General features: G+C 43.0%; 7 protein-coding genes, 4 non-coding genes and 3 pseudogenes across 22 annotated transcripts; 5 read left to right on the forward strand and 9 right to left on the reverse strand.

The window, feature by feature from the left end:
- Window positions 1–7,036: 7,036 nt before the first annotated feature.
- Window positions 7,037–518,314, reverse strand: FHOD3 (formin homology 2 domain containing 3). Of its 3 annotated transcripts, XM_065932345.1 has the most exons (29): window positions 518,038–518,314; window positions 456,452–456,558; window positions 439,180–439,244; window positions 289,957–290,024; window positions 283,059–283,164; window positions 214,065–214,159; window positions 195,561–195,672; window positions 186,586–186,680; window positions 179,398–179,541; window positions 167,340–167,581; window positions 148,823–148,918; window positions 145,488–145,814; window positions 144,790–144,864; window positions 140,244–140,357; window positions 117,245–117,379; window positions 111,296–111,346; window positions 103,973–104,187; window positions 87,533–87,823; window positions 78,146–79,026; window positions 62,649–62,807; window positions 50,645–50,827; window positions 48,931–49,050; window positions 47,713–47,874; window positions 41,741–41,931; window positions 35,643–35,835; window positions 32,082–32,105; window positions 30,578–30,752; window positions 22,391–22,552; window positions 7,037–9,974 (listed from the first exon to the last, which is right to left on the reverse strand). In XM_065932345.1, exons 1-29 carry the CDS (start codon window positions 518,200–518,202, stop codon window positions 9,892–9,894), a joined length of 4,836 nt encoding a protein of 1,611 aa, XP_065788417.1. In that variant the 5' UTR covers window positions 518,203–518,314; the 3' UTR covers window positions 7,037–9,891. The 3 variants fall into 3 exon arrangements, with proteins under 3 accessions (XP_065788417.1, XP_065788420.1, XP_065788418.1); XM_065932346.1 differs by lacking the exons at window positions 32,082–32,105; window positions 144,790–144,864; window positions 145,488–145,814; window positions 148,823–148,918 and having other exon boundaries at window positions 7,044–9,974; window positions 518,038–518,313; XM_065932348.1 differs by lacking the exons at window positions 32,082–32,105; window positions 111,296–111,346; window positions 144,790–144,864; window positions 145,488–145,814; window positions 148,823–148,918 and having other exon boundaries at window positions 7,043–9,974; window positions 518,038–518,313.
- Window positions 260,359–260,465, reverse strand: LOC136167980 (U6 spliceosomal RNA). The gene has a single exon (XR_010663149.1). It is a non-coding gene; the product is annotated as a U6 spliceosomal RNA (small nuclear RNA).
- TRNAC-GCA (transfer RNA cysteine (anticodon GCA)) lies at window positions 484,044–484,116 on the forward strand. The gene has a single exon. It is a non-coding gene; the product is annotated as a tRNA-Cys (tRNA).
- LOC136168034 (U6 spliceosomal RNA) lies at window positions 500,514–500,620 on the reverse strand. Its single transcript, XR_010663199.1, has one exon. It is a non-coding gene; the product is annotated as a U6 spliceosomal RNA (small nuclear RNA).
- A 22,558-nt stretch (window positions 518,315–540,872) lies between the features above and the next one.
- Window positions 540,873–595,652, reverse strand: MOCOS (molybdenum cofactor sulfurase). The gene is made up of 15 exons (XM_065935123.1): window positions 595,428–595,652; window positions 588,853–588,942; window positions 587,584–587,650; window positions 585,776–586,432; window positions 581,520–581,596; window positions 578,791–578,990; window positions 571,701–571,817; window positions 569,809–570,270; window positions 563,628–563,790; window positions 557,244–557,322; window positions 555,805–555,929; window positions 550,312–550,417; window positions 546,408–546,546; window positions 543,307–543,411; window positions 540,873–541,066 (listed from the first exon to the last, which is right to left on the reverse strand). Exons 1-15 carry the CDS (start codon window positions 595,567–595,569, stop codon window positions 540,914–540,916), a joined length of 2,682 nt encoding a protein of 893 aa, XP_065791195.1. The 5' UTR covers window positions 595,570–595,652; the 3' UTR covers window positions 540,873–540,913.
- Window positions 595,653–597,684: 2,032 nt separating this feature from the next.
- Window positions 597,685–599,933, reverse strand: LOC136167623 (protein FAM136A pseudogene; annotated as a pseudogene).
- Window positions 599,934–610,786: 10,853 nt separating this feature from the next.
- ELP2 (elongator acetyltransferase complex subunit 2) lies at window positions 610,787–658,393 on the reverse strand. Its single transcript, XM_065932350.1, has 22 exons — window positions 658,118–658,393; window positions 651,537–651,615; window positions 648,647–648,717; window positions 644,180–644,336; window positions 643,700–643,777; window positions 642,251–642,315; window positions 641,079–641,145; window positions 640,468–640,608; window positions 639,249–639,344; window positions 636,851–636,951; window positions 636,532–636,663; window positions 631,573–631,722; window positions 628,717–628,905; window positions 626,558–626,627; window positions 625,930–626,025; window positions 625,730–625,787; window positions 625,093–625,165; window positions 619,178–619,370; window positions 615,372–615,493; window positions 613,565–613,698; window positions 612,950–613,063; window positions 610,787–611,349 (listed from the first exon to the last, which is right to left on the reverse strand). The coding sequence occupies exons 1-22, from the start codon at window positions 658,253–658,255 to the stop codon at window positions 611,193–611,195; spliced, it is 2,481 nt and encodes an 826-aa protein (XP_065788422.1). The 5' UTR covers window positions 658,256–658,393; the 3' UTR covers window positions 610,787–611,192.
- Window positions 658,394–658,881: 488 nt separating this feature from the next.
- SLC39A6 (solute carrier family 39 member 6) lies at window positions 658,882–679,699 on the forward strand. Its single transcript, XM_065932351.1, has 10 exons — window positions 658,882–659,109; window positions 660,783–661,589; window positions 663,121–663,304; window positions 665,190–665,359; window positions 666,396–666,614; window positions 671,094–671,199; window positions 673,544–673,921; window positions 675,519–675,599; window positions 677,472–677,662; window positions 678,444–679,699. The coding sequence occupies exons 2-10, from the start codon at window positions 660,792–660,794 to the stop codon at window positions 678,594–678,596; spliced, it is 2,280 nt and encodes a 759-aa protein (XP_065788423.1). The 5' UTR covers window positions 658,882–659,109; window positions 660,783–660,791; the 3' UTR covers window positions 678,597–679,699.
- A 22,256-nt stretch (window positions 679,700–701,955) lies between these two features.
- On the forward strand, window positions 701,956–766,682 carry RPRD1A (regulation of nuclear pre-mRNA domain containing 1A). 5 transcript variants are annotated; one of them, XM_065932354.1, is made up of 7 exons: window positions 701,956–702,215; window positions 726,979–727,108; window positions 729,931–730,037; window positions 730,117–730,214; window positions 732,546–732,672; window positions 732,781–732,956; window positions 738,715–738,977. In XM_065932354.1, exons 1-7 carry the CDS (start codon window positions 702,065–702,067, stop codon window positions 738,817–738,819), a joined length of 894 nt encoding a protein of 297 aa, XP_065788426.1. In that variant the 5' UTR covers window positions 701,956–702,064; the 3' UTR covers window positions 738,820–738,977. The 5 variants fall into 5 exon arrangements, with proteins under 5 accessions (XP_065788426.1, XP_065788424.1, XP_065788428.1 ...); XM_065932352.1 differs by lacking the exon at window positions 738,715–738,977 and adding an exon at window positions 734,263–734,484; XM_065932356.1 differs by lacking the exon at window positions 738,715–738,977 and adding an exon at window positions 760,776–761,003 and having other exon boundaries at window positions 701,957–702,215.
- Window positions 766,683–784,914: 18,232 nt separating this feature from the next.
- C4H18orf21 (chromosome 4 C18orf21 homolog) lies at window positions 784,915–792,099 on the reverse strand. 2 transcript variants are annotated; one of them, XM_065932357.1, is made up of 5 exons: window positions 791,892–792,074; window positions 791,787–791,809; window positions 788,529–788,728; window positions 787,036–787,232; window positions 784,915–785,172 (listed from the first exon to the last, which is right to left on the reverse strand). In XM_065932357.1, the coding sequence occupies exons 1-5, from the start codon at window positions 791,966–791,968 to the stop codon at window positions 785,019–785,021; spliced, it is 651 nt and encodes a 216-aa protein (XP_065788429.1). In that variant the 5' UTR covers window positions 791,969–792,074; the 3' UTR covers window positions 784,915–785,018. The 2 variants fall into 2 exon arrangements, with proteins under 2 accessions (XP_065788429.1, XP_065788430.1); XM_065932358.1 differs by lacking the exon at window positions 787,036–787,232 and having other exon boundaries at window positions 784,991–785,172; window positions 791,892–792,099.
- A 3,313-nt stretch (window positions 792,100–795,412) lies between these two features.
- On the reverse strand, window positions 795,413–810,250 carry LOC136167382 (ribosomal biogenesis factor-like; annotated as a pseudogene).
- Window positions 810,251–810,257: 7 nt separating this feature from the next.
- On the forward strand, window positions 810,258–812,154 carry LOC136167383 (non-histone chromosomal protein HMG-17 pseudogene; annotated as a pseudogene).
- Window positions 812,155–1,007,147: 194,993 nt separating this feature from the next.
- Window positions 1,007,148–1,123,044, reverse strand: GALNT1 (polypeptide N-acetylgalactosaminyltransferase 1). 5 transcript variants are annotated; one of them, XM_065932362.1, is made up of 14 exons: window positions 1,122,914–1,123,038; window positions 1,081,421–1,081,478; window positions 1,077,756–1,077,850; window positions 1,071,682–1,071,923; window positions 1,062,282–1,062,456; window positions 1,040,415–1,040,581; window positions 1,034,427–1,034,634; window positions 1,029,831–1,030,001; window positions 1,027,552–1,027,669; window positions 1,025,845–1,026,025; window positions 1,024,691–1,024,830; window positions 1,015,938–1,016,036; window positions 1,015,326–1,015,460; window positions 1,007,148–1,009,349 (listed from the first exon to the last, which is right to left on the reverse strand). In XM_065932362.1, exons 4-14 carry the CDS (start codon window positions 1,071,818–1,071,820, stop codon window positions 1,009,203–1,009,205), a joined length of 1,680 nt encoding a protein of 559 aa, XP_065788434.1. In that variant the 5' UTR covers window positions 1,071,821–1,071,923; window positions 1,077,756–1,077,850; window positions 1,081,421–1,081,478; window positions 1,122,914–1,123,038; the 3' UTR covers window positions 1,007,148–1,009,202. The 5 variants fall into 5 exon arrangements, with proteins under 5 accessions (XP_065788434.1, XP_065788432.1, XP_065788433.1 ...); XM_065932360.1 differs by lacking the exon at window positions 1,077,756–1,077,850 and adding an exon at window positions 1,116,311–1,116,368 and having other exon boundaries at window positions 1,122,914–1,123,036; XM_065932361.1 differs by lacking the exon at window positions 1,077,756–1,077,850 and having other exon boundaries at window positions 1,081,421–1,081,475; window positions 1,122,914–1,123,044.
- TRNAG-CCC (transfer RNA glycine (anticodon CCC)) lies at window positions 1,035,355–1,035,427 on the forward strand. The gene has a single exon. It is a non-coding gene; the product is annotated as a tRNA-Gly (tRNA).
- Window positions 1,123,045–1,153,433: the final 30,389 nt, after the last annotated feature.

A 1,153,433-nucleotide genomic window follows, 5' to 3' on the forward strand; every position in this document is an offset into this window, starting at 1 on the left:
CAGATAGAAAGCATGACCTCTGGGGCCTCGTGTCCTCACTTTCTCAGCTGTAGACATGACAAACTTGCCTTAAACTCTGAATCTCTTCCTGTATGGTAGGCCCACTCGATTCTGTTCTCATGAGAATCACAAAGGCTGTAAGTGAAAGGTGGTAAGAACAGGGGACAAACATATTGCACGTATCTCCTCTACTCACGCATACACACTTTTGTCTCACCATACCTTGACTTACACAAGTTCAAAAACAAAACAAGGAATTTCAAGGCAGTGTCAGGAGAGCTTTAAACCAAAAGGGAGACCGTCTGAGTGTGGGGGGCTTGCATGACTGTACAGATCACATGCACGTGAAGCTGGCCCTGGTGAAGGAGGAAGGGAGCACTCCTGGTGAAAGACTCCAGACAATAGGTTAAGAGGATTACATGGGGGAAACGCTCACCAGGATGTTAATATTTTGAAACTAAAGCAATTAAAATGGCAGTAGGCACTTCTATAAATCACCCGCCCAGGAAAAAGAGTCTGTGCTGGAATCACAAAATGGGAATAAAAGCAGGATGCTTCACGAGGCACTGATGTAGCTCAGGTTGTGCATGAAGTGCCACAGCGTCGTGCTGCTCATGTCCTGAGGCAGGGAGGTACCCAGGCCAAGGACAGGCATGACAAGGGGCAGCTTGCAGAGGCTAATCCACAGGACACCTCTTGAAGCTGTCCTCCCCAAATGTGGGCATGCATCAGCGTCACTGGAGTTGGGTACAGAATACAAGATGCCCAGGTCTCCAGACCACCAAAATCAAAATTGCGAGGAAAGATTCCAAGCATCAGGACTTTAAATCAACCACAATGATGACAATAATGTTCACAGACTGTCAAACTTTCTACTTAATGGGTCTAGGTGGTTTTGCTTTCATTGCATAGAGAACTCAAAATATTTTCAGTCCAGTGACGTGTACACAGTGATTGGAACAGAAGAACCACGAGACCTTTTAGTTTCTGTTTGAAATACATCCATTTTAAAAGCTTTTTATCATGGAGAGTTTTAAACATTTACAAAGAATAGTATAATGAATCCCCATCTATCCATCACCTGGTTTCAACAACGACCGACCTATGATCAACCATAGTTTATCTATACCCGTTCTTTACTCCTTTCGTTTTTAAATAATTCCATTTTTAACTTAGTTGTTGGTTTTTAAGTTATACTTCTTTGCATTCTGTTTTAGCAGTTGGTCTAGGGATTACAACACATATTAACTTTTCTGTTCAGGAGACATATTGTACAATGTCCCCAGTAGCCACATTTGTCTAGTTAACTCTGCCTCCTTGACCAGAGTTGATGACATTGGGTGAGGACCAGTTGAAACTGGGATGCTGTGATGAATTTCCTTCTTTGGCTTAAGCCAACCCAGACGGGATTCTGTCTTACCACCAAGCATTCTCTGGTTAATGCATCAGCCTTCATTACGGAGTTATCGTGAAGATTAAATATGCAGGTGAGAACGCAGAGGCTGGTCCCTTCCTCCAGTGTAACGTGACTGCAACCTTTCTAGCCGTTAGCGTTGTACGAGCCAGCGTCTGCCTACTGCCCCACTCACTTTCCTTCCAAAACACCAGTGTGGTTCCCCCTTCTGTGACTTTACACCTGTAGTTTCCTACCTGCAGTGCTAGCCAACCATCTCACGTCTTCCTCCCCAGGTCCAGCTCTAGTCAGCCTCCACCTCAGAGCATCTGAGAAGCTGAGTCCTCAAGGAGAGCCCACTCTGGGGGAGCGCTTCACACCCGAACCACTCCATTAACCTGATCGTCTTGCCTTGTTTCCTGTGTCCTCAGTGGTTGTTGGGACAGAGGGTTACCACTGCCAACCATGCTGCTTCGTGTGGAGCCAAATGAAACAGTAGTAGATTACACTTAAAATCAACTAGTTCACAGTTGTGTGCTGAATTAGGAGCTGCCACATACTTAACATCCAGGATAGACCAACAGAAACAGACTACCCAATAATGAGGAAAAAAAGCTGTGGAAACACTTATATATTCATTTAAACTCTCAAAATGCAACCACTGCTGTATTTGAGAGGCAGGACATCCTCATCCAGCTCAGAAACCACCTCTTTCAGAAGACTCTGTCACAATGAAGTATGTTGCTTATATGCCCATGTCTTGACATCCAAACCACATCTCCTAGCCTGTCTCTTGCACCCATTGGCTGTGACTCGGAAATCTTGTTTATGAGTGTCCCGTGTGGTTTCAGAAGTGGGATCTTTGTGGTTACACATCCTTACATCTCCTACGGCACCCAGCACCTGAGCCTTGACCAGTGTGCACTCCGGTAAATGCAGCACTTATCAACAGCCAACCAGTTCATCTCACATAGATAGTACCTATTGAGAGCGGGCCTGAATGCAGTAGTGAGGACCATGGTGAAAACAACACAAGAAGTGAAATGGTGCTCTGTAAAGCTTATTACAGGGTGGATTTGGCTGTTGGAGATGTGTGCTCAGCCATGGCATACATCCCTGGGTCACACACACAGGCCTGATGTGGTCTTTGCCAAGGAGATGGTGCGTCATCTAGGTGGGATGTGTTGGGAGAGAAGAGTGAGTATTTGATGGATGGCAGTGAACGCCAATCACAGAACTCTCCACCAAGGACAGGGCCCCGCAAGGCTCAGAACACAATATAGGCAGGCGATGAACATAGCTTCTTAAACACTGATCTTAAGGTCTTAATGAACCTCAAAGCAATTTTACACACAATTTCACATGAAAAACTTTATATAGGATGAATAAACAGCAACAAGTACATAACAATATGTGTTCTTGCAGACCTGTGATTTCCAATACAGTCGTGACTAGCCACAGATAGCCATTAAACTTCAAAATTCTGCTCTTGTCATATTCCAAGTGTTCTGTATCATGTATGTCTGGTGGCTACCATTTGAATAGGGCAGACACAGAACATCTCCATCATCACAGAATGTTCTTTTGGGCAACCCTGTCTTGGACTATGCATGGTTTATTTTCACGATTCTCAGAATAACTGCTGCAAAGCCCTTGTGTAACATGCTATATTCAACAAAGAGTTTCCCCGGGGGCTCAATGGTTAAGAATCTGCTTGCAGTGCAGGGGATGCGGGTTTGACCCCTGGGTTGGGAAAGTCAAATGGCAACCCACTCCAGTATTCTTGCCTGGAGAATCACATGGACAGAGGAGCCTGATGGACTATATATCCATGGGATCACAAGAGTTGGACACAACTTGGCAATTAAACCACCACCACCACCATATTCAACAAAGAACAGGGACATTTACTCAACTTCAGATACTTTTCTAAGATACAGCATCCTTTAACACTTTAAAGATTCTTTTTACAACCTCTGGCTCACAGGGCAAGCCCAAGATGAGTCAGCATGTCACTACGTACCTTGGAAAAGGGCCCACAGTCCTGGCTGCAGAGCAGCCTGTGTGGGTTCTGGGCTTGCCCCCACATTGTAGACAAAGGCCCCAAACAGCTCAGTTTCTAGGGCTGTACAGTGTCTCCAGCGTGGAAAGCTGCAGAATGTGAAGGAGCAGGTTTCCTGCATGTTTTTTAAAAAAATTTTAATAGCAAAAGATGTTTAGCCTGTACCTTAAAGCACTTCGTCTCTTCCGCCCTCCCAGGGAGCAGGTGGGCCTGACTGAGAAACGCTCCTGAGCTCACAGTAACCACTTGAGAAGTGACATTTCTCAGATCACCTGCTTTTCCTCTGGGGATCAGTTGCCTCTTTCTTTTCTCACAGCAGAAAGAGTATCTTGGAGATCCACCAGAGCAGGAACCCAAACAAGCCTCAGGACAGTTCCAGGCCAGCAGAGGGAGAGACCTCATCCCTCAAGACAAAGCTGCGACGTGAGGACAAGATTAAGCCTCTGGAGAAACAGCTTACCTTTGCCAAGGCTCCAGTTCCCAATTCAACACTTGTGAATGTTATTTTTAAGTGAGGCCACCCCTTGGGTGAGATGGAGCTCTAGACTCCACTTGAGGGTCTGTGTTTCAATGTCTGGGGGCTTCTGAGGCACACCTGCTCCCACAGGTGGCTCAGGACCATGTCCACACAGGTTTGAGACGGAGGGTTGGGATTTTATTGATAGAATATATGCTTACTGAATCACTTAATGAGAAATGCTATTTTCCTTTAAACATGTGATTCTAAAACAGACTGCTGAGACCTTAATTACTGTCTTCACAAAGCATGTTTTTGGCCACTGAAGCACTGGGAAATCACCTTCAACATTTTTCTATAAACACAAGCTTGTAAAGTTTACTTTCATCCAAAGGTGACATTCTATTTTCTGACGTTAATTTAGGAAGTTGTTTAAATTTTCATAACCTTTACAAACTTCAGAACAAGTTTTTCATCCACAGAGAGAGAAACAAGCTTTTTTTTCTTACCACCTGCTGACAGGCTGCTGGATTAGAGCCCATTTTCCTCCACTGAGACTGCATTTCTGAGGATGGTTTATACTGGGGAAACGTGTATTGTGTTAGTCACTCTGTCATCTCTGACTCTCCACAACCTCAGGGACTATGAGCCCACCAGGCTCTTCTGTCCATGAAAGTGGGTTGCCATTCCCTTCTCCAGGAGATCTTCCTGACCCAGGGATCGAACCTGGGTCTCCTGAATTGCAGGTGGGTTCTTTATCATCTGAGCCACAAGGGAAGCCCAAAGATGTGTCTTGTCAGAAGTGGGATTGTCACTTCCAATCTCATAGCTAATCTTCTGAGCCGGGAAGCTCTCTGATGTTGACTGAATCACTCTAATTCTGTAGCCAGGTCTACCACTCAGATGTGTGCTGAGCTCCAGTCAAAATGACCTCAACCAACATACCAACAAGGACACCTGTTTCTCAGGGGCTGGATACAGCAGCTCCAAAAGCATCCCCAGGCAGCCATCTCTCTATACAGCTACCTTTCAGATTCTTTCTTGAAACTTGGGGTTTACAAAAATACAATTATTCCACTGTGTACTTGATTCAGACATTTTTTTGGGAAGGATGACTGTTTCTGTTTCCTAGCCCATGGCCCTGCCCAGAAGCATATGACTGTCACCCAGCGGAACCCCCTCCCACAAAGCAGAGCAGTGTTGAAAGTCCCGCTAGGCAGAAGCTGCCAAGGAGTCTCTGAAGGGAAATGAGCTTTCTGGATTTTTTCTGATAGAGCAAAAGCCTGGGCCTCTGCTTAGCTGGGCCAGGAGAATAGCCCAGGTGCTGCAGGGACCTGTCACAGTCCAAGAGACCTGCTGCTGAGACAGGGACAGAAGGTGTCCGCTTACCTCTGGTGGATTCATGCCATATCTGTCACATGCTGTGCTTGGCCTCGGTGGAGCATCTTTTCATCCAGTTTTACTGAGATACAATTGACATATAGCCCTGTATATGTTTAAGGGATACAGTCCAATGATTTGATTTTACATACATCATGAAATGATTACACAGTAAGTTTAATCACACCCATTTCATGTAGATGCAAAATTAAAGAAACAGGAAAAAGCATTTCTGTGATAAGAACTTCTAGGATTTACTCTCTAAACAACCTTATATATAGCATACAGCAGTGTTAATCATATTTATCATGTATATTACACTCCGAGTACTTACTTATCTTATAATTGAAACTTTGTACCTTTTGAATACCTTCATCCAATTCCTCCTCCCCGCACCTGCTGCGTCTGGTAACCACAAATCTGACCTCTTTCTCCGAGAGTTTGTTTTAAAGTATAATTGAACTATGACTTCGTGTTAGTTCCTAGTATACAATATAGCCATTCAGTGTTTCTATACATTTCAAAATATTACCATGATAAGTCTAGTTACCATCTGTCACTGTAAAAAAAATATTATGTAATTGACTATATTCCCCACTCTGTACATTTCATAGCTGTGACTCATTTATTTTATAACTGGAAGTTTGAACCTCCTAATTTCCCTCTCCCATTTCTCTCCTTCCCCCACCCCCACCTCTCAGGCAACCACCTGTTTTCTCTATATCTGTGAATCTGTTTCTGTTTTATTATGTTTGTTTGTTTTCATTTTTAGATTCCATATACAAGTAAAATCAGTTTTTGTCATTCTCTAATTTTACCTAACATAATACTCTCTAGTTCCATCCCTGTTGTCAGAATGGCAAGATTTCATCTTTTTATGACTAACACACCACTCAGTGTGTGCACATATATATCACATCTTTTTATTCATTCATCTACTGATGGGCACTTAGGGTGCTTCCAATTTGGGCTATTATAAATAATACTGCAATAAAAATAGGGGTGCATATATCTTTTCTGATTAGTGTTTTTGCTTTCTTCAGATGAATACCCATGAGTGGAACTGCTAGGTCATATCATAGTTCTATTTTTAATTTCTTTGAGGAGCCTATATACTGTTTTCCATAGTGGCTACACCAATGTACATTCCCACCAACGAAGTTTCCCTTTTCTCCACATTTTCCCCAACACTTGTTATTTGTTGTCTTATATTTTCTAATAACCATTCCAACACATTTCATTGTAGCTTTAATTTGCAGTTCTCTGATGATTAATGATGTTGAGCATCTTTTCAGATGCCTGTTGGCCATCTATATGTTTTCTTTGGAAAAATGTCTATTCAGGCCCTCTGTCCATTTTTTAATCAAGTTTTTTTTCCTACATTGAATTATAGATTTTCTTTGGATATTTTGGATATTAACTCCTCCTCAGATATATTGTTTGCAAATGTCTTCTCCCATGCTGTAAGTGGTCTTTTCATTTTGGGTATAGTTTCTCTCAGTGTGCAAAAGCTTTTTAATTTCATGTAATCCCATTTATTTTTTGTTTCCTTTGCCTGAGCAAAAAAAAAAAAAAAAAATCAATATTGCCAAGACTGATGACAAACAGCACACTGCCTATGTTTTCTTCTAGAAGCTTTGTGGTTTCAGGCCTGATATGTAACTCTTTAATCCATGGTGAGCTTACTTCTGTGTATGGTGTGAGAGTAGGCCAGGTTGATTCTTCTGCACGTAGCGGTCCATTTTTCCAACACTATCTAAGAGGCTGTATCTTCCCCATTGTATATTCTTGCCTCCTTTGTCACGGATGGATAATGTAAGTGTGAGGTCATCTGTGGGCTCTCTATTCTGTACCATTGATCTATGTGTCTGTTTCGTAATGGTGCCACACCATTGATGACCGTAGCTTTGCAGTATAGTTTGAAATCACAGACTGTGATGCCTCTAACTTTGTTTTTTCTCTTGTTCATTTTGGCTATTCAGTATCATTTGTGATTCCATAAAATTTTAGAATTATTTGTTCTACTACTGTGAAAACATTATTGGTATTTTGATAGAGACTGCACTGAATCTGTAGATTGCTTGAGCATAATAGTAGTTATTTTCATAGTATTCTTCCCATCCATAAGCATGTTACATCTTTGTGCACCCTCCCCTTCACTTTAAACCTTCTCAGTAAGTTATTTCTTAAATAGAAAAAAAAAAAACCCTCAAGACTCCAAAGAAACTAAAACAAGGGTATCTTTAAAAGAAAGATATTTGCCTTTCTTTACCAGCAATTTTGTAATTTCAACCCAGATTAAGAAATAGGCACAAGAATACATATAGTGATGACCAGCACAATTAGCAACATCTCACACTGCAAAGTACGATTCACTTTAATGCTTCTCAAAAGTCTTTAAGAAAAATTTAACTTCTTGAATTAAAAACACCAGTAGAGGCAGACAGAATGAATGGTGACAAGAAGAGGAAATGAACTACAGAAGAAAATCACTCAGATTCACTACAAACTACTAACAATTTCCAGTAAAAGGAGGCCTTCTTTACCTAGCTGTAACCAAGAAATTATGACTTAGCTTGCTCCCTCTGAGAATATTTTAATCCATAAAATAAAATTAACATTAGATTTATTCAGTCACTTATTTCCAAATGTGACCTTTTATTCTACAGCAGTAACTCTCAGAGGAACACCAGGGACCCTTGGAAGGGCATCAAAATATTTGTTCATTAAATGTGTGGGAAAAAAATTCATCTTCCTTTTCTTTGCCCATCACGATCCCCAGTGATACAGAAACTCCATGTTCATATTCCAGGCTGAGGCTTTGACAAACCATTAAACCACACGTGGAATATAATACACGTTATTTAGAACCATAAGGAAATAAACATTAATACCCTATGCACCCTTTTCAATAAAGTGACTAAATAAACTCAGCTGTCTGGAATACACAGACCTAACTTTTGCAGGTTCTAGGCTCTCTGGGGGTACTCACGTATTATTTGACAAATGCCTGTTTGAAAGAGCTCCCTGTCTCCCAGAGAGTGGAGACGCAGAAGGTTGGGGGGCGGGGCTGGGCACAGTCACAAAGGCCAGTGGGGTGAATATATTATCTTCAGCACTTCAGACCACATGACTGCATCCTGTCTCTACATGACACCTTCTCAGATTCAGGAACACAGGGTCACAGAGGCTCTGGAGGTGAGACACTGATAGAATTGGTGACCTGACCATCTTTTGACACCACCCCCTTGAATACTGGGCTTCTCTGGTGGCTCAGATGGTAAAGAATCTGTCTGCAGTGTGGGAGACCTGGGTTTAATTCCTGGGTTGGGAAGATCCCCTGGAAAAGGGAATGGCAACCCACTTCAGTATTCTTGCCTGGAGAATCCCATAGACAGAGGAGCCTGGTGGGCTACAGTTCATGGGGTTGCAAAGAGTCCGACACGACTGAGCAACGGCAATTTTTGACCGTCCCCTGATTTCAGAGTTGGAGGTTCTTCAGAGGGAGCCATGTGCCCTGTGAGGGGCTGAGGATCTCTGTGGAGGAGTTCAGGCCCCTCAGAGTGGCTCTGTGGTTGAGAGCACCTCAAGCATCTTCCCCTCTAGACGTCTGAGCTTCTGATGGCTGTGCTTGAGTGCCAAGGACAGTACTTCTCATTCTGAAGTTCTCTGCAGACAAAGCTTCAACTTTTCATTTTTCTTTTGGTGACTTTGTAAATTCTTTGAGAAAATGAATTTTAACATCAAAGGCCTGTGAGTGAGTTGCAGAATTTAGATTTTTTAAACTGCTAGTTTTTGCTTCAGCATCACAAAGGAGAAAAAACAAAGCATGCGGGTAAGGTGATACATGGGAGGTTGTTGCTAACTTGTACTGCCAGGAAGACCGTGCCTAATTAATCTGGAGTTACAAAGAGCACATGTCAGCGTTTTTCACTCAATTAACAAACAAAAGGAAATCCAAAGGGCTTGGAGGCCATACGGAGCCAGTGTCCTTCTCACGAACCTGAGAAGAGGTTTTGTGGATCCAAAAGGAGCTGAGCCTATGGAGCTTATTTAAGGTTCTATGCAGGAGAATAAAGGTTTCCAGTTACGGCATTAAACTCTGTTTATTTAGTATTTGAAACAGGGTGTACATTTATGAATTTGTATAAACATTTATTAATAATACATCTAAAATCCACAACCAGTAAACACTCTGTGCTTTCTTCTGTGTACAGTTTTGGAGTGGACATCTGCATGTTTTGGTGTGGTGGAGGGACCCAGTCTGTGAACCTAACCAAACTGCATCATGACCATGGTAACTATGACGGAAGCGCCCTGCTCCTGAAAAGGGGCTGCTCCTGGCACAGAAAAGGCGTCACGCTTTGGAACTACTAAGCCAGGTGCCAAGGAAAAAAGACACACACAGCGGACACGATGAAGAAAGAACAGGAAGGGGACGCCGGAGTCCGTGTCACAAGCCGGGCAGTGACATCTAGACGTGCGCGCCCCTCCTTCAGAAGCTTCAGGCGTCAGAGTCTCCGCACCTCCCACCGGAGGGGCTCCCGCCAAGCAGGAGCTCACACTCGGCGCAGACAGGCTTCTGAGGGCACCTTGGGGTCACAGCTGCAGCTCCGAGGTGCCCACCAGGCCCAGCGCCCGCGCTTCTTCCGGAGTCAGGCCGCTCTTCAGGGTCCTCCGCACTGCCGGGGCCAGAGACGAAGGGCGAGAAGAGAGGGCAGGGTTAGCAGCCAGCCCCTTCCCCGAGCAGTCACAGCGCTCACGACCCCCGGCCCCACCCTACCCCTGCTGGAGAGCCCCGGCTGACTGGCTGTTTTCAGGGCAGGAAAAAAATCTAGGGGCTGCCAGAGGCTGCCCAGGAGATGACCCAGGCACCGCCCTGGAGAGTCGGGCAGAGAGGGGACCGCGTGGTGGGGTGGGGCAGAGAGAGGCCCACCCTCATGAGCTGTCTGAGAAAGGGTGCGAACTACAAGACGCAGGGGGCCTGCTGAGAGCGCAGCCCTCCCCAGCACAAGGAGCAGATCAGGGCTGGTAAGGAATTCCAGAGTACAGGAAAACACACTTTCCGCGGATGCAAGTGAGGTGAGATGATCCCGCAAATCTGCAGGGACGAACCTCTGCAGAGGCCCCCCAGCAAGGTGTTAACAGAACCTGGCACAAGGGGGGAGTCGTCAGGATGAGACCCCCAAGAGCGCCGTGATCTCAGTTTCAACTCATCAAAGAGCCTCTACAGAGGAGAACCACTGACTCCGTGTGGACTTGATGACAAGGAGCAAATGGCCAAACCTCTGAGGGGACTTGCTGGATGGTCTCTGTGAGACACACACAGCCCAAGAAGGCCCAGTGACCTCCCGCCCTGAGGTTTACAACTGGCGGTCAGAGGAACACTCATATTTAACCGACTGAGAATTGGCTTATGTTTGCCTGACATTATGGCTTTTCCATTGTTTAGTGTGATCAGTTTCAATGTCAAAATAGAGGCTGGATAAGGCTGAAGGATGAGGCAGCTGGCCCTTCCAAGACTGGTCTTTTCATTTGAAAGGTTTCCTAATTACATTTTCCTGAATTGATAAATTGTATTTGGCCTACTCTGTATGGAAGTCATACTGAGTTTGGGATATCTGTTCTATTTTCAGAAGCAATGTGTCATAGATCTCCCATCTACTCTAAATCATCAATCAGCTAGAGTCCCTGAGATCACCAGGGAAGGCCTTTGATCAGAATGCAGAGAAAGTAAAGCTCACTCTTATTGTTTTCTCACTTTCCTTGCCAGATCTAATTCCCCACATTCCCTCTATGACAAGGGGGCCTATGTTCTCTGAGGCCTCCACAGGGGCGAGGTCCCCACCTTGAGTGTCTGCAGACAACTCCCATATCGATGCCTCCCTGGGCAAAAAGCCCACTTAGCCCGTGGACAAAGGGCCTGAAAGAGTCAGGTCTCTCTCTGGTAGAACAAACAGCGGCTAATACCAACTAATGAACATTTTTTTTCTCTCCCAGGAATCAGCACTTTGGACAGGAAAGGGAAAGTGTTAGTCGCTAAATTGTGTCCAACTCTTTGGAACCCCATGAACTGTAGCCCATCAGGCTCCTCTATCCATGGGATTCTCCAGGCAAGAATACTGGAGTGCATGAGCATTCCCTTCTCCAGGGGGACCTTCCCCACCCAGGGATCGAACCTGGGTCTCCTGAACTGCAAGCAGATTCTTTACCATCTGAGCCACCAGGGAAGTCTTACTTTGGACAGGGGCCAACACCTAATCCATCAGTCAGTCAACAGATACTTCATGGAGAACCTATTGTTTGCTCAGCTATTTAACTCAAAGAATGGATACACTTAGGGTTTTTAATAGCAGCACAAAGTTCTGCAGTGAAGGGTACCCTCAGATCAGGCCACCGCACACACTACTGCATTTCCAAGCCCAGCAGGGCCCCAGAGCCCCCTGGCCACAGCTGCTCCTGCACCAGCTCACCCTCCCCCAAGCCCAGACGTCCTGGGCTCCAGACTGAGTATCTAACTCATCCAGACAAAATGCTTGGCTCCGGAGCCTTGGCTGGAGGCAGATTGCATGTAACTGAGTAATGGAATTTGTTCTATGGGCAGCAATAAAAATACTACTTTGTAATACCCTTTATGTTCTTTAAACACTCCTTCAAGGGTTTGTTAAAGAAAGATAATAATTTTAGTGGCAGAAAACAAGATGAAATATTTCTCATTCTTGACAAGGACGGCTGAGACCTCTTATCCAAGATACAAGCTTCTGTCTGAAGACGTCCACGCTGCACTATGAGGGCATCTCATGTTTCCTTGGCAACAGGAGGTGGCACGGCTAGTGACCACTGCTCTGCACAGCTCTGCACCTTCATGGATTACACGCTTGGCCCAGTGACCACACGAGCTGGTGGGCATTGAAAGAGGCCTCTCTCACCTCTGTTCACATGTTAGCCCTATAATTAGAGTGCTCAGTTCTTGTAAATATTTGAGTAAGGACCCTGGCACCTTATAGAACAGGCTATACTCTCCTAATAGACATGGGCCTTGGGCCAGCCGATCCGGGAGCAGCCCAGAGAGCAGAATAAAGCTTAATGGTGCTGTACCAGCCTTGCTGCCCTCAACCTCATGGTCTACTCCTATGTTTTAATGCCATAGACCCCTGAGACCCCTCCAGTCGAGGCTTTTCTCTGCTGTGGCAAAAAGCCAGTGTAAGTAAATGTCCCTCTGCTTGCCAGATGAGTCCCTGAAAGGTAGGGATTCAAAGAAAAATTTGCCCCATTTATGGAATCCTACTTTCTGTAGGCGTTCCTAACAATTCAGATAAATTCTCCCAGAAATATATCAACCCTGAAGAGGACCTTAAGAATTTGAACACTTTGCTAAAAAACTCAAAGTTAATTCACCTTACCAGTGGAAAGTAGATGTGAAATGCAGGTAATTGAAATCAGCCTGGTACCCGAACTCAAGTCCTACAGGGAAAGGACCCTTACAGTGTGTCTACCTGCTCGTCAAGTTCACTCATTCATTCAACAGAGGTTACAGGAGCCTCCACCTCAAGTCAAGTGTCATCTCAAGGAGGCCAGGAGCCGATGGGGACGTGGAGTGAGGGGAAGGGCACAGGGGGTGACTCTCACGCAGAAAATTTCCAGAAAGCAAAGAAGGGCTGGGGACGTATAACAAGGAGGGGATCAGCAGAATATGGGACTCACACAGCAGAAGCTAGCCTCCCATCAAACAGGGCATTCTCAAATAGCACGTCTCAAGTGCTGGCGAGCAAGGAGGAAGGCGGGGGAGTGGGGGGGCTGGCTTCCATCTGATAAGATAACGTCTGGGCCCCTTTCCACTGCCCTCCCTCCTGCTGCCTGCTTGAACGCTCCGGCTGCCTCAGAGCTCCCCGGCCTGTCACATGCGACTGCCTCCCCTCCCCGCAGCTGCTTAACAGAGAACAGACCGTGGAAATGTTTATCCTTGTCTGCCCCGCAGCCCTTCCATAGACTGCCCGGTCACTCTGCTGGCACCAGCAGCCACTCGACGCCCCAGGCACTTGTGACAGCTCCCAGAACGCCAGCCCCGGGATCCGACCCAGGGCACCTCTGCGGTCAACATGCGGCACAGGGGGCCTGGGGCTCATGGAAAAATCCTAAGTTTGTTTTCTTGTTTCTTCCCCGCCTCCCCCTGCAACTCTTGAATTGAAAAAAATTTTGTTTAATCCTCCAAAGTGCTCCCAGGTGACTGTTAAGTTGAATCTGAGAAAAATGACGATTGCGGTTGCCGTTTCCTGAGCACTACCATGGGTTATTTCATCCCAATTGTGTGGAAACCCTATGAGATGAGGACAGGGCATGAGCAACAGCGGCATGGAGAGACAGAGACCCTGGCCCCCGCGCACACGGAGAGTGGGAGAGAAGGATTCGGGCCAAGACGTTCGGACCAGAGCCCACCCTGGAGACAGCTGTGCCCTGACAAGGCTGGCAGCCCACGCACGGACCATTTCTCATTCTGATGGCAAACGGACCGAGTTTTGCTTCCATGTGACAGAAAGCCACATGTGTGCTCCTTCACCTCTGAATCACTGACAGATTTTTTTTTCCAATTTTTGTCATATAATGCCAAGTGATCTGGAAATTAGCTGTTGTTGCTGTTTGTAATCCCTAAGATCCTAAACACTGTTCTGATGAGTATCCTGAGAACAGCGTGTCTAGGATGACAGGGACTCACAGCAGAACTTGAAGATGTCCTACATGCTTGCGTCTTGGCATTGGGAAGTAACTGGCCCAGCTGCTATCAGAGCTATTAGTTTATGCAGTCCTTGTTCCTGGAGGGACCTGTCTGCTGAGGGAGAAAAATGATGGGTCCAGTCCTGCCCCTTTGGACTTAAATACCAGGAGCTGTGTGTCATTCTTAGTAATTCAATGCTAGACATTCTGTGGGATTTTTGTGGGTTTTGGCTTTTTTTTTTTTGGTCAATGTCAGTTCTTTAACCTTTTAGGTTAATTTCCTTACTTTTGCCCTCCGTCTTTTTTTCACACAAAATCCTGTCCATTAAAAACAAGGTTTCCTAAATTGACAGCTTTCTACAAAATAACTGGCCGGTACTTTTCAAAAGTGTCAAGGTCATGAATGTCTGCCACAGATCAGAAAAAACTTGAGAAGACATGATGACAATCCAACGTGGAACTCGAAGTAGGATCACAGATCAGAAAAGGGCATTAGTGGGAAACTGGTGAAATCTGAGTCAAGACTGCAGCTGAGTTAATAGCTAATTTTTGACACATTATCCTGCAGTGTGCAAGGTGTTAACATGGGGGGAGCTGGGTGAAGGATAGAAGGCAACTCTCTGAGATTACTTTTGAAGTAAGTGTAACTTTTCTGTTAAGTCTTAAAATTCTTTCAAAATAAAAAGCTAAAAAAAAAAAAAAAAAAAACTTGGAATGACTACAGCAAGGGGCCAAGGTTCCCAAAGCTGGTTGATTTAAACTCAACTTCACAGACTCAGCCTGGGGCACCAAGAACCAGTGTCTCTGGGAGAGACCCTCGCAGTGCATCCTGACCTCCTGGGAGATTCAGATCCCTGACTTAGGAAGAGGAAGGCGGAGGAGTAGGTGGACGTGGAGTACATCTCTCTCCATGGATACATCAGGAATACACCTTCAGACACAGAAGTGCATGCAGAACACCAGCGGAGAGCGGACAGGAGTACCTGACCAGCAGAAAAGAATATAGAGAACCATGCAAAACTCGGTAGGACGAAGGAACTAGGGGGAAAATGGACTGGACCTGCCCTCAGCGGGTGGGGGAACTGAAGCAGGGGTCCAATCCCCACATGGGGGCAATTGTCTGAGTCAGGAGAAACATTTAAGGCTGAGAGTGAAACAGGTGATCTGTGGCATCTTAAATGGAGTGAGAATCAGACAGTCCTTGCTGCAGTCATACGTACCCCGGACAGGAAGCCTGGTCTCCTGGAAGGCGCAGATCCCTGACTTAAGTCATTGCCATCTGACTGAGACCCAGCGAAGCCGCTCAGAAAGGTGATGGCCTTTGTGGCGGCAGGCCTGACCGAGAATTAAGTTCACTCACGCTGAGTCAGCTCTTGGCAACACTTATGGTCGTTATTGCTGTTGTTCAGTTACAAAGTTGTGTCCGACTCTTCTCGACCCCATGGACTGTAGCCCGCCAGGCTCCCCTGTCCACGAGATTTCCCAAGCAAGAATACTAGAGTGGGTTGCCATTTCCTTCTCCAGGGGATCTTCCCAGATCAGGGATCAAACCCTTGCCTCCTACATTGGCAGGCAGATTCTTTACCACTCAGCCACTGTTGGGAGGCCCAACGTTTATGATATCAGGCACTTTCTACAACCACTGGTCCGGCCACGGTCGTGGCTGTGCAGAGTCCCTACCCCACTTCCCTCCTAGATCTGTAGCTATGTACTCATCCAGCGCTCCTCCACCAGCTCTTTGGTCCCTAGGTAGGCACTGAACAGAAAGCAATCAGCGAAAATGCAAAAGCAGACTGCCTTTTATGAGTCAAGCAGTGGGGGAGGACAGGGGGGAGAGAGGGTGGAGTCTGGCCAGGGAGCAAAGAAATCAAACAGTTCCCTCCATGGTTTTCTGGGCTCGGAGTTCTCAGCCTTGTTGAAAGTCCTGAGCAGGACAGAACTGCCTTCACCCTTTGCAGATGAGGCCCAGCTCCTTAGTGCTTATCCAAGATGTCACAACAGTACTAGACACACACGGTGCTGACAACCCAGCTTCTGTGTACAGGGGCAAGCCACTGTACCAGGGTCCCGGGGGTAAAAAGAGAGGGCCAAGATGGGTCTTGTCCACGAATTACAGCAGACCAAGTGAGGTGGACAGTGGTGTGCAGGGAGTGAGGTGGGTGATGGTAGCAAAGTGATAATGAGGTGGGCGTGTCTTCTGTGCACAAGCTCCTGGGTGACTTCTGCACGGCAGCCCTTACACATCTATCTACAGGCAGCTTCGTATTCCTACCTGGGACACCAGCGTGACGGGAAGGGGGATGGTGAGACCCCATCACAGGTGGCTCACTTAACCCTCACAACTGTCCCGGGAGGCTGGCATGACCGCCCTCGCTGGCTGGAAGAAGACAGGCTCAGTGAAGCCAAGCCATTTAAATGGGAGCCAGTCCCCTCTGTGTTATGACTGTGCAGATTCTCAAGCATGGAGATGGATTCCATCTGAACTTGGCCGCAAAGATGATGAACCACTGTCACCTCCTGTCAGTAAGGTGCTTGGCACTTTCCGAAGCCCCCTTCCGAGAACCCTCTGCTTTGTTCCCAGAATAGCTCTCTGACGGAGGAAAGACAAATTCTCAGATTCCTCTCTTTCACGGATCCTCCCTTCTCTTGAACTTTCCCTCAGGGCAAAAGGGTGCCTGCCATTCAGACAGATATGGTGAAGGACACAGAAGCCAGCCTCCTTTTTCAACACGCTAGTTGGCAGTTTGGGAGGGCGATGGGTCTGAAAACACAGCCGGAGAGCCATTCAGCACAGGGAAATGCGTCCAAGCTCTGCTTTGCCTCTTTAACTCCAAGGCCTGAGCTTTCCGTTACACCAGAGTCCCAGTCACTCCAGAGCAAGGGGCTGCTTCCGCTCTCGTGGGCTTGTGTGTGGGGCCTGTACACCCTGTTTTGGACCTGCCTCCAGGGCTCAGATGATTTGGGGTCTGTTCTGAAAGCACCCAAGTCCCCAGGCTCTAAGTATGCCTCCCAGCTTACCCTTGGCAAACTCCTCCAAAGCCTCTTTCCTGTGTCCGTCCAGCCCTGCCTCCCAGGCCCTCCCAATGAAGAGCCAGGCTACAAATACCTTCCTCACTTCCCCATCTTCCTTTTCCAGTGCAAAGGGCTGGACACCCACCATAGGTTTAGAGTCGGCCCCGTGAACCAGTGAGCTGCTGTCAGCTCCGTTCTCTCTGGCCACTCTACTCCTGTAGCCGGGAGGGGGCGCTGATGGGGGTGGCGCTTCTCTCCAGAGGCCCGTCCCTTACATACTGGCTCTCTAAAACGCACTGACTCGCCACCAGGTTTAGGAGACTTTGGGGTTCCTCTTGGACTGATTCCATTTATCTTTTTGTGCCCCGGCCTGTGTACATAGGTGGGTGCTCTTAGCTGTCTTCAGAGGGGCAATCAGTCCAGCTTTAATGAGCTGGAAGTATATTTAGGCTCTGAGTAAACAGTAATGATGTTGAGAAGACAAAAGTTTGAGAAACTCTGGTCCTTTTACTAACGACTTACTCTACTGTATTCTAACAGCATTTATTTTAAAGCCTCTGGCTCTTTCCATTGTTAGCCCTATAAAAGAATGTAAAATTTGTCAGGAGGGAAGAACTATGTAAATAACATGCAGGGACATTTTTCTTAATGGGATTAGTGGGAAAATTTCTGGACATTTTCAAACACCACCTTGGAAAATTACAATTAACCTGAGAACTGATCAGATCCAGCACTCAATCTAATAATTTGTGAGGCATCGCTACCATTTTCCCTAAAACTGGGTCAATAATTTTTCAGATTTGTTCAGCCTCCTCCTCCATGGAATTCTGTAACAGACAGCATGGCAACATCCCTCAATATGTCATAAAATAAGATCTTTGTTATACTGAATCAACATGAACACGTCACATGCCCTTCAAGAGGAAGGGTGAAGCTTTGTAAGAGGTGAGATGAGAGTCCAGTCATGAAATCAAGTCAGAGTTCAATGTTCCTTTCCAAGCAGCTCCTAGAATCAGACTTCTGGCCACTTGCACTGAAACATCGTTCTTATAAAGAACCTAACTTTTATTCCTTAGACACTGTTGGATTCCTTGTAGGTCACATCAGAGTGACCGCATTTTTATAGAAACATAGCCCTGAGCCCAAAAATCCATCGTCACATTACAGGTGGGGCCCAGACTCCTTCTTGGAGAAAAACAGCAGGAGAGGGGGCATCCGGCCTCTCTCAGTGGGACAAGACCTGGGCTCCGCTGGGAAAGAGTAAAAGGCAAACCTCGAGTCCCTAGTGTCCCCTCTGCCCTGTGACAGGCCAGGTTAACGGCGACATGCAGACAGTCAGCGGGGCAGAGACTCTTATCCGAAGATGGGTCCCAGAGCAAAGAACACAAGGGCCCTTTTCCTCCATTTCCAGGCAGGAATACTGGAGTGGGTTGCCATTTCCTGCCCGGACACAGTATGGGGTTGGTCAAAAAGTTCATTCGGACTTTTTCATAAGATGTAATGGAAAAAACCCAAATGAACTTTTTGACCAGATGGATACCTGCCCCAATATGATGAAAAGAAAAACCAAAATAAGAAGAAAACAAAGGACTTGGAGAATGCTCTCTTCAACCACCTCCACCAGCTGATTCAAGAGCCTTGGCTAGATTCTTGGGGAGCATATGAGGTGCATTTATGTTGACATTTTACAGGCTAGACATCAACTGGACAATTCAAAACATTTTACTTATTGAGACCCTGGTGGTTCCAGCTGGGAAAACAGCAGAACAGAGCCTGGGAACCTGGGAATTCATTACGGTGCTCTGGGCGTATCCCAACTGGCTGCATATTTCAGGCTTTAAGCAGGACTCTTGGTGGGGGTAAGCCTGGCCACCAGCATCAAACATGAAAGCAGAAGTTTAAGTATCCATGAGGAGTCTCGAGTGGCTTGCAGGTCATAAATTTCTAGGTTATGGGCTGGATTCAGTTTGGTTTCCTGCAACAGCTGGACTGTTATTGTCTTTAGCTAAATGAGTTATAGCCCAAATATGTTAGTTATTCACTTATCCACTTGCCTCATTGCCACCATTATACAATCAAATCCGATGCAGCATTGTTCCAGGGTGAGGCCCCAACCAGAACTTCATGTCGATTTTGCAAATTGGTTTTTTCTTGTTCCTTTAACTTCTTCTGAAAAGCTGGAGTTTACATCCCTTTATAATAGAAATCAGAGTAACTTCCCCATCTCAAATTTCTGTGGATGGTGCCATCACTAATAAACGAAACCTGTTACAGATAAACACTTACATACATGCAGAACTGTATTTGTTGTAGCAACTGCATCACGGGACAAAATATGTTTGGCTAAATAAAAAGAATATAGGGCTGTTTTGCATAAGATTGGAATGGAAACGATACCACAGGAAATTATTTTATGTCAACCACAAAAACAGGCAAAATATCTCTCTGGCCAGACTGAAGAGGAAAATTAATTATGACTGTGTTATTGTTTCCAGTGACATTATGTGTCTCTCTAAGAATCTGGCCAGAGGGCAGGGCCAACACTCTTTGCCAAGACAGACATACAATGTATAGGAGGAAGACATAACCTGGGCCTCCAGGGACTGGTCAGGCCCCTGTCTCATGCAGTCTTCTCTGAGATCCCTGGCCCAAGCCTGCCCATCTTCTGGAGGGCAATCCCTGGCCTGGCATCCTTTGTCTACTCCTCTCCTATGGTCCGACTTCCCCCAGCGTGCTTTCCCTAGCTCTTCCCAGTGGAGACTCTTGCACCGAGGTTGCCCACTGCCCACTGATGCATGGTGTCTTCCATTTGGTTACTGGTTTAGTAAAGTGAATAAGAGGAGGGTAATAAAGGACAAGGGCTTCCTTGGTGGCTCAGACGGCAAAGAATCTGCCTGCAATGTGGAAGACCTGAGTTCGATCCCTGGGTTGGGAAGATCCCCTGGAGAAGGGAACAGCAATCCACTCCAGCATTCTGACCTGGAGAATTCCATGGACAGAGGAGACTGGCAGGCTACAGTCAATGGGGTCACAAAGAGTCAGACACAACTGAGCGACTTTCAGTTTCAATAAAGGACAAATACTGAAGATAATCTACTTAAGACCCCAAAAGTCTTTCATAAGTTTCATTTTTAAAAAAAGCTATTTAAGAAAAAGATTTCTGATTATGCAAACAGCAAGAGAAAATATGCAAATGATGTAGACAAGTCATACAAAACAGAAGAGATGCAAACCACAAGAGGCTAGACCTTCCCAGTGTGCAGAGAAAAATTAAGTTAAAACATAAAGAATGCTATTTCACACTCTTCAGAAAAAGGCATGTGCAGGCCTGACCTGGAGCACGCAGTGAGGAGACAGTGAGGGTGAGCTTCAGCAGAAGAGCCTGCCCCCCAAGATATGCACATCTGGGGACCCTGCGATTCCAGTCTTGGCCTCGGACCCCAGTGCCACCTCTGCCTTACTGTGCTCAGGTCCCCCGGGAATCCTGTTAAATGCAGGTTCTGAATCAGCTGCCCTGGAGAGGTCCCTGTGAACATGTGTTTCTAACCAGCCTCCAGGAGATGCTCACGTTGTCTGAGGAACAACTTTAAGTAGCAAGCCCCTAGTCAAGATTTTACATGGGAGCACTAGGAGGATGGCAAGCAGCACCAGGAAATAGCAAAATGTTGGAAAACATAAAGACAACCATGTTGGAGTCCACAAATGTATTCTTAAAGATGTAAAAAGTGCCCCTAAATGATAGGTTTCTATTTTAAAAATGGAGGGAGTGTGGCAGAGGCCACACAAAGTGGAGCGAGAGTCCTTCTAGTGACACCAGTCACCCAGGGGCACGGGGAGGACCCCACTGTACAGGCTCTCCAGAGGTCGGCTTGAGTCCAGCCCAGACACCTGGCATTTTTAAAACTCTGCAGGAAGTTCTAATGTGCGCCCATGATTGAGAGCCACAGTTCAAGAAGGTACTCGAAGCGTGTACCAGCAGGATGGACCTCCTCTAGGAGCGTGGCAAAAACCAGCCTCCTGTCTCACTCACTGAGAACCACAGCCCCCACCCCCCAAGTTCTGTAGTTTGCGAGGCTCTGCCTCTTCCTGCAAGCGGTGTCAAGTGGCACTTACTTTTCTGGGGAAATGTCAGAATCTAAAGGCAATGATATGAAAGGGGCGGGGTCTGAGAGCCTGTGGCAATTCGGCTTAGTTATTTACCCTGGAAACACGCATGACAACAGTTCAAACAGAACCAGGGCGTCCACAGTATGCAGCCCAAAACGCAGCCACCTCCCATGAGTGCAGGGTGGCACTGCATGGGGAGGCTCTGAGTTTGAGTTCTTACTGAACTCTTGCCTCCTGAGGGGCACTCTTTTCACTCTGGGAGCGAAGACAAGGGGAGGCGACCAGGCATCCTTTTTATGAAACATCAGAAATCCCTGTCCCAGTCAGCATTCCTGGAGGCTGAGCTGGTGGAGACTCAAGCTGTCTCTTGAGTGACCGGCAGCAGGCCAAGGCTTTGGGGGGGAGCTCTCTTCTGAAACACAGGAGGGCCATGGCCATGTCAAAGGATTCAGGGAACCTGCTTCTCGAAGTGAGCCGTCCCTGTGAGACTCAGCCTGGTGCCCACAGAGGCGTCTCCACACCTGTCATTCAGCCAGTGGGAGCAGGTAAAAGGGAGCAGGAAATATCCTCTATTTGGTAGGAAATTTTTTAAAAAGCCTGATCAACCTAGGCTAAAATGAACGATTTTAACCATCCTTATAGACGGCAACCCACCAGGCTCCTCTGTTCATGGGATTTTCCAGGCAAGAGTACCGGAAAATCCCATGAACAGAGGAGCCTGGTGGGCTGCCGTCTATGGGGTCGCACAGAGTCGGACACGACTGAAGCGACGCAGCAGCAGCAGCAATGCCTATAAAATCACTTGCCACCTCTGGGCTCATCTTCAGCACGTTCACGGGCAGCAGTGAACCACTGGGGAATAGTCTCCAGCCCAGAAAGCGTCCCCCTGATGCTTGGCGAGGGGCAGAAATATGGCCTCAGCAAAGCACTCAGGGCAGTACTTGGCAACTGGCCCACATCCACCCCTGCACACCAAAATCATCGAAAGGCCTTTCAGACCTTCCTGGGGACAATGTGTGAACCAGGGGAGGCCTGACCAGACATGGCAACCACGGTGGACAGGCGGCTGCAGCACATCTCCTTCCTCAATGGCCAGTGCTGACGCTCCAGCACAAAACCCTTTCGTCGAAGACCACAGGTGGGCCCTCCGGGCACCAGGGACAATTCACGAAATCCCACCGCTGAGTCCCCGCCCTCCCGGGTCACAGAGCGCCAGGAGGCTGCTCCCAGGAGCCCGAGTCCCGCATCCCGACTCCGAGGCACTCACGAGACTTCCGGTTGGCGCGGGAGCGCTTCCTCTCCCGCGGCACCACTCGCTGGCTGGGCACTTGGGTGGCTGACTTGACGATGCGGTCCATGATCTCATCAGCTGCATCGTCCGTGACGTTAGGCGAGTCATCCGTGCCCATGGTCCAGGAACTAGCGGATCCTGAAGAATCAAACAACCAGAGAGCACGAGGTACTCAGAGAGCAAGAGAACACAGCACTGCGGCAGCGAAGCCCGTCAGCAATAGAGCCCGGCGGGGCCAGTCAGGGCGGAGCCTGGCGGACGAGGGAGCTGACCCGCCCCCATTGCAGGGGCACCGCAGTGACCCGGGACCATCACCCTCGGGGCTCTGGCCTCCCAGGAATCATGCCAGCGGCACATTATGTCCTACTCCCCTGTCACACAGCTGTGACCCCATCTCTCACTGTTCTGGATATGTCTCCACCTGCCAGGTCCTGTAGTCATGGGGGGGGTGGGGGAGGGGGGTAGCCTCCCGATGCTACATGGCCCCTGCACATCGCAGACACCCAGTGATGCGCTCCAGAAATGTCCTGACACATTTGCTACGTTTCAGCTGTCTATCTCTGGTTGTATGTGCCTAGTGTATGTCAACTAACCCTAGCTGCTCATTCAGTTAAATAAAAGTCAATGGATTTTGTAACATGTGGTTCATTTTGTAACATGTGGTTCATCTTTGGATTACCTAGCCTTTAAAAATCATAACAGGATTGCCCTCTTCCATTAGGAAAGGGGAGGGAACACACATTGTCTACTTTTACAAAATTTATTTGGCTGCACCAGGCCATAGTTGCAACATGCGAGATCTAGTTTTCTGACCAGGGATCAAACCCGGGCTCCCTGCATTGGGAGGGCAGAGTCTTAACCAACTTCTTTAACTACCAAGGAAGTCCCAAAACAACATTTTCTTTGGTACCTTCATCTACTTCCTGACCAGAAAAAAATTTGTTTATAGCTATTTGTTAAAACAGTCCAAGTCTGACATGAAAGCACCTGCCTCTAGACCAGCAAGAAGAAAGTACCACAAAAACATGGGTTCTCAAATCACATTAAACACTTAGAAATGAATGCTATTTTGATTCATCAAAAATGAACTCTGTGACTGATCAACTTCTCTGTGAAATCTCTTCTCTAAGATGGGAACTATGCTTCTGTAAGAAAAAAGATGTACAATGTGCTCAAAATTGTGAATTTTCTCTGCCTACATTTCTATTCATAATAAACATATGACTTTAAGAGCCTGCAAGTGAGTGTTCTCAGACTCTCTGTTTGTGGAACACAGGTACCCTGAACTTGACCAAGGTCCAGCTAAAGCTGAAGAATAGTCAGCTTTTCTCAAGCTACAGGGAAAATATGTTAGTAAACATTTATCTTAAATTTTGAGTTCTATACTAATTTTTCAAACCTTTGGTGTTTGGATATTAATGGAAATTGTAGGGGAATAGTTGATCACAGCTCAACAGACTGTACATTTTATAGACTGCAAATATGCAATATACTATAATTTAGTCATAATTTCTGCTAGTAAAATTCAGATGACTAAATTAAATACACACAAAATTCATACTTGGCAAACGAGAATCAGAATTCCCGTGTTTGACCACTTGCATGTATTCGAGGACTGAGGCCATAGGACAATGATGTTTTCTGCTAACAAGGCTTTTGTTGTGGTCATTTTAAAAAATTGCTTTGTTTTATGAGTAGGAGCATACTTACAACATTGGGATATAGAAAATCAGGACATTTTAACTTTTCCTGCTTATACCTAATCGCAATTGATCTACTTGTTTCCATCAGAAGGTTAGTGTTTTCAGTATCATAAAACCCTCTAAAAATATGTTCTTCTCAGAAATGAATTTTTGAAATTGCTGAATTTTTCTGCATTGTCAGGCTGGTCTAGGTGTTCTAATTGAAGGCAAGAGGCCTTGCAGCAGCAGAGCTCTCAGACTGGGCTCGGCAGAGCCTCTGAACCACAGCCTTCCTCACAACAAAGCCATCAACAGAACAACTGCATTTTACCCAGCAATTTCCTGTTTTCCCTTTTCTCTATTGATTTAAAATTCTGTGCCCCATTTTGAAATGCCAAGCTACCCTTCCCAAAACACAAAGCTCAGGCAATCATCTTCGCTCATAATACAATATAACTGGCTCCTAAAACGAGCCAGAAATGAAGGAATCATCTGATTTTTCCACTGAGAATTACCTATACGTCCATCTTATACATTCTTGGGGATCTGCTTGCACTGTGACATGTCAGGAGATGCCCACAAGGAGTATCTGGCCATCTGTCCAGGACCGTCAGACTCAGTTTTGTGATGCTTTCATCTTCTCATGACCTCAGTCTTGGTTCTGCTTCCTTATTCCCTCTCCCCTTGGTTACTTTCCTCACTGCCCAATTACCACTGAAGCCCATTCCATTCTTGGCTGTGTACATGATTCCGTTTCTGGGACTTGTGCACATACATACAGCCACAGGAGAACTCTGCCCATATCTTAGACTCCAAGGGGGCTCCCCAGGGTCTCCCAGGTGCTAGCCAGACATTGATATATACTGAGATGTCTGTGTAACTTATTATATATAATATATGCAAATAGAGAGAGAGATGATGGAGCAGATAAAACATTACAGACCATGATAGTACCATGTCATTTTATTTGGACTTCATTTTTTAAAAAAATAGGCAAATTGTAGTTTGAAAGACAACACTGCAACTAATTTTTCCCTTAAAAATCTAACAAAAAAATAGTCTAAAATGAAAATAATTATATTCAAATAGATATTATATTACTGTAATAAACATCTACCTTCATCTCTAAAAGAGTTTCCCTGGGTATAGATTTCTAACAGGTTAGAAACTTCTTTTTTTCTTTGGCAGTTTTAAAGGTGCCATTCTACTTTCTTTTGACTTCCATAGTTTCGGTTAATAGTGAGTTATCATTCTTACTGTTGCTCCTCAGAGAGTACCCTCTTCTCTCTCTGGCTGTTTTAAAGATGTTATCTGTATCTTTGGGTTTTGGCAGTTTGTCTGTGGTATGCCTAGGTAGGGTTTTCTTAGTAATTCCTCTCCTTGGATTTGTTGTTTTTCTCTTTAAATATCTGTCTTTGCTTTCTGGCACGCTGACTTCTGTTGCACAGCATGGGTTCTAAAGCACGGGGCTCAGTAGTTGCGGCCCACGGGCTCCCCGGTTGTGGTGCAAGGGCTCAGCTGCCCCGAGGCAGGTGGGATCTCAGTTCCTCGACCAGGTGTCTAACCCACGTCCCCTGCATTGGAAGGCGGATCTTTAACAACTGGACCACCAGGGAAGCCCCCCCTTGGACCTGCCACTTCTCTAAACTATGTGGATTGCTATCTATCATGAGCCTTTGGAAAATTCTCACCCATTATTTCTTCAATTATTACTTCTTACCATTTTTTCTTTCTGATACCCCAGTTACACATATGTTAGACCATTTGACTGTGTCCCATCTATCTCTTATGGTAAAGAATCTGCCTGCAATGCAGGAGATCTGGGTTAGATCCCTGGGTTGGGAAGATTCCCTAGAGAAGGGTATGGCTACCCACTCCAGCATTCTGATCTGCAGAATTCCATGGACAGAGGAGCCTGGCAGGCTATAGTCCACAGGGTCGCAAAGAGTCAGACACGATTGAGGGATTTTTACTTCATTTCACTACACCAATCTCTTACATTTTGTTTCATTCATTCTTTCTCACCATGGTTCAGTTTGTATATTTTCTATTAACCTATTTTGTTTGGACTCACCAACCTCTTTTGCTGGTACCACTCTGCTGTCAAACCCATCATATTTTTTAATCATATCAGATATTTTCTTTTCAGTTCTAGAATTTCCAGTTGATTCTTTTAAGTAAATTTCAACCTTTTGATCAATCTGTCTCTATTTTCCTTTTTTTTTTTTAAACAACTATAAATGGCTAAATTTGACTGCAAATTTCAACATCTGGATCACCTGTGGCTCTGCTGCTCTAGTCTACTTTTCTTCTTCTTGGTCACATTTTCATGTTTTCCTGGCTCTTAATTTTGACTATGTACTGTACTTTGAGTAGAAAGGAATGCAGAGTCTGAAGTCAGTGTCATTTCCCCCTCGTCTTTGCCCTTTCTGTTAAGCAGACATAGTGAAGGACTGAGTAGTTCTTATTGTTGTGTTAGTTGCTCTGTCACATCTGACTCTTTTGTGACCCCATGGACTGTAGCCCACCAGGCTCCTTTTGTCCATAGCATTTCCCAGGCAAGAATACTGAAGTGGGTTGCCATTTTCTTCTCCAGGGGACCTTCCCGACCCAGGGATCAAACCCGTGTCTCTTACATTAGCAGGTGGGTTCTTTACCACTGAGCCTCCTGGGAGGACTGAGCAGGATTGGGGCCAAATAGCAGTTTTCATTGAGAATCAGTCCATCTGTGTCTTTAATTATCTGTATGTATTTGTTGAAGGTGCTTACTCTAAATTGTCTTTGTGTCCTCAGAACTTGAAGACTGTAGGAAAATTTCTACAGCCTTTCTGACACAGCCTCCTCCTCCCCAACTCCTCATGCTGCCCTAGTACTTAGAAAATATTCCATGAAGAAAATTGTCTGCATTTGAAGCTCTCTACCTCCATCCTCTTATGCCAGCTCACATGACTACTGCAAGTTCTGCTGGCTTCTCTTCACTATTAAAGTTACTCTGCTCACAGCAAATCTAACTCTCAGCCTGGGCCCAGACTAGGTGAATGCTCTCAGAGAGGTGCCCTCAGCTCACCTAGAATTCTAATTTGTCTAGTTCTCTCTCCTTTCACAGTTCTCTGATGTATCCTGAAGGGAAGTTTTTGTTATTTTATTAAAGTTTATGGTTTACAGTAGCAGGAGTAGTGACTTGCTACTCCGTGTGACATGCCACCTGAAAGGAGAAGTCTCCACAAGTGCAGAGAGACTGAACCACTTTGCTTTCTAATCCTTTTTATCAGTTAGTGAAAATGAGCCCACATTGCACAAAGCTAGCAATATCTTTTTCTTTTTGTCCTTTCCACTATGGAAGGGTTTTCTCTTTTAAAATTAGCACAACCCATTATGTTCCATTACAAGGAGATCAATCCAGTCAATTCTAAAGGAAATCAACCCTGAATATTCATTGGAAGGACTGATGCTGAAGCTGAAGTTCCAATACTCTGGCTACCTGATGCAAAGAGCTGACTCATTACAAAAGTCCCTGATCCTGGGAAAGATTGAAGGTAGAAGGAGAAGGGACAACAGAAGACAAGATGGTTGGATGGCATCACTGACTCCACGGACATGAGTTTGAGCAAACTCCTGGAGATGGTGAAGGCAGGGAAGCCTGGCATGCTTCAGCCCATGAGGTGGCTAAGAGTTGGACATGACTTAAGTGACTGAACAACAACAATTATGTTCCATTAGAAAGAGACCCGGATTTGATCTCTGGGTTGGGAGATACTCTGGAGGAGGGCATGGCACCCACTCCAGTATTCTTGCCTGGAGGATCCCCATGGACAGAGGAAATTGGAGGGCTACAGTCCACAGGGCCGCAAAGAGTCAGACACGACTAAGTGACTAAGCACACAGCACAGCAATATTGGACTCCACCTCCCAGCGTGGCTTTAATTGCACCAACTTGCGTCCACGAAGGCACAGCAGTTTGACTCATGATGGCTGGGGTCACTATGGTGCAGGTGCTCATGTTGCCTTTGATCTCCTGGTGGCCACGGTTAGCCTAGGAGATAAAGCCTACAGGAGCTGCTGGGGCACAGACAACTCATGCATAGGATGCCCTAGGCCTTTTGGGAGCCAATGATTCCCAACCTCACACCCAACAGTGCAAAGCTGTTTTATTTTATCCTTATCCTTTATGCTTTGTCTAGACTGACAGTCTCTACTGCTCAGCATTTAATGATATTATTTTCTTCACCTTCTGATCTCCCCAACTTTTTTCTCTCCTCTTATGTTCTGTCTTGTTTACACACTCTTTCTCTCCTGTCACTGCTTAATTGATCTGAGAAATGGAGGTCTTTTGTAGTCAGCACTGGCCAAGAAGAGGGCACCTTCCTTTCCACGTAAAAACCGGACAATCAGAATGTCCCACACCAAGTACTCAGGGCTGTGGTCTGTCACAGTCGCTTCTATCTGCTTTTGCTCACCAAAAGGCTGCCTGTGCTTTGCCAAATAATAAGTTATTTTCTTTTCCTAATTCTACATCCAACACTACCTGAAAATCAGAGGGTTCAGAAAGACCAAATCGCAGAGAACCTAATCTCTGATCCTTAGATGTGAACAGTAACACCTGCATGTGTCTGGGGTAAAGTCTGGGATTAAGATTGCAGCACAAGGGCTGACTGCTCTATTGATCATCTATGTCTCAGTCAGGATAACAATGGGGAAGGGCGGAGGCAGGCATCCCTTCTTCCGGCATAGTCTTAGCCACCTATCAAAGAAAAAGCCCTGAGAAACATCCAGCATTAAGAAGGGGAGAAGGAACTAGATTCAGGGACACTGTCAGTTCAGTTCAGCTGCTCAGTTGTGTCCAGCTCTTCGCGACACCCCACGGACTGCAGCACGCCAGGCTACCCTGTCCATCACCAACTCCAGGAGCTTCCTCAAACTCATGTCCATCGAGTGAGTCATGCCATCCAACCATCTCATCCTCTGTCATCCCCTTCTCCTCCCGCCTTCAATCTTTCCCAGCATCAGGGTCTTTTCCAATGAGTCAGTTCTTCACATCAGGTGGCCAAGTATTGGAGTTTCAGCTTCAGCACCAGTCCTTCCAATGAATATTCAGGACTGATTTCCTTTAGGATGGGCTGGTTGGATCTCCTTGCAGTCCAAGGGACTCTCAAGAGTCTCTTCTAGCATCACAATTTGAAAACATCAACTTTTCGGCGCTCAGCCTTCTTCATGGTCCAACTGTCACATCTGTACATGACTACTGGAAAAACCATGGCCTTCACTATATGGACTTTCAATTTGGGCAACAAATACATGGCTTCTTCTAGTTTCTGTGCACAATATGTGCTAAACAAACACCAAGAGGAGAAAGTCTGTCCTCCAGGGGTTCATCCTCTTTAGTTATAAAGTTTGTAAGCTCCTGAGACCTAACCTGGGGTCTCAGGAGTTCATGGTGAGGTGGAGAGAGTGGAGGAGGCAGACTCTGGTGGTGACAAGACAGGCAGAGGAGAGAGGACAGCATGAGCCATGATGGGGCCTCAGGGAGACACAGGATGTGCAGAGTAGGGTGATGCACACCATGTGGGGCCAAGTGAAAACCAAGTGTGTGGGGGCCCGGAGGGGACCAGACCCCAGGGGACCTCAACGTATCACATGAATAGCGTGGGCTGGATCCTGCAAGCAGACAGGAAACTTAGGAAGGTGAACGTGGCATCAGCCCAGACCAGGGAAACACGGGCAAACACTCTCAGATGCAAAATGCATCTTAATTCTTAATTCAAATTAAAAATCCTTTCCAAGTTATGAAGCAAACTTGGAAACTCTTATCTGTCTTTACCATCTTGAAGCTTAGTTTCCTCTCTGCTCCAAGGATTTAAAAGGCAAAAAGGGATAGCATTTTAATTCAAGGGTCAGCAACCTTGCTCTGTACCCTGCCTGAGAGGAAAAACATTAGGTTCCATGGTCCCTGCAGTCTCTGTCGCAGCCCCTCGACTTTGCCCCGCAGTGCAAAAGCCTCAGAAACAACACACATAAACACAAGGATGACTGTGTTCCACTAAGACCTGACTTACAAGAGTAAATGGCCAGCTCATTTTGGTTTGGAGGACATACTTTGCTGATCTCCGGTTGTTTTTTAAAAAAATATTTATCTTTATTTAACTGTGAACTCTTAGTTGTGACACGTGGGATCTAGTTCCCTGACCAGGGATTGAACCAGGCCCTTGCACTGGGAGCAGAGTCTTCCGGACCACCAGGGAAGTCCTGCTGGCCTTGGCTCTAACCCACAGGGTTCGTTCACAGGACTCAGGCCTCCTGTGTGAACTAAGCTGTGCTTTGGGGAAGGTTGCTTGTTTTCGAAATGAAGCTACGAAGGCAGGTCACAAAGGTGTGAGTGAATAATGACGTCAGTATAGAGAGCCCCGGGGAGTGGACCGTCCACTTCCCAGACAGACACACAGTCACCTCTACCCTGTGGGGGGGCCCGGGAAGATGGCGTTACCTCGGCTTGCGCGGCTGCGGGTGCGGACGCCCAGCGCCGGGGTGGCGTCCTCCACGGCGGGGGACGAGGTCTTCAGCACAGCCTTCATGTTCTCGTGCTCAGCAGCATCCTCCGCGTAGCTCAGGCCCTGTGGCTGGCTTGGGGGCGCCGGGGAACCGCCGGAGAACTTGCCAGACTGCAAGAACAAGGGGGTTACGGTATGAGGTGACTCCCCCAAAACCAACTCAAGCTCAGCAAACCTCCAGCTGAGGAAAGCCTTCTCTGTCTCTCTCTTTTCTGGTTTATGTGCATTTCGGAGACGCGTTAGTGACTGCAGTCAGTGAGGACATCAATGAACTGATGACAGACAGCTGCATGGGGGGCAAGTTCTCTTATCAGAAAGAGAAGCCTTGGTCCTGGAAGGACCACACCCAACCCTCTACTGTAGTCTGTCTCCCGGCTCACTGCAGATTCCCTAGAATCTGGAAGCCGGCAAGGAACAATGGACTGCAACTCTGGGAAGAACTCAGAAACCAAATCTGTTTCTAATGCCAAAGGCTGGATGTGAGTGTTGAAACATGCCTGTTAATCAGATACAGTGCAATTTATTTTTTCAAATGTGGTGCCAGAAAGCAGTTAAAGTGTTCGTATGGATCACTTATTATGGTAGAATTTTAAAAGTGGGATTCAGGTGCAGAATCTTGTCCCCCTCGCTTTACAGAGAAGGAAACTGAGGCCATCCAAGATGGAATGATTTGCTAAAGGCCCCAAAAGAGTTTGATTCAGGGCCCAGATCAGGACATGGCCTAGAAATCCATGCTGAAACTGAGTCTGGCAACACTCACTTCTTCTCGTTGTGTCAAAAATTCAGTTGTTTTCACAAGCATTACACTCTCATGATGAGATTCTCTAATTCTAGGCTGAACAAAGCATACATGTTTTACAAGAGGTATGCTATAGTATCGGGTCATATGCACGCAAAGCCAAACATATGGATGAAAAATCAAAAGACAGTTAGAATAACACTTGAAAGAACAGCTCCATCCATCCCTGGCTTCCTCTTTTTACCCACCGTCTCAGCCCTGGTGCTGGAGCCCAGGACACAGCTGTGGCTCGTACCATCTGCGTGGCTCCTTCCTCATCCTCAGTCTGGGCAGCCCTGCCCTGGCCTCTGGTTCTGGTGTCCGCACCAGGGTCCGGGGAAGGAGCCACCACCCATCCCACCCCTTGTCCACCTGTCCAGCAGGAGGAAGAGATTCGCCAACCCTGCCACCCTTCACAGGACCTGGGACTCCAGGACAGCTAGGAAAATGCAGTTTCCCTTCAGTCAGTCCCTGGGACACACACCACGACGAGAACCCATGTAAGGAGGTTAGTGATCACACGGAAACCCAGCAGGAGACAGTCATGCGAGGTTTAATGCGCTGAACAGGGCTGGCACATCATGCTGCTCACGTCAGGTTAGATTCTACGGCACACTCGGGAGGGTCACGCGTGGCATTCTCCATGTTTATAAACATCCTACCTCAACTTCGTCTTCTTCATCAGTCTACTCGAGAGGACAGGACAGGATGGGAAAGACAGAAGGGATTCTCAGAAGGCACAGAAGTCAGCAAAGATGAGATCATGGCAGTGCCACATCAAATTCCAGTAAAAGGACTCAGCCACCGCAACCAGGGCACACACTTCTTGATGTGAGTTGCTGAGCCCTGCCTGCATAGCCCTCCTGTCTGGACGCTCTCTCTGAGAGCCCCAAGACCAGTCCTGACCAAGGTCAGGCCAATTTCCTGAGGCTGCCTGGGAGGACAATAACTGGTTCACCTGGTCCCCTGACCATTAAAGACTTCTGTGCCCGGTCACTGGGCTGGCCATGTCCCAGGGAACCCACCACCGCCTGCCAGTCATCAGGACTTCCCTCCGCCTGTGTCCGTCTGTCCACTGCGCCCCCTCCTCTCACTCCAAGTGCTGAGCCTCTCCTTGCCCAGGCTGCCAGGTCTGGGTCCCCCTGAACCTGCCTACACACAGGCCACTCAGAACAAGGGGGACCACTGCCTGGACAGGACGGGTCCCCTGACTCCTTCCTCAGAAACATCAAACGATTTTTAGAATCTTACCTGTCCCTCGTGGAGGCTGTCTGAACGGACACACCATTCTTTTAATTATCACCAGACAAACTGCTTTAAGTAACCAAATAAAATACTCCTTTTCCAAAAGTAAATTGAGGGTGAAAGTCATGTCAATTTCTTAATTCTAAATCAAACACACCCTCAATTTAACTTGTGTTTCCACTGAGGTTACAAGCCAGGATGGCAAATCAGACACAGGTTTTTCAGAACTGACTAAACTTTTGGGAGCCGAAATGACAAAACGCTTCCAGTTCTACACTGCCTCCAGGCAATCAGCCTTGTGATGAGCAATGACTTTTTTTAATCTTAGAGCTTCTTTAATTTAACCAGATAGTTGGCCTTGTCCCAGTGATTAGCACACGTGCTTACCTCTAGTCCTCTCAACACCCCCCAGTCACTAGCATTTGCTTTTCACAGAAGAGGAAGCTGGGGTTGGGGAAGATTAAGGGTCTCACCCAGGAGGACCACGGCCCTCAGCAGGGCTCTAAGAGTCCTGGGACGGACAGCCTATGTTCTCACTGCCCGTCTAGGGTGTGATGAAGGCAGAAAGGGCCACACTTGCCTTATGCTGTCTTGTCTATGCACTGTATTGCCTGTAACTAGTTTAGGACACAAGGAAAAAGGCATGAGTTAAGTTCTCACTGACCCTTACATGGCAGAACTCCTGGAGAGTAAGAAAGGAGGCCGTCTGCACATTCAGAAATGGAGAAAGAAGAGGGGGGAGAGGCACGTGAGAGTAGGTATGGGGCTGACTGTGAATGCAGGGTCTTCAGATTTGACCCAGACTTCTCTGTGCCTCATAAAATGATGATTTTCCTAAAGTCCTCTCTGTCAAATTGCAACCACTTCCATCCTCATTATTCAGCATCTATATTAAGAATGACTTCCCACAGTTTTCTCTAAAAACCACTTCCAGCTCTGATGCTCAGGGGCTCTGTGGCTCTCTATTGCCTGCTTTTGTTTTCAGTTGTGCATATGGGTTGTTTTCTACCCAGATCATGACACCCTTGGGGTACAAGTTTGTCTGCTATTGTGCTCGCATCTTCCTAGGAGCCCTGTGCCTTGGGTGCAGTTAAGCACAATGGGTGCTTAACTGAGAACTGGAAAAACCTGAAGTTGTATACTTTGCTTTGAGTGACAATATCCTAATCTTCCAGCAGATGGCAATCTTTCTACATGAATGGTGTCACTCGTACCATCAAAAACAAGGGCCACCTTGAGGATGAACCCTGAAGAAACCTGCGCTGTCCAGATTTCAATGCAAATTTAAATATTTTTGAATCCAATTCTAGAAACATTTACCCCTGTTTATAAATAGGAGTACTGAATATTTTCAGAAAAGGACACAATTTAAAAATTAGTGGGATCTGTAAAAAAAAAAAAAATCTCACGAATTTGGCAAGAAATTCTGATGTGTTTTCATAACTATAAGCATATTGAGTTTGTATTTTTCACACTCCAGTGTGTCTCATTGCCACAAACATAAGTTCTTCCCTTTTTAAACTTTTAAAAATAATACTTTGGAATGAAATGTGGGCCGCAGTTTGCCCAAGTGGGTTCAGTTTGCTTCCTGAGTCGCTGTCTTTCCAGGAAGCTGAAGATCCAATTGAACCTGGATTTTAGGAGAGGAGGTAGCAGACTCAGCTGATGGCACTGGTCTTCAGACCAATCTGTAGAAAGGGTCCTTTCTGCAGAAATGTGATCTGGGCACTCCCTAAGGTTTCAGCAAATTCCAAGGAAACAAGGATCAAGGGTAGGGTGAATGGTAAGGAGACTAGTCTCTGGTTCTCCTTCAAAATGCATTAAAATTGAAACACAGTTTCTAAGATAATTCATCTGAGAAGGTCACACCCCTCAGGAATGTGGCTAGCAGTCATATTTGCTATTATATGTCTTACAAGATGATTGATCACCGTGGGCACAGAAGGCAGCCTCAGTGAGGTTGTCTTCACTGATCTTATTCCTCCCCAGAGAAACCTGTCTGACTTGGGTTTAGCAGAGGTTTGCAACCCCCACGATGAGGTCACTCTCTGTGTCTTAATCCTTCATCTATTCTGGTCCTGGATCTGAGAGGCACTTTGCTTCTCAGAGCGATATAAAGAGGGGCGGTGCCTAGGAAGCTACAGTCCACGAGGTCGCGAAGAATTGGACACAACTCCAGTGACTGAGCACAAATTTCATAAAGGCCCAGCAGAAAGAGGCACCATAACTACGTGTCACTGTCTCTGGCGTCTTCACATAGGGCTTTGCCCTCCACGTGGCACCCATGGTGCGTGTGGGCTCGGTGCTGAGGTGGAAGAGATGGAGGACAAACCCAGGGGCTGGGGAGGCATGCAAGTGTGCAGGGCTCCCCAAGGGGCCATCAGAGACTCCTGCTAAATTCACTGGCCTCTGGGCTCTCCTCTCTTATTTTCTAACTCAAGAGACTGCCAAGAGCCCATAAGATTATGTCTTTGAGCAACCACATCAGTTATTTCTCCATTCAAATGGCTAGAATGGGTGGTCCAGGTGTCAACTGATTGATTAGCTAACACTATCACAATTATTAAAATCCTGAATCAATTTCCAAATCAGAACCTTTGTCTTCCTATGCTAAGTGTCATCTTTTAGACTTTTTCTTCTCCTCTTTCAATTCTAGCCACTTCACAAGGGTTGAAGATGGACTCAAGTATTCAACGTCATTAGCATCACACAGCCCACCAAGCTAATTACTTGTGTAGTAGGTTAAAGTTCCTCCACCAGCCACCCCTCCTTAATTTACATCCTAGTTTGAAGTTCATTATATTTCAGGTTTTCACCGAAGTGGTAGAGGGACAGTTTAAGAGCACCTTTTAAAAGAGGAACATTTTTTTCACGGTCACAAGAAGAGAAAAGTGCAGTCTCTAAACTGTGGAAAGGTTCTATGGTTGATCAGACATTCAGAATAAATGACATAAAGAAACAGACTTCATGAAACTTACATCAGTGATCATCTTCCCCCTGGTCTTGTTTCTCTCTCTGTGGTTGGCCCGTTTCTGCTTCTGCTGCAAAACTCTCTCCCTGGTGGTACGGTACTCCAGTGCAAACTCACTGATGATCCTGCAGAACTTGTTTATGTTCACTTCCCGAATCGCATACGGTGGGTGGCCCATAAAGAGGAGAAAGGAGTGGAACCTGCCGTGAAGAAACAATGGTGGCAAGGACTTCAGGTTTAAGACACAAAAATCAGCTGTCTGCAGACTTTCGGTTAGAAAAATAAATAAATAAAACCCAGTCACCCAAAGACATTGTTCTTTGTTCTTGGGGTTCTTTGAGGTTAAAGAGTGAAACAAAGGTCCATCTAGTCAAAGCTATGGTTTTTTCCAGTAGTTATGTATGGATGTGAGAGTTGGACTATAAAGAAGGCTGAGAGCCAAAGAATTGATGCTTTTGAACTGTGGTGTTGGAGAAGACTCTTGAGAGTCCCTTGGACTGCAAGGAGATCAAACCAGTCAATCCTCAAGGAAATCAGTCCTGAATATTCATTGGAAGCACTGATGTTGAAGCTGAAGCTCCAATACTCTGGCTACCTGACGTGAAGAACTGACTCATTGGAAAAGACCCTGATGCTGGGAAAGATTGAAGGCGGGAAAAGAAGGGGACAGCAGGGGATGAGATGGTTGGATGGCATTACTGACTCAATGGACATGAGTTTGAGTAAACTCTGGGAGTTGGTAATGGACGGGGAGGCCTGGCATGCTGTAGTCCATGGGGTCACGAAGAGTTGGACATGACTGAGAGACTGAACTGAACTGAACTGAAAGAGTAAAAATGTAACCAGAAGTCAAGTTCAACTAACTTTCTCACTGACGGAGGTGATGCATTTTCAGGAGATTAAGTACTTTTTTCTACTTGCTTATCTGTGTTTTAATTTTTTTTTTAATTGGTATGTAAAACTTCTATAAGAAAAATGATAAAGTACTATTCTAAGAAAGGGCTTCCCTAGTGGCTCAGCTGGTAAAGAATCCGCCTGCAATGCAGGAGACCTGGGTTCAATCGCTGGGTTGGGAAGATCTACTGGAGAAGGGAACAGCTACCCACTCCAGTATTCTGGCCTGGAGAATTCCATGGATTGTATAGTCCCTGGGGTTGCAAAGAGTCAGACACAACCGAGCAACTTTCACTTTCACTTTTAAGAAAAGTATTGCACATTTTCTAGCTCATATGAAAACTGAGTAGGGGTAAAGAAATGCTGCTTAGCAATTTTAGGGGACTTAAATGAATAGACGGAATTGACAGGAACATATTTTGAATAACATGCTAATTAAGGATTTGTAAAAAGATGTTTATAAGCAAATAAAATGTATTTCAGCTATTTAGGATATAAATTATTATATTCTATTTGCTTAAAACTTTTAGAAAAGAAAAATGAGCAAAGATGTGTCTAATTTTTAGCTATTCAGGAAATGAGAAAGAAGCTACCAGGAGACAAAGGAAAATTTTTGTATACAACAAACAGTATATATAAATGATATCACTAATTGTAGAAAAAATCGTTTTGATCACTCTAATTTGTACAGTTTAATAGGGGTTTGGTATGTTTTTCAAATGAGAGACAGTAGATTATTCTATCTGTGAAGAATACTAAAGAAAATCATACAACATAAAATTAGAAAGGGATAGAAAACTGCTATTTACAACCAAAAATGCTAGTTAAAACCATAAAACTAAGAAGAAACAAAGTATAAAAATTCATGACTTTGTATAAGAAAATGATTTCTTAGATATGATACCAAAGGCGTAGGCACCCAAAGGAAAAAAAAAAAGATAAACTGGACTCCATCAAAATTATAAACTTCAAAGGATACTCTCAAGATTGAAAAGACAATCCAAAGAATGGAGAAAATATTTGTGAATCATGTGTAATAAGGATCTGTGCCCAGAATATATAGATAAATCTTACAACTCAACACTAAAAAGACAAATAAAAAATTAACAAAAGATCTGAGTAGACATTTCCAAAAAGATTATTGGCAAATAGTCAATAAGTACATGAAAAGATGCTTAACACCATTAGTCATAGGGGGATGCAAATCAAAACCACACTGAGACACCACTTCATACTCACTATGATGGCTATAATAAAAAAGACAGACAATCACAAGTGTTGGTGAGGATGCACAGAAATAGGAAACCTCACACAGTAGTGGTGGGAACACAAAACAGTTCAGCCGTGGTGGAAAGACAGAGTTCCTAGAAAGTTAAATACAGAGTCACTCTGTGCCCTAGCAGTTTCATTCCTATGCGTGCATGCTAAGTCACGTCCTTGTGTCCAACTCTGCTACCCCATGGACCGTAGCCCTCCAGGCTCCTCTGTCCACAGGATTCTCCAGGCAAGAACACTGGAGTGGGTTGCCATGCCCTCCTCCAGGGGATCTTCCTGACCCAGGGATCAAATCCACGTCTCTTAAATCTCCTGCATTGGCAGGAGGGTTTTTTACCACTAGCACCACCTGGGAAGCCCCTTCATTCCTACATATTTACTCAAAAGGAATGAAACTATGGGTCCACACAAAACCTACACAAATTCCATGACAGCACTATTCGTGACAGCCCCAAAGTGGAAACAATCCAAGTGTCCATCAACAGATGAATAAACAAGATGTGGTGTCTCACTCAAAACTGGCCCCTAGACCTCTCTGACCTCACTGCCTAGGACGCCAGTCACGCTTGACGCCTCGTGATTCTTTGCACAAGCCCACCTCAAGCCCCCCATGTGGTGTGTAGGGGACCCTCAGGGGACACAGCTGAGAGTTTGCAGCGCCTGTGAGGAGGGGCAGGTGGCCACTTCACTGGGAGGACCACAGGCCCTGACAAGGCATCCGGGGCCAGTTCTTTCCTAAGCCCAGAGCATTCCTGCCACAGACAGCAGCCTGGATTGCTCTCTCTTAACTCTCAAGTTTCTGCCCGAATACCACCTCCTCAGAAAAGCCTCCCGCAACCACCCACGCAGAACAGGACCTCCTGGCCACTCCCTGTATCCTTTATACTCTTTAATTTTTCTTCCTGGCTCTTATTACTACCTGACATTGTTCCCTGGAGATATGACATGATGTTATATGCATTAGGAAAGGATACTATAATATGCAAATATATGTAAGATGAATCAAGGGAGAACCAATCAGACCACAACTGGGTCCTCTTTCATACATAAATAAAACCCAAGCTTCCTTATCCTCCACTTTTTAGAACATTGTTTTTATCTAGAGGGGATCCAATCTTAACATATAAATTGGAGATATGATTCAAATATACACTGTGCAAACAGAGAAGTAAGTAGATCGCATGCTTGAAAACAAGACTCAGATGTCCATTTGAGAGGAAAGACTGTGGCCTTCCTACAGAAGAGCAAAATGGGTGTATCTTTAAGGGAATAAAACATTTGAGGGAATTTTTTTAACTGGAGTATAACTGCTTTTCAATGTTGTGCTAGCTTCTGCTGTAAACAGTGTGAATCAGTTCTATGTGCACATACATCCCCTCCCCCTTGAGCCTCCCTCCCACACACCCCACCACAGTGGTTTGAGGGACTTTTGTTTATTAAGTTTGTAACTTTCAGAACACATGGCAAGAAAGTCTTAAGGTTACGGAGGCACTAGTTGCTCTCATCAGTGTCCCGAGGCACAAGCCAAACATCTCTGACCGTTTCCACCATCCACCCTTTCCCTCATGTGTGTCCATGAGTGGGGTGTCTGGCTGAGGGTGGGGAGGGGTGGATTTGGGGGCACCAGGGAGCCAGTGTGGGTGTTCGCTTGTTTTCCACCTGCCTTTCCCCAGAGAATGCTGTGGCTCTCCAGGCCTCCCAGGAAAGCCTTCCTCCCAGCTCTCACCTGGCCCCCTCTGCAGGGCCTGCTGTGGTGTAACTGCAGCCAGTGACTCTGGGACTTGGCCAAGGGTTTGCACACCCACAGATTTGGGGAAGCCTGTCACTGCAGCAGCAAAAAGGGCAGGTTAGGTTGTAGATTCGGACCTCCCGAACAAGATGTTCTTAGGCAACGGTTTGAAAGTCAGGTTTTGCCTTAGGAGAACTGCCTAAGTTCTTCTTTCTGCCCCTTTATTAAAAGGGGCCATTGGAGTCACTAAGTGGGGTAGGGGGTGTCATCAGACAGGAAAGGGAGGTGGAAGCACCTGCCCCATTAGCTCCATGGGAGCTAAAAAAGAGGGGGAGGCCAAATGGGTGTCCAATAATGAGCCTCCGGGATCCAGGTCACACAAGAGCAAGCAACAGCTGGGCAACCAGCTTACCAGGAAGAATAGGCAATCAGAGCAAATGTTATATGCATTATATACATTTTGCACATGCAATATACATATATTCACACATGTATATATATATACATACACACACACACAGACACACATACAGATAAACACACACAGACATACACAATAGCTTAGGGAACAGATGTATCAGCAAAACAGAGTTTTAAACTTTCCGGGCTAAGATGGTTACTGTGACCAGGCATAATAGCTTTACAAGACTTTCATAAAACTGCTCCAGTTTCCTGACATTCCAAATGGAAACTATTTGTTTATTTGAGTCATTTTAAGTTGGAAATTGCTTGTATCACACAAAGCATGGAGGGCCAAAGCCGCTTACATTCTCTGCCTCCCCTCTTTAACCATGTTAAAAGCAGAGTGTACTTTGCTTTCAGTAAGAAATCTGACAAAACCTCTGATAAGACCCTCCTACCCGGAGGGCAGCTGTGAGGTCCAGATGAAGTACAGGGAGAGAGACTTACAGCTGAACAACTAAATTCCAAAAGTACTGAGTAACGGATAGTTGTCAACCTGGAGGGAAGATTCCGTCCCCTGTTCTTGTCCGGTCTAACACTTAGAGACTACCCCTGCCCACCATAAAAGCCTGGACCAAGGCCCAGGAGGTAGGATTACCCAAACAGCGCATGATACACACTGGGAGAGGGTTCACAGGCAGACAGGAAAAGGAGGTTTTAAAAATGCAGTGTGGGTGCCTATGAAGGAGGGAAAGAAGGAAAGACGGAGAAGGGAGGGAAGGAAAAGAGAAAAGATTTTTTAAAATGAGAAATGTACAAGGGTAAGTGAACATGCCACATATTTGTTGGAGACAGTAATAAAGTACTCAAGCACAGGAGTGGGAGTGAACTTGAAGTGCAGGTCTCTGGGGAAGGCCTGCAGTTTAGACGCCCCGAGGGAGGCCTGCCTTCACAGAGCTGCAGTGGGGCCTGTTTCAATAGGTCTATGGGCAGAGCACCTGCTCCAGGGAAACCACGGCCTGCAGGCCAGTACATCTGGTCACCATGGGGCGAGGCCGAGGACAGAGCACTCGGACTCCAGAGGCCAGCGTGAGGGGCTCCAGCCACGTTCTGCGACGAGGCAAAGGAGAACGAAGTGGGGGTGCCTGGTAGGAAATGGCCTGACCCAGGGAGCTGGGACACCCTGTCCCGATGCTGCTACCACTTACAGGGAAGACAGCTCTGGACCACTGTGGAGCCACCCTAGACCCTCGCCAGCCTCCCTGTAGGAAGCAAGGCCTGCCACGTCACCACTGTGTCTCCCCGGGGCCTCGTGGACCCTGAGACTCTGAGGAAGACTGGTGCAGAGGATGACGCCCATTGTGGGGTGTGGGCCTCCTCCAGGCAGGCTCAATACAGAGTAGCCATCTGAGAATCCACAAGAGAAAGGTCTCGGAAGGCGACTGTGGACGACATGAAGGGACTTTCCTAATAAGTCAAGCTGCCTTGCAAGGTTGTGTACTCTCTATAGGCAGAATTGCTCAATTAGGTGCAGAGACGCAGGGGCCAACTTGCCAGAGATCTTACCGATCCAATTCCTGATCGAGTAGGACTTTTGGATGATATTATCTCTGAGATTTCTTCCAAGATTCAATGGCATTACTGCCGTGTGTGTGTAAGAAAAATTAAGTGGACTGTCCATCAAAGGTACAATGCTATGAACCAAGAATACTCAGTATAATGTTTGTATATGTACATCTTGTTTTGCAGAATATTTTCAACATGCCATTTTACTGATATTTGCATGAACTCCTCAATTCACTCACCTGTTAATTATTCTTCTGTGGACAATTTTTAAAATTATAATTCGCTCTGCACAGTCTTTTAGGAACTCTGACATTCGCTGTTTTAAAACTGGTTTCATTTCATGTTTTGCAATTGCCTTGAGGTGATCCCACGAAGCTTTGCATCGTCTCTCCATCTGACATAAATTATCCTGAAGTTGATCAAAGTCAACCTGAAAATCAGAGAGAGAACAGTACAAATGTGCTGAAATAACCGGACATCCACCTGACCCAGGAAACCGAACTGCCTCCGGGAAGAAACAAACATCAGAACCCAATTTACATCTTGAAATACAAACACATTTATGGCCTAAAAATTATCCACATGTGTATTTGTCATTATCTCTACATCACATTATTTAGTGATAAAACTTCTCCAAATGAACTCAACACAAGTGTCATTTTTTTTTTTTTTGCCATATTTGGAAAGAAATCTTAAGAAAGTCTTTGGGAACTGTAAATTAAAACATGATATCAATGAACCCTAGTACAAGATGAACTGAGCAGATGTCTCATAAAATTTTTCAGAGCTCTCTTATTTTTTAGATATTTCACTTGAGGTTGGAGGAATTTACCAAACTCAGACATGGATGGTCTTAATAAGTTGGGGCCAGTTAAGGGGCAGCCAGCTTCTCTTCACCATGATCACTTTTACACTGTGTGACAAATTATTTATCCATTCATTCCCTCATTCAAACAACACTCAGGGAGAAGCTAGTGCATGCCAGTCCCCAGCTCCCACCCCCCCACACCCCCCCACCCCAAGGAAGGAGGAAGACAAAGATCAATGCAGAAAGAGGCCAGCTTGCTTTTCCCCAGGAGGCACATTGTACAGACAGGTGACCACGGAGCTCTGAGGATGTACATGACCCACCAGGCCTCAGTGTCTGGCTGAGAGTCAGAGTGTGTGGTCCACCCCCATCTGTAAGCAGATGCAAACCATGTGTGCACAGAACAGATGTGATAGAGCATTCACTTTGCTCTTCGGGGAAGTGGGACCAGTTGGTATTGACTGAAGTGAACTGAGATGAGGCTTTCTAAAGGAATGTTTTGATGGAATTTCTAGCCTAAAAATTATGGGAACCAGAGAGTTATCCATGAAGTAAATACACTGAAGGATATTAATGGAGGTAGAGGTGAGAGAGAGGAAGGACACTGAGAAGACTAGGAGGGGGGAGGGAGAACTAGACAGACCAGAGCTGAAGGGAGGCGACAGAGATGGATGGAGACTGAGAGATGGAGGGAAAGGGCAAGGGACCAGCAAATGAGGGTCAGGAGGAGAAAGAGAAACTGTGGCGAGGTGAGCTGCCATTGCTCAGATGCTGCGACCGTGCTCACGAGAGCAGGGCCTGGAGGCGAGTGCCCAAAAGGACTTGCTGGAGTGACCTCAGACCTCCAGCCCCACCCTGAGATAGATAATGGAGGAGGCCAAGTCATGAAAGGCTGATCCTGTGAGAAGATGCATCACGAGACAGGATAAAGATGTGCTGAGCAAAGGGGATGTCCAGGGGGTCAGGCAAGACACCACACGTCATGAATTTCTTGGGTGCTACAGGTCCCAAAAACAGAAAGGAAGTTTAGGCAGAGGCTGGGGACTCGGGTAAGCATTCGGGGGTATGGGACATTAAGAAAAATCATTTGCCTGAAAACAAAGGCATTTGGGATCCAGATTAGAGAAGGTTACATTTTCCTATGATACAGTGGAGCTGAAAAAAAAATCTGATATGTTACTGAATGATAAAGAAATGCAGCCTTAGAAAAGAAGGACTGACTAGTTCAAAGCGTAAGTCTAGAAAGGAATCCAGATGACCTGGGATCAACACGTACTATCGAAGAAGTCTCGGAGTTTTGAAGCCAGTGTAACCTGTCTAATCATTTGCACCTGGAGGCGACTTTGAGTCACAATATTTTTAATAACTTTAATAAATTTAATAATTTTCGTTCAGCTCAGAATGTACTGAGTCCTTGGTCTAACAGGTGATGCCTGTCCAGGACTGCAGTGGGCACAGGGTGGGTGAACGGACACCACATGAGTTTTCAAGGAAGAGACTCCAGTGTGAGCCTTTTAAGGCAGGGAAAGCAGCCTCACTGCCAGTGGAAAGCAGGTAGGGAGCCTCTGACCAAAAGGTGTTTGAAGAGGGAGATTAATGCAGCATCTTTTGAGGAAGAGCTGCAGGGCTGCCTCAGCTGGCTGCCTGCTGCTCTGATGGCACCACCGTGATCTAAGTTTTCACACTACTTCATGGCTTCAGATCCTATCACTGGCCCCACTTCCTGGGGGAGAAACTCTTGCACAGAAACGTTAAGGAACTTGCGGGAGGCCACACAGCTGGGAGGTGGTGGAGCTGGGATTTGAACCCAAATATCTCTGGCTCCAGAGTCTAAGTTCGTAACCATCAGGTCTTAAAAGCCTAGGTTTGTCCCTAAAATATTCCGCCCTGGGGAGAGAGCTGGCCTGGCCTTCTGTTACAAGCAGGGTCATCGCCAGGAAGCCCTCTCCTGACAAGAGCCCCACATGGGTCACTTTCCGTGTGTAAGAGGACAGAGAGCTGTGCTGGGAGGCAGTCAGATCTTATCACGTGAGTCTGGGCTGGAGCAGGGCAACTCAGGGACAAGAGCCGGGGCTGCAGAAGGGACGGCATGGGGAAAACACACAGTGTGCCGAATTCTGAGACACTCAAGCCTTCAAAATGCAAAGCCAACAATCCTTCCCTTTGAATGTGAGCCAGCTGTAGTGACTTGGTCCTAATGAAGAGAAGGTAAAAGCTGGGTCAACAAAAGGGATGAGCATCTGCATGGAGCTCTAGGTGCTCTATCCCAGATCACATACTTTGGGAAAGACCATCTGCTATGTCATGAGGACACTCAAGGATGGGGGAGGCCCACGTAGGAGGGAATTGAGTCTCCTCTCTAAGAACCAGCAGGGGAGTGAACCACCATGGGGAGAACTTCTCCGGCCCCAGTTGAGCTTTCAGATGATGGCAGCCTCAGTTGAAATGTTGACTGAAACTCCAGAAGAGAATCTGAGACAGAACCATTCATGAAAGGTTTCTTCCTGCCTGTTATGGGTTGAAATGTGTCACACCAAGATTCATATGTTGAATTCCCAAGCCCCAGTATATCAGAATGTGACTTGGTTAGGAAATAGGGTCATTACAGATGTAATTAACTGAATAAGGATGAGGTCACACTGGAGTAGGGTGGACCTCTAGTCCAATATGACTGGTATCCTTACAAGAAGTGGAAATCTGGATGCAGACACACAAGGAGAACATCATGTGAAGGTGAAGGAAGAGGCTGGGGTGATTTCCAGCAAATCATCAGAAGCCAGGAGGGAGATATGGCACAAATTTCTCTTTCAAGAGGAACTTAACCCTGCCAACAACTTGATCTCAGATTTCTGGCCTCCAGAACGGTGGAACAAATTATTTCTGTTTTTCTAAGTCACCTAGTTTGTGATGCTTTGTCACAACAACCCTAAGAAACTAATACATTATCCTAAGCCATTAGCTTTTGGGGTTATTTGTTACACAGCTGTAGATAACTAATACAAGGGAGAGCCTGCACGGTCACCTGCCTTCACTTCTGGAGCTATGGGGTCAGGTCAGTGACCACTTGCCACTATTTCTCTTTGAAAGCTAGCCTGACTTGTCAGCACTGCACAAGCCTGTGAGGCACACCCCCCGCCCCACCTCAGCCTCACTAGGAGCAGCCAGAGCTGTGCCCACCTCCACTCACTTCCCCCCAACTCCTGGTGGGACAAAGTTTTCCTCTAGACACTAGAGTTACCTGCTCCTTGGGGGGTTGCAATGATGACCCCCAAAGTAACAGGTCAGGGGATGGAATGAATGTGGCTGGGGAATCCCTGATGTAGGTTGTGTACCTGTCTACACAGAAGGTGCCCCTCAATGTCTCCCAACATCGAGAGTAAAAGCTAAGAAGTGGTGGTAGGGGCCCTCTTGGCCTCCTGTTTGAAGTCACATGACTATTGACTTGGGTCAATAGTCATCCTTCATAACTGCCAAGGTTAGCAGGGAGAAGCAACCCACAGTTCTGGCTTGTGCAGTCAGGTTTTAAACAAGGAAAGGCCTGAAACAAGGGGACAAGCCTGGTTCACGGGCCCTAAGCCAGGGCCAGTACAAGCAGAGTCCACCCAGTAGAAGGCCCTGGAAAGAACAAAGGACTAGATGTGAAAAGATGACTTATTCTTGAAATGGGGATCCAGAGGCCAGGAAGACTTCATGTCAAGAATTACTCCTAACAAACTGTCTTCTGAGAAGGTGTTCATGGGGGGACGTCAGAGCAGCAACTAGAAGACTCCTGTTGGGACATTCAGAGGGGCTTTTTGCCTTGGTTAGAATAGTAAAGTAATATTTCTAAAGACTTCAGAACAGGGCTTGGCACAGAGTAAATATGGTAAGAGTCCCTATGAAACAGAAAAGTCTGTCTACTCTCAGAGTTGCAGGACTGCTGGTCAAGCCTGTTTCTGCTTCAAGGCAGGACCACCCATCATGCTGGCTCAGGGCCCCCTGCTCACTGCATCTGGTGGCTGCCAGCTAGAGGAAGGTGAAGGAGGGTCCCAGGCAGCAGGTCCCCAAGACCCAGCTCTGTTGGGGAAGACAGAGAGAGGAGAGCTCCCTGAAGGGGAACTTAGCAAAGCCTTTCCCCCTTCCTGCCCACCACAGTTTCTCCTACAATCATGTGTGCATGCTGTCGCTTCAGTCATGTCCGACTCTTTGTGACCCTATGGACTGTGGCCCACCAGGCTCCTCTGTCCATGGGACTCTCCAAGCAAGAACACTGGAGTGGGTTGCCATTTCCTTCTCCAAGAGATCCTCTTGATGCTGGGATTGAACTCACATACATGTCTAGTGTCTCCTATATTGCAGGCAGATTCTTCACCCACTGAGCCACGTGGGAAGCCCTCCTACAACCATACTAGACTCCAGTGAGTCCCAGAACTAAATGCAGTTCGACCAGGTTGTATTTCTGGAAGTTTTCCCACACGGGCCTGGCTCCTATGTCCTACTGACGGCCCTCCCCGTGAGTTCCCTGTTGCTTCCAAGACCCTCACGTCTCCCGGCTCTGCTGTGTTTGGAATCCCTCTGTGGTTATTTGGCTGCAATGATGCTCCTGCAGTGGGGGCAGCTGGCTGTCCAGCTCTCACGACTAAACCAAAGTTCATTATTTTAACCTGGTAGGCTGCAGTCCATGGGGTCTTAGAGTCGGATACGACTGAGCGACTTCACTTTCACTTTTCACTTTCATGCATTGGAGAAGGAAATGGCAACCCACTCTAGTGTTCTTGCCTGGAGAATCCCAGGGACAGGGGAGCCTGGTGGGCTGCCGTCTAGGGGGTCGCACAGAGTCAGACACGACTGAAACGACTTAGCAGCAGCAGCAGCAAGCTTAAGAGACTGCAGCTAAGGGGCCAATGCTATACACCGTTTACAGCCCCATAAAACTTCCCTCAGTGTAAGATCACAGGCATGGCCAATCTGTGAGGGGGCAGGGGGCCAGGCATACCCTTAGTTTCCTGGCTCCACACCTCACTGCAGGGCCCTATGGAAGTTTCAAGGGGAGCCAAATTGCATCTTTTGGACATTTTTGTCACCTAAAACCAGCCGGGTGGTTTCTCTGCTCTGGAGAAGCCAGCCTGGTGAGTATGGCGGCTGACCAGGGGATGTGGGGTTAGGACTGACTGGGAACAGCAGGCTTGCCTCACATACCTCAGCAGGAAAGAATCTGACAGAGAACCAGAGATGGGAAAATGATCTCAAAAGTCAATCAGAAACGGCAGGAGACGAGTTTTATTCACAAACTCTAGAGCAGGGGTTGCAAGCAGCACAGGGGCGTTTCACTTCACAGAGCCTGCGCTCTGCAGAGACGGCGGGTGCAAACCCCCAGCTCTGGGGGAGAGGGGCCCTGCCGGCTCCTCCGTGCCCCGCACATACCTTGGCTGACCTGGTGACGGCCCCAATCTCCGAGTACAGATCCGAGCTGTCCGGGAAGTTTTCCACCACCATGGTGCACACGTGGTGGAGAAGTGACTGCTTGTGCACCGTGTCTTTGACTTCTGGAACCTTCTCGAGGTAGCTTAACTCAAACGCTTTGGCCTATTTGGGGAACATAACATAAAAGAATGGATGAACAAGGTTTTTTTTTTCTGTTTTTAGTTGGAGGATAATTGCTTTACAATGTTGTTTTGGTTTCTGCCATACAACGTGAATCAGTCTTAAGTAGACATATACCCCTCCCTCTGAACCGCCCTCCCACCCCTGCACCCCATCCCACCCCTCTAGGTCGTCACAGAGCACCAACTTGAGCTCCCTGTGTTATATAGCCACTTCCCACTAGTTATCCATTTTACATATGGCAATGTATATGTTTAAAAGCTACTCTCTCTATTTGTCCCACCCCCTTCTTCCCTTGCTGTTCTGTTTGCCCTCATCAAAAAAATCTACAAACAATAAGTGCTGGAGAGGATGTGGAGAACAAGTGTTATGCAGGCTCGAGGAAAGGTACAAATGGTTAGAATTAACACCCTCTTGGAGGAGCCCAATATTTAGTTCCTTTGGGATTGAAGCATCTCAAGCCACATGATCCAGCAGCCTTAGCAGACCACACAAGCACCAGCCACCCTGATAGAGAAATGAGCCTCCAGCCCTTCCTGATCATGGCCGTCAGCCATGGGCTAGGGCTCTGCTCCTAAATCAGGGTGCTGGGCGTGGGGTTTCTGCCATGTAGGCAGCCACAACTTCCTAATCCCTTCCCTGCTGGGGATTTTCTATTTCCTGGCTAAAGATAGGCTGGTTTTTTGTTTAAGTGTGTTTATAATGTGTATGAGTACAAATATTTAAGTGATAAGCTCAGGGAGAAAAAGAAAAAGAAAAAAACTGTAGAAGAAAATATTTCCAAAGTCAACTGTGACAGGAGCCAAGCTTCCTAAGGAATAATGTGCTTATTTTTTTACATTTTCTTATTTGTAGCAAGATACAGGCTTGAATAAATAGGCCCTGATATTTTAAGGACAAAACCTCTAAATTTTCACCAAAAAACAACACCAGTGAAAACTGTTCAACCGTGCCTCGGAAGATCAGTGATCCACCAGCAAGGGAAGGGCGGGGATTCTGTGACCAGGGAGGTAGGAGGAAAAGGATGGGGAGACTTACATTAGTTCCATTTAGAAAGTTCCCAATGGCTAAGAGAGTAGACAGGATAAAGCCCAAGGTTTTATTGTTCTCCAACTGGTCTATTCCTTCTTTCAGGTCCAAAAGTGGTTCTGCCACTTCCTTTCAATTAAAAAAAACATTAGAAGGTGATAGAGTGTACACTTTGGCTTTACTTTGCTCTTTCACATTTTTGTACAAGGTCATAACCAGTGGAGTCCTCCCAGTATAAGGCAATCCCATGTGACTGGCACAAGCTTTCAGGTACTGAAAAGAGCAGTGACAGGAAAAAGTCTGGCCCCAGAGTCCCTTCAGTGGAGACTAGGTGGGTCCCTGCGGCTCACAGGAGCCTGGCTAGGTGTCTTCCCCTTTTTCTGCCCGTCTCCCAAGCTCTCTCCTGACTATGGTTGATGCCTACAGAACTCATCCTTCACATGTTCCTTCAGCATCTGAACCACAGTCTTCCTCTTTGTCTCCCAGGCAGGTGACGCTGGAAACTGGCATCACTGTCCCAGGGCCCAGGTCTCCTAACATCCCCTCTAGGCACCCTGTGGCTGGCCACCTCTTGGCCTGGGTTACTTTCTAGAAGGCCACCATCCTCATGACTCCCACCACCTTCCTAACTCCCACTCTCTCAGACATGTAGCCTGTCCTATAACCTCATGGCCTCAGTCTCTCCTTCCCTCTGTCCTACTGTTTCATAACAGCCCCCTACCTCAGTATCCTCACTGAGGCTCTCCCCAAGCATGGACCCTAAAGCCAGCAGCTTGGGCTTCATTCATTGCAGCCTTACTTCTGCTCAGCAGGCCCTACCAGTCCCCAGCCAAGACTGACTCAATGACCTGTTTTCTCCATTAAGTTACCTCACTTTGCTACAGAAAATCACCCGAACATGCTGACTGGTTTTGCAACCAAGTTACCTTAGTCCCCCTAGACTTCTTCATCCCTGTTCAATTCTGGAATGAATTCAAACACAGCAGTTTCTCCTGAAACACCCTAAGCCCACTGCTACCTGTGTGGCCCTCAGCAAGGAACATGCTCTGTCCTTTACAGAAAGAGGAAGATCACACAGCCTCTCCACCTTCCCCAGGGCACTTCTCACTCAAGGTCACCTCCAGTTCACTGTCCATCCCTCCCTTGTTCTTTCCACTGATTCCTTCTGCTCAGTCTGCAAAAATACCTCATGCCAGACCAGAGGGAACACCTCCTTCTTCTACTTTCTATTTGAGATGAGTCTTCCGTGCCTTCACTATCAAAGTCCCTTTCCTTCTACTCTCCTTTCAACCTCTTGCAATCTGTCCATCTCAGGTTTTCTACTGAGAGCCTCTCTCAAAGGAACCCCATGACCTGCTAATTACCACAGTCAATGGCAGTGAGGTGACCATCATCAGATAGAAGGATTACAAGTCACTATCCATATTGTGCTTTTCTGTATTGTCTACATTTTCTACATTGAGCATATAGAGTCAGAAAAACATTTAACAGTTGTTTTTTTTTTAACCAGTCAAGTATCAGAGGCTGGTGTCAGGCAGACACTTTAGAATAACCCCTCACTGGGAGTCTGCTCAACACTCAATGTAGACACGACCCCATCACCATCAACTCACCCTTCAAACCCTGTCTCAGGAATAACACTTCATTACGTTCACCACTAAAAAAATGGACTTTCTCAACCCTGGGGACATAAGACTGGCTGCCTCGCTTCCTAAGCGCTTACCTTTTCTGTAGTTTCATAATCCATTTTGAATGCCCAGAGGTGGAGCCGTGCCGAGAGCTCGCTGATGGAGGAGAGGGTCAGGAGGAACTGCTCTGCGCTGCCCAGGGGCACCTCAGGGTTGGCCAGTTGTGCTTCCTGAATCTTCTGCTTTTCCTCTTCAGTGGGAATCATGGTTAGAATTTTCTGGAAAGATGGAAAGATATCGTGTACTCTTAGTGATGAACCCTGTGACATTTCCAAATTCATAGGATAACTTTCCAGCCAGGTAGGAGAGAGATTCTGTTGTCAGGGCTCTCATCATAAACAGGCGCTACATACAAATAAACTTTCTAGAAGAGACGCCCTACGCAGCATCTAAATTCACATGCAATGGTTTTAACATTCCGTCTTTCTCTCTTTAAATCTCCAGTTTCATAAGCAACTTTCCCAAATTTCCTGAGTCTTGTACATGAAGAACATTCCAGGCAAGAAAGGGATGGGAGACGAGAGAAAGGTGAAACAAGAAAAGATTAGAGAACAGCTGCCTGTTCCTTAAGAAATAAAGTGAAACATGTTAAGAACATATGCTTCTTCTCATGGATTAATTTCGGATCTTACAAAAATAAATCATTTCCAAAGAACTCAGAGTAAGTTTTGTACTACAGGTCATACTATAATTTTAATTGTTTTAAATATTTCAAAAGTATTTCAAGTTGTATATAGAAATTACAACATTTTAACCTCATACTCAAGTCCAATTAAGGAAAAAACGATGATGGTCCTTACAAAGAGCAATACTTACCTACTAATGGAAAGAGTACCACTTTCTGCTTCTATTTGTTTCTGCTAAAAGTCAGTTTTGGAAAACAGAGGAAACAAACAGATGTCAGAAGGATTATGAGTCTTATAAGTTCAGATTCCTTAGTGATTACATTTTTAATGAAGGTCAAAATTCCCATTATGTGACACTGCACATACAACATTACTAAAGGGAAGGTGTCATTATTTTTCTCTCACTTAACAAATGAGAATATCAAAGCAAAGAAATACACACTGCACCATACTTTTCAGTAATTTACATTAATTCTAAGCAGCTTTAGTTACTTCTCAACAATGGCAAGCCTCTGGATAAGGCGTGGGAAGGAGTTCCAGTTCTGGGAGAGATGGGTAAGCACTCTCCCACGGAATGCAACTACACACCCTGGACAGTAGGCAGGGAGAAGCTATTTGAAGACTGTAAAAAAAATCAACAGTAGCAGGTGGACAGAGGGAAAAAAGACCAGAACTAAAAGTTCAACTGAACTGGTAAGGAGTTGACCATTCTCCCTCTGGTATTCCCCAACCTGGGATCAGGCAGCCCAAAGTCTGGAAGAGTGTATCAGGGGCAGACAGACAGCTCCAGGGCAGCCTTCGAGTTCTTTCTCCTGGTGTGGGAAAGGGTCTCTGCATGGTGGCAGCAGCGTGGGCAGGTCCAAAAACTCACATGAAGGGAAACTTCCTCTCCAATCAGTGGAGCTGTGGCCCCAAGAGGTGGGGCCAACCCCTGTTGCTTTTCTTCTCTCCCCTCGCTTGGCTTAGCCCCAGACATGGGCACAGTGATAGCAAGTGCATGGCAAAATGAGGTAGCTAAAGTCCCAGCTTTACTAAAAAGGAAGGCCCCAGAAAACCGGAGAGCAATGGGGAGGTCATGAAAGATGAAGAGCCTGCCAAGCAAGGGCACAAAGCTGTTTCAGAACTTCTGAGCTTCTCCCTGAACTGCTCATGTGTGAATCTGACCTTCAACTGCATGTCAGAGGCTTTAAAACCTTAACTGGACTTTGAAAACTGAGCTGAAACTGGGACCACAGTCGGCAGAAGGTAGGTCAGAATCTGTGGCTTGAACTCAAATACGTGATGGAACAATTCTCAAATTCTTTTTATGAGATTAGAATGAGCCCAATAAAAAAAACAAAGATAATACAAGAAAACTCCAGACCAATATCCTGATGAACCAGATGTGAAAAATCCTTAACAAAATATTTTAGAGTATATAACTAAATTCCAATATTTTAAGATATGTAAATCGATTGCTATATTTTATATAGCAATATATTTTAAAATAATCTCAAGGTTGACTCAATATGAAAAAAAAATCAATCAATGCAATTAATCTACCAGATTAACAGTGTGAACAAGAAAATTCACACAGTCATTTCAATTGATGCAAAGAAATTTTGATAAAACTCAATTTCCGTTCACAACCAAAAACTCAGCAATCCATAATAGAAGAAAATTTTTCCCACTTGACAGGTGACATTAATCCCACAACTCATTTCATACTTAATGGTGACAGGGAGAATGCTTTCCTTCTAAGATGTGGAACAAAACAAGGTGTCCACTCTCACCGTTCTTATTTAACATTGTGTAGAAATCATATCAAGGTACATAAAATTTTAAGAATACATACAGATTGGAAAGGAAAAGATAAAACTGTCCCCATCACAGATGGCATAATTGTCCACACAGAAAATTTTGAGGAATCGACAAAACAACTTAATGAGTAAACAATGTTGCATGATACAAGGTCAATACACACAAAAAAAATCCATTTTATTTCTGTACATTACTAAGGAGCAATTACAAACTAAATTTTTTTTAAAAACACTGTTTACAATGAAATACTTAGGGATGAATCTAACAAAGTATGTGTAGGATCTGCCTGTGGAAAGTAGAAATGCTGATGGAAGCAATCAAAGATGAACTAAATAAACGGGGGATAAACTGTGTTCAGAGACTGAGAGACTCAATATAGTCAAGATGTTAGTCTTCCCAAAACTGATACATAAATTTAACTCAATTACAATCAAAATAGTATGATTTTTTTGTGTGTGGATATAGATACGCCGCTTTTAAAAATTATATGGCAAGGCAGAGGACCAAAATAGTCAATCCAAAATAATTCTGAAAAAGGATACTCTTGAAGGAGTCACAAAGACCTACCACAAAGCTGCAGCATTAAGACAGTGTAGCATGGGCTGCAGTGCAGGTTAGATACATAGATCAGCGGGACCAAACAGGGCATCCAGAAATAGCCTACGCAGATGCCGCCCAGTGATGCTGACAAGGTGTGAAGGCTGTCAATAGACAAATGACAGTGCTTTCCACAAATGGCGTTGGACCAACTGGAATCCATATGCAAAAAGTGAACCTCAACTGAAACCTAGCTTCTAGGTAAACTGTGAGCTGCTCAGTCATGTCTGACTCTCTGCAACCCCATGGACGAGGCCACTAGGCTCCTCTGTCTATGGAACTCCCGAGGCAAGAATAACAGAGTAGGTAGCCATTTCCTCCTCCAGGAGGTCTATTTGACCCAGAGATCAAACTCAGGTCTCCTGTATTGCAGGCAGATTCTTTACCATCGGGGCCACCAGGGAAGCTCTTCTAGATAAGTTAACCTCCAGAAAACTAGATAACTTCTAGTTAACTAGATAAATTAATTTCTAGATAACACTATCTTCTAGATAATTTAACTCAAAAGGGATCACAGATATCAAAATAAAGGTAACACTACAAAACTTTTTGAAGGAAATACAGGAGAAAATCTTTGTGATCCAGGTTACACGGTGAACTCCAAGACATGATACCAAAAAAGAATAGGTTGATAAATTAACCTTCATTCAAATTAAACACTTCTTCTCTGTGAAAGACACTGTTAAGAGAATGAAAAGACAAATTGCAGTTCCTCAAAAGATTAAACACAGAGCTATCATAGCAATTCCATTTGCATTTACCCTGGAAAAATCAAAACTTACGTTCACACTAAAACTTGTACTTGAGTATTTGTAGTAGCTCTATTCATAACTGCCAGCAACTGGATGAAGCCAAATATTCTTCAATGGGCAAATAGATGAAGAGTCAGTGGTACATCCCTACTCATGATACTCAGCAACAAAAAGGGATCAACTGTAGATACAAACTGCAACTTGGATGAATCTCAAAGGCATTAATCATGCTGAGTGGAAGAAGTCATTCTCTAAAGGTTACTCACTATATGACTCCATGTATGTAACATTCTTGAAAAGACAAAACCATAGTGATGAGTACAGATTCTTGCTTACCAGGGGCTAGGTGGGTTAAGGGTGTGACTAGAAAGAGACAGCACAAGAGCTTTTCCAGCAGATGGGACTGTTCTGAAGCGTGACTACAGTGGTCATTGCAGGAATTTATGTGTTTTAAAATGAGCTTCCCTGGTGGCTCAGATGGTAAAGAATCTGCCTGCAATGCAGAAGAACTGGATTCAATCCCTGGGTCGGGAAGATTCACCTGGAGAAGGGAGTGGCTACCCACCCCAGCATTCTTGCCTGGAAAATCTCATGGACAGAGAAGCTGAGCAGACTCCAGTTGCTGGAGGTGCAAAGAGTTGGACACGACTGAGCAACTAAGCCCTAAGACTCAATAGATCTGGACTCCCCTAGAGTCAATTTTCAGTTCAGTTCAGTTCAGTGACTCAGTTGTGTCCATCTTTATGACCCCATGGACTGCAGCACGCCAGGCCTCCCTGTCCATCACCAACTCCTGGAGCTTGCTCAAATTCTTGTCCATTGAGTCGATGATGCCATCCAACCGTCTCATCCTCTGACATCCCCATCGCCTCCTGTCTTCAATCTTTCCCAGCATCGGGGTCTTTTCCAATGAGTCAGTTCTTCACATCAGGTGGCCAAAGTATTGGAGTTTCAGCTTCAGCATCAGTCCTTCCAATGAATATTCAGGACTGATTTCCTTTAGGATGGACTGGTTGGATCTCTTTGCTCTCCAAGGGACTCTCAAGAGCCTTCTCCAGCACCACAGTTCAAAAGCATCAGTTCTTCGGCACTCAGTTTTCTTTAGAGTCCAACTCTCACATCCATACATGACTACTGGAAAAACCATAGCTTTGACTAGATGGACCATTGTTGGCAAAGTAATGTCTCTGCTTTTTAATATGCTGCCTAGGTTGGTCACAACTTTTCTTCCAAGGAGCAAGAGTCTTTTAATTTCATGGCAGCCATCACCATCAGCAGTGACTTTTTGAGCCCCCCAAAATAAAGTCTCTTACTGTTTCCATTATTTCCCCATCTATTTGCCATGAAGTGATGGGACCACATGCCATGATCTTAGTTTTCTGAATGTTAAGCCAGCTTTTTCACTCTCCTCTTCTACTTTCATCAATAGGCTCTTTAGTTCTTCTTCACTTTCTGCCATAGGGTGGTGTTATTTGCATATCTGAGGTTAGTGATATTTCTCCTGGCAATCTTGATTCCAGCTTGTGCTTCATCCAGCCCAGCATTTCTCATGATGTACTCTGCATATAAGTTAAATAAGCAGGGTGACAATATACAGCCTTGATGTACTCCTTTGCCAATTCGGAACCAGTCTGTTGTTCCATGTACAGTTCTAACTGGCTTCCTGATGTGCACACAGACTTGTCAGGAGGCAGGTCAGGTGGTCTGCTATTCCTATCTCTTTCAGAATTTTCCAGTTTGTTGTGATCCACATGAAGTCAATTTTACCCCATATTAATTCAAAAAATTAAGAATAACATAAAAGACTGGACACGACATCATAATCAGCAAACGTGCAGATATTTACACAATCATGTCTCAGGATATATGTAGGTGGAATAGTAGTTGTCCTGGGCTCATGAGTGTTATCAGAGAGGGCAGCCTCAGGAGGCTATCAGAAGCCAGTGACAACAAACTGTATTGAAGATGTGTCTGGGGTGGGGTCAGAGTGAGTTCACAGGTGGTGAGCTCTAGATACTTCTTTTTCCAACATCCTCTCTATCATGCCCCAAACACAGATTAAGTGGGAGGAATGTGCATTGGGGAGATGCTCAGCCCATTGCCTACCCGCAGACTGATGCTATTGATCTCACCTGCCCATACAGATGACACTTCAAAAAGACCAAAACAATCCAAGCAGATGCCACTTATTTCGAAATACTCAGCATTTAAACTAGTTTTCAAAAGGGAAACTCAATGAAGAATTTGTATTCTAATTTTCTTAATGTTCAAATTGTTTTAAGCATGTACAAGGATTCCAAAACACAAAGTTGTCAACACTTTCCCCCTTCTTCAGAAGGCATTTTCATGTGATGACTTTTGTTGCCTTTTTCCTTTGGGAAAGTAATCAAACACTCTTACTTTTGTTTTTCACTTCTCTGACTAATTTAAACCATTTGTTCACTGTTGAAGATTTATGGGGTTGCCATCTGCCAGTTAATTTTACTTTTTTTTTTTTTACACATCACTGACAATAAAAATAGTCATAAGACAGGGGGACAGCAGGTCAAAGCTACCTTATATAAAGTGACGGCCCCCATTTTTCCATGAGCAGATAACAGAATGAGAATACCTTTAATCTGCTCTTTACCGCATCAGTAGATTTACTGATGATCCTGTGATGATCATCTGGTTGCACAAGGAGAAAAACATCAAACAAGACCATGACATGATAATCTTGGCGGTTTTTTGCTTTCCCCCAGACAGTGTTTGTCTAGCACTGCTTTAAGTATGCTTGCTTTTGTATCGGAAAATCATATTTAAGAGAAAAATGCCTAAGCCTTATTTTTTATGGACCCAAATATTCTGGGGTTTGGCCATCTCATTCACCTGCAGATGAGACCAGAATAAGTAATCATCATGCCTTGTGAATTCTGAACAGAAACCTGGCTATGACTCTGGATAAGTATCTAACAGCAAAAAGTTGGAGCTGTTTTGGCCAAGGGTGGATGGTTTGCAACTTGCCATCCCATGAGATAATGGCTTTCCATCATGCACGGAGTCTCATAGAGAATTAAAAAAAAAAAAAACTTCTCAAGGTTAAAGGTTAACCTCTCAAGGTTCTCTTTCGATGGTATCTTCTTTCATTCTTGTGACTGCTTGGTGAGGCAGGTAAGGCAGAATTATGCAGCAAATTTGAAGATGAAGATGTGGTGCCTGAAGTCAAGTTGGATCAACTGAGGCAGAGCTAGAGACCTACCCAGGAGCTCCTCCTACCTTCCAGCACCACCTCCATGTTCATGGTACTTCCACAAACTACCAGTGTGGCTAATGTGCCCAGTCATCAGGACATTCTGGTTCCTGGGCCTGCAGACCCCACTGACTGGCTCCTGCACTCAGGTTCAACTGTGTGTTCCTGGCTCTCACTCAGGGACCCATAGACGGGATTCTCCAACATAAACTGCTTGCAAAGATGCTGCAGTTTTGTACAGGAAGCCAAAGGGAATGTCTGTTTCTAGGATGCTGACTGGCCTGGCAGCCAAGCAGCATCAAGTTAAATGTCGTTTGGGACCATTCAATTGTGTTAACCCTCTGAGTGAACACAAATGCTACAAAAATGAAAAAAGCAAGGAAAAATAGAAAACCCTCCTTCAGTTCAGTCGATGAGTCTTATCCGACTCTTTGTGACCCTATGGACTGCAGCATACCAGGCTTCCATCACCAACTCTTGGGGCTTACTCAAACTCATGCGCATTGAGTCAGTGATGCCATCCAACCATCTCATCCTCTGTCGTCCCCTTCTCCTCCTGCCTTCAATCTTTCCTAGCATCAGGGTCTTTTCCAATGAATCAGTTCTTTGCATCAGGTGGCCAAAGTATTGGAGCTTCAGCTTCAGCATCAGTCTTTCCAATGAATATTCAGGACTGATCTCCTTTAGGATGGACTGATTGGATCTCCTTGCTATCCAAGGGACTCTTAAGAGTCTTATCCAACACCACAATTCAAAAGCATTAATTCTTTGGCGCTCGTCTTTCTTTATGGTCCAACTTTCACATCCATACATGACTACTGGAAAAACCACAGCTTTGACTAGATGAATCTTTGTCAGCAAAGTATGATATCTCAAGGACATTTTACATGGGAAAATATCATTAATGCAACTTAGGGATGGGCCCTAATCATAGTCTAAAATTTAATAATCTTATGAAGAATGACTTTTGTAATGAAGTTAGTTAATTACTCCTGTGGGTTTCCATGAGTCAGATATAGAACATGGAGTTGCCAAGCAACATGTCAGTGAATACATCCTAATCACGTCCGGGTACACAGAGGTTTCATGCAGCCCCATTAGGCCATGGTGCCATGCTACAGAGAAGATGGTTTAGCAAAAGGCCACTTGGGTACAAGCTGGAAATCATATTAGTAAAGATCTGTAAGGACATGACTTCCATCTCTTCTCAGCCCTGATTTAACTTCTGAACAAGACTAGACAATAAGCTCTGGGAGAGCGGCTTTGTGCAGAATGGACACCATCTCTGCCCCCACAGGCCTCTAGATCAGTGAAGTCACAGGCAGCAGGTACTGACTGGGAGGGCCTGGGTTACAGGTTCTCCATGAGGAGTGGTTTCTGCTGGACTCTTTTCAGCTACAACCAACAAGCATTGAAAATACACACTCTCTCTGCATTCACTCAGGCCGCTTCAGGGAAGCGGCTCTCAGTCAGGGTGATTCTGCCCCCACAGTATGTTGACACAGTCTAAGAAACACTCTTGGTTGTCACCACTGGGGCAGTGCTACTGGCATCATATGGGCAGAGGCCAGGGATGCTGTGAACACCCTACAACCCACAGGGCAGCTCCCACAATAAAGAACTGTCCAGCCCAGAATGGCAATAGAGCCACAGCTGAGAAACCCTGCTTCCAATGAAAACTGTGACAAAAATGTGTAACTCCATCTTTATGACTATATATGAGCTACTAAAAAGCAGAGACATTACTTTGCCAAACAAGGTCTGTCTAGTCAAAGCTATGGTTTTTCCAGTAGTCATGTATGGATGTGAGAGTTGGATTATAAAAAAAGATGAGTCCCAAGAACTGATGCTTTTGAACTGTGGTGTTGGAGAAGATTCTTGAGAGTCCCTTGGAGAGCAAGGAGATCCAACCAGTCTACCCTAAAGCAAATCAGTCCTGAATATTCACTGGAAGAACTGATGCTGAAGCTGAAACTCCAATACTTTGGCCACCTGATGTGAAGAACTGACTCATTGGAAAAGACCCTGATGCTAGGAAAGATTGAAGGCAGGAGGAGAAGGGGACAACAGAGGATGAGATGGTTGGATGGCATCATCAACTAAATGGACATGAGTTTGAGTAAGCTCTGGGAGTTGGTGATGGACAGGGAGGCCTGGTGCACTGCAGTCCATAGGGTCACAAAGAGTCAGACACAACTGAGTGACTGAACTGAACTGCACCGAAATGATGATCTACCAAGCCTCACGACACAGCAAACTCTCAGGAAGGGTTAGACAGTGTGTTCCGTGGCTATATCTGTTCACCGTACACAATTTCATACACCAGCTACTCCTGGAGGAAAACTGTAGGCAGCACTGTGATGCAGACTGCAGTGTCTCATGTGTGTCTCCTCACTCCCCTTTCAGATTCCCTCTTGTTCTTTTCCGTGGGTGAGTCCAGACCCAGAGAGCCCAGCTGGGCCAGCCGCCCCCAGGGCTGGCCCGTGGATTGCACTACAGACTCAGGCTCTATAAACCATATTTCAGTTTGACCTCTTACTGGCTTGTGAGCTTGGGCACAGACAGATTAACTTTGGGATGCATCCTCTTCAACTTTAAGATGAGGAACATAATAGTAGGCACCTCGTAAGGTTCTGATGAGCCTCTGTGAGCAGACCCTACTTGGTGTCTGGCCCGGAGGAGGAAACCCGTGAAAGTCTAGTTTATTAATGTGCTGCTGCTCCTCTATTTGTCATCATTACTTTCCTATCATCATTCCTTCCTGGCACAAAAAGATGCTCAGCTGGAAACCAGTCAGAAAAGGAAAAAGTAATTTGATTCATTCTAAAGTCTGAGTATCTGAAACTTCCCCTACCCAGGGAGACTGACATTTCGGGACAGAACAAAGGCAAAACCAAAGGAATCCATCTCTTTTGATGGACTTTCAAGTTCTCATGGCAAGAAGGGGAAATATTTTTAAAAGGGGAGGTTGTCATTTTTTCCTTCAGTCAAGCTGCCTCTGGCTGCATTTGAAGCCTCTCTATGTATGAATCTGAAGCTTCTGCAATCTTTCAAAGATCCTGTGAAGTAAACAGGATGGCCAAATCATGCACGAGCACCTACCATGTCATCTGACTTGTGTGAGAGACACTTTGCACTTGGTTTGAGCCGACTGGCAGCCCCCACCTGCCTGACGGACATGAACGCCTTTCTCCCTGGTTGCTCTGGGGGCCCCAGGGTGAGGCTGCCCCATATTGAGGCCAGCCCTGCCCCCTCCTTTCTCACTGTCTGGCAGCTGCCTCGGTGTCCCCCTCTGTACTTGCCTGCTGTCTCCTTTGGACCCCCTCCCGCGTCTGCCACATGCCCTCACTCCCTGCCTGTGCTGCCTGGCCTGACTCCAGGGCTCAGGCCCCACTCTCTCTCCGGCCAGTGGCCAGTGCACATCCCTCGTCACACCTGCTCCTGGCACAGGCCATGTGGGTGCTTCTAAGGCAGAACTGCTCAGGCCTTAGCTGGTTTCCTAGGTTTGCTATAACCAAGCATCGCAAACTGGGGGGCTTCAAACCATAGGAATGTGTTCCCTCACAGTCTGAGAGACTAGAAGTCTAACATCAAGGTGTCCACAGGGCGATGCTCTTTCTGAAGACTCAAGGGGAGGCTCTTTCCTTTCCTCTTCCTTGCTTCTAGAAGTTGCAGGCACTTCTCGGCGTTCCTTGTCTTGTAAACACATCCCTCCAGTTTCTGCCTCCATCATCCCACGGGTGTTCCCCCTGGGTGTCCTCTGTGTACACATGGCCTTCCGCGCTGTGTCTGTCTCCAAACTTCTCTCTTCTTAGAAGGCTATCAGCCAGGGGAGCAGGGCTCACCCTAATCCAGGACGACCTTATCTTAGCTTGATCACGCCTGCACAGACCCAACTTCCAAATAAGGTCACATTCCAAGGTTCTGGGTAGCATGGATGTTGAAATCTGTACTCAATCAGTACAAACCTCTAGGAACACAGCTTCTGCTGTGAAGGCCTCTGCTTTCCAAAGCACAAGGCATGCCTGCCCACCTGGGTTCAGGCACCACTTCGCTCTATGGCCCCCACCCCCCTCTCACACTCAGGCCTGGGGGTGAGGCCGGCACAGCCCCCCAGCCCTTCCTCACTTCCGACTCTCCTGCCGAAGCCCCTCTCCCTCACTGCAGCCAGGCTTCACTGGCTTCCCTCACTCTCGAGTCTTTCAAATGAGACTGGGTATGCGGGAACCTCCGGTACGGAGATGCTTTCAAGGAATCCAGGGCTCCGTGCCAACAGGAGGAGGCGTGGGTGCCACAAATGTCATGAAGCAGTGTCCTGAGATTCCCCATTCTACCCAGTGGGTCCTCAGGCCGGTCACAACCCTGGAGGACTCTGTGGGCCAAGCCATTGGCTCCACTCACTCACTCTTTATTATTAGAAGAGGAGATTGAACTTCCCATAAACGGGCACCAGCCCACAGCGGAGGGTGCTGGACCCTGGCAGAGCAGGGGGGCTGCGGCTCCAGCGGGGGGGGCCCACCGGTCACACAGTCACAGCCAGGACGCCCAACTTCTCTCCACTTGTGCCACTCAGACCAATAGACGCTGTGGACTCAGTTGGCTTGGGTTCCCCAGTTGATCAAGCGAAACCCATCTCTACACCGCAGTGGGCGCCAAGAGACAAACAAAGCCATTGACACGGAGGTGAGCGTGCACAGACAAGCCTACTTTTAAGACTGTTCATGAAACGTATTTGGTTTGAAATGATGTGAAAGAAGGCATTCCAGTGCCCTGTGGAGGCTGTCAAGTTCTTCTTCCACATCGAGGCAGGTGGAATGTAGTCAGAAGGAAGTTAATAAATAAACCTGAACTTCCCAATAAGCAAAGTGGGGTTTCTTCCCCCACTCCCAGAAGTTAAAAAAAGGATGTGAGAATTATGACACTATTCAGAGTCTGGCAGAGACAAAAAAGTGGCAAGCCACCCTGTGGAGAAAGAAAGTCATATTGGACAGTAATGCAACAGAACATAAATAACGCTCCGTCGAGCTCCTCTTACCTCAATCCCTTCTTTGTTTAAGGCATATTCATCAAAATTCAAAATGGCTATCTTAATCGTTCTTGGAGGGGGCAGGACCGTCAGGCCAATATTAATAGCATTGCTCCTCTTGGAGTCCAGGACAATGATCTCCTGCTTTTTTCCATCTGCAGCCGTTTTCTTGTGATAAAATAAGGAGAATCCAAGATTAATGCCTCATCTTCGGTCCTCTATTAAAAGCAAACTCACGACTTATTTAGAGGTGAAAACAAATGGCCTGGGTTCAGCTCAGGGAGGCACTGGCTACCGCTCAGCACCGCAGAAATCAGGGATTAGCCCCGAGAAGCCGCCAAGAGGGGGGCGGCCATGGAACTTCTCGAGTCAGACACAGTACAAAATAAAATTGATTTTCCTTCAATTGGGAAAAATATGATATTTTGCAAGGACAGAAAAAAAAAAAAAGAAGAAGAAACACCCTGTTTTTTTCCATAGAAGCAGTGGAAACAGGATTCAGACCTTTCAGAGTTCCCTTCCTGTGGGCTGCGAGGTGTTGGAATGTGCCTTGGTTGGCCCTGGAGCGTGTGGTGCATGCCCAGAGATGGAGAAAGCTGGTCCACGCGCCAAGGAGATGGGAGCCAGGGGGGAACCCGGCATCGCTGGCGCGTCAGCCCTCTGCATCTCCAGGGCTTCTCAGCATTCCGCCCTGACACCTGAGCACTCTCTGCCACATTCATGCATCTGGATGCGGCCGGCTGGGTGGGCAAAGAGGAGTGAGGGATGAACTGGCAAAGAGGCCAAGGAGGGGGCCATGCCCCCTGCTGTCCCGGGCATCCTCAGGGCAGCCCCTGTGGCCAGCCCAGGGCTGGCACACGGCCAGAAGCCAGGAAGGGTCTAAGGTGCTGAGCCAGCGCTCTCCTCTGCCCAGAGCTATGATGACAAGGTCCCCGACTTTCCCCTTCAGCTCTCAGGAAAGCAAAGGACAGGTGGAAGGGGGCCGGTCAGCAAGCTCCCTGTGCTGCGCAGCCTCCCTTGGGGCCCCCAGGCCTGGAGGTTGATGATTCTGATTCATGAAACAAGCCTGGGCTGACGAGGATGGGTGAGACCGTGCAGCAGGCTGAAGGGTGAGCTCCCTGAGTGAGGGGCCCAGCTTCAGGGGAACAACTCACCTGGTGATGGAGGGGGTGAGGGTCTCTGGAGAAGCTGTCACACGAGCGGGACCCTAAAGAATGTCTAGGACTAGCCTGGGGCTGGGGGAGCCGATGAGGAGAGGAGAAGGGCCTCTGAATAGTTCCAGGGAACTGCCAGGGATGAAGCTGGAAGTTGCCAGGGCCACATCAGGGGACTCCATGAGTCAGCTGCTCAGAACCCCTCTGCAGGCGGGTCTCAGCCAAGCAGCTGACGCCAGTTGGTCTCCCGCACTGAGGCCTGAGCCTCTCCTCTGAAGAAAGGAACCAGGCTGGGCCTGGTACAGCTGAGCGACTGCTGCGCCACCAGAGGCTGGGAGCTGGCAGGAAGAAACTGGCTGCGGCCCCTTAAGTCCTACTGAGCCCTTCCAAGCTCAATTGCTAATATTCTATTTTAGGTCCTTACACATGCATTTGGGAATAAATTACAATTTCTTCATGAAGAAAATAACTGAAAGCATCCCAGCCATTTGGGCGCCTGGTGGCCAGGAGGAACAATTCCTGTGGGTGTGTCATGGGCTTGGAACTGTGGGCTCCCAGGGACACGTGGCATAAATGCACCCCTACTCTGCAGGGCAAGCTTGTCTTCTATATGTTTAAGCCAATAAGCTTATCAGGAGCTCCTGAAATGTAGCTGAAATCTATTTTAAAATATTATTTGGGGGTTTCCCTGGTGGTCTGGTGGTTAAGAGTCCACCTGCCAATGCAGGAGACATGGGTTCAATCCCTGGTCCAGGAAGATCTCACATGCTACAGAGCAACTAAGCCTGTGAGCCACAGCTACTAACCCTGTGCTCCAGAGTCTGCAAGCCACAACTACTGAGGCCTGCGCACCCAGAACTTGTGCTCTGCAACAAGAGAAGTCACCGCAATGAGAAGCCCACGCACTGCAACTAGACTGTGGTCTCCACTCACAGCAACTAGAGAAAAGCCTGTGCAGCAACAAAGACCTGGCACAGCCAAAAATAAATAAACAAAAATAAAATTATTTAAAAAAATATTACTTTGTTGGAATGCTAAGAAGGCATGAGAAAAGGTTTGACAAAATGCTGAAGAAGGGAATGAAGAGGAGTGTGATGACCTGTGTGCCCACCCTGGGGTGGTGGGGTGCCCCCTCCTCCAGGCACTGCCCAACATCTAGTCCCTCTTCCCTGCTCACCAACAGGGCCTGGATTTCTTTCAGGCTGGTAATATGTTAGTGAAATCAACCACCTCCCTGGATCCCTTGCAGCTAAGGCTGGCAGTTTGGGTTTTTGTTTTCCGATTCAAAAGCGCTGGACCCATGAGCCATGCCTTTTGCCTTTCCTCCATCTTCCTGCCTAGAATGTGAACGTGAGGCCTGGAGGGGCAGCAGTGAGACATCTCGTGAGTGTATGGAATGAAGCCTCATGGATGGCAGCACGGAAGACAGAAGCCTGGGACCTGGCATGGGAGAGGCACCGACCCAGAGCCAGGTTCCAGTACAGGAGGCATTGACAGAAAGGCAAGGATTCCCTAGGAATCATTAGCCCTTAGACCCCCATCCACAGAGTCTGCAGAGATGCCTGAGCAGGCCCAGCCCCACCGCTGCCTTTGTGCAAATGAGAGCAAGATGCCCACCCCGAGGGAGACACAGTCCCACGGCAAAACCTTGAAAGAGAAGGACCGCTCAGATTTGAGCCTGCCCCCCTCAGCCAGTGTCCACCTACAGCAAGCACTCAGGACAGATCCAGGGGGTGGCTGTAAGCCTGACATTTCCTTTTCTTCATTCTCAGCAGAACTCAGTTCACATCAATGGACACCCTCTGCTCTCATAAGTCGAGAAGAAGCCAGCCTCTGGGCATCCTGAGATAATGGGGAAGCTGTTTCTACAGACGACATGTTTTCACAGCACATCCACCCACTTCGAGAAGGAAGGAATAAGAATTAGTCATATCTGAAGCTGAATTATTAACTCTCTGGATTTTATACAAGTGGGTATTTTAAATGCTCTTCTTCATTACTGAAACAGACTCCGCTGGATGCCACTGACCCCTCTAGTGCCTTGGCAGCCGCTCTGCCCGAGATGAGGGGTGGGTCATGTAGGCTTGCCCAACTGTCTCCTCCCCTCACAACAACCCAGAGTAACATCTGCAAGAACAAGCCAAAGTGCTCTGTGCCCGGGAGCACATGTTGGTGTCTAGGGATTAGCCATTATCAATTCTGATCCATTTCAATCTTCCGAGCTCCAGATCAGCAAGAGTGACCTTTACCATGTCCTTCACCTGGTCCTATGTCTGAGCGGCTGTCAGCCATCCTGTTCCATAAAGTCTCTCGGGCCCTGGCCTTCCTTCCCACTACTTCCATCCCAAACCTGACCCCTGGTGCCGGCCTCCCAGGGCAGCCACCATGGGCTTCCTGCTTCCATCCTCTTCTCACCCCCAACCCATCCATCTTAATTCTTGCCAAGAGTCCTTCTCAGAGACTTGCATTCTTATTGTACTTCTTTGATCAGAGAGTCTGTGACTGTCCATTGTTTGAAATGAGAAAAATGGGAAATTGGTCAATGATGAAAAGAGGAGATAAAGCAGATAAGACAGGGTTCCTTGTGAAGGAGGTTAGGAAAGGTTAAATGACCTTCTAAAGGCTTCTGGAAAGGAAGGGCTAAGATGTGATGCAGCAAAGGTGGAACTGGGTTGGGAGGATGATAGGCGGTGATACTTCTAGGCAGGAGATCAGAAAGTTGATTTGTATTTTACACAAGACCAGACACACCCTGAAAAACAACATACAAACAAGGACACAAAACCCCCAGACCAGACTTCCCTGGTGGCTCAGTGGTAAAGAATCTACCTGCAGGAGACACGGGTTTGATCCCTGATCCAGGAAGATCCCACATGCCTCAGAGCAACTAAGCCCGTGAGCCACACTACGGAGCCCATGCTCTAGAACCTGCGAGCCGCAACTAGTAAAGCCTGCTCTCCCTAGAGCCCATGCTCCTAGACAAGAGAAGCCACCACAGCGAGAAGTCTGTGCCCCACAACTAGAGACGAGCCTGCATAGCATCAAAACCCAGCACAGTCAAAAATAAATAAATGATTGAAAAGAAAACTCCAATAGACTTATGGACATGGGGAGAGGGGAGGAGAGGGTGAGATGTATGGAGAGTGACATGGAAACTTACATTACCATATGTAAAATAGACAGCCAATGGGAATTTGCTGTAGGGCTAGGAAACTCAAACAAGGGCTCTGTTATCAACCTAGAGGGGTGGGGTGGGGAGGGAGATGAGAGGGAGGGTCAGGAGGGAGGGGATATATGTACACCTATGGCTGATTCATGTTGAGGTTTGACAGAAAACAGCAAAATTCTGTAACACAATCATCCTTCAATAAAAATAAATTAATAAAAAAAAAAAAGAAAACTCCAAACCTCTGGAAATATCAATACAGGCCCTACTTGAAGGAAGTGACAACGTTTTCTTGAGAGTAATAAAAGAAGATGTGGGCAAACAAGAAACATCATGTTCCTGAATAAGAAGTCTCAGTGTTAAAAGGATGTTCATTATCTCGCCTCATAAAATTTATACACAAATAACATATATTTATTATATATGCAGGTAAAGAACCACCTGCAATGCACGAGACCTGGGTTCGATCCCTGGGTTGGGAGATTCCATGGAGGAGGGCACAGCAACCCACTCCACTATTCTTGCCTGGAGAATCCCCATGGACAGAGGGGCCCGTGGGCTCTAGTCCATGGGGTCACGAAAAGTCGGACATGACTGAGTGACTAAGCACAGCACAGCGCATATATTTAAGATGATGCTGATCAAATTCCAAGAAGATGTTTTGGGAATTTTAAAATATTCTAAAGTTACTATGAAAGAATATATGTGTAAAAAGATCCATAAGTAGAGAGATATATGTATAATATCTACCCAATCAGCCATAAAAACTTATTATAAAACTGATATAATTAATGTGTGGCATTGGCACTAAACAGTTATACTGATAATATAGAATAGAAAAATAGGACAGAGAAAGCTGTCTCTACAATGATCCAGGGCATTCCAACAAGACAGCAAGACCATAAGCCACAATCCATTATGAAAGCCTGATTCTAATACGAAACCAAAGTAATTTTTAAGTGAAAACAACAAGTATGGTAGGTTAACATCATAACAGACTGAACTGACTGAGGTCTTTCTTCTTTAAAAAAAAAAAAAAAAAAAGACAGCAGAAAGCAAGAACACAGGCTTGTGTGAGAATGGCCAAGGGTCATCATGGTGAGGTTATGCCATACCTCATGAGACCCTTTTGCTGATTTTGGAGTCCCAAGACATTATCAGTGATGATCCATGACAAACCCTGAGCAAAGGCAGGAGACGAGGCTGAAAAGCAAACTCAGTCCTTCAACTGTCTCTTGTTGGTTGGCAGGGTATCTTCCCTTATTTATTATATTTTTTCAACTATAGATCTCATTTCCTTAAATAGTATTTCCTGAGTGACTATTAGGTGGCTACTCCTTGAGTGGGGACATTTTTCATGAAGACCCACAAAAAATGTAGGGAGCCAGGATGCAACTGAAAGCAATGGTCAATCCTGGGGCAACAGGAAATGAGGGTATCTCCCTCAGTTCTTTGATAGACGGTCAATCAGCCAAACCTGTGCCAAACCTGTGCCCTCAGGGCTCAATAACTCACAGGGAGAAGAGGATGTTGATGGGGTAGCTGTGGGTCAGGTCCCAGGTGCAGGATGCAGGACTTGAGGATGCTGAACATGAAAATTGGAACAACTGTCTCTCGGACGAGATAGTTGCCCAGTTAAAGAGTTACCGTAAGTTACAGTGGGGAAACCAGGGTGGGGATGTCTCTAGACATGCAACTGCCCCCAGTACATCCAGAAGTACTCAAGGTAAAAGAGGAACTTGCTCCTTGAAGGGCCAGGGGGCACTCTGGGAGGAGGTCAGGCTCTGGTTTGCTCCCAGAAAGTCTAGTGAAGCTGAACTTCTGAGCCGAACGAGGTGGCGGCACCCAGAACCTCCTTCAAAGTAGCAACTCTCAGGGAGACTCCAACATGCCAAGAGCTGCCCTCCCAGAAATACTGTCTCTGGAGAAATGCTTCAGGCTTGGACGGAATGTAGGGTTTTGTTTGTTCTTGACTTGGCCAAGAGGACTGCAGGGAGGGGGGAGAGGATGTAACAGCCAAAATGGGGAGAAACAGAGGTCACCCTCTATGGAAAGAGATGCTGTCAAGGCTAGCAGAGACCTCTTAGAGAGAAGGGCCAGGAAGGAGTTCACTGAGGCAGTTCAGCTTCTTTCCCCCAAGCTGTTCAAGAGGGCTGAGGGTCCAGTTTCAGGAAGCAGAAGTGAGTCCCTCCAAGAGGATGCTTCAAACAGGTAGCACCCAAGGCCACAAGAGTCACAGAATTTCTGAGAAGCACAGAGGGGATTCTCCATTTAAGCACGGATTGCTAACTGCCAGGGCTTGGGATGAGGGCTGGGACTTCTCTCTGCAGCCCCAGTGGAGCCCAGATTCACTTGGTGGTCAGCTCCCTGGGTTGGAGTAGGCTTTCTAAAACCAAGCAAGTCCAAGAGGTTGGGCCCTGCAAACTCAGCCACTCCAAGGGGCAGAAAGTCACATACAACAGGAAGATTTTCTAGAATGGTTAAACCAGATATTCAGGTCCACTCAGGGGACTGTGGGGCCACACCAATCCTGATGCTGAGACGGATGACCAGAGGCCTCAAAGAGAAGAGACAAACATGTCAGGTTTTTGGATGCAACAAAGTATTGCTTCCAAGAAGAAGTCTTTCAGGATTTCTAAGTAAAGTGCCAAACTTGATTCTGAATGGTTACAGGGGTAGGGGACCACCATGTGTGACCACAACCTGATTTTGTTCAATATCCTGAGGGTAAGACCATCACTTTCCCTCATAATCATTCAGTTTTGGAAAAGAAAAGGGTGAGCATTCAGGCAGCAGTTAGGAAAAGGTGGAAAGGAAGACTTTGATGTTAAATAGTAGTCCTTAAACTTAGAGGCTATTTAAAATCTCACACTGGAATCTCAGGAAAGTCACATGAGACAAAGGATAAGAAAATCAATAGCATATGAAGACCTGTTAGCACAGCACAAAAGTACATTCTCCCCTGTTGCCCTGGGTCTACTCAACTACCCCAGGAGGTCAGGCATACAGGCTCAGGCCTGGTTTCTCCACAACACCCCACCCATAATCAAAAACAGGCTCAGAGAAGTTCACCGACTTGCTCAAAATCACAGACCAAATGAAATTTGAAACTGCAGTAGCAAAGCACACAGACCATTGAGGAGAAAGAGTCTTTTTCAAAAAATGGCAAGATTTTTAAAAATCCCCAAGGGAAGAGAATGAAGAAGTGTCCAGAGCGTGAACTTGAAAGTAGCCAAAACAAAATGCAATCTGGGGATCACAGGAGCTCTGAAGGGTAACTGAAAATATCCAGAGCAGCAAATCACTCAAATGGGTCAACTGGGGTCTGACCCATTCCCAGCCTGGCGGCCTGGGCAAGTCACTGCCCACTCTGTGCCTCCTGTTCAATCTGGGACCCAATCTTGCAGGATTTGTTAGAAGGATGAAATAAGACAAAGGATGTAAATCAGTGAGAGAAACACTCAACCTCTGGCAAGCATGACAGAAGTGTCTGCTAGGACTATTAGAATAGCATTATTGAGACTTCCCTGGTGTTGCGGTGTAAAAGAATCTGCCTGCCCGCCAATGTAGGGGACATGGGTTCAATCCCTGGTCTGGGAAGATCCTACATGCCATGGAATAACTAAGCTTGTGAGCCACAACTACTGAAGTCCATGCACCTAGGGCCTGTGTTCCACAAGAGAAGCCAGGCAACAAAGGGTGGACCCTACTCACCACAACTAGCAAAAGCCCGAACAAAGCAATGCAGACCCGCGTGGTCATAAATAAATGAATAAATAAAATTTTTAAAAAAAGAATAGTATTATTGGTATGGACACATGTAAAGTACTTAGGCCAATACCTGGAAAATAGTGTTTTTGCTCTTTACACTATTGGCTCTTTTTTAAAAAATCATTTTTAACCTACTAACATTACATTGTAAAAATACATGGTTTATCAATGCACATTTTTCATAACTAGTGCATGTACTACATTTACTGATGAAAGGCACCTAGGTACATGTGAGAGTCAGATCAGAGCAGTGTCCCCACCCCAATGGTGATAGCCCCAGGGGACAGTGCAGGGACTTGGTTCTCAATTTAGCCTCCAGGGCTGCTTCCCAGGGACATGGGCAACTCCCCCAGGGCTCCCTGAAATGAACTCATGGGTGCTCACAAGAGTCTGCACAGAGCCCCAGGAATATGGAGTCCCTGAGTGGGAAGCAGATCTAGTGAGTGAGTTATCTGCAGTGCTTCTGAAGATCTCCTTGCAGAGGAGATGGTAGTGGATGTCTTGCTTTCTGTTTTCGAGGAGGAGAAAATTGCGGTTATTGCCACATGCTAAATTCCCTCTGAGTCCAAAGACTGGACTCCAGGACTAATGGAAGGGGCATTCTGGAGAAAAGAACAGGACAGTCTCCTTCTTGGCCAGGAGACCTGGCTGCCTCCATGGCTGAGGGCAGAATGGGCAAACATTAACTTACCACCTCCGACTGGGAGAAACTCAACATCATTTATCTGAGGAGGAAACGTGTCTGATCAACCTACTGACGTTTTCTGAAGGAAAACCAGGAAATGTAATTTATTTAGGCCAGTGCTTTACAATTTGGGGGATACAAAAGAATCCCCAGGGGCATTTTTAAACAACAGTGATGCCTGGGTTCCATCTCAGAGGTCCTGATATCCTTAATCAGGAGTGCGCACAGGGGCACAGAGGAATAAAAGATGTGAGTGTGACCAGAGTCACCAGTTTAGACTTGCAAAAAGTCTTAAGGCTTGAGACAGGATTGCTGGGTGAGTAAAAAGTTGTTCTTTCAAAAAGAACACAATTTAAAAATAGGAAATGAAAGGCAGGGATCAGAGAACATTTCTTAGGATATAAAAACAAGGATCCCCCTGCCCAGCCCCCTGCCATTCAAAGATGCAGCAAGGTCTGATCTTGTCACTTTCATGAATGATGTGGGATAATGTCCCCACAGCTAGAGACAATGCAGGAAGTTTTCACCGATGCTAAATGGAGTCTGAGGCGCCCAACAGACGCCAGGGTCATCTCAGCCCTGGGAACTGAGCTGTCAGTGACTGAGAAAGCATCCTTCCACACTTAGGGGTTAATGAGCTCTGTGAGGCTCTGGGGTCGCGAGCACAGTGGGCTCCTGAAGACACCGCATACGTTGCACCATTGCTAACCCCATGCAGCCGGATCATGGGTGTGGTCCTTGGAAATAAACACAAAACCCTGCTCCATCTCTGTGCATAGCCCCTGGGCTTCTGCCACGACATGCCATGATAAAGACAACTAAGGTCCAGGGAAGGGCCACCGTGAAGGCACAAACTTCCACATTGGGAGAGAGGACGAAGCAAGTAGAGTAGGGAGGAGAGCTTGGGCAAAGACTGTGGAGGCTTGCAGTCCAGGCAGGTGGACAGGTCTTGCCTTCCAAAGTTTTCTGAAATGCTGCCATGGAGAATCACCGCTTTGAGTTTTTAAAGAGCAATTTTACTAGCAGTAAAGGATGCAGTTTTAAAAAGTGGATATTCAGCACACAGAACTTATCATCCCAGAGGGCGCAGTGACTGAAAATAGAAACTGGGCTAAGGACATGATTTATTAAGAGTACTCAGAGTCTTGGAGAATACTGCTAAGTTTGAGAGTATTTCCATGAAAGGCGACCGACCTCTCAAAGCGCTTGTCAGCATCACTGTCACAGACCCCAGGGCCAGCTCAGCGAGGCACGAGTTCTAGAAATGGGAAATCATTCCTCCTCGCTCCCCTCTAGCTGCCAAAAGGGTGACGCCACAGGATATTTTCAAAACTGTCTGCTGAGAAAGTGTCCATGACAGTGATGCCACAATACAGATGTCATAACGATGGGACTGCTATGAAATTTTCCCAAGTTCTGTAATGAGGGAGATATACGTGGGAAAGCATGAAGACAAAAGACGGAACAACAACAAAAAAGCCACAAAAGAGAGTATGAAAGTGAACAATCGCTCAATCGTGTCCGACTCTTTGAGACCCCAAGGACTACGAAGTCCATGGAATTCTCCAGGCCAGAATACTGGAGTGGGTAGCCATTCCCTTTTCCAGGGGATCTTTCCAACCCAGGGATCGAACCCAGGTCTCCCACATTCCAGGCAGATTCTTTACCAGCTGAGCCACCAGGGAAGTCCTAGAATACTGGAGTGGGTAGCCTTTCCCTTCTCCAGGGGATCTTCCTGACCCAGGAATTGAACCGGGGTCTCCTGCATTGCAGGTAGATTCTTTACCAGCTGACCTATCAAGGAAGCCTAAATAAAGCTGAAAAATATTTAGTTAGGAATAACATTTCTGTGGAACTGGCCAGAACAGGCTTGCTTATTGGTAAATTTAGAAAAAAAAAATGTTAATTTCCCATATTGGCTCTTTGAGTTTTTACAGCAGAGGCCAACTGTCAAACAGTTACATTTCCAATGTTATTGCAGTTTATCCAGTACTGTAACTGAGAGACTTTTGAGAGGTGAAGAGAGTGACCTTAATAATTCCCCTGGGACCTCCGGCATACATGGGGACCATCCCGGATACACTACGGTGTGTGATCACCCCAGTGAAGTCCCAAAATTGGGCTTGGAACTCCCAGGCAGAATTCAGGTTTTCTGAGGGTGCTGTTAAACGGAATAACATTCCCTTATGACCTGAATTTGCATAAAGGGTAGGAAGATATTCTTCTCTTCTCTGGAGAATAAAACAGAGGTGGGGGAGGGGTGAAGTAAACGTGGGGAATGATGGTGGGAGCAATGTCCCCCCACTGACGCTTTATTTTTCACTTTAAATCAATGGCTCATAGCTTTGGTTGAGTCCCGGGGGAGCCTTTCAAAACAACTCAGGCTGGGGTTTACCCCAGACGAAATAAATCATCTCTGGATTTTCTTAAAAAGTCACTACTAATAGTTTATGAAATGATTCGAAACTTCAAGGTCAATAAAGTCAAACAAATGTCTCCAAATCCATTCCAGAGGCCCCTCCCCACAGTAGAGCAAGGAACCCAGGTGAATAAGACAGCCAAGAGTCCCCAAAGGTGAAGCCGGGTCCCTTCTTCCTTCTGGGCTTCGCTTCTGCTCCACACCTTCAGCGGTCTGTCTGGATCTGGGGATGTAACAGCTGTCCTTTGGAAGGAACAGGGACTCGGCTGCCCTGGATGAGGCATACAGCTTGGAAGGCCACTTCCTTGGGCTTCTCGGGGTGATGTCAAAACCATGGAGGGTAATTCCCCATCCCCGGGGGTTTTCTGCCCTCACACCCAACTCTGGGGTCATTTTAACCATGTACTAGGACATTCACATCTTAGACCAACAGCAAAAACACAATATGATGAAATGTAGCACAAAATTTCTGTCTTTCTCCACAACACGTAATTAAAGCTATATTATTAAAAAGCTATACATATAGTCTCCAGGTAAGAATACTGGAGTGGCATTATCAGAGAAATGCAAATCAAAACCTCAGTAAGGTATCATTACATGCCAGTTAGGATGGCTGCTATCCAATAAATTTATTGCTGCTACAAGCAATAAATGCTGGAAAGGGTGTGGAGAAAAGGGAACCCTCTTACACTGTTGGTGGGAATGCAAACTAGTACAGCTGCTATGGAGAACAGTGTGGAGATTTCTTAAAAAACTGGAAATAGAACTGCCATATGACCCAGCAATCCCACTCCTTGGCACACACAATGAGGAAACCAGATCTGAAAGAGACACGTGCACCCCAATGTTCATCGCAGCACTGTTTATAATAGCCAGGACATGGAAGCAACCTAGATGCCCATCAGCAGATGAATGGATAAGGAAGTTGTGGTACATATACACCATGGAATATTACTCAGCCATTGAAAAGAATTCATTTGAATCAGTTCTAATGAGATGGATGAAACTGGAGCCCATTATACAGAGTGAAGTAAGCCACAAAGATAAAGACCAATACAGTATACTAACACATATATATGGAATTTAAAAAGATGGTAATGATAACCCTATATGCAAAACAGGAAAAGAGAGACAGATGTACAGAACAGACTTTTAGACTCTGTGGGAGAAAGCGAGGATGGGATGTTCAGAGAGAACAGCATTGAAACAAGTATACTATCAAGGGTGAAACAGACCACCAGCCCAGGTTGGATGCATGAGACAAGTGCTCAGGGCTGGTGCACTGGGAAGACCCAAAGGGATGGGATGGGGAGGGAGGCGGGAGGGGGGATCAGGATGTGGAACACATGTAAATCTATGGCTGATTCATGTCAATGTATGGCAAAAACCACTACAATATTGTAAAGTAATTAGCCTCCAACTAATAAAAATAAATGGAAAAAAAAAAGAACTATGTCCTCAGAACATGTAGATTCTAACATTCAGTAGGTACTCAACAAACATTTATTGATTAATGAAAAAAAAAAAGGAATACTAGAGTGGGTAACCATTCCCTTCTCCAGGGAATCTTTACCACCCAGGGATCAAACCCACATCTCCTGCACTACAGGCAGATTTTTTACTGTTTGGGCCACCATGGAAGCCCATATGTATATATAAGTATATACATATATATGTATGTATGTATATTGCCTGCCAAAAGAGAAAAGTAGATCCAGTTCTAGAAACTACTTGGAAAGGAAATCACAAAGCACATCTCTCTGTTCTTATCATCGCCATGAGGTGGTCACCCCGGCCTTGGATCTGGCACACGAATCCCTAGGGGATGACTCAGATGGTCACCACCATGCCCCACAACACTGGTCTGGTCTAAGTTTTCTGATGGAAAGTACAACTGATTCCCTTTGCTCTGTGCTGCCCTGTGAAGTATATTTTATTTTCGATGCACTCTATTGTTCTTAATGAAAAGCTTCTCATGAACCAGAATGTGGAAGTAGCTATTTACAGCTGAGTTTTATGAACATCATAGTCAAAAATTAGAAACAAACATGAAATTGGTTATAGCTGTACTAATCCACATAACAGATTCAACTCTCCAACCTGCGTCCTCACCATTTGTAACACTTGTAAATTAGTCTCTGCTCACATTTCCTAGCCCCCCACCCCTCCCTAAAATGGGCTCCTAGGTCCCATTGCAGGACATTCTGGGATCAGGTAAATTTTTCAACATGCTACTTCCCTCTTATGCTCTCACTTTATAAAAACTAGGTGAGCCTTTGTAGCTGGGCAATACAGGTTTTCAAGAGGTCACCACCTACTTCAAGAAAGAACTGAACTCTGGGCCACTGAGAGTGTGCCAACCAGGCTCCCATCACTAACCACAGTGGAGCCAAGAGAAGATTTGGGGGAGGTGAACCCATTCGGGGTCTTCTCAAGGAAGTTTTTCACTTTGCCATTTCTTTCGTAAAAAATGAAGTCAGAAGTGCCTTTATTGCCAACTGGGACTCTTTAATTCCTCAACCCCTTAACCCCAAGTCAAGAGCCAGCCACCTCTGAGGCTAAGGAGCAACCAGGATAAGCCCGGAGGGTCCAGGCAGCCAGAGGGGCTCACGTGGGAAGGAGTGGGATGAAGGAGGCAGGACAACCAGATCAGTGGGAGCAAGGGCACATCCTGGGTGATCCAACTGCTCTTTTAACCACGCCAGGCCAGCCTTCTCCTAAATGGCAGGTCTGACAGTAAGACCGGAAGGGGCCACATGGGTGGCTCATCACCACACGTGACCAGTCCTGGAAGTCAGGACACAGAGACACCGAGAGCAATATCACCTCCCGTGGCACTGTTTTCTAGAGAGAACAAGAGGGTTTTACTTCCAGCTGGGGAAGAGGACTGGCTGGCATGGCTTTCTATTTTGGATCTTGGCAGCTGGATTCGTAAACAGGAAAAAGCTGGAATTCTGACTTGGGTATGGGGTGGGGCTGGAAATGGTTCAGATTCACATCCTTGCTGGAACTGGGCAGACATCAACTCGAGGGTAAAGGCCAACTCGGGAAGAGCAGCAGGTAGTTCCAGACCCATCTCCCCCACCCCACCCCCGACCCCAGTACAGGTTTTAACTGGAAGTTGACCTTTTAGAGCTCCCGACCTAGCCTTTCAGCATCACACATCACCAGCATCACACATGGTGACAGGCACAAACTCCGTCCTCAGGTCCTTCTTGAAAGGATACTCCTGTCCTGAGGAAGCTGCACACACTTTGACTCCAAATCGGAGCCCGGCTGGCAGATCAAGGAGCCCAACTCAGTTTATACTCACCCAAAATGATGCTAAACGGAGCAACCCACGGAGCCGAAATTAATTCGCGACAGTAAGTTCTGGCATGTTTACTCTAAACTAGCCTTTAAAAAGTGTTCTTACTCCAGGGCCCTGAGAAGACAGTCTTAAACCTGTTTTAAAACTGAAATATGCCCAGGATCTCAAGAGTTATTTTTTTAGACCAGTTCTTTGAGATATGTAAAGGAGACCCTGATAATGCAATGAATCATCAGAAATAAAATCTGTGATCCAGTATCACGCGCCTTTTTGCCAGTGCTCCTTAGTCATGACTTTACCTTTGATGCCCAATAACTTCATATACAAAGGTCTTAATTTATAAAAGTAGATGGAACATCTCTCTTAAAGACACTACACCAGCAAAGCCCTCAGGGTTCTCAAACACCTATGAGAAATAAGAAACCTAGATACACGTATAACGTTTACAGGATGCTAACTATATGACTGCATAGAAGCATCCAGATAGTGGCAGCAAGCTGACTCAGCCAGGGGATTAGCTGAAGAAATGTCCCATAGCTTACTGTCTTACAGCTGAGGTTTAAAACACTATCAACCATAAACAACAAATGTGAGCGTGAATAAACAGAGTCACAGGATGAAGTCAGTGTGTTTGATAAATTAGCAAGTCTGCTTTCCTCTAGAGAATGTCATCATTTGCCATCAGGCTATGCCAACAATCCCTGGGTAAACATTTTTTTTTTTATTCCTCCAGGTTATTAGGTTCTTGGAAAGCTACTTGCCTATCGGTGTTAATAAGTTGCTAGCTTTGTTAGCAACAAAAGGTCCCTTACTCATTTAGCTCACACCTAATGTGTGACACAGGGTACTGGATGAAAAGTCAGATTTTTATACCAACTGCCTTTTAAAGCAATTAGTAAGAGCAACACAAAGGGCATTTTATGTATAACAAAACTCTCCATTCTACCTAATATCTGTAAGTAACTCAGCAAATGAAGAGGCATGCTGGAGGCAAGCGATACCTTGGAGACGGACAGTTCCTTCGATTTAGACTCAAACAGGTGCTCCAGCTTGGAGGTGTCCACCTTAATGGGTTCCAGTTTCGACCACAGGAATTCTCTGCTGCGGCCATTGTTCTTACAGGGCCACTCAAAAGGCCGGACTTCATTCCAGAACAGACGGATGGTCTTCTTTTTCTTGGTGAATGCTGGCTGACCCCTGGGTACCTGGGGCCACCCTAAGCCCTGAGGAGCGTTGAATACTGGAGGGGGAGCCAATAAATTACCGGGGACTGGAGGGGGAGGCACGCCATCCAGCAGGGGCGGAGGGGGTGGGGGCGGCAGACCCAGAAAGGTGGGCGGGGGCGGGGGAGGCGGCCCTGGGGCCTCTCGGTGACCCAAGTCCACGTCCAGGACGTCAATGTCGTCCTCCTCGCCCAGGTCAGTGAAATCCATGTCCTGGATTCTGAGCTCCCTGGGATTGGCCATGAGCTGGTCCCAGATGTAGTCGGATTCCGTCTTGGGCTGAGCCGAGGCCTTCTCTGCGATCTTGTCATTGGCCTCCGCGTCAGGGGAGATGGATCCCCTCCCTAGGTCCCCACTGTTGAATTTCTCCGCGAAGGCTTTCACACTGCCCCGGTTGTCCAGACAGCCAACGTCCACCCTCTTGACACTCTCATCCTGGGCCAGGGAACTGGCCTGCAGGGTGGATATCCGGCTGGCCAGGCTGGCTACCGCCTCCGCCCCCTGCGCGGTCCTCGCGGCCTCGCCCTCCCCCTTCTCCTCGTCATCCGCGGGCTTTCTGTTATGGGCATACAGCATGTCCAGCATGAACCGTTTGCTGGTGAGGATGTCGCCACACTGCTCATTTACACCGGCATCCTGAACACCCGCAGACCACAAACCTGAAAGTACACAGGAGAAAAAATGAGGACATCACAGTAGCTCGATGCCATGAGAGAACCAAGCAGGCAACACGTGGGCATTTCACACAGGAGGAATCAGGAAGACCCAGAAATAAAGCAATAGAAGAGGAAGTTGGTCGTGGTTGACAAGATGCTCTTGATCAGAAAGAGATGCTGTGTCAAAGGGCCGATGGCTCACTCTAGGGACCCAATACTCTCGTAGGTGTGACACAGCTTGTGGCTCTGGCCTAGGCTCATGGGAAAAAATTTTCTCACCTTTTCTGCTCACCCATGATAGCTGGTCAGCACCCACTCAGGGCAACTGCCCTAACTACACACAGGGAGGCAAGGAAATGCCCCCTCACCCACAGGAGGTACTGGAAAGGCTGTAGAATCACTCCTTTTTTCCCCCTACTCCACCTCCACACCAGTGAAGCCAAACTGTCTGGAGAAATGCACAGACCATACCACTGGTCATACGGCCACCAGTCTTCAGCAGACCCTTAATGCTGCCTGACAGCCCCATTCATGACCTCTCCTAGATGGCTTTCCAGACACCTCTTCTTTCCTCTAGGCTTCCATACTCAACTCATCCTCTGCAAGCCTTGCCTTGCTTTCTGTTTCAAAAACTTAATAGACAAAGTCAGAGCTCTTCCAGGGCCTCCATTCTGCCTCCACTCACCCACCTGCACCTAAACGCTGACCTCGTCTGTCCTGTGACTACTGATCACCTGTCCTCTTAGTGGGACTCATCTGCTCCAGTGATTCTCCATCTTGCATCTCCCATGCTCCTCCCACTAGGTCTTCCTACTGGTATAGAAACACTGTATAATTTTACCCGTTAAATGAAAACAAAAAATCTCACTTGATTCTACTTATCCCTCCAGCTATAATCTAAATTTTCTCCTTTCTTTTAAAGTAAAGCTGGGGTGGGGAGGGAGAGTTAGGAAGTTTGGGAAGGTCATACACACACTGCTATATTCAAAATGGGTAACCAACAAGGACCTATTGTAGAGCACATGGAACTCTACTTGAACTTACCTGCCAGCCTGAATGGGAGGGGAGTTTGGGGGAGAATGGATACATGTGTATGTATGGCTGAATCCCTTTGAGGTTCACCTGAAACTACCATAATGTTAATCGGCTATACCCCAATACAAAATAAAAAGTTTAAAAAAACAAACAAAAAATAAAGCTGTGTATAAGAGTTGTTTTGCTGTTTCCAATTTCTCTCTTTATTCTCTCTTGAACCCAGTCTAATGAAGTTTTTGCTCTGTTTCAGAGATGCTCCTTTCTGGGTGACCTATGACCTTCCTGTCTCACTAGACGCAGCGGTCACCCCCTCATCCTTGACTTACATCCTCCACTTGGCCTCCCGGACACTGCACTCACCTGGCTTGCTGCCTTCTCTTTGTCGGCTCCTTCTCAGTCTCCTATGTTGGTTCCTCCTTATCTTTAACCTTTAACTGTCTGTGGACCTCTTCTCTCCATCTACACTCCCTTTCCTAGCCTTCATCTCATCCAGTCTCAAGGCCTTTAAATGCCATCTTCTTCCTCAGTCCCATCCGCTCACCCAACCCGCTTCTCCTGCAGTCATTTCTGGCTTCAGTTGCAGCCACTTCATCCATCCTTCATCCAGCCAATGTAACTGCTGCCAATTCCAAAAGCCTAAGAGTTATCCTTGACTTTTATCCTGTTCTTCCATCCCACACAGCAGAGTCCTGTTAGTTAAATCTTCACGTTGCATCCAGAATCCAATCACTTTTCTCATCACTACTCCTGCCATAACCCCAGTCTGAACTAGTGAGGTTGCTTGCCAACAGGGGAGCATCCAGCTGATCTCAGCATCCACGCTTGTCCTTCTACAGTGAGTTCTCAACCCCAGAGCCACATGATGTGTTGCAGTGTCCAACTTATCTTTCTTCTCTAAGTCTTCCAAAGGTGCCACGTTTCACCGAGACAAAAAGCCAGTGACCTGTCAGTGTTCACAATCCATGTGTGATTCCACCTGAATTTGTTTTTTCTCCCTCTCCCACCACCACCTCCACCACTGCCCCCACCCCAGATACACACACACGAACCTCTTCAGCAACAGCACTGACCTGACGTTCCTAGAACTCACCAGGCGTGACGTGATCCAGCTTCAGGACCTTTGCCTCTGCTGGGGCAAACCCAGTTAATCACACAATTTGCTTCTCAACTTCCTTTCGGTTTTAGCTCAAATAGTGAAATCTTCCCCGACCACCTTATTTAAAATTGTGGACAACTCCCTCTCGCCCACAGCTGATCATCTTTTCCTGCTTTATTTTCTACCCGAGCATGTCTTACTGTCTGATCTTCCACACACTTTTCTCTTTGAGTTTATTGCTGCCTTTGTCCCATTATTGGAACGATTATAATTATTTGTTAAATTGTGTTCTTCCTCAGAACGTAAACTCTACAAGAGCCGGGGTTTGGGTCTGTTTTGTTCCCTGTTGTATCCCCAGCATCTAGGATGAGTGGATGAATGGATAAATGGTCAGGGACGTCATTCCTCTGAGTTTGCTTCCTGAGGTCCAGCAGGGCTGTGCAGTGGGCATTTCAGGCTGTGAGTTCCATCAGATATCCAAGGGCCTCTGTGGCTGCTCATCTGGGGAGGGGGCAGGAGACCTAGGCCGAGGACATGAGCAGCATGAGCTTTTTCTCTTCCAAAGAGCTGGATCGAACAGGCTGGGGGAGGACACTGGTCTCTCTCCTGGGGCTGTGCCTTTACCTTTGAGGAGGCATTTACTGGAGAAGCCCAAAGGCCCCCAAGTGCTCTGATTTTTCCACTGCAGTTTTGTCCTCCATGCTCTGCTCAACAGTGGCCTAAGCTCACCAAGCGTCCAACACCAGAACAAGGAGGTCTTGGGTCCTCTTGGAGATTGGCTTCACAAACAAAATACATTTTGATGATAACCACCATCAAAGAGACAGGAGGTGGGATTTGAGGACACGATGGAAAAATCACTACAGCTGGCCAAACAGTCCCGTAAATAGGGAGACTGCTTTGAAGCCAGGAAGTTGAGGCAGATAAAGTGACTGAGTCTCTCTCAACAGACTGCCTCACTCTCTCCATTGATTGGGAAATGTTGGCAATTTCTTATTTTGGCAACAGGGCAAAGAGCATAATCAGGTAACATCTTAAATGCCGGCTTTCAAGTTTCCTTTCTTCACTCATTCATGTCTTTTATAAAATCATTACGTAGGGTGCTTCTTTCTCCCTAGCGATTTCCTTTTTTCCGAAGTGTACTTCATCTGATATTAATATAGCCATTAATACGGCTTTTCTTTGATTAAAGTTGGCATGACATCTTTTCCCGGCTTTTAACTTTCCATCTGCCCATGTCATTACATTTGATATGAGTGTTGTACATGATAGCACGTAGTTGACTGGTGTTCTTATCCACTCTTCAAATCTCTGTCTTTCACTCGATATGTTAGGACTTAAGTGTGCTGTTTTATTTGTTTTGTTTGATCCTTGTTTCAGTGTCTGTTCCTCCTTTCTTGGTCTTGGGTGGATTGCTTGAACATTTTTTTAGAATTTCAATGTGACTTATTTATCGTGTGTTTGAGTACGTTGCGTCATGTAATTTTCCCAGTAGTTGCTTTAGGTATTACAGTATACACACTCCTTTAGTCTATTGGTATTGGGCTTCCCTGGTGTCTCAGTGGCAAAGAATTCACCTGTTAATGCAGGAAATGCAGTTTTGAGCCCTGGAGATCCCCTGGAGAAGGAAACGGCAACCCACTCCAATATTCTTGCCTGACAAGTCCCATGGACAGAGAAGCCTGGTGGGCCAGACCATGGAGTGGTAAAGAGTTGGACACACCTTAGAGACTAAACGAAAACAAATTGATGTTTTACTACTTTGAAGTGCAGAAACCTTACTTCCACTTATATCCCTTTACCGTCCCACTTTAAAAAATACAGTTGTCTTAAGTATTTCCTCTACATATGCTGTACTCCATATAGCACATGCAATTTTGCTTCAACCATCGAATATGATTTAAGAAGCTCATGAGTAAAAATATGGCATTTTTATTTACCCCTATTTTTACCCATTCTGTTGTTCTTTTCTTGCTGGAGTCCCAAGTCATCTTCTATCATCATTTCCTTTTTGTTCAGAGAACTTAGTTTAGCCATTCTTCAAGGGGAGGTCGCTAGTGACAAATGTTCTTGGTTGTTCTTTACTGAGAATGTTTTTATTGTCCCTGCATTGTTAAAGGCCACTTTTAGTGTACATGTAATTCATCGTTGACAGTTATGGTCTTTCAGCACTTGACAGATGCTGTCTCCCTTTCTGCAGGCCTCGGTGATCCAGACAAGAAATCCACTATCCTCTGAACTATATATATTCTCTTCTATAGGTATCACATCATTTCTTTCTGTCTTAAAAAATTATTATTTGGCTTTTAGTTATCATAAGTTTGATTATCATTTGTCTTGGTGTTGATTTCTTTGGATTTATCCTTGTTAGGATTTGCTCAGCTTAAATCTGTAGGCTTATGCCATTTGCAAAACTTGGGAAAATCTCAGCCATTATTTCCTCAAACATTTTTCCACACTGCACTCTCTCTCCTCTTCTTAGACTTAGATGAAATGAATGTCAGTTTTACTGACACAGTCCCATAGGTCCCTGAGGTTCCTTTCATTTTCAGTCTTTTTTCCTCTCCTATTCAGATTTGGTAATTTCCACTGGTCTGTTTTCAAATACACTGACTATTTTCTTTATTGTTTCCAATCAACTATAAAGTATGTCAAATACTTTATTTCAGCTTATATTTCCAGTGTATATTTCCAGCTTATACTCCCTTCGTTCTTTTTTGAAAATTTCTTTGCTAAGACTTTTTAAATGTATTTCCTGGGAGTTTGTAACTGTTCTCTAAAGCATTATTATGGTGACTGCTTTTAAACTTTTGACAGATCATCCCAGCACCTGTCAAAGGTTTTGAAGAAGTCACCATAATAATGGCATCTCTGGATGGTGTTTTTCCATTCAAGATGTCAGTGCCCTGATTCTTGACATGATTTTTATTATATCCTGGATGTGTTGGGTATTATGTGATAGACTTTGGATCATATTTAACCTTCTCTTTTAGCAGACAATCACCCTTTCAGGGTGTAGCTTATAGGTCTTGGTGCAGGTATATGTTCTGCTCCTGCTGGGTCCCACTGTCACCAGGAAGAGGGCTGACTCACTCCCTAAGTGTAGATGGGCTGAAGCCCCTTGACCCCAGCAGCATCTTCCCAGTGGACGTGAAGCACTGATTCCCATTGGCGCACTGTCTCCAAGTGAAGCGAAGGCTCAGTTTTCCATCAGTCCCCACCATTGTCGAGTCCCACCTCCAACCACATCATTCCACTTTGTTTATGCTGGGTGGGGATGGAGGCTTGGCTCCCCCTGGGGCCTCACTGGCACTGAGGACAAGGAGAGTGGCCATGGGAAGAGAGAGAAGGCTATCAGTCTTTCCGCCAGATCCTCATTAAGTGTGGTCCTACTGTGGTCCAGGTGAAGGCTCAGACCCCCACAGGAACCCACTGACTCGACCCTGTTGGAAGAATTGAGATCCATTTGCTTTTTCCTGCAGGGGATGGACTATGAACTCCCCATTAGGCCAACAGTATCCCAACAGGGGAATGGAATGCAAACTGCTTCTACTGGGCAGGGGACAGAAGACGGGTTCCCTTCTGAGTCCCGTTGACACTACAGGGTTGAGGGAGGGGAGGGAACTGGAGAGCCATCACTCCTGTTTCCATATGGGTGTGTACAAAAGACTATCTCCTCTTCCGTCTTACTGAAACCACTGGATTGGAGGAGAGGTGTGACAGTGGCATAGTTTCCATTAGACCTTGTTTAGGATAGAGCACTTATTAAGAGCAGCACACATTTTCTGTTCTGTTAGGCATCGCCTTTCTCAATCCTTTGGTTAAGGGAATCAGCTTTCCTTGAAGCTTCACTGCTGTGACATTCAAGTCAAAAGACTCCTAGGCAGTCTGCCGCCTTCTTTTCACCTTTCAGCATCCTTCTATGCTTCTATGATTAGCTGTTCTATTATATCCAGGGCTTTATTTTAGTTGTAAGAGGGAGGAACTGGGAGTAACGGGGCTTCTCCATCTTAGCCTGATACTTCTTCATTCATCAGTGGTTTTATGAGCCCCTATTATGTTCTGGATCCCCAGCTAGGAAGTAAGGACTCACAGTGAACAAGACATACAACCCCATCCTCACTGCATTCAAGTAGAGACAAAAGATGATTCTGGAAGTAACTACAACTGTCCGACTCTTTGCAACCTCATGGACTGTAGCCTACCAGGCTCCTCCGCCCATGGGATTTTCCAGGCAAGAGTACTGGAGTGGGTTGCCATTTCCTTCTTCACACAACAGAGTGTAATCTATGCTACAATAAAGCCTCTCATTCTAATGCCAGGGAGTGCCACACTGAAAACAAAGAAAAATAAAATCACAAACTTTCAATAAGTTGAATCTCTTTCAAGCTCTACAAGTTCATTCTCAACTAATAGCTACAACCATTAGAAAAAAGATTGGGAATCACTTTGATTGCCTTTGTGATTTAGTTGAGAAGATTCTGAAAAGCAAGAACTATGAGGACAAAGCTTCCCTGATTCCATGGTTGCTGATGGTGCCTGTGAGCAGTGGGATATTTTAGGAACCAATAAGCTACAACAAATAAACATGGTCACATCTCTTAACACCACCAGACTGAAGCAGAAAAGCCACTGCAAAGCTCCAATTCCTGGACACCACCAGCTTTTGGTAGGAAGTCAATGGTTCTTCACTGGGAGTAGAGTCTCCATTTTTGGAAAGTTGTCCTTATTTGGAAGGATATTGGGCAATCTGATCCAAGAAAGTTCTTTGCCCTGGCTTATTTTTACTAACCAACTTGTTGATATGTTTTAGGCTTGCTAACCCTAGTTATGATGAATAATCCTTAAAGCTACTCATAATGCAATAAAACATAATTTAAGGTCAAACTGATCAACAAGACTTACCCGACACTCTGCACTGTGGCCAAAATTACATTAAATGTGAATAACAGCAAGTAAAATCTGACAGTATAACTATAATCTGACTTTGAAAGAAATTTAGTACCAATATATGTAATCCTTTTAGCACCCATGTATTCAACCAGACACAAGATTTTCAATGCAATGATTCCTAAGACATAAACAAAGTCTTCAAAGCCTTTCCCTTTTCATTGAGACTAGATATATGTATAGAATTAAATATAATTATATAATTGTGAAAACTGAAATATTAGACTAAGCCACTGGTTGACAGGTCTCCTGAATGAATTGTGGCTTCATTCATTCATTCAATCTTTGTTCACTTGTCCAGGTTTCAGGGAGACTGGATTCTTAATCTGTGAACTAACACATCATGCATGGGTCATGCCACTGATTGGCAGTCCCGTATGGAGCCGTCCGGGCCTGAGATGTAGGGTCCTTGAATCTGTGTCACTGTGTAACTTAATGAAGGCTGCCCCATAAGACATGTCTCCACAGGTGAGGAATGTCCGTTGAGAGAGGTCGCTTCCTGACACCACACACAAGTCATGAGGTGGAACACCAACTCCATGGTGTCACTCATGAATCATAATTCAAATGATGGAGGTGGGAGGGGACATATGTATACCTATGACTGATTCACATTGTTGTATGGTAGAAACCATCACAACATTGTAAAGCAATTCTCCTCCAATTAAAAATTTAGAAAATAATTCAAATAATAATTTGAATCACTTAAAATTTCTAGAACCCTCTGTGGCACCCTCCCCGAGTCCCTAATGAGAACTAACATTCCATTTGGTCCCTAAACGTAAAGTCACCATCAAACAGGTGAAACTGAATGACTATCATCCATAACACCAAAAAGGTATGATTCTATAAGAAAATGTACATACTTAATATGGAAGAAAACAGTGGTCCTGAGTAGACTGTAGAAAATTACCTAAATTACGTACACTCCAGTCGAGCCCATCAAACTGACCTCAGCACGCTATGAACTGGCCCTTTTTAAAAGTACTCATACAATTCATTTTTACCAAAGTTGCTCTGGTCTGAAGTGTTTAGTCACAGTAGTTCAACATACTTCACTGCAAAATTAACTCTTTCAAGGGAGCAGATAACAACACGACGTGTCTCTAAATTTAAACCAGAAGACAGCCACACTTACTGTTCACAATTTAAGAGTTAGAAGGAAGCTGAGGAATTTCTCTGCTGGGGCTCATTCCTCAGGAGAAGTCCCTGATGGCCCTTTGCCAGCTGTAAAGGGGTGGTGCATCTGCATGTCAGAGGGAGGGAGCCCATCTGGGGGGCAGGAAGCTGCTGGCTGGCTGAGTGCGGACATGCACCCTCCTCCAGACACGGGGCACCGTCTGGGGAGCGAGCTGGGCCAGCAGGTCAACTCAGAGACCAGTGAGCTAGGTGCCCTGCGCCGGGTGCCCTGGGCGGGGGCATCCTTACCCGCGCCTTTGTCCCGGGAGAGCTTGTCCTCCTTGTCCTCCCTCTCCAACGTGCTGCTGGAGGACGAGACGCTGGAGGCCGAGCAGTTGTCACGCTCGTTCACCGCCTCATTCTGCCGCTCCTTCTCGCTCAGGGAGGCTCGCTCCTCGTGCTCCGGCTCCAGGGCCCGCTCCACCTCACTCTCTGCTCCCGCGCCGGCGGGGGCTAGCTCCTGGCCGGCCTCATCGGCCACCTGCCCCACCTCTGCCTCCACGTCTGCCTCCGGTTCAGGCCCAGGCTCCCCGGCGCTGGCTGGGGGAGACAACAGTGGAGATCACAGTGAGGACGGGAATGTCTAGGCAACGTCGAGCGAAAGGGAGACCAGACGTGAGGCTCATCTCTTGGGGCCGTCTGCGGCAGGCAGAATTCAAAAGTGGCCCTGAGACTCCCGTCGCCTGGTCATTCAATCAAACACTGCGGGGAAGGGGATGGCAGCTGGCATTTATGTTTTAAGTCACTCAACCTTACAATACAGAGATTGCTCAGGTGGGCCTGATCCAACCTGGTGAGACTTTTAGAAGCAGAGTTTTTTCTCATTAGCACCAGAAAAGGATGTCAGAGAGATCAGAAGCACACGAAGTATTTGTCCCACCCATGCTGGCTTTAAAGATGGAAGGGCCCACGTGAAAAGGAATGTGCTGGCCTCTAGAAGCTGAGAATGATTTCTGGCCAATAGCCAACAAGGAACAGGGACCTCAGTCCTGCAAGCACAAGGAACTGAATTCTGCCAACAACTGAAAGACCCTGGAAGTGGACTCTTCCCAGGGCCTCCCAATAAGAGTCCCACCAGCCACAGCCTTAACCATAACCTTCAGATACCCCTGGCCAAGAACCCAGTTAGCCAGACTGGGTTTCTGACCCATGGGAACCATAAAATAATAAACAAGTGCTGTTTTGAACAGCTATGTTTGTGGTAATTTGTTACACAGCAATAGCAGACTGATACATGATCCTTTCGCTTCTTCACGGAAGTGAAGTGAAGTCGCTCAGACAGGTCCAACTCTTTGTAACCCCATAGGCTGTAGCCCACCAGGATCCTCAGTCCATGAGATTTTCCAGGCAAGAATACTGGAGTGGGTTGCCATTTCCTTCTCCAAGGGATCTTCCCAACCCAGGGATCAAACCCGGGTCTCCTGCTTTGTAGGCAGACACTTTACCATCTGAGCTACCAGGGAAGCTCTTCAGGGAAAGAGGAAATAAGTTCATGGTGAATCAAGCTGATTAGCAAAAAGCAGTCTGATTTTCTTTTAAGTTATCAGTTGATATAAAATACATCTAGTTGACATAAATAAATACTCATTGGGTAATTTTACTTTTTTTTGGCTAAGCTGTGTGGCATGTGGGGTCTTAGTTCCCTGACTAGGGATAGAACCCACGCCCCTGCAGTGGGAGCATTCAGTCTTAACTACTGGACCACCAGGGGAATCCCAGTCAGAGCTTTCATCAGTGACTAAACCAGTGAGGTCTGTCACCCTTTGCTTGAATTATGTCTGCTCATAATGTGATGTTTGCTTCCCTGGCTCAAACAGGAAAGAATCTGACTGAAATGCAGGAAATATGGGTTTGATTCCTGGTTTACGAAGATCCCCTTGATAAGGGAATGGCTACCCACTGTAGTATTCTCACCTGGAAAATTCCATGGACAGAGGAGCCTGCGGGCTACAGTCCATGGGCTTACAAAGAGTTGGACAAGATTGAGCAACTAACACTTTTACACTTTCACTTTCAATGTGACGTTAGCCCATACTCTTGAAAGCTATCTATAAGAATCACCCATAGGCAAAGAACTCTTTGTAAACCCATCAAAGCTGGAGATCTGTGGCTCAGGTTCCATGGACGTCATCCCCTAGAAGCCGGGAAATGACACAGCCTGCCATATGCATGTTTTTACTGAGGAACCCTCTCAGCTGTGAGCTGTGGATGGACAGCAAAATGATTGGGAATAGAAAAAAAAAGTCTTCCATGAAGGCCAGGTGAGGAGGCGTCACTCCTGAGGGCTGGGCGGAGTCACATGGCTGGGATCCTGGCAGTGCCACCAACACGTGCTCTAAGTCTACCCATATATTGCTCGAAGCAATGCAGAGACTCAGGCAGGATCTGTGCATGGCAGAAGTGTGAGCGGCCTGCCCAGACACCTAAGAACAGGCAGATGATGGGGGGTGGGGGCTCTCTCTTTGTGGGGACAACCTGCCAGCTCGGGTAAGCAGGGATGGCTGGAACGGGGTGCCCAGCGCAGCCCCCCAGCAGCCCAGGCAGAGGCATTACTACACAAGAGCAAAGCTCAGGCCTCGCTGGGCAGGGGGTCCAGCTGCCCTTCAGCATCCCGGCAAGAAGTCATTCTGCCAGGCCTCACTGGGTCCAGAACCCCCACCCCTCATCTGCTCTCAGGCTGTATTCCCCAGAGGATGAGTCTGGGACCTGGAGAGGGAGGCAGTAGAGAGATGAGATGCCAGGCTCTCCTTATGTGCTGGGTAACTTCCAGCCACCCCAGGGAAGTGATCTTCTTCCCAAAACTGCCCCAGGGCCCTTCAGGTGGGAACTGGATGCACAGCACGAAGGGACTTCTGCCCACCACCCCCTCCCCAGGCTTGATGACACATGGCAAGTCTTCTGCTGGGGACTCTAGCCTAGGACAGGCACCGGCTTCCTGGGGAGAATGGAGGAGATGAGGGCGAGGTAGCATAGGTCCTCTGCAGTCTGTTGGGTGTCCCTCCGGGGTGTCCCCAAGAGGGCTGGTTTTGGAAGCCCCATCGGGTCATGTGAGAGCAGTTTCCAGCCTGAGACGCATTGGCTGGCAGCAGCAGGAAGACAGTAAAGGGCACACAACTATGAACCCGTGTGCCCAAGAATCGGGACGTCGAGTATTTTTCCTTAAAAGCAAAAACTGAACTGGGCACAGGAAGAGAGTGAACAGACCTTTGAGAAAAATTCCCTTTGGTGTTGAAGGACTCTGTACAGTACCTGCCTTTTCATCTGATAATAGAGTACTGAGCAAAGAGATACCCAACTCCCCTCATTTTACCAGCACAGCAAAAGCATAGTTTTAGCAACAGCAGTGCCATCGTTGGGTTGACAGAGAGCATATGTTCTTACACACATTTACTTCAGAATAGCCACATCAAAATGAAAATGTGTTTCCAACAGCCTAGCATGTGGCGTGCTTAAGTTTTAATTGGTGAGCATATGGCAAAAACTGGAGAGGGTGACTCCGTGGGGCTCTATCACTGACGGGGAGACGGCTGCAGTTGGTTGCCATCAGCCTGTGTCTGCTCCCCATCCCCAGGAGACTGGCAGACAAAGTGGGAAGGATCCGTCATTTGACGGCTGTTTGGCTCCAGCCTACACTCACTGCACTGTCATGCATCCTTCCATTTGAAGCAGTGACTCTGGCTCCTGATCAGCCAGGGACTTCAGTGACAAGTGAAGCAAGGGACATGCAAGCTCTAGAAAGCCACACACTCTGGGGAATAAACAGTGTAATTTCATCCCGATCTGCTCAGGCCTTACTTCCTGCAGCGGACATTTATATGTGTGATCTGACTGCTGGGGTGCTCTCTTTCATCACTGCTGGGGAGACCATGGTCTCCAAAATTACGTCCTGACCAGAACGCAGGCTCAGTGTCCATAAGGCCTCACTGCAAATCTGCAGTGTGTGACACTGTTCTAATGACGAACCAATTAAAGAACATTCACACACAGTCCAGTCAAGACAAACCCCCAAAGACGGAGAAGGGAGGGGACAGAGAGCACACATCTGGGCTGCTCACTCCTGACCCCTTCTGCACAGAATACACCAGGGGACAGGTGTGTCCAGAACACAACACACACCCCTGCTTTCAGAGGGCTCACCACAGGGCTGGCAACAGGATGTAAAATCCCATCAGCAGGGTCACAGTGGTATGGGGCCAGGCAGCCAAGTGAGGGGCCTGGGAAACAAGTAAGAAGTCCCTGGACAAGATGCACAGCCGAGCCCTCCTCAAGCTGCATTAATCAAGCCCAGGAACAACGAGACACAAGTAATCTGGGGGCCAAGACTCTGCCTTCCTTTCACATCCAAGGGCTCCCAGTGTGGTCTTGGGACCAGTACCTGCTCAGAAAGTTATCATGGACACTTAGGAAACACCCCAAAACTAGACACTGAATTCCACAACATTTCTGCTCCCCTTCACTTTCTCTTTGTCTGCACCTTTATCACCAATGGAGAAGGCAATGGCACCCCACTCCAGTACTCTTGCCTGGAAAATCCCATGGACGGAGGAGCCTGGTAGGCTACAGTCCATGGGGTCACTAAGAGTTGGACACAACTGAGCGACTTCACTTTCACTTTTCACTTTCATGCATTGGAGAAGGAAATGGCAACCCACTCCAGGGTTCTTGCCTGGAGAATCCCAGCGACAGAGGAGGCTAGTGGGCTGCCGTCTATGGGGTCGCACAGAGTTGGACACAACTGAAGCGACTTAGCAGCAGCAGCTATCACCAACAGTCCCCTCCACAAACACACAGCTGTTCCTTTGGAGTCACCGCCCCAAGCCACACCAGCTGCTCTCCCAGCACACTGGGGGGAAGTACCATCCACACTGGCTGAGTCCCCGGGAAACAGGAGGACACGCAGGCCTGCAGGGAAAGTCCTCAAAGAGCGAAGGCATTTGCCAATACCGAGGGATGAAAATTGCTCACAAGTTTCAGGGACACCCAACAGTGGTGTCTGTGGTGAGAAGCTCAGGACCCATCACACAGACCGAGCACTACAGACCCAGCTGTTGTTGTCACGGAGGTTTCAGAGATGCTAAGAGATCCCACACAACACCCGTGACTTCCGTACAGCAAAGGTGGGCAAACCACACCATCAGAGGACACAGGGAAAACCCCAGCCCCTCGGTTCCCACCAGACACAACAGAAAAATATTTATAAATGTGATGGATATTCCAAGAGCAAAGGCATGGTGCCCTGGGAGGGTCTGGCAAGGGTTTCTGGCAAAGCCTGGGAAGGATCCTAAGACCCTGTGCTAAAATGGTACATAAGCACAGTCTTTCAAGGGTGAAAAGGAACTAAAGAGGGACAACTGGGCATGAAAGTTCTGGGCAGAGGGAGAAGCATGTGCAGAGACCAGGATCACGGGGCAAGCAGGAGGAATGAAAGATGTCTGGGGTCAAGGGCTGGGGCAACAAGCCTTGAAGGTGAGTTAGGGACCTGGGACTTCACACTGTGTGGGGTGATGGGTGCTTAGGAAGAGACGGGCCATGTTCCACTTGACCCAAGAGAACTCCTGAGTATACCCACATCACAGACAAACCACAGTTCCCGTGGGGACAGCTGAGATGGGCCAGTAGCTTCAGGGGGAGGCTCCTGGTCAGTGTTGGGTGAATTTTCAGGAAGAAAACCCTGCAGACAAAGAGGCTGAGGAGAAAGAGGTAAATGCCAGCCAGCAGGGCTCAAGAGGAGAAGAAAACGCATTAAGAGCACCATTGGAAGAACACACGGGCAAGGAATCCCCTGCAGGGGGGGAGGGCAGTGTGTTCGCATCCAAGGCACATGGGGATATTGCAGGCCAGCGGCCTGAGCACAAACTGTCTACTAAACCCCCAACTGCTCTGTGAGGAGGGGTCTCTCACTGCTCTCAGAAAGCGAGGGTGGGAGGGAACAGTGAAGGCTCAGGTCCAGGTGCCAGACAACCCTTCTCCCCGCAGTGGGTGCAAGTTTGGAAATGAAATGAGGACATGGCAAGAAACGCTTGGCAATACAGAAGGTGTCCAGAACTGGGATCTGTCTTCCTGGACCACATCCTGAGACAGCAGACTGATGGGATCTTGGCATCGCGAGGACACGCTTAGCAAAGGCCAGAAAAATGCATTTGGCCGGAACCTGCACTGACCTGATTCAGAGAACTTTAAATTTTAAGTTTGGAGGTGGGGTAGTAGAAGGGAGGAGAAAGAAAAACAATTAAACTGTCTGAAGAGATATGGGGGATTTCCCTGGCAGTCCAGAGGTTAAGAATCTACCTTCCAATGCAAGAGATGCATGTTTGATCCCTGGTCAGGGAACTAAGACCCAACATGCTGTGGAGCATCTAAGCCCACATGCCACAGTGAAGATCCTGTGTGCTGCAACAAAGACCCGACTCAGACAAACAGTTAAACATTAGAAAGAGATATGGTAGGGGATAACGTGGGCTTCCCTGCTGGCTCAGGCAATAAAGAATTCACCTGCAATGCGGGAGACCTAGGTTCAATCCCTGGGTCTGGAAGATCCCCTGGAGCATGGAATGGCAACCCACTCTAGTATTCTTGCCTGGAGAATCCCATGGACAGAGGAGCCTGGCGGGCTATAGTCCACGGGGTCACAAAGAATCGGACACGACTGAGTCTCTCTCTCTCACACACACACACACACACACACACACACACACACACACACACACACACACACACACACGGCATAATTTATAGAATGTGGAAGATACAATAGGAAGGAAGAGATCTACAGTATATTCAGAAGAAGTAACAAGGAACTGGGTTGCTGCCAGCCTGTGGGGAAGGACTCATAACTGAGTACGACCACTAAAAGGGAGTCTTTATCCAAAGGAAACATGTTACAGCAGAGAGGCTGGGAGCCAGGATGAGAACCATCAACCTGAGAACCACGCGGAAGAGAGAAAACCTAACTGTGTCTGTTGAGAGAAGAAAAAAGGGTTCCCTATCTAATGACCAAGATGTCCTTGAACCAGATCACAAAACTGGGCAAGAGAAGAGGAACGAGCAGCTCTTGAGGATTCAGGCAGCTCATCCCTGTTTCAGGTCAGCTAGGGCAGACATCAACTCAGACTAGCTAGTTCTTTGCCCCGCAATAACTTCTCATCTGATCTTACATGACCTCAGGTTCTGCTTGGCCTTAAGTGAATTAAAAACAAAAGTTAGCATCTACAGAGTGCCTTTGACACATGGGTGCTGTCCCAGGAAACAGGGGCACATCACCCTATTTACTTCTCGTACCAACGAAATGAAGATTAATGTCCCCATGTGAGAAATGAGGAATGGTGTTCAGAGAGGTTAAGTAACTCATCCAGGGCCACACAGCATGCTGGATACTCTTGGCCTGCTCCAAGACCCATTCTCTGTCCTGCTTTGTGCCCCGGGAGGCCGGCCTCTGTAGGTAGGAGCTCCTGCGTTTACTTTCCCTGTCTTTCAGATGGGTCAGCCCCGGGAGGCACCTGCAAAGGCAGGAGGAAGGAGAGGCTGGCGTGTTTATGCCCCTGCTCTTTATGAGGGGCCAGTTGGGCAGAAGATGTCAGGCCAGCATTTCTGTCCTCAGGGCTCCCTTCCCAAGGCTGCGGCTCTTACCCAGTCCGAGCTGTCCCCTTTAGTTTTTTCCAGGCCTGGAGGCAGAAACGGTGTTGGCAGTTCCCCACTGCTGCTCGTCTCTGAGCACTTCCGTGCGCTCTGAAGGTCCCACTCTGCACCTCTGCACAAGGTCCCTTCACGGCCTGCCCGTGGGCCCTTTGAGCATGCGTCACCTACTTCCAACAGAACCTTACTGACGAGCGGAGCTGGGATTTGACCTTGGATCGGCCTGATTGAAAAGCCTGGGCTGTTAATCATGATGTTACACTGTGTGGTGGGTGACTTAAGCCATAAAAGACAAGTACATAACCATTCCTGAAAAAAACAAAACAAAAAGTGGGCACGAACATTCCAGCTCTGCTTTCATCAATGTCCCTGACAGCTGAGTCCAGAGTGTCCAACTGGAATCCCCTGTCATGCAACTTCTCTTTGAAGAGATAAACGGCTGGTAGAAAGATCTGAATTTAATAAGTCTTTGGGTGGCTTCGATTGATTTCAGTCTGTGATGGTGTCTCGATGACTTTGCCAGGACTTGGCTTTCTGGCAGGTCTTATGAAACTGAGGCTTGGGCCAGCCAGTTCTATAATAGCTGCTCCAAATGGTGTAGATTCCAGGGACCTCCTCAGTTCAGAGTTAATAACTAACACCATGGACTTTAAACTTGTGGTTTAATCATATAAATGTGAAAAAGGTCCCAAGAGAAAATGCTCACAACTTTGAAAATTCTTTAGATTTTGCCTTTGGTGTTGGGCCAATTCTTTCTAAGCTGTTCACTCAGATTCACTCTGGAGCAGAATTTCTCAGACTCAGTACTCTGGATATCTGGGGTCAGATACATCTTTGCTGTGGGGGGGCCTGCAGCCTATCGTCATATGCATTGTCAGATATTCAGCAGCATTCCTGGCTTCTTCCCACTGGAGACCAAAAGCAGCTCCTTCCCAATTATGACAACCAAAAATATCTCCAGACACTACCAAATATCCCCTGAGAGCAAAAACCACTCCTGGCTGAGAATCATTGCTCTGTAGGAACAGGTTCATTAGGATGGGCCCAAACTCAGTCCACTTCAGCTTATTCCAAAAAAGACACATATTACCTGCAAAATACCAAATCACTGGTCTAAAGAATTTGTATGCCTTTAAAATACAGCCCAGCTTTGTCCTCAAAATTAGAGCCAGAGTTTTCAAGCAGGCTCGGGCCTAAAACACCTCTTAAGATGAAATCCATATATGTTCAAAATTACTTTCAAATGTCCTGTTGGAAGATACCACCTTGTAGATCCCACACCCGCCCTCAGAGTTCCGACAATCCACTTTTCACTGCACTTCAGTGGAACGCTGTAAGAAGTCCTGGGCTGACAGTCATGGGCCACGTTCTCACCAACTACAGGTCCTTGAACTCTTAAGTCACACTGGGTGCAGCAAGCTGTTTAAACCACAAGAGACACATGAGATTCAAGAATGGCTCAAGAGAAAAACAGAGAGAGAGAACAAGACACCTTTCCACCATGAGGGTGGTTTGTTCCCGATGGAGTATAAGATGTAGAGGTGGTTACGGTGGTAAGAGCCTCACTGTAGGGACTGGATACCCAAGAATCTTGAGTGCCACCCAAGGTCTTCACTTCATGTTGCAGATGATGAAGAGTCACTAGCGGGTTTTAAAATCATGCTATACACATGATTTCTTTAGGGGGGAGGGGGTTGGGCTATAAGAAGAACCTGGGGAGGTGAGGTATAGTAGAAGCTACAGAAATGGTCCAGATTAGAGATGGTTAAGATTGGGACTGAGGCACTGATGATGGGGAGACAAGGGAGAGGGCTGATTTGAGGGAAAAGAGCACATCGACATTTGGTGACTGACTGGATGTAGGGATAAGCATTAAGGGAGAAGTCAAAGTTACCTTTTTGCTTCCAACTTAAATAAGGAGGCCAAGAGAAATGGTCTTAACCAGACAAGGACTAGGAGGTATGAGCAGATTTGCTAGTTTTATGGGGGAGAGATAAGGGACACCTCCCATCAAAATGCCCCTGACCGCTACTTGGGAAGTCTGAAGAGTCTAAGGAGTATTCAGATGGTGATGTCTAAGGAGGTTGGACACATGAGTCCTGAGCTCAGGAAGGCCACAGCTGGAGAGGCAGACATGGTGGATTTCAGCACTCAGTAGGTTGTGAAAAATCACAGATGGGCATGAGAGTGTACAAGAGGTGTGGCATGAACACAGGGGGTTGCTGGAGAAGGAATACTGGAAAAATCTGACACTTAGGGGGCAGCTAGAAGAAGAGTTGGTAAGGAGATCGGAACAAAATGAGGACAAAGGTTGAGACAAGATAATGAAAACACAAAGACAGAAGAAGATAATGACATGAAAGCCCAATCACACGTTCGAGTCTAGAGAGTTCTAGAAGAAAGAGACAGAGTTGCTGAACCTAGAAAGTCAACAATAAGCTACTGGAACTTCCCAACGTATCTGGTGGAGGTGGCTTCTTTAGAAGATATCACCGCTTTGGAAAGCTCTAAAGATTTGTAGAACTCAGAAAATGTCTTGAAAAAGCATCCTTTTGTAGGGACTGGAAAACCAGAGTTTGATTATCCTGCCTCACTGCTGGTGTTGTATCATTTTGTACAAATGCCTTGTGGGAGTGGGTGGGGGAAGGCAGGGGTATGGGGAAGGAGGGGCGCTGGCGGGAAAAGAGGAGAGGTGGAGGTAGCAGAGGAGAGAGCGAGGTCCTGAGCACAGATAATGATACGAGAAGAAACCTGAGAGTTATTCTTCTTTGCTGTATCACGCTGACTGAAGAAGCTCCACAGCCCCCACCCGGGGAGGCCTTCTGACTGTGCCTGGAAACACTTACCCAAGGCTTTCCCCTGGGATGAAAGGCACTCCTGTCTCTCCGGATGCCCTGGAGCACCTCCAGACGCACACAGCACCTGCTCCAGACTGGGTTTTACAGCTCCTGATACTCTTTCTTCTTGTCAAATAAGAACAAACAAGCCAACGGCTGTTTCAAACTTGGATTTTTTTGTTTACATTAAACAGTTTTTAGAATGAAAATTTGATGATAAAGGTTGGTTAAAAATCACTATAACCCCAACCTTAGAAACAAGTCTCCATGGGTCTCACATTTCTGGAGTCTTACAAGCAAAGCCACCCATAGCCTTGATTCTGGACCATCCTACTAAGGAGGTATGCATAGAAAACAGCCTTGTAAGACAGAGACGGTTTCCCTCTGGAGCCAACCACTGCTTGGTTTATTGCCCACTGTGAGCAAGTTCACGCCTCCCTCTGGGACAAAGGGAAGATGAGCTTACTGCCCAATAAAGATTTGAGGTCCTTAAACTCAGGGTTCCACTCAGTGTGTGTGCAGGCGTCACGTGGGCTTATTCACATCACCTTGTGGAAACTGGGACTTGCAGAAATGGCACAAATGCTGATATCTTGGCTACTACTATCGCTGTGAGTAATAAAGTCCTTTGTTTCTGACCCAGGAGTTTCGTGTCTTCTGCCAACATCCATGAGATCATGGCGGGCTAACTTACTAGCTTTTAAGTAGGGTGAAGTCTCAGACCTTTGGCAGATGTTGATGCCTATTTGTCATCTATGAAATGATCATGGCACTCATATAATATCCTGCTTTAACAATGGTCCCAATGCCACTCTGTGCCTTATCTTTACTTAAGTAAACTTCAGTAGGATTTATACTCTGCTTCAAAAAAACCTCAGGACTATTTAATGTTTTATAAAATGGTACAAGAAGACACACTGCAGGCAACTGTCATTCTCTGTAAGAGGAAAAATGGGGAAGTATTGTCTGTTCCTTTTTTTAGAAACAGAGAAATGGCAAGCAGAAAACTCCCGTGATTCACAAAGGCTCTCAAAATTTCCCCAGTAGGCATAGCAGGCAGGGCCCTGGCCTTGCCCTTGGGTTGAGTCCCTGAGAGATTCTGTCTCATTGACCAAATGGCATTAAGTAGCAGCAGTCAGGTGAGGTGGGGCAGCCCTGAGTCACAGAACCACCAGGAATCTAGTTTCCTGCCAACTCACGAAATCCTGGACTGGAGGTGTCCAGAAGCTTTATGCAAGAGAACCAGCATGCATTAGGCTGATGATGGATAATATTCCATCACTTCTGTGCCAACTGGAAACAGGATGCCAGATGTTTCTGATCTCTACCCTGCAGACAGGGTAACCTAGGAGAGCACCTTTTTGCCTGAAGAACACCGAAAACATGTTACCCAATGAAGCTAACAAAGATGCTCAGTCAGTGACTGGTAACGATGACAATAGCCATGATGAATGAAAATGATGAAAAATGATGACTCACTGAAACAAATCGAACATTTCATGCCATTACTGTATGTCTATATTTTATTTCCAGATTTGAAGATCAGGAGACTAGAAGAATTATCATATTTACCAGTACTGTAAATGCTTAGGGGCTTCCCGGATAGCTCAACTGTTAAAGAATCCACCTGCAATGCAGGAGACCCTGGTTCTATTCCTGGGTCAGGAAGTTCCCCTGAAGAAAGGATAGGCTATCCGCTCCAGTATTCTTGGGCTTCCCTGGTGGCTCAACTGGTAAAGAATCTGCCTGCAAGGTGGGAGACCTAGGATCTATTCTTGGCTTAGAGAAAATATTAGTTTACCATGCCCATAATTTCTGTAAGTGCCTCCAGCTGAGTGCTGGTGAATAGGCCATGACCACATAAGCCACATTTTATTACTCCAGCGCCAAAGAGTAAGAAATTTGAATATATGTAGGAATCAATTACAGGAAGAGAAAAAAAATCACACAGTTGAACATATTTTTCCTTGACATATAATTAATAGAGTATGATAAATTTCTAAATGCATCTCTAACATGCTAGCTGTGTGTGTAATATAAAGAGTACCAAGCTCAAAATAAGAAATATAATCTAGCCATTATTGTGTTATCATGGCTATATTAATGAGTGAATCACCTTATCAACTCTTGACAGCATCTTCCATCTCCTAGGAAATGGTCATTTCTCTCATTTAGCCTCAGGAGGGACTCAGGTATTTGAGCCAGGGAGCCTAGGAAGAACACAATTCTAGCCTCCAAAGAAGGAAGTTCAACCCTGAGACATCCTGCAGGGACCACCGTCAATACCTGGTTTCGAGATCAGCGATTTTCTCCACTTTGTTTCCATGAAATAGGTTACCTAGATCTGACACCCACTGGCATAACAGTTTACCTTGCTGCATTGACTTCACTGTGGGCTCATAGATTATCCTTTTTTTGGCCATATTAAGTGGCTTGCAGGATCTTAGTTCTCCAACCAGGGGTTGAGCCCCGGGCCCTTGGAAGTAAAAGTGCAGAGTCCTAAACACTGGACTGCCAGGGAGTTCCTAGATTATCATTGTTTTCAATCATCAGAGTAATTTCCTTAAAGCCACATCGAAAAACTCCATTCCAAAAGAACACTGCACCTTTTCTCTACCTAGTGAGAAAAACTTATTTGTTTACAGAGTCATCTGTGAATGCTTTAAAATAACAGGAAATACATTTATTGGATAGATATTCTGATGGATACCATGAGGGCTCAGTGAAAATAAGGAAAGCATAATTAAAGCAATGGGACTTCCCTGGTGGTCCAGGAGATAAGACTCTGCCTACCAATGCAGGGGACACAGGTTCAAACCCTGGCCCGGGGAAGATCCCATATGCCTCGGAAAAACTGGGCCCATGTACCACAACTACGGAGCCTGTGCTTTGAAGCCTGGGAACCAAAACTACTGAAGCTCTGGGCCCTAGAGCCTGTGCTCCACAACAAGAGAAGCGCTGCAGTGAGAAGTCCTTGTATTGCAACGAAGAGAAGCCCCTCCTCTGCGCAACTAAAGAAAGCCATGAAAGCCATCTCTGCAGCAATGAAGACCCAGTGCAGCCAATGAATAAATAAAATTTCAAAAAATAATTAAAGCAATGGATGAAGAGAGAGGTCCTTCCACGGTTACCTAAACTGGAGGCTCACTGTCTCCATTAGCTAGAGCACAGTGCAAATGAGAGCACATGAATGTGTTTGGACCTGGAAGTTTTATCCAGAGGAAAAAAATTCAGATCACACCAGTTTTAGGCACCACTGGGACAAACACCTGCTATGAGCCACAAGAGGGCCAGATGGAAAAATAATTCAAGCACACAATGACTTGATGGTAGGAGTAGTGGCATGATTTACACAAAAGTTACAGCAGATTTAGCTGGGAAGGTTTTTGGCTGAAAGATCTCACTAGACGCCACATAATGCTACAGGTATTTTACCATTAACTCTTCCCTCTCGTAAATATATTTTGTAAGGGGAAAGGGAGAGAAAGCTTTAATGTTTTCATATATTCTGTTATCAAAAGTTCTCCATAATTCAAGTAAGAACTCACAAAGTGACCTTTAACCCTTTAATATATATATTTAAGGTATATATAATTCAGGGATAAATATTTGCTGTTCCTTTTTTTTTTTGTAAATATAATTCTGAAATGTAGGCCACAATTTTGACAGATACTGGGGAGAGGATCAGCGAGGGGATGGCATGGGATTCTTGGGAGCATCACCACAAATACCTTGACACAATGAATGGCTAGGTTGGGAGTGGAAACAGTGATTTTTACTCCCAGCATGGCACCAGCAAGATCTGAAGCACATCCCCATCTATTCAAGCCTCCATGAAGTATGGATAAGAGCATCTCCCTTCCTTACTGAGATGTACCACAAAGTATTAAAGAGCAGCATTTGGAAGGAAGCAGCTAAGTGCTACAGAAATGTGAAATGAATTATTAGCACCTGACCCCACAAGGATGAAGAATGAAAAAGCGAGTCAACCCCTGGCACGTTTGGACTGTGTGCCAGGTGTTTGGTGCAGGACAAACATCTGGATGGGTGATTATATATTTTATACTTCTCCCAGCTGTTGGAATATTCTAAATATTAGGGATCAGCAAAAAATTACTCTGAGCATTTGAAAATGGGGACCTGGTGGAAAGATGAGACCATTAACCGGGAGCTGGAGTGCTTCTAAGAATGGTAACAGACCAGGCTGAGAAAAACCTTTATGTCACATCTACTTTGTGTTTTGGTCCAAAGGCTCCGAATCAGAAAGATGCTTCATCAGTTCTCTTGAGAGCATCCTCTTACAGCCTTTCTTCTTCTACACTTAGAATTTCCAATTGAATAACTTGGTTATGTACTAGGACAAAGATGTTAGAATACTTTGATGGTTCCAACTGATTTGATGGATGACAATAACAATATATGATGGAAGTGATTCTAGACTCTGTAAGAGCCACTGCTTCTCCCCTCTCCCTAAGGAAAAAGGAAACACCAATGCTATTTTGTTCATTTGTAACTGTGTCTAAATTCAAGTCCAATATTCCTTTTTCTGATGTAGATAACCACTTAGGGTGTGATTTCAGTCAAACATTTTCTTAGTCTCTGTTTACTCCTTCTCTGAAGAGGAAAATTACATTTGCTATTTATCTTTCTGAAAGCATACTGAAATAACTTTCCACAAATGCTTATTATGTATATACAAGATATTTCCTGTGCTCTGAGTAAAGTTTAAAATACTCTCTTTTTAATTGGATAGGATGGCTTCAAGTTTGACTGACACTGGACAAAATACTTGGGGAACTGTCTTGGTTTTGCCACAAACATCAAATAGATTAAAAATCTCGAGGACAAACAGTATTTATAGATACTGACAATTCCTTCTTAGCTTGGGGCCATTCTGTACATCATAGTTTGGACAAAACCCTTCTGTAAAGTGCTAAAGATAACAACTCTTAGAGTTAAAAGTACCCAGACTAAGTCCTGAACCACAGCTTGCAGGGGGAATATTTTTTATATGGCCTCTGGAAATACCACCATTTAGATAGAACACTGATATCAGGCCGAGTTTGGAAAGCACACTGCTGTTACAGAGAAATCTGTTTTCCTGATTCCCGGAGTCTTAACATTTTAAGACCGACATTACTCATCTAGGACTAAGCCATCCGCCCAGGACAATCTTCCACGGCTCTGGGACCAGGAGTAACAGGATGTGATGGGGAGCTGGGACGGAACCAGCCTGCTCCAGGAGATTGAGCCCCAAGGCTCGGAGAGCCAGCAAAGAACTGGACAGACAAGATGGTTCAGTTACAGCCAGTTCTGCTGAGGCCATGGAGTACTGCCTTGTTTAAATTAGACTTCACGCCATATTTAGTCAACCCTCCTAGAGTTAAAAGTTTAGTGTCTCCATTGTCTTCAGTTGGCTAAGCCTACAGCAGGCTGCAAGCCATAACACTCGATTAAACCAAACAGTGCTGGCTGCAGGGTTAGTCAACACGCAGCGTTAGGCGCCTGTACCCGAGAACCGTTCTCTCTGACAATGTGAAAGAAAACGGACCCACAATTTGCAGAGCCATCAGGAAAACTGCTGATGCTCCAAGGCTGCAGTGTACGATGGCACTGTTTTTCTCCAAATAAAGCTAAGACGACAGGCAATTTCTCCAGGGAGAGCCTGTCTGTCTGCATCTAACACAAGCATCTACACCCACCCCCATACCACAGGCCAGTCATCTTTACTATCTTCTTTTTATTTCTTCTTCAATATTTTACTTCTGTTTGCATGAGGTTCATGTTTCTTTGTTTGCTCTCATTAATTTTATCCTTTATCAGTGTAACTTAAGCCAAACTGACAATTCCTACCGGAGGAGCACTTAAAAGGGGTCACCCTATTGGGCAGATCCAATAAATAAAGAACATGCAAATGACAGAGGAATAAATTAATCCTAGCTTATTATCCTGTGAACTAGGATTAAGTGTCAAAGTGAGCCTTAGTTTTGGCATTCTACCTTTCCAGTGATCATACACTGACAAGCTTTATAAATAATTTTGCTGGAGTAAGTGGCTCTGCAAACCCCTTATTAGTGACAGCTCAGGTCACAGCCACCCCCAAAGCTTCCCATTAGCTGCCTCTCAGTATGAGTTTGCATGTTGGGATGGTTCCTGCTGCCCAGAAGACTGTCTGATGTTAATTACCCCATCAGTTCCCCTCTACTCTCCCTTCACTCACCTTGGGGATGCTGAGGCGTTCCCGGGGAGGAGGATGATACCGTGGGAACCTCCTGCGAGTCTAGAGATGAAGGGCTACGACCCAGGGGGGCGGGGGAGGCGGGGGCTGCCGGTGAGGTCAGATCCAAGGAGAGGTCAGCTCTGCCCCGGCTCGCACTCCGGCTTCTCAGTTCCTTCTCATGCGCCTCAGCTGCCAACTGCTCCAAGTATTTGTATCTGAAAGTTAAATTCCAAAGGGTTTCCGTAAAAAGAAAGAGGAGCCCGTGGCTGGTGCTTGTTTATGGATGAAACACCTGCAGACTGAGCTGGTTTCCTGATGCACACAGCACAGCGCAGGGCTGGCTGGAGGGCCCGTCTGCCAAAAACACCCAGCAAAGCCAAGATGCTAATGATTAAAAATCCTGCATCATTCATAACCAAACAAATTGGGGGAAGTGGTAACATCACAGTCTCCAGATACCAGATCACTGCTGCAGAATCCTAGTTTGCTCTTTTAGGAAACATTTGTGCAAACAAGCCAAATAGCAGTAATGACCATCAAAAAGCCCCAACAGTGACAGCTGAAAACCACACACCCTCAGAGCTCACAGCTGTGAAATGGGAGGGTGCCCTGGTGCAGCAGAGAGGAACAATGCCCCAAAATACCAAAAGGTTGTTGGATGAAGCCCTCCCTGGATTTCTGAACCTGCTTCAATGCTAACAGCAATGTGACTGGAATTCACTTTGTTCTCTCGGTGTCGACCATGGAAAGTTTTTTATATTCTAAAATATTTCTGAGTAGGACTCAGACATCCAATAGCTTGGCCCTGACGTCACATATAGTTTATTCATCAAAGTCAGTTTAAAAGAACAAAGATACATCTGTTTTGCATTTCAGGCAGGCAGAACCCACTAACTGTTTATTAAGACCAGCTACCAATCATATTCCTCATAGAGCGCTTTATAGATCAGACCAAAATAACTCTGAAATATGTGCCTCTTCCAGATGTCTGCTAATTTTACCCGCCATTATTTGTTCAGGAATAAATTCATGAACTCAGCTGTAGCAGGTTTTTGACTATCATGTGTGTGTGTATGCTAAGTCGCTTCAGTGGTGTCCAATTCTTTTGCAACCCTATGGACTCTAGCCCATCAGACTCCTCCGTCCACGGGATTCTCCAGGCAAGAATACTGGAGTGGGCTGCCATGCCCAACTTCAGGGAATCTTCCCGACCTAGGGATCGAACCCACGTCTCCAATGTCTTCTGTACTGGCAGGCAGGTTCTTTATCACTAGCGCCACATGGGAAATCCCTTTTGACTATCATACCCACCACAAAACTTTACAAATGCTTATTCCAGACCCTCACTCACATCTACCTGAATTCACTGCTTCAGTTACTTCCCAAGGGCAAGCCCCCAGCCCTAGACCTTGTAGCCCCCACCCAGACACTGCATACATGGCACTCTTACTTCAGCTGGATAAGAAAGGCAGAGCACACAAATTGAACCTTTTAAAAGAATGCCTTTAGAAAGCACACATTTCTTCATCCATCCTTCAGGAGGCGTGGCTCCCAGGTCTGCAGTCATCACAGCTCTCCCAGCCAGGCCCCGGGACGGGCTCGCACGCGCATCTCCCCGGGGGGGGCCTGTCTTGACCACCACAGCTGGAAGTGATCTTGCCCTTGCCTCTGAGCTCATGTTGGATATGTAGCCCATTCAACTCAGATGGCATTTTACATTTACTGCCTGGCATATTTAGTCATCTTTTCACATGTGTATGTTTGTTTTCAACAAGTAGATAATAGGACTTTTTGAGAACAGGAAGATTACCATCCTCAGTTCTTTCCCTGGGCGCCGTGCATTCATGGGCTGAAGGGAAGCAGGCAAAGAACCCACCAGGAGCAGCCCACCTGTTCTTGTCTCCCTGCGGCCCAGGGCGCCAGAGGGCAGGGTCACCCAATTTCACTTTCTTGGGGAGTGAGTTTACTTTCCTGGTGACTCTCTGGTAAAATGCATGAAGCGAATCTGCATTTACAAATGTCTGCCTCATGGTTAACAGGGTGAAACTCGACCCAGAAAGAAAGCTTTAGAAACTCTGGACTTTCCTTGCCAACAACGTCATCTCTCAGAAAGTAGGAAAGGTACCAAAAAGGAGGTATTTCTGAAGTTAATGTAGATGGGCCCAAAAAAAACTACCAGGTGGTGGAAGTGACAGGAATGGTGGAAGACAGTGGTCTTGAGGGCAAGTGTTGGGGCCTGTATTTTATTATAAAAGGTCTGGGGGCAAATGGAAGGCCAGGAAGGCCGGGAGGCCAGGAGGAGATCACATCGCGGGCACAGGTGTCCCCACGTGGAGTCCAAGCCTTCTGCGACAAGGGCAGGGGGAAGGAGGAATCCAGGGCAAACAAGAGGGTCTGGACATGTCCCAGAGATGGGGATCCTAGAGGAGGGAAGTGATGCTCTATCAAAATCAGGGAGAGAAGTAACGAAGCCCCACACAGAAGGCTTCAGGCCAGGAGGACAACCCATCACCAGCCTCCATCTCAGCCAGCTGCACCCTGGCCTCTCTGGTCCCCTCCCTGTGGGCAGCCAGGCTGGCAGGTATGTGCTGGCAGCCAAAGGGTTCACCCCATTTTCAGGGGGGACCCCAGGGGTCCAGGGTCTGGGTAGACTTCTCAAAGACTATTCCTGTGCACCTCTCGGCTCACCGATGTCACCCTTGAGGATCCCTGAGACAGGCGGAGGGGAAGAGGCAGGGGTTTAATCTGACCTGTTCCTAGGATGTATACATGATAGACAAAAATGGCAGGATTAAGGGTTAAGGGGTCAATTCTATAGACAAAGAGTTCTGGAGGCTGGTTGCACAAAAATGTGAATGTGTTTAACACTACTGGATTATCCATTTAAAAACGGTTAAAATAGTAAGTTATATGTTATGTATACTTTTCCACAATTAGCATTAAAAAATGGCAGAAGTGGGGAGGCCCAAGTGTCAAGAACCGCTATGTTTCTGTGTTCCCGTGATGGGCGGAGTGGTAATGGGCGTGCTCGGGGAGTTCCAGGCTACCCAGCATGGAGACCTTCAAGCTCAGCAACCTCTCCTGCCCCATGGACACCTCCGGCTAAAGCTGGGGAGGAAGCTGGACCTCTATCCCGACCTTCCCTGAGACAGTGATCTAAGTGGTGCTCGATCCTAGGAGCCCGCCAGCCCCTTTGATGACGGTCACGTCTTGGCTGCCTAGCAACACCACCTCCAATCAACAGACTCTGACGTAGCCTCCTAGGAACAAAGTACTGGGTTTTCTATCAACAGACTATTGAGTTGAGTCCCCCAACTCAAAATACTTTTCATTTTGCCTACCCTCATTGAAGCAGTCTCATTATCCTGCCCCTGTCCATATCTAATTCATTAATCTTTTCATTAATTATCAAATACTCTGTTGAGTGCCTGTCATGTGCTAAAAACTAAAAGCACTCAGTTCAGTTGCTCAGTCGTGTCCGACTCTTTGCGACCCCATGGACTGCAGCACACCAGGCTTCCCTGTCCATTGCAAACTCCCAGAGCTTGCTCAAATCTAAATTATTAAATCTCCAGTAGGCACTAGAGATTTAATAATAAATAAGAAAACACGCACCTCTGTGGCACTCATAGTTCAGTGAGAATTAGAGAAACAGATTTTGTGATGAGCTCAATGTCCACCCAGAGAAGGCAATGCACCCCACTCCAGTACTCTTGCCTGGAGAATCCCAGGGACGGGGGAGCCTGGTGGGCTGCCGTCTGTGGGGCTGCACAGAGTCGGACACGACTGAAGCGACTTGGCAGCAGCAGCAGCAATGCCCCCCAGGGCTGTGGGTGGCAGGCTGGTGTCACTGCCATGCAGGGGGCATAAGTTAGGCTCTTTACACAGGGTCCAACAGAAACCCTGCGTGACTTTTCACTACACCTACTTACTCTGACTCTTCCTGCCACCCAAGTGCTTGAAATTCTCCCTTAAACCAAAACCTGGCTCCCTCTAACTTCTAGTTTGTCCTCAGACCATGTTCAGAATCCGCTCTTACTGCTTCGGGATCACTTTTATGCATAATTTCCCAAATTGTCACCCAGTCCCAGCCGTCCCCTTTGCAGTATGTCCCCAGAACCTCTGCTTCCCATAAGGCACCTCCTCTGCAAGTCCTGCCACCTCCCTCAGACCACTCTCACCCCAACCCCTACCCCAACCAAATGATTCCCAGCCTGGATCTCATCCCTTATCACCCCTAAAAAAAGAATCATTCGTGAACATCAAGTCAATCAATATCAGACAGAGACTTTCTTATACTACTTACAAAAAATTAGAAATAGACCTAACAGAGACTTACTCTGGATCTGCATCATTATCAATAAAACAGCTTACCTAAAATTATGGAATGGGATGACATGAAATTTTAAAATTAAAAATTAAACCAAATTTGTATGCATGGCCATTACCCCTCAAAATAGCAAAATGATATTCATCTCATTATGCTAGGTGATATGAACCTCAACACCTCTCTACTGAGAGTCTGGCTGTCTTTTCTGAGTCTTCACACTAGGGGTAAGAGTCATGGGACCAAATAAACATGCCTGGCTCCACTTGAAGAGTTAACAGATGGAGTTCTCTTCCATGTCTCTTTCCACCTCTGATCACCATTAGTTTCCCCATCCATTTCCAAATTCCATTATAACTTGAAAATCTTATCTTTTCCTGGCTTACCAGAAACTCCCAACTGCTTTCCAATAAGGGATGAAAGTATATCTCCCTCACTTCCATCTTTACCAGGTAATTCAAGAAGCCAACTAACCAGGAAAAGTGGCTGGTCCAAATCAAAGGAAAACACTTGACTGCTTCCCCAAATCTCAGATAAACAGAGATGCAGGCTGTATGGAAAGAATCCCACGTGGGGTCATGGAGAACCCGCTCCTGCATCAGCTAAGAAGACCCAGGGTGGTGGGTGGTGTGGGGGAGAGAGCAGAGGCCAGAGAAGAGGAGTAGAAACCTCCTCTGCATGAGTTTTCCAGATAAGTGATGCTCTACTTCAGGAGAAGGAGTAGTAAATTACACGCAGAAAGAGGCAGCCCTCAGCAATTTGGAAAAAACTAGATTCCAGTCTGAGCCAGCTCAGACCTTGACACACACAGTACCTGATCTTCTGTCCAGGAGCTTTAAAGTCCTGCCTGTACAGACACAACATAACTGTCAAGTTGTCCAAAAGCTCAAAAAAGTTCAGAGTCCAGGGGAGAAGCTAAAAAATACAACTTGATTTCTTTTTTTTTTAAGATTTTTTTTTATGTGGACCATATTTTTTAGTTTTTATTGAATTTGTTATAATATTGCTTTTGTTTTATGTTCTGGTCTCTTGGTCATGAGGCATGTGGGATCCTAGCTCCCTGATGAAGGGTCGAACCCATACCTCCTGTGTTGGAAGGCGAAGTCTTAACCACTGGACTGTCAAGGAAGTGCCAAAATTTGATTTCTTAAACCAGGATATATGTCATGTCCTCCAGTGTAACAAAAAACAAAAAACAGGTACTTACTAGACTTTCTTTGTTTCTTTACCAGCATCTTTCACTATAAATTTGCTGGCCACAACTAGTTATCAGGATGGCAATAATCTAATAGAACACTGGAATTAAAGTAATGCCATAGTTTTGTTTATGAGGCTGACGTAAGCATCTAATTTTTAAATTGAACACAGACAGTCTCCACTATTCCCTGTCTCAGACTGTCCTGATCTATTTAGCTGATGGTGTCTAAAAAAAATTAGCACAATTCCACTTTTTATTGGCATAGTTCAGAGACTGATTGGTTCCGGACAGGCTCTGGTATGAACCCAGCCTTTCCAGTCTCTCCGTGCAGTAACCCCCACCTGGTGGTGAAGGGAGTAACTGCAGTCTGGACAGCTGTTCAATCGCACCGTTGGGTCCGACTCTTTGTGACCCATGGACTGTAGCAAGCCAGGCCTCCCTGTCCCTCACCATCTCCCAAAGTTTGCCCAAGTTCGTGTCCATTGCATCAATGATGCCATCCAGCCACCTCATCCTCTGACGCCCTCTTCTCCTTCTGCCCTCAATCTTTCCCAGCATCAGGGACTTTTCCAATGAACCAGCTGTTTGCATCAGATGACCAACATACTGGAGTTTCAGCTTCAGCATCAGTCCTCCCAATGACTATTCAGGGTTGATTTCCCTTACAATTGACTGGTTTGATTTTACTGCTGTCCAAAGGACTCTCAGGAGTCTTCTCCAGCACCACAGTTCAAAGGCATCAATTCTTTGGCACTCTGCTTTCTTTACGGTCCAGCTCTCACAACTGTACAGCTGGACAGTGCTAGGGTGTAAACTTGCCTGTTGCTGGTCTACTTCCAAAAACAATTTCCTTTGCTTATCTAAGTTTACCAGACACTGACTATATTAACTTGATATGGTTTAAAGGGATCCAAAGTATGTTGCCATTGAAATGAACAAACTGGTTTACAGCTTAAATATTTTAAAGCTGTTGGTTCTTTTGCTCCTTTATTCAACTGTTCATTGTTAGTTAGTTGCTAAGTCATGTCTGACTCTTTGCAACCCCATGGACTATAGCCCACCAGGCTCCTCTGTCTAGGAGCCTAGGATTTTCTAGGCAAGAATACTGTAGAGGGTTGTCATTTCCTTCTCCATGGGATCTTCCCAACCCAGGGATCAAACCCACGTCTCTTGCATTGCAGGCAGATTCTTTACTGCTGAGCTACCAGGGAAGCCTCATTTATTCAATACATTCTTCCTAAGTGTCTGCTACCTGCAAGCCCCATGGCAGGCACTGGGACGCCGAGGAAAATCAGGTATGGTTCCTGCCATCCAGAAACTGAGTACAGTTCAGTAAAGGGATGGCTAAGTGGTCAGGCACCTCCAGGGAGAATCTTGGGAGATTTAGCACCCTAGCCAGTGCCTGGCATAGTCTGTGGGCTCAAATATTTGTTGAAGAAATGCTGAACAAATGACTTGGAAACACACAGGAGGGACACCTAACTCAGGCTCAACAGTGGTCGTAAAAAGACATTTAATATATATATGCCACATTAAACTATATGTTTATTTGGAGAAGAGTTTTGGAGGAACAGACACATATATCTCACACCATGATGGCACTAAATAATTAATCTGTGCTTTCTTGGAAAACTGAGATAACCAGGACACTCTATTCTGCAAAATGCCAGCTCCCCAAGGTCTTAGGTCTCAGGTGAAGCTATTGTACTTTGACTAACAAAGTCTCCTCTGCATGCTTGGTTAAGAGTGAAAAGTCACATGCCATTTGGTTACATTGGGAGAGAAAAGATATACAAACCTTTCTTCTCTTGCTTGTCTTTGTTCTTCTCTTTTGTCTAAATACTCTCGGCTAATGGAAGTATGCAAAACAAACAAAATGGGGAAGGAAAACAACAAAATCAGAGACTCATAAAATTGCCAAGAAATTATTAACAGAGTATATCATGAAAGTCTACCATCATCTCAGAAATGCAAAGTGGTTATTGTTAAATTTTTAAAAAATAAACATAAAGGCTACACTTTAAAAGTACCAAATTCTTCTATAAAATCACAGAGATGAAAACATGGGATTACTGGATTCACTCAGAACTCTAACTACTCTTCAGAAAGAAGACTTTAAGTATATGGGGAAGGGTGGTGAGACAAAAAGATTATTAAAGGTAAACAAATTCATCAATAAGATATGGCAATGACAAGCAAGCAACAGTATTCAGAGGTGAGTACCACATAACCAAGCTCTGGTAACTTCCCAACATTCATCTCAAGATTTAAATCTGAGTGGGCCCAAGTGTCTTGGCCATTTTGTACTGCACTCTACAGTTTAGATATTCCTTCCAAGCCCAAGATTCTTCCTCTGAATCCCTCACATGTCAGTTTCTAAGCAGAGATCACTGGAAGCTTTTGTGCATTCTCTCTTGTCTTTATCCATAATATGCCCAAATCTGTCTAATTTTAATGCTTGTTTGTTCCTCCTGGTGAGGTCCCAAGTTGAATCTAAGTTTAAGGCTGGGTGGTCAGTCCCTTCTCAATAAACTCTTTATTTTCCTGGAGAACTCTGACATCACAGTTTTCTACACTGGACCTCATAAGGTCGCTTAAGTACTCTACCCCTCTGTGCACTGATAATTGGATATATAGGGATAGTAAGAGCAACTAAACCAGGTTAGGAGAGGGGAGAAAAAGCCACAAAGGCACAAATTTGTTATAATTTATAAACATCCATTCTCATCACTTACCACACTAGAAATAACATTTCCCATAACCCGGGAAAATTAAGATAATATTCAACAAAAATAACAACAGATAAGAATGCTCTGCAAAGAAAACAGCACAAGGAACACGAATAACTTATATCAATGAGGTTGCTAATAAAGGGTCAGCGATATGGCTAATCCCAGGCATGATTCTATAAAGCCTTTCCTACTTCCTTCTTTGAATTTCTTTTCATTCACATCCTCAGATTTTTGGAATAGAATTGAAGTCATCATAATCAGTAGTTCTGTGTGGTCTGTACTTATAATCAGCATTCCTTTCTAGACAGGCTTATTTTGCCAGGATCTCATTAAGCTCTTAAATGATGAGTGACATTGTTTGGTGACCAAGAGAAAACAGTGAACAGTTAGTTATGAGCATGGTCTCTGAAGATGAGGTTGACCAGGTCTAATTCTTACACTACCAATATATGGGCTGAATACATATTACAATGTACTCCTGTCCTATTCTTCTGGGACTTCAAAGACACAAATGCTAGATGTATTATTTTACGGTTGCATGAGGCACTATTCTTTTTTTTTTTTCAATATTTCATTTTGTCTTTCAGATTGGATAATTTCTGTTGTTTCATCTTCAGATTCACTCACTTTTCTCTCATTTCTATTCTGCTGCTAAAACCATTCAAAGCCTTTTTTATTTTGGTTATTGTATTTTCTGCTTCTATATGTATCTCCATTTGCTTCTTCTTTATATTTTCCATCTCTTTGCAGACACTTTTCATTTGTTTCAAAAGTATTTGCCTTTTCATCTTAGAACATGTTTATAACAGCTGCTTTAAAGTCTTTGTCTGATAATGACAACATCTATGTCCTTTTGTGGTCAGCATATTTTGATTCTCTTTTCCCTTTGAAGATTTTTTTTTCCTGGATTCCTATGACAAATTGTTTTGGATTACATTCTGTATATTTTAAATATTTTGCAATGAGACTCTGAGCCTTATTCAAATTCTATGAAGAATCTTGACTGTTTTCCTTTGGCAGGCAATGAAGCAAGTTAGGCTCAGCCTGTAAGCTCTGATTGCCTTCTGATATTGGTTCCTGTATTAGATCAGTTCTCAAATATTTTTAATGCTATTCATATCAGGTCCTTATATGCATGATCCAGTGGCCAGTCTGATACCTAAGTGTGTTCCACTCTGAACTTAATTTTCAAAGTTTGTGGTATCTTGTTTAGGTTCTGAGTCACATGTGCACAAACTAGAGATGACCTCTGGATTGCTCTCTTGACCTCTCTGCTTTTTGTAACTTTCCCATCATTTTCTGGACTCCTTAGGTCTCCCTTCTTGGTCCTCTAGGCAAAAAAACTTGGGCTTTACTTTCCCTGCTCTGTGATAGACTTTCAGTACCTCCATCTGCATACAGGGCAATGCAGCAGGAGGAGACCCAGAGAAAAGAAGTTTTCTTGCATCACGCTCTTCTGAGCATAGGAAGGGTTCCCTCCCTGAGTTTTAGACACCTGCCTGGACACTAGTGTCATCACTGAGCTTCTGTAACCATATTGCTGGGAGGCTGGGAGAGGTGCAAAGAAAAAACTAAGATCAAACAGGAGACTTCTCAACTCTCCAACCCTCAGGAATTCCTTTTGCTGCTCCTCATTGGAAGGACTGATGCTGAAGCTCCAAAACTTTGGCCACTTGATGCGAAGAGTCAACTTATTGGGAAAGATCATGACGCTGGGAAAGACTGAGGGCAGGAGAAGGGGTGACAGAAGAGGAGATGTTTGAACGACACCGGCAACTCAATGGACATGAGTTTGAGCAAACTCTGGGTGACAGTGAAGGAGGGAAGCCTGGTGTGCTGCAGTTCATGGTTGGCAAAGAGTCGGACATGACTTAGTGACTGAACAAGAACAACAGTCCAGAGAAAGAGGCGTTCTCTTAGAGCTCTTTCAGTTTACACCTGGTATGTGCTTCCGGGTTTGGGGATGCTTTTGAGTCATGCCATGTGATATTGGAGGGGAAAATGGTGACCTCTCCCTGGTTTGAGGGGAACTTTGAATGCTAGTCTCCATCCCCAATTCACCTGCTCCCTTTTCCAGTTCAGAGTTTTCAGAGCTCCGTGCTTTAAATCTGTCCATGACTGATGGCTGCATTGAGTGATGGCATAGAAGAGACAAGAGGGAGCATACTTTCCCATCTTTCCCAGAACTGGTACCTTGTTTTAAGAGCCTTTCAATCAAAATCTTAAATGTGTATGCTAATCTCTGAATTTTCCATGTGTCTCAGTCAGATGCTCTGCTGCTATTTGGTGGTGAAATATGTGGATCTCTCAGAAAGCCCTGAATCATGAAGCATTTAACCTGTTCCAGTGGTTTTACAAATTGGTCTTTCCAAAAGTGACAACTTCCAGAGCTACCTCATGAGAAATGGTGCATACAGGTCTGGCCTTTCCATGTATCATTTCGTAGAAATCTGACAGCTCAAGATACACCATACAATTATGGTGTGAATTCTCCAAGCCAGGCTTCAGCAATACATGAACTGTGAACCTCCAGATGTTCAAGCTGGTTTTAGAAAAGATCAAATTGCCAACATCCACTGGATCATCGAAAAAGCAAGAGAGTTCCAGAAAAACATCTATTTCTGCTTTGTTGACTATGCCAAAGCTTTTGACTGTGTGGATTACAATAAACTGTGGAAAATTCTGAAAGAGATAAGAAACCTGTATACAGGTCAGGAAGCAACAGTTAGAACTGGACATGGAACAACAGACTGGTTCCAAATAGGAAAAGGAGTACGTCAAGGCTGTATATTGTCACCCTACTTATTTAACTTATATGCAGACTACATCATGAGAAATGCCGGGCTGGAGGAAGCACAAGCTGGAATCAAGATTGCCGGGAGAAATATCAATAACCTCAGCTATGCAGATGACACCACCCTTATGGAAGAAAGTGAAGAAGAACTAAAGAGCCTCTTGATGAAAGTGAAAGAGAAGAGTGAAAAAGCTGGCTCAACATTCAGAAAACTAAGATCATGACATCTGGTCCCATCACTTCATGGCAAAGAGATGGGGAAAGAGTGGAAACAGTGGCTGACTTTATTTTGGGGGGCTCCAAAATTACTGCAGATGGTGATTGAAGCCATGAAATTAAAAGCCGCTTACTCCTTGGAAGGAAAGTTATAACCAACCTAGACAGCATATTAAAAAGCAGAGACATTACTTTGTCAACAAAGGTCTGTCTAGTCAAGGCTATGGTTTTTCCAGTGGTCATGTATGGATGTGAGAGTTGGGACTATAAAGAAAGCTGAGTGCTTAAGAATTGATGCTTTTGAACTGTGGTGTTGGAGAAGACTCTTGAGAGTCCTTTGGATGCAAGGAGATCCAACCAGTCCATCCTAAAGGAGGTCAGTCCTGGGTGTTCACTGGAAGGACTGATGTTGAAGCTGAAACTCCAATACTCTGGCCACCTATTGCAAAGAGCTGACTCATTTGAAAAGCCCCTGATGCTGGGAAAGATTGAGGGCAGGAGGAGAAGTGGACGACAGAGGATGAGATGGTTGGATGCCATCACTGACTCGATGGACATGGGTTTGGGTGGACTCTGGGAGTTGGTGATCGACAGGGAGGCCTGGCGTGCTGCAGTTCATGGGGTGCAAAGAGTCAGACACAACTGAGCGACTGAACTGAACTGAATGATGCTGCTTTACTTCATGCAGCTTGTTAATCCCCATCTTACAAAAGTTGGGATTAGTTTTTTACCACCAGACTTGGGATACTTGCTTCCATATAGTAGTGAGTTATGGTTAAGGCAAATTCACAGCTCTGCTCATTTCTATGATTATATACAGGCTTTCCAGGTGGCACTAGTGCTAAAGACCTGCCTGCCAATGCAGGGAACATAAGAGATGCAGTTTGATTCCTGGGTCAGGAAGATCCCCTGGAGGAGGAAATGGCAACCCACTCCAGTATTCTTGCCTGGAAAATCCCACAAACAGAGGAGTCTATACTCTTTCTGGCTGCTGGGAAAAAGAAAAAACATTATTGAACTTGTAAATCCTCATTGACAATGCTTTAGATCTTTTGTAGATTTTGCTGGGAGTAATTGAGCGAAGACTGTTCCCCAAAAAAGTAAATGGAAGAAACCGGAAGTGGAGATGGAAGAGAGATAAGAAGAAAAAAGAGTGTAGAAACTATGGGAGAGATGAATGGGAAGATGAAGGAGGGAGGAGGAAGGAGATGAGAAGGCAAGAGGGAAGGAGGGGAAAGACAAGGGAACAAAGGAGGAGTAGGAGGAATGAAAGGTGTAAGAAAAGATGAACCAAGTGTTCAGCATTTTAAAAAGAACTCCACAGCATGAACCCAGGCCAGAGGAGTGTTAGGATGTTGATCAGGAGGATGGGGGGAAAGGCTGATCTGACTCAAGGAGAAGAGGAGAGATCCTGGATTCAGCAGAGCAGACAGGCCAAGACACAGAAGCTGGAGTGGGCCACCCAAGAACATATCGTTAGAGCTGGACAGAGACCAAAGGGACCAGCGGGGACAATGGCCTGGGACTAATCAATACAATGCCTTCTTCTCCCCCATAGGAGGAAATACTATTGCCTAAAAAATATGAAATATTGCTACAAGGAGTAAGAAACCAGAAAATGGAAAAGCATTTTCTTTTAGATGTCCAATAGAATATGAATAATACATGAGTAGCTTCAGGGGAAAATGTCAAATTAAGCCAATTAGGTCCTCTGCCTTCAGGAAGGCCTGGATAAAACCATTTTAGATAATGAAGGCCCCAAGAACACACAGGCCTTAATTGAATCAGGCTGGCTGGCTCTGCTTCCTGCCATAGGTTAAAGGAAGACAGGCCACAACAAACCAGATCAAGCCTGTTTCAGGCTTGCTCTTCTTGAAAACAGGGGCAGCATCAGAAGCAAGCATCTTAATCCCTAATCCTTTAATACAAGTATTAACCATATGCAACAGTGAAGGCATGTGCTTTAATTTTCAGTTCATTAAAAAAAAATTTAAATCCATCTTACCTGAATTTGTTTCTTTCCTCTCGTTCTATTCTCTGCAACCTTTCCTCTCTCTCCTGTCGCCGCCTCTCTCTCTCTGCTGCCAAGGACTCTTGGTGCTGCCTAAAGGATGACGTGAGAAGACCACTCAGTGATGACCTAAAGATACAATGAGTCAATGTTTGAGTGGCTTGTCCAGTGATTAAAAGTACTAATGTGGGAATCAGTCAGCCTTGGTTAGAACTGAGGGTCTGCCAGTACCTAGGTAATGGATGGGGGAAATTACTGAGTGTCTCAGGTCTTCTGTTTCAAGATCATCATCTGTAAATGAAGATAAGTAACTTGCTTTATGTGCTCGGAGGACAAAAAGGCGATAATGCATATAAAATACCAAGCAGCAGGCTTGGCATATAAGCAGTCATCAATAATGAGTGCTATTATTATCAAAAAGTATTCCAGGAATATGCTTAAAATATAAAAATATATTCTCTCTCTCCATACACACACGCGCATTTTAACATTGGTTTCTGATAAGACTCTGATGACCTGGAAGAAAATTTCAGCCTAAAACTGTTTTCTCCTTTACGTGTACTAAAAATATTTTGCCAGTTTCTCAATATACTTCCCCAAATAATTGTATCATCTTAAAACAAGGTATTGGGATGACAGATAAGGAGGAAAAAAATGTCAATGGTCTGAAATCTGAATGGAATTAAGGAAATTTCATTCCATATCAAGAAGTGTCCATGAACAAGCAGCTTGCTCAAAGGACAGCACTTGATTATTGATGATACCACACAAATAATCTGGACTGTTCACTGAAGATGCTGTGATGGGGATGGTCAGCCATGTGAAGGCCTTAGTGAAGAAACAGAGGAGAACCACAGAAAATGTTAAGTTAGGAGAATGGGTGAAAGAAGGCAAAATTAGGTAACTATATTAAAAATAAAGAAGGTTAGCTGGGAAGGAGAGTCTGTTGGACCTCTGGGGAATAATAAAATCTGTTACAGACAACTGGACCTTTGTTTATTGGGAAAACATCTAAACTAAGACACAAATATTTCTGATATATAGCTTGGGTGATAGCCTACTTGAATTTGATGAATATGCCTGCCTCGTGGGGAACACAAGGTCCCTCAGCACAGGAGAAAGATGTGACTATTGCAGCACACACATTCTGCCATAAGTCCTACAGCTGTTTTCCCGAGAAAAGGTGAGTCACCTCTGGCAATCCATCAGAGGTGGGAGGAGAAATAGAGGGAAGAAACCATCATCCCCAGTTGCTACTGAGAGGGAGTAACCAAACCCTCTGTAAGCAGCTTTCAGCAGGAGAAAGCTCTCTGCAGGAGGCCCCCTTTGTTTTGTCACTTGAGCAAAACTATAACTAACTTTAAACCAGGCACCCCAAGCTCCACTCATCTCTGGCTCAAGCACACCTTTCAAAACTTTTGATCACACAGTATCTTGCTTCCTGTTGGTTTCTTCTTTAGATCAAAGAAGTAAAAATGAAGAATAATTAACTAACAGATGATTCGATCTTTTCCCCAGTCTCCCTGTCAGTAATCCTATGAAAAATTGTGAGAACAAGATAGCATCTAAAGAGAGATCACAAGGAGTTGACAAGCTTGCATGCAATGGGAGATGGCAATGAGTCCGCACCTCTGTCTCAATGATTAAGGCTTCCCTGGTAGCTCAGTCAGTAAAGAAATCTGCCTGCAGTGCAGGAGATGCGGGTTTGATCCCTGGCTTGGGCAAATCCCCTAGATAAGGACATAGCAACCCACTCCAGTATTCTTGCCTGGAGAATCCCAAGGACTGAGGAGCCTGGCAGGCAACAGTCCATGGGGTCACAAAGAGTCAGACACAACTGAAGTGACTGAGCATGCACCCATCTCAATGATTAAGTGAGATTACTTCTCCCTTTTCCCTGTAATAATTTTCATGGCTGAGAAAAATCCTTGGGAGTTGATTTGGGGACATGAGTCCATTTCTCCTCAGGATGCTGGCTTTCTGATTAAAGAAACCTTTCTGTTTCTACTGGCACTTGAATCTTGAGTATTGATTTCTGAGCAGTGAGGAGTCAGATCTAAGCTCAGTAACACCTACAGTCTGGGCTCATTAGGCATCTAGTATGTCAACTTGGATCCTTAGGCATAGAGAGAATTCTATCATCCATATAAACAAAGTTATGTCTTATATAACTTCTATCTTCTTTACGCTACTATCATGTATTTATCTTTCTGTTATATGCAGACAAATCTAATCCACAATCAGGTGGACGGGTTTCCTAGGCCTCTCACACAGTAACTGAGAGAAACTGTTATGAATGAAGTAGACTTGTTTAACCTGATTAATAAATTTTACCTAGCAGATAAATATATATATACATATATGTGTATATATATATATATATATATATATATATATATATATATATATATATATATCCTGGTGTCCCAAATTAAAGAAAACATAATCTTTTCAAATACACAGAAACTATTTAAAAACTGACAGTCAATCCTGGGACAATGTTCAAGCTAATGAGTGAATGACAAGAGTTGGTTTTCACATGCGCTACCTTCCTAACTACAATACAACTGAGTTAAAAATAACAAGAAGATACATTTGAAAAATCCATGTAATTGCAAAGTTTTTAAATGTTTCTAATTAATTCAGGTCAAAGAAGAAATATACAGAAAATTGGAAAACATTCAAGGAGTATTATATCAAGACTATATATCAAAAGACTATGTATGAAAAGACTATATATTAAATATTTTATGATGTTTCTAAAGCATAATGAGTGGTCAACTCAACAGTTTGGAAAACAGAATGGAATTAACTCATTATTCTTAGAAACATAAGAAAATTTTCTAAACCTGACAATGGATATTTAGTAAAAACAAATTTTTTTAACTATGGTAAGCATCATTCTTAATGTTGAAACATTTAAGTTTAATATTAGAAATGATAGAAGGAGACCCCTAGAATTGCTTGTATTTGACATTATTCTGGTAGTCTTAGCCAGTACACTGATAAGATAAACAAATAAAAGCATAAGGAAGGGAAAGAAATACAGTGTCATCATTTGCAGATAATATGATCTATTTAGAAAATCCAAAAACCCTACAAGTTATTAGAATTAATAAGAGTCCAACAAGGTTTATCAATGTGAAATGTGAAAATAGTAATTGTATTTTCATATATCAGCAACAATTATTAAGTTAACCACATGGTAACTACAAATTACTTCATTATAGGAAAGACATAAAGTCTTAGTAAAAGACCTAAATAAATGACAACTATATCACATTCACATATAGAAAGATTCAATACAGTCAAGATGCCAATTCTTTTTCAACTTATACAATTTCAAATCAATTTCATTCAACATTCCAAAAGGATTTTTCATGGAACATTTCAGTTCAGTTTGGTTCAGTCGCTCAGTTGTGTCCAACTCTTTGCGACCCCAGGAACCGCAGCACTCCAGGCCTCCCTGTCCATCACCAACTCCCAGAGTTGACCCAAACTCATGTCCACTGAGTTGGTAATGCCATCCAACCATCTCATCCTCTGTCATCCCCTTCTCCTTCCGCCCTTGATCTTTCCCAGCATCAGGGTCTTTTCAAAAGAGTCAGCTCTTCAGAACATTACAAGGTGGTTCCAAAATGTTTATGGAAGAACTGAGATCCAAGGATGACCAAGACAACTTTGAATAAGAACAAAGTGGATCACTGGCCCCACTAGATATCAAGCCCATTCTAAAACCACAGTGGTTAATTGTGAATGTGGTCTTGGTGCAAGTACAGAGACATAGAATGACAGATTCATACACAAATGGCATCTTGATTCATGATAGACATGTCATTACATATTAGTAGGAACATAATGGATTATCTGGGCTTCCCCTGTGGCTCAGCGGTAAAGAATCCGCCTGCCAATGCAGGAGACACAGGTTCAATCCCTGGGTGGGGAAGATCCCCTTGAGAAAGAAACGGCAAACTACTCCAGTATTCTTGCCTGGGAAATCCCATGGATAGAGGAGCCTGGCAGGCTATACAGTCCATGGGGTCACAAAAGAGTCAGACAGGACTTAGTGACTAAACAAACAAACCAAAAAATGGACTATTTAACAAATGGTGCTGAGACAACTATTAGCCATGTAAGACAAAAATACAGCAGCCCTCCTCATACCAAACACAAAAATAAATTCTGGGAAGTTTAAGTGAAACATGTAAAAAGCAAAACTTTACAACATCTATATATTAGGATAGAAAAGAATTTTTTCAGACCAGAAATCCAAAAGGCAGTCAAAAAGGGAAATTTTAGTACATGTGCACGTTACATTTTAAAATTTATATACATTGAAAGACTACATAAGAATAAAGAGAAGCCACAGCCTGGGAGAAGCTAATTATAACACATACAAACCACAAAGTATTAGTAAACAATACAAACAGAACTCCTTTGAATCCATATGAAAAAGACAAACTACCCACTGGAAAAATAGGCAAAGGAAAAATGAGCAAGAGACAGTGGGGATTTTATTGAAGAAGAAAATTAAATCGCCAATAAATACATGAACGATACTCATCTTCACTAGGATTCAGGGAGAGGAAATGCAAGCTAAACCCATAGTGAGATATTATTTCACACCGCTCAGGTTGCAGACTGGCAAAAATTCATGCCTGAAGACACTACGCACGGACATAAAACAAGACAAGAACTCGCATAGATTGCGTCTGGGAATGTAAGTTGAGCAAATCCTTTCAGAGATACACTTAATACAGCTGGAGATGTGTTTATCCTACAATCCAGAAAACCCACTTCTAGGTTTATACTACAGACTACACCTTTACACCTTTGCATATAAAAGGTGACAGACATGTGCAAGAATAGAATATATTACACTGCTTTGTACCGCTAACAGCTAATAACTTGAAACAGCATAAATATCAACAAATAGAAAAACAACATAAAATTACAGCGTATTTATACAAAGGAATACTCCATACCTGAAGAAATGAATGAAATAGAGTGATATAGACTAATTTGTCTAAGCACAGTATATTGACAGTGACAAGTAATTTGAAGAACATGAAGAGAATGTTATCATTTTTATGAAGTTTAAATACATGTAAAGCAAAACCACACACTATTTAGGGATTCATGCATAATTAAAAAAATATGAAAACATACATGAAAATGTGCTCTGTTTGGTTTCTCAGTCATGTCTGACTCTTTGCAACCTCATGGACTGTAGCCCAGCAGGCTCTTAAGTCCATGGGGATTCTCCAGGCAAGAATACTGGAGTGGGTTGCCATGCTCTCCTCCAGGGGGTCTCCTCGACCTAAGACTGAACCAGCTTTCCCACATTACAGGTGGGTTCTTTACCATCTGAGCTACCAGGGAAGCCCAAGGATCTTTGAATCCCCAAGCTAGCTGAACATTAAAAGTTATGTGCAATCACAGAATTTGAAAACAAAAAATTAAACAAAAAATAAGGTACCCTACATGTAGGACTGGGGCTTCCAGATGGCTCTAATGGTAAAGAACCGGCCTGACAATGCAGGTTAGACGTAAGAGATGTAGGTTCGATTCCCAGGTTGGGAGATTCCCTGGAGGAGTGCCTGGCAACCCACTCCATTATTCTTGCCTGGAGAATCCCATGAACAGAGGAGCCCGGTGAGCTACAGTCCATAGGGTCACATAGAGTTGGACAATATTGAAGCAATTTAGCATGCATGCACTACATAGGACTATTATTTTAGGTGAATCTGATTCTGTTAATAGCTCAGCTCTCAGCCTGCCCTGTGTGGTGGTCTCCGTAAGGACCAGCAGCTTCCGGTTTTGAGTTCTCTTTTCAGAGAGAGGAGAGAGAAGTTCTTGGGTAAGGAACTGAATAAGAACCTTGCCATTTCCCCTTGCGTTTCTGACTTTAATTTGTTCTTCTAAATATATCAGCTTGTTCCAGGAAAAACTTCATGCATGGTAACTTAATAATGGGTCATTAGTGGCTATACTAATGAGTTCACAGTGCAGCTTCTCTATATCATTTGTTAACATTATTTCCTTGTTTCAGATGAGAACATTGGACCTTGTTTAAAATTAGAACAGTATTAGAACTTCGGAAAATAAAAAGGGTTCCATCTTGTTGAGTGGATGCTGTCATTTCTTCCCCGGGCACCTCTAAGGAAGGGAAATGCAGATGATCCCCTGTCTACTGAGACCCTGCAAAGGAAGACCTCATGTTGGGTCTGAGGCCAGAGTACATGTGAACGTACTATCAGGCAGTGTTAACACACGGAGAATCTTTCCTTTCAGAAGAAAGATGTGAGATGCTAAGGCAAAGCAATGAAGACTGGTTCCTCTTCTCCTAAAGTGAAGCACAGTGCCTTCTATAACTCAAGACCCATTCTCTTGGATGCCCTAACACAGATCCCTGAAGCTGGAAGGGACGATCAAAGGGCCCCATGAGCTTATTCGTCCTGGATGCACAGAAGCCATTTTAGTCATACTAGGAACCAAGAGTTACACATATAATATTAACAAATTAAATTTCCCTAGGTCTCCCTCTATCTAGATATGCCCAATATGTGAGAGTATGAACTCTGGCCCTGTAAATCCTGTTTCTGGAAATAAGCTCACCTAGAATATCAATGCTAGAAAGTATTCAAACCACACAAAGGGAATATCTCAAATCATTGCTAAAAACAAATATATCCAAATAACAAAATTCAAACTAGTATGGTGAATTTTTCTCTTTATAAAGGCATCCTTAACAGATTTTTACCTTTCATATGAAATCTTTCAAGAAAACACCTACAGTGATTGGAAGTTGTTGCACTGTTTAATTTTGGCCAGCCTGGGGACCAGTTGTGGTATAAAGGCATTAAATGCAGGGCTTTAGATCGAGAAAACCTGAGTATGGCCAGTCAGTTAACCTCTCTGAGCCTCAGTTTACCTGCTTGTAAAATGGAGATAATAATACTCCATATTATGTGAGAGTGTATGTAGGAGCCTGCTTAGAACAGCATCTGGGTCACAGTAGGCACTCAACAGACATCACTTTATGTTGGGAGTGGAAAATCTACAAACACAGAGGAAGGTCTGAGCTGTGGTCTCCAAGGCCAGATCTGGAATATGACACTGGCAGTTCTCAGCTTGAGGGGTTACAGTCGGCTGTGGGTTTGATCTGAACCTTTCTGTCATGGCTCCGAGCAGGGTCTGTGATGAGGACTGCATGCCATCAGGAATGCACCTGGGAAGCTGAAGTCATCTAAATTACACCCAAGGAAGCTGCAACCAAGTGAAGCCACACAAGCATGCAGGTGGCCAGAGGCCAGAGAGGTTTTGCAAGGGAGCGGATGATATACTCTGAGCAAGAGGAATTGCAATATTTAATCTTGGCTGCAAAAGGTTCTAGGAACTACCCCAGAAAACCCATCTGGTTCAGGCCTCCCTTTTTGGGATGTTTGGAGCAGGAACTCGACTGCACTGAAATATGGTTTGTAATCAGAGTGAACATTTATGGAGACAACACAGTGTGCCAATTATTTTGCACAAAATGGCTCTTTTAATCAGTACAACTTCTAGTACTAAATTCTATTATTATCTCCTTTATAGATGAGAAAATAGAGGCACAGAGAAGTCCAGGATGTAGCAGAGCTGAGCTTTTTAAACAGGCCTGTCAGGCTGGAGCCCTAATATTGACCTATATTCCTCCCCTCCCCACACCATGGGTACTTAGTAAAATACCATTCGTGCAGTACTTGCCACAGTACATGCATCAGTTTAAATTTTTTTTTTTTCCATTTCTTTCCTAAAAATGACCACTACCCTAAATTCGGTCTTCATCATTTCCACATGTTAGTATATTTCCTCCTGCAGTCTAAATTTCTAGGCCGGACCCTGTTTGCTCATTTGTCCTTGTCTCCTGACACTTAGAAGAGATGCATGATGAGTCACCTAATGAATGAATTAGATGCTGAATAACAAGGATGTGTCAAGTCAGATACAACTGTACACACTAGTCTCCATGTGTCTACATGCTCAGCACATTCTCTAAGGGAAAACACATGATGATGACCTGCTGAGATAATGTCTTATGCGTAGGACCCTGTGCCCCTGGCAACAGCTGAGTGAATATGGTGGGTTCCTCCCCAAAGATACTTCATCCAAAGGCAAGCTGTCTAGTGGTGTGTGAGGCTTCTGGTGTAGAAGGCCAAGCTAATCATAGTCATGTGCCCAGGACTTGGAAATGGAAGGTAGGAAAAGAACATGTAGTTGGGAGGAAGTGAAAGTGTTAGTCACTCAGTCGTGTCCAACTCCTTGCAACCCCATAGACTATGTATAGCCCACCAGGCTCCTCTGTCCATGGAATTCTCCAGGCAAGAATATTGGAGTGGGGTGTCTCGTATTGCAGGCAGATTCTTTACCATCCGAGACACTAAGAAGCAGCAGAAGCCAAAGAGTCAGGTGGCATGAGTTAAAGTTGTAAGAAGGTCATTGCCTCAACAGTGGTAAAATACTGGATTAAACATAGCTCTGGTCCCGCCTAATATAGCTAAAAACACAAGGCCTGCAAGAACCAAACTTTCTGAATCAATTACACCATAGAACAAAGCTGAAGAATGTTTATAGGAATCCAAAAAAAAAAAAAAAAAAGAGAGAGAGAGAGATAATTTACAAGGTGTGGTATCTATTAAGAAATAACTCATAAAGAGGAAATAAAATCAATCAACTGAAAACAATTCAGAAATGACACAGATGGTAGAACTAGAAGACTAAAACATTAAAAGTTATTATGATTATAGGCCATAGATACAAGAAGTTAAACAAACTATTAACATGTTAAGACATGAAAAGTATAAAAAATAGCTCAGTCCTGGTGATCTAGTAGACTTTTTCCAAAAAAGGCATAAAGATGGCCCACAGGCACATGAAAGGATGCTCAATATCACTAATCATCAGTTAGACATTATTTCACACCTGTTAGAAAGACTTATCAAAAGGATAGGAAATAAAAAGTGTTGTCAAGAATGTGAATAAAAGAGAACCCTTATTCACTGTTGGTAAAATATAAGTTGTTGCAGTCATTATGGAAAGAATATGGATGTTCCTCCAAAAAATTAAAAACAGAACCACCATATGACCCAAAACTTACATTTCTAGATATTTACCCAAAGAAAACAAAAAGACTACTTTGAAAAGACACATGCATCTCTATGTTCATTGCATCATTATTTACAATAGGCAAGATGTAGAAATAGAAATGTTCACTGGTGGATGAATGGATAAAGGATATGTGGTGTATATTACACAATGGAATATTATTCAGTCACAAAAAGAATAAAATCTTGCTTTTGTGATAACACAGAAGAACACTACGAAATAAGATACAGAATGACAGATATCATATAATTTCATTCATTTTTAGAATCTAAAAAAAAAATAACAAAACAAATGAACACACTAAACAAGCTCATAGATGAAGTTAACATATTGGTGGTTGCCAGAGAAGGAGGGTGAGGAGTTAGACAAAATAGGTGAAGGGTATTAAGAGATTAAAGACTTCCAAATATAAAATAAAAAAGTCATGGGAATATAACTATCGTCAACAGTGCCGTACTTCATATTTGAAAGTGACAGATCATAACCAGACTTCTGATCTTAACCCTTTTGCAATGTATACAAATGTTGAACCACTATGTTGTGCACCTGAAACTGATATAATGCTATATGTCAATTATGCTTCAATTTTTTAAAAATCCAGCTGAAAAGGTGCTTGACACTTGAGGAAAAAATAATGAACTTGCATAGAAACAGAAACTATTCAAAATGAACAATGAGAAAAAAGACTGAAAAAATCAAGAGCACTAATAAACTTTGGTAAAGCTTCAAGTTGCTCAATATATGTGCAATTGAAGTTATCAAAAGAAAGGAGAGGTGAAAAGTACGCCCAAATTTAAAGAAATAAGCACTGAAAAATTGCCCATTTTGATAAAATTACAACCCATAGATCCAAGAATCTCAACAAAACTCAAGCACACACAAAAAATTTTAAATGAAGAAAACTACACTAAGGCATATCAAAATCAAAATTTTAAAACCAATGATAAAGAGAGGATCTTAAAAGCAGCCAGAGGAAAAATGAAATATTGCATATAGAGGTACAAAAACTATTACAGAATATTTGTCAGAAACAATAAAAGCTAGAAAGCAGAGAAACATCTTAAATCACTGAAAGAAAAAAACCTGTCAACCTGTACTTCTCTACCTCCAATGTACCTTGGCCACCTGACGCAAAGAGCCAACTCATTGGAAAAGACCCTGATGCTGGGAAAGACTGATGGCAAGAGGAGAAGGGAGTGACAGAGGATGATATTTGGATGGCATCACTGACTCAATGGACATGAGTTTGAGCAAGCTCCAGGAGATAGTGAAGGACAGGGAAGCCAGGCGTGCTATAGTCCACAGGGGTCGCAAAGAGTTGGACATGACTTAGCAACTGAGCAACAACAATTCATAGCTCAAACTGAAAAGAACCCAAGTGTCAATCAAGAGGTAAACATAAATTGTGGAACAATCATCCAATTGAGTACTACTCAGCAATAAAAAATTCTTAACTACTGAAACATGCAACAAAATAGAGGAGTCTCAAAACAATTACACTAACTGAAAAAATCAACCCCTCTCCAAGGGTACTTAATGCATGATGACATTTATATGAAATTCTTAGAAATGCAAACTAATCTATAATGACAGAAAGCCATCTGTAGTTTCTTGGGGATAGGGAAGGGCAGCCATAATCACAAAAGGGCATGAGAAAATGCTTTAGAGTAATAAATTTGAACATTATCTCAATTGTGGTAATAGCTTCACTGGCCAAACATATGTCAAAACTTATGTGCAATTTTCTGTACATCAATCATACTGCAAATGCTGTTTTAAAATAAATGCTCCTTGGTAAGTTTGAGTTGAGTAAAATCTTTTCATACAAGAAGCAAATCTTATATATTATATTTATTATATCAATGCTATATATCTTATATAACAATATAGCATCTAATATATCTCATATAGTTATTATATCTTATATATTACATTTCTTATATCAAAAATAAATCATAATCTCTGATTAAATATTAACAAAACCCAAACTAACCTCACAAACTGATACTTGAAACTATCACTAATTCACAAGAAGGTGATTTAATATGAAGACTTAGAGATCAATAATAATAATAAAATGGCAATTCAATGATGCAGTATGGTTTCCTGCAATGGTAGACTGTCGTCACAACCTGCTTATTAAACTGGGGTCACCCAGTCTAATGATCATGGATAAGAGGAAAATCTGGGATGTGCCCAGCTATAAAAGGCATTTTGCTTGCCCTGAAACAAGGAAACATCAGAACCTTCTTCACACCTTCAGGGCCATATCCCGGCTTTCATGATGAAATGAGCAAGTTCAAGGTAGACCTAAGAAACAGGTAACTTTTCTTCATCAACACTGCTACAACCCTGGGGATGCTGTCATTGAAGATGGGGATGTGGTTTTAAAGGTTCCTTCCACTCTGTCCTCCCCAGCCAGACACACAGCACTTCCGTGCAGGTCTGATCTTCCCGGTCACAGGAGGGACCAGCACAGCTCCCGCAGCCGCGTGGAGACTGGTCCCATGTGCTGTCTCACGGACTGTGCTGGTTCACACACAAAGGATGATGTCATCCTCCTGACCTGGCTGGCGTCACGCTCTGTCCTGTCCACCTGCCCTTTCTGCAGGCCCGAGCCCAGGAATGCAGCAGCTCTTGCTCCTTCTGTCTTACTTCCCACCTTCCCGTCTAGAACCAAGTGAGTCCTCTAGCCAGAAGGAGGTCAGTCCTTTTCCGTCATACGTCCACCTGTATTTGGCTTCATAATTAACACATTCTCCTGGCAGCTTCCAAAAGCACTGATTGTACAAGCCCCTCCCAGGTCCCAGTTTCCAGGCCATGCTGGCTTGAAGTGAGGCCCATCCTCTTGGTCTTCTCCCTTCCTCTCCACTCCAGGCCAACTTACCCCCTTGCCCCCCACCCCCACCCCCATTGTTATGCTCGCCTCTCCTCTGAAGACATATCTTCCAAACACAATCTCCTAACTCTTGCAGATCTTCAGGATCACAACTTGAAGAAAGATGTGCAATCACTCTATTTTCTTATCTCCCTCATCACCTTCCCTCCTACACCCTTCCCTCTCAAGGGAGGACGACAAGGTGCGACTTGTCTTGTATTGGTGACTCGGTTTCCCAGACCTCTTACCAGAGGTGTCCGTCACAAGGACGCAGGACCCGTGCTGGGGTCCCCACCCTGATGGTCTCTCTTTCTCCACTTCTTCAATGAAAGTTAATTTTCTTCACAATATTTATTTGCCAACCATTTGCTTATCTTCTGTTTCTGCCACCAGGGTATAAGCTCAATGAAGCCAGGGACAGAGTCTCATTCAGTCAATGTTGGACTCCCAGGTCAGCATACATGGCACATTCTAAGCACCCAATAAATACTTGCTGAATGAAATGGATGAGTATGTAGAGTGTGTGTGTGGGGGTGGGTGTGTGTGGGTTCACAGACCCAAACAGGTTTCCAGCTATCACTGGCTCCCATGGTTTTGCACTAGCATTGTACAAAGACTAGAGAGTAAAAAAAGGTAGGAAGGAGTGTGTGTGTTTCTATCTCTATCTAGCTATCTAGATACTGATCTATATTTCTATCTATATATGTGTGTGCACACACACACTTTCCAAAATCAACTTAGAAACCTAGTCTCTTCCACTAAAATAGTAAAACTTACTCACTCAGGGCCTAGCTTTGTGGGAAGAGGGGAACTGGGATCAGGGACCCAGAAATACATTTTCTGAAGGAGAATTCTTTCCTATCCTTCCTACCTATTTTCACTCTGTGATCTGTGCACAACGCCAGTGCAAAACCACTGTAGCCAATGACAACTGGAGACCCGGCTGTCGGGGGCTGTCCCACTAGGAGAGGGCGCACCAGCAGGAAAGGTGGTTCAGGGCTCAGTTGATAGCAGGGAAACTAAGTGTCTACGGCTCCATGCGTAGAACTACTCAATCTGTACTATTTTGATGACTGATAACTGCACTTGTGTGTTACAGATCTCACCTAACTCTCTTCCACACAAGTGAATGTTCTCGCTTCCCAACAGAAGTACAATATATATCGATACTTTTTAAGGTTGCTATGGTGATGGTGATGGTTTAGTTGCTCAGCCGTGTCCAACTCTTGCGACCCCATGGACTGTAGCCTCCCAGACTCCTCTGTCCATGGGATTCTCCAGGCAAGAATACTGGAGTGGGTTGCCATTCCCTTCTCCAGGGGATCTTCGTGACCCAGGAATTGAGCCTGGGTCTCCTGCATTGCAGGCAGTTTCTTTACCAACTGAGCTACACCATGTAGGAAGGTTGCTGTAGACACTCTTTAAGTAAACAAGGGTGATAGAATTGTCTAATTCAAAAATATCAATAAATACATGAATAAAAATGTCTATTCCTAGGAATTCCCTGACAGTTCAGAGGTCAGGACCTAGCGTTCTTACTGCTAGAGGCCAGGGCCTGATGCCTGGTCAGGGAACTAAGATCTTACAAGCCAAAAAAAATAAAATAAAAATTTAAAAATAGACTCTAATCTCACTTTCCAAAGGAAGGAAACAAGATAAGCAGTTAACACTGCTCATGCATTTGTTTTCCTGGTTATTTGACAAAGAGGTGGGAGAAGGACAGTGAGGAAAGGGGGATCTCACATCGTAGAGATGTAGAGATGGCTGCCAGTCAGTAGCGAAGCAGTCAGAAGGCTGCTGGGACGTGCAGACATGGGATGCAGAACATGGGAAAAGCAGAACGTGCTTCCATGCAAAAACACACACTTTTATCTTTACAATTTACATGCATGTGGACTCTCCAGTCCTGCTTATCTTAAAGACTTTCCCTGACTCTTTAATCAAATGCCCAGTCTAGGAAGGGAAGCCATCTTTATGCCATGGCTTTGTGAAACCCAGGTTCACTACTGCAGACCACGGTACATTTGTGAACCTCATTTCAGAAACAAAAGGGTGAAAGCATAATGATTCAAAGGGCTGAGAGCTAAAACTGAGGTGCATGAACCCATAAGAATTGTCACAATTCATTCTGCCTGAGGAAGTCACAGGAGTTTTACAAACAGATGTCACCTACTTGGATCTTGGAGGATGAGAAGGAAGTGACTGAATAAACAGAGGAGGAGGCTGGTTAGAGGACAGAGCAAATATGAAAGAAGGGGGCCTTGGGAGAGCCTGGCAGCATTTCTGTGGGGTTGAAGTTACAGTGAGGATGGGCATGTTGATGGCTGCCAAAGCTGCAAGGCATATGTGGGACCCAAACTTGAGAGATCCTAGAGACGATGTTACTCAGGTGAGCCTTGCTGATAAGTGGTGGGAGGCACTCAAGGTTGCTGAGAAGGAAATGTCACTTGCTCAGATCTGTATTTCAGAAAGTGTAGGAGACATACATCACTGCAATATGTAGTCCAGACATGACACAGATCCTGGACTAAATCTATGGTGGTAGTAGTGGTGAGAAGGAGTCAGATCCAAAACCCATGTGGGCTGACACAGAACCCAGGTCCCCTAATGTCCACAGTCACTGATGAAGCCACCAGGAAGCCAGACCCTCCTGCAAACTCCCTCTGCTAACGGACAGGTGACTCTGCTCTTATGCACTTTGGCTGTAACACAATTACTTAATCAAGACCACATTATGCCTTATAGGAACTCCTTGTTTGTAACAAGACTGCTATCAGGACCTAGCAGCAGGCAAATAGGAGGCCTGCTTGGTGCACAGCAGAAGGCGCATACAGCTTCGCCGCCTCTTGTTTTGAATGGCAGGGAATCTGTCTGCGTTGGTGTCTTTTTCTGCTGTTGGCTGTTGTGGGCTCTATGCCATTAACTGTGATCACAAAGAAAGGCGATGCCTTTTATTCCATTTAAGTGCTATTCAAGATTTTATTCAGTGATATTTTTTCATCTACTTTGATCAATTTAAATTAAAAATAAAAATTTAACTAAAGCCCATCGGACAGTGGAGCTCTTAACTCTACTGACACAATTTTTGGAAAAGTACTGTGTAGACCAAGAGATGGAACACGGCCAGCAAGTGTTTGGGATCCAGAAAAACACACGGATCATATATTCGGAAAAAGCAGTGATTTGAAAACCAGACAAGTAGAACCTCAAGGCATATGTAGATACTAGCAAAGGCAAGAAATAATAAAAGGCCAAAGCAGACTAGAACAGGAAGCCAGAAGCACCCAGATACCCATACATTGCAGTCCACGTGGAGGAGGAAATTAGGACGAGGGAGACACGGGTACCAGCCAGTGATACTCAGGGCAATGCTTGACAGGCCTGCAAGCAGCTGAGACCTACAAGAGCCAAAGTAACTGAAAGTAGGCAGGCAATGCATGGAAAAGGAGACCTTCATCCAGGGGGAGGAGTTACCGCATCGGTGGTGGAGACAGGTATTCTAGGGGTCACAGGAAGTGAGATCTCCCAAGTCAGCGCTTAGACTCAGCATGTCAGGCGCCCACCCGCATCCTAACTGCGTGGTCGCAGCTTCCCCAAAGATCCCTGTGCTCCTTATTCCAGTGCTGGCAATCACCATACAAAACCCCACAAGCAGTAGACTGCAATAGCAGCAGGACTGTTTCAAGGTAGCACATGATACAGTCATATTCCAAAGACTGGGGAAGAAAGACGGCTCCTTACAGCCTCAAGTGCTTGATCCATCTGAGAAGGTGGGCACTAGAGGATATGGGAGACGCTCCTATGGAAGCAGCTTGAACAGACACATAATCAAGCCTGCGTTGCTGTTGGTATACAACAAACCGACAGGGAAACGAAGGACTGTTCACTAAATGGTATTCAAACAAGTGAAAAAATGTAACTTTGACCTCTGCCTCACACCATATGCCAAAATAACTTTCTGGGTAGAAAAAATATTTCCATGTAAAAATTGTAGCTACAAAAATATTAGAAGAAACCATGGGAGAAAATTGTAGCTATAATTTTTTCACTTGTCTGAATACCATTTGGCAAACAATCCAACGATTAGAAAAAGCCATGGGGAGAAAGGGGACTTGCCTGGTGGCTCAGTTGGTAAAGAATCTGCCTGCAATGCAGGAGACACAGGTTTGATCCCTGGGTCAGGAAGATCCCCTGGAGAAGGAAATGGCAACACACTCCAATATTCTTGCCTGGGAAATCCCATGGACAGAGGAGCCTAGCCGGCTGCAGTCCATGGAGTCGCAAGAGTCGGACGTGACTTAGCGACAAAACCACCTCCACCATAGGAGAAAAAGCTGTCCTCATGAGGAACACAAAACCCAGAAGACAGAAAAGATTAATAAATGTGATTCCAAAATTTAAATTGTTCTGCACACAAATGTTGTAAAAAGACCAATGACTGAGGAAAGTAACAGGCACACCTACTAGAGTTTATAAAGAACCTGGACACCTCAGTGAGAAAAAGAACTCAGTGATCACGAAGCACAAATTCACAGGAAAGGAAGGGTGCCTTTACATATGAAATCATGCTCATTCATAACAGGAAACACAAATTTAAATTTTAATGACATACAACTCTTCACTGCTTGGAGAGCAATGGTAAAACTTGAAAGGTGCCTCTTTGGCCGAGGTGTTGGGAACACAAGGTCTTTTACACATTGTAGTTGAGAACCAAAACTGGTACAATCTTCACCAAGAGCTACTGGGCAAAAATCAATCAAAAACTTGACTTACTAAATCTATTTCTAGGCATTTGTCCTAGAAATAATCACACATGTGCAAAGATACAAAACTTGACTTACTAAAGATACAAAAACTTGACTTACTAAATCTATTTCTAGGCATTTGTCCTAGAAATAATCACACATGTGCAAAATGACACACAGATAAGAATCACACTGCAGTATCATTAGGGCCCATCGCTACATGATTGGGTATATCATACCCAATATCATATCCATCATACTACATGATTGGGTATATATACCCAGAGAACAAAGTATTAAAAAGAATGGGGCAGCTGTAAAGAGACATTCAAAAGCAGAGACATGAATTTGCCAACAAAAGTATGTATAGTCAAAGTGTTTGTTATTCCAGTAGTCATGTAAGAGCTGGACCATGAAGAAGGCTGCGGGCCAAAAAATTGACACTTTCAAATTGTGGTACTAGAGAAGACCTTTGAGTCCATGGGACTCCATGGAGTGCAAAGAAATCAAACCAGCCAATTCTAAAGGAAATCAACCCTGAGTATTCATTGGAAAAACTGATGCTGAAGCTCAAGCTACAATACTTTAGCCACTGGATGTGAAAGGCTGACTGACTGGAAAAGTCCCTGATGCTAGGAAAGACTGAATGCAAAAGGAGAAGAGGGCGGCAGAAGATGAGATGGTTATATAGCATCACCAACTCAATGGCTGTGACTTTGAGCAAACTGGGAGACAGTGGAGGACAGAGAAGCCTGGCATGCTGCAGTCCATGGGGTTGCAAAGAGTCAGACATGAGTTAGTGACTGAACAACAACAAAATGGAAAGAGAACCAAGATAAATTTTTAGGTAAAAAAAAGCTGAATGCAGAGTAGTTTGTATAGTGTGTTACTATTTGTATAAACCTATATTAAACACATATATGCTGATATTAACATAAAATATCTCTGGAAGTACACATAAGGAATTGCAAGGCGCCCTTGCTTTGGGGGAGGCGCCCTTGCTTTGGGAGGTAGGAAGAAGCTTCACTTTCAACATGTGCACCCCTTCACACTTTTCAAATGCTACTACATACACGAAAGGCCCATATAAACAATAATACACAAAATTTAAAGTTGCAACTTTAAATTTTTATTTATCCCTTACTATCCATTTTATTTCTAAAGGAAGTATTACTGCTAATATCTATGCTTACAGTCTTCCAGAAAGTCAAAAAAATTGCTGGGATGACTATACAAGGTAAACAATTCCCAAACTTACAAGCACTCTTTTTTTTTTTTTTTTTAAACAATTAAGCTTTGATTTTTATTTTGTGTCCAACTCTTTGTGACCCCATGGACTGTAGCCCACCAGGCTCCTCTGTGCATGGGATTTCCCAGGCAATAATGCTGAAGTAGGTTGCCATTTCCTTTTCCAGGGGATCTTCTTGGCCCAGGGATCAAACCCACATCTCCTGCATCGGCAGACAGATTCTTTACCACTGTGCTGCCTGGGAAGCATTTTGTTACATATGTATATGTACACTTAATGAGTATAATTGCTTTGCTATATGTAAACGTATATTAGGGCCTTGGTGCTAGTGGTAAAGAATCCACCAGCCAATGCAGAAGACGTAAGAGATGCAGGTTCAATCCCTGGGTCAGGAAGATCCCCTGAAAGAGGGCATGGCAATCCACTCCAGTATTCTCTCCTGGAGAATCCCATGGACAGAGGAGCCTGGCAGGCTACAGTCCACGGGGTTGCAAAGAGTTGGACACGCTGAAGTGACTCAGAACGGCACATACATATATTAAGGACTTCTGACATGAGTGTGTAAAACAGGCAGGTGACTGGCATTTACAGCAGACAATAGCACTAATGTAAGGGGGAAAGAGGACAGATTCGGTACTTAAGGCACATACTGGCAGGCCTACAGAGAAGTCCTCCCTGGCGTCCTAAAATCTCCAAGGTGCACCCACTGAGCTCTTAGCATCTTCACTTGCTCATGACCACCCACCCCCAGCTCACAGCACAGGGGCCTCACTCCCAGAGAACTTACTTCCCAGCCCCAGCACAAAGACTGATCTGCCTCAAGGCACCTTCAACCCCTAGCACTGGCCTCACTGTTCCCTTGAATTCCCTTAGCAGCTGCTGTCACAACACGGAACGAGCGCACAGCTGCCACTTCTGAAAAGGCCCACCAGAGGGGGATGTCGCGGTAGGGATGCAGAGAGGATGCGCTCAGGCCAGAGCCACAAAATGACCGCACTGCGATGATTGTCTGCCTGTTTGTTTTATTTGAATACTTGAAGATGAATGGTTCAAATACTCTTGTAATTTTGTATTCTTTTTAAAAGAAAATATTTAGAATGTTTCCACTCAAAAAGCACATTTTCAAAATTGAAGCATTTTCAGAGTCTGCTTTCACTAAACAGTTGCATCTTGTATCCCTGAGGGCTTCTGCAAATGGTTCTGGTCTTCTTATTTTGTTTTGTTTTGGTACAACTCAAACTGCAATTTCATGAAAGTTAACGCTGCACTGTTTCTAAAAGAGCCCCGTAAACAAAGCTGTAACAGGGGATGTGGAGAAGGGTTCATTTTAATACCCTGCTTGACTTAATTTGTATATTGTTTCTTCAGCTCTTCCTTTCTAGGTCAATTTATCATTCCAAGTTTTATTAACATCATTTTATTAACATCCAACACACTAATATGCTTGGGAAAATATGAAAACTCTAAACTCACGATAATGCCCAGTTGTAGTCCCAAAGCGGGCTGACCTGCCTGAAGGGGTGTTTTAGTTGGCGTGATTTTCCTAAGGACTTCAGAGAAGTGAATCTTGTTTCCAAATCAAGGAAAAGGGTTTCTAGAACTCCCCAGTAATGCATGGGGTCTTGTCATGTTGCTTATTAGTCCAGAGTGTTCTGACAGAACATGTGGGTTCTCATTGCAAAAACGCAATTGTTCATAAGAGCCCAATGTTTTTTCTAAGAGTTTTTCTTTTGAGTTTCAATAATTGCTACTGCTACTGCTAAGTCACTTCAGTTGTGTCCAACTCTGTGAGACCCCATCCCTGGAATTCTCCAGGCAAGAACACTGAAGTGGGTTGCCATTTCCTTCTCCAACGCATAAAAGTGAAAAGTGAAAGTGAAGTCGCTCAGTCATGTGCGACTCTTAGCGACCCCATGGACTGCAGCCTTCCAGGCTCCTCTGTCGATGGGATTTTCCAGGCAAGAGTACTGGAGCGGGGTGCCATCGCCTTCTCCAGTTTCAATAATTAGGGGTATATAAAACATCTTAAGGATAGATCTTACAAACCCTCTTGAAGTATATACCTCGGTCAAAACAATCCTGTATCTCAATAAGACAGAACATACTTGTAAATGTAAAAACAGATTACAATGACATCTAAAGAATCCAGTTGTTGGAAGAGAAAAAAATAAAAAATCGAACTATATAAAAATAATATTATAAATACAACTGACATAATATGCTAGGCTGGTGAGATATGAATATGATCTGGAGTTAAGGCCTTTCTTGTTTTTACTGGTTTTTATACTCACAAAACATAAGCTGGCAAAGTGAGAGTAGAAAGTGGTGATATGGCCAGGCCTGGTGGCTTTATGGCCTTAATGGAATGGCACATCTGATGTTTCAAAGTCACAGATGGTGATGGTTGAAAAAAAAATCATGCAAATGGAAAGGGAGTAAGAAACCCTTCGCAGCCTTCCTCGCTGGTGGAATCAGTGATATAACGCACCTCCTACGGCAGGAGTGCACATGAGTGAAGAGGCAACTCAGAACAGGAGGCGTCCCTGCCTCGGCTGCTACCCAGTGATGGGGTCTCAGCGTGAGGGCTCCCTCAGAGGGATTTCAACCCAGTGCTTTCTTCAAACTGAGGACCACGAAGTCCTCACCCCACCAGCACCAGAGCACCTCCTGGGGTGTCAGACACACTCCTCAGGCCGTGTGCACCCCAAGATGGACATCTCCATCCTCACTCTGCTTCTTGTTCTACATCTTCCATCTCAGTTCCTTGTTTCTAACATCTGCAAGCTCCCCTGTGTCCACCTCCCAGTGGCAGCCAAGTCTGCACAAATGTGCTGCTCCTTTCCAGCCCCGAGGCATCTGCCGCTCCCGGGCAGGGGACCCCTCTGACTTACCCCTCTGACTTAGAGGCAGCTTCGAGGGGCCCTGGGCCCTGCAGTTTTGCCCCCATGGCTCCAGCTGCCCTGTGGACCAATTAGTGCACGGCACCAGCTGTTTCAGAACCCTAACAGCCCAGGGCCTTAGGATGAAGTTCAGTCTCCTCCAGGGCACTCAAGGGTTTCTGGGATCCAGCTCCTCTTCTCCCTGCCTTGCTAAATCCGCCCAGCCCCTCAGCGGACACTCAGCTAGCCCCAGCAGGAAAGAGGCACAGACAGGAGTCCTCCAGGGTCCTGAGCTCCTGGACCTTCCAGCTCAAACGGGACCTGGGTTTCCCCATTAGGACCTGGGAACAACGTTCCCCCAAAGGCGAAGTCTTGGGAAACCCGTGGACCTCCTGTCCTTCCAATTTCTCAACCTTAGAAACCTCCAAATTGTCCACAGTGAGTGGATAATTCACCTGGATCCTTCAACTGGCATTCACCTCGACTCTTCCACAGCCTAGCCCCAGGAACTATAGCAAAGAATGGAGCTTGCTTCCTTGCTTCTAAGGAGCTGGCGACCTAGCAGGTGTGAGAGTGATGCGATATCAAGTCAGATTCTAATATTCCTCACTTTAGCCTCAAATCTCACATCTCACAGGACAAAGGTTCTCTTTCCGGGTGACCTCTCTAGGAGCACAAGAGACCTCAGCTGAACCCCAGAACAAGTACCCTAGGGTAAAAGGCAGAGATTTCATGGCAACCCATTTGTTACCTTATGACCAGGACCAAGCCGAGCCCAGGTGTGACCAACTCACGACCACACTGGATTGCGCCACCTGAGAGTCTGACACCAGGGGGTTTAGGTACCATTTTAGAAATTAAAGGTGGTGTGCAGCCAGGCAACCCCCTTCTTCCAAAATCTCCATTCAGCAAAACACCCTTCAGAATATACTGGAGACCATGCGAATATGGAATTCAGGTAGAGTTTGTTTTAAATTTGGGATTAGAGGCAAATGACCTCTGTGAATTGCTCATATCTGAATTTCTGGTCAGTCACGAGCTGCTGGACATTATGTTACGTCATCGTACACTGTCACTTCCCACTGGACCCACACAGTGGGGTTCAAGCGTACTTTATCATCTGCTCAGAAAACCACCCTCTAAGGTAAGGGTTGACATAATTGGCACGTACCCTCAGGGATTAAATAACTTCCCAGTGAGTGAACTGGAACCCTAGCCAGTTTTCTCTAACTCGGCACTCTTGCCATATAAGGGAAACTGTTTTTAATTGTTCTGAAATTACAGGCCTTAACTTTCCCTTGTAAACACATCCTTGTGCAATCCCTTGCTTCTAGGAGTAATAATAAGTTCCTTTCTGGTGGTCTAATTAATAGTCTTGCCAAGTTAAATTCCATCCACGGACCCATATAATTCATTTGTTTTCTGGTAGGTCCTAGATTAATAAAACAACACCTTAAAGGGCCCACTGCCTCCTGATTTACATAGAATGAATCATTCGAAGGCAAAAACGGATGTGTATAACAAATTGCAGGGTTAACACAAAATCTAGAACACTTTTTAAGGGGTGAATCAAAACATTCACATTTAAATATTTTAGAACAAATTGGCATACCTATCTTTAGTATGTTGAGAGGTAAGACAGTATTAACAATAAACTACCACCTCTAATAAAATAGTTACACAGTACAGTGTGAAAGAGAAAATAGTCTTACCTTTGGACTATACTCCACCAAGGGAAATATTTCAGATTATTCTTTTTATTTATACTTTTCTTTTGGGCGCTCTTTTTTTTAAAAAAAAAAGTTTTTATTTTGTAATGGGGTAGAGCTGATGAACAAATAATGTTGTGATAGTTTCAAGTGAACAGTGAAGGGACACAGTCATACATATACATGTGTCCATTCTCCTCCAAACTTCCCTCCCATCCAGGCCACCACATACCATGGAGCAGAGCCCCCTGTGCTATAGAGTGGGTCCTTGTTGGTTATCCATTCTAAATACAGTAGTGTGTACATGTCCGTCCCAAACTCCCTTTGGGCACTCTTAAACTGATTCCCTTCGCTGGAGGACAAGGAAGCGATCAGTACATACAACCCACCTTTCCGGCCTGGCCTCCTGTGAGGGTGAGAGTGATGACGTGGAGGTGGTGGGCACACTGGATCCAGACGAAGGCCTCGAGGAGTGATGGGAGTTGTTGCCAAAGTTGCTGTATCTGAAGAGTACAGAGGGTTAGGTTGGGGGCAGGAAGGGAGAGAGAAATGAGTACAGGTCACTAGATGATTAACACTCGGCAAACTCTTAATTTTTACAAGAAAAATTAGCACTAGAAAAGTGCTACCTAGAAAAGGTAGCACTGTTAGCGATCAGCCTAACTTAAAGAAACTTACTAACTTCTTCATTTTTATTATTTATTAGAGAAGCTTCCCAAAGTCCAAAAATGCTAAGTAGCGGCTTATGACAAAGGGCTTAAACAAAATCCTCATGTTTCCTTTCTCAGTGTACATTAACACTAGTTGATAACATAAATAGAATCCAAATTGCTTTGAATCGAATCATGAAGATTTTTCTTGCTTCCAGGACCAAACCTGCGTCTCCTGCACTGCAGGTGATTCCTTACCGCTGAGCCACCGGGGAAGCCTGGTGGTGGCACAATTAGTGTTAATTCCATCAAAGGTCTGCAGAAAACATCAGACAACTAAGGAAACATCTTACTAAACAATTCTCCTTTAGGTGTTTCTGAATCAGTTTCATCTACTAGATGCCATAGTCTTGTTGCATGCCCAGCAACCAAGGAGCAACTGTCTCCAGACCTTCTAGGCTGGCCCGCCGCTTAGAGGTGCACATATCCAACACTTTCACCCAACACGTCCTCAGAACCAAAATGACAGCCATTAAGTTTCAGTGAGCTTTCATCATCTCCCAGTCAACCCTGACAAGTTTCAGGATTTGTTCAAGTCTAGGGCTCTCTTGTTTTTTCAGAATAGCTGTTCTTTAGCTAAGCTGGATTCAGCTATCATCAGCAGAGCTTTGTCTCACAACCTACTCAGCGACAAGGCAGGGCTGACTCTTTCTTCTAAATTGGTTAGGACACACTGCTGGCATGTGTGGGACTCCAAGGGTTGCTACGATGAAAGTGCACAAAGACCTTCCCATACACAGTGAATCCAGTACAAGTTCCCACCAACAGAATCAGTGCTAACCATTCTAGGAAGCCATTTGGTCTCAAAATAGGGGTATCCATTGATCAAATAAGTCTACTTTTGGGGACATTAACATAACCTTACTTACGGTGATTTATATACTAAAAGCATTACACAGGAAGATTCTCACTGGTGCCTCATTGAGATCATGGCAAAAAACTGGAAACTACCCAACTAGGTAACAGTGTGAGGATAAGAAAGTATGATGTAACATTCACTGATGGAATGTTATCCAACCATTAAAAATGACTGCCAATTTATAAGTGAAAACATGGCAAATGTTCATAGTGTGTTTATGTATATACATGCACACATACCGCATGCAACATCAGTTTATAATATTATACAGTAAGTTTGATTACAATTGTAAAAAAAAATCCTCAAAGGTAAAAAATAATGTGTAGAAGAAAGCATAAAATAAAGATTACCTATTTCAAAAAGTGGAGTACAGAAGTAAAATTTCAAATTTCCTTAATGAATTACTACATTATAATAGAACCTAAAATACTCCTATTACCCCCAATCTATCCTGTGTTGCCAAGTCTGCTGTGTCTGCTGTGTTGGCTTCTTGTTTGTCTTTTCGCTATCATGTGTCAGCTTGTGCTCAGTACCAGGCACCCCAGCAGGCAGATGGGGACTCACAAAGCTACCCCGCCAGCCTCCCCCGTTAACACACCATCTTCATGGCACTTGGTTTCTGGGCATTCATCTTCTCATCTCTTAAAAGTCCCAACACATTGCCTGTCCAGCAGGCTAACTGCTTCTTCTCTAAGTGAGTGTTGGCTTGATTTTTCAAGTGGTGGTGGTGGCTTAGTGGCTAAATTGTGTGACTCTTGTGACTCCACGGACTGTAGCCTGCCAGGCTCCTCTGTCCATGGGATTTATTAGGCACGAATACTGGAGTGAGTTGCCATTTCCTTCTCAAGGGTATCTTCCTGACCCAGGGATTGTACCCATGCCTCCTGTATCTCCTGCGTTGGCAGGTAAATTCTTTACCATTGAGTCCCAGGGAAGCCCATTATGTCAATTACACCTCAATAAAAAAATTAAAATAAAAGAGGGTCCCTCTTTTATTCACAGGCCACAGAGAAGAGAGAAAAGCAAAGAATAAGATGATACGAAAGAAAGGAAACAGCAGAGAAGGGAGAAAAAGCCCAGCAGGAAAGAGGAGAGAAGCAGCAGGCAGTGGGCCCTGCTCAGGAGGGAAGGAAGCTGCCCAAGACCCCAGGATCCTCCAGGAGACAGGCCCCATGCTCTGGCTTCAGCCCTGTCATCACCCAGCTGTCTGGACACTGAGCTTGTTATTCTACACAAGCATCTAAAACCATCCCCCTTCCAGACCAAAAGTGGGCATCCCGAAGAACGTTTTAACGGTGTTACTTTACTAAAATTATGTCTCAAAAACATTATGGAAATAAAACAAGCATAGAGTCATTTCCCCTTCTTTGGTTTCTCTCATTGTTGAACAATTAATTAGACTACCTCGTGGTCTGTCCAATTCTGCGTCTCAATTTCAGCTAAACTAACTGAATTCACTGCACAGAGTTTTTTGTTTTTGTTTTTAAAAAATTCTTTTTAATGACTAACTGCTTGGTTTCTATTATAGCCCATTCAACTGCAGTCCACTACTGAGCAGTCAAATCTGTACCCATATTGACCTGGGACAACCACAGTGAGTGAACATCAGAAAATTAATGGGTACAAACAATATTTATACAGTATTCAAATTCCTGTCAAATAATTTAAAAATTATAAACTCTCCCCAGTTAAATCCAAGCTGATCCTCATTCACAAGCATGCGTGTGTGCTCAGTTGTGTCTGCCTCTGCAACCCCATGAACTGTAGCCGGCCTGGCTCCTCTGTCCATGGGATTCTTCAGGCAAGAACACTGGAGTGGATTGCCTTGCCCTCCTCCAGGGGATCTTCCTGACCCAGGAATCGAATCCACATCTCCTGCGTCTCCTGCATTGGCACACAGATTCTCTACCACTGAGCCACCTGGGAAGCCTCACAAGCATGAGACTGCTTTTCTCAATTTATGTGTATATCTGTTTTGGCCAGTTCCATGTTTCTATTGCTCTCATTCCCCCAGGACCATGAGTGGTACTGAAGCCTGGGGCCACGTGGGAGGGACCTAGGCCCAGGAAAGCCCCGTCAGGGCCTGTGAGCCCATCACCATCCTGGGCTAACACTATCCTGCTGGGGAAGATGAGGTTTGCCAGAATATCTTTCTTCCAGTCAAATGTATGGCTCATCACTTGTACACAGATACTATTATCAAGGGACATAAGAGCTAAGCTAGATGCATTTCATGAAAGTTGTGTGAAAGGTCACAGTAACTCAGAATTTTAGACCTAAAAGAGACTGGTAGAGAACTTGTTGTTTGGAGGTGTTCAAACAGGAGGTTACATACTCCCGACAATATACAAAGCTATTCTGGCTGAGTAAGCCATCTCCACTTACCAAACCACTCTGTGCCTCCATTTCCTCACTGAATATACACAGGCCATCAGTTAATACTGATTTTTATCACTGATCTTGGACAATTTGATTGTTTAAAATATTCAAACTCTCTGCTCCCCATTCTCTGCTCCACAGAGAGGTCCTGATCCAGGCATCAGTGAAGAGCAGGCACACAGGTAAGCTGGCAAACACCTGAAAATTGCCTGAGCATTTTTGATTTGCACACCCCCTTCCCTCAGCCTCATCTCCCATTGACATAGGAATCACTGAAGCATCCAAATGTAAACAATGCAATTATATTAGCCAAGACATGGAAACAACCTATATGTTCATTAACATATGAATGGATAAAGAAGATGTAAGTTAGATATATATCAATATATACAATGGAATATCAGTCATAAAAGAGAACAAAATAATACTATCTACAGCAACATAGATGGACCTAGAGATTATCATACTAAGTGAAGTGAGTCAGAAAAACAAATACCGTATCACTTAATAATACATAGGGAATCTAAAATATGATACAAATCAACATATCTATGAAGCAAAAACAGACTCACAGATATAGAGAACAGACTTGCAGTTTCCCAGGGAGGGGGAGGAGAGGGCTAGATTGAGAGTCTGGGATTAGCAGAGGCAAGCTATTATATACGGGATGGATAAACAAGTGCTACACTATAGCACAGGGAACTATATTCAACATTCTGTGACAAAAAATAGTGAAAAAGAATATGAAAAAAAATATGTATAACTGAGTCACTTTGCTGTACTGAAGAAATTAACACACTGTAAGTCAACTGGACTTCAATCAAAATTTTAAAACATAATTAAATTAATGCCCAAGAAGTGATTCAAAACTGTACTGTTTGCCATCTCACAGGAGGTTATGAGCAGTGTCTGAAAGAAAATCATATACATTAGAATAAAAACTGGAAGCTACGAAAAAGAGAAAGGAGATAAAGAAAAGACACCCACCTATTAGAAGAGAAAGACCGGAAGTTGTAAGGCTCGGAGGCAGAATACGTGCTCAGATGGAGAGAATCAGAGGAACTGTGAAAGGAAGGAAAACTCACTCAAAAGGCTGCCTGGAAAGTTGGCGAAGCCCCTTGCTGCATTCTGCAGATCAAGAGAGATGGGCTTGGGGGGGTGGGGGGCGTGCTTTAGATTCTGACATCATGCTTATGTTTATAAACCTTACCTTCATAAATCCATTTTTAGTAATGGCATTAGAACCCAAGGGCTCCTCAATTGGCACAGACAGGATTTTCTTCTGTGTGTGCTAAGTCGCTCAGTCTTGTCCCACTCTTTGCGACCCTATGGACTCTAGCCCACCAGGCTCCTCTGTCCCTGGGATTTCCCAGGCAAGAATACTGGAGTGGGTTGCCATGCCCTCTGCCAGGGGATCTTCCTCACCCAGGGATGGAAGCGGAGTCTCTTACATCTCCTGCATTGGCAGGTGGGTTCTTTACCACTAGCGCCCCCCTGGGAAGACCATAGTTTGCCTGCATGCTGTAATTAGTGAGTGGTCAGGGACTTTACACAACTGCTGCCCCCTGCTCTGACCCGAATTCACACAAACACAGTGCAAGACAAGCAGAAGGATGCGGTTAACACGCCCGGGTCACCTTCCCCGGGGTCAGCCTCACACAGGCCACCGCAGGGGCCAGATCTACCTGCTTTCCTGGTGGGACTCGGCTTCCTTCTCCTTGGTGGACAAGGGCGAATCCTCAAAGTCATAGGAGAAGAGGTGGAAGGGGCTGTGGGGCACGTAGGGCAGCTTCTCTCTGCTGGGTGACGCCTTCGGGGGAGCGGGTGCAGTGGAGGGGGGCCGAGCGGCCGGGGTGGGGCTGGGGGGCGGCCGCAGCGCGGGCCCCGAGGACCCTCTGTCCGAGGGGGTCCCCATCGCAGCGCTGGCCGGCAGCGGCTTCCCCGGCGAGGCAGCGGCAAGGGCTGCATCCTTTCCGGTGGCGACCTGCTCCGAGGCAGGTTGGGCCTCGCTGCTGCAGCAGCCAGGAGGAGAGCAGGAGGAGAGGAGGAGAAAGGGGAGGAAGAGAGATTGGGGAGAGAGGGAGCCAAGGTTAGGAAAGGGGAAAAGGATGTGTAAAAACTCATTATCGTCGGGGCTGCCGGCTTCAGAATCCGGCGGTGTTTCTTGACCTGTGGCATAGAAGCCGGAAGCCCCACTTTGCCCAACAATCCTGACGCCCTGGGCTGGCCAGTCTGGGAGGTCAGACCAACCTGGCCTCCGGGCAAACAGGGGCCTTTGTGAAAGGATCTCATGGGGCCTCAAAGGCTCTTCTGCACCTCCCCTCCTCACCCACCAAGGGTCTCCCTGCAAGTTGTGTTGGCACCAGAATTTCCATAATTTGAACTTCATTTCTTTGTCTTGCTCAACAGGGGATCTGCCCTCCTCCTAAAAAGCCCAGACATGAGGACGCAGTATACCGCAAGCTCCAAATTTAGGAGTTAGGGCTTGTGGATCCTTTCCTGAGAGCAAGTGTGGAGGAGGAGAAACGATGCCAGCAGGACATGCAAAGAACTGGAAATGAGGGGCTGGCAGAGTGAAGACACATTTTGCTTGGTTCACGGGCACATTTCCCCGGGGCCTCCTCTACCACTAAACCCTAGACATCTAGACCCCTGCAGGCAGGCCTGACTCTGCTACGGAGAGAAGTCCGTGGAGAGAGAAGTCATGGAGACTCCCACCTTCAGGACTGGATTGAAAACACTTCGATATCTTGATGCCCACCTCTGTCACTGGAGTCCTGTGCTGTCCTTAGTCACTCAGTTGTTTCCGACTTTTTGCGACCCCATGGACCTTAGCCCACCAGGCTCCCCTGTCCAGGCGGATTCTCCAGGCAAGAATACCAGAGTGGGTTGCCATGCCCTCCTCCAGGGGATCTTCCCAACCCAGGGATCGAACCCAGGTCTCCCCCATTACAGGTGGATTCTTTACCCTCTGAGCCACCAGTGAAGCCCACTGGAGAATCTACCTTAAATTCTGCAGTTTTCAAAACCACAGTCCCTTTCCCAGAGAATTTGACTCCTGGCCATGCCCATTTGGAAATGGAACATGAGCTATGTTTTTTTTTCTTTCCTACCTCAAATTCGGAGCTCCATCTGTGTATAAGAGCAGGGATATACTGGATCCCCTGGCTCAGAGGGAGAATGGGATGAGACCACACTGCGGTGCTCAGGGCAGGCCTGGCACAGGGGGTACATACGATGGTACACACACATGGCGGGTACGCATGGCAAGCATCCAAGGAAACAGCCAGCAGGACGAGGAAGCAGTGGACGACTCCAGCCCACAGAAGGAAGCAGAACCTTTCCCACCACTTTGAAGTCTAGTAGCTTGACATCAGGGAGCAAGTAACATCACATCCATGTTAATGAACACCCTGGCTGAGATCAAACCCTGGGGTTTCATGTGCACACCCTCTGCTTCCTAAAACAGAAAAGTCTAATCTGTACAATCTCTGATGAAGATGCCCTACAGCACCAGTCGTGGGTAGGATAAACCAGATGGGGTAGGATAAACCGCCGTCCATCTGCGTCAACAATCATCCCGCGTAAAGGCAGCAATGGTAGTAAGGACGCCTTTAGAGGCTGCTCTTTCCAGCCAGATTCTTCCATCTGGTCTGGGGGTGCTACTGAACTGTTTCAGTCCCTGAGGGTGAAGGGCTTGTATGGGTGGAGGTCACACCATGTACACTTAAGCACGTGGGGAGCCACACGGGTGTATTTACTGAGGGTACACATAACTTTCTGTGGCTCATTCTCAGCCTAAGGTGGGACTGTCATTTGAACCTCCTTCTTTCCCAGAGCATCCCTAACTAAAGTCACTACCCCCGAGCCTGGCACTCAGCACAGACCAGGGAGGGGGTGCCCTGGTTAATGCCCACCTTTCTCCCCCTCACTCCTGAATGTGCACCTCACTCTCTGTGGACACCTAGCGGTCATTCCTTTTCCATCTCTACATCCTGCTGGCTTCTTCCTGGACATTTCCCAAGTGGGGAAGCAGTTCAGAGAGGAGTCCATGGCCCCAGAGAGCCATGGACATTCCAGCGCATCCAATGGGCCTGAGAACTTTTATGTGCGTTGGTGACCTGGAGAAGGGGGTCACGGCAGCAAAGAATCCCATTAACTTTGAAATTGGTAAAAGAAAGATTTTACCCTTCTGACTTTGCTTATTTGTGGAAAAACTAACAGCAAAAATATCAAAGTGCAGTGTAATCAATCAAGTGAAGGAACTGATTATAGAATTATTTTTGGATATCAGAAAATGAAATTACCTATGATCGAGTTTTATGTTTCATAGAGACCTCATTTGGGGGGAAATACCCACCAAATTCACAAGTATCTGCAAGGTGCCTTTCTGTTAACATCATTTGAAGACAGAAAGGATGCACCTTCAAGAGGTGAGTAGAGGACAGAAAACTCCCCCAAAGGGCTGCATAGCTCTGAGAGTCATTCCGGGCATGAAAATAAATGCTGGGATTTTTTTTTTTTTTCTGCGCTGTATGGGGGTGAAAAGTGGTCCTGTCCATTTGGATACAAATCAAAGTGCATTATTACCATAGCAGTCATCCACATATTTTAGATAACATTATACTGGTAAAATTAGCAAGAAGAAGGGGACACATGGAATTATTCTTCCTACAGGGCAGAAAGGGTTAAAATTTTCTGAGCGTCTCATTAGTTATTGCCAATGTGACTGAGCCCAAGCACTCAGGGAGGGCACAGTGGGGAGGAGAGCAGCTGGGTGTGTCTTCCATAAAGCGTGGTGAGGGAGGCAGTGTTTGAGTAAAAATGCAGTCCTCTAGGGAAAACATGCTCAGTTATATTTCTAGGAAGCTAGTCACTCTGGGGCTCTGTGTGCAGGGAACCAGTGAGGGAGGGAGCCAGTGAGGAAGGGAGGAGGCTACTGAAGAATGCTGCAAACTCTCCACCAGGAAGGAGCCTCCAGGCTTTCAGTGGGAGCCGGGGAGGGTCCAGCCCTCGGTACCTGTCCTTGCCCTGACAGGGGGCATCGTCCTCTCTCTCTTCCTCTGAATTGGGCTCCGTGATTGGCTGCTCCTCCTCCTCCTCCTCCTCCTCAACCCTGAGACAAGGCCAGGAAAAGAGAAATGCACACAGAGACAAGATGGAAAAGCGAGATAAGCATTACAGACAAACAGGAAGATGAAGCCAAAAACAACAAACCTCCAGCTGGCTGAAATGAAAAGAGCACACTTAATCTGTTAGGAGAAGAGGAGACAGTCCTGAGATGGAGAAATTTAAGTGTGGGTCGGAGATGCAATCACCTGGCCCAAGACAAATTTCTGTGTTGAGTTGGCTGGATGAGACTGCGCTGCATACGCCCATCCGGCTCCCCCCATCCCCCCACCACATGGACTCAGAGCCACTTCTGGCCTTGGGCAGGCCTCCCAGGAGGTTCTCCTCCTGCACACAGAAGGTGCAGTGGCTGTGCTCTGGGCCGCCCTGAGCCAGCAGGGAGCAGTCCTCACGTCTCCACTGCGCTCCGTCCAGCACCAACCTCCAGGCGGGCAGGTGGTTTCTGCATGTTACTCCTTCATTCTCAGTCAATGTGTCTGGGGGTGGGGGCCTGATTCCCCCCCCATTTCAAGGGTTAACACATGGCCTGGGTGGATTCCATCCAGGCCACCCCTGAGATTTCTCCTGGTGCCTTCAGGGACAAGAAGGTACAAGGACACCCTAAGTTGAGTGGAGGAGGGCTGTCTGTCGCTGATGATGGTCCAAGAGCAGCAGAGTTGGAAAGAGAGAGATGGGAAGGGGGATGGGGAGAGAGAGAAGAAAGCAGTCCCCATGACAGTTTTAATACTTGGATCTAAAATACTTCTGAAGCTTCACTAACAGAAGACAATAATTTCTCATTTGCACTTAAGATAGTTTAACTTGAGTTTTGTTCCTGCAGCTACACAAAGACAGACTTTGATAACTGATTGATTTCCCAACACCCTAAGGGCTTCTTAATCCCTTGCCAAAGGAACTGAAATGACTGGACTCCAATGACCTCCATCTTTGTTCCCTTCAGCCCCCACGTGTTGGACCTCACTATTACACTGAACTAGCCCACTTCGGAAAACCTACATGCAAACTTCCACACCTGCACCCCCTCTCCCCAACCACAAGCCCCTCTCCTCTAAATCTCTCATTTCTCTCCTCCCACCATAACTCTTCTGCAACCTCAGTATCCGCCTCTATTTCCTAGAGGAAGATTGTCCTCCCCCAGTTCCTTCTTGCCCTCAGTCCTCATGAACTGACCATTCTCACTGCACCCATCATTTTGCCAAGATCTTTAACTCTTTTGCCCCACTTGTCTTTTAGTCAAGGTTTTTACTTTTTACGGAAATATAGAATATACACAGATAAGCACACGAATCACTGAGGTTTCACAAAATAGACGCATCCATGTAATCAGCATTCCTTCAATGCTCCTGTTTAATTGCTCCCCTCCTCTACCTCAAATAGCACAGGTCAACCTTGCCTGATTTTCTTCTCCATCTAAGGAATTATACTGTATCCAGATTCTTTTGTTCAATATTACACTCGTGAGAATCACCTATATGGCTACATGTACTTGAAGATCATTCTTTCTCGTGGCTGTATACCATTCTCTCACATGAATACACTATAATTTAGTCATCTGTTCTACTGTTGATGCTAACCAGGTACTTTTCAATTTGGGGTTATTTTGCATAGGGCTGTCATGGATACTGTAGTAGATTTTTTTTAGTGCTTTTGGTCATAAGATACGCTTAAGTACAACTTTATTAGAAACTGTCAAACAATTTTTTAAATAAATGAAAAAATTTACATTGCTATAAATAGTCTATGAGCATTCTGGTTGTCCCCACATCCTTGCCAAGATTTGATATTTTTGCCTATTTCATTTTGCCATCTAATCTGAGGGTAAGGTATCACTGTAGCTTTAGTTCACTTTCCCTGATGACCAATGCAGTTGGGCACATTATTATACTTTTAGTGCCTATTTAGATACACTTTTTTTGAAGCATCTAAGTACTCTGCCTTAAAAACCTGTAGGTTGTCCTTGCATTCACTTTATGGTATCTTTTAATAAATGTAAGTTCTTAATCTTAACAGGACCCCATTTATCATTTTTTCCTTTGAACAGTTCCGTTCAGAGTGACTGTGTTCAGAGTGACTGAATGGAACTGTTTTCAGTCACAAAGTTCGTGTCCGACTCTTTGCGACCCAACGGACTGCAGCATGCAAGGCTTCCCTATCCCTCACCAACTCCTGGAACTTGCTCAAACTCATGTCCATCGAGTTGGTGATGCCATCCAACCATCTCATCCCTGTCATCCCCTTCTCCTCCCACCTTTAATCTTTTCCAGCATCAGGGTCTTTTCCAGTGAATCAGTTCTTCACATCAGGTGGCCAAAATATTGGAGTTTCAGCTTCAGCATCAGTCCTTCCAGTGAATAGTCAGGAATGATTTCCTTTAGGATGGACTGGTTTGATCTCCTTGCAGTCCAATGGACTCTCAAGAGTCTTCTCCAACACCACAGTTCAAAAGCATCGATTCTTTGGTGCTCAGCTTTCTTTATAATCCAACTCTCACATCCATACATGACTGGAAAAACCATAGCTTTGACTAGATGGACCTTTGTTTGCAAAGTAATGTCTCTGCTTTTTAATATGCTGTCTAGGTTGGTCATAGCTTTTCTTCCAAGGAGTAAGCATCTTTTAATTTCATGGCTGCAGTCACCATCTGATCCAAAATCACCATCTGATTTTGGAGCCTGAGAAAATAAGGTCTGTCACTGATTTCATTGTTTCCCCATCTATTTGCCATGAAGTGATGGGACCAGATGGCATGATCTCGGTTTTCTGAATGTTGAGCTCTAAGTCAACTTTTTCACTCTCCTCTTTCACTTTCATCAAGAGGTTCTTCAGTTCCTCTTCATTTTCTGCCATAAGGGTGCTGTCATCTGCACATCTGAGGTTATTGATATTTCTCCCGGCAATCTTGATTCCAGCTTGTGCTTCATCCAGTCCAGCATTTTGCATGATGTACTCAGGATATAAGTTAAATAAACAGGCTGACAATATACAGTCTTGACGTACTCCTTTGCCAATTTGGAATCAGTTTGTTGTTCCATGTCTGGTTCTAACTATTGCTTCTTGACCTGCATACAAATTTCTCAGGAGGCAATAAGGTGGTCTGGTATTCCCATCTCTTGAAGAATTTTTCACAATTTTTTGTGATCTACACTAACCTTTGATGGTTAGTGTTTTTTGGTCCTGTTCTAAAATTATTTTTGCTTACAACAAAGTCTTAAAGGTAGTCTCTTCTTTGTCTCTCTTAAAGCTTTATTATATGACCTTTCATATATATATTTGGTGTTTATCCATAATTTATTTTGCACATCATATGAGATAGGATTCAGATACTTTTTTTTCCACATAGATATACAATTGGCCCAGAACCATTTAGTAAAAAGGCCATATTTTCTTCAAGTTAGTATCATCTTTATCATCAATCAGGTATGTATCTGTGGGTTTCTGGACTTTTTCTCACCATTAATCAATTTTTCTACCTTTGAGAGAATCTTTGAACACTATCTGAACTACAACAGTTTTATGATAGATCTTGACACTCAACATGTAAGTCCTTGGCCCTTGATACTTTCATAAAACTTTTGACTCAGCTTGTCACTTTCCACAAAAATCTTGATGGACTACTAATTAGGAGTGTATTGAATATACACATAAATTTGGAGAAGAACTGACAATTTTACATATTGAGTCTTCCAATCCATGATTATGATATATCCTTTATTTACATCAAACTTTATTCCAATATCCTTTGATTTCTTTTAAAGCTTGAAATTTTCAGTACAGGTATTATATATTTTCTTTTAAATTTATTTCTAAATATAAAATTTAATTCTACTGTTGTTGTTGTTCAATTGCTAAGTTGTGTCTGACTTTTTGCAACCCCGTGGACTGCAGCCTGCTCTTCTGTCCATGGGATTCTCCAGGTAAGAATACTAGAGTGAGGCACCATTTTCTCCTCCAGGGCATCTCCCTGACCCAGGGATTGTACCCACCTCTCCTGCACTGGCAGGTGGGTTCTTTACCACTAGCGCCACCTGGGATGCCCAGAAAGATAGTTATATCCAATTCTTAAGCTTTTCTTTTTTTTTTTTTTTTTTTTTTTTTTGCCTTATTACACTGGGGGCTAGGAACTGCAATATTACATTGAAATGATGATACTAAGCATCCTATCATTGTCGCAAATATCAGGAGGAAATATGAGCTTTGTCATGTATTTTTTGTAAGCATTCTTTATCAGATCAAAGAATTTCCCTTGTTTACTAAGAATTTTTGCCATATATGAGTGCTGAAGTCTATCAAATGCTTTCTTTCCATTCACCAAGATAATCATATGATTTTCCCCTTTTTCTCTGTAAATGCAATGAATTACACTGCTTTTTAAAATGTGAAACCAACCTTGCATACCAGGAATAAATCCCACTTTTTTAAATATAAACATCTTGGTTCTATTTGTTAATTTTTTATTAAGAATTTTTTAACTGAAGTATCATTGATTACAAAACTATTAAGAATTTTTTACACATATCTTCTGGGAATAGGTTGATCAATAATTCCTCTTTCTTAAAATGTGCTGATCAGGTTATGCAAGTCTCATAAAGAGGTAGGGCAAAGAGGGTGACAGCAGTTAAAGAAAAAGAGATGGATCCAAAAAAGCTTAAAACAGACATGGCTGAACTTAGTGACTGATTACATGTGGCAGGAAAGGAAGAGAGAAGATTCAATTCAATCCTATGGTTATATGTCTCCTACCTGGATTGAGGGGTGTCTCTGTCAGAAACGAGGTCAGTGAGACAGTGAAGACAGGACTTCTCCTGTAACGCCACAAGTCCCAAGTGAGCACACCTCATCTGTCCTTCTGAGTCTGGTACAGCTCACCTCACAAACCACAGTCCTTCTCTGCTCTAACAGCCGCCAAGTTAAAACCTGTACCCTCAACCTTCAGCCAGAGGCCACCTTCCCTCAGCTAGATGAGGAATTTGCAAATGTTATTACTTCTGGCCTGCCCAGAACCCATGAATCTCTACCCTGCCAACCAACAGGCCTCTCCTCTTAAACACAAAACATGGAGCACCGCCCTTCAAAATAACTTGATTTCATTTGCTCCCCCAGGTGCTGCAGTCATTTATAAGCAAAGCCTTCTGCAGCTGGAGAGGTTCAGAGCCAAGCTGCCTAGGTTGTATTATACACCAGCTCCATAACTTACCAGTTTGTGACCTTGGACCACACCGTTCTCATCCCAATTTAGGATATCAATGGTACCTGCCTTCTAGAAGGACTGGGTTAACATGTAAGGCATTTTGAAAAGGAGTGGTATATAGTGAACTAATCAATTTGCCTTAGCTACTAGCTCTGTCATCATCATCACTGACTTTGAGGCCTTCTTAGGAAATCTCTACCATCCCCCACTAATGGATACTCAGAACTCGACTTGATTCACTAAGGAAGAGGTCACAGTACTCTGCAAAGCATTCCCAACCAGTGGCGGATAGCAAACCTTCCCTTTTATAATTTCCACCTGTGCAAACCATGTATTTTTAATCCTTCTCTCTTGCATGTAGCTGTCCTAAAGATGTATTGTGTTGTTCAGTCACTTAGTCATGTCCAATTCTGCGGCCCCATGGACTGCAACATGCCAGGCTTCCCTGTCCTTCACCACCTCCTGGAGCTTGCTTAAACTCATGTCCATTGAGTCAGTGATGCCATCCAACCATCTCATCCTCTGTTGTCCCCTTCTCCTCCTGTCTTCAGTCTTTCCCAGCATCAGGGTCTTTTGCAATGAGTCAGCTTTTTGCATCAGGTGGTCAAAATACTGGAGCTTCAGCTTCAGCAGCAGTCCTTCCAGTGAATATTCAGGGTTGATTTCCTTTAGGATTGACTGGCTTGATCTCCTTGACAGCAATTCTGAGCTACATCCCAACCTGTTTCCTCTTTGGGCTCAACATCTTCTGATCCTGCAATAAATCTCCCAGTGACTTATACATATTATAGCTTTACTATCATGAGTGGCAGAGCAGGACCAAGGACAGGCAGCAGAATGACTCATTCAGGAAACCTACTTCCAAGAAGTCCCCTGGTCAAAGTGCTGGCTGTGCCCAACAACTCAAACCCATGGAGAAGGAAATACCCTCTTGAAGGGCATCAGATTTTCTATGCTTGATTTTATTTAGTTTCATCCTAGTGGAATTAGTCAAACAGAATGATGTTTTATGCAGATAATACTTAAGACTGAAGAAACAGATCAGACAATTTTGCTTTTATTTGAATTTCCTCTTAAAATATAATCTAATTTTGTTTATATTGTACTAAGGCATTCTGGGTCTTCGGCCTCTGGCTTTCAAATACCTCTAGGGGTATTTTGCTTGTTTGCAATTGATGAGGAGTTGCTCGAGGGCACAAGCTTGTTCTGCATGCATCAGATGGTTTCCTCTTTACCACGCACAGTCCCAGACTGGAGTCTACCCTCTTCACATGAGAAAAGCAACCGGCCCACAGACTGACCAATTCTGCAGGGCAGAGTTTCCCTCAAAGCCAAAGCAACTTCCCCAGACTGGGGTCTCAGCCTGCTGTCACGTTCCTCAGACTTCAAAAAACAAACAGAAAGGAAAATGCATATTGCAGAGATGTTTCAAAAATACAACACATTTAAAACAGCATTAAAGTATATTCTAAGACCAAAGCAATCAGGAAGTGGAAGAGCTAAAGCAACACATTCAGAGCAGGCGATCCACCCCAGTATTCATGCCGGGAGAATTTCATGGGCAGAGGAGCCGGGCAGGCTACAGTCCAGAGGATCGAGAGAGTTGGACACGACTGAGCGACTAACACACAATTCATATCAAGAATATGAAAAAATAGTTTTTAAAAAACAATAAAAATACAACTGTAAAAGTGAGCAAAACACATGATCATGGCCAATAAATTTGTATGAAGTGATATCTGAAACCCAGAGTTTAATATAAATCAATCAGAACTACAATGAGATAACATTTTTTATCTGCTTGGCAAAAAGAAGAAGTGTGAAGATAATACCCAGCACTGAAGAGCATACAGATCACCTGGCTCTCACACACTGTCAATAAGAGTGTGTGCTGGTGTAATCACTCTGGCAAAGTAACTGGCACTATCGTGTCAAGGTCGACAATTCATATCATAAGTGTGATTCGCATCACCTAGAAGCAGACTGCTATAGCCTAGGGCAGTGCTTTGGAACCAGGTAATTCTGTCCTCCAAGGGACATGTTTTGATGTTGGGAGACATTTAGGCTTAGATGCTGCATCCTACAAGGCACGAGGCAGCCCTACATAGCAAAGACATATTCGGTTCAAAATGTTAACAGTACCAAAACTGAGAAACCCTGGGGAAGCCAAAGAATGTGCAGACTATGTGAGTCTGAGAATATTCTCAGCACTATTGTTTGTAACTGACAAAAACGTAAACAACACAAAGGCTCCCCAGTGGGAAAAACAGTAAAGATATTTTGGCATGTTACAAGCAGAGGAAACGGAAGACTTCTGCATCACGTGACAATATGGATGAACACTGAAAGCATAATGTGGACTGAAGAAAACAACTGCAAGGAGACGCTACAATATGATAACACTTTTTATAAAGTTCAAAAAGGCAAAATTATACAACATACTATTGTTTTATATATAATATATATATGCATAACTGATAATAGTAAAAACAACAATAAACCCACAAGATAATGCTAAGCAATATTTAAGAGTGCTGGTTACCCAGGTCCAGAGATTTGAAAGTTGGAAGTTCATAGTAAGTAAAGGGTAATGCCCTGGGTTTTTAGCTGGACTGTAGTCTCATGGATATTCTTTATATTAATAAGTAAATCTTACATAAAATAAACTAGGAGAGGGCCACACATGGACCAATGATGCCAGTGTACCATGATTAATTCAACTCTGAACAATTAGAATTTTTTAAACAGATTTTTTAGAGCTGTTTGATTTTCATAGCAAAATTGGGCAGAAGGTACAGAGATTTCCCATGATAAGTAACAATACAAACATTTTTTAAAAGTAAAGAAGTGTAACTACGGGGCAAGAGTTCTCTTTCCACTTACCCAACAATTATTTATTGAGCATTTACTATGTGCAAGATGCTGGGGTATAGTGGTTAATAGAGGTTCTCACCCTTAAAGTTTACACGTCTGTGGGGGAGAAAGACATCAACTGCACCAGGAAGTATTCAAATGAGAAAAACTTCTGCAGTGCTGTTGGCCAAGTAGGAAATCACCAGAAGACAAGATGGGACTTTGCACATGAACCTCTCCTGCTCCAACGTGTATACACTAACCTGAGTGTAAAGTCCAACTTGCCCAGCAAATATTCCCATCATCTCATCAACTTCATCTCCCACTCTCCTTTCATCAACTTCCTCACCCTAGTTTTAATCAGTCTATTGAGCTATCCACCCAACTCCATGGGCATTTCAGCTGGGGGTCCTTGAAGGAGCCCTTCTCACTGCCTGGAGTTACTCCTCTTCTGTTTCTCTAGCGGACCCGGGCCACAAGGACAGCCAGTCTGACTACTCACTGCCTGCTGGAGATCTTTGGCCCTGCAAACCTCACATGTTGCTCAGCATGGAGACACTTGCTCTGGATGGTCAACAGACAGAGTGGCAAGAACTGGGAGATGACTTGGAGATCTCCGCCTGTTGCAGATAAGAAAGTCGAGGTCCAGAGAGGGCAAGATCACACAACCTGCCAGGGGGAACTGTTGATGCCATGAACTCAAAGTAGAATCCAAATGGGTTTCATGGCTCCTGCATCACTGCATGTTTCCACCTAAGCCTTGGACAGGGCTTCTTGGTCCTCCTTGCACAGGGCTCAGACATGACCACCTACAACACAGCCACCAGAGAAAGGGACCGGAGACCTGCCCAATGCCCCCGTCACCCTGGAACTGCCTGGTTGCCTTGAGGGGGGGAAAAAAAAAAAAAAATCAGTGTCTTGACACAGGTGTGATCATTTGTGGCAACTCGTTAGAAAGCTCTGTATTAAGGTTTAGATAAGATGCAGGCATTTTAAATGCCCCATTTAGTTCTACAAAATGTATATGACATATTAATTAGATGAAAAAGTATTTCATGGAAATAGTGTGTTACTGTGAATGTGATTATTGCCACTAATTTGTAAAATTAACAATGATTAAAATGGTAAATTTCATGTTTTATATATATATATAACCACAATAAAAAATTAAACTTTACATTTTAAAAACAAACAGAAAAAGAAATAGCATGTTAAATTTATGTCAGACAAAGTGCCCCCTTGGGCTCCATCTGCATCCCTCAGCAAACACTTCAACGGGAGTTTGAACTTAGCCTCCCAATGACTCACACTTTCTGTTGACTTCAAGGCTGTTTCTAGGCTCCCAAGCCCCCAAGAAGAGATTTAAAATTTTCCAATTAGTGATCTTAATCAGTTAAGACATATCTCCAACCAACTGGAGCAGTGATTTCATTCAAAAACAGAGGTTTGTTATCCACCAAAAAAGAAGACACTTCCCTCAAAAGATTTTTTGCCAGCCAAGAGAATGAAAAAGCATCTAAGCTCTGCTGTTGCTCTGATGTTTCCATAGTGAGAACCCAAAGTTAGATAGGAAAATATTTATTGTCTCTGTAACACTCAGAGTTTAGAAAGAGCATTAAACACAGGCCATGGATACTGAATATACCTAGTAACTGGCCAACCAACCAGAACCTTAATGCATAAGCCATTATTTTGCTATTTTGCTTTAGAATAAAATACTAATGGATCCAGCACATTATTTTTGCTGAAAACATGGAGAAGTTGAATATAATAGAATTCCAGTCTGCACAGCATAAATATCATGAGAAAAAACACAATTAATAGCCTAGTTGCAGGCTTATTCAGGAGTAGAACGAATCAATCCAGTGAAAACTACAGACTGTGGGGTGCTTCACTACTTTCTTTTGTGGGTGCTTTGATTTTATGCTTTAGAAAAAACTTTATTCCAAGCCAGAGATACCATCTAATTGCCTTAAATGTCTCTTGGAGGCCTGAGAGAGCAGAACAGAAACTAAGATGAAGGTAGACTGGAATTCTCTGTGACCTTTTAGAAACAGCAAGGATGCCAAGCACAGGCTTGGCAGAGTGCTTCAGAGTTTCAGAGTGATCGTTTCTTTAAGGCTGGAAATAAATGCCTCTTCCCTTTAAGGACTGGAAGAAGCACGAATCTTTCCTTCTTTCAGATTCTTTTCATGCATTCAGGTGTAAAGGTGTCTACCAGCTCTGACCCTTTGCCCATGACACTGAGACTCCATTCCACCATTAGGAGAATCAGTGATGCCCTGACATAGACCAACCTGGACCACAACGATGGCCCTTGTTCATTCTCATCAGGCTCAGAAAGCTCAACATTAATGGCCTTAGAAATCAGTGTTTTCTCAACATGAATATGATGTTCCTGTGACCACTGTCAGCTCACTGAGCACATGTGTGAGATAAAAATAACATTAGGCCAGGTCTCCCTTTCTTTGGATATCTCCTTATCAGTTTCCAGAGTTCATTCCCAAGGAGTTCCTTGCAAAATGCTTCCCTAGCATCATCTCTGCCCACGCTACACTCCTTTTTTTTTTTTTTTTTTTTTGGCATGCCAGATCTGCCCTCCTCAGCCTACATTTTCATGATTTTATATTTCCCTGCTCATTCAAAAGACTTACTACCAGGCTCCCTCCATAGACTCCTGTCAGAGATACGCTCATTCCTCCTTCAACAACAGGATTTAATCAGCTCAGCTTAGTAATCATTAGAAAGCCCCTGATCCATATCCAAAGGGATCCTGGAATTGTCCGGGATTTAAAGAGAGATGCTTGCTCTACAGAAGGCACTCCTCCCCCCACTCCCATACCTGTGTGAACGGCCAATAGAATCAACTCTACCAGAAAGGGCTGTGAACAGTCAGGACATGGATGGGAATGTGTATACTATAGGAAATGGGGCGTTTGCACGGGTCAAGAGCAAGCCAGCTTGACGCCAAAAGAAGAAAATTCTCAAAGCAAGCCAAAGACTTAACTAGAAACAAGAATCTTTCCTTTTCTTTGAGATGTGTTCACTGCCCCCATAGCAAAGGGCTTGGCTGCAACATCACACCAAATAAGGCTACTCTGGCTTGAGAAGCATTCTGATTTGAAGATGACCAAGGTCAAGGTTCATTGACTCGGGAAGAACGTCACCTTCATGGAAGTTTCAGACTTCCATGAAATGACAACTCTACACTTTATCCTTTCACTTCTCTACTCATATGGTTTGCTTTCCCTAGGTTACGGGGAGTTGGGGGGGCGGTCAAAGCCCAGGCTTCAACCCTCACCTAGATGTATGTGAGTTTCAGTTCATGCCTATCCAACTGCCTACAGGAAGTTCTACTTGTGACCCAGACGCCTCAAACTGAAAATGCCCACAGCTTACTCGGTGGTCTGACAGCCATCCCATGACCCTGAGTTACTGCTTGTCTGGGGATCACCCCCGAACCCTTTCTTCTTTCCCACCATACCATCCACTCACCTTCCTACAAGTGATATCCATCCTATACCTCATCACCTTCTGCTACTTCCCCTTCTTCCTGTCGGGTCCCTCCATCTCTCCAGGGTGAAGCCCAGGCCCCCCGAGTTCCCTGTTTGCTGTCTGCTCTCCTCTCATGCAGTCTCTGGGCTGTTCCCAGAGGGGTCTGGCTGAAACACTACCTCGCTCTCACTTCTTCACTTAAAACTCATCAGTAGTTCTGTTCATTTTTACGGTTTTGCTGTTGTCTTCAGAATCTAGAAATCTAGAATCTAGAAAATCTAGAAATCAGAATCTAAAATAATCCCCAAATTTAATGCAGCAAAGTTCAAACCTCCAAAGAAATATGTAATCTGGTCACAGTGAACCTTCTGAGAAACCAGAAGTGCTGTCAGAGAAATCAGAAGGAAGCTTTGCAAAGTAACCACTCCCTCATACCTTTTGCTTCTGTCCTTTCTTGGTGGAGGTTCTCTCAGTTCCAAGTTCATGCCCCTTTGCCTCTCACCCACCCTCCCACCCAAGCCACGTTCCCTCCTTTGTTGAACACCCTTTGAACACCCTTTGCCGTTCAATACTCAAGAGACCACAAAGGGCTTCCTGGAGATTAAATGGTAAATTGGAATCACTGGCTGTATTTTAATCACACCTACCTTCAGAGGTCACATCCCTTGCTGGTGAATCACATTAGCAAATCATTATCATCAGATAAACCTACCCAAGTAGCTACTTGCTGCTCATGGTACCAGTGGTTGCTAAGCTAGTTGTGAAATCCTCTAGCATGTTCAAGCCAGTTCACAGAATCTTCTCGTCCATTCCTATCCATACTTATTTAACAATTACCTTCTTTAATAGAACAATATCCGGGAAAGCTCCAGGGCACATAGTGACTGGAATAACACTGGGCTAATCACACATTTGCACTGCCTCTCTTGACTCACCTGCCATTCTATTAAGGAGGCATCATCACCTTGAGTGTACAGTGGGGGAGACTGAGGCCAAGCCTGAGGAGGAAATGAGGACTGTAGCTGAGAAGGTCATGTCTGTGCCCTCAATAACCTCAGTGGCTGCTCCTATACTGCACTTGGCCAAACGCTCCCCAGGAACCAGGACTGAGGTCATCCGAGCCATAAGTTTTGTAGGTTAACACCAATTATGCAACGCCTACTGTAACAGAGAACAAACCCGACTGCGTATAGAATCTAGTCCTTTAGCTCTAACCTTTGGGCTCAGTTGCCTGTGCCTAACTATGCAGGCTCCATGCCTTTTGTAAAAGAATGCTGTCTATCTCCTGAAACATACAGGGTAGTCCATTCACAAAGCTTTGCCTCCCAGGCTTGGGAGGTTATACCTTAAAGGTACAACAAATTTTCGTTCACACAGACATAAAACGTTGCAGAAGAGAGAATAACATTTGCCTTGTTGGAGGTTTCCAGCAACATCATGACCAGACCTAAGTGGACAGCAATTGTAAGAACAAAGGATTACCACATCCCCTCCACCTGGGCAGCACCAAGAAGTCAGCAACAACCAGTCACACCCTCTCCCCTTTTAGTATAAAAGCAGCCTGAATTCTAACTCCGGTAAGAAGGCTCTTTGAGACACCAGTCCACCAGCTTCTCTGTCTGCTGGCCTTCCCAATGAGTCACCATTCCTTACCCCAATACCCTGTCTCTCAATTTATTGGGCTATTGTGGCAAGCTTGGACTCTGTAACACTACTGGTTATGTAATAGGTTTTCCTGCTTCCGATTGATTGTTCATTGCCAACTACTTCCAAGAAAGACAGGACTATTGCTGCTGCAGATCCTGCAGCTAACAAGGGAGTGGAATCTATAAGCCTTGGCAGTGAAGCTCTGTGTACAAGGCATGAGACCTACTGGAGATTGCAGCATTGCCTTGGAACTCGGCATCCAAATATGCCTCCTCCCTGTCAAAACGCAGAAAGGTCGCTTTACCACCCTGCACCATTTCATAGTGAGGCTCTCCCAACTGTCCACTGGTTCCTGTAACTGGTGGAAAGGTGTCAACACTCTTTTCTACTCCCACAGGAAAACAGAAAGCCACACCCTCTCTGAATACCTCCCTCCAGCCCCCACCCTGGAGGCTCAGCCTCAAGGCTTGGCTCCCTTCTTCCCACCACCCGCTGGGCCACTAATTCGTGCACATCAAGTATGATCCCCCCAAACGTGAGGACGGCTAAGCCTCCAATAATTGACAGTTAATGGTGGCTTCCTGTGAACCATGAACTTTTGCTCTCTATACCTCCCTTTCTGCTCCCCTCACCAAGGTTATCGCTGGCTAGCTATGATTAGCTGGGAAGGCTGTTCTGGTGTTGGCAGATATTACTCTGAACACTTTCAGAACTCCTCGTTAGCAACTGTCTCCAGTGCCAATTTATGAGAAAAACAAGCAAACCACTATGATTATCTCACGATCAGACTCAGTGACTATAAGCAACACAGCTTAGTAGGATGACCAAGTTCCAGGGGACATTTGTTCTGAAAGATTTTTTGCTTTCTCTAACTCATCCTCAAAAGAGAAAAAGCTTGTCACCACAGAACATGTTCTATAGATTCAGAGACTAGTTTGACTGAGTGCAGGCAAACTCAACTAGGCCACTTACCAAACCTGTGAGATCTGGGGTAAGTTTTTTAACCACTCTGTGCCTCAGTTTCCTCATCTGTAAAATGGGGAGGGGACTACCACCTTCATAGACTGTCCAACAGACAGCAGGTTGAAGACAACTCCTCTTGGCACCACTGGGACTGATCCCAGTCCCCCTCCCCGAGCAGCCCAACCTTTCCTGGAGTCATCACCACACGCCCTCCTCCCCACTGGCTCTGTATGTCCCCTCATCTGACTCACCGCTGCTTTCTCCAACCCCCTCAATAATCCACTGACAACTCATGAGCGGCCATCAACGAACAGCCTCCACGTCTTCACGGAATATTCCTAGCTATAACCCTGGACTTAAGGACGCAGTTTCCTAACAGTCCTCTCCTAGAGCATGATGGGTGCTTCGGTCTGCCACATACTCCTCTCTGTCATCTCTGCCATTCCCCATCAACTTCCCTCAAGAAACCCAGCCCATTAGAACAGGGGTTGGCAAGCCTGTGAGCCAAATGTGGCCCACCACCTGGTTTGGTACAGTCTGTCAGAATGATTTTCACTTTTTTTAATGGTTGGGGGAAAAAAACCTAAATATTTTATAACATGTAAAACGCAAATCTCAGTGTCCATAAATAAAGTCTCACTGGAAGGCAGCCATGCTCACTTGCTTACCTGCTGTCTGTCGCGGCTTTCATGCTACAAAGGGAGAATTTAATTGCGTAGTTGCAACAAAGACTGGCCTGTAAAACTTAACATATTTATTATCTGGCCCTTGACAGAGAATGTTTCCAACACTTGACTTCGAGGCACATGGGAGTCGTCTGCACCAAGCTGCTGTCAGCATCCACTACCCGCCAGGTCACTCGTCCATGTGTATTCAAATATACACACGGCTGAAAGCTGGAAGGCACAACTGCTAACAGGAGTGACTAAATGAAGCTCAAAATTACCTCCGCGGGTTGGAATGCTGTGTGGAAGTCAACAGGATGAAATTTCAAGTTTACATATTAAGTCCCAGGCCATGTTCATTGTCAGAAAGGTGGTCACACAGAACAGGAAGAGGACCTCACGTGTGCTGACAGTGGTGAGAACCGGGATGAATAGGGAAACGTTACAGGGAAATTTTATCCATATAGTGAAATTCTAGGCAATAATAAAGCTACCACATTATGGAGCAAATTTAGACCAGGGGGCTTTCCTAAGGAGCTGAGAAGTTCGAGGACAGAAAGGGGTGCCTCAGAGGGGAGAATGTCTGAGGCTGAGGGCATAGAATGGGCTTCTGCTGCGGGCTAGACAATTTGAAAACTTTTTAGTCCTAACATTAACTACGATTACAATTTAAATCAGAGACACTGGCTCTTTTGATGATTTGATGTTAAAAATAAACTTCTTGGTAAAAAAAAAATAAAAACCTGAAAGCACCAACTTTTTTTTTCTTTCCAATCAAATCTGTAAATTTAATTGCAAAGGTGAAACTATGGCACACACGATCACAAAAAGTACTTTTAGGTGGTATATGAAAATAAACACAGACCTTATTTGGTGAGTGCTCACTGTGGAGTTCTACTTCTTCAGAAACCAAAGCAAGGTGAGTTTCAAGCCTTATTAGGCCTTTGTAAAGCTCATAGCCTAGCAGGCCTAGGTCTATAAGAAGACTCTGGGATTCTCTCCTGTTTGACTCTGAATTTTCATATGAACCTGAATAAAAATATACCTGCATGGTATATAAATCAAATTCCTTGTCTAAAAAAGTCCAGAAGTGCAAATCTCACTCAATGATTATGTTTAGGAGTGGCGGGTGGGAAGCATATGACTGGGACATTGAGAGGCAAAGGCCAAACACTTAGATTTAACTCAAGGCTCAGTCCCCTGGTTCTAAGATTTGTCACAAGGCACCAAGCCCCTGATTGCTTTCTCATTTGTAATGTGAGGATAATGATTCTTGTCCTGCCTGGACCCTAGAGAGGATCATCAGGAGAATACAATTCAAGCTACATAAAAGAAGCATCTGAGTACAGAGTGCTAGATATAGATACATTTGAGGACAACATGAATCTCTAATCTGTAACATAGTTCTACCTTCTTTTCAAGAGTGTTGGTATTATTTGGGACACAGAGTTAACCAATCCGGCCTACAATTCTTCATATGTGATGCATGCAGGCATGTTTTTACAAGTTAGCAGTAAGCAGAGCCAGAATGATCACACAGATGAAAAGTAGTCTAGGTCAGGTATGGGTCTGTGTCTTTCAAGGTCTACAGGCAATCAAGCACAATGAACTTCTCGATGAAGGTGACATTTGAGGCACAGATGCTGAGCAGGTGACTAAGCTATGCATGCAGGGACTGTTTCCCAATTTGTTTCTTGTCACCCTCTTCCTCTCTCCTATTCCCATCTCTCCCAAAGTCATGCTGTGATTTTGTGGCCACAGGGCAAAATCCCTCCAATAGACTTCAGAGATGAAGCCACTTCGTCATCATCAATCTTAAAACCATGATCTTTCTTCATAAACTGGAAAGTGGATTTTTCTTAAGCAAATGCTATGAAGCTTACATTAATCATTTCATTAAAATGAAAAATCAGTCCTATTTGAAAACACTAAGGCGGGAGCACTCAGAAAGAGAGTCCTATTCCAGAGCCCACCAAGGCCAGAGCCTCAAAACTGTGGACTGTGCCCAAGCGGTCCAACTCACTGTCATTGCCTTAGCCAACGTATCACAAGGCGTGGTCACCCGAGTCACAGTTCAGGGATCTTTAAAAGTGTAACGACAAGAAAGAGAACAGGAACAAACATGACACAAAGCAGGCAGAGCACCATATACCAAGTGCTACCGCCGAAGCCTCATAACTCCCACCTTCAGCATCCTTGGTGATCATAGATAGATTTTTCAGTCCACTTTGCCCAACTCTCTCCATACTCATTTTTCTAACCAGTAGAAACAGCACTACAGGGAGTTTCAGGACCCTGTGAGAATTGCCCGAGTTTCTCAAAGATCTTAGATCACAACATGCAATTTCACAGTAAATGTTCCCATTTCTCATTTTGCTCAGAAGTTTCAATTTTCTTTCCACATCATTCTCAAATCGATGCCCTCCTTCTCCTTCTGCAATAGGAGGCACCCAATGGTGTGGGCTGGTTCATGTTCCAGGATCCCATGGATACCAGACTGCTCAAGTCAATTCTTAGTAGAGTGCGGATGGGTGTTCCCTTAGGGACAGAGAGGAAGGGACATATCTGAATCACTGTCTTAAGGTCATCCCACCTATCCTGAGTTCAGTTCTTCACCATGCAGCCTTCTGACCTATATGTGGCTCCCAGGTAGGTCCCCACAATGGGAGAAAATGCTCCAGCCAAATAATGCAAGCAGGATTTCCACCGGCAGCAAAAGAGGAGCACTGGCAACGAGTGTATCAGTCAGCCCCGGTGGAGCTGTCTGGCACAGACTGGTCCATGGAGGTCCACCATCCTAGTGACCTGAGGGCTTCCATTTGGGAAGATAGAATTGGACCCAGACCCCAGAACTGCACAGCCATCCTTCAGCTGGACCTCTGTGTTATGGAACTACTTCTGAGCTCCTAGAGATCTTGTCAAACTTTGTGTTTTGGACATACATAATTTCTCATGGGATTGTCGATCTTTCTGTTTCTTTTTAACATCCTTTCTTCTTTCTTACTCTCTCTCAGTTCTGATAGGAGGTTCACAGAAATGGAGATCATACTATTTCCATTCATATGTCTTCATGGTTGCAAATAGTCCTGGCCTATAAGATGCACTTCAGAAAAATGTATGCTATATGACTAACTGAATAAATGACAGCATTAGTATTTACAGAAATTATGTGAAAGTACATATTTGTTCTACTTAACCTCAACTATGTATTATCATGAGTACCTCAGGTTCTAACAATCTCACATTGGTGTGGTGGCATACCATTTATTTCTAGACCAAAGTTTTGTGTTTTGGATTCTTTTCTAGTTGATAAAGCATAGCTTTCTACACAGATATTAACTGAGATGCTAATAATATAAATAATATAAAAACACAAGTAGGTGAAGATGAGTTCACGGAGTTAGATCAAGTCTGAGTGCATCACCAGGGCCACCTTGCCTTGGGAAGTTTTGGGGTAACTGTGGATGATGGCTTAAAGGTAGAGAAGAGGCAGGGGATAGGAAAGGCTGGGAAGGTCAAGGACACCTGTGGGGTTGGGCCTCCTTTCCCATTTTAGGGGTCCTTGCGCCCCTCCCCAAGGCTGGGTTAATGCTTACTTTTCCCGGAGATCTCGCACTTGACTGGGCTTGAAGTCGGGAGCCGACAGGGGGCAGGGGCTGGACGGGGGTGACAGGGGGCTCTTGATGTTCTGCACGGAGTGCCTGCGGCTCCGCCTGCGGTCCAGGCCCCGGGGCTCACTGCCCGTGCCTCCGGAGCACACGCTGGCCCGCCTGCGGTCGCGGCAGCCGCTGGGGGGCGGCTCTGCCGTCTCGTCCTCGTCCTCCAGCCGGAGTGCCACCTGGAAAAGCAGAGAGTGCACAGAGCGAGGTCAGGCCTCTCACAGTCCCACCCCAAAGGGCACTGAACTCCGTTCTTTCCTGTCCTGCAGCAGGGGCTTCTCCCCGAGGTCATCACAACCACGCGTCTCCCAAAGCGCAGCCTCCAAACCGAAAGATGCTTGCCACTGTGAATCTTCCCAGATGGATCCGGGAAGGTCAACTGATGTCACGAGAAGATCTGAGAACTATTTTGTAGTTAGATGGGCTCTTCACCCCAGGACTGCCCTTTAGAGGCCATCTCTCCTTCTTGTGAACTGCCCCCCACTTGGTGTTCTCTGGTCCAGAAGGCGGAGTGTCTCCTGAAACCCCGTCGCAGGAAGCCCTGGAGGTCCTGACCCCCAGCTCGCTTCCCAGGGAGGCTGCTCAGAGAGCAGCAAGGAGAGAGGCAGGAACCATGAACTCCAGGTGAGATGAACAGCCTCACCTGCAGGTCATTTGAGAGGCCTGATCTGAGACCTCCTATGCATGGGGGTGGAGGGGACCCCCAAGCCTGGTCTCAGGTGGGCGTGGAGCCTCCTTGCACCTGTGATCACAAAAATATAGACCAGAAACAGACTGGATCTCTAGAATTTAGGATTTTTAGAAAATTTCCTCTTAAAAGCACTCACACTTGGCCACTTTGGCGTTCAAATATGGGTAGGCCAAAAAGTTCATTTGGACGTTTCCATATGCTGTTACAGAAAAGTCAGAATAAACTTTTGGGCCAACCCAACAGATGCCAGAACCAACTGGCCCCACACCCCACACCCCTGCCCTCTTCCCAGGGATCTTTTCGTCCTGCCCCTAGTTGGGTGAGGCCTGGCCAAAGACTCAGCTCTGCCATCTGTTCATCTCCTCCATCCTGGATCCTACTCCATAGGTCTTCTGACATCAACGCCCGCTGTTTCTGTGCATACCACCTCCTCACAGGAGCTCACTCTTTCCAACTGTGGACTATACCTAACTGTTTCTCCAGTTTCTTCAATTATGTGTATCCCTCCCTTCTCAAAACCTACACAGCCGCAGGAGCTGTCGTTGACTACACCTCTGTGTGGCTAACAGACCAGGCATGATCTGCAGCAAACTGCTTGCTCAAGAGTTTCTCGCTCACCAAATGAGGCCAACAGGATTGCATTTGCAGGTCTGTGGTAAGAATAAGCAGCTGGGATAGGGCCTACCCTGTGGCTGGTACTCAACAAATGTGACAATTCTTCCCCAGTCTGTGCCCTCAGATGAAAAGGGAAACTGTTAGTCGCTCAGTCACGTCCAACTCTGTGACCCCATGGACTGTAGCCCGCCAGGCTCCTCTGTCCATGGAATTCTCCAGGCAAGAATACTGGAGTGGGTAGCCATTCCCTTCTCCCAGGGGATCGTCCCAACCCAGGGCCTGGAACACCCACAGATTCTTAAGTCACACAGAACTGCCTGGGCAGGCCACCTAACAGCCGGGTGGGCCAGGCCCAAGCAAGTCCAACAGTCTCTCTGACTTGGCGCCCAAAGACCCACACGGTCCCATGTCCCCAGAGGCGCCTATTTTCCAACCTTAGGGGTGCTCCTGGTCACATTTCACAACCTGGTCCTGAAAAGTGAGAGAATGGAGAAATAATATAAAGACCCAGATGGCTAACCATACTATTGGTTTTGGCATCGCCTGTCTACAGAAAACCTGGCTATTGCAAAGTCAGTGGTTTCCCATGTCCAAAGTGTTGACGCCAAATGTGTTCACACAGCATGGAGAGCTTGGCCGAGTCAAGGCCAGGCTGGCCCCTCTCATCCAGTTTACAAGGATGAACACCTGAAATGTACCGCCTGTTTCCCAGGAGTGAAGCCTCCCTGGATCTACTCCATCTGCAGTTGCCTCCAGCTCTAGCTTTTAGACAAGACTGATTTAGTGAAAACTCTTCCATCTACAAGCCAAATACATTCTATAACAAACTCCCAAATAGATGAGGACAATCTAATAATATTTTGACTGCTCTGTTCCTCTAGAATTTACTAGGCAGACATAATCTGGGGAGGTTTGAGGTAAGAATGGATAAGAGTTCAGAAAAAGCTGTACTGTTACAAAATCTCACTGGAAAGTCTGTTTCCTGGGGTAAGGGTGTTCTGCAGTGTAACTGCAAGAACTAGGAAAGAAATTATGTATTTGATTTATCACTTTTATCACCTCAACTTTAACACTGTAAATGGTATTCTCTGGGGAAAGTTTGAGAATGATTACATACCTAGCCAAGCACAGTGTTTTAAAATATTACTAGCCAATTATTTTTTCTTCATTTTTAGATATAAAAATTCTAGACCACTTGAACTCATTCTGACCTGAAATATTGATTCTGCTTCTAATTAAGCACATATTTGGAATGATAAAGTTAGGGGATAAAGTAGAGTTCAGATATTTCTAATTCCTTGTCTAACCTCAGAGATGAGAAGATCAAATAGCATTCCACTCACAGTGCCTTTCAGAGAGGCACATGGCGTGTGCACAAAGTGAAATCTACTTCAACTGCCTTTTGTCAAGGAAGATGAGACAATCGTTGTTTAAATGAAAAGTACTGAAAAATTATCAAAGTGACACCATAAAATGGAATTCAATGAGAGCTGTGTAAAGCTCCAATCCTAAACAAAATATCCATCTTCTTAAACGAAGAAAAGGATGCATGGGGGTAGGGGTAAGTGGGAATCACAATCCCAGGAGATACAATGGCAGCCTCGGGTGTGGCAGACAGGAAAGCTGTAACATGAAATTTGAGGCTGGTCTTCACTCCCAGTTTTGATTTTACATGAAGAATCTTAGAATCACTAGTGTCCACTGATGACAGGGAAAGAGACCTGCTTTCACGTCCAGGGCTATGGTATCAGTTCCAGTTTCTTTAGATTCTAGGGAGCACTACAAATTACAGTTAAGATCAATAAATTCTGGAAAACACCTAGAGAGAGAATAGCACTTACCAAGAGACTTATTCAGAATCTGTGGTGTCAGATCTAATTAACCACAAGTGTGGTGTCCCACCCTGGACCCAAAGTGAGATCAACCATGTCCTAAACAATTTCTAATCTCACCCAAATGATGGGATGTTTTGCTACTGAGCCCCTCATCAGATACCTTCTGACTCTTTTAATCAAATGTAGAACAGTCTCTAAAACCCAGGTGAGGAATCCAGCACTGACTGCTTGCATACCCTACCCCATCCTACCAAGAAAGCAGGGAAGAGCAAACTAAGGTGGCATCTGGGACAACTTCTACCTATCTCTGAGCCCACTAACTGATCTAAACATTCTTTTTAAAATTAGTGGAAATTTCCAAACAAATGCAAAGTATGGACAAGAGTACAAAGACTTTTGTGTCATCACCTATGATAGTTCAACAATTATCAACCCTGGCCAATCTTGTCTCATTTACTCCCTGCCCCTGATCCCATAGCCAGGTTTTTTTGAGATTAAGTCCCAGATCATATAATTTTATCCATTAATATATCAGTATATATCCCTAGAAGATAAGGATTTTTAAAAACCATAACCACCATACCACTGTCCTGCTTAAAATAATTTCTTAATATCATCAAACATTCAACAATCTGAACATTCTTAATGAGGGCCAAAAGCTACGAACAGTTCTTTGAGATTATGTTGTTATACTACTACTAACCTCCATGACAGGCAACCATATTTACATAGCAGATCTAATCATTTTCCAAATTGCTCTCCCACACTTTCTTTTTAATGCACACCTAGACAACTTGATTCAGCTTTTAGGTGAAATGGATGCCAGTGCTGCCATTTCAAGAAGGAACTATGCCGATAATTCTCTATTAGGTTGAACAGGTTGTGACAGATGATTACGGCACTGGGCTCCCAGGGAATCATGCCTCTCTGTTCACTTATCTTCGTGTAGTCCCTTCCTACACTGAGTCTATAATTTTCTGCGTGACTTGTTTTGGCCAATATGACATCATAAGACATAGACACTTGAAAAGTGTTTGCACTTGAGACTTTCCCTTCTGAAACGCTGCTACCATGTGAAGAAGTAAGTGCTAGCCTGCTGATGACACAGAGCCAGCCAACAGCCACCACTAAAGGTCAAACCAGGTGAATAAGGCCACCTGAGAGCATTCAGTCCCAGTTAAGTCATCAGATAGCTGCAGCTCTGTGAGAATCTCTCAGCTGAACCAGGCCAAAATTTCTGACCCCCAGAACGATGAGCAAAAACTGCTATTTTAAGACCACTCTTTTTGACATACTTGTTAAGCAGCAAGAGCTAACTGATACACATTTTAAAAATCACCTTTGACAAGGAAGGATTTGAAGATATTGGACCTATTAATTATTCCTAACAGTAACAATCACCCCCTCACCCCCAAAGTCTTCAGCTCTAAGATGCCTTTCCCATTACAAGGACCACATTTTCAGCATCAAAAGTGAGAACACAATCCAAAAAGATTTTTGGTTTTGATTTGTGAAATTATGTATTTGAAAGAATCATTTGGAACTATAAAAATTCAAATGAATTTAATTAAACATGGATTAAATCACCTTTCTAAAATGGAGTTAATTGCAATTGGGACTATCCCCAGAAAGTCCAGGACGTACGGTCACCAGACATCCTCCACTATTTAGAAGAATTCTAGAAACCCAACAAAGTTCTCTGCAATGGCTTGAAAACATTTATAATCTATTGTGAGGGAAATATCGGTACTGTTTATAAGGCTCCTTACTGCCCCCACAACTTAGTTGTCCTATGGAACCAAACACTTTTAAAAGTGCATTAATTTTTAGATAAGAATAAAAATCCTAACTCTATCTGGTACCCCCAAGCATTCAGCTTTCACCTTGAGTGATTACCCAAGGCATCTTCCGTTTAAGGTGGCTGATTTCTGATTAAATCATGCCCTTCCTTCAGCCCAGCATCTATTAGTGATATTTAAAAGAGACCTTCACTCAAGTACTTAACTTCTACTCTGGACAAAGGCGCTGCTGAGCACAGAGGTTAGACAGGAAAGACACAGATGACAAAGGCAAACAATAGGCAAGTGCATCCTGAGGACTGTTCAGTGTGAGGTGTGAACACAGGCAAGCGCTCCCTCCTGGGTTATAAACAAAGCGCAGGCAACAAGCCCGGGACTCCTGTATCTTGCCAAGGAGGCCATGCGGACAAGGGGACATCTGAGGTGACTCCTGCAGGGGAAGGAGGAGTCCGCCAACCTGAGAACGGGAAGGAAGAACAGTCCAGGCAAAGCAAGGAGAACGGAAGGGAACCTCCGCGGTGACCTGCCTTCCATGTTCAGGAAACAAGAGGAGTGGAGTGTGGCTGAAACTTCAGCAACATCTTAGGAATTGCCGGAGACAAGGCCACAGCAGCTTGAAGGTCACAGATAGTGTTGGCTCTTGAACTAACTCAAGGCATTCCAGCTTCACCCATGGGGTGTAAAAAAGTTTTTAAGGTTTTTTGTTCATTCATTCATTCATTCCTTCACTCTTGTTTATTTTCCTAAGTGGAGGAACAGTGTAGTGAGACCTGTCATTGAGGAGGACCTCTTGTTTTCAGCTGCAGGGAGTGAGGAAGGGGGAGTAAACTGAGAAGCCCCCGGGGACATGGTCCTGCAGGTGCCATCCTCCCCAGGCGCTGCCCCTCACCACGCCTCCATTCACACCAGGCAGAGCCTCCACTGCGCCCCACTCTGTCACTGTCCTGCTTTAGGCCACCTCCTCAGGCCGGGGGCGAGGGCCCATCCATTCAGTGTCTCACCTCCAGCTCACCCCGTCTCTCTTCTTCACAGACATGCCAGCAGCCTCAGGGTATCAGCTTACTCACGTATGGGTCACTGTCTGCACCCCATGAGACAGTGCATCCCCTCAGGGCACTGGCCTTGTCTGTCTAGTTTGCTGCTGAGTCCCGTGGCCTAGAATAGTGCTGGGTACATAATTGGTGCTTGTGAAGTTCTGTTCAGTGAACGGACTCACAGGTGAACAAAGGAATGAGAAGATTATGGGAATAACGCAGGTAAGAGACAACGAGGGCCTGAGCTAGGGGAATGGAGAAGAAATTGCAGTCTTCAGCCATCAGACCTCCAAGTATGAGGATGGGTGGAGAGAGAAGGAGGTCCAGGACAGCTCCAGGTTTGTAACCTGGGAGACTGTTCTTTGAAGAGGTGGAGAAATGAACAGACTGTGAAGGAATTTTGTTTTTGTCATGGTGAGGCGGGGGGGAATACAGGGTTTTGTGAGGGCTGGGTCATGTCATATGCAGCTTTTAGGTGGCCCTGTCTGACATAATCTGAGCTCCTCTGACACTTTCCATGCCCTTCTGTGCCATCAAATACAGCTGCTGGGAAATCAGCCCTCTGCTTGTCTGAGACTACAGAATGAAAGTTCCTTTGAACAGGGACAGATCTTCTGTCTCTGAATGTTCAGAGTGCATGACATACCTTCAATGAATAAACGCACATAATGCAAAAAGACAAGCAGGCAGAGGGGCAGGCAGCCATGAACCTTGCAGACAGCTCAGGTCAAGGTATCAGCTGCAGCCAAAGCTGCTGAACTCACTGGGTGAGTCACAGCTCAGGCTGCCTAGACTGAGAGAGGAGGTCTGATGAAGAACCCCAACACTGAAAAGGAAGAGACAGAGAAGAGCCAGGAGGGACACGGATGAGGAACAGTCCGAGAGGTACCCTGGAGACACCCATAGACACAGTCACCAGCAATGCACTGCACAGCAGCAGTGTACAAGGCTGGTCTCATGACCACTAGCACCACTCTTTTATGATGTGAGCATAACAGTGATGCCCAAGTTGATAGGGATGGCATACAAAAAGAGAAGAGAGGAGGAGCTGGGGGAAGGATGAGGATGGATACCAGCTCTACTTATGACTATTTGTCTAAAACTCTAAGCAAATAAGTAACAAACAGAATTCCAAAAGCACATTAAAAAAAACACACATCATGACCAAGTGGGTTATATTCCAGGAATGAGAAGATGATTAAAAGATAAAAAGAAATGAATCAGATAAACAACTCTAAAATCTAAAAAGGACAACAAAGTAAATTGAAAGAAAATTTAAGAAGGAAATCATAAAGATAAAAATGTTTTGAGTTACAAAACAGAAGAGCACTGAAAATCATATATAAGTCAAAATTAACAACAACAAAATAGACAAACCACTAGTTAACCTAGAGGAAAAAGGGGGAGAAATTACAACCACAAAAATTAACAAAGGAAAATAACTTCTCAAGGAAAGGAAATTAGAAACATTCATAAGAGACTATTTACATATCACTTTAAAAATCCAGATGAAATGGATATTTCCTAGGAAAATATGATTTATAAAAGCCAATACCAATAAAGATAGGAAGTTTACATAAACCAATATCCATAGAATAAAGCACAGTTACCAAAGATCTCCTGCCTCCAACACACACACACACACACACACACACACACACACACACCTCTTCTGCTACTCCATCATCATCATTACAAGCCCACACAATTTCCCAAGGGAGCTCTATCAGATAATCAAAGACCAGAGACAAGGGCAGAAAGAAAAAAGAAAAGCTTCTAAATATTTTTACAAAGCAAGAACAGAATTGATACCCAAACATAATAAGTATTGCCCATGCATACACACACACAAAGAAAAAAGGACAAGAATGCTCATGGTAGCATTGCCATGGCAACAAAACTGTAGCTAGCCAACATCCAAGCGAAGAGCAGATAAATAAATTGGGATATATTCATCAGCAGTGAAAATGAGCAAACTAGAACTCTACATAGCAACACGGGCAGGTCTCAAAATCAAGCCAAACAGAAACTGTAGGAGGATACATGTGGTATGGTCCCATTTATAAAAAGACAAAATTAAGCCATGTGTTGTTTAGGGATACAGACAGGGAGGAAGGAGTTAAAGCAGCTGGTCTGCAATCCCTCCACCCCTTTCGTAGGAGTGATGTTTCTAGGGAAAGAAGGAAGGCAATGACCCCAACTAATTTTCTGTAAATATGCTAATAACCAGACTATCTAATAAATAGCCTGATGACATTTCCTAAAATGAGAGTTCTTATTTCTGGAATGTCTGTAGCAGGCCAGGATTGGCTAAGGATCCCCTATACTAAGTGAACACAGAATTTATGGGTTGATAAGCCATGACACTCTGGGCTGTATAATAGGGATGCTTCATAACTGAATATTACTTGCAGGGCAAGGTGACTTGGAAATCACACTTGGAAACCCTGTCTATTATTCTGGGTCAGAAAGCCCATGTCTGATGCATAAGAAAAAGACCTAGGAGTCACAAGGGATGGCCCAGATCTCTCCCTGCATCCCTGCACCTGTGTATTCTGGAAAGTAGTAGCCTAGGTAGATTAGTATAGCTCTGCTATAGACAGCAAGATCTCAGATGGTCAATTCTTACTTGATAATATGATCATTTGTGTTAGCTCAGAATAGCTATTTTCAGACAAATCCATTTAAAAAAAAAAAAGGCAAGAGAATGGTGCTGGGAGTTAGTTGAATGACACCAGGAAGGGCCACTGAGGACACTTCTGAGTTACTGGTAATATTCTTGCTCTTAAACACAAGTGTATTAGTCAGAATTTTCCAGAGAAACAAAATAAATCAGATATATATGGAGATTTAATATAAGGAAAGGGCTGACATGATTATGGCAAATGAGAAGTCTCAAGATCTATGGCCCAAAGGCCTGGAAACCAAGGGAGCCAATGGTGTCAGTTCCAGCTGGAGGTCAAAGGTAAGAGGCAACCTACATCCCAGCTCACTTCTGTCAGCAACAGGGAATTCTCTCTTGCTCAGCCTTTTGTTCTATTCAGGCCTTCAACAAGTTGGATGAGGCCTGACAACAGGGAGGAGGGCAATCATCTTTACTCAGTCTATCAATGTGAATGTTAACCTCATCCAGAAGGTTAAGGATACACACTGCATGACACACGATGATGTCTGATCAAATATCTGGGCACTCTGTGGCCCAGTCAAGCTGATACATAAAGTTAACTATCGCAACAGGTGTCTGCTTTGTTGTTCTTTGAGTGACACATATAATCTACATTTGTGAATGATATGCACTTAATGCTAAAATATTAAGCAGATGCCATTTGACCAAAGAAAGACTTTGGACCCAGAACACCTTTTGAAACACTGGCATGAATGGAAAGAGGAAGACAGGGAGGAAGCTTGAGAGGAAGGCAGCCTGGAAAGTAAGTGTGCCCTGAAGCCGAAAGTAGTCTCCTGGGGGAGGGATCCAGCATACTTTTCAAAATTCTCTCCCAGTTGGTTCACTGGTGGGAAATTCACCTGTATGATGCTGTCTTCTGGTATATGGTGGATATGTCTGGATTGAAACTCAAGCAACTATCATATAAAACACTGAGAAGTCTCAGCCACAGTGCACTGTAGGTGTCAATTATGCTGTGAGTGGTATTATTTAGCACGACTTGATTTTTTCCCTTCAACAAGTAGAATGTGTCCTCGAGCCAGCTGAATCTTCAGGCATGAAAATGACTCAACTATTCGCCAGAGTTGAATCAGAAGACACAAGCATCCTCTTTGAAAAACTTAAGAAGGAACCTGACGCTTTAACTCTGCTGGCCCCAGCTGCCGGATACATAATCATTCCTTTCGACCACACAGAATCTCAAGCTATAATCATATAAGCCCCTGGTTGAGCAGAGATTGGGCTTCTGAACAGGAGTTAAGCGCATGAGGAAGGGAGGTGTCTGTATTGGGGAAAGTCCGTCTTCTACAGTCCTGTGAGCCAGTTGTCTATTCCCTTCTTTCTCCATCTTTAGTGTTCTTACTGTACCCCTATGTTATCCTGTCTTCCATACCCCTCCATCACTCACTGATAATGAAACATGAAAGTGTGCGCAGATAACTGGGTAACTAAGTGAGGCTTCATTGGAGGAGAGGGTGCCCCCTAAGCAGGAGCACAGAGAGCTGGCCGGCCGTGGGAGCTTTGAACTCTGACCGCAGACTCTCTGACTCAGTTTCCTCTGATTTCTCCTAAGATCCTACAAAGATAATTCTGCTCTGTCCCTCAGCTTGTCACTTGTGAGAGCAACTTTTAGGAAGTAGTAAGTTACATGTCAGTCTCTCCACTTCTACCCAGCGAAGATTACAGTGGAGCCATTTAGCTGGGAAATACCTCTCCTAGGACATCAGCTTTATGTTCACACAGATTTATGAACAAAGCTGTTCATCATAACAGCATTTATAATTGCAAAACCTTGGAAGTCATCTAAATCCGAACAAAGAGAAACTGATTATATGTATTATGTTACTTGCATACAAACAGGATATTATGTTTCTAATAAAACAAAATTCTTGAAGATGATTCAATGACAAAATGGTTCAAACTTATTTACTAATAAAAATTCAGTACACAACACTGTATACAGACTACTGTCCCCATAGTTAATGTTGTTCTTGCTTAGCCACTAAATTTTGTCTGACTCTGTTGTGACCCCATGGACTGCAGCCTACCAGGCTCCTCCGTCCATGGGATTTTTCCAGGCAAGAGTACTGGAGTGGGGTAGCATTCTCTGGGGTTGATAGTCTATACATACACAAAAAAGGCTAGAAAAACAGACTAATATGTTAACCACAGTTAGTAAATAAAATTATGGGTGATTTCTTTATCTTACATTTTTTGGTATTTTCCAAATATTCTCCAAAGAGTACATACTTGTAGCAAAAGGAAAACAAAAAACAAACAAAAAAAACCACCACAGGGACTTCTCTGGTAGTCCAGTGGTTGAGAATTCACCTGCCAGTGGACAGGAGTTTGATCCCTGGTCCGGAAAGATTCCACGTGTCACGGGGCAACTAACCCCATGCACCACAACAACTACCCACACTCTAGAGCCTGTGAGTCGCAACTACTGACGCCCAGATGCCCTAGAGCCCATGTTCCACAATCAGAGAAGCTTTCTATCACCATGAGAAGCCCGAGCACCACAACTAGAGAGTAGTTGCTTGCTGCAACTAGAGAGGAAGGGCCTGCATGCATTAACAAAGACCCAGAGATCTGCTGGAGAAGGGATAGGCTACCCACTCCAGTATTCACGGTCTTCCCTTGTGGCCCAGCTAGTAAAGAAACTGCCTGCAATGCGGGAGACCTGGGTTCAATCGCTGGGTTGGGAAGATCCTCTGGAGAAGGGAAAGGCTACCCATTCCAGTATTCTGGCCTGGAGAATTCCATGGACTGTATAGTCCATGGGGTCACAAAGAGTTGGACACAACTTTCACTTTTTCACTTTTCAGAGTTGCCAAAAATAAATAAAATAATTAAAAAAAATTTTTTTTAATACCATGATGAGGCAAGAGACAAGGCAGAAGAAAGTAAAAAGTTTAGTATCTCTAATAGCATTTTCCCCACATTTTCATTCCGCACTGGACTCTACGAAGTATGTAGAGCCTGCCGGAAGTTCTACCAGCAGGATAGGAAACATGTTTTCCATGCCTCTCTCTCACTCTCTCTCCCCCTCAAGAACGAATGTTCTTTAAAACAGCAATCACTCAATCAATAAGCAAGCAAGCTACCAATAAGGGATTCTGACACTGGAGTGTCCTCAGAATTACCTGGAGGGCCGTACAACACAGATCTGGGCCCAGCCTCTGAGTTTCTGCTTCAGCAGGTTTTAGGTGGGGCCTGAGAACTTGCATTTTGGCAGCTCCGAGGTGTTGTGAATGCTGCCACACTGCAAGCAGAACCACTGGTCTAGAGGATGTCTATCTCAGCCTTTGATGTGTCTGAGCTGTACAAGGCCCTTAAAAGGCATATCCTCTTACCTCATAGATGTTCAACTGCTCCACCAAGTCCAGGTCAGTCCCTTTCTTGGTCAAGTGCCGCTGGGACACGGCTGCGATGCCCAGCTCCTCCAGGCAGTCCACCACGTCGTAGAAGGTGTCTTGGTCTGGCAGACCGGACAAGGTCTGAATGAAGAACAGGACACAGGGTCTTAGGGGACTGTCACAGGACGTTTTTTGCATGGTAGCCAGTGGCCACAAGTCTAACAGCTGGAGCAAAGCAAGACAGATGACAAGTTCATTGGGGAAAAACGCTTCTTTAGTGTGGTAAGCAGATTGAACCCCAAGATCCCAACACCTGGGGTACAGGTGCTGTACGATCCCCACTCTCATGATTAGGTGACATGACATGATAGGGCAAAGGTGAAAGGTCATTAAGGTCCCAAATCAATTAAGTCTGAAAAAGGGGAGAGTAGCCAGGTGGGCCTCACCTAATCAGGTGAGCCATTCAAAGGGGGTTAGGCCTTTTCTGAGCATAGAGACCAGAAAAGACATTATCCTGTTGGCCCAGAAGAAGCTGCAAGCTGCCATGAGTCCCACAGCTGCAAGGAAGTAAGCTCTGCCAACAACCACAGAGGCTTGGAAGGGAAATCCAAGCTCCAGACGAGACGCCAGCCCTGGTTGACACCTTGACTGCAGCCTTGGGAGACTCAGCAGAGGGCCCAGTGGGGCAATCCCTGGGCCCTACCCCCATGGAAACTGCGAGATGGAAGTCTGTGATATTCCAAGCTGCTAACTTTGTGATAATTTGTTACATGGCAATCGGAAACTAACATACTAGAAACTCCTGTTAACATTGATCTACCAACAGCTGGAGTTAGAACAATTTAATGATTCCCTTTTCTTTTGGTTCTGTAGGCCTTCCCCTTGGTCTAAGACATTTATGGCAATGTGAGAAATTTCAAAGTGGCAACCAAGAGACAAAAAGATAACCCAGGATAGAAAAAGCCAACTTCTCTTTGGATTCTGCTTCTCTTTTTTAAAATGTATTTATTTATTTTTATTGGCGAATAATTACAATATTGTGATGGTTTTTGCCATACATCAATATGAATCAGCCGTAGGTATACACGTGTCCCCTCCATCCTGAACCCCCTCCCACTTTTCTTTCTACCCCATCCTTCCTAAAAGAAGGATGATATTCAGATCAGGCCTCTGCTTAGAGCTGGAAAGACCCTTGGGGTGATTTACTCAAAGCCCCTTATCTTATAAATGAGGGGGATGAGGGTGGGGAGGTAGCAGGAAGTTACTAAATAATAACTAATAAAACCCTGTGCTCAGATCTGCTATTCCAGTCTTTGTGCCTTCTGAACAAACTGCTCTGGCTTCGAATTTCAGACACAGAGCTTCATTCCCTGTTTATTTCACTATTATTGCATTTCAAAATTATTCTAAACATGGTGACTTGCCTTGAAAGGAAAAAGACCAATATTTTCTTAAGGACCATCTCATGGTACCAACTTCTTTTAACACTTCTATTTTGGGGTTACTAATATTGGAAAGAAATATCTCTGCTCCTAACCCAAATAATGGCTATTTCCCTTCTATACTGAATGAAGAGGATACAACTCACTGCCACTGAGACCAGAAACTAAACAAAAATAGCTGCGATGCAACAGCTTAATCCATCAGGAGCCCCAGCAAGGACACGAATGGAAGGCTGTGAACCAGTCAGCAGCTGTGATAAATAAACAGGTGCTCACACCAAAGTGACCAAGTGTGCAAGCATATGTGGGTGTCTGCAGGTACCAGGCAAGGCAGTCACCACTGGGTTAGCAGACAGCAGTCCACTGACCTAACCTAAAAAGTACATACCCATCCACAGAACCTTCTCATCAGAAAAGTCCATCTTTTCTTTTACTGAAAACTCTAGAACTTGTTAAAAGATGAAGGGAGGGAGGAACCTCGCTGGTTGTCCAGTGGTTACCAGTCCACCTTCCAATGCAGGAGATGCGGGTTTGATCCCTGGTTGGGAAGGAAAATCCCACATGCTGCAGTGCAAATAAGCGTGTGCCACAGAAGAGAAGCCTGCACACGGCAAACACGACACAGCACTGCCAAATAAATGAGCAAGCGAGCAAGTGTTAATTACTCAGTCGTGTCCGACTCTTTGCGACTCCATGGACTGTATCCCACCAGGCTCCTCTGTAAATGGAATTCTCCAGGTAAGAATACTGGAGTGGGTTGCCATTCCCTTCTCCAGGGGAATCTTCCCGACTCAGGGATCAAACCCAGGTTTTCTGCATAGCAGGCAGATTCTTTACTGTTTGAGCCAAGAAGGAAGCACCCAAACAAGCCAAATAAATAGCAAATAAATAAAAGATGAGAAAGAGGGAAGTGGTGACATAAAGGCCAGGGCAGGGCTAATGACCAGAGGTGCACTGACTAACTGCTGACTGCCCACCACAGTGAGCTGACATTCAGTGTTAGATCCCAAACTTTCTACACAGTAGTGTGGGGTGCGGGCGGGGGTAGGATGGGCACAGAGAGAGGCCTCTGCTATCTCCTCAGCATCCAGGTCCCCTCCTTTCTTCTTCCCTTTTCTTCCCTGCAGAGAGTCAATCGAGATTCTTTCAGTCCTGGGGGTTAAATTCCTAGAACTAATCCCCATTGCTTTGCAAGCCCGACCATGATGGGGTGGTAGGGGGATTACTGTTAAAAAATTAAACCATTAGGTCTATAGAACCAGACTCAGGGAGTCCTTGCTCAGTAAGAGGCGCAGAACGGAGGGTATTGATAAGTCATCTATCATGTCCACGGTGAAAATGCAGGCTTGAGCCACATCCAGATGCCACCCCCTCTCACGTGTGGCCGTAGGGAAGCTGGCCTCCCACCACAATCAAAGATGGCTTGTCTCTCTGTCCGCACAGGGAGGGGGCTGTGCAGCCCAAAAACACACACTCACCTATTTTCAGCAGATTCTCTAACATGTTCCGCAAACTCTGCCACGCTCTCACCCCTCCTGGGCCCTGTCTTCCCATGTCTACCCTGACACTCATGGCCAACATGCCTACTTCTGGCAGTGGTGGCAGCCACTCCAGAAAACCCTGTGAGCAAATGTCTCTTGACACCTCCACTCTCAGACAACACTAGGGACCCCCTTTCCTGGTTTCTCTCAGACCTTGCCTTGCCAGGATTTGTGACAAGTAAATCTTTATAGCCCCTCTCAAAGGAGAAATCTCTGTCTTAGCAAACATTCTCTTTTCCTTTCCCTGGGTTTTCACTTATTCCATCAAATCCTTCTTGAGGGTTAAAACCAGGGTAGCAAAAGTCTATACACAAGTATTCACTGCAGCAGGAGCATTTGTGAAAGTCAAAAGCTGTGGACACCCAAATCTCCTTCAGTGGATGATGAGATAACAAATGGTGGTGTATTGACACAACGGAACATGACACAGCAGTGAAGAGGAGCGAACTATTAATACACCTAGTGACATAGATGGATCTCTAAGGCACTGTGCAGAGTGAGGGAAGTCAGCCTCAAACAGTTACATCCTGTATGGGTCCCACTTTTGAAATAATAGAACTACAGTGCTAGAGAATAAATCTGTGGTTGTCAGGGACATGAGTAGGGGGTCAGGATGTCACTATAAAAAGATAACATGAGTGTGAGATTTTTGGGGAGACAAGGAGCTGTTCTATATGCTAATTATGAAGGTTATCCATGACTTTATATGTTTTAGACCTTCCACAGCTAAATACCAAAAGAAGAGAGTTAATTTTACTGTATGATAACTTAAAAAGCCACATAGTCAAATCTAAAAACAAACACTCAGTGTGAATCCCATCAGGTTACTCACCCCCCGGACTCCACTAGAATAACTTCCCTCTCCAGGGCTCCCTGGTGTCACCTTCCCTAAATGCTCCAAGCCAGCCCCACAGTGACACCTCTTGTTATTCATGTCCCCACCTGCCTCATCTGATTCTACAAGGTGATCAATATCTGAGTTCCCAAAGTGGGGGAGGCCCACTGAGAGGACTGCAGCTGGATTGGGACAGGACAGCACACAACTTCAGCTTGCAGGGTGAGAAATGGTTTGTTCCTGATGCTCGCTCAATCTAGTGATGACATGGAGGGGAGGGGAAGAGTTCAGGGGAGATTAGTCCGGATCTTGGAAACCCCTTATTAATGTGTCTGTTTAACCAAGGGAGTAGACTTCAGTCTCAGAGCCCTGAGCAGGCTAGGATTTCGTACCCTTGTTTTGTCATAAAAATGTTAATGTTTTGAATTCCATATTGTTAGGCCCTCTTCCATTTTGTTGAAAGAAAAGTTAGAAAAGCAATACAATTTCCCAGATTTCAGAGTCTGCATTTTTTCCAGACCCACATTAGCACGTCAGCACGTGATGATGTTTCGGGTCTCAGAGGACGTTACTCACTGGAACGATCAATGTGACTAAAATTCAGCAAAAACAAACCCAGTATGGGTGCCTGCTGATCTTTCTGAGGAAAGGATGGCACCTGGAATCGTGTCCTTGCAACCTTCCCTTGGGCCAGGACTAACAAATATGGGATGGAACCGCCAGAAGTGAAAGAGTAAGTGAGGAATTCCTGGATGTTGGAGGCCATGTGATGCCAAGGAGAGTGACACGCACTGGGTCCTGGCCAGCGATTAGCAGCAGAAGCCCAAGTCACATGGCTGCCACCAGGGTCATTACTGAACCAAGCAAGGCCTCCACCACTAAGTGAACACACCGCCCAAGAGTGAAATGCATTTTTTTTTTTTTCTGTATTCAGTGTTTTCCAGTACAAGGTCAGTAACTGAAAATGACAGGAAATAGATGACCTTCATTTTCAAAAACCAACAGAAAATTGCTTTCAAATTTCATGCTAAATCAACTCACAAAGAGATCTGAAAATCAAAAACAAATTCTTAGGATTATCAACCAGAAAAGGGGTCTCCATTTCCCACCAGGACTGTAGGAAATTTCCCATGACCTCATCAACAACTGGCATTTCATTAAAAAGCAATCACTGCCCATGTAACCTGGAGAAAATGGCTTGCTGTTTAACTACATATTTCTTTCAAGCTTAGTAGGGTTAATGTCATTCATTTGTCGACTGGGGTCATACTACTGGGTTGGCCAAAAAGTTCGTTTGTGTTTTCCAGACCAGCTTAAGGAAAAATCCGAACGAATTTTTGTGCCAACCCAATGGACTTAGGATTGTACCCTTTTCTGCCCAATTTTTGGAAACGAATTCCAAGTTTGCCACTTGCCTTTAGTTTTTATTGTTGGTTTTCATCTTGTAAATATGACCTTTTATAGTTTAATACAGTGAAGTATTTAAGTCCTTTTCTTTGGAATATTTGTGACTGGTTATATTATTAGATGAAACTTCACTGACCAGAGACCAGTTGATCTTCACCTCTGCTTCTTATTTTTCTACAGTTTGGTGTGTTTCATTGAACTTTTCAATCTTTCTGAAATTTACTTTGCTGTACAGTCAAAGCATGTTTTCGTTTATTTCCACTTAGCAAAACCTCTCTCGGTCATAAATGATGCTGACCATCCCCTATGGATTTCAATTACAGGGTGCATTGCATGTACATTGAGGTCTGTTTTCAGCCTTTCTGCTTCAGCCATCTGCCAAGGAAAAAGTCAGGACCACATTGTTTTAATCCCTAAAGTTTACACAACATCTTGATATCTAGCAGAATTACTTCTCATAATTACATTGCTATCTACCAATTCATATTTTTCAGTTCATATTTCTCCAGATATATTTCAGGAAGAGATTCTCAGTCTTTTCTGAAGAACTAACCATCACTGCAATTGGTTAGGCTTGTACCTGGCACCCTGGGAAGTATAAAGGCAGGACCTTGGGGTGGCTGATGTGCTGTCTGGGGTCCGGGGCGAAGATAACCATCCCACCCTCCCTCAGTTATTAATAAGGAAGGGCCAGGACACTGAGGGAACCCCAGTCCTGAGAGTGGGCTGTCCCTGGTCAGCTAAGTGGAAATAAACGAGTAAAACTTGTTCATCTACATTCTTAAGGAAAAATGTTAAGGGGACATCTCGATAGGAAAAGTAGCCATAAAAGTCTTGCTACCCTCTTTCTGGTTTCATTAGAAAAACTAAAGTCTAGAAACTTTGCAGACAACTCGGGCCTTCACACGTCTGAACACCAGCCCACAGGCACACACACCATGCGTGTGTGTGAAGGGTCTCCTCTAATGAAGAGGCATGCTGAAGCGTGTTCCAGCCACCAGCATGGGGGGTGTACATGGCGTGGGCTTCTTCAGAGGGCAGATTTTAGGTTTTCACATGTACTAGTTCCCTTGGGCTGCCATAATAAAGTACCACAAACTTAGTGGCTTACAATGACTGAAATTAGGTACGAAACTTGGTAAACTGTAAGCTGAAGACCAATTACATGGGCCACAGATGCTGTCTGAACACTGACTGTCTCTCCAGTTGGATCCCTCTGTGCTTCTGGGGGTAAGGTTGGCCAAGCCATGCTGTGGGACCTCGATGAAGGCAAACACCTTCATGGGCTAGACGGAGGGAACATCATCAAAGCCCCATACTTCAGTCTTGGCTGCTCCGCCTTGGTGCTGCTGCAGGCTCAACACGAAGATCTGGGAGTTGGAGGGCAAAGTCACTGCAGATGAACTGGAGCAAGAAGCTTTCAGGACCAGCAGCGGGACAGAGCCGCCCCAGGGGACCTCTCTGACCTGGTCTGCTGATGGCCACACTGTTCGCTGGCTGCACAGACAACCTGGCGCAAGTGTGAAAGGTGACCATCGGCACCCACCAGAAACATGGCAGACCTTTAAAAATGAAAAGCCTGGTTTTGGAAAGATAAAAAAGGTGTCGGCTGGGCCGTGTTACCCTAAAGGCCCTAGGGGAGGGCCTTTCCTTGCCTCATCTGGGGCCGGCTGCTGGCAATCCTCAGCATCCTCGGTGGTCCTCGGCTGGCAGATGCATCACTCCAACCTCCAGTCCTGCCTTCAAAGGCCGCCTTCCTCACGGACGAGTGTGTACGCTGTCTCCCCTCTGTGTGCCTCTTCTTATAAGGACACCAGTCCTACTGGATTAGGACCCACCCTAATGACCTCATCTGCAAAAATCCCATTTCCAAATAAGATCACATTCACTGGCTCTGGGGTCAGGACTTCAACGTCTTCTGCGGGAGACATAATTCAACCCACAACAAACATCAACCAACCTTGTTCACTAAAGTCATCGCATAAACCAGCAATTCCGTGTCGACCCCATCCTTTTCCTCCAGGATTTCCATGATATTTGACCAGGGTGTGACTCCTATGAATAAAGCAAAAATCATGAGAAACAGCAATTCGGGACTCCTTATCCAACTCACATCACAGTTTATCCAGACTCATCATCCAAGGACAGTAACGCCTTTCACCAAATTTCAAAGAATGACTCTGTACATTCTTCCAACAAGGTGATGATATGCCGTGTCATCCTTGTCTACTTGAAAATGCCTATCAGTTTGCTTGAAAAGTTCCCTTTATACTAAATAGGCAATTAAAAAAAAATCCAATTATATGCAGCTTTTTTAGACCATGCATTTTACTCTCCGAGTATGGAAATGTTCTGGAAGTACTCTGTGTGTGTGTCTATCTCCTGCAAGGAAAGAGGATTCAGGAGAGCTTTACAGTCACTCAAGCAAAGGACTCAAAACAGTAACAGTGAAACGTCCATCTAGCAAACATTTCCAGAACAGAAGTATATTATCTCTATTCTATCAAGTTACAAATACTATTTAGGCATCAACCAGATACAAGGAATTGGGTCTCTAGAAGGTGGCCCTCAAAAGGTCTACAGTCAAATGGAACAGTCAGGCACAAACACAGAACACATGTCAGCACAGGGTAAAAGCAATTAGAAGGCAAAGCGCTTAGCCACGCCTGTCACTCGAGGGAGTTGTCTTTTGAAGTGAGATGGTTGAGGAGGGTTTGGTGCAAGAAGTGACTCCTCAGTGAGACTGGCGGTGGGGGCTCATGGAGGTTGTCCCACGGCTTCAGGGAGGGCAGGAAAACCCTGCATGTTCAGGATCACCAAGCCAAGGTCAAGGCCACAAGAGGGACACACACACAGACATGATTTCCTACACTCGGGATAAACATCTGCAGTGAAGTGCTGCCTTGCCCTTGGCAAGGTGGTGTGGAACACGCAGCTCTTTCCTGGTTTCTCTATAAAGATCTCAAAAGGTTTAAATGGATTAAAGATCTAAATGTAAGACCAGAAACTATAAAACTCCTAGAGGAGAACATAGGCAAAACACTCTCCGACATAAATCACAGCAAGATCTTCTATGACCCACTTCCCAGAATATTGGAAATAAAAGCAAAAATAAACAAATGGGACCTAATGAAACTTAAAAGCTTTTGCACAACAAAGGAAACTATAAGTAAGGTGAAAAGACAGCCCTCAGATTGGGAGAAAATAATAGCAAATGAGGAAACAGACAAAGGATTAATCTCAAAAATATACAAGCAACTCCTGAAGCTCAATTCCAGAAAAATAAATGACCCAATCAAAAAATGGGCCAAAGAACTAAACAGACATTTCTCCAAAGAAGACATACAGATGGCTAACAAACACATGAAAAGATGCTCAACATCACTCATTATCAGAGAAATGCAAATCAAAACCACAATGAGGTACCATTACACTCCAGTTAGGATGGCTGCTATCCAAAAGTCTATAAGCAATAAATGCTGGAGAGGGTGTGGAGAAAAGGGAACCCTCTTACACTGTTGGTAGAAATGCAAACTAGTACAGCCACTATGGAAAACAGTGTGGAGATTTCTTAAAAAACTGGAAATACAACTGCCATATGACACAGCAATACCACTTCTGGGCATACACACTGAAGAAACCAGATCTGAAAGAGACACGTGCACCCCAATGTTCATCGCAGCACTGTTTATAATAGCCAGGACGTGGAAGCAACCTAGATGCCCATCAACAGACGAATGGATAAGGAAGCTGTGGTACATATACACCATGGAATATTACTCAGCCGTTAAAAAGAATTCATTTGAATCAGTCCTAATGAGATGGATGAAACTGGAGCCCATTATACAGAGTGAAGTAAGCCAGAAAGATAAAGAACATTACAGCATACTAACACATATATATGGAATTTAGAAAGATGGTAACGATAACCCTATATGCAAAACAGAAAAAGAGACACAGAAGTACAGAACTCTGTGGGAGAAGGTGAGGGTGGGATGTTTTGAAAGAACAGCATGTATATTATCTATAGTGAAACAGATCACCAGCCCAGGTGGGATGCATGAGTCAAGTGCTCGGGCCTGGTGCACTGGGAAGACCCAGAGGAATCGGGTGAAGAGGGAGGTGGGAGGGGGGATCGGGATGGGGAATATGTGTAACTCTATGGCTGATTCATATCAATGTATGACAAAATCCACTGGGAAAAAAAAAAATCTCAAAGGGATATTGCCTATTTTTGCTGATAAAAGTAAATTCTGAAATAACCTGAAACCAGTGGGGTTTCAAATGCTGATTCTTGGATGGGTTATGTCAGAGCTGATTTCCTGGTCTTGTGAACAAAAGCTCCCCCAGGGAAGTGATGGCATCTGTCTTGTCTCTCTGCCCTTGGCAGAGTGCCCGGCACATAGTAGGTGCTCAATAAAATGTCTGCTGACTAGTGAATGGGGATCTCTGAGAGGGCACAGGGTGGGTTTAAACTCGGGTAGTTTTTAAAGAACCAGAGAGTTCACTGCACACAGTAAGGAGACAGGACAGGAGAATTTAAAAAGGATGAGGCACCTACTGTACTACATGAAAGACACAGATAAAATTTCATGTACAGGTCTGCTGGTGATCTCAGCAAGGGAACAAAAATGCCTTTTCCTTTCGGCTAGTTGCTCAGTTAGTCCAAACTAGAAATCTATGACTAAGCTTCTATGACCCTTTGTTACCCCAAACACAAAAGCAAGATCTTTTGAGTGCTAACTGCTGAATTATCTTCTTGCTGATATTTATCACCAAATTATCTTGACGTCCACACCTCTTCTTCACAGCCCAGTTAAGTAACCATTTCTGTCCTCAAGATAATCAGTGTGGTCAGTAGGTCTCACTGTCTAAGTGTAGGTCAAGTGTTCTAGACGCCTCTGCTTGTGCTTATAAAAGGGCAACTTCTGTCACTCATACTCACACCCAACCTCAGTACAAAACATGAAAACATGAGTTCTACATGGGTAAAGAAAAGCCTGTCCAAGAAAGGCAGCATTGATGCAAAGAATTCCCAGTGGGACTCAGAGGCCCCAAAATGCTTCTTGGTTGCTTAATTTGGAGCCAAAGATGTCAAATGGGGCCTGTGGAAGGAGAGGAAGGATGGCAAGCATCCCAGAGAGAGGGAGGTGAATGGTCTATCTCCTGTCTGTTTCTCTCTCTTATGCAGACACACGTATCTATGCACCACTTTATCCATTATAATGAAAGCACTCAAACAGGGGCTTCATTTAATAAAAAACATATTCGGGGCTCCTCTGGTGACTCAGTGGTAAAGAATCCACCTGCCAATGCAGGAGACATGGATTTGACTTGATCCCTGGTCTGGAAAGATCCCACATGCCACAGAGCAACTAAGCCCAGGAACCACAACTACTGAGTCTATGTGCCGCAAGTACTGAGGCCCTCATGTCCTAGAACCTGTGCTTCCCAACAAGAAAAGCCACGTCAATGAGAAACCCATGCACCGCAACTAGAGAGTAGCCCCACTCCCCGTCACTAGAGAAAAGCCCACACAGCAATGAAGGTCCAGCACAGCCAAAATAAATAAAAAAGTTTAAAAAAGATATACACAAAAAGTGTTCTTCAGTTACAATATCTGACTCCCTTTTTATCATTTAAGGATTTCGCATCTGGAAATTTGCATGTAATCAGACACTATGGGGATACATGTTCACTATCCTTTGACTGTTTGGGGACCAGAAAATAGGAAATTTTTAGAAGAATGAAGAGAAAGGTGAGAACACCTTCTAGTTCAACACAAATACCTTGTCAGGGCTCCAACTGGCCTGCATCAAGCACCACCAGCTGTAGCTGTCCCAGGAGCCTGTCTGTCAAAACTAAATGGTCCAGTTCAGTACCCCCCTCCATCCACACCTTCACTGTTCCATATGGAGTTTCGTGTGTGTATGTGTGGGTAGCAACTAACACTTTCCCTGGGGCTTCCCTGGTGGCTCAGATGGTAAAGAATCTGTCTGCAATGCAGAAGACCCAGGTTCAATCCCTGACTCGGGAAAATCCCCTGGAGAAGGCAATGGCCACCCACTCCAGTATTCTTGCCTGGAGAATCCCATGGACAGAGGTTACAGTCACAGAGGGTCCAGAGTTGACCATGGGGTCACAGAATTGGACATGACTGAGCAAATAACATGTGTGGGTAGGGGGTGGCCCTGGGTTAGACCATAAACCCCTTCACATAACAGAGAACAAAACTGGAACAGAGTAGTGGAATGAACAGAGGCTCGGGGGAGGCACGTGAACTGGTGAGATGACATCCGCCCTAGCGGCTGACTGTGAGGTGTCCCAGAGATGTGGCGCTTTGTCGCCCCTCCTGAGTGCTGACGCAGAGCATCAGGAGATGGTCACTTCCTTCATCATCACTGTCTGTCTCTCTCCAACTCCACCTCCAGCACTGGAGTGAGTATAGGATCTATGACAGCCTGGTTTCTCTCTGAAGTTCGAAGGCACATGATTGGCACTTAAATATTTCTTTGTGACCCCATGGACTGCAGTCTACCAAGCTTCTCCGTCCATGGGATTTTCCAGGCAAGGGTACTGGAGTGGGGTGCCATTTCCTTCTCCAGGGGATCTTCCCAACCCAGGACTCGAACCCAGGTCTCCTGCATTGCAGACAGGCACTTTACCCTCTGAGCCACAGGGAAGCCCTAAATATTTGTTAAACAAATGAATTTTATATGAAAAATGCTTAGAACGGTGTCTGTTATGTGACAGGCACTTGGACAGCAGTAGCCGTCACTGAGAGGAGGTGTCGGGTGGGGACACCCATGCTGTCCCCCAGGCCTGCCCCGCAGGCTTCCTGGCCAGGCCCCCTCCTCCCAGCAAACCACGTCACCCCACTCTCAACCCAGAATGAGTAAGCACAGGATAAACTGCTCAATACTCTTGTCCTCTTACTCTCTTCCAAGTCTCTGTATTAAACCCCAAAGAAAATAAAACATTTTGCATAACGCCTTGTATGCGAGTTGGTCTAACACTCAAACACAAGGTCCCAGAGCCGTGTTCCATGTCTTTCACTGTGACAGATGAACACTTAACGAATACGCTTCTGCTCCAGACAACCATGGAAACAGCTTGAGTTCTGTGCACTCTGACCTCCACCATGCTCTGTGCAGTCTTCACAGAGCAATGTACCCTTGAGCACAAGTCAGAGACAAGATGGCTGGAAAGGATGTCTGGATTCTCCACCCACCTCCCCAACACCGCTAATCATGTGTGAGACACATGTTTAAAAATTATATCATATCTCATCACCTCACATTCAAATGAAAAATGGCACCTCTTCAAAAGCAGTGCTGAACCCAAATTAGCAGGACTCAAGATTTATGACTGAAATTTCAAAATAAGGTACCCCATCTGGTCACTTACCCCCACCCTCTGTCTGGGAGGGAAACCCAAACAGTCAGAGGGAGGGCCACCCTGCCCGGGGGAGCAGGGGGTTCTCGATCAGTTTCCCGCTAATCACTAGAGTGAAGAAGTCTTAGACAATGGCAGAATGACAAAGCAAAGCCTTCCCATGGGCTTCCATGACTGCTTACTGCCATTCTCTCTTCCTGCCTGGCCCTGTCCACTAGGAAGGGAAAGTGACTTGAAGACACATGCAAAGGAGAAGACGTGCAAGCAGTCTGCACAGACAGGTACGACCCTGAGCCATGCCTTAGAGACTAACTCAAATCCATGGTTTCATTCTAGCACCTGAGCCGAAGTGCCAACTGCTACGATCAAAAGGGGCCCTTTTAATTTTCATTAATTCATACATATTTATTAGTCCCTGTGATACACCTAAATCCCTCAGCTTTTATTGCTGCTCCCTAACTGGCCCACTGTTGGCAGAACAACAATCTGTCCATCCATGCTCACCAATGAACCTTTCCCATTAACCCATGTGTGGGATGTGCTGTTTATACAGCAATCAGAGGAATTTGTTCTTGGACAAATTCGTTTGCTAGTAATTTCTGAGAACGTGTGGCTCACTTGTTGACTTTCCTTGCTGATTCTTTAAACCTGCCATTTCTCATCACCCAAAAGAATTCCTTTCTACTAAAAAGGTCTGTACATTAACATGCCCATTCTCCACCCTAACCTCCAAAAGAATGAGTCCAAAACCACCTTGAGGAGTCACATTTATGGTGGATTTATAAACTTGTGTAGAAATGGATGTACTCAGCTGGCCCTTGGTCACCTCTGGCATGTCTACCTACTCGCTCGCTCCAGTCCAGAGGGACTGGAGAGCAGCTTCTCAACCTGCCAGGTGGAAACACACCTGCAAGTCATGCTTCCCTCCGCAGAACAGCATGACATATTTATGTGTGCAATTCCAGCACAAAGTTCAGGAACAGTTTTACTAGCAGTAATATAGGATGGTGTTATATATATGTGTTACAATGTCATGGCCAAGACCACACATGTCATAGAGAAATATGCGACTGAACCACACATGATAAGCTATGGCTGAGTTCTTCCATCAGTGTTGATCCTTTTTGTTCTCAGCTGCTAGTGCTCAGGAGCAGCCAGATGACAATACTTGCCAAAAGCTTAAGAAATTTCATTGGAAAAACCATGAGGTTGAGAAAACAATCCATTCACTGTTATGACTTCATTTTTACAAATTGGGAAAGAGCAGCCATTGCTTTGTCTTGGGGGAGAGAGTACAGCTGAGTGTACAGCTGGGCCTGCAGGTGGATACTTTGGGGTTGGCTGCGTTCAGGATCACTCCTCTACCCCAAATGGTCTCTCCATGAGATATGCAGTCTGAGGAAGGATGCTCTGAGCTCCCAAACCAGTGAAGTCAAGCGAGAACCTCAAGGTCATAAGGAGGTTGTCTGCTTTAACACGGCCCACATGACAAGGGCCCAAGGGTTACCTGAAATTTAGGATAGGAAAATGAAGAATCTGCTAGATATCCTAAAGTAACTCAAAGAGTTGGAGAATACAGCATGAATCTTCTTCCAAGGAGGAATGAAAGGATCAGCTTCACTCTCTTCCCAAACATTCACCTTTGACCCTCAGCCCTGGACTGGCCTTGGGAAAGTCCACCCTGGCTTCTGAGTCATTGGGAGCCTTCATTAGGACCCTCAAGGGGCCCCCGTGATGTGCTTTAGGCCGTGAGGGTCTTCATGCTCATGCTTCAGACGGCAACAAACCTGAGCAGAAAAACCTGCCCCAATCTGCCATCAGCCTTCCAGACTCACAGTCCCTGATCACACACTAGGACTGTCTCTGCGGTACACGGACACACAGGCCTGGAGTTGCCTCCCTCCTGCACTCCACCATGCTGGGGACTGACATCTGCCTGTGAGTGTGTGGGAAATGTGCAGAAACCCAGTTCATGGTCCTGGATGGCTTTCATTAACTTATATTCAAACTTTCAAAGCAACTAGGAAGCTGCTTACTTTCATCTTTGCATTCAGTCCTGAATGTGGGTCTCTGAACAACACTGAGTCAGAGACACAAGTGGTTTGAATCAGAGAAGGCTACATAGGCCTCTCATTTCTTTTCATCAGTTGTCCCTGAGTTGACTTGTACGTAAACATGTGTGTCCATACATACATACAACCATACACCAACATGCTAACAGCAATTGTGTCTATCTGGTGAGACTACAGGTAAATTTTTATGGCCTTCTTTACACTGTTTTTTCCAAATTTTCTACAGAGTATTTCCATTATAAAAAGAAAATAATTAATGTTAACAAGTTTTTGTTCTTGTTAGAGTCTTTGTGGGGATGAAAATATTAATAAAAATGTCCTACTGAGGAACAAAACCCAAGTATTTGTTAGTCACTCAATCGTCTCCGACTCTTTGCAACTGCATGGACTGTAGCCCACCAGGCTCCTCTGTCCATGGGATTCTCCAGGCAAGAATACTGGAGTGGGTTGCCATGCCCTTCTCTAGGGGATCTTTCTGACCCAGGGATTGAACACTGGTCTCCTGCATTGCAGGCAGATTCTTTACCATCCAAGCAATCTACCAGGGAAGCTGTTTAAAAGAATAAAACAAAACAAAAATCCACTTCAGAATCAGACTTCACAATATTAAAGGAGACACAGCATGTCATGCCGTAAACCAAATCCAAAGCTCATTTGTCATCAGTTGTGCAGGCCGGCAGTAGGCGTTCCTGCTGTGGGTAAGCCAGGTGCCGGGACACCCAGAGCGGAGAGGCACCCCACCGTCTGGCAGGACACACACTCCTGAGAGAATGGGCAATGATAACAACACAGCAGAGATGAGGGGCACATGGGGCTTTGAAAGAATATGTTCATCTGATCCAAGGTAGGGTGGGCCTGGTGCAGGCTGGGTGGGAGGTGGGGGTGGCGGGTAAACAGGGACTGGATGCTGAAGGGTCAGTCCTAACCCTGTGGGCACTGGGAAGCCACTGGCAGGTTTCAGATAGAAAATGATGTGACCAAATTTGTGCTTTAGAAGAATCCTCCAATAACAGAGAGGCAGGTAGCATTTCAGGGAGGCAAAGGATACCTGGTGAGAGATGGTGAAGAAGATGCAAGGAATGTTCAAGGAACACTGTGGGGTGAGAGCCAGTAAAGCAGGTGGGAGGGAGGGGAAGAGAGAAAGGAGCCAAAGTGACCCCAACAGGATGGGAAAAGAGAACAAGCTGGTTCTGTGTGTTCAGTTGTGGGGGCTGAAGACAGAGCCTAAAGATAAGCTAGAGTCTGACCTGTCCTGCCTGGGTCAGCTAGGGGTGCTTTTCTTTCACTGTTCCCTCCTTCACCTAATCTTTATACATATGCATCCTGAAACATCTGTTTCCTGATGTCAGAAGTCCACACAAAGGGAACTCTGTTCCTTCTTAATTCTGCTTTGAACATGGAAACAAAAAGTAGAAATCTTATATGAGACACTTTTACTTGGATGACATAGCGGGCAGGGATCACTCACCCCTTTTTGTGTCCACGGCAGAGATGGCCTGAATCAGGAGAGGTGCATTGGACTCTGAGTATTCCACAAAGACCAGCAGCAGCTTCAGGGCTGTCTTCACCACCAGTCGGAACTGTGGAGACAAGACACAACCATCGTGCAGCTGCAGATACAGCGGGGACATCTGCAGGCTTCGTACTGACAGCAGCTGGAGCCCAGCCACTCTTCTCAGCAATTATGCAGATTCCTTCACTGGACACCTCAGAACACAGGTGTCAGTATTAACCCCATTGCACGGATAAGTAAACTGAGGCCCAGAGTCTCCAACTCAAGATCCCACAGCTAGAAATGGAACCAGAATTTGAACCCAAGGCCTTTGGCCCCAGGGCTCACACAGGTTGTCTGTCAATACAGGAGGCGGCGGTTGCTGGGTTGGTAACTTCATTCTAACCAGACGAGATTATTATGACGTACAGCAATCAAATCTCATTTTTTTTCTGATGAAGAAGCAGGCATGGCAAGCTAAATGACTTGTCTGAGGCTGCAATAGGCCGCTTGAACCAAGTCCAGGTTCTTAAAACTGCACAGGGAAGGCCATCTGGGTCCTCACCCCCACAGTCCTGGGCCCAGAGGACCGCGCTCACGAGGAGCCTCACTCAACCCAGGGCCCCTCTTCATGGGGACTGAAGGTCACTTACCTGGAGAAATGCAGCCGCCACTGATCCCTAACTCACTCAGCTACTGGGGGTGGGGTTTAGGGGGTGGGGCAGGGTGGGGTTGGGGGTGGGCTGTGGCAGCCTGGGGCTTCCAGCTCAGCCCCCCACCCCTCCCCACAGGTTTTGCCACTGCAACCTTGACTCATGTCTCCTTTCCTGCACCCCACTTCCTCCTTCTCAAAGAAATCACACACCACCTTCCTCCTGGAAACAGGTTCAAATCCCCCTTCTAGGAAACAGCATATCTGCCTCAGGGCTGCTCCTCGGGGGGGGGGGGGGGGGCCTCCAGCAGGTGGCTGGCCAGTACCCCCCTGCCCCCACCCCTACCCCATGGGCAGAAAGCGCTCTCCTGGGAAGACGGGCTGCTGTGCATGGGGTCTGCGGGGCCGGAACCACACCTGGGCCAGAGCGGGTTCAGCGGTGTTTGCTTGTGGAATGAATAAATCACCCATGGAGCAGCCAATTAGCCCATATTCACTCTCCGTGACTGCGGAGAACCGGCTCTAGGCACTCCACCAGCTCTGCAGGCCCAGGGACTCCTGCATGGCCAGGTGTGCACTTTAGGGGGGGATGTGGAGCCCTGCACACGCCAGGGGGACAGGATGAACCCATCACCCACCCCAAGTCATTTCCCCAAATTTATGACCCCACCTCCACCCCCACCCCTTGTCTTCTGTCATCTCCCCTAGTAAACCAGCTGGCCTTTCCTCGATTCCATAGCTCTCTCCAGCCAGCACCATGGTTTCCAGCTCCCCTTTATAAGAAAATCACTCAAAAGAGTTGCCATACTCCTTGATTTCCCTTCTCCATTTCCCATGGACTCCTCAACCCAATCTGACAGGGCTTCTATCTCCACAGCGCAGATTAAATAACTCTTGTCAAGGTTGCTGATGGCCTCCATGTTGTCCAGGCTTCCCTGGAGGCTCAGACGGTAAAGAATCTGCCTGCAATGCAGGAGTCCTGGGTTTGATCCCTGAGTCGGGAAGATCCCCTGAAGAAGGAAATGGCAACCCACTCCAGTATTCTTACCTGGAGAATTCCACAGACAGTGGAGCCTGACAGGCTCACGGGGTCACAAAAAGTCAGACACGACTGAGTGACTAACACTTTCACTTCCCATGGTGTCCAGTAGTTACTCTTCTAGGCTTATTTTAGCTCAACTCTCAGCAGCACGTGACAATCAACTGCTCCCTCCAGAAACAATTTCCTCATGACATGGCTGACCACAGTCTCCTCCCTGGGGGGCTACACTAGCTGACTCCTTCTAAGAAGCTCAACCTCCAGGTGTGGGGAGGCCTCAGAATTCACTCCCCCATCCTGCTCCCTTGCCACACACTCTGTCCAGATGAGTTCATCCAGGCCCTTAACTGTAAATCCCATTTATGACTCAATGCCCTTCAGACCTGGCACCTGACCTCGCCACTCTTATGGGCCCTCAAGTTCAATGTAGCCTAAAGAGAACTCTCTCGATTTGCACTTGTGCTCATCCTGTCCCACCCACTACTTCCAGCGTGTTCCTTCCACAAGTCCACACCTCAGGACAAGGCCCCACCATTCACTCACTGCAAATGGGAGCCACCCTGCCCTCCTCCCTCCCAATTTCACAATGACTCTAACCATCAGGGCTGTCAGCAGCTGTCCCTGCCCTGACTCTGCCCACAGCTCCCTCTCCTTGTCCACCTGAGACCACCGTGAGAGCCTCCTCAGTACTTCTGGGCTTATCACCTTGAAGCCCTTTCTCTAAACTTCAGCCGGAGTGACCCTGGCACTCTCAACCCTTCACTGGCTCTGCATCACATTCAGGGCGGCGTCCGACCCTGAGAGCTTTATGTCACTACCAAGCTCTCTGTCCTCATCCCCTGTCACTCCCCTTCTGCCCGGGGCACTCCCATCATCCACCTCTCTTTAGTCACGTGACCGTGTGTTTTTCACATACTGAAGCTTGTGCCTGACTCAAGAGTTATCTCATTGGCTATTCCCTCACCAGTCACCACAGGACTGGCCTTTCCTTATCTTCCAGGTCTGAGAGATTCCCCTCATGGGAAATAACCTTTCTGACGACTTCATCTAAAGGAGCCCCTTGGTCACTCACGTCAACCTGTTCTGTTTTATTCACATCCTTTTTCGTGACCTGAAACTGCTACATACACGTTCACTCACCTGATACACGTCAGGCCTGTCTAGAGCAGTGGGTCCCTTCCCCAGGGGATCTTCCTGACCCAGGAATTGAATCGGGGTCTCCTGCATGTCAGGTAGATTCTTTACCAGCTGAGCCACCAGGGAAGCCCCAAAGCAGAAGCCACCTGGTGGCGGAAATGCTGTTTTTCCTGACACAGCAGAAACCACCTCTGCCTCCAAGGGGCTGAGGGGTCAGTACTGCACACAAAGGGCAGACTGGAGTGCCCTCTTCACCAAGGCTTGGCCTGCAAACCCAACCACTAACGTGTGTGAAGCCAGGCTCCTCAGCCCGCTCCGACCCCCGATGCCTCCCCAGCCCTCAGCAGGGCTGGGCCCCACCCCCGCAAGTGCACTCAGGACAAGCAGCGCCTTGGGCTGCCATCCGTCCGCCCTGCGACATCCTTATCAAATGGGACCTGAGTTCTGGTGAGGGCTGTGAACTCTCTAGAGCACATTCACCTTTTGTCACCCGCGTCCCACATTCTCTGTTCTCCCTAACTGGGAACAGACTAAATTCCAGAGTGTTTTCCTCCGCAAGTACAAGGTGGGGGGTGGGAGAGGAAGGCATGACAATCAACTGTGCTATCTTGGTACATGTAGAGCAGAAAAAATGTCTTCAAGTAAATAAAACAACCCAGCAAGCCCAGGCTTGGCGCCCTCCTCGCTGGGTGGACTATTATTATGTGGCTTAAGCCTCCTCGGTGCCTTCGTGGGAAAGAACCTGGCTGCTGCCCAGCACATGGCCCCATCAGCTGGTCTCAGCTGGGCTCCCTCCTGGGCATCTCTGTGGTCACGGGGCCTTGGCTGACAGGGTACCCAAGGACCCACTCTCCCTTACAAGGTTCTCTAAGCAAGAAACCACTGTTTTCTCGGGAAGTCTTCTTTCCCTATTAGTCTCAACATGCCTGTTCACGTCGTCTTCTCCTTTGCTATGAAGGCTCTGCTTAGAGATCTTTTGCCGCTGTAATTTTATTTTTAAAAAACCCCTAAACTCTTCTGATTCATGATTTTAGGCTTCTGTGAATTTGGCTTCTACTCGGTCTAAGTCGATGTTTACGTGTGTTTGGAAGGTTTACTATGTAAAATTAATCACAAACATATTATATAGTTAAACTACTTTAGAAAAAAGAGAGCATTAGCACATTAATTTAATGGAAATGAACAGTACTAATTGCTAGCATGTCCCAACTAATCATCAAAACACAACCAGTGGAGCTCCTCTTCTGAAATACCTCATTAGCATTGCTGTACCGACTTGAAAGTAATAAGAACTCCGGACTTCAAAAGATTTCTACACCAAATGCTCATTTTTCCAGAATTCACTTAATTTGATGCCCTCAAGTATCTGGAATGCTATCAAAACTCCCTAAAACCTTGGAACAGTCACAATGGAGGCCACACAGCTATTCCTCCAAGTCCAAACATGCTGCTCATCATCTCAGAGCTCTTAAAAATTAGCTGTACTTACTCTAAGACACATTCCAGCAGGAGTGGCCACTGAGCTTCCTGACCTGCTGAGAAGAGGTAAATGAGAGGCCAGTGATGGACCAGGAGAGGCAGGCCCACCGTGGCAGCGGGAGCAAGGACCATGCATGAGGGGTGTGGAACACACAGCAAGGATGCCAGCACACACACCACTGCAAGGCTCAGACACTGGAGGCTTCTCACAGGGCTGTGGCAGTGACCCTCCAATGACATTTCATCTCTGCCTGGTGCTCCTTCATGTTCTAAGGGGCGGTTTCATTACAAATAACTTACAGGCTCAAAACTCTGCCTATCTGTCTAGCACTGGGGGCAATCACTAAGAACTGATTCTCATTCTTATGGAGCATGAACCACTTGAGAAGATAAAGCAATTGGTCACAAAACAGTAACCAGGGCAACATGGAGTCAGTCTCAGAAGCAGTGGTTCTGAGACCAACCAGACGCTGGGGGGTGTAGATTCCCCACATCAGAGGGTCTGAGCAGCCCTTGTTAAGGCTATTGCAGAAGCAAATCAGAACCTGGATGGGGATGAGCTGGCCGAGCTATCTAAGGTCCTTCTCAATCCCAAGATGCTCTGATTCTTCTTTCAATGTCCTGAGCGCCTTCCAGATGCCCAGCACCCATTGAGGGTCCCTGGGGGTGGGGGGGTCAGGAAGCTGTAGCCTTGCGTTTAAGGAGACAGTCATCCTGCTTTGGAGACAAGACACAGAACATCTCCATGTGACATGGCTGAGAGCATTACCTGTGCCAGGGGCCGTCAGAGTCAGGCTACTGAGGATGGAAAGCTATGTCCCAGAGCCAGGCCCTTACACTGGGAAGGAGAGGTGGTCGGACAGGCTCAGATCTGATCTAGCCAGCCTTCTGGGCTTCCAGGGACCCAAAGGGCGGTGTGACAGCCTTCAGGTTCCTGCTTATACAAATAAGCCCATTTATTTTAGGGTTTGGAGGAACCACACGGAGGGGAGGGTCTACATTCAGCCTTTGGGCTACATATTACCTACTTTTATATACAGTCAACCCTTGAATAACATGGGTTTGAACTGTGCAGGAAGTTTTCTTTCTTTTTCAAAAGTAAATACCATGGTACTACATGATCCGCGGCTACTTGAATCCATGGGTGCGGAACCACGGGTACAGCACTGCGGATGTGGAAGAACCGCAGATATGGAGAGCTGACTAATTTATACACCATTTTTCAACTCCTGGGAGGGTCTGGGTCTCTAACCTCTGCACAATTCCAGGATCAACTATAATTACATTCTAGGAAAAACTGGTACTCTATTTTAGTGCTGTCCATCATAATAAATTATGTTTTATGTTGCTTTAAACATGCCGCTAAATCACAGTATAGAACAGGAATCTGAGACAACCCCATCACACGAGGACAGGTACATGCAGCCAGCGGTGAACTGTGCTTCTCATCAGTGTGAGCCTTACTCTCCACGGCAGCTGCTCCTCTCTGTTCCTACACAGCATAAAGCAGAGGGCATGAGGCTTCCGAAGACCAGAGAGGCCCCATGGACAGTCCAGGACTGCAGTGTCACCTCCACATCAGGGAGGCGGGGACTGAGTAGGACGATGGTGTCCACAGGGCTTGCTGGCTTTCTTGGTGCTGTTGTTTAATTTTCCAGGTCAACAACCCACAGGGAGGGCGTGGAGTCAGCCTGTACAGAACCTGGCTGTCTAGGGTTTAGATAAAATGTAACCACCAGTTGTTATGGAAAAGGAGTAAGAGGCAGTTCCTCAATAATTCTGCTCTTAAAAGCAAACTAGAGGGCTTCCCTTGTGGCTCAGTGGTAAAGAAACTGCCTGGGAATCCAGGAGACAAAGGTTCAACCCCTAATCCTGGAAGATCTCACATGCCTGGGGGCAACTAAGTCCATGAGCCACACTATTGAGCCTGCACTCTAGAGCTGGGATCCACAACTACTGAAGCTTGAGCGCCATAGAGCCCACGCTCCAAAACAAACGAAGCCACCGCAATGAGAAGCAGGTGCACCACAACGGGAGAGGAGCCCCAGCTCGTCACAACCAGAGAAAAGCCCGCAGAGCAACAAAGGCCCAGCACAGTCTGAAATAAACAAATACAAAAGCAAACTAGAACTCCCTTCACATTTTATGGTACTTAGAGAAGACCAAGAACTTCACCTAGCAGGTCAAATACATTGCTTATGAAGTAGAAATCAAAGTATTCCCCCAAGTCTCCAAATTCCTACTCTTCTAGAAATTCAGCAACCATAGAAAGAAAACAATTTCCAAACCTCAGGGTTTAAATTATAAAGGGGGTTTGAAAGACGTGCTTCATTCTATCTGTTTCATTTCCACTTAAAAAAAAGCATAAGTATGTTATAGAAGTGGATGCTGGTTATTAAAACTGAATTAGAAATTGGAGGGTAACTTGATCCGCAAAGCTTTGCCACACAGTTTACAAGCTAACCAGAACTAAGACTATACTGAATATTTTAACAAGAACAACAACAAAATTCAAGTGACTTAAGATATTTATCAAATTTCTCTTAAATGCTTTACTCCAAAGACATATACTCAAGCTCAGAATTCCTAAGCAAAAAGCTCAGAATGGGCCCCAAAGCCTTTGTAACTGGTTATCAGATATCTTGGGGTCCAAATCTCTCCCCTTTTGTGCTGTCATCATAGGAATGAGGTTGATCTTATCAGAAATAAAGTACAGGCCAAAATATACTCCCTGAGGCTAAAAATCTGAGCCAAGGCTTTCAGGTGTCTGGGGGGGAGGGGTGCAGACCCCAAAGTTGGTTCACCTGCCAGGACAGGAAGTCACCCGCATCAAACCCATGTGATATGGCTTCAGGGCCTAATGGCCAACCCATGCATGACCCAATGCAATTTGCAGAAAGGGAACCAACTTGGTGATTAATGAAGTAGCCAACTGTGGGCTGGGAAACCCTCAAATGTTTACTATTTAGTCGCAGGAAATCTTGCAGAATGCCAAATACAGAAGACTATTCAAAAATAAAGACCCTGATACTGGGAAGGATGGAAGGCAAAAGGAGGAGGCAGCAGCAGAGGTTGAGATGGTTGGATGGTATCACCAACTCAATGGACATGAGTTTGAGCAAGCTCCAGGAGATAGTGGAGGACAGAGGAGCCTGGCGTGCTATAGTCCATGGGGTTGCAAAGAGGTGAACACAACTTAGCAACTAAACAACAAAAATAAAAATTCAAAAATAATTCAAATAAATGTCAAAGTAGTAAATAATGCTGTAAAAGAACATGTTCTTCTATTGAGATAAAGTACTGGGGCTTACCTGGAAGTTTTGGTAACGAATAATGACTAAAAGTGAACAAGACCAAAAAAACATCCACTTTGCTAAATTTCCTTTGGGATAGATTCCTCAATGTAACAATGAAGAGTTAGCTGATAACAGGCAACATAAATCCACTGTTGTTATATAAGCACTACCGAAACCCTGCACTAAAATACTGCCTTAGGGAACACCTCGATAGTACCTGCAAAATGGAGGGAGGAAATCAACCAGAGTGGGTACTTTTCCCATGACTGCTATCCCCAACTTCAAATACAAAACCTCCTGGTCCAGAAGGCTCTGTGACTGGTCACACAGCTAATTTCTAGAGGAAGTCAAAGAAAACCAAGGCTAATCTGATTTCTACCATACTATAGGGAACCCCAGTTTTCCCTCTGGTGCAAAAACATAAGCCATGGGGAAATGTGACACATATCCTTCTCTGAGCAATAACCAAAGTTAAAGAACTTTCTTATGTAAATAACCAGCCCTGGAAACATGACAGTGGACAACTGCCAAGCTCAGGAATGGTGAAAGTGCTGCTAGCCAGAGTGTGGCGGTCAGCTGGCATCTCCTTAGAGTGGATGGAGAGGGCTGGCAGATGAGTACTGGCAGGTAGAGAGAGGCTGCAGGGATGAGGGTCAGCAGTGCTGGCAAAGGATGGCCTGAGCTGGTAGGGCTGCTCCCAGGGGTCTCCTGGAAGCTTATGCTTTTCTCAGTCATCCTGTCCACCCAACTCTCCTAGAACATCTCTGTCCAAGGAACAGCACATCGGCTACAGTGAAGCTTTTACATCATCCCAGATGTTCTTCTATATTAGAGCCACCCATTTCCCAGAAGCTGGAACACAGCTGCAAGTGCTTGGCCACATGCCCCAAAAGGGCAGAAGGGTCAGAGTCCCACCTCATTCCTGTTTCCTCCCATTTACATTCATAAGGGATCTTGACTATGTAAATTTGTAAGCTGCAGCTCTGGTTTATCAATAAGCCTTTGGAGAGTTGTGGTTCCTGCCACAAATCAGCTCCCTGAAGCTAATCATCTCAGAGCAGAATGAAAAAAAATGCTGTTCCAGCCCTGTGGCTGGGGACCCATTCTGGATCTTGGGGTCCCCTCAGCCTGCTGGCTCCTTTAAGGTCTGGCTCCAACCTCTGGTTTTTAATGACTAGTAAATTCTTCCCAAAATGTCTAGTAAAATTTCTTTTTTTTTTCTTTTCCTTCCACTGAGATTATAGGGATATCCAAGAGATCAAATCAGTGAGAATTAGTTTTCTGGCTGTGTGCCTATGTGCTCAGTCAATCAATCATGTCCGACTCTTTCTGACCCCATGGAGTGTAGCCCTCCAAGCTCCTCTGTCCATGAGATTCTCCAGGTAAGAATACTCGAGTGGGTTGCTATTTCTTCCTCCAGGGATTTCTGGGTATACAGAGCCAAATAACCAGTAGAAAGGGAAGGGTGGCTCTCTGTACCCACAATATCTCTCTGACACAAATATTACTGGAGTGAGTGAAAGTCACTCGGTCATGTCCGACTCTTTGTGACCCCATGGACTATACAGTTCATGGAATTCTCTAGGCCAGAATACTGGAGTGAGTAGCCTTTCCCTTCTCCAGGGGATCTTCCCAACCCAGGGATCAAACCCAGGTCTCCTGCATTGCAGACGGATTCTTTACCAGCTGAGCCACAGGAAAGTCCAAGAACACTGGAGTGGGTAGCCTCTCCCTTCTCCAGCGGATCTTCCTGACCCAGGAATCGAACCGGGGTCTCCCACATTGCAGGTGAATTCTTTACCAACTGAGCTATCAGGGAAGCCCCAAATTGAACCTGCATTAAAACTTGGGGGCGCCCATGGTGGTCAAGAGTTTAAGAATCTGCCTGCCAATGTAGGGGACACCGGTTTGATCCCTGGTCTGGGAAGATTCCACATGTCATGAAGCACCAAGCCCGGGAGCCACAACTCCTGAGCCTGCGTGCCCGAGGTCCCCATGCTCTGCAACGAGAAGCCACTGCAATGAGAAACCCTCACACCACAGTGAAGAGTACCCCCTGCTCACCACGACTAGAGAAAGCCCGTGCACAGCAACAAAGACCCAACACAGCCAAAAATAAATCAATAAATACATTTTTAAAAATTAAAAAAAACTCATGGGATTAAAAAAAACCTTACCTAATGAAATACTGCTAAACATGGAAAAAATTCAAACACAACCTCATTCACTAAATATGCTTTCAGGAAAAAACAAAGAACCTCTTTATATATAGCATATAATCAGAAATAATTTGATTTTACAATCTGCTGCTGCTGCTGCTGCTAAGTCGCTTCAGTCATATCCGACTCTGTGCGACCCCACAGATGGCAGCCCACCAGGCTCCCCCATCCCTGGGATTCTCCACACAAGAATACTGGAGTGGGTTGCCATTTCTTTCTCCAATGCATGAAAGTGAAAACTGAAAGTGAAGTCATTCAGTCATGTCCAATTCCTAGCGACCCCATGAACTGCAGCCTACCAGGCTCCTCCGTCCATGGGATTTTCCAGGTAAGACTACTGGAGTGGGTTGCCATTGCCTTCTCCATTTACAATCTGAGAAATATCAAATGAATTACAGTACATTCATATGCCTAATATTAATTACACGGCATTAAATGTTAGGTTTTTTCAATACTACAATAATACATGAAAATATTGTAGGAATATTACAAGGAAATGTACAAAGTTTAAAAATCTTTATGTAATAGTACTTCCAGTGATTTTTACTTTAATTCTGTATTTCTAAAGTTTGGTATAAAGAGAATATATTACTCTTACAATCATAAAAAATCACTAAAAGTTTTAAAAGGTTATTTTTTAACATCAAGATTTCATACTATACCAATAAACTTAAGCTGTTTTTTCTTCAAACAGTTATCTCTAACTGCATCAGGAAATTAGTTTTAATCCAAACTTCTATTAACAGAATACAGATTAATTCAAATAATTTAGAAAGGTTAAACATAAAAATCTGATAGAATTCATTGAACTGTGGTGTTGGAGAAGACTCTTGAGAATCCCTTGGACAGCAAGGAGATCCAACCAGTCCATCCTAAAGGAAATCAGTCCTGAATATTAATTGGAAGGACTGATGCTGAAGCTGAAACTCCAATACTTTGGCCACCTGATGCGAAGAACTGACTCATTTGAAAAGACCCCGATGCTGGGAAAGATTGAAGGAGGAAGGAGAGGGGGACGACAGAGGATGAGATGGTTGGATGGCATCACCGATTCAATGGACATAGTTTGAGTAAACTCTGGGAGTTGGTGATGGACAGGGAGGCCTGGCGTGCTGCAGTTCATGGGGCCTCAAAGAGTCAGACACAATGGAGCAACCAAACTGAACTGAACTGGGTAGATCTCATGGAATTTTATTTAATGTGTTTTTAAATATACAAAATTGAAGCTCTAACTTCTACTTAAAAAGTGGCGAAGACTGTTGCTCCAAACCCAAGTAAGAAAAGGCCAAATAATCATTAAAATCAACTTTTATTGAACTCATTAGAGAGCCAGGATTTCACAGCAACCAAGTAGCATGAAATCTAAAAAGGGACAGTTTCCTTCCACTGAGAAAAGGCAAGACACAGCAATGGCCCATCTAAGGTAGAGTGGAGAAGAAGGATGGGAGCCACCATACCGAGCAGTAAGTAAAACTCAGATCACAGTTTTAACAAATAGTCAGGAGTAGACTGTCATGAGAGTGTGGAAGCCCTGGGAACTACAATCACAAAGGAACTTAGCATCCATTCACACTACTCTCCAAGGACTTCCATGGCACCATGAGGAAGATTGAGGCAGGGACTGAGACCTAAGAAAGTCTCCCACAGCACAGGTTGGGGGATGCACAGTCTGGATACCAGAACAACAGCAAACACCCCACAGGAGGAAGGGAGCAGCCACAGACCACCTGGGTAGGCAGGAAACCACATCCCGAGTCTTCTCCTCTGTGATACAAAAGCCGTAAGCAGCAGGGAAGGGTAGCAAATCTTGCTGCCCCTGAAGCACAGGTAGTGTAGGAGAAGATAAAAGAACAAGACTCTGTACTGCTGGGACAGGAGCAGGAGCCCATCCTCAGAAGAGACCTTTTAGAGTCCTCCTACCACTGAGGGAGGGACAAGACCACTGAGACAGTCCCACCTCAAGCCCCAGGCACACTGACCTTCTTGAAGACCAATGTGGGAAACAAAGGCAATAGAGAAAGTCCAGTCCTGGAAGCACCAGGCCACAGAAGGTTCCACTTGGTAAGGGGCAGGGGCATGGAGATTGACCTCCCTCTGAGACTTAGATGTGTAGAAAATGTTTAAAGCTCACAGTGAAAAGGGAACATTGAGAAAAACTCTCTAGCAAGCCAGTTCTCACCTAAAGCACAATTACTTAATAGAACTTGGAAACGGGTGGTAAATGAAGATACTACAGCAACAACAAAATCCAAGCCCTGCTCCACTTGAGAGAAAACTGAAAACTTCTCTACTCTAATTGCTTAGTATTAGAGACTTGCCCATTTATAGGCATAAACACTACCTACCTTAGCCTATACTCTCCTATACATACCAAGCTTTCAGTCAAAAATTACAAGATGTATACAAAAGCCCCAATTCCCCACCCCTGCTGACAAGAAACAAAGACATCCATAGATTTGATGCAATATTAGAACTATAAAATTCACAATGATTAATATGTTAAAGACTAATGGAAAAGGTAAACACCATGCATGAACAGATGACAAATTTCAGCAAAGGGAAACTGTAAGAATCAAACAGAAATGCTAGAAGTAAAAAGCATTTAAAGCCTAAAGCTTTCCTTTCCTGGGTGAATATGATCTTGAGGTTGGAACTCTGGCCTGAAATCAATAGGAAAGAAAATCAAAGCTCTGCATTTAGGTGTTAAACAATCACAGAGATGCAGAATGGAAGGAACTGGCATTATGTGGATGAGTAAAAAACAAAACAAAAACTGGGAGGTTTAGTGAATTATTAGTTTGATTGGAGCTAACACCCAGGGCTGCCGCTGAATGCAGTGGTGGGGTCTGTAGAAGGGTGATGCTATATTCTGGGATTTTACCATAGCAAGATCCTTTGTACTGGATGGACAGAGAAACTGCTAACTCGTATGATGAGGAACTGCAAACTACATCCCCAAGGACTGTCTGTGGAAACCATCGAATTTAACTTAGACAGGATGGCATCAGTTCAGTTCAGTCACTCAGTCATGTCCGACTCTTTGCAACCCCATGGACTGCAGCAAGCCAGGCCTCCCTGTCTATCACCAACTCCCAGAGTTTACTCAAACTCATGTCCATTGAGTTGGTGACGCCATCCAGCCATTTCATCCTCTGTCCCCTTCTCCTCCTGCCTTCAGTCTTTCCCAGCATCAGGGTCTTTTCCAATGAGTCAGGATGGCATGATATCTGTCTTTAAATACTTTAAGAGTATTTCCATGGGGAAGTGAGTGTGTGTTATTTCAGAAAGCAGTGCAAGGCATTTGGTTAATGACAGAGAGGTGGAGGTGGGTCCCCACAAGTAAGGCTTTCCCACAGTTCCAGTGTCCAGTAATGGCCGTTTGAGGCAAATGGCACTTGCTCAGCTGAAGTATCGGGAATGTGGCTGGTGAATGTCAGGAACATCTTGAACAAGACTTTGCCATCTCTCCAAGGCTAGAATTCCATTTGATATTTCATTACTCAAAAACCACTTCAATGAATCTCCAGATAATTATGCTGAGGGAAAAAAGCTAACTCCGAAAGGTTACATGCTGTGGCCCCTACCATTCACATAACTTTGTTGAAATCACCAAAGTAAAGAAATGAAGAACAGATTAATGGTTGCCAGAGATTTAGGCTGAGGTGGGAATAGCAGGGAAGTGATATTGGGGCTCCTGTTGGTTATGGATATGTTCTGTCTCTTGACTGTACCAAAATCTCAACTGCCTGATTTGCGATACTATAGTACAGTATTGCAGGATGTTATCTTTGGAGAGAACTGGGTAAAGATTACACAGGATCTCTATGTATTATTTCTAACAACTATAAGTGAACATACAATTATCTCAAAACAATTAACCAAAAAAATTAAAAATGAAAAAGCACTTCAGATCACACCCACTGTGGGTCATCTGAGTGGATCACACTGGCAGTGACATGCCAATGATCATGGCCAAAGGGTTGACGAAACCTCCTCTACTTCACAACCAGCCAGCACTTCCTGGCACCATGGATACACCTGTTTAGCTCTCCAGGGGGACACTGCCTTCATCTTACCCAGTATGTCAAAGCTTTCCAGCTATTGAAGCCCAACTGCCAAATTTTCTCTTCTTGCTGGGGGAATTCTCTGTGGCTCAATGGTTAAGAATTCACCTGCAATGTGGGAGACTGAGGTTCAATCCCTGAATCAGGAAGATCCCCTGGAGGAGAAAATGGCAACCACTCCAGTATTCCTACCAGGAAAATCCCATTGACAGAGAAGCCTGGCAGGCTACAGTCCATGGGGTCACAAAGAGTAGGACACGACTGAGCGACTAAGCACCACCACCACCACTACCTCTGCTGGAGGCAATGCCCTAGTCATAGCTGCCCAGGTTCAAAACTATGACCCTCGCTTTCATTCTTCAAGCTGTTTTTCCACATGCAGAAATCTAGTCCAAGGAAGCTATTCTGCAAAATGTCTCAGATTTTCATCAATTTCTGCTGCAATTCTTAGCCAGGTCTCACTATCTCAGGGCTTTGATAGCATGCTAGGCCCCAAGCTCCCTATCCCTGTCAATTTCGTCCCGTACCACCTCCATCCTACACACCCAATGTTACTTCTCATCATCTTACTGTCCTAACAAGAAACTTTGAGCCACATCCCCAGTGTGTGTGTGTGTGTGTGTGTGTGTGTGTGTGTGTGTGTGTGTGTGTGTGTGTGTGTGTGTGTGTATTTGTTGTGGGAGTGGGGAGCATGGCTCTCTAAGGTGTATAAGAGTGTGTGTGTGTGTGTGTGTGTGTGTGTGTGTGTGTGTGAAAGGGGCTTGTGGCCAGAGCTCCCCTTGACTCAGGTTTAGAAGCTGTGCCACATGGGAGTCAGGGCGCAGGGCCAACCCCACACAGCACAAAGTAAGTCTGGAGATCTATGACCGGCAATTTGGGGCACAGCTGGAAGAATGAGCTGCAGTGGGGCCGACAGAAAAATGCAGCAAGAGCAACACAGAAAGGGCAGGTTTCATGACAATATCAGGAGGTCATGAAACCTACAAGGAGGTTAAGGGCTACTGGGGCCTCCCCCATGGCCAGAAGGCAATCCATACAGATAAAGAAAAACAGACTATCTTTATGATAATAACGAAAGGTTATATTGTACAAGCTGAATCACCTTACCCCAGTTAATGAGACTTCCAGATATACTGAAGAGGGAAAAAAATCCATATTGTGTGAAAAGTCATGAGGATAGCATCTGCTTCTTACCTCTGACTAGGAAGTTTAAAGATGGATTTTTGTAAACAGAATGAAACATATTATTGAAAAACACCTTTTCTTTCTTTTAAAATGTAATTATTTGGCTGCAAATGGATCATTTCCTCCTCTAGTGATGAGACTCGAATACCTGTAAATATTGCATAATGGGCTGCTGGCAGACACATCTTATTGCCTTTCATGGAAGGAAAATGAAGAATTATGAGAACAGAATGGCAAGGCTTCTCTAATCCCAGATTCCATCATCAACTCTGTGCCTGTTTAAGGCACAAACAACAGGACCTCAGGGTTCCTGTCCTTCTGGGTCTGAGAAATCTTAGTCAAAAGAAAAACCTGGGACCCCTGGCTTTCCTTATCTCTTAATTTAATTTGAATCAGGAAAACCTCTGTGGTCATATCGCCCAAGCTGTATGTTAAAGGAGAGGCCGAGGCTTCCTTCTTAAAACTTAGGGTTTCATGTTGGTTCACCTGTTCTTCCTGGCAGAGATCTCTTTCCCCAGTCAAGGGGGTGGTGGGGGGGAGTGTTAAGGTCACCATTTTGGTTTTGTAAAGAAGAAGTGATTTCATTAGAACAGCACTTGGTGGCTGCTGCCCCTATTGACTTTCAGCCAGTAGCCTGCAACTGAGCACTCCTTGCAGGGTCAGCTGAGACCTTCCTCTTTCATTACAGAGTGGACACAGGCTCCGAGCAGCCCCACAGTCCCCTAACAACACCAACAGCCCCAAGGCTTAGGCTGAGCGTTGGCTGTTTTCTCCTCCGCATAATGCCTGGTCTGGTGTTGAACACAGCAGCTGGAGACCATTGTAGGGAAAATGAAAGATGGAAGAAGGATCCAGCAGTGACCTATCAGTGCTGATGCCCCGAGTGCCTGGGCGGGGGAGGGAAATGCCTTGCGTCAGAGAGATGCCCAGGGTCCCAAACACCTGGTGTGTTGCACAGGGAAAGAAGAGGGGAAACATAAGTCCTACATCTCATTCCTGAGGGCTTTGAATTTCATGATTTCCCCATGTTATTTAGAAGTCAATAAAGATGTCCCATATATTCCTTTCCCAGTGTTTTCCTTGCAAAATGATGCCAAAGAAAAATCGACAGGGTACTGCTGCAACACTGAAGGCTGTGAGTCTTCTTCCCATCTACTGAGCAGATGGAGCCACTTTGTTAGGCCTACTTCCTTTTTCTCCTCTCCTTTTTTCCTTCCTGGTCCTGGTCTCTCCCCTCATCCGTTTCTCCCTCTCTCCTCTTCTCCATGCCTTTCCCATCCTTTTTTCCCCTCCCACTCCCTCCACCAGGATCTTACCCTTCCTCTACTCCTTCCTGGTGATGAGATGAAAGGTAGTCAATTTTCCAGTAACAAGGGTAGCTGCTAGGTTTTATTCCTGTTTCTAAACAGGGTTGGTTGTCGGCGTTTTATTATGACCATAATAAAGTCAGCTTTCATTGCAAAATCTCCCATCTCCCTAGCTTTTGGGGTCCTTGAGACCCTGCAGGGAGCCCAGGGGAGGGAGAAGCTTCCCAATGAACATCAAGGTTAAGGAGACTCAGCAGAAGGGAGGAAAAATCAGAAAACCCTGAAGCAGGATATGAGACACATATCTTCCCTCAGCCTGCAAAATCAACCCAGTAGGCCCATCATGCCACTCAGCTTGCAAGGTCACCTAAAGCACTTTGTAAATAAAGGCATATCCATTTCCCAAAGAAAACAGAGCCAAATGTTTAAAGAGAAGAAGAGGAGAAGGACGAGGAAGAAAAAAAGAGAAGGAGAAGAAAAGATTTTCGGTCTTCTAAGAAAACCCATAACTGTTTCTATTATAATATGGGAGAAGAGACTCTATTAACAATAATACTGGGAAAAGGAAAATTAAGCAGAAGATGTGAGGGTCAACCAAAGACCTGGGACCCAGAGGGTATCACATACCAAGGACTGTGACTCTGCCCGAGAGCCCAGGGCTGGCACCCGCCAGCCTTGGCAAGCTCGCCACTGTGAGGGTGGCAGTGAACATAGGGATGGGGAAGCCTGGGATGACCACGGGTTCTGCAGGGACCCCCAGGAAGCTGTGCTGACTCGGCAACATGTCTAAATCAGGTTGAAATTCCCCACCCAGGCCCCCAACACCTTCCCTACTTGACCCTGCTGCCTACTCGCCTCACCGTGATGTCCACCATGCTGCCTCAGCCCACAGGCTGACCACACTCCAGCCTGGATTCCCTGGCTTCTGCTCAAGACGGGATCCCTTCTGACTTCCTCCAACTCTGCCTTCCAGCCAGGTCCTTCATGGCCCCACCTGAGAATCTAGAGAGCGCAGTGCTAGAGCTCCCTCAGCTTCCAACACCCCTCGAGTGTCATGGCGGATCTTTGAGTGTCATGGCGGGTCTTCGAGTGTCATGGCGGGTCTTTGAGTGTCATGGCGGGTCTTCGAGTGTCATGGCGGGTCTTTGAGTGTCACGGCGGATCTTCCTCATCGGGCCCGTGGCCCCAGGGACTGAGGACTCACAGACAAGGCACTGTCAGACAGACACGGATCCCCAAGATCCATGGGGAAACTAGAGAGATCCTCAGAATCAAGCACGAGTTCCTCAACTATAAAGTGGGGACATTATTTACCTTACAGTAGCCTTGTGTGGATTAAAGGCAATAATGCCAGAAAAGCACTTACTATGGTGCCTGGGTGAATTGTGAGTAAATGCTGGTCACTTTTATAATTGATGGCAGAATTGAAAGGCAGACTCAAATTCTTTGATCTATACATACAGGAATATGCATATACATATATGCAACATATACATACTTAAGTAACTGACCGTATTAAACATGAAATACATTAGGTAAGATGAATGGCAACCCACTCTAGTCTTCATGCCTGGAAAATTCCATGAACAGAGGAGCTGGCAGGCTATAGTCTATGGGGTCAAAGAGTTGAACACAACTGAGCATGCACTCGTTGGCTTTACCACTGGCAAGATTAATGCTCTACCCATTGCCTAATATTTTAATTAAATGTTAAAAACCAAAGGTGCTGAAAGTATTTGATTAAAAATTAAAAGAAAGGGCTTCCCTGCTAGTATCAGTGGTTAAGACACTTCCACTGCCAGGTACACAGGTTCCATCCCTGCTTGGGGAACTAAGACCCCATACGCTGCACGGACAGCCAAAAATTAAAAAAAAAAAAAAAGAGCTTAAAAGAAAATAACTAAAGTGCATTAAAAATTAATAAGTTCTGTGCAATTTGGGTATTTTTTTAATCTATAAAATCATAGTCCTTGATTGTACTCTGACAGGGCTGGAACAGAGCTAAATAGGACTTCTTTTTGCAAAACCATCCCAGAGAGCATAACAAAAAGAGAGGTGTATGACATACAAACCAAATAAAATGTTCAACCATAATCTCTTACCTTGGACCCAATGAGAGTGTACAGCCACTGAATGGTTTCATTGTGGTTTATTACTCCATTCATCCCATCCACGTACAACATAATCTGGCCCAAAGCTAAAGAGAAGAGAAAAAGAAGCAAGGAGATGTTATGGTTTTATATGTAAATAACATCTCCAATGATCATAATGTCAAGTGAGATTCTCACACTTTAAGTACACTGTATGTTAATGATCAAATCTGAAGATTTGATCTTCTGATTTGATTCCTGAGCTCTGAAATTAGCAAAATCTCATTGCAGAAAGTGTGGACCTCTCAAGAAGAAACAAAGGCTATTCCTGGTATCTGGAAGATGCAATTAAGGCACCAAATCCAGTGACTGTTGCTTCTCTGTGCCTTGATGTATAAATGCATGTTTTCTGTTTCTATATCTGGGTGAAGTCCCAGATGAGACACAGATATGTATGAGAAGGTGTCTGGGTCGTGGCCTCCAGTTACAGAAAGAGGTTCTCAAAGCAACCTGTCCAGTGCCCCAGCCTGTGGTCAGGCTGGCCCCAGATGCTATGGAACCATCCTAAGTTTATTTGAATTCTTAGATAGGAGATAAAAATGTATTTAAGTATTATTTGTAATCCTTTCTAAAGATTCTTGGGTTTTAAAATATCAGATATTATGAAAAAAATTGTCATTACCAAATAAATTCTTAGTTAAGGACAATATAGTCACCAAATATTGTCATTATCCATAAAATATTATTACACTTTTTAAACAAATACTAACTCAATTTTTTCAGTTCCCTTAGTTTCAAATAATTTGATGTCTAGAAAATCAATAAACAAATATCATATCTAAATAAATAGGCTTCATTAAATTACATCTGACCTGCTAAATCTTATTTCAGTCATAATTAATTGGTATGGCATTGACACTTTTGGCAACCTTTTTTTCCTGGTAATAGTAAAATATCTCATTTTAGAAAACTTAAAGTAAGAGGTGTGAAATGAAAATAATTCATAATCTCATAATTTATAATTATTCTTAACATGTTGATATATTTTTCCTATATTCTTTCTTTTATGCTTTACACACATACAGCTTTATATGCAGGTGTAGGAAACAGTTCAGATGAAATGGTGTTGACTGAAAACAGTAAATAAAACATAAAATATTAGTATCCACTAATTCCAAGCATACAAATATATGTGTTATGTCAGAAAATTTATTATTTTATCCAACAAATAGATAACAAAATCACATAATCATTCTGAGAAAAAGTACGTTCTCATATATATTTAAAAACTCAAAATTTTAAGCAATTAGTTGAATGTATCCTTGACACAATAAACAGTATATTTTTGGAAATACCAGATTCATATTCTATTTGGTGGTGAAACATTAGAGATATTCCTGTTAAAATCAAAAGTAATTTTAAAATGATGCCCATTAATCCTATGATTATTTAATACCATGATAAAGAGTTTCAGGCAAATTTAACAAGACATGAATAATAATAAAAGGTAGGATGGTTAGAAATTAATACACAAAACTGTTATTATTTGCAAGAAATATTACAGACCAAATAAAAATTCATTTACAAAATTGATAATAAAGAGATCACAATTACAACCACGTTCTCATCTTGATGAGAAAAAGTATGTAATACACAAAGAAAATCAAACTTTGACATAAAAACATAATGCTAGATAAATGGACACATGACAGAAAATATGATAAAGGTTTAAATGATTTATTTTAAAAGTTGATAAGAAAATACTAAATGCCAATATAAAAAAGCCAAAATCAAACCAGTCAATCCTAAAGGCAATCAACCCTGAAAATTCACTGGACAGACGGATGCTGAAGTTGATGCTCCAAAACTTCGGCCATCTGATGTGAAGAGCCAACTCATTGGAAAAGACCCTGATGGTGGGAAAAATTGAGGGCAAAAGGAGAAGGAGGTGACAGAGGATGAGATGGTTGGATGGCATCACCGACTCAATGGACATGAGTTTGAGAAAACTTTGGGACATGGTGAAGGACAGGGAAGTGAGGCATGCTGCAGTCCATGGGATTGCAAAGAGTTGAACATGACTTAGTGAGTGAACAACACAAGAGAGAAGACAAACTGGTTTACAATAGCAAAGTTGTTCATTCTTACTATAATAAAAATACAAAATAAAACAATGAGGTAGCATTTTTATTTAAATTATCAAAGACATTTTTAAAAGAAATGATTAGGTATCAACTGCTGCAGAGGTTAAATAACTAACTTCATGCATTCCTGGCATCAGGGCAAACTGGTACAAGTCCTGTAATCTATTTAGTGCTGTTTTGATAGTTACCATTTAGTGTCTACCATGTCTCAAGATTTGAGGGGGGGGGACTTTATATGTGTTATTAACACGAGAGCCAGGCTGTATAGGAGGTATTACTACCCCCACCTGACAGAGGAAAAACTGAGGCTCTGAAAAGTGCTCCCAAGCTCCATCACTACCAAGCGGCTGAGTCCACCTCTAGCCAGGACAGGTGACTCCTCTGTGTCTCTACTCAGAGCCTGAAAGTCCTCTCGAAGCTCTTCCTCAGCCAATGTGATTTCAACAATCTATCCTAAGGAAATAACCCTAAGTTAAGGGAGGAAAGAGGATGAAGCAAAAATATGCACTGAAGTGTCATCTATAACATCAAAACATCAACTAAAATCCACACATCCACATATATAAAATCCACTAGAACACCGCATACAGAATAATTTACCAAAACTATGTCCTAACTTGTGAGCTGTTTCTGATAAAATAGTTAAAAAGTAGAAAATGAGAAACATTATATAATTCAATAAAGTACTAAGATCTTCAAGCATTGAAGGAAAGGAAACCCCATGATATATTAAGCATTATGACATGATATATGTTCTCTGAATATATGTTCTTCTACTTTTTGTTTTCCTTGTTTTTCATTACAAGTACCTATTACTTTAACTGGAAAGCAAACAGATACACAAAAAGGAACTAAATAAGACTGTATAATGCAAAGTGTTAAGTGCTTTTCCTGGTTTTTAGAATTTTTTTACTAGCCTACCCCTCTCAGCATACCCCTCCCTCCTTCAATAAGATAAAGCTCCTACTTCATGGAAGAGTTCTGAGAATTCAGCACATCCTGCCCCATTTTTTCCTTTTGCTTTTTCTTTCCTCCTCTCCCTTCCAAAACAAACTGGCAAACCTCCAGGGAAGAGGAGTTTGCATCACTGTCCTTTTCCCACTCAAGTTCCACTGTTGGAGAAGCAAATTCAGATGCTAGGCTTCCCTGGTGGCTCAGACGGTAAAGAATCTGCCTGCAATGCAGGAGACCCGGGTTTGATCCCTGGGTCAGGAAGATCCCCTGGAAAAAGGATAGGCTATCCACTCCTGTATTCTTGCCTGGAGAATTCCATGGACAGAGGAGGCTGTTGGGGTACAGTCCATGGGGTTGCAAAGAGTCAGACTCAACTGAGCCACTAACGCAGACTTTAGCATGTTCCAAAGCAATGGCACGGGGGAGATGATGGAAACTGTTTATAGTCACTGGAAGGTGCATCCCTTGGGGGGCCCTTCCCCCCTCCCAAGGCTGAAAAGCCAGGGAGTAAAGTCTCCCCACTGACTTCTCAGGGCCTCTGGTATTGCAGAAAGCCCAGCAAGCCAGGGCATCGCTACGGAAAGTGAGTCAAAGTGAGAATTTCTGTAAGTTTTTTCTCCATGATCTGTTTCCCTTCAAGGTTCTATTAACTGCCCACTTTGGAGGAAGAAAGTCACCAGAAAGTCCACATCTAATGGAATCAATTTTCTGATCACGCTAGTTTGTCAGAATATCATGAGCAGCAAAAGTCTTCAAGTTAGATCTCCCCGCACCAGAGCCCACCCTGAAACCAAGGAGCTCCTTCCTGCAAAGCCCAATGCAGACACAAGATGGCGCTAAATAGATTTAAGTGGGTTAAAATCATAGTACGCTTCGAAAAGCAGAAAAACACCAGCCTGGATGAGGGCCTGTGAATAAAACTCACACGGGAGGGGAAAAGAAGACAGGAAAAGTAGACGATCTGGGTCACAGGAGCCACAAAAATTACAGGTTTCCATTTTGAAGAAGGATGAGGAGTATCAGCGTGTCAGGACAGACTGGTGATGGTGCGTAATGATCATCAGCACAGGTCTGAAAAGAGAGCCCAGGCCACTTGTCGTTACACTGCTCTTGGCATTTTCTCGAGGCATTTTTATTAACTTTCTGTGCTTCTGTTCCCTCATCTCAAAAGTGAGATAGTAACACTGTAGTACCTATCCTGCAGAGGCGCTGTGGGGACTGAGTTAGATCAGAGTCTTTGTCAGAGTCAGTACTCAATAAGTGTCAGTCGTATCAAGGATGTCACTGGGGTCACACATCAATTATCTACTGAACAGAAGCACATGATGAAAGATTCTCAAGACACAAAGTGCAGAGAGCCCGCTGCCCAAGCAAAGTCAGGATTAGTTTATTTTCTAAAAAAAATTTTTTTTTAATATTTAGATATATGATCCATTTTGAGATAATTTTTTTATAAATTGTGTGGTTTAGACGGATATTCTTTTTTCACACAGATATTCCATGGGTCTCACACCATATTCTGACTATTCGATAGGATGCTGCTGCTGCTCAGTCATGTCTGATTCTTTGTGACCCCACAGACTGTAGCCCACCAGGCTCCTCTGTCCATGGGATTCTCCAGGCAAGAATCGTGGAGTGGGTTGCCATTCCCTTCTCCAGGGGATCTTCCTGACCCAGGGATCAAACTCGAGTCTCCTGCATCTCCTGTATTGACAGGCAGATTCTTTACCACTGAGTCGCCTGGTAAGCCCAATGCATTATCCATGTTGCAAGTTGTCTTGACTGCTTTATTGATGTAAGTTGTCTCCACTGCTTTACGACCCATTTTGAACTCCAGCAAGAAAACAGCTGGAATTTGCTTTTTGCCTAACATCATTTCCATAGTCTAAAATAAATATAAAATAAACAGCAAGTAATAAGTCATTAGTAAAAAACCATAGAGCGAGAACTGTGCATTAAAATGATGTATAACATAACCACATTTATTGAGAATATATTCCAATATCAAACAGCAAACTTCAGTAATGCAAACCCTGCAATTACTTTTGCACCAACCTAATATTATGGGAAATGCATTAAATCTACAGATAAATTTTGGAAGAATGACATCTTTACTACATTCAGTCTTGCATCCCATGATCCTATTATGTCATCGTGTAGATCTTCTCTGTTTTCATTGGTATTTGTAGTTTTTAACTAGAGATTCTGTATATTGATTTTTGCTAAATTTGTATTTCATATTTTTTGGAGCTATGGATATATTTTTAAAATTTCTGCATTTCTATTTATTATTAGTTCAGTTCAGGCACTCAGTCATGTCTGACTCTCTGCGATCCCATGAACTGCAGCATGCCAGGCCTCCCTGTCCATCACCAACTCCCGGAGTTTACTCAAACTCATGTCCGTTGAGTCAGTGATGCCATCCAACCATCTCATCCTCTGTTGTCTCCTTCTCCTCCTGCCTTCAATCTTGCCCAGCATCAAGGTTTTTTCCAATGAGTCAGTTCTTCGAATCAGGTGGCCAAAGTATTGGAGATTCAGCATTAGAATAAAAATAATTTTTCTTGTTTTGACTTTGTATTCTGTAACTTTGTTAAACATTAATTCTAGGGATTTGCAGGATTATGTTTCTGCAGACTGAGGTTTTCTATATAGATGTAATGATGTCTGTGACCTAGAGCAATTTTATTTCTTCCTTCCCAATCTATATCCCCTGCAGCCCACTTCCCTTTATTCCTCCTTGCCCTATGGCATTGGTTAAGTGTGAATATTCAATAGTGGTGGTTGGAGTGGACAGCTACCTTTTCTCAATATTAAAGAGAAAGGATGTAGTCTTTCATCATTAATTATGATGTTAACTATAGGTTTTTGTACAATGCCCTCTATCAAGGCAAAGAGCCTCCCAGTGTCTAGTTTGTTAAGAGAGTTTTTAATCATAAATCGATGCTGAATTTTGTCAAATGCTTTTTCTGTATCAGCTGATATTATCAAATGGCTTTTCTTCAGACTGATAATGCGATGGGTTACAGAGTGAATTTAAAATACTGAACTAGCCTTGCATTCGCTCTTGGCCATCGTGCATTATTCTTTTTATATACTGCTGAATTTGATTCACTGATATTTTGCTGAGGATTTTAGCATCTTTGTTCATGAAACAGTGGTCTGTAGTATCCTGTCTCTGTCCAGTTTTGCAGCATAGTAATGTTGGTCTTATAAAATGAGTCAGGAAGCACTTCCTCTTCTTCTGTTTTTGGAAGAGGTTATATAAAATTGGTTTTATTTTGTCTTCAAATGTTTGGCAGAATTAGCAGGAAACTATCTGAGCCTGGACAATCCATTTTCAGAAGACTGCTAACCTCAAATCAAATTTCTTTAATAGTCACAGACAATAACTGTTACAGTAATAAGGCTAGTCAGGTTATCCATTTCATCTTGGGTGAATTTTGGTAGTCTGTGATTTTTAAGGAATTGGCTCATTTCATCTAAGTATCAATTTTATTTACTTACAGTTGTTCATAGTATCCTCTTATTAGTTATTTAAAGTCTGTGGAGTCCGTCATGATAGCCCCTCTATCATTATGGATGTTGGCAATGAGTGTCTTCTTTTTCTTTGTCATTATTGCTTATTTGTTCTTATCGCCTTTCAAAGAATTAACTTTCCCCAGCATGTGTGCGTGCTAAGTCACTTCTGTCATGTCTGATTCTGCAGCCCTGTGTACTATAGCCTGCCAGGTTCCTCTGTCCAAGAGATTCTCCAGGCAAGAAGACTGAAGTGGGTTGCCATGCATTCCTCCAGGGGATCTTCCCAACCCAGGGATTGAACTTGAGTCTCTTACATCTCCTGCATCAGTAAGCAAGTCCTTACATTAGTGCCATCTGGAAAGTCCAGCTTTTCAATAGTCCAGCCCTATTATTTCTTTTTTCAGTTTCATTAGTTTTTACCCTGATATTTATCATTTATTTCCTTCTACTTACTTGGGTTTATTTTTCCTTTTATGTTCTAGTTTCTTAAGGAAAATGTTTATATCATGGATTATTTTCTTTTCTTCTTATAGAAATATGTAATTCTATAAATTTCCTTCCATGCACTGTTTCAATTGCATCCCACAAATTTTAATTTATATTTTTGTTTTCATTTAGTTCAAGCTATTTTCTAATTTCTATTTGAAAATTTCTCTTCTACATATGATTATTTAAAAGTTTGTTGTTTCATTTCCAAACATTTGGAGATATTCCTGTTATCCTTCTATAACTGATTTAGTTTGATTTCATTATGGTCAGAAAATAGATGCTTTCAAGTCTTGTAAATTTGTTATTTTTATGATCCTGGAAATGATCTATCTTGGTAAATGTTTTTATGCACTTCAGAAGAATATGTATTCTACTATAGTTGGATAGAATGCTCTAAAAATGTCTATTAGAACCAGTTGGTTGGTGGTGTTATTTAGTTCCACTATAGCTTTGCTGATTTCCAGTCTACCAGTTCTATTGATCACTAAAAAAGGAATACTGAAGTCTTCAACTACAACTGAGGATTTTTCCATATCATATTTCATTTCTCTCAGTTTTGGCTTCATGTCTTTTGAAGCTGTACAGGTTTTCCATTTCTGGGTGAATCATTTCTTTTATAATGTCTTTATTTGTTGCTATTTTCTTTACTCTGGAGTCTACTTTCTCTAATGTTAATTTAGCTTTTTTTTTTTTTATTAGTGTCTGTATGATACTTATTCCTGTATCCTTTTGCTTCTAAACTAACTAAAATATTATAATTAAGGTGGGTTTCTTATAGGCAGCATTTAGTTGGGCCTTATTTCTGTATCCATTCTGATAATCTTGGTCTCTTAATCACTGTGATTAGGCCAGTTACATTTAATATAATTAATGGTACATCTGAACTAAACCCCATCATTTCCAATCTAATTGGAATTAGTCCATCTAGTGAGATATTTATGTTAATTAACTTATTTTTAGTTTCAAAATTTTCCATTTAGAAAATGATTCTTCTTTATATTTTATATTTATTTTCTGAGACTTTTTCTATTCACTTCAACAGTGTTCATTCTTACTTCCTTTTTTTTTTATATTAGCTTCTTTAAAGCAATTGACAAATTCACTACCAATGTCTTCTTGGCACTGGGGTCAACGGATTTGTCTTTTCCTACACAAGCTGGAATTTTTCTACTTTATTGTATGTCAGCTAATTTTGGCTTATATCCTGGATTCCCTGAAAATGATGGCTGAATTTCGTTTAAATATTCCAGAAAAGGTTGACATTTTTGTTTAAGCAGGCAATTAACCTTGTTCCCTTTAAGCCACTTGTTTTGACCTGACTTTTTTGAGCTGTGGTTCCAATGCCAGTCCAGTTTTCAAAGCCTGTGTTGTGCCATCTGGACTGGCCCTGCATGTCAAACACCCAATGGCGAGTCTGGAAGCCACTGGGCAGCGGGCAGTGGTCTATCTTGTTGTTCAGCTCTCAAAGTCTTTGGTATGCTGGTTAGGGTCAGATTCATGCATGTGGTTTGTGGTGAGCCCAGGGGCTCATGAAAAACTTTGTAGGTCTCTTTCCTCTTTTTCCATCATCCCCCTGATACGTTCAGGTTCCCTGGGGCTCCGTTTCTTAGTCTTTCAATCAGAGAGTGGGGCCATTATTTATCTTGCTCTGCCACATACTTCTTGTGACTGTGCCCACATCTGGGGCCAAGCAGTGGGAAAACAGGGAAAAACACAAATGGAATTCACCCCAACAATCTTGTGACTACAGCTCCTCTCAGTAAAAGCAGGAGTTTATGCCTCAAAGTTGTAGGTGCCTGCAGGCGCCTGCTGTTCTCTCATTATTATCACAGCTGTTCTCACCATGGGATTATCTGCGGGCAGGAGTTCAAGATAACAGAGAAAAGACTAAGAAACATGGGGGACTTTTGCAGTTTTTAGTGTCTGGAGTCCCTTTTCATCCTACTTCAAGCCAGAAGTAGAAAGCTTCTTCTAGAACTCTCTCTGAATACATCAACGGCCACTTTGGGTTCAGGGCTGATCTGAGTCCAGATCAGGAAATACTAGAAGAAAAATGTTAAAAGCACTATCACAGCACTATCTTCAAATTCTAATCTTCTTTCCCAATTTGTCCACTACCATTTACTCTTCAAGATCCTCGAATAGTTGCTTTATGTATTTTTCCCTGGTGGCTCAGTGGTAAAGAATCCGCCTGCCAATGCAGGATATGCAGGTTCGATCCCTGGGTCGGGAAGATACCCTGGAGAAGGAAATGGCAACCCACTCCAGTATTCTTGCCTGGAGAATCCCATGGACAGAGGAGACTGCAGGCTACACTCCACGAGGTTCAAATGAGTCGGACACGACTTAGTGATTAAACAACAACAGTCACATTTAACAGGAGAGAGAGGTTCCTCTCTGCTTCACCATTTCAGGCAGAACTCCTCCCAGCTCTGCTTTTAGAATACAACTCAACAGCAACACAGGGATGGCCTGGAGTAAAGTCCTATGTCAGGGTCCACTCAGAAGTTTGCCTCAATAGTCTAACCACATGGTTTTCAATCCTTTTTCTCTCTTCCTTTCTCCTCTTCTCCCTTCCTCCATTTTTATTTTCCTTCTTTCCTTATTATTTTCCTTTCTTTTTTAAAGCTGGAAGCCTTTCAGTTAAAGGATCTTCTAAAAGGAACCCTAACACAGGCCATAGATAACTCCTGGATATTTTGCTGGAAGCCCTGGCGGGTTTTAACTGCTTCCCCCTTAACACTTGACACGGCCAGCCAGTCTACTGCAGTAGGTCCCAAAGGCGGGCTGTTAAAAGCACCCAGTCACCCAGGCTAAACACTGGAGCTCACTGCACACTTGTATTTTCAAACACCACTGGTGGGTTATGAAATCAACTTAGTGAGTCCAGACCAGCAATGGATTTTTTTCAATAAACAAAACAGAATAGAAAACAGAGTGCACTTCATTTCAGGTAAGGGCTGTTTCTATTTTTGTTCTATTTTATATAAATATGAATTTTCTCCTATAGATCTCAGCCACAAAAGCTTGGAATCTATTATTCCAAACTCCTGCCCTTCCGTTATCCTTCACCTCCAGTGATTCCTCTAATTCCCTCCATTTTCCTCTAAAACAGGCCTCAAATTTACCTTTCCCTCCCTCCATCACTGCCTCAGGTTCAGCTTCCACTGGGATTACAGCAACTGATGACCCAGCTGGTCCACCTACCTTGATTGTACTCTTTCTAATCCATGAAAGATGCTGCCATTGAATCTTCCAAACCATTAACTAAATCAATTGAAGCTGGAGGACCACCTGGCTCCCTCCGCCTGGGGACAAGGCCCAAGATCCCTTCCATTCCCAGCCTCTCACCCACCTTTCAACTTCCTATCCACCCATCTGGGCTCCTTTACCTCTGAACCTTCTGCTCCCGTGAAGGGCTTCAATCCTAAGACTATCAAACTTGAATTAGTTACATGTGTCTTGCTTTTAAGAAAAGAATTCTTAAAGTATATATTAATTCCAAAAACCAGAGCTAATTTTTTTAAAGATATAATTTTTTAATTGTTTTTTAAAAAGAACTTCTTATACATCAGAGACAACAACCCCAAGGAAACAATCCCCCATCAGTTATTTGCCTGCTTGTTCATGCCCTCTCCTTTGACCAAAGATGCCAGAAAATGCCATGGAAGAAGCTGAAAGATAATTCCTTCCTGGCAGAGTCATCTGACTTTTTAAACAAAGAGCTCTTAAACACTGCTGCCCTGAGTAGTCTTTTAATGAGCCCCTCATCCATTCTTTCCTTCGATATTACAGTGAAATTATAGGTCACACGTACTCTGTAAATTGGCTCGGAGATTCCAGAAATGCATGACCTTCTTAAGGGAATTATACAGTTTAGGCCAAAGGATTTTTTAACGTAATGTGGTTGGGTTTTTAAAAAAAGCACTGAAATAACTGTAGGCATATCACACACTTGACCATAAACTAGTCCTTTTTAATGTCCTGGACAAAGCTTTTATTTGTAAATTAAGCATCCACTTGCATATTCGACTCTAGAGTTCCACCATGAAACAAAAGATTTCTCTGACTATTTCAAGGTACCTTTGTGCATCACCTCCCTACTACTTATTTTTTGCATCTTGGGGTAACTTTTAATTTTTATATAATTTCAAAATTACAAAAAAGTTGCAGAAACAGTGCAAGTAACTCTTGTTTACCCATAGACATTTTACATAGCTCCAGTAATTGTTTATGTTGTGTACCCTTTACTTTATCATTCTCTTTTCCTGAACTTTTAAAATTATATTTTTAAATAAAAAATGTTAATATTTAAGGTATATATCATGATGATGTGATACGCATACACAATGAAATGATCATGAAGTCAAGCTAATTCACATACAACCTCCTCACATAGTTACTATTTGTGTGCATGCTGAAAGAACACAACGCTACTCTCTCAGCAAATTTTCATAATTCAACACAGTATTGTTAACCACAGTTATCATGCCTAGACTTTAGCTCCCTAGACCTCCTCAACTGCATTTTCCCATTCTTGATTTGATTTTCATTTGACAAAGCAGTAGGAAGGAATATCTATTCTACAGCCATTCCATTGGATCAGAGATTTTACCACTTGAAAATGTGATTGCAAATAATGCCTATTTATTTCAACTAAAAGTACAGAAAATAACAGACTGGACATATGAAAAATTAAAGAAAAATGACCTTACCCACAAAGACAGCTTTCTGCTGCAAACCATTATGAGTGGTCACCAGAGTTGGTTTTCTTGTTTGGGGATTTTTTTTTTTTGGAAGAGGGTGATCTGTGACTTGCCCATTGGGAGTAAAGATGGATGTTGCTGTGTGGTTGGGTATATTCACTACTCCCTGTCCCCCCAGGGGCCTTGGAAGCACAAGATCATGGATGATACTTTCTTAAACCAGAACACAGTGGTTCTGGCTCTCTGCCATGAGAGTTCTTAAGGTTATCTTCAGAAAGGAAAAAACCATGCCCATCACTAAAACCTTATCTCCTGGGAAGAGCTCATTCATCTTAAAAAGTGATTTCAACTTATTTTAATCAGACCATTAAAATTTACTCTTCTTAACTCTGAAATGGATTTGCCAATCCCCAATTTCCATTAAGCACCAAAACACACAGTAAATACTGAAAAGAGGTTGATAAGGTTGACATTCTTGGAACTAAGTGGAGACCGTGGCGTCTGCTTTGTTACTATCCTCTTCCCCCGTCCTGTCCGCTCTAAATAACAAGCCCAGGCCCAGTTTTCCCCAAGGGCAACTGTCAAAGAAACAGTCTTTCAGCACTGATTACTGCATGAAAATTAAGGAGAATAAGCTGCCAATTCTAGACTGGAGACAAGAATTTAATCAGCACCAAGAGCTCCAACAAGGTGTCAAAGTTTTGAGTCCCCTGCTGACATTTAGCAGTATTTGCAATGCAAATTTTCAAAAGCGTTCTTGGAAAAACTGACTAACCTCTCTCTACCCTTGAATGCCCGTTTCCTAAAAAAAAAAAGTCCCTAAGATAAATTTTAAAATACATCAGGCCTAAGGGCCTCTCTTAACACTTATAAGCCTCAACTGTAACTCTCCAAAGAGAGACGCTCCTCCATGCAGGGCCCTTAAAACAGGATTTTCTGTCTGCCCTTCCTGCTGGACCTTCCCACCAGAACATCACGTAACAAAACTCTCTGCATCCTCGTCTCCCATCTAATGCCATATATAGGATGTTGTTCTGCCCCATTCCTTTACCTGCCCATCAGCATCAAAGTTTAAATTCCAGATCCCCCTGCTGAAGGTTTCAAAGTAAGCCTCCATGAAGGGAGTATTATTACTGCTGGGCCTCCGTGGCCTCAAGCATTTCTCTGCTCAATCTCTCTCATTTCACATTCTTCCATGTTTTAGATAAGGACGAACCAAAGGAATGAAGACAGGTTTACTGTGTTAGCAGGTTCTGAGCTTCTAAACAATGTTGGCAGACTCCTAACTTCTCCATGAAAAGAAAAATAGCCATTTTAATCATCTGTTCTATAATGATCTCCAGGACTTATATCCAATGAAATACCAGTGGAAGCACACGGCCTTCCCAAGACACCTCCGAGCCAGAGATGAAATGAACCAGAAGTGGACTCCACAGGTTCAGCAGTGACCGGGCCGTCCTGCTCACCTCATGGACTCAGTCTAACCCTGCTGTTCCCACAGGGACCTGGGGCAGCACCATGCGTCAGCAGCGAGGGCTCCCTTGATGGACCCCGGGAGAAGCAGCTCCTCCCCTGCCCTAGGGAGGAACAGGCAGGAGGCATTACACATGGGACATCCCCTCGTGCATGGCTTTCTTGTATGAGCCTCTGTGACAGAGGCAAGAGGCATGAAGATTGGAGAGAGCAATTAAGCCCAAGCGGGGTGGGACAGAACTCATAAAACACCCGAATTCAGAGAAGGGCAGGGTTGGTGTGAGCCTGAGTAATTAGAGAAGGTTTCCTGGAGGAGGACAGCAGAGCCAGACCGTAAAAAAGGGGACATACTGAGCTTCAAGGAGACAGAAGAGCTCCCTGGCAGGAGAAGAGAAAAGGTACCTCCCATGCTTCTGCTCATTTCCTCTTTCAGGGCAGTGTAGCATCAAGAACAACTCACCGGGTTTGGACCCAGGGAGAAGCCGGCCTTCATGCTGCCTCCACCATTCCCTAGTTCTCAAAAAAGTACAAGCTCCCCAGCCTCCTGGGCCTCAGTTTACACATCTGTAAATTGGAAGAACCATCCCAGCAGAACTCTATGTTCTCAGGATGAAATGGGATTAGGTATACACATGGTGATGATCAGGCAGTTCTTGTTGATGTCATTATGCTAGTTAATCTCTCTGGGCTTTAAGTCCATCATCTGGGAGATACAGGACTCATCCTGAAGCCCTCCAAAGCCCTCCAGCTCCACAATCCTACATTTCTGAAACATTTAAGTCCCCACAGGGATGTAATACTAAGTATCTGGCACTAGGAGGCACTCTTCTAATAGGTCTTTATATTAATACTTGCAGTTCTGGAATCCCAGATGAGACACCATTGAAACAGTTTACTTTGGAGCACTACCTAAACCAATTGAAGTATTTTTCAGTATATTAAGTCTGCATTTCTATTTACAATTTCAACATGTTTAGAATTTTAACTTCCAGAAAAACCTACCTTATCAAACTCTGCTTACTAAAATTCTACCAACTGCTAGAGAATCTGCGTCTGGATGGGATTTGCTGCAGGCCCCCCTACAGGGTGCTTGCTCCTTCCTGGGTGTCCCCTCCCTGCCCCTTGAAAAGGACCTAAATCCTGTGATTATCTTGGCGACCAGCATCCAAGACGCTGACCTACTCAGGGTTCTCAGGGAAAAATCACTGCCTCAGAATCCTTAAACCACACCTGTCCATGCCCTCTGGGCTTTGCAAGTGGCACCAGTGATAAAGAACCTGCACGCCAATGCAGGAGACATAAGATATGTTCAATCCCTGGGTGGGGAAGACCCCCTGGAGGAGCGAATGGCAACCCAGTCCAGTATTCTTGCCTGGAGAATCCCATAGACAGAGGAGCCTGGTGGGATACAGTCCATGGAGATGCAGAGAGTCAGGCATGACTGAAGCGATTTAGCACGCAAATGTGCATTCACCTCTCCAGTCCCACATCTGATTTAATTGGCATCTGTTTTTGTCAAAATCATCCACAAGTGATTCTCCTGCAGAGGCAGGAGATGTGAGCCCCTGGTCACGACCTGAGGCCAGTGCCTGGTTAGGCAGGGCTCTCGCCGTGCTATCTATCAGCACCTGCTTCTAATCAAACTCAAAGGCAAACAGGAAAAATAATGTTCCCACATCCTGATGACCACTTTCCCTGATCTCCACTGGGGCAGTGATGACGGGGACCAGGTATGTGGTGCTGGTTCCCACCAGTCCAGCTCTGCTGTATTCAGTCACTCAGTCACGTCCAACTCTTTGGGACGCCACGGATTGCAGCAGGCCAGGCTTCCCTATCTTTCACTATCTCCTGGAGTTCACTCAAACTCCTGTGCATCGAGTTGGTGATGCCATCCAACCATCTCATCCTCTGCCACCCCCTTCTCCTCTTGCCCTCAATCTTTCCCAACATCAGGGTCTTTTCCAATGAGTCAGCACTTCATATCAGGTGGCCAAAGTTAATGAAGCTTCAGTTTCAGCATCAGTTCTTCAAAAGAATATTCAGGGTTGATTTCCTTTAGGATTGACTGCTTTGATCTCCTTGCTGTCCAAGAGACTCTCAAGAGTCTTCTCCAGCACCACAATTCAAAAAGCGTCAACCTTCTTTATGATCCAACTTTCACATCTGTACATGACTATTGGAAAACCCATAGCTCTGAGTATATGGACCTTTGTCAGCAAATTGATGTCTCTGCTTTTTAATACACTGCCTAGGTTTGTCATAGCTTTCCTTCCAAGGAACAAGTGTCTTTTAATTACATGGTTGCAGTCACCGTCCACAGTGATTTTTGAGCCCAAGAACAGAAACCTGTCACTGTTTCAAGTTTTTCCCCTTCTTGTGCTATGAAGTGATGGGACCGGAGGCCATGATCTTAGGTTTATGAATTTGAGTTTTAAGCCAGCTTTTTCACTCTTCTCATTAAGAGGCTCCTTAGTTCCTCTTTGCTTTCTGCCATTAGAGTCGTATTATCTGCATATCTGAGGCTGTTGATATTTCTCCCGGCAATCTTGATTCCAGGTTATGATTCATCCAGCCTGACATTTCAATGATGTACTCTGCATAGAAGTTAAATAAGCAGGGTGATGACATACAGCCTTGCCATACTCCTTTCCCAATTCCAAACCAGTCTGTTGTTCTGTGTATGGTTCTGTTGCTTCTGGACCTGCATACAGGTTTCTCAGGAGATGGGTAAGATGGTCTGGTAATCCCATCTCTTTAAGAATTTTTCAGTTTGTTGTGATCCATATAGCCAAAGGCTTTAGCATAGTCAATGAAGCAGAAGTAGATGTTTTTCTGGACCTCTTGCTTTTTTGATGATCCAACAGATGGCAATTTGACCTCTGGTTCCTCTGCCTTTTCTAAACCTAGCTTGTACATCTGGAAGTTCTCGGTTCACATACTGTTGAAGCCTGGCTTGAAGGATTTTGAGCATGACCTTGCTAGCATGTGAAATGAGCACCAGCCCAGCCTGTTTCCCCCCAAGCTCCAAATTGCTAGAAATGGCTCCAGGGCCTCCTCATGTTTGCCAAGCTTTACACAGGTGCCTGTTTGATAGGTACAAGTCTAAATTTTCACTTGTAAACATTATTTTAAAATCACAGCATTATGTAATACAAAAAAATTATGTTTTTAAATATGGCAATCCCTTCCCTTCTTCCCAGAGGATTCAATTACCTTATTGTGAACCTCTACAGTGGAATTTCAAGGACTTTTTAAAAATGTGGATCCTATGTAGTAGTCACTTGCCTATAACTTAGTTAAACTTGAATTTTTTTTTTTAATATTTATTTATTTGGCTGAGCCTGTGGCATGCAATGTATTTAGCTGCAGTATGTGGGATCTAGTTCCCTGACCAGGGATTGAAACTGGGAAGGCAATGTCTTAGCCACTGGATCATCAGGGAAGTCCCAAAACCAAACTTTTTTTTTTGCTTTGATATATATTTTTAAATGTATACTCCATAATGAAGGGGGGTTTATTTCAAGAACACAGGGCTGGTTCAATATGCAAAACTCAATGTAGTATATCATATCAATTGTCTATAGAAGAGAAATTAGATGATCATGGCAACTGATGGAGGTAAAGCATCTGACGAAACCCAACATTCAGCCATAGGAAAAATTTCAGCAAATTAACAACAGAGGGAAGCTTTCTAGACTTTATAGGAAAACGCTATGGAAAAAAGAGAACTTACAACTAACATTGTATTTGATGAAAAAACTCAATGTTTTCTCCTTAATATCAGGAATCAGTCAAGGATGTCCTCTTGTACTACTCCAATTTTTTTTTTTTTTTAGTGCCTGCAGGCTTATTGACAATATTTTCCACAATTCATGCCAAGCCTGAATTCTTTAGAAGTATTACGAGCTTGCCAAATATATTTTATGATATTATTTTATGTGTATTTTATGATCTAGAACAAAACCAAAATATGCTTAATAGTCAAAGAATTAGAAACCTTCCTATTGTGACTCATTCATACCTGTCAAGTTGGTGACATTCAAAGAAAGGCAGAGAAGAAAAATAATGAACTTCCTTTAATATGAGAAAAGTAAATAATAAATCTCTCTGTTGGTTGTGCATGTCCACTCTATTATCTTCATTCCAAAAAACTGAAGTATGTGTGAATGCATTTAACAGAGGCACATTTAACAATCCTATCAGACACATGAGTGAACCTTGAAAAAATTCATACCAAGTGTAATTAGCCAGTTACAAAAGGACACATATTGGATGACTGTATTTACATGAAATGTCTAGAACAAGCAAATTACAGAGACAAGAAAAGGGGGTGGGGGAGGAGAGAATGAGGAGTTACCACTTAATGGGTACAGATTTTGTTTGGGGTGATGAAAAAGTTTAGGAGATAGTGGCGATGTTAGTGCAGGCTTGCGAAGGTAATTAATGTCACTGAACTGTACAATTAAGATAGTAATAATGGTAAATTATACCATATATATATCTTACTACCATAAGTAAAAATAAAATCTTATCAAAACACTACTTGACTAAAAAACCAATGGCCTGATGTCCACGGCACGAAATCCCAAAAGCAACTATTTCGATGTCTCCGGAGCTGAGTGTAAGCTCCAACAGTACTGGGCGCCGCCCTGAGCACAAGCAGGTTTTAAAACTAGTGCAGCCTCTGTGGAGCTGATGAGGCCACAAGGCTAAGCGTCCATGGACTTCGCCACCACCCATCCCGTCTCTGCGGCCAGCACATTAGACTCGCATTCATTTAATAGCTATTTCCTGGCAGCTGTAATCACATGTTCATTAGAGCTGATTGTTTTGCCATGCTAATGGTCATTAAGGGCTGTCATTGGCAAGTACTTTGTTTTCATTTCTATAAATATATGAGCATTTCACAAGTCACCAGCTACTAAAACTGAATAAACACTTTAGACCATGCATTCTCAACAGGGGTGAGAACAAGAAAATTGGTTCTTAGGGGCAAAAATACCTTCCATATATAATCAAATAGTTTATGCTCCTCTACAGGGACATAGTACATAACAGATACATAGTCTGGGGCATTAAAACTTCATGGGGGTTGAATGAGGGTAATTAAGTACAAGATGTATATTAAAAGGCTCCTGAGGAAGGTGATCATTTAAAAAAAAACTGACAAACACTGCTTTATATCCTATAATTAAAGATTCTCTTTCAACACAACATAAGCAATCCATTTGCTCTTTACAATTGAAAAAAGAAAGAAAAAAATGGCTGATTCATGTTGATGTGTGGCAGAAACCAACACAATTCTGTAAAGCAATTATCCTTCAATTAAAAAATAAATAAATTTAAGGTAAAAAAAAAACTATGAAAAGTTTTCATTGAAGACTAGTATACAGCTTTGCTGCAGGACTCACGCTCGTCTTATTTAGCAGCACACTGTACGACAATCTGTGCGAGGCGCTGCCCTCCTTTGGCCCAAACTCTCTTGGCCTTTCCCAGGACTGACAAATGCATTCATTCATGCCAGCAGCCACAAGCATCTGCTAAGCGCCAGGCACCCTGCTAGGCCCATTTGGCTGGATTCCCCTCATCCAAATGGACAGAGCTGTCAGGAATGGCGAATGCTTGGACCCCTCGCTCCACATCAGCCTTGGAAGAAGAGAAGCATGGGGTAGGCCAGGGAAGCGGTCACGAGTCTGGGTCCAGAAGCCAGGAAACTTGGGTCTGAGGCCAGGCAACATCACCTCTTATCAAACAAGCAACTCTGTATAACCGATTTGACCTCTGATGCCTCAAATCCTTCCTCCAAAAAAATGAGATGGTGATGTTTCTCAGGGGGCTGCATCTCTCACCAAGTGAGAGATGACAATACATATTTGGCTCCTGTAAGCTTGAGTAACTACTGGTCATACCTATCCAAGTGAAATAAGAGGAAGATCAGAATATATACAGTTGCCTGCCACGATTTCCATCAGCAGATTCTATGTGCCAGCACCCTTCACACTCTTACAAGGGCCCTGCAACTCCCTCCTAGGGGGAGCTCTGGCCTCAAGGTCAGCTTACAGACGAACGGGCTCTAGCTGGGGACATGCAAAGCCCAGCCTGAAGTACCAGGGGCAGACGGGAGCAGCAGCAGGCAGCGTTTCGAAGCCAGAGAAGAATTTCAGCAATGTGTATCCCTCTTCACGCCAGCTATCAAGCCAAGATGCGACATACTCCCTCCTGGTGCCCAAGGACACACTGACACATGTCACTTTCCCGAAACTCAGACAGACTCAAGAGCAGGGGAAGAAGTCTGTTGGGCTATCATTCCCAGAAGGAAAAGGCCTTGGAAATTATGCCTCTTCCCAGCTTACATGCTTCCTTTCCACAAAGAAAAGTAAGGTTCAAGCATCCATCTGCTAGGAGGTTAATGTAACCTATGCTGGGGACAGGGGTTACTAGTACCAGAGGCCCTCACTCTTCCCAGACCTCGGGAAGGGCCCTAGCCATGTGTTCTGATGGCCTCATATTTTCATGTGACTTGCAAAAGGAAGGCACTTTAACGCCATCACTTAAGACCACAGTCTCTATCCATGCTGGTTCCCTCCACCACACTTTCTCAGATGGCAGATGGTAGAACCATCATGAGCATTTGGAAGATCTAGCTCAGGGAAATGAAGTAGGGGTTTAGTGGGATTGTATCTACATGGTTTACCGTTTCTTCCATGTACAGTTAGATTTTTGCTGGTTGTCCCAATGAAGGAATGATTCCTTAAAACATTCCCGCTGCCCAGCGTGGCAACTCAGTGGACTGTGTGACCTTAGAGGCAGGCTCAGAGCTCAGACTGCAACACGAATGTGACCTCAGTGTGAAGGACCCTCAAGTTACAGGATGGGAGGGAAACCAGCACTTGGGATGGAAAGAGCTGGAAGCTTGTCTGTGGCATATACTTCCAACCCGTACAGCTCCTATATGAAAGAACACTAACGGAGGATCCCCCCATTTGCAAATATCCCAGACATTTCCAAGAGATTACCATAAATGACCTGTGAAGATGAAAGAAACAGTCTAAAACAAGGGTTGGCAACACTATGGTTCAACAAATTACAGCCCATTGACCAAATCCTCTCCATTGGCTGTTTTTATTAACAAAGTTTTGTTGGGATACAGCCACATCCATTCATTGATATGCTGAGCAGGACTGCTTGTGTACAGAAAGACAGAGTTGATAAGTTGCTACACAGGCCACAGGGCTCCCAAGCCCTGAAATATTTATCATCTGATCCTCTACAGAAAAAGTCTGCTGATCCTCACTCTAAACTAGTAATAATATAAAACAAATTCTAATTGATCACATCAGAACAAAGACTGAATTATTTTCCTTGCTTTCTCTATAGAAAATGTGATAAACATCACTGCAGTATTAAGAGGTTAGAAAACAGTCCAAAAATGCAGGGAAAACTGTATTATAGACGCATGTTAGCGAGATGAGTAATAAAAATATTAAGACTTTTTTCTAGGTTTTGAGATGTCCATCGTATCTGTCAGCCTTTAATAATCTGTAATTTGTTGTGACTCATCTTCTCATTCTAAAATCTTCACTTTTATACCCCAACTCATATAAGCTTCAGGCCAGACAAACACTGCGTATGCTCCTACTAATATATAAAGAAGGGACACCTGATCATTTCTGTGGCCCTTAGTCACTCCCATGAATAGCGCTCTTTGACTTCTGATGGAGGAGAGGGAAGCCAGGGACTGCTCGGAGGAAAGAGGTCTTCAGAGGAAGCAAGTTGGAGACAGGAGCTCAGAATAAGACAGGGACGAAACCGGAACAGACACATCTTCAGGGAGCACCAACCTTACACAAGGAGGAAAACTCACTGTGCAGCTCAGTTTAAATCATGAGTGTGTTTGGGACTTCCCTGGTGGTTCAGTGGTTAAGACTACATGCTTTCAAAGTAGGGAGCATGGGTTCGATCCCTGGTCAGGGAACTACGATCCACATGCAAAACAGCACTGCCTCCCCTGAAAATAAATGAAAAAAGAGAAAAGATTTTAAAAATCAACCTGCCATGTAGCACAGGGAGCTCAGCTGGGTGCTCTGTGGTGACCTAGATGGATGGGATTGGAGGGGTGGGTGAGAGGGAGATTCAAGAAGACGGGAATAAATGAATACACACAGCTAATTCACTTCATTGTAGAGCAGAAGCTAATACAACATAGTAAAGCAACTAGACCCCAATAAAAATAAATGAATAAAATACAAGCAACAAAATTATTAAAAAAAAAAGAAAAGAAAAGAAAACATGAATGTATTCTGTCCAAGCAAAGTGCTAAAGGGGGAACATCTGGAGATGTAAAGCAACCTTTCTTCCTGAGAACAGGTAAAACAAGAAAAGTTGTGAAACCCAGCTCCATCAAACGTAACTGTCAGCCTCACAAATCTGTAACTTCTGTCACACTAACACGTTCTAACCTAGAGAAATTCTCACACACGTGCACAAGGAGATACATATAAGAATTTGAATAACGTCAGTGTTTGTAATACTGAATAATTGAGGCAACTTAAATGTCCACCATTAGGAGATGGCTTGTGAAACTGTGTATCCATACACAAAGATGCCACTCAATGACAAAAATAAATACACCAGGATGAGTCTTAATCTTGTTAAATCACAGAACAACAACATGATACATTTGTAAGAAGTTTGCAAACATACACACAGGACTGTAAAAGGATGAGAGATGAATATGGGTAGCAGTCAGGACAGGAGGGGAAGAAAGACAACTGCTGGGGTCCATGCAAGGCAGCGTCAATGACACTGTTAATTTTGATTTTTTAAGGTTAATAGTGTGTCCACAGCTATCTTCTTTTTCTTTATATCTTTTTATACTTCAAATACTTTGTGATAAATTTGAAAGAATAATTCCCAAATTAATTCCAAATTGATGGATTCCAGGACAATGATGAATACATTATTTAAATCTATTCAATCTCCCTAAAATGCAGTCATTGGGTGCATTCTCTCTGAGTCTTTATCCAGATGAATGTTTTACAAGGTTTTAATGATGAAAAACAACAACAAATGATGGTATACCATGGTATATTAATTACCATATCATTAATGAATTTAATATTAAATATTAAGCATTTTTAACATTGAAAATCTTTGGAATTATCATTTAAAATAAACCCTAATATTTCAGTGCATAGATATGCCGTAATTTTAACCACTCTCCTTTTCTTAGATTTCTTCTAACTCCCCATCACAAATAATGCTGTACAGAATATTTTTATGTGCACAGTATCACTTTAATTTTTAGAGCTACTTAAGATATGTACCCTGGAGATGGAAATGGCAACCCACTCCAGTATTCTTGCCTGGAGACTCCCATGGACCGAGGAGCCTGGTGGGCTACAGTCCATGGGGTCGCAAAGAGTTGGACACTACACTACTACTACTAAGATATGTACCCAGAGACAGGATTTTCATAAAAACTTTGATAATTTTTTGTGAATCATTATATACTGTCAACACATTTGAAATATTAATGACTGCAAAACTTTTGTTCTGGCCAAGATTAAGGAATATGCATCATCTTTCCTCTTCTGCCTAAGACGTACAAAACGTTACCTTACCGCTTAAATTCCCAGGCATGACACAGGGAAAAGGACCCTAGGCAGAGCTAGGGAGTCATCAGATGCTAAGTTGGGAGACCAGGGGGAGCAAGGTAAGGAGAATTCACAGAGTCAAATATGAGTGTGTAACCCAGAGGAGAATCTGGAAATCTACAAAGGGTCCCTCTGAGTATTCAGCAGAGTACTCATCAGTACGTGCAAGGGAAAGACCTGAGACCAGGGAAAGAGGCACCCAAACAATCAGAAGTACTCATATTGGGCTACTCTCACCAGCCAGACTAGAATCTCATAATTCATGGAAAATTGGGGATAGTACTCAGAAGGATCTTGTCTTAGTCATGGCAAATAATAAGCCCTATACTAAATGCTTCTCTGATATCACCTAACTAATCCTAAAAGCAAAACCCAGAAGGATCAAATTGTTTCCAAGTAACTTAAACCGTCCCAGAATAAATTAAAACTATCCCAAAACAAATTTCTTAAGAATAGAAAAATATCAGCATGCAATGAGATAAAGCTCAGTCTGGAATTCAATAAAAACAAAAATTACGAGGCATTCAAAGAAGCAGGAAAATATGTTCTGAGTTTGGAGAAAATCAACCAAAACTAAAATAGAACTAACATAGATAGTATAATTATCAGACAATTATCAGAACATTAAAATGGGTATTACAACAATATTCCATATAATCAAAAGTTAACTACGGACATGAGAAATATTAAAGAGCAAACTTAACTTCTAGATGAGAAACACAACTTCCAAGATGAAAATTACATCAGATGTTGATTCATGGCAGATTAAATAAGGAAGGAGAAAAGACTGGTGAAGTTGACATGGCAATAGAAACTACCCCAATTGGGACACAGAGGGAAAGTACCAAAATACTTCCTACAAAAAACAAACTTTTCCTACAAGGACAAAATAAGCTAAAAGTGAAAGGATGGGAAAAAAGATAAACCATGCCAATGTTATTATCAGACAAGATAGATTTAAGATAAATGACTATTGCCAGGGATGAAGAATGTCACTTCAGAACAAAGGGGTCAATTTAATAACAATTCTAAATGTTTATGCACATAACAACAGAGCTTCAAAGTATCTGAAGCAAAAATTGACAGAACTGAAAGAAAAAAAACAGAAAAACTCAGAATTACAGTTGGAAACTCCAACACTACTCTCACAGTATTCTATAGAATAAGTAGACAGAAAATCAGTAAAAGACTGGAATAAAACTATCCATCAACTTGACCTAATTGACATTTATAGAATATTCTACCCAAAAACAACAGCATACACATTCTACTCAGGTCCCAAGGACTAACCAGATTTTAACCTATACAAATAGTCTCAATAAATTTAAAGGATTGAAGTCATAGAAAGAATATTCTTCGACCACAATAGAATTAATCAATAACAGAAAGATCTCCAGAAAAGTCCCAAGTATTTATATAATAAACAACATAGTTCAAAGTAACCCAAGGGTTAAAGAATAAGTCAAAAAGAAAATGACAAAGTATTCTAAAATGAATGAAATGAAAGTGATATGTTAAAATGTATGTGATGCCGCTAACCAACAGGACTTAGAGGGAAATTTACAGCACTAAATGTGTATATTATAAAGAATAAAGGTCTCAAATCAAGGACCTCAGCTTTCACCTTCAGAAATGAGAAAAAGTAGAGTTAGTTAAGCCCATAGTAAACATAAAACAGGTACTAATAAAGATCAGAGGAGAAATCAATGAAATTATAAAGAAAAACAATAACGAAACCTATCTAGTTCTTTGAAAAAAGTCAGTAATATTGACATACCTGTAACTATGATGCTGATAGGTATTAACTAGACACTGTGGGGATCACTTTGCACTATACACAAATATCAAATAATAACATTGTACACCTGAAACTATTAATAATATAATGATATATGTAGATAATACATCAATTTTAAAAACCTAGAAAATAAAAAAAGACCAAATAATCAATGGAAAACAATTTACAGTCCAGAAACAGATTCACATATATATGGGCAACTGATTTTTAACAAAAATTTGGAGATAATTCAATAGAGAAAACATAATTGCTGGGTTTTCTCCCAACTAATTGTACTAGAACAGGTGTTTATACACAGGGGAGAAAAAAAGAACCCTGACCCATACCATGTGCAAAGATTAACTCAAAAATAAGACATAGATATAAATTTACAATCTGAAACTATAAACCTAGAAGCAAACATGGGAGTAAATCTTTGTGACCTTGAGTTAGGTAAATATTTCTTAGATATGGAAATAAATGTACATTCCATGAAAGAAAAAAAAAAACGATAAATCAAACTTCTTTGCAATTGAAAATGTCTCCTCTTTGAAAGGAGACATTAACCATTAAGAAAATGAAAAGACAAGTTATTGACTAGGGGAAACATATGCAAATAAATTAAGGACTTGCATCTGTAACCCATAAAGAACTCTCAAAACAAAAAAAAACTGAAATAATAAGAAATAAAATAAATATTAAATAATCAGGAACAGAAAATTCCATTTAAAAACTGGCAGAAGATGTGAACAAACATTTCACCCAAAAAAGATAGATAGATGGTAAAAAAGCACTAGAAAAGATGCTCAACATCATTTGTCACTGGACAAATGTAAGTTCAAACCACCTCCATAGACTGTAGCATGCCAGACTCCTCTGTCCATGGAATTCTCCAGGCAAGAATACTGGAGTGGGTAGCCATTCACTTCTCCAGGGGCTCTTCCTGACCCAGACATTGAACTCAGGTCTCCTGCATTGCAGGCAGATTCTTTACCATCTGAACCATAAGCGACTTACCGAGGTAGCTCAAACAGTAAAGAATCTGCCCGCAATGCAAGAGACCTGGGTTTGATCCCTAGGTTGGGAAGATCCCCTGCAGAAAGGCATGGCAACCCACTCCAGTATTCTTGCCTGGAGGATTCCATGGACAGAAGAGCCTGGTGGGCTACAGTCCATGGGGTCACAAAGAGTTGGACACAACTGAGCAACTAACACTTTCACAGAGAAATTAAAGCTATGTCTACAAAAACATTTGTACAGAAATGTTAATAATAGTTTTATTCTGAAACTGTTAAAACTGGAACACAAATATCTAAAGCTGGAAACACCCAAATGTCCATGAACATGTGAATACATAAACAGATGCGGTATGTCCATACAATGGAATGCTACTTGGCAATAAACAGGAATGAGTATCAATAACATACAACATGGGTGAATTTCAAAATAATTATGGTGCACCAGTGAAGCCAGACAATAAGAGAATGCATACTATATGATTCAACTTATCTGAGAAAATACAAAGCAATCTATGGTGACAGAAAGTAGCTCACTGGTTGCCTGGGAAAGGGTTGGGTGGGATTGGGGATGAGAAGCACTATAAGGGGGCAAAGAAAACATTTTGGGGTGGTGGATAACCTTCACTCTCTTTATTGTAGTTATGGTTTCACCTGTGTATACCTATGTCAAAACATACCAAATTGTACACTGTAAGCATGCATAGGTTATTATATGCCCCTCTGACCTCAAGAGCAGTTTTGAAATACTAATAGTTGCACCCGATGAAATAGACAAAGGAATATTCTGTAAAACTGAAAGTACAAAACAGATACAGTCACTTCAGCTCAGTGAATGAACAACCTTTTGTTTTAAACACTTATCAAACTCAAATTTAACTCCTCCACTTTAATCCTTTTTTTCTTTGCTCCAAAGCCTAAGTTCAAAATTACCTACTTCACGAAGGAACTGGCTCCACACCACAGGATAAAAGGTCACGGAATGTACAGAGCTACAAGCAAGTGATACCAGCTCCCACAAATGTCCCTTCTCTCTCTGCCTTTCTCAAGGGTTTCACCATCCTGTGTTCTTTCTCTTTCTGTCTTATTTACCTGTGGAGATAAATGTTCAAGGTCTTTGTCCTGGATTTTAAAATCAGATGGCTTAGCATGGCACAAATCTTCCTCAAAGTAAGGAATAAACAACAGGCACTCTTTTCTACCTTTGGTTGTTCTGTAAGTCTTGGTTGCTGTCCTTTGAAACAATGGTGGTGAAGAGCGGCAGGGCTCTCCCCCCCAGACGGTGCACTAGACCTTGAACTTCACCTGCAGGATGGACAGCCCTGAGCTGCTGAGGGCCTGGCCCTCCCTGCCCATACTCTCCTGTATCCGCTGGCCCCTCAGGGATGCCTCGCTCCTCAGTGTCACTGGGTTACCTGCACGGTCCAGGGTTTGGGGTTACGCTCTCCCCAGGAGACTGGCTCAGGGCAGGGACAATCAGCTCTGAAGTCCACACTTCAGTCAAGAGTCTGTCCGTCTGGGCAGCACTGACCTTATGGTCCTAGCATATTTCTCGTTTTGAGTTTCTGTACTGATTTCCCCATGAAAGAAATAAGAGGGAGAGGCTTGAAAAAGCCAAAATTTAAGATTCAAAGGGGAGCAGTAAGTAAGCACCCAAGGTCATTGCTAACTTCTTCATGCCATGCAAACTGGTGCCCCAATAGCACTGATGAATATCACATGAAAATGCACTGCGTGAGGCAGGGATGCGGGTGAATAGCTAACACACCCATCCCTCCCGATGTACTTGAAGTCCTAAAGCCCAAGTTAAAAAACAACATACTTCGTTGTACAGCAGGAACCAGTACAACACTGTAAAGCAACTATACCCCAATTTTTAAAAATTGAACATTATCTTCCATGAAAAAAACAAACAAGCAAAAAACAAACAAAAAAACACGCTACAGCTGGCAAGAGAAGAAACTGTTCTCTCTTTGATGACCATTCCAGCCTGCCTCCTCCCTTCCCGCTGCTGGAGAGGGAACTCAGGGAACTTCCCAGTGTTGCTCATTAATGTCACAGCCCCTGAAGAAAACAATAGACCAGCATCTGAAAAATCACTAGGCTCCTAGGATGACCTGTTCCCTGTTGATGCCCCAAAGCTGAAACTCGCCAGCCATCACAGACAAAGGTGCTTAAAGGCTGCCCAGGTCAGTTTCTCTGTCAGGTCAAAGCTGCTTTTAGGCTGCCCAAGGTCAATTTTTTTTTTTTTCCAATGAAATAGCAAAACTTAGGAAGCATAAGAATAGGAGCTGGTGCAAAGAAACAGAACATTGCTGAGGAATACCCGATGTGGAATAAAAGCATCCAAATTGCCCCGAGGAACCTTAGTGGTAAGTACATCCTGGGGGCGGGAAGCAAGTCCAATCTGTAGTGACACTGAAAGCAGAGGATTACCAGAAACACAGGAAAAGGAAGCCCAGCGGAGTGACAGCCTCAGGAAATGCAGTCTGAGCGGGATTTCTTCTTCCTGTGCACCTACAGAAGAGGGCTTTAGGACATTCAGCCCCAGCACTTATTCTCCAGGAAGAAAACTCTGCCATCACACACACACACACACACACACACACACACACACACACACACACACACACACACACACACACACACACACACGTGAGATGCACAGATTTCACACTGGTTGCATTCCAAAAGGCAAGCCCACAGCACACGTGAGGGGTCCTTCCCGGAAACAGGAGCTCAAGATAGCCCTTTGTGAGGAGGTACCTCACAAGGCGGGCTTCTCTGGGGGCTCAGCAGTAAAGAATCTGCCTGCAATGCAGGAGACCCAGGTTTGACCCCTGGGTCAGGAAGATCCCATGGAGAAGGGAATGGCTACCCACTCCAGTATTCTTGCCTGGAGAATCACATAAACAGAAGAGTCTGGCAAGTTACAATCCATGGTGTCGCAAACAGCATTTTTTGGTACTAAAGTGGCAGATTAAAAAAAAACAACAGACACACACACATATTATCTTTTACCCATTTCCACACATCAAAGAAATAACAATTCGGTAGTTCCGTTCAATCACTACTTGAAGGAGAACCAAACACTAGCATCTTCCAAATCCTCTACTTTCTACATAAATTTTGCTAAATTCTGCAGAATTCCTCTTCTCTCAACAATGTCTTCATAAAGATAAAACACAGTACACACTAAGGAAGAGGCACCTTCTCCACCCACACACAAGAACACACACATATACCTACATCACACACACACACATAATCATATACACAGAGGTACAGACACTATTTCCCAAACTTCAAAACATTTCATGATAAACACCTCTGAGTTGACACGGTATCAGCAGCAGGGCTGGGTGCTGAGGATTCAGAAAATGTCATCCTACATAAAACAGAGTCTGCCCACCTCACAACTGCATCCCTCCATGCCAAGTCCCACTTTATCTCTCTTCACCCCATCATTAGCACGTATACCCTTTACACACTCCTGTCTACCACCTTGACCAGATTGGGAAGTTCCACGAGACAGGACCACATCTGCCTTGTTCACCACTGTATGCCCTGCTCCTGGCTTACTGGGCACAGAATGAGTTTCTGTTGACCAAAGCCAAGGGAGAGAGGAGTGAAAAGGGGCTGAATATGGATCAACATTAAAACCCAAAGCTTCAAGTAAGAGCCTGCATTTCCAACAACAATACCATCCTAGTATCTCCAACACTGAGAAGAAGCTATAAGCATCGCTTCCTTGAATTCGCATGACAACACAGGTAGATAATATTATCATCCTAACTTTAGAGATGAGAAAACCAGGTTGAGAAAGTTTAAGTTATCTGCCCAGCACTTTAAGAAACCCCAGCTTCCGAAGATCGGCTATTTATCATTTTTTAAAGATAAACACATCTGCATATGTTCTCTGTTTAGAGTTTGAGCTGGAAAAGTACCCCTCGCTCTGTTCAAAGCAAAACCACTGAGGAAGGAGGTTCGGCAGGAAAGCAGGGAGCAGCACTGGGCTGCCAAGCCCCGGCTCGTCCACCAACACCCACCTGGTTTTTAGGTTTTCCTCCAACACGTATTTACTGCCCCACAACCCTGGTTGGCTCTCCTCTGCTCTTCTCGATCTCTGGCCAGCCTCTCAGGTCACCAAAACTTTTGCAAGTCCAGAGGCTCTGGGGCAGCAGGGTGCCGTGACTGTGACCGGCACCACAGCGTTGGCAGCCGGCAGCCTCCGAGTGAGTCAGGTGCCCCGGCACCTCACAGTAAGAGCTGACTCCAGACACAACCTGATTCATCAGGCGGAGAGGAGGCCTGGGCTTTGGCCCCAGCTCATAAAGCATTTACCCACAGACTGGGTGCAATTAGGTGGGGGAACAAACAAGGAGAAGTAAAAAGGAAAGTCAACATGTGATGGGCACGTGATGAATGACCTTCCTCATGAACAACTCCCGAGTGGGCCGAGTGCACCTCTGTTGTGAAGAACATGTGTGTGTGTGTGTGTGTGTGTGTGTGTGTGTGTGTGTGTGTGTGTGTGTTGGGGAGTGCTGGTCAGGGAGCCTGTGCCAGCCTCCGGCACTGAGTCCACAGCCCACCTCTTCTCCTTAGGTGAGAGTCTGGTCAGGAGCTTTCCTTCAAGGGTAATATCCAGTCTGCTCTGAGAGTCAAAAACCAAGCTACAGCAATAAAGATGCGATCTACCTCTCTGGGGAACAACCAGAGAATTTCTCATCCACATGATGTACTTCATGAACATGTACTATGTGCCAGAAAACAATAAAAGGACTTTAAAAAGAATTATACATTTGGCATGAAGATTTAGCTACAACTATATTCAAACCCCTCCCCATGTCCTGGACGATTCATCTGGGTTTTAGTCATAAAGAGTCCAGCCCCCATCACAGAGATAACTGCAAGAGATTAGAAGTGTGTTCTTTATCCCTAAACACTTTTATTTTAAGAAGTAGAATGCTCTTTGAAACACTAACTGCTGGCCATATTACCAAACACTTAAAGTGGACTGAGAAGGAACTCTGGGGAGAATAAGCACTTTGTGACATTTTAGTGCCTTTCTCCACAGCACTCACATGGACCACACTTTAATGTCAACACACTGGGCCTACTCCTTCCCTTCCACCAAGAGTTCTTGGTGGGCGGCAGGGCTCCGAGGCCTTCAGAACCTTAGCCCAACTTGGCTTTGAAAGCTTTTCAGCATCCAGAAACTTTAAGAACCTTCTCTCTTGCTCATCAAGGGTAGAAAGATCAGAGTTCCTTCTTGACTCAATGGGCTCCTCTTCCCCGAGTACCCTGAGCTGTCCTCTCTGGACACAGGCAGGAAGGGTACCCGGTCCCTTGGTCCCACCAGGCTCTCAAGGAAAATCCCAGGCAGTTAAATTTATGATAACCAGATTCCTCTGCTGTTGGATTTTTCCAAAGGAGAGAGTTTTGTCAGGGTTCTCCTGAGAAACAGAACCAATGGAGGATAAATATACATAAAATATACATATATGTATATGCACACTAAAGAGCCTCTTGATGAAAGTGAAAGAGGAGAGTGAAAAAGTTGGCTTAAAGCTCAACATTCAGAAAAGTAAGATCATGGCATCTGGTCCCATCACTTCATGGCAAATAGATGGGGAAACAGTGGAAACAGCAACTGACTTTATTTTTGGGGGCTCCAAAATCACTGCAGATGGTGATTGCAGCCATGAAATTAAAAGACACTTACTCCTTGGAAGGAAGGTTATGACCAACCTAGACAGCATATTAAAAAGCAGAGCCATCACTTTGTCAACAAAGGTCCGTCTGGTCAAGGCTATGGTTTTTCCAGTGGTCATGTATGGATGTGAGAGTTGGACTGTGAAGAAAGCTGAGTGCTGAAGAATTGATGCTTTTGAACTGTGGTGTTGGAGAAGACTCTTGAGAGTCCCTTGGACTGCAAGGAGATCCAACCAGTCCATCCTAAAGGAGATCAGTCCTGGGTGTTCATCGGAAGGACTGATGTGGAAGCTGAAACTCCAATACTTTGGCCACCTGATGCGAAGAGCTGACTCATTTGAAAAGCCCCTGATGCTGGGAAAGATTGAGGGCAGGAGGAGAAGGGGACGACAGAGGATAAGATGGTTGGATGGCATCACCAACTCAATGGACATGGGTTTGGGTGGACTTCGGGAGTTGGTGATTGACAAGGAGGCCTGGCGTGCTGCGGTTCAAAGAGTCGGATACGACTGAGCGACTGAACTGAACTGATATGCACACACATATATATTAGGTTGGCCAAAGTGTTAATTCAGGTTACAGAAAATCTGAATGAATATTTTGGCCAACCCAATATATTTTATACACACACACAAACACACACAAATATGTATGTATATATGTATCCATTAGTGCATGCTAAGTCACCTTCAGTTGTGTCTGACTCTTTTTGACCCTACGGACTGTAGCCTGGCAGCCTCCACTGTCAATGGGATTCTCCAGGCAGGAATACTGGAGTGGTGCCTTCCTCCAGGGAATCTTCCCAACCCAGGGATCGAACCCTTGTCCCTTATGTCTCCTGCATTGCAGGTGTACTGTTTACCACTAGCGCCACCCAGCTGTGTGCATACATATAGAGACTTATTTTAAGTGACTGGCTTACTGAAGTTGGCAAATCCTACAACTGCAGGGTGGGCTGGCAGCCTGGAGATCCTAGCAGAGCCAATGTTACAGTCCAAATCTAAAGCCTGCTCCCTCCTGCTCGTAGAAGGATGGTCTTTCATTCTATCCAGGTTTTCAACTGCTCAGATAAGGCTCAGCCACATAATCATAGTGGAAGGCAGCTGGCATTACTCAACATCCACTCACTTAAATGTGAATCTCATCCTAAAATCCCTCATAGAAACACCCAGAATGATATTTGACCACATATCTGGTCACCGTAGCCGTGCCAAGTTCATGCATTAAAATCACCAGTGCAGGGACCGAATCCCCTTCTTCACTTTTTTGTGCTTCCAGATGTACTAAATGTTTTCAAAATATAATAACATGTCCCTCAGCAATACAGATGCCCTTAGTAATTTTGAAGCTTTATCAATCATTTTTGACAACTTACAAATTCATCTATTTTACAAAGATTTTACAAATCTCAAGTTTAAATTCTTGTTTTCTAAATATGCCAAAATTTTTTTGGAGAAAAACAGATCAAACTTTTGAAAATGGGGGAAAAAGTGTTTTAAGACAAAGTGGATTTTTTCCAACATAATGTCTTTTCAGCAAGTTGATTCTTGGAAGAAGATGAAAATTCAGAGCATATCATGTATATTTACCAGGTGGAAGAATAAACACCAAAGCCAAGAATACAGGATACACAATGCAACTGAGTGGCCTTTCCTTTAATTTCTTTGTTTTTAGTTTTAGAAAACATTAGTTAAAATGGTTGCCCTATTTTTCTTAGAATTTACCAAAAACTGAGGCTAATTTTTAAATCTTTAAGAATAAAAATAAATTAAGGAGATTGCCACCTGTGAATCAGATAAAAGTGCCTCCAGCTCTATCCACCTCAACATCCATGAGATGAAAATGCAGTAACTGTGGAGATCACGAGGGGCTGTACTTCCTCTTTGAGCTCCAGTTCTGATCTAATTTCACAAGGCATCTGTCATCATAAAAACACAAGGATAGTACTAGCTCTACAAAGAGCTATGGGGAAACCCATTAAAATCATCCGCCTTATAATAGCTCCATCCTCAGTATGTCAACCTTTTAATTCTAGTGTTATAAACTGGAATCCAAGTTCCCATTTGTTAAACAGCTTTGATGTGGGGCTGGTGAGGACTGGACTGGCAAGGGGTATTTCCTGGGAGCTTCAGATGTTGGCATGTATCTCCTACCTTCCCCTCAAGCTAGTATACAAGCAAAAGGCACTTTAAAAGCATAGAGTATTGGTATCTGAAGATCTCTAAGTACTTAAAAGAGAGGGCACTAATTTCTCAGAATTCTCAAAGGGGATGACTTGGAGACTTAGCTCAGTTGAATTTGAGGTTCAATTCTAATTCTGTCCAACAAAGAGACACATTAGGTTAAATGCCAACTTTAAAGAGGTTAAACTTTACAAATATTTTAGGAACTATGGACTCAGACCCTCAACCATGTAACAACTTTGCTGTTATCCTAATGTCCTGGGGCTAGTTCTACATTCTACATTTTACCTAACTAACTTCTCACTCTATTTGGAATCCCATACATATATATCCATACCTTGCTTTAGATTTCTGGCTGCTAAAATTGAAAGCAAAAAAATAAATAAATAAACTTATATCAACATTTCCTCTCATAATCTCCCTTTGAAAAATGACATTAAATGGGAAAAGAAACAGAACAGAACCAAATACTCCCTGTTGGTGAGGACAAGTCAGCCTGGAGAAGAAGGTTAAGGAAAATAGAGACTGAGGAAATGGGAATGGGGTTAAGTGTCTTCTGTCCCACCAACCAGAGTCTGGAAACAGATGCCACGTGGAATGACCACAGGGCTGGCCTTAGGATGGGCTACCTCCAGTTCTTCCCCTGGAAACTGTTTTCTAGCCAACCAGCCCTTCCTGGTCTCACTTTATATGAACTCTCCCTCCTCTTTCTACACTCTTCCATCCCACCCTCCCCCTCACGCTTGCATAAAGCCCTTGTTCGTGCATGCCAGAGTCAGACACAAGCCCATGGGGCTTCTCTGTCCACAAGGCTTCCCAGGCAAGAATACTGGAGTGGGTTCCCATTTCCTTCTCCTGACCCAGGGATCAAATCTATATCAGCCATATGTAGGGGGTTTGATAGAAAAAGAGCCCCCTACAAATGAAGATCATTCATTGCCTTGCCAGGCACCCTACTGAATTTGAGGTCACCTGAGCTAGACCTGGAAGGTGAGCTTGGGCAGAAGGGTGCTCATGGTGCCAAATGCAACTTAGAAATTAATTCCTCTCTTGTAACCTGCATCTCCTGCATTGGCAGGGGAGTTCTTTACCACTGAGCCAGCAGGGAATCACTACACCTTTGGCTGAGTGAGTGAGTGAGTGAAAGTCACTCTGTGGTGTCCAACTCTTTGCAACCCCACGGACTATAGCACGCCAGACTCCTCTGTCCATGGAATTCTCCAGGTAAAAATACGTGGAGAGTGGGTAGCCATTTCCTTCTCCAGGGGATCTTTCTGGCCCAGGGATTGAACCCGGGTGTCCCACATTGCAGGCAGATTCTTTACCATCTTAGCCACCAGGAAATACCACTCAGTAAAGAGAATTTGGTCATACAAGAACAGGCCTGAATACAGCAGCACTGTCAATTATGTTACGCCAAATGCAATCACCTTTAGTCAGCAAAACCCCAACATCTCTAAGTTACATTTGGAGCCATGAGCACCCTTCTGCCCCAGCCCACCTTCCGATTGTCTATGAAAGCTCTAGCTCAGGTGACCTCAAATTCAGCAGGATGCCTGGCAAGGCAATGAATGATCTTCGTTTGTAGGGCTCTTTTTCTATCAACTACCTACACTTTTAGCCACCACACTTCTGAGAGCCATTCTAAGAAGAGGAATTGTTGATGGAAACTATAATGCATGTACACAAGTATAAATAAGCAAACAATTTAAGCGAACAATCTCTGCCTTAACTGAAACCTGGCCCAATCAGACATCCTCGAGATGCAGAATGTCCTCCTTTCTTAAAGGCCCTACAAAACGTGCCTAACACTTCACGGCAACTCCACCCCACGCCCGCAGTCCTGTGTGTCATCGAGGAATCTGCTTTGATCAGGAGAGCATGGCTGTTGGCACAACATAATGAGAGGGATTGATGCTTCAATGCAGGGTACATGAAGCCAGAGGCAGCAGAGAACGTTCTGCAGGGTCTCTATTTGTTTGAGTCTGAGGCTTTGAGGGGATGTGTGGACCTGCACCCCCATCATGCATCAGAACCAGGCCTCTCCCCGCAATGCTCACATCCTGATTCCTTACTGCTCTTGTTCTCCCTTCTGGCGACTTTAATGAGCACATCCCCCTCAAATCTGCCTCAAGGCCTGGGCCATTCCTACTCTGGAACTAGAGGTCTAATGGGACCAAAAATAATCCCAGAAAGTCAGACTTTAATTTTCTCAAAACAACAAAGATGGATAACTGATGAAGATAGAAAGTGTTAGCTGTGTTTGACTCTTTGTGACCCTATAGACTGTAGCCCACTGGGCTCCTCTGTCCATGGAATACTCTAGGCAAGAATACTGGAGAAGGTTGCTATTTCCTTTTCCAGGGGGTCTTCCTGATCCAGGGATTGTACCCAGGTCTCCTGCATGGCAAGTAGATTCTTTACCATCTGAGTCACCAGGGAAGCCCAGTATTCTAATGGGACCAAAAATAATCCCAGAAAATTAAGCTTTGATTTTAATTTTCTCAAAACAGTGAAGACTGATAAATGGTCCATTTGAAGGTTTCGTCACCCCTCATTCCACTCACCTAGTGACGGCGTTTCTTTCATCACAACTTGACCAGCGGCTGTGGTGTACCACCGAAAGGTGCCACATAGGCCCCGTTGTTACCATGGCAGTCACCACTCCGATGGCATCCCTGGTGGACACCCGTAAGTCTCCGCTCACCACTCCAAGCTGGTTTGGCAACAGGAAAGCTGTAGTCTGTTTCCCTCCCTGGACAGTAACCAGATTCCCTTACCCTGAGGCCCAATTTCACTCTGTATACTTTCCATCCACTGGCCCCGGTTTTGGCCTCAGGGCCTACACAAAGCAAATTTGAACTATTCAAATAATTACAGTATTGCCTGCCCTCCCTGGCAAAGCTTTCCCAGGTTCCTTCAACTACCCCATGCCCGAATTCCAGCCAGCCCAACCCAAAGTGCACAAAGGACTCGAGCTGGGTCGAATTGGAAGGGTCAGCGTGAAGACTCTGATGTCTCTTCATCAGACAACAAATCCATTAACGAAGATGATGCTAACTGTGGTTATTGCTGGGGACAGGGTACTGGTTTTATAGCAGCTAAAAGATTGATGATGCCTTGATCCTCTTTCAACTTTTATTTCGAAATAAAAATACACAGGAAAGGGGCTTCCCTGGTGGCTCCATGGTAAACAATCCACCTGTCAACGCAGGAGACCCAGGTTCAATCCCTGATCCAGGAAGATAGACGTGCTGCAGAGCAGCTAAGCCGGAGCACTGCTGAGCCTGTGCTCTGGAACGGGAGCCGCAATTACTGAGGCCCAGGCACCCTAGAGCCCGTGCTCTGCAATAAAAGAAGCCACTGCAATAGAAGCCTGTGCACCGCAGCTAGAGAGCAGTCCCTGCTCTCTGCTCTCCACAACTAGAGAAAAACCCTGGCAGCAGCGAAGACCCAGCACAGGCAAAAATAAATCAACAAAGCCACCTTAAAAAAAGAAAGACTTCTAAATCTTTTTAAAAATACACAAGAAAATGCACAAGTAGTACTGAGAGGTCCCAGGCACTCTTCAGCAGTTCCCTCCAAAGGTTACATCTCACACTGCAATAGTCCAGTATCAAAACCAAGAACTTCACAAGTGGTACGAGCACTGGTGTGTATGGATAGCTCTGTATCATTCTGTCACATGTGCAGATCTGTGTAACCACCACTACAGTCAAGATCAAGAGCTATCCATCACTACCGAGATCCTCCATGTGCTACCCCTTCACAGCCACACTCACCTCCCCCCAACCCACTACCACCGTCTCTAAGCCCCGGCAACCCCTGCTTCTCATATCAATAATGGCGCTGTTTCAAGAATGTTACATAAACAGAATGTAAGACAGGATGTGACCTTGGGGACTGGCTTTCTACAGTCAGAATAATGCCCTGGAGATCTATCCAGGTTGTGTGTGCCAGTAGTCATGACTTTTATTGCTGAGCGGTATTCCATGGTAGGTCCTATCAGTTGGTTTAACCTTTCATCTACTGAGAAGAACAATTGCTCCATTTAACTGAAGGTGTCAAGCTTGTGTGTATAGAGTCATTTGCAGTGTTCACTTATTATGCACTTAATGTCTGCAGGGTCTGTCAGGACATCCTTTCTTTCATTCATGATATTAGTAATTTATCTCTTTTATCTTTCCTGCTAGAGATTTATCAATTTTATTGATCTTGTCAAATAACCAATGTTTTGTTTCATTGATTTTCTCTATTTTCTCTTTTTAATCTCACTGGTTCCTGTCCTTGATTATTTTCTTCCTTCTGCTTATTTTGGGTTTGTTTATTTTGCTCTGTCTCAAGTTTCTGGAAGTGGAAACTGAGATTATTCATTTGAGACTGTTCTTATTTTCTAATGCAAATATATAGCACTATAAATTTCCCTCTCAGTGGTGCTTTTACTATATGTTTTGATATGTTGTTTTTCATTTTCATACAATTCAACATATGTTGTTTTTAAATTTCCCTTGAGGATTCCCCTTCGATTCATGGATTATCTAAAAAGGTACCATTAGTTTCCTGGGCTTTGGAGATTTTCCTGTTATCTGTCATTGATTTCTAGTTTAATTCCACTGTGATTTGAGAATATGGTCTCAGTCTTTTCAAATTTATTAGTATATAGCCCATCTCGGTACCTATTCCATGAACTTTTGAAAAGATTATGTATTTTGCTGTCATTGGCTGGACTGTTCTGGAAATGTTTGATGGTGTTATTGAAGTATTCTACAGCCCTTTCTGTCTAACTTTTGTTGAGAGAGAGGTATTGGAGTCTCAAGCTACAAGCATGGGTTTGTCTATATTTCCCTTCAGTTCCATCAGTTTTGGCCTCACATGTATTACAGCTCCACTGTTTTGTGCATACACACTTCAACTGCTATGCCTTCTTGGTAGGCTGATCTTTCCATCTCTAGGTAACATCCTTCTTTGTCTCTGGTAACCTTCTTGCCCTTGTTTCAGCTGAGCTGCAGTACAAGTCCTGACTGTCCCCGTGGCCTGCTCTGACATCACCCAGCAAGGAGGAGGAAGGGCACCTCATTGTCCCTAGGGAGGGATGATAGTCCAGATTACCCATGTGGTCTCCACTGATTTCCTGGGTGGGGGGTGGGGGGCACCTATCATCAAAAACGGATGATGGTCCCTGGTCCCCATCTGAGAACAGCACAGAGAAAGGTCAGGAGGAACCCACGCTGGGAGCAGAGGAACCCAGAGCAGCAGCCTGATGTGATGATGACAGATGGGGAGGCCCAGAAAGCTGGAGGACTTGGGGCCTCCTCCACAGCAGGTGTCAATGATGGGGAGTCTCCTAGGCCAGAGCTCCTACCCTGAAGTGCAAAGGTGATGCTGCGGGGGCGAGTGTTGTGTCTGCAGTGTAAATGGGCCAGTGGGACCACCCCACAGGCAAGCAGCAGCCTGGGGCCTTGATCGGATACAGCAGTGGTGCAAGCAGAGGCCTTGGCTTCAAAATAAGACAGGGCAAGTGGGGAGGGGCCCCTCCACCTAGGGGAAACCAAGGCCACGTCAGATTTCACTCAGGTTAGAATGTTTTGATCAAGCTCTGCTCTGACCCAATGACGTTTTCTTTCTCCACTTCTGTTTTTCTTTCCTTTTTCAATTGGTATTTCTAGAAAAGTTTCTGTTTGAAAACTAACAGTATTTTAATTGAACTAAGGGGTAAAGGGCATATCACCTGGGCATTTGCATGGGGCCAGGATTGCTAGCAGAGTCAGGGTAGGGACTGGCCTGGTGTGAGCAGCCTCCCTGCGGTGAGAGCCGACAGGAGTGTGGGAACAGGGCCTCCACCTCCTCCTCCCTGCTTTGATCCTACCAGGAAGCTGCTTCCGCCCCTCTGCTCCAGCAGGGAGCCTGTGCTCAGGGCAGCCTCTCAGACAGGTGGCCTGGATGGGGAAAACACCTGCGTACGTAGTAGGACAAGCTCAGTGAGGGATCCCTGCTCACAGCCGACTATAAAAGGCCTAGGCCGGCGCAATGGGACACACACAGACTGCCTCAAATGCGTTTGTTAATGACAGGAAGTCACCGAGACTTCTTTGTAAAACTGCACCAACTTCCAGGGCACGCTATTTAAAATCAAAGTGTCACAAAGTTCTCAAACAGGCAGAGGCCATTATGCTTACAGAAATCTGTATTTTATAAGACCAGACAGACAGTTATCTTGGTCCTATCTGTTGGGGGATGACCACTTTTCTAAGCAAATCATTTGTACAAACCAGGGCTTGACAAACCACCATTCACGGGCCAAACCTGGTTCACCAGCTGTTTTGTACAGCTAGGAATTGTTTTTCACAGATAAACACTGGGGATCAATTTGACAATAGGCAACACTAATTTCGAGCCTCAATTAAGTGATATGTTATTTCTTTCCACCCGAATTCCATTTGTATCATTAGTAAATCTGAGTTATAAAAACATTGTACTCAATCATTACTATATTTTGAACTCATTTAATAAAAAGAATGTGCAAATTCACTTTCTCTCCTATCATAGAAGTAACTACTCACTATTCTCAGTTTTGCTCTTGGTCCAAGATGCCTAAAATATTTACTTTCTGGCCCTTAACAGAAAAGTAGCCTCTGGCATAAATTAACCATGTAAATAAAATGGCCAAAAAGCAAATCCCTGAAATTGTTGTTAAAACTGCCAGACAAACTAAACGTGTCTACATAATGACCTGTTCATTAAAGTACAATTTAGCAGCACCCAATTTGCGTCTGTAGCTATAACTTAAATGTGACAGGCACAACTGTTTTAAACTATCCTCTAACACAGACTTCTTCCCTCCAAGAGCCTTCTGTTTTCAGGGAAAGGAAAGTAACATGGGGCCCGATTAAAGGGGTTCCTGATAAATGTGTCCCTCACTGATCCAGCTTTTTATTTTTCAAGATCTTCAGGTGTTCAGACCTTAGATTAGCCCTTTACTTCTCCCCAAAGCAACTAGGAAGGAACAGGGGCGGTAGGGGGGCAGGGAGGCCGAGGGGCAAATGTGGGGAGTGGCAGGCAGCAGGGAGCAGGTGAGTAGATTACCGCCCTGGGCAAGCAGCGTGAGCACCCCTCACCAGGGACCATCTGAATCTTCTAATCTGGATGAAGCTGTCAGGTGAGGACATGTAATTTTTGCTCTTGGAGAGTAAAAACTGCAGTTTCACTTTAAGCCACTGACCAATCTATTGAGTCCTGCATATTCGCTCACAGGTAACACTGTTCTGGTGATGCTAAGCTTGTTTGTGACACTGATTTTTTTTTTTTTAATCTGAAAAAGTGGGTTTCCTTGGGTAGCAGGGGCGTGGGGAGTTTGAAGGAACAAATGGGACAAGAAACACAAGAAGAAAAACATGATGAAGACATCAAAGTGGCCCAGTAGGGCCTCTGTGCCCGGTTTCACCCCCACAGCAGAGGTCAATTTTCACAGATGGTCCTGAGTGTTTTGAGTGGCCTTCTAAGGACAGTACATTTATACAGTCAAGGAAAAAGCTAGACCCAGGGTTTGCAAGTTAGCTCCAGGAAAACAAGCCCTCTTTTGTGTGAGCTGGGAGAGGGTAGGGAAGGGGGTCTTGGGAGCCACTCAGCTCAGCACAGCTTTGAAAAACAGGGGAAAGAGGAAATGAGGAGGCCAGACTCAGCTGCCCGACATCTTTCAAAGGTATTGATCCGCAATAACAAACCAGGGCAATTGATTAGATAGGCAGATGCTGGACTTATGAGCCACACTAATCAAATTCCACCTCAGAGAGTCACCCAGGGTGAGGAACGGCCCCTCCCAGACCCAGCGGCTGGAACGTCCTTCCTCCACTTCACCTGTATCCACCCTTTATCCACCCTCCCCAGGCACAGCTGGCCATGAGCAGCCGCCATCCCTCCTCACCACGGAGGAACAGCACAGCGCTAACCAGGGTCATTACTTCACTGAGAAAGGTCCGCCTAGTCAAAGCTATGGTTTTTCCAGTAGTCATGTATGGATGTGAGAACTGGACTGTAAAGAAGGCTGAATGCCAAAGAATTGATGCTTTTGAACTGTTGTGTTGGAGAAGACTCTTGAGAGTCCCTTGGGTTGAAAGGAGATCCAAGCAGTCCATCTTAAATGAAATCAGTTCTGAATATTCATTAGAAGAACTGATGCTGAAGCTCCAATACTTTGGCCACTTGATGCAAACAGCTGACTCATTTGAAAAGACCCTGATGCTGGGAAAGATTGAAGGCGGGAGGAGAAGGGGATGACAGAGGATGAGATGGTTGGATGGCATCACCAACTCAGTGGACATGAGTTTGAGTAGACTCCGGGAGTTGGTGAAGGACAGGGAAGCCTGGCGTGCTGCAGTCCATGGGGTTGCAAAGAGTCGGACACGACTGAGCTACTGAACAACAACAGCAACAACAACCACCCTGGCCAGACAGGAAGACCACGCCCTGACTTAGCTGCCGATCTCTGTCTCCTGAGCCCTGGGGCAGAGGAGGCAGGGAATGTGACGCTTGTCACCAGACATCTGAAGGGCTGTCACTGGGAGGGGGATCAGAGCCCCTGTGCATCCAACATCCCGGGCCAAGAGGAGAATGTTACAATGGTGCAGACTTCAGAAAAAAATGACTTTTATTAGTCGAAAATGTCCAAAATCGGGACGAGGCCCGTTCTAGAGGTGAGCAGTCTCTTTTCACTGGAACTAGCAAGCCCACTAGCAAAGGATGCAAAATCATCCCAGGTGCCCCTATAATGCTGGCATTCTCAGATTCTTCACACTAATGGGAATAGTATTTCTCAGCAATATATATTTAGACATCAGATCACACTACTGAGTTCTCCCTTTCCCAACTCTTGTCCTCTACACACACATACACACACGCACGCGCACATATACCCTCAGGGACACTTGGCTGTCAGGTTTTCTTTACCTTACAATTTGCCTGCAAGCCTGGAGGGCAGGCCAGGTTGTGCTATGGTTTCCTCAATAACTAAGACGTTAAGCCATCTTCCAGGTGACCTCATGGCCAGCATGATGTGATAAGAACTACCCACTGATCACTCAGCCCGCTGATCACTCAGCCCCTCTTCTTCACCATGCAAAGCGCACCATGAGACCACCACCAAGGCCCTCAGACCTTCTCAGGAGCCATCGGGCGTGGACCAGCAGCTTGCATCCCTGAACTCATGCCACCCACACAGAGCTCAGCTAACAGCCCACTCAGACGACAGCACTCTGCAAGGGCTCTGCATAGCCCAGGCTCCATCTCTAGGAGGCAGTCTGACCCGTAGGACCCGGTCCAGTCTCCACCCCTGGCCAAAGGGCCAGGAGTAGACCGAGCATTTCTGCAGCTCTCACTGCATGCTGGGAGAATCTGAGTCCATCCCCCCTGCATTCACTCAACCCTACAGGAACCTATAGGAGAAACGCATCATAGCTCACTTTCAGAGGAAGAAAGTAAGCCTTTGATAATTCTGAGTTCCTGGTGCTAAAAGCTATCTACACAGCTTCTGTGAGTGACCCACCCTCCTTCTAAGGTCCGGCGAAGTTCTCGTGGTTTCCACTGATGAAGCCCCAGATTCCCACCTCACCTGTGACCTCGAGTGCTCAGAGTGCAGGGTCCCGGGGTTGCTGGGATCACTCGATCCCCAAGGCTTCTTCCCGCCTCTCTGACCAGTCCAGTGTGCTCCCTCGCAGTTCCTGCTTCCCCCCCTCCCCACGCCCCCTGCCTGCTGGAGGCCCCAAGCTGCTGCTTCACTCTACAGCATTGCACTCCCCAAGCCTGCTCACTCTCGGGCCCCATGATGACTCCAGCTTAACCAGTGACCCCACAACCCCGTCAACCCTCAGGACATGAAGGCCGAGAGCCCCAGCTGACAGGCCCAGAGCTGTCCTCAAGGCTCACGCCTCTCTGCCCCTTCCCCCGGGGTAACATGGGTGCTGCCCAAACCTGAAGGGCTTGTTTCAGCCTTCTGCTTGAGTTTTAGACCCAGACACCCAACGGCTGACATTTCCACCTACACGTCCACCAGCAGCTCCAGCTCCAACACACCCCTAAACGGCTCCCCCTGCGGCCCTCCCCGCCTTGCTGAGCGATATTGCCTTTGACTACGGCAGGAACCTGTGGTTACCTGACGTATCCTCTCCCTCAAACACCATACTTCCACCTCCTCCAGGGGAAGCAGCTGCCGGGACCTCACCCCAGGGCTGCGGTCAGGACCACCCCACCTCTCTCGACCCCCACATACTCTCTCCTGTCCTCCAGTCCCAAGGCAACCTGCGGAACAAACCTTTCGGGCCCCCTCACCCCTGCTGAGCACCCTGCCCTCTGCTGCACCCTCTACAGGACACCCAACACCCGCACACCCTGGGGCCCGCTGCACCCCGACCTCAGTGCTCCTCACTCCTACTCTGCCCCCCCAGGATGGAAGCTACCAGAAGCTTGAGGCAGGCATCATGCCGTCACTCGTGCCTTCCTTTCCCCATGTCAGTCATGCCCCTCCAGACTCTCAGTTACCCCTCTTCCCTGCTCCCCCTCCTCACCCCCAGCTGGGAGGGTTGTCATCTGGGGCCCACTACACTGGAGGGATTCTGTGGTTTCAGGCCTGACCCAAGGGGACGAGGTGGCCAACTTCTGACATCTCTGCCTCCCCAGCCAGAGAGCATGGGGGGCATGGGGGCTTCATCTTATTTCTTCATCTCTAGGCCCAGTGCTCTCCAGGCTCTGGAGAAATGTCTAGAAATGGCCTAGAAGCCCCACATCACACAGCTCCCTTAGGTTTGACATTTTTCTGCACCATACTTACCCCTGCACCCTGCTACGGACCTTGGTCTGCCTTCTGTTGCAGAGAATTGCCCCCTGGCTGACGAGGACACATCACTCTTGGACCCATGGCAGCCTGACTGGCATGAGGCAACAGACCAGCATCCTTCATCTTCTCTACAACTAGCAACACAACTGTACCCCATGCTTGAACTTAAAACACAACTAACCTCCCTCTCTCTTGTAATCAAAGACCCTGATGCTGGGCAAGATTGAGGGCAGGAGGAGAAGGGAGTGACTGATGATGAGACAGCTGGATGGCATCACTGATTCAATGGACATGAGTTTGGGCAAACTCTGGGAGAGAGTTAGGGGCAGGGAAGCCTGGCAGGCTACAGTCCATGGGGTCACAACAACTTTTCCCTATTCCTCTGGCCCTGGGGGCACGTGGACATGAGATTAAATATCCAGGGCTCCTGGGTAGCTCCAGACAGCTATGCCCAAATTCCAGGGATGGAGAGTGCACATGTAGGGGCACAGTCTGGGCATGGGAGGACCTCAGGGTTTTCCTTCACTGATGTCATAAAAGCCACATGGTAGGGAATTTCTCCAGAGCTGGGGGATAGAAGTAGGCAGGCGACAAGGTCAAGGGTTGGTATAAGAGCAGAGGGAGATGGGCAAAGACAGACCGACGTTGAAGAAAAAGTGCAAGCCCTGAGGAAAGGATAAAGGGAGGGCAGAGGTACCCCGCAGGGTGATGGACTCTGGGGCACACACGGGAGAACCTGGAGGAGCCAGGCTGGGGCCATAACTCTGGCTTGAGACATGTGACTGAATGGACAGACAGCCGAGGGTGGGAAAGGAGCTGGATGAAGAGCCAACCCCGAGAGTCCCATTTTGGAGACATTTTTCTGACTCACATTAGATACAACCTGTTTCTCGAAGTTTTGCTGCATCAGCAGGACATTCAAGGCACAGTTTTTGTTTTGTTTTTGGATTTTCCTTTCCAGTTATATAATATATATTTTCATAATATTTTCCATTGTAGAGTATTAAAAGATATTGACTATAGTTCCCTGCACTATACAGTGAATCCTGTGTTTTTTTTTAATCTATGTAACATGTAGTAGTTGGTATCTGTTAATCCCATACTCCAAAATTGAACCCTACCTCTCTCTCCCCCTCCTTTGGTAACCATAAGCTTGCTTTCTATGTTTGTGAGTTTGTTTCTATTTTGAATATAGATTCATTTGTATCATTTTTTAGATTCTACATATAAGTGATAACACATAGTATTTATCTTTGTCTGTCTGACTTACTTCACTCAGTCTAATAATCTCTAGGTCTTTCCATGTAGCTGCAAATGGCAATTTTTTTTTATTAGTTGGAAGCTAATTACTTCACAACATTTCAGTGGGTTTTGTCATACACTGATATGAATCAACCATAGAGTTACACGTATTCCCCATCCCGATCCCCCCTCCCACCTCCCTCTCCACCCGATTCCTCTGGGTCTTCCTAGTGCACCAGGCCTGAGCACTTGTCTCATGCATGCCACCTGAGCTGGTGATCTGTTTCACCATAGATAATATACATGCTGTTCTTTCGAAACATCCCACCCTCACCTTCTCCCACAGAGTTCTGTACTTCTGTGTCTCTTTTTCTGTTTTGCATATAGGGTTATCATTACCATCTTTCTAAATTCCATATATATGTGTTAGTATGCTGTAATGTTCTTTATCTTTCTGGCTTACTTCACTCTGTATAATGGGCTCCAGTTTCATCCATCTCATTAGGACTGATTCAAATGAATTCTTTTTAATGGCTGAGTAATATTCCATGGTGTATATGTACCACAGCTTCCTTATCCATTCATCTGCTGATGGACATCTAGGAAAAATATGGAACGCTTCACGAATTTGCATGTCATCCTTGTGCAGGGGCCATGCTAATCTTCTCTGTATCCTTCCAATTTTAGTATATGTGCTGCCGAAGCGAGCACTGCAAATGGCATTATTTCACCCTTTTTATGGCTGAGTAATATTCCTCTGTATGTGTATCTTATATCTTCTTAAGTCTATCATCTATTGATGGGCACTTGGACTGTTTCCATGTCTTGACTATAGTAAATAGTTCTGCTATTTGAACATGGTGTGCATGTTATCTTTTTGAAATAGAGTTAATTGTTTTTTCTGGACACATACCCAGGAGTGGAATTCTTGGATCATACTGTAGTTCTATTTCTAGTTTTTTTGTTTTTCTTTTTAAGGAAATTCCATGCTGTTCCCATAGTAGCTGCACCAGTTTACATTCCCACCAACAGTGTACAAGGTTTCTCTTTTCTCCACCCTCTTCAGCACTTATTACTTATAGGCTTCTTATAGGCCATTCTGATCAGAGTGAGGTGATACCTCACTGTGGTTCTGATTCGCATTTCTCTAATACTTAGTGATCTTGAACATCTTTTCATGTGCCTACTGGCCATCTGGATGTCTTCTCTGAAGAAATGTCTGGGTCTTCTGCACATGTTTTGATTGAGTTGTTTTTTGTTACTGAGTTGTATAAGCTGACTGTGTATTTGGATAGTAACCCCTTGTCAGCCATTATCATTTCAAATATTTTATCCCATTCAGTGGATTGCATTTTCACTTTGTTGATGATTTCCTTTGCTGTACAAAAGATTTCAAGTTTGATTACATCCCACTTATTTATTCTTGCTTTTACTTCCACTGGTCTAGGATATAAATAAAAAATTACTTCTGCAATTTATGCTTAGAAGTATTCTGCCTATTTTTCCTCTAGAAGTTTTACAATATATGGTCTTATATTTAGGTTTTTAATCCATTTTGAGTTTATTTGTGTATGTGATGTTAGAGGATATTCTAATTTTATTCATTTACATGTAGTATGTCCAATTTTACCCACAACATTTACTGAAGAGACTGTCTTTCCTCCATCGTATAGTCTTGCCTCCTTTGTCATAGGTTAATTGACACTGGTCTCCTAGACCAATGGAAATAAAAGCAAAAATAAACAAATGAGATGTAATCAAACTTGAAAGCTTTTGTATGGCAAAGGAAATCATCAACAACGTGAAAATGCAACCTACTGAATGGGAGAAAATATTTATATATGATGTGACTGACAAGGGGTTAATATCCAAAATATACAAGCAGTTCATACAACTCAATAACAAATAGGTGTGTGGGTTTATATCTGGGCTCCCTCTTCTGTTCCACTGAGCCATATGTTTGCTTTTGAAGGCACAGTTCTTAAATATCAAGGAGGTTCCTTTTAAACCAAGGAATTCATGTAACCAGAGGTGTCCTGGAGACACCCTGCCCAATGACACAAGAAGTGCTTTCGAGAGACCAAGGAGGAGTCGGGGCTAGCTGTTGAGAACACAGGAAGGGGGAAGGGTCCCAACAACCAGAGTGGCTGTGAGCCCTGAAACAAGAGTCACAGCTGAAGGGGAAAGCTAAGGGACAGACTGTCACAGCAAGGTCACCAACGAGAAAAGTGTCACCAAGGGGAGGAGCATGGGGCAGCTGTGTGCACCGGGCCACACGCTCATCGGAGGCCGGCGCACAGACGTGGAAAGTGCAAGGGAGGCACACAGAGGCTGCTTGTGGCTGTCCTCGTCCGGGCTGTCGTGAGCGTTTTGGAAAGCACCTCGGTCTGTAACACCTGCAGCTCCAAGTGTGAAGTGTAAAAGTCACTCAGTCGTGTCCAACTCTTTGCGACCCCAGGGACTACACAGTCCATGGCATTCTCCAGGCCAGAATACTGGAGTGGGTAGCCGTTCCCTGCTCCAGGGGATCTTCCCAACCCAGGGATCAAACCCAGGTCTCCTGCATTGCAGGCAGATTCTTAACCAGCTGAGCCACCAGGGAAGCCCAAGAAAACTGGAGTGGGTAGCCTATCCCTTCTGCAGCAGATCTTCCTCACCCAGGAATCGAACAAGGGTCTCCTGCATTGCAGGTGGATTCTTTACCAGCTGAGCTACCAGGGAAGCAAGGCCATGGCCAAGTCACCTCTGCCCTTCAGAATGCATTTCCTCTGTGGTGCAATGAGAAGGGCTGACCCGGCAGCTTCTAAGGCCCCTCGTCCCAACAGACCGGCCCCTGGCTGGAACACTGAAGCCGGCAGCACCGTGACAGGGGCAAGGCCCCAGGGGCCGGGGGAAAGGAGCCAAGAAAAAGTCTCTCCCAGCCCCAAGACTCCAGAACGAGGCTCGGCAGCCACGGCAGCCACATGGTCTCTCACCACCGGGGCCTCGGGGAGGACGAGACCCACAACAAAAGCCGGGAAGTGACAGCGTGGATGCGAGATGCCCGGGCTCCTTCACAGCGGTTCACACAGCTGTGTGAAAACACGTAACACATTACATATTAACGTGAAGGCCCCCTCGGCCCAGCACTCCCACTCTTCCGTGTACACCCTGGAGGAACTCATGCCTATGCACAAGGAAACACTAGGAGAATGTGTGGGGTAGCACCGATTGTTGTTGTTCAGTCGCTAAGTGGACCCCATGGACTGCAGCCCTCCAGGCTTCCCTGTCCTCACTATTTCGCGGAGTTTGTTCAGATCCATGTCCATTGAGTCAGCGATGCCATCACACCATCTCATCCTCTGACACCTCCTTTTCCTTTGGCCTTCAACCTCTCAGCATTGATTACAACTCCAGAAAATGGGACGCCGCCTAACTGTGGACCAACTGGGAAGCTGATAGTGGCCATGTACTCCAACAACGGACCGCCACCCGGCAGTGAAACAGACAGGCGAGGGGCAGGCTCACAGCTTGTTAAGAGTCTCACATCATGTGTTTACTCATCTTTCAAGCACTCACAGCATGCGACTCTGTGCTGAAGATGGTCTAGGCATGCGGGACACTTGATTGACCAAACGGATGAAGCCCCCGCTCTCGTGGGGGGGACAGAGAAAGGAAAGCACCTCCCAGTAATACAGGCTGTAGGACAGACTGTGTGGTGCCCTGCAGAGAAGCATGAAGCAAGAGGAGCAAGCTGGAGGTGGTGCTATTTTATGCAGTGGCCAGGAAAGGCCACATCACACACTGGTGACATTTCTTAAACTGAGTGAAAGATGCACACAAGTTCATTTTTATTACCCCTTATGCCTTTATCTGCTTGATATATTTCAAAATAATTACATTTAAGACTGACAAGAGAAGTAATTAATAGATGAGTGCACATTCTTTTATGTTAAACTTAAATATATTCCATCTTCCTGATCCCAAGCCATCTGTCCTCTCCCCTACTGGCCATACCCTCTCCCTTCCTGCCTTTGGTGGGTAAAAGGGCAGACATGGAAGGCCATTCACCACCATGGGACCAAACCTCCCACCCAGGGAGGCTGGTGTCTCTCAAAAACCAGAGGTTCTTGAGGTCAAAGGCGATGCTCCCAGAATCCAGCCTAAATCTCATAGAGCCTGCTGCTACACAGCCCTGCCAGGAACCTTTACAGATGCCTGACTGGCAATGCATATCTGTCTGATAAGGAATTCGCATTTAAACCCCTCTGTCCTTGAATGCCACCGCCTTTCCAGAACAAACACAGGAACTTTCGAGCAACAAGATATTCAGAATCAACAGCCAGAGTTGGCCTGAGTATCGCTCATGGCTATGTCTATTTACAAAACTGCAACTAAGAAATCTGTCTCCAGATACCCTTTAGAGCAAATGATGATGATATTTGCTGAAGGTCAGATCCTCCCTGGAGGTTAAGAGGAGCTACCTGTGATGTGCAAAACCAACCCATGAGCATCGTCGTGAGGGTGCAAGAAGCAGGGTGAACATGATGCTGCACACGCACTGGCACGGAAGCCGGGCTGGAGACAGGTGAGGTCACGTGCACAAGCTCAGGTTTCTGAAAGAGCAGAAGCTATGCAATGAAGTCAACTCGTTCAGCACCCAAAACCTTCCAGGCCGAGTGCAACAAATCAACCACGTTCTCTTTCAATACCCTGAGAAGTCCTACTAAAAAAGAAAGCCGGCGGCCTTTGGCTGAATTTTGCAGGTGGCCAAGGCTCCACAATGGAGGAGGAAATGGCAACCCACTCCAGTATTTTTGCCTGGAAAATCCCATGGACAGAGGGGCCTGGAAGACTACGGTCCATACCGTCAACAGAGTCCAACACGACTTGAGTGCACGTGCGTGCAGGCTCCACACGAACTGAACCTGCACCACTTTGCAACTGCCTTCTGCTTCTCTCTGCTGTGCCCTCTGCAAGGGGAAAAGAGGCGCACACGGTGGAAAGGCAGACTTCATTCTTGAGAAACACAGGGCTCTGATCAGAAACAGAGAACACTCCCTTCCCAGCAAAGCATTCCTGATGCCCAGGACAGGGCTTGTTCTTTCAGGTTCCCATCATCTAACATGGCAGCCTCCATGGGACAAGACAAGAATGTCGAGGTTCCACCTAACTGCCCAGGGGTGCATGGACATGGCTTTGGTTATAATCACATTCATGTCTTTTGATTCTTTCTGTTTTTTCAACTTTTGATTCTAAGACATCTCTGTCTTATCTTCATTGCACAGATTTGTTCTCCCCCTGAGAACCCCTAGACATCAGTCACTGGTTGACTCCTTTATTGAAAAGTCTAGCAAGTACCTTCCCAGGTGGCTCAGTGGTAAAGAACCCACCTGCAATGGAAGAGATGCAAGAGATGTGGCTTCGATCCCCGGGTCGGAAAGATCCCCTGGAGGAGGAAGTGGCAGCTCACTCCAGTATTCTTGCCTGGGAAATCCCATGAACGGAGGAGCCTGGTAGGTTCCTCTGTCCATGGGGTTGCAAAAGAGTTGGACATGACTGAGCACGCACACACAGACACACACATGCAAGTACCTTGCCCTTTTTGAGCTGCTTGCTCAGAGTGGGACACAGAGGGTTCAGACACAAATAAGAATGTCTGGTCCAGACTCACAGTCTTAGAAAATGATCTTATGTTTGCTGGAGGGGAAGGGACAGTGAGGGAGTTTGGGAAGGTCATGTACACACTGCTATATTTAAAATGGATAACCAACAAGGACCTATTGTGTAGCACATGGAGCTCTGCTCGGTGTTATGAGGCAGCATGGATAGGAGCAGGGTTTAAGGGAGAGTGAATACATGTATATTATGGCTGAGTCCCTTCGCCGTTCACCTGAAACTATCACAACATCGTTAGTCCACTACACCCTAATACAAAATTAAATGTTCAAAAAAAAAGAATGTCTGCTCCACAAGGAGGACTTCGCCTAACTGGGGAGAAGGACAAGAGGATAAATGGTTATGAATATTCTGTATTGTGGGAAGGCATCCCCAAGGGCTTTAAGGAGGACCCAAAGAAGGCATCACTGGAAGGGGAAAGGTATCACAAAGAGGAAAGAGAAACCCTGCATTAAGCTGAGGAGGAGAAGAGGTCAGGTACACGGTATACTCAGACACTTGCACGCAGCTCAGCCTCAGGTACCTACCCACACAGAGACAGAGTGGACGCTGTATTAGCCCCTTGGCAATATAAATATCTACCTTTTCACTTTCGCAGCCATCAGCCAAGCAAGGGAATGGGCCCCATGACTGGCCCACAGGCTCATAAGGGTGACTTTCAGGAGACACCCTTAGATGGCAGGATACCTGGAGGCTGGCAGAGATGGCAGGCACAGGAAGCTCTTGAATACTCACCACCCTTGATGTTGGCAGCATGGGGAGAAGCAGCCCCAAAGCATGAGCTCCTGCAGCGTCCTACGGCCAACAAGCCTCCAAAGACTATGGACAAAGAAGCACCAGCTGTTGTTCAAGGCATCCACCATGATACATTAAGCTGATTCTTTTTTAAAAAAGAAAAGCTGAATTATGAAAAGCAAACATCTTGAATGACTGAGCAAAGAATAACTGGAAACAGTTTCATGTATCTTTGAAATGGATGCTATAGGATTGAAGTACTTAAAATGCATCAACCATTTTTGGAAACATAATGTTGATACAAGCAAAGTTGAGAGAAGAAAACAGGATTTCAGGATTTTCATCCAAAACCCAACTTAATACAAGGTTTGGCAGATGAGAGGAATACTCACAGGGTACCTGCTACACCTTCTAGAGAAATCCTTTTTATGAGAAATTATACTCGTCTCTCACTGCATGACTCATCAGAAAAGCTAATTTAGACCAGATGAGTCAAATGACAATATGGCTCTGCCTCCTGGCGTAAAGAGTCCAACAGCAACCAGCTTGCTCAATTCTGACTGGGCACAGGATCCTGGGGGAACAGTCGAGAAGGTCTCAGGTGGGATCACGCTCCCAGGAGCCATCCACAGACATCAAGGAGCATCACCCACTGATTCCACCCTCAGGATCAGTCCAGGCAGGCTGGGAACAAACTGTGCTTCTTAGGAAATCTAGACGGTCCCTGTTATCTCAACTGTAATTTACAAAAAGATCAGCCATTCTTGGTTCCAAGCACCATTCATATTAGGACTTCAACTGATATCAGAGGGATTCTGTAATCCAGATGGAATTTAGAAACAAAACCATAAAATTACATATTTCCTTTATTTCCAAGCCTGATAATGCCTAGAAACCTCTATGCTGTGTTTTGCCTACATGAGAATGAATAATTGATTCAAGAACCACATTTCATCTTTTATGAAATTCCCATGAAACATGATACATTAAGTTGATTCTTTTTTAAAAAAGAAAAGCTGAATTATGAAAAGCAAACATCTTGAATGACTGAGCAAAGAATAACTGAGAAACAGTTTCATGTATCTTTGAAATGGATGCTATAGGATTGAAGTACTTAAAATGCATCAACCACTTTTGGAAACATAATGTTGATACAAGCAAAGTTGAGAGAAGAAAACAGGATTTCAGGATTTTCATCCAAAACCCAACTTAATACAGTGTTTTTGTGGATATCCATCCTCATTGATGGTTCCTATCCTCAGGCCACTGCCAAATCCCTTGCGGTGTGGGGTCTCGGCTGGAGCTCTCCCCGTCCCACCGCAGCTGCCTGCACAGGGCATGTGCCGGATGCATGAACATGTGAAGGAGTCAACCAGGGGAGGCAGAGGAAGACGAGCAAAAACCATCTCTGCAGATCTGCCCCAGAGTCCTTGTTCCCGGAGCCTGGTCACCCATCTCAAGTTCATGGGCAAGACGACCCATGGCACTGCTTATCAACTTCCCTTTTCTTCCTAAAACTCAGCCCAATCTTTTTCAGATCACCACATCCTCTCCTGACACCGGCATACAGGAAATACTGAAATTTCTTCTGGATCACTTTTTCCTTTACTTGCTCATTTGTGTGCAGCACAAAGCCCTGTCATTGCAGGGGCTCCACCAACATCAGAGAGGTCCAAAGGAGCAACCGCCACCTGAGGGAGGGGTCCCAGGAGACAGCGAGAGAGGATGACGCCAGCAGCAGCAGGGACCCCCCGGGAACTCGGCTGGAATGGGTGGCAGGCACGTGGTTGCCTGTAGGGCCCAAGAAGAAAAGACAAATTCACTGTCCTCATGATGCCCTCCACTACCATCCCCCAAGACCTCTGCCTCCTGTGAGGTCATCCGGTATTTTATACCAATTTCAGCTCATCCAGATGGCTTTGTGTGGAGACTGTTTGCAGCTAAATGTATTCACCTCCTATTGCTATATGACAAAGTACCACAAACTTAGCCTAAAACAACACATATTTATTATCTCACCATTTCCATGGGGCAGGAGTCCAGGCGGAGCTTAATTGGGTCCTCTGCTGAGGGTGTCTCAAAGCTGCAATCGAGGTGACAGCTGGGGTTGTGGTCCCCTCTGAGGCTGGGGAGCCCCTGCCAAGCTTCTGTGGTTGTTGGCGGCATCAGCTTCATTGCGGCTGGAGAACTCAAGGCAACTCACTTTCTCAAGGTCAGCAGAAGAGTGTGTCCCTCCCCAAACGACCTCCCTTTCAACCAATTTGAACTCAACTGATTTGGGACCACAATTGCATCTGTAAAACCCTTTCTCCTTTACCACATAATGCAACCTAATCGTGGTTCTGTGATACTCACACATCCATCATAATCGCAGATCTTGTCCACACTCAAGGAGAAAGGATGATATAGTATGTCAACCAGGGGAATGGAATCGTTTGGGCCATATCAGATTCCTCCTTGACCACAGTACACCATTTGCCTTCCCTACTAAAGTTAAGATTACTTTCCCTTCGCACTTTATTCTTGGACTTAACTGCGTAACTTAATACAGGACAAATTACAGTACTTATTTGTATTGTTCTCTGTTTCTCCATAGTCAGACCCCAAAGTGACTGACTCAGGTAAGGCCGCCAGGTCACACTCACTGATGAATGAATGAACCAGCCCATGTTCATTTACTGAGGCCTGCAACCACAGATCAACTAGGGTCATAAACTGACAAAGAACAATGAAATCTAGAATCGGGGGAGATCAGCCTTTTGGGGGAGATCAGCCTTTTCGCAGCCCTCTAATTAAGACCTGGAGATGCTGGGAAAGATAGGAAGAGAATCTGGAAAGAACAGTGTGAGGCAGCAAGGGGCAGAGAGGGAGAGAAACTATTTGGATCAGGGAGATGCTGGTGTGGAGAGACAGCAGGGAAGGCAAGAAGAAAGCCCAGACAATGGCTGTGTCTGTGGGCCTCTTTTCATGGCTCCCAATCCACTCCTCCAGTCCTGCCTTGTTTAAGCAATGAGTCCAAACCCACGGTGTTGCTGCGAGCCCTCTGTGCCCCCAGTCCTAAGGCTCTGGAGAAAGAACAAGTGCCCATTGGCCCCTGTGCTCCTGACCTCACCATGAACAGAGGAACTCCTGGATACAAACTCACTAATAACCCTTCAGACTCTTGCAGATCATTATGAACACTGACCCCGTAATGGGTAAGCGCAGTTTATCTTTTCCATAACTTGCCTGGACTCCATGCCATGCAACCAGATGGGCTTCTTTGAAACTTTCTGAAAAAGGACAATACAGGCTCAGTAGTAGCCTGGGAATCCTATGACGACTAATACAGAACACATAAAAGAGGCAGAATCAAATGGCTCTGCATTCATCCCTTCTGCTTTTTCTGTTTTACTTAGAATCTCAGAACCTCAGAGCTGGGAGGAATCTATGTGGTCACCCAGTAGCACCCTAAGAATCACAGAATCTCAGAGCTGGGAGGAATTTACAAGGTCACCCAATAGCACTCTACCCCAATCCTAGTGGCCTTAACAGGTCCTCAACCCCAGGCTCTTTTGGAACATTCCCATTGCAAAGTAGTCTGTTCTGTGGTTGGAAGCCTAATTGTCCCACACACCTGTCTGAAATCAGCTCAGTAAACATTCTGAAAATGCCTAGTATTTCCCCCAGGAGAAGCAAAGGCCATGTTTGGTCCTCCAGCTCTCACTCCCACCGCTCGGGCTGTTGACAGACATCACTAACCCGTCGTGGCTCACTTTCCTGCTGATGCTGGATGTGGCTTCCGAATCCTCAACAGAATGCTCCAGAAAGTCACCAATGATCAGTTTACATTGGCAAGAGAAATCAACTCACTTTCCAACTCTCTCTTAGGAGCTCGTCTTCAGTCAAAAGCCACTTTCCTGTAACTCCTACTCATTGCTCCTAATCTGCCTCTAAAAGCAACAAACAACTCTGTCCCTTTCTCCACAAACAACCCCTTACTTACCAAACTATCTAAACTTATTCCCTCCTTAAACTCTTGCAGGCTCAAGCTCCATCAAGGATAGGGCTACCTGGGAGAGAAAGGAGTAGGGTTCTAATCCTGGGACAATCAGGTGCCCTTATGGTGTTTCGGGGAACCCTGGAGCCAGGAAGGCACTGGGGGCAGAGACAAGTGTGTGAGGCGGGGGCCATAGAGCATTGCTCTGCCTGTGGGAACTGACTCCAGAAATGAGTCAGACCAGCCTAGCACAGGAGTGGTTTTGGCAGAGCCCAGCTTTAAGGAGCTGGAGAAAGCAGACACAGAGGAAAGGAAGCAAGGGATAACGCGGTTGACATGGCAAGGGTACCAGAAACCAACCAAATGAAAACCCTCCAGATCGCACTTCATCATTTAGCATGTGGCTGTCCCCACACTTTACAGTCTTCTGATCACCCATGATTAGCCACAATCACTCAGAAAATACTGAGTAAGAACAAGACAGAGCTCTGTGTCATGACTCTGGGGAATCCCCTTTCACTCACTCATTTATTTATTTTCTTTCCATCAAATATCTGTTGAAGATCTACATGACACCAAAGAGCAGGCTGGAGCTGGGACCACAAAGTCGATGAGTTCCAGACACCAAGGAACTCAGAGCATATTTGTTTTGGTGGCAAGTAAATAACTCCCTGAGATCCAAAACCAGTTATAAAGCATACCATTTATCTGCAGAAATCATGACAAATTTAAAGTCAAGATATACACTGAATGTGAAAAAGAACACACACACAGACACACAACTGAATCACTTTGTTGTATACCTGAAATCAACACATTGTAAATCAACTATACTTCAATAATGAAAATTGTTTTAAAAAAGGATAAGACACACAATATATTGATGAACTGAACTAGTAAGCTTTTCAAAAAGAAAAATTCAATAATTTAGCTTTTTTCTAAGTAACCAAAAACAATCAATGTGTGCTATAGTACTTCCAAAACAAGAAGATATGGTGAGCTAGGACTTCAGGTTAGCAAGTCCAGACTCTGCCAAATTCTTAGTACAAACCAGCAGCTTCCTCAGGAGTCATGAGTTCTTTTCCCTGCAGACATTCTATCATTTGTCTTTCACTGAGCTCCTAAAATGAGCCTGGCATCAAGGATGGAAACTGACACAAAAACAAGTATGGTGCAGGGGATTAGCCTGGGGTCTCTGGCCCATAATCTATGCTCAACAAATATTTATTATCAGCAAGGTAAGTGTGAAGATCAGGGTAAGCAGAGAGCACTAAAATATGAGAGGGGCAAGGGAAGGTCTCCTCCAGAACACTGTATCTGAGCCTAATCCTGAGAAAATGAGCAGGTAGCAAAGGATAAGATGTAAATCAGCTGAGCAGGGGTGATGCTGAAGCCAGGGAGAGGGCTGAACAGGGACATCAAGGTGGGCGCTACCTACAGGGGAGGGCCAGGCCTTCACCTGAGGAGAACCCAGGAGACCAGCTGGGCACTGCAGAAGGTCAATCAGGCAACAGGGGGCAAAATGGACCACGGGAGACAGGGTTGAAAACAGAGAGGCTAGTTATGGCATTGGGAGAGCAGATCCAGACAGAAAAAATGATGGTCTGATCTCAGAAACCAACAGTGGGGATGAAAAGAGGTGCAAAGACTTGAAAGGGGGTGAACAGTGTGTGCTTACTTGCTCAGTCGTGTTCTGACTCTGCGACCCCATGGACTGTAGCCCGCCAGGCTCCTCTGTCCATGAGATTCTCCAGGCGAGAATAGTGGAGGGGTTTGTCTTTTCCTTCATCAAGGAATCTTCCTGACTCAGGGATCGAACCTGAGCCTCCTGCACTGCAGGCAGATTCTTTACCATTAAAGCCAGCAGGGAAGCCCAAATCTAAGCCAGCAGGGAAGCCCAAATCTAAGCCAGCAGGGAAGCCCAAATCTGGTAGTTAATGATGACAGAGAGGGGTTGAGAGTGAGGGGTCTGGGAGGCCCCCAGGTAGTACCTGAATGTGAAAAGTAACTGTTCTCTTCATCCATACTCTGAACAGAGCCATGGGAGTGCTGGCCTGGGGGGTGAAGCTGCTGGGCTGGGGTTTGGACGTGGCACACGTGGGACACCCAGGACACTGCCTGCTTTGCAGGTCTGAGGCTCTGGGGGCCTTGTGCATCTCAATGGCAAGGGAAGGCAGCCTCAGGAGAGAGTGGTGTCCCGCAGGGTGGTGACTCAACCTGCCAAGAGCCCTCAAAACTCCAAAAGGCAAGAATCTATGAATACAGAAACTGACATTTCCCCAGTAAATCCCAGCCAGGAAAATAACTTTAATCCATGTTTGAGGCTAGGTTTAAAATTTACTTAAGACATTCTGTTTTATCATAAGCCTGGATTTGTTAAGTATAAGCCCTATAAAGACTATGTAAAAGATAAGGTTATAGCCAAGGAAATAACAATTGCGATTCAGAGTACACTCTGTCAGCAGTTCCTCTGGAAAACTCCACTGAATAAGGAGAGAAGGACGGAGTGAGGAGACTCGTCTTTGGTGTAAATAAAGTGGAAAAATTCCTGATGAACACAGAGCAACGAGATATAGTTGTGGAAAATTCCACACATAGGAAAGGCCAAATAACTCTGTTTTACTTTCTTCCTTCTCATTTCAGATAAAAGAAGATGGGGGCTGCTAATGGAGATGGAAATTCTGGAGAAATCTCTTTGGTTGAGACTATGAGGGGTTGAAGTACTTGGAGGCATGACTGCACAAAACAGCAAGGGTTTCTTTTCTAGGGGGAGAATGGTTTTTCTTTCGTTCTTTCTGGGTTTTGTTTGTTTGTTTGTTTGTTTGTTTGGTCTATAAACTGGCCTGAATTTCCAGAGGGCTTGTATTCTATATAAAATGCAAAGTGAGTGAAGTCTCTCAGTCGAGTCTGATTCTTTGCAACCCCATGGACTGTAACCCGCCAGGCTCCTCTGTCCATGGGGTTCTCCAGGCAAGAACACTGGAGTGAGTTGCCATTTCCTTCTCCAGGGGATCTTCCTGACCCAGGGATTGAACCTGGGTCTCCTACATTGCAGGCATACTCTTTACTGTCTGAGCCACCAGGTAAGCCCATGTAAAATGCAAGGTGAATTGTAAATAAACATCTTATCAGCCTAAGAATGAATTATGATAATATTAAGTTAAACCATTCAGCTCTGCCTTGTCTCAGGTAAAAATGGTCACAGATCAGCAGTTTCACGTGATCTTGACCTAACAATGTTCCAGGTTTGGGATAATGTTGGCCAGGGAGACCTAGTCATACATTGCTTTACAAAGACTATCTTATGGAGTGTTTCTATTATTACTTAATTCTTGCTACATTCAACAGAATTAATCATTGGTTTTTACTTCAGAAAAACTAAAACTTGAAAGAAAAGCTTTATCTGTTCTAAGGTGAAGTTAACCAAGAGACAAGCACTGTCTAACTATAAGGAAAAAATACCCTGTAAGAGGGTGAAGGGGAAAACCAAGATTGTGTTTAAAGTTGGAGGTACCCACTTAGAACTGGATACTGAAGGTAAACATCCTGCTTGCTGCCCAGGGTGGTGAAGGGCTCAGGTCATGCGAGTTGCCTGTCTTACCTGCGGTCCATCCCAGGACCTGCCTCTCTCACCTGAGAACCCAGAGGAAAAACACAGGGCACTGTGTCCCATCAAAGGTCAGGACCTGGTTCTGGCCTTCCCTTGCTCCCTCACCCACTCGACCTACCATGCTCCTGCGTGCAGCACTGCAGACTAAGGGTCTGCCAGGACACAGAACACAAGCGATGATGATTCTGACAAGGTCACATTTCCGGAAAAATGGCAGCACAATGAGAAGCCTCCAAGCCCCCTTCCTTTCAATCAACCCAAATAACCAATGAGAAACGCAAGTAGAGAAGAGGTTCCATGAGCCCCGAGACTCGGGGTAGCCCACTGCACACTCGGGCCCTGAGGACTCCATCTAAATACACCAGAGACTGCAGCAGGCCTGAGGGGAGTGGCGATTCCAGCAACCAGCTCCTTCTCCTGGGAGAAAGTCTGGAGAAAAGCTGCACAAGTCCACAATATCGGATCATCACATGGGCCACGGGAACGACCCACAGGGCCTCAGCATGAATCCACTTCTGGCCCCTGTGCCTGGACGGGCTAGAAAACGAAAGACATAAGTGCAGCTCTTGATGTTCTCTGACCCAGTTTTTTTTTTTAAGAAGGATGCAAGAGGCCTGACGGAGGGTGAGGATGGAAGGGGTGGCAAGAGACATCACAGAAGAGACACTCAGACCACTCAAGGGCGACCCTCTGTCACCACAAACCAATAGCAGCAGCAAGAGTGACTCAGCCCCCCTCCCCCAAGAAGGGCAGGCTGTGGCTTTCCTGTCCTGACCAAAGCCCAAGGCAGGTCTGTGACTGGTTCAACCCGGAGGCCATGTCCCCAACAGCATGCCAAGCGTGTGAACAGAAATGTCAGGCCAAGCTGAGATACACCAGGGCACCAAGACACCAAAAGCAGAGGTTTCAAAAACTACAGCAGGGAAGAAAATGAGAATAAAAACAAAATGTGGAGGCCACATCCCACAGCTATGCATGGCCCGGCTTCTCCAGCCATGCCCAACACACATACCACAGCTGGTGAGCACCCAGAACTGATAGACCAAGTCTCCAGCAGGCATGATGCTCATCTAAGTCCTCAAAGGGAGAATTTCCAACATGCAAAGACAAAAGAAGAGGAAGCTAACACTCCCTCGGGGAAGAGGTATCTCACTCATGAGCCAGTCTTAGCCAAGCAGTTGCCACAACTGAGGAATCCAGGCCCAAGACACAGTGTTCCCCAACTGAAGCAAAACACATCCAGGGAGGGCAAGACAGAACTTTCTTAGATGACACTCCCATGCCAAGTTTACCATATAAACAGGAAAAAGACTCATCCTTTCATGTGGTCAATATCAAACCCAACTCAAAAATGAGTAAACAAGAAAAAAAAAATACAAAAACACCTGGGGAGATATGCAGAAAGCTCTGTAACAAATGAGAAGGAAACCGACATGGCACACAAGAGTTAGATGGAGAAAATATTCTTGCAAAGGATTTGTTCTGGGCCATGAAAGAGCATGTAGGCAATAGTTCTGAATTTTTAAATAAGGATATCAATTATTCTGAAATTTATGGACAAATTTAACACAATGACAACCAAAAACTACAAACTACTTTATAAAAATGACTATAAAACTGGTCCGTAGGAGTAAGTGTGCCCTAATCATCAGGGATGACACTTCTAGAAAAATACCAATACAGTACACTAACACATATATATGGAATTTAGAAAGATAGTAACAATAACCCTATATGCGAGACAGCAAAAGAGACACAGATGTATAGAACAGTCCTTCAGACTCTGCGGGAGAAGGCGAGGGTGGGATGATCTGAGAGAATAGCATTGAAACAAGTTTATTATCATATGTGAAACAGATCGCCAGTCCAGGGTCGATACATGAGACAGGGCGCTCAGGGCTGGTGCACTGGGATGACCCTGAGGGACGGGATGGGGAGGGAGGTGGGAGGGGGGTTCAGGATGGGGAACACATGTACACCCATGGTGGATTCATGTCAATGTATGGCAAAAACCACTACTATATTGTAAAGTAATTAGCCTCCAATTAAAATAAATACATTAAAATTAAAAAAAAAAAAAAAGGAATGACACTTCTGTACAATGACAGGCTTCCCAGGTGGCGCTAGTGGTAAAGAACCCACCAGCCAACACAAGAGATGCAGTTTTGATCCCAGGGTTCGGAAGATTCCCCTGGAGGAGGGCATGGCAACCCACTCCAGTATTCTTTCCTAAAGAATCCCATGGACAGAGGAGCCTGGCAGGCTATAGTTCATAGCGTCGCAAAGAGTTGGACAGGACTGAATGGACTTAGTATGCACACATGCAATCACCAGGAATGACAAAGATTACAAAGAATGAACATCCCCAGCCTGGAGTAAACAAGCAGAATGGAGACCATGGATGGAAGTATAAATTCACATATCCACTCAAGAGGGCAATTATTCAACCAAAAACAAGACAGAGACACACATGCTTCGAACCCAACAACTCCATCCCCAGGACTTTCACCCTAGGTACTACCCAATAACTCCCAGGGTCTCTTGCAAGGGCAATGTATCAGTCACTTGAGCTGCTGTGACAAATACCACAGGCTCTGGGTTTTGAGCAACAGATATTTACTTCTCAGAGTTTGGAGAACATCCAAGTTCAGAGTGTCTACAGAGTTGGTTTCTCTTGAGGTCTCTCTCCTTGACTCTCTTCTCCCTATGTCTTCACATCATTTTCCTCCAACAGGTCTGTGACTTAATGTCTTCTTCTTCTAAGGACAGTAGTCATATTGGATCAGGGCCCGGTGATCTCTTTTTAACTTAACCACCTGTCTTCACATACAGTCACATTCCGAGGTATTGAGGGGTATGACTTCAACATGAATTTGAGAGGTACATAATTCAGCCCATAACAGATGATTACCTCATTAATAATATTACTACTGATAACAACTGTCATACCTACAAATCACGCCTTTATTTAGATCTTTCTATGAGCTCTTTAGAATTCCCTGGTGGCTCAGTGGTAAAGAATCCACCCGCCAGTGCAGGAAACACAAGTTCAATCCCTGGGTAGGGAACACCCCCTGGAGTAAGAAATGGTGACCCACTACAGTACTCTTGCCTGGGAAATCCTATGGACAGAGGAGCCTGGCAGACTACAGTCCATGAGGACACAGAAGAGTCAGATACAACTTAGCGACTAAACAGCAACAATGAGCTCTTTAAGCTTGACACCATTCCTATAAAAAGGTATCTCTTTAGGTGAGGGAGAAGCAGTTTAAAGAAGTTAAAGAATAGCGCCAAGGACTAGGAGATGTCTTGAGTAGGAAATGGCAACCGCCTCCAGTATTCTTGCCTGGAGAATTCCATGGACAGAGGAGCCTGGTGGACTGCAGTTTATGGGGTCGCAAAGAGACATGACTTACTGACTGAGAACACTAGGAGATATCACAAAGCCAGCCACCAAGGTCCACTGTTCCCTTCCAGGAGTCGTGGCTGACAACATGTGGGCAGGTCACTTTATTTTTGTAAAAGGCACGTACAACACAAGCATGTACATGGATGCGTAGAAAACGGTCTTTGTTTTATGGGACTATGGGTGATTTTTACATTTTCCTTTTTATGCTTTTCAGACAATTGTGTCTTCACAAACTACAAGATAAAAAAAAATTTTTTTAACTCTATTTCCTTTTTTTTTTTTTTTAAATCTACATATCAGTGTTGACGAGGTTTTCTTGTCAGCTGTGCCATCTCGGGTCACCTTTATTTCACTGACCTTGATGCCCTGACACTCTCATCTCTGCAAGGTCAAGTTGGCCCCATGGGCTGCTAACTTGTGATGGTCAACATGACTTCCTACTGGGAACAGCCCCCACCACACTGACAGAATAAGAGGAGAAACATCAAATGAAGGAGGATTCTGTCCGTGACCCTGGTTTCAGCTCCCCTCTCCGCAGGGGGCTGTGACAAACACTACCACGACACGTGCTGTTGGGTCACCCACCCAGCTGGCCATGTGGCTGCCATGATTAATCCCTGACGTCCTGACTCAGCAAGAGGTAAGAAAGAGGAAGTTTCCTCCCAGACAGTTGGGTGCACCTCAGGACTAGGGTAAGGGGTGGAGGAGAGTCAAGCCCGGCCGGCGGGTAGAAAGCAAGGCAGTCAAGGAATGGACTTTGGCTCAGGAAGTAAGCAGCTCCCCCCTTCTGTTCTCATCTGTCCACCTGGGTGCCAGTTTGGGCCCCTCTCTACTCTCCCTCATCTAGTTTGAACCCAACCTCCACTCTCCTCCTTGGCTTTGAAATGTCAAAAGATAAACATTTAAGTTTTCCTGGGATGGAGAATGTTGGTTTCATCATCATTTGGTTACCATTTGATCCTTTTGTACTACTGCCTGCTTCCTGGTGATATAGATCCCCACCAAAGCTATCTGACCACAAGTCCTGATCCTCATTAAGAGATCCCCTAATACACAAGGCATTTCCCTCCATTAGTTAAGTGACATCTGGCAAGGCACTGAAATTCTCTGGTTCAGTTTTTCCAAAGACACCAGAAATCTGGATTTTTTTTTAATGTCAAATCTCCCAATTTTTAAATGTCGACAACCATTAACACATTTAAAGAAATGTAGCTAATCCACTGTGTTGTACAGAGGAAAGTAACACAACATTGTAAAGCAATTATACTTCAATTTCTTTTCTTTTTTTTTAAATTTAGGAGCAAACACAGTATCTGCAGTTTTCTCCCAAAATGCAAAGGCTGAGTTTAAAGGAGTTTAAGGTCTTAACCAGCTCTGATAATGACTAGGTATTTTAGTCATTAGAATTTAGAACTAGAATACTTAAGAATTAATTGGTATTTTGCTTTAGGAAAAATGATTAAATTTCTCCACTTAAAACTAGCCTTTAAGAGGCAGCTTCTTTTGTTGGACAGCCAGAAAAGGCAGCTGGTCTTACTGATCCTATGTATCTTTTCCTCTTTCCTCACCAAAGCAGATCACCTCTATGCAATTTCTAGACATGTAAGACATCTGCGATATAACATATAAAGCGGGTCACAGGCAGCACCTCCAGGGAGCTTCTCCAGGACCTGGCTGTATCTTGGTTTTATCAGCATATCCCCAGGGCCTGACGTGGCCTATTGTGAATGCTCAGCCTGTGCATGGAAAGTTTAAGTTCCCAGGAATGTAGCTCTCAAGGTCTTACTTCAACAAGAATAATTGTGAGATTCAAATTCCTTAGTAGATATATATTAAGTATGGGCAAGCTCTTTCCTCTCTCTCTCTCTCTCTCACACACACACACACACACACACACACAGACACACACACACAAACCCTGTAGATCACTAGGTATAACCATTCAAGAACAGTAAGTCAGATAAATATTATTTCTGCATGTTGTGCCTTTAAGACCTCTTCCCAGCAGCCGGCTCACATTTTTGGAGAGTACAAAGCTACACCGTAAGTCAAAACCTGCCTTTATGTCTTAGCAGATACACCCTCAACACAGGGCAACAGATACTAAAAAAAAAAAAAAGAGAGAGAGCTGACAGAGGACAGAGTGCAAAAATAAAGATAAACTGCTAAGTCACTTCAGTCATGTCCGACTCTGTGTGACCCCATCCCTGGGATTCTCCAGGCAAGAACACTGGATAAATTAAGAGTCCTAAAAGCAGATGTGAAAAGGACTCGGTCCTCCAAACACGCCTGTTTCCTTTGGATCTGGGGGCGTTATACACGGTCACACAGCCAGGGCTCCTGAGGAAATTTTGTGAAGGGCACAAGCCCCCGTAGCACTGGGACAACTGGTCCACCTTATGGTTTGTGAGAGCTTCCAAATGATGTCTGGGCTCAGTTTGGAGGCTCTGGTTAGAGGTCAGTCAGTCCCCCTCTCCAGCAGCTCAAGTCCACACCTCCAACCACCTGCCATGTGGGCCTTGGACACTTCTGTCCTCACGGTCCCTGAGCCCCAGGGCCCACCGACACAGAGCAAACCCTAATCCTGCTCACCCCGCCTTCTGTGGACACCGCAATAGAGGCGCCGGCCTTCGCCCTCTGCCGTGCTTCTCCCGAGGGGCCCAGGGCAGCATGACATGTTCTCCCCGGGGGACGGTGAATGGCCAAACTGGAAACCTCTTCCCACTTTCTCTCTCTTGGTCTGCATCTGGCTTCACCATCCTTCACCCAAGGTAATTTGGCTAAAATGAGGTTGGACAAAGAGGCAATTCAAAGGCTATCCTTGATTGCAATTGTCTGGTGGCTGCTGGCAGTCGATCACAACCTAGAAAAGCCCACATGTCTTCAAGGTCAGGAAGGGGTGACTCAACACGTGGGCTGGGGAAAATGATAGCTTCCTTGTATCAAAGCACAAAAGTCACAGCCTAAGAAATCTGTCCTTTACATCCCTCAGAAGCGCACTTTCTTGGCACGGGCTTCAGTCAGACATGTCCAGACATGCTAACATGTGCACCCGGTGCCCTGCTTACCCCAAGCTCTCTGAGACTCAGTGGAAGTGTGCAAAGGCCCCTCAGCTGCGTGGAAAGCAGGACATCTTGTACTGACCTGAATGCGAGGGGGCGCTCACTCGTTTCCCAGGTAACATGGTGGCCGTCTGGCCTCCAATGAACAGACACCACTGGAAAATCAAAATCAGAAGGCAAGATCTCGGTGGTGGCAATGGAGACGTGGGGTCTCCTCACGGATTAGGCAGTGCTGTTATGTGAGGGTCCTACCTCAGTGGCATTTCCTTCCGGGACAGAGAAGTAGCAGGTGGTTGGCAGGGCTCTCCCCTGGCTGTGCCTGGGAGTTCTGATTCGCAAGCATTGGGTGATGGCTTTTGGTGTCTTTCCAGTACAGATGAGGATACTATAGATCAACAAGCCACCACCAGCTTAATGATAAGTGTACACTGGGTGGAGAGCCCAGCTGAAGGATTCCAGGTCAACACCATCTTTGATCACCTGCAAGTACCATGGACACAATTCACTACTCGGGACCTTGCACAGTCACTGAGCTTACGCTGTCCCTGTACCATGATGCCCTCACCAACAGACAGGTGCCTCTCTATCTCCAACCAGGCCACCGCTGGACTGCTTAGCAGAAGGCTTTCTTAGCTGGGCTGAGTTTTTCCTTCCTCACTCCCTCCATGTGGCAGACACGAGCAACCTGCAGACACAAAGCCAATCCCTTCTCTCTTGCTGCCTGACTCCCCTCAGAGTCCTGGAAGCCAAGCACCCACTGTGCCAGCCTCTTGCAGCTAAAGGTGGTTGTGCAATCCAGTTCTAATCCATGGGATGTCTGTGGGGGGCTCCTGACAAGAATTTTACCTTCCTGATCAGAGGGGGCTGACCATAGCAGGTAGAGCCACCCCACTCCCTCCAGCCTTGGAGGCCAATGAATGGAGATGCTTATACTGATGATGGCTCTATAAAAATGCATATATACACTCCTAGGTAAGGGTCAGAAGCATAAACATGTAGATGGTTATTAGTTCTAAAGAGGTGTGTGAATGTCTGTGTGTTCATGCCACCATCCTTTGGGGAAGACTTTCTTTTTAAGTGAAAATGATGTACACTTTAAACATAACAACAACAAAAAAACACTGTCAATTTGGACCCAGTATTCAGAATTAGGCAATTTTAGGTATACTTCTTTTCACGTGGTTCAACTTATGAGCATCCACAGTATAAGTAACCTGGAAAATAACCCAGAGGAAATGCTCCTTATTTCTGTGCCATGCCCTCTTCCAGGTGTTGGGCCAGCGTAGATGGAAATATGAGGATGAGCATCAAGGCTTTTACACATCTTTTCAGACACAGAAGGACTGCTGCATTTGCAGGACAAATTCTATGGTTGTCTACACATACTGTAAAAGTTTCCATATAAATGATTTAATGATATTGAGATCAGAAATCATAAAATTCATCCATAAAGCATTTCTACCAACAGCTTGTAGTGAGACTCTTCCACACATCCAGGAAAAGATAGAAGGTGGACAAAAGGAGGTGCCTCTCCAGTCTCACAAACACATGGAGCAGAGAAACTGAGGCTGAGGAATCCTCTCTCACACACACACCTGGCATTTATTAAAATGAATAGAAATAATTAACACTGACATGACAATACATCCTTAAAATTTTTTTATGACAATACATTGTTAAAATTGTTTTAATGAGTGCTCAGTTTTCCCTTTTGCTTCTGCCGTTGTTGCCGTGGCTCTCCAGAAGCAGAGAAAACGGGGAAGGATCCAGAGAGTTCCAGGTGCTGGGTCACAACTCAGAACATAAGAAACCTTCTCACGGTTAAAACACAACAGGAAACTGCAGGAGACTGTTTCACTGTGTGCGTCTCATTCAACTCTAACCAAGGAATTTGCTATTAAATCACCTTTTGTGTATTTTGCCTTCATCCAAGGAAAAGAAAGGACGGTCTTTTTCTTTCTTATAGGAACACAGAGTTGTGGAGTTACAGGCATAGGTGCAGAAGGGGAAACAGGACCCCAATCAGCTATGATGTGTCCCAGTGCCTGGATATGGCCCATGGTCAACTTCACACTAGAAGAAGTGAATTTTTTAGGCAAGTGTTCAACCTCTTTGAGTCAGATTTTTCAACTGCAAAATGGAGACAATACTGAACTGCATTAAATTTTTTCTCTGCTAAGTTAATACTGCTGATAACAGCTATATCACATGATCCAACCTAATAATGCCTGCTCTGCCTATTCACAGACGTTATGGAAGCAAAGAAAATTATTTACATGAAGATACACAAAGATACTTTAACTCTGAAAAGAGCATTCACTTGATGAACTAGAAGAGTAATCAGTGCTTCAAACACCACACATGCACCACTTTGTTAAAAAACGAAATTACAGAGGTAGTTTTCAGCATCCTTCTGTAAAACGCAGATTCTGGGCCCGCCCCAGACCTGATGAGGAATGCGTGCTTCTGACAGGTACTCCCAGTGATAACCCAAGTTGTAGATGGTATTTTTCCCAGGTAATAATTGGCTTTGTTGGTTTTAGGGGGCTTTGTGCTGCAATGCAGGCCTTTTCCAAGCCACCTGGTGTGTCCCTTTCCTCACTAAGTAAAAGAGAATATAGTGTGCAGAATGCTCTCTTTTCTCAACGACTGGGAAGAGATTTCATGTAAAGTCAGTAAAATGAACTCGGTCTCTAATTTAAGTTATGAGAACTGATAAAACCTGATGAAGGTGTCATCTTTTGCTGCAGGATGTCTTCATCACCTTACCTGGTAGTCCAAGTCTTTTTAAAAAGCTCTTAGTATTGAAGTTCTTGTAGGGGCTGGGTGCCAACCATCCAGCGTAACTTACCCCTCAGAATGTAGTTCTGATAATTCTGATCTGCCTCAGCTCCCACCTTGATCAAACACGTCAGACCTTCAGCCACTACAAATTCATGCACCAAATCCTTGTCATCCTGGCAGGAAACAGGGAAAGAAAAAAATAGAGAGAGAGAGAGAGAGAAACTTCAAATACTGTCCCAGTCTATCCTCCATCCAGGCTGTGCAGTGAAAACTAAGTACAAGCCTCTGACTCCAGACTGACCTCTGAAGATTGTTCGGCTCTATTCAAATGAAGCATCTTAACTATTGCCAGAGGAATTTTACAACCAGTCTTCACATCATTGTTTGCCAAAGACCAATTATTGCCTTCTGGGCAAGCTAATAAAGATAAAGCAAATGAATCCCCTGACTGTCAGGAATATTTATAGTGATCTGTTTTTCATTCTTCAGAAATCACCAGGCTCCAGGCCCCCACAGGTCCCTAGGGACCGGCCACTGAAGCCTGCTGGGTTTGAACACAGGAAACACTGGGTTTCGGTACAGACCATCCCGTGAAGGATTCAAAGCCACCCGTGTGTTTCAAAGGACAGTCCCTAAGGAAGGTTACGAGGGTCTTGCAAACAGCATCTGAGAAAGTAAGGGAGCAGTTTCTCCATCTTCCAAGTTGTGCTGCTCACAGGACAAGCGAGGAGGCAGAAGAGAGAATCGGCCGTGTGTCCGGAGCAGCCACACTGTCCATCACTGCGGTCAGTCTGCAGTCTAATCACAGAAAACAGGACCTGGAAGGAATCACTGGAGTCATCTAATAGGGTGGTTCTCAAAGACAGGTCTCCGGAGCCACAGGCACCTGCACATCAGCTGGAAACTGGTTAGAAATGCAAAGTACCCAGCTCCACGGTGACTTATTGGTCAGGAGGCGCCACTGTGGGGCCCGGTGACCAGTGCTTAATAAGCTCTGCGGGGGATTCAGAGGTGCTCAGGGTTGTCTTCTCACCCCTGACTCCCTCGCATCAGGATCATCGATGGAGCTTTAAAAAGGAACAGGACATAGCCCCCGCCCAGAAGGGTTTAACCAGAATTTCTAGGGTGGGGTCCAGGCTCTGACATTAAATTCCCAAGGAAATCCATCCTAAAGGGCAACCAGTTCAAGAATCACTCATCTAATCCTGCCTTCCCTTCACAGATGAAGACTCAGGAGTGGCAAAACTTTGGCCAAGATGACCTAACTATGGCCCAGCCAGCCCCTTGCCTGGAGTACCAAGTTCGACAGAGCCCTATGAGACAAACTTTTCCACTACTGTTTTGGGAGGAGGTTTCCTTGATTGGACCCTGCCTTGTCTCAAATGCAGCTAGGATACATTCATCTTCAATTATAACAACAGAGCAAAAATGAAAAACCTCAGTGATGTAAGTAGTAGAAAGTTTAATAGAATAATGAAAGGTTATTATTATAGGAATGGTCAGCAACCATGGTCTATCTCCAAAAAATAAAAAAATAATTTAGACACACTGGCATAACTCTCCTGTCTCCATGTTGAAAGCAACCTCTCATTTTGATTTTATGGCATTTTCCAGTTATATGGATGGAGAACTTGAGCAAAGGGGGTGGGGGTGGGGAGGAGGTGGCAGGCCAGGCAGCTACTCCCTTTGAACCAAAAACACACTCTTAACATTCAGAGGGCACTGGGGGGAGGGGTGAACACGGCCGTGCCCCGACGGTAATGAAAGACAGCTGTGTTAACTCAGGCTTGAAGATAATCATGGCTTTGGAAGCAAGAGAAAATGGGACAATATCATGATTTTTGGAAAATCACTTTACACTCGTATGTATGAAGGAAATAAAAATAATTCTCCCTCCATCCATATTCTTTTCCACCAGCATATGTGAAAAGCGAACATTTAGATGAGCTCATGTCTAGTCAGAAAGTTTTTCCAAGCATGTAACAAATGTTTATTACTTTAACTAAAACTAGATTCACACATGACTTCATGGTGAAAAAGTGAGAACAAGCTCTCAAGAAACCACTCAAGCTAATCACTAATATTAATATAGCAGAGAGCTGACTGTCTGGCAAAGGTTCTTGGAAAAAGACACTGGGCAGTGTTTATAAAAATAATCCGGAACCCTAACTTAAATTGATGCACATATGTAGATAAGGCATTTAGGAAATTAAAATATACTGATAATAAATGTAGAAAATATCTTCCAAATTGGCAATGTACAAGATTTTGAACACATACCTTAAAGTATATGGGCGTTAATAAATGATTTTTGAAACACTGCTTTCCGACTCCAATGAAATCAACATATTAACACTAACTAATAAGAGATCATCCTTGAATTTCAGATTAATGGCCACACTTTAACCTGTGATCATTTTTTTGACACCTGTTAATCAAGGAATATTCAACTCAATCCAAATGACCAATGACTGTGTTTTTACACCCTTTAAACTGGAGTTCCAAAAGGAACTTCCACACATCAAAGAAACCTAAGATATGATAGAGATGCAGACACTTGGGTGTGGGAGAAGGTGATCTAAACTCCAGACAGCTTGCTGGCTGTGGAATCCACCCAAGACCCCTGTGGGATGGAGCTATTTGATGGACAGGTCTGTGGTCTTCCAAACAGATTAAACTTCTGGGAGCAAATGTCTTCATCCTTGCCTACATAATGCCAACAAAGGCTGTTCAAAAATACGTGTCTGCTGAGTAAAAGGTGGAAACAGTATCCTTGAGAATTCAGACAGACAACACTGTAGAACAAACATGGTGAGGGGGTATGAAACTAGATGGCCATGTGTTCAATTTATCTTTTAACTTTTTCACCATGGAAAACTTGAAACATACAAAAGGAGACAGAACAAGTTAGGGAGCCAGGTGCCAATCAATTCACATCAATCCTGTTCCATCTATCACCCCACCCTGTCTGCTGCCGTATTCATTTGAAGCAAATCCCAGATGTCACATGATTTAATCCATAAATATTCTAATATGTACCTCCAGAGTATAGGAACGCTTTTTAAAATTATGTAATCACCATAAAAAAATTATGTACTCACCATAAAAATGAATATTTCTTAATATTATCAAACGTCCAGCTTCAACTGGACAATGACCAATTTCAACTGTCTCAAAATTACAGGGTTTTTTTTTTTTTGACATTTTGTAGTAGGATTGAAATAAGATCCACTTGTGGCAATTAGTTGATACAACTTTAAAATGTCTTTTAAATCACCTCTTTTTTTCCCTTGTAAATCGTGTGTTGAAGAAGCTAGATCATTTGTCCTTCAGAGTAGCCTGTATTCTGGGTTGTGTTGATTACTTGTAGTGTGGTTTAACATGTGCCTCTGTCTTAGATCATTTGTAAATTGGTTACTGCATAGAGATGCAGGATCAGACACATCCAGGGTTGAATCTGCTGGTGTGACTGCATCCTCAATGGCAGTTTGAGTTTCCATGAGAAGGTACGTAATAGCTGGTTGCATCTCATTTCCATTGCATCAGCAGGTCTTGAAGCTCCATACCTAGATCCATTAATTCATACAGGGTTGCAAAACTCTGATGTTCTAAGTGATACTCTAACTATATCATTCCTTCTTACTAAATAGCTAGAATATTTTTATAAGCATACCTTCCCTCAACTACTGTTTGATTATCCTAAAGCTCATATAGGAAAAAGTAAGATAAATGTGTGATTTTAGAATTTTACCTATTTTTCAAAATAAACAGCTGGTTCACCACCATCTTTCTTCCATTGATGACCAATTCATTGTTATTCTTTAGTATTATTATGAACTCATAAATGCAGATTAAGCTGATGTGCTTCAATCCAATGTAGTTATCATGCTTGTTGATGCTTATATTGTCCATCTTCAGCTAGCCAGTGGGAGACCCTTCAACATGCTCCCAAGTTCCTTTGGCAATAATCCTAGTCATATTTGATAGCTTCTTTGCTATCTATAATAATATGTTCCAAGTTTATTTTACCTATTTCCCAGGCCAGACTTGAAGTCAGCTATTTCTCCAAGGAACTCTGGTTCCTTTCAGTATTTTAAGATCATAGTCTCTATGCTAGTGGTGGTTTTTGCTAAAGGGTTGATCATTGCTTCTAGTACTTTTCAATAAACTTAGTGCTAGAAATATGTTTTGCAAGTTTGTTAGGATAATAAACATCATGGGTTCATTTCAATACTTCCAATTAAATTCAGAAATCCAGACTTTTCTTAACTTAACTGTTTTATCTTTCTATCAACTTTCTTCCACACACTAAGAACACTAATCCTTAAGAACTCTAAGAATAACAAAGTTAGAAAACACACAAACTGCAGTATCAGAATAGCAGTACTAACACTACCAACAGCAAAATGATTATTATAAACAGTTGATCTGCATGTGTGCGTGGTTCTTTATCTTCTAAAAGTATATTCCACCCAGAGTACACAAACTGTAATGTTTCAAAGTCATTTGGAAGAGCTCTTCTCTGTGTGGTTCTGCCACCAACTGGATACTCAGTGAGGCGAACAATGGAAAAGCTGAACAGTGGAAACAGCAGGCAGGCTGAAGGGTGATGCGAGTGAGGGTGTGGAATGTCATGAGTGTGGACTTCCGGCAGTATAGTACGAGCCCAGCCCAGCTGCTGTCAGGAATCTGAGTTCTAGAGAAGGACATAACAGAGCGTAAAGTAAGTTCTGTTTTGTTCAGTTGATAGGAATTTGCTATATGACCCAGGGAACTCAACCCAGGGCTCTGTAACAACCTAGAGGGGTGGGAAGGGGTGGGAGATAGGAGGGAAGTTAAAGAGGGAGGGGACACATGTATACCTATGGCTGAGTCATGTTGATGTGTGGCAGAGGCCAACACAATATTGTGAAGCAATTTTCCTTTGATTAAAAGTAAATAAGTTTGGGGGGAGAAAAAAGCTTACTGAAATTGAAAAAAAAAAAAAAAGGCAAGGAGACACTGATAAATACATGGGAAGTGAAACTTGGGGACAAGTAATTAGTGAAGCATTTACTCAAATAAAAGAGAGGAAAGACTGAAGACAGACACCCTTAAGAAGAGTATTCCAATCACCCGGTCTGTTCATCTATTGCTTCAGTAGCACCAGCCACTGCATGAGGCTCCAAAGAGTCAGTGATGGACTCCAGGGAGCTCACAGGTGATTGGACTCAGACAAGCCTGGAGCATCTCAAGCTCTGTTCCAGAGGTAAGCACAGCAATAGAGGTATTTGGAGAGCCCTTGACTGAATTGAGGGTTCATCTAGAGAATCCCTGGCAGGAGGAGACATGGGGTGGAAAACTGAGGGACATGAGGAGGGGATGTGGGGAGGAACCATCCTGGGATAGAAGCAATAGGTCTGGGGGCGAAGGAAGAGAAGAGAAAGGGCGTGGCTTGTTCCCAGAACACAATCACAGTGAGATGTCCCTGCAGCAAAGGAAGGGAGGTGAGCTGCAGAGGCCAGAGCCAGAGGGCCTCAGCGTTGTCCTGAGAGATTCAGATGTAACCCATAAGGCTACACGGAACCAGCGTGAGAAGCACGTCGTGAGCCGCCTCTGGTGGAAGCTGGAGGATGGACTGAGTTGTGGAGGACGGAACTGTGTCCACAACAGCTGTTACAACTCTCCCAGAAGAAACGGCCTGAACCAAGGATGACCCCAAACCTCAGGGCACTTCTGAGATGTGCGATCTAAAGGGACAATGGTGACTCAGGGTCACACCTGTAGTGTGGGAAGATGAGACATGAGGACTCTTCTCCAAAAACACTGTCACTGAGAAGGGTTCTGCTCTGGGAAAAAGATGAGGGCGTGCACGGCTGAACAGGTTTTAAAATGGGACAAGAACGTGCAGGCGGGATGGCCTGTTGGCCTGCCTTTCTGCCAATCCCCCGGAGACAGGAAACATCCATGAAGGAGACGGCCACTTAGGCTGGAGCTATCACTGACAGAAAATTCTTTAAGGATGTGAAAGAGATGGGAACTAAAGAGAAATGGACTGACTACACCCTAGAGTCTAATATGAGAGCAAGAACGATGAACCCACGCAGACACGAGCTCAATGCAAACGCCATCTTCTCCACGAAGCTCATCCTGCCTTTCCTGACCCTGCCCTGGCACAGCGGCCTCACTCTCAGACCCTGGCTCTCTGTCTCTCTTCCCTGAAGTCTCCTGTGGGTGACAGCTTGGAGTTTGCCTGCACCCCAGTCCCAGCCCTCTTCACTAAGCTCGTGACTTGCCCAGGGGAGAAGCAGAGGGAAAGTCTGGGGCAAAGGATAAGATGGAACCTAACAGAGATGCCCACACATGCACACAAGGGGGCGTGTCCCTAGCAGCATGATTTGTAACCGCAGAACCCTGGAGAGGAACCCAAATGTCCACCAACAGATGATGAATAAGACAAACTGTACTTCCTTCACACAGTGACACTCACAGTTACCTGGGTCATGCCCACACTGATCTCGTTCTCACCAAGTAAACTGCATCAGGATACATGCTGCATGATAGCATGCACATACAAGTGACACAAAAAAATGTCACATGTTGCGGGAGAATATTCACCATTAGTATAGAAATGTGCGTTTGCATGGCAAACACTATATCTGACATTCAGTAGAGAAGAGACCCCAAGAGGGTGGCCAGTATGCAGCAGAACAGAAGACTTCAATTACATTTGTAGTAGGTTTTTTTTTTTTAATCTGAAGTAAACATGGAAAAATATTGTAATTCTGATGATGTTTTCTTTACTTCCTATCATTTGAAATATTTGATATGGTAAAAATACTCTTAACTGATATTTTGACCAAAGTTTACTTTGTACTCTAAAGTGTTTCTCTTTTTGTAATCGGTAAAAGGCATAAACTTGCCTGCATCTAATCCCACAGCAATGCAAAAGCAGAACCTGACATTACTTTTTTTTCTTTTTTTACCTGAAATATCTGCTTCAGGGAGAAGAGGGCCCTTCTTAAATCTCGTCCAGTGGAGTTGTACAGTTTTTCTGAAATAAAGAACACACCATATAAAATTCATTAAACTGATGCAACAGATGGTAAAAATAGAGACAGGGTGTGAGCAATTACAGAACTTCCGTTGGAAAGGTGAGTAAAACAAATTCATTTCATTCAGGATGCAGCCCCACCTCTAATGGTGCAAAGAACAGTCCAGCCATTACAGGAGGCAGGAAGAGGGGATTATGAGTGTGGGGAAGTGTCCTAATCTGCACCCTCAGCCCTCACCTCCCCCTCTTCAGAGCTCCATTTCCAGTTGTTTACAGACATAGTGATTCAGTTGGTAAAGAATCTGCCTGCCAATGCAAGAGACCCAGGTTCCATCCCTTAGTCAGGAAGATCCCCTGGAGAAAGAAATGGCAAGCCACTCCAATATTTTTGCCTCAAAAAATCCCATGGACAGAGGAGCCTGGTGGGCTACAGTCCGTGGGGTCCCAAGAGTCAGATGCGAATTAGCAATTAAACCACCACCACAGACTTGATACTTGATGGTCAACTCTATCAGGAAAATTAACACAGCCAAAACAGAACTCATCCTCCTGTTTCCTGCTTCCATGTCTCACAGGCCTGCATCACCATGCTCTCCACAGTCGGGCTCAGGAAGCTTCAAACTGCTTCCTTTTCCCTGGGATCTGAGGCTCACCTCAAGAGAACCAAGAGCAGCATGGTGTCTCTAAGGACTGACTGGCCCCCACCTGGTGCTGGCCCTTCCAGCAGGGACCTAGTCTTAGCTCTGCCTGTACCTGGACTCTCCCTCATATGAGATGGGTTAGAAGATGGGTCCTGGCCTGGAGCAAGGCAGATGCAGGAGCCCCTGTCAGTATTCTGGTGCTCGATATTCAGGTTGAATTCTATAACCAGTCACATGTAACATGTACCAGGCCTCATGCACAAGGAGGGGAGCCTGACCCAGGACCCATCCTCCAGAGGTCAATGTGAGCAGAAGGGGCGGATGGGTATGCCCCAAGTCCTCACTGGTCAGAATGTGCTGAAGGCATGGAGAATGCAGGGAGCGTCCAATTCTTCTGGTGCATGCAGACTCCCAGGAGTGTAGATTCCGCTCGGCTTCCCAGGTAGCTCAGGTGCCTGGGGTTGGGTTCCTAACATGGTGTGTCAGAGCGCCCCAATATAAACTATCCAGCGCACATTTACTGAGCACTTGCCAGGCGCTGTTCTAGGGACTGAGGACACAGTAGTGAAGAATGAACTCAGAGCAAAGACTAAGCAATCCAAGGGCCTGCATTTCAACCTGGTGTGTGATTTGGGTGAAGTATGTTACCTTTCTAAACCTTGGATTCATTGTCCAAAAAGGGGGACCAGATAATAGTAGATCTAAAGGAAGATGGTTTTGTGTGTTAAATCCAGCACTGATGTGATGGAGCAGAATTACTTAAAATACTTAGAATTATGAATTTCAAAGTAATGTCACCTGCATGGTCGGCAACCTTGGGCTTCAACGCCAGCCTATGGGGAGGTGATGGGCAGAGCCATGTTCTCCTCTCGTGTGAGTGGAAGGGGATGAAATGCACAGATCTAGATGACTTAGCAGAAGTCTGGTTGTGAGAAGGACATGCCTCTTTGTACTGTGGCTCTAGAAGTGCCCCATCTGAGGTGATGGAAGGTTCCCATCTGAGAGAGACTTAAAATGATGGAGCATGGGCCTGGCTCAGCCTCTGAATGGCAATAGCTTCCTCAAAGGCCTTCCTATGGACACCCTGCCCATTTCTCCTCTTCTCACACATCCTCCAGACCAAGGCTGGAAGGACAGGGTGAAAACAGTCACCTGAAAACATCCCTGCCCCCATTCAAACCCTTCAGTGGCTGCCCACGGCGCTGAGTAACAAACCCCAAATCCTTTCCGTGGGCTGCCAATCCCTTGGTCACACAGGCCTGCCCCCCACACACACACATACCAACTTGTCGAGCAGCAGACACCCTGTTCTCTCAGCTCCTGGGGCAGACCAGTCTCCTACAGACTCACAATCTACACACACATCTTAACGGGCAGAGGCAGGATTCTGTGGGGTCTGATCCCAGGGCCTCCTAGTGTTTGCCCATCATGCAGCTCCCCACCTGTAAATACAATACACAATCCCCAGTCACTTGATAATTACGCACTGTTTCAATTGAGAGAGAATCACTCCTTGTCTTCCTGAACACAAGGAGCCGGGAAGACTCCAAAAGAATCAACCATCCCCAAACTAAACATCTAGTTCATCACAGACCCTAAAAAATGAGGCCCAATGACTCACAGTTGACCTCTGAAGTATTAATATATGTGTGGCCTCAAAAGACATGGTAATAAATAGAGATGGCGGAGTAGAAGGATATGTGCTCATCTTCTGCAAAAACTCCAAAATTACAACTCGGTGCTGAACAAACCGTCAAGAGGAGAAGGTTGGATTCCAACAAAAAAAGATACACCATGCCCAAGGGCAAAGGAGAAACCCCAGCAAGACAGTAAGAGGGGCAACCGTGTTTAGAATCAAAGCCCATAACCGCCAGAGACGCTCAGAGTGCTCAAACAAACCTTGTGTGCACCAGGACCCAGAGACCCCACAGAGACTGAGCCAGAACTGTGTTTGAGTGTCTCCTCAGGGTCAGTGGCAGTCTGCTGCAGGGGCAAGGACTCTGGGTGCAGTAGACCTGGGTATCACATAAGCCTTCTTGGAGGAGGTCCCATTAACCCCACCATAGAACCACCAGAACTTACACAGGACCGGGGAAACAGAATCTTGGAGAGCACAAATAAAAACCTTGTGAGCACCAGAACTCAGAAGAAAGGAGCAGTGATCCCACAGAGACTGACCCAAACTTGCCTGTGAGTGTCCAGGAGTCTCCAGTGGAGGCGTGGGTGAGTGGTGGCCTGCTGCAGGGCCGGGGGCACTGAGTGCAGCGGTGAGTGCACCGGACTTTTTGAAGGGAGTTGCCATTATCTTCATCACCTCCACCATAGTTTGGTCTCAGGCCAAACAACAGAGAGGGAACACAACCCCGCCCATCAACAGAAAATTGGATTAAAGATTTACTGAGCTTGGCCCCGCCCATCAGAACAAAACCCAGTGTCCCCCTCATCAGTCTCTCCCATCAGAAAGCTTCCATAAGCCTCTTATCCTTATCCATCAAGGGCAGTCAGAATGAAAACCATAATCACAGAAAAGTAAACAAACTGATCACATGGACCACAGCCTTGTCTAACTCAATGAAACTATGAGCCATGCCATATAGGCCCACCGAAGACGGATGGGTCCATGGTGGAGAGTTCTGACAAATAGTGGTCCACTGAAGAAGGGAATGGCAAACCACCTCAGTATTCTTACCTTGAAAACCCCATGAACAGTAATAAAAAGGCAAAAAGACAGGACACTGAAAGATGAACTCCCCAGGTCGGTAGGTGCCCAATATGCTACTGGAGATCAGTGGAGAACTAACTCCAGAAAGAATGAAGAGACAGAGTCAAAGCAAAAACAACACCTAGTTGGGGATGTGACTGGTGATGGAAGGAAAGTCCAATGCTATAAAGGGCAATATTGCATAGGAACCTGGAATGTTAGGTCCATGAATCAAGGTAAATTGGAAGTGATCAAACGGGAGATGGCAAGAGTGAACATCAACATTTTAGGAATCAGTGAACTAAAATGGACTGGAGTGGGTGAATTTAACTCAGATGACCATTATATCTACTACTGTGGGCAAGAATCCCTTAAAAGAAATGGAGTAGCCATCATAGCCAACAAAAGAGTCGGAAATGCAGTACTTGGATGCAATCTTAAAAATGACAGAATGATCTCTGTTCATTTCCAAGGCAAACCATTCAATATCACAGTAATCCAATCCTATGCCCTGACCAGTAATGCTGAAGAAGCTGAAGTTGAACAGTTCTATGAAGACCTACAAGACCTTCTACTACTAACCCCCCAAAAAAGGTGTCCTTTTCCGCACAGGGGACTGGAATGCAAAAGTAGGAAGTCAAGAGACACCTGGAGTAACAGGCAAATTCGGCCTTGGAGTACAAAACAAAGCAGGTCAAAGGCTAACAGAGCTTTGCCAAGAGAACACACTAGTCATAGCAAACACCCTCTTCCAACGACACAAGAGAAGACTCTACACATGGATATCACCATCAAGGCTGTATATTGTCACCCTGCTTATTTAACTTATATGCAGAGTACATCATGCAAAATGCTGGGTTGGATGAAGCACAAGCTGGAATCAAGATTGCTGGGAGAAATATCAATAACCTCAGATATGCAGATGACATCACCCTTATGGCAGAAAGAGAAGAAGAACTAAAGAGTCTCTTGATGAAAGTGAAAGAGGAGAATGAAAAAATTGGCTTAAAACTCAACATTCAGAAAACTAAGATTATGGCATCTGGTACCATTACTTCATGGCAAATAGATGGGGAAACAGTGGAAACAGTGACAGACCTCATTATCTTGGGCTCCAAAATCACTGCCAATGGTGACTGCAGCCATGAAATTAAAGATGCTTGTTCTTTGGAAGAAAAGCTATGACCAACCTAGACAGCATACTGAAAAGCAGAGACTTTACTTTGCCAACAAAGGTCCATCTAGTCAAAGCTATGGTTTTTCCAGTAGTCATGTATGGATGTGAGAGTTGGACTATAAAGAAAGCTGAGCACCAAAGAATCAATGCTTTTGAACTGTGGTTTTGGAGAAGACTCTTGAGAGTCCCTTAGACTGCAACGAGATCAAACCAGTCAATCCTAAAGGAAATCAGTCCTGGGTGTTCATTGGAAGGACTGATGTTGAAGCTGAAACTCCAATACGTTGGCCACCTGATGTGAAGAACTGACTCATTTGAAAAGACCCTGAAGCTGGGGAAGATTGAAGGCAGGAGGAGAAGGGGATGACAGAGGATGAAATGGTTGGATAGCATCACCAACTTGATGGAGATGAGTTTGAGTAAGCTTCAGGAGTTGGTGATGGACCGGGAAGCCTGGCATGCTACAGTCCATGGGGTCGCAAAGAGTCGTACACAAGTGAGCAACTGAACTGAACTGAACTGAATAAATAGTGTGAACTGCGTCCGTCTTGTAGTAGAAGCCAGGTCCCTGGGAGATCACTCTTCCTCCACTTTCTACAGCTAATATACCAGAACCTGAAATCTTAGAGGGACAGACTTTGTTTTTAGTCAATACCTCTTTTAAAAAGAATAAAGTTCTCAAATGCAAGCATGGGGCTAATATACCTGGAAGAACAAGGGCAGATTTCTCTTGTCCAGGAAGGGCATCAGTAGAGGAGAGATTCAATTCCAGGTACCTCTTTACAACATAATAAGGCTTGCATTAGACTTTTTTGCTTATGTAACACCAAACGATGGGCAGAAACGTATCTTTCATAGATTCACAATATCCCAGTTAGAGTCTCCTTTATTTACCAGTGATCTGTCATGGCTTCCAATTCATGTAAATGAAGATTATGGTTTGCTGTGTTCTGGCTGCTAAGGTTTTAGCACTTGGTGCTATAATAAAAATAATCAGTTTTTAAAATGAAGATTAAATAGTTTTTTGAACTATAGTTGATTTACAATGTTATGTTACATTCTGGTATATAGAAAAGTGATTCTGTGGTTTTTTTTTTCCCATATTCTTTTCCATTATGTTTTATTACAGGATATTAAATATAGTTCCCTGTGCTATACAACAGGACCTTGTTGTTTATCCATTCTATATGTAACATTTTGCATCTGCTAGTCCCTAACTCCCAATCCAAACCTCCCACACCATCCCTCTCCCTTGGCAACACAAGTCTGTTCTCTGTGTCTGTGAATCTGTTTCATAGATAAGTTCCTATCGTATTTTAGACTCCACATATAAGTGATATCATATAGTATTTGTTTTTCTCTTTCTTATTTTGCTTAGTATGATAATCTCTAGGTCCATCTGTGTTACTGCAAATGGCATTATTTCATTGTTTCTTTATGGCTGAGTAATATTTCACTGAATATATGTACCACATCTTTATCTATTCATCTGTCAATGGTTGTTTCCATGTCTTGGCGACTATAAATGTTCTTGCTATAAACATGAAGGGTGTATGTACCTTTTTGAATTGTCCAGATATATGCCCAGGAGTAGGATTGTTGGATCTGGCAACTATTTTTAGTTTTTTGAGGAAACTCCATGTTGTTCTCCATTGTGACTGCACCAATTTACATTCCTGCCAACAGAGTAGGAGGGTTCAAATAGGGAGTAAGTCTTAATAGAAAAAAAATTCAGTTGAGAATTACAATGTTTTGTTGAGGATTTTTACATTATTATTCACGGGGAACATTAATCTACAGTTTTCATTTCTTGTGATGTTGTTGACATTGAGATGATGCCAACCTCATGAATTGGGAGTGTTCTCTCATCTTCAAGAATAAATTTGTGTAGACTTGGTATTATTCATTCTTTAAATGTTTGGCAGAATTCTCCAATGAAGCTACCTGCACCTGGAGTTCCCTTTAATAAAAGGTTTTAAACTATGGATTATTCAATATCATTCAACAATATAAAGCTGTTCATCATGATACTCCCTTATCCATTTACTGACTATTGCAGCCTCTCTTTTATCCCTGATATGGGTGATCTGTCTTTTTTCTTTCATGCTTGGTCAATCAGGCTATAAGAGTATAGATTTTATTGATCTTTTCAAAGAATCAGCTTTTAATTTCATTCTGTTTTTTTCATTCCAGTTTTCATTGCTTTTCTGATTTCTATTTTATTGATTACTTTTGGCTTAATTTGCTCTTTTGCTCTGTTTTTTTATGGTGAAAACTTAAATGATTTGAGGACTTTCTTCTTATTGAATGTAAGTATTTAATGCTATAAATTTCTGTCTAAGCACTACCTCAGCAGCATTTTGAAAATTTACATATATTGCTTTCTTTTCTTTCCATTCAAAATTGAATGGTTGTGAACATTTCATTCATTTCAAAAGGGAACAACTTAAACCTGTGGAGTTTTTGTTGTTGATGTTAATCTCTGGTTTATTTAGGTGCTATGCTACTGCTTAGCTTCCAACCATTTGGGGATTTTTCAGATATCTGTTACCAATTTCAATTTCTATATGGTAAAAACATATACTTTGTTATAATATCAAATATTTATAATTTATTAAGGTTTATTTTCTGATCCAGAATATGGTTTATCCTGATGACTGTCTCATGGACACATGAAAAGAATGTGTATTCTACTTTATTGGCTGAATCATTCCATAATCACTAGGTCAAGTTGAATGATAGTACTGCTCAGGTCTTCTCTTAATCAATTTTCTGTTTATCTGTTCTATATTTTACTGTGAGAGGAGTATTGAAATCTCTATTACACTAGATTTGTCTATTTCTTCTTTCAGTTTTATGAGCCTCTACTTTAGGTCCTTTGAAGTTCAACTGCTGAGTATGCTCACAATTAGAAAGGCTATGGATTTTAGGTTAATAGACCATCTATCACCATGTAATCGGTCACCCAGGTGGCACAGTGGTAAAGTATATACCTGCCGATGCAGGAGATGCAAGAGACACACGTTTGATCCCTGGGTCAGGAAGATCCCCTGGAGGAGGAAATGGGAACCCACTCAAGCATTCTTGCCTAGGAAGTCCCATGGACAGAGGAGCTTGGTGGGCTACAGTCCACGGGGTCACAAAGAGTCAGACATGACTGAGCTACTGAGCACACACGTATGCACGCACCATGTAATGCTTCTCTTCCTCCCCAGAAATATTCCTTTTTAAAGTCTATTTTTCTGATACTTAAATGATGAATGTTTGGTTAGTGTTTGCATAGTCTATCTTTTCCCCATCCTTTTCTTTCTAACCTGTCTATGTAGAATTCCTTGTAGATACAGTTGAAACTTGTTTTTATCCAATTTATCTTTTAATTGGTATGCATTCTCTGTGTTTTTAACCTCCAGGACATCACAAATAACTTCTCTGTGACACCACGACAGAAGACCTCAGGGAGGCCTCACCCTTTGATGAGAAACATCCTTGAACAAATGCCAAAGATATCCTTGAGTGGTGCCAAAAATCTCTCCCTGTCCTTTTTTTTTTTTTTTGCCAGTTGTCTGAATTAAAACAAACAGTAATTTCTATTCAAGGAGTAAACAATTTTCATTCCAATTGTCTCTAACTTTTTAAAAATTAGTTATACATTTTATTTAAATAATTATCTATTCCAAACAAGAGGGCTTCCTAGATGGCTCACTGGTGAAGAATCTGCCTGCTGACAGGAGATGCAGGTTCGATCTCCGAGTTGGGAAAATCCCTTGGAGTAGGAAATGACAACCTGCTCCAGTAGTCTTGCCTGGAAAAGTCCATGGACAGAGGAGGCTGGCGGGCTACAGTCCATGGGGTCACAGAGAGTCAGACATGACTAGGCACAAACATTTCAAACAAAGCTGAAAAAAAATAGCATGGTTTCCAAATAATAATTCTGTCTTTAATGTGAGAAAATTATCATACAGACTTCTGAGAGCAAGTTGTAAATTTTAATGTTTTAGTTTTTAAAACCAAAGCTCAAAAGAGCAACTAACTTTATTTACATTATATATTTTGGCTGAAATATCCTTTGAAATACTTTGTTTTTTAACTCTAAGCTATAAAGTCCTAGGTGAGGTGTACCTCAGAAATCTGTCTGTTAAATTGTAGCTTTTTGTTTTAATTTTTAAATCTTTAATAAAAGTGATAGGGAGCAAAAGTTCATTTTTATGACGAAAGACACCCTCTCCCAAAGTACTGCAAACCTTTCCTTGTTCTATGTAGTAAACATTTTAATAAATGTCATGAGTTGGCCCCCAAATCATATGAGAACAACACTGGAATCACCATCCTTGTGGTCGAAATTTAAATGACCAAATACTCATTCAAAGAAATATTACTCTAGAGTACTGATATTTTTTTTTGAAAAGGCAATTGATATTACCTCTCTAGAAAGAACCAACATTGTGGTATAAAATAATCAGTACTTAACTGAAACTCAAAATTGCCATCTATCTTAAAAAACGCATGGTACCAAACAGCCCCTCTGCCCTACGTGACTGTTCTGTTGATGAACATATACTTTAGGAGACACCACTGTTTACCTAGAGGTGAGGAAGGATCAGGGACCAAGGATGTTCGTAAATGACAAATTGTCATTTTATGAAGAGGTACAATTCCTGCTGGTAGAAGAGGAACCAGCAGATGTTTTCCCACGTCAGACATTGCACCCAAACCAAAGACTGCTGATGCCCTTTGATGGGCCCAAGAGGCCCACACAGGCCGAAGGAGAAGCAGTCCTTCTCCCCAGTCCAGGTCCTGGCTTCCATGCTGCTGGGCTAGCCAGGCCATGGGTGGTGTGGTTTGGAGCTTTAAATGCTGGGGGACACTCTGAGTTTGAGGAACTGGGTGTTGCTTTTATGTTGCATCCAGGCCTAACCACACACAAAGTCAGATTCACCATGGCTGTGCTGGCCTCCTCTTCAGCCAAGACTAGAGGGTGAAGGGCTCACCCAGGAAACAGAGGATGGCCTGCCAGCTTCCCAAGGGTGTGCTTGATGTGCTTCCTGGATGCGGGCCTACTGAACATCAAGAAGTCCTACTTCTAGCCTGTGTATTCAGGTGTGACGCTCAGTCTCGGGTTACATGGTGAAGCCAAAGCTTCCTCAGTGAGGATGACTGATAACCTTGGTGCGTCCCTGGTCTGCCATCAATGACTGCAGGCTCTGCTCTATGTAGGTCTCACATGCATGTCTCTGGGTTTGTGCACGCAGGTGCAGATGCACCCTTGGCTTCAGTTTGTGGATGATGGAGCAGAGCTTAGAGGTCCTCTGACCCTCCACTCATACTTGATATGCTGCGTAGACCTCATGGATCCCAAGTCTCAAGGGAGGGAATTCCACATGTGCACACTGCCTGCATATCAGGTGATGCAAAAGAAAAAAAGACCCCAAATGCTGAGTACAGGGAGGGACGGCAGAGTCCAGCTGAATCCAGTAAGAGGAGAGCCTCACAGCCTCTACCTGTATGTGACCTTCACCTGTCTCCCAGGAGCTCAGAGGTGCTCCCTTCTCCTCCGTGTCCACCTGGGTTGTGAACAGAGGCCAGCGAGAGTGGTGTAACTCCCCTCCCACTGGGTGGTGGGGGCTGTAAGGAAAAATATGGTTCTTACCACTGAAACTCAATTTGAGAGTCCTGAGTCAGAGCACCAGGGGAAAAGGTGCCTGGGGGTGCTGGGAGGGGAAAGCCTGGGGTCTAAGTAGTAAAATGTGGGACCCTTCCTAACAAACCTCAAGAGCACACAACAGTCAGACCCAAAGTAGAACCCTCATGTGTAAAATGTAGGGCTGGGATCAGCCTGTATTCCCCAAGGTTGTCCATTCTCCTGAAACTCTGACACTGCCGGGTAGGAAGTGTGCAAAGGCCCCTCCCGCCAGCACAGAAAGGGGTGGCCTGCGGTTCTGGCTCAGAGAGGCCCCCTGGAGGGAGGAGGGCTTTGGGCCCAGCAACTGGGGAGAAGCTGTAGGAGGGGGCGATTATACATCCATTCATTATTTTTCAGGCGAAGCACAGCCCAGGTGCATTTATTCTTCCCCCTCCGCCATTCCAGGCTGAATCTGGGCAATTGGGAGCCTATGGTAGGTGGTGGGGAAAAGAGGTGTAATCAGAACATCATTTGTTAAAGTCTTATAAGCCCTCCCGTCTTTCCTTTCCACGATTCTGTTTAAAATGAAATATGTTCCTTTAAGAGATGTAATTACTGTATTATACGCTAAACTAGCTTACAATAATGAGTTGAGGGCAAATTAATCAAAGGCCATCAGAGACCTTCTGTCTTTGGAAAGGAAACCTGCATGGCTCGAAAATCTCAGTGCTGAAAAGCACGGCCACAGAGGTCCTATGCTGCCTGCTCAGGCAAGAGCACGATAAAGAAAACCTCAGCGTGGGGGCAAAGACCAAAACATGACAAGGAACCAGTATAACAAACTGGTGAAGCGAAGTGTTAGTCGTTCAGTGGTGTCTGTCTCTTTGCGACCCCATGGACTGTAGCCTGCCAGGCTCCCCGTCCATAGAATTCTCCAGGCAAGAATACTGGAGTGGGTAGCCATTCCCTTCTCCAGGGCATCTTCCTGACCTAGGGATCGAACCCTCATCTCCTGCATTGCAGGAGATTCTTTACCATCTGAGCTACCAGTGAAGCCAGATAAAAAACTAGTTATGTTGGTGAAAGAATATGGAGGGGAAGAACCCCAGGCATCTGTGGGTAAGTCTGGGGAAGTAGGCAAGTGAGAGATACATCCAGGATATCATGTTTTCAAGCCCATAAAACTCACTGACTTTAACAATTATAGCACCCTCTTATCTCACCAAGAGGCATTCAGTCACCAAGCACTCCATGGGGAACTGGGATCAAGACCTAGGGGTCCTTCCTCTATATGGAAAGACAGTAACCCTCTTTCTACCCTTGGGCTGCTATGAAAGACGTCACATGTAGACAGGATATTTATTCATTGGCAAAATGCCACGTCTATATTTAAAAATCTGTTTGCACCAGCTACAGAGAACCGCAACTGTCATGAATTTTCAGATGTGGCAATGAGAAATGAGCCTCTGCTTTGCCTGGATGTAGCTGTGACATCAGACTCCCCACTCAGAACTGGCAAAATATGACAAAAGACAATCTGAAGGTCAGTGGCCAAGCCCAGGCTATGCTTCTCTTCCCCAGCTGGGGAAGCCCACAGACCAAGTTACTGTCAACACCGAGTGAGTCAAAGAAATTCTACCCTGGAAATTCTTCCCCTGGATCCAATAGTGCCACATGATACACCAGTGACTGGGAAGAATAACCCCTCTCAGCCTGAAACTGATACTCGGTTACCATGACGATATTTTAAAGGGGAAAAAAAAAGTGACACCATAGAAACTATTTTTCAGTTAAAAAAAAAAAACTGCTGGGTCAGATTTTGGAAACCATTTTTTCCAGTGATTGGGAGTCTCAGACTCATTTGAAAGTCATACACAAGTTATAAAAAGATGTTCAGACACACAAAATGTTAATATAGTTTCAGAGGGTATGGGTACACAGAAGCTTCCTACAGGCCATCAGGGGATCCTATGGTCCAGAGGTAAGAATTCTTGATCTAATCCAACATTCTCATTTCACAGGTGAAGGAACCAAAGCCAGAGAAGTGACATCAAGGCTGTCCCCAGTGCTGGGATAACAGGCTATCAGAAGTGGGGAAGAGTAACAGAAGATGCCTAGTAGAAATGGAGATGGCCTTACGTTCTGTTTATACAATAAACAACTGGGTCACTAAAACTCACTCACACCCTCACCGTTACACTCCTGTCACCAAGTAAATTCAGGAGAAAACACACATATATAAAAGCAAGGGCTTCTGTTCTGGGGACCAACCGAGACAAGTGCCCGTGGTGATGATGGTGAGTGGGATGAATGAGGGGGCTCACCGGCTGGCCAAGGGGAAGCCCCCTCAGCCTGAGGGTGGAAGAGGCCAAACGTGAACGATGAGAAGGTCCCAAGACCCAACGAGGCAAGACTGCCTAAGATGACCTCTTTAATCCTTAGATCACTTAGAGTGCAATCTTCCTTTATGTATTTATAACATCATCTTTTTAACAGTCTTTTATTATTCACTAAGCAGGGAGTATGCTGAACACTTGGGTGACAGAGGGAAATAAAGACAGTCTCATGAGAGCTGATGGCAGACTGGGGAGGACAGGTTTGTCCCAGACCAAGCCCCTGCCATGTGAGAAAGACACGGCAATAGGAAGGGGCCACGGAGAAAGGAGTGGAAAACCCTGTGAAGCTGGGGCTGCAGATGGAGATTCAGCCGTGGTGACGTGGAACAGACTTCGGAGGCTCGAGTGAAAACCAACCAGTGTGAGAAGGGCTGAGCAAAGGGGGAGCGTGAGGAGGAGAAGAGCAGCATGCAGCCTGGATGGCTGAGGACGGAAGTGAGTTTAAAGTGGACGGCACTTCAGTGGGGCCAGCGCGTGGGCAGGTCATGCAGGGAGAGCATCAGGTTGACAACACCCGGAGCGTCCACACCGGAGTGCGGTGGGGGCCCAGCTGCTGTGCCCTGGAGTTTCAGCTTCTTGTCTCTCAGGCGAGAAGGAAGCCAGTGAGACAGGGTTTTCTTTCCAGTTCACTGTCAGTCTGGCCAATAAGGGCAGATAATTTGAACAGGGCAGGAGCAGGAAACCAGATAAGAGAACGCTGGAACCATGCAACCAAGAAATGACCTCAGGATGACAAGGAGGAGGGGTCGACTTGAGAGACAAAGCACGTGGACGCGCAGATTTCCAGCCTGGCCGACGGGGCTGGTGGAGAAGCCAGGACCCTGGGGGAGTCTGGCCATTCACGGCCAGCGAGCAGTGCCCCCGCCTTGAACAGGACCCCCTGAGACATCCATGAGTCTTTGGGGTTCATTGAGGATCAGAAGAAGCCTCACACTCCAGCCTAGAATAGGGTTTCCTGGTTTCTTCCACCTCTCCCCTCCCTGGGTATCAAGTCACCTCCTCCTGCAGACAGCTCCCTCACCTCCCCATCCCCAACAGTATTCACCCCTATCGTCACACTTAGCACTCGAGCAGGAATGAGTTCTGATGATGGCGGTGCCTTTTAACTCTGTGAATCAGCCATTGTCCTTAATTATTCAGTCAGTGTTTGTTTAAATATTCCCAACAGTAAGGATTCTTTTGCAATTCTGTCTCCACACTAAACTGTGGGCATTCTGATATCAGGGTCCATGAATAACTTACTTGTATATCCCCAGGACCTAGCACCTAAATAAATAATTGATTAATTAATTGACCAAACTGACTAAGGGGGCTGGAACAAAACCCAGGAGGAACCCTAACCATCCAGACTTCTAATGCCCCCAACACCTGGCCTGGTTACAGCTTTACAGGTTAGAACCTAAGGAGATGCTAGTCTCACCTTCTGTGAATGAGCCCAGTCCCCAAAGATACAGACCCAGTCTGCCACACCCCTGTGGTCACACATCCTAAGACACGAAAAGCATATCTACGAACATAATTGTCAAAACTTGGAAGCAACCTCAGGGTCCTTTCATTGGTGACTGGATAACAAAATGCAGCACCTCAGATAATGGAGTACTGTTCAGTGGTAAAAAGAAATGAGCTGTCAAGTCACAAACAGGCGTGGCAGAACCTTAAACATGTGTTACTAAGTGAAAGAAGCCAATCTGAAAAGGCTGCACGCTGTATGACTCCTACAATCTGACAGTCTGGAAAAGGCAGAACCATGGCAACAGCAAAAAGATCAGTGGTTGCCAGGGACTCGGAGGGAAAGAGAGAAGAACGACTAGGTCGAGCATGGGGGATGTTTAGGACAGTGAAACTATTTTACATGGTACTGTAATGGTGGCGATATCTCATTACAAATTTGTCTAAACCCACAGAACAGACAGCACAAAGAATGAACCCTGATAAACTACAAACTACAATTTTTAGAGTCAACAAAAATGCATCAATTTCTGCACATCTGAAAGCCATACAACACTGTTAATCAACTATATTCCAATATAAAACTTTTAAATGTATAACGCATAAAATTTTAATGTATAATGATGAAAAACAATATTTGTTCATCAATTATTAACAGTGTACCACATTCATGCATGATATTGATAACAGGGGGAACTGGGGGAGGTTGGAAGGGCATATGGGAACTCTGGACTTTTATCTTTTCTATAGCATTAGAACTGCCCTCCCACCAAAATGGTGTCTATCAGAAAATATCAAAGGTGAACCACAGGAAGTGAAGGGCCATAAGCCTGGAGTTTATGAAGGGCACTGCTTTGTGTAACTCCTCTGTACACATGTGGGGGCAGGCCTGAGACTCAGCATATTTGCCACAAAGCATTACTGGTCTCTCTCCACACGCACTTATGTGATCTCCCTGCTCAAGAACCAACTTGCATCCATGACAGTCTGGCAAGGGACCAGGCTCAGGATACATGGCTCATGGACAGATGCACACCCTCTACTGCCTAAGACCAGGATCTGTTAACCATGGGTCCCTAAAAGACCATCTACAGAGAAGTTCCAGGCATATTTGTGTATATGGTTTTAGCCCAGATTTGTAGCCTTCCCTGACTTCTGAAGAGCAGGACACAGAGAACTTTCAGGACCCTGGGCATCCCAGGATGCTTCTTGCAGCACTCAGCAGGCTTCCCTTCCTTCAAATGATCACTGGCTCCAAGTGCCATGCCAGGATGGGGAGTAAGAGAGATGCATGAGACACAGCCTGGCTTCATGAAGGTTGCAGTCAGTGACAAAGACAACGTGTCAACAGCAGACGGGGGCACACAGGTACGGTGCTAGCAAGGAACATGGGAGGCCCCCCTGCAAGAGGCGAGCAGCCTCCAAGGAGCTGTCCACCGAAACACTGCACCAGATTTGGAATTACAGTTGCTCATCTGTCATCACCCCCTGCCGAGCCCCACCCAGGTCCATGTTCTTTCTGCCTGCGACCTTGGGAACCCTGCCCCCACCCTCCTCACCTTTACTGAGGAAGGCGGTCCAGGCAGAGCTCTGAGTTCTGAATCCCTTCATAGGAACCGATTTTTCCCTCTGAACGGAGGCCACCAGCTAGCTTTGGGCCCCAGCGAAGGGCACTTCCGTCCAGTCCGCTCACATTTCTTCTTAAACAAAAGTGATCCTTCTCAGAGGCAAAAAGCCTGGGGTCAGCTAGTGCCAGCCACTTAATGAATAGGAATTCTGTTCAAAACACGCCTTCATTTTTCCCCGGGATCAAAGAATGGTGGAGAGAGAGAAGGGCCCTCAGACACCATCCATCCCTGTGGTCACTGGTCCAGCCCTCAGGACCCAGGCTGGGGCCCAGAGGGTCCGCACTTTGACACCACCCGCAAAAAAGGCTGCTGACCCGGGGTAATCAGATCATTAGCATCTGAAAAGCAGCAAAAACACCCTGTGGCAACCAGTGGTGTGAAAAACAGGTGATGGGCACCCTTCACTTCAGATCTCTTCCGCTCCCTCCATCTCCACGCCTGTCTCTCCTGCACTGGCTTGGCCCCTGCCCTCCTGACTTTCCCGCCTCCTCCCCTTACAGCTCCTACTTCCTTTCCTCTCTTCTCCCCAGATTAGGATTCTGGAGAACTCAAAATAATTTATGAGCTTTTATCATTCCCTTTCTTAATTTCAGAATTAAGTGGAAACATTTAAACATGCTCCCCCCCCCCCAAAAAAAATGACTTATATTTCTCTTTCTGGTTCTGTTTTCACAACGACACAGAAACTGCACTGCCGGCGGGTCCCACCCCTGACCTGGCCACAGCATGATGGAGTCACTGCCCGCAGCTCAGCCCTTCTCACCAGCCTCTGACTGGGCACAAATGGAAAAGAAGCTTCCTGATCAAACCAGTGCATTCTCTATCTGAGCTTCTGGAAGCATCCAGAGCCTGTGGCCATGTGCACGGGAGACCAACCCTCTCAATGGGGCATGAGGCCCAACGTGGCTTTACTCTCCAGGGGGAGCAATTTAAGAGAAGAGAACCGTCTCAGCACAATGGCTCCAAGCCACACACCCCAACCCCAAACAGCTCCTGAGAACACACAGTGAAACTACTCAGCCTCTTACCTGGGCACTGACCATTGTCAGGACTGTCCTAGTCTGGGCCGTGATGAAACACTTCATTATCCCCAGACTCAGCCCACAGAACCTGCCTCCAGTGGTCCCCCAGCTTCTCTCGTGCCCACTGTTGGGGACGCTGTGTCCACTTCTGCTGTCCTCCCCTGCACAACCAGCTGGCAGGACCCTCGCCCCGCACCATGCACTGCTCCGGTCTGTACGTGGCATCCGCGCCATTCCATCATGGCCCGGGATCTTGCCGCCACTCAGGCTCCTAAATTGACGTTAGTATTTTGGAAGATATTCCTCTCTGTGCCTTGGTTTTCTTATCAGCAAAACGGGATTAAAAAACATACATTCCAACACTCCAAAGCAATGTGATAAAGAATGCGATAATATTGGCAAAGCACCTGGCACATTTTACTGCCCAATAAAGATGACTTTTCCTTCTCTTGCCAGCCCCAAAGGCTTCAATACGTTTCTAGAACACACCCAAGACCCTCCAGAGTGAATAGTCAGGCCTTTGAACCCAAGCTAGCAAGGCAGCTCCTGTCATCTGTCAGCTCCTTCTTGCTGAGAAGGTCGCCTGAGCTCAGACAGGCCCAGCTGGGCCCCGGGGGTGCCTCTCCAAGGCACCATCACTCCTGCGAAGAAATGGTCTCTTCCTTCCTGGGGTCAATGGCTCTTGACAGGGAAAATGTTCCCCATCCCTGCCCTAAACACTTGGAGAAAAAGAAGTGACTGTCTAACCCTTGGGGAGAAGATAAGGATCATTAGTTGGGGTCAAAAGGGAACAACCTGGCATCAATCATGTCATGGAACCAAGACGGCAAAACTCAGGCTTTCACCTGACCCACCCCATGGGGCCAGGCTCTGCAAGTACTCTTCAAGATGGAAATGGCCGTTAATCTACAGTGAGTATCATAGCATGCAACAAAACTGCAGCAGAGAACATGGTTTTCAAAACGACTGTTCTCAGAGTTTATTCACTAACCAAGAGGGAGTAGGGACCACAGTAAAAGGAAAATCATGTTGTTATTTTTACAATTAAGCACAGCAAGCCTTAAATACCGGTTTTGTCATGTGGAGCAAACTCCTGAACCAAATGTTTCTACATATCAACATATCTGAACCAAATGTTTCTACATATCAAAAGGACAAGCTGCCTCCTTATCCTCCCTGACCTGCTGACTCTCCCTCTGGGTTTATTTCCAAGTCCTGTGCTGAGGAAGGCTGAGCAAGCAGTCGTGCAGTGAAAAGATGAAACAAGCCGAGAGTGACTGCTCTTGTCCGCTTCACGGTAAAAGCTAGCTAAGCCCAGCATCCTGGAGAACACAGGAAACAATGTGGATTCAGCTTCTGGCAGACTCCATCAGAGAGAAGAGGACCAGAACAACTACGGTTGGACCTCTCAGTGGAATCGGTATTTCTAGACTTGATACTTAATCAGTACACATGTCCTAATGAAATTAGCTGTTGGTCTGGTGGTAAGTCCTCCCATGGCATAGGGAGCTGTACAGTGACACAGTGACATAATCAAAATTATGGTTTTTCCAGCAGTCATGTACGGATGTGAGAGTTGGACTATAAAGAAAGCTGAGCACCGAAGAGTTGATGCTTTTGAACTGTGGTGTTGGAGAAGACTCTTGAGAGTCCCTTGGACTGCAAGGACATCCAACCAGTCAATCCTAAAGGAAATTAGTCCTGAATATTCATTGGAAGGACTGATGCTGATGCTGAAACTCTTACATTTTGGCCACCTGATGTGAATAACTGACTCCTTGGAAACGACCCTGATGCTGGGAAAGATTGAGGGCAGAGAAGAAGGGGACAACAGAGGATGAGATGGTTGGATGGCATCACTGACTCAATGGACATGAGTTTGAGTAAGCTCCGGGAGGTAGTAATGGACAGAGAAGCCTGGCATGCTGCAATCCATGGGGTCTCAGGGAGTCGGACATGACTGAGCGACTGAACTGACAGTGACACCTCACAGGGAAGGGGCCTTGTGACTCTGAACAATCACTTAACAAGCAGTCACTTTAGGGGAGAGGCACTGCATGCTGGCCTCAAAGATGAACATATGGGACATCCCTGGGGGTCCAGTGGTTAATATTCCACACTTCCATTTCAGAGGGCACAAGTTCGATCCACAGTCAGGGAACTAAGATCCCACATGCCGTGTGGTGTGGCCAGATAAATAAATAATAAAGTCTTCCTTTTAAAAGGAAAAAAAAAAGATGAGCACAATACAGTGCTACCATGAGGAGCTTCAAATCTAAAGGGAGACAGACTCACAGTTAGATACCTTCGGCTATTGACCGAGTTTTAAGTCCTCCCACAGAATAAGGAGCTGTATGGTGACACTGGACAGAGAGGAGGGCAGGTAAACTCTGGGAAAATGAGTTGTTTACTCAGGTGAATAGCATTCACCCAGCCAACACTATGTCCCTACAGTATGTACCAGGCTGGGGCCGTTTCAGGCTCACTCAGTGGACTTGTGACCTGCCACGGTGGTGCCACGTGTCAGCCAGTTAAAGGGCTCCAGCCTCCCCCACCCCGCTCCCAACCCCAGCCCAGAAGGCCTGCTCCCCAGATCCGGCTGACTCTGACCTCCCTGCTCCTCCAGGGCCTCAGCCTCCAGAGGAACAGCTCCACGTGGAGGGGGGGCCACATGATTCACCTGGTTTCCTTCAAGGGAAAGCACTGGATTTTCAAGGAGGGAGGGCGAGGAGCAGCTGAAGAGGAAACCACGGGCCACGCTGGGCTTCCTGGGTGCAAGCTCACCCTCACTGCCTCCACCATCCAGGGGCACTGGGCTCTGGGCCACGGGAGGCTTTAGAAAGACAGTCACAGGGACTTCCCTGGGGATCTGGTGGTTAAGAATCTGCCTTGCAAGGTAGGGACACGGGTTCAATCCCTGGTTGGGGAATTAAGAGCCCATATGCTGCTGGGCAACTAAGCCCTCAGGTTACAATTACCAAGCCCATGCACTAAAACAAAGACCCCGTGCACCCAACAAAAGTAATAAAAAATAAAATTAAAATTTTTTTTAAAAGTCACAAGTACAGGACACTGAGAAGGAAAGGCCAGCAAGGGCGTGCCCTTCCAACATCACAATACAGTTTTCAAGTCACCATGAATCCTGGCAGACCTACTGCAGGTTGGTTATTTCAGCAGGGCAAGTGTTCAGCTTCTGACTACAGGTGACAACAGTGGGGAAGGGAGTGGGGCTTAAAGCACCTTTGTACAGATGATGTACCACCCACCCGCCCTAATGCCCAGGCTCCACACACACTTCCCCCAGACTCAGACAGTGACTCCCACTCCTTTCCAAGCTCAGAAGGTATTTCCAGGAGTAAAAACAGGAGTGAGGGATAACGGGGTACGGGGCTGGCTCTGCCACGCCCTCCATGTGAACCACTGTCTAGGCAGCCACTCCAGCTACAAGGCTGTGCCCACAGAACCAGGACTGGGAGGCCGGCAGGGGTGGCTGCCTTCGCTGCCCCCCAGATGGTCTCCCTTGGGCTCTGCCCCGCCTCCACACAGATCGGAGCCACAGGCATGGAAACTGTCCTCAGTAATCTCTGTGGTCGGACAGCAGGGCCCCAGCCTTCACCACACCCCCTGGGGGGCTGGAGTTCCGTCCTCAGGAAAGAGACTGAACACCCGTCATTATAGCACACTCAGAGGCTCCCTCAAACACTGACTGCAGACGAAGGTGCCATTAGAACAAAACCGAGCGCCCAAACCCTTGCTTTGCCCTTCAAGGAAGCGGGGGTTTTGTTTCGCTTTTCTCCCGGGCTAAAAATTATGAGCCTTGTTTTTTTGGATTGCCATTGGGGCCTGAGACAATTTTAGCCTCATTCCACCCGTTCATACCTGTATTTACAGGATGTAGAAGCCAAGTCGGCCCTAAGTCAGGGAAGGATTTTTAGCAGCTACATTGAGTCAAGTCAGAATTTTAAGAGCTAAGCTTCCCCCCCAAGCCAGGCCCACACGTGGCATGGGAGGGGCAGGCGGGTACAGCCACACCCACATTTGAGAGCAAAGCAAATCACTGGAAACTGGTTGCACGTTTTCGGAGGCAGCGTGTGTTGAATTTAAGAGACTCGTAAAGAGACAAAAGTTTTGAGGATCAGCAACAAAACGGAAGCAATGAGAGGCGTGGTTGTCTGGAGGAGAGGAACCTTCATGATGGAGAAGGAGCCACAGCTGGGGTTGTCACGATATGACTTATTTTAAAACAGACCAGCTAGAGCGTGGTTCCCTTGATTTTCTCATGCTTGAATGTGCACAGAAATCACCTGGGAGCTAGCAGAATGGAGACCTGGAGTTTGTCCATCTGAGGCGGCCCGAAGTTCCACCAGATTCAAAGGGTCCAGGACCATGCTGGGAAAAGCACTGACCTTGGGCCAGGTCAATGCCTGGATTGCTAGGAGAGTCCCCTCCACCAGGGATGGGAAGTTAGAATCTGAAGGCCGCACTGAGGGTGGCTACCACGAAAGCCTCTGCTCCAAAACCTGCTCCTCAGAGCCCAGTAACCAGCATCACAGACGATTCAGTGCTTGCCCAACAGTGAAATGTACGATAATCAAGATGTCACTAAGAAAGGCAGTCCACCATTTCCCCACAGATCACCTCTGAGGCAGCCCTTTATCAAAAACAGGGGTAACATAGAACCCACTTGCTCCTGTGAAAATACTTGGAGATGCATTTTACTAACATGAATTATGACTTTTTTCACCTGGTGTGCTGTGCAGTGCTTAGTCGCTTCAGTCGTGTCCAACTTTTTGTGACCCCATGGACTGTAGCCCGCCAGGCTCCTCTGTCCATGAAAATTCTCCAGTCAAGAACACTGGAGTGGGTTGCCATGTCCTTCTCCAGGGATCTTCCTGACTCAGAGATCAAACCCAGGTCTCTTACGCCTTCTGCATCGGCAGGAGGGTTCCTGACTACCAGTGCCACCTGGGAAGCCCTTTCACTGGTAATGAAACAAAAGGGGCCAGTGGGGCGTGGACTCTCCTGACACACCTGTGACTCTCACACTCAATAAACGGATTAAACTAGAGCAAAACACACAAGGCTGAGCAGCCAGGAAGAGGAGAGGGCAGGTGTGAGGTGACTACTGCTCTCCTCACCCAGCTGGCTCAGCAACACAGGATGGCTGTGCTGAGTGGAGCAGCAAGATGAGCCAGGTCATGGCCGGAAGTGCCCCCTCCTCATGGCCGGAAGTGCCCCTCCTCATTGCCGGAAGTGCCCCCCTCCTCAGACTGCTCTTGCCCCTCCAGCCGCCATACTGCCTTATTGGCTTGTCCTGGATTCGGGACATACTGAAAACCCTGGGTCATTTTCAGTGACTGGCCTTCTAACCAGAGAATACACCACCCAGTAAAATCCCAGATTCTTCCAAACCACCCCCACCCCCAATCAAAGCACGGTCACCTGGGTGGCTCTAGAGTCAGGACAGTGAGCCTCGGGGGCCGCAGTGGGAGCAAGGCTCCCCTCCTCTGCTTGTGGCGTTCAGAGTGCATGAGCGCGCCTAGTTGGCTCACGGAAGACTCCATCATGACTAACATTTTGAGTCATGCATTCTACACCGGGTAGGTATTCAACAATGGTTTGTGTTTCTAAAGCACTGATCCTGGAATAGACCATTCAGTTCAAGTCAACAAACATTTACTGGACTCTCGGAAGGATGAAAGAAAGACAAAAAGGAACTAGGTTGGCTTCCGGGAGTGTGTTACCTAATGTGGAAGCAGTTACATCAAGTATAAAAGGGCATGGCTACCCACCCCAGCAATCTTGCCTGGAGAACCCCATGGACAGCCCCCTGGTGGGCGATAGTTCAGGGGTTGCAAAGAGTCGGACACGACTGAGTGACAAACACTCACTTATAAAACAGCACAAACTGAAAACCCTCGCTGACAGCTGCAGAGGTCACAGAGAGGGACCACAGGGTCTGTGTCAGAGGCTCAGGTAAAACCCTGAGGCCAGGCTTCCTGTTTCTCTCTCCCATACCCGCTACTCTGATCTAGCAAGGAATTCCTCATCCAACCTTTCTTACCCCTGACTTGCCACCCCTCTGGCCTGAAGCAGTCACCCCTCAGCTGGGTTATGCACGGGCCTCAGACCTGCTCACCCTGCTTCCCTCTTACAAGCCTGCCATTCCCTTGAAAACATCGCCTTCTGGTTGAGAGCTCCCCTGGCTCCCTATTTTAAAATATCTAACATGCACTCAAATACACACATTTCAAAACCCCACTCCTTTCTTTCTTCTCATGCCATTGATCACTGTGACACGCTATATTTTACTTTTTTACCCTGTTTATCATCTATCTCTCTCCCACTCTCACTGCAGTGGAAGGTTCACAGAGATCGGGGACTTCTGTCTAATTTATGCATTGCTGTGGCCCCAGGACCTTAAACAGTGGCTGGCACATAACAATACAGAATACATTTCTGTGAAGTGAATGAAAGTTTCCTCCCTCCCTCCTCTTCCTCTTATCCTATGAATAGAGGGTTTGATCTGTTTCCGCCCCCTTCTTTTTTATAATTTCTGAGAGCTAGGAATAACTTTCACGATCTTTAAGACAGATAAAGTGTCACACACACACCCACCCACCTTCTGCCTAATTCCTTAAGAAATCCAACCCAGGTCTGGGCATAAAATAGTCACAAGCTTGCTTCACACCCTTGTTAGGAATTAAGGAAACATGAATTCATTTCAACTAAATTAATGGCAGAAATCACAAGTTCAGAAACACTGCCTCTGATGTGATAGCAAAAGGACATTTTCCTTAGTGGGTAGGAGGGGAGAGAAAAACTTTCGAAAACACCAGCTGTCAGATAAAAAATACCTTTGTCTTTGGTGTTTTATATAAAGATGTGTTCAACCTATTTCCAAAATTGCCATGTTTAACTGACTTTGGAAGTGATAATAAAAGTCAAATTTTTGTCATTTGCATTTTATGTTTATTTTGAAGGAAGATGCTAATTCAAAATACCAAGAGGAGACAAAAATATTTTTTGGTATCTGTCCATGGTACCAGTAGAACACAAAATGCCTGTTTTCAGAAATGTATAAAAAGCTCTCTGCTGCCATACAGAAAACAAATTTATGGTTACCAAAGGGGAAAGGGAGGTTGGGATTGACACATACACTCCACTATATATAAAAGAGATAATTGATAACGACCTACTGCTTAGCACAAGGAACTCTACTCAATACTCTGTAATGACTTATATGAGAATATATATTTTAACTAACTAATTCACTTTGCTGTAAAGCAGAAACACAACATTTTAAATCAACTATACTCCAATAAAGATTAATTTAAAAATAATAAAAACAGGTAAGATAGCCCAAGACAAAAAAAAAGAAAAAACCACTCTCTGCTGCAACCAACTTAGGTGGGAAGGGAAGAAAGAAAAAAGAGAGGGAAGAGAAGAAGATGGTAAGTGCTGCCTCCCCCAAAAGTGGAGTTTTCCCCCTTTTTCCCAGCCACATTTACAACTTAAGGAAATTTCACAGTCTTAATAGAAGGGCCACATGTTAATACCCCCTTTCTTTTCATTGTCTCCTCTCAAACCCTGTAGTCTTAGAGAGAGTTTTGGCTCACTTGAAGAGTGTGGTCCAAAAGAGGCCTTTCAAGAGCAGATTAGAGCTGACTGCAGAAATTCCTGAGGCAATTTACTAAGAAAAAAGATGCAGAGAGCAAACACAGAAAGCAGCAATGATTTTCCCCACTCCCCTCTTCCTTCAAGTCCTGTTGCTTTTCTCTTCCAGTGAAAGAAAAGAACTGAAGGAAATGAAGGTTCATTTCCAATAGCAGCAGAATAACAACTTAAAAGCTTTTAAAAAAAAAAAAAGAAAGAAAGAAAGAAAGAAAGAGAAATTATGCTTTTAAAAAGCAAAAAGACTACCAAAGCCTCTACCCCAGCACGGCACAGGAAAACTATCATTACAAGTGGCTTGAGTTTCCAGAGAAGTCTGGATACTCTCCTGATGCCACGAGGGAGGAAGTACCCAGGACATGAGAGATGGGAGCATTTTGCTGAGATCTTCCAGGCGGCACAGTGATAAAGAATCCACCTGTCAGTGCAGGAGACAGGGGTTTGATCCCTGGGTGAGGAAGATCCCCTGGAGGAGGAAACGGCAACCCACTCCAGTAGTCTTACCTAGGAAATCCCACAGAGGATCGTGGGGGGGCGGGGGGGGGGGGCTACAGTCCATAGGGTCACAAAGAAGCAGAGTAAGTACATGGGGGCAATTCATGGTGCTGTGATGGTCCTTTAATGAGATCATTACTAATGCCTGCCTATATATATGAAACACAAATCATTCTCTAATATTGCAGTTACTCTAGTCTACTGAACCTGGTTGCTACCAAGATATAAATTAGGGATCAAATGCTGTTTGCCTGCTACCATTTATATTAGATGTTGTATACAACATCTAATCACAAGAGTGAGTAAAAGGATTGAAGTCACTCTCCCACTTTTCTAGAGTCTGAAAACTCTAAAACTATTGGAATAAAGTCTTTTTATTCAGAAAAGCTAAACAAGCAGAGGAGATCTCTGAATAACTAAAATAGTTGTCAACAATGAGGATGTCCTTGAAACCAGAGGCAAAAGCACCCTGCTGCATGTTCCTCGACTAGAAGGACCAGGATTAAGTTTGCATCCACTCTCCTGAGCAGACATTTCAGCTCCCCTCAATTTTGCACGATGGAAACCTTTGATGGACACTGGACAATTAACATCTCCATGCATGTATGCAAATACTTGTCTACAGAATTAAACCAAACTTTGTTTGTGGCTCTCCTGTGCATGGTGACCTGCTGTTGAAACATAGCAAGCCAGAAGCAGTACAAAATGTGAGGTACGGCTTGGGGAGCTAGGGGTGTCTGGAGCAGCACGCGGGAAGAAACGGCACCTGGCCCTCAGCACCGCCCAAGGCTCAGAGGAAAACCATCTTTCACTGGGCTGTCCAGGTGCCACCACACGGAAGTGGGCCAATTTGCAGAACGTTCATTTGCCTAAACCCAACTTGCAGAATTTACTTGTTTGTCTTCATTATTTCATGAAGTTTTAGCAATCTCATTCAATGTGATGGTTTTAACAGCTAATTATGCACTACTGGTTTTAGGAATGGTTAATTTGCTTCTGACTTAGCCCCCTGCAGCTCCAGCTGGGAAGAGCCATGTTGGGGAGTCAGGAGAAGGAAGTGGGGGCGCCAGCACTGCCTAACTGGGCAGTGGACTGAGGGGCAGGCAGGAGTGGAAAGGTGGGGGATCATGCATCTTACATTTATGCATCCGGTCCTATGATCTCAGGCATTCCCTCCTGATTTAAACTTTCTACAAATAAATAAATATCTAATCCTGTCATTCAACACTGTAAAAAAAGTTAAGAATATATGTCTAAGAAAAATGAATGTTAATTTTCATCAAATACTTTCCAAAAATTATATATTTTGAAAATAACCTTTTATGATGTGGTCACCTGAATAGTCCTTAAAATGCTGCTACTGGGACAAATGAAAGCAGATTAAAATGTGAGAAATTCTCAGGAGCTATAAACTTCATGACAGTACCAACAAAAGTGGCTACAAACTTAACAAATATGAAGGAAACAAGTAAATCTGGAAAACTATTCACTAGACAAAAAGGACCAGACAAGATCTGAAGTTCATGTAATGACAAAGAGAGTATTAAACAGTGAACAGGTTCAGAACTCTTTATTTAACAGACAAAGGTATAAACAAGGAAAAACAGAGTATCTGTTAGAAAGACTTACACCAAAATCAGATGAACTGCTTTAAAATTGGGGTATTTAAGGCATAATTTTTAGTTTTCTTGAAGATTATACTATGTATACAGCTCGCTCCCATCTCTGTAAGACAGAAATCACTCATGACATCTGTCACCCATACAAACAACTGAACACAAGGAAGATACAAGGAATGGCCACCAAGATCAAGATGGGGGTGGTGCACACAGGACATGAAAAGATACTAAAGACACTGGCAATGAGCTTCACTGACTATCTGAAGTTGACAAAATCCATTAAACCTAATCTTTATATATGCAATATAAGCTATAATTAGAATTCTCCCTTTGATATCTTCTAAGTAGAAAAGTAGAAAGTAGAAAAGAAAAAATAGAGAATAATATTCTCTAATACTAGAGAATAGTAGATTATTAATTTTAATAGAGGATAATATTCTCAAGTCCTAGTCTAGAAGATCACAGAAGCAAAGCATTAGTAGCCTGAAGGAGTGGAGGGGTTGGGAAGGCAAGAGTTACAAGTGTGAGGGTATCAGGAGTATCACAGTGGGACCAATGGACGACATTAAGGACAAGGGAAGATAAATGTTACTGAAAGCCACTGAGCAGTTTTAAGCAGAGAAGGGAGAACACAACCCAGAGGTCACTCTGACTACATTCACTGAGGGAAAACCATTTGGAGGAATCCAAGGGACTTGATACAAAGGAAGGAGGGATATCTGTTAAGAAGATGCTCCACCCATCAAAAAATGAGGTAACAATGGCCTGGATTAAGGTAGTCTGTTAACATTACAGGTGACAGGTGGACCAAGAAAAGCCACATTAAAAACCTTTCTATCCTTCATGAATACACCAGTCTTGCAGGCGACCAATTACTGCTCACCTTTCAGAACCTTCTGTTCAATAATCCCTGCCTAGGGCTTCCCTGGTGGCTCAGTGGTAAAGGATCTGCCTGCCAGTGTGGGAGACATGGGTTCAACCCCTGGTCTGGGAAGATCACACTTGTTGTGGAGCAACTACACCCAAGCACCACAACTACTAAGCCTGGGTTCTAGAGCCTGCGAGCTGCAACCCCTGAAGCCCACGTGTCCAAGAGAAGCCACTGCAATGAGAAGCCCACCCATCACAGCTAGAGAGCAGCTCCCACTCTCTGCAGCCAGAGAAAAGCAACTAGAGAAAAGCCAGCGCAGCAATGAAGACCTAGGGCAGCCAAATATAAATAAATACATAAAAGTATATTATAAAAAAAAAAACAACCCCTGCCCATTCACTGACACTGGAATAGACTCTGCATCCTCAAACACATCCTGGGGTCTCCTTCTGCCCTTCCCAGAGCCTCTTCTCTGCTGTCTGTTGGTTCAAATTCATGCGTCAAGACCATGAAGTGCGTTTGTTGGACCACAGCATCCCTGTATCCATTCAGCTCTAGAATGCCAAGGGCATTCGTCTTCCTGGACTGTCCAGGGACTCTCCTGCCTCTGCCCTCACTTCCTGGCAGGAGACCCCATCATCTCTACATGTGCTGCCAACTCTCCACACGTGGGTCTTTCCATTAGATGGTAAGCATCCCAGAGCTCCCAGGGATAAGGACTGATCTTTTACCTCCCACAATACCCAGCACCATATCTAATACCTTCCTGGTAATCAACGCACACACAGAGGGCTGGGAATATATGCATGCCTTGACTATTTTCATATCACTGGATAAAAATGACTTGATTTCTTAGATCCCCAAGACAGCCTCCGTAAATAAAAGGCTTTAAAATTTAATGATCGCTTTGGTTATTTGTGGCCCTAAGAGTCAATGAAAAGTGATTAATACTCAAAGCCAATCTAATCTCCTTTAATATCCATGCCAGGAAGTTGTCCCCACTTTGAAAACTATCATTAACTCCATTTCCTGGCTCTTCACATCAAATGTCTCCCGATGGAGGTTTTCACCTTGACTGAACCCTGGGCTCCTCTGAGCCCTCCTCCTGGCCAGGCCCGTCAACCTTGGCCTGTAAAGACTTGAACAAACACTAGCACAGTTTCTAACAGCTCAAGGCCACATCCCTAGGATGGCTCACACCCCCATTAAAGTGCCTGCCTGAGAAAACTCAGGGCTGCCAAAAGGAATTTACTATTTGCTCCAGCCAACACCTGGAGATAGGGCTCTGTCTCCAGCCTCGGCAGGAGGGAGGGAGCCTAACTTGAAGAAGGGCCAGTTTGAAAACCCAGATGGGCTTCACATGGATCAACCTCCCTTCCAGCTTTTCACAATGTCTCCCCTTGAGGCCCCTCCCTAGCCCCTCACTCTGCTCAAACAGACCAGTCACCTCCCTACAAATCAAAGTTGGGTTCAGTTCACACTGGCCTCTTCTCCCTATCATGCCTATTACTGATTAAAATCTGCCCTCCCCTCTTGAACCAGTGTGTGGCTTCATTTATCTTTGACATCATGTCTAGCCTCAGGGACTCATCTTTCTTGGGGCCGCTCCCCACTGCAACGACCCCTCTTTCCCACCTCAACTGAGAAGACGGGGCTGACCTCTCTCACACACACCCCACGGTCCAGTCCGTCCTCTCTTTCTCCCAGAGCCCCTCTTCGTCCTGTCACCAAACTCGACAGCCTGGCTGTGAAATCCATCACCACACTTCACACTGCATCACCCAATTCACCCCTGAATTACGACCCCGGCACAGAAATTGTGCTGTGTGCCATTCTTGCTTCCCCAACTAACCATGAGTACTTTCCTGACAAAACCCTCACCCTGTGTTTCTCCCACATCCGGCGGCTCCAAGAATGTTCCTTGTCAAGAAAGTGTTCCACAAGCCCTCTGGTTTAACTGAACCTCCATCCCCTGCCCCCACCCACCCCACCCCACCCCCAACACTGAATCGGCAGCATCCCGCCTGGATCTTTACGCTTAGGAACAGTTGGTTTTGGAAGGAAGAAAGGTCAGGAGATTGTTTTTCTTTGATGTATAATTCAATTTGCTTCCAGATTCCTAATTTTTTCCACAACTTGCTTTGAAGTGGCTAAAAGATGTGAAATGGCTGCCTTTGATCGTGGAGATTCAGTGACTCAAGCTGGCTTAAGATCTGACTTAGACATAAAAGTGACAAGTATTCTGCAGCCCTTTCCGAGCGACAGGGGGCAAGAATCAGAGGCCTGGCCCGAAGCAGCATCTCGGAGAGTGGTGCTTCCATCTGAAGATGGCTTACAAAAGAGGGCACAGAACGCACAAAATGCTACCATGCCATAGTTAAGAAACTGCTGCTCCCAGGCATCCCCACCATCACTCTAGACAGGTAGCCCAGATCTCCCAGCCCACACCCCCTTCCCACACACCCCTAGATCTCAGAGCTGTGGGAAACCGGTCCACTCAGGGGGGCCTCCGCTGCCCCCTAGTTCATTCTTTCACACCCCATCAATGACTTGGCCTCTACTGTGTCCCGTCTGGCTGCCAGTGATTCATAAAACATCCAAGCTTCACCACCTCCTCAGTTCAGAGGCTCAGTCAGGAGAAAAGTCATACAACCTTGATCTGGACACCCGGGGAATTTAGATATCACCTTGTTATTATCAAATCACTTATTCTGGTCCCAAAGTCCTTATAAGTCTTTTTTTTTTCCACCTAAAGGTCATTAACCCATAAAAACACAATGGTAAGGGAAAATTTTATTTCTTTCCTGTAATGAGGAATTTTTCAGAGGGAAAAAGCAGAAAACATATGACACATCTGTATTTTTAATTAAGAATAAAAGCCTTCCAATTATTCAATTAATGCATGCATGTGTGCTCAGTTAATACAGCAAGTAATAAAACATGATATATTTCAACATTATGACAACCAGGACCAAGTAATGGGGAGATTCAGTGAAAACAGGATTCAGGAAGAGAGAAGCTGGAAGGGGCACCAGGAGAAAAAACAAGAAGCCCCCACCAATCTTGCCATGGGCTTCCCTGGTAGCTCAACTGGTAAAAAATCCATCTGCAGTGCACAAGACACTGGTTTGATTCCTGGGCCGGGAAGATCTGCTGGAGAAGGGATAGGCTGCCCTCTCTAATATTCTTTGGCTTCCCTGGTGGCTCAAAAGGTAAAGAATCTGCCCACAGTGCAGGAGACCCCAGGTTGATTCCTGGGTCAGGAAGATGCCCTGGAGAAGGGGTAAGCTACCCACTCCAGTATTCATGGGCATCCCCGTTGGCTCAGATGGTAAAGATTCTGCCCGCAATGCAGGAGACCTGGGGTTCCATCCCTGGGTTGAGAAGATGCCCTGAAGGGGAGCATGGCAACCCACTCCAATTCTTGCCTGGAGAATCCCCACAGACAGAGGAGCCTGGAGGGCTACAGTCCATGGGGCAGCAAAGACTTGGACATGACTGAGCGACTAAGCACAATCTTGCCATTCCCAGACCTCCCACAGGGTCAAGGTTCCCCCAGTCCATCCCTTAGAAAGGTGACTGCTTCCTAGGATCCCTCCAAGGATGACTGCAGTTTCATGGGCTCTGCTCACTCTCAAAGCTGAGCCCAGTTTACAGTTTACAGTGAAAGAAGCTACGGCATGAACCCCTCCCTCATTCACACGGCCGGGCTCTCTCCTCTCTGTCTTGCTGCTCTGCCTGCCCTCTGCCCTGGGTGGAGAAACAGGCTTCGTCCCATAGTCCGGAACCCCGTGGCCAACAGGGGCATCCACAGAAACAAGACAGAGATTCCTTCCTGCCCATCTGATGGCATCACCTTTCCCACCCTGGCAGGGATGAGCTTGGCTTTCAGGCCCTAGTCAGTCCTCCTGACAGCAGGACCCAGGGAGACAGCACATGTTTCAAGCAGCAAACCCCTGTACTCTGGGAGACCGCGCATCATGGCCAGGGTACCCAGCATCCTTGGGCTTACTCAGCACTGCGACACTGACAGGACTCGATAAAGGACTGATGGATTGATGGACAGACTGAGTGACTGAGGGCACAAACTTTGTAAACCGGGAATCACTATATTAGTGAAATGCTTTTAAAAATACATCTCTCTAGACCAATCTTTGGATCATGTTTTCCCTAACATACCTAGTAATTGTAAGTTCTGACAATCACATGTTTTAACTCATAGGTTCTAGATAACATTATCTAGGCCATTATTATTTTTTTTATTTTTTAATGTGTTTATTTTCTCTGACTACAAAAGTAATACATTCCCACTGAGGAAAATGCTGTTATTATTCAGAAAAATAATAAAACACTATAGTTAAATATCCATATATGAAGTAAAAGTCTCCTAGAATTCCACCCTTACAGACTTTAGTATACAGTCTTCCAGATTTGTTAAATGAATAGAGTAACATTATTTAAACTAAGCAGTGTTTATAATAACTAGTACTCCTAGTTATGTCAGGGAAATCTTCTCAGAAATCAGCTTGTCAATCTTTATTTCAGCAGCAGGTCCTTCCCATCAGAATTCTCAATTTCCCTTGAGTATTTCCTTTGTGCTTCTTCATCTCCCTCTGAGATTTAAACTGCTTGACTTTTTAAAACATCCTCTATAACAGCCAATGAAGAATATCAACCACAGCCCTCTGCATGCCACAGCTGGGTCCCTGCAGAGACCACAGAATGGCTGAGAATGCTAGCTAGCTGAGTTGCCAGGGTCCTGCAGGCACCATCCTTGCACATAGCTTAGTCCAGGAGCAGAACCAAGATGCACGTGAGCACCCAGGTCCATCAAAAATGGAGGCACAACCACAAATGGGCAAGAAAGAGGATAAATCACTTAGAAGCCAAGGGATGAGGGAAGCACTGCCATGAAAGCAACCAACTCCCATCCACCCTACAAGCAAAAACCCTTTACAGATTAAATTAGAGAATAAAGAAATGGTCCCAAGACTTTCTACTCTCTAAGTACAAGGTGTTAACCTAGGCTTTTCGCTTGTTTTATCCAGGTTCAATCCCTGGGTTGGGAAGATCTCCTGGAGAAGGAAATGGCAACCCACTCCAGTATTCTTGCCTGGAAAATCCCATGGACGGAGGAGCCTGGTGGGTTACAGTCCATGGGGTCGCAAAGAGTCGTACACGACTGAGCGACCTCACTTTCACTTTCTTTCATTGAGATATACTTCATGTACCATAAAATTCACCCTTTAAACTGTACAATTAAATAATTTTTAGTATAATTACAAAGTTGGGCAACCATCCCACTATCTATATTTTTTCATCACTCTAAAAAGAATCCTCACACCTCTTAGCAATCCCTTTGTTGTCACTACTCCCCCTAGCCCTAAGCAACCACTAATCCTTTTATTTTATGAATTTTCCTATCCTGATAAATTCCTATCAAAGGAATTATATGATATGTGGACTTTTATATTTGGCTTCCTTCACTTAATGTTTTCAATGTTATAGCATGTGCATGCTTGAGTACCCAGTCACTAAGTCGTGTCTGAGTCTTTGTGACCCCATGGACCCTGCCAGGCTCCTCTGTCCATGGAATTTCCCAGGCAAGAACACTGGAGTGGCTTGCCATTTCCCTCTCCAGGGGATCTTTCTGACCCAGGAGTCCAACTCCTATCTCTTACATTGGCAGGCATATTCATTACCAATGAGCCAGCATGGAAGCATTATAGCACATACCAGTATACCAATACTTTTTATGGTTGAATAATCTTCCTGTATATGGATGGATATGCCACATTTGTTTATCCATTCATCAGCTGATGCAGGTGTGGGTTGTTTCCACCTTTTGGCTCTTGTGAATAGTGCTCTTATGAATATCTGTGTATAAGTTTTTGTGGGGGCATACGTTTTTAACTCTTGGGTAAAGTTAAACTATGGATAGAACTCCTGGGTCACACATTAACTCCAGTAACTGCAGTTTTTGATTAATAATTTTTTCTCCAGTAAATCTCAGTAGCCCCTTCCCTACCAACACACACAGTTTTCATGATCTGTGGCCATAGCACATAAGACCCTGACATTTCACAAAATGCAGAAGATATGAAATGCCAGAAGACCTCCACCCAGGGAACATTTCAGAACTCCATGCTCCTTAGAGCCTGAGGATATGCAACCTCCTCAAAAAACCCTGAAGACTAAGCTGAGCCCCAAACCAGCCAAGAATGGCCTGCAGCTCAGGTCTCAACTTGAAGGGAAACTGGCCACACTTTCCAAAGTCCAGGGGCCCAAACTGCCAGAGGCCTTAGAGGTCCACTCGGGGCCAGGAGAGGGCTCAGGCCAGGTGAGAGGCAGAGGCCACAGAGCCAAGCTACCCAGACCTCAGCCAGCTCAAGGTTCTTCCCTGACAGTCCCAGGGCTCCCCCCACCTCTATCCCCATTCTCGACCCACTCTCCTCAGGCACTGACTTCTTGGATTTCAGTCCCTCTGAGCCCTCCTCACCTTCTAGGGAATGTCAGGCTGTCAGCTGCAAGGAAACAGCTCCAGCCTTCAGTTTGCAGTCTGCCTCCTACTCGAAATACTCAGCATCCTACTTATAAGGGCACAGCCCAAATGGTGGATGGGATAGGACAAGAATTTTCTTTAAGGTATTTGCCAAAACCTGTGGACATAATATTGATGTCTCAATCCTAATTCCCTTCCTTTCAGTTCACATCCCCATCACTATCAATGAGTCCCTCCTGTAGGTCCTGAGCTACTTTATGAGACAAAACAAAGGAAAACCATGCACTCGTGGACATACTGGAGTCAGTAAAACAAATAGGTGTATCTTCTGGAAACAGTCATTCCTGTTCTACAAGATCAACCAAAAAAGCAAGATGTCTCTTTAGGGGTCTCTAAGTCCTTTCCAAGGTCTTCTAATTGTTCTCTGTTGCCTAAATATTAGGAAAAAGTGTGGCTTCCTAAACTCTATCTTCAACTGTTAGGGAAAATAGAAAAAGAAATTCAGAAGTAAAGGAACTAAAAATTCAGTAGAGAACTTGGATGTCACTGCCCTCTGACCATAACATATGGATGGGATATGGGATCTACAATATTGGGATCAGATTTGTTTCTAAAAATGGGTTCAAAGTTGTGATGGTCAACTTTCCATGTCAATTTGAGTTAAGGGATACCCAGGTAACTGGTAAGCTGTTATTTCTGGCTGTGTCATTGAGGGTGTTACCAGAAGAGATTAGCATTTGAACTGGTAGAATCAGTAAAGATCACCCTCACCAACTCAGGTGGAATCATCAATCCTCAGGACTTGGAATAGAACAAAATGGTGGAAACAGAGCACATTTGCTTATTTTTTATGCTTTAGCTGGAATATCTATCTTCTCCTTCCCTCAGATATCAGCACTTCTGGTTTTTGGACCTTAGACTCAGACTGAACTACATCACAACTTTCCTGGTTCTTCAGTTTGTGGATGGCAGACAGTGGGACTTCTTGGCCTCTATAATTGTGTGAGCCAATTCTCATTGATATAATAAATCTCTGCTTCCATATATGTATCTTATTGGTTTTGTCTCTCTCAGTTCAGTTCAGTTGCTCAGTTGTGTCCGACTCTTTGCGACCCCATGAACCACAGCACATCAGGCCTCCCTGTCCATCACCAGCTCCAGGAGTCCACCCATATCCATGTCCCTCGAGTTGGTAATGCCATCCAACCATCTCATCCTCTGTCATCCCCTTCTCCTCCTGCCCTCGATCTTTCCCAGTATCACAGTCTTTTCAAAGGAGTCAGCTCTTCGCATCAGGTGGCCAAAGTGCTGGAGTTTCAGCCTCAGCATCAGTCCTTCCAATGAACACCCAGGACTGATCTCCTTTAGGATGGACTGGTTGGATCTCCTTGCAGTCCAAGGGACTCTCAAGAGTCTTCTCCAACACCACAGTTCAAAAGCATCAATTCTTCGGTGCTCAGCTTTCTTGATAGTCCAACTCTCACATCCATACATGACTACTGGAAAAACCATAGACTTGACTAGACAGACCTTTGTTGGCAAAGTCATGTCTCTGCTTTTTAATATGCTGTCTAGGTTGGTCATAACCTTCCTTCCAAGGAGCAAGTGTCTTTTAATTTCATGGCTGCAGTCACCATCTGCAGTGATTTTGAAGTCCAGAAAAATAAAGTCAGCCACTGTTTCCATTGTTTCTCCATCTATTTGCCATGAAGTGATGGGACCAGATGCCATGATCTTTATTTTCTGAATGTTGAGCTTTAAGCCAACTTTTTACTCTCCTCTTTCACTTTCATCAAGAGACTCTTTAGTTCTTCTTCACTTTCTACCATAAGGGTGGTATCATCTGCATATCTGAGGTTATTGATATTTCTCCTGGCAATCTTGATTCCAGCTTGTGCTTCCTCCAGCCCAGCATTTCTCATGATGTACTCTGCATATAATTTAAATAAGCAGGGTGACAATATACAACCTTGACGTACTCCTTTTCATATTTGGAACCACTCTGTTGTTCCATGTCCAGTTTTAACTGTTGCTTCCTGACCTGCATACAGGTTTCTCAAGAGGCAGGTCAAGTGGTCTGGTATTCCCATCTCTTTCAGAATTTTCCACAGTTTATTGTGATCCACACAGTCAAAGGCTTTGGCATATTCTCTCCAGAGAACCCTGATACACAAGCATTATTAATATCTGAAGATGCTCAAAAAAATGTGTTCTGAAGTAAAGAGTTTTCTTAACCAATGTATTATCAGAGCCGTTGATACATTCCAGGGGAGTGGAAATTCTACAGAGGGAGTTTAGACACTGCTGGCCCAAGATAGACTAACAACACACTCTGAAAATGATGAAGAGTGAGGCTAAAATATCTTCCTTTTAGTTTTATCTACTCCATTGAGTCAATGCAGAGAGGGTACTGGTTTCTCCATATCTCACTTTGAGTCAGTGAGGAAGTTATTAGATATTTTATAGAATAGCAATGCACTCGGAAAATGCCCAGAGGTAACACAGAAGAGAAAACAAAACAAAACCCTAGACTAGAAATTAGGAAATCAGAACCAAGTGACTCAGTAGAGCTTCTCACAATTTAATGAGCTTAAGTATTATTCAGGGATTGTGTAGAAATGCAGGTTATGATTTAGCAGGTCTGGGCGAGAGATCTTTGATTCTGCGTTTCTAACAAGTTCCCAGAAGAAGCTGGCACTGCTGGCCCACAGACCACACTGTGAGTGGGCAAGGTTAGAGCTGTTGTTGTTTAGTCCTAAGTTGTGTCCAACTCTTTGCGACCCCATGGACTGTAGCCTTCCAGGCTCCTTTGTCTATAGGGTTTCCCAGGCTAGAATACTGGAATGGGTTGCCATTTCCTCCTCCAGGGGATCTTCCTGACCCAGGGGGTGAACCCACATCTCCTGGACTAGCAGGTGGATTCTTTATCACTGAGCCTCCAGGGAAGTCCAAGGTTAGAGTACTTCATTACATTTCACTGAGTTGGTGTCTTGCCTTCAGATGAAGGAAGCTGATTCAGATTTGAAAACAAATCCCTAAGCACTCTGCCTATGATAAAATCCCATTTTTCGTTGGAGCAGATGCAAAGTATTAGTGGCAATCACATGCAGACAACAGAGTTGCTAAGAGATAGGTTCAAATTCTAGCTCCTTTTGCTCACACAGTGTTCAAAGCAGTGTTGTTTAGAATAGCCAAAAAGTGAGTATAATGCAAAATGTCCACCAACTGATGAATGGATAAATAAAATGTGGTATACACACATGGGGCTAGCAGCAATAAAAAATAATGAGGTAATAAAAAATAATCTTATACACAGATGAAACTCAAAAATATTGTGTTAAGTGAAAGCAGTCAGTCACAAAAGACCCAATAGTATGAGATTCTCTTATGTGAACTGCCCAGAATAGGCAAATGCATAGAGACAGAAAGCAGATTAGTGTTACATAGGGCAGAAGAGGGGAAGACAGAATGGGGAGTGACTGCTAATGGCTATAAGGTTTCCTTCTGGGGTGATGGAATTGTTCTGGAATTAGATACTGCTGATGGTTGCATAAGTTTGTGGATTTACCAAAACCCATTGGACAGTACATTTTAAAAGGATGAAAACTATGGTGTATCCTTGTTCCCTCACTTACTGAATATGGGACCTTGGACAAGTTAAATAGCTTTTTCTCATCCATAACACGGGGATGATGTAAGAGCAACCCACGTAGGGTGGCAGTGAAGCTGGCTGGCTGCCATTATATTAACACCAGCAACCCCAAACCCGCTCACACAAAGTCCTCAGCAGGGTAGTTGAAAACACAACCAGACACTAATTTGGGCTTCGAAGTTCATAACAATTGCATCTCTGATGGGAATCACATAGACCACATAATTTGTATGTTTAAGATTGCAACAAAACATACCCTACAGAGAAAATGGGACTGATACTTAACACTGTCTTCATTTTTGTTCAGGACTTCCTTTCTGCCGCCCCCACCCACCAAGCAACATCACCTGATTTTGACAATTATATCCTCTCAACATTTGCTGAGGTCCCGAGAATCCTGGTACTAAAATGACTGAAAACAGCAACTGTTTCTTTACCTTGTTTGGACTCTTTCACAATTTTGTTACTACCCACAAAAGCTATGAAAATCATCATTCATATCATCTCATTCATGGAAAACTCCTTGGGATGGAAAAATAAAAACTGTACTCTGGAAGCTAAGTCCCTAAAACAAATAACCTTTCCAGGTACTGTAAAGAAAATACCCCTTACACTGTAGATGAAAGGACAAGCAACTATGGGAGTTGCAGAAAACCAGCTCCCTTTAAACAGGGTCATTTTCCCAATAAGGAGGTTCTTTGACTGTCTCTGCGCTGGTGATTCTAATTTCCTACAGCAAAACCTCAAGAAGAACTTTTCAAAGTCAGCAGTCTGGACAAAAGGAGCCTTTACTTGGAGAAGCACTGAATAGATCATTGTTTCCATCCTAATGACATGGACCACTCTTTGTTCTGATGGAGGCCAGTGCACAGGAGGAGACCGGGGGCTGTTTGCACAGGGCAGCTGGTGACAACCACTCGCCCTGCAGACACACAGGGGCACCAAGGGACGTAGAAAGGATGGTTTCTGCCCAGAGCAACCTTGCAGCCTTTGGGAAGAAGGTGCAACCACAGGAAACCCCGAGAGTATGCATCATGAAGCAGGATGCAAGCCAGCTCCGGGCAGGCGGGAGCAAGCGCTGGGGCTTGGGTGTGAGACTGCGGGTTCCCAAGGAGGCAGCAAGGCTTTCACAGCTCCTCACACTCCCGACAACATCCACACAGCATGGGCTGGTGTCCCTCTGCCTCCTGGGGCGACACAGAGGTCCAGGAACAGCATCCTCACCTTCTCAAATCCATCTACTCAAAAGAGAACGCTTCCTCTGCCCTTTCATTTTATGGCAGAAATGTGTTAGCACTGTTACCTCTTGGATGCTGCCATATCTTTTTTACATTTTTTATGTATTTCTTTTTGCTTTGGGACTGTGCTGGGTCTTCGTGGCTGCATGAGCTTTTCTCTAGTTGCAGGGAGCGGGAGCTATTCTCTAGATGTGATGCACAGTGCAAAGGCTTCTCATTACGGTGGCTTCTCCTGTTGTGGCTCACAGGCTTAGCTGCTCTGCAGCATGTGGGATCTTCCCGGACCAGGGATCAAACCCATGTCCCCTGTATTGGCAGGCTAATTCTTTACCACTGAGTCACCAGGGAAGCCCTGATGAAGCAGTATCTAAGCCACAAGGGAACACTAGTGGGCCTCCAGAGCCGAGACTGAAAGCCCCCGGGCCCCGCTCAGAGAGGTGAAGCAGGCTGTCATGCCAGATGCCGTGGCATCTCTGTCAGAAGGCGTCACCGGTCCAGGGACAAAGCTGCCAGCTACTCACCACTCACTAAACGCTTGCCACCTGACAGCTCCTCACCTGTGGCTTCACTTCCAACCCACTGACCTTGGCCTTGTCATCCCTACCGCCAGCGGGAACATCAGGGTCTGGGGGCTTCGACACTCTGCCTGACATTCCAGAGCCGAGCGGGAACCTGGCTGACTTTGTGGGGTTTCATCGCCAGGGTACAAGGTGCTTCTCTCACCAGGGAACATGCAGAGTCAGCCAACGGATCCAGGGTCTGTACACATCATCGAGCGCTACGCTGGCTACATCTCATCAATTTTAAATGTATTAATGGTATGTCATTATAGAACCACACAGGTTATAGAAAGCCCAGGATGGGAGAAAGTCCCACTAGAAAGTGTGTACCCTGCTACTTACATGCCAAATCTGAGCCTCAGAAACCTCTCAGTAAGGTTCTCCTGTCCTATAGGACAACTTTCACAACTTGAATGATGAATGTGACCAACTCTGAGCTAATCCAGTTCCTTCCTGTTATGCCTGAAGAAACTGAGGCCAGGGAGACTATGGACGTTCAGTCACATCACTGATACTTACTGAGCATCTACTATGTGCTGGGCGCCCGTTAAGCACTGATGAGATAGTGGTGACGGGTGCAGTTCCTGCTCAGGGGCAGAAAAGAAACCCCATCCGGGGGTCTCCCGACTTTAAAAGCATATATCAGGGCTTCCCTGGTAGCTCAGTGGTAAAGAATTCGCTGCCAGTGCAGGAGACACAGGTTCAATCCCTGATCTAGGAAGATCCCGCATGCCGTGGGGGAACTAAGACTGTGCACCACAACTATTGGGGCTGTGGCCTAGAGCCCAAGAGCCACAACTACTGAGCCCATGCTCCGCAACACGAGGAGCCACTACAGTGAGAAACCCTTGCACCGCAAGTAGAGAGGAGCCCCAGATCTCCACAACTACAGAAAAGCCTCTGCAGCAACAGAGACCCAGATCAGCCAAAAACAAATTTAAAAAAGTTTTTATCAAAAAGGATAGGCCCACTGCTGCCCATGTTCATCTCTATTCTTTGTGCACTGAGATCTGCATCTGACCTCTTCAGAGTCCAGAGGAACAAAGCAACAGAAAGCAGGCCCCATGCTCTCCTACCATCTGGAACGCCTGCCAGTTCTCCACTACAGAATCGCCTCATGAACCATTTGCCTACACTTTTAGGTCAGCCTCTTGACAAAGAGCAGGGACGCATTTTCCAAAGATGCCTTCCCACACATACGCTTTCCATAATTACACAGATCAAGACACCAGGGGAAATGTGCATGAAAATGGCTTGATTTGTGGAAATAATAATGCTCATTCTGCTTAGCCACAGTGCCCTGGAGCATCCTCGGAGAGCCACTGCCACTCCAAAAGCTTCTCCCAGGGCTTGCTGGAGCCCAGACTCTGAAACACTGGAACGCCCTTGAAAGCTGGTGGGAGCACCAGCTGCTTTCATATTGTGATCCAACCCAACACAACAGGGCCATGCAACCCCGTGTGGAGCCTGACATTCCTGCCAAGTTATTTTCAGGCTGCATCAGCAGCCTATGGGGCGGCAATCACTGAGTGGGAAGGGTGTGATTTCTCGGAGCTCTTGAAGTAGCTTGGGTTTTGTGCCCTAAACATGACTCTTGGCACACCCCCTGTTGAAGGACAAGGGGGTGGACCCCTTGAGAGGAGCTCAGCCATCCTGCAGAACGTGAGGCCAAGGGAGGGACCAACGCTCTGGATCCCAGGCCCAGCCCCAACTGCAGCACTCGGGAGAGAGCTATCTGCACCGCTGTCAGCCAGCTCGGCCATCAAGGCCCAGAGAGTTCTAAGTGCCATTGTTGTTCAGTCGCTAAGCTGTGTGCCTAACTCTTTGTGACCCCATGGACTGCAGCACACCAGACTTCCCTGTCCTTCACTATCTCCCTGAGTTTGCTGAAACTCATGTCCATCGAGTCGGTGATACCATCCAACCATCTCATCCTCTGTCATTCCCTTCTCCTCCTGCCCTCAATCTATCCCAGCATCAGGATCTATTCCAATGAGTCAGTTCTTCGCATCAGGTGGCCAAAGTATCAGAGCTTCAGCATCAGCCCTTCCAATGAAAATTCAGGGTTGATATTCTTAAGGATTGATTAGCTGATCTCCTTGCAGTCCAAGGGATACTCAAGAGTTTTCTCCAAAACCACAGTTCAAAAGCATCAATTCTTCAGCACTCAACCATCTTTATGGTCCAACTCTCACATCTGTACATGACTACTAGAAAAGCCATAGCTTTGACTAAATGGATCTTTGTCAGTAAAGTGATGGACGTCTCTGCTTTTAAATACAATGGCTAGGTTTGTCATAGTTTTCCTTCTAAGAAGGAAGCATCTTTTAATTTCATGGCTGTAGTCACTGTCCACAGTGATTCTGGAGCTCAAGAAGAGAAGATCTATCACTGTTTCCACTTTTTCCCCATATATTTGCCATGAAGTGATGACTGGATGCCATGATCTTAGTTTTTTGAATAGTGAGTTTTAAATCAGTTTTTTCACCCTGCTCTTTCACCTTCATCAAGAGGCTCTTTAGCTCCTCTTTGCTTTCTGCCTTAAGAGTAGTGTCATCTGCATATCTGAGGTTGCTGATATTTCTCCTGGAAATCTTGATTCCAGCTTGTGATTCATCCAGCCCAGCATTTCACATGATGTACTCTGCACATAAGTTAAATAACTAGGGTGACAATATACAGCCTTGGCATACTCCTTTCCCAGTTTTGAACCAGTCCTTTGTTTCATGTCCAGTTCTAACTGTTTCTTCTTGACCTGCATACACTTTTTCAGGAGGCAGGTAAGATGGTTTGGCATTCCCATCTCTTTAAGACTTTTCCACAGTTTGCTGTGATCCACACAGTCAAATCACACATCATAAAATCCTAAAAGATGATGCTGTTAAAGTGCTGCACTCGATGTGTCAGCTCTGAATATGACACCCCTTAATCTGCACCCAAATCCACAGGACCTAATCCCAGGAGAAACGTCTCAAGTTTCACAAAAACAAGTGAACAGTTATCCAACCCCAAGAGGGTCAGTACTCACTGTGTGCAGCTCTGGACCTGGGGTGGGGGGCTGGGGAGAGGCACAGGGACAAATGTAAAACAGAAAACTTCACCCCAGTTCTCAGGGAGCATCCAAGTGGTCCCAGTTCTAAGAGTAAACACCCCCAAGTACAACAATGTCAAAGCCCAGAAGCAGGAACAGCTCCAGCCCCGCATGGCTCAGCTTCCTGTCTGGTGTCATCTGAAGCCAGCAGCATCGTTTGCTTATTTACTGTCTGGTGACTCAGGCAGTAAAGAATCTGCCTGCAATGCAGGAGACCTGGGTTCGATCCCTGGGTTGGGAAGATCCCCTGGAGTAGGAAACGGCAACCCACTCCAGTATTCTTGACTGGAAAATGCCATGGACAGAGGACCCTGGTGGGCTACAGTCCACAGGGGTCACAAAGAACCAGTCATGACTGAGCAATTAAGCACGTCTTCCGCAAGTCCCAGGAAGGCACAGGTCTTCTCTGCTGTATTTGCCATTACACCCTCAGTGATAATGCCCAGGCCCGCGGTGAGAGGGTGCCCAGGGTTCATCTGTGGGATGAGTAATGCCCACACCCTTGCTGGTCCCACCTGGGGTGCCCTGTGCCCCCAGAGTAGAGGGTCAGTCTCAGTTGCAGGAGGGCCTGGACTGGAGGTGGGAGGACCTGGAAGGGCTGGGATTGGACCCCCAACTTTGAAGCGGTCCCTTCCCACCTCTGAGCCACAGATTCCTCCCTCAGAAAGTATCGTGAATGGAGGCTGGCAGGGGAGGGCACTACACTCAGCCGCTACACTCCGGCTGGCTCTGAGATGCACAGCGGCTCAGTGCCGGCTCGCCCTTCCTCGCCCTGACTCCCATCCTCAGGGCACACCCGGGAGGCCCCTGGGCAGCTCCGTCACCCACGGCCGCTGGGGCACCCTGTCAACACTAGGCCCCCCTCCAGTCGTTTCCAGAGCCCCAGCTGTGCATTCCTGTGTCGCAGGCCCTATCTTATCTCCCTGTTCTTCCCCCACCACCTCCGCCTCCCCTGTCCCCAACTGACGTCCCCAACCATCCAGGCCCTTATCACCGAGTCTCACTGGCTATTCTTAGTACCTCGTTCCCCTCCAGACCTCCGTCCTCCCTGTTCCTGGGCCTCCCAGCACATCATCCGGATGGGGGCAGAGGTCCCGCCACCCATGGATCTCCAGTGCTACAGGGTCCACAAGGTGGGAGTCACATCAGAGACAATCCAGCCAGACCGGGGCCCCACGGGGATGGGCATGGCCGTCCCCAGGTCAGCAGTCGGAGGCCGATGTGTGCTGCTTCTCTGGCTGTTGCTCCTGTTTGTTGCTTCTCTGGTTGTTGTTCCTCCCACACCCAGAAGCTTCACACAGGAGCATCTGTCTTCCTGCCAGTGGAGAGTTGGGGGGGGCAGTTAGGGGGGTGCAGGAGCCCGGGGGCCACCCTGACTGTCCAGCTGAATCCAGGGTCAGGGGCCAGGCCTCCTCTCTGCCTTCAAGTAGCACAAATCTGTCACGGCTTCTTGCCCTTTGGGTTTAACAAATGTCTCCATCGCCGCCAGTCTGCAGCGTGGTCACCTGTGCTCTGGACGATGCCTGGTGTCATGTCCATGCCCCTCCATCCCAACTCTACCCCCACTTCCCACCCCCTGCCCAAGCACCCATCTCTTGTGAGGGTTGAAAGATAAATAGGTGGGGCAGGGAGGCCATTCATTCCACACAGAGGCCAGCACGGCGCCCCCTAGGATGCGGACAGTGTGGCGAGTGTTCCGAGTCTGGTGAGGAAGGTTTTCTCAGTTTTATAAATAAACAAATTGAGAAGAGGCAAGTCAGGGGACCCAGTAATACGCTGAGGAGCCTGAAGCCTCTGCCCTGGGCCTCTGCCTTGTGGGGGCCGGGCTGGACCACCTCATGACTGAGTCAGAAGGAAGAAGGTGTCCCCAGAGTAGAGAGCTCCATGGGGCGGTCCCAGGAAGGGCTACTGCCTCCTCGCCAACACAGGCGGTCCTCTCTCAGGACCACAGGGTACACGAGAAAGGGCATTTCCAGCTTTATGTGTAGATGACCTTGTTTCCACAACGACTTTCCAACCACCCAGGAAGAAGAACCCTTTGGCGGAGTGTCAGCAGTCTCTTGGGATGACCAGACCACCAAAGGAGCAAGACCATAAGCAAGGAGGATGCTTCTGTCTCCGAGGACAAAGGTGAAGGTGGGAGGTGCCAGGAGAGGTTGGGAAACGAGACCCATCTCCTCCTCATCCCTCCCCTACAAGGCAGTGTCTCCTCCACCTTCTTTAAAGAGCTGGGTTTGCTGGTCAGCAGGAGGGGATGGGGTCTGGGAAGACCAAGTGGCCAGGCCCAGACAACTCATCTGAGTTGAGGGGCACATTCACGCATTTAGAGTAGCCAAGTGCCTGCGGGGTGGCCCAGGGGTCTACTCTCCCTTGGAGAATATGCACTGAAGTGACTCAGCCGGGCAGGGTAGCGCTCGGAAGGAGAGGTGATGAGTCTGTTCCCTCAGCACTGTCAGCATCCTGTAAGATCTGTACGCACGGGGAGACGGGGAGAAGGTCGGAACAACGGTGTACAGGACAGTGAGAGAACAAGATGGTCTACGAGCAACTGACAAGCATCATCTACCCTGAGGTCCTGCTCTAATTTAATGCTTCAAAATTGAGGTCAGAGCCAATCACGGTCCGTGCAGGTAAAATGCACCAGTGTGTGGAGAAGAGAGGGAGGAAAACCTAAGTTTAATAAGACATAGAAGGATTTAGATTAGAGAAGGAAGAGAAATACCTATCTCTCCCACTGACCTCGTGGCAGGTACTACTTAACTGAACCCACCAAGCCCAGGCACAACCTCAGAATCATTCTTAAAACACCATCCTGGGAATCCAGTATCAAACAATGGGTGTTTCCCTTAAAATAAGTAGGTTACTTGGGGATCTTTGGTTTAAATCACTGGGTGCATGGTCAATCGCCAACAGATATTTGAGGAACCCAGAACCTTCTCCTACAGCATCCCTGGGTGATCGTGTCAGGGATGGGATAATAAACCAGAAGGACCTCCACAAAGGCTGTGCAGATGCTTGGCTCCCACCTCAGTGTTCTGTAGAAGCAAGCCCAGGCCACAGTCTCACCCCTGTCAGCCTAGGCCTCTGGCTATCCCAGGTCACTTCTGGACCCTCAGTGACAGGAAGGTGGCCGCCAATATCACTGCATGAAATCCTCTCAGATATCCATTGTATGGATATTTATCTATTTTATGCCTACAAGTGCCACACTATTTTTATTCTATATTTCTGCCTTACTTTTATTTTAAAAGTCTTAAGCATCCCATGGTAGTTTGTGTGTGTGTGTGTGTGTATGAGAGAGAGAGAGACCAGCGAACAGATGGACAGGCAGATACTGAAGGGCAGCTATCCTGTGTATGCTCAGGCCCTATGCTACCAGAGAAAGAAGGAAGAGGGAGGGGAAGAGAGACAAAGAAGAGGGCTGAGAGCCTTTGTTCTTGCTTCCATTGAAGCCAAACCACCACCACCTACTCCTTGGGGCCTCTCTCCCCATCCACGCCTCCTCCCGGGCCTGCCCCCTCCGCTGGAGACCCATCCACACCTCCCTTCCTGACGCTGCATCTCTGGAATTCTCTTTCTCCACTTGCACACACATCCTTTCCACTGCGAGTTATCACACTGGCAGTCTCCAAAGGAAAATAAATGCAATGTCTCTGGGAGTTGATGGAAACTTATCTTCTTGACCCAAGTTTCCCCGACCGGGCCTGACTCACTCTGCAGGAGCCAGTCCGGCCTGGCCAGAGCCTCCTGGGTGCGGGGGTCCAGGCTGCACCGCAGCATCACGCACGCAGCACGTGCCAAGCCCCCACCAGGACCCAGGGGTCCGCCTGGCTGCATCACCTCCCAACAGCGGTATACGTGCTGCTGCCATTCACAGCCTTTCCTGGAAGAACTTTAAGGGCGGCAAAATGTCCTCAGGAACCATTCGAATGTTATTAATGAAAGGAATGTTTATTGCTCTGTAACGGACTTGTTCTTTACTAATCCTTTCCCCAGATATCTTTTATCAGACAGGCACGCAGTTCATTTCTTCAACACGTCAATATCGACACACTCATCTGAAAACTCAAGTACAGTGGCGTGTTTCCCAAGAGAATTATCAACCTGGCCACAGATATGGCCCCAGCCAAATGCCAGCTATTGAAAACAGAAGGCTCTTCTGATTAAACACAATTAGAGTCAGTTGCTTTCTCCTGTTTAATCTCATTGCAAACATTACCTGCTCTATCATTGTGGGAACATTTCCATCAACATTACGAATTTCCTTTTAGCTTAAGAACTTATTTTTCTGAATGGATTTTATGTCTCTGAGTATTTTTATAGTAAACAGAGACCCAAATAAAGAAAAAAATTAAAGATGATAATTGTATTGTTAATCTCTCCATCTATTTAGCACTTCTAAGAAATTGCTTGACTTTAATTTCCCCAACTTCCAGTGTCTCCTAATCCTACACACAACAAGAAAGCACTGAGAATATTTATGTTTTCTGTAAGCAAACTGACCCTTGGATTAAAAGCTTGTCAGAGACTGCAAGGTTATCTGAAAGGAATTCCCAAGTATTCAGTCCTGACTGTACAGAGATCATGGAAACCAAGGACAGCCATCTAACTAATTTGGATTTTGCTGAAATGGTTTAGCACTGGAGCTAAAAATCAGTTAATCTCTGGAGATAAAAACTCCCATTAACAAAGTTGTCAATCTTAATAATAAAAACCAGAAATCATGCAAACCAGAGCTGCAATGGGTTGCCTTATAATGGATAGATATTTGTTGCTGTCTTTAATCTACTGGGAACCTACCAGGGTCAGTAACAGATAATCAGAAGGAATCATATATAGGTTATTTTGGGCCATGTAATACAGCAAAGACCAGAGAAATCAATGAAAGGAAACCTTCCTGCTTGCACTCAAACTGCTCCACCAAAGCCACAGAGGGTTAATCTTCTTTTTCTCCAGCATCTGACCAGTGAGCAATCCTCCTGGGGCATGTGGGGTTTAATAAGTAAAAACAGGTAACTTTAATAAAGTAACTTTAATAAAGTAACTTTAATAAAACAGGTCTGTCTAAACTAATTACTACAAATGCTTCCACTTCTGCATATTACTCTACAGTGGACCCTAAGTTCTTAGATCTAAAAGAGATCTTCTAGATCTCTTAGGCCACCTTGATCTTATTGAAAAAAAATTGGAAATCTCAAGCTCAGAAGGGACTGGCTCAGGTTCCCTGTTATTTGTGACAGACCCATGACTAAGGCAGAGGTCTTCCACTTCCCAGGACAGTGCTCTTTCCACTACATCTCCTGTTCCTTGCTGGAATCCTGCTGCTTCTTACACAACAGACAGGCAGAACCCCAAGTCTGCAAGGCGAACTACCTAGGTTCCAAGAACTTATTGGTAAGTTAGTTTACTTGAAATTAAAAAGAAATTTCCCTATGAAAGCAATGTTGCCTCTGTTGGATGAGATCCCAGGCTAGTGCACAAAAGCGAATTTAGAAGCAATGAGAAGCAGAAGCAGGTAATCCTCGAGCCTTCTGAGATGCTGTAAGTCCTCAAATACCTCTAATTGAGGTTCCAGTGCCAGGCAAGCTTCGACTCACGAGCCAAGTCATTGTCAAACCATGAGGGCGAAGTGCGTAAATACAAAGGCTTTGAAATGAGACCAGCCTGAGTTCAAGTTCACCCAACCTTGGCGGAGTGTTACAGGCTTTATTCTCTCAGCAAGAATCTCGTGGAAAAAGAAGAGAATGGGACAGGGAAATGCTTTTCTTCTTCATGTGTGTGCCTGCCACGCTGGCGGGTTAACAATCACTTCTCCCTCCAGGAACGAGTGAAGAGAGAGGCTGGTGAAAAGATGCCGTGCCCCAGAGGAGTGAAGTCCTGCTCGGAAGCAGAAGGTGGTGGTGGAAAAGGGCAGCTGGCCCCATGGCAGGGGTCTGAGGATCTGGAGAAAGACACCACCCAAGCCTACCCTCCTAACTCTGCAGGGAGGCCCCTGCCACACCTTCTGTCCCATCCTCTCAGTCCCCAGCGCCTCCCGAAGGTCTCAGCCCCACCTCCGCTTCCAACAGCGCTCCTCTGCCCTGACCGAGGGTGCTCCACCAGACTCCGGGCAGACTTCACTCTCCCTGGTCAGCAGGAGAGAAGGCAGAACAGGGGCAAACAGGGGGCTGAACCATCGACTTCCCCACGTCAGGCACTGGACAGGCCCCTCTTTATTCACCTCCCATGATAACCCTGACATTGGTCTTCATGTCCTCATCTGACCAGTTAGACACTGATGTTCAGAGAGGTTTCGTGACTTGTCCAAGGTTAGACAGCAAGCAAAGGGCAATGAGGCTCAAATCAACAGCTGCATGGTCACGTGGGGCATGTGCCGCTGCCCCCAGCGGGCCCGCTGATCGCTGGTTCCCGTGGACCACTGCACACAGCTTAGGGGCTAGAGCCCACCGTCCAGGCTGAGGGTCCCACAGGCTGCTGGGCCTGTTCAGGAAGCAACTCAGAGCAACTCTGCGTAGCAGGCAAGCCCCAGGCTCCACTGCGTAGAACACAATGATTATATTCAAATCTCCCACGTGCAAAATGATGTGTGGCTTACAAGACCCCGGCTCAAAAGTAGTACTGGATTATAATCTAAAATATAAAATAAATCTTCACAGGTCTGTCCTGATATAAATGCAAGAAGGAATAAATAAAGGCGAAGAATAGACCAATAGATGGAGCAGACCTCCCCACCCCTTGAACTGGGCTACATGTAGTGACTTTCTTCTAAAGAGGCCATTTTGGAAAAGAAAGAAAGACTTTAACTGAGAGGAGAAATCTGACAAACTACCTGGACCAGGTGATCAGGGATACAAGTAGATAAAATAACGCAGCTCAAAAACAGGTCACGCTCCATAGAGACTGGTTTTTTTAAGGTTAGAAAGTACTAAAATATATTTGACAATTACAGGGGGGAAGGGGAGGTAAGAAGGACTCGTGAAAACCAGTTTGGCCAAGTCATCCATATGGTTCAATGGAGGCATTTGGAGAGTTCATGGTGGGAGCAGGGGGAGGGGCTGGGAGGGCAATGGTGGGAGCCTGGTGGGAGTCTGACTTTCTACCAAACAAGGATGAAAGAATATGTTTTGTAAAAAGGCTTGAGGACTGTCCCACCTCCCCTCAGGGCAGCAAAACGTCACCAGGCCAATGGATGCAGGAAGGAGGCCCTCAGTCGAGGCAGGAACTGTTTTAATTCAGAGACATTCCCAGCCTCGATTCAGTTTTTCTGTCTTCTCTGCAGCATCACCTGGTGTACAGACATCTACAGAAAGGTGACCAGGGGTGGGTGGTTCAAAGCTACAGGCCACCAAAAAATATATTTGAAAAACTGTTCAGTCCTCTTTTATTTCAGTCCTTAGGGATTTATGGAGGAGCAAGGGGTAAAAAGGCCACCTGAAACGACAGCCAGAAGGGCCCCAAGACCACCCTCCTTGCCACCACGGCTCAACCTAGCTGCTAAGACTCCATGTCCATCTTTCTTCCTCATTCCACCAACCAAAGAGTCATTCTTGTGAGCCTGTATTTTCCTTCGAGCCTCCAAATAGCCTGAGAGAGAATGTGTCATTCAATTATTCACACCACACACACAACTGCTTTAATCCCATCTCCCAGACAGAGCGCCCTTTGACCCAGAGAGTGGGAAGAGGGGGATTAGAGGATGTGAAGGCGCTCATCCACTCCTCCTGCTCCCCCTTTCCTCTTTTTCAGGATTCTCAAACGTTCTTCTTCTTGGGGACTCCAGGACTTACTCTTCAATAAGCTCAGGACCTTACGTGTTGGCTGAATATTAAGAACATTCAAGATGTTAATGAAATAAAACACGATGGACTATGAGTCTGGCATTTGACTCCTTAGATCTTTGCTCGCTACATGGCCCATGGTGAAGCAGAAACAAAAGTCTTTTACTAAGTTAACTGTACAAGGCTCTGGAGATCTCTCTCAGAGAAATCAAGCAAGAGCAGGAACTGGCACTGTTCACAACAGTCAAGATATGGAAACAGCTCAAAGGTCCATCAACAGATGAGTGGGTGAAGAAGATGTAAACACATGCAACAAGATGCTACTCAGCCATAAAAAGAATGAAATAATGCCATTTGTGACAACAAGGATGCGGCTAGAGATTATCATACTAAGTGAAATAAGTCAGAAAGAGAAAGTCAAACACCATATGATATCACTTATATGTGGAATCTAAAATATGATATAGAGAACAGACTTGAGGTTTCCAAGTGGGAGGTGGGGTGGGGATAGACTGGGAATATGGGGTTAATAGACTCAAACTGCTGCATATAGAATGGATGGACAACAAGGTCCTACTGTATAGCACAGGCAACTACATTCAATATTCTGGGATAAGCCATAATGGAAAAGAATATGAAAAGAATTATATATCTATCTATATATAGATAGATATATATAAAACTGAGTCACTTACTGTACAACAGAAATTAATAAAACATTGTAAATCAACCACACTTCAATTTAAAACTTTTTACTTAGAATTCTCCCCTACCCTGCCAAAAACAAAGAACAGGAACTGACTCAGAGAAAAAACCAGTTCAAGAGCAGACACATCACTGCTCACCTGCTGCAGCAGCCGCTGTGGTTTTCTTTATCCTCATCCCATCAAGCAAGCCTGTCCAACTCCACGGAATCAGTTTCAGCTCTACCAATTTTACCAATAAAGTCAAATTACAAAAACTGTCTCTTTCTTTTTCTTTTTGAATACTCTGCCTTTTTACTGCTGGGTTCAGACACGATTAGTCTTTGAATGTAAGCCAAAATTCTTGCAAAAACCACATGCTCTGTTCAGGAGCTTGTACTAACTACAGAGTTTTCTACCACATCTGAAAAGGATAACCCACCAAGGCTGAGGGCTACAACTTTTATCAGGAAGTCCATACGATGACCCATCACAGGAGGACCCAGAGTAAGATGAGTAACTGCCACAGCTGTGCCCAGCATGACATTGCATTCATTAAAAAAAAATTAAATGAAACCCAACATTAAATGAATCTTCCACGGTTTTCTAAATCCATATTGAAATCTCTTAACTAGGCATCAACACACAGCCATACATACTCAAGATTTTCTTCACCTGTCTCTCTCACCCAAGTCACATGCATCTTGGAGGCTGCTCCCATAAAACTTCTCTCCTCCCAAAACATCCCGACCCCTTGATTCACTTCCCACTTCCTCACGGGGGATATAACCTGGAGCTCCATGCACCATCTAACCTCTCTCACATTTTTATATCTCTTCTCCTTTCAGTTCAGTTTCAGTTCAGTCACTCAGCCACATCCAACTCTTTGTGACCCCATGGACTGCAGCCCATCACGATTCCCTGTCTATCAGCAATTCCTAGAGTTTACTCAAACTCATGTTCATCAAGTCGGTGATGCCATCCAACCATCTCATCCTCTGTCATCCCCTTCACCTCGTGCCTTCAATCTTTTCCAGCATCAGGGCCTTTTCCAATGAGTCAGTTCTTCCCATCAGGTGGTCAAAATATTGGAGTTTCAGATTCAGCATCAGTCCTTCCAATGAGCATTCAGGACTGATTTCCTTTAGGATGGACTGGTTGGATCTCTGTGCTGTCCAAGGGACTCTCAAGAGTCTTCAACACCACAGTTCAAAAGCATCAATTCTTTGGTGTTCAGCTTTCTCTATAGTCCAACTCTTACATCCATACATGACTACTGGAAAAACGATAGCCTTGATTAGACAGACCTTTAATATACTGCCTAGGTTGGTCATAGCTTTTCTTCCAAGAAGCAAGTGTCTTTTAATTTCATGGCTGCAGTCACCATCTGCAGTGATTTTGGAGCCCCCAAAAATAGTCTGTCACTATTTCCCCATCTATTTGCCATGAAGTGATGAGACCAGATGCCATGATCTTAGTTTTCTGAATGTTGAGTTTTAAGCCAACTTTTTCACTCTCTTTCTTCACTTTCATCAAGAGGCTCTTTAGTTCTTCTTCACTTTCTGCCATAAGTGTGGTATCATCTGCATATCAGAAGTTACTAATATTTCTCCTGGCAATCTTGATTCCAGCTTGTGCTTCATCCAGCCCGGCATTTCCCATGATGTACTCTGCATAGAAGTTAAATAAGCAGGGTGACAATATACAGCCTTGATGTACTCCTTTCCTGATTTGGAACCAGTCTGTTGTTCCATGTCCAGTTCTAACTGTTGCTTCTTGACCTGCATACAGATTTCTCGGGATCCAGGTCAAGTGGTCTGGTATTCCCATCTCTAAGAATTTTCCACAGTTTGTTGTGATCCACACAGTCAAAGGCTTTGGCATAGTCAATAAAGCAGAAGTAGATGATTTTCTGGAACTCTCTTGCTTTTTTGTTGATCCAGTGGATGTTGGCAATTTGATCTCTGGTTCCTCTGCCTTTTCTAAATCCAGCTTGAACATCTGGAAGTTCATGGTTCACGTACTATTGAAGCCTGGCTTGGAGAATTTTGAGCATTACTTTGCTAGCATGTAGATGAGTGCAATTGTGCGGTAGTTTGAGCACTCTTTGGCATTGCCTTTCTTTGGGATTGGAATGAAAACTGACCTTTTCCAGCAAAGCAAAGGCATAGGTGCTAAACAGGGAAACACACAAGCCTTTAAAAGAAGACCCCTTTACAGGAGAATATGTATACACCAGTGTCTCCCTTCTCAGACTCATATTCTTCAGCAGTAAGTTGCTGTGATAAGTCACCTCAAGACCTAGGGAGGGGGCTGGTCACAATTGTATGGCCCTGCTTCCCATGGATAGGCAAGAACCGGGATGTGTACAAAGCTCTGGGCTTCAGGCATACTCTCTCAGGAAGTATTGAGCAGCCCCTGAAAGCTCAACACAGCAGGGCAGTAGAAGTAGGTCCCTCTCTGACCCCATCACTGACACTGACACTCTCACCCTGTTTAAGTGACACACTGGGGGGCCTACAAGATGGAAGCCCCTCCCTAGCCTTTCCAGCCACCCCTAAGGAAGGACCTCAACGAGCAGCTTGAGGACTATAGATTCGACAACGGCTGCAGCTTTCTCCTCCTATTGCGTCCCTACCTGTGACGTAAGAACGCACATTTGTTTTGACAAGAAATGAGCAGCTATTTTCAAAATATCTTCTAATGCATTACAATCAACTATCCTTTGTTCCCTCTTTCAAGAAAGAAACCCATCAGTATACCTAACCTAAGACCTGCTGCGCTGGTGCAGCTGATAAAGTCTGCACTTGAACCCCAGTCCTCTGGGCAGCCTTCCACATTTCTCAGAAAACTGCTTCCAGTCACTGTCAGAAGTTGATGCAGCACAGACCATCAGAAGTCACAGAGATGGAAAATCATGCATAGCTAAAGGGTCTGTTTGAGGCCCATGGTTAATGATAACCGCACTTGCGGAGGGAGCCGGACTCACCTGTCACTGTTCACTGCTCCGGACAAAAGGAGTTCAACAGGAACAGAGCCCCATTAACTCTGCAGGAGGTCTGGAAAACACTGGAAAAGTACAGGCCCTTGGGGTGGCGGATCCAAACACCAGTGCATACCTGGGATGCACAAGGAATTGGTGGTATTTATAGATGCAGAGTTTCTGCATTAGGATGCAGCGTCCAGGAGCCACTCAGCTCTGGCAGGTGGTCCCAGCTGTTAACACAACCCGTGGGGAGACACTAGGAGGAGAGGGGAGGACAGAACCAAACCATGGGCAGAAAGAGATGGGTGTGCTCCTCTCCCGCAGAAGGCCACAGGCAGCCCCATCTGTTTCTACCTTTGCCCCCCTTGGCAGCTGAAGCCAGGATCACAGTGTGTTCAATAAATACTGAAATGTTCACTCCAATACCTGCTGACCCAACACAGAGCCTGAGGAAGGCAGGACTCATAGCATGGTTGACATATATTTTTTAATTCTTTGGCTCTTTTCCATATTAAATACATTTCCCTGTGATCCCTAGACAACTTTGAAAAAGAAAGAAGTTCAAAAAATACTGCCAGCACCTGTCCAAGTGTAAAACAAATCTCTTTTAATAAAATTTTATTTAAAAGTTTTCCACCCTGATGTATGGACTGAGTAACATGGAAACTTACATTACCAGATGTAAAATAAATAGCCAAACAGAATCCGCTATATGATTCAAGGAACTCAAACCAGGGCTCTGTAACGACCTAGAGGGGTGGGATGGGGAAGGAGGTGGGAGGGAAGTTCCAGAGTAAGGGGACATATGTAAAAGTTTTCTATCCTAAAAGAATTATGATAGACACATTATCATCATATGCATGCATACTAAGCTCCTTCAATCGTGTCAGACTCTTTGCAGCCCTATGGACCGTAGCCCACCAGGCTCCTCTGTCCATGGGATTCTCCAGACAAGAATACTGGAGTGGGTTGCCATTTTCCTCCTCCAGGGGATCTTTCTGACCAAGGATCAAACCCGAGTCTCTTACATCTCCTGCTTCGGCAGGTGGGTTCTCTACCACTGGCGCCACCTGGGAAGCCTTATCATTATATAAATATGATCAAAACAAAGGATCTACAGTGAAACCCTCAAGATTCTTCTCCCTTCTCATTCTCCTCATTCAATCCCAAGATACCTCCCTAACTACTTTTGTTTCCAAATTCAAACAATTCTTGACAATAGGCTCCTCCTAGGGCCAGTGCTGATAAGGCTGGATGTAAAGTAGCACCTTGGGTAGGCTCCATGCCAGAAGCAGGGAGAGAAGACTGTGGGCGACGTTCTGCAGGGTAGGAGGTTCTGGAATAGTCATGTCAAGGCTTATCCTGGGGAATCAATAAGAAACTGAAGGGACCTCCAGCTAAATCCAGCAGCTTGAACACGTGCAGTCTGGTTTCAGAAATATTCCTGACACACCTGTTCTGCTGTCATTTCCTCTCCAGTTTTCTTTTTCCTTATGGGTTTTTGCCTTTGTTCTATAAAAAGTGGATCTGACTTTGGAGGGTTTGAAAATCAGAGATAAACGGGCATGTGTTCTAAACTTGCAGACTATAGAAAGTCGAAGCCTAAGTGGGGGAAGTAAGAAGTGGGTCAGGGACTTCCCTAAGTGGTCCAGTGGTTAAGATTCCACACTTCCAAGTCAGGGGCGTTGGTTCAATTCTTGGTCGGGAAACTGAGGTCCCACCTGCCGTGCAGCAAAAAAAGAAGAAAAAAAATGGGTCACTTCGAACTTCCCTCATGGCACAAAGGATAGGAGTTCATCTGCCAATACAGAGAACCCAGGTTTGATCCCTGGTCCGGAAGATTCTACTTGCCTCGGAGCAACTAAGCTTTGCACCGCAACTACTGAAATCCACACGTTCTAGAGCCCTTGCACTGCAACAAAGAGTAGCCCCCCTTGCTGCAACTAGAGGAAGCCCACGCAAAGCCACAAAGACCTAATTAAATAATAAATTTTTTAAAATAAATTTATAAATAAATAAATTTTTTAAAATAATAAATAAAACGAAGTGGGTCACTTCATGATATGGAAAGCTAGGTACTGGCTGGAGCTGAAAGAGGGAGGATGAGTTCAAAGTAGTAAAAGGAACAGTTCAATGTGGGGATACCCTCTTCCAGGCCAAGGAACCAGGATACCGACTCTGCCCCCTGTCAGAGGACCAAGAGGGTAGGGGATTGTGGAAGCAGAAGAGGCAGGCTGGAGGGACAGGCTCCAGGCGGATAAAGTCAAGAAAAAATTGAACTGGTGGAATTTCTGGTATATCCAAACAGACTGAGAAACTTTCTTCTGAGCTCTATCAGAATTCAGAGATAAACTCGTAACAGAAAAATGAGGAGGATGCCCTGTGTCCTGGCATCCCTTGGCTCCCAGCTCCAGCCCCAGGATCACACCCTGCATCTGCACCCCACTTCAAGGTTGTGAGCAATTTGGTGACTGCAGCCACAAATATTAAAAGACTCTTGCTCCTTGACAGAAAAGCTATGACAAACCGAGACAGAGTATTTAAAAGCAGAGACATCACTTTGCTGACAAAGATCCTTATAGTCAAAGCAATGGTTTTCCAGTAGTCATGTACGGATGTGAGAGTTGGACAGTAAAGAAGGTTGTGCACCAAAGAACTGGTGCCTTCAAACTGTGGTGTGGAGAAGACTCTTGACAGTCCCTTAGACAGGGGATGAAACCAGTCCATCCTAAAGAAAATCAACCCTGAATATTCATCGGAAGGATTGATGCTGAAGCTGAAGCTCCAATACTTTGGCCACCTGATGTGAAGAGTCGACTCACTGGAAAAGACCCTGATGCTGGGAAAGGTTGAAGGCAGGAGGAGAAGGGGGCGACTGAGGATGAGATGGTTGGATGGCATCACCAACTCAACGGACATGAGTTTGAGCAAACTCTGAAGATAGTGAAGGACAGGGAAGTCATGCATGTTGCAGTTCATGGGGCCACAAAGAGTCAGACACGACTGAGTGACTGAACACCACCACCACCACATATATGCGACACTCAAGTCCTCTCAGGGATATATGCTCCATGAAAGCAAAGCCTGGGTCTAAAGTCTCTTTAAGAGACCCCATGTGGGGCTTCCCTGGGGATCCAGTGGTTGAGAATCCATGTGCCAATGCAGGGGGCAGGGGTTCAATCCCTGGCCCACGAAGATCCCATGTGCCATGGAGCAATTAAGCCTGCGCACCACAACTGCTGAGTCCACGCTCTAGAACCCGTGCTCCGCAACAAGAGAAGCCACCACAATGAGAAGACAATGCACCACAGCAAAGGTTAGCCCCTGCTCGCCGCAACTCGGGAAGGTCTGCACACAGCAACCAAGACCCAGTGCAGCCACATGTAAACAAAGAAATAATTTTTTCTTAAAGCGGTCCCATGTGAGGATCAGGGGGAGCACCCCCAATGCCAGAGTCAAGTGCATGGGTGGGGTGGGCAATGTGGCTGGGGTTCACAGGACAGTTCTGAAGATCAAGCTCCTCCCTTCCCTTCTGGGTCCCAGAGCTGACTCTCCTCCAAGACTCTTCTCCTCAGTTCTTACCTGACCCACCTTGTACTGTCAGGTATCAAATCCTCTTATAGAGGAAAACCTTTGCCAGTGAAAGGTATTTTTATAGCCAGAGGTGCAAGAAGCTGATTCCTTGATCCTGATGTCTCTATGGCATCTGATCTGATACAAAAAGCTAATGGAAAATGATTACATCTTCAGGGCAACACCAGTTAAGCTTGACCAAGGACTATGCTAAAAGTACTTAGCCTGTATTCTTAGTTTCTCAAGGAACCTCTCTACTGTTTTCCTTAGCAGATGCACCATTTTTATCCAGCAATTCCATGTTGGGTATTTATCTAAAAGAATTCAATTAAGAATCTTGGACAGGTATCTGCAATCCCATGTTCACTGCAGCACTATTCACAACAGAAACAATAACAGTTGTTTCTACAACTATTGAAACAATCCCAAGTGTCCATCAAGAGATGAATGGATAAAAAAGACGTGATATGTAACAGAATTCAGCCTTAAAAATGAGAAATCTAAAACATGCAACAACATAGATGAACCCGGGGGATATTATGCTAAGCAAAGCAAGCCAGTCAGAGAAGAACATAGTCCGATTTACAGAAGCAGAGAGTAGAACGGTGGTTGCCAGAGGCTGTGGGGAGGGGAAATGGGGAGTTACTAATCAGTAAGCACGAACTCTCAGTTATGCAAGATGAGTTCTAGAGATGTACTGTACAATGCTGTGCCTACAGTTAATATTACTGTATTGTACACTTAAAAATTTGTTAAAAGGGTTGATCTCATGTTAAATGCTCTTATTACAAAAACAAGAAATAATAATCTATAAATGTTAAGATGTTTTCTTTTCACTTTTCAAATTCTTTGGGCTTCTCTTCTTGATCCACACTGACAGCACATGGTAAATTCCAAGCCAGACAGGCCTGCTTTGTAGGTGGACTCTTCCTTAATTCTCCAAGGGAAACTTCTGTTTGATCCTGCAGCTCTGAAAGGGGGGTACAAGCACTGAAAAGGCTCATGAGGTACTTTTAAGGTTAAAGCCTTAATGTTCTCAACATCTGTGGCACAAAGAATGCCAGCAGGCACTCTCTTCATTCTCCTAAGCCCTGATGACAATGAGTTGCATTCACAGGTCACCATCTTGACCAGTCACTTTCAGGGGGGCGAGCGGATCCACAACCCAGCCTGGCTCAAAGGAACTCGCAGGCAAATGAGGCTGCTGATTAGGGAGGGGATAAAGACACGTTTACAGGGGCGAATCTGGGAGACTGAATCTCAGGCAGGAAAGAAAGGAGCTTGGAGACTAGGCTGGTGTGAGGCTGAAAGGGGGCTGACGCCAAGGCCAGGGGAGGGCCAAGTCACTGTGGTGGCCTGAGAATGCAAATTTCAGTCTGACCCAGTCTAGTTAATTCTGGACAAATGACATCTCTGACAAACAGGTCCTATAGGTGGATGGTGCAGAACCTGTAGTCAGTAACTGTGAGCAATCTGGCCCTTCTCCCCTGTTTCCCCTCATCCCACCCCCACAGAAAATCTGCACTCTGCCCTGGGAGGACTCAGTTCCTGCCAGGCAGCTTTCTGAATGTGGTGTGCAACCCCCAGGACTCAGAGACGAGAGGAAAGGAGAGGAGAAAGGAGGCAGATGTCTGAGGAATGAGCAGACTGGCTAAGTCCATCTACTTCCCACAGCACCAAAGAGAAACAGAGAAAGATGGCGACACCATGGCTGCCGGTGGGAAGAAGGGCAAGATTTCTGGCTCTTCCATCCTAGCAGCTTTGAGTTCTGACAGACATGGGAATAAGGAGGGAGGGATGGGAGGGGCTTGTAATCACTCTGAAGAAAGTAAAAAACCAATTTCAGCTCTGTTGAAGTGACTTTCAGCCGCCAAATCCTCTCTTTACCATGACCTCTCTGCAAGACAGGCCCCACTGAGTGCTGACTTCCTGAGGGGACACAGTCACCAGCTCTGAGATCCGTGACCTTGGCTACATGTTTTAACATGATGTATAAAATGGCTTTCTCTTCCCTGTACCCATCATATTTCAGTTCATGCTGACCATCACAGGACCACGAGATATGCCTTAGATTAATTTGGGATGTCAGAACAAGGTTATAAACCCTTTGTTTTTCAAGTGATTTGGAATCAAATCCCCTCTTGGAATCACGAAAGAAATGAAAGTGGTTTGCTAAGAAAATTCATAATATAAACATGGATATGTTTAGCTTGTAAAAAGGAAACTAAATGAAAAGACTGTCGTAGTTGGTACCAGTCAGTGAATGAGAGTGATTAATTGTTCTTCTGTGAGACCCCAGACCCCAGACTGGAACCAGGTTTGGCTTCTCTGGTTCATTGCCCATTAAGTAGTTGTTTCACATGTGTGCTAACTCGCTTCAGTCATGTCCGACTCTTTGCGACACTGTGGACTGTGGCCTGCCAGGCTCCTCTGTTCATGGGATTCTCCAGGCAAGAATACTGGTGTGGGCTGCCATTCCCTTCTCCAGGGGATCTTCCTGACCCAGGGATTGAACCTGCTTCTCTTAAGTCTTCTACATTGGCAGGTGGGTTCCTCACCACTAGCATCACCTGGGAAGCCCTGAAGTTACTTTTTTCAATTTTTAAAATAAATCCAGGTTTTCTAAATAGTCTCTAATACAGTGAATTTCCTTTAAAAATACTGATTATGAATATTAGCCCAAACACCCCCTTATTTTATACACTTCACCTCAAGACACCACAGGTGATCTTAGTTCAGCCCCCCAGTCCTCTCCATCCCTCCGGGGAGCACCCTGGTTGCCTGCCCTCTCCCAATAATTCTCTCCTAGATTTATCACTGGCTGCTCATCAAATGTGGATTTCTTTCCCTTTATCAAACTATAATAAAAAACATGACTTCCAAAATTTCCCCAAACCAGAATATGGTCATATGGTTATTTCCATCATGATTATAACCATAATCATGGTGTTTTATTAATTATAACCATAATTTGGTGTTTATTAATGTTTCCTACCCTGGGCACCTTTTCAGAAATGAATCAATAATCAAACTAAACTTTGAAAGCATTTTTCTCTAAATAATTTGTATTTTAAGATCTATGTTTGACAAACAACTTACTGAACAAATTATTGTGTATATCAGAACACAAGGAAAGAAATGTTGTTTTTAAAATTCCAAGAATTCTAACCAAGCATAAAATGTTATGGCTGTTTTTTTTTTTTTTAGACTTTACATTTTGTTGCTATTTTATAATGCATTTATCTCCTGTAGTATAATTCTGGTGAAAATGCTGGGGAAGAAGGGAGTAAGAGTGAGGGAAACAGTTAACACGGTGATTGAAGTTCTGGGGTCAGACAAACTTGGGTTCCAATCCCACTTCCTGGCTCTGAGACACCAGGCAGGTACCATAAGAGTCTCTACCCTACACCTATATTATCAGGATGACGATGGCATATACCGTATGAACGTAAAGTGAACATGTAAAGAAAATCAAGAATTAAATAGTATTGAAAGTTAGGTGGCACTAGTGGTAAACAATCTGCCTGCCAATGCAGGAGACACAAGAGACTCAGGTTCGATCCCTGGGTCGGGAAGATCCCCTGGTGTAGGAAATGGCACCCCACTTCAGTACTCTTGCCTGGAAAATTCCATGAGCAGAGGAGCCTGACAGGCTACAGTCCCTGGAGCTGCAAAGAGTCGGACACGACTGAGCACAGAGAGCAAAAATTATTCAAGCTATATACTTAATATGCTGTGCCTTCCTTCTATGTTTTATCTTTAAAAACACAATAAATATTTTAAATATATATGCACCACTGCCTTTCAGTTATCTAGCAATCAAACCCAGTGACAGAACTGCTTTTAAACACAGAAAATGTGGGCAGTTTCCAAGTGATTTGAGGGTCAGCATGTCCCTGCAATGCAGCCTGCAATTCTACCATTAGGGATTAATTGCTTTGATTAAAACCCTGTACTCTTCAAGAATCTTTTAAATGCAAACACCCCCATGAGGCCTCAGGGTAAGGGGGTCCTTCCCATCACTCCCAGAAAAGAAAACACTGAGAAAAGGCTGTCAGGACTTCCCTGGTGGTCCAGTGGTTAAGAATCCGCCTTCCTATGTAGGGGACACAGGTTCAGTCCCTGGTAACTAAGATCCTACGAGCCATGGGACCACGACTGAGCCTGCGCCCCATAACTAGAGAGAAGCCTGCATGCCACGATGGAAGATGCCATGTGCCACAGTTAAGGCCTGACACGGTCAAATAAATATTAAAAAGAAAGAAAGAAATGGCTGTTCTGAAACGGGGCTAGCTGGGGTGGGAAGGGCGAACAGAGAGCCTTGGGTTTAGTAAAGAAGAACAGATAAAAGCCTCATGTTTGGTCACAGGGAGGGCAAGCAGGTTAAGTGGGGGTGAAACCCCAGAGAGGTTGGGAGCCCAGCAAGGCAAGGCACCCAGCACAGATTTCCCAACTGCAAGACCAGCTATGGGAGGCCCCAGGGAGAGCCAGAGGGCCCCTTGCCAGGTACCCCAGCCTGAGTCAGCCCGCACACTCTGCCTGGAGCTTTACTGGGCCCAGCAAGAGGGGGAGGAGGGACAGGGATCTGAGGTCCTGTCCCTGGCCTGGGCCTGAGCAGACAGGAGGCTGTCTAGCAGAAGCACTCCCTTATGCAGGGGTAGGCAGGGCAGCCAGGCCAGCCCAGGTCCAGGGAGCCACGTGGGGAAAGGTAGGGTTCACCACTATCCACCTTCAGGCCTCAACAAGGGCCAGCCTGGGGCAGAGGCATGTTAACGAGGAGGGAGATGTAGGCAGGGCTCCCCGGGGCTCTGCAGAAGAGGGCTGGATTATGATTAAATACAGGTCTTCATTATTATAATAAATGTGTGCCTCTGAAACAAATTAAAAATTCAACCCAAGCTTCCAATCAAATCACTGTCACATACCTGCGGTTGCTCTGTACTATATGACAGGACTCCTACCCTATCCCGTAGGCAGCAACGCATGGCATCCAGAGGGGACTCTCTACTTTCTCCAATGGTGAGCCACTTCAGGGAAATTCTTTTTGCCACATATATTTCACATTTGCTTTTTAACTTCACGATAATAATAATAATAATTGTCATCATTATTTATTTTAAGACGTCTAGAGCATTAATAAAATGAAAATACCCTTTATGTCACCACCTAATACAACTATGGGCTTCCCTGGTGCCTTAGAAGGTAAAGAATCTGCCTGTAAAGCAGAAACCTAAGTTCAATCCCTGGGTCGGGAAGATTCCCTAGAGGAGGGCATGGCAACCCACTCCAGTATTCTTGCCTGGAGAATTCCATGGACAGAGGAGTCTGGGGGGCTACAGTCCATGGGGTCACAGAGTCAGATACGACTAAGCAACTGAGCACTATTAACACAACTACTATCCTCCTTTTGCTGTATTTCCTTTCAATTTCTACACATTCCTCTCTTCTTTGTTATTTATTTTGGAAAACATTCACATGGCGTAAAGTCGAAAGGCACAACACTTCTTCCCTATCCTGTCCCTGCAGCTGCCAGGTTCCCCTCCTCCGAAGAGACTGACGGCACCAGCTTCTTAACCAGACATGCATTGAACGTGTTTCTAAATCAAGTCCGAAACCTGCTTTTATTTAACAACCCTGTTCCAGGTTGCTAAGCTAAAAATGAGGTTAATAACTGCAGGATATTCCATCAAGTCAATAATGTGCTTCAACTTATCATGTTGCAATTGAACAAAAAGGTTGCTCTCAGAGTTTCATGATAAATAATGCTTCATGATAAATAATGTTGCAATAGCCATCAGGGGACAACGGCCAGTTTTTGCCATATTGTGGACGTTTTCCTGAGGCTGAAGCTGTCCATTCCCCGTCTCATGCCCATCAGTCATTTTGACGGCCACACTGGATGCAAAGAGATGCATGTGGTCCATACTACATGAAGCCTTGGCCTCCACAGTCCACACCAGCCCCGCTGCCTTATAGGAAAAGACCTGCTCAAGTGGAAAAAAATTAAACCTATCAAGTTGGGCCAGGTCAGGCTGACGATGCCCCGACACTGTCATCATACACCAAGGCCAAGTCAGATATCATGTCCCCAGGCTGCCGAGCACAAAGGCACGCAGACGACAGCATCGTGAGAGACCTTCTGACTTGGGCCCCTCCGACTTGGGCCCCTCCAACATGTGCTCACACCCGGGATCCGCAGTGACACGGGTTAATCCACAGGGCCAGCATGCCCCATCCTGAACATCATTCTCACCCAAAGGTCTGGGTGATGAAGTATTACTGCATTTTATCCATCACTGATTGTGCATTTTATTAATCCCCTGAGAAAGGGAAGACACAGTCGGAAAGAGTTTCTAAAAATAAAGCTAAGATAACAAGAAAAGATCTCAACAGCACTTTGGTAAAGGCAGCCAGCTAAGGTGCCACCCCGGGACAACCCCGAACTTCAGGTTTGAGGAACACAAATCTAAGTGTGCATACTCCATCGTTAAGACACTGTGGGCTTTGATAGAAATTCAGCTCAAACCCAAATGCCAAGGAGCTGCCATGGGGTACTGTGTGAAAATGCCTTTTAGGTGATCAGGCACGGAGAAGACAAGGGTCCATGGACTTTCAGCCATGCACTCCACCTCCCCGGCAAGGGAAGGAGCAGGCAGGTTTTCTTCTCCTCTCCTCCACCACAATCAGCGGCTCTCTTACTCATTTGGATAAGCTTTTATCGAGAAAGCCTAAAGGACAGGTATCGAGTAGGGTAACAGAGGAGTAAAACAGTTCAGTTCAGTTGCTCTGTCGTGTCTGCCTCTTTGGGACGCCATGGTCTGCAGTTCACAAAACAGTTTACCTTTCAGTAATCACACTTGTGGCAGGAGACAGCTATGTTAAAATCTATCAGAGCAACAGTTTATATTAAGGGTGGGGAAGCAACAAAAGCGTGAATTGAGCTTGTGTACAGACTGGCCATGCACACGAGCGGCTTTCCGTCAGGACTGTGACCTTGCACAAGATGTGAATTCATAACCTCCCCAACTGGGGCACCTCCCTCAATTTTCTCTGCTTACTTGCAGATCCTTACGGACTTACAAAGCCTTTCCATTCAAAAAGGGTTCAATCTGGGACATGTGGATTAAAGTGAGGCAAAACGTGCCAGCAAGGAATTATCCCCCTGACCTCGCCGGAGAGCAGACTCGGGTGCTGAGGAGACAGCGTGCTGGACAAGAAAAATGCCTGTGGAGGCTGATGCTGCTGAGTAGGAGAAATCAATACGTGAAGTCTAAAGCTGTTAAGAGAGAGTTTGGCTGTTGCTGGCTTCTCGAGTTGCTGGTGATTTCAGGCTGTCGCTAACAAGGATCCATCATTCTGAGAACCTCGAGGGCCCCTTGGTGCTGCAGGTAGACAGAAAAGATCCCCAGCACTCTGGGTCCCCAAGTCATGGGCGACAACACCGCATTTTGAAGTCTGCTTTTCAGTGGCTTACCCCACAAGGATTGGTCCTGGATTTGCAGCAGAATTAACTGTTGATGATTCTTCAGCAATTTAAAAACCCTTTAATATCTGTTGTCCTAGCAACACATTCCTGTCCTCAAAGCCTCACCCAGTACAGGATTCAGGGTGTCAGTATCAGCAGAAGCCTGGAGGAAGGCTTCACAGCTTTGAATGCAACAACAACAACAAAACACTGGAGAGCCTCAAGAACCCTGAAGGGGGGTCAAGAACTCTTCATTCATTGACTTACAAGAAATGCGTGACTTCGTTATTTTCAACGTGACTTGTATTAAGATCCAGGAGACTACAACCACAATTGCCATGGCTAAGTAGATCCAGCCTTGGTGGTACCACCTGGAGACGCCTGGAACTCACCAGCCAGACATCCTCAACTGGAAAGAGGAAAGCTGAGATGAGGCCGAAGCCCAGACTTTCATAATCATGACCTTAGCCAGTCTGTCAAAGACTGAAGTAAAACAAAGCTTATTTTTACAGAGATTTTTAAACACAGCCCCATGGTCAGTCAGCAGAATGATTTAGAATCCCCCTTCTTACTGCAAATAAATTGGACAGGATTGGGAAGTAATGTTCACTGTGTGGACTCCATTGATGATTTACTGACTCCTCAGGCCAACCATATCAACCCTACCAGACACCGTGAAATGCACTTTCCATACATCGGTATTTATTATTCTAATTGTCCAGGGAAGTTAAAAGCCTACTTAGGAATCATACCACTAAAATTCAAGGCAGGACTCAAACCCAGAAGTTTTTAACCCACCTCTCACTCCTCCACTCCACTCCATGCTCTTTCCCTAAGAGATCATTTCATTCACCACCATGACAAGTATCTCATATGGCCCCCAGGTAGCTTGGAAAAGCATCCATTATCTAAATTCCCAGCTGGCCTCCATTCTCTTTCCACTACACTATCTTATTGCCCTAGAAGCCAGGAGGAGGGACAGGGCAATGAGTCAAGCTCCCCACCCTCCAAGGGAACCACTCATGCCCATTTCTACAACCACTGAATGCCATCATAGCCACCACCTTTGGCAAACACAGTTCGCTAAGCTTGTCCTATTCAAATTCTCCAACCAGAATTTTGCAGGTGAATTTGGCAGCATCTCTACTGCAGAAGCACTTTTATCTTTTGCCTTCTCTTTTATTTCCAGGCATTTACCCTGACAGTACACCTCTGACAACATGAAAATATATATGTATAAGGCTATTTATTGAGGACTGTTTGTAATCGAAACACATTGAAAACAACTGACAATGCTTACACACAACAGACTTGTTGAAAAAACTATGGTACATCCATAAAATGGAATCTAACACAGCTTCTAAGAAGAATTGAGGAAGATCTCTATGAACTGATATGAAGTGATTTGCAGGACATTCTGTTAGGCAAAAAAAAGCAAAGTGCAAAAGAGTATCTATAGCATGCTACCTTTGTATAAGAAAGAGGAGATAAGAAAATATTCATGTATCTGCTCATTTGCACAACAAGAAATACAATATGAGAAAGAAACTAAGGAGTTGGCTACCTACAGGGTGTGGGTGGGAACAAGGTGGAAAGAGGGGGAAATGTGAAATTGAGAAAGGATAAGGAGGAAGTAACATTTCCTAAGCAAGACCTTTTTAACTGTTTTGATTTTTAAAATCTTGCTTATGTTTCTGACATAGTCAAAAATAAACAATTAAAATCAACCAAGATATGAAAGGAACACAAAATGGAGTACAAAAAGCAGTAAATGAATCAAACTGTACCACAAATGAATAATAAAATCACATGAGGGGGTGGGGGAAGAAAAGAAGTAACTTAAGTAACTGGAAAATAGGTAACTTCTTGATTAGATACTAGAGTATAAATCTTTAGCCTGACAGTAACTTTTTCCCCACAGCCACATGAGTTAACAATTTGGAAACTACTGTACTTTATTCTTGTTCCTTTTAAGGTTGAGTAAATAAGCAAACACATTGTGGCTAACAGGATCCAGGTGTCTCTTTGATGGAGAAAAGAGATATAAATAATAAATGGAAAAAAGACAAGAATAAGCATTGTGTAGGTAGTTTAGAGGATGAGATGGCTGGATGGCATCACTGACTCAATGGATATGAGTTTGAGCAGACTCCGGGCAAGCATGAAGGATAGGGAAGTCTGACATGCTAGAGTCCATGGGGTCACAAAGAGTCAGACATGACTTAGCAACTGAACAACAACAAGGTAACTTAGAGTCAGTTTTTCAGACAAATTCAAAGATTCTTACACATATATAGATATACAGATAAAGACAAGGAAGTACATGTGTATATACAAACATATTTTCTAGTTCTGTGCTCTGAGAAGATATAAAACCAATGTAGAATGAGTATATCTAACTTCTAAGATCTTGGCTTCTAAATGTTATTCTCCACTAAAGAAATAGAACTCTTTGGAGAAATAGTTGCTTCCAGGACTGGGCAGGGCAAGTATAAAATGAGCATAAAATATTTCAAGATACCAGAAATTAAAAAGTAGAAAAAAACATGATGTAGGGCTAGTTAAAGGATCTAAAGGACACAGCAGTCAACTCGAAAGATCTCTGAATAGTCAAATCTGGGACAATTTGAGCCACAAAATAAATGATGATAGTAATGGAATAAAACCAAATATCCCTGAGTCCATACTGATACTAATAAGTAAATGAATAAATACATAGAAGAAGGAAACTGTTTCTTATAGCAGAATTCTGACACATACATGCATTTGGGATGACAGAAATAGAAAATTACCATTTGGCAAATATCGTTAAGATTGTCACAGTCAAGAATTATCAAGGAATTTGAAAGCGTGATGAGACACAGGATACAGGACCTTTATATGATCTCAAAGCATTTCCTGACAAGATGTTTATTAATTGCAAAGGGGGAAAAAGTAACTTTTTAGTGGAGAACGCTTACAGAGAGCACCTCACCCAAGGGACCAAAGCTACCATCAGCAGCAATGGAACCTATCAGTATCACGTCCCGCCTCCTAGGATGAACTGAGATGGACACAACTTTTCTGTGTTACTTTTGTCAAAAATGTATAGCTTAAATTCCATCATGAGGAAACATCAAACACATCCATTTTGAGGGACAGTCTACCAAATAACTGGCCAGTGCTCTTCCAAAGGGTCAAGGTTGTGAAAGAAAGAGAATGAGGAATGACCACAAACCAGGAGATACTAAGGAGATGTGCCAACTAAAATGAGATGCAAGATCCTGGACTGGATGCCAAATTGGACCAGCTGAAAAAAGAAAAAATACAATAGTGGGACAACCAACAAAAATTTGACCAGTGCATCTTTTCTGTTGTTTAGTCACTCAGTAATGCCCAACTCTTTGCGACCCCATGGACTGTAGCCAGCCAGGCTCCTCTTATGGGATTTCCCAGGCATGAATGCTGGAGTGGGGTACCATTTTCCTCTCCAGGAGATCTTCCCAACCCAGGGAGCAAACTCACATCTCCTCACTGGCAGATGCGTTCTTTACTGTCGAGCCGCTGGGGAAGCCCAATGGAACCACAGCAATAACAATTTCCTGGTTTTGATGTCTGTACCGTGGTTTATCAGATGACATAATATCTGGGGGAGGGGGGTGAAGCCCATACAGAAAGTCTATGTTTCTAGGTACTATTTATGCAATTTGGGGGTGAGGAGATCTGCAATTATTTCAAATGAAAAGTTAAAATAGAAAGACAAAATTTTCCACCAAATTCTCATTTCTTGGGAAGTTGGCTGCATTTTTCCTGTGCAACCACATGAGATGGGACAAAGAAACAGACTGAAAGGAAAATATGCATATCAATGTCAGAATGTCACATGCCAATATAAGAAAGTCACGTGATGAAAAAAAAATCTAGTAGAGGAAATCCATTTATAAAGAGCTAAGGAACAAAACCCACTACTTTTGAGCTACATGTGGACATACAGTTGTGTGTATGATAAACATATCATCATGAATATACCTTCAAAGGAAAGAAAAAAAGCTGATGGCCTCCATGGACTACCTTCTGCTTGAAAAATGCCACATGTTCAGAGGAATGTTTGAACCAGAGTCCTGCAAACATATTACATAAAACAGAACAAAGAGGAGGGGGCTGTGGGGGAAATGGGAGCAGGGAGGGGGCGTCTCAAGAACACACGTGACGTCCCATGTCTGAAAGTTTCTGGGTATTCCAGTTGCTGGCAATGACATTTTTAAATTGTGAAAAATAATGACACTTACACACCATGACTCATTGAGGAAACACTCTGTAATCAGTAATTTATTATTCTGTTCCTCAGCTTTACTCACTGACTTCACGAACTCAAGTGAAAAATCCTCGCTTAGCGGAATCTGACTTGGCCTTTCTGACAGGGGAGGGGGGAATGGGAGTGGGGGTTGGGTGGGAAACACTTTATCTCCTAAGATGCAACATGTCCCTGCTAGTTGACCAAGGTCCCTTCTACTGTGACCACACAAATTCAGTGAGTCCAACAACAACAAAAAAAAATTCAGTGAGTCCACAACTCTACGTTGTTGTTTATTTGCTAAGTCGTGTCCAACTCTTGCAACCCCAAGGACTGTAGCCTGCCAGGCTCCTCTGTCCACAGGATTTTCAAGACAAGAATACTGGAGTGGGTTGCCATTTCCTTCTCCAGGGGTTCTTCCCAACCCAGGGGTCAAACCTGTGTCTCCTGATTAGCAGACAGATTCTTTACCACTTAGCTGTCTGGGAAGGCCTGCAACTCAATGAGTAGGTACATTTTGTCCACAGGCAGGAACCTCATCTCAAATGTGATGGGAGAGAGAGTGCAGAACCGTGCTGTCCATAACTAAGGCACATAAAGGCAACTGCAGAGCCCAGATGTATGAGCGAGGCTTCCCCTATAATATGTGGTTTCCCAATGTGCCATCTCTATAATGACCTTAAAAGTCAAATTAAAGATGCACCAGGAAACACAACGCCTAGAAGGATCTTACCAGCCAGGGCTCTGCCCACTACAGCAGCTATCAGCCCCAAACAAGGCTGTCAGACATGTGCTGAAGTCTTCTAGACCCCAATTCAGACCTCTCTGTCACCAGGCTGACTTCCTTTAGACCTCAGCCTCAGTCTGATCCTCCTTCTCTGTGTCTCCAAAGAACCCTGTGCTTCCACACTTGCTGGCACTTCAAGCAATGAAGTGCAATTGCCCATTTTCCTTCCCTCTCTCCCAGCTGGATGTGAGCTACCTGAAGGCAGGGTCCACTCCATCCTGAAGGCAGGATGCTGGTATATCTCCAGCATCTGACAGAGTCTGGCGGGCTACAGTCATGGGGTCGCAAAGAGTCAGACACCACTGAGCGGCTAATCACACAGCATCTGACAGGATGCTTGGTCCACGGAGGCTACCTGACACATGCCAGCAGGCTGGTGCAGCTGCATGAGGCACGCCTGATGTGGCTGCAGTCCAGCCACAAAGCCCGAGCTTCTTAATGTAACTTACTTGCTCCCCAGCCATGTTCCAGGTGGTCAGAACACTGCGATGTGAAGATGCAGGAAGGCTGGCCTTTGGAACTGAGAATCCAGTGGTAGACTGACTTGAAACACATCACCATGCAAATAATTATGTAATTACAATTGGGGAAAACATCATCAAAAAAGCAAAAGTATAGCAGGGCCATAAGATCATATAACTAGACAACCTGACCATTTGAGCTATAAATTGTAAAAGCTTACCCAAGGCAATAATGGAGGTTGGGGAGGATGGGGATAAATTCAGCAGACAGTCACAACCCCTCTGCTTAAAATTCAAGGGAAAAAAACCTGGAGAAGAGCCAACAGCAGCCTCAAGGGAATGGCTACACACGGCCTTAGCCAGACAACCTGAGGGAATGTAACTACTGAGCCATTTAAAAATTACAAGTATGTGAACTATGTGGATATGTGGGGAGATATTAATAGATTTTATTATGGATTGGATTTTTTTCGACCATAAAGGTGCTTAGGTTCATTAACAAAAATTTTGGAACTCAGCCTCAGCCAATCCTGTCAAGATAATCTCTGTATTCTTGGTGGAGGGCAGGGGGACACACTGGTGGCTCTCGGGCTCTTGGGGCAGAATAGGAGCACCAGGAGGGCTGAGGACATCCTCCACTGGAGCTGGCACTTTCCAGATGGAGACTCAAGAGTCATCTGGTCAGAGCGCCCACCTGGGACAGTGCTTTACATCCCTTCCATCCCACGTGCATGCAACCCTTCCAAGGGGCTCCTCAAATAGGGAAGCAGGCGAGTAACCACATCCTCCATCAGGAAGAAAAGGCTTTCCCCCAGGCGGATGCAGAAAGGCTTCTTGAAACTGCTCCTACTACAGACGATGACAGCTGCCCTTCCTCATGGCAGGTGGCTGGCTGAATGGCCCCTACATGTATCCAAGGTGAGGGGTTCAGTCCTTAGCTCTTCAAAGCATGGGGTCTGGACCAACAACATCAGCATCACCTGGGCACTTGCGAGAGACAAAGAACCTTGGTCCCCCCCACACACACACACCCCTACTGAAACATCATCTGCCTTTTAACAAGATCCTCAGGAGAGTCACACGCACATTAAGGTATGAGAAGCACTGATTCAGCCCTAGGACGCAGTGGGATTCATTTTCTCATTCCTCAGACATTCACTGACTTCTCTGCTGTATCTGGGGCAGATCCAAAGATGTGACAAGGCACCTACAAGGGCCAGCAGGAGAGACAGCCAGGGGAGCTAGTGATGCCGTTGCCCTTCTGCAGCCCTGGAGAGAGGAAATCCACAGCTGGAAAACTGAAGATCCTTTGAGAAGGAAGCCATAGGGTCCAGGGTTGTGGATAGATCAGTGAAAATCTTTAAAAAAAGTATACTCTAAATATAGTGACATTACTTTGCCGATAAAGGTCCATATAGTCAAAGTTATGGTTTTTCCAGTAGTCAAGTATGGATAAAAGGGTTGGACCATAAAGAAAGCTGAGCACTGAAGAACTGATGCTTTCAAACTGTGGTGTTGGAGAAGACTCTTGAGAGTCCCTTGGACTGCAAGGAGATCAAACCAGTCAATCCTAAAGGAAATCAACCCTGAATATTCACTGGAAAGACTGATGCTGAAGCTCCAATATTTTGGCCACCTGACGGGAAGAGCCGACTCACTGGAAAAGCTCCTGATGCTGGGTAGGAGGAAAAGCTCCTGATGCTGTAGGTGGGAAGAAAAGGGGACAACAGAAGATGAGATGGTTAGACAGCATCACTGACTCAATGGAAATGAGTTTGAGCAGACTTTGGGAGATGGTGAAGGGCAGGGAAGCCTCGAGTGCTGCAGTTCATGGGGTCACAAAGATTCAGACACGATTGAGCAACTGAACAACAACACAATGAAAGAGTACCTTGATTAAAAAAAAAAAAAACCCTCAAGGGCCTTTTATACAACTTTCGTCAGTAAGGTGCTTACTATTGCTTCCCATCTGGCATCCTCTCCTGGCTGACACTTTCACATTCTCTCTTGCCCACAGTTTCTGTGAGATGCTAATAGACTAACTTTGTTGTGCTGCAGATAACACAGATCCTAAATGGCCTGCACCAGTATCTGACTGTTCAGCGTGACTTGGTGTTCAAGGTAAACAGAGTCGTCCAAGGTGAACCCAGACATGTTCAGGTCAGGCTGCAAAGGGTCTGGACCTCACCCCGCACCCACAGAGAGGCCAGACCAGAATCAGAACTGTTTTTCAAAGAGAAAACTTGGATCCCTGAGTGGAGAAGAAGCTGGAGGAAAGAGCCAGGAGGAAGGAAGGGGGAGCAGATGAGAGTGAGGGCCTGTGCCAAGGCAGGCCAAGGATGGAGTGGGGAGAGCGAGGCTGGGAGATTTCAGGCAGTGGACACCAGGCACCGTCTCCACGCCCGGGCGAGTGGGCAGGATGAGGGAGCTGCCCGGGCCTCAGGGTTGGGGACCATCATCAGATAAGAGATCTGCTAAAGGGACTTCCCTGGTGATTTAGTCGTTAAGATTTGGTTTAGGTTTGGTTAAGATTTTGGTTAAAATTTGGAAGGTTTAGTTTGCCTTCCAATGCAGGAGGTGCAGGTTCGATCCCTGATTGGGGAGCTAAGATCCCCCATGCCTCACGGCTAAAAAAGCCAAATAACACAGAAGCGATATTGTGCATGCTCAGTCACTCAATCATGGGGACTCTTTGAGACCCCATGGACAGGCTCCTCTGTCCATGGGATTTTTCAGGCAAGAGGACCGGAGTGGGTTGCCATTTCCTCCACCAGAAGCAATATTGTAACAAATTCAATAAACACTTTAAAATCGTCCACATCAAAAGCGATCTACTGATTGGTCAATACTCCGAGGGGCTGTGAGACATGACATCTCGGGAACTGACAGAGATCCAGGTCAGAGGGGAGGAGCTAGGCAGAAATGCTCCTGAAGTCACAGCTGGAGGAGAGCAGACAGGGTGAGACCAGAGGAAAGGGCCGATGGCGGTGTCACACCAGGAGCTGGAAAAGGACTCGGAGAAGCTGCCAGAAAGAAAGAGGAGAAAAAAAGAAAAGGGAAAAAGCAGGGCAGCCTGTTGCCAGCGGAGCCAGTGGGAGAGGAGGATTTAAAAATCACAGATGGCAAACAGCCTCCAGGACTTGGGAGAAAGAGAGGACACATGAAAAAAGGTCTCTGCATTTGCAAGTATCAAGCTGCTGAACCTGAAAGCACATTTCCTGTCTGATGGCATCAGTGAGGAAATGCAGACAGAGGGCTGGGGTGCTGGCGTGTCCGCAGAGTCGAAGCAGCAGCAGTTGGTGACAACACCCACCATGCTGGTCTGCTTGGTAAACCTAAGCAGATAAGCCTAAGTTATTTCTGGATAACACCTTCTATGGTCAAGCGTTCTTTGTGGAGCTACTTAAGGTATTCACCAAGGCTACCTCTAGCCCTGTGGTGAAAAGTGCTACTAAACTGGTCCAGGGACCCTACAAGCCACCTCGGCAGAGGTAGGAGGCAGAGGGCAGACCAGGGGAGATGCCACCGAAAATAAATGCTCCCAAGGAGAAACCAAACATTCATTTCTGAGCTTTTCAAACTACCCAGGTTGAAGGATTCATTTGTCAGCTTGTAATTTCCAATCCACTGTTGACCAATGCCTTGGTAAACTATTTATAACAAAAATGAATGACCAGTAAAGGACATACAACAAGACATAAGAATTCATACCATTATCATTAGACTTAATACACAAAATCTTGTCTTAATATAATCTGAAAAAACATAATTCAGAAGAACGAAAAGAATTACACAAAATAGCATACAAAAGAAAGCATACAATTAAGTCACAATTACCCTCCCAACTTTGTTGTAGCACAAAGAGCTGCAAGTGAAATTGATTTACCACATTAAAACCTAATACACTTACAATGAATAAAAGCTATGTATTATCAGTATTTAAAGTCTTTAGATGGGAAAAACTACTCTAGTTTTTGCTTGTTAACTTATCTATTCTAGGATGGATCTACAAAGCTATTCTCAGGGGATAATGTATAGGTAAGTTGTTTCCTGTTTTGTTTTAGTAACACCCATCACATTGTAAAAACCAATCTTGCAGAGGTATGTTGATGAAAATGGGTGAAAAGGCTTTAGCACAACTTTGACAAGTTCAGAACATTAATTTTTAACTTTTTTACAAAATGAAAGCAGATGATGCCATGTTTTCAAATGCATCTTCAATCCTTCAGTAGTTGCCAATTTCCCAATCTATCCTGGATAGTTACTGTTAAAGTTAAACTATCTTTTGATGAAGTAAGAAGAAATGAGATCCATAAATTTCACAAGCCTGGCTTTTTGGATAGAAAATAAAACTCAAAATGCTTGATAAAATCATTTAGTATTCAGTGATAATGTTTCCTAGAGATGCAACATCAAGATCATTACCTGCTTTAGTAACAGCTGTAGCTACTAGTGGCTGGGAAGTTTCAGGCAATGGACACCAGGCATGGTCATGGAACATAAACTAGCAATCCGCAAACTCTGTTCTTTTAAACACATAGCTTTTGTTTCTGTCTTTTGATCTTATCTGCCATTTATTAATAAAAATATGTTGCATTCCTTTGTTGCATGGAAGTTTTAATGCCTAAGATATCAAACAATTAAGCAAGTCTAGCTAACTCCTATTCTTAAAAAATTGAGAACAAACTGGTTTCCTGTCTTCAAAAAATACTACAGCTTATTTTACAGTTCATGTTCCAGAGATGTTTTTTCCATAGACAACAACAATACCTCAGGATGCAGTAACAGTTTGTAATAATTAGCATCCATATTATAGGAGGATAATTAGTGTCACATAAAGGAGGATAATCTTTAATGCCTTTGCATATTTACAATTTTTATATCATCACTAAGCACACTGTTGAGATGACATTCTTCTGAACCACGGCTTTCTCAGTGGAGGGGGAGTAGAGTGATTTACACCATAAGCAAGCTTCTTAAACCATGTGGTTGCTCTAGAATATTCTTTTATGCTGTCAGGACACACTCCCTTACACGAAACTCAATTTTCAAACTAAACTTGTTGACTGTAATTTTTCATGGTTTTATATGGTAGTTCAGAATTAGTTGTGTTTATCAGCAATGAAACTAAAAATTCTTCTTCTTCTATCGACATCATGTTCAAGTTACACATTTACTAGAATTGCCAATTAGTAAACTATAATGAAAAATTCTCTACTATTTATTCTGTGCATTGGCTTTCTGTATCATTAGCCAGCTTCTGAATACATCATTAGAAAGTGGTACTGAGCCATTTTCTTGGCCATAGAGTCACCGAACATTCCCACATGAGCATCCTTGATGCAGTCCTTCATCACTGTGTGGACAAAGATACATTGTCTTTTTATTCCTAGCAAGTCAAACTGTTCTTTAATAATAAGACTACAGAATACTCATGCTGACATATGAAATAGTGAACACTTGCATCTGTCAGCTCTTTTAACTGAATACTTTCTTTCAAAGAATTCTTTTTGCTTTTCACTATATTTCTTTGGTTTATTTGAAAATGCTTTTTAAGAATTAATGGTCTGATCTCTTCATCAGCCAGTACTTTCTCAGAAAATAACACACTGTGTTTGGTAGCTTATTTGTCTAATTATGGCTACAAAACCGAACTGAATGTACGAAGGTTAATACTGTCAACTAAAACTAATATCAAATCTTTTGCTTTCAAATGACTTCCGTTGTCACCTTTTAGTTTACTACTATTGTTCACACAGAAAAGGAGACTTTTCTCAGCAACAAAAACAAAAAAAGTCCAGTGACATTTGTTTTGCCAGTATTAAATTAAGGTTAAGAATAATTAACATAATTTTACTGACAAATAACATTCAGCTAACAATATTAAGCTATAAAAAACTGAACACATGAAGGACTCATAACTCAAAGAAGACAAACAATCCAATGTGAAAGAATGGGCAAAGGTTTTGGGCAGATACTTCACAAAGAAGATATTTGGATGGCCAATAAGCATGTGAAACGAAGTTCATTACTATTTGTCATCAGAGAAAAACAAACCAAATTCCAGATGAAATACAATGACAAGCCTATTAGAATGACTAATACTTAAAAAACTGGAATACCAAGTGTTGGCATGGTTATGGAACAACTGGAATTCTCATGCACTGCTGGTATTAATGTAAAATGGCATAATCATCTTGGAAAAAAATTTGGTCAGTTTCCCATTAAATGAAACATACACTTACCATATTACTCAAATTCCATTTCTAGGTATTTATACAAGAAAAATGAAAAATATATATAGCTTGTACATATATGTTCACAGCAGTTTTACTCATAATGGCCAAAATTAGAAACACAAGTGTCAATAAATACTTGACATGTGACAAATAGTTAAACTGTGGTATGTCCACACAATGGCTGAGTTATCAGCAATAAAATGTAATATGCTATCAATAACACAGCAGCAACATAAATGGATCTTAAAATCATTGTGGTGAATAAAAGATGCCAGACCAAAAAAAAGAAAGAGCACATAGTGAATAAGTAATTTCATTTTTGGGAAGCTCTAGAAAAGACAGGCTCAATCCACAGTAACAAAAGGTGCAGTCGTGATTACCAGCGGCTGGAAGGGAAGGAGCGAGAAAGGGGACAAAGCCTAGAATGATTGAGAAGGGGCAAAAGAGAGCTTTTTAGAAGTACATGCTCAGTCACTCAGTTGTGTCTGACTCTTTGAGATCCCATAGACTGTAACCCACCAGGCTCCTCTGTCTAAGGGATTCTCCCAAGAAGAATACTGGAGTGAGTTGCCATTTCCTCCACAAGCAGATCTTCCCAACCCAGGGACTGAACTTGCATCTCCTGCACTGCAGACAGATTCTCTGCCATTGAGCCACCAAGGCAGCCCTTCTAGGAACACAGCCACGTTCTATACCTTGCTTGTGCTAGTGGTCATTATATGGATGTGGTACACCTGTCAAAACTTATCAAATTGTCACTTCTATAGGTGCATTTTTCTGAAATGAAAGGTATAACTCAATACAGTTGATTAAAAATAAAATCACTCCTTGTAGCATAGTTCTGATGTTACACATGACTGATGCATGCCTCATATGCCACATGAGTCCAACAACATCCAACCTCTCCTATACTCTGGCCAACACTATTTGGCTATTGATCCCTTTCTTGGATACTCTAATAATGTTGAATTTTTATAAATGTTTCTAAATGCTTTCTCTTAGGTCCTATATTTAACTCACTGTGAACTGATAAACAGTTCACAAACTAGCAGTAATCTATGGACAACCCTTTATCTACCTGCCTAAATCCCACACTCAGAATATTCTAGATTCAGAAAATTACAACCTACTTTAAGACTGAGCAAATTTTCTAACCTCTTCTCTTACGGTAAAAGTAGTACTAGAGCACATTCCCACAGACAGCTTGGTGAAATTAATAGTAAAGTACTAATGAGTGAACTTGAGGAGGAAAGTGAAGTGAAGTGAAAGTTGCTCAGTTGTGTCTGATTCTTTGCAATGCCATGGACTATATAGTCCATGGAATTCTCCAGGCCAGAACACTGGAGTGGGTAGCTTTTCCCTTCTCCAGGGGATCTTCCCAATCCAGGGATCAAATCCAGGTCTCCCACATTGCAAGTGGATTCTTTACCAGCTGAACCACAAGGGAAGCCCTGAGGAGGAGAGGAATGTAAGAAAAGCATATTGCTAATCCTGTGCAGTTCTAAGTTCTTTGAGGCAAGTGTTCAGAGGAGTGTAGTGGACAGAATTCTGAGATGGTCCCAAGATTCCCTTCCGTGGTACACAAGCTCTGTATAATCCTCTTCCCATAAACGTGGGTGAGACCAGAGAATGTGATAGGCTATCACTCCCATGGTTAGATACGCTGTATAGCAAAGATGGCAGCATTTTGTAGATGTTATTAGTACCCTATCAGTTTGAGTTCATCAAAGAGGAGATTTCCTGGAGCAGGGCAAGGGGTGGGGGCCTAATCAAGTGAGCCCTTTAATGAAGGGTATGGAGGTAAGAGAGAAGAATCAGCAGAGGAGCTTTTCTGTTGATCTTCAATTAGCAACTGCCGCTAATGGGTTGAAGAGGGAATCACATGACAGGGAAGGGCAGGCAGCCTGTAGACACTGAGGACCTCAGTCCTCCAACCTCAAGGACTTGAATCCCGCCAACAACCAGTGAGCTTGGGAGAAGAACCTGAGCCTCAGATGAGAACACGGCCTGGCTGAACTTTTATTTCAGTCTAGTGAGACCCTGAGCCCCGCAGGTAAGCAAAACCTGGGTAAGCTGCCAATTTAAATGTTAGAAATAAGTTGTTAACAGGAAGTATTGTGTTGACGCCTAAGTCTGGGGTAATTTACTATGCAATGAAAGAAAACTAATAAAGGGGGAATCCAAAAGTGAAACTTATTTGTACATAGCACTAACTTTTGACAAGTTTCCATCCCAAAGACATGCAAATCTATGGAGATATTGTCATGGAAGGAAAGCATATGTGACCTGGAAACGATCTGTCTCAATGGACAGAAGAGTTACTTTCGAGGGAGGCTACAAGGAAACGAGGCAACAGGAGCATCTGGAACAGACCAGATCTGGCTTCAAACTCAGCCTCTAGCCCTTACTGATCCTCTGGGCTGTGGGAAATCATGTGATTTTTCTACATCCAATTTTTAGTATCTAAAAGACAGAGACGTTAAATACCTACTAAATCAGTTAAGTTTCTATGACTATAAGCAAAAGAGTCTCTTGCTCCTTGCTCACTCTTTGGAAGAAAAGCTATGACCAACCTAGACAGAATATTAAAAAGCAGAGACATTACTTTGCCAACAAAGGTTCATCTAGTCAAAGCTATGGTTTTTTCCAGTAGCCATGTACAGATGTGAGAGTTGGACTATAAAGAAAGCTGAGCATCGAAGAATTGGTGCTTTTGAACTGTGGTATTGGAGAAGACTCTTGAGAGTCCCTTGGACTGGAAGGAGATCCAAGCAGTCCATCCTAAAGGAAATCAGTCCTGAATATCCATTGGAAGGACTGATACTGAAGCTGAAACTCCAGCACTTTGGCCACCTGATGCAAAGAACTGACTCATTTGAAAAGACCCTGATGTTGGCAATGACTGAAGGCAGGAGGAGAAGGGGATGACAGAGGGTGAGATGGTTGGATGGCATCACCAACTCATTGGACATGAGTTTGAGCAAGCACCGAGAGTTGCTTGATGGACAGGGAAGCCTGGTGTGCTGCAGTCCATGGGGTCACAAAGAGTCAGACACAACTGAGCAACTGAATTGAACCGAACTGAAGCAAGAGAGCAACTGGCTTTAAAAAAGAAAAAGAATCAACTCTCATGGAAGGAGTGTGGATGCTGATCACAAGTCAGTTATCATCCATCACCATACAGTTCACCCCATTTATTCATTATACCTCTTCCTCTCAGTTTTGTTCAGTAGCTCAGTCCATGTTTGCAATTCTTGCCATTTTTGCTTACCACGTGTATGACTATTACTATTTTTATTTAAATCAAGTCAATTTTTTATTTTAAATGGATATATTTTAAAAATCTTTACACATTAAAAATTAATAATACTTACCATAAAAAAAAAGAAAAAAGAAAAAGAAAAATGCATTAATAGTATAAGAGTAACTCTCAGAATCCAAAGAAAAGCTAATAGCTAGGCCTTGGGAAGGGCCAGAAGTAGAGTAGCCCTGGGGATGTGGGCAACAAGTTATAAGGAGCCTTTTCAGAGGACTCTGCTGTTGAACTGAATCAGCTTCATCCTTGTGGCACTTACCTCATGATCAGGATTCCAAGAAGAGAGCTGCCCACTGGGGACCCAGAGCCAGAGATATCTGAAGTAACCTGATTCACAGGCAAGCCTCCACCAGGACCTCCCCCCACATCCTTAGAGAAGGATGGTCCCCCAAAGGGGTAGCAAGTGCCACTACCAGGGGAAGTGGGAAAAGAGACAGGCAGAGACAGCAGAGAGCCCCCACACCTCCTCATGGAATGGAAAGCATGAAAAAAAGGCTTTACACACAGCAAATGATCAAAATAGCAGCAATTACTAGTCTCACCCAATTTGTCAGTCTCATAAAATAATACAAAATATGTTTGGAAACATTCAACTACATATTAAAGTTATATGATGTTAGACATTACTTGTTAGCTTTTAGTAATAAAATGCACACATTATCTTTTTGGCCCTGGTTTCGCTGTTCTTCCAAAACTCTCAATACGTATCCTAAGTGAAGTATGCAGCTCCATACAATTTCAGTAAATTTTTCTCATCCATCTTCCATTATACAAGTTCTTCTTCAATTTTATTAATCCAATGCTTAACTTGTCTACTGAGTGTTTAAATGAAATACTCATGTGTACTAAGCTTCAGGTGTGCTAGATGGTTCCCTTGGGGGTCTTTAATTTGGGATTGTAAGTCCATCTTCAGAAATACTTGATAAGTGGGAATCCCATGCAGCCTGAGTACAGAGTGTCCCTCAAGAAAAGCACCTCCACTTTGGGTCCCCTCTTAACCTAATTAATCAGATTAAGGATTCTTACACAAGTAATGTCATTTAAACCCCAAACCCAAGTGAGGGTACACCTGAGATTACAAATCCTACCACACCTGTCTCAAGCTAGAGGGGGTAAACCTCCTACTAATCTCCCTAGTCTGGTGGGCATATTTTCCCTGGCCATTCTTTCACCGAGCATGTGGTCCTGAGGAGTCCAACTTTAAACAGGAATCCTCACCCTCCAAAAACCTAAGGTTTCATCTCCTATCTCCATAGCCTCCTAGGTGCTCTGCAGTCACCAAAACTGGCCTATTTTCACAAGGCTGCTCTGGTATCAGCTCACATAGCTCTCACTGATGAAAAGAATTTTGAACACTGGTGATTGCCTGTGGTTTCTTGTCATCTCTGCCATACACTTAAAAAGATACTCAATGTTTTACAGACAGCAGTACTAAGTGGCCTGTGAGAGCAGGGTTTTCAAGATATCTCATCTATTATCTTCCAGGAACAGAAGCCCAGGGTACACAATCAACAACTATGAAATATCCTAAGCCAAGTATTTTTTTCATTACACTAGCTACTCAAGCAAAGTAATTTAAATCTCATTTAAGTCTAGCCTCTCACCCATACAAGATGTGACCCACTAGCTGCTGGAACAAATCAAATGAACACATTTTTAAAAGAGGCTAAAAAAGGCAAATAATTAGAAAGAAGAAACAACACTCATCTTGCAACTATTAGACATACAGTTTGTTGACAATACTTATTTTTTTCATAATTTGAATTTTTTTTATTTTCTGAAATGAAACTAACGTACATTGTACAAACCATATCTACTGATGGAATAAGTGAAAAATTATACCAAAAAAATCATAAGGAAAAAAATTTAGGTAACAATGTACAATACTTATTAGAATTCATTCTTATAAATAATTCTTTATGTTTATGTTTTGTATTTCATAAGATTTCCTTACGATTGATTCCCAGAAATTACTGGGACAAAGAGAATAAATTTGTAAAGATCTTTCCTAATAATAATAAAAGTAATACATGTAAGTACATGTTGTCTAACTGCTTTCCTAAAGGACTACACACCCAAAGCAAAAGCAGTTTAGGAAGACTTTATGGTGTTCTACTAATTCTGGGTTATATGAGTGATTTTGTTCAAGAGTCAATGAACCTAAGACATTTGAACAATTAACAGGAAGGGAAAACAGAAAGACAAGGCTTTAACCTAAACTGCAAAGGCAGAGAATCATAGTACCAAAAAGAAAAGCCATGCCCTCCAAACAATACAATCCAAACATATGATAAAGAACACCGAGCAAAAGTCAAGGCACAGCGTTATTATATAGGAGGTTAAGCATCTGCTTTTCAAAAGCAGCAAGAAGGTGCCATTTACTGCCCTCTGCGGTTGACCACAACCCATGAATCCCAGTACTGTCTTGGTCGGCCCCACCAGACTGCCTTCCTCCCTTCCACGTGTGACCCTGACACGTCCAGAGAAGGACCATCCTGGCAAGGCACACAGCACACACTCCCAGGTCTCCTGAGATGACAACTTGCAATCAGAGGACTAATTTCAGAAAGCCCACGGTTCCTTCCCCCCATCGATGGAAGATGAAGTTGGCCGGGGCCAACCTACCCGCTTTTCTACGAAAAGACCTTTAACATAAATCTGAAGCTGGTGATTTTGTTTTCAACCTTCCCATCCACGGAAGTTAAGGAAACAGAAAGATACATCTCACCGATTTCGAAACAGCAACCACCAAAATCAACAGTCGTCTTTTAAAATTTAAAAACTAGAGAAAGAAAGCAAAGTCTTTAAACTAGTATCCAGCTGGCACTCTGTGGACTCTCTGTGGAGTGGACTTTAAATTACAAATTAGAGTAAAACAACAGGAGCAAAAATAAAGAGCAATCAGGGTCTGTTTCTGAAGAAAATCTCCAGGACGACCATGGTCCTGGCAGGCCTTGGCCGCTCGTGCCAGCTGTAATAACCGCTCTGAAAATCACAGCTCCCCTCGAGGCAGAGCTTTCTTGGTAAAACAAAGCTATGATTACTGGAAGGCGGAAATGCTCAAAAAGAATCACCAGAGGAAAACAGGATTTTTTTTTTTAATCTTCAGATTTCCTCAGATGGAGTCAACCTTCAGTGACTAAATGCAAAACAAATTCTGGTGATATGTTCCCCCATATACTCCCTCCAGGGACTGCACATCGTTCATGTAACAAGTTTATCATCACAGTGACATTCAACAAAATTTGAGCTCTGCAAAACAGTCCTGGTTTCTCTTGCTTCTCTGGAAACTTCCCACTGAAAAGACAGTCCTATATAGGGCTAAAAGAATCCTCCTGCCAATGAAGGAGACTTGAGTTCGATCCCTGGGTTGGGAAGATCCCCTGGAGGAGGGAATGGCAACCCATGCCAGTATTCTTGCCTGGAAAATTCCACGGACAGAGGAGCCTGGCGGGCTATAATCCACAGGGTCGGACAAGTCGGACACAACTGAGTACGCACAACGATCACAGTTTCCTTCTATAGTATTACACAACCCAAATTATAATCATAAACTCATCTCTAAACCATATGTTATTGACTCTGAAACTAAAACAAAATGCAGAGTGTCCAGGACTGCAGAATTTAAGATTTGGAAGGGACCTCAGAGGGCACGAAATTCTACTTTCCACACACTGAAAATGCATCCTAACCCAGCCAACAGGCTTGCTCAAACCTGAGCCCAATACGTCCACCTCTCCCCACGGAAGTGGTGCTGCCCAGGGGAGCTGCCCAGAACAGGCCTGCTCCTTCCCCAAGACAATCATGAAAATCAGAAGATGCTCTTCACAACCCTGCCAGGTTTCAAGGCCAGGCCTCCCTCAGCCCTCTGGCTGCCCCCAAATTCTCCTGCATGCTGTTCAGGACACCCTTCAAACAGTCAGAGGCTCCCCTAAGATGTGGCTTACAGATCACTGCAGCCAGAGTCTACATATCCCTTTGAAAGAATATAAAGCTTTACAGACCATCTCATCCTATATAGCTTTATTTTTTGTAAAATGTAGTCAACTAAAGTATACAGGATGAAACGGCTAGATAGCATCACTGACTCAAAGGACACGAATCTGAGCAAACTCCAGGAGATAGTGAAGGACAAGGAAGCCTGGTCTGCTGCAGTCCATGGGGTCTCAAAGGGTCGGACATGACTTGGTGACCAAACAACAACAACAAAGCACATTGGTCATCTTTTATAAAACTGCTATTTTCTCAGTTTCTTTCTATACTCACATAATAAAATTTTACCCAAGAGGCAGGACATTTATTTCAATTATGTTTCACTTTTTTTGTTGATTCCAACCTATCAACATCTCAACTTTGTCATAAAGCATTAGGTACTCCTATCAGCTTTCTGTCACTTTCAACCATTTTGAGTAAGCCCTCCAGATATAGAACACTAGTATTTTTTCAGGTGAAGATATGACAACCTTATGACATCCAGTGAATCTGCCTGTCCCTTTCTGATGGCTCAAAACAAAAACAAAAAACACCAACCAGATTGTTTCTAAATAAATGGTGAGTTCATCTAACATCTAACCCACTAGGATATTATAAGAAGCCCTATCGAGTGTATTCCTAAAATAAGATCTAACAGCCCAAAGTCACCTCCATTCACTCTTAGCTAACCCATGACATTGGTTCCTAGTAATTCTGTAGGCATTTAGAAATTCTAACAATATGCTTATCAACTTGCCCCAAGTTTTCACTTTTTTGATTTAATTAAAAAAAAGAAATGACTGATTATCAACCATGTACTGGGTAGAACAGACTTCACTAGAGATTACTGTCAAGCTTCTATGATTAAAATAACCATTTTAAGGAAGCTGTGGTTACATATACACTATGGAATATTATTCAGCCATTAAAAAGAATTCATTTGAATCAGTTCTAATGAGATGGATGAAACTGGAGCCCATTATACAGAGTGAAGTAAGCCAGAAAGATAAAGACCAATACAGTATACTAACGCATACATATGGAATTTTAAAAGATGGTAACGATAACCCTATATGCAAAACAGAAAAAGAGACACAGAAGTACAGAACAGACTTTTGGACTCTGTGGGAGAAGGCGAGGGTGGGATGTTCAGAGAGAACAGCATTGAAACAAGTATACTATCAGGGGTGAAACAGATTACCAGCCCAGGTGGGATGCATGAGACAAGTGCTCAGGGCTGGTGCACTGGGAAGACCCAGAGGGATGGGATGGGGAGGGAGGTGGGAGAGTGGATCAGGATGGGGAACACATGTAAATCCATGGCTGATTCATGTCAATGTATGGCAAAAACCAATACAATACTGTAAAGTAATTAGCCTCCAACTAATAAAAATAAATAAAATAAATAAAAATATTATACTGGTAATAAAAAAATAATAAAAATAAAGTAACCATTTTAACATTGCTTATTTTCCACTTTTAACACTGGCTGATTTGCCCAACCCTACTCTTCTGGCAATTGGAAATCAGGTACAATGAAATAACCTATAATTTAGAATACAGCAAGAAGCTGTCAAAGTCCCATATCTTTGTTTTCTTTTAAGTCAAGATCCTTCAACAGTAAAAAGAGATAAAAGTTTCTCCTGTGTTCTGAGGTCTTTCAGCTTCGTACCCAGAATCTCAAGGTCTCTGGAGACAAGCCCAAGGCTGAGGCCTGCACGAGGCAACAGCACCCACTTGCCTCTGAGCTCTTTGGGGGTTTCGAGGTCCGGTCAGGCTCTGCTCTGTCATGTGAAAAAGCCACAGAGGAAGATGCTCAGATGTGCCACCAGGTCAGCTCTTCAGATGACTGCTCCTCTACTTTTGGTGTTGCTAAGCAACAAGGTACCCCCACCCCCACCCCCCCAGTGCTGGTGATGACAAGCTATCTCCAGGATGCTCCAGGGGACGGGAGAGGCGTCTCCCCTAAGAAGCCCCTCCTTTCTTCCTGCAGCTCCGCCCTCAGCTCCACTGTACACGCCCCTTCCTGCCCTGCATGGAGTTTGTCTCCAGTCAAAGCCTCTGACTCCTTTTCAGAGTTGACTCCTAATTATTTCTCCAGCCCTAAGAACTCCTTAATCTGTGTTAACAGGCAAAAAGCGGAGAGACATTCTTTAAAGCCATTCTCCTTCCCCATAGCAAAGGAACGAGCTGCATCTGTAACAGATGTACCCGAGGCCAGCTTCAAGGGACAAAGGCAATAAACATGGAGGCGCAGCTGCAATACTTGGGTGACTTGTAAGAAGTGCCTCCTGCAGGGCTCCTGCTCGGGCCTGCCATACAGAACTGGGTATTTTCCTCACCTGCTTTGGCCGGGACTCTGAATCTCATTAGGTATAAGTCTATCTAGTTTTTCAGCTTTGATTTCCCACTGAAGTTTGCTAATCTTTTCAGACTGATAGCAATTAATACTGTACAAGGTGTCACTCCCATCCGCCTCCCCTAAACAGACACTACAGATGCACACAACACCCTGAGAAGCCTGGGCCTCACAGCACTGCTTCTGACAACAGAGGAAGCCACCTCCGTGACACCCCAGTCGCGGCCTGCCATGCCTTCCTCAGAGTTCCTGCTGGCAGGGGCTTCTGGGAAAAACAATCTCCAATTTCTAATTGGACCTCAAAACCCTTCACAAGGCGCCTCTTCCTAGGATAAAACTTCATGTACCTGCACAGTTTGTTTCTCTCTTTATTCCAAGCAGCGTTGGCATGTGCATGCGTGCTCAATCACTTCAGTCGTGTCTGACTCTTTGCGACCCCATGCACTGTAGCCCACGAGGCTCCTCTGTCCATGGGTTCTCCAGGCAAGAATACTAGAGTGGGTTGCCATGCCCTTCTCCAGGGGATCTTCCCGACCAGGGATCAAAACCACGTCTCCTGAGTCTCTGGCGTTGCTGGCAGATTCTTTATCGCTGAGCCACCGGGCAAGCCCAATGTTAGCACTTGGTCCCTTAATTAATTTAACATTTTCACTTCAACTGACTCCTGCTGGAACATATTTTAAATTTCACTAGAAAAACTGGGCATGCCCAGTCAGCCCACACACCATCTTTGGACGATGTATTCTCGCTACCTTGCTTGAAAAATGTTGACACCCAGTGACCCCATCTATCTGGCCACTGCTGACAGGAGCAGGGAAGATCACTTGACCAAAAGGAACCAGTCCTCCTAAAAAAAAAAAAAGTCAGAAAGTGTGAAAAAAATTTTATTAAATATCAGAAAGTGTAGGATGGTCCCTTGAGTGCTCATTCTGTTGCCACGTCAAAGAGCAAACAGGTCCAGTCAACAGAGGAAACTAGGGTGGGTCACTCGCCCCAGGAAGAGGAGGGACAAGAGGCCATCCAACAAGACAGGCAGACAGGCCTGGTAGCCAAGGACACCCCACTTCCACACCCTCTTCCACAAGCTCCCTGCTCTTCCTCCTCGTCTGTCCCATGAGACATCCCTACATCTTCATAGCAAATCCCCTCAGATGAAGCAGACCTGAGCGGGGCTCTGTTCCTCACAAGTATGAGAGGGCATTTTTCAACTTGCCAAGACAAAGTAAGAGAGTGACAGACTCAACAAAAATGTCCTTCGTGCTTACTACACAAACATGCTTACCACCAGACATGCTGAGGGGTGGGGGGAAAGGACAAATGTGATTTAGGGGGTAGGACCCCCTAAATAATACCATCTGGTTGGGGAATCAATAGTAGCCCAAGGCAGAATTAACGAAAAATAAAGTCATGATATACACCTTGGAAATGAACTTCAGAATAACTGACAGCCACAGCTATAGATGCTCCCTGAAGAGGCTGGTCAAGAGGGTCTGGGGCAGGTGAGCAGGGAAATCTTCATCGAGAGCTCATCTCAGACCAAGAAGGAAGAGTAGGTTTTGGAGAATCGAGAAAGCAAACATGCAATGGTTTAACACTTCCCGACTGTGACCCACTGGGAGATACATAGCTATAACACCTTTCCTTCAAAGTCCATTTTGCATCCTAATATCTGAGAATGATTACTTTTCAGAAACAATGAAAACATCAGTAATTACATTCATTGTGCAGCGACTGCGGCTGCAATACTTTCTAACTTAGAATAACCATGTATCATATTTTTTACGGGATGATTCAAACATTTTATCCATTCATTCATCCATCCATCCGCCTACCCACTGCACAAACATTGACTGAGTGTCCCAGACTCTGAGTCCGGCGCCAGGAGCATTATGCTCCTGGTGGAGAAAAGAACCTCAAACCATGACGATCTCTGAACAACTTGTAGACTCCCCCAGTGGTGGCAAACCAGTGTACTGAACTCATGAGAGTAAGAACAGCAAACATCTGGGTAACAAGATGAAACAACTATATTGTGCCTGAGGGATCTGAAGAAGCCTTCCCCAAAGTATTAAGACTGAACTAGATTTTGCAAGAAAGACAGGAGAGGTAGCTTTTGGAAGAGAGGAGAGCACTGACTGCATCATTATATGAAAACACAGAGAGTATTCAGGCCCGGAGACAGAAGTGCTTGTGTGAATTGCCCAGGGAGGTGGCAGGAGACTGACCACAGCAACAGATGTGCCAAGACTCACACTCTGCAGACAATGGGAACCAGGAAGGATTATTTTTTGGTGAAGAGAGACAGGATCAGATATGGTTTTGCACAGAATCCCTCTGCTGGCAACATAATCATCCTTGTCTCATATTTAAAATGTCTTTGTACATTCTGGCAACTTGATAATTGTTTTTCTTCTAAGATCTTCATGATTTGAAGAACACATGTATTTTTATTAAGTTCTGCAGGAACCTCAGCATTTCTGTCTCAAATCTCCTCCCACATTTTTTCTAGAAACAGACCTCAACTTATGCCTTATTTATAATGGGAAAGAGCAAAGCCTGCGAAGGCAGATCCGAGTTCAAATCCTAACTGAGCTACTTTCTCACTATGTGCCCTCATTCTTAAACATAATTCCCCCCACACTGCTTGGTGGATGAGGACTAAACAAAGCCACTTACTAACTGGGTGTCTTTGTGCACATTCTTTGAGTTTTATGGAAAATGAAGATAAAAAGAGAACCAGTCTTGGGGATATTATAAAGATGAAAATGAGAACAAATAAAAGCACTTACCACAAAGTCCAGATCCAAAATCATTAGTTACTATTACAGTGTATAAAAAGCATTTGGACCACTGCTTAGAATGAAGTAAGCAATGAATATATGCTAGTTCCTTCTTTCACACCAGTATCTATATTTTCTGTCTCTTTGGGTGTGTGGGTTGCTTTCGATGTAGAAGGAACCTCCAAACCACCAAGTCAATGGATGGGGAACCCACCATCTAAAGAAGTTTAGCAACTGATCCCCCACAATTCCTCATGCTCTACTCACCTAGGTACCAACCTCACTGTTGGTAGAAGTATCTGCTGTTACTATTACCAAGCAATATGACTCAATTGAAAAGAGAGCAAGAGTCTTTCCAAAACTGCCCCTCTGTGTGATCAGTGACCCAAAACAGATTCTTAGCATCCACCATCTTTCTAATTCTCATTGTGTGTTCAGGGATTCTCATCACGATTCACCCTGGCAAAATGCTGTTTAGGTTGCCTTTTCTTTATACTTTCCCAGTGGCCAAAAATGTGGTGGGATGGTTCCAGCTGTTCCACATACTTTGAGAACTTCACCCAAATTGAAATCATCCCCATTTCCAACCTCCGTTCTCATGGTTGCTTATTCCTTCTTTCTATCTCAATGTAATCTCTAACAAATTCCAAAACTGTAATCATGGCTTTGAATCATAAATATTGTAAATCTTCTACCATCAATGTGAACTGCTCTTATTACTGGAAAAAAGTTCATTAAATTTTAAAATTCATAGCAGAACGGGGATTTGGACACAACACAAAGTTTAAGGAGGTGAAGAAGTTGGCAGAGGCCTGGAGGTGGGGGTCGGGAATGGCAGAGAAGCTAGGGCAATGGGAGACCCAGGAAGGCTCCCTGGGCTGTACTTCCTAACATCCCAACCCCAGCTTGACAGTTTCGTGTCTCATGTTAAAATGGTGGCAATGTTTATTCTTCTCAGCTCAGTGTTAAAAATATTAAAAAATATAAGCTGATTGCTTATCTTCCTGATGCGTCCTTCCTACATGTCTGCTAAAAGCTTCCATCAATGTTTAATTTAATCAGATCTATTCACCAAGGGCTTACTCAGGGACACTAGATTTTCTAATATGAATTGGATTCTCTTTGTTTCTCAGAAGGCTTTTTCAGCCAGAGCTGCTGCTGGGGGATTAAACCAAGACACCCGCCCTGGGCAGCCTGGAGGGTGAACTGCAACCGAGGCCAGTCGCACGCCAGCGCACCAGTGGGCAGGAATTACAAGTACTGCTGTCCAGGGGGGCTGTCTTACACAAAACCAGGACAGTGGGTTCCCTGCACTGCTGGGAAGCACTGCTCTCACATTCCTGATGGTGCTTTCAGACCTGCTCTCTGCATCACTATTTGATGCCTGAAGAGGTGTTCCAACACACTTGAATTGACCAACCTCAAATTGCTGGTGGAGAAAAAGAACAAGTCCTGGGGAAAACAACTGGGCAAAATATGTCAAAATTATAAGTGCAACTGTCATTTAACCCACATTTAATCCCCATCTTCTGGAGTTTATCCCACAGATAAACCTGCACATGTTCAAAATGGCACATATACAGTTATTGACTGCAGCACTGTTGCTAATGGCCAAGAACAGGCAACAAATCAACTATTCATTAATAGGAAATGGAATAAAAAGGTTCCTACAGACAGGTATTGGAATATTATAGAGCTGTCAAAAAGAAATAGGAAGCTATTTACTAATATGGTGAGACCCTCAAGAAATACTAAGTGAATAAAAAGTGCACATAATATATTACCTTTTTATTTTAAACAGGGGGATAAATTTTATATTTTTCTTCACACATAAAAACACAAGGAATTAATAACACTATTACATGTGATGGTGAATCCCAAAGCGATTACATGAGCTTTGGGAGTGGGAAGAGGGAACATGGCTAAGGTAAAAGGGATGGACATTTTACTATATATCATTCTATACCTTTCAAAGGTGTAGTTATGTGGATGTGCCACTTTTCCCCTAAAAGTTAAATTTAGAGTTTAATTAAAGAACTTTTTTACGGAGAAGGCAATGGCACCCCACTCCAGTACTCTTGCCTGGAAAATCCCACGGATGGAGGAGCCTGGTAGGCTACAGTTCATGGGGTTGCTAAGAGTCGGACACGACTGAGCAACTTCACTTTCACTTTTCACTTTCACACATTGGAGAAGGAAATGCCAACCCACCCCAGTGTTCTTGCCTGGAGAATCCCAGGGACAGGGGAGCCTGGTGGGCTGCCGTCTGTGGGATCACACAGAGTCAGACACGACTGAAGTGACTTAGCAGCAAAGAACTTTTAAAAATTAAAATAAAAATGATACACCTTGTTAAAGAGCTTCCCCAGGTGGCTCAGACGGTAAAGAATCTGCCTGCAAAGCAGGAGACTTAGGTTCGATCCCTGGGTCAGGAAGATCCCCTGAAGAAGGGAATGACTACCCACTCCAGTACTCTTATCTGGAGAATTCCTTGGACAGAGGAGCCTGGCGGGCTACAGTTCACGTGGATTACAAAGGGTCAGACATGACTGAGTGACTAACACTCACTTTCTTTCACTTTGCTGAAACGCCACCCCTGGTCTATAACCCTACCCCTGGGATCCGTGAGAACCCTCCTCTTCTCATCCTGGCTCCATCCTGGCCACAGTCTCCCTACTGATTGCTATGCTGACCCCTCAGAGTTCTCCTTCTTCAGGTAGCATGCTCCCTCCCTCCGCCCCATTACAGACTGCTCATCTGCACAGGTGCTGCCCACCCACCCCCAGAAACCAGCATGGCCCTGCTGACCCCTGGAACTGGCATGTGACCCCAAACGACCACCAAATTTCATGGCAGCTCTGGCTGGATATCGAGGTTGCACATTACCACTGTCCTCTTGTTGACTACTGATTCTGGAATATTCCAGAAGATCTGCCAGCAACCCCACTGGACTCAGACCCACATTCACGAGTTCAGCCGTACCTATCCCCTCTACTGTTCTGAAGCACTTTTTCAAGGGAGAAGACATTTAAGCCAGTCACCACTGTATTTCTGTTCTCCATTCTAAAATTTAACCCACACAACAAATTAATTGTACACAATTGCAGTCTTCCTTTAGGTTGCAAACTTTAAGATCCTTGCAGTATTCATGCCACAAACTCTTTGCTCAACTGAACTTAAGTTTTCAGGGCCAAGTAACTTTATTAAAATGAGAAAAGTCTCACAAAAGAAGCTATCCAACTTCCTCATCATATACTGCTTGTGTAAGTATTTGAAAATTCAAAAGCATCTCACTTTTGTTACCTAAGCAAAAAAAGTTAGATTTAGTTCAATTATGTGTACTTCCTCACATGTTAATGTCACTTGACAAATCAAATAATCTGCACTTTCATTTTAAAAAATTATTTTAGTTTTTGAAACATGCTAAGGCATACTTTATTAGATGATTGCCAGAATAAGTTCTGATAATAAGCTATTAAATGTCAGTGAAAACCGAGACCACTGAAAGGCCTGCATGCCAGCTCCAACAGAACCTGTGATGGTGACTCTGTGTCTCCTCATGGCTACTACTGGGCTTGGGCTGAGCCGTGGCTGAGTCATGGCCATATTTAACCTCACCATTTGTCTTTTGGGTAAGAAAAGGGTGGGGGTGAAAGAGACAGTGATAAACATCAAAACTCCAGCATGACTAAAGTCATCAGCTGAAACAACAGGCTGGTAGACATGTCCCCACTTACTTTTTACACCATGCCAACTACGTACTGTCCTGAACTGCCGCACCAGACAGCCAGACCCCGACGGTCATAAAGCTGCTGGAACGGGAAAAGAATTTATCAAGCATCTCAGCTAATCACAGATAAGCTAAAGGACACTAGCCAAAGTCTAGGGCTCCCGCCTGACCCGTTTCCAGAAGCTGGTTCTTACTTTTAGGCCAACACTGTGTTTAAAAAACCCGAAGTGCGGGGGTGAGAGTATTTAACACCAAACTCTAACTGTGGTTAGCTGAAGTCTTATTATAAAACCAGCTGTCCTGCACTCACGAGGGCCAGCCACAGGTAAAACTTGTCTTATTTAACAGACTCGCTTAAATAAACAGCTTGTTTATTTAATGGATCCGCTCCCAAGCTCACTCTGGATCCCTCTGGGATGCCCTTCTAGGGGGGTGCACACAGGTACCAGTCTCTACCTGGGGTGGGCAGAGGGGCACTGATAAGTGTGCGATCACACTGGAGGGGGCAACCTGTCCAGGTGATAAGCAGGAGATGCAATTCGAGGTGGGCATACAACATCTCCTAAGTGTTTGCAGCTGGTCCATGAGGCATACATAAGCTGTAAGGTTCAGTCTGCATGACCCCTGATTGTACGTGATGGCCAGAGGCACCCCCAAAATGTGGCCTGTCAGCTTTTAAGTACGCACCGTCAGTTTATTCAGGGCTGACATGGGCCTGGTACTGCCGTGGAGGACCGACGAGGTGCGGTCAGATGAGAATAAACCCAGGACAACTGTGAGACATGCCCAGGGGTCCATCCTCCCTTCCCAGCCTCTACAGGATCAACCTCGGGCAGAGCTGAGCCCGGAAGAGACGGAGAGAGAGCTGAGTGTCACTTGGCACAAGGGTCAGTCGGGAGCCGTCTGATGCCTCCCAAGTCATGCAGGCCGATGTCGTCTTCAAGAAAAGGGGCAAACACTTTCTCGGTCTTATTTTTAGGCCTTGCCAGTAGTCTGTGCTCCAGAGCAAACCCTCCCCAGACAGGCTAATTCCGTGATTCAAGTGTCTGCTCTTCTTGATACCGAAAGAAAGACCAGACAGAGGCACCCTCCTCCCCTCGGCTGTGTTCCTCCCTGGCCACCTGCGACAACGCAGGCCCAGGAAGCCCTCCCATCCCTGAGGTCCATCAGACTCACCCACTGGCTGTCTACAGACTCCCCGTCCACCCATCACTCAGGCACTTAAAACAGCGAGACTCCCAACCCAGCAGGAGCACAAGCGCTGCTTTGCCCTCGGCATGTGATCTTACAGGAAACCTAAAAAATTACAAGTAACAAGCTGCTACGGGGTAACGAAGGCGCATCGGCATTCCTTCCTTCCATGGTTTATGTCAATTCGGGCAAACATGTGTGAAGCATCTGCCTTTTTAAACAGAAAGCAAGAGCTCAGATTGCTGGGCTGTGGCATGCTATGCGCAAACCCCGCAGCTAAATTGGGAGCCGCATCCATGGGAGGGGCGCACTTGACTCAGGCCACCACAGCTGCCCTGGCCACCAGCTGCCCAGGAGGCCTCCACTTGAACCAAGGGGAGTCGGTCAACAATAGAGCGCAGCCAGAATCACAGGGGAAAAAGTTTGAGCTCCTGACGACTGCACAGCCCAAGAGCCAGGTTCCAAAGTCCGACTGACTACAGAGAAGACAGCAGATGATAATTGTTTTAAAATTCCCTTTACTGCATGCAGTGCTATTTCACAACATTTTCCTTGAACTAGATACTGGCAAGAATTTAATATGTTTATGGCCAGACCTATTTTATAACGAATAAACCGTAATTTTAACATGATAAGTTCTTTTTCCAGCCTTACACTTTTCTACCCTTCTTCTTCTCTGACGCTGAGAATTCCCTCCGCTGTTTCAGGCCTCTTTATCACAGTCAAATTCCCACTAAGGAAGAGCATGTGGGTTCTGACAAAGGGGTCTGACTCGTGTCACCCCTTAAGAGCCAGGCAGCAGAAGTAAACCTGTCACACGCCTTCCCTGAATGCTTTCTTCATCATAAACCTAAACTCTCTGTCAACTAGGGTCCATGGTAATACTCCCAAACCCCAAACAATCTAGTTCTCGAGTACAAAGCATCCAAACTCAGGTGGAATATTTTTAAATTGTTACAAAAGTAACAGGGCTGCTTTCTAAAGAAAAGGGGGGGGGGGCAATGCAGTAGAGAATAAAGCACTTTATTCAATCTTTCTACCCCAAAAGTCTTTTACTTGGACTTAGACAGACATTCTGAATGCTAATCTCTGTGAAATCCCTTTTCAGAATCCACGAAAATGTGGAGCTGCTGTGAGCATCTCAATTCTGGGAGAGCCCCCACCACTCTGGGCCTAATCAGAAACGGGGACATTTGTCTAAATGGATTGAAGATGCAGCATTTCCAAATTCCAAATGGCAACCCACCTCCAAAGTGTCAGTGAATCTCAGAGGTGAAAACCAACAAGTCTCATTTTTGGCATAAAAACCAAAGAATATGATTGCATCTTATAATACATAGAATTATATGTGTTAATATGCCCAATGCTCATCTCTTTTTGTTAAGAGTAACATTTTTTGGCCTAACTTTCTTCAATGTGGTGACAATTGTTCATTTTCTTAAAAAGCTGTGTAAACAAACAAAAAAAAAAATTTCCAAGACAATTAATAGTAGTTGATTAGGTGAATGTCAGGGAAGCAGAAGGTTGGTAAAAGAAGTTAAGGCCAACATTATAATCTTCTCTAAGGCAGCTCATTTGCTGAATGACTTTATATTTCTCCAAATTTCTGGGGAGGGACCATCACTGCACATTTCATATTTGTCTTCTTCCTCTCATGACAATCCCTTGCTGGCTCAGAAATATACCCAACAGCAGTAAAAAACAAAGCTCATGGTTCAGGAAAGAGGTTTCTAAGGTATATAATCTCATGAGATAAAGGCATGTGTATGTATGTTCTGGTTCCTCCAGTATCTCTCACCAAACAGGGGAAAACTGAAATAGAATTAAAGAAGGAGACCTCTTCCGTTTTGAACTGCGTCTTGACAGCAATGAGAAACCCAGGCAGTACAGGAGACAGGAGGTGGCGGCCGCAGGCAGAGGAGGGGAGAGAGGACCCTGGCTGGCAGGAAGACGAGCCCCTGTGTCTGGGGCACAGAAGTGGCCTGAAGGCAAGGAAAGGCCTGGAAAGGTTTTAAGCCACAGAATGTCCTGGTCAGGTCTGCATTTTGGGGACATCACCCTGCAGAATGCATGAAGGGCTGGCAGAGAATCCCAGTGGAGGACAGGGATCCCAGGGAGAGGGCCACAGTCTCCAAGAGAGAGATGTCAAGAACCCCAAATCATGGCAGTAGCAACCAGAATGGAGAGATAGGGCTCACAGGAACAACGTGACAAATAAAAATATATGTTCTTAACATGTAGAAATTAGAGATCAAACAAAACGAGTGTTATTAACCAAACAGTTTTGGAAGGAGGCTGCAGTAATGAGTAGATTATGGCTCACTTGGTCACCTGCGGGAGGGGAACAGTGAGGTAGACAAGGATGCTCAGGACAGAAGCCAAGGACTCATCACACTTCCTAAGTGACGTCCAACCCACCTTTTCATATTTCAGAGGAATGACAGATGGTTATGAAATGACAGCTATATCTACGACACTCAGATATTTATGTGTTTGAGATCTGTTTGAAAAGCAAATTTATTTCCAGCTGATTCACAAGTAAAACAACATAGAAAATTCCCTGATGATCGTCTGGTTGGATCAAACTTCAAAGAGACCAGATCCTTCTCTCCTTCTCCTGTGGGGACGCTGGAACATCCCCAGGGAAAGAAAAAGACCAGCCTTATATGCAGTCTTAGAAAAACTTGCTGGTGGAACATGAACATCCATCTGAAATTAAGAACGTACAACTGAATGTGCCCCAGAGCTTCGCATTTCTTTTAGGACTTAGGAAGCATGCTGATCATTTTAATCCTATTGGAAATGACTTACAAGGTTACTCGGGCTTATGCTAAATATAGATTTACCGAAGCCTGGTAAACTTTTAAAACATCAACCAATTAAATATTTATTACCTGGATAAAACAGTGCAAACGAAATGAAGCCTAAAAGAAACCGTTTTTCCTCAGTAACAGACTGAATGGTTTAAGTTTTAACAATGTTTGAATAAATCCTTGCACACCAAGAAGATGCGTAAAGCTCAACTTTTCTTCATCTTAATCTCTTCTTCCCCTTTCACTTGCTGAAATTGATTCTCATCCTACCCTCCACTTTAGCTGTTAGGCATGTGTATCAAAGGAGCCTCACTTTTCCCTCCTGACTTGATTTTGCTGACGTGTTGTGAACTAGGAAATAAGGTCATAAAGCTGATAGAAATACAACTGCCCCTTGAACTTCACAAGTTTGAACTGTGAAGGTCCACTTATATGTAGGCTTTTGCCAAAAGTAAATCCTACAGCAGTACACGATCCACAGTGGGTTGAATCCACTGAGGCAGAACCATCTCGGACACGAAGGAACCAAGGATACAGAGGACTGACTGTAAGTTATACTCAGGTTTTTGACTAAGCAAAGGACTGGCACCCCAGCCCCCGAGTTGTTCAAGGGTCAACTGCAAAATAAGCATGAGCAAGTGCCACGTGGGGGCCTTTCCTCTGTGCAAAGTGAATCAGTCCTAACACACAATTTCAAGAGCCGACTCTTTTCTCTGATTGCTCTGGCCATCAGGGCCTGTCCCCACCCCCACCTGTGCTGTTCACAATGACAAAGGTGCACTCAGCGGAGGCCCTGTATCTCCCTGAAACCCTGTGACGGTCTCCCCGCCAGGAGGCCCAGAGGTGGAGACCCCCGACACCCCTCCTCTTCACTCCCCGCTCCCCGGGCCCCCACCCTCTCTCCGGATGGCCAGGTTCCTTGGCTACCCAGGTGTCTGTGTCTTGCCCAGAGGAGTGGCCTGGAGTGGGCACCCTGCCCCAGCCGATCCACAGCTCAGGGTGGGACTGCACTGGCCAGGGATTTGGCAGTCCCCTAACACGGCCCTGGGAGCCCAGTGCTGTGACCACTAGTCAAGTGCTGGCCTGAAAGCTGCAACTTGACCTCTGGGAGCATCCCTCTTCCCATGCTAAACCCACCTCTCTGGGGGGGGCGGGCTGCACAAGTTCAAGAGAAAGCTCGAGAACCCCCACCCAGGCCCATCCCATAGAATGTGCCCAAGGAATGGGGGTGTGGAAGGGGCTGCACTGTTACCCTCATTGTTATCACAGGCAGCCAGCTGGGGCCCCCGGCTCCTCCCCTAGCCCAGCACACGGCTGGCACCAGGGACTGGCTGGGGAGGAGACGACACAGGTGGGCGAGAGGTTGGCAGCTTCAGGTAAGGAGGGGCTCCCCTCACACTGTCCCAGGGTGTTCTTAGCCCTCCTTAGTACTGTTCCTACCTACGGCTCTGAAATTCACTCTGCTAAATATAATGATGTTTAGTCATACACGACCTTCCCTTACAAAGTGTCCTTTGCACTCTCCAGAAGACAGAAGAGAGTAACAGAAAGAGATGGACGTTTTGAGGTCAAAACTTTGATGCCAATTCTCAATGAAAAGTACCTTCTTGGTCTTCAAACAGGAATGACTCACTCATGAAGGCTGCCACGTGCAGCTGCTGTGACTGTGGACCTCCATGCAGCTACTCCTGTGTGTGATCTATGAAAGCACCCCAAGGACCCGGTCACCTCCTGCCATGTTCTGTTCGTCTCTCCCAGCAACGACGAGCAAGGGGAGGCATACCTGCTGGTTTCAATGTGCTCCGCTGAAAACTGTAAAACCCGAAGGACTCCATCGAAACGTTGAACTCTTCTGTAAACTTTGCTTCTAAGAACAGTTTTAAACAGTTTTTACAAAATAAAACTTGGGCTTCCCTGGTGGTCCAGGTGTTAAGAATCTCCCTTGCAATGCAAAGGACGCTGGTTTGATCCCTGGTCCGGGAGGATCCCACATGCTGCAGAGCAACTAAGCCCAGTGTACCACAACTATTGAGTCCGTGGCTCCAGAGCCCACAAGTTACACCTACTGAGCCCACATGCTGCAACTATTGAAGCCCACGTGCCTAGAGCCCGGGCTCTGCATCATGAGAAGACACCACAATGAAAAGCCTGAGCACTAACAGTAGACCCCACTCGCCGCAACCAGAGAAAGCCCGCATGCAGCCATGAAAACCCAGCACAAAGTAAAATAAATAAATCTTTTTTAAAAATTAAATCTTAAAATGATACAGACAAGTTCATAGAGACAAAAAAGAAGATCAGAGGCTCCAGGGGTTGGAGAGAGGGGGGAATGGGAAGGTATTGCTTAATGGTTAACAGAGTTTCTGCTTGGAAAGATGAAAAAGTTTTGGAAATAGCAGTGGCGGTGGTCCAACATTGTGAATGCAACTAATGCTTCTGAATTGTACACTTCAAATGGTTAAAAAGGTAAATTTTATGTTCTATGTATTTTACCACAGCAAAAAAATTTAATTATATGTAGGGTGTGGTGAGTTCTGGAGATGGAAGCATATATTTTGGCCATGGATAAAATATATAAATCTAGCCGCCCAACGTTATGGGTGTGGCGACGCCTGACAAAAGGGCTGGTGTGGGACCGTCAATCTTGAGTCCACAAGCAACTTGCCATCCACAAGGAGAGCAGCCCTGGTCATCCCAGGCCTGCCGCGCAAGGGTTTGAGGCTCTGGTCAGCAGGCCTGGCCTCAGAGCATAGTCTATGGAAAACCTGGAGCCATGTTCCAGCCATGTCCTAGTTAGAATGTGCCACGCTTCCTACTGGTTTCATTACGGGAGACGTGAAGGAAGCTTCTGAAGAGGGCCCCGTCTTACGGGACTCTGAGCACACGTTCCAGGGGTGGATCCGAACGTGTGCATCACTGGGACGTCAGCACGCTCCCTCTGGGCAGGAAGAATGTCTCCAGGGACTCGTTCACAAGACACCTTATCTTAAGGTGGTCTTCTTCAAACACAACCTGGCAACAACTTTTCACTTACCTTAGAAAATAAGAAAAGAGTCGACCTTTTTGGGAAATTTCTGATGAAGACTGCTGAAAACTAGAGTGTCTGAGTTCTGTGACTGTGTTTCCAGGAGAGGTGCAGGCCTCTGGCTCTGGCCCTGCCTGTCACGGGTTCATCCATCGTGTTCCTCACTGAACAAGGTTCACTGCGCGCCCACATAGACAGTGGACCAGTCAGGCTCCAGGGACCCCTCACCAGTGAGGTGTCTGGGACACATATTCCATGGAGATGTGCCACCAAGCAGATAAGAAAATGTTCATATCATTCTTTCTCTTTTACATATTCACTCTTTATACTCTTTTCACAAACTTTTGAACTTCATCAATATTTTTTCCCTAATATATATATTTTATTGAAGTATAGATGACTTACAATGTTTCAGGTACAGCAAGGTGATTCAGTTATACATATGCACATATATCATTTTTGAAATTATTTTCCATTATAGGTTATTACAAGGTATTGACTATAGTTCCCTGTGCTATACAGTAAACTTCTGTTGCTTACTGCATATCTATTTTTTATTTAGAAATCTAGCATTCTGTTCATCCTAAGTAAAACAAGTGGAATCAAAATGCCATAAATTTTTTAGCTAGGCAAAAATTCATTAATTTTTCTAAATTATATACATTATACATATATGTGTGTGTATACATACACACACACACAAAAGCTATTCTACTATGCTTGATAAAGGCTTGAGAAAGAACATCAGAAAAAAAGAGATGGAGAAATGAAAACATAAAAGAAATGGGAGCACTAAATATGATACATAAAAAGTGAAACAAACTAGATAAAAGTAAAAGATCATCATATAGTCCAGATGTTTTTAAACATGACTGCTCATTAGAAACATATCTGGAGCTCTGGTGGAAAAAAAGCAATACCTGGCCATTTGTGTTTTTTAAAAAATTTCAAGACACTTCTGATATGCACCTGGATTTTAAAAAGTGATTACAGGTTTTTGTATTAAATCACAGTTTTGGTGATAAAGAGTTCTATTATTTTTCTGTTGACCAGTCTTGATATAATGATATTACATGAGGAATAGTTACATAATCACATAAATTTATCAGTTTATCTTAATGTTATACAATAGTGATTTTTTTTCCTAATCAAAACAGAAAGTCTGAAATGACTACAGCAAAAGATATTCTGACTTTCAAAAAAATATTTTAGAAGAAAATTCTTCTCTCTACCTTAAGTTTTGCTTTAGTGAGAATAAATTCACCTGGACAACACCTCTCCAGAATTACACTGACTTTCACAAGGAGCAAACATCATGATAGTTTTCTAAGACATATCAATACCTTTCCAGCTGCTTAAGAATAAGCCTGATTTTACTCTTTGTCACCTGTCAATCACCCTGAGTTTAAGCAACATTTCTGTTTTCTTTTTTAAGAATGGTATCACCCTTTCCCCTTAGATTGATCCACATTTCTATAAATTTCAGTTTAATTTTAAATACTAGAACTAGTCTTTCTTATCTTGGTAAGTAGCTTCATCTTGCATTGCTCTTCAAATGAGTGTGTGAACACACACACAAAAGCCCTTGTACAGACTTCCTCATCACAGCTGTTCTGAAAGTGCTAAAGAAAGGGCACTGGGTTTGAACAGCTTTTCTGTCCCCTCTCCAACCATCCCCCCTAAGGCAGTGGCTCTGAGTACTATTAACAATACCCCCTTGCCACCCACATGAAGTGGGGGCGGGGGGGTGACAGGACTGTCCTGGTTATAATTAGGCAAGCCCAGAGCACGCTTTATACAAAGGGCTCAAATCCTTCTCCACAGCTCCAATGATCCATTCGTCACCCTGCAGATGGCCCATCAGGGCAGTCTCTGTTTTAAGAGTGTGTGGATGGGGGCTGAAGTGGAGAGGCCAATGGAGCAGGGGTTACTCAAAGGGAAAGAGTCAGCAAGCAGGCCAACCTCCCAGGCCCAATATGGGGGTTGTGTTTTAGAAGTAGAGGCACAAGAGCACCAAATAGCACTGAAATAAGAGTGCTCTCATTTTGAGAAGAGGAACCAAAATCTTAGTTCATTTCTCCTTCTAAAAACTAATACCTGCAGCATTCTACAGGACCACTCAGCCCACATTATGAAGATAAATCCACAGGGGTAACTGCTCTATTTTATGCTTCAAACATTTTAATTATAGGCACTCTATATCATACCATAAAAAGCTAAAAACAAAAAAGTAAATACAGGAAACAAACAGTAAATAAAATGAAAAAAACACTGACAGATAAGAACAAGAAGGCAAAACCCTGGTGTGCTTTAAGAACTAGAATTCTGTGACTGAATATCCTTCAGTTTTGTTTCAAATATAGAGAAATATGAAATCAATTGATTCCCTCACTCAGAATCACATAATAATAAGTAAATGTTACCCTTTGATGAGTTGTTGTTCAGTTGCTAAGGCATGTCTGACTCTTGCGACACCATAGATAGCAGCATGCCAGGTTCCTCTGTCCTCCACTACCTCCCAGAGCTTGCTCAAACTCATGTCCATTGAGTTGGTTATTCTATCTAACCATCTCATCCTCTGCAATCTCATCTTTTGCCTTCAATTCTTCTCAGCATCAGGGTCTTTTCCAATGAGTAGACTCTGCATCAGGTGGCCAAAGTATCAAAACTTCAGCATCAGTCCTTTTAATGAATATTCAGGACTGATCTCCTTTAGGATGGACTGGTTGGATCTCCTTGCGGTCCAAGGAACTCTCAAGAGTCTTCTCCAACACCACAGGTTAAAAGCATCAATTCTACGGTGCTCAGCCTTATGGTCCAGCACTCATATCCATACATGACTACTGGAAAAACCATAGCTTTGACTAGACAGAACTTTGTTGGCAAACTGATGTCTCTGCTTTTTAATATGCTGTCTAGGTTTGCCATAGCTTTCCTTCCAAGAAACAAGCATCTTCTCCTCTAGGTGTTTTAAATTTCTGGTCTTACATTTAGATCTTTAATCCATTTTGAGTTTATTTTTGTGTATGGTGTTAGAAAGTGTTCTAGATAGGCAAAACACTCTCCAACATAAATCACAGCAGGATCCTCTATGACCCACCTCCCAGAATATTGGAAATAAAAGCAAAAATAAACAAATGGGACCTAATGAAACTTAAAAGCTTTTGCACAGCAAAGGAAATTATAAGCAAGGTGAAAAGACAGCCCTCAGATTGGGAGAAAATAATAGCAAATGAAGCAACAGACAAAGGATTAATCTCAAAAATATACAAGCAACTCCTGCAGCTCAATTCCAGAAAAATAAATGACCCCATCAAAAAATGGGCCAAAGAACTAAACAAACATTTCTCCAAAGAAGACATACAGAAGGCTAACAAACACATGAAAAGATGCTCAACTTCACTCATCATCAGAGAAATGCAAATCAAAACCACAATGAGGTACCATTACACGCCAGTCAGAATGGCTGCTATCCAAAAGTCTACAAGCAATAAATGCTGGAGAGGGTGTGGAGAAAAGGGAACCCTCTTACACTGTTGGTGGGAATGCAAACTAGTACAGTCACTATGGAGAACAGTGTGGAGATTTCTTAAAAAACTGGAATTAGAACTGCCATATGACCCAGGAATCCCACTTCTGGGCATACACACCGAGGAAACTAGATCTGAAAGAGACACGTGCACCCCAATGTTCATCACAGCACTGTTTATAATAGCCAGGACATGGAAGCAACCTAGATGCCCATCAGCAGACAAATGAATAAGGAAGCTGTGGTACATATACACCATGGAATATTACTCAGCCATTAAAAAGAATTCATTTGAATCAGTTCTAATGAGATGGATGAAACTGGAGCCCATTATACAGAGTGAAGGAAGCCAGAAAGATAAAGAACATTACAGCATACTAACGCATATATATGGAATTTAGAAAGATGGTAATGATAACCCTGTATGCAAAACAGAAAAAGAGACACAGATGGACAGAACAGACTTTTGGACTCTGTGGGAGAAGGCAAGGGTGGGATGTTTCAAGAGAACAGCATCGAAACATGTATATTATCTATAGTGAAACAGATCACCAACCCAGGTTGGATGCATGAGTCAAGTGCTCGGGCCTGGTGCACTGGGAAGACCCAGAGGGATTGGGTAGAGAGGGTGGTGGGAGGGGGGATTGGAATGGGGAATACATGTAAATCCATGGCTGATTCATGTCAATGTATGACAAGACGCACTGCGGTATTGTAAAGTGACTAGCCTCCAACTAATAAAAATAAATGAAAAAAAAAAAAGAAACAAGCATCTTTTAATTTTATGGCTGCAGTCACCATCTGCAGTGATTTTGGAGCCCAAGAAAATAAAATCTGTCACTATTTCCACTTTTTCTCCTTCTATCTCCCATGAAGTGATGGAACTGGATGCCATGATCTTAATTTTTTGAATGTTGAGTTTTAAGCCAACTTTTTCACTCTCTTCTTTCACCCTCATCAAGAGGCTCTTTTGTTCCTCTTCACTTTCTGTCCTTAGAGTAATATTACCTGTATATCTGAGGTTGTTGATATTTCTCATGTAATTATGATTCTAGCTTGTGATTGATCCAGCCTGGCATTTCACATGACGTACTCCACATGTAAGTTAAATAAGCAGGGTGACAATATATAGCCTTGTCATACTCCTTTCCCAGTTTTGAACCAGTCAATTGTTCCATGTCCAGTTCTAACTGCTGCTTCCTGACCTGCATATAGGTTTAATGAGTTAATTTAATAACTTCCTTTATAACAGAGCCCATGCTATCAAAAGCACTTGAGAAGTGAAATTTAGAACATATTTATTAATTCATTAAAAAACGTGTGAAAGAGTAGCACTGACATATATACAGATATATACACTACCATGTGTAAAACAGATAGCTAGTGGGAAGCTGCTCTATAACACAGGGAACTCAGCTTGGGGCTCTGTGATGTTCTACAGGGGTGGGATGGTGGAGGACGGTAGGAGGGAGGGTCAACAGGGAGGGATATATGTGTTCATGTGAATGATTCATATTGTTGTAGAGCAGAAACTAATGCAATATTATAAAGCAATTATCCTCTGATCAAAAATAAATAAACCAAAGTACTGACATTCAAAAAAATGTATGAGGACATTCTTTTCAACAAATGGTGCTATAACTGGATATCAATAAGTTAAGCTGAACCCCTGCCTCACACCATATATTGTACAAAGACTAACTCAAAAATGGATCAAAGACCTAAATGTCAGGGGTAGAGGTAGGTTTTCCTCATAAACCTTTATGAGTTTGAGTTAGGCAATGAAATCTTACACATGATACCAAAATCACTGGTGGGGGGGGGGGGGGAAATAAAGTAAATTCAGGACATCATCAAAGTATGAAAAGTTGTACTTAAATGCACAATATCAAGAAAGTGAAAAGGCAATCCACAGAGAGGGAGAAAATTCTTGTAAATCATATCTGATAAAGGACTTATATCCAGGATATACAAAGAATTCTTACAACACAATTATTAAAAAGCCAAATACTCAATTCTTTAATGACCAAGGATTTGAAAAACTTTTCTTCAAAAACAATAATGTCCAATGAGCACTTAAAGGGATGCTTGGCATGATTAATCACAAGGGAAATACTAATCAAAACCACCCACTAAAATGACAATAACTAGAGACAGACAACAACAAATGTTAACAAGAATGTGGAAAAACTGAAACCCTCCTACATTCCTGGTGGGAAAGTAAAATGGTACAGCTGCTTCAGAAAACAGTTTTGCAGTTCCTTGAAATGTTAAACATGGACTTATCACATGATCTAATAATTCCTGTCTAGATATATCTACCCAAGAGAAATGAAAACACATGACCGCACAAAAGCCTGCACATGAATGTTAATAGCAGCATTATTTATAAGAGCCAAAAAGTCAAAACAGCTCAAATGTCCATCAGCTGATGAACAAACAAGATGTATTAATAGTATATCTATACAATGGAAAATTACTCAGCCACAGCAAGGAATGGAGTGCTGAGTAAACTTTGAAGGCATTATGCTAAGTGAGAGAAGCCAATACGAAAGACCACATACTCCATGTATGTATTTATAATGAAGTCACTAGAAAAGGCAAATCGACTGAGACAGAAAGGAGGTGAGAGGTTTCCAGGACTGGGGAGGTGAGTGGGGCATGGAGGGGGACTGCTAGTGGATATGAAGTTTCTTTTTAGGGAGATGAAATGTCCTAAAATTGTGGTTGCATCATCTGTCATACTAATGACTACTGAATCGCATACTTTGAGGGAATTGTGTAGTATGCGGGTTACTATTCATTAAGCCTCTCTTTAAAAAAAAAAAAAAAGAAATAAAAAAGGATGTAAGAGGCTATACTTAGGGTAGGTTCACAGTACTGTGGCCGGGGTGCAGGTGGGGCTCCTGGGTACCGTCCCTTCCCTTCCCTCTGATCAAGCCCTTTCTCACGAGCACTGCTGCTCTGCCTGCTTTTTCCATCAGCAATGAGTGGAGCGGACAGAAGCCTTCTGGGCAGAGAGGACACTTTGCTTTGAAGTTTGAGTGTGAGTAGGACAATCCACCACCAAGTCACTTCCACTCAGAGTGGAAGAGCGATGCTTCTTCCTCAGGCTGCCTCCACAGCTGTTGGAGCAGCCCCACCGCACCAGCAGAGCTCTGGGACAAATATCCAAGTTGTGGTTTTTTTCCTAGCAGCCAGAAGTCTGTATAGAACTTGCTGGAGACTGGCTACAAACTGCATCATCTTTAATCAATCACTCGATCAACATTTATTGAGCACCTACTGCATCCTGGGCCCTGAAATGGATGCACTGCTTGGCACCAAGAGCACACAGCTGAGAGACAAGGAGCATTGAGCCCAGGAGAAGGGAAGGCAAGTCCAGGATAACACACAGCCGTCCCTGGGAACACACATGTGGGGTACACCGAAAGACAGATGAAATGCAGAAGGTCTGCTGGACGAGCAAGCTCTGCGTTGAACAGTGCAAGACAACTGGGGCCAACCAGTGTGGAAGGAGGGGAGCCCGCATGATGCCAATGAGGCGGATGAAGAGGTTTGCAGTCTCCTGTGTTGACATCAGTTCTCCTGTCTAGGATGTCATGCCTGCATGCTTCAGACTTCATTCCTCTGCACCCTGGAAAGCACAGGCTAGAGGTGGTAAGCTGACCCCTTGGCCACACTCGAGGAAGAGTTCCTCCCAAAGTTCCCCACGGTCGCTGGAGGATGCAGTTCTGGTGTCTTCTCCCAGGAAAGGAAGGAATTCTCCAGGCAGCAAGGCTCAGCTCTGTAAGAAGCACTGGACCACGGCCCTGCTTTTAACTGGCTGTGTCCCCGGACTCAGTCACTGCGTCTCTGGCCTGGCTCCCCAGCAGGCGCAGTGAGCAGAGTCCTAGGAGCCCCTCCCAGCAATAACAATGACCGGGTCAACCTACCCACATTGTGACCCCTTGCCTCAGTCTCTTTACTTAGCCCATTAGTGAGTCCCTTTAACAGCAGGGTCATGAGGCCTGCCTTTCCCAAAGACACAATCCACCACACACTGGGGGCTTGGCTCCTGGGGTCTGGACAGCTTCCGTCTTCCTCATGATGGACAGCCCCCAGCCCCGGCCAGATCCCTATATCTCTACCCTTGGCTCCTTCCTGACAACCCCTTGGCCATGCTGGTGCTCATCCCTGGCAATTCAGCCCTCGTTCCAGTTAACTGCCGGCACGATGTCCCGGGTGTGAGCCAACGTGTGCTGTTCTTGAGCTCCGATCGTTCCCTGATGTGGCCCCTGTCTGCCAAGAAGTCTCTGGAAGGCATCTTCCCACTCGGTGCCAACAGAGCTCCCTTCCCCGGTGCCCTCCATGCCCTTCACTCCTCGCTCTCAGCAACTCCCAGCTGCCCTGTAACACCTGTGAGCCCTGCCCACACCACTCCCACCTAGAAGCACGAGGCTCGCTCTTTCTCAGACACTCTGCTTTGGGCAGGCAGGCCCACCCACAGGGCGCCCCCTGCCCTGCACATCCTTCCAGCGGAGACAGAGTACCACCAGGCTAAGGTGGACATTCTTCTTAGTGACCAGGACCATCTTTAAGATTCCGCATGCATATGGCCCAATTTCTGCACACCACTCAGCTTTTGCTTTTCCTCTGCTGCTGACCGTTGGAGAAGGAAATGGCAACCCACTCCAGGATTCTTGCCTGGACAGAGGAGCCTGGCAGACTACAGTCCATGAGGTCACAGAGGGTCGGACACCACGACTGAGTGACTGAGCCACCGCAGCTGACCATAATGATAAACAAGTAAATTTGCTGTCATTGATTTTAAAGGTTAGTAAATGGACAGGACAGAGAATTACCCTGGAGAAGGGTAACCCTCAGGGGCTCTACAAAAGGCGGTCCTTGGGGTTGCATGGGCCCCTCTCCACAGGAACGTGAGCAGCCCAGGCCTCATCCTCACCCAGCCTCACCATCACCTGCCCTACACCTGCTTCCCTCATAAGATATATAAAGAAAGGACTGTGCTGCTTAAAAAATATATATATTTGACCTAAGTGAAGTCAGACAGAGACAAATATCACAAGATATCACTTAAATGTGGAATCTAAAAAAAAAAATGACACAAATGAATTATTTACAAAATAGAAATAGACTCATAGACTCAGGTTACCAAAGGGTAAGGGAGTAAATTTATACCAAAGGGGTAAGTTAGGAGTTAGGGATTAACAGACACACACTACTATATATAAAATAGATAAACAAGGACCAACTGTATAGCACAGGGAACTATACTCAATTACCTTGTAACAATCTATAATGAAAAGAATCTTTAAAAAGGGTGGATATATATGTATGCGTAACATTCACTTTGCTGAACTTTGTTGTACATCTGAAATTGACACAACATTGTAGATCAACTACACTTCAATTTTAAAAAAACATTTGACAATCGTGGATCATGTACCAGCCTCCATTCAGGAGGCAACAACCCAACAAGGAAAATACTATTATTATCACTATTTCACAGATGAGGACACTGAGGGACAGAAGGTAGGTAGGATGTTCAAGCTCCCAGCCAACAAGCAGCAGAGCCAGGATTCAAATCCAGGCCATCTGACTGCAGAGGCCACACTCTGACTCCTACTCTTCATTGGATATGAATTAGTGTCGGGTGTCTGCAAAGCTCAAAGCCGAGTTTAGTGATGTAGCCTAACTTACGGAGAGGACACGGCTTTGGATTCCGGTAGACCTCAATTCAAATTCTTGCTCTCCCACTTAAAACTTGTGTCTGACTTTAGCAGCTCATGAATCTTTTTGAGACTCAGTTTTCTTATCTGTAAGATGAAGATGACAACACCTACTTTTTTGCAAGCCTGTTAGACTTGAATTAGACTGAAATAATGAGCGTGAGGCTCCTAACACAGTCCCGATGTGCAACCAGAGCATCAGGGCTGTTACTATTAACACATCATTATCGCTCACGAGCTCAGACAACAGGGAGAACACTAGTGACGGAATGCAAATTAGGGAGGATCAATGAACTAGTGGAGACTTGGAGCAGAAGGAGAATCTGTAAAGTAGTAATTCTTAATTTGGCTGAACACTGGAATCACCCAGAAAGCCTTACAAAAGCAGCTTGGGTCTGCCTCCATCTGCTTTTTCAAAAGCCTCTAAAGGGCTTTCCTGGTGGCTCAGCGGTAAAGAATCCACATGCCAGTGCAGGAGACACGGGATCCATCCCTGATCTCGGGAGATCCCACATGCCGAGGAGCAACTAAGCCCGTGCACCAAAACTACTGAAGCCCATCGCCCTAGAGCCCAAGCTCCTCAACAAGAGAAGTCGCCGCAATGAGAAGCCTGTGCACCACAACTAGAGAGTAGCTCCCGCTTGCTGCAATTAGATAAAAGCCCACGCAGCAATGAAGACCCAGCACAGTCAAAAATAAATAAAAAAAAATTTTTAAACCACCACAGGTGACTCTGGACCATGCTCCTGCATGATCAGGGAAGGGGAACAAGGACATTCCTGGAAGAAGGAAGATGAAGCGTAGCTAGAGAGGGGCAGGGAAAGCAGAGGACGCCAGAGCATCCTTATATGTGATGCAGTCAGACCACACATTTCACTCAGATCAGTGCCCCTGAGGGCCTCTGTGTGCAAAGCCCTGAACTCATACGTGACCTCATCCCTCAGCAGAGATGTTTACATGTTTATAGGTGGGTGGAGTGGGTGGATGTGTGGGTGATGTGACAAACCAGCATGAGAATCCAAGGGTGGTCTGATCACACCCATTAAGGGCCCATTGGGGACCACCATTAACATACAACCTCCTCCAATCGCCCTTCCTCTTTATGAACCCAGGAAAGTGATTTATAGGCTATTCTGACTCTTGAGCTACCAGCCAGAATATGCATTATGAACTCCAAAAGTCCCTAATAACACTCCAAAAATAAGAACACTCAGTCCCAATGGGCAGCTGATTTCAGGTAAAAGACAATCAGATCAAACTCACTCATTCCACAGTGAGAAGGACTGGTAGACTAGATGGGAGACAACTTTCAAAAACAGAATTTGCTAATCAGACCACCCCTCCTCTCGGTGCATCATGTGTAAGAGGACTCTGAATCCTTCTCTCACCACCACCCACACCTGATGCTATGTCAGACGTCCCACCACTCTCATCCCCACTTGTGTCCAAACCTGTGTTTTCAAGCACACAGAGAGATTCTCTGAAATTCAGGAAACTCTTGCAAAAGTGTAACATTTAGCTCTCAAAAATATGAAAATAATAAACAAGGGAGGGGGACTGGTGGGCCTGTGAGCTGTCCTTCTGAGAGCCTAAATACACATTTCTGGGGCACACCACATACCCAGTACATAAGTCAGTGAGTCCACATACAGCGGGAATGCTGCTAACGGCTGCATACAGCAGACATGGGACCCAGCACCAGCCCGTAGACACTCCATGGAAGCCAGCACTCATCTCCCATTGCCTCTAAATGTGTTTGCAGGTGCCATCTTGCTTTAAAAACCAGCCAAGAGGCCACAATATGAACTTGTTTAGTCCCTAAGTCATGTCCAACTCTTTGCGACCCCATGGACTATATCTAGCCTGCCAGGCTCCTCTGTCCATGGAATTCTCCAGACATGAATACTGGAGTGGGTTGCCATTTCCTTCTCCAGGGAATCTTTCTGATTCAGGGATCAAATCCATGCCTCCTACATTGGCAGGCAGATTCTTTACCACTGAGCCACCGGGGAAGCTCGCAATACAACTTAACACTGATCAAAGTCCCCACTCCTGAAATCTGCGATGTGACCATTATGAAGAACCTACTATGCCCTTAGTTAGCAATGCTGAGCACAGACCCCTGCACAGTTACCTCAACTTCTGGAGCCCACAAGCAAATACGACACGCAGCACCAGGTTTTAAATAGAAACTGCCTCGCTTCATTTAACCAACAAGGAGGGAGAAGAGGGGAAATAATTATTATGCAATTCCCAGCATCATGAACCTTATAGTCACAAGCAGGAGTTATTCCTCCATGCAGACAGGAAGCACATCTGTTCTGTATTTTGACACATTCACAGTCATCTGAAAATGTCCTCAGAGCTGGTTCCTTGGGAACCGTATGCAGATGTGTTCTTTGCTCCTCCTGAGTTCTAGAAATACTGGTCCTGAGCTTTATTCCTCTTGGGGTTTTGATTCTCTTATTTTAATCTGCATTTTATTTATTCAAAAGATGTCACACATTCATGTAGGCAAAACAAATAAAACTTTACAATTTAAATTGTATCCTGTAGTCATTGCATTTCAAGCTGTCAATTTTGCTCCTAGCATAACAACCCCCTCCAACCACCACCACCAAACAAAGCAGAGAGGGCAAGAGAGAGGAACATCTCCAGAGCTTTAAAAATATGTTTTTATTTTTGACCTAAATTCTTCTGCGAATTAAGACTTTTTGCCTTAAAATACAACTAGACAAAACAGTGGAATCTGAGCCTCCAGATCATTGCCATTTAACAACCCAGTTCTGTGGGTACTATTCAACCCATTTCACAGATGCACACATAAAGGACTGCAGGAAGAGCTACTAAACGGCAGAACCAGGAATGAAACCTAAACTTCCAACATCATGTCCATTTCTTGCTCTACTTGCTGGAATCTGATATGTTAAAAAAAAAAAAAGAAAAAGAAATAAAAGAGGGCTTCCCTGGTGGCTCAGACAGTAAAGAATCCATCTGCAACGCAGGAGACCTGGGTTCTATCCCTGGGTCGGGAAGATTCCCTGGAGAAGGGAAATAAAACAGCAATGACTTCATAAAAGCAGGAAAATTAAACAGCGCATCAATGCATCATCATTTAATAGTGCATTAATTTGACATCACAGTATTAATATATAATTCCTTATATGTAGTGATTAGTTTTCTCAACATTCAAAAAACTAAGATCATGTCCTCTGGTCCCATCACTTCATGGCAAATAGATGGGGAAACAATGGAAATAGTGAGAGATCTTATTTTCTTGGGCTCCAAAATCACTGCAGATGGTGACTGTAGCCATGAAATTAAAAGATGCTTGCTCCTTGGAAGAAAAGTTATGACCAATCTAGACAGCATATTAAAAAGCAGAGACATTACTTTGCCAACAAAGGTCCGTTTAGTCAAAGCTATGCTTTTTCCAGTAGTCGTGTATGGATGTGAAAGTTAAACCATAAAGAAAGCTGAACGCTGAAGATGCTTTTGAACTGTGGTATTGAAGAAGACTCTTGAGAGTCCCTTGGACTGCAAGGAGATCCAACCAGTCAATCCTAAAGGAAATCAGTCCTGAATATTCATTGGAAGGACTGATGCTAAAGCTGAAGCTCTAATACTGTGGCCACCCTGGACGCAACTGAGTGACTGAAATGAACTGAATGATTAGTAACTGGAAGGACTGAAAAAATTCTACACAAAAGCTAGAAGCACTGATAGCAACACAATTAGAATAGCAAGGATGGCACCCTCAGCTCCGAGAATGGGCAGGACAGCACTGTGGACATGTAAGGACTCAGCCCGCCCTGGGGTCACACCATCGGCACCCTCCTAGCCACTGCGATGGGTGCAGGAGAATCCCAGGAGCTGACAACTCAGGTCTTGGCCTCACCTAGAAACCTGGCAGAGAAGTAGGATCTCAGGCCCCGCCCAGACCTACCAAATCCATGTGCCCGGGGGCTGCATAGCACACTGAAGGCTGAGAAACTGCCCTGCAATCATCTGGGGCCAGGTGGGGGAGGGCCACATGATACACAACCCTCGACCTTTGGCTGCATCAGCAGCTTGCCAAGTCTTCACGCATCTATCTCATTTAATTCTCCCAGCCGCCTGTAAGGCAGGCGCTATGATCCCTCACTTACAGACGAGGGAGTGGAGACCTGGGGAGGTTAAGTGAGGTCACAGAGCAGCAAGAGGCCCTGGGCCCCGGGCCCCAGACCATCGCCAGCCCCGGAGCTGCTGCCTGTGTTCCAGGAGGTGTGGGCCTTCGGCAGACGACCCTCAGCACCTGCCTGGGCGGGGGCTGCTCTCCAGAGGGCTCAGTAGGAGGCAGGACAGCTCAGGAGGCGGGGGAGGCCCAGGATGGGGGCCGTCACTGCCCAGACTTCCAAGGGACAGCCTGGAGGTGGGGGGCCTGAAGCTACTTACCTGGGAAGCTGACTCTGCATGGAGGGCACAATGAAACCTCCCTGCTAATGAGGCAGAAATGTGATCCACAAGCCGAGCACTTCATGCAGGCGGAACGCAGAGCAAGGCTCAGCTACCATAAGCCCGAGGGCTCAGGGGTGTGAGTGAGCACCCTTGAGAATCACCTGGGGAAACTCTTAAAGGACACAGTGCCCAGGCCTCACCCCCAGGAAGTCAAACCCCACTGGGCTGCAGAGCGGTCCAGACGCTATTTCTGTTTGGAAATTGCTCGGGCATCCCAATCCAGTGACCACTATTCCTACGGGAAATTGAAGTGTCTTTGACTGACAGGTGCTGGGAAAACTCCGGAACAATTCACAAAGTAAATTACTCTAATGAAATCTGTAGCTTGTTACAGAAAGAGACTCACAGACTTAGAGAATGAGCTCATGGTTGCTGGGGGAAGGGACAGTTAGGGATTTCGGGGTGGATATGTAGACACTGCTATATTTAAAATGGATAACCAACAAGGACCTACTGCCTAGCACAGGGAACTCTGTTCAATGTTCTGTGCCAGCCTGGATGGGAGGGGGTTTGGGGGAGAATGGATACATGCATATGTATTGCTGAGTCCCTTTGCTCTTCACTTAAAACAACCACAAAATTGTTTACCAGCTATACCCCAATACAAAATGTTTAGGCGTTAAAAAAATAACAAAAATAAAGAATAAGGAAAAAATCCTTTTGTTGAATTAAAAAAAAAAAATTTGTATTTTGCTAATATCTTCTTATGACATATTAGTTTGTGTTTTTCACTAAACTCTCCAGTGTTTTTTGTAATAACTAAGTGTGAAAACTCTGGAGCATAACTTTTACTATAAAGATGAATGGTAAGACCCCTGAATGATAAATTCCACTGTGAGAGAATGAATCTGTAAAACTGCCCTGGCACACGTGTGGGCTTCTAACGTTCCGAACTCAGTAGGCAGCACCAAAGGCGTATGTGGCACTCACCTTGGAGATGATCTGAGACATCTTTTTTTTTTTTTTTTTTTTTGATGTGAACCATTTTTAAAGTCTTTATTGAATTTGTGATGCTCTTCCTTTGTTGTTTACATTTTCGGTTTTTGGCCTGAGGCATGTGGGATCTCACCTCCCTGATGGAACCTGCAGCCCCTGCGTTGGAAGATGAAGTCTTAACTACGGGACCACCTGGGAAATCCCCTGAGACATCTTTTTCTAAAGCAGGAAGAGAATCGGGGGGTTGTCAATGAATCACAATCCTTTCTACACAGGCATGCCTTGGGGTACCTGTCACCATAAGCAATGTCTGACCTATTCAGCCAGTCTCTTTCCAAAGGGAGGGCTGCAGACAGGCTGTGGAGGACAGAACACAGCCCTGGACAGCCCCCAGAGGAGAGAAGACAACGGAAGCCCCAGAGACAGCTCCCGGCTCCCTCCACCCGCCCAGAGCTTTCCAGGGGCCCCGGGGCCCACTCCAGCTCTGGCCTTGGAGGGGATCACCCAGCAGTTCCTGAGGAGCCTAGGAACCTGCATCCCACACCACCATAGCCCCTTCCCCACGAAACTTTGCTCACAGATTTTTCACTTCATTGTCATGACTTAGCAAAGTCTAACCAAGGAGAACTTTCCTAGCCCCTGGCCAGCTGGAGTTTCTGACTTGCGTCACCGTTGGCCACAGCTTCAGGCCTGGCCAACGCTCCTCTTGGCAGATGTGAAACAAAAGAGGCTGCCGTGTGTAAACGGTGGGTTTTCTACAGCTGATGAAAACTCACTGTGGTTCTAGTTTGGATATTCTGAAAAGTGGAACATACTTGTTAAGGCCTTAAAATTCAGAGAGAGATGAAATACCACTCTGCACAAAGCCATTTCCCTTTCAGACATAAAGGACCGAGCTTCAAAGGGCTCCCATAGTGTCACCTCAAAGGAGAGGCTGTGAATGTCAGGGAAAGATGATGGATTGAAGTCACAGAAGACTGGACTCTGAGTCCAGGCCCTGCTGGTTGCCAACTCTGAGACTGTGGACAAGTCATCCTTCCTCCCTGGAGTACTTTCATGTACACATCGAGATACTGACTGGGATACCTGGATATTGATCAAGAGGAGCACTCAGGTCCTCTGCAGTCATCACAGTTTATGGATCTTTACTCGTGAAGGCCTCCTGGCTGCCACGATGAAAGGAAGAGCAAGAGACGGCTGGCTTTCTCGCCCCTGGAGCTGTCAGGTTTTCTGCTATGAAAACCTAAAAAGGCCAAGCCTGCCAACTCGGTTCTTTTCTCCTACTCTGTGCCTGCCCCAGAGGCCCCTGCTCCATGCCATCTTCTCTTCTAAGGGCTAAAATGATCAATCACAACTTCAAAAGCACCTTGTGCAAAAGATTCCCACCTAAAGAAATCAACAGATTTTTTAATGAATGTTAAAAGAATGTAGATATGCAAGAGAACTGAAAAACTTATGTATGTTCACCTAAACAGTGTAATGAATATTCACAATAGCATTAGTCCTAATAGCTAAAAAGGTGGAAACAACTCAGATGTCTATCAACTGAGAAATAGATAAGCAAAATGTGCTAAGTTCATACAATGGAACAGTGTTCATCCACACAAAGGAATAAAGTATGGATCCATGCTACAGCGAAGATGAAGCTTGAAAAGTGAAAGTGAAGTCACTTGGTCATGTCCTACTCTTTGCAACCCCATGGACTGTAGCCTGGCAGGCTCCTCCATCCATGGGATTTTCCAGGCAAGAGTACCAGAGTGGGTTGCCATTTCCTTCTCCAGGGGATCTTCCTGACCCAGGGACCGAACCCAGGTCTCCTGCATTGCAGGCAGACTCTTCACCATCTGAGCCACAAGAGAAGCCATGAAGCTTGAAAACACTATGCTAAATGGAAGAAACCAGACACAAAGGCCACACATCATATGACTCCATTTATACGAAATTTCCAAACTTCCCAGGTGGCTCAGTAATAAAGAATCTGCCAGCAATGTAAGAGACGCAGGAGACAGGTGTTTGATTCCTGGGTCAGGAAGATCTCCTGGAGAAGGAAACGGCAACCCACTCCAGTATTCTTACCTGCCTGGAGAATACCATGGACGAGGAGCCTGGCGGGCTACAGTCCACAGGGTCACAAACAGTCGGACATGACTGAGTGACTGAGCACATACATGTATGAAATTTCCAGAAAAGGCAAATCTTAGAGACAAGAAGACTATGGTTGCCAAGGACGTGGAGTGGGGAATGAAGAGTAACAGAGCTTCTTGGAAGGTAACTGCTGCTGGGTACGATGTTTCTCTAGAGGATTAATGAAAAAGTTCTGGAATTAGATAGTGGTGATGGTTGTACAAATCTGTGAACACACAATAAAGCCAGGGAGAATTCTGAATGCTTTCTAAAGGAAGGCACTTTCTAAAGTTTTACGGTATGTTTGATTTACATATCAATAAACTCATAAAAAGTCGCACATATATGTACCCAAATGCATGAGGTGCTAGTGTAAAAATCTTCACAATCCCGCCAGTAGCAGCACTGAGGGAAATCTGTCCTGACCCACAGCCTCCAGTCCCTGTGAGACAGGCCGGTCACACTGGGCTCCCCCACCTGACACCATCAAATACCTGAGTCACACAGCCAACCAACCTACCCCCTCATATCCGTGTGCACCCCAGCTCCCAGCCTGCCGACCTGTGAGGGGAGAGAGGAGCCAGCCACACCCCTGCTGGCATCATCTCCTGGGTGGCTAACTTATTTCCAAATCAATAAACTGGCAAGATGGGCAGTCTGGTTGGTTGAGCCAACTATCGCCAACCGGAGGTGCACCCCAGGTGAGGTTTCCTACACAGAAGCCTCACCCATGAAACCTGAGGCCAGAGGAAGCCAAGAGTTTGCAGGCTTCCAGCCCTTTTATTTCCTTGTTCACATCTGATCCTCACAAAAGCCCAGAGAGCATGGGATGTAGTTGTGCTTATTTTACAGACTAGGAAACCGGGGATCCGAGAGATGCAGTAACCCAACCAAAGTCACACAGCAGTAGGCAATGGGCAGGAACCTGGCATCCAGCTCCTGAGCCCGCGCTCTCTTGAAGTCAACTGCCTGCTCCTCCTTCAGATGCTCCTGGCGGGTGAGAAAGACCATGCATCACGTTATCTGAAACATTTCTTTTCTGTAACTAGTACTCAGCGGCTGACGTCTGGAATGAAGAGTCACCCAATGGTCCTGCCGGAACAAGAGGCCAGCCAAACTGCCACCTTCACAACTGAGACATAGAGACAGAAGCTTGTGGCCTCCACCCACTTCCCAGGCTTTCCTCCTTAAAACGTCCGCACATCCCCTTTTCTTCTCTGACCACCTGCTTCTAAGCTAGGTCCCCTCCTCCACTGTCCATGGAGAAAAAAGAAGGCCTCCATCTCAACGGAGATGGCTGTAGGCACCCACCTCCTGGTCACATGGGTGAGCCCTCCACTGCCCCCCACGCCCAGTCAACCCCACTGTCCCAGGGCTGGGGCTGTTCTCATCTCTGTGGACAGACTGGGTGAGAAGACTACCCCCCATGCCTGTCGCATCCCCAGCCTGCAGGCCCGGGTCTCACAGACGCCTCCTTCTCAAAATCAACCAGGGAGGCACATCTCCACCTTGAAAGTGCTCGCCATTCACCCAGCGATCTGGGTGGGGCCTGAGATGGTGCATCCTAACCACGGGGCACCGATGCTGCCAGTCTAGAGATGACACTTTATACGGCAAGGTTCGGGGGTCTCCACTGAAGAACAGGGGTTGGGGGAGACAGAGAGCAACGAACCAGATTGAAAAAAAGAAAATGCTCCCTCCTGTTTAGAAGGGAAGTGGGCGCGAACAGTATCTCTATCTCTTCTTTGTATGATTCCACTTTTATGAAGAACCTGAGTCATCAAATTTATAGAGACAGAAAGTATAAGGGTGGCTACCAGGGACCGGGGGGAGGAAGAAATGGAGAGTTGCTGTTTCATGTGTCTGGGGTTTCAGATTTGCAAGATGAGATTCATTCTGAGGATGGATGGTGGTAAGGTTGCACAACAATGTGAATAATTTAATACCACTGAACTGTACACTTACAAAATGGCCAAGATGGTTAATTTGACGGGGGTATATTTTACCACAAATTTTTTTTTAAAAAGCAGTGATTAAAGGGAGAAACAGACAATAACTTCTTGCAAACATGTGTGACTTGAAACCAGCTTGCAAACAAGCATGACCTGAAGTGGAGGGTGGTATTTCAAAATCCTGAGGTTCTGAATAAGGGAAGGGAAAGAGCAAGAAAGATGAGGTACAAGGGAAAATCACAAACAGCTGAAATAATGGAGAAACTGAGAGCCAAGATATATTATTTTATTAAAGGTAAGTGGTCTACTTAAGGGGAAAAAACGCCAAATTTTTTCTTGAAGATTCTGTTTCTGACCAAAGTCTTGCTGCTGAAGAGCCTGAACAACCTCCCCACCCCACCAGCTAAAATGTTAGCAGGACCTTAGTTATTACAATGCAGCTCTAATATGAGTAATTACAGTATTCAAAGCTTAGCACCTCTCCCAATTAAGCAGAATTTTAATTTTTAACCTTTTGGAAAACAGCAAGCAATTTTGAAAGAAGCAATGACAAGATCTTCTTCAAATGTAAAATAAGAAACAAAAAAAAAGTCTCTTAGGCATCCAAAGATTTTACTAAAAGGCAATTAACTTTAGCCTCTGTGATTCCATTTTACTTTCTTTTTGTAAAACTCATATGGCTCCGGAGCACAACTATAATGAGGTAACAATTTTACTGCAAGAGTTGAACACACAACTCCATGAAGCGCAGAGAAAGCTTCTTTCAGCCCATGTGGCAGCACATGGAACACGTGGAAATCTGACTCCAAAACAAATGCGCATTCAACATATAAAGAATAGCCTAGGATTTCTCCATTTGAAGAAAAGGAAAGTAAGGATTCAAAAATCTAATGGTAAAAATTCAAATCAAAACCACCATGAGATATCACCTCATACCCCTTGGAGCTGCTGCTGTCAAACCAAAATCAAAAATAAGAATTGTTGGCAAGAAAATAGAGAAATCAAAACTTCATGCATTGTTGGTGAGAATGCAAAATGGTGCAGCCACAATGGAAACTAATATGGTGTTTCCTCAAGAAACTAAAAGTAAAAGTACCATATGATCCAGCAGGGTTTTCCCAGGTGGCTCAGTGGTAAAGAACCTGCCTGCCGATGTAGGAGATGCAAGAGACACGGGTTCAATCCCTGGGTTGGGAAGATCCCATGGAGGAGGAAACGGCAACCCATTCCAGTATTCTTGCCTGGAAAATTCCATGGACAGAGCAGCCCGGCAAGCTACAGTCCATGGGGTTGCAAAGAGTCAGACATGACCAAGCACGCACACATGCAGGACCCAGTAACAACACTTATGAATACATATCCAGAACAATAGACACCAGGATCCTAAAGTGATACATGTGCACCAGTGTTCACAGTAGCGTTATCCACAATAGCCAACACACACAGGATGGCAATGAGAAGGTGAGCCTCCTCACTGTCACCAGAGACCATGTGTGGCTTGTCACACTTCATACAAGAGTGAGCCCAATACAACTTCCCCAACCCAACATCAGACTTGTATTCTGTCGAATTCTTTGTCTCCAGTACATCAGGGAACTGCAAAAAATCCCATGAGCACATCCCAGCTTCAGTATGAAAATGGAAAAGTCATCCCACACTTCTCCCCATGGTACTTACGTTTCAAAGGCTAAATGGATGCCTACCAATCTAAATTGACAAAGTTAGGAAGCCAAGGAACCCTTTAAATCCACAGTCATCACAGCTTGGATGTTCTTGGGAGTCAGCTTGTTACCACACTTAAAAGACAGTGACTTAGGAAGTACTGCCAGAAAGGCAGACAGGGGAGCTGTCTCCCCTCTCCCAGCACTGCTTCCAGGAGATGAAAGATCTGTGCCGACTCTGATTCCATCAGCATCCTGAGATTTGTGCAGAAAGTTCGATTCATAGCACTGAATTGTTTTAATTTGCAAAACAGCATAAATTTAATAAGAAAAAGATGTCAAAATTAAAATCACACTCAAAATGTCCTTTTTACTTCTAACATATTTATTCACTCTCTGTAAGCTTGTGCTCAAGCTCACTGAAGGAAAACTCTATTTGTTTCCGAGTTGCCTACCTCAATATTCACTCGCCCGTTCTTTCTTAGGAAAAGAACCCCAGTTTTACTTAGGGTGGCCCTGCAATCAGCTAAAAGAATTCATTTCCATGACTCCTTAGCAGCTATCTGTAGTCACAGAACTAAATTCAGGCCAATCTAAAGTAGGCAGAAACTTCTAGAAAGTCTCTTCACACTCCCTTCTCCCTGCTGTCTGGAATACAGAAGTGATGACTAGAGCTCAGGCAGTTATCTTGGACAGGAAGGGATGTGCCAAGAGTGCCTGAACATCAAGAGAGAGAGAACCACGTCCCTGATGACTTTGGACTTGTGATACTAGCTAGCTCTGGAATGCAACATTCAGACTTCTTTTATACAATAGGAAAGGAATCCACTATCTTTAAACCATTCACTATTGTTTCGGGGGGTTGGTTATACAGTGGTAAAATGAATTTTAAATAATACCTTTAAGGAATTTTTTTAAAAATTACCAATAAAGAGAGGATTCCATGAAGATGGAGGCAGTGACAGAGGCATGGTTTTTAACTCTTCCAAAACTCCACATAAAAATAGAGAAATGGGTTCTCTGTGTATGCTGTAACAGAATGTAACCATAACATGCTTATAATAGCATGTAAATCTATAATTATCTCAAAATATTTTTAATTTTCTAAGTACTATCTTTAAAAAAAAAATCAACCAGATAACAAAACAAAAACCTCAAAAACAGCCTTAACAATCAAATGACAAATGTCAAGTACAACTAGGTGAGAAAAAATTCCACAAACACTAAAACACAGATGGATGAGGACAAACCACCAACTGCGTGGTATTGTGGTGTTGTCATCTGTTCAGCAGAAAATAGAGGAAAGTGAGGAGGCACCTGACAGACGTGAGGTCAGAAGAACCCAAAATAGCTAACAGGTATTCACTGGAAAATATGGCAGGCTGATATGAGAATAGCAGTTGAAACTGAGCGGGGTATTGACCAATCCAACCCAAGGCAAGTCATGAGCCCACTGCTGGACTCCAAGGCTGGAGCAGTCTAGTCCCTGTGAACTCTTAACACTGGTCCCCGGGACATCCTTCCAGGATAGAGTAACTGCTGGGAGTGGAATCAAAATTGAGCAAGATAAAAGCAACAGTACAAAGGAAAGTGATGATTCCATTAAAAAGGAAAGACAGAAACAGAGCCCAGAAATCTCAGAATGCAACCAGTCATGTTTCTGAACACGATACTAAAATAGGCTTTTCTGTGAAGTCAGAAAAACAACTCTGAACCAAGCCTCCTTCTAAAAGTTCAGGAAAACTAATTTCACATGAACAACAAAGAAGTATAAAGGTCAAATTGCACACAGAGTTATTACAGGGGAAAAGAGAATAAGGAGCTGAATAACATTTTTATAGACAAGAATAGCATGCCAGAAAGACATATCTAAAGAACAAATCAAATTTGTAACCTTTGTACTTCTTTTTAAAAATGGGATAAAAAAATGTAGAGAAATGACATAAGACAAGAAAGAACAATATAAATCAGAATTGGGAACACAGAAATAGAATTACAGAATTCAAGTACATTAAAGAAAAGAAAATCACTAATATTCAGATATGCTTATTAAACTGGAAGAAACACAAGAGTAAAAAAATACAACAGATGATCTTTGGTATGTAAAAAAGTTAAATAGGAATTTTTTTAATACTTATTCACTTATCAGGTCTTAGATGCAGCATGCAGGTTCTTCATTGAGGTATACAAACTCTTAGTTGTGGCATGTGAGATCTAGTTCCCGGACTAGGGATTGAACCTGGGCGCCCTGCCTTGGGAGCACAGAGGATCGGCAACTAGACCATGAGGGAAAGAATTCCAAATGAGGATTTTCTTTTAATTCTAAAAGAAGAAAATGATTCAAAAGAAAGTAAATGATGACAGGCAGACAAAGAAGCTCTAACACAGAGAGAACAGGAGTCCCTGACGAAGACAAGCAAAAAAAGCAAACAGAACCAATATCAAAAGCTAATTTACAAGAAAACTTTCCTCAAATTAAAAAGCACATGTATTTGAAAAGACACACTAAAAGAGCACACTATCTACCTGAGAACACAAGCTCAGAATGACCTACTCCAAGACACAGTCTAATTACTGAACTTCACAGAAGGAAAAAAAATCCTTTGCGAGTCTTAGCATAAACAGTGACAAATAAAGGAACGAAAAGTGGATGGTCTTCAGTTTTCAAAAGCAACACTTTGGCAGGAGAGAGTAACAAGGAAAGAAAATATGAGCCAACAACATCATGTAGAGCCAACAATTTAAGTATAAATGTACCAATAAACTTGACAACGTGCAAAACCCTGAAGCTTCTCCTAAAAAAAATCTACTAGAATGAGGGTCCTCAAGTTTATCTCCAACTCCTCACACTTTTCAAAAGAGACCAAGGAGCTTTGTTTACATGGGTGATAGCCACATAATTTACCTTTTATAAATTAAAACAGAGAAATTTTAATGTTTTATGTAGTCAAATAACAAACCCACTATATGCTAACATAAACAACATATTTTAGGAAAAATAACTGTCTTCGTAAACAGACATAGTTTAGAGAAGAGTAGCCTTGTTTTCATTTTTGTAAATCTCTTTATGGTCTCTCCGAATACCAAACAGCCAGACTCACCTGTCTGCTAATGCATTTAAACTGCTGTGATATCACAAGTCACATAACTTTTGGATAACTCTACTGTGCACTTGTGAGAGAAAGAGAGTAGCTGAAAACAGGGGAAATAATGTCTTAGAATTATCATGAAAACAGTTGTGACCTCAAAGACTTCCTAACTGGAGAATGAGCTGCAGACACACAAGATAACTAGAAAGGTATGAATATAAGGACTGATCTCTCTCTCTCTCTATCTCTCTCTCTCTCTCTCTCTCTCTCTCTCTCTCTCTCTCTCTCTCTCTCTGTGCTGACCTCAGGTGTGTCTGACTCTTTTTGACCCCATGGACTATACAGCCCACCAGGCTCATAAGGATTGACAGTGACCTCCAAACATGAAGGTACTGATAGAACTAAGAGGAAATGAGGGCTGAAATGAAGAGCGGAGCTGAACACTTTGACAGTGTAGACAGGGAACTAAAAAAAACTGAAGAGAGCAAATGTAAAGAGAGAACCTTAATTCTCTATTGCTAAGTATTGTTATTCTGACCCTTCCGGGAATGTGACTTAAAGTAAATGGGTAAACATGGGCTATTCTATCCACCCCTGTGTCTGAGTTCAGCATCAGAAGCAACCCTACACCCATAACCCAGTTCTCCTCTCTCACATGCCTCTAGTACCTTTCTTTCTAAGTAAGAGATCTGGTCCTTATTCTAGTCTCAACATGCCCAAAACTGAACGCACAGACTGTCTCCACAAATCAGTCGCTCCTCCCAGGTCCTGTGTTTCTTTTAGGTTTAGTTGTCCTCCCACTGTGCAGGGTTGGAAATTGCTGGTGATCCCCTGACTGGCTTCCTCTCTGCGAAATACTCATGAAGGTCTGCAAAAATACTCATAAAGAACATTGTCTGAACTGCTTTCAGACAGCCATTCAAAGTCTATGGGTCCTCTCATTCAACAATTCACTATCAGTGCATGGATTTGCAAAGGGCCAGTTAAATAAATGGCTGTGTCACTACACAGCCAAGGACTGCACGGTGCATGTGTAGGGGTGCTCATACTTGCTCATTCATACTTAGACCATCCCTGGAAAGATGCATAAGAAGAGCCGATGACACTGACAGGCCAAACCAGGGTGACCGGCAGGGATGGGAGGGGATTGTTCACTCTTTGTCATTTATGCCTTCTAATTTTCAAACTGCTGTATTCAAAAGAATAAAATTACAGTTTAATTGCTAAATTAAGTCAACTGCATTTAATTTGCAAAAGACCCTGTACAGATGAAGAACAGTTAACAATTCCAGGAAAACATAATTTATAAATACAAACCAATTAAAAGACAGAAGCAGGTTTTAACAGCTGGGAAAAAAACAAAGATTCCTCTTCATCAAAACCCCAAGCCAGCCATGAGGGCTCTGCCTCTGCCCAGAGAGGCAATAACTCTCACCTGATACAAGTCCCCTGCCACAGCCCATGCTGGAGACGGATGGACAACTGGTCACATGTGGTCACTTTTTTCCTAGGCTTTTCTGAGCCCTGCTCCAGTCTCTTCAAACCAAAATGTAAGCCTTTTCTGCAGAATTCATCCCACACATCTGTCACTGAAAAACATCTGTGCACCAGTATAATATGCCCCACAACCCTTAGGGGCCCTGGAAGAAACCAGAACCAAGATCTGCCATGCTCCATGGGCACCAGCTGAGCCACAGAAAGGGTATAGTTAAAAACAGAAATGACATCACTCAGACATCAATGAGGAAGGAATTTTAAAGGGGCTTCCATTTTTTCAAGGAGGCTCAATATAAGAAATGCCCATTTTAATAAGACTTGGGTATTTATAAATCTTGAATAAGATTTGAGCATAATAAAACCTGTAAACCTGTTTTAAAATATATTCTGTGTCTTTGTATCAATATGAGGATCTAAATAAATTAGAGCCAAAATACAGTTTCTCCCTCCAGTTCAGTTCAGTTCAGTCGCTCAGTCATGTCCAACTCTTTGTGACCCCATGAACCGCAGCATGCCAGGCCTCCCTGTCCATCAGCAACTCCCAGAGTCCACCCAAATCCATGTCCATCGAGTCGGTGATGCCATCCAATCATCTCATCCTCTGTCGTCCCCTTCTCCTCCTGCCCTCAATCTTTCCCAGCATCAGGGTCTTTTCTCCCCCCAGACTATCTCAAAGGGATACCCCCCAAAAAAGAGAAATATCAGGGTTCAATGGCAGTGGTCTCCCTTCACAACTAAACCACCAGGAGGTTTAATAACAGCTGCAGTAACTAACCCACCCCAGATGCCTGGGATCATCTATTTCTTGGGTGCTTATAATCTGTCATGATCCATATTTGTTTGACACACTGTTTTCTGTCATTTTAATACTCTACACCACTTCCAATCATTTTGGGAAACAGGATAAAGTCTAACTATAACCAGTAAATCATGGAACCAAGGCCGACCACTGCTTCCTCCAATCACACTTCACACACAGCTATAACCCTGGAGCTCCCCTCCACCATCAAGCCCCTCTCCAGTGCTCTGGTAGTGGGGGAAGCTAGTCAGCAATACCAGCCTCCTCGCCTCCACCCTGACCTCTTGGCTCCTCCCCATCCAATTCATCCTATATACCATTTCCAGAATTACTATTGTTCAGTCACAAGTCGTGTCCGACTCTTTGTGACCCCATGAACTGCAGCACACCAGGCTTCCCTGTCCTTCACTATCTCCCAGAGTTTGCCCAAACTCATGTCCATTGAGTCAGTGATGCCATCCAACCATCTCATCCTCTCTCATCCCTTTCTCCTCCTGCTTTCAATCTTTCCCAGCATCAGGGAATTTTCGCACCAGGTGGCCAAAGTATTGGAGCTTCAGCTTCAGCATCAGTCTTTCCAGTGAATATTTAGGGTTGATTTCCTTTAGGATTGACTGGTTTGATCTCCTTGCTGACCAAGGAATTCTCAAGAGTCTTCTCCAGCACCACAGCATCAATTCTTCAGCACTCAGCCTTCCTTATGGTCCAACTCTCACATTCATACATGACTACTGCAAAAACCATAGCTTTGACTATATGGACCTTTGTCAGCAAGGTGATTTCCAGAATATTCTTCCACAAATCCCATTCACATCGTATTACTCCCCAGCTCAAAATCTGATTTCAGTAATTCCCTTATGTTCTACTTAGTAAAAATCTCATTGTCTCTTTGTAAGACTGTGTACCCAAAGACTTTCTTTATTTGGGCAGCATAATGTTTAAACTGTTATCATCATATTTGAAACAATGAACCCATAAAGCAGGTAGCATCTCCCCCAGTCAACAGCTCAAAAAACCCTGATATTTCGTACCCACCACACACACCCACATCGTGTAATGCCTTGGTCTTTAGTCCAGATAGGTAGTATTCTCTCTACTCCCAGATTTACTCTGCTCTTCCCCATGCCCAACTGTGTGTCTTTTCTCCAGGGGCTCCTTCAACCCTTCCATGTCACCTCCTTAAACCCTTCCAGGCATTGATCAAACCAGTCACCTCCCAAGACTTTTCCTATGACCAGTCTGTCTGTAGACCCCAGCCCTGTGGGTCCAGATGGATTAGCTTTCTGCCCTCCCATGGGATACCAACAGAACCAGATATTCACAATGGTGAGGGTGGGGAAATCACATCAACCCAGTTAGGAGTGAGGAACAAGCCCATTTAGTACAATTTAAGGGGAAGACTCCTGGCCCCATCAAAAGACCCATTTTCTGAAGCTTCTTAGACAGCAAGGGTCATCTCCACTCAACTTTGCATCCTCTGGGTCTAACACAGTACTAGGTACACAGCTGGGGCTCCTGATTACTGGCTTCCTGAGGGAACCCATCACCAACTGTCCTGGTGTGGATCAGTCTAATCAGACTCCTCTCAACATGGGCATGACTGCAGCTCATGAGTCCCTCGGTGGCCCTGCTGGGGGCAGCTCCTGAGCAGCAGTTCTCAACTGGGGCCAATTCTGCCCCGATCTGGCAACATCTGCAGGAATTTTCTGCTGTTACAAGTAGGGGAGTTGCTACTGGAATCTAGTGTACAGAAGTCAGTGTGTGCGTGTGCACATGTATGCAAGCGTATGTGCTGATCACGTCTGACTCTGTGACACCATGGACTACAGCCACCAAGTTCCTCTGTCCATGGAATTTTCCAGGCAAGAATACTGGAGTGGGTTGCCATTTCCTTCTTCAGGGGATCTTCCTGAACCAGAGATCGAACCCATGTCTCCTGTGGCTCCTGCATTGGTTCTTTACCAGTTGAACCACCTGGGAAGCCATGTAGAGGTAAGGGATACCAGTAAACATCGTAAAATGCACAGAAGGACCCATGATAAATAAGTCCCTGGCTCCAAATGTCAACACTACCAAGGAGGAGAGGGAACAAAACAATGAGAGAGGAAGTGCCTGCAAGACCAAGGCCTCTATAGGAACAGATGGAAACATCACATTAGTCGCCAGATCCATCCTAAATGCTTTCGACATTACGTTGCATTATTCAACTCTAACATCGAGCAGCACGGCCTTCTGCCCTGCAGCCGTCCCAGAAGCATGTGGTGGGCATGGCAGACACTCCGGCATGACCACAGCGCAAAGTCTAGGAGCCGGCCGCCACATTGCTGCCTACTAATTTTAATCTCTCTTTCTCAAAGGTCAGGAATATTTTCGGACCTCTCAGCACATGCATGCGGTGGGCAGGCTGGATCTATGCTGCTTCCAGTTGGCAAGGCACCTCATTTTGCCAGCACCCAGGGCTGAGTTACAGGCTGACCTTTGTCCCCGTCACTCTTCCAGGGACTTTTTTAGTCCATTATCCTAACTGGCAAATGATATGTAAGAACCAGAAGGCTATGAGTCCGTGATTATATTTATAATGAAAGCGTCATCTCCAAAAGAAAACAGTAATTCATTAAAACCGCCCTGCCCGTCTGCCATTACAGTAGCTGAAAGAGAAAGAATGGGCTTCACGGTGAGGGGCAAACGAGCTGCCAGAGCATGAAACGCAGACAAAGCCGGACAGAGGAGGGAGAGATGCAACCCGACTGGTTCCAGGCAAAGTTTCACCCTGGCTGCACAGCGTGGCTGGATCTAGAGGGGAGGGACGGGAGAAGCAGCAGCCAGGAGCTCAGGATCTGGGAAGGCGGGGAGCTCCCTTCCTCCGACCCCTGCTCAGGACAAGCATTTTGAGTAGACGCCTCAGCTGTGGCCCCCACCTCTCATCAGCACATCAGGGAAACTCCAGAGGGATGGGGAAGAAAAGGCAGGTGGCCCCATGGTCTGACACTTCAGCTGGACTCTCACCGGGATCCCAAACGCCCCTCCCTTATTATCCCCAGGGCTGGAGACCACCGTGCGCCTTGCGGAGCACTGTGCTGGGAGACTGCCCACAGCCGCTCACTGCGCTTACAGAGCACCCGCCGTGTGCTTGATGGGGTTCTAAACACCATGTGGGTCAACTCAAGCCCCAACACCCCGGTGACTGTCTCGCTCAACAGGTCAGAAAAGAGGCAGAGAGAAGTCACGCAGCTTTCTAGTGGTGGAGTCGGGGTGTGGAGAGAAGGAAATGGCAACTCACTCCAGTATTCACACCTGGGAAGGCCCATGGACAGCGGAGCCTGGCGGGCTACAGTCCATGGGTCGCAAAGAGTCAGGACTGAGCTGCTAACACTCACACTTCACGGGCAAGAAGCAAGAAAGCTAAGGCAGGGCCATTCCCTGTCCACAGAAGTGGACTCTTGATCTTTCCAAGTTGGTCTCATCCATGAACGACTGGTAACTAGTCTATGTATTCCAGTTGTCATTTCCCCCCAAATCGTGCAATCTCTCCATAAACTCTATTACATGATTACTCTAGATCCCAGGGTTTACTAGTTTAGTAATTCCTTCTTCCCCCTCCGAATGTTCTGAGTGGAGAGTCACGTCAGGGGAGACAGAACCACTGTCACGGCGAACATGCGCGCCCTGCTACGTCGGTCACTCACGACGTGGTCACTCACGACGTGGTCACTCTCGCAAGCAAGTTTGCCACAGGTGCACGCATCTCAAAACCACCTCTTGTTCACACCTTGGTACACCAGGCTGCAGAGGCCAGAGTGCGATGTGCTACATTGCTTTTGTTACAGTATTTGGACAAGTGTTAACAGAAAATATCAAAGGTCTGGACTGTGCTCCCCCAAAATCAAAACAGGCAGTCCCAGGCACAGTGGCCATGACGCCCATTGAGCAGGACCCCAGCACTGGAACAGGTTCCACCTCCCCTATCGACAACAGTGAGCACACGCCCCCGACAGAGTCACGCTTTATTTTAGACTCGCTCCCTCTCTTTCACCTCAAATACTGCAGCCTTAAAAAGAACAAAGCTCCGGGCATCTCCAGTTTTAATTTAGCCTGGCGCAGCCAGCCTGCCCTGAGCCGCCATCCCGGCCAAGGGGAGACGGGCAAGAGCAGCTGCCTGTCATCTCGACTCTGGACATGCCACCCCCGTCTTCCGAGCACACGGCGCATCTCTTTAAGTTGCCTGACGAGGCAGCGCCCTGCCTGCCTTCAGGAGAAGGGTTAGAGCTAAAAGGACCTACACATCCCCAACTCCGGAGTCCAGTCTGCAGAGATCTTCTCTGTGGGGCTAACAGGGTCTCGCCCTCCTAAAGTCAGAAGCACATGGGAAACGAGGCATGCCAGGCAGACCAACAGGGCTGGACCACTGATGCAGCTCAGGAGAGAGCTGACCTCGCCCCTAGGGCCAGAGGGTATCTCGAGCAGCTCAGGAGGTGACCCCTGGCCCACCAGAGGGACAGGCTGCTGGCCCATGGCAAAGCCAAGACCTGGAGGGTCCTCAAAACAGGACACACGAAGAGGAGAAGAGCTAAGCCTCACCTGCTCACTGCCTTCTCCCGGACCCACCATCTCTCCTTGCGCAGGAGTGAAGCGGGAGGGGCGGCCACAGTGTCCTCCTGGGATGCTGAGTAGAAGTCCCTGCTCTCTCTGGAAGTAGGAAGAGTAGGACTCAGGGCTCCCTGTGATGTAGTCACATCCGAGGAGAGTGAAAATCCATGTCACATCATCCTAAGGATTATCTGTACAAGCAGCATGCTTTTAACACACAGTCCTCTGGGAAAAGACAGTAACAATACCTAGGTAAGTTACCTGGAATAAGGAGGTGATTCCTTCCATTCTTAGGTCTAGGAGTGCTGCCCTTCTAAGGCATGAGAGTGAAGTTGCTCAGTCATGGCCAACTCTTGGCAAACCTATGGACTGTAGCCCTCCAGATTCCTCCAGATTCCAAAGCCCTCCATGGGATTTTCCAGGCAAGGATACTGGAGTGGGTTGCTATTTCCTTCTCCAGGGGATCTTCCCGACCCAGGGATCGAAGCCAGATCTCCCTCACTGCAGGCAGACTCTTCACCTTCTGAGCCACCATGGAATCCCAAGAGAGAAAGGGAAGGCAAAAAGCCTACAGCACCCAGTATTCCCAGGCGGTCTCCCATCCAAGTACTAACCAGGCCCCACGCTGCTTAGCTTCCAAGATCAGATGAGATCGGGTGCACTAGGAAAAATGCATAAATGGAGGGCCACAAGCCCCATTCTGACCTCCTGGGCCTTTCAGGAGCTGAGCGACAGACTCAAGAACACACTGTGTTCATTTTCTGTTTCTCTCTAAGAGACAGCGGACCGAGGGAGGCACGCACGGGCTCCAGATGTTTTGTTTGGTTTTCTCTGCTTAGTTTGGGCCTTGCATCTAGTTTAAGAATCAAGGAAGAGTCAGAAAGACACAGTATGCTACAGAAATCAAGAGGAGAGAAATGGAGGGTATAGTTAAAAGTTTATGAACAAATATTCTTAGAGAAAAACACAACAAAAAGACAAAAGATTTAAAAGAGAGACCAATGTAATCAAACTATTCAAAAGACTCCCTCAGAACACTTCTTATATGTATACAGAGAATTTTCCAGTATTTATACAAACTATGTCCCCAAGTTCACGTGGGAAAACTGAGGCTCAGAGCAGTTCTATGATTGGCTTCTAGAAACCCCAAACTCCTTCTTCCTATAAGACCGCTTTACCTCTCTGCCCTCAGGGAGAGGAAGGTCCTCTATCCCTGCCCTGGGAAACAGGACATGGACAGATCACACACCTGGAGAATCGAGAGGTGAACGGTGAAACTCCCACGCAAAAAGCACCAGGGACATGTGATGGGCAGGCTGGAACCCTTCCAGTGGGGGATGGGGACTGGCATGGATGAAGTTCAAGTGTCCGGTGGACATGGCACACATGTCAACAGCAGATCCAGAGCTTAGGGCAGAGTTGGAAACTTCAAACACATAGCTTACAGTCAGAAACAAGAGTAGAGGGAACTGCTCCCTGACTTCAGACAGTACTACTAAGGCACAGTAATCAAAACAATGTGGTATTGGCACAAAACGGACATACAGATCAATAAAACTGAATAGAGAGCCCATAAATAAACTCACATACCCTGGTCAATTGATCTATGACAAAGGAGGCAAGAATATACAATGGAGAAAAGATGGTCTCTTCAGCAAGTGGTGTTGGGAAAGCTGGACAGCTGCATGTATATCAGTCAGTTAGAACACATCCTCACATCATACGCAAAAATAAGCTCAAAATGGCTTTCAGACTTAAATATAAGATATTACACCATAAAACTCCTAAAAGAGAACATAGGCAAAACATTCTCTGATTTAAGTAGTACCAATGTTTCCTTAGGTCAGTCTCCTAAGACAACAGAAATAAAAACAAAAATGAACAAATGGGACCTAACTAAATTTAGAGGATTTTGCACAGCAAAGGAAACCATAGAGAAAAGGAAAAGATAACACATAGACTGGGACAAAATATTTGCAAATGATGCGACCAACAAGGGCTTAATTTCCAAAATAAACAAACAGCTGATTGAACTCAATAACAACAACAAAACCCAATCAAAATATAGACAGAAAAAAAATGGGCAGAACACCTAAACAGACAAATCTCCAAGACATAGAGTCGGCCAGCAGACATATGAAAAGATGCTCAACATCGATAAGCACTAGAGAAATGCAAATCAAAGCTACCATGAGGTATGACCATATGCCAGTCAGAACGGTCATCACAAAAAGTCTACAAATAACAAATACTGGAGAGGGTATGGAGAAAAGGGAACCCTCCTAACATTGTTAGTGGGAACGTAAATTGATCCAGTAACTATGAAGAACAGTATGGAAGTTCCTTAAAAAACTAAAAGCGGAGCTACCATATGACCCAGCAATCCCACTACTGGCCATATATCTGTAAAAGACGAAAACTAATTCAAAATGATACATTCACCTCAATGTTCATAGGAGCACTACTTACAGTAGCCAAGACATGGAAGCAACCTACATATGCATCAACAAATGATAAATAAAGAAGATGTGGTATAAATATATATATGCATATGAATATCCCTCAGCCATAAAAAAGAATCAAATAATGCCCTTTGTAGCAATATGGTTGAACCTAGAGATTATCATACTAAGCGAAGTCAGACAGAGAAAGACAAACACCATATGATATCACTTATGTTGTGGAATCCAAAAATGACATAAATGAACTTATTTTCAAAATAAAAACACTCACAAACATAGAAAACAAATTTATGGTTACCGAAGAGGGAGAGGGGAGGGATAAATTACAAGTTTTCGATTAGTAGATATAAACTATTATATACAAAACAGATAAACAACAAGGTCCTACTGTGTAGTTCAGGGAACTATATTCAATATCTTATAACAAACTGTAATGAAAAAGAAACTGAAAAAGTTTATATATGTACACATATATACATATACTAAAAAAGTATATATATACTGAAAAAGTTTATATATGTACACATATATATGAATCACTTTGCTATACACCAGAAACTAACATAAGGTTGTAAATCAACTATACTTTAATAAAAATTGCTCCTATTTGTACTACATTTACTATGCACCGATTCATTTCCTTCACAGCACTTGACATGGTGGTGACGCCCAGGAGGCATTCATTCCATAAACGTTGATGAGCTATTTTCTAAGTCAGATGGAAAGCTGGATATCTCTCACATCACAGGAATATAAATGAGAGTACATTTTCAAGCCTGCTCATAAGTTACTGCTGAATCTTAACAATAGCAACAACAAAGCTCCTGCTCATGGAAATCCCGCAGGGCTGCCAGGTGTCAGGTTTTTGACCGAAGACAGACTCCCAGCTCACCAGTCCTTTCAGCAGCTCTGAAGGGAAACACAAGGGTCTCCATTTTTGGAGAAGTAGTGCCAAGTCCCGGTCTGGCTGCCTGACGATGCTGGTACCAGCATCAGAATCCTGCCTCCCATGGCTCCACCCTGGTCCTCCAGTTCTCCTCAATTAGGACACCCGTGAACAGGGACCAATACCCTCAACTACAGACTGGGTCCCCAGACCTGAGCAGGCCCTGTCCATGACACCTGATTTTTTTTTTTCTTATTTTGTCTTCTAAGCCATTTGTTTAAGAAAAATGAAGAGATGCCAGAGGAGGATTCTACGAAATAAAAACCGGTATGTTTTAAATATATAATCTTGGATTCTAGACACAACATCCTTTGAAGGTAACAACACAAGTCCTCCTCACAAGGCCCAGGTCAGCAGTCTCTTGTCATGCCCAGGAGTGAGAACCCCAAATTCCACAAGCCCCCCAAGCCAGAAGCCACAGCCTGGAGCCACCAGAGAATCCTGACAAAGACAGGGCCCCAAGTCAGACCATGGAAAGGACTGAATCCCAAACCCTGGAGGAGAGTCAAAGAAAGGCAGGGCTACAAGTAGAACCCCAAGGCTAAGCTGCCCCTGAGTCCCACCATCCAGATATCTATAGTGGGTACATACCAGCATGTTGACCTCAAATTGCCTGGCCTGAGCTATTCCAGGCATCCTGGGAGGCCATCTCAATGGACACACTTTTCTTCAAGATTTCACTACCTTCCATGAAAGAAAAAATAAATCTACACCAAATTGCATCAGTGACTCACCCAGCCTTGGCAGTTGCTAGCCAGGCAGCTTTGCGAGCTCCTTTTCAGAGTCCATAATGGGCTGGTAATTGTTTTTATGGCTTTCTGATGAAGTGCAAAGCACTGCGTGGCACTCTGCACTGCTTCCTCCTGGTGGCCTTGGAGTCCTCGGAGCCACTGCCTGGTGAAGGGGATAGGACCTGGTCCGCCCATCCTCAGCCACCGACTTCACTGTCACCAACTCCAGCACCCAAGCCCCATGTCCAGGGACTCTGATGAGGGGCCACAGGGCCAGAGTGTGACATCATGGGGCAGCTTTCTAAGGTACCCTGAGCCAAACAAATCTTTTTTTAAAATCCCCAGGATACTAAGTCAACTGAAAATGTTACTGTTATATGTCTGGTGAGTTTACCATCATTAGTATAGTTGCTGAAATCAGTCCTGAATATTCAATGGAAGGACTGATGCTGAAGCTGAAGCTCTAATACTTTGGCCACCTGATGAAGAGCTGGCTCACTGGAAAAGACCCTGATGCTGGGAAAGACTGAAGGCAAAAGGAGAAGAGGGCAGCAAACTTCAGGAGATGGTAAAGGAGAGGGAAGCCTGGCATGCTGCAGCCCCTGGGATCGCAGATTTGAACACGACTGAGCAACTGCACAACAAGAGCATAGCTGTTGTAAATAAACATATTGATTGTATTTTTAGGTACCACTGGAATAGCTTATATATTTGAACATTTTGTAAATATTAACTTGGAATTTTTTTTTTACTACTTTTACAGTGTTCAGAGCATAATGTTTCAACCCTAAAATTATGATACAAAGTAACTAGCACTCGGTGTTTTTATTCCTTTTCATACACTTGTCTTATTTGATTTCTGAGAAGCATTATCCTCCATTTCAGCAGTCCTCTCTGGAGAACACGATCTTGGAACACAAAGGATTGGGGAGAGAGACTGCCTTTCACTAACACAAAATCCACTTCATTTCAGTGAAGATGAGAGTTGTTCAGTAAACATGTTGTTCAATGCTTTCCGAATCTGGAGCATTCCGCTGCTGCTGCTGCTGCTGCTAAGTCACTTCAATCATGTCCGACTCTGTGTGATCCCATAGACGGCAGCCCACCAGGCTCCCCCATCCCTTGGGATTCTCGAGGCAAGAACAGTGGAGTGGGTTGCCATCTCCTTCTCCAATGCATGAAAGTGAAAAGTGAAAGTGAAGTTGCTCAGTCGTGTCCGACTCTTAGCGACCCCATGGACCGCAGCCTACCAGGCTCCTCCATCCATGGGATTTTCCAGGCAAGAGTACTGGAGTGGGGTGCCATTGCCTTCTCCACTGGAGCATTCTAAAATGTATCAAAACCAGGATAACTGAAAAGAAGAGAACCACAAAAATGATCCCAATGTCATTAGCTAAGCTAAACAGAAATCCAGAATGGCCCTTTGGGTCTTGGGGTGACCAGATCCACTGTGTAATACCAAAGAGAATGTTAACAGAAATTTACCGACCTATAGTTTCAAATCTGTCTGTCAATCAGCAAAGGGCAGCAAGTAAAACATACTATAAATACATTCAGTCCAGTTCAGTCACTCAGTTGTGTCCAACTCTTAGAGAACCCATGGATTGCAGCACGTGAACTCCCCCTGTCCATCATCAACTCCTGGAGTGTGCTCAAACTCATGTCCATTCAGTCAGTGATGCCATCCAACCATCTCATCCTCTGTCGACCCCTTCTTCTCCTGCCTTCAATCTTTCCCAGCATCAGGGTCTTTTCCAATAAGTTGGTTCTTCGCATCAGGTAGACAGAGTAATGGAGCTTCAGCTTCAGCATCAGTCCTTCCAATGAATATTCAGGACCGATCTCTTTTAAGATGGACTGGTTGGATCTGCAAGGGACTCTCAAGAGTCTTCTCCAACACCACAGTTCATAAGCACCAATTTTTCAGCACTCAGCTTTCTTTATGGTCTAACTCTGACATCCATACATGACTACTGGAAAAACCATAACTTTGATTAGATAGACCTTTGTCGTCGAAGTGATGTCTCTGCTTTTTATTATGCTGTCTAGGTTTTTCATAGCTTTTCTTCCAAGGAGCAAGTGTCTTTTAATTTCATGGCTACAGTCACCATCTGCAGTGATTTTGGAGCCCCCAAAAATAAAGTCTCTGTTTCCATTGTTCCCCCATCTATTTGCCATGAAGTGATGGGACTGGATACCAAGATCTTAGTTTTCTGAATGCTGAGTTTTAAGCCAACTTTTTCACTCTCCCCTTTTACTTTCATCAAGAGGCTCTTTAGTTTCTCCTTGCTTTCTGCTATAAGGATGGTGTCATTTGCATATCTGAGGTTATTGATATTTCTCCCGGCAATCTTGATTCCAGCTTGTGCTTCATCCAGCCTGGCATTTTGCATGATGTACTCTGCATAGAAGTTAAATAAGCAAGGTGACAATATTCAGCCTTGATGTTCTCCTTTCCCAATTTTGAACTAGTTTGTTGTTCCATGTCCAGTTCTAACTGTTGCTTCCTAACCAGATTAGTTGGATATTAGCTGCATTCATATTTAAATAAGAGTTCTACAGTTTATTGTTGCAGTTTATCATCTCATACAATCTTGAGATTCAGTTCTGAATAAGGTCCTTCAAGAATTGGAGAGAAGACATGGATTTCCTACAAGTCACTTCTACCTATGAATAAATCAGACACTTTACAGGTAATTTCCTTTAAGAACTACTGGATATCACATTTCAATTGTGCTCTAACAAGCTGTAAAGCAACAAAACACAAACTTTGTCACAACGACGATAATATTCACCATTTGCCCCCAAGTAACACATGCCAGACACCATGCTTGGATCTGTACGGACACCATCTCCAAGAATATTTATATCAGTACCAGCAGGGAGGCATTAGGACCCCCTTATCCTCACTGTCATATATAAGCAGACAGACCTAAAAGGGTTGGGTAACTTGCTCATGGACACAAAGATTCAGGGCTGCATTTAAACCCCAATTTGTCTGATTCTAAAGCACACACCTGTTCTTTGAGCCCATAAATCAATACTCAATATAAACTGTTTCTAAAACCTGGATCCAGCACCAACGAAATATTTATTTAATCCTCATAACAATGCTTTAAAGAGATATCATTAATATCCTCTCTTGATAAATGAAGACATTGAGGCCCAGAGATGAGGTTATTTGCCAAAGGTCACACAGCTCCTCAGGGCAGGTCTGGTTCTAGACTCTGTGTTCTCTCGAAGGCTCAGCAGATGCCTGGAGCATGGTCGTCACTGATAAAGGCCAGCCAATGCAAGTTTAGGCCTTGGAGTCAGGAAAACCCACATGACTATCTCAGCTCTGCCACGTACTCCTGTCGAGACCTCAGCCAAGCAAGCAGACCACAGGTGCCTCAGTCTCCTCCTCTGTTAAATGGGAACAGTAATCACCTCCCCTCAGAGGCTGTTGTGACGACTAAAGTAAATAGTACTTTGCTCAGGGTCTGGTGGAAAGGAAATGCAGTGGAAATTTCCCTTTCTGCTTGTCTAAAAGGAAAACTTCATAAAAAGTAACACAACAGGACTTTTCCAGTTAACAGTTGACAGATACGGATGTGAATCAGTTCTGCGGTTCAGCTCTCTGTCCCTGGGCGAGCGAGCAAACCTCTCTGAATCTCTTTCTTCTTCTGTAAAGATAATGAATGTGTCAGGAGGATAAATGGAATAACCTGTGTTAAGCACCCTGCAAGGAGCAGGTGACAGGGCCTGGGGATGACTCACATGCAGCGTCCACCCCCAAAACGCCCCAGGTGAAGCCAGTGTTGGTCCTCCTCCCCTGGACTAAGGCATGTGGCAGGGAGAGCAGTGTAATTCATAATGACTCTGACTCTGCTTTCAGACAAAATCTTCAGACACTGTGCCCACAGGAAGTATCCTCCCAAAGAGGAGGCAACAGTGGGGCTAGAAGCCTCTCAAAAGTCATCATATGTCACCTGCACAGGTTAACCACGAGGCCTTGGCCATCCCCTCTCAGAACAATTAGAATCAGCATCCCCACTGGGGCATACTCCATAACTAGCCCCAGAAAGATCCACAATCACTCTTCATGATGCTTCACCATCTTCTTCATATGTTCTTCAGTGGTCTGTCATCAACTTGCTACATTTGGGGCCAAGAGCATCTTACCCCCTTCCCCAAAAGAAATGATCCAGGCTCTGTTCTGAAGAGCAGTCTTATGTCAGGGTATTAGCCCAAATCACCACCATCTTACCTCCAACCTCAGGACGCAGATTTAAAGGTCACAGCTCCACGTGGGACCCAGACCACCCAGGGTGGAGGCAGAGAGTGGCCCCCAGACCCCACACACATCACTCTGCCTGGCACCCAGGCCACGAGCGACCAGAGGCTATGCACTTCTAGCTTCACACGAGACCTCCAGAACTGAGATTCCTCCTGGAAACACTCTTTAAATGATACTCTGCCCACTTGCACAGGTTTTTTTTCTTTCTACTTCCTTCCACATTCTGTTTACTGCCTTTTATTCTTCTTTCTGAGAAAATACCAAAGAAATTCATTTCTGAAAGTAAATGAATTAAATACATGTCAGTTCTACAACCTTTTCAGTGGTTCTTTTGAGTTCCTGGACCCAATTCTTGTGCGTGTGTGTGTGTGCGCGCGCGCGCGCGCACGCACACATCTGTGTGTCTGTCTAGGCTTCCCCACACCAACAAGCCATCCTCAGCCCACCAGCTGGGTGTCCTACCATTCACCTCCATGCTGACACTATCTACATAGTGCAGTAGCTGTCCCATAAGTCATCCCACAAGAAGGCCCCCACCCCACTTCAGAAGCCAATCCCAAGTTTTCACCCGTGCATCTGATCAACCAGCAATAGATCAGAGGCTGCAATGAACCCCTCCTTGGGTTTGATTAATTTGTTAGAGCGGCTCACAGGACTTAAACATTTTACTCACTAGGTCACCAGTTCATTATAGAAGGATATAAATCAAGAACAGCCACGTGGAAGAAATGCAACAGGCAAAGTCAAGGGCAAGAGCGAGGATCTTCTGTGTCCTCTCCAGATGTCACTCTCCCTGAATCCCTGTGTGTTCACCAATCCAGAGGCTCTTTGAAACCTATACTTTAGGGGTTTTTAACAGAGGCTTCATTACAGGGTCATAACTGATTAAATCATTGGCCGTTGGTGATTCATCCAACCTCTGTCTAGCCCTTCTCATCTCCCTGAAGGTCAGAGGGTAAACTGGAAAGTTCCAAACCTCTAATCACATGGTGGGGATTCCCTGGTGGCTCAGACAGTAAAGAATGCCCCTACAATGCAGGAGACCCAGGTTCAATCAGGTTGGAACCCTGATCTCCAAGTTTGGGAAGATCCCCTGGAGAAGGGAATAACTATCCACTCCAGTGCTCTTGCCTGGAGAACTCCACGGACAGAGGCACCTGGCAGGTTACAGTCCGTGTGGTCGCAGAGAGTTGGACATGACTAAGCACACACAATCAGCATCGGCAACCAGCTCCCACTCCTACGTGGGGTACAAAAGTCACCATGTTAACATAACAAAAAGTATCTTTGTTGCTCTTACCACTTAAGAAATTCCAAGGGTTTTAGGAGTTCTATGCCAGAAACAGGATGAAGACCAAATACACATTCTTAATAGAAACCACAGTATCACAAGAGGCTTTATTTACTCAACAAATAAGCTGAGGTCTGCTTTGTTTTGTAGGCTGAATACAAAACAGTCCACCTTCAAGAAGCTAGCTTCAACAGCTCGTGGCTACCTGGGACAGAACTCCTACATCATAGATCTCCTCAGGTATGAACCAATCTCCAATCCAGGAGCAGGAGGACTCAACAGCTTTCTGCCTAGAACCCTGCTGTTCCTTCTGGATAGCTCCTAAAGCCAGAGGCAATAGTTCCCAGAGACGTCCTAACACGAAGCCCAAAATGAGGGGCCACATGTCCAGTGGTCAAGATGGAGCCAGGAAGGGACTCAGAAGCTCCAGTTCCACCTAAAGGATTTGGCAGCTCAACCCAGAGGAAAGGATCGTAACTGCATTGCTAAAGACGGTCAGCTCTTGAAGGGTAAAATCCATTTATCTCAGCTGTTTCCTTTCCCCTAAGGCAATCTGTGAACCACACTTGGGGGAACTCAGCTGGAAGACCATCTTCTGAAGCCTGGCAAAACTTCGTTTGGGAAAAATGTTATATTAGATGTTTCAGCAGCACTTCTCAGACTTTTTAAACCAGAAGGGTTGCATCGGTCTGCAGTCACATATGAAGATTGAGCTAAAGATTATATTGCTGTTGTTTAGTCGCTCAGTCATGTCTGACTCTTTGTGACCCCATGGACTGTAACCTGCCAGGTTCCTCTGGCCCTGGGATTCTCCAGGCAAGAGTACTGGAGTGGGTTGCCATTTCCTTCTTCAGGGGATCTTCCCAACCCAGGGGATAGAACCTGGGTCTCCTACATTGGCAGGTGGATTCTTTACCACTGAGCCACCAGGGAAGCCTGTAGGTTACATAAAATAGCCTAAAAAGAGAAGTATCAGGCCAGGGCAAAGACCCCCAGTCAGGGAATAGACAGTGTCAAGACTTATTCCCTCTCCATCCCAGGCATGTGGTCTTGAGAAAGTGTCCACTCTTCTCAGCCCCTCCCAAGGCTCAGGAGGGGCAGAGAAGGTCCATGCAACATGGGTGAGAAGAAAAATACTGCAAAAGTGTTATCCAGTGAACATGGTTCACATGGCCTTTTTTAAATGGCCAAGGTAAATAAGTTCCAAAGAACTGATGGAAACTGTGGTGCTGGAGAAGACTTCTGAGAATCCCCTGGACCGCAAGGAGATCAAACCAGTCAATCTTAAGGGAAATCCAACCCTAAATATTCATTGGAAGGACTGATGCTAAAGCTGAAGCTCCAGTATTCTTGTCATCTGATCCAAACAGCCAACTCACTGGAAAAGTCCCTGATGCTGGGAAAGATTGAGGGCAGAAGGAGAAGAGGACATCAGAGGATGAGATGGCTGGATGGCATCACCGATTCAATGGACATGAACTTGGGCAAACTTGGGGAGATGGTGACAGACAGAAAGAGGCCTGGCGTGCTGTAGTCCAAGGGGTCACAAAGAGTCGGACACACCTGGGCGACTGAACAACAAACCAGCTCCAGTTTAGTAGAGTTCTTCTCAAACTAATCTTCTTTGTAGCATTTTACAACTTTTGAAATACTTGTAGCTACATTATCTAATTTTAAGATTGTTATTAAGTTCACCACTAAATCCAAAGTGGAGCCTTTTTTAGAGACTAGGAAGTGACTGAAGTATTGAATGCACACCTAGCATCACACCTCTTCCTACAAAGACTGCCCCATGTTCTTGTAAAGTGGACTCCCTTCCTGCCTACACCATCACAGTACAGTTATTAGGATACAGATAAAGCATGTCACCTCTGGGTGTAATTAACAACAGAAGCTGTTCTTCTTTTCAGTGATGATAACAAGATTTTAATTATATGAGCTTTTTTCATTTTCTACTCTGCTCAGTTCACTTCAGTTGGTCAGTCATGTCCCACTCTTTACAACCCCATGGACTGCAGCATGCCAGGCTTCCCTGTCCATCACCGACTCTTGGAGCTTGCTCAAACTCATGTCCATCGAGCCAGTGATGTCATCCAACCATCTCATCCTCTGTCATCCCCTTCTCCCCCTGCCTTCAATCTTTCACAGCATCAGGGTCTTTTCCAATGAGTCGGCTCTTCGAATGAGGTAGACAAAGTATTGGAGCTTCAGCATCAGTCCTTCCAATGAATATTCAGGACTGATTTCCTTTAGGATTGACTGATTCAATCTCCTTGCAGTCCTAGGGACTCTCAAAGAGTCTTCTCCAACACCACGGTTCAAAAGCATCAATTTTTCGGCACACAGCTTTCTTTATGATCCAACTCTTACATCCATACATGACTACTGGAAAAAACCATAGCTTGTACCAGATGGACCTTTGTCAGCAAAGTTACATCTTTGCTTTTTTGTTGTTGTTGTTGTTTTGTTTTGTTTTTCATCTTTGCTTTTTAATATGCTGTCTAGATTTGTCACAACTTTTTTTTCCCAAGGAGCAAGCTATTCTGTCACTGTTACTCTATTATGTGAACTTGAGACCAATAGCACTTACAACAAATCCTCCAACATCTTTTTCTCCCCTTTGAATTAAAACTTAAACTGGCTACATATTTTGCTGAACTACTAATGTTTTGCAAGTTATTTTTTTTTACAAGTTAAAACACTTCCCATTGGTATTTCTAACACAACAGAAATTGGTAAAATGCTCAAAGAATCCCCTTCCCTAGAAATCTGTTGTCTTCAAGTCTCTCAGCAAGACCTGAAAAGTACACAAGCGTTCACCCAATCCTCGGAGAATCCCCATGCAGCAGGACCTTTGCAAGCCATCCATCCTTTTCAGCTCTGAAGTCCCCTGGATATCAATGTCTCTAGAAATTGGAGACAAAGTGTTTGTTCTCGGACGTACAGCCTTATTGATCCATGATAAAAATGAGGTTGTCTCTTCATGGGGACAGACACTGGTGCCGAGAGCCAGGCACTAGAACTTGCATTACACTCCACCATCAGGTCAGACCTGGGAGTGGAAAGCATTTATAGAAAGATCAGTCTTGAAGAAATCAAAAGCACAGCGATTTCCTTACCAGGAGTTGTTTTCTGGATAGAAGTAAGGTTCTACTGGACAGCAAATTTGGAATCTAACTTCCAGCACATGGTTTGAACTTGTAACATCTGCTACAGGTGTCTCCACCAATACGACTACCTTCTTCAGGGTCAATTTTTTGTTGTCACTGGATAGAATTTCACTCTACTGTGCTTAGTCACTCATTCGTGTCTGACTCTTTTGAGGCCCCATGGACTTCAGCCTGCCAGGCTCCTCTGTCCATGGGGACTCTCCAGGCAAGAACACTGGAGTGGGTTGCCATGCCCTTCTCCAGGGGATCTTCCCAACCCAGGGATCGAACCCAGGACTCCCTCACTGCAGGCAGATTCTTCACCCTCTGAACCACCAGGGAAGAATTTCACTAGCACAAGGCAAACAAACAGAAGGTAATGGTTCCAAGGCAATATTTAAATTCCACCATTCAACATCCAGAGATCCTTAGAGAGGAGAGGTAACACAGTCCTACAGAGGCAATGAATTAATCATTAAATACGGAAAAATCTTGGGAGGGCAGTGGAGAGCACAAAGATGAAACAGCTGCCATAAGAGACCCTGACACACCTGCTTTTCTTGCCTGGGCTTAAATTCACGTTTGCCCACATACATATTTCCTTTCTGGATGCCTCTTAATTTCCGTAGCTGACCTGAGTATCCAGCTGCATCTGGAAGGTTCTTGTGTTCTCTCATAGGTTTGTGTCTCCTTTTCTTTATTCACCCCCACATTTATGTTTACTTGTGTGTCTGAAGGTGGTAGAACAATTCTTTAATCTCCAGTTATTGTTTCAATTTTGGGCAACAAATCCTTCGTGATCTATCTCCTTTAAATCTATAGTATTTATGACAGATGTGTTGTTTAACAACCTGGTGGTATGTTTCACCTCCTTCCCATATCCCTTCTTCCTTTTTATTTTTGGGTGGTGGTGGGGGGCATATCTGTCAATCACTGTTTGACCATAAGGCACCTTAGAGGCAGGCAGCCCCCAGAGAGAGTGAAGAGAGCCAACAAGTCGGTCTTCCCCAGCCCAGATCCAATGTCCTTCTAGACACATGGACATTTCGTGAGGTCTGTCATCTGGGAGCTGAGACAGATTAATATGAAACAAATGATAAGAAGTGTTTAATCTGGTTAATCCAGAGAGCTTGTCTTTACCTAGAGAGCAGAACTCTTGGCGAAAATGGGTCACAGACTTATTACAAAAGGGAGGAAGTCTAAAACACAAAACAGTCACTGGAAGTCTCCTTCTGCAAAGGGAGAGTCAGGATTTCGAAGCCCAGCCTTCTTGCTTGCACTAACAGGTGTAAGAAGAAAGAACCTGAGAAAGGGAGGAGTTGGTGGTGGCAGCACTCGTGGGTCACAGCTCCATCCCCACTCTCTGCAGAGGAAGCCCAGGGCTCTCTACACTGTAGCCAGAGGGGGTTCAGACACTGGACCAAGTCTACACCTCACCAAGAGCCCCACACCACACACTCACACACCACCTCCATCACCACCAGTGAAAGCCAGCACTGAGACAGGATCCCTCCCAAGAAGACTGCACCCAGCCTCGGGATCCTTCTCAATACTGTGCCCCAGGGAGCCACTGCCTCTCCATCTGTTGGCACATGAGCTGAATCGCTGCAGTCACTTTTGCTCTAGAAGGTTCTTCTTGAAGAAACGCCCCACTATCACTTAGCTCTCTGCTGTAACAGAGTAACGCAAAGCACGCAGCTGCACTGCACAGCTCAGAAGAGGAAAACGCTCTACAAATATTCTGGTGCTTTCTTCTGCTGATGTTTCAGTTGCTGAAAAATTACTCTTCTGCATCAGTGAATGAAACAGCCTTTCCCTATGTTGTTTTTCTATCCTTGTGGGTTTTCCTGGTGGCTCAGTGGTAAATAATTCACCTGCCAATGCAGGAGACACAGGTTTGATCCCTGGTCCGGGAAGATCCCACAGGCCAGGGAGTAACTAAGCCTTTGCTCTGAAACTACTGAATCTGTGCTCCAGAGCCTAAGCTGTGCAACAAGAGAAGCCACCGCTAGCAACTAGAGAAAAAGCCCATGCAACAATGACTACCCAGTATAGCCGAAATAAACAAATAAATAAACTGGCTTTATCCTTGTGATTTGACCTTTAATGAGAGATGAAACTAAGCTCATGGAGAGCTTGATCACTTCTGCCACCTTGCTAGTTTCTGCCGACCTCACCTCTCTCTCACAGGCAGCCTTTGTCATCTCAGAGGTTTGGTGAAACACACTCTAAAAGGTCTAAAGACCTTTCATATGGGTTGTTCCTCCCGACTACTAGCATAAATGGCACTTTGGACTCTTCAGCCAATTTTTCATCCTTTTGTTTAACTCTATGCTGGATACTTGAAAGTGTCAGCCCTATGGCTCCCAGAAACTCAATCGACAGGGTTTACTTGCTAGATGAGAACACAGGGGTTGCTTCAGAAAACTGAGGTTTGAAGTCAAACACAATGCCTTCAAAGACAGCCCGTAGAAGACTTGCAGATATTAATTTTAGGATCCTAATGACTTCAAACCTTACTTTTTTTAACTCTCAATTCCATTCCTTGCCTCACAATTCTTCCACTCCTTTTCTCTTCATGATGAGATTTAGTCATCAGGGCCAATTGGCCCTCTGAACATTTTTCTGGCTTCTGGCAACAGGATCACTTGCTGGGACCAGAAAAGTTTTTTTCTCGAGCTAACCTCATTAAATGCAGACCTCACATGCCTGTCATGGATTTTTTTTTAACTTTGTATCTGTTAATTTCATCTCCACAATTTGACCACTATCTTTTTGAGGGATTGAAACTAGAAGAAGGCGAGGGCAAAGGCATATGGTGTTTGCTACTTTACATTACATCAAGTGGTCATACTAAAAATGTGCAAAGTAATACAGTGGAGAGGAGTCCAGAGGTACAAAGAGCATGGGCCCTCTCTATGTATCAAAAACTCACTCCAGCTTCCTGCTGTGCTATCAGCAAAGACCCCTGACTCAGCTTCTGGCTGGGACCATCACAGCAGCACCCTGTGGCTTTCATTTCTCATGAGGTTTGCTTGGTTGCTAATCATGAAGGCTCCACTCCACTCTCATGCCAATGGGTACAGAGTTCCAGCGTTAACACTGGAGAATTCCAAAGGCATGTTCCCTCCAATTCATCAACAAGCAGTCCTGGATTCTAAACATTCCTATACTTAGCAAAAACAGAGGTGAAGGAGGAGAGAATTAGGGTGAAGAAAACATGACTTTGGAGAAATTCACTTGATGGCATTTTAAGCCCATTAGCCTACGGGGATCCTGGATCCTTCCAGTCCAATCGTACGGTGGGAAGGAAAGTTTTTGGGGGAGCTGCAGATGGTGCTAGGCTGACAGCAGTCACTGTCCCATGCCTGTAATCATTCAACCATTTCTTAGATGGGGAAGAGGGGAAGTGATCTTGAAAAAGAACAGGGATTCAACTAACTGATGTGAAAAAGGTTTTTTCCCTCTGTCAAGTTTCCCTTTGCCATTTCAGCTGAAGATTGTTCCAGGTTTGGTTTTTTTTTTTTTTTTTTTAATCCCGGAGAAATCTCACCTAATATTTCCATTTGGAAAGGGAAAAACTGTCACAATGGCAGTTGGTACACCACACATAGGATGCATTCATTCCTTTGTATAAACATAAACCAAAGGATAATACTTAGTATTGCGTTATTAAATCTATTTCACACCTTGTCAATAATAGGAAACAGAAGGACAAAGAGGGTTTTTTAAAACAAAGAAGAAACTTTGCCTTCCTGGGTATTGATGTTAATTCACACAGTCAAATCTTCTCATTTAATATACTCAGGCCTGAGGTAATTAATGGTGAAAGCAATTAAAGCAGAAAGTCTTTTAAAAATGACACATGTGCACCTTAAGACTTGCAGCCATGGTGACTGACTGTCAGTTTCTCTGGGATGAGACCCAGTTGGTTGCCAGGCACACTGCTCAGGAGATGCACCTGCCCATCATTTAGGGCCATGATCTTTCTCTGAATAAAGGTCTAGTGAGACTCCCCATGGCCTTTCTTTCATGAGCCACTCACATAGTACAGTCTCTGATGCCCAATCTTGGTGTCTTTTAAGTGGAGCAAGTACTGAAGATAGTTATAAAGACCAGAATCCTTCTGGATTTTTATAACACGACACCTTTTATGGTTATCACAACCCACTCACATTGACTAGAAATGCTTTTATAGTAAGGAATTTTGAATCTTTTTCAACATACTCAAAGCAGTGACTTTGTATGCTCATATTTAATCAGTTTATAAAGTGTTCACATCCCATTTAATTACATAATTCTAATAGCAAGTACAATTGGCATAAACAGGTTTGGGAACAAACACACTGATCCTGTCAACACTGAGTTCTACCCTTTGAGCAGGAAGACCTGGGTGTCTGGGGAGACAGCAGGCTGGACTGGACTGGCTGCTGGGGTTCAGTTGCCATGGAGATGAGATGTGTGCTTACATGTATCACCAGGGACTATGGAACAATATATCAGTTAATGCAGTGAGTCAGTAACATGGAAGCCAGCTAGCTAGAAAAATCCTATATTTGAAACATTTTAAGTGTATACTGCAAATAAGTGAATTTTCTTAAAACAAGTTAGGCCATTAGGACTTTGATCCAGCCTGTTTTAATGTAAATCTGCTTTCTGGTGCCTTACTCTTCCTAGGAAATACCAATTCACACTCATGTCCCAAATTTGACTGGATATCTTCTATATTTCAACCAGTATCCAGTATTTGTTGTATTCAGCCCACTGTATACACCTGGCTTTGTTCTAGATTCAGGACAAGCGTCGGAAGGGAGTTTATCCAAAGTCATAGATCACAAGACTTTTCTACAGGTAGGCATGATTTACACACATAAAATAATTGGAAAAACTATAAAGCAGGTAATCAAGGAAGTAAATGATTAAATACAACCAAGTGCCTGTGCATATTTTAAGGTCACTCAGTGCTACAGGCAGTTGAAAAGCAGGGTTAGTGCTGAAGATCCCACAGATTTCTCTCACTTCATTTCCAACAAGATCATGCACCCTCCCGACACACGGACCCTCCAGCTCCTGAGGTTTTTGTGTCAGCTGCATAATTACTCATCAACCACAGGGTCAGACAAAGGTTGTTCCTCAAGACATTCATAGCCTCACCCACTTAACCCCAAATGAAACAGAATTACACAGATTCCCCTCCACGTCAGCTGCTCCCTCACCCCATCCCTGGGTCTCCAACAGGAAAGCAGGGAGGAAGAGGAGGGACTGGAAAAGGTTCCTTCCCCTGCACCCATGCACACCGCACTCCAGATGTAGACTGGGCCTCAGCAGGATGACCGATGCACTCCTAATTACAGGCCTGAATTAAGACATGACACATATTAAATAAATGTAAAATGACTCAGATGTGGAAAACTTCTATGCATAAGGCAAAATTTAGGTCCTTTCTTTATCTTTTTATGTTACATACTTGCCTCAACTTGGCCCAAGGCCAGGAGGAAACCTTCCCATGGAGTCTGTCTACTTAACACAAATTACCGCTCTCATTGCCATCCAGCCCACGCATACAGTGGAGAAACCAGTGGGTCCGGGAAAATCAATGGCTGCAGGAATGGGCGCCGGTGAGGTTTCTTATGTGACCACAGGCAGGCCATTTGAACCACAAATAATCTGCTCAACATCAACTGCTGAGCATCCACGTGTGGTCCGTCCTGTACTGACCTGATTTCCCTTTCAATTGCCTGAGACCACAGGCCAGGGGGCTGCAGAGAGTCACTAGGAGGCACATGAAGGTCACTTCATCTGGCTGGAGGTTCACCCTGGCACAGCCCCACGAAGAACCTCATCTCTGCCCACATCGCCAGAAAGAATCTCATCAACAATCCATCTTACCTCCAGCTCTACTCACCAGCCAAACAGCAAAGAAAGCCAGAATGAAAGAGGTAGCTTTCAAAAACAACTGCCAGAAACTGCTTCCCTAAAAACTCTAACCATCTGTGCTAGGGACTAACCCAAGCATAGATAGCATAAGAGTGAATACCGCATTTTATTCCCAGAAGTGGCATCAATCATCACAAGTGTAATTGCCGAGGGCAGATGGCAAGCACCCCCTTCTGCAGATGTCACTCACCGATGCAGGCATGGACCCTCACAGACAGCTGTGTCCTTAGGATGATGCTATGCTTCTTGCCCCGCCTAATGGAGACAGGAGACAAAACATTCATTGGCGTCAGAGGGGTTGGCAAGGTGACCCTACCTGCTGCAATCAACCTGATGGTGTGGACACGCCCACCTGGGGAGGCCCCAGATAAGCAGAAACCCACACTGAATAACTATCTATCCTGAAATACTGTGATGTCACAGGACTTTACAGAAAATAAAACAATGAAGTTTGACTCTACTAGACCGGCACAGGCATTTCATTGCCAAACCAGTTCTGCTCCACAGAGTCACATGTACTCATGCCTGACCATGTTGGGAAGTTTTTAAAATCTGTGCCCATCAAGTGAAATCCCTGGAATGTAACAGCACAAATCTGCTTGATCATTCCCATGGCTACTTTTACATGTTTTCAGATATACAGAGGACACACTTAGTGGGGCAATCAGAAAGAACTGTTTTGCTGTGTCACAATTCAAGACACAGCTTTTCTCTATCTTTTCTCTATTGTTCCAACAGGAAGATGGGGTCCAGTAAAGAGAGCTGTAGGCTACTTGTCATTAGGATGCCAATTTACACCGCACCTTGTCTCACCTTTGCTTCCTTTTCACTTCATTTCTTATAGAGGAAGATATAGGATGCCCCCACCCCCCGTTCTCCTCCCACAAAGGCTCAGCCCACTCTTATAGAGGAAAACCAAAGCCCAGAGCACATAAGAAGAGATATATGGGAGGCACATGAGTTCTGTCTTCCTGGTGTAGAAAAGGCTTTGAGCTTTGGGAAAAAAGAGGGAAGCCAGGTTAAACAGAGCCAGGAACCATCACAGGAGCGGGTAATCAGCTTGGTGTCTCAGTAGCTGAGTTCCCTCCCCATCACTCTGCAGGCCACGCTCAGCCCTGCCCCTCAGGGCTCCGTGTATAACAGAGTCTCACAGGGCTTTCCCGTTTCCTGGTTTTGTGGTTGCTCTGGAAGACAAGGGGACATAAATCTCACCAGGGCACATGATATTATAAATATGAAGTCACAGGAATTATAGTACCAGATCATATGTTTTATTCTTGAGACCAGCTAAGAGGGGAAAGCATGGTTTCAAAAAAAAACTTTTTAAAATTCTTTTAAAGGAGAAAAGAAAACCACTCACATGGTCCTACAAAAATATGGAGCAGCCTCTATCCGGCAGCTCCTCGTAGGCACAGAGTCTGCATTCACAGTCCCTTCAAATGCCCACGAGTCCCTCCTTTTCGCTTCTGCTATGTGCAAGGCACCAGTCTTGAGTTTACAAATACACACCTGATCCATCTTCAAAGACAAGTTTGAGATTCCTATAAACACAGACTTCTTCAAAACTATCTTCTTCATGCACAAAAAAATCCTTTTCTCTCTTAACAGTCCTTTACAGGTAAGCTTTCCCACTTTGTAATTTTCTTGTTTCTAGTTATAGCCTTTTCTTTTCCACCTAGAGAACTTCCTTTAGCATTTGCTTTTATGATTTATTTTTAATTGGAGGGAAATTATTTCACAATATTGTGTTGGTTTCTGTCATACATCAACATGAATCAGCCATAGGTATACATATGTCCAGGCTTTCCAGGTAGCTCAGTGGTAAAGAACCTGCTTGCAAAAAACAGGAGCCACAGGAGATGTGAGTTCGACCCCTGGGTCGGAAAGAGGACAGAGAAACCTGGCGGGCTATAGTCCATAGGGTCACAAAGAGTCACACATGACTGAAGTGACTTAGCACGCACACATGCATACTTATGTCCCCACCCTCTTGAACCTCCTCCCACCTCCTACCCCATTCCACTGCTCCAGGTTATCACAGAGCATCAGATTTGAGCTCCATGAATCATACAGCAAATTCCCACTGGCTATCTATTTTATATATGGTAATGCATATGTTTCAACGCTACTCTCTCAATTTGCATTTGTTTTAAAGCTGGTTTGGTGGTGTTGAGTTCTTTGAGCTTTTGCTTATCAGTAAAGCTTTTGATTTCTCCGTCAAATCTGAAGAGAGCATTGCTAGGTAAAGTATTCTTGCTTGTAGGTTTTTCCCTCTCATCATGCCACTCCCTTCTGGCTTGCAGAGTTTCTGCTGAAAAGTCAGCTGACAGCCTTATGGAGATTGCCGTGGATGTTACTTATTGCTTTTAACAGTTTTCCTTGTCTTTAACTTTTGTCCACTTGATTACTCTGTGTCTCAGCATCTTCCTCCTTGGGTTTATCCTGCCTGGGACTCTGTGCTTTCTGGACTTGGGTGACTGTTTCCCTTCTGATGTCAGCTATTATCTAATCAAATATTTTCTCAGGTCCTTTCTCTTCTCCTTCTGAGACCCCTATAATGCAAATGTTGGTGCATCTGTTATTTTCCCAGAGGTCTCTGAGACTGTCTTCATTTCTTTTTATCCATTATTCTGTTCTCTGGCAGTGATTTCCACCATTCTGTCTTCCAGCTCACCAATTCATTCTTCTGCTTCACTTATTTTGCTATTTACTCCTTCTAGTTTTTTTTTTTTTTTTTTACTAAAATTATGGTATTCTTCAACTCTACTTGGTTGTTCTTTATATTTTCTAACTCTCTGTTAAAAACTTCTTGTAACATCTCACTCTGTGCGTCCATTGGTTCCCTGAGTTCTTGAATCACCTTTACAACCATTACCCCGAACTCTTTTCTCTTGTACATTGCTTATTTCCATTTCATTTAATTGTTCTTCTGGGAGTTTATCTTGACCCTTCATCTGGAACATATTCCTTTCCCATCTCATTTTATTTAAATTTCTCTAGACATTCCTAGTGATGACACTCCTTCCATTCCTATGGTCGACCATACTAGGGAGGAAGATCCCATTAAGTGCGTTGAACTGAGTTGCTGAACAGCCTTTTGTGTGAACTACCAGGACAGGTGGGGTGGGAACGGCAGTCACCAGTCACGCAGTCTCCCCAGAGCTGAGATGGGGCAGAGCTGGGAGCAGCAACCAGTGAGCCCCTGAAAGAGGCCAGACCCTAACTATTGGAAACAGCAAACCCAAAGTTCTCTAACCTGCAAGACTTTTTGTAACTCATGTTACCAGCAGTTATAAGTCAAAAATAAATGAACGATAGACAAAATACATGCTTGAGATGCCCAGAGAGGAGGAAGCACAGGACGGCAGGAAAAAACAGTTCAGAATTCCTCAGGAGTTCTGGAGAAGTTCAGAAGGGCCCATTGACAGCCCATACTTTTATCTTCAGACAACTGCAAAGGTTCATTTGGAGGAGGTGTTTCAGTTTTCCCACAGAATTCTCCAGTCCCATGGTCACAAGGGATCCAGGCACCTGTATAAGAACTAAGACAGTCTTTCTGAGGAAGCCACTAGCCCACCATTATGGAGGTGCCATCTTTTCTGTGCTCGTATATTGAGAAAACAGGCAATTAGATTGGTAAAGTTAAACCTGAGGGGAATTTAAGAGAGCATAGAATAAAAAAGGCCCATATATTTTTAACTTGTCTTTATCACTTATAAATCCTCTGTCTCGATACAGCCACCCCCTCCCCTGTCTGCCCCTTTGCACAGAATCCAATGATGGAAAAAATCTGAGTGGAATTTGAGACTAAAGGCCCTCAACGGGGGATGAGGGGCCAGATCCCAGGAGATCCCATGGCAAAGGAGAGGGGCTGCCAAGGCAGAGGCCGTGGGGTGGTGAGTGCACCCATGTCCACAGACATTGTCCTTCATCTCCCCCCACCCCGACTTTCTCCCACCTTTGGAGTGAGTACCACCGCTGTGCCCATTTTGCAGACAGAGAAGCAAAACTTAGTAGTAATTATTAGTAGTAATTACATAAAAAATTATTAGTAATAATTACATAAAAAATTAGTAGTAATAACATAACCTGCATAAAGTCATGTGACTGATGGAAACAGATCTGGGCTGACAGCAGAGAGCCTGACTCCACGTCATTTGCATCATCCTGCCATCTGCTGCACAAGTGCCTCACTCGGAACCTTCCCCAGCATTTACTAAGGATAAAAAGTGTCCCAGGTTTTCTAAGGAACTGGTTTAACCTCAATATTAAAATTTAACAGAAAAGGACACAAAAAATTAAGATGGAAATATCTTTTTTAAAAAAACTGGCAAACCAAAATATAAAATACATGAATATAAGAAAACAGGACCAAAAAGGTTAATCCTAAGAATTCAAGAATTATAAGATGTCCATGTTTTCTTTATCTACATCAAATATCAATGTATAGACAACATCCATCAAAAGGTCTCTTACATTTGGTAGATTCCCTCCTTCCACCACTGTATTTTGTAATTGGGTAATGCTGATTGTTATGCATTTCTTTTGCATATGCCATCTTGCTGCTATTATTGACTCTAAAAATCTTTTGGCTGATTCATTTAGCTTCTTTTAGAGAAATAATCATTTCATCCATTTAAAAATAATCAGTTTATCCCCATTGTTCTAGTAAATATGCCCTTGTCTTCTATTTCGCAGCTAAAATTTTCAGAGGAAAATTAAATAATCATGGGTATGCTTTTCCCTCTCCCCAGTGGGATACTATTTCAGTCTAGGTTCAACAAATAATCATCATAATAGTTGTTAACATTTATGGAATGCTTATCAAGTGCCAGATGAGGTTCCAACTACTTTATACAGATTTAGTCTTCAGAAAACTCCTAAGAAGTAGGTAATATCATTGCCATTTTGAAAGTCAGGAAATTGTGACCCAGAAGAGTTGTGCAACATAGCTGATGTCACATAGAACATGACAGAGCTCTAACCCAACCCAGGCAGCCTGACCCCAGAGTCTGTACGCCTCCCACCTCCCTGATGCTGCCTCCCAGCTGGGTGTGCCCTCATCCATTCCCTTACTCCACACATGTTCACTGGTGACTAGTGTGTGCTGGACTCTGTACCAGATCCACAAAGGACTATCTGTCTCAAGAAAGCAACATATAAGTCCTGCCCATGAGCCCGCCATGCATATTCTGGACTCAAGATTGCAACCTCAATTCTTACCTGAATTTCCAGCCTGCTGGCCCACTCTACAAATTTCAACTTGCCAGTCATCAAAATGGTGTGAGCCAATTACTTGAAATAAATCTCTCTAGACAGACTATCTAGATTAGACTAGGTGGATAGGCATATCTTACTAGTTCTGTTTCTCTGGAAAACCCTAATTAATACAAACTGTGGTATCTGCCTTCATGAAGCTTCCATGTTCCAAAACCTAAACTCAGTGAGAGCCTGTCAATGCCTGTTCATCATAAGCACTTTAATGGTCTTTTTCTCGCTGATACAGGCTAATTGGATCAGTATTGTAGCTGCCTCTCCTTCCAAGTTTGCCTGTTTGCAGGAGAGTGAAACGGGAGTGCATCAATTATGAGGATCGGTGACCAAGAGGCAGAGGCAGTTTAACTTGACCTAAAGCTCCCCAGGGAGATTCAGATTCCATTCCTATCAGCACAGCTACTGCCAGAGAAACATCACAGGCCTCAGGGAGCAGCCACGCCAATCAGCTGCCCACACCCAAGGCCAATGCCACCCAAGTGATGAGAGAACGAAAACAGACATTCAGTCGGAGGAGACCTCAGCCAAGGCACACGTGCCAGGGTCGTGATGGCACTATCGCCGAAGGAACTTCCCCAAACTTCCTGCTTTCTCAGAATACATGAGCTTCTGCAATAATGTCTATGGCCTTGGGAAGAAGATCTGGTTTAACCAAATAAGTCCCGCAGAAACCTGTGTGTTTCGGTCCTATATCTGTCTCTCAAGAAAATATTTTTGTAAGAAAACTTATAAAGTCTTTGCAATGTAAAAACAAGTGCTTACATTATTTTCTTGAGTGGCATGGAGCCAAAGGTTTGAAGACTTTTTCTTGTGATCAACAGAGTCAACAGAGTTAATGCTGCCAGATATTCCTCCACTGAACTGTTATGATTTCAGTCAAGAGTAGAAAACACACGTTGGACAATGCAGCAGAAGCAAAGACAAGGGTCCCCCGGCAGTTACCCCAGGATAAGCTTCCTCTTAGGAAGCTTCTGAACCTCTGAGACTCAGCCAGGGCTTGGTCTGGGGGATGAAGAAGGATTTAATGCAGTCATCAGTGAATTATAAAGAGTAATACTAGGGAAGATTAATCTGCTCGGAAGCTCAAAGTCCAAGAGAGCTGGTTGTCACCGCATTCATCTCCAGATACATTCTGGTCTCCCCTAGGAAATAGCAGAGGTGAAAAGAATAAACTCTGAAGCCAGCTGTGTGATACTGGCAAAGCTACTTAGCCTCTATGAGGCTCAGCTTCCTTGTCTGCAACATAGGATAATACTACGCTTTGGTAACATCTAATTTGCCAGCAAATTTGGAAAACTCAGCAGTGGCCACAGGACTGGAAAAGGCCAGTTTTCATTCCAATCCCAAAGAAAGGCAATGCCAAACCATGCTCAAACTACCGCACAATTGTACTCATCTCACACGCTAGCAAAGAAAGAAGAAAGTGAAGTCGCTCAGTTGTGTCCGACTCTTTGCGACTCCATGGACTGTAGCCCACCAGGCGTCTCCGTCCATGAGGTTTTCCAGGCAAGAGTACTGGAGTGGGTTGCCATTTCCTTCTCCAAGAAATGCTCAAAATTCTCCAAGGCAGGCTTCAGCAGTACGTGAACCGTGAACTTCCAGATGTTCAAGCTGGATTTAAAAAAGGTACAGGAATCAGAGATCAAATTGCCAACATCTGCTGGATCACTGTAAAAGCAAGAGAATTCCAGAAAAACATCTACTTCTGCCTTATTGACTATGCCAAAGCCTTTGACTATGTGGATCACAACAAACTGTGGAAAACTCTTCAAGAGATGGGAATACCAGACCACCTGACCTGCCTCCTGAGACATCTGTATGCAGATCAAAAAACAAAAGTTAGAACTGGACATGGAACAACAGACTGGTTCCAAATAGGAAAAGGAGTACATCAAGGCTGTATACTGTCACCCTGCTTATTTAACTTATCTGCAGAGTACATCATGTGAAATGCCAGGCTGGATGAAGCTCAAGCTGGAATCAAGATTGCCAGAAGAAATATCAATAACGTCAAATATGTAGAATGATACCCCTTATGGCAGAAAGTGAAGAGGAACTAACAAGTTTCTTGATGAAAGTGAAAGAGGAGAGTGAAAAACCTAGCTTAAAACTCAACATTCAAAAAAAGAAGATCATGTTTTGGGCTCCAAAATCACTGCAGATGGTGACTGCAGCCATGAAATTAAAAGACGCTTGCTCCTTGGAAGAAAAGCTATGACCAACCTATGCAGCATATTAAAAAGCAGAGACATGACTTTGCCAACAAAGGTTCATCTAGTCAAAGCTATGGTTTTTCCAATAGTCATGTATGGATGTGAGAGTTGGACCATGAAAAAAGCTGAGCGCCGAAGATGCTTTTGAACTGTGGTGTTGGAGAAGACTCTTGAGAGTCTCTTGGACTGAAAGGAGATCAAACCAGTCCATCCTAAAGGAAATCAGTCTTGAATATTCATTGGAAGACATGATGCTGAAGCTGAAACTCCAATACTTTGGCCACCTGATGCGAAGAACTGACTCACTGGAAAAGACCCTGATGCTGGGAAAGATTGAAGGCAGGAAGAGAAGGGGATGACAGAGGATGAGATGGTTGGATGGCATCACTGACTCGATGGACATGAGTTTGAGTAAGCTCTGAGAGTTAGTGACGGACAGGGAAGCCTGGCATGCTGCAGTTCATCTGGTCACAGAGTCAGACACGACTGAACTGAACTGAATTGACTGAAGCCCACAATTCATGATCATGAACCTAAGCTTTGGCCAATGCCATGAAAGTGAAAGCTATGTGCCCACAGAATGGACATGCACTCCTTCTGTCCATTTCCATCTTTCTGGAAGCTAGGATAAGGATGAAAAGGGAAAAGCTGAAGCAACAACTTTAGATACAGAGATGGAATTCTCATTTTGAAGATGAATGGCTGCTCTAGCAGTCCCAAGAAAGACTACCTATAGTTGGACTCTTACACAGGAAAGAAATTTTTACCTTTATACATAACCTGCCATAATTTGGAATCTCTTGTTTACATCATGGAAAACTGTACCCCATTCAACATACAACTTCCTGGCTTGATGTGATGCTGGTGGGAGAGCCATATTGTAACTATGATGAAAGATGAAAGCTACATCGTCAGGATGGCAGAGCAGAAAGATAAAAGAAGCCTGGGTTCCTAAGAGCATCTTGTAATCAATTTATTACCCTTGAAATGGGTTAATTATCCACTTTTTAAGAAACAGACTTGGGACTTCCCAGTGGTCCAGCAGTTAAGACCTCGTGCTTCCACTGCACAGGGCACAGGTTTGATCTCCGGCTGGGGAACTGAGATTCCACATGCCACACGGTGCTGCTCTCCTCAAAAATAAAAGTAATTAAATGCTAATTTTTTAATAGATTTCAATTTTTAGAGAAGGTTTTGGTTTTCAACTCCCTCCAAGAGATCACCCCCAATCTCTCTGGGCCTTGATGTTCCTCACCTGAGTCCCAGGCCAATATTTCTCACCTGGCCACCTTGCAACTTAAGGGTGGCTTGACATAATCCCAGATTAACATGTATAAACCTCTTCTCCCCCTCCCCAAATTGCCCCCCATAACCTCCCTAATTCTCTAAGTAGTCCACCATCTGTATACCATCCACCCAATGGCAGGTATCTGTTTTCTTCTCCTGTTTCCCTCCCTCGACTAGCAACATACCTACAGATTCTTTCGCTGGCCCAGGCTGCAGTCCACCTGCCTTCCTTGGCCACCAGGTTCAGACCCATTAGGTTCACTGCCTTCCCCCCTCACAGTGGGCCACACTGACTGCAGCCTCCCTGCTCTGTTATTGGAGGGGTTCTGGGAGGGCTCCCCCTTTGCAGGTCAGTTTTCTTCTAAGTCCAACCCACACCAGAAAGCCCAGCACCCACCTGGACTCCTGACTCCTACCTGTCACCATGTTTCTTCTATCGTACAATTTGGCATTCAAGGGAACTTAGAGTCATGCCAGTTCCACTGCCTACTCAGCATGGAAGCTCATTTGTCTTGCCCGAGCACTTCTAAGTGACTTTCTCCCAGGGTAATTGGAGGCTCTGGTCTAGCACTGACCCAAAGCAGGTGTGCTGGGGCCTCTGGGCTGCCCTGCTCAGCTCAGCACTGAACCCACCCACCCATAACCAGAGCAGGGCTGATGGTCTGCAGTCCGAGCCTTGCACTGAGAAGATGGGAGACCCTTAATTCTTTGGTGATTTGCCAAGAGAGCCTCAGACAACAACATACCTATACTCCCGGCTTAAGAGGAAAAGTGGGGGGAAACCCTTTACTGCGTCCCACCCACACCTTTAACCAGAATCTCTCTTTTGTTAAAGTCTTTTGTTTGTGGTTTGGTTTTTTGAGTTCAGTAGGTTTTTAGATTTGAGTTTAAAATGTATTTTAGTGATTTCCCTTTCTACCCGGTTCAGATGCCAAGGAAACTTTGACAGAGATGTCACAGGTTAACTTTTGTATCAGACAGTAAGGAGGGAAAACGGCTTCTTATTCCTTCCAACTTGACATCTTGGAAAGTAAAGAATTCTTTGAGCATCCTATGAAACCCCTCTCCACCCCCAAACCCTGCATACCCAAACAAACTATAAGAAATCTCAGGGGTTCCTGGACCCCTGCTACCTACACATGGATCTTTGGGCTCACGTGCTGCAGGCTGAGATGTTGGGTGTCTATGAGTCAAACTAGAGCTCTCCCCAAACTCCTCTGCACTCCCCAATCATGGGGGCTGGCGGGGTGGGGTGGGGGCCCACCTGCCCCTGTGAATGGGCTTCCTCACAGCCCTTCCCACCCCCATCCTTCATTTCTGAGGCTCACACTGCGCTCTCCCCACCCCTGCTCCACAGGATCTCATCTCATCTGACCTTCCCACCCCCACAGCGCGGTGGCCACAGGAGTGGGGGTGTCAGGATGAGGAAACAGAGAGAGAGAAGTGCTGTCTCAGCGCTGACCCTCCAGTGAAGGCCTGAGGGGAGTCCAGCCAAAGCACAGGTGAGTGTCCAGGGTTCCTCCAGGTCAGGAGCACCTGGGGACGTGCTCAACAACCACGCAGGTCCTCCCAGCGTCCCTGAAGCCCGGTGCTTCTCAGGGCCACTCACAGGTCTACCACACCCCGACCTGTGGCCCTCGCTACCTTGGCAAAGCACACCCTCTGGCCTTCAGGACTAACCTCCAACCCCACTTCTTTGTGACAGTCCCCATGTGCCTTTCCTGTCAGAGGCAGGGAGGGTGGGACTAAGCAACAAGGTCCAGGGCTGGGGGGCTGGGGGAGGCAGAATCTGGGCCACCTCTGCCCCACGCGAAAGGCTCCAGCCTCAGTTTTCTTAACTAAAAAAATGAGCTCTCCCCATGAGCGCTCTGCACAGACCCCATCCCGTCCTAAAACCCAATGACTCCCGTATCAGTGCATGATCTCAAACTATGACGGTAATTACAGCTAAAGCTGCTAGCTTTGGGTTTGTCTTACATGCTGGGAACCAGCTTAATGTTTTAGATACATCATCATATTTTACCTCACAACAACCCAAGGAAGCAGTATGATGGTTATATTATGATTTCCCCACTTATAAGGAAACCGAGGTTCAGAGAGGTAAAGTAACATTCCCATAGTCACACAGCCCCCGAGGTTAGCTGCAAAGCTCACGCCCCTAACTACTGCGCATTGCTGCTCTTTATGCTCTCCTCAGCGACCCTCTGTTGGGGTTGCTGCTGATACAAGGAGGGAAACGGGAGTGGGTAACATTGTTCTGAGTTTATTATAAACTCCCATCAGAGGTAGAGTGACTTGCCCCATCTTGCACAATGGCAGGGTCGGGAATAATAACCCCGGGGCTTCGGTTTCCACTGCCCCCTGCTGTGTCTGCTCACTTCGCTGGCTTTGGAAGGCAATAAACAGTCCTGGCTTTACTCTGCTAGCATGATAATTGCTTTGTCCTTGTACTTTTTTTTTTTTTTTTAATTTTTTTATTTTTCAGTGGGTTTTGTTATACATTGATGTGAATCAGCCATAGAGTTACACGAATTCCCCATCCCGGTCTCCCATCCCACCCCCCTCTCCACCCGATTCCTCTGGATCTTCCCAGCCCAACAGGCCCGAGCACTTGATACATGCTGTTCTTTCGAAACTTCCCACCCTCCCCTTCTCCCACAGAGTTCAAAAGTCTGTTCTGTACTTCTGCGTCTCTTCTTCTGCCCTGCATATAGGGCCATTGTTACCATCTTTCTAAATTCCGTATATATGTGTTAGTATACTGTAATGTTCTTTATCTTTCTGGCTCACCTCACTCTGTATAATGGGCTCCAGTTTCATCCATCTCATTAGAACTGATTCAAATGAATTCTTTTTAACGGCTGAGTAATATTCCATGGTGTATATGTACCATAGCTTCCTTATCCATTCATCTGCTGATGGGCATCTAGGTTGCTTCCATGTCCTGGCTATTATAAACAGTGCTGCGATGAACATTGGGGTGCACGTGTCTCTTTCAGATCTAGATTCCTCAGTGTGTATGCCCAGAAGTGGTATTGCTGGGTCATATGGCAGTTCTATTTCCAGTTTTTTAAGAAATCTCCACACTGTTTTCCATAGTGGCTGTACTAGTTTGCATTCCCACCAACAGTGTAAGAGGGTTCCCTTTTCTCCACACCCTCTCCAGCATTTATTGCTTGTAGACTTTTGGATAGCAGTCATCCTGACTGGCGTGTAATGGTACCTCATTGTGGTTTTGATTTGCATTTCTCTGATGATGAGTGATGTGGAGCATCTTTTCATGTGTTTGTTAGCCATCTGTATGTCTTCTTTGGAGAAATGTCTGTTTAGTTCTTTGGCCCATTTTTTGATTGGGTCATTTATTTTTCTGGAATTGAGCTTCAGGAATTGCTTGTATATTTTTGAGATTAATCCTTTGTCTGTTTCCTCATTTGCTATTATTTTCTCCCAATCTGAGGGCTGTCTTTTCACCTTACTTATAGTTTCCTTTGTTGTGCAAAAGCTTTTAAGTTTCATTAGGTCCCATTTGTTTATTTTTGCTTTTATTTCCAATATTCTGGGAGGTGGGTCATAGAAGATCTTGCTGTGATTTATGTCAGAGAGTGTTTTGCCTATGTTCTCCTCTAGGAGTTTTATAGTTTCTGGTCTTACGTTTAGATCTTTAATCCATTTTGAGTTTATTTTTGTGTATGGTGTTAGAAAGTGTTCTAGTTTCATTCTTTTACAAGTGGCTGACCAGTTTTCCCAGCACCACTTGTTAAAGAGATTGTCTTTTTTCCATTGTATATCCTTGCCTCCTTTGTCAAAGATAAGGTGTCCATAGGTTCGTGGATTTATCTCTGGGCTTTCTATTCTGTTCCATTGATCTATATTTCTGTCTTTGTGCCAGTACCATACTGTCTTGATGACTGTGGCTTTGTAGTAGAGTCTGAGGTCAGGCAGGTTGATTCCTCCAGTTCCATTCTTCTTTCTCAAGATTACTTTGGCTATTCGAGGTTTTTTGTATTTCCATACAAATTGTGAAATTATTTGTTCTAGTTCTGTGAAAAAATACCGTTGGTAGCTTGATAGGGATTGCATTGAATCTATAGATTGCTTTGGGTAGAATAGCCATTTTGACAATATTGATTCTTCCAATCCATGAACACGGTATGTTTCTCCATCTGTTTGTGTCCTCTTTGATTTCTTTCATCAATGTTTTATAGTTTTCTGTGTATAGGTCTTTTGTTTCTTTAGGTAGATATACTCCTAAGTATTTTATTCTTTTTGTTGCAATGGTGAATGGTATTGTTTCCTTAATTTCCCTTTCTGTTTTTTCATTGTTAGTAGATGAAGGTAAACTTCCAAACTCATTCTATGAGGCCACCATCACCCTAATTCCAAAACCAGACAAAGATGCCACAAAAAAAGAAAACTACAGGCCAATATCACTGATGAACATAGATGCAAAAATCCTTAACAAAATTCTAGCAAACAGAATCCAACAACATATTAAAAAAATCATACACCATGACCAAGTGGGCTTTATCCCAGGAATGCAAGGATTCTTTAATATCCGCAAATCGATCAACGTAATACACCACATTAACAAATTGGAAGATAAAAACCATATGATTATCTCAATAGATGCAGAGAAAGCCTTTGACAAAATTCAACACTCATTTATGATTAAAACTCTCCAGAAAGCAGGAATAGAAGGAACATACCTCAACATAATAAAAGCTATATATGACAAACCCACAGCAAGCATCACCCTCAATGGTGAAAAATTGAAAGCATTTCCTCTGAAATCAGGAACAAGACAAGGATGCCCACTCTCACCACTACTATTCAACATAGTGTTGGAAGTTTTGGCCACAGCAATCAGAGCAGAAAAAGACGTAAAAGGAATCCAGATAGGAAAAGAAGAAGTGAAACTCTCGCTGTTTGCAGATGACATGATCCTCTACATAGAAAACCCTAAAGACTCTTCCAGAAAATTACTAGAGCTAATCAATGAATATAGTAAAGTTGCAGGATATAAAATTAACACACAGAAATCCCTTGCATTCCTATATACTAACAATGTCCTTGTACTTTTGAAGGTCTTTCTCCTCCAACTAGCTATACAGTCTGAGTGATCATTATAAACAAGGGGTAAGTTAAATTTTAGTCCTGGCAGAAAAGAGCAGGGTAATGGACAAGAACAAAGAAACCAGCTCCTCCAGCAAAAAAACTGACTCTGAACACACTCAGCCAACGCCACCACCATCTCCACACACCCTGCCACCCATCTTCATTAAGTGGCCACAGCGTGAGCAGGTATTTTCCTATAATTTAACCAAAAAAAATCAAGAAACAGAATGGTTTCATTTGCCCTTTTCACGCTTCACAAGGGCAATTCTTAACCAGGAGGAAATTATATTTTAACTCCTGTTCGAGGGAGGCATGAGCTCTCAGGCACACAGACTCTGCCAAATGCCAACCCCTCTAAGAAAAGACCCAGGAGGGCCACTCAGTGCAAGCGTTCCCTGCAGATGCACCCAGACACCTCCCTCCTGTGCAGGAAGCCTCCACCGTCAGGCTGCTTCCAGCCAGCGCCCGGTAACTCACCACAGGCCACCAGTGCTCACAGAAGTGCTCAGGACCCGGGGATCACCAGAGTGACCCGGAAATGCCAGGACAGCACCATCCTGGCCTGTCTTCTGCAGCCCAGGCCACGCCCAGGGGCTCTGCCGACCAGAGACCAGAAGAGGTGGCTTCTTCACACTCTTCCAGATAAACAGGAAAGTCATCCTGGATGTATTCCAGAGGACAAAGGCTGAATCCCACAGATGAAGACTATTTCAGATAGAAACCCCATTCTGAGGTGGGTTTGGGACCCAGCAGTCAAACGTGCAGCTACCTGACATCCTCTGGGCCACCTCCTCCCTCCCCAATGTCTGTAGTTTCCCACGTCGTGAGTCCTGCCTTCTCATCTTACCATAATTTGTTTCCCCAGCACCCCATGCCATGAGGGTGCAGAAATGTGGTCAAGGCTGCCCCTGTCAGACGGAGCCATGGTCAGGTGACAGTTCAGAAGGGAACAAAGTGAGGTTAGCCCCAGGATCTGCTCTGGGGGACTTGCAGCAGGCTCCCTGGCTCTCTAGGCATGGCTGCAAAGAAACCGGCATCTGGACACCATGTTTACGGTATGAGCTGTAGCCTCAGGGCCAGGGGATGGAGCCCCCCTGCAGTAGCTGTTGCTCCAGCTACAGACAGTAAATTAGCCTGGAACTGAGGAAGCCCTTTCATGAACCAACCATACATCCCCTCGGGTGCCAGTGTACATCCTCAGGAGAACCTGAAATGTACATCCCAGGAGCTCCTGGGATGGCAGAGGAGCATGGACTTGGGAACCAGTCACACCTACAGTCAAACGTTGCTCCACCTTCTACCAGCTCTGCCTCCCTGGACATGTAATTTAACTCCTGGCCCTCAATGTTTCAAATGAAACATGGAGATCAGAAAATCTAATCCCATGTTTGTGCCTATTAAGGGAATGAACCAGTAAACAAACATGCCATAAATAAGGTACCTAACACAGTGGTTGGCATGTCAGGTGCTCCATAAGGTTATTTTCTTCCCCACTCTTAACTCTTGATACTGTTAGCTAATATATTAACACTTTTTTCCAAGTTGTCATCTCCAAACTAGTCATGTTTTGACAAGAAAAAAAAAATATATCAGACAGGTCATGGTCTTCAAGCATAATACCTCTAGGGACATTGTTCAAACTGGCAATGATCTACTCATAACACTCCTGAGATCTATTTGATCAATGAAACATGAAGTCATCCCATTCGACTGTCATGCAACCTAATGCTGACATCTTAAATAAAAGGATGTCATTGTCAAACACTTGGTAAAAAATGATAGCAAAGGAACTTCCTCAAATCTTTCAGTCTTAACAATGTAATTTTTTAAATGATGATGAGTAGAATTTGATGTGACTTAATAGAGATACCCATCATGTGTGCACAGCCTAAGGCATTTCCCAGGTCTTTCATGGCTTCTGAATGCACTCAGGAGACAGGAAGGGCATCCTCAGAGAACTTGACTGGGTTCCTGACCTTGGTGCTCAAGTGCATGACACTCAGGAACCCATTCTGGGCTCCTCTGTTCACCTGGCTCCTAGTGTACACTAAGTGCCTCTAACGTGTTGAGAAAATGCTAGGCTGGATACTCAGGCAGGCCCAGTTCTGACCTAGTAGAATTTTAGCAGCAGAGAAGATAATTAAGGGGACTGTTAATGGGGAAAAGACCATAATTTGTGATAGGTAATAAAGCAGAGGAAACCTGGGAAGTCACCAATATATTCTGGTGTCAGGTAGGAAAGCAACACCAAGAAGGTTCCCATTTTTCCTCATTTTTTGAGCCATTCATGAAAATCAGCACTCTCAGATAATATTCATTTGACTGCAATATATTTTTAAACTCGGGAAAGGCAGTCTCAAAAGAATTTTTGAAGAGATCTCTGAATAGCAGACAAAGATGGCTGGGCATTATTTGGAAAGAAAGAGGGAGCCTCTGAAGGTTTCTAAGGAGGAAGGTGATAAAATCAGAGACAGACTTGGATCTGGATGAATAAGGAGTAGAAAGGGAGGCAGGGGGCCCCATCCAAAGTGTAAGTCAATAACTGAATAAATATAAATAAAAATATTATATAATATTCATATTTTTATATATAATATAAATTTATAAATATATAAAATATATTTATATATTTTATATATTTATATATTATATATAATAAAATATATATTATATATAAAATATATAAAATATATATAGTTTTATATACTTTTATATATTCATTATATATAATATATATTTATATTTATAATAAATATAAATTTAAAAAATAAATAGTATTTTACAAATATTAATGTCTTGGTTTGGGCAAATTTGCATTGGTTATGTAATATGTTAACATCATGGGAAGCTGGGTAAAGGGTTATTTGGAAAATGTCAGTCCTTTACTCTCAGCTCTTCTGGGAGTTAAAAATCATTTCGATACGAAAAGTTAAGAAAATCTGGAAGAGAAGAAAACAATCATTTGAAAAAATAATCTAATAAATATAGGAATGACTAATTGTATGGATATATTCCTACAGTGGCTTTGCTTTCTATACATTTTTCTGATTTTTTATATGAATTGTTTTATTCAAACTCACAGCAAGCAGAAATACTAAGCAATTCTAGATATAGGCTAAAAGTAACTTGATATTAACTAACATAATTAATAATTATTTTTTCCACTGTAATGACTTCAAAAGATACAATATAAGATGATCTAAAGGGGCATCTGCCAAAAAACTAAATATCCAGTAGTTACCATTAAAAACAATGTATAACATAGTTGTCAATCCACTAAAATCTGTAAAATATTAATTTAACTACATTTGGTTTAAAAAGAAACTTTGAATGTAAATATCACATGCTTACTTAAACTACACCAGAAATTCTCCAACCCAAGTAGCCTTACCAAGAAGAGCTACTCAAATTCAAAGGGTCTGTAGTTACTCCTGGTGAGTGAGTCCTTTTGTGTGACTATGAGTGAGACAAGGTGAAAGCTATGGTGATTTCTCCAAAATATTTGAAGGCCTCAGTGAAGCCCCACTTCATGGAGGGTCAGAACCAGCTGGCAGGGACAGCACTCAGTCTTACCCAGCGTCATCCTGGAAGCCTTCTAACTCGTCCCGTTGCTCGGCCAGCGTGGCCTCCAAGTCCAGGTACGTCCCATTGTGGGAGAGCTGCAGGGTGCAGTCGTCCAGCTGCAAGAGAAAGAGCCTGTTAAGCCAGCCTGCTCCTGCGGTGGGGGCTGGAACCCAGAAATCACTTCCTGTTGCCCTCCTGTGTTTTCCAAAATCAACCAGTACGTGGAACTTCCCTGGTGGTCCAGAGGCTAAGACTCCATGCTCCCAATGCAGTGGGCCAGGGCTTGATCCCTGGTCAGGGAACTAGATCCCATGTGCCACAACTAAAGATCCCACATGTCACAACTAAGACTGGGCACAGCCAAATCAATCAATCAATATTTTAAAATAAATCGATAAAATAAATACAATCATGCATTATCCCAAAATCTGGATCCTAACTGAAGAGGTAGCACATTCATATAAACAGATTGGAAGCAAACTGCATAACAGGTAGACAGAAATCATACCCACTATGTGAATGACCTTGACAGGACCCATAAGACGTGGCCAGGGGAGGAGAGGCACTGGGCCAATGTCACCTTTCACTCTCAGGGGCCCAGAAGAAGCCATGGATTTGGAGAGTGGAAACTAAGATGCCGATGGGACCATGGATTGAGAGACACAGAGTTTAAAAGGCAAAGTTGGTTGAGAAAACATGCTGTTTCCTTTGACTTAGTGACAAACCCACTTGCTCATATTCTATGGTCAGGTTTGGCCCATTATAATTAATAGTTGCTCAATAAACATTTTTACAACTGAACAAAAAGAAACATTCTTCGTCTGAATGGCAATATATTTCAACTACTGCTGCTGCTGCTAAGTCGCTTCAGTCGTGTCCGACTCTGTGAGACCCCAGAGACGGCAGCCCACCAGACTCCACTGTCCATAGGACTCTCCAGGCAAGAAAACAGGAACGGACAACTCATCAAAAAGGACAATAGGTCTCTTTATTACTAGTCTCATTTTTAGAAAATTTATTTAACAAATACTTGTCGTTGTTGTCATTGTTCAGTCGACAAGTTGTGTCCAACTCTCTGCAACCCCGTGTACTACAGTCCACAGGCTCCTTCTGTCTACACAATTTCCCAGACAAGAATACTGGAATGGGTTGCCATTTCCTTCTCCAGGGGATCTTCCCTGACCCAAGAATCAAACCTGCATCTGCTGCATTAGCAAGCAGATTTTTTACTGCTGAGCCACCTGGGAAGCCCATTAACAAACACTTATATGTTGTTAATTATATCCATTCATAATTCTAAGCATTTTACATATGTTACATCATCTCATTCTCACACAAACTCTAGTGATTTCCTTTGTTACCCCCATTTCACAATGAGAAAGCCGAGTCACTGAGACAGACTAGGACACTTGTCATTTCTGATAAGTGATGGAGGTGGGATTTGAATTCAGGGAATCTGAATTGAGGTCATGCGCTTGACCACTATGCTCTGCATCTGCTCTATGGCCAGAGACCTTCTGAGGACTTGAAAATATACTCTTAAAATGCAGCTTTGGTGATCTGAGGGTTCTGGTCTGGCCAAGGTAGTGCTGCAAGCTTGCCAACCCCATTCCCTTTTCCTCCTGGGGACAGAGACCATATATCCCAGGTTTATAGTTGGGCTGTTGCTAGGTAACTGAGTACTGACCACTGGAATATCCGTGAAAGGGAAGAATCCCAACAGGCCTGGCCAAAACACTCCTACCCAACCATACACCTTTCTTCTCATGCCTGTGGCCAAATATAGAGGAGCCAGAGAGGATTTTCAAGTCTGGAAACCAGCAGACCCCAGACAGAAGCAGCTCAGGCCCCCGAATCACTGCATGGAAGGCAGCATTTTGCTCCCCAGCCCCGACTGACCCATCCTGGACAGTGACAAGCGCAAGACATGAGCCTTTGCTCTAGTAAGTCATTAAGACTCTGAGGCTGTTTCAATTAGCCAGCATGACATGACATTTAGAATAATCCATACACTTAAAAATACAGGAAAGTAATTTTAACCAAAGATGAACATTATGAGAAAGTCCAAGTATATAACTTCATGCTTCATTTCTCAGGCTGTAAGGGTGGCTCCTATTATTCATCCACTTGATGAGCTAAAGCTCTTATTCCAAAATGCCAGGAGACTAGAGAGAAGTGGAGACAAATACGTGGCTACTTCAAAACATCTAGGTAAAGGCCTGCTAATCCTCCTGCTATAAGTGAGATTTCAAACAAGGAATTAGTCTCCTTTGATGGAAAAGCTTTGCTTATTATCTGAACAAGAGAAATAAAGACTGTCAACTTGTCCAGAATCAGCATTTATACCAAGCTGCTAATTCTTACAGAGACCCCCACAGCTCCATGTTTCTGGTTATCCTCCACAGAATGAAAGGAATTTGTTCTTTGTTATTTGTAAGAAATAGTTAAATAATTTGAAGGGGTTAATCCTATTTGATTCACTTGTTTTATTTCTCTAATAACAAACTATTAAAGGCATGCTGGTGAGGGTCAACATTCTTGACTGGCACTTTACAGATGGGCAACCTGATCTGAGAAAGCTGGGACCCGACAGGCCAAACTCACTGTACTCTGGTGTCAGAGGTGCACCCAGGGTGTGGGGGGAACACTCAGGGAAGGTGGACCCCGGGTGCAGAGGGGGGGATGGTGAGGGGAACACTCAGGGGATGTGCCCAGGTTGCAGGGGGGTGATGGAGGGGGGAACACTCAGGGGAGGTGCGCCCAGGGTTGGGGGGAACACTCAGGGGAGGTGCGCCCAGGGTGCGGAGGTGGGGATGGTGGGGGGAACACTCAGGGGAGGGAGCTGGCTTCCCTGCCTTTGGAAGCAGAGGATTTCCTACAGAAGGCGTCTCCTGGGTTCGAGTCTCCTATGAACTAAAATCAGACTTTATCATTCTTAGGTGGAAATTTTAATTAGACAAGGAACCTGTTACCATGTTCACTGGTCCTTGTATACGTAGAGCTGTAATCACTGCAGCTCATTCTTTCTTTTAATTCCTACTGGCATTTTCAACTAATAAAGCTTTTGTGGTCCATTCTGTTGACAGTATCAACACTTCTGCTCATTTTTAATCCCACATATCATCAACAGACTAGAAGACAAGGAAACTGAAAGCCCTTTGCATGCTCAGTCGCTAAGGAATGTCTGACTCTTTGAGACCCCAGGGACTGTAGCCCGCCAGGCTCCCCTGTCCATGGGATTTTCCAGGCAAGAAGACTGGAATGGGTTGCCATTTCCTCCTCCAGAGGATCTTTCCGACTCAGGGACTGAACCTGCATCTCCTGCGTTGGCAGATGGATTCTTTACCACTGAGCCACCTGGGAAGACCGAAAGCCCTTTAAGCTATGATCATTTCTTTTGCCTCCATCCTTGGAAATGTTCGAGTCCAAAGAAGGAAGCTTTTGGATAGACTTTCTGGTTCCCCCTCAAGGGGAATGAAGGCATTCGGAGGCTATGATCCACACTCAAAGCCAGACAGAGAGAACAGAGTCGGAGAGGAAGTACTGCTGTGTTGTATAGAGAAGCAAGACATGCACGCATATGTGGTACAAATATTCCCCCCATGGTCAGTGTCAAGCTACCAGTGTGAAGTCACTGAGTGTGGAGCTAAAAAGAGACACACTACAGCTCACCAGCATATAGTATTTTTATCATACAGACTCAGGAGATGAAAGTAACCTCCCAATGCAATGAAACAATTAGAAAGTAACGTGTTTTGAATACTTTTTTGAGGTAGAGTTGGCTCACAATATTATCAGTTCCAGGTGTAAAGCAAAGGGATTCAGTTATGCCTATACATAGTATATACTTATGTGTATATATTTGAATATTTTTACCTTTGCTTCTGATATACTAATAGCTTTCTGATATACTAATACTAATATACCTGACCCACCAGGTACCTGCCTCCTCATGCTATTATAAAAGCTATTAGTATTCATTGAATACTGATACAGGATAATTTAATTTTGCATGATGGCTGCATTGAACAAAATTCCCTCTCGAACCACCCAGACCAGCTTCAGCACACGCTGCTTCTGGCCCTCCCAGGTCGTCAACTCGAGGCACCTCAAGGGGACACTAACAAGCAGCGGACGAAGGCTGAGCCACCCTGTCCTAGGCTTTCGGTCCTCACCCTTCCCCCAGTCCTGTGCTTTCCTCCTTAGCTGGAGCAGATGTGGATCACTGGGGGCCAGCAGATATGAAAAAGTGTTAGTCGCTCAGTCGTGTCCGATTCTTTGTGACACCATGGACTACAGCACCCCACCCCCAACCAGGTCCCTCTGTCCATGGGATTACTGGAGTGGGTTGCCATTTTCCTCTCCAGGGGATCTTCCCAACCCAAGGATCAAACCCAGGTCTCCTGCATTGCAGGCAGATTCTTTACCATCTGAGCTACCATTCTTCCTGGCAACCATGGTTATTTTCCACATCGTCTCCACCCCATGCCTCCTGATTTTATTTCCCAGAAGCTGGGGTGAATACCTGGTTGGCCCCACTGCTCACCCTGACCCACCAGGTACCTGCCTCCTCATGCTCCCAGCAGCCCCAAATCACAACAGGGCCACCCCCACCCCCTGCCACCCCAGCCTCCCAACCACAGAATCCCAAAACCTTAGCAGAACTGCTTGTTCTCATGATTCCGCTCCTCACATTCAGAGCGTCAGTAGCTACTGCCATTTCCATGGTTCAATTTTAACACAATTATATGTTACCCATGGGCTGGGCACCAAGGAATACATATGGGCTTCCTTTCCTCAAAGATCATTTTGTCAAGCAAGTATGACACATTAATAGAACACAGAAGAGAATGAAAAGCCACTTAAACCAACAGTCAAAATGTGTGGAAGTTCACCTTCAGTTGTATTCCTTCCGTTGTAATTAGCAGCCACAGCCCCTGAGACTCAAGCATCCTCTATCAGACAGGATACCTCCCTTCCAGCAGAAAGGCTGCCTGACTTCCTAAGCCAGGTGTCATGACCCTGCCTCCGTAATTAACAGCTGGGCGATTTGTGCAAGTCCTTCAACTAAAGCAGAAACGATGACTCTGTGCCCTTTAACCCCTTGAAAGTGGGGCTTACAGCAGGGCTATAGGAAGGGGGCAAGGTCAGCTTGCTCCCCTTAGCAAGCTGGGGCACGTGTGCATGAAGGGGTCCCCATAACTCAGGCAGCCTGTGAAGATGCCAAATGAATCCACACACACTGTCCACTGCGTTCCACAACATAAGCCCCGCCATCACCACACCCCAGACACACGATTAACTGTAAACCATCACGTGAGCCAAGCAGGAGGAATAAATACACAGCTACTGGGCTGGACTGACCCACGAACAGTAAAACCCCCTCAGTACTTTGGGGTTCAGCTTCAGTTACAAACAAATTGGTAGGCACACCAAATACAGGCTTCAGTCTTGTCAGGGATAACTAAGTTAACAGTCACGAGAGAACGCAACGACGAGGCGAACAGGCGGCGAGGGGCGCTTAACTCCAATCGAGTTATTAGAAAGGGTCAGACAGAACCATTCGGACTCTGCCCAGAGAGCAGAGCACCCAGACGCCTCCTTGCCAGGCCAGTTCCTGACAGGAACCTCAATTCCTCCTGACATGAAGGGAACCTGATCCCCCCACCCCGGGCCTCTCAGGTCAAATGTCTTCCCAAATGACGGAAGGGCCCGGGAATTTCCTGACTCCAGCGATTTTCATGTCAACCCTGATCCCCTGGCAGCGTGGCCCCCGCACTCCTTTCCTGGCTCTGGGTTTGGTGGCCAGGACACTGCTGGGCATTTCAGGACACAAGACGGAGCCGGAAGGCCGGTGGGAAGACAGCAGTGCAGGGCGATCTCAGGACAGCGGTTGGGGAAGGTGAGTGGCAGGGGACCAGGAATCTGGTGGGGCTAGGGTGCTGGGGAGGGGGTCAGTCACAGAGCCACACGAGGGACCCTTCCAAACACTCTGGAATTCTGTGCCACTCCTTTGGGTCAAAACAAACCGTTAAAATGGGGCCCGAAGCCCCGGAGACATAAGACGAGCCCTCCCATCTTTGCAGACCATCTGCACGAGGTCACTCGCCTTCTCCTGACCATTCCTACAAAGAGAGGGCATTCAAAACTGGAAAAGGCAGGCTCACCGTCCTGGGGAGGAAAGATACCTAAAACAAGGCTAACGTCACATCTCAACTTATACCTTCTTTTCTTTCCTTAATCTGGTGAAGCGGCGTGTTACTGGGGTGGTTTAATGATTACCTGGGTTTGGCAGCAGGTCTAAAGGAATCCTTAGTCTAGGCAATAAAGTTCTGGGGAACTCTGAAATAGATCTGCACGGAACTGTTCTATAAAAATACATAAGGTCTAATCTTAAGCTAATTTTGGTAAGAGTTCAGAAGTGGGAAAATACGTGCTGATTTTTAAAAGAAAAAATCAAAATAAATGTCATTTGCTGATGTCATTTCAGGGGTTCCTCCCATCCCTGCATCCACATTTTTGCAGCTCCTTCCATCAAGAGGTGGATTCCTTCTCGGTTCCTGGACTCTGAGCTGGCCTGGGTCTTGCTTTGGCCAACGTGGTGGCGAATGTCACATGGCAGAGACTTCAGAGACACCTGCTCACTATGGCTGGCCTCTCTTGTTGCCCTTGGAACGCGGCCACCACCCGAAGCAGCCCGGGTTCCCCGACTCCAGGATACCTGGTTGCTCCCACTGCCCCTGCTGACAGCCTGCCAACTGCTGCATGCCAAGCAGGGCCAATCTGGTTCCCCAAGGCTCCGAGTGAGCCGCCAGCTGATGACAGACCCAGGAGAGGGCCAGCCATCACGCGGCAGACTGGCCCAAAGCAGAACTGCCCAGCAGACCCACTGGGGTGGGACCACATTTCATGTTTGTTGCTTTCAGCCAATCTCTTCTGAGCCTGTCACCTCCATCCACAGCAGGTGGGCCCCCAGGGATTGCAGCCTCAGACTCAAGAGTGCTCGGTGGCTTTCTCTGAGGTGGGTAAGAGGCTTGCCCCACCAAGATGCCCGCTGAACACACCGTGACACCGCTGGCTCAAGGCAGGACCGCCAGCCCCATGCCCGGTCCTCAGCCACCACGGCACGTACATGCCCGGCCCTGCCCCTCCTGGAGGCCAAGCCCCCACCAGGGACCAAGGACAGAGGACAGGAGACAGCAGCAGCTGCTGGGAGGAATGGCCCGGCGCCCCAGCGAGTGGGGTCACATCCAGCTGCACTGTCCCCCCAGGAAGGCGAGGAGGCGGCAGGAGGTGAAACCCTGCAGGAGCTGCGATCCCAGGCCCTCTGAGCCCATGCCCTCGCCCCGTCGTACAAAATGCACATTTGAAGAGAAAAAATGATGAAGACGTTCAAAATGGCAACAGCCAGCCCAGGGCCCATCTGACGGCGCTGGGCCTGCTCCCGGCTCAGAAGTGAAGCTCTGCTGTGGGCCCATCTCGCTCCAGGGCCGGGTCCGCTGTGGGCGCCCTGGGCCCCCCACTCCAGGCTCATCCCTCCGTCAGGGCAGCAGGCAGGCAGGCATCGCGGCAGGTCAGCTCTGAGACAGCTACAGTTTCCCCTCCACTGGGGCTCCGGCGGCCAGGCAGTCATGAAGCTGCCGGCTTCCCTCAACTTTGTGGTTCCTTCTAAAGGCAGCAGAGACTAGAACCTCGGATGACAAGCAAAAACCATCAGGAATGACAGCTTTCCAATAAGCAAGGCCTCATGTCCCTTTCACAATTCTTCATACAACCTTCACAGAATCCTGGCTCGGCTGGTCAAGCCTCTGTGGGCTTTGGCTGCCCCCATCCCTTGAGGGCCACGGCCGAGGGACGAGTGCACACGCCCCAGGACCACCCCCTGCCACCTCCTAAGATGGGGAGTGAGGACATGGCGCTCATTTCACCATCCTTCAAACTACACGGACTTTCCACGTTCATTCCCTTCAAATGCATAACACATCTCACAACAACAACAACAACAAATGCATAGGTTCACATAAAGCTGTGATTTGAACATAATTTAAAAATAAAAGGAACACTGGGTCAGTTTTCTTTAAGAGAAAGACCAAAGGAAACTGACTCACATTGATATCAGAAGAAATCAGGCCTGTTGGTTAACCCCAACAAATCATATTTAAATTTCTAAATCTCTAGGGGCCCATTTAGCCACTTCAGAACAACAAATATATTGTGGGTACTTCATAAATGTTTTAGGGTTAAGTACAAGAATATTTTTGAAGATCAAGCATATATGGGTTATGAAATAAGATGAATGTATTTACTTTGAGAGCGGTTGGATTTTACTTCCTCAGAAACCTTTAGTAAGTTATGTTATTTGTGGCCAGCAACCTCAGTGAGAGAAGCAACGTCCTGATATTGATTTAGGCAGCTTCCAAATCAAGCCCCAGACTTCTACTTAAGTCAACAAAATTGCACAGCTCACCAACCAAAGGAAGGGCTTCTGCCAAATTCTAGAAGAAAGACAAAGGCAAGGTTTCTGCCGTTAAGAGCTTAAACTGAGCAAGCGTGATAATATGGCAAATATTTGTATGATATTAAGGGACCTTTCTATCATTAAATAAATAACCAAAATCCATTAAACTTCTCACTTAAAAAGGCCAGACTGAAAAAAAAAGGCCAGACTATATTCACTTGTGTTTTTTCATTTTGTTTCTTTTTTTTTTTTTTTAGTTGGAGGCTAACCACTTTACAATAGCATAGTGGTTTTTGCCATACATTGACATGAATCAGCTATGGGTGTACATGTGTCTCCCATTCAGTCGAGTTGAAAAACAGGCATCAGTACCAAGTTTCAATGTTATTATTATCTATTATCATTCACTCATTCAGATGAATAATCCTTTCCTGTGCTCCTTCTCTGACCTGGCACTGCGGTATGTCCTCGTATGACAAGCCGGATTCCAGCGGGCATTCATGGCTGTGTGGGGGCCCAAACACCAAACAGGGAAAAGAGGAGAACAAGGAGTTAGTAGTAACTTTGCTGTTTCTGCTCTTCCTTTCACTGGAGGGATGAGGGAGCTGAAGTACGATGGATATAAAAGCCCTGACACAGAGGAGGCTGAGTGGTAGGGATACTAAAAGAAAGCAGGCCCAGGGCTCGGGAGGGGAAGACTTAGTGGCCATAGTAGGTTTTAGACTTGATTCTAAGGCAACAAAAAGCTGTGAAATTGGTTGAAAACAGACGCATGCAGGATCACTTTTGCAATATGAGGACAGAACGGGGAAGAGAAATGAGAGGCCACTGAAAGAATGGCGGGCAATTTGAAGGTGGCTTGGACAACAGTGGAAGCAGTAGAAACAGAAAAGGAGAGAGAGGAATGATACAGCAAAAGAGGGGAAGGGAAGAAGGAAACGTGAGAATGACTCAGCGACTCATCAGATGTGGAGGGATCCCACAGGGTATCTCGCTTGAGCAAATTAATAAATGGTGCTACCATTTACTAACACGGGAAACATGATACAAAAAACTGTTGGGGGCGGGGGCATAGGATAAAATTGGTGTTATGTCCAAAACAAGTGGAGGAGTTGAGCAGAGAAATGGATTTGGGCATGAATAAAAACATGGCGGTTGAAAGCTCACACGTGCACTAGTGAACCTAAGATAACAGCTAGTTCTTTGTGGCTGGAGGTGTTTTCCCATTTTTCCTCTAATAGAGTTCTTTTATTCACTTATTAGTCTTTTCAAGGAACCAACTGCTTTTCCATTATTTTAAGTCTGTTTTCTATCTCATTAATTTCTGTTATCTTTGCTATTTCCTTCCTTCAGTATTTTTGGGTTTAATAAGTTGGGTTTTTTCTAATGTATAAAATGTGAAGATTTTCAGCCTTTCTTCCTCTCAATCATGTGCATTTAAGACAATAATTTTCCTCCAAGTAAGGTTTAACTACAGACCACAAGATCCAATATGCTGTATTTTCATTATCTTAAAGCCAAAATATTTTCTCAACTCCACTGGGATTTCTTCATTGACCCACAGGCTATTTAGGAGTCTGTATTATATAATTCCCAAATATTTAGGAGTTTTCTAGCATCTTTTTTACTGTTTATTTCTAGTTTAATTTCACTATGGCCAGAAATACATTCTGTATGATTTCCATTCTTTGAAATTTTTTTAAAGTTTATCAAACTATAGTTGATTTACAATATTGTGTTTAATTTCTCCTGTAAAGTGACTCAGCTATACATATATATAGTCTTTTGTTTTTCCATTATGGTTTATCACAGGATATTGAGTAGGTTCCCAGTGCTATATGCTAGAACCTTGAAATTTATTGAAACTTATTTTACGGCCCAGTAAGCACGAAGGATGTGTACTCAACAACTGCAGTGCTTGTTAAATGAGCTTCTCAAATCTCATCTATCTTTATTGCTCTTCATATGCTTATTCTATAGAGAGGTATATTAATTTCCCACCACAACTACAAATTTTTCTATTTTTCCTTTATGTCAATATTTGATTAGCTGATTTAGACTTACTAGTGAAAATATTATTTCCTAGTCTTTTAGCACCATGAGATGCCCCCTTATCTCTAGTAACGCTTCTTGCCTTACAGATTCTGGCATCTGTTACTAGGATGGTCATACCAGTTTCTTTGGGTTAGAGTTGCAGTCTTTTACTTACAACATTTGGTACCCATATATTTGATATGTACCTCCTGTAAGAAGATAATAGCTTTTATCCAACCTGACAATCTTAGTTTTTTTAATAAAAGCATTTTTAAAAAGTCTGTTAACCTAAAGTGACTACTATTGTCTAGGTTCAAATCTACATATTTACTATTTGACCTACATGTTCTAGTTTACTTTTTCTGCCTTTCTTAACATCTTTTAGTTTAAAGCACTATTCTCTACTATTTCATATTTCCTTCTTATTATTCTTCTTATTCCTAGCTATATATTCTTTTATTAATTCTTTCAGTAATTTATCCTCTAAATAATCTGGCTTCCTAACTCAGCAGAACCGACTATGAATGAGTTATCACTTACCAGAAAATGTAAGGGCCCTAGACCATTTTAATATGCTATACACCTTTCAACATAATGAGAGATATATTTTGGACTCTATGACATAGTATTGTCTGGCAGTCAATGTTCATTTAAATTCAACCACATTTTCACCTTGATCTCTTGCCCTTCATTCCTTCCTGGGTTTCCATGCTTCTATCTGTGATTATTTCCTTCTGCCTGAAGAAGTCTATTTAGCAGTTTTTAAGTGAGAGTCTACTGGCAACAAATTTCCTCAGTTCCTATTTTCTAGAAACACCTCTATTTCTTTTTTTTTTTTTTTTTTTGGTAATAGCTGTACTGAGATATAATTCACAAACCATGTAATTCACCTATTTAGAGTATACAATTCCTTGGCTTGTATATTCACAGATTTGTCCATCCATTACTACAATCAATTTAAAACATTTTCATCATCCCAAAAAGAAATCACAATTATTCATTAGTAGTAACTTCTCATTCCTGCAAACACACCTGCTCTATACCCAGAAACCATGAATCTACTTCCTGTCTCTACAGATTTACCTATTCTAGACATTTCATATAAATGGAATCACACAATAGTCTTTTGTGACTAGCTGCTTCCACTACTTAGCACAAAGGTGTCAAATTTCTTCCTTATTACAGCATTTATCAGCACCTCACTCCCGTTATTGGTAAATAATATTCTATTACACAGATACACCACATTTGATTTATCCATTTATCAGTTGATGGACACTGAGTTGTTTCCACTTTGGGGTTATTATGAATAAAATTACTATGAATATTTGTGTACAAGTTTTTATATAGACATATTCTTTCATTTCTGTTGGGTGTGTATCTAGGAGTAGAACTGCTGAGTCACATAGCATCTCTATGAGTAGTATTTTAAGAAACCGGCAGACTGATTTCCAAAGCAGCTACACCATTTTACATTCCCACCAGCAATGCACAAGGGTTCCAAGTTCTCCAAACGTTACCAGCACTTGTTTTCTTTTTGATGATAGCCATCTTAATAAACGTGACATGGTATTTCATGGTTTCTGTTTGCATTTCCCGATGACGAACGATTGTGAGCATCTTTTTATATATTTATAGGTCATTTGTATATCTTCTATTTAGAAATAACTATATAAATTCATGGTCCATTTTTAATTTGGATTGTCTTTTTTGTTATCAGGTTATAAGTATCCCCTATATATTATACATACAAGTCCTTTATTGGCTACATGGTTTCCAAAATATTCTTCCAATTTATGAGTTGCCTTTTCACTTTCTCAGTGGTGTCCTTTCAAAAGCTTTCACTTTTGATCAAGTACAATTAACCTATTTTTTTCTTTTGTTGTTTGTGCTTTTGGTATCATACCACCGTTACTTTAAAGGATATCTTTGCAGGCAACAGAATTCTAAATTAGCAGTTATTTGCTTGAAGTACAGGCTACCTTGGAGATATTGCAGGCTATGTTCCAGACTACTGCAATAAAGTGAGTCACATGAATTTTTTGGTTTCTTATGAGAGGGAGGTTCAAGAGGGAGGGGACATATGTATACCTATGGCCGATTCATATTGAGGTATGGCAGAAATCAACACACTATTGTAAAGCAATTATCATCTAATTAAAAATAAATAAAAGTTTTTAAAAGTTATACTATATTGCAGTCTATTAAGTATGCAAAAGCATTATATCTGAAAAAAATGTACTTTTAAAAAATATTTTATTGCTATTAATAAAAAACATTAACCACCATGTGACAAAGCCAGGTTGCCAAAAAACTTCAATTAAAAAAAAAAAACCACAGTATCTGCAAAACACAATAAAACTAAATATACCTGCACTCACAAACTATTAACTTCACTGTCTTCTAGCTTACATCATTTCACATGAAACATCAGATGCTGGTTTTACTGTTTTTCTTTTGAAGATAATCTCTTTTTCTCAGGCTTCATTTAATATTTTCTTTGTCTTTAATTTACAACAGTTATACTGTGAAGGGCTTATGTGTAGTTTGCCTTGTATTTATCCTGTCTGGAATTTATAGCACTTCTTGAAGTTGTGGCTGACGTCATTTGTTAATTTGAGAAAACACTGGCCATTATTTCTTCAAATATTCCTTCTGCCCCATTCTCCTTTTTCACTCATTCGAGGACTCCAACACATATTTTAGACCGTGATCCACATGCTTATCATGCTCTTTTCTGCATTTTCTGTTTTTTGTGCTCCATACATCTTAATATCTTCTACTGATCTATATTTCACATCATTAATATTCTCTTCATCTGTGTCTAATCTTTAGTTGAACCACCCACTCTATTAATTTGGGGGGGGGAGTTATTTATTTATTATTGATCTATTTGGCTGTACTGGGTCTCTGTTGCTTTCTCTAGTTGTGGTGCACAGGCTTCTCATTGCGGTCGCTTCTCTTGTTGCAGAGCACAGACTCTAGGCGTGCAGGCTTCAGTAGCTGTGGTACATGGGCCCAGTTGCTCTGAGGGATTCAGAATCCTCCCAGACCAGAAACTGAAGCTGCATCCCCTGCACTGGCAGGCAGATTCCCAACCAATGGACCACCAGAGAAGTCCCTATTTTTAATTTCTGTATTTTTCATTCTACAACTTTCATTTGCTTCCATATATATGTGTGTGTGTGTGTGTGTGTATGTACATACACACACACACACACACACCATTCTTGTTTTGCTTTGTTTAAATTCTCCATCTTGCCTCTTTTCTTGAATGTATTTCTCATGTTTTAGAGATCACATCTAGTAACTCTAGTATCTAGAACACTTACAGACATTTCTATGGTTCCCTCTTCCCCTTCATCATGTCTCTGGATATACCAGGTACATTTTATTGAATACAATCATTGTTTATTTAAAACAAAACAAAACAAAAAAAAAAACTCAAGGTTCTGAGCAATAGCTTCCTCCAGAGAGAGCTTTCTTAGCTTCTGGTAACCGTAGGAGTAGATCATAGTAATCCAATTAAGGACTGAGCTCACTCAAAACTGGGTTTCAGTCTCTGTATGCCTTGCCTGATTTCAGTTAACACTTCTACTCTGTTTTTCTCTCCCCAGCATTATGAATAGTAGCTTTAGTTAACTTTCCAGCCTCCTCACAGTCACTATCTGCTTCCTTCAGAGTCTCTGCACCTGCCACTGATGAACTGGTACATGCATCACAGTAAAAAGAACTAAGAATACCAGACTTAGTGAGTATGACCTCAATAAAAAAAAATTTCTCTCCTCTCTCGAATCTTGGCCTCCCAAGTCCTGGTGCCTTTGGAGTTCCCTAGTGCCTTCAAACAGATGGGTTTTGGTCCTCTGTTTACCTTATAAGGTTGTTCTCGGTAGGAGTATTGGTCTGTTACAAGCTAGTTTCTTATAGCCAGATGTATAACTGAGCAAGACCCTAGAGGGCCTCCCCTGGACATACCCCTGCCCCATATCCTCTGCTGTAGCTCCTCTCTGAAGTCCCCAGAAAATATTATCTCATGCATATTTCATGACTTCTTCAGATGTTAAAAACCACCACCAAATGAAAGAAATTAACTACCTGATGATCATGTGCACACAGCCCCCAGACCTTCTGGCACCTAAGGATTAATGTTAACCACACTGCTACCTCAACATCAACCAGAGAACTGTGCACCAGCTGATAACATATCCTGGGACGTCCCTCCCTCACCTGGCCTTTAAATAAGCTTTGCCAAAATTCTTCAGGAAGTTCAGGGTCTTTTGAAAATGAGTCATCCATTCTTGCTCAGCCCTGAGATAAATGTTCCTCTGCTACAAACTCCAATGTTTCAATTTGTTTGGCCTCACTGTGTGTTGAGAAGCTCCCCTGGTAGCTCGTCAGTGAAGAATCCACCTGAAATTCAGGAGACCTGAGTTCGATCCCTGGGTTCAGAAGATCCCCTGGAGAAGGAAATGGCAACCCACTCCAGTATTCTTGGCTGGGAAATCCCATGGCCAGAGAAACCTGGCGAGCTACAGTTCATGGAGTCACAAGAGTCAGACATGACTTAGTGACTACACCACCACCACTGTGTGTTTTGCACACCAACTTGTATTGGGTAACATAAGCCCAAACATCTATTTAATAGCTAAAAACATTTACTCTTCACTTGACATGAATTAACATTAATTATTTAAGCCTCACACAAGTTATGAGGAAGGTACTATTATTATTTTCATCTTATAATTAATGTAAACCTCACACACACACACAAAACTGTAACTGATCAAACAACTTGCCACGATCATCACAATTAGTAGCAACTCAACTCAGACCGCCTGGCTCCTGAGACTGTGTCCTTACCTACAAGAGAATATCCAGTTCGGAGGAAAGATATGCATAAAGCCCTCTGCAATTCCAACATTCAGTGACTGCATCAAAGAAGAGAGGACAGAAGAGGATCAGCCAGAGGGACCAGAGCAAAGCCAGCGGAAGATTCCTCTAAGCCCAGAGAGGCATTTGAACCTGCACGTTACGACTGCGCTACCTCGAGCTCAGAGATACTCACACGGCTTGTGTAGACCCTCACCCGCCCCACAGCCCACCGGCAGCGCTCAGCACGTGGGCACATGCCCACCGGCACCCACGCCCCTACTCGGGCACAGGACGGAAGTCACCGGGTGGGGCGAGCAGACAAAACAGACTGAATCAGAGACCAGGTCTGAGAAACGCAGGCCGAGGCCGGCAAAAATGCGCGTGTGCAGAGGCGCCAAGTCCCCAGCGCATGCTCCGTTGTCCCACATAGATGTATTATATGTGAAAGAACTGAAAAAAGAAATATGTTCAAGACTGACCAGTGTGGTTCCCAAAGCATGGCCTGAAGACTCCCGGGAGGACTCAGACTATTTCAGGAATCCACCAGGTCAAAACTACCTTCATATAATAGCCTCTTAACTGAACTGACTTTTGCACTGGTAGTGGGGAAAACCACTGGAACTTTAGCAAGAATCAAGACGGAGACGCTTAAGTCTACTAGTCATTGTATTCTTCACCCCTGTGCACTCACAGTAATAAAGTGTCAGTTACACAAAAGAATGCCCTTACTGAAGTATTAAAAATTATTGATTCTATTAAATTTTTTAAAAGGCACAAAATCAATAGTAAAGGTAAGAATTTCAAAACTGTGGCTACAGAGCATTAAGTCCCAAGTGCAGAGCTCTGCGTGACAACATTGTCACACACCCATGAGACCAGTCCTGGGGCCACCACTCAACGCTGTCTCCTGGGTTCTAGGTTGTGAGCCAGAACCTGCTAGCTGACCACCAGCTCCTCTGGTCTGTTCGCATCCCTGCCTGGTAGGGCCTATAGAACATGACTTGGAATCACAGGGCCCTACTGCCCAATGACTCCGCCATCCCTAGAACAGTGGTTCTTACGCTGCTGTGTGCACACTAACCTTTCAGGGAGCTGTCTGTAAGCAGCTTCCCAGGTGACACCCCTATATTCTAATTCTGAGGGTCTGGGTGAGCAGTGCTCAGGACACTCATTTCTACCATCTGCAGGTGATCTGATACAGGGGCCTGGGGCTCCACTCTAAATAAAGGTGCCAACAATACCTAACTTCAGCTCCCCTGGGGGAGGACAGATGGCTCAGATTAGGCTGAGGACCAAGAGTAGAAATTGTAAGGGGGCTGGGGGAGTGGCAGTGGTCCCAGTCTCTTTGGAACTTTTCCCTCTTCATCCAGTCTCCAGTGCCTCTCTCGTGCTCTGCCGTATTTGTGTGAACTGTTTCTCATGCTGGCAAAGTATGTCTTGGGGCCCAAGTGTGTGGGGATTAAGCCGACGCTCCAGGGAAGGTCTACTGACTGGTATCCTAGGAAAACACACAAACTGGCCAAGAACCCAGCTCCCCCTGGCATGTGTGATATGAACACCCAGGAGCAGAAGCCACGCCTCAGGGAAGTCCAGCTGGCCACGACTGTGGACTTCTAGGAAGAGCTTCCAAGAACACTAGAGGGTGAGCTGCCTGCTAGCCAGGACAACCAGAACACCCTAGTCACTCCAGAGCGTCCCCAGAAATTGGCCTTGGGGAGACCAGAACATCAGCCTCAGACACAAGAGGCTGGGCCTCCACGCCGCAGGCTGCCACCAAACCAGCGGTGGAACATGCGGCAGGCCGGTTATAGTAACAGCATCTGACAAGGCAGACGGGACATCAGCGTGCAAACTGCAGCTCCTGCTGTGCTCATTTTGCCCACGTGGCATTTTAAAATATCTATGTTTAGTTGCCAACAGTTAAAAGAAATTTACATAAAATTCAGATTTCCAGCATTTCTTTAAAAATGGGAGGATCTGGAAACCCAGGGCCACCTCTTCTAGGCTGAAAGAGGCCAGGCTGAAGCAGTGCCCACCCTTTATTTCAGCAGTGCTATTGAGGACAGGAGGAGAAGGGGGCAACAGAGGATGAGGTGGCTGGGTGGCATCATCGACTCAATGGACATGAGTTTGAGCAAACTCCAGGAGACAGTGAAGGTCAGGCAAGCCTGGCTACAGTCCATGGGGTTGCAAAGAGTCGGACATGACATCACCCGCCGACCTGGCTTGTTTCCATTACTCATCTGGACCCTGGCTCAGGTAACTCAAAGGTCCTTTATCCTCAAAACACTCTAGGATTTAATGTCCAATTTCTTCACTTACTTTCAACCATACATAGCACCAACGTTCTTCTCAATAAGCAGAGAATTTAAAAATCAGCAGCATGAAATCAGCAGGGTATTTTGCTCCATTCCCTTAGTAACTCATTAACAAGGTAACCAGACAGCCCTAGTTTAGTGATCAGCTGAAACCCCTCAACCACAACACTCTGCTTTAGGAGCTCACTAATGTTTGTGCCATCAGCCCTTAGTGGGTTTCCCCGGTGGCTCAGATGGTAAAGAATCTGTCTGCCATGCAGGACACCCATGTTCAATCCCTGGGTTGGGAAGATGCCCTGGAGGAGGGCATGGCAACCCACTCCAGTACTCTTGCCTGGAGAATCCGCATGGACAGAGGAGCCTGGTGGGCTACAGTCCATGGGGTTGCAAAGACTCAGACATGACTGAACAACTTAGCATGTAAGATCCTCAGCAACCCAGGTACCCGAGTCAACGTCTACTGCCCCACTGCCTGTTGCCATAGCAAACAGAAGGCCCCATCGAGATGCCTGATTCCCCGGTCAGGAGAGCCCTGCTCAGCGGCAATGCCTCTCCACACCTGGTATGACAAAGCACAGCGCTGGTGAGAGGGGTAGTTAAATACTGGTCCCTGTACTCTTCGCCACAACTTTCTAAATCCAATTTAAAAATCCACAAGCATCCTTGTTTTTTCTAAATTACAACTTGTCCATTTTTAATTGGAAAAAAAATAAAACCACTGTCCTTGCTCCTGAGCAGAAGACCACACATCTCTCAGATCTCTCCTGGGGCTCCCAGGCATTGAAGGATGACCTTCCGAAGAGCCACATGCCAGTGACAGCAAAGGCAAGAAACTTCCATTTGTGATGCCACGTGCTCCAAGTAAGTATTCCCTGAAAAACCCCCCATATTGTCATCTTTAATTGATGTTTGATACATGTTTGAAGAGAAAAAGTTGTCAGCTCTTCTGAAATTATTCCCATTATACCCTGCAGGTAGGAGCAGGGCTATCACAGAAACTAGGTCTGGAGTCTTCCGAGACCCCACTCATCAGGCAGGAAATGCATTTCTGGAACCAAAAACAGAATTTATCATCACATGACTGACCCTAGGTATGTTCTGAGCTCATTTGAAAGCCCGGAGAATTGGACCTTCAGTATAAAAATGTTTCAGTCTAAGATGGTTGATGATCAAGTTGGGGGATCAATGAAAATTTTAAACATAGCATATGATCTGCTGAGTGAAACTCTGCTGTGAAATTGTGGATTTAGAGACTACTGCCTGTAAGATTCGGATCAATCTTCAGTCATCTTCAGGGGTCTAGAGATATTTCACAGCTAAAAAGCACACTCCAATGTTGGCTTTTTTAAAAAGTCAAAATAAAAACAGTTTTCAGGTCCCCGAGGCGGTTGCAGCAGCTTCAACCGCAAGCAGTGGCACGCCTGTGACAGGACTTGACTGGGGTCCCTTTCCGCTTGGGCACTCCAGGTAAAGGGATGCAGGTGTTTCTGGAAAACCATTCGCATTTGCCATTTGCACAGAGACGCACTAGTGAGCATGACTGCCTGCTTGTTTTTGCAATTCACCTAAATGTGGAGTTGCTTGGGGCCACCACTCAGTTTGGTCAGGCAGAAGGTGATTGCTCCCAGATGTTCGAGAGAAACGCCCTGGCCAGGCTGACACAGCAGCCCCAATGTGTCTGAACGCACCCCGCGTCCTGTAATGAGGCTGCCACCAACCCAGGTGCTGTTCTTGCAGCGAGAGGCCCAGACCATCATCACGCGCACAGACATACCTGCTTCTCACACACCCTCATGAAGGGGAATGACCAAGTGAGCAGGAACCATTCACACTCTCCCTGCACTGACCCTTTAGAGACAGCTAGCAGCAGAGGTTGGCAAGGAGCACCCACGTTTCTGCCCATCTGGCGGCTGGGAAGAGTGATGCATGCAGCGACATTCCCATGGAACACATGGGGCACCCCCACCCCACCTCCCACTCCGAGGCAACCATCTCTGACTCTTCTTGAGGAAGAGACGGCTCAAGCAAAGGTGACAAAGAGCTCAGAGCTGAAAAATGCTGCATAGGTCTAGAATCTGGGCATGAGGACTCCAAGGTCAGAGCTTTATCTGCTGGGTGACTCCCATGTGTACCCACAGCCCAGATCGGGTCCCACAGGCTCACAGCTGCTCCCAAGGCCAACGGGGGTGGGGACAGGCCACAGCTACAGAAAGACAAGGGCAGGCAGCTGGGCGTGCTGAACGGGCTGAAGGTGGCCCTGGAGTGCTTCAGAAAGCCTCTCCCCAGCTGCCCGGCCCCTTACAGGACTGATTAAATTAGCCCCGAGGCTGTGAGCCAGAGTGGCAGGCAGGACAATTCCCCCTCTCCCCAAACCCCGCCACATTCACTGGAGAATTCCAGTCAAACCTACAACCACCTTATCAGTTCCAGTCCTCAGGGTAGGTCAGAAAGTGGGTTCCTGGAACAGAGATCCTGACCATGCCTGAGAGCAGCCTCAGCGCTTTCACCAAGCTTCACATCCTCAGGATTCAGACTGAGATACTCTGGTCACTGCACTAGGATTTAACAGCCATGAAATCCTCAGACAGAAACAGCCTTCATCTACCTCTTTAGTGGGCTGAGGACTCCAGCTTCTGGGAAGGAGACAATACCTTTATATGTGTGCATGCTCAGTCTCTGAGTCGTGTCTGACTCTTGTGACCCCCTGGGCTGTAGCCCGCCAGGCTCCTCCATCCATGGAATTCTCCAGGCAAGAATACTGGAGTGGGTTGTCATTTCCCTCTCCAAGGGATCTTTTGGACCCAGGGATAGAACCCGTGTTTCTCTTGTATCTCCTTCATTGGCAGATGGATTCTTTACCACCTGAGAAGCCCTTTATATTAGTAGAGAATTCTTGAATTCCCTGGTTTTTTTGGGGTGTTTTTTTTTTTTTTAATTAGTTGGAGGCTAATTACTTCACAACATTTCAGTGGGTTTTGTCATACATTGACATGAATCAGCCGTGGAGTTACATGTATTCCCCATCCCGATCCCCCGAATTCCCTGTTTTTTAAGTTACTGAACAGCTGGTTTATGCAAGACATAGTGTTAGCTGTCGTTTAAAGCGTGGCTCCTGTCTCTAAAGGTCATCTGAATACAGTCCCTCCTAGAACAAAGATGGGCTGTTAACACTGACCCCTGAAAGTCTGCTCATGGCAGCGTCAATTTCTGGGCTTTTCTTTATCCCATTTATTTTCCTAATGAATAAGTATCATTAAAATGTAATCAGTAAAAAAAATATATATTTCTTTTAGTACACTCAGGGTGGTCTAAAAGGTGCTTCCTAGCCTTTAAAATAGATAGGAATCACCTGCACATCTTATGAAATGCAGATTCTGACTCAATCAGTGGGGCAGGCTGGGATTCTGCATTTCTGAGGAGGGCCCTTTATCGTGGGTATAGTCAAAGCTATGACTTTGACATATACATGTGTGAGAGTTGGACCATAAAGAAGTCTAAGCACCAAAGAATTGATGCTTTTGAACTGTGGAGCTGGAGAAGACTCTTAAGAGTCCAGGGGACAGCAAGCAGATCAAACCAGTCAATCCTAAAGGAAATCAGCCCTGAATAGTCATCGGAAGGACTGATACTGAGGCTCCAGTACTTTGGCCACCTGATGCAAAGAGCTGACTCGTTGGAAAAGGCTCTCATGCTGGGAAAGACAGAGGGCAAAAGGAGAAGAGGGTAGCAAAGGAGGAGATGGTTAGATAGCATCACCAAGTCAATGGACATGAACTTGAGCAAACTACAGGGGTAATAGAGAACCTGGCATGCTCTAGTCCACAGGGTCACAGAGAGTTGGACACAACTTAGCTACTGAACGACAACAATACAAGGAGGGCCCAGGGACGCTAGCGTTGCCAGGAGGGGACCACAGGCAATGGGGAGGGGTGCCCAGGGCGGTGAGCACACGCCTGTTGGAGAGGGGGAATCAGGTAAGGCTTCATGAATGAAGTGACTCCTGACTCTGGCCGGGAACACGGATGTGATTTCAAAAGGCACTCGTGAAGAACGGAGGGATGCGTAGGGGCAAAGACTCAGAAGTCAAAAAGAAAGAGGAGAAAAGTACATGCTGTACTCACAGTGTGCTAAGGCATCCAGTCTATTAAGTAAGGCAGCAGTTCCTAGATATGAGCACGTATCAGTCATCTGGGGGCTTCTTAAAACACAGATTGTGGGCTGCACCCCCAAAGTTCCAGGATCAGTAAGGGGATGGGATTTGCACTTCTAACAAATACCCCGGTGATACTGAAGCTGCTGCCCGGGGACCACACTTTGAGAACTGCTCCAATGGGGTTTGTTAGATAGGGACAAAGGAGGTCCCACCCCTATCCCCACTTTATTCCAGGAGGGACAACTGGATTGTCCAAGAGAGGAACTGTTCACATCTGGAAATGGCCAGGACACCTCCTGGTAGAGCATGCCAAGGCAGGAATGGTTATAAACCCAAAAGGGTAGTATCATGCATTCCTCTGGGTGGCTCTACTATGGTTTGAATGCATCCCCTCCAATTAAGTGGGAGCTACATGGAATCCTTTCAGTCTGTAAACAACGTGGAGAAGGATTTGAGTTGACAGACGCCCACCCCTACAGGCAGCAGGTCAAGTGTTCCGAGACCAAGTCAGCCAGTGGCTGTGATGGGCCTCATGGCCATCCTCTCCAGGACCCTCAGTTCCTCCTTCGAACCCTGAGAAAGTCTAGAAAAGTCAGACCTCCTCACAGGGGAGACAGTGAGCTTCTGGGGCTGAGTCTGAGATAAACCTGGGGGCACTGGCAACTCCACCGATGTCAGGGAACCAAGGGCTGGTCAGTGCAGACTGAGTCAGGCAGAGGCTGCCACCAGCCAGGGACGGAGTGGGGGACAGATACACCAGAGGATGACAAAGCTCTGCCTTCAGGATGCTCCCAGGTGACAGCTGAGTGACACACAAATAAGTAAAAGGAGGAGCGCATGAGCCCGGGGAGTGGAGACTGACTCAAACCAGGGGTCCTCCCCTTGGCTGGGCTTTCAAACCACAGCGCAGAGTTGGCGGCACTGTGAAAGCATCATGATGTCGAGGTCCAGCTCAGATCAATGAAGTCAGGATCTCCAGGAGCTGGGGCCCTTCCAGACTTAAACCTGATCCCTTACTCCACGGGCCAAGAGTTGGATCCAGCCCTCACTGTGACAGGCAGGGAACCTGCCCTCTTGCCTGACCTGCAGCAATAAAGAAACTAGGAACTAGGAACTGCCCAAGCCATGATGGGAGCAGTGGTCCAGGACTGCAGAGACACACATCTTTCAAGCATTCTGCCCCTCCAGTTAGCTTGAAGAGAGAAAGAGAGAGAGGGAGGTACCCTCTGTGAGCCGTCAGAGATGCAACTGCCCCAACCACAAGGTCCAGAGAAGACAATGGCAGCCCACTCCAGTATTCTTGCCTGGAAAATCCCATGGACAGAGGAGCCTGGTAGGCTGCAGTCCATGGGGCCGCAAAGAGTCAGACACGACTGAGCGTCTTCACTTTCACTTTTCACCTTCATGCATTGGAGAAGGAAATGGCAACCCACTCCAGTGTTCTTGCCTGGAGAATCCCAGGGACAGGGGAGCCTCATGGGCTGCCGTCTATGGGGTCACACAGAGTCGGACACGACTGAAGCGACTTAGCAGCAGCAGCAGCATCAACCACAAGGTCAAGGTAAAGTCTTAAACCACACCCTTTGGCAGGCAGGGGTCCTGGCCTGTGGCAGCTTGGTCTCTGACACACACATCCTTTCGCCCCAAGCTGTGCAGCAGCCTATGAGGGTCACGGTCCTTCCCCATCACTGTCCTCACTCCCCCAGCTGCCAGCAGAGAAACTGCAGTCTATATAATCACTGTGGATGGTAACCACAGCCACAAAATTAGAAGACGCTGGTTCCTTGGAAGAAAAGCTGTGACCAACCTAGACATGTATTATAAAGCAGAGACATTACTTTGCCGACAAAGGTCAAAGCTATGGTTTTTCCAGTAGTCATGTATGGATGTGAGAGTTGGGCCATAGGCTGAATGCCAAAGAATTGATGCTTTTGAAAAGTGGTGTTGGGGAAGACTCAATCTTCCAATCAACTGTGGAACACCAGTCAATCTTAAAGGAAAGCAATCCTTAATATTCATTAGAAGGACTGATGCTGAAGTTGAAGCTCCAATACTATGGCCATGTGATGTGAAGAGCTGATTCATTAGAAAAGACCCTGATGCTGGGAAAGATTGAAGGTGGGAGGAGAAGGGGAAGACAGAGGATGAGATGACTGGATGGCATCACCGACTCAATGGACATGAGTTTGAGCAAGCTCCAGAAGATGGTGAAGGACAGGGAAGCCTGGCGTGCTGCAGTCCATGGGGTCACAAAGAGTCAGACACGACTGAGCAACAGAACAACAGCGAGTCAGCCCCTGTGTGAGCCAATCTTCAGGAGCAAACAGGATGCTTCAGAGGAATGGGGTGCCCTCCCTCCTCACAGATGTCCTGGGACCACAGGTGCTACAGGGAAGGGAGCCAAGGAAGTCAGTTGTCTATGAGTTTCTCTCTGAGCCCCAGATTCACCCTTCAACACGTGCTCTGCAATAATGAAAGCAACTCCTTCAAGTGTTTCTCCTTTATAGCAGCACGATGTCAACCTTTCTCAGCAGAGGGTGCTGGAGGGACGATGCAGAAGAAGGGACTGCAGGGGGACAGAGTTGATGGTATGGGGTGAGGACATCCGGGGAGGGCTCCCCCCACCCAGCAGGTGCTGTCTCCCGCAACCTCACAGACCCTGCAGAGCCCTCCCGGGACAGACATCGGGCCCTCCAGGCCTCCTGTGCATGCTGGCATCCTCTTTCCCTCTGCCCCCTCGTTACCTCCCCCAGCCTCATCTCCTGTGGTCCTCCTGACTGTGCCCTTCCAGGCACACTCCTGTGCTCCAGCCTCAGGCGCTGAGTACCCCCCACCCATGGCACACCCACAACAGCAGCTCACCTACCCTGCATGAGGCCTGGAGGCCTGCTTCCCGTTTGCCCGGGGACTGAGGACCAGTGAAACCAGCAAATTTCTCTGCCGTCCAGTGTGGTCAACTATACCTTCTCCAACAAGGTCTGAACCCCTTCCAAGTCTGTCCTTCCTTGACTGCTCTCCCCCAGCCCTGGGGTACATACCACGAGGAGTTTTCATTTATCCTATGGCTACTCTTTCATCAGAGTTTGGTAATTCTTTGTATTAAACTTCCCCTGTTTAAATCACTGTATTTTTTCTCCCTCCTACCTGGATGCAGACCACTACAACAGGAGAAACTGCCCCTGATATGCACCCTCCAGAAGCCATATGGTGATAGAGGGAAGCACCCAGGCCAGCAAATGCCACATCCGTCATCTGCTGACATCGATGTGCTCAGAGGGACAAGCAGGGCCTGTAGAGAGACTATAGAGAGACTAACTTCTAATGCAGTTTGTGACAATCAGTCCTGTTTCTTTGTCAGTTGAGTACATATAGAAACCAAGAAGAGTGGCTCAAACCCTCCTCTTGAAGACTCTTAAATTATCTGCCAGTTCAGGGTTTCCCTGGTGGCTCAGTGGTGAAGAATCTCCCTGCCAACGCAGGAGACACCAGTTTGATCCCTGATCCAGGAAGATCCCACAGCATATCAAGAAGCAACTAAGTCCATGTGCAACCAACGATTGAGCCTGTGCCCAGGAGCCGTAACTGCTGAATCCTGCATGCCCTAAAGTCTGTGCTCCTCAACAACAGAGGCCACCACAATGAAAAGCCCTTGAACTGCAACTACAGAAAAGCCCTCACAGCAACAAAGACTCACCACAGCCAAGAATAAAACAAGTACAATTTTTTAAAAAAATTACCCGCCAATTCAACATTTTTGGATGCTTACTGACAGTGAACATTTCATAGCCTCTTTCTATCTAATACCAGCAGAGAAAACTATTTGTACCTTATTGTTTATAATTTTTCACTCTTTTATGAAAGAAAATAGGAAAAAACTGGATATACACCAGTTTTGGAGGGATTTCCCACCAGTTTGGAGGGAATCAGAAGAAGTAGAGTCTTATAAAGAAATTAGTACTCAAGAATATTTGTGATCTGATGTAATCGGTACCGAAAGGGCAGGGGAGGGGCTTGGAAGGGGCTGGGAGGGAGCAGAGAAGACTTCCTCTCGAGGGTAGGGGTTGGCTCAGGCCAGCTCTGGCGTCTGCCTGCCCAGCAGACAGTCATTTTCAGTGACTAGCTTGCCTCCCAATCTGAAGCCAACTCACACAGCACTGGAGGCAACGGCCACCCTTGCCTGGGCTGGATCCCTACTGGATAGACTGCCGCTCTCCATGGTGGACCACAAGCCCCGATGGGACACAGGTCCCTGCCATCAGCCTGGACTCACCAGCAAGGGTCTCATCCAGTTCAGGAAAAGCCCTTCCTCGGAGGTTCTCTTCAAGTTCCAACTTAATTGTAGGAGTCTGTTCTGTAATTGTTAGTGTTATGGCTTAGCTAGTTTCCCTCCAGCAGTGCATAATAATAAATCATTACATTTATAGAGCACTTTATAGCACTTGAAATACTTTCACAAACATCATTTCCTTTTGGTGAAAGAAATCTCCTGCTACTTGGGACGTACTTTTCTCCCAGATGCTTTGTTTTCACTTCTTTAGACGCTTCTGTGTAATTCACTCCATGATGTAAAACACAGACCACAACAATGCGAAGGGTCGCCTCCAAAGCACAAAACCTGTGACTTTTTAAAAGCGAATACATTTGGTTACTCTGCACTTCCGCTGGTTAGTTTCCAGTCAGATCTAGCTCGATGGGTGGCCAGATCACACTGCAGGATTCACCACGGGTGGATGGAGAGAACCAGTGCTCTTGTGCCCAGGACAGCTATGTCAGTTCAGAAACACCCAGGGTGGTCCTGAAGCAAACCCAGCCCCTCAGACTCCCGGTAGACATGATTAATCAATGACCATCTTCATTCTTCTGAGACCTGACCTTGACTGCACCCCCAGGCAGGCATTATCAATTGATGTCACTTGATAGAAACAAGAGAAAGCTATCCGCTCTTCCTCAGCCCCAGGCTGCTCGGGGCAGGCCAGCAGTGCCCCAGTTAAGTTACTCTTAAGTTAGCCCTGCTTAAGTTATTCCCTGGGATGCTCTCTCCTGTTGGGATGTGGCTCCTGGGTGCGTAGCTTTGCTGGGAACCTGCTCACCCTTGGACAAGACCACCATGCCAGCTGGCCTCATCCCTTCTTCATACCTTTATGGCTAAAACTCAACTTATCCACTCTCTCTCTGTCTCCCAAACATGACCACATCTCCAATACATTCTTCATCATGGCAAGGGAATACTTTTTAAAGATGTCAGTCTTCACTCACAATGATTGACATCTCTCTAGAATCCTTTCATGTCTTCAGCACAACAGCTACATATATTTATGACATGATGCTGGGGAAGGGGGTGGTGCTTGCTGGTGGGAAGACCTGTGCAGGCTGAGGACAAGCGGAGACAGCAGCAGACATCACTGGCTTTGCCTGCAGGCAGACTGCGGATCAGCAGTGTAGGGAGGACAGGAGAGAGACTGGTACCCCACACTCTCCTGCAGGCTGCACAGACACCCCAAAGGCTTCAGAGGGGAGGGACCTGGTGGGTGACGGGCTCCAGGAAGCCCTGGTAGTATCATAGATAACAGACTAGGAAGGAAGCTATCAAAATGCCTTTATTTATTCATTTTATTTACTCCTTTATTTATTTTTAGGTTGCACTGTGCAGTATGCAAGATCTTACTTTCCCAACCAGGGACTGAACCTGTGCTCCCCGCACCGGGAGCACAGAGTCTTAACTCCTGGACTGCCAAGAAAGTCTTCAAAATGCTTTTAGGTCTTGCTTCCCTGGTGGCTCAGAGGTTAAAGCATCTGCCTGCAATGCAGGAGACCCGGGTTCGATCCCCGAGTTGGGAAGATCCCCTGGAGAGGTAAATGGCAACCCACTCCAGTATTCTTGCCTGGAGAATCCCATGGAGGGAGGAGCCTGGTAGGCTACATTCCATGGGGTGGCAAAAAGTCAGACACGGCTGAGCGACTTCACTTTTCACTTTCTTGAGGCCTGAAATTGGCAGGGGCAGAGGGTGGGGGCAGGAGAGGGCCATGGCCTCCAGGTCAGCCCACTGTTTCTCTGACCCAGTCCCTAGACAATCCCAGCCCACCCCTGGCTTTGAAGGCCACCCATCCCCTGCTGATTCTCTTCTGTAGAGTCCCAGTGTAAACTCCTAACTTGCAAATTCATCGCCTACTTCACTTCTGCACCTGGTTATCAACTGACAGTCCCAATTCAACATATCCCATCTGATCTCATCTTCCCAGCAAATCTACTCCCATAGTCCTCCCCTCTCAGCAAAAGGCAGCTCTGACTTTCCATAGGCGTCCCTCATAGCTCAGTTGGTAAAGAATCCGCCTGCAATGCAGGAGACCTGGGTTCAATCCCTGGGCTGGGAAGATCCCCTAGAGAAGAGAAAAGCTACCCACTCCAGTGTTCTGGCCTGGAGAATTCCACGGACTGTAGTCCATGAAGGTGCAAACAGTCGGACACGACTGAGTGACTTTCACTTTCTGACTTTCCACCCGCTCTGGCCAAGACCCCAAGTCAACTTTGACCCTTCTGTTCCTCCCACATCCTACTCAATCGGTCAGAAAATCATTGGCTCTGGTATCATATTTAGAATCTATAGGCTTCTCCCACCATCCTCCTCTAAATGGCGCCCAGCCTCCCCCTCCTCTCACCCTATACACTCTTTCCACTCAGCAGCTCAAAGGGATCCTTTGTTCCATGCATCAGATTATGATACTCAGCTGCTCAAACCAACCCCCCTGCAGTGGCCACTCATTATAAAGCCCTGCAATGACCTCCAAGGCCCTCCGTGAACTGCCTCTCACCTGCCTGCCTGCCCCTCTCCCACCACTCTTGCCCTCACCCACTGCATCCCAGCCCCTCTGGATTCCTGGCTGTTTCTAAGACAGGCCAAGCATACTGCTGCCTCAGGACCTTTGCACTTGCTGTCCTGTCTGGAACACATCACCTGAGACAGCCACGTAGTTTATGCCTCCCTTCTGGTAGGGCTCTGCTCCACCATCACTCTCCAACCCCTTGCCTTCTACTTCTTACCCTTCCCACATGGCATACATTTGTCTCCCCACCCGGCTGTTGGTTCCATAAGGTCAGGAACTTTGTAGAATGTGAGATTTTGACAACTGAGCAGAGAGAGTAGAAGCTGCTAAGATGACAGACAGAGAAAGCTGGAGCACCCAAAGCTGCAGGGGTTTGAAGAGAACAGAAGGGATCACGGAATAAAGCAGGGGTCAGCAAACAGCAGCCTGCAGGCCCAATCCAGCCAGTCACCCATGTCCATAAACAAAGGTTTGGATTTTTTAAGTCTCTCCAGATGTTATTTTATTTTTTAATTTCTGTTTTCACCATGCCATGCAGCATATGGGATCTTAGTTTCTCAACCTGGGATCAAAACCACAACCCCTGGATTGGAAGAAGAGTCTTAACCACTGGACCATCAGGAAGTTCCCCATAAATAAAGTTTTATTCAAACACAGACATACCTATTTGGTTAAATATTGCCCATGCTGTGAGCAGCAGTAGGAGAATTAAGAGTTGCAACATAGAGAGTATGGCCCCTAAAGCATAAACTACTATCTGGTTCTTTAAAGAAAACACTTGCTGACCTCTTGCACAAAGCAATATTTTTCAAACTATAAACTCATAGACAACCACCCTAAGAAAACTTCCACAACTTTCCAGGCAGCCCAGATCCCAACTTGAGAAACAGATTTAGAGAGAATACGGCAGTGGTGGTGGAGAAGGAGGAAGAGAAGATGGACTTGGATTCAGTCCTCAGCACCGCCATTCAGCAGCTGTGTGACCTTACATAAATTACTTAACTTCTCTGAAGCTCTTCTTACTTATTAATAAAATAATAACTGCTGCTGCTGCTAAGTCGTTTCAGTCGTGTCCGACTCTTTATGACCCCATGGACTGTAGCCCACCAGGCTCCTCTGTCCATGGGATTCTCCAGGCAAGAATACTGGGGTGGGTTTGCCATGCCCTTCTCCAGGGGATCTTCCCAACCCAGGGATTGAACCCACGTCTCTTATGTCTCCTGCATTGCAGGCAGGTTCTTTACTACTTGTGCCACCTGGGAAGCCCAAAATCAGAGCTACTTATCTTGCAGAAGTAGATAAGTATCTTGCAGAACTGTTGTGAGGAGTCAACATTCTGTAGGTAAAGCATCTAGCCATGGCTAGCACACAACACACCTACGCGACTAACCATTTTTTGAGAATTTACCCTATTCCAAGCACAATCTAGATGCTACATATGTAGCAATGTCTAATCCTCACAAAACTTTAATTGCACTGTGCCAGCACCCAGTGGATTTTACTTACCTTTGATAAACACAATTAAAAAATTTTTTTTGTAAATAAAGCTGATGCAGTCTGTGGTTTCAGCACTGCTGTGGGAAAAGTCAGGCTCTGGGGAACTGGGGAAAGACCTGAGCCGCCTTAGGGAGGACAGCGTAGATCCCAGGGACACTCGAGACCTCTGTCGGTCTCCTCAGCTGCTTCCCAAATTAGCAGGGAAATCTCCCAATTCAAAAAAACCTCGTGACAAGCTTTGCAGAGATACCATGCAAAGCAACAGATTCTGTGCCTATTTTTGGCTGGTGCAGATAACTGGTCGTTGCAGACTCTTGAATCACTGGATTAAAATGCCAGACTCAGTGCACAGAAACGGTGGGTGTGGTGAAGACAACTCAGCTGGCCACCTGCTCCCGCTAAGTCTGTTTCCTAAACCACTGACATTCTTTTGACTTTTTCACAAACCAAACAAGTCAGTATTCTTTTCTCAAGAAGTAGAGCAGTTTAAACTATCTTATTAGTGTGAAATCTGTGGAGAAAATACTATACCACCTAAACATACTGTCTGTTAAATCGGAGAAAACAAGTTGCAGTTCCCACCTGACATAGGCGAAGAGGCACAAATTAAGACCCAAAAGCAAATTCCTCTATGTTCACTTTTTTAGGAGTAAATAAGATGTTATGACCTATTTTGTTAGACTGAAAACAAGCAAAATTTAAAGGGAAACCCTGATTTGGAGATCAACCTAAATATGGTACCGGCGTGCATATTTGAAACTTTCTGTTCCCAGAAACTGAAGTGTTTGTGGCTTCTTTCCTTGACTTTTCTCAATACCAAGATGGGACCAGGTTGAAAACTTTAGTTCTTACAAAGGGCATTTTTTAAAATTTCAACTTGACTACCATGCTCACAAAAGATGAACAGGCTGGGCCTCCCAATGACCCCAGATAAACTGGGTCCCAGAGGTCCCACTCTGCAGATAAAATCCATAGGAAAGCAGCAACCACCCCAGCTTGCAGGAATCAGAGGTGTTAAACCAAGTCAAGTTTTATTTCCCTGTCTTAGTCAGCTCCAGCTGCTATAACAAAACACTGTAGACTTGGTGACTTAAACACCAGTAGTGTATTTCTCACATAGGCTGGGAAGTCCAAGATTACTGAGCCCACAGATTCAGGTCTTGGTGAGGGCCCTTGTCCTGACTTGTAAATAGCCACCCTGTGAGGTCCACGGGCTTCCCTTGGAGTGTACTATGGAGAGAAGCAGTTCCCCTGGCCCCTCTTCTTATAAGGGCTTTTTCAGTAAATAAAAGGGCACTTAAATACATATACCCCCATCAAGAGCACACCCCCATGTCCTCATCTAAGCCTGTGACTTTGCAGAAGTTCCCCCCTCCAAGTACCATTACATTGGAGGTTGGGGGCTTCGATACAGGAATTGGGGAAGGGGGACAAAAAGCATTCAGTCCATAACAGTCCCTGAATAAAATTTTTCACATCTTTTCATTCAGCTTCTGAAAATTCTTGCCTTCTCAAAGCAGTCCTCTCTACTGCCCACAGGGTTGATGCTCCAACAACATTCTGAAGTCTAAGCATTTGCATCTTGTCTACAAAATATGAATTTACATCTGTCCTTTTTCAAAATAAATATCCTTCTGTCTTTTTCATCTGTGGGTGTGGACTCCTAAGCAAGAATCCCGGCTCTTTGCAGCAAAGAAAAGAGGAGGGGGTGGGCGTGGGGAGAGGGGAGGGGAGGGGAGAGGAACAGGAGTCTCTGGTTTCCTGCGTCCTGCCCACTGCGCTCGACCCTGCCAGCATCATCTATTATGGATACAGCCGAGCCCAGGGGGCTCCGGTGTCTCCAAGGGAGACCAAGGGCCACAGAGATGGACACTTCACTGCTCCCTGGACCTCAGGCCCTTCAGAGGCCACGATACTAAAGCACTCACGGTGATCAGGGACGGGCCTAAATCAGGAAGTTTACCATCACCTCACTCTTTCCAGACAGCCAGTGTTCAAATGGCAAAAGCCAACTGCTTCTATCCTCTGTGCTTTTCTCAACAAGGTTTTTAACAGTATTATTTAAGTATCACATTTAGAAAAGTATACAAATCAATGGATCTTCACAGGGATCACACCCATATAACCACCACTCAGATTTCAAAACAGGAAAACATTACCAGTACCCCCAGGAGCCCCAATCAGCCACTTAAACCTCCTTATCACCAAAGGTAAGAGCTATCTTAACTTATAAAATTATAAACTAGTTTCCCCGTATTGAACTTGATGCAAATTACAGTAAATGTTCTCCTGGGTCTTCTTTTACTTCTCTCTCTCTACTATATGTTTATGAGACTCATCCATGTTACTACATATAACCATATGTTTTCAGTGCTCTTTAGTATTCTACTGTATAAATATAATTATCCATTCCACATTGATAAACTTTGCATTATTTCAGCTTTGTTTTGCTATCACACAAATTACTACTGTAGATATTTATTAATAGATGCACATCATTTGTTATGCATGTGTATATGTGTGTGTACATGTCCGTATGTCTTTGGGGGCATGTATGTGTACATATCTTTTGGGTCTCTGTTTAGGAGTGGAATTGCTGGATCATAGAGCACGCAGATACTCAGCTTTGCAGCTACAATAAAGCACTGAAAAGTGAGTATGCAAGTATTCCTTTGATTCCACATCTTTGCCAACTGTGCGTTTACATTTCAACTGTTCTAGTGGGTATGCAGTTTTAATTTACATTTCCCTGATCAATAAAGTCTATTGGCCATTTGGATATCATCTTGAAGTGCCTATTTAAGATTTCTGCCTATTCTGTTCAATTGTGTCTTCTCTTATTTAGTAAAAGTAGAGGCTCTTTATACATTTTGAATGTAAGTCCTTTGTTAAATACATACACATACACAAAGAGTGGGCTTCCCTTATGGCCCTGCATTATGGCCTGCAATATGGGAGACCTGGGATCAATCCCCAGGTTTGGAAGATCCCCTGGAGAAGGGAAGGGCTACCCACTCCAGTATTCTGGCCTGGAGAATTCCATGGACTGTATAATCCACGGGGTCACAGAGTCGAACACAACTGAGCGCCTTTCACTTCAGTTCACACAAAGAGTGCATAATTATCTTCTCCCACTTTGTGACTTGCCCTTTCACTTGTATTGATGTCTTTTGATGAATAAGATCTTAACATTAATGCACTCCAAATTATCACATTGATCCCTTTATGGCTAGTGCTTTTTATACCTTGTCTAAAATCTTTGCCTACCCAAAGCTGTGACTGTGTATTTTTCTGTTATTTTCTAAGGCTGTATCGTTTTACCTTTCACCATTAGATCTGTGATCCATCTGGAACTGAATTTTGGATACAGTGCAAAATAAGGGTCAAGATTCATTTATTTCCATGTGGGTATCTAATGAACCTAGCACTGTTTAGGCTTCCTTGGTGGCTCAGCGATAAAGAATCCACCTACAATACATAGGTATTGTATGTCAATACACTGACTCGGATTCAATCCCTGGGTCAGGAAGATCCCCTGGAGGAGGAGATGGCAACCCACTCCAGCTTTCTTGCCTGGAGAATCCCATGGACAGAGGAACCTGGCGGGCTACAGTCCATGGGGTCGCAAAAGAGTCGGACACCACTGAGCACACAGACCAGCACTGTTTACTGAAAGAACAAACTCCTCCCACTACCCTGCGTCAGAACAAACTCCTCCCACTACCCTGCGTCATTACCTCTGTCGTCACCCATGTGTGTGGCTGTGTTTCTGGGCTCTACGTTGTTCCAATGGTCTAGTTATCAAATCTTGCACCAATACCATAATGGTTTGTTTACTGTAACTTTAAAAGAATTCTTGATTTCTGGTAGTGTAAATGCTTCAACTTTTCTCTTTTCAAGACTATCTTGAACACTTTTGACCTTTTGCATTTCCACACAAACTTTAGAATCCATCTGGCAATTCTACCAAAAAAATCTCCTGGGATTTTAACTGGAATTACATTTTTACACTATTGAAGGTTCCAACTTATGAACATTTATATCTATTTAATTTAGTGTTTTTAAATATCTCCCATAGCTAAGTAGAGGTCTTAAATATCTTTGGTCAAATGTATCCCTAGATAAGGGATGATTTGAATCCTGTCATTTTTATTTTCTAATTTTTGTTGAAAAGAAGTGATTACAGCTAAATTCCTATCTCAGTCTCAATTTCAGGACTTTCAAAATTTTACCATTAAATATAATGTTTGGTCTATTTCTTAAATGATATCATTTATCAGTATCGGCAGTTCACTGAGATCCAAGTTTGCTAAGGTTGTTTTTTATCACAAATGGATACAAAATGCTTTATCAAATTTGACTTTATCAAATGCTTTTTCAGGTTATTGTGAGCAGATTACTTTTCTCTTTCAGCCTGTTAGCATATTTAATAACAATACACTTTAATATTAAACCAAATATTTCATTCCTAGACTGAATCTAGCTTGGTGCTCTGTCTGATTGTTTGAATATGTGTATTTAGTCACTTAGTTGTATCCGACTCGTTGCCACCACATGGACTGTAACCTGCCAGGCTCCTCTGTCCATGGGATTCTCCAGGAAAGAATACTGGAGTGGGCTGCCATGACGTCCTCCAGGGGAGCTTCCTAACCCAGGGATCGAACCCAGGTATCCTGCATTGCAGGTAGATTACCAATTGAGACACCAGGGAAGCCTATCATTTGAATATACTGTTGAACTTATTTTGCCAATATTTTGCTTAGATTTATATCTTCACTTGTGAAAGAGATTGACTAAGGCAGTTTTTCTTTCTTGTAATGTCTTTGTCAGGTCTGGGGTACAAGGTTATGCTAGTCTCATAAAATGAACGGGAAAATGTTTAACTCTTTTTCCATTCTCCAGAGAACTCGGTATAAGATTGGTCCTACTTCTCTAAATATTTGGCAAATTCACTATTAAAGACATGTGAGACTGAGATTTCTTTATAGGAAGGGTTTAATTTACAGAATAAATTTAAGACCTGAATATACTAAATTTTGTGCCATGTACACTTGTAAAGAACGTGGATTCCACAATCCTTGTGTGTAGTGGTCTATATAATCAGTTAGAATATTTTGGTTATTACTATTCCAATCTTGGAAAACTCAGCAGTGGCCACAGGACTGGAAAAGGTCAGTTTTCATTCCAATCCCAAAGAAAGGCAATACCAAAGAATGTTCAAACTACCGCACAATTGCACTCATCTCACATGCTAGCAAGTAATGCTCAAAATTCTCCAAGCCAGGCTTCAACAGTACGTGAACCATGAACTTCCAGATGTTCAAGCTGGATTTAGAAAATGCAGAGGAACCAGAGATCAAATTGTCAACATCTGTTGGGTCAGAGAAAAAGCAAGAGAATTCCAGAAAAACATCTACTTCTGCTTTACTGACTACGCCAAAGTCTTTGACTGTATGGATCACAACAAACCATGGAAATTCTAAAAGGGATGGGAATACCAGACCACCTGACCTACATCTTGAGAAATCTGTATGCAGATCAAGAAGCAACAGTTAGAACTGGACATGGAACAACAGGCTGGTTCCAAATCGGGAAAGGAGTACGTCAAGGCTGTATATTGTCACCGTGCTTATTTAACTTCTATGCAGAGCACATCATGCAAAATGCCCAGCTGGATGAAGCACAAGCTGGAATTAAGATTGCCAGGAGAAATATCAATAACCTCAGATATGCAGATGACACCACACTTATGGCAGAAAGTGAAGAAGAACTAAAGAGCCTCTTGATGAAAGTGAAAGAAGAGAGTGAAAAAGCTGGCTTAAAACTCAGTATTCAGAAAACTAAGATCATGACATCCAGTCCCATCACTTCGTGGCAAATAGATGGGGAAACAATGGAAACAATGAGAGACTTTCTTTTTTTGGGCTCCAAAATCACTGCAGATGATGACTGCAGTCATGAAATAAAAAGATGCTTGCTCTTTGGAAGAAAAGTTATGACCAACCTAGACAGCATACTGAAAAGCAGAGACATTACTTTGCCAACAAAGGTTCATCTAGTCAAAGCTATGGTTTTTCCAGTAGTCATGTATGGATGTGAGAGTTGGACCATGAAGAAAGCTGAGCATCAAAGAATTGATGCTTTTGAACTGTGGTGTTGGAGAAGACTCTTGAAAGTCCCTTGGACTGCAAGAAGAGGCAACCTGTCAATCCTAAAGAAAATCAGTCCTGAATATTCGACGGAAGGACTGATGCTGAAGCTGAAACTCCAATACTTTGGCCACCTGATGGGAAGAACTGACTCACTGGAAAATACTCTGATGTTGGGAAAGACTGAAGGTAGAAGGAGAAGGGGATGACAGGATGAGATGGTTGGTTGGCATCACCGACTCAACGGACATGAGTTTGAGTAAGCTCCAGGAGTCAGTGACAAACAGGGAAGCCTGGCATGCTGCAATCTATGGGGTTGCAAAGAGTCAGCCACGACTGAGCGGCTGAACTGATTCCAATCTTCTATAGCTGTACAGATTTTTTGTCAGCTTCTACAATCAGTTACTAACAGTATGCTAAAACCCACTCTAATTATAAATTTGTCTATCTTTTTCTTGCAATTTTATACATTCTATAACTAGATGCAAACAAATAGGTTTTCTGGTATCTCCCTGATGAATTGCCCCTCTTTTTAACTAGAAGTGTTTTCTGTCTTAAAGTCTCATACTCACTAAGTCATGTCCAACTCTTTGCAATTCCATGGACTGTTGCCCAACAGGCTCCTCTGTCCATGGAATTCTCCAGGCAAGAATACTGGAGTGGGTTGCCACTTCCCCCTTCCGGGGATTTCCTGACCTAGGGATGAAACTTGCATCTCCTGCACTGGCAGGTGGATTGCTTACCACTGAGCCACCTGGGAAGTCTATCTTACGGTCTACCTTGTGTCATTTCCAATATCACCTTTTTTGCTTGCTATATTTTTCTTACATACATTTACTATCAATTTTCCTATATTTCTATATTTAACATCTTTTTCCAAGTAGCATTTAATAGGATTTTGCTGCATTTTTTTAATTAAATTGCACAACTTCAGAGTTTTAATTGGAATATTTAGTCCAGTTTCATTTAATGTAATTACTGATAGATCTGGATTTAAATCTACGTTCTATTTGCTTACTATTTGTCTTTTATGTTTAATGTCCCTTCTTCTCTCAATTATTTCAATTTTCAACTTCTTCTAGATTAATCTTGTATTTTTAAATATCTCCTTCTCTATTAGGTTAATTAATATTATTTTACTATTATTTTAAGGGTATCATGTAAACACCATCCTTGACTTACAATTTACTAACACCTTCCCATTCTCCAGAAAATAAGAGTTTTAAAACACTTTAATTCAATTTACCCCCCTCATTCTTTTGTACCGTTCCTTGTTGTATATCTTGTTTTTACATGTACTTTAATCCCATGAGACATCTGTACAGTCAGTAGTTCATTTAGATTTACTCATATGTTTACCTTATCCACTGATTTTCATTCCCTTCTACATATCCACACCTCTATCTGGGGTCATATGCCTCCTTCTGAAGAACTCCTTTTAGTATTTTTAGGGTGTACTTGCTGACAGTAAATTCAGTCTCTACTTGTCTAGATTTTATTTCACCTTTGTCTCCGAGGGAAATCTAGATATAAAAACTTCAACAGTTCCAAGATATACTTGTCTTCTGGAGTCCATCATTACAGTTGAGGACAGTTTAGTCTTCCTGTTCTTTCTTTGAAGGTAATTATGTCTTTTTTCTTGGGCTGCTTTCAGATTTCATTTTTGTCTTTGGTTTTCAGAAACACTACTGACAAATTTCTTTTTTTCTTTATATTCTCTTGCTTGGGGTTTACAGTACTCCTTTAGCTTGTGGTTTGGTATATTTCATTGTTTTCAGAAAATTCTGTTAGTATCTCCTGGAATTTTGCTTCTTCCATTATTTTTCTGGGATTTCAATTACATGTGTGTTAGGCCTTTTCATTATGTATCATTTAGCCTCGGTGGATATTTCCTTTATTTTTCATCTTTTTTTCTCTCCCTGTTTTAGGCAGGATATTTCTACTCACTTGTCTACTATTAGAGATCACTAAATCTCCCTACGGCTGAGTTTATGCCACTGTTTAAACCCACCAGTGGAGAACCCCATGGACAGTAGAGCCTGGCGGGCTACAATCCACAGGGTCACAGTCAAGCAAGATTGAAGCAACTTAGCTCACAGGCATGCTTAGTATCACTGACTATTTCAGTTCTAGGATTTCTATCTGATTTTTTATATATAAGTAGATTCCAGTTCTCTGATCAAAATCTCCATCTTGTCATTTTCTTTCTTGAATCTATTCATCACTGACATTAAAGTCTATCTGATAATTACAGTATGTGTATCACCCGTGGGTCTGTTTTGAGTATCTTTTTCTTCTCTTGATCCTGCCTGTTTATATGCCTGGTATTTTTTTAACTAAATGATGAATGTTTTATATAAATATATTTAAAACTGCAAAGGAGCTAGATGTTGTTACATGATTGTCTTTAGTTTGTGGCAGGCAACTAGATCAGGAACAGATTATCTTAATCCAATCAGCGGTTGAGCTGATTCAAGGTTTGGTTTCAATCTTTGTAAACTTGGTCTATTCTGGTCAGCTTAATTTGAGGTTGGGTTTCAGTCTTTATAACTGTTGGCCTATTTTTAGTAAGCCATTTCTCCTAGGATATAGTCCTTCAGGGTTCCTGAGTGAAGCAACAGAGTATTTATAACCATGAGGTATTTCCAGGATCTCTCCACCTTTGTAATAAGGCCTTAACTTGTCATTTTTATCTCCTCAGCATCATGAGACTATCTGTAGTTCTACTCAGCCTTTCAGCTTCTCAGCCGGTGCTGGTTAAGAATCATTTTTTTGTTTTTTTGGCCAGGGGACCTTAGAGACTAGACAGTAACATGAGGAATTAAATTTGAAATGCAAATGATCTTTACAGATTTCATCTTCAGTCACTTCCTAAAATACATACCAGAAACCTAGAACCAGGATGGAAAACTCATTTTTAAAAAATTAATCCTATAAATCTGAAGAAAAGAAAAGTAAAAAGAAAATAAATGACTGAAAAGGAGTTAAAGGAGGCAGTGGCAATCACTTCAGGGGATACAGAGATCCATGAAAGCAAGATCCTAGCCAGTGAGCATCCCTCCTCTCCCAAGAGAAAAGGAGTTCAAAATTACTGAGACAGGAAGAGAAGGGGGTGCCAGAGGATGAGACGGTTGGATGGCATCACCAACTCGATGAACATGAGTTTGAGCAAACTCTGGGAGATGGTGAAGGACTGGAAAGCCTGGAGTGCTGCAATCCATGGGGTCACAAAGAGCTGGACATGACTTAGCAACTGAACAACAGCAAATTATAATCTAAAGAGAAAGAAAACTGGGGAAAGGTAGAAACCCATCACTTGGAAGGCGAGCAGCAGGATGATTACTTATGGCCAGGCTCAGCAGAACAGGCTTCATGGAGGCTGCAACAAACGTTAGAGCAGCCCCTGTAATCTAGGAAGGTTTGGAGGTACAGAGTGTGACTCAGTCAAAGAACAGCTCAGGAAGTAGGTACAGTTGCCTAAAGGCAAGTTTTTCCTGCCTCCCCAAACCTACCTTCACAAATGTATACAGTCTGGAAAACACACTAGGACACAAAGGCCCAGAATCAACTTCTCTATTTACTGCCAGGGACCTCCCCTTATGGATATTTAAATAGTGAGTGAGTGACAGTCACTCAGTTGTATCTGACTCTTTGTGACCCCATGGACTGTAGCCTGCCAGACTCCTCTGTCCACGGAATTCTCCAGGCAAGAATACTGGAGTGGGTTGACATTTCCTTCTCTGGATATTTAAAGAGGGAGCCTGAAAAGGCAAGAAACAGCTGGTAGATCAATGTGTCAGGGAACAGCAGAGCAGGACAAAGACGGGCTGAATTCAGGTTGTGGACGGCCAGGAATATCAAATTAAGCACGTCAAATTACTTTGGCCGTTGGCCACAGGATCCAAAATAAGACTCTTCTAACCAAACCAGCTTTCTTCTCTCAACTCAGCTCAACACACTCTTCTCCAGGCACCAGTCACCCAGGCCACAAAAGACGGGGAGTTGGCAGCAGCAAGCGAAGCAGACGGTAAGGAAAATTTAGAACACAGAGTCCTGCAGTGGGGTGCACCAGCAAATTCTTCCAGTTAACATGAGCAAAGACACTTTTTAAAAGTCTGCAGTGGATGGGATCTTCTGCGAGGAAAGATTGCAGTTAATGGGAGACTTGACCTAGCATGTTTTATTACTCATAGAATGTAGCCCTTGCTGGCTTGGGGGAGAACAGCCCAGTCATATCAGAATGCCTCTACCCACCCATTCTAGCACCCCCAGTGCCTGCGTTCTAAGTTGCTTCAGTCATGTCAACTCTTTGCAACCCCATGGACTGTAGCCCATCAGGCTCCTCTGTCCATGGGATTCTCCAGGCAAGAATACTGGAGTGGGTTGCCATGCCCTCCTCCAGGGGATCTCCCCAACCCAGGGATCAAACCCACATCTCTTATGTCTCCTGCATTGGCAGGTGGGATCTTTACCATGGTGCCACCTGGGAAGCCCTAGGAAGTATTCCAAGAGTTTCAGGCAAAGTGAAGCTCTTGATCCCACCAGCAGCGGACCTGCCTCCTGGTTCCACCACCTAAGCATCTCCAATCCTTCCTGCCCACCCCCCAGCCCTGGGTCCTCTTGGCAGAGTATTCTGGAAGCGCTGAAACTACTACTCCCCAAATGCTTTTACCCCTCAATGATCACTTATGTCACACAAGATCCTACATGTTTTTCCAGACACTCAAACACACTGCCTTTCTCAGTTTGCCTGAAGGCCTTGGATCTTGAGCCCAAATCGGCTGATCATGAGCACCCACTATGGATGGACTTTCTCAGTTTGCCTGAAGGCCTTGGATCTTGAGCCCAAATCGGCTGATCATGAGCACCCACTATGGATGGACCAAATCCTGGTTACCAAGGCCAGAACTGGGGCCTGGCATCCCAGACCCTTCATCAGTTAGCTTCTATTCATCTCACACTCCTCGCTCTCCACACCTCTAACCTACTCTCCCCTTTCCCATGCACCTAATGCCACCTCTGTGCCCCAGACTTGGCTAAATCCTATTTCCTTCTCGAAGCCACTCCCTGGGTCCCATAGGAGAGGGACCCAGTCAGGGAATCCCAACTCCAAGATGCTACAAGACAGACAAACAACCTCAGGACTCCTCCCTGTCTCTGAGTGGGCCAAGCGCTGTGCTCAGTCCCTTCCAGGGACAATGTCATTTTAGGCTTGAAGCCCCCTCCCCAAGGAAGCTGTTATTATTCCCATTTCATAGATATACAAATTGAAGCACAGAGAGGTAGGAAGCATATATCTGTGGGATACAAGGCCTGTGCTTTAAAATCATTATGCTGGACTGAACAGAGATCAGAGGTGCGCTCACAAGGGGCACCCACGTGATCTGGAAGGGGGGTGGGGGCAGGTGACAGCACCCAGCAGTCACATCTGACACTTTGCAGGCAACAATAAGGGTCCGTGGAATGAATGAATGAGTTCGTACCACAGCCATCTGTGTAAGGAGGAGGCGATGACCCAACCAGGAGGAGGGGGCCGGGACAGAGGGTGGGGTGAAGTCAAAGCAAGGGCAGGCCAGCGTGAAACAGTGAGGAATGTGAAGAACTAAGGTGGCCGGGCTGCTGAAGCATAAAACATGAGATGTAAAATGCAAGGGGACAAGGCTGGACAGAGGAGAGCACCCTGCAGTCACTGAAGATGGAGACAGTCTCCTGAAGGGGCCCTGGCCTCCAGGAGACGGGCTGGTGAGGAATCGTAACCCAAGGGGGTGGCCGGCTGGACCCTGTGGTCTCAACTCTACATGCCCAACTCCAAACTTTCCAGCTCCCCCGTGAACCTGCCCATCCTTTCCTCTCTGCAGGCTCCAGGGCCGCCCCAGCTCCTCCCGTGTCTCTACTCGTCTCGCTCCCCGCATCCATCCCCCACCTTGTTGCAAGGAGGGCCAACCTGGGATTCAGCAGTGAAGAAAACAGACACAACACACTGCCCTCCTGGAGATTCCCTAAGGATGTCCCGCCCCCTGTCATCCTCCCAAGAGGAAGCGGGGTGTCCCTTTGGCCATTTTCCTGGCTCAGGACACCAAGGGCTGGACTGAAGGTAGGCAGTTTCAGGCCACCCACTGCTCTTTCATGTTCACCATCCATCCCTCCTCTTACTTGACCTTGGGCCCTGACACCTGCTGTCTTCCTTCTACCCCAATTGCTGCCACCCTCTTGGAAGGCTCTGCCCTTCCCCCCCCCCCCACCTCGGTGACCTAGCATCACAGCAAGAAAGAGGAGGAAGAGTCACACGCGCACTGGGTCCCTGTTACCAACCACACACACTTCCTGGGCACCGGGCGGTCCCCCAAAGGGATGCTGGCTTCTCCTCACCTTCTCATGAACCCCTGCACCTGACCCAGGGGCTGGCCATAGCACTTTGATTTAAAGTGTGTGTGTGCTGAGGAAACCAGATCTGAAAGAGACACGTGCACCCCAATGTTCATCGCAGCACTGTTTATAATAGCCAGGACATGGAAGCAGCCTAGATGCCCATCAGCAGACAAATGGATAAGGAAGCTGTGGTACATATACACCATGGAATATTACTCAGCCGTTAAAAAGAATTCATTTGAATCAGTTCTAATGAGATGGATGAAACTAGAGCCCATTATACAGAGTGAAGTAAGCCAGAAAGATAAAGAACATTACAGCATACTAACACATATATATGGAATTTAGAAAGATGGTAATGATAACCCTATATGCAAAACAGAAAAAGAGACACAGAAGTACAGAACAGACTTTTGGACTCTGTTGGAGAAGGCGAGGGTGGGATGTTTCGAGAGAACAGCATGTATATTATCTATAGTGTAACAGATCACCAGCCCAGGTGGGATGCATGAGACAAGTGCTCAGGCCTGGTGCACTGGGAGGACCCTGAGGAGTCGGGTGGAGAAGGAGGTGGGAGGGGGGATCGGGATGGGGAATACGTGTAACTCTATGGCTGATTCATGTCAATGTATGACAAAACCCACTGCAATGTTGTGAAGTAATTAGCCTCCAACTAATAAAAATAAATGAAAAAAATAAAAAATAAAAACATACTTCTAAAAAAAATAATAAATAAAATAAAGTGTGTGTGTGCACGCATAACCAGTCACGTCTGACTCTTTGCGACCTCATGGACTGTATGTAGCCCGCTAGGCTCCTCTATCCATGGAATTTCCCAGGCAAGAATACTGGAGCAGGTTGTCATTTCCTTCTCCAAGGTGATTTAAAGTGAGGGGAAGGCAATAATTTTATACATTCTGGAAAAACAAAGCATAGCAATGAGGATCAGCAATATTTAAAATCGATAACCACTGAGGACCTACTATACAGCACAGGGAACTCTGCTCAGTATTATGAAACACAGTAAAAGAGGAAAGAATTTGAAAAAGAATAGATACTTGTATATGCATAACTGAATCACGTTGCAGTACACCTGAAACACAATTTTTTTTTTGTTTTCTCACTAAGCTTTTTAAAATGGATCTCAAATTCTGTGACAGACTTTCAGTCAAGTTGTTTCCATTTTAAAGTACTGATTTTAAAAACAAATAACTTAAAACTGCCACACACAAAACAAATGTTCCACAAAACATACTCCTTTCCTTCTGAAGGTTTTACGATGCACCGTTATCATTAACCAGGCTTTTACTATTAAACCTAAATGGCCAGTTGAGTCAAACAGTTCTGAGACCATTCTTTCACCACCAAGCCTGGGGTGGCAGGTATCGGGGCTAATATTAAAAATATGGAACGCTTCATGAATTCGTGAGTTATCCTTGCACAGGGGCCGGGCTAATCTTCTCTGTATGATTCCAATTTTAGTATCCATGCTACCAAAATCAGCATCACAACACTGCTCATCAACTATGTGCTGTGCTTCACTGTTCAGTCGTGTCTGACTCTTTTCGACCAAAGGACTGTAGCCCGCCAGGCTCCTCTGTCCATGGGATTCTCCAGGCAAGAATACTGGAGTGGGTTGTCATTTCCTTCTCCAGGGTATCTTCCCAACCCAGAGATTGAACCTGGGTCTTTTATGTCTCCTGCATTGGCAGGTATGTTCTTTCTCACCAGCACCGACTCAGAAGTGGAAACTGATCAGAAACTATTAAAAAGGATAATGACACCTAAGGTCCTTCGACAATGATGAATCATTATGACCAAAATACACCATGGAATGTGCACAGACAGCTCCACAAGGCCTCAGAGATGAGCGTCTCCCCGTCAGGTGGATCTTTAGCCCCCATGACCCAGGCAGTCGAATGAGAGCGATCCCACTGCTGCCCAGGAACAACTTCAACGTGGCGGAGCTCAATCTCCTCCACCTGCTTGAGAAGGGAGAAGAGAGCAGGGTCCTGGGTGTGCAGGGGGGCAAAACCTCTCCTCGCCCTGCACCGATCCCCCTGCTTTGGCCAACTCCAATCACCAAACGCTGCCCAGAATGATAAATTTAAACTGCTTAGACTTTGCAGAATGGCATGCATTGACTTAATGGCCTGTTCTGCTTCAAGGACCGGGCAGGAACTCTGGTGAAATGAAAGCAATGGCTCTCCAAGGAAGGGTCGGGGGAGAAGAGAGCCCCAGAGCCCCAGACACAAAGAACATCCCTTCCTTCCTGCTCCTCAGCCCAGGATTACCTCTTACTCCTGGTCTCATCAGCCACCACTAGCCAACCTGGGAGCCTTGGGGGTGGCTCACCAGAAGATCCTGCTTCTCAGAGTCAGGCTGATGACAGATGAGATGGGGGCTTTGCCTGGCTGAGCACCAATCCAGTTCCCCGGGACAGTATGGGGGCTTGGGGGGAGTCTCCCTGCAGGTAGACATGGGGCAGAAAATAAGGGGGTGCACATGTGAGCACCCACAAAGCACTGGGGCCCAAAAAGCACTGGGCTTTTATCTCCGGGGCCCCCAACCCAAAGACTGCATGAACTCTAACGATACAAGCAAAGTTCAGAATCTCGGGATGTGCCCAAGGCCCCCAGATCCACCTTAACTCCCACATCCCCTCTGCAGAAGCCCCCCACTTTCATCTGTAAGGGAACCTGGTGAAAGAGTCTACACAATGAGTGAACTAGGGAACCAAGAGACTCGGAATTGGGAAGATGCATTAGAGCAGAAAGACTTGGTCACTAGAGGCCGAATCTGAAATACAGAGCTCTTGAGTGGCCAAGGAAATGGACAGAGACCAGGAAAAGTCCCAAGGCTGGAGAAGAAAGAGGAGGACTGATTTCTCAGGGGGGGCAGCTATGATGCTGATGACATCCTCAACATCTCGGCACAACCAAAGGGCTCTAATGAAACTCGCCTAAATCAAGGCCAAATCACAACTTCCTACATAAGCAAAGTTCCCAACTTATACCCAGGAGGCAAAGGGTGTAAGTTCACCATGACTTGGCTGTCTGGAGCTCTGAATGCACTTTCCATAGCAGTAAAGTGGTACCTACGGTTAGGACACCAGGTCAGCCTGTTGCCATCATGGCCTATGCGTTCTTGCCAGCATGGCCCATGCTTTATTCTTCTTTGACTTCCAAATACACTGCAGAGAACCTGAAAAGAGCAAGGACTCACATCTGTGTGAGGTGAGTAAAAGATTGCTGCACAGGTCAGGCACAAATTTCACACTGAACTTCCTTTTCCTAAAGGATGCACATAGCGACATCTTTGGTTCCTAAAGGTACCTGAAGAACCACAAAGAACTCCTCCCTTTAGGTCCTTGACCTAATTTGCATACTCTAGTGCCCTTGGAAAGGTAGGTATTCCCAGGGAACGCAGAAGAATGGAAAAGGAGCCGAAAGGGGGGCTCTGTATTTCAGGCAGGCTCCCAGGCTGGGAGTTTCATCCAGTCAAGCACAAATGGGGTGACCAGAAAGCTCAGATGAACATCGTGAGATATTAGCGACCTTCTGGACACGGAGCTTTCCCTTGGTAAAGAGGTCAAAGTCATTCAAAACCTGGATCTTTCATATTATTGCCTCTGAACTTCAATATGCTACCCCTCCCATGGTTCCCGGCCACCTCCCTCACCCCAGGCCTGGTCTCTGACTTTCAGAGGAAAAGACGCACACCCTCAGTTGCCTACCCTGCCCCCATTTCTGCTTACTTCATCTCTACACTCTGTGATCAAAGTGCAGTTTTCATGTGCTAACATTCTCCAAGGCTGCTCTTCATTTATTTATGGTATTTTGCCAACTGCGGAATTTCGGGTGATTTGTGCTCCATGGGGTCATCGCCCCTTTGTAGAGTTGCAGGATGAGAGTGTGGCGTGAATGCAGGGTGACGTCAGCCCTCGGGGGAACTGGGCTGGGGTGGGGGGGACACCCCGATGCAGCCACGGTAGAGCCTTGAAGCCTTAAAAATAAAGAATAACTGTAAGCGACTTTTAAATGAATGGTCCTTTCTGTGGGCAGTGTTTTCAAAAGTAATTATACTCTGAAGTCCAAAGACTCAAATAACAAATTCTTCTGACCAAGGGTAATTTGCCCAAGAAGTAAAAAACCTCCTGACAGTCCTGCTAAGGAGAGAGCAAGGCAAACCTCTGCCAAAAAGTCATCCCAATTCTAGGGATTTATCCTAGCAAAATGAAAATTTATGTTCCCATAAAATCTCCACCCGAATCAGTAGAGCAGAAAAGGTGGTATGACTTAAAGAAGCAAAGAGATCAGCCTCCAGATCAAATGCATAGAGCAGCTATGTTTGTAATCACCAAAACCTGGAAACCACACAGATACCCTTGAACAAGTAGAAGGATAAACAAACGTGCATGAGTGCTCAGTTGCTCAGATCGTGTCCGACTCTCTGCGACCCCATGGACTGTACCCACCAGGCTACTCTGTCCATGGGATTCTCCAGGCAAGAATACTGGAGTGGACTGCCATGCCCTCCACCAGGGGATCTTCCCAACCCAGGGATGGAACCTGCGTCTCCTGGGTCTCCGACATTGCAGGCCGATTCTTTATCACTGAGCCAAAACTGGTTCATCCATACAATGGAACCTCACTCAGCATGAAAAAGGAATGAGCCACTGATGCACCCTAGATGGATCACAGGAGTATTGTGCAGAGTGAGGTAAGCCAGTCTCTAAAGGTTACATACAAATGATTTTATTTCTACGGATGGCTTTCTGGGAAAGAGCAAAGCTATAAGGAGAGAACCGATCCCTGCTTACCAGGGATGGGGTAAGGGGGTGTCTGACTACAAAGGGGAAGGCCTAGGAAATCCTCCACATTGCTGGAATTGCTCTGTATCCTGTGGTAGTTACAAGAATTTATGCTTGTTCTAGCTTCCCTGGTAGCTCAGACAGCAAAGCGTCTGCCTACAATGCGGAAGACCTGGGTTCGATCCCTGGGTCAGGAAGATCCCCTGGAGAAGGAAATGGCAACCCGCTCCAGTATTCTTGTCTGGAAAATTCCATGGACTGAGGATCCTGGTAGGCTACAGTCCATGGGGTCGCAAAGAGTCGGACACGATTGAGTGACTTCACTTCACTTCACTTCACACTTGTTCTGGTGCATAACCTCCAAAAATGTACTAAATCACAATACTCTACACTTGAAATGACTAAAATACCATAAGTCAATTATACTTCAATTAAAAAACCTATAGGTATATTAAAATTCACAGGACTGAACATCAAAAATAAAAATGAATTCACTGTATATAGATTTCTTTTTCAAAAGTTCACAAATTCTTTGACACTTCTCCCAGAAAACAATGGTATCTAGTTCCCTGGCCCTTGAACGGGGGCCAGGCTTGGCAATTTGATTCTAAGGAGTACAGTGCAAGGAGAGTAATGGTTAGGAAAAGTGATACAACATCACCTGATCCTGGTCCTCGCTCTTTAGAGCCATGAATGGCCACATAAGAAGTCTAGCTATCTGGAAGCAGCCATGCTAAAGATATCTGGTAGAGAGACCAAAGAGACATAGAGAGATGCCCAAGGAACTCCCAGTTATTTGCATCTTCCTGGTTTGAACACCAAACTGAAGAGCCTCTGAGATGGTCCTGGACCCCACCATCACCTCACTGCAGCCTCATGAAAGACCCTGAGCTAAAAGTGCTCAGAGTTGCCCCGAAATTCCTGGTCCAAGGAAATCATGAGCAATAATAAAAATGTTGTAAGCAACTTTAGAGTGCTTCTGTGCTTCGGAGTGATGTGTTCACAGCCATGGACAACTGCCATGTGACAGATATTTCCTCATATACCATCGTGTCTATTCTTCATCCATTTCACCCTCTACTAAGCACTTTCTATAGCCAAGAACTATCCATGGAATGGGGAGAGAAGTGCCAGAATCACCAGATTGTGACGGCTAAGAGATGAGAGTCAGGGTTGAGGGGGGCGGTTCTGGGTTTGGGCAGCTGGTCGGACAGTGATGTTCCTCACTGAGGCAGGACGGATCTAGAGGAAGATATCACGATCCCACGTGGACACAGTGTGCATTCAACATCTCCAGGACACCCAAAAGAAACTGTCCAGGGCAGCTGGGGAGCTGGACTCAGGACCAGAGAGACAGCATGGGGTCCCAGATGCCAACGAGGGGGTTGTCAGAAAGCCCTGGAAGACACCCAGGAAAGGAGATAAACTACAAGAAGTCCTGGTCCTGGGACAGAGCTGAGGCCAGGAGGGAGCAGAAAGCTTGAAGAACACAGGCAAGGTGGATCGCTCACCATCACACTTGGGACAGCGAGCATTCCTCAGAGGAGATGCTCAGGAACAGCAAGTGCTGCTTAGAGATTAAGTAAGATAAAGGCTGGAAGGTGTCTGGGCATGAGTGACAAGGTGGCGGAAAGTGGTAAAAGAATCACCTGCCAGTGTAGGAGCTGCAGGAGACCTGGGTTCAATCTCTGGGTCGGGAAGATCCCCTGGAGAAGGAAATGACAACCCAGGCCAGGAGAATTCCATGGACAGAAGAGCCAGGCGGGCTACAGTCCTTGGGGTCGCAGAGAGTCAGACACGACTGAGCCCACACATGCCATGGCAAGGGCGCTGTGGCTGGGCTGGTGGCGAGGGAGCCAGACAGAGGGGCTCAGACAAGCTCGAAAGACACTTGGGTTGGAGGAGGGGTGAAGGTAGAAGACAGGAAGCCGGGTGGAATACTGGATGAAGGAGGTGTTAGTCCATCGCAAGGCTAAAGAAGGGATCCCAGAGGGAAGCAGGGGTCGAAGATCCAGCGGAAAGGGGCCTGGCCTGGCCAGGAGAGGGACACAGCTGCCCTGTCGGGAAGGAGGGGGCACATGGAGAGAGGCAGGCAGGCTAGTGGGGGCAGGAGCTGCGGATGAAGGCTCTGCTTTGTCTCTGCGGTGGCAGGGGAGGCGGGGGAGACGAAGGAGCGGGGATGGGGGCACAGCCTGCCCAGGCCCATGGAGCTGTAGGGCTGGAGACCACGAAGGCCAAGTGGCAGTCCCCAGGGACACGCAATAGCAGGATCCATTTTTGGTTTTGTTCATGACAGCCCCGGAAGGGAGATGCTACGTTCAAAAGTGTGAGGAGAGAAAGCAGGCTGGAACTGGGGCCCAGTCACTTCTCCCACCCTTGTTTCACTCACTTTGATGCCAGCGCTGGCCCCAACAGAGTCTGACACTGAGCAGACACCCACGAAAGCGAGGAAGGTGGGAGAAAGGGTCATACCTGAAGCCTCATTGGCGGGCTCCTCAGCCCTCCAGGAATCAGCGGTGACGTGGCCGTGGGCTTTGGGAGACCCTGGCCCAGGGCCCAGGCCAGGTCCCCCCGAGTTCTTCATCCTCCCAGGCATTCGTCACAGGGTGGCTTTGCGGTCACTGCCCGACCAGCCTACTCGGCCTTCCTTGCCCTGTTTCTCCCTTCCCTCGATTCTTCTCTGTAATCATTTCCTTCCCAAATTTCTGGTTTTTCCTCCTGTTCCCTTTCTTTCCCTTCATGTTTCCACTACACGGAATGGAAGTAACTCCTCAGTCTTGTGTCATAGCCGGTACCAGCCCAGGCTGTGGCCCACAGCTAGCAGGCCCTTCTCACTCACCCAGAGCCATCCGCACCTGATCTCCACGCGCCTCCCATCTGCTTCTCACCTGCGTGGACGGCCTTCCCATTTCCTTTCACCACTCACACCCCACAGCTCTCTCCAGGAGGCTTTCTGGACTGTGCGGTCCACACGGAGTTTTCCCACTTCTGACGTTTCTACAGGCCAGGCTGCCTACATCACACTTAGACGTGAGTCACATGCTGCTTTTAGAGGCTGTTCCACTTTTCTGACTTATTTCTCCAACCGAGCACCACAATAAAGGAGATAATTATCATGTGCTGGGATCAGTGGCATCGATAGAAATAAAGCTTCCCACTCAGCCCCGCCTGCTCCTCAGCTCTCAAAAATATATATATATATATATAAAATAATAATCACCAAGTGGTTACCTGTGAGGTCTATGAACTCAGCAAAAATATCCCCCCAGTTGTGTTCACTCTGTAGTGAGCCTGAAGTCAGAAGACATGTATGTGAGCTCTAGCCATCTTTGTGTGTCGGTCCTGAAAGCAACATGACTTTAGTTTTCCCAACTTGGAGACAGGGCCTGCATAGCCCATCTCCCCCTCCTGCAGGGCTGTGTGAGGACCAGCCAGGCGAGCCTGCATCCCAGTGCCTTGTGAACTGCACAGACACGCCGTGGTTCTGCTCCTGGCGTATTCAGGGATGAATCACCGTCCACAAAAATGCACCCAATTCTGGGAACAAAAAACCGCTCATATCCGTGACTATTGTTCTGGACAGGGTACCCGGCTGCTCTCTTTTCCCTGCCCCCAGACACCCGGCCCTGCTGAACCTGAATGGGGGACCCCAGGAGGACTAGACGGGCCTCCTCACCTCCAGGCACGGGGCACTCAGACGCCAGCCACTGAGAAACTCCCCGGTTGTGCAGAAGCCAGGGGGGCTGGTGATTTATGGAAGCTGCGATCTGAAGCCAGCCAGGCTCTCCAGCGGCTACAGCTATGATCTGATCCTGAGAAAGGGTAATAGATCCCTCTTAGGTGAGTGCCATCCCCTGAAATAAAATCTCCCACAGCCACCGCGGTTGGCAAAGGGCTGAATCTCCCCCGGGGGCGAGAAGGGCGGCTGAACTCTGCGGACACCCCTCCAGTTTCCCAGATCCAACCTCTGCTCGGAAGTCCCACCACTCACTGCGGCCACCTCTGCCTCCACCCCCCGCCCCAGACACACACACACCAGCTCACAACTCTCCTCGCCCTCCCCACGCCCAGCCTGGACAGTGGCAGTCAACCAGGAAGGCTCAGGGACAAACAGGCAAACCGGCATGAGGCAGAGCTCCCCCACCTGGCCCTGCAGGCCTCCAGCCTGGCCCTTGGGAGCAGACCTCACGACCCCCACCCAGGAGGGCCCTGGAGCACGCACCCACCCCTGCCAACGCAACAAGAAATGACGCTGACTGACGGTGGGCCTTCTCTGGCCAACCCCAGGCTTCCTGCCTCAGAGCATGGCCTGGGCTTGGTGTGGAAGAGGCCAGAAAATAAGATTTTGAGGCTCTGAAGAGCTGATTATACCTCACCACAGTTTGTGAGGGAAATAATAACATGCAAATCATGTTTGGAGATTAGGAACCTGACAAAGACTTGAGGATATTGGTTCTTGAAGGCCCTCCTGTTGGAGTCATCATGTATATATATATATCCTGCACTTTTTTCACTTAACCTTCTTTGGTTCTTATACTGGGGCTTATTGTGTATCAGGCACTGTTCAAGGAACTCTGAGCTGAGTGGGGAGTTGAAATGCACCTTCCGCTACTGAGGGTTTATAGCTGGTGGGGAGATGGTGAGAAGGGATGAAGAACCAGAGCGTCACAGATGGGAGGGGGCGAGGGGCACAGCTTGCCTGAAACATGGGGAGGGGGCCGGGAAAGGCAGCAGAGGCGACCCGCAGACATGGTCTTCCTCCAGGCTGGAGGGTGGAGGGGCAGACGGGGGAGAGTTATGGGCTTGAACCACCAGCCAGGGCAGCCTCTTTGTGAAACTGCAAGCATTTCAGCACAGCCAGGACTCAGGAGGGATCGGGAGGGAAGGCCAGTCAGTGGGAGTTCGAGATAGGAGGCCAGGTCCCTGAGAGGCCTGGGTGTCCTTTAACAAGCTGCGAATTTACCCTGATAACAACGGGGAACCGCCAGCAAGGAGGCGGCGGCGGCAGAGAAAGCAGGTTGGGGGGTAGATCAGAGCACCTGTATCCAGAGCCGGGAGTCCAGATGAGAGCCCGGATGACCAGGGAATGAAAAGCAACCGACAGGATAGGTTAGAGGACCTGAGGCTGACAAGCAGTTCTCAGGGTGTTTCCAAAGAGGGAGACGCAGAAGGGGTGTAGTGAGCAGGTCTGGGAGAAGGAAGCTATTCGTTCCATCTTAAACATTTCTTACCTACATTTCCATATGTACAATTTTATAACTCGTGTTGGCTGTCATGAAGTGAATGTGTCTCCACAATATGTTGAGGCCCTACTCCTCAATGTGATGCTATTAAGGGCTTTGGGCAGTAATTAGGTTTAAATAAGGTCATGAGGGTAGGACCCCCCTGATGGGATTAGTGCCCTTGCCAGAAAAGAAAGACTTCCCAGGTGGCGCTAGTAATAAAGAACCTACTTGCCAGTGTAGGAGACATAAGGGACACGGATTCACTCCCTGGGTGGGAAAGATCCCCTGTAAGAGGGCATGACAACCCACTCCAGTATTCTTGCCTGGAGAATCCCATAGACAGAGGAGCCTGGCGGGTTACAGTCCATAGGGTCTCAAAGAGTCGGACACAACTAAAGCGACTTAACATTGAAGAAATAAACAGGACAAATAAACATTGAAGAAAACAGAGACTTTTCCCTCACAGAGTATGGGAGCAATGCTGATATGGGCCATGGTACATGCATTAAAGATGATACACTCCAAGAATATTTAGTGACTTGGGAAAGTATGCAGATACACTGTTATATTTTAATTCTGGTAGAAAATGTTAAGAATAGTTCCCTTTGGGTGGGAAGAAACGTGATTTCTATATCTTCAGTGTGCTTTTCTATGGTCTCAAAATACATACACATGCTCATTCTGCGATGGGAACAGACGTTTGTTTGTTTCATAAGGACAGACTCTTTGCTCCCTGGCCTTCCCCTCCTTGAATCTAGCTTTGTTAGCTGGAACCTCTCCTCAGCAATGTCTCCCTGATTCCACACAAACAGCAAAATGGAAATGCAAGTGTGAAGATGCCTTAGGGTACCAGACATACACATGTCAAGATATACATATTGATTTGAGTAATAAAAACAATCCACACAACTCAGCTTTAACACAAAAAGAAAGCAGCTTTTTACTTCTGTCATCACTGGGAAAAGTATATACACTTTCCATAACTCCTTCCAGAACTATCTGCAGGTCGCAGGTCACTCTACTTACCAAACCCTGGGGTCATGGTTCTTTTGCCTCATCCATCCTATTTCCATCCTCTTGGACTCACTTAGGCAATTAATGATCCAGATCCACTTTCATCCCCATCTGTGGGGATATGAGGATCCACCTTTCAGGTGAAAATCAGGACAAATAAAGAATAAATTCTAACAAATAAAGTTCAAAAATGGAGGAACTTACATTACCATATGTAAAATAGATAACCAATGGGAATTTGCTGTATGTCTCAGGGAACTCAAACAGGGACTCTGTATCAACCTAGGGGCTTCCCAGATGGCTCAGGGTAAATAATCTGCCTGCAATGCAGGAGACTCTGGTCTTGGGGTCACAAGAGTAGGACAGCATTCGGTGATTAAACCACCACCAGAGGAGTGGATGGGGAGGGAGATGAGAGGGAGGTTCAAGAGAGAGAGAACATACATGTACCTATGACTGATTCATGTTGAGGTTTGACAGAAAACAACCCAATTCTGTGAAGAAATTATCTTTCAATTAAAAAATAAATAATTTTTTTTTAAATGGAGAAAGGCCACCATTGAAGGGAGGGAGCCAACTGCTCTCCATCACACAAGGAGAAGTAGCTAGAACATGTCTGACCAAAGGCTTCACAGAAGGGACTTCTGCGTGGACACGGCTGGGGTGAGGAGACCCCTCTTTTTCCCCTTCAACTCTAATGCCTTTGATAATTCACTCATTCAACAGCTATTCACTCTGCACGCACAATGTGCCAGGCACTGTTCCAAGCTCTAGGGCTAGACCAGTAAACCAAGCAGACCATGGAACAAACCAAGCAACCAGACCTCAGGGAGCAGCAGGCCAGCCCCTCAAGGGCCTGGGTGACCCTGAATGGCAGGGGCCGCTGAGGGAGGTCTGGAGGAGAGAAGGGCCTCTGACCCTTTCCTCCTTAGCAGGTCACACAGGCCTGATTCCTACACTGTTCCCTCCATTAAAACCCAATGAACGGACCCCATCTCTAACCTTTCACTGTTTCCTGTTAATGGCCAGGTTCCCAGGCAAGGAGAGAACGTCCACCTCACTCCATCAAGACTTGCTATAAACTAGGGTGAGTAAGACAGTGGGGCGGAGGGAGGGTGTTAGCCCAAGAATGCACTACTTAGGGGATCAGGGAGCCCAGAAACCCCCGCTGAAGCTATGGAAAAGATAGAAGTCAGGGAGGCAGTGGAGACTGTGCCTCTCAGTTGGCGGTCAGTCGGCTGCTTCCCCGCGGGTCCGGCGCTCACATCCCTCCAGCTGCGTGCAGCCTGCGTGATGACGTCAGAGGACCAGGCGGAAGTCCCCTCACGGGGGTCAGGAGGGTTGAAAGTCAGGTGTAGAAAGTCCAAGGGTTGAAACCCTTGTAGAAAGCCTGTAGAAAGCCAGGGTTGAAAGTCCAAGGTGTAGAACACTTTATAGTAAATATGAGTGACTTCACTTTCCTTTCCTTTCGCTTTCATTTAATAAAACTACAGATAGAGCAGTAGCGGGTCAAGGATGGGAACATTGGGTTTAAATATCAGTAGAGGCACTATAAAAAAATTTGCTGATTGGCCATCTCAGTCATAGCAAACACACTTAGGACACACAGTGACACTTAATGAAAGGGCTGTGAACCCAAAGGGAACCTTAGAACCCATAACCTAGTTTTCTTATCTCTTTTATTAAAAAAAAAAAAAAGTTAAATATATGAAAAAGTACAGAAAATAGTATAATGACTCTCCCATATATCTATAATAATTTTTAATATCAAGAAGTCACTATTCAGGTTTCCCCAATGGTCTCAAATATTTGTTTGTAATATTTCTTCTATATATTCACCCACCTACTTCTTGCCCCTCAACCAAGACTATTTTGAAGCAAATTACATGATTTCATCTATAAATAGTACAGTATGTATCTCTGAAACACACAGACTTTTCTTTTAAACACAGCACAATATTATTATACACTTTAGTAATTTTAATGTTAAATATTGTTATTAATTTTATTTCTATTAACTTAACTTTAATAATTTTTAATATCAAGAAGGCACTATTCAGGTTTCCCCAATGGTCTCAAATATTTGTTTGTAATGTGTTTGTTTGAATTTAGAGTTAGAGCCACACATTGAAACTGGTGGATATATCTCTTAAATCTCTTTTAATCTAAGGTTTCCTTCCGTCTCCATCTTCTCCTTTACTATTTATTTGTTAGAGAAACTATAATTTCCCACAATCTGGATTTTGGTGATTACATCCCTGTGGTGAGGGTTAACATTCTCTGTAACAATTTCCCCCATTCTTCCTTACTTAGTTCAGAACAAGGCACAGAAACATATCCCAATAAAATAGCTAAAACAACAAAACAAAAGCAGTCTGATTGCCTCTGTAAACGACCAGATGCTGACAAACTCAAGACTGGGAATGCCTCACAGCCATGGAACCAGCTACTCAGATTAGAAAACTAGGTTTAAAGCCAGGACACTCCTGAGCTGGCCACAGGCAACGGGGCATCAGCTGCAGATGGCACAGTATGGAGGCTGCAGGAGAGGTGACTGTCCTCCATCTGAGGACGGGAAGGTTCCAGGGACACTTCAGAGAGAACTAAACCATGGAGGGGAAAGCAGACTAGAGTTGGGGGTTGGGAGTGCTCCTGAGTTGGTCTCAGCATGTTAATCAGTTTTAAATCTGCCACCATTAAAGACGAACATTTCAGAGTCTGGAGGAGGAGGGCAAAGGCAGTACTGTGTTTTCCAGAGGGAAGCAGGTTGGACTCCGAGGGCAAAAGGCACAGACTCCCAAGAGCTTCTGCACTGGAAGGACTTAGCAGAGCTCACCGACTTAAGTCACAGCCTGTGACAGGCAGCCCCCTCCCCCCACCTCCCCCAGCACGGAGAGCATGTGCTCTGCTGGTTTTCTAATAATGGGACACAGTTGGCTACAGGCTCTGGAGTAAAAAAAGACCTGACCTTAAATCCCAGCTCCTCCACTTAAAAGCAGCGAGAACTTAGACAACCTGCCTAAGCTCCCTGTGCCTCAGTTTCCTCATCTGTTAACTGGGGACACCACTGTCGGTCTGCACGAACTCTTGTGAGATCAATGGGGTTGTAACGCCGAGTCTCACTGAACAGTGCCTAGGGCAAGCCCATTAGATGTTAGCCCTTCACCCCCAAAGATTTCTGCCAGACCACCCCCACCCAGACCCTGGCAGGGAGCCATGACTGCACCCGCTGGACATCCAACTGGGTTCCCAATGCAGTCTGTCACCGTGCATGGCGCAAAGCCAACTGACCCATAAAGGGTTCAATCCCATGAGCCTGATCTCAACAGCCCAGCTCCAACCAACTGAGCTAATTACGGTAGACTGGGAGTCAACTCTGCTTCAAGACACTCATAGCTGTTCATACGGCATTCTCAAACAGTTTTGTCCTAAGATGCTTATGTGACACAACACACTGGCCAACTTTACTAATGACCTCATCTTTAAAAAATCTTAATGTAATGTAACAAACAGATGTGTCCCTTAAGAGGATTAAGGTGGAAATTCATTAGAGCAGTAATACCAGTGGATTTGTGTTCTAAAACTGACGCCCATCAATCAACTCAGTGCATGCTTAGCCTCAGTGCTGCTCAGCCTCAGGGAGAACCCTGAAGAACTGGGCAGCCAGGTCTTTACCCTCAAGACAGGTATGTGTGAACAGGGGACACATGGAGAACCCTCTGAGCCCTGTACTGAGTCTGACCTAAATGACCTCTAGTCCCCACTGCCCAGACTGCAGTGTGAACAGGAATCTTCTATGCATCTTGGGAAAACACACATTCTGACTCCGCAGGACTGGGGAGGCCTGAGAGTGTATTTCTAAGAGCCCAGGTGACACCCAGCCCACATGCGGAGGACCAAGGTTCCAATCCTCACAGCAATCAGCTGTCTTACAGGTGGTGTAGCTGAGGCAGCAAGGGAACCACAAAATGAAAGGCAGTGAGAAAGGAATGAGCAGGGCTCCGTCCAGGCTAATCCAATGAGAGGATGGAACTCTGAAACGTGGGCGGGCTGCCTGGAAGGAGGAAACTCAAGACACAGAAGTAGTGTCATTAAGGGCTTGGACCTGGGGCCAAATGCCAGTTCTGGAACTTCCCACTCACATGGCCCACTGACTTTTTTTTTGCTTCGGCTCTTCGGCTTTGAGATGCAACCGTCGCAGTGCCTGACCCGTGGGGTGGTCTCAGGATTGGCAGGAGGATGGATGTCTGGGACAGCGCTTGGCGCAGGCAAGTGGCCAGAACCTGGGAGCTATTATTCTCTACTTTCTAGTCTGCAGCAGCCATGGAAACATTTCCTGAATTAAATTACTAGGTCATAATTGCCATATTGACACACACGCTAGTTAGCACTTTTTTGTAATATTCTACAATTTCAGTTTGCCTCTCAAAAATAAATAAGAATCCTTAGAGTCTTTGCCTTTAGCACCAATCAATCCAAATACATTCATGCTTTGACAGGTCCATGATTCTGTTAATTCTACTGCACAGTTTTTTCCAAATTAGAAGTCCTATAATTACAATTCTTTTTAAGGCACTAAACCAGAAATAAACACCTGTTCATGCAGCATTTGAAAACAAAAGGCCTCACATTGTCCAGATAAAATATATAACCACCAGAACAAACATCTCCCCAGTGAAAATAGGGTACCTGTTCTCTATACTGACCTTTTTGTTATCAGACTAATCATTTGTTTAACCATCCTCAAAGAACTACTATAAAAAGCTGGGCGCGGGGGAAAGCTTCAGTCTAGTAGCTTGGAAAAAAAAGATAAAACATTATAAGAACAATGTGTTGTTTCTGTCCAAGTCAATGGTTTAAATGAACAACTAATTTCCAATGGAGTCAGCAAACAAGAGATAAATTTATACATACTTCCCAAGGGTAGGAAAAGATACACAGGCTCAAGTTTGGTCTGGGATGGATGTGAGGGATAAACCAGTTCAGAGGTTCCCAGCACAGAGACTCCCTAGGGAAGCTTTACAAATTAAGACCCTCTGCAGGGTCTTTTGGAGAAGGAAATGGCAACCCACTCCAGTATTCTTGCCTGGAGAATCCCATGGACAGAGGAGCCTGGGGGGCTACAGTCCACGGGGTCACAAAGAGTTGGACACGACTGAGTGATTTTGTCACATGGGTGTGTCCACTTAGTGACAATTCATCCAGCTGCTCACTCGTGGCCTGCACACTTTTCTGTGTGTGCCATCTACTTCGAGCAAAAGTCTGTACCCCCTAGGTCAGATGGCTGAGGATGCTAAGAGTTTCCGAAGTTTCACAGTCACACTTCTCCCCTCTCACCACCCAGAATGTCCCCTGCCCCCAGAAACTCTCTTCCTGCCAGGCTGGGCTCAAGGAGATCCATGGCAGGGACATGCCCACTCCCTCACCGTTAGCTAATTCATAGCCAGGTTGGTAATGATTTGTTTCCCCCTCTGGCTGTGAACTCTACCAGGTCAGCAATTCTGTCTCAGTGCTCTTACTCAAGCTAGTAACATTCACTTGCCCCAGGCCAAAAAGTACCTGGCCTAGAAAACTGAGTCGGGAACTCCCCAAGTTAATGGAACAGAAGCCAGAGTAGATGCGGGGTTGGCCAAACGACTGGTCCAGGAGCAGAACAGCAGTGGGGTCTCAAGTTACACAGACCAGGTTTCAATATCAGCTTCCCGCTCCTAGCAGAGAAACTAGGCTACTCAACTGTTCTCAGCCTCAGTTTCCTCATCCATCAAACAGGTCCAGTAAAAGTCTTCACTTCACAGATATGTGTAATATGAAATGAGATCCCGCGCTGACATCCCTAGTAGAGCATACACCTACATACCAAGCACTCAAAACTCATTAGCTCTGTCTATCACAGATGGATCATTCAACCTGGCAGATTTCCTGCTGGAAATTAACCAGCATTTTACAGTAGTAATCGCACCTGGGCGCAGAAATGCCCTGAATTCTGCTTTATAGAAACCCTGGCAAATACAACCAGCCACTCAGTCGCTCGAGATGTGAACAATGATGCCACACGTCTGACGGTATGACAGGGGTCTTCAGGCAACAGACTCTGAGACTGAGGCTGGTCGGGCCCCCCAAGACAAGGGATCAAGGGTCTCTGTGGGACATCTTCAGGTTCCATTTATTCCATAAGGGTCATCGCTGGAAGCCAGTGCAGCAGCTGTGCTGTGGCTTCCCAGGGGGTGAGGATGGGGGACAGCTTAACGCTGGGGCATCGGGATCTCCTACCAGACCAGGAACACTGGAGCAGGCTACCGGGCTCGTCCATGGAAACATAAAAATGTATGTCAGTTTCCAGCTTGAAAGGTCAACCCTGGGTTTGAAATCCAAGGAAACCACTTCAAGGTCACAGGGCCACAATTAAGAGTCTTCTGCGGTTTCAACAAAGGATCACTATAATCAGAGACCATAATGAATGAAATAACCATGATGCTGAAGAAGCCCTGCAAAGATTTTTAACTGAATCCATTGATTGAGAAGAACCTCCTAAAGTAACTGACAAAGTGATCCTGATAAGCTGAATCCACAAGACATCTTTCTGTCTCCCCATCTCCCAACCCAACCTTTCATGGCCACAGGGGTTCCCGGGACTATCCATCCTGCACCAACACAGAGAAAGGAAACAGAATTGCCCTGCTCCTCATTCCTGAAGATAGGTTACTCATTAAGTAGTGGGGGCTGGGGGAGGGGAGGGGGGAGCCGTGATACACTACCAAGAGACACCACTGCCAAAGTTCACCAGTTTCCACATCAACCTCCCTCTCTTCTTCCAAGGCAGGTGAACATCATACAGAAACCTAAGGAATTTTTAAAAATCAATTTTGTTCTTTTTGTCATCAAGTGTTATCTTTTCCAAATATTTATCAGTTGTTGATCCTCAAAGAATAAATCATCTACGAGCTTTGATATGAACCCTAAGGGTGGGGGGGGGAGTACCAGAAAAGTAATTCAAGATGCACTCTATTTAAGTGGGAGGAAGGGTTCTCCTGGGTAAACTAAATGGTTGGCTTTCAGTGCCCAGCTCTCTTTGCAACACACATACTTTGCAAGATGCCTGTCCCGCAGAGAGTTAAAACAGAAAAAAAGAAGAAAAAAACCCAAGCCATTCTTCCCAGGGGACACTCATTTCGGGCTTTGTGCGCGCGGGTCGCCCCTCGGCGCCCCCGCTCCTCCTCCCACGGCCACTGCTCCCCCCAAGACCACCTGCTTCTTTTAAGAAAAAGGGGGCTGCTCTGAACACGATCGCTGCGCGCGGGCGGCGTCCTCCGCGGCGCCCCCGGGGGAGGAAGGAGAGGCGTCTCCGGGAAGCGTGCTTTATCGCGAGGGTCGCGCTGCCGCCTGCAGCGGCCCCAGAGGTCGGAAAGGTTTTGTCCCGGGCGTCGCTCGGGGCTCTCCTCAAAAAGACCAGAGTCCCCGGAGCCCGGGTTCTTTCCGCGCGCAGCTCGGCGCCCGCCCGCCCGAGTGCGGGGACCGACTGCCGGCGTCCGAGCCCACCCCGCCCACCCGGCCGAGCTAACGGCGCGGCGCGGGGAACCCTCTGCATCCCGCCTCCGGTCGGCGCCGCACCTGTTCGGCCCTGCCCGCCTCCGCTCTGGGCCGGAACGCTGGGTGGTCTTCCTCTCTGGCCCGGGCGATCCCGAGCCAGCCGGCGCGCGCCCGGACCTCTCTGCCTAACGGGGTGAGGGGAGCTCTGCCCTTGGGCGCTGGTCCCCCGGCCGCACCCAGCTCAGCTCGCCCGCGGGGCCCCGACCCCGGCGCGCCCGGCAGCAGGAGCTGCGCCCTGGGGGCCCGGCCCGCCTGCCCTCCCCGCGCCTCCCGCCCGGCAGTACCTTGTGCGGCGCCCGCAGCAATCGGTGGACCCCGGCCAGCTGGGTGCCGAGCGCGAGGTCCTCGCGGAACGTGAACAGCGGCGGCCGGCTGGGCTCGGGGAAGTTGGTGCTGTTGAAAGGGTCCGTATCGTCCAAGAACTGCACCCGGCAGGCCAGCGTGGCCATGATGCATCCCTGCCCCAGGGGGGCGCGGGCCCCGGGATCGACGGGGGTCACCGCAAGCAGGGGAGGCCGCGGCCGCCGCTCGCTGGCTCGCGGGCTCGCAGGCTCCGGCGCGCCAGGCTGCAGCCCCGGCTCCGGCCGCGGGGGGCGGGACGGGGGCGGGGCCGGCGGGCCCCCTCCTCCCCGGGCTCTCCGGCTCCTCCCCTTCTGCGTCCCCCGCGCACCCGCCGGGACCCACGCGACTCGCCGCCCGGAACGCGAAAGGGAGAGCGGCTCGCGCTGTATCTGCAGCCCTGGGCCGAGTGGGCTGGCCGAAAGCCCCCCGCCCACCCCCAGCTCCGCGGACACCGCCTGGGCCCCTGGCAGCACGTGCGCCCCGCCAGCCGGGGCGCCCGGGCCGAGCTGCACCCCTCGGGGCTCGGGGAACCGAGGTGTGGGGGCGGGGTGGGGGGTGCACAGCCGTCCACGGGCATCTTATCCATCTGAAAGCAGGCTTAACTCTTTCCAGATGAAGGCGGCGGCGGCCGGGCTCCTGCTGCCTGGATTCGGAAAGCCCCAGCTGGGCACCAGGAGGCGAGGAAGCCCCCCTCACACACACCCCCCCCCCCCAACCCCGACAAGCAAGCAAGCAAGCGGGATAGTGGCAGCCACCTGGAGCCCTGGGCAGGGTTCCGGGGAGATATCCCCCGGGGAGAAGGAAGCTGAGAAGGAGGAGGGTGAACCGGGGGTCTCTGGCAGCCATTCTTAAGAAACAAGCTCAGGAGGGCGCCAAGCGGGAGGCTTCAGCGGTTGAGTGTCTGGTTGACCCTCTGCATCCTCGCAGCCTCTTGGCCAGTGAGGTCCTCGAAAGCCCTAAATGGGTCTAGTGGGGCCGCAGGGCTCTTCCGACGCAGGGAGCCCCGGCGAGCGAGGGACCCACCGGGCATGGAGGGACTTGGAGGGGAAGGTTTGCAGCCTGCCCGCCTTGGCCAGCACCGCGCCTCGAGGCTTCTCGCTGCTCGAGGGTGACCCCCTTCGTTTCCAATAAGAACTCCCGGTTCCCTCCATTCCCAGGCTATGGCCAAGGTCCCGGGTCTCCTCGTGCCTCCTGCAGGTCTCGTGGAATAAACTCAGTGGCTCTCAACATCCGCATCTAAACAAGGCGATTTTGTGACATGTGGTTCGCCTTCTGGCTTCAAGAGGAAGAAACCTCGCGTCCCACGCTAAGCCTCTTCACACGCACCTGTGACCTTCCGTTTCCGTGGACCCCCCAGTCGCACATGCAGGCTTACGCCTGTTCTTAAAATAACCATGATCCGTGACACCTGCTCGTGCCTGCAGAGCTAGTTCTCTCTGCCCGAGTCCTTTAGACAGGCCAGTACATCGGACTTCACCATCAGCTCTTGGGGAGAGGCTAAAATCCCATCCCCTTGGACCCCCTGCCTCCTACCCTCCCATTTTCATCACCATTTTCTTTCCTCCTCAGTGAGGGAGGCCTCCAATCTTTCTAGCCGCTCCATTTCTCACCTCTGTCCCTACATGAATCCCAGCCCATCAGTGACCTCCATGCTGCATCGCTTTCTTGGCCTCATCTAGCAGGTCTCCAGGTTGTTCCCGCCTCGTCCGCTGCCGGCAGCAGCCGCTCCTAATGACCCAACCCGCTCCCCCAGGTTTCTCTGCACTGCTCAGCGTGACCCTCCAGTCCTGTCAGGCTGCCACAAGCTTCTGCCACTTCACCTACAGATTATTCAGTAAAGAAGATCTTCGCTCCAGGGTGAAGTCCTCCCCTTTCTGCTCCCCTCCTCTCCATCTTCCATGTCCATCCTCTGTCTCCTCCATCTCAAGAGATGACCAAAGCCCTGGTTTTCTTCTTGCTCAAGGCTCTACTTCCATCTGGATCCTGGGTCCCTTCCTGGCTCCTCTGGGATCAGCCTGTGTCACTAATCTAGCCTCCTTCTTCCTGCCTTCCAGGTTCCTGCCCCTTGAGAATCAGGACCTGGCACACAGATCCCAGCTCTTAGAAGAGCCCCGCACTGGTTTCATGCTCTGCTATTGTGGTCCTTAAATTCATCACGATTTAACAAGAGGACTGGAATTTTCATTCTGCATTGGGATCCACAAGTTATACAGCTGGTCCTGATGAGCATAAATATTCAAGTGTTTTGTCTTAAAAACTACATCTTTATGAAGGCCGCCTCTCCGTGGCTTATCTCTTCTTCACTTCCTGATCAGCTTCTGAAAGCAAGAGCTATATTCATTTCTCAGCATCCTCACCACTTCTTTGCTCCACACCCCAAAACATCTGATGAACAGCCCTCCCTGCTATTCTGAGACCATGAATGCCATCCTTGTTGCCTTGTTAAGGGGACACCTCAGCCTTCCTATCCACTTTCTCAGCAGCATCTGTCACCATAGACCACACTTTTTTCAAACTCTCTTCTCTCAGCTTCATTAGTTCTACCCATTCTAAGTTCACCTTCTCCCGCTTCATCAGCTCTTCTCACTTCCTCTGGGCTCTGTTCTCCTCATAAAAATAGAGCATCACTAAAGTTTCTCTTAATATATATCTGTGTTCCCACTAAACTGAAAACCAATGTAGGGCAGGGACCATGTGGTATTCAACATTATATACCCCCCACCCCCAGTGGCTGGCAGAGTGCCTAGCACAGAAAAGTCACACCATAGATTCTGATGAATGAGTGAAACATCAGAGACATCTCTGGGTCCTGTATCTTCCTATTGGTCACTATGACCTGTCACTGAATCAGCCTTTGAAATATTTCTCAACTCTCCCGCTGTCTAGCCCTCACTTCCTATGCTAGTCTTCCAATGTGTCTCCCATCCCCAGTCTTGCATCCTACATTTGAGCTGCCACGGTGTCTCGGAGCCAGTGATCTTTCAAAGATGTACATTAGATGTGTCATAGCTCAGGGGAAAATCCTTACATGCCAAACCCCTTAGCATGACCCACAAGACTGTCTAAGATCTGCTCCGGTTTACCACTCTGGACTTACTCCTTCACATCTTGGCCACATTGAATTATTACCCTTTCCCAAACATGCTGAAAGCTGAGCATGTTAAAAGCTGAGCATATATATATATAAATAAAGCTGAGTGCCGAAGAATAGATGCTTTTGAACTGTGATGTTGAAGAAGACTCTTGAGAGTCCCTTGGACTGCAAGGAGACCCAACCAGTCTATCCTAAAGGAGATTAGTCCTGAATATTCATTGGAAGGACTGATGTTGAAGCTGAAACTCCAATACTTTAGCCACATGATGGGAAGAACTGACTCATCTGAAATGACTCTGATGCTGGGAAAGATTGAAGGCAGGAGGAGAAGGGGATGACAGAGGATGAGATGGTTGAATGGCCTCACCAATTTGATGGACATGAGTTTGAATAAGCTCTGGGAGTTGGTGATGGGCAGGAAAGCCTGGCGTGCTGCAGTTCATGGGGTTGCAGAGAATCGGACATGACTGAGTGACTGAACTGACTGAAACATGCTGAGATTTTTCATGTGAGCTTCTCAACCTGGAGTGCTTTTACCTATCTAGTCAGCCAGCTGAACCCATTTATCCTCCAACACACATTTCTAAGATCAGCTCTTCTAGAGAGACATCTCCAACTTCACCCCCAAACAAGGACGGTATCTCTTTCCTTTGTGGTCTCAAATTACTTTCTACTGTGGCTATGGTAACTCTTTTCATGTTGCATTTGCATTGAAAATACTTGCTTACTGGTATGCCTGCTCTTCTAAACCATAAGACTTTAAGGATTGGAATTTGTCTTATTCAATTTTAATTTTAAAACTTCAAATAGAGACTGGCACCTAAAATGAAACCTTTAAAAAATTTAATCATAGAGGCCATCCTCAATTCTTTTGAGGATTTCTGCCCTGACAACTCACTTGAAACTGCTCTTAGCAATAATATTTTCCTCTGATTAACAGCCAGCTTTTTTTCTCAACGTATCTTTTGAAATCATTCTGTTTTAACTTCTTGTAGTTTATAAGGTCAAGATTTTATAACAAAAAATACCAGCCCCCTGTTTCATGATCACCACCTACATCCCTTCTCACTTCCCAGAGGCACTCACTTTTAAATAATAAGGACACTGCTCTATTTTGATCAACTAATTTTAGAGAATACACTGATTTTATATCATGCTACATTACAGGCTTCCTTTCTCCATCATCCCAATATAGTTTCATCATGATTTTAGTTAAATTCTTATTCAGTGATTTTTTTAGAGTCTTTTTTTATTATTGATGTTTATTCTGGGCTTCCCTGGTAGCTCATTGGTAAAGAATCGGCCTGCAATGCAGGAGACATGGGTTCCCTGGGTCAGGAAGAGCCCCTGGAGAAGGAAATGGCAACCCACTCCAGTATTCTTGCCGGGAAAATCCTGTGGACGGAGGAGTCTGACAGGCTACAGTCCATGTGGTCACGAAAGAGTCAAACATGACTTAGTGACTAAACAGCAATAACGGTTTTTATGTATTTATTTTTGGCTGCACTGGCTCTTTGTTGCTTTGTGTGGGCTTTCTCTAGTTGCAGCGAGCAGGGGCTGCTCTTTGTGGTGGTGAGCGGGCTTCTTATTGCAGTGGCTTCTCTTGCTTGGAGCACAGGCTCTAGGCCCACGGGTTTCAGTCTTTGCAGCACACAGGTCAGTAGTTGTGGCAGGAGGGCTTACTTGCTCCACAGCACATGGAATCTTCCCAGACCAGGGATCAAACCTGTGTCCCCTGCACTGGCCGGGGGATTCTTATCCATTCCACCAACAGGGGAGTCCTCATGATTTTTTAAATGATGGTTGTGTTATTATTGTTCACTTTTATGCCAAGTAGTTCACATGATTACATGGCCTTTCTTGAACACCTTTCTCGGTTTTTTCTGAAGTTAATATTTGCCTCAATTTTTTTTCAGTTCTTTATTTTTTTCTTGACCAGTCGCTTAGAGCTCATATCCTGCAGCGCTCTGAAAATGCCTCTTTCAATAATATCAAATAATTTCTCAATGCTATATTTTACCCCTAGGACACACCTCTCAGAAACATCCCTCTGGCCGTCCTCCACCCTCCTGCTCCTCCCAGCCCTTTCCTGCTCAGGATTTCCTTGGCATCCCTCTTGTGTGGGAACCCCTGGTTCTCAGATCGCATGTCATATTCTTCCTTGATTTACACTTGCAATTAAAAAAAAAAAATACATGACCCAGTAGCTTTCCAAGAAAACGTAAATTTTTGAAACTTTCATGTCTAAAGTAATTTTTATTCTCTGGTAGCTCAAATGGTAAAGTGTCTGCCTGTAATGCTGGAGATCTGGGCTTGATCCCTGGGTCAGGAAGGTTCCCCTGGAGGAGGAAATGGCAACCCACTCCAGTATTCTTGCCTGGAGAATCCCATGGACAGAGGAGCCTAGCAGGCTACAGTCCATGGGGTCGCCAAGAGTTGGACATGTCTGAGTGACTAGCACACAGACAGCCTCACACTTGCCTTGGTGTGGTACTGCTGTTGGCAAGGTTGGCCACATCCCTTCCCACCCTTTTTTCTCCCACCGTTTTGCCATGTGACTTTGCTGCTTGCCCCATCAACATACGGGGTCTATTTCCCCACTCCTTGAATGGGGATCACTGTGTAACTTACCGTGACAGCCCATGTTGGAAGTGGCACTGTGTGACTTCTGAAACTAAGGCTTCAAGAATCCTTACAGCGTCTGTTCTCACCCTCTGGGCATATGGGATTGAAACTAGCATGTGAAGAAGCCAGGTTCTAGAAATAGTGGTAAAAAAAAATCACTACTGAAAATCAGGAATATGGTTACGTGTGTTATGTAGCAATAAAACAATTGAGAAAACAATTGCCCACAGAAATTTGGAAGATAGAAAATGTATCTAATGAACTTGTAGACTTGGCTAAGGAGTCTCTCCTCCTCCATCTGGTAAGTTAGACCTGGCTTTTTCCCACTGGCAGTCCTAGGGTAGCATACTAAGAGTTTAAGAGCAAAACCTGAAGAGTTTCTTGAACCTTGAGCTCAGAGCTTATGTTGGCTGTGTCGCTTTCCCCACTGTTTTTTAATTAAAGTAAGTCAAGGCCAGCCTAGATTAATAAAAGAGTAGAGAAATAGATTGCACTCCAGGTGGCGCTAGTGGTAAAGAATCTGCCTGCCAATGCAGGAGATGCAAGAGACATGAATTCGATTCCTGGGTCAGGAAGATCCCTTGGAATAGGAAATGACACTTCTCTCCAGTATTCTTGCCTGGAAAACCCCATGAACAGAGGAGCCTGGTGGGCTACAATCCATGGGATGGCAAAGAGTCAGACACGGCTGAGCGACTGAGCACACCCTGATGGGAAAAGCAAAGTCACATTCCAGGAGGCCTGAGTGACTCTGCAACAGTCTAACACCCATGATATACAATTCTAGGTTGAAAATGACTTTCACTCAGTTTGAGGCATTGCTTAATTATTGCCATTGAGAAGATGTGTGGTCTCGAAATTACCTACTTTGTATAATATATGTAACTTTTTATTTTCCCTCTCTCTGGAGGATTTTGAACCTTCTCATTATTCCCAGTATATTGAAATTGCTTGATAAATTACCCTGGTGTGAGTTCATTTTCATTCATCATATTGAGACTCCACTGCTATTTCTACCCTAGGGATCCAGTTATTTGATTTGTGGAAATGTTCTTGTATCATGTCTTCGATAATTTCCTCTCCACAGTTTTCTCTGCGCTCTTTCTGAAACTCCTCTTATTTGGATATTGGACACTAACCAGTCCCTCTAATTTTCTTAACTTTTCCACCCTGTTCATCTCTTTGATTATTTTGTTCTACATTTTGTGAGATTTTTCTCAACTATATGTTCCTTCTCCTTCGCTGAAAAAAAAGATTTTTTTTTTTTTTTAATTTTGGGTGTGCTTCACAGCATGTGAGATCTTAGTTCCCCCACCAGGAACTGAACTCACACTCCATGTAGTGGAAGCGTGGAGTCCTCACCACTGGACCACCAAGGAAATTCCTCACCTAAATTTTAATTTCAGCATTTCCATTTTTAATTTTCAAGAACTCTTTCTTGTTTTCTGATTTTCCATATATTGTTCTTGTTCTCTGGATTTCCCTTATATTATTGATTCCTTTTTTTTTTTTTTTTTTACGTTTTCATTTCATTGTACCATGTCTTTGTTCTTTGAGAGTTTTTTCTTTTCCCCTTTCTCTTTCTCTGTCATTTTCTATTAGAGTTGAATTTATCCTTAAATACTCGTGATCCTTGGCTGTTCACTTATGTTAAAAGCTGACTGGGAGCTCTGGGGTATAAATGAGGCACTTTGCCTGTTGGGTTTCACTGCAGACAAGCTGTGAACAGATAGCTTTTTCCTTGAGTATCTTTAGGTCCTTTTTCTGGGGTAGTTTACTTTATCCTGGAAAGTTCTTACCAGTACATCTCTCAGCCCAGAGCAAGGGGGGCCCGGCCTAAGGCTCCATGCATTATAGGGCCTCAGTCTGCCCACCCCTCCCTGAAGGGCAAGGAGTCCATTGTACCAAGTGTTCATACATACCTGGGACTCAAGCTGCTCTCTCTTGAGACTGGTCTCCAGGTACCTGGAACCACAGAATCCCTTGCCCAGATGGCCCTGAACATATACCCAGTGCCCACATGTGTCTTTTCCCTGGGTGATCCCCCTAAGGGGGCCCCTGCAGCCCCCTAGCCCTAAGAAGAGATGATGGGGTGGCTGTTTACAGTGGGTATGGGTGGCGTTTGGACACGCAGGATCCAGGGGCCACACTTGTGGAGTTCGTGTCTCAGCGGTGGGAGGAGGGAGGGTATAGGCCATGGCAGCAAGCAGGCTGAGCCAGCTTTCTTCTTGCTGCCCTTTTCCTGTGTGGACTGCCACGGAGTCAGAATCCTCAACTCAGATCTGTCCTTGCAACTCATTATGAAGGTGTATTAGTCAAAGTAGGAAGAGCATATTTTACTTAACATTTTGTTTGATTTATGAATTTTAAATGTATTTGTGGCTTTTCCTGATAGCTCATTTGGTAAAGAATCCACCTGCAGTCAATGCAGGAGACCCTAGTTTGATTCCTGGGTGGGGAAGATCCGCTGGAGAAGGGCTAGGCTACCCACTCCAGTATTCTTGAGCTTCCCTTGTGACTCAGCTGGTAAAGAATCTGCCTGCAATGTGGGAGACCTGGGTTTGATTCCTGGGTTGGGAAGATCCCCTGGAGAAGGGAACAGCTACCCTCTCCAGTATTCTGGCCTGGAGAATGCCATGGTCTGTATAGTCCCTGGGGTCGCAAAGAGTTGGACATGACTGAGTGACTTTCACTTTTTAAAATATATTTAAATGTATGCTTATGGGCCTCCGTTTAAGCTTTTGTCTTGGGCCCCGCATTTGTTGGCGCAGCGGTACAGAATCTGCCTGCCAAGGCGGGAGATGCGAGAGACACGAGTTCAATCCCTGGGTCAGGAAGATCCCTGGAGGAGGAAATGGCAACCCACTCCAGCATACTTGCCTAGAGAATCCCATGGACAGAGGAGCCTGGCAGGCTACAGTCCATGGGGTCTCAAAGAGTCAGACATGACTGAAGTCATGCACACACAAACACACACACACACACACACACACACACACACACATCCCACATGTTGGGAGGGGACCTCATCGTCTCACTGGGAACTGGGTGGGGGAGGGCTGAGAACACTCCATTCATTCCACAGTTTCACTTACCCTCCCCCACCTCTCATTGCCAGGCACACTCCTACCTTCTTCAGACCCTGAAGGCCCTCTGGCTCATTTCTCCAGACTCTGCCTGCTGCCATAAGCAAAAGGGGCTACACCAAGAAATGGAGTGTATTTTTCTTACATCCAGGAGCACAAGCTCAGAGAACCTGAAGTGACTGGGCCAGCATGGTATTGAAACACCACGGTTGTAAGTCAGTAACTTTCTACTGGAAAAACATTTTAACAATACCTAACAATTATCCTGGAATCCCACTCTTGTTTCTAGGAAATCATTTGGAAGAAGGAAAAATAAATGCAAAAATAAATGAATAAGTAAGTATGTAAATAGCCATGTTCAAAAGCAAAATTTACTACAGTCTCACTTATAAAATTTAAAACTAGAAACTTGTATGTCTGTTATAGGAGTATAGGAGTATGTTTTAATTATTTACAATACAATTGCAGCCATGCATCATTTCACATACTCATCAGCCTCTCAGGTCTCGGTCCCAGCTGGAGCAAGGATGAGTCCTGGGTGAGTCACTATCTCAGCGTGATGACAGAACATCACTTTTCATCCACGGGTGGGAGAGAAAAGATCAGGAAAGGTCTGCAAGTGGCTGTCTCTCTTAGAAAGTGAATAAAACCTGGTATATTCTATAAACTGCAGAGAAGCAAAGTAATCTTTGAGAGGTGCTTAGTTGTACCAGGAAAACAGAGCAGCCAGAAAACGGTGCAAAGCTGGAGTCATCGCAAATGTAACAAAGCTCAAGCTCAGGACCCCTCACTTGCACAGACCTCTTTCTAAGCCCCGACATTTCTATGCAAGTAAATATTAGCTTTTGTGCCCAATTTTTATTTTGTATCCCATTCCTTCGAGATGACTTTAAGATTGTACGGTCTTCGGGGCCACAAAACCTGGATCTGCAGTCAACAGAAGGTATTATATATTAAATGGGAGTGGGGAGAGAGGGAGAGATAGGAAGAGAACTACCAATTCAAAGCAGCATCCTTTAAAATCCTAAGGAAAATAGGGAACCTCAAAAAAATGGTTGATGCAATGTAGGTTCACAGTCCATCTGACCAAGAAATAGTTCAAGAACCAACTTTAAGAACCACCTTTTTAAAGGACTCTGATATCAACATAGAAAAATTTCTCAGAGTTGTTCCATTAAGGAAGGCAGACAGGGAGTCAGAAGCATCCTGCTCTTTGCCTTCCTTCTATTTAGGAGCTGTTCACCCAATCTGGAGCTTCCCTGATGGCTCAGATGGTAAAGAATCTGCCTGCAATGTGGGAGACCTGGGTTCTATCCCTGGGTTGGGAAGATCCCCTGGAGGAGGGCATGGCAACCCCCTCCAGTATTCTTGCCTGGAGAATCCCCATGGACAAAGAAGCCTGGCGGGCTACAGTCCGTGGGGTTGCAAAGAGTCAGACACGACTGAGCGACTAAGCAGCAGCACCCAATCTGAGCTATTTTTCATCTTGAAGGAACAAAATCTGCACTTACCGAATGCTGCCACCAGGCGGTAGACGTGGCTTATTCAGGCCCGGCCCGGTGCTAAACACACAAACTGCCCCCTTTAATTGTCAAGCAGTTTCATGAGGAAAGTATTGTGGGTTTTCTTACTTTTCAGATGAGGTTTAGAAATGTTCAGTGACTTAGTAATATGGGATGATGTTTGCCATGATTTTAATTTGAGGATTTGCAAAGTGAGACAGATAGAAGTTATTTCTATCAGTATCCCCACTCTAAAAAAAAAAAAAAAATGATTTAGAAAAGGACAGGCTGAAATTACTGTCAGCTGGAGCCTAGGTTTCCTTCTGCTTCCAGTCACTCTCTGAACTGCCCTTGCAGTGAGAAGAGCCTCAGCCTTGCTTGGAGATCAGGTGCTCTGAACACTGCCCACCGGGTGAAGCCTTCATCCACTGCCAGCGTCTCAGGAGGGCCATTTGCATCAGTCAAAACACCACTCAAGTCCCCACAGACTTTCATTTCTAGCAGTGGATCTCAGATCCCCTGGATCCCTGCAGCCTGTGCTCTCCTCAGCTGCTCACCAGCTGAATAAAGGAACCCGAGAAAGATGGCACTCAGTTGGTCCCAGTGGCGTCTTCTAATCAGGGCAGGGTCACTCTGAAGAGCAAATGCCACCCACTGCACAGCTGGCCTTGCAGGGCTTAACGTCTCTCACCACAACCTGAAGTTTGGGGCATGGTCCTAAGTGGTATTTTCAGCTCCTCCCTTGTGGAAGACGCTGGAGGTCCGAGATATTTGTGGGTGGAAGTCAACCAGTCAGCGTCAGCTTGGACAGGTTTCTGTCGCCCAGAAGAGATGGCACTGCCCTGGCCATCACTGCGGGGCTTTCCCATCTTCTCCCCTGAGCCAACCCCCTCACTCCTAGAGTTCCCCTGTCCCAGGACCTCCTTCAAAGCGCCACAGTCTGGTGATTGCCTGGTAGGAGCCATCGGGCTCACTGAATGCAGGAACTGTGGCTTTTCCCTTTCTCAAGACTACCATCCAGTGGGATGGAAGGTACCGAGGACCCACCGCAGATCACGAACACGGTTTATTTTCATAACGTTTTCACTTGTATCAAAAGCAAAGCAATTTTTTAGTGAACAATATGACTTTCCTAACTTTACATCCCAGGGAACCAGGAATAAACTAAACCCAAAGTTAGTAGAAGGAAGGAAATAACAGATTAGAACAGAAGAAAGAACTAGAAAAGAGAAAAACTGGGCGAAATCAACAAAAACTAAATGCTGGTTTTTTTTAAAAGATAAACAAACAAAAAAAAAAGATAAACAAAATTTACAAACCTTTACCTAGACTAAGAAAAAAGAGAGAGCTCATAAAATCAGAAATGAAAGAAAAGACTTTACAACTGATGACACAGAAGTAAGAAGGAACATAGGAGACTACTATGAATAATTATAGGATTTCCCTGGCAGTCCAGTGCTTAAGACTCTGGGCTTCCACGGTAGGGGCCTCAGGTTCAGTCCCTGGCTGGGGAACTAAGATCCTGCATACTCCAAGGCACAACCAAAAAAAAACAAGCAATAAAAAAATGATACTCAGACAAACTGAATAATCTTTTTTAAAAGGATAATTTGTTAGTAACATACAACCTACCAGGACTAAATCATGAAGAGAGAGTCTGAACAGACCTACAACAGGTATGGAGATTAAATCAATAATCAAAAATCTTCCAGCAAAGAAAAGCCTAGGATCAGATGGCTTCACTGGTGAATTCTAACATTTTAAAGAATTAAATCCCATTCTTCTCAAGCTATGCTCCAAAAATGAAGAGGAAAGAATGCTTCGAAACTCATTTTATGCCTGTATTACTCTTACTAAACTGAACAGAGACACCACAAGAAAACTACAGGCCAATATCCTGATGAATAAAGGTGCAAAAATCCTTAACAAAATACTAGCAAAAAAAAAAAAAAAATCCAAAAGTACATTAAAAGGATCATACACCATGACCAAGGGGGATTTATCCCTTGGATGCAAGAATGCTTCAACATATGAAAATCAATTAATATGATACATTAATAGAATAAAGGATGAAAAATCACATAATCATATATATAAATGCAGAAAAGTAGTTGACAAGACTCAACACCCTTGCATGTAGGCATAGATGGGCAGTAACTCAACATGGTAAACACAAAAAAAGTCCACAGCTAAAATCATGCTCAAAGGTGAAAAACTAGAAGCTTTTCCTCTAAGTTGACGAATAAGGCAAAGATGCCTATTTTTGCCACTTCTATTCAAGATAGTACTGAAAGTACAATGTGATGAAAGAAATTAAAGAAAACATCAAAAAATAGAAAAACATCCCATGTTTAAGGATTGGAAGATTTAATACTGTTAAGATGTCCAGCTACCCAAAGCAATCTATAGAGTCAATGCAAACCCCATCAAATTTCAATGACGTTTTTTATAAAAATAAAAAAAACACAATTGTATGGTTCATATGGAATCATGAAAGACTACAAAGAGTCAAATCAATCCTGAGAAAGTAGAACAAATCTAGAGGCATCACACTTTCTGTTTCAAAATATATTATAAAGCTACAGTAATCAAAATAATATGGTATTAGCATAAAGACAGATGTATGGGCGGATGGAATGGAATAGAAACCACAGAAATAAACCCATGCATATGCTCAACTGATATTTGGAAAGAGTGCCAGTAACTCACAATGAGGAAAGAGAGTCTCTTCAACAAATGATGCTGGGAAAATTGGATATCCCAGGCAAAAGAATAAAACTGGACCCTGATTTTACACCATGCACAAAAGTCAACTGAAAATGGATTAAGGACTTAAACATAAGACCTGAAACTATAAAACTCCTAGAAGAAAGCATAGGTGAAAAGCCTCATGACATTGGTCTCAGCAATGACTTTGTGGTTATGAAATCAAAGCCACAAGCAAAAACAACAAAGAAGTAAATGAGTGGAACTATATTAAACTAAAAAACTTCTAAACAGCAAAGGAAGCAATCAACAGGGTGAAAGGCAATCTACCGAATAGGAGAAAATATTTGCAAACCATATATTTGATAGTGGATTAATCTCCAAATACATAAAAACCTCCTACAACTTAATAGCTGTACACATACACACAAACTAATAATCCATTTTTTAAAAATTGACTTAATGATTGAATAGATATTTCTCTGAAGAAGACATGCAAATGACCAGTGAGTGTATGAAGAAATGGTCAGTGTCTCTAACATCAGGAAAGTGTGAATCAAAATCACTATGAGATATCTCATACCCACTATCATGAAAAAAGACAAAAGATGACAAGTGTTGGTGAAAACTTGTCAGAAAAACTTTTTGAAAAAACTTGAAACCTTGTACACTTTATAAAAACATATTATTTATTTATTTGGCTGCACCAGGTCTTAGTTGAGGCATGCAGGATCTTCCGTCTTCCTTGTGACATGTGGATCTTTAGTTGTGGCACGGGAGCTCTTAGTTGCAGCATGTGGGATCTAGTTCCCTAACCAGGGACTCAAACCTGGGGCCCTTGCATTGGGAGTTTCAGCCATTGGGCCACCAGGGAAGTCCCCTGAGCCCTTGCACACTTGCTGGTAGGAATGCAAAATGGTGTAGCTGCCCTGGAAAACAGCATGGAGATTCCTCAAAAACATAAGAATAGAACAACCATATGATCCAGCAATCCTACTTCTAGATATTTACCCAAAAGAACTGAAATCAGTACCTCAAAGAGATAGTAGCATTCCCATGATCGCGGCACCATGCACAGTTGTCAAAATGCAGAAACAACCTGCATGTCCACAGACAGAGGAATGAATGAAGAAAATGTGATACATACATGCAATGGAATACTATTCATCCCTAATCTTAAAAAAGAAGGAACTTCAGCAACAAGTGACAACATGGATGAGGACATTTATGCTAAATGAAATATATGCCAGTCACAGGTATGATTGTACTTATATGAGATGTCTGACTCATTGGAAAAGACCCTGATGTTGGGAAAGATTGAAGGCAAAAGGAGAAGGGGGTGACAGAGGACAAGATAGTTAAATAGCATCATGTACTCAATGGACATGGGTCTGAGCAAACTCTGGGAGGTGGTGAAGGACAGGGAAGCCTGGCGTGCTACCATGGGGTCACAAAGAGTTGGACAGGACTTAGCAACTGAACAACAACAACAATACGAGATATCTAAAATAGTCAAATTCAAAGAATCGAAGAATAGAATGGTGATTGCCGGGGGCTGGAGGAGGAGGAAATGGGAGTTACTAATTAGAGGGCATAAAGTTCCAGTTAAACAAGAAGAATAGAAACCCTCTGTACAGCATTGCACCTACAGTCAATGATGTATGTGCGCTTAGAGCTTTGAGAGGGTAGATCCCACGTCAAGCATTCCTACCACAATTACATAAAATCTTTCTTAAAAATTCCATTCATAAGTTTCAGATAATACCACCTGCTACCAACATAGCAAATCTACTAGCCTACATGCAAGTCCCTGCTTTCATGAGCCTGCTTTTGGCTTAGTTTCAGGGACACATAGGGTACCTCAGCAAGCAGGGAACCTTCTCTTGATCAATGTCGTGCTCTTTGAGCAAGAGAAAGAGAACTTAAAAGGAATAAAACATTCCCAGTAGAGCCAAAGCCCCATGTGCCCTCCCTGTTTCTAGTTCTCCACCCCTAAAATGTGTAACTTATCATCCTATCCATTTCTTTATTCTTATTCTATGGATGTATGTACCCTAAAGGGCTTCCCAGGTGGCTCAGTGGTAAAGAATCTGCCTGCAATGCAGGAGTCGGAGGAGACCTGGATTCAATCCCTGGATTGGGAAGCTCCCCTGAAGAAGGGTATGGCAACCCACTCCAGTATTCCTGCCTGGAGAATCCCATGGACAGAGGAGCCTGGCAGGCTACAGTCCATGGGGTCTCAGAGAGTCAGACACAACTGGAAGTGACTTAGCACACATGCGTGTCCCCTAAAGCAATGCATGGTAGTGTTTTGCTTGATTTTTTTGGCAGTCTTACTGCACATGTTCTGAAATGTGCTTCTTTCTCTCTCCACATTGTGTTCTGATCCCTTCATTTTCACGATCACCTTTTTCCCATTCTCCTGTTAATGGACACTTAGGCCCTTTCCAATTTTGGCTATTAGTAATAGCCTGTTATCAAAGTTCAAATACTGTTATCAAAGTTCTATTCTGTTTTCACATAGATAAGTCTATGGAATGTGTATGGAAGGCCAAGTTCTAAATGAGTTCTTTGCCTTGTGTCCTGGAATACAGACTCGACCATCTTGGCCTAAAAGTCAACCTATAATATCAGAGATGAATATTCGGCAATATTCAACTGTACTTTACCCCTCTGGAATTTTCTCACTGAAGAACATCTCCTGGACACTTTTAAGTAAATGCCAAACAACAAACGCATGCTTTGGAGTATGGCATATTTTTGAAACATTCCATATCACACTGGATGATGTATTGGTCTGTCTTTTCCTTCTTGGGGTTGTCTCTATGGTGAGAACTCTGAATGTACATTTTGTTTCTTTCATTTCTGTAGCCATGGAACCTGTTCAGCACATTTTGAATGAAGAGAAGAAGAGAATAAAGAAGGAAATGGCAACCCACTCCAGCATTCTTGCCTGGAGAATCCCATGGACAGAGGAGCCTTACAGGCTACAGTCCATGGGGTCTCAAAGAGTCGGACATGACTCAGTGACTAAACCACCACCCCCCTTCAAAGGAATCAATCTAAAGCATGTAGAAGAGAACCTCTCTCCCAGCTGTAAGAACCATGAAGGGAACACCCAGAAAGACACCGATGTTGCCTATACTGAGGACAAATGAAAAACACAAATTGACTTTCTAAGATATGGTGTTAGAATTAAATTCAAGAGATGTGCCATTGCCCTTGACTTTCACATTCTTTTAGAAGCACATAGGGCCGAAGTTCAGGAGGTGGGAATTAAAGAAAGGACTCAGAGTCATAAATACCCAAGAAATCTGAATAGGAAGCCATTGCTACAGAAGCTACAAAATACACTTCCAGCTAAAACCACATATGAGAAATATTTAAATTAGAACCAAAAGACAATGTACACTTAAAGTCAACAGATTTATTATAAAAACAGGACCAGTTTTAATAAATCCAACCAGTTAACAAATTCTGTTGAGCATCCCTTATCTGCCAACCCTGGAAATGCACTGGTGAGCCAGATAGACACAGGCCCTATCCTTGTGGAGCTCACAGTCTGGTGGAGACAGATAGATGTGCAGTCAGTAATATAAGTAATTTTAAAACAATCGTGTATTAAAACATCTGAAATCATTCCCAAAATTATTGACTGCAAAAAGTGACATGGGTGTAGACAAGAACAAAATAAACTGTCCTTTGGTCCTGAGAAGATGTTGATGACACGTGACCAAATTCTTGTAAAACGTGCTTTCTTATTGGGCTCCACTCATATGTGATGGTATGCAAGCTTGGCTGGCATGCTGTCTGGAAGTCTCCTCACGTATGAAACTGGGCTGGTTGAGGCCATCACGTCAGATCATGACTCTCCTGTGGGTTAGGGGATGAGCACGGGGCCAGATACATGGTGCGGCATCACTGGGTCTCCAAAGAGGCTGAATTTTTCAGATTCTTTGAAATAATAAAACCTTCTAACCTCATTTGCCTCTTCGTTCACTAGCTTCAGAAACTATCGAGTCAGGGGCCACTTCTTAACATTAATCCTGCAACCAAATGAGAGGGTGCACACAAGGCTACATCTCAACAGCCTTGCCAGAGGTGCTCCTCATCTTTCAAAGCCCACGTTACACTGGGAGCAACACAAAACCCCACAAATCAGGTAAGGAAACAAATTGACTCCTATTCTCAAGAGCTCTGAATAGATTAGGCAGGGAAGCCTGAGACTGACATGTGAAATAATTGAGCAGTAGGTAAGACCAGCTTTAGGAGCATGCTGTAAGCAGGGCTGGGCAGGGGTTTAAGGAAAAGAAGTGATGGGACAAATGAACAACATAGGTGGAAGGTACTAAAGGTCTGGCCAGCAACCTGGGATTCACACATGGACTCCATGCTTCAGAAGGACTTGGCAGGATGGGGAGGGAGGGTACATACTCACCCTGGGTAGCTCCTGATGACAGGGCAAGACCCATGGCTGGAAATCACAGGAGGCAGAAACAAGCTCAACATGGCAAAGAACTGTTGAGCAACTCAGTGTTTTGGGTAACTTTTTTAGGGAGTGAGCTTCCCATCACTGGACGTATTCAACTGGAGGCAGCAGGAGTGCTTATTAGAGGTGGCATAGATGGGATCCTTCAACCTCCAAAGTTCCTCGTTTCACTAGCATTTGGAGGCTCTGGGTAGATAAACCAACCCTGTCTGATGGGTTTGTGGACAGGAGCACAGGCATTCACATAACACAATTGAGTCACTGAGTATGTCTTCAGGCACGCGAGCAATGCTCAATGCAGCAAATCAAAGGGGGAGAGGAATGGTGGGCAGGGGTAGGAAGCAGGAGGAAGAGGTTGCTGGCCTGTGACTTTGAGCAACGCATCCTGCTCAAACCTCTCCTAAGAAAGGTGGGCAAAAGTCACACTCAGGCTTGAGGAGAAACCTGCCTCCTCTGTACATGCAGTGGAGGGAGGCCATTTCTCATTTCCTCAAGATCACTGGGCACAGACTACCTTCCCCAGTACAAGAAGAGAGCCTAAACTGTCTTTCTAAAGGCCAAGGAAGAGTAAGGTAACCTCCTCCAACTGCTGCTGCTGCTGCTGCTCCTAAGTCAGGTCAGTCGTGTCCGACTCTGTGTGACCCCATAGACGGCAGCCCACCAGGCTCCTCTGTCCCTGGGATTATCCAGGCAAGAACACTGGAGTGGGTTGCCATTTCCCTTCCCAGCGCATGAAAGTGAAAAGTGAAAGTGAAGTCGCTCAGTTGTGTCTGACTCTTCGCGATCCCATGGACTGTAGCCTACCAGGCTCCTCCGTCCATGGGATTTCCCAGGCAAGAGTACTGGAGTGGGGTGCCATTGTCTTCTCCAACCTCCTCCAACTGCAGGGGATTAAATATTCCCAGTGAGATTCACTAAAAATGTCAACTAATTAAGAATGATTATATGTCTAACACAGGCTTCCCAGGTGGCGCTAATGGTAAAGAACCTGGCTGCCAATGCAGGAGACTTAAAAGACCTGGGTTCGATCCCTGGGTCGAGAAGATGCCCTGGAGGAGGGCATGGCCACCCATACCAGTATTCTTGCCTGGGAAATCCCATGGACAGAGGAGCCTGGCAGGCTACAGTCCATGGGGTCGCAAAGAGTTGGACATGACTTGTGCACACTTTCAATCTGTGACAGAGGTGGCAAGATATATATATACAGTGTGGAGAAGACAACCTCTTCAATAAGCAATATTGGAAAAAACTGGACAGTTACATGCAAAAGAATCAAAATAGGTTATTCTTTAACACCATGCACAAAGACAGACTCAAAATGGATGAAAGACTTAAATGTAAGATGGAAACCATGAAACTTCTAGAAGAAAAACTAGGTGGCACTCAGTTGGATATCACTCTTAGCAATATTTTTGGATATGTCTCCTCAGGGCAAGGGAAGCACAAGCAAAGAGAAATAATGGGACTATGTCAAACTGAAAACCTTTCGCACAGTGAAGGAAACCATCAACAGACAAAAAGCCCTCTACTGAGTGGTAGGAGATATTTGCAAATGGTATATCCAATAAGGGGTTACTACCCAAAGTATGCAAAGAATCATACAACTCAATATAAATAACAAACAAACAAGAAATCTTGATTTAAAAATGGGCAGAAAAATAAAAATGGGCAGAAGATCCGAATAGACATTTTTCCAAAGAAGACATAGATGGCCAATAGGCACATGAAAAGATGCTCAGTCCCCCTCAGTGGGATTAGTGCCCTTACAAAGGAGATCTCAGCGCGCTCCCTCACCCCTTCTACTAAGTGAGGTCACGGGAACAAGAACGACGGGCCTGACCAGACACTGAATCTGCCGACACCTTGACCTTGGACTCCCAACTTCCAGAACTGAGAAATAAATGATTGTCCCCCCTCAAAAAATAGAAAGAAAAGAAGTTCAACATCATTAATCATCAGGGAGATGAAAATCAAAACTGCAATGAGATGTCAGAATCATCTGTCAGAATAACTATTATCAAAAAGGCGACAAATTACAAGTGCTGGTGGGCGTACAGAGAAAAGGCAACATTTGAGTACTATTAGTGGGAAGGTATTGTGGCTCAGCTGGTAAAGAAGCCACCTGCAATACGGGAGACCTGGGTTGGGAAGATCCCCTGGAGAAGGGAACATCTACCCACTCCAGTATTCTGGCCTGGAGAACTCCATGGACTATACAGTCCATGGGGTCACAAAGAGTCAGACACAACTGAGCAACTTTCAGTTCATGTAACAGTGGGAAGGTCAACTGGTGCAACCACTATGGAAAACAATATAGACGTTCCTCAAAAAATTAAAAATAGATGATCCAGCAATTCTAATCTTGAGTTTATATCCACAGAAAATTAAATCACTAATTCAAAAAGATATATGCATCTCTGTGTTCATTGTAGCATTATTTACAACAGCCAAGATATGGAAGTAACCTAAGCGCCCATCAGTAGATAAACAGAAAAAGAGGCGCATATATGCATTAGAATATTACTCAGACGTAAAAAAGAACAAAATAATGCCATTTGCAGCAACATGGATGGACCTGGAGATGGTCACACTGAGTGAAGTCAGTCAGACACAGACGAGTATCATATAATATCGCTGACATATGAAATCTAAAAAATGCATACAAATAAAGTTATTTACAAAACATAAGGAGAGTCATGAACGTAGAAAACAAACTCATGGTTTCCAGGGGATAAGGCGGGGAGGACAAACTGGGAAAGGGGACGGACACATACAGACTACTATACGTAAAGCAGATGACTGATAGGAGCCCATTGTATAAAGCACAGGCAACTCTGCTCAATGCTCTGTAAAGGCCTGCACGGGAAAAGAATCTTAAAAGTGGACGTACATATATGTATAACTGACTCACTTTGCAATACCCCTGAAACTAACACCACATGGTAATTCAACTGTACTCCAATAAAATTTTTTTTAAAAAAAGAATGAAATCTTGCCATTTGTGACAACATGGATGCACCTAGGATATTATGCTAATTGTGAAGTAAATTGGACAGAGATAAACAAATACTGTATGAATTCACTTATATGTGGAATCTTATAAACAAAACAAATAAGTACACATAATTAAACAAAGTCATGGATACAAAGAAAAGAACAGGTAGTTGCCAGAAGGGAGGGGAGCAAGAGAAAGAAAACTGGTGAAGTAAATTAAAAAGCACAAATTTTTAGTTGCAAAATAAATGTCAGGGGTATGAAACAGTGTGGGAAATATAGCCAATTATGTAATATCTTTCTATGGTGACATATTGTAACTAGACTTATCCTGATGATCATTTTGAAAAGAATAGAAATATTGAATCACTATGCTGTGTACCAGGGACTAGCATAATGTTGCAGGTCAATTATACTTCAAAATAAACTCATAGAAAAAGAGATCAAATTTGTGATTACCAGAGGTGGGACGTGGGTGGGAAAATTGGATAAAAGCAGTCAAAAGATACAAATTTCCACTTATAAGTAAGTCCCAGAGATGTAAGGTACAACTTGATTAATATAATTAACACTGTTTTATATTATATAGGAAAGTTGTTAAAAGAGCAAATCCTAAAAGTGCTCATCACAAGGAAAAATTGTATTGGTTTCCATTTCTTTAATTTTATTGGGTTAGCTGAAAAAGTTCCTTCAGTTTTTTAAGTAAAAATAAAATACACATTTTTCATTTTTACCACTAACTTTATTGAACAACTCATTCACCGTTTTGTTCCACTACCCTAGGCCATTTTTCAGGCAACTTAATAATTCCATCTTCCCAAAACTTTCTATCTTATTGAGCAAAGAACTGTTCCAGGTGCCTTTTACAGTCTTCCAGGGAATGGAAATTTTTTCCATTAAGAGAATAAATGGAAATCCGAAGGGGCAATGTCTGGTGAACACAGCACATGAATCAGAACTTCCCAGCCTAGCTGTAACAGCTTTTGCCTGGTCATCAAAGAAGCATGAGGTCTTGCATTATCCTGATGGAAGATTATGCATTTTCTGTTGACTAATTCCAGATGCTATTCGTTGAGTTCTGCTTTCAGTTGGTCTAATTAGGAGCAGTCCTTGTTGGAATCAATTGTTTGGTTTTCCAGAAGGAGCTCATGACAGAAAACTCCCAACCCCACCATATACACAACATCACCTTCTTTGGAAGAAGACCGGACTTCGGTGTGGTTGGTGGTGGTTCATTTCACTTGTCCCATGATCTCTTCTGTTCCACATTATTGTATAGTATCTACTTTTCATGGCCTGTCACAATTTGTTTTCAAAACAGAACATTTTTCTTTACATTTCAGTAGAGAATTGCATGTGGAAATACCGTCAAGAAGGTTTGTTTCACCTAACTTATGTGGAATTGAAACATCAAAGCAATTAACATAACGAGTGGTGCAAATGATTTTCAACACTTGGTTTGGGTATTTTGAGTATGTCAGCTATCTACCATGTGGTGTAACAGTGCTTGTTCTCAATTAATTTCTCAATTTGATCACCATCAACGTCAACTGGTCTACCCGACTGTGGCGTATTGTCCAGTGAGAAATCTCCAGCTCGAAACTTTGCAAACCGCTTTTCACACATTCGTCAGTCACAGCACCTTCCCCACACACTGCACACATCTTTTTCTGTATTTCAGTTGTGTTTTTACCTTTCTTGAAATAATAAAGCATATTATGCCAAGAATGTTGCTTTTCTTCATCTTCAATATTAAAATAGCAATACAAAAATTCACTAATTTTGATGTTTTTTTAAATGCATGCTGATATGACAGCAGTCACAATATTTTAATCTAATAAAATTGTTTCAAAAGAAGCTAAACAACTAAGCTCTACTAGCGCCATCTTGTGGAAAAAATGAACAAAACTTTTGGCCAGCCCAATATATCTATATAAGATGGTTCACCGAACTTGGGGCTTCCTAGGTGGCGCAGTGGTAAAGAATCGGCCTGCCAATGCGCAACAGACCCAGGTTCGAATCTCTAGGTTGGGAAGATCCCCTGGAGAAGGAAATGGCAACCCACTCCAGTATTCTTGCCTCGAGAATCCATGGACAGAGGAGCCTGGCAGGCTATGGTTCATGGGGTCGCAAAGAATCGGATGTGACTAAACACACGCGCACTGAACTTACGTGGTAATCATTTCATGATATATGTAATTCAAATCATTGTGCTATACATCTTAAACTTACATAGTGCTGTATGTCAATTATATCTCCATAAAACTGGAAGAAAAAAGAATGAAGAGGGTAAAAGAGAAATTTTAATATACTGAAAAAAATTTAGGAGATAGCATCCTGAAATTTCTCAGTAGCAGGTATATCATGGTGTTCTATGTTTTCTTTCAGCAGAGGGAGCACCTGAGATCCTACGGAGAGGTAACATGGAGAAGATAAATCCAAAGACGTATGCATCAGGTACACTCCAAATTTCACCTGTGAACAAAACAGCAACAACAGGAAGACAGGTTATTTTAGCAGTTAAAATAATTTTGTAAATAATAATGTTCCACTAAAATTAAGTCGGGTCTTTAAAGACAGATCCTGAGACTTGGTATGTCCTGTCCGTCATGTAGCAGAAGCAGTGAGAAACAGGGAGAACCCTGGTCTTCCCTGGTGGTCCAGGGGTAAAGCATCCACCTGCCAACGCAGGGGACACGGGTTCCATCCCCGGTCCAGGAGGCTTCCACGTACTGCTGGGCAACTAAGCCCACATGCCACAACTACTGAGCTGGTATTCTGCAACAAGGGAAGGCGCTGCAAGGAAAAGCCTGTGTGCCGCACGACAGAGTAGCCCCCACGTGCAGCAATAAAGACCCAGCCTAGCCAAAAATAAAAATAAATTAAAAATTAAAAAAAAAAAAAAAAACATGACACCACAGATTCTCATTCCGAGGAGTTTTTTCCTAATAGTCTTCCACACCCTTTTATTGCTGAACCTTCTATTCTTTCTTCCTGCCTGTATCCCCTGAGTTTCCCACAGGAGGACTTTGTCCTGCTCTGGGCTTCTGACCCACCGTCAGGCTGATTTCTGCTCTGTTCCCTGATGCAAAAGCCATTTTGTGAAAATATGGGCAAAACTCTGCATTTTCTCTAAGAACATGTGATATGCACTGAGTTCTCCAAATTATCCGGAATAAAGAAGATGGAAGGTCCAAAATGAAGAGTCGTGTGAGTTTACTCCAAGTTTTCATCAGTGCGAGTGAGCCAGGAGCAACCCTTTGGAATATGAGGCGTGCTCCCAGGTCTCTTCATTCCTGGGATTATAGCAGTTGGCCACCACCATGGTCCAGGCCCCAGGCTAGGGACTGGAACCAAATCAATTCCTTAGTATTTGTGTACATGTAGGTGAGGAATACATAGGAGTTCTCTGTACTTTCTTTGCAGTTTTTCTATAAATCTAAATTTATTCCAAAATTTGAGAAAATAAAACACTTGCACACAAGACTTCTAGTGACGCTGAGAAATACCACTTCCATGTCTAGCAGCATTCATGCCCACCCGTCCCCTCTCCTGGCAACCTGGGTGGGGCAGACTCAAGGTCCCCATGCCCCCAGTTGACAAGGCTGGCTGCACCTGTGCAGAGAGAGACACTAGTGTAACACTCAAGTGCAACCGCTCTGCAGACCACACCTGTGCACACCTGCAAGGAAAGTTTTGTCGATCAGTGGCTGTGAAACAAAAACTCTGGCTTTGGAGAAACACAAGAAACAATGCAGACATTTTACCATCAGTTAACTTGCCAGGCTGTTACTGGAAAGAGATGAAACGCTTGCCTTATTTCTGTTAATTTTCAAGAACTGTTCCATGCAGCCTGACTGCTTACTTGGCTTTCTGGAATACTCTGCAAACAGAAAGTCCTGACAGAAAGTGCAAGCCTGGAAATAAATGAGTCTTCCTAATGAATCATCTGTTAGAAAGTCAGCTTTTATCATCTAAACTCCTTATAACAGTCATTTTAGCCTCAATAATATGACTTACAAACTTATTACAGTGAAATTTATTGAATCTTTCTGGGCAGCTATCCTGTTCACTCTAAGGCATTTTTTTTTTTTCTTCGTGAGATTTCTGTGGCAAAGAAAACAAGATGACAGAATTACTTTACTATTTCTTCCCCGCTCTTGGCCACACCACATGGCATGCAGATCTTAGTACCCTGACCAGGAATCTAACCGATGCCCTCTGCAGTGGAAGTTCAGAGTCTTAACCAGGACCACCAGGGAAGTCCCTTTTTTTCCTCTTCTTTTTTGTAACTATTTCTTACCTATACTCCTTATCTTGTCAAAAAGATTTGAAAGCATCAAAAATATATGTAATAAAAAAAAAAAATGAGACCTAGATGGGTGGGGTGGGGTAGGAAGTAGAAGGGAGATTCGAGAGAGAGGGAACATATGTCTATTTACAGGCTGATTCATGCTGTTGGATGGCAAAGACCAACACAATGTTATAAAGCAATTGTCCTCCAATTAAAAATAAACAATTTTTTTTAAAGTGAGGAAATGAATGGAAAGGAAAAATAAGATAGTATCACAAAGTCTGAACCTTGATGATAGCCCATCAGCTTTAGAATGTTCTCCCACTTCTAAAAATCACTCAGCATTATTAAGGATTAGTTCCAGTGTAGACAATGCATCAGGATCTTGAGATGGGGTGTCATATTTAGCAATCATGCTTACCTTTCTCTCTCGCCTCTCAGAAAGCTTTTGGAAAACATCTTGGTTTCGTTGTCCAGTTTGCTGATCGATGCAAATCATCTGACATCTGTTACAAGGTCCCAAAACCTGGGCGGTGAGAAGGGAAAAGACAGCACTGTCATGAAACTGACCTGACTGTCCCACTCTGCAGGGAGGAAACTGGGTCCAAGAGGAATGCTTGTAAACAGCCAATTTCAGACTCACAGAGAAACGCTCCAACTGCAAGGAGCCAAGAGTGCCACCTCTTCCCAATGCCCGCTAGGGAATCAACTACATGTGTTTGCCAGCTGACAGACCACTGCAGCAGGGTTTTGTAGAAAAAGAAAAGGGTGGTCGTGGCTCGCAGGTGGTTATCAGAGGATGTGGGGCTTTCTCCAGGGAAGACGAGCACTGACTGCAGGACTTTCTGGAAGGAGATGTTCAGCCACACTCCCTGTGCTGCTGTGATGGCCACAGATCACTTGAGACTTGGGCAAATAGCTCAGGCAACCACAGGTACCCCTATGAAACACACTGCAGTTAGCACCAAGGCCTGGCATGCCTGTGCGTGGATGCATTCAGCTCTTCTCCTTTGAAGCCAAGTGCATGGCTTCTCATGCTTTGCTTGATCAATAATCTTGCCATAAAGGTCTTAATTCACATAACTCTCTCATGTTTGAATCTTTTAGGCTAAATCTCTCAAAATGAGGCTATAAAGTCAATACGTATAAAGCTCTTATGACTTGATAATACCCAGTGAGAAACTGCTTTCCAAAAGAGATGTGCTGGATTTTTTCGCATTGTAACTGCTTCAGCACTGAGTATTACCACCAATAAACATCTCTTAAGCATTTACTTAAAAATTTTGTTATCACTGAAGTATAGTTGATTTATGATGTTTCGGGTATACAGCAAAGTCATCTGAAAAAAAATAATCCATTGCAGTTTATAAGATTCTGAGTATAGTTCCCTGTGCTATCCAGTAGGTCCTGGTTGTTTATCTATTTTATATATGTCATCGTGTATCCATTAATCCCAGGTTCCTCATTTAGCACTTACTTTTTGAAAGACACAGCATTAACTATAGCTTATAATTTTTAACGCCTGCATAGGACAACATTGTATGAATATAGCCTAATTTATTTAATCAACCTCCCTCTTATGGATATTTAGGGTATTCTCCAATTTTTATATTTATAAAGTATTGCAATAAGTAATTTTTAATATATCTTCACCTATTTGTAAGAGTACTTTTTCCGGGATATACTTCTACAAGTAACTTTATTGGGTCAAAGGGCATGTATATTTTGACTTTCATTAATTAATGTTTATTAAGTATCATGAGCTAAAGAAAGCAAAGCATCTGAGAGAGGTTTCTTAAAGTCTTTCTTGTACTCATGTCCCTGTATCTTACAACTTACGTGTTACAAAGTAAGTTTCTGAGAGTGACCCTAGTCTAGTTGTAGTTCTTTCTCTTTCCTTTTCCTTCTCTTCTTCCTTTCTTTCTCCCCCTCTCTCTCCATCTACCATACATTTAGTGTTTACTCTGGACCAGGCAGGATAAGTCGGAGCAGATGCAGGACACAGCAATAGAAAATGAAGAAGAGGAAGTCAGGATGGACAGATGAGGGGAAGGGCAGGAAGGCTGGCGCAGAGAGAGGTCTGCGGGAGAGAAAAGAGATCGCTTTTTCAAGGGGGAGCAGCTTCCAGCATAAGAGGAGGTTTGGAGAGGCAAGTGGATAGAAAAGCTCTTTGGGGCATTCGTGTGCGTGTCTATGCATGTGTGCCCTGCAGTTCATCGCTACCCCCACCTGCAGGGCTTCCCAGATGGCACCAGTGGTAAAGCACCCACCTGCCAATGCAGGAGACATAAGAGACGTGGGTTCCATCCCTGGCTGGGGAAGATCCCTTGGAGGAGGGCAAGGTAACCCACTCCAGTATTCTTGCCTGGAGAACCCCATGGACAGAGGACCCTGGCAGGCTACAGTCGATGGGGTTGCAAAGAGTCAGACACGACTGAACGACTGAGCATGCACAGCACACCCAGCACCTGCAGAACTCTGAAATCTTCCCTTAGAGGTTAAGTCACTGTGCACTGCCTTCCTGGAAGTTAGAGTGATGTTCTGTGCAGGGGACCCGTCCTTCTGTCCCCAGCTCTTCCTCAGCTGTCTGGGCCATTCATTTTGTCAGCAACCATGGCGCACTGACTCTGGTCAGGACTGTTCCAGACCCTAGACGGACAGTGGGGAATAAACAGACTTGGTCCCACTCTCCTACACTCTGAGAAAATAAGCATACACTGTGTGGAGCGTGACCCCATGGTGGGTCAGGAACAGTCTTCCCAAGGAGCTAACATCTCAGCTAGACCTGAAGGAGCTGCAGGAGAAGTGTGCCAGGCAGAGGGGGCAGCAAGGGCAAAGGTCCTGAGGCAGGAATCTTGGCTTGTTGAGGGGATAGAGAGAAGGTCCGCACAACAGGCAGAGGAGGAGGGGTGCTGACCTTGGGGAGATGGGAGAGGCCACAGGGCTCAGGTCTCGCGGGCCTTATCCACTCTCGTGAGGAATGTAGATGTCAGCTGAAGACTTCGGGTTTGGGGACCCCAAAGCCTGGGGAGGTAGGGCAACTTGGTGCCTCATCCTTTGACTGCAAGCTCCTCTCTGGCTTCCAGTGAGACCAGAAGCAAGATCGTGAGAAGTACAGCCGCCCCGGGCACTGAAGGACCATGACGTATCTGGGATATCCTCCAGGAGCTCCAGACAGCAAGTTTCAAGAGGAGGAAGTTCTCACAGACACAAGCATTCCAAGAAACAGCTAGTCTAGATACAGCGATGAGGTCTAGCTAGTCTAGATACAGGTCCATCACCTGTACATTCTCTCTTCTTCATGTGAAACTGCCACCCACCCCCTTGAAGGAAGGATGGATGGATCATTCCAAGGGGTGACCCAGGATGCAGATGTCACATACCCTCCCACTGAGATTTTGTAGGGAAGAGTCAACCCCAAGGGTGGGATTCCCTTCTACCAGCTACTATCCCAGCCAACGGTTGAGGTCAATACCCACTGACAACCCTTAAGGAAAGATAACAGGACTTCTCAGAATTTACCTGGAAACGCAAGGAACCAACTGAAATTTCGTCCCATTTCTCTTCTTCAAAAGCCCTTTTTCCATTGGTAATAATATTGGCACGGAATCGTGAGATGAGATTGTTCATTGGGAATAATTCTTCTTTGCCATTCTCACAGCTATTTAAGACACACCAGAAAGAGAAAAGGTGGGGAGGCATGGATATTTGCACTATTGTAGTAAGTCAACATTTCTGCCATTTCGATGCCTGAGTTCATCAACGGTACTGTGGCCTGAGGCTTAGATGATCAGAACAAGCTTTTATCATGAGTGCAAGGCTAAAAGACACACCTGTGTTGTCAGACCTCCAGGATCTCCCCTGGAATGTGGTCCCACCTCCAATGAAGATGCTTACAAGAGGCAGCGTGATGGGTGAGTCAATCCTTGCTGACAAGATGAAGAGCTTTGGTAACCCAGTGAACAGGGGTCAAGTGGATAAACTTGTGAGAAAATACCAATACTACAAGGTGAGTCAGGACAAGGCATTTAAAGAATGTCAACAGGCTTAACTACCAAGGACCTAAAAAGTACCAAGAGCTCACACTCTTTTTGGATATTTTTGGATATTAGGCCATCATAAAGCTATATAGAGTATATACATAAGAGGTTTTAATATGTATTTTCTATGGAGAACAGATTGGTGGTTACCAGAGGTGAGGGGTGGGCAGAATGGGTGAAGGGGATCAAAAGGTACAAACTTCCAGTTATAAGCAAGTCATGGGGGTGTAATGTACAGTACGGCAACTATAGTTAATAATAACTGCATTGTCTAAAAAAACACTTATTGCATATTTAAAAGGTGCTAAGAGAATAAAACTTAAAAGTACTCATCACAAGAAAAAAATTTTGCAGCTATGTGTGGTGACAGATGTTAACTAGAATTATTGTGACCATTTCTCAGTATATACAAATGTGGGATCGTGTGGTACACCTAAAACTAATATAATGTTGCCTGTCAACTGCACCTCAATTTAAAAACTTTATTTCCTAACTTCCATCCTGTTTGCAGTTTTAACTGCTGCTGCTGTTGCTAAGTCGCTTCAGTCGTGTCCGACTCTGTGCAGCCCCATAGACGGCGGCCCACCAGGCTCCCCCGTCCCTGGGATTCTCCAGGCAAGGACACTGGAGTGGGTTGCCATTTCCTTCTCCAATGCCTGAAGTGAAAAGTGAAAGTGAAGTTGCTCAGTCGTGTCCAACTCTTAGCGACCCCACGGACCACAGCCTGGTAAGGCTCCTCCATCCATGGGATTTTCCAGGCAAGAGTACTGGAGTGGGGTACCATTGCCTTCTCCAGCAGTTTTAACTAGGTGTATGTTATTTATGTAATTTTCTTGTTTAAAATTTTTGTTTACTACCATGAATGAATGAATGAAGGTCGCTCAGTCATGCCTGACTCTTTGCGACCCTATGGACTATACAGTCCATGGAATTCTCCAGGCCAGAATACTGGAGTGGGTAGCCTTTCCCTTCTCCACAGGTACCATGAAAACGCTCCCTGTACCTCCATGCATCCCATCCCTAAGGTAAAAAGGTACTGAAAAAGCATCTGAAAACTTCAGCAGACAAGCACACAATATAAGCCCATTAAGTTGAGTTCAACCTTTTTGGCACCAGGGACAGGTTGCATGGAAGACAATTTTTCCTGGATGAGGGTCGGTGGGGAGATGGTTTCAGGGTGATTCAAATGCATCACATTTATCGTGCACTTTATTATTATTACATCAGCTCCACCTCAGATCATCAGGCATTAGAACCCGGAGGTTGGGGACCCATGTTCTAGAGTGAAAGAAGTCATACTGGTGATGTTCCATGGGGCTGACCGAGAGGGCCATGAGGAAGGGGTCTGGTGCACTAGAAATGTTCACTGCTTGATCTGGGCGGTGGCTCCATGGTTATATAGACATCTGTAAACATTCACTGAACTATGTACTTATGATTTTTGCACTTCATTGCACATTAATAAAACTTTTAAGCTTCGGGGGAAATCCTTGAGCATACTGGAGTCTGCCTGGAGATAGAACTGAAAGACACTGGGGGAGAGAAACGGATCCGTGTCTGTATCCCAATCCCCTCCAAACAATGGACAGCCAGAAGAAGCCAGGGACCAGAATAACCAAGTCCAGCTTTGCACTATGTGTAATTCCCAGGATGAGTGACAACCACAGGGTCCCTGTGGGAAAGGAGAGGGTTAGCAAGTCCCAGTGCTAATATCCTTTGATTCTGGATTTATCCTCCAGGTGATAAACCCTCCCTTGTGCTTTATAAAAGGGAAATTTTTATGTCTAAAAGCTATCAGCATCAGTATGTGTACAAGAGCATCCATCAAATTCGAAAACAGAACCACGGACGCTCACCATGTACTAACCACAGGCTGTTTCTCTTATCTTTGATCACCTGTCCTTCCTACCCTCCACCACTTGTCAGCTTTTCACTAAACCAGCTGATAGGAACCAGAGCTGCATCAAGCCACGTCTTCTTCCACATCAAGAATTCCAAAAAACCACAAACTTGATCCCTCCAGGGCTCTGAGCACCTAAGAAAGAAGGTCACTCAGTGCTGGGAAAACTCAGTGAAAACCCAGGGACCACACATCACGTTTCTGCCCCCAAAACAGGGCAGGCTGGACCTCAGCAAGGAAACACCATTGTCTGTTTTTGCAGATGACGATAAACAGGAATTGGGAAGCCCATGTGACGCAGTGGTAAAGAATCCGCCTGCCAGTGCAGGAGACACAAGAGACGCAGGTTTGATCCCTGGGTCAGGAAGATCCCCTGGAGTAGGAAATAGCAACCCACTCCAGTATTCTTGCCTGAAAAATTCCACAAACATAGGAACCTGGTGGGCTACAGTCCATAGGAGTCACAAAGAGTCAGACACAACTGAGCGACTGAGCACACACATAAACAGGAACTACTACAAAAGTCCATCTTTGTTGTTCTTATTAAGCTACATTTGTACATGTTTGTGTGTGTGCGCACAGGTGCCGAGGACCACACGGCACATGAGAGTCACAGGAGCCTGGCTCAGGGCACAGACGGGTGTAGACGAATGAGCCGCCTGTCTCTTACATAATAGCTTACACAATAGCTTTTTTTGTCCCAGCGGTCTGATTAGCTTGGGATTTCAATTTCCTCTTTGGAACAGTGAGGGGGCTTGAACCACCCAAGACCCTTTCTGGAGCAGACTTTTCCAGAGTCTTTGGGAGATCTCTGGGTGGGAGTGAGCAGGCAAGGGCGCTAGTTCTGTATGATGATACAAATGATATCTACAGTTATAACTTGAAAAGCATAACTGCTATTTTCACTCAAAATAACTGTGGAAGTAGGACAAGGCTCCTGGGGCCAGGGAACAGTGGGAGGGTGGGCAAAACAGCTATGTCAAATTGCTGACAATTCCATTCATTAAAGCAAATGTTAAGAACTGAAATGATTAGACAATAAGAGTTGGGATTCTCCACTAAGCATCTTGAAGGCATCAAGAAGGATACTGGAAGATAAAAGAGAACCCTCTAAAAGATTAAGGTAAACTGGCCTAAAAAGTTTTGTAACTTCTATGGACCTTGGTTTCTCAATGATGGGTCTGGACTCAAGATTCTCAGAATTTTTCTCTCCAGGCAGGTGACTGGTTCACTCCCAGGGGCAAGTGGTTACACCTGTCTGCTATTCCCAAAGTGTTAGTCACTCAGTCACGTCCAATCTTTGTGAACTTACGGACTGTAGCGTACCAGGCTTCTCTGTACACGGAATTCTCCAGGCAAGAATACTGGAGAGGGTAACCATCCCCTTCTCCAGGGGATCTTCCCAACCCAGAGATCGAATCTGGGTCTCCTGCACTGCAGGTAGATTCTTTCCCAAGGCAAATAGCAAATAGTAAAGGAATCTTACCTTGTGCTTAACTGATGCTGAAGTTCCAAAATACTGGATCTGTTTATCAGCAGATATTGTGCCTCATTCACCAGAGAAAGGGTGGCTGTTGTATGAGCAGACTGATCTAAAAAGGATGGAGTATTTAAAAGAAGGGTTGCTGGACAGGGAAACAACTTGTATCCACTGATGGGTAAACAGATGAGGAAAATGTGGTATACATGCACAATGGAATATTATTCAGCCATTAAAAATGAAAGCTTGCCATTTGCAATAACATGGAAAGACCTTAAGGGCATTATGCTAAATGAAATAAGTCAGAGAAAGGTAAGTTCTGTATGATCCCACTTATAGGCGGAATCTAAAAAAAACAAACAACAACAACAAAAAAAACCCACCAAAAAACAAACAAACAAAACACAACAAAACAAGCTCATAGAGCAGATTTGTGGTTCCCAAAGGCACGGGGTGGGATGGGCGATATGGGTGAAGGGGATCAAACGGTACAAACATCCAAGCACAAAATATATAAGTCTTGGGGAGGGTAATGTATACTGTGGCAACTATAGTTAATAAAACTGTATTGCCTATTTGAAAGCTGCTAGGAGAGTAAATCTTAAAAGTTGTCATCAAAAGAAAAAAAAATGTAGCTATGTATGGTGACTGATGTTACCTAGACTTGTGATGATCACTTTGCAATACATACAAATATCAAATTATGGCATACACCTGCAACTAATATAATGTTGTATGTCAATAATAAATTCAACAATTTTAATTAAATAAATTTTAAAAGAAGAGTTGCCTTCTTGGAATGCAAATGAATTGTGGTTCTACTGACTTGCATTTTTAAATAATACAGATTATTTCTACAAGGGAAAAATTGGTGCCCGTGGGAATAATAAAAATGTTCTAAACATAATTCAAACAGAAAGAAAATTAGCTCCTAGAAGATTCTGTTACTAATCTAGAAAAAAATAATAAAATGCTGTTAAATTGTTCCAGCAAAGGAGACTTGGAGGCAACATTTCAAGAAGAGAAGGAGCTGTGGGGAAGTAGTGGGGCTCTTCCCCAAGAAAGAAGAAGGACCTTGATGAGGGTCCTGGGTCCAGGACGATCTGTATCTAGTCAGGGAATCTAGTTAAGGAAAAGCTGGGTTTTGCCCTTGGCAAAGTTTGTAATATTGACTTTGCTGTTATTCAGTCACTAAGTTGCATCCAATTCTTTGTGACCCCAAGGACTATAGCCTGCCAGGCTCCTCTGTCCCTGGGATTTTCCAGGAAAGAATACTGGAGTGGGTTGCCATCTCATTCTTCAGGGGACCTTCCTGGACCAGGGATCAAACCTGCGTCCACTGCATTGGCAGGTGGATTTTTTACCACTGAGGCACTAGGGAAGCCCAATATTGACCTTAGATATATATAAATAAGACAAGTTTTAAAACTACATAATTTTTTTTTTTAAGGAGTGGAAGAAAATATCAAAGCCATGCAGAACTGCCTCAACCTGTCACCCAGCTTTGATCAGCCGCTTGTTGGGTGCACCATAGCTGTCATTATACAAGATGTTGATATGAAAGTGTTGCCTGGACCAAAACCTAGGGAGCTGTTTCAGATTCAGGCCTATGGATGCCAGATTACCAAAGAATGGATAGTGCCAAGAGAATCGCTTACAGGTTCTTTACCTCCAAGGCTTATTTGCTAGAACAGCTCATCAGAGCCTCGAGGTGTCCACAAAGGCCCTTCTCACCCTTCACTAGGAAAGACTGCACCTTTCGTGTGGCATATTGGCCCTGGTGCTAAAAATCTCCTGGGTGGAAAACAAAAGCCCCATGGCTGAGAAAATAAAAGTCTCTCAAGTGTGGGTGAATGATTCTCCTGTAGGTCAGATGACTTCCAATTCTTTGCTAACCACAAAACTGCAGGAACTAATTAAGCTGTCAAGTGACAGATGATTAAGATCATCTGATCTTAATGATGATCAGATCATTAACATCAGATCATCTGATGTTAGATCCCTGTGCCTCAGAAGAAAGGTTTGAGTGACAGCGCGCTAACCAAATTCCATCATCCCCAACTTTTTTTTTTCCCATTTATTTTTATTAGTTGGAGGCTAATTACTTTACAATATTGTAGTGTTTTTTGCCATACATTGACATGAATCAGCCATGGATTTACATGTGTTCCCCATCCTGAACCCCCCTCCCACCTCCCCATCCCCAACTCTTTATTGACTTAAATAAGATTCTTCAGAAGAGAACCAACGTCTGGCACCAGGTATTCCGATCATAGATGATAGCTGTTCATGGACACGGGAATTAATCATGGGCAGTCAGCAATCTCATTAAGAGATTTATTTTCCACTATTTTTTTCTCTTTACGTTTAATAGCTATTTTTCAAATTTTATAATATACTTTTTATTGCTTTGATCAACTGTGTTGATTTTTTTTTAATTACTAAAAATCATGATAAGAACTCAATCTGGAAAAAATGTCCTAACACTGAGACTCTACAATCACAGTAAACTTTAAAAAATTTTATGCCTTTCAATTCATATATAATTTTAGTTTCAGGTAAATATGGTAGGGTGATCAAGGAAAGATTTTTCAAACCTAAAATATATAACACTAAGATAAAATTCCATCAAGGAAGTGGAATGACAATCCAAGTTGAAGAAGGAAAAGGAAAGAAAGATAATTTCTGTACATTAAAAATAGTTTTTCAGGATTTCCCTGATGATCCACTGGCTAAGAATCCACACTTCCACTGCTGGGGCTATGGATTAGATCCCTAGTTGTGGAACTAAGATCCTGCATGCCTCAAGGTGGCGCCAAAAGAAAAAAAAAACAAAAAAAAATAGTTTGTCCATATACATATTTTTTAATGAATACTCATAAGAATCAAATTATTATGATAATGAGATCCCACTGGCTTATATTTAAAAGGGCAAAATATGCATTTTCATTTTAATGACTACAAGTGTACTTTGTTTTGTGTTTCCCAGACGGCACTAGTGGTAAAGAACCCATCTGCCAATGCAGCAGACATAAAGGGACACAGGTTCGATTCTTGGATCTGGAAGATCCCCTGGAGGAGGACATGGCAACCCACTCCAATATTCTCGCCTGGAGGATCCCACGGACAGAGGAGCCTGGCGGCCTACAGCCCATGGGGTTGCGAAGAGTCGGACACAACTGAAGCAACTTAGCTCACAGCATGCACAAACTTCATTTTATTGAATTCCACCATAATCGAACCTCACAGGTACCTCGCAGGTATTATACTTTTTATAAATTGCAGGTCTGTGGCCACCCTGCATCGAGCAAGTTTATTGCACCGTTTTCCCAACAGCACCAACAGCTTTTGCTCACTTCCTGTCTCTGTGTTGCATTTTGGTAGTTCTCGCAATGTTTCAATCTTTCTTATTATTATATTAGTTATGGCAATCTGTGATGTTAGTGTTATATGATCTATGTTCCTAGGTTATGTGATCTTTGATGTTACTATGGCTTGCTGAAGGCTAAAGTATTTTTAATTAAGGTATGTACACTGATTTTTAGACTTAATGCTATTAATTAATATTATGTATTATGTACATTAATAATTATTATTTAATAATAATTATTAATTAATATTATGTACACTGATTTTTAGACTTCATGCTATTAATACTGAATAGATTATGCTAGAATATAAACATAACTTTTATATGCCCTGGAAAACCAAAAAAATGTGTGACTTGCTTTTGTGGTGGTCTGAAACTGAACCCACAATATTTCCAAGGTAAGCCTGTATATATGCAATATGCTGGAAATCACATCCTTTGCAACTGCTTAAACTACTTTTAAAAAATTTAGCTGACAATGTAAAGAGGTAGTGTAGTTTAAAAATGTTAAGTGTTCAAAGACCTAGACCCAGACCATCAGAGACCACACCACCATAAATGGCATCCTTGAAATATAATGTTCACAAGCTGACACTCCCTGATCTTGTATCGAGCAGGCAACAGATTCACTCTGCTGCCCCCTTCACCTGCCCAGGTCCCATCTCCCATCAGGACAGTCAGAGCCTGCCTGACCTCTTTGCTTCCTTCTTCTCTCTCTCCATTGCAGCCTCCACACCTCACCAGGGCTGTCTCTCTGATACAAGCAGCATCATGAAACTCCCCAGCATGGAATTCTTCAGTGAGTCTCCCACCCACAAGACAGTGCTTCTGACTCAGCAACACGTTCATCTCATCTCCCCAGCCCTACCCCCATCACCCCCCTACCCACATCCCACCCTGCTAAACCCTTCCCTGAGCCCATGAAATGCCAAGCCCTGCCAGTAGTCTTCAGCAGTCTTCTTGCCTCTCTCTGCCTGGAATATTCCTACTCTCCGGTTAAAATGTAGCTCCAAACCCACCTCTTCCCTGAAGCCCTCCAAGACTCATTCCAGGTGTAGACTTACAAGCCAGTCTCCCTGAGAGCTAGTGACTAAGGCAGGTCATTCCTGCACAAATCAGGAATGTAGCAACTATCCAGTCTGTTGATTTAGTCATCTAGTATTTACTGAGCAACTACCATGAGCAACTACTAGTCTGCTCTAAACACTGAGGACAAAGCACTGAACAAAGCAGAGAAAAACCCTTCCCTCACAGAGTTTATGATCTAGCAGAGGGAAGGCAGAACATAAATAGGAAAACCAAGTAAAATGTTTGCCTTACAGGATGTGAAACGTGCCACAGAGGGACCTCCCTGGTGATCCAGTAATTAAGACTTCACGCTGCCAGTCCAAGGGGTAAAGCCTCAATCTCTGGTCAGGGAACTAAGATCCCACGTGGTCTGTGGCATGACCAAAAGATTTAAAAAAAAAAAAAAGAAAAAAAGAGCCACAGAGAAAAATAAAACAGGGAATGAGCTGAGAGGTTCAAGAGCGGGCTCTAGTTCACAGGAGGGCAGTCAGGCAAGGGTCCCCTGAGAAGGCGACATTGGAACAGACACCTTGAAAGCTCACTCTTCGCATATGGTACTGTGACCTCAAAGTACTTTCTTCTCTAAAGTCTCATTTTATGCTCACAACAGCTTACGGCAGGAAAAATTGTCAAAACCCTTAAATCTGAGTAATTGAGGTCTGCAGAATTTCAACACTATGAAGTTCAAGGATTTGCCAAGGTCTCACAATCACTCAGTGTCAGGGCCAAGACTAGAAATCCAGATTTTCTTAGGATCTAGCAAGCTACCAATGTTTTTATTAAAAAAAAAAAAAACTAATCCATGTTTCTAAACATGCAGGACTTAGGCAGAGAGCTTGAGCGGAGCCTGCAAGCCCACCTCAGTTTCCTCAGGGTCAGTCTGAAGACCACACATGGGTCCTGCTGACCTGCGGGGTCACCTCGGCACCTGCCTGCCAAAGGCCTACCACCCCCACTTCATGAGCAGATTACCCTGTCAACCCATTTTGTGGGCTGATGTTCATGCCTGCAAGTGTGAGTTCAAGTTCCTGTCCCCTAAGAGGCAATCCAAAGTGTAATACCTTTGCCGTGTTTCTTCTTTGCATTTCTTTGAAAGTCTGAACTTTGTTTGATCAAATGATAGGGACGGCCAAAAAACTTTGACAGCCAGTTGGAAATTTTTTCTCCACAATCATATGTGTTTACCCTGGCAAAAAAGAAAAAGGAAGGATGGTGAACGTTACCTAGTATTCCTTTAAGTAATTGAAATAGCAAAATGTTATATAGTATAATATAACAGAATATAATAGAATATAATGAAGTCCCCAGCAATATAGACACCCAAAGTGATAGATGTGCTTAGGAAGCTGCAGAGAAATTTCCAAGGCATGGGAAGGCCTGAGATTTGTGCCTTTTACAAAGTTTTCAGATCAAATTAAAAGCTTTAGACATTTCTCTTTCTACCTCTCCTTTTACCTAAATCTAATCTCAACCAGAAAACATGTGGAATACAAATGTTCTGATTCTGGGTCCTGATCTTATGGTTCCTAGCCCATCTAACACCCCAACCAATTAAAGGCCCAAACACAAAAATTATTAACTTCACAGTTCACTAGTGATTCATATACTAGTAGAAGGCTTTTAAAATGCCAATGGCTTTTAGTGAACACAGTAAAGCAGTCAGTGGGTACAGTTGTGTTCAGAAATCATGATATGCACAGTTCTGATCAGAGTGCATTTCCTTCTGCACTGCAAACAAGTAAGCCATGAAGGGATGTGTCAAACACTTAAGCTACACACATCCAAACTGGACTCAAGCTGTTAGCCCTCTGGAAGTGCATGCTCAGGAAAGGTGGGAAGGTGATAGTCTGAGGATGGTGCTCTACCCAATTGGGCACTGTGGGCAATGGCCGTGCTGGAGGCCCATGGGGTGAGCACACTCTGCACCCTCTTGCCAGTTCTTGTGCAGATTTAAATACTCATCAAAGCACATTTTCAATCAGAGTAATGAATTTTGGGTGAATATTTTGGAAATTTACTATAGGAAATCTTCCATGGAGAGATATACAGCCATTTCAGGGTGAAAGTGAAGTGGAAGTGAAAGCATTAGTCACTCTGTCATATCCGACTCAAGACCCAATGGACTGTAGCCCACCAGGCTCCTTTGTCCATGGAATTCTCCAGGGAAGAATACTGAGTGGGTTGCCATTCCCTTCTCCAGGGGATCTTCCTGACCCAGGGATTGAGCTCACAACTCTTGTACTACAAAGCAGATTCTTTACCGTCTGAGTCTGCAATTATTTATCCCTGTTTTCATGTAGCTGCATCTGAGAGGACTGGCATTTTCTGTTTAATAAAGCCTTTTGGAGAGCATGAGCTCAGGTTTCTTATATTGGGAACCATGAGTGCTCAATATAATGAAAATGGCCTTAGGTGCATCTTTCAAAGCACCAGAGAGAATGTCTACAAAGTGAGGTTTCGTTCTTCCCTCCCCTGAGAGTTTCACCTGCCGCAGCCTCACCTGTCCGCACAAACTTTGCTTTGGCAAATCTGAACCTGCTCATTGTTCTCCTCAAGAGGCACCTCTATAGGCTCCATCCCTAATGAACAAAGGTTAGAGACAAATTTATCATCATGCAAAAAAGAACAAGGATGTGTTTTTAAAGTCCATTATTCTGAAATATACAAGAATTAATGAGCTGGGCAATTGGTTGAATCAAATAAGTGGCTGGGTCTTAGAAATCTCTTTTTAACACAGAGATTCTCTTCATCACTGTCAGCACCACCAACAGCAGGTGCACGGAGCAGCTTTCTCGTGGGAGACCCTGCACTGGGGCAGTCACATCCATAGCCCCTGCGATGCTGTAAATTCCTCTGAAAGATGTCTCTCCCTCTGGATGACTCCACATCCTGACGTCATTGCTCTCTAAGCTACCTAGATCTTCTAGAAATAGACAGGCCGGCATGAAGGCTCGCTCTGAAAGGATGTCAGCATAGAGTGTCAATTCTCCTAGCTCCTAGGAATCAGCATCAAATTGGATTCCTGAATCAATCATCATTAGCGCTAAAAAAAAAAAAATGTTACCATGTCAGTGGAGCTGGGAAGTGATTCTTTTCTAAAAAGTTTTTATACACATTATACATACAAAGGAGCATATAACACATGTATATAAACTTAGAATAAAATATGTGGAAGAGACTAAAGGAAATTGATCCAAGGCCACTGAAGAGTGTAAGATTGTTGATAAAGGCTGGAACAGCTGAGACATGCAGCACTCTGCATGCCTTCTCATCCTTCATGAGTCATTAAAAATACAGGGAAAGGCATGAAGCCAAGACGCCTGAGTAGAATTCGTGGTGGCCCTTCTCCGTGGATACCTCCTCTGTGGCCCACCTGTGCCATCCAACCATACAGATTCATGTTCATGTTTGGTAGAAAGCAACACAATACTGTAAAGCAATTATCCTTCAATTAAAAATAAGTAAATTTTGAAAAATTTACACACAAGTGTTCATAGCAGCATTATTCATAATAACCACAAGTGGAAACAATCTAAATATCCATCACCTGATAAGTGGGTAGAAAAATAAGTATGTCTAATTATTCAACAGTATGATGACCCTTAAAAACATTACGCTAAGTGAAAGAAGTCAGTCACATATTGTATGATCCCAATTACATGAAACATCCAGAACAGGCAAATCCATAGAGACAGAAAGTAGATTAGTAGTGCCAGGGACTGGGAATGAGGTTGGGAATGGGGAGTGACTCCTAGTGGGTATTGGCTTTCTCATTTAGGGTGATGAAAAAGCATTCTAAAATTTATTGTGGTGATGACTGTGAATATACAAGAATAATAATAATTGAATGGTACAGTTTAAGTGAATACATTTTGTGGAATATTATGTAAATATTGATAAGGCTAGAAGAAATAAATAAAAAGGTGGAAAATGATATACTGTGCAAACACTAACCAAAACAGAGATGAATGGCTGGATTTGTAAAAAGAATTTCACACTTCAAACTTTGAAACAAAAAAAATTATGATATGTAAAGAGAAACATTGTTTAAAGAGGGGACAACTCACCAAGAAGTCAATAACACTATGTGAAGCAAAAAACTAACAGAACTAAGGAGAAAGCAGATAAATCTACAATCACAGTTGAGAACTTCAACACTCTTCTTTCAGTCATTAACAGAACTAGTAGCAAGTGCATAAAAAGTCAGCAGATATATAGAAAAACAGCAATACTGATCAACAAAGTGGGTATAACTGACATGTATAGAACACTCCACCCAACAACAGAATATACATTCCTCTCAAGTATATATGGAACACTCAAGGCAATAAAGCACATTTTTGGTTATAAGCTAAAACTTAACAAATTTTAATGAATTTAAAATCTACAAAGTAAATACTCTCTTTTGGAGAGTTTAATGGAATTAAACTAAAAATCAATAACAATGAAAACAAGAACATCTCCAAATACATCGAAATAAACACACTTCTTTAATCTACGGGTCAAAATGAACATACAGAGAGCAAGTAAGGACATCAAAAGATGCTTAACATCATTAGCCGGTAGGGAAATCAAATTAAAATCATGATGGGATGCCATTATACACCTATTAAAATAAATAAAAACACTGACAAAAACTGACCATATGTGGAGCAACTAGAACTTGCATACATTACTGGTGGGAATGAAAACAATACATTCCAGAAAATGGTCCGGAAGTTTCTTTTAAAGGTAAATTATCCTTACTATATGACCCTGCAATCAACTCCTAGTATTTATTCTAAAGAAATGAAAACTTCTGAGCACCCAAAAACCTGTACATGAATGATAAAAGCAGCTCTAGTCATAATTGCTTTAAAACTAGAAATGATTCAAATGCCCTTCAGTAGATAAAAGGAGGGCATACCACACTCTGGAATGTCCATACAATGGAATACTACTCAATAATAAAAAAGAATAAACTACTGATTCATGCAGTAACTTACATGGGACTTAAAGGCATCATGCTGAGTGAAAGAAACCAATATCAAAAAGTCACAGATTACGTGATTACCTTTATATAACATCCTCAAAAAAACTAAGAGTGATAATTTTTAAAGGGTATATTAAAAAAAAAAAGCCATAGTGATAGAGCTTTGACTGCCAGGTGTTAAGGATGGGGAAAAGAGAAACTGAAAAGGGATAGCGTGAAGGAGTTTTCTGGGGCTTTGTTTCTTGTTTTGTATCTCGTTTATGGGAGTGACTGTTTGATTGTGTGCATGTGTTAAAATTCATACAGAGAACAAAAGGCCAAGAATAGCCAAGACAATTTGGAAGCATGAGGTAGGACAAGCCCTATCAGTTCTCGCTGTTGTTTTTCAGTCTCTCAGTCATGTCCAACTCTTTGTGACCCCACAGACTGCAGCACACCAGGCTTCCCTGTCTTTTACCATCTCCTGGAGCTTGCTCAAACTCATGTCCATCGAGTCAGTGATGCCATCCAACCATCTCATCCTCTGTCATCCCCGTCTCCTCCTGCCCTCAATCTTTCCCAGCATCAGGGTCTTTTCCAATGAATCGGCTCTTCCCATCAGGTCACCAAAGTATTGGAGTTCAGCTTCAGCATCAGTATTTCCAGTGAATATTCAGGACTGATTTCCTTTAGGATTGACTGATTCGATCTCCTTGCTGTCCAAGGGACTCTCAAGAGTCTTCCCCAAAACCACAGTTCAAATGCATCAATTCCTAGGCACTCATCCTTCTTTATGGTCCAACCCTCACACCTGTACTACTGTGAGGTCCAAACCTCACACCATGACTACTGGAAAAACCATAGCTTTGACTATATGGACCTTTGTCAGCAAAGTAATGTTTCTGCTTTTTAATATGCTGTCTAGATTTGTCATAGCTTTTCTTCCAAGGAGCAAGCATCTTTCAATTTCATGGCTGCAGTCACCATCTGCAGTGATTTTGGAGCTCAAGAAAATGAAATCTGTCACTGTTTCTATTTTTCCTCATCAATTTGTCATGAAATGATGGGACCAGATGCCATGATCTTAGTTTTTTGAATGCTGAGTTTTAAGCCAGCTTTTTTGCTCTCCTCTTTCACTTTCATCAAGAGGCTCTTTAGTTCTTCTTCAATTTCTGCCATTAGGGTAGTATCATCTGCATATCTAAGGTTATCGATATTTCTCCTGGCAATCTTGATTCCAGCTTGAGCTTCATCCAGTCTGGCATTTTGCATGATGTACTCTGCATGTAAGTTAAGTAAGCAAGGTGACAATAGACAGCCTTAACATACTCCTTTTCCAATTTTGAACCTGTCTGTTGTTCCATGTCTGGCTCGTACTGTTGCTTCTTGACCTGCATACGAGTGTCTCTGGTATTCCCATCTCTTGAAAACCTTACCAAAGTTTGTTGTGATTCACACAGTCAAAGGCTTTAGCATAGTCCATGAAGCAGAAGTAGATGATCAGTTATTAAGATTCAGCATATACAATGGAAAAAAGACAACCTCTTTAACAAGTGGTGTTGGGAAAACTGGTCAACCACTTGTAAAAGAATGAAACTAGAACACTTTCTAACACCATACACAAAAATAAACTCAAAATGGATTAAAGATCTAAATGTAAGACCAGAAACTATAAAACTCCTAGCGGAAAACATAGGCAAAACACTCTCCCACATGAATCACAGCAGGATACTCTATGACCCACCTCCCAGAATATTGGAAATAAAAGCAAAAATAAACAAATGGGACCTAATGAAACTTAAAAGCTTTTGCACAACAAAGGAAACTATAAGTAAGGTGAAAAGACAGCCCTCAGATTGGGAGAAAATAATAGCAAACGAAGAAACAGACAAAGGATTAATCTCAAAAATATACAAGCAACTCCTGCAACTCAATTCCAGAGAAATAAATGACCCAATCAAAGAATGGGCCAAAGAACTAAACAGACATTTCTCCAAAGAAGACATGCAGATGGCTAACAAACACATGAAAAGATGCTCAACATCACTCGATATCAGAGAAATGCAAATCAAAACGACAATGAGGTACCATTACACGCCAGTCAGGATGGCTGCTATCCAAAAGTCTACAAGCAATAAATGCTGGAGAGGGTGTGGAGAAAAGGGAACCCTCTTACACTGTTGGTGGGAATGCAAACTAGTACAGCCACTATGGAGAACAGTGTGGAGATTCCTTAAAAAACTGGAAATAGAACTGCCATATGACCCAGCAATACCACTCCTGGGCATACACACTGAGGAAACCAGATCTGAAAGAGACACGTGCACCCCAATGTTCATCACAGCACTGTTTATAATAGCCAGGACATGGAAGCAACCTAGATGCCCATCAGCAGATGAATGAATAAGGAAGTTATGGTACATATACACCATGGAATATTACTCAGTCATTAAAAAGAATTCATTTGAATCAGTTCTGATGAGATGGATGAAACTGGAACCCATAATACAGAGTGAAGTAAGCCAGAAAGATGAAGAACATTACAGCATACTAACACATATATATGGAATTTAGAAAGATGGTAATGATAACCCTATATGCAAAACAGAAAGAGAGACACAGATGTACAGAACAGACTTTTGGACTCTGTGGGAGAAGGTGAGGGTGGGATGTTTCGAGAGAACAGCATGTATATTATCTATGGTGAAACAGATCACCAGCCCAGGTGGGATGCATGAGTCAAGTGCTCGGGCCTGGTGCACTGGGAAGACCCAGAGGAATCGGGTGGAGAGGGAGGTGGGAGGGGGGATCAGGATGGGGAATACATGTAACTCCATGGCTGATCCATGTCAATGTATGACAAAACCCACTGCAATGTTCTGAAGTAATTAGCCTCCAACTAAAAAAAATAAATGAAAAAAAAAAAAAAGATTCAGTATATAGTTCTAGTAGTAACACTGGCTCATTGGTTCAAGAAAAAATAAACCAATGGAACAGAATGGAACACCTACAGCCAAGAAACACAATCACTGAATATATGGAAATGAGATCTATCACAAAAGTATAGCTGTAAGTTAGGAGGGAAACTGGAATATTCTGTAAATGGTAGGTAGGGTACAGAAGAAGGAGTGAGAGCACAGAGAAGTACATAGGGAATTTCATCTATATCTGTAATGTTTTTATTTCTTAAAAGAAAGAGGAGGAGAAAGAGGATGTGGCAAAAGGAGAAAGGCGGTGAGTAATAAGAGGGGAGAGGTAGGGGGAGGAGGACAGAGAGGAGGAGGAGAAATTGAAGCACATGTGGCCAAATGCTAAGTTTGTTAAAACAGGATGATGTAAGTATGCATTATGTTGTTCTTCACATTTGTGCTGTCCAACGCTGTAGCCACTACATGTAATAATTTAAGTTAATTAAAATTAAATAAAATTTAAAGTTTAGCTCCAGCATCCTGCTAGTCCCATTACACATACTCAGTGGCCACATCAGATTGATGGCTACCAAACAGCACAGTGAAGATGCTGAACATTTCCATCATCACATAAGGGTCCACTGGACAGAGCTGGTCTACATTCATATGTGTTAAAACAGTTCCTAATAAAAATCCACAAAGAAGAATTAAAGCTTGCAGAACCTATGAAGAGTGAAGGAAATAAAACTAATGTAAGTGAAAGGACAACATATAATTTCAAAATCAACACCTCTTTACTTTCTGATTGGGTTATCAGATCTTTACCTTTTCCCAGAAATACCCTCCACACACACACAAAACAAAAAACACAAGAGGAACAAAGTTCCTATTGTCCCTTCTAGACATCATTTCACTTCCTTTTGTAATATTTTAATACTTAGTAGAAGAAAAGTCGTGGTTTTACTTTATGAGAATAAAGCTACTCTGGACAACCACTCTGTAAAAGTGAACCCTGTTTTCAGACCTTGGGCTTTGATGACCATGACCCTCCGCTGCAGGTCAATGAAGGGCTGGATCAGGCAGAGCCGGGGCTCCTGTTTCTGACTCAGGCAAATGCCGTTGTGATTCACAACCATCCAACTTCGGTCATACAGCAGCCCTTGACTTCCTAGAGGCCACCTGGTCACCTAAAAAAAAAAAAAAAAGTCAGTGTATTCTAAGCCAGCGCTCCTCAAAAATGATCTTCTCACTTATTGTACAGGGGCTGCACAGATGCAGATGGACTTCAGGAATTCAGCACAGACTCTTGAAGGAAGAAAGTGTGGAAGAGAAGGAAACAAAGAAGACAGGGACTTTCCTGGTGGTCTTGTGATTAAGAATCCACCCTGAAATGCAAGAGATGCAGGTACGGTCCCTGGTCAAGGAACTAAGATCCTATGTGCCTTGGAGTGGGTAAGTCCTCAAACCTCAACTACTGAGCCCTCACTCTGGAGCCTTCTTGCCGCAACTAGAATGCCCGTGAGCCGCAATTACTGAGCCTGAGTGCCTGCCAGGAGCAGAGAGTCCGTGTGTCTGTGCTCAGTCACGTCCAACTCTTCAAGACCCCATGGACTGTAACCCGCCAGGCTCCTCTATCCATAGAACTCCCCAGGCAAGAATACTAGAGTGGGTTGACATTTCCTTCCCCGGGGGATCTTCCCGATGCAGGGATCGAACCTGCATCTCTTGTGTCTCCTGCTTTGGCAGGCAGATTCTTTACCACCAGAACCACCTAGGAAGCCCATGTGCTGCAACTGAAGATGCCACATCACACAGCAGAGACCTCGTGTGCCTCAACTACAGCCTGATGCAATCAAATGAATGGATATTTAAAAAGAAGAAGACAATGCAAAGGAGACTATGGGATCGAGGTACCTTCCATTTACCCTGTGTCCATCCTGTCCACTTCAGCGTGCTTTTTGAGTGGGCAATAGGTGTGCCTAGCCGGGACGTGGAGAGCAGCTCTCTGCCCCACCCTGTCTGTGCTCCACTCCCCTCCGCACAGGTCTCTGCTGCTCCTGCTGTGTGTCCCTCCACACGGTGGACACCTGAACAGGCATGTCCTGGTAATATAGACGTGTTTCTTGCACAAATTGTGGCTCCACTGAAATGGTCACTGAGCTGATCCATTTTAAGTGCGTAAAATATGTATATTCCTCAATTCTTCATATTTCTACAAAATTAAAATACAAATTATGCCCAGTGCCCAGATCTTGCACTTAGTACCATTCTCCAATAAAAACAACCAGGACTTCGTGGAGAAATGGTTTATTCTAGGGCTGGGTCAGGAAATATACAAGATGAGCCAGCAGTAACTTGTAGTGCTGGAAAACCAAGGAAGTGCTCAAAAAACAAAATAATGGGGGTACATCAAAGGAATGCAGGAGTTAACTGAAAGCATGCCCAATGAGGGGAAAAAAAGCAGAAATATTTGAACAACAATAATAATATAATATTGGATTGGGCTTCCCTGGTGACTTCCCTGGAAAAGAATCTGCCGACAGTGCAGGAGACCAGGGTTCAATCCCTGGGTCAGGAAGATCCCCTGGAGAAGGGAACAGCAACCCATTCCAGTATTCCTTCCTGGAGAATTCCATGGACAGAGGAGCCTGGCGGGCTACAGTCCACGGGGTCACAAAGCCTCAGACACAACAGCAACTAACACATATATACACAGTATTGGATTATAATATAAAATATAAAATAAATACCCATGAGTCCATACTGATATAAATAAATGATTAAATAGGAAGGTCAACACTCTCATATAGAAGAATTCCAAATTATTGACGTAAATGGCCCCCTCTCAAGAAGGTAGAGTGTAACTCCTTACCCATTAAGGGTACCCTTAGTCACTTGCCTCTAAAGCGTACAGTATGGGAATGGGTGGAGGGGGAACTGTACAGTGAAGAAATCTGGCAAACACTATGAGACCCAGGTTAACATCAGTAGTGATAAGTCACAATGGTAACTATGTACCCTGACACGATATGATGAAAACTTTATCTCTGTGGTCCTCCTGCCATAAAACCCCAAACCCCAGTCTAATCCTCAGAAAGACATCAGATAAAAACAAACTGATGGGTATTCTAACAAATATTTGATCAGGATTCCTTAAAACAATCAAGGTTGTGAAAACAGGGAAAGTCTAAGAAACTGGTACAGCCCCAGAGGAGCCTAAGGAGACACGATAGCTAAACGTAATGTGGTGTTCTAGATGGGATCCCGAACACAAAAAGCACATTAGGGGGTAAAATAATGATATATCAGTAGTGTGGGACTAGGTCTTTGCAGTTTCGTCCACAGGTTAAACCCAGCGCTTTCAGCACTGCCTGTGCAGAAGTCCCACCCAGCAGCTCTTCTGGAGCCAGCTGTTCGTCAAAGAAGGGTGTACACCAACCACTGCTTCTGAAATAGTATTATGATTAAGAGACCAGGGAACCCTCTCACACTGTTGGTGGGAACGCAAACTAGTACAGCCGCTGTGGAGAACAGTGTGGAGATACCTTAAAAAACTGGAAATAGAACTGCCATATGACCCAGCAATCCCACTTCTGGGCATACACACCGAGGAAACCAGATCTGAAAGAGACACATGCACCCCAATGTTCATCGCAGCACTGTTTATAATAGCCAGGACATGGAAGCAACCTAGATGCCCATCAGCAGACGAATGGATAAGAAAGCTGTGGTACATATACACCATGGAATATTACTCAGCTGTTAAAAAGAATTAATTTGAATCAGTTCTAATGAGATGGATGAAGCTGGAGCCCATTATACAGAGTGAAGTAAGCCAGAAAGATAAAGAACATTACAGCATACTAACACATATATATGGGATTTAGAAAGATGATAACGATAACCCTATATGCAAAACAGAAAAAGAGACACAGATGTACAGAACAGACTTTTGGACTCTGTGGGAGAAGGCGAGGGTGGGATGTTTTGAGAGAACAGCATCGAAACATGTATATTATCAATATACATGTGAAACAGATCACCAGCCCAGGTTGGATGCATGAGACAAGTGCTCAGGGCTGGTGCACTGGGAAGACCCAGAAGGATGGGATGGGGAGGGAGGTGGGAGGGGGAATCGGGATGGGGAATCCATGTAAATCCATGGCTGATTCATGTTAATGTATGGCAAAAACCACTACAATATTGTAAAGTAATTAGCCCCCAACTAATTAAAATAAATGGGGGAAAAAAAAAAAAGATACTAGCATTCTTGCACAACTGTGCAAGAATCAACTTCACCCTTCTGTTTTCCTCTGAGCACTCAAGTCAACCACCCAAAGGAGTCTGAAAACTTCAATCGGGGGTAATGATAAAAGGGAAGAATATTTAATCAGGGGCACTTTGGGGTGGGTCCTCGAGGGAGGGACCTGAGTTGAAGACAGAGGCTTCAGGGGAAGGAAGTGAAGGAGAGGAGCTTCAGGCCTGGGGTGAGCGGGGCGCAGGTCTCAAGGAGGGAAAATGTGAAGGGAAACTGCTCCCCCAGCCGGGGAAGCCCTGTACCCAAGAAGCAGAAATGTGGTGCAGCGGGGGGTGGGTGGGGTAGGCACTGTGAGGGCTGACAAGCCTGGGCTTAGATCTCACCTCCTTCAGTTATCAGCTTTGGACAACTTCCCACCTTCCTGAGCCTTGGCTCTGTCACGTATTATATAAAACGGACAGTTATCATAGGATTAGGTGAAAAACAAAACAATGTATAAAATGTAAAGCAAGTGAATATAACAGATGATCCACAGATGGCTTTACCTCTGCCCTTCACTTGTCTTCTGTACCAGACATCCTCTCCCCATAGACCATGGCTGCTTCTGCTGGTAGAGCCCTTGAGTTCAACGATATTAGGGGCTAAGCCCAGAATCCACCACTAAGTCACTATTTCTTTTGTAAAACATGTTTTGAATGACAAATAACTTTTTAGAAGACAATCTATCATTGGGTAGCATTTCTCCCTGGATCTCTCATTTCTGCATGACTGTTTTAACAAGCAGAAGCACAAACTCTCCTCTACTCCAGACTCTCCTGTCGAGGATGTTTGTAGAGTGAACAGCTCTACAACTCTCTGGAGTAGAGGGAAGGTCTGCTCACAGCCCCGTATCACAAACGTATCAGCTCCTCCCTGATTGAGGACTACACAGCTTGGCTGGCGTCCTATTATGAAAGAGATTTCCTGAGTTAGGGGCTCTCAAATATGAGCAGAGCATCCACCAGGGCCCCTCTGGACCCTTCCTTGGGGTGTGGGGGGAAAGAAAAGCAACACAAACATGAAGCTCTTGCTACCTGCAGGCTGTGAGTAACAGCCTTTTATCTCCGACCCAGGAATCTCATCTTCCCCCTCCCCCCAGCATGTGAGGTCCTAAAGCTGCATCCCCCGCTTTGGAAATGCAGAGTCTTAACCTCTGGACCACCAGGGAAGCCCCATGGAAACTCATGTCTCTCGTCAGCATCCAAGACACTGAGGCAGGCTGGGTTGTGAGCTTGCTAGGAGGGCAAGTCTCAGGCCGGTCACTGTTCCTTACACCCACTTGTTGGAACATGTCTATCATTTTCAATCCTTTGATTTGCCACCTAAACATTGAATTTACTGGCTTCCGCCTTCCTTCTTCCTCTTTGTCTGGGTCAAGCTTTCAGCCACCATATCTGTGTTGGCATGTGAAGGGCAAACTTTCAGCTGTTGCAGCTGGAGGTTGGGTTACAGAAGGATTTGAGCAAATAAGTATTCACTGAGGGCAATGGGAGACAGGTTTCTCACAGGATTACAAGAGCAGAGGATGGCTAAATAAACCCTGTGGTGTTGGATTGGAATTGGAGGTATCAGTGTGAAATCATGGCTATGCATGGATAGACAGATAAATGATAGGTAGACAAACAGACAGACAGATAGGCAGACAGATAGATAGATAAATAGATAGATGTGTGTGTGTGTTGTAAAGTATCTGTTTTCCTTCTGAGATACTGCCCTCCCTGAGGGAAGGAACCATTTCCATTTTGCTCATCACTGCACCACAGGTGCAGGCCCAGCAGGTAGTAGGTACTCGGTATATAGTTTCTGAATGAGCAGATGGATGGAAGACTTTTAGCAAGATATGAAACCTTCCTGAGTCCGTGTCTTCGTCTGTAAAATGGGACACTGATTCCTGCTGTTTCTGTGTGCAGCAGGGTATTCTACAGGACATGACTCATCTGAGAAAACAGAGTCCTGACACTCCTCACCTGCCTGCATTCAGGGGTGGAGAAGAACTTACCTGTTCATGGTCTCAGACTGGAGGACAGCCTCCTTCAGCATGGAATATTCAATGAGGAGCTAGGGAGCCTGGGATCCCAGAGGCTTAGGAGGTTGGGACTTTGCCTGGGACTTGGGACACACACATATCATAGAAAGACAGTCTCATAGGAAGTTCGGCCACTGCAGGAGGGGTCAGGGCCAGCTGGCCAACCAAGGCAAGCACTCCCGTCTCCCAGGTCGGGTGACTGCCAGGCCAGCTTGTTTGCAGACATTATGTAGGTCACCTTCACGGGGAAAGCTAAGCAGATGGACTCAGGAGAGCAGTAGACCTGGGTTCAAATCCTTTCCCTATCATTTATTAGGGGGTCATGACCTGGGCAGAGTGCTTAACCTCAATAGCCCCCAGGCTCCATATCTATACAACAGGAATGATATTACCTAGCACCTCATATTATTGTTTTGATGATCAAATAAACCAAAGTCATGTAAAATGCTTCTGCATGAAAGTTACATCCATAACTATCAACAGTGAGTAGGCAGTCACACCCAGAAACAGGGTCCTCTCGGGGATTCCCATAAGCAGAGTCATGGTCAAAAGTCAGCCCAAACCAAGAAAGGCAGAATGAGGACTTCTCTGGTGGAGCAGTGGATAAGAATCTGCTACCAACCCGGGGGACACAGGTTTGATCCCTGGTCTGGGAAGATCCCACATGCTGCAAAGCCACTAAGCCCATGGGTCACAACTACTGAGTCTGTGCTCCAGAACCTGGGAATTGCAACCACTCAGTCTGTGTGCTGCAGGTACTGAAGTTTTTATTATCTGCATGCTTCCCTTCACTTCCTGAACTTTTCTTCTTTGCTTTATCAAAAAACGTTACACAGTAAACACAAAAGAAGCAATCTCTTTAGCTGCCACAGAAACCCTTACCTCAAACGCTGCACAAGACTTGATCGGGTAGAGATAAAGGTTGGTGACAACGTGTGACCTGAGGTCCCCATCCAGGAGGTCAGCAGCTTTCTCTGAAGTGGTCTGGTGGGTTCCGGTGGCCTCCAGCAGGGGCGGACACAGACCCTCTGCGTCCACAGCGGCGGGCAAGTTGTTCCAAACCCCAGAGTGTGGGGAAGCGCCTTCCTGAGGTGAGGGGCTACCTCTGGCCCGGGTGGCAGGCACGGCGTTCTGAGCCTTGCTGTATTCTGGCGGGGCTCCAGCCTCCCCGGGGGTGGCCAGAGGGAGAGGCTGGCCGTGAGACGGGCGCAGTCGGGTTGCTATGATGAACCTGAGGAAGGCCTGGGCATCCTCAAGCGTGGACATGTATCCAAAAGAAATCCTCACAGAGCCCGTCGGCTGCCCATCTATGAGGTCCACATTGTCTCCGCAGACGTGACCAGCCTAGGAGAAAGAAACAAGTCAGCCAGAGTGAACATTCCTCACGGATGGACCAGAAACCATTCTGTAAAACAACTTCTGTTGATAATAGAAGGTAAAATGAACCGTGGAAAAAAGAACTGCAACACGAAGGAGAGCTGCGTGCCTCAGGCATAGTTCCACAAGCACAGCGGACTCCCTCTCTGGATATCATGTGGCTCACTGTGAACGGGGATCTATACCAATCCCAAGAGGCCATTAAAAGTTTAAAAGACACAACATTGTAAATCAACTATATTTCAATATAAATAAGTATTTTTTTTTAATTTAAAAGCAATTGTTCATGTAAAGCATTTATCAGAGCCAACGCTGACCCATAGCGGCATCAAAAGACATACAGAAGTTTCAGAAGCACAGATGGGTCAGCTCCTTGGTCTACCCAGGGCTGAAGAGGGAGGAGAGCTTGCTGGCCATGCCTTTTAGACTCTCAGGATCAAAGGGAGACCTGTATCCTTTGCCGCTACCTTTTGACAAAAGGGCAAGACAGAGATGCTGCCCCAAGGAATGACTGGCCCAAGTCCATAATGAAAGCCAAAGGCAGCACCAAGGGCCTGGCCGGGAGGTGGGGAAAGAAAAGCAAGAAGTCCCCAGGCCTCTCCAAGCCCTGTTGCCATGTTTGGTCACTGCTCCAGCGGCCTACCTCTCCAGAGCTGAAGCCAAGTCAGATACCCGAAGAGATGGGTCCATGGCATTCCTCAGGTTCGATATCATATCTGGAATTGCATTCATTTGTGTTTTGAGATTCCCTCTCTCTTTTTAAGCAGAACACAGTTCATGGTTGGTTGGGATCTAATATATTCATTATTTAGCGGTAGCCAAAAGAGACTACTTATAAACTATTCTGATATAAATAAGGCTTTTTGCCACTCAAACTAGGCTTAGGAAATGGTTCAAATTAAAATGTACCTTGAAGTGACAAACCCCACCTCAGGGAAGTGGCCGGAAAGGTGGGGACCTGAGTACTGCAGAATGACCGCTGGAAAAGTTCCTCTCCTCGCTCTGCCAGAGGATGAGCAACTTCTAGCTTGCAGATTTCACTCTGGCAGGACTGAACTAGTTAAGGACCCTCTGCATGTATGAGCACATTTTCACACTGGCTTGTCCCCTGTTAAAAGTCATCTTCTGAATTTAAAAAAAAAAACAAAACAAAAACGTCCTCTACTGCCTTTAAATTTTTGCCCTCAAACTAAAAAACGCCTGGCATGGAGTCACTATCTTGAAGCATTTTCTAATTTTGTTGACCCTTTTTTCTTTGCATGTTCACAGGGTAGACTCAGAGAAATGAACCCGAAGACCAGCCCCCACCCCAGACATGGGTCCAGCCTCTGGTGAAGATTAGGCACTAGCATTGGGTCTGGCTGGCCAGCGTTTGGGCCACAGGCTCCAGTACCAACCTGAAGATGCTTCTTCACCATCTCATCGCTTATCCCCAGATGCCTCTGGCAGGCCCCAGTGTTACAGAAGCAGCCGGTTCGCACATGAATGTTGTGAAGGCTGGCCATTTTATCCACCTATGGATTTAATACGACACACAACTAGGGTTAGGAGTGTCCAGTTTTACTCTGACTGCCTGGACTGAAAAGAGTTTCAGGTCCATATTTGGGTCTCTCTTTCCTAACAGTAAAATGAAAATATGAGCTTGGAATTTTTCTCTAAAGTGCTATGATCCATCATGGGTTTACTAAATACATTTTATAAAATATTACTGATAATTAAAGCTTATCCAATTGGGTAATAGACATATGGCTGCGAAAAGTGAAAAATATTGCACCAAATTCCAAGTTGAGAGCTCACATTTAAAATAATCTGATTTCTTAAATGAGCCGAAAATCTGTATAGACATTTTTCCAAATAAGACATTCAAATGCCAAAAGTTGCATGAATCATGCTCAACATCACTAGTCATTAGGGAAATGTAAGTTAAAACTAAAATAAGATATCACCTTTCAAATATCTAGTATCTAGCATGTAATATCACACCTGTTAGAAAGTCTATCATCAGAAAGACAACAAATAACAAGAGTTAGGGAGAACATGGAGAAAAGGGAACCCTGGTTCACTGCTGGTGGGAATGTAAATGGGCACACCAACTATGGAAAACTGTATAGGGATCCTTCAAAAAATTTAAAGTAGAACTAATTGCTGTATTTTTCTGAAGGAAATGAAATCACTGTCTTGAAAAGAGATCTGTACCCCCATGTCTACTGCAGTATTTACAACAGATAAGACATGAAAACAATTTAAGTATCCATCAAAGGATTAATGGATTAAAAAATGTATGTATATAAACATACAGTGAAATATTGTTCAGCTATAAAAAAAGGAAATCCTGCCATTTGTGACAAGAATGGACCTTGAGGGCATTTTGCTCAGTCATAATGAAATATGCTAAGAAATAAGTCAGACAAAGACAAATACTGTCTGATCACACACATGGAATCAACCATCTGATTGGTGGTTGCCAGGGGCAGGGGAGGGTGGGGTGCGGTGAAGGTGATCAAAAGCTACAAACTTGTACTTATAAGATAAATAAGTCTTAGGGATATAACATACAGCATGGTGACTATAGTTAACAACAATGTTTTAGATACTTGAAAGTTGCTAAGAGAGTAAATCTTAAAAGTTGTCATCACAAGAAAATAAATTTGTATAACCATGTGTGGTTAACTAAACTTGTAGAAATCATTTCCCAATGTATACACATATAGAATTACTGCGTTGTACACCTGACCTGCCTCTTGAGAAACCTGTATGCAGGTCAGGAAGCAACAGTTAGAACTGGACATGGAACAACAGACTGGTTCCAAATAGGAAAAGGAGTACATCAAGGCTGTATATTGTCACCCTGCTTATTTAACTTATATGCAGAGTACATCATGAGAAATGCTGGGCGGGAAGAAGCACAAGCTGGAATCAAGATTGCTGGGAGAAATATCAATAACCTCAGATATGCAGATGACACCACCCTTATATCAGAAAGTGAAGAGGAACTAAAAAGCCTCTTGATGAAAGTGAGAGGAGAGTGAAAAAGTTGGCTTAAAGCTCAACATTCAGAAAACTAAGATCATGGCATCTGGTCCCATCACTTCATGGGAAATAGATGGGGAGACAGGGGAAACAGTGTCAGACTTTATTTTCTTGGGCTCCAAAATCACTGCAGATGGTGACTGCAGCCATGAAATTAAAAGATGTTTACTCCTTGGAAGGAAAGTTATGACCAATCTAGATAGCATATTAAAAAGCAGAGACATTACTTTGCCAACAAAGGTCCGTCTAGTCAAAGCTATGGTTTTTCCAGTGGTCATGTATGGATGTAAGAGATGGACTGTGAAGAAAACTGAACCCTGAAAAATTGATGCTTTTGAACTATGGTGTTGGAGAAGACTCTTGAGAGTCCCTTGGACTGCAAGGAGATCCAACCAGTCCATCCTGAAGGAGATCAGTCCTGGGTGTTCATTGGAAGGACTGGTGCTGAAGTTGAAACTCCAGTACTTTGGCCACCTGATGCGAAGAGCTGACTCATTGGAAAAGACCCTGATGCTGGGAGGGGTTGGGAGCAGGAGGAGAAGGGGACGACAGAGGATGAATGGTTGGATGGCATCACCGACTTGATGGACATGAGTTTAAGTAAACTCCGGGAGTTGGTGATGGACAGGGAGGCCTGGCGTGCTGCGATTCATGGGGTCGCAAAGAGTCAGACACGACTGAGCAACTGAACTGAACTGAACACCTAAAACTAATAGAATGTTATACATCAATTTGATCTCACTTGTTAAAAAAAACAATTTTAAGGAATTAATTTTTGAAAAAAATACCCCACACGTTTCGAGTGATATTCACAAGAATAAAATCTGAGTGTGGCTGGGACGTGGGGCAGTTCCTCAGTTTCCTTAGGCAAGACAGACCAGGACCATCTGTCCTGATCCCAGAGCAGGCCTTGGCAGAGCCACCACTCATAGGAGCCCTGCCTCGGCTCCCAGCCCAGACTACAAACATTACTGTGTTGACACTGCCTGTTACCGATGTGTTTTTCATAATATCCTAGACTTTAGGTTCAATCACAGAATTGCAATTCAGTCCAGAAGCTCCAAGGCTTTTTCCTCTCCCCTGGAAGCCGGACAGGTGATTCTTGCTCACGAGGCTCAAAGGTGAGCTGGCACGAGGGATGTTTGTTCCAGTTCCTCTGTTTGTGGGTCCAGGGTTCCACTCCCCCAAGGGCCTGGGGGCCCAGTGAGGGCCCTTAGCCCTGGTGACTCAGGCTAAACTCAGAGAAGTCCTCTAATTGCACTTGAGGAAACAAACACAACTTGCCCAGCTGGGGAAGGCTTTGAAACTTTCCTTCCTGGGAAGAACACGCAGGGTGGCCAGAAACCTGTGTCTGCAGACATAGGTCACCATGCACAGGGTCCACCTGGCTGCCCTGCTGGGCAGGCACAAGGGTGGTGCCTCCCACACACCTTTGTGGAGACCACATTGTCGGCACTCTAGCCATCACCCTGGACTGTCAGAGTGTGAAGAAGCCGTTTCTGCTGATGAAACCCAGGAGCCCCCTGCTGTCTGTGCTGAGGCCTGGCGGCCCCACTGGGTCTGGTCAACTCCACCTCCAGGGTCAGGTGACCTCCACTCAAGGGACAGCCTCTAGGAAAGCTCCCCGACCCCAGCTCCCGCCAAGCTGAATTAGAAGTCTCCCACGCTCACCCCTCTCCCTGACCCAGAGTGTATTCACTATTCCAGCTACCACAGCCACAAAACGAGGCACCCAGACCTTGTGGCATAGAACAGCAACCACTGATTGTGCTCATGGCTACAGGGGGTCAGATATTCAGAAAGGGCCCAGAGATGGCTGACCTCATTTGGCAAGACTAGAAGGCTGGGAGTGACGTGCCTGGGGTTGGAATTCCCTCGAGGTTCAGTTTCTCAAAGATGGATCTGGCCTCGCTCAAACCAGGAAAGTCACCAACATGCTTGCTTGTGGCTTCCTCACAGCATGGCCACTCGGGGTAAACCTCCTTCCACAGTAACTTGAGGCTCCAAAAGTGAATGCCCCAGGGAGCAATGCTGATGCTGCATGGGTTTTTCTGGCCTAGCCAGTGTCACCTTCGGAGGCATGCTATTGAATATGAGTGAATTACAGACTGCCGAGGTTCAAGGGGAAGAGACAGGGACCCCACCTAGAAGAGCATGTGGGTGGAAGAGGCTGTTTGGGCCACAGTTGCCCTTAATTCTACTTTCTCATCACAGCTTCATCTTTTCTCTCCCTGAGACCTTTGGAATCCCACAGAGGCTTGGCCAGTGCCCAGCCAGGTGAAGGAGCTGGCTGCTGGAACAGGATGAGTGCTGTATTCACCGTACAATGGGGCACTTGCTTCATGCCAGCCCGACACTGCTGCTGCTAAGTTACGACACTAAGGAGCTATATACTGTATCTCATTCAATCCTCATGACAAACTGTCATCAGTGTACATTCTTACCTCATTTCACAGAGACTTGGGGAGCTGACATTACCTCACCCGAGCTCAAAGAGCCAGTGCAAGGCAGCCCGAATCTGAACCCACCCACTTAACCACTGGGTAGACTGCCTTTCACCAGAGGAGAAAATGAAATGAGGAGGTGCTTGTGTTAGTTCAGTCACTCAGTCATGTCTGACTCTCTGCGACCCCATGGACTACAGCATGCCAGGCCTCCCTGTCCATCACCAACTTGGAGCTTGCTCAAGTCCATTGAGTCGTGATGCCATCCAATGAGGCATCACTGAAATGAGGAGGCCTGGATATCAAAAACAGGTACCCAAGAGCTTCTCACAGAAGGCTCAATTCCTTCACAAATCCCCTGAAAAAGAGACAGCCAACCCAGCCATGATGCCATGTAATATTTCCAAAGACTCTCCAAATCTCTGTGGAATTCCCACATATGACAAAGACCAGGCAAACCCAGGATTCTCCTGAGCTGAAACAGCTGGCCATGCCCCAGCCATGACCTCTACTCATGGAATGAGCTTCCTCTATAGATGCACAAGGGAGGAACTCCTGTGGGAGACCTCAGGGTTCCAGTGAAGTCAGGCAGACACCAAGATGGGCAGCTCCCTCTCCTTGGTGAGATCTTCCTCTTTGCTTCTCTGGGCAAATAGGTGATTCTTTCACCATTCTGCCTGGAACTGAACCCTACTCCCAACCAAGTACAAAGACTCTCTATGTCCCCTGACTCTTGTTTGCAGAAAAACTGAAACCTCCCAGGCCTCCCAGAGTCACAAAAGAGCAGGCTCGAGCAGTCAACAAGTAGGACAACAGAGTCACAGACTCAGTGTCTGATGAGAGAATGGGATTAACACTATTGCTCATAATAATCTATATCTTTGTGGGCATTAGAAAAACTGTAGCTTGCCCTGCCCACATAGGTAAGCCAGCAACTAAAATGGTCAGCAAAGAGATGTCTCAGTTCCATGTGGACACCTTTAACTCTAAGACAGACACCCTTTCTCAGCGTGGAGCAGTTATAGAGGAGAGACCTTCGCCCCTATTGCCAAAGAAATGGAATGATCCCTGAGAGTGGGAATTTGTAAGCAATTCTTTTGTACCTCTTCTATTTGTTCGTCTCTGTTTTTCTCAGACTTTAATTACAAAAATGAGATCACGATGTAACATTTAACCTAACTCCTGACTTACACTCTACTGAAGGTACACAATGCCTGGCCTAACCAGTTGATCCCTTTTCTGATTAAAAGGAGTAAGAATGAAGAATTACATAGTTAAAGAATGACTGGCTCTGTACCCCCAGCTCCCCTTGGCAAATCTGCAGGTGGACCCTGTAGGCAAGACAGTATCCAAAAGAAGATCAGGAGACATCAGCAGGTCTACACACGATGAGAAATGACAAAGAACCTGACCTCTTACCTTAATGATTAACTTGGATTTTTTTCCCCTTTTTCCCATTAAAAATTGTCATGGCTGAGCAGAATTTTTGGAGTTAGTCTTCAAACATGAGTCCACCATCTCCCTAGATTTCAGCTTTTCTGATTCAATAGCTTTCCATTCTACTGACACTTGCCCCTGCTTCACTGACTTTTAAGTGGTGAGCAGGCCAACCTGAGTTCCGTATTATGCTTGCCACAGAACATTTCAGAGTCATCGGCCTGCCCTCCTCCACACCCCTCAAAAATACACTTATTTTAGATTCAAGAAGGAAACTTATTGTACCAATTACCCAGAATAACGTATTTGAGAAGGTAAACCTTTGGCCCCAATGTGTTTCACACCACCCCTCAAAAGCATTTAAAATTGCCTGCTTCTGAATGACGCTCGGCTGCTTCTGCTGCTACATATGTAAGGGGTGGGGGGGTGCCAACATCTTCACAATCAACTCACCCGAGAGACAACTAATGATTGTAGAGTGTTGGTCCCTGGACACCAGTAAGAACCAACATTTCTTCCAGAAAACAGTTCTCAAGTTTGTCCTCAGAAAGTTTATGGATCTTCCAAAACATTTTTTTTTTCATTGAAAAAAGAAAGTTCATGAGAAGCAGGGACAGGAATGAATTCCTTGAGAAAGGAATTCTGTCTGAGAAAGTCTGGATTTAACATAAGTGTATGGAAAGAGAGTGGCTTTCAAGGGATGAGAAGCAGCATCTACCAAACTGATGTGATGACCAAATCGCTCCTCACAGCAGTTCTAGAAACCCGGGCTCTGGGAAGGGCCTTGGGCTCCCCAGGCTCAATCTGTCACAGCCCATCTGGTGACCACCTACTGCCATGTCTGAGTGTTCAGTGTGACTCTAGGTTTTTTAATGTACTGGGCAGTGACCAGCTTATTCAGTATCACAGGGATCCAAGCAGTCCCCAACCTGTAAACCACTACCTACAATGTTTTCTTGAGAAAATGCATACAAAGGGTGTATCTGCAGAAACTATTTTATAACCAGCCTACCAAATACTTTGAACTTATTATAATGAACTACAGCAGAAATAAGGGCTTTTGTGCTACTAAGGACATCATTTCTACTTGTCATAAAAAAGGAGTGATGAGTTCCAAGAAACATGTAAACAAACGGTGGTAAGAGGCCCAGGATTTTGTGTGCCACTGCAATACGGTCTGATGCAACGGTGGGGCTACCAAGCTGTTGGTATGTGAAATGACCTCAGACAGGTTGCTCTGTCTATACTGTGTTAGGATGTCTTCCCTTGCTGGCAAGCTGTCAGCTGTCCCCTCCCACTGCCATCAGAGACTCAGCCTCTCTTCCTAATTGAAATTGACTACCAGTGGCTGAATAAAGTAGGCTAAAGAACTAAATAGCCCTTGCTTGTTAGAATTGCATGTCAATGGAAGTACAGAGACTCTAAGGAGGGACCAGTGGCCTCTCCAATAGTACACAGGATTTGTCATGACTATTGCAAGGGCCCAGAGGCCTTGTCTTCAAATTTCAGGGCTACAGAATTGCAGACAAGAGCGATTGTGATATGCACAGGTTGGCAGGATGAAAAGAAAACCCACCTGGGAGTAACCAATGATGTTCCCGTTTTCATCGAGTACGTTGAAGCTGATGACCGGACCTTGCACCTCTGGGCTGCTGAACTCAGAGTCAGTGTAAATCTGCACGACCGGGGCTCCGTTGGGGTACCGCAGGGAGGACAAGGCCGCGTAGGTGTACTGAGCCAGGGTAAACGTGTGCTGCCGGACGTTCTCCATCCCACCTCAGAGCAGTAAGTGGAAGTGAAAGGGAATCATGAACTTTATGTAAAATTCACCGTCTCGGTTCTAAGAAGATGAGATCATTATAACTGGCCAACTTGGACCTCATGTTAATGATTTTACACACAGTAAGTCCTCTACATACAAATGAGTTCCATTCCGGGAGTGCATTTGTAAGTCCAATTTGTTTATAAGTCCGACAAAGTTAGCCTACGATCGGCTATATAGTACTGTACCTACATAGGTTTTTAATACTTTTCACACAAGTAATACATAAAAAACAAACACAAAAAGAAAACATTTTTAATCTTACAGTACAGCACTTTGAAAAGTACAGTAGTGCCAGCTACATCACTGCCGCTTTTAACCTTGTTTCCAGACATCCTGGTCTTGAAGTAAAGATACCGTACCATCACACTCTACACCGTACTGTACAGTACACAAAGGCACACCCACTTGTAGAGGATGCAGGCACATGAAAATATACACCAGACACGTGAACTAACTTAGGTGACTAGATACAAGAACGCATGTTCGAATCTTTGAAAGTTTGCAATTTGAAGGTTCATAGGTAGGGAATTTACTGTACTTGTAAACAGAATATGGTATTCCCCACACAATAAATGTTTAGGTCACTGGTACTGAATGACAATTTACCACTACCGCTTCTATGGAATTTTTCCATAGAAATTACTATCATCTTCCTTTTCAAAATTAAAAAAAAAATGTTACTTAAGCATTCAGCTAATTTAGACCCTTTTGTAACAGACTGCAGAAATGTATAATTTTGTCTTTAACTGTATTTCTTTTTTGCTGTTTTTTTGTGAGTGTTTAAATCATACAAATTGTGAGTGTTTAACTCTATACAAAGCAGCGAAGAATACTTGTTATACCATAGGTGAACTCTGAAAACATTATGCTAAGTAAAATAAGCCAGACACAAAAGGACAAACATTGTATTATCCCTTTTACATATGGTGCCTAAAATAGGCAAATTCATAGAAACAGAAAGAATAGAGGTACGATGGGTTGGGGAGGGAAAGTTGAGGAGGTACTGTTTTTTAAGTTTGGGATGATTAGAAAGTCCTGGACATGGATAGTGGTAATGATTGCTCTACAGTGTGAATACACTTAATGCCACTGAACTGTACACGTTTTAAAATAGCTAAACTGGCGCCATTTATATTACATAGAGTTCACCACAATTTTTTCTAAAAGAAAGAGCAATTAAGTAAGGGAAAATCAGGGTCTGCCTTATTGTGGAGCTGACACTGTTAATCTGCTTTCAGCGGTACCCCGGCCCTGTCAGACTCTGTCCCTTGTGGTTTGGACACCTCGTTAGCATCTTTCCTTGGAAAAGTGCCTGTTTCTCAATGTCTGTCTTCACGGTCTCCACTTTGTCTGGGTGATGCCCACTCATCAGCCTGCATTACTGTCGGGACGGCCCTTCCGCAAGTCCTGTATGTTTGCAGTGCTGGGATTAGGCTGGGGACCTAAGGGTTACATTATTTTGATGAGAGACAGAGAGAGAAAGGGTTGCCTAACTGCTATGCCGAGTCCCTGGTTCACCATAACTCCATCCCCATCTGGACAGGACAAGCAGTGCTGCCCTGTCCTAGAAGCTCAGCCTCTGAAAGGAGCGACCGGAGCATAGCAGGAGGGGGGAGGCCCGGCTCACTAGGCAGAGCTTCTTCCATCCACACAAGATCGGATGTGGCATCCATCTGTGTGTCGGACTATGGGGACTGTCCCCCACCTGCTCACACACCCCAAGCTCTTGTCAGCAAAGAAAGCATGTGTCATTGCAAAAGCCAGCGGCAGAGACCACATCTGGGGACTTGGGTAAGGCATTAGGATTGCGTGGGTTTAAACCCTAGCCTTCCCAGGTTCCCTGGCACCGGGGAAGGCATCTAACCTCTGAGTATAAGCTCCTTTGTGGGCAAAGTGGGCTCATCACAAAGCTCCCCCGTGGGAAGACCCAGTGAATTAAGAGCTTTGTAAGTTCTCAGGATCTGTAAGCATTCCCAGTGCAGGGACCAAGGATGGCTCCTCTGCTTCTATGAGGTTGCTAATCTCAGGATTTGGAAAGTTTCTATTCTTATAACATTCTTTTAACCCACCAAAAAAAAAAAAAGAAAGAAAGAAAGAGAGAGAAAGGTCCAGTCTCTCGCTCTTGCCGCAAAATCATTTCTGGAAGTTGTTCAGAATCAGCTCCGCCTGCATCAGTGGTGGAGCTGCGGGTGCTCATCACTCGCTGACTCTCTCCTTATCTGGATCCCATCCGTGCCAGGGCTCCCTTCAAGGACACGGGCAACAGGAGCAAACGCCACACGGATAGAGATGTGCATTGAAGGGACTTCTCTGTGGTCCAGTGGCTAAGACTTCACACTCCCAGTGCAGGGGGCCTGGGTTCCATTCCTGGTCTGGGAATTAGATCCTGCATGCCTCAACTAAGCGTTAACATGCTAAAGATCCCACGTGCTGCAACTAAGACCCGGTAGAGCCAAAAAAACAAAAAGATGTCCACTGACCTGTGAGGCGCTCTAGGGCATCAAATCCATGCTTTAGTGCTATCACGTCAAGGAAGGAGATGGTGCCATCTTCAAACCTGCAACCGTGGGGAGAGGGACAAGGTCAAGCTGTGACCAAAGCCTCCATGTGCATCTCATGTTATGTGACATCAGGGCTTTGCGCCTCCGGTCTATGGAGACTTTGCCTCTGCTGCGTTATACACCTTCTCCCCTCCCGCCTTGAGACGGATGGATGTCACAGCAAGACACGCAGGTTACCTCTGGCCCTGACCTGTTCTGCAGTTTATGTCAGCTGGGCTAGCAGTGATGATGAGGGGCCCTGAAATACAGTCATGACCTCGGAAGACTTTAGACTTGACTTCAGCCTCAAGTGCTGTGGCTCCTACAATGCTGCCCTGGACCCCAAGACAGCACCCCTGACAGGGCATCGATTCAGTAAGATCCATTGTGTAGCCACCAGGTTCTTAACAAGAGTCCATCATTCCAAAGTCTACAGGACCACAGTTATCAGAAGGCTCTCAATAAACTTCCTGTTATCAAGCTGTTCATTATATTTACATTTTTTAATGGTTCATTTAGACAAAATCCTCATCAAATCTTTACTGTCCATGGACCACATGCCAGGCAGTGTTCTGGTTGCTAAAGATAGAGCGGTGAACATGACAAGTAGGCTTCCTGCCTTCACAGGGCTCCATCCTTCTAAGGGCACTGAAATAAGGGAAGCCAAATAAGCGCAAGCCAGGGGCAACAAGTGCGCTGAAGGGCCGGCGGCTGCTTTAGATGAGACGGTCAGGGGACGTCCTTTCCGAGGAAGATCACTCAAGCAGAGGCGGAGTCAAAGTAAGGAAGCAAGGGAAACTGCTCATTTTTGAAACCATGAAGTTCACAGTTTCAGAAGGAAACAGCATTCCAAGGAGGGGGTGCAGCAGAGGCCCTGAGCAGATGAAGTCAGAACAGCAAGATCAGTGGGTCTGGGAGCGCTCGGAGGGCAAGTCAGAGAACTTCACCTGGGTCAGAGGAGTGGCTGGAGGGCTCTGAACAGAGGAGTGACTGGATGGGGCCTGCCTCTTGATAAGATGCCTCTGGCTGCTGCATTATCAAGGGGAGAGCTGGGGACAGTAAGGAGTTTCCAGCAAGCATCCCATGGATTGGGGCCTGCCAGGCTCCTCTGTTCATGGAATTCTCCAGGCAAGAATAGTGGAGTGGGTTGCCGTTTCCTTCAGGAGATCTTCCCAATCCAGGGATTGAACCCAGGTCTCCCGCATTGCAGGCAGATTCTTTACCATCAGAGCCATGAGGAAAGCCCAAGAACACTGGAGTGGGTAGCTTATCCCTTCTCCAAGGGATTTCTCAACCCAGGGATTGAACCAGGGTCTCCTGCATCGCAGGCAGATTCTTTACCAGCTGAGTTACTAGTGAAAAACAGCAGCCTTATGCAGGTTGAAGCTTTCAATGGAAATAACCGTGTTTTGTATTTTAATACTCTAGGAATAAGAGTTGCTCAAAATATCATTACCACAATGGCAATTAATGGCAATTAATAAAGATACAGAATTAACAATGAATCAATTGATAATTAATTGACCATTTGAGTCTGTAATAAATTAAACATGACGACTGGATGGCATCACCAACTTGATGGACATGAGTTTGAGTAAACTCCGGGAGTTGGTGATGGACAGGGAGGCCTGGCGTGCTGCAATGCATGGGGTCGCAAAGAGTCGGACATGACTGAGCGACTGAACTGAACTGAACTGAGGCAATACTGACTTCAGCTATTAATTGATCAATGGTAAATAAGTATTTATTGATCAAAAATTAACAGACTCAGCAGAAAAGGGAGGTTTTATGTTTCCATCAAAAGTTGTTTTCATCGGGTTATGAAATAGAAAAAGTTAAGAATATGGGACTTCCCTGGTGGTCCAATGGCTAAGACTCCACATTCCCAACGCAGGGAATCCGAGTTCTAGCCCTGGTCAGGAAGCTAAAATTCCACATGCCGCAACTAAGAGTTCACATGCCACAACTAAGACCTGGTGCAGCCAAGCAAACAAATACATAAATATTTTTTAAAAGAGCACAGTCCAGGTACATGCTCAAGAAACATTTGGATTGGGTATTAAATCTCGTGTGCTCTAATCTAGGCTCAGAAGGAAAAAATAATTTTTTTTTTTTTTTGGCCACATGGCTTGCAGGATCTTAGTCCCTTGACCAGGGATTGGACCCGGGCCACCAGAGTGAAAATGCCAAGTCCTAACCAGAGGACCGCCAGGGAAACTCCCCAAATGAGACTTCTAATGGTAAATAAATACATTCAGTTATCTGGGAATCTTGGTGCAGCACCTGCGAGAAGGCAATTCACCCAGACTGTAAGAGGCAGCCCACCCACACCCACGCCCCGCCTGTAATGAGCAGCCCTGTCCCCACCTCACCATCAGGTGCCCCTATTGGCTTAATAAAATTTCAGCTGTTATTTTGTTCCGCCTTTAATTTATATGATGTGCCTGTCATTCTTTTCTCACTTGGTTACATTACACGCTATATTATCACACTTGGATTCAAGAGGTTTTACATTAGCATTCCTGTTTTTAGAACTGCCCATCTATGGAGAAGTTCTAAATAAGAGAGATATCAGATAGCTTCATAATGTATTGTTGCCAACTCAATCTTGGTGCTTCACCTATGTTAGTGCTAAAGAATTGTTTCCTCTAAGAGATGCACTTTACAGGACAAACATGAGGGCAGAGGTCAAATCACAGGCCCCGATTCCCACGGCTGGTGGCAGAGGAGCCGCCCCCCAGCAGCCCAGCTCCGGGACCTACACTCTGGGCTACGACCCTACTGTTGAGGCCATGCCCCTTCCTGCAGGACCCTCCAGTTTGACCTGGATCTGTGGGGGATCTGAACCCCCTTCCCATTCGGGCTCTGTGGCCTTCTCAGGCCCCAGCACAGTGACCAGGTCCTGGCCCCACCTCATGGTACCCAGCCACCACCCGCTGTTGGCTCCCGCAGAACCCTGGATCGGCTGCCATTTCCATCCTCTTATATCTTAAATCTTCATGCCCCAGGCATTGCCATTTGGGAGATTCCCACACAACCTGCCCCTGCACCCTGAGAAAAACACATAGATCCCAAACCCAGGCGAGGAGCTGCAAGCCCTCAAACTTCCCTGGTAACCGCTCCCTGGGGTGGGGGTGCTCATAGAGACTGCTGTTAGCAGCACTCCTGAATCTGGTGGCCTCTCATTTAACTGACTCCTCCTGCTGACCAGAGAGCAAGCTGAGCTGCTTCTAGCTGCTGAAATACAGCCATGCTGTCAACACGTGCGGACACTCGTGCCAAATGGTACCAAATTCTTAAATCACTGCTTCAGCACCTTGTTTTACGTCCCTGGATATGTTCCAGTATCTCCAAGTTTACAGTCTATGGGAATTGAATAGAATTTGTATCCTACTGCTATGCAAAAATCATATGCCTGCGTGCTCAGTCGCATCAGTCGTGTCCAGTTCTTTGCGACCCTATGGACTGTAGCCTGCCAGGCACCTCTGTCCAAGGGATTCTCCAGGCGAGAATACTGGAGTGGGTTGCTCTGCTTGTTGAATTGGTTCATAGTGCTTTTCGGGTCTTCTATATCCTTCTACTTCTCTGTATATTCATTCTATTAATTTTTGAGAGTTTGATATTGAAACTCCAACTAAAAAAATCTTAATTTATCTACCTAAAAAAATAATTGCAATAGATAGTGGAACTACATGTAACTTTGTTCTGTGTTATCCAAGTCTCTTATTATTGTGTTATCGTGTCTGTCCGTGGCATTTCCCAGGCAAGCATTCTGGAGTGGGTTGCCATTTCCATTTCCTGACCCAGGAACTGAACCCACATCCCCTGCATTGCAGGCAGCTTCTTTGCCACTGAATCACCGGGGAAGCCCCGAGTTATCATACTTTCATAATTGAAAAAAAAAAATTATAATAAAAAAAAGTCACTGCTTCAGTAGCTTCCCCTCATATCGGTGCTCTGGGCAAATGCCTGGTGCCAACCCTCCTTACCCCTGGAAGGCCTTCATGTCGTCCGCTCGCAGCCCTTACCCGGAGGCCCTTGCTCTCCCACAGCTGTGGAGAGGCCCACACATGGGCTTCACAGGCCTGGTGTGGACGAACCAGCCAACACCCGCCTCCTCTGCACAGTCCTACAGGGGGCACGCGCCAGGCCCCAGCCATGCCGACGCTCAGCATCCACTCCCATCACCAGGTTACCTCTCAGCCACCGACTCTCTCGGGACATAGAAGTCATCTCCCGCGAGGTACGCAGCGGCCGTGCCTCCTCCAAAGTAGGTTTTCCTCAGCAGCGGAGCCAAGCGGTTACTCACCAGCAGAGCGCCCAGGCCGGTGGGGAAGCCAAAGATCTTATAGAAGGAGAGGGGGACAAAGTCGGCCTGGTGAACCGACAGGTCCAGAGGTGAGGTGCCCACGAAGGCGGCCGCGTCCAGCAGCACGAACCACTTCCCAGGCCGGCTCGCAGGCCGCCTCCGCCCGGACTTGACCTCGCTTATCCAGGACAGGGGGTATCTGGTTCCGGAAAAGTTACTCTGAGCCGGGTAGCAGAAGAGATGCGGAGGCTGGCCGGCGGGGTCCCCAGTGGGGTCCCCGGCTGCAGCCGCGTCCTGTCTGTCCGCTGACCACATGTCCTCTGGCCTGACTGGGATGGAAGTGACGTTCATGGCCGCGGTGATCTTCCTCATGCCCACCACGGACGTGTGGCTGTCGGTGAGGTAACAGAAGCAGCTGCCGCTGCCCTCCGGGCCTGGGGACACCCACGGGAAAGCCTCTGCCACCAGTTTAAGAGCAGCCGTGCTCCCGGAGGTGAAAATCACCGTGTAGTCCTCTGGGGAGGTGTGGAAGTGCGCCAGGATCCTGGAAGAAGCACAGCATCAGGTAACTCCATGGTCTCCATCCAGTGTTAGATATTCAGAGGTAGCTGTATTTCTACTTAATAAGACGTCGATCTACCGTGTGTGTGTGTGTGTGTGTGTGTGTGTGTGTGAGTGCGTGCTCAATCACTCAGCCGTCCCTGACTCTTTGAGACTTCCATGGACTGTAGCCCACCAGGCTCCTCTGTCTATGGAAGCTTCCAGGCAAGAATACTGGAGTGAATTGCCATTTCCTTCCCCAGTGGATCTTCCCAACCCAGGGATCAAACCCACATCTTCTGCGTCTCCTGCACTATAGGCAGATTCTTTACCACTGGACCACCAGGGAAGCCCCCTCTCTATCTTAATAGCTAGAAAAAAAAAAAAAAAAACCGGATAGTCTTTGCCACAAAGGTGAAGTGAGGTCAGGGGCAGAGGAAGCTGAGGGAAGAGATGCAAAAAGGTGCAAACTGGCAAAATTACCCAGCCTCCCAAATCCCCGCCCCTAAGTGGATAAGACAAAATCCATAACTACCTTAAACTCAGCTGAAAACACCACTCCTTGGTTTACTGTCTGGCTCTGTCATAACAAGTTCTAAGTCATCAACTTGTTTCAACGTTGCTTTTAACACAGGCAACCCTATAGCAAATGTGTCACTTTCAAGTAGGAAATAATTTGCAATTGTGTTGAGTCAAGTATCTTTAGGTACCACCTAAATTATTTGCAAAGCTTGTTATGTGCAAATATTAGTAAAAGGGAGGGGAGAAATGGAAAAAAACAAGGTGTCTAAATCTGAAATACGTAAAGGAAAAAACCAGAGAAAGCACTTTTCTTCTCCCCGAAAATAAGACTTAGGAACTAGGGTCACTCCTTGTCACTCTGACCCCCAGGAATGATGGCACCAGCCCAGAGCCACACACAACAGCTTGGACACCTCAGAGGCGCCTGCCTGTACTTGTGATGGGCCCTGCTCTGCACCTACTCACGCACACCTTCCTGACCTCTGACATGGTGGTTAGCAGTGTGATGTGTGGCCATTTAGCTGAACATGGTCTTCCCAAAACCAACTCAGCAGCTCTGTAGGATGTGGGCAGCTGGTAGGAAGTCCATCCACCCACAGGCACCCACGCAGGCGGGCACCCCGATCTGCTCACCTGAAGCGCACGTGTTCCACTGTGTCGTGGGTGAGCTTGCTGCTGATGTTCTGGCTGTGAGGGTTACCTGGCAGGTTACAAAGACAAAGTCTCGGGGTCACTAGTCAGGGTCTCTCCTGGTGTGTTCCTCCAATACCATCCCCTTCAGTTTCTCAAAGTTAAGCCAAAAAAATACTGTATGACCCAGCCTTCCCTGAGTTCCAAAGAGTATATTTAATCAGAGAAGTGAAAAAGTGCAGAGAGATAGGAAAACAGTCAAGCAGGACAAAATAATAATAGTTGAGCCATTAAACCAAGTTCCTCCTCACGGGCTATAGCATAGATTCTGGGTCATGTCCTTTGAGCTGTTCTGTAGATTCCACACCCCCACCTGGTGGAAGAAGTGAACTGAATACCGTGCCTACGCAGCTCTGTTCTCTCCACAGCTCTCCTCCCCTCCCTGTTTGGGGGCTGGTTCCTAAAACCACTGCAGGGTCCTTGCGCATGCTGCTGCTCCTGCCTGAAATGCCCTCTCCTCCTCTTTTCCAAGTGAATTCCTGCTCCTCCTCCAGCATCCGTCCCCTCCTGCAGAAGCCTTCCCTGATAGCCACACTGCCGACTCACCGTCACTCTGCACAGACCACCTCCCCCCACTGCCCGGCACTAGGGCCTTTGGGTCACAGCCCTTCACACCATTAATAATTTACTTTATTTCTGTGTTACACTACTTTACTTTTTCTTTTCTTATATTTATTTGGAATCACTTGATTGAGGTCTTGTCTCTCCTAGACCGCAGTCCATGAAGGCAGGGAATGTATTTACTTTTTCCCATTACAGTGCTATGTATGCTCCCAGCCCCAAGGCGACTTGATAAACATTGATGGAGTGAATGAATGCATGTTTCCCGTTGTCCCATCCTTTGCACAGCGCTGGCCCCACAGGGCCACCCGTACCCCAGGCCTCCTTCCTGATACCGAACCCTTCTTCTGGAGGTTACCCGTGTATCCCTAAACCAGTCCCTCCCACCCAGCAGCACACATGCTCTGGGACTGCCCCTAGGTGCTTGCCTGACCCCCTCTCATGAGGGGCTTGCCCAGCGCTGTGTATTCAGCGCTGTTTCCACCTGTCCATCTGATATTTTATTAGGAATAAGAATATCAGTTGAATGTATCGGGTTGGCCTGAAAGTTCATTCGGAGTGAAACAGAAAAACTCGAATGAACTTTTTAGCCAGTCCAATAGCTGGCTGAAGTTCAATGCAAGCAATCAGTTATACTGTGTTTTTCTTTACCATAAACATTTTCCATGAGATCTTTCATGAAGCTTGTAATCTGGCTCTGGGGGAACAATGTGGCTCCTGCATGGTCAAGATAGACAGTTCCTGAAAGAAAATACAAAATAAAGCTCCAATTATTTTCAGAGGTATTTCACTCACTTTATCTAGATCTGCTTTGTGTGAGCCTAGCCAATATCTGTTTGATGTGTTTAGACATAACAACAGGACACTGATTCTCCCAGCCTCTCGACATGTCCTTCTTCTTTTTTAATATTCTTTTCATATTCTTTTCCATTAGGGTTTATCACAAGATACTGAATACAGTTCCCTGTGTTATACAGTGGGATCTTGCTGTTTCAGTTCAGTTCAGTCGCTCAGTCGTGTCCAACTCTTTGTGACCCCATGGGCTGCAACACACCAAGCTTCCTTGTCCATCACCAACTCCCGGAGCTTGCTTGAACTCATGTCCGTTGAGTCAGTGATGCCATCCAGCCATCTCATCTTCTGTCGTCCCCTTCTCCTCCTGCCTTCAATCTTTCCCAGCATCAGGGTCTTTTCCAGTGAGTCAGTTCTTCACATTAGGTGGCCAAAGTATTGGAGTTTCAGCTTCAGCATCAGTCCTTCCAATGAATATTCAGGACTGATTTCCTTTAGGATGGACTGGTTTGATCTCTTGCTGTTTATCCATCCTATATATAATAGTTTGCGCATGAGTGCTAAGTTGCTTCAGTCTTGTCCGACTCTGTGCAACCCTAAGGACTGTAGTCTACCAGGCTCTTCTGTCCCCGGGAGTCTCCAGGCAAGAGTACTGGAGTGGGTTGCAGTGCCCTCCTCTAGGGGATCTTCCTGACCCAGGGATCAAACCCGAGTCTCTTACATCTCCTGCATTGGCAGGCAGGTTCTTTACTGCTAGCACCACCTGGGAAGCCAGTTTACATCTGCTAATCTCAAACTGCCAGTCCTTCTCCACTCCCCAACCCTCCCTTGTCGATGTGCGCTTCTTAATCCAAGTAAAGTCATGAGCAATGGAAGAACTGCACTTCAGCACTTAACGACCCTTAGGGCCTAGAGCCTTCCTGACGAACCAAGTCTCTTCTGAACCTGGAGGAGCAGCCCGCACAGGGGAGGAGGAGGTGCCTAGCAGACGTCCCTGATTCAGGATGGCAAAGCTATTTCACACTGTGACTCACATCCCATTCTGGAGTTTCCGTGCAGCCTCCGTGGCTGTCAAGCCCTGATTCTACTTTCCCACAGTGACTTCCACAGTCCTTAACCTTAGAACAGCTCTGAAGCCTTCGGAGATGCCTGGGAATAGAGGCGACCTTTCCAGTCTCTCCCCTAAATAGAGATAGGCAAATTGAGATGACAGCGAGATACAGAGCCTTACCAATCAGACTGCCCCAGATCAAACGGTTGGATAACTCACTGTGTGGGCGAGGTATGGGCAACAGGCCCATTGGGGCATGGCTGTAGGAGGGAAAACTGGTACCACTTCTTTATGAACAGCAACTTAGCAGTATCACTTATGCTTTCAAAATGCAAACTCCTTCACCTAGCAATTCATCTTCCTGAAATCTATCTTACAAACTGTGAAATGGCCTGTCAATGACGACATTCAGTGCAGCACTGTCTATGTATTTAAAAGAAAGAATTTGAATACTTCCATCTGGTAATTTGTAAGTACTGCCATGCAACAAACACCAAGACATGTTTTCAAGAACACACATGTGAATGGATTCATTCATTCTTTCACGTACTTAACAAATATTTTTGCTTTGTGCAGAATACATTTTCCATTTATTTTATAATGGCTTTACTGTGATTAATTCACGTATCATAAAATTTGTCCTTTTAAAGTTTACAATTTAGTATATTCATATAGTTGTGCAACCATGGCCACTATCTAATTTTAGAACATTTCATTCATCTCAAAAAGAGACCCCACAGCCATACTTCAGTCCCTAAATCCAGCCCTAGCCTTGGCAATCACCAATCTATTTTCTGCCTCTATAGGCTCAAAGGGTAAAAGAATCCACCTGCAATGTGGGAGACCTGGGTTCAATCCCTGGGCTAGGAGGAGGGCATGGCAACCCACTCCAGTATTCTTCACTAGCGTATCCCCTTAGAATGTAATCCCCTGGCGGGTTATAGTCATGGGGTCACAAAGAGTCAGACATGACTGAATGGTTAAGCACACAGCACAGCACAGATTTACCTGTTCTGGACTTTCCATATAAATGGAATCGTAAAACATGTGTGCTTTTGTGTCTGGCTTCTTTGTTTTAGCATAACAGTTTCAAGGGGCATCCATACTGTAGCATGTATCAGAACTTCATTCCTTTTTTATGACTGAATAGTATTCCATTTTATGGCATGCCACATATTTTGTTTAACTACTCATCTACTGATGAGTATTTGGTTATATTTTTGCCCATTATAAATAATGCTGATATGAATATGTGTGTACAAACTTCTGTGTGGACATATGTTTTCTCCCTGGTTAGCTGTTCTTTCACTTTCTTGATGGTATCCATTGAAAAAAAATGTTTTTAATTTTGATGAAGTACAATTTGTCTATTTTTATTGTTTGTGATTTTGGTGTCATAAGAAACCATTGCCTAATCCAAGGTACTAATGATTTATACTTATGCTTTTTTCTAAGAGTTTTCTACTTTTAGCTCTTATATTTAGGTCTTTGATCCATTTTGAGTTAATTTTTAAATAGTGTTGAAGAGGGGTCCAACTTCAGTCTTTGGTCTGTGGATACACCTTTTAAGATATTGTTTTTTCTCCTATTGAATAGTCTTGGCATCCTGATGAAAATAAATTGAGCATAAATGTATGGGTTTACTTCTCAACTCACAATTCTACTTCATTGGTCTATGTTTCTATCTTTATGCCAATACCACACTGTTTCAATTATTATAACTTTATATAAATCTTACTTACCTTTCCTTTTATGGAAGTGTAAACCCTTCAACTTTGTTCTTTTTCAAGATTGCCTTGGGTATTCTGAATCATTTGCATTTCTATCTGAATTTTAGGATCAACTTGTCCAAAAAAATACCTGGGATTCTGATAGAAATTGCATTGAGTCTTAGGTCAATTTCAGGAGTAGTGACAATCTTAACAGCATTAAGTCTTCCAGTCCATGAATGTAAGATGTCTTTTGATTTATTTAGGTCTTCTTTTATTTCTTATTTCTTTTATGTTTTGTAGTTTTGTATTTCTTTTGACAAGTCTTGTATTTCTTTTGGTAAATTTATTCCTGAGTATTTTATTCTTTTTGAGGCTTTGGGAATTGTTTTCTTCATTTCACTAGCATAGTGTTCATTGATACTGTATAGAAATTGAACTGATGTTTGTATACTGATCTATACTACAACTCTGCTGAACTTGTTTTTTAGTTCTGTTTTGTATGTGGATTTTTTTTTAGGATTTTCTGTATACAAGATTATACTCTCATCAAGTAGAGATGTTTTACTTCTTCCTTTCCAATCTGGATGACTTTTATTTCATTTTCTTGCCTAATTTTCCTGGCTAGAACTTCTAGGTCTATATTGAATAGAAGTTGTAAGAACAGATTTCCTTGCCTTGTTCCTAATCTTAGGGGTTAAATTTTCATTCTTTCACCTTTAAGTATGAGGTTAGCCATGGGTTTTTTGGTAGATGGTCTTTATCTGGTTGATTAAGTTTCCTTTTATTCCTAGTTTATTGAGTGTTTTCATATTCAAGAAATATTTTGGAGGCACTTACTGTTTCAGGCACTGTTCTAAGTGCTGGGAACATAACAACAGACAAAATAGAAGCTGTATGCTAGTGACAAAGACCATAAATAAATGTGAACTATGTCAGGTGGTAAGAAACGTTATGGCTCAAGCATGTGAAAAAAAAAACAAACATGTGTACATACATATAAATATAGACAAACACTGGAAAGGCATACAAAACATAAATGGCAGCAATTGACTGTGGGGTGGCCCAGTAGCTGCAGCTGGAGTGAGAGGGGGGCTCCCCGGCCATTCTTCAACCTCTTTTGGCACCTTTTGAATTTGGTACCATGTTAAATGTATATTACCTAGCCCAAAACATTAGTTTTCAAATAATGTTCTCATTTACTGAAGATTCAGAAATAGAAAGATACCACACCAAAAGAAAGGCTGTTGTCCACCCATCATTAGGGAGAGCTACAGTGCACTGCTGTTATTATTCAAAGAAACAGGCAAAAGACCCCTGAACTAGTTGGCATTAGGTCTTCAAGAAAGCAAATCCCAGCATCTGCTCTGGCTCCTGTAACTTCAGTTCTTGGTTCCAGGTAAGGTGAGTGGCCATCAGTCAGCACCCAGAGGCTTTAAGAACCACTTGAACCACATCTGTGGAATCAACAAGCTCGTATCAAGAAAACAAGGATGTTCCCATTCAATGGGTTGGGAAATTTTTTAGCACTTAAAGGTTAAGCATTTAATTATCCAGAGCAAGCCAGTTAACCAGACAAATTCTCAAACCTGCAGGAAAACTTTGAGGGGGTGTGGATAGGGGTCAGGGGAAAGAAGAAGAGGGGGAATCTTAAGTTATTTTGGTTTGCTTCTTTTCCCCTGCCCTCTTGCTGGTTCATTTGTTTCCATGTGAAAAAGGGAGGGGGGGGGGTATTTTCCAAGACTCCCAGTGATGGGAAGGGTGAGTTTAGTCCATAAATGTCTACCACAATCATAATGTAGAGGAAATGCTGGGAAATTGTACCAAATAGATGATAGACAGATAGACAGATAATCACAAAACAGTACCACAAATAGAGTAGATGTTAAAGGGGCACTTCAGGTTAGCCTGGGATCCTATCACAGCTAAATTTTACACTGAGGAAAAGCATGCTGTTCACTGAGAGACAAGAATGAAACAAAGAGACACCTACTTCCTACTTTCCCAGGCAATGTTGAGAGGAGGGGTCAGCTAATGATAGGTGTAAGAGATCACAGCTTGGAGGGTATCAGGGGATTAAGGAGGAGGGATTCTGAAATAATTACAGACTGAACAATAACAGCCTCTGGGATTTGCTTGAAAAGAATGGGACACCTTTCTCACTTCCTCTGCACCTGTGGGGTGTTTATTCTATAGCTGTCTCTATATCTGTGGGTGGAAAGTTTCCATAACCAAAAAAATTCAGAGGAGAGGGAGATGGGGAAGGTAAAGGGGAACTGTCTCCAGCAGGTGAATGCGGGACTGGGAAGATCAGGAAGAGAAAAGAGACGGCCAGAGGGCCCCTGTCTCCTCCTGGAGCCTCTCCAGGTAAGTACAGACCAGACCACAGCCCTTAAAGCTCCCAAAGGAGGGGAGAAAAAAAATCACTTTCTGAAACATGAGAAAATGACGCAAAGAGCTGATTAATGAAACATACATCATGATGCTATTCTGTCACAAGCTGGAAAGTGACACTGTTCACCAAGACAGAATAAAGCGAAAGAAAGTGAAAATGTTAGATGTCCAGTCCTGTCCTGCTCTTTGCAATTCCATGGACTGTAGCCCACCAGACTCCTCTGTCCATGGAATTCTCCAGGCAAGAATACCAGAGCAGGTAGCCATTCCCTTCTCCAGGAAAACTTCCCCACCCAGGGATCAAACTCCCGTTTCCTGCATTGCACACATTCTTTACCGTCTGAGCCATCAGGGAAGCCCAGAATAAGTGCACCTCAAATTCCGGTGTCCGGCGCCACGACCTGCTCCTTACCCCTCATACCTCCCAGTTCAACCAGCACACCGTTCTAAGGCTTGGCGAAGCCCCTCATACAAGGGCCCCGGCAAAAGGATGAGTCCAGACCCAATGCGTGTGGTCCCCTCCCGCCCTGCAGCAATGGGCTGGGAGGACCGCGGGCCACATGGAGCTTGACTGTTCAATTTAAACTGCCTGTTCCGCCTTGCGGAACTCCAAGGCACGATGTGATCCCGGTCCTCACATCCAATATACAAGCTCGTCCTGTACTTAAAAGTCCAAATTGCACAGTTTGCTAATTCTTCAGGTCCCCCACCGAGCTGCACTTCCGAGGCATTGTTTTACCTACACGAGAAAAAAAAAATGAGACTTCGAAAAGAAAAGTTGCTGCGAGGCAACCCAGAGTCTGGAGCGCAGCCCATCGGTCCCCACCTCGCGCGCCCGCAGAGTCGCGGTCCACACCCCGCGCGCTGGCTGCGCGAGCGCCGCTCCCGCCCCCGGGCGAGCAGACGAACAGTCACTGCTGCCGGACATTCCTGCATTTTGCAACCCTGTCTCCAGTTGGACTTTTAGAGCCGGGAGTCTCTCGGGCAAGCAAAGGCCAAAAGAATCCTCAGTCTTGTTCCCGGAGGGCAGAGACAGGTAGCAAAGGATCACGTCGGTCTAAGAAGCAGCAAACCTTGGGGTTGCAGGTAGGATCTCAGCGAGCTGCGTCCACGAAGAGGGCGCGTGGACACATCCCTCCAGTTCTTTCGATTCAAAATGCGACGCCACTGAGGTAACGCCGCTCCCGCCCGGAACAAAAGTTCCCCCCAACCCCGCACGTTGGTTCTAGAAACCTCTTGTCCCCTACCAGCCCCGCACAGGTTCCCCCCGCCGGTCTCACCTGCCAGGCGGCCAAACTCGCGCGCCCGGAGCTCGCGCAGGCTGCCCGGGCCGTACCCGTAGACGAGAGGCTGCAGGCTCGAGTCCAGGAACCGCGCAAAGGCCAGCAGCTCGGCCCCCGGGTGCGCGGCCCCGCCGGCCATGACCCAGGCCTGCCCGCCGCGCCGTCCAGGCTGGTAGCGGCCGGGAAGCGCCCGGGCCAGACCGCACGGACTCCGCCCCGCCGCGCCCCGGCCGCGCCTCCTGGCCCGCCAGTGGCACCGCGTCCCCGCCGAGGGGCGGCGCCTCTCCGGGCCTGCCGGGCAGGCCCCGGGTGAGCTGACTCACGGAGTTTCACTCCTTTCTGCCCTTTTCCCACCAGGGGACCGGGGGAGGCAGTGCCCGTGGTTGTCCGCTTTGCATTGCAGTCCACGGAGATGCCCCCAGACCCTGGGACGCAAAGTTCTCCAGTATCTACGGTCCCACGGACAGGCGGATGGAAGATGCAATGAACTGCTTTTGCTGCTGGGAATCCTGGAACCTGGAGATCCTCCCGGCCCGACTTTCCCTGGCCTGAGCCCAGCGCAGCGCCCGGGACCCTCACTCTCCCCGGAGGAACTCCAGGGTGCGGGGCGGGGCGTTTGGCAGGGCGTTGTCCAGGGTTGCGGCTCCCCAGTGGGGCGTGCGCTCGGCGTCTCTGAGAATGCGGCTGAGCAAAAGGTGAAAGAGGAGAAACACTGAGGATCCAAGAGTTTGGTTAATGAAGTCTAGGCAGGTGCGCACGTTCGGAACCGGGTAGTTCGAGTGCAACCCAAGCAAAAGCTCCTCCTCCGCTCCATCTGGGGCCCTGTATCCGAGGGGATCACTGCCTCGAGTGTGGAAGGGCCGGGTCACACCCACGTGCGCGAATTGCCCGGCCAGGAGAGAGTGAGGAAGCGGCGGGGTGGGCAGGTGCGGACCGCTTCCCAGGATGGAATGAAAAGTCCTGGAGGCCCAGGAAAGGGAAGGCGCCGCGGGTGTAAAACCAAGCGGGGCCTGGGCTGAACCCACTGTGGGAAGCCAGAAAGTCTGGAGGGAGCTAAGGTGAGGACTCAGATTCTGGTCCTTGGCGACCCACGGTGGGGCCCCAGGAATGGACTACCGTCTCTGTAGTAGGAAAAATGGGGCATGAGAGGATGATCATGGTCATATCTATCCTCAGGGCAGGTTATGCAGATAAGAATTCAAGAGCAAGCCACAGGAAAATGAAAGGTTTAGTTAGAGGCACAATCCATAGACAAAAGTGCGGACTGTCTCAGAAGGTGGGAGAGGTGCCTGGAAGTGTGGGGTGCTAAGTTTTAAGTGGGCTGGGTCATTTCCTAGGCTAATGAGTGGGAGGAATATACTGTCTTGGAGAAGGGGCAGGGATTTTCAGCAACTGGGGTAGCATCCACTTGACTTTTTATGGAACTGCTGCTGGCACTGGTGCCTGTGCCCTTTAGCAGAGGCTAATGTATTAGAGTGAGTATATGAGGCTCAAGGTCTGCTGGAGGTCAAATCATCTGCCATCTTAGGCCTAGGAGGTTCTAACCAGTTTTTGTTACATCCTGTTCCTCTCAACAGTTTCATCATTCTTTTAATGGTTGTGCTCTGCCCCCTTCCTTCCTGTCCTAGCCCTCAAGCAAGCTGTGGTGGGAAGGGAGCCCAGGAGACAAGTTCATCGCCTGTGCCACCGCCAGGCCTGCGGTCGCCTTGGGATGCCTGACAATGAGTGGAGCAGACGCCCTGGACCAAGCCTCTGTGTGTATAAAAAGCACCCCCGAGGTTCCTGCTGCCCAGTGGCCCCCTGTGAGAGCCAGCCCTCCTGACTGAGCCCCCAGTACCAGATCTGAGACAGACCCTGGTGGGGAGGGGAGTGGAAGTGGTGGTGGTTGTGGCCAGGCTGGAGGCATTGGGTACAGAGGCTGTAGCACTAGAGCCGGTGCCCAGACTCGCCCTTGCCTGGGTGGACTCTGCCCAAACACTGCTCTGGCTCGTCTCACTCACAGCAGAATCCCTAGGATCTTACTCTGGAAGGAATGAATGCATCGATGGATGGGTGCCCCAGTTTGCTGTTTAGCATCATCACCCAACCCACCTCCCTGTGCCATACCTTCTAGCCATGCTTGGAGCAGGAACCTTGGGCATCTTGGCCTCCATTTCCCTACCTCTAGGTTGGGGGAATGTGGGGGGTGGTGCTCCTCTCACCCCTCTTTTTAATGCCCTTCTCCTTGAAGACAAGTTTTTCAGGAATTAACCTGCAAGAATTATCTGGAAATCTATTAAAATACAGATTCTAATTAAGTTTGGAAGGAGTGGGACGGGTTCTAGGTTTCTAACGAGCCTGGGTGATGCTGACATTAGCGTCCTTGAACTGCACCCTGAGGAGTGACAGCCTAGGTCATTTCCCGGGGAATGGACGGAGTACTTCTCAAGATGTTATGTGGCCGCATAACAAGTCAGAAATCCACAAGGGTGCTACTTTAGGACAAAGTTGCTAGGAAACAATCTGAATGGGCCAAGTCAGAACTCCTTAAAAATTTTTTTTTTTAAATTGTGTTAAATATACATAACATGAAATTTACCTTCTTAGGAATTTTTTTTTTCTTCAGAAGCCAGAGCTCCTTTTTTCTTTATTTTTAGTCACAAGGCATATGGGATCTTAATTCCCTGACCAGGGATCTAACCGACCCCGGCATTCGAAGCTTGGAGCCTTAACCTCTGGACTGCCAGGGAAGTCCGTTCTTAGCCATTTTTTTTTTTTTTAATATTAAGTCTTATTTATTTTGAAAACCAAACCACTAGGAAAATATATCACAGTCTTGAAACAGCAAACAGACAATATTATCATTTCAAGTACTAAGTTGGTAAAAAATACAAGGTCCTTATCAAAATGATAAGGGGCCAGAACTGGGGCAAGAACAACACATGTAGCAAAGGCCCTGGCAAAAGTGGTATTTGGTAATGGAGGGCAGTCCCTTTATCGCTCTAAAGGAGCCACAGTTCATCCCCGAGTTGCTTACTTTTCCTTCCTTGACTTTTTTGTTGCCAGGGGATTGTCTCAACAAAGCTCTGTTATTTCAGGGGGCAAAGTAAGCAACACTGGGTTTAGGCTTTCATTCTGTTTCATGAAAAACAGATTTCTCCAAAGCCCGTACTTCACAACCCTCTTATTTAAGTAGCTAATAGTTCCTCTTTCACTGTTTGTTCCTGAATATGAGCATATAATACTGTCAAAATCCCGTTTCCCTTCAAGGCCAAGTGTCACTGTAAGATTGTCTTGTCGTTTGGCTGACTCTGCTGCAGATGGCCTCAGGGCCCACCATGGCTGCCAGTGAGAGGGAACACTTGCTTCCCTTACCAGTGTGATATCGCTTCTTACATTTTTGCAGGGTCTCCAGGCTGAATGACGTAATGTGTGAGAATTTCAAGAAACAAACATCCACATCTTGATGGAGAAATGAGTACCTGCAAGGGACCCTTTCAAAGTTTTTATCCAAGCTGCCTCTCCCAACTTTACATCTTAACGTCACGCCCTTGTCTATAAAAGAAAAACAAGGAAAACAACCCCCCTAAAGCCCCCTGCCCCTTTCGACATTAGTGACTGCATGGATTTTATTAGTTTGTGGAAAATGTTGTAGTGATCCTTCTGGTAAACAGCAGGTGGGCAACAAACAGAAACATCTCTTTTCATACTCCACTAGACCATAAGCAGGTTACATGAACCTGCTGGCCTCTTGGTATCTGTGTAGTAAGAGAATCTGGTACCTTGGAGGGCCCCGGTTTGGGACAAGGGAGACTCCCTATTGGCAGGAGAAGTACTTGCCACATGAAATTCAGGCTCACAACAAACCTCCTGTGCTATCTGTGACCCAAATTTTAGCACCGTTTTTTTTCCATTTCACTTTCTAGGATTGAAACAAAGGAACCAGCGTCCAGAGGAAAGAAACACAGGCCTTAGACTTGCTGCCATCCTTAATTTCCTCATTCCTTAACTCTCCTTAAAAGACCCAAATCCCCATTCCTCCTTTTAAATCGATTCCTGCCCTCAGTCCTGATGGCCACTAGCAGACAGCTATTTCCCCATGGATGAGAGCGACTCCTTCATCTTCCTGGTCATGGTTGGGATGAGGTTCATGTGGTCATCCACACACTTGGTCATGCAGGTCTCCAGCTGCCGCTTCACGTGAGGCTCCTTACTCCCTGCATCTGTCGAATCTTTGGCCTTGTCATTGCAATATATAGTGCACCGGGCCAGGCGGTCCTGGAACTTCTCCAACTCGCTGGTCACCAGGGCCTGGGCTTGAGCCAGAGGTGCATGGCAGCGCTCAATGCACTGGTGCACTTGCTGCATGGACGCCTGGCTTTCCTCACAACAGGCGGCGCTGCACCGGAACATAAGGCCCTGCATCTTCCGGATATTCTCCCTCTCCAGACTCTTCACCATGGAGTCCACCGCCTTCTGCACCCGGAGTTGCTGCTGCAGCTCTGCCATGGCGACCCGCGCGGTTCCCGGCTGCGCCGGCCCGTTCTTAGCCATTTTTAAGTGCACAGTTCAGTAGTATCAAGTTCATCCACCTGCTGTGCAAACAATCTCCAGAATTCCTTTCATCTTGCAAAACAAGTTCCGTACCCATTAAATAAGAACTCCACTTCCCCCTCCCCCAGCCTCTGGCAACCACCATTCTACTTTCTGTACATAAAAATTTGGCTACTCTGAGTACCTCATATGAGTGGAATCAAACAGTATTTGTCTTTTTGTGACTAGCTTATTTCACTTAGCATAATGTCCATGTGGTAAAATGTGTTTAGAATTTCCTTTTTAAAGGATCTTCCCTGGTGGCTCAGAGTCTGCTTATAATGCAGGTAGAACCCGGTTCAATCCCTGGGCCCAGAAGATCCCCTGGAGAATGAAAATGCAACCCACTCCAGGACTCTTGCCTGGAAAATTCCATGGACAGAGGAGCCTGGCAGGCTACAGTCCATGGGGTCACAAAGAGTCAGACATGACTGAGTGACTTCACTTTTTTTTAAGGCTGAATAATATATAGGTTTCCCTGGTGGCTCAAAGGGTAAAGCGTCTGCCTGCAATGCGGGAGACCCGGGTTCAATCCTTGAGTCGGGAAGATCCCCTGGAGAAGGAAATGGCAACCCACTCCAGTACTCTTGCCTGGAAAATCCCATGGACAGAGGTGCCTGGTAGGCTATAGTCCATGGGGTTGCAAAGAGTCGGACACGACTGAGTGACTTCACTTACTTACTTTACTTCCTATATATATATGTGTGTGTGTGTGTATGTATGTGTATATATATATGTGTGTATATAGGTATATATGTATATAAATATGTGTGTATACATATATATAGGTTTAGGTTCCACTATAGTAGGTATATACCTGCCATATGTATATATATATGTATAAATGTGTATGTATGTGTGTATACATATATAGGTATATATGTATGTGTGTATACATATATAGGTATATATGTATATGTGTGTGTGTGTATTTTTATATATATACCTATATATACCTATATATATATATATATATATAGGTTTCAGTTCAGTTCAGTCGCTCAGTTGTGTCCAACTCTGTGACCCCATGAACTGCGGCACGCCAGGCCTCCCTGTCCATCACCAACTCCTGGAGTTTACTCAAACCCATGTCCATTGAGTCGGTGATGCCATCTAACCATCTCATTCTCTATCATCCCCTTCTCCTCTTGCCCCCAACCCCTCCCAGCATCAGGGTCTTTTCCAATGAGTCAGCTCTTCGCATCAGGTGGCCAAAGTACTGGAGTTTCAACTTCAGCATCAGTCCTTCCAATGAACAACCAGTACTTATCTCCTTTAGGATGGACTGGTTAGATCTCTTTGCAGTCCAAGGGACTCTCAAGTGTCTTCTCCAACACCATAGTTCAAAAGCATCAATTTTTCGGCGCTCAGCTTTCTTCACAGTCCAACTCTCACATCCATACATGACCACTGGAAAAACCATAGCTTTGACTAGACGGACCTTTGTTGGCAAAGTAATGTCTCTGCTTTTTAATATGCTATCTAGGTTGGTCATCACTTTCCTTCCAAGGAGTGTCTTTTAATTTCATGGCTGCAGTCACCATCCGCAGTAATTTTGGAGCCCCCCAAAATAAAGTCTGACACTGTTTCCACTGTCTCCCTATCTATTTCCCATGAAGTGATGGGACCAGATGCCATGATCTTAGTTTTCTGAATGTTGAGCTTTAAGCCAACTTTTTTCACTCTCCTCTTTCACTTTCATCAAGAAGCTTTTTAGTTCCTCTTCACTTTCTGCCATAAGGGTGGTGTCATCTGCATATCTGAGGTTATTGATATTTCTCCTGGCAATCTTGATTCCAGCTTGTATTTCTTCCAGCCCAGCGTTTCTCATTGATGTACTCTCCATACAAGTTAAATAAGTAGGGTGACAATATACAGCCTTGATGTACTCCTTTTCCTATTTGGAACCAGTCTTTTGTTCCATGTCCAGTTGTAACTGGTGCTTCCTGACTTGCATACAGGTTTCTCAAGAGGCAGGTCAGGTGGTCTGGTATTCCCATCTGTTTCAGAATTTTCCACAGTTTATTGTGATCCATATATAGGTTTAGGTTCCACTATAGGTATATACCTACAATATATATGTGTGTATATATATGTGTACAGATATGTATACACATATATGTATGTGTGTGTATATATATATACATATGTTTAGGTTCCACTATAGATATATACCTGCAATGTGGGAGACCCAGTTTTGATCCTTGGGTCAGGAAGACCCCCTGGAGGAGGGCATGGCAACCCACTTCAGTATTCTTTCCTGGAGAATTCCATGGATAGGGGAGCCTGGTGGGCTACAGACTGTGGGATCACAGAAAGTCGGACACGATTGAGCAGCTAACACACACATAGGTATATAGCATATTTAACACATATAACACACATATGTAGCATATTTTTTGAATACTTCTGCTGCTTGACTATTATAAACAATACTATAAACATGGGTGTGTGAGTATCTCTTTGAGATCCTACTTCCGGTTCTTTCAAATATATAACCAGAAGTGGAATTGCTGGATCATATGGTGGTGCTATTTTTAAGGAATTACCACTGTTTTCCATAGCAGCTGCAGCATTTTACGTTCTGACCAGTAGTGCACAAGGGTTCCAATTTCTCCACATTCTCACCAGTCCTTACTTCCTGGTTTTATTTGGTTTGGTTAGATTTTTGTTGTTGTAATAAAGCCATCCTCCTGGGTGTGAGGTGGCCTCTCACTATGGTGTTGATTTGCATCTCCCTCCTGATTGGTGGCGTTGAGTATCTTTTCAGGGGCTTATTGGCCATTTGTATGTCATCTTTGGAGAACTGTCTGTTCAAATCTTTTGCCCCCCTTCTTTTTTGAATTGGCTGTTTTTGTTTTTTTTTTTTTTATTGAGTCATAGGAGTTGTTTATATAGTGTGGATATTAACCCTGCATCAGATACATCATTTGTGATGTTATCTCCTGTTCCATAGGTTGCCTTTTCACTCTGTCGACTGTGTCCTCTGATGTACAGTGTAGAATACTTAAGGACATTAAAAACCACTGAACTACCCCTTAAGTCAAGAAGTATCTTTAAGCTCCCGGTTCTGCCCAGGGCCCCGTGTGCTCCGGAGGATGTGAAGATATTGTGCCTACAGCCAAGTAGGGACAAGACTCAGACAATGGGGTCTGAGTGCCCTGTTGCTTGGCTTCAGAATGCAGGTTAGAACGGCAGGACGGAGGAGAGAAAGGAGCTACTTCCAACCAGGAGTCCAGGGAAGGCACCCCAAAGGAAAAAGCCTGAGACCTGGGCCACAGTGAAGAAGGGAGGGTAGGGCAGAGGGGGACGTCAGGAGTGGTCTCCTTACCTTCACGTGCATTTCACAAAGATTCCCTGGGCCTCTCCTGCCAGAATGAGACTGTCAGAAATCAGATTGCTCACTCCTATCCCGCCTGAAGTAGAACCTCCAGTCCCCACCAGTGAGTATCTTACACATGTTTATCATTCAATAAACTCCTGTGCTACAGCCCTGCCACTGCTTCGTCCTCCCTGGTCTAGCTGCTGGCCCTGGGACCTCAGAAAATGGTTTGGTCCATGCTGAGGTCCCGGCAGCCAGCCTCAGGACCCAAAGTTTAGAACTTGGTAGTGAAATGACTCTTCAGATCCCCTGGATGGCCCTCTCTCACCAAGAACCATGAAAAATATGTGTGGTGGTTCAGGCAGTAAAGAATCTGCCTGCAAGGCAGGAGATCTGGATTCAATTCCTAGGCGGGAAGATCCCCTGGAGAAGGGCATGGCAACCAACTCCAGTATTCTTGCCTGGAGAATCCCATGGACAGAGGAGTCTGGTGGGCTACCATCCACAGGGTCACAAAGAGTCGGACACAACTCGACTAACACTTTCCCTTTCATAGCCAGATTGGGTAGACAGGTGAGGGAGCCCTGTCCCTCCTTCTTGGTGGGGCTTTGTCCCTGATTCAGTCCACTGAGCCTGGATTGGTACTCAGGCCACGTTCCCTGGCGATGGGCTCCGCTCTCGAGGATCTCCACTCTACAGAAGACTTTCATTCGTGTAGTATTCATTCATGTGCTCGCTTGGCAACAGAGTGCCTCTCAGAGTTAGAGACTGTGGAGGTCAAGGAAGGAGGTAGGGCCGGTTTGGGGGTTGGGTTTTGAAAGGCTGTAAGTCAGGGCAAGGGACTGGAATATCATTCTGAAGATTTTTGAGCAAGAAAATGCCCCAAAGAGGTGAACTGTCCAATGACTGTGACCAGGCCGGATGGTGGGGTGGTCCTCTTGCAATTGTCCAACGCTGAATTACTGCAGATGAAAATGGGCTCTGGCAGGGACAGTCGTTCAGTGTCCACTGGGGAGCTGCTCCTTGCTGGGAACCTTGTGGGCACTGGGAAGACAACAGTCCACAAGGCGGCCTCTGGGCTGAGAGGCCCCCAGGACAGTGAAGATGGGTCTGCAACCAGATCACCCCTCCACGCTGCAGAGTGCCGGAGAAGGGGCCTTCCTTCAGAAGGTTGCGCCTCTCTCACCTGGAACTCCAGAGGGTCCTGGAGAAGGGGGAGGCGGGGAGCATTCCGTATTCAGTGGTCTGGAGGCACAGAAGGCTCGGAATATTCCCAAAGCAGGACCTTGGTTGAGGCTGGAGCACAGGCTGCCGTGTGGAGATGAGGGGAGGGGATGGAGAGATGAGGGGAGGGGATGGAGAGGAAGGTGAGAGAGCTGTCAGACCCTCCAACGCCGAGGAGCCTGTCTGGGGTACAGGAGGGATGGGAGGTGGTGTGTCTGAGACCCTGGCAGCGCTAAGGAAAAGCCTGGGGAGGCTCTTCCTACCCAGGAAGGCTGCAGGCAACGCTGCCCGCCAGAGACCAGGCAGGAGGCCCGACAGGAGCAGTGAGGGCCTGACCTGAGGCTCAGGTGGCGCAGAAGTGATGGAGTTCAGCAATGGATGGGGACTGAGGGGGGCTGGCTCAGGAGACTGGGGGAATGCAGAGAGGAGGGGCCGAGGTATATTGGAGCGAAGATGGGGCTCACTTCAGGACGTCTAGGCGAAAATTCGGGCCCCAGCCTCAGGAAGGACAGCGTCAGTTGGAGTCACAACTCATGGGAGGGGCCTGTGGACAGGTCATCCCAGGAGCTCTGGAGTGTTCAAGGGAAGAGTCGAAGTCCCAGGGACAGTGACATTTAGGAGTCACCTGCCTCCACCCCACTGACGCATGAGAAGGTACCGTCAGAGACGGGAGGAGAGCTGGAGCAGAGCACCTTGGTGGTGACGAAGCCTGAAAAGCCAGTTAGGACCAGGACAAGTCAGACTATTGAACTTGCTGGGTGAGGTCGCTTATGCAGTGACCTAAGTGATCATTTCCATTGTCTGGGTGGGGATGGAAGCTCCATTATAAAGGCCTGGTCTTAAATGGTGAGGAAAGGTAGAGGTTTTTCTATTGGCTAAAATCCCCCTGGCCTCTTGATTGTGGAGAAGGTTGGAGGCTGCCAATTACAATGAATATTTCCTGCCAGGTAAAATGAGGGTGGATGTTTCAGAGGAGGCTGAATTTGGTTTGGATGATGAAATTAGCGTTTCCTGCTAGAAGTGAAATGCATACCTCCTCAACAATGAGAACAATGATCTAGATATCCTGGTACCACAGAAATCAGAAGAGGGTCTGCTTGTCCAGTGGTTAAGAATCTGCCTTCCAATGCAGGGGACTCAGGTTCAATCCTTGTTCAGGGAACTAAGACCCTACATGCTGCAGGGCAGCTAAGCCCCAGCTCTGCAACTACTGAGCCCGTGTACTCTGGAGCCCTCGAACCATAACTAAGACCTGATGCAGTCAAATAAATAAGTACATATATATATATATATATATGTATAATTTTTATTTATATATAAGTTAATTTTAAATATATATATGTATTTTTAAGAAAAGGACCTGCACAGTAGGAAGTAAGAGAAACAGCAATGGAGCGGGTTCTCAGCAGAGCCTGGTAGGGTGGAAGCTCTGGTAGAAATAACTTGAGAGCAGTGGAAAGAAAGATCTGAAAACCCCAGGAAGCTCCCTCCCCTGGAGTGACAGGAGACCTTCTCTGTGAATAGAAGCTGAAAGGGCAGCTCAAAATCACCATGTTTGGGAACAAGGCTCTATTATATCCAAGTTCATGTCCAAAACAACCCCCTCGACCCCACCCAGTACTAGGCAGACCACAGGAGCAAAAGGGTGGGTGGACCCACAGCAGGCATCTTCCTGAGGCCCTGGCTTCTCCCTGTTCATTCAAGGAGTGAATGAACAAGGCCAAACCACTCCCTTCTTGTTCCCCTCTGCGCTGTCATCTTCTTCCTGCTCTTTGTCCCCTCTTTATGCCACCAGGGCAGGGAAAGGGTTTGCTGACAATTACTCCGTTTACTGACTGGTGGCTTACACTGGAGAATGCCACCCCACCAGCCAGCCGTGTTATCAAACCTGTTCTCGAAATCAGCAACCATGGTGCTAGATAGATAAACTGTGCTAGATGCTATGGAAAACAAATCAGATGCCCTGATGTTTAGGCTTTCATAGGCTTGTACACTTGGCTTTCACTACCTAGCCAGCACCCACTGCCCCTCCGACTCTGTTTTGGAAAACAGCCCCGTGTGGTCCTGGCGGGGCTGCCTCTGCCTCCAGCCCCAGCACAGGTGATCTCACGCTCTTGCTACAGCAGGTGGGCAAGCTCCAGCCACTCCGTGTGCTTGCCTCTGCCCACTGTGGTTCGTCAGAGGGTCACTCAGAGTAAAGTCAGGGTCTTCACCTTTTATTCTTTTTTTTGGCCTTATCGCATCTTGCAGGATCTTAGTTCCCCGACCCAGGGACTGAATCCAGACCCTTGGCAGGGAAAGCTCGGAGTCCTCACCACTGGACCACCAGAGAACTCTGAAGGGTTTATTCTTTTTGATGTGAATGAGCAAGGCAATCTGTCACCTCAGCGGCTGCCCTCATCCCTCTCGTAGCCACGAGGAATGGCAGCCTCAGCAGACTGACACGTGGAGAGGGCAGGGCTGAGAATCAGAGGAAGGGAAACGGCCCTGGTCAGACCACCCCTGTGCTTTGTCCTACCACTGGACTTCTTTCCGTTACATGAGCTAATAATTCCCTGCATCTTTTTTGAGACAAACTTTTCTTATCACAGAAAGTATCTAATTGATACAGCTTAGGATATATGGGCTTCCCTTGTGGTTCAGACAGTAAAGAATCCGGTTGCAACGCAGGAGACCCAGATTTGATCCCTGGGTCAGGAAGATCCCCTGGAAGGGAATGGCAACCCATTCCAGTATTCGTGCCTGGGAAATCCCATGGACAGAGAAGCCAGGTGGGTACAGTCCATGCAGTCGCAAAGAGCTGGGCACAGAGAGACTAACACTAAGATACATGTTAATAAAGACAGGAAGCAACCAAGGCCATAAAAGAAAATGAGAATAAAATACTATGAATTCAGAGAAAGAATTCTTGAAATGAGGGAAAATAAAGGCTCTATGGAAAGGCTCTTTCCAGTAGTCATGTATGGATGTGAGAGTTGGACTATAAAGAAAGCTGAGTGCCAATGAATTGATGCTTTTGAACTGTGGTGTTGGAGAAGACTCTTGAGAGTCCCTTGGACTGCAAGGAGATCCAACCAGTCCATCCTAAAGGAGATCAGTCCTGGGTGTTCATTGCAAGGACTGATGTTGAAGCTGAAACTCCAGTACTCTAGCCACTTGATTCGAAGAACTGACTCATTTGCAAAGACCCTGAGGCTGGGAAAGATTGAGGGCAGGAGGAGAACGGGACGACAGAGGATGAGATGGCTGGATGGCATCACCGACTCAATGGATTTGTGTTTGGGTGGACTCCAGGAGTTGGTGATGGACAGGGAGCCCTGGCGTGCTGCAGTTCATGAGGTCGTAAAGAGTCAGACACGACTGAGCAAGTGAACTGAACTGAAAGGCTCTATGGAGGTGACACAAACTGAACTTTATTTAATTGTAACAGTTAACAATTATTGGTGTCTTACTAAATCCAGACCTTGGGCTATCATTTTTAATGCATTGGCCCATTTAATCCTCAAAACAACCCTACAAGGTGGTTACTTTTTATGAAATAAGACTAACATTTGTCCTCTCTTCCAGAATAAAGCAATTCAATTCTCAGCTAAGGACCACCAGCAATAAAGATTTCATTTCCCAGCCTCTCTTGAGGTACAGCTACAAGATAAAATTCAGGTCACAGAGATTAAGTAGAACTTGTGTGGACTTCCAAGTTTTCTTAAAGTTAGGGGCCTCTTATGCCTTCCTCCTTTCTGCTGGCTGGGATGCAAAGATCATGGCAGGAGGCCAAGCAGCCATCCTGGAGAGTGAGGAAGCCACACACCAAGGATGAGGGCAAAGAGCCTGGGTGCCCTGATCATGTTGCAAAGTCTCCCTCCCCAACCTGGCCTGCCTACCTAGATTCCTTTTTAGAGAGAAAACTTCGTACGTGCAATAAGCCACAAAGAATATTTTGCGTCTTCTTTCAGAGTTGAATCAAGGTCAGACTGACACATTATCTCCACTTACAGAGACGAGAAAAGCTTACCCAGACACAGCCAATGTGAGCCAGGGTTCAAACACAACTCTGATTCCTTACCTCTGGGTTCCTACCCTCACCCAGACTCCCTTGAGAAGTACACAGGATTTGTACAGTGGGTAAGAAGGCCTTGCATTTTCCTTACAGACCGCCAGGATTTCCTGGCGTGGCGAGGACTTCTCATTTAGGAGAGGATGATTCTGTCCTTCTGTTTTATCCCTGAATTGGCACAGTCTCCCCCCAATCCCAGTCTGTCTTTGGAATCACTAACCACAGCTGCTTCCCCCGAGGCTGCTGCGAAGGCAGGGATTTAGCTCTTAGTTGTCCAAGATAAACACTGCCGGGAACACAACCCAACCACCTCTCCTCCATCCAGGAAAGTCCTGCAGGTCAGAAGAGACTGCTTAGACTGGCACTTGACATCAATCTGAACTTTGATGCTGTAAATCAGGCAGAGAAATGAAATGATCAGGGCAAACCGGCATGGGTAGGTCCGGGATCCTGAAATACTCTTCAGCTCCTCCAGAGCAAAGCTGCAAGACTGTCCCTTTGCTTTAGATGTTATGAACTACCAGAATATGGTTCGAAGTGTTCCCTGGGAAGAACAGATTAAGACCATCATGGACTTCCCAGGTGGTCCAGTAGTTAAGAATCTGCCTGCCAATGCACAGGACACAGGTTCAATCTCTGGTCTGGGAAGATCCCACAAGCCACAGAGCAACTAAGCCGGTGGATCACAACTACTGAGCCAGTGCTCTAGAGTCCGTGCACCAGCAGAAGCCACCACCACGAGGAGCTGGGGCACAGCGAGAGAAAGACTAGCAAAGACCCAGTGCAGCCAGAACTTTTAAAAAGATCATCATCGTAAAATTGCAATGTGTGTGTATGAAGCTCCTGGGAGCACTCACTGAAACTGAATGACACAGATGCGTCAGGACAACTTGGGAAAACTATTACAACTGGTAAAACAGTAACCATGAACTTGGCCTCCCCAAGGCCAGGGCTGCTTTCAGGAGAACTTAGGGTGTGCTGGAGAAGGTTCCAAAGGACTTTTAAGTACACTTGAATCTGCTCTTAAGTCCCACACTCGAGGCAACTGAACAAACTACTGTGTGCCAATGGGGAGATCCAATTCTTCCCCAGATTAGCAGAGAAATCACACTTCAGGGCATCCTGGTTTGAGGTTAAGACGCTGAGGTGCTCACTGCCTTGGTGCATACATGCTCCCACACGTGTGCTTACACACACACACCACTAAAGGTCTAAGACAAGTAGAGATTCTGTAGTTCAGAACTGCACTGTCCAAATATGGGTATAGCCAGTAGCCCATAGGTGGCTAGCGGACACTTGAAATGTGGTCAGTCCACGCTGAGATGGGTTCTAAATGTAAACTGCACTTTGTAGGATACAACGATTTCATATACAAGGGTAAAATATCTTCGTAACTTTTTATATTGTCTGTTAAAATGATCCTATTTGGGATATACTGGGTTAAAACAAAATAACTGGGTCATCAAAATAAATTACACCTCTTTTTACTTTATGTGGGTACTAGAAGAATTTAAAGTACATAGGTGGCTCACACTGTATTTCTGTTGGACTAAAAATAGCAGCTAGTTCTGCTCTAAAAACTTTCATTTAGACTAAGTATCACTGAACTCCTCTGGAAGCAAAATGTCCTGTTAGATAACAGCATAAAGTCCCACCACTCCCTCTTCCGGCACATTTATTACGTACAGTGTGCGTTTAAGGGGCAGTCTGCCAGGCGGCTCGTTTCCACGGGGTCAGATGCCTCCAGCTTCACAGGCTCTCCCGCACCCTCTGAGCCTCTCCCCACCCAGTTCCCGAGCGAGTGTTCAGCTCTGGTGGCCCACTTCCCAAACCTCCGCGGGCACACCCAATACTCTTTCTGGCGTGTTCTTCTGTTCCTACTGCTCACTCCCCCTGGGGACATCCTTCACTCTCATGACTTCATCCTTCCTCTCATGATTCCTCCATGTGACCTCACAGAGGTTCAGATGATTCGGAACTCTACTTTCCAGCCCCTTCATCTGTCAGTTTAAATGCTGGGATGTTCTACTTTAAGTCAAACCCTGAAGGAACAGGAGAAGGGAGGGACTGCAGTTCAAACTCACAACCACCTGCCAAGTTCCTAGAATGGCTGGTATGCACTGGGAGGAAGGAGTCAAGACCACACTTTGTGTGGTCCATTTATTTACAAAGACTGTTAAAATCTGGGTTTTATCTCTTTACTTTTTAGGTCCTCCCTCAGAAGAGGGCAGTGAATAATAAAATGTCCCAAACAGCAGCATATGAAAACAGAAGACGAAAATAACAGAATTAGGCAAATTTGGTCATGAAGAAAGCAGGGACAGAGGCTCTCAATCAGAAACACACAGATGCAGGTCTGAATCCCTGAAAGCATGGGTGAGGTTCTGAGAGTGTGTGCATATATAAACATTTTGAGAAAAGAGTCTGCAGCTTCCATCTTATTTCAGAGGGTCTGAGACTCATATAAGGACTACTGCCATAAGGCTTAAAAACAAAACTCGATGCAAGTACGAGGTAAAGAAAGGCTGTCCATTTACACGTTGAATACTTTCAGACACTGACGGGTACACGCTTGTATTCACTAAGCCCACTACAGCGCACACCTGTCGACTCTGTGTATCTTCACAGTATGATCTTCACCACAGCTTGCAAACTGCAACCATTCAGCACCTTCTCCTTGATTCTGTTCAGTCTTTCCATTACAATTCTTCCAGCATAATTTTTTGATAGCAAGTGTATGACTTTGGCTAAAACAAAGAGAAATCATGAGATGAACATATGCTATGACTATGAAACATTTTACTGGCTGCTCAATTCATATTAATAAAATTAGTATGCTCTTCCTATTAGTGTTGTTAACATAAATGGAAGTCAAAACCTAAACATCAAGATGTGCTATCACTAACAGTTTAGCAGTTTTATTTTAACCTTGAAAACATCTTACTTACCAACCAAGGACACCACCAAAAACAGCAAGAAATAGACAATGCATTTCTGTCAAATTTTGCTTTAATGATCAGTGGAATTCAAGAGATGGCTATTGAAATTAAGTCTTTCAGGCAACATTACTACTGATTTGGTAACTGTAATGTTAGCAATCCAAATAATATAAAGTAAGTCAGGAATCAATTCTTGCAAATCCAAAGTCATCATAATGACACAAAAAATTTTTTAATGAGAAATTCAAATTCTGTACATGCCCCTGCCCGTGCCTCCTAAGGGGCTTCCTGGCAGCATCGCGCTTTCAGGTCACGGAAGTGGTCTGGGCGCCAGGCAGAGGCCGTGAGCACCGTGGGCAGGGCAAGGTGAAAGGGAGGGAGGGAAGGGAGGGGAGGCCGGCCAGAGAGAACATTTCAGATGCCTGAAATATGGAATTTCATTGGCTACCTCTTAGGTAAGCCAGCAGCATGAACTGTTTCAACAGCCAAACCCAGCCTCAGAGACGTGGAAGTGGAGCCATGAGAGAAGCAGTGACGAATCAGATCTCATTTTAATATACCTAAATAAATACAATCATCATAAGCATTAACATGCTTTGCTGATAAGGAGACAAACTCCTCTGAAAGAAATAGCTTATACAATACATGTCTCTTGTCATCAAGTCAGTGACCTTGCTCATGGTGCTGTTGTTTGGAACTGTATTTGAGTTATATTTTGGATAGTTTAAACATATGAATGTTGAAGAATCCTAAAAAAAAAAAAAACTAACACAGAATGATGTGTGACATTTTTTGCAAGTCTCGTCGTTTCTAATGCATAAACGGGTGAAGTTGATTGACAAGCGATCCCTGCTGTCCAGGCAGGCGTTTGAAGAGGCGGCGATGAGCAGCAGGCGCTCTGAGCCAGCAGAGGCGGCACCCGGGCCCAAGGCTCAGAGCCCTCACTCTGCCTGAAGCGGGGTCACAGGGCTGGGAGCGGCACCTGGTGGTTTGCTCCATTTTGGGAGCTCAGCTGAAGTATTCAAACATGAGATCTGGCTACCAAACACAGTCTATAATATTTCCAAAAAAATCACCAACATTCTGAATCAAATTTTCCTAAGATTCTACTGTGGTCACATTCTGAAACCCATCATTTTGAAATTCATTTTCATCTCCAATGTGTTATCTCTAAGGATAATATCAGGCAAACCAGCCATGTGGTCAAATAAACTTTTTAAAAATAAGTGCAGTATAGTAACAAATGTCAATTTCAAGAAACTATCATAAAACACAGAGGTACCAATTGGAGATAAGCACCAGGAATGGATTTGTATTCTACTCCACACAAATGAGGCATGCGATTTGCTGCTAAAGACTCCAACGATGTCTATCTGATCTGGTGGAAGCAAAAACAGGAAAGAAATACCTTTGACTTGTTTCTACACAGCGGATCCAGTCGTTTATTTCTGGAACTTGATCGGTCTTTTTCCAGGAGTATAAACAAATCTTTCCACACTCTAATCCTACTGCAACCACGTATCTGTTTTTAAGAGAAGGGTGAAGACTGATTAATTTAGCATGAATTTCTTCAGGGTTCCCGACTACCTCTGGCTGAAAGGACTCTGTTTGGACCCAGGATCCAGCGTGCTGCTCTGCTGCGCACTCGAGAAGCCGCCTCTCCATCAGGGGTGCACAGTTCTACCTCTGTCCCTGGTGGGCAAGGCCCGCGAGCCAGCGCTTCCCTGGCTGGCTGTGGGGCCCTCAGGCTACTAAAGATACTTGTTACAGAGAAAGTATCACCATCTACCATTTGGTAAAATAAGAACCTTTGAGCCACATTCCTCATCTCTATTTCACCACTCTAAATACCATCAAGTTCTATCAATCTAGAAATTCTTATGAGAAACATAAGCATTATTTAAAAAAATAGTTAACTTGGAAGCTGAAAGAACCCACAGATTAAAGTATAAGAGGGCTATACATTGAGACTAAGTGGTCTTCTTAAAGAAACATGCGATGAGGCCCCCACACCGAGACTGACCGTTGGGAAAGGTTAAGCAGCGGGCAGACGCTGACGGCGGTCACAGCTCCACCCACGTCCAGGACGGAGGAGCAGGGCCCGATGCTCTGCTCGATGGCGTCATCGCTGGAATCGCACTCACCCCAGACAACCACCTAGCACAGACAGATCAAACTCTGTAACGCTTTCTCTCTGCAAGGTTTCCGTTAATGGCAATGTGTTAGCGTTTCAATGGCATAGGTGACACTGAAATTTTTTAATTCATCATTTTCATTTGTGATCCAGGACTTCTGAGCATTTCAAGCATCACAGAGAAGCCACCTGTAGCAGATACAAGTCTGAGATCTCAACGACCCAAGTGTGCTGGGCCAAAGTCGACTGTCCCTGCTCAGAGGCCTGCTCTTTATACTCAGGAAACCAGTTCCGATCCAGTGAGATTCGGTCCACCGAGGTGCCTATGCATTCCCCCAAGAAATTACCTTAAAATGTATGAGACCAACCAAGTCCCTGGCTCTTCCTCTACGCCCCACCCCAGCTCAGAGAATCAGCTCAGCTCTCAGGAGGCCCCAACCTTGATGATGCTAATCTAAGAAATGAGGCTTTCTTGGAAGCTCAGGCCTCGAAGGGGTGTGAATGGTCACAAAGAAATGGAGAGGGCAGTGAAACAGACAAGAGCTGCAACTTTAGGACCAAAGAGACACTCTGAGCAGAAGACTCTGCCCAGGCAAGCAGAAAGGCATTCCTGAGACTGCCTGATGGACAATGCTTCGTCCATTTCAGCCGTGACCTGTCTCTGAGTCACAGCTGGGCCGTCTGCTGCCAGGCCTGACCGTGGAGGGTAGAGGCAGCCCTGCTGCCTTGCAGAGACCAGGCAGAGAAACACTGGGGAGACATGGATACGCCAGTGAGAGGGGCGAAGGGCTTGAGAGTGCGCATCAGAGGCCGACACTTCCGTGTCACTGAGTAACATGCCATCAGTCCTCTGCTTCAGTAATACCACGATTAGGACTGAGAGGGCAGGACAGGAAAGGAGATGCTCAGGTGCCTCAGACCTCTAGTCTGCAGTAACTGCAGAGAAGGAAAGGATATATATATTTTTTTAACATTTTAAAATAACTTTTATTTCTAATCACAGTTACACACAGAATTTTTAATAGTAAGAAATAACAAACGATATATTGGAAATGAAAATTTCCATTCAAACTTCCCAACCCACCCCATCAACATCCTCATCCACCTAATCACCTTCTCTTTATAGCCATGCTGTTTAGTTGCTCAGTCATGTACAACTCTGTGATCCCATGGATGTTTTAAAGAGCTTGAACACTAGAGGAAAGACGGCCAAGCAAACATTTCCCAGAGAACAAGGGCAAGGGGCAAGGCCAAAAACCTATTGCTCGCTCACTTATCCTGATTTTTTTCAAAGCTTGGGACATACACACTCACACACCCCACCTCCTCCAATGAATGAAAAGATAAAACAATTATTCACAGAATTTAAAATTCATACAAGTATGAAAAAGAAAAGTATGGATAGTCTTAACCCATTTCATGGACTACTTTTCTCCCACTGGGGCCATGTGATATTAGTAATGAGTCTGAAGAGTCTCCTCTGTAGGTGATATTTCAGAGACATGTATTTATAGAATTTAACAAGTAAGAAAAATCTTTTTATGTATGCATATGAAAAATACAGGAGGGAACACATAAACTGGATTTTAAAAACCATATTAGAAAATTCGGATTACTTGTGTTTTTTTTTAATCCAAAGATACCTGTAATATTATTATCTTACATTTGAAAAAATACAAAGTTAAAACAAAATTACCTTTCTGTCCCGACTTCCAGTAAAGAAATACTTGCCATCCGGACTCCAGTCACAGGACCAAATAATCCTGCTGTGCACTGCGGTGACCTTGTTAGTGAAGGCAAAGAGGCTGAAGACTGGGTCTGAAAGAAACACGTTCATGCACTGCTCTCAGGGTGGAGAGACCTGGTTTTTCCTTGTTAGAAAGTTATGTTTAAGTGCCATATAAATCATGTAATTTAGTCATCAATCTATACACATAAATGGATGTCTTTTACAACAGATCAAGGCCAGGGAGCAGACTCCTCACCAGAAGACTAGACTATGGGAATACATTTATTTTTCTAGTAGGAAATGATATTATACTGATTAGTCACTCTTTAGTGACTGATGTGAACTCTTTATTGCCAATCAGACTTAAATTGAAGAAAAGTATGTACGGAAAACCACTAGACCATTCAGGTATGACCTAAATCAACTCCTTTACGATTATACAGTGGAAGTGACAAATAGATTCTGATAGACAGAGTGCCTGAAGAACTATGGATGGAGGTTTGTGACACTGTACGAACAGGAGGCAGTGATCAAGACTACTCTCAAGATAAAGAAATGCAAAAAGGCAAAATGGCTGTCTGAGGAGGCCTTACAAATAGCTATGAAAAGAAGAGAAGCTAAAGGCAAAGGAGAAAAGGAAAGATATACCCATTTGAATGCAGAGTTCCAAAGAACAGCAAGGAGAGATAAGAAAGCCTTCCTCAGTGATCCATGCAAAGAAATAGAGGAAAACAATAGAATGGGAAAGATTAGAGATCTCTTCAAAAAATTAGAGATACCCCTTTTCATGCAAAGATGGGCACAATAAAGGACAGAAATGATATGGATCTAACAGAAGCAAAAGATATTAAAAGGTGGAAAAAAAAAAAAGAAGAGGAGGCAAGAATACACAGAAGAACTACAAAAAAGATCTTCACGACCCAGATAATCACAATGGTATGATCACTCACCTAGAGCCAGACATCCTGGAATGTGAAGACAAGTGGGCCATAGGAAGCATCACTAAGAACAAAGCTAATGGAGGTGATGGAATTTCAGGGGAGCTATTTCAAATCCTAAAAGATGATGCTGTGAAAGTGCTGCACTCAATATGCCAGCAAATTTGGAAAACTCAGCAGTGGCCATAGGACTGGAAAAGGTCAGTTTTCATTCCAAACCCAAAGAAAAGCAATCCCAAAGAATGCTCAAACTACTGCACAATTGCACTCATCTCACACGCTAGTAAAGTAATGCTGAAAATTCTCCAAGCCAGGCTTCAACAGCACGTGAACCATGAACTTCCAGATGTTCAAGCTGGTTTTCGAAAAGGCAGAGGAACCAGAGATCAAATTGCCAACATCTGTTGGATCATTGAAAAAGCAAAAGAGCTCCAGAAAAACATCTATTTTTGCTTTATTGACCATGCCAAAACCTTTGACTGTGTGGACTACAACAAACTGTGGAAAATTCTTAAAGAGATGGGAGTACCAGACCACCTGACCTGCCTCTTGAGAAATCTGTATGCAGGTCAAGATGCAACAGTTAGAACTGGACATGGAACAACAGACTGGTTCCAAATCAGGAAAGGAGTACATCAAGGCTGTATACTGTCATCCTGATTATTGAACTTGTATGCAGAGTACATCATGAGAAATGCTGAACTGGATGAAGCACAAGTTGGAGTCAAGATTGCAGGAAGAAATGTCACAAAGCTCAGATATGCAAATGACACCATCCTTATGGCAGAAAGTGAAGAACTAAAAAGCCTCTTGATGAAACTGAAAGAGAAGAGTGAAAAAGTTGGCTTAAAACTCAACATTCAGAACACTAGGATCATGGCATCTGGTCCCATCACTTCATGGGAAACAGATGGGGAAACAGTGGAAACAGTGACAGACTTTATTTTCTTGGGCTCCAAAATCACTGCAGATGATGACTGCAGCCATGAAATTAAAAGACGCTTGCTTCTTCGAAGGAAAGTTATGACCAACCTAGACAGCATATTAAAAAGCAGAGACACTACTTGGCCAACAAAGGTCCGTCTAGTCAAAGCTATGGTTTTTCCAATAATCATGAATGGATGTGAGAGCTGGACTATATAGAAAGCTGAGCACTGAAGAACTGATGCTTCTGAACTGTGATGTTGAAGAAGACTCTTGAGTCCCTTGGACAGCAAGGAGATCTAACCAGTCCATCCTAAAAGAAATCAGTCCTGAATATTTATTGGAAGGACTGATGCTGAAGCTGAAACTCCAATACTTTGGCCACCTGATGCGAAGAACTGACTCATTGGAAAAGACCCTGATGCTGGGAAAGATTGAAGGCGGGAAAAGAAGGGGATGACAAAGAATGAGATGGTTTGATGGCATCACCAACTCAATGGACATGAGTTTGAGTAAGCTCTGGGAGCTGGTGATGGACAGGGAGGCCTGGCATGCTTCAGTCCATGGAGTTGCAAAGAGTCAGCCACAACTGAGCAACTGAACTGAACTGAACTGAAGTGACTGATGTAAAACATCTTCTGGACACTTAACTAAAAGTTCAGTTGATGCCTACAGAAGAAGCCTCAAGAAATTTAACTTACTCAGGAAGTAGCCAGATCTCTGTATTAAGCTATGGAAAAAAAAGAATAATGCACCCTTAAACAATGTAAAAACAAACAAACAAACTTAAAAAAACTTTTCCTTTGTAAGATTCTAAGTGTAGGGTAACTAACTTCTAGCCCTCACAGGGACTAAAACCTAAATGACCTAACTGTGTATCAAGGGAAGACTAATATATCTATTAATCAATAATCCACAAAGATATAACACATTATAATATAGATTTGTTATTAGCCTCACTTTAACTTTAAAAAGTAAAGTATACATGTTAGGAAATCACTGGTTGCAAATGAAATCAGTCTGTTTTAACATATACTGCTCAGTATCTGTTATAGTATTTGGCATTCTCTAAAATATAAAAAACCCAAAGAACTAAAAACATCAGAAGTCAAATTGATGTAGGTTTTAATTAATGAAAAAATTAAAAGCAGGATTCAACAACACAAAAGTACTTTAAACACTCTCTAGATTTTACCCACTCACTGAAACTGGAAGAATAATAGGCTATTGCTCTAAGTACACAAAGGAAACTTTTCTTTCTTTTTCAGTGTTTTTTCATTTTATGCCAGGTCCAAAGTAGAAGGCAGGTAGGTGTGTTAACATCTTGCCCAGGGTTCATGTTATTCACAAATATTAGTTCCTCGGTCATGTCCAACTCCATGGTCTGCAGCCTGCCAGACTGCTCTGTCCATGGGATTCTCCAGACAAGAATACTGGAGTGGGTAGCCATTCCCTTCTTCAGGGGATCTTCCTGACCCAGGGATCAAATCTGGGTCTCCTGCATAGCAGGCGGATTCTTTACCATCTGAGCCACCAGGGAAGCCAAGTGGATGTCTAAATCATCAGTGTGAAAGAGGTGGGTAATTTAACTGTATAGTCATTATTCCTGTCCCATAAAATCCTCAGTATATATCATCCATTTGGTTTTAAGGTGGCATTCTGTAACCATCTGCAAAGTCTAAATTTTGTACATACAGATTTTTATGCTTCTTTAACAGAGATATTTGAAAACCTTACCATCCTTACAAGGAAGGTCAAGTATTCCTCAATTGTCACAAAACTCTGAAAGACTCCCAGTAACCAGACTCTGGCCTTCACCCTGTTATCATTTCACTTTACCCACAGCCGCTCAAAGTGGGTACATGGACATAACTGTCTCACTAGTACTCTTCCCAGCCAGGAGCTGTTTACCTAACTCGGGTGGGATTGTGTCCTGCCTCTTCCACAGTGACCAGGTTCGATCTCTGGAAACAGCTAGTAAGAACTTGTCATCAGGAGAGAAGGCCATCTGTGTGACAGTCAAACTGTGGAAGATTAAATTCTGCACCTGCTTCCAAGATGCAGTGTTCCAGAGAATGATAGCGGCATGCTCTTTCTTGGCTGCCTGTAGGACAGAGATGAAACAATAAAGCAATGTGAGTGAGATAAACTGGAAAAAAACAAACAAAACCACTTTTCAAAGTAACACATTGCTTCTACAGTATTCTTCATGTATCTGCATAAATAAAAACCACAAATTCTAAGAAGATACTATAAATTCTATAAGCAGGTGTAACCCCTGAGAAGAGACAGACTGGGATTAGAAATGACGAATGATTAGAGACTGGCAGTGGAATCAGAATTTTTAAAATTATAATTAACATACAATATTTTACCTTGTTATTGACTGTGTTCCCTATGTGCACCTTACATCCCTGTGACTTATTTTGAAACTGTGAAGTATTGTGTAACTGCAAGTTTATACCTCTTATACCCCTATTTCCATCATCCGTCCACCCTGCCGAAAATACCTGGTCTGTTCCCTGTATCAACGAATCTGCTTCTGTTTTGTTTGTCCACTTGTTTTGGTTTTTTGGATTCCACATATAAATGAAATCATTGTCTTTCTCTGTCTGACTTATTTACTTATTTCACTTAGCATAATACCCTCCAGGTCTATCCATGGTGCCACAAATGGAAAGATTTCATTCTTTTTCTAATGGCTGGCTAATATTGCACATTCAAGTGTGCACACACCCCACCCCTTCCTAGTCATTCCTTTATCAACAGACACTTTGGTTGCTTCCATATCTTGTCTATTGCAAATAAAGCTACAATGAACACAGGGGTACATTTATCTTCATAAATTATCGTTTTTGTTTTCTTTGGATAAATACCCAAAAGCAGAATTGCTGGATCATATGGTGTAGTTCTATTTTAATTTTTTGAGGAGCTGCCATACTAAGTATGTATTTTACATAATTTTACAAGTATGTATTGTATTTTTACAAAATACATTTCTGTATTAACTGTGTAATTAGTAGTTAAGAGACTTTCACTTCTGGCCCATACGAAGTAACAGGGACCAGATTTACTATCTTGTATGAAAAAAACTAAAAGATCAAACAAAATACATGAAACAATGGCACTCCAAAATACTTGATGTCTGGCAACAATGAAGAGTTACCCCTAAGGGACAAAAAGAATCACAGAGTAGAAAAAACAAAAAAACAAAAGAACATCACTGAACCCTATGACAACATCAAGCAGCCAAATATAGGTGTAACTATGGTCTGCAAAAGGATGAAAAGAAAAAATACTTAAAAAGCTAATGGCCCTCAAATTTGATGAAAACAATAAACCAAAAGATCCAAGAAGTTCAATAAAACTCATGCACAAGAAACAGGAAGAAAATTATACCAACAATAATCAAATTGTTTAAAACCAGTGATAAACAAAAAACTGCACATGGAGGGGGAAAAACCCATTACTGAGTAACAAAAAAAAATTACACTGGACTTCTCATCCAAAGCAACGCAAGTCAGAAGAAAATAAAACAACATTTTTAAAGTACAGAAAAGAAAACAAACAATTCTTTACCTACCATAAGCACAGTTCAAAAATGAAGGAGACATATATATTTTCCAGGCAAGCAAAAACTGAAAAAATTCCTAACCAGCAGAACTACATTATAAAAAATGCTAGAGAATATCCTGCAGGCAGAAGGAAAATTATATCTGATGGAAAAACTTTTTTATTATTTAAATCTCTTTAGGGATAATTGATTATTAAAGCAAAAATAATAGTATCATGGGATTTCTGTAAAGAAGCAAAATGTACAAAAACAATACCACAAAGTAGGAGGAAATGAAGGTATACTTATTTTCTCATGAACAGTGCATATTACTTGATGCTAAACTGTGGTAAAGACACATACTATAAACTGTGAAACAACAAATAAAATAACACAACAAAGAAATGAAATGAAAGATAGTGAAATGAAAGAAGTGAAATGAAATTATAAAAAGTAATTATTTCACCAAAAATAAGTAAAATGGATCAAAGAACAGATGGATTAAGCAGAAAACAAATGGCAAGATGATAAAGTAAATCTATCATATCAATTATTACATTAAATTCAAATAGTCTAATAAACACCCCTATTAAAATGAAAGATTATCAGGACAAGAAAAACACAAGATCCAACTATATGCTGCCTCCAAGAAATCCACTTGAGATAAAAGTTAACAAATAACTTAAAAGTAAAATGATGAAAAAAGACACATAACTCAAGCACTACTCAAAAGAAAGCCGGGGAATTCCTGGCATCCAAGGTAAGGACTCCATACTTTCAATGCAGGTGACATGGGTTCAATCCCTGGTCAGGGAAATAAAATGGTGCAAGCCTCGCAGTGTGGCCAAATAAAGAAAGAAAGCTGGAGTGCCTGTATTAACATCAGACAGAGTGGATTTCAGAGCACAAACTATTATCAGAAATAATGAGTTTAATTTCATAATAATAAACTAATCAGTTAACTAAGAGAACATAACGATCATAAATGTTAGGCTCTAACATCACAGCTTCAAAACACACAGTACAATATTAGGAACTAACAACAGAGCTTCAAAACACATAGAGTACACACTGAACGCACTGCAAAGATTAAAAGACAGGCTCATAATTGTCATGAGAGATTTCAAAATGCCACTCACAAAAGAACCAAACGAGCAAAGATAGTAATACTATCAACCAATATAAGTCATATTTGTCAGAACACTCCACCCAACAGAAACAGAATCCACCTTCTTCAAGAGAACACGGAAATTTACCAAGATTAAATTTCAAATGACAGAAGCTATACTTTACTTTTTAAACAAAATGAAATTAAACTAGAAATCAGTAACAGAAAGATATCTTAAAAATACTTAGTATATGGAAATCAATGTATTTCAAAATAACCTATAGTTAAAAAATAAAAGATGGAAGAAATTAGAAAGTATTTTTAACTGAGTGAAAATGAAAACACAACATACCAAAATTTGCAGAATGCCTCAAAAGCAATACTTAGAGGAAAACTTAACAGCGCTAACACCTATCCAGAAGCAAGGATTGAGGGCTGGGTGAAATGGGTGAAGAGTCAAAAGGTACAAACGTCCAGCTACAAATAACTAAGTCAGGGGGAAATAATGTATAGCATGGCAATTATCACCAACACTGCACTGCATATTTGAAAGTTGCTGAGATCTTTTAAGTCCTCAGCACAAGAAAAAACTTTTTCTTCTAACTATGTATGATGATGGATGTTAGCTATGGGGCATCACTTCCCAAATGTAAACAAACGTCAAATCATTATGCCGTACACCTGAAACTAATACAATGTTATATATGCCAGTTACACCTCAATAAAAATAATAATTTTAAAAAATGTATATATATATAGATCATGAGCAGGAATGCAAAGCTGGTTCAACATTTGAAAAATCATTCAATGTAATTCATCATATTAATAAATTAAAAGGGAAAAAACATATGACATGCCAACAAAGAAAAAAATTTGACAAAATCTAACATCCATTCTTGATAAAAACTCTGCAAACTAGGAACTGTAGTGAGATTTTGCAACCTGATAAAGAATTAGAGTCATAATGCACAGCAAACATCATGCTTAATAATGTAGATTTTTGAGTCAGGTGAAGGTACTTCGATTCTACACAAGAAGCACAAACTCAACACAGAACAAAGTTGATAAATTAGACTTCACCAAAACATAAACTTCTGCCCTCTGAAAAAACACTGCTTAGAAAATGAAAAGACAAGTCACTGGTGAAAATCATCTACATAGCAAGTATCTGATAAAGGAGTATCCAGTGTATATAAAGAACTTTTCAAAATTCAGTAATAAGAATACAATAGAGAACTGGGCAAAAGATTTGAATGGATACTTCAACAAAGAAGATACACAGATGGAAAACTAGCACATGAAAAAATTCTTAACATCATTAATCATTAGGGAAATGCAAATTACAGGTACAGTGAGATATTACAAAAGTATCAGAATGGTAAAAGTTAAAAACATTGACAACATCATGTCCTGTTGAAGGTGTGGAGCACCTGAAACTCTCATACGTTGCCAGTGGGACTGTAACGTAGTACAACCACTTTGGAAAACGGTTTGTTAGTTTCTTAAAAATTTAAATATATATCTACCATACTCAGCAATTCCACTCATATGTATTTGCTCAAGAGACATGAAAGCATATTCTATGCAAAGACTTGTACACAAAGTTTATAACTATACTGGTAAATAATCTCCCTGTAAAGCGGGGGAGACCTGTGTTCGATCCCTGGGTTGGGAAGATCCACTGGAGAGGGGCACGGCAACCCTCTCCAGAACTCCTGCCTGGAGAACCCCTGTGGACAGAGGAGCCTGGCGGGCTACGGTCCATGGGATTGCAAACAGTTGGACACGACTGAGTGACTAAGCACAGCACAGCCCAGGATTGGGGTTGATGGTATCTTCACTATCATGACTGTAGTGATGATTTCACAGGTGTAAACATATATCAAAATTTATCGAACTGTCCAACTTTCAAAGTGCAATTTATAGTACACTTTGTTGCTGTTCATTTGCTAAGTCGTGTCCAACTCTTTGCCATCCCATGGACTGCAGCAGGCTTCCTTGTCCTCCACAATCCCCCAGAGTTTGCTCAAGTTCACGTCTATTGAGTCAGTGATGCTATCTAACCATCTCATCCTCTGCTGCTCTCTTCTCCTTTAGTACACTCATGACACCTAAATAAAACAGCTACAGAATGCTAGCTTAAAAGAGAAATGCCCATACTTGTTACAAGTGAGCCAATTTGAAAAGGAGAAAATAATTATATGGTTAACAGTGCTCTACGACACAAAAAAGTTTGCTCAATAGAAGCACAGCTGTTATTGCTATTATTCCCTATTCCTCCCAAAGGCCCCTTATTAACAGAAAGAATAATTCTCAGGACCACCCTCACAAAGAGGACAATAAACAGAGGGGTGGGGGAAAAAGAGCATGACACTATTTCTTAGGATGACCCTCAACTCAACACAGACAAAGAAGAAACAGCAAGAAGCCACAGCAAGAGCACGGACAAAAAACAAACATACAGAAAAAACCCAAAACAAAGAAAGCCAAAGGCGGCCACCCAGGTGGGCAGCTCTCACCATCCTGCTCAAAACAAGTAAATAAATGTATTTTCTTCTTTAAAACAAGTAGATACACTTGAGGAAATTCAGAGGAATATGTGGGTCTCAGATCCTTCACATAATCCTCCACAGTATATAAATACTGAAGAGCAAGTTCAAAATCATTCTCCAAGGCCAGTGTCTCAAGTGCACAATTCTGGAGAGCCACCTACTGACGGCTCGCTGAGCGGGCTGCCCCCTGCCTCACCACAGCATGGGGCAAGGGACTTGGCTCCCTTAGGTCAGCACCCGGAGTGGCCCCGAGAAATGGGCAGATGGAACACACACGGGGTTTCGCCTTCCCCTGTGTCTCCAGGACTCCCATTACTAAAAATTTTTATCACATTTTAGGTCTAATTTTCAGATATTTGATTAAATAGCTTTTGAGTAGGGGAATACTCGGCTCAAGCCAAGTACTGAAAAACAAAAATGTGCACTGAGACAGATTTAAAAGGCAACTGCAAGCTTTTGCAGAGGCAGATGGAAAAGAGGCAGAGAAAGCAAGATTCAGAAAAATCAGGCACCTGTGGCCTTTCATGTCAAATTCTGCCTGCATCACTAAGCTTGCAGGAGCCTGATTTAAATAACCTGTGACCAAGCAGAATAGAAAAGTAACGTTCCCTACCTTACAAGCTGAGGCAAGCAGAGTCTTTGAATTGCTACAAGCAACACAAAATATTTCATAGCCATGTCCATATCTAAAATTCAAAAAGAGAAAATGGATGACCCTGTATTAGGAAATGTATCTATTCTCATGCTGCAAAATTTTTTAATGTGAAAAGATTAACTTTAATCTCTCTAGCTAACACACAGTTCTTTTAAGAAACATTTCTGTAAAGTAGAGTGGAGAAAAATGTAACTCCCTAGCAATAATATAACTTATTCAAACTACTAAATTAAATACAAATTTCCACCCCTCGCCAGTCAGTACAATAAATATTAGTAACAAACCACAGAAAGGTTCAGATAGGGAACCACTGTAGGGGAAAAAAAAATAGTTTTTTTTTTTTTTAAAAGGCGCTATGCCTCTCTACTTTAAAAAAATCAAAACCAATACATCTAGAAACTATAATACATGGCATTATAAAAATCTAAGTAAAGCTTGAGTCTCACCCCTTATGAACTCTACCAAGAGATCTTTAGATCTGGGGGTGCGGGAATGTAGCTAAGAGGAAAGCAAAAGAGAAATCCAAATTTTGGGAGGGAAAATATCACAAGTAAGGATAGAATCAGACCAAAGAGCTAAGTATAGTTTAACTTACAGTTTTTGAACTTCAGGCCACAAAGTATTTTGCAGCAGATGGTCCTCAGTGGGAGGTTCTATAATAAATTTACAGTGTTGCAGTTAATTTTCCTATTTTCATGCAAGTGAATTCTGAAGCACGTATTTAGGTCAGCAGTGACAGATGCCATACTATGTGTACTAATGATTCTAGTAAACCATACTTTTGCCTTTTCTTACCAGTAAGTAAGGAGGGTTGGAAGGCCACCTGGTGATACTCGAAACCAGCACTATTTAACAGCTCCTCTTCATCAGAAGGCTGAGAAGCCATATCTCCTAGTTTAAAAGAAATGTCAACATCATGAACATGGTCCCATCTTTGTGTCTCCTACACACATCCCAATGTTAAGGCCACCAGTGAGAAAGTGGTGGCCCGTCAAGAGAGGGTAATTCAACGTTGTATTCACGTGACTGCAAAGCCAAGGGTATTTCCACTACTCTGGTATTTTCCATATGTGCTGTGGTCAATCTCACAAAAATTCCTCCCTTTTCTTTTGATCGAGTATTTCCCAAACTTTTTATAAACTATGGAACACATTTTTCAGGCAACCCCCATTAGTACCTGGGGTTGTAAGTGCTCCATGAAATGCACTTTGTAAAAGCAGCGCCTATTTCGGGGTATGCAAGGGTACACAGAGTAGTCACCATGAAATATCTGACAGAGAGCAGAGATGCCTGTACTGTGGTTTATAAAGAGGAATCACCTGTAACGAGCACTAGTACACGTTATACAAGTGTGTAACTAGGTGATAAGTACCATTACAGGTTCAGTAATTCTGGAGACGAACTCAGATGAACTCAGCCTTACCCTGAAAGACAGCTTTATTGGACAATCCCAAAGCAGGGACGGTAGCTCCTTCTGGAAGATCACCGTCTTGCTGGAATAAAAAGTGTGAGACATGTCTGAAATGCTAAAAGATACTGTTGCTTCAGGCACCGTGGGGAGGGGGGGGCGGAATGCTAAGCTCATGAGTGCTAAGAAGCGGTGTAAAGACCACTTAACCCGAGGGTATCTGCCCAGGCTTCCATTTCCTGAACCAAGAGATGAAATGCTAGTCCAGCAGACAGGTCCCAGCTAGCCCCAGCCCCAGCTCCCACCCAGCCCATAAAGCTGGGTAGCCTCTCATCCACCAGCTCACTGAACCCTCACAGTTCAGCGGGTTTCAGGGTTTGACAAGGAAAGCGCTGTGATGGCTTCTAGCCAAGAGTGGGCTGAAAATGGAAGGCTTGAACCTTTATTTACAAGAGAGTCTCATGGGTACATGCCTGGTGATGCTCATGCGAACATACGTTTCCCAGGAAGCCACAGTCACAGTATTTTCATTAAACATACTTAAAATTTTGAGTATTTTAAAACTTTCTAACAGACTACTCTTTAAAGTGACAATAATCTGTTTATATGCTGCATATCAATTAAGTTATTACAAGTGAAACAAACACTAACCATCAAAATTGGCACATGTCCGTAAGCTAACAGCATTTCTTAAAATCTAAACTTTAATACAGGGGTTGGAACTGAACACAAACATGAGCAATGGGAATTTAAACTCACCAACACTGGTTACCTGAGACACAGGATGCTTTATTTTAGAAACCAAGAAAATGAAACACCATGGAAAAGAGCAAAAAAGAGGCATTCCTACATATTTAATATGGGAAAAAAATCTAAAAAGCAGCAAGTGGCTTTCCAGTCTATAGGATCTCTGTATCTTGGGACACAGAACTGAATATATACCAGGGACTAACCTCTCATGAAATCCCACCACCACATTCAATCCCTAGAATTGTTAGATCCTCAAACCAATCAGCCCTCCACCATCATGCTCCATCTAAGGACCACAATCCAGGCCCCCTTTTGATATTGTTCTACTGTCCATTAGCATTAGAAACTATGTAACAGAATCTTTCCTCTTCTTTACCTAATCAAGAAAGCCTGTGGCCAGAGGTGTCCATGATACACTCTAGGAAGCGCAGCTGGACATTTCCTTTAAAACGATTCTCCTTTTCTTCTCCAATCTTACCCAGACTGGTGCTAACATCCCTGCCTTCAAAGCCTTTGAGCTCAAAGGTATCCTACTCCCACATCACTCTTTCCCACAAAGCGCATTTCATCACTTCCTTTGTTCAGGACCTGTCGTCAGTACCAGTCTGAACTATGTCTGCCTCCCAGGTCCTCCACCATTAGATCTTTCCCCAGTTCTCCATTTCCCTTGATAACACTTTTCATTCAAGCAGCTCTGTCCACTCCACAGCTCTCTTTCTCTCCTTCCTTCTGCCTATTAAAAGTATACTTACCCTTCTCAAGCTCAGAAGCAAATTTGTGACCCAACTCTTAAGGACTGCAAAAGACTGTATGACATGCATTTCTGTGTAACACAACTACCTGGCTACTTGCCTTCCCTTCCTTCAAAACTGGTTACTTGATAATTTTTATAACCTATGTATTTTTTTATAAGTGCTCAAATCCTTTGTAGAAAGAGGGTAAAAATGAACATTAATAAAACTTACCCCTTTCAAAATTCTAATGAATTCCCATTTTCTCAGTGACACTTCCTTCTTTGACTATTACTTTAGCCAACACAAGATTCAGCAATTAACTGGTTTTATCTAACAATTTTAAGTACATTAGCTCCATGACCCCTACCCCTTATCTACACTGAAATGATAATCTCCTTGAAAATATAACCCATTGTGTTTTATCAGTTACCGAACACAGTGAACTATATATAGTATTTGTACCTTAATATTTTAATTCTTTACAGTGTCTTGGGCTTATCTGTTATAAAATTTCTTATACTAATATTTAAATTATTGCCTGTAGAGTATATGCAGAAATTATCAAGCCAATGATAAAATGATTTGACTTCCTTTCTACCCATATTCTCCATTTAGAGCCTTAGGTAAAACTTCTTTAAAATGTTATATGAAGTGGCAAGATCTACTTAAAACATTTAGGGGAATACTCACATTACAAAGCACACGATTCAGTGACTGACCCGTAATGGCACAAAAATTTTCCACAAAATTCCGAGGTGCAGAAAATACTCGAAGAACTTTTTCATCTGCTCCAGACACAAACTGAAACCTATTGATCATTGCCAAACATTTAAGGTCATATCCATGTATCTGAGGCCTTGCAATTTCATGCCAAGTCACCTGGGTGCCAAAGATTAAAAAAAAATGATCACACGTTTCAAAAACTGAATTCTTTTCAACAAGCAAAGTATCAAACATGAAATCATTCATTATGCCACGGAAATGTGACCATGGGGCAGATTCATCCATGTTGCTGTGTTCATCAACAGTTCAATACTTTTTCTTGCTGAGTAGTATTCCTTTTGTATGGCTATACCACAAATTGTTGATCCATTCACCTACTCAGATATCTGGGGTGTTTCCAGCTGTCTTACTGAGAAAACAGTCACAAACTTTCATGTACAAGTCTCTGTATGAATATATGCGTCTATTTCTCTTGAGTAAACATTTCCTATGGGTGTGATAATTGAATGATGATAGTATAACTTTTAATAAACTGTCAAATTATTTCCCAAAGTGCCTATATATTTTACAATCCCACCACCAGTGTAAGATCCAGCTGCCCACACCCTCATCAGCACTTGTGCAAGTCAGCCTTTCCACATTAATCATTCTAACAGCGGTATATGGTATCTCATTGTAGCTTTAATGTGCATTCCCTAATGGCTAATGGTACTGAAATCTTTTCCTATTCTTATTTTCCATTAATATATCATCTTCAGAGAAATATCTTTTGCCCCATTTACTCCCCCCCACCTTTTTTTTACTGGATTGCTTGTTTTCATTTTTACTGAGTTCTAAAAAGTTCTTTATAGACTCTAGATAAAAATCCTTTATCAGATATGTGTTTTGTAAATATTTTCTCCCAGCTTGTGACTCATCTTTTCATTTTCCTGATAGCATCTTTCCAAGGGCAGAATCTCACATTTTGGATAAAGTCTGATTCACTGATTTTTTTTTTTTTTAAAGGATCTTGAGTAAACAACAACTGAGTAATACTGGTAGCAAATAACCAAGAGTCACAGAAAACCACTCCAAAATCATCTGCCTTTTTTGCTTGACTATAGTATTGCTCCCAATGTTCTCTATTAATTTTAATCTACCAAAGTGATGCCAAAGCAGAAATGCCAGTGGCCAATTTCATTAGCACTCACAGTCTGACCCACAATCAGTTACATGAATTTTTATCAGAAACTGAGTATACTTTGTAGTATAGCACAGTTCAATGATTTATCAGTGGTAAAGTTTTATTGTGGTTTTTGAAAGCTTAGGGCAAGACTGAAAAGTTTCTTTAACAAAAACTGGGCTCAACAACTATTAAGTGACACTATATGATATTAGAAATTAGCTTTTATTGCAGATCTGACAGAGTTTCCTAATGAATTAAAACTAAAATTACAAGGTATAAGAGAACTTTGTGGAACTAAAGTAAACACATTTTGGCAACTAACATTTTAATTGTTTGAATTATAAAGAATATATGTATGCTTAGGTTTGTTTTTTTACTGAAATACAGTTGAAATATGTAATATTATGTTAGTTTCAACACAGTGTACAACATAGTGATTTAACATTTAAATATATTACAAAACAGTCACCATCATCGATCTAGTAATCACCCACCTGTCCTCACACAAAATTATTAAAACATTATTGACCATATTCCTTACACTGTATGTCATACCCCTGTGGCTTATTTATAACTGAAAGTTTGTGCCTTTTAATCCCTTCACCTATTTCGCCACTTCACACCTCTGGAAAACACTCATTTGTTCTTTGTATAAGTTTGCTTTCACTTTGTTCTTTTGTTTTTTAGGTTACACATATACATCAGATTGTCTTTCTCCATCTAACTTGTATCACTTATTACAGCATCTTCTAGATTCATCTATTTTATTATAAATGGCAAGACTTCATTTTCCTCTTTTAAATAGTTTTTTACTTTTTAATTTCCCTGAAGTATAGCTGATTTAAAAGGTTGTGTTAATTTCTGCTGTACAGAAAGTGACTCAGTTATATATATATGTAAGACTTCATTTTTTTAATGGCTAATATTCCATTGTATATATACCATGTCTTCTTTATCTATTCATCTTAGCTGCTTCCATATCTTGGCTATTGTAAATATTTACAATAATTGCATTAAATAAATACATGTAAATATTGTAAATAATGCTTCAATAAACATGGGGGTAGATGTGTCCTTTCAAATTAGTGTTTTGTTTTCTTTAAATAAATACCCAGAAATGAAATTCCTAGATCATGGGGTAGCTCTATTTTTAATTTTTTGAGGAAATGCCACTCCCATTATCCATAGCACTGCTCCAATTTATGATCCTAACAACGGGCAGGAGGGCTCCTTTTCTCCACATCCTTGCACCATTCGCTGTTTATCTATTTGATGACAGCAACTCAGAGAGAGGAAAGGGAGTATCTCATTGTGGTTCCGATTTGCATTTCCCTGATGGTTAGTGTTGAGCATCTGTTCATACATCTACTCGCCATCTGTATGTCTTCTCTGGAGTGCTTCAGTTTTTAAGAAACCTATTTTCCAGGGTAACTATAACATTTTGCATTCCCATTGGCAATGTATGAAAGTTCCAGTCTCTCTGCAACCTACTACACTTGCCACTGTCAGTATTTTATACCTCAGATATCCCAGAGGGTGTGCAGTGGCATTCATCATTTTAATTTGCATTTCCCTATTGGCTAATGCTGCTGCCCCTCTCTTCAAGAGCTCAGGGACATTCTTTTCAAGTGAATCCGTCAAGAAGGAAGATATTTTACCTGTGACTGATCTTTTCTCTTCCAAGGAGCAAAAAGTCGAGTTGTCTGGTCAGTACCAACAGTGATGATAAATTCTCCTTCTGGATCCCATGTTAGGTCTTGGACACCATCAAAGTGTCCTGAAATAACAATCTCTGGAGTCCACTCTTTCTGCAATGAAAGTGCTCATGATACATCAAAATAATCAATGTATTTTCATTCAAAATTAAGTCTGATAATGCCTTCAGTCCTCAGGTCTGATATGGAAAAGACCCCGGCTCCCAACAAGGTGAAAAGTTAAGTAAAAAAGATGGAAATTCACAGTAACAGGATCTGTTTTCCAATCAAACAGATTTGAACTTAAACATTCAAATATGTGTTGTGTCCTTCAAAGCAGTTTCCTTGGGGAACTCCCCTCCATTCGTCATTTGTGAATGCCTCCTGGAACCCAGACATTACCCAATCTTTCTGTGCCTCAAATAACTCTGCTGTAAAAGAGCTACTTAGCTCCTACAGTCATTACAATAGTCAGATGAATTTATATTTACAAAACACTGGCACATACTAGGTATCAATAATACACAAGTATTTATTTGTCAAACTAAATAATAAAGAGTACTGGGTAACACAAGCCTGTAGATTCTGAGTGTATGCCTGACCAGCTCTCTTTGTTAAGTAGAAAGCCGTAGGTGTAGAGGGCAGAGGTTAAATTAAACCTAGTTAGTCTACCTCCTGAGGGAGCCAGCACCAGTAACCAGTAAACAAATAATGAAATGAAATACAGAAAATGTCCACCAAGCATCTTTTGGAACAACTCAAGTGGTATAAAACTTGAAAAAATCAAATCTGTATAAATAGCTAAAAGGTCATTCAAACCCAACTCTGATGAATGTGGTTAAGTCATATTATTTTCTAGTCAAAAACATAAACAGGCTGGAACAAAGAAATGCTGTTAATTTCTTCAGTGATATAAAAATTGACTCTAAAGTTAGCACTAATAGGAGTTCCCAAAAGATTTTGAAAAAAGTACAGCACTTTTGACTATCAACACAGTTCTGAAGGGCAGCGTCTGTTTTTAGAAATTGCCCTTGATTGTAATAAATGTGTGGGATTCTGAGGGTGGAGGCAGCTGTGCATGCTTGGGGGGCAGGGTAAGTGGGAGCTCCATTTTCTGCTCAACTTTTCTGTAAATCTAAAATTTCTCTAAAAAATACAGTCTATTAAAAAATTACTCTATTTGGTAAACTGCTATTATAAATTTGAAATCAAGTTATAAGCAAAAGTAAGTAAAATTCTGTCCTCTGGCTTGAGTAGAAGAGCTCCTCCCTACTCATCTGACGCTTTTTCATATGAAGGCCCTCTAACCAGATAAAATATGACTCAAAGGAGCTCTTAAGAACAAAATTAAATTTATCCTAAAAAAATTTTATTTGAAAGTGTCATAAATAATGATTCCCTGGTTCATGTAATAGTAAAAACAATCTTAAAGGTCAACTCCAAATGGCAGATACAAAGGAGAAAAGTGAATCACTGCATGTACTGAAAATTCAAATTCTTCTATATGACACAACTATTACAAAGCTCACAAACTAAAGGTCAAGCAAATTCATGAATCTGTACTTAAATAAGTATCACACACTAATCAATCGCACCAGTCGGGATACATGAATTTTCACTTTGGAAGTGAAGCTACTAGATGCACATTCAAACTCTGCTGACTCAATTCCGCATTATGTTCTGACTTCTTTCATCTATTTATTTAAAATATATAGTATCAAATGTGTCAGGCCCTGCTTTTCACACTGTACAAGTATTACCTCATTTTAGCATCATAAAATCCCCTTCAGTTCAGCTTAGTTCAGTTGCTCAGTCGTTTCCGACTCTTTCCGACTCCATGGACTGAAGCATGCCAGGCCTCCATGTCCATCGCCAACTCCCGGAGTTTAGTCAAACTCATGTCCATCGAGTTGGTGATGCCATCCAACCATTTCATCCTCTGTCGTCCCCTTCTCCTCCCACCTTCAATCTTTCCCAGCATCATGGTCTTTTCAAATGAGTGAGTTCTTCGCATCAGGAGGCCAGGGTATTGGAGTTTCAGTTTCAGCATCAGTCTTTCCAATGAATATGCAGGACTGATTTCCTTTAGGATGGAATGGTTGGATCTCCTTGCAGTCCAAGGGACTCTCAAGAGTCTTCCTCAACACCACAGTTCAAAAGCAACAATTCTTTGGCACTCAGCCTTCTTAATAGTCTAATTCTCACATCCATACATGTCTACTGGAAAAACCACAGCTTTGACTAGATGGACCTTTGTTGGCAAAGTAATATCTGATTTTTAATAAGCTGTCTACGCTGGTCACTAACTTTTCTTCCAAGAAGCAAGCGTCTTTTAATTTCATGGCTGCAGTCACCATCTGCAGTGATTTTGGAGCCCAAGAAAATAAAGTCTGTCACTGTTTACCCATCTATTTGCCATGAAGTGATGGGAGCAGATGCCATGATCTTACTTTTCTGAATGTTGAGTTTTAAGCCAACTTTTTCATTCTTCTCTTTCACTTTTATCAAGAGGCTCTTTAGTTCTTCACTTTCTGCCATAAGGGTGGTGTCATCTGCATATCTGAGGTTAAGTGATATTTCTCCCAGTAATCTTGATTCCAGCTTGTGCTTCATCCAGCCCAGTGTTTCTCATGATGTACTCTGCATAGAAGTTAAATAAGCAGGGTGACAATATACAGCCTTGACATACTCCTTTCCCGATTTGGAAGAGTCTGTTGTTCCACATCCAGTTCTAACTGTTGCTTCCTGACCTGCATACAGATTTCTCAAGAGGCAGGTCAGGTGGCCTGGTATTCCCATCTCTTTAAGAATTTCCCACAGTTTTTTGTGGTTCACACAAAAGCTTTGGCATAGTCAATAAAGAAGAAATAGATATTTTTCTGGAGCTCTTTTGCTTTTTCAATGATCCAGCGGATGTTGGCAATTTGATCTCTGGTTCCTCTGCCTTTTCTAAATCCAGCTTGAACATCTGGAAGTTCATGGTTCACGTACTGTTGAAGCCTGGCTTGGAGAATTTTCAGCATTACTCTACTAGTGTGTGAGATGAGTGCAATTGTGCGGTAGTTTGAGCATTCTTTGGGATTACCTTTCTTTGGGTTTGGAATGAAAACTGACCTTTTCCAGTCCTGTGGCCACTGCTGAGTTTTCCAAATTTGCTGGCATATTAAGTGCAGCACTTTCACAGCATCGTCTTTTAGGATTTGAAATAGCTCAACTGGAATTCCATCACCTCCACTAGCTTTGTTCTTAGTGATGCTTCCTAAGGCCCATTTAACTTCACATTCCAGGATGTCTGGCTCTAGGTGAGTGATCATACCATCGTGATTACCTGGGTCGTGAAGATCTTTTTTGTATAGTTCTTCTGTGTATTCTTTCCACCTCTTCTTAATCTTCTGCCTCTGTCACATCCATGCCATTTCTGTCCTTTATTGTGCCTATCTTCACATGAAATGTTCCCTTGGTATCTCTAATTTCCTTGAAGAGATCTCTAATCTTTCCCATTCTATTGTTTTCCTCTATTTCTTTGCACTGATCACTGAGGAAGGCTTTCTTATTTCTCCTTGCTATTCTTTGGAACTCTGCATTCAGATGGGTATATCTTTCCTTTTCTCCTTTGCCTTTAGCTTCTCTTCTTTTCATAGCTATTTGTAAGGCCTCCTCAGACAACCATTCTGCCTTTTTGCATTTCTTTTTCTTGGGGATGGTCTTGATCACTGCCTCCTGTACAATGTCACAAACCTTCATCCATAGTTCTTCAGGCACTCTATCAGATCTAATCCCTTGAATCTATTTGTCACTTCCACTGTATAATCATAAGGGATTTGATTTAGGTCATACCTGAATGGTCTAGTGGTTTTCCCTACTTTCTTCAATTTAAGTCTGAATTTGGCAATAAGGAGTTCATGATCTGAGCCACAGTCGGCTCCCGGTCCCGTTTCTGCTGACTGTATAGAACTTCTCCACCTTTGGCTGCAAAGAATACCATCAATCTGATTTCAGTATTGACCATCTGGTGATGTCCATGTGTAGAGTCTTCTCTTGTGTTGTTGGAAGAGAGTGTTTGCTATGAGCAGTGTGTTCTCTTGGCAAAACTCCGAAATCCCTCTCAGTAGGTGTTATTACTGTCCATATTTTACAGATGAGGAATCGGAGACAAAGATTCAGTGATGTCCTCAAAAACATAGCTAATAATTTCTGGGGCCAAGATCCATGTGTTCCTAACACTGTTCCTGTTATCCTCTTTCCCCAAACCCAGAGAAGCAGGTTGGAAGCAAATTAGGAAGCAAGAGATTGGAATAATACTGTAAAGCAGCTATTATACTTACTTAGAGCAAGATTATCCCTCTTCAAGAGAGTAAAAAGTGTAAGAAAGATCTAGAAAAGCCCAATATTTGCAGGATCATTTAGAATTACACATATCAAGAGCCCCTGAGAGCATTAATATATTCCATCATAAAATAACAGGTCCTTCTAAATGCCCTTATGTCAGTCAGTCATTCAATAACTCAACAAATTATCAGTGGAGCACCTAGCTATCCAATAGGAAAACATCAAATTATGTTATCTTGCAGAAGACAAAGAAATTAGACATTTTAGGAAAAACTCTCATCACAAAATGTATATAGCTTAAGGGAGAGCTTAAAATTTATGCAGTTTAAACTTCACTTCTGTAGAAAATTTAACTACATGCAAATTTTAATATTGCAACAATGCTAGACAGTTGAATTTTATGCTTAGAAAAGCATAAGTTTCTTACTTAATATAACAACAGAATAACATCTACAGAAAAAGTGACGTCATCTGAACTTAAATGCCTCTACTATGTTTCTAAAGAGTGTTAGAGGTAAAACAACACTGTTTCCCAAGGTTTCACTTACGATTTACTCTATTTGATCAGAAATGACTTAAAAGCATTTTCCTTACTGGGTTGGTAGCATTCTGTTTCCAAAGGTGCAATGCTCCGTGGAAAGCATGAGCGATGATCATGGAGCCATCTTCACTGAACTGGCAATCATAAAATCCCAGGGTATTGCCACCTACTTCTCCTACTCGAACCTACTTAACAATACACAGAAAACAAGTCATAAACAATTTCTCACAACAGAAACCACTGATTCCAGAGATTAGGTTCTTACCTATTTAACATACACAAAGAGGGAACATCTGTAGCTCTAGGAACACAGACTTGGGATTTACTGCTTAATAAACTCATTTTTCTGTTCCTTAAATATTCACATTTTACCTGTTCTAGCCAAACTCCTGACTCTTCATCTGGAGCCCAGAGAATCATGGTTTTATCCATTGAGGCAGACAACAATCTCATTGGCTGTTGTAGGATACCATCTAAAGAAAAAAAAAAAACTACACTAAGTCCTCTAAATAAAAATACAAACTGCACACTTTCGCAGAGGCAGTGTTCGCCATGTCCAGGCACGTAAGTGAGTTCACGTGTCTAGCGTACATCTGTCACCTGTGCGCATCCTCTATGGGTGGTCACGCTTTCGTGTACTTTACAGCACTGTAGAGGGTCCAGTGGTACAGTATCTTTATTTCAAGCTAGATTTGCAAGAGGGCGACTTCACTGAACTTCTTCGTGTGCAATGCGAGGCACTTCCTAATGAAGACCTCCAATGAAGAATGGGAGGCCCACAGAAAGGACGGAGAAGAGAGGAAAAAGAAACTGAAGAACTGAAGGGATTCATGACACAGGAAACGGCAAGATGATTTTATTTGAGGAGGTACTGTTGGTTTTTCAGGCACACGACCTGAACGTAGACCAGTACATACAAAGGTTGCAGCAGCCATTCAGAATGCAATCCAGTGCTACCTTGTCATCTATGACAAGAAAAGAAGAGCTGCTACCCAGACATCACTGGATCATTTCTTCAACAGGCTTAGATAGACTTGAATCCAGTAAAGAACCAATCCTTTGCCATCAACATCAGGTGCAGAGTGAAATTGCAGTCGGGCCTTCATCTTTTGACAACCCTTCAGTTCTACCATCTCCCACCTCTTCTCCCTCCTCCCGTCAGTAACTCTTCTTGCCTGTTCACTCAATGCCAGCCCCTGTATGCCAGCTGTTGTGTTGCACTACTGTACTTTTCAAGGTACAATGCTCTTAAAGATGGTTTATTATTTGTGTGAAAGTATTATACATTTATTACAGTACTATAGAGCCGATTGTATTAAGCTAAAGAGGCAGGTTGTACAAGCACAAATGCATATTGATATCGTTTTAACAGGTATAAAACAATTTTGTCTATGGTTACATAAATGTATAGTATAAAAGGATAAAAACTGCATGGGAATAATGTACACTGAATTCAGCCTTAAGGGAAGGATGGAGGAGGAAGGGTTCAGGAAACACTACAAAGGGATCCCTAATATCTGTATCTAATTTATCTCTTACTTTAATTAATCATTTATTTTTGGCTGTGCTGGGTCTTCGTTGCTTCTCGGCTCTCTCTAGTTGTGGCGAGGAGGGGAGCAACAGCCTCTCACTGCGGAGGCTTCATTGGCTGTGGAACACAAGCTCTAGGTGCACGGACTTTGGAGGCTCCAGTTCGTGGGCTCAGTTGGGGCTCGCAGACTCAGTAGTCGGGGCACACGGATTCAACTGCTCTGCAGCATGTGGAACCTTTCAGGCCAGAAATCGAACCCAGGGCCCCAGCACTGGCAGGCGATTCTGATCCACTGTACCACCAGGGAAGTCCTATAATATCTAATTTATCTTTTTTTCAACTGCAGCAAATATGACATAATATAATAAAAGCTGGATGGTGTTACCTGAGCATTAATTCCTGCTGTTCTCTACTCTTGTCTTGGGGAAGGGGCTGGGAGGAGAAAACGGGGCTGCTGCCGTGCTCAGCTCTACACCTCAGTGCCAACTCGAACAGGCACACAATCATCACTCCATAAACAGAGGTTAAGGGCAAAAGACAGAAGGAAAATCTTTACTTAGTCATAAATGATGTAGCTTGGTATTACCAACTTTGTATTTCCAAGGGTAAAGGATCAAGTGAAGCTGACTTGAAAGTCAATTTCTCTTAAACCCCACAAGGACCAGGTAAAAACTTTAAAGATAAAAAGTTAAAAGCCATATGGTGATTTTGGCATCAAAGCAGGAATCATACTTTTCCCTCTTAGAAATACAACTTTCAATGAAATTGAAGAGCCAGCTGAATGGGTTACAGTATTACACTTTGCCCACAGGAAAATGTCTAATACTTGAGATTTCTTTTTTTTAATTGTTTGTTTTGGCCGGGCTGGGTCTTCATTGTGGCACCCTGGCTCTTCGCTGCTGTGCTAGGGCTTTCTCCAGTTGCAGCAAGCAGGGGCTTCTCTCGAGTTGTAGTGGACAGGCTCCTCACTGCAGTGGCTTCTCTTGTTGGGGAGCATGGGATCTAGGGTACGTGGGCTCAGCAGCTGTGGTTCACAGGTTAGTTGCCCTGTAACATGTGGGAACTTAGTTCCAGACCAGGGATTGAACCTGTGTCCCCTGCACTGGCCGGCAGATTCTTAACCCCTGGACCACAAGGGCAGCCCCTGAGATTTCTAATTACACTCAAAAATATCCTCTACTTCATTTGGTCGGCTTAAAATTCTATCAGTCAAGGTTTTGTGTTTGATTTTCTTCCTACCTTTGTAAAATGAAGGCTGCCAATGAACTGCATTTACCCAGTTTTCATGACCAGCCAGTACTGTCTCCAGAGTAACCGCAAATGTTATTTTAATACCTACAACCAAAAAAAAAAAGATTCTTCCCACAAAGCTCTTTTTAAAAGGAACATTTTCATAACCAACTCAGTTATACAATTACATTAAAAAAAAATAAGAACAGAACATGATTTAGATTCAACAAAAAACATTAATTCTGAATTTCATTAACTTTACCCCTTGTTCAAAATTACAGGAGAAAAAAGATATAAATTCCAAAGATGCATAAATTTTTCTTTATGTTTTGCCTACTTAGCTATAAATAAAAATTAATGGATATATTCTATTTTAAATTTTCAGGGACAGTGACTCTTACTCTATAATTAAAAAAAAAAAAAAAACATGCCAGCCTCCTTTGCTATCCTCATTCATTATGTGAGCCTAAACTACCACTAAAAAGAGACAACACCCCTAAGATAAATGTAAAAATAAAGGAAGTCAAATCAGTACTGTGAACTTTTAAACAAAATAATTAATGAAAATATCACAGAAGTTTTCATATTTGGAAACAATATGCTGCCTCTAGTTATTTCCTGGTTCTCTCCATAAATCTGTCACTAAATCTCAACTCTAATGGGTGTTATAACCAAGAAGAGTAATAACAAAGAAGTGTATTTCTGGATGAACAATGTTTAATAAGGATTAACATTATGATTTTCATATCCATAGAAAATTATCTCCTTTAAATACAACATTCCAACAGAACCTACCATGGAAGGGTACTGTTCTGATGCCAGACAGTAAGAAAATCAGAACTACATATACCATTCAAATATAGGAATTTAGTTGTCTCTTATGAACATCCTCCAACAAAGGTACGAATAATTCACATTATTTCTTCAGATCTTCCTATGCTAAAACTGAAATTTAAATAAAATTTTACAAACTAATTTACTGAGAAAATACTAAACCTTTTCAGCAACTAAAAAAACCTAACATGATTTAGAAAAGTAAGTTTCATATATTAAAAATGACTTACTCTCACATAGAAATAAAAAAGGAAAAATGCATAGTGTAAGTTTCAGCTAGGGATCTGATACTTCTGAAAACGTAACCTTCACATATGTGTTGTAGTGATACAGATAAATAAATCAGCTAATAAATCTAAGAATTACTGCATTAAATATTTTCCTTATTACTCACTTTCATTTTCTACAGTAAAAGTATTTTCTTTCAGTTTTATATTATCATCTTCTTGAGTTTCTAAAGATGTTGATTTTATATACAGTTTCCATATGCGTATCAGGCAATCTTGCGAACAGCTTGCTAGGAAAAGATCTCTTCCTGGTTAAAAAAACAGATATTATTATTTTTAGAACATTCTATTCTTAAATTTAAGTATGAGTTTTTCTTCTACAATACACACATTTCTAGATTTCCCGAAAAAATTAGACTGTGCTTCCCTTTCATTCATTTGACCTATATTCATTTTCAATGACACTGACAAATACACATAAAATGCTAATAAATAGTTATAATATTTGGTATTCCTATACAATCTACTAATTTCTACGAAGAACTTCTCAAGACTGTCTGCATATGTAATAGCTAGTGTCCTCTTGTAAAGATCAACCTATGTCATCCTCTGCCATCCCAACTAATACTTAATACAAAGGATAAGTATCCTCTTTTCTAATTGGGCCAACAGAAAAATGTCACATACAAAGAAAATGTTAAACGTTAAGAGGCTGCTTTTTTGAAAGTTACACATACTTGTCTACATTATATGTACTTTAGCAATATTTCATACTGACCAAAGGCCGCCCATTCCACGCCTCTTATCCAATCCTCATGTCCAGAGAGAAAAAGCATTTTCTGAAACTAGTAAGATAACAAAAAATCACAGGACTTAATGTATGAATTTAATATTTTAATGTATATCAGTGACTTCATTTGATCTCAGCCATTCCTCCTGCATTTTTTTAAAAAAACTGGGAACCCTATCTGATCAGTCGTAAGATAGAGTTTTCACTTGGGAATGAAAAAAATCTCATCTTCTATATCCTTTAACTGAGGAGTCATGAGTAGATAATATCTGTAGTCTCCAAATACACCAACTATTCACAAGGTAAAATGACATGCTGTGGATACAATATAGAAAAAAGCTGGGAGGCTGAACACAATGATTTTTAACTTTCTTATAAAATGCAAAGGAACAAGTCTCTCTATTATTAACTAGGGATTCCCTGGTAGCTCAGCTGGTAAAGGATCCACCTGCAATGCAGGAGACCCCGGTTTGATTCTTGGGTCGGGAAGATCCGCTGGAGAAGGGATAGACTATGCACTCCAGTATTCTTGGGCTGTCCTGGTGGCTCAGCTTGTTAAGAATCCGCCTGCAATGCGGGAGACCTGGGTTTAATCCCTGGGTTGGGAAGATTCCCTGGAGAAGGGAACAGCTACCCATTCCAGTATTCTGATCTAGAGAATTCCATGGATTGTATAGTCCATGGGGTCACAAAGAGCGGGCATGGCTGAGCGACTTTCACTCACTCACTACTAACTAAATGAGCACAGGGTTAACCAACCCTCTTTCTGAAACTTCCCTCTGGTTTAACCACTCAAAGAACAGGAAAAGATTACAAGGACAAATAATCACTGCTAGGGGTGTATTTCACGGTAGGTATGTTACACTTCATTTAAATTTCTTAAGAAAAAATACTACTACAACATTTCCCTCTCTTCTTCCCCACCTAACGACCTGTCTTCCAGAACAACTCTGGACTTGGGAGGCCAAAGCAGCAGCAGAGTACCTGGTGATCAAAGAGTGACAAGCGGTTTAACAGAGGACTGTCAAAAAGATTTTCCTATTGGATTGGTCAGCTTAGATTAGAACACCCCCCAAATTCTATAACCTAGAAAGTCTGTCTTAAGATATGGAATTAAGCAGAACATAATTCTAGTCTCTTAAAGAAACATGAACAATTACCTGATTGTTTTGTTGAACAAATAAGTGAATTTTGCAGTCATCATCGCCACATGCTAATACTGGCACTGGGAGGAAAAAGAGGCATCATTGTAAGCATCATATAACATATATATATAAAACATCATACAACATCATAACATCCATCCTATGTTATGACAATCACCTATGCGGGGTCTTAAGTTCTAGGTAGAGCCTCGACTTCTATTTCCCACATCACTGAACAAATAAATTGAAAGCACTAAATAAACATCTTTAGGAATAAAATGAATATTCTAGAATGTTCCATTAAATGGATACTTGGCAAAGAATGACTATTAACAGAATCCTCTCCTCTGTTCTGTGTCATTTACGATAGAAGGAGCAGTAAAAAGAGCTCAGCAGTAAAAACAAGCTGGGAGCACTTAACCATGTCAGCCAGAACACTTAATAGGAATCATTAGCCCAAGTGAATAATAAAAAATCCAGGAGAGCGACTAAGAGCCCAGCATACTGGTTACTGCACAAAGATTTAAGGGTATGTTTGTTACTTTGAAGACCATATGTTTGAAGAATTTGATAATAAAACAAAATCTATGGCATAATTAAATAACAAAAGCACATATATAACTATGTGGTTAAAAAGCTATGAAAGTTGTGACTGTAAAATTAGTTTTCTTTAAATCAATTAAAAAAAAAGCCAAAAAACTCCAGTCACTCAGCCTCAATGCAGATGCTAAGAAATGAAATTCTATGTAACGAAAACCAGGACAGAACGTGCGCAGTTCCTCCTCCCGGGGAGCCCTGGCAGAAAGTGGAACATCACGTGAGACCACGGAGCTGCTGCTCCCACTGCAGAGGGCAAAACAGCCTGGAGGTTTCCAGGCCCAGCCTCTGCCCACCAGCTCCGTCCTCCAGGCAACTGAGGAGCCACAGGACTGTCTGACGTGCACTGGCCACCATCCTGGTGGAGGATAATCAAAGACAGGTACAGATGGCCTTCCCAGAAAAGGGACATTTTTCGTTTAGAGATTTTAAGTGGTCTGAGGCAAACTGTCACTGTGCACGATGGGAAGGGGCTGTCACCTTGAGAGAAATGCTCACAGGGCCCATCCCTAGTACTTTCTCAACTTATCCCAGACCTCCACCTTCTGCAGAGGTAGGCAGTTTTCCCAAATTACATCTACACTGACCATGTATCTGACAAATAGGAGTATCAGTCTTGAGTTCGTATTAAATCACTTAAATTTTCAACTGCTACTGACGCTTCTAACACCCACCCCCTTTACCTTATGCTTTATACACAGACCATTTGACTACTGAGAACAAAAGTATGTTATTCACGTCTCTCAACTTGTCTCCTAAAAATATTTAGACACAAAATTAAGATCCAATATGTTTCTTTTAGGTCCTGGTTGTATGAAGATATAAAAATATGTTGCTCTTTTAATATACACTTAGCAGGAAACTCACCATCAGTATCAGGCAAAAAAGACAAGCAGAGAGCCAGAGCGAATCCATTGCCAAAGTTCAAGGTCTGAAGGCATGTCACTAAGAAATAAAACACACCATGAACAACTCACTCAGCTTATCCACCTAGAGAGGTCCAGTGGCATCATCAGAACCCTGGACGTCAGCAGGGAGATGAGAGAAGTCAATCCTGAGCCCCCAGTAAAAATGGGAATTTAAATGGTCAGCTTTTAAGGTTACAAGAGAACAAGGTTACAGAGAACAAAAAGACTTAAATGAAAACGCTTTCAAGGAATTTACATTATCAACAGTTTGGTAAATAGGAATTCTAGAAAAGTGCAAAAGAAAAAAACATGCATATTAGAAATATAACATTTCAAAAACTGCTTGAAAGACTGAAAAAATTATGAGGATGCTCTTCTAAGATGCTGTTCATTTGATAATTACTATGTCACCTGTTTGGAACAACGTCTGTAAACCTACCTTCAGAACCCTCTTTAGACCAGATCCGAACAGTAGAGTCGGAAGCCGCGGACACTATCAGCGTGTGCAGTGCAAGGTCTGGGGCCCTCCTCTGGTAAACAGCATGCACAGCATAAACAGGGCCTTCGTGGCCGTAGATGGGGACTGCTTTTAAAAGCTGAATCACAAAGAATAACAAAAACGCTATGTTAAACAAAAGAATGATCAGTTTCACCTGCATTTAACTAGAATCAGAGGATTAAAGGCATTGTTAAAATGCCTGACCCAGAAGTCAGTCCTCTCAAGCTGAGATAGTGAAGGACAGGGAAGCCTGGCGTGCTGCAGTCCATGGGGTTGCAAAGAGTCAGACACAAATTAGTGATTGAACATGAACAAGCTGAGAAGAACTTAAACTTGTGAAAAGTCTGTCTGATCATATTAACAACACACAAAATGTGCACATCCCTTGACATAGCAATCTCACATCTAAGAACCTACTCTGAGAGAGCAGCACTAGTTTAACAGATAATAAAAGACAAATGTAAAAGGATACACTCCTCAGGAAAATTGCAATCAACTTAAAAGTATTAACAGGAAAAAAAAGTATTAATAGGAAACTGATTAAATAATTTTAGACTTATATTCTAAGCCAACAAAAAGGATAACGCTCACTTATCACCATGCAAAGACATCCATGACATTGATACTTTTGAAGACTACAGGCCAGATTTGTGGACTGCTCCTCCTCTAGGACTGGTCTGATGTCTCCCCATGAACAGATTCGGGCTGACATTGTGATGTCATCACAACATCAGTGTAACACACCAGGAGACATGCAATGTCAGCCTGTTCCACTATCTGTGAAATTACCTTTGATATTTTAACAAAGGTAGCGTTAACCATGTTTTTTCACTATGAAAATTTTTCTGTGGTAATATGTGAGATTATGTTTTGGAACTGAGTAAATGTTCTGTTTTCCATCAAACTTTTACCAAGTTTTTCAGCATCCACTCGTAATACTTGCATGTATCAAGCAGAGCTACAAAACAAAGAACTGGCAAAAACTGGAAAATCCCACCTGGGTATCAGTCTTCCTGCTTGCCATGCAAGATTATGCCCTGTGGTAACATTTCTGTTATTCTGTTATTGTGTATTTTTAGAGTTCCAAATATGTAAGATTTACCACTTTCCTTGACAGGTATGTTTTGTAAACTGTTGTCTGCTGAAATAGAGTTATCTTAAATATCTCAATTGTTTTTCCAATTACTTAAGTAGAACTCTGCCACTCAAAAAGGTAATTAATAGTTATGTATAAGGCTTTGTACACTAACTTCCAGTAGTCATTAACCTTTGACTTCTCTGAAAAAAACATTTTTTTCTTTAAAAAAACACTTTTTAAAACTCAAGTAAACAAAATCACTTTAGTACACAATTAAACACTAGAGATATGGAACAATCTTCATTAGAATTTTAGCCACGGAAGTTTTGTCTTTTTCCTTCTTCATACTTCCTGGTATTTAAAATTTACTGTTACTGCTGTTGCTCAGTCACTAAGTCGTGTTGTACAACTCTTTGCAACCCCAGGGACTGCAGTAAGCCAGGCTTCCCCATCCTTCACTATCTCTTGGAGATCGCTCAAATTCATGTCCCCTCAGTCAGTAAAGCTATCTGAGTCTGTATAATTACCTCCCAAATGTTAAATCTGTGGAAAAACTCATTTCACACCTGTTTTTTATCTTTTATTTTATGCTGACGTATCACTGATTTATAGTGTTACATTGTATTATACATATTCTTTTTCATATCCTTTCCTATTACGGTTTTGAATAAAGATCCCTATGCTATACAGTAGGGCCTTGTTGTGTTATTCATTTTATATAGTTTGTATCTGCTAATCCCAGGGTCCTAATTTTACCCCATCCCCATCCCCTTCCCCCTATGGCAATCATAAATTTGTTTTCTATGTCACTTCACATCTTTAAGCAGAATTTTATTTCAACCATCAGAGAATCTTAAAAGATCAAACAAAACAAATCTCTCAAGTTCACTGGCTTGTTAAAAAACAATGCCCACTGGTCAAAGACTCAAATCTTTCAGTATGCCAGCTTAGAACTATTTCCTTTTATCAGAAGTCAAGATGCAGTGAGCACCTGTGTGCGTGAAAATGCATACCAGACGGAACCTTTAAGCCTCTCAAGTTACAATGTGTGACTCCTTCCCCCAAATCCTTTTATTCCCTTCATCCCTCTTTGATGCCTTTCATCTTCCTCCTCTTCCTGTTTGGCCTCAAGCCTCCTTTCCGGTCCATGTCTAAGTTCTCTATCTGCCATCAGATACTTAGCCTGCAAGTCTCTCTACTGACAGAAGCTTAGAGCACCCCTGACGAGAGTCTTGCAAGTCTCAACTCAAGGTCTCAACAATGAGTGCTCAAGTGGTTCTCTCTGAATTCCTCTGTCAAGATAAGTCCAAACAGGAGCTGCTTTGCTACATAAGCCTTTGCAGTTCTCATTCAAGTCTAAGTGACTACACAATCCCCACCTCCAAACCTGGCCCCTTTCTCTGGAGACAAGTCTGGGTGTCTGGCCAGCAATACAAGTAAAATGTTTACAACATCTTCCCTCCCACTTGCCTATTTTGCTTTGTAGAAGCATCTTTCTTCCAGGGCCCAGAGACAGAATCCCACTGTTTTTGATTTCTCACTTCTCTACCCACGAGCTTCCCACTCCTTTGGCAACTATCTAGTCAATGCCAAAATCATTTTGCCTTCAAAAATACATTTCATATCTCTTCCTTCATATTTTTCCCTACCCCAATTTGGCACACTCCTATCAGACTCATTTTCCTTTGACATACATACTCCACTGCCTAGAAATCCTGCTGCTGCTGGTGGGTTTAGTTGTTAAGTCGAGTTTGACTCCCGTGACCCTATGGACAGAAGCCCACCAGGCTCCTCTGTCCATGGGCTTTTCTAGGCAAGAAATCCTGAATGACTTCCAAATGCCTGTACATAAAGAACAAACTCTTGAACCCAAAGTCTCACAAGACCGTCTCCTCCTCTTCTTACTAGAAAAGTTAACACTTCTACTGCCCACCCTGTGGTATCAAGAAATATTTCCAAAATTGTGTTCCTCAAAGTTACAATGGATGCTAAGGGACTTAAAGGGGGGTGGGGAATCAGTCTTGAAGGAAACACTGGTTGAAAAAAGATGAGCAGGTCTGTCCATGTCAGAACTTTTCAGAGCCTTCACTATGCTCATGTACACTTAATGATTCTCTAAGAGAAGTGTGTGTACAGTTTTTCCACAGCGACCACAGATTCCTTTTTACAGAGCTTAAAGATGAATAATCTCTAAACGAGCTCAAAAAGCCCTGCCCTTAAGACATCTTAGGCTATGGTGGAAACTGGATACTTCTGAGCAAATGGTCTCCTTTCTTACCTGAGCTTTGATTCATGCATTTTTCCTACCTTGAATCCTCAACCCTTTCATTCTTCCTAAGAAAATCATCTCATACTATTAGACTCAACTTAAATCCCTATTGAACTTTCACAGTGGCATGGTTGTGGTTCAGCAAGTGCAAGCACTCACCCACAGAGCCACCTTTGTACTTATTAAACAAATTTGTAGTTATTTAAGCATATTTTGCCCTCAATATATATGCACAATTCATGAATAGGATTCTGCCTCACTTGTATCTTCTGCATGGCAGATGTTCAAATATCTGATGCACCAACTTCACGTTTTTAATCTCTGCTTCCAACCAGAACCAACCTAAACGTCCATCCAGAGGTCCATGCACACCCAGTACTGCATATTATAACATTACGCAAAATTATATAAATTTATATCCACAAGGCAACCATTGTCCTATGCATACAGCAGTATGAATTTTTGCAGTCACTGAAAACAAAACAACCCATGTAAGAGTACTTTGTAAATTATTTCAAATGATAAGAAATTCAAAGAAATGACTGAAAGCCTATGAATATGGAAGCAGGTATTAGAAGGAAGGGCACAGGACCTATGACATGGAAGATACAGGATCTAGATTACTGATAAGCAAGAATGAGGCACTTCATCAAGGAGGAAGACAAGAAAAATGACAAGAAAAATTGAAAATAAATGTAGATATGACAGAACAGACTTTTGAACTCTGGGGGAGAACGTGAGGGTGGGATGTTTTGAAAGAACAGCATGTATATTATCTATGGTGAAACGGACCAACAGCCCAGGTGGGATGCATGAGTCAGGTGCTCGGGCCTGGTGCACTGGGAGGACCCTGAGGAGTCGGGTGGAGAGGGAGGTGGGAGGGGGGATCGGGATGGGGAATACGTGTAACTCTATGGCTGATTCATGTCAATGTATGACAAAACCCACTGAAATGTTGTGAAGTGATTGGCCTCCAACTAATAAAATAATATTTAAAAAAATAAATAAATAAATGTAGATATGACAGTCATTTCTTATAACCATAAACATATCTACCCACCTGATTATTCTCTATTTCCCAGTGAATCACTTGATTATCAGATCCTCCAGAAACTAATTCAGTTGAAGGAGCTGAAAAAAATTGTATCTCAGTGAACATTTTTTCCCCACCTATTTTGAAAAACTTCAAAGCTATGGAAAAAACAAAACTCACATACCTTTACCTGCATTCACCAACTGTTAAGATTTTGCCATATTTGCTTAATATCTTGCTCTCTGTATGTACATTTACACACACCTCCATTTTTGCTTTTGACAAATCATTCAAAAATAAGTTGGAGGCATGATGACCTTTGATCCTCAAGATATTTTACCCTATTCTTCTCAAAAACTGGAACATTCTCCTACATTGTTGTTGATTAGTCGTTCAGTTGTGTCCGACTGTCTGCGACCCCATGGACTGTAGCCTACCAGGCTTCTCTGTCCATGGAATTTCCATAAATACTGGGGTGGGCTGCCATTTCCTTCAATAGGGGATCTATCTCGCCAACGCAGGGATCGAACCTGCATTTCCTGCATTGACAGGTGGATCTTTTACCCACTGAGCCACCACATATAATTATCACATTCAAGAATGTTAACACTGACACTGTAATGTTATGTAATAATACATATTGAAATTTCCCAAGATTATCCCAGTAATGTCTTCTGTAACTTCTTTTTTAGTCAAAAATCTAAGGACCATACATTATGCATTTGATTGACACATCTTTTAAGTTTCCTTTAATCCTGAATAACTTTCCAGTTTCTCTTTTTGCTACAATGCAAGTCCAGGCCAGTTGTTTTGCCGAATGTCCCTCAATGTGTATCTGTCTGGTTGTTTACTTATGAGACTCAGGCTAAATACTTTGGGTGGAAATAACATATACCAGCCATTACAGTTAGCTGGTGCTATCAAGTACATGAAATATTTTTGAAATCAAACACATATTTCAAAATAGCTCCTTCAAACATTTACTTCTTATTGATAGAAGAAAATGAATAAGAATCAAAAAGGGGGAAATAATCTAATTTTGGTTTGGATTTTCGGTTTATTTATTTCTGTTGGTTTATGTTTAGATAGGTGAAACAGCTGGCGGACTATCTAAACACATTAGATTTGTACTCAAAAGTCCCAGGCTCATATCCTAACCCTGCTGCCAGCCAGCTTCGATCTTGGGCTTTAATTTCTTCATATGTCATGGCAATTAAGCCACCGACCTAACTATATGATTCTGATAATTGCTCTAAGATACACGAAAGTAATGTGATAAGAATCAGATGTTTTAAAAGTATAAAATAATATCACTAGAATTTCATGTCACTGATATATGGGTTAGAAAGAGTACCTGAATTATCTGGCAATAGAACCCAATTCTGAGAAAATCAGTCATAACTATAATAGATTTCAGTGATACACAAGCAATTCATTTTATGTAACCTCACTTTTAAAGGGAAGATAAAACATACAAGCCCAAATTAATACTTTAAAAGGAATCCCTATACTGAGATTCAAGTAGGCTTTGATGTCATTCGGTGGCAGTTAATATAATTACAATTGCATTTTAATATATGCACTAACAGCCACTCTTTCTACTATTTAATGGTTTTTACTGACCTAATGTGACTAACCTTGCATTACCAACTGCAATAAATAGCTTATTAAACTTTTTTTTAATATCACAGATAAAACCAGAGCCAAGTCTCACTAATTCAGGAAATTCTGCCTTTGGGCCTGGCTCAGAATCCACTCTAATGTTCTTGGCCTGGAGAATCCCAGGGACGGCAGAGCCTGGTGGGCTGCCATTTATGGGGTTGTACAGAGTCGGACATGACTAAAGCGACTTAGCAGCAGCAGCAGCAGAATGCTCTCAATAGATAGTTGCAAAATAAAAAAATAAAATTAATTCGGAGTCCATAAAAAGACTATAGTAGGTAGAGTTAAGACATGAAGAATTTCCACAGGATTTTAAAAGCCCATCTAAAAGCAATGTTAAATAAAAATTCTGGAGTCGTGGAATTTCAGAGATGAAAGACACCCGGAGATAATCTAGTCCAGCAATTCCCAAGTGTTTTGATATCAGGACTCACTGACACTCATAAAATTTTTTGAGGAGTCCAAAGACCTTTTGTTTATATAGGCTATATGTGCCAATATTAATCACAACAGAAATTAAAACTAAGAAATTTGAAAAATACTTATATATTAGTTCACTTACAAATAACAAGAACTAACATAACTTTTTTTATAGGGGGAAACCCTGTATTCTCCAAAACAAAAAAATAAGAAGAAAGGCACTATTTAATATTTCAGAAAACTTCTTTAAAGTCTGACTTTATTAGAACACACCTGAATTTTCATATCTGCTCCTGTGTTTAAACTGTGGCAACATCACACATTATATAGCCACTAGAAAATGGCACTGCACACTTGGGACAGAATCAAGACTAGGAATAACTTCTTAGTATTATTCAGGAAATAATTTTGACCTCATAGGTATCAGGAATCACTCACTGATTTAGTCCAAAGTTTTACTTTTTGTATATTACTAAGATGCAAACTAGGGTCAACAAAAATGCAATGCCTTGCCTAAAAAACCAATTGTTTGTCTGTGGCAGAAACAGACTAACTACAGGCTGAATTTTCTGAATCCCAGTCTGGGCTCCAATACAAGCCCTGCATACAGGCTTTGGATCAAAAGCTGTGGGCAATGGCAGGGCTCTTGCCTCAGTAAGGGGCTGCCTCTATCCTCATCCTAAGTACTGCTGTGTTATCCATGCTTCAATTGCTACAAAGTAGAAGTAGTATAAGTCAGATATTTCATTGGGCATGTCATTTTTCTTCTCTTTTTCTAAATACATAATATCAGATACAGTAATACTAAATTAAGAGAAGTCAGATTAATACTTACAACCATCCTGTTTACAAATCCACTGTAGGCAATTGACTCGAGCAGCATGACCATTCAGGTTGGTGATAACAACCCTTTTCTTTAGAGGAGAAAACACCAGTTAGTATGCTGGAATGTATCCCACAGAGGAACTGATAAATAATAAAAATCATATTTCAGAAAATGTTCAGGATTACTTCAAACAGAATCACCTTAACTCATAAACTTTACCATGGCTTAAGTCATCCATTCACTTTTTAAAATTCATTCTTGCCTTTTTCCCCACTCCACATTCACTCAGCCCTACTCTCTTCTTATTTAAAGAGCCAGTCTCTAAAACCCCAGACTAGACAAGAGCCTATGTTCTCAATGGCCTCAGGACCTACTTTTACCATGCTTGTACAGATTCAAGAATTTGGTTGACCAAAAGAAAAATCCCTTCATTCAGAGAATCCATGATTGATGGATGCAAAACCATGGCTTACTTAGCATGCCATGGCTGATCCGGTGTTGGGTTCTTCAGCCTTAACAATACAAGGTCACTAGGCCACAACTACGAAGGTCCTCAGACATCAGATCCCTTCAGGGCCTATGGCCAGGTTGCCTGCAGATCCTCAGACTGCTGCTTTCACCAGATCACTCCACACCTGGGCTTTCTCTACTTCCCCTATTGCTGGAGACTCTATGCCTACTGGGCCCTCCCCTTACAGCCCTTTCTCTACCGGTTGCCTGGAGCACTGACTTCACACCTGCTTGCAAGTCAACTGAAACTCTCACAGCTGAGAAAAAGGTATACAAAGGGAAATGTGCATAAGCTAATATAGTTCACATATGGGTTATATGAGTTTGGGAAACAATTTAAAGCAGGGGCTGCCAGCTGCTGGGATCTAATGCCTGATGATCTGAGATGAACCTGATGTAATAATAATAAACTGCACAATAAATGTAATGAGCTTGAATCATTCCAAAACATACCCTCCCATCCCTGGTCTGTGGAAAAGCTGTCTTCCATGAAACCAGTCCCTGGTGCCAAAAATATGGGAGCCTGCTAAAGTATTTCATTGTCTTTCTCACCAGAATGAGAATTCCGATGGACAGGAGTCATAACTCATTATTTTTGTTTCATCACCACTCAGTTCAAGGCTAGCCTCAGAAGTTTGCTGAAAGAACATCATATCCAAAGTTTCACTTTAGCATCTGACATGTTTAATCCTATATTTAACTAAATACCCAGCCAACAATACTTAACAAAACTATCTAGGATCCATACACCTTTTTTCTTGATGTTAAAATCCCCTGAGATAGCCACCAATTTATCATTAAAAACAGAAATGTGGTAGAAGAGATGGGTACAAATCCATTAAACAGCTGCAAGAAAGATAGGCTTCTACAGTCTTACTTGATGGCCAATGTAAAGCTTACCCTTGGTTTTATGCGCTTTATCTTGCCAGTTAAGAGTGCATGGAAAAGAACAAAGCAAGAAGCATAACCCTCACAGACATCAGACAATGCTACAAAGCTACAGTAATCAAAACAACATGGTACTAGCGAAAAATAAGACATATGGATCAATGGAACAAAACAGAAAGCCTAGAAGTAAGCCCACACACCTAGGGTCAATTAATTTTTGACAAAGGAGGCAAGAATATACAATGCAGAAAAGACAGTCTCTTCAGCAAGAAGTGTCAGGAAAGCTGGATAGCTGTATCAATAAAGTCAGAACACATCCTCACATCAAACCCCAAAATAAAATGGCTTAAAGACTTAAATATAAGACATGACACTGTGAAACTCCTAGAAGAGAAAATAGGCAAAACAGTCTCTGACAAAAATTGTATCAATGTTTTCTTAGACCAGTCTCTCAAAGCAACAGAAATAGAAGCAAAATTAACAAATGGGATCTAATCAAACTTATAAGCTTTTACACCATAGCAAAGGAAACCATAAACAAAACTAACTAAAAGACAACCTACAGACTGAGAGAAAACATCTGTAAACGTTGTGACCAACCAGGGCTTAATTTCCAAAATATACACACAGCTCACACAGTTCAATAACAAAAACAACAACAAAAATATTCAAAAAATGAGCAGAAGATCTAGACATTTCTAGAAAGAAGACACATAGATGGCCAAAAGGTATGTGAAAAGATGCTCAACATCACTAATTATTAGAGAAATGGAAAGCAAAACTACAATGAGATATCACCTCACGCAAGTCAGAAAGGCCATCATTAAAAAGTCTACAAGTAACAAATGCTGAAGAGGGAGTGGTTGTAGCACTGGGAATAGAGGGTGAAGGATGGATGCATTCAGAGTTTGGAATTTGCAAAAGCAAGCTACTATATATATGTATAACTAAATCACTTTGCTGTACACAGAAACTTACACAGCATTATAAATCAACTATACTTCAATAAAATAAAGTTTTTGAAGAATGCATGGTAATGACAAAACAAAAACTGGAAGGAGGCAAGCAAGCTCAAGAAAAATGAGTAGAACTATTTCATTTATAAGTTTGACTCTGCATTGGATAGGAGGATGATGGAACTTTTAAAGTAAGACTTATTTACAATGATTTAGGTGTAAAGCAAAGTGATTCAGTTATTCTTTTCCAGATTCTTTTCCATTATAGGTTATTACAAGATACTGAACATAGCTCCCTGTGCTATACTATAGGTCCTCGTTGTTTATCTATAAGATATATTATAGTACATATCTGTTAATCTCAAAGCCCTAATTTATCCCTCCCTGCCCCATTCCCATTAGGCAAAAAAAATAAGCTTGTTTTCTGTCTTTGAGTCTATTTCTGTTTTGTAAATAAGTTCCTTTGTAACATTTTTTAGATTCCACATGTAAGTGATACCATATGGCATTTATCTTTCTCTGTCTCACTTCACTTAGTATGATAATCTGTAGGTCCATCCATGTTGCTGCAAATGGTATTACTTCATGCTTTTCATGGCTCAACTGCATTCCCTTTTGTGTATGTGTATATACATATATCTCACCACATCCTCTTTATCCATTCATGTGTTGATGGACATATAAATTGCTTCCATGTCTTGACTGTTGTAAATAGTGTTGCTATGAACATTGTGGTACATGCAACTTTTTGAATTACAGTTTTTGTGTTTTCCAGATATATGTCCAGGAGTGGGACTGCTGGCTCATATGGTAACTCTAATCTCAGTTTTTTAAAGAACTTTGAACTAGTTTTCCACTAGTTTACATTCCCAACAACATCCTAGGAGGGTCCCCTTTTCTCCACACCCTCTCCATATTTATTATTTGTAGACTTTCTGATGACAGCCATTTTAACCAGTCTGAGGTGATACCTCACTGAGGTTTTGATTTGCATTTCTCTAATTAGTGATGTTGAGCATCTTTTCAGTTGCCAGCTGGTCGTCTATGTGTCATGTATCCGTAGTTGTTCAGTCACTAAGTTCCATCTGACTCTTTGCAACCCCATGGACTGCAGCTCGCCAGGCTCCTCTGTCCTACACCATAACTCATACCATGCTCAGATTCATGTTCATTGAGTCAGTGATGCTATCTAACCATTTCATCTTCTGTCTGTATGTCTAGGATGATGGACATTTTAATAAAATTAATAAACTCAGTTCAGTTCAGTTGCTCAGTCATGTCCCACCTCTTTGTGACCCCACGGACTGCAACACCCCAGGCCTCCCTGTCCATCACCAACTCCCGCAGTTTACTCAAACTCATGTCCACTGAGTCAGTAATGCCATCCAACCATCTCATCCTCTGTCCTCCCCTTCTCCTCCTGCCCCCAATCCCTCCCAGCATCAGGGTCTTTTCCAATGAGTCAGTTCTTCGCATCAGATGGCCAAAGTATTGGAGTTTCAGTTTCAGAATCAGTCCTTCCAGTGAACACCCAGGACTAATGTCCTTTAGGATGGACTGGTTGGATCTCTTTGCAGTCCAAGGGACTCTCAAGAGTCTTCTCCAACACCACAGATCAAAAGCATCAATTCTTCAGCACTCAGCTTTCTTTATAGTCCAACTCTCACATCCATACATGACCACTGGAAACACCAAGCTTTGACTAGATGGACCTTTGTTGGCAAAGTAACGTCTCTGCTTCTTAATATGCTGTCTAGGTTGGTCATAGCTTTTCTTCCAAGAAGCAAGCGTCTTTTAACTTCATGGCTGCAGCCACTATCTACAGTGATTATGGAACCCAAAAAAATAAAGTCCGTCACTGTTTCCCCATCTATTTGCCATGAAGTGATGGGGCCAGATGCCATGGTCTTAGTTTTCTGAATGTTGAGTTTTAAGCCAACTTTTTCACTCTCCTCTTTCACTTTCATCAAGAGGCTCTTTAGTTCCTCATCACTTTCTGCCATAAGGGTGGTGTCATCTGCATATCTGAAATTATTGATATCTCTCCTGGCAATCTTGATTCCAGCTTGTGCTTCATCCAGCCCAGCGTTTCTCATGATGTACTCTGCATAGAAGTTAAATAAGTAGGGTGACAATATACAGCCTTGACATACTCCTTTCCTGATTTGGAACCAGTCTGATGTTCCATGTCCAGTTCTAACTGTTGCTTCCTGACCTGCATACAGATTTCTCAAGAGGCAGGTCAGGTAGTCTGGTATTTTCATCTCTTTAAGAATTTTCCAGTTTGTTGTGGTCCACACAACAAACAACACAACACAGTCAAAGGCCTTGGCATAGTCAATAAAGCAGAAATAGCTGTGTTTCTGGAACTCTCTTGCTTTTTTGATGATCCAGTGGATGTTGGCAATTTGATCTCTGGTTCCTCTGCCTTTTCTAAATTCAGCTTGAACATCTGGAAGTTCACAGTTCACATACTGTTGAAACCTGGCTAAAATTTTCAGCATTACTTTACTAACGTGTGAGATGACTGCAATTTTGTGGTAGTTTGAACATTCTTTGGCATTGCCTTTCTTGGGGATTGGAATGAAAACTGACCTTTTCCAGTCCTGTGGCCATGCCCGAATTTCCCAAATTTGCTGGCATATTGAGTGCAGCACTTTCACAGGATCGTCTTTTAGGATTTGAAATAGCTCAACTGGAATTCCATCACCTCCACTAGCTTTGTTCATAGTGATGCTTCCTAAGACCCACTTGATTTGGCATTTCAGGACGTCTGGCTCTAGGTGAGTGATCACACCACCATGATTATCTGGGTCATGAAGATCTTTTTTGTATAGTTCTTCTGTGTATTCTTGCCATTTCTTCTTAATATCTTCTGCTTCTCTTAGGTCCACACCATTTCTGTCCTTTATTGTGTCCATCTTTGCATGAAATGTTCCCTTGGTATCTCTTCTTGAAGAAATCTCTAATCTTTCCCATTCTATTGTTTCCTCTGTTTCTTTGCACTGATCACTGAGGACAGCTTTCTTATCTCTTTGCTATTCTTTGGAACTCTGCATTCAAATGGGAATATCTTTCCTTTTCTCCTTTGCTTTTCACTTCTCTTCTTTTGTAAGGCCTACTCAGACAGCTATTTTGCTTTCTTGCATTTCTTTTTCTTGGGGATGGTCTTGATCCCTGTCTCCTGTATAATGTCACGAACCTTCGTCCAAAGTTCTTCAAGCACTCTGTCAGATCTAATCCCTTGACTCTATTTGTCACTTCCACTGTATAATCGTAAGGGATTTGATTTAGGTTATACCTGAATGGCCTAGTTGTTTTCCCTACTTTCTTCAATTTAAGTCTGAACTTGGCAATAAACTAGTAAAATAAAATTTTAAAAAAGCTATTTCCTACATTGCATTTTAATTCCCAATATTTTACTTTTTATACTTAGGCTTCTTTTGAGAAGCAACACTAACTGTATTGTCCAAAATCAGCCAGTGGGAACGGGGTCACAATGAACTCAGGGAAGAATGCAGAAACTAGTCACTTGAGAAGTTTGGTAGCGAAAAGGCCAAGAAAATAATCATCTGGGTGCAGTTCTGGGAATGGATAAGTGCTTAGGAGCTCCACCTGCTAGGATCTTTGCCCTAATGGCATATTCCTTAAAATGTCCGCTCCCAAAGCTAAACTGCAAGAAATATTTCTTTGAAACTGAAAACAGCAATAGTTTATTAAGTAAGACTTAGGGAAATACAAAAATGAGATAGCCCCAAATACATGTATATGTATGGATGAATCCCTTCACTGGTTACCTTAAATTATCATAATATTGTTCATTGGCTAAAGGCAAACAGAAAACAAAAACTTTAAATTTTAAAAGAATGAGATGGCACCTGTGAGATGGCTTTAACCCACATTTAAATGCAAATCTTTTCAAACCCAAATTGATTCCTTAACAGTGTTACAGTTCCACAGAATGCTTCAGAAAAGGTTGTCAACGTTTAAAATTCTATGTGTGGCTTACAGGCCACCTGTAAGACACGGTGACCCCAGGCTGACGCAGCGCAGGAGACTGGCGAGAGGCGACTGTCGCGGGCCAGAGCCAGACCCACCGCCCAGACACCCTTCCCGAAGTGGATCCGGCCGCACAACGCATCTCCAGGCTCCGGAGCAGCGTCTACAGAGTCCACCCCCGAGCATACGCAGCAGATGGGGCGCCAGAAGCAGACCGGGTCCGGCCACTTCTCTCACCTGAGGGTCATAGAGCACCACGGAACAGGACGTGCCGAAGGCCAGAAACCCTCCGGGCCCGGGGCTCCAGCTCAGGGCTCCCCGCACCCGGTTCGGGCAGCAAAACACGTGAGACGTCTCCAACACGGGTGCCACCATGTTGCTGTCTGGTCAGCGGCCGAAACCTGGGCACGCACTTCCGCCCTCGGAGCGGAACTGCCTGCCCGCCGCGTCTTCCCGCGGGCGTTATCCGGACCGCGTTTCCGAGGCGGCCGGGGGCGGGGCGGGGGCGACCCCGCCTCCGCCGGGCCCGCCCCACCCCCACCCCAGCCCAAGCGGCCCTGAGTGCCAGAGGGCCTGAGTGCCAGCCCTCGTGTCGAGGATCGCGGCCCGAGAACGGCCTGCGTCCCGGGATCAGAAGCGCTCAGAACCCCCCAGAAAGACCCAGCACTCGTGTGCCCAGAGAACGTCCCGCTGCCCTCACTGCCGGGATCCCAGCGGCAGACGGGGCTGGCTCGGTGTGGTGGTGGGGGGTTGAGGAACGAGTCTCTTAGAGAGGCGGGCGGCACGGAGGAGCTGGAGGAAAGAGCCCCGGGCAAATCTCGTCGCCCGGCGCTCACCGGGACCGCATCTCCGCCCCCCTCGAGGCCCGCGGCGCCGGAGAACAGGCGGACCCGTGGATCCGCCCGCCGGGGACGGGGTGGAGCCGCACTGCGCATGCCCCGCAGCAGAGGCCGGCGGAGGCGGTGGCTCCCGGCGGCGCGCTGCGCGCGGCGCTAATTAGTAATTGTCCTCCTGCTCCCGGGAGGCGGCGACGGCGGCGCGTGGGGCGCGGCTTGCCGGGTTCTGCGCGGCGCTACCCCGACCCAGGGGCAGCCGGGCCGATGAGACCGCCGCCCCTCCCTGCTGTGTAGAGATCTCTAGGGAGACAAGTAAGGGTCGGCTCCGCACCGCCGGCGGGAACTTGAACCGGCGCGCGGGAGCGGCCCGGGGGTCGGCGAGGCCGCGGAGAGGTGAGTCCCGCAGGTCTAGGAAGGGAGGGCGGAGAGGGGAACCCCGCGGGGCCGGCGAGGCCGGACTTCCCAGTTTGGGGTGCACAGCGGGCTTCGAGGTCCAACGGGATAAGGAAACGGTTTCTCTTGTTCATCTCAATTTTCCGAGAGTACTGTGGTGTTTAAAAATAAAAAGCCCTTCGAGGCAGTTTTGCGCGCTCTTTCCCGTTTTCTCCGCTCACCCCTTTTTCCAGGCCCTTTCCTTCCGCTTTTTTCTCCCCCACACGTGTTCTTGCGGGAAAGGAGATCCGCCGTCGGGTCTGGGACCGCCCTAAGCATCCTTCCCTCCCTTGGGAAAGGCACGGAGCTGGCTCCTGAGCCATTCGTCCGGGCTGTCCCCACCCATCTCGCTCCTCGTGTATTTCTTAAAGGTTTTCTTCTGCCCGTTGAAACTTCGGGCCCCAAGGATTGTTCTTTAGGAGTCTAGCCCGGTGATAGTGCGTACGTCCTCTTTTCACAATACGATAAGCAGCAGCTGTGCAATACTGCTGACAGCGTTTGGAGCACTTCCACATACATCCATGCGAGTGGTTTCCTCTCGCTCGGTATAAAATAGGTATTACCAGCTGGTCCAAGGAGGAAGAGCTGAAGGTGGTAGAGCTCGATTGCTCCTTGCCCTTGCCATCTCACTCCGGAGCCCGACCTCCTCTTATTTTCACTGGAGGCAGACCAATTTGGTCACGATCACCACCCATCATTGGTGCTGGGCATCTGCTGGCTGGATCCTGAGATATTAGTCTAGCTGCTTCTTCCAAAGAAGCAGATACTACTTCATCTGCGTAACTGAATTCTGCTTTTTCAAGGTACAGCTGGATCCCTAACTCCTCTTTGGAACATAGTTCTTTGGTTCCCAGCAGTATTATGCGGATGAGTGATAACAAAATAAGAGCAACAGAGTTTTTTAATGAAGTTTAATTTCCTTAAAAAACTGTTACTGTGCAGTCTTAAAAGATGTAATCACTTTAAATATACTCACATGGAAAGATGTCATTTGTTGAGTGTAAAAAACAAAAGATCCCACTAGTATGATTAAGGCGCACATGTACCTGAGTATGAGTGAGGGATTCTCAAGATACTGGCCAAATTGGTTGCCTCTGAAGAATGGGTTTGGGGGAGAAAGGCCTCAAATAGATTTATATATGGTTTAAGAAAAAAATTTTAAATGTAGCTTATTCTGATTGCCATATTTACTTTTTTTTTTGATGTTAAAAGATTGTTCTATGAACTGGTAGTGGTCGTGGTGGAGGTAGTTAGTTTGGATTTTGTGTTCTTTTGTTTTGAATTCTTGTTTGAAACATGATATAATGCCAATATGGCTGTGACCACGTGGGTCCCTCCAGTCTCTGAATTACTATTGCTTTTATAGTGCTAATTACAGAGTCTTAGCACTCAACTGCTCTCCAGTTGTTTCCCATGTTTCAGCAATGCAGACATAGAGCCTAGGACTCCAGTTTGGTTTTTTGTATGTTTTTTTTACAGTATCTAGCACTACACCGATCACTCTAGATGGTACTCTCTTAAACTTGGTTATTTGATTAGACATCAGTTTTCAGCATGAGATTTCTTAATTCAAATTGTTTTGGAAGTGAAGGCAAGATTGTTGTTTCTTTCCTTTTGTTTTCTGTCTTCTGTAGGAAGGTGCGATGGCGAGGAGTTTATCAGTGATCTTGATCCTGACCTTGACTCTGTCAGTCACAAATCCCCTTCATGAAGTAGGACCAGCCACTACTTTCCCTCAGACCACTGAGAAAATTATTCCAAGTTGGGAATCTGGCATTAATGTTGACTTGGCAGTTACCACGCGGCAGCATCATCTCCAGCAGCTTTTCCACCGCTATGGAGAAAATAATTCCCTGTCAATTGAAGGGTTCAAAAAGTTGCTTCAGAATATAGGCATAGATAAGATTAAGAGAATTCATATACACCATGACCATGAGCATCACTCTGACCATGAGCATCACTCTGATCATGAGCATCACTCTGACCATGAGCATCACTCTGATCATGAGCATCACTCTGACCATGAGCATCACTCTCACCATAATCATGCTGCTTCCAGTAAAAATAGCCGGAAAGCTCTCTGCCCAGACCATGACTCTGATGGTTCAAGCAAGGACCCAAGAAACAGCCACGGGAAGGGATCTCATCGATCAGAACATGCCAGTGGCAGAAGGAATGTTTTAATCAAGGAGGGTGTTGGTGCTAGTGAAGTGACCTCAACTGTGTATAATGCTGTCTCTGAGGGAACTCACTTTCTCGAGACTATAGAAACTCCAAAACATGGAAAACTTCTCCCCAAAGATGTGAACAGTTCTACTCCACCCAGTGTCACAGAAAAGAGCCGGGCAAGCAGACTGGCTAGTAGGAGAACCAATGAATCAATGAGTGAGCCCAGAAAAGACTTTATGTATTCCAGAAGCCCAGGCGAAAATACTCAGGAGGTAAGATGTTTCTCGTTATTTTAATCAATATGCATGCTGTCTATCCTGTCATTGCCATTCTCTCTAAACTAAAAATAAAATGGTGAGTTCATTGAAAGGGGAATTTCTCCTTTCTCAGCAAGACACTTAGCTCAAAGTGTCTCCACTATGTTGAAAACATTCCTGATAAAAAAAACTTGGGGGTAAGTTCTTCAGTAAGAATAATGCTGCCTGGTGAAGCTATTTTTTAATATAGAATTTAAAACATATCAAATTATTTTGGGGAGAAAATCTTTAAAGGTGAATACTATTAATTTTAAAAAAATATATAAAATGGAAGATCAAAAGAGCAGGAGTTAGAATTCATGTTTTAGGGAAAGATGTGCTTTAAAGGGCCAGAGAATGCAAGAGCAGCTTTGCCTCCTTGACAAAGGGATCACAGTGACTTGTAAAGTGAGGGAAATTGGAGCTGCTACCTAGAGTGACATGCTGGACAAGTGAAAAGTCTGGGCAGTGAGGTCCTGAGTTCATGTGTTTTTCTTCTCCGAGGCTAGACTTCCAGGCTCTACACAGTTTACCTTGGCTAAGAGATGTCAACAGCAAGGCATTCGTTGTTATACATTAATGGGCAGAACTTAAGTATTTCATTCAGACCATCACATGACTATGCTAATTCTGGGATAATCCTACTAATGGGTCATTCCCATAGCGACACTAGTAATAAAATCTGTTTGGAGTAGTATTGGCCAAGAATTGTGGGAGTTTGAAATAGCTTTTCAGAAGATGAGAAACAGGTGCTAGTGCCAGTGGTTTTTTTGTGGGTTTTTTTGCTTGAGGTTTTTTTTTTTTTTCTTTTTTTTTTCTTTTTTCGGTGAGAAGAGGGCGCTTACATTCTCCAGCAGAGATTCTCTTCAAACTAAGCTTGTCATCTAATTAAATTTTTGAAACAACTGCATGCTGGTGCAGGTTTGTTTCATTAACCAGTGTTGCCCTCTGCCAGAGTGAGTGATCTACAGAATTTAATATTCTCGTTGTGAATTTAATCGCTCTCGTTATTTTGCCAAGTATGTACACAGCACTGAGCTAAGTTTTGCAAGTACCGTCATTGCTGGAAGAGTGACATGTCCTGGGCTTGTTTAGACCAGGTATGATAGCATTAGTACAGAAACAACATATTTCTCAATCTCTAATGAGCCCATCTCGAAATTAAAGCTCATTTCCTTAATAGGTTTATACAGTGAGTTAATGGGCTTGCAAATGTCTATTTATCCTCAAACTTTTTCCTCTTGAGGCTTTCTGCAGAGGTGACTAGTGACATGATTGCTTCTCCCAAGAAGAAATATTCAGAAGAGATGGGAAATCACCCCTATGATATAGTATCTCCAGGTAGCTTGAGGCAAATTCCAAAGTGCTTAAAGCAAAAGTCGATCTTGATTTATCTTAAGTAAAGAAGCAGCTTCAGTAAGGAAAGGGTGTTTTATCAGCAGCTTTTTTAGATTCTCTAACGGGAATGCCTTTCGGAGATTTCACCGTTTATTTGTTTTTTCTTCAGTGTTTCAGTGCCTCGAAGCTGCTTACATCTCATGGCATGGGCATCCAGGTTCCATTGAACGCCACCGAGTTCAACTATCTCTGCCCAGCCATCATCAATCAGATCGATACTAGATCGTGTCTGATTCATACAACAAGTGAAAAGAAAGCTGAAATCCCTCCAAAGACCTATTCTTTACAAATAGGTAAAATTGCCTTTTTTGGGTAAAAATCATTGCCAGTAGATGTATTTATGTTGTGCTCTTTCCTTCTATTTACATCATCCTACTCATTTTTCAGCATAATTCCAGATATATCATCTTTTTTTTTTTTTTTTTCAAATATATCATCTTAATTGTTCTCTGCCTTGGATGTGAAGAAAGGAAATATGTTAGCTTTACCCTTAAAAAAATAAAAACCAGAAAATACATTAAATAGTAGCTTGTTTGAGGTCCTCCCACAGGATATGTCAAGGTCATTCAAAAAGTTTAGGTTCTATTGAAACATATACATTACCATATGTAAGATAGATAGCTAGTAGGAAGTTGCTGGGGATTTCCTTGGTGGCTCAGTGGTAAAGAATCCGCCTGCCAATGCAGAATATTCGGGTCCAATCCCTGGGTCGGGAAGAGCCTCTGGCGAAGTGAATGGCAACCCACTCCAGTATTCTTGCCGGGAAAATCCCATGGACAGAGCAGCCTGGAGGGCTACAGTCCAGGAGGATGGAGAGTCAGACGTGACTGAGCACGTACACACAGGAAGCTGCTATATAGCACAGGGAGCTCAACCCAGCCTTCTGTGAGGACCCAGCGGAATGGGATGACGGTGGGGTGAAGAGAGGTTCAAGAGGGAGGGGATATGTGTATCTTTATGACTGGTTCATATTGTTGTATAGCAGAAACCAACACAACATTGTAAAGCAATTATCTTTCAGTTTAAAAATTTGGATTGCTAAAAAAAAATTTAAAAAAGTAAAAATTAGGATTGCTTTGTATGTTGTCACATTGTTTAGAGAATGATGAGAGTTGTTTAGGAGCCTAATCCTAGTGTGTTCTTATTAATACATGAAACCAGGATACAGTCTGCTATAGTGTAAGTTGTGTTGCTCAGAACCTATAATGAAGAATTGATTACTTTGTTTACTGAGGATATTACTGATTCCCAGTTTCCTTTCCTTTCTCCTTTCTTCCCTCCTTTCCTAACTTTTTTCTCTTCTCTCTCGTAATTTAACTGTTAGAGGAGTCTGTAAGCTCAGTTCCCAAGTGATTGAGAATTCATCCTTGGTAACCATACCTTCCCCTTCCTTCACCCTCAGTTCAGTTCAGTTGCTCAGTCGTGTCCGACTCTTTGCAACCCCATGGACTGCAGCACGCCAGGCTTGCCTGCCTGTCACCAACTCCTGGAGCTTGCTCAAACTCATGTTCATTGACTTGGTGATGCCATCCAACCATCTCATCCTCTATTGTCCCCTTCTCCTCCTGCCTTCAATCTTTCCCAGCATCAGGGTCTTTTCCAATGAGTCAGTTCTTCAAATCAGGTGGCCAAAGTATTGGAGCTTCAGCATCAGTCCTTCCAATGAATGTTCAAGGTTGATTTCCTTTAGGACTGACTAGTTTGATCTCCTTGCAGTCCAAGGGACTCTCAAGAGTCTTCTCCAACACCACAGTTCAAAAGCATCAATTCTTCGACCGTCAGCCATCTTTACAGTCCAGCTCTCACATCCATACACGACTACTGGAGAAACCATAGCTTTGACTAGGTGGACCCTTGCTGAAGAATGTTCTCCTAGGTTTATGCCTTTTGCCCAGAGGGTTCAGTCACATTTGATCCAGCTTCTTGGTTGTTGCTCTCTCACCATAGTTCTGTTCCACTGCGTTTGTATTTCTTTAGCTCCACTTTTTTTTTAAATTTGCTCTTAATTGAAGGATAATTGCTTTACAGTATTGTGTTGGTTTCTGCCAGACATCAACATGAATCAGTCATAGGTGTAAGCGCCCCTGCTTTTACAGATGACTTTGTGCCGCTCCGCAGTCTCACTCTGAAAGTTGATCAGTTGTTTGCCTTGCCGTCTGCTCTGTCCCGTTCTGACAGCCTGGGTTGGTGGCTTCATCGCCATTTCCGTCATCAGTTTCCTGTCTTTGCTGGGCGTTATCTTAGTGCCGCTCATGAATCGGGTGTTCTTCAAGTTTCTTCTGAGTTTCCTTGTGGCCTTGGCTGTTGGGACACTGAGTGGTGATGCTTTCTTGCACCTTCTTCCACATGTAAGTAAATAATTTATCCCATTAGTGTGTTTTATAGGGCTTCCCTGGTAGCTCAGTTGGTAGAGATTCCACCTGCAGTGCAGGAGACCCCGGTTCGATCCCTGGGTTGGGAAAATCCCTGGAGATGGGAACAGCTACCCACTCCAGTGTTCTTAGGCTTCCCTTGTGGCTCAGCTGGTAAAGAATCCACCTGCAATGCAGGGGGCCTGGATTTGATCCCTGGGTTGGGAAGATCCCCTGGAGATGGGAACAGCTACCCACTCCAGTATTCTGGCCTGGAGAATCCCATGGACTGTATAGTCCATGGGGTCACAGAGAGTCGGACAGGACTGAGAGACTTTCACCTTCAGTGTGTTTTATTATTCAACGCTAAATACTAATATATATGTGTGCATCTGTAAATTTATATAGCGAGTGTATATATTTTCAGTTTGTGCTCTGTATTGATAAGTATAAAAGGCTGGAAATTCAGTTTCTAAGAGTGTTTGCGTGGGTTGTATCCATGACCCCCAGTCTCACCTTGGTGTGCACCTCACCTGGGTCCCTGACACGCAGTGACAGGTTCCTGCTGCACGCAGCTGCAGGCCATGGGGCAGGGTGCCTGGGTCTCAGGCGCTGGCCAGGGCCCATTACCCAGATTGGGCTTCTTGGACGCACCCTGAGAACAGTGGTAGTGGCTTTTCCACTGGATGTATGAGCAGTAGACACTATATGCCTGTTAAGATCTATTTGTGGCCATGGAGGAACATTGGAAATACCCTCTGCCCATACGTTATGAGGATCATTGGAGAATGTGTCTGTCTCTACACTGAGTAGATCCACTCCACTGAAGTGCCATCGTCCGTCATATACATCTAGCTCTGGGTCACTGTTGCTTGTTGGTAGTTTTACTTTTAATATCCTAAACTTCCCCTCATTCTGAAGTAGAATGTTAATTGCGTAATTCTGAATGGTTTCATATTTGACGTTAATTATCTTAGCCAGTTTTTCTGGCATGTGAAACGAATTTATAAAATCTGTATTATTTTGCCTTTAGTCTCATGCAAGTCATCACCATAGTCACAGCCATGAAGAAGCAGCTATGGAAATGAAGAGGGGACCACTTTTCAGCCACCTGTCTTCTCAAAACATGCAAGAAAATACCTATTTTGATTCTACATGGAAAGGGCTGACAGCTCTGGGAGGCTTGTATTTCATGTTTCTTGTTGAACATGTCCTCACGTTGATCAAGCAATTTAAAGATAAGAAGAAAAAGGTAAGAAAAACTGTACTGAGTACTTACTATGCATTGGACATTTATTTAGAGCAGCACTTGAGCTGAACTGTTTGCAGAGCTTTTCCAAGGTGTATGATCTTCATTTGTGAGGAGGTTCAGTACCTTTTTGCTCCCAGAAGCATTCATGGAAGTCAGTAACCCTGGACTTCTCTGTCTTCAGTATTCCCTTCAGAGTCACAGGCAAGGGTAAATATCTATATAAATAACCAAACAAGGCATTGATGGTGGCGGTGGTTTCACAGGTGTGTACTTACCCCACACTGTTTGAGTGATGTACAGTAAGTATGTACAGCTTTTAAATTACTCAGTAGCTAAATGTTATGTTTAGTTTGAAAGACTGTCTGACTCACTCAGACTTGCCGTTTGCAAAGTGCCCCCAGAAATAACATGAAGCTCAACAGTAGGCTCTGTATCTGGTGAAAATATCTTTGGAGTTGCCTGTGGTTATCTTCCTCTTCCTATCTGATGTGACAGGGTAAATCGGTCAAAAGATTGTCCTCATGGGGACTGTTAATAATGACATGTATGCGTTTTGGACATTTGTGTGCTCATATTCTGATCATTTGATGTTGACCAAGATGTTCTTGGAGTCAGAGTTCTGTATGATCATTTTTTTCTCTGTTGCCCTGCTACTTCTTCTAAATTTCCAGTTTTGGTTTCTCTTAACTTGAGCAAGAGGTTACATACTTGTAAAGCTATTTTAATGTCAAATCTAGATTTTTTTTGTAAATTAAAAAGATTTATACAGTGATTGCCTTATATAATTAGCAACTTGCCTTTGAATCTTTCAGAGGCATTCAACTTAAATTTTCATGGCAGTAACTCTTCTCACTGGCATTTCATAGTCTGAATAATATGTAATTAAGTCGTGCACTTGCAATAGCAGGTATAGCTGGCATGAAGAGACTTGAAAACTAACATAGTTGATTCTTGCTGAGCTTAGAGCTCAGCTTGGGAACCCAGTGCATGTGAGCAGAGCAGCCTCCTCCATCCTCTGAATATTTGCCCTTACGGATTTTATAGTCACTAAAATCTCAAACTGCATATTTTGAACTGTTACTGAATGTCAATTTACAGGGACAAGTGAAGCAACAAGAGCTGACTCCTTCTTAATCCAGGAAGTCTTACATGTTCCCATTGTCCCTGCTGCTTCACTTGGATGGCTTTGAGGCTATATCCTCCTCCTTTGCATTCTCTGGGATTATTCTCACCTTAAAAAAAAATCATTTTAAGGAGTTTTTTAATTGCAGGGGAGGGGTTTGTTTGTTTTACTGCATTTCTATTTTAAATGCCATTCTAATTTCAGTGTAATTTTCTAGTTTTACCGAAAGAGTACTGTTTATTAACTTGGTGCTCTAACATAGGACTCTTAAGAGGTAGACTGTCTGTGGTCTAATACAGATCAGTGTTTTTCAGACTCTTTAGGTTATAACTATTTGAGTTGTGAAATCAGTCTTGTGTTTTGACCCATGTTTTTAAATGCAACAGTGATATTACAGTACATTACACATATTACTCTGTCTTTGTGTTACATATATATTATTATGGATGGTAGTTAACAAAGTTTGAAATTTCTGTTCTCAAATAACTTCTGCTAGAATATAAGCTCTTAAGGGCCAGGACCGCTCCATCTTCTTTACTGCTATATCTCCAGCGCCTCGAATAGTGTCTGGCACACAGTAGAGGATTGGTAAGTGTTTGTTGAATGTTTAAGAAGCATTAAGGGCTTCCCAGGTGACAGTAGTGGTAAAGAACCTGCCTGCCAGTGCAAGTAAGATGTAAGAGACTCAGATTCGATGCCTGAGTTGGGAAGATCTCCTGGAGGAGGGCATGGCAGCTCACTTCAGTATTCTTGCCTAGACAATCCCATGGACAGGGGAGCTTGGAGGCTAAGTACGGTCTATAGGGTCGCCGAGTTGGACACAGCTGAAGCAACTTAGCACACACACACACGAAGCATTAAATAGTAAATAAGCATAATATCTAGGCAAAGACATCCCACTGGTGTTTCACAAACATTTCATGTTCTCTTGCTTTTTAGAAAATATTGCGTTTATCTTTTTTCAAGGGCATCCAGATCTTAGTGTTACTTATGTAACAGTTTTAAATCTCATTTAGTTCTCTCAAAAAGAAAAAACTACTCCTTACATGGTAAGCATTGGTAGCTCTTCAGACCCATCAGTTTAGTTCAGTTCAGTCGCTCAGTCATGTCTGACTCTTTGCGACCCCATGGACTGCAGCATACCAGGCTTCTCTTGTCCATCACCAACTCCCAGAGTTTACTCAAACTCATATCCATTGAGTCAGTGATGCTATCCAACCATCTCATCCTCTGTTGTCCCCTTCTCATCCCACCTTCAATCTTTCCCAGCATCAGGGTCTTATAATGGAACATTTTACCTAGGATTTCCCCTAAGACATCCATATATGTCAATCTCTGTATTTGAATTAGGGTTGAATCACATACTTGGTGTGTAGTTAGGCTCTTATGATGCTTCTGCCTCAGACTATTTTTCTACCGGATTCTCAGGTTTCTTGCTTAGGCTGGAAACCTGAAAATCATCTATGAATCTCCCTAATCTTCATATCCAACCTAGTTTTATTAAGTGTATCCAGAAGTGAAATTATTTGTTTCTCTCCATCTTCCTTGCTGTTGTTCTGGTCTAAGCTCGGCTTACCTGGCTGACAGCAGTTGCCTCCTGACTGGACTGTCTGCATTATTTTGTTATCCTCTTCTAATCCAGAGTGGAGGGGGCAGAGTGATTTGTTTAAATGAGTCTGATGAGGTTGGACACCACTGCTGAAAATCCTTTCTCTCGTACATCTCATTGCTTATACGATGAAATCCATAGCTTCATGATGGATGAAGTCCATGATAGGATGAAGTTCATAGTCCACGGTTTGCACTGTCTGGACTCCCCGCTACCCAGCCTCACTTCTAGCCACACAGTCTCTGACCTACCAGACCCCACCCACCTTGCACTTCTTTCAGTTAAAAAAGGGGCTGCTCCCTTTCTGCTTTAGGGTCCTTCCACATGCCATCTCCCTGCCTGGATTAATCCTCCCCACCCTTCTCCAGCAAACCCCTGCTCATCTTTAGGTCTTGGCATAAACATCACTTTCTCAACGAATCCTGTTGTGGGAGTTATTTAGGTCTTGTTATCCACTCTTGGAGTACTGTGTGTTTGTCCTTTGTAAAGTGTATCAAAGATTGCAATCAACGAATTGTGTAATCATTACCTGTATAAAACTTCCCTCCCTGTGGATGATAAGCTCCATGGGAACAAGGACTGTGTGTATCTTGGTTTATGGTATATTGATGTATTGCCAGGATTCAGCACAGGAAACATTAGAGGCTCTTAATACTTGTGGAATGAAAGAATTGGTTAAAAACTGAGATATTCATCACTCAACAAGAAATGAAACATCAATTAAGTGATTTAAAGTATCCTGAATTCACTTATTTTCACAAATATTTAAGTACTTTCTGTGTTTGAGGCATCATGCCAGGGGTAGGTATAAAGATTGTTATGTGCTTCCTTTTAAAAACTCTTATAACCTAAAAATGTGCAGGTATTTTATTTACTGTTAGAGTTAAAAATGAAATCTCAGTTATGGTGGGGATTGAGTCATATTCAAAAGATACTGCAAATAAGAAGGTGATTATTTTTGTGACAGTTTTCCTTATCTTAAATATTCTACATAAGTCGGTAATACACAGGCCTCATTGTTCTAACAGTGACCTTCATTCTTGGGTTCTAAGATATGGATAGTATCTCAAGTATGGTATTCAGTTGGTAAAAATCTAGTGATAAATTTAAGACTGACTACTAGAGATTTGTTTCAAAAGAGAAAACTTGGTAATGGTGTTTTATGACAGCAAAAGTATTTTAGTTTTAGTAACAAATACATATCAGTATCACAGTATAATTTAAAGTTATAAGAAGTGTGACAAGTATGAGGTTTCATTGCCCAAAAGAGTCATTGGAGGAAACCAGGCAGTTGGTTAGCAGATCACTACTTGCCAGGAGGACTTGCCTGTTCTGAATTGATGGCCTGAGGCAGAGCTCAACTTTAATGTGTGTATGAGTCATCTGGAGACCTAGTTAAAATCCAAGTTCTAATCCATTTGCTCTGGGGTGTGGCCTGAGATCATGTGTTTCTAAATAGCTCCCAGGGGATGCAGTGCTGTTTTCATGGACATGCAGAAAGATGAGTGTGTGATTTTTCTTTCATATTACTGGTGCATAATCCTTTACTTTTCTGAACAGTTTATGCCTAAAACAAACTACTAGGTGCTATGAAGTTAAGTGTGGGCCTTGCCCTTAGATGGGGTTTATTCCTTTTGAAGTCTGTTACTTTGTTGTCTTTTTCTATGAAATCTTTTAACTGTTTAACTGAAGGTGTATGCATAACTAAACCACTTATTTCAAGTATTGCTTTTCCTTGCTGTTACAGAATCAGAAAAAACCTGAAAATGATGATGATGTGGAGATTAAAAAGCAGCTGTCCAAGTATGAATCTCAACTTTCAACAAATGAGGAGAAAGTAGATGCAGATGATCGTAAGTCCTTATAAATCTGAGAGCTAGAGGGAGTCCATTGGTCTGTGATTTACAGGCAGCTTGGACTATCTGGAAGAGATGGGACCATATACCACCCCCATTAATCTTCCCCTCTTTTTTCTTTTTTTTTTTTTTTACTGTGCCACGAGGCTTCTGGGATCTTAGTTTTCCAACCAGGAATCGAACCTGGGCCCCAGTAGTGAAAGTGCCAAGTCCTAACCACTAGACCGCTAGGGAATCCCTCCCCTTTTTTAAAAAACTTATACTTTCTTTTAATTGCCAGTGAGTTGGTTATTTCTATGTATATTTATATGTCTTCTTTCTATAATTTTTTAATTTTGAGGTAAATTCAAACTTAGAGAAAAGTTCCAGGAATTCCGCTGCCTCTTCGTGTATTCTCCAGTTATTTTATGTACATTTATCTTTCTCTCTTTCTCTGTGTATGCATACTACTCATTTTCTTTTCTAAACCATTTGAGAGTAAGTTACAAGTGATGCTTCTTTGCTTCTAAATACTTGTTCTGTTTCCTAAGAGAAAGGACATTCTCTTGTGCAATTACAGGTCAGTGATCAACACCAGGAAATTAAAGCTGATACATGTCATTTTCTAGTCTATAGACCATTTTCATGTTTTTCCAATTGTCTTAATAATTTCTTGAACCTCCCCTAACCCCCAAAAAGAAAAAAAAATCATCCAGAGTACAATTCAGGGTCAAATGCTGCCTCTTATTGTCCCTCATTTTGAGTTTGTCTGTTGTTTTTGCATTCGGTTGATCTGTTTGTGTGTGTGTGTATTACATCCTATTCAGTGACATGACTGCCTCCCACCATGATGCTTAGTCACATAACAGTGATGGTAATTTTGATCACTTGGCTAAGGTTGTGTCTCCCATGTTTCTTCACTATAAAGTTACTGTGCTTCTGTGTTTCCTAGAACTTGTTAGAGTGGCATTTCTTGTTGGACAGGCTCTGTTAAAATTAAAATTTTAAACCAAATGGCTCATGATGACCTTTGAGGTCCTGCCCTGCCTTCCACTCTCCCCGATGGTTCACTCTGACCAGCTGCACAGCCTCCTTTTCATCTTGTGAGCTTACCAGGTCTGTCTCAGAGGCTAATATTCAGTTTCTTCTGCGTGGAGCACTTTTCTCCCAGGTCTTCATATAAATTCCTCCTATTGTTTCAATCTCAACTCAGACATCTCCTTTTTAGAGGCCTTCCTGGATCATCCCAATACAGAGGTCTCCCACTCACTCTCCTCATATTCCCCTTTTCTATTTTCTTCCCATGCCGGCCAGTGCCTTAATTACCTTATTTATACCTGTGTTTCCTTGTTAAGTGTCTGTCTCCCCCAAGAACATGAGCTTCCTGAAAGCAGAGACTTTGCCCTGCTCCACTGTGTCCTAGTGCCTTCCCAGAGTAGACACTCAGTTGCTGACTGAGGAGGAAGAACAACTTTATTGTTGCTACTGGGCAGTCCTAAGATTTCCTGTCCACCCTTTGTTTCCAGCATGCTGGTCTTCTCTAAAGAGCAAGCGAAGTACTCTCACTTGTCTTCCTGCACCTATTCCGTCTTCAGAATTTCCAGTGAAATTTATAATGATGAGAGGAAATAACTTTTAAAATTGGACCATAGTGTCAGGAATGCTCCCAGGAAAGTTGATGCCAGTATATAAAAAAGACAAAACAAAACCTATTGTTGCAGTTTACTTTACACAGATAAATGTTTCTTGGTGATGATGGTATTTCACATTCTTCTGCTTTTCCTTTTTAATTTTTGTTTGGCTACAATACATAGTTTGCAGGATCTTAGTTCCCTGACTGGGGATTGAACTCAGACCCCTGACAATGAAAGCGCAGAGTCCTAACCCTGGACCACCAAGGAATTCCCCTCTTTTGTTTTCCCTTGAATTTTGAAAGAGAGGAACTCAGATGACAGAATTATGCATGTTTTTTATTTCCAATTTTTCTGGAATATTTTTCTAAAGTATTTTAAATGTCAACAGTGAAATATTTTTCTAAAATGTGTGTGCTTCTTTTATAATCAGGAAGAAAGACCATCTTGAAAAACATAGGGAAGCAAAAGAATTTAAGGGAGGCTCTGGGGCGGTTACTGAAGGTTACCATTTAAAATCCACTGTTAGTGAAATCATTTAACTTCTAAAATTCACTAAAACATACTGATGTTTCTCATCAAACAGTACTCTAAAGTCTAGTCTGCTAGGTATATGTGAGAGAGTTGACATGCCTTTGAAGTCTTGTTGACTCTGTCAGTGGAGATTTTGAAATGTGCGCATTAACAGAGCCATTTGACTTTGTCTCAATGTCCTTTATGTTTACATCTAGGACCTGAAGGCTATTTACGAGCTGACTCACAAGAGCCCTCCCACTTTGATTCTCAGCAGCCAACAATCTTGGAAGAAGAGGAGGTCATGATAGCTCATGCCCATCCGCAGGAAGTTTACAATGAATATGTACCCAGAGGGTGCAAGAATAAATGCCATTCACATTTCCATGATACACTCGGCCAGTCTGATGATCTCATCCACCACCATCATGACTACCATCATATTCTCCATCACCACCACCACCAGAACCACCACCCCCACAGCCACAGCCAGCGCTACTCTCGGGAGGAGCTGAAAGATGCTGGCATTGCCACATTGGCCTGGATGGTGATCATGGGGGATGGCCTGCACAATTTCAGTGATGGCCTCGCAATTGGTATGTCTCTACGTTTCGGCCCTTGTTCGTTTATCTCTGAAAATGCCACTTTAAGCTGCTGATTTTAACAAAGGGTAGGTTGGTTTGATAAGGCTATTAACATCCAAGGTTTTCAAAATGTTATCTCTTTGACTGCTTTGACAGTGATGTACTCGATAAATGTGAGATAAGATGAAAAAGTGCTAGAAATTGTGCTTGACCCTTTAACTAAATTGTAGCTGCTAAAAGTTACTTTCCCTTATCTGCAATATAAATAGTATGTGTTAAAGTGAAAGTATCTTTTCCACCATCTTTTCTTTTATGCTAAAGGAACCTTCATCTATCTGAAAAGTTTAAATTACTAATCCCTACCCAAAGAAGAATTATAGACTTTTTGTAAGTTGTGCTACCGTTGAGAGATAATAGAATATTTACGAATTGTAGTTATTTAGTGCAGAAGGGAGGGGCTTCCCAGGTGGCACAGCACAGCAGTAAAGAATCCACCTGCAAAGCAGGAGAAGCAAGAGACAATTCCTGGGTCAGGACGATCCCCTAGAGAAGAGAGTGGCAACCCACTCCAGTATTTTGCCTGGGAAATCCCATGGACAGAGGAGCCTGGTCAACTATAGTCCATAGGGTTGCAAAGAGTCGAACATGATTGAGCACGTGTACTCACAGACAGAATTCTAGAAGGAGCCATGGAAATAATTACAGAGCAGACAGGTGAGGTCCAACAAAGCAGTGTTGTTTTGTCCCCCAGCTGAGATGAACCCAGGCCCTTCTCCCTGCACTGTGCACTTCCTCCTCTGCGCCATGCTCTTCCTCTGCATCATGCACTTCCTCCTCTGCACCATGCTCTTCCTCCTCTGCACTATGCACTTCCTCCTCTGCACCATGCACTTCCTCCTCTGCACCATGCTCTTCCTCCTCTGCGCCATGCTCTTCCTCTGCATCATGCACTTCCTCCTCTGCACCATGCACTTCCTCCTCTGCACTATGCACTTCCTCCTCTGCACCATGCACTTCCTCCTCTGCACCATGCACTTCCTCCTCTGCACCATGCACAACTTAAGCGACACAGAAGGATGTGCAAATGCTCAGTCATGGTTTTACAAACAATCAGTTGTATAACGTGTTATCTTTTAAAAAGCAGGGAGCTATTTGTCTTAAGCGTCCCTTATCAAGACATTGAAAGAATAAATGTAAAAAAGTCTAATTGCACAGTGGATTCCTCTGAGGCTAGGAAACATATTTGTACTCTTGATTCCTGAGGTTTTTTCCCTGTAAACCTTTTAAATCAGTTTGTTTTATAGTTCTCCATAAGTGCTTTATGTGGTAGCAGTTACTTCTCAGGTTTGTGTAAGATCATTCAATCACTCTAAGGCACAGCCCAGCCTTCCCTTCTCAATCATATCTGCTTGTGCTCCTTTGGGAAATTTAAGCCTAATTGAATGTAATCTAAGATTAGTTATGAAAAAGTTACAGAGTGCAGTTGAGAAAGTTCTGTTTATTCACCACCAGAATATAGTTTATTTCTTTTACCTCATTGTATGTGCTATACAAATTTTAAAAATACACACCTACAAAATAATGCAGTGATTTTTTTTTTTTTACACAGGTGCCGCTTTTACTGAAGGTTTATCGAGTGGCTTAAGTACTTCTGTTGCAGTGTTTTGTCATGAGTTGCCTCATGAATTAGGTAAGAGAACCCTATAAATGGTATTTTCCAGGTGGGTAGCATATCTCAGTGTCACTGGCTTTTGCTAACGATAGTTTCTAACAGGCTTTCTCATTTATGGCTTCTCATAAGTCTACTGTTCTAGCTAGCTTTGTTTCTTACTGAGGACGAGTCTGTTTCCAGCCAGAATTCTAGCCCTGCAACTGTGATTACACAATTGCCTGTGTGGGGTTGCCAGACAGATCCCTGAGCCCGCCTCTGGTCCTCTTCCCCTGCCAGATACCTTCTTTTACCAGCCTATGGTAACGTCAGGTCCTGCTTTCGTTGTACACAGAATAGGAATAAGACCACAGGCAAATAAAGAGTCATCTTCCTTTAACAGAGAGAACTTGACAAAGAGAATTTCATTGGAACTAAAAAGAAAGAGAAGTTGATGAGTTGTGTTTTGAATATTCTTTTTCTCTGTCACCAGGACTTAAAGCCTTCCCAGAGTTGCCCTGGTTCTGTGTGTGTGTCCCTGTTTTTCTTCTTACGGGTGGCTGCACACCTGTAGCACCATTTTCACTTTTGTCCCTTGGCGTGTGTTCTGCCATTTAGAAGGCCTCCCACCTTCCTGTTCAATGCTTGTAATCCTCAACATCTAATTTGTGCTCACATTCTAGATCCTTCAGGCTTCATGAAGCCTCTCTTAAGTACTTTGATCTTAATTTCTTTTCTTCTTTTATAACCAGAACATTAGATTCTTCAGCTCTTAATTATAATGTATATTGCCTTCTTTAATCATTTGCTGTTCTTTTCCTGCGTGTTCTCTACTCCCTCTTCCTGCTTGTGATCAGTTAAAAGCCCCTTGAAGACAGTGTAAGAGCACAGTAGTAGATTCTTGGTACTGATGTTCTTTGACAAACAAGAGACCTTAAGAAAAACTTTGGATAAAAGATATCTTAGTCTATAAAACTGTTCAGTTCAGTTCAGTCACTCAGTCGTGTCCGACTCTTTGTGACCCCATGAATCACAGCAAGCCAGGCCTACCTGTCCATCACCACCTCCCGGAGTTTACTCGAACTCATGTCCATCAAGTTGGTGATGCCACCCAGCCATGTCATCCTCCGTCGTTCACTTGTCCTCCTGCCCCCAATCCCTCCCAACATCAGGGTCTTTTCCAAAGAGTCAACACTTTGCATGAGGTAGCCAAAGTATTGGAGTTTTAGCTTCAGCATCAGTCCTTCCAATGAACACCCAGGACTGATCTCCTTCAGGATGGACTGGTTGGATCTCCTTGCAGTCCAAGGAACTCTCAAGAGTCTTCTCCAACACCATAGTTCAAAAGCATCAATTTTTCAGCGCTCAGCTTTCTTCACAGTCCAACTCTCACATCCATACATGACCACCGGAAAAACCATAGCCTTGACTAGACGGACCTTTGTTGGCAAAGTAATGTCTCTGCTTTTTAATATGCTATCTAGGTTGGTCATAATTTTCCTTCCAAGGAGTAAGCGTCTTTTAATTTCATGGCTGCAATCACCATCTGCAGTGATTTTGGAGCCCCCCAAAATAAAGTCTGACACTGTTTCCACTGTTTGCCCATCTATTTCCCATGAAGTGATGGGACCAGATGCCATGATCTTAGTTTTCTGAATGTTGAGCTTTAAGCCAACTTTTTCACTCTCCTCTTTCACTTTCATCAAGAGGCTTTTTAGTTCCTCTTCAAACTGTTAGGGTGTTTTATACTGATTAACTCTGTTAACCCTGGGTGATTCTTAATTTTGCCTTTTTTTTTCCCACTCCTCAAAAAAATTGGAGGGTTTCTTAAATCTGGAATGTCTTTTGGGTATGTGTCTTAAAAATTATTTTTTTTTAATGATTTTAATTGCCTTTTTGTGTTTTCTGTTAAAGGTGACTTTGCTGTCTTACTCAAGGCTGGCATGACTGTTAAGCAGGCTGTTCTTTATAATGCCCTGTCAGCCATGCTGGCGTATCTTGGAATGGCCACAGGAATTTTCATTGGTCATTATGCTGAGAATGTTTCTATGTGGATATTTGCACTTACTGCAGGCTTGTTCATGTATGTTGCTCTGGTTGATATGGTAAGTTTTTAAGAAGTCAAATTACAGAATTGACTAACAATGAAATAGAAATGTTCAGTGAAACAGCATTTTTTAAGAGTGTAGCATAAATGTAGTTTCAGTGAGATTCTGTGCTCAACAAAGTAGCATATAAAATATAAGTCCTTATTGGTTTATCTTTCTGGAGTGTTGCTCACACGCACATCTTTGTCCTGCCTAATGTGTATCAGGATACACAGAAGTATCTACCCGCTTCTGCTGTGTCTTTCTGAGAGGAGAGTTTCAGTTATCAGGCAAAAAATTGTACATAGATTTGTGAGAAACCTAGTATAAGCCACATACTGTTGGCAAACTGTATATACATCAGAACACTTAAAGGATCCTTACTAACAGATAAAGGAGTTATGTCTTTTTGTCACCAAAGTCCACTTAACAGTCTCAGCCAGTCTTACTGCTAAGATTATATTTTATATGTTAAAAGATTTCCGTATCTCTGAACTTTGAGTGAACCATATGTTATGTACAAATACAGACAGTAAGCAGGGTAACCAGTGTAGCTCTCCATTTTACAGTGGAGCAAACTGGATCAATATAATTTTGACTTGCAGAGCAGACCATGAGTAATCATTGTTAATTAACTGTTAGGAAATGCTATGTAACATTACTAGCTAGAGTCATGTTTTAGAAAATTGACTGATGGTATCTCCAGCTACATATAAAGCTAGTACAGTGTCCTGGAAATTCTTCTAAAATCTATGGTTCTGGAAACTTAAAGGTTGCTCTTTGTTTGTTTGTTTTAAAGGTACCTGAGATGTTGCACAATGATGCTAGTGACCATGGATGTAGCCGCTGGGGATATTTCTTTTTACAGAATGCTGGGATACTTTTGGGTTTTGGAATTATGTTGCTTATTTCCATATTTGAACATAAAATTGTGTTTCGTATAAATTTCTAATTAGGGTTTAAATGCTGGAGTAGCTTAAAGCTATAGTTTGCTGTCTGTAGTTTGAATAGGTCATAGGGAGATGAGTTCGTACGATGTGATCCGTAGCACTTAAGGTTAGTGGATTTTGTGATTTTTTTGTATTGAATATTGTCATTTGTTATGCTTATGAGGTCAGTTATGGTGGTAACATAAAGGTACGTTTTAATATTTAAGTTATTCTGTTTTGGGAATATAAGCTGTATGTGCAATTTACCAATATTACCAGTTTATTGTATAAACAAGAGATTTGGCATGACATGTTCTGTATATTTCAGAAGAAAATATCTTTAATTTTTTTTTTCTAGAACTAATTTAATATAGTGATTCCCATGCTGGATTTTAGGCCTCTGAAGAACTGCTGGTGTTTAGGAGTAAAAATACACATGAAGCTTAAGATACCAATAAAGCTTAAACTGAATTTAAGCTAAGAAATAAGAAGAAAAAGAGAAGAATCTATATGAATTAAGAAGTTCTAGATTTTGTATAAAAAATAAAAACTGGTTATTAAATAGAAGGGGAAATTTAGATATAAATGAAAAAAGGCAGTATTACTAAAGTACAGAGTACATTCATAAACATTTTTGTCAGAGTATTAATTTCCAATAAAACCTCAGCACTTTTTACTAATTTAGTTGTACATTTAACTTTGTATAGCAAAAGCATCTAAATATATTTAATAATTTGCAAAATACATCATTTGACCAGGAAATTAGAATTTTAAAATATGTGTGGAGATATGCCAGATGAGTATGAGTAAGTTTATGTGTTGTCAAAAGACTTGGATATCACCAAGTTATATATCACCCAAAGGTACATTATTGGATGTTCTAGTTATCTGGTTTACCACTTGTCAGCATATTAGAATTTCAGTATATGTAAGAACATTAAAACAATACTGATTATAATTTGACTTCTTGGATTCAGAAAGTAATTTGGTATCTTTCAGTGCTTCAGTGTTGTTGTTGTGAGCAGTTGTCATTTTTATATATAGTACTTTAGATGTACTAGGATTGTATGGCATTCTCTAGTTGTTGCTTTTCTACAAAATAAATTCCCATGTCAGCTTCATATCATATATTCTGATTTCTTTGCCTGTTTTTTTTTTACCATCTTAGCCATTTTTAAGCATAGAGCTCAATAATTTTACATATATTCACAGTGTTAAACAATTTGTCTCCAGAACTTTTTCACCTTGCAAAACTGAAACTCTTCATTTCCTTCCCATAGCACTTGGTAACCACCATTCTACTTTCTATTTCTATGAATTTGAGATGTCTGATTTTCTTAAGTATAACCCAGATTATATATACTTGTCGATTCATTTGTATTATTGTATTAGGTGGCTTTATTCAATTTTTTACATTTTTATCACAAAGGACACTTCAGAAAATACTGGTCCACATATTTGTTAAATATGGTTCAAAGCTGTCCCTAACTTTAAAAATCCCCCCCAAACAAAAAACAAACCCCAGAACTTAAGCTTGAGAAGAAGCACTGATACCCTAGATTCTAAGGAGAATCAAGAACAACTGGGCAAGACTGTACAGCTGTGTACTGAAAGACAATTTTGGACCAGCATTTCTGTTCCCCAGACCAAGTGAGAGGGGTCTGACTAATGAAAATTACTTGGAGGGATGCTTGAAAGGATGAAAGGGGATTTCTTCTCAGGCTAAATGATTACTGTGCTCCAGAAAACCACAGACCCGCCCTGATGCCACTGCTGGGTCAGTGCAAGATGAAATTCTGAACCCTGGAAACTGTTCCTCCAGGAGTTTGGGAGACGACTTGTACCTACTTCTTTCACAGAAATTTTGAAGATTGAAGGTGTGCTGGACCAGCTCTCAAAACAGGATGATAGCAACCATAGTTTGCACTCCAGTTTGAACTCACTAGTGAGTAGAGCTCACTAGAAGATTTAAGGAGTTGGTTCCCATGGCTCCATGTGGGAGAGATTGAAGATCAGAGGACAATGCAGACACTAGAATATGAACCAAAGGCTGTTTGGGTGAAAACACTTAACAGACTGATAGAAAATGAAAAGGTACAAATAAATAATATCTTGAATAAAGAAGGAGACATAAATAGAGATGTAGTAGATCCAAACAATCATTAATTGTTTGGATAATTAACATAATTAACAATCATTAGTTATGAATATTTCTAGAAAAAATATCAATGTCCACTCCAGGAAAAAATTGAAAATCAGTAACTGTTAAAATGACCACCACATCACAGTTGTCCCAGGCCTCTCTCAAAATAACACTCTTCTGCTGTAGATTTACCAAAACTTCAAGCAACACCTATTACCCAAGTTGATTATGGGATTAGAAAAAAAGAATACTCCTCGTGTTAATTGAGATTAATGTAACTTGATACAAAACCATTCTGGGAAAGGCAATCTGCCTGGTACCTTAATACTCCCTATACGTTCTTGCAGTTAAGAATGAAAGGCCCTGAAAATTCTGTCTGGGCCAGTTTTCAGTGAACAACCTTGCAAGATGAGGGGGAAGACAGCAGACCTTGTATAGGAGAGATGGTTTCCCCAGGCTCAGTGTTCCTCAGTGCCACACAAACTCACCATGTGCACCACCCACCTGTGACCTGCCCCTTGGCTCCTATGAGACCTGAGGCTCAAGAGGGTCTCAAATGCTGCTCATGCTGCTTGCTATGCTATCAACAGTAAAGTCCATTGTGTCCCAGAAGTTCATGTCTTATGTCCTAATCCACAAGACAAACAGGCTAACTTATAGCTTCTAAACTGGATAAAATTCCAGACCTTTACAAAACCTCACAGGATAGTACAAAAAGGGAAAGCAAAAGTGAATGCATGGTCACTTCAGTCATGTCTGACTCTTTGCAACATTATAGACCATACATAGCTCACCAGGCTTCTCTGTTCATGGGATTCTCCAGGCAAGAACACGAGCGGGTTGCCATGCCCTCCTTCAGGGGATCTTCTCAACCCAGAAATCAAACCCACGTCTCGTACGTCTCCTGCAAGAATCCTAAATGAAACAGCAAATCAAACTCAGAAGTGTATGTTTCAATCAGTAAGGTGGCCCTGGGAATACAAAGATGCCTAAGCAGAATACCCATTACTGTAATAAACCATGTTAACAGAGTGAAGTGGAAAGATACAAGTTTAATTCTCATTCAGGATTAAAGAAAAGCTTTTCAGCATATTAGAAACAAAATTACTAGAATTTGAGAAGTCTAGAGACTTGTCTTCTTGAATATCCCCATCCTATGAAATCAAGGGTTTAAGAAAGAGTAGCAATGGAGAGGAAGGGAGATGTGCAGAGAGGGAGGAACTGATAAAGACCAAAAAGAAACTCTTATTCCAAAGATGGAGTGGCGCTTGAAACTCCCAACTTATATGCTTGCATACAAAGTATAATGAATATTAAAGGAAGTAGCAATCTGCCACAATTCTATAGCTATGTCATTGATAGCTAGCATGGATTTTTTTTCCTTTTTTAAAAAAAAGTAAAAGACATAAAATTCACTGTTTAAACCAGTTTTAAGTACAGTTCAGGGGCTTTACATACATACATTCACATTGTGAAATCATCACGCACATTCAGCTCCAGAATTCTTTCCTCATCCCATACTGAAATGTGCATTGCATGCTAAGTTGCTTCAGTTGTGTCAGACTCTGCAACCCTATGGACTATATATAGCCTGCCAGGCTCCTCTGTCCATGGAATTCTCCAGGCAAGAATACTGGAGTGGGTTGCCAAGCCCTCCAGGGGCTCTTCCCCATCCAGGGATTGAACCCACATATGTCTCCTGCATTGGCAGACAGATTTTTTACCACTAGCGCCACCTGGGAAGCTCAACCCTTTAAACAATAATTCCCCTTTTTTCCCTCTTCCAGCTCCTGATAACCATGGCCCTACTTTCTGTCTCTACTTACTGCTTGACTATTCTAGGTACATCGTATAGATGGAGTCATACAATACAATATTTGCCCACATGAGTCTGGCTTATTTTGCTTAGTATAACGTCTTCAAGGTTTATCCATGTTGAAACATATGTCAAAAATTCTCTCCTTTTTAAGGCTCAATAATATTTCATTATATGTATATAGCACATCTTGTTGATCCATTCACTCATTGGTGAACATTTGAATTGTTTCCACTGTTTGGCTATTGCAAGTATCCTACTCTTAATATGAACATAGGTACAGATATATGTTTCTCTGCTTTCAGTTCTTTGAGGGGTGTATAATATACCCAAAAGTGAAATTGCTGGATCATATGGTAATTCTATGTCTGTTTTTTAAGAGTTGCCATATGGTTTTCCACAGTGACTGCACGATGTCACATTCCCATTAGTACCAGGGTTCCAGTTTTTGGAACCTCACCAATATTTGTTTTCTGTTTGTTTGTTGCTTTTTGGTAGCCATGTCTCTGTGGTTTTGACTTCCATTGCCCTAATGTCTAATGGTGTTGAGCATCTTTTCATGTGCTTATTGGACATTTGTATATGTTATTTAGAGAATTGTCTATTCAGATTTCTTTGCCCATTTTTAAATTGCATTGTTTGGTTTTTGTTGTTGAGTTGTAGGAATTCTTTACATATTCAGAATATTAATCTTTTATGAGATAATGCAATTCGCAAATATATTCTCTCACTCTGAGTTGCTTTTTTACTCTGTTCATACTGTCATTCAGCACACACACAAAAAATTGTTTTGATGAAGTCCAATTTGTTTTTTCTTTAGTTGCCTGTACCTTTAATTTAGTGTCATGTCTAAATCATTGTCATGTCCAATATTATGAAGGTTTCCCCCTATGTTTTCTTCTAATGGTTTTATAGTTTTAGCTCTTTGAGCCACTTTGAGTTAATTTTTCTGAATTAACTGTGTTACATAAAGGTCCAACTTCATTCTTTTCCATGTGGATATCCAGTTTTCCCAGCACCATTTGTTGCTGTCCTTTCCTCCACTGAATAGTCTTGACACCCTTGTTGAAAACCATATTTTGTAAGAGTTTATTTCTGGGCTCTCTATTCTATTCCATTGGTCTATATATTTATCCTAAAGCCAGCATCACACTGTTTTTATTACTACAGCTTTTGGACCATATTTGTTTGAGTCTATTACTGAAGTTTTTATTCTATCTTTATTACTGTAGCCTTATAATAATTCTTGAAATCAGTTAAGTCTTGAAATCATGGATTCTCCAAGTATGCATACCTTTTTCCCCAAAATGTTTAGGCTATTCTATTTCCTTGATTTCCTATGTAAATTTTAGAATCAATTTTTCAGTCTCCAAAAGTATTATGCTTGGCATGTACCCCAGTGCTCATTGTAGCACTATTTACAATAGCCAGGACATGGAAGCAACCATATCCATCAGTTCAGTTCAGTCGCTCAGTCATGTCCGACTCTTTGCAACCCCATAAACCGCAGCACGTCAGGCCTCCCTGTCCATCACCAACTCCCGGAGTCCACCCAAACCCATGTCCATCGAGTCGATGATGCCATCCAACCTCTCATCCTCTGTTGTCTCCTTCTCCTCCTGCCCTCAATCTTTCCCAGCATCAGGGTCTTTTCCAATGAGTCAGCTCTTCACATCAGGTGGCCAAAGTATTGGAGTTTCAGCTTCAACATCAGTCCCTCCAGTGAACACCCAGGACTGATCTCCTTCAGGATGGACTGGTTGGATCTCCTTGCAGTCCAAGGGACTCTCAAGAGTCTTGTCCAACACCACAGTTCAAAAGCATCAAGTCTTCGGCACTCAGCTTTCTTTTTAGTCCAACTCTCACATCCATACATGACTACTGGAAAGACCATAGCCTTGACTAGACAGACCTCTATAAAGAGATATGGTATATATATACAATGGAATATTACTCAGCCATAATAAGAATGAGTTTGAGTCAGTTCTGGTGATATGGATGAACCTAGAGCCTGTTATACAATAGAGTGAAGCAAGTCAGAGAAAAATAAATACATTAACACAAACATATGGAATCTAGAAAAATGGTATTGGTGAACCTATTTGCAGGGAAGAAATGGAGACACAGATGGAGAGGATGGGTTGTGGACACACTGGAGGAGGGAGTGAATGGGACGAATGGAGAAAGTAGCATTGGTATACACACACTACCATGTGTAAAATGGATAGTTGGTGAGAAGTTGCTATATAACACAGGGAACCCAGTCTGGCACTCTGATGGCCTAGAGGGATGAGATGAGGGAAAGGGAAGTTGGTTCAAGAGGGAGGAGATATATGTATAATTATGACTGATCCTTGTTATTGTATGGCAGAAACATACATAACATTATAAAAAATATTTTAAGTATTGTGCTTGTATTTTTATTAGAATTAGGGTTAAAACTATAGATGAATTTGGGAAGAATTGACCACCATATTTAGTCTTTGATCAATGAGCAACAGTATATCTCTCCATTTATTTAGTCTTTGAAGTTTTCTTCCATCAGTGTATATAGTGTTCAGTGTGCAAATTCTGCAAACATTTTATTGAAATTAAGTCTTTTGTGGTTTTGTATGCTAAGTCACTTCAGTTGTGTCCGAGTCTGCGACTCTGTGGACTATAACCCACCAGGTTCATCTGTCCAGGGATTCTCCAGGCAAGAATACTGGAGTGGATTGCCATTTCCTCCAGGGGATCTTCCCCGACCCAGGGATTGAATCCACATCTCTTATGTCGCCTGCATTGACAGGTGGGTTCTTTACCACTAGTGCCACTTGGGTTGACATTATAAATCATTCTTTTTTAAAGTTCAATGTTTAATTTCTTTTTTAATATGTAGAAATACAATTGACTTCTCTGTGTTAACTGTATATCCTACAACCTTGCTAAACTCATTTATTCTAGGAGATTTTTGTAGATAGCTTGACATTTTCTATGTAGTATGCCTGTTGTTTCTTTTTTTAAAACTATGACTGTCACACCAGCTAAGACTCTCCCCTGTTTCCCCCCTGTGCTGCGCAGCGTACAGTATCTTAGTTCCCCAAGCAGAGATGGAACCTGTGCCCGCTGTGGGGGAAGCACAGAGTCTTAACCACTGGACCACAAGGGAAGTCCCTGGCTAAGACCTTCTGTGTGATGTTCAATAGGAACAGTGACAGTGGGCATCTTTGCTTTGTTCGCATCTTAGCAGGAGAGGCAGTCAGCTTTTCACCATTAGGTGTGGTGTTAGCTGTAAGTTTTTTGGAGATGCCTTTTTATCATCTTAACGAAGTTCTCTTCTACTCAATTTGCTGAGAATTTTTATCATGAATGAATGTTGAATTTTGTCAAAAGTTTTTTTGGTATCAATTGATACATTTAGTATGGTAGATTAATTAATTTTTAATTAATGAACTAACCTTGCATACCTGGGGTAAATCTCATGGTACGTGATGCGTTATCTTTTTTTAGATGTAACTGTTTATTTTTGGCTGTGCTGGGTCTTTGTTACCGTGCAGACTTCTCTCTAGTTGCAGAGAGCCAGGGCTTCTCTCCAGTTGCCATGCACAAGCTTCTCCTTTCAGTGGCTTCTCTTGTTGTGGGGCACAGACTCTAAGGAGGTTGGGGCTTCAGTAGTTGCGGCTCCTGGGCTCTAGAGCACAGGCTGAATAGTTGTGGCGCATGGGCTTCGATGCTCCACAGCATGTGGGATCTTCCCGACCCAGGGATCAAACCGGTGTCTCGGTACATTGGCAGGCTGATTCTTTGCCACCAATCCATGATGGAAGCCCAGTGTGTTATCCTTTGTGTATATTGCTGGATTCATATGCAAATATTTTGTTGAGGATTTTTGTTTCTGTTAAGTTCATGATGGATATCGGTCTGCAGCTTTCTTGTACTGTTGTCTGATGCTGGTGTCAGAAGAATGCTGGCTACATAAAATGAGGAGGGGAGTGTTTCTTCCTTTTTTATTTTCTAGAAATGGTTAATTACAGAATTGGTATTATTTCTTCTTTAAATTTTTGTTAGAACTCACCATTGAAACAATCTGGGGCCTAGAGTTTTCTTTGAAGGTTTTTAGTCTATCTATTCGATTCCTCTAATAGATAAAGGAATATTCAAGCCATCTATTTCATGTTTAATGAGTTTCGGTAATTCATGTATTTCAAAAAATTGGTCCATTATGTGTAAGTTACCACATTTATAGACATAAAGCTGTGTAGAGTATTCATTTATCCTCTTAACAACAGAAGTTCTAGAGTGATATCATTCCTACTGTTGGTAAAGTGCACCTTTTTTCTTTCTTAATCAGTCTGACTACAGTTTGTCAATCACAGTCATCTTCTCAAAAACTAAGGCTAACTATAAACCTACTATAATCAAGACTCTGGTGTTGGTTAAGAGATAAATATATAAATGAATGGAGTAGAACAGAGTCCAGAAATAGACCTACACAAATATAGCCAACTTATTTGTTCACAATGGAGAACTCAGAAGTTTCCAAGAAATGGAATAGGGACAATTGAACATTACAGGAAAGAAAAGAACATCTACCTAAACCTAACAACTTGTACAAAATTTTACCCAAAATAGATCATAAGTGCAAGACCATAAAACTCTTAGAAAAAAACACATGAGATAATCCGCAGGACCTGGGGTTAGGCAAAGAGCTCTTAGACAGTCTACCAAAGAATAAATTGATAACTTGAACTTCATCAAATGAAAAATTTTGTTTTATTGAGAATGTAAGAGACTCAACAGACTGAAAGAAAAATATTTGCAAATAACTTTCAATTAAGGACTTGTATCTAGAACATATAAAAAACTCAGACTCCAATAAAACAACCTACTTTTTTTAAACGGGCAAAAGACTTGAACAGACATATCTCCAAAAAGGACATGTGGTGATATTTAAATAAGCACATGAAAGGTGTTCAGCATCATTAACCATTAGGGAAATTCAAACCATGATAAGATACTCACCTACCAGATAAGATACTCACCTACTAGAATGGCTAAAATAAAAAACACTGACAATACCAATTACCAGCAAGGATGTAGAACGTCTGGGAGTTGCATACACTGGCAGGTGTGCAAAGAAGTACACCCACTGTGAAAAACTGTTTGGCAGTTACTTATAAAAGTAAACCTACGTTATGACCCAGCAACCCCTCTCTGAGTGTTTACTCTAGAGTAATTAAAACTTATATTTACGTGAAAACTTGTTTAACAGTTCTATACAGGATTGCCAGAAACTGGAAACCACCCAAATATCCTTCTACAGTTGAATGGATACATAATACTCTGGTGTTTGCTCCATGCAGTGTTATCCAGTAAGGAACAAAATAGCAATGCTCAGGAATGGGGGAAAAAATGAAAAAACCAATACAATTGGCCAAAAAGAACACAAAGACCCAGAAGACTGCCCCTGTTCCCTCTCGAAGTTCACCCCTGCATCATTCCACATGTACTTTTCTTTTCCAATAAACTTTTTACTTTTCTCTTTAAAAAAACTGGGCAGTTGATATATACAATTTCCATGAATATCAAAGGCATTGTGCTAAGTGGAAGAGATATAACAAGAGGTTATGTACTGGATATTTCCATTTCTATGACATTCTGGAGGAGATAATAGGATAGGGAGAACAGGTCAGCAGTTTCACAGGGTTAGTGTTGTGGTGAGGGTGTCACTATAAAATGGTAATGCAAGTTTTTTTGAGGTGATGGAACCAGTCTGTATCCTGATTCTAACGATGATTACACAAATCTACACATGTATTAAAGTTTATAGAACTCCAATGAAAACTTAAAAAGTAAATTTTCCTGTAAAACTTTTGGTAATTTAGTTGTACAGTGTACAAATTATTTATTTATACAAGGGTGTGGATGTACAATTATAAATTTTAAGTATATACAGTAAGGTGGGGGAGTTTTATTTTTATTTTTTTGGCTGCACTGTGAAGCACGCGGGATCTTAGTTCCCTGACCGAGAATGGGGCCCGCACGCCTCTGCAGTGGAAGTGTGGATTCTTAACCACTGGACCCCCAGGGAAGTCCCATCCCATTTAGTATTCTTTATTAAATTTCTGTGCGGCTCCTCAGGTGGCTCAGTGGTAAAGAATCCACCCGCCAATGCAGGAGATGCAGGAGATATGAGTTCAATCCCTGGGTCGGGAAGATCCCTTGGAGAAGGAAATGGCAACCCACTCCAGAATTCTTGCCTGGAAAATCCCACAAGTAGAGGAGCCTGACGAACTACAGTCTATGGAGTGGAGTCACAAAGAGTTGGACGCAACTGAGCGACTGAGCATGAGCGCACACACGATAAATTTTCTGTACTTGAATTTTATTTTATGATGCCTTTTTTGCGTGTGGTCAAATATAAACACATAAATGGTACTGCTTCAACCGTTTTTAAGTGGACAGTTCACTGGCATTAAGTACATTTATACTGTTGTGAAAATACCACCACTGCCCATCTTCAGAGCATTTTTACCACCCTATGCTGAAACTCTGTATCCATTAAAGAATAATTCCCTATCTTCCCTACCCCCAGCCCTTGGAAACCATGGTCCTACTTTCTGTTTCCATGTATTTGACTATTCTAAGTACACCATGTAAATGGAATCATATGATATCTGTTTTTTTTAGGTCTGGCTTATTTCACTTAGTATAATGTTTTTAATGTTCATCCATGTTGAAGCATGTGTCAGAGAGTCTTTCTTCTTGAAAGGTGAATAGTATCCACTGTATGTATATACCACGTTGCATTTAGCCATTTGTCCAATGATGTAGTATTGGTTCCATATTTTGTCTTTTGTGAATAATGCTGCTATGAACAAATAACTGTTTGAGTATCTGCTTCTGTTCTTTTGAGTATATACCCAGAAATGGAATTGCTGAATCATAATTCTATGTTTAATATTTTAAAGAACCACCATACCATTTTCCACAGCAACTGTGCAATTTTAAATTTCCACTGGCATTTTGTTAATAGGAAAGGTAAATATAAGGGTTCTTTAAAAAATTTTTATTTTATATTGGGGTATAGTTGACTTAAAATGTGTTAATTTCAGATGTACACAAAGCAATGCTGTTACACATATATCTATTCTTTTTCAGATTCTTTTCCTGTTTAGGTTTTACATAATGCTGAGTACAGTTCCCTGTGCTGTACAATAGAACTACCATGTTTTTTTAAGACAAGAATAAATATATTTGTATTGGAGCAAGAATTATATAGTTAAATCATTTTTAAGTTTATGTGTAAAATTCTATGATTCTATTGCAACTAATTTAATGGTAAAGACTTATGAACTGATTTACAAAATTAATCATCATTTGCAAAGTTGTTTCTGGGAGAAAATGCCTTCATAGATTCCTTGTGTTGGCTCAGAAAGTTTTTTTTAACTTGGGAATGCCAATAGGGAGACTGTTTAGACTGTATTTAAATCAGCGCAGTAAACCTGATTTAATGGAACCAGTCTGCCGCCTTGTGGAATTTTAATGCAACTTCCAGTTTTATAAACAGGATGGCCATAATTTAGAGATGATGCCACTTGTGTTCAATAATTGTTTTGTTTTGTTTTGTTTTGTGTCAATTTAAAGAACCAGTTTTTAAGATTTATTTTTAATTGCAGGATAATTGCTTTGCAATATTGTGTTGGTTTCTTCCATATAACAATGTGAATCAACCCTAAATACACAAATGTCCCCTCCATCCTGAACCTCCCTCCCACCCCCCAAACCAGCCTACCGCTCTAGGTTGTCACAGAGCACCGGGTTGAGCTCCCTTTGTTATATAGCAACTTCCCGCTCGCTATCTGTTTTACACATGGTAATTATGTTTCAGTGCTACTCTCTCAATTCATCCCACCCTCTCCTTCTCCCACTGTGTCTACAAGTCCATTCTCTATGTCTGTGTCTCTATTCCTTTCCTGCAAATAAAAAGAGCCAGTTTCATTTAACATATCTATATAAGATCTATGTCAGGATAACTTTGCTAATAAGTTGTCCTAATAAGTTTTGCTAATGGGCACAAATATTTGAATTAATATAAAGGTATTTTCTGTTCTTGTTTAGGAGGAATACATAAAACATGAAAATTGAGTGGTCATGGAAAAAGATTCAAACCGCTCTTTTACCACATAAGAGATTGCATATTGCAGAACTTCTCATTCTTAAGAAAAAATACAATTTAAAAATAAAATTGTCTACAATTTATATGAACCTTGAAAACATTACGCTAAGTGAAATAAGCCAGAAACAAATGGACAAATATTGTATTTCTCCTTTTTTACTGTATGGAGTTACAATTAAAAAAAAAAGCAGCTCTTCCACTTTATCTTAGTTGTAAACATTAAGCAAATGCAAAGTAATTATGAAGTAATAATAGCATTGAAACTTCTCTGGCAGTCTGGTGGTTAAGACTCTGAGCTTCCAAAGCAGGGGGCAAGGGTTCAACCCCCAGTCTGGAAAATAAGATCTCATATGTTGCATGGCTCAGCCAAAAAGAAAAAAAAAAGAATAATAGCATTTATGAAGGTCTGTTGTAGTCCTGAACATAATTCTCTCAGTCTGCATAACAGCTCTGCAGTATAGACCTGATTACTTTCATACTGCAGATAAGGAAAATGAAGCTCAATTAAATTCACTGGTCTGACAAAAGTCTCAACACCACTTGATGCCACAGAAAAGGTTTCAAGTCCTGTCAGTTTCCAAAGCTGAAACATTGGGGGAGTTCTCACTGGGCACCCCATCTTAAGAAGGATTTACTGATCTGTTGTCTGATGTCCTTTTTTGCCATTTCCTTTGAAATACCTGATTCCACATTAGAGATGTGTCTCATGTCCTGAGCTCTGCAGGGCTGGCTGGACTTGGACTTTTTCTCCAGCTCACAGGGAAGTTTGCAGTGCTGAATAGGGAGCCGTGACAGAACGGGGTGATTGCCTGCCAGACAGACTGGGCTTGCTAGGCTGCACCATAAAACACCAGGCTTTGAACAAAGAGGATCCATTCTAGTATTCCAGGATTTGACCAGAACATACTCTAATGGCTCAAGAGAAACACTGCCCAACACATCTGTGTTCACAGATGTCAGGCCAACATAGCGATGGATCTGAAAACCGTTCAGTCAGCAAATACTTACCGAGCTTCGACTATGATCAGATGCTAGTCCATGTAATATTTTATTAAGTATCGAAACAGACAAAAAACCCCTCCCCTAATAGAGCTTTCATTCTAGAAGAGTAGGCAGACAATAAGATACATAGGTAAATTATGGCGTGCATTAGAAGGTGATTGTTTTTTTTTAAAAAAAGGGATTATAGAATCAAATGTTTCTCCTGAAAAGAAAAGACCAAAGGAAAATATTGCTAAATCTTGCTAGTTGACAAAACATAGAATTGCTAGTCAATTCTCATCCTCATCTTGGCGAAGTAGCAGCATTTGACATAGTTGATCATTCCCTTCTTCTAATGCATTCTTTGGATTTCAGGATTCCACACTACTGCTTTCCTCCTATCTCAATGGCTAATATCCTTTGGCTGTTTTTAGGTTATTTCTTCTCATTTTCCCAACCTCTAAACACAGGAGTGCCCTGAGACCTTCTCTGTCAGTCTGCACTCATTGGTTAGTGAGTTCATGCAGTCCCATGATTTTAAATACTGTATATCACCAAACTTCAAAATTGTAACTCTAGCCCAGATCTCTCCTCTGAGCTAGGGCTTCCCTGGTAGCTCAGTTAGTAAGGAATCCACCTGCAGTGCAGGAGACCCCGGTTCAATTCCTGGGTCAGGAAGATCCCCTGGAGAAGGGATAGGCTGCCCACTCCAGTTTTCTTGGTCTTCTCTTGTGGCTTAGCTGGTAAAGAGTCCGCCTGCAATGGGAGAGACCTGGGCTTGATCCCTGGGTTGAGAAGACCCCCTGGAGAAGGGAAAGGTTACCCACTCCAGTTTTCTGGCCTAGAGAATTCCATGGACTATGGCAAAGAGTTGGACACGACTGAGCCACTTTCACTTTCTTTCTCCATATCACCAAACTCCACAATTGTAACTCCAGCCAGACCTCTCCTCTGAACTGTAGGCTATTCAGTTGCTTACCCAACATCTTCACTTATAATTGCAAATTTAATATGAATTTCTGTTTCTTCCTCCTTAAGGAGCCTGCCCTCCCACTGTCTTCCCACAGTCAATGACAATGGTCAGCCTTCCACTTTCAGCTCGGGCTGCGAACCCTAATGTCTTCCTTGACTTTTCTCTCTTTCAAACCTTGCCTTCTTAGTAAATTTGGCCTGTCCTACTTGCCAAATATATCCAGAATCTGCCAGCTTCTCACCCTCAGTGTTTCTGGCCTGGTCTCACTCACCATCATCCTTCACTGGATTATCACAAGTATGTTTCTCCTGCTTTTCAGAAAGTTCGAGTTTTGCCACTTTGCTTTTTGGAAAATACCTACTAACTGAAAGAAATCTCAAGAGGATTTTTCGCTTTTATGGAAAAAAGGAGAAAAGCAGAAATACTGTTTAGTGTTTGTTTTGCAGCTCGTAGGTTATGGAGGCTGCACCCAAAGCTGGAGAATGGCATCGCCAAGCTCCTTCTCTGGGAATTGAACTGCACTCAGCACCTCAGCATCAAGGCGCCTGAGCTTTTCACTGTTGGCGTGAGCATCTGTGTTTTATTGCAATTTATTTTTTCCATCATTAGCAAGTTGTGTCCTAAGGCAATTGCTTTTTCGCCTTCCATCATTTCAGGTTAGAAAAACTTTTATAGGGTCACTCTGCTTTTGGATAGCCAGGGAAACCTGTGTCGGGTCTGTCCTAACCCCTTGGTCCAGCCCCCTCAATCTCTTCTTAACATGGCAGCTAGAGTGTTGGCTTTTTAAAATTGAAATGTAAATAAGACCATGTCCTTTTTCTGTTCAACACTTCGAAAGAACTTCGTATTGCACAGTAAAAGCCCAGGTCCTCGCAGTGCTATGTGATTGTTCTTCCCTCCCCCGCCGTGTCTTACTCTCTGCCCGCCTCCTATGACTCTCCTCTCTGATCACCCCACTCCAGCCATATGAGCCCTCCTTGCTGTTTCTTGAGCCACACCAGGCATGCTCCTGTGTTAGCACCATTTCGTTTGTCCTTCCCTCACCTTGACACACCGTGAAATAACTGCTTGGCTCATGCTCTCCCTCCTTCAGATTTTCAAGTGTCATCTCATTGAGGCTTCCCCTGGCTAAGCATTTAAAAATTTCTAACTCAGATCAACACTCTCCCGTGACCCCATCGACCCCGTTTACTTTTCCCCACGGCACTCAACCCAACACGCCGTATAACACTTACATACATGGTTCACTCTTCACCTCCGTGTAAGTTCTATGAGGGGCAGTGATTCCTGTCCGTTTATTCACTGCTTCATCCCTAGGGCCCGGCTCCTATCAGGAGTTCGTGTCCTCCAGGCGGGCCATAGTTACACGCCCGCAGTTAAACAAGGTGGTTTGCCGGCCTGTTGCAAAGTGGGAGAAAGGGTACCAGGAGGAACTGTGGAGCGACTCTGTAGTTGTTAGCAAGGACTTAGAGCAGTAAGTATATTGGGGATTTGGGGGAGGTTTCAAGGAAGTGGGGCTTTGGTCTGGATTGGACGCTGCCCAGAAGCTGTAATAACTCCCTGGTAGGGTACCTGAATGAGTTTTTTCAGGATAGAGGGAAGAGTGCAAGGCTAACACTGTAATTGGTAAAGCAACATCAGTTATACTAACAGGGAGAGGCGGGATGTTCAGGTTTTTTTGTGGTTTACACAGTGACCCTATTTTTTATAGCCTCTTAGATAAGATTATTGAAGTGATCTGGTGTTTGTTTTGTTTTACCTCATACTGTCAAGGTCACAGGGTGGTCTAAATTGATGTAGGTGTTCTGTGAAATTGTTTATGTCCATCAAGGAAAATGCCTTGCCTGTCAGTGAGTGCCAGGCCAATGACTGATGCCACCTAGACCTAGCTGAGAGGACGAGACTAGCTCCCAAGGTCAGTGGTTGCTTTTTTCTTATTCAAGCATACATTTTAAATAATGATTTAATGAGTGAATACAATGATGGTCTTCATATACCGGTAGGGCTGTCACATGAATGTGAAAGAGACTCATTTAATAAGAATTCAGAGGGTAAAGTTGGGACAATGGGTAAATCACAGAGTGAGCAAGTTTCTGCTTACCATAAAAACTTTAAAAAAAATGAGGCCCTCAGTAGAAAGATGAATTCCAGTGACTTGACTTCTGAACTGAGGCTGGAGATATAATGGGCTAGGACATTATAGACATGACTAAGGCACTGATTAGAAGCCTGGGCAAATTGCCTTCAATTTGTATGAAGCTCTATTAAGATCTCCCAAAGCTTGTTTGGCCTTCTTGTATGGCCTCCAGCATTCTTCCTGTGGAGTTCCCAAGAAAAATTAGACAGTGGCTCCAAGCTGTTCTAGGTCCTTTGAGGATTCACCGTCTAGAAGTGGAGACGGACAAAGAAGCAAACATCTGCAATGCAGTGCATTCCCTCCTCCTCCCAACTGCAGTAACCTCTATCCTATTTTATGTCTCTATGGATTTGCCTGTTCTAGTTACTTATGGGGCTTCCCTGGTGCCTCAGGGGTAAAGAATCGGCCTGCTATGCAGAAACTGTGGGATTCAGATGGTAAAGAGTCTGCCTGCAATGCGGGAGACCTGAGTTTGATCCCTGGTCAGGAAAATCCCCTGGAGGAGAAAATGGCAACCCACCCCAGTATTTTTTTTTTTCCACCCCAGTATTTTTGCCTGGAAAATACCATGGACAGGGGAGCCTAGTGGGCTACAGTCCTTAGGGTTGCAAAGAGTCTGACACAATTGAGCGTCTTCACTTTCATGCAGGAACTGCAGGAGATGCTGGTTTGATTCCTTGGTTGGGAAGATCCCCTGGAGGAGGGCATGGCAACCCACTCCAGTATTCTTCCCTGGAGAATTCCATCAAGAGAGGAGCCTGGCGGGCTACAGTCCATAGAGTTGCAAAGAGACACGACTGAAGCGACTTAGCATGCACACACAGGTACTTCATATAATTGGAATCATGCAATATTTGTCCTTTGGGTTGGGCTTATTTCATTCAGCATGTTTTCAAAATTCACCTGTGTTGTAACATGAATTTCAGAATTTCACTCCTTTTTATGGTTGAACATTATCACATTGTATGCATATACTACAGTTTCTTTGTCCACTGGTCTGTTGAGTCAAGTCAATTTTATTTTATTTTATTTATTTTTTAATATTTATTATTTATTTGGCTGCACCAGGTCTTAGTTACAGCACATATCATCTTCTTTCATGGCATCTTTAGTTGTGGCATATGGGAGTTGGTTTTTTTTTTTTAGTTGCAGCCTGTGCACTCTTAGTTGAGGCATGTGGGATCTAGTTCCCTGACCAGGGATCGATCTCAGGTTCCCTGTACTGGGAGCACAGAGTCTTAGCCACTGAACTACCTGGGAAGTCCCAATTCAAACCAGTTTTGAAAAGGGCTTCTTTATTTGGGGAAGGAAAGGCCAGATGTTTGCAGGAAGGATATTGTTTGCATGATAGATGAATAGAGCAGTGGGAAATGGAATTGTATAGGATTTGGGAAATAATTAGCAAAGTTTTATCACTGCTTGAGGGCTCAAGAACACAGAGAGGGGAGCTGTGGCTGATGGGGCTGCTGAGAATGGTAGAACTGAGTTAATAAGAGCCTTGCATGCCATGCTAAGACTATGACCTTTTTCTTATAGACAAGGGAGACACATTGGAGGTCCCTCCCCTACCCCAATCAAAATCTGTTTATTCTATTTATTATTTTTTCTCATTATACAAATAATATATGCTTGTGGTCAAAAAGTCAAACCATACTGAAATATAAACACTGGAAAGAAGAGATTACCATTTCTTACCCATATAGCTTACCACTATTAAAATTCTGATGTATATCCCATATTAAAACTCAGTAGCTGAAGACCACAAGAACCATCTAAAGTTAAAATTAGGTTCATTTAGCTTGCTGCAGCAAGGAAGAGCCACCCCAGGGAATGTATAGGGATGTGTGGGGATGTATCGTTAAGAAGGAATTGGGAAGAGTTTATTACAAGATCTGAGCTTATGCTGGTGGATTCTAAGGAGTCTTTAGGGAAAGCAGGAACCTGTCCTGGATTGGGTGCTGTCAGGACACAGGGACAATTTGGTAGATCTTTGGTAATTTTTATCTGGACTGCCAAGGGATTAAGATTGGGCAGGAGCTGTCATTGGTAAAGAAGCTGTAATCATTCATGTAGGTATAAGAGGAAGATTTTAGCCATTTTCATGACTTCAGGGGGCCTTGACCCTGTCTTGTTTCACTGTAGTCTCAGAATGGCCTTGTCTGGTTATTGTTTATATCCTTTAAGGCCTAACTTGATGTTTTGTCAGGAACATTACAGTCTATGTGCTCAGTCACTCAGTCGTGTCCGACTGTTTGTGATTCTGTGGACTGCAGCCGCCAGGCCTCTCTGTCCATGGAATTTTCCAGGCAAGAATACTGGCGTGGGTTGCCATTTCCTCCTCCAGGGCATTACAGCCTAGAGTGAAAATTAATCAAGGTAAACCTCACTAATGTGGAAAGATTGAGGGCAGGAGGAGAAGGGGACAACAGAGGACGACAGTTGGATGGCATCACCGACTCAATGGACATGAGTTTGAGCAAGCTCCGGGAGATGGTGAAGAGCAGGGAAGCCTGGCGTGCTGCATCCCATGGGGTCTCAGTGTCAGACACGACAGAGCCAGTGAACAACACTAAAATGGAGTTGGGAGGCCAGAAGAGGGAGCTCTCACACACTTATCAACCCTGTCTTTCCAGCAGAAGCCACACAACGGCCACCAGAAGGAGGGGGAGCTTTTCCCTCCTTGCCTGGCAACAGCCCAGCCAATGATAAAGCCACTGTATTTCAAACTCCTGTTTCCTTCAATGGACCTTCTGGTTCTAACGGCTCCTCCCAACTTTCCCTTCTCTGTAAGAGTTTTCTCTCTTGTTTTACTGGGCTTACTTGTGGCATACCACAGTTGTATGTCCTGAAGATCCCCCACAGGGTCGCCAGGAGTCAGACACGCGATTTAACACATGCAAGCTGTTCCCAAATAAACTCATTCTGCTGGTAAAAATAACTGGTTGTTTTATTGTTTTAGGGTAACACTAGCTATCAGCTTTCAGATTATCTTTTTACTTTCTCAGTTCCCTATTTTAACCAGGGGCACGTAAACTCAGCCTGCAGGATATTTCACTCTGAAGTTCAGATCTATTGTCAAGATTCCATTCATCAGAAGGTTGTTTAGAGAACATTAGCTGCTGTTGAACTAAAGTCAGAGCTTCATATTCCTTTTTTAGCAGATGAGCTGTTGGATCAGAGGTGACAAGGGCTTTATGGCAGTATTTATGTGTATGGGGAGAACATGTACAGGCCAAAGTACCTGACCTCCTCATTGCTTGTTTCCTGAAACGTTTTGGGATTATTAAAGATTCCGGAGAATCCTATAGAAATATAAGTACATTTTTCTTTTACAATAATATATATTCTACATTGAGAGGTCAATATTGTATCCAGAACAACTCTATTTTGATCATTGCTTGCTCACGTTTATGAAATTTTGAAAGAGTTTTGAGGACTTGGGTGGCATTCACTTACCTTTCCCATTACTTCTCTACTGCAACATATAGCATCCCCTTTCCTCCACTTTGATGGAGATAGAAACATCCCCTTCCTGGGTGTGAAATGACAGGGATGTTAGACTTGTGAATGTCTTGTCTATTGTGTTGTAAGCCATATAAAAAGTTGTTAGTAGGGAATCCCCTGGTGGTTCAGTGGTGGGAACTGCGTGGTTCCACCGCTGGGAGCACAGGTTCAATCCCTGGTGGGGGAACTAAGTTCCCCCAGGCCACATCGTAAGGCCAAAAAAAAATTGTTATTAATTGAATTTAGGCTTCCCTGGTGGCTTAGTGGTAAAGAATCTGCCTGTCAATGCAGGAGACATGAGTTCTATCCCTGGGTCGGGAAGATTCCCTGGAGAAGGAAATGGCAACCCACGCCAGTATTCTTGCTTGGGAAATCCCATGGACAGAAGAATCCATGGGGTCGCAAAGAGTTGGACACAACTTAGTGACTAAATAACAACAAATTGAATTTAGTTAACCAGAAATCAACTGATGGTTGATTCACGAGGAAAAGATACTAGAGGGGACTGAATAGCACTCAAAGGAAAGTGGATACAAACCCAACAGTTAGTTTTATTACATGTTTTAGCTAAAAGACAAGAAAATCACATTAGGGGTTAGGTATTATACCAAGGACTAACTGAAGTTAAAAAGAGGGAAGCTCCCAGTGGGATGCTTGGAAACATGTCTGTGGGTTGTTGGTGCTCCCTCCATCAAAAGGAGGACTCTATTGTGTTTCCAGCACAGAGGGCACAGGTTTGATCCTTGGTCAGGGAACGAAGATCTCACATGCCATGTGATACAGTCAAAAAAAAAAAAAAAAGTCTATGTCCTACTCCCATAAATAGGAGTGGCCTTTGACTGTGTTGTCTAACAGAAAAGATAGAAGCAACTTTGTGTGACCTCCAGTTGCCCCTGGGGCGGGCACTTAGGAGACTTCTGCAGTCGTCTAAGAGATCTGCATATCCTGGGGTCTCCAGGTGGAGAGATCCTGTGAAGATGAAGGAGGGAGGGAGAGAGGGAAGTGGGGAAGAGAGAGAGGTGAAGAAGAGGAAGAGGAAGAAGGAGAAGAGCAGGAGATGAGAAGATAAGAAAAGAGGAGGGAGGAGAAGAGATGGATCTGAGGACCCTAGCTCTTTCACCTCCCAGCGGTTTGACTCTCCTCAACCCAGGCATCAAACATGAGCAAAGAATCCTTTGAGGTGACTCTAGCAACAATCTAACTGTGACCTCATAAATGCTAACTGACCTTGGTAAGTCCTCAGGTTTTTGAGCTAAAATAAAATGACTGTTATTGTTTGAAAAGTCACTGTTTTGGGATGGTTTACTATGCTTCACGAGACAACTGGAACAATGAATTGATGATGGCTTGTGTCCCTCTAATTGAGAGACTTGAACCCAGGGATCAAGACCTTGGAATTTTACTGTCGTGTAACTTGATACCAGCACTTGCTTAGGTCCTTTTTATTGAAATTTTCTCTGATCGTCTTCATAACCTAAAAGCTCCTGGTCTAAAATTATATAGAAGCTGGCTAGATGACTGGTGAAGACAGTAACCATGCATACCTTTTGGTGATAAGATTGAACAGCTTTCCCTAATTTATTATATTTAGTACTATTATCAGAATAGAGTAATATATTGTATAAAGGATTAATTTGTGATAACCTGAGAGCATTGAAAAAATCTCTATACTCTTTCAGTTCATAAAATGTATCACACATGTTATCATTTGACAAGAACATTTAAATCTGGAAACTTGTAAGTGAAATCTTTTGTACCCTGTTACCGTATGTCTTTGTATACGAACATCAGTATGCTTCTTTTAACTGGAGAAATACACCATTGAACATAAGCTTATTAATGGTTTACATATACAGAGCACAAGGAATTATAGCTATCATCTTCTAATAGAGTATAATCTACAAAAATGCTGAGTCACTATTTTGTACATCTGAAACTAATATAATATTGTAAATCAACTACACTTCAATTAAAAATGAAAAAATTTTAAGTTAAAAAAACCCACAAAATTTAACTTAAGACTGAACTTTTTAGCTTGTAAGTTTTCTTTTATCCTAAGTTTGGTAAACATAAAGCCCTCATAACCGTTTTGGGTCCATTGCAATGTGGAGAATGTGAAATAAATGTAGTCACTGCTATTAGGTTTCTTCTTCTTTTTTTTTTTTTTTACTGAAATAAACTGCACATACCATAAAATTAACCATTTGAAAACATACAATTTAATTGCACTTAGTACATCTTCGGGCTTCCCTGGTGGCTCAGACAGTAAAGAATCAGCCTGCAATGCAAGAGACCTGGGTTTGATCCCTGGGTCGGGAAGATCCCTTGGAAGGGAATGGCTGTCAACTCCAGTATTCTTGCCTGCAAAATTCCATGGACAGAGGAGCCTGGCAGGCTAAGTCCATGAGGTGGCAAAGATTGGACGCAGCTGAGTGACTAGCACTAACATACATCTACAATGTGTTGCAGCCACTGCTTCAAATAAATAGGTCAATTTGATGCCTACTTGGTAGAAAGTTCTTAAGCAGTGCTTCTCAAAACATGGCTTAGGCATTCCTGTGGTTTCTTATATAGCTTTTTTTTTTTTTGCATTCGTATTTAGAGTATAACGGCATCTCTTCTGTTTCTTTTGTGATGTGTCATAATTCAGACAAACGCTATATCAAAATGTGCTGAATTAATTATGAGAATTCTGAAATTAGTTTTTAATTCTGTAAGTAATACATGAATATGTTCTTGTAAAAGATGAAAACAATTCAGACAGAGCTTAAGGGTGCCAATTCTTATCCTGTCTTTACACCACTATTAATGCAATGTGTATTTTTCTAGACCTTTTTGCCATGCATTTACATACTTATGAATTCTTATAAAATATACATTTTTATAAAAGAAACATTATTCTGTATCTTTTCTTTTGCAACTTAAAAAAAAAACCCAATCCACCACTGGATTTATAAATCTTTTAAACTACTGCATGTATTCTGTAATATGAACTACCACAAATAATTTAGCCATTTACTTCAAGTCCCAACCCCTCTCTGTTACTGAGCTGGACCACACAACGCCTGGTGTTCAAGGGATTTTTAATTACCCCTTTGGAGACATAGTTTCTCCCAGAAGAAAGGTTCTAGGCCTGGCAAACATGCAGGTGTTTTCCTAGCATTGGTAGCACTTAGAGAAATCTCAGGGTCACAAGAAAGGTGTATAATAAAATGGACTATATCACGCCATATTATCTTCCAAAGTGGCTGAACTAAATTTAAACACCTATGTAGAGATTTTAAATACCCCTTGGAAAAGAGAGCTTCTCCCAAGACGAGCTTGGCCAACCCCGCCCCGCCTCCCGCCCCGGCCCGCCCCGCCTCCCGCCCCGGCCCGCCCCGCCTCCCGCCCCGCCTCTCGCCCAGGCCCGCCCCGCCTCTCGCCCAGGCCCGCCCCGCCCCGCCCCGCCCCGCCCCGCCTCTCGCCCAGGCCCTCCCCGCCCCGCCTCTCGCCCCGGCCCACCCCGCCTCTCCAGCACTAGCTTCGGTCCCGCCCCTTCCGCTAGGAGTTCCCGCCTCTCGGCCGCGCCTGGTCGGGGGGCGGGGCATCAGTCAGCTGTGACGTCACTGCCGGCTGGACGCCATCTTGCTGGTTTGCGGCCGGTGTTGGATGTGGCGGCAGTGGTGGTGAGGGCGTGGGGAAGGGTGGGGTGAGGGGGTGAGGCCGCGGCGGGGGCGGCGAAAGTCTCCTCCGCTCAGCCCCACCGCGTGGGACGGTGCGAACGCGGTGTCGGAGGGATGTCCGCTTTCTCTGAGGCGGCGCTGGAGAAGAAGCTGTCGGAGTTGAGCAACTCGCAGCAGAGCGTGCAGACCTTGTCCCTGTGGCTCATCCACCATCGCAAGCACTCGCGGCCCATCGTCACCGTGTGGGAGCGGGAGCTGCGGAAAGGTGAGTCGGCCGCTCCTCGCCCCCCGGACTGTTCCCTGGGGCCTCCGGGATCCCCCTCCCCGCGCTCCTTGGGATCCCCACTCCCCCAGCGACCCCAGCCCCCGGGTGCCCCGCACCGCCCCTACCCGGCGCCCCGGGCTCCCTGGCGTCGGTGGGCTGCGGGCAAGGAGGAGCGGCGTGCACCGCGCCTCCTGCGAAGCTATCTTTAGTAGGTGTTGTTTGATGAGGTATAAAGGATTAGTGCTATTGTTTAACGTGGAAACAGTAGCCAGGGGCTCAGGACTCTGCTTACTAACTACAGTCGGAAATTTAGGCAGTCAGGTTTTTTTTTTCATTGTGTACAATCTAATGGAGCAGAGGGGGGGAGGGCAAAATTGGGAAGTATAGAAAGTAAGAGATTGTTATGGGGTTGGGAGATAATTTCATTTCTGTAACACAATACTCAATCTTGTAAAATCAAGAGAGGAATCAGAGTTTTTAGACTGGGGGAGTCTAAAATAAGACGATGCATGATGTAATGGAAAGAATCCTGAATTTGTAGATTTTAGACGACTGTAGATTTTAGGAGGACCTGGATTAGGGAGATTTCTTAATTTCTGAGTTGCAAGTGCCTCACCTGAAAATGTATTAGTTAAGTGATCTAAGGTACTTTCTTGTTCTATTATTATACGTCTTTAGGGTATTGTCTTTATTTTACAAAGCATTCCATAGTGCTTCTGTAAATGAAGTTAACTTTTTTCCAGCTGAAGTCTGCTGTCACTAAAATATGTAGAAGAATCATTTCATTACTGCAGAGCATATTTATCCAGGAGAACTGATTGTATGATGGTGCGACTGAAAATTAAAATATTTGATCTGCTTAGTCTGGATTTATACCTTAATTCTTAATTCACTGGATAAAGAGAGTAGACTCTTAATTGTTGTTTCAGGCATCCTGATGTACCTGCTATTATTTATTAAGCATTTTAGCAAACCGTTATTAATCAAACAGATGCTTGTGTACTGATCCATATGAAAGCCATATGTTGTATTAATACCATATCCAAATTGTCTATATAGAATGGAGACAAGCTATGATTTTCTTGTGTATTTGCCGGTTGTTAATTCCTTAGAAAAAACTGATGTAGAGTCCTGTTTTTCACTTCATGTGTTAAGTGTGTGTGTATTGGCCCTCATGGAGGAATTCACTTGTGAGTGGCCAAAAAGCTTTGAGAAACACAGATATAAATGTCTGGATAATAGCTATGAACTTTGAGAAGGCAGGAATTATCTTTGCTTATCTACCTTATTAGATATGAAAATCAGAAATAGTTTTATATTGTTTATATTGGAGGGGAGGGAGAAAGAGCATAAGAGCATAAGGATTGTTTTCCAGACTATTCTTAAGAACTACCACAGATCAGTAGAAAAGTGGCCATACTGTTAAAAGCATTTCAGGTAAGCAGAAACCTGAAAGACCAGTAAATGATACTCATCTTACTAATCAAGAAGACATAAATCAATGAAGCACTACATTAGACCTTTTGGTTTGCAAAGTTAAAAAGTATGACAGAGAATTCCCTGATGATCCAGTGGTTAGACCCCTAAGCTTTCACTGTGGGAAGGGGGGAGGGCACTGAGTTTGATCCCTGGTCAGGGAACTTAAGATCCTGCAAACTGAGGGATCATGGCCCCACAAAATGTATGACAATGCCAAGGATTGGTGAGGAGGGCAGGAAACAAGAACTGTCTTACACTGCTGATTCTAGTTATGAAAAAGGAGATGAACTTGGTAACCTCTAATGAAGTTGAAGGTATATGTCCTCTGACCTACTAGTTCTGTGAATATATCCTGGAAACTCAAGAAATTATTGTAGCCTGTTAATAAAATTAGATAAACGGTGTAAGCATCTCATTAGAGTATGGACAAATATATTTTTACATTCATACAGTAGTAATATAATACAGTTTTCATGAATTAACTAGATCTACATGAAGCAACATGACTGAATTAAAAACAACAAACAAACAAAATGTTGAGCTGAGAAAGCAAGGTGCAGACCATTATGCTATATAGTGAAAGTTTGAAAACATGCTTGACTGGATAGGCCAAGGTAGTGGCTACCACAAGGGAGAGAGGAAATGAAAACAGATCTGTGTAGCTTATAGTACATATATTTGAAACATTATCTGAAGCACAGGGGAAAATGATAAGAGGATACTCTGTTAGCTGAGTTTGGGAATGTTTTCATAGGTTTAAATGTTCCATAAATAGAAAAAAATTAAAGGCGTATAAATAGATGCTTTGGGGAGAGAAGTGTTGGGTGTTGATAGTGAAGATAGAAATGATGGTAATTGTGGAGGTGATCATGCTGCTGCATTTTTCAGTGTGACATGGGATTTTCTGCCAAATGTTTCCTTTCTGTGACATGATTGTTCCTTTGTAGGGCACACATAACCTTTATGTCCTCCCTGTTCTCTGCAGTTTTGCTTATCAACTTTAGCATAATGCTGATGACAGTAATTAACTGAGTACCAGGCATTGTTTTAGACATCTTACTGTGATATCTTAAATCCTCACATTATCTCTGCAGAATAAGTATTTTTGAAAGGATTGATCAAATTTGGAATGTCAAGAAATAAACTAAGGAAAATTAGTTGAACATTTTATATTAAGCTTGGCATTTTTTAGTTTCTTGAAGTGGTTAAATGACATTGGTAGGGAAAAGTACTGATCAAAATGTAAGAATGAGTAGGTGAAATGCCGTGTCAAATGCCCTTATGACAGATGCCCTTATGACAGTTTCCCCTATTGTCTGCTTCTGTCTCCTTGAAAGAAAGATAAACCCCCAGAGAGATATACCCCAGGGCCCTTAAGAAGAACAAAGTAGCGATATCCTTGATACATACAACACAATGTAACCAAAAAGAGAGGTGACCATTTTGTTGTTTTGTAACAGCTCTTTTGAGATATAATTACCAAAATAAATAGAGCTCTATGAGATACAATTAACCTACCCTACAAGCATTACTAGGAACAAAGCCAGTGGAGGTGTTAATTCCAGCTGAGCTATTTCAAATCCTAAAAAATAATGCTGTGAAAGTGCTGCATTCAATATGCCAGCAAATTTGGAAAACCCAGCCATGGTCACAGGACTGGAAAATGTCAGTTTTCATTCCAGTTGCAAAGAAGGGCAATGCCAAAGAATGTTCAAACTACCATACAGTTGCGCTCATTTCACATGCTAGCAAGGTAATGCTCAAACTTCTTCAAGCTAGGCTTGCAACAACAGTATGTAAACTGAGAACTTCAGATGTACAAGCTGAATTTAGAAAAGGCAGAGGAACCAGAGATCAAATTGCCAACATCCTTTGGATCATAGAAAAAGCAAGAGAATTCCAGAAAAACATCTATTTCTGCTTCATTGACTACACTAAAGCCTTTGACTGTGTGGATAACAACAACCTTGGAAAATTCCTAAAGAGATGGAAATACCAGACCACCCTACTTGGCTCCTGAGAAACCTGTTTACAGGTCAAGAGGCAACAATTAGAACCAGACATGAAACAAGGGACTAGTTCAAAATTGAGAAAGGAGTACGTCAAGGCTGTATATTGTCACCCTGCTCATTTAACGCGTATGCAGAGAACATCATGGGAAATGCCAGGGTGGATGAAGTACAAGCTGGAATCAGTATTGCGGGGAGAAATATCAGTAACCTCAGATAGGCACATGATACCACCCTTATGGCAGAAAGTGAAGAGAAACTAAAGAGCTTCTTGGTGAAACTGAAAGAAGAGAGTGAAAAAACTGGCTTAAAACTCAACATTCAAAAAAACAAAGATCATGGTATCCAATCCCATCACTTTGTGGCAAATAGATGGGGGAAAAGTGGAAACAGTGGCAGATTTTATTTTCTTGAGCTCCAAAATCACTGTAGATGATGACTGCAGCCACGAAAGTAAAAGACGCTTGCTCTTTGGAAGAAAAGCTATAACAGACCTAGACAGTGTTTTAAAAAGCAGAGACACTACTTTGCTGGTAAAGATCAGTATAGTCAAAGCTGTGGTTTTTCCAGTAGTCTATGTACAGATGTGAGAGTTGGACCACAAAGAAGGCTGAATGCCGAAAAATTGATGCTTTCAAATTGTGGTGCTGGAGAAAATTGTTGAGAATTCCATGGACTTGAGCAAGGAGATCAAACCAGTCAATCCTAAAGGAAATCAACCCTGAATATTCATAAAAAGGACTGAAGCTGAAGCTCCCATACTTTGGCCACCTGTTTCGAAGAGCCGACTCATTGGAAAAGACCCTGATTCTGGGCAAGATTGAAGGCAAGAAGAGAAGGGGGGAGGAGAGGATGAGATGGTTAGATAGCATCACCATCTCAATGGATATGAATCTGAGCAAACTCTGGGATGTGGTGGAGGACAAAGGAGCCTGGCGTGCTGCAGTCCATGGGATCACAAAGAGTTGGACGTGGCTTGGTGACTGAACAATGGCATCAGTTGTTTTAGAATTTTAAAAATACAGTTAATATGCTATAGCTAGAATGTAGAAAGCTTTTAATGATTAAGAATAATTTCACTTTATATATTTATAATTGATGCCTTAAAATATGTTTTTTGCCATCTCTCTGCTGATGATTCAGTAATTTTTTTTTTTCTTTTTAAGCAGTGTAAATGTCACTGGTATTTCTTGAGCACGTCAAACTTAACATGTACAAAATAACAATTTATCATCTTTCCCCACTCTAGTCTCACTTCCCTGTTACTCTTCCTATATTTACTATTTCAGCGAAAAGAATTAATGTCTACCAGTTGCCTAAACTCAGAACTTAAAGGTTGTCTTGACGCCTCGCTTCATACATGCCCCACCTGCAACTTTTTTTATTACTGTTTTAGCAGTACTTTTTTTGTGTCCTGTCCCACCCTGCTGCCTAACCCCTCATCTTCTTAGTTTTTAATCTTTATTTATTTGTCTCATGGAGTCTTAGTTGAGGCATACAGCATCTTCTGTTGCAGGGCCGGGCGATGGATGAGCTCTAGAGCCCATAGGCTTGGTGGTTTATGGCTCATGGGCTTAGCTGCCTCCTGCCATGTGGGATCTTAGGTCCCCCACCAGGAATCGAACTCATGCCCCTGCATTGGAAGGTTAATTCCTAACCAGTGGACCACCAGGAGAGTCCCATCCACCTCTTTTACTAGCACTCTTGCAGTAATTTTACTTCTAGGTATGTATTCACAAGAATTAAAAGCAGGTATTCAGACAAATACTTTACAAGAATACCCATAGCAGTACAATTCACAGTACCCAAAAGGTGAAAACAGCCTGACTGTCCATTAGTGCATGAATAGATTTATGTGGTATATCCATGCACAGAAATACTATTCTGCCTTAAAAAGGAATGAAATGCCAATTCATGGTACAATGTGGGTGAACCTCAAAAACATGTGATGTGAAAGAAGCCAGCACAAAAGGTCACATATTGTAGGATTCCTTTTTATATGAAATATCCAGAATAGATGAATCCACAAAGAGAGAAAGTCATTGCCAGAGACTGGGGAGAAGAGGAATGGGAAATGAATGACTTTAATGGGTCTGAGGTTGTCTTTGAGGGTGACAAAAGTGTTTTGGAATTAGGTATAGGTGATGATTGCACAACTGTATGATAAATGTCCCTGGGTTTTATACTTTAACATTGTTAATTTAAACTTATATGAATTCCCTCTCAACTCAGAAAAGATATAGGAAATTCCTCAGCAGCCTAGCGGTTAAGACTGCACTTTCATTGTTGAAGGTCCAGGTTTGATCCCTGACTGGGGAACTAAGATCCCACAAGCTGCACAGTGTGGCCAAAATAAATAAAGTAAAAATTAATTTAAAAGATTAAAAAATTTAAAAAGATGATTCAACACCTTTTTGTATGTCTTTACATTGTCCTCACAAACTATATCTTGTATATGTTGTGTGCCCATCATCATATTTTTAGAAACTTCTGACATTTTAAGGCTAATAATGAACTCCAATTACAAACATTTACCTGTTTGAGGAAGAGTTAGAAAAAATTTCCAGCTTTTCCAGTGTATCATATTGTTCTGCTCTTCCCATATTTATCTATTCTTAGAGAAGTGGTTCTGAAAGTGTGGTCACTGGGTCCCCTTTGGTGGATCATCAACACCCTTTTAGGAAGCATATGAGACAAGGTAAAAATTATTTTCAAATACTAAGATATTCTCTCTCACACAGCTCTTTTCACTGTGTTGGTATGTTCTTTGATGGGGTAAAAGGAAAGGTGGGTGAAAACTGGTAGTGCCTGATCATTAATCAAGGCAGAAGCACCAGACTGTACTAGTAATCATTGTATTTTTCAAACTGCATGCTCACAGCTAAAAAATGTCACTTTCCTGACTATGCTCATCACAGTAGCTCAGCTTACTGATTTTATTAAATCTTGACACTTGTGTGCATGTGTCTGTGTGTGTGCTTGGGCTTTTTTCATTATGGTAAAATATATGAAACATAAAATTTAACACTTTAACCTTTTCCCCCCTCTTTTAATAAAATATACATAATATTAATTTACCATTTTAGCCATTTTTAACTGTACAGTTAAGTCCATTCACACTGTTTTGCAACTGTCATCACCATCCTCCTCCAGAACTTTTTTCATTTTCCCAAACTGAAACTCCATTCCCATTAAACAGTAATTCCCTATTCTCTCCCACCCTCTGGCAACCACTCACTTCTGTGAGTATGAATTTGGCCACTCTGGGTTGCCTCATTTAAGTGAAATCATGGAATTTATTCTTTTGGGAGTGGCTTATTTAACTTAACATTATTTTCAAGGTTCATCCATGCTGTAGCATGTGTCAGACTTTTTTCCCTTTTAAGAGCTAAATAATAGTCTTATATCTATATACCAGCTTTTAGTTAATCATCTATTGATGGCAATAGGGTTGCTTCCACTTTTTGGCTATTGTGAGCAACACTGATATGAACATGATTGTACAAATATCTGCGTGAGTCCCTTCTTTAGTTCTTTGAGTATGTACCCAGAAGTGAAGTTGGTAGATCATGTGGTAATTCTGTGTTCAGTTTTTTGAAGAACAACTGTACTGTTTTCCACACTGACTGTTCCATTTTACGTTGCCACTTGCAGTGTACCAGGATTCCAATTTCTGCACATCTTCATCAGTACACATTATTTTCTGTTTTTGTTTGTTTGTTTTGAAAAAAGACATTCTAATGATTGTGAAGTAGTATCTGTGGTTTAATTTTCATTTCCATACTGACTAGTGAAGACTATATATGCAGGTGTTTGTTTCTGGGCTCTTTATTCTATTCTTTTGGTTTGTACGTCTGTCCTTATGCCTATACTATACTATTCTGATTACTATTGTTTTCTCTTAGGTACTGAAAACAGGGAATAGTCTTTTAACTTTAATTTTCTTTTTTAAGATTGTTTTGGCTATTTAGGATCAGTTGGAAATCTATACGAATTTTAAGTTAGGTTTTTTTGATTTCTGCCAAAATGCCATTGGCAGTTTGGCAGGGATTCCATTTAATTTGTAGGTTGGTTTGAATACGGTTATCTTAAAGTCTTCCAATCCATGAAAATGAGATATATTTCAGTTTATTTGTATCTTTTATTTCTTGTTATGGTTATTAGTATACAAGCCTTATATCTGTTTGGTTATATTTATTCCTAAATATTTTATTCTTTTTGATAAAATTATAAATAGAATTCTTAGTTTATTTTTTCTATTGTTCATTGTTAGTTTATAGAAATGCAAATCATTTTGAATGTTTTATATTCTACAAGTTTCCTGGATTCATTTATTATTTCTAAGTTTTTTGTGGACTCATTAGGGTTTTTTAACAAGTAACATCGATGAACAGAGATAATTTTACTTCTTTGCTTCTTTTTTTTTTTTTTTTTTTTTAGTTGGAGGCTTCTTTGCTTCTAATTTGGATCTTATTTCTTTTTCTTGCCTGATTGCTCTCACTAGAAGTTTCAGTAGTATGTTGAATAAAAGTGGTGAAAGTGAGCATTCTTCTCTTTTTCCAAATTGTAGGGGAAAAGCTCTCAGTGACTAGAGAATCACATTAGATGTGATTACATGTCTTTTAAATAATCTGTGTAACAAAATGAGAGGTAAACATGAAGTTCTGTATACTGCACATTCTGGAGGAAATACACCTGTGTGATTGCTTTCTGAGCTAAACCAGCTGCTTTTTTCATGGAATACCATTTTGTTTGAAAAAAACTGACTGATGTGAGAAACTGTGATTATTGAGACATGGATATTTGCCAGATGTTTTCTCAAAGTGACTGTAATGACTCTGTTTAATCAAGAAAGACAACTGACAATATTTGTTGTCCATTATAAAATTTTAAAGCAAAAATTAGAATTTTGGAAAATTTTTAAGCAAAAATTAGAATTTTGGAAAACGTAATGTGCTTAATGTGCTATCTTGAGCCTGACACATAATTCTCAGTACTTTTAAACACTCTTCCAATGAAGTCAGTAGTGATACTTTTGCAAATGTGACTTTTAAAAATAATTACCTAATAAAAGCAAACCAGTGTTTATCAAGAAACTAATGTGTGATTTACAAAATGATATGTAAGTCAAAGATCCATTCAAAGAGCATGGTAGATTAAAATATTTTAATGTAAGAGAGTTTTAGAAGTTCACTAATATGTTTTTAGATTCCATATTGCAGTTTAGAATCTTTTTAAAAACTATGGCTTTTTGGATTTTGGTGTAGTTTCAAAGAATATCCGCAACTATCTGTAACTGTTCAGACAGTTTGCTCTTACCAAGTTTATCTGGGTGTGGTCTGCTTATTTTCATTACTTTCAGTAAAACCATGTATTGTAGTATATTCTATAGGGAGACAGGAGAATCCATCTGTATTCTGTTGAGGTGGAGATTTGCAAAAATGTAAAACAGTATGACTCACTTAAGATTTTGGGGGAGAAATGTATTTTTTAAACAAATGCTATTTGTATTAACATGTAATTTTAAAGATTATGTTAAGAATTCCTCTGTTTTAACTTTTAATAAGGTACATATTGATGGGTATAAGAGCATGAAGGGAATTCTGAGACCAGAAAGTTTGAGAGCTGTTTTCAGATTAACAGAGACCATGAGTGCGTCACATTAATTTTATTTTAACTCATTGTGCCTAATTCAGTGTAGTAATTGTTTTCATTTTTAAAGCTCTAGCTTTCAGATTCTTTTGGAGTTAAGTAACTGAAATTGATATTAATATATATATAAATATAAATAAATATACATTTATTTATATATTGATAAAAATGTAGAGTGAACTCTGGATTTTCTTCTAACCACCCTCTTCTCGAAGTGCTGGTGTAGTCATTTTTTAGCCCCCAAACATGATATTTTTAAAAATAGTGTTTATTTTTTCTATAATTATAGATTCACAGTCAGTTTTAAGAAATAATACAGAGAGATCCTGCTTACCTGCTGCCAACTTTCGCCAATGGTAATATCACAGACAACTAGTTTTTAAAAAAATCTCTGATATTATAGATCCTGCAAAACATCACAGCTGTGGTATTGACATTGATATAGTCAAAATATGGAACATACCCATCACCACGAGCAATCCCGCGTGTTGCCTCTTAGCTACATCCACCTCAATCCCAACACACCCCTGTTTAATCCTAGTTGATCAAATTTTTCTTTATAAATTATGTTTTTAGTGTCAAGTTTAAGAACTCTGATTAGACCTGTTTTTCCAAAGATTTTTTCCATGTGTGTTTTGTTGTAAAATATTTATAGTTTTGCATTTAAGTCCATATTCCTTTTTGAGTTAATTTTTATATAAGGTGTAAAATTTAGATCAATGTTTATATGATTTAGTATCTTCTGTTGAAAAAGCAGACTATCTTTCCTTTATTGAATTGCTTTGCTACTTTGTCAAAAGTATACTACTTTGTCGCATATTTGTGCCAGTCTGTTTCTGGGTTCTCTGGCCTAGTCCATTGATCCATGTGTGTCTCCTTTCACCAGTGCCACAGGTAATCTTTGTTACTCTGTTAGCTATGTGAAAGTCTTGAAATCAGGTAGATTGATTCCTTGCAGAATTGTTTTAGCTCTTCTGGTTCTTTTGCCTTTCTCAACAGATTTCAGAATAATCTGGTCTGTATCAATAAAGATTATTTTGCTTAGGGTTTTTGATAAGAGTTGCATTAATCCAGTTTAGGGAGAATTGACACCTTAATTATGTCACATCTTCTAATCCAGGAATATAGTATATTTCTCCATTTATTTATAATTTTTGATGTTTTTTATAGCTCTCAAATAGCTTTCAGCATACAAGTTCTGTGTTTTGTTATATTTACATTTAAATATATTGATTATTTGGAGCAATTTAAAAGGATATTGTATTTTTAATTTTATTGTTCACATATTTATTGCTAATATATTGAAATACATATTTCAATATGAAAGCCTGTATATTGTCACCCTGCTCATTTAACTTATATGCAGAGCACATCATGCGAAATGCTGGGCTGGATGAAGCTCAAGCTGGAATCAAGATTGCCAGGAGAAATATCAACAACCTCAGATACACAGATGACACCACCCTTATGGCAGAAAGCGAAGAACTAAAAAGCCTCTTGATGAAAGTGAAAGCGGAGAGTGAAAAAGTTGGTTTAAAACTCAGCATTCAAAAAACAAACATCATCGCATCCAGTCCCATCACTTCATGGCAAATAGATGGGGAAACAATGGAAACAGTGAGAAATTTTCTTTTGAGGGGCTCCAAAATCATTGCAGAGGTGACTGTAGCCATGAAATTAAAAAACTCTTGCTCCTTGGAAGAAAAGCTGTGATCAACCTAGGCAGCATATTAGAAAGCAGAGACATTACTTTGCAAACAAAGGTCCATCTAGTCATGTTTCCAGTAGTCATGTATGAATGTGAGAGTTGGACTGTAAAGAAAGCTGAATGCCGAAGAATTGATGCTTTTGAACTGTGGTGTTAGAGAAGACTCTTGAGAGCCCCTTGAACTGCAAGGAGATCCAACCAGTCAATCCTAGAGGAAATCAGTCCTGAATATTCATTGGAAGGACTAATGCTGAAGCTGAAACTCCAGTACTTTGGCCACCTGATGTGAATAACTGACTCATTTGAAAAGACCCTGATGCTGGGAAAGATTGAAGGTGGGAGGAGAAGGGGACAACAGAGGATGAGATGGTTGGATGGCATCACTGACTGGATGGATATGAGTTTGAGTAGCCTCCGGGAGTGAGTTGGTGATGGACAGAAAAGCCTGGCGTGCTACAGTCCATGGGGTCGATGTGGATGGACCTTGAGGACATAATGCTATGTGAAATAAATCAGGGAAAGAAAGACTGTATGATCTCATATGTTGAATCTTTCTTTCTTTCTTTTTTCTTTTTTTTAAAAAAAGGCCATGTACCCAAACTCATAGAAAAAGAAATAAGGTTTGTAGTTGCTAGAAGTAGAAGATGGTCAAAAGGTGCAAACTAAGTTTTAAGATAAATAGATAGTAGGGATGTAATGTACAAAATGATGACTGTCATTAACACTGCTGTATGGTGGCTCAGGTGGTAAAGCATCCGCCTGCAGTGTGGGAGACCCATGTTTGCTCCCTGGGTTGGGAGGATCTCCTGGAGAAGGGAATGGCTATCCACTCCAGTATTCTGGCCTGGAGAATTCCATGGACAGAGGAGCTGGCAGGCTGCAGTCCATGGGGTGGCAAAGGGTCGGATGCGATTGAGTGACTAGCAGTTTAGTATGTATATATGACTCTGTTAAGAAAGTAAAGCCCAAGAGGTCTCATCACAAGGAGAAAAAAGTTTTTAATTTTTTTTCTTTTTTTTGCATCTATATGAGATGACAGATTTTAACTTAATTGTGGCAGTCCGTTCACGGTATATGTAAGCATTGTGCTGTACTCCTTAAATGATATAGTGCGTTGTGTCAGTTGTATCTCAGAAACTGGGGTGGGGGAAGCAGCTTTATTTTTGTGTGTCACTTTCATTTATTTCTGCTTCTACTTTTTTAATTTCCCCCTATTTCCTTGTTTTATGTATTTATTTTTATGTTGTTCTTAATGTAGGTTTTTGAGGTAAGAGCTTATATTATTGGCTTTAGACTTGTTCATCTTTTCTAGCATGTGCATTTAGTACTGCAAGTTTCTCTCAGTACTGCTTCAGCTTTATTCCAGAAAATTTGAATTTTCAGCATATTTGCATATGCTAGTTGAAGCATTTATATGATGGCTGTCTTAAAATTTTTTATCAATTCTCAAATCTCTGTCATCTTTGTATTGGCATCTATTGATTGCCTTTTTTCGTTCAGTTTGAGATCTTGATGCTTAGTATGGTGGATTTTTTGCTTGATCCATAGATTTTTTTTTGGTATTATGTTATGAGACTTTGGACCTTATCGAATTCTATTTTAGCTGGGTTTCTCTGACACCACCCCGTCAGGGGAGGGAGGTCTTCTTCATTACTGTTGTGTGTGAGCGGGGGTTTTAGCATCCCGTGAGACTTCCCCTGCTCCCACAGACGTGTAGGAGTGAATGTGTGGGCCCAATACTGCTGGACCATGGTGGAGGTCCTGACTTTCCACTAGTCGTTCTGTGACTCCACCCCCGTGAGGAGTGTCTCCCTGCTGCTGGGTGGGGTGGAAGCCCAGGCTCTCTGCTTTGCCTTCTCTGACACCGCTCTAGAGAGGTGTTATTCTCCACGTTATGGGCTTTGCTGGCGTGGGTGTGAGTGGGGCCACTGATTATGTTTTCTTTTCCTTTCTGTAGTGTGTTTGGTTGGAGTAGGTAGATTATTTTCTAAAAGTTTTCGGTCTTTTTAGGCTGCCCTTTTCCTACTCCTTTGACTAGAGTGAGAAGGCTTCTGTTGGGGGTTTTTATATCTGCACCTGTTAGGACTTCTGGGTTGCTGGCCTCATCAACTTTGAATCTGAGATATCTGAGGCAAAATGAAAACTCTGGGAACCCACCTTGTGTTGAACTCTCAAGGCCCCTGTCCAGTCTACCTTCTTTTTTTTTCTTTTTCCTGTGTTTGGTTTATTTATGATGTCCAGGATTTGTAGTTTTACTTTGAGGAGGACTAGAAAAATATATGTCTGCTCTATCTTCTCAGAAGCAGAAGTCTCTTACAAATTGGTCTTTATATTGGAATTGGGACACATCATTTGTAACTCTGAGACTAGTGTTTTCTACCAGTGTTTTCTTGTCTTTGATATTATAGGATATTTTCAGGTTTGTGTGTTAAGTATTTTAACAAGTTTATTTTAATGTAGCTGTATGCCAAGCACTTTTGCTTTTTATTGCTTTAAAGCATGCCTTTATTGTATGTGTTTTAAAATATAATAGTATGTAAAACTGCTAAGTAAACTTGATTGCAAGAGAGGTCAGTTATCCCCATATTAATCTGTAACTTCAGAACAGTCAATGAGAAATTTAACTCTAATTCTGTAAATCTTTGAAAAACATGAATGTGCAGAAAGAGCCATGAATGTGCAGAAAGAGCCTTGGCAGCTTTTGTCTTGAGAATTTTGACAGTTTTGACCGGAAAACAGTAATAGAAATAGTATGTCCTTCTCGGTATCCATGGAGACTGTGAAGACATTGAAATGAGCGGAGCATTTATTGGTACAGGAATAATAATATATATGGAGGACACAGAGTAGAGATTTGTGAGGAGACCTATTTTATGTGAGCATTTGGCGAATTAGACACTTGAACTTCATGGGCTAAGAGCTAGGATGTGCTGTGTGCTAAGTTGCTTCATTTGTATCCAACTCTTTACAACCCTATGACTGTAGCCTGCCCTCTGTTCATGGGGATTCTCGGGGCAAGAATACTGGAGTGGGTTGCCATGCCCTCCTCCAAGGGATTTTCCTGACCCAGGGATTGAACCTGCATCTCTTAAGTCTCTTGCATTGGCAGGCAGGTTTTTTACCACTAGCGTCACCTGGGAAGGCCAAAGAGGATATTAACAAGTAATTCTTAGATTCCTAACTAATATCATATATGGAATTAATTAAGGTGAATTACAGATACAGCACTGAAAAAGTTCAACTATAGAGTCATATAAGAAAAAATATATATTTATAATTTCTAGTTTTGGATCATGAATACAGTATAGGCCATGAGTCATATAGGAAATAGTTTTGGCCACATAAAATTATAAAATCCCTGAATGCAGAAAAGACCAAGTTTTGGTTTTAAGCAACAGGTTCGGAGAATATATTTGCACTACCTAAGATAGGAAAAAGCTAATATTCATCACATATACAATGCTCTTGTGAGTTATGATAAGAAAAAGAGCTCAGTAGAAAAATGGGGAATATGCTCTGAATAGGCAATTTACAAAAGAAGGAAAATAAATAAATCAGTTTTAGTAGTATATAGGGAATTACAAATAAAAACACAGTCATTTTACTCTGGGGGGATTGGCAGAGACCTTAAATATTAATAGTAGTATGTTGATGATGAGGAATGAACATTTTCATGTGGTAGGAATACAAGCAGTTGACCTCTTTGGTTGGCAGCCTGACAGTGTCTGTCAAAACTTAAACAACATACCTTTTAACCTATCTCCTCTACCTGTTAGAATCTATCTTGTAGACATACTTGCTCAGGTTTACAAAGATAAAAGATATTAAAGATTTGAAACAACATATATATGTATCATGTGACTACAGTTCAGTCACTCAGTCATGTCCAACTCTTTGCGACCCCATGGACTGCAGCACACCAAGCTTCCCTGTCCGTCACCAACTCCCAGAACTTGCTCAGACTCATGTCCATTGAGTTGATGATGCTATCCAGTCATCTCATCCTCTGTCATCCCATTCTCCTCCCGCCTTCAAGCTTTCCCAGCATCAGGGTCTTTTCAAAGGAGTCAATTCTTCGCATCAGGTGGCCAAAGTATTGGAGTTTCAGCTTCAGCATCAGTCCTTCAAATGAGTATTTAGGACTGATTTCCTTTAGGATGGACTGGTTGGATCTCCTTGCAGTCCAAAGGGCTCTCGAGAGTCTTCTCCAATACCACAGTTCAAAAGCATCAATTAAGTAGTTATTAAAAGGAATGAGGCTCCTAAAGAATTTGGTGACAGATCTGTTTATGAATACAAAAATGCTTTGGATACTTAAAGTGTGAAAAAACTGCAAAACATTATGTATAGCATGATCTTATTGAAGAAAAAAATCCTCTGTATGTGGGTATCTGTGGACATGTGTAAGAGTATATGGTATTTGCAAAGGCAGAGTTGTGTGAAAAGGATACACACACTGTAATAATGAGCTCATTCATGATAAGGGGGTGGAGATGAAAGGAGAATTCACTTTTTACACTCCAACTTTACTTAGATTTTTAACTGTTTATGATAGACAAAATTATATACAGAAGTAGGAGACAATAAGATTTTGAACTTCAGTGAACCCATCACCCAGCTTCAGCATTATTAATGTTACATCTTTCTGATTTCATCTCCCTAAATCTTCCCTACCTTGATAGTTTTTTTCCTGTTTTTTTGTTAAAGCAAAACCTAGACTTCAGACCATTTACATATATTTATAATTGATAAAGTAAGCTTTATGTTAAAATTTTAATATAATTGTAAGAGTTCTGTCACACCTAACAAAGTTAACTTTGTTGATTTTTAAAAAATTTTTTTGAACCTAGTTCATATTCAGTATTCTAGATTCCCTGAAAAATGTCTCTTTGTAGATAATGTTCAAAACAGAATCCAACAAGGTCCATTTATGACATTTGGTTAACAGGTCTCTTAAGTTTGTGGGTCCCCCCCCCCCAAATTTTCTCATGCAATTTATTTGTTGAGATTATCAGATGGACTATATAATTTCCCTCCTTAGGCATTTGACTGATTCCATCCTATGGTGTCTTTTTCAAAGAATACTTTATTGCCTGTTTTATGCACTTCTTGCTGCATCACATTAAGAGATATCCAATGTCAAGTTTGTTTTCTGTTTAAAAGTGAGATTGATCAGTGGATTTATTTGTATCATTGTGAATCTGTTACAAAGTTCCCTATCACCTTTCACAGGCTTTCCAGATGGAGCAGTGGTAAAGAATCCACTTGCCAATGCAGGAGACTCAGTAGATGTGGATTCGATCCCTGGGTCGGAAAGATCCCATGGAGGAGGAAGTGGCAACCCACTCCAGTATTCTTCCCATGGACAGAGGAGCCTGGTGGGCTATAGTCCTTGGGATCGCAAAGCTCAGATGTGACTGGGCGCAGACACACATGCACCATCACCTTTCACCAAGTGCTTTTAGCAGCTTGTGATGGTAGTTGGTTAGACTCTATTTTTTATCAGGAGTTGCAAAATTATGAATTTTTAATTATTTCATTCTTTCTGTGTTTATTATCCAGAGTTCTTTTCTAACAGTGGTTCTCAAAAACATGGGCCTCTGCAGCATCGGCGTCACCTATTTGTTGAAAATGCAAATTTTTGGGTCCTGTCCAGACCTATCTCAGAAACTGTGTCAGTAGGAACCAGTTATCTGCGTATTAACAAGCCCTCTAAGTGATTCTGAGCATGCTGAAATTTGAGCATTTGTGTATAAGAACTTCCCTTCATCAACCATTGACTCTGGAATACAGTTCACACAGGAAAAGGAGGCTAAATGGCTCATTTTTCCCCCCTTTGTCAACTAGATCAGTTACTTAGCAACCACTTTTTTAAAGTATTTTTTATGAACTTACAGATTTTAGATGATTATGTTTCAGACCGTTGAGTCATCTTTTTGATACTCTGGTTGGTGGCGGTATCCTGGAGCATTGCCTTTGTTTTTTGGCTACAACTCTGGTAGTTTTTAAAGTAGGTTTCTTACTTTCTATCATGACAAAATGTTACAGGCTCATCTTATGTAGTTCCTGCTTTTGTTAATAAAATATTATTTAGGGATTGTAGTAGGTGTTGATTTGATTTCAGTGCATTTCTCTGAGTGCATTTAATTACTTCAACACTTATTTCATTGGTAAATGGGGATAATTACTCTAGGGTTGTTTTGAAGATTAAAAGAGATATGTAATAAACTTTTAGAATAGTGCCTAGGTCTTAAGAAACTTAGTGTTATTTTAAAGATATTGTTTTCAATAGACCGAAAAAGTTATAGTTTCAGTTCTCTATATGCATAACGTGAACAATGTGACATGTATTCTGTAGATCTTTTCCAGTTCGCATTGTCTTTTATAGTGGTATAGTGGTCCGGGGTGAAGTTTGTGCTTTGGAAGAGCAGCAAGTCCACACTACCCAGGAGCCCTTTTCAGTATGTGGCTCACGTACATCATTTAATATATAGCTCATGTGTTTCCTGTTTTGACAATTTTTTTTTGGTAATTCTGAATCCCCCTCAGAGTCTTTCTTGATCGTCCCTCAAAGTAAAGCTATCGACTGTGTGTGTGCTTGTGTGGATATGTTTAATTCAATAATATGTCTTAGATATCTTTCTATATCTGTATATAAATCTATCTTACTTTTTAATAGCTATAGAGTATGGATTATATGAATATATCATGATTTATCTAATTCTGTCTTTTGTGTTGTTTCGTGATTATCCTTCTTGGTTTTTTGTGCATTTATGAGAAGATCCCATAGGATAAAGTCCTAAAAGGGAAATTTGCAGGGTTAAGGGATTTGTGCATTTACATTTTTCATAAGTATTGCCAAATTATTTTTGTAAAAAGTCACACTAATTGAAATTTTAATCATGTTTGAAGGTATCTAAAGAGGATAATCTTAACTCATACTCTTGCCAACTTTAGTGTCAGACTTTTGTCTTGATCAATCAAATAGGTAGAAAGTGGTAGTTGACTTTAATTGATTAACATTTGTAGTTCTTTGACCTTCCCATTCACACTGCTTATTTTTCTGTGGGGTTATGTTTTGTGAGAATTCTAGAATGGAGGAGGGGGGAAAGGAAAATATTTGAACTGGAGTAGCTGTATCTGTAAGAAAGTTTGTCTTTTCATAATGTGAATTTGAAGTTGAGGTTTCTGAGAGTAGTGTAATTGCATTCCCCTTTTAGCTGCTGGGTGAGGTGAAGACCAGAAGCTAAGTTAATAGAACAAATAATTACAGACAAAAAGGTTTAGCCCAAAATTTATTGATTTAGTAAATGTTGAGCAAATTATGACTTAGCTGCTGGGCTTGATTCCATAGATTGGTGGATGAGCCTGACAATTGTTACTTTCGATGGAATTTAATTGGGTAGCACTAGGTTAAATAAAAACAGTTACATGGTTGGAATAAATGCTCCATAGGAAAAGTATGAGGTGGCATGAGAGCATATCAGGACTGCCTCACCAGTTTGTGGTGGGTGGTCAGAGAAAAACCAGAGGAACCCGTTTAACTGAGGTCTAAAGCAGGAGTAGGAGTCCAGGAAATTTGGGCTTGAAGAAAGAATAGTGTTGAGGTGGAGATAGATCTTTCGGGGCCTTAGGTTGTATTAAGGATTTAAAATGTTTTGTGGAGAACAATAGAAAATCTTGGAAGGATTGTAAGCAAGGGATAGGTACCAAAAGTCTGAGGCATCCTGGCAGTGATACAGGAATACGCCAGCGCTATCCATTTTTCACCCACCTAACCTGTGAAGAAGCAGCCATCTGTGTCTGACTGAACACTTTGTCCTATCTGGGATAGATAGAATCCATTCAAGAATCATCTGTTGGTTTTGCATTTTCTGTGGCAAAGAGTATTACTAAGTTAAAGTAGTTTCTGCCTTACAACCACCTTAGCCATCCAAATGAACATGTTTTCTGGTCTGTGAATCAGTTTATCACGGAAATAAGTGAGGCTGTCCAACAGTTAATAAATCTTGAGTAGATTTTTGTTTCAAGATAATGGGTTTTCTTATTTCCTTCTGTAAGAATTGAACTGATAACTCATTATTTTGTGTGTATATGTACACATGCATGTGTATGTAATTTTTTTTTTTTTTGCTGCTTCTCTATATAAAGATGTCTCTTGGAAAGAAAGTTCATAATGTTTATAGATAACAATTTTTTTTTTTAAGCTATTTGTTGTATTTATCAGCATTATCATCTACTGTGGTTGTAAATTTCAGTCTCCATAAAACACAGTGATTAAATTAGATTATAATATTCCATATCATATCAAAGCAAGTAGGTATGTGGTCTGAACAGTGTAAGAAAATAAGTAGTGATCTTACCATTATCCTACCTGATTATGAAGAAGTAAAACTAAATTATAAATTCATTATTAATTAGACTAGACGTCATTTCTGTAATCCTTTGAATGGATTTGTTTCTTTTTCTTTATTTAATGGACTGGTCTAGTCTTTTTGAAGCTTTGTAACGAATCTTCTATTTGAATTGTTTGTGGGGTTTTTTTTATGGTTTTTAAAATTTCTTTTTATCGGCTGTGCTGGGTCTTCGTTGCTATGCAGGCTTTTCTCTACTATGCAGAGTAACGAGCCGGGGCTACTCTGTAGGTGCTGCGCTTGGACTTCTCATTGTGGTGGCTTCTCTTGTTGCAGGGCATGGGATCCCTGCTAAGTGCTTCAGTAGCTGTACCCCTTGGGCCCATTAGTAATTGCGGCTCCCAGGCTATAGTAGCTGTGGCGCTTGGGCTTAGTTGCTTTGAGGCTTGTGGGATCTTCCTGGATCAGGGATCAAACCTGTGTCTCCTGCATTGACAGGCGCCTTCTTTACCACTGAGCCACCAAGAAAGCCCTCTTCCTGAATTACTAACTATTTCTTACTTGTGTGATGAACTGAACTTGCTTTCTCTTTTTTGAGGTGTATGCTCAACTTTTTAGGTAATACTATGTTTTCATGGATTAGCTCTCTGAATTTAATAGTTGTTATTATTTGTTTTGATGTACCTGTTCATATGGCGACTTCCCTGGTGGCTCAGATGGTAAAACATGTGCCTACAATGCAGGAGACCCGGGTTCAATCCCTGGGTTGGGAAGATCTCCTGGAGAAGGAAATGGCAACCCACTCCAGTATTCTTGCCTGGTAAATCCCATGGACCCAGGAACCTGGTAGGCTATAGTCAGTCCGTGGGGTTGCAAAGAGTCAGACACAACTGAGAGACTTCATTTCACCTGTCCATATACAAGGTCCCTGGACAAAGACCTATACTTAGTACCTGTCTGTGTGCGTGCATGCTCAGTCACATCCAGCTCTCTGCACCCCATAGACTGTAGCCCACCAGGCTCTTCTGTCCTTGGGATTTTACAAGTTGGAATACTGGCGTGGGTTGCCATTTCCTTCTCCAAGAGATCTTTTCAACCTAGTGATGGAACCCATGTCTCCTACATCTCCATAAATTCTTTACCACTGTGCCACTTGCATTATGGGGAATGCCAGGCTGGATGAAGCACAAGCTGGAATCAAGATTGCTGGGAGAAATATCAAGAGCCTCAGATACGCAGATGATACCACCCTATGGCAGAAAGCAAAGAAGAACTAAAGAGTCTCTTAATGAAAGTGAAAGAGGAGAGTCAAAAAATTGACTTAAAACTCAACATTCAAAAAACTTAAGGTCATGGCGTCTGGTCCCATCACTTCATGGTAAATAGATGGGGAAACAATGGAAACAGTGAGAAATTTTCTTTTTGGGGGCTCCAAAATCATTGCAGAGGTGACTGTAGCCATGAAATTAAAAAGCTCTTGCTCCTTGGAAGAAAAGCTGTGATCAACCTAGGCAGCATATTAGAAAGCAGAGACATTACTTTGCAAACAAAGGTCCATCTAGTCATGTTTCCAGTAGTCATGTATGAATGTGAGAGTTGGACTATAAAGAAAGCTGAGTGCCGAAGAATTGATGCTTTTGAACTGTGGTGTTGGAGAAGACTCTTGAGAGTCCCTTGGACTGCAAGGAGATCCAACCAGTCAATCCTAGAGGAAATCAGTCCTGAATATTCATTGGAAGGATTGATGCTGAAGTTGAAACTCCAATACTTTGGCCACCTGATGCAAAGAACTGACTCATTGGAAAAGACCCTGATGCTGGGAAAGACTGAAGGCGGGAGCAGAAAGGGACAACAGAGGATGAGATGGTTGGATGGCATCACTGCCTCAATGGACAGGAGTCTGAGCAAACTCCAGGAGTTGGTGATGGACAGGGAAGCCTGGTGTGCTGCAGTCCATGGGTTTGCAAAGAGTCGGACACAACTGAGCGACTGAACTGAACTGTGCCACCTGGGAAACTTTGTGCTTAGTACCTACAGGAGCTTAAAATTTTGTTTGGTGAGGTGAGATATAAGAAAATCATTTCTCACAATATGTTGAGTGGTCCTTATTTGGCTTATACTTCATTGGTACAGACATAGCCGTGCACATACAGACTAAGTGAAGTGAGGTGAAAGTCGCTCAGTCGTATCTGACTCTTTGTGACCCTTTGGACTATACTCATGGATTTCTCCATGAATTTCTCCAGGGTAGACTAACTGGGATATAATACTGAGTTTATGGTTGCTTTCAGTGTTGGTGTCATATTATCAGTGGAGAGAGAATTTTAAAAAAAGAACTAATGTAGTCACATGACCTATCTTGTGCCAGTTTTTATGTTGCAAAGTCCTGATTGAATAGGAAAGATTATTTTTGGTCTGAACCCAGCATGGCACACAGCAAATATTAAGTAAACATGAGTTAAATTGAATGGAAGATTGGGGAAATTGGTGTCTTTACAGGGAGCCCTATGAACAGTAAAAGCATGGGAATTGATTAGGTCAGACCCATTATTTAGCCTTACATTCTGTTGCCAATAGAGTTGTTTCTTTAAGAAATTGTGAAATGGCTTGTTTGTCCTTGTTGTTAGCTTTGTGTGTTTTAGAAACAATTTATGGATCTGTTATTTACAATTTATAAAAAAATTTATTTGAAAATAATGTGATTTTTTTCTGAAATTGCTTGTTGTAATTTGTTCCATTAGTTTATTATTTGTTCTACATAAAATTTTAAATGGCAGTACATTTTTTTCCCCTGAAAATTTGGAGAAGGGTATAATTTATGGCAGTTTCTAGGTATTTCTTATATTTTGGTGTGATTTCCACAAGGGAAAAAATGAAAATACTGTCTTGGTATTTGGACCAAGCACAACTGTAAAGTTGTGTTACTGGTACAGAGTTCGTCCTTTGGAATATACTGGGAAATGTATGTTGAAATCTTGTAAATTTTTACTTTAGTATACATTGCAGAAAATGATTCTGAATTATTTTCAAGAGATTAGTAGCTCACAAATTTAAAAAATTGTAAAATATATACTTTAAAATTTTTGTGGTAAAATAAACATAAAATTGAACACTTTAATCATTTTTAAGTGTGAAGTTCTAGTGATATTAAGTATATTTATACTGTTGTGCAACTGTCATTAACATACATCTCTAGAACTCTTTTCCTGTTATAAAATTGGAACTCTATCCCCGTTAAACAGTAATTCTCCATATCTCCCTCTTCTCAGCCCCTGACCACCACCATTCTACTTTGTCTATGAATTTGACTCTTCTAGGTACCTGATACAAATGCAGTCATACAGTGTATGTCTTTTTGTGGCAGGCTTGTTTCACTTAACATAGGGATTCTCCAGGCAAGAATTCTGGAGTGGATTGCCCTGCCTTCCTCCAGGGGATCATCCCAACTCAGGGATGGAACCCAGGTCTCACACATTGCAGGTGGATTCTTTACCAATTCTTTACCATCTGAGAGCATTGTAGCTTGTGTCAGAATGTTCTTTCTTTTTCAGACCGAGTAGTAGTTTATTCGTGTTTATATACCACGTTTTGCTTATCCATTCATCTGTTGACAGACACTTGGATTATTTCCACCTTTTAGCTGTTGTGAATAATACTGTTAACATTCTGAAACATTTTGGTTGAATTGCTATTAAATCTTCTCAAAAAGTGATTGATACCCAGTTTCATTTATGATAGGAGGCATAGTCCAGTTGTTAATGTTATGAGGAAATGCTTTGGAGTTGGACTTTTGTGGTTCAAATCATGACTGATTCCTTCCTGGCTATTTCACTGTGGACAGATAACCTTTTTGATGTCTATTTTTGTTCAACTGCAAAATGCAGATAATAATGATACCTTATATTATTTGGATTAAATTAGGTTTTATATATATAAAGTGCTAAGAACTAATTTAAGTATTAAATTCTTTTTGATGTCAAGAATGCAAATACTTGGATTAATACTTTCAATACTTAGATTAAATAAGGCCTTTTCTTTGTGTGAGGTTTTCTGTGGGCAAAGGTTAGAATTTTTTTTTTTTTTTGAAGATAAGGTTGAATACTGAAAATTTACTGTTATAATCTTCACAGGAAAAGGTCTTGGTATCTTAATCAGTTGTACTCTATGGTTTAGCTGACTAGACAAGAGCCAGAAGAATCAGAAGTTGGTCTCTGTTATTGCCATCTCTCCCTGTATCTTTATTCTGTGCCAGCAACTTTTGAAAGCCCAGTAATTGGTAGACTGCAACTTTAGACAGGCAAATCAGGTTATGCAGTCAGTGGGCACTGCAGGTTTGTGAGGTCTGATCAGTTGTGACTCAATACTTTACAGTCTCTAAAAGAAAAATGTAAACTCAAAAGTGGCTTGAATTTTAAATTAAATACTCATATCTTAAGGACTAAATGCTATCTGCCCAAATATTTGCCTTAAATCCAATAAACTGACCCAGGTGAATAGTACACTGGATTATCAGTCCTTAGAGTAAGTCCCCTACACCAGTGTAATGTGAATGTCACAAAGTATGCTGTTTGTGAATATGACTGTACAACTTTGAATGGTTCCAATTCTAGTAAAACTGTACTGTGAACATAGGATGAAAGGTTGTGTTCAACTAATTTTTCCATATATATGTATGTATGAATTTTAAGTCATATTCAGTACTTTTATGCCACTTAACATTTAATCAGTAAAAATGTATTCTGGTTAGATTATTGAAATCTTGTCTGCTCTTTTAGAAGGATAATTGTACCCACAGAATATTGTGAGTAGGAGCGTATTTTTTTCAAGATGAATCAGTTATTTAAGGCCATGTAATCCAAAGAGGGAAAACATCTAAACTTTGTCCACTTGGTTTCTCTAACATTTACTCTGTTAGCTTGACAAATACTGATTTCGTAAATGAAAAAATCTGTAATTGATCAAAGTGATGCCTCTTTCAACCTCTCTTACATTTTGTTCTGTTTTGTTTCACAGTAACTTAATGATTGATTTTTAAATCAGTATATGTATTGTCAATAAAATAGTCATAAATTCAGTTAAGATTTAAGGTACCATTTTAATAACATGACCAGTCACCATCTTATTTTAAGTGGCTGTATTTCATGTAGTGTTTAATAGTTTTAATAAAATTTAATACAGAATAGTCACAGAAATGCATTTTTACACAGATGTGATGGTTTCCTGTGTATAAACTGTTAATTTGTAACTAATGATGAGACTACCAATCAAAGATAAGTGGTTTAGGTGACTTAGTAAAAGTGTAGGAATATTTTATTGGCTACCTCTGCCTCATGAGTTCTCTCTTTTCTCTCATGTGAGTGATCTTTAGAAATAGTGGAGTAGTTATCCTTTAAAGAATATTGACTTGCTGAATTTAGCAGTAGAATGAGAAGCTGGGGTTGAGCCTAATATACAAAGGCTAGTAAGTTGTAGTTCTCAAACTGATTAATTTCAGGTATTGAGAAAGTTTGTCTCAGTTAAGTTGAGAATATTTTTAATTAGTTTTTTTTTTTTTTTCCCAGCCAAACCGAACAGGAAGCTTACTTTTCTCTACCTAGCTAATGATGTCATTCAGAACAGCAAAAGGAAGGGGCCAGAGTTTACAAAAGATTTTGCACCAGTTATAGTGGAGGCCTTTAAGCATGTTTCCAGGTATGATCATTGTTTTGGGTACTAGGTAATCTGTTATAAATGTCTAACATGTCCTTTTACTAAAACTTAAGACATTAAAATAAAAAAATAAGCTGTATTTCTTTGAAGTTTTCATTTGAGAAGACTTATCAGTGATGGCATTTATAAATGTGTTAAATACTTGTGTGAAGGAAAAGGTTTTGCTCAGGTGGGCGTTTGGAGTTCACCTGTTTCTTTTGTGACCAAAAGCAACTGCCATATTGGAATGAAGTTAATTAAGAATGAATAAGTGTTGAATTAAAAATTTGTGTGCTTATAATGATTAGTCTTCCAACTAGTATTTCTGGAAAAACTTACCCCTTTCTGTTGTATTGTGTATAATGATTTTTAATGTTTTCTGGTGTGTGGGTATATGTCACAACATTTTCCAGTGCTTTGTAAATACAGAACATTTAAAATAATCACAAGCCTATTGAAAATTTTGTTATAGAAAAATTCTGAAGGTATAAGTCTGTGCTTTTAAAATACTTATTTCCAGATACTATATGCAAATATTTGGTAGGTTACTGGGTAAACATTGGGGTATGCAATTACATCCGTCTAATTTGTAGAATTCAGTGGTGAATGATCTGTGTTGAATGAATGATTTAAGGATGAAAATATACTCACCACATGCCCTGAAGTTTAGTCACAGTAGATGCGTTTTTTTAAAGAATTACAGAGTGTGAAACACTGCTGTATGTTGCTTTCTTAAATTAATATTATTTTTCCTTCCATTTAGATACTGTCTTTTACCATCTTTTCAGGTGCTGGTGTTTCTTAGAATTCAGTCCAAGGCCTCCTGGTGTCATATTCTTTACTAGCCCTCTGGGTGATTTTATACATTTCGTATATTTAGTTATTATCCACACCCTAAAAGCCAATAATCTTTGCTCCAGTCCATTGTTTTTCCTTTTAGTCTTGTAGGTGTATCCAGTTGCCTATTGATTTCTAGTTGTATGCTTCCACACATCTGAGACTTAACTATGTCTGTTATTGAATTCACAATATACTTCCCCCCTGTCAAACTTGCTCCTTCTCTGAGTTAACTTTCTTGATGAATGACAACTTCATCTATCCGGATGCCCCTGTGAGAAATTAGGTGTTATCTTGAACTCTTTGTGGTATCGTGATTTATAATACATCACACTGCCCTTTCTTCTTCACTCGCTTTATCCTATATAGTACATATGGTTCCTTTGGTTCTTAGACTTCCTGTCATTCCAGTTACCATAATGTCATTTCTGTATAGTTGCAGTAGCCTCCAGTATTGTGTAATCCATCTAGGAAACTGTAGCCACAGTTGTAGAACTGACTGTAACAGTCTTTTGTCTTTGAGTGGTTCTCATTTCTCTAGAGATCAGGTCTGAAGTCCTGAGTAAGGCTTCAGGTGTTCTCCCTGGCCCCGTCTACTTCAGACTCCTGCTCACCTTTCTCCACCTCCTCACATCGCCCCTCCCCTGCCCCCCCCTCCCCACACACACTTTAATTTATGTAGTTTAAGTTAACTGAACTTTTAGTTCTTTCTGGCTTGGGCTTTTTTAATTTATTGCCTCTTCCTAAAATTCCATAAAATATTTATTGACCATCTACTTTGTGCTGGTCAGTGAGGATACAGTAGTAAATGAACTATAAAGTTCTGTTCTAGTGGAGCTTAAATTTCAGTGGATGACACAATAATACAAGTGAATATATCTAAAAATGTAAACAAAATAAAGAGATAAGTACTGTGAAGAAACATAAAGCAGGGAAGGAGCTAGAGAGTGTGATGACTCTCAGTTATTTCATGAGGTAAGGATTGACAGTTTGGAGGAGGTAGCGTTTGAGCAGAGACTGAAGGGTAGGATGAAACGGGCCATTTGACTATCTAGCAGGAAAGGATCCTGAGTAGAGAAAACTCAGGCAGACACGGTGAGATAGCCATGTGCTGGGCATATTTGAGGATCAGCAAGGAGATTTGTATTTAGGAAATGTGGTCTAAGAGGTAGCCGGGAAGTCAACATGCCCAGTTTGTGGCCCAGGGTAAATAAAGTCTTTGCTTTTTTCCTTGGTATAATTGCTGGTTCTTAGAGGACTGAGAGCAGTATGATATTTACATTAGTAGAGTATAGGATGAAGGAGTAGAGCCTGGGAAACCAAGGAAAGGCCATTACAAAAATCCAGGCAAGAGATCATAGTAGTTCAGTCTCCAGTGGGAGTGGTGAACGTGGTGGTTAGTGGTTGGGAGTGGGCTGTTTCCCACTTCTGTGTGTCCAGTCTTTAGAATTCAGAATAAATACATCATTTCCTCAAATACACTTCCTCCCATACCTTTCCTGATCTCTCTTGAATTGGACCATGTCTCTGTTAAACCCATCTTTAGCACTCTGTTCTCTTTTGTGGCTCTTACAAATAACAGCTGCCATAAAGCTCCATTTGTATCTCCAGTGTCAGAGATCGTACATTCATCAGTAAATATTTGTTAAATAAGCTTCAAAATCACCTATTAGCAGTCTTCCTTAGCTTTATGTTCAGCCCCCATTAGGTTAGAGGTACCTTCTTGATAACCCCTTCTCACCAGTACTAGCACTTTCATCATTTTTTTGTAATTTTTTTCTTAATAGTATGTCTGTTAAGTTTTTTAAGGGAAGCAGAGAGTATGTCTGTTTGGTCACTTCACCCTTGAATTGCTGATCACTTACTTAAACTCAGTAAACATCTGGGCAGCTTTTTTCAGGGAATGGGTGACCATTGTATTTAAAATCACCATTATCTTTGCAGTGGCACTGTGCATTTTACTGTTAATGTTTTTATCTTCTCTTTAGTGAAACTGATGAAAGTTGTAAGAAGCACCTTGGAAGAGTGCTATCTATTTGGGAAGAAAGGTCTGTTTATGAAAATGATGTGTTAGAACAACTTAAGCAAGCTCTTTGTAAGTATATAATCTTTTATCATTATCTCTTCATTGAAATGCATTCTCTCATTAAAACTTAAATGTTCTTTCAACTCAGATGGCGACAAGAAGCCTAGGAAGCGAACGTATGAGCAGATAAAGGTAGATGAGAATGAAAACTGTTCCTCTCTAGGATCTCCAAGTGAACCACCACAGGTAGCAGTTTTTCTCTGTTGAGGGAGTTATATTTCTAGTATTTCATGTAGCCATCAAGCTTTACTAATTTGCTATTTTATTTCTGTAAATTGACTTATTATAATTCTGGGTACAGGAAACAAGCTATGTGAATAAGTTGTTTTTCAATTAATCACTTATATTTAATGTGTGTTATATATTAGGCAATTATATTTCACATAGAAAGTATTTGATTGCCAGGTACGATTAGATCTGGTGAGATATCCACCATTTCAACAGTTTTCTTTTAAATAAAATGTATGACTATTTTATTGTTTGATTTAAGTATGCTAAAAATTCCATGCCTAGAGATAAACAATCTTTTTAAGTATTTTTGCTTTTAAATGTGCATGTTTAAACATTTTTTAAACGTGCTTTTAAAAATGCATGTTAGAGTTAACAAGTATGTATTCATACAGTTCTATGTAGCCATATGGAACCAAGTAGTTCCATGGTAAAATAAGATGAATTAGAATCATTATCTTAATACTCCATGTCCTCCCAGGTTGGTACAGTATAGCATTTTCTAACCATCAGATGATTCCAAAAAGACATTTTTACCTTAATTATGTGGACATTGAGTCTTAAAGCTTCCTCCTTCTATGTTTCAAACATATAGGAGGGACAGATAGAATTTTAAAGGAGAAAATGAAGACATAGCCATACTCTTAAAACAAGGTAAATATCTTCATGGGCTACAAACGGTACAGAAACGTAACTCAGTATGGGAGCCAGAATGTGGTTCCTGCTGAGCTCTGTCTGGAAGCAGACGTGGTTTGCAGGAATCAGTATCCTCTAGAGTAATACGAATTTAAGTGCTCCATGGACTTGGAGACCTGGACTGAAACTCACTCCAAGAACAGTATTTTACTCCAGTTTTAATTAAAGGGTCTGACCCTTTCCTATTCTCCCTGATGAAAGAGTAACCTAAGTTGTACTTCTAGGAGTTTCTGACGTGACTCTTCCTAGTTCTTGTTGTATACAGTGCAATTGCTTTTGATTTTATGATGACCATTTTCTGGTTAGTTGTATTGCTTAATTCTCAGTGGTTCAGAATGGCAAAGATTTCTCTTTATAGGATCTAATCATTTCAGTCCCCTCTCTCAGGGAGTCCTAGGCTAGTGTCATTTCAGTTTGCTTTCTTCATGTGTGAAGGTGTAATGCGAGTAGTTTGTAACTAAAGCAAGCGTACATTGTCAAAGCCATAAAGCCAGGTTTCTTAGAAATCCAGAAGATTTTAGAACTTTCTAAATCTGATCAAAAAATAATAATAATGTAAGTTATTTGGGGCATCATGAGAAACAAGCTTCCTTGTCATGTCATTGCTCTTAAGCTCACTTTCCTTGTAGTGGGGAAATATAACAAAATAATTTTTTTTTAATGTTTGGATTTTAAAAACATAGTAATGAATTAAAAGCACACTGGGAATAGTATATTTCTTACTAGATTCCATTAATTCTAATCATGTTTGATTATTTGCTGTATGCTAGATCCCAGTAATAACATTTTTTGTAAGGGGATAGCTTAAAGAAAAATTCAAAACTGGCTGTCAATGTCATCTAAATATGCACAGAGTTAATAATATCCTACACTTTTCATGTATGTGTGTAATATCTTAGTGTTCCAGAATCCAGGCTTAGAGATTGAAAAAAAGAAAAAAGTAAAAGGATGTAGATGGGAATGGAGACTAGGAAAAAGAAAATTTACTCATTTTTCTTTGGAATGATTTTAGGGATGTTATGAATTATGAAATTGTCAGCAAAGATTTGCCCATCCCTCCTAATTATAGCTGGTATGAAAACAGTGCAACTAAAATATTGATGTTAAAATGTTGATTAAGCATTATATAAATATTAGTCACCAGATATATGGAACTTTGTAATATTTTAATGATCTTAGTAACAAACTATAGAATAATTGAAGGTATCATATGGGAACTTACATATTCCAGAAGTGCATTTCTCTTATGCTTTAGTTACTTCATTGGGAGATAGAATTTAAGGGGCTCTTCTGTGTTATGATAGATGATGATTTGTATTTTCCACCCCCCCAATATCTAATTTAATACTAGAAATTCTTCTTATGTATTAGTATAATGATAATATAGTGAATATGTCATTCATAAAACTTGTATTCTCCAGGTTGAAGTTATAGCCTGCCTTTCCTCTTACCACTGTATATATTTGGTTTACAGATGAATCACATCATTTTAATAGTCAGATAGTCAGATTAAGGAATATGAAATGAATTTAAGTCTTTTATATTTGTTTAAGCTTCACTAATTTTGGTTCTAAAGTTGTATTAACTTTTTAGACTCTAGATCTCGTTAGAGCATTGCAAGATCTAGAAAATGCAGCTTCTGGTGATGCAGCAGTTCATCAAAGGATAGCTTCTTTGCCTGTTGAAGTTCAAGAAGTATCCCTTCTAGATAAAATAACAGGTAAGAAAAGCAAGTCTGATCTGAACTTTTCAGGGGGATAGGGTAAGGAAACAGCATATGGCATTGTTTTTGTTGTGTAATACTTTCGTTATCCTGTGCTTTTCTTAGATAAAGAGTCTGGAGAAAGACTTTCTAAAATGGTAGAGGATGCTTGTATGTTGCTGGCAGACTACAACGGCAGGTTGGCGGCTGAAATAGATGATAGGAAGCAGCTCACTCGAATGTTAGCAGATTTTCTTCGTTGTCAAAAGGAAGCCCTTGCAGAGAAAGAACATAAATTGGAAGTGCGTAACCTTTTCCTTATTTAGTGTTTGTTTATTAAATTTCTTTTTGGTAGGAGCTTTAAAATAACTTAATATTCTTGCACATTTTGACTTTTTGAACATAGACCCCTTTAGACAGGTAAGCTACTCCAATTAAGCTACATTAATTGGTTTTTTACTTGAACCAAGCCAGTCTGCCTAAGAAAATTTAGAGATTTGAAATGAGCAAAAATTGGTTGTGTTTTAAAATTACTCATGTGATATTCCAGTAATAGTAATTCATGTTATGCGTTTAAACCTTTATCCTCAATAACAAAAATAATGGGAAAATAGCAGTTAGTATAAAGTCTGGTCTTAGCTACAGTAAGTATTGTTTGGACTTAATTCCTGTTCTGAGTACATGCAGTCTTTTGGGTATACAATTAAGAAATAAAGACTTTCTGTTATCGGTATGCCAGTCCCCAGTTTCCCTATTCCTGGGCAGTTTTATAATTTTTGCTTAGGAAAGATAGTCTTCAGGTTACTTCATTATTCCATTCTTGAATCTTAACATATTTCTACTCCACTCTCGGGTTGGACACACCCTTAAGTAGAAGGTTATTGCTTCTTTAAATTGAATGATGATTGATACTGTTGGCAAGAAGTCTGGAGGTTGCAGGGGTTAACAGAAGAAACTCAAATTTCCTTTGAGCAGAATAACCATTGTCAGGGGTAGGGAATGAACCAGATTTGATTTTATTTAACAGAATCTTTAATTTGATTAGTTCTTGTTAAAATTGTTTGCTTCTATAGTAATTTCTTTTTCTAATAATGCTTAGAATTTCTAATGTCTGGATCCCTTTTAAGACAGTTCTCTTTTAATTTCTAAGTATGTTACGATGCTGCATCTGTTAAGTTGCTTTTATTTATTAGAGTTTAGTTCTTGTGTTAGCAGTCTCTAATTGTGCCAAAGACGATTACCATTTCTACTGTGATCGCAGTTGACTAAGCTCCAGCCTCAGAGCTCCCCCACCCGTCTTGTCGGCACCGTGTGGCGTTACCCCTCTTCTGCCTGGCCCTGCTCTGCTCACACATACACACTCAGAGCATAGTGTTGGCGTTTCGCTCACCTTCAGAGAGGCTGCCCAGGTTTACATAGAACAGATAGGACTTTCCAAAATTTAAGTTTGATAATTAACTTACCAGTTTTTGACCTTGTGATGAAACTTCAGTCTTAAACACACTGTTACTTGTTTTACTGTTAGCAGAATTAAGGGTAAGTAATGAGTAATTTTTGTCTTTAGTCTTTGGTATGGTTTCTTTAACTTCTATTGAGCTTCTGTTGCAGGTATTGGACATGGGCGTATCTTCTAATGATGTCATCAACCTTAGCATATTCTTCCTGCTAAAAATAAATATCAAACTCCAAAGCCTGAATTGTCTCATGTTTTTGAAAATTGAAGACCGAAACTTCATTATTCCACTTCATACTGCTTTCCCACTTAAACTGGTTATATATCACTGGTTACAAAAATAGCATTTATCTTTGAAATGTAAAGAAAAATGATCAGATACCATCCGACCTAACCTCCTCTTATCCCAGTGCCTTCCAGGAAGCCAGATTTCATGATTGACAATTACAGGTAGTGAGGCTGATGATAATAATGGCAGTGAAATTTACCATATGTCAGGTACTATTCTGAGTACTTCACGTATATCAACTGATTTAATCCTGTGTAGCAGGAAACATTATTATACGAATTTTATAAATTAAGGAAATGGAAGGAGATTAAATAATTTGTTCAAGGTCATAAAGAGGTAGTGAATTGTTTAGAACCCAAGCAATCTGCCTCCAGAATGAAAATTTTGCTTCCAGTTTTTGCTTCAATGTAAGATTATAGCAGCAGCTAAAGCCATATCTCTGTTTCCTCCCTCCTCAGAGATAGTCACTTTTCTCAAAATAAGCTGTTCTAAGAACTTTTTTGTTGTGTTTTAGAATGACTAGATTTTTGTTACCATAAAACACCTAAATTGTGTCAGATGTTTCTTACAGGTAAAAAATACTTAGATTTCTAATAAACTAGGGAGTTGTTCCGTAGCACTCTTTGTAAATTATCATTTATAACTAGGTGATTCTTCTGTCAGAAGATGTGAAAATAATGAGTTTTTTAGGCATGTTTTGTGCCAAATAGGTGGCAGCCCTTTGAAGTTGAGACTGAGAGGTCAGCTCATATCAGCTGTGAGAGCATCACATAGTTTTCACTTGTCAGGCATCCTTGAACATTACGTGTGATTGACCAGGTATTGACATGTCCTTAATTGCTCTTAAAAAGAAGGAGGGATATAAATAAAGTATCGGTTCAGGAATTGGCTATTTCATATTTCTTAAGGAAGCCAGTATTAAAACATTTGTAATGAATGAAAACATGAAGTGTTTTAAAAAATTTTTGAAAATTATGAGTCATTTTTTAGACTTGTAACTAAAGCTGGTTATTAAAGCAGGTAACTTTTCTTTTGATGGTACAGTTGGTATATAAAACAGGCTTTTTAAAAATTTCTATTTATCTCATGATACTTTGATCAATTTTAAATTGGTAGACTTCCATAGAAAATTGGAAATCATGGTTTGATGGCTCTTAAAAGGAGAAATCAAATCATAATTCCAAGTTTTAGAAGTCAGGGTGGGAAAGCTGTCAGAGAGGATAGTGTTTATCCTTTGCAGTCTTTTATCAGTATATTCAGATTTACCTGATTTTAAAAAATGAGGACATAATATTCATGGTATGAATATTGTTTGTTTAAGTCTGTCCCTCATGGTGTCAGATTGTAGCACTGAGGTGTTTTTATTAGTTTTGTGCCTTACAGCTAGTATTACAGAGGACATCCTGTTGATGCAGGTTTGTTTAGTTGTGCTAGTATATATCTGTAGGATTGAGTCTCAGAAGTAGAATAGAAAGCTGGGTCAAGAAGAATGACTGCTTAAATGTTGATTTTGCTTTTTTCAACTCCTTGAAGTGGGAGTGCATCTTTTCCTGCACAACCTCACCCAATACTGAAGTCAGTGATCTTTAAAATTTTTGCCTATCTGGTGCAAAATCAGATGGTCCAGTGGTTAAGACTTAGCCTTCAATGCAGGGGGTGTGTGTTTACTCCCCAGTCAGGGAAACTTAAGATCTCACATGCCTCCTGGCCAAAAAACCAAAACAGAAAACAGAAGCAATATTGTAACAAATTCAATAAAAACTTTAAAAATGAATCATATAAAAATATTACAATTTTTTTGCATATCTGATAGGTTAAAAATATTTTTTTTTTGTTTGCTTAGGTTGGTCATTTAAAAATATTTGTTAGCCACTTCATTTCTGCTGCAAATTTCCCTGTATCTCTTTAACTTTGGTTCTAGGTTTATGGTTCCGTGACAAACTAATATTTGTCTTTGCCTTTATAAATTCTAGGTTTTTTGAATGTAGTTAGGATTGCCTTCTCAATTCATAATTACAAAAATACTATACAAGGTTTCTGTAGTTTTTTTCCCTAATAATTTTATACATGAGGACTTTTTGTTCATGATATATATGATATAGGGATATAACTAACTGAAAGTGATAGTAAATGTCCCCTTGTCATTGATTAATGACTAGGCATTTAATGATAGTCTATTTTGCTATATTGTAAAATATAATTTTGATCATATTTCTGTATATACATGTATATTTGTGAATGTAGTCATTTTTCTGTTCTACTGGCCTATTTGTTTTACATGCATTTAATTACTTGGTAGATTTTTGTTTTTATTACTTTTTGTTATTTTTCTTGTCTAATTTTTTCTAATGATTATTGTGCTTATGAATTCTTCCCTCTTACTGTCTTATTTGTATTTGCCTTTATTTATAATCAATATTTTAAATGACATCTTCCTAAGTAGACATTTCTTAATTTACTTGGCGTTTTCAAGAGTGCTTGCTTTTATAAAATTTTTTGCTTTCCAAAAAGTTTAATTTCCATTTTTTAAAAATGTATAAAGGTAAGTTTTGTTTTGCTTGAAACATTTAGTGATTAGAAACGCTTTATCTCTCAATATAAGAAGTAAGAATATTTTAAATAAATAGCACTGAAGATGCAGAATTAAAGATTTTAAAATGCTAAAGGTGTTTGCATGTAGCTTTTCGATTGTTATTTATTGATTTATCAAATTATAAGAATCATTCAAGGGCATAGTAGTAAGAATATAGAGAACTGCTTATGGAATCTTTAGTTATTTATTTATACTTTGTCTTTCCATTGAAATCATACTGACTTCATTAAAATTTAAAATTAACTTAATAAGATGGAGCTATATGAATTTTTTTTAAAGAAGCAAATGTTACTAGTATCCTAATTAGATTACTTTTTGAGGCTGAAATATCATTAAGTTTAAAACTACTATGGTTAATATATCCATTTTTCAAGGATTATGTAATCTTTTAATTATTTTTAATAACTATTCTGGTAAGTTGTTTTCATCATGGGAGAAAAGCTATATAAGCAAAAGGCTTATTAGCCTTATGTATTGGGTCCATGTATTTTGCCTGTTGTCCTTTTCAGGTGATATATGCATCTTATCATGTGACTTTTCTTTTTTAGTGTATGGATATATCATAACTATCTGTTCTTTATGACTGATTGTTTCCATTGGTTTGATACTGTAAACAATATTGCAGTGAACATTTATTTTTTTTTTTTTCTGGCCGTACTGCAAGGCTTGTGTGATCTTAGTTCCCTGACCCCTCAGCAATGAAAGCACTGAGTCCTAGCCACTGGACTTCCAGGGAATTCCCAGTGAACATCTCTTTTATTAACTCCCTACTCACTTAGCTCTTGTGATAAATCCCTAAAGATGAAATTGCTGATTCATGTTAAAGACTTTCAGTAAGATTATATTAGGTCAGTGTCTTTGATGATTCTCAGATAATCATTAATCTGTATAGGTCTTCTCTTCTGGGCCATGGCTTTTCTCTAGAGAAAATGGTTCACATTTGCTCAGTAGCTAACATAGGACATCTGTGTTCAGAGCAGTGCCTCACCTCTTATCTGTGTGATTCGGATCTTCAGGAGCAGGTGTTTGGCTTAGTTTCTTATCCCTCATCTTTTGGCTCCATGGGATGAGTTTTAACAGACTGATGGAAAGATGTATCTATTTGGTCTTCCTTGTCAAAACAAGGCTCACCATTACATTTCAAGGAGCTTGGTGCCTCAGAGTCCTCAGAACGTCCAAACTTCCTCAGGATGAATTATATTACCCTTGGTCATTATCCCTTGTTTCATTTTTTTTCTGTTTTCTAAAACTTCCAGGACATCTGTATACTGCGGTTCCTCCTTTTTCCTTGTGGGTTTCTGCCTTGATAGCTTGTTTTATTATTTTAGTGACTTTTGGGGAGGGAGTGGAGTTCAGTTTGTTATGTAAATGGAAGACCTTTCGTGTCTAATTAAATAGAAGTAATAATGTATGTTTCATAACTCCTGCTAGACCACACTGTTGTCTGTTGCCTCTGTTGTTTTAACAGCTGAGGTTCCTGTGCCTTCTCTTAACTCTCTGCATCACAGGAGCTAGATTGGTGTTTTGAGAAGAAAACAGGTCTCATCAGACCCCCGTGTAAAACTCTAATGCTTCCTATTACACTTTTGGATCTTCTTTAGACCCCATACATGGCCAGTGAGATGACTAGTCTCACGTCTCTGTTAACCTTATCTTGTAACGTCTCAGAGGCATCAGTTGAAGCAGATGAAGCCAGTTTTCACACCAGGGCTTTTGCTTTGCCAGTTGCTAACAAAGTGGCTGCAGTGCCGTCTCCTGGTCTTTACTTCCGCGCTAAGTCGCTTCAGCTGTGTCAGACTCTGTGCGACACTGTGGACTGCAGCCTGCTAGGCTCCTCCGTCCATGGGATTCTCCAGCGAGAATACTGGAGCGGCTTGCCATGCCCTCCTCCAGGGGATCTTCCCAGCCCAGGGATCAAACCCGAATCTCATGTCTAACCTGCATTGGCAGGTGAGTGCCAGCTGGGAGCTTGGTTCCTTTTTTTTCATTCCTGTATCACCTCCTTAGAACCCTCGTCTCATTCAGTTCCACCTACCCTTCTCCTGATTACATTGCTGATACATTGCCTCCTCCCACTGTATTACATTATCTTTTTTTTTTAAGTTTTCTTCATGGAACTTAAACCACTGTTTGAAATTTAAAACTTTATTATATACTTAGTTATATCTGTATCTGGCTGGAATGTGAGTACAACGAGAGGAAGAACTTTGTTTTTCATGTTTATTGCTATACCTTAAGGCTTTGGAGCAGTAGTTTTTTTCCTAATAGGCAGGTGTTTTTGTTGAGTCAGTAAAATGATAGTTGGCCATCAAATGATGAATGAATGAATGAATGCTAATACAAATATAGTTTGCAAGCAGTATGTAATCTTTGTATTTTAAATTTGTGATTTCTTTTGTAATTAGAATGACGCTTTGACAAAAAGATTAAAGATACTTGAGGTTTTTGAAGAAAATTATATTCAGCAGAAAATAAGTTAATTTTTAAGTCATATTAGTATAAGCCCAGTACTTTTTTAAAAAGAGGTTTTGTGCACTTTAATGATATATTAGAAAACATGAATAACAAACAGTAATACTCAGCAGTCCATAAGTGCTGAATTTATAAGCATCACAGTGCTACCTGGTGGAAAAACTAGCTACAAATGAAATCAGTCCTTGTCTATGTTTCTTCGTTTACATAAAAAGAGGAACTCAACTCTAATTGCTCTCTGCTTGTTAACTCCTTTAATGGAAGAGAACTCATACCAGTAATACCCTTCAAGAGAAGCATTGTGATTATGGAATTTATGCATATAAAGCAATTAGCACCCTGTGTATAGTAAAGTGCTCAATAACTGACAGCTGCTACAATTGTTTGTTGTTACTGTAGCAGCTGAGAATTATTAGGAGTGAGATGAGATTGAAAAGTAGGTTGGGATCAAATTGTGATGGACTCTGGATGGCTGGATGAGCAGATGGTTATAACAGCCCAGAGACCAGAGAGGACTTGTAGCATTAGCAGTGTTTGGAAACCTGGTTGTAGTTGCCAAGTGGATTAGAATGGCAAGAGATTTGCGATAGGGAGACCAGATGGGACTTAATTGGAAATTTTATATTGTGGGTAATGAAGGCCTAAACTATAGTTGATGGTAGTAAATGAGAAAATAAAGGAATGGGCAGGTATGGGGAACAATTGAATCACCATAATTTGTTAATTGGGTCAGAAGAGTAAGAGGAATCAGTGATAAATTAGATTGAAAACCATGGTTCAAATGATTCTGGCATTGACTAAAAGGCTATTAAACTAGAGAGCTAGCTTGCTGCTGCTGCTAAGTCGCTTCAGTCGTGTCCAACTCTGTGCAACCCCATAAACGGCAACCCACCAGGCTCCCCCATCCCTGGGATTCTCCAGGCAAGAACACTGGAGTGGGTTGCCATTTCCTTCTCCAATGCATGAAAGTGAAGTGAAAGTGAAGTTGCTCAGTCATGTCCGACTCTTGGCGATCCCACGGACTGCAGCCTAGCAGGCTCCTCCATCCATGGGATTTTCCAGGCAAGAGTACTGGAGTGGGGTGCCATTGCCTTCTCTGAGAGCTCGCTTGAGGGGGCCAATAAATATTAGTTCTTTTAAAAAATATTGTATGAGTAGTGCATGCTGCTCATAGTTTAGAAGCTATTGGTAAGCTCAGATATCACCTAAAGTCTCATTCCTCTTGAAATAACCCTTGACAAGATTTGGAAGATGGGGTCAGTCATTGCATTAGCTTGAATGACATTTTTATACATTGTCCTTTTTACATGTGTACTGTAAATATTTTCCTATGATTCCAGAGATTCTCGTTAAATATCTAGATCATACTCTGTTGTAAAGAAGTATTTCTTTAGCCACCTGCCTTCTGTTTAGCATTTATTTTTTTCCAGTTTAAGAATATGCTTATCTGTGATCATGGTTTCATAAATTCTTAGTAGGGGAAAAATGAAAAAGTAATAAATGATATGATTTTCATGCTCAAGTTTAACAAAATGAAATGGCATCCTGTGCAATGGCAAGGGGAGATGGGAGTGGGTCTCTTACACTGTTGATGTAAATTCATGTATCACCCATTCTTTGTGAAAGACAGTTAGCAATAAATACCAAAAGCCATTATTTTACATAATGGTTTTTGCTTTTGCCCTATTACCAAATCCCTTAAATTGCATAATACCCAGAAAAATCTTTAGTGGGATAAATTCTGGGAGCAGTTAAAGTAATGGTATAGTTTTTTTTCTTTTACACTTAAAAAAATTGTAAGATAAATATACAGTTGACCATCTTAACCATTTTTAAAAGTGCAGTTCAATACTATTAGGTATATTCATGTTCTTTTGTAGCCAGTCTGCAGAACTGTTTTCATGTAGCAGAACTGAAACTATACCCATTAATCAACTCCCCATTCCCTACCACCCCTGACAAACTGCCTCTGTGAATAAGTCTATACTGGATATATAATATAAGTGTAATCGCAATATTTGTCTTTTTGACGGCAGGGGCTTCCCAGGTGGCTCAGATGATAAAAGAATTCACCTGCAGTGCAAGAGACCCAGGTTTAATCCCTAGGGTGGGAAGATCCCCTGGAGAAGGGCATAGCAGCCCACTCCAGTATTCTTGCCTGGAGGATCCCGTGGACAGAGGCTGCCAGGCTCCCGTTCATGGGGTCGCACAGAGTTGGAAACGACTGAATAACTACCACTTTCATTTCACTTAGGATTATATTCTCTAGGTTCATCCATGTTATAACATATGCCAGAATTTTCTTTTTTAGAGAGTTTATTTTTGGCTGCGCTGGGTGTGCGTTGCTGCTTGAGGGCTTTCTCTAGTTGCAGTGAGTGGGGCTTGTCATTGCAGTGAGTGGGGCTTGTCATTGCAGTGGCTTCTCTTGTTGCAGAGCACAGGCTCTAGGGCACATGGACTTCAGTAGCTGCGGTGCACAGAATTAGTTGTCTCACAGCATGTGGGATCTTCCCAGACCAGGGGTTGAACCTTTGTCCCCTGCATTGGCAGGTGGTCTCTTAACCACTGGACCACCAGGGAAGTCCAAGAATTTTCTTTTTTAGGGCTGAATAATACTTTATAATATGTATAAACTTTTCTTTTTTCCCCCAATTATCCATCAGTGAACACTGGAGCAGCTTCCACCATTTGGCTATTGTGAATAATGCTGCTGTGAACATGGGTTCATAGCAAATATCTTTTTGAGTCCCTGCTTTCACATCTTATGGGTATATACCCAGGAGTGGGATTGCCAAGTCATGTGGTAAATCTGTTTTCCATTTTTCTGAGAAACTGCCATTGCCATACTATACCATCTATAATGACCACAGCTATTTTGCATTCCTACCAACAATGTACAGAGCTCCTCTTTTTCCATATCCCTTGTCAATATTTGTTGTTTCTGTCTTTGTTGCTCAATATCTCTTCTAATGAGCATGAAATGGTATCTCATTGTGGTTTTGCTTTGTGTTCTCCTAATAGTCATCTTCTCATATGCTTGTCAGTGATTTATTTGTCGTCTTTGGAGAAGTCCTTTGTCCATTTTTTTAATTGAGTTTTTTCTTTGAAAAGTGATAGTTGTAGTGTTAGATTGATGTTTGGTTTGGAGATCATCTAATTTACACAATGCTGGAAATTATTTTAGCACACTTCTCAAAAGATAGGTTAACTAGCCTCTGCTTGAATAATGTTTCTGATGCTAACGGAGCACATGGTTTTCAGACTAGTAATCTCCATTTTCTGAACAGTAGCTAGAAATTTATTACATACTTTTGTTTAGAAAATTTCACAAAAGTTTTTGTTCATTTATATGTTTATATATTTGTGTGTGTGTGTGTGTGTGTGTATACATTCACATACATTCCTGGGGAAAATGTAGATTATACCAAAAATCCAGAATTATAGGTAAAAACCACAACCTACTATTGATATTGAAATTGCATACTTTGAAATAATAGCTCTCTTTTAGGTTTTCTCCCTCTCTTCTCTTTGCTCTTTACTGACCAGTTTCACTTATAGAATCCTAGATCCTTTTAGTGGTCTGTAGACGGTCGTATTTTTCTTATTTTTAAATTTTGTTACATTATTCATATATGTCATTTAAAAATTTACTTGAAAAGCTATTCCAGTCAACTATGTCAAAAAAAGGAGATGTGGAAGTCTTGACAAATAGCAAAATTAGTGCAAGTCTTGGTATGTCTGTGAGTGGCTTTCCTTTCTGCTCACATATGAGTACTTGGCTGAATGTAGAGTTCTTGGGTTTTCATTTGGCCTAGTTACCATTTTTTTTCTTTTCTCCTACACATTTAACACTTTGACTATCACATATCTAGAATATTGGCCTTTCATTAATTTGGCTTGACATTGCTGTACCCTTTTATCAGAAAAATGTGTGTTGCCATTTATTTTTGTTAATTTTTTATTAAAGTGTTAGTTGTTTAGTTGTGTTCAACTCTTTGTGACCCCATGGACCCCGCTAGGCTTCTCTGTCCTTGGGATTCTCCAGGCAAGAATACTGGAGTGGGTTGCCATGCCCTTCTCCAGGGGATCGTCCCAACCTGGGGATTGAACTTACATCTCCTGCATTACAGGTAGATTCTTTATCGTCTGAGCTACCATAGTTTCTCCTTAAATTCCTATTATATGTATTGATTCTCTTGAATCTTTATGCCACACTGTTTATCTTTTCTCATCATTCTTCCTCGTTTCTGTTGTTTTCCTTTAATAGTCCTGTGGGGTTTTGTTGATGTTGCTGTTTCTGTTGTTCTTGTTCTTGCTTACAGCATGGTCCTCTAATGGGGGGAGTGGAGAGTTTTGTCAGTGTTTTATTGATCTCTGTTGAAAAAAAGAGATTTAATACTGGCTTTTAGTTGGCCAGTTCACAGATGATACAGCTGTGGGGCAGGTGGATAGGGAATTGGCATCCGAGGAGATGTTAGCACCAAGGGTTCTGCGAGTTTGCCTAGTCGGCCCAGACCTGACTGAAGCGTTGCCTCTGTTCCCCCAGCACAGGAGCACGCCACCCAGTACCCCTCAGTCAGGTGGTCCTTGGACCCACCCTGTGCTGCCGGGAGTCCCCACAGGCACAGGTTGCTTGTTAAAGTGAGACGTCGAAGAATCTGCATAAATGTCTAACAACTGGTAAATAGTCCTGCCCATAAAGCTTGGTGAAATTCATAGGAGTATTTGGACCTATTTAATGTGAATGTTAAATACTGCTTAATCTGCTACTGTCTGCTTTTTAAAGAAACTTTCACATGTGTTCTTTGTAGGTTAGCTTCTTAACTGTTTTATTGCTTGCAGTTGGTGCTTAAAGCATTTTCTCTCTCTACTTTTAGATTATTTTTCCTAATCTGTGGGTTTAGGAATTGTACAAATAAATAGGTATTTGAAAGTATATGCTTGATGAAAGTAATGAGCTCTGAGAAAAGATCACTTCAGTAAGCAAAGTAAATAATTATATGTCTTTTTTTTATTCTTTAAAGAATGTTGAAGTTAATTCCAATAAATAAAATATTTTAGCATAAATAATTTAGAGCTTTTTTGAGTGATAGTGAGTGATGTAGTTGCTCAGTCATGCCTGACTCTTTGCAACCCCATGGACTGTAGCCTGCTAGGCTCCTCTGTTCATGGAATTCTCCAGGCAAGATTACTGGAGTGGGTTGCCATTTCCTTCTCCAGGGGATCTTCCCGACCCAGGGATCCTGCATTGCAGGAGAGTCTTTACCATCTGAGCCACCAGGGAAGCCTGCTATTAAGAGACATTTCTAAGTATAAAGACAGGTCAACTTAAAAAGTATCAGCAGATACGTGCTTGACTTTATCTTATAATCTATAAACAATACATTAGAATATGTAATGAATCCATATACCTTTTCCAAAGGAGTACCCAAGATGGAAGTAGCAATAAAGTTATAAATGACAGTCATCAGTCAGATGAAATAATTTAGATGAAGCTTTTCTCTCTTGAAGAGATGGGGACTGGGCAAGCGGTCAGGAAGGAAATACAATGTGCTTTTAACTTTGTATGAAAAATAATGTTCAGTTTCACATTGCTGAACATAGTTCTGTTTTTGCCAGATAAATCCTCTACCTCAAATTACTGTCCAAATCCTTTATTAAAACTCTGCTTCTGGCCTTTGTTTTGGAATCTGTTACTTTCGTTGCCACCTCCTGATCGCTGTCCTCTGAAGCTTCTACTTCTTTCCCGCTGTCCCCTGACACCTTGGTTGCCCTCGCACTGTCCCCGACGCCTCGATTGCCTTCCCGCTGTCTCGGAAGTTGCGATGTCCTTCCCGTGGACCTTCTAGCTCTGGCTGCTCCGTGGCCACAGAAAGCTGCCAGTGCCATGCATCATGCCACTCTTCCTGTACTTCCGTTACTGAAGCAGTAGGGACATCAAAGCAAACACCCTGCTTTCCTTTGAGAAAGACCGTTCCCTTCACTTTGGGGCTTTTTTGGCTGCATATAAACTTTCTAGCTCTGAGGTGTTTTTTTTTTGGTGGAGTATATTTTTGACAATGTAGCTGTGGCATTTTTTTGCCCATGCTAATTTTGGGACTATTTCAGACTTTTTTTTAACATCAGCCATTCTTAATCTTGGAGTTGTTTGTCAGATTCTTATGTAATTAGTTTTTAAAATAAGTATGTCTGTATTATCTTACTGAGTCAGTGTTTCAGTCTGAGAGTTTTTCTTGAAAACACTTTACTTTTGTTACTTCTTGTTTTGGCTTTTGTTTCTTCTGTAAATTTCTTAAGGATATATTTTAAATTACAAATAAAAATATTTTTGAGTGTTTGAGAGATAAGGCTAGGCTAGAAACATATGCCTGTGATTAGACATTTTTCCCAGTTAATCAGCTTGATCTTCGATCAGTGAACACATAGCCAGGCACTTTAGCTCTGTGGTGAAGAGTAGGGACTCTGGAACCGGATTACCTGAGTTAAGAATCTGGCTTCACTACTCACTAGCTGAGTGGCATATGGCAAATCATTTGATCTTTCTCTACCTTAGTTTCCTTGTCTATAAAATAGAAATAATAATTATACCTGCTTTATATGATTACTACAGGATGTAAATGAGTTGGGATGCTTAAACTGCTCAGCATATAGTAAATGCCCCAGAAGTTTCAGCTCCAAAACAAAGAAACTTGGAGGTTTTCTAGCTAGTTTATATCTTTTATCATTTAACCAGTGAATTTATGTTTTATTTATAGGGATACTGTAAAAAGAGTATAAGATGTCTGCAGTGTTTTTTTTTTTTTTTTGTCTGCAGTGTTTTTATATCTGTAGTGTGAACTGTCAAAAAGCAAGGGTTTATGTTCCTAGTTATATTCTTAGCATCTCAGTGATTACAACTGGATTCCTAAGTTCTTTTAAATAATATATTCAATCTTTTTTTGAGATTTGGACTTACCTGCCCCATACTTACTTCTCTGTTGTTTATAGAGTCTACCTTTTTTCAAAATTAGGTACAATAATGCTAGCGTGCACCCTTTTGGTAGTTCTTCATGATATCTGAGATGAAATTGTCTCAGAAATGAAGTTGGTCTGGAATGTAATTGATTCTGTTAGGCGTCTTGGGTGTAATTAAAGTGTGATATTCACATTATTTCCTTGACTGATTTAGATTTTCACTCTCTTCTGTAGAGAAAATAAAGGCAGAGGTTTCTTTTTTTAAAGATGTTAAATTGAGTGGCAGCTTTTCCCACCTCCTAGAACTTATAAAAAAGTTAATATATATTAAAATATAATAAAGGAATTATAAAACCTAGCATAGTCTGTCTTTATCATATCATATAATAAAGATGTATATGTATATATATTACACAAATATAAAGATAGAGACAATGAAGAGAGGGGGATGAAATGAAATTTGTGGAAGAAAAATGAATTGGAGACACATGGAGTTGAGGTGAAATGTAAAGAGATAAGGAACTGCACTACCCAGTAGCCACTAGCCACAGTGATATTTAATTACAACTGAATAAAATTTAAGTTACCAGTATTAGCCATATTTCAGATGGTTAGTAGCCACACGTGGCTCTTTGGTACTCTGTTGGATAGTGCAGATACAGGACATTTCCATTGCCACAGAAAATTCTGTTTATAATGACTGATAAAGATTGCTTAAAAGATACAGATAGATAAAATGGAGAAGTTATATTTATTAAATATGATGTATATAATAGCTCCACTCTAATAAGAGAAATGCTATGGGTGCCCTCCTCCCTCAAATGGCAGTCTACTTAGAAGGTGGGTCACTGATAGGAATTGAAGAAATAAACCACATCTTGGCATGTACCCTCCTCAAGATGGGAGCGTTTGCTTAACTATTCTAAGCTCCGAAGTGGAACATCTGGAAGCAGGAGGTTGGAACAGCACAGTGACTGAAGGTGCTGCAGTGGAATCAGGAAGGTCACCTCCCACCCTTCCTGGGCCAAGTAGCAGCAGTGAGGCATTTGTGTCTGTATCAGAGCTTGGAGCAGAGGAAAAGGCAGTGTTTCCTCCAAGCTGGTGAGGCCCAGGAGTAATAGGGATCACCTGTTTCTGGAAAATAATTCCCTGGGATAATCATGTTGGATCTTGTCCACTTTAATGACAACCCAAGTAAGTTGTACATAGCAGTCTAGTCACAAAGACAGTAACATCACTGGAACCACCAGGCATTCCTTATAAGACAGCAGATTCAGAGGGAAGAATTTTCTCCTAGGAAATAGTTAACAGAAAAGTCCAACATAGTGATGTAAACTAGTGAAAATGCCTACACACATGGAGTTCCTGCCCCATCCCTAATTAGTATCCGTCAGAAAATAGGTTGTCTTCACGGCCTCTAAGAGCTTATTGGTTTTTATTTAGATTTCCAAACATCTTTGGCCTCTTGAATGAAATATCCCAATCCTGAATAAAGGAAACATTTTCCATACATTATATGGGTGAAAAATGACCAGTGTCTAACCTGAAACCTGATACTGCAGTTAAACGCTATTGTAAGGAGACAGTTTATAGTTTTATTATAAAATAATAACTGATACTTAGCATTTACTCTTTATGAAGGTGCAGTTTTAGGTACTGATCCTATCTTTATTTGTGACTGTATGAGCTGGATACTGTTATACCTGTTTTATGAATGAGAACACTGAAGCACTGAAGTATTAGTTAATACTATCTTCAAAGGAAATTTGAAAAATAAAGTAATTACATTAAAGTGAATATATTAAAACTACTTAGCTCCTGATAACATTTCAATGTATTTTCTTAATCTTACAAAAATCACAGGTTAAAAATATCATTGTAAGCATAATTAGAAAAATGTTAGAAGAGTTACAGCCATACTCAATGTACAGATTTACATCCAACTTGGATATTTATCTTGATTAACCTTCAGTGAGTATGAAGTTTGTATTAGAATAATGAACTGGAGAGTTATGGGTTTTAGAACTTACAGTGTGAACTTGAAGTTGTGTAATATAAACCTCTTTTCCCCCTCATCTTCAAAATGCAGATATCAAACCTAATGATTTATGAGATCTGTTTAAACTCTAAAATTCAGTGTTTTTGACTTTCCCTCCTTTCTTCATCTTATAGTTGGAAACTTCTGAGTAAGTTTGTATGCAGAGTTTAAAATTTTTCCTTGCCTTTTATTCCTAAAACGCTTTCCCATCATAAAAACAATTAATGTTTATTTATAGAAAATTTGGAAAGTACCGAAAAAATTCCAGCTCAAAAGTTTATATCAACCTCTATGAAAACTCATTTTTAATATTTCAGTGTATTTCACTCCACTGTTTTGTTTTAAATAGTTGCATATATTCAATCTCATCTTTTAAAAAGTGTTTGTGATAATGACTTTTTAAAACAACATTATAGGTGGCTAGCATTTATTGTATCTTTTGTTTCCTTTATTTAAAAGACAGCTGAAGCCTTAGAAAAGAGGTCCATTTATTTACGTAGGATATATAAGTTGTGGATCTATTGGAAGTCCTAGGTCTGTGTGACCATACTGGTTGGGGGAGATATTTACTATCAAAAATACTAGAAGTTAATCTGTTTAATACAAGTCCTTACTGCCTCTCTAAGCTCAGTCCTTCAATGCACCATTGTAATTTACTGGGGGAGTGGTATTTTTGGTTACTGTACCTTCTAATTTATTTGTCCACTCCTTTTTGAAGTAAGATTCATGGTTAGAATTTGTCTTGGTAATTTTGATACCATTGCACACATCATTTTTGTTGAAGTAAAATATGAACTTCTTAGGTAGTTAAATCAAAATTTTAAAGAGAACCTTATGTCATTCATACTAATATCATCTCACAGAAAGAACTCTGCCTGGCATTGCGTCCTAAAGCAAAATTTCTTTGTAAAACATGTCAAATTTGGTCATGCTTAGATCAGGTTATGAAGAAAGGCACTGCTTCAAAGCAAAGCCAATTTCATTCTTGGAAGCTTTCAATATCCGGTGATATTATTCCATCATAAAGTAGTATTCTTGGGTGTTTTTTAGGATTAATACTTAGTGCATTTTAAAATTGAGATAATTTTACATACAATGAAATACACATATTAGGCAGATCATTATCAGTAAATTTGATAAATTTTTGATAACTTATTGGATGCTGAATACATTATGCTATAGTAATGTATTCTGTGTTCTAAATCCTAATGAGATTTTAGTTACTTTTCAACTTTTGGGGCCATAGATAAATACGTTCAGTTTTCTCTGATTAAAGAAAAAGTGTGTTTGGGACATCCCTGGTTCCCATCTGGGGTTAAAACTGTGCTTTCACTGCAGGGGGCACTGTTCTGGGAACTGAGACCTCATATGCTGTGTGACAAGGCCAAAAAAAAAAAAAAAATTTGTTCATGAAACATCAGATTATAGAATATGAGATCATTGTCATTTTTAAATTTTCTGAGTGGCCAAAAGTTGAAAAATGCTTATTGCCCAGATTTGCTTACAACTTTAGTTGCGTTAAAGCTGCCTCTAACACACATCTATCTAACACACAGTTTAATAACCATTGGTCCATAACCAGAGCAGTTTGAATGGGGAATCTGTGAATCTTGCATTGCTTTCATTATCACTTAAAAATTTCCACTGTCAGTTCCTGCATTTAGACTTCTCTAAGCTAACTGCATCAGTATGACTTGACTTGGCATCATTTCTTGAGAAAACAGGGGTCATCATGTAGCTGTTAGCATGGTGATAAAGCTGTAGTAACATAAACAGTGTTAAGCTACACTGAGTGTTCAGAATATGAAACATAAGTTCTATTTCATTGGATGCTTGTTAAACCACAGCTGGATTTATGTATTCAACTTGGGCTGGATTCTGCATTAGCGAAGGGAATTACCACAGTGTATTCAGAGGCAGGGGTCAGGATGGCAAAGGAGATGAAAACAAAGTACATTGGACAGTTGAACATGTCGGGATATCAGAGATCAGACTTAAGGACAGGCATAATTTACGTGCTGCTTGTCTTCAGATACTTTGAAAGCTATTGGGAAAGAAGAGTTTAGTTTATGTAAGAAGGCCGAATTAGGACTAGTGGATATATTCCAAATGACGAGACCATTCTTCCAAGTTAGACCTGGTCTAATGTGAAAGGACTATAAAAGTAATGAGTTTCAAAAAGCCTCAGCTATCTACATTTACAGCAAACCTTAAATACAACCCAAATCCTGGCCAGATCAATGTAAAACCTCAAGATAAAGATTTGTTTACCTCAGTTTTTTATTGTCTGGTAATCATGTTCAGCTTTTGAAAAATTGCAAAACATGCCAAAAGGCAAGGAACAGCCTAAAGAGACAAAACAAGAAGTCAGAAGTAGATTCTTGTGTGACACACATTTTAGAGTCACCAGTTCAGGAATGTAACTGATTAATGTGCTAACAACTCTAACAAAGAGTAGACACCATGCAAGAGCAGATGCAAGTAGAGGTGAAAATGCTTAAAGAATCAAAAACAAAGTTTAAATGCCAGGAATGAACACTGACATGAGTGCTTCTGATGATCACCTCAGTAGACTGGACACTGCTGAGGGAAAAAAATGTATGGGCTTGAATCTGTCAATAGAGATTTTCCCAACTTAAATGCAAAAAGAAAATAGAACAACAGCAACAACCTTTTCTCCAAAACAAAAACCAAACCTAGAACATTGAAGAATTGTGGGCAGTTTGGGAAAGTGTAACATAACATTTGCTTGGGATATCAGAAGGAGAACAAATGAAGCAAAAGAAATTCCAAAATTAATGACAAGACATCAAACTGATCCAGGAAACTTAGAGGCCAAATACTTGACAGGATATAAAAAATGTAGTTTGCACTTAGGTGTGTTGGGGCTTCCCAGGTGGTTCAGACAGTAAAGAATCTACCTGTAATTTGAGAGACCCAAGTTTGATCCCTGGGTCAGGAAGATCTGCTGGAGAAGAAAATGGCTACCCTCTCCAGTGGTCTGACCTGGAAAATTCCATGCACTGTATAGTCCATGGGGTTGCAAAGAGTTGGACATGACTGAGCAACTAACGCTTTGAATTTTCATGTCATACTCAGATTGCAGAAAATGAATTGCAAAGAGAAAACCTTGGGGGAAGTTGGAAAAAAAAAAATTCTTACCTGTAGGAAAAGAATTACAGCAGAACCACTGAAGAAGAGCAGAGTGAAAAGTGTTGGGAGAAATTCCATCCTAGAATTCTGTATCCAGTGAAACTGTTCTTTAAAAGTGAAAGAGAATGCAATGTTGGCTGTTGCTGAAGGTGGTCATGAAGAGATTGACAAGAACAAGAGAAATGTTGGCTTTGATGTTTGTCTGTGTTATATATATCAGTGTTTTTGAGGAATGTTACAAACCGGAATCTCTTCTGAAGCTTCATTCTGGACATGAGCATGTTGGAGACGGGAGCAGGGATGTCGCAAAGAAGCTATATGTGCTCTTGAACAGCCCAGAATCTCTGGTTTATGGCCTGCCTGTTAAAAGCCTTGTGTAGCAATATTCCGCCGGAGAAGGCAATAGCACCCCACTCCAGTACTCTTGCCTGAAAAATCCCATGGATGGAGGAGCCTGCTAGGCTGCAGTCCGTGGGGTCGCTAAGAGTCGGACATGACTGAGCAACTTCACTTTCACTTCACTTTCATGCATTGGAGAAGGAAATGGCAACCCACTCCAGTGTTCTTGCCTGGAGAATCCCAGGGAGGGGGGAGCCTCGTGGGCTGCCGTCTATGGGGTCACACAGAGTCAGACACAACTGAAGTGACTTAGCAGCAGCAGCAATATTCTGCATGACACCCAATTTCAGTACAGTTCAGTCGCTCAGTTGTATCCGACTCTTTGCGACCCCATGGACTGTAGCACGCCACGTTTCCCTGTCCATCACCAACTCCCAGACCTTACTCAAACTCAGGTGCATCGTATCAGTGATGCCATCCAACCATCTCATCCTCTGTCATCCTCTTCTCCTCCCACCTTTAATCTTTCCCAGCATCAGGGTCTTTTCCAGTGAGTCAGTTCTTTGCATCAGGTGGCCAAAGTATTGGAGATTCAGCTTCAGCATCAGTCCTTCCACTGAATATTCAGGACAGATTTCCTTTAAGATTGACTGGTTGGATCTCCTTGCAGTCCAAGGGACTCTCAAGAGTCTTCTCGTCAACACCACAGTTCAAAAGCATCAATTCTTCAGTGCTCAGCTTTCTTTGTAGTTCAACTCTCACATCCATACATGACATACTGGAAAACCTACTGGACACCCAATTTGGGAAATACCAAATTAACTGACCTCCATGACCCTGAGATAGTGTGATTCTTTAGTAACTGGATAACATTTTCTTAGGGAGTGAGACTAAAAGGCACACAGGAGATGAAAATAATTCAGGCTAAAAGATAACAATGAAAATTTCAAGAAAGCGCGATTAAGTCTACTTCCTAGGGTAAATATAAGATGAGTAGAAAAATTAATGTGTTACATCTCACTTCCTTAAATTCCTTCCTTCCATTTGATTTTGAAGTTAACAGAGAAGTGGCCTGTAGGCTTCTGGCTCGTGCTCCCCTTCCAGTGTCAAAAGTGATAATTGGCAATAGGTTCAACTTCCCTGAAATGTTGGTCATTATTGCTGATTGGACTGGCCCTTTACCTTTTCTTGTTTCTTTTCTCTTGGGTCTTTGTGTTGCTACTCTTACTATCATTGGTCACCCCCCCCTCCACCTTTTTTAAAAAAATCTTTAAGCCCGTATGCTGTTACTCATGAGAAAATGACATCTCCTCTCCACTGCTGGAAATTCCAGAGGTGTTTTAATGAAGGGATAGACTACCTACTATAGGTCAAAATTTGTTCCCTTAATGTGTTGGGTTTTGAGGTTTAGGAACCTGTTAGTCCTGTGATTGTGGTGATCCTATATTTGATGTAAGGTAGATTTCAGTTGGTTAACACTTCTTCAGAATACCCATCCCAGTAACAATTCTAGATATGAGAGGTAAGATAGAATAATGGTTAAGTATGAAGACTCTGAAGCCAGATTGTCAGTTTTCAACCTTTGTCGACTTTAGAGAAGTTTCTTAACAAGTGATTAATTGTGCTTTGGACTTCCCTGGTGGCTCAGTGGCAGAGAATCTGCCTGCCAAACAGGGGATGCAGGTTTGATCCTTGGGTTGGGAAGATTCCCCTGGAGAAGGAAATTGAAACCCACTCCAGCATTCTTGCCTGGGAAATCCCATGGACAGAGGACCCTGGCAAGCTACAGTCCATGGGGTCATAAAGAGTCAGACACGACTGAGCAGCTAAACAGCAGCAGCAGCAATTGTGCTTTAGTTTTTTTGTCTGTGGAAGTGAAAGTCACTCAGTCCTGTCCAGCTCTTTGGCACCGCTTGGACTAGACTGCCCATGGAATTCTCCAGGCCAGAATACTGGAGGGGGTAGCCGTTCCCGTCTCCAGGGGATCTTCCCAACGGGTCTCCTGCATTGCAGGCAGATTCCTTACCGGGTGAACTACCAGGGAAGCCCTGTAATGCATGGGTAATAGTAGTCTCTTCCTATGGAGATTAAATGGGCCACTTAAAACAGTGTTTGACATTTAGTGAGCACATCAAAATTTTAATTAGGATCATACTTGATGAATCTAGAAATGTATAAAGCTTATTTGTAACAGTATCTACCCTCATTATAATTTAGCATTACTGACTTTTTAAAGACCCAGCTGATAGCCAGGTAGGCATTGGGTTCCCTGCAGAAATCTTAGTCCCTGAGTAAATATTGAATATTGTTAATCCAGAAGGCTAATGAGCCTTTGTGTTAGTAGAATTATAACTTATTAACAGGTGGGAATTACGTTCTTCAAGGATACTTTAAAGTAAAACCTGCTTTTAGAATACTTAAGAAAATGATAGTGAGCCCTCAGAGGAGCTGAATGATGTAAGACAATGTTAGATAGCATTCATTTATGCTAAAGTATTTCCCACTAAAAGGTAGAACTTTCCTGCAGATAGTCAAGGAAAAATGGGTCCATCAGAGACAAGTAGGATACTGTGAAAAGAAAATAGAAAGGATTTGATATTTTAAAAATATTTTAATTATTATAGTTTTGAAAAATTTCAGGACTGTATACCAGACTAAATTTGGGTATTTGTTTTCTAGATGACAGGTTACTGCAAACTACTGAGATCTTGACCTGCTTTATACTCTGTTCCCTGGAGTCGACAACAGACTTGACTAATTTCCTGACACCATGGAATTTCTTGGCCTTGTTTCAAAAAAAAAAAGAGTGGTATTAAAAAAATCTTGATTGATATAAATACTTTGGTTAACTTTTCCTTTCTAACCTAGCAAAGAGTCCCAACACCAGGGAAAGCAAAATGAAGTAAATTATGTTGGATTCTCAAACGTCAGAATTGGAGCTTCTATTAATAAATAGTTATTTGAAGACAGTCATATAAGAAAGACTTGATAACATCTAGAGAGAGGCAAAAGACATAATAAAATACATATCAAAGAACAGAGCCATTTAGAGTTCTGCAGAAGAATAGTAAAAGGAGCAGGATTGTGAGCATTATCATCAGCCTAAGGCGTTCTTATAATATGTTCTGAAGATGATGCTTGATACCGTTTGGAATGAAGATAACTAGCTCTACCTTCAACATTAATTCGTTGTGACCCTAGATCCTCAAGTATGTTGTTACTATCAAATTTCAACTAAGGATACATATAGTCATAAAGGGAGAAATTAAATTCCCTAGGTGTTTGCATAGGTACACCTAAGAATACTATAGAAATAAGTTTTCATGTGGAAATATTACTGTCTCCATCTTTAAGAAGTAACTGTTGTGGCGAAAGTCTTTAATAACCCCAACATGCTAGGATGTCCATGTTTTCTTGACTAAAAAAAGTATCCTAGTATGTATGTTTTTTAAAACTGGTTGTTATCTGGCCCAATCATATTTTATACTTGAAGGGGATGCTGAAGATTGATTCCACAGATGAAAGAATGATTTGTCAAAACCTGTGTTCAGAGTTTTCTGGAACCTGGATTACACTCAAACTTGATACCTAGAGAAGCTACACAGCTTGCTCACTAGAATCAGTACTGGGCTTCCTAACTTGATGTTTTCCTCTGCTGCTGCAGCAGTTGTGCCTCAGGAAGTAGATAGGAAGGAAGGGCTGGAGCATGGTAGGCATGATGCTTGAAATTGTTGACCACAACCTTTACTGGCTACTAACAGTCCTCACCTGGATACAGTTGAAATTCTCTAAGGTTTTTTTTTTTTTTTTTTGTAAAGTCATAGTCAACGTATGAAAGAAGAGAGCAGACTTCTTAGTGGCATCTGCAAGAAAAAGTTAGCCCTTATATATACATTTAAATTCAGAAATAGTGAAGACATTTTAAGCAACTGGAATGTTAGAACAACTATCTGGGTCAGCCCTAAAATGACTAAGAACTCCAAATTTCAGGACATTTATTCTCTTGGCTGTTCTTAGTGCGTGATGGTTCTGATGCTATCCCAGAATGATAACAACAGTCATATGCCACTTCATAGTTTGAAAACTTCCAAAATTAACTTATTTAGGCCTCACAGCCCAATAAAATAGATACCCATATTGTATAAAGGAAGCAACTGAGGCTTAGATAATCTTAGGGCATCTTGCCTAAGATTATAGGTAATGAATGGAGGAAGTGGTTCAGTTCAGTCACTCAGTTGTGCCTGACCCAGCGACCCCATGGACTGCAACACGCCAGGCTTCCTTGTCCATCACCAGCTCCCGGAGCTTGCTCAAATTCATGTCCATCGAATCTGTGATGCCATCCAATCATCTCATCCTCTGTCGTCCCCTTCTCCTGTCTTCAATTCTTCCCAGCATCAGAGTCTTTTCCAACGAGTCATTCTTTACATCAGGTGGCCAAAGTATTGGAGATTCAACTTCAGCATCAGTCTTTCCAATGAATATTCAATGATTTCCTTTCCAATGATTTCCTTTACGATTGACTGGTTGAATTTCCTCGTTGTCCAAGGGACTCTCAAGTGTCTTCTCCAACACCACAGTTCGAAAACATCGATTCTTTGGTGCTCAACTTTTTTATGGTCCGACTCTCACGTTCATACATGACTGCTGGAAAGATCATAACTTTGACCAAACAGACCTTTGTCAGCAAAGTAACGTCTCTGCTTCTTAATATGCTGTCTAGGTTGGTCATAGCTTTTCTTCCAAGGAGCAAGCATCTTTTAATTTCATGGCTGCAGTGACCATCCTCAGTGATTTTGGAGCCTAAGAAGACAAACTCTGCCACTATTTCCATTGTTTCCCCATCTATTTGCCATGAAGTCATGGGACCAGATGCCATGATCTTAGTTTTTTGAACGTTGAGTTTTAAACCAGCTTTTTCACTCTCCTGTTTCACTTTTATCAAGAGGCTCTTCAGTTCCTCTTTGCTTTCTGCAATAACGCTGGTGTCATTTGCATTTTTGAGGTTATTGATGTTTCTCCTGGCAGTCGTGATTCAGCTTGTGCTTCATCCACCCTGGCATTTTGCATGTTGTTAAATATATAAGTTAAATATAACTTATAAGTTAAACATATAAGTTAAATAAGCAAGGTGACAATATACAACCTTGACGTACTCCTTTCCCAATTTGGAACCAGTGTGTTGTTCCATGTCCAATTCGAACTGTTGTTTCTTGACTTGCAAACAGGTTTCTCAGGAGGCAGGTAAGGTGGCTGGATAGTCCTGTCTCTAAGAATTTTCCACAGTTTGTTGTAGTCCACACAGTCAAAAGCTTAAGCATAGCCAGTGAAGCAGAAGTAGATGTTTTTCTGGAATTCTCTTGCTTTTTCTGTGATCAACGGATGTTGGCAATTTGATTCCTGGTTCCTCTGCCTTTTCCATATCCAGCTTGAACATCTAGAAGTTCTTGATTCATGTACTGTTGAAGCCTGCTTGGAGAATTTTGAGTATTTGCTAGCATGTGAGATGAGTGCAATTGTGCAGTAGTTTGAACCTTCTTTGGCATTGCCTTTCTCTGGGACTGGAATGAAACTGACCTTTTCCAGCCCTGTGGCCACTGCTGAGTTTCCCAAATTTGCTGGCACATTGAGTGCAGCACTCTCACAGCAGTGCTTGTATCCAGATCTTTTGACTTAACTTCCAGGAAAATCCACTGGGGAGCTACCTGTCCATGCCTGGTGCTCTGCTGGATGCTATAAGGAATACAGAGACACGCACAGTGTGTTTTCCCCAGTTATGGATGTATAAACCAGAAAACATTAAGTTCAGAACTAACCTGATTAATAGCTGGTGTGAAACTACAGTAGGAAAAGCTTCTGTGGCAAAGATTGGTCTTAAAATAGGCTGTGTGAAATGAGAAAATTTGGACACAACGTGAGATACTCAATATTAGCTGTAAAGAAAAGCTTTCTAAGGGTGTGTGGGCTTCCTTAGTGGCTCAGATGGTAAAGAAAAGCTTTTCAAGTGGTTCAGATTTCAACCTAGCTCTCCTCCACTCGCTGCACACAAGATATTGCACCTCCTGATTGACTGATGTTGAAGTATACATGAGGGTTGCTGTTTAACTGTGGTGTTGGTGGAGATCTGACAAGTAAGTTAAGAATAAAAATATAGGCCTTGTTGAATGAGTGGGGAATAACAAGGGAGAAATAAAATAGCTCATGTAAACAGTTGGCAGGAAATGAGGTAATACATTGGTTCACAGAATGGCAGCTGATTTTTCAGCAGAAACTGCAGGCCAGAAGGGAGTGAAATGGAAAAGCCTACAACCAAGAATACTTTATCCACAAGACTCTCCTTCAGATTTGGTGGAGAATCAAAAGCTTTTATAGACAAATAACAGGTAGAAAAATTCACCACCACCAAACCAGCTTTGCAAAAAACGTTAAAGGAACTTCTGTAACTGAAAAAGAAAAGGCCGCAACTAGAAACAAGCTAAGAAATGAAAAACTCACAGGTAAAAGATTAAGGAAATCACCCACACACAAAAATCACCTGTGTCCACAGTATGCCGTTAAAGGATACACAGAGCAATTAGATGTAAAACACGTTAGCAAAATGTAACCGAGAGGGAAAGAGAGTATAAATGGCAGGGTATTTAAAATGTGTTTGAAATTGAAAGATCAGTGACTTACAATACATGTGTTTATATAGACTACTATACCAAAACCTCAAAGTAATTGCAAACCCCAGAATGTATAATAGATATAAACAAGAAGTAATCCAAAAAAGTACTGAAGATAGTCAACAAATGACAGAAGAGAACAAAAGAAAAAAGAGACCAAAGCGGAAAAGGCTGGAAGAGACAGTCTGGAATTTGAGATGAACAGATATAGACGACTATATCTCTGTCATCACAGAGACCTACTGGATAGCGGAGGGAACTGTATTCAGTATCTTATAATAACCTGTAATGGGAAAGGGTCTGAAAAAGAACATGATACAGATACATTCTTTTATATATTTCCTATATAACTTAATTATTTTAGTTGTACAAGAGTTTACAACTATAAATCAACTCTACTTCAATTAAAAATAAAAATTATAAAGACTTAAAAACATAAAATAGAACACTACTTTTGCAGTGAAGGCAGTATATATCAGTTCAGTATTTATTACTAAAGGAAAGGACCTGATTTTTTAATGCTTTGGCTTTTCAGCAATTTCTCTCTTTTTGTTAGCTTTAGAATTCAGATCCTCTTCGTTGCTGGAACAGAGCTAAATTCTTTTAGGAAAAAGAAGTTCTTTAGGTTAAAATACAAAATAAATATTTTGAAAGCTGTTTTTGCAAAATGCAGGTTTAGTTAGAAAAGAATGAGAAAACTAAAAGGGACTTACCTGCAGTGACCTTGCCTGTTGATGGGCTTATCAGGTTGGGCTACCCAAGCTCTTGACTGTCCCTGATGCATGCATCCTGCTGGCTCCATGTTTGTGTTTTCCCTTTTATACTTAGGGTAATTTTTTTTTTTTTTTTTTTACTAAGAATAAAAGGATATTTCTTTGCCCCCAACTTCACCTTCATTGAGGTGAAACTGTCACATAAAATTGTATATATTTACAGAGTATGGTGGGATGATTTGACATAAGTATTCTTTGTGAAATGGTTACTAACAATCAGGTTAATTAATATATTCCTCACTACACATCGTTACTTTTTCTCTTTCCTTTTTGGTGATGAGAACATAAGGTCTACTCTCAGCAGATATCAGGTATACACAGTATTATTGACTCTAGTCAGCATTTCTACATCAGATCTCCAGAGCATATTCATTTTATAACTGAAGGCTTCTACCCTTTTTTCCTTTTTAAAGGGTCCACGTGTAAGTGAGATTATGTAGTATTTGTCTTTGTCTGACTAATTTTTTTACTCAATGGTAAAGAATCCACCAGCAATACCAAAGACTTGGGTTCAATCCCTGCGTTGGGAAGATCCCCTGGAGAAGGACACGACAACCCACTCCAGTATTCTTGCTTGGAGAATCCCATGAACAGAGGAGTCTGGCAGACTACAGTTCATGGGGTCACAAAACTGTCGAACGCAACTTAGTGACCATAAACAACAGTGTCCTCTAGGCGTGCCCAGGTTGTTGCAAATGACAGAATTTCCTTCATTCTCATGACTGAGTACTCCATTGTACATATGTACCACATCTTTGTCCATTCATTTGTTGGCAGAGACTTAGGTTGTTTCCATGTCTTGGCTATTGTGAACAATGCTGCGATGAACATGGGAGTGCAGGAATCGCCTCCAGATACTGATTTTGTTTTGAGGTCAGTGTTAGGTATTTGTTCTGACCCCAGGCAGGCATTGTTTTATTGCCTGTTTCTTTCCTCCTATAAAGTCTTTGAGTCAGGACTGTGGAACTGTGGGTGGAGACAGTGGCAGACTTTTCTCTAAATGCTCCCCCTACTACAGGACCTGAGCTCTAGGTGAAGGGGGGGGTACCCAGCCTGTGTTCCTCTCAGCTGCTTGTGAAGACCGCCACCTCCTGAACGGAGGGGGGATGGGGGGGGGTTAGGGGTGGGTGGGGGAGGTGGGCAGGAGTTATTGGTGCCCCAGTATTCTCAGCCTCCACGTCTGAGGTAGAGCCTCAGTTTCAAAACAACACGCACCTCTTACTATAAGCATTGTTGCCATAGGAAACCGGCCTGTGGAATCCAGTGAGGCAATTTAAGACCTTTAGAACTGTGGCCTGGATCATAGAATTGGGTAATCAGGTTTCATCTGGTTTTTTCTTCAGGCTAACATCAGATGGTTAACCACAACTTCTTAAATCTTTTGTCTTTCAGATGAAAGTCTGATTCTGACAGTAGAAGAAAATTTTTGGTTACTGCTTTTGTTCCTAATTGAGGAAGGCATGATTTTTACTGTTTGTGAAAGATAATCAGTCTTCTCACAGGATTACTGAGAGGATGAAATGGGTTCTTTTTTTAATGCCTGGTGTATCAATGGACATTCAATAAAGGGCAGCTCTTGTTTATGTTTACCAGTTTTTTGTATGCAGTGTCACCAGTTGGTAGAGGGTTTAATTGCCACAGATCCTTTGAATCAAAGGATTAAGATAAATCTTAATAACTGAAGAACAGCCTGTGTGGTTGCTAGAAACTTGAAATTAGGATGGGCAGTAATGATCACTAAAAGCACTTGAGACTTCTCAGGACATCTAGCCTCAAGAGGAGCAGAGTAATTACTTTTGTGCATATTTGAACAGCATCTGAATCTATCGTGCTAACTTTGGAGTACTTGAGGTGTTATTTATTAAAGAATGATTTAGTATAAACAGGGACAGATGGGGGCTTCCCTGGTCGCTCAGTGGTAAAGAATTTGCCTTCTACGCAGGAGACGTAGGAGCCATGGGTTCTATCCGTGGGTGAGGAAGATCTGGAGGAGGGCATGGCAACCCACTCCAGTATTCTTGCTGGGAAATCCCATGGACAGGAGCCTGCCATGGGGTCGCAAAGAGTCAGAGGCAACTGAGCATGCATGCAGATGGGACAGATGGAGTTCTGTGTTTGCCCCCGCCCCCACCGGAGTATTCTGAGGAAGTGTGCTAAGTGTGGAGATGTGTATGGACTGAAAAGTGTGGATCTAGAATGAACACCTTGCTGCTCTTCTGTGAGCCACTTGGAGCTGCTGTCCTGAAACCTACCTGCTGTGCCAGGGTGTCACTGGCAAAGGGGAAAAGGGAACAGCAAGGTCTTAACCTTGAGGTTTTAGATCCCTGTTAAACTCCCTTACTCAACCTTGACCTTCATGATGGACTAAAAGTGCAAGGACAGGCAGACTTGGTGAGAATCAACACCTCTTATGAGTCCACAGCTGTCCCACAACGTGCCCGGCTTTAAGTCTTGTTGGCTTTGTCTATCAGGGTGCCCACTTCCCCAGTGTGCCTCAGAAACCCCCTTTCCCCCATTGCTTTAGAGCGGTTGGGATGTAGTAAATTCTGACAGACTCCTTTCCCCAGGCGCATTCATGGCTGCTCTTTAAAAGAGGGGACTCTAATACAGAGAAGCTTCCCTGATTTCATTTTTAGACAAAACCTGTAGAGAAGTGGCTCATGTATTAGTATCCTTTGGGGGAGATTTTACAAAATTCAAGAGCTCTGTACCCGCTTCCGGAGGTTCTCATTTAATTGATAGTTGATGAGGCTGGTGTTCTTTTGAGAATTCTGAGTTTCTCCAAAAGTTTCCTAGGAGATTCTGTCAGAGTTGAGAAACAAAAAGGGGCTCCATGTGGATAAGCCTTCTACCCCAGATGAAAGCTTCTCACTCACCTGCTCCGTCTTGGTGAGCTTACCCTTGGTCAGAGGGAGGAAAAGTTTCAAGTCTTTATGGAGGAAATAACAGTCAACTTTTTGATTCCCCTCTTCACACCCTGCCTCTCCTAGGTGATGGAGTAAAGAATGTTCCTCTCTCCTGGTTGAAGTCTGAAAACTTCAGTTATTAATAAAAGATATTTCCACTGCAGAGAATGGCCTGTTCCCCTTAAGCCAAACATGATCTTTATTGGTTTCTAGTCCGATGCCTTAGGCTACTGTTTGCAGGGTTTCCTAACCTTTTTTTTTTTTCCTTTTGTGCCATTGAGATCCTTTGGTGATCCAGTGAAGCCTTGGACCCCTTCTCAAGTTAAATATTTTAAATGTAGAAAATAAAATGCATAACATTACAATAGAAAAAAGTTACAGTGAAACAGTTATTGAAGTAATAAAACTTGTACAGTAATACGTGCTTCTTTACTGATATATTAAGTAACACTAGCAGTTCGTCTAATATTTTCAAAGTAGTGATAAATGTGAAAAACTATGATGTAATAATGAAGCATCTGGTTTCTATTCAAGATAAACTCAAAGATACTGATAATACTCCTGTGGGGTTTTTTTTCCAATATTTATAGTCAAAAAAGTGCTAAATTTTAGTCTAAGCTTGTGGAAATAAATATATATTTTTTCTTATCCTTGCCCCAGTATACCTGAGAATGCTATAAGCTTCAGTTAAATATTGATATATTTATATGTTAGTCTTCTTTTTACAGGTGTGAGGCAGCAACTTAAGATTGTAGTTTTTCCTAAGAATGAGTTTACCTACTTGAGAATTTCCCAAATCCCTCTCTTGATCCTAAGGCTCACATAATCTTGTTTTTCAGCATAAACTGAGTGCTTTATCATATTTTCTGCAGAGCATAAGCTGGATAAGCTAGATGGCTCTTCTCTGAACTCCTACAGTGCTAATGAGAGTGGTTTGATGTTACAGGAATACAAGCGCAAGTTAGCCAGAGTTTCCCTGGTGCGCAAAGAACTCAGGTCCCGGATCCAGAGCCTGCCGGACTTATCTCGATTGCCCAATGTCACTGGCAGCCACATGCACCTGCCCTTTGCGGGGGACATCTACAGTGAAGATTGATGACCAGTCTCTTTCCAGGGCCCAGGACTTTGCAAGAGATGGAGACAGGTTAGGTGGATAGTGCTGTAGTGTTATTTTTGTATATTGTTGAGAGAGTGACATTAACAAAAAGAAATGACAAGTAATTTATAAAATTGTTTAAAGTGTTGGTTTGTTTACTATTTTATTGGTAAGTTAACATGACTTAGTTTAAAAGTGAATCTCTATGTGTATTAAGCTCACAAGTAGTGATTATTTTCAAAAGATCTTTTTGTAAATTTTTTTGATCCAGGGCCTTGTGAGAAATTCCATGTTTCTATTTCTTCATGTATTTTCAAATGTTTTTCTTTATTTTCTTCAGTATCTAATCAGTGTATAGTATGTGATTCCTAAAGGGTAAGAACTAATCAGGTTGGTTGAGACTTTATTATGGTATTGTTAGGACTTGATTGTAGAAGGGACTAGGTGTTCCAACTTGATTTTCACCCTTCTCCTCAACCAAAACATCAGTTCTGTGCCTCTCAACACCTTAGATTCCTTATTCCCCAGGGGTTGGTCATTTAATACTAAACATGGATGTTGTTTTGAGGGTCAGATCAGAATCTAGAGAACTTTCCCACAACAGGGGTTCCGTCCCAACAGCCACAGTGTAGGATAAAAGGAATGTTATATAGGGACCCCTTGATTAAAAGCTGTTTAGAGTTATTTAGGTAGATAGCTATGAAAATGCTTTTGGAAATGTTAAAAAAAATTTGACACTGTACCAAGAGAACAACTCTGATTCTGGAATCTCTGTTTGTCAAATCAAGCTCCTGTTAACATAATTGATCCCTTTAACATAAAAAGCCATCTGTGGGATTAAAAGAAGAGTAGAATAATGGTACCTTAATATTCTCTTAGCCATTTAACTTTAAAATACAGTAGTATTTTTAGCTGTAATATCTCATGAACTCAATATTCATTAATGTTCAGTAAAGTAGCCTGGGACATTTTTAATGTTTCCTTAAGGTTTTTGAATTACGTATATTTGGGAATTAAGCAGTTCTACACTACAGGGTAGATATGGTAAATATTATATTTGTATATTTAGAATTACCAAAACAAATGTACTTTTACCTTTTATTTCTAACCCTGTGTTAGAGCAATTGCATGCTCTCCTGCTTTCTCTTTAAATCACACTGTTAAGCTGTGGATTTTGTACTCAGTGATTACTTAGGATAAACATTTTTTTTCATTCATTACATATTAGACATTTTTCTTTTTGATGTAAGAAGATTCATCTTAGTCAATAAAACAGCTTTTTAAATCCCACAGATCAGTTATGTCTCACTAGTCTAAATGGCTTCACTCTTTCTCAGTATTAGAAATTATAGTTAAAGTGAATTTACTATATGTGAAGGAGAAAGCCAATATTTAATTTTAGCAGCCAGTAGTTTTCAGAACGGTGCTTTTAACGGTTTGGCCTCTCCAAAACAGACACACATAGTAGTAGTTCCCAACCATACATGGCTTATATTCCAAAGGCTTCTAGTCAGCTTTTGGGACTCGGGGCACATTTTCCCACAGGAACAGTAGTAATTAGGTTCCCTGTGAACACTCCCACAGAGAGCTCACCCAGGAACCGAATCCACTTAACCATGAATGTACTGAACTTGTAATGTGGTTAACAAATTACGAGTAGTAGATCCTGACCAACATTTCTAACTTCACTCTGCACTAAGGAAATGGTGTGAAGCAGCATTACACATTGAGGTGTCTCTCTGTCTTATGTACCTCTGTCCCTAGCTGTAGGATATGTAAGAAAGATTCAGCGTGGAGTGGAGGGTGTGACAAATTTACGATTATTAAAACCTGGTTATACCTGTTACAAAAGTATGCCACTTTGTTAAAGTGAAAGCAAAAACTTGTATATTAACTTATTTTTTAGCATCTTGACCTTATTTATGATCTACTAAAGTGGTGACTTATTCAAAATGCATTTTTTTCCATTTAATACTAATTTATAAACTGTGTACTCCTGGGAAGATTTGAAACCTACTAGAAGTTTGTTGAAATATTTAAGAAAGACTTCTGACTTAGATACTGATTTTAATGCCAGTATCTGCTCTAAATATTTATGATAAAAATGCATTATTTTTTTAAAGAGCTTGATGCAATTTGTGGTAAGTGATAGTACTCAACCTGAATCCTACCCCCAGTTTCACCCTTTGACCAAGTCTTCACAAGCCTTCAGTTGTTGGTTAATCCACTGACCATAAACACAAATGATATGGTCTGGTTTAGAAGTCTTGATAGTTAATGTGGTAAGCTTTAGCAGTAAATAGCCTTCCTTTCTAAAAGGGGGATGAAAGTTTCTCAGGAAACTTAGCTGGGTTAGCTGGGGGTTCTCTGATACCAAATTCTAAATCATGAACATTTTCTTCACTGTGTACGTGAGGCAAATCATGCATTTTGAGTGCAGCTTGGCCTGGCCCCTCAAGAGAAAAGCATGTCGCCATACTTGCAGTAGGCATATTTGGTTTGAATGGATACCATCACTCTTTTCTCCACAAACAGTGCAGAGAGCTGTCTGGAGTGGCAATTTGAACAGATTCCCCGGTGTTCCCTCTGCTCCTTCTGTCAATACAGTAAGTAAAAGAACCACATGGGGGAGCCTGGGAGTCTGGGAAAATCAGCTGTGCTCAATAACCAACCTCCCCTTCTAGGAAAACCAGTCCAGGTGCAGCTATTTTGGTACCTCATCTCACATGCACTCTGAATCAGGGTTTTTCTATAAGAACTCTTTCAGGATCAGCAAAAGCTGAGATGACCTGGTCATCTTGATTTGCAAAATTAAAATAAAACCAGGTTGTCAGTTGTCATTGTAGATGAGCAACTCATCTATTATTATTGAACTGGTTCTGAGAAATCTTCAGAAAGCTCTCAAAAGTACAAATTAATTAGGAAAGTTAGAATGTCTTTTCTGAATTTTCCATTCAAAAAATTTATATGAAAGAACATAAAGCTACTTAACCACTTTGTATTCTATTAAGAAGAAGTTTCTAAGTGGCAGTCTTAGTTGTTGCACTATATCACAGCTTTTTAAAGTGTAAACTCAGTTCTTCTCTGTATAGGAAGGGAGCATTGTGTTACTTACTGAATTTATTTATGCAGAGCATTTGTTGCCATCTGTAATTCCAGCCATCCACACATGAGTCTGTTCTGAGGTGGCAATAGCACATGGGAAGATGAAGTCTCCCTATTTCTTTACCCCCTTTTCTTTGGTTGTATCTGATGACAGTATAAGATGTTCTTAATAAAGTTTTATGTTCTTTTTGAGATGTGCAGATCATTTTTGTGTATTTGCTCAGGTGGATATGGGGTGAGGAGGGGAGATGAGGATGGGCCGGGAGGGAGGGAAAGTGCTGGAAGTATTCAGCAGTGGAATGGTGGAGAAACTGCCGAAGGAAATTCTAGTTGCTTGGTCAGTGGGAACCAAACTTGAGTGAACATCAGTAGCACCTGGAGGACTTATTAAACTATAGATTGTGGGGCTCCACCCCCAGAGGTTCTGGGGTAAGGCCTGATTACATTCCTAACAATTTGATGCTGATGCCACTGAGTTTGACAACCACTGCTCTAGACCAGCTTTAAAGTCTGTGACTTGCTTGACGACTTAAAATTCCAGGTAACTCCAGGCAATTCCAAGTAATAATAAGAGTATGGGTTTTACAGTTCATTATGTAGCAAGTTCTTGGGGCAGAGAATGAAACTGCATCTGCTTTTATGACCTGCTGCACAGTCTAAGTGCCTTTGAATCAACAGATTCACTTACAGTACCTTGAACTCCCTGGAGTACAGGTCCTCTCGCAACATTTAAAGCAGAACTAGAAAATACTAGAAATCTAACGAATCTCTAGGGCACTGTTTGCTAAACTCCTTTCATAAGTCTCTCTTGGGACATTTGCAGGAAGGGCACATACCTCCTGGATCAGAATTCTCTGTGATTTTACCATCTAGAAAGTTTGGGAGAGCTAATCCTTAGGCCAGTGCCCCTGGCTCCCACCCCTGGATGGCCTCTGGTCACTTTATCTGAATTCGGGGGCTTCCCATTGCCATTCGACTATTTCCGCCTCACGGCAGTAGGTTTTATATACAGCAACCTCTATCCAGAGATTCTGTTTTGGAAGATTTGGGATAGACCTGGAAATCAACATTTTAAATGAGCTACCTGATGATTCTGATGCAGGTAATTCTTGACTGCACTTTGAGAAACAGTGCCCTACTGAGAAAATTATGGTCTATAATATACTGATGGTAGGTCTCATGTATATGTTACTTACTGTGCCCCAGGGCTGCTATAAGCAGGTCACATAACTTTGTGATAGATGGCTCTGATTACTCCAGTTTTACCTGTGGAGAAGCTAAACTGAGTCCAAGTTGCTCAGTCGTGTCTGACTCTTTACAACCCCATGGACTATACAGTCCATGGAATTTCTCTCCAGGCCAGAATACTGGAGTGGGTAGCTGTTCCCTTCTCCAGGAGATCTTCCCAACCCAGGAATCGAATCCAGGTCTCCTGCATTGCAGATGTCTTCTTTACCAGTTGAGTCACAAGGGAAGCCCAAGAATACTGGAGTGCGTAACCTATCCCTTCTGCAGTGGATCTTCCCGACTAAGGAATCGCATCGGGGTCTCCTGCATTGCAGGCGGATTCTTTACCAGCTGAGCTACCAGGAAAGCCCATGGAGAAGCTAAGATACAGACCCTGAACAAGTCAAGTGGTGAAGCCGGGATTCAGACCCAGCTCCAAGTTTGACTATGAGCCTATGCTTCTGAACCACCACACAATGCTGCCTGTTACATTGATACGTTTGTGTAGCAGCTCCACCATCACAATATCACATTTTGCATAATGTGAAGTTATAACATGATGGGAACATTCAAATTAAAAAGTAACAACTGGAAGCATTGGGAAGAATGGGGGCTTATGAAAAGCTATGACACCCAGTTGTATTTTGTGTTTTCATTGAGGTCAAATATAACATAAAATTCACCATTTTAAAGTGTACTCTGGCCGTAATTACATTGATGAGAAACATTATTGTGCAGCCGTCACCACCACCCACTTTAAAACATCTTCAAAGTCTTCCGCATTTAAAACTCTACCCGTTAAACTAGAACTTCTTAGTCCTTGCAGCTATTTTACTTTCTGTCTCTATGAATTTGACTTCTCCAGGCATCTCATATAAGTGGAGTTATAAAATATTCATTCTTTTGTGCCTGGCTCATTAAAGTTAGCATAATTCACTCTAGGTTCATTCATGTTGTATCACGTGTCAGAATTTCCTTTCTTCTTAAGGCTCAATAGTATTCCATTGTATGGATATACCAAATTTTGTTTATCCATTCATTTGTCAATAGACCCTGTGCTTCCACCTTAGGTATTTGTTATTTGTTTTTTATCTTTTGGCTGTGCTGCACAGCATGTGAGATTGCTTCTGTCTTTTGAGTCTTGTGAATAATACAGCTGTAAGCATGAGTGTGCAAATATCTGTGCAGGTCCCTGCTCTGATTTCCAATTGCCTTTTTCAAAGCAGTTGTTTCCATATCAACACAGTAGAGTTAGAATGAGCTGTTGGTAGGGATGGTCTGAGACATTTCAGTGAATGCCTGCTGTGTTTTAAGGTGTGGTGTTAAATCTTTTGAGATATACAGAGATTATTCAGCTGCCTGGCTGCTCTCAGAAGGTTTACAGTCTAGTGGGAATGGATTATGGTAACATTTTAGAGTTGACCAAAGCGTGCTTTTATTTTTAAACTACCATATTTCTTCCAAGCCAGTGGTTCCATAGGCCAGCAATATTAGCCTCACCTGGGAACTTCCTTAGAGTGCTGAAGTCTCAAGCTCCAGACCTACTGGATTGGAAAATCTGAGGTGGCAGACCAGCAGTGTATCTTTTACACAAGCCCTCTGGGTAGCCCTGATGCACACTAAAGTTCCAGGCTTGTTTTGTGTACCACTGTTCTAGACAGTCGACCTAGATTGTCTAGTATGGAAAAGCTTTAGAGGGAATAAAAGGACTTGGTTCGACAAAAGCAATTGTAAAAAAGTATGCTTTTCTGACAGGCCAAGAAATGCTTTTCATCTGCATTATTTCTACAGCTAGGAAGCCCCCTGTCTCCACCCTGGCAAATCTATCCATATTTTCTTGTTTCATTTCTCTGTCCAGTGTATCTCGTCCTTCTTCTGAGGATGGTAGAGTGAAGCAGAAACAATAATGCAGTCTGGGGTCTGACCACCATCTGTCTTATCAAAAAGGCTGATTAGCCCTCTGTACATTTATACCACCACAGGTTTAGCTGTTTTAGTTACTGAAATCCCTGTGGTTTTATTTTCAACTTGCTGGATGCCATCAAAGATGAAAAACTATGTTTTCCTCCCCCCGCCCCTTTTTCTGGGCTGCACGGGGTCTCTCTGTTGCGGCACACAGGCTCTAGAGCGCACCGACTCAGAAGCTGTGGCTCATGGGCTTAGTTGCCCCACAGCATGTGGGGTCTTAGCTTCCCAACCAGGGATCCAACCTGCATCTCCTGCATTGCAGTGCAGATTCTTCACCACTGGATCACCAGGGAAGTCCCTTTATAGACCTTTTTATAAATGGATCACTGATTAAAATGGAATGACTGAAGTGAATTTCGAAAGTAACGTATTTCACTGAATTCTCTGCATCATGGAAAAGGTACAAAATTGTAATTTTGATTTAAGGGAAATTGCTGTGCAGAGCCATTGGCTTAATATTCAGATATATTTAGAAAAATTCAGTTGCATTGTTTAGTTAGATTTATCATCTTAAAGTCATATTACAAATATATAAAGAAATATTTATTGTTTTAAATAAAACTTGTGTTTACTTATGGAAATACAAGTTAAATGAGAATAAAATTAAGAAGTTTAAATCATATATTAATACATGGCTTTTTCGAAATATCACATTACTATTTAGTGTCTCCTTTTTCCAGCTCTTAATATTTATGTTGTAAAATCTCGTAGTACTTTTATGTGGTCAGGTTACTAGCAGAGAGCTCACAATGCTGTTTGATTGTTAAGGTATTTGTATAATTTGGTGATAAACTGCCATAAGGTGGTTGTGGTTTTGGTTGTGGTTTTGTGATGTGAGTTGTTAGACTGCAGCTGGAGTGTGCTTAAGTGAGGGAAATTTAGTTTTCATTGTTCTTTTGAGTTGGTGTTTGAACTTCCCAGATGGCGCTAGTGGTAAAGAACCCACCTGGCAACGCAGGACATGTAAGAGATGAGGGTTCGCTCCCTGGGTCAGGAAGATCCCCTGGAGGAGAGCATGGCAGCCCACTCCAGTATTCTTGCTTGGAGCATTCTATGGACAGAGAAACCTGGCAGGCTATGATCCATGGGGGCTGCAAAGAGTCAGACAGGACTGAGCAAGTAACACTTTCACTTTCGAGCTCTGCAGCACTTCAGGCATGCTTCATGTCCAGTTCCTTGTACCTTTATCTAGCTGATAGCGTGTGACACCCTAGCCTAGTCATTAGTGCTCAGCATTCTCCCTGTTAGAATTGCTAGTCTTTTCATGTCTTAGAAAGCATGTCAAAGAAAGACTAACTTCTTTCTAGTTATTTTTTCTTTCTTGCTTTTATGTCCATTGATGGACCCAGCAGTTACAATTATGATGAAGTTCTAAATAAGTGGCATAAAGCTCTTTTTCTAGTTGGGTGTAATTTTCCCACCAGAAACTAATAAAAATTGAACTGCTAATGATGGAGCCAACTGATTGGTTCAAATTTAATTTTTTCTTACCCAGGTTTTGTAACATGGCTTAGATCTTTTTTTATTAAGGCGTGTGTTTTTCAAAACAAATGACTTAGAAATAATATACAGAAAACTTAATTATTTTAATATAGAAGTGTTTTCTAAGTGTTTTTAAAAAAGCTCCATATTATTAATTTAAAAATCCTTGTAATTATATAATGTAACAGTTGGTTACATTGGTAACCAACAGTTGGTAATTCAAATAACCCAGGGCAATAGGTAAGCAATTTTATTTTCAGATGTTATATAATCATAGTCATATGTGAATTTAAATATTCACTAGATATATATTTTGTAGCTTAATAATTACCTTTGAATACTTTAATTAGGTTAGATACAATGAAGAGATTCCCCAAGTACTTGTTTCTTGACATTTCAGAAGTTTTAAATAGTTGCTTTCATTATAAAAAGTTAAGAGTCAGTGTTAAGCGTCATTTGGTTAAAATATTCAGTTCAGTTTAGTTGCTCAGTCGTGTCTTGACTCTTTGCAACCCCATGAACCCTAGCACACCAGGCCTCCCTGTCCATCACCAACTCCCGGAGTCCACCCAAACTCATGTCCATTGAGTCGGTGATGCCATCCAACCGTCTCATCCTTTGTCATCCCCTTCTCCTCCTGCCCTCAATCTTTCCCAGCATCAGGGTCTTTTCAAATGAGTCGTTTCTTCGCATCAAGTGGCCAAAGTATTGGAGTTTCAGCTTCAGCATCAGTCCTTCCAATGAATATTCAGGACTGATTTCCTTTAGGATGGACTGGTTGGATCTCCTTGCTGTCCAAGGGACTCTCAAGAGTCTTCTCCAACACCACAGTTCAAAAGCATCAATTTTTCAGAGCTCAGCTTTCTTTATAGTCCAACTCTCACATCCATACATGACCACTGGAAAAACCATAGCCTTCACTAGATGGACCTTTGTTGACAAAGTAATGTCTCTGCTTTTCTTTTTTTTTTTTTTTTGTCTCTGCTTTTCAATATGCTGTCTAGGTTGGTCATAACTTTCCTTCCAAGGAGTAAGTGTATTTTAATTTCATGGCTGCATTCACCATTTGCAGTGATTTTGGAGCCCAGAAAAATAGAGTCAGCCACTGTTTCCACTGTTTCCCCATCTATTTCCCATGAAATGATGGGACCAGATGCCATGATCTTAGTTTTCTGAATGTTGAGCTTTAAGGCAACTTTTTCACTCTCCTCTTTCACTTTCATCAAGGGGCTTTTTAGTTCCTCTTCACTTTCTGCCATAAGGTTGGTGTCATCTGCATATCTGAGGTTATTGATATTTCTCCTGGCAATCTTGATTCCAGCTTGTGCTTCTTCCAGCCCAGCATTTCTCATGATGTACTCTGCATATAAGTTAAATAAGTAGGGTGACAATATACAGCCTTGATGTACTCCTTTTCCTATTTGGAACCAGTCTGTTGTTCCATGTCTAGTTCTAACTGTTGCTTCCTGACCTGTATACAGGTTTCTCAACAGGCAGATCATGTGGTCTGGTATTCCCATCTCTTTCCGAATTTTCCACAGTTTATTGAGATACACACAGTCAAAGGCTTTGGCATAGTCAATAAAACAGAAATAGATGTTTTTCTGGAACTCTCTGGCTTTTCTGATGATCCAGCGGATGTTGGCAGTTTATTACTCTTCCATATTTGCAGGGGTTTTTTTGACCATGCTGCACGGCTTGTGGGATTTTATTATAATAGTTCCCCAACCAGGGATTGAACTCATGCCCCACTCAGTGGGAGCATAGAGTCTTAACCACTGGACTGACAGGGCAGCCCTTCATTTTTGTTTATGAACATTGATTTGGTTTCCGTTTTGTTATATTTCTCAGTGCATTACATGGATATGATAGCAGTGTGTAGAGTTTCTTGGTACTGTACTAGAAATCTTATTTATTGATATACTATTAAGAATATATAGACTTGTTTCATTGTATGCTACTTAATGAAATTGTGATTTGTATTTTATGTCGTCCTAGAATGCTTCTTGCACATTGTACTTTTCTAAAGGATGAAACTGTCAGTAGTTGTTTGCAGAAGTCTTTAGATAAAAAAGATTAAGCACTTACTTTGTAGAAAGACATAGCATCAAGAGCCAACAAAATTGGGCTGTGAAATCAAAACTGTGTCATCTTCAGTTTTTCTCATGCTGGAGAATAGTTCTGTCACAGAACTCTACACAGAACTCTACAAGTATTCAGTTTGTCTGAACCCATGCCCTGTTTCCTTTAGAGCAGGGACGACACATGTATGTCATACATGCCCTTCTTCCCATAAGTTTCTGTCTCTTTTTTATGGCAAATATCTTTAATTCTATGAAGCCTGAATGTGTCTTCAAAAATCAGAGCTCCAGGCAGCCATCACCAGTTGACTGGAGTTGGAACAGGAATTGAAATACATTTCTTCGCTGTTTAGGTAAAAAGTATAATGAGTCCTTTACAGTTTCAAAAATGGTGCCAACTGAACTGTAGTGACCAGTAAGAGGAAGATAGTCTCAAGAGTTTGTAGTTTCCCAAGAAAACCATAGTTTCCCAGTCCAGAATTCCCATTTCAGCTTTTCAAGATTGTATTGACCTAAGCTGTCAGGAGCCCAATTAATAGTGGGGCATGGTGTTGGGAAGATCCCCTGGAGAAGGGCATGGTGACCCACTCCAGTACTCTTGCCTGAGAAATCCCATGGACAGAGGAGCCTCGTGGTCTAGTCCATGGGGTCGCAGAGTCAGACACGACTGAGTGACTAAGTACACGCAATCATGGTGTCTAAGTAAACACCGCCTTTCCATTTCACATAGCAAATGTAGTTTCTGTTGTTTTTGAACGAATATGTTGAGTCTTTAATATGTGGTAGTTAGCATACTGGAAGCTGAGAGAATTCAAGCATGAGTAAGCTGCACCTCTGCCCTTACAGAACTCAGTTCTAATGTGGGAAGCAGATACTGACTATATTATATATGTTGTCAGTTCTATGCAAGTGGTATGAAAAATGTACAACATTGAGAAAAGAATGGTTTCGATGTCTGTGGGGAACAGTTGGATAGAGCTTTGTTTTCTTTTTGGCCACTTGATTTTTTAGTTGAAGGATAATTGCTTTGCAGAATTTTGTTGTCTTCTGTCACATGTCAACAAGAATCAGCCATAGGTGCACCCATGTCCCCACCCTCCCAAACCTCCTTCCCATCTCCCTCCCCATCTCACCCTTCTTGCCCGCAGAGCCCCTGTTTGAGTTTCCTGAGTCACACAGAAAATTCCCAATGGCTATCGATTTTATATATGGTACTGTAAACTTCCATGTTACTCTCTCCATACACCTCACCCTCTCCCTCCTCCCCTCCCCCATGTCCTTAGGTCTATTCTTATGTCTGTTTCTCCACTGCTGCCCTGAAAATAAACTCATCAATGCCATCTTTCTGGATTCCATGTATATGGGTCAGTATATGATGTTTATATTTCTCTTTCTGTCTTACTTCACTCCTCCGCGTCATTAGAACTGACTCAAGTGCATTCCTTTTTATGGCTGAATAATATTCCATTGTATATATGTACCACAGCTTCTTTATCCATTGATCTAGGTTAGAGCTTTTTTTAAAAATTTTTTTTAAGTTTTGTTTTTGGCTGTGCTGGGTCTTCATTGCTGCCCATGGGCTTTTCTCTTCAGCTGTGATGTGCATGCTTCTCGTTGTGGTGACTTCTCTTGTTGCAGAGCATGGGCTCTAGAGTGTGCAGGCTCAGTAGTTGTGGCACGTGGGCTTAGTTGCCCTGCAGCATGTGGGATCTTAGATCCTGGACCAGGGGTTAAACCTGTGTCTCCTGCACTGGCAGGCAGATTCTTAACCACTGCACCACCAGGAACGTCCCTGGAGAGAGCTGTATAGAAAAGAGGAGTGACATCTGACTTTCTCTCTGTCAACTCAACATGGATCAAACAAAGAGATTTTTTTAAATGTGTTCTTTACCTGTGTCTCAACAACACTGATAGATTAAATGAAAATTAAACGAGATAGTGTATATAAACATGCTTTTTGCTCAATGGAAATCTGAAGGCATTAAATGTTACTCATATTGAATAATATGACTAACTGTAGAGTAGATCTATTGGAAAGAAGGGTAAGGTTTTAAGGAAAAACCTGATTTCAGGCACGTGCTACATGCTGCATGGGCCAGACAACACAAGCTGTCTTGAGAATTGTTCCTTGCTCCTCACCACTACCCCGTGTCACAGCTGTACGTGTGTGTGTACACATGTTTCTCTTCTCTGTGACAAAAAGTGACACAGTTTTTTATTCTACTCATGTTGTTGGAAATGCAATGGTTAGAATATGACCTTTAGTTTCATAAAACTTGACTCTGTATCTGAACTCACTTGCAACAGTTGTCAGACTATGGACCAGTAAAATAAAGATCCTAGCAGATAAAAATGAAACATGGTGTCTAGTCTGATTTCTTTCACTCTATCCTCATTATGACTGAGATTGACTGTCTTGACAGGGAGAGAGGGTCAGACTGCAGACCAAGGACCAAGCTACTTGTTCTTACTGTTAACTAGCTAGATTTAGTCTTCAGTAAATACAGTAGCTAGTTTGTTTAACCACATAATTTGAGGAATGCCATTTCTGACTGTAAAGGATTTGAGGCAACAGTGAGAACTACGTACTAGCTGAGGTAAAATATATGAATCCTCCTGGGAGGAGCATCCGTCACCCAGCTTTGGCTGTGTCTCTCAGACCTGGACCTGTAAGATACACACTCAAATGAGGGTTCTGTTCACAGCTTAACCTAAGCACTAATTTATGAGAATGTACTATATTTTCCTGCTTTTATTGAAGTTAATGATTCCCCTACAAGAGCTTACTTAAAGGCTTACATATATAATTGAGGTTATGGAGCTTCCCTGGTGATGCAATGTGGAAGTCCCAGGTTCGATCCCTGGGTCCAGGAAAATCCCCTGGAGGAGGAACTGGCAGCCCACTCCAGCACTCTGGCCTGGAGGATCCCATGGACAGAGGAGCCTGGTGGGCTACAGTCCATGGGATCCTAAAAGAGTCGGGAGCAACTAACACACATACACATATACCTGGTTGCTCCGTGGTTAAGGATCCACCTGCTGATGCAGGAGACACAAGTTCAATCCTTGATCTGGGAAGATCCCACATGCCATGGAGCAGCTAGCCCCATACGCCACAACTGTTGAGCCTGTGCTCTGGAGCCTGGGAGCCGCAACGACTGAGCCTGTGTGCTGCAACTGCTGAAGCCTGTAGGCCCTGGAGCCCATGCTCCATAGCAAGAGAAGCACTGCAACGAGAGAGTAGCCCCTCTTTGCAACTAGAGATGAGCCCAAGCAGCAACGAAGACCCAGCAAAGCCAAATAAAAGTAAATAATATTATCAAGATCATGAAACTTCCCCAGGTTTGATAACCTCAGGTTTCAAAGGCTTACTGGTCTAAGTGTTTTTCTCTTGTCAGAATTTAGGTACTGTAGTTTTCCAGGAAGTGCCTAGAGACAGTATTAGCATATTTGATGTGCATGTATGAGACTATGGTTAGAAACTTTATAAATTCTTTAGAATAGAATTGGTATGCCAGCAATATTTTAGATAGACCATAATCTCTAATGAGGGCTATTATCCTAGACAAGATACCGCACCTTAGAGATCCTTGAAGCTCAGGGAAATGTAATTCTTACTTAATTGATGTGAGGAAATAACACAGGACTTACTGGAATCTTAGTGGAGGAGTGTGAACTCCCCAAAACCCCAAAGTCCAAATTAGATTTTATTTTTGGCCATGCCATATGACTTGCAGGATCTCAGTTCCTCGACCAGGGATTAAATTTGGGCCATGGCAGCACTAGGCCACAAGGGAACTCCTCTAAGTCAGACATTTAAATAGTCCTACTTTTGACCAAAAAATTAAAAAGCTAAATTTTAGACCTACCTAAAAAAGTCTCTTTTTATTAATCAAATACAGTTATATTTAAATACCAGGTCTCCTGCCTGGTGTTTGCGTGCATTCTAAGTCGCTTCAGTTGTGTTCAACTCTGCAACTCTCTGGACTGTAGCTCTCTCGGCTTCTCTGTCCATGCAATTTTCCAGGCAAGAATACTGGAGTGAGTTGCCACGCCCTACTCAGGGGATCTTCCTGAACCAGGGATCACCTCTGTCTCTTACTCTCCTTGATTGGCAGGTGGGTTTTTTACCTCTAGCACCACCTGGGAAGCCCAGTGAGGGTGTATGAGAAAAAGTAACTGGTACTGCAGCTAGCTAGTAATTGCAGGGAGAATTATTTAGATCCATACACTCTAATTACAAAATATTGAAGCATAAAAAAAACCCAAATACAAATATCTGATACCCAAGTTCAGAATGAAATTTTGGGATAACTAAAATAATAAGGGATTCCCTGGTGACTCAGATGGTAAAGAATCTTCTGGCAATGCAGGAGACCCAGGTTTGACCTCTGGGTGGGAAAGATTCCCTGGAGAAGGAAATGGCAGCTCACTACAGTCTTCTTGCCTGGAGAATCCCATGGACAGAGGAACCTGGCAGGCTGCAGCCCATGGGGTCACAAAGAGTAGGACATTACTAAGTGACTAACACTTTTCACTTTAAGCTACAACTGGTGATTTTACATTTTTAAAAGTTAAGAAAGGATTCAAGGACATAGTTTAGTATAAATTACATATATGTTGGCTGTGTATGTGTGTATAGTTGCATATTAAAATTAGTAAGAAAATGTTCTCTAAAATGCTAATAGGTCTGAAAAGATAAATTTTAAGTATTTCATATCAAAACAAGGTTGAAAATACAGGTTGAATATATAAAAAACTATATGAACACCTGTACCACTCTTTTGTCTGGTAACTTTAATGACAACTGCTAATTGTACCCCAGATTTATAACTAACATTTTGGGATGCCCAGTTTAAGTAAGAATATGTTGATTCCACACATGTTGCTACAATTTCTGTCCTTGAGAAAAGTAAAAGATGCTTTGGAATTATTCCAGAGAGGCTTGTGTGTATAAATCTTGTATTTGCAACTGTGGATAGAGCCATTACAGAAAGACCCAACTGAGGCCGCAAGGACCTCTTGAACATAACTTTGGAGACCGAACCACTTGGATTTTCTGCACTTCATGAAATGAATGCATAGATCAGACTTCCCTTAAGCATAGATCAGACTTCCCTTAACCTCCATTACCTACATGCCACCTCAAGATAGCAGTCACCAAAGTAAGTCTGTCACTTGTTAGAAAACCACATTGCTTTGCTGAACTTAGACTGAAGATATATTAGACAAGTGATGATACTGTTAAAGAAAAAAATAATTATCTAACACTTGTTAAGAGGGAAAGGAAGACTTTATTCAGGACCTTTGTTACAGGTATCAAAATTATTGCAATAGGGGAGAAAGTTGGGGCTCAACTCTGTGCCAAAGGCAGCTGGGATTTATGGCCAGGGAGCAGAAAATGAGAGGGTCAGTGGGTGGAAAACTACTAAAATCAGATGTTGAGGGTGGGGGAATTCTTGCTAAACTGACTCAGCAGGATTTTCACTAGAAGTGGACTAGGCAAGCCAAATACAAAGCCGAAGGATGAAGCCTAGTCAAAAGGGCTCAGAGAAGTTGTTTAGACAAGAGGGTCTTTGTCCATATAATTAAAACAAAAACAATTTGCCTACATCCATCATTAGTGAGACATGTTCAAAGGGCAACCGCCATAGTGTAATGTTTGATCTTGTTATTCATCTAGCCATTTTATTGTTGGTGTTCATATTAAAATTTTTTTGATCAACTATGATAACAGCACAAATTGAGCACGTTTAATATTCCATCCACTCTTCTAGGTACCATCTCATGGAGTCCTCACGGCACCTATATGAGGTAAGTAGTAGTAGTATCCTCATTTACCAATAATGAAACAGACTCAGAGAAATTAAGAATTTGCCAAAGATCACAGTCAGTAAAGGACACAGGCTGGTTCTGTAGGGCAAGACCACAGAGACGACAGTCTTCACCAGCAGACTGTTTGTAAGGGCACACAAGCAGGGGTTCCCTCGTGGCTCAGTGGGTGTGGGTCTGCCAGCCAGTGTGGGGTATCTGAATACAGTGTAGAGAATCTGACCTGCCAAGCAGGAGATGCAGGTTCAATCCCTAGGTCAGGAAGATCCCCTGGAGAAGGAAATGGCAACTTACTCCAGTATTCTTGTCTGGGAGACCCCATGGATAGAGGAGCCTGGCAGGCTACAGTCCATAGGGTTGCAAAAGAGTTGGACATGACTTAGCGACTAAATAACAACAATCTACACTGTAATATTAAAAAAAATTTTATTGAAATATACTTGATATACAATATTGTGTTTGTTTCAGATGTTAAACATAGTTATTCAGTATTTTTGCAGATACACTCCATTATAGGTTGTTACAAGATTCATGGGTATAATTCCCTGTGATATCCTATTCCTTATCTATTTTATTTATAGTAAGTTGTGTCTTAATCCCATATGCCTTATTTGTCCTTTTCCCTTTTCCTCTCCCCTTTGGTAACCACAAGTTTATTTCTGTAAGTCTGTTTACTTTACATTCATTTATATTGTTTTTTAGATTTTGCATATGTTTTTATCATACATTATTTGTCTCTGACATTTCATGAAGCATAATTATTCTCTAGGTCCATACACATTGCTGCAAATAACAGTGCATGTGTACGTGCTAAGTCTGTCTCTCTGTGACCCTATGGAGTACAGCCTGGCAGGCTCCTTTGTCCATGGGATTCTCCAGGCAAGAATATTGGAGTGGGTTGCCATGCCCTCCGCCAAGCAATCTTTTCGTTCTTTTTTAGAACTAATATTCCATCATATGTATCTGTATATGTATGTATTAATATATGTATGTAGATATGTATATACACATATGTATATGTATGTATCTTATTAATCCAGTCATCTCTTAATGGGCATTTGGGTTGCTTTCATGTCTTAGCTATTGTAAATAGCGCTGTAGTGAACACTGGGGAGCCTGTATCTTTTTGAATTAGTGTTTTCAGTTTTTCCAGATAGATACCCAGGAGTGGGATTCCTGGATCATATGGTAGTTCTGTTTCTAGTTTTTTTAGGAACCTACATATCCTTTTCTATACTAGCTGCACCAATTTACATTGCTGCCAACATACACTGTAATATTTTTAGGTAATGTTTATTTTCATTTTTTAAGTAACAGCTTTAATGAGATAATTACACATTATAATCACCCTTTTAAAGTGTAGAATGCGGGAGTGGGGATCAGGATGGGGAACACATGTAAATTCATGGCTGATTCATGTCAATGTATGGCAAAAACCACTACAATATTGTAAAGTAATTAGCCTCCAACTAATAAAAATAAAAAAAATAAAGTGTGGAATTCAGTGGGTTTTAGTATATTCGGTGGTTTTTAAAGTTACCCAATAATTACTACTAACTCCAGAATATTTAGGGGCTTCCCTGGTAGCTCCATTGGTAAAGAATCTGCCCGCAATGCAGGAGACCCCAGTTAGATTCCCGAGTCGGGAAGATCTCCTGAAGAAGGGACAGGCTACCCATTCCATCCAGTATTCTTGGGCTTCCCTGGTGGATCAGCTGGTAAAGAATCTGCCTGCAATGTGGGAGAGCGGGGTTTGATCCCTGGGTTGGAAAGATCCCCTGGAGAAGGGAATACCCACTCCAGTATTCTGGCCTGGAGAATTCCATAGACTATAGTCCATGGGGTTGCAGAGTCGGACATGACTGACTTTCACTTTCTTTTTAAAAATTAAAAAAAAATTTTTTATTGAAGGATAATTGCTTTACAGAATTGTGTTGTTCTCTGTCAAACCTCAACATGAATCAGCCATAGGTATTCATATATCCCCTCCCTTTTGAACCTCCCTCCCATCTCCTCCCCATCCCACCCCTCTAGATTGATACAGAGCCCCTGTTTTGTTTCCTGAGCCACACAGCAAATTCCTGTTGACTCTTTTACATATGGTAATATAAATTTCCATGTTACTCTTTCCATACATCTCACCCTCTCCTCCCCTCTCCCCAGGTGCAACTTTCACTTTCTTTCCAGAATATTTGCATCACTGTGAAAAATGATTCTGTTCTCATTTATCAGTCCATTCCCCATTCCCCCACCCTCCCCCTCAGCAACCATTAATCTCTTCCTGGTATATTTTCCTATTCTGAGCATTCCATGTGAATCAAATGATACAATATGTGGCCTTTTGTATCAGGCTTCTTTCAGTTAACACGTTTCAGGTTTCATCCACATTATAGTCTGCATTAGTAATTCATTATTGAACACGTGATAGACATTTGAGTTTTCACTTTTGGGCTATTATAAATAATGCTGCTATGAATATTCATATCCAAGATTTTGTATAAACATGTTTTCAGTCCTCTTGGGTATATATACCTAGCAGTAGGATTGTGGGTCATACGATAACTCTTTAAACTTGGAGGAACCGCCAAACTCTTCCGATTTGGTTACACAATTTTACAGTCCCGGGGGCAATGCGTGAGAGTTCCCATTTCACCACATTCTCACCAACACTTGTACTGTTTTTGTGATTTTAGCTATCCCAGTGGGTATGAAATGTCATCTCATTGTTTTGATTTGCACTTCCATAACGACTAATGTTAGATGTAAGATGTTGAAGATCTTTTCATGTGCTCATAGGAGCCATTTATTTTCTTTGTTGAATTGTGTGCTAGATCCTTTGTTGTTTTTGTTGCTGTTGTTAGTTTCAAGAGTTCTCTGTAATTCTGGATACAGGCCTCTTAACAGATAAATGCGACTTACAAATACTAATATTTTCTTGATTCAGTGGGTTCTCTCTTCACTTTTTAAAAAAATTATTTTTGGCCGTGCTGGGCCTTGGCCGCTGCATGTGGGCTTTTCTCTCGTTGTGGCGAGCACCAGCTACTCTGTTGCAGAGCGCAGGCTGTAGGCAAGTGGGCTTCTGTGATTGGAGCACTCGGGCTCAGAAGTTGTGCTCTGCAGGCTTAGTTGCTGTGTGGCATGTGGAATCTTCCCAGACCAAGGTTGAACCTGTGTCCCCTGCATTGGCAGGCAGATTCTTACCCACTGTATCACTCAGGAAGTTCTCTTTTCACTTTCTTGATGGTGTTCCCATTTGATGCACTCAAGTTTTTACTTGTGATCAAGTCCAGTTTATCTGTATATATATTTGCCTGTGTTTTAGTTGTCACTTAAGAAACCACTGCTTATGAAGATTTAGAGGTTTGTTTTCTTCTACCAATTTCTGTCCACACTATAAAGATGCCCAGACTCTTCTACCAAACAGAAAGAATCCATGGTGTTCTTGATTTGCAACTAACCTAATGTGAACCACTCCACACATAAGAATTCCTATTTTTACTATTTCTTACCTACTTTTCAGTCATGTGACTGTAAAGGACCTACTGTGGAAAATGTAGATGAAGGAATTTAAGTGTAGTAACTTAGGAATATTTGCAGAGCTTGTGCTATGTGTTGGAGGAGTAAGTGAGATCCTCAAGGTCTGCAGAGTTTAGGCAGTCAGGGACACAATGAGAAACAGCAACTACAGGGTCACCAGCTCTGTGATCACAGAGTGGCCCCTCATAATGCAGTGGGGTGGGGTTGGACTGGAGGAGGGCAGACTCAAACTGTGCAGAGTCCAAGGCTGGCAAGAAAGTATGTTCTGAGAACTACAAAGAGCTCACTATGACTGTGTGACCAGGGAGAAGGGTAAGGGAACAGGAAAGCAAGAAGGGCTGAAGAGAAGCAGCTGTTCCAGTGAGAAGTTAGCCAGAAAGGTAAACTCTCTCTCAGGACCAAAATACTGCACTGGATGCTGTGGACACAAAGGGAAGGCCCCGCTTCTGCAGCCTGTGGTTCAAGTCCAGAATGATGAGCTTTGCCATCCCTCCTTGATGCTGGCACTAGTTAATGTAATTTCACTTCATGTAACTACAAAGCCAACTTTTTGATAACCTTGACTTTTCAGTTTGCCAAGCTCTAATGGAAGAAAAGTATTTTTTACTTGTTTCCTTTCTCTATTTATGAGGAAACAATGATTTATAACATTATGAAGTTTCAGGTGTACCGTATTCTATTTCTGTATGTTTGTCACAGTTTGGTTTGTTCATTTGTTTTTATTAGTTTTTCATATTCCACTTGAGTGAAGTCATGTGGTATTTGTCTTTCTCCGTTGGACTTATTTCACTTAGCATAATACCTTCCATACCCATCCATATTATTCCAAATGGCAAGATTTTATCTTTTTTTTTTAGCGGAGTAGTATTCCACTGTATATATGTAACATCTTTTTAAAAATTCACCTGTTGATGAGCACTTAGGCTGTTTCCATATCTTGGCTATTATAAATAATGCCACGATGAACATGGGGGTACAGATAACTTTTCAGATTTGTGTCTTTGTATTCTCTGGATAAATAGCAAGGAGTGCGATAACTGGACCTTATGATAGCTCTATTCTTAATTTTTGAAGAAATCTGTCTTCCAATGTCTACACCAATTAATATTTCTACTAACAGTGTATGTACAAGGGTTTCCTTTTCTCCACATCCTTGCCAACACTTTGTTGGCTTTTTTGATCCTGGCTGTTCTGACAGGTGTGAAGTGATATTTCATTGTGATTTTGATTTACATTTCCCTAATTAGTGACATTGAACATCTTTTCATGTGTCTGTTGGTTATTTGTATGTCTCCTTTGGAAACATGTCTATCAGCTTCTCTGTCCATTTTTTAACAGGTTATTTTTATTGTTGTTGTTGAGTTATATGAGTTTATCAACTTTATCAACTATATTATTTGCAGATATTTTCTCCCATTCAGCAGGTTTTCATTTTATTGGTTTCCTTTTGTACAGAGGCTTTTTAGTTTGATGTAATCCCATTTATTTTTGGTTTTCTTTCCCTTGCCTGAGGAGACATATCTAGAAAGATAATGCAATGATGATGTTAGGAGCATACTGCCTATGATTTCTACTGGGAATTTTATAGTTTCAGGTCTTAACATTCAAGTCTTTAATTCACTATGAGTTAATTTTACTTTTTATGTATGGTGTGAGATAGTGGTAGTTTCATTTTTTTCCATGTGGCTCTTCAGTTTTCCTAGTACCATTTACTGAAGAGACTGTCCTTTCTTCACTGTATGTTCTTAAGAAATTTAAGTTTTAAACTTTTAAGTAGCAAAGAGGCTTGGAAACAGATTATAAAGTAAGTTACTTATTTAAAGAGCTTTTAAACCCAGGTTGAATATAATCCTAGCCTATCATTTAAAAAAAGCATATCTATGTTCCAGGAAATACTTAAGATAGCTAAACTGTTACTGTGTTATGTTCCAATGTAAATTTTAGACCTAAAAGTAGGTATTCACCAGAGCAAATGAAATGCCATTTACAGTGAAATATTACAGTTTACACTTTTTTAGAATTAACAGTAAGGCCACAGACACCTAGAAAGGAGTAAGTAGACCTCTTATAAAGGTCTCAATTTCTATGAAAGAAAATGGCATAAATAATGAAAACTTAAGGGAGGAGAAAATCATAATATAACCACTCAATGTCCATATTTATATTTACTACTTACCTTTCATACATTTTTGATCCTCACAATCACCCTGTGAAGCAGGCAGGGTTCAGTTTTTCATTCCAATTAGGTATTTTCTCCATAAATACTGAAGAATGCTAAGAAAAGTTTGCTCTTGGACCTGAGTTTCCATTTATTTTAAGAATAAACAAGTTTTTAAAAAAGCAGTTTTTCTAACTTTAGTTTCAGAAATTGCATTAAACATTTATTTTCATAGTCCATACTTTACAAAGAAGATAAGAAATTTCTAAAGTCCATCTTTGGATTTTTTTTGGATTCACTCTGACTAAGCAACATTTTTAGTTGAGAGAAGTGTTTCTTTGTTTTGCTCACATTCTTTGAGGAACAAATGGGTGTTGACTGTCCAGATGTAGGTGTTCTGAAAAGAAACATAAAGCCACACTTAGATATACAGATAGACAACAGTTCTTCCTACTAAGCCTAGATACCTACTACTATAATCATTTTCTACTCTTCTGTAATAATCATTTTCTACTCTTCTGTAATAATTATGGCCACACATGAGCAGTAGCTGTACCCAGCAAAGTCATTCCCACTTGGTGAAAAAAAAAATCTCCTCACTACAGGCTAACGGCAACATTTACAAGGTATAATGGGTACGTCTAGAAGCTTCTTTCACACCTGAAAGACAAAGCTAAAGGCAAAGTCTCATTAGGACTGAGTTCCTTGTAAGACTGACATCAAAATTCATGACAATTCTAAGCAAGGACTGCAAAAACATTTTTTTAGTTCATAGCTCAAGACCATTTCCTTTCTCAAAAGTGAAGAATCTCAACCTACGCATACAGGTACCATTCTGTTGTATTTTCACCCTTATACAAGGTGAGCTCTAGAGGGCAGATGTTTTGTATGGCTAACTATATATTCCAGTGCTTTTTAATAGAACCAAGCACAGAGGGTGCTCTCTATAAATATCCACTGAATAAATGATTCCCCATCTGGTATGTGTGTATTTATGCCTTCTTCCACTTCATTCTCTCCAACTGTGTTCAAACCCCAAACAATATTTGGGGTTTGTCAATCTCATCTCTTTTCTGACTCCCCAACCATGATAAACATGATATAACTTTCTCTTTCCTGCATATACTTAACAAGCAGTCTGGTTTAAATGCAAGTTAATTATTTTAAATATTCCAAATTTTCTTTTATCTGCATGTATCCTGTAAGTAGAAACTTTCACAATGAATTCCTATCATATCAAACACCAAAATAATCAGGAATACAGAGAAAGCTGGACATGAAATTTTAAATGTCAAATCCTCATATAAAAACCTCAATTTTAATAAGCAGAAATAATCCAGTCTTTGCTGAGTTTGTTATTTAATTTCAAGAAGCTACCAAACTCTTCTGTAACAAAAATGTTTAAACATTCCTTTTTCAGTTTCTTTGGAGTTAAATTTATTGGTCAGCATAATGAATAGAGTATTGAGGATTACTGAAAATAAAACATGTGCCCAGTCACATAGTTAACTTCACATCATTTCACAAATCCCTATTCTGTTGAGTTTCTGATAGGGGAAACCACAAAGAATAAAGGTTTAGAGCAGGAAAGTCAACCCTGACTGGTTGTTTTGCTGGCACAAAGGATGAATTAAGGCAAGTGATAGGCAGACAGATGGTGCCAGGTAGTGGGGGCTGGAAACCCATGCCAGTATATTTCTTTCATATGCAGAGTGGGGTACCAAAGGCTTCTAATTAGAACTGTGTTTTTTAATAAATATTGGACTAGAAGGGTTTGAAACTAGAAGCAGGAAGACTCAGGGAATTATTGTAGTAATCCTGGCAAAGGATGAATAATGATCTGAACAGACAGCAGCAGCACGGAGAAAAAGAAGAGGACAGTTGCAAACACCTTGGAGGCGGGATGGATAGAAACTGGTGACCAATTGGGCCAGGACAGAGGGAGCAGGACTGTCAACTACACTGACCATTTCAGGTCAGAATGTCTACAAGGGCATGTTCATTTATAGATTAAGGAAACAGGATGGGCAGGTTTGAGTGGTTACCTGTGGGGACATGTAGGGGTGGGAAGGGGACATATTTAAGAGGCAGTTGGGAACGAGCCCAGGGAGAGGCTGGATGTAGAGGAACACACCTGGAAGTCAGTGCAGTGATGACTTCCTCAATTCTATGGCAGTTTCAGGGAGTGTTTATTAAACAGAGAAATTAGAACTCAGGGGGTTAACAACGGCCATTTATATAGCGTGATGGATTAAGATACCTGAAAATCAATGCTGGGCTCTTGCCTTTGGAACCAGACATGTGATTTAGGTTTGCAGAACTTGGAGTCTTTCTCTCTGGGGTCTTCAGGCTGAGTTTACTCGTAGGAGTGGTAGGACTGCTCTTCAGTGCTGACAGAAAGCTTCTGCTTTTTCCATGATGTTTAACTGTTCTGTTGCATGTTTTACAAGTAATCAACTGCCACAAAAAGAAGAAATAGTGAGTCTTACTTCTCCTTATAATTTAATCCAATAAACTGTATATTCATTAAATTCTTATATGTAAGACACCCTTTAATATCTGGGTATTTATATCTTTACAATATTTTATAACATTTTTTTTTTTGCAGAAAAATTCCAAGCCTTTTCCCAATAAAATATGGCAAAATATCACTGAAAATAACTGACTCCTTCAGACCCTTAGTGAATCTATATATAAATACAAGTCTAAAGTAATTTATAAAACCAGGCATATGAATTCTCACCCTACTTCACTTCATTAGGAATAGAGGTTGACTTTCTTTTCAGGATTCATTGTTCAAGACATGGTCCATTTTGCAGCTAAATGCTCTTCTACACATCTGACTCACAAGGCACCAGATTCGGCCCAGGCCTCAACAAAATTAATACAAACTAGTTTATGAGAAGTACTCTGATGTTCATGAGCAGGTAAAAATGCATTCACAGAGGTTTAAGTTGCTTTATGAAAATGCACTTACCTGTCCAATGACAGCAGACTCCTAAATATGGCAGTTCCAATTCAAGTTGTTACTGACTCTAGTCTTAGGCCAGACCTAAGCTGTCATAGTGTCCACTGTGCCCAGCACAGTGCCTAGGTAATAACCAGGCACTTTAATAGTTGATAAATGTTAACACAGAACATGCAGATAAAGTCTATCTAGTACTGGTCTCTACATAGTAAACCGTAAGTAATTTAATTTGGTTGTTTTATTCCACTTTACATCTCCAATATATAGCACTGTTTGGCATAAGGTAAAATTTTCAATAAATGTTTGAAGAATGATCATGACACTTATCTTTGTTGGACATAAACTTAAATACATACTCTGACACAGAGGGGGGTGACTGAAGAAATGACACTGGTACTTAATGCTCTTTCCTTGTGTATACCTAATACATTTTACTGTGTCTGAAGAAAAGGACCATTAGCTGAAAATATTTAGTGGTAACTGCAGTTCAGATGATGTCACACTGGTGAGCTCAAGAAATCCTCAAATTTGTGAAAATAATTGTGCTCAACAATAAAATCTGGGCATTGAGAGTTCATGATTTTTGGCTTTAGGTAACACTGAGAAACAAAACTAAGCTGTATCTTGATGAAACAGTAATCACTAGAAAAAAATCTTATGTATATATTTTGACAATCCAAATATACTACTACAAACCTCTGAGTTATATTCAGGCTAATTCTTAACCTTATTGTAAGTGAAAGAAAAGTCTAGTTTACTTATACAGAATGGAATTGAAATCTTACCAGCACACTTTTGGAGTCTTTGTACTTTTTCAGAATTTTTGCTTCTTTAAAACTGAGTGTATAATTTCTTGCTTCTCGATTAAGAAGTTTCTGTATTTTGGGTGTCAGTTTGGGCTTGGGTTTGAGGCGCACTCGAGATTTATCCTGAACAAGCAACTGGAAACAGTATGGACATGTTCCTTCAAAAGTGCTTTTATCATCTAAAATTACACAAGTGAAACCCATAAATCATCAAATCAGAGTATTCTGTTACCACAAACTATCAATATTATAGATGCAAAAGAGTATATTATTTAGTATGAGCAAATACAAATTTTCCTTAAGCAAAATTCAAAATATGAGAATCTACAAAGATTAAATTGGCAATAATTTATTTTACAAAACACTATAGTTCTATCGAGTCACTCTTTTTAGCAACAGATAGGTTAACTCCCCACCCTTTTTCACATCATGCGAAATGCCAGGCTGGATAAAGCACAAGCTGGAATCAAGATTGCCAGGAGAAATATCAATAACCTCAGTTATGCAGATGACACCACCTTTACGGCAGAAAGCAAACAAGAACTAAAGAGTCTCCTGATGAAAGAAGAGAGTGAAAAAAGTGACTTAAAACTCAACATTCAGAAAACTAAGATCATGGCATCCCGTCCCATCACACTTCATGGTAAATAGATGGGAAAACAGTGACAGACTTTATTTTTTGAGGCTCCAAAATCACTGCAGATGGTGACTGCAGCCATGAAATTAAAAGATGCTTGCTCCTTGGAAGAAAATCTGACCAACCTAGACAGCATATTAAAAAGCAGACATTACTTTGCCGACAAAGGTCCGTCTAGTCAAAGCTCTGGTGTTTCTAGTAGTCATGTATGGATGTGAGAGTCGGACTATAAAGAAAGCTGAGCGCCGAAGAATTCACACTTGTGAACTGCGGTGTTGGGGAAGACTCTTGAGAGTCCCTTGGACTGCAAGGAGATTAAACCAGTCAATCATAAAGGAAATCAATCATGAATATTCACTGGAAAGACTGAAGCTGAATCTCCAATACTTTGGCCACCTGATTTGAAGAACTGACACTGGAAAAGACCCTGATGCTGAGAAAGACTGAAGGCAGGAGAAGAAGGGGACAACAGAGGATGAGATGATTGGATGGCATCACTGACTCGATGGACATCAGTTTGAGTTAGTTCCAGGAGTTGCTGATGGCCAGGGAAGCCTGGCGTGCTGCAGTCCATGGGGTGGCAAAGAGTCAGACACAACTGAGCGACTGAACTGAGCCACTCTTTGCTATGCTGTTCATTACTGCTACCAAGTAAAAAAAAGGCTGTAAGTCTCACAAATTTTACAAACACATTTATCATGAAATAACAACATTGTGACTTTTCTTTTTTAAACAATCAGCACAGTTTTGTGATTGTGAGCTGGGCATTGTCTGCAGTACAAGGTAACAGGACAACAGACTTGCCCCAGGCCCTTTATGCAATCAAGAAAGCATTCACTGACCATCTGCCATGCTAGGCTGGAGACATAAATATGGAAGTAAAAGACTTGCTATCTTTATAGAATTCATGTTCTTGGGGAGCCCTAGGGAAATGAAGGTAAGACTGGTAAGAACTAGTTACAGAATATGATTAAAATGCCCTGAAAATTATTCAACTCTATATAGACTATCTAGAAACATATCAAAGAAGCTTGACAAAGGTCATTGTAGATGACTATAAACTCTTACCTATATTTGAAAAAGCCATCTATTATTGGTAAAGGGCTTTTAGGTACAAGTACAGTGAAAAAGCAAGCATGGTTATTTAGAGAAAGGTGAAGTGTGAAGGTGATGTTGCTGAAAAGAAAGGTAGGCACACCATCTGTATAAATACTTAAGGCTAAGTCCTGTGTTAAGTGCTAGGAATAGCACTATTGAAAAGCTAAGGACCATGCTTGTAACTTAGCTCTGAAAAATGTAAAATTCATTCACACTGACAGACTGTTATGGACCAAGCTGGTGAACAGAGCACAATTCATGGAGATAGACAATGAACACAATGCCAAATGTTAAGTGCTGCGGAGAAAAAAAAAAGACTGGAAAGAATGTAGATTGCTGATGGAGCTGCTATTATCTTAAACAGGGAAGCCAGGGAAGGCTTTGTGGGGTGACATTTTCAGAAGGAAATGAGGAAGGAATCCAAGCAGGTATGTGAGGTAAGACTTCCAGGTACTGGAAGGGCAGTTGCAAAGGCCATGACACAACAGGGGGCCTGGCAGTGGTTGAAGTTCAGTGAAAAAAAGGGAGAGCAGCTCAGAGGTAATGCAGACCTATGACATAGGTCTATCTGTGGACTCTTATTAAAGATCTTCACTTTTACTGAGGTAGACAGTCACTGCAGAGTTTGTAGCAGAGAACTGACATGAATCTAACTTAGTTTCTGTTAGGCTCACACTGACTGCTGGATTGAGCCTGGAATGTAGAGATGCATGGGAGCCGTTGGCAATAATCCAGGAGAGAAACTGATGGCTTGTACAGGATGGTAAGAGGGATGTGGAAAGAGATGGCTAGATGTTGGATACATTCTAAAGCCAACAGGATTTACTGGCATATTGTCCTGGGGAGGAAGGTTGTTAGTGAGACAAGAGTGACTCCTAGGTTTTTGGGCTGAATGAATCTTAAGGATGGGGTTACTGGTTACTAAAATGGGAAGAACTGGGGAAGGGGAGTTGTCGTGTTGGGGGATAAAGCTCGAGTTTTCGCCTAATGTGACATTCAAAAAAAGTCATCTGGATGAGTCTAGGATTCAGGGGAGTAGTCTGAACTGGAAAATAAATTTGGAAGTCCTCAGTATGAAGAATTTAAAACCCGTAAGACCGCATGAAAAACTGTAATCAAGGAATTGGGTGTAGGTAGAAAAGACGTTCATAGGGCTGAGTTTTGGGACACAATCATTTGGAGGGTGGGGAAGTTAGTAGGCGCCAATAAAGCAGATCAAGAAGTACTGGCTAAAGAGGCAGGAGTTGAACTCCTTGATGATCTGGAAGCCAAGTGAAGAAACTATTTCGAGTAGACTGATCAATTGTGTCAAATGCCAATAGGTCAGGCAGGGTAAGGCATTCGTTTTTATTTTTTTTTTTAAAGGAACTGAGAAGCCTCTGGAGGGGGTTTATAATGGCTGTGGGTCGATCAGATTTCTCTAGATCATCTGGTTCCTTGTGCGGAAGGGAGGGAGCGGGGCCACCAGAGCCCGACCCACAACCAACGGGCGTCCTCCTTACCGTGTGACGAGCTGTAGGCCCAGCTGCAAAAGAGACAGACATTCGTAAGGGACGGGACACACCCGCCTGCCGCTCGCCTCCCTCTCCCCTTCCCTTCTTTCTTACAGGAGGTAGCGGGCCTGGCCCGGGCAGCTATCTTGTAGTTTCCATGCCGCGGCCTCAAGGTAGTGCTTCTGCCTCATCCCCGCAGGTAGCCCACGCCGCAGAGACCCGGTAGCAAAAAGGAGACTCCGGAAGCCGGCTTCCTAAAGCGGCGAACTTTGACACCCGGATCCGACGTCCTCTGGTTCCGACCGTCCTCCGGAGCCAGGCACCTTCGGCGGAAGGGTTCCGCACCTTCGGCGGAAGGGTTCCGCACCTTCGGCGGAAGGGTTCCGGTCCCTCCGCGTCGGGGCGATCATCCGGAGGCCGACCCTTCCGCCGCCGTTGGCCCCGCCCCTGGGTCCCGCCTGGCCCCGCGGGCTGGGAGTCAAAGTATTCAGCGCTCAGTCGCGTCCCACTCTTTGCGAGACTCCGGACGGTAGCCCACCGGGCTCCTCTGTCCGTACAATGGATTGCCATTCCCTTCTCCAGGGGGTCTTCCCGACACAGGGATCGAACCTGGATCCCCTGAATTGCAGGCAGATTTTTCAGTCTGGGGATCCACATCACATGGGAGCCTGAGCGGAGCAGCCTGACTGGGCTGGGTTGGCAGCATCGGGAGCCGAGAACGCGCCCGCCTCCAGCACCGTCTCTTCTAGACTCGGGAGCCCCGGTCCTGACCTGTGCCGCGGCGGCCAACAAGGGCGCCGCTGGGGGAAGCGAGGCTTCGGGTCTCCAGTCCAACCTGCTCTTGGCAGGAGCACTAAGGAGCTTATCTTTATTATTATTATTTTCTGTTTTTAATTGAAGTGAAATTCACCTAACTCGTTAGCCATTTTAAGGTGACCAGCTCCATTGCAATGTTGCACAAACACCATTGTTACTAGTTTGGAAACATTTGTATCAGCGTAGGGGAAACCTCATAAGCCACTAGGAGTTACTCCCCATTGTCCCCTCCCTCCCGGTCCCTGGCAACCGCTGATAACGCTTTTTAAAATTTGTTTTATTTTTCGCTGTGCTGGGTCTTCATTGCTGCATACGCTTTCCTCTAGTTGCAGGGAGTGGGGAAGTGGAAGGTGCTACTTTCTACTTCCCATGCGCTTGCTTCTCATCGCGGTGACTTCTCTTGTTGCCAAGTATGGGCTCTAGGTTCTGCCCGCTTCAGTAGGTGAGGCAGATGAGCTCAGTAATTGTGATGCTGGGGCTTGGTTGCTTCACAGCATGTGGGATTTTTCCGCTCCAGGGATGGAACCCATGTCTCCTTCATGAGCAGGCAGATTCTTTACCACTGAGCCACCAACCTCAAGTAAATGGAATCATACATGGGATCTTTCTGGTGAGGCTTCTTCCATTTAGTATAGTGTTTTTGAGATTCATACACTTTGTATTATATATCAGAACTTCATTCCTTTTTATAGCTGCGTAGTGTATATATGTTGTCACCAGGTTGTGTTTGACTCTTTGCGACCCCATGGACTGCAGCACCCCAGGGCTCCCTGTCCTTCACTATCTCCCAGTTTGCCCAAGTTCATGTCCATTGAGTCGTTGTTACCATCCAACCATCTCATCCTCTCGCATCCCCTTCTCCTCCTACCTTCAGTCTTTCCCAGCATCAAGGTCTTATCCAATTAGTTGGCTGTTCACATCAGGTGGCCAAAATATTGCAACTTCAGCATCAGTCCTTCCAATGAAAATTCAGAGTTGATTTCCTTTAGGATTGACACCTGTTTTATCTATTCAGTCACTGATGGACATGTGATCTGTTTCTGCTTTTTGGCTATTGTGAACACTGCTGTTGTGAACTTGAAGGTGTGTTTCTATTCTTTTGGATTTATACCTAGCAGTGTAATTATTGGGTCATACTGTAATTCCATTTTTAACAAGGATTCCAACGTCTCCACATCTTCACCAACACTCATCATCTGGTTTTGTTTTGTTCTAATCATCCTAGTACATGTGAAGTGACATCTCTTTGTGGGTTTGATTTGCATAATGATGTTAAGCATCTTTTCATGTGTTGTTGGCAATTCGTATATCTTTGAAGAAATGTCTGTTACAGTTCTTTGTCCAGTTTTTAATTGGATTGCTTGCCTTTTGTTGTTGAGTTGTTACAGTTTTAAAAAATGTGTTCTGGATGCATGCGTGTGTGCTAAGATGCTTCAGTCATGCCCACTCTTTGCAACCATATGGACTGTAGCCCACCAGGCTCTTCTGTCTATGGGATTCTACAGCAAGAATACTGCAGTGGCTGCCATGACCAGGTATATTCGGGATACTAGACTCTTATTTATCCTTCGTTTTTAAAAACGTTTTCAGAAAGAAGTCACATGACACAAAAGTTTGTAAAGAGAAAGTATCTAGTTTATACCAGATTTTAATTTTTCAGAAGAAAAGTTGTTACATATGCTCTTCCCACCTTTCCACCCTGTTTCTGTGAGATGATCAACATTGGCAGTTGGGTCTCTTCTCCTTCTGAGCCGTTACACACATAAGCACATGTATGAATACAGGCATGCATGCTGTCACTTCAGTCATGTCTGACTCTTTGTGACCCCATGGACTGTAGCCCACCAGCCTCCTCTGTCCTTGGGATTCTCCAGGCAAGAGTACTGGAGTGGGTTGTCATGCCCTCCTAACTCAGGGATAGAAACTGCTTCTTTTATGTCTCCTGCATTGGTAGTTGGGTTCTTTACCACTAGCGCCACCTGGAATGCCTGTGAAGTGAAGTCAAGTCTCCCAGTTGTGACCAACTCTTTGCGACCCCGTGGACTGTAGCCCACCAGGCTCCTCCGTCCATGGGATTCTCCAGGCAAGAGTACTGGAGTGGATTGTACCATTACCACATATCCAACAACAACAAAACAAAATATATACAAAAAACAAAAGTAGAATATTAGTTCTTTACCACATTACTTGCCTTTTTCCTTAACAACAAGTCAAACACATCTCTCCAGTATACTGGAGAGTGTGTGTATATATATATATATATATATATACACACACACACTCACATGTGCTTTTAATAGCTGACAATATGACAAAATGTAATGAACCATAGTTTATTTAACCATTTTCCTATCGATGAACATTCAGTTTTTTTCAGTGCTTTGCTAGTTCTAATAGTGCAGCAGCAAATATCTTGTATATGCTAATGCTTTTTAGTTCCTTTGCCTGAATTCCTAAAAGAGAAATTACTGAGTGGAATGATATCCATATTTTAATTTCCTAGATCATCCAAGAAAGGTTGTAGCAATTCACACTCCCAGCATCAATATCTGAGAAAGCTGGGTCAAATTGGATAGGTAAAAAGGCGAAGGTCATTAGCTCACTTAAATACCACTGAGATAAAGCCTCTTTTCATTTACTTCTTGATGGTTTGCATTTTCTTTTATGAAAAGAAAGCTTCATTGGGTTGTTTATCAGTTTCTGGGCATCTTTGTATTTTGGCGAAATTCATCCTCTGCTTGTCATTTATGATGCAATGTTTCCTTACTTAACTTTTTTTTCTTGTATAAAAGATTAAATTTATTGGTCGTTTTGGGGAATTTGATGCATCATCGGTGTATTACAAGTGAGCCATTAATCTTCTAGCTTCATCAGCATTAATTGGTACATTTTCATGACACTGCTGAGGTATCAGTTGTTTCTGCAGAGGTTCAAGGGAACGGCCTTTTGAGAAGTTTGCCAGTTCCTTTTGTATATCTACAAAAACTTTATTCACTCTTAACTTTTTCGTCGTTCACAATGTTTATCTTCTTAAGGTTAGGGGTAACTGGTTTTGCTTTGTTTTTAACCTTAAAGCTTTTTTGGCTGGCTATGTGGAGTACATTCCTGGACTTCTCCCCTCTTAGCTTGTTCTTGGCTATTGTCAGACCTCTGATACCCTGGTGCAGCTTCTCAAGTCCCAGGTGACGCCATTTGCACGTGCAAGATCCAGCTCCTTATTTAATTTGTATCCTTGGAAGATTTATAGCATTTTGCCCCCCAAGATTTTGTATGTGGTCAGACTCCTCATGATTGAGTTTGGGTTTTCTGTATAGCTTTAAAAGGCCTCCTTTATCTTTATGCTCAAGCTAGACAACTGACTGTTCATCCAAATGTTTTTCTCATACTTCTCTAGCTTGATTTCTTCCATGTACATCTTTAATCCACATGAAATGTATTTTCACTTAAGTATGAGGTAGAGCATCTAACTGAATTCTTTTCCAGATGGACAAAGATCCCAGATATGCAAAGATTCCTTACTAGCTAGTCTTTTTCTTCTGGAATTGAAATTAAAAAAAAAAAAAAATGCAGTGAACCCTGAATATGTGCCAGGCACTTTTTAAAGCATCTTATTTATGTGAATTCATGTAATCCTCACAACCCCATGGCATGGATGAAATGCCAGTGTCTCTGTATGAGTTTTTTAAAATAAAGTTCCAGCTACTTCTAGATTCTCTGTTTAATGCTCTGTGCTCAGTTCCTCAGTGGTGTCTGATTCTTTGTGACCCCAGAACTATAGCCCTTCTGGCTCCTCTGTCCATAGGATTTTCCAGGCAAGAGTACTAGAGTGGGTTGCCATTCCCTTCTCTAGGGGATCTTCCTGACCCAGGGATACGACCCCTCCCCTGGGTCGGTGTCCTTTGACCTCTTTCACTAGCCAGTAAAGCAGAAGAGGAGATCCGCACTATATGTGCACGTGCACTCATTCTTCTGGCCCTCAGCGCACTTTCTTTCGCTGCTCCTCTTCTGTCTGCTCTGAGCGCTGCACTCCTGTATCCCGATCCTTCAGGCAGGACCTTTACTTGCATCACAGCTTGTCTTCTCAGATGTCATGGGGCCCAGATGGCACACTTGCTCTCCCCTACAACCTGCCCTCCCCCCAGTCTCCTTCCTTCTCAGCCCCACCAAGAACCTGCTTCTTCTTCCCACCCCTTGGAGGGGCTCCCCACGCTCCACAAATCCCAGTACTGCACACTTCTCCCCACACCTTGGCCACCCTCTCTTCTTTTGCTTGCTACCTTGGCCCCCAACATTCTTTTCCTGCTTCCTTTCTCCCAGTCCATTCTTCACCAGGCAAAGTGACCTTTTTAAACTGTAAATCATTTGGGGGGAGCTGGAGCATCCTCTGCAAGCTCCCCATTGCACTTGGAACACAAGCTCCTGGCATCCTCTCCGGGCCCACGTGGCCGGTCAGTGCCCCACCTCAGACCTCACCTTGTCTCAACGTATGCTGTGCTTAGGTGCTCAGTCGTGTCTGACTCTTTGCGACTCCCTGGACTTAGCCCACCAGGCTCCTCTGACTGTGGGATTCTCCAGGCAAGAAGACTGGAGTGGGTTGTCCTACCCTCCTCCAGGGGATCTTCCCAACCCAGGGATCGAACCCAGGTCTCCCACACTGCAGGCAGATTCTTTACCATCTGAGCAGCAGGGAAGCCCTTGAATACTGGAGTGGGTAGCCTATCCCTTCTCCAGGGTATCTTCCCGACCCAGGAATCGAACCGGAGTCTCCTACATTGCTGGCGGGTTCTTTACCAGCTGAGCTACCAGGGACTCAGTACTGCTCCTGCCATGCCAGCCTTCTCTCTATCACTTAACATGGCCTGCTCAGATCCACCCCAGGCCCTTGACTTTGTTTTTTTTTTGTTTGTTTGTTTTTTTTAAATTTTATTTTATTAGTTGGAGGCCAATTACTTCACAACATTTCAGTGGGTTTTGTCATACATTGACACGAATCAGCCATTGAGTTACACGTATTCCCCATCCCGATCCCCCCTCCCACCTCCCTCTCCACCCGACTCCTCTGGGTCCTCCCAGTGCACCAGGCCCGAGCACTCGTCTCATGCATCCCACCTGGGCTAGTGATCTGATTCACCATAGATAATATACATGCTGTTCTTTTGAAACATCCCACCCTCACCTTCTCCCACGGAGTTCAAAAGTTTGTTCTGTACTTCTGTGTTTCTTTTTCTGTTTTGCATATAGGGTTATCGTTACCATCTTTCTAAATTCCGTATATATGTGTTAGTATGCTGTAATGTTCTTTATCTTTCTGGCTTACTTCACTCTGTATAATGGGCTCCAGTTTCGTCCATCTCATTAGAACTGATTCAAATGAATTCTTTTTAACGGCTGAGTAATATTCCATGGTGTATATGTACCACAGCTTCCTTATCCATTCATCTGCGGATGGGCATCTAGGCTGCTTCCATGTCCTGGCTATTATAAACAGTGCTGCGATGAACATTGGGGTGCACGTGTCTCTTTCAGATCTGGTTTCCTCGGTGTGTATGCCCAGAAGTGGTATTGCTGGGTCATATGGCAGTTCTATTTCCAGTTTTTTAAGAAATCTCCACACTGTTTTCCATAGTGGCTGTACTAGTTTGCATTCCCACCAACAGTGTAAGAGGGTTCCCTTTTCTCCACACCCTCTCCAGCATTTATTGCTTGTAGACTTTTGAATAGCAGCCATCCTGACTGGCGTGTAATGGTATCTCATTGTGGTTTTGATTTGCATTTCTCTAATAATGAGTGATGTTGAGCATCTTTTCATGTGTTTGTTAGCCATCTGCAAGTCAATCAATGTAATACACCACATTAACAAATTGAAAGATAAAAACCATATGATTATCTCAATAGATGCAGAGAAAGCCTTTGACAAAATTCAACACCCATTTATGATTAAAACTCTCCAGAAAGCAGGAATAGAGGGAACATACCTCAACATAATAAAAGCTATATATGACAAACCCACAGCAAGCATCACCCTCAATGGTGAAAAATTGAAAGCATTTCCCCTGAAATCAGGAACAAGACAGGGGTGCCCACTCTCACCACTACTATTCAACATAGTCTTGGAAGTTTTGGCCACAGCAATCAGAGCAGAAAAAGAAGTAAAAGGAATCCAGATAGGAAAAGAAGAAGTGAAACTCTCGCTGTTTGCAGATGACATGATCCTCTACATAGCAAACCCTAAAGACTCTACCAGAAAATTACTAGAGCTAATCAATGAATATAGTAAAGTTGCAGGATATAAAATTAATACACAGAAATCCCTTGCATTTCTATACACTAACAATGAGAAAACAGAAAGAGAAATTAAGGAAACAATACCATTCACCATTGCAACAAAAAGAATAAAATACTTAGGAGTATATCTACCTAAAGAAACAAAAGACCTGTACATAGAAAACTATAAAACACTGATGAAAGAAATCAAAGAGGACACAAACAGATGGAGAAACATACCGTGTTCATGGATTGGAAGAATCAATATTGTCAAAATGGCTATTCTACCCAAAGCAATCTATAGATTCAATGCAATCCCTATCAAGCTACCAACGGTATTTTTCACAGAACTAGAACAAATAATTTCACAATTTGTATGGAAATACAGAAAACCACGAATAGCCAAAGTAATCTTGAGAAAGAAGAATGGAACTGGAGGAATCACCCTCCCTGACTTCAGACTCTACTACAAAGCCACAGTCATCAAGACAGTATGGTACTGGCACAAAGACAGAAATATAGATCAATGGAACAGAATAGAAAGCCCAGAGATAAATCCACGAACCTATGGACACCTTATCTTTGACAAAGGAGGCAAGGATATACAATGGAAAAAAGATAACCTCTTTAACAAGTGGTGCTGGGAAAACTGGTCAACCACTTGTAAAAGAATGAAACTAGAACACTTTCTAACACCATACACAAAAATAAACTCAAAATGGATTAAAGATCTAAATGTAAGACCAGAAACTATAAAACTCCTAGAGGAGAACATAGGCAAAACACTCTCTGACATAAATCTCAGCAGGATCCTCTATGACCCACCTCCCAGAATATTGGAAATAAAAGCAAAACTAAACAAATGGGACCTAATGAAACTTAAAAGCTTTTGCACTACAAAGGAAACTATAAGTAAGGTGAAAAGACAGCCCTCAGATTGGGAGAAAATAATAGCAAATGAAGAAACAGACAAAGGATTAATCTCAAAAATATACAAGCAACTCCTGAAGCTCAATTCCAGAAAAATAAATGACCCAATCAAAAAATGGGCCAAAGAACTAAACAGACATTTCTCCAATGAAGGCCCTTGACTTTGAATGAGGATCCTTTCCACAGCTACTTTTCCTCCTCATTCAATCTTGGCTCAGATGTGACTCTCTCAGAAAGGTCTTCTTTGACCATCCCGATAAAGAGCTGCTTCTGGACCACCCACCAAGTCACTCTGCCATTACTAGCTTTTATTGTCACAGTAACCCCACTATCTGAAATTGCCTTATTCATTCATGGGCTACCTGGTCTCTTGCTGAATGCCTTGGCAGCAGGACTTGGTCCGTCCTTTCTGTTGCTGTTCATGCAGACCCCAGTGCAGACTCTGGCAACAGAGCAGGGGCTTACTGTGGATTTGCTGCAAAATCATACTGGAAGGAAAGGAAGTTGAAGGAGGTTGAAAATAAAATAGATTGACCTTGAGTTGACAATTGTTGGCAGTGAGTTTGTTATGTTTATTTATTGATTTAAATTTTTTGTTATGAAAAATCTCAAACATACGCAAAATAATCACCATAATATAATGAACCTTCATACATCCATCACACAGCAACTCTCAGCATTCTTGTGCCATTTCTGCCTCTTCCTACCCCCTTCAATTATAGTAATTGTTAACATTTTTAAAGGCATGTTGAAATGTACAAATCTTAAATGTACAACTTAAAAATGAATATACTCTTATTAAGATATAGAACATTTCCAGCCCCCTGGAAGATGAACTGCAGACTATCAAGATTTCCAGCATCCCAGGAGTCCCCCAGTCTTCCAAGTGATCTTTCTCAGTCAGTTGCCCCTCAAGGAGGCCACCACTTTGCTTCTGCTTCTCCTTCCCTTTTTCCTTCCCCTCCTTCTCCTTCTTTTTACCGTATTTTAATTTTACCTTTCCAGAATTTCATACAAATCATATAATAAACACCTTTCACATAGATTAGTTATGACTTTCTAAAACTTCACATTAATGGAAAGAAATAGTATGTACTTCCTTTACTGATTTTTTTGCTGGGTAATATTTCCTTTTATGGTTATACTACATTTTGTTTATCCATTCACCTGTTGATGGACATCTGACTGTTTCCAGTTTTTGTCTATCATAAACAGAGCTGCGATTAACATTCTTATACAAGTCTTTTTGTAACCAGTGTTTTCACTTTTCTTGCATATATAAGAGTAGAATTTTAAACAGCATGTTTAACTTTATAAGAAATGGCCCAAATGTTTTTCCAAGGTATTTGCACCATTTTGAATTCTCATCAAGAATGTATGAGAGTTCTATACAGTTTTGCTATTATTTGGTGTTATCAGTCTTAACTTTTGAACCATTGTCATGGATGTAGAGTAGTATCTCTTTGTGGTTTCAGTATTTACTTGACTGGTGAATAATGACTTTGAGCTCTTTTCACATGCTTACTGGTTATCTGTATGACTACCATTGTGAAGTGTCTTTTCTGATCTTGCCCATTTGAAAAATTGTCTTCATTTTTGTCATCAAATTGTATGAGTTCATTATATATTCTTAATAAAAATCTTAACTATCTATTCTCTTAATGGTGCCTTTTAATGAACAGAAGTTTTAATTTGGATGAAATCTAATTTGTTAATTTTTGTTATTTTTCTTGTATGGTTATTGCTCATCTAGCCCTAAATCATAAGATATTCCCCTATATTTTCTTCTAAACAGTTGGCAATTTCATTTTGATATTTAGGTCAATGAGCCACCCCAAATTAATTTTTGTGTAGTATGAGGGCGGGGTGTTGGTAGTTTCAGCAACATTTGTTGTAAAGACTGGCCTTCCTGCCTTGACTTTATCTAATACCTTTATCACAACCAATTGATCATTGGCAATTGGTATATTTCTAGACATTCTAGTCTGTTGTATGGATTTGTCTATCCTTATGTAGATATCAAACTGTCTCTTTATTTAACAGAACACATAGCTTATTTATTTATCTTTATTGATGTATGTATTTATTTAATAACTTTTGGCTGTGCTGGATCTTTGTCACTGCACCCGGGCTTTGTCTCATTGCCATGAGCAGGGGCTTCTCTTCGTCGTGGTGCACGGGCTTCTCCTGGAAGTGGCTTCTCTCGTTGCAGAGTAAAGGCTGTGAGTGCACACGCTTCAGTAGTTGCAGCTGACAGGCTCAGTAGTTGTGGCACACAGGCTAAGTTGCTCAGCGGCATGTGGCATCTTCCTAGACCAGGGATTGAACCCATGTCTCCTGCATTGGCAGACAGATTCTTATCCAGCGTACCAGAGAAGTTCACCATACTGTCATAATTTCTATAATTTTGTAAGAACCTTTGAAGTCGGGTAGTGTAATCGTTCCAGCTTTGTCCCACTTTTCCAAGATTGCTTCGTCTATTCCAAATCCTTGTCTTCTCCATATACATTTTAGAATTGTCCTGCCAGTTTCTAAAAGAAGCCTATTTACATTGAACTGTAGGGAGATCATTGTGGGGAGAATTAATATCTTAGAAATACCAAATTTACATCCATAAATGCAGTCTGTATCTTCATGTATTTAGGTCTTTAATTTATTTTTGCAATGTTTAGTTGTTTTCACTGTACAGGGCTTACATGTCTTTTATGAAATTTGTTCCAAATAGTTTATGCTTTTGATGGTATTGTAAATAAGACTATTTTAAAATTCACATTCCCAATATTTGCTGTTAGTATGTTAGTATGATTTTGTTAAACTCACACATTAGTTTTTGAGTAACAGAGTTAAACCCGTGATTTAGATCTAGGTTGTTTTTTGTAGTTGATTCCTTAGTTTTTTTCCTGTATAAATGATCATGCCACCTGAGAATAAGGGTATATACAGTTCTTCCTTTACAACTTACGTGCCTTGTGTTTATTTTTCTTCCCTTATTGAACTGGCAAAGACCTCCAATACAATAGAAGTGGCAAGAACACAGAAATTTACTTTATTTCCAATATTAGGGAAAATATGTATAGTGTTTTACTATTAAGAATTAAGTAGTTGTAAATTTTTTACAGATACCTGCAATAAAATTAAGCAAATTCTTTTTTGTGCCTCATATGCTGAGGGTTATGAACAATTTTTTCCATAATGAATGGGTATTGAATGTTGTCTGATGCTTTCTTTGCATCAGATAAGATAGTCTTTTTTTTTTCTTTACTACCTGGATATGGGGGTTACACTGATTTGTCTTTGAATTGTTAACAAACCTTGTAGTCCTGAGATTAAACCATAGTTTTTCATGATTTATTTATGTATAGTTTAATTTGATTTATATTCATATAAGGTCCTTGGCATTAGGGTTGTGCTGGTTTCATAAAACAAGTTGGCAACTGTGCCTTTGTCCTTTGTGTTCTGAAAGAGTTTGTGTAAGATTGATATTATTTCTTCCTTAAATGTTTGCCAGAATTTACTAATGAAATTATCTTATGCTGAGGTTTTCTCTGGGAGTTTTTGATAATAAATTCAATTCATTAATAAACATAAAGCTACTCAGATACTCTACATCTTTTTTTAAGTTGGTATTAATTTTGGTAAATTGTATTTTAGACTATAATTTGTTAGAGGGCCTTTTTCAAGTAAAAAAGAAAAGGTCATAGTAGAAAAAAGATAATATATGAATGAAAAAAAAATCTCACTGGTAAAGGTAAAAAAACAATAAAGGGAGTGGACTGGCCACTTAAGAAGCCAGTATGAAGGTTAAATGACAAAAGCAATAAAGTCAACTATAACTACAATAAGTAGTTAAGGGGTACTCAAAGTTAAAGATGTAAAATAAGACATCAAAAACACAAAATGTGGTAATGGTAAAGATTTATGGTGCTTTTAGAATGCACTGAAAGTTAAGGACTATCAGATTAAGATAAACCACTATATATATGTCAATATTTAGGTAACCACAAGTTAAAAACCTTTAATAGATACACAAGAATAAAGAGAAAGGAACCCAAAAATGACGCTAAAGAAAATCATCAAACCACAAAGGAAGAGATTGAGAGAAGAAAAGTACAGAGAAGAGCTATATAAACTACCAGAAAATAATTAACAAGATGGCAATAAGCACATGCCTATCAATAATCACTGTAAATGTAAATGGACTGAATGCTCCAATCAAAAGACATAGGATGGCTGAATGGGTAAAAAAGATAAGACCCACCTATATGCTGCCTGCAAGAGACTCACTTCATATCTGAAGACCCAGAGAGACTGAAAGTGAGGGCTTGGAAAAAGATAGTCCATGCCAATAGGAATGAACAGAAAGTTGGAGTAGCAATACACATTTCAGACAAAGTAGACTTTAATGTAAAGTCTACAATAAAAGACAAAGAAGGACATTATATAATAATAATAAAGGGATCACTATAAGGGGATATAGTATTCATAAACATATGTGCCCCTAATATAGGAGCACCTAAATATATAAAGCAGATGTTAACAAACATAAAGGGAGAAATTGACAATAATTCAATAATAATAGGGGACTTTCACACCCCACTTAAATCAATCGAGAGATCATCTACTTATCCAATAAGGAAAATTGTCCTTAAATGGTACATTAAACAAGATGGAATATACAGAATATTCCACCCCCAAAGTACAGAATACACATTCAAGTGTACATGAAATGTTCTCCAGGATAGAACACATGTTGGGCCACAAAACAAGTCTCAATAAATTTAAGAAGATTGAAATCATATCTAGCATCTTTTCTGACCACAATGATATGAGACTGGAAATCATTTAAAAGAAGAAAGATGTGGAGACTAAATAACATGCTACTAAACAACCAGTGAGTCAACGAAGAAATCAAAGGGGAAATTTAAAAATACTTTGAAAATGGAAACAATTTTCTTAGATCTATGGGACACAGCAAAAACAGTTATCAGAGGGAAATTCCTAGTGATATAGACCCATGTCAAGAAATAAGAAAAATCTCTAGTAAACAACCAGACTTTACACCTAAAGGAACTAGAAAAGAAAGAACAAATAAAGCCTGCATATTAGTAGAATGGAGGAAATAATAAAGATCAGAAGTAGAGATTTTAAAAGTAATAGAAAAGAACAATGAAACCAAGAGCTGGTTCTTTGAAAAAGATTTTTTAAAAAGATAAATTTTTAGAGACACACTTATCAGAGAGAGAGAGGGGCCTTAAATAAATAAAATTAGAACAGAAAGAGGAGAAATTATAACTGATATCACAGAAATTCAAGGAACCATAAGACTACTATGAACACCTGCCAACAAATTGGACCTAGAAGAAATAAATTCCTAGAAACATGCAATCTTCCAAGACTGAATCAGGAAGAAATTGAAAATCTGAACAGACCAATTACTAGTAATGAAATTGAATCAGCAGTTTAAAAAATTCCCAACAAACTCAAGTCCAGGACCAGATGGTTTCACAGGTAGATTCTACTAAACATTTAAAGAAGAGTCAACATCTATCTTTCTCAAACTACTGCAAGAGATTAAAGAGAAAGGAATGCTTCTGAACTCATTCCACAAGGCCAGCATTGCCAAAATCTGACAAAGACACTAAAAAAAAAAGAAAAGAAGAAAATTACAGGGCAATATCCCTAGTGAACATAGATGCAAAAATCCTCAACAAAGTATTAGAAAGTTGAATTCAATAATACACTAAGATAATCATACACAATGATCAAGTGGGATTTAGTCCAATGATGCAAGGATGATTCAACATCCACAAATCAATCAATGTGATACACCAATTAAGAAAATGATAAAAATCATATGATTATTTCAATAGATGCAGAAAAGTCCTTTGACAAAATTCAACACCCACTTATGATAAATTCTCAATGCACTGGTATAGAGGGAACATATCTCAACACAATAGTTGCCATTTATGACAAACCCATAGAACAATCATACTTAGTGGTAAAAAACTGAAAGCATTTCCTCTAAGGTCAGGATCAAGTCAAGAACGTGCACTCTTGCCACTTTTATTCAACTAATAAGTGCTAGCCACAGCAATCATAGAAGAAAAAGACATGAAAGACATCCAAATAGGAAGAAAGAAAATCGTCACTGTTTGCAGATGAGGATATGTAGGAAACCCTAAAGACTCCACCAAAATCTATTAGAAATAATAAATTACTTCAGTAAAGTTGCCACATACAAAATTAACATACAGAAATCTGTTACATTTCTATACTAATAATGAACTATCAGAAGGAGAAATTTAAAAAAATAATTCTATTTACAATTGTATTAAAAAGAACAAAATACCTACCCAAAGTGGTAAACACATATACTCAGAAAGCTATAAGACATTGATGAAAGAAATTGAAGATGACACAAACAGATGGAAAGATATAAGAGACTCATGCATTGGAAGTACTATTATTAAAATGATCATACTACCCAACCCATCTATAGATGCAATGCAATTCCTATCAAGATACTAAAAGCATATTTCAACAGATCTAGATGAAATAATCCTAAAACTTGTATATAACTCAAACAGACCCTAAATAGCCAAAGCAACCTTGAGAAAGAAGAACAAAGCTGCAAGTATCACACTTCTGATTTCAAACTATACTACCAAGCTGTAGTAATAAAAAAATATGGGATGGCACAAAAACAGACGCATAGATCAGTGAAATAGAATAGAGTCCAGAAATGAACCCATGCTTATGTAGCCAACGCAAAGAGTTGGGCACGACTGAAGTGACTTAGCAGGCATGCATGCAAGTTACAATGCAGGGGACAAGAATATAACATGGAGAAAATATAGTTTCTGCAATAAATGGTGTGGGGAAACTGGACAGCTTCATGTTGGAGAAGGGAACTAGACCACTTTCATCATATATAAAAAATTAATTCTGCTTGTCTGTTAATTCTACATCTGCTTCTCTATCCCTGCCCTGCAAATAGGTTCATCCGTACCATTTTTCTAGATTACAGATAGATGGGTGAGATGGGGGGTCGGGAGGGAGGTCCAAGTGGGAGGGATATATGTGTACATTTGGCTGATTTGCTTCGTTGTACAGCAGAAACTAATATAACACTGTAAGGCAACTATACTCCAACAAAACAAAACAAAGTGAGACATAGAGCTTCATTTTACATAGAAGCAACTTTGAATTTAATGTATTTGAGAGCCAAGTGCTAACAGAATGACTGGTTCTTCCTCTGAAAAAAAAATCAAAATAGATTAAAGACTTAAATATAAGTCCTGAAACCATAAAATTTCTGGAAGAATATATAGCTAGTATGCTGTTTGAAATTAGTCTTAGCAGTATTTTTTGATATGTCTCCTCAGGCAATGGCAACAAAAGCAAAAATAAGCAAATAGGATTACATCAAACTGAAAAGCTTTTGCACATGAAGGAAACCATCAACAAAACAAAATGGCAACCCACTTAATGGGAAAAATATTTCCAGATGATACGTCTGATAAGGGGCTAATAGCCAAAATATATTTTTAAAAAACCTCACACAACTCAGCAACAATAAAAATCTAATTAAAAAATGGGCAGAGGCTCTGAATAGACATATTTCCGAAGGAGACATACAGATAGCAGACAGCATATGAAAAGATGCTCAAAAGATGCCTAATCAGTAGTCATTAGGCAAAAGCAAATAAAAACCACAAGGAGATATCATCTCACACCTCTCAGAATGACCACTGAAAAATATAAGTAACGGTGTGGAGAAAAGGGAACCCTTGTGCACTGTTGGTAGTAATGTGATTTGGTACGTCCGTTGTGGAAAAAATATGGAGTTTACTCAAAAAATTGAAAAGAGAACTACTATATGATCCAGCAATTCCAGTTCTGGATCTTTATTCAAAGCAAACAAAAACACTGATTGGGAAAAATACATGCACCCCAAAGTTGACTGTAGCATTATTTACAATAACCAAGATATGCAAGCAAACTAAGTATCCGTCGACAGATTAATGGATAAAGAAGATGTGATATACACACAGACAGACAGACACATACACACACACAGTGGGACATTGAAGTGAAAAGTCGCTCAGTTGTGTCCAACTCTTTGCAGCCCCATGAACTGTAGATTACTCAGCCATAAAATGAATGAAATCTTGCCATTTGTGACAACTTGGAAGGACCTAGAAGGTATTATGTAAATGAAATGTCAGACATAGAAAGGCCAATACTGTATGATTTCACTTATATGGAATCTATAAAGCAAAACAATTGAACAAATATAAAACAGAACAGACTCAAGCTACAGAGAACAAACTAGTGGTTGCGGGAAGGAAGAAGTGGGGAGATGGGTGAAATAGGGCAGGGGTTCTAAGAGAGATACAAACTTCCAGTTATAAAATAAATAAATCATGGGCATGTGATGCACAGCATAAGGAATATAGTTGATAATATTGTGACTACTTTGGTGACAGATGGCAAATAGACTTATAGTGGTGATCATTTTGTAATGCATAAAAATGTGGAATCACTATGTTGTACACCTGAAACTAATATAATGTTGAAAGTAAATTATACTTCAAGAAAAAATAGGTAAAGCTATTCAGAGATTCCATTTCCTCTTGTGTTACTTTTGGTAAGTTATCTCTTCAACGATTTGTCTATTTCATCTAAATTGTCAAACTTATTGGCATAAGCTATTTAAAGTAGTATGTCTAATTTCATGTCTGTAAAATCTGTGGTGATATCCTCTCTTTAATCTTTGCTCTTATGGCTCGATAGCAAGCACACTCCATTCTGTCCCTCCACGGAATGTTACTATAAAACCTAGACAGAATGCATAGAGCACCTGTAGGAAGACGGAAAGTGAATGTGCGTGCATGCTTAGTCACTGAGTCATGTCCAGCTCTTGGCAACCCCATAGACTAGTAGCAGCTAAATGGAGAAGATGGCTTGAAACACCAGTGCACTAGATGTGAATTTACCATTTGTGTTCCTTTGTTAGTTATTAGCCTGAATGTATGCCTGGGATGTAGTCTGGGATGCATGTAGAGAGAGCTCCAGGGATGCACTTTAGTTCTGGCTGATTATCAGGAAACCCCCAACACCCAGAGAGAGAGAGAAAATGTGGAATTATCTATGTTTTATTTCTTCTCCCCATTTCCTTGAACCCCAGCCCTGAAGCCTTCCTGTGGTGACAACAGCAAAGGCCATGGCAAGAGCCAGCAGGAGCTAACACTCTGAGGAAGGGGAACATTCCTCCCCAGTTTGACCAATCCCTCTTGCTTCTGTCTTCTGCCACTTGACCAAAGATGGGAGCAGGCACAGAAGTACACAGAGTGAAGTCACTTTCTGGCCATAAAATAAAAAGGGGAACCATAGGGAACTGGACAATACTGAGGAGATTGTGGAGAGAGGAGGCACTCTTTCTTAATCTTATAAGAAAATCCCAGAAAGTTGTATATGAAATTCTGGGTTCACCACTGGGCTATGTGTTCATGGGTCTGTTCAGTGTATCTGTGACTTTGAGAACTGAACTAATATACAGTCAACCAGGGTCCAGATGACATCTGAATTGTACATAAACAGGATCTATCCAAATGGTACTGCAAGGGCTTTGAAAACTGAAATTACATTTGAACTACAACTCATGGAAGACAGAGTGAACTTGAAGCCCAAACCTAAGCAAGTCTTTTGCCTAAGACAAAAATATGTCTATTCTTCACAGAATTTAAATAAGATCTAGAGTCTCATTGCATAATATTAAAATATTCCAGGAAACAATAAAAATTACTTGATATATGAAAAAACCAGGAAAATCTCAACTCACAAGGCAAAAAAGATAAACAAACTTCAAAACTGAGATTGACATAGATGTTGGAATGATCTGAAAACAACTTTAAAGCATCTATCATACAAATGTTCTAAGAAGCAATCATGAACACTCTAGAAAAGTAAGAAGTTAGCAAAATTTCCTGTTAAGGGCTAGGTAGTAAATATTTTTACGCTTTTCAAGCCATTTGGATCTGTTCCATCTACTCAGTTCTAGGAAAACAGCCATAGAAAGCCATAAACAGCACATAAACAAGTGGATATAGCTATTTTCCAATAAAACTTTATTCATGGGATTTGGTCATAGATCCAAATAGACCTGATAGTTCACCAATCCCTGGACTATAGCATTTTAAACATAGTCTATATATTTATTGAGTTTTTGTGTCTAGTTCAATCAGTTATCAAGAGCAGGGTCTTAAAATCTTTCACTGTGATTGTAGGTTTGCTTATTTCTCCCTTCAGTTCTGTTAGTTTTGCTTAAGGTTATTCTGAAGCTCTGATATTAGGTGCATGAAAACATAATTAGAAGAACAGGCAAGAGCAGCCCTTGGGCCAACCAGAGCCTGTGCGCCACCGCATCCTGGTGTCCAATACCTACATCTCGCCGCCATCGCCACTATGCCCGAGAGAAAGGCTGAAGGGGATACTAACGAAGATAAAGCCAAGGTGAAGGATGGCCCACAGAGAAGATCTGCAAGTTTATCTGCTAAACCTGCTCCTCCAAAGCCCCAGCCCAAGCCTAAAAAGAACCCTGCAAGGAAGGGCCCGAAAGTGAAAAGAGGGAAAGCTGGCAAGGATGGAAATCAGTTCCCTTCAGTCCAGTCACTCAGCCGTGTCTGACTCTTTGTGACCCCATGGACTGCAACACACCAGCTGCAGTGTCATATCTTTTGCCTTTTCATACTGTTCATGGGGTTCTTAAGGCAAGAATACTGAAGTGGTTTGCCATTCCCTTCTCCAGTGGACCACATTTTGTCAGAACTCCTCACCATGACCCGTCCGTCTTGGGTGGCCCTACATGGCATGGCTCATAGTTTCATTGAGTTAGACAAGGCTGTGGTCCATGTGATCAGTTTGACTAGTTTTCTATGATTGTGGTTTTCATTCTGTCTGCCCTCCGAAGGATAAGGATAAGAGGTTTATGGACGCTTCCTGATGGGAGAGACTGACTGGGGGGGATACCGGGTCTTATTCTGATGGGCAGGGCCATGCTCAGTAAATCTTTAATCCAATTTTCTGTTGATGGGCAGGCCTCTGTTCTCTCCCTGTTGTTTGGCCTGAGGCCAAACTATGGTGGAGGTAATGAAGAAAATGGCGACCTCCTTCAAAAGGTCCCGTGCACTCACCGCTGCACTGAGTGCCCCCGGCTCTGCAGCAGGCCACCACTCACCCACGCCTCCACCAGAGACTCCTGGACACTCACAGGCAAGTCTGGGTCAGTCTCTTGTGGGGTCACTGCTCCTTTCTCCTGGGTTCTGGTGCACGCAAGGTTTTGTTTGTGCCCGCCAAGAGTCTGTTTCCCCGGTCCTGTGTAAGTTCTTTTCTTTTCTTTTTTTTTTTTTTTTAACAAGTTCTATAATCAAATCCCACTTGGCTCCAAACTCAAATTCCCTGGGGGTTCTCAGTCCCTCTGCTAGATACCCAGGTTGGGAAATCTGTTGTGGGTCCTAGAACTTTCATAACAGTGTGATCATTTCTTTGGTATAATTGTTCTGCAGTTTGTGGGTTGTTTGCTCCGCGACTCTATGGTGGGGTTAATGGTGACCTCCTCCAAGCGGGCTGACACCACAGGCTGTGTGACCCAGGTAGCTGCACCCAGAGCCCCTGCCCCTTCAGCAGGACGCTGCAGTCCTGCACCTCTGCAGGAGACTCAAACACAGTTCTGGCTCAGTCTCTGTGGAGTCTCTGGGTCCTGGTGCACACAAGGTTTGGTTGAGCCCTCCGAGCATCTCTGGCGGGTATGGAGTTTGATTCTGAATGTGATTTCTCCCATCCTACCATCTTGCTGGGGCTTCTCCTTTGCCCTTGGATGTGGGGCATCTTTTTTTGGTGGGAGAAGGACTGATGCTGAAGCTAAAACTCCAATACTTTGGCCACCTCATGCGAAGAGTTGACTCATTGGAAAAGACCCTGATGCTGGGAGGGATTGGGGGCAGGAGGAGAAGGGGACGACAGAGGATGAGATGGTTGGATGGCATCACTGACTCAATGGACATGGATTTGAGTAGACTCCGGGAGTTGGTGATGGACAGGGAGGCCTGGCGTGCTGCAATTCATGGGGTCGCAAAGAATCGGACACGACTGAGCGACTGAACTGAACTGAGCTGAATATTCTCCTGTCAATAGCTGTTCAGCAGCAAGTTGTAATTTTGGAGTTCTCACAGAAGAAGATGAGCACACGTACTTCTACTTCATCATCCTGCCAGTATTCTAGGATGGGAATAAGCCTGCAGATAATGGAGATGCCCAAATAGATCAGGCATGGAAAGCTGACGGTGCTGGAGATGCTGGGTGAAGTGTGTGCATTCCTGGTAACTGTGTACTTCTGCTGACTGTACAGCTTGAAATACTGTTTTTTTAAATCAAGTTTTATAAAAATGCAGAATTTTGTTTTACTTTTTTAAAAACTAGGTTGTTAGCACACAGGACACTCCATTGATTTTTTGGGGGAAGGGTACATGTCACTAACAGAAGCTGGATTGACATGGGGGAAAAAAATCTTTCCCATCTAGTTTTGGGAGACTTCCTCTTGGTTCCCAGGAAGGAGCGATTCCTTGATGTTGACACACATTCGCCACCTTGGTACAAAGGCGTTGTGGTGTGGAAAATTTAAATTAGTTTTTATGTCCTCTACTCCCTCTCCACTTGTAGCATAGACTTGACTCCCCTAAACCCAGAGACCTATTGGAACCCGACCCCTCCCCAAATTGGTTAACAGTACACCAGGCAGTCTGGACTTTCCAGTGGTACCAATGAGATGGCATCACTTGAAAGAGCAGTGGTTCCCTTTTTAGATTGTGGGTCCTCAGATTGATACTTTAGCCATTTTCATCCCCATTTCCTGAAAGTCAGGAAAAGTTGTTAAACAACATGCTAAATGTAAAATGTCAACCCTCACTCTAAACTCTCCCTGTTCAGAGCATCAGATGAAGACTTCATTGAGTTTTATAGTGGCTTTCTGATTTTGGTAGTCCACTGCAAAAGGGAATCTGAAAGTTGTTGTATACTGTTAGCAATTGTCTGCCTATGTCCTGTTTGAAATACTGTCATTGTTAATGAAAAGTATCTTTAAGCTGGATACAGTTTGGCTTGGGGAAATAAGCTTATAATTGTTTATTGATCTGATGAATAGACCACTTTTTAAAGTGGAAATATAGTTGAGGTACAATATTATATAAGTTACAGGGTTACAATATAGTGATTTGCAATTTTTAAAGGTTATACTCCATTTATAGTTACATTGGCTGTATTCCCTGTATTCTACAATATCTCTTTTTTGCTTATTTTATACATAATAGTTTGTACCCCTTGAAAGTGAAAGTGAAAAGTGAAAGTCTCTCAGTCGTGTCCGACTCTTTGCGACTCCATAGACTATACAGTCAATGGAATTCTCCAAAGCAGAATACTGGAGTGGGTAGCCTTTCCCTTCTCCAGCAGATCTTCCCAACCCAGGGATCAAACCCAGGTCTCCCACATTTCAGGCAGATTCTTTACCAGCTGAGCCACAAGGGAAGCCCAAGAATACTGGAGTGGTTAGCCTATCCCTCCTCCAGCAGATCTTCCGGACCCAGAAATCAAACTGGGGTCGCCTGCATTGCAGGCAGATTCTTTACCAACTGAGCTATGAGGGAAGCCCCTTAATTCCCCTCTATTACCCCTCCCCTTTCCCTCTTCCTGATTATTATTACCAGTTCTCTATATCTGTGAGTCTGTTTTCTTTTTTGTTACATTCACAAGTTTGCTATATTTTTTAGGTTCCACATATAAGTGATATCATACATTATTTGTCTTCCATCTTCCTCTGTCTGAATTGACCTTACTATTATTATGAAATTTCCCTCTTTATCTATAATAATATTTTGTCTTAAAGTCTATTTTGTCAAATATTAATATAGATTCTTCTGATTTCTTTTTTTGGAAGGGTGGGTTAAAAAACCCATAACCTTAAATTTATCATCTTAACAGCTTTTAAATTGAATCATGTTAAGTATATTCACATCATGCTACAGAGCTCTAGAAGTGTTTCATCTTACAAAATTGAAACTCTACACACATTAAACACTAATTTCCCTTCCCCTTCTCCTTTGCTGTTGGAAACTACTTTTCTACTCTCTGTTTAGATATTTTATGTGATTGCAAGTATACAGTATTTTGCCCTCTGTGACTGGCTTATTTCAGTTAGCCTAATGTCCTTAGGGTTCATCCATGTGATAGTATGTTACAGGATTTCCTTTTTTAAGGCTGCATAATATTCCACCATGTAAACCACACCAGGTTTTCTTTTTTTATTATTAATTTATTTATTTTAATTGGAGGCTAATTACTTCACAATATAGAGTGGTTTTTGCCATACATTGACATGAATCAGCCATGGTTGTACATGTGTTCCCCATCCTGAACCCCCCTCCCACCTCCCTCCCTGTCCCATCCCTCAGGGTCATCCCAGTGCACCACCCCTGAGCACCATGTCTCATGCATCGAACCTGGGCTAGCGATCTGTTTCATGTATGGTAATATACATGTTTCAATGCTATTCTCTCAAATCATCCCACCCTCACCTTCCCACAGAGTCCAAAAGTCTGCTCTTTACATCTGTGTCTCTTTTGCTGTCTCACATATAGGGTCATCATTACCATCTTTCTAAATTCCACATATATGCGTTAATATACTATATTGGTGTTTTTCTTTCTGACTTACTTCACTCTCTATAATAGGCTCCAGTTTCATCCACCTCATTAGAACTGATTCAAACGCTGCATAATATTCCACCATGTAAACCACACCAGGTTTTCTTTATCTGTTTATCTGTTGATGGACACTTGGGTTGCTTTCACCTCTTGACTACTTTAAATAATCCTGCATTGGACATGGGTATGCCACTCTCTCTGAGATCTTGCTGTGAAATCTTTGGATATACACTGAGAAGTAGGATTGCTGAATCATATCGTAATTTTAGTTTTAGTTTTTGAGGTACCTCCATACTGTTTTCCAATATAATTGTACCATTTTATAGTTCCAACAACAGTGCACAAAGGTTCAAATTTCTTCACACGTTCGCCAACACTTGTCATTGTCTGTTTTTGTGTGTTTGTTTGCTTTTTAATAATGACCATCCTACTAGATGTGAGATGATATCTCATTGTGATTTTGACTTTTGTAAGTCTTATGATTAGGGATATTGAGCATCTTTTCACATGCTTGTTGGCCACTTCAGATTTCTTATTCTTTCTGTTTGCGTAGTGTATCTTTCCATCCTTTTACTTTTTTATATACTTTTATTTATTTATTTTTGGCTGTATTGGTTTTGTTTTTCGTTTTTTTGCTGCATGGGCTTTCTCTAGCTGCAGCAAGTAAGGGCTACTCTTCATTATGGTGTGCAGTCTTCTCGTTGCAGTGGTTTCTCTTGTTGTGGAGCATGGGCTCTGGGGTGCTTGGGCTTCAATACTTGCAGCACAGGGGCTCAGTAGTTGTGGCTCTGGGGGTCTAGAGCACAGGCTTAGTAGTTGTGGTACATGAGCTTTGTTGCTCCGAGGCATGTGGGATCCTCCTGGACCAGGGATTAAACCCATGTTTCCTGCATTGGTAGGCGAATTCTTGACCACTGAGCCACCAGGGAAGCCCCATCCTTTTACTTTGAATTTATTTCTTTGTAAAGTCCTTTTTTTCTTTTGGTAGTGAAAGTGATAATCACTCAGTCTTGTCCGACTCTTTGCAACTCCAAGGACTGTAGCCTGCCAGGTTCCTCTGTCCTTGGGATTTCTCAGGCAAGCACTCTGAAGTAGGTAACCATTTCCTTCTCCAAGGAATCTTCTTGACCCAGGGATCAAACCTGGGTCTCCTGAATTGCAGGCAGACTCTTTACTGTCTGAGTACACAGTTTGGTCTTGTTTTCTTTAGTTTTTAATCCAATCTGACAGTCTCTGCCATTTAATTGGCATGCCTAGTGTATTTGTATTTAATGTGATTATTGATATTAAGAAGAGCCATCTTTGAGGGATTAGAGGACAGAATGTCCTAGGCAGCATAATGGCCCCTTGAAAGATGTCCATGTTCTGATCTCTAGAACATGTCCATATGTTACTTATGGCAAGAGGGATTTCACCAATGGGATTAAGTTTACTGACTTTAAAATTCGAAAATTACCCTGGATAATCTCGGTGTGCCCAATCCAGCTGCACCTGGATTGAAGAGTGTGAAAGGAATTGAATTTGGAGCTTCAGGCTTTGAAGATGTAAGAAGGAAGCCTCAAGGCAATGAATGTGGCAGTGGAACTGGGAATGACTCTCAGTTTACAGCCAGCGGCAAGGCAGGAACCTCAGTTCTACAACTGCAAGGAACTTAATTCTGTCAGAAACCTGAATGATCTGTAAGTGGATTCTCCCCCACATCTTCTAGGAAGGAATGCAGCCTGTCAGTACACTGATTTTGGTCCAATGAGACCTGCACCGGACATCTGACCTCCAGGACATCTGACCTCCAGAACTGGAAGATAATAAATCTGTGTTGTTTTTAACTCGCTAAGCTTATGGTAATTTGTTGTGACAGCAATAGAAAACTAATATGACACATATTTTGGAGTTCATCCTCTCCAAAATTCCTTTCTGCATTTCCCCCAACCTTCCAATTTCTTCTACTGTCCTTATAGTATCTGTCCTTGTATCTCCTTCAAGCCAGTTAGTCTGCAGCACTCTTTAGCTGGAGTTGCTCATGGATTGCGGGTTTTGCCCTCAGATTAAAGATTTACATCCTCACAAATCTCAACAACTTCCATTCATCTTTCAAGTGTAGTCTTCTCTCCAGCTTCTACTTTCTTTTGGTCAAGCCCTAAGGCTTCCAAATAATTTTTTTAAATCTTTCACTCAGATTTTAGAAATTTTATCTTCAGGACAATTAATCCATCATTACCAAAAGCTAGAACCTCATTATGCTCTTCTGCATCTTTTAAAGTTTGTAATTTTCTATCATTAAAAAAAAAGGACACAAAAGGAGTGCATGGAATATCTTAATTTTTCTTATTTGCATTAGTTAGAAGGCCAAAAATTATTTGCCTCCCCTTAATATGGTACTTAAAATACAATAAAATTAATAAAAAGGAAAGTTTTCAAAAGTTTTCATATGGCAGGGGTAGGAGTTGGGGAAGAACAATGATCTTCATTCCATCCCATAGAAGGAAAGGCAATGCCAAAGAATGTTTAAACTACGGCACAGTTGCCATAGTTTTTGCTACGTTTTTGCTACGTAGTTTTTGCTACGTAGTTTTTGCTAGTTTTTGCTATCACAAGCTAGCAAAGCTAATGCTCAAAATTCTCCAAGCAAGGCTTACATAGTACCTGAATCTAGAACTTCCAGATGCACAAGCTGGAGGCACGAAAGGCAGAGGAACCAGAGATCAAATTGCCAACACCATTGAATCATAGAAAAAGCAAGAGAATTCCAGTAAAATATCTACTTCTGCTTCATTGACTATGCTAAATAAAGCCTTTGACTGTGTGGATCACAACAAGCTGTGGAAAATTCTTAAAGAGATGGAAATACCAGAGCACCTTCCCTGCCTCTGAGAAACCTGTATGCAGGTCAGGAAGTAACAGAACCAGGCACAGAACAATGAACTGGTTCCAAATTGGGAAAGGAGTAGGACAAGGCTGTACATTGCCACCCTGTTTATTTAACTTCTATGTAGAGTACATCACGTGAAATGTTGGGCTGGGTGAATCACAAGCTGGAATCATGATTGCCCGGAGAAATATCAACAACCACAGATATGCAGATAATACCACTCTAATGGCAGAAAGCAAAGAGGAGCTAAAAAGCCTCTTGATGAGGGTGAAAAGAAGAGTGAAAAAGCTGGCTTAAAATTCATCATTCAAAAAACTAAGATGACAGCATCCAGTCCCATCACTTCATTGGCAAATAGATGGGGGAAAAGTGGAAACACTGACAGATTTTCTTGAGCTCCAAAATCACTATGGACAGTGACTGGAGCCATGATATTTAAAAAATGCTTGCTCCTCAGAAGAAAAGCTATGACAAACTAGATAACATATTAAAAAGCAGAGACATTACTTTGTTGATAAAGGTCCATATAGTCAAAGCCATGGTTTTTCCTGCAGTCATGTATATGGATGTAAGAATTGGACCATAAAGCGGGTGACCAAGCGTGGAAGAATTGATGCTTTTGAACTGTGATGTTGGGGAAGACTCTTGAGAGTCCTTTGGACAGCGAGGAGATCAAACCAGTCAGTCCTAAAGGAAATCAATCCTGAATATTCACTGGAAGGGCTGAAGCTGAAGCTTCAATACTTTGGCCACCTGATGCAAACAGCCAACTCACTGGAAAAGACCCTGACGCTGGGCAAGATTGAGGCAGGAGGAGGACGACAGAGGGTGTGATGGTTGGACGGCATCACCGACTTCATGGACATGAGTTTGAGCAAGCTCTGGGAGATAGTGAAAGACGGGGAAGCCTGGAGTGCAGCAGTCCATGGAGTCGCAGAGTCGGACACGACCGAGGGACTGAACAAGGAGGGAAGAAAACCTCGTTTATGGGTTTAATCTGCCACATGCAGTTCCCCTCCGTCACCAGCAGGGGGAAAAAGTAGTTTCCTTTTTCCGATGGATCCGGGCTCCTCGAGGCTAATTCCTTAACCAAAGGCAAAGAAGGGAAGAGCGCCGGAAGAGCTCGGTCAGTGCTCGGAGGGGACTGGCCTAGAGCGGTCCCTCGAAAGGCGGGGACCCGCGAAAGCGAGTATACATATTCCCAGCAGCTCTGTCTTTCCAGGCACACGGAGTAAGTTGGCTGGAACTCCCCGAGACCGCTCAGCCCGGCGTGCAGGGCTGCAGCGGCGCAAAGCCTGCTCCAGAGCGGCCGCAGCGGCGCGGGCAGCAGGGGTACCCAGGTGGGGCCGCGCGCCCTCCGCGGGGGGACAGGTGAGTCCGCCCCCGAGTCCGAGAGGGAGCCAGGTGAGCGTCCGCCCGGGCCCGCCGGTGACCAGGTGAGCCCACGTCCAGGGACTCTGGGGTCTCGGTCGGAGTCGGGTCGAAGGACTCAAGCAGCCAGTAGGCAAAATGGGTTGAAACGGAGAGCGAAGCCGGCTGGTGATTCGGGATACCTGCCTGGGCAGAGTTGTATCTTGCAGGGCGCGGTTCGGGGGCTCGGAAAGGACAGTCTTCTCCCAAGTGGATTCACAGTATTAGCCTTAAAAATAAACTCTGCACCTGAGAGGCTGTGTGTGAAAGGGACCAGAGAGTGGTCATTTTATTAGCGCTGCACGTTAAACATGTCCTGCCCTCCAGGACCTTGGCTAAAGTGTGTGTTTGGCGACCAGTTGTAGAGCCTGGGTCTGTGCTCCAGAGTAACCGCGTGGGCTGGTGAAGAGCTGCGGCTGAAAGGAAACAGCCTCACTTTAGGGGTCTTTAAGATTGAAAGTCAGAGGGTGCTGAAGCAGCGAGAGATATTGGAGACGGAAAGCAAAGAGCAGAAGGATGAGCAAAGATGTGGGCAGGCAAGAAAAGGAACCGCGTGGAAACAGTCGGGTGGACCCCCCCATCTCGGTGAGGCGCGCGGGTTAGCCGCAGGAGTGTGTCAGGATTGACATGTGTCTGTTGAGAGCCTGACCCTGGACAGACGATTGGGGTCAGAGGAAGGAGGTCTTTGGCTAAGAACTCGCTGGTTATCGCTGGTTATCATGGTAGGAATGCAAACATGTGCGCCTTGTCAGCAGTAAGTTTTCTTCTGACAGATAATCAAATGTACAGATTTAATTGGATTAGGAGATAAACTGCCAGGTGCTGTGTGTTTCTACACCCCGATGAACATTCAAAGAGGACTCTCTGGAAATGCCTTTCATGTAAATAATAATTAGAATTCAAGATTGAAAGTGTTGCAAAACAACATAAAAATTTTTTTATTACTGTCTTAATAATATTGCATGTAGCATCAGTAGTACTCTAATTATATTTTAAAAGATTTCAAGAATGTGTTCTTTTTAAGATAGCTAATTGCAAGTTTAAAATAGACAGGATTCTAAAATATTCCAATCCTCTGAAATATATGCAAAAAGTCAAACAAAACATTTGCCAAGCTCTACATGAAAATGAGTGAAATCATAACATAGCCAAGTTCAGCTACTTTTCAGAAGAGATGTATTATGCTACAATGCAGCCATTTCCCCTGTCCTTGTATTTGAGGGTTGAGGGTTATATTTGTTATTGCAGATTTGATCAGTGTGCCCCAATCAGGCCTGCGATACCTGTCTGTCCTTCCCACTTCTCAATTTACTAGTCCTAGGGTCCTCCTATGCACAGCTGTTAAAGAAAGCAAAACAAAAACCAATCTTGTGTTTTAAAACTTGCCTGTTTGCTTGGCATTTAAGAAAATTTGGAACAGGGAACATGAATCAACCCCAATTATTGGCGAAGGGATCATTTGACTGAAATTGCAGGCTTGGAGGAGGAGGATGTGGTAACCCTATTCAAACTTTACATACTATTTCTTTCTAAATGTTGAGGAATTCAGGATAGGTACTCAAACATTATTTTGGCTGAAAAGCATTAAAGTTTTTTTCTCAGGCATGGTTTACATGGAAGTATTGATATCAAAGAATCTCTTAGCACTTTCTCATAAGCCCCAGTGAGTGATGTCTAGCAGCTTTGAGGCACAAAGTGTTTGTCACTAAACCTTTACCTTGAATCTTGCCTGAGTATCTTTTATATGGCTATAATGGAATTTGGGCTTCCCTAGTAGCTCAGTTGGTAAAGAATCTGTCTGCAGTGCAGGAGACCCTGGTTCGATCTCTGGGTCGGGAAGATCCCCTGGAGAAGGAAATGGAAACCCACTCCAATATTCTCACCTGGAGAATCCCATAGACAGAGGAGCCTGGTGGGCTACAGCCCATGGGGTCACAAGAGTTGGAGACGACTTAGCGACTAAACCACCATAATGGAATTTAGTGATTAATCAGATTATGTGCTATTAGTTATATTAAAAAAAATAAGAAATATTGTGTTGTGGACTCTGTGATTTCTTCTGTTGGCTGTTCCCATTGAACCTGTGTCACTGAAAAAGCCAAATAATCATTGCTTAGGTAAGATAGAGGTCTATCTATTTTTTAACGTGTAAATATTCTGGAAGTCGGCAGTCTTTGGTTGTTGCAGCAGCTCTGCTGGTCTCACCAGAGACTTAATGTCCTTATTTCTTTCTGTTATCCTCAGTGTGTAGCTCCCATTTTCCAGGTTGCCTCATGGTTGCAAGATAACTGCCAAAGTTCCCGTTGTCACATCCACCTTCTAGGCAAGAGCAAAGAGGAAAAGCAGAAGGGCAGATGGCACCTGGTAGCTAAGATTCAACAACTTCCACTATTTAGTGACAAGTATCTCGCCTGTCTATATTTTGTGGTATATTGCCCATAAAGATGGCTGCCAGTAATTCTAGTATGCTCGTGTCACCAGGCTTCCCTGGTGGTCCAGACGGCAAAGAATCTGCCTGCAATGCAGGAGACCCAGATCCGATCCCTGGGTCAGGAGGATCCCCTGAAGAAGGAAATGGGCAACCCACTCCAGTATTCTTGCCTGAGAAATTCCATGGACTGAGGAACCTGGCGGGCTAGATACAGTACATGGGGTTCCAAAGAGTCAGATGCAATTGAGTGACTAACAGTTTCAGTTTCATGCTGCTTTGCCCATCAAGGAGTGGAATCTATTTCTTTTCTCCTTGTGTGAGGGTTGGCCCTGTGACTTGCTTTGACCAAGAGAAGGCATTGAGAGGCCTTACTAGGCCTTGCTGTTTCTTGGGATCCAGCTGCTGTGTAAAGAGACTTGGACTAGACAACTAAATGCTGAGCAATCACTTGAAAGGAGACCCGGCCAGTCCCCGGTTATTCTGTCTACCCCAGCTGAGGTATCAGTCATGTACATTAAGCCATCTTAGTTGTACCAGCTCCAGCTTAGCTCTAGCAGATACCACGTGGAACATAAGAACCACCCAGCTAAGCCCTGCCAACCCACAGAATTGTGAGAAATAATAATCACTGCTGAATTGTGCGGAAACACAATTAGCTGGCCTCCTATCTGCACATACCAGGATGGCCAAGAAGTGAGGTTCATTAGTTGGGTCCTTGGCTGCCTTGAACATGGTAGAAGTCTATTATCATAGAGGAAGGGGGTGGCTAGCCCCGTGGGGGAGGGGAGGGAATAGTTGTCCACAGTCACCAGCTGCCTGGGGGCAGCTTGGGACAGAAAAGCCACTGATGGGATCTCAAGAGCAAGGTCCTATGGGATCATTGCTCTCAGACTTTGGCATAAATGGGATTGAACCGCCCAGGTGGGCTCTGCCCCTGTTCGGCCTCACCCCTCTTTCTCTGCTCCAAAGTTCTGTCCTGAATGATGTCAGGCTGCCCCAGTCCCGTCTCTGTGCACCTTGCGAGCTGGCCGCTCCCCTCCGCTGGCAGACTGCCTGGCTCCTGTTCTCAGGGAGGAGGCCTGACTGAACCAGATCTCCTTCCAGCGAGCCTGCTGCCCAGTCCCTTCTGTGCTCGGAATTGGCTGCCCATCCCTTCCCCCAACGCCCTTCTCCCTTACCCAGTCGGCCATGGCCCTTGAGTTCTGGAAGAACTGGATCAAGTCCTGGCTGCACCCTTTTCTGGCTGTGTGATCCTGAGCAGGCTTTATTGCTCTACCTCAGTTTTCTCATCCGTGAAATGGGGTTGATGGTACCTGCTTGGTAGGGTTATTGTGAAAATTGGAGAGAGTGCATGTGAATAGTAATGCATGCTCAGTAAGTGGCAGCCGTTACTGGTGTCCTAACTTACAGAAGCTACTGTGTGCTCTGTGTGTGGAACTGATGATCTTGAAAAGTTAGCTATTGATCAAACGATACTGTTCCATAGATGTCTGTCATAAAATGAGAATCATTTCCACTGAAAATTTTATTTTTAATGCTGTTACTGCATTTAAAAACTTCAAATTTCAAAACTTTTTCTTTTTCATAACTTTTTTCAAAATCACGAATTTTGAGGAACATTATCTAATGATATACCAAAGTGAGCCCGAAGTCTCCCCATAATGTATTGTCTGTGCCTGGTTTTACTCTGTCGGGGGTAAGTGGAGAGATTGGAAGTGTGGAGTGTTTGTTCCTCTGTGCTCTGTGACATGTGATCGCCCAGTGCAGCTTTCAGGTGGGGCTTAGACTGCCCCCCTGGGACAAAGGCAGCTTGAGAGAAAAAAACAGTGACATCTGGGTGCTCTTGAAAACACACTTTGAATTTGTTTTAAGCCGTGTCTTAACCAAAGGTAAGTTGTGATCTTCCATGTGGGGAGGGTCTTAAAAACATTGTAGAGTGGATTTTCTCATAATTGCTTATGTAATGGCTATGGTCAGGGATGCTGCAGGTTGTTGATGCCTGTTTTGATATTTTTTGTAGCTGTTTATAGTGAGGATAGGCTTGCCATTCTGCTTCTGATGGACCTTTAAAATTACTGCTTGCATTATATATTACTTCCATAAAGACGAATTCCTCACAGAGGACTTTTTGCCCTTCCTAGATTGTAAAACACTATATAATTGTAAGTATCACTATATTTCTTTAAGTTAGACACACCTTTACTAGGTTACAGCATTTCTTTTTATAACACCTGAGGGTCAAGTGGTACCACACGTAGAAACTGATGAGTAATTTTGTGAATTTGAAGCTGACGTGGGCTCTATAATTGCTAGGCAGGGTATCCATTCACACCTTAGTGCAGTATATTGGTATGAGGCAAGGAAAGCAATTGCTCTTCCTAAAACAGCTTTTAATTTATTTATAAGCTAATCTACTCATATAAGGTTCAGACAGCTCAGGAGGGTATAAGACCTCCCTCCTAATAATGCCCTCCACCGCCCACCAGAGGTAGGCATCCACTAAGAGTCTCATTCTCCAATTAGCAATTTTCTGTGTACTAACAAACATACACACGTGTGATTTATTTCTGTTTTAACACAAATGGTGTCATGCTGATTGTTTTGTCATCTTTTTCTTATCTCTAGGCCTGGAGTGTGTTTCTACTGCAGCATACATACCTCCATTTCATTCTTTGTAACTGCTCCCTAGCATCCCCTTGAATGTCAGGACAACAACTGACCAATCCTATATGGTAGGCATTTCCAAATAGGCTGTATCTAAAACTAAATACTTAACTAGACTTTTTAGAGTGTTGTTAAAACAATTTTTACTAGACTTTATTTTTTACAGCAGTCTTAGAGTCACAGCAAAATTGAGCAGAAAGTGCAGAAATTTCCCTTATAACCCTGTCCTTCCTTCCTCCCACTGACGCCCCCATTATCAACAGCTCTCACCAGAGTGGCTTGTTTATTACAACTGATGAACCTACATTGACACATCCTTATCATCCGAAGTTTGTAGTTTACATTAAGGTTCATTTTTGGTTTTGTACGTGATGTGGGTTTTTATAAATATATAATGATATGTATCTGCCACTCCAGTATCATACAGAATAGTTTCCCTGTCCCCAAAATCCTCTGTCCTCTGCCTAGGCATTCCCCCTCCCTTCATTTCCTGACCACTACTGATCTTTTTTACTGTCTTTATAGTTTTTCCTTTTCCACAATGTCATATACAGCAGTCTTCCTTATCAGAGGGAGATACATTCCAAGACCCCCAGTGCATACCTGAAACCTCAAATAGTATCAAACTTATACTAAGTTTCCTCCTGTACTGATGGGCTGGTCCCAGGACTAGTGTGAGTACACTAGTCCAAGGGTGGTTCACGCCCCAAGAGGACAGAGCAGGAAGACATGAGGTTTCATCACGCTACTCAAAACAGCGCACAGTTTAAAACTTCACCTCATTTGGGTAAAATAACAAGGAGTGCTAGATCGTTTGGTAAGGGTATGTTTGGTTTTGTAAAATAACTGCCGAACTATCTTCCAAAGTGTCTCTACCACTTTGCATCCCCACAGCAATGAATGGAAGTTCCTATTGCTCCACACCCTTGCTAAAATTTCTTATTGTCAGTGTTTTGGATTTTGGCCTTCTGATGAGTATGTGGGCTTGCCTGGTGGCTCAGTGATAAAGAATCCACCTGCCAACGCAGGAAACTCAGGTTTGATCCCTGGGTCATGAAGATCGCCTGGAGAAGGGCGTGAAAACCCACTCCAGTATTCTTGCCTGGGACATCCCATGGACAGAGGAGCCTGGCGGGCTACAGTCCATGGGGTGGAAAGGACTTAGACACAACTTAGTGACTAAATGATACCGCTGCCAACACGAGTGTGTAGTGGTATCTCATTGTTTCCATTTGCAATTCCCTAACAACATATGACATTGAGCATCATTTCATGTGCTTAATTTCCATCTCAGTTACTTCCTTGGTGAATTATCTGACCATATCTTTTGCTTATTGTTTAATCAGGTTGTTTATTTTTTTATTGTTGAGTGTTCTCTTCAACAGTTCTATACCAGGGAATATCTTTGGCAAATATTTTCTCCCTCTCTGTGACTTGTCTTCTCATTTTCTTGACTATAATTTTTTTAATTACTGAAAAAATCATGTCAATTGTACCAAGTGTTACAAAGCAGAGATATATTCAGAAAAACTCAATAATCATCCCAGTTTCTAATTGCACCATTGGCAGTGACTAATCTGAACAGTTTGATTTGTAACCTTCTGCACCTTTCTCTTTGCTCAAATGTGTTCATGTGTGTGTGTTTATGAAAATGTATATGGGATTCCCCCCTATATTTTTGTTCAAGAATAAGCCTCTTCTCTATACATTTCTCCATAATTTTCTTTTATCCCTTCCTGCTAAACAATTTACCATTGGTGTATTTCTTGGCAAATATGTATGCATTTAACATTCTTTTTCATGACTGTGCAATATTCATTGGTACAGATATAATAATGCAGTCAGCCATTTCTTTATTGTGGATATTGAGGATGTTTCCAGTTTTATTTTTTCCCCATTATAAACAATGTTGGCGCTTTCATTCTTGTAGGATAAGTTCCCCAAAGTGGGTCTCCTGGGTCAAAGGTGATTTGTATTTCTAATTTTATTGCATATTGCCAGAGAACTTTCCAAATGATTGTAAGAATCTATACCCTCACGAGCAATGTGTAAGGAGTGCATTCTCCCACATCCTCGGTGCTGGATGTCAGTCTGTAAAACATTTACCCATTTGTTGGTGTTGCTTTAATTTACCTTATTTTTATAATTAGTGGCCCTGGGTAGCTCAGGACAGGTGTGTGGGTTGGTTATACATATCCTTTGCCCATGTGGTTAATAGGCTTTGATGTTGTTGTCGTTCTGTCACTCTGTCATGTCCGACTATTTGCGACCCCATGGACTGCAGCCCGCCAGGCTTTTCTGTCCTTCACCATCTCCTGGAGCTTTCTCAAACTCATGTCCATTGAGTCGGTGATGCCATTCAACCATCTCATCCTCTGTTGTCTCCTTCTCCTCCTGCCTTCAATCTTTCCCAGCATCAGGGTCTTTTTTGAAGAGTCAGCTCTTTGCATCAGGTGGCCAAAGGATTGTAGCTTCGGTATCAGTCCTTCCAATGAATATTCAGGATTGATTTCCTTTAGTCCAAGGGACTCCCAAGAGTCTTCTCCAACACCATAGTTCAAAAGCGCTAATTCTTCAGCACTCAGCCTTCTTTACACCGTAGTTCAAAAGCATTAATTCTTCAGCGCTCAGCCTTCTTTATGGTCCAACTCTCACATCCATACATGACTCCTGAAAAAACCATAGCTTTGACTATATGGACCTTTGTTGGCAAAGTAATCTCTGCTTTTTAATATGCTGTCTAGGTTTGAAGTAGCTTTTCTTCTAAGGAGCAAGCATCTTTTAATTTCATGGCTGCAGTCACCATCCATAGTGATTTTGGAGCCCAAGAAAAGTGGCCTTTAAAAGGCTGGAGTCGGACAGACTAGAACAGAGCAGGCAGTACAGACACCAAATCTGTGGTGTCAAAGGGTAGAATCACATCCTCTGGGCAGTTGCCATTATTACAGTAGGATGGTGATGCCCACCGTTAGCACCTCCTCCAAAAGGACCGTATAGTCAAGGCTATGGTTTTTCCAATAGTCATGTATGGATGTGAGAGTTGGATCATAAAGAAGCCTGAGCACTGAAGAATTGACGCTTTTGAATTATGGTGCTGGAGAAGATTCTTGAGAGTCCCTTGGTTTGCAGGCAGATCAAACCAATCAATCCTAAAGGAAATCAACCCTGAATATTCATTGGAAGGACTGATACTCAAGCTGAAACTCCAATAATTTGGCCACCTGATGTGAAGAGCCAACTCACTATAAAAGACCCTGATTCTGGAAAAGATTGAGGACAGGAGGAGAAGGGGGTGACAGAAGATGGGATGGTTAGACAGCATCACTGACTCAATGAGCATGAATTTGAGCAAACTCTGGGAGATGGTGAAGGACAGGGAAGCCTGGCATGCTGCAGTCCACAGGGTTGCAGAGAGTCGGACACAAGGGAGCGACTGAACATTAACCGCCACCTACCTGTGTGTCCCTGGGTCACCTCTCGGGCTTCTGGGCGGCACAGCTCCAGGGGCCGTGTTCACCTGGTGAATGGACAACAGAGGGAAGCGAGTCCCCAGGCTCCCAGGATTGTGCCCCTGAGCTGTGCATTGCCAGCACTCACAAGGTGTACCGTGACCTCCGTGTGATTGTTGGTTGACCATCTTCAGACTCCACGCTTATTACACTTTGATCCTCAAAGCCTAGTATAGTGCCTGGTACATAATGGGGCCTAATTGAAAGTGCCAACTGATGGAATGAATAAAAGTATCTGCAAGAGCTGACAGGCCCCAGAAAGTGCTAGGTGAAGGTGATGGCTTGTGAGTGTGTGTCTGTACATGAACATCAGGCATGAGGGCCAGTCTTCGGGTAGGGATTGCTGCTCGGAAGCTCAGCCTGGACATGGAGGAGCGGTCCCACAGGCCAGAGGACTCCGCCCCCACTCCCCTGCTTTTTTACTCACTTCTGTCTAAGATGTGTGTGTGGTCGGTCACTCAGTTGTGTCTGATTCTTTCTGATCCCATGGACAACTGTGGCCTGCTAGGCCCCTCTGTCCATGGAATTCTCCAGACAAGAATACTGGAGTGGGCTGCCAGTCCCTTCTCCAGGGGATCTTCCCAATTCAGGGATCAAACCCGGTCTCCTGCATTGCAGGCAGATTCTTTACCATCTGGAAGCCCCCATCTAAGACAGTGGCCCCTAAGACCCCTCTCTGTTGTTCTCTCTCTGATTTTCTGTAGGAGTCACAGTCCTTTTCTGAGAACACCTTTTCACTCACAGCTCGAGGGCTTTTTGTACACAAGGTCAAGGATTGCGTTACTGGAAGTCAATTATTCCCCAGGGACTGTGGGTGTGCAGACCAGCCCTTGACTTATGTGTGGTTTGAAGAGAACTGGCTGATCCCCAAAGACCGAGCTCAGAACAATCACAATAAGCTATTACAGGAAAAGGAGCTAAGTGTGTATAGGTGGGTGGGAGTGGGAGAAGTGCAAGGTGAGTGGGGTGGGGGTGGGGATTAGAAGTTGAATGGACAACAAAAACCATTTAATTCATTTGTTAACTTTCTCCCATTCATTCATGAAACAGATTTTAGACACGTTCAGGATTCTCAATCTTTTGGAGGTCAGGAAATTCTCTCGGAATTGGGTGAAAGCTATTGACTTCTCTCTTGAAAGCACCCCCACATACACAAAAGGCTTATATACAGTTTGCTGGGGGTTGGGGAGGGGGCGTCATCAATTGCCAGAGACCTCTAAGTTCCTTGGTTCTTTGCCTCTGGTCTCAAAGGAGGAAAGTTATCCTAGAGGTATCTGACTTCTTAAAGGACTATTACCACATTATAATTACTTTTCTTCCCCCAAAGCTAATTAAAGCTCCCACAAAGCATTGAAATTTACTGAGTTGAGTCACGATGGAACTGTAAGGAGGCAGGGGATAGAAGTGTCTGTTGCCAGAAGCATATGAATGCCAGGTGAAGATTAGAAAAACCTTACAAGAAAGATAAAAGGCAGAGTTTTCACTTTGAACCTGAAAAACATCCACGCTACACAGGAATGAGTGGCCGGAGTCAAACCCAACAAAAACAAACCGAATTCAGAACTATAATCGTAGGCATTTAGAGCTGTGGGGGCTTCTCATGAGGTGAATGATCTGTTTACCCTCAGGGCATTCTTGTACATTTATTCCATGCTTTTGTCATGTTTTCCTGTCCTGCGCCTCAACATCCTCTTTATCATCATTTGATAGGAAAAGGCTTTGCTGGGCACCTGTCCCCAGAGACCAAGAACTCTTCTTGTGAAGGCAGTAAGACTGAGGCTGGTATAACCACGAGGCCAGAAAAGGAAGCTGGGAGGTTGGGTAGGGTCTTCCTCTCCATGGAGGGGCCCTTGGTTTCCATCCTGAGGTTATCAAAATGTTCTCCTTGACTGTTGAGTCAAAAAGTCAAAAAGCATGTCTTAACCATTGAGTGTGACTCTTCTCAGAGAGGTCATTTCCCGAGGATTTGATTTTCTTTTCTCAACTGTCAGTAACACCTTGGATATCCAGGGTCTCTAAACATGAGCTTCCTAGATTAACAAAGTCAATCCTTTACATCCATGGATTCTGTGCCTTTGAACAGATATCATTCCAGAAACACAACACATGTTCTCTCCTTACTCAACTGAATGGACTGTCTTGTTTCAAGGAGATGGAGAGTGACCCGGGCAACTGCTGTCTGTTAATTCCCTGGGAAGGAGCTCAGGTGGGCTTAGAAGAGTTCAAAGCAGTGGCCTCCTTGCCACGTTGCCTCTTCACCAAAGAGCAAACGCAGGTGTGGGACTGCATACCTGGAGGCAATTTAATGTGCCTGCTCTCTTCAAAAAGCTCTCTTCAAAATGTGATATGCCTGTTCTCTTCAAAAAGGCAAAAGCAGTCTTTCCCTGCAATGAACAACACTTTTTTTTTTTTTTTTTTTTTTTTTTAGTTTCCCGACCAGGGATTGAACCTCAGACCCTGGAGTGAGAGCATAGAGTCCTAACCTCTGGACCACCAGGGAATTCCCAAGAGCACTTTCTTCAGTACCAGAAAACCGCACCTTTTCCTTTTTCTCTGCCATTATCCTTAGATTTTCTGCTGGTATCCCTGTCTCTTGTTTATGTCTCTACCACAGCGCATCTCTTCAGCCCACTTCACTCCTATTGAAGTGGCTAAAATATGCAGGAGAGCCATCTCTCACAGTCTTCAGGTTTTATCCAAAGCTCACCTTCTGAGCTGAGTGCGCTTTTGCTGACATACACAAGACTACAGGTCTTCCACAGCTTCCTCCATATTTTTTTTTCTCACTGAATTCCAAGCACAGGAAATATTAGAAATTGGGGCTTTAGCATTTTGAGGCTGAAAGTCTTATGGAGTGCTGTGTCAGTCATTAAGCTGTGGTCTCTTAGCTGCAAACCCATGCTGTGCTGGGTGCTGGGGCAGGGGCCCTACAAACTGCATTCTAGCTTTTCCAGCAGACACCCAGTTCAACTCAGTTCAGTCGTGTCCGACTCTTTGCGACCTCATGGACTGCAGCACGCCAGGCCTCCCTGTCCATCACCAACTCCTGGAGCTTGCTCAAACTCCTGTCCATTGAGTCAGTGATGCCATCCAGCCATCTCATTCTCTGTCGTCCCCTTTTCCTCCTGCCTTCAATCTTTCCCAGCATCAGGGTCTTTTCCAGTGAGTCAGTTCTTTGCATCAGGTGGCCAAAGTATTGGAGTTTCAGCTTAGCATCAATCCTTCCAATGAATATTCAGGATGGATTTCCTTTAGGATTGACTGGTTGGATCTCCTTGAAGTCCAAAGGACTCTCAAGAGTCTTCTCTAACACCATAGTTCAAAAGCATCAATTCTTTGGTGCTCAGCTTTCTTTATAGTCCAACTCTCACACCACTACATGACTAATGGAAAAACCATAGTTTGGACTAGTCAGACCTTTGTCTGCAAAGTAGACTCTGCTTTTTAACAGAGTCTCTGCCTTTTAACATGCTGTCTAGATTGGTCATAGCTTTTCTTCCAAGGAGCAAGTGTCTTTTAATTTCATGGCTGCAGTCACCATCTGCAGTAATTTTGGAGCCCCCCAAAATAAAGTCTGTCACTGTTTCCATTGTTTCCCCACCTATTTGCCATGAAGTGATGGGGCCAGATGCCATGATCTTAGTTTTTTGAATGTTGAGTTTTAAGCCAGCTTTTTCACTTTCCTCTTTCACTTTCATTTTGAGGCTCTTTAGTTCTTCTTTGCTTTCTGCTATAAAGGGTGATGTCATCTGCATATCTGAGGTTATTGATATTTCTCCTGGCAATCTTGATTCCAGATTGTGCTTCTTCCAGCCCAGCATTTCTCATGATGTACTCTGCATATAAGTTAAATAATCAGGGTGACAATATACAGCCTTGACGTACTCCTTTTCCTCTTTGGAACCAGTCTCTTTCTCAGTGCCTTGGTTCAGGCTTTGCAAAATGTGACACTTTTGAGAACCTGGAGAAGGTTAGTTTTCTTCCCAGGCACCAACATTTTTCTTTCTTTCTTCTTCTTTTTTTAAAACTGAGTGCCCGTAGCATTAGAATATGCAAAAAGAGTCAATGTGTCCCTTTTTATCTGCTTCAAATCAGGGACACGCACTCCACTTCTGAGGAAGCTGGCAAGTGACACTACAAAGATCCATTTTATCATCCTTGTACAACTGCCCAAGAGAAAGAGTACTTTGAAATGCATTTATCTGAGAACACCTCACGTTGTCCACTGACTCCATGGTCTGATGATTCCTCTCACGACTCACTTTGAAATGGACAAGTCAATCTTCAGAAAATATATAGTGTAGTCAGACATACTTGTCCACTGAAATCTTTGCCTTTGGCTGTGCACTGAGCCGATCCATCCCTGGAAACCTCTCTCTCCCGAGCAGAGCAGTGGTCAATGACTCTCACAGTGAGAGTCTGGACCTGCGAAGAATTTGATGCACTGTCCTTTTCAATCTCTGATGCCTTCTCTTGCTTAAGTTTGCTGTTTAGCCAGATTCTGAGACAAAGACTTTGCTGCAGACAGTCGATTTAGGAGGTGATTCTGAGAGAGGAGAGAGTGATTCAGAGAGGAGTGGGAGTTCTCTCTCTGCGTAGAGGGCTCAGTTCTGTTTCAGTACCTTTCAGAGCTGTCTGTGAGGGCCAGAGCCCACAGAGCGTTTCTACACTGGCTCCTGTCGCCCAGTGGTTGAAAGCTCCCTGGTCTCTTCCCTATCTTGCATCTCTGGGTTGCAGGTAGAGTGGGATGGTGTGGGGAAGTGGAAAGGTGTGGCATAAGCCAGAGGGCTTGTCACAGCTTACTTGAATCTGTCCCCTGCAGCTTGGAGCTCCAGTTAGAGGGGATGGATGCAATAGACATGCTCACCAGAGGTGCGCAGCTGTCTTTGCAGCCTGAAGACCTCAGATCAGATTCCCAACTCCATCACTTATTAGCTGTGGGATTTTGGTCAAAAAGCTGAACATCACTTTCATCATCAGATATTCTTATCCCCTTGGGGATAATAATAGTATAGTTACTGAATGCAAGTTTGTATACCCAACACAGTGAGGCCAACAAAACTGAAACATAGGCGTTTGGAGCAGAGAAAGGTCTACTGTAGGGCCACGCAAGGAGAATGGGTGACTAGTGCCCCAGAGAACCCCAGTCTCCTGGAAGGGTTTCAGCAAAGCATTTTAAAGGCAAAATGAGAGAGGGTCATGGATGGTTATTGCAACCTTATTGGTGTTAGAATCCTTGGTTCTTGTAGTTGTCCTCATAGCTCAGGTCCAGATATTCCTGTAAACTTCTAACAAGACAAATATTTTGCAACTGTTTTGCAACTTTTTATCTATATGAATGGGAAAGGTCTCTGAAGGACCTTTATGACCTTAAGGGTCAGAGCCTTGAGTATGGGCTCTCCTGTATATTTCAGGTTATAGACACTATTCTTAACTCCAAGCAAAGGCAATAAGAATATAGTTAAAGTAGAAGAAACTGATCTAATATGGAGTGAGATTTGTTCTTTCCTGTTAAGATGCTTTACCTCATGGAATGTTGCGCTCAATAAAGATTAGCTGTGGTTACCCAACAAGAGTCTGCTGGTCTAAATCGTGTCCAGAGTTCCCTTTTCTCTTTCAAGGTGAGCACAGCCTCTCTGTGCTTCCATATGTTTGGGGGAACTGTGGAGCCCTGTGTCAGCACAAACCGACGAAGCACACCTTCTGTCTCATGCCGCATACCTCAGGGTCTTGCAGCTTAACTGCGTCTCCAAAGGCTCCCACGTGGCCTCCCTTCTGCGTTCCCATCCCTCTGCTTCTCCACCTTACTGCCATGTTCCTTTGTCTGGGTACAGATGGGCCTCCGAGCTCAAGCCCTCCATGTGCCCTCCTGCTGCTGTTGGCTGCACCCCCGTAGGGCTGGTGTCACATTGTAATTTTTTCAAAAATTCCCTGCAACTCTCTGAACTTTCTTGCAAGTGCTGATATTAACCTTTCTCTGCCAGAATCTGGTAACATTCTAATACTACCAGAACTTAGATTAGTGTTGACACTTTTGTTGACCTTCTAAAGACAGATAAACTGAAGTGGTTCAGCTAATGTCAGCTTTTCAGGGGCCTAAACTTTCCAGATTGACTCCACCACTCTAGAGTTTACTTACTGCTAGGAAAAAATGTCATATTTCTGGCAAACGGTGAAGTTTTTTCAGATGGTAAGAGTTATGTAAAATTAAGCTACTATTTTATTTTTACTTTGTTTGCCAGGATGCTCTGGGTTTAATTGTTTGTTCCAGTGTAACAATTATACTTCATTGCTGTTTTCTGATATATCCGTATTTTCCCCTGGATATTTAATTCTTGTTTTAATTGTTCTTATAGGTCTTTGTATTGTAAGCTGACTCACATCCTGTTAGAAGCAGTGTGTAAGTAGAAAGTGATGCATGAATTGTTAGAATTGTCCCCATTAAAATATACAGTCACAAAAAAATAAAATAAAATAAAATATACAGTCACTATTGGTTGTTTGGTTTTTCTCAGTATAGCACCTTTCAAAACCAGGATTTCTAATGTAGTTTCCATTCTATCAATTGTTTAATAATTCAAAAGACACATGACATTTTTTGCAGGTTATCACATCTAATGCACAGGTTCAAGCATTAAGAGGAGATTCACTGAGTCTTGTGACTCAGGTGCTTGTTGAATTTCTGGTGTGATTTGATCAGAGTTCTGCTGATGGCTCTATTTCTCCTAGCTTGTGCACCTCTGTGTTGGCTCTTTCTCGAGGCTGGCTTCCTGCAGCAGGGGTAGGGGCTGCTGGTTGCCTCTGATCAGGCCCTGTGCTTTACTCTGCTTGGACCACACCCTGAGGGAGCCTGTTTCTAAACCAGAGAACAAGGATATTCTAATTGGGCTGGACTAGTCAGACCCTGCCTGTAGCTGTGACCCCCCGACAAAGCCCCCAGGAGCTGCACGGCAGGGTGGGGGTGGAGTGGAAGACAGAGAGGGAGCTTTATTGCTTACTCCATCTGACAGGGCCAATGAAAAGAGAACAGGGGAAGGACATTTACCTACTGTGAGGAGAGCTACTATAAAACTGTGTGTACATGTATTTATTTGGGATGAACAATGCCAGAGTGTACCTTGACAGATCTTGTAAGTTCTATCAAAACTCTCTCACTCTTGTTGGCCTCCAAAAAAAAATTTGTCTTGAGATGCCTTTAAGAATGGGGCAGGTGGGAAACTTGCTGGAATTATATTTCTTGCATATGTCATTTCTCTACCAGACACTTGCAGTTTTGTATGATCCATCAACCAATTGGTAGTGGGTTTGAGATATAAGTTTAGTGCATCAGAGAAGGAGCGGTGGGTTCCATGTGCCCTGGGAACTGACGGGTGCTTGGCTCAATGTGTCCACCAATTGCTTTACAGGAGAAAGATTCTTAGAGGAATTAATATATTTCTGCAAAGAGGGCTCAAAAGGGTTCTGGATACTTTTCCTTTTAATTAATCAAGGAATATTCCACTTCTTTTTAGAAATAACCATTTTCTCTCCTAGTTCCTATATTTTCTTGTATCTGGTTGTAATTTATGTCTGAAGTAAGCAATTCATAGAGGGCTATCAGAATTTATGGAAAAGAAGAAACGCTGTGAGTGCACACACAAGTAAACACCCACCCTGACTCATAGGCGACTTACCTTTACATTAAGCAGCTTTTTCATTGCTGGACTATGGGTAAGATAACGGCCTCCTTTAAAGGCCTTTTCCTGGAGAAGCACTGTGACTTTCGAGTTCCCTCGGCCATATGCTGCAGCATACGCGTGTGTGCTTTTGGGTTTGAGAGTAAAATGACTTGAGGGTAGAGCGATGGGCATGTTGGCTGGGGGAGGATGGAACAAGCTGTGCCATCTTTACCCAGATGTCCTAAGAACCTGTTCACTGCTGGGTGAGGCCAGGGGCTTGGGGGGAAGTACAATTCTTGGTGGCTTTGTCCTCAGCAAGGAAAACCAGGCCAAGGTGGCCCGAGCTTCTCTCTGTAACAGGATTGGTGTGTGTATTCTAGGTGTTGCTGTCATCCCTTCAGTAATTACTGTCAACTGCTTAACACCTCTCCCAACCTTCTTCACTTCTACCTCAAAAAGCAGAAATGAGAAACTTGAAAAGACCATTTGTTGAATCTAGTGTGTTTCGGGTGATGACACGAGTGAACAGGACTGTTTCTTGCTTTGAGAAACACCGCTGCAGGCCCGTGTCAATGATAAAGGCAAATCTCCTTTCAAATGGAGCCAGTTGGTGGAGCTGTGTGCAGGCAATTATGTGAGTTTACCAAGGGTGGTGCCAAGGAAGACAAGGGGAGGACTAGAAAGGGCAGGCTGGGCCTGGGGGACCAGGCACATAGAGGCCTCACTCTCAAAGGGAGTGGTCAACCATTCACATGACAAGGTGCCAAGTATTGCGGGTAGCTCTGGATTGACTAGGCTGGAAGTTGACCTGAATCTTGGTTGAAGCTCCGGTTCTTGGAAGTGGAGTGAAGTGAAGTGAAGTTATTCAGTCGTGTCCAACTCTTTGTGACCCCATGAACTGTAGCCTACCACGCTCCTCCATCCATGGGATTTTCCAGGCAAGAGTACTGGAGTGGGTTGCCATTGCCTTCTCCATGGGTTCTTGGAACCCAACCCCAAATCAGGGCCTTGTTTGTTTGGTTTCTTTAATATTTATTTTATTTATTATTTATTTATTGGCTGCACTGGGTCTTACTTGTGGCACACAGAATCTTTGGTCTTCATTGCACCATGTGGGGTCTGTAGTCGTGGCATGCAAACTCTTTAATTGTGGTATATGGGATCAAGTTCCCTGACCAGGGATGGAACCCGGGCCCCCTGCAGTGGGAGCACAGAATCTTAGCCACTGGACCACCAGAGAAGTCCCCAGGGCCTCGTTGATCAGGGCCCTGAGGCAGAAGCTTCATCATTAGAATGTTGTGAGTACTAGAATTTCTAGAAGGTCCTTCGGGTAGGGAGAGCTGCCTGGGAGAGTTTTAAACTTAGCACAGTCTGGTCTTTAGCAGAAGCCTGGAAGATTGCTCAAAGGCTGTGGAGTACACCCACAGCTCCACCTGCCAGGGATTAAGCTGGGAATGTGGGAATGCTGGTCCCCAGACCCAGACCGGACCCAGCATCCTGCAGCTCTGCTTTCACTTGACTGTAGTCTCAAGGTCGGGCTCTCACCCTGATTCTGATGAGGGCGTTCACAGCCCTTGCTTTACAGACACCCTCAGGAGAAATGTGACCTACTTGAAGAACAGGAAACTGGCACTTCTCAGCATGAGACTTATTTTTGTCTTAAGGACACGGTGAATCAGGTAAGCTTCTTGCAGTGTGGGAAGTTTCTTAAAGCTAAATGTGAGTATTCAACCTGTGTCTAGGGCTCTGTAGTATACATTTTCATGTTTACTAATTCCTGGCTCCATTTTACTCCTTTATGCTTGTTTCATTACTTCTTTATCACCTACTTTTGTTTATGTTTCCTTGATGCCTTTTATGTACGCTTTTACATTGCCTTCCAGTGATGTGCCAGAACCTTTGTGGTTGTTAAATATTTGGGCATTTTATGAGCCACAGCTGATAGCTTGAAATCAGCCATAGTGGGAATATTTACACCATGGATATAGGCAGACACTACAAATAGGCCTTTCTTTGCCTTCAGGGAACTAGTTTACCAGCATAGTACTGTTTATATCTGATTTAGAAATGGTGGAATCTTAATAAATGTGTATTTTAAGACTAAGAGATGGTCATACTAAGTGGAGTGTCAGATGAAGACAAATATCATATGATATTGCTTATATGTGGCATCTAAAAAAATGTAACAAATGAACTTATTTACAGAACAGAAACAGATTCACAGATACAGAAAACAAACTTATGGAAAGGAGGGGAGGGATAAATTAGGGGTTGGGGATTAGCAATATATAGTAAAATATATAGCAAGTATATTTTCTATACTACTGTAAATAAAAAAGATAAACAACAGGGATCTACTGTATAGCACTGGGAACTAAATTCAATATCTTGTAATAAACTATAATGGAAAAGAATCTGAAAAAGAATATGTATATATAACTGAATCTCTTTGCCATACACCAGAAACTAATACAACCTTGTAATCAACTATATTTCAATTAAAACATGTAATGTGTTTTTAAAAAGTGCTATGAAATTATCTATCTTATTTAAATATTGCATATGCTGGGACTTCCGTGGTGGTCCAGTGGTTAAGACTTTATCTGTGTCTCCACAACTGGGGGGATGGGTTTGATCCCTGGTGGTGGAACTAAGATTCCTCATGCTACACAGCATGACCAAAAACTAAACAAATTTTAAAAAATATTCCTTATAATTTTAAATCTTAAGAACAGTGGCACTGTTTTGGGTCCAAAAATGTTTCTAGGGTAAATAAATTTATGAGTTTGTTTTTTATTGATGGCGAGGGGAAAATGGGATTCATCCAAAACGTGCCTTCTAGTCAACTTGCCTGGGGTGCAGCTGTTTTATAAAGGAGGATGTTTATGTACGTGGATGTGGTGACAGCTGTTTACGTTTCTGTTTGCCACGTTTTGAGTTGTACTCTGGTAGAGCTAAGGTTTTGGTAAATCGAGCAGCATTAGAAGCAAGTTGATATCCCATTCACTGTGCAATTGTTGCTAAGGGACCATTCAATGCAAATTAGAAGTAATAATAGCTCTGGTTTAAAAGGGCAAAGAATTAGGGCTGGGAAGGGAAAATGACTCCCTACAGAGGACAAGGGTTTTGCAGTGACAAATGTTGGCCGCTTCCTCAGTCCAGGGACAGAGCCAAGGAGTGGGGACAGAGCAGGGATGGGGACAGCTGCATCACTCCTGGCAGGTCCCAGGCTCCTCGGAATAAGTGCAAATAGCTGCAGAAAGCACGTTTGTTATGCAGAGTTGGCAGCCCAGCAATTGCAACCTCCAAGATAGCACGAAAGATAAAGAAGATCTCTGGCAATAAGGTGGCAATTCCTGGGCCACAAACAATGATACCAACCGGAAAACACCCCGAAAGCTGAAGCTCTCCCAAAGGCATTGCAGCAGGACCATTCATTGACCACGGGCAGAGCTAATGATGTCTGCGTGCTGACTGCCGGGTACAGGACTGTGCTGGTAAACACGTCCTTGTATAGCCCATTCTCACAACAAAGAAACTGGCACATAGGTGGCCAATGTCACTTGCCCAAGGTGCTCGGTGACCAAGAGAAGGAGCCAGGATTTGAGTGTCTGCTTTCAACTGCTCAGACCAAACAGAAAGAAAGATTTGCGTGAATAGTGATGGTCTGAAGGGCGGTGATCAGGGCATAGGGAGCAGGTAAGTGAAGAGGGAGGGTGAAAGAAAGGTAAAAGAGAGAGACCAGTGGCAGACTGATGGATGGAGACAGGACTGGGCCCTGTTCCCAGCTCAGGAGACCTAGAGCCTTGAATCAGAAGGAGACGGAACCCACATAGAAAACCTAGACAGATCTGCTCTCTACTGGCCAAATAGCACCATTTATCAGACTGTTGCTGAGGCTATATACTGTTAAAGGCAGCCATGGATGTAGGGATTGAGGGGTTACTTTGGTTTAGAGCACTTTGCAGAGGGGAGCATGCCTGCTGAGCTTCGCGCCTGGAGTAATTACCTGTAATCCAAGAGCTGGAGTCTCATCACATAGAGGACTTTCTTGAGAAGGGGATTGAGACAAGGATTCAAAGATCCTAAGATAGGAGCAAACCTATAGAAACACTGATCTTACCCTTAAGGGAGCAAATGGGAACCTTTATGTCATGGGAACAGAGTGACTGCCAAAAATTAGTTTACGTGAACTCTATCTTTTGGTCTTGAGGGCCATTCTTTCTTACCAAAGAGCAAGAGACACTGTACTCTTTTTCAGCTGAAAAGAATCTTTGTGGCTTGCTGGTCAAGTAGTTACAGATTAAACCACCACACAAACATGCTGGGGCTAGACTTTGGTTGAGGAGCTCTTGGCTGTGCATTGGACAGAAGCCTGACTTTCGATTGATATCTTTGGTGTTTCCAGATCCAACAGCACCGAAGGCAAGGTTTGGCTGCCAAGAAGGGAGCTACAGGGTTGAAGCATCCTCTCCTAGCCTCCTCCCACAGGACCAAGTCCTCACCAACAGTTTTCTCTGTCTTTAAAAGACAATTTTTTTCTTTATATATACAGATGTATTTCATTGAAGTATAATTGACTTACAATGTTTCAAGTGCACAGCAAGGTGATTCAGTTATAAATATACATATAAATTAAATATACATATAAATATACACATATATTATTTTTCAGATTATTTTCCTTTATAGGTTATTATATGATATTGATACTGTAGTTCCCTCTAATATACAGTAAATTTTTGTTGCTTTTTGCATATCTTTTTCTTTAATTAGAAATCTAGCAAGGTGTCATTTATATTCCACAAAAATATCTGTTTTAAGTGTACAATTCAATGGTATTTGAAAGGTCGGGTATGTTGAGGCATGCCCCGGGAAAAGTGCCACAGACAAGTTCCGGAGGCTGGCTAAACTTCCGGGGACCGACCCCCCCCTGCAGCCTGGTCCGATCAGGAACCGACACAGAGCCCTTGGACACCCACCGCCGCTGTAGCCCATGCTTTCTTCCTTATATAGAAGGACCTGGCCTGGACGCCCGGCCCGGGCTATAAAACCTCTCCCCATTTCTCATACCTCGCAGACTCCCTTTGTCTCCTCGCTCACCCGCCCCTCCCCGGGAGATCTGCCCAAGAGTGCCCGCCCAATAAAGGCCTTCACCAACGGTCCTTAGAGGTGGCTCTTTCTTCCCGCGGCGTTTTCTAACAGTATTTAGTACACTTAAAGAGTTGTATATATCCTGTGATCTAATTTTAGAACATATCCATCATCCCCCCAGAAAGAAGCCTCCTGCCCATTTGTGTTCACACCCGATTCTTACCTCCAGGCCCAGGCAACCACTGATCTGCTTTCTGTCTGAACAGTTTTATATGCGGATGAAACAGGGGATGCTTTGCAAACACAGTATCTGCCCTGCACTTGGGATGAAGCAAAATACAGACCAGTTGACTATTTTTCATAGTCTCAGAAAAATAAAAAAATTCAGTAACTTTAAGGTATAATAATTTAATGTGTTAAAAGATGCAATAACCTACTGCTTTTTGTCTTTGAAGATATTCTGTGAAAGATCAGCTGTGAATTGCTGGCTGACTTGAAGGTTCAAACTTTCATGTTTCTGGATGATCATAGAGCTGCCATGGAGACTGTAGGGTGCGTGCCTAGATTTGTTTGTTACCATTTTTTCTCTGAAATTCATATCATTCATTTAACTTGTATTCTGGGGGGCTTCTCAGAGTATGAACTGCTATTACAAGGCAGATTTCATGAGGAAATTGGCCCAGTGTTTGAACCCCTCAGAATCAGGAAGCTAGAACATCACAGCCACATTTGACTCTCGCCGTGTGTTCTGTAGGATCGGGTGGCTATGTGTGGACCCTCCCTCTCTTTCTCTGATAGACCCTTTCTTTCCTCCTGCATTTTTCTCCTCTCTCTCCTGTGCTGTCGAGTTTTCCCTCACTGTTTGTATCAGGATGCACACCTGCCACATTTCTTTCCATTTACAAAACCCCTACCCTTGACCTGGCTTCCTCTTCAGGTACTGCCCATCATATCTGATTTCCTTTTCAGAGAATCATTGAATGGAATTGTCTAAGATAGCTATCCCTGCCTCTTCTTCAATTCCCTCTTAAACTCATTCTGGGCAGGGCTTTGCATCTGACGTTGGGCTTCCCTGATAGCTCAGTTGGTAAAGAATCCACCTACAGTGCAGGAGACTCCAGTTCAATCCCTGGGTCAGGAAGATCTGCTGGAGAAGGGATAGGCTGCCCACTCCAGTGTTCTTGGGCTTTCCTTGTGGCTCAGCTGGTAAAGAATCCACCTGCAATGCACGAGACCTGGGTTCGATCCTTGGGCTGGGAAGATCCCCTGGAGAAGAGAAAGGCTACCCACTCCAGTATTCTGGCCTGGAGAATTCCATGGATCGTATAGTCCACGGGGTCACAAAGAGTCAGACACAACTGAGCGATCCTTCTTTGCATGTGACGCTCCACCAAACTGGCCCATGGTGTCGTTGCCAGTGACCCTATGTGGCTGATGCCATAATTGAACCTCAGCCTCTCAATGCAGTTTATCAGTTGCATTAGCACCTTGATCCCCCCCTTCCTGAAGTTCTCTCTTCTAGACCCTGGAACATCTCTGTCACTTGGCTCTTCATGTGCCTCACTGGTCCTTCCTGATCAGTCTGGTGTGTTGGCTGCTGGTCCTCACATCTCCAGCATATCTGTGTTGGAGAGTCCCACAGCTTGCTTCTTCTCCTTTTCTCTCCTTGGCCTGGAACCCTCTTGAGGTGATCTCATGCAGGATGGTGGCTACTTTAAATACTATTGCACTTGACTTCCAAACTTGTATCTCTAACCCTCCCATCCTGAAACTATGGGAGTCCAAGAGAATTGTTCATGGAGATGCTAGAAATGTGAAAGGGCTCAGTGGACCATATTCTTGGACCTCTTCTTTTCTTTGCACTCCCTCACTTGGTGGTGTTATCCAGTCTTATAGATTTATTTTAATGAAATCCAGTTTATCAGTTTTTCTATCATGGATCATGCATTTAGGGTTGCATGTAAAAACTCATCACTCATGTCAATGTATGACAAAAACCACTACAATATTGTAAAGTAATTAGCCTCCAACTAATAAAAATAAATGAAAAAATAAAAATAAATAAAAACTCATCACTAAGCCCAAAGTCACTGTAGATTTTCTCATGTTTTCTTCTAGAAGTTTTGTGGTTTTGCAGTTTACATTTTGGCCTGTAATCCATTTTGAGTAAATTTTTGTGAAAAGTGTAAGGAAGTCTGTATCTAAGTTTATTTTTTATATTTTGACATTCAATTGTTCCAGCAGTTGTTTTCATTGAAAATACTATCCTTTCTCCACTTAATTGACTTTGCTGCTTTGTCAAAGATCAGTTGACTATACTTGTGTGGGCCTACTTCTGAACTCCCTATTCTCTTCCATGTTTTGTAACTTTAAATATCACTGCTGAGGCTCTTCAATGTATATGTCTAACCTGGACTTCCCCCCTGGAGTCCGGACATATATATTCACTGCCTTCCTGTACATCCACTTCAATGCCTAACGGGCATCTCAGACTGGCCACGTCCACACGTAATATGATCTCCTTCCCCACCATCCAGTCTGTTCCTTCTCCATAGCAACTCCATCTTTCCTGTTGCTTCCATCAAAAATATGAACTTCTCTCATCAAATAGGTCAAGAAATTCTATTGCTTCTACTTCAAAATGCATCATGAATCCAGCCATTTCTCATCATCTGCACTACTACCATGCTGGCGCAAGCCACCATCATGCCTTGCCTGGGTCACTGCAACAGCCTCCTAACTGGTCTTCCTGCTTCTGACCTTGCTTCCCAATAGTCTGTTTATCCACAGGGATCCTGGAAAAGTCAGATCATGTCACTCTTTTCCCCAGGCCCCTCCAGGGTCTTTTGTTTGAATTCAGAGTAAGTTCCAAAGACCTCGTGGTAGCCCCTATGGTCCTTTATCACTAGTACTGCCCGCTCACATCTCCCACCTCACCCCCACTGCTCTCCCTTCTTCACCCTGCTCCTGCCATTCTGGCCTCCTCCCTCTTCTTCGAACATCCTATGGAGGCCCCTGCCTCGGGGCCTTGGCGTCAGTCCATCTACTGGGCACATTCTTTCCCAAGAGATTCACAGGGCCTACTTCCTCACCTTGTTCAAGACTTTGCTCAGATGTCACCTTCCTTTTTAAAAAAATTTATTTTTACTGAAGTATGGTTGATTTACAATGTTGAGTCAGTTTCTGGTGTATAGTAAAGTGATCCATATATATATATATATATATGTATATGGGCATGTGGGTGTGAGGGATCTCCTGGAGGCCAGGGCTGGGGTGGGGTTGGAAGAGTCTGAATGGAGCATGTCTGCTAAGGGCACAGGTGAAGGAATACTTAGGGCACCCTGCAGGCCTCTGAGGAAGCCTGTCTCAGATCTCAAGACACCAGGGCTTGGATGACCCCTCAGAGGGCATCAGCAGCTAGCAGGGTTGACCTTGAGCCCTCAGACATGGAGGCCACTTGTTCAGCTCTGTCCAGCCCGTTCTTCCATACCCCGCCTCTGCGCAGTGGAGATCCAGGACGCGGAGGTAGGGGAACAGGTGCTCCAAGCAGATGCCTCCCCATCCCTGGAGTCCCGAGCGAGCCTGGCCAGGCAGGGGAGGAGGGGGCCATGCTGGAAGCTGAGAAGTGGACTAAGCTAAGGGCAAGGCCTGAGACCTTTGAATATCACTGAGGGAGGGAAAAGAGCCGTTCCACCCAGCCTGGCTGAGGGCAGTGGCTACAGGAGATGACAGCATGGTATGTGAGCTCAGCAAAGCACCTGAGGGAAAAGAAACAATGTTCGAAGACTGAACTTGCAGATCTAAATCCATGTATAACAGCACAGAGTCACCTTTGCTTCATGAGATAACTTTACTAATGATAAAGGGAGATAAAAGAGCAGAAAACTTAATTCCCTAAAAATATTTCAGATGTTGCTCCAGCTTTCTTCAGGATAAAATTTAAATCACTAGGCGAATTTGGTGACTCAGATGGTCGAGAATCCTCCTGCAATGCTGGAGACCTGGGTTTGATCCCTGGGTTTGGAAGATCCCCTGGAGAAAGGCAGGGCAACCCACTCCAGTATTCTTGCCTGGAGAATCCCCATAGACAGAGGAACCTGGCAGGCTACAGTCCATGGGGTCGCAAAGAGTCAGACATGATTGAGCCACGCAGCACACAGACACGTGAATTTGTGCTCAGAAACATGTTGAGAAGCTGTAGACCTTGGTCTTGTCACTGTGTTCTTTGGTTTCCACGGGCACATTCTGCCCGTTAAGCAGAGACCCTGCTCCTGACCTGAGCTCCCATCTCATTAAAGGAAGCTGCTCAGCCCCAGATCATAGAATCATAGTTTTAGAGCTAAAAGGCATGAATCGGTTTATGATACACAAGATGTGGCAAACTCAGAGAGGTGGATGGTTTGGTTGGGATCACACAACAGGTTGGGGATTGTGGTAAGCAGAAAAATGGCTCTGAAGATGTCCACATCCTCATCCCTAGAACCTGAGACGATGCTCCCTTTCAGGGCAAGCAGGGCTTTTCAGGTGTGATTAAGTTAAGGATGTTGAGATGCAGAGAGAATCCTGGTATCATCACAGGGGTCTGTGTAACAGGAGGCAAGAGGGCCAGAGTCAAAGAGAGAGATGTGATCATGCAAGCAGAGGTCAGAGTGATGCAGCCATGAGCCAAGGAATGCAGGTGACTTCTAAAACTGAAAAAGGCAAGGAAACAAATTCTTCCCATCACCTTCAGAGGAATTGCAGCTCTGCCAACACCGTGATTTTAGCCCCACAAGACTCATATCAAACTTCTGACTTCCAGAACTGAAAGATAGTAAATCTGAGCTGTTTTAAGTCATTCAGTTGGGCGGTCTTTTGTTAAAGCAACATAAGAAATAAATCCAGTAGTAAAGCCCCATTAAAGCACCCACCTCCTAAGCCATGTTCCTCTGGCCTTCCTGCCACAGTTCTGAGCTGGTGATGAAGCAGGGTGATTCCTTGAGCAGGTGGAAAGTCCCACAGGGCCCTGGCTTGAGCCCTGTGCTGTGACAGAGGCCTGGCAGGTGACGGAGGGTCTACTGGGTGGGGAAGCCTCTTTCCAGAGGGTGTGGCCAGTTCAGGTGTGGTTCGGACAAGGACAGCTACCAGAGTTTTGAGGCCTAGAGTCCAGGGTGGTCAATGCTTGAGAGCTGCGGAGGCCACTGAGGGTTCTGTGCCTATGTGGACTAGGTGTCCAGAGGCCCCCTGGAGTGGGGGAATGGGACTTCAGCACTGGACAGGGCTCCTGGGTTGGAACCAGGGCAGGAACAAATGGGGTGTCTGGTGGGAGGGCCAGATCTGCAAGGATGTGTGAGTGCCGGTGACGGTCACTGGTGTTAAAGGCAGCGAATGGGACTTGGGGGATGAAGTGGTCAGTGCAGGCCACTCAGCCTGGGGCTAGGTAGGGAGGCTGGATGGCTGATCACTTCCCTTTCCAGCTGGGACTGCTTTAAGAACTGAGGTGGGGCTGGTAGGGGTGGAGGGAAGGGATGTCAGTGAAGGCAGCTTCTGGAGGTTGACCAAGACAGGGGCAGTGGAATGAGACAGAGCCATTATTCTGCCTACCACAACCCCCAACTTGCTGCATGATCCTGACCAAAGCATCCAGCTCTCTGAGCCTGCCTCGTCTTGTGTATCGTAAAGAATGGCTTGAGGCTGACCTTCCCCACCACTCTCATAGACGAATTTAATAGTCACAATAATATACAGCTAATGCAATATCCTGCTATGGCTGTAAAATAAGATCAGATTTCATTTTTTTTTTCACATTTCCTTTTAAATGCCCAAATTCCAATAGCTCAGTGGCCCCAGTCTTGCCTAGATACTGGAATAACCTGAGGAGTTTTGGGCAAGGGCCTGTGGGCCACCCCTCCAGGGTCCTACTCCTGACTTGACTTGTCCAGAGGCAGCCTGGGCACTGGGATTTGGAGAAGCGCTTGAGGGCCCTGCTAGTGTAGCCCTGTGAGCTTATCACCTGTAAGCTGATCTCTCCAAGGATCCCCAGCTGTGTCCCGGGTTCCCCCAGGGCTTGGGGCAGGGCCCCCACAGTTTCCAGCACAGCCTCCTGACCATGCTGCTGGGCCCCTGCCTCCTGCTCTGGGAACCTTGGCCTTAGGAAATGCTGCTCTCCCTAAAGCGATGGCTCCAAGTGTGAGACTGACTCTCTAGTGAAGTGGGGTAGGGCACCCAGGCCTTCCTGAGGCCCCAGGACAGTGGATGGGAAGCAGCCAGGATGAGGTGGCTCGCAGGGCCCAGGGGGCCAGGCCTGTCCTCAGGGACTCTCCCAGGGCCACTCACTTCCCTGCCAGAGGGACCAGCCTCTCCCCTGCCCAGCCGTTCTCTGGTTATCACCAGCCCTCACAGAGCAGACCCCAGATCTGTCAACCAGCTCTAAGGTCTGACGCAAGCCCTACCTTCAGCCCCAGGACAGCGGGAAGGAAGGTACACTTTCTGGAGGGAAGCCCGCCCTCACCCACAGTCCCCCAGTGGCCTCCAGAGACACCCAACAAATGTACAACGTCTGCCCTTCCAGGTAGCTGGGCCTCAGGAGTCTGAATAGCCTGTAGGACAGTCTCTCCAGTGGTGAGCAGAGGGCAGGATTCAGGACTGTTTTCTTCACCAAGGGACTGCTTGCTTGGGCGTCCCAGGTGGCCCAGGAGTAAAGAACTCGCCTACCAGTACAGGAAACATAATGAGACGTGGATTCAATCCCTGGGTCAGAAAGATCCCCTGGAGAAGGACATGGCAACCCACTCCAGTATTCTTGCCTGGAGAATCCCATGGGCAGAGGAGCCTGGTGGGCTACAGTCCACGGGGTCGCAAGGAGGTGGACACGACTGAAGTGACTTAGAATATGCAGGGAAGCCAGAAAACAACCACCCCAATATCTCATATGATAACAGGCAACGGTTCACAGCCCGAGTCCATCCAGACAATGGCCATGTGTCTCCCAGAGAAAGTCTTCAGGGAGGAGCCCTTTCTTGTGGGCGCAAATTAGTCACAAAAAAACGAATATTTATAGAGGATGAGAAAAAAAGGACAATAAACTTCAAATTTTAAAATGCTGAAAAATGCCTTCAAGAGCACCAAATCCAGGGAAATGACCTAATATTTTCGTTGACAGCCTGACATATCTCTATGTTTTTCCCTTTTTTTTTTGGCTGCACGCTCTTTGATCACCCGTCATATTCTCTGGAGGGAATCAAAAGATAAACACGTTCTGTTTGGCATAATTTCACATTAGCATAATTTCCTTGAGCCTGATTGATCAAAATTCACTGCATCTGGAATGACAAACTTGAGCAGGGCAAGATGTGTCCGATACTTCCAATGGGATCTGATACGTTGGGATATAGAAAATGGGTGACTTGCATGGAGATGTACATGCTCAGTGTTGGGAATATTTACAGGTTTGTGTCCTATAAACACAGAGGTTCTGGTAAAAGTTTATTAGAAAAGCGAGAACAGAACATGGTATGTTTATAATTGTCTACACTTCAGTCTGGAGACTGTTCGTGACAGGAGAGAATGGCCCTTCTGATTGCTGTTGATGAGAGCTGAATCTTCTGCTTGCAATTCTACACATCTGGTGAGGCAAGGAATTTTCCAGAGACCAGCTCCTGGCTTGGTTCATTTTAAACCTTGTTTATCCTTCTCCCCACAGTGTTCTGTTGCTGGTGCCCAAGACATATTCTTGTTACAATACGGCCCTGGGCCCTCAACCTTCATGGCCAGGTCGAGGAGCCCGCCCAGAGGATGGCAAGACCCTTCCTGGGGAACATTCTTGTGCCAGGGCAGTAACTTAGCTACACACGGAAGTGACTGCAGACCACCTAAACCAAATAGAGTGTAGAAACTACAAGAATAAGAAAGACTGGCAAGTCACATGGACACAATGGTGGGGGGGGTGAGGAACAAAGTAGATATTCAGGCTCAAGTTCCCATGTGTGTTTTACCACTTACTGAGTAAGTGTGAACAAGTTCATCAACTTCTATGAATCATGTTTTCATAATTTGGTAAATAAGCAAAATACCCACCTTGTAAGGCTGGTCTGAGAAAACAACACTGGATAGAGTTTACCTTAAAATCAAGACATGATCATGACTGAGTACTTATAACAAAGGAAATATTCTACCAGTCTGATTAACAACTTCATTCTGTTTTCAAAAACACTTAAGCTAGATTGTAAATTCCATTCTGATCTACATACTGTCTAATCTGACTTCAGTTTATCTTCACATTCTAAACCAAATGCCTCTCCAACCTTATTTCCCATGCTGGATCCTCCAAATGCCATGACTAGTCCACTGTCACCTGGCCTCTAGGAGAGTATGACATAGGGGACTTTGGAGTGGACATAGGTCTTATGCAATGACGGTAGAATATCTTAGTTTAAAATACTTACAGAAACATGTGACAGTGTTTCCAGGGTCTGCAAAGTGACCTGGCAAGAGAATGGCTCTGAAATTGGAGCTTCAGAGGTGTCGTTGGCTGAAGGCACTGCGCCTGTGCTGGGCACATGGTCCTCCAGCCCCGAGCTAGGGGTACTTGTTTTACATTTGAATAGCCAATAGGCTATTTAGAATGGTTTTCCTATAACAAGGGACACTGCCTCAAAACTTAAGCCTCTACTGTTTGTTAGCCAGAAAACTATTATACTTGAAAGTTTAAAGTTTTTTTCAGTGTCGAGAGTCCCTTGGACAGCAAGGAGATCAAATCAGTCAACCCTAAAGGAAATCAACCCTAACTATTCACTGAAGAACTGATGCTGAAGCTGAAGCTCCAATACTTTGACCACCTGATGCAAAGAGTCGACCCATTGGAAAAGACCCTGATGCTGGGAAAGATTGAGGCCTGGAGGAGAAGAGGGTGACAGAGGATGAGATGGTTGGATGGCATCACTGACTCAGTGAACATGAGTTTAAGCAAACTCTGGGAGATAGCGGACAGGGAAGCCTGGTGTGCTGTAGTCCATGGGGTCGCAAAGAGTCAGACATGAGTTAGTGACTGAACAGAAACAATTAATTAAGAATTTTTTTTTCATCCAGAACTAGCCATTTCCCTTTTTATATCCTTAAGGACACCTTGCTGATATTTTATTTATCTGATGTCAGTCGCTAAATGAGTGTTTTGCAAACTGAAATCTATAAGTCCTTGAGGAGAATTTTAAAATGCTTTGTTGGGTGAAATGGTAAAAAATTCTGGGAAAGTTTGGTGGTTTCTTATAAAACTAAACATGCAATTACCATACAATCCGGCACTCTCACTTATAGGCACGTTCACTCTCACTTCTTTCATCCCAAAGAAATGAGAATTTATGTTCACACAAAAACTTGCACATGAATGCTCATGGAACTTTTATTTATAATGTTCCCCAAACTTGAAACAAACCAGATGGTGAATGGTTAAACAAACTGTATTGTATCCATACCATGGAATCCTAGCCAGCAATAAAGAAAAGAACAAACTCTTGATACACACTTTGCTTTGGATGAAGCTTAAGGGAATTATACTGAGTACAAAAGCCAGTCCTAAAAGGCTGCATACTGTATGGTTCCATTTACATAAGACTCTCATACTGACCAAACTATAGAGATGGAGAAGGTATCTGTGGTTGCCAGGGGCTTGGGGGTGGTGTGGGTACAGCATAGAGGGGAGATGTGTGTGGTTATAAAAGTGTAGCTCCAGGAATCCTTGTGGTGATGGGGACTGGTCCTCGTCTTGACTGTGGTGGCGGAAGTTGCTCATGGGATAAACTTGCAGGGAACTAAAAATACGCAAAAGTAAGTGCAAATAAGTAAGTGCATGTTAAACTGGGAAATCTGATTCAGATTGGTACTTTGTGATAGTCGTCCATGTCAGTGTTCTGGCTGTGATCTTATTATAGTTTTGTGAGATGTTGTTACCATTGGGGAAACTGGGTGAGGGATGTGTGGGGTCTCTTGGTATTATTTCTTTTCTTGTTTTAAAAAATAATTGTATTTACTTATTTTTGGCTGTGCTGGGTCTTCATTGCCCCGAGGGCTTCTCATTGCCGTGGCTTCTCTTGTTGTGGGGCGTGGACTCTAGGGCACTCGGGCTTTAGTAATTGCCGCACAGCACAGTTGTTGTGGCTCCCAGACTCTAGAGCTCAGGCTTAATAGCTGTGGTGCACAAGCCTAGTTGCTTCGTGGAATCTTCCTGGACCAGGGATCGAATGCATGTCTCCTGCATTGGCAGGTGGATTCTTTACCACAGAGTCACCTGAGAAGCCCTTGGTATTATTTCTTATAACTTCATGTGACTCCGCAATTATCTCAAAACAAGTTTAATTAAAAATTATGTGAGTATTTCGATGGTAATAAAAAGACACGTATCAGTACATTCTGGATGATCCGAGTGACCCCTTTATAGCCTTATAAGCTAGTTCCCCAGTGGATCATCAGTGCTTTCTTTGGAATGAATGTTTATTGCCAGTCACTTTGCACAAGTAACAACATCTTGGCAAGAACAGAATCAATGACAAGCCTCCCTGGTGAGCAGGCCAAGTGTCAGAGAAAGATTTTGCAAGGCAGAACTGAAAAACATTCTTATTGGCTCCCTAGGGTTGACTGTATTATTGTAATGCTAGTTAAACATGGAAGCTCATATACAGATTTCTAACTGAATATAATAAAAACTACAAAACCAATAAAATTCAAATTAGTGCCATTAATTTACTGTGATGAATGATGCTGCTGTGTTGAAACTAACTGGTTGATTACGAAGTGGCGATTATACACACACTGCTACAGGGCTTGCCTACCATTTTTTTCAGAACCGGGGCGCCTTTGCTTACAACTTGAACTTCCTAGGGAGCCAGGGTACACGTCGGAAAAGGCCTGAGATCCTCTGGGATAAATTTAACAGGGACCATTAGTTCTTAAATCTTCTTAACAGCACACTTCCGTGCTCAGACATATCCTTGACCAGCTTGGTTAGCTTGTTTCCTGGCCTTAGCAAATACAAGGGTTATTTCTGCAGGCTGTCCCCTCGTGAAATGACCACAGAGAATGTGACAATCGTGGGGAGATTGGAAAACTACACAAAGCAGATACAGAAATGAAATATTTTAGCAATTGCGAGGAAAAGGCATGGAACTTCTGAGAAAATCACAGTCCGACTGCCCAGCACACCGAATGATGTTCATGATCATGATCCTTAGTGATGAATGGAAGGTCGAGTTAAGTTGAGAGGCTCACGCTTGGGGAGATTGGGTGGTCCCACCTGGACCCTTATGTGTTTTGGAGTTCTGGTCCTTGAACAAGCACACTTCTGTCTTCCTGAGCATCCATGGGCGACTCTTTCCCAGAAGGGAGAAGGCAGATTCTGTGGGCACCTGTGCTTGAGCTTGTGTGTTGGGATGGGACGGGGGAGGGAGATGGAATTCTATGACATGCAGAACAAATGGCCTCACACATGATTAATTGTGCCCCCCATTCCCTGGGCTCTTAGGGCTGCTGATAATTGCTCCCCCTTTCAGGATTTTAAGGTGGCACATCGACCTTTCAAGATTTCATCTTCACACCTCTTCATGCCTCTTATGACAGATAATTACAGCTGAGGATGAACACCAACAGGAAAGCAGACCTCTTATCTTCACGTTAGGCACTTCCACCAACATTTTAAGACAAATTAGTAATAACTGTGCTCGAAAAAACGGTACCAGCAGAAGCTTCTGAGATATTGAATTGTTTTGTGACTGTGGAAGAAAGAAGGCCATTTCCATGACAAATAGGGGAACTTTTATGAAGTGATTAAATATTAATTTGTCCAACAACTATTTATTACATGCCTTCAGTGTCCAAGATACCTTATTAGGGACCACAGGGTACACAAAGCCATACATGATGCAGTTCCTGATCTAATGGAATTTATAACCTGGGAGTTTAAAATAAGATTTATTGTTCCAAAGTCCTACCATATAAAGACGTGTCAAAGATGCAGTTCGGTGACTTCCCTGGTGGTTCAGGGGTTAAACTCTGCCTGCCAATGCGGGGGACACAGGTTCGATCCCTGGTCCTGGAAGTTCCCACATGCCGAGGGGCAACTGAGCTGGGCTGTATGCCACAACTGCTGAGCCCACGCTCTGCAGCCCACGCTCTGCAACGAGAGAAGCCACCACTAGGAGAAACCTACGCAGCAGAGAGTACCCACCGCCTGCTGCAACTAGAGGAAAGTCCATGGGCAGCAATGAAGACCCAAATAAGTACATAAATAAAATTTTAAAAATTAACTATTAAAAAAAGAATTAGCCATGAAAAAATGGAGTTCAATCTCAGTGACTGAGGAGGTGAGACATGGGGATGTGTTTATACGAGGCACTCCCGAGCTGCCCCAGAAGGATGAGCAGTGCAGTAAGGCAAGAACGGGCAAAGGCATGCCCATGGATGGAGGGCATGGTGTGGGCAAAGTTGTGGGGGTTGGCGGTAAGGAGGCAGTGAGTTTCTCTGGACAATGAAATCCTGATGGGGGCGTAGCTGGAGATGGGCAGAGACCAGATTGTAAAACACTTTTAAAATGCCGGGCTAAGCAGTTAAGCTTTATTCTTCAGAAAGAAGAGGGACTGGTAGAGGTAGTGTTAGTGGGGACAATTAGAATAGATGAGAGCAGTCTCTACCCCACTAGGAGGCCGTCACAGGAGCCCACGTAGAAGGCCTGAAGAGGGGAAGTGAAACTTTAGTTTCAGGGAGTCTGGCATGACCATGTCTGGTCAGTCTGGAGGGAGGTGGGCCTCATTTTTGGTCATGGGCAGCAGATAGGGAAAGCAGATGTTTGATAAGGCTGTACAGGTTTCATCGGGAGGGAACCCAGCTTCCAAGGCATTCCTGCCCCAAACGACTTCTCCAACTTCAATGTTTTTGTTACTGAGACCAACCTTGCACTCTTGCCCGCGTGACAGACCAATAAAGGGAGAGACAAATTGTTGGGGCAAGGAATAGAGACTTTATTTGAAAAGCCAGCAAACCAAGAAGATGATAGACTTGTGTCCCCCCAAAACCATCTTGCCCGAGTTAGAATTCAGGCTTCGTTTATACTAAAAGGGGAGGGACGACAATCAAATATTTCCTGGCTCCCACCAGCCACCAGAGGTGTGTTAATTTTCTCCTCCTTGCAGTCCTTCACAGGTGGGTCTGGTTAGGTTGTTTACTGTAAGCTAAGCAAAGGTATTTTAGCTTAATGCTCATTACCTGGGGAGGCAGGTTTCCCAGAGATGGGCCACTATGTATAATTTAAACTTATAGGCAACATTCCTTTAGTAATTAATTTATAACAATATAAAAGTTTCTTCCCAATTACCTTTTGGAACTAATGTACTAAATTTATCTTATCTGCAGGTTGGCATTTCGCAGTTGTGAACTGATCCTATGTGGTTTCATGAGATGTGCCTTGACTCTCCCCAGAAGGTAACCCACACATGTCGGTGAGTCTCAGACCTATTGCCAGAGTTGGTCAGGACCCTAAGATTGTGCCTAGCGCCCAACAGGAGCACAGCAAATGCAGATGTTTATGACCGTGGTTCCTATGAAAGATCAAGCTCAAATCAGTTCCTTTATTGGTTCATTCACTTGACCGAGTATGCTGAGCCCTACTATGTGCAGGAACCAGGCCATGTCTGTGGCTGTCAGCCTCCACGACCTTCCCCTTCTCCGAACTCCTCTTCCTCTCCTTTGTCTTCCTCACCAGCAAGTTCTTCCTTCCAGAGGTGGAGGGAGTAGCAGTTCCCCTGCTGGGTGGGATCTGGACTGACCACCAGCAAGGACAGCGTTGAGGGTCACCTTTGTGGGGAGTAGGCCGTGATGTCTAAACGTGTCACCATGAGTGAAACAGCATCGCTGGTGCACATGACAGCAACAGAGGTACTGCATCGGGAAAAGGGGAGGCGGGAGTGTGGGGAGGCCTGGGGAAGCCTGGTCTCTGTGCCAGGCACAAGTTCTTTACCATTTCACCTCCTGCCCGTCATGGTCTTCCAGTGAATGTGGCCCTATCACCCTGATTTTTAAAGACGGAGAAACTTGTTTTCACAAGGACTATGTAATGTTGCCCAGGTTACACAGCTTGTAAGCTGAATTTGAACCCAGAACATTCTGGCTCCGAAGCTCAGGCCCTGGCTCAGCCCACACTCTTAACCTCTTTACTGTCCCCTAAAGACAGATAACAACCTGACCACCATGGCCTGGACAGGTACGCGGTTCACCACCTTACTGCCGGAGCTTAGCACAGGGTCAGGCACACACTAGTGAGTGTGTTAGCCTCTCAGTCGTGTCCGAATCTTTGTGACCCCACAGACTGCAGCCCACCAGGCTTCTCTGTCCGTGGAGCTCTCCAGGCAAGAATACTGGAGTAGGTAGCCATTTCCTTAAAAGCTCACGAAGTGTTTGTAAAATGAATATATAAGAATACATAATTTCTTTAACTAATCATTCTACTACTAGCTTGCATCAATGTAATGTTTTATTGTTAATGCTCACTCAGATTTCAGGGGTAACAAACATGATCCTATCCTACTCCTCCTGTAAAAATGACCCTGTGCAAAGGCCAGGACAAGTTTAACAGCCCCATTTTGCAGAGAAGGAAACTGAGGCTTAGGAAGTTTAAGTGACTTGTCTGAAGTCCCAGAGTAAGGGCATCACAGTGTAGAATTCAAAAGCCTTCTTTTCTTTTTTTACTTTAGCTCAATACCCCTTCTCAGCGGCTGTGCTTCTTCCTCTAGTAATGAGGTAGAAGCCAAGGTGCAGAGTCTTTCTTTCCTCATTAGCATTCTTTCCAGTGGGCCCATCCTATAAAATGCCATAAAGCAGACTCGTGTGGTCTTCGTCCTGCTCTGGAAGCATCTGTGAGTTGTGCTCTGGAGGCAAGGGGAGAAAATATATTAGGTTCTCTAATATGATAATGATATAAAAGAAATTTATGGTGCCCCAGAGGGAGAGAATTACAAATGGATGAAAGGTGACTATTTAATGTAGAGGCTTTATTTTAAAGGGGTATAAAAAATAAACAGAAGAAAATAGAGCGCAAGTAGAACCTGCAGATAATGGAAGGTGGATGGGCCTTGTTTCACCGTGCTCCTGCCTCAGCCCTGCATAATGATGGCCGTTTTTAACATTTCCGACTTCATCATTTTACAAGTAGCTCCACTGTCTCTTGCTTATTTGCCAGTCCTCAAGAGATTTCTAGAACTCCAGGAGTGCGTTTGGCCTGTCTTTCCTTCCCTTGCTTCACCACCTCCCTTAAGATTCTATGGTTCTTCCTGAAGTCAGTCAGACCCTGGGCCAGGCCTGCGGATGGGAACTTGTGTGCCTCCGAGTCCATGATGCTATGACATCTGCGTGACCAGTTGGGGGCGCTCTGTGGGCAGGAGCCATGTCCCAGGGAAGCCAGGACATTGCAGACCCTCACTTCACGTGCCCTGGGCTCTGGTGCCCCCTTTCCCCTTCTACTTCCCCTCCGTCACTCCTGGACAGGTTGTTCTGAACTCTTCCTCTGCCGGGAGATACACAGGGACCTGCATCCCAGAGGCACAGCCAGGGTGGGGTTCTGCCCACCACCCTCTTGTTGCAAGCCTTAGTCTGCCCTGCTTGACCCATCCCAGCCCTACCCTGGAGGGAAGCTGCCAGGATGCTCTGAGCAGCCGTGTCAGCCCTGAACTCCAGCTGCACTTCACCAAGACCCCCTTGCAGGACATAAACTCTGCTAGAGTTTCCCCAAAGTCCTGCTCCACTCCAGACTTCACTGTCCTCAGGAGGCCCCTAACCTTCCACCTACGATAGTCTCCCCGTCCCTGGTGGCTCAGATGGTAAAGAACCCACCTGCAATGCGGGAGACCCAGGTTTGATCCCTGGGTTGGGAGGATCCCCTGGAGAAGGGAATGGGGATCCACTCCAGTATTCTTGCTTGGACCATTCCATGAATGTTGGGTGGGCTACAGTTCATGAGGTCGCAGAGAGTCAGACATGACTGAGTGACTAACTCTTTCACAACAGTGTCCACCTGCTGCAGCTGCTCTTTGATCAAACTAAAGCATCTTTTCTCCTTTATCCTCTGAGCGTCCCCCCATCCTGCAGGTGGGCTCTGGGGGTTTTGAGAGTTTTGCTCTCAGCTCTTTTGACTCCCATTCTGTCTTCACTCTGACCTCTCGTTGACGCAGACAAGCCAGGCAGCCCCATCTCAGCATGGGCGTGGAGGAGACGATGGTTTCTCCAGGGCCGTGAGGGGTGGGGTGGGGATGGAAAGGCAAGGCAGTGAGGAGACAGGAGGCTGCTCTTGTCTTCACCTTCCTGCAACATCGCCCCTCTCCACCGTTCAGGCCTCCCCTGCTGCCCCTGCCCAGACTCACCTTCCAGCCCAGCAGGGCCCATCTCCTGTGGTGGTCCCCACTCTCCCCTGACCAGGGTGGCCTGCCCCTCTGCTGTTCCAGCTGAGCCCCCAGGTGAGACAGGCTTCTCACTGGGGGTGGAAGGCCTGGCTCAGGGCAGCTGGAGGATGCGCCAGGGGGCAGGCGCAGGGGCTCCTGTGGACTGAGGCTCTGCCTCTGCTTGGCCCACATATTTGCTGGCTGGCTCGTGGGGACCAGCTCTCCTAGCATCCTGCGAGCAGGCAGGGCGTGGCTGCAGCCTCCAGGTCTGTTTCTCGGGGCCCCGCACAGAGTGGCCTCACCCCCTGCTGCTGTCCGGCAGGGCTGGGATTTGACCTCCGCTTGCCATTGCCTCACCACGGGGCTTTCCCTTCAGGGCTCGGCCTGCCTCCACGTCCCTTAGTTTCTCAGAATATGCTGTAGGCTGCCACACATGCTCACAGTCAGATGTGCTGATAAGTGCTGGGAAACCTTCACTTTCTTAAAACAGAACTCTAACGCACTCACTTCTGCTGGTTTTCAAAAGACAGATCATCGTGTACAGAATTTCCATTTCTTCTGAGTTTAGCCCGAGCCTGCCTGCTGGGGGACACGGCTGACATGGGGTGTCTGGACTCTCTAGGGTGGGGGAGCTTCTCCCAGTAGCCGGCAGCAGGCAAGGCCTGGGCCCCCTGACAGGTCTCTTTTCTCAGAGGTCCTGTCCTGGGCCCCAAGAACAGAGCAAAGTCTTAAAAGGTGAATGATTCCAGGAGATACAGGACAGAAAAGTGAAAGGAGTTTGGGGAAAAAACTTATCTGGGGAATGTGTGCCTTCGAGGCCCCTGCACACACACTCAGAGACAATGGTGAGAATTCAGGTCACTTGAAAGAGCCCTTGTGAATTTTTTAGGTCCTTTAGGCAGGAAAGGGGATTTTTTTTTTCCCTTCAAAACTATTCAATTTTACGGCTTCCCAGGTAGCTCAGTGGTCAAGAATTCGCTTCCCAATGTGGGAGACCCAGGTTCGATCCCTGGGTCAGGAAGATTCCCTGGGGGAGGAAATGGCAATCTGCTCCAGTATTCTTGTTTGGGAAATCCCAGGGACAGAGGAGCCTGGCGGGCTACAGTCCGTGGCGTTGCAGAGTCGAACATGACTTAGTGACTAAACAACAATTCAGTTTTAAGTTTCTGTATAAAATGTGGACCTAATATTGTTGTTTCTCTTCCTCCTAATTGGTGAATCTGTGGAATTCTTGTTTTTCATCGAGAGAAAACCATGTCTTATCAAATTTCTGCAGTTTTTCTTATGTCTAAACTGTGTTCAAAGCCTGTTGCCTTCTTGAACAGGCTGATGGTCTGCATTATTGCAGCAGAAGTAGAATAAGCATTGCCTCAGTTTATTCTCATGTCAATCCATGATTCCGAGAAGAGTTTAGCTGTCAGGGGATCTGGAGGAGAAATTTCAATAGGTCAACTTTGGGGAAATTGAACTTGGGCCCTTTTTAAAAAATTCTGGACAGACCTCATTTTATTTTGTAAGAAAACCTAGAAATGACTCACCACAAAGAATCCACATAAAAATGATATGTAGGAGTTTTTGAATAAAAATAAGCCATAAATAAGTAATAAATCCTCGATAGGCCCATTGAAAATGGATAGCAATAATGTTGTGTTTACTGCCTCACTCCCAAAGCACAGATATTTATTATAATTCAGGGCAATTCATTGTACTTGTCTGGCATTTATAAAATTCTCATCATAGTATTAGAGTAAGAACCCATTTCCTAGGAAGTGTTGTTGTAATAAACTGTAATTAGTGGCTTGCAAACAGCCGTAATTCATTTTTGGAAGGAAAAGGCATCAGGACAGCTAAATATTTGTGAGCTGGTCTGCTCCCTGGAGCATTTCCATCAGCTGGACGTGCACCTGGAGCGCGGGGCTCGTGCGGACGCAGCCGGGCGCCTCAGCTCAGGCTGCCCTTCACGGAGACCATGGGTTTTTCCCTACGTCCCCGGAGCACGGCCCGGTCCCAGCGCTCCATCTCGATGCAGCCTCTGGTGTTTTACAGCGCGCTCAGCATGCCCAGCGAGAGGCACTCTCGGCGGCCCACCTGGAAGAGGAAGCGGGGCAGGTGCCCGCCGGCCGGGCTCCCCACGACACGGCGTGAGACCTCGGGCTACAACACGGGACCCGGGCGCTGCTCCGACCCCTCGTGTCTTGTGTTGCAGCCGGAGGGACGCAGGTCCGCAGCAGAGCCTGCTCCCCGCCCGCGCGGGACTCGGCAGCGGGAAGGAAGGTGCGTGTGCGCTCTACAGGGTGGCCTGGGGGCAGCCCCCGCTCGGACCCCTTCTCGGTCGGCGATCAGTCTCCGTGCAGGGCTTCGTTCACCCCTAGTCCGCGTTGGGTCCCTCGTGCAGGTTGCCTGGGGCGCACAGCCTGCTTCGATCTGGGTTTTGAGGCCGCTCTCTGCTCCTCATCCGCAGCGCCCCCCAACCCAGCTCAGGTGACCACACTAAGGTTTGAAGGGCCTCAAGAAGGTTTCTCCCCTTATGTCTCTTGCATTGGTGGGAAAGCCCACCGTTAAACCCGCGTTCCCATCGGTGGACAACAGACATTGCCTTTTTAGTTGTTTCTTAAATGTATGTTTCTACAAGGTGGTAGATTAAACCATTGCGGGCATCAGCTGGGTTTCATTGATTACATTCCTTTCCAACATGGCAGGGACTTGAGACGGAAATGGAATCTGATGGTGAATTTCAATAAGGGGAAAAAACTCCAACAGAGGACCCTCCAACTGAAGGTGGGAGGCATCAAAGGCAAGCGCCTTCACCATCTCAGCACAGGCTGGAGCTGGGGACACGGGGTCCAGAGAGTGATGCCTGCCTTTACTACTGGGGTCTGTGGGTCACATTTCTGCAGTGCACCTGCCCCACCCCCCACCCCCAAGTAGTGACTTTCAGCCAGATCTGAGTCAATCCCCCACCCACAACTGGGTGTGTTTCTTCCACACCCGCCAAGTCCTCGGTACAAATCATGTTTATTCCTTCACTTCTTTGCTGGCCTTATGGTGCTCATAAAGTCGCCTATTTTAAAAGGAACTTACTAGGTTTTAAATGTAATAGGTTCAGCATTTTTCCTTCTCTTGACTGATTCGGAGGGCAGTGGAATAAAGTGAGAGACTATATTTAAATGAACTGAAGGGGAAACCAGGTGGCTGAGAAGGTTGACATGAAATGGTGGTTTTCAGCTGGTCCTGGAATTCTTCCCAGGCTATGTGTTTATTTAGGAAAATACCTTGGGATGGACAGTGGTTTGGCAGACATCAAGGAATCAGTAGAAATATCTAGATTGCCTTGTATCAGAAATGAACAATTCTTTGAAGGTGGGAAGAACAGGAAAAGAAGGAGCGAAGAGATTGGGTCACATGGTGAGGGTTTTATTGTGCAATCTGAAGTTGTTAGCATGGCTGAAGAAGCCTGTATCCCCCAGTGTTCACTAATGTCTGTTACACCCACAAAGGCCTCCTCTGAATGCAGTTCTGTTAGTTTCTTGGTTTTGTTGGAACTTGGCAGAAGGGGCTGAATTTCACATTCACGGCACATGTGAGGTGGCCTGATGATTTGTAAACTGAACTAATTTAGGACAGATGTTAGTTTGAAGAGGCATCCTCATCATTCAATAAATTTAAGAAGTCTTGATGGGGAGGCAGGGTGGTTGGTTTCATGTGTCAACTTGGCTAAGCAGAGGTGACCAGGTATTTGGTCAAACTTTATTCTAGATGTTTCTGTGAAAGAGTCTTTGTTGGATGAGATTAACATTTAAATGCGTGGACTTTGAGTAAACTAGTAACCCTTCCTAGGGTGAGTCAGCCTCATCCATTCCTTGAAGACTTGCTAGAACAAAGACTGACTTCCTTTGAGCTAGAAGGAATTCTCTGAGCAGACTGCGTTTGAAGTTGAATGACAGCTCTACAGTCTTCAGTTTGCTCACCTACCCTGCAGATTTGAAATTTATTAAGCCTCTACAATCACATGAGCCAATTAAAAAAAAAATCTCTCTCTCTATATATGTATGTATGTATACACATCCTGCTGTTTTTCTTTCTCTGGAGACCCTGACTACCACAGGAGAGGATAGCATATTTCCATAGATAGCGAATGAGGGTCTGAGACAATATTATCTAGATTATTTGAGACAGGAAGACTCTGCTGATGTAGAGGTGAAGACTTATTTTTTTCTTAAATTGACTTCCAGTTTAATGCCATTGTGGTCAGAGAACATATTTGGTATGATTGCAATGCTTGAAATTTATTGACTTGTTTAATGGGCCGATAAATAGTCTGTATTGGTGAATATTCCATGTGCACTTGAAAAAAATATGTTTTCTGCTGTTGTTAGGTGGGGTGTTCTATAAATGCCAATTAAGAAAGCTTTGTGGATGGTGTTTTTCATATTTTTGTATGCTTATTAATATTTCTGTCTGCTTATCCTAAAGATTACTGAGGGAAGTGTTGAATACCCAGGTAAGATGAAGAGTTTGTTTGGTTCTGTCATTTTTTGTTTTAGCTATTTGTATGTGAAAACTTGTTGTTGGGTGCATATATTTAGGATTGTCATGTCCTGTAAAACTGATCCTTTTATCATTATGAAATATTCCTCTTTCACTGGTGATTATCCTTGTCTTGAAGTCTACTTTGTTATTAACATAGCTGCACGTACTTTATTCTGATTAGCATTTGAATAGCATATATCCTTCAACCTGTGTCTACTTATATTTAATGTGTAACTCTTATAAAATATATTTGACTCTTTTATTAGAAAATACAAATGATCTTCTATTGGACTGTCTAGTTCATTTACAGTTACTATAATTACTCATATGGTTGGTTTAACCATTTTGTTCCTATTTTCTATTTGTCCCATCTGTTCTTTGTTTCTTGTTTCATGCTTTCTCTGGAATTAATCAAGTTCATTCTGATGTTCCATTTTGTCTCTTTTATTTGCTTTTTAGCTGTACTTCTTGGCAGATAGTTAATTTAGTGCCTGTTCAAGGGGTTACATTATGAAGTCTTAAGTTATGACAATTGATCTTGAATTCAGTCATACCACTACACAAACAATGTAAGAATCTTACAACTGTATTTAACTTTATTTCTTATTTAGTGCTATTTTTGTTGTATATTTTACTTATATATTTGTTATAAACCCCTCCATACATTGTTACTGCTTTTACTTTAAATAGTCAATAGTTTTCCAAAATCTTTCACTTTTGAAATAGTTACAGACTCACAGGAAGTTGCAGAAGTAGTAGAATCCTGTGTATCCTTGACCTGTATTCCTTCAGCGGTAACGTATTACCTATACACAATATCGAAACCAGGAAGTTGATATTGGTACCATACTGTTAACTTTGCCTACTTCAGATTTTACCAGTTTTCAATAATGAGTTTGTATGTATGTGTATGTATGTTTCTATGCAGTTTTACCACATGTATAGATTTGTGTTACTGTATAATCAAAATATAAAAATACTCCATCAATACCAAGGAACTCCCTTGTGTTACCCCTTTTATACTCATACTTCTCCTCTCCATTCTCTATTGTCTGGCAACCATTAATTTGTTCTCCATCTCTGTAATACTGACATTTTGAGAATGTTGTATAAATGGGGTCATACAGTATGTAATCTTTTTAGATTGGCTTTTTCCACTCAGAAGGATGCTTTGAGAGCCATGCAATATGCATCATATATCAGTAGTCTACTCCTTTTTATTGCTGAGTAGTATTTCATTTCACCAGAGTTTGTTTCTCTGTATACCCACTGAAGGACTTTTGGGCTATTTCCATATTTTGGCTGTTTTGAATAAAACTGTTATGAACATTCATATACTGATTTTTGTGTGGGCATAAATTTTCATTTCTCTGGAATAAATGTCCAAGTGTGTGAGTATTGGGTCAAATAATAAGAATATATTTAGTTTTATAAGAAATTGCCAAAGTGTTTTACAGATTGTTTGTCCCATTTCACATTCCCAGTAGCCATATATGAGAGATTCAGTTTCTTTACAACCTCACAGCACTTATTATTTTTATTTTAGTCATCCTAATAGATTTATCATGATGTTTCATTGTGGTTTTAATTTGCATTGCTCTAATGGCTAATGATGTTAAGCAACTTTTTAATGTTTGTTTTCCATCCATAAATCTTTTCAGTGAAATTTTTGTTAATGTCTCTTGCTCATTCTTCTCATTGGATTGTTTACTTTATTACTGTTGGGTTTGTGAGTTTTTTGTATGTTCTAGATACAAGTCCTTACATAGTTTGCAAATATTTCCTTCCAATCTGGGGCTTGCCTTGTCATCCTCTTATAGCTCAGTTGGTAAAGAATCCACCTGCAATGCAGGAGACCCTGGTTCTATTCCTGGGTTGGGAAGATCTCCTGGAGAAGGAAAAGGCTACTCACTCCAGTATTCTTGGGTTTCCCTTGTGGCTCAGCTTGTAAAGAATCCACCTGCAATGTGGGAGACCTGGGTTTGATTCCTGGGTTGGGAAGATCCTCTGGAGATGGGAAGACTACCCACTCCAGTATTCTGAGCTAGAGAATTCCATGGACTGTATATATCACGGAGTCGCAAAGAGTCAGACATGACTGAGCAACTTTCACTTTTCATGGTCTTTCATAGAGCAAAAAAGTTTTTAGTTTTGATGATGGTTTATTTATTAATATGTTCTTTTAGGAATTATACTTTTGATATCATGACTAATCACTAGTGATGCTGAATTTAGCACTAGGTTCCAAAGAGTTTCTCCTGTGTTTTCTTCCAAAAATCTTACAGTTTTACATTTAAGCCTATGGCTCATTATGAGTAATTAGGTGTGAGGTTTAGATCAAGATTTGTTTGTTTTGTTTTGCCATTTGCTCCAGCAGCATTTGCTGACTAGACTATCCTTCCTCCATTGAATTGCACTTCAACTTCTGTCAGAAAATGCTGGGCATGTTTGTACAAGTCTATTTCTGGGTTCTTTATTCTGTGTCATCAATCTCTGTGTTCATTCCTCCAGCAATACCACACTGTCTTGGTTACTGTAGCTATATAGTAAGTTTAAAAATTCCTCCCACTGTATTCTTCTTGTCAAAACTGTTCTGGTTCTTCTAGGCCCTTTCCTTTTCCATATACATTTTAGAATAAGCTTGTCTTCCTTTGTTTTTAGAAGAGAAACACTTAAAATAGTCTTTTATGTTTACCCATATCTTTACCATTTCCAGGACTACTTCTTACAGGTCTAGGTCTTTATAGGATCATTTCCTTTTAGCTTTTTTTTTTTTTTTTTTTACAGTGTAGTTCTCTTGGGATAAATTTTAGTTTTGCCTCAAAATGTCTGTGGGTTTCCCAGGTGGCTCAGTGGTAAAGAATCTGCCTGCTAATGCAGGAGATGCAAGTTCAATCCCTGAGTTGGGTAGATCCTCTGGAGGAGGAAATGCCAACCCACTCCAGAATTCTTGCCTGGAAAATCCCATGGACAGAGGAGCCTGATGGGATACAGTTCATGGGGTTACAAAGAGTTGGACGTGACTTAGTGACTGAGCACACACACACACACAGATGTCTCTGATTTATTTTCATTTTTGAAGGATATTTTAACTGAGTATAGTGTTTTAAATCAACTAATGTTTTCTTTTAGCACTTTGAAAATGTTCTACTGTCTAGTGGTTTCAATAGCTTCTGATGAGAAGTTAGTCATTATTGATATTGTTCCCCTGAATGTAATATGCCCCCCTCCCCACATTGACTGTTTTAAGATGTTTCTCTTTCTGTTTGGTTTTCTGAAGTTTGACTATAATGTGCCTCATCCTGTTTGGGATTCATTTAGATTCTCATATGTAGAGTGACATATTTCATTAGTTTTTGAAAAATCTCATTTACTATCTCTAAATATATTTCCTCTCCATTCTGTCTTCTTCTGGGCCTCCATACGTATATATTAGACTGATAGCGTCCCCAGATGTTCTTGCTTCTTATAATTATTATTGTCTCTATGTAGTTCATTTTGGATCCTTTGTATTGACCTATCTTTGGTTTCACTGATCAGTTCTTCTGTGTCCAGTCTTCAGCTAAACTCTCCAATGAATTCTTTATTAAGATATTGCATTTTCAAATTCTATAAAGAATTATTTGGTTCTTGTTAAGAGTTTCTCTTTCTCTTTTGGAATTTGCTATCTGTTCACCTATCTTATATATTTTTCTCTTAATTTGTTAACATATTTATAGTAGTTATTTTTAAGATCCTTCTTTGGTAATATAAGTATCTGAGTCATTCATATGTCTGCTTACTGTTTTCCCTCTTGATTATAGATCACATTTTCTAGTAATTTTTTCTGAATGCTGAGCACTGTAAGTGAACCATTGTAAAGACTCTGGGCTATATTGTCTTTACCTAAAGATTGTTAGGTTTTTTTGTATCAAGCATTTAAATTACCTGCAGAGTCAGATATTCTTGATCTTGTAGCTGCTTGGTGTTAGGAAAATATATATCTATTCTTATTTTGGGAATGAGTAGAGTAAGTCCTCAGGACCAAGAAAGAATGCCTATTTTAGGGTCTAGGAACTCATATGGATGTAGTTGAAAATGGTGTAGACACAGGTTTCCATGGATTTATTGAAAGAGGATCTCTTCAGATTCTAGTCTAATTCCAGTCATTTTAGATATCAAGAATATTCCGGTTAGAGGTCTGAAATCTTGACCTGTTCTGACACATCTCCTTAGTCACTTCAGGTGATTCTCACCATAATTCTTAAATCTTTGTATCACAGGTCCTTGTATTACAAATGAGAAAAGCTTGCAAATAAGTTATCCACAAAGATGTTTGTTGCACCATTGTTTATAATACCAATATAAGGGAAAATAACCCAAATGGCTGTCAGACATGATTAAATAATTTAACCATAAATTCTATACGACAGAATGCTGTACAAATAATATGTCTATATTTAAGGGCAAAGGAAAGGTGTCCATTCTGTATTATGTGAGAAAAGTTTACTAAACAAAGTATGTAATATAATCCATTGTCTGTTAACAAAATATTGGAATGTATAGAAAAAAGTATGCATATATACACATTTTTAAAATTTTTTATTTTTTAAGTTAATTTATTTTAACTGTAGGATAATTACAATATTGTGATGGTTTTATCATATATCAACATGAATCAGCCACGGGTGCACATGTGTCCCCCATCTTGAACACCCCTCCCACCCCGTCCCTCTGGGTTGTCCCAGAGCAGCAGCTTTGCGTGCCCTGCTTCATGCATCGAACTTGCACTGGTCATCTGTTTTACATATGGTAATATACATGTTTCAGTGCTATTCTCTCAAATCATCCCACCCTCTCCTTCTCCCACAAAGTCCAAAAGTCTGTTCTTTACATCTGTGTCTCTTCTGCTGCCTTGCACATAGGATCGTCATTACCATTTTTCTAAATTACATATATATGTGTTAATATACTGTATTGGCCTTTCTCCTTCTGACTTACTTCACTCTGTATAATAGGCTGCAGTTTCATCCACCTCATTAGAACTGACTCAAATGTGTTCTGTTTTATAGTTGAGTAACATTCCATTGTGTATATGTAGCACAACTTCCTTATTCATTTGCCTACCGATGGACGTCTAGTTTACTTCCATGTCCTAGCTATTGTAAGCAGTGCTGCAATGAACATTGGCATACATGTGTCTCTTTCAATTCTGGTATCCTCAGTGTGTATGCCCAGCAGTGGGATTGCTGGGTCATATGGCACTTCTATTTCATTTTTTAAGGCATCTCCATGCTGTTCTCCATAGTGGCTGTACCAATTTGCATTCCCACTAACAGTATATAGACATATTTTTAAGAAAACATTATCTTAAGAAGTAAGACAATGAATTATTTTAACTTTGTTGTCATTCAGTTGCTGTTGTCTGACCTTTGCGACCCCATGGTCTGCAGCATGCAAGGCTTTCCTGTCCTTCATTATCTCCCAGAGTTTTCTCAAACTCATGTCCATTGAGTTGATGATGCCATCCTACCCTCTCATCCTCTGTTTCCCCCTTCTCCTACCCTCAATCTTTCACAGCGTCAGGGTCTTTTCAAATGAGTCAACTCTTTGTATCAGGTGGTCAAAGTATTGGAGCTTCAACTTCAGCATCAGTCCTTCCAATGAACATTCAGGACTGATTTCCTTTAGGATTGACTGGTTTGATCTCCATGTTATCCAAGGAATTCTCAGGAGTCTTCTCCAGCACCACAATTCAAAAGCTTCAATTCTTTGCCACTCAGCCCTCTTTATGGTCCAAACCTCACATCTGTACATGACTCCTGGAAAAAATATAGCTTTAACTATATGGAGCTTTGTTGGCAAAATGACATTCCGCTTTTTAATATGTTGTCTAGGTTCGTCATAGCTTTCCCTCCAGGGAACAAGCGTCTTTTAATTTCGTGGCTGCAGTCACCATACGCAGTGATTTTAGAGCCGAAGAAAGTAAAGACTGTCACTGTTTCCATTGTTTCCCCATCTATTTGCCATGAAGTGATGTGATCAGATGCCATGATCTTAGTTTTTGAGTGTTAAGTTTTAAGCCAGCTTTTTCACAGTCCTCTTTCACCATCATCAAGAGTCTCTTAATTCCTCTTTGCTTTCTGCCATTAGAATGGTATCATCTATATACCTGAGGTTATTGATATTTCTCCCGACAATCTTGATTCCATTTTGTGCTTCATCCAGCCCAGCATTTCGCATGATGTACTCTGCATAGAAGTTAAATAAGGAGAGTGACAATATACAGCCTTGACGTACTCCTTTCCCAATTTTGAACCAGCCAGTTATTCCATGTTCGGTTCTAACTGTTGCTTCTTGACCGGTATACAGGTTTCTCAGGAGACAGGAAAGGTGATCTGGTATTCCAATTTCTTTAAGAATTTCCAGTTTGTTGTGATCCACATGACCAAAGGTTTTAGTGTAGTCAATGAAGCAGATGTTTTTCTGGAACTCTCTTGCCTTTTCGATGATCCAATGGATGCAGGCAATTTGGTCTCTGATTCCTCTGCCTTTTCTAAATCCAGCTTGTACATATGTAAGTTCTCAGTTCACATACTGCTGAAGCTTAGCTTGAAGGATTTTGAGCATTACTTTGCTAGCATGTGAGATGAATGAAATTGTACAATAGTTTGAACTTTCTTTGGCATTGCCTTTTTTTGGGATTGGAATGAAAACTGACCTTTTCCAGTCCTGTGGCCATTGCTGAGTTTTCCAAATTTTCTGGCATATTGAATGCAGCACATTTACAGCATCATCTTTTAGGATTTGAAATAGCTCAGCTGGAATTCCATGACCTCCACTAGCTTTGTTGTAGTAATGCTTCCTAAGGTCCCCTTGACTTCACACTGTAGGATATCTGACTCTATTTACAATTTTAAACTTTAAGTTTTTAATATTTTCATTGTGGATCCCCAAGACCATACATTGTTAAATGATTCATTAATAGGATTCACAGAGCTCAGAAAAGCAGTTATACTCATGGTTACAGTTTATTACAGCAAAAGGATACATATTAAAATCAGCCAAGGGAAAAAGCACACAGGATGGAGTCCAGGAAAAACCAGGATAAGCCTTGAATTCTCACCCAGTGAAGTCACACAGAGAGTGCTTAATTTTCCCAGAAATAAGATGTGACAATGCATGTGCAGTGTTACCAACCAGGGAAGCTCATAACTGGGTAAGATCACTGAGTCTTGGTGTCATGGGACACATAGGTATGCAGACCCCACATCCCATAATCACATTGTTAGCATAAATGATCTGGTATGGCCCAAGGCTTCAGCCCAAGACACTCTTATCAGGCAGGCTACTCCAGAGGCTCAACAGACCAACTCTAAGAACTGGGCCAAAGGCGAGTGCTGAAGAGCTTGAGAATGTGTGGGTTTGAGCAGCCCAAGTCTGCTGAGTTAACTCTTTTTAAAAATTAATTAATTAATTAATTTGCCTGTGCTGGGATCTTTAGTTGCAGCAAGTGGACTCAGTTGTGGTGTGTGGAATCTAGTTCTCTGCCCAGGGATTGAACTTGGGTCCCTTACATTGGGATCTCAGAGTCTTAGCAGTTGAACCACCATGAAAGTCCCCTGCTGAGTTAACTCATTATTGCATGATACTTATCTTGTTTACAGTGTTTTGCAATAACCACACATTGCTTTTATCTTCACAAAGTAATTAATTCCATTCTGCCAAAAAAGGAAATGCATCCAAAATGTTTGTTGCTGGCCTTTTAATATTGTTTGATGTCACCAAATTCGAACTCATTTGTAACAACTTTATGAGCTGCCCAAAGTGACATCTCAGTAACTATAGATGAAACATATCATTATGAATAACTTTCCTTGCCAAGAATGATCCAAACTTTACGAATAGTCCCATGAATTTATACCAGAGAAGACTAGGGGCCAACTCTCATACTTCATTTAGAAGAAAACCTTAGTCCACAGTGCCAAATGCTTGGAAAATCACAAACAGCTACATAGGAGGTGATTGAGAGAAGTGTTTGTCTCCCTAGCTACTGGAAACTCATAATTTAGAACCATTTAGTTCTGGTGACTGTGCTGTGAATTTAAGGATCAAGGATTTCAGAAGCCTGGCTCAGTGAGAGACTTCATTTGCAGACCATTTTGATCATGGACTCAGATTGGTCATGAGCAAAAATACTCTCTCATCCTTTTCAGTCATTGCCATGTTTTCCTGGCTAGCAAAGAATAGAAGAGATGCTTACTGGAGGCAAAATTCTGTGCCAAACACTTAGCTTACATTCAACCTTCTCAACAATTTTGTAGACTATATGTTAATCATCCCCACTTTATAGAGAAGGAAACTGAGAATCTGTACAAGTCTCAGGACAGGGACAATGGGACAAAAATGAAGGAGAGTTCTTTTTGTTATGATGTTCAGTTGAAGAAATGCCAGTAAAGCTACACATATCGAAATTCTCACAACCCAGCAGGAGTGGCCATTTGGAAACCACCAAAGCATTTGGAAACTACCTCTCATGTCCAACTGTCATATTTCACCATCACAGAAAGGACAGAAGTATATCAATATTTTAGGATAAAATTTTTTCTATCTCAAATAGAGGAAAATGGCATAATCTAAAGAAAAGTCTTTAAAAAGAGAGGATAGTACTAAGAAATATTCTCTTAGTGCTTGACAAAGTGTGAAGTTGACAGTGCTTCCTTAACATTTTGAATTTAAATCTGATTGTGAGCTAAGTTTCAAGGGGGTGACAAATTCTGAACAAGCCGATTGAAACTTAGTAAACAGTTGCTCCATCCTACTCCTCAGCAGTTAATTATAGAAAGAACCCTGCTTCCAGGGAAGTGTTGTTATAATAAATTATAATGAGTGGTTTGAAGCAGATAGTTTTCCCTTAAAAAAAAAAATGTATGTACCAGAGTTAAGAACTTTGTTGGAGCTGCACCTTTTGAGTTAGAAAAGAGTTATGGGAGAAAATTGGTTATTCTTTTGGCCGCCAAGGAAACCTGTCACTCAAGACTCTGAGGCAAGAGCTCCAAATATTCAAAAAGGAGAGAATGAACCTGGTAGAATGTTCGGGTGTGGAAAGGCCCTTGGCACCTTGGCAAATGTTCCGCCTTGTTTAATACCAAATGCTAATTGATGGATCTCTGCTGATTGCTATTAGTTTTAAAGCTGCCTTTAGATTAGGCTTTCTCTGCAGCAGAAAATGTGGCAATTAAAAAGTGCTTTAATATCACCGAGAATGGGCCCAAGAGCAGCATAGATGGCTCTGTGAGCTCCAATATAACAACAGATGTGGGGCTGTGGAAAGAGCTCAAGGTGGGTAAATGGCTCCGCACACCAAGTTTTAAAGAAAGGCTCAGAGCTCTGCAGAGGATAATTTGACAGCTGAGAGCTTCCTCCACGAGGCTCCTCTCTTACCTCCACCAGGCTGCCTTTTCTCCCTTCCTGTTGACTTTCTTTCCCTTTGCTCTTGGAACTTCCTGCCACTGCTCTCCTGGAGCCCGGGGTTCTACTGTCACTGATGGAAACTTTCTGCAGTGCCATCCCTGCAAAGAGCTTGACCAAATCTATTTATTTCTAGAGTGATGGGAAATAGGAGTAACCCAAGGTGGGTAGGGGCTGGTATTTTGTTGGCTGCACCCTCCCCTCCCATTCTGTGCCATCAAAGCTGGCTTCTGACCACTTCTATAGGGTGTATCAGCTGTTGTTGTTACAGCGACTTAGCAGTCACTAAGTTGTGTCCAACTCTTTGCAACCCCTTGGACTGCAGCACCTCAGGCCTCTTGGTCACTCATGATCTCCTGGAGTTTGCCCACATTCATGTCCATTGAGTCGGTGATGCCGTCCAATCATCTCATTCTCTCTCTTCCTTCTCCTCCTGCCTTCAGTCTTTCCCAGCATCAGAGTCTTTTCCTGTGAGTTTGCTCTTCCCATCAGGTGGCCAAAGTATTGGAGCTTCAGCGTCAGTCCTTCCAATGAATTTTCAGGGTTGATTTCCTTTAGGATTGACTGGTTTGATCTCCTTGCTCTCCAAGGGACTCTGAAGAGTCTTCGGCTCCATTGAAAGTATCAATTCTTTGATGCTCAGCCTTCTTTATGGTTCAACTCTCACATCCATACATGACTACTGGAAAAACCATAGCTTTGACCTTTGTCAGCAAAGTGATGTCTCTGCTTTTTAATATGCTAAGTTTGTCATAGCTTTTCCTCCAAGGAGCAAGCATCTTTTAATTTTGTGGCTACAGTCACCATTTCAACAGTACGTGAACCGTGAAGAGAATTCCAGAAAAACATTTATTTCTGCTTCATTGACTACGCTAAAGCCTTTGATTGTGTGGATCACAACAAACTGAAAAATTCTTAAAGAAATTGGAATACCAGATCACCTTTCCTGTCTCCTGAGAAACCAGTATACAGGTCAAGAAGAAACAGTTACAACCAGACATGGAATAACTGGCTGGTTCCAAATAGAGAAAGGAGTATGTCAAGGCTGTATATTGTAACCCTGCTTATTTAACTTATATGCGGAGTACCTCATGGGAAATGCTGGACTGGATGAAGCACAAGCTGGAATCAAGATTGCCGGGAGAAATATCAATAACCTCAGATATGCAGATGACAGCACTCTTATGGCAGAAAGTGAAGAACTAAAGAGCATCTTGATGAAAGTGAAAGAGCAGAGTGAAAAAGTTGGCTTAAAACTCAACATTCAGAAAACTAAGATCATGGCATCTGGTCCCATAACTTCATGGCAAATAGATGGGGAGACAGTGGAAACAGTGTCACACTTTATTTTGGGGGGCTCCAAAATCACTGCAAATGGTGATTACAGCCATGAAATTAAAAGATGCTTGCTCCTTGGAAGGAAAGTTATGACCAACCTAGACAGCATATTAAAAAGCAGAGACATTACTTTGCCAACAAAGGTCTGTCTAGTCAAAGCTATGGTTTTTCCAGTAGTCATGTATGGATATGAAAGTTGGACTAAAAAGAAAGCTGAGCACCAAAGAATTGATGCTTTTGAACTGTGGTGTTGGAAAAGACTCTTGAGAGTCCCTTGGATAGCAAGAAGATCAACCAGTCAATCCTGAAGGAAATCATTCCTGAATATTCATTGGAAGGACTGATGCTGAAGCTAAATCTCCAATACTTTGGCCACCTGATGGGAAGAACTGACTCATTGGAAAGGACCCTGATGCTGGCAGGGATTGGGGGCAGGAGGAGAAGGGGACAACAGAGGATGAGATGGCTGGATGACATCACCGACTCAATGGACATGAGTTTGAGTAACCTCCGGGAGTTGGTGATGGACAGGGAGGCCTGGCATGCTGCAGTTCATGGGGTCGCAAAGCGTCGGACACGACTGAGCGACTGAACTGAACAGTCACCGTCTGCAGTGATTTTGGATCCCAAGAAAATAAAATCTGCCACTGTTTCCATTTTGCTGGCTCCACGCTTCCCTCCCATTCTGTGCCCTCAAAGTCTGACTTCCAATGAAAACGTCTATAGGCTGTGTCCGCTGAGTGTTATCTTATTCTCTGGCTTCTGATGATAGTGGTCAGTGGGTGGCACCAGAAACAGATTAGAGTATGAGAAGGGGAAGTGGTGGAGATATTTATTCTCTGCCCATGGCCCAGCCCAGCAGCTTGGCTCCCATCAAGCAGACCCTCTGCCATAGCTGCAGCTCTCATTGGGTTCCAGTAACAGCCCCCTCCCCTTGCCCTTTGAGGCTTGTGGATTTAATGCGTCTCCGCTATTTCCCTTGGTTCTTCTCTGTGCTTCTCAGTTCCCTTAACTCCCCTGTCTGTGAATAGTCCCTTCTTTAAATTCTCTTCATTTTGAGCAGCTGTCAGCTGACAGGACCCTAACACATGCCTGCACAACTTAGGGCCTTGCTGTAGAAGCGATTAAGGCAAGCATCAGGTACCTTACCGTGTGGGAGGGTCAGCGGTCACCTGACGCTCCTGCAGCCGGGTGCTGCCGTCCGCTGCCATACTTAGGTTCCAGTGAGCCTGTCCTCCCGTGGCCTTCCCAGGTCACATGTGTCGTGGGGCCATGATCTTGGAAAGGTCGAAAGGAACAATTGGGACAAAGAGAATCTTGCTACAGCCCTGTTTCTTTCTTAGTCTGGTAAACTTCTGGACTGTAAGTGTTACCCACCAGACCTTGGTTTTTCTTGCCTCCTTTTCAATCCCTATCTCCGTTCCATTTATTACCTTCAAAATTGCTCTACTGAAACTCATTTTTTTAAAGTCACCAAGTTCCAGGTCACATAATCCAGGTAACACAGTCTCCTTAAGGCTGGTCTTTACTTTCTCTCCCTAAGCTCTGGATAAGTTGTATATTGAATTCCTGATTCCTGGCTTCGTGTGTGTGTGTGTGTGCGCGCGCGCGTGCGTGCGCGAATGCGAGTATGTGCATGTGTCTTGTGGAAGGAAAGGTATATATATTTCTGTATTGTTCTATATCATCTAGTGGTCCATAACCTCTCTGCTCAATTTTGACTTACTTTGGGGGTACAATGAGGTCCCAGTACTGTTTCTTATATATAAAAGGACCTTATGAAATGTTGGCGCCTGGGGGGCTATGGTCCATAGAGTCCCAAAGAGTCAGACTGAGTGACTACATATGCATGCACCCAATGAAATGTTAGTTGACCTCTGTGTCAGGCAGAATAATGCCCCCTCCCAAAGATGTGCACTTTCCCATCCCAGGAAGCTGTGACTATGCTATATTGTATGGCAAAGGATAATTAAGGTTGATGGAATTAAGGCTGCCAATTTGCTGACCTTAAAATTGGGAGAGTATTATGAATTATCCTAGTGGGCCTAATATAATCACAAGGGTGCTTAAAAGTGGGAGAGAGTGGCAGAGAGAGAGAGTGATGTAAGAAGAATTCGACCTGTTTTACTGACTTTGAAGGTGGAGGAAGGGGGCACAAGCCAGTGAGTGAGGGCAGCTTCCAGAAGCTAGAAAGAACAAGGAAATGGATTCCCCTCTAGAGTCTTCAGAAAGGAATGGAATCCTGCTAACACCTTGATTTTGACCCACTGAGAGCTGTGTTAGACTTCAAAATCTCAGAATTATAAAGTAATACATTTGGGGACCTCCCTGTGGTTCAGTGACTAAAAGTCTGAGCTCCCAATACAGGGAGCCTGGATCCGATCCCTGGTCAGGGATCTAGATCCCACAGGCCACAACTAAAGATCCTGCATGCCTCAACTAAAACCTGGAGCAGCTGAAAATAAATAAATTTTTTAAAAAAAAGAAGATAATACATTTGTATTGTTTTAAGCCGCTAAGACAGTGATAATTTGTTACAGCAAAAACAGAAAATAATACAAGCTCCACGCAGAACTATGCACAGGACGGGAACTGGCAACAAGGACCAGAATGAATCCTTCATGGGCTCGAGTCAGGGTGGGCTGTCACATGTGCGGCAGCGGGACTCAGCTCAGCCTGCGATTTTGGCCAGACATGCAATGGGTGACGGGTTGGGGGTCCTTAGACACTCACAGGGCAGGAGTGTAAGTCCCTCACCAAAACTTTCTTCAGCCTGAAGGGAGCATCATGATGGGTGTGTTCATGCGTAGGGTGTGGGTGAGCATATGAGGTGGATATACTGAGAGGGCCTTTGCTAGGAAAGACTTGCACACCCATAGCACCTGTAAGGACACCTGCCTCGCTGGCCTCGTGGGACATGTCACCCCTCGTCACAGGCCCCTCCTCTGCTCAGGCAGAATGGGTGCATAGCTTAAAGTCACCAGTTTACATACTCTCCATGAGTCTGGTGTGATATCAATGGCTTACGGATGTTGGATTCGTGATCTCTGAAGAAGATTTAGCTTCGGGACCAGGGACCAGGCTGAATCACTACTCAAGAGCTTTTGTGTAACAGAGTTTTATTAAAGTATGAAAAGCGACAGAGACAGCTTCTGACACAGACATCAGAAGGGGGACGGAGAGTGCCCCCCTCGCTAGTTTTAGCAAGCTGCTTTATGTCTGTTAGGAAGCTATTAATCAGATGAGAGAGACACCTCAAGGCTGAGGGTTTCACCAGGCCCCTCTCCCACAATATGCATTTTTGAGCTAGGATGGCATGAGGTGTGTCATCCCCCAGTCATAAATCAATTGATATGAATACTGGTTTGTTGAGTTATTATCAGCCCAAGGTTTGAGAAAAGAAAAAAAAAGTTAGTCTTAGGTGGAACTGTTTTGAAGAAAGGCAAATTCCAAAGCAAATACATAGTTTCATTAACATAGCTTAAGAAAAAAATATTTCCATAGAGAGTTTGTTCCCTCCTGCCTGTTTAAGGGAGAGATAAAAAAATGTCTGACACTTGCAGCCTATTTCCTCTGTTTGGAGACCCCTGGTCTTCCTGCCTGTTACCCTCTCATTATGATGTAGGGAGAGGAACTAGGCCACAGACTCTCTTTCCCAATAACCTGAGCTAAAAAAAAAAACCAGGGGTTAGGTAGGGGGCCACAGAGGAGGTGAGGCCATGGCAGGCTTCACCATGTAAGCCAAAGAGGGAGCTAGCATCAGAAGGGAGTTGGGGGCCGGGGATAGTCGCTAATGGACGGAGGGAAGAGGAGAGACTGAGGCCCACAAGGGAGTAGCAGAAAACAGCAGCTCCTCTGCTTCCTCAGAACCTGACCGTTCCCACCTCTGTTGCCTGCGATGCCCAAATGTGCCTCAGTGTTTGCTCTTAAGTTCCTATAGGATCTTTGTCTTATTCGCCAGCTATACTCCAAATAGCCTATGCTTTAACAGACCAGTATTATGTGGCTGTTGGCACTTTACAATAAAAGCAAGTCTGAGATGGTTGGATGGCATCACCAATTCAATGAACATGAGTTTGAGCAAACTCCCAGAGATGGTGAAGGACAGAGGAGCCTGACATACTGCAGTTCATGGGGTCACAGAGCGTTGGACATGACTGAGTGTCTAAGCAACTACCACTAAAGTATGTGTGGGCCCCTAAAGTTGACAGCACACCTTATTTGAGACCTAGAGACCAAGAACAGCCATAAGATGTTTGGAGACAGAATAGAGGAAAGGAGGAGGAATGGGGAAGAAGTTCTCCTACTCTGATCCCTTTTACAAACTTTTGTCCATGGTTTCCAGAATGAGAACTTGGTGTCTGCTGTCCTTTCCCCTTGGATTTAGTAGTTCCACAAAGTCTGATGCCTGAAGGACATGGTATAATATCATGATCTGGGTTTATGCCTGCCTGGGTCTGAATTCCAGATCTTTAAACCATGAGGTGTGGAATCTTGAGCAAGCTACTTAGCTTCTAGCATAATTTTAATTTCTTCATTTGTAAATAGACAAAAGAGTAGCAACTATTCAATAGTGTTGCTGTGAGTGAAAAATGGATTAATCCATATAAATGATTCATCACAGCAGTTGCCATATAGGATGTGATCAGTGTCGTAGGTTGAATTATGTCCCCTAAAGATATATGTAAGTCCTAATCCCCGGTACCTGTGAGGGTGACCTTATGGGGAAAGAGGATCTTTGCAAATGTTCAGAATCTTAAGGGAAGACCATCCTGAATTTAAAGTGGACTTGATGTTCAGTGACCAGTGTCCTCAGAAGAGAAAGGAAAGGGAGATGAAGGGCAAAAACATTAGACTTTAGAGATACAGGGAAGAAGGTCATGTGAAGAAGGCAGAAATAGAATTGATGTTGCCCCAGCCAGGGTCTGCCAGAGGCTGTCAGAAGTTGGAAGAGACAAGGATGGATTCTCCTCGAGAGCCTTTGTGACACTGTGACCCTGCTGTTATTTACCTTGATTTTGGACTTCTTATCTCCATAACTAAGAGGGAATGAATGTTGTTTTGAGCTACCTGGTTTGTGGTAATTTATTACAGCAACCCTAGGAAACTAATGCAATCAGTGTGTTTTCTTTTTCTATTTTAAAGGGCAGCCATGTCCATGCAATGGAGGAAGGATAAGGATGGTGTTCAGTTGCAGCTGGTAGCAGTGTCTTAATTTCCTGATGTCCTATGTTCATTTACAAGAGAAGAATGACAGGCAAGATAGACAAATTCACAGAATTGGTCTTACTTTGCTTCTTTTTTATTGTTAGTATATATTTTTTTCTAGTTTTATTGAGATATAATGACATACATCACTTGCAGAAATTTCAGGTATACAGAATAATGGTTTGACTTACATGTATTGTGAAATGATTACCTCAATAAATTTAGTTAGCATCCATCATCTCTTAAAGATACAATAAAAAGAGCACATAAAATTTTTTTCCTTGTGTTTAGATCTCCAGGGATTTATTTTCTTAACAACTTTTGTATATATCACGGCAATGTTAACTGTGTCACTGTGCTCTACACTGCTTGTCTGTACTTATTTATCTAGTAATTGGAGGTTTATCTTACTTTGATTCTTCTTAATTTGATTCCTTGAAGAAGCAAAGAAAATGCCATAGAAAGTATTTTGACAATGGTAGAGTAGGTTGTGGAGGAAGACATGGCAACCCACTCCAGTATTCTTGCCTGGAGAATCCCAGGGACAGAGGAGCCTGGCAGGCTGTAGTCCACAGGGTTGCAGAGAGGCAGGCACGACTGAATCGACTGACCACGCACGCACAGAGTAGGCTGATTCACCCAGCACTTCCTCTGAGGCCAAACCAGAAGGCTGGATGGAATAGCAGAGATATTTATTTGAAGGTAGAACCTGGAGCTCAGTAGACTCACTAACTAGAAGGAATAAAATGGGAATTCAGATTCTGTCAGAAAAAGATTCTGCTGAACTCCAAGACTTTGCCATGAACTACCTCCTGGGAGTAAGAATAAACAATAAATAGATCAGTCAGCATATCAACTGAAATCATGTCAAATTCTCTTAATCTCTTTTTGGATTAAGATGATCTGGAATTGAGAGTGCCCTCTTAACTCCCTACCAGGAGCAAAAGCAAATCCTCTTTGGAGGAAGATAACAACATCCAGGCCTCAAGTAACATCTGATTTTTTTATATAACATGTCTAGGGCTTAAAAATAATTACTAGGATACAAGAAATAAGACAATATGGCCAAAAATAAGAGAAGCAATGGACAGTAGAAACAGGCCCACAGGAGATTCAGATAGTTAATATATCAGATCTGGGATTTAAAATAACTCTTCAAAGAGTTAAAAGATGATATTGAGAATTCTAGGTAACCCAAGAAAAATGGCAGATGCATAAATCCAAATCACTGCATATATCCTCAAAAAAATATGCAGATCAATAAGAAGAACAAGTAAAACCGCATGTAACAGATACCTTTAGAGTAAGCAGTGGACAGAAAAACACAACAAACTTCAAATAATCTGTCAGTATAAAAATCTACCCTAAATTCTGCCAGAGCCGTCTCCCTAGGTTGCACCACAATCCTCTGTGGGAAGTGGTTTGGGAGAATATTTAATAATGGGTCATTGAAGGCAGGCAGAAAAACGGTCAAGAAAATGAAAATAAGATACTGAAGAAGTAAAGGGGATCATGGAGAAAGTGGTTGAAACAGAAGACAGGCAAAGCAAATCTGACAGAGTCCCCAAGGCAGAAAAACAAACATTATTATAGAACTAATGTTTAAACTGTAATCCAAGATAATATTTTAGGGGAAAAAAGGCCTACATGTTGATAAATCCTACTGGCGACCTTGGAAAATTCACCCAGAATGGTAGATTCCAAGAAATAACAGTGAACTATCAGACTTCAAAGATAAAAAAAAAAAAAGAAAAAATCCTCAGGGTCTCCAGGCAAAAAGACTTTCAAGGGCAAGAGGATTAGACTAGCATCAGACTTCTCAAGAGCAACATGCAAAGCAAAGCAAAAAAAGGAAGGCACTTATAAGAAATTCAAGGAAAGAAAAATGTTAACCAAAAATTTTATATCTTGCCAAGCTTTCTTTCAAGTATCAAGGCAATAGAAGAAGAGTTTAAAACATTCAAGAACTCAGAGAATTCTATATTCAATGAACCCTTGCTGAATAAGAATGAGCTATAAAGGGATTAATGGCAACTCACTCCAGTATTCTTGCCTGGAAAATCCCATAGATGGAGAAGTTTGGCAGGCTACAGTCCATGGGATCACAAAGAGTCAGACACAGCTGAGTGACTGAGCACATAAAGGGATCAGGTATATAAAGATGAAAACAAAACCATGCACTTATTAGAAGAAAGTATGTGTGTTTATAACCTGGATATAAGGAAAGACTTTCTAACTATCACTTAAAATATAGTATAGTAAAAGAAATCATTGATTCATTTAACTAAATTTAAAAAGAAAAAACAAACTTTGCATTGTATAAACACAAAAAACCTATAAGTAAACAATGAGTTACAAAGTGGGAGAAAATATTTGCAACATTTATTACAGATAAAGAGTAAAGAGTTAGTCAAAGAAGTCAATAGAAAAATAGAGTAAGGATATAAACAGACAATTCACACACCAAAAAAATATTAAAAATTACTCATTAAAAAATCACTCATAATTAGAGGAATGCAAAACTACTATGAGTTACTATTTAGTTGGCAAATACTATCAGATTGGCAAAAATTAAAAAATATAAAAACATACTGCTTATAATGATGTGGACAAATAGGAACTCTTATACATTACTAGTGTGAGTGCAAAAGCGTGCAGCTTTATGAATGGGAATTTTGCATATCTCACAAAACTACACATGACTTTGCTTTGTATCTAGCAGTCTCACTCTGTAAATTTACCCTGAAGATACACATTCAATAATTTGACAATGCTTCTGTAAAATACTACATATTGTAGCATTGTTTCTGATTATAAATGTTGGAAATAACTCACATATCCATGTAGAGAAGGTTGGTTGGACAAATATAGGACATCCACACAATGGAATTATGTACAGCTGAGAGAAAGACGGAGAGAAACAGAATATCTTCAAAGAAATGAGAATCTGAATTGCCTCAAGATTTCCAAAGACAACTTGGATGCTTAACTCAGTAAAAACCAAATTCTGAAAGAAAGTAATATTAAATCTAATTTTATATCTAGCCAAGCTAATATTTTAAGTTTTGAGAACAAAAATAGAGACATAGTTTAACATGTAAGAAGTACCCTTAGGGACTTCCCTGGTGGTACAGTAGATAAGAATCTGTTTGCCAGTGCAGGGGACCTGCGTTTGATCCCTGGTCTGGGAAGATTCCACATGCCACGGAGCACCTAGCCCATGCACCACAACTCTTGCGTCCGTGCAACTCGATCTTGTAAAACAAGAGAAACCAGCACAGTGAGAAGTCCAAGCATCATAAGGTAGAGTAGCCCCCACTCGCTGCAACTAGAGAAAGCCCACACACAGTAGCCAAGACTCAGAGCAGCCAAAAGTAAATAAAATTTGAAAAGAAATACCCTAAAACTATCTCAGAAAGAAATACTCAAGTTATTTTTTCAGAAAAATAAATTAGTTTAAAAAAAAAATCTGAAAGAGCTAGGAAATAGAAGCAAAGGAGCCAATGGAACTTTTTTTTTTCATTTAAAAAAATGTTATTAATACATAGTTGATCTGCAATGTTGTGTTAATTTTTACTATACAGCTGCTGCTGCTGCTGCTAAGTCACTTCAGTCGTGTTTGACTCTGTGCGACCCCATATACGGCAGCCCACCAGGGTTCCCCATCCCTGGGATTCTCCAGGCAAGAACACTGGAGTGGGTTGCCATTTCCTTCTTCAATGCATGAAAGTGAAAAGTGAAAGTGAAGTTGCTCAGTCGTGTCCAACTCTTAGCGACCCCAGGGACTGTAGCCTACCAGGCTCCTCCATCCATGGGATTTTCCAGGCAAGAGTATTGGAGTGGGTTGCCATTACTATACAGCAAAGTGATTCAGTTATATGTAAATATATATGTGTATATATATATATATATATTTATATATGCATGTACATTCTTTTCTATTCTGGTTTATCACAGGATATTGAATGTCCTATACAGCAGGACCTTGCTGTTTATTTATCCTATATATACTAGATTGCATCTGCTAATTTCAAGCTCTCAATCCTTCCCTCCCCTACTCCTCTCCCTCTTGGCAACCACAAGTTTGTTCTGTATGTCTGTGAGTCTGTTTCTGTTTTGCAGATATTTGTGCTGTATTTTAGATTCTACATGTAAGTGCTATCATATGGTATTTTTCTTTCTCTAGCTTTAGTATAATAATCTCTAGTTACATCCATGTTGCAGATAGCATTATTTCCTTCTTTTTTATGACTCAGTAATATTGCATTGTGTGTATGTATGTATACACACACACACAGACATTACATCTTCTTTGTCCATTTAACTGTTGACAGACACTTAGGTTGCTTTCATACGTGGCTGTCATAAATAGCGCTGCTGTGAAAATAGGGGGCTGCATGTATCTTTTTAAATTATAGTTTTGTCTAAGTATATGCCCAAGAGTGGGATTGCTGGATCATATGGCAACTCTATTTTTAGTTTTTGAAGAACTTCCATACTGTTTTCCACAGTGACTGCATCAATTTACATTGGAACCCACAGTGTAGGAGGGTTCCCTTTTCTCCATACCCTCTCCAGCATTTGTTATTTGTAGGTTTGTTTTTTTTTTTTTTGAAATCACTTATACTTTATTAGAATTAGGAAAGAGGTTTTTTGGAACTTTTTTTTTTTGCCATTTTGTGCAGTTTTTTTGTTTTTATAGACTTTTCTTTTTAATTAATTTATTTTTTAATTGAAGGATTATTGCTTTACAGAATTTTGTTGTTTTCTGTCAAACCTCAACATGAATCAGCCATAGGTGTATGTATATATATATATCCCCTCCCTTTTGAACCTCCTTCCCACCTCCCTCCCCATCCCACCCCATTAGGTTGATACAGAGTCCCTGTTTGAGTTTCCTGAGCCATACAGCAAATTCCCACTGGCTATCTATTTTACATACAGTAATGTAAGTTTCCATGTTACTCTTTCCATAAATCTCACCCTCTCCTCCCCTCTTCCCATGTCCGTAAATCTATTCTCTATGCTTGTTTCTCCATTGCTGCCCTGTAAATAAATTCTTCAGTACCATTTTTCTAGATTCCATATATATGCATTAGAATACAATATTTATCTTTCTCTTTCTGATTTACTTCACTCTGTATAATAGGTTCTAGGTTCATCCACCTCATTAGAACGGACTCAAATGCATTCCTTTTTATGGCTGAGTAATATTCCATTGTGTATATATATCATAGCTTCTTTATCCATTCATCTGTTGATGGACATCTAGGTTGCTTCCATGTTCTAGCTGTTGTAAATAGTGCTGCAACAAACAATGGGATACTTGTGTCTTTTTCAATTTTGGTTTCCTCAGGGTATATGCCTAGGATTGGGATTACTGGGTCACATGGTGGTTTTATTCCTAGTTTTTTTTAAGGAATCTCCATACCATCTTCCATAGTGGCTGTATCAATTGACATTCCAACCAACAGCGCGAGTGTTCCCTTTTCTTCACACCCTCTCCAGCATTTATTGTTTATTGACATTTTGATGATGGCCATTCTGACTAGTGTGACATGATGTCTCATTGTAGTTTTGATTGTATTTCTCTAATAATGAGTGATGTTGAGCATCTCTTCATGTGTTTGTTAGCCATCTGTATGTCTTCTTTGGAGAAACCTCTGTTAGGTCTTTTTCCCACTTTTTGATTGGGTTGTTTGTTTTTCTGGTATTGAGTTGTATGAGCTGCTTATATACTTTGGAAATTAATCCTTTGACAGTTGTTTCATTTGCTATTATTTTCTCCCATTCTGAGGGTTTTCACCTTGCTTATAGCTTCCTTTGCTGTGCAAAAGTGTTTAAGTTTAACCAGGTCCCACTTGTTTACTTTTGTTTTTATTTCTGTTACTTTAGGAGGTGGGTCATAGAGGATCTTGCTTTGATTTATGTCATCGAGTGTTCTGCCTATGTTTTCCTCTAAGAGTTTTATAGTTTCTGGTCTTACATTTAGGTCTTTAATCCATTTTGAGTTTATCTTTATGTATGGTATTAGGAAGTGTTCTAATTTCATTCTTTTACATGGAACTTTCCAGTTTTCCCAGCACCATTTATTGAAAAGGTTGTCTTTGCTCTATTGTATATTATTGCCTCTTTTGTCAAAAATAAGGTACCCAGAGGTGCATGGGTTTATTTCTGGGCTTTCTATCTTGTTCCATTTGTCTATATTTCTGTTTTTGTGCCAGTACCATACTGTCTTGATGACTGTAGCTTTGTGGTATAATCTGAGGTCAGGAAGGTTGATTCCTCCAGTTCCATTCTTCTTTCTCAAGACTACTCTGGCTATTTGGGGTCTTTTCTGTTTCCATATGAATTGTGAAAGTTTTTGTTCTTGTTCTGTGAAAAATGCCATTGGTAATTTGATAGGGATTGCATTGAATCTGTAGATTGCATTTGGTAGTATAGTCATTTTCACAATATTGATTCTTCCTAGCCAGGAACATGGAATATCTCCCCATCTGTTTATGTCATCTTTTATTCCTTTCATTAGTGTCTTATAATTTTCTGTGTACAGTTCTTTTGTCTCCTTGGGTAAGTTTATTCCTGGATATTTAATTCTTTTTGTTGTAATGGTGAATGGGATTGATTCCTTAATTTCTCTTTCTGACTTTTCATTGTTAGTACATAGAAGTGCAAGTGATTTCTTTGTATTGATTTTGTATCCTACAACTTTGCTAAATTCACTGATTAGCTCTAATAATTTTCTGATATTATCTTTAGGGTTTTCTTTGTACAGTATCATGTCATCTGCAAACAGAGCTTTACTTCTTTTCTGATCTGGATTCCTTTTATTTCTTTTTCTTCTCTGATTGCTGTAGCTAGGACTTGGAAACTATGTTGAAAAACAGTGGTGAAAGTGGAAACCCCTGTCTTGTTCCTGATCTTAGGGGGACTGTTTTCAGTTTTTCACCATTGAAAATAGTGTTTGCTGTAGGTTTATCATATATGGCCTTTACTATGTTGAGGTAGTTTTCTTCTATGCCCGTTTTTTTTTTTTTTTTAATAGTTTTAATCATAAATGAGTGCTGAATTTTGTCAAAGACTTTTTCTGCATCTATTGAGATTATCATATGGGTTTTTTTTTTTTTTAATATTATTTTATTAGTTGGAGGCCAATCACTTCACAACATTTCAGTGGGTTTTGTCATACACTGACATGAATCAGCCATATAGTTACACGTATTCCCGATCCCGATCCCCCCTCCCACCTCCCTCTCCACCCGACTCCTCAGGGTCCTCCCAGTGCACCAGGCCCGAGCACTTGACTCATGCATCCCACCTGGGCTGGTGGTCTGTTTCACCATAGATAATATACATGCTGTTCTTTCAAAACATCCCACCCTCACGTTCTCCCCCAGAGTTCAAAAGTCTGTTCTGTACTTCTGTGTCTCTTTTTCTGTTTTGCATATAGGGTTATCGCTACCATCTATCTAAATTCCGTATATATGTGTTAGTATACTGTAATGTTCTTTATCTTTCTGGCTTACTTCACTCTGTATAATGGGCTCCAGTTTCATCCATCTCATTAGAACTGATTCAAATGAATTCTTTTTAACGGCTGAGTAATATTCCATGGTGTATATGTACCACAGCTTCCTTTATCTTTCAATGTGTTAATATGGTGTATCACATTGATTGATTTCGATATATTGAAGAATCCTTGCATCCCTGGAATAAATCCAACTTGATCATGATGTATGAGCTTTTTGATGTGTTGCTGAATTCTGTTTGCTAAAATTTTGTTGAGGATTTTTGCATCTATGTTCATCAGTGATATTGGCCTGTAGTTTTCTTTTCTGTGTAGTTTTCTTTGTCTGGCTTTAGTATCAGGGTGATGGTGGCCTTGTAGAATGAGTTTGGAAGTATTCCTTCCTCTGCGGTTTTTTTGAGAGTGTTTTAGTAGATAGGCATTAGCTTTTCTCTAAATGTTTGATAGAATTCTCCTGTGAAGCCATCTGGCCATGGGCTTTTGTTTTCTAGGAGATTTTTGATCACAGCTTCAATTTCAGTGCTTATAATTAAATTGTTCATAATTTCTATTTCTTCCTGGTTCAGTCTGGGAAGATTGGAAGATTGAACTTTTGTAAGAATCTGTCCATTTCTTCCAGGTTATCCATTTTATTGCCATATAGTTGTTCATAGCAATCTCTTATAATCCTTTGTATTTCTGCATTGTCTGTTGTAATCTCTCCTTTTTCATTTCTAATTTTGCTGATTTGATTCTTCTCTGTTTCTTGATGAGTCTGGCTAAAGGTTTGTCAGTTTTTTTTTATCCTCTCAAAGAACCAGCTTTTAGTTTTATTAATCTTAACTATTATTTCTTTCATTTCTTTTTCATTTATTTCTACTCTGATCTTCATGAGTTCTTTCCTTCCACTAATTTTTTTTTTTTTTTTTTTTTTTTTTTAGTTCTTTTTCCAGTTGTTTTAGGTGTAAAGTTAGGTTGTCTATTCAATGTTTTTCTTGTTTCTTGAGGTAGGATTTTATTGCTGAAACTTCCCTCTTGGAACTGCTTTTGCTGCATCCCATAGGTTTTGAGTTGTCATGTTTTCATGTGTAGTTTTTTTAATGATGGTCATTCTTACCAATCTGAGGTGGTACTTCATTGTAGTTTTGATTTGCAGTTCTCTAATAATTAGTGACAGTGAGCATTTTTTCCAGGTGCCTATTGGTCTCCTGTATGTCTTCTTTGAAGAAATGTCTATTTAGGTCTTCTGCCCAGGTTTTGATTGGGTTGTTTGTTTTTTTGTTATTGGAATTATATGATCTGTTTGTATATTTTGGAAATTAAGCTCTTGTTGGTCGTATCATCTGCAGATATTTTCTCCTAGTCCATAGTTTGTCTTTTCATTTTGTTATGGTTTCTTTTGTTGTACAGAAGCTTGTAGGTTTGATTAGGTCCTGTTTGTTTGTTTTTACTTTTATTCCTATTGCCTTGGAGGACTGACCTAAGTACACACTGGTGTGATTTAGATCAGAGAATGTTTTGCCTGTGTTCTCTTCTAGGAGTTCTATGTGGCATATCTTATTTGTAAGTCTTAAGCCATTTTGAGTTTATTTTTGTGTATTGTTTGGAGGTATATTTTAACTTCATTGATTTACGTGTGGTTGTCCAGCTTTTTCAACACCACTTGCTAAAGAGACTGTCTTCCCCTATTTTATATTTTTGTTTCCTTTGTTGAAGATTAATTGTCCATAAGTGTGTTTTATTTCTAGCCTATTATGTTCCTTTGATCCAAAGTCTGTTTTTGTGCCAAACCATGCTATTTTGATTACTGTAGCTATGTAGTATTGTCTGAAGTCTGGGAGGGTTATGCTTCCTGCTTTGTTCTTTTTCTTCAGGATTTCTTTGGCACTTCTGGGTCTTTCATGGTTCCATATAAATTTTAGGATTATTTGTGAAATATTCTTCTGTGATAAATGTCATGGGTAAAATGATAGGGATTGCATTAAATCTGTAGATTGCTTTGGGTAGTATGGCCATTTTAACAACCGATGAGACTTGTTAAATTTAAATAAATGTTGAGGAATAACATTAATATAATATAAACTCTACTATTATTTGTATTACCTTTAGAAAGTAACATAACCTTGTGTATATCTCATAAACATGTTGGTAAAATTGGAAGAATTTATGCTTATACATTGTGGAATAGAGTAAGTTATTCCTTAAGTATTAGTTTCATTTGTTATTACTAACAGTATTCATGGGCTTCCCTCACAACTTAGCCAGTGAAGAATCTGCCTGCAATGCAGGAGACCCAGGTTCGATTCCTGGGTTGGGAAGATCCTCTGGAGAAGGAAATGGCAACTCACTCCAGTATTCTCACCTGGAGAATCCCATGGACAGAGGAGCCTGGCAGGCTACAGTCCATGGAATTGCAAGAGTCAGACACGATTTAGTGACTAAACCACTACCACCCACAGTATTTATATTAATGAAACTGACAATTCCAGATAATTGGAACATGAGTGGCGGCAGGGATGAATAAGAGGAAAAGAAGCCTGTTAAATTTCTTCTCCCTTTCAGGAGGTAAGTTAAAGATACTAATGAACAGAAATATGTGTATAAATACATACTTTAAGTTTTAAAGGAAAACTGCTAAAAGAACAAAATGGAATAGGCAAAATTCAATCACTCTTATAAAAGGCAGGAAAGAAAAACATACTAAAAAAAATTGGGTCTTCCCTGGTGGTGTGGTGGATAAGAAGCCACCTGCCAATGCAGGGGACATGGGTGCAGTCCTTGGTCTGGAAGATTCCACATGCCATTGAGCAACTCAGTGAGTGCATCGTAACTACTGAGCCTGAACTCTGGAGCCCGTGGGCCACAGCCACTGAAGCCACTGTGCTCAGGCCTGTGCTCCACAATAAGAGAAGCCGCTGCAGTGAGAAGCCTGATGTAGCAGCCAAGAGTAGACCTGCTCACTGTAGCTAGAGGAAACCCACACACAACAACCAAGACTCGGTGCAGCCTAATACATACATTTTTTTAAATGTTAAAAAATGATAGTAAATTTGAAAGAATAAAGCAGAACTTTTAAGTAATCATAATAAGTATGAGTGGACTACATTCTATTGAAGTTCGGAGTGGTTTCAATAAATAAATAAATCAGCTTGTGCTGTATATGAGGCTCTTTAAAACAAAATGACATAGAAAAATACTTGCCAAGAAAACGTTAACAAAAAGTTTTACTTAGCAATAGTCACATCAGACAAAACAGAATATATGGCAAGAAGCATTGTCTAGGATAAAGTTTTTTCATATCAATATGTTACATTTCAATAAAAAGATTCAGTAATCATATTATATGGCTAAAAGATACAGTTTTAAAATATAAAAATAAAAGCCTGGTAGCTTTGGAAAATGCAAATCAAAACCATAACCAAATACCATTTCATACACAATAGGATAGCTATAATCAAAAAGACAATTACAAGTGTTGGTGAGAATGTAGAGAAGTTGGAAACCTCTTACATTCTTTGGTGGGAATGTAAAATGGTGCAGCTGCTTTAAAGAACAATCTGGCAGTTACTCAGAAAGTTAAATATAGGCTTACCATATGACCTAGCACTTTTACTCCTGGGCATATAGCCAAGAAAAATGAAAACATATGTCTACACAAAAATTTGTGTGTGAACGTTCATAGTAGCGTTATTCATAATAGCCAAAAAGTGGAAACAACCCAAATGTCCATTAGCTAATGAAAGATAAATAGGAGGTAGTATATCCATATAATCAAATATCATTTGGCAACAAAGAAGAATGGAATACTGATCCATGCTACAAATAGATGAAACTTGAAAACATTATACTAAGTGAAAGAAGCCAGTGTGACAAAAGACCACATGCTGCATGATTCCATTTATACAAATATCTAGAACAGGAAAATCTGTAAAGACAAAAAAAGGAGATTAGTAGTTGCCTAGAACTAGAGAGGTTGAAGGGAAGTACAGAATATGGACAATGAAAACATTCAAAATTTAATGTGGTCATGGTCTGCACATCTCTGAATTATACTAAAAACCACTGAAGTATATACTTTAAATGATGGAATTAAATGGTATGTGATCTGTAGTTTAACAAACCTCGTATAAAAGTAAATTCTAGAAATATTGGCAAAAGTACAGATAAAAAAGCAGTTGTGTTGCAAATGTTTAATCATGCATGCACAGTAAATTATTCGGTAGAGCATTTAATATGTCCATTTTGTCCACTAATGCTGAAGTGGGACCTGACCTCAGCAGCTTTAGTATCACTCCCACTGATAGAGTTCAAAGATAGAGTTCTTCCTTTTTTTTTTTTTTTTTTAATAAATAATTAATCTGGGGGGCTGCACTGGGTCTTTGTTGCAGCCGGTAGGCTTTCTCTAGCTGTGGTGAGCAGGAACTACTCTCTAGTTGCGGTACTTGGGCTTCTCATTGTGGTGGCTTCTCTTTTTGTGGATCTTGGTCTCTAGGATGAGTGGACTTAAGTAGTTGCAGCATGTGGGCTTAGTGGTTGTGGCATACAGGCTTAATTGCCCTGTGGCATGTGGAATCTCCCTGGACCAGGGATTAAACCTGTGTCTCCTGCATTGGAAGATGGAATTCTCAAACACTGGACCACCAGGGAAATTCAAGGCCATGGTTCTACTCCCCAATTCTGATACCAGTTTACTCTGGGCTCTGGGGAATATCACTTTATCCCTTTGGACCTTATTTTGTCACTTGTAAAATGAGAAGGAAAGAGACCTTCCATAATGATCTTAGTGGAAGCGACATTCTTATTGATCATTTAGAAGCTTCTGTTCTCATATCCCATGAAGACCGGCGAGTTTCCCTTGATATGCTGTTCCTGATCAATTCTGTGACATTGGCACAAGTTCTGACTTCTCCCTGTCAGAAGTTAGAGCCCCATGCAGCCAGCAGCAAATGTCTGTAGTGTGCAAAGAAAAAAGACGTGACACTATGTTCATTTCACTTGGTAGAGACCATTGCCAATCTGGACCTATAATATGTTCATTTCCATTTTTAAGGGATATATTTTGTCTTCTATTTAAGGCATTGTCTTTGTGGTTACATTCAAGACATTTGACTCTTACCAGTATTTCCTTATTTGCAATTTTCTTTCTAAGGATCCTAGGAGTTCTTTCAAAAAATTGTAAGCCACTTTGATCAAGTAGATAAAGCCAGGAGGGAATTTGTTACTCTGCATTTAACTTTGACCAGTCAGGTAGAAATAGGGTGGATAGGTGGAAACAGGGAAAAAAGGAACTGAAAGGTCAGTGTTGTGGCATAATGGAATGAATGTGCTATTCAGAGGCAGATCTGGATTTGAATCTCGGTTCATCTTGGTCCATCTTGGTTCATTCTTACTAGATTTATGACTTTGAACCTGTTCAACAATCTCTTTGAGCCTCAGTTTTCTCAACTGTAAATTGGAGACAATATTCTTTACCCTATAGAATTGTAAGAATTAGAGATAATAATGGTAACTATTACCATTTCCAAGGACTAAATGCAGGAGCCACTTATAACAGCTACTTGCTGCTCAAACACCCGGTGCTGAGGCACACTGTCTACAGCATGAAAAACCATGAATTTGTGAATACCTCTGATTGCTAAAAATTCCATCCTTATGTCTAGATGAGCTATTCAGTCCTTTAACCTTCATCTGTTGTCCTGGTTTTATTGTTTGAATCACTGTCATCCTCGTGATAGACTTTAGATACTAAAACACATCCCATCCCTGGCACCAAGGGTTCCATTGGCTAAGTGCTCTCACCCCTGGTACCAAGTGTCCTCTTGGCTAAGTGCTCCCCATGGTCTCCATTTTTCCTTGTAGGGCAAGGTTTCCAGATTCCCCACCATCCAGATGTCAGCTTGGTTGATAGCCACTGTGATTTCCAGCTGAGACCACTGGCTTAAAACTGGTCTGATTAACCCCTGATTAAGGCTGTTTCATTTCTTGGTAATTCTCATGGAGCCTTGAGTATCGTTAGCTTGTTTAGCAGCCTAATCACATCCTTTGTTCTTGTTGAATTTGCTTTTATTTGAAACCTGTTAAATTTTTCAGATGGACTTTTTTCAGAGTCAGGTGCTTGGTCCTTTGTTAACCTACAGTTGTACACACACACATGCACATACATATGTGCATATATATGCTGACTTTTTCCTGCATTTTCAGATGAGAAAACAGAGAGGTTTAATAGTTTGTGTAAACATATATATTTCCAAATGTATGTGTATGTTCATCATATTCATTTACATGAAGAGTTCCAGAAAGTACTAAACACAGCATTAAAATAACATTGAAAATTTAATATTTAAAATTTAATATTTATTTTAATATTAAATTTAATATTTATAATAGAAATCTAATAAGTTTATGATAATGTAAGTTTAATATTTAAAATTTAATATTTTAATATTAAATTTAATATTTAACATTGAAAATTTGCTATGAATTATCACTGACTTTTTATCCCATTTTCAGAGGAGGAAACAGAGAGGTTAAAATGCTTGTGCAAATTTTCACAGCATGTGTGTATTGGAACTGGAGCCCACTCTGGTACTTTTGACCACTGCTCTGTTCTGACTCCTGACATGGCCCCAAGCGCATGCACATTCAATGGTATCGCTTCCATCAGAGTTGAGGACGCCACTGAAATGCAGGTCTTCTTTAGGTCACAGTCTTTCTGGGTCCTTATCTGTACTGTGTCTGATTGGGCTAGAGGATTTCTAATGTTCCTGTCAGCCCCAATATTCTGCATAAATCCACCAAGACTCTAATCACAGTATGCAGAGAAGTTAATTTTTAAACTTTCTTTCCCAGAAAATTGCGTTGAGCTCACACACAGAACCTCACATTTGCCCCTATTAAATTTCATCTCATCATATTTGTTGGTGGTGATAAGAGCTTCTGGAATCAGTGTTTCCATAGCAGCCACATTGCTGGCCCCCCGACTTGACAGCAGCATCTCCAGGCTGATGCTCAGATCCTGTTGGCCTTCTTCCAAATCACTGGTCACACACAGCCGCCCACACTGACCTGCCAGGGCCTTGCTCGGCCACTAGAAATTCTTCTGGCACATGGGGACAACTCTGCATTCTGCGGTCTCCAGAACTGTTTTAATGATGGGTCCCCAAATGTTCTTTCCTAGAGTAACCATCTAAGATACAAACCTAGAAGAACCAGGACCACAGTCTCTGGGTCAGAGTGACCATGAGCAAGTCCCTTCGCTCTCTGACTGTGACCAGTGGGATCAGCTTTGAGGAGACTGTATGCGCTCCAGGGCAGAGGTGGGGTAATGTTGAGGGGACATGAGAAGCTTGCTCACACCCCACCCCGCCACCCTGTCCTCTGCAAGTTCAACCCCACGATGACCGTGTTGGACACTTTTCCCTCCTCAGCAAGCTCCTTGTGCCATAAGATCAAAAGTGTCACTTCTGGTAAGAAGAATATGTTGGCACTTTTATTCCTGTCCTTCTTTCCTCCAAACCTAAGCAAGAACCTTGTCTTTTCTCCGTCAACACACATCCCTTGTCTACAAGGAAAAGAATAATTCTTTTCATCATTAGATCTATTTTTTCCGTCATGCCCTGTCTCTGGAACACAAACGCAGACCAAGCTGGTGCAGCGTTTGACGGATAGAGAACCTCTGGCACTATTGTGGGAAAGTTTGGAGAAAATTTCTTTGGTTCTGGAGATTTTTCTTTCTCATTGACAGCAGATAGGAAGAATAGAACCATTGTCTTTTTCTTAAGTGATTATGTAGTGGAGGATACATTCATCTCCAGGACATGTGCTATGTATCTGCAGCAAGGAAAAGTACATGCAATTGTGCAAATTTCCTGTTAATTTCCCCTCTTTGTTTTGAAATGATGCTTGCTTGTTGAAAAATGTTTGTAGTCAAGACTTGGGAGACACTTGTCTCACTGCATCCCTTGGGAGGGAAGAGCATTGTGATTAGATGTCACCTTTAACCTAGAATTTCTGCCTCGAAGACAGAGATAGAAATAAGATGGGATTCCTTGCTCCCAGGAAAGGTGATGGAGACTCAACCTCTGTTACAGCCCTCTCTGTTTTCTTTGGGGGTGGAGGTGGGGTGTGCTTACTTGCTCAGTTGTGTCCGACTCTTTACAACCCCATGGACTGTAGCTGGTCAGGCTCCTCTGTCCATGGGGATTCTTCAGGCAAGAACACTGGAGTGGGTTGCCATGCCCTCCTCCCAGAGGATCCTCCCAACCCAGGGATTGAACCCAGGTCTCCCACACTGCAGGCGGATTCTTTACCACCTGAGCCACCAGGGAAGCCCTTTTGGGGCGGGGGGTGGGGGAAGTGTTTGTTTTGTTCTCAAAGACAAATAAACCAAGACATTTGCACATTCTCACATTCAGACAGAGGAAGCTGTAACTACATAATGTGTGAATTTTGTAGGACTTGCTTTCCACAGAAAGTCAGAGCTAGATACGCTTGGTCTGCCTTCTGTCTCCCAGAAGCCTGACTTTCTATCCCCTTGTGATAAAAAGAATGAGTGTATGACCTGGCTCAGACATGGATGACATCCTTAATTTTGACAACTCCTAAAGTGAGCACAGAGAGTTTATGTGCCTTAATGAGGGTCATGCAATACTGAGGTCAACTCCTGACTCTAAATCCAAAGTTCTTTCCACGTAGTCTCATGGGCCAGGTCTCCTTCAGGTGAAGAGCAGATAGAAGCCACCCAGGTCAGGGTTTCCAGGAAAGGCTTCCATTGACCTCAGGTTTCCTCTCTAGCCTGGGCACCCAGCCTCAAGGGCTCTGGGGAAGAAGATGAATGAGAAAAGATAACTTGTGCCGAACACGCCAGCTTTAAACTCAGTGTAAGCAGTACTGTTTTTCCACTTGGAGCAAGGATAATAAAGGACCCAAAGTTCGTTTTGGGCAGCCTGTCTCTCTGGACATCTGTGACCAGCCACTGCTGAGAGCACATCTTCCATTTGCCATCATGTTGCTCTCAGTACAAAATAGATTCCGTTCCAACTTAGTGAACTGTGGTGACAGCAGTTATTTTGGTTTTCGAGCTCTCCTTGGTTCATTTCTTCTGTTGATTGATCTGTCTTTCATCACTGGACCTTCCTCCAGCTTTGCCTCCCTCTTGGCCTGGACAGGACACCTTCCAGAGCGGATCAGTTTTCATGCCCCCATGGTTGCCCACCCCTTGTCCCTAACTCACCATGCAGATGTCTTGCCCATGCCTGGCTTTGACCACAGCAGGGCTTTCCCACCAGATGTGCTGTTGATTAAGAGGCCCCCAAAATGAAGCAATTGGAAACCTTTTGAGCTGGAATCCCTGGTGAGGCACCGGGGCAGTCATACTTCCTCACACCCTTGGCAAACCTAGGGAGCCCATTTTCCTGGTGACAACGGGACTTGGAGAACAGTGTTCCCTGAACACTGTCGCAGGTGTAATAATAGGTGTTCCTGAACTGGTTGCCATCTGTGCTCCATATTTGCAGGCGTTTTTACCTGGATCCAAGAATAAGTCATTTCCTCTGCTTGATCTTACTTTTTCTGGTAAATACAACCCTGGTGAGAGACTGAACATACTTGTAGATAATGGCCAGACCAAACACTCCAGTGGAACTCTGACCCACAACCCCTGCAGCAACGAGGCCAGCCCTAGCGCAGTGACAGCAGCTTTCTTTTCTGTTGTGGTGTTGAAATCACCACTCCTTCTCACCCTACCCCCACCCTCCCACTCGGGACCAACTCGAAAAAGCCAAATAAGCTCCCCCAACAAATCCCACAGGATGCCCCACTTCTAGTTAGCTGCCTCCAGCTTCCCCATGCCGGCAAACTCCAATTAGAGTGTACCTGATGCCTTCCAGTTTTTCCACTGTAAAGCTTTCCCACTCCCCTGCCTGCCTTTGAGTCTCTGCCAAACCCAAGAGATGGTGGCTGACTGACTCCCTTGCCACAGCAAGCTCTGAATAAATAGCCTCTGCCTGTTCTCTTTCGGGAAGCCTTTGTTTATTTCCACTCTGGGTAAGTCATCCAGCTCTTCAGCTCCTGCCCCCTCCTACCCTTGACTGCTCAAAGGGAAGATATCCTCCGTAATGGAAAGGGAGTGATGTTATGGCGACGGGTTCCATTTCCCTTAAAAGAACACAATAAAATGACAGCAGAGGAACAGAAAAGCATCTTTTTTTTTCCCCTTAATGTTTGGTTTTGTCTCTGCATTACCCACGCAGATGTTAAAGGAAAGTGGCCACCCTGGGGCTGAGGCCCCACTGAATGGAAAACTCAAGGATTGAGTTTGAAGGATTTGAAATCCTCTGAAATAAGTGCCCTTTTTTACTTAGAGTTGCAGCCCCACCCCATCCCCCATGTCACCCACCCCCTCATTTTCTTTTCGGATACCTTTCTACTAGCACGAGATTCGCGCCTAGGGAGAGCTCCTAGGTCCCTCTAGAACCTCCGATTAGCAGCAATTAAAAAAAGGTCTTCCAGCAACTTGACACTTTTTGAAATGCTAATTGATGCTAAGCAGAGCCATCAGGCTGTCGTTCACACCTACTCAGTCCCTGCCCCCAGGCTTTTTTGCATATTTGAATCAATAAGTTTCTAAACCAAGGAAGTGTGAGATATGCAAATAGAGTGCTCCCAACCACCCTTGCTGAGACTGGTACCCGTGGAGACCTAGAAAATCCCCGCAGCCCGCCCCTCTCCCCCTGCACTGCTTTAACTTCTTGGAGTGGAATGCTCAGAGCATCCTGGGCTTGACCTCTGTCCTTTGTTAGAGCTTTGTTCCAGCATTTGCATAAACTGGTTGACAAACACTTGGTCCAGTCAATTGCCTGAGCAATGAAATGGTTTAAAATGACACCAGTGTATACAACATGTGAAAGGACACAGAGATGAGACTGCTGAATTAGGTACAGAACTAGTTGATGTCCCCAGAGCAAGAAGACCCTAAAATCGGGCAGAAACCATTTATTAGGTGTCTGTCAGTGGGTATATGATGTCCCAGTGTGATGACAGAATGCCAGAAGTGTGACAAACCAGGTCACGTTTCTTAGAGCAGCAGGTGACCCTTAGGCCTGTCAGACAGTGATCCTGTTAGGGGAAACACACTGGCTGAAACCACCCCTCCTGGCCAAGCACCACAGTAACCATTTGCCTGAGTTATTTTACAATAGGAGGTCCTGGAAAGGAACACAGAACTAATAAGCCACCACAACTGGAAGAGTTTGGAAAAGGTCAAAAGGAGACAACACGTGTCTGACTACCTCCCAGAATCCTTCTTGCTGGCATCCATCTTGGCTGAGTAATGCATGTGCCACCAGGAAGGACTCTTGAGTTAGAAGGATCGGCTAGACAACCCGAAACTGACTCCAATTACCATAAAACCTGAGGCTGCGTGCCACGTGGCAGAGCAGTTCTCCTGGGTTCCCTTACCCTACTGCTCTCCACTCGGGCGCCCCTGCCCAGTAAAGCCTCTTGGTGTGTCAGCACATGGGTCTCCTCGGACAATTCATTTCCAGGGGTTAGACAAGAGCCCACTTCTGGGCCATGGAAGGGGTCCCTCTTCCTGCAACAATCCAGTAAGAGTTTGAAGGGGCATGCAGTCATCTTTTGCCCTTACTTTGAAATAGTTCCTATTTGGAACCAGTCTGTTGTTCCATGTCCAGTTCTAACTGTTGCTTCCTGACCTGCATACAGGTTTTTCAAGAGACAGGTCAGGTGGTCTGGTATTCCCATTTCTTTCAGAATTTTCCACAGTTTATTGAGATCCACACAGTCAAAGCCTTTGGCATAGTCAATAAAGCAGAAGTAGATGTTTTTCTGGAACTCTCTTGCTTTTTCGATGACCCACGGATGTTGGCAATTTGATCTCTGGTTCCTCTGCCTTTTCTAAAACCAGCTTGAACATCTGGAAGTTCACGGCTCACGTATTGCTGAAGTCTGGCTTGGAGAATTTTGAGCATTACTTTACTAGCGTGTGAGATGAGTGCAATTGTGCGGGAGTTTGAGAATTTTTTGAAATTGCCTTTCTTTAGGATTGGAATGAAAACTGACCTTTTCCAGTCCTGTAGCCATTGCTGAGTTTTCCAAATTTGCTGGCATATTGAGTGCAGCACTTTCATAGCATCATCTTTCAGGATTTGAAATAGCTCCCCTGGAATTCCATCACCTCCACTAGCTTTGTTCATAGTGATGCTTCCTAAGGCGCACTTGACTTCACATTACAGGATGTCTGGCTCTAGGTGAGTGATCACACCATCGTGATTATCTGGGTCATGAAGATCTTTTTTGTACAGTTCTTCTGTGTATTCTTGCCACATCTTCTTAATATCTCCTGCTTCTGTTAGGTCCATACCATTTCTGTCCTTTATCGAGCCCATCTTTGCATGAAATGTTCCCTTGGTATCTCTAATTTTCTTGACGAAATCTCTAGTCTTTCCCATTCTGTTGTTTTCCTCTATTTCTTTGCATTGATTGCTGAGGAAGGCTTTTATCTCTCCTTGCTATTCTTTGGTTCCAAATAGAAAAGGAGTATGTCAAGGCTGTATATTGTCACCCTACTTATTTAACTTATATGCAGAGTACATCATGAGAAACGCCAGGCTGGAAGAAGCACAAGCTGGAATCAAGATTGCCAGGAGAAATATCAATAACCTCAGATATGCAGACAACACCACCCTTATGGCAGAAAGCGAAGAGGAACTAAAAAGCCTCTTGATAAAGTGAAGGAGGAGAGTGAAAAAGTTGGCTTAAAGCTCAACATTCAGAAAACTAAGATCATGGCATCTGGTCCCATCACTTCATGGGAAATAAATGGGGAAACAGTGGAAACAGTGTCAGACTTTATTTTTTTGGGCTCCAAAATCACCGCAGACGGTGATTGCAGCCATGAAATTAAAAGACACTTACTTCTTGGAAGGAAAGTTATGACCAACCTAGATAGCATATTTAAAAGCAGAGACATTATTTTGTCAACAGAGGTCCATCTAATCAAAGCTATGGTTTTTCCAGTAGTCATGTATGGATGTGAGAGTTGGACTGTGAAGAAAGCTGAGCGCCGAAAAATTGATGCTTTTGAACTGTGGTGTTGAAGACTCTTGAGAGTCCCTTGGACTGCAAGGAGATCCAACCAGTCCATCCTAAAGGAGATCAGTCCTGAGTGTTCATTAGAAGGACTGATGTTGAAGCTGAAGCTCCAATACTTTGGCCACCTCATGGGAAGAGTTGACTCATTGGAAAAGACCCTGATGCTGGGAAGGATTTGGGGCAGGAGGAGAAGGGGACGACAGAGGATGAAATGACTGGATGGCATCACCGACTCGATGAACATGGGTTTGGGCAGACTCTGGGAGTTGGTGATGAACAGGGAGGCCTGGCGTGCTGCGATTCATGGGGTTGCAAAGAGTCGGCCACGACTGAGTGACTGAACTGAACTGATTTAAAATAGTTGATGCTTTTAGAGATGGTCCCTGAAGGGTAGCAGAATATGCTATTCCCAAATAGGCTTCTTTGGCATAAGGATTATTGGGAACTGATTATTTTGGAGAAAAGGTAGATACAGAAGAAGCTCTAAAAGCAGAGTAGAGGACTTCCCTGGTGGCCCAGAGGTTGAGATTCTGCATTCAATGCAGGGGGCCTGTGTTCCATCCCTGGTCAGGGAACTAAGATCCCACATCAGCCCTGTGCACCCAGAAGTGTTTTAAAAAAATTTTTTTAATGAAAATCAGAGTAGAACGTGTTGTTTGTACTGTTTTGTACATTGATGGGGGAAATCTCCATTTGTAAGAATGGAGAGTAAGAGTAAGAGTCCCCCTCTCTGTATCAGGAAGAGAAAGACTAAATCACAAGAAGCTCTTACCAGTGTTACTTAAATCTGCATAACAACCTTACCCATGTTTGCTGTGTTTTTTGTAGGAACCTCCCATAACTTGTCTTCTACCCACCAACATCTTTCTTTTGTAGGTAGCTGAAGATGTTTTTGAGGTGGTGGTTTGGGCCATTTCAGGGAGTTTTGCCCAGTTTTCCTGGGTAGCCCCCATTATACAGTTGGTATCCATGTTATTAAACTTCAGTTTGTTTTCTCTTGTTAATCTGTCCTTCATTACAGGGAGGGATCTGTCTCAGAACCTAGAAAGGAAGATGAAAAATTACTTTTCTCCCCTACATCCCCACCCCCAGGGCAGCCCCAGGACCTGCATGAAGCTGTCCTTATAACCCGTCCTTGAAACTGGTGTTGCCTCCAGCCCTGCAGGCTACAGGCTCCTCTCTCCTGGGCCTTCTTGTTCCCAAGCCCTAGTAAAGCAGTCCTTCTGACAATGATGCTCCCCTTAACCAAACGTTACTAAGGTTCCTGTAAGCCCTCTTCTCACTAGGCCTCAACTGCTGGCCTTCTGAGTCCTTCCTTGGGAGTCACCACTAAGTCAGTTTAGAGAGAATACCCTGCACCTGATATTCGATCAAGTTCTCCATCCTCAACCTTTGATGTTCCAAATCCTTGGCCTGTATTTAGCAAGGATCCTGTTAGCTCAGTTTGATTTTGGGTAGCCTTGGCCTGCAGTGGCTTGGAGCAGGGCTTGGGTTCCCAGCCAGAGAGTGGTACTGGGTCACAGCAGTGAAAGAACCAGATCCATGGGGAGGGAGGTGGGAGGGGGGATCAGGATGGGGAGTAAATCCATGGCTGATTCATGTCAATATATGGCAAAACCCACTACAATATTGTAAAGTAATTAGCCTCCAACTAATAAAAATAAATGAAAAAAAAGAAAAAAGAAAAGGAAACCTGAAAAAAAAAAAAAAGAAAGAACCAGATTGTAGCCACTCAACCAAGAGTCAGTGACAAGGGTCCTGTCCCTTCAACTTTGCAGAAAAGAGAATTCTTTTCTCTTTTTTCTTTTTTCTGTCTCTGTCTCCACAGAGACAGAAAATAGTGAAATAAGTAAAGTTTATTAAGAGGAAAAAAGAGTACAGTATGTGTAGATAGACATATGTGTAGACTCAGAGTTTCTTAGTCACCTCGTGGCAGTTTGAATTACTTTTATGGGGCATTTCTTCTGGGTTTCCTTTAGCCAATCATTTTTGATTTGCCTGGTTCACAATCTGTATTTGGTATTTCTCAGGATCCTTCCATGTGTGTGCATGCACCTCTTAGGCAAGATGGATTCTACTGAAGAGGCCTGTGGGTAGCCTAGCATTAGTTAACATCACTCCGCTTTGACCTCCAAGGAGCTTTTCTACACATGTGTGGGTTGAGAAGATCTCCTGACTTCCAGAAGGAGAAATATGTGGTCTGGGCAGGGCCCAGTCTCCTCCCTTAATTGTCCTGCTGTTCTCATCTTGGAGTTTTGGTCCATAGGGAATGAATCTTCCATCACTTTACCTTGGAGGGGGCCCATCTACTTCCTGCCTCATGTTTAGCAAGAACCCCCAACCCTTGATGTCTCCTCTTAGTAATTTCCTGTCCACTTGGCCCTTTCTTGGCTAGAAATCCCCACTGTATTTGCTGGCTGTGGAGTGGAGTCCCATCTCCCTCCCTCCCCCTCTCTCTCTTATTGCAGTCTTGAACAAAGTCTTCCTCACTGCTTTAACAAGCATCCGAATAGATTTTCCTTTATCTCTTCTACAGAGCACCACTCTTTCTGCCAGGGCTTGGTATAGCTGGCTCTTAGGGCTTGTAGCAGTACTCCACAGCTGGCACCCTGGGCTGGAGGAGAATGGAGCCTTTGATCATCAGTCTCCCCTTCACCCCCTCTTGATAGTGCCAACCCTCTCCTTGGCACAGGATTCAGGCTTGGGCCATTCCTTGGACACAAGCTTGTTCACGTGTGTTGGTCCTGATATACAGACAATGGCAGAAAGAAGTCTCTTCTGTTAAGGTTACCAAGCAGGGAAGATGCCAAATTGGGGCTTTGCCTCCATCCCCTCAGTGGGGGCATCCCTCCTGCGGTTGACCAGAATGAAGCTGAGATGCAGAGGGCAGGAGGGTACCAGAGGGAAGGGTCCTGAGGGTGGCCAGCTGGCCCCGGACATTTCTGAGGCCAGGCCATTCCCTTTGGGTCTGACTTGGGATTTTTGTCAGTAGTAACTGAAAGCCCCGAGAACGGCAGGACAATGGATCAGCTACCCCTTTGTACAGTCTCCAAACTACCCTCCTACACCTTACTCACAGGGACCCAGGACCACCTCCTACGCCATTTCCTGGCCCCTCCCAGGTGGCACAGGGGTGAAGAATCTGCCTCCCAATGCAAGAGATGCAGGTTTGATCCCTGGGTCAGGAAGATCCCCTGGAGAAGTGGCAACTCACTCCAGTATTTTTGCCTGGGAGGTCCATGGACAGAGGAGCCCATGGGCTATAATCCAGGGGGTCACAACAAGTCAGACATGACTAAGTGAGTGAGCATGCAAACATGCTTGTTCTCTCTGAGACAGACTTGACACTGAGCAAGTCTGAACAGGGTCTGGCTTTCCTTTTCTCTTTACAGCTGCTCTGTGCAATCTCTCACGATAATACACCAAGGCAGTGTTTTTCAAATTTAAGCAAAGAACAGTCGCCATTCAAAGAAAAAAAAAAAGGTAACAGACCCCGTGTATGAATTTAAATTATTTTTATACTAAGTGTAAACATGTAACATATGCCCATGGCTATATAAAACCAAAATAAAATTTCAACTATAAAACCCACAAAACTCAAAAACAATAATTTAATGACAGATTATACTTTGCTAAAGCCACATTGCTAATACTGAGTTATTATTAGAAAATGCACTCTAGTTAGTTAGTCCTGAGTTTAGATAGGAAATAAATGGCGGGAGAAACCCTTGGGCCAATTTCCGTTTCCTAGCATTGTAATATTTCCATTTCATTGTGACCTGGAAGGAGGCAGGCACATCTGGATCTGAGACAGGAGCTGACTCCAGGTTCCCCTTGAGGTTCTGAGAACCAAGTTTGGAAATCCTGGATTATGAGGTACTCTAGTGCCCTCGGTGTCCCTGATGAGGCCCCTTGGGGATGATGGAGGAAGCCTGTCAAGAGGCACATGGCCCTGGGCCCCTAAAACACTTGCTTCTTTGCATTTTGGTCTTAGGCTATGCTGTGTTTAGTTGCTCAGTTGTGTCCGATTCTTTGCGACCCCAGGGACTGTAGCCTGCCAGGCTCCTCTGTCCATGGGGATTTTCCAGGCAGGAATACTGAAGAGGGTTGCCATGCCCTCCTCCAGGAGATCTTCCAAACCCAGGGATCGAACCCAGGTCTCCCACATTGCAGGCAGATTCTTTACTGTCTGAGTCACCTAGGCAGGCAGATGTAAATGCCCCCTCACAGAACATGGCTGCCCCACGTCCCATTGGGAGAGCAAGAGGGTTCTTCTGATGATGAAAGTGCTCTCAGCATTTTGAAGGGATAATGGAAGAATAGGAACATATTGAAAAAATGATGTGAAATAGAGGAAAAACAGAACAATGTCTTTTTTCCAGAATTGTTAAAAAAAAAAAAAAAAAGAAACTACTGAGAAGAAATAGGCCTGAGGTCCTGGGTAGGAAAGACAGGTGCAGAAAGGGGTTATTCCAGCACCCCAGTCCCCAGCCTTGAATCCTCTACCTTCAACCCCCAGAATCCCCAGTTCCTAGATCCTTGGTCTCCAGATTTAAACTCCAGCCCCTAGCCCCCAGCAGTCAGCATCTCCATTCCTTTCTGTTTTCTCAAAAACTTTATCCTATTATAAAGGACTTAAGCTTCATTCATCACCAAACACTTCTTTTTTTTTTAAAGTCCTTTTTTTGTAACAAAGGATATGTATGATAACTGCAATTAAAAACTTAAAAAATTTTCCTGTGACCATAATGCCTTCTTCAATTTTTCTGAAAGAAAATAATGGAAAATAACATTTGGAAGTGCATGTCTTAATTCTTCTATGTTTAATAATTGCTTATGAAAATTTATAATGCATAGTATGATTTGTCATTTGGATAAAATACATACTATTCATCATTGTAATCGTAATCCAATTCAGAAATGTTCAAGTTTAAGAAATATTTAAGTATTTGGAATATTACTGTCATAGAAAATTTTTTTAAAGTTTTAAGTTTGTTATTTGATGATATATTCCTTTGTGAGTTTTGATATGAAGTCGGAAGGAGTTCAGAGCATTGAATGAATTGCTGTAACCAATCTCCTCCCATTCCTATTTACTTATTGATATGAATAAGAGTACTTACATCAATGAAAATGAAAAACAGGAGTAAAATCTTTGCTGAATTCTATCTCATTCTAGTCATAAGTACTGTGAGGGGCCACTTCTGGCAAATGTAAGATCAGACTCTCCTTGAAGCCTCTTTTCTTCCCTCCTCCTCTCAGTAGAGTTTTATTGCTCTTTTAAATTAAATCAGTATTCAGTGTTTGCATTATTGCATGTCTGCTCAGTCATGTCTGACCCTGTGTCGTCTGTGTCCTTATCTCTCTCCTGAGCTGGATCCCAGGTCTTTGGTCTACCTTTATATTCAGTGGAACCCATCTTCATTGTCTTCCTGGGAAAGCATGTCAAATAAAGTCCTTGTTCTTCTCTAGGTCCAAATACCAATGTTAAGTAGTTAGAATAGGAAAAAGGGAGTCCAAAAGGGCAGTGGCTAGAAGACAAAGAAAGGCAGAAACCTGTGAAAATGGAACAAAAGAAAATCAAGGACCGGGTGAGAACCTCCGGTGAAACAAACAGCCCTCCTGGCTAGCCCAATTTATGCGGGGCAGGCTCAGGGGAGAAGACAAACATTTAAAAAGAGGAGCCAAGAAGGATTAAGGCCTCTCCTTTGTGGTCGGCCTGCCCTCATGCCTCAAGGGTGTACTATCCTTTGCTTGCCGAATAAAACTGAGTTGTAATTGAGCTGTAACACTGGTCTGCCGTTTCAAATCTTTGCTGTGGCAAGACAGAACCAAGGAACTTACACCCTCTCCCAACACCAATATTCAGGAAATAGAGAGGACGGAGAGATTATTGACATCATAGAGATGCAGTCAGCAAAATGAATCTAGAACATGGGCAACATAAAAAAAACAGGTCATACAACCAGTTTTTTCAAGAAATAAATTTCAAGAGGGAAAAAAGCATTTGCAAGAAAATAATTTGTAAAGAAAGTAGAGGAGAAAACAACAGATTAAAATATTTAAAAGAAAGTTTACAATGTGTGGATCTTACATGGATCCTGATTTAAACCAACTATATTTCTAAAAAGTTCATGACATCTATGAAGCAATTGGAAATTTGAACTTTGGATTCTGATGATATTGTTCAATTTTATTTTAGATGTAAGTTATTCTTATATTTTGAAGTCCTTATCTTTTAGAGAGGTGCACTGATAAGCTTCCCTGGTAACTCAGATAATAAAGAATCTGCTGCAATGCAGGAGACCTGGATTCAGTCCCTGGGTCGGAAAGATCCCCTGGAGAAGGGAATGGTAACCCATTCCAGTATTCTTGCCTGGAGAATTTCGTGGACAGAGGAACCTGGCAGGCTATAGTCGATGGGGTCGCAAAAAGTCAGATGCAACTGGTGACTAACTGATAGAATAGGAGGGGGAAGTGTGGTTAGGGTATCAATGAAGCAAGATTGACCATGATCTGATCATTATTGAATCTGGTTGTTAGGTAGATGGGAATTTATTATATTGTTGTCATCTCTACTTTTAAATATGTTTAAACTTTTACACAATAAATAGGTTTTTTGGGTTTTTTTAATGAGGAAATCAATAACAAAGAGTCACTTTTTCCCCCCAGACATAAGTGGTACCTCAGCTGGATATGAATTATAAGATAGAAATTCTTCTTCCTCAGAACTGTGAATGGGTTTCTCCACTGTGAGTTTTCTAAAGCACAGTAAGGTTGGTTTCTGAGAGGTCTGATGTTTCTGTGAGTCCTGGGTTGTTTAAAGTCTATTTTTCTCCCTTTCCGTTAGTTTTTAAGAGCTTCCTTTTTTTTTTTTTTTTTTTTTTTTAGTTTCCTTTTTATTATTTGCTTTTGTTCTGTAATTTCTTAATCATATGATTTAGTGTAGGTCTTGTTTCTCTCTATTTTTTGTACTAAGAATTCAAAAGGACCTTTCAATCTGGAATGCTTTGCTCAAGAAATTGTATTTTTCTTTGATAATTTTCCCCCTACCATTTTCTTTGCTCTTTCTGAAATTCCTATTATTTAGATGTTGATCTGATGCTATTTTTATTGAGGTCACATTAAACTTATAGATAAAATTAGGAGGAATTGACACTTTTATGTGGTAGATTTTCTCATCTTGTAAAAAATTATTTTATTTATTTAATTGTCCTTTCAGTTTTGTCAATAGAGTTTAAAATTCTTCTACATACTGCACATTTTTAATCTTATTCTTAGCAACTTTTCTGTTGTTTCATGTCATTTTGAAATAGAATCTTTTGTTCTGTTTTCTTGCTAATTATTGTTGCATGTAGGAAAGCAATCATTTTAAGTTTTTTAACTAGTTTGCTAAATTCTCTTATTTCTGATAGTTTTAGTTGATTATATTGGTGTTTTCAGGGATACATCTATATCATCTCCAAATGAAATTAATTTTAGCTCCTCTTTTTTTTAAAACCTCTTCTTTCTTTTTAGTCTTTAAAAATAGCTGGTGACGGTGGGGTATTAATATTATCATTATTCTTTTTGGTGTGTTGCTACATTCCCTTTTCTAGTTTTTCATTTTGGAGTTTTCTTTCACTGTTGATAGGTGATAATGAATTCTGTTGGTTATGGTACAAAGCAACATGTTCCTCTGTCTTCTGCATTTCTTACAAATTGACAGTCAGAGGTAGAAATTGGACTAGATTCAGGTTTAATTCTTTCAGCATGACAGCAGAAAACACATAAGGTCTGGTTGTCTTTCTTTTTGTGATCATGGCAGTAACTGGTGCTCAATGCCTGTATTCATTCACTGGGGTATTTCGAAATGGTGATAATTCTGACATTTCTTTTAAAATATTTAAATAGACTTTTTATTTTAGAACTGTTTTAGATTTACAAAAAAATTTTTTTCAAAAATAGTATAAGAATTCAGTGTACTGAGTTTTCCCTATTTTAACATCTTATACCACTCTGATACATTTGTTACAACCAGTGCATCAGTCAGTTCAGTTCAGTTGCTCAGTCCTGTCTGACTCTTTGTGACCCCATGAATCACAGCAGGCCAGGCCTCGCTGTCCATCACCAACTCCCAGAGTTTACTAAAACTCATGTCCATCAAGTCAGTGATGCCATACAGCCATCTCATCCTCTGTCGTCCCCTTCTTCTCCTGCCCCCAACCCCTCCGAGCATCAGGGTCTTTTCCAATGAGTCAGCTCTTCACATGAGGTGGCCAAAGTATTGGAGTTTCAGCTTCAGCATCAGTCCTTCCAATGAACACCCAGGACTGATCTCCTTTAGGATGGACTGGTTGGATCTCCTTGCAGTCCAAGGGACTCTCAAGAGTCTTCTCCAACACCACAGTTCAAAAGCATCAATTCTTCAGTGCTCAACTTTCTTCACAGTCCAACTCTCACATCCATACATGACCACTGGAAAAACCATAGCCTTGACTAGGCGGACCTTTGTTGGAAAAGTAATGTCCCTGCTTTTTTTTTTTTCTTTTTTGTCCCTGCTTTTTAATATGCTATCTAAGTTGGTCATAACTTTCCTTCCAAGGAGTAAGCGTCTTTTAATTTCATGGCGGCAATCACCATCTGCTGTGATTTCAGAGCCCCCCAAAATAAAGTCTGACACTGTTTCCACTGTTTCCCCATCTATTTCCCATGAAGTGATGGGACCAGATGCCATGATCTTAGTTTTCTGAATGTTGTGCATTAAGCCAACTTTTTCACTCTCCTCTTTCACTTTTATCAAGAAGCTTTTTAGTTTCTCTTCACTTTCTGCCATAAGGGTGGTGTCATCTGCATACCTGATTTCTGTCCTGATAAAGCCTTTGACTGTGTGGATCACAATAAACTGTGGAAAATTCTTCAAGAGATGGGAATACCAGACCACCTGACCTGCCTCTTGAGAAACCTGTATGCAGGTCAGGAAGCAACAGTTAGAACTGGACATGGAACAACAGACTGGTTTCAAATAGGAAAAGGAGTATGTCAAGGCTGTACATTGTCACCCTGCTTATTTAACTTATATGCAGAGTACATCATGAGAAATGCTGGGCTGGAAGAAGCACAAGCTGGAAATGCATCAGTACTGATGCTTTATTAGAGTCCATACTTTAGTCAGATTCCCTGGGTATTTTCCTAATGTTCTTTTTCTGTTCCAAGATCCCTTCCAGAATATCACAATGCATGCAATTATCGTGTCTTATTCTTTGCTAGTAGGAATGCGAAGTGGTACAACCACTTTAGAAGACAGTCTGGCAGTTTCTTATGAAACTGAACATAGGCTGACCATATATATGATCCAGTGATTGCACTCCTTGATATTTACCCAAATGAGCTGAAAACATATCCATATAGAAATCTGCCCATACTTAGAGCAGCTTTATTCACAATTGCCCAAAATTGGAAGCAACCAAGATATCCTTTAAGAAGTGAAGTATAAATAAATGATATATTCTGACAATGGGCTATTATTCAGCAATAGAAATAAATTAGCTACCAATTCATAAAAAGGCACAGAGGAAACAAATGCATGTCTGACTTGACTCTACTCTTTGCAACCCTGTGGACTGTAGCCCACCTGGCTCTTTTGCCCATGAGTTTTTTAGGCAAGAATACTGGAGTGGGTGGGCTTCCCTGATAGCTCAGTTGGTAAAGAATCTACCTGCAATGCAGGAGACTCTGGTTTGATTCCTGGGTTGGGAAGATCTGCTGGAAAAGGGATAGGCTATCTACTCCACTATTCTTGGGCTTCCCTTGTAGCTCAGCTGGTAAAGAATCTACCTGCAATACGGGAGACCTGGGTTCAGTCTCTCAGTTGGGAATATCCCATGGAGAAGGAAACAGCTACCCAGTTCAGTATTCTGGCCTGGAGAATTCTATGGACTGTATAGTCCATGGGGTCACAAAGAGTCAGACATGACTGAGCAACTTTCACTTTGACTGGAGTGGGTTGCCTTTTCCTTCTCCAGCCAATCTTCCCAACCCAGGGAAGCCCCCATAAATTCATATCATTCAGTAAAAGAAGCCAGTCTGAGAAGAATATATGTTATATGATTCTAACTAGATGACATTCTGGAAAAGGCAAAACTAGGGAGACAGTGAAAAGACCAGTTGGTTGCCAAGGTTCAGAATAAGGAAAAGAGGGAAGAATAGAAGAAACACAGGATTTTTAGGGCAGTAAGGCTATTCTGTTTGATATTGTAATGGTGGATACATTTATTGCATATTTGTCAAAGCCCATAGAGTATACAACACATAGAGTGAACTCTAAGCTATAGACTCTGGTTTATGAGTCATATTGTCTTATAAATTGTACCACACCATTACAAGATGTTCAGAATAGGGAAAGCTCTGTGTATGTGTGTGAAATACATGGGAACTGTATAACTTTCTGTTCAGTTTTCCTATAAACCTCAAGCTGCTCTAAAACAGAGTCTATTATTGTAAAAAAATTTTTCATCATTATCCTAATTTAGTTAATTAGTCAGTTACTTTATATCTATATGGATTCACAGAGCCCTATTTTGTCCCATAAGTTATGTCATTATATCTGAGAATGAAAATGGAGTTCCTGAGTGCTGAGAACTAGTCTGATGGTTACAGCGGGTGTCACTGTAAAGCTGGCCTGGTGCTTACAGCTAGGCTGTGTATCCTCTTCTGTTGGACACTAATCATCACAGAGCACCAGTATCAGACAAGGCCACTTTGAGACCATAGCAAATTAGGACAAAACAAGGCCACTTCATAATTTTATCTAGGCACAGATAAGAACAAAATGCAACCCATGAAAATACCAAATATCCCTCTCTCCCAGCTCATATAAGTGGTTGCTGCTTTTTGGCCATTACAACCTTATCCCCACTCTAGTCTGTCCTCCCTATGGAAACAGTTGTTCAGGTACCAATCATAGAAACGGCTCCACTTCCTGACAGTGTGTGATCCAGAGTGAATCCCATGTTCTTGGACACTTCCCAAGCCCTCCAAAACAAAAGCTAGCTCCTGTAGTCATTTCTTCTGACATCCTCTTATTGAGAAACCCTATGGTTAGTTATAGGCTTCCTGGGTGGCACTAGTGATAAAGAACCCGCCTGCCAATGCAGGAGACATAAGAGACATGGGTTTGATCCCTGGGTTGGGGAGATCCCCTGGAGAAGGAAATGGCAACCCACTCCAGTATTCTTGCCTGGAGAATCCTGTGGACAGAGGAACCTGGCAGGCTACAGTCCATAGGGTCACACAGAGTCGGACACGACTGAAGTGACTTAGCACACACACATGGTTACTTATGGTGTGTATTCACCATCACTGTAATGAGTAATAAAACCAACTGGTTCAACTATAGGCATTGGTAGCAACTATCATCTATTTTAACGCTTAAATTGTCTCAGATTTGGCCTATAAGCCAAAGTCCTTTTGACATATCCTTATTGTTCTTTGAAGGGAATCCTTGGTGTCTCAGAGGTAAAGAATCTGCCTGCAATGTAGGAGACCTGGGTTCTATCCCTGGGTTGGGGAGATCCCCTGGAGAAGGAAATGGCAGCCCACTCCAGTGTTCTTACCTGGAGAATTCAATGGACAGAGGAGCCTGGTGGGCTACAGTCCATGGGGTTGCAGAGACTCGTACACGACTAAACGACAACTGTATTATTGTTCTTTGAGCACTCTCCTACTATCTGGCACAATCAGATATCCTGACTCATCTTGTAGGTTCCCTGTCCCAGCTCTGGAATCAGGCATTACTCTAAAGAGCCCTGGTTTCTTCAGTTGGGAGTGCTATTTAAAAGCTGAGATCTGGGAGCTAAGTGTGCTCATTGCTTTTGGGGTGCCACTGCTTCCAGGTGTGGCCAGAGGTAGGGAATGTGTGTATCTACCTTTATGTACGCGCATACAAACATTCGCATCTATCTTTCTCTCTGTCTTTATTCATATACATATATGACAAAATCAGTTCACGCTGACACTATAAATTTCAGCACCACAGGATTCATGTTATTTTCTTCTCCCTTATTTGTAACTTACTTTTCTGTCAGTGAGAGACCTGAATTCCATTTCCCTTAATATCTATGTATGTATGTAGCTGGTCTCCCCCCTCTGACTTCCCTCTGACGCCCTCCCCTTCTCACCTGGGCTCAGAAAACCCGTGCCGTGCTGTGCTCCCAACCAGACATCCTCCCCGCCCCAACCGGGCTCTCGGACGCTGCCCTGAGCCACCATGACTTCCTCCCACCTTGCTCTGCCCCGGTTGTTGGCTTTAAGATTGAACTGACAAGAAGGCAATGAGGAAGAAGTGAAGAAATGCTTTTATATATTACCTTTAAAGTTTAAAAAAAATAGAGTAGTGTCAGCCAGCTTGTTCTAGGCAAAAAATCTGCCTAGGATGATATTCACCACAGCTTGTATGCGTGTGTGAGTGCCAAGAGGCTTCCTACCCTGTGCAACCCTATGGACTATAGCCGGCCGGGTTCCTCTGTCCATGGGATTCTGCAGGCAGGAATACTGGAGTGGGTTGCCATTTCCTACTCTAGGGGATCTTCCTGACCCAGGCATCGAACCTATGTCTCTTAGTCTCCTACATTGGCAGGCAGGGTTTGTTTTTTTTTTTTAAGCCACTAGCACCACCTGGGAAGCCTGACAGCTTGTATATTAAGCATTCGATTTTACTTCGCACATAAGTTAAAGCATATGTTTATATTTTATTTTAATGTATGTCTGTTACCACCTTTAGTGTTTGTATGGTATAGAATATATTTCAGGGACAGACCTCAATTTGCAGAGACACGTTCACTGCAGCGGCACCACTATAAGAACTCTGAAGCACTGGGGCAGAGACGGAGAAGTGCCTTCATCTGAGAGCCCAGCATCAAACTGGGGCCCTCCTATCAAACCCACAGGTGTGGCCAGAGGGGAGGGAAATGCTTATGTTTGGGTGGTGGTGATTACAAGTGGGGTAGGAGTGGGAGGCTGGTGGTCCTGATAAAGAAAAAATTCTTCATGATATTTGTTAAAGATGGTAAAGCAACTGTCATTTGGGACCATGATGATAGATAGCTTCCATCAGCGGTGAAGAATCCGCCTACCAGTACAGGACACATGGCTTTGATCCCTGAGTTAGGAAGATCCCCTGGAAAAGGAAATGGCAACCTCCTCCAGTATTCTTGCCTGGAAAATCCCATGGACAGAGAAGTCCAGTGGGCTGCAGTCCATGGGGTTGCAAAGAGCTGGACGTGACTTAGCGACTGAGCAGATATGCACATGCATGACGATAGGCATAGGGACCACTGGAATGGGATTCTGCAGTGGAAAAGAGGTTGGACTTAACTCTGAATACAGCACAGGCAAGTGGGAATTCAGGGCTTCCCCAGTAGCTCAGGCAGTAAAGAATCTGCCTCCAATGCAGGAGACCCAGTTTCAATCCCTGAGTCAGGAAGATCCCTTCTCCAGGCATCCACTCCGGTATTCTTGCCTGGGAAATCCCATGGATAGAGGAGGCTGGTGGGCTACAGTCCGTGGGGTTGCAAAGGGTCAGACTTGACTGAGTGACTAACACTTTGACTTAGAAGTGGGAACTTACAGCCAAAGAGCAAAGTGGGAGGCAGTGCCTGGAAAATTATTAAGAGGAAACATCAGGGGTAAGAGGGGACTCAGACTAAACCAGCCTAACAGGATTCTTGCTGAAGGCAGGCCAGGGTGATCAGACGGCACCTGGGAAATCAGGGGGATGAGGAACCTGATCGGATCTCAAGGTTGAGGGTGTCTCTTGCTAAAGCTGTATTTTAGAAGGAAGCGCAGAGATGGGCTTGGAGAAAGTTCAGGAGCCTGACTAAAGTTTGGTCAAGCAAAGAATTTTTATCAGCACTCACTGAATCAGTCTGGCCCGTGAGGCCTGTCATAACGGATTGTTCCCCAGATTCCCGCCCCCTCCCACCCCCACCGCTGAGCCACCATGGTCCCACCTCACTGAGAATGCCTGGGGGTCACCGTATGATTGTTGATTCAGTCAGATGAAGCTCAGATTCTTCCCCCCAAATTCAGCAAAATGAATACTGATAAAACGTGAATTAGCTGGCTCAGTGACAGAAATACCTCCCAGTGGAGCCCTGCAGACACAGACCTACTGTCTCCAGAACACTCTTGTGGTCCCACCTCTGCCCGTTAGCTGAAGCTCTGGCTCCCCCGGGCCAGAGTTCTGTGGAGTCTCTGGAGCTTTCTTTCCTCTGTCCTCTCTTTCTCCTTCCTCCAAGAACTGTAGTTTCTTTTTCTGAGTGGCCATTGTCTTGACAATAGACAGAACCGCAGAGCTATTGTGATTGCCCCTTGACAGTGGGGAGTGTGTTACCCTGAGGGGGTGTGAATCTGCTCTAAGGAAATAAAAGCCTGTCCTAAAGTTATGCCTGAGAAGTCTACTGGAAGCTGAGTAGGTTCCTCAAGGAGCCATTCATGTTGAGAGGAGGCTTAGAGGAAATTGTGTATTTTATTGGCTGCCTTGGGTACCCACTTGGGTGAGTTAAGGGCTGACCCACACCTGTTACTTTTATTGCTATTTGTCTGACTCATCCCCTGGCTCTTGCCATGGAGCTCAGGCCTCTCTTGCCCCATTTCCCCCCCGCCTGTCTCCTCCATTCCTGTGTGCTGGTCCCCCAGGCCTCACAACCCCAGTGTGAGTGTTAGTCACTCGTCGTGTCCAACTGTCTGTGACCCCATGGAGTGTAGCCTGCCAGGCTCTTCTGTCTATGGAATTCTCCAGGCAAGAATACTAGAGTGGTTTGCCATGCCCTTTTCCAGGGGATCTTCCTGACCCAGGGATCGAACTGGGGTCTCCTGAATTGCCGGCAGATCCTTTACCATCTGAGCCCCGTGGTAGTTGGTAGTAAACCCGCTCCGGCAGTAAAGCCACCTCTGCCCTCCCTGCGTTCTGGTCCAGCGAGGCCCTCCTCGCATCTCTGCTGCCCACAGAGGACAGACGGGCACCAAGATGTTTGGAGAGATCTGTCCATTACTACAGGCGTGCTGACTGCTCCTTCACCCCACCCAAACCCCAGGGCGCCCAACCCAGGCTCCTGGACAGTGAGAAGCTACTTCTGGATTCTCCCTGTCTCTACGAGGGCCTTTCACTTTTTTTCAACATAACAGGATTTCCAAGGGCATCTGAAAGCAGTAAATTTTGCCAGAAAACATACATTCTTCTGATTTCATTTGCTTCTGGGATTGTCTTGACAGGCTGTGATTTGTATTTTTGTGACTAAGGAGCCACAGGCTGGGAAGGCAATTTGCCGTCTGCACCCAGCTGAAAGGGCAGTGCAAGGAGCCTGTTCTTTGCTGTGACCTCATTGACCCACCCGGGGGGCCTGTGGGCGGGTGGTCCTGGCAAGGCTGTGAGTGTTCTCCTACCCACAGACCAGTGCTTCCATTGTTTGAGCTCTTTCTGGGAGCCAGGCTCTGTGCTGCGTGTTTTGTTGCCAAGTTTGTCATCTCACATAGTCCTTACAGCAGCTCTTGTCAGCACCCCCACTGTCAGCAGCCCCGTCTTCCAGGAGAGACCTGAATGTTCAGATAAGGTCCACAGCCAGGACTGTAGGCTGTGGCGTTGGACTCCGGCCCAGGTCCACCTGGACTCATAACCAGCAGGTTAGCCCAGCTCACAACAGCACAACCGCCACCAGCCTTACGAAGTGGGAAGACAGTTTCGTTATGGTGCAAAGCATTAGGGGTTCAAATAACAAATAGATTGTCGAATGCAAGCCCATGATATGGTTAAAAAAATCACCTTCACACAGCTAGAGGCCCCCATCTAATTTCCCTCCCTTGGCTGTAATATGGACTACCTCTAGCCCAGATCCTCTAGTGGAATTTGAAGGTTTAAATTTCTGCTGCTGTCCATGACACCATCTCATAGGCCCCAGAACCCATCCATCCTTAGGAGTCCAGCCTGAGCAAACTCTAATTATGACCCTCTCAGCCTTCACCCTGGGATCTCCTAGAGTCATTGTAGGATCTTCTTTCATCCCCACCTTGGAGCGTATTCTTGTTCCTCCTTCTAATATTGGTGGGGGTGCCACTGGGTATGGCTGCTTGAAGCAGGATCTTAGTTCCCTGACTGGGTATCAAATTCAGGCTGCCTAGTGAAAACCAGGAATCATAACTCCTGGACTACAGGGGCCAGTGGACTTGAAACAGGACCTCGGTCCTTGTCTTCTTTAAAGAAAGAATTCAGCAAAGAGAAGGTAGTGAAACATCTAAAGCATTTATTTAAAAAAAAAAAAAAAATGTGTGGAAAGATACAGAAGTGGGAGAGTCACGAGCTTTGGGGGGTGGCTTAAACTGTTTATATGGGGTCAGTTTTCCGGATTCTCTCTAGTCAATCATCTTGCTTCATCTTGCTTGGTGTCCATATCTGCCTGTAATGCAGGACACCTGTGTTCGATCCCTGGGTTGAGAGGATACCCTGGAGAAGAGAATGGCTGCCCACTCCATCTTCTTGCCTGGAGAATCCCATGGACAGAGGGATTGCAGATCCCATTGCAGAGAGGCAGACACAACTGAGCAACTAACCCTTGGTCTGACTTAGAGACCTCCCAATGTGGGCACACATCTTTTAGCCAAGATGGATTCCAGCACAAGAGTGTCTGGGAGGTTGGCAGGACATATTATGGGCTAATGCCTTCTCCCTTTTTTGACCTTTGAGGAACCTTTCTTTTCTTTTTTTTTTTTGCTCATGTTTAGTTGGGGAGATGTCCTTGACCGCAAGAATGAAAAATGTGCTCATCTTATCTTTTCACTCAAGCAGAGCTCAGCTCCTCTTTGCTCCTGCCTTTATCTTTCCCCTGAGTTGTCTGCGGGAGACAAGCTCGGCCACTCAGCCTGGGGCCCCACTGTCTGCTGTCTCACTTCCAAGGGTGCGATGGTGTCAGAAGGGCTATACTGGTGCATACTGTGGGATCACCGTCTAACCTCTTGCTCTTCTTCTTGGTCTTCCAAGTCTGTAACTAGACTATAAACACTGTAACTTCCAAGTCATTCAGTCAGTGAGAAAGGAAAGACTGGGCACCAAATACGCCTCAAATCCACCCCAACTTTTCCTCTGCTCCTATTTTGATCATAGGGCACTACATACATGTCATGGGCTTCTTTACCAGTGACCACTGGTAGGCTTGCCAAGGGAGGCCTGGCAGAAAACTGGAGAGAGGGGAGGAAATTGCCTATTGCTTTCATCCCCCTCCCTCCCTCTCTGCTCTCAAATCTCAGCAGCGGCCCCGTGTTCCCTTCGGGGAGTGGAGGGGGGGGGCTCCAGTTTCTGCTCGGCAGCCCCTCCCTTTTGGTCCCAGCTCCCACAGGGCCATCTTGCAGTTTTAGCATCTGCAGGAGACCTGGTTTTTAGCCCCTGTTTACACCCTCTGCTCGCAACTGTCTCATGGGCCTTGGCATGTTTGTGGCTTCCTGCTGTGGCTAATCTCTGCTTTTCTCCTGTTTTCTGTTGAATTTCTCTGCACTCCTGTAGCTTCATCAACTGATTCCCTGTATCAGATTCTTCTTTTCAAAGACCGAGAAGGATTTCTGTTTTCGTGGGCAGACCTGACTCTCACCAAGTGCTTCGGGAACCACACTGCCTAGACAAAGGAAGAGGCTCTTGTTCCTCTGTTCCTCTGCCCAGCTTGGAAGTGAGGCTCATTTCTTTCTTTTTGAAATCTATACATGTTATGATTATAGAAGTTGTCTATTAATGAGAAAGGCTCTGAGCATCTGTAATGAGACCCTCCACTCAGACTCTTAGGACTGTCTCTCTTCCCCCAGATCCTCAGCTTTTACACAAGAGGGTCAGGTGAACATCTGCAGCCAACACAGTTCTTATTCCCAGATGACAGCAGCCTGGCTGGGAGACAGGCTGCGAGTCCTTCCTGGTGAGGTCATGGCTCAAAGCTTCAGTTCACTGGGCATGAGCTGCCTGGAAACACATGAATGCCTCAAACCAGGCGCTGGCAGCGAGAGCTGGGTGGGGGATGGGGCAGAGGGGAGAGTCCTGGGTGGAAATGTGCAAATGCCATCTGCTAGGGTGGAGACTTTGTCTCACAGGGTCTCTGGGAAGCAGGGAGGGAATGGGTGATGGAGAAGAGAGCAGGAGTGTGATGCAAATCAGCCTTGTAACCCTGGAGACCCATGCAGTTGGTGCATTCAGCAAACAGGGAAGCCTTTCCTCTCTGTGTTATTTCTTTCTTCTAACGTGTTACTGTAGTTGTGATACTTTGTCAAACAAAAAAAAATATGCTACGTTTGAAGGGTAAATTCAGCCTGTTGTCTAGCAGTAGGAGAGAGGAGAATGATGTTGAAAGAAGAAAATCTCCTCTTAAAATCTGGCAGGTACTGTCGAAGGTGGCTTTCTCTATATTACCACAAGGCTTCTTTCCTGATGCTTGGATGGAGGGAACTGAGCTATTCCAGTTCTTTGATTCTTTGTGTCAGAGGAGTGGAGCTAATTATAAAATATCCTTCCATATACTTTCTGTTGAAGGATGACAGTCTGTTTTTCTCTTCTCAAAATGCAGACGCGGCTGATCCATTTCATTGCCTGGCCCAGCTGTGAAGTGCACATTCTGGATGCTAAATGTTATGTTTCTGAGATCAACTTCCCTTTGAGAAAAACTTTTCCAAATAGTAGAATGATGCATCCTTCACATTTAAGAAGGTGACATGCACCAGGCAAAGATAAACTGGGGCTGAGCGAGTTCTTTTCCTGCCCTGCAACCCTGAAACCAGTACTCTGAGAAGGGTGAGCCTTCTGCTTCTGAGTTCTTGAGGAAGGTGGGAGGGGGAGAGGGGTCACCTTCCTAAGAACTGCACTCTGCCCCAATGGAAAGAACCTATATTTCAAGACTCTGCCCCAGACTTGCAAACTAAATCTCTCAGCTATTTGATAAGAGCTCTTAGCTGTTTGAAAAGGGATGAAAAGGAGCCCCTTCCTTTGTGCCCTGGGCATGGTCTGGACAGAGAAGAATGGGCCAAAGGGCTCAGCTGGTGCTCAGCACAGTGATGAAGAGACCTGTGGGAAACACTATCCCCCCTGTCTGTTGCTATACTGTTTTGCTTCTGGAGATTATACCTCATCACTGGGAAGTGTGTGTGTATGTGTGTGTGTGTGTGTGTGTGTGTGTGTTGAGGGTGTGGAGTATTACTGCCCAAAGACTATTGCAGGGAACTGAGTGAAGTGGGGTTAGGGGGGCTCCAGTCCACCAAAGCCATGTGTGATAGACAGAGGGGCAGCTGTCCCAGAATTCCAAGCGGCAGTCCCCAGTGGAGGAGCTGAAGGCCATGGCGGGGCTTAGAGCCACATAACGAGGCACCAGCATAATGAAGCTGGACCATGGTCTGTGTGAGACCAACGTCTCTTCTTTCAAAACGTGACGTGAGCTCTGCCTGGTGAGGTCAGTGTACAATTGCCACAAGTTCTCCTAGAATTTAATGTAGGACTATTCCAGAGGGATCCATTGGTCACGATAATTAGGAGGCATTTCCCCCCAAAACCTATGCTATTAAGAAAGTGAGTTAATATAATAAGTAACTACTTGGAATAGAAATCCTCCAAATCCATGCTATCAAGAAAGTAATTTACATGGAAACAGTAAAAAATGGTGGTTGCCAAAGGTGGGGTGGGAGAGAATGGGAGATGGTCAAAAGATACAAGCTTCCAGTTACAAGATGAGTAAGTCTTGGGGCTCTAATGTACTAGCATGGTAACCATAGTAACAGTACTATGTTACATACTTGAAAGTTGCTGATAGATCTTAAATATTCTCACAGCACACATAAAAGGTAATCATGTGAGATGGTGGAGGTGCTAACTAACCTTATTGTGGCAATCATTTGCAATATATGCATGTATCAAATCATCACATTGTATACTTTAAACTTATACAAAGGTATATGTCAATTATATCTCAATAAAGCTAGGGGGCCGGAGAAGGCAATGGCAACCTACTGCAGTACTCTTGCCTGGCATAGCCCATGGACAGAGGGGCCTCGTAGGCCGCAGTCGACGGGGTCGCTAAGAGTTGGACGAGACTGAGTGACTTCACTTTCACTTTTCACTTTCATGCATTGGAGAAGGAAATGGCAACCCACTCCAGTGTTCTTGCCTGGAGAATCCCAGGGATGGGGAAGCCTGGTGGGCTGCCGTCTATAGGGTCGCACAGAGTTGGACACGACTGAAGCGACTTAGCAGCAGCAGCAGCAGCAGCAAAGCTGGGGGGGGGGGGAATAATTAATAAGAAATTCCCCAAACCCAGCTATTAAGAAAGTGAGTTAATATAATAAATAACTACTTGAGGAAAAGTCCCACCCCACATGTAGCAAATCATTATTTAGAAATTTTGGAGTGTGGTGAAGAAAAGGAATTCAACAACAAAATTTAAAATCTTAAAGGACCTCAGGTTATGATGGGCTCTAACTTTATGAGTTAGGAAATACTGACAACAAATTAAAATCTCATTCATGGGATTTATTAAGAACCTTGTCCTGGAGCTTAAAACTAGCCCAGTAATGAAATGATCATCCATCCAAGCAAGAGGGACGATCGAACTGTTTCACAATTAACTGAGGGCTCTGGCATCAACCACTTCGATTTCCTATCAGCATGATATTCTGTGGCAGATGATAACCTTACAATTGCTGTTGTGGAAAGGACTGGGGCCTTTGTGGGAGGAGGAGCATCAAGGTAATGAGGACAACGGGGAGCACTTGAAGAGCTCAGGGAGACACATTTACCTACCAAAGTGGAAGTATTTTAATCTTTTGACAACCCAAATGCCCATGTTGTGTATCATCTTGGCCCTGCATGCATCTGTTCAATAATCCATCATATCTGTTCATCTTCCACCCACTCACCCATCCATCCATCCACTCATTCAGTGTTCCATCTGTCTATCCAAAGCCTGTCCTAGAGATGTTTCCTCAGGGGATGTGGATCACAGTGGATAATCAGATGAGTGAAATGATTCTTATCCTTTAGGCGCTCACAAGCTATTCCTGTTATTTGTGGGAAGCATGTGTTTTAGCTGCTGCCATGAATCCTATTGTGATAGAATTATGGTGAGACTTCATGGAGTAACAGATTAAATTTATAACATTTCACAGAGCCTGTGCTTATCATTTTATGTTCCTAGCAATCCTGTGAGATGGGTGGAAGCACATTTTATAAACCATGGCACTCAGATACAAATTAGTGATGGCCAGAGGGGTACAGAGTCAGGAATTTGGCCAGTGGATTTTTACCATGGGTTGCAGTGGGTGGAATCATTGCTGGGTGATGGTGGCTTCAAAATATGGAATCTTCTCCTGTCTTAACATTGCCACTGTCTGACAAACTGCACAGCCGTGAGTGGGTGATCTCAGTTTCCGTGGTTGAGTTGGTGCTCCGGCTCTGCAATTAGCCAACGTTTGGCTCGTCACTGGTTTGATACAGTAAGAAGGAAGGAAAGGAGTATCCACTGAAATTCAAAAGTCCCCTGTGGTTTGAATGGCAAATTTTCATATAAAATACAGTACAACAGCTTCAAATGAAGAAAGGGCTCCTCAAGTGCTTTCAAGAACCTACTGAACCAACGTAGATATCCAGTGTTCCCACTGGTGATTTGTGTGTGCTATGTCACTTTGGTTGTGTCTGACCCTTTGCAACCACATGGACTGCAGCCCACCAGGCTCTTCTGTCCATGGGCTTTCCCAGGTAAAAATACTGGAGTGGGTTGCCATTTCCTTCTCTAGGGGATCTTCCTGACCCAGGGATTGAACCCATGACTCTTAGGTCTCTTGCGTGGGCAAGCAGGTTCTTTACCACTCACACCACCTGGGTACTTTCTATTTTTTCTTGATGTCAGGAAGAATGGCTACTTTTCAGTCATCTGCATATTTCTGTACCAACTATGACAGACTCTCATAGATAAGGTGGCTGCCTCTGGCCTTGAGGGTGAATGGAAAAACACATTCTGGTAGCTGAGTGAAAGACTACTTCCCAGAAGTTGGTTAAGTTTGAGTCAATTTTTAAGCTGTCAGTAGGGAATAACCTATAGAGAATTTGTAAGGGAAAAATAAGATTTACTGTCCTCCTTTCTCCCTTGAACTTCACTGAAGGTTTTGGCTAGAGAAGATGTAACTGCAAGAAGCATGTCCTGTCCTCAGGAGATTTACAGCCAGAGCCTGACCAGCAGTGAATTAAGCTAAAAGTCCCTGGTCAAAAAACAGAAGAGTTCACTTGGGTTATTGGTCATTCAAGAGGTGAAACAATAACCGAGAATTATGACTCCCCTGTCACATGTCCCTGAAATGGGTCAGTACCTCCTGTACTCAGAGCAAAGGCAGGTATATCTTTCTACCAAAAATAAAGTAGGTTCTGATATTGTTTATGATGGCTGAACCCACAGAAAGTTCTGTGAACAGAATAGATTGATCGTGCACAGACCATCAGAGGCTTTCACTGCCTGTGCGAGATGTTAGCTGAGAAAAGGTCCTAGGATACCTGCCCTTGCCCTGATGCCCCTCCAGCCAGGAGTGGACTCTGGGAAAGATGGAACATCATGGTCTGTAACTGGGAAGCAGCCTATGAAAGAGGCAGCCCCAGGCTCAAACAGGAGATGGTTCAACCAGCCCTGTCTGCTACATACACGTGGCCACCTTGGGTCTCCGTGGTCCCCACTGTCCCTTGTGCTCAGGTGGTCCTGGCTAACTCCCTCACATTCTGCTTACTTCCTCCACTTGAATCCCATGAAGTCAGGGTCTTCTACCCTGGAAGGAATCTGGGGTTATATGCACGTTAGGCATTACAAACCGTCCTTATTACTTATATATTTCTGGGTTTAAAACCATGTCAGAACTTAGAGGCTTAACACAACTATTTGCCCTTGATTCTGTATAAGAAAAGTAAAGAGTGACCCCAACAACTTGCAGCTGGAAGCTGCAGGAGGCCTGAATGTATATAAATAATTTTCACAGCATCTAAACAATACTCAGACAAGGCCATTCTTTGACCATGATGCAATAATATAGAGCAAGACTATTTTGTGATCATGCCTGAAACTATACAGAGACAAGGACATTCTGCAACTCAAAAGTAATTAAATATCTCCTTGTAGCCGATAATGAGTTACCACTGACAACTGTAGTCCTACTTTCATCCTCCTGCCTCATAGATAAAAATCAAGAGTCAAAAAAAAAAAATTTATCAAGAGTCACAAAGCTGGCCCTATTTTCTGAAAGCACCCAATCAAAAACTGGCTCCAACTTCCCTGAATGCTTTATGAAATCACCCAGCAGACACCCAATCACCTAGCAGACACCCAAATCCTATAATAAGCTCCTTCTGCTTCCCCTTCCTAGTTCCTCTGGTATACACTATCTCTTGCTATAGCGCTCGAAATGAAGCTAACTTTGCCTGACTACAAGTGTGTTTCTAGTGGTCTTTGACATGTAGGTCAGTAATTTGGGTTGGGTTCAGCTGGCTTATTCTTCTGCATCTGAAGTCTCTTATATGGCTGTGGTCATCTGGCAGTCAACTGGGATAGGATGGTGTGAGATGGCTTCACTAGCATGGCTGGTGGTTGGGCTGGCTGACAGCTGAACCACACATCTCTAGCAAGCTAGCTTAGGCATCTTCACATAGTAGACTTGTGTGGTATAAAAGGCAAGTCCCAATGCATGATATGCCCCTCTGCTCAAATTATCTTTGCTAATGTGCCATCAGTCAAAGCAGGTCACATGGCTAATCCCAGAATCAGTGTGGGAGGATACCACAAGGGTGGAGAAACAGGAAGAAGTAATTGGGGGCCCATTTCTGTAATAAACTACCATAGCACTGAACACATAGTCTCAGTTAGTCCTCACAAATGACGACACTATTATCCTAATTTTACTGATGAGAAAATTCAAGTTTAGAAAAATTTGAAACTTGACTAAGGCCATCAGGCTAGTAAATTTCAAGGCTGAAGCCCAGAACCAGATTGCTGAGCTATATTTCAGAGTTTTTCTCCCCAGAGTCCTCACTGCAGAGTTGCTCTGATGCTTTCATTCTGCAGGGCCCTTTGAGTACATTTTGTGACTGGCTTTTTTCATTTATTGTAATGTTTTCAGCTTCATCAATTCCTTTTACTGGCCAAATAATATCTCACTGTATGGATATATCATATTTTATTTATCCATTCATTAGCTGATGTGCATTTGGGTTGAAGCCAAAAGGAGGAGACTCAGCAAGTTAAGCTGTGAACCTTATGTAATAATGTCATGTCAACCCATTCATGCATTTTACTGGGGCACTTGGATGGTAAGGCTTAAACATCTCAGCCTGCAAACTGCCTTCTCTCCAATCTGAGGCAGGGATGCATGTCCCAGGAGGCAAGGACAGTGAGTGGGGATGGGGAGGGGGTCATGAAGGGCTCTATTGCATGGGACCTCCCTCAAGTGTGAAGCAGTATGTTCCCACATTGAGGGGTTTCCCACAGGACTCTGTCTGGGGCCAGGCTCTCACTTCAAGGGCACAATTTTATTGCCAGAACATCTGGACATAGCACATTGAATCAATCAGGAATTTCTTCTGTCACCAGATCAACAACTATGGCCCTAATACAATTAGGAGAAGATTTTCTAAAAATACAGATTTGACCAGTTTCTGTTTTTTGTTTTTAAGTTAAACAGAAAGAGCCTTGAGTAGGGGCTGAGAAGGAAGAAAGGAAATAACCTCTATCCTGAAACTATTCCATGGCAGACAGCAAGAAGTGTTAGGTGTCCATGAGAACTGACAGGGCTGCAAAAGCTAAGATTGATTGGAAGTGGCAGAAAATTCTTTTAAAAAGATTATGCAAAATGAAATAATGATGCATTTAGAAAACATGTGTTTCTAGAATTAATTGTAAAAGGTAGTGATGAAAATGGCTGTCAGGATGTGTCCTGAGATCTTGCTGAACTGTGCTTCAACCACAGGGAGATCCCTGAGTTCAGTCACCCCTATAGGGTTCCCCAGAGGTATCAGAAGGGCCCCCCAAATCCACCCTCTTAACAGGGCCCTGAGTGGTCTGAGCATCCCATTTCCGAATCATTGTCCTAGAGGCCACCTTGGTTCTGTCTTCTTCTGATGACAGTATTCATTTCTGAAGCTGGAAGTCACAGGAGAATGCTTTGGAGTCTCTGGGAGTGAAATGGATTAGTCCTCACCTAACGGGAAAATTTGACACATTTCACTTAACACGTATGCCCAGTTTAGGTCAAAGAAAGGATATCAGTTCAACTTGTTTGAGTTGCGAAGCCCTCCAAGGAGGCAGAGTTACACCATATTTACTGGAAAATAAGGGGTATTCATAGGTTGACTGTGTTATGGTGTATTAATTTCCCTGGGAAATAGAGCCAGCAGGATATATATGTAAAGATGTTTATTGTAAGGAATTGGCTTGTGTGATTATGGAAGCTAAGTAGTTACAGCCTAAGTCTGAAGGAGGAGAGCTGATGGTGTAACTTTCAGTTCACATCTGAATCCAAAGGCAGAAGGCCAGTGTCAGCTCAGAGAGAGATGGAGTTCTCTTCCAGGCTTTAATCTGATTGGATGAGACCCACCCACACTGGGAGGGCAATCTGCTTTACTTCTACTCATTCAAATTATAATCCCACCCAGAAACACAGACACATTCAGAATAGTACTTAATATTATCTAGTCATCCCATGGCTCAGTTGACACATAAAATTAGCCATCACGTATGTTATTTCACATTTCAAAATAAAGCAGATCTAAATGGATGTAATGTTCCTCTTAGTTTAGTTAAATCTGGTAAAGAACCCTCAAGTCTAGAAGTCTGAAAAGACACCTCAGTGCTGTGCCTTTTCTTGGGTGGCAGGCTGGTGATCCTGGTGTTCCTCCTCCTTCTCGCCGTGGCTCCTCGGCTTTGTTACACCATGGCTTCATCATGTGAATGTCTCCAGCACCAGACTGTGAGTTCCCAAAGCCAGGAGCCTGGTCTATGCTGTTTACTCAGAATCACTAGCCTGGCATGATGCCTGTCACATAGATGGTGCTAAAAATTACACAATAACCTCTTTTAGAAATTGAACTTGATGCTTGGCCCATGATATTGGTATGTTGAGTTGACTTCCCCATCCCCCACCACATCTTGGCGGGACAGGTTTATGGTATTATGTGAGCTTGGTTTGACAAATTAATATGAAATACTAAGAGAAATTATTGACATTTTATGACAGAGAAAGCATTAGAATGAAATGAGACTATAAAATAAAATTGTAGCAAATGACTAATAAAGAAGGGGCTCAATTTAATAAACAATCTTTCCACCATTTGTTTTGTTCTGGTGAATTATGACAGCAGCTGCTGATTTACAGCAGGCTGATTCTGACCAAATCTAGCTTGGCTTGTGATGAAGAAACATAACTGAATATTACATACAAGATATGGTTCATTGTTTTTTGTTTTGCACCAAATGTCACTGAGGCATTCAGAAAAATGTTAAAATAACTTTCATGGATGATTTTTCTCCAGTAAATTTTTAATCACACCAAGTAAGCAATAAACAAAATGCAGTTATTTCCTCTATAATTAAATTGACTAAATTCACAAGTTCATCACATTAATTAAACTAGCGCTCACCCAATTGTAAAATTACAAATGCTGGCTTTCTCTTGAGCTTCAGATGGTAGCTTTTATTAGTTCATATATTTACACATATACAGGCTATCATTTGTGCCCCGAACTGCTTTAGATTTGTTAATTTTGCAACAAATCTTTTGTTAGGAAAAAAGTAAAAGTGAAGTAATGTCTGTTCTTTAACTGAAGTACACAGCCAAACCCATTGCAGCATTTTTTTTTCAGTCAAATGTCAGCTGTGTCCCTATAAATAAAGCTATTTACCAATTTCAGAGTCATAAGTAACCTTGAACTTTTAGAGAAAAAGTATTTATATTTTAATTCATTTGAACCTATATATAAATGACTTCACGACATAATGATGCAAAACCCCAATATTCCCAGAGACTGATTATAATCGACTCCAAAGACCCAATGATAATATAGCATAATTAAACACATGGGGATGTAAGTGTCCTTGAAACACATTTTCTGCAGGGTGGATAAAGAGAAAAGAAATAGGATTTCTTTTTTTCTTTAATGAGACTTTAAGAATGTAAATCTGCTTTTCAAATGTTTGGCCAAATCATTCTCTTATCTCCCTCTCAAATCCCACATGAAGTAAGTTTCATAGACTCAAATTGGGAAGCTGAGTGTAATTCCCGACTTAGAACCAGAGTCTTCTTTGTATTGCTCTAATTGCAGGCAGCTTCTCAAGGCAGCCTTTCCTCTATTTGAAGTCTGATTGCTGGAAGCATCTTCTTTATGTTGTTAGAGGCTTAAGCCATAGGGTCCCTGTAGAGTCCCATAATCATTTGATCTTGTTTAGTCTTGCTTCTGTGATTCAGGAAAAGCCTCTCTCACCCCTAGAAATGACTGGAATCTTGCTTATATGTTTTTTGGACTACTTCTCCCCATTCTGTATATCATACGCTTGGCTGACTCAAGCTTGTCAAAGCCAGTTTTAAAATGTAAGTCACAAATTCATTTCTACAAAATTACTAAGTAGCATGTGTCAGGTTTTTGCTTTTACAGAGAGGTCATTCATAAATTTGTAAGACGATAGCTCAGCCTTCCAGTAGTTTCCAGTTGGGAATGGAAAGATTCTGCACCTTCCTGCAAGCTTCTTTTCTATGCTCTCCCTGTCTCCCTCTAAGGGGAAAGTTGTGCCTGTGGTTGGGTAGATCCCAGGTTAGTTCCTGGGACCTGTTTTACCAGAGGACCAGGTGGCTGAGACGTAAAAGATACCTCCCATTTGTGTTGCCCAGTCTGTCTTCGCCGTGGCAAGACTTGGAGCCTCGTGACAGGCCAACCATCCACCGTTTCTATGTTGTGTTCACTCTGCTAAGTAGACTCTGCCCTTTTGAGCCACTCCATCTCTGTCTGTCTGTCTGTCTGTCCATCTGCCTTTCTCTCTGCACTGAGGTGTATGTGGGAAGAGCAAGTGTCCCACTTTGACCTTGAACCAAATCTGCCTACTACTGAGTTTTCCTAGGGGGTTCTACTTTGTAGAACAGAAGCATTGGTTCACATTTAATCCTGGCACTTTATTCTCATTCTGCTATTATTCTTCATGCAGAGACTTCTCAGCCTAGCCCTGGTGAGGAGGAGCTGGGAGGAGAAGCCTAATACAGATTTTCTTGGGATGCTGTGCCTCATTCCATCAGGTGCACATGAGAGCCCCACCCAGAAATCCCAACACTCAGACATCAGGCGTGATAGGAGTACATATCCTTAAAAGGAGAGCAAAAACAGGGAGTTTCCCGAGTGGGAGATTGAGGGTTGAAGTAGAAGAGGTAAGGTGAGGTGAAGGAAAGGCTGGAACTTTCCGCAGGTGCAGCTGGAAGACCGTGGAGAGAGATGGCAGCCCGTGAGGGGGCAGGAGAAGCTGGAATGTCCTCAGAAAATGGTAAGATCTCAAGTTCAGTTGAAACATGGAGGAGAGAGTGGGGAGAAGGAGGCTGGAAAGAGGAGCTGGCCAAAACATGGAGCATTTGCCTCCCAGACCAAAGTTTTCTGCATGACTTGATAGGCAATGAGGAGTTGGTGATGGCTAGGGTGTCGGGATGTGGAAGTGGTCCCCTCACCTATGATGATGGAGCTGGCTGTGCAGCCAGAGAGGAGGGGAAGGGAAGGCTGGGCAACTGCGAGCCCAGTGAAGAGGCTCTCACGTGTAACACCCAGATGTGGTCCATAGAGAGGGCCGTGCAGAAAGAGTTGCTGCAAACCCAGGTTGGACTCATCTGTTTAGCTGCCATGTCAGACTCTTGGTTGACACTGGGCCTGGCACTGACTGAGATCATCGGGCCTCTTTTATCACAGGAATTCTTTCAAGTCTTCCCATCCTCATAATTTACAAGTGACATGGAAGATGTCTGTGTAAAGCCTGACCTTCACTGAGTTGTGCAGATTCATCTTTTTTAGTGTTAACTTGACATTCCTGACTCCCAAGATAACTCTAAATCTTCACTCTGTTGTCTATCACTTTATCTCTTCTTCCCAGCTCTGTTTTGTCAGAAAATGGAATAAACATCAAAGTTATTGCTAAAAATGTTGGCAAGATAAGTACAAAGACAGACCCCTGAGGCTCTAATTGGAAGCCCCCCTAATAGCATCATGGGCTTCCATGGTGGCTCAGATGGTAAAGAATCCACCTGTAATGCTGGAGACCCAGGTTTGATCCCTGTGTCAGGAAGATCCTCTGGAGAAGGGATTGGCAACCCACTCCAGTATTCTTGCCTGGAGAATCCAATGGTCAGAAGAGCCTGGCAGGCTACAGATCAAGGGGTTGAAAAGAGTCAGATACAACTGAGTGACTAACACACTATTAGCATCAAAACCACTGACCAACAGACTGCAGGAGCCTTGCTCTCCTGGAAGCAAATCCACCACCAGCCTCTTCATGCCCCAGGTGTTAATCATTTCATTCCATAAAAGACTTAGAAGTGACATCAAAGACTCTGTGCATTCTCCTGGTTTCTGGGCTCGCTAACACCAACAGTGATGAGTGAGAATAAGGGTCATGTGACACTATTGTTCTACTGCTTTTATAGAGCTGCTCTTTTGTATTTTTAAGATATTTTCATTTTTCATACAAGTAGGATTACTAAATCATATAGTAGTTTTCCATACTGGCTGTATCAATTTATATTCCCACCAAGGAGTACTCTTGTTCTCTTTTCTCCACATCTTCACTAAAATTTGTTATCTCTTGTCTTTGTGATAATAGCCATTTGAATAGGAGTGAGGTAATATCTTTCTGTGGTTTTGATTTGCATTTCTCTGGTGATTAATGATGTTGAGCACCTTTTCATGTATCTGTTGGCCATTTGTGTGTCTTCAGAAAAAAATGTCTATTCAGTTCCTCTGCCTATTTTTAATTGAATGGTTTGGTTTGGGTATTTTTTTGCTATTGAGTTTGTGTGAGTTCTTTACATTTTGCATATTAACTTTTATCATACATTTGATTTGTAAATACTTTCTCCTACTCTCTAGGCTTCTTTTTCATTTTACTGATAGTTTGCTATGCTGTGCAGAAGTTGTTTAGTATGATGTGGTCCCATTTGTCCATTTTTGCTTTTGGAGTCAAATCCAAAAAATCATTGCCAAGACCAGTGTTAGAGAGCTTAACTCCCCTAGAAGAAAATATAGGTGTTTTATGGTTTCAGGTCCTTTGTTCAAGTCTTCTTCAGTTTTGAGTTGCTTTTGTGTGTGATATAGCATCTGTTGTTGATCAGTGGCTAAGTTGTGTCTGACTCTTTGTGATCCCGAGGGTTGCAGCGCACCAGGCTCCTTGATTCTTCACTTTCTCCTGGACTTTGCTCAGATTCGTGTCCATTGAGTAGGTGATGCTATCTAACCATCTCATCCTCTGCTGCTCCCTCCTCCTTTGGCCTTCAGTCTTTCCCAGCATTAGGGTCTTCTCCAATGAGTTGTCTATTCACATCAGGTGGTCAGAGTATTGGAGCTTCAGCTTCAGCATCAGTCCTTCCAGTGAATTCAGGGTTGATTTCCTTTAGGATTGGCTGGTTTAATCTTCTTATAGTCCAAAGGACTCTCAAGAGTCTTCTCCAGCATCACAATTGGAAAGCATCAATTCTTCGATGCTCTCAATGGTCCATCTGTCGCATTCATACATGATTACTGGAAAAACAGATTTGACTATATGGACCTTTTTCAGCAAAGTGATGTCTCTGCTTTTGAATACGCTGTCTAGGTTTGTCATAGCTCTTCTTCCAAGGAGCAAGCATCTTTTCATTTCATGGCTGCAGTCACTGTTTGCAGCGATTTTGGAGCCCAAGAAAATAAAATCTGTCACTGTTTCCACTTTTCCATCATCCATTTGCCATGAAGTGATGGACTGGATGCCATGATCTTAGTTTTTTGAATGTTGAGTTTCTAGCCAACTTTTCACTCTCATCAAGATGCTTTTTAATTCTTCTTTACTTTCTGCCATTAGAGTAGTATCATTGGCATATCTGACCTGGAGCTGACTGTGACTCAGATCATGAGCTCCTTATTGTAAAATTCAGACTCAAATTGAAGAAAGTAGGGAGAACCACTAGGCCACTCAGATATGACCTAAGTCAAATCCTTATGATTATACAGTAGAGGTAATGAATAGATTCGAGGGGTTAGATTTGATAGACAGAGTGCCTGAAGAGCTATGGACAGAGGTTCATAACATTGTATAGGAGGTGGTAACCAAAACTATCCCAAAGAAAAAGAGATGCAAGAAGGTATGGTGGTTGTCTGGGGATGCTTTACAAGTGGCTGAGGAAAGAAAAGAAATCTAAAGGCAAGGAAGAAAGGAAAGATAAACCCAACTTAGTGCAGAGTTCTAAAGAATAGCAAGGAGAGATAAGAAGTCCTTCAATGAACAATGCAAAGAAATAGAGGAAAACAATAGAATGGGAAAGACTAGAGATCTCTTCAAGAAAATTGGAGAAATCAAGGAATCATTTCATGCAAAGATAGGCATGATAAAGGACAGAAATGGTATGGACCTAACAGAAGCAGAAGAGGTGGCAAGAATACACAGAAGAAATATACAAAAAAGATTTAGTGACTGGGATAACCATGATGGTGTGATCACTCACCTAGAGCCAGACATTCCTGGAGTGTGAAGTCAAGTGGACCTTAGGAAGCATTATTATGAAGAAAGCTAGTGGAGGTGATGGAATTCCAGTTGAGCTATTTCAGATCCTAAAAGATGATGCTGTTAAAGTGCTACACTCAATATGCCAGAAAATATGGAAACTCAGCAGTGGCCACAGTGAAAGGTTGCTGCTGCAAGCTATGTGCTATGCCAGGATTCATGACCTCCAGAGGAGAGGATTTCGATCCAGGGACAGAGACCAGGCTTGACCACTGGAGCTTTTTGTGTAACAGAATTTTATTTAAGTATAAGAGAGAGAGAGAAAGCTTCTGGCGTAGACATCAGAAGGAGGCAGAGAGAATGCCCTCTTGCTAGTTCTTAGCGAGGTGTTTTATGTCTGTTTGCAAGCTATTAATCAGATAAGAGACACCTCAAGGCTGAGGGTTTCACCAGGCCCCTCTCCCACAGTATACATTTTTGAGAGAGGATGGCGCGAGGTGTGTCATCCCCTATGATAAAGCAATTGACATGAATACTGGTTTGTTGAGCCATTATCAGCCCAAGATTTGAGAAAAGAAAAAACGTTAGTCTTAGGTGGAACCATTTTGAAGAAAGGAAGATTCCAAAGTAAGTACATAGTTTCATTACCATAGCTTAAGAAAAACATTTCCATAAGAAAAATGCATTGGTTAGCTCAAGGCAGGACCAGGTGTCCTCAACACAGAATTAAAAGAAGCTTCTTTTAATTTTATGTAGAGAAGGAAAGAAACATCTGGCACTTGCAGTTTATTTCCTCCTGCCACTTAGGGACCTCTGGCCTTCCTACCTGTTATCCTCTCAAGAGGACTGGAGAAGCTCAGTGTTCATTCCAATCCCAAAGAAGGGCAATGCCGAAGAATGTCCAAACTACCATACAGTTGCACTCATTTCACATGCTAGTAAGGTTATGCTCAAAATCCTTCAAGCTAGATTTCAGCAGTATGTGAACCAAGAACTTCCAGATGTACTGGGCTTAAAAAAAAGGCAGAAGAACCAGAGATCAAATTGCCAACATCTATCAGATCATAGAAAAAGCAAGGGAATTCCAGAAAAACATCTAATTCTGCTTCATTGACTACAGTCAAAAGCCTTTGACTGTGTGAATCACTTAAAAACTGTGGAAAATTCTTAAAGAGATGGGAATACCAGACCACCTTATCTGTCTCCTGAGAAACCTGTATACAGGTCAAGAAGCAAGTTAGAACTGGACATGGAACAGCAGACTGGTTCAAAATTGGGAAAGGAATATGACAAGGCTGTATATTGTCACCCTGCTTATTTTACTTATATGAAGAGTACAATCATGTGAAATGCTGGGCTGGATGAATCACAAGCTGGAATCAAGATTACTGGGAGAAATAGCAACAATTTAAGATTTGCAAATGGTATAAGATAGTGGTCTAGTTTCATTCTTCTGCATGTGCTTTTTGGCTTTCTCAATACCATTTATTAAAGAGACTATCCTCTCTGCACTGTATATTCTTAGTTCTTAATTCATTGACTATACACACATGGGTTTATTTCTTGGCTTTCTATTCTGTTCCATTGAGTTATTTGCCTGTTTTTATGCCAATACCATACTGTTTTCATTACTATCACTCTGTAATATAGTCTGAAATCAATGTTTAAAAAACTCAACTAGGTAAATTTGAAGATCTAATTGACTTTTTTCAAAGATTCATGAATCGAGCAGCATCCTATCTAGTAAATAGAAAGATGTTCCAAGGAGTTGTATAAAAAGGAAGGTTTTTATAGGTTTTATAGGGTCTTATCACAAGTAACTCTGTTTGGGTCTTATTTCTTTTTAACATCACGAAGTGTGGTGCCTCTTTGTTCTTTCTCAAGAATGCTTGACTATTTGGGGTCTTTTGTGGTCTTTTACAAACTTAGGGACTCTTTGTTCTATTTCTGTGAAAAATGTCATTGGCATTTTGATGGGGTTTGCACTGAACCTGTAGATCCCTTTTGGTAGTGTGTACATTTTAACTAATATTTGTCCAATGTATGGGCATAGAATATTTTTTCCATTTATTCATGTCTTAGTTTCTTTCATCAGTGTCTGATAGTTTTCATTGTACAGATTCTTCATCTCCTTGGTTAAATTTAATCTTGCTTTTTAAAATTCTTTTTGATATAAATGGGATTACTTTCTTAATGTCTTTTTCTGATAGTTCATTATTCCTGTGTAAAAGTACAACTGATTTTTGTATATTGACTTGGTATCTTTCAACTCTACTGAGCTTGTTTATTAATTTTAACAGTTTTTTGGTGGACTCTTTAGGGCTCTTTTCTGTATATAATTCATTATATATTTTCTCTATATTATATATAATTTTATTTATTATTAAGAAAATTTAAAACACACTTTGTAGGAAGAATTCTAAGAAAAATTCATGATCTCCACCCTTGGATGTTATGCCCATGATTGGGTTCCATATATGGCAAAAATGAATACATTTTATAAATGTAGCTGAAGACCTTAAGCAAGTAACCTCTAGTTAATGAAAAGAGAGAATTACCTGAATGGGCACGACCTAATCAAATGAGCTCTTTAAAAGAAATGCAAAGCAACAGAGACTCTCTCCTGCTGGCCTGGACAAAAACCAATAGGCCCCCTGTGAACTGCCTAAGGAGAGCAGCAGCCAATCAGAGCATGAACCTCAGTCCTATAGCCAAAAGGATCTGAATTTGCCAGCAACCTGAGTGGGCTTGGAAGTGCATTCTTCCCAAATTCAGCTTCTAGATGTGAAGACAGCCCAGATGACACCTTGACAGTCTCTTGTGAGACCCTGAGCAGAGGACCCAACTAAATATGTCTAGACCCCTAACCCTGAAAAACTGAGATAGTAAATCTGTGTTGTTTTAAGCCACTAATTTTGTATTAGTTTGTTGTACAGTAATAGAAAACAGATACACACATAAAAATAGAATAGTATAATGTAGTGCTACTCAAACTATAGTCTATGGGCCTTTGTGTTCAAAGTCTGTTTCTGATCCATGAGGCATTAGGTACAGAAATTCAGGGTAAACACTGAGAAACTTTCATAACAGTTTGACTTTGCCACAACCTCCAAGTGCCTCTCATTAAATTCATCTCAAGGAGCAGGATATAGACAGTTTGGATTGTTAAACTTACATGGTGAATTGTGTACAATGTGACCAATGTACCACATTGCAACACATACAATTTTCAGTTTATTTTGGCAACTGAAATCTAAAAGAGTGTAAAAATATGAGAAGTTTAATCATTTATTTTAATGACTTGTAATTTTTTAATCAAGCTTGTCTATTTTTAATTTAGCAAATTATTAGTTTAATTAGGAAGCTAGCAATTGATTGATTTATTAACCCTATGTTACTTGACCCCACAGTTTCAATGACCATAGCTTAATACAGGGAGGAACTGCCTTGTATACAGAAAACCAACCCATAGAGCACATAAAGTCAGTAAAGAATTTTTCATTGTAGTGTAAATAATGTACAGATTTGTTATTGTGGTAACTCTAGTATGTGTGCAATTTGAACATGATGGTGATATGAAGGATTCTTTTTAACTTCATTGCCAATAAACACAACTAGCTCTGAACTGTATAAAATTATGAAAGAATATATTGTCAACAAATGTGGTTTTAAGTTTGTTTTGTATAAGAGAGTGTGTTCTAATAGTACAGTTGCAATTATGGAAAAATATTCTGGAGCAGTCATCTGGATTAAGGAGCTTGTGACTTAATGCACTGTTTCCTTTATTGATAAAGTCTTGTTACCAAAACAAAAATTCAGGTGAACTAGTGTATTTAATGATTAATTAAGAATCTGTAAATTACATAAAATCAAGATGCATTAACATGGAAACAACTTAAATGTCCATCGACAGATGAATGATAAAGATGTGGTAAATATATATAACGGAATTCTACTCAGCCATAAAAAAGAACCAAAATAATGTAAATCAACACTGAAATTAAAGTGAAAGCATTAGTCGCTCAGTCGCGTCTGACTCCTTGCGATCCCTTGGACTCTAGCCCACCAGGCTCCTCTGTGCATGGAATTCTCCAGGCAAGAATAGTGAGGTGGGTTGCCATGCCCTTCTCCAAGGGATCTTCCTGACCCAGGGTCTCCTGCATTGCAGGCAGATTCTTTACCATCTGAGCTATCCAAGTCATTCTACTTTTATGTGATGTATGGATGTAGAACATAATCTTTTACTGCATGCTGAGGTACAATGTTTATTGTAGGGAAAATTCTTTTGGAATATAATGCAGAACAAATTCATCATTTTTCTGTAAGATAAGGAGTCAGTTTGAGCCAGTGTTTAATGATGTAAACTAGACTCCAGATTTGCTGATTTGCCTGATCTCTTAGAGGTTTTTATTTTTTATTTATTTTTTCCTTAGAGGTTTTTAATGATCTTAAACTTTTACCCAAAAAGGAATGCAACAAAGAATCAAAAGGCAAAAGCAAATTTAGGATTTCTGTAATTTTTATGACCTGTCTAAACAACAATCAGGAATGTAGGTGGTAGCCTGTTACTGTACACTCATGTGCCTATGAAATTTATTTTCCACCAAAAGATAATGTACATGTAACAATCTGTGGTTCTGGAATATATTTTTTTCATCAAAGGATATGGATAATTTAAATTGAAGTACAGCTTTACAGGATAAATTGATAGCGCTGGCTAAGATCGAGAACTGAAGATGAATCTTGAAAATACATCATTATTTGCTTCATTTTGGATACAAGTTAGAAATGAATATATTGAGTCTGCTGAAATTACTTCAAACTCTTCTGCCATTCACACCTCTGTGAGTCTGATTTCTCTAGAGAAGTGTCATGGCAACAAAGCAAAGAAAACTTCCAGTGCACATTATCATCTGTGAGCAGTGTTGCCATCAGTCCAAACGAGGTTAGATAAATTAACAAACAAGAAGCAGGCTCAACTGTCACGTTAAAAACTTCAAATGTTGATGTCCATGGTTTTTGTTCAAACTGTGTGCTGAGGCATTTAATATGGGGAATCACTATCTCACTCATAACTTTCTGATGAGTTATGATTATGGAATAACAAAAAGTTGTTGAAGTAATAGCAATTCTCCACATTCATCACTTATATACACACATTCAGTGGAAAACAGCCAGAGTTGAAAAAATTATTTTCTTGTTCCATATAGTATATTTGTTCCTACTGTATTTATTTCAATGTAATTGTATACATGTGGAATCCAAGCAAAAATTTGGACTTACATGCTGTTATGTCTGGTTTTGTATCAGTTAACTTTTTTGACAATTTGCTTTTGTTGTATTTTACAAAAGTATTGGTCAACAATATATTGAAAATTAAACAGAAGCAAACCAGTCTTCTCTCCCACGTAGATGAGAAGCTAAACATGTATAAAACTTCAAGGACCAACATCTTTTTCCACAAAGATCCACATTTCAGCATTCTTGTCCCAATTGCTCTCCCATTTATATTTTTTGGCTGGCTATGTTATATGCAAATATTTCAATATATGTTTCTAACCATAATGACTTAAAAACTTTAACCATAATAGACATTCAACAAAATAAGTAATTCCTGAAAAAAGTGAAACTGTTACTCACTCAGTTGTGTCTGACCCTTTGCGACCTCATGGACTGTAACCCACAAGGCCTCTGTCCATGGAATTGTCCAGACAAGAATACTGGTGTGGGTTGCCATTTCCTTCTTGAGGAGGTCTTCCTGCCCAGGGATCAAACCCAGGTCTCCTGCATTACAGGCAGATTGTTTACCATCTGAGCCACCAATAGTATCCAGTACTTGGTTTGTATTCACTTTTCCCTGATTATCTTGAAAACATATATTTGTAGTTGGTTTTTTCAAATCAGGATGCAATTAACAGCCATATACCACATTTGATTGCATTGTCCCAAGTCTCCTCTAATCTAACAGCTGTCCTTCTCTTTTTTAAAACTATATGCTTATTGAAGAAACTGGGTCATTTGTCCTGTAGAATTTTCTACATTTCCAAATTTGGCTTATTGCTTTCTGGAACTATCTGTTAACCTCTTCCTCTCTCCTTGATCATTTCCTTTCCTAGGAGTCGAGTTGAGGTCTTGATCAGATTCAGGATTTTTTTCCATCAAAATTACTTCTTAGGTGGTGCTGTGTGCTTCCTATTGTGTCACCCCAAGAGACAAGGTTCTCCACTTTTGGTGACATCAACTTTTCTGCAGGTTTCGTTTTTCACCCTGATTCATTCAAATACTTTCCATTGACTTTCACTGAATGGTTAGCAGCCATTAATCATTGCTACCTAGGTCCGTTTTTCACTGGGGATTTGCAAAATGGTGAGTTTCTATTTATCTCATTGCTTCTTCCTTTATTAGCTTGAATGGCTTTCTGTAGAAATAAATTTTGTTTCTTGGTTATCTTGAAATATAGCCTGTAGAGAAAAGCAGGATAAAACTCAAGTCTTTCTCATGCTTTATTGGTTTTCAGAATAACAAGTTTGTGCATTATCTAAGGTGATCAACTAGTTTTAGGGTTTTTCTGGAATATTAATATGGACTCATATTTTAATATGTTTCATGTCTTTTAAAACATTGTCATTATTCAGATGGTCACGTTTGGGCCATGGGAGCCTTTTCAAGTTGACCCTTGGGTCTTTGTTTGTCATCATGTTTTGAGATCTGTTTTCAAGCAGGATAAGATGGCCCAGGCTCATCTTATCCACTTTTGGTCCCAGATCTGAAATCAGCCATTTCTCTAAGGAATCTTGGTTCCTTTTAGTGGGAGTTGGCATTTTAGGGCCAAAGTCTATGTTTTACATGTCTAATTTCTTTAAACCTCTTTCTCATGGAAAACTCACCAGGAACTGAATATATTGAAGTCTGTGGCTAAGGCCATGGCTTTGCTTCGTGAGTCAATGTATATGTCACCCTCAGGAGCCCCCCAAGAAGAGAAACCTGGGTCTCCTGACCTAAGGCCAGAAAATGATCCTTGTTCTGTTCAGTTCAGTCACTCAGTCATGTCCAACTATTTGAGACTCCATGGACTGCAGCACACCAGACTTCCCTGTCCATCACCAACTTGCAGAGCTTGCTCAAACTCATATCCATCGAGTTGGTGATCCCATCCAACCATCGCATCCTTTGTCATCCCCTTCTCCTCTTGCCTTCAATCTTTCCCAGCATCAGGGTCTTTTCTAATGAGTCAATTCTTCACATCAGGTGACCAAAGTGTTGGAGTTTCAGCTTCAGCATCAATCCTTCCAATGAATATTCAGGACTGATTTCCTTTAGGATGGACTGGTTGGATCTCCTTGCAGTCCAAGGGAATCTCAAGAGTCTTCTCCAACACCACAGTTCAAAAGCATCAATTCTTTGGTGCTCAGCTTTCTTTATAGTCCAACTCTCACATCCATACATGACTACTGGAAAAACCATAGCTTTGACTAGATGGACCTTTGTTGGCAAAGTAATGTCTCTGCTTTTTAATATACTGTCTAGGTTGGTCATAGCTTTTCTTCCAAGAAGCAAGCATCTTTTAATTTCATGACTGCAGTCACCTTCTGCAGTGATTTTGGAGCCCCCAGAAAGGAAGTCTATCACTGTTTCCATTGTTTCCCCATCTATTTGCCATGAAGCGATGGGACTGGATGCCATGATCTTAGTTTTCTGAATGTTGAGTTTTAAGCCAATTTTTTCACTCTTCTCTTTCACTTTCATCAAGAGGCTCTTTAGTTCTTATTCACTTTCTTCCATAAGGTTGGTGTCATCTGCATATCTGAGGTCATTGATGTTTCTCCTGGCAATCTTGATTCCAGCTTGTGCTTCATCTAGCCTGGTATTTTGCATGATGTACTCTGCATGTAAGTTAAATTAGCAGGGTGACAATATATAGCCTTCATGTACTCCTTTCCTGATTTTGAACCAGTCTCTATATCTGCATCTCCATTCCTCCCCTGCAAATACGTTCAACAATACCGTTTTTCTAGATTTCATATAATATATGTGTTAGTATATGATATTTGGTTTTTCCCTTTCTGACTTACTTCATTCTGTATAACAGACTCTGGGTTCAACCACCTCACTAGAACTGACTCAAATTTGTTCTTTTTTTCACAACTAAGTAATATTCCATTGTGTATATGTACCACATATTCTTTATCCATTCATCTCTAGACGCACATCTAGGTTGCTTCCATGTTCTGGATATTGTAAATAGTGCTGCAATGAGCGTTGGGGTACATGTGTCTTTTAGATTTGTGGCTTACTCAGGGTATATGCCCAGTAGTGGGATTACTGGCTCATACAGTAGGTTTATTCCTAGTTTTTAAGGAATCACCATACTGTTCTCCATAATGGTATATCAGTTCACATTCCTACCAACAGTGTATGAGTGTTGCCTTTTCTCCACATCCTTTCCAGCACTCACTGTTTGTAGAATTTTTGATGATGGCCATTCTGGCTGGTGTGAGGTGATACCTCATTGTAGTTTAGATTTGCATTTCTCTAATTATTAGCAATACTGAACATCTTTTCATGTGTTTATTGGTCATCAATAGTGATCTTTTTTTTATGGCAACCTTTCTGCTATCATATCTTGATGTCTTGCAAGATACACCATCTTTCCCCTTCCCCCAATACTCTTATTCTTTAAAATAACTGTTCTAATTCCAGAAGTCATAGGTTTTTGTGGCAGAACACACAGAAAGCCCAGAGAGAACAGAGAACAAAATAAAATTAAAACAAAACAGGAGCCATCTGTGATCCTCCCCACCTCCAGCTTCTGCTTAGAGCTAACCTCTGTGATACAGCAGAGGTAGCCATCCTTCCATTCTTTAACAGAAGCGCATCCAGTGGTGAGTTCTGGGGCCTGTCTTCCTGCATTCAGACGTGGTCTTCCGTGGCTGTAGAGATTTCTACCTTTTAACTGCTTAATACTTCTTTGTCAGAGCACAAGTTTCTTACTGAGCTTATACCGGCTGACTCAAATTGTCCCTTCAGGCCTAGGGGGGCACGCCCCATGTGCCCCGTACCCCCAGCCTTCCTGTCTCCAGGGGCCATGCCACTGGGTCCTGCCGTTTCCACATCACCAACCGGTTCTTACTTCCTGGTCAGACAGAAGTGACAAGGAAAGTCTATCCTTAACCACCATCATTTCCCCTTCTTGCAGACAGAGGCCATGGGGGAGGGGTGGGGAGGCAAGCAATATTTCAAAGGTAACTATGGAGCCAGAATTTAATCAACTCTTATGAAAAGAAAAGGGTTCATTTCAGTGTAAAGTGGAATTTTCATTTACTGGGTTTGCTTTCATCACCCGAGGCTGCATGTGGTATTATCACAGAGGACCTGCTCATTTGCTACATTTCATCCCAGTTACCTGAATGCTGGTCCGTGTGCAATATTCTTAACAAATTTAGACACATGTGGAAGAAAGCAAAGAGCACCCAGATGAGCACAAACAGGTCCCAGGTGTTAAGATTGCCGCATATCCTTCTTGGGGAAGTAATTCAACCCACAACAGGTACCTTGATCCTACAGAAAGAGTTACCTTTTTAATACTAAAAGTGTTTAAACTTCGTTCTCTGTCTTGGGTACTGTGCTGGATATAATATATAAATATGTTGTTGTTGTTGTTTTAGTCACTAAATCACTTCTGATTCTTTGTGATCCTTTGAACTGTAGCCTGCCAGGCTCCTCTGTCCAAGGGATTCTCCAGGCCAGAATACTGGAGCAGGTTGCCATTTCTTCCTCCAGGGGATCTTCCTGACCCAGGGATTGAACCCAAGTCTGTTACGTCCGCTGCATTGGCAGGTGGGTTCTTTACCACTGAGCCACCAGGGAAGCCCCCACTGGAGCGGGTAGCCATCCCCTTCTCCAGGGGATCTTCCCAACTCAAGGATCAAACTCACATCTCCTGCCTGGCTGGCAGATTCTCTACCACTGAACCCCCAGGGAAGCCCAAGTATAAATATATACTGTTATTTAAACTTACATCATCCTATTTCATAGATTTTTATGAGATTGACTGTAAGGTTTAGAATAATGAGGTGTTTTTTTTTTTAATTGAAGGATAATTGCTTTAGCAAAAGAGTATTTCTGAGAGAGAGCACAGCAAGTGGCTGGGAGAGGGATTCTGGCACCACTCTGTCTGGATTCAGCCTCTGGCTTTGCTGCTTGTTAGCTGTATGAGCTTGCGGAAGGCAGTAGGCAACCTGTGCCTTAGTTTCCACATCTGTGAAATGGGTATGATGCTAATAAGAGGATCCTGTGATTGAGCAGAGACAGACTTAGCACAGTGCTAACACAGAGCAGGTGCTCAGCCCACGGTGGCTGTGGTGAGAAATCTGAGCTCTTCGTGGGTATGAACCTTGATCTTCAAAACAACTCAGTTAAATGTGTACTATCACCACCCCATTTTACAGAGGGTTTAACTGAGGCTCAGATAGATAACTAGCCCAAGTCACACTGGAATGTGACATAGCTGGCATCCAAACCTGGGTGGCGCCGGTTCAGAGCCTCATCTACAATTTGTGATATCATTACCCACTGCTTAATCTACCTAGTATTCCAGACCCAGGAGCCTGCTTCTTTTGAATACTTTTTCTCCCTGTGTCTTAAACTCAGACATGGATACGGTTCTCAGTTTAAAATGAGGCTTTCTCTGCCCCCTCAGTCCTCTGGGGCTGTGGCCCCCTGTCCTGGGCTGCCTTCATTTCTCCAACTCCCCAGACCTCTGGCTTTCATGAGAGGCTCCCTGGATGCATCCTACCTTTGCCTCCATGCAGGGAGCTGCCAGCAAAATTTAGGTTACAAAATGGTTGTCTACACAGAGAATGTCCTCTCTGTCTGCCTTCCATCTCTCAACCTTTGCTCCTTCTTTGCAAAAAAAACTCAGCCCCAGCGCTAATGACATCATACTCTATTTGTATATGTAAGAGATGGCCCCTTTCACAGAGTTCTCCTCCAAGGTCCCCAGGCTCCTGAGCCAGAGGGCTGCACAGGGTCTGGGCAGTGGCAGTGCCTGGTCACAAAGGAAAGATGCCTGGCTTGGCCATCAGGCTTGTTTTGAATGAATTTATCCAGAAGCTGCTTTGAGCTGGGACTGGGAATAAATGAGGAAGTTCCAGTCTGCTTTTGCGGCAGGTGCATAGCAGGACCCAGGGTACAATGCAGGTGTCATAGTGGAGGGTGTGTGGAGGTCAGGGAAGGCTTCCTGGAGGAGGTGACCTGAGCTGAGTCAGACCCATGTTTGAACTGAGGCTTCACTGTTCCCTGGCTGTGTAACATTGTCAGCCTCTCCAGCCTTCTTTCCTCACCCCCTAGATGGGGCTGCTGTGAAAATGAGATGTGTTCACCATGTGGCACACAAGGGTCATGCTATAAATCACGGCGGGTGGTGCTGTTGTCAAAACTGTTGTTCAGCCGCTCAGTCATGTCCAACTCTGCAGTCGCATGACTGCAACACGCCAGGCTTCCCTGTCCTTCACCACCTTCCGGAGTCTGCCCAAGTTCATGCCCATTGCATCGATGATACTGTCCAGCCGCCTCATCCTCTGACACCCTCTTCTCCTGCTCTCAATCTTTCCCAGCATCAGGGATATTCCCAATGAGTTATCTGTTCACATCAGATGACCAAAATACTGGAGCTGCAGCATCAATCCTTCCAGTGAATATTCAGGGTTGATCTCCCTTAAAATTGACTGGTTTGATCACCTTGCTGATCAAGAGACTTTCAGAAGTCTTTTCCAACACCAGATTTCAAAGGTATCAATTCTTTGGCATTCTGCCTTCTTTGCGTACCTGCTGTCAATGACACTGGTCATTTCCTAATAACATGCCCTCCTCATATTCTATGGGGCTTCCCAGGTGCCAGTGGTGGTAAAGAATCTGCCTGTCAGTGCAGGAGACACAAGAGATGTGAGTTGAGTCCCTGGGTTGGGAAGATCCCCTGGAGTAGGAAGTGGCAACCACTCCCATATTCTTGTCTGGAGAATCCCATGGACAGAGAAGCCTGGCAGGATATAGTCCACAGGGCCACAAAGGGTCAGACGCGACTGAGTGAGTGAGCCCCTCATATTCTATGCAGAGGTTATGTTCACTTCCAATACCAAATCCCAGTCTACAAGCAAATACAGCTCTTTAAAAATACAATTATAAACAGAAAAGCAAGGTTTTAAAGAGTGTTGTAAATGGATTTCACCACAGACCATTTCACACAGTCCCTGCCTCACTGACCTCTTGACAAGTCTGTCATGAGCCCCTTTAAATGTTTGAGGATTTACAGAACAGGAATCAGGCTTTCTATCCTCGGTTCCAACTTCCATCTTGAGCAGCAGAAACAAAGGTATTCCCTCCACCTTTAATGTATTAAAGGGATGTGTGATTATGACTATGGTGGAACATTCTTGGTTCCCTGAGATCATATCCTAGCGATGATTCTTTTGTAATATCGTCATTATTTCTCCACAGAGTCAAGCCAAGTTGCTGAGACGCATGGTATAAGCATGTCATTGCATTAAACAGACATTTTCCCCCCTGGCCTTTCATAATTTATATTTTAAGAAGACAAGTAGCTGTCCTACCAGCTAATTAAAAATACCAGTTCTCACAGATGAGATGTAAGGTTCTTATTAAAGTGTACATTTACTACCTTGACAGTTTCGAAGAAGCAAACATTTCTACTGCTGCAGATCTAAAGAAACAAAGTTACTCGACTGTGGGGAATACAGTTTGGAAACAAATGAATCCATGAGTCTCCCCCATGATGCCACAGTCCTTGGTACAGAATAGATGATGAAGTGAGATAATTGCAGAAAAAATGCAGTTTTTCATTAAATGAGGGAATTGGAACCTTCTTGATCTCAATATCAGCCTGTGGCCCACACATTTCCCCCAGATTATCAAGGAAGGAGTTTTTTGGACTTAAGTACCAGGCATCCCCTCATTAAGTGCAGAAAGACTTCATTGAGCAGTTCTCAGACAGAAGCCCGCCCCAGACAAAATTCTGACAAGACTGCCGATTACAGACGCTGTGGGGTGCAGTCACACGCTGCTGTTCTGTCCCCAAAGTCCTCTAGAGACAGTAAAGAGACAACAAAAAGGCATAAACCCTAAAAGGTAAAGAGATTGGCCAAGAGATCATAGCAACAAAAATTTAGCATCCAATCTCTGAGTGGTCACTGACCCAGCAAATGCAGGAAGCTGAAAGCTGGCAGGGCACAAACTGAGAAGCCAGCCTTGCCAGTCCAGAGCCTGCAAGACTCACAGCAGAGGCCTCAGGAGGCTGAAAACACAGATTTAGCTATAACTGGAGAAGAACAAAAAGGCCCCTGACAGCCGGGAGCTGGCCTGGCCCTTACAACAAGGTCATGATATTCTCCTGTTGAACAAAGACAGTTTCCTAGGACACGTCTAGCAGACAAGGCCACTGGATGGTGTGACAGATGAAGATAAAAACAAGGCCACTCTGAGCATCAACAAAAACAAGAACAGCCAGGACCTGAAGAATGTTTCAGGACTCCTCTTGTGGCTCAGAAAGTGACTAACAAGGTCATCTAACAATCACGCCTGAGCATCAACAAAAACAGGAACAGCCGGGACCTGGAAAATGTTCCAGAGACTGGTCTTCTGGCTCAGAAAGTGATTGAAACTTCTTTGCTGTTTACAGCGCTAGCTCCACTTCCCTCCTCCTGACTCCCACATAAGGCTCATGAAGCAGTCACAGGATTATCCCTTCTGTCCACACAGCCCGTGATCCAGGGCAAAACGCACTTCCCTGAGCCCACTTCCAAATCACCCATCTCAAGTCCAAATCGTAATCTAATTCTTCCTGACACTCTTCCAGAGAGCCCCTCAGTTGTCCACCTGTCCGTCTCGTTTCAACAAGACACTAAACCCAACCCTGTTTGACTTACAAGCGTCCTCCTGGTGGTCTTTGATGAACACCTACAGGCCCAGACCCAACTGTCTCTGCCGTTGCAGGCAGCCAGGGTGGCTGCATGCCCTGGAGAGACCGGGCCCCAGGGAACTGAGGCTGGGGGAGCACCAGACCCTGCTAAAGAAAGGGCCGATTCTCTAAAGTGGGCCTTACATGACTGATGACATCACAGCAAGACTACCATGCACCCCCCCAACCTGATTCCCAGAAAAGACAAAGCAAAGAAAAATCAGAAATCTCACAGGAAACACAGACAAAAAGCGAAAAACAGAATGTCTAAAGCTGAAGCATGTTACTCACCAAATAAATTACATGGAAAAAAGAGTTGGAAGGGAAGTTATATGTTAAAAGAGACTTCAGCGCTTTATCAACCAACAGGGAAGTGTGGTGCTTATGTGGATTCTGATTTAAACACACCGTAAACATAAAGCCATTGATGAAAGGTAGGGTTCAGAACAAACCTGTCCCAAACATGCCATTTTTGCATGAGGATTCCTTTGAGCCAAAGGCAATCACGATCCTACAGGTTCAAAATAAACTACTGCCCCTCCCTTAAGTGCCTGGAAGAATTTAAATTGGAGATTTTTCCCAGAAGAGAGTCATCACCAGCAGGAAATTTTATCAAGTGTTCCCATCTATATGGTCGAGCAAACGTCTAATTACCAAACACGTGCTCCTCTTATTGTTCTGTGAGTGAGTTTCCAGTCTCTGGCAGCCCCGTTCCTTAGCTCAGGATGGCACATACCTCATTTTACCTGTCTCTAAACCTCTCATGTGTGTGTGGTTGAAACCAAGCGGGACACTCTGGGGCCCTCCTGCGTACAAAAGCCTTTCTGCATCCCATGTTTCTTATTTGTCAGAGAAAGGTTTCAGCCTCCTAGACCTTCCTTGAATTCCAGAGGGTAGATTCAGTCAGTTACCAATAGGGAAGTGAGGGAATGCAGAAACAAGGGGGAGGTAGTCAAGAAACTGTAGTGTGGCAATATAGCAGGGCCAAGCTCCTCCTCAAGGGAGGTCCAGAGCCGTCTGATACATGTCTCAGAGTTCTTCCGTAGGAACGAAGGTCCCCACCCAGGGGGAGGATGGTAACTTCAGACTGAGCTCAAGCACGTGGATGCCAGAGTGGTCAGAACCAAAACGCTGATGAGTGAGATTCCTGAAACACCGCCCTGTTACCTCACCACCAACCAATCAGAAGACAGTCCCACACCGGCATCCCTCCCCCAGATTTCACCTATAAAAACTCTTTGGTCAAAGCCATGCGAGAGTTTGAGTCTTTGCAGCATGAACTGCCTGCTCTCGTTGCCTGACCCTGCAGTAAGCCTCTCTCTGCTCCAGACTCCAACATTTTGATTTGTTTGGCCTCACTGTGCATCGGACACATGAACTTGGGTTTGATAACAGGATCTCTGACCCTCTTGTGCATGTGGGTTCCTATATGTACAAAATTAAATTTTATATTTTCTCCTGTTTCACATCAATTTAGTTTATCTTGCTTTTCATGTTTTTGTGAGACTTGTTGCTTTCAGCCTCTTTGATGTATGATATTATCCCATCTTAGTCATAGAGTGTAGAACCTTTGTGCTTTACAAATTGACCAACCATTTCAGAAGAATGTAGACATGTAGAGGAAAGTTTTCTTCCTTCTTGACAAAAACAATCAAGGAAAGATGACTATTTGATAGTCATTTGTATTTGATATTATGAGAGAATTATCATCAAAAGTTTCTAGATGTAGCCATTGTATTGTGGTTATAATGGCATAAAAGATTCCTTATCTTTCAGAGATACATATGGGAATATTTATAGGTGAAACACTTTGAATTCTGGAATTTGCTTAAAACCAATCATCTGAGGATTGGGGTAAAGATGAACCAGGACTGGAAGATATGGAATTGCCAAAACTGTATGGGAGATATATACAGACGTTTATCATTCTATTAGTTCTCCTTTTGCATATGTTTGAAGATTTCCACAATAGAGAAGAAACAAACAAACAAAAAGAAAACATAAAAATTCCTAAAGTATGTAACCTTCTTGAACCTTGAAAAAAATGCCTCAGTTTATTCAGACCCTCCTTAGGCCCCTAGCCAGGAAGATGTCAGAACAGTTTCCTCAAAGCCTATGGACACAGGAAGAAAGCTTTAGAAAGCTCTTTGAAAATATCATAAACTTACAAGGATCGTCAAGCAGGGAGGTAGGAGGGAAACCCAAGCGTGGGGGTACAGGGCTGTTTCTCCTCCCGAATCCTCTGCGCCCACTTGAGGGAGCCATTGGTATCCATGGACAAGGCCTTTCCATTTGCCAGGAATCACCTTGCTGGGCATCTTGTTTGGGGAGGAAATCTTCAAACATATGTGAATGGAGATAAACGTTATAGATGATAGATATAGAATTATATCTATATAGATATTATCAAACGATAATAGAATGATAAACGTCTGTATATCTCCCATACAGTTTTGGCAGTTCCATATCTGCCAGTCCTGGTTCATCTTTACCCCAATCCTCAGATAATTGTTTTTAAGCAAATTCCAGAATTCAAAGTGTTTTGAATTCTATAAAGATTCCCATATGTATCTCTGAAAGATAAGGAATATTTTATGGAGGAAATGCAGGTGGCAACTCTGGGTCAGATTTGGCCTTGGAGGGCTGGGGGTGGCCTGCCTTTGATGCAAAGAGCCCTCCGGTGACCCAGGTAACAAGTGGGAAGTGGGATCCAGGACGAGGGAACAATTCCACTTGTGCCACCTGGGTTGCTGGCAGACTGGAGGGTGGGAGTGGAATTAGACTCCTGGAGGTAAAGAGCTGGAGCTCAGGGTTTTCTCTAAGGGACTTAAAACAACTCCCTCTGACATTAACTTGATGTGGTTCTTAGGGGAAGAGATTCTTCATCTTAAAGTTCACTCTGAGACCCAGAGGCAGCTTGAAACAGAGAGCATTCTTTTTTCTTTGCCTGGAAATTTCCAAGAGCTCTCCTGCTTTTGAGCAACTTATCTTGCTTTTCATATTTTTGTGAGACTTGTTGCTTTCAGCCTCTTTAATGTATATTATTCCATCTTAGTAACAAGAGTGTAGAACCTTTATGCTTTAGAAATAATGGGCTTCACCAAGTGAATGTAACTGGGGACTCTTTTAATGATGGCTGGATGGAAAACTGTGGCTAATAAATATCCGTTTTCTAAAAACAGACGATTACCAAGGCAATTGATTCACCAGGAAAGGGCGCATTAGGACAGCCCTGAAAAATAGGCACAAGCCAAAGTCACATCTTCTGAGCTCTCTGGAGTAACGGACCCTTCAAGAATCTAGTGGAAGATATGAATGCCTCAGAAAAATGCACAAAATGCTCACTGACACATATTTTACCTAAAATCTTAGAAGGTTCGCAAGCTGGAGGAAAGCTCAAGAACAACACAGAGCTGGGAGGAGGCGATGGATCATTTACATCACAAAAGAACTCTGTTCCCAAAAAAGATTTGCTCTGGGCTCCAAAATACCTTCTGGTGTATTCCAATCGGTTTATTTGCTTTGCAAATATTTCATTTCTATGAGACTTTACAGGTAAGACACTATTTAATGAGTTCAAGCCTACTTCCTTCACAGACCCATTAATGGAACAACAAATTCTTCTAACAAGTGCTTACTGCATCCCTTTTCTGTGCTGGGCCTGGGGGTCACAGAAAAGATGCAGTTTCTTCTCTTGTGGAGTAGGAGAGCAGCTGAGCAAGAGAGTGAATCTGGATTGTTCCTGGCTGTGTCTCCAGCACCTAGGACAGCGCTCAGTTCTACTGATTGGATCAATGTAGGCTTCCCTGGTGGTTCAGCTGGTAAAGAATCTGCCTGCAATGCAGAAGACCCCACTTTGATTCCTGGATCAGGAGTTCCCCTGGAGAAGACGTAGGCTACCCACTGCAGTATTCTTGCCTTGAGAATCCCCATGGACCGAGGAGCCTGGCGGGCTACAGTCCATGGGGTTGCAAAGAGTGGGACATAACTGAACCTCTAAGCACAGCACAGGAATGAATACAAAGCTAAACACAAAATACCGTGAAGAAAATGAGTGCGAGAGTGGTGGTCACAGGGTGGGGGTGGGAGGCAGAAACCTCAGTAGAAGGAGGTCAGGAGGAGTCAGGGAAGGGGGTCCCAAGAAGGAGGAATTTAAGCTGAGCCCTGAAGGATGAGACCTGGGGCAGAGCATTTCAGAAGGGAAGACCGGTGAGTGCAAAATCTCCAGTCAGGAGAGGTGTACCTCAGTGAGGACACCTGATGGGCCTGGACCGTAAGAAGGACCCAGAGGACGTCCCTGGTGGTCCAGTGGTAAAGAATCCGCCTGCCAATGCAGAGGACCCGGGTTCGATCCCTGGTCTGGGAAGACTCCACAAGCTGCAGGGAACTAAGCCCAAGTGCCCTAAAGTCCCTTTCTGCAACAAGAGAAGCCACCACAAAGAGAAGCACACACACCACAACTAGAGAGGGGCCCTTGCTCACTGTGACTACAGAAAATTGCCCACAGCAAAGACCCAGCACAGCCAAAAATTAATTAATTAATATATATATATATGCTCAGTTGCTCATTCGTGTCTGACTCTTTTTGGCCCCATGAACTGTAGCCCGCCAGGCTCCTCTGTACATGGGGATTCTCCAGACAAGAATACTGGAGTGGGTAGCCTTTCCCTCTTTCAGGGAAGCTTCCCAACCTAGGGAGCAAACCCAGGTCTCCCACACTGCAGGCGGATCCTTTACCATTGGAGCCATCAGGGAAGCCTAAGAATACAAGTGGGTAGCCTGTCCCTTTCCCAGTGGATCTTCCTGATCCAGGAATTGAACCGGGTCCCCTGCATTACAGGCAGATTCTTTACCAGCTGAGCTGCCAGGGAAGCCCCACATCCATCCATGGTGCCCCCCAAACCACAGATAACATGAATAGAGCTCTTTGGGTGTCCTGCTGGAGCCCCTCGCTATACTTGAGGTGAAGGGGACCCCTCATGCTAGATCTTGGGCCTTTTTATGCCCTGGATGAGGTGTGGGTGGGAGAGTCACAGGGCTTCTGAAGTTGTCCTGCATCGTGGGCTTGTGTCCCACCAGGGGACATGGGGCAGCTTATGAACCTGCTGCCTTTGCACTACCTTTGACAGTAGTGTTGCACATGTATTTACGGCCCTTTGTTGTTGTTGTTGTTGAAATTGGAGTGTAACTGGAGTATAGTTGATTTCGGAGAAGGCAATGGCAACCCACTTCAGTACTCTTGCCTGAAGAATCCCAGGGACGGGGGAACCTGGTGGCTGCCGTCTATGGGGTCGCACAGAGTCAGACACAACTGAAGTGACTTGGCAGCAGCAGCAGCATAGTTGATTTACAATGATGTGTTAGTTTTAGGTGGACAACAAAGTTAACCAGTTGTGAATATATATATATATATATATATATATATATATATATATGTATTTCTTTTTCATTTTCATATTCTTTTCCCATATAGGTTATTACAGAATATTGAGTATAGTTCCCTGTGCTATATAGTAGCTTTTTCAGTCAGTTCGTTGCTCAGTCATGTCCGACTCTTAGCAACACCATGGACTGCAGCACACCAGGCTTCCCTGGCCATCACCAACTCCCGGAGCTTGCTCAAACTCATGTCCACTGAGTTGGTGATGCCATCCAACCATCTCATCCTCTGTCATCCCCTTGTCCTCCTGCCTTCAATCTCTCACAGCATCAGAGTCTTTTCCAATGAATCAGTTCTTCGGATAAGTTCAGTTTAGTTCAGTTGCTCAGTCATGTCCGACTCTTTGCGACCCCATGGACTGCAGCACGCCAGGCCTCCCTGTCCATCACCAACTCCTGGAGCTTGCTCAAACTCATGTCCATCGAGTTGGTGATGCCATCCAACCATCTCATCCTCTGTCGTCCCCTTCTCCTCCTGCCTTCAATCTTTCCCAGCATCAGGGTCTTTTCCAATGAGTCAGTTCTTCACATCAGGTGTCCAAAGTATGGAGTTTCAGCCTCAGCATCAGTCTTTCAAATGAATATTCAGGATTGATTTCCTTTAGGGTGGACTGATTGGATCTTGTTGCAGTCCAAGGGACTCTCAAGAGTCTTCTCCAACACCACAGTTCAAAAGCATCAATTCTTTGGTGCTCAGCCTTCTTCATAGTCCAATTCTCACATCCATATGTGACTATTGGAAAAACCATAGCCTTAACTAGACGGACCTTTGTTGGCAAGGTAATGTCTCTGCTTTTTAATATGCTGTCTAGGTTGGTCACAGTTTTTCTTCTAATGAGCAAGCGTCTTTTAATTTCATGGCTGCAGTCACCATCTACAGTGATTTTGGAGCCCCAAAATGGAAAGTCTCTCACTGTTTCCATTGTTTCCCCATCTATTTGCCATGAAGTGATGGGACTGACTGGATGCCATGATCTTCATTATCTGAAAGTTGAGTTTTAAGCCAACTTTTTCACTCTCCTCTTTCACTTTCATCAAGAGACTCTTTAGTTCTTCACTTTCTGCCATAAGGGTGGTGTCATCTGCATATCTGAGGTTATTGATATTTCTCCTGACAATCTTGAATCCAGCTTGTGCTTTATCCAGCCCAACATTCTGCACGATGTACTCTGCATGTAAGTTAACAGGGTGACAATATACAACCTTGACATACTCCTTTCCTGATTTGGAACCAGTCTGTTTTTCCACGTCCAGTTCTAACTGTTGCTTCTTGACCTGCATACAGATTTCTTGGGAGGCAGGTAAGCTTCCCAAGGTATTCCTTGGGAATGGTATTCCCATCTTCAGGATGGTATATCCCTTTAGATATTTTTCTGGAATTTTCTTGCTTTTTATATGGTCCAATGAATGTTGGCAATTTGATCTCTGGTTTCTCTGCCTTTTCTAAATCCAGCTTGAATATCTGGAAGTTCATAGTTCATGTACTGTTGAAGACTGGCTTGGAGAATTTTGAGCATTACTTTGCTAGCCTGTGAGATGAGTGCAATTGTGCAGGAGTTTGAATAGTCTTTGGGTTTGGAATGAAAACTGACCTTTTCCAGTCCTGTGGCCACTGCTGAGTTTTCCAAATTTGCTGGCATATTGACTGCAGCACTTTCACAGCCTCTTCTTTTAGGATTTGAAATAGATCAACTGGAATTCCATCATCTCAACTAGCTTTGTTCATTATGATGTTTCCCTAAAGTCCACTTGACTTTGCATTCCAGGATGTCTGGCTCTAGGTGAGTTATCATGGTTATCTGGGTCATGATCTGTTTTGTATAGTTCTTCTGTGGATTCTTGCCAAGTCTTCTTAATATCTTCTGCTTCTGTTAGGTCATACTATTTCTGTCCTTTATTGAGCCCATCTTTGCATGAAATGTTCCCTTGGTATCTATAATTTTCTTGAAGAGATCTCTAGTCTTTCCCATTCTATTGTTTTTCTCTATTTCTTTGCATTGATCACTGAGGAAGGCTTTCTTATCTCTCCTTGCTATTCTTCAGAACTCTGCATTCAAATGAGTATATCTTTCTTTTTCTCCTTTGCCTTTTGCTTCTCTTCTTTTCTCAGCTATTTGTAAGTCCTCTTCAGACAACATTTTTGCCTTTTTATATTTCTTTTTCTTGGGAATGGTCTTGATCACTGCCTCCTGTACAATGTCACGAACCTCTGTCCATAGTTCTTCAGGCATTCCGTCTATCAGATCTAATCCCTTGAATCTATTTGTCACTTACACTGTATAATTGTAAGGGATTTGATTTAGGTCATATCTGAATGGTGTCTTTTAATTTCATGGCTGCAATCACCATCTACAGTGATTTTGGAGCCCAGAAAAATAAAGTAAGCCACTTCTTCCACTGTTTCCCCATCTATTTCCCAGGAAGTGATGGGACCAGATGCCATGACCTTAGTTTTCTGAGTGTTGAGTTTTAAGCCAACTTTTTCACTCTCCAATTCACTTTCATCTAGAGGCTTTTTAGTTCCTCTTTACCTTCTGCCGTATGGGTGGTGTCATCTGCGTATATGAGGTTATTGATATTTCTCCTGGCAATCTTGATTGCAGCTTGTGCTTTATCCAGCCCAACATTTCTCATGATATACTCTGCATATAAGTTAAATAAGCAGGGTGACACCTGCTTAATACATAACCTTGACGTACTCCTTTTCCTATTTGGAACCAGTCTGTTGTTCCATGTCCAGTTCTAACTGTTGCTTCCTGACCTGCATACAGGTTTCTCAAGAGGCTGGTCAGGTGGTCTGGTATTCCCATCTCTTGAAGAATTTTCCACAGTTTATTGTGATCCACACAGTCAAAGGCTTTGGCATAGTCAATAAAGCAGAAATAGATGTTTTTCTGAAACTCTATTGCTTTTCCAATGATCCAGCAGATGTTGGCAATTTGATTTCCGGTTCCTCTGCCTTTTCTAAACCAGCTTGAACAACTGGAAGTTCATGGTTCACCTATTGCTGAAGCCTGGCTTGGAGAATTTTGAGTATTACTTTACTAGTGTGTGAGATGAGTGCAATTGTGCGGTAGTTTGAGCATTCTTTGGGATTGCCTTTCTTTGGGATTGGAATGAAAACGGACCTTTTCCAGTCCTATGGCCACTGCTGAGTTTTCCATATTTGCTGACATATTGAGTGCAGCAAGTTTCACAGCATCATCTTTCAGGATTTGAAATAGATCCCCTGGAGTTCCATCACCTCCACTAGCTTTGTTCATAGTGATGCTTCCTAAGGCCCACTTAACTTCACATTCCAGGATGTCTGGCTCTAGGTGAGTGATCACACCATCGTGATTATCTGTGTCATGAAGATCTTTTTTGTACAGTTCTTCTGTGTATTCTTGCCACCTCTTCTTAAAAGATGCTTACTCCTTGGAAGGAAAGTTATGACCAACCTAGATAGCATATTGAAAAACAGAGACATTACTTTGCCAACAAAGGTCTGTCTAGTCAAGGCTATGGTTTTTCCAGTGGTCATGTATGGTTGTGAGAGTTGGACTGTGAAGAAAGCTGAGTGCCGAAAAATTGATGCTTTTGAACTGTGGTGTTGGAGAAGACTCTTGAGAGTCTCTTGGACTCCCAAGAGATCCAACCAGTCCATCCTAAAGGAGCTCAGTCCTGGGTGTTTATTGGAAGGACTGATGCTGAAGCTGAAACTCCAATACTTTGGCTACCTCATGCGAAGAGTTGACTCATTGGAAAAGACCCTGATGCTGGGAGGAATTGGGGGCAGGAGGAGAAGGGGACGACAGAGGATGAGATGGCTGTATGGCATCACTGACTCGATGGACATGAGTTTGAGTAAACTCTGGGAGTTGGTGATGGACAGGGAGGCCTGGCGTGCTGCGATTCATGGGGTTGCAACGAGTCGGACACGACTGAGCAACTGAACTGAACTGAACTGAACTGAATGGTGTAGTGGTTTTCCGTACTTTCTTCAACTTAAGTCTGAATTTGGCAATAAGAAGTTCGTGATCTGAGCCACAGTCACCTCCGAGTCTTATTTTTGCTGACTGCATAGAGCTTCTACATCTTTGGCTGCAAAAATATAATCAATCTGATTTCAGTATTGCCCATCTGGTGATGTTCATGTATGGAGTCTTCTTTGTGTTGAAGAGGTTGTTTCTATGACCAGTGCGTTCTCTTGGCAAAACTCTGTTAGCCTTTGTCCTGCTTCATTCTGTACAGCGAGGCCAAATTTGCCTGTTACTCCAGGTATCTCTTGACTTCCTACTTTTGCATTCTAGTCTCCAATAATGAAAAGGACATCTTTTTTTTGGGTGTTAGTTCTAGAAGATCTTGTAGGTCTTCATAGAGCCATTCAGCTTCAGCTTCTTCAGTGTTACTTGTTGGGCTTTAGACTTGGATTGCTGTGATATTGAATGGTTTGCCTTGGAAACGAACAGAGATCATTCTGTCATTTTTGAGACTGCATCCAAGTACTGCATTTTGAACTCTTTTGTGACTTATGAGGGCTACTCCATTTTTTCTAAGGGATTCTTGCCCACAGTAGTAGATATAATGGTTATCTGAGTAAATTCACCCACTCCAGTCCATTTTAGTTCACTGATTCCTAAAATGTTGCTGTTCACTCTTGCCATCTCCTATTTGACCACTTCCAATTTACCTTGACTCATGGACCTAACATTTCAGGTTCCTATGCAGTATTGTTCTTTACAGCATCGGACTTTACTTCCATCACCAGTCACACCCACAAGTGGGCATTGTTTTGCTGTGGGGTTTGATTCTAATGCTATTTTGTCCCCTTCTTACATCTTGCTGGGGCTTCTCCTTTGCCCTTGGATGTGGGGTATCTCTTTTGGTGGGATCCAACATTCTCTTGTTGATGATTCTTCAGCAGCGAATTGTAATTTTGGAGTTCCCGCAGAAGAAGATGAGAACACATCCTTCTACTCTGCCATCTTGTTCCAGCCCATAGTAGCTCTTTATTAGTTATCTATTGTTTATACAATAATGTGTATATGTTAATCACAGTATCCTAATTTATCACTTCCTCCCACATTCACCTTTGGTAACTATAAGTTTGATTTCAAGATTTGTGAGACTGTTTCTGTTTTGTAAATAAGTTCTTTTGTGTATATATATATATATATATATATATATATATATATATATATTATTAGACTCCACATATAAGTGATATCATATGGTATTTGTCTGTCTTTTTTGACTTCCTTCACTTAGTATGATAATCTCTAGGTCCATCCATGTTGCTGCAAGTGGCAGTATTTCCTTCTTTTTTTTGACTCAGTGATATTCCATTGTATATATGTACCACATCTTCTTTATCCATTTTTCTGTTGCTGGACGTTTAGGTTGCTTCCACGTCTTGGTTATGGTGATCAGTGCAGTGAACATTGGGGTGCATTTATCTTTTTGAATGACAGTTTTCTCCAGATATATGCCCAAGCATGAGACTGCTAGATCATATAGTATTAGACAGTATCATATAGTATTAATGGGGCTTCCCTGATGGCTCAAAGGGTAAAGAATCTGCCTGCCATGTGGGAGAGCTGAGTTCGAAAGGAGTTGCTTCCCAGGTTCCACAGTGGTAAGGAATCCAGTGCCGGAGAGTAGGTTTCATCCCTGGGTCAAGAAGATTCCCTGGAGAAGAAAATAGCTATCCACTCCAGTGTTCTTGCCTGGGAAATCCCATGGACAGAGGAGCCTGATGGGCTGCAGTCCACGGGGTCACAAAGAGTTGGACACAACCTGGTGACTGAACATGAGTGAAATAGTAGGAAGGAGAAGCAGTGTTGGCTTTCACATGCCCTGCCCAGGTGCAGGATTTAGAAAGGGAATAGGAGGAGGTGAGAGCAAATTCGAACCCCAGGATACCATGGGGCAGAAAGCTCGCGGAATTGGCTTCCAAGCAATTTCAATGATTCTCATTTTGTTAAAAGGATACTTTGCCTTGGTGATGTTGGAATGGGCAGGCATTTGTTTCTTTGTTTGTTTTTTTTTTCTTACCAACTTACATGCACAAAGATGTTAGCTCCTTGTTCCCTCTCTGAGCCTCATTCTAAAGAATGAGTTTGGGGGTAGACTTTGGGAGTAGCCTGGGGCCCTGAGAGCCAGACCGGGGAATTGGCCAGGGTTGTGGCAGGTAGTAGGGAGCCAGCATAGGTGCTAGAGGAGAGGAGGGGCATCACGAGTCCCATGATGGGACCGTCTGGCAGGTGGGGCAGGGCTGAAGGCTGAGAAATCAGTGAGATGCCACTCCTGCCATCCAGGTGGGAGGCAGGAACCTTGGGATGTCCTCAGAATCAGAGGACAGGCTGGGCCTGAGGGCCCAGGGAAGTCTGTTTGGGGGGTTTTCTCAGAGCCAAGAGAGGGAGGGCATGTGCACATAGCCAGGCAGACCTGTTAGCAGTCTTGCTCACTGCTTTCTTTGCTACCTGGGGCTCACTGATACAAACATTGTGTAGGCCTTGGGTGCTGTCCCAACCATCTCAGGAGGGCAGACAGCCGTCCTTCTAGGGGTCTTCCCAGCACCATCCTGCCCAGGCCGAAAACAAGACAGGAAAGGCCTGTAGTTACTCTGGGTCATGCGGTTATCAGTGGTATGCTGGTACAGGTTAGCAACCAGCTCTGAAAAAAAGGTTGGGGGTGGGGGTTTGCTCCCACCAATTTCAAGCACCAGCATAACCTTACTAAACACCGTTATATAGTCCTTTCACCTGTCCATAAAAACAAAAAACAATCAATAGGCAATCTAAGAAAGAAATGGAAAATTTTATTCAAGCCAACCTGAGCATTATAACCTGGAAGACAGTCTTTCAGAAAGCTCTGAGGAGTGTTCTACCCATTAGAGGTCAAAGCAGAGTTATAAGGTTTTTGAGACAAAGAATTATATGTCATGGGATATATTGACAGTTTGCAGAGAGCTGCACGTACAAGGTGACTAGTGAGTCATCTACATCTTAAGATCAAGAAGCAAAGTGGAAAGTGAAAGTGTTAGTCTCTCAGTTAAGTCCAACTCTTTGTGACCCCACAGACTGAAGCCCGCCAGGCTCCTCTTTCCATGCAGGGCTGGTTAACGCAGATACCAACACGAGCTAGAGGGGAGGGAGGAGGCCTGAATGCACAGAGCAAAAGGTTATGTTTAAATTTTTCTTGTCTTGCCATAAAATGTGCATTTTATTTCAACATCATGGATGTGAATGACCTCAGGGACATAGCTGGTATTACCTGGGCCAAGTCTGTGGATTGGATGTGCAGCAAGTCAAATGCTGAGACACCGAGGTTCACAGCAGAGAAGAGGTTTGTTCACCAGGCAGCTGAGTGAGGAGGCTGGAGAACAGATCTCAAGTCTGACTCCCTGCAGGTAAGGGGCCTGGGATATTTATGAGATAAAGCTGAATGTGGGGAGTGTGGGGCAAGCTAACTGGAGCTAAAAAAAAAAGGTGAAGCGAAAGTAAAAGTCGCTCAGTCGTGTCCAACTCTTTGTGACCCCATGGACTATACAGTCCATGGAATTCTCCACCCAGAATACTGGAGTGGGTAGCTTTTCCCTTCTCCAGGGGATTTTCCCAACCCAGCGATTGAACCCAGGTCTCCCGCATTGCAGGTGGATTCTTTACCAGCCGAACCATAAGGGAAACCCAGAAAAAGGTGAGGTAATGGTCATTTTGCGCAGGTGAAATAAGCTACAGACTTCTCCATGGGACGTGTTCAGAAATTTGTGCAGTCCATACACTCGGGGGGTGGAAGTGGGGCCCTCTGACATCAGAAAGTCACTGAGGGGCTTCCCTGGTGGCTCAGTGGTAAAGAATCTGCCTGTCAATGCAGGAGACATGGGTGCTATTCCTGACCCAGAAGATCCCACATGCTGCAGAGCAACTAAGCCTGAGCACCACAATAGAGGCTGTGCTCTAGGGCCTGGGAACCGCAACTACTGAAACCCATGTGTCCTAGAGCCCGTGTTCCACAACAGGAGAAATCACTGTGATGAGAAGTCCTCACAGCACAGCTGGAGAGTAGCCCCTGCTTGCTGCAACTAGAGAAAAGCCTGTCCAGCAGTGAAGACCCAGCACAGCCAAATATATTAAAAAAGGTCATTGAGCTGACACTTGCTCCTGTCCAGATGAAGGGTCAGTGGTCTTAGCCAGTCTTCACTGGCTCAAGCTCAAACTGGACATAGCTGAGTCCAAGTCTCTGCAATTACAACTTAGACCAACATTGTATTGTTGAGGTTACATGAGGCTTGGAGGATGTGCAAAGTTTTGTGAAATTAACTAAAGAGAGCTTGATGAGTGAAGGTGGGTTTTAGGTGTGATGCATCTAACTGATGACTACCCTCTGTTTCAATGGTAATACAACAATAATGCAGTAATGAATTTTCGAGATTTTTCACTTTCATTTTTAGGATAATGTGTTTACTTTTAAGTTTACATAATTTAAGTTTTAATAATAACTGTGGAAGAACTGGCTTCCCTGGTGACTCAGACAGTGAAGAATCTGCCTGCAGGAGTCCCAGGTTAGGTTGCAAGTTTCCAGAAAATTTAATAATCAGACCTTGAGAGGTGGTACACGCCATTTCTGATACACCACTGCTGATGCTGAAGACAGGTCCTAGTTCTTGGAGCTAAAAGCCCTTTTCCCTGGAGCTCTCCTGCAAGGCACACAGCTTTCCGCCATTGGGAGGCCTTGTTTCTACCGAGGGAAGCTGCGGAGGGCAGGAGATATGGCTGGGCAACTCCTAAGAAGAGCTCAGAGCAGGGCCAACCAGACAGGCCTGCTAGAGAAGCATCTTTCCTATAACACAGGTCCAAGAATTGTTGGATTTTTAACCAAAGAGAATAGGAAAACTCATTTAAAACTTGCATTTGTGTCATTTGAGCTGGAATGGCTATGATAAGACAATGTATTGGTGCTAAAATTAAAGCGAAAATTAAGCACACGCCTCCCTGTTAGTCAGCAACTTTTAAGGCTATCTTATTGTGAAGTTCAGAAAAAGAGTTAAAGAATCTATTTAAATGCAAATGTGCCATAAAACCGACTAATGGCAATGCATCTTCAAAACACTCTCAGCCCTTCTTTCAGCCGGCTCTGCTCATCATAGTGTTGTTATTTTTTCAATGTAGAAAATAATCTCTCTCAAGAAGGCGGGTGTATGGCAGAGCAGCTGGTGTGATTACCTGGGGTTCAGGAGGCCCTGGGTGCGGGGGCAGGGAATCTGGGGCTTCTTCCAGGAGCAGTATCAGCTCACTTGCCCCTGTGTCTTCTGGGCTGAGCAGTGCAGAAGCCAAGTAGAGTATCTACCTGGCAGGGCTCTGGGCTCCAGGGGTTCTTCTGCCCAAAGTTTCCTCCCCATCCTTCCTAATTACACTCCTGCAAGGAGCCAACCCTTACCTCTGTGTTCCATTTAGTGGGAGGATGTGGTGCCTGGACTCAAGAACTGAATCAGATTCTGCCCAAAGCGACGCAGGCACAGCATCTGACTCAGAGGAAGCCACCTGCGGATGCTGACCACGGGCCCCCGGGAGGTGACCGACCATCACTGCGCCTGAAACCTGTGTCTCCTGCGGGGCCCTCCTGGACACCAAAGGCCCGCTGTGCCCCCATTGTGTGTTTGTAGAAAAAGCTTTAGTCTCCTAGTCCTTCTCTGAATTCCAAAGGACAGACTCAAGCAGTTACTAGTTAGGAAAGTAAAAGAACTCAGAAACAAAGGAAAAGCGGTCAAGAAACAATAATTCAGTGATAAAATGGAGTTTTAGTTCCTTCTCCGGGCATACATCGTAATCTGACACAGATCTTTGTGTCATTCTTTAGGAACTAAGATGGAAGGTGGTGCCTACATGCTGAGCACAACACTCTAGACACCAGACCTGACAGGCTGACGATTAATAGGATTCCTGAAATGTCATCCTGTTACCTCCTCACCAGTCAGCCAGCGTGAAGTCATACTCTTTGCAATCCTCACTCCAAATGTTGCCTTTACAAACCTAACACCCTAGTTGGTCAGTAAGATGGATCTGAGGCAAACCTACATCTCCCATCTTCTGTGTTGGTGCCGTTTTGATCAATAACCCTTTCTTTGCGCCAAACCTTGGGCTTTCCTGATAGCTCAGTTGGTTAAGAATCTGCAGTGAAGGAGACCCTGGTTTGATTCCTGGATCAGGAAGATCTGCTGGAGAAAGGATAGGCTACCCACTCCAGTATTCTAGGGCTTCCCTTGTGGCTCAGATGGTAAAGAATCTGCCTGCAATGCAGGAGACCTGGGTTCAGTCCTTGGGTTGGGAAGATCCCCTGGAGAAGGAAAAGGCTGCCCACTCCAGTATTCTGGCCTGGAGAATTCCATGGACTGTATAGTCCATTGGGTCACAAAGAGTCAGACACAACTGAGCGACTTTCATACACTTTCATACACTCTTGGTGAGAATTTAAATGTTAGGGCTGCTCTGGAAAAGTCTGACTGTTTTTCAAAAAGGTAAGCTTAGAGTTACCATACGACCAAGCAATTCCACTCCTAAGGGTATACCCAAGAGAAATGAAAATGTATGTCCGCAGAAAAACCTTTACACAAGTGTTTATAGTTATTCATAACAGCCAAAAAGTGGAAACAACCTACATGTCCATCAACTAATGAATGAATCAATCCAATGTGATGTATCTTTATAATAGATTGTTTGACCATAAAAAGAAATAAAGAACTTGCACATGCTTCAACATGGACAAACCTTGAATATATGATAAGAGAAAGAAACCAGTCACAAAGACCATGTACTATATAACTCCATTCATATGAAATGTGCACTGTAGACAGATCCATAGGACAGAAATTACATTGGTGGTTGCCTAGGGCTGAAGAGTTGGGAGGAAATAGGAAGTGATTTTTGTGATTGCTAATGGATTCAGGGTTTCTTTTTGATATGTTGATGCGTTCTAAAATTGTGGTGATGGTTCAGTTCAGTTCAGTCACTCAGTCGTGTCCGACTCTTTGCGACCTCATGAATCGAAGTACACCAGGCCTCCCTGTCCATCACCAACTCCCAGAGTTTACTCAAACTCATGTTCATCGAGTCGGTGATGCCATCCAGCCATCTCACCCTCTGTTGTCCCCTTCTCCTCCTGCCCCCAATCCCTCCCAGCATCGGGGTCTTTTCCAATGAATCAACTCTTCACGTGAGGTGGCCAAAGTATTGGAGTTTCAGCTTCAGCATCAGTCCTGTGGTGATGGTTACCCAACTCTAAATATACCAAAAACTATTGAATTATATACTTTAAATGGGTGACCTGTGTGGTATGTGAGTTATATCCCAATAAATCTGTTACATTAAAAGAAAATAATTTGAAAACGAAAACAACAGGGCTTGGAGATTTTAAAGTACAGCTTTAAACTACAAATTCAGTTCTTAAAATTGTTATAGGACTGACTTATCTTTCAAGTTGTGGGTGAGTTTGGATAGCTTGTGGTTTTTGAAAATTTGACCTATGTCATGTAGTCTGTCAAATTCATTGGCACAGAAACATTATTGTTTTAAAGTCTGTGAGGTTTAGAGTTAAATTCACTTTTTCATTCCTGATTTGGTAATTTATGTCTTCTCTGTCAGTCTGCCTAGGGGTACATCAATTGTATTAGTCTTTCAAAGAACCACCTTTCGGTTTCACTGATTTTTCTCTGCTTATCTATTTTCAGTTTCATTAATAACTGATTCTTATTATTTCCACCTCCAACTTACTTTGGGTTTATTTTTCTCTTCCTCCTTTGCACCCCCTCCCTCATTTTTTTATGGGAGAATCTTAGATGGTTACTTTAAGATATTTCTCATTTTGTCATATAAGCCTTTCAGGCAATAAATCCCCCTCCCACTTTAGCTACATCCCCCAAATTTTGGTATGTTATATATTAATTTTCTTTCATTTTAATGTATTTTCAATTATTTAATTTTCTATTTTAATTCATTTAAATTTCAATTAAAGTATTTTCAATTTCATTTCCTTTGAGATTTCTTTTTTATGTGTGTTGTTTTTTTGGCAGTGTTTGGAAAATTTTTAGTTATCTTTCTGTTACTGATTTCTAATTTAATTTCATTATAGTCAGAAAGCATAGTTTGTATGATTTCAATCCTTTTAGATTTGTGGAGGTTTGATTTGTGACTCACAATACAGTCTGTCTTGATAAATGCTCCGTGTGCACTTGAAAAGACTGTGTGGAGTGTTCTATCAATAGCAATTAACTCCAGTTATTGATGGTTTGTTCAGTTCTATCCTTGCTAATTCCCTGTTTATGTAACATATTACGCAGAGAAGAGTGCTCTCTGATGTAACACATAAAAAGTAGACAGAGAATTCTTGCCTGGAGAATCCTATGGACAGAGGAGCCTGACAGGCTACAGTCCACGGGGTCGCAAAGAGTCAGACAGGACGGAGCGACTAACACTTTCACTTTTTTCAGAGAAGAGTGCTGCAGCTTCCAAGTTTAATTGTGGCTCTGTCTACCACTCATTTGAAAAGATTCTGATGCTGGGAAGGATTGAGGGCAGGAGGAGAAGGGGACCACAGAGGATGAGATGGTTGGATGGCGTCACCGACTCGATGGACATGAGTTTGGGTGGACTCCGGGAGCTGGTGATGGACAGGGAGGCCTGGCGTGCCATGGGGTCACAGAGAGTCGGACACGACTGAGCGACTGAACTGAACTGCCACTTCTCTGCTCTGACAGGTTCTGCTTCTTATATTTTGAAGCTCTACTCTCAGCTGTTTATACATTTAGAAGTGTTTTCCCTTCTTGGTGGATTGATTCTTCTAACAATGTGTGATGTCTCTCTTTAACTCTGCTAATTTCTTTGCTCTGAAGTTTACTTTGATATTACTATAGTTACCCTTCTTTGCTTCATTGGGGTTTCCATGGTATTTTTTGTTTGTTTGTTTTTATACTTTCTCTTTTTAACCTACCTGTATTATAATAGGGGCTTCCCAGGTGGCGCTGGTGGTAAAGAATTCACCTGCCAATGTAGCAGATACAAGAGACGTGGGTTTGATCCCTAGGCGGAGAGATCCCCCGGAGTAGGAAATGGCACTCCACTTCAGCATTCTTGCCTGAAAAGTTCCATGGACAGAGGAGCCTGGCAGACTACAGTCCATGGGGCCACAGAGTCAGACATGACTGAGCTCCCATGTGAAAAGAGTTTCTTGTAGATAGCAGGTACTTGGGTCATTTAAAAAAAAAAAAAACCCATTCTGACAAACTGTTTCTTGAATTGGTATGTTTACCTTATTTACATTTAACATAATTATTAATACGTATAGATCCAGACCTCCCCTTTCCGTTTTCCATCTGTGCCCTCTATTTTTCATCCTTCTGGTTCCCCTTACCTACCTTTGTTTAGGATACTTAAATTTTTGTGGCTGTGTGGGTGGCATGTGGGATCTTAGTTCCTGGACCAGGGAGCCAACCTCTGCCCCTTGCAAATGGAAGCAGAGTCTTAACCACTGAACTGCTAAAGAATTCCCTTAAAATATTTTTAGTACCCCATTTTAAGTTATCCAATATATTTTTGACATTATCTCCTCACATAATTTTTTCAGTGTGGGGAGAGACAATTTTCTTTGAGCTCTTTGCTCTCCTGCATCTTTTACTATGCACGCCAAGACTGCAAAGCCCTGACCCCTGTTTTGCCCGGGCCATTTCTCGTCACTGGGTTGGGCACAAAGGATGGAGGATGCTGGTGGGAAGGTGGTGGCCTGCACAGAGGAAGAAATAAACCCTTGGGCCCACGCACCAGGCACCAGACGCTGGGAGCAGTAAGTGGCAAGCTCAGGTGTAGACCCTGGAGGAGTGGAGAGAGGAAACTGACCTTGTTTCTTTCCTGCTGCTTCCACTGTCCCCCAGTGGGAAGGGCTAGCTCCACCGCCCCTCTGTTCCCTGAGCACCCAGCCAGGGGGAAACGTGGTGTCTTGGGGTAAGGGACTCTCATCACTGTATTCCCTGCCTCCTGTGCAGGTGAGACTCCAGGATCCATGTTCTCCTGGAGTAAAAAGGCTCCCGAATTCAAAGGACAGGGTCCTGGCAAAGTTTGCAGAGGGCCATGAAATCTTCAGTGGCCTTGTGGGCGAGGTCCTGGGGGTCATTCACTGTCCTGTGGTTGTCCTGCCACGGAACGGAGGGTCAGAACCGAGGTGTTCTAGTCTGCCTTCCCATTGGGTGAGTGACGAGGGGATTCTCCTGCGCGGGGTCACTACGTGTACAGAAGTGCTAGAGGTACATCTAGGCTACATCCTCCCCTCCCTAAACCACCCCCGGTGGTCCAGCAGAAACAATGCAGAATTCCAGCTAGTGGAGAAAACTGTTGTAAAGGGCAGCCACACTATGCAGAGGCTTTTCCTAGTATAACAGTGCCACCTGCTGGACAAGCTACCTACTACACTTTTCGTTTTTGGATTTGAGGATGTTCTGTGGACCACGGCGCTCAGTTGTGTCTGACCCTTCGTGTCTGACTCTTTGTGACCCCATGGACTGTAGCCCTACAAGCGAGGCTTCAGCGGTATGTGAATTGAGAACTTTCAGATGTACAAACTGGAGTTAGAAAAGGGAAAGGTACCAGAGATTAAATTATCAACATCCGCTGGATTATAGAAAAAGCAAGAGAATTCCAAAAAAGCATCTACTTCTGCTTCATTGAATGTGCTAAAGCCTTTGACTGTGTGGATCATGACAAACCGTGGAAAATTCTTAAAGAGATGGGAATACCAGACCACCTGACCTGCCTCCTGAGAAATCTGTATATAAGTCAAGAAGTAACGATTAAAACTGGACATGGGAAAACGAACTGGTTCCAAATTGGGAAAGGAGTACGTCAAGGGTGTATATTGTCACCCTGCTTATTTAACTTATATGCAGAGAACATCATGCAAAATACCAGGCTGGATGAAACAAAAACTGGAATCATGATTGCTGGAGAAATGTCAACAACCTCAGATATGCAGATGATACCACCCTAACGACAGGAAGTGAACAGGAACTAAAGAGCCTCTGGATGAGGGTGAAAGAGGAGAGTGAAAAAGCTGGCCTAAAACTCAACATTCAAAAAACTAAGATCATGGCATCCGGTCCCATCACTTCATGGCAAATTGATGGGGAAAAAGAGGAAACAGTGGCAGATTTTATTTTCTTGGGATTCACAATTACTGCTGATGGTGACTGCAGCCATGAAATTAAACGGCGCTTGCTCCTTGGAACAAAAACTATGACAAACCTAAATGGCATATTAAAAACCACAGACATCACTTTGCTGACAAAGGTCCATCTAGTCAAGGCTATGGTTTTTCCAGTAGTCATGTATGAATGTGAGAGTTGGACAATAAAGAAAGCTGAGTGCCGAAGAATTGATGCTTTTGAACTGTGGTGTTGGAGAAGACTCTTGAGAGTCCCTTGGACTGCAAGGAGATGAACCCTGAATATTCATTGGGAGGACTGATGCTGAAGTTGAAGGTCCAATATTTTGGCCACCTGATGGGAAGAGCTGACTCACTAGAAAAGACCCTGATGCTGGGAAAGATTTGGGCAGGAGGAGAAGGGGACAGCAGAGGATAAGATGGTTGGATGGCATCACTGACGCAATGGATATGAATTTGAACAAACTCTGGGAGACAGTGAAGGACAGGGAAGCCTGGCGTGCACCAGTCCATGGGGTCACAAAGAGTCAGATATGACTTAGTGACTACACAAAAAGGACTGTAGCCTGCCCGGCTCTCCTCCCCATGAAATTCTCCAGGTGAGGGTGCTGGAGTAGGTTGCCATTTCCTCCTCCAGGAGATCTTCCCAACCCAGGGGCTGAACCTGCTTCTCCTGCATTGTTAGGCAGATTCTTTACCACTGAGCTACCTGGGAATACTACTCCCATCTCAGCAGAGCCCTAAATGAGCCTCTCAACCGCCCTGGAGCCTCAGGGTCCTTATTGTTGTTCAGTCATTAGGTTGTGTCCAACTCAGTGACCCCATGAACTGCAGCATGCCAGATTTCCCTATCCTTCACTATCTCCCTGAGTTTGCTCAAACCCCTGTCCATTGAGTAAGTGAGGCCATCCAACCATCTCATCCTCTGTTACTCCCTTCTTCTCTTGCTCTCAGTCTCTCCCAGCATCAAGATCTTTTCCAATCAGTCAGTTCTTTGCATCAGGTGGCCAAAGTAATGGAGCTTCAACTTCAGCACCTGTCCTTCCAATGAATATTCAGGACTGACTTCCTTTAGGATTGACCAGTTGAATCTTCTTGCAGTCCAAGCGACCCTCAAGAGTCTTCTCCAACACCACAGTTCAAAAGCATCAATTCTTCGGTGCTCAGCCTTCTTTGTGGTCCACATTCATACATGACTACTGGAAAAACCATAGTTTTGATTAGATGGACCTTTGTTGGCAAAGTAATGTCTCGACTTTTTAATACACTGTCTAGGTTGGTCATAGCTTTTCTTCCAAGGAGCAAGCATCTTTTAATTTCATGGCTGCAGTCACCATCCACAGTGATTTTGAAGCCCAAGAAAATGAAATCTGACACTGTTTCCTCTTTTCCCCCATCTGTTTGCCATGAAGTGATGGAACCAGATGGCATGATCTTAGTTTTCTGAATGTGGAGCTTTAAGCCAACTTTTTCACTCTCCTCTTTCACTTTCATCTTTAGTTCTTTTTATCTTTAGTTCTTCTTTTCATCTTTAGTTCTATCTTTTAGTTCTATCTTTTCATCTTTAGTTCTTCACTTTCTGCCATAAGAGTGCTGTCATCTGCATATCCGAGGTTATTGATATTTCTCCTGGCAATCTTGATTGCAGCTTGTGCTTCATCCAGATGTACTCTGCATATAAGTTAAATAAGCAGGGTGACAATATACAGCCTTGACGTACTCCTTTTCCTATTTGGAGCCAGTCTGTTGTTCTATGTCCAGTTCTAACTGTTGCTTTTTGACCTGCATACAGATTTCTCAGGAGGCAGGTCAGGTGGTCTGGTATGCCTATCTCTTTAAGAATTTTCCACAGTTTGTTGAGATCCACACAGTCAAAGCCTTTGGCATAGTCAATAAAACAGAAATAGATGTTTTTCTGGAATTCTTTTGCTTTTTCGATGATCCAATGGATGTTGGCAATTTGATCTCTGGTTCCTCTGCCTTTTCTAAATCCAGATAGAACATGTGGAAGTTCATGGTTCACGTACTGTTGAAGCCTGGCTTGGAGAAATTTGAGCACTACTTTGCTAGCGTGTGAGATGAGTGCAATTGTGTGGTAGTTTGAGCATTCTTTGGCATTGCCTTTCTTTGAGATTGGAATGAAAACTGACCTTTTCCAGTCCTGTGGCCACTGCTGAGTTTTCCAAATTTGCTGGCATATTGACTGCAGCACTTTCAGAGAATCATCTTTTAGGATTTGAAATAGGTCCCCTGGAATTCCATCACCTCCACTAGCTTTGTTCACTGTGATGCTTCCTAAGGCCCCCACTTGACTTCGAATTCCAGGATGTCTGGCTCTAGGTGAGTGATCATACCATCGTGATTATCTGGGTCATGAAGATCTTTTTTGTATAGTTCTGTGTATTCTTGCCACCTCTTCTTAATATCTTCTGCTTCTATTAACGTTCATACCATTTCTGTCCTTTATTGTGCCTATCTTTGTATGAAATGTTCTCTTGGTATCTCTAATTTTCTTGAAGAGATCTCTAGTCTTTCCCATTCTATTGTTTTCCTCTATTTCTTTGCATTGATTGCTAAGGAAGGCTTTCTTTTCTCTCCTTGCTATTTTTTGGAACTCTGCATTCTAATGGGTATATCTTTCCTTTTCTCCTTTGCCTTTTGCTTCTCTTCATTTCATAGCTATTTGTAAGGCCCCCTGAGACAACCATTTTGCCATTTTGCATTTCTTTTTCTTGGGGATTGATGGTCTTGATCCCTGCCTCCTATACAATGTCACGAACCTTCGTCCATAGTTCTTCAGGCACTCTGTCTCTCTGATCATGGTATCTGGTCCCATCACTTCATGGCAAATAGATGGGGAAACAGTGAGAAAAGTGACAGACTTTATTTTTGGGGGCTCCAAAATCACTGCAAGTGGTGACTGCAGCCATTAAATTAAAAGCTACTCCTTGGAAGAAAAGTTGTGACCAACCTACACAGTCTATTAAAAAGCCAAGACATTACTTTGCCAACAAAGGTCCGTCTAGTCAAAGCTTTGGTTTTTCCAGTGGTCATGTATGGATGTGAGAGTCGAACTATAGAGAAAGCTGAGTGGCGAAGAATTGATGCTTATGAACTGTGGTGTTGGAGAAGACTCTTGAGAGTCTTTTGGGCAACAAGGAGATCCAACCAGTTCATCCTAAAGGAAATCAGTCTTGAATATTCATTGGAAGGATTGATGCTGAAGCAGAAACTCCAGTACTTTGGCCTCCTGATGTGAAAAACTGACTCATTTGAAGAGACCCTGATGCTGGGAAAGATTGAAGGCAGGAGGAGAAGGGGACAACAGAGGACGAGATAGTTGGATGGCATCACTGACTCAATGGACGTGAGTTTGAGCAAACTCCGGGAGTTGGTGACGGACAGGGAGGCCTGGCATGCTGCAGTCTGTGGGGTTACAGTGTCGAACACGACTGAGCGACTGAACTGACTGAACTGATTTGCCATGAAGTGGTGGGACCGGATGCCATGATATTCGTTTTTTGAATATTGAGGGATTTGGTCTAAACAAGCCCACCCTATGACATCCATAGGCCTTTCCCCCAGAGGGCGCTTTGCTGACAGAATCTGGCAGCTTCATCTTACATCTCCGGCAGGAGTCACCTCTGGTAAGAAAGACTCCATGAAACACAAAGAGACCTGCCTAGGTTTGTGTAACCTGTAGTTTCCCAGACCTACAGGGCTGTCCATTTCCCACAGAGCACCTTTTAAGATGCCATGATATCCAGAATGGGAAACTGCTTGATGGCCTTTTTTCCATTTTAGCCTTGTAGGGTTGGGTCCTTCCCTGCCACCCTCTCCTGGCCAGGCTCTGCCTCCTGGGACCCTAAGCACTTGTCCCCTGGGGTGTGTGCAAGGGCTGGGCTGAGCCTGAACTGCCGTGGCCTCCCCAGGAGCCTAGATCAGCTGCTCATTTTTAAGCTAAGGCTAAACCTCCTCCCCCAGGACGAAAGGGGTGTGGGGAGTCCGATTTCCATAAAAGCAGGGTATAGTGAATGCCATCGGGATGGTTAAACACATTTCTCCAGGACCTACTGTGTGCCAGGCACTGACTAGGTGGTAACTATGGGGCACATCTCCCTGAAGAAGCTCTCACTGCTTTGGAAGGTGCAGTATTGATCCAGGAAGGACAGCCCTGTCTGGCTCATCGTTTCTGGGGACCAGCCACCCCGGGGGCTCATTCTCCAGCACCTCCCTCCTCAGTAGTGCAGGACAGGGTCTGAGCCAGGCTGAGTGAGGACGAAACACAGTGACACGGGGTGGTGTGGGGGTGGGTGTTGGAGCTTGGGAAGAGAGGTGACCGCTCGCTACTGTCCTGGGGTCTGCCCCCAGCCCCCGTCTGTCTCAGTGAAGTGAAGTGAAGTGAAGTCGCTCAGTCGTGTCCGACTCTTTGCGACCCCATGGACTGTAGCCCACCAGGCTCCTCAGTCCATGGAATTTTCCAGGCAAGAGTACTGGAGTGGGTTGCCATTTCCTTCTCCAGGCTGTCTCACTGAGGTCCTGCTAAATCACAAAGGCTGACTTCTTCAGAAGCTGTTGTCTCCTAGCTTCTCACTGTTAAAAATAGGTGGAGGGCTGTAGAAATCTGACAACTTGAGATTTTAGAGACAATTCTAGTCATTTGGCACATACACACTACTCTATATAAAATAGATAACTAAATAGGGACCTACTAAAATTGAAGAAAGTGGAGAAGACCACTAGACCATTCAGGTGTGACCTAAATCAAATCCCTTATGACTATACAGTGGAAGTGAGAAATAGATTTAAGGGACTAGATCTGATAGACAGAGTGCCTGATGAACTATGGATGGAGGTTCATGACATTGTACAGGAGACAGGAATCAAGGCCATCCCCAAGAAAAAGTAATGCAAAAAAGCAAAATGGCTGTCTGAGGAGGCCTTACAAATAGCTGTGAAAAGACGGGAAGTGAAAAGCAAAGGAGAAAAGGAAAGATATACCCATTTGAATGCAGAGTTCCAAAGAATAGCAAGGAGAGATAAGAAAGCCTTCCTCAGTGATCAATGCAAAGAAAGAGAGAAAAACAATAGAATGGGAAAGACTAGAGATCTCTTCAAGAAAATTAGAGATACCAAGGGAACATTTCATACAAAGATAGGCACAATAAAGGACAGAAATGGTAAGGACCTGAAAGAAGCAGAAGAATATTATGAAGAGGTGGCAAGAATACACAGAAGAGCTATACAAAAAAGATCTTCACGACTGAGATAATCACGATGGTGTGATCACTCACCTAGAGCCAGACATCCTGGAATGTGAAGTTAAGTGGGCTTTAGGAAGCATCACTACGAACAAAGCTAGTGAAGGTGATGGAATTCTAGTCGAGCTATTTCAAATCCTGAAAGATGATTTTGTGAAACTGCTGCAGTCAATATGCCAGCAAATTTGGAAAACTCAGCAGTGGCCACAGGACTAGAAAAGGTCAGTTTTCATTCCAAACCCAAAGAATGCTCAAACTACCACACAGTTGCACTCATCTCACATGCTAGTAAAGTAATGCTCAAAATTCTCCAAGCCAGGCTTCAGCAATACATGAACTGTGAACTTCCAGATGTTCAAGCTGGTTTTAGAAAAGGCAGAGGAACCAGAGATCAAATTGCCAACATCTGCTGGATCATGGAAAAAGCAAGAGAGTTCCAGAAAAACATCTATTTCTTCTTTATTGACTATGCCAAAGCCTTTGACTGTGTGGATCTCAATAAACTGTGGAAAATTCTTAAAGAGATGGGCATACCAGACCACCTGACCTGCTTCCTGAGAAACCTGTATGCAGGTCAGGAAGCAACAGTTAGAACTGGACATGGAACAACAGACTGGTTCCAAATAGGAAAAGGAGTACATCAAGGCTGTATATTGTCACCCTACTTATTTAACTTATATGCAGAGTATATCATGAGAAATGTTGGGCTGGATAAAGCACAAGCTGCAATCAAGATTGCCAGGAGAAATATCAATAACCTCAGATATGCAGATGACAGCACCCTTATGGCAGAAAGTGAAGAAGAACTAAAGAGCCTCTTGATGAAAGTGAAAGAGGAGAGTGAAAAAGTTGGCTTAAAGCTTCACATTCAGAAAACTAAGATCATGGCATCCGGTCCCATCATTTCATGGCAGATAGATGGGGAAACAGTGGAAACAGTGGCTTACTTTATTTTTCTGGGCTCCAAAATCACTGCAGATGGTGATTGCAGCCATGAAATTAAAAGACGCTTACTCCTTGGAAGGAAAACTATGACCAACCTAGACAGCATATTAAAAAGCAGAGACATTACTTTGCCAACAAAGGTGCATCTAGTCAAGGCTATGGTTTTTCCAGTGGTCATGTATGGATGTGAGAGTTGGACTATAAAGAAAGCTGAGTGCCAAAGAATTGATGGTTTTGAACTGTGGTGTTGGAGAAGACTCTTGAGAGTCTCTTGGACTGCGAGGAGATCCAACCGGTCCATCCTAAAGGACATCAGTCCTAGGTGTTCATTGGAAGGACTGATGTTGAAGCTGAAACTCCAATACTTTGGCCACCTGATGCAAAGAACTGACTCATTAGAATGCTGGGAAAGAGTGAAGGCAGAAGGAGAAGGGGATAACAGGGGATGAGATGTTTGGATGGCATCATTGACTCAATGACAGGAGTTTGAGCAAGCTCCGGGAGATGGGGAAGGACAGGGATGCCTGGCATGCTGCAGTCCAAGTGGTTGCAAAGAGTTGGACACTGAGTTCGGACACAAAGAGTTCAGACACTGAGTGACTGAACAATTAGTCATTTGGATAGATATTTGCTCTAAAGATCTGCAGTGTCTGTCATAATTAAAGTCAGGTGTTCCCTGGCAGATTCATTTCTGTTAAAAGCAAATTATTTCACAGACTTCAAAAAAATAAGTTGCTCATTTCCAGTGGGTTTGGAGGCATTCAGAGATGTTACTACAAAGTCTCGAGGATCCTCGCCACTGGAATCCAAATTCCTTGTTAGGCTGACAAGCAGCATGCAACTGGGGGTGGGGTGGGCTGCCAGAGTCTCTCCCACTCATCAGGAAGGGTGATGTGGTTGGGGTTTCCAGGGTTAACTCAGAGCCTTGGGCCTCACTATGGAGTAACCAAATTCTGCTGGGGGACTTTGAGCTGGGGTTCTCAGATGTAGGGAAAATGTATTTTTCACTTTGGGATTATCTGATTCTGGCCTTTTTTTCTTTTCTTGCCAAAGTGCTATCTTATAACTCTGTAAATTGTAGATGATTGATAATGAAAAAATGATTCTTGTCTAGAGACATACAAATAACTTTTCATGTTACTTGGGAGCTGGAGAGAGAAGCTCCCTCCGCCCCTCACCCCCACCTCAACCCGGGAGAATTTTGGATCCACTTGCAGGTTAATTTCAATGTTGTAATATCCCTCGGGGGCCCCCACCTCACTCCCAGCATTACACCCCCAGCAGCGGCGCTCGCAGAATCCTGGGCTGGGTAGGAGGAGACATGGTATTCTTCCCGCTTTCTGCGCCCACCTCTGCGGAGCTCTTGGCAAGGGATCCCCGACGGGGCTTGCCGATGTTCGGGGGGAGCCGGGCTTGGCGCCCTAGACAGCAGGCAGAGAGGACAGTCCCTAGTGCGCCCTGGGTGGGTAGCGCCGTGGGCCTGGAGACAGAGCGGCTGTCAGCCACCCACCCAGGGCCAGGCAGGGCCCTGGCCCGAGGCACCCCTGCCCGGTGAGTCTGAGTTGGGGGGATGAAGCGCTGATAAGAACTGGGGTCGGGTTGCTAGGTGGCGTGAGGGGGAGTCCAGGAGGAGAGGCCTGCAGCACGCAGGGCACCCAGGTGTTTCCATTCCGGGACCTCCCGCAGGCACTTCGCTCTCTGGAGATTCTGCAGGATCCGGCTTCCTCCGGAAAGACCCGCGAAGGTAGCGATGCCTTGCGCGGGACTCTGCCCTTCTCTGAGCCTCCCTCCGACCTCGCTGCATTCCAGCCTGGGGTCTCATGACCCCACTTGCAACCACCAGCAGCCCCTCCTTCACCAGGCCCACACTTGGCCCTCGTGTGACCTTCGTGGTGTTCAAACGCCAGAGCATTCCCTGATGGAGGGGCTTGGGTGAAGGGACCCGCTCTCCCCTCGCAGGATGCTGGCTGTTGGGCTGGTTTTTCAACGAGAAAGCAACACGTTGAGGCTATTCTTCAGAGGAAAGACTCCAGGAGTAGGAATGATTATCTCCTGGGAGGAATTCGAGACATCTCATAGCTGCTGGCAGCCACAACTGGCCCCAAGAATGTGGGTGAGTGCCTGGGGTTCTATTTTTTCCCGCCTATATGTGTGTGTTTGCTTCTTTTCCCCCCTAAAACCTACTGCGTGAAGTGCATTAAAACGACCAATCCCTAGCTTTTTCTGGATAAGAGCGTTCAGGATGGGTAGCCCAAGGTGCCTTAGGGCCAGCTGTAACCTGTGTACTCATTAGCATGCCTTTGGTTTCTGAGAGCGCAGGCCATCTTCCCCTTGGGACTGGCTTGTGCTATGATGAAGGAGATTGGCTGCAACTGGATGGTGGAAGATGGCCAAGGCTGATAACACCAGGTATTTTCTATCAGGTGGGCTCCCATTGAGTTCTTCTGAATTCCTCTGCCAACCTGACATACCTTATTTTTTGATTTGAGAATTTTGGGTTGCTGCAGACATTGGCATTTCCAGATATAGGCTTTATGCCCCTGGAGCCTTTGCTGGTATCCTAGGTTTTGGTCCCTGGGTCTCTGGGCATCCTAGAAGGTGATAGGCTCCTGGTATTTCTGTGTGAAGTTCTTTCCCCTGACCGAGCATCGCATGATCCTGCCCTTGCTCCTCCTTTGGGACAAAGCCTGGCTCCTCCTTTCTGGGACCCTGGGAAGATCAACCACTGCAGTGTGACTCTGAGAGGTGGCATGAGTTAGATTCTGTACTGAAGAGTCTGGGTGGAAGCACCCAAAGGTCTTGTCAGCTAGTTGTCTGTTGGCATTGTGCATTACTTAGCTTCTTGCTTTGAGATACTAGATCGAGAGGTCATCTTGTTAACATGATTGTGGCAAAATTGCTTTGACATGGTGTCCTAAGATTGAGCAGAAAAAAGTGGCAATGTGAGGGTGAGAGGGTGGTGGATTCTGATTTGATGTGACACAGCAGCCCTCAACTAACACTGAGATTAATTACTCAAGTGGGGTCAGGTTTATAGGCAAATAACAATTACAATAATAATTATAAATATCATACATATAAATTATATAATTTTAAATTATAAACAGTATTATAAATTATGCATCTGTCTAAAAAGTAAACAAGCATGTAAGCAGTAAAAAGAGAACAATAGAAAAATTATGCAACCTGAACAATAGAGGAAAAGCAGGTTTAAAAATAATTTTTAAAACCCTTATGGACCTGTGGATTATATTAATAAAAACAGAGCAAACACTTGTTTAACTCGTGCCTCAGAAGATGAGAAAGAGTGCAGGATTGAAAAGGTATTCAAAAAAATTATAGCTGAAAATGTCCCAAATTTGAAAAAAAAAGTCTACAGATTCCAGAAACTGAGCAAGTCCCCAGTACAATAAGCCCAAAGAAAGACAAACCAAAACAGATCATAATAAAAATTCTTCAAGCTAAAGACACATAATTCTTTATCAGTTACAGAAAAGTGACCCCATATCCATAAAGAAAAAATAATTCAAATGAGAGTGGATTTCTCACTAGAAATCAGAGGCCAGAGGAAGTGGTACAACATTTTTCAAGTGCTAGAACTGTCAACCCAAAATTCTGAAATCCAATCCACTGAAAATATCCATTAGGCATGAAAGGTAAATTAAGATATTCTCAGATGAAAAAAAAAAAACTAAGAGACTCTGTTCCCAGTAGAACTACTCTAAAAGACTGGCTAAAGGAAGTTCTTAAAACAGAAGTAAATGATAAAAGGAGGAGTCTTAATACCTACCTTATATCTTACACAAAAATTAACTTAAAAAATCAAAGAGCTACAATTATGAGCCTCTTAGAAGAAAACTTAGGAGTAAATCTGTGTGACCTTTAATTTGGCAATGGTTTCTTTCTTTTAGTTAGTTTTTTTAAAGAAAGATTTTATTGGAGTTTAGTGTTGTGTTAGTTTCAGGTGTACGGCAAAGGGATTCAGTTATGCATATACGTATAGATTCTTTTTTGGATTTTCCCCATGTAAGTGATTATGGTATATTGAACAGAGTTGCTGTGCTATACAATAGGTCCTTGTTGATTATCTGTTTATACATAGGAGTGTGTCTATGTCAGCCCCAAGCGCCTGATTGATCCCCCCTCCTCCACATTTCCCGTCTGGTAACTGTAGGTTTGGTTTTGATTTTTGTGAATCTGTTTCTGTTTTGTAAATAAGTTCATTTGTATCATTTTTAAAAATTAGACTCCATATACGAGTGGTTTCAGTCATTTGTCTTTCTCTAGCTTCTCCTAGGATGATAATCTCTAGGTGCATCCATGTTGCTGCAAATGACAGTGGTTCCTTCTTTTTCATGGCTGTGTAATAGTCCATTGTGTATGTATACCACATTTTCTTTATCCGTTCCTCTTTCAATTTCCTATTTCTCTGCCTTTTCATCTTGCTTATATTGCTGTGTTTGGGGTGGCCTTTCTGTATTCTGGCAGTTTGTGGTTCCTCTTTATTGTGGAGGTTCCTCACTGTGGGTGGGGTTGGACGGGGGGCTTGTCAAGGTCTCCTGGTTAGGGAAGCTTGTGTTGGTGTTCTGGTGGGTGGAGCTGGATTTCTTCTCTCTGGAGTGCACTGAAATGTCCGGTAATGAGTTTTGAGATGTCAGTGGGTTTGGTGTGACTTTGGACAGCCTGTATATTGAAGCTCAGGGCTATGTTCCTATGTTGCTGGACAATTTGCATGGTATGTCTTGCTCTGGAACTTGTTGGCCCTTGGGTGGTACTTGGTTTCACTGTAGGTATGGAGGCATTTGATGAGCTCCAATCGATTAATGTTCCCTGGGGTCAGGAATTCACTGGTCTCAGCGATTTGGACTTAAGCCTCCTGCCTTTGGTTTTCAGTCTTATTCTTACAGTAGACTCAAGACTTCTCCATCTATACAGCACTGATGATAAAACATCTAGGTTAAAGATGAAAAGTTTCTCCACAGGGAGGGACAGCTGGAGATGTACACAGAGTTACATGGATAAGAGAAGAGGAAGGAGGGAGATGGAGGTGACCAGGAGGAGAAGAGGGGGAATCCAAAGGGGAGAGTGCAAGCTAGCCAGTAATCACTTCCTTATGTGCTCTCCACCGTCTGGATCCCACAGAGGTGTTCACGGAGTTACACAGAAAAGAGAAGAGGGAGGAAGGAGACAGAGGTGGCCAGGAGGAGAAAAGGGGGAATCAAAAGGAGAGAGACAGATCCAGCCAGTAGTCAGTTCCCTAAGTGTTCTCTACAGCCCAGAACACACACAGAGATTCACAGAGTTGGGTAGAGAAGAGAAGGGGGAGGGAGGAGATAGAGGCGACCTGGTGGAGAAAAAGGAGAGTCCAAAGGGGGAGAGAGCAATCAGGCCAGTGATCTCGCTCCCAAGTAAAAATGGGTACTGAAGATTGGGTTCTTAAAGGTAAAAAATTGATAACAAATCCGAAAAGCAAAGATTAAAAATCTAGAGTAGAGGTTGGATTCTCAAAAATACAATATTAAAAAAAAAAGTCACAAAAATTATAAAATATATATATATGAAGTTTGCTTTAAAAATAGGGTCTTTTTTTGCAAACTAATAGTAGGTTATAAAAATGAAAATTAAAGGAGTAATAGAGGACTTAAACATTAAAAAAATTTTTTTAATTAAAAAATAATAGTAAAAATATATCTAGGACTTTCTCTGGTGTTGTTGTGGACAGTGTGGGGTAAGTTCATTTTCAGATAGTTCCTTGATCTGGCTTACACTTCCCCTTCCTATGTAGTGGATGCTAGCTACAGGGTTTTAGTCTATTGCACCTGTCACTTCCAAGGCTGTTCCCTCTGTTCTAGCTTGTTTGCTGGCCTCTTCAGTGTCTAATTTCCGCCCTGCCACAAGGGGGCGGTGGCGGTCACTTTTTTAGGCTCACTTGTTCAGCCGTGCTGTGGGGAGGGGGAACACCTCAAACATCACTGGCGTGTGTGGGGAGCGCTCGCAGTGTCTCGGCCATCCTGGGTTTGCCCCCGCTCGCGGCGTGTGTGCCTTCCCGGGCTACACTGCTCAGGCTCCAGGCTGCTCTGCCGGGAGCTGTCTGAGGCGGGCCCTGGGTTCTGTGCACTCCCCAGGTCTAAGCCGCGCAGGTTCAGGTTCTCGGGTTCTCTACAGAGGCGCAGACTCGGGCCTGCATTTTGCGCCCGTCCCGGGTCCGAGCAGCTCGGGTGACCAGGTGCTTGGTGAGCGCGGTCGCCCCCAAGTGGGGGCTGCGTCTTATCGCCTCCCCCGTCCCCGCCGCTGGCTTTTCTGGGTGCACAACGGGTGCGCCTTCCCAGGTGTGCCGAGTGTCTCTTCTGGGGAGCTGGCCTCTGGCTCCGACCCTCCCGGCGGATGTCCACCGTCCAGAACCCCAAGACGTCTTGGTTAGCAATGAAGTCTGCCTGCAGTTTGGTATCGGATGCCTCTCTGGGGCCGCGATTGCCCCCTCCCGGCCCTGGCTGCCCTGGCCTGCCTGCCTGTCTCCGGCGGGGGATGGGCCGGTCCGCAGCGGGCTAGCTCCGCTCAGTCCTTTGTTCTGTGAGCCGGCCTGGCGGTGTCTTAGGTTAGGGCTTTTCCTGGGATAAGTTAGTTCCCTCAGGTTGCCCTCGGGTCATTCAGGCCGGTCCTTACCCTAAGCAATGCAGCCCGCCCTCCCTGGCTGGCCGGCCCCTGCCTGCTAGTGGCGGATGCCAGCGTCTGCACTGCTTCTCCGCTGGGAGTTGCCCTTAGGCGCCTAATCTGTGGGTTTTCATTATTTATTCATTTTTCCTCCCGGTTATGTTGCCCTCTGAGGTTCCAAGGCTCACCACAGACTTGCCAGTGAGAGTGTTTCCTGGTGGTTGGAAACTTTCTTTTTTAAGACTCATTTCCTGGGACGGATCTCTGACGCTACCTCTTCTGTCTCTCTTTTTATCTTTTATATTTTTTTCTACCTCCTTTCGAAGACAATGGGCTGCCTTTCTGGGTGCCTGATGTCCTCTGCCAGCATTCAGAAGCTGTTTTGTGGAATTTACTCAGGGTTCAAATGTTCTTTCGATGAATTTGTGGGGGAGAAAGTGGTCTCCCTGTCCTATTCCTCCAAGATCTTAGGACCGCCCTGGCAAATGCATTTTTAATAATCTGTATTTGTTCTCTCCTCCTCTCATGATTGCTTGTCTTGATATTATTTTGTGTGTGGATGCTTTCCTACCACGTTTACTGTATGTTTGCCTTTACTGGTGATCTTTCCCATTCACAGTTTTCCTATTTCTAGTTGTGGCCTTATTTTCCCACCTAGAGAAGTTTCTTTAGCATTTGTTGTAAAGCTGGTTTGGTGGTACTGAATTCTCCTGGCTTTTGCTTGTTTGTAAGACTTTTGCCTTCTCTGTCAAATCTAAATGAGAGCTGTGCTGGGTAGAGTATTCTTGGTTGTAGGTTTTTCCCTTTCATCACTTTAAATATGTCTTGCCACCCCTTTCTGGCCTATGGAGTTTCTGATGAGAAGTCAGCGGGTAACCTTATGGGGATTCCCTTGTATGTTATTTGTTGCTTTTTCCTTGTTGCTTTTAATAGTTTCTCTTTGTCTTTAATTTTTGTCAATTTGATTAACGCGTGTCTCATTGTACTCCTTTGGCTTATCTTGTATGGGACTCTGTGCTTCTTGAACTTGAGTCAGTGTTTCCCTTCTTATGTTAGAGAAGTTTCCAGCTATAATCTCTTCAAATATTTTCCCAGGCTGTTTCTCTTCTCCTTCTGGAACCTCTATAATGTGAATGTTGGTGGGTTCTATGTTGTCCCAGAGGTCTCTGAGACATTTCTTTTCATTCTTTTTTCTTTATTTTGTTCCACAGCAGAGATTTCCATCACTCTGTCTTCCAGCTCACTTATTGGTTCTTCTGCCTCATGTATCCTGTTATTTATTTCTTTCTAGTGTATTTTTCATTTCAGTTATTGTTCTTTTCTGTAAGTGTGTTAGTTCTTCTAGGTCTTTATTAAGGTTAGTTATTCTAGATCTTTATTATTTCTTGTCTCTTCTCTGTGCCTCCATTCTTTTCCTGAGATCTTGGGTCATCCTTACCATTACTACTTTAAATCATTTTCAGTTAAGTTCCCCATCTCCATTTCACTTAGTTGTTCTTGTGGATTTTTATCTTGTTCTTTCATCTGGAACATATTTCTCTGCCATCTCATTTTCCCTTTCTCTGTGGTCTCCTTTTCACAGGCTGTAGGATCATAGCTTCTCTTGCTCTTGGTGTCTGCCTCCTGGTGGGTGAGGTTGGTACTGGAGATTGTGAGGTTTCTGGTGGGCAGGACTGGTCCCTGCCCACTGGCGGGTGGAGCTGGGTCTTGTTCCTCCTGTGGGCAGGGCTGTGTCAAGGAGTGCCTTTAGAGATAGTTAGGTGCTCAAGAAGCCTGTTTATGATGGGTGGGGCTGTATTTCCTATCTTGCTTGTTGTTTGGTCTGAAGCATTCAACACTGGAGCTGCTAGGCTATTGACTAGAGCCAGGTTTTGATGCCGAAATGGCAATCTCACACCAATCAATATTCTCTGTGGCCTCTGCCACCAGTGTCCTTGGCTCCCCCCTACCAGTAAGCCACAGCTGACCCCTGCCTCCCTAGGAGACCTTCCAAGACTCGCAGTAGGTCAGCCCAGGATCCTGTGGAATTACTGATTTGTGTGGGGGCCCAGCATACATGAAACCTTGTGTGTACCCCCAAGAGAGGAGTTTCTGTTTCCCCCAGTCAAAACCCACTGGCCTTCAAAGCCAAATGTTCTAGAGATTCCTCTTCCCTATGCCAGTCCCCCCGTGGAGTCTGATGTGTGGGGCTCAGGACTCTTACTCTTTTGGCAAACCTCTGTGATATAGTTATTTTCCAGTTTGTGGGTCACCCACCCAGTCGGTATGGGATTTGATTAAGTCACAAAAGCACCCCTCCTTCCATTTCGTTGTGGCTTCTTCTTTATTTTTTGAAAACCTTTTTTGGTAGATTCCAGTCATTGTTCAGTCGTTAGTTGTGATTTTGGTGTTCTCCTGAGAGGAGGTGAGCTCAAGTCCTCCTACTGCGCCATCTTGTCTGGAATCAAGGGGCTGCTTTTAGTTTGGGTGCTTACTGCCTCTTTCCTCAGTGTGTGCTGGCTGTTATTCCCTTCATCTGGTGTGCGCAGGTGTGGCGGCCCTTGCACACCCTCGGGACGGCAGGCGTGGCCCTTGGCGCCTCCTTGCGGGCCTCGTATAGGCAGCTGTGGCTCACACACTCCCAGGACAGTGGAGGCAGCACTTGGAGCCTGCTCGTGGGTCTCGCAGCAGTGCGGGTGGCCCGGGCCAGCCTCTGGATCCTGCAAGGGCGGTGGTGACTCGCGCCTGCCCCCAGAGCTCCTCTAGGCAGTGTCTTGTTGCTTGGGAGCACTCATGGGGAAAGAAGCTCTTATGGTGGTCCCACCCCTCTCCTCATGCACTGCCCCCCAAAATGGCACCTTGCCTCTCTGGCAGACCTCCTCCGAGTACACCCCCAGTTGCAACCGTCCAGCCTCTTCAGGCTGTCTCCTGTTCTCTCCCTGGTTCTGACCTCTGAAGCCTGAGCTTCAGCTCCCAGCTCCCAGCTGCACCAAAAAGACGAGCATCTCAGTCTGGGGAGTGCAGGCCAGTGCCAACTGCCCAGGCAAGTGCCAACCTTGTGTGCTGGTTGCTCTCCATGAGCCAGTTGCTACACTCCCCTCCTGGCCCTGATGTTCCCTTCCATCTATGTTGATCTCCCCACTGCAAAGGGGACTTCCCGGGGTGTGGGAACCTTCCCTCCTTCACTGCTCTCTCCCTGGCTGCAGGCCCTGTCCCGGTTCCTTTCTTTTTCTTTTTCCTTTTGTCCTACCCAGTTATCTGAATGTTTTCTTACCTTTTTGGAAGTCTGAGGTCTTCTGCCAGCATTCAGCAGATGTTCTGTATGAATTGTTCCACTTGTAGATGTATTTTTAATGTTTTTGTGGGGGAAGGTGAGCTCCACCTTCTACTCTTCTGCCATCTTGATCCCATCACTCAGCAGTGGTTTCTTAAACATGACACTAAAAGCATAAAGACCAAAGAAAAATAGATACATTAGATTTTATCAAAGCTTGTTTGTACTTCAAAAGGTACTATCAAGAAAGTGAAAAAATAACCCATATAATGGGAAAAGATTTTCAAATTATACAGCTGATAAGGGACTTGTGTTTATAATATAAAGAACTCTTCCAATTTAGTCATTTAAAAAAAAACTTAAAAATGGACAAAAAATCTGAATAAACATTTCTCTGAAGAGGATATACAATGGGCCAATAATCAGCTATAAACAGTGTCAACATCATTAGTCATCAGAGAAATGCAAAGTAAAATCACCATGAAATAGCACTTCACACTCACTAGGATGGCTGTTATTAAAAAAAGGCAGATAATAGCAATTGTTGATGGTGTCAAGAAACTGAAAAAACTCATACATTGCTGGTGGCAATGTAAAATGGTGCAACTGCTTTGAAAAATGGTTTGGCAGGCACTCAAAAAAATAAACAGAATTATTGTATGACCCAGCAATTTCACTTCTAGAAAAATGTTCCACAAAATTTTGTACATAAATATTCATAGCTGCATTATTCATAATAATTAAAAGTGGAAACAACCCAAATGTCTGTTAACTCATGAATGGGTAAATCAAATGTAGTATATCCACACAATGAAATATTATTTGGCAATAGAAAGGACTTGAAGTACTGATACATGTTACAGCATGGATGAATCTTGAAACTGTAAGCAAAATGAAAGAAGTCAATCAGAAAACACTGTATAAGATTCCATTTATATAATATCTTCAGAATAGGCAAATCTGTAGAGAGAAAAAGTAGATTAGTGGTTGCTTAGGACTCGAGTGATGGCTAAAGAACTTGGATTTCTTTCTGAAGTGATAAAAATATTCTACAATTGTGATGATGGTTGCACAAATTTGTTAATATATTAAAAACTAGTGAATTGTATACTTGCAATGAGTAAATTGTATTATGTGAATTACGTTTCAATAAAGCTGTTACCAAAAGAATGTAAGTGCTTGGAACACCACTAAAGAAGAAAGAAAAACAGAAAGAGTAAAACTATGGGTAAATACAATAGATTTTCCTCTTCCTCTTTAGTTTTCTAAATTATGTTTGGTGGTTAAAGCAAAATTATTACATTTTCTGATGTGGTTCTCAGTATATTTAGAGAAAATAGCTATGACAATCAAAATGTAAATAGGGAACAGTAAAAGGGATCAAAGGGAGATAAAGTTTTTTTGGTAAGTAAATCACATGAATTTCTCAATGTTCCTATAAAAGTCTTGGACTCCAGAGACTCAGAAATTAATATTCAGTAAACATAGAGAATGTTTGTTTTCACGTCCCTCAGAAACTAGCTCTGCAGGCATCTGTTTCCTTAATAGTAGAGCTAATTGCTTCCATCCAACAGCCTCCTTTTATCCCCCCAGGAACAAAAAAGTTACATTTCAGGATAAATATCTAGGTTTGAGCATTGTTTTTTCAGGTAATAGCTTTTGAAATTTCAAAAGGGATGAAACCCAGGACACACAGACATTTGTAAATTGTAAAAGTTGAGAACTGGGCTTATTTGGATCCTTGAGATATTTACTTCAAAGTGTTAGAGTAAGACATTTCCGAGGAGACTCCCTTAGAAAGGGAGAGAGACGGCTGCTCTTTCTGCATGTTAAATGGCCAAAATTCACTCCTCTGTGTGTATCTCACTTATAATGTAGACTGTGCATGTGTCTTTGTATTTGAACTGGCTCTCATCGTATTGACCTGACTGTCATTGTGGATACGGGAGAAGCACATGCTTGTTATTTTCTGTAAGGTCAATAATAGGAAATTTAATCCTGATCTAAAAATCTCATGTGTACATTCAGGACACAATTAAAGAGGATGAATGTTAAAAACATAATGCTTCACTTGAACTGAAAAAATGTTGACCTCAGTAGACTGATGTTATATACATATAAATAGTATAGTATCTTGAGCAAACTGCTTAAAAAAATACTATACAAAGAAGTGCATTAAAAAACTATAAGAAATTAAAAACTCTAGAAAAGCAGAGACATGACTTTGCTGACAAAAGTCCATCTAGTCAAAGCTATGGTTTTTCCAGTAGTCATGTATGGATGTGAAAGTTGGACCATAGCTGAGCACCAAAGAATTGATGCTTTCGAACTGTGGTGTTGGAGAAGACTCTTGAGAGTCACTTGGACAGCAAGGAGATCCAAGCAGTCCATCCTAAAGGAGATCAGTTGTAGGTGCTCATTGGAAGGACTGATGGCTGAAGCTCCAGTACTTTGGCCATGTGATGTAAAGAACTGACCCACTGTAAAAGACTCTGATGCTGGGAAAGATTTATGGCAAGAGGAAAAGTGGATGACAGAGCATGAGATGGTTGAGAAGGGCATCATCGACTCAGTGGACATGAGTTTGAGCAAACTCCAGGAGATAGTGAAGGACAGGGAAGCCTGGCGTGCTTCAGTCCATGGGGTCACAAAGAGTTGGACAGGACTGAGTAACTGAACTGAACTGAAGTACCAGTGGAAGTTTAAGACTTACAGGACGGAATTCTGGTTTCCAATTCCACATGCAAGGAGCTTGGAAGTCACCATCCATTCTAACAATGTATAAAAAGCTGAACGGACTGGAAAATCAACACTTCTTGGATCCATAGAAGGAGAAGAAAAGGGCAAACCACTGCCCCAAGATTGACGAGTCAGGCGCATACAGGAAGTTGCAGTTTACCCCTGCTTACCAGAGGAGTAGACTCATGAGCAGAATTCACTGCAGAAACTGGTGACAGGATAGGAAAATCTGAACTGTGATTGCTGGAGGTTCAGGGTGGACAAATCTGAGAGTTAAAAACTCCAGGGCACCCAGGCACAGAGGGACCTCCACTACTGTGAGGCTTACCCTCAGGAGCTCAGTCAGATCCCCACAGTAAATATCAGAGAAAAATTACCTCAGGGCATCTGGCACAAGGGGAAAAGAAACCATTTTGAAATATGCCAAGAAATCTGTTCTTCCTAACAAGACCTACCCTCAGGGGAAACTAACAAGTTATTTTATGGAATATCAACAAGCTGATTGTGAAGTTCATATGGAGAGACAATAGACTAAGAACAGCCAGCACAAAACTGAAGGAGAAAAACAGTATCAGGGGACTGATTCCACCCGACTTCAAAACTTACTGTATAGCTACAGTAATTAAGACAGCGGGATATTGGTTCAAGACAGACAGACAGATCAATAGAATAGAATCAAAATTAGAACCCCAGAAGTATGGTCAACTAATCTTTGACAAAGAAGCAAAGGCAATACAATGGAGCAAAGATAGTCTCTTCGATAGTTGATGCTAGAACAACTGGATATCTACATACAAAATAAAATGAACCTGGACCCAGTCCTTACACCCGTCACATAAGTTAACTTAAAATAGATCATAGATCTGTTCTATTTTGTAATTTGGCTTGTTTATTTTTGGCCATGCTGGGTCTTCATTGCTGTGTGGGCTCTTCTCTAGTTGTGGTGAGTGGGGTTGCTCTCTAGTTGCGGTGCACGGGCTTCTCATTGCTGGGGCTTCTTCTGTTGTGGAGCTTGAGCTCTAGGGTGCATGGTCTTCGGTAACTATAGCACATCGGCTCAGTAGTTGCGACTCTTGGATTCTAGAACATAGAGCTCAATAGTTGTGGCCCATGGGCTTAGTTGGACTGTGGCATGTGGGATCCTCCTGGATCAGGGATTGAACCTGTGTCTCCTTCATTGGCAAGCAGATTCTTTACCACTGAGCCACCAGGAAAGCCCTGGGTCATAGATCTAAATGTAAAATGCAAAACTGTAAACCTCCTAGAAAAGAGCATGGGAGAAAACCTATGTTATTTGGATAGGTTTGTAGACTTTGGATACTGTGGTGCCTTTTTTAAATAGAACAACAAAGACATGATCCATGAAAACAATGATAAGTTGGACTTCATTAAAGTTGGAAACTCCTACTGTGTGAAAGATAGTATTAAGAAAATGGAAAGACAAGACATAGACTGGGAGAATATATTTGCAAAAGACACATCTAGTAAAGGACTATTATCCAAAATATAGAAAGAGGATTTCCCTGGTTATCCCGTGGTTAAGACTTTGCCTTCCAAGAGGTGTGGTTTCAATCCCTGGTTGGGGAGCTGGGATCCCACATGCCTCAGCTTAAAAACCAGAACATAAACAATATAGGCAATATTGTAACAAATTCAATAAAGACTTTAAAAAATATCTTAAAAACATAGAAAGAACTCTTAAACTATGCAGATAGCACACACAAAAAGAAAACCTGTAGACCAATATCCCTCATGGATAAAAGTTCCAAAAACTTTTAACAAGACATTAGCTAACAGAATTCACCAATCTCTAAAAGAATTCTACACCATGACTAAATGGGATTTATTCCAGTGATGGAGTGCTAATTAAATATTTGAAAACAGTGTAATACACCATTGTTTGTTTCTTATTGATGTCATAACAACACAAACTAGTGGTTTAAAAGCACAGATTTGTTGTCTTACAGTCCTAGAGGTCAGAAGTCCAAAAATGGGTTTTACTGGCTTAAAATCAAGGTATCGGTAGGGCTATTTTCCTTTCTGGAGATTTGCAGGAATAATTTTTTTTCACCTCTCCTAGCTTCTAGGGGCTGCTGGCATTCTTGGCCCATGGCCTCCTTCCATCTTCAAAGCCAGCAATGTCCAGTTGAGACTTTCTTACATTGCTCTAACACAGACTGCTGCCTCCCTCTTTTGCATTGAAGGAGGCTTCTGATTGCAGTGGGACCACCCAGACAATCCAGGATTATTTCCCCATCTCAAGGTGAGCTGATGAGCACCCTTATATCCACCTCAAACTTAATTCTCTTTGGCGAAGTAAGTGAATGTAGCCACAGGTTCCAGGGATTAGGACATGGTCATCTTTGGCAGTCATCTTCTTGCCTGCCTGTAATTAGCCCTCTCATTGCCTGCTTTTGGGGCCTGTCTTGGGCTCTTTCCTTCACCTAAGTATTCCCTGTCCACACTGCCCTGTTAATCAGCCTGCTGACCTTGTTTCTCTCCCAGGGCCTCTCCCACTGCCCGCTTGCCCCATGGCTTGCTCTTCTGTACCTTTCAGGCTTTGGTCAAATACTCCTTTTTGAGCTCAGCTGACCACCTGCTGTTGGATGGCTCCTTCTGCCCTGTCACTTGGTCACCTCTTTCAGTTTTCTTCAAGGCACATTCTTTATTTTGTTTCACTTGATTTTTTATTTGTCTCCCACCCTCCCTTCTCTTGTGAATTCTGTGAAGGTGGGGAGTTTGCATTGAGTCCCTGAATGGTGTGGGATGTAGATGAAACTCTCAGTGTATATTTGGTGAATTAACAAATGACGATCGTCTGCAAATCATGAGAACAAATTGCTGTTCTTGATGACATTCTTGCCTCCTTTCTGTTTCATGTCCTAATGTATTGCCAGGACTTCCGGAACACTGTTAAGTGGTAATGGTGATAGCAGGCATCCTTCTTTTGTTTGATTTAAATAACCAAGTCTCTAGGGTTTTATCGGTTAAATATAAATTTGGCCTTTGGTTTGGAAACATTTAAGTTAAAGTACAAGAGTACTTCAAACCAAACATGTTAAACACTTGTTTTGCAACAAGTGTTTGGCTTACTAGTAATGTTTTAGCAGCCATCCACTGTCCAATACATTCATAGCTTTTCTCTGAAACCTTGGTTAAATTTTGAGACAATCCCAACTAAGTTGAAATGGATGCTTCTTTTAATATAATGGTGAATTCTTTCTGTTTATCTTCTCTCTAGGAGTTTTGAATCTGCAATCATGAGGGATATTGGTTGAGAATTTTCTTTTCTCTCTTTTGTCCAGCTCTTTGTCCCTAAAGCTGACTGTGGCCTGTAGATCAGTCTTTTATGGAAGCCACACCCTCAGGGTGCAGGATAGAGCCAGGTGGGCTGGGCTGAGTAGAAGTACTAAAGAGTAAATACTGACTTGTTTCTTCTCACTTTTTGCAGTTTTATTTTTATTTAATTAATATTGACTTGGCTGCGCTGGGTCTTAGTTGCAGCATACGAAATCTTAGTTGGAGCGTGTGGGGTCTAGTTCCCTGGCCAGGGATCAAACCGAGGGATCCTGCATTGGGAGCTCGGAGTCTTAGCCACTGGACCACCAAGAATGTCCCACTTGCCATAGTTTTAAAATGTTTCTTTGCTAGAGTCAAATCAAGTCTGGTATTGGTTAAGGAGGGCCAGATTTCCATTCTTCTGGACTGGATCCTCTTCCAGCTACCCTGTACACAGGATCCTTGGTCTGGTCTGGCACATAGCTGGGTGCAGCTGCCCCCACCACAGGTTTCAGTTCCAGCAGAAGCAAATAATGAGCGCAGTAGAAGGGAAAAATCATTTGTTAATCCTATCTCTGTCAAGGTGTCTTAATTCCCCAGTGAGGCAGGCAGTTCAGATATGACAAGACAGGCCCACAGAGATGAAAGGCCTTGCTAAAGGTCCCTCAGCTGATAAATGGCCCACTTTGAATTTTTTAAAATTAGTTAATTTATTTTAATTGGAGGCTAATTACTTTACAATATTGTAGTGGCCCACTTTGAATTTGAACCTATGATTGCTATGCTGGCTTAGTTGCTCAGTCGTGTCCGACTCTTGGCGACCTCATGCACTGTAGCCCACCAGGCTCCTCTGTCCATGGGGATTCTCCAGGCACGAATACTGGAGTGGGTTGCTATGCCCTCCTGCAGGGCATCTTCCCAACCCAGGGGTTGAACCCAGGTCTCCCACATTGCAGGCAGATTTTTTACCATCTGAGCCACCAGGGAAGCCCATGAATACTGGAGTGGGTAGCCTATCCCTTCTCTAGGGGATCTTCCTCATCCAGGAATTGAACCAGGGTCTCGTGCATTGCAGGCAGTTTCTTTTCCAGCTGAGCTACCAGGGAAGCCCGAACCTATGGTTATTCTGACCTCAAAGCCTCTATCCACAAGACCACTGCCTCCTTTCACAACTGACCCTCTCACGTTGGCCATGCAGATGTTGTGAAGAGACTGTGTCCCTCGCCTTCTCCACTCTTCCGATGGCATATGCAGTAAAATATTGCCTGCTGTCTTGAAATCTGGCAAAGGCCCAAAGCTGAGGACAGAAAGTGAAGATTCTTTCTGGTCCATGAGGCAGGAGCTGAGACCATCGGGCTTGCAGGGACGTTTCTGTGTGTGACCCAGCCCTTCTTCCTTGCAACCTTCAGTAGCTCAACTCCAGTGTCTGAGGGCAGGAAGGGCGTGACTTTTGAGGGATATCAGTCTCTCCCTCTCCTGAGTGTGTCCCTCTTGGGTAGAATTGGGGTGCTTGCCTGCAGGGGAGCAGGGCAGTAGCCCAGCACCCTGGGCTCATCTGCTTAGGTGGGGGCTTTGCTGGGGTTCCCTCCGCCACCTGGATAACAGAGCGTATGGTGAGCGCTGCCTGGGGAGAGCCACCCGGGGGTCCCTGGTTCCTAAGAGTGAAGAAGCAAGATGGCAAAGGAAGCAACCCACCACCAGGGAGTTGGCTTCGGAGGGCCATTCCCACCCCACCCTGCTGCCTTCGGGTGTAGTCATCATTACTATTGCTCTTGGCTCCCTGGTGTAGGTCTGAATGTCCACCTGCTGCCGTTTCCTTTCCAGTATGAAGAACTTCTTTCAGCATTTCTTATAGTGCAGGACCCTTGGCCGCAGAGGCGCTCAGGTTTCATTTACTTGAAAATGTCTTTATTTCCCCTTCAACTTTTTGCTTATTTACTTTTTAAAGTAAACAATTCAGTGGTTTTAGTATCTTCAGAGTGTTGTGTATACCACATCCACCATCGGATTTCAGAATATTTTTATAATCTCAAAAAGAAACCCATAGTCATTCCTTATTTCCTCTTCCCCAAGGTGCTGCCAACTTATTTTCTGTCTCTATGGGTTCCTAATCTGAACACTTCACATAAAATCTGTGTTCTGTTGTGTCTGGCTTCTTTCATGCTGCATATTTTCAAGGTGCATCCATGTTGTAGCATGCCTTAGGAAGTATTTCATTCCTTTTTTAAAAAGACTTCTTTTTTAAGAGCAGTATTTTAGGTTCACAGTAGAATTGAGGTGGGGTACAGATATTTCCCATATACCCACCTTCCCCTTCACATGCAAAGCCTCCAACATCACTCACCAGAGTGATACATTTGTTACCAAGGGTGACCCTACATTGACAAACCATAGTCACTCAAAATCCATAGTTTACCTTAGGGTGCAGTCTTAGTGGTGTATATTCTGTGAGCTTGGACGAATGCATAATGACATTTATTCATCATTATAATATCATAGAGAGTATTTTCACTGCCCTTAGGGTACTCTGCTCTGCCTGACCCTCTCCCTATCAACCACTACTATTTTTATCGTCCCTATAGTTTTGATTTTCCAGGATGTCATTGTATTTGGAATCCTACATTAGGTAGCTTTTTCAGATTGGCTTTTTTTCACCTAGTAATATGCATTTAAGCTTCCACTATGTGTTTTTTTTTAAGGGTAACATTCTATTGTTTGAACATACCAGAGTTTATTCATTCACTTTGGTTGCTTCCAAGTTTTGACAATTGTGAATAGAGCTATTGTAAACATCCTTGTGGGGGGTTTTATGTGGACAAAAGTTTTAAAATCCTTTGGGTAAATACCAAGGAGAATGTTTGCTGGATGGTGTGTTAACAGTATGTTGAGTTTTATAAGAAACTGCCAGACTGTCTTCCAAGTGGCTGTACCATTTTCATCTCTCAGGGTATGAGAGTTCCTGTTGTTCTGTATACTCCCAGCATTTGGTGCGTTCATTTGTGTGTGGGGGGGACAAATATCTCTTAAACACATGAAGTTTACCATTTTCACCGTTTTAACTATACTTTCGTGTTAAGTATGTTCACATTGCTGTGAAAATCCCCATTAAATAGCAACGCCCTTTTCTCTCTTTCCTCCAGCCCCTGGTAACCACGATTCTGGCTTTCTATTGCAGTGAATTTGACTCCTTTAGATATCTCTAAGTGGAAACACATAATATTTGTCTTTTTGTGACTGGTGTACTTCACTTAGCATAATGTACTCAAGATTCATCCTTGTCAGGATTTCCTTCTGTTTTGAGGCTGAGTAATAACCCACTGTGTGATTATGTCTACATCTCTGTCTATCTCACATTTTATTTACCCATTCACATCTGTGTTGTTTCTCTCTTGGCTATTGCTAATAGTGCTTATATAAGCATGGGTGTGCAAATGTCTTTCTGAGACTCTGCTTTCTTTTAGATATATACCCATAAATGAAACAGTTGTATCACATGGTAGTTCTATTTTTATTTTTGAGAAACCTCAATACTCTTTTACGTAAAGGTCACACAATTTTTCAATCCCACCAACAGTACACAAGTTCCAACTTCTTCACATCCCTGCCAACACTTGTTATTTTCTGTCTTGTTCATATTACCCATAGTAATGAGTGTGAAGTGATATCTAATGTGGTTTTAATTTGCATTTTCTGATGATTAGTGATGTTGAGCATCTTTTCATATGCCTGTTGGCCATTTGCATATCCTCTTTGGAGAAATATCTCTTAAAATTTGTGCCCATGTTTTAGTTAGGCTATTTTATTTTTGATTGATTTGTAGGAGTTCTTTATATACTTTGGATATTAACCCCCCTTTTTCAGATAATGTGCTTTTTACAGATGTTTTCTCCCATTCCAGAGTTGGCCTTTTATTCTGTTGATTTTGTCCTTTGACACACAAACATTTTAAAGTCTGATGTAGCCTTGTTCGTCTGTGTCTTCATTGTTGTTGTAGTTTGTTCTTTTGACGCCACATCCAAGAAACCATTGCCATGTTCAATGTCATACAGTTTTTCCTGTTTGTTTTTTCCTAAGGGTTTAGGTCTAAGTGCTCTAGCTAAGATTTCCAATACTATGTTGGGGGAAAAAAAGTGGTAAGAGCAGATATCTTTGCCTGTTCCTGATCTCACGGGAAAAACTGTCAAGTCTTTCACCCTTAAGTGTGATAACAACTATGGGCTTTTCGTATATGGTCTTATGTTGCAGTAAATTCTAGTTGTGGTGGACGAACCTCTCATTGCGGCGGCTTCTCTTGTTGCAGAGTGGACTCAAAGCACGCAGGCTTCAGTCGTGATCCACAGGCTCGGTAGTTTGGTGCACGGGCTTAGCTGCTCCACTGAATGTGGAATCTAGAATCTTCTTGGACCAGGGATCGAACCTGTGCATTGGCAGGTGGATTCTTAACCACTGGATCACCAGGGAAGTCCCTTTCTTTCATTTCTAATATTAGTTACTTGAGTCTTCTTTCTTAATTAATCTCGCTAAGGATTTGGTAATTTCATTGCCCTTTACAAAATCCAATTCTGTTTCATTGATTGCTTTCTATTTTTCCGTTCTCTAGTTTATCTCTGCTCCAATTGTTATTATTTTCTTCCTTTTACTCTCTTTGGATTTTTATAGGTTGAGTCATTTTACGATTCCAGGAATAAATCCCACTTAGTCATAGTGTATAATCCTTTTAAAGTTCTATTGAATTATGTTTGCTAGTATTTTACTAAGAATTTTTGCATCAATATTTATCTGGGATATTGGTCTATAGTTTTACTTTCTTATAGTATCTTTATCTGGCTTTGGTATCAGAGTAATGTTAGCCTCATAGAATGAGCTTAGAAGTGTACGCTCCTCCTAAGTTTTTGGGAAATGTTTCAGGAGAACTGGTATTACTTCTTTAAATGTTTGGTAGAAGTCACCAGTGAATCTAGATAGTCCTGGGCCTTTCTTTTGGGGAGGCTTTTGATTACCTCTTCAATCCTTTTACTCACTATTGGTTTGTTAAGATTTTCTGTTTCTTCATGATTCAGTCTTGTCAGGTGATGTGTTTCTAGGATTTTATTTTTTTCTTCTAGGTTACCCAATTAGGTGTACAATTGTTCATAGTAGTCTCTTAAAATCCTTTCCCCCTGTGATTGTAATGCCCTCTTTTTCATTTCTTTTATGTATTTATTTATTTTTGGCTGCACTGGGTCTTCATTGCTGTGCATGGGCTTTCTGTAGTTGCAGAGCACTTCTCTCTGTTTCTCCCTTCAATTCTATCAAGGTTTGCTTCATCTATTTAGGAGTTTGGAAGTTTGGTACATAAACATTTATATCTGATAAATCTTGGTGAACTCACCCTTTTTTGAGTGTCCAACATCCTTCCTTGTCTTTTGTAGCAATTTTTAAAAATTTATTTATTTTTAATTGAAGGATAATTGCTTTACAGTATTGTGTTGGTTTCTTCCAAGCATTGACATGAATCAGTTCAGTTCAGTCGCTCAGTCATGTCTGATGCCAGGCCTCCCTATCCATCACCAACTCCCAGAGTCTACCCAAACCCATGTCCATTGAGTTGGTGATGCCGTCCAACCATCTCATCCTCCATCATCTCCTTCTCCTCCTGCCCTCAACCTTTCCCAGCATCAGAGTCTTTTCAAATGAGTCAGCTCTTTGCATCAGGTGGCCAAAGTATTGGAGTTCAGCTTCAGCATCAGTCCTTCCAGTGAACACCCAGGACTGATCTCCTTTAGGATGGACTGGTTGGATCTCCTTGTGGTCCAAGGGACTCTCAAGAGTCTTCTCCAACACCACAGTTCAAAAGCATCAATTCTTCAGCGCTCAGCTTTCTTTATAGTCCAACTCTCACATCCATATATGACCACTGGAAAAACCATAGCCTTGACTAGACAGACCTTTGTTGGCAAAGTAATGTCTCTGCTTTTTAATATGCTGTCTGGGTTGGTCATAGTTTTCCTTCCAAGGAGTAAGCACCTTTTAATTTCATGGCTGCAATCACCATCTGCAGTGATTTTGGAGCCCAGAAAAGTAAAGTCAGCCACTGTTTCTCCATCTATTTGCCATGAAATGATGGGACCAGATGCCATGATCTTAGTTTTCTGAATGTTGAGTTTTAAGCCAACTTTTTCACTCTCCTCTTTCACTTTCATCAAGAGGCTCTTTAGTTCTTCACTTTCTGTCAAAAGGGTGGTGTCATCTGCATATCGGAGGTTATTGATATTTCTCCTGGCAATCTTGATTCCAGCTTTTGCTTCCTTCAGTCCAGCATTTCTCATGATGTACTCTGCATATAAGTTAAATAAGCAGGGTGACAATATACAGCCTTGATGTACTCCTTTTCCTATTTGGAATCAGCCTGTTGTTCCATGTCCAGTTCTAACAACCTATCTTAAAATTATGACTTTCTGTTTTAAACTGATAACATCTTAAGTTTCACCTCTATTCCTTTATAGCTTTACCGCACACATTTTGTATTACTGATGTCACAATTTACATCTTTAAATATTGTGTACTTAGTAATATAGATTTATGGTTATTTAAATTTTTGTCATTTAAGTTCTATCTGTGAAAATTTTTGTCATTTAAGTTCTATCTGTGAAAATTACAATATTAGAAGTTACTCTATTTGTTCATGCATTTAGCTTTATTGAAGAGCCTTTTAATTTCATACAGCTTCATGTTGCTGTCTGTCTTTTCATTTCAACTTGAAGGACTCTTTTAGCATTCCCTATTGATCAGTTCTAGTGGTAATGAAACTCCTCAGCTTTTATTTATCTGGGAAGGTCTTAATTTCTCCTTCATTTTGAAGATGCAGTATTCTTGATTGAGTTCTTTTGGTACTTGAAATATATCATACTACTTCCTTCTGGCCTTCAAATGTTCTGCCGAGAAATCTGATAATCCTATGGAGGCTCCTTTTGTATGTGATATATTGCTTTCCTCTAACTGCTTTCAAGATCTTCTGTCTCTGCTGTTAGACAATTTGATTATAATGTGTCTTGATGTTGTCCTTTTTGGATTTACTTTAGTTTAGTTCTTTGAATTTCTTGAATATCTATCTTCTCAGATTTGGGAAACTTTTGGCTATTATTTCTTCAAAGAAACTCTCTGCCCCTTTCTGTCTCTCTCTTATCCTTCTGAGAATCCTTGATGTATATCTGGTCCCCCTGAGAATGTACGCTAAGTCCCTTAGGCTCTCTTTGGTTTTCTTCATTTCTTTTCTTATTTGCTCCTCCAACTCAATAATTTCACATGAACTACCTTCATGCTTGCTTGCTTGGTCAAGGCAGCTGTCAAACTCCTCTATTGAATTTTTTAGTTCAGTTATTGTATTTTTCAGTTCCAGAATTTTTTTGCTTAAAAAATGGTTTCTATCTTTTTGTTAATATTGTCATTTTGTTCATTCATCATTTTCCTAATTTAGTTGTTTGTGTTTTCTGTTAGTTCACGGAGTATCTTTATAGCAGTTATTTCTTTTTTTTTTTTGGTCAGGGAACTTGTAGATCTGCATTTCTTTAGGATTAGTTTCTAGAGTTTTATTTTGTTCCTTTGACTGGCCCACATTTTCACATATCTTTGTATACCTTATAATTTTTTTTTCCCCTGGGTTTTGGGCATTTGGAAGAAAAAAACCACCTCTCCCAGTCTTTGTATACTAGCTTTGCACAGGTAAGGTCGTCACCAGTCAGCCTGGCTGTAGTTTCTAGGATCTCTCAGTTTGTTTGTTTTATTAATTTTTTTTTTGATCTCTCAGTTTTTATCTCTTACTCCCCTTGGTGTCTTCGTGCAAAACTGCTGCTCTGATAGGTTGCTTGCTTTCAGTTTCAGCATCTTCCAAATTTTGGTACTGATCCTGTTAATGCTCTGAGTCAGACAAGAGAAACCAGTCCTTCAAGATGCCCCCAAGCAAGGTGGAATATTGGCTACACAGTAGTAGTATTAGTGTTAGTCGCTCACTCATGTCTGACTCTTTGTGACCCCTTGGACTGTAGCCCACCAGGTTCCTCTGTCCAAGGGATTCTCCAGGCAAGAATACTGGAGTGGGTTTCCATTCCCTTCTCCAGGGGATCTTCCCAATCCAGGAATTGAACCTGAGTCTCCTGCACTGCAGGCACATTTTTTTTTACCATCTGAGCCACCAGGGAAGCCCCAGTGGCTACAAGATCCACTCTTTTGTTTCCATCCTGAAGGAGGAGCAAGAGCTTCCTCTATGCCATGCTACATAAGGAAGGGGCATGAACAGATGCATCAAATGTGAATTTTCCTATCCCTTTTGTTGGAGTTTCTTCTTGATTTTACAGTAGCTTCTCAGTTGGTCTCTAGAGTTCTCAGAGGTTCTCTGGTCTATATACTGTTGTTAACTCAGTGTCTTTGTGGGGGGAGGTGGGCCCATGGGATTCTTGTCCACTGTCTTGCTGATGTCACTCTCCAGTAGTTGATTCTTTTTTGTGAATAATATTCCATTGTATGGAGATAAATTTTATGCATCCATTTATCCCTTGATGGACATGGGGTTGCCACTCTTTGGCTATTATGGATAATGCTGCTATGACCATTTATGAACAAAGTTTTGTGTAGACATGTTTTCAGTTCTCTTGGGTATAAACCTAGGAGTAAATTACTGCATCTTATGATCATTCTATGTTTAACTTTTAAGGAACTTGCCAAATGTTTCCCATGGTACCTACACCATTTTACATTTCTGCCAGCAATATGTGAAGGTTCTGATTTCTCTATATCCTCAGCAGAACTTATTGTCTTTTTAAAATAGTCATCCTAGTGGTGTGAAGTGGTATTTCGCTGTAGTTTTGATTTGCATTTCCCTGATGGCTAATGATGTTGAGCATCTTTTCATATTCTTATTGGCCATTTTTATATCTTTTTTGGAGAAAAGTCTATACAAATGCTTTGGCCATTATTTAATTTGATTATTTGTCTTTTTATTGTTGAATTGTAAGAGCTTTTCATATATTCTGGATAAAAGCCCCTTATCAAATATATGATTGACCAATATTTTTCCCATTCTCTGGTTTGTTTTTTTACTTTCTTGATGGGGGCCCCTGAGAACACAGTCTTTTTTATTTTGATGAATTTCAATTTCTATATTTGTTTTAATAGGAATAGTGCTAATACCTAATACCTAATAGATCATTGCCTAATCCAAATTAATGAAAATTATGCTTATGTTTTCTTTTAAGAGTATTATAATTTTAGCTGTTATATTGGGTCTTGTATCTATTTCAAGATAATCTATTAATTTTTGTATGGTTAAATATATTGGTCAGACTTCCTTCATTTGCATGTAGATATCCAGTTGTCCCACCGCCATTTGTTTAAAAAACTACTCTTTCTGTTAAATTTTCCTGGCACTCTTGTTGAAAAATCAATTGACCGTAAATGTAAGAGTCTTTCTGAATGGTCTCAATTCTATTTCATTGATCTATTTGTCCATATGCTAGTCTCACACTGTCTTGATTACTGTAGTTTTGCAGAAAGGCTGAAAATCAAGAAGCTTAATATTCCAACTTTTGTCCTTTTTTTCAGGATTACTTTGGTTATTCTGGGTTTTCTGAGTTTTTTAATGAATTTTAGGAAAAGCTTGTTTTTTTCTGTAAAAAAAAAGAACCTGGAATTTTGGTAAGAACTTATTGAAATTGTAGCTCAATTTGGGAAATAGCACCATTTAACAAGTTTAAGTCTTTTGATTCATGAATATGTGATTTCCTAAGGTCATCTTTCAGAGAAGGCAATGGCACCCCACTCCAGTACTCTTACCTGGAAAAGCCTATGGATGGAGGAGTCTGGTAGGCTGCAGTCCATGGGGTCACTAAGAGTCGGACACGACTGAATGACTTCACTTTCACTTTTCACTTTCATGTATTGGAGAAGGAAATGGCAACCCACTCCAGTGTTCTTGCCTGAAGAATCCCAGGGATGGGGGAGCCTGGTGGGCTGCTGTCTGTGGGGTCGCACAGAGTCAGACACGACTGAACCGACTTAGCATCAGCAGCAAGGTCATCTTTTAGGTTTTTGTCTTTAAAAAGTTTTCAGTGTATAAGTCTTGTAATTTTCTGTTAAATCTATTCTCAAGTATTTCTTTTTGATACCATTTTAAATGAGTTGTTTTCTTAATTTTCTTTTTGAATAGTTCATTGCTAGGGTGTAGAAATGCAACTGATTTTTGACTATTGATCTTTTATCTTGAAACCTTGTTGAACTCTTTATTTCTAATATTTTTTGGTGGACTCCTTAGAGTTTTCTGTATACAAGGTCATGTCATCTGCAAATAAAGATCGTTTTAATTTTCTTTTTTAATCTGGGTGCTTTTTCTTGCTTAAATGCCTGGTCTAGAATCTCCAGTACAATGGTGAATAGACATGGCCAGGTCGAACATCCTTGTTTGTTTTCCTGATCTTAGGGGGAAGTCATCCTGTCTTTCACTGTTAAATATCATGTTAGCTGTGGATTTTCATAGAGGTCCTTTGTTATATTGAGGAAGTTCCCTTCTATTTCCAGTTTGTTGAGTGTTTTTTTTTTTTTTTTTTTTATCATAAAAGGTTGTTCGATTTTATCCAATGCCTTTACTGCATCTATTGAAATTGACCATGTGGTTTTTGTCCTTTTTTCTTTTCTTTTTATTTTTTTCCTTTTTTCTTTTAATATGGTGTATTATATGGATTTCATATGTTGAACCAATCTTGTGTTCCTAGGATAAATCTCACTTCATCATGGTGTGTAATACTTTTAATATGCTCCTGAATTTGGTTTACTAGTATTTTGTTGATATTTTCATTGACAGTCATCATAGATATTGGTGTTTAGGTTTTTCACTTTCCTTTTCTTGTGATATCTTTGTCTGGATTTGGTATCAGGATAATGTTAGTCACATGGAATGAATTGAGCTGTTTCTCCTCCTCCTTTTATGGGACAGTTTGTGAAGGATTGGTGTTAATCTTTCCTTAAATGTTTAGTGGATGTACTGATTTTAAATAGTATTTTCCCAAAATTAATGCCTATTGAGTACCTCAGAATGGGACCTAGTTTTGAAATAAGGTCCGTGTTGGTTTCCTGGAGCTGCCTTAACAAATTACCACATGTTGTGGATTCCTGATCCAGTGGTTATGTCTGTCAATGCCGAGGGCCCTGGTTTGATCCCTAGTTGGGGAACTAAGGTTCCACAAACCTCATGGTGCATCCAAAAACAGAGAAGCAAAAACTCTTAACGTCACACACACTGAGTGGCTTAAAGGATAGAAATCTACTGTTTTGGAGTTTAGAGGCTAAAAAACCCAAATCAAGGAGTTGGCAGAGTTGATTCTTCCAGAGGGTGGTAAGAGGTGATCTGTTCTTGCTTCTCTCCTGGGTTCTGTTGCCCTGAAGCACTCCTTGGCTTGTAGAGCATGTTCTGTGTGTCTCTCTCTGTTCAAGTTTCCCATTTCTAGAAGGACATCAGTCATACTGGATTAGGGTCCACCCTAATAGCCTTATTGTAACTTGATTACCTCGGTAAAAACACCGTTTCCAAATAAGTTTGTATTCTGAGGTGTTGAGGGTTAGAGTTTAACATATCTTGTGTGGACATGATTCAACCCTTAACAGTATCTTTGCAGATGTAGTTAGTTAAGAGGTCAAACTAGGTTAGGGTGGGCCCTCAGTTCAGTATATATATCGTGTCCTTATAAGAGGAGAGACCCAGAGTACGATGCTATGTGTAGAAGAAGGTAGAAATTGGAGTGATGCATCTGTAAGCCATGGACTGCCAGCAAGAATGGAAGTGAGGAGAAAGGCATGAATCAACTTCTCCCTCAGCCTCTGATCTCTGTCTTACCTCCTTCCGAGCATCAAATGCATGTATAGATTATCATGACTTTTCCTCTTTTAAAAAAAAAGTCATTTTATTAAATGACTTATATGATTTTTATAATCAACAGATTCTTTATTAAACTGTGCCACATAATGAAGAACTAAGAGGAAATATTTTTTTCTGCACATTGTAAATTTATTACAGAACAATAGAAACAAATAGCAATTATTGGTTTACTCTTTCAACAAGTATATATTTATTCTCTGTGTTCCAAGCACTGTATTTGTCAGTAAATGCTATCAATGATGTTTGGGGACAGGACTGGAAAAGGTCATTTTTCATTCCAATCCCAAAGAAAGGCAATGCCAAAGAATGTTCAAACTACTGCACAATTGCACTCATCTCACACGCCAGCAAAGTAATGCTCAAAATTCTCCAAGCCAGGCTTCAACAGTACGTGAACTGTGAACTTCTAGATGTTCAAGCTGGATTTCGAAAAAGTAGAGGAGCCAGAGATCAAATTGCCAACATCCGTTGGATCATCGAAATAGCAAGAGAGTTTTAGAAAAACATCTACTTCTGCTTTATTGACCATGCCAAAGCCTTTGACTGTGTGGATCACAACAAACTGGAAAATTTTTCAAGAGATGGGAATACCAGACCACCTGACCTGCCTCCTGAGAAATCTGTATGCAGGTCAAGAAGCAACAGTTAGAACTGACCATGGAACAACAGATTGGTTCCAAATAGGAAAAGGAGTACGTCAAGGCTGTATATTGTCACCCTGCTTATTTAACTTACATGCAGAGTACATAATGCGAAATGCAGGGCTGGATGAAGCACAAGCTGAAATCAAGATTGCCAGGAGAAATATTAATAACTTCAGATATGCAGATGACACCACCCTTATAGCAGTTATTGGTTTACTCCTTCAACAAGTATATATTTATTCTCTGTGTTCCAAGCACTGTATTTGTCAGTAAATGCTATCAATGATGTTTGGGGACAGGACTGGAAAGGTCAGTTTTCTTTCCAATCCCAGAAGGTGAAGAGAAACTAAAGCCTCTTGATGAAAGTGAAAGAGGAGAGTGAAAAAGTTGGCTTAAAACTCAACATTCAGAAAACTAAGATCATGGCATCTGGTCCCATCACTTCATGGCAAATAGATGGGGAAACAATGGAAACAGTGAGGGACTTTATATTTTTGGCTCCAAAATCACTGCAGATGGTGACTGCAGCCATGAAATTAAAAGACGCTTACTCTTTGGAAGAAAAGCTATGACCAACCTAGACAGCATATTAAAAAGCAGAGACATTACTTTGCCAACAAAGGTCCATCTAGTCAAAGCTATGGTTTTCCTAGTAATCATGTATGGATGTGAGAGTTGGACTATAAAGAAAGCTGAGCACTGAAGAACTGATGCTTTTGAACTGTGGTATTGGAGAAGACTCTTGAGAGTCCCTTGGACTGTGAGGAGATCCAACCAGTCCATCCTAAAGGAGATCAGTCCTGGGTGTTCACTGGAAGGACTGATGCTGAAGCTGAATTCAAATACTTTGGCCACCTGATGCAAAGAACTGACTCATTGGAAAAGACCCTGATGCTGGGAAAGTTTGAAGGTGGGAGGAGAAGGGGACGACAGAGGATGAGATGATTGATGGCATCACCAACTTGATAGACATGAGTTTGAGCAAACTCCAGGAGTTGGTGATGGACAGGGAAGCCTGGAGTGCTGCAGTCCATGGGGCTGCAAAGAGTGGGACACGACTGAGCGACTGAACTGAACTGATACAGGTTATCATTTAGTGGTAAGATAAGGTAAATCCCCAGATAATTAAATGATCAAACATTTTGTTAAGAGCGACAAAGGAAAAGATTCTAAGTGAATTAAAGGGGTGCCTATTTGGAATTGCATAGTCAGTTTTGGAAAGCTTGATAAGGAAGGGGCATTTACTTAAGATATGAATAATAAATGGAAAATAGCTGGCAGATGTAGGATATTTTAGGATAATAAAGGCACAGCAAAGCAAAAGGCTTCATGTGAAAAAGAGCTTGGTTTGTTGGACAAATTGAAAGACAGGGTGGTTGGATCATAGTGATCAAAAAGGAAAGAAGCTGAAAATGATGTTGAGGAGAGTGATAGGCTTTTCTGTAGATGATGCAGTTTATTATTAACACAATTGAAAGCCACTAATTTTTTTAAAAGAATATTTTAAGTTATAAATTTTATAAAAATCTAGCTCTTCCTCAAGTTTTAAGATTTAGCTTATATATTTTTTTATTTTTCTATTTATAAGTCCATCAAAAGTCTATCAGTTCTGGGAGTTGGTGATGGACAGGGAAGCCTGGCATGCTGCAGTCCATGGGGTTGCAGCGTCGAACATGACTGAGTGACTGAACTGACTGATCAAACTTTAGCAATCTTTTTAAGGGGCTTTTGAATGATGAGTGTTCCATTTACAAACTTAAACATCTTCAAATATTTAAAATGTCATTTGATATGTTTAATATTTCATTTTAATGGAATTATATAGTTGATTTTGCCATATTATTTTAGTTTTGGGTGTACAACATAGTGATCCAGAATTTTTATAGCTTATATTTCATTTAAAGTTATTATGAATTTTTACTGTATTCCCTGAGCTGTACAATATATCTTTGTAGCTTATTTCTTTTATAAATAGTTCTTTGTACATCTTAATTCTTTATCCCTTTTGCCCTTACCTCCTTTTCTTTCCCCTACAGTAACCACTAGCTTGTTCTCTGTATCTGTGAGCCTGTTTTTATTACATTGATTTGTTTATTTTTAGATTCCATTATAAGTGTGTGTGTGCTTACTTAATTCAGTTGTGTCTGACTCTGTGCGACCCTATGGACTGTAGCCCACCAGGCTTCTCTATCCATGGGATACTCTAGGCAAGAATTCTGGAGTGGGTTGCCATGTTCTCCTCTAGGGGATCTTCCCAATTCAGAGATCAAACCTGCATCTTTTGCATTGCAGGTGGATTCTTTACCCACTGAGCCACCTGGGAAGCCCATTTATAAGTGATAACATATAGTATTTGTCATTTTTTGTCTGACTTTTTCATTAAGTGTGATGCCCTCCATGTCCAACCATGTTTTTGCAAATGGCAAAATTGTATTTCTTTTGTGGCTAAGTTGTATTCCGAGGTGTGTGTGTTCATGCACAGACACCAGAGCTGCTTCATCCGTTAATCTGTTGATGGATATTTAGATTGCTTCCATAAATTGGCTATTGTGAATAATGCTGCCATAAACACTGGGGTGCATGTGTCTTTTTGACATATGCTTCTGTATCATTATTTTAACTTTCCTTGTCTCTATGAAATTAGGTAAAGCAGTTACCTATCCTGGTCTTGAAGTTGTGTTCTTTTTAAAAGGGGTGTGTGTGTGTGTGTGTGTATTTGGCTGCACCAGGTCTTAGTTGTGGCACAAGGGTCTTCATTTTTTGTTGTGGTGTGCAGGAGTTTTAGTTGTGGCACGTGGGATCTAGTTCCTTGACCCAGGATCAAACCTCGGCCCCCTGCATCGGGAGTGCAGATCTTAACCACTGGGCCACCAGGGAAGTCCCCTGAAGATGCGTCTTTGTATGGGAACATTCTGTGCAGTCTGCGTGTGCCCAGTAGCTTTGGGGGAGAGCTGGTTCTCAGTCGAGCCTGAGCTGCCTCTCTGCTCACGGTGTGCTGGCAGCCACCCCTTCAGTGGGAGCTGAGACTGGATGTGGAAGGGCTAGAGCTAGAGCCAGGCGCCAGCTGGGGCTTCTCCGATGCTCAGTGGCCGTCACTGCCCTTGGGACCAGGGCTGGGGCCTCAGGGGATGGAGCTGGAGCCCCAAGGGAGATGGGTTTCTCCCAGGTGTGATGGCAGTCTTCATCTCAGTTTAGGACATGCCTGAGAACTTGCGGATACACTTCTGTAATTGTTTCACTCTTGCCCTGGTGTGCATGCCTTGGTGAGAGGCTGGGCAGAGGAAGCAGGGGTTGACGCGCCCACTAAGCTGGCTCAGCCCCCTCCCATGTGTGCCTGAAGACACGTGCCCCAGCAATGCTTGTCTCTGTCCTGGAGCTAACTTCATTCTCGCCTGTATGTGCGCGCCAAAGGCTCACTGGCAATGGCTGTCTCCAGTCTGGTCAGAGGTAGGGCTGGGGTCTGAGCTGACCCCAGGCATCTCCAAGTGTGCACATGCTCACTGCAAACGGCAGCTTCCGCCTGAGTGGAGAGCCACACCAGAGGAGGAAGGGCTGCAGCAAGAGCCCAGTGTGGGCTTGGGGGTGTGCTGGGATGGTCCCTGCAAGCTGGCCAGAACCCCAGAAGTTCTCCATCTGCAGCCTTCACACTGTGATCAGGGATAAGAAGTCCAAGTGTGTGCTCTTTCAAGAACAGGAATCTCCCTTTCCTGTAGTCCTCAGGTAACTCCCACTGGTGTTCAGACCAGCTCAAAGGGCTTATCTTCCTGGTGTCAGACTCGAGGGCTGGGATGCCTATTATATGACCGGAACCCCTCACTCCCCAGGGAGGACCCCTGAGCCTGTGATCTCCCCCTCCTCTTCTGTGCCCCCCAGTAGGGGTGCAGGTCTCCACCAGATTGCCTCTCTTTCCTTCTTACCAGGCTCTGTGGGGGTGTTTCTTTACAGCCTTGGTTGTAAAGGAGCTGTTCTGTTAGTCCCCAGGTTGATTTCAGTGGGAGTTGCTCTGTATGTGGTTGTAATTTTGATGTGTTTGTGAGGGGAGGTCCAGCAAAAAAAAAAGTTTAAGCATTCACATTGGGGGATTATTTCCTCTTTTTGATAATGATTTCATAATTTGTGGGAGGGTAGGGGATTGGATTTTTTTCAAAAAGACTTGTATTCTAATGATTTCCAGCAAGTGCCATAAATCTACCTAATATGACTATGTCATTAAACTGATGATCTATGTAAAAACAGGCCTCCGTAAAGAGGTGGCATCGTCCTCTCTCACCATTTACACTTGAAGAAGGGACAGAATCAGTCAATTTCCCTTTGATTTCCTTCACAAGGCAGCAGACTTCCTTACCCACCCTTTTGCTTGTAGATGTAACTCCTCTGACTGTCCCAGCTTTATGCAGATCTTCAACTCTCCAACTTTGTTTAGGCTCAAGACCTAAGCTCCCACTCCCCAAACTCTGTTAACTGTTAGGTTGGGTGCAAACAGAATTGCAGTTTTGGGCTGTAAATTTTGAATCATTGTAACTAGGCTCAAACACACCTTTATTAATCAAAATAGGAACCATTACAATCAGTACGTTTTTTCCAATGAGAAGTAAGTTTATTTATTCTTGTAGCATTAAAAAATCTGTGCTTCGGGATTCAACGAACTCTTGGAAAGCATTTTCTGCATCCTGCTGGTTGTGGAAGTGTTTTCCCTGCAAAAAGTTGTCGAGATGCTTGAAGTGGTAGTCGGTTGGCAAGAGGTCAAGTGAATATAGTTGATGAGGCAAAAGCTGGTAGCCCAATTTGTTCAACTTTTGAAGCCTTAGTTGTGAGATGTGTGGTCGGGCGCTGTCACGGAGATCGGGCCCTTTCTGTTGACCAGTGCCAGCTGCAGGTATGCAGTTTTCAGTGCATCTCAATTTGCTACACATATTTCTCAGATGTAATGGTTTCACTTGGATTCAGAAAGCTATAGTGGATCAGACGGGCAGCAGACCACCAAACAGTGACCATGACGTTTTTTTGGTGCAAGTTTGGCTTTGGGGAGTGCTTTGGAGCTTCTTCTCAGCCCCAACCACTGAGCCCCTTCTTCTCAGCCCCATCACTGGTTGTCATATAAAATTCACTTTTTATCGTACACATCATAATTCACTTAAGAAATGGATCGTTGTTGCATAGAATAAAAGATATCTCAAAACAACTTTATTTTCACTCAGCTCATGAGTTACCCACTTACTGAACTTTTTCACCTCTCAAATTTGCTTCAAATGCTGAGTGACCATAGAATGGGCAACCCTGAATTCTTTGGCAACTTCTCATGTAGTTGTAAGACCAGCTTTGATGATTGCTCTCAGTCGTCAACTTTTGATGGCCAGCCACTATGCTCACCTTCAAGGCTATCATCTCCTTTGCGAAACTTCTTGATCCCACTGTACTGTACATTCATTAGCAAATGTTAACGAATTACATACAGGGCCAAATGTGTTGTTGATGTTGTGAGTTGTCTCTGCTGCTTTACAACCCACTTTGAACTCAAATATGCTTTTTGTCTAACATCCTTTCCATAATCTAAAATACATATAAAATAAACAGTAAGTAATGTCATTAGCAAAAACAAAAAAAAAACAAAAAAGCCAGGAAATATGCATTAAAATGAAGTATAACAACCACATTTATTTAAGAATGTATTCCAATATCAAATGACAAATTTCAACAATGCAAAAACCACAATTACTTTTGCACCAACCTAATATAGTTCAGGGAGGCCTGGCGTGCTGCGTTTCATGGGGTCGCAAAGAGTTGGACACGACTGAGTGATTGAACTGAACTGAATATAGTTCATCCTTGGAGAGGAAAGGCCTTCATATGCAGCAGTATATTTGTGGCTCGTTTATGTGTCTTTTTCTCCCCATTTTTTCCCCCAGACCTTAGGGATTTTCCGTATTTTCTAATTTACATGTAATAAATGGATATACATATATAGCTCAATAAATTTTGAATATTTATGCATATTACCATTATATAAACCAATTTGTAGAATACTTCCATCATTCCAGAAAATTCTGTCATGCTCATTTCCATCCTATGCTCATCCAGAGGTTTTGTTTTGCCTGTCCTTGAACTTGATATAATGTAATGTGTCAAGCGTTCTTTGTTCAACATTTTTTAGACTTATCCCTGTTCCACCAGAAATTTGCTTTTTTAAATTGCAGACTGATATCTCAGTGTGTGTTAGTTGTTAAGTTGTGTCTGACTCTGAGACCCCATGGACTGCAGCCCCCAGGCTCCTCTGTCCATGGAATTCTCCTGGCAAGAATACTGGCGTTGGGTTGCCATTTTCTTCTCCAGGGGATCTCCCCAACCCAGGGATCAAACCTGGGTCTCCTGCATTGCAGGCTGCTGCTGCTTTACTGTCTGAGCCACCAGGAAAGCCCTTAAATATACCTTTATTTTGATTATTCACTAATGTGTGGATGGTAGTTCCCAGTTTGGAACTAGAATATTCTTGCACAAGTCGTACTGTGGGCACAAGCCTTTGTTTCTTTTGGTTGTATCTGTGGAAGTGGAGCCAGCGAGTAAGCATGTATTTACCTTTATGAGGAGCTGGTGAGCTGTTTTCCAGGGTGACAGTTGCTCCACGTTCTTGCTACTCAGCAGGCCTGCGGCGTTGCTTCCTTCTGGTTTCGTCTTTGTTCTCTGACGTTGGGCTTCTTTTCCTGGGCTAATTGTACATCAGGACAGCTCCTGTGAAGCGTGTATTCAAGTCACTGATATTTATCTTGTGTGGCTTTTGCAATGGCTTTTAAAAGTTGTTTTCCTGTGTACAAGTCCTTTGTCATTTGTATGTATTGCAGATATTTTCTCCTTGGCCATAGCTTGCCTTTTCACTTTAATAGCATCTTCTTGATGAGAGGGGCTTAATTTTGGTAAAGTTTATTTTTTTGGTCACACGGTGTGGCATGTAGGATCCTACTTCCCCGATCAGGGATGAAATCCATCAGTGGAAGCACAGCCCTAACCAACCACTGGACCACCAGGGAAGTCCCATAATTTTGGTGAAATTTATCAGTTTTTATCTTTTGATGGTTAACATCTCTTGTGTCCTGAGATATTGGCCTATTCTAAGAGTCATGGAGATATTCTGTTTTCCTCCAGGAGATTTACTTTACCCTTCTCCTTCATTTAGACCTGTGATCCACTCTGAGTAAGTGTAGGTTGTGTGAAAGCATCGGTGTTTGGTGTTTTCTCATTATCTTATGGGTATCATTATTCCAGCTCTAAATGAAAACACTTCCCCCTCACTTACTGAATTGTTTGTTGAAAAGTCAGTAATTATGTGTGTGTGGATTCTAGCCTCGGTTCTATCCACTGATCTATTTTCCTAACTTTAGTATCACACTCTCAATTTCTGTAGCTCTAAAGCAAGTTATACAATCAAGTAGTATAAAGTCTTCCAACTTTTTTTCTTCCTTCTTCATGATTTTCTTGGCTCTTTTGGGTCTATTCCATGTCTATATATATTTGCCAGTTTCTACAAGAAAGCCCCATATTTTAGTTTCATTGATTCTATAGATCAATTTGTGGCCAACTAAGATCTTAACAGTATGTAGTTTTTCAATCTATGAACATATTGATTACAGTTTTCTGTAGAAACTAAAGTAGTCTAGTTTCTCTCAGCAGCGTTTTGTAGTTTCTGGGTAGAAGGCTTGTACATCTGTTAATTGCTTTTAAGGTATTTGACTTCTTTGATGATAAACTGCATATTTAAAGTTTAATTCTCAATTGTTTGTGGCTAGTGTATAGACAGTACAACTGAGTTGCCTCATGTCCTGCAAAACTGTTAGTTCTGGTAGATTTTATCGAGCACACTTCAAGAAATAGGACAGTATGAGCAGTGTCATAAGACATCTGATTTGCAGAGTAAAAAGGGATTCGCCCTTTGTATACCTTTTTTCAGTTACCACCTCAGGAATACTGCCTTCTTTCTGATTTCCTTCTCCTTTGAAGAACATGTAATTCTGGAGTTAAATTTTTTCTTGGTATTATTCTTGAAAAATGGAGACAGCACCAAATCTTTACAGAGGAACCTTTGTTTTTCAACTGAATGTAGAACAGGGAAATGAGGACATGGCCTACATGCTGCTGCTTATTTGCAGGATGGTGAACAAAGTACTATTTTTCAAGATCCCAATTAGACCAGAAAGACATATTAAAATAGGTTGGGACTGGAGTAGGGTGAACAGATTTGTGAGATTCGAATTATCCTTAACGGTCACGTTTATGAATGATTCACTGGTCAAGTAATCAAATCTTTTCATCGTCTTTTTCATTCATTCCTTTCTTCCCAACTTAATTTACAACAGTGAGTAGCACACTGCCTAATCTACAAATAGCTATAAACAACAGGGATCCATTTTTAACTTCAAATAAAACCAATGTAAGGCACAACTATTCAGGAATATTTTATATTTTCAACGTATTTAGGAATTCTTTAATTAGAAAAATAAAGGCAATGGGATTATCTATCAGGTTCTAAAAGTACCCATGAATGAAATCACTCACATCCCCCTCTTAAAAAAAAACACAACAAAACCTTAAATCACATTGTTGGTAAGTTTTCTTACAGTAAGAAATAAGACCAACCTACACTAGGTACAAAATCCTGAAATTCTGAGCATGAAAATAATTTAGACATCCGGTTTATTCAAGCATAAGGCCTACCAAAGATAGAATGAACACAGCTCATGGAGTAGGGAAAACCCCACCCAGCACCTGCTCTGTCTTGGACTTCCTGGGCGCAGAATTCACGCATTCTGCACTACAGCTCCACTCTGCAGCAGCCACGCGTGCTTGGTATCGACGTGAATGTGGTATGAGAGACCTTCTGTACACTCAACTGGGCAAGTATCGTTAGTGATGCAACTCTCAGAAACAGTCTTAGGCACAAGAAACAGCACTGCCTGCAGTGAGTCTCTGATAAAGAAAAGAGTGTCATTAAATACAATCTTACAAACAGGAAGGAAAATACACGTAGTTTTTGCCAATGGATTGCCGCACATATCAGGAAAAATGTTACAATTAGATTTTCTTTCCATGAGATTAAAACATTAATTGATACTCAACTTTTAATTGATCCTCAGGTTATCTTGTATTTAAAATCGGAACAAGAAAACCGATTTACCCTAAGTGGAATTTTTAGGGAAGAAATGCAGGCCTAATAATATGGTATAATAGCTGCACTTCTTTGGTTAACTCATTAAAAAATGCCAATTAAAACATTTTCAGTCGGATTTTATTAAAAAAAAAAAAAGCAGCAGATCAACATTACAATTCAAGAACCTAATCTAAATATGCACTTGACAATGAAGCACATCCGAATATGGAGTGAAAAAATTTTTCCAAAAAACCATCAAATGTATCATCTTCAAATACCCAAATTATAAATCACTTCTGCAGGCCTTTTGTTGAGTGGAATCATAAACAAAAGACAAGATTTATTGCTGTGAAAACCAATCTGTAGTACAGTAGTATGAGTCTTGGGTGTTAAGTAAGCATAATCAGTTGAATCAAGTTAGGAAGTTGAAACTCTAATAAGAAATTTGTGTGTGTGTGTGAGGAAAGTCTGTAAGCCAGTTGACCCAAGAACAACTGAGATATCTAACTTGTTCAGTGAGACCAGACACCACTTTAAATCTCCATTTTTTTGAAGGCAATTAAAAATTACAATTCCAACAGCCCACAAACCAAAAAAAAAACCTGTAGAAAGCAATTAAAACTACGTTCAAAGAGCCACTTTTTCCAGCTCAATTTCAGCACCCCAAGGAAAAAAAAAAAAATCCATGACTATCACAGATGAAAATAGAATGAATGTCATTGGAATCAGTTATTTTTCCCCACTGAGGTATAAAATCTATATAGAAATTTGATACTATACTATAACAAATTGTACTTTTCATAGTTCTGTTTTAATTTCATTTAAACCCTGTTTAATATAGTTTGCTTTTTAAATTGTTGTAAAAATGTTTTCATAATTCTGAATCTGGTTCCAGTTCTTTTTCATTTATTTTTATATCAGTATTTAATATACTGGCTACCAGTTCTAATCAGAAAAAAATCTTAGACATCTCTTCATTATGACAGCACATTCAGCGGAAGTCACTGATGTGCAAGCAAACCATAAAAGGTGCAGCTCTCTGGAAAGCACATTTCGTAGATTGTTTCAGTCTGAGTATCCTTTACGATGACTCTTGATGAACGACTCTCAATCTTGTAAACATCAGTGTGCACAGTCTCGCTACTACGTAGTTGCACGTCCTTGGACAGGAAGGCTGGTTCACAGCTAGTGGAAGCGAGGGCAGTCTATAAAGTTTTAATGGCTGATAAACCTTACATCCTGCAGAAGGAAAGCACTTTTCCTTTTTTTGCTACTTAAGAATGTGGCAGAAATGTATGCTGAGGTAGCCCAGTCAGTCCTTACGTTTTCCTCTTTTGTGTAAATTTGGTCTCAGAATATTTCTGGAAGGGTGACGTTTCGAAGAAGCCACTGCTGGGACCGGCTCCCACTGCAGTCTCTGATGCTGGGCACCTGGCTGTCCTCGTCTGTGGCTTTGTCCAGGCACTGGTTACTATTCACATGCTGCAGGGTCAGTTTCTGAGAGAGACAGGAAAGGAAGTCTTAATGTGAAAGTGGAAGACGGAAACCAAAGCACCTCCAACATCGTATTTTTGTGATTATGAAGTTTATCTGTAGAAAAGTGTTTTGTTTTTGCAATATGAAATACAGATTATTTAAGACATTGGAGGAATGTATCTATGTAAAGACAGCAACGCTGGGGGGTGAGGCACGGGGACTACAGTGGATTATGCTAGAGCTGCGATCAGATGACCTCAATTCTAAGTTCCAATTCTGTGGTAAGCTCTGTAATACTGTGAGAAAATCCCTTTTTGTGCTTTGATTTCCTAAAAAAAACAAAAACTTATTGGTGATTCCCAATTTAGGATCCTCAGCCTATTTTCCAAAAGGTATTTCAAAACTGCTTCATTTTCCCATGAGAAGGTTGTTCAAATTAACTCTGATTTCAAACTTCAAGTTCTTGGAAACTCACGTCTTTCTGAAGACTTGAACTCATAAGATTTATAAAACAGTCCTTAATTAGTGGTTGACAGATGTTGCTATGTATCTTCCTCTCTACTTGTCTGCGTTCCAGACCTGATGCTGTCATGTTGATTTTTAGGAAAATTAAAAAAATAAAAAAGGACAGATGGGCATTGAGAGATACATACCGACCATACTAATGAATATACCAAGCCCTGGTCAGGTGAAGAACTCCAAAGCAACTATGTAGGAAAGCTAATTACATTACAATATTGTGGTGGTTTTTGCCATACATTGACATGAATCAGCCTTGGTGCACATATGTCCCCCATCCCGAACCCACCTCCCCCCACCCCATCCCTCTGGGTGGTCCCAGAGCACCAGCTTTGAGTGCCCTGTTTCACACATCGAACTTGGACTGGTCGTCGATTTCACATATGGTAATAGATATGTTTCAGTGCTACTCTCTCAAATCATCCCACCCTCGCTTTCTCCCACAGAGTCCAAAAGTCTGTTCTATGTATCTGTGTCTCTCTCGCTGTCTTGCATATAGGCTGTCATCGTTACCATCTTTCTAAACTCCATATATATATGCGTTAATGTATTGTATTGGTGTTTTTCTTACAAGACCTCTTTTGTACCTATTTGAACTTCAAACAAAGCAAAACCTGGTGACTGTCTACAACACAGCTATCTTAGCTTTCAGTCATTTCTTCTGTATTGTGGCCCAAGCAGAAGCTGATAAAGGGCAGTGCACACTCGCAGATGTCACACTTTACTATCAACATCGACTTCAGGATTAGATACTTAATCCTTATAAATGCTTCAGAATAGGACGTGCAAGAGTCAGCATGGCTGTGGCTGGTTTTATTTTTATGCACATGCCGTGTAGTTCATGTGTTGAGGGGATGGGCTCTGCAGTTAAGACATTTCTGGAGTGAACCCCAGATTTGTCACAAACCAACGACACGCCCTGAAGCAAAAACCTCTCTGAGCCCCAGGTTCCTTATCGATGAAATGGGGAGACATACTTCTCAAGGCGTGAGGAAATATTAAGACAGTGTGCAGAGAGCGCGGCCAGCTGAGGCATTCACTGACAGAACGTTCCACAACGTCCTGAGCGGCTGTGGACGGTCTGGCAGCCCCAAGTGCCAAAGGTCCCCACGCATACCACTGCTGCCAAGGCCTTCGGTCGTGTGTAGGACAAAAACAGAGCACTTTAAAAAGAACCCCTCAAACGTTCCACCGGCCCTTCAAAGCTTCTCTGGATGGCCACCTTCATCAGGCCCATTGTTAGTATTAATAAAAGTAAAAAATGCATTATTTCACTTATTTAGAGTCATTAAAATAAGTTTGTTAACAAAGAGGTTACGATCCATGCTGGGTATTTAACTGCTCAAAATTAAGACAGAATCCCCATAATTTCAGGGGGCTACCCTCCCTTCAGGAGACCTGGCTGCTGACTGCGGGGCAGAGTTCTGGGGCTTGTGACCATGTGGGGACTGTGGTCACTGTACGCAGCAGAGTTCTGCCAGCACTGACCAGCATCTGCACAGAAAAAGGGTTATGAAGGCAATGGGCTAACTGTAACCTCTGAAAGGAGGATATAGCTATAGTTATCACTGCATAAAAAATTTGCTGCCCCCTGCCTCTCATGTAACTGTGGTAAAAATCTACATTTTCATTCAAGAAAGGACAGTTATAAGCAGTCAAAGCAAAAGAGCCAAGTATCATAAACTCTGCAATATGTAATATAAACAAGACTTAAAAGATGTAAGAATAGACACATTTAATAAAAGATTAATTCTTTGCACAGAATCCTTGTTCAAGAATCCCAGGTTTGTCTGAGATCTGGCAGCACTGTTTACCTGCTCTGTGACCCTGGGCAATTAATTTCTATTCTGGGCTTCAATATTTACATGTATTAAACAAGGCCCTGAATTTTATTTCTAGGGTTCCTTTGAAATCTAAGATTTCACAACTTTAGGTTTAGATGATTCATTACTGACATAAATCTTATTTTTCCAGAGTGCTGTTTTCGACTGGAGGCGGAACGCTGACCGGCCGTCCGGAGCTCCCTGTGCAGTAAGCCAGGCTGTGAGACCCCCGCTGCAGCCTAACTCCTCCTCTGCCCAGTTCTGCCATCTCCCTTTTCACAGGTGTTGATCTAAAGGGTGCTCCCTGGTAAACATCCTGAATGCTAAGGCTTGACCTCAAAGTAGAGCCTGCCTCCGGGAAAACCCAGCGTGCCTGCAAGATGCTCCAGGGGTTTTAAAACTTTACACTCATAACTGGTTCTTTCAAAATATCCTAAATCACCTGAAGCACCTTAATTTCTAATCGAATATTTGCTTTTTGAAAAACTGTTGTGGTAGACTATATAGGTTATGCACAGTCTGCCAAAAGCCATCCCCACCCCGCCTCCCAGCTACATCATACCGTAAAGACTGGAAAAGCAAATGCCTGCTTTCCCAGCCTCCCGCGCAGCTGGAGGATCACTCTGAGAAGTTATGGCCCATAAGAAGAGGATCCAGGAAAAGCTTTGGCTTTCCTGATAAAGAGGAATTCAAGGAGCAGCGTACCAGTCGTCTTTTCTTCTTGCCTTGAACTGGGAGTGACGGTGAACTAAGGCCGCCTTCTAGGGGCCACAAGAAAGCGGCCGAGAATAGCGCTACAGTTACCCCTGACAGCGCGGTGTCACTGAACCCACACCAGAAGCCACTCACCTCCAGACTTAAGGAAAAAGCCCACTATTTGTTCATGCTACTATAAATAGGTTTGTTACCTATTTAAATACACTGTCATTTTTCAATAAACATATACAATTGGGAGGCTTTTAAAAATATTTTGGTTTCATAGTGACTGTGGGGTACCACTGATATTTACTGTTTGGAGTCAGAGATGCCATATATCCTGCAGTACCTGGAGCAGCCACACCCAACGTGGCAACAGCATGCACCATGGAAAACTCCAGAATATTCAGTCCATTTCCAACAGTCATATTAACTGAGCTACTGCACATACACACTTTCTCATACATAGATATACATGTATGTATGTATGTGTGTGTATATATATATTAAGTGTAGTTTGATACTGTGAAGGGAGACCCAGGATTTATAAAACATGGTCTCTATCCTCTAGAAGCCAACTAATAGAGGAGAAAAAGACTGGGAGACAAATATTAAGATTGGTGCAAAGCTAACTGCAGTTGCATTGTTGAACTCTGTTATTAGAATGCAATCTTAAAGTTACGTTCTACATCATTTTAAAGCACATTTCTTGCTTTGTTTGCTAATGACTTATTACTTGCTGTGTATTTTATATTATTCTAGAATAGAGAGATGATGTTAGACAAAAAGCAGATTCAGGCAATTTTCTTATACGAGTTCAAAATGGGTTGTAAAACAGCACAGACAACTTGCAACATCAACAAGGCATCTGGCCCATGAACTGCTAATGAACATACAGTGCAGTAATGGTTCAAGAAGTTTTGCAAAGGAGACAACAGTCTTGAAGATGAGTGCAGTGGCCGGCAATCAGAAGTTGATAACAACAATTGAGAGACTCATCAAAGGTTAACAACTACATGAGAAGTTGCTGAAGAAAATGATGACCATTCTATGGTCAGGCATTTGAAGCAAAGTGGAAAGGTGAAAAAGCTCAGTAAGGGGTGCCTTCATGAGCTGACTGCAAATCAGAAAAAGTTATTTTCTCTTATTCTATGCAACAATAACAAACCATTTCTCGATCAGATTGGGAAGTGCAATGAAAAGTGTATTTTATATGACAACTGGAGATGATCAGCTCAGTGGCTGGATCGAAAAGAAACTCCAAAGCACTCCCCAAAGCCAAACCTGCACCAAAAAAACGTCATGGTCACTGACTGGTGGTCTGCTGCCAGTCTGATCCATTACATCTGAGAAGTATGCTCAGCCCATGATGAGATGCACTGAAAACTGCAACACCTGCAGCCAGTGCTGGTCAACAGAAAGGGCCCAGTTCCCCATGACAATGCCTGGCCACACAACTAAGGCTTCAAAAGTGGAATGAATTTGGCTACCAAGTTTTGCCTCATCCGCCATATTCATCTGACCTCTCGCCAACCAACTACCACTTCTTCAAGCATCTTGACAACTTTTTGCAGGGAAAACACTTCCATAACCAGCAGGAGGCAGAAAATGCTTTCCAAGAGTTTGTTGAATCCTGAAGCATGGATTTTTATACTACAGTAAACTCAGTTCTCATTGGCAAAAATGTGTTGCTTGTAATGGTTTCCATTTTGATTGAAAAGATGTGTTTGAGCCTAGTTGTAATGATTTAAAATTCACGGTCTGAAACCGCAATTACTTTTTCACCAACCTAATAACTACAGAGAAGCACAAAATCACAGGGGTCAGAAACAATTATAATTAAGACAGAGCTAATTTCTGGCTGGGAGTGATGTCAACTCTGGGCCCTCAAGAACAGGCAGGATCTGTCAGGCAGAGGGAATAGTATGACCTTAAATATAAAGTAGGAAAGAACAGGATATGGTCAGAGAATAGCTGGTCAAACATGAAAGTAGACCAGGATTTGTATGTGACATAGTATAAGCAGAAAAGGCAGCCAAAGTCAAAACTTGGGTTGGATCTCATTTAAGGGGTAAGATGAAGCAGCAGAGTGACGCAAGCAGAAGAGAGAAAGCTATTCGAAGAAACTGAACAGTCGGGCATCTACAGGCAACATGAAGAGGATTTAGAAAAAGTATCTGCTTAGCAGTCGTAAATGCTATAGAGAAGTTAAGGAAAAGAGATGAGAAAGCTCTGGCTTTGCATCCAGGAGCTGTTTCTGCAGGGATGAAGCACAAGAGAAGAGTCGGATGGTATGTAGAAAATGAAGGAGCAATAAAAGTCTGTCCCGATGTGAAGAGAAGAAAGCCAGTGCTGGAAGCAGAAGAAAAAGAACCAGAGAAACACATCCTGAAGATGCCAGTGCCGGCTCCAGAATGGCAGAGCACAAGCATCAGCCGGGAGGTTAGTCGGGCACGAGGAGAGGAAGGGAGGTTTATTGGAGAGCTCTGAGCCCTCCCTCTGAGCACCACACGGGTGGTGGGGAGGGGGCGCAGCTCCACAGGACAGCAAAGATAAACTCACTGAAAAACAGGAGCCAGAGAATTTCACTAATTAAACCTACATGTTTAATTCAGTAATTTTAAAAGCTACTTACTGTTCCACTTCCACCACACTGGACAGCAAAGCTTGAGGACATGCAGAGGGAAGAGTGGCTGAGTAGTAACCCAAGGACCCAGGGCCTGGAGTCAACCCTAATTTAATAACTGGAGCGATTACAACATGTGTGTGTGTGTTTTGTTGTTGTTAACTTATATTGCTTTTCCTGTCAATTTTGGGAGTATAAGAACAATTTGATCTATAGTATGCAGACTCCATAAGAATTCATTCTTTTAGATATAAAGTAGTTTATATAATATACCCTATGACACACAATTTTATTCCTATATTTATTCCTATTTTCAACTGGAATATAACTTACCACCGGGTCATACTCCCAAAGCTGGTTGCCTTTTAGGTGGTGGCATTTGAGCATTGTGACTGGGCCATTAAGTTTGGAGACATCCAAGCAAAGGTCATCTGTTCTAATTTCTTTGTTGGCAGTGTAAGAGAAAACCTGATAAACAAAAATGCACATATAAGCTTTAACAGCAAATTAAGTTACTGTTTTATGTGCCCAAGGATCTGGCAGGGGAATAACAAGTATTGAAAATAAATGCTTTTGAACTTTTATTAGTATAATAGAGAATAAATGACTCAGAAAAGCCACCACTATTTTTGCAAAGGAGAAGAAAAAATGACCTTAAGTTCTCTGTAAACACTGAGTTTATTGTCAAGAGCTGTCATCTGTTTGACTAAAAAGGGCAAAATAAATCTCATGTACAACAATGTAAATATGGTTCTCACAAAGGGCCGTCTACAAATGTTTCATTTTAAAAACAGTCATTAGATTGAAGGCTCCATTCTTCTAAAGGTCTTTATTATTTGCTCTTTAGAAGTAGGAAAATACTTCCTGAATGATGTCATGAGACAAAAAGGGAAGATTAAAACAAATCCAAAAAGTATCCCTTTAAAGCTTTACTAAAATACTCACCTGATTACCTCCCATACCGTGACAGTTAAAAATCCCAACTTTTTCATTCTCTTTTCTAGCCATGTTATCTAGACACTGATTTGTTTCCACATTTCGTATCTAGGGGAAAATGAATAATGAAAACACCACCAGTTAGAGAGGCTCACTAGAAAGACACATACAGATCTACACACACATTAAAACTGATCCAAACTTCCCACTAAATCTTTAATTCCTGAGGCAAGGTCTATGAGTTGGGGGCGAGGGGGACACATCATGGCCTAAGATTCTGTGGTCTAAAAAGCTCTTAACTCTTTATATAATAATTTTTGTGTTTCAAGGAGAAATCTTTTAAGTTCTTATCTCTTTTATCCCAAGATGTTCTTCTGGGATTTGTATTTAATTCAGTAAGCTCCACTTTGCCTAATAATTTTAAAGTAACTGAACAACTCCCTGTGGACACTGTTTGCCTCCATAATAAGGGGGCAGTACTTTTGATAACTACTTTGACGACTTCTTAGGAGACTTAAGGAGGGTATTTTCTAAGCAAAGAATCTAGAAGTTGGCTTAACTGGGAAGCCTAAGCATACTGCAGTGCAAACACCACTCTTCTGTTAGATATTTGTCAATTACTGTAAACAGCTGAATCAGTCATCAGAATTAGGAAAAATATTTTAAGCACTGTTCCTTGATATTTGTTTCCCTCTGAACCACTGTAGTTTAAAAGCATATGGCAAATTAACAGACATTTGTAAAGCCCAAATCTATTCTCATGCGTTAGCAGGTAAGCCAGAAGAGAAATGTGTGACAAACTACTTGCTATGTAGATGGAAAGAAAGTTGTGTGTGATAGATAACGTGGCAGTAAAGCTAAAACCACAAGTAACTCACTTATTTTCATAAACATGTGCTGTCTACATATTATTCTGCTATTTTAATAAGACACAAGTCCAGATTCATTTTTTTTTTTTCATATGAAGATACAATAGTCTAAGTATGAATAACTATTATTTCCAGAGGGTCAGAATAAGAACTGGGGCTTTGGCCTAAGAGAGGGCCTAATCCGTCTGGATTGTCTGAGGACAATTTCCTAAGAGTGACTAGTTAGCTCTATGCTGAGGCTGGGTGAGACAGGGCATCCATGTACCTACTCTGGAGTCCAGCACAGAGTGGACTCAGAAATAGTAATAATCCGCACTGCTGCCTTATCACCAGTCACCTCCATCTGGCTATTCCATCAAAACCTCAAACTCGGTTCAAGCAAATAAAGGATTTTTCAAGTCCTTAATGCTAACATTTCTTCACCTGAACATTTTAACGTAACACTGCCACTCCTAACTCTGAGGCGACTCCTGGGTATAACATATCACATCAGTCTCCAGGAATTCTTTTACTATGTAATACACATCATCTTTTTATCCATTATTTTAAAGCAGAAACCTATTACCTCATAACTAGATTTTATAAAAGGTTTTATACTTAGATACAAATATGCATGAAAGACACCTTTCTGCACCCCAGTGGGTAGTCAATTAACACTTGATGATCACAGCTCTCATGTGACAAAAAACTTAGTTCCAATTTTGACAAGATGAGTCTTTATCTCATATATCCATATAAACTGATTATTTCCTTATACTGTTGAAAAAGTTACCAATCCCCAGTCCTACATTTTCTTCAATTTTTTTTCTTTCAAATACAGACGTAGAGGTTTCTGAAGACAAGTGGTAAATGTCACAGAAATGATTAGGGAAGAACCAACATTACTGTAAACTTCTCCCTCTCACATGAAATGATCTTTTGGTTAAATACTTACCTTTTACCAAACTGAGTATGAATCAAAATTTAAAAAGTACAATTCTCCCCAAGTGTAACTGGACTTCCTGTTACTCTGTAACTATCTTATATCAACTTTAGTGATTCTGTTACCATAACTGATGTTGCTAACAATTACAGCAAATAAAGTACTTTGCACTAGGCATTGTTCTATGAGTTTTACCTGTAACATTTTATACTGTTTTATACATTTCTAAGAACAATTCTGGATTGTTTTCTGACATAAGAGATCTGAGCCTCCATCCCTTGAGGAAACTACTAACTAGATGTGAGAAGTAGAGTTCTCCAAAGATTGGAAACCACGGCTTCCCAACACCTGTCTTAGTGACAGTGAACCTTGATTAGCAAGAAGTGGCCCCACTAAGATGGGTGATCAGGGACTGAGTGGTCAGCCCTCTGCTGGGGCTTGATGGCACTGCTCCAAAGCACACGGGAAGCCTGGGGAGAAGCAGTGCACAGTGAGAAAGCACTTCTGTAAAAGGGCAGCTGTGATGCTTGGTCTCTGGGCAGAGAGGATTCTGTCTGGCTTAACATACAAGTGGCATCTCTGAGCTGCTCTCCAGGCAGTTTTTCCATGTGCTGATTGCTAGAGAAGACACTTTTCAGGGAATATCCTCCTCCTTTGTAGGAATACATATGGGCTACCTCACCTATGGAGTGTGCGAGATGATTTTTTGAGGACATGAAAAACCAGGATGACTAGAGGTGAATATTGGGAACAGTTCTAACCTTTATGATGTCAAGAGGCAGTAGATCATTTAATAGGCTGGTGTGGTGGGAGTTAATTTTGGAGCCTTTGGAAGAAGAAAAAATTAGGGACAAACATTTTTAAAGAAATGTTGGATTAGATGTTCAAAACTATAATTCTATATACAGCCTTAAGGCTATGTAACCAATCACCTGCTTTCCAGTGAACTATGGAAAGTAGAAATGGTGGTGATACATACTTGTTTGAGTGTTCATACTGGAATGGAAATAAGTACCAGACTTGTTTACTCAAAATTTGACACTTAAAATCATAACAATGTCTGAGGTACGCAGTCGGGGGGCAATGGCCACACTTTTAAGGTGTCTGAAGGCAGATGGATAGGCATGAGAGCTCAGGGCTGGGGGACATGCAGGGATGGGCCTCATTACTAGCCATGTGACCTTGGCAGGCCAGTATTCTAAGAGTGATTCCAAAAACTATGATTTGCACAACAGTACTTGCCATTAAACAAAGGATTTTGTGATCAAGTATGTTTGGGAAATACTGGATTAACATCACTAACTCAATGGACCTGAGTTTAAGCTCTGGGAGTTGGTGATGGATGGGGAAGCCTGGCATGCTGAAGTCCATGGGGTCGCAGAGAGTCAGACATGACTGAGTGACTGAAGTGGATTAACAAATTTAAATAGATTTTCTTTACTGAACAACTTCTCAAAGCCTTTTAATAGACTGCTGGTAGGGGTGGGGACTGAAGATACAGAAGAATATAAGATATAAAGAACAGCATTTCCCAAACATTTTTGGCCATAAAATCCACCTCTCCTCCCCTGTCGCTTGCCTTTCTAACAGGCACCTTAGAGAGACATCAGACATCAGCAGGAGAAGTTGCTGTAAAATCTCATTTTCTCACCTGTAAGCGAGGTAACAGACCCAGCAGAAACCAACACCCAGTAGGCCCACAATAGCTACCGATTTTCCTTCCTTAGCTTAGTGACACGGCTATCACTAACATGTTATTTTCTACCTTACAAGTTGATGATTGTGAATGTGAATGAAATCAGGCAAGAAATCAGAGCCTCAGTTTCTTGGTTTCTGCTATAGTCTCCTCCAGAATTCTGACACCTTATTAGGGGGGACAGTGTAAGCAATTAAAGGTATTTTGGGATCTACTACTAAGGAATCTAGACTGACTTTTTCACTCTCTGCCCTGAGATTCATGAGTAATACTGGTTAGACATGAGAAAGAGTATGCATGTCAGTGGTTATGAGCACAAGCTCTCAAGCCAGACTGCTTGTTTTCAAACCCTGTCTCTTCCACTTTGTGGTTGTGACCTGAGCCATGTTGCTTAAATCATGTCTTTGTGCCTTAATTGACTTACCTGTAAAGTGGGGGGATAATAACACCTATCTCAAAGTGTTGGGAAAATAAGTTAATATTCATAAGCATCAGACTGGTGCTTGACATAATGTTCATGCTCAGAAAATTTTAGGGTGGAAAAGCAAATGGTCAGTCCTTAAGACTGGTTAAACTGTAAAAGACTGGATTTATTTGCTTTCTGTGGCTATTGTTTAGACAGTTCAACTCCTGGATTAACAATGATTAGAGATCACAATGAAACACATTTACTCAGTTTCAGCTCCTACCAGAGTTATAATTACAGAGCGGGATTTCATGAATACAGACACACTAAATGTACACCTTCTGATTTCTCTTTCTGCTCTAAAATCTGTGACTTCAGGTTTCCCTGGGCCCTTATAAGATGACAAGTGATCCTTGATGGGCTAAGTTCTAGTCTCTGGGGAAGGAAAGCTCACGCAGGAGGAGCCATGATCACAAGCACAAGCTCCCTGGCTGCACTGTGGCAGGTGCTTGGAAACAACCCCAGTCCCCACAGCAGCACTTCACCCAGGACAGCGTGGCCTGGTATGAAGGGCATTAAGTGCTTAAAACCAGCTGTTACTAAGGCAATAACAAGCAGGCCAGAGAGGGTAAAATCTGTTCTTTATACACAAAACCTGCTGGCAAGAGGCAGGTAAAGGGCAAGCTTGCCTTGGCAATCAGCTACTGTGGGTTAGACAAGCAGCTCTTTGTAATATGCCTATATTCTGACCTAGCTAACAATGCCTAAGTGTTGTCCAAAACTGGGTCGGTTCAAAGAAAAAAAAAAAAAAAAAAGCTCCTCAATCTTTATTCTAAAGGTGCTGTGCTGTGCTAAGTCCCTTCAGTCGTGTCCGACTCTTTACCACCTTATGGACTGAAGCCTGCCAGGTTCCTCTGTCCATGGGATTCTCTAGGCAAGAATACTGGAGTGGGCTGCCATGCCCTCCTCCAGGGGATCTTCCCAGCCCAGGGATCGAACCCTAGTCTCTTACATCTCCTGTACTGGCGGGTGGGTTCTTTACCACTAGTGCCACTTGGGAAGTCCCATTCTAAAGGTAAGCAACTGCTATCAGTCTTCCCATGGCCTCACCCACACTGGGCCTTCCTTGACTGGAATGAGGATACAGCAAAGGGAGCAGGTGCTCACTAATGAGGCAAGGAGCTCCGCATACCTCTCGTGTGTTTGAGGTGACTTCCTTAAATCACAACAAAGTTCAGAGGCAGGGAGCTCACATCAGCCCTGAAGCAGCCTCGGTAACTACCAAGGACAGACAGAGGTGTCCATGCTCGCCCTGGCTCTGGAGATGCTGCGACCAGGCAGCTCCTCACTGCCCTGCAGCTCCCCCTGTGATCTATTTGCTCCACCGTATCCTATTAATCCTCTTCTCTTTTACGTCTTCCCCTCTTTCCCCAAACCGCCACCACCAACAATCCCCCTTCACTCTCAGCCAACAATCTTGTGTTCAGCTGAAGAATCAGGTCACCAGACAGCTTCCTCTCACATCCACCTCAAAGTTCCAGCTTCCAGCCCTCAGCCCACAGTCTACCTGACTTGGGCCACCCCTTTACCTTCCTTCCTGGTGCAGTGGAGGACTGCCTTCTCCCCCAACCACCTCCCCACTTGTGCATCAGAGCTCACCATGCACCCCCTCCACGTGACTCCAGCATCAGTGGCTCTTTTCTAGCATTTTCAAATTTTCTCCTTTGTATCAATGCCATCAGCACAGTTTCATCTTAGTAAAAATAAATAGAAAAGCCCTTCTTTAACCCCATTGACCCCTCCGGCTACCACTCACTTCTCTGTTCAGCTTTACAGCACAATTTCCTGTCCACGCTTCTCATCTCCACTTTTTCTCCTGATTTGTGAAGCCATCGGCGATCCCGTCCCTCCCCATCTCCAAGGAAACCCGCCCGACTCTGTGAGAGGCGCTTCCGGACAGTGTCTCCCTCACGGACCCAGTGCCCAGTTCTCAGGACTCTTCCTTCTCTGCAGTGCTCCACACAGTCGATCTCGTCCTCTTTCTTAACGCAAGTCCTTCACTTACTGGCACATCATTCTCCTGGGTATCTTCCTATTTCAAAGCCTGCTCCTTCTCAGTCTTTTTAGCTGATTCCCTCTCACCTTCATAATGTCTAAATTGTGGAGTTTCTTAATGTCTTATTCCTCATTCTTTCCCTCTTGTCCATCTACATTCACTCACCCCAAGGTACTCTCATCAAGTTCTGTGATTTTAAAAACCACCTATACACTGACAATCACTAACTTTAGATCTCCATCCCAAACTTTCATCCAAATACAGTTTTTTTTTTTAATGCAACTACCTACCTAAAGATAGGAAACCATAAACAAAACCAAAAGACAACCCACAGAATAGGAGAAAATATCTGTACACGATGCCATCAACAAATGATTTAGTCTCCAAAATTTACAAACAGTTCATGTGGCTCACTATCAAAACACTAACGACTCAATCAAAAAATGTGCAGAAGACCTAGACAGACAGTTCTCCAAAGACACACAGAGGCACACGAAAAGATGCTCAATATCACTAATTACTAGAGAAATGTAAATCAAAAGTAGAACTAGGTACTACGTCACACTGGTCAGAACGACCACCATTAAAAAGTCATAACAAGTGCTGGAGAGGTGGTGATGGGAATGTAAACTGGTGTAGCTACTATGGAGAACAGTACGGAGATTCCTCATAAACTAAAAACAGAGTTGCCATATGATCCTGTAATCCCACTACTAGTCGTATCCGGAGAAAACTGTAATTTAAAACATGCGCCCCAGTGTTCACTGCAACACTGCTTACAATAGCTAAGACCTGGCGGTGACCTAGATGTCCTTCAACAGATGAACAGATAAAGGTACGGCAGATACACACAGGGGAATAAAAAAGAATGGAGTAATGCCATCTGCAGCAACATGGATGGACGCAGAGATTATCAGGCCAAACACCAAATGATACCACTTATATGTGGGATCTACAATATGACACAAGTGAATTTATCTATGCAACAAAAACAGACTCACAGACACAGAGAACAGATTTGTGGTTGCCGAGGGGAAGGTGTGGGAGAGGGGTGGACTGGGACTAGGATCAGTAGAGCAAACTATTATATACAGAATGGATAAACAACTGTAGAGCACAGAGAACTATATTCAATATCCTGTGATAAACCATAATGGAAAAGAACACGAAAAATAATGTATATATACATATATGTATCACTCACTCTGCTGTATGGTAGAAACTAACACAACATTGTAAATCAATGATACTTCAATAGATTAAAACAGAAACCATCCACATCTCCTGGTGCTTAGGGGACAAATTCCTGATAGAAAGAGACTTGAAAAAATAACAACTGGTCCTCCCACAGAAAAAGGTGAGAGGCTAAAGTACTAATGTCAAAACCTCAGAAAGGCAAAACTGTCAGGGCTGAGGAGACAGAGACCCCTCCGTGTGATGACTCAGAAACTTTGAAAGACCAGGCCTAAGAACCTACCTGAGCTGGACGTGAACTAAGTCTTTATACAACTGCAATCCAGCCCCACCTAGCTCAGTCTCTGCTACAGACTGAACTGTGTCCCCTCAAATTCACCTGCTGGAGTCCTAACCCCCATTACCCTCAGAATGTGACATCATTTGGAGACAGGTTCTTTACAGAGGCAGTCAAATTAAAATGAGGTCATTAGGGTAGGCCTTAATCCAGTATGATTAGTGTCTTAGTAAAGAGGGAGGATTTGGAGTCAGATGTGTACACAGGAGAATGCCATGTGAAGATGAAGGCAGAACTCAGGGTGATGCTTCTACACACCTTGGAACACCACAGACTGCCAGCAAACCACCAGAAGCTAGAATGAGGCAGGGGAGAGAGTCTTCCTCACAGGCCTCAGAAACCTGCCCACACTCTGATCTCGGATTTCTCGCCCTTAGAACCGTGAGACAATACATTCTCATGTTCTCTGCCACTCAGTTTGTGGTATGTTACGACAGCAGCCCTAGGAAAGTACTGGAACTCCCGACTTGATCACACCCGTGAACTAAGGGAAGGACTCATTCAGATTTCCAACACACAGCACAGCTTTGGCTGGGAAGCAGAGAGACTGGCTGTTGACATCCTAGGAGCATGGCACAGACAGGGCACAGGAAATACTTCCCTGAGTCCACCTGGCAATTACACCAGCAGGTAAAAGGGCAAGCCTCTTTCAAACCAGACCCTCTACTATCGGCATCGAAACTCCAAAAGCACAGCTAATTGTGTTGACTAATTATAAGCATTAATAAATAATTTCAGGTTTCAAGAAGATTTGCTGCTGGATTCTAAGAGCAAAGACTAAAGTCATCATTAGAGTAGGCATGCTAACGCACAGGCCCAAATGGAGATTTTGGGCCCTGAAAGGAAAACAAACAGGTGTTAAAAACACAACTGATTATACACAGTCTTTCAAGTTTCCTTGTCAGTTCTTTACAATTCTACTTTGAAGTTCCTCAAACTTTGATTCAGTCTAGTTAATGCTCGGATATCACCTTCAGGAATATATGGTTTCAACTAAATGGACCAGTTTGTTAAAATAAGTCTATTGAAGACACTAATATAACAAAAGTCCAGCTGTGAAAGGTGAGAGGTAAAGCCTTATTTTAATAAAATGTAACATGATAAATTAATAAGACTTCAAGTTATGAGGCAGACTACATCAACTAACAAGAACTTTCCCGTACTTGAGTTTATGTAATTTTAACATACAGGTATACCCTTGTTAGAAGTTTAACCTCTATTCTTTTTTTTTTTTTTTACAAATCAGTGAGAACCACACAGAATACATTTTTTTTTTTTTTACCTCTCCCAAAGAGAAATAGTGACGTGGAATCTGAGAATCAGGATAAATATTCTCTAGGTACCAAGAGAATGGTCTGCATTGGAGTTTGTGCCTTAGACCAAGTCTTGATGATATATCTCCATAATCTACCTTTGTAACACCTGGTAAAAGAAATAAGTCACTGAATTATTAATGTTCTGTCAGGCAATAAATTTCTATTTAAATATTGCATCTAACAAGCCAAATAGGAAAAGCAATATCATTTTGGTGACATACCACAAATCTACCTCCCAAGGTATAAAACAAGAAAATAATGTGTTTTCCAAAGAAAATTAAATTCACATGAGAACAGTTTACATGCCACTAACAATACACACAAACGTAAGTTATATGGAATCACAAAACTTTAATATTTGCCAAGGCAAAAACAAAGATCAATTTTGCCCAAATATGAAACAGATGTTAAACAGAGCAATTGTTTCCAGTCAGGTATTTCTCACACAGCTCCCTAAATTGTGCACCCACCCCCACCCCGGACAGTCTCGTGGTGACTGGAAGAGGATAGAATCATAATGTCAGGCAGATTTATAGCTGACGGAACAGCTGTTGCCACAAAACCCTGAAGAGCAGAGAAAAACTCCTGGAGGCATGATACGGGGCTTTGCCCTGGCCTTGAAATACCTGACCATTTCATGTAAATGTTAAATGTTGCAGTTAGGTTTAAAAAAAAAAAGGAAAAAAACATGGAAAGTACTTGGACTAAAACAGTAATTTCTGTAATACTGGATCATGTATTATTATTGTTCCCTTGTGCATGCTATGTCGCTTCAGTTGTGTCTGAGTCTTTGTGACCCTATGGACTGTAGCCCACCATGTTCCTCTATTCATGGGATTCTCCAGGCAAGAAGACTGGAATGGGTAAGCCATTTCACATCTTCCTGATGCAGGGATCGAATCTGTGTCTCTTGTGTCTCCTGTGATGTAAATATTGTACCAGGCTTTTGCTAAGCACTTTCTATATATGTAATTTCATTTATTCTTTACAACAACCTCTGAGGTAAGTGTCTTGCCTCTGCTCAAAGCTTCTTTTCCACCCCTTCTTACCTCTCCTCAGAAAGAATTAGGATCAAACCAAGAAAGTTTGTCTTGTGTTTCTAATGCAAAATAATGCTAACCTGGAGAAATTATATAGAAGAAATTCTTGAATTCATCCATCCATACTTCTGCAAGTCGTCTGTTATTTTTATTGATAATCTGCCCCGTGCCTCCTGGAAACGTGTAGGGTGTAGCTTTCCGAAACACATGTCCAACATGTGAGCAAGTAACAATCTCCAAAGTGCCTCCACATTGCCAAATCTGGAAACAGCCGCAAAGAAGACGCCTTTTAAACACCGGCAGTTAAAAAAAAAAAATTGTTCACATCTACTGAATTTCATAGATGGAATTTCACAGAATCAAGGGTGTATGTGCAGTGTAGCTCCTGCTACATGGTCCCAGAGTCAGTGCTTCCTCAATTTCTGGTTCTGATCAAACCAGAAGTTGAAGGTTAAATTTAGAAAAGACGTGAGGTCCAGAGCAGTGTTTTTCTAACTGCAGTCCATCAATCTTATAAGGGTCATAAAATTCAAATTTGATGAACTGCAACCAGCACTTAGTAACAAGGACATACTGTTTGATGAAATGCTTACATTATGTGTGTATAATGTATTTATTAATATGGTTCATGGTCAAAAACCTTTTAACCATGGAGTGTTCAGCCGGAGTCCTATCTGTTTGTCCTCCAAACCTGTGTCACAACCTATACATTAACCAGAACCTAGGACTCTCAACTTGTGGATTACTCATGAGTTACTCAGTGGCCAGTGAGTAACAGAGTTACTCACTCAGTTGTGTTGTGAGTAACTCAGTTACTCACTTTGTGAGTAAAGACACAAGAGCAGTCTAGTGTCTTTGTGAGCATAAAAACAAAAAAGGGGTAAAAGGAAGATCATTAAGTGTGATTTCACATCCTTAATCAATTATCCTTCTATTCCTTTCAAAATACATTTTACTGTAAGTTAAAAGTCTATTTAACTGTAGACTATTTTCAATTACAATGCTTTTTGAAAAGTCTTGACTTTGTTAAATACTCAGTGTGCCTACTTTAACGTTTTCCCAGGATCATAAAGTGATACAGCCGAATAGGATCTCCAAGATGCTCTGGAGTCCAAACCTCTCCTCTTATAAGGAGCAAGGTGATCCACCAGCAATGCAGTGAGCTAGCAGGGTTAGACTTCTGTGCAGTTCACTATGGTTTCCAATAAGTCATGTATCTAAAGTTCATTATTTTCAGAAATACACATCATTCTAAAAATAAGTTGATTTTTATGAACATGAAATGCATAAGACTTAAGGCTGACTGGGTTAAATTAATTTAGAATAATTTCAGAATTCTTTTGCCTTTATCTTTTTATTGAAAAACAGAAAGCTGGTAAAGTGGCCAGGTTTAAATAAGAGAGAACAATTCTCAAACCAGAAGGACACAGAACATTAAAGAGGGTAAAATTATGTTTTTGGCAGTTAAGGAACAAAGTAGCATTTACGAACTACATGTTATTTTTATTTACTTTTAGAGTTTGAATTACTTCCTTGAAAGTAAAGACAACTAGGGAATCCTGTGTAAATTTTACAGGTGGACTACTAATATAACTGAATTATTTGCTTAAAATACTTTAGAATGAACCTTTAATAGTATCTCCAAACTTTTTATGGGCTGAAGGCTGTAAAGTCTGATTAAACTCATATTAAATTCACTTTTTATTTTTTCTTTAGAAAGAACACATATATTCAAAGCATATTCATATTTGAGGTTATACAGGTTACTTTTTTCAACGGGAACTTACCCTAAAGGAAATTTCTAGGTTTTCTCCTCCCCAAATATCCATTCCAGCATCATATGTTCCAATTTCCTGAAAGTAATCTCTGTCTATTGAAAAAAGGCCTCCTGCCATTGTAGGTGTTCTGAAATTCAATCATAATACTATACTGTTAATTGCAACAATTTAAAGTTTACTATCAGTTTTTGTTTTTAAAAGTAGTTTTTTAACTGTTTATGGAATAAATGCTGATTCTCACACTCTTCAGAAACTTTCACAGGCCCCAAGGGCTTTGTTTCTATGCCGAGTTATTTGGTTTCCAAATATGACCTGCACCCCAGTCACGCTGTCACAGCTCCAGCCTGGACACCCTTCCCTGCCTGGTCTCAAGGGCTCTTACTGTCTTCATTACCATTCTTGATCCTCAGGTCCTAACTGAGCTTCCACCCTAAACTCCGTAAGTTGAAGCTATTTCTTGTGATCTTCTTCATCTGACTGTCATGCACTCCAGAGTTTCGAGCAACTAAAAATGCAGTTGACCATGTTAACCAGCCAGACTCACGTCAGCAGCTCTAGCACGCCAGGTTTTAAAGAGTGGCAAACACTGCAAAGATGTACGATTAAACAGGATGAAAACAATGCAGCTCTTTTTTTTTTTTTTTTTTTAACAATGCAACTCTTTTCCTGAACTTTAAGGAAGGAGATGAAGTACAGGATAAAATCAATATATTCCTCCTAAGGGGATCATCATCCTGACCAAATACAGTAAATTGTCTGCCACAAAACATCACTCAGGTATGCAGAGTGGGTGGGAATAGGTTGAATTAAGCAGAGAAATGATAACAAAGGAGGATTTAAATAAATGAATACCAAATACTGGTTTACTTGAAGAATGAGTATGGGAGAAAAATGGGTTCCAACTAGGGAGAACGTAATTAAATTCTAGGGACAGAGGACACATGGAGATAATAGTTTAGGATGAACTGGTCACCTACATAACCCTGAAACACATTCATTCCATGCACTGGTGAGGGAGGTAGCATTTGCTTTTACAGAAGAAATAGTTGTTTCCACCAAGAAGTTAGGACTTACTTTGATTTTAGAAGACAAAAAAGAATGAGAAAGCCTAATATCTTAGGAGTCAAAGGAAACAGGCTGACACCCAGCACTATCCTTCAGTGCAGGGGTTTCCTGACCTAGGTTTGGCATCTAATTTTCCTAGAACTGTTATGCAAACCCCTCTGTTTATACATGTAAAACAGGCATTTATACAGGCATCCCTGCCTACCGCCCTACCCCCCAGTTTAGGGAAGACTCCTAGCTTTTATCAGATTTTTCAAAGCAGCCTATCATCCATGAAATGTTTAGCAACCCGTGGTTTAGATGCTGATTTGAACTGCCAGCCAAAGAGTGAAAAAGTCCCTTTACTGGGAAAGTAGGAGAGTACTTGGGCTGGCTAGGGACAAAAAGCGCAGAACTAGTGAAATCTCTCTCCAACTGTCAGAACTGGACTCAATTCAAAGGCAGACAGATCTGGGAAGCCTAGGAGAGGATAAGGCTAAAAAGGCTAAAAAGCAAGTCTCAATTACTACAGAAGCAATAGGCTGATGCAACCAGAATAAATCCTAGGATGGCTCAGAAGGCTCAAGGTCTCTCTCTAAAGGTCCTCAATAGCATGAAGCTTTTTATCCCTTTCTGGAAAAAAAAAAAAAAAAAAGATCTACATAAGACCAAATACAGAACAAAAGAAAAAGCAGAAATGCATTAATGGATATCCCTTTTATACTTTTGTCAATTCTAGTTATTTTTATACTTGAAACAAGTTTTTTCTAACCTTGTCAGATGGTAGATGTCTGAATTTAAAGTCTTACATTTTATTATCCAGTTTTAGGCAATATTTTCACATCTTGGCACTTAAAATTACTGAAGGGATGGTTTAAGTTAAATATTATTATCCTTAGTGACTGAATTAAAGCATAAATTACAGATTTGCAAACTGTTGTTCATATAGGAATGAACATGCATGTCACTATCACTTCTCACAGGCACTAGATTTATAGAAATGAAAAATTTGAACTTATTTTTTTACTTAGAAAAGAAATCCATCTTTGAAATAATGACATTGTTTCAAATAAATAATAATGATACTATTTCAAATAAATGAAAAATGGCTCTTAAGTTCACATATGGTGAACAAATCCTTCATGTCTTTCAAAATACATTTAAAATCCTTCTAATGTGATTCCCGAAGCTTCACAATCCCCCGCCAGTAACACTTTGGGGAAAATGTTTGACGAATCAATTACCTCACAGGAAGAGTCCGATCACCTTTCCTTCTGTCCATTTCTCTTTGGGGAACGGGATACCAGCGAAAGTTGAGCTTCCAGTTGAACCCGCCGTAGGTCATGTCAGAACCTGCCATGTACTCGAAAGTGTCATCACTGATCACATCTATGATGGGACAGACCACTGTCTTCCTAGAATCATAAAAGCAGATGAAAAATCTTTGAAAACTTTCCTTTTTGAGGTCTGTCATAACAACTACATAACAAGTACATACTAAGTGTTTTTAAAATAAAAATGCATTCTATAATGTTAAAGACAATGGTGAAAAAAATCCCCCATTCTATCCTACCGAGCTAGCATTATTTATGCTATTTATTTATAACCCATTGAAAATAACCTTCCACCCATTTTCCATTCAGACTTTTTACATTTTTTGCCACATGAAAAGTACTTCAAATATCTCTACAGTATTAAAAAATAGCACTTTTAATGACTACATATTTAACAGTTTTAAGCTAATAACTTTCTTAAAAAATAAGCTTTTGGACATTTGTGTTTCTTATAGATTTTTGCTGTTAAGAAGCTAAGGGATCATGTTCATATATATATTTTCACTTTTGCTTGAAGAGTAAACTTCTAGGAGTGAGACTAGTGAATTAAATAATTTTTTGTGGCACTGCTCATTACTGCTTTCCAAAACTGTTTTATATATATGTATATACAGCTTTCTTATAATGCCATCAACTTTGGATGCTATTTTCTTACAACTGTGTAATTATAATAATGTTAAATAGTATCTCTGGGTTTAGAAAATTTATCTTTTCTAATTATTAGAATGAGTACTTTTTATTGCAGTTTGTATTTCTTCATATAAATTGTCTGATCATACACACTAAAATTTTTTCCTTTTGGTTACTGCAATTTTTATGCACCTGAAAAACCATACATGACCACAGCTCTTTCTAAGGAACACTGCCCCTTCTCAGAGCCCTTGGGAGTCACATTTTAGAGTATCCTCCCCATCCAACTAGTGTCTTATTTAAGAAATCTTTCCTTACTCCCAAATCATATTCTCCTATATTATCTTCAAAATGAATTATATTTTGCCTTTCACATTTGTCTTTAGTCTTCATGAAACTGATTTTGGGTTTTCATGCAGCAAGTATCCAACTTCGTTTATTTTCCTTATGCGTGACCAACTGTCCTAGTGCTACTTATCTCACAGTCTCCTGTAATCGTAAGGGCCAGCTCTGTCATAATTCAAGTTTTCACATAAACATGGACTGGCTCTGTTTCATGAGTCTAATCCTTGCATCAATACATCACTGCCACAATTAAACAGCTTTAAAATAAGTCTTGATATCTAGTAGGACAGGCCTAGTTGTACTTGACTCTTCTTTTTCATGGGTATTTTAGCTATTTTTTTAAAAATATGTATTTCCATATAAATGTCAGCATCAGCCAGTTCCTCCAAGAAAATTCTGCTGAGATTTCAATTAAAAACACATTGGATTTGTAGATCAATGTGGGGAGAAATGACATTTTTATATTGACTTTTCTATCCTTCTCTCTGCTCAGATTATTTTCCAGTGAATTTCAACCATTTTCAATTTCATGCATCATTTGTTAAATATATTCCTAATCACAGCCTATGATTTCCATTGCTATTATAAATGGTATCATTTCTTTTCTTCTTTTTACATTTTATTTTCTAACTATTCCTGCTGGTATGGAGAAAGCAACTGACTTTTCTATGGTGATTTTATATTTGGCAACACTGCTAAATTCTTATTATCTCTACTACTTTGTGTATAGATTACTTTTCTTTGTAAAAAACACATCATTTGCAATTGAGAGCACTCGTTTTTTTCCTTTCCAATTCTTATACCATTTATTTATTTCTTGTATTATTGCAAAATCTAAGGCTTCTAATACTGAGTAATAAGAATAATTCAGGGCATCCTTATCTTGTGCAAAACACTTTCAACATTTCTCTGTTATGTTTGCCAGTTAACATGTGTGTGTTTAGCTGTCCTTTCTAAAATTTGTAAATTTCCATTCTGTAATAGTTTACTAAGTATTTTAAATCATAAATCAATTCTCATCTTAATCATAAATGAACATTTTTTCCCCTGTATCTACTAAAGTGATTATAGAGTTTTAATGACAGGGTTTTAATCACAGTTTCAGAAATATGTTAACATTGTCTACTTTGTGAATTGGTTTTGTAATATTAAACCAAGTAGTAATGATATGTTATATATACATATATACTGATATATTATCAGTGGTCCCCCACTTTTTTGGCACCAGAGACTGGTTTCATGGAAGACAATTTTTCCATGAAAATGGAGTGGGGGAAGTGTGAGTTTGGGATGATTCAAGTGCATTACATTTACTGTGCATTTTATTTCTATTTTTATTACATCAGATCCACCTCTGATCATCAGGCATTAGGTCCTGGAAGTTGGGGATCCCTGTGTTTTTTATACATGTTGATATGATATTAATAAATCCCAGTTGGACTCAGCTTGCTGGTGGTGTGAGATTTTCGTATTAGGGTTCACCAGTGGGTTTGAATAATTTTCCATGTACTTCTTTTCTGATTTCTTATCAAGGTTATACTAGTCACATAAAACAAGTTGAACTGGTATCCTCTTTTTCTGTATCTTGCTTACAAATTCTTGAGAGAGATCTGTTTTCCCTCCTTCACCCCATATCAAGGTTGAAACAGCCAGGTTGCCTTTAGTGTGAAAGAATTCACTTCTCATTCTAACCCAGAAGTAAAAACAACAGAAGCCTAGCTTTATGCAGATATTTGCTATTTTTCACACTGTAGGCAGGGTCCTGGCCTTGGCTCCTATCCTCCCATCTGTTTGTCTTTCAAGAAGTTCAGCAGGAAACCCTGTAGGTGAAAGCTGGCTTTAGTGTCTGGACTACTTACTTGTATGCACTTCGTTCTGAGAGCTGCAAAATTTCTTACTTTAGTGCCAACCTGGTGATGCACTTAAAAATGTGTTTTGTATTTATCCAGAATTTAGCTTTTTCAGTTGGAAAAGTTATTCAGGATACCTCATCTACCATACGGTCCAACTGGAAGTTGTTGTGGTTGTTATTTCAGGCAATTTCCCTTTCATATTTCTGTCATCACTTCACACTGCTTTCTCCAAAGGTCTAGGCTCCTGCTTCATAAAGGTTACAGACTGTCTTTACGCAAGAAAACACTTCCTGAATCAGTCATCTGTTACATACATTAAAAAATTTACAGATAATCCTATGTCTTTTTCAGGCAGTGTCCTCCTTCCTAAAGCTACTGTATCTTCTCATTGCTAGGCAATTCATCTTTGAAAGGGGAGAGATGTAGGTCCAGCATTTGCTTACAAACAGAATAGATGCAATGACAAGCTCCCACTAAACTCAACCTGGGGGCTTCCCAGGCGGCCCTAGTACTAAAGAACCCGCCTGCCAGTGCAGGAGACATAAGAGACTTGGGTTCAATCCTTGGGTCGGGAAGGTTCCCTGGAGGAGGGCATAGCAACCCACTTCAGTATTCTTGCCTGGAGAATCCCAAGGACAGAGGAGTCTGGCAGGTTACAGACCACAGGGTCACAAAGAATCTGACACGACTGAAGCAACTTAGCATGCACGCATGCTCAAGTTGACTAACAAGAGTTTACCCTGCTGAAATCTAAATCTTAATGTTAAGTTGACACAGCCAGCCTCTGGTTCAAACTGCAATGACAAAGCAGAAATGCGACAAACCTAGGTCCTGCAGAATGAAGCTAGTTAGGTTTTTTCCTGCTATCTAGGAACTAAGCCAGAGCCCAGCAGTGGGCAATTCTTTGAAAACTGCATCATGAAAGACTACAACCATGAACTTGCACTGCTCCCAATGTTCCACCTGTATTAGCCAAGATTACAGTGCTTATTTTCATATACAATCAAGCATTTCAGGGGCAACGTGTATCTCCTCACTCCCTTTAACTCTGTGCTACAGGCTGGGAGATACAGCCTCAGTAAAGATGCAGACAGAGAGGAGATGACCTGCCCAGACCCTCGTGTCAGCTTTAGAGAGCAGGGACAAGTACAGGGCTTTTTATCCTACCACCCCTGAGATAAGTGTCTATATGTTCTGCTCTTGTTCAGTGAAGAGAGCAGACAATAAACATCCTAACAACACGTTTCCTAACCCATCCTCACTAACGAGACAGTCTGCAAACAGTGCTTCCAGGCTTTAGAATGTGGTCTTCACATTCAGTCTAGAGCACTCTTCATGGGGCTTCTCAGATGGCTCAGTGGTAAACAATCCGCCTGCCAATGCAGGAGACGTGAGTTCGATCCCTGGGTCGGGAAGATCCCTTGGAGAAGGAAATGGGAACCCACTCCAGTATTCTTGCCTGGAAAATCCCATGCATAGAGAAGCCTCGTGGGCTACAGTCCATGAGGTCACAAGAGTTGGACACAACTCAGGAACTGAGCACGAGCACTCTTCATAGGTATTTAAAAGGAAAACTCAGATGAAAATATTTTTATATTTACTTTAAAACAGAATTTTGCAACTTACCATAGTTTAACACAAAGGCACTGAAAACAATTTATAAATCTCATAAAATTACCTGTCGTGTTTGATCCTGGCTAAGAGAGGTTCCAGCCATCCCACTGTGCACTCACAGTGCGCGTCTAAAAAGGTGATCACTTGGCCTTTAGACACAGCAGCGCCTTTTAACCTGGCTCTGATCAATCCAGAACGCTGCTCCATTCGAATGACATGAACGGGTACTTTTAATTTTTTCACATAACTCTCTAGAGGTCTTTTTAAAAAGTCTGAAAAGGAATAAAACAAATTAAGAAAATAACACAAAAAACCTGTGAGCTGGCATTACCCAGGTGGAAAGCAACTTTGGATTGCAGTATTCGTTTAACAGGTATTTACTGAGCACTGTAAGTGACGCTCCCTGACTCACAAACCCAGTTCACCCAGGGAGTCTTTTTATTCCCTGAGAGAATGTGCCAGAACTGCCTCTCCTTTGTTAGAGGAATTAAGAGAGAGTCTCTGGGCTCAGGCTCAGTCAAAGGCATGTTACTACATTTCTTGAAGGAGCTTTCTGTCAGGCTCAATGATTTTTTTTAATCACGTTTAAGGATCAGGAACAGAAAGAAGGTAGTTCAAGAGAATTAAACCCAGACCTCAATAGAGAGAAGGAACGAATACACAATAGCTGTTAAGAGTTCAGAAAACTGTGTGGTTTCTTCAAAGACAGAAGCGAATTGTCTTACAGACTGTCATAGTCTCTGACTATGCAGTTCTTCTTGCAGGAGGTGGGGACTGAGGTCAAGCTGTAAGAGAATGCTGGGCTGTAGCTGCAAAACCAAACAGAAACCTTAACAGACAGTTAGGTCCAAGTAAAAGAGCTTTCAAGAGGGAAGGGCAACTAAAGAGAAAATCAGCTATCCTGGAGAGTTCAGAGAAAGGCTGTGCCCATAAGTCAAGGATTTCCTGCCTCCAGAGTACATAACTGACTTTAAACAGCAGACAAGGGGACTTCCCTGGTGGTCCAGGGGCTGAGACTTTGCACTCCCAATGCAGGGGGCCCAGGTTCAATCCCTGGTCAGGGAACTAGATCCCACAAGCTGCAATTAAGGATCCTGCATGCTGGAAGGGAGACTGAAGATCCCGTGTGTAATGACTACAACCCGGTGCAGCTAAATAAATAAATTTAAAAAAGAAAAAAGCAGAAAAGTATCCACTTCCTCAAGACAAAGAGAAGAAGTTGCAGATCAGGTTAGTTTCTGGTAGTTATGCCAGAGAAGCAATGGATGGTGGGCAAATGTCTTTCCAACTTGTCCCCATACAAGAAGTACAAGGACAATCTCTCCAGGGAAGGAAATTCTTGACATGGAGCTACCAGGATGCCTATGACTACCTCTGTCCCATGGGATCTCCATAAGGGTGGGTGGGTATGTTAAGGGGGTAAATTCTAAATGTGGGAACCCAAAGGGCTTCCTACATACTGGAGAGGGAAAGACAAATAGGAGTGAAATGGTTCTTGCTCACTGGAAGTGGTTAAGACCTGACTGATTCAACAATGGAATAATCAGGGCTATGAAAACAGTGAAAGAGAAAAAAAGCCTCTATGTCCACTACACCAGAACACCGATTGTTTTCATGTCTGCTAACACATTTTCTAAAATATCTGGGCTAACAGGAGTATCTGAAAAATATGGGGAGAACTCCTACCTGATAACTATGATTTTATGAACCAAAAAGCTATAATTTGATTCTGAGTAAAAAGATGAGGGTGATGCCAATCCCGATGAAAAGCAACATTTTACCCTTTTATGTCTGTTTAGTATAATGCCAGGCTCTTTACAAACTTTATTTCATTTAATCCTCATAATGACCCTATGAGATGTTATTAAACCTATTTTAGATATGAAATTCCAAGGCTCAGAATATTAAATGAATTGATCAAGATGATACAGTTTATTAAGGGGTAGATCCAACAGTCAAATCAGCTCTGCCTGACTTCAAGGCCCATCTTTTCACCCACAGCAAGAAATCCTACAAGGAAACAACCAAGGAAAAATTTTAGGACTGTGGAATTGCCCGACCTGATACACATTTAAATTGCTTTATGTTCAGAGTTTGATGAATCTCATGTGATGAGGTATGAGTTATATTCTAGTACCTTAGACCAGTCAAGTGCAACTGTGTCACAACGCATCTCCCAGTAAGTCTTCCTTCCAAAATTAGACAGTTTGAAGTGCTTAAGAATCAAAGCAATCTAATCCCTGAGTCCTGTATCTTTGAAAGTTATGATACTCTGTCCTGTCTGTAATTAAAATGAAAAAATGCATGGTCTGGTAGCTCAAAAAAGTTGCTATTCAACAACTTTTCTTGGCATTTTATTTGACATCTTTGTGGCTCTCATGCAACATGGCTACAAAATAGGTGTCTTCCTAACAGCTGACAGAGAATTATGTGCTCAGGACTAGATGAGGGATTAGGAACTATTTATTCAAAACTCAGTTTTTGAAAATGAAGCCATGGGGGTTAATTGATTATGACTAGAAGATACGTCGTCATCTAAAAATAAGGGAGAATCCTATTTATTAGATATCTTTACAGCTATTAGTCTTTAAATGGATCCCAAGGCATCTCTACCTCAGGCAGTGCGAGGCTGGCAGAGTAAAGGTCAGGGAAAATTTCACTGCTCCCGGCAACAACTGAGATATCTTAGCCAGAATTCGAAAGAGCAAGGAATTTAGAGTGTAATATTAATAAACCTGACTCCTAACCCCTACTTAAATAAGAACCTGTTTTCTTTTGTGTAAAATGAGAAAAACAACACTCATGTCAGGTTAAGAAAATTGTATCAATTCTAGTCTTAAGATACCCCTCTGAGATGACAACTATATAACTCTGAACATGAACCAGGGATTCATCCAGATTCCATCTTTATTACAGACCCTGTAACAGTAAAGTTATGACAGATGCAAAGTACACAGTAGTTAAGAGGTTAACCCCTAGGTTTATGGTTAAGTCTCATTTTGCTCTAACAATAAAATAGGGATAATTATAGCACCTACTTCATACTTAATAAATGGAACTACTGATGTCTCAGCAGGTTAACCGTGAAATCCAGTACCCTGAGGCCATGAGCAGACTACACATGCTACACAACCTAGTTAGGAACTCTATGCAGATGAGGAGGAAAACGCAAGGATTAACTGACTGTGATTACTCTTTCCTTCATTCACTGAATATATTCTGGAGTGCTTACTATGTAACAGGCACGGTGGACACTGGGGAGAAAATGGTGAGCAAACAGTCCTTCCTGATGGAGTTACAGTGCCTACCTGGGGTGGGGGGGGGCGGTGCTGGGGAGTATAGAGTGTTCTGAGAGGTGTTCAGTGGGACATGACCTGGTCTTGGGAGGTCAAGGAAGGCCTCTCTAAACGTAACTTGACTCTGATGAAACATCTGAGCTGAACTGTGGGGACAGGGTGGGCAGGGAATTACAAGATGAGACTGGAGATGCAGGCAAAGACCAGGTCATGCAGGCCTTAGAGGAAAGCTGTTCGCTTGTTTTTAATTGAAGTATAGTTGCAGGCCTCAGAGGAATGATTTTTTTACGTATAGTTTATTTACAATGTTTTCAGGTGTACAGCGATATGATTCAGTTATATACATGTTATTTTTCAGATTTTTTTCAATTGTAGGTTATTATAGGATACTGATATATAGTTCCCTGTGTTATATAGTAGGTCTTTGTTTCGAGGAAACGTTTTCATCAGAGAAGTGATGTGGTCTGGTCTGCATGTTTAAAAGCTTCCTTCAGGGAGACAGTGTTTATGGGGAGACTAGTCTATTTCATCAGCCAGGTGAGAATTAATGGTGTCTTGGCTGGGCCTCATGAGCAGGAAGGGGTAGACTTAAGAGAGCTGGCTCTGGTTCCTGGGCCCATAGCTACCACCCAACAAGAAGGTCAGACCGTTCTCAGTCTGGGCAGCAAGACTGCAGCTATGACCACAACAGCACAACGCCCAGCGGTGCCCAAGTGTCAGAAGTGGCAATCAGAACCCCTGAGGCTTTCCAAGAAGATACAGAAGAACCAAGTTCTTTGTGAGGGCTGTGCAGTGACACTCAGAGACCTGCTTGGTGACTAAGAGCCCGGCGGAGCAGGGAGGCAGACACCTGCCCACACGTTTCCAATTACAGGTTTACACAGGCCACGGTGATTCAGAAGGGCCCACATGAGGGAGGAAAAAATAACTGGGATACGTGACTTTCTTTGCCACTTCATGTTGTGGACACATGGATCTTTCTGATTAGGCTACATCCCACAAAAACTTACTATTTCACACAGCCTTCTCAGGCCTGCAACAAAATGATGGAGAAAACAGGGGGAAATGTAAAAACAAATCATTTCATCTGAGGAAAAATCTCTCTCCTTGAGGAACATTTAATTTCACAAGTTTCAACATACAAGTAAGTCACTCAGAGGACAGAGATGTTTTTATATATTGCTGCTAAACTAACTTTGGTTAATTTTCTAAAAGAGGGATTAATTAATTCCTAGCTAACAATTATTCAGGTGAAATTTATATGTCTACTGTCAACAGTAATTATTTAAGTGTGGTATTCTTAATTTGTAACAGCTCTCATCCATTTTGACATTAATTATAGTATATATTATTATTAAATGTTTTATGCAATTACAAACTATAAACTATCTCCTTGATTTATTAAGGAAGTAAGCTACAAGGCCCTTGAGACAGCAAGGCTGTAACTTATTTATTTTTACCTCTACAATCTGGCAAAGCAAGAAGATTTAAATCGTTATCAATGTGCAAATTAATCCCAATAGTTAAGATAGGAAATAATTAAATTTCATCATGCTTAAATGTATATGTTTAGTGTGGGCACAAGGAGAAGGCAATGGCACCCCACTCCAGTACTCTTGCCTGGAAAATCCCATGGACGGGGGAACCTGGTGGGCTGCGGTCCATGGGGTCGCTGAGAGTCAGACACGACTGAGCAACTTCACTTTCACTTTTCACTTTCATGCATTGGAGAAGGAAATGGCAACCCACTCCAGTGTTCTTGCCTGGAGAATCCCAGAGATGGGGAGCCTGGTGGGCTGCCATCTATGGGGTTGCACAGAGTTGGACACGACTGAAGCAACAGCAGCAGTGTGGGCACAGGAAGGAGAAGGTATAATACTTGACTAAACTATCTTAGCATATGCAATAAGATTAGGCGAGAAAGGTGAAGATAACAACAAAAAAAAGGTTTAAAACATGAGTCATGAAGTTTCAAGCTACTTAAGGAAGGAAAAGTCATTTTCTGTAGTTTCCTCCAAATTTTTCTCATGTGAATATAGGAATATTGGGGAAAGCACATGACCTAATGATCCTAAACAGCTGTGCTGTGAAAAACAAAAAAGCCCGTGAAAAATTCTGAGATTCGTGGAAGAATGTCTGGGCCAGAGCCATTGCAGAGACTCATCATGAGATCAGAGACATACTATACACCACTTTCCCACAAGTCCCTTCATCACCCTTTTGTGCACCCTTTTATGGACCACGCCTGACCTTGGGAATGGAGAAAACGGGAAGACCTCTGAAGAACCTGGAGAACTTGGACTCGCCCAGCTGAGGCTTTGCTCTGCTGGCAGGGATGCTTCCCACTGTCCATGCACTAAACCTCTCTTCATGGCTCTAAATCAGAGCCAGTCTTTCTCCATCGACTCCGGGCTGAGCTTCCCACAGAGAAAATCCTGACAAAATTAAGTGGTTTTTTTTTTTTTTTCTCCCCCACTGTTTTGCATAAATTTTTACACAGTTCTCTCTTTTTAAAACAAGATTAAGATGTGACACAACTAAATGCTAATTAAAGTAATATTTTAAGTTTCACAAGGGTGTAAATTGTTTGCATATGTGAACGAAATCAAATGTCATAAATAACTTTTAGGATAAATTAGAAGCTTGTATAAAATTATTAGGTTAAACTGATAGCAGCTATCATTGATAGCAGCTAGTTTTATAAGCACTAATGACAAAAGGTGTAGTGTGTTATTGGCATTAAATGTAAAATTTACCTCTTTCACTGGCATCATCTACTAGAACAATTTCTTCTAGCATGTGTCTTGGTGAGCGATTAATGACACTATGGACAGTTCGCAGAAGTGTGCTCCAAGCCTCATTGTGGAAAACAATCACCACACTGGTTGTAGGAAGGTTATCTGGATACACCTTTGTTTTACACCTGAAAACAAAGCAAATACCTTTGTAAAACTGTTAAGACAGCAAAATCAAGTAACCCAGACTAGAAGGGGTGACAGAGGAATAAAGGCAGTTGGTTCCAGTGGTGCAACTCTCAGTAACTTCTCATTTATTTAGGTTTTGGTTAATGTTGCATTTAATAAAACAGTACCTAAAGTTATATATGCTTAGATTGAAACTATTTTAAAGACGTTAGTCATATTCTTAAAATCAGGCACCTCTCCTGATATGTCTTCTGTTGATTCTTTTTAATGGAGAATGTACCAAGGCCATATCACTAATCCCAAAGTGAACAGGTCTCAAGAATCCCATTAGACAAAAAATCAGAACCACTACAGGCTAACAGTTGAATAATCTAAACAAAAGATTCCCTTCCACAAAGGAAGTAAACTAATATTTACTGAGTATCTACTAGGTATTAGGCACTGAAGCTTCCTAATATCTTTGTGAGGTACTTGGAGCCACAATTCACAGATGAGAAGCCAAGGACGGACCCAGGGAGGGAGTGGCAGGGCCTGACTGTGAGTTTCACAATCTTGATGCTGCTGTTCCACTATGCAATTTTAGCACACATCTTGTTCAGTATAGACTGTGTCTAGAAATGTAGTCATCAGAAAAGACCAAACACACTCAAAATATCTGCACACAGAATCAATAAACTAGCTCTACATGGTCTCATCTTTCAGTCCTGTGAGCTAGATGAAGCCACTAGAAACAGACCACCCGAGGGCGACAGCAGGACTAAGTAACCAGACATCAAGGCATGTGTTTCAGGACATTCTAACGTTGCTTAATTAAATCATTGTGAGTCATAAGTCATCTTGTTTCACAAGCTAATCCTACTTATGAGTACTGGGAAACAGTACAGCCATGGTGACTAGAAAGCCTGCTTACAGAAACAACAAAAAGAACAAACTCCAGTGAGACTTAGATGACAATGAGGTAAATCTGCCATGTATAAACAGTACTGCCAGCTGGGGAGCCAGCTGGGTGCACAACCTGGAAGCCAACAGGAAGATGGTGGAGAACTCTGAGGGGCCGGCTCTGCAGGTCAGATTTACTACTAGGACGACAGGTTAAGGAATTACATTCTGAAGTTGTATGGAAAGGAAGTCAGGCTACGGAACACTGGAAATAAAGAAGACTAAAACGGAAATCATTCACAGCAGGATGGAAGAATCAGAAAGCAGAGTGAGTATGAGGACCCAGAAGAACAGATGACAAAAAGGATAACAATTTCCTAAATCAAACAACTGAATTTAATCATTCAGAGAAATACAAACTCACAAGCATTCTCCCAGGACTTCCCTGGTGTTACAGTGGGTAAGAAGCCGCCTGCCAATGCAGGGGACATGGGTCTTATCCCTGGTCTGGGAAGATTCCACATGCTGCGGAGCAACTAAGCCCATGTGCCACAACTACTGAGCCCATACTCTAGGGTCCGTGACCACAACTACTGAGCCTGCGTGCTGCAGCTACTGAAGTCTGTGCACCCAGAACCTGTGCTCTGCAACGAGAGGGGCCACCGCAGTGAAAAGTCTGCACTGCAGGCAGACTGCAGTGAAAGGGCTACTGCAGTGAAGAGTAGCCTCGCTCATCACAACTAGAGAAAGCCCTCATGCAGCAGTGAAGACCCCATGCATAATAAGTAAGTAATAAGTGCATAGTAAGGAAGTAATAAGACCCCAAAATAATAATAAATAAAATAAAAGTTATAAAAAAAAACCCACACAATTTCATTAAAAACAAAACAGAAAATAGAGAAAATATGGGAAAATCTTTATAAATGATCACAAACATGTAAACACACACACACATATACTCCCCTCTACCTGGAAAAGCCATAAAGCACCCAAGGAGAACCAGGGAGGCTTTCAGCATTCCAGTTAAGCTTCTCCCCTGAAGGGGCCACCTGTCCTTGTGGGGCTGGAGGGAAGGTAACCCTTTGGAGGAAGGCGACATCGAGCTAAGGATGAGCACAGGCTGTGTTATGAAGCTGTTTTCTTCCACTGTGTCCCAACTGAGCCTTTCATCCTTGGGGATGAAAACTCGCAAGTGGAAGGCTATGCTACTTTAAAAACAAAACAAAAATAAAAACTAAAAACAAACACAACAGAAAAACCACACACAGACTTAACAACAGGGTATGGGTTTGGAAGAGAGGGAAAAGAAGAGTCTTAACTTTTTACTGAAATATATACACAAGTTGACAACTGTAAGTATACAGTTCAATGGATTTCTACAAAGTGAATGCATCAAGGAGTCAGCACCCAGAAGAAGAAATGGACCATTACCAACTCCACAGAGGCTCCCAATGCACCCGTTCCCAAGGTAACCACTCCTCTGGACCGCTAGCATTACAGATGAATTTCATCTTTTTAACAACTTTATTTAAAAGGAAAAATACAGAGCAGTGGTTCTCAGGGCTTCCCAGGTGGGCTAATGGTAAAGAACACTCCTGCCAATGCAGGAGATGCAAGAGATGTGGGTTGGATCCTTGGGTCGGGAAGATTCCCTAGAGGAGGGCATGGCAACCCACTCCAGTATTCTTGCCTGGAGAATCTCATAGACAGAGGAGCCTGGGGGGTAACAGTTCATGGGGTTGCAAAGAGTTGGACATGACTGAAGTGACTTAGTACACACACAAGATATGGGAGCAACCTAAGTGTCTATGAATAGATGAATGGATAAAGAATATATATAATGGAATATTATTTAGCCATAAAAAGAGTGAAATAATACCATGTGCACCAACATGGATGGACCCAGAGATTATCATTGAGTGCTAAGTTGCTTCAGTCATGTCTGACTCTTTGTGACCGTATGGACTGTAGCCCACTCAGCTCCTCTGTCCATGAGATTCTCCAGGCAAGAATGCTGGAGTGGGTTGCCATGCCTTCCTCCAGGGAATCTTCGGACCCAGGGATAGAACCAGTGTCTCTTATGTCTGCTGCATTAGGAGGCAGGTTTCTACCACTAGCACCACCTGGGAAGTTGAGAGATTATCATACTAAATGAAATAAGTCATAAAGAGAAAAACAAATACTATATGATATCACTTATAAGTGGAATCTAAAATATGATACAGATGAATGTATCTGAAAAATAAAAACAGACTCACAAAATAAACCAAATAAATACCAAAGAGTGAAGGGGGTGAGAGGGGGGTAAATTAGAAGTTTGGGATTAGCATATACAAACTACTATATATAAAACAAACAAACAACAAGGTCCTACTGTATACCACAGGGAACTATATTCAATGTCTTGTAATAAACCATAATGAAAAAGAATTTATATAAAACCGAATCACTTTGCTATACAACTGAAACTAACACAACATTGTAAATCAACTATACTTCAATAAAATAAAATTTAAAAAGAACCACTTTCATATGGGTCTATTTCTGAGCTTTCTATCTTATACCACTAATCTATACATCTCTTTTTGCCAACATCATACTGGATTACTGCAGCTTTATAGAAAGTCTTTGAATTGGGTAATGTATTTCCTCCAAATTTATTCATCATTTTCAAATTTATTTTAGTTATTCTATTTCTTTTGCCTTTTCAAATAAAAATTTAAATCCCTTGCTCAGATTCTGAATGGAATTTTACCGAACATCTATTGAGGGAGAACTGACATCTTTTTTTGATGGGCTACTATGCATCTATTTTTTTTTTTAATTTTTTTATTTTTAATTGGAGGATGACTGTTTTACAATGTTGCATTGCTTTCTGCCATATAACAGTGTGAATCAGCCATAAGTATACATATGTCCCCTCCCTCTTGAACCTCCCTCCTATCCCCCACCCCATCCCACCTCTCTAGGTTGTCACAGAGCACGGGGTGAGCTTTCCGTGTTATACATCAACTTCCCACTGGCTATCTGTCTTACATATGGCAATGTATATGCTTCAGTGTCACTCTCTCAGTTTCCTCCCACTCTCTCCTTCCCCTGCGGTGTCCACCAGTCTCTGAGTCTGTGTCCTACGTGTCTGTGTATTCCTGTCCTGCAAATTAGTTCATCAGTACCATTTTTCTAGATTCGATATATATGCATTAATATATGATATCTTCCATGCTGACTTACTTCACTCTTTGTAACAGGCTGCAGGTTCATCTACCTCACTAGAACTAACTCAGATTTATTCCTTTTTATGCCTGAGTAATATTCCATTGTACATATGTACCACAACTTTCATCCATTCATCTGTCAATGGACATCTAGGTTGCTTCCATGTCCTGACTATTGTAAACAGTGTTTCAGTGAACAATGGGGTACATGTGTCTTTTTGAATTATGCTTTTCTCAAGGTATGTGCCAAGCAGTGGGACTGCTGGGCCATATGGTAATTTTATTCCTAGTTTTTTAAAGAATCCTTGTACTGGAGAACTGACATCTTTTATGTTGAGTCTTCCAACATAGCTAGAAAGTGAGGCTTTAGTTTCCTCTCTCTGCTGCATATTTCCCAAGACTGTATCTGTGTTTCGGGTCAAACTGTGGGAGGCAGAAAAGAAAGGCAACGGGAAATCTACACATGCTCTGAAGACCCGAGTTCTTCTAATCAGAGACGCTCTCCCTTCCTCAGATGTGTGGCTGCTCCCCTGGCCAGTGCTCTCACGGTGTGTGCCTTGACAGTGTTGCCTAGGGGCTGAGAGTACAGGGAAGATTAAAAAAGAGCGATCCTTAAGAGACCCTCTTTTTGTATCTCAGACCAGAGAGGGCTACTTCTGGGGCTCTCTTCCTGTACCCACAGTGCACTTCTGAGTTTTGGATTAGTACAATTTTGGGAAGAAATGGAGAGCAGGCATCCTTTACTTGATTCTGACCTTAGCAGGGAGGAGTCCAGTCTTGTTCCATAAAGTGTGATGTGACATTAGAAGCACAATCCATAAAAGAAACAACTGATAAATATGATTTCATTAAAATTAAATTTTGCTGTGCCAATGAGCACATTCTGTACCTGAAGGTACCATTAAACCATTAAGGAAATGGAAAACACAAGCCACAAACTAAGAAAATATTTGGAAATCACATGTCTGATAATTATAATTTGTCCAGAATATATAAAGAGTTCTTGCAACTCAGCAACAGGAAATCAAATAATCCAACTAACAATGGGCAACATATTTGAAAAAACATTTCATTAAAGATACAAAAATGGCTAAGTACATAAAAAGATCCCCAATATCATTAGAGAAACCCCAATTAAAATCACAATGAGGTACCACTTCATACCCAGTAAAATGACTATAGTAAAAACAACAGTAAAAAAGCAGCATTGATAAGGATGTGGAGAAACTAGAACCCTCATACACTGCTGGTGCAAGTGTAAATGGTGCAGCTGCTCTGGAAAATAGATTGCCAATTTCTTAAATAGTTAAAGAGTATCATAAGACTCTGCAATTGGGAATTTGCCCAAGAAAAACAGAAACATGTATACACACAAACTCCTGTATACAAATGTTCTTAGTAACATTACTCATAATAGTCAAAAAAGGGGAACAATTCAAATGTTCATCAACGGGTGACAGAAGTAACATCCACACAGCTGAGTAACACTGGGCAATAAAAAGAACAAAGGAGACATGCCACAAATTGGGAGAACCCCAGAAACATTATCCTCAGTCAAAGAACCCAGACACAAAGACTTCATATTATGTGATTCCGTTTATATGAAATGGCCAGATAAGTCACCTCTACATAAATAGAGCACATTAGTGATAACTTTAACCTGGGGCTGAGAGTAGGAATGGAGAGTGACTACAAACGCACACCAGAGACCGTTTTGGGGTGAACAGAAATTTCCCAAATGAGTGCAATTGTGGGCTCATTTCATATGCTAGCAAGGTAATGCTCAAAATCCTTCAAGATAGGTTTCAACAGTAGGTAAACCTAGAACTTCCAGATGTACAAGCTGGATTTAGAAAAGCCAGAGGAAGCAGAGATCAAACCGCCAACATCTCCTGGATCATAAAAAAAAGCATGGGAATTCCAGAAAAACATCTACTTCTGCTTCATTGACTATGCTAAAGCCTTTGTGTGGATCACAACAAACTGTGGAGAATTCTTAAAGATATAGGAATACCAGACCACCTTACCTGCCTCCTGAGAAAACTGTATATAGGTCAAGAAGCAAGTTAGAACTGGACATGGAACAACAGACTGGTTCCAAATTGGGAAAGGAGTACGTCAAGGCTGTATGTTGTCACCCTGTTTATTTAACTTATATGCAGAGTACATCATGTGAAATGCTGGCTAGAGGAAGCTCAAACTGGAATCAAGATTGTCAGGAGAAATATCAATAACCTCAGATATGCAGATGACACCATCCTAATAATAGAAAATGAAGAGGAACTAAAGAGCCTCTTGATGAAGGTGAAAGAGGAGAGTGAAAAAGCTGGCTTAAAACTCAACATTCAGAAAACTAAGATCATGGCATCTGGCCCCATCACTTCATGGCAAATAGATGCGGAAACAATGCAAACAGTGGCAGACTATTTTCTTGGGCTCCAAAATCACTGTGGATGGTGACTGTGGCCATGAAATTAAAAGAGCTTGCTCCGTGGAAGAAAGGCTATGACAAACCTAGACAGCATATTAAAAAGCAGAGACATCACTTTGCCAACAAAGGTCTGTATAGTCAAAGCTATGGCTTTTCCAGTAGTCATGTATGGATGTGAGAGCTGGACCATAAAGAAGGCTGAGTGCCAAAGAACTGACGCTTTCAAACTGTGGTGCTGGAGAAGATTCTTAAGAGTCCCTTGGACAGCAAGGAGATCAAACTAGTCAATCCTAAAGGAAATCAGTCCTGAATATTCATTGGAAGGACTGATGCTGAAGCTGAAGTTCCAATACTTTGGCCACCTGATACAAAGAGTCAACTCATTGGAAAAGACCCTGGTGCTGGGAAAGATTGAAGGCAGGAGGAGAAGGGGGTGGCAGAGAATGAGATGGTTGGACGGCATTATGGACTCAATGGACATGAGTTTGAACAAATCCAGGAGATAGTGAAGGACAGGGGAACTAGGTGTGCAGCAGACCATGGGGTCACAAAGAGTCAGACACAACTGAGCAACTCAACAACAAACTTTCTAAGAGCGGTGATACCAGCATAACTCTGCAAGTTTACTACAGTTATTAATAAATACTTTAAATCACTGCATCATACACTTTAAATGGGTATATTTTCTGGTTCCAGGAAAGATGGATTACGTGCGCTCCACTCTGTTACTCCCAGTGGGTGGAACTGTAACTCCCGGACAGAATGCATGGAGCAGCTGTTTGAGGGAACACTGAAATGTGAATGGTAGCAGGTCAACTGGCAAAGGAGATGAGAATTTGAAGTTCCATCCAACCAGTGGTGAGTTTTCCATTTCTTCCCCTCTGGTATTAGGCAGGCTGCACTCAAAGGCAACTCCAAAGCTGGAAGGGTGCACTAGAATCACAAAGAAAGAGCCCTAAAAGAAGTTCTTTCTGGTCTGAGTTACCCCATCTGTAAACTGGGCATACTACCCACCAGGGCAGTAATGTGTACAGCCCCTGTTACATAATAAACACTCAATAAGTGTTATTATTGTTATTTCTTAATCATCTGAGACTAATTATATAGGATGGAATTGCCAAATTAGATGCCTTCAAATTGTATTCATCTTCCCTAAGATTACACATTAACAATGGGTTTTTTTCGACTGTTAATTCTACTGAATTCTTCTTGACACTGTAACAATGTTCTTCTTTGCTACAGTTGCCTTCAAAAACATGTCCTTGGAGATCCTATAAGGTGGTAAAGGTTCTGCTGCAAGCTGACCTGACACTCTAGCTATATGAGGAGTTAAGCCTACAGCTCAGACAAGCAAGACTTTTCTGGATCCAGATAAGGGGGCGAAAAGGCTGCTCTCTTGGCACTGGCCCCACACTACTCCTCTTCCGCCTCTGGGGGATTGGTCTGAAAAGCACCTGCTGGCCAGTTTTGTCCAGCTCAATGGAGGGGTACTTAACTATCAGTCTGACAGTTCTCATTTAACAGTGCATTGTGAATACACTTCAGAAGCCAGACAGTGAAAAGTAAAAAAGAGTGAAGATGGAAAAGTTTGCTTCGAGTCGCCTTTTCCTGAGAATTGCACTGGGATGGAGAGCTCATTCTCTGGACAGAGGCCTTCTCTGCATCCTAGACCAGCGAGTATTCAAAGCACTAGAGTCTTCCAACAACCCCTGTTAGTGTCCTGACCGTAGAGATAAGGAACCTGAGGTATAGAAAGGTCAAGAAACTTGTCCAAAGCCACAAAGCCAGTAAACAGCAGACCCAGACTTTGCCCGTATCAAGACATTCATGAGAAATTCATATAGATACAATTCAAAAAGTGAGAAAATCTAACAGTGTAGATTAAGAAGTTCCTGGTATGTGCACAGAAGCAATTCCAGAAGAATATGCAGGAGGGCAAGGTGACACAGCAAAATTTGAGATTACAACTAGAAATGTCCTAAAAGTGAAAAATAACATGAGTGTTTGGATCAAAGGGACACTGTACACGCTGAGCACGTAGGTAAATTTACACCTTGACAGACTACAATGGGCCCAGATCTCACCATTAAAGGAATAAAAATAAAACGTGCAGCTTCCAAACCAAGAGACAGAAAAACATGAATACTAAAAATTTTACCAGTTGAAAATGTAGCAATTAGTATTGCAGGGAAGAAAAAAATAAAGATGGTTAAAAAAATACGATTTATTAGACTGAACTTTTTATAAAGTTGTCATTTCTGTAAGTAAAAAATGAATGAATATCCATTTTATTTGGTTCAGCCTTAAAGAAGTCTAAATATATCAACAGTCACAATAAATGTATATGCATCAGACTCAACTATTAAAAACAAAGATTATTAGAGTGATTTAAAAATACAAAATTCAGCCATTTAGTAGAGGTACACTTAAAACAAAAATCATACAGATGGCTATAAATAAAAAAGAAAAAAAGAAAAAAGACGCACCAGGAAAATGTTAAACTAAAAGCGACATAACAATATCAAAATCAGGAGGAAGAAAGTCAATAAAGATACAGTGAACACTGAGTTTAAAAAATACATGTGCATATGGCGCGCACACACACATATACAGAGTAAATTGTCTTAAATGCATCCAATGCAACAAACTTGAAACATAAACTAACAGAATGATATAGAAAGAAAGAAAAGAAAGTGAAGTCTCTGAGCGTGTCCGACTCTTTGCGACCCCATGGACTGTAGCCTACCACGCTACTCTGTCCATGGGATCTTCCAGGCAAGAGTACTGGAATGGGTTGCCATTTCCTTCTCCAGAGGATTTTTCCAACCCAGGGATTGAACCTGGGTCTCCCGCGTTCTAGGCAGACTCTTTACCATCTGAACCACCAGGGAAACTGTCAAATCCACAATCACAGTGGAAGTTTTTAATACAACATAAAAAAACTGCACTTTCTAGATCACAAAGGAGGTTTCAACACATTTCAAAAAGATCAGCTTTATGTACAGATCATTAATCTAGGAATCAATAATAAAAAATAATGAGAAAATCAGAAAGCAAAAGGAAATGTACACAGAAAAATTTTAATGTACTTCTAAGTCAACCTGGGTTAGAAATCAAATGGAAACTACAAACTACTTATAAATGAATAAGTATGAAAGAGCTGGCCTCAAATGAAGCAACTTAGCAAGCACACACTACACATAAAACTAGCGGGATGCACTGACTTGATTCAAAGATGTAAATTTAGTGTTTGATGAATTTATTACGAAACAAAAATGTTTTAAATTAACAGGTTAAGCATTTAATTAAGAAAGTGAAAAAACAGATAAAACACAAAACAGAAGAAAAGACAGTTAAAGAACAAATTTTTTAAAACTGGATAAGCCAAAAGGAAAAACTACTCCTCTTATAAAACTTAAAAATTTCAAACCATTAACAAGACTGCCTAAGGAAAAAAGAGAAAAACAATATTAAAAATGAGAATAGATACATAATTACAGATCTAGTAAAAATGTTTTAAAATCATGAGGTACCTAAGATAATGCTGTGAACAAAACAAAAAAACCAAGCTTTCCAGTTCTTCATGAATTACCCAAATTCTAATTGTGATCTGGCTAACTAAAGATCATAATCTGTAAGCCTTTCCACTGTGTTCTCTGGAATTCATGGTTACTGTCATTAGCAAAATTCCTTATATTCACAATCTCTTCACTGAATATTCCTGCCATATCCTACACTAATTAAAATATCCCCCAAGAATACTATTTCCTGAGTGTTCTTTCAAAAGAAGGCTGGCCTTTATCAACTTCGCTGTACCACTGAGTCTGGAGGTGGGGGGTAAATATCTCCCTTGTTCCTCACTACTGTATCAAGAGTATGTTTCTCCCTCCTCCTGAAGAAGTTTCAGGTCCTTTAAAGACACTGCTACCAGAAACTGCCAACCCACCCTTGTTCAGTCATCTGTCACGTTCCCGACCAACTCTGTCACTAGTCTTGTCATCATACTCTTGGTCATTCGAGTTTCCACGAAGTCGATTTTTCAATAGTTGGCCTCTCAGATCTGTGCTCTGCTTTGCTCTCCTGCACCATATCTCACCCACTTACTTTCATACTATTCCCTTAGATCACATCATTACTGATACTCTCCATTTTAAGCATCCCAATCTCTGGTCACCATTGCTCTTCCACCTCCCAGCCCTCCTCCCCTCCCCTGACATCCAGGCTTATTCCAACTCAGTTACTCCAATAATCCCAGATCTTTATCGTCCTTCATTGGGATCTCCAATCCAGACCCTTCCATCCTTTCACTCGCTGTTACCCTCCTCATGTTTTCCCTTTATTATAATCATCACCTTGTATCTCTCCCTATTCTATTTCACTAGCTTGGCATTATCCCAATCCTCGCTAAATCCAACTTTCTGCTGATTTTGCACCTGCACTGGGGCTGCTGAATTAATACAGAAAACATATGAGCATGGTGACTGGTCTCATTTTCAGATCACAAACACAAACCTTAAGTAGGCTCCTGGCACTAGCCAGTATTCCCACTACAGTTCCTAGTTAACCCCTTCAAACTGCTCATCTCCACAGAGTCCCAATACCTTTCCCACTCTCCTCACACACAGGTGTAACCTCTGTTTCTAATTTCACTGAAAATGCCATCAGATGAGGATTTCCATACCCTCATCAACACACTGACCATCCTGTAGGTTTCTGTGATCATAAACATTGAGCCTCTTCCCTGTTATACAGGCAAAGTCTGAATTATCCCTGTTTCTGTCTGAAACCAATTATATTCCTTCTCATCTACTCAAGTTCAGTGCTCTTACCATAACTCTCCCAAACTTCTCTCAATGGGATCATTTCTATCAATATAGAGACATGTTGTGCTATATGCCCTTGATTGCATGATCCCCCCAGCTTATTGCTCCAATTCTCTTTTTCCAACTGCTACACCTCAAAAGGGCTGCTGTCCTCGCTGTCTCCACTGCTTCCCCTCCCACTGAGCTTCTCCCACTCTTTTCTCATGTTGATTTTATGTGAAGAATAACAGAGTGTAAAAAAAACAACAACATAAATTTAGAGCGAATGAGTTATCACACAACAAATGCTCATGTAATCATGACTCAGATGAAGAAATAGGAACATCATGAGCACCTCCCAAGTCCCTCTTGCTCCTGTTATCTTTTCTTTCCTCTCAAAAGCACTCTTTAGTTTTTCAGAATATATCTTCGATACAGTAGATGCCTCTAGGTAAAGGTAGCCTCCAAACTCTAAGCTCATTTCTTTGGGTTTCTATCTTCTCTCAGATTTTGGCTCTATAATTATTCACTACCTTCTAATCTCTGACTTCTAACCTCTAGACATTTTCAAGCAGATGATTTTTTATGTATTTTTTCCCAACTCTCTATATGTTCTCAACTAGAGAGTTGGTCCAGACCACCAGCCATATAGAAATGGAAAGTTTCCCCATTCTATTAAATCATGATTTCACTCCTATTACTCCAAAGGTACAATTCTGTCCAGTAACCTCCACACACTGAAATCCACTGGTCAATTTAGACGTCTCACCTTACTTCACCTCTCAGTACATTTAACATAGTTGGCCAGCTCCTCCTTGAGACATTATTTCACCTCTCCTCAGCCTCTTGCTAGATCTTCCTTCTTTTCTCAATCTTTGACGGCTGGAACCCTCTTTTTCACCTCATCCACTCCTGGTGGATAATAGCCGAATATCTCAACCAGTACTGTCTTTATATTCTCTTGTTCCTTTAGTGACTCCAGCTGCAACCTCTCCCCTGAATGCCAGGATCTTATAAATATGTGCTAACAATTATTGATTTCTATTCCCATATTTCTACTCTCCTCTTCTTTCCATCTTGGCAAGAAATTATCACTATATGTAAACTATCACTATAATACAGATAGCTCATCACGTCTGTTTTTTTCTTTTGCTCCACACCCTATCTGTCAGCACTGACAGCCTCTGTCTTAAACATACAATCAGAATTTGAGTTCTTCACCTTGACCATGCCTCTATTAATCTTACTCCTGCCACTCTTATACTCTGCATGAATATCTCATCCACTGCAGCTGGAAAACATAAACTGGTGAAACCACAGTGGGAGCAATTTTTAAAAAATCCTATGAAATTTAAAGTGCATTCCTCTCAGCACAATTATTTCATATCTCTGTGAAACTGACCATAATCCATGGTAACAAATACATTTTACAGTAATCCAGAACATATATTCTGAAACAATGATTAATGAAAAACAAACTTATTACATGAAACATACTCTGATTATCTTCTATTTCACTAATTAAAATGCTAACAGGTACTCACATTGTGTATGAAATACCATTTTAAAAAAAAACAAACTTAAAAAAAAAAGAAAACAAACTTAAGGCCTAAGGTTTTCTAAATTGACCTCATATCCATTAACAGCTGAAGGGTCATGACCTGCAATTTAGGTTTTTTAATTTAATTTGCTTTATTTTTCAGCTGTACCACACAGTATGTGGGATCACAGCTCCCCACCCAGGGATTGAACTTGTACCCCCTACATTGGAAGCTCTGAGTCTTAATCACTGGACCACCAGCGAAGTCCCAAAATCCACATTCGGAAAGCACTGTTCCAGAGAAAACTTTTACATCTGTACAAGAGATGTAACAACATGTTGGCTAAAAAAGGATATTTATAGATACTTTGTAACTTTAAAATATAAACCCTTAAGTTAAAGCACAATCAGTAAACTATGATGCAAATTCACACAATGGACTTCTACAAAGCACTTAAAATGAATAACCTAGAATTACATGTAATGACATGGCCAAATTTCAAAATCAATGCTTAAACAAAAACAGTTTTAAAGTTGTAGAGGAATATGTACATATGCTGTACTAGCATTTGTTAAAACTATGAAACTATACTATATATTATTTAGGTAGGTAGGTAGACAGAAAGACATGCAGCAGTGATAAATGCAAAAAATCAGACCTATAGTTAGGGAAGAATGGAATATAACTGGGGAGGGATACACAAATGGTTTCAAATGTAGCTGTAAAGTTTTACTGCTAAAAACAAAATATGAAGAGAATATGGCAACTTATTGAGATTCAATAAAGTTAGTAGTTGGTACAAAGCTTTGTTATCTCCTACAACTTTCTGAATTTTTAGACCATTTCATTCAAAAAGATTAGGAGACCACCAGTAAAAATGGAAAATGCAAAAGAAAAAAACTTCAAGTATTTTAAAACATTTTTTTTTTTTTAAACTATATCATGTTTGTCTTAGGGCAACAGATAAAAAATCAGGGAACTCACTAGACTTGTAAAACAAAAAAATTTACATTTCATGAAGCAGGTAGAAAATCACATTCTAAGAGGATACAGATACAAAGAGTAAGATTTGGGTAACTGGTAGCCCAGTGGTTAAGAATATGCCTCCCAAAGTAGGGGATGCAGGTTCAGTCCCGATCCCACATACCGAGGGGCAACTAAGCCCGCATGCTCTAGAGCTCACACACCCCAACCAGAGAAGCCCACTCTGCAATGAAGACTCAGCACAGTCAAAACAACAACAAAGAATAGTAATTATATTACAATACTGTTTACAAAATTTTACTTAACTGAAACAAAATATACATCAGCCTTGGAACTACTATTTACAGAATTATAACAAAGTCACTGGAAACACCTGAAAGAATACAAAACTGTAGGTCTTAAAAATTGTAAGCTGAGCAATTTTCAGAAATTCATCAAAATCATCTAAAAGAACCTTATCTGAAATGAGAAAACAGAATTCTGTAGATTTTGATGTGTTTCCAGAATTTTATCTAAACTTAGAAGGAACAGTTAACAAAATGAGGGGAAAAAAAGTAACTTTCAGTAATTAGGTCGAGAAAGAAGGGACTAAGAAGTCAGAAGCCCTGGATTCAAGCCTGATTCAATTGTTCTGGGCTACAGCAATCTCTCTGAGGCACTTACCAGCAGCTTGCCACATGGGACTGATAATTTTTTTTAAACCAAATTAAAATTACTTTAAAAACTAGAAAGAATAAAAAAAAAAATAAAGGAAATCCTAAATAGTAATTAGATGTTAATAAAAAATAAAAAATAAAAATAAAAACTAGAAAGAAGAAAAGGCTATTGTTATACTAAACATCTCACAAATATTTCCATGAATAAAAAAGTAAATTGCAGGGTTTTATGTCTATATTTTTAAGAAGTCAGAAAACAATGGCAAGCACTTAGTAATTAAAAATTTAACAAATAAAAGAAATTCAAAAGAATAGCTGAAAGACAGCCTAAGAGTTCTCCCTGGAAGTAAACAGAAAGATGAGAAAAGATAAAAATAAAAGGGACTAAGAGAATCAATGCAAGTAGTCCAAAGCCTCGCTAATAGCAGTTTCAGTGAGAGAACACAGACTGATGGGACATACCATTTGCATGCTTAGTAGCTTCTGACTCTTTAAGACCCTTTGGACTACAGCCCTCCAGGCTCCTCTGTTCATGGAATTCTCCAGGCAACAATACTGGAGTGGGCTGACACTTCCTACTCCAGGGGATCTTCCCAACCCAGGGACTGAACTGGCATCTCCCAAGTCTCCTGCATTGCCAGGAGGATTCTTTACCACTGAGCCACCTGGGAAGCCCAATGGGACATATAATAGACCTGTCTAATAAGCCACAACTCATTTGACTTCAAGGATATTGGTACAAAACACCTTTAACTTACCGATCTACAAGGAGGAGAGGAACAATCAATGCTATCAGTGATGCAGTTAGCAAAATGCAGGCTCAGGAAGGACATAAGACACTGTGAAAGTGAGTGAGTCACTCAGTCGTGTCCAACTCTTTGCGATTCTATGGACTATACAGTCTGTGGAATTTCTCTAAGCCAGAATACTGGCATGGGTAGCCTGTCCCTTCTCTAGGGGATCTTCCCAACCCAGGGATCGAACCCAGGTCTTCTGCATTACAGGCTGATTCTTTACCAGCTGAGCCAACAAGGGAAGGCCATAAGACACTTTACCTGGTTTTCAAATAATAAACCATGAGGGTAAAAAAGAAGAGGTAACCTACAGACTGAGAAAGACTTGAGAGAGATACCTACCAGTTGCAATCCTGAAACAAACACTATTTAAAAAGGGAAATATATGACATAACTAGGAAATGTAAACACTAACTGGGTATTTCAGGTTACCAAGGAATCACTATTAATATATTTTGAGGTATGAAAAATGGTACCATGATTTCTCTTTTTCCCTGATTCTAGGAGTCCTATCTTTCAGAGATAAATACTGTAATATTTACAAACGGTATGTCTCCCTCTGGGACTGGGGAATCTGCTTCTCATCTCACTCACCTGATTGATCCCCCAAATCCACAAGCCATGTGGGCTTCTCCAAAGCGCCACTCCTGTCATGTCAGCTGGCTGACCCCAGTCAATGATCCAAGTGAGAATAAAAGACCAAGCTGGAAACCACAGTGTATTTTATAACCTGTCCTTCATGGATCACAGCTTTTTTGTGGCAAAGGGGCTTGCATAACTCAGTGAAGTTATGAGCCATACCATGCAGGGCCACCCAAGACGGATGGGTCATAGTGAATACTTCTAACAAAATGTGGTCCACTGGAGGAGGAAATGGCAACACAATCCAATATTCTTGCCACAAGAATTCCATGAACAGTATGAAAAGGCAGAAAGACAGGACACTGGAAGATGACACTTCATCACCTGTACTGTTATCTGCCGGTCATACAGACCAACCCTGGCACAATATAGAAAGAGACATCCAGAGAGTAAATACCAGGAGATGGAGATTGTTGCAGGACATCTTAGAGGGTATAAATGAGGCTACACAATAGAACTTTCAGGAATTATCGAAGCAAGGTGATGAATACATTAGAGTTCACATTATTATCTCTATTTTGTATATATTTGAAAATTTCCATAATAAAAAGCTTTTCAGAATGTTTTTAAACAAAGAATAAAAGCACACAGATGGAATAAGAAGGTTTAAGGGTGGGAGAAAAAGGCTCTTCAGTAGTAGTAGTGATTTTGTGCCACTTCCACCTGGAAGCAGCCTAGTCCCACAGAGACCCAATGGTTGCAGAAAGACTGTTTTAGCAGCTGGACTAGCAATCCAGCACAAAGCAAGAGTTTTTCAAGTCTGAGAGTTCTCATGAAGCCCCAAATTTGGTGTACAAGCATAAGTATCACATCATTTAAACACTGATCTCCCTATCATAAAGTTGTTCACTCTGCAAAAACTAGTGCTTATAATACAATTAAAAACTACTCATTAATAAAAGTATCTTCAAGAACCACATGAAAGACTTCTAGAAAACACTTAATAAAATGTATTGATAGCAGTGATGTATTTAGGGGAATTATTAAAGTGCAAAAACAACTCTCCTATAAACAGTAATAGTTAAGGTTCTTTTAAACATTACTGAATCTGAGACTTCCCTGAGAAACCTAGCTTGCTTCAATAGCCATTAAATTATTCAGAAAGTACAGTTTGTGAAAATCTAAGTTTATAATGAAGCTTCTTTTGATTGATGTCCACTTAACCAGTTTGCTAGATGAACAGATACTCTCCAGCCCCTTAGTATAGGCACAGTATTCAATGGTTTCCTTATTCTGACTTTATTCAAACCCATGCCATGTAATGATAAACCATGACTGCATTCTGTGAGCAATTTTTAAAAAAATGTTCCCTGGAGTATGTTTTCATGTGTTTGTTAGCCATCTGTATGTCTTCTTTGGAGAAATGTTTATTTAGGTCTTTTTCCCACTTTTTGATTGGGTTGTTTTTCTGGTATTGACTTGTCTGAGCAGCTTGTATATTTTGGAAATTAATCCTTTGTCAGTTGTTTCATTTGCTATTATTTTCTCCCATTCTGAAGGTTGTCTTTTCACCTTGTTATAGTTTGCTCTGCTGTGCAAAAGCTTTTAAATTTAATTAGAGTCCGCTAGTTTATTTTTGTTTTTATTCCCATTACTCTATGAGGTGGGTCATAGAGGATCCTGCTGTGATTTATATCACAGAGTGTTCTGTTTTCCTCTAAGAGTTTTACAGTTTCTGGTCTTACATTTAGGTCTTTAATCCATTTTGAGTTTATCTTTGTGTATGGTGTTAGGAAGTTCTCTAATTTCATTCTTTTACATGTAGCTGCCCAGTTTTCCCAGCACAACTTACTGAAGAGGCGATCTTTGTCCCACTGTAATATTCCTGCCTCCTTTGGTCTAATATCCTTGACCCCTTGCCTCCAAAAATATGGTACCCATAGGCATGCAGGTTTATCTCTGGGCTATCTTGTTCCACTGGTCTGTATTTCTATTTTTGTGCCAGTGCCATACTGTCTTGATGACTGTAGCTTTGTGGTATAGTCTGAAGTCAGGAAGGTTGACTTCTCCAGCTACATTCTTTCTCAAGATTGCGTTGGCTATTTGGGGTCTTCTGTGTTTCAAATTATGAATTGCAAAATTTTTGTTCCAGTTCTGTGAAAAATGCCATTGGTAATTTGATAGGGATCACACTGAATGTGTAGACTGCATTTGGTAGTATAGTCATTTTCACAATATCAACTCCCTGGAATTAATGAGTTTTTTTTTTTTTTTTTCTTGTGATGCTTTTCTATGTAATTATTACTAGTTTTCCATTGCCTTCTTCAGTGGACCATGTTTTGTCAGAACTCTCCACCATGACCCAACTGTCTTGGGTGGCCCTACACAACATGGCTCACAGTTTCATTGAGTTACTCAAGGCTGTAATCCATGTGATCATTTTGGTTAGTTTCCTGTGATTGTGGTTTTCATTCTGGAGGCCACAGGATTGCAGTTCTTGCTTTTCTGTCTGCTCTCTGATGCATGAGGATAAGAGGCTTGTGCAAGCGTCTTGATGGGAGGGACTGGCTGTTGGGAAAATGCACCTTGCTCTGGTGGGCAGGGTCATGCTCAGTAAATCTTCAATACAATTTTCTGCTGATGGATGGGGCTGTGCTCCCTCCCAGTAGTTTGGCCTGAGGTGGACCAGTCCTGGGAGTCTGCAGTCTCCATGACAGAGATAGAGGCTCTGTGATAGCACTAATGGCAAGAGGACTTATGTCAACATGCCATGCCTCCCAGGACTGCTGCTGCCAGTACCCCTGACCAGAAGGCAGGCCACTGTTGGTTCATGCCTCTGCAGGAGACAAAACATGGTCCACTGGAGAAGAGAATGACAAAACACTTCAGTATTCCTGCCTTGAGAACACCATCAACAGGATGAAAAAAAGGTAAAAAGATATGAAACTGGAAGATGGGCACCATCCCTGTAGGTCAGTAGGTGTCCAATACTCTACTGGGGAAGAGCAGAGAAATAGCTCCAGAAAGAGAGAAGAGGCTGAGCCAAAGTGCAAATAATGCACTTTGTATCTGGTGGTGAAAGTAAAGTCTGATGCTGTAAAGAACAATACTGCACAGGAACTTGAAATGTTAGGCCCATGAATCAGGTAAATTGGATGTGCTCAAACAGGAGATGGCAAGAGTGAACACTGACATTTAAGAATCAGTAAACTAAAATGGATGGGAATGGGAAATTTAATTCAGAGGACCATTATATCTACTACTGTGGGCAACAATTCCTTAGAAGAAATGGGAGTAGCCCTCATAGTCAACAGGAGTTCAAAATGCAGTACCTGGGTGCAATCTAAAAACCAAGAGAATGATCTTGGTTCATTTGCAAGGTAAACCATTCAACATCACAGTAATCCAAGTCTATACCTCAACCACTAATGCCAAAAAAGCTGAAGTCGAACAGTTCTATGAACAACTACAAGACTTCCTAGAACTAACAGCAAAAAGAGATGTCCTTTTCATTATAGAGGACTGAAATGCAAAAGTAGAAAGTCAAGAGATACCTGAAGAAACAAAGAAGTTTGGAGTACAAATGAAGAAGGGCAAAGACTAACAGAGTTGTGCCAAGAGAATTTACTGGTCATAGCAAACACCCTCTCCTGGTAACACTAGAGACGACTCTACACATGGACATCACCAGATGGTCAATACTGAAATCAGAATGACTATATTCTTTGCAGCCAATGATGGAGAAGCTCTATACAGTCAGCAAAAACAAGACCTGGAGCTGACTGCAGCTCAGATCATAAGCTCCTTATTGCAAAATTCAAACTTCAATGGAAGAAAAGTAGGGAAAACCACTAGGCCATTCAGGTATGACCTAAATCAAATCTCTTATGATTATACAGTGGAAGTGACAAATAGATGCAAGGGATTAGATCTGATACACAGGAGTGCCTGAGGAACTATGGATGGAGGTTTGAAACACCGTACAAAAGGTGGTGACCAAAATCATCCCCCAGGAAAAAGAAACAGAAGAAAGCAAAATTCAAGAAAGCCTCCTGTCTGAGGAGGCCTTTCCAACAACTGAGAAAAGAAGAGAAGTGAAAAGCAAAGGAAATACTTAATGGATATACCCAACTGAATGCAGAATCCCAAAGAATAGCAAGGAGAAGTAAGACAGCCTTCTTAAGCGAACAATACAAAGAAATAAAGGAAAACAATAAAATGGGAAAGACTATACATCTCTTCAAGAAAATCAGAGATACCAAGAGAACATTTCACGCAAAAATGGGCAAAATAAAGGTCAGGAATAGGGCCTAACAGAGGCAGAAAAGATCAAGAAGAGCTGGCAAGAATACACAGAATTGTACAAAAAAGGACTTAACGGTCCTGATAATCACGATGGTGTAGAGACTCACCTACAGCCAGACATCCTGGAGTGTGAAGTCAAGTGGGCCTTAGGAAGTATTACTACGAACAAAGCTAGGTGGTGATGGAATTCTAACTGAATAGACAGTCTTTGCTTCCTCCCTTGCTTAAAGTTCTGAACTACACTTTCCATGTTTGAGAGTTTTCTGTGATGTCTAGTATTTCTTGGTTACCTAACATTAAAAACAGAACACCAAGAAACTGACTGTAAGCTCTCAGTATGTGAGGCTTTCTGACTATGAGTTTTCTTCATTGGAGTGATCAGGCTACCGTCATTAAATTGGAGCGTCTCTGATGTCAGTGTCTGCAGTTGTTTTCCTTTTCTCTAGGGCTAGTCCAATTCTTTTGAAAAAGATCCTCCAATCTCTTGCCTGGTGGGACAAAGCTCAGCTGCTGGCATTACTGAAGCATTACCACAGAAGGAAAGGTGGTTAAGGGTGTCTCACAGCTAGAATGTTCACTTTGTCCACCTTTCTCTGGACAGCTCCCTTGCTCTTAACAGCGCCTGTTGTCCTCTAGTCCGGACACCTGTATCACATGGCACAGCTGGACATTAGGTGCTGGCGGGACTGTCAGTTCGTACAACCATCTTAGAAGAATGTGCTAAAGCTATGTAAGTGTATACCCTATTCCTTTCCCCAATATATACACCAAATAGAAATGAGAACCTAGGTCTTCCTAAAACATTCACAGAAATATCACCATAGCCTTTATTCATAATAATGAAAAAGTGGAAACACCCCAAATATCTATCAGTGTGTAAGTTATGGTATATTCATATAACAACCACCACACTGCAATGGAAAACAAGTTTCTGGTATATGCAACAACATGGATCTCAGAGACACCAGACTATAAACAGTATAGATGCATCTATAAAAAGCTCAAAGAAAGACAAAACTAATCTATGTTTAAGATCAAAACAATGGCTGCCCCTGGGGTTGGGAGTACTGATTGGAAAGGAACATAAGAGAACTTTTAGAGGTGATGAAAATGTTCTATAATTTGATTTGGACAATGATTAGACAGGATAACATGTATGTAGCAATTCACTAATTTGTATGCTTATGACTGTATACTTCACTGTTTTAAGATACACACAACTTAAAATGATCCTTTATAAAATTGATTATATAAGTGCTTTGGTAATAATGAGGTTTAAAATCCCTACTAAATGCATCAAGATAAACAATTATCTTTCAAAGCCTAAAACACATGGTTCCAATGATCTCTAGAACTTAAGATATTATTTTACCAGCATTTAGTTATTTCTTAAGTGGAGGGTGGTGGTCAGAAGTAACTCGGCGATGTAACATTCATTTCAAGAATAGTCAACACTAAAGTGCAATTTACTGAGAATTCAGAACATATCAGGACCACACTAGGTACTTACCCTTCTAACCTAACATCTGGTAGAGATCTGTTGAGTGCAATCATCTCACTTGCCATTAAATTGAACTGATTGATTTTAAACATCTCTTTCATCTTTTCTTGATCCTCTTTAGGAATGACGACTGGTTTCCCCATTTCTCCAGGACCTTCATGAGGCTTTTGTACTGGCTCTAGAACTAAGAATAAGGAGGAAATTTAACTAACATTAATTTTATAGCAATTAATTCATGTTTCTATTGAATAACCTTTATGTTTAAACTATGTCCTCAACAACCAGAGCCACCTCTGAGCCCACCCTCTACCAATCTGGGACACAGCCTAGGGGCTGCCCTGTCCCTTGCTTCCACACTGTGCCCTGACTCCAGACCTTCTCACCATGCACCACTCCCTTGAATCACTGCATGGCCCTGGCACTCCCATCTCGAATACCGTGGCCACAGTAACTTCTCTAAAGCACAGTCTTCATTGTGCTATTCCCATGGTCTCTGGGAGTCTAATCTCTTTAACAGGAAATTTAAGTTCCCAAACATACCACCCGCTGGGCTCTCCGCTTCCCAGCCCCCAGATGCTCACCCTCCCGCAAGCAGCGCCTCCAGCTCTCCTCTCTGTGCCGCAGGCCTACCTGCGTGGGTGCCTCTGCCCACACTGGCCTCCTCCCTTGGCACCTCCCACCTCTACCTGCGCAACACCAAACCCACACTAGTCCTTCAAGGCCCAGCTACGATGGCTTCTCTCCTGCAGCTTTTCTGTATCTCTCTCAAGTGCCGGCTTGCTACTTTTGACCACGTCATTTCATCCAGGGCTCTATGTCTCTAACCAATTGTTGTTGTTGTTTAGATGCTCAGTCGTGTCCGACTCTTTCTGACCCCATGAACTGTAGCCCGCCAGGCTCCTCTGTCCATGAGATTTCCCAGGCAAGAATACTGGAGTGGGTTGCCATTCCCTTCTCCAGGGGATTGTCCCGACCCAGGGATCAAAACTGCATCTCCTGCATTGGCAGGCAGATTCTCTATCACTGAGCCAGAAGCAAAGTCCCTCTAATCAACAGCTCTCCCTAATTATAATTGCTAAACATGCCTATGACACCCCACCTAGCTAGATTATGATTTATTAGCTGGAGTTTTTTGTTTATTCATGTACCTTCTGTGGAGTTTAGCAGTGTTTAACAGGCATTTTATAACTATATGCTAAATTAATACATGAGTACAAGTGTTATTCAAAATAAATCACAATGAAATCCTAGAATTAACAATAGTAGACATTATAATAAGCATTATGCAAGGTGGAACATCAAGAAATGTAATTCTAATCAGAAGTAATGTTGTCTCTTAACATAGAGTTGTTTCTCAGTATCCATGAGGGCCTAGTTCCAAGACACCTGTCACCCCGCCCTGTGGATACCAAAATCCGCAGATGTGCAAATCCTTTATATAAAAAGGTATGTGGCACAATCACCCCTCCGTATAATCCACAGATACGGAGGACTGGCTGTATTAGTAAAAAGAAGAATATTTCTGACCAGCAAATCCCAAATCTTGTTCCTAGTTATATACTTTTGAGATATTAAAAAGTGTTCCAAGAAAAACGTTGTTTTATGTTTATGTTCTAGAATATAATATGTCCTAGAATATATTAAATTTGAAAAAATTCTGTTAAACTTCCCACCTAAAAGGGACGGATAGAGAATGAAGTGAGGGTAAGAATGGGATGAAACTATCTGTTTATACATTACTTGTTTTTTAAGCGCAAAGTTTTATTCTCCGGCAGTGTGTTTTTAAGGTATCCCCCCAAAGTCTCTGGATGAAAATGTCTGAAGACATCACGGTAGTAGACAAACCAGGAGTTCTCTTCAGACAGGCTTTGCCCGACTAAGAACAGCGCTTGTCGGCAAAGCTGGCCTACAAGACGACTGTCCAGAGCAGGTACAAAGCAACCTATCCATACCAGAACTGCAGAATATTACTCACTATGCCTTCAACATAAAACATAAACAGAACATAAAATCTGTTTTAAAGAACTATCAAGGAAAAAATGGTGTATAATAATTTTCCCCATTCTCAGAAGCTTAGAAACTGATTTCAGGAAGGAAGTTAAAATATTAGGAAATAACTTGAAAAATCATTGGAAACTCTCTGTAATACAATTTAAAAAAACAAATCCTATCTAATGTTTGCCAAGTAAGTTCTTTAAATATAAGAATTTAAAAAAAAATTCTCAGTGACAAAAATTTTCAATAAGTATAATAAAAACTATAAGTACAGAAACATAATGCTCATATAAACTTTTAAAACTTAAAAAACCATAAATTATTAAACTCTCACAGTCAGTTTCTACTTACCTGTCTCTGAAAATAAAGAGCAATGAGCAGACTTGGGGATTGGGACACTCAGGGGTCAGTACAAAGCACTGGAGTTCTGGAAGTCACACTTACCTTTTGTGCATGGCACAGACAAATAGTAGGTGGGAGACATCTAGTGGCCCTGGTTATAAATATCCTTCTGTTACCTGAGCCCTATTTTAGTATAAGATGATGCTTTAAAGAAAAGTTAAAATGGAAACATTCTCACACTGCTCAGTTTTTAAATTTTTAATTGAGTATTATATTCAGTTATACAGAACACCATCTATAACATATTTTTGCCTGAGGCAAGGTGAGATGGAGTAGATTCTGAATGTAATCAAGTCCCTGGACCCACTTATCAATTCACAGGAAACACTACTGGTGACGGAGGACATGATTTAAAAAAAAAAAAAGAAAACATTAACAGAATGCAAACCCTGACTGTGGAAAACTGGAGAAAAGAAAACAGTTTCTTCTTCTTCAACAACAACCACAAAGCAGGGTGGGGAGGACAAAAAGAAAGAGGTACCATGTGTCTATGCCACAAGACTAGCTTTGCACTGACAGCTGCTGAAGACATGATGGGTATGTGGAAGTTGCCCAGTCATGTCTGACTCTTTGCGACCCCATGGGTGATACGGTCCATGGAAGTCTCCAGGCCAGAGTACTGGAGTGGGTAGCCTTCCCCTTCTCCAAATGATGGGTATATGGGGGATCAATTTTCTGTTTTCTCTAATTTTGTTTATGTTTCAAATTTTCCATGAGGATTGGGGGAGTATGAAGGAGCACTCAAGAAATTACAGTAAGAACTAGTACGACTAGTAAGTATAAACTTCATTGTTTATAGCCTAAGAGACTGTATAACCAGAAAACTAAAATCCTGCCCCATCATAGTGAACTCCAGCCTGGAAGTCTTAAAGAATTGGGCAAAACTGTACAACATACAAAATCTTCCTGGCTACAATACTTTACAAATTTGATCAGCTGGTACTTATTAATAACCTGAATATCTAGTGTAATACCCACATTACATACTTTAACCTACTGATACATGTGAGTTTTCAGAGCCACGTTTAAAATGACCATAAATCAAAAGTCTTGTGACTACTGCTTACAGAACCCACCACAATACCTGAATTTAGAAATTATAATATCCCAAAGGATTAAAGAGGGACCAGTAAACTAATTTTCTTTGGCAAAGATGCCAGGATAAAATGCAACTAGTTAATGAATACTTTTATTGCTGCTGCTGCTGCTGCTAAGTCACTTCAGTCGTGTCCGTGCGACTCCGTGCGACCCCGTAGACCAGCATACTTGCAAAAAGCAGCTAACGAAAAAGATAGTAAGTATTAACTTTCCTTGTTTTCTACTTACCTGTCTTTCATGTAAATTTAAAAAGAGATCAGAGAAACTTGTTTGAAAGCAATGGAAATGGGTTTGGATATTATCATTTTCCTGAACTGAAAAAATACTTTCTTTGGCATAAAATTTCATTTCTAAGAATCAAATCAGCTTTGACAAGGGGGTAACTAAGGGGGTAACTAAGTCTTGTTCTGAAGTATTATGTGAAAACACAATACTAACATTTTATTGTATACTTTAGCTAAACTTCATCTACATGACAAAGTAGAGAAGTTTCATTTCTTAGAAAATTTAATTATCAAAAAAACTACAAGTTCACTCTGACTGCTGCCAAATGAGATTTACATATACAAACCACATGACATACCTTAGCTTTAACACATCTTACAAATTTCTACAATTTGTATTTTCTCATGGAAGTAGAATAAACCCTGGTGGCTCAGTCATAAAGAATCTGTCTGCAGTGCAGGAGACCCAGATAAGACCCGTGGGTCAGGAAGATCCCCTGGAGAAGGGAATGGCTGCCCACTCCAGTATTCTTACCTGGAGAATTCCAAGGACAGAGGAGTCTGGTGGGCTACAGTTCATGGGGTCACAAAAAGTCTGACATGACTGACTGACTAACACTTTCACTTTTTCAAAGTTAGATGATTTCCATTTGGGAAGATAAAAAGCTAAAAGCATTTCTCCCAAGCAATTTTCTTAGGCGATTATAATTTTTCTTGTTTTTAGGCACTATATTTCACTTACTCCAAAATATTTTTCCTATATTTTAATATCTCTGAAATTGGGACTTGGCTTACAATGATAATTGAAATGTTTCTGCTTTCTTAGTGTTATATAAAATAATAAGTGTTATATAAACAAAGCAAATTACCTAATTTTTTAACATCAAAATATTATTGCATATAACAAAATTCACTGATAACTCTCTGCTACCTCAATACCTGTTTTAACCCTTATTCCAATTTTATATTCATTTGTAATGTGTACAAATAAAACTCTAAATACACTAAAAGTCTGTTAATAGTTTCTGAAAGCCTTTACTAACAATATTTTTAAGTTTTTAATTATCTAAAGTTTCTTCTATAAAATATGTTCTCAAAGTCTTCCTAATGTTTGACAACTGAAGTAATTCTAGCATAAGCATGTAAAAACTTTGAATAATATTTTAGTAATCTGAAAATCATGTACCGAGCTGGCACAAAGGATTAACTCCTACTTGAAAGTGTATCTGTAAAAATACTGAATGTTCTATGCAACATCCAAATCCATAAACTGAATGAGTTAATTCCAACAAGGCAGAGGAATTGCAAAAATACTCGTAAGACATAACTTGTACTAATTTTATTTTTCCAAGGGCAATTTTATCTAATTCTCTAGCAAAAGAAGAATTTTCCTATTCTCAGAGAGTCTGGTGTATAAAATACAAGTAAATATAAAACCATGAGAGAGAACTGCTCAAGAATATAAAACAAAACAGAATAAAATCAACCCTGTGTAATCACCAGACAGGCCTGCTGGTACCTGATGTAGGTGAGTAGCAAGTACATATAAGACCCTAGGATAATCTGATGAGCATTATCATGGGGATAATGAATCCATTCTGCTTAACTGCACACAACAGTATAAAGAACAGAATTTGGTAAATTTCACCAAATTGGAGCTGTAAAGCTATTCAAAGCAGTTCAGAAAGGAGGTCCTTACAATACTGAGACAACTGCTCTAGAGTGTCATATCTGCTTGTTGTTAATTTGGTTTTTCAAACGCCTCAGAGAATGAAGATCCTGGAGACATTATGTGTTCTAACAGAAGAGACTTATATTCTTCCAGGTCACTGACTGTAGCTGCTAATCCCACTAAGAAGGTCTACATCCTTGATGCCATTGCCTGTCAACCCTCTCCCAACTACTTTAGTGAAAGATCTCTTCATAAGCACAATTTCTCAGCAGCCGTATATTGAGAGCAGTAACCTTAGGGTTCCTACACTACTTGGGACCTCCTAGTGCCCACTGCACTGAAATGTCCCGTCAGAGCAGATTTTTCAAACTGTTCTTGCTTGGCAGCCATTGTCCCCCTTCCCTTAGTCATTTCCTCACTACTTCCCTTCAATCCCTTGAAACACAGTTTGAAAAATCGATGCTCTAGGGCCCCATCTGGAATCACTGGCCTCTCATTAAGTCTCTCCCTTCAGCTATTAACTCATCTCCTGGCATCGTACTGCTCAGCCTTCTCTCATCCTGCCGCTGCTGACCTCTTTCTCAGTCATCCACACCATCTTGCTATTTCCACATAGTAAATATCAAGTTTCCTCAACACAGAGGTCCCATCCACCAGACTGAAACCCGACTCTCACAAGGCCCACTAAGCTGACAACCCTCACCCACCTTCATTCTCCTTTTTTCAGGAGGTGCTGTTGTCTCTCATGGCTCCACACTGCACTCTCAGACCATATCTCCTTTACTCTGTACTTCTGTACTTTGCATTAAAGCTACTCCTTTTCTCTGATGCTCATGTCACTAATGGTTTTCAGAAGCGTACTAAACTTAGAATACTCTTCAAGGACAAATCTTTCTTATGGTTTTGATACCCCACTGTCTTCTCTGCTGAGAATTTGTTCTTTCAAGTATTACTTCATTCTTTTATATTTTCAACCTCTTCAGAATACATAAAAAATATGTCTGTACACAGAAAACCAACTTTTGCTCCATTCCTTTCTTCTAACTATTGTAGTCTGTGTGGCAAAGCTTCCTAAAAGGATAAGCTACATACCAGTAAATATCAAGTCCACTGGTACTGAAATGGCACTTTTTAGGGTAACGAGAAATCCCATTAGGAAACGTATCACAACCACTTTTTCATCTCAGGTGAAATCCCTGAACGAACATCCGTCACTCCTGGATTTCCATGACCCCACTTCCTCTGGCTTTTCTGCTGCATCGGACTTCCAGAAGCCTTCTTTCCCCTTGCTGACCCTCCCTGATCCTCTCCAACTCTGCCTGTCTCTCCCGCACTCTCTGGAGCCCACAGCACCGCCCCCATGCTCCACCCCAGCCACTCACTGCTGCAGAACGCGGCCCCCGGTCCCCAGCACTCTCCACATGAAATGTTCCAAACACAACTCGTCCTTCTGCCTTCCCACTGGAGCCACTCTGCCTCTGAGGCCCCTCCTCGTATCAATTTACCCAAAGATGGAGACCTGAGAGTCATGGGAGACGTTTCATTTGCCCTATTACCTACATTCAGTGACTCTCCCTGCTGTGTAAAGCCCACTATCTACAAACTTCCGATATATTTTATTGTGGGCCCCAAGAACGTCTCCAAACTTTCCCAGCAGTCTCACAACCAGTCTCAGATGTCTCATTCTCTCTCAGTACACCAGCCAAGTGGCCACTCTGTTCTGAAAGTCAGGATTCCATCAGGCTACTTGTTCCCTTCTTTAAAATACTTCGATGGCATGCCTTGCCTGCAGAATGAAGTGCAAAACCCTCGGCATGTTATAAAATGCCCTCTGCGATGTGGTCTTTGCTGACCTCCCAGCTTCATCTGTGCTCTCTCCTCACGCTTTCCTATCCATCAACTCTGTTCGCTCATGTGCTTATCTTATGCATGCTTTTCTCCTTTGCTTGGGATGTATTCTTCCCTTCACCCATCAAACCTAATAAACACCCATGCACCCTGATCTTTAGCCTGAGTGTTACTTCCCTGCAGCACCTTCTCAGAGGCCTCACGGTGTTCCTTCCTCCCACACATCTCTAGTGTGCTATCTAGCATATCACTGAAAGTTGCTCAGCCGTGTCTGACTCGTTTGCAGTTCCAGGGACTATACAGTCCATGGGATTCTCCAGGCCAGAATACTGGAGTGGGTAGCCTTTCCCTCCTCCAGGGGATCTTCCCAACCCACGGATTGAATTGGGGTCTTCTGCACTGCAGGTGGATTCTTTACCAGCTGAGCCTCTAGGGAAGACCAAGAATACTGGAGTGGGCAGCCTATCCCTTCTCCAGTGGCTCTTCCTGACCCAGGAATCAAACTGGGGTCTTCTGCACTGCAGGTGGATTCGTTACCAAATGAGCTGTCAGGGAAGCTATCATATCACTATTTGTCTATTATTCTTCCTCTCCTATTGGATTGGGAGTTCCCCAAAGGGAGAAACTATTTTGTACTGTTGAAATGTGTATCACTGGCACGTAGCTCACTGCCCAGCACATAGCAGTTTACAAAACATTCAAAACATTACAAATCACTGGTGAAGACCAAGTGTGTCTTCACCCACTACAGAGGTCCCAGTCTGTCTTATGATTGTGCCTTTTTGCATTTACGACAGAACACCATGAGTTCCCACTATAAACGGCAATTGCTTAGGGTGGAGTGAGGGGAAAGTTAATCCGTTCCATTTGGAAATATCCTAGTTTTTTTAATGGTGAATAGCAATACCCGCCCTCTGATTTAAATGTCAACAGAGTTACAGCTCTAACACCAGTTAAAAAGGCAGGGTCCTGTCACACAACAAACTTACTAAGCAGCAGGGCCTTAAAGGAAACCAGGAAAGTCAACAGATACGCTGACCTTGTATAAAAGTATATCTTATTAAAAATTATGGGGAAGATAAATATTAAAAGTTAGGGGTTAGCCCAGGTATTACTAAAGTTCAGTATTAGCAACTGAGACTAATTTTAGGCAAATTTCCCATAAATAAACAGAACTGGTTACATAATGGGGAAGATAAAAATTTAAAAGTTAGGGGTTAGCCTAGGTATTACTAAAGTTCAGGGTTAGCAACTGAGACTAATTTTAGGCAAATTTCCCATAAAATAAACAGAACTGGTTACATAATCCCATCTATAAAAATTATAGTACGTAGGCAAGTAACTTTTAGATTATAAATTTTAAAGGACCAGGTACCTTCATTATAAAAGTGTAAGATACTTAAATATGACTGTATATTCAAATAAAACATTTACATATAATTCCTAAAAATAGAATTATTGTTTAGCCAGATATTCTATAACTAACCAGACACAGTGCACGGCCCAGAATAGCTAAATTACTGACTCACAATGCAGAGCCATTTTCATTTTGTTTAAAAATAATAAAAGGAGGCATTTGTTTTTGGTTTAAACACAGAGTCTAAAACGGAATTTTTCAGGTGTCTCCTTCCTTTTCCACGCCAGAGCCTGCAGTGTTCTCAATGCAGCACTGATTTTATAGTCTGATCTTTTCATAAGCTCTCCCTAAAAGTGCTAACTGGAGCTATCGACAGCATTAACAAAATGAACTCACCAGACCACATCTACCTAAAATAACTTCTTCCCTTAGGACTGAGATAGGAGGGCCAGAGAATTCTCTCTCATGCCTGATAATGCAATTTTAACGCTCTGCTCAGCATTATGACATTAGACTAATCTCTGCAGGTTTGGTAGTCCCAGCCATGCGATTTCCTACATTATTTGGTAATATGACTTCCAGAAAATTAACTACTTTTAACACTGAACACATGAATTTAGCAATTCTATACATGACACTTTAATACTGTTATTAGAACCCACCAGAGAACTGATAGAAATATGATCATACATAGAAAGTCAGGGATTACTATTAATCTAAAGAAATGTTAAAACTCTATAGTTCCCAAATTAGATACTACAAACAAGTAACATATGTATCAAAACAGGCCCATTATTATAAAATGTCACTCACCATCCCCAGCAGGAAGTCCTCTCTCTTTTTTTTCATCACATTTGTTGCATTCACTGAAGTAAAGCAGCAGGAACATATCCAAGAGTACCCAAATCAAGGAGGTGGCTAGGACCACCTTGCAGTATGCAAATTTTCTCATGGCACTTTAAGTCAAATGCAAAATTTTAAAATATATATATATAAATATACAAAGATCATGAAAATTATTCCAATCCAGTTTCATCAGAAATCACTTTCATAACCTACAGACAGAAAAAGAAAAAAGATTAACTAAAAAATTCAGAACCTAAAGCACAATCGAAAGATTAACTTAATATCCATATGAAATTTTACTATGAAGAATAAGTTTTAAATCAGACTTCAAAAAATACTTGCAAAATATATAAAAATTGATAGTATCAAAAACATGCAAAGAACTCCTACAAATCAATATACACAATAAAATAGAAAAATGGGTAAATGACACAAACAAGCACTTTGCAGAAAGGAAACCGGAAGAGCCAATAAACAAGTGAAAATGGGCTTGATTCACTACAATTAGGAAAATACAAATTAAAACAGTGAGCCACTATCTCATATCCATTAAACACGTGGGGCTTAACTGCTTTCTATTCAACTGCTATATTAAACGCTGAAGTAAAAGCTAAGCCATTAACTGCTACAGGGGTTTAAGAAATCAGTAATTCCCAGTCCATTTCAAACACTCCCATTGAGTTCCCATGGTCCAAGAATTTATATGAGCGCTCCTGGTAGCTGTACTACAGCAGTTTAACTGGAGTGATTCTTATCCCTCTGTCCCACTGAATCCCATTCTAAAATGCTAGTCACCAGCTATTCAGAAACAAACTCATGCAAAGCACAGAAGAAAAGGGCATCGAGAGATCTGAGGCCTGGACTTGGCTCTGACATTAACTGCATAGACTTCCCCGAAGTTTTGTTTCTATGTGCCCCACCCCCACCCCAATCTATTACAACATCTTGAGAAAATGACTGGAGAAATGGTCACCAAATCTGGGATGGCTAGACTGGAAACACTCCTGGCACGCTGGCACTCGTCTGGGGACACACTGGAGCAGTCCCAGGGACCTCAGATGAGGAGTCATCGCATGGAACCGTGGGCACCAAGGCTCAAAGGCACGTGTCAGTGCTGCCCGGGAGACGGAAGAACCAGCTGCACTTGGGTGGATGGAGGAAACACCCGGCACAGGTGCTCCCCACTGAAAGCCAATGCGCAGATGCTCTGAAGGGCTGGGATGCTACCAGGGGGGCCCAGGAACTTCTTACAAGGGCACTTTATGCAGCATGAACCCGGGGCAGGCCAGAGGGTTTATCTATGAAAAAGATAACAGTTCTTTCCTACCTCACGAAGGGGCTAGCCAGCAACCTGAAAAGCACCCCCAAAATACTAACTGACACTTGTAACTGTGAAGTATGATTTCTGCTCACCTCTCTGGGGACTATGATTTCTTGTCTATCGGTCTCCTTCCATCAAACCAAAATTCCCCACTTGCACCCTGAGAACAGGGGTGCCCTGTTGGATTCTTGCCTCAAGTCCCTCACACGTGGTGAGCAACCACTACTAACTCTAGTGACTGGGGTGAGGGCAAGGCCAAAAGGATTACAATGCACAGTGTCAAGGAACAACAGATCTCTCCAGAGAAACCGATAAACCATGTATCTCAAGCCACTTCACGTGCAAGGCTATCTCTCTTGGTCACTGGCAAAGCAAGCAGTCTAACTGCTGGTGCGATATCCAGGACGCAAATGTGGCTCTGTGTTCTCTAAAGCCTGCTGATTGTTATTTCTTTCAAAGCTTACAGCCCAGAACACTTAAATGTAAGTCTTTATAACTCTGTACCCATCCCTGTTTAATTTTTCCAAGGCAGCACAATTAGATTCTAAAATTGAAGATGAAACACAGTGGGTGTGTGTGTATTTGGTAGGAGAGTGGTACAGAGAAAGCAGGAGGTGCAGGGAGAAAGGAGAATAAAAAAGAGGCAAAACTGAAACCGGCCAGAGATTCCTCAGATACTAACAATAAAATGCACAAATCATTAAAAAAAAAAAAAAAAGACTGGAAGTTGGACTTAATAAAATCTGCTCTTCAAAAGACAGTTAAATAAAAAACAAGTCACATATGGGGAGAAAATATTTACAAATGATTCATCTGATAAATTACTTGTACCCAGACCACATAAAAAACTCTCCAAATACAGTTTTAAAACCCTAATCCAAAACAATGGGCGAAAGGTTTGAACTGTCACTTCACTGGAACAGCAATTCAGGTGATAAATGAGTACAAGAAAAGATTTTCAACATTGTTAGCTATTGTGTGTGTGCACTCAGTCAGATCTGACTCTGCAATCCAGGGACTGTGGCCTACCAGGCTCCTCTGTCCATGGCATTCTCCAGGCAAAAATACTGGAGCGGGTTACCATTTCCTTCTCCAGGAGATCTTCCTGAACCAAGGATCAAACCCATGTCTCCTGTGTCTCCTGCACTGGCAGATGGATTCTTTACCGCTAATGCCACCTACTTAGGGAACTGCAAATTAAAAACACAATGAAACACCACTATGCACCAATATAAACAGCTAAAGGAAAAAAGAAAACTACCAAATGCTCGCAAGAACTGCTGTAACTGGACCACTAACACACTGCCAGTGGAATGCAAAATGGTACAGTCTCCCCAGAAAACAAGCGTTTTTCTCCCATAAGAATCTTACTTAAGAGAAGGGATAATATACGTCCACACAAAGACTTGTACATAACCTTTCTATCAACTTAATCATAACCATCAAAATCTGGAAACAATCCACACGTCCACCACCTGGTGAATGGATAAACAAATTGTGGTACTCTAAACAGTGAAGACTTCAACCCAGAAGTCCAGCAATCAAAAAGAACTCTCGATGTACACGCAACAGCACTGATGAATCTCATAACCCTTATGCTAAGTCAAAGTGGTCAGTAACAAAAGGCTGCATTTTGTATACCATATGATGCCATTTATGAGACAGAAATCAGATCGGCTGTTGCCAGGGGCTTGGAAGAGTAGGGGACTACCCTCAAAAGACAGTGAAGAAACTTGTGATAATGGGAAACGCTCTACTCCCAGCTTGTGGTGGTGGTCATACAACTGTGTCCATTTGTCCAAACGGGTACGACTACACTTAAAAGGGTGAATTTTACTGTATATAATAAATTGAACCTCAATAACCTTAAAACAGGTAAATATAGAAGAGGTGAGGCCCCTTCAAAGAAACAATTTAAATTTTAGGAGGATAACTGTTGTATATTTCTTTAAGTACCTTAAACACTATTACCAAAGGGTTAAGTACCCTCCCAGTCATTCAGAATAAATCAGCGGCATGTCATGTCTTTTTTAAGTAATCGTATTATACCTACATAGTCTCAGAACTTTTGGAATGAGTTCTGGGTACATGGTTATAGTTTTACAGAACCAAATAAATTTTTTCATACTATTTATTTATTTTTATTTTTGCCTGCGCTAGGCCTTCATCGCTTTTTGCAGGCTTTCTCCAGCTAGGGTGAGCGGGGGCTACTCTGCGGCGCCCGGGCTTCTCCCTGCAGGGATCTTTCTTGCTGAGGGGCGTGGGCTCACTAGTTGCAGTGCACGGGCTGAGCTGCTCCAAGGCTTGTGGGATCTTCCTGGACCAGGGATCAACCCTGTGTTCCCTGCACTGACAGGCAGATTCTTATCCACTACGCCACCAGGGAAGTCCAGGTATATCATGTTTTGAAGCAAGTGTAACATCTATTTTGACTCAAATATTTTAATGTCTTAAATGTCCCTACAGGAGGAAAAGACTGAAATGTTCAAGACCATAAAGGGGTAGCATGAGAGATCTCTGTGGTAATGCTGCTGAAATTTTTTTTAAATTAAACTAATACGCTCAATAGACATTCTAACCTCTCTTTCCACCACAACCACCAAGTATACTATCTTAGACAACAAATGCCTTAATGATCACTTCAAAAAAGGCCTGATATCCACAAAGCTGTGTCAGAATGCCACATACTGTTTTACACGTTGAAGGTGAAGGTGAAGTTGCTCAGTCGTGTCAGACTCTTTGCAACCCCAGGGACTGTAGCCCACCAGGCTCCTCTGTCCATGGGATTTTCCAGGCAAGAATACTGGAGTGGGGTGCCATTTCCTTCTCCAGGAGATCTTCCCGACCCAGGGATTGAACCCGGTCTCCCGCATTGTAGGCAGGCACTTTACCATCTGAGCCATCAGGGAAGTCTTAAAAGAAGACTTTAAAGACTCTTTAAAGAAGAGGCAGAAAATAGACACAGGCTGAGGTGGCTTCCTGGCTCATGATTCTGACTCTTGCTCTGCCCACCCTACCCCAAGGACTTCTGGTAACAGACCTAGTCCCATGGGCACAGGACAGCCGAATGACCTGCCAGGCCAACCACAAGCCCTCAGCCCTTCACCTCCCGACTCACAGAGCTGGAAGCCGGTGCTAACCTAGTGCTACAGTCAGCTACACTGCCCATCATGGAGAGAAAGCCGACCTGCAGCCAAACAGAGGCATGCAGGATGAGAGGAGGAGGGTTCCGTAGTGACTGAGTCCCTGTCTCTTCTTTGGCTTTCGTGACCACTCAGGAATCCTACTAATAATCCCCTTTTCCGCTTATGAGAGTTTGAACGGAGTTCCTGACATACACCTGGGATGTGGAAGTGGGGGGAGCGGAGCAGAGACAGAGGAAACCTAAAGTCAAACAGGCTCTGGTCCACTTCTGAAGTTCCTCTCTACTAGTCAGAACAATTATACATTATGAGGCACACTATGCTACTTGAAAGGACACTGAATTGCTTATAAATGGAAAAATCTGAGGCTTGCTTTTCTTCTAACACTACATTCCTCAAGCCCATTCATGCTGCATGTAGTTGTAGTCACTTCCTTTTCACCACTGTGTAATATTCAACTGGCTTATAGTAATGTAATCATACACTAGGGGGCTGATCATAGTTTATCCCTTTCATGCTTAATAGGCATGGGGTTATTTCTAGGCTTAAGCATGTTTCCTGGTACACATGTGCCAGGGGTCAGCAAACTTCTGTAAACGGACAGACAGTAAACATTTTAGGCTTTGCGGGACATAAGATCTCTGTGGCAACCACCTGAATCTGGGGTTGTACCACAAAAGCAGCCGTGATATGTAACCAAGTAAATGTGACAGTATTCCAATAAAATGAAGCTTATTTATGGACATTAAATTTGAATCTCATGTAATTTTTAAATTATAAATTATGAAATTATTTCTTAACCAATTAAAGATGTTAAAAATCTCTCTTAATTCATGAGTTGTCACAACACTGATCTAGAGTACATACCTAGGGATATTAGCTCATAAGACTACACATATTTTCAATATGACAACATATGGCAAACTTACTTTCCCAGATTTCTAAAGCAAAATGAGAGCTCTGGATGTGTTATGTCCTTGGCAACACTTACTGATGTCAAACTATTTAATTTTTTGACAATCTGGTAAGTGTGTAATTTAATTTGAGTTTCCCCACCATCTCTGACATTTCTATTTCCTCTTCCTAATGTACCCACTGAAGTTTATTCTATTGGGTGAAGCTGTTTTGCTTTTTTCCTATTAGTTTGTAAAGATCTTTATACAGTCTGGATTCTAATCCATGTCGGTTACATGTACTACAAGTATCTTTTCCCAGTTTATAGCTTATCTTCTTAATAAGAGGTGTCTTTTGCAGTTCATATTTTCTATGTCTTAAGAAGTTTTTCTCTACCTAGAGATCATTAAAAATATTTTAATGTCTACAAGTTTTAAAGTTTTACCTTTCCAGTGTAAGTACTGATTCAATAGTATTTTCTTCCATATGGATAACCAATTGTCTCCGTACTGTTTATGGAAAGTTTAATCTTGCCCTAAAAGTGTGCAATGTCAACTTTGTCATAAGTCATGTTTCTGAGGTTCTACATTCTGTTCCACTGGTCTGCTTATTCCTACACCACACAGCATCGTAACTATAGCTTTACAACAATTCTTGGTACCCAGTAAAGCAAATATTCTCACCTTTTACTAGTTGAGGAGTGCCTTGGCTACTTCTGACCCACTGGCCTTCCTTAGCTATGCTGACCATTTAATTACTTAAAATGACATTCCATCTACTGCAAAAGAAATCCAGTAGTTAAAAATGCTTATATGTCTATGGCGGAACACTTTTACTGTTCTGAGAAAATAAACCAATTAAAAATTCACAGAAGTCATAAAAAAAGTTGGTGATGAGAAGTGGAATTAAATTCAAGAAGTCAAAAGAAAAGTTCTAAAAATGTTCTTCAAAATGACATTATTAAAATAAATGTATAGTATCTCTACTACATTGTTATTCCTTTAAAAAAAAAAAACAAAAAAGAAGTATTTTAGAGTCCCAATCATTTCATGCTGCCTGGATATTTACTGAGTCTTGGCCAACTGTGTTCTTGATACCGGGTCAGACACTGTAGATGCTAGGAGCATGAAGGCAACGATCCACACCATGGAAACTGTTATCACACTATTAAATACCAGGGCAAGAGACATGCCATTCACATTACAAAAGAGAAACACCAGCTCAGGAAACCTGGCAGGAAAAAGACATGCAGATAGGGAAGTTTCTAAACAGGTTTTATCAGACAGTGTAAGATACTAAACTTTGCTGCAACAAGGTTTTCTTTAAATTTTTTCTACAGATGTTTTGTTTCTCTCTCTCCTTTAGCTAAAATCCTTTAAGGGCTTCCCGACGTCCTGCTATTTTGTTCTGAAGAACACCATTTGTAGGACTCATACCTCAGAGTTCTCACTAAAGAAATTCCATGATCAAATAAGTTAGGGAAATGCTACTTCCTCAATTTGCTCTGAGAGATTCATTCTGTATATTACTGCACCAAAGGTTCTATGAAGTCCTGCATTGAGGGAAGCTGTTAACTCAGAACTTCTCAGATTCAAGCATGGAATCTTCCCCAACTACTTTGTCTTCCTTCTTTGCACAACACAAAGCAGTTTTCAAACAGCAATAGATAAACTAGTGAAGACTGGCTTTAAATCCTGGAACCAGGAAACTTTTAAGCTATGAGTTATTTTCTTTCTGCAAAACTATTTCTGTTAAGCTGCAAACTGAGTAAAAAAAAGAAATCCACCCCCCCCCCCCCAAAAAGAAAAGAAACCCCACTGTGTTTAAAAGCCTCTCATGATGCTGACTTTCTTAGAGAGAAGGTCAATGTGTAATTTTGTAATATTTTAATTAATTTAATAAAATTAATTTTGTTAATTTTGTGATATTTTAACATAACATATACCTGTATATAGTACAAATGAAAAGTGAAAGTGTTAGTCACTCAGTCGTGTCTGACTCTTTGCAACCCCATGGCCTGTAGTCCACCAGGCTCCTCAGTCCATGGAATTCTCCAGGCAAGAATACTAGAGTGAGTTGCCATTTCCTTCTCTAGGGGATGTTCCTAACCCAGGGTTCAAACCTAGGTCTCCTGCATTGCAGGCAGATTCTTTACTGTCTAAGCCACCAGGGTTTGTGGACAAAATGAGAAATCCAAAAGTCACCATTATATACAAATCCCTAAAAGAAAAGAATCTAGAAGCTTCCCTTTAGGTAAGTGAAATTTGCCAACTATTTCTACTATCATTTATTTTTTTTCAAGTGTGGAGTATCATATTCTACAGAATATACCAACATTAAATTTTGCATTCAGCAAACGTAACATTATTTCATGTGGAAGTCTGTGAGGAAAGAGTTAACACAGCAGGTGTGTTCTACCCTGTCCGTGCTAAGCCCAGGGGGATGCCTAGGGCCATGGCAATGACCCCTGACCAAATGCTGAGAACGAAACTCCTGGAATGTTCACGGTTATTTGTTAAGGATATTAGAGGTGGTGAGTCAGGATGTACCAGGCTGTCAGCATTGTTTAAAGAAATCATCAAGATTTATGACGTGCACCTGGTATCTGGTCTGGGCCCAAGTCTCAGTTGCCAAAGCTGGCCACATCGCAGGAATACGCCTACGTGACCAGTTGGCTACCAACAGGAACTGTAGGCTATAACACTCATGTGCTTCCCTGACCAGAGACGTCTTGTACATGTCTCTATCATTCACAGCTGGAGGGGAACTTGTGTTCCTGTGATCCTTACAGAGGGAAGACTCAGAAGTCCACCCCTGATCTCTCCAACATTCACCTGTTTATCTTTTTTTTCTGCTGTTCTTGCACTGTATCTTTGGCTGTAATAAAAATGCAGCTGTGAGTACAACACTATGTTGAGTTGTGGCAGTCTTTCCAGCAAATCAAACTAACCGGCAGTCACAGGGCCCCCAAAACCAACACCATAACACCTACTTCTCGCATTCCTTTTCAGAAGCTGCATAATCATAAGGACGATATCCCTGAATGAATAAATCAGCGTACAGCATAAAAGCTAAGACATAGGCCTGAAATTACTGTCTTTAGAAAGGTCTGGTTGGTAATGTTAGCCCTTGGCTAGTGTTTGGGAACTTGAGTGATAGACAGTTTCCTATGCTGATATAAATCTTACTTTAAATGATAAGCAGGCCTCACGGTACTAAAACTGCCTGTACAACAATAGGATTTATGCAAAACATCTCTTTTCCTTCTGGGAGCCTGAAATTCTGGTACATGCTAGGCAGAAGGTGCCTCCATTACCAGGTCTGATAAAAACACTGGCACTGAGTCTAATGAGTTTTCCTGGTTGACAACTCTTCACACGTGTTGTCAAAATTCACTGCTGAAGGAATTAAGCTTACCTGGATGAATTAAGCTTATTCCACAGGGAGCGGACTCTAGGAAGACAGTAACTGCTTCCCTCCAGATTTCACTTCTTCCCTTTGCTAACACTGCTTTGTATCTTTTTGCTGTTAATAAATCTTAGTTATCATTCAGAGATCATATGCTGAATGCTATGAATTCTCCTAGGCAATCACTAAACCTGGGGATGGTCTTGGGAAAAGCCAACACAATCAGCATTTTAAAACAGAAGCGATGGTGTATTAGGCCAAATGCTGAAATTCACATTTCAATTCCAGAACATATTAATATCAGTAATGTGCTCCTAGCAATTGTACTTTATTTGCATAAACTTGGGCCTCCTTATTCCTTGAATGAGAAAAACATACCCACGTCACAGTCCCTGAATTAAATGCAGTAATGCACAACACACTCACAGTAAACACTTAGTAAATATTAAATAGTAATTCTAAAGGCTCTTTTGTAGATGAAACAAAAAAATTAGGAATATTTTATATCTGTACTGATGCAACTGGAGTCCTGCAAAGAGAAGCTCAGAGACAAACTTGAAACCTCCATCTTCCTAACACTGGCGCCATGAGTGCCTTCCAGTCCACATGTCAGGATTACTGGTTGAACACAAGCAGGTTAAACCCTATATAATAAGTTATCTTTCTATTTCTAAACCTGATCTTCATTTAGTCTTCACATTGCTTTCATGAATGAGAAGTGAATGTGCTAATTAATTAGTACCACAGGTGGTTATGCTTGATGGTTATATTTCTCAAATTACTATGCTAGGATTTTAGTACAAGTCACTCACTTTCTGGCATGTATATGAGGCATCAAGTCCAGTCAGGGTAAATATGAACCTGTGTCACTGTTAAGAGCAAATCCCAATGTAAAGAGAAGTCCAACCCTGAAGTCATTTATGCCCAGCGATCAACTTACCCCAAAGTGGCTTTTCAAATGAATTCACATCCCAAATCCACATGTCCCACATCTCCTGCTGAAAAATAAATTTCCTAAAATCAGTTTATTACAGAATAACTCTATCCTCCCCACTTTACTTCAGCCACCCTATTCCATTGAACTAAGTGCCAGCCACCACCTGAGGATGAGGACCAGGTCTTACTCAGCTACTTCCCCCATGCTGAGCACAACACCTAGCACAAAATGTGTGTTCAGTTAATGTTTACTATGTGAATAAGTGAGTCAATGAATACAGTATTTCTGAGATCCAACACCAAGCTCAGTGGAAATATTGTAAAAAGTATCTTTCCTCTTCTTGGAAATCTACAAGGATATTAACTTCCCCAGTGGGAAGGCCAAGGACTCACAGATAGTACCTGTGGCAGAAACTGTTCCATATCCCACCCCCACTCCATGTTTTTCATTGCATTAGACCTCTAACTGAATTCAAGTGATCATTCTCTGCTAGATTGCCTATTCTTGACTGGTCCCAGCCAACTGTGACTGTTCCACTCCTGTTGCCAGTGTAAATAACCACATCTCGACCAGCAGGATCTGGGGGGAAATCTGTTGGGACACATTCAGGAAAAGTTACGCTCCCTCACGGAGAAGCAGGAGGAGACACTATTCTGCCTTTGGACACTGTGTGCAGAACATGCCGAGAAGTGCTGGAGCCATCCTGGGGGCATGAGGGGGGTCAACATCAACATGCTAAGGATGACAAGGTGAGAACACAGAAAGCAAAAGGGACCCTGACTGTCTCCCGGGGCCACTAACAGACTAATCCTGAAACTGCATAGGGCTGGACTTCTTGTTACCAAAGGGATAAAGCTTTGACTGTTTAACTGGATATTCTGCAATACTACAGTCAAAAGTATGTCAATACATCACTATGCAACCTATAATTATTGACTGAGATAGGTATGTAGCCTGTCAAGAGAAAAGAGAAATGTAAACCAGTGGAGCATCCAAATTAGGGAATCTACTTTTAAAGGAGATTCCATAGAAGGAGAATTGCAATATAAATATACCTGCAAGATAGAACCTGGTGTGTTACATGCCCATTCTTAACAACCCTTAAGCCTATCAGAGAATCACATATTCCTAATTCATTCAGACTTTAATAAACAACAAGGATGCACAAGACACAACATGGAATAGTCTGATGTACATAAACATGAAAAGGGCTCAGCTTCTGCCTTCCAAGAGCTTGCAGTCCAGACAGACAGATACTATTAGTAAGTCTGTATGACACTTTAGAATTTACAACATGCTTTTCTATGTCTGCAACAGGTGCCAAGTTACAAGGAGCTACTGCGCACCAAGCAGAGAAAATGGTGAAGAACGACTGGGGAACTGGTCTGAGCTAGGAAAAGGCAAAAGGATATTTCAGGTGGACAAAACAATATGAGTTAAAATAGGGAGGCAGAAAAATCAAGGGACTTCTGGGGACAATGAACAGAAAAATGGGGAGATGCGGTTGTGTATTCAGAAAAGGGAAATCCCATTCTACTTGAGATATCAAGTAGAATGAATATAAGAAAGGGTCTTGTTAGCACATTACGATAATGTCTTCTCACGGTAAGGTGTTTGAAGAGCAACGGTCAGGGAATGTTGCCCCGTGATTTTAATTTTATCTCTTGAATTCAAATGTCAACTCATTACAACAGACCACCGTGGTTTCCGAAAATTTACATCTTTCCTCCTAACCACGAACTCAGATACAAGGAAATACACTGCCACCATCAGCAATGGAAAAACTAGAGATTCTGGGGAGGAGTTTCTGGCAAGTAACAGATCCAGGAGGAAACCTCCTCCAGCCCAGAGGCCCACTTTATCTCCTGGCCATAGAGCCCCCAAAGTCTCCAAGAGGAGTTTTGTTTCACATTTTTGCCAGAACATCCATCTAAGCCGTGAGTTCCACAATGCTGCCCTCTTCCCTTCAAATTATCTCTCTCTCACTGTATTATATATTTATAGTTCCCTTTACTACCTTCTGTGCAAGAAGTCTTCATTTTCTGTGTCTAACTTCTCAAATTCTCAACCCAATGTGGTCTGGCTTCACTTCAACGAAACTTTTTTTTTTTTAAATCAAATCACTCTAATGTTCTAACTACCAAGACAAGTCGCTTTCTTATATTTATCCTACCTGATGTCTCAGCCTCTTAAATTATTAATATCTGGGGAACAGACAAACTGTAAATAGAACCGAACTTCTGCTTGTCTTGGTTCCAGGGTCATTCCTTGCTCTCCCACTTTTCTCAACAAGCTTTGCGGTCTTCTCTGGCTTATCCCCCTCTGCCCTGGATGTGTCTGCAGGCTGACACTACACAGGTCCCTGGGGAATCCACCAGAGGTAAGGCGTTACCCACCATATGCTGATGGCTCCCACCTCTCTAACTTCTGTGACTTTCTGGGTAGAATGCAAGTTCCTCCAGCATGGGAATCAAGTTTTTCATATTTAAGCTCTAAAAATCTCATGAAATGTCTGAGGACAACAGAAACTCATGTACAAAATAACATCTCCACTCCTAAGTCATTCTTTATTTTGTCCTAATGCTTTTCTTTCCATTCTAGCACCAAACACTAATTTACAATGTAATATGTATTAATTATCTTATAAGCCTCACGAGGGCAGAGACTTTATTTTAATGCCATTACTACAGCATCTGGAATAGTACTTGGCACATGGCAGAAGAAGTTAATAATTATTTGGTTAAATGAACAAAAATACCAGAAAGCAACAGCATGTAAGAAGAAATAAAGGTACCTGAAATGAAAGCATTTTAAGGGTGCTGTGTTTAGGTTTAGGGCAGAGATATTTTATTAATTTAAGGCCTTTATGATTAATATTTTTAAAATTAAAAGATAACAACTAATTAAGTAAAAAGAGGATAATTAAAAACCAAACTGAAAAAAAGAAGAAATAATAAGACCAGTCAATTTAGAATAAAACAAGAAGGAAATTTAAAATGATTTTAAAAACCCACAAATATAGAAAGCACAAAATGGCAGAAATAAACCCCTATACATAGGTAGTTTAAATAAAGATAAAAAGCATAACTGTATTCATTAAAAGTTATCAGACTGGATTTTTTTCAACAAAAGCTATATAAGGATTCAGAGCAGTTTACAGAGCAGTTAAAAGTGAAAGCAACCTTACCAAAGATATACAGATGGCAAATAAACATATAAAGATATGCTCCATATACCAGTAAAATACAATTCAAACAACAAAATACCTCTATAGACGTACTACAATGGCTAGAGCTCAGAACACTGACAACATCAAACACTGGCAAGAACTCTCACCCAGCAGGAGCTATCACCCACCATGAAGTTTGCTGCTGCTGCTGTTTAGTTGCTAAGCCGTATCTGACTCTGCGACCTCATGGACTATAGACTTCCTGGCTCCTCTGTCCATGGGATTTTTCAGGCAAGAATACTGGAGTGGGTTGCCATTTACTTCTCCAGGGGATCTTCCTGACCCAGGAATCAAACCTCCATCTCCTGCACTGGCAGGCGGATTCTTTATCACTGTGCCACCAGGGAAGCCCTACCATGAAGTTTCCATCTGAGAAACTTATGCAGAGAAAGATATGCAGAAAAGTATACATAAAAGTAAGAACTGAAAATGTCCACAGCTGGTGGAAAAGAGAAAATTGTAAATCTGAGTTCATTTAACCCTAAGCAAAATACAAAGAAAATCACAACAAGAGCACATCATATTAAAACTGCTGAAAACTAAAGATTCAGAGAAAATCTTAAACCAACCAGAGGAAGAAAAAAAAAGACAGTATCATATACAGAGAAAAAATGGATGAATTTTCATTACATGAAACAAAGACATTTTCAGATAAGAAAAAGCCAAAACAGCTCGTCTCTCATAGACCTGTATGCAGGTCTATGAGAAATGCAGAAGGAAAATGAAACCAGACAGAAACTCAGATCTGTAAGAGAAATGAAGACTATCAGCAATGGTAAATATCAGTAAATATAAAAGCCTAGATTTTCCCCCTTAATTTCTTAAAAGAGATGGTTGATGAAAAAAAATTTCTAACTTTATATTGTACAATTTATTAACATACAGATGAAGTATAAGACAAAATTAGAGCAAAGGATAGTGGTGGGAGGAAATATAACTATATGGTTGCAAGGGACTCACCTTTTACACTTAATAATACAACCTAGCATCTGTTCATGATATTCAAAACAAAAACAAAGAAATGGAAGGAAACTAGAAAAAAGAATGAATTTTGTTAAGCTGTTAAGGTTATCTGCCCTAAATCTACAGTAAACAAAATGCTTATTGGTGAAGTGTTGGAGGCATTCCCTTTGAATGAAGTTAGAAAAGGTCAAAAATGCCTTCTATCACTTTTTCCTCTGAACATTGTACTGGAATTCCTATTCAGAACAGTAAAACAAGAAGAAATAAAGGATTTAAGAATTTTTAAAAAGATTTAAGAAAGATTTAAGAAAGATTAAGAAAGAAAAAAACAGAGCAACCACAAAGAAAATGACAGAAAATAAAAAAATAAATAAAAACAATTAAAACTAATGAGAACTTTTAGCAAGGTTGCTGGATTCAAGATAAACATACAAAATTCATCTAAGAATTCTAAGAAAATTTCTTAGAAAGACCTTTTAAAAGATGAAGATATAGCATGCTCACATATGGAAGATTTATTAGAGAAGTAAATTATCTCAGTATTAATCTACATAATTAATACAGTTCTAAGAAAAACCTCAATATAGTTTTTCAAAGAACTTTAAAAGCAGATCCTAAAATCAAACTGAAGGGCAAAGCCACAAAAGATTTTGATTTTTTGTGGCCAATAAAAATTTTGAACAGCAAGGCAATGGAACTCTGACTGCTACATGTCAATCAAGCTACAGAAATGGAGTCAGTGTGATCGTGGGCAGAGGCAGATTAAAAGATTAATCAAACAGAACAAAGTCCAGAATCAGATGCCCTTGAGTATGCAAATGGTACATGACAGAGGTGGCACCACAAATATATGAAAGGGATGGACTATTTAATAAATGTTCGTCCACATGTAAAAGTAAAATTCCTACCTCAAACTTTAAAAAAATGAGGCAAAGTATCTGTAAGTCCTTGGTTACAGAAGAATTTTTAAATGAACACTCAAAAAGCACTAACCATACAACGCTGTTTCAAGTGCAATTTGACACAGTCATTTCGGAGGGCAATCTGACAATGTCTAGTAAAGTTGACAAAAGCACTATTTTATCACTCCGTAATTCCACTTCTAGGTACACACCCAGGGGAAACCCTTATACAGGTGTAGAGAGAAACATGTATAAGCACTGCAGCATTGTTTATAATGGGGAAGAAAGGTAATCTAAAAATGCATCAAGAGGAAAGTGGATACATGAACCCTATAACCCTATAACAATGCTACACACAGTTCAAGTAGAACTATGTATATCAACCGGGTAAATAATGCTGGATGAAGGAAAAAAGTAATCTGCAGGATATGCACAGAATGTTCCACTTATACACAGTTTTAAAAGATACTAAAATAAGACACTGTTCATGGACACAAACACATAATGTAAAGACAAAATAATATGCATGAGAATAATATAACACATTCATATATAGTTAATTCTCAGGAAGAAGGGAAAGGCTTCAACAATAATGGATGTTTTTTTAAAGGTAAGAGCCCTAAAATTGTGGCAAGTTCCTAGATGTTCCCTGAATATCTGCTTTCCTCTTGACTCTTTTCAAACTACTGTACTGTGACTGGCAATTTACATATCCTGAACCTGCCACACAGATTAAGGTAGCCAGTAAGGATTAATTTTGGAGAAGGAAATGGCAACTCACTCCAGTATTGTCGCCTGGAAAATCCCAAGAACAGAGGAGCCTGGCAGGCTACAGACCATGGGATCGCAAGAGTCGGACATGACTTAGTGACTAAACCACCACCAAGGATTAATCAGAAATCACTGGGCGGGGTATGGGTACTGAGAGGGAACTGACTTCACTGCCCAAAATGTAAACGTGAAGAATGGAGCTAAACCGAATATTAAAATTAACTGACACAGAATCAAATAGTGAAAAATGTAAAGATAAGACACGGGGAAAAGGTGAGTTCATGGCTGTTCCTTGTCTTCTGCTACTGTACTTTTCCGTACGTTTAAAACCTTTTATTTAAAAAATGTTCTTTACTTCTCAGATATTAAACAGAGATTCTTTTTTTTTTTTTTTTAACAGAGATTCTTAAATGTCACCCATAGGCAGATGTTGACCCACAGATCAAGCCAAAATGCATAGGCAACATGTATACGCTGAGGTGGCCAAGCAGAGCAGATAAAGAATTCAGTAGAAACTGGCCAACCAACCACACTCCAAGAATGCAGACAGTACTATGCTATTACCACCAGCACTGTTCCTGCCAGTCTGGATACCAAACAAGACTGTAAGATCCCACAGTCTCTTGGCTCTGGACTTCGGATGAGAAAAACCAAAAACATTTGCAGACTAAATGGAAATCTCTGTTGTCATGCCCTTTTCCTATTTTTCCTTCTCCCATGCATCCCCCAGAGCTCAGTGCCACACTTTTCCTCCTCCACCATGGAATCATCTGGAAAGAGAGAAGGGGGGAAAAATATCAAAGAACAACAGGACCCTTAAATGAAATCTGGCTTTTATGACTGCAAACATGAAGAGGCTTTTGAGAATTACTTCACTTAAAACACTGTCTGATGTTACTTGGATGTTAACTTCAAGTGACCTTTTGAGATAGAAAAAGTTTTAAATTTGCTCAACAGACCAAAATGGAAATCTGGGATGAAGGTAGGCATCAGATCAAGATAATGGTCTGAAATATTTAGTTACCATTAAAACAAAACAGGAAAACAAAAACAAAACACCAACCCTTTGTTAATCTATTACTGTGTTACAGAAAGATGGTATTCCAGTCAGTCATGAATTCTATTTCACAGATATATTCCAGGTCCACACATTACAGGGCTTCCCTGGTGGCTCAGCGGTAAAGAAATCACCTGTCAATGCAGGCTTCTTCTTGGGTTGGGAAAATCCCCTGGGGAAGGAAATGGCAACTCACTCCAGCATTCTTGCCTGGAGAATCCCAGGGACAGAGAAACCTGGTGGGCTACAGTCCATAGGGTCTCAAAACAGTCAGACCCAACTTGGCGGTTAAACAACAATAAGCATCAGAGATTATAAAACATGCTCTTCAAATTCTCCCCTTAACCAGACAGCAATGTGGTATATCAGGTTTTGTGGGGATTTTTCCCCCCAATTTGGTTTCTCCCTACCGCCACTTAACCTCTTTGTTGCTTATATTGTTTCTGCATTTTCTCTTGCTGTTTTTATTCAACTCTGGCCCTTTGCCTTTTGTTTCTGTGAAAAGCTATTTTCTATCTCACTCCCTTAATTTAGTCTTCTAGTTTCACATGGCTTCTGCACTGACGCTACTTAAGATCCACACTAGGAGATAATACCCCAAGTGTATTTTCTTGGAATTTTTTTTTCAGCTCTTTGGGAGTAAACACAGGATTTGCTTCTTGCTCTCAGAAACCCCCAAAACCATTGCAATTAAGATATTAATCATTTAACAATATAATAGAAAGTTAACAAGGAAACTGTTGAAAAAGTCCCTGAAATAACTATTTAATTCACATCAAGAACTCAAAACATTACTTCTGCACTATTTTTTTAAGTTCCACTTAATTCTCAAAATTATATTCTGCCAAAACCTCTCAACACTTGAGTCATCGCTCCTTTCCTTATTATACACACTGAACAGTTACACATTTTTCTTTATTATTGACAAAAATATAACCAAAATGTAAATTTTCTACAGATGATATTTCTCCATGTCAGAACTTAAGAATTAAGTTCATCAAAAAAAAAAAAAAAAAGAATTAAGTTCATCAATAAGTAGTTTTCCAAACATACTATGTTACAGCCTAGATTTAGCTTCTTCCTTACAATCATAAATTCAAGAAAAATAACTATAAAATATTTAAGATATGTTTAAACATTATCTAAGAGCATAACTTTTAATGAAGATAAAATAGTTTTATAGGCTTAATGAAAAGACCTAACAGTACTGCAGGAAACTGTCAAATTTAACAGCTTTCAGTCTGCATTTTGCTGTGCTGTTGAGATAGTACTGCCCTGTACATGTTCAGTGATTAACAAAAAAGAACAGCAAAGCAGTCTTAAAGGAAATAAACCCTTTACCTAAAATTGCAAAGATTTTGGTTTTATTATAAAGAACTCTAATCTTGAGAGAGCATAAAGAAAAAAAAGGGGGGAAGAGAGAAATAATAAAAACTAGGTATTGCTTAATTTCTTTTTTTTGTTTTTTATTTTTTATTTTTTCAGTGGGTTTTGTCATACATTGATATGAATCAGCCATAGAGTTACACGTATTCCCCATCCCGGTCCCCCATCCCACCTCCCTCTCCACCCGATTCCTCTGGGTCTTCCTGCTTTATTTCTTAAGAAGGGTTTTTTCACAAAAACCAAATGTAATGTGTGGATCTGTCTGACTTATGAATCAACAAGCCAGCTCAAATGGACATTAAGCGACCACTGGGACTGGGTAACAGACGATACTAAGAAATTATTGTTCATTTTGTTAGGAATAAGAGCGTTATGGCTAGATGTGAAAATATACTCACTCTTAACAGATCCACTATAAAGACTGTTAGAGGCCAAACAGCATGATGTCTCCTATTGCTTTAAGATACTTGGGTTTCTAATGCAACATCTTAAATCAACTATGCTACAATAAAATTAATTTAAAAAAAGATACTTGGGCTTGGGAGGAGGGTGGTACAAAGAATTGAGAGGTGAAGCACACGTGGCAAATCTTAACTTTTGCTGAATCTGGAAGATGGAAACCAGTGTCAGGGGTTCGCTTTACTATTTCCTCTACTTTTAAATATATTACAATTTTTTGAGATATAAAGAAACAACTTTTAAATTTGTTTCAGATAGCTAAAAGCTGATTTAGAGTTATGAATAGATTTAAAATCCTACTTTGGCAGGCCAATTATCGAAAACACTGGTGTTTTGTGAACAAAATCAAGTTATGAATACATTCATTCACATAACTTCAATATACTAAGCACCTATGTACTATATGCCAAGCATGTAACCAGACCACGGGAAAATAAAGGTGAGTTAGACCACGTCATTATTCTTAGGGAGGAGACAGCTAATATGAACATCTGTAATCAGGATACTGATGGTATGAAAGGAGGTTACAGAGAACAGAAGCCACAGACAAAAGATCGAGGGGAAAACTGTCTGAATGGGTTTTTATCATTTTTCAGCTGAAGAAGCTGCTATGTCATGAGTTTCAGGGGTGAGCAACATTTAGAGAACTGAAAGGTCTAAGAGGTCAGAGAAGAGTCTGGAGAGTGGGACATAAAAGCAAAAGATGACAGAGCTCTGAGAAAGGAGTTCCTACAATGTTACATGTTACAGAGGACGGCTAAGTGACACTGGAAGCTGTTTTTGTCATGTATTTAGCAAGTTACACAAAGTCTGGTGATTTAAACATGACACTAAGGCATCAGAGGGTCTCACAAACTGTGCTAATTAAAAGAAATTAAACCTTACTCAGGACTTCGAGGTAAGGCTATTTCAAATCAGCCACATTAACCACATGCAGTGCAAGGCTGGATAAAAAAAATACCTCAAGTTCCCAAGCAAGAAAGGTTATCCTTTCTTTTAATGGAAATTTAAGTTGTAAAAGGAGAATGAAGGCAGAGCCACAGTTACTGAACTTTTAACTTTGTGCTAAGCACTTTCAGGGCCACGATACAACAAAATCCTCCCAACAAGCCAAAGAGCTAGGAACCACTAAGCCTATCATCGAACAGGTAAGAATCCTGATGCTCTAAGAAAGGTAGATAATTTGGCCAACAGAGACTCTGTTAAAAGGCCAGAACTCAAAATTAGTCAAATCCTAGTAAACATGGTAAACCCATAAATCTGTATTCTTTATGTCCACCTTTGGAAGATACATTCATGGAATCACATGATAATATCTTTTCTGCTATCTTAGTAATCCAGCTTGTGAGATCTGTCCATGTTGATTTATTAATAGTTCATCACCTCTGGCGCCACAGAGCAGGGGTTGGTAAACCACTATTTTTATAAATAAAATTATATGGAAACACAGCCACACCCATTCTATTTGTTTATGTATGGTTTATGGCTGCTTTTGCTCTACAATAGCAAAGCTGAGCGATTACAAAAGAGATTGCACAGCCTGAAAAGCCTAAAATACTACCTGGCCCTTTATAGAAAGTTGGCTGACCTTGGCCATAGAGCATTACAGGAGTGTACGGGGTATTATTCAACTTTTATAATTTTGTCAATGTAGTTTTAATCTACATTTCCCTGTTGACAAATATTTAGTGGCTATTCATTTTTTTCTCTGAAAAGCTTTTCCTCTCTATTGCTCATTGATCTTTTCACATTAACATATGTATGTGTATTGACATATATGCAGTACATGAGCATATATATTACTTGCGACAAAAAAAAGTCTTTGTCAGTTGTATGTGTTAGAAATAACTTCTATTTGTGCACTTGTAATTTCTCTATACACACCGTTTTCTGTTCTTTTAGTTTATTATTTATTTGCTGAGCCAGGTCTTAGCTGCAGCATGTAGGATTCAATTCCCTGACTAGGGGCCGAACCCAGGCCCCCTGCATTGGGAGTGTGGAGGCTTAGCCACAGGACCACTTAAGGAAGTACCCACACACTGTTTTCAACAAGAAACAAAACATCTTAGTTTTAATACAGCCTAATTTATTAACCTTTTCCTTCAACAGCTGTGCTTCTGGAAACTAGTTAAGAAAGCCTGAAATCATAAAGCATCCTCTGAAGGCTTAAGTTTTGCCTTTCTCAAGTTTTTAATCCATCTGGAATTTTTTTTTTTTTAAATATGGTGTGAAGTAAGAAACTATCCCCCTCTCCTCACTAATTTCTTGGCTTTTGTGTGTGTGTGTGCCATTCTGGTAGCATGAGCTCCAACCCCAAACCTGGTGAAGAGTGGACATGTAGTTATCATTTCCCAGGGAGGACTGTTCACCTTTCCAATGAAAGACAACCTGAGACAGGCAATCCTCCTCACCTCACATCTACTGTCCCCACCCACACACTGTGCAACAGGTTTTTAAATTTTTTCCTAGTTTATCTACCAACATCTATTAGAGAATTTCAGCTTTATACAAGGGTCTCTGGACCTAACTTCTCACCTTGCTTGATCCAGAGACTCTATCTAGACAGTTTCCCCACGGGCACCCTGAAAACCCAAAGCTCCAGGCCTCCAGGGATCTACAGATATCAGCACCCCGGCTCAGCAGCTGTAATCCCATTAGCGTACCTCCCTGGATTCAAGATGTCTTGTTTTTGACTTCTGAGGAGTTTCCTTGCTTGTCTGTTCATCTACACATTTAAAAGGCACTCTGAATATCTGATCTAGTATTTGCAATGTTTCTAAGAGGAAACTTTTTTTTTACTGTCTAATTTGCCACACTGCCAGAAACTGAAGTCTCTATATATTTTGAATAGTTTGTTGCTGAGTATCCTCCCCCAGCCAAGAAATGCACCTCTACTTCTAAAACCCAAAAGAAAAATGATTCATTTGATTAACAAAAACATACCAAACACTGTTCTACACACTTGGCATATATCACTAAATAAAGATTAACGAATTCAAAAACCATAAGTGGGAAGAGATGTACAGACAGCAAACAGTAAAACATAAGCAAACTGAACTGTATCCCAGAAGGTAGTAGGAGCAATGGAAAGAAATAACAATCCTTTAAGAAGGATCTAGAGTAAGGTGGGGACTTCAACCTTAAACAAGGTAGCTATTACTAAAACATTAAGTATTTCCACTACATACCACCAATTAATTTTTACTAGACATACAATTATAAGAAATGAGTATTTTCCTCTTCTCTTGATGTTAAGTAGGCTGCTAAGCAGCCTACAGATATGTTAATATTACACAACTCGATCCACTTCAAAGAAACAGAGGTACACTCTAATATTAACAGTACATTCTAATATTAATAATTGGAGATGCTACTTAACAAGTTATTATGCTACCTATTCAAAAAATTAAAGTAAATGAAACTTAAAAATAAGCTTATGATATCCAAGCAAAACAGACACTTTAACATTTACTGAGAGAATGGTTAAATGAGAATCATCCTTCATACTTCTAAAGATAATTAGGGAATCAATTGCTGTTACTAATTAGGCAGTTCTTCTGAATGTTAAACATAATAAAGAAGGCAATTTGCCCCATTATATTTAATTCTATCTTTTATGGAGATGTGCCCTATTTATAACTCTTTAAAAACACGTTTTTCTCTTTTCATAAGAATCACATATTGAGTCAGTAATTAAATCACACCTTAAAACACTGAACTACAAAACTGAGACTGTACTTTTCAGTCCTGTAATTATTTTCATTGCTCTTCTCTGTATCCCTCAATCTTCCCTTCCATCTCTTAAAAGGCAGACAATAAAGCTAGAGTTTATATTTAAACACTGTATTGTAATTATAAACAATGGATGATCTCTTTTTTAATGATACTGGGAATAATGATGGTAATGGACTAATGTTCCAACATGGTCACTTTACTTTGTCAGCAAAAACTCCCAAAGGACAGGACCTACAAAACAGAGAGATGGGATTTACTTGTAAAAAGAGTAGCTTTAGAGGAAACTGTAATCTTTCTTCAAGATAAAAAATACTAGAAACAGTTCCACATAATAACAAAACAGACTAACTTGAGAATGTTTCCTGAGGCAAAGTGAAAGTTGCTCAGCTGTGTCTGACTCTCTGCGACCCCATGGGCTGTAGCCCTCTAGGCTCCTCTGTCCATGGAATTATCCAGGCAAGAATACTGGAGTGGGTCGCCATTCCCTTCCCCAGGGATCTTCCCGACCCAGGGATTGAACCTGTGTCTCCTGCATCACAGGCAGATTCTTCACCATCTGAGCTACAGGGAAGCTCCTGAGTTACAATAGCATTTTAAACACAGCAGCATACTAAAGACAGCTAGTGGTGATGCTGCTTATAGCAGTGGCCAAGGCTTCTGATAGTGAAGAATCCGCCTGCAACGCAGGAGACCCCGGTTCGATTCCTGGGTTGGAAAGATCCGCTGGAGAAGGGATAGACTACCCACTCCAATATTCTTGGGCTTCCCTTGTGGCTCAGCTGCAAAGAATCTGCCTGCAATGCAGGAGCTGGGTTCAATCCCTGGGTTGGGAAGATCCGCTGGAAAAGGGATAGACTACCCATTCCAATATTCTTGGGCTTCCCTTGTGGCTCAGCTGGCAAAGAATCTGCCTGCAATGCAGGAGCTGGGTTCGATCCCTGGGTTGGGAAGATCCCCTGGAGAAGGGAAAGGCTACCCACTCCAAGATTCTGGCCTGGAGAATTCCAAGCACTGTATAGTCCATGGGGTCACAAAGATTCCGACACGACTAAGTGACTTTCAATTTTACAAGCACTTGCTGGCTTCTTGACAGCTGCCCCTCTCCTCCACTCTCCCAACCATGAGAATTTCCCCTGTATTTGGCAAGTAGAATTAGATTATGTTACCTTCTCACTTTGTCTGATTACATACTGGGCCTTGATTCAATTTTATTTTACCTACTCTTAGATGTATAAAGAAACCAACTAGTTTTTTTAAAACCTGGGTTAGGTAATGTTTAACGGCATACATATTTCTATAAGGTTGTTGAAAATATCAGCACAATTTCTTATTATTAGAAAAGTAAACCTAAGAAAGTAAGGTCTCTGGTTGCAATTAATCTTTTTTTTTTTTTTCTTTTTAATAAAAGCAAACCAAAAAAAAAAAAAAAGCAAACCAATGATCATGTTGTATTTTAGGGAAAACAGCCTTTATAAAATTCTAGTAGTGCATGCTAAAACATAGTAAGTTATGCTATATTAACAGCCATTAAATAAAACACTGAAAAAATAAAATAAAATAAAACACTGAAATTTAACTATGATACCAAGTGGTTCAGAGCAAACACACTATGCTCACTCTCTCACACAATGTTCCCATTCTGGAAGTATTAAACTCCTTGGCCAATTTAGCAGCTTAGCCAAGGAATGAGAAAGAAAGTGAATTCAGGGGTCCTGGGACCTAACTCCTAACACAGATGCACTGTTCTACACACTTGGCATATACCACTAAATAAAGAGTAACGCATTCAAAAACCTTAAGTGGGAGGAGAGGTACAGACAGCAAACAGTAAAACGTAAACAAAATGAACTGTATCCCAGAAGGTAGTAGGAACAATGGAAAGAAGAAATAACAATCCTTTAAGAAGGATCTAGAGTAAGGTGAGGACTTCAACCTTAAACAAGGCAGCTATTACTAAAAAAAAAAAAAAAAAAAAATGAAGTATTTCCACCACATACCACCAATTAATTTTTACTAGACATACAATTATAAGAGCATTTTCCTCTTCTCTTGATGTGAAGTAGGATACTAAGCAGCCTACAGATATGTCAATATTACACAACTCGATCCACTTCAAAGAAACAGAGGTACACTCTAATAACCCATACAGTAACCCCTACAGCTCTCTTAATCTATACATTGAAGCTTGGTAGAAGATATTTGAGAACACACTCCTGCTACTAAAAAGTTACAAAACCATCCACCTACAGCAGCAGATCTTAAAACGACAGCAGTCCAGGGACCCCATCTGGGGTGGGGGTCCTCAAGATCCTTTCAAGAAGTCTGCAAGGTTAAAACTAATTAAATACTAATATCAAGTCACCATTCGCCTTTCACTCTCATTCCACCACGAGTATATAGCGGAGTCCAGAGGATAGGGGACATATGATATTGTAAAAGACTGAATAGCGAAGAAGATCTGAGAATCTGGCTGTGAGAAGCCGGACAATGAGATGCGCACAAATGTAACACTTTCACACTTCTCACTCATTTTTTGCTTTGGAAGATAGTTATTTTTTTTAATACATTTATATTAACATGTAATGGGTTTACTATTTTAAATCAATTAATGTCTTTAAAATGTCTAAGTTACCTTTAATATGATAAATATTAAGAGGCATAACCCACCCACACACACACAAACTGAAGTTTTCAATACTTTTTTGGTATAAAGGGGTCAAGAGAACAATAATATTGAGAGCCATTGGTCTACAGAATAAAATCCAAAATTTATAGTAAAACATTCCATACTTAAATTCGTTCCACAAACACGCAGGAGATGCCAGCTGTATGCTGGACTCTAGGTGCGAGGGACACAGCAATAAACATGACAGACCGGCTCCTGCCCTCACTGGAGCCAAATGTCGGGACACAGATTATAAATAAAAAATAAACAAAAAGGGCCAGCCAGTAATGAGCGCTCCGAAAATAAATAAAAAGGACAGGTGCTGTGTTAGCAAGGGCCTGGGCAGTTCCTCTCTGCCGGGTGACCAGGAAAGGCTTTCCGCGGCAGTGCCACTGAGGAGACGGGAAGCCACAGACGAGCCTAGAGGAGCGCCGGGCCCTGCCCGGCACGAGCCGCCCCGCGTCAGCCCCCAGTCCGTACCTCCCTCAGGGGTCCTGCTGCCACCACGACCAGGCGCCATGCTCTCTGCTTCCCCGTCTGCACAGGTGTTGAAGCCTCTGTCTGAAACGGCCTCTACCTACCCATCTGCCGGATTCATACACCACTCGGGACAGAGGTCCGTGAAGGCCGGGTTTGTACTCCTGCGACCCGGGCGGTGCCTGCTGACACACGGCTGGGGCTCGAGGAACGGCTGGCGCCTCACCTCTACTGACGTCACCACGCAGGTGTACGTCTGACCGTCAAGTCCACTCTCTGACTGCGGGTCCTGGAAGCCACTTTTGAACTCGCGGTGTGGAGCAGTGTCTGCTTCACCGAGCTATGAGAAAAGTGACTACATCACTGAACCAACTTTTGGTCTAACTATAGTTTTAGGTCTTCTCTTTAACTACAGCAGGAATTATGTCTATCACTTACAGACTCTAACACATCACACACACTCCAAAAATGTTCACCAGATTACTGAATTTCACCTGCAAAGCACTTTATGAACTTCCGAGCCATTCTGTAAAAGGCAACACTCTCAAACAGGCATATCATTTCCCTTATTCTGTTTTTACCCTAATGTGCAAGAGGTGTCTGGTATGCTCGTCACGGGTCTCGGCTTCTGGCTCAGCGCTTAAGCAAAGACTCCCTGTTAAGACACCAGACTGTACTAAAAGTCAGCCAAAAATGAAAAGTTGAGTAAAGTGGATTCAGCATTCTAGCGGGCAACTTCACAGAGCAATCAAAACAGTAAAAGATGACCCCCAAATTATTCAATTTAGAAGGGTGTTTAGGTTTTATTGTTTCTCATCAACTGAGCTGATTTCTGTTATGTGAGCTGAGAGGCGGCCCCACGACATGGCAGCTGTCTGCATCACAAACCCCTTAACCCCACCATGCTCCTAAGTTTGTAGCTTGTTTGCTCGTGAACTTTTTTAGTAGTTCTCTTCAGTTGGCTATCCAGTGGGTTCTACAATGCCAGCAGAGCAGGTCTACTTCACATTATATTGTCTGTCAGTTTTATTAAGACCTCATTTAAAATTGGCTAAGCTAATGAAACAAGATATAAAAATGCCCCCTGAAGTAGCTATCTGAGCAACACTTAAGTTTTAAAGTGATGTGACCAGCCATCATGCTCAAACGCTAGCTGCTTCCACTTATTTCCAACAGCAGTCATAATTAAAGGGATTCTCCAAAACCATCTGATTACTAGTTAATAAAAGTATTTAATTAAAAAAAAAACTATAGTGGCAGGGATGTATACAGCAGACTTTCAATAACTAACACATGCTGGGGACTTCCCTGGTAGACTTCCCTGGTAGTCCAGTGGTTAAGACTCCATGCTCCCAATGCAGGGGGCAGGGGTTCAATCCTTTGGTCAGGGAACTAGATCGTACATGCCACAACTAAAGTTTGTATGCTGCAACTAAGACTGGGTACACTCAAATAAATAAAATAAATATACAAAAATAAACAACAAACACACGCTGCCTGTTCTTCCACGTGCCCCACAGCAATGGAATATCCACCACACTGACACAGACACATTCTCAGTTGTAAAGGGCTCATTATCTACACTGTAGGTTATAAATGTCCTCTGCTTCTCTTCAGTCCCTTTCCTGTGGGGCCTTTCAAGGCTCATTAGAACTCTAAGGGCATTTCCAGGAGAATAAAGAAATTTAAATCTAAACTAACAAAACTTGCAGCAGGACAGAAGCTATGACAAAAAGAAGAGAAACGTTGCTGGATGGAAAACTGGGAAACAATTTAGGATACAATTCTCTGGAATCATTTATTTCACCTATCAATGTCATTATTTTTATGACCACTACGAATAACTGGTAGCAGTTTTAAATTATACTGACTAAATACGCCTAGAGAAACCTTCAGCAGGGCAATCTTTAAAGGTTGAGGTTTTGGTCCTGCTATATGGTAATAATGTATCAGCATCTCATTGCATATAAATGCTATGTATTTTCATCTATAAAAGGAGGGGCCCGTACTAAATGTACACTAATATTTCCTTGCAGGGCAGGCTTCACACACCTGTGACCTGTGGAGTCACATTGGGCCCCACACTTGGAAGGGCTCCACATTTGGTTAAATGCTCTTTCACAGTCTTGAAATTCTTCATGGCTTTTAATAAGAGGCCCCCACATTTTCATTTTGCACTGGACTCACTCACATTATATAACTACTGCTATCCCTTGGTGGCGCTGGTGGTAAAGAACCCGCTTGCCAATGCAGGAAACCTAAGGGACGCAAGTTCGACCTTTGGGTCAGGAAGCTCACCTGGAGGAGGGCATGCAACCCACTCCAGCATTCCTGCCTGGAGAATCCCATGGACAGAGGAGCCTGGTGGGCTCCACAGTCCACCAGGTTGCAGAGAGCCGGGCACAAGTGAAGGGGCTTAGCACACACGCTATTCCTTTAGATTCTAATACTCTGTGACTTCATGAAAGTACACCTCTACCATTCCAGGCACAATGAAGATTAAAAAACCAACAAACAACAACCAAAAACGCCTGAAGTTACCTATGCTCTATTAGTTTCAGAATAATGAGTTTCAGAATAATTTTCTACCTCTATCAATAAATTTCTACCTCTATCAAAAAGAATCAAGTGTACATTGAAGATAATTTAAATGCTAGGGACTCATTCCATTTTTAAATACAAAAAATGTTAAGTATTATTTGAGATGTCATTATTACAATGTACTCCTTCAAAGAGGTAACCTAAGGGATTAATACAAGCAAAGAGTAAGCAGCTGATCATAATATAAAAAATTAATTCACTTTGTCTCTTAGTCACTGCTCTCTCCCAAATGCTTCTGACCATATCTGTCTTTTTCACCTTCCATATTAAAAAGTAACTCTGAGGAAAAAAATTTAAGTCCCAACAGTACTTATGATTAGAATTAAAACAAAATTTAGTTATAATTAATCTAAATAAACTATGATGTATAGCAGTGTTTTCAACTTATAAACTTAACACATAATCTAACAGAGCAGACAGAGAAGAGTTCAATGAAAGCAACGACGGGCTCCAGGTAAAATCATCAAAGAGAAAACACCATTTCAGAGAAGAGGTCTGAAAAACTGCCATTTCCAGATCCCATGAAATAGGCTGCAGGAGCAATGCTGTATTAATCTCAAGTTATCCCCTTCATCTGATAAGCTGACAGCACTTTAACTGATCTGAATTTTTTTGTATAAAAATTCCATTTCAACCTAAGATTACTGTGTATTCCCTAAAGTACCACTAATTCCGATCAAAGATCAGCTCTCTACAGACAGAGGCAGGCTAAAGGTAAAAAAGAAGATTTAAAGTAAAACAAAAACACCATCGTTAACAAAGACTGTCATATAAATAATATCCAAAAGAAATCTTAGTTTTGCTAAAACTAGGTAACTGGATTTCTGGATAACTGAGGTTTGTAGTGAGAAGGCTATATGACAAAGCACTGTACATACAGATATATGTATATTATAAACTGTGTATATGTATTGCTCTTCACTGTGGTCGACTCAGGGATTTGCTTTTAGAAACCTTCTACTCTGCGAACTAATAGGAAAGCACTGGGAAGTTCTTACAGGTAAGAGTATCTGCATTTGCACAAATTGCGCCCTTACCATGGCTAGCGCTTAGTCAGGGAGAGGGTGCCGGCCTTCATTTCCTGTGTCTTGACAGAAGAAAAGAGGGGCGTGATGCAGCCAGCAGTCCTCTCCGCCATCCCAGTCAGTATACTTCCTGTCTTCAACAAGGATCTTCATTACTGCATTTATCACACAACAGTGCTACTATTCACTTAATCTCTCTCTGCCAAACTGTGAGCTCCTTGAGGGCAGGAGTCACGTATTACTTCATTTTTGTGTTTTCTCAATACCCAGGACTGTACTTGAAGTGGGATGATGATTAAAGAACACTTTAGTAAACAGACACGTGAATCTTTGCTTAGTTTAGCTGAAACTAAATTAGTGGAATAGGCACAAATAGGCATGAAATGAAAGGACATTCTGAGAAGTGACTTACATGCCTTTCATACCAAGGCATGAAGACAGCTTAAGCAAGAGTTTACTTTCAAGATACACCAAGCAGATCATGAGGGGTCCACTGTTTGAGCCGCCCTCTGTAGTTACAGAACCCCCAATTTTTACAAGGCACATGGACGGCTAGAGTATGGATACACTTCCCAGTCTCCCTGCAGTGAAGTTCTAGCTGACATGAGAAGTCTTGTGCACCTTCCCTGAGGTGTCCGAAGAGCACTAGAGCTGAGGGCAGAAGGGAGTGACAAAGGATGAGATGGTTAGACAGCATCACCGATTCAATGGACATGAGTCTGAGCAAACTCCGGGAGATGGTGAAGGACAGGGAAGCCTGGCGTGCTGCAGTCCATGGGGTCGGACACAACTAAGCAGCTGAACAACAACAACATGCAACCTCTTCTATTCTTCCTCCATCCTGCTTTGTGGAATGTGAATGTGACGGCTCCGGCCACGAGGATGAAGACGAGACCCCGGGAAGGCAGGGGAGGGAGCTGGAGCCACCAAGGTCCCAGAGCCCCGTGGAGCTGCCACGCCCACCAAGAGGCGGCTAATACCCAACTTGGACGCGCGAGAGACCAGCTTTTCTTGCCCCAGCTACTCTTGTTCTGGGTCTCTGGAACAAATATGCCTAACTAATTCTATCCTACAGAATATGCAAGGAAACCAGGACTCCCAAGCCATGCAAGACAGAAGTGACCAGAGAGCTGGGTACACAGACAGAAGCAGAAATGCAAAGACCCTTGGCAGCGACAATTGATCTAGTCTCTTTTCTACTCTCTCCTGGCTTTGTAACAGGCTCAGAGTCTCGGACTCAGTCTTGGAGATTAAATTCTCCAAAATAGAGAGGAGCTAGCTGGTCTCACTTATCTTTTCAAGCCAGGCCTCATAGAAGCCTGGCTGCCTTGCCTTGGTCAGGTGCACATTCCTGAAGGCTATAAAATCAAGACCAACCAAGAGCACCTTGGAGCAGTGAGCAGAGGGGATCACATAGTTTCCTCCATAAGGTGATATAAATATGGCCGGTGCTATGACTGACAGGACTCATGTGGCACGGTTAGAATCCAGCAAAAGACATACACAAAAGAGATCTGATATAAAATCCTGAGCCCCACTTGAAACATTCCAGGGGTCTGAACCAGGATTTTACCCACGTCAGAATTCAAATCCAAAATGTTATTTTTTAGAAGATGAGGGGCAAAGATGGGGAAAGGTCTTCCTCTGAAGAGAAGTGAGGCAGCTGCAATTATCCTGCCCATTCCCTGACCCACCATATCAGCTGAGAGACACGGAAAACCTGTCTCTTCCACAAAGAGCCAGGGATCTGATCTCAAAACTGGTATTTCCTCTCTTGAGAACTTTTCCTAAATAACTTGTCTGAAAGTAGCTTTTAAATAAACAAGAGCTAAGAAAACAATGAGGTTAATTTTAATATCATGACCTATACTTGTTCCATGAGAGGAAACAAGTTTTGAAGCATTAGCTGTTACATATAAAGCTGAAAGGCAGAAGAGACTTTCTACTTGTCTCAATACTGAGATAATCATTTAGTGCTATCCACTAAATACTTCTGGTTCCCCTGACAGGCAGCTGGTAGGTTTGCAATTTTCCATCCCCTTAAAATATAGGTTAGCCATATGACTTGCTCTGGCCCCTGATATGTGAACAAAAATGACGCAAAGAAGCTTTAAGAGACAGTGCACAATTTGCCTGCTCTCTTCCTTCTGTGACAGTGCTGACGGCATTCAAGACAGTAACTGCTCCCTCAGCTTGGCTCCAAGAGAGGGAGAAGGCAGAGGCCCCAGCCAACTAATATATAAGCCACTGAGATTTCAGGGGATGCACATTAGTACAGCATAACTCATCCTACTGTGACGTGTACAAATACAAATGCCTAAACAGTCGTAATTGTTTGGACACAGCTGCTAACAGAAAGACTTGTTTTCACAGTGTTGTAACTTCTGATGCTAAAGAAACAGTATTAAACAAACAAATGCAGACAACTGAGACCTTAAAGCAAGGGAGACCTAATTTAGCTCCAAAGTTTAGTTGGGGAGAAAAATCTCTGCTGGAAGAGCCAACTATAAGCACTGAAAAAGCTACGGCTTTAAGACTGTCAAAATGTTGGTAATTACTGAAGTGAGAAGATGAATATATGGGAATTCATTATACTATTCTACTTGCGCATATATTTGAAATATTCCACAGTAAATGTTAAAGAGAGAGAGAGAGAGATGATGGGGGGGCGGATATGAACAATCTGAAAAATCTTAAAAAAAAAAAAATCCAACAAATTTTTAAATAAATAAAAGTGATACTGGCTTTAAGCCCTTGGAGAGTTGGGGTGTGTGGAAGAGTTTTTAAAAGTTAAAAACTTTACCGGTGCTATGTACACACAAAGCACAGAAACATAGTGCCTCGGAGCTCCTAGACTGTGACAGAAATCTAAGATGGCTCACTGTTTAAAAAAAAAAAATCCTCAATTTCTAATTAAGTTTAACTAGATACTTTTCATGGGCTCCAAAATAGAGGATGTTTGAGATGAAAAGTACTTGGCAGCTTGTTCAGGGCAACCTTCTTGTCACTGCTGATAGGAAAATTTAGTTCTGTGATATCCGTGCATGTGTGCATGCATGCTCAATCGCTTCAGTCGAGTCTGCCTCTTTTTGACCCACCCTATGGACTGCAGCCTGCCAGGCTCCTCTGTTCATGGCGTTCTCCAGGCAAGAATACTGGAGTGGGTTGTCATGCCCTCCTCCAGGGGAATCTTCTCAATCCAGGGATCACACCCACATCTCCTGCATTGCAGGCAGATTCTTTACCACTGAGCCACTAGGGAAGCCCGTGACATAGGTACTTAAGGGCAAAGCACAAACTATAACTCGGGTCCTCTGACTCTACTTCATGCAATTTCTTCCTTCCCAGGCTAGCAGACCAGCCTATTTTAACAGTACCTCAATAGTTTTACTTTGAATATCTAGCAGAAGGAATCTTGTTATCTCTTCCCACTGCAATTCTGCATTATGACATCTGCCGAGATGCCATTAGCTGTAAGTGAACAGAAATGACACCTCAAACTGCTTAAACGTAAGGAAAATTACTTACATAACTGTTATTCCAGGGGTAGGGTGGAATTCAGGATTGGCTTAGCCTAACAACTCCTGCTCCATTCCTCTGCAATTCTTTCAGCCACATTCTAGAGCTGGATTCCGCCTCGAGTTTGGTAACAAGATCACTGTAGCAGCTCAGAGCCTCATAGTCAGATCTGACAATACCTACAGCTCTTCCCCGTGACTTGCACAAGGAAAAAAGTCTTTCCCAGAAGACTGCACACCTTCCTCAGCCTAAAATGGGAACACGGCTATTTCTGAATGAGTCCCTAGCGAGGGCTGTGGCACTGCCATGACTGCCGTAGATTACTCGGGGCCACCGACAGTCACACAGCGGGGAGATGAGAAGCCGTGCCTGGGAGAGAACTGCACACCGACAGAGGCATGGCCAGTGATTCCTAACCTAGAGTCAAGAAGCCTTGGCAAGTTGAAGAACTCCCTAACTTTCTGAACACATTATATAAGTTGTGTGTGAGTAAGAGAGAGAGATACATGGTACCACCATTCAAAAATCTGCACACACACAGGTTAATAAAACTCAATTTTATTTAAAAGCATTAACTAACTCATAATTTTTTGAACAGCACAGAGGCGATGCAGCACACACTACCTGGGTTTGTACCTGGCTCTTGAACGTTTTATCAGGGAAGTTCACACAAGTGGTTACCCACATTACAAGACTCTTGTGATGATTAAGGAAGCAGCATGTGAAGGGCTGATATCAGACAGTATAAACTGTATTGAGCAAAGCACTAAATAAATTCTAGCTATTATCTGTCTCCTACAAGTAAGGTACTACAATGGGAAGAACTGCAAAAACATTTCTGAGGTAACAATGGTTTGTAACATAAATTTCATGTGTACAACATCATATCTCTACCTCTATATACCCTACAGGGTGCTCACCACCAAAAATTCAGCTTCTATCTGTCACCATACAGTTGCTCTCCTTTATCCATTTTGCCCTCTGGTAACCACGACTCTGTTCTCTGCATAAACATGTCTGTTTTGTCTGGTTTGCTCATTTATTTTGGTTTTGTTTGTTTTTTAGATTCCACATATGAGTGAAATCAAACAGTATTTAGTCTGACTTATTGCACTTAGCACCCTCAAGGCCCATCCATGTTACTGCAAATGGCAAGATGCCATCTTCTTCACGGCTGAGTAGTAGTCCATTCTGTCTATATACCACATACTCTTTATCTGCCCATCTGCTGACGGGCACTCAATTTGTTTTCATGTCTCGGCCATTGTACATAATGCTGTGATGAACGTAGGCATGCATATATATCTTTTTGAATTAGTGGTTTTAATTCTTTGGGTAAATACCCAGAAGTGTAAGGTGGATCATATGGCAGTTCTAGCCTTAATTTCTGAGGAACCCCCAAACTGTCTTCCATAGTGGCTGCACCAATCAACATTGTCACCAACTGTGTATGAGGGCTCCCTTTAAGAATCACGAAAATTTTTGATATTGAAAAGGAGACATTTCTTTTTAGCATCCATCCTAACTTCCTTTTGGGAGAATTACCTCTTCCTGGCTATATAATCTTGCTGAGACTACAGCAGCATACGTCTACCTCAGGTTCACTGCTGGTTTCGATACAAAAATACAAAGGGGCAGACCTTCCCCCTCTTTCTTTCTCTGGTGGAAACCTTTTTCCCTAGTTCTGCACACTTTAGCATTTAAAAGGTTCATATTCATAATGAAACTCTATTATAGTTCAACAGTATGTCAAGTTGAGTGAAAGTGTTAGTCACTCAGTCGTGTCTGTGACCCCATGGACTGTAGCCCTCCAGGCTCCTCTGTCCATGGAATTCTCCAGGCAAGAGTACTGGAGTGGGTAGCCATTCCTTTCTCCAGGGGATCTTCCCTGCCCAGGGATCGAGCTCGGGTCTCCCGCACTGCGGGTGGATTCCCTGTAGTCGGAGCCACCAGGGAAGCCCGTGGCGCGTGAGGGCAGAGATTACCCAAAGGGAGGAGAAAAGCGTCAAGTTATCCAGCTAGGTTGTTCTAGGTGTAAAGTCCTCAACAAGTTTTCCTGGAATTCTACTTTTACTCTGCTACTCTACATCACTAGATTCCAGGCTACTGTGATCCGTCTTCTTATTTCCACTTTCCCGCCCAATCTGAATCTGGCTCCTGTTTTTAGCTCCCATTTTGAGTCTGTGGAGAAAAGAAGTTTTTAATTCTCAGGGCTCAGAGAAACCCATCCTAAGTGACTTTGTGTTGCTTTCTGCTCTGGCATAACCTACCTTAACTTCTATATCTAACATCCTGTGTCCTAAGTTCTCTCCCAAACCTCTCCTGTTTTCCCTGGTCTCCACAGCACCCTCTCTCTACAAAATACATACTCTTTACCTTCTTTCATTTCTCTAAATACAACCCAAATTAAACTTTTAAAAAATGCCTGCTGAAAATCACATCCAACTGGGAGTTTCTTTCCCCTACAGTTTAGTCTTTATGTTTCTCTGTAATATCTAATTTACAAAAAGAAAGTTAAGGCAACTTTCATCTGACCCAGAAACGTCTATGACTTCCATTTGCAAGTGAAAAAAAAAAAATACTGGGGCAGAAGAATTACTTTTCACTGTATAACTTCTGATACTGTCAGGATATTTTACTATGTAAACATTAACTTCTATTAAGAAAAAAAATTCCCATTACTTAATAATGCAAAAAAAATGACTTTAGTCTCCTTACTCTCCCAGTAGTATCTTTATGCAGGAACATGTGGACATCAGATGGAGAGAAGAAAGCATCCCTAAATTCATAATCATTTTTGTTTAGTTTTGTTTGGAGGGTGCCAAGTCAACAGGCAGCAGCTTGTTGCCATAGGCTTATGGTCTGGTTACTAAGCCAGACAAGGTCTTCTAACTGCTGGAAGTTTAAGGGAAATCTGAAGACCTTCACTGAGCCCCTGACCTTGCAGAAAGTGACATAGGCAAGGATTTCTAGGTGCCTGACTGGGTTAGTCACTGCCACTTCTCAAGAGTCTGGGAGCTGCTAAGAAATGAGAACAGAACAGGTCAGGGCTGGCAATCAAGCTTTGCTGTGGGTGTGGGTAAAGTGAATCGCAAGTGGGCCCCACCTGTCTGCCCTAAGAAAATGGTTCAGTCCCAACCTTCTTACATATTATTTGATTACATTTTTTGTAATATATGAGTATTCTACATAGGACATTTGCCATATTATTAAAAATAGTGTATTGTAATTGTTAAGCTTGAACTGTGGATTAGTCAAAATCTGTTGCTTCCTTTAGGCCCCACCCCCAAAGTATCCTTATTTTGAGACTGATCTTCAAGACACCACCAAACCTTCCCCAATGGGTTGAGTCAGCACTGGATTCACTACCCACTTCCCTCCATCTTCTGTTGCTTGCAACACTCAGGTTGCCTTCTAACACTGTCTTCTTCATCGGCCTCTATCCTGTGATCTGTCTTCTGTCTCATAGCCTGACACCAACTTGCTTATCGATATCTTACACGATGTGTGTGTGTGCTCGGTCGTGTCCAGCTCTTTTGCAACCCCATGGGCTGTAGCCTGCCAGGCTCCACTGTCCATGAAATTCACAGGCAAGAATACTGGAGTGGGTTGCCATTCCCTTCTCCAGGGGATCTTCCCGACCCAGGGATCGAACCTGGGTCCCCTACATGGGAGGCAGATTCCTTACCACTTGAGACACCAGGGAAGCCCCTACCTTACACGATCCTTCAGCCCAAACCCAGACACAGACCACACCCAGCCACACTCTGTCCATCTGGCGCACACACTCCTCAGCCCACCAAACCTGCCCTTCTCCATCTGCCCCTGAGCCACTTCCTCCTCCCCCATCCCACTTCCCACATGCTCAGCTACCAACCTAGAAGTCATCCAACCTTGGTTATAACACCCTCCTGACACAAAAACCCCTCACTCACTGGACCTTTCAGCTTTTCAGTCCGAACCCCAGGTCAGTGCCACTATTTTATTCTGCTTCAACTTTCAGGATATTAACATTACAGAGAAAGTCCTGACAACAGGCTGACTACGTCCACTGTAAACGCGCTTCACCAGCCCGGCCGGCCACGTGTGCACACCCCTCTTGGCCACGTGTATACACTCTCCTGGCCATGTGTGCATACCCTCCTGGCCATGTGTGCACACCCTCCTGGCCACATGTGCACACACTCTTGGCCACGTGTGCACATCACGCCCATGTGCGCAGCCCACACCCACATGTGCACACCCCCTTGGCCACACCAGGCAGCCCCAGCCCCGACTCCACTTCCCGAGACTCACAGCCCTCTGCTCCGCTCAGAGCCCTCCCCACCCTCAAGTGCCGGGCTCTCCTCTGGCACACTTGACTCCTCCCTACCCACAGCCTCAGAAGCCCTGTTCCACACACGTTCCTCCTGTCTCTCACACTCACCAGCCCCTTCTCCTGAGGTAACTGTCAGAGGTGAGGGCATGGTCTCTCCCCAATAAAACAAGATTCTAAAAAAAAAAAAAAAATGAACTGCCAACACTGAAAAATCAGGACTTTTCACTTAAAAAGATCCAGATTCCTGGCTCCTGTGGGAAAACAGAACCTTCTGCCCCGAAGAGGGGCACACCCAAAGAGCAAAGTCCTTAGAGCTGATGACTGGCCGGCTGGCCGCCCTGGTCCACGAGGCAGCGGCCGCCTCCTTCCTTGCCCCGCCAGCCCCGTGCGGGCCCCTGCTCGCACAGGCCACCCCGCTGCTTACACACCGGCTCTGCCGCCCACCCCCCACCGCGGCCCTGGAGGTCACCCCACCCAGCTGCCCCCATCGACCCCACCCTCTCCCCTTCTCGCTTCCTCGGGGAACTGGCTCCCCCTGCGGTCCCCACCTCGCACCGTGTAACAGGATTTCTGCTGTCGGCTCTGCTGGAACCGCAGAGAGGCTCTCCAGGTCCTCCCGCCCAAGAGCACCGGATCCTGAGCGCTGGACAGTGGCTCCTCACAAGGCCGCCCCCACGGCTCTCCTGACTTTGTTCGGGGTCTCCTCCCGACCTCCGGTGATCGGGCACCTGGAAACGCCTGAGTGCCATACAGACCCCACGGTGAGCACACTCTCCCTAAAACACCACCACCGGCCAGCCCTAGAGTTTCTCTCAGGGAAAAACTCAATCCAAACCTAACCACAGTCCTGCACCTTCAAAGGTTTGCAGGCTAATTTTCTTATTCAGCATTACCGCTCACTCCTCAGCTGTGAAGCACTGGTGCTTAAGAGACCAATAAGGGAAGGTCCCTACCTCTGCTGAGGAAGTCACAGTCTAGAGGGAACACAGATGGATAAACTGAACGTCAACATGATACAAAACGCGACAGAGGAAAAAGCAGCACGAAGGGGAAGGCCAGGGAGGGCCCGGGCCGCCTGCTGGGAGAAACACTAGCGCCGTCCTCGGCCTCTCACACACCCACCGCCACCACTGCAGCCCAGGCCTCCTGCAAGTCTCCTCACTGGTCTCCATGCCTCTCTTCCACCCATCCTGCCTCCTGCTCAAAACCACGCTCCCCACTGCAGCGGCGTGATCTGCCTAATATCTGAAACAGAATTCTCTCCTGCTCAAAGCCTTCCCACAGCACTGGGATTAACGTCCCTCGTCCCATCACCCCACACTGATTTCTCTCCCTGCATCTCCCCTCTCTTTCCACTGCGCCAGTGGCCCTTCAGCTACACTGATCTTTCAATTCCTTAGGGTGAGTTCTTTTCTGCTGCCTGACTTCTGCACACACCATTCTTGTTACCTGGAGTCCCCTGGCCCCCACTCTCTGTACTAAAATCTTTTCTGACATCTGGATCTCAACTGGAACATCATTTCCCCATTATTTAGTTTTGAAAACTCCCATAATTCAGTTAATTATCCTTATTTTTCTCTACCCCATTAGACTGTATGATTAACAAGCACAGAGACCATGTTTTTTGTTCACTGTGTATTTCCAGTAACTGGCACTTAGCAGATACTCAATAAATATCTGCTCAGTGATGATGTAAAAGGCCCTTTCCTTCTCTGAAGTCCCAAATGTAAGCATCCCCTTGGGTTCGTTTCTCAGCCCTCTCTTCCTCTCCCTGTTTTCATCATCTCCACCTTCTCACGCTCATTTGTACCTCCAGAACTGACCTCTCCTGCCAAGATCAAGCGCCACAATTATGATGACTGCAGGATGGTTTTAGGAGTCCCTCTCTGGCACCTGCAGCTGAATGTGTCCCAAGTCACACTCAGCAACTATCCTCAGACAAACTCTCCTGTCATTTTGCATTTCTGTTAATGATGATATTCTTCTAGAGCTCCAGTGACTAACTTCTCTCTTTCCTTCACTCACTGACAAGAAAAACTGATTACACCTCTGAAAATTCACCTATATGTTCCTGTACATATGGTCAACTAGACAGGTGCACCAGCCTCAGGTCCTACCTCTAGTCCCAAAATAAAAGTCACCCAACTACACACATATCAAAGTTGAATTCGGATGTCAGCCAACAGTCCCATCAAAATCAATGGCTCTCTACTGTCTTCCAAATAATGTGATCATCTTCTGTTTGGCATTCAAAGCCTCTCGATCTTGTCTGCACTGTCCTAACCAGGCGGTCTACTGAGAGTTTAGTGGTTAAGACCATAAACTCTGGAGCCAGACTGCCATGTAAAGGCACAGAAAGAGGGATGAGTGCAGACCCCAGCTTCACCAACTTCCCTGGGCTGTGGTCCTGTCGTCCTTCATCTGTACGATGGGATAACGGTAAAAGTATTAACCTCCAGGAACTGTTAATAGATGAATTACAATGAAAGCTAAGAAACAGGCAAAACAATAGATTCAATGAATTCGTATACATGGAACACTTAGAATAGCGCCTGGCACTGATAAGTGCTCCAAGCATTGTGTCCTGTGTGTGTTTTGGAGCACCATCTCCAGCTGTCAACAGCCTACATCCCAGTCTATCTCGAACAACCTGCTGTTCCCCTGACACTCCCCAAGCTTCCCCTCGTGAGGTGAGAGCCCGCAACAACAGCTCACCAACACTGGCTGGTAAGCCGCCAGCACTGCACCCCTTCCTACAACTCAGAGCATTTCCAGTCTAAAGCTCCTTCCAAGCCCCTTTCTCTCTGGGGCGTCCTTACAGCTCAAGCACTGAAATGCACCAGAGGCTGCTTGTCGTAGGGCTCCAGCTCCACGCAAAGATGCCCCGTCTACCATTAACCATCTTCTTAGTTCCTCTCCTTTCTCACCCCTCCCCCAAGTTTCCCATCAGAGACCATCTTGCAGCCCTGCTCCATGCTGAGTGGCAAAGCTGTTTTTGTTCTCTTATGCCCCTGATTCTGGGTAAAAGTTGCAATTCTCATGCCTGCTCTCCCTGCAACAGTCCTATCTCGTTAGGATGTGTTCTCTTTGCATGGAAACGTTTTTAATAATTTAAACTAATTCTGCAGCCTGACTATGAACAGAAGATGGAGTTCTCTCTGAAGCAGTCAGACCTCACTTAACCCTCTACAACGCCTGCCATGCACAGGGACTTGTAAATACTAGTAAAATGTTTATTGATAACTCACTAATCCCAAGAGACGGAAAAATGAGATTACTAGAAAATTTCACTCGCTCTTTAACCTGAAGAGAAACAATAAATTATAAACTGCAATGTACAATTTCCAAAGACCAATCCAATAACTTAGCATGCGGCTTTACCAACAAGTGCAAATTCTACTTCTTTTTATAACTAAACTGATACTTTAAAAAAACTTTTTTTTAAACAAAAAGGAAGTCATAACTACCGAGGACACAAAAATCCAGCAAAAACCATGACATCTAAACCTAAGGAACTGTTTTCAATTCACTTCAAGGCTCCCCAGAAGGCTTCGTCTAGTGTCCCTTAGTGTCTGTCCCATAGCGAAGGCTGTCAACCAGACTACATACCAGAAACCTATGCTTAGACATCTTTACAGAATCCAAAACAATCATACATTCTCTCTGTAACATTAGAAGCTATAGTGACTGTAAGGGATTCTTATCAACATGCATAAGAATTTATTCTATAACTTACGACATTTTATAAGAACCCTAAAAGTTAAAGGGGAAATAAGACATATAAAGTCAGAGATGCACTCTGAACTCTCATTGCTAATGCTGCATCTGCCCTGAAACATTCCTTCTCCTTAAGGATTAAAAGGGTTTCACATTGAAGACATCCCTTCAGCAATATAAGGAAAATGGCAGAGGAGAGCCTGAACTGAATGACAGATTACTGACTTCTAATTTCAAAAAGAATCAAGTAGTTACACCCTAGGCAATGAAAGTCAGTGTGGTCCTTAGACAGCAAACTGCTTGTACCTACTCCACGAGCAGTGAGTACAGAGACTGAGAGTAAAGACTCAGAAACACTGACAGCAATGTTACAGAATTTTACATCCACTGAATCTAAAACTACAAAATTGGAAGTTATATATTGTACATTTTTTATTTCATTTTTCTTGTAATTCATTTTTTACATATGTTAGAAAAGAACTGGCCCAGGACAAAGGAAAAATGTTAAAAAAAAAAAAAAAACTGGTCATCAGGGACATTTGCTTCCAGGAAGAAACAAACATAATAAAACTCGTAAATGAGGAGAGAAGGCAAAACCTCAGTCCTTGAAGAACAACACAATGGTGACTACCCTGGGTCTTACCTTTGCCTCATATATCCTGGACTTGGAGCTGAAGGAGCTGGCCAACTGGAAATGCTAACAGGCACAGACCAAAAAAAAAAACAATCCCAACAAAAGCCTGCTCTCTCTGGCCAAAGGACCAGAAAAGGACCATCCTAACAAGACAGAAAACTCTAGGGGGAAAAAAAAAATACTCTACTCCAGACAAACATCATAGAAAAAACTGTGGCCCACCCAGGCCAACAAAGGTAAGGTACAACAAGCTCAGACTTCCATAGGCTCACCAAGCTGTAACGAGGCACCCCAAACCCCTCCACAATGGAGTGGTGCTAAGAAGGCCAAGTAGAGAGCCCAGGCTTTCATCTATGTCAGCTGGTAACAAGACACCCTTCCACACCATGTTCCCTGAGAATCCTGGACCTCTAACCCCACCTGGCCATAACAAGAACACTCTACTTCTTAGGTCAAGGGGAGTCAAGTGGGGAGCCTGTACTTCTATTATCCCTAGCAGTAACAAGGCAGCACCCCATGGTACCCCCCTACCCCTGATGGAGAGGTATCAAAAAAAAAAAAAAAAAAAAGCCAGCTAAAACAAAGGCTTAAATAAGATCTAGAATTTCATACCATATTGCGAAAATATCCAGGTTTTAATTTAAAAAAAAAAAAGAAAAAAAGAAAAATCACTCGCAATACCAAAAGCCAGGAGGACCTCAAACTAAATGAAAAAGACATCAGCAGACACCAACACTAAAATGACAGAGACAGCAGGATTATCTAAGAATGATTATAATGCAGCTATGACAGAAATGCTTCAACAAGAAATTTCAAGCATGCTTGAAATTTAAAATAAATAAAACAAATAAATAACCTCAACAAAGAAAGAAGAGATACAAATAAGAACAAAATGGAAATTTTAGAGCTGAGAAATACTGAAATAAAGTGTTGATGAACTCAATAGCAGAATGGAAGGGACAAAACTGGAAGATACGGCAACAGATATTACTCAGTCTGAACAGTGGAAAGAAACTAGAGAAGAAGTGCCAGCCTTAGGAACCTGTGGGACCACAAAGAAAAGATCTAACATCTAAGTAATTAAGAGTTGAGAAGAGACAGAAGAGGGTGGGCTGAAAAAGCACTCAAATAATGGCTGGACTTCCCTGGTGGTCCAGTGGTTAAAACTCTGGGCTCCCAATGCAGGGGGCCTGGTTTGAATCCCTGGTCAGGGAACTAGATCCCACAGGCCATAACTAAACAACAACAAAAAAGATCCTGCATGCAGCAATGAAGATTTAAGATTCCAAGAGCTGCAACTAAGACCTGGTACAGCCAAATAAGCAAATAAATATTTTTTAAAAAAGAAAAGAAATAATAGCAAAAATTTACCAAATTTGGCAAAAGACATAAACCTACAGGTTCAGGGAGTTGAGTGAATGCAAACAGGATAAACCCAAAGGAATCCAAACCAATATTTACTGCAATTAAACTGAAAACTAGAAGTAAAGAAAAAGTCCTGAGGATGGTGAGAGATAAATGGTGACTTAAATACAGAGGAAAAACCTGCAAACAGTGGGTTTCTCATTAGAAACCATGGAGGCCATGCAGCTTCCCTGGTGGTCCAGTGGTTAAGACTCCATGCTTCCAGTGCAGGGGGCACGGGTTCGATCCCTGGTCAGGGAGCTAGGATCCCGTGCTGCATGGTACGGCCAAACAAAACAAAAACAAGAAAACAGTAGAATAAAAAAGGCTGTAATTTAGAAAAAAAAAAAAGGAAGGAAGAAACCATAGAGGTCAGAGGTAAATGGTACAATAGTTTCTAAGTGCTGAAAGGAAAGACCAACACGGAATCCTGGGCTTCCCTGGTGGCTCCGTGGTAAAGAATCCACCTGCCTACACAGGAGTCACAGGCTCCACCCTGATTCGGGAAGATCCTACGTGCTGTGGGGCAACTAAAGCCCGTGGGCCACAACTACCGAGCCTGTGCTCTAGAGCAAAAAACTGCTGAGCCCGTGTGCCACACCCACTGAAGCCCGCGTGCCCTAGAGGCCATGCTCCGCAACAGAGAGGGGCCGCCACAGTGAGAAGCCCGTGCACCCCAACTACAGAGTAGTCCCGATCTCTGCAACTAGAGAGAAGCCCACACAGCAACGAAGACCCAGCACAGCCAAAAATAAATAAACAAAAATTAAAAGGAAAAAACACAACAACGCATAGTCCTATACCCAAAGAAATATACTCTTCAGGGATGAAGAGCAAAATCAAGTCATCCTCAAATGAAGAAAAACTAAGAAAGTCTGTAACCAGCAGACATACCTTTAAGAAAGGCTAAAGAAGTGCTCAAGAAAGAAAGAAATAAGAGAAGGAATCTTGAGACATCAGGAGAAAACACAATACGCAAAAATATAAAAAAACAGGCTTCCCTTCTTCCCTCGAGTTTACTCATTTATGTTTGTAAAAGCAAAAACTATAACAGTGTGTAGGGTGCTTATAAATGTTTTTAGAAGAAATATATACAATCATATTAAAATGAGGGAGGATAAAGGGAGGTACAGGGAAGTAAGGATTCTGCGCTACATTTGAACAGGTAAAATGATGACACCAGTAGACAATTAGCTACAAATATATAATACTTAGAAAAATATGCAATACTTAGAAAAAATACACCAGTAAAAACATTTTTAATTAAAAAAAAATACAAAGAAATACACTCAAAAAAACAGTATGTGTGTGTGTGCACGTGCTCAGCTGTGTCTGACTCTTTGTGACTCCATGAACTGTAGCCTACCAGGCTCCTCCATCTACGGGATTTTCTAGGCAAGAATACTGGAATGGGTTGCCATTTCCTTCTCCACAAAAACAGTATAGATAAATTAAAATGGAATTCTAAAAAGAAAAAAAAATAATAAGCTCAAGTAATCCACAGGAAGCTGGGGGCAGAGCAGGAGGGGGGCAATACTCAGAAACAAAAAAAATGGAGGGAATAAACAAAAAGTTAAAATGTCAGACTTAAGTTCTAACATCAATAATTACATTCAATGTAAATGGTCTAAATGCCTCAATGAAAAAGACAAAGATTGCTAAAATCAGTTAAAGCAAAACAACCCTACTATACGCTGTCTACAGGACACAATTCAAACAAAACAGTTGGCTGAAAGTAAACGAATGGAAAAGGATATATCATCCAAACAATAAAAGGAAAGCAATCAAAGAAGGAAAAAAGAAAAGTAGTGGCTCTGTTAATATCAAAGTAGAATTTGGAGCAAAGAGAATTATAGAGACAGAGAAGGACATCATGCAGTGACAGAAAGGGTAAAGCCACCAAGAAAACACAGCCACCCTAAATGTGTGTGCACCAGAGAACTGCAGAATATGGAAAGCTAAAAACGGATGTAACCTAAAAGGAGAAACAGACAAGGGACTTCCCTGGCAGTCCAACAGTTAAGACTTTACCTTCCAATGCAGAGGGTGCAGGTTCAATCCTTGTTAAGAGAGCCAAGATCCCACATACCTAGGAGCCAAAAGACCAAAACATAAAACAGAAGCAACACTGAAACAGATTCAATAAACACTTTAAAAATGGTCAACATTAAAAAATAAAAAAGAAACAGATAAATCCAAAAATATAGTTGGAGACTTCAATACCCCTCTCTCAAGAGTGGACAGAACACTTAAGATGGAAGGTACAGAAGAACTCAACACCATTAACCAACAGGATCTAATGAACGTTTATAAAACACTCCAACAGCAGAAAAAGCATTCTAGTCAAGTGTCCACAGAACATATACCAAGATGGAGCATACTTTGAGTCATAAAACAAACCAAAACAAAATTAAAAGAACTGAAACATACAGAGTTTGTTCTCCAACCACAATAGGATCAAAGTAGAAGCCAAAACCAGAAAGATAATAGTAAGATCTCCAAATACCTGGAAGCTAAACAACACACTTCTAAATAATCCATGGGTCAAAGAAGTTTCAAGGGAAATAAATCATTCACTAAACTGAGAAAACAAAAAACACGACATAACGAAATTCATGAGACACAACTAAAACAGTGTTTAGAGGAAAATTTATAGTGCTAAAAGCCCCCATGAACACAAATCCAAAAAATCCTTTACAAATTATTAGTAACTAGAATTCAACAACATATAAAAGAAATAAAAAACCAAGTGGGATTTACCCCAGGAATGCAAGGCTGGCTCAATTAAAAACCAATCAAAATAATCCATCATATCAATAGGCTAAAGAAGAAAAATTACGTGACCATAAAAATCAATGCACAAAAAGCACTTAACGAAATTCAACACCCATTCATGATAAAAACTCTCAAAAAGACAGGAATAAAAGGGAATTATCCAGGGTGAAACAGATCACCAGCCCAGGTTGGATGCATGAGACGTGCTTGGGACTGGTGCACTGGGAAGACCCAGAGGGTTCGGGTGGAGAGGGAGGTGGGAGGGGGGATCTGGATGGGGAACACATGTAAATCCATGACTGATTCATGTTAATGTATGGCAAAAACCACTACAACATTGTAATTAGCCTCCAACTAATAAAAATAAATGAAAAATAAATAGATACAATAAATAAAAAATAAAATTTTAAAAAAAGGGAACTTCCTCAAGGTGATGAAGAGCATCTACAAAAACCCTACAATTAACACTAAACAGTGTGTAGCATAAATGCCCAACAATCAGCTTTTTTGGTTATACAATATAAATGCCTAGCATTAAGCTTCTGATGGCATCTGAAGACATCCATCTTGAATAAACACACTGCCAGATTTACAATATAAAGAGCCAGGCCACCTCACACAAAAAATTCGGTTTTTTCAAGAGAGCTCTGTAGATTAGATAACTGACCATTTGACAGTTTGCTTTTCCCTTCCTGTGTCCTAACTCTTGCTCTTACATTTTACATTCACCAACAGAGAACCCACAAAACCCCAGGAACCTCACCATCAGCCACAGGGAAAGCAGAAGCCCAATCAGCACTCTCTACCCACAATCGCACTGTGAGGCCTCAGGCGTGCCAGGCACCCTCCTCCAGGTCCTGTAAGTAACAAACCTGTCCTTTTCCAAGTTCCCTGATGGTTGTCACTGAGGCATCTCTTACAATCATGGTAAGAACCACCAGGGCCAGTCCAGACACAACACTGGCTCCAAAAGGGGGAAAGTCTGGGTGGGGGCTCACCGGAGGCCCAGGTGAATGCCCTCGGTCACTTCCAGCCAATGGCATCACTACAAACTGCCTGAGACTGACCCAAAATGTAGTGAAAGACTGAATGCCTTCTCCCTAAGATCTGGGACAAGGCAAAGACGTCTTCTCTTACTATTCTTCTTAAACACAGTACTGGAAGTTTTAGCCGGTATCAATAAGAGGAGGAAATAAACAGTATACAGATGGAAAAGGAAGAAATAAAACTGTCCCTATGTAGACATGACAAAGTTGTCTATTTAGAAAATCTCAAGGAATCTACCAAAAAACTCCTAAACTAATAAACGGGTTCGGCAAGACTGCACCATACAAGATCAACATAAGAAAGTTTTAATAATACTTCTCTATACTAGCAATGAACAACACATGGATCCCCCCAAATTTTAAACAGCAGTTGCTCAGAACAAATACTTACATATAAGTCTAAAAAAACCCAACAAAATTTAACAAAACATAGACTTGTACGATAAAACTACACAATGCTGATTAAAGAAATCAAAGATCTAAATAAATGGAGAGACATACCACGTTCATAGATTAGAAGAGACAGCATGGTAAGACATCAGTTTCCCCCCAAATGATATACAGGTCTAATGCAATTCCTATCAAAATTCCAATAAGATTTTTTTGTAAATATAAACAAGATTATTCTACAACTCATATGGATAGGCAAAGGAATGAAAAGCTAATACAATTGTGAAAAAGAAGACTGAAGTGGGAGGAATCATTCTACACCTACTTAAGACTTATTATATCCCACAGTAACCAAGACTATGATACTAGAGGAGGGATAAACTCACAGATCAATAGAACAGAATAAAGAACCTAGAAACAGACTCATACACATATACTCAACTGATTTTTTTTACAGATACAAAAACAATTCCATGGAGGAAAATGTTGTCTTTTCAACCAACATTGCTACCATAGCCCAAACTGGAAATAACAAGAGGCCCTTCAACAGGAAAATGGTTATAAGAACCATAAAAGCACATCCATATTATGAAGTAATACTCAGCAATAACAAAGAAGCAACTACTGATATACACAGCCCCTCTCTCAGTCTCCAGAGAATTATGCTGGGAGGGAAGGGGGAGAGGCAAATTCCAAAAGGTACTTACTATATGATTCCATGTATAAAACATTTTTGAAATGACCAAATTATAGAAATGGGGAACAGATTAGTGATTGCCAGGACTTAAGGAGTGGATAGAGCTGGGAGGGAAGAGGGTACGGTTACAAAAGAACCACATGCAGAAACCATGCAGTGTTGGAAATGTTCTCTACCTCCACCGCTTCAGTGACACTGTCCTAGTGGCTGACACCGCACTACAGTTATACAAGATATCACTGGGAGCAACTGGGTAAAGGGTACAAGGGATCTTTCCAGATTATTTCTTGTAAATGCATGTGGATCTGCAATTATACCCCATAAAAACAAGTTTAATTTAAAAAAGCCCAAAACTGGACCTTCACTCACTACTCTAACATTCATTACCCAAATGTCAACACTTCAGAATAGGTCTACCTTCGTAACAACCCCTTATCAACCTTGGCTTTGTGGTCCACTGGGGATGCAGAGTTATAGATGCAAAACACTATGCCTACCCTCAAGCACCATACACTCAAGTAGCAAGACAAACACAGGCATAAACCAACAGTGAAAGACTCCATAAAGGAGATGGGATTTGAGCAAATCCTTGAACAAGAGACAGCACTTCCACAAGTGGAAGTGGACAGGGGGACACCCTAGGAAGAAGAAATCACATATAAAGACGCGGAGCTAAAAATAAGCACAGTACCTATGGAGAAAGGGACACGTGTGCGTTGTGAAATAACAAGAAAGATGGAATAAGCAGTGTGGGGTAACAATGAAAGGCCCCCAAAAGCCAGAGCGAGGGATGCAAATGTCACTTACTGAAAGACGACTTCTTCACCAACCCAGCCAACCAAAAGCGGCAGCTCCACCCACCCCCCTCCTGTCTCTCCAGCACCCTTCACCTTTTCTTTCTAGCACCCAGCACAAGCTGTAATTATCATGTATTTATCTGCACGACAATCTAATGCTGTCTCACCCGTCATCTTGAGTACCTAGCAGCACTGGATCCGATACACAGTCACTGCCCTGAGTCACGTGAACTGAGTCAGTGAACGGACAGTAGGTACTCACTCCCAGTTCTCTTCTACGCAGCTGCCTCTCTTCTTTCCTCCACTGTCTGTTACTCCATGCAGCTTGGTCCCTCTCTGACCGGCTACCTCTTTTAACTCATCCCTCCTTTTTCCTTGCTCCACCTCAGCCCAATTCTCAACCCATTATAAAAATAAAAACAGTATATTTTAAAACAGGAGTTCATATGCAACGCTGTAAACACTCTTGAATCTCAACCAATTAAGAACCTATCCCGAGTCTGCTACTGAAAACCTAGTACTACAGTTACAAGTTGTTACAGAAGCAGAACAGATTCATGTATTACATAAACAAACCAGTAAGAGCTGTTCCTGTCATGGCCTTACTTTCCTGAATATGAGAGGCTTTGCCCAGAACTGATGATCCTATCTGGTCCATGTAAAGCTGTCCACTGAAGACAGCCAGGACCGTACTCCTCCAAGCTATCAAGGTTACACAAAACAAGAAAAACTGAGAAACTGCCACAGACCAAAGACTGAGGAGACATGACTTGAAATGCAATGTGGTGCCGTGGACTGGAGCCTGGAACAGAAAGAGGGCATTAATGGAAAAACTGGCGAAATCCAAATACAGTCTGGAATTTAGTTTAAAAACAAAAGATACATATATATATATATATATACACACACACACGCACATGTGCGTATATACATGGTATTAACATACAAAGAAGATTCAGATTTATAAATACTATTTTATATTTTTAAAAAGAGAAAGAGATGGGGCATGCAAGTGAACCAGGAAATGAAACTTAGGTCAGGGTAGCTAGGGGCTTAGAGCTGAAAAGCTACATGTAGATCCACCTTCATTTTGCTTCTGGTGCTATGCCCTTACCTGATGCCCTGAAAATTACTTGGCCTGAAACTGCTTGGAATTAACTAGTTTTGACTTCTGAATAGTCTCATTAAAATATGCAACAAGCATTTATTGAGGGCCTACTGTTTACCAGGCACTGTAAAGCCTTTGGGAATACACGCCTGGAAAAGACACAGAAACGGAAGACACCCTCTCTGCTCTCATAAAAGCTGACTCTCTGCTGCAGAAGCCAGGCATTTAACAAGAATCTGTGTAAATGATGAGTGTTCCCAAGCCTTTCAAAGTTGGCTTAAGGGTCCTAGCAAACAATCCATCAGGACAATTGCTAAACCCAGTTATCAGTGGTGTTCTGAATAAGGCCTTCAGTGTGAAATTAAATCACTTGAGATCTGATATCTGTATCACCTGTGACCTGCTAAATCACTTTAACAGAAACTCATTCAGCTGACGTGGTTTGTGACCCGAGAGTCGGCATTTCTTCCAAACTCTTAGATGACAGAGATGCTGCTGGATCACAAACCACACCGAATTAGCAAAGCAGTGAAGGTACCACGGAAAACATCCCTCAAACTATCACGTAAAATGCAAGCTCCATAAAGCCAAGGACATTTTGCCTCTTATTCACCACAGTATACCCAAGACTTAAAACTGTGCCTTATACACGATAGCACTCAATAAATATTCACTGAACACACAAATGGATAAATGGTCTTAAACAAGTTCAACAGTAGCCACTAGTCACACGTGGCTACTGAACACTTGTAACGTGGCTAGTGATTTTTCAAAACTTCAATTTTAATTAATTTAAATAGCCACATGTGGTTAGTGGCTACCCTAATAGCCAATCTAGGTCTAGACACAGATGTGATGTGAATTCCAGCTCTCCTGCTTTAGCTTGTGACCCGGAAAGTTACAATTTCTCAGGGCCTCAACTTCTTCATTTGTGAAAGAAGGACAAAATACACCCCCACCCCACCTCCAGCCTCTCAGGGTTCTTGACAAGACTTGTTACAGGTCATTGTATTCCGCATAAAGTATCGTCTCTGCCCTCCAGAAACACTTCACAATCACAAAGACGACTCTGACCATGGCCCACACTTGCCAGAAAATGCCAAGACCACTAGGTTAGCTGAGCGGCTCTGTGAATGAGGCCAAGGTCATAAGTTCGGAGGAGGGGGGACCTTCACGTAGCAAGGTTGACCAGGTGAGAGAGGCAATGACACTGCAAATCATCACAGTTTTGGCAAATCTTTAAACGGACATTGTATTGATTATGGATGAGTAAATGACATTTCATTCATTCATTCTTCCAGGAAGCGCTGCCACATTACCTAAAGCCCGCTACTTCCCATCCACAGATATTTGCTAATTCAGGGCCGGGTCCTCTTCGCGGGTAGAGGGCCGGGAAGCCCCCACCTCCGGCCGCCCGCGTGTCCTCCCCGCCTCCGTCGCGCCGGCCCGGCGAGGGTCAGCCTGGCATCGCGGCTCCAAGTACCACACCGCCGGACCGAACCAGGAGCCATATTTAGCTGTATTTTTTGGTCAATAAAACAAACTTCCGTCTTCTAAAGAAAAACGGTCCCAACTCAATGTCAAACTAGGACGGAAACTCGCTGCTCGCCGCAGCTGCCAACCAGAGACGCCGCGTGTCCAGCAGCCCCCGAGTCCCCGACCCGGACCCCGCGCCTCGCGCGCCCGCGCCCCGGCCACGGCCGCGCCGGCCACAAAGGGACGGGAGACGCGGACGCGGCCGGGCCTCTCCGCCTCCGCCGCCGCCCGCCCCGCGCCAGCGGCCGCGGCTCCGGGACGGCCCGGGCGCGGGCGGACACTCACCTCGCTCCGCGCGCGGCGGCGGCGGCGGCAGCGGGGGCTCCTCGAGGCCGGCCCCGGCGGTCGCGGCGCGGTCCCGCGGGCCGCAGCGCGGGCGCTACTCTCGGGCCGCCGTCCGCCGCGCCGCCTTCTCGGCCACTGCCGGCGGCTCCCCCGGCGGGCGGGCGGGCCCGGCGCGGGCCCCGCCTCCGCCGCGCCCGCCCCCGCCTCCGCGCCGGGCCTCGCGGGCTCGGCGCGCTACTCCCGGCCGCCCCGCATGCCGCCGCCGCTGCCGCTCGCTCGGGGCCGCCTCAGCGCGGCGGGCCGGGGCCGCAGGGCCACCCGCGCAGGCCGCTTGGGCGCGGTCCTCCCCGCGCGCGCGGCGTGCTCGCGGCGGCGGCGGCCCGTGCGGCTGCGCGGGGGAGGCGGGGGCGCCGCGCGCTCACCCGGATGCGCCGCCCCCGCCCCTGCGGCGAGCCCACCTCGGGGCCGCCGCGCTTCCCTCGGGGCCCTGGAGGTTCCGGCTCCTCGGCGCCTCTGCCCCCTGCCGGCCCGACGCGCGGGGAGGCGCGGAACCCGAGCCCTGGAGCGAGGGGTCCCCGGGCGAGAGGCTGGGGCTGCGACGGGCTCGGCCGTGCCGTCCGGGCTGGTGGTCTCCACCTGAACCTGGGCACGGACAAAGGGGCCGCCGCCGCCGCCCCAAGTGAAGCACAACTCGGGCCGTTTCACGTCGAGCAGATCGCGGGGTGGGAGGAAAGGACGGTGCCCTCACCGCGCCGACGAGATCCTCGCATCCAGCCCAGGGCTGCTTCTCACCCGCGAGCGGCGGCGGAGGACTCGGAGCGGGAGGACGGTCAACGGCCCCTCGGTCCGGCCGTGCTGAGCTCTGAGGCCGGCGCCGGGGATGCAGGAGGTTCTGGACCCAGGGTGGGCGGCGAGAGGGGAGGCCCCCAACCGGCACAGCCGGAAGAGGCAGCCAGGCCTTGGGGGGTACTGAACAGCCGCGGCCCCCCGCAACGCGGGTAACTGGGGCAGTGTCCCCCGCGTGGTGCTGAGAGGGGCCCTTCCACTTGTGCCCGCCCTGGGAACCACTCTTCCTTGGCACTAATTCCAGTACCTAGCTGTCCCTTAGTCTAAGAGAAGACGCAGCCTGGTCCTCTGTCACTCATAGACATAATAAATTTTCTACTTGAATCATTCAGAGGTTTTTGTAAAGTCTTGCTTGCCAGCCAAGAGTTGGAATGATGAAGCTCATGTTTATACTTTTTATTTTTTAAATAAAGGTATGTTCACAGAAAGAACCCAAAAGCTGGAAGCGAATAATGTTACCGAAGATTGTCTCTGGAATTTTACTATCCTATTTTGTGCTTATCTACATTTTCCAAGTAGTCTAAAATAAAAGTTTAAAGTTGCTTTTTAAAAGCACTTACATAATATTTTGAAACAAAGTGAATCATGATTGGCCTGTTAATGTACCACAAGGAAACTTCACTTTGAAGTTTGTATCTTTTTAAAAAATAACCGTATTAAGGGGGAAAAAAAAACCATCTCAGGCAAAAAAGAGTTGCAAATTGTATATCTGCTAAAAGACTTGTATTCAGAATATATAAACAACTCTTTTAACTTAGACTAATAATCCAATTTTAAATGGACAAAAGAATGGAGCAGGCATTTTACCAAAAAAAAAAAAAATTTAAATGGTCAACTATAGCATGAAAAGATGTTCAACATCATTAGTCACTAGGGAAATGCAAATCAGAACCACAATGAGAAAGCTCCTCACACCCACTATAATGACTGTAATAAGACTGAAAATAGCAAGTGTTGGTGAGATGAGAAATTAGAACCCTGATCTACATTTCTGATGGGTATGTGAAATGGTGCAGCCACTTTGGAAGTTGATTTAAAAGATTCTTTAAAAATTATACCTAAGAGTACCACATGCCCCCAGTGATTCCACTCCTACGTGGAAAAAAAACCTGAGAATATGTTCAGATAGCAAGTTGTATATAAACTTTCATAGGAGCATTGTTTGCAATACCGGAAAGGTAGAAAGAGTCTAGATGTCCAGCAACTGGTGAATGGATACACGAAGTGTGGTATATGTTTACAGTGATTGCTATTCAGCAATAAAACAGAATGAAAGGTACATAGAGCATACGTGGAAGGTACATTCATCACAGAGGAACCTCAAAAACATTAAACTTAGTGGAAGTAGCCAAGTGGGTGGCGATCGTGGGTAAGGTTAGGCAGTAAGCAAGCATGTGTCAGCATGGTGAAGGCAGGGATTAATGGGGATTAATGGGGATCATAAGCAGTGGGGAAGTTGCCTTGCTTTGGATCTGGTGATAAGAGCAGTACATTTGAAGCATTTGTAAGGGGCATGGGCAAGTAATGGTGACTAATTGTTGTGTTAGTTTATTGATGTCTATATCCAAAAGCCCCAAATGCTGGGAGTTTACACAGTTCCTTTCCGGCCTGCACTCCATGTCCTTTGGGGGTGGCGGTGGGGGTGGGGGACATCAGCCCAGGCTGAAGAAGAGTCCAGAACAGCACATGGTTCCTCTTTGGTAGAGACAGTAGAAGGGCACATGGCAAGTTGCACAAGGTCTCCTAACACTTCTCCCAGTGTCATTTTTGTATATGTGTTTCAATGGCCAAATCAAATGACCTGCCCTATGTAACTTTCAAAGAAGCAGGAAAATGCAATAAATCCCAACATTGTCCCCAAAAAGCAGAGAGTTGCAAAAATCTGGATTATAATGTTAATGACTATCATAAGTATCAAAATTGGAGTATAACTTTTTTTAACCTTTTATTTTGAAATAATTATGAATGCATAAGAAGTTGTAAAAACCGTACAGAGACATACTTCATACCCTTCACCCATTCTCCCCCAGTGGTCACTTCTTATAACAGTAACTTATTAAAAAGCTATAAACTCGTAACTATACTTAAATATCAAAATATCAAAACCAGAAAATTGGCATTGGTACAATGTGTGTGTATGGTTCGGTGCCATTTTATCACATGTGCAGATTCTCTAACAATCAAGGTACAGAACTATTCCATCACCACAAAGATCTCCTTCACACTTTTCCTTCATAGTCACCCCCATCTCTCCCCGACCCACACCCTCTAACCCCTGGCAGCCACAATCTGTTTTCCATTTATAATTTTTTTTATTCAAGGATGTTATGTAATAGAATTATACAGTATGTGACCGTTTGAGACTGGGTTTTTCTTTTTTATCTCTGCCAGTTAAGCGTGGACTGTGGGCCCTCCATGTTGCCCACAGCCTTCTATTTTTTAAAAAAAATTCTTATTATTTATTTATTTGGCTGCTTCTGGTCTTAGTCATGTCATGTGGAATCTTGTGTGTGGGCTCAGTAGTTGTGGCACTCAGACTTAGTCACCTTGGAACATGTGGGATCTTATTTCCCTGACCAGGGATCAAACCCATGTCTCCTGCATTGGAAGGCAGGTTCTTAACCACTGGACCACTAGGTAAGTCCTTTTTTAAATTATTATTTTGTTTTAGACAGCATAATACACTTCCACAAGGTTTGGTCATTTTGTTTGCTTTTGTTCGTCACTTGTCAGTTGGTCTGGGGTAAAAGTGCTGGCTCATCATGTGATCTCTAACACCACCCCAGCAGTGGGTAGAGGGGCAATGAGTGTTGCCTTCTAATGTTAGGCTGAAGGTGGTACTCCCTCTGTTCAGCCTTTAGTTACCTGGGACAGGGGTGAGGTCACTTTTTCTTTTCTTTTTTTTTTTTTTTTTGCTACAGGCTTTGGCTAGAATAAAGTGAAGTGAAAGTTGCTCAGTCGTGTCCAACTCTCTGTGACCCCATGGACCGTAGCCTATTAGGCTCCTCTTGTCCATGGGGATTATCCAAGCCAGAATACTAGAGTGGGTAGCCAACTCCCTCTTCCAGGAGATCTTCCCAACCCAGGGATCTAACCCAGCTTTCCCGCATTGCAGGCAGATTCTTTCCCATCTGAGCCAGCAGGGAAGTCAGAATAGGGTAGTTTCTGGTGTAAATGTTTTATACATTGCCCCTTTCCTGGTCCTTTGGCTAGAGAGAGCAGGCATTGCTTAGGGTTTGTTTTTTTTAAAATATCTTTGTCGTGCTCCTGGGTTGCCAGCTTCTCCGGTCCAAGACGTACAGGGCAAAACAAACCAACAGAAAACAACTCAGAGAACTCATCATCCTGTCATTCCTTGGATCCCAAAGTCCTTAGTCGATTGCTTTCTCTCTGCGTTTCAGAGTTTTCTCTTGTTTGTTTCATATACAATGTCCAGGGCTTTTACCTGTTCTTAGTGGGAAATGCACTCCAATCAAACTATTAGGAACCAGAAGTTGAGCATAAAGGTTTAAAACCTAAATTAGAGCAGATTGCAGATTATTCCTATTAAAAAAAAATTACTCCCAGTTTCTTGCATTTCAGTAGGCCTTTATGAGTCAGAGAGAAAAGGCAAGATTTATTGCTGGTTTATTAGGAATTCTACACATATATTCTGGACATTTACGTGGGCTGTAATCGCATATGAGAAATAATAGAGGAAATCTTGAGAATGGCCAGATCATAGACTCAGTGGAGTCTGAGGTCAGCAAGCATGAAGGAGTGGAAAAGCTGAGACAGCCAGTTAGAAGAAGCTGGAGGTTCTGCAAGCGCAATAGGCCTTACACTGAGGAGCCTCAGAATATGCCATTTGGGCACATGGTCAGTGAAGGTGAAGAAAGCATTGACAGAAATGAACCTAAGACACTGAAAATAACAGAGTCAGACAGGTCATCAGCATGATTTTTTTTTTTTTTTTTTTAAGGTTAAGGAAAGCAGGAGACAGGTTAGAAGCTAAAGCCTATCAGGAGCAAAAATCATTAAGGGCAATGCGAGCAAGTCAGTTGACAGTAGATTTGGGTGGGCAGTCATCACTTGAAAGGAAATCAAATGGAATGAATCTGAAAGGAAGGAAAATGGAAGAGACGATGGATTCACCGTTCAAAAGAGCTAGGTGGAGTAAAACAATCCAAGTTTTAGCACATGTGAATTCATGGTATTGTTAGATCACATTCAGGAAGACTCAGTGAAAAAAAAACTTGGTAACTAGCACCTGGTGGAAGAGGAGACTGCAGGTCTTTTCCAGCTAAGAATGGCTTTGAGAAATTTATAAAATGCATTTTCTTGGCCCCTTCTTTCCCCCAGTCATAGCTTGCCAGTCTTGCAGGGCACCAGGCAACCTGAAGAATTATTTACACGTTTTTAGTAAAGGACTGAGGCACCGCTTTTATAGATTTAGATCCAAAAGACGTGGTAACAGAAGCTTAGTGACTAATAGCAAACCCCTCACAATATGCCACACCACCTGGCTGAGTGACCCTTGAGATAGTTTCTACTAGCTCTGAGGATTCTGAATACAATCCGTCTTACACTGCCTTGCCGTGTTGGTCTTCCTGAAACACCAAGTTCATAAAACCGCTCTGTCCACACACATATTACTCAAGCCATCCAAGCCCTTCACAACCTGGTTGATTTCCATCCATCCCAGCCCTCTTGCCCACAGCTCACTCATAAGTTTTCTCTGTTGCAGTCACACCAGCCAGCTCACTGCTCCCTCTCTCCAGATTTATTATGCTGTTTATTTTTCCTTGCCTTCTTTCCTCCACCTGTCTTAATCCCTAAGGATTCTTTTCCAGTGCAATCTTCTTTACCTTCTACAACTTCTTCAGTAGAGTCAATCTTCTCTCTTTTTTTTGAATTCCTATCATCTGGGACATTTTTTTCCCCACACAAATTAGCTGACTCATGATATGGTATATACAATGTTTTATGTGTTTATGGTTTATATCACCTCCTAGACAGTATGTGCTATACTTTGCACATTTTACATATGAAAGTAATATATACATATATAAGGTACAGACATATGATAAAAAATTCAAATAGGATGGAAAGATATTAAACAAAGGCTCAAATTCTTTCAACTCAACAGCATCCCCAAAGATAACTGTCTTTACCTGATCCTTCCTGGTCATTGCCACCCCACCTCTCCTGATGGAAATCTCCCCTACTTCTAAATAATATAGTTCAAATTCTTGATATATCAACTTTAGACAATTGTGTTTATCAATCCTTGTGGTCGTACAAATAATCCCCAAATAGTGGTTTACAACAAACACTTACTGCAATCTCACAAGTCATTGGTTACCACCATGCTGGACTTGGTTTGACTTGGGTTAGTCGTGGGCCTTGGGCTGATGGAGTGTCTGTTATTATTTGGGATATGCTTTTCCCATGGCAGAGGGCCATAGCTGAAGAGAAACAATTGAAACACGTGTTACTTCTGAAAGTCTCTGTTCAGAGCTAACCACTGTTATTTCCACCCACATTGCATTGTTCAAAATAATTCAGATGGCCAAACCCAGAGCTCATGGGGATAAAGGAGAAACTATGTATGCCCTTCAATCTTTCCCAGCATCAGGGTCTTTTCCAATGAGTCAGTTCTTCCCATCAGGTGTTCGAAGTTTTGGAGCTTCACCTTCAACATCAGTCCTTCCAATTATTACTCAGGGTTGATTTTCTTTAGGATTGACTGGTTTGATCTCCTTGCAGTCCGAGAGACCCTCAAGATTCTTCTCCAGCACCAAAACTCAAAGACAAAAGAAGAGGCTGACAGAGGATGAGATGGCGAGCTAGCATTACTAACTCAGTGGACATGAATCTGAATGAACTCTGGGAGAGAGTGAAGGACAGGGAAGCCTGGTATGCTGGTGTCCATGGGGTCTTAAAGAGTCAGATGTTGACTTTGTGATGGAACAACAACATACATGCCCTGTGAGGTAGCATGACAGAGTGGATGCATTATCCACTACATAGAAGAAGCAAACATTTGGAAACAACATCTAACACATGCAAGTTTTTATTGATTTCCACTTATCAAAGATTAGGACTTGGGCCTATTAACCCCACCTCTGTCCCCCTGCTCTTTTCAATACTTTGTTAGTTGTGTTATAAGTACTTCTTCTACTAGCTTACTTTATAACCTTAAATTACAAAGAGAAAGTGCTTTCTGGATCACTCAGCTTCGGGAAGTGTCTCACAAGAGTCTTCATTATAAAAAAATGAGGATATGTACACCCTTATGCTCTTTTTTTTTCACCCTTATACTCTTATATCCCCTCTTCTCTTTATATCTCATAATTTATACATTATAGAGGTTTATAACATTTTCCTTCTGTTCTGGAACTATAAGTAAATCTTCCATGCTTTGTGTATAAATTGATTTGAAAAACTAAAATCCCGTAAAAGGTGCTTGAAATATAAAATTGTGTACATATTATTTTCTGTAGAGTCAAGAAATCTAGATAGACCTGTGGAGAAGGAAATGCACTTACACTTTTCCTAAACATGTGTAGATTCAAAAATAATATTTCAGAAACCAAGATTGAATATTTTATTTTCATTACACTCCATATGCTAGTGAGAATCATGTTACATTTGTTTTATATAGGCTGTGATTTTGCTATAGAGATTTTTTTAGAAAATTTCCGTTTGCCTTACTTTTCTCTTGTTAACAGAAGAAACAATCACCTTCACTCCATCACTAAGTTTATGAAACTTTTAAAATAATACTTGTTTCTTAAAGTGAATTCGTTTTCTTATTGAATGCGTTTGTTTGAAAAGTCTTATAACTAGTTAAATAGTTAAAAGCCTTCTATTTTATTTTGAAACAATTATCTTTATACCTGCTGCCCAACAAATAGCCTAGGGATTCGTTTTATTGCTGTTCTGAGTTGTGGCCATTATTTTTGGATTCCATATCTTCATCTTTTTTTATTTTGATTTCCTTTTTTTAAAATTGGAATGTAATTGCTTTACAATGTTGTACTACCTTCTGTATATAGCAAAGTGAATCAGCTACATGTCTACATATACCCCTTCCCTCTTGAACCTCCTCGCACCCCTCTGGGTCATCACAGCGCTGAGCTGAGCTCCCTGTGCGTACCGCAGCTTCCCGCTAGTTATCTGTTTTACACATGGCAGTATATGTATATATATGCCAATCCTCTCTCCCAGTTCATCTGTGTCCACATATCTGTTCCCTCCCTGTGTCCACATATCTGTTCTCTACATCTGCATCTCTATTCCTGCCCTTAAAACAGGTTCATCTGTACTATCTTTCTAGATTCCATACATATGCATTAATATATGATTTTTTTTTCTCATTCTGACTTACTTCACTCTGTATGATAGACTCTAGATCCAACCACATCACTACAAAGGACCCAATTTCTTTCTTTCTTATGGCTGAGTAATATTTCATCAAATACACATGCCACATCTTCCTTATCCATTCATTGGTCAATGGACATTTACATTGCTTCCATGCCCTGACTATTGTAAATAGTGCTGCAATGAACACTGGGGTACATGTATCTTTTTGAATTATGTCTTTCTCAAGGTATATGCCCAGTAAAAGACCCTGATGCTGGGAAGATTGAGGGCAGGAGGAGACGGAGACGACAGAGGATGAGATGGTTGGATGGCATCACAAACTCAATGGGCATGGGTTTGGGTGGACTCCGGGAGTTGGTGATGGACAGGGAGGCCTGGCGAGCTGCTGTTCATGGGGTCGAAAAGAGTCGGACACAACTGAGCGACTGAACTGAACTGAACTGAGATTGCTAGGTTTGATTTTTATTTTCTTAAAGTATATATACTCAAGTGATTTTTTTTCCATAAAGGGAGGTAAACGTTGAATTCTTTCAGTGTGGCTTGCAGACTGGTAAATTGGCTAGATATAGAACTCTACATTCCGAATGACTTTCTGTTAGCATTTTGAAGGCATTGTTCTACTGTATTCCAGACTAAAGTTGAAAAATCTGAAAGCCATATGTGAAAGTTGCTCAGTCATGTCCGACTCTTTGCGACCCCATGGACTATACAATCCATGGAATTCTCCCGACCAGAATACTGGAGTGGATAGCCTTTTCCTTCTCCAGGGGATCTGCCTAACCCAGGGATTGAACCCAGGTCTCCTGCATTGCAGGTGGATTTTTTACCAGCTGAGCCACAAGGAAAGCCCAAGGATACTGGAGTGGGTAGCCTATCCCTTTTCTAGCAGATATTCCCGACCTAGGAATCGAACTGGGGTCTCCTGCATTGCAGGCGGATTCTTTACCAGCTGAGCCACCAGGGAATCCTTCAGCAAATGAGTTGTTTTTGCTTTCAAGAAGCTTCCAGAGTTTCCTCTTTAACTTAGTACAGTCAAATTTCACAAGAATATGTGAGTCCACAATAAGTGCTGTTCAAAAAGCAGTCAACTATTTAACCAACAAGCATTTTTCATATCCTATTACGTGATAAACAGTGTTGAAGATAAGTGTGGCACATACAAGAGGAACACAGTTATTTCTCAGAGAGCTTCAATGTATAGGAGTACATTTGTGGTCAGGAATAAATCTTAAACGACTCTTACATAATGGATTCTTAAATAAGCCAAACTGCATTCAGTCATTTATTTTGTGTTTGATGAGACTGTGTACAATAAAAGCTATTTATTTTTCCACCTTCTGGTAAAAATACTAAATTCTGTGACTTTGTGAGGAGGATATAAAGTTAGCCATTCCTTTGTTCTATTGCCCCCTTTTGCAGAAAGCTACCTTTTATTTTCCTGTCGAAAGTTTCCTTTTCTTCTAATCTTCTTCCATTACTGTCATTTAAAAATATTATTAAATATTTTAAATATTTAGTAAATGACTATACAGTTGAAATTCATTCTTTTTATTCCCTCTTTTTGGCTTCTCCTGCAACTTGATCACATTTCCAATGAGCTTCCCACTGGTTTGGTTTGTCTATTGCTATACTTTCTTACAGGATCATAGCACTCACACCCCCTAACCTAGGTATCTATGCCAGCAAAGAAAACAAAACCATGACCGTTTCTTTCCTTTTCTTGTGGGTATACTCCTAGATCACTTAGACCAGTGGCCTCCAACTTGTTGGCACCAGGGACTGGTTTTGTGGAAGACAATTTTTCCACAGATGGGAAGCGGGGTGGCAGGGAAGGCTTCAGGATGATTCAAATGCATTACATTTATTGTGCATTTTATTTTGATAATTATTACATCAGCTCCACCTCAGATCATCGGGTTTTAGGTCCCGGAAGTTGGAGGACCCCTGACTTAGACCATGAAGGCCAGGTTCCTGCCATTACAGTGAGTAATGACATGATCTCCTTTTAAAGTTGATGAGAATAAATGAAATATGATTGGAAAAAAGGACCCAACATGGTTTCTCCTCAAAGTAAGGTGAGAACACTACCTCCAAATGTCTTTGTAATCTGTGTCACCAGTTAAAAAAAAAAAGACAATCAGGGAATATTTTAAAGAAATAGATACTTAAAAACATGGAGAAAGAGCTCACTTCTTTTATACTAAAGCCTTGAGATATCTTAAATTCATGTTTCTCAATCTTTAGTGTGATTCAGACTCCTCTGGAGATGCCTGTTAAAAATAGGATTCTCTGGGTCCCACTGCTGGAAGATTGTGGAGCAGGTAGAACAGGTTCTATCCACTCCCGGATCCGGACATCTTCCAGGAAATTTTTTGAGATTTTTAGGATAGATCTTGATCTAGCAGTTTAAAACTTGAAGATCTGTATTGCAAAAGAACAGCTGAATGCTATTGCCAAACAGTTGCCACCCACCCCACCCTCAAAATGTGTTGCGTATTCTGAAGACGTTGATATGTTTATCTTTCTTTGCATATCTGTTAGTGACTCAGACAACTAACTGTTGTTGACTAAGTGAGACAAGGTAAGACATTCATATTTTCCTTTGGGAGTTTTCTCAACATCCCTTTCAGACAAATGACTGGAAGACAAATCTTGAAGCAGAGGAAGTTGAAGCCTGCACAATGTACATGTGTGTCTTCTTGTTGCTTGGGCGCTAAGTCGTGTCTGAGTCTTTGCAACACCATGGACTGCATCATGCCAGGCTCCTCTGTCCTTGACCATCTCTAGAAATTTGCTCAAATTCATGTCCATTGAGTCCGTGACACTATCTAGCCATCTTATCCTCTGCCGCCCCTTTCTCCCTTTGCCTTCAATCTTTCCCAGCAGAAGGCAGAAGAAGGCAGAGGAGGCGAGAACAGATTGTGATGTGCTGTGCTATGCTTAGTCGCTCAGTCATGTCCAACTATTTGCAACCTCACGGACTGTAGCCCTCCAGGCTCCTCTGCCCATGGGGATGCTCCAGGCAAGAATACTGGTGTGGGTTGCCATGCCCTCCTCCATGGGATCTTCCCAAACCAGGGATCGAACTCAGGTCTCCCACATTTCAGGTGGATCCTTTACTGTCTGAGCCACTTCACTCAGTCATGATTGAGTCTTCGTGATCCTATGGACTGTGGCCCACCAGACTCCTCTATCCACGGAATTCTCCAGACAAGAATACTGGAGTGGGGACCCATTACCTTCTCCAGGGCATCTTCCTGATTCAGGGATCAAACGCGGATCTCCTGTGTTGTAGGCGGATTCTTTACTATCTGAGTTACCAGGGAAGCCCTCTTTCCCAGTATTAGGGTCTTTTCCAATGAGCCTAACACACACAAAAATTACACTGTTATGTAGACATATATGTGCAAGAGACTTTTTACTTTAGAGATGAGGTAAAAAGGAGATGAGACAGGAAGGAAGGAGCTTCCTTCTGATACATGACTAATCAGAAAATCTTCTAGCCATGAGAAAATAAAATAATTTGAAAGTCAATGGGAGAAATCAGATAAGATATTAGGATTTTGGCATACAGAGAAACTGTATGGTCATCAAATTCCTACCTTTCTGGATGTTTTATTAATAATGTCCTCCCTAACATATCTACCAAGAGGTCATCACCTCAGACTTTAATTTCTCAAAAGTATTGAGAATTCAGTGACTCCAGAAGTCACTCATTCCACTTTTGTTATAGCTCCCTTAGACATTTCTGGCTTACACTGACAGAGAATCTGTGTCCTTTAGTTTCACCTTAACATCAATTTTGCTGACATTAAAACAGTTACACTATCTATTTTTGTGTTTTGGATATTTTTTTTTTTCCTGTCGTTGTGGGACAGGAAGGGGACAAAACATTTAAAAGAATGACATAGCCCAAGGACATGACATTAAACCCATGAAAAGCAACTAGATCCAGGGTGGTGGATGAACTGACATTCACTTGCCCTTGAGCCTCAGTATATCCTCACTGTAACACATCAGATGCTAAATGACACCGCCACAGGGGCCATGACCACAAAGGTCAAAAACTGGGCGATGGCCCGATTCCCTTAAATCCCCACCCCTTTCCCAAAGTAACTGGAACACTCCTTCCACTCATTAGCCTGTGAAATCACCCACCCCTACAAAAACTGACAACCCCATACCAAGGGGCCTCCCTTATCCCTCTTGCCTTCCGAGACGGCCCTCCCTCTGTCTATGGAGTGTGTTTCTTCCCTGAATAAACCTTTCACTTTACTGTGGCTCACTCTTGAATTCTTTCCGGTGCAAAGCCAACAACCCACAATTGGCAGCCATCCCATGAACTCGGACATGGCCTGGTATGTGACCATCCATCCTCTCCTGCCCCACTCCTTGCTGACCACTTTAATTTTCAGTTTTCTGTATCTCATGTTTTAGGTATGTCTTTTGAAAATGATGTATAACTAGAGTTTAAAAGTAAGCAGCAAATTTTGTATTCAAGACTGTGTTCATTCTATTTAGAATTTTATTTGAATCTAGTCCTACTTTCATTTTATACTTTCTTGTCCTATTTTTCTGATTTTGTGTCTGGTGTCCTTTTTTTGTATTTTAAAAAATTCATTCTACTTTTCTCCTGTCACTTATGTTTACCCATCTAACAGTTTAGAGATTATAGTACAATATTTCTATTTCTTCTAGAAAGTCTAACAATGTTTAGATTCACTGATACTTTTACTGATGTATCTCTCTTTGAGAAATTTCTAGCGAAATCCTTTGCCCAAATTTTAAAGCAATTTTAAAGCAACTTTTTTATTATTGAGTTGTAAGAGATTTTTATGTATTCTAGATATAAATCCCATATCAGATATCTGATTTATAAATATTTTCTTCCATTCTGTAGGTTTCTTCTCACTTTCATGATGGTGTCCATTGAAGCACATTTTTTTAAAGTTTTGATGAAGTCCAATGTATCTGCTTTGACTGTTGTTGTGTGTGCTTTTCATGCCATGTCTAAGAAATCATACAACCCAAGGTCACAAAGACTTACTCCAGTGTTATCTTTTAAGAATTTTGTATTTTCTGTTGAGATGCTTATGTGCTTTTTGTCTTTTATTCTATTAATATAGTGTTTTACATTGAACCTTGCATATCTTAAGCCAACCTTGCATCCCTATGAAAAATCTCGGTTGTTCATGGTGTATAATCCTTTTTACAAGCTGTTGAATTCAGTTTGCTGGTATTTTGTTGAGAACATTTGAGTCGATACACAAGGGACTTTGGTCTGCAGTTTTCTTGTGATGTCTGCTTAATTTTGCTATCAAGGTAACACTGCCCCCATAGAATGAGTTGAGAAGTGTACCATTTGTTCTAATTTTTGGAAGAGTTTATTAAGAATTGGTGTTAATTCTTTCTTAAAAGTTGGTAGAATTCACTAGAGAGGTCATGTGGGACTGGATTTTTCATTTTGGAAAGTTATTGTTTTGTTGGTGTTTTGTTTGTTTTCTTTTTGTTTTTGTTTCACTGATAATTCAATGTCTTTACTTCTTATAGTTCTACTCAGATTTTCTCTTTCTTTTGTACTCAGTTAAGATAGTTTTTGTCTTTTCAGTAATTTGTTCATTTTATTGTTTTCTAGATTTATTGTTCTGCTGAATGCTTGGACTTAAGTGATAGAACATTCAACATTGTACTCCCTTATAATCCTTTTTATTTCTGAAAGATCAGAAACACTATCCCCACTTTCACTCCTAATTTTAGTAATTTGAATCTTCTCTCTCTTTTCTGTTTGACAGTCTATCTCATATTTTGTCAATTTTTTTTGATATTTCAAATTAAAAAAAAAACTTTTCATTTTGTTGATTTTTCTCTTTTGGTTTTATATTCTTTGTTTTATTTATTTTCTCTCTAGTTTCTATGATTTTGTTCCTTCTGCTTGTTTTGGGTATAATTTGCTCTTCTTTTTCTAATTTCTTAAGGTAGAAGATTAGGCTCTTGATTGAGATTTTTCTTTCTTTCTTTCTTTTTTAATATAGGTGTTTGCAGGTATAAATTTCCCTCTAAACCCTGTTCTGTTTGTGTTTCATTTTCACATTCATCTCAAAGTATTTTCTAATTTCTCTTGTGAATTCTTCTTTGACCTATTGGTTATTTAGGAATATATTATTTAATCTTAATATATTTGTAAGTATCCTAAATTTCTTCTGTTATTGACTTCAAATTTCATTCTACTGTGTTCAGATAACATATTTTGTATGATTTCAATATTGATTTCTATTATTGAGGCTTGTTTTATGCCCTAGGATACGCTCTATTCTGGAGCATGTTCTATGTGCACTTGAGAAGAATTTAAATTCTGATGCTATTAGATAGAATGTTATACACATGACTATTAGATCTACTTGGCATCTAATGTCATTTAAAACATCTACTTTTTAACTGACCTTTTGCCTGCTCTTGGAACTATTATATTTTTCATTTTCTAGAACTTCTTTTTGGTCATTTAAAATTATCCTTGGTTATTTTTCTTACTGCTCTTTTTCTCTAGTCATATTTCTCTCACCTTTTTATTTCTATATACAAATTAAGCAAATTTATTTTATAGTTAGTATGTGATACTTCCATTTAATAGACATTTTTGTAGATTGAGTCTTTTGTCTGCTGTCACTTGGGTTGCCCTGTTTACTTGCATATTCTGTAGTTCTCAAGAGTGAGCTCCTGTTCTCTGGAACTTTATCTGGAAATTCTTTAAGGTCTGACTTCAAGTTTTCACAAAAGATTTGACTTGCTTCTCTAGGTACCTGAAGTTACTTTAACTTTTCTAGACTAAGATTTTTTTAGAACCTTGTAGATAGTTGAATACAGGACAAAACTCAGATGAGGCTGACTGAGACAGAATTACACACCTTCCCAGACAGACTTTTACCAGGTGGACTTACTTGACTACTTACCAGGTAGACTTTTCTCCCTCTACCCCAATCCAAAGTCAACATGTTTCCTTGTTGTCTTTTAGGGTGGATTTCTTTGTAATTTATCATTTTATCAATGCTATGTTCCTTTGGGGTTCCCAACATTACACAGGATATCCTTTTAGATTCTACACTTGGGCAGGCCTTGGATTTTGGCTTCTGTTTTCCTATCCTGAAGGACTACCTATTGAAAGATCAGGGTCACTTGGGCTGGTGGTCTCAAGGTAAAAGCCAACGTCAGGGCTATCTTCCCTCCCTGGATTTAACTCTCATTTCATTTTTGGCTTGTGAGGCATTTTTCCTGCAAGTTCAGTAATGCATTTTTAAATACATGTATTTTAAAATTGTATTCAGCAGTTTCAGTTGTATCTTTGGGATGGTTATTTAAAGTATGTAGTTCATCATACTGCCCTATATTACCCATTAAGCCTCAGAAGCACAGCAACTTCTACACTTCAGAGAAAAGAACACATTAAAAAGTTGTTACTTTTGGGAATTTCCTGACAGCCCAGTGGTGAGGACTCCATGCTTTCATGCTGAGGGCACAGGTTTAATTTCTGCTGGGGAACTAAGATCCCACAGGTCACACAGCAAAGCATCACCCCACAAAAGAAAAAACAGTTACTGCTTTTAACTGCCTTCTGGATGCATTTCACAATCTGAAAAGACAGTGCTTTAATGGGAAGATCTTGGGGCATAACCATTCACACTGCTCACCCTTAGTTTCTCCACTCATGTGTCTACCCAGTATCCTTGATTTCAAGGTCTCAGGTCAGAAAGACAACGTTCCCAAAGCAGACAGCAGCAGGATGAACCAATATGTGAGCATAAGCAACAGTAATAGACTGGCAAGTTGAGGGTCAGGAGCAGGGTGATAGGTGTATACATGTGAGTGAAATGTAAGCATCAGAGTGAAGGACCAGGGCCATGGCTGTGTACAGTTAGGATGCCACAGGAGAGCCCTCCAATGTTTGAGGTCAGTTTCATGTCTCCTCCACTCCCTCAAGCCGTGCCTCTATTTACACATCTTTCAGATCATGACATGAGAACTGCCACTATGAACATTGCTAACAGAACCGTATCCCCCCATGGCAGATGCTGTCACCCCATTAACAGAGTCAGCCAGGACTGCCTCAGTTTTGCCCTGTTGACTCATTTAGAGCCATCACCTAAAATACTTAATAATAATTCTTATCTCCCCCATTTTTTATTGGATGGGTTTTTTTTTTTTTAATCTGAGTATATAAATACACATTTATTACTTCAATTTGTTCGTTTCATCCTTCCAGTCTAGCCAGCAAGAGCTTTTAGTTCTGATTCTGTCTTCTTTAGTATGTACTGTTTTTCTTGTCATCTGCCAATAGGATGAGTACTTCACTGTCCAGTCATCCAAATCACTGATAAAATATTAAGCTAGATCAAAGTTTACCTCTTGAAATTTCCTTCCAAACTGATGTTGATACATTATTCAATACCCTTTGGGTATGATTGTTCAACTGATTATTAATCCACCTAGTTGTATCCAGAACAAGTCTGCATGAATGCCACATATGTTCTTGTCAGTAGCCTTATTACAGGCACACATTTCGCTGAGCTACCAGTACAATAAACATCTTGAAAGAGTGAAACAAAGCAAGTTTAACAAGATTTGTTCTTGGTGCAACCATGTCCAAGCCTAGCAATCTGTGTTGCCTTTTTAAGTGACTTGCCAACATCATTTTATTAATCCATTCTAGAAAAATTACCCAAGATTGTCATCAAATTTACCAGTTTGCAGTTTGTGTAGGCCTTCTTCCTTCTTTTGAAGATTAAAAAAAAATGATTTTAATTTTTAAAAAATTTTTATTTATTTGGTTGTACAGGTTCTTAATTGCAGCACGTGGGGTCTTCAATCTTCAATCTTCGTTCCCCAACCAGGGATCGAACCCAGGCCCTCAGCATTGGAAGCATGAACTTTAAGCCACTGGACCACCAGGGAAGTCCTTCAAAAACTCCTTTTATATCCATTTAAATCATTTAGCTTGCCTGGTTGAGCTCTTGTATACTGTATTATGTAGAAAACTTTAAAAGGAGGTCTGAAACATCAGCTTATGCAAAATCAAAATTTATTTCTGTCTTACATAAAAGCTGAGTAGGTACCTCTGTTTGTTATGGCAGCTTCATAATAATCAGGGGCTCCTCGTCCTTCTCTCCTGTTTCTGTGGCATTCTTAACCTGCAGCTTCTATCTCATGGATTAGGATGGACATGCCTGCTCCTGCTCTCACATCTTCATTCGAGTCAGTGGGAAGGCAAAAAGGAAAGAAGGAGGGGAGGGCATGCTCTTTCCTTTAATGTGAATACTCCAGAAAGTTCAGACATCACCTTTGCTTTATGTCACTGGTCATAACTTAATTGCATGACCACATCTAACTGAACAGGAGCCTGGGAAATAGACATCTTCATTTTTGATGGCCAAGGACCTCCCTAGGTTTACCAAGGTCTTTTCTAGGAAGTCCTGCATCCTAGGAATCCCTGCAGACCTGGGCAAAAAGAGAGGCTGGCCACTCTATATCTAACTAAAACTCAGAGATTCTAAAGAAAGAAGATGTGTGTATGTGCTCAGTAATGTCTGACTCTTTGCAAACCCATAGAGTGTAGCCTGCCAGGCTCCTCTGTCCATGGAATTTTCCAGGCGAAAGTATTGCAGTGGGTTGCCATTTCCTACTCCAAGGGATCTTCCTGACCCAGGGATCAAATCTGTGTCTCTTGTTTCTCCTGCATTGGTTGTGTTTAGCCACTCAGTCGTGTCTGACTCTTTGCTACCCTATGGACTGTTGCCCACCAGGATCCTCTGTCCATGGGGATTCTCCAGGCAAGAATACTGAGTAGGTTACCATTTCCTTCTCCAGGGGATCTAGCCGACCCAGGGATCGAACCCAGGTCTTCCGCGTTGGCAGTGGGTTCTTAACCACTGTGCCACTGGGGAAGCCCAAAAGAAAGAAGAGGGAGATGATTATTGGTGGACCACTAGGTCTCTCCCTCACTCTCCAATTTGTTTTATGGATCCACTATTTCTTCCTATATGCAACCTACCTTTCCTCCTTTTAGACTGCAAATTTTCCCCTGAAACAGAAGCCTAAAGCAAAATAAGCGTTAAAGAGTCTGCATTGTCCTTATTATCCAGCAACACTGCATCTATGGTCCACTCTCCTTTCTCTTCCTCTGAATATTTGTGTAAGTCCCTTTAACTGATCTTGGCACTAAAAAAAATCACTCAAACAATTCACAAAAGAATTTATTAAAATGGCAAAGAAGGGCATGAACAGATGATTCACATCACTAGTCATCAGGAAAATGCAAACTCAACCCACAATGAAACCCCTAGAATAACTTTACATCCCCTAGAATAACTAAACTTTAAAAAGACAGACAGTAGGGACTTCCCTCCTGGAGGAGGGCATGGCAACCCGCTCCAGTATTCTTGCCTGGAGAATCCCCATGGACAGGACCCTAGAGGGATACAGTTCATAGGGTCGCAAAGAGTCTGACATGACTGAGCGACATGCTTAGCACAGCTAAGCACAGACATTTCTCTGGTGGTCCAGCGACTAAGACTCCACGGTCCCGATGCAGGGGGCCTGGGTTCGACCCCTGATCAAGGAATTAGATCCCACATGCCGCAACTAAGAGTTTGCCTGCCACAACGAAGGTTGAAGATCCCACGAGTTATGGCTAAGACTCACTGCAGCCTAAATGAATAAATATATGTTTTAGAAAGACTGATAAAGCAAGTAGTGATGAGAATGGGACACAACTGGCCTTCTCATACATCACTTTGGAAGACAGTTTGCCTGCATCTTAAGGAGTGAAATGCACATGTACGATCCAGCCATTCCACTCCCAGGTATTTGCCCAAGAAGAATGAAAGTTTATGTTTCTCCAAAGACTGGATCATGGATGTTCACAGCAACTTTGTGCAGCTTTATTTGTAATAACCGTAAGCCTGTAATGTCTTATGTCTTCTGTCAGCTGGTGAATGGATAAACAAATTGTGGTGTAGTCACTCAATAGATGCTACTCAAGCAAACAAAAGAACAAACCACAGACTTATGAAACAACATGGATGGATCTGAAAATCATTACACTGAGTAAAAGGAGACACGAGTTAAAAAAAAAAAAAAAGAATATATGATCCCATTTATTGTAGGATCTCATTTGCATAAAATTCTAGTAAATGCAAAGAACATAGTGACAGAAACACATCAGAGGTTACTGATGGACAGGGGTAGTAGGAGGGATGGGTTACCAAGCGACAAAGGAACTTTTCAAGAGTGACGGAAAGAAATGTTCAGTACCTTGACTGGGTGTTGTTTAATTTCGCAGTTAAATATGCTCAGATTATACCTGAGCAAAGCAGTTTTAAGAAAGTGAACTATTTTTGGCAAAACTAAGATACCGTGTTAGAAGTCAAAAGAGCAGTTAGCCTTAGCCAAGCGTGAGGGTTGGGGTGCTTCATGATTAGAAAAGCCATGAGGAGGTTTCTAGAAGTGCTGGCTGTATTCTGGTGATGTTTTAATCTAGGTGCTGGTTACATGGATGTGTTCAGTTGTGAAAATGAATGAGGTGATATGGTTGTGATTGTTGTGCTTTGGGGTATGCATGCTATTGTTCCATAACGTTTACTGAAGGAAAAAAATCAAGCCCTGTCTCCACTTGGACTTTGTTCTTCCTGATAACGTTCTCACACATCTGTCTAACCGTGCAATCATCCTTGGTTCTGTGTCCTTCTTTCCCTCTTCTGTGTGTGTGTTTTCAAAAAGACTGATCACAACTCAAGCATTCAGTAAATTAACACAGCTTTCTTGTAGGCACGTTGTTATTTACCCACTAGAACAATTTGGGATTATTTGTACCTGGATGAGGGCTTCTCCTGGAGGAGAGTATGGCAACCCACTCCAGTATTCTTGCCTAGAGAATCCCATGGACAGAGGAGCCTCGCGAGCTACATGCACGCATACCTGGATGAATTCAAAAAGCAACTCGAGCTCATGGACTATAAGCTTCTTGAGAGCAGCTGTTGGATTCCAATATCTAGAATAGCTCCTGACAGATAATATGTGCTTGATGAATATACTGATTTCATGAAGGTTGCTACACATTTTCTTGATATGTAAATACATGTTTCTTTTTAATAAAGTAAGGTCTTCCATCACATTCTACTTTTGAATTTCAACATATCAGTCTTAGTTAACTAAAATTATGAATTTATCTTATTGGCCGTTTCCTCCACATTGGGGAAACTGAGGCCATAAGCATTTTGCTTCTCAACCACTTTCCTCATGAGAGTCATTGGGAACATCTTGCCTGCTTAGTTTTCTTTCCATGTCATACTTGTTTTCTTTCCCTCCATCCTCATTCATATTTTGTATAAAAGCCTCTTAGGTACTGTTTAAACTTTACTCATAAATGCATAAGTTATTGTATCTCTTCATTGTTTAAAATTAAGATTTATTCTGTCCAGTAAACTTTTGAATCATTATTGTCTTTATTACTGTGTCTCTTTATTTTTTAAAAAACTAATAAGCTTAAAAAAGAACAAAAAACCTAATAGGCTTTCCTTTAGCATCTTCCTGAGCAGGTCAGCTAGTCTCTGGGCAAGACTATTCTCTATCTTTGTGGGCTCCCTTTTCCCTCTGGTTAGAAACACCTCATCCCAGCTGTTTATGTGGAGGTCCAGAATGCTAAATGGGCTCATACCATCTGGTAGAAAACCACTTCCTCAATAAATTTCTCTCCCAAAGTCCCATAGACAGCTTGTGAGAAGTAACAACAATACCATGTATATTCCTTAGGTCTTCAGTTTCCTGCCTAATCATTTACAAATATTGAAAATTCCCTCTGACCTCTTTTAAGCTGGACCACTTGTTTTTCTGTAGGTTAGCTGATGTGGTCATCTGTGAGTGGGTCTGAGATGATATTCACTCAACTCTGTGCCATCTAGGAAGATGCCTTTGTCATGCCTGGATCCGTTAATTCATATCTATCTGTCTATCTATTATCTACCTATCTATTCTGTGTTTCTGAGGAGGTCTTATAGCTTCTCATTCAGTTTCTTGGGTACTACCCTGGTTCTTCACTTTCTTCTCTGTTGCCTTTTGTTCTAGTCAACAATACTTTGATTCCAGTCTTATTTCCGTTCACTTCCTCAAAATCTTACATTTTCTAGTTTCTTTTCTTTCTGGACTGTATATTATTTCTTCCAACGATCTAGGAATTTTACCTCTTCTCTCAAGTGGCATCAGAATAATATTAAATTGGTCTTTGGTCATGGAAAATATGAATTTAGAAATATAAGCATCCCTTCTAAAAAGGGGATTGATGTTTGACGAAGGAGAAATAAGGACGCGATCTCAGGAACCTTTGTTTATTCAGGTGCAGTAGGGAAAATTGCCTCTGCTCCAGCATTTTTCCGAAGCTCGTGAGTTACACAGCTCATTTCAAAACCAGCCCAGGTGGACTCAGATCAAAGGTCTGTGCAGACAGCGTTCTGCTCTGCACTGGTTTTCCCTCCTGACGTCATTGGCTTTTTGCTTATTGTCACTCAAGATCTGAGGAGATGAGAACGTTCTCAGATGTGGCCTTTATCTTACAAGATGAAGCCCTAGTTCCCAAGCGTGCACATGCCTCTAGGCCTGTGAACACTAAATAACCTCACAAAGCCACAGGCACAACTTTGGAGAAGACAGTAGAGCACCTGCCTGGCTGGAACCTTGAAGCACACAGCTTCAGGGCCACAGCCCCGAGTGTGCACGCTAGTGTGAGAAAATGAGTCACACACGGGCAGGGCCGAGATCTGAACGAAGAGAGAGTACATTGATGTTGTCTCTGAGGCCTGCCCCACCCAACTTCGTCATTGATTATTTACTTCCACCGAAACTTTCTTAAGCTACCTGAGAATACCTGGGTTTCAGTCTCCAGTAACCAAAAGAGCCTTGCTCAGCACACGTGCTCCCTACACCAGTGGGATCCTAGCTGCCCACAGGCTTTGTCGCTAACTAGACTTCTGGGAGGGCGGGGTTGGATCTAGACCCTCCAAAAGGAAGTGGGGGAGAGAGCAGAGGGTGGTTCCACAAACAGGTCAGACATGTGGCTTATGCTTCCACATTCTGGGCCAAGGTCAACCTGGTAAACCAAGTGCTGGGTAGCACCCTGCAGACCTGCAAGGCCTGTGCTTGCCCAGCTTCAAGACCGAAGAAAAGAGCCTGGAGTCAGCAAAGGAGTTATCAGTGGTTTAATGGATGGGGAAGCTTACACGTCTGAGCAAGGTCTTGCAGAGACACCCCACCGTGTATGGAGGACGACAGGCAGGACATGGCAGCAGTCAGCTCCTGGGGGAAGGGGAGAGAAGCAGTCATAGGGGAACTGACGTCAGGTGGGGTCATTAGTCACCAGAGAAACCAGCAGAGGGGCCTGCCCCTCACCGCCCTCTGATAAGAACAGTCACTAGCTAAAAGCATGCAGGAAGGTCGGTCAAGTGAGTAGAGTGTAGGTGAAGCAGGTACTGGTCAGGCAGGCGATTTACACAGACCAAGAGAACAGCCACCTAGAGTGGCCTGACCACACACCAAGTAATTGGCATCTACAAAAAGCAAAATGAGAAGTGTTCCCAAGCTGTAAGCAGACCTTTGCCCCTCTTTTCAAAGCTCATTGTCTTCCCATTTGTGGGGGAAGTACCCTATAGAGGTGCTGTCTGCTCCAGCCATGAGGGACTCACCTTCCCCTCTTCAGCTCAATAATAAACTTTTGGGGGGCTTTCAGGTACTAATTCATTCTGTTATATTAACAACACTGTGAGGTCCTCCAACCCAGTGGCTCAGACAATAAAGAATCTGCCTGCAATGAGGGAGACCTGGGTTCAATCCCTGGGTTTGGAAGATTCCCTGGAGTAGGAAATGGCAACCCACTCCAGTATTCTTGCCTGGGAAATCCCATGGACAGAGGAGCCATGTGGGCTACAGTCCATGGGATTGCAAAGAATCAGACTGGACTGAACAAGTAACACACACATGTGAGGTAGTAAAACCGAGCAGCACCCTGTGGGGCTCCAGGGCACAGAAGTCTTTCTGTCCCCCCATTTTCTGCTTGCAGGGGACAGACTCCAGCCTCCATGACCTTCCTTGACTTCTAATCAAGGGAGGAGCAGCCAAGAAAGCACCTGAGGCTAGATTTAAGGAACTAGAGAAACTCATCAAGGTTCTGTGAGTTCAGTTCAGTTACTCAATCATGTAGGACTCTTTGTGACCCCATGGACTGCAGCACGCCAGGCTTCTCTGTTCATCACCAACTTCCAAAGTTTACTAAAACTCATGTCCATTGAGTCAGTGATGCCATCCAACCATCTCATCTTCTGTTGTCCCCTTCTCCTCCCATCTTCAATCTTTCACAGCATCAGGGTCTTTTCAAATGAGTCAGTTCTTCACATCAGGTGGCCAAAGTTTTGGAGTTTCAGCTTCAGCATTAGTCTTTCCAATGAACACCCAGGACTGATCTCCTTTAGGATGGACTGGTTGGATCTCCTTGCAGTCCAAGGGACTCTCAAGAGTCTTCTCCAACACCACAGTTCAAAAGCATCAATTCTTCGGCGCTCAGCTTTCTTCACAGTCCAGCTCTCACATCCATACATGACTACTGGAAAAACCATAGCTTTGACTAGACCTTTGTTGGCAAAGTAATATCTCTGCTTTTTAATATGCTGTCTAGATTGGTCATAGCTTTTCTTCCAAGGAGCAAGCATCTTTTAATTTCATGGCTGCAGTCACCATCTGCAGTGATTTTGGAGCCCCCCAAAATAAAGTCTGTCACTGTTTCCATTGTTTTCGCATCTATTTTCCATTAAGTGATGAAACCAGATGCCATGATCCAGCATCATCAAGGTTATCTGAGACCAGATTAAAGATCTGCAGGGCCTGCCTACATTCTTTTCTTATCAGCAGCCTCCATAAACCTTGAGTGTTCATTGGAAGGACTGATGCTGAGGCTGAAGCTCTAACACTTTGGCCACCTGATGGGAAGAGCCCACTCTTTAGAAAAGACCCTGATGCTGGGAAAGATAGAAGGCAGGAGGAGAAGGGGATGACAGAGGATGAGATGGTTGGATGACATCACCAACTCAATGGATATGAGTTTGAGCAAACTCCGGGAGATGGTGAAGGACAGGGAAACCTGGCGTGCTGCAGTCCATGGGGTCACAAAGAGTTGGACATGACTGAGCAACTGAAGAACAACCACCACCCATGCACTGTTACTATAAGACTCCTCATCAAATCCTCTCAGGTTGGGGACACACAATTTTGAGGGCAAGAGCCTGCTATGTCTTACTTTGTCTGGAAAGCAATAGAGCTATTCTTTTCTACGTCACCCAGAACTCTGTCTCTAAGACTCAATTCTGCTCCTGTGCAAAGAGGCCAAGATTTCAGTATCAGCAGAACTATTACAATACCCCTGTTGCATAGGTAAGAAAACTAAGGCATAATGGGAAGCAGTAACATGCCCAGGTCACGTGACTGCTGACTGGGGGCTGGGATAGGAGCCCTGCTTCAGAGCTGGCCTGGCGGAGAGATTCAACGTGTCATCAGAAGCCCCTTCTGAGCTTGCTGTTATCCCCTCTTTGTGGATTTCTTTTCAAGGCCCTATGTGGCAGACCAGTCTCAGTTACTGAACTCTACTTCCCCTAAAGTCCCACCAAATTATAGTAAACAAGTAGGGAATGTGTCCACCCATGAGGAACAAGAATATTAAAGACAGCATTGGATGAGAAATCTGAACACATTTTTTTAAAAAAGATTAACAGAAAGGGGAAGGAGAATTGATCTTAAAAAGTTCAGAGAGAGGCTGCTGAGGGGAGGGAGGACTCCCTCAGAAACCCAGCAGGCACCTCTTAGGTGACCTCAAAACCATGGATGAGGGGGTGGTGGGCTGCCTCCAGGCCAGGGGGACCACCAGATTGATTCTTCCCTTAATTATCTCCATCCTACACCACTTCCCTCAAATGGGCAAGGGGAGGTTACTTTTTTGAGAAACTGTACCGCAAGGGCTTGCCTGCTTCATGTTCTACAGCTTGTGGACAGTCTGCTGTGCTCTGTTGAAATTCTTTTTTTTTTTTCATTTTTTTGAATGTTGAGTAAATCCCCTCATTCAACGGATTCAAAGAAAATGTTCATTCACTCTCTTAAGTCCAGACACAAAGACTTCTCCTTCCCTGAATGTTTTAAATACTTTTTAAAGCCTGGCCTTTTGGGGACTGTGTTTCTTGCCGGTAGTGTCAATATAAAGGTTTAAAGATCAGATTTGATGTTATTACCACATCAACCTTTGTATGATTTGGTTCGTTATCCCCACCACAGCTGCTTTGCTTTTCAGCTTTATAGAGGTAGAATTAACATACAACACTGTGTGCTGGGGCTTCTCTGGTGGCTCAGATGGTAAAGAATCTGCCTGCAATGAAGGAGACATGAGTTTGATCCCTGGGTCAGGAAGATCCCCTGGAGGAGTAAATGGCAATCCACGCCAGTATTCTTGCCTGGAGGACCCCAAGGACAGAGGAGACTGGTGGGCTACAGTCCATGGGGTCGCAAAGAGTCAGACACGACTCAGTGATTAACACACACTGTGTATGTTTAAACTGTACAATATGATGACTCGATAAACACATATTCATTATATATTACAAAATGCTTACCACGGGAAGGTGAGCTGACACATCCTTTCCCTCACATAATCACCATTTTCTTGTTGCTAACGGTGAAAACGTTAAGGCTCTGCTGTCACAGGAACTCTCAAGTAACACAGTTCAGTATTGTTAACTGCAGTCACTGTGCTGTATCTTGGATCCAGCAACATACTCATCTTATGACTGAAAGTTTGTACCGTTTGACCAACATCTCCCCATTTCCCCCACGAAATTCTGACTAAATTTTGAACCATGCATGTTCATTTTGCGCTGGTCCCCATGAACCAGTGGTTGGTCCTGTGACCCGCCGAGGCTCAGGTGTCGGGGTGCAGGGCGCAGTGGTGGCTGGAGGTCGCCTGCAGGCCTGGCCACAGGTGAAATCAGGAGGCAGTGAACCCTGAAGTGTGAGACCCGCACCCTCCCCTCTGCCCTGTCTCCACAGCACAGACGACCACACATTTATACCTCTCTTACCCTAATTTTTCTCCTAACTTTCCCCACCTCTTATTACCTTATTTAGGTTAAGGGAATTCTCAACCCCCCACAGTTCATGTCACCTTGTTCTTTGACTCCAATAATCCCTCGACTGCCCGTTTTCCCTATTCCTTTTGTTCATTTCTTGGTTGGGTTCTTCAGCACAACTCTTCTTTCCTTGATGGAGTCTCTTCTGGAGAGTCTGCAGGACCCAAAGGAAAGGCTTCTAGAAACTTCTAGAAATTTTTGAGAGTAACCCCTAGAAAGGCCCCACTACTCCATAATAAAGTTCATGGTCTCTGAAGTTGTGGTTAGTTCTTAGACAAAAGTGCCTTCCACTCAAGATCACCAGATACTTAAGGGAGCCCTCAATCTGAGAGTCAGATGGCAAAACAAACAGGAGGGAAAAGAGGACCTCAGGAAGCTTATCGCGACATCTCAGAGCATGCGAGATGAAAAGAAGATCTAAACGATTCCAGATTGGTGGGGGGATCACACAGAAAGAATCAGGAAAAGAGAAGTGGATTTTACAAAGAGGGTAACACTGAGAGCTAGGAGAAAATGATGCTGTTGGTTGTGTTGTTCAGATATTTTTCATCATCATGGATCTTCTGGCCACTTGCTCTGTCATCACTGAGAATGGAAAACTGATGTCCCCACTGCACTTATGAACTCGACCCCTTCCTTTCTGCTTTAACAGGACTTCCCTGGTGGCTCAGAGGGCAAAGCATCTGCCTGTAATGCAGGAGACCTGGGTTCAATCCCTGGGTCGGGAAGATCCCCTGGAGAAGGAGATGGCAACCCCACTCCAGTATTCTTGCCTGGAAAATCCCATGGATGGAGGAGCCTGGTAGGTTACAGTCCACGGGGTCACAAAGAGTCAGAAACGACTGAGCCACTTTATTTTTCTGCTTTAACAGTGTTTCTCTCATGGAGTTTGGACCTTTGTGGTTCAGTCCAAATTCATTTAGAATCCTTACATATGCTTGGATAAGTCACCTTCTAATCATTATGTAATACCTCTTTTTATCCCTAATATTATTTCTTGTTCTGAAGTCTGTTTTATCTGGTATTAGTAAAGGTACTCCAACTTCCTTCTGGTTACTGTTTACAAGCTTTATACCTCTCCACAGTCAAGGCTGTATATTGTCACCCCTATTTAACTTATAGGCAGAGTACATCATGTGAAATGCTGGGCTGGAATCAACATTGCCAGGAGAAATATCAGTAACCTCAGATATGCAGAAGACACCACCCTTATGGCAGAAAGTGAAGAAGAACTAAAGAGCCTCTTGATAAAAGTGAAAGAAAAGAGTAAAAGAGCTGGCTTAAAACTTTGCATTCAGAAAACTGAGATCATGACATCTGGTCCCATCACTTCATGGCAAATAGATGGGGAAATAGTGGCAACAGTGACAGACTTTATTTTGGGGGACTCCAAAATCACTGCAGCCATGAAATTAAAAGACACTTGCTCCTTGGAAGAAAAGCTATGACCAATCTAGACAGCACACTAAAAAGCAGACATTACTTTGCCAACAAACATCCATCTAGTCAAAGCTATGGTGTTTCCAGTAGTCATGTATGGATATGAGAGCTGGACTATAAAGAAAGCTGAGTACTGAAGAATTGATGTTTTTGAACTGTGGTGTTGGAGAAGACTCTTAAGAGTTCCTTGGACTGCAAGGAGATCCAACCAGTCCATCCTAAAGGAAATCAGTCCTGAATATTCACTGGAAGGACTGATGCTGAAGCTGAAACTCCAATACTTTGGCCACCTGATGTGAAGAACTGACCCCTTGGAAAAGCCCCTGATGCTGTGAAAGATTGAAGGTGGGAGGAGAAGGGGATGACAGAGGATGAGATGGTTGGATGGCATCACTGACTCAATGGACATGAGTTTGAGTAAACCCCAGGAGTTTGTGACGGACAGGGAAGCCTGGTATGCTGCAGTCCATGGGGTCGCAAAGAGTTGGACACGACTGAGCAATTGAACTGAATTGATCCCTTTCCATCTAAGCATATTCAATGTGATTATTGATATAAGGTGATTGGGTTAAGTTCTATTTTGCTAATTGACCTATTTTCTGACTGTTCATCATTTCCTTCTTCTTTTTCTGCCGCCTTCTCTGGGGGTAATTTGAACACTTTTTTTTAGTCCATTTTATCTCTTCCATAGAGAAGATTTGTTAAAAACATTTCGTAGCCACTGTATAAACTAATAGGCTTCCCTGATGGCTCAGATATTAAAGAATCTGCCTGTAATGTGGAGACCTGGGTTCCATTCCTAGGTTAGGAAGATACCCTGGAGAAGGGAATGGCTACCCAATCCAGTATTCTTGCCTGGAGAATCCATGTACAGAGGAGCCTGGTGGGCTACAATCCACGGAATCAGAGTCAGACACGACTGAGTGACTAATAACCACCACCTATAGTCTAATACATACATATATATACACACACACATATATATGTATGTATATATATATACAAAGTGGACTGTATATATTTATATACATATATATATGAAATTAATCATGATTTACCTTGGAATAATAATATAGTACTTCATAACTGATATAATGACTTTATGACCATATAGTCTCCATTTTTCCCTCCCATTTTTTGTGCTACTGTCATACATTTTACATATACTTTAAACATGTAATACATTACTATTTTGCTTTAGATAGTAAGTTGTATCTTAAAGCAATTAAAAATACGGAAAAAAAATTTTATTTTACTTTCTTCATTTCTATATCTTCTCATTTGTTTCTGTAGATCCAGTTTCAGTCTATTTTTTTGACTGAAGAATTTTCTTTAATATTTCTTATAGACTAAATCAGCTAGCAATGAATTTTCTCAGGTTTGTCTGAGAAAGTATTTATTTCTCCTTTTATTTTTTGAAAAATACTGTTGCTGAGTATATAGGATTCTGGGTTGAAAGCTTTTTCTTTCAGCACTTTGACAATATCACACCTCTGTTTCTTATTTTCTTATAAGAAACAGGAGAAATCTCCTGTAACTTTTATTTTTCTTCCTTTGTAATGCTTCTCTCTGACTGCCTTCAAGATTTTCCCTTTGTTTTTGTTTTCAGTAATTTTAATGTGATATGCCGTGTGTGTGTGTGTGTGTGTGTGTGTGGTGTGGTGAGATGTGTGTGTGCTTTTTTGTTTGGGTATTTATCCAATTTGGTGTTCGATGAGCTTTTTGAATCTGTGATTTAGTGTTAGTTGTTAATTTTGGAAAATCCTCAGCCATTATTTCTTCATATATTTCTCCCGCCCCATTCTCTGTCTCTTTGATTTCATTCTGGAATTCCAGTTATGCATAAGCTAGAATGTTTGATAATGTCCCACAGCTACTTGAATGTTCTGATCCTCCCCAGCCCCTACTGACTACTCTTTTTGTCTATTTGTATATCAGTTTGGGAAATTCCTAGTAACCTATCTTCATGTGGACTGCTTATTTCCTCAGTGCGGTTGAGTCTACTGACAAACCATTACCACTGGTTTTTACTGCTGCTTTTCCTTTCAAGCATTTCTATCTGATTCTTCTTTATAGTTTATTACAGTTTCCAACTCTCTGCTGAAATTAGTCATTTAAACTTGCATGTTCTCAACTTTTTCCATTAATCATATATTAATCAGAGTTATTTTAAATGTCCTATTGGTTCCAACTTCTGTGTCATTTCTGAGTCTGGTTCTGATCATTGCTTTGTCTCTTGGGAGTGCGTTTTCTTTCACACTTTTTAATATGCCTTATAATTTTTTGCTGGAAGCTGGACATCATGCACAGAACAAAAAGACTGAGGTCATCATTTTTATGCCTGGCAATGGGAGTGTCTTTCCTTCAGCAAGGGCTTTAGGGATGAGAAGCCATGTTGATAGGCGTTGGACTGGGTTGGAGATGAACTAGGGCTACGATTACATTTTGCACCATAAGCTGCAAGTTCCAACAGGGGACTTTTTAGTTTATGGGTTGGTTTACCAGAGGGAAGTCTGTTCAAGTCTGAACTTTAGGTCTTCCCCTTATGTTTTGCCTCATTTAAGAGGGTCTGTTTAAACATTTCATTTTCTTCCTGTCCCTCTCCCAGTAGTCTGCTCTAGCGTTCACGGGTGCATGCTCAGTCATGTCTGACTCTTTGCTACCCC

The sequence above is a fragment of the Muntiacus reevesi genome, chromosome 4 (genome assembly GCF_963930625.1).
Source record: "Muntiacus reevesi chromosome 4, mMunRee1.1, whole genome shotgun sequence".
NCBI lineage: Eukaryota > Metazoa > Chordata > Mammalia > Artiodactyla > Cervidae > Muntiacus > Muntiacus reevesi.

Coding starts and splice junctions, on each gene's coding strand:
- FHOD3 (XM_065932345.1), bottom strand. CDS start 518,202: ATGGCCACGCTGGCCTGCCGGGTGCAGTTCTTGGACGATACGGACCCT. Junction 195,673..214,064: donor ACACTCTCATTGGGTCCAAG/GTAAGAGATTAT, acceptor TTGTCTCCACAG/TTCCGACTGGTGGTGAAGAC. Junction 41,932..47,712: donor CCGTCACCAGGTCAGCCAAG/GTATGTGCGGGG, acceptor TCTGATTTTCAG/GTTGACTTTGATCAACTTCA.
- MOCOS (XM_065935123.1), bottom strand. CDS start 595,569: ATGGCCGGCGGGGCCGCGCACCCGGGGGCCGAGCTGCTGGCCTTTGCG. Junction 563,791..569,808: donor AGTCTTGTGCAGCGTTTGAG/GTAAGGGTTTCT, acceptor TTTTTTTTTTAG/GTGACCAGGTGGCCTCTAGG. Junction 555,930..557,243: donor AGCAAAGTTTGTGCGGACAG/GTGAGGCTGCGG, acceptor CTTTTTTGCCAG/GGTAAACACATATGATTGTG.
- ELP2 (XM_065932350.1), bottom strand. CDS start 658,255: ATGGTGGCACCCGTGTTGGAGACGTCTCACGTGTTTTGCTGCCCGAAC. Junction 643,778..644,179: donor GTCTAAAGAGGGTTCTGAAG/GTAGGTTTACAG, acceptor TTTATTTCTTAG/TGACATGCCTTCAGACCTTG. Junction 625,788..625,929: donor CCAACCCTCCTTACTTACTG/GTAAGAAAAGGC, acceptor AATTTATTATAG/AACCTCCCACTGAGGACCAT.
- SLC39A6 (XM_065932351.1), top strand. CDS start 660,792: ATGGCGAGGAGTTTATCAGTGATCTTGATCCTGACCTTGACTCTGTCA. Junction 666,615..671,093: donor TTAAAGATAAGAAGAAAAAG/GTAAGAAAAACT, acceptor TTGCTGTTACAG/AATCAGAAAAAACCTGAAAA. Junction 673,922..675,518: donor CAGTGATGGCCTCGCAATTG/GTATGTCTCTAC, acceptor TTTTTTACACAG/GTGCCGCTTTTACTGAAGGT.
- RPRD1A (XM_065932352.1), top strand. CDS start 702,065: ATGTCCGCTTTCTCTGAGGCGGCGCTGGAGAAGAAGCTGTCGGAGTTG. Junction 730,038..730,116: donor ACAACTTAAGCAAGCTCTTT/GTAAGTATATAA, acceptor CTTTCAACTCAG/ATGGCGACAAGAAGCCTAGG. Junction 730,215..732,545: donor CTCCAAGTGAACCACCACAG/GTAGCAGTTTTT, acceptor TTAACTTTTTAG/ACTCTAGATCTCGTTAGAGC.
- C4H18orf21 (XM_065932357.1), bottom strand. CDS start 791,968: ATGAGGCAGAAGCACTACCTTGAGGCCGCGGCATGGAAACTACAAGAT. Junction 788,729..791,786: donor GGCCTACAGCTCGTCACACG/GTAAGGAGGACG, acceptor GTGTAATTTTAG/ATGATAAAAGCACTTTTGAA. Junction 787,233..788,528: donor AAGACTCCAAAAGTGTGCTG/GTAAGATTTCAA, acceptor TTTTTGTGGCAG/TTGATTACTTGTAAAACATG.
- GALNT1 (XM_065932361.1), bottom strand. CDS start 1,071,820: ATGAGAAAATTTGCATACTGCAAGGTGGTCCTAGCCACCTCCTTGATT. Junction 1,034,635..1,040,414: donor AGATGATGCCAGTGAAAGAG/GTAAATTTTACA, acceptor ATTCCTTTTCAG/ACTTTTTAAAAAGACCTCTA. Junction 1,009,350..1,015,325: donor TTTGGGAGTATGACCCGGTG/GTAAGTTATATT, acceptor TGTCTCTCTCAG/AAACTGACCCTGCAGCATGT.